General features: G+C 39.7%; 3 protein-coding genes across 21 annotated transcripts; 1 reads left to right on the forward strand and 2 right to left on the reverse strand.

Annotated features, from left to right (window-relative positions):
• Positions 1-57,631: 57,631 nt before the first annotated feature.
• On the reverse strand, positions 57,632-848,959 carry ERC2 (ELKS/RAB6-interacting/CAST family member 2). The gene is made up of 17 exons (XM_044384924.2): positions 848,774-848,959; positions 817,144-817,935; positions 685,711-686,127; positions 584,783-584,857; positions 562,926-563,081; positions 549,672-549,839; positions 490,699-490,866; positions 442,701-442,838; positions 436,103-436,243; positions 432,882-433,022; positions 418,243-418,436; positions 380,809-380,944; positions 316,949-317,109; positions 177,244-177,391; positions 142,524-142,658; positions 127,381-127,446; positions 57,632-57,866 (listed from the first exon to the last, which is right to left on the reverse strand). Exons 2-16 carry the CDS (start codon positions 817,798-817,800, stop codon positions 127,420-127,422), a joined length of 2,862 nt encoding a protein of 953 aa, XP_044240859.1. The 5' UTR covers positions 817,801-817,935; positions 848,774-848,959; the 3' UTR covers positions 57,632-57,866; positions 127,381-127,419.
• Positions 848,960-927,145: 78,186 nt separating this feature from the next.
• Positions 927,146-1,001,523, forward strand: CCDC66 (coiled-coil domain containing 66). Of its 14 annotated transcripts, none has more exons than XM_044384928.3 (19): positions 927,146-927,232; positions 928,821-928,885; positions 929,536-929,561; positions 938,021-938,465; positions 939,943-940,108; positions 940,271-940,374; positions 942,043-942,164; positions 942,611-942,712; positions 953,795-953,926; positions 954,327-954,577; positions 954,798-954,882; positions 955,723-955,884; positions 959,373-959,517; positions 960,644-960,730; positions 975,920-976,395; positions 976,978-977,018; positions 977,899-978,140; positions 978,366-978,490; positions 1,000,737-1,001,523. In XM_044384928.3, the coding sequence occupies exons 1-19, from the start codon at positions 927,222-927,224 to the stop codon at positions 1,000,773-1,000,775; spliced, it is 2,826 nt and encodes a 941-aa protein (XP_044240863.2). In that variant the 5' UTR covers positions 927,146-927,221; the 3' UTR covers positions 1,000,776-1,001,523. The 14 variants fall into 14 exon arrangements, with proteins under 14 accessions (XP_044240863.2, XP_026356842.2, XP_026356844.2 ...); XM_026501057.4 differs by lacking the exon at positions 1,000,737-1,001,523 and adding an exon at positions 979,814-981,687; XM_026501059.4 differs by lacking the exon at positions 1,000,737-1,001,523 and adding an exon at positions 979,814-981,687 and having other exon boundaries at positions 954,456-954,577.
• On the reverse strand, positions 978,700-1,029,450 carry TASOR (transcription activation suppressor). 6 transcript variants are annotated; one of them, XM_044384926.3, is made up of 24 exons: positions 1,028,865-1,029,450; positions 1,020,812-1,020,957; positions 1,019,309-1,019,401; positions 1,018,577-1,018,649; positions 1,018,052-1,018,143; positions 1,017,432-1,017,593; positions 1,014,988-1,015,112; positions 1,013,263-1,013,294; positions 1,012,412-1,012,517; positions 1,011,301-1,011,404; positions 1,011,118-1,011,221; positions 1,001,553-1,001,625; positions 1,001,395-1,001,466; positions 999,750-1,000,451; positions 996,007-996,413; positions 994,485-994,623; positions 993,132-993,191; positions 988,960-989,771; positions 986,255-986,377; positions 985,372-985,531; positions 984,542-984,650; positions 983,074-983,252; positions 982,728-982,892; positions 978,700-981,843 (listed from the first exon to the last, which is right to left on the reverse strand). In XM_044384926.3, the coding sequence occupies exons 1-24, from the start codon at positions 1,029,196-1,029,198 to the stop codon at positions 981,311-981,313; spliced, it is 4,905 nt and encodes a 1,634-aa protein (XP_044240861.2). In that variant the 5' UTR covers positions 1,029,199-1,029,450; the 3' UTR covers positions 978,700-981,310. The 6 variants fall into 6 exon arrangements, with proteins under 6 accessions (XP_044240861.2, XP_044240860.2, XP_057167788.1 ...); XM_044384925.3 differs by having other exon boundaries at positions 978,700-982,120; positions 1,028,865-1,029,449; XM_057311805.1 differs by lacking the exon at positions 988,960-989,771 and adding an exon at positions 989,827-989,894 and having other exon boundaries at positions 1,028,865-1,029,449.
• Positions 1,029,451-1,061,661: the final 32,211 nt, after the last annotated feature.

Genomic DNA, 1,061,661 nt, shown 5'->3' on the forward strand with positions numbered 1-1,061,661 from the left:
TTGTGGCTCTTCCCGTTTCATTGCTGAGTAAACTGAGGCTCGGCAAGGGTGGGGAACTGGCGAAGGGCCAACAGCCAGGAAGGGGTGAGGGAGGAAAATGTGTGTGTGTGTGCGCGTGTGTGTGTGTGTGTGCGCGCGTGCCCTGGTCTCGCTGATACTGAGCAGGTTTCTCCCCACCCCACGTCTGTCACTTCCAACGTAGGTAGAAAATGAGGAGTCTGTGCCTGATGACTTCCAAGGCTCTCCGTCCGGAGTTCTGCAAGTCAGTTTAAGTCCATAACCATTTTTTCACAGGAGGCAGAGCCACAGGGGTCTGGAGCAGTGTCTTTGCAGGAAGAGTTTGAGTTCTGTTTTTCCCACTCAGCCCTGGGACCTCGGGGCACGTCTCAACACCTCTGAGCCTCTGCTTTCTCTGCTGCAAAATGGGGATGCTGACAACACATCTGTCCAGGGCCATCAGGGAGCCGGCCGCGGTGCACGTCAAGGGCTCCTCAGCGCCTGGCACAAAGCAACACTAGCTGTTATCACTGCGGCCATTCCGCGGATGCCAGGGACCTTCCCCTCCAGCATCCCAGCTCTGCTTCCGTCCAGGTCCCCCCCGCACTGAATCTCCTGGGTGGGGAAGCTCCCCTGACTCATGTTATCCTCCAGATCGGCCAGGACCGACGGTTCCGCCTCACAGAGGGGGGGTAGGGCCCAGCGGGCCGTGTTTGCAGCCCAGCAAATGTTCCTGGAGCCTTGTTTTTTGTTCTGTTGCTGGGCCATTTGTTTTTATAGCTTATCGTTTCTGCAGGGGGGCTTTGAAAGGCTGCCATTGCTCCAATGGATGTTTCCGGTTCGCCTCCATCAAGCCACATTTAATGAAAACCAGTTTAAGGTCTTCTTTCTCATAAAATGTCTCATTGTTGCTCCGGCAGCTCGTCTTTGGAAATAATGAAGATGAACGCTCCCTCCGTGGGGTAGCACACAAAACCCTGGGCCGCAGGAGAGCTTTGCTCAGTCCCCGGGAAGTTTCAGAGAGCGGAGGAGAGAAACAAGCCAGCGCAGCCTCTATGGAGGAGGCGGCGAAGCAGAGGCCTGGGAATTCTGAACGCTGCGGAGGCAGGAAATGGAACCTGGGCTCCTCGTCCCCTCTGAAGGAATTGTCAACCAAAGAATGTCTGCCGCGGAAGGGGCTGTTCCATAAGCCCCTCAACAAAAGCTTGCCGTCCAGAGAATGACTTTTCTGCCAGGGGACCTCCTTCAGGCTTGTCAGGCCTCGGCCAGGGTCAGGGTGCCTGATGAGGATCTGATGGGTCTGCAGGGGGGGGGGGGGGGAGGGGAACAGCTTGTGGCCAGTGTCACCGACAGCAGGAGGCCTCCTCCAAACACAAAACACAGGATTTTAGGCGAGCGCTTGAATGCCCAGGCGCTCCGTGGTTTCCGACGTGAGCACCCTGTCCACACGCGCCGCACGGACGGGTCCCCCACGGCAGAGTAATGCCCTTCTCCTGAAGATGCAGCTGGTCTTCCCCCTTCACGATACCTTTGTGGTAGTAAATCCTTCTGGAACTCTTCTCCTAATTGATTTTGCCACTTGTTGCAGGGGATAAAGGGTTAAATAAATACAGTTGACTGGTCTGGGTCCTTGGCAAGAGGCACCTCCCCCTCTAGTGCGCCCATGCTCACTCCTCGCTGACTCCTCACTCCATCTGCTGCACTTGCTCTCCCCGAAGCCCTTCTCCTCCGGGCAGGAAGACCCGGAGCAGAAACGGCCAGGCACGAGCCTTTCTTGTGGACTTGGCTGTCGGCAAGGACGGGAGGTGAGGCGGGCGTGAGGAGGGCAGCCAATCCTCTCTGGCTACCCGTGCTCGCCCCCACCAGCTGTGTGTCCTCTGAGGGGTCACCTGCCTCTCTGGGGCTCCGTTTTCCCATTTCCAAATGAGGAGGTCGGTTTCGACGAGGGGTCCCAGACGTACAGTGTTTCCTTGGGCCCCAGGCGAGCCACAGTCCCATGGCAGGAGTGGGAGGGGTGCAGGCCGACTGGGGACGTCCTCGCACTGACTTGGGGCAGCCACCGCTCCCTTCGGGCCGGGGTTGGTTTTCACAAATGGAGATCCTCAGCAGCCGGAGTCTCCATTTCTCAAGAGAAACTAAAACCCTATTTTTATGTGAACCACCAAATTCTTAAATCTTGGCAACGAAATCCGATGTTTAAGACGGTGTGCATGCAGGTAAAAAAAAAAATCGATTTGTTGATCCCTAAAGTCACCCCTGGTTTAAAACTCTATGATCCATACTTATTTATGACAGAAGAGTGGAGTGTGCGTAAAACAGAGAACTGACTGGCTGCCCCGGACAGGAGCCGGGGTCCCGGATGCAGTGCTGACTCACAGCTCCCCACACCCGGCCTCCCGGCCCTTCGTCTACCAACGGGGAGGCGATCCCAGCGCCCTGGGAGGACCCGGTGGGTCCCTTTTACAAAGGGGTAGCTTGAGGGAGCGTAGAGTGCCATGCCCTGGTTATTCTCATCGTGTAAAAATTCTTCTCACCACTGGGGACCCTGAGGCCCAAACCTGGAACTAAGCTGTCTCACATCTCCGAGGCTGCTCTCCCGAAGCAAATGCCTCAGACGATATGGAAACCAGATGCAGAGCAAACACCGCCTTACCTTTTTTTTCCCCCTCAGTGCTTTTGTAACTTTTCAAAGTCGTTCCACGTTCATGAGCTCTGATATCATTGAACTCACAGCTGCCCAGCCAGGCTGTTAGATCAGGGATGATTACATTCCAGATGGGGAAACTGAGACTCAGAGAGAAGAATGACTGGGCCAAGGTCCTAGAGAATGTGAGAGGCATGAGATGGACGTCCCATGGGCTGCTGCCTGCTGGCAATCCTTTCTGGGTGGCCGGCTGCTTGCAAAGCACACACCTCTCTAAATACAGGCTTAAAGCAGAGGGCCCTGCCCTCCGCCAGTGTCAAGACAGCCGGAGCCTCTCGGTCAGTCCCGTTTTCGGTGGCAGTTCTAACAACGGTAAAAGCGGCCGTTGCTTCTAGCCACTGTCACTCCTGCTCGGGGAAGGCGGCTCGTGGCCCACTGGGCCCCCTCTGCCGCTTCACCAACCCACTAAACCATAAAGTCCAGGGTCATCTTTGCAGGAATACTGGCCTCTTCTCTCCCTCTTCAAGGCCTGTGCACTACCTGTTCCCCCTCAGCGCCAGCATCACTGCCTCCAGGGCGCCCTCCCGGAAGCCCCCTTTCCAGCTCACATTCTTTTGCTCTCAGGGAATCCTGGTTCTTTACCTCAAAGCCTTTATCTCAGTTCGTGATTACACATTCTGTACGGCCCGGACTGTGATGATCTCATCATTTAGTGCCACCTCGTCCACTGAAGTCTGCTTGAGGGTAGAGATCGCATCTCTTTGCGTTCAACGTCCTAACTCCAGCACCAGAGGTGGCAAACAGGAAGCATTTCTTGAACCAGTGCATGAATAGATATGTGAATTAAGTGATACCCACCATGTCATGTAATCCTCTCTAAACTCCACGAAGTAGATAGTAGGAGGAGTCCCTTATGGTAGGTGGGGAAACAGAGTCAGAGAAGGTCAGTGACTTGCCCGAGGTCACACAGTTAGCAAGAGATGGAGGCCAGATTCAGCCACAGGTCTGCCTCATTTCTAAATTTTCAAAAATACACTAAGAAAATAATATAGTGAACCTCCATATTCGTAAATGTTCTCCAGAAAAATAGAACCAACAGGGTACGTGTGTGTGTGTGTGTGTGTGTGTGTGTGTGTGTGTGTGTGTGTGAGAGTGTGTGTGTATGGAATGAGAAGGTGGGGAGAGACTGATGTTAAGGAATTGGCTCAATCAATTCTGGAAGTTTGGTAATTTTATAATCTGACAGGAGAGTCCAGCAGGCTGGAAACTCAGGGAAGAGCTGCAGTTCAAGTCCAGGGGCAGTATGCTGGCAGAATTCCTTCCTGCTCAGGGGAGGTCAGTCTTGCTTCTTTAAGGCCTTCAACTGATTAGACGAGGCCCACCCACATTATGGAGGGCAAGTTGCTTTACTCAAAGTCCACAGATTTAATTATTAATCTCATCCAAAAAACACCCTCACAGAAACATCCAGAATAATATTTGAAAATACCTGGCACTATGGCGCAGCCAAGTCGACACACAAAATCGGGCATCGCCACCTCCATATACCCATCACTCAGATTCAACAATGATCAAGAAGTTGCTACATCAGGGCACCTGGGTGGCTCAGTCGGTTAAGTGTCACCTTCGGCTTGGTCATGATCCTGGAGTCCCGGGATCGAGCCTCACGTCGGGCTCCCTGCTCGGCAGAGAGCCTGCTTCTCCCTCTGCCCCTCACTCTGCTTGTGCTCTCTTACTCTCAAATAAATAAATAAAATCTTAAAAAGAAAAGTTCCCACTCTAACTAACCTTCTTCTTTTTTTTTTTTTTCTGTTGGTGAAGTGTTTTGAATCATACCCCTGGCCCCATATTTTTATTTACCAACCTACTTTTGAACTCAAGTCTACCCAAGCACAACACATGCCCTTAATTCCCTGCACCTCCAAGAGCGGGCTCCTGTGCCCAACTTGGAGAAACACGGTCTCTCAAAATGTGGAGAGGAGGCTTCCAGTGCTCAGGGCCCAGCCTCTGCTGCCTAAAGGGAAGGTCTGATTTGTGGGACAACTTTCACAGTCTCAGTGAGACATTTCCTCTGCACTCCAGCAAGTCAGCCTATAAGGTGACCTTCGCCAGGGCGGGGGTGGGGCAGGTGGCAAGGCTTGCAACATCGACTTCAGAAAATCACTCTCCGTTTTTCCACAGCCATACTTTTGTTTTCATTTTCATGTTGCGCCTGCCTGCTCCCCGCCTGTTGATTGCTTTCTTCTCCCTCTTCCTCCCTGGCCTCCTCCCCCTCATTCTTGTCCTCTGCCTTTGAGGGGTCTGGACTTGTGTGCACTAGAGAAAGGGACCCATTTAATCTACCATATTTACAAGCTTCGTAAACAAGGTACAGTGAGTGAATCATGGAAAAAATGCATTTTATGTGAAAAAGTTCATTATATGACTTTGTTCTATTAAAATTGCCTGGTATAACTAACCCCACCCAGTGAATTAAAAAAAAAAAAACAGAGAGAGAGAGAGATGGAGAGAGAAACAAAAGGGCCCTAAAAATGACCCATTTGGCATTTATGTCCCATAATTTCGTATCAATATTCATATCATTTCTGTGTTTAAAAACCCTTGAATGGCGTTTTCCTCTAGGCAGAAGTTACAGGGACACATTTAATGTGGCTTTCCAATAATTTTCCCTTAAAAAATTATTTTTTAATTGTCCGGATGGATTTAGGCACTAGGATTTAAAAACTGACCAACCAAATAAATTCTTGTCTTGACCGGTTGGATAATTTGTAATCATTCTTCTACTTTAGCGTCGTTTTGTTTGGCTTTTGTAACTTAATAAATTCGTGTTGTTAGGATTATGGGGCTTCCAGATTTTTCTAATTTTCTTATGATGATGATAATAACAGCAAGTATATGAAAATGCACCAAGCACTCTGCTGAACACCCTAGATTAATAATTTGGTTTAATTCTCACAAGAGCCCCATGAGGACGCGGAGGTTTTGCAGTGTTAAGTGGACTGGTCCCAGGTCGGCATGAGGAAATGACAGCCCTGAGACTGAGACCTCACAGCCAAAGCTCTGCATCATTTTTTTTTTTTTAAAGATTTTATTTATTTACTGGACAGAGAGACAGCCAGCGAGAGAGGGAACACAGGCAGGGGGAGTGGGAGAGGAAGAAGCAGGCTCCCAGCGGAGGAGCCTGACGTGGGGCTCGATCCCAGAACGCCGGGATCACACCCTGAGCCGAAGGCAGACGCTTAACGACTGCGCCACCCAGGCGCCCCAAAGCTCTGCATCATTTAAAATCTAATTTTATAAGTTGAAAAAAAAGAGGCCAGGAGACCAAGACATACTAATAGTAATAGAATTGTCTTGAGCAGGTAGGGACATGGGCAACTTTTAATTTCTTCTTTAAACTTCATTAAAATTTTCAGATTTTCTATAATGAATCATGGAATAGTGCTTATATAACTGTTGTGGGGGGAGTAATGTAATCCTGTCCAGCCTTATCTAAGGAAGACTGAATGTCTTTTATAAAGTGTTTATGCCTGAGAGTGTCTGAATACAGAATTTGCCTGATACTTTGTATATCGGGATAGAATGCAGTGTTCCAGGATGCAGAGGACTTGGGCTGTTCGGGCTGTCCAACTGCTCATCTGTGATTATGTGGGCGAGCTTCTCCCCTTCCCCGGCCTTATTTGTCTCATCTGTAAAATGGGACTAGTAGATTGAAATGCTTTTAAGAGCCCTTCTGGCTGCAAACTCCTGTGACCTCTTTAATTGCTTATGAAATAATCTACATGGCCTCTTTGTCACCAAATATTCAAAGACCCTGCTTGATGGGAGCTCATGATATCCTTAACAGTGTAGAAAGCGCTCTCAGGCATTTTCTGTCCTTTTATTGCGGCTTTCAAGACACAGGTGCAGAGAAGGTCGGAAGGGCTTAGTAGCCAGGCTGCAGACGGCCTCTTAGGGACTGTGACTGGAGACATAGGCCTGTTTTCAGAACATACCAAATGGATGACACCCTCTCCTAGGATATGGAGCGTCTCAGGCTGCTATGATCAACCCTTCCGCTCCTGAAGGCACAGACTTGGAATCAATATCAATGACAAAACAAAGCCACCTGCAAATTACATGGCTGTGATTTTTTCTCTGCTGCTTCCCAGGGCCTGGGTTTCCACACATGTGCCCCACACTACAAGCCACCCTTGTTTTAAACCAAGAGTTAGGGCTGAGACCAGGGGCCTGGCCAGCCTCATCTCTGAGCACCTGGGTTCTCGAGACAGGCAAACATCTCTCTGCCCAGGCCTCTAGAGAGGCCACAGCTGCTCTGTCTGTTTTAAGCCTGCAGCTCACACCCGTCCCTGGAAAGGAAGGAAGGGAGCCTTGGGCTACGTAGAGGTGAAGCCCAAAGCCGGCCCAGAGCCCTGGCTCCCAGACAGAAACTTCACCAGTGATTCTGAGGATCCCATTTCCCACCACTACATCCAGCCACCGCAGGGAAGTTGGCACTAGGCGCCTTGGAAAAGAAATCAAAATGCAGGCTCAAATAATACGAATAATCCTAATAATCTGAGACCTGCCGCCCTCGCTAACAGGACCATAAAGGGCATTTGTTTCTAATTAAACACCAAAACCCTAAACCTTTCAACTCTGCATCCACAACTACTGTAAATGTTTATGAAAAACGGGAAATTCTCATTTAATTCAAACCATGCCAGAAATGCGTTTTCGTTGTCTCAACTGGTGGAGAAATCCTATCGGCCCCAGCTCGAGCACATCTGAGCTTTAAATTAAGAAAGGCCACAGTCCTGGGAGCACAGCGAAATCCTGGGGAGGACCTGTGTGAGGCAGCTGCGTCTCCTCATCACAGCCAGCTTCTCAAGTGTTTGAGCCTGGAGCAAAAGCCGAAGTGCCTTCCAGAAAGAGAAATGGGTACCAGAGGTGCAAGGGAGGGTCACAGACATCTCAGGAATGGGTCCACCTGCCCAGAAAAATGGTTACAAGCAGAAGCTCTAAAATCAGACAACCTGGGCCAACTTCTTACCACCTGGGTGCCCTGGGGCAAAGTTGTCCGACTTTCCGAGACTTAGGCTCTTCACAGATCATTATGATAATTAAATGAGATGAAGCCCTAGGTGTGGCAGCTAGCAAATACGGCATGGTCCTTGCCCTGGGAGGCCGATGGACCCGGCAGAGAAGCAGCATTCATCAGGTACTCACGCCCAGCTCGGGGTATCTCCGGGCAGGGCTCCTGTACCGTCCTCAGTAAACCCTCGCAGTTGCTGAAATCGTAGCCCTCACCGAGCTAGCGTGTCGGAGAGGAAAGGTTCCAGCAAGAGAGAGCAGCCCTCGCAACAATACCAACACGACTGTGCCCCAGGACTCGTGGAACCTCTCGAATGCCTCTCCCCCAGCTCCCAGGCTGGAGATCCTGTACCCACACAGATAACCCCACGGGACTGCAGAAATTCCCAGAACGGGAGGAACCTCTGCCTTCTTAATCAGAGGATGAACGTCCTCCCTTGGAGACAAACATTTCATTTTGGCTGAGAGAGAGCAGGAAAGAAGCCTCGGGGACTCGCTTAACTGCATTTCCTAACGTTTCATCCAGCCTTAAAAATTGGGGGATTTCCTTTGCAGGTCTTTGGGGAGAAGGGTTAGGACCTAAAATCTGGGGCTGAGTCATCCTTTCTCTCACTGTGGATATTCCCACTCTAACGACGTCAACAGTGGCCTTCCAAAAGCGGGGAGGTCCACCCTCCCATATTACTGCCCTTTAGGCAGACCAGACGAGGCATGGGTGTTGCCCCATAGCATCCAGCGACCCTACCTCCAGGAAGGTAGCCCAGATTCCCATGTCCTCCTCTTCTGTCCACAGGGTCCACCCCAGGCCCAGCCATAGAGCATGTGACTCAGTTTGGCCAATCACACTTTCATATTCCCTGGCCGCAGGGTCTCAATGGATCCAATGAGGTATATCAAGAGTTTTGCTGGACTATTAGAAGAAAGGCACCTTCTCTTTGCCAATGGACCCGAACCTGGAAGCATGACAGATGGTAGCCCTTGTGTTACCAAGTGGGGCCTGAGGAAGTAACCAGGCCACAGAGAAGTACAGGGACAGGATGGAGAGAAATCAGGTCCTTACCACGTATATCATTTGAGCCCCTAGGTCCCACCATGCCTGAAGGTGGCATCTCAACCTTCCAGTTCCACAAGCCAATGCATTCTCTCGCTTGCTTATGTGATTTGGGGCTGCTTCGTTGAAGACAGCAGCATCCAGCAAGTACTTCCTAAAAGCCTACCATGTGCCTGGCTCTGGGCTGGGTACACTGCAGGGTACCGGGACTCAAACACACAGAGATCTGGAGTTGACAGTCTCTCAGGAGAGGAGGATGAGACATAAGCTTGAGTGACGGTAATAGTAAAAAGTACTGTGGCAAATGCTGCAAAAGGGGGACACAAAATCCTGATGACATACAAGGAGTGAGGAGAGCCTTCTTCAGGCCAAGGCCAGGAGAAGGTTTGTGGAGATAGCATTTTAGCACAGTTTTGAAGAGTCCACTGACAAGCAGAATTTGGGGTGGAAAGTGGCAGACAGGACCCCTGGTAGAGGGGACAGTGTGAGCCGCATTGTGGGACACATGTTTTAGAATGAGGGACGAGGACTGGGGAAAACACTGGGCGGACCACCAGAATTCTGTGGGGGCGTGGCCAGCCCCCCCCCCCCGGGGCCCATGCCCATCTGCTGTCTTCGCACCACTCTGAATGCTGTTCTGCCATCCCCGGCTGCTGGCAGCCAATTTGTGTAACAGATCTCAGCCTGCAAAGGAATCTAGCTTTTGCTTATTCAGATTATTCAGGCTACCTCTGGAGGGAATACTTTACTTACTGAATGGTTGCCATGTGAGCTCTGCTATCTCTGAAAGTTAGCCAGTTCACTTTGCACTCCCCAAAAGGCCACTTCCAACCATTAAGCCATGCAACGTGGGCAGGAAATCAACTTGGGAGAAGCCTGGGAAGAGCACTCCAGTCCATGCCTTTGCAGGGTCTGGCCCTTGCCAACCTCTTCTCACGCCACCAGCCCTTTTGCTTTCTGCATTCCCCATGGCCTCCAGCCACAGAGCCTTTGCATGCGCTGTTCCCTCCATCTGGAACACCATCTCTCTACCTAATCAGCTCAACTTTTCCTTTAGATCATGACTCAATTGCCATTTCAGCATAAAAACCCTCCCGGACTCCCAGGGCTCTACTCCTAGTGAATGGCTTAAGGATCAGCATTCCAGGGTCAAAATGACTGGCTCCGAATTTGGCTCCAGTGCCTTCTAAGTGTGTGATGTTTTCATGCCTCTGTTTTCTCATTTGTAAAGTCGACATCATAACGGAGAGGCTCAATAGCAGCTGTAACATTAGCACAGAAGAACACAAAACAAGCACGAGCCGTGGTCCTATGACTTCAAAGCACCATGTCCTTCTGCCTCCTGCCTCTTCACTGGTGTACTTTCATGTATTCATATGATCCTTTGATTGGCATCTGTCTTTGCCAATTGACTGAAAGCCCCACGAGGCAGGGGTGATGTCTGGGTTTGCCCATTGTTATATCTCTAGTACTTAGTACACTCCCTGGCACATAGTAGGTACTTGATAAATATTTCAGGAATGCAGGCATGAAGAAAAGAATAGAGGCAGAAAAAAGTAAGATCCCAAATATTCTCATCATTTGCAGAAACCCTGATCTAAAGATGTCCCTCCAAGTAACTCAGGAGCAAGATCTTGAAGTTGCAAACATCTGTGGTTTCAAAGATGAAGAAAACAGATTCCAGAAGATGCTCCAGCCACTGAATTCCCCTTTAGCAATTCATTTCCTCCTTAAAGAAGAATACAAGGCTCAGGGTAAGCATGGCCAGCCAGCCAGATGCAACCCTCTGAAGTCCGCAGAAGTCTGTGTGATGTGCATCAAATGACTGTAATTCCTCTCCTAGCATCCCTGACGGTTCCAGGGAAGTTTCTGCATTTGTGACCTTTGGCCCAGATTTTAAATAATATTATGCTTTTCCTCTGCAATGCTATTGTCTGAGAGTTTACATATTTGGGGTATGTTTTTAATATGTGTCTCATACCATTTAATGGGCCAAACTCTCCTCCGAGATCCATGCTAGATCTCCAAAGTATGGAATACGTTATAGATTGAGGGGTAAACAGCAGTTTCCATGCCAAACTTTTGATCCCTCATTTTTCTGTGGTCCTCCAGAAAGGATGGCTCGGTTGCAAATGACCAAAAGTGGGCTTGGGGTTTGCAGTAGGGACATTTAGCATTTCCCTGTGCAAAACTCCTCAGATCAGTCCTGCAGAAAGGTTGAGAGAGGCGGATGTGAAGGCTGAGCACTAATGGGAATGGAGTTGGGACAGCCAGACACGGGAGCCTCACCTCTGCACGGAGCAAGTAACGCTGCTCTGTCTGGGCGCTGGTTTCCCTGGAGCAGGGCTCCTGAGGCCTCCCTCCCTTCATCCCACTCGCCTCAGCCAGCCTGGCAGCATGCACTCGATGTGTCTCTTAGCCGGTTTGAACCACAGAGATGTTTTGCTTCCCGGATTGTTCACCCTTCTGAAAGTTTTCCTGCATATTTCTTCCTTCCCCAAAAGAAATAGTTCTCCACCTCTGAGGTTCTGATTCCATGAAGCATCTGGGGAGAGTAGTTCTGAGCCACCCCCTCCCCTCACAATGGCTTCCCACAAGGATAAAGTGCTAGAGGAACAAAAGACGCCTGCATACACCCACAACTCACACCCCTCACGCTGGCACTGAAATCACACCCCTAAAATCTGCCCCCCCATAACTTACCAACCTGAACTCCCACCCTTCTGGGGTCTTACCTCCGTACCTCGTTTTGGTCTAAATATCTACTTGTTTAGCAACGAAGTTGCTGGAAATCAATGCTAGAAATCAAACTCGCCTCCTCAGATAAATGTGTGTCCCCGAGTGACCCAGCCGGTGAAGTGAGGTTGGGTGGAACGCTCCAATGGTTGGGATCTGAGCACTATGGTGGGCTAGGTTTTCAGGGTACAACCTAGATCCCTGCAAAACTCCACCCAAAGAGGCCTCAGAGGACAACACCCTCACTCTATCCATCAATGTCCTCCTTGCCCTTGGCCTCTCTCCATTGGAGATGGCGAACAAAGAGAGAACAAGAGAGATTAATTTCTTTTTAATCCTTCCCTTCGAGCAGGGGCCTGACCCCGGGCTTTGGCCTGTTTCAGCTCCATCCCGGGCAAGGCCATATTTCACACCAAATCATTAGTTTCTAGCGGAACAAGGCACCACCCATGGGGTATGGATGGCTTCCTATCTCGCAGGAGCCCACAGAGGCTACTCAGACATGATCTCATCCATCCCCACCCTCCAGAGCAAGGTGGGGGCAAAGAACATTCTCTTGGCTATGCTGCTGAAGGAACTCTAGCCTGGAGGTGAGGCCCCTCTCTCCAGTTGTGCAGGACCAGGGGCGATGCCCACGCCAGCCCTCCCTAGCTCCAGGCAAATCCTCAGCAGCCCCTCTCTTCCCGGGCAGGACAGCATGGTGGTGACAAACTCTTTGTACCACAAAGCAAATATAGGTAAATGAATGGCTATGGCTGTGTTCCAATAAAACTTTATTTCCCAAAACAAGCACTGTTTGGTCTGTGGGACAGAGTTTGCCAACCTCTGCCTTCATATAAGGCCTGACGGAGGTTCCTGCTCAAGAAATGATCTTAGAATGTCAGATTGGAGCAGGGTTCCTCAACCTCAGCATTACTGACATTTTGGGCCCCCTAAATGTTGGGGGGGGGGCTGTCCTGTACACTGTCTAGCAGCATCCCTGGCCTCCAGCCATTAGATGCCAGTTGCACCTCCCCTAAGTCATGACAATCAAAAATATCCGCAGACATTGTCAAGTATCCTCTGAGAAGGAAAACTGCCCAGAAGTTGAGAAGTACTGGGTTGGAGGGAACTTAAAGAGCGCGTGACATTTGTGTGCCCAGCCCCCCACATCTATGTTATTGCAGCCTCGGTTTGCACACCTGCAGACAGAGGGATAGTGACGCTGCACCTGGAACCTCTCTTCCTGGGTGCTCCTGTTTCCTGAGCACTCCTACGAGCCCCGCTCGCATGCATCATCACGACAACGGCACGAAGTGGGCACTGCTTTACCCCCACAGGAGAGCAAAGCGAGGTGGGCCCTAGATCACCTAGCAACAAGTTCAGAGGCCGGAACTCAAACCCGCAGCCCAGCTGCCCATGCCCTCAGCCCCTGAATCATTCCGGGGCTGATGTCAGCTCTCTTTGTCTGCCTTCCTCCCTCAGACTTTCTGACACTGGCCTGTCTGCCCAGGATGGAGACTTTCCCCCTCTGCGTCTGGGCAGAGCAGTGTAGAGACAAGAGCTAGACTCCTCCAGGTCCACACTTAGCTGCCTGACTCTGAGCCAGTACCCCATTCTCCTGCAGCCTCATGTTCCTTGTCAGTGAAGTGGGGATGATAATAGTACTGCCTTTGAAAGGCTGCTGGAAGACCAGAACGATAATGCAGAGTAAAGGCTTGGCAAGCCCTGAAGTCCTGAAGAAACATCAGTATCATACTGTGACTGGGGCCAATGGTCTCTTTCCATAGGGTGGCCGTGACTTCCAGACTGGCTCCCTCTCTAGCTTCCTTCTGAGTTTGTAGGTTTCATTTTGGGGTCTGGCCCCCAAGCCCTTCTCGGAGGTTCTTTTTGCACCCTCTGGAGCACGGCAATTAGTCAGATTCCAGGTCCCCTTGTGCCACTCTCTTCACCCAGAGCACCTATGTTTTTATCTTTTGTAAATACTGAGCCTCAGCTCCAGATTTCTTTTGTAAAATGGGTTCATCTGCTACATTGAGCTAAAAACCATCGCTCAAGGGCTGTGTTCTCTAGGTGTGGTCCTTGAACGTGCACATCAGCATCAAGCTTCACCTGGGAGATCGTCAGATATGCAGAAGGTCAGGTCTTGTCCCAGACTTACTGTCTCAGAACCTGCGTTTTCACCAGGTCCCGCAGAGAAGCTATGCCAGCTGAGTCTGAGGAGCTCTGCTCTAGGGGTCCTCTGATGCAGAAGTTCACACTGTTGCAGCTTCCTGAGAGCTCCTGCACGGAAAAAGCCGCACCGCTTTGACTAAGCCTATCTGAAGCTGCAGTTAGGAAATCCTTTGGGAAGGCGGAGATTTCTGTAATCTGCACCAGGGGATTGGAGCCACAGTGTATTACTATATGGAATAAAGATGACCATCAGAAGTGAGTCCCTTTTCCCACCCCTTGAATCTGCTCTGGTCTGTGACCAGTGTGGTATGTTGCAAGTGATGCTATGGCCCAGCCTCTGCAAGGACTTGTAGCTTCTGACTTTTCTCCTGGAGCCTTAAGCCACCATGTAAGGAACAGGTCTACCCAGATGGAGAACCCACAGGAAAGCACTCAGATAAAGTACATGCAGAAGAGAGGCTCAGTAGAGCCCAACCTGCAGCCATGCCCACCAAAGTGTCAGGCATGTGACCAAAGCCTTCTTGGATTCTCCAGGCCAGCCCAGCCCAGCCCAGCCCAGCCCCGCCATCAGCCGAATATCATCAAGTTACAAGGTACCAAACTGTCCAGCTTAGCCCTGATGGAATTCCTGACCCACAGACTTGTGAGACATAAGAAAATGAGTGTTTCAGCCACTAAGTTTTGGTGTAGTTTGCCATACAACAAGAAATAACTAGAATAATTTCAGAGAAAGATCTGTCATTTTGGTTAAAAGTCTTACCAACTCAGGTTAGAAATATGATCAGATGGAAACCAAATGATCAGAAACTCACTGTTGTGGCAGAGTGTTCAGGTCACTCTCTTGGCAGACTATCAGGCTATTAGCCCCTCACCTCCCTCTTCTGAGTGCACTGAATCTTATCTCCAGCAAGACTCATGCAGCAAAGGAGGGAGGGTGCTGCAGACCTCCTCCCCATGGCTTGGGATGCAAATCAGAGAGATTGGCTCACCCACCTAATCAGTGGCTAAAGGCAAATACAGTTTCATCAAAAGGTTTAGATGATGCCAGCATGTTCCCAGTAGAAAGTTCACCAAGTTGTTGCTTCTTCACTTTAAAAAAAAAAAAAGAGAGAGAGAGAGAGAGAGAGAAAACCTCTGGGCTAGAAATCAGACACCCTGGGATTTAGAACCAATTCTGTCACTTTGAACCATCTCTGTAAACTTGGAAGGTGACAAGCTTTGCAACCTTGGGCAAAATCCTTTGCATCCTGGTTTTTAATTTTTCCATATGGCCCTTATGTTTCTGTGTAAAGTTTTCACCTATAGTTCTTAGAAGTTCGTGGAAGATCCTCAGAGACTCCATGTGTCTATGGGGGTTAGCAGAGGTGAAAGGGACAACTCGGCAACCTGAGCACTGGGTCCTCCAGCTGCACTTCAACCAGAGGAATTTACTGACATTTGGCAGAATTCTTAATTTGAAAATGAAAAACAAAACAAAAACAAAACCATTCCTGAACACCACCAGTCTTTATGATTTGTAAGGGACTTTCTAGAACTCTCATCCCTGAATTCTCTTCTCCAAATTTTGAGGGGGAGTGGGTGTGGCAGTCCGTGCACCGATTTCTCCCACTGCAGACTTCAGAAAGGTGGGCACGGTGGGCCACTCTTTGTCTTTCCTGCATGGTATTCACCACCCTTCTTTTAATAATAGCACCCCAAATTTCCTTGGGGAAATCACCTCTCCTCTCCTCTCAGTCTAGGCCCCATCTAAGTGGGAGCACATGACCAGACACAGTCAGTCAAAATGCAGTGTCCTCTTGGCTTTGCCATACTGTTCAGTGATGGATGGGCACAGGTCCCAAACCAGCCCAATGAGAGTCTGTCCTGTCAGCAAAACTGGCCACCTCTTCATGGAGTTGTAGAATGCCAGGTGGGAGCTGACGGGAGTTATCTCGCCACCTCTGTGTGACAACCAACCAAAGAATGAATCCACACCAGAGGAGAGCAGAGCTGAGAGAAGGAGTGAGACAGTACCTGGATGATATCATATAAGCTTCTGGATCTGGCTGAACCTGGAGTCAAAAGGCCCTTGGACGTTTTAGTTATTTAAGCTGAAAATTCCTCCTTCTCTCTTTCTTTTTTAATTAAGCCAATTTGAGTTCAGTATTTGTCTCTGAAACCAAGGGTTTCAGCTCACAGAATAGGGGTAAATAGAGCTTACTTGAGTCTGGGCATGTCACATGAGAACAATCTCGGTGTTTTTTACACCCTGACTGCAGAGAAAGCAAGCTCCCAGGTCAGCGGCCTGAGAGTCTGTGCAGCACCCAGGAACGCCAAGCGCACCCAGCACAGTCACCCTCCCGTCCCTTTTTGTATTTCCTTCCAGCTGCACCTTCTTTTACGGAGCTTATCTTTCTCCAGCCAAGACATCCCAAATGACATGCTATTGGAAGACATTTCTGTCTATGCTAATACCTGTGTTTAAATTTTTTTGTTGTGGCTTAAAAAAAAACCGATCATGATGTGATAGCAAATGAATGTTGGCAAATTACCAACTGACAGGCGTAAAATTTTATGAACGTGCACATTCCAGAGGAATGTGGAAATAAGCCATCCACTGTAGCCAGTTTGGCAGAAATATTACAAAAATATAAGTTTGGCATATATTGTAATTCATTTAAAGATGCTTAAAAACCCATCCATCAACCTTGCATGGAAGGTCAAAGAAACACATGGATCCCAAATAAACAATAACTGATGTACAAGGAAAAGGCCTGAATATCTGCCCCAAATACCAGAGAGAAGGCACACATGTGGAAAAGATGGTGGCGAGGTTTGAAAGGCTGAGCTTCTAAAACCTTCATCAATGTTTAAAAAAATAATAATCGCTTCTTAGTAATATGTAAGGTGGGCTGTTTCCCCTGAATGGCCATCTGAATTCTGCTCCTCAGAGAGAATTTTGCTAATGGACTGATGGGTATGTGTGCATCCTTAAACCCTTTATATTTTTTTACTTCAAGAACCACGTCTAAAAAGAGCAAAAAGAGCACAATAGATTGCTCTTGCATATCTGGCATCCAGACCCTCCCTATGTCGTCCGGAGTCTGGAGGGGCCGACCTATTCCTTCCCAATCCTCAGATGGGTTCCTAACTTGGACCCGGCCAGTCAGATTATTCGTGGTCATGGTGATTGGCTCAAGGATGGCAAGTTCCCCATCTGAGTCTTCCATAACCTCTGATAAGTGAACATATGAGAGACAGACAGAAAGAGAGAGACACCAACCATTTTCCTCCAGGATCCTGGGGAGAAAGGACCATAGGATGTGGAGAAATTGCTACTTTCCCCCAGCCTTTTCTAGAAGAGAATGAAGCCAACATCCTCAGAGAAGCAGAGAAGAGAGATAAATGCAACAGGGGTGGGAAAGATAGATAGATGGATGAATAGATAGATACATACATACATACATAGGAAGACAGAAGCAGAGAGATCTGAGATCCAGCTGTGCCTGCAAATAGAACCACCACCCCTGCCTGGACTTCTCAGTAACATCAGCCAATAAATATTCTTTTCAGTTGCAGCCAGTTTGAGCTGGGCTCTGCTACTTGGAACTGAACTAATTTTGACTGATACAGTTACCCACAATATTTGCAGCATGATCAAGACCATAAAAGAAACTGGACAAAGGAGAAGGATGACATGGTTATTACTTCAAAGAAACTCACCATTTAACTGTGTTCGGTTTGGTAATGGTTTGCTAAACATCTATTTTGTTCCAAAACCTGTATAAGGGGCTGAGTGATCCTAAGATGATTAGAACACAGGCCTCACCCTAAAGGATCTCCCTGTTGAGTCAAGCAGCGGCTTTCTTCTTGGTGTTTTGGAGATGGGGAGATGTGTGGCTATTTGGAACCAGGAAGGCCCCATTCGGCACTTGAAGAAGGTGGACAAAGTCTAGGGGAAGAAGGAAAGCTTGAAGGATATGGACTCGGAGGTCCAGTTTTAGTGTTTTGGTACAGTGGAAAATTAGGAAAGGAAGATATTTCCCTGATGTCCTCCAATCCTCCCATTCTAAGTGGCCTATTTTTTTTTTTTTCACATTTTAACTATTTGTGAAACTGGGGTGTGGCTTATAAATTGCTGACATGTTCGAGAGGCAGTGTTCCCAACTGTCACGTGGGAATAATATCTAAGTTGCAGAATTCCTGTGACAGACATACTGCTAGTTGTCCATCTTTTGTTTGCCATTCTTCTTAGTCTTAGGATCCCTGACTTTTAAATGGGCTCCTGGCTCCTAGAATAATGACTGTATTTCTTAGCCTCTCTTGCAGCTGTGTGTGACCATTTGCCTAATTTCTGACTGACGAAATGTAAGCAGCCGAGTTACCTGCAATTTCTAGGATGTGTCCATGAAGGAAGAAGAAGGGCTCTTCTTTTATCCTTTTTTCAGTCCTGTTGCCTAGAATACAGCCATGAAGGCTGGAGCTTCAGCAGCCATTTTGAATCAGAAGGCAGAAACCATGTCCTAGGACAGGCATCAACAAATGTTTTCCTTTCAGGGTCGGATAGCAAGTATTCTTGCCTTTGCAGGCCATATGTTCTCTGTGGCAGCTACTCAACTCCGTTGTAGTGCAGAAGCAGGCATAGACAATACGTAAATGAACAAGCATGGCTGTGTTCCAATAACACTTTATTTACAAAAGCAGGCGGTGGGCTGTAGGCCACAGTTTGCTAGGCTAGAAGAGCAGCAAATTAAAAAAACCAGCGTTCCTGATGACATCATGACACCCATTCCCTGAACATGGACTGCCTCTTCCCAGAATTATTTTATATGAGAAAAAAATAAATTTCACGATTTTTTTTTTAGAATTTCTGTCATTCGAAGCCAAACTTAATTCCAACGAAAATAGTTGTTTAAGGAATGAATAAGCGGCGCATGTGAAATATCCAGAGTACACATTAAGACAAGTGGTTATTGCATAAAATGGGTATTTCATAACAACAACCAGATAGCTGTACTCGAAAAAGCTTTAACCACCTGCAAGTTGAGGACCTGGGGGCCAACAGATCTGAAGTCGGCAGGGATGAGAGGGAAGGAGTCAGCTCCACGGGCAGAGCGTACAGATGAACCCTTTCTGACCTTGGCCGTGCGCCTCTGCCCTGCACGGGGCCCGCGATCCCACGCTCCGCAGCTGCACGGCCCTCTATTGTCTTGTACTGGTATTCCTTCCCACCTCTGAGATGTTCCCATCAGGACAACAATAAAGCACTCAGAAAAGAAAATGTGCTAACCTTTATTGACTATAATAAAAAGATGACGGCCTAGGCCCATGTAAGCTGACTTGGGTTAGAGCGCCCAGGCTTGGCCATAAGTCACCCTCTGGCAACTGAAACCACATGAAGCACAGTGTTGAAAACTTGCTACATCATTTGTCACTCAAAGGCTTTTAAAATAAAATACTTTCAGAAATAATCATTTGATTTCAGCCTCCAAACTGTGGGCAGCACTGAGCTAGATATAATGCTCTCTCTTCACAGGCACATTCAATGGCAACTGAAATCAAGGCCAGTCAAAAGGCTTTTGCTGTCAAGTTTCAAATCCAAAAATACACTTCCCTCAAATTCCAAATTTCTTCTTCCTCATGCCTCAAATGAAATTATTACATCCAGTGGGGAGGCAGAGGTCTCTAAGCCTGGGGGGGAAAAATGTCCTGGCCACTGAGTTTTCTGGCTCTGGATTTAAGTAAATTTGACTTTCATGCTGTGATATCCACTCATTGAATGTCCTACTGTGTGTCAAGAGCATCTGCTCTAGTCTGACCGTGTGGGTTCAAACCCAGGCTTCACTGCTTGGCAACTGTGAGACTTTGGGCGAAGGTGTAACCTCTCACCTGCAAAATGGGTTACAGGAAGAATTACATTCATTCATTCATCATGAAAAAAATTTTCTGAGCACCTACTATGTGCCAGGCACTGTTAGATGTGCAGGGAACAAAGTAAACAAATGCCATGCATGTATTATGCCTGATGCAAAGTGATTATTCAATTAATTCTCATTGTCATTTATGTTGAGCATTCATATAACAAATACGGATGTATGTACACTAGACCACATTCTAGGTGCTGAAAATCCAGAAGGAAATGAGAGTCCATCTTCTCATAGCACTTACATATAGTTGGAGAAGGCAGGCAATATGTAAGTACACGAATAAGATCCTTTCCTAAGGTTATAACTGTCATGAAAACAACTAGCTGAGGTTATATGATGGAGAGTAATCAATAATGGTGTGGGCAGGGGAGGTCAGGGGAAGATTGCTTGAACCACCATCTGCAGATCTGGGAAAAAGCATTCTGGGAAGTAAGGTAGGCCTGTGTAAAGACCTTGAGGCCAGAAGGGGCTTGATGTGCATGAGGAATAGATAGAAGACCAAGTAAGCAAAGGGAAGAGTGGGATAAAGTACAGTTGGAGAGGTGGGCAAGTCCCTCACTGTATGGGGCTTTGAAGCCCTGATAAGTCTTTCAGATTTTATCCAAATGAAACAAGTCCTATTGGAGGGTTTTAAGGGAGAGCTTAATCTGATTTTCATTTTAAGACTTGATCCTTATGAATGTGTTGAGACCAGGGTGGAAGCAGGATGACCGGCTGGGAGGCTGCTGTGGTCCAGCCAGGAGATGATGGGCTGCATGGTGAGATGGTAAGAAACGGACATAGTAGGGCCACCATGTTGGGTATAGGAGGTGGGAGAGGTGGAAGAGATAACAACGATTTCCAGTTTTTCAGAAGGAGGTCCAGAGCTGGAACGAGGGTGAGAAGACACCGTGAAGAATTACCACTGGGGATAGAGACAGCAGTCTGGAGGCCTGCTTCAGGCCTCAGAGTCATCACCCATGGATGGAAGATGAAGCCAGAGGGATGGATGAGGTCACCCCAGTGATTAGTGGAGCAACAGACAGCAGCCTGGAAAATTTCCTTCCGGCCTTTCCCCTCACAACTGTTTTATTGCTATCTGGTGAGTTTCACTCCTGGTGATGGCTTCCCTCTTTGGGCCCTTCTAATCTGTTTCCTTTTAGAAGGTGGCTGTGTTCAGTGGTTTTTCATTTCTTTCTCCGGACTAATTTTATTGCTCATAGCCCTCTCTTCAGCTGCCTTGGCAGGGACATGTTGTATATTAAAACAGTTATTATTTTATTTTATAGCTCAGTTGAATCTATATTCAGCTCATTATAAGTGTATGGGTCCCACTAGCCAAATACATTTCATAATGGTAAGCTCTTATTGAGAGAGAAATCTCATGTTCTCTTGGTATCTCCCAGAAGGCTGCCCCCTAAATTGTGATGAATCACATGTGGGCACAAGAAGTCTACAGTTTGGGTCAGTGCTAGTTAAACCATGCTCCTGGTTCAACTTGGCAATATTTATAAAGCTGGGACCCGTGCGGTCCAAGCTCAGAGTGGTAAGGAGGTGGGAGGGGAATTATTCAACGTCTCAGAATTAACATTTCCCAAACCTAGCTCCCGATCATCAATTCGTCCCCTTCGGTAATCTTCCCTATTTCAGATGGTGGCAACACCACTCTTTCAGCTTCTCAGGCTGAAACGTTGGCACCATCTTCGACTTCTGTCTTTCACACTCCACATTCAATCCTTCAGCAAATACTGTCATTTCTTCTTTCAAAACCTATCAAAAATCTAACCACTTCCTTTTACCTCCACCATAACCGTCTTTGTCCAAATCCTCATTATCTCTTTTCTGGATTATTTTACCAGCCTTCCTGGCCCTTGCCCCCTCCTGTCTATTTTCAAGTGGGCCAGAGAATTCTCGTGAAAATAAAGTCAGATCATGACATACATCTGCCCAAAACCTTCCAATGAATTCCCTTCTCACTCACAGCAAAGTCAAGTCCTCCCTGTGGCCTATGAGGCCTTACATGGTCTCTCTGACTCATCCCCTGCTGCTTTCCCAGTGCTCAACATATTCATGTCAAGTTTCATGAACACATGTCACACACATTCTACTTCAGGGCCTTTGCATTGGCTGTTCTGACAACCAGGAATGCTCTTCCCCCAGACATAAGCAAAGCTCACTCCCTTACCTCCTTTAGGCCTTCACTCAAATAGGACATCCTCACTGAGGACTTTCCAAGCATCCTTAGCTAAAACTTCAACTGTCCCAAACCTTTCATAGCCTCTTCTTTTCTGGTTCCATTCGCCTTAGCAATATGAACCAGAGGCACTTCTCATCAACAAATATTTTCCATATTTACCTTTTCCAAATCCTGTGTCTCCCTGAACGAGCATATAAACTTGCCAAGTGTAGGGACTTTTGTTTTGTTCATTGATGTGTCTCCAGTGCTGCAACCAGGGGCTGGCCCACATTATTGGTGCTCGGTAAACATTTATTGTATTAATTAACTCATCAGTCAATTAATGAAAAGACTCTCTTTACAAATTCAATTTTTTGATTGGGTTGTCTTTACCACTACAATGGGCATTGGCCACATATCAGCCAGAATACGCCAAGTTATACTGTAGGAACAAACAAACTGAAATCACAGCGGCTTTACACAGCCAAGTTCATTCCTTTCTCACACTGTGTGTCTACTGAGGGTCAGCAAGGGGTCCTGCTGGCAGTGGTTCCTTGGGCTCCATCTTGGCACCTGCTCCCACAGCCAGAAAGGCAGGAAGGCAGAGCAAGGTTGATGACACATGGCTCTAAAAGCTTCTGCCTAGAAGTAACGCACATCACCTCTGTATCTCATTAGTCAGAGCAAGACACAAGGTCAAGTCTGACTTCAGGAGGAGAGGCCTTGTGCCCAGAGTGAGACTGGGGAAGGGCCCCAATGACCACCCCAGTCCAGAAGAGCAGAGTAAAACCCCCTTCATCTGTCTCTACTTCTCTCCTTCCCTGCAGCTGTCCCAGTTCCTCCTATATCCCTTCATCTCCCAAATCTCCTTCAACAAATTCTCCTTCCTTCTTCAAGGAAGAAGTCCTAACTCTCCCCCAAACAGATCATTCCCTGGATTCTGCACCACAGAAGCCAAGTGCCCGGTTCTGCACAGCCAGCCTCCACACAGGGTAAAGTCGGTGGGGGCGACTCGGCTGGCAAAGTCAGAACCTTTTCAGCAGGCTGACTGGAGGGCAAGGCTGGAAAAGCTCACGAGTTATGAAGCTCTGTCCGGTAGCACAGGCACATGGCATCCTGCCCACTAGACAGAGCACAGCGCTGGCTGATTTCCAGAAGGCTGACACCGAGATTTTAGTGATCAGAGCAAGAGCCAGCCTTTTGGCATTCTGTTCTTTAAAAAAAAAAAAAAAGATTTAGACTATTTTTTTAAATGTATGGAATCTATGAGGACTAACAAGACTATCTGGCTAGCAGTCCCTGACTACTCCTTTTAATAGAGATTAAGTATGTCAATAATTTTGTGAATACTTAAATCTCCATTCATCATTTCAGCGATTTTTTACTGAGTATCTACTATGTGTCAGGCACACGGCAAACAAGACAAAGCTCCTTGCCCTCAAGGAGATTAAATTCCTCCAAGGGGCAAGAGACAGGGAACGAGATAGGTGAGTAGTTGCCATGGTACCGGAAGGTGCAAGTGACATGGGAGAGGCCGAGGTGGAGCAGAGGAAGGGGGCTCTGGAATGTGGCTGGAGGCAGAGCCGGTGTTCCAGGCCCTGGCAGACACAGGCACTGCGCAGGAAGGTCATGCGAGATTCCGGTAAGCTGTCAGGTCACCTGTAGCCCCCGCGAGCAGCATGGAAAGCTAGTGTCGCAGGGACGCTGTGGGTGGCTCTCATCACCCCCTGGTCTGGGGACCACTGCTTCTTTTTCTCCTCTCCTTTTTAGAGTGATGAAAATGGAATGGGCTCTCCATTTTCCTCACCTTTCACTCATCTCTCATTGGGACCATTCCAGGAACTTCTGGGTAATGTGATTGAGGGAGAGGAGCGAAAAGTTGCCTCTGGACCCACTTCAAGGAAATGTCACTGAAACCCCAGAATTCATCCCACTTCAGTGAGCAGGTACCCCTGTCTCCAAGGAGCTGAGCTGGCAGCAACTTTCCAACCTAGCTGATTAAACAAATACAAGAGAAGACCACATTTGGCAGCAACAAAGGATTAAAAAATCCCTCCATGATTATCTTGGGCCAAATCTGAAGAAGGAATCTGCATTCATCCTGATAACATGTTAAAGTTCAGTGGCTGAAAAATCTGCAGAACAAGTTGGGTCTCGGTGTGGAAGGGGCAGGGAAGGAGCATGCACTCGCTCTGCCAACGAGGAGGAAAAAAATTTTAACGAGGGCAAGATAAGAGCCAGACGTGTGGAAATATTTCTCTTTGAGGATATTCTTTGTACCAATTACTCTTCAAAGATATCACGTTAGCGTTTTTGGCACAACTTGACAATTAAATTAGACGAATGGTTTTCAATGTTTTCGCATCTGATGTGCCTGAAACTCTCCTTAATGCTAACATTTTCAGCCCGTCACACACATTCTTAAAACTTGGGCAACTCGCATAAACACTGATTTCAATTAAGTCAAGAATTTAAAAACATTTCACTATTCATCTCTTTTTTAAAATGACATGACAGGTAATTAATTGGGCTTGATTATCATTTTGTGGTGCCTGAAGTTTGGGGATAGAAAGAACACAGGCAATAAATTTCTGCTTTTAGATGATGACTTCCAAGATGGCTTCATTACTTATATTCATTGACTCTCCTTTCCTCCCCAGGATTAATGGTGCCTTGAATCACCCCCCTCCCCTGTTCAATTTCATGCTCCCTAATGGTTCTTGTCCTGGTCTGCTGTCACCGTCGGTTGCCCAGGAGAGGAGGAGAATGCAGCGCTGGACATTGGGAAGGAGCATAATAACAGTGTGGTCCGAATAGGAACGTCAGCCAGAGGAGAAGCAAATTCCAGGTCTTATATCTAGGGTTATGGTTTCCCACTTGCTGATGTGACAACGTAACTTGACGAGATAATGACTTCCAGGTTGGTTCCAAATGGTCTGGGATTGGAAGGTGAATGTGGATGGAGGGCCAGGTGGAGTTGCAGCAGCCAGATGACGCATAGATTGGAAGAGGTGGCTATTCTGCAGGACATCTCTCCCAGGAGTTCAAAGAGTACTGACGATCTTCTCTAGCTGGCCGCTGACATCCCAGGAGAAGCACAGATGGTCGATGGTCAGATAGGCCAGTAAGACTGGCACGCGATAAGGAAGTTCAAGGAAAACTCCGAAACCTTGTGGCTTCCCTTTCTTCTCCACCTTTCCCTCACTTCTGGTCTTTCCCCTCGTACCCGTCATTCTGTTTTCTTCTCACTTTTGAGATGCTCCAATTTTTAATTGGTTTAGAAGATTCCGATCAACATCAGTAATGAGAAGTGATGTGTCCTTTCCATACCCATTCTCTGTGCAGAGGGCTCTTTCAGGCCATCAGGGATATTTACTTAAACGAAAAATCCCAAAGAAATCTGCTCTTTCCCTATTTTACCTCTCGACGTGTTTCGTAACAATCAGTAATCTGATGTCCTCTTTCTCGCTGGATGGAAAATTCCTTGAGGACAGGGGTCAGGTCTGTTTTGTGTACCATGTACCTCCCCCCAACCTTAGCTGTACCCAACATGTCTTTTTATTCCGATGTCTTGACATCGGGGGGCCTTACTAATCCTTAGGGAGACCGATCATCTGAGGGTCAGCCAATTCTGAGAGATAGCATGTGACTTGCATGGCTTTCAGATGCAAACCAATCAACCAAAGCCCATGCACCCCAGCTACGTCCTTTACGGGGCACTCACAGAACTCTTTAACACTCCAGGCTAATATTCCTCTGCCCTAATCTCCCTGGGCCAGGTACCTCACCCCAACCCAGAGACTGCCAAAGTTATTCACACTAGCCAATCCTAAGCCTGTTTACTCTGCCTTCTCTTCCTTTTCCGATGGAAACCACAATAAAGGTTCTTGCCCACTTTCCCCTCATCCCCTCTGCCTCCTGACTGACCCTGCTGCTTCCCTGTGTGGCCCCGTGTGGCATGGTGTGTCTCCTCGGGGTCTGAGTAGCGAGCTATCTTTCCAATGAAAGTTGTCTCCTGCTCTGTTGGTCTCGCCATACCTGAATAATAGTAGAGCCTCTATTGTCCAACACGAGCACAGTATCCAGCACACAGTAGGTGCTCAATTAATATTCGTGGGAGACTGACTAAGTAGATGACTCTTGCAGCCCTGCCTCCAAACTTCAAAGTCCACAAAAATTCCCTGTCCATTATTTCCTCAGGCTTCTTCCTTCCTCACACCAGGCTACAACCTTGGCCAAAATTCAGGTGGTCTCTCCCAACCCAGGGGGTGCCGTTCCTCCTGCCACCTGCAGGCTTAGTGTGGCCCAACAGGGCAAGCCTGATGGTGCTGCTGAAGGGAGAGTGTGCTAGGACATCGAAGGGGCTTTTCTTGGCTGCCTGTCATTATGAGACATTCCAGCTAGCAAGGAGAACAAAGACAACAGCCAGGGAGCCTCGCCTTTTATGGTCCCGTCCTGGCAGCACTTCAGGAACAGCCAGAACGTGGACTGGGGGCCAGGCAGGCTTTGTCGCCTTACTTACATGCGTCGCAGCCACCGGTCCTCCAGCTAGAGGAGCATAGCTGCAAGAGGCACGGGGATCTGAAAGTTCGCACATGGTGGTGGAAGGGGGACACCATTCCCAACATTAGCCTTCCTCAGGCCCATCCCCCAAATCTCCCATAAACACCTGGGCTGGCATCAGAAAGAAAGAGCTGAAATCATCCCATGCTAGGATAACACCAGTGACTTTTTTTTTTTTTTGGTCCCCTGGGGGATATTTGGAATCTTCTACAAAGTAATAAGTAATATTTATCAAGCAGTCACTACATGCAGGGCACCATTCTGGGCAATTTGTGTATGAGAGAGCCACACCTCGCAATAACCCTGCAAAGGGGTATCACCGTCTCCATTTTCAGATGGGAACATGGAGTTTGATTGTGGTAAAGGACTTGCCCACGCACACAGTGAGGGTGCAGCCAGACGTAAACTCGAAATACTTGGCTTCAAAATCTCTCCATTACTCCACATGGCCTCCTTCAAACAGTCAAATTCTGTTCAGCATTCAAAAGCCTCAGCTGGGTGACTACTCAGGGCCTCAGTTTCCCTCTTTCTACTGTGAAGAGGTCGCTCCAGATAATCTCACTAAAAGGCTTTCTGTGCTTTATTCTTTTGACTCAACAAGTGATACTTCCAAGCACTGTAGATGTCCTCTGGGAGCTAAGGGGACTGCAGGGCATTTGAAGCCACTGTTACAGGTTCTGTGACCTTGAGCAAATTGTTCAACTTCTCTGAGACACAGAGAAGGGAACAAAATGGTCCCGAAGCAGGTCTGACTCCAAACCCCCAAGCTCTTTCCAAGAATTCTCTACCTGTACCACTTCCTTCCTCACCAGTATTCCTGTCTCAAAGCAAGTATTTCTGGAATGTGATAGAATTACAGGACACGACACATAAAAGTGTGGGTAAGGAATGGGCTTTGATGTTGGACAGACTGAATTTTACCTCCACTACTTACTAGGAAATATTCAGCTTTCTCTCTGACTCAATTCTCTTATCTGCAAAATGGTCACCGACAATAGTCATGGTTCCATAGACTTATCTGAGAATTGCCCGAGATGATGCATTTTGCATGGAGCTGGGCAGCAGAAGCACTTAGTGAACGTTAGCCATTAATATGATCATTGAACTTTATGATTTACTCTATTCTTCGCATGCCTCCCACATCTGGAATGGTGATGTGAAGAGCAACAGATGGGAGGGCAATCAGGACAGCAGGGGCCACAACCGCCATCTGGTAGCGAGCTGGAAGGCAGCACCAAGAGGCAATGTCACAGCTAGTTGGAGGCAGCCTATAAAAGGGAAGACTGGGGTAGCCTGATGACCCATTGGGCTACCCCTTGTGTGAGGAATAATTGTTCCTCACAATCATTACTTCCTCCATTTGCACAACCAGTGTCTGTCAGTCCCTTAGTCATCTGCTTGCCAGAGTCAGCTGCCTGGACCTTCTTGAGCTCCCAGGTCCCCGCCCCATCTTTACTCTGCATGCACGCAGTTCAGGCATCCAGGAAGTCTGCCACAGGCCATCAGCCTAAGTAATAGTGGTTCTGTCTACAAACTTTTTGGTGTGAGGAAGAGCCACGAATTTCCACAGTCTTAAAATACATACTTTCCCTACCTTTAAGGTTTTCTGAAATGAGAATAGAGTTTACATTTGATGAATGCACTTGATGTAGTGTTTCTTTTCATCACCCAAGAGCTGTTGATAGATGGGAGGGGTGTTTTAGAATTGAGGGTGTTTTAGAATTGAGAGAATTTGTCCTGGCATTTTGTGCACAGGTTACACACCGTCCTGCTAGGGCTGGTAGTAGTAATTATAATAATTACCATTACTATTATTAGCAGTTACTTTGTGTTGAGTTCTTACAAAGGCCTAGGACTTTGCATGTACTATTTTTTATCCCTATAAATAGAGCTCTGAAGAGTAGGTTCCGTTACTCCCATTTGACCAGTGAGGGAACTGTGGTCCATAGAGGACCTCTGACTCTCTGAAGTGAAGTGACTCACTCAAGGCTTCAATGCTGTACAGCCGAAGGGCCCAGATTCAAACCTGGGCCCAAATGGCTCCAAATTCCTCCTGTATCATCTACACTATTTGGTAGTGTTTCTCTCTCAAATCCCTGACAAAATCTTTGATAGGACCTTCCTTTGCCAAAGTCCCTTGAGGAAATATTGCAATAAAACAAAATTTTCTCTCCCAAGTCGTCGGGCCAATGCACGAACCTAAATAAAAGGATGTCGAGAATCGATCATCCTATGGATGACGGGCTCTCTGCTACTGGATATGTCCAAGAGAAGGAAGATGCCCATGATGGCGGTGTCAAGGAGAATTCCTGTGGCCTTGGGTCTGTCGCCCATCAGTATGTGACCTGGGGTGAATCAATGTGCCTCTCCGAGCCTCCATTGGCTTTGTGTTGTGCATATGAGCAATGAGGATAGGAGTCTTCCAGAATCATTTGAGGATTCAAGATGTTCACTGGGTGACACTCATAGGAGAGCTCGAATGATGGTGGCTTTGTTACTGTGACTGTGGTCATCAAGTCTGGTCCCTCAAGCCCCAAAGTCCTATAACTTCTCTTCAGAGAGTCAGACATAGATTAACTATATCACTAGCACCCCCGCCCCAGACATAGGTCAGAATGGGCTCTTATGTTTCCCTGGGCCAGTTCGAAAGCCCTAGCAGATCCCCACTGCCACACAAGCACCACTCCGTCCATGATAGAGAAACCACACACCAAAGGAGTGGTCACTTTTGGGTCCTCTTCTGAACTATTGGCTCATAAAGAGTCAATAAACGGAAGGGCATTTCAGAACTATGAAAATACACTCATTTATCCCTCAAAACTTGGTACACCTAAAATCCTTCAAGGGAGATATGTCTACAACTATATCTATACAGCTAATTTTACAGATGAGGAAACTGAGGCCCAGAGAGGTGAAGGGGTGTGCCAAAGGGCAGTGATGCAGCAGGACCGGAATCCAGGTCTGCAGGGCTGCAAGCACTGGTCCTTTGGCATTTTGTATGTCACCACCCTGTCTCCCCATCTCCGGAGTAGACACAGGAGATGGGCTTTCCCTCTCCAGCTCTCAGCCAAGAGGACAGGTAGATAACCAGCTCTGAAGTAAGGCTACCATCTTGTGGGCCTTCCCGCTGATTGACAGCCCTTTCAGTCAGTCACCTTATAGCTTCAGCTGATGGCCTCTTCCTGGTTTCCTGTCCCACTGACCCATGTTGTAAAAGTACAGCTTCAAAATGGTGACAAGCATAGTCACACAGCATCATGAGATGCTCAGGGGAGAACATTCTAGGGGGTGATATCACACCCTCAGGGCCCCCTGGCCTTTTCTGAGCCCTATTCAGAGTCCCTAGACCATGGCTCTAGTCTCTCTGTCCAGAGAAGGGACTTGTCACACATGGTCCTAGACAGTTCAGGTGATAAAAGATCAAAAGGCAAGCCGAAGCTTGTGGCTTGCCAACAGGCTGTTGTCTGCCCCGTCTCCAGAGCTGCCTTCCAACCTCAGAGACCAGCAAGCAGCCCCTCTCCACCCGGCCACCTTCTCTTTCACAACTGATTAAAAAAAAAAAAAAAATCCCCTCCTGCTCTTAATTGCATGCTGTGTGTTCAGATTTCCTGAAGTTCATGAACTGCTGTGAAATTTAAGACAAGTCTGCATTCCCCCTGCATTGCTACTTTTTAATTCTAAATTCCACCCACCTCCCTAGGAAAAAAAGAAAAAAAAAAAGCCAAGCTGAGTCAAAGAAAATTTATGCCAGTTGAAAGGAGAAGGCCAGCCCCAAATAATTCTACTAATAAAAGGGCAGTGAGAGACAGGGTAAAAATAATAAGGTTATATCCTCATAAAGTTCCTTTATTTGTGATTCCCAAGGCACTTGGGGAACACTAGCTCATCAGGGCAGGGTCCCAAATGTAGCATCTGCTCCCACTGGTTGCCTCCGTCGCTGCGGGGGTTCCATAAACACGGGATTGTAGCACTCGAGAGTCTTCGAGGTGGGTTGGTGGGAAGCGCAGACCAGAAGAATTTTACAGCAGGAGAAAGAGGTGCCAAAAACCCTAAAGACTTCCCCACAGTCACCTGATGAGTCAGACTGAACCCCAAACAGAGCCCAGGCACGCACTGCTCTCCAGGCCTTGGAGAGGAACCCACTGGGCGGTGGCCACAGGCCATTAAGAGATGCTTTGTAATGAAAAGACCGTGTCCTGGAGGCTTCATGGGGCCTCCACAGTCCTGTGAAAGAGGAAGAGCACCCCTCCCAAGGCATGGAGTGAAACAGAAGAGACTGCACAGGACATCAAGCATGAGTTAGGATCCAACATGTAAAACAGAGCTTTCCGAAGGCAAGCACTTACTCAGGCCCTACTATGTGCTAGGCACTGGAGATGGGGAAACGAAGCAGACAAGGCCCTCTCGTGGAGCTCGCCATTACCCGGTGGGGGCTCAGGTAGGTATGCAGCAGGCTCTGGACAAGGAAGGCCATGGTGAGTGCTGTAGCAGGCATAAAGGGGGTCTGCCTGCTTAGGGCCATCTTCCTCTGAGCTGCGTCTCCCATCTGACTCGGGCAGGGGTGCACCCACTGGGTTCCTGCAGCTACCCTCACACCACACCACAGCCAGAGGGAGGGCATGAGGTCATCACTCTCCCGTATCAAAGTCCTCTGTGGCTGCTCCCAGCACGTGCGCCCAAATCCACACTCCACAGAGTCTAGCCCCTGCCTCTCTCCCAGACCTCTTCTCCTGCCCTTTCCTTCCTACTTCATTATTCCTGGAATCCTGCCCCAGGGCCTTTGTACCTGCTTCTCTCTGCTTCAGGACAGCTCGTGCCTCTGCTCTTCCCACGGTCAGCATCCTCGCCATCCTTCAGGGTCTGCTCACCTGTCTCCTCCTCAGAAAGGCCTTTGCCCTGCTTCTACAAAGTAGCCTGCACAAGTCCCTCCCCATCATGTGACCCTGTTTTATTTCCTTCAAGGCGGTTGTCTCTTTCTGAAATAAGACGTAAGTTGTCTACGTATTTGTTCACTTAACATATCACCAATCTTCCTATATTAGTTAGCTATGTAACAAAGCACCCTCAAACTCAGTGGCTTAAAATAGTGACCGTTTACTATTGCTCATGAGTTTACAGGTCAACTGGGTGATTCATCTGGTCCTGGCTAGGCTCACCCATGTGTCTACAGGGGTTTATTAGAGGGCTCTGCTGATCTTAGCTGGGCTGTCTCACACGTTTGGGGGTTGGCAGGCTATGACCTAGTATAGGATGGTCTTGGCTGGGACAACTACACTCTCCTATACATGGCCTCTTATGTACCAGCAGGCTAGCATGGGCTTGTTTTCATGTGGCTAGGCAGAGTTCCGAGAGGGAGCGAGGGAGGGAGAGGGAGGGAGGGGAGAGAGAGAGAGCGAGAGAGAAGGAGTTCACAAGGCTTCTGAAGGCTCAGGCTAAGAACTGGCATGCTGTCATTTCCAGCACACTTTGATTGCTAAAGGAAGTCTCAAGACTAGTCCAGGTTCAAGAGAAGGTGAAACAGAATCCCACCTCTTTATGCGAGGAGCTACAAAACCACATGGCAGAGGGTATAGATATATGGATCCTGAAGAACTGGGGACATTCTGGCAGCCAATCTAGCACATTCTCCTTCTACAATGTAAGTTCCATGAGAGGAAGGACCTCAGTGCGCACCTGCCACGCACCACACGCAGACTTCACCCTCCGCTTGCAGAGCGTACATAATTCACAACCTGCGTTTGGCATGTTCATCGACTTTTTAAGAAGTGGCACACACCCCTTTATAACACTGGATTCTGGGACAAGGTTGTAGTCTGGCCATGACAAGTTACAACAGGCATCTGCTCTATGGAGGTGTTCTGCACTGGGAGACATATCTGCCCCAGGGGATACCAAAATCCATGTAATAACAGGTCATGTTATAATGAGGTTTCGCTGCACATGCTTGCTCTCCATTTAGACAGCAGGCCCTGCCAGGTCTTCCTCCAGCTGCTGGCTTCAGACCTCTCTTTCCAGAAGGATAAGAACTACCTGTCAAAATGCAAAGCTCTAACAATGAAATATACAGCGGATGCTGTGGGAAAGCCCTCGCTTTACTTCCACAGGCTGCAGCTGGTGTGCACGGCTGAAATGATTCATTCCTCCTCCCAGCAAAACAAGTCCGTTTACAGGGTCTCCTAAACAGAACACATCCTCAACCTTTCACATGCTCTACACTCAGCTCGTGATTTAACCTCCTTTTCGTTGAAGAGCGGCAGACTCGACGCTGGAGCGGGAGGCTCCTTCCTGCACTGCTCTCTGCTCCAAGGCAATATACTGTTACATTTCTAGGAAATCAGAATGTCTTTTAAACTCTGCTTCAAGTATCTACACATTCCATGCTAAGCTGCAATGCTTAATTTAATATCTCCACAGCAGTGGTCAGGGTTTCCAACAATAGAGCCCACAGCCTCAGGGACATGGGAAGAAAACTCAAAAGGTGATATAATAATTTGGAAATGATTGTGCATTTGAGATGAGGCAAAAAAGACCAAAGAGCAAGAGAGGCTTTTGCCACAGTTGCCAAGAGTGAATGTAAATGCCACTTGATAGCAACATCAAGGGCATCTTTTTTCTTGGGGAAGCTTGAATCCTAGAGGGTTCCATTTGGGGAGGGGGCAGTGCTGCTAGAGGTAAAGAATAAGGCTATCACTGGGCTCAGAGAACCCAAGGGCGAGAACCGATTTCAGTCACAAAAAGAGCAATAGCTTTTCAATGTCAGGGAAATATGGAAGAAAAGACAGAGGATGGAGACCAAAAGAGGCTGAATTCATTTCCTTGGGAAATCACTGCCTGGATCAGGGGTCCTCAGATTGTTATCTACTCCCATGAGAGCCTTGAAATCATTTCTCCAAATCAAAGGTGCTAATTGCTTTCATCAGGGTGTTGGCTAGAGCAGAACCCAAGAGCTTGGTGAGTGTGATTTTCTCATTTCTTTGGGCCTGAGCAATGCTTCAGTTTTGGAAGGTAGGTTTCTGGATTCACTATATATAATTCTGATCCCGAGATGCTTGTTTGCCTCAAACCTGCCCAGGACATTACTGGTCCATTGGTTCATTAAATATGGATTGAATACCCCTAATATGTGCCATATACTATTCTAGGCGGAGTGAACAAAACAGCCTATATGCTTGTCTGTCTGGGGCTTATAAACAAAATCTATGGTGAAATACAACAGTATGTTTGATGATGGTTAGTACCAGATAAATCAGGGAAGGGGGTAGAGTTTATTTTTAAATTGGGTGGTCAGATGAGGCTTCATTGAATAGGTGATATTTGAATAAGGACTTGAATGAGGTGGTGAGTGAACCATGTGGTTGTCTGGGGAAAGAGAATTACAGGCAGAGAGAATAAGCAGTGAAAAGGCCCTGTGGCAGTAGGTGCCTGGCTTGTTTAAGAAGTCTCTATGAAGTCAGTGGTGGAGGGGAGTGATGGGGGTGAGAAAGGGACACATTGTATAGGGACCTTGTATAACACCAGTTTAAGGATGTTTTCCTCAGGGCGCCTGGGTGGCACAGCAGTTAAGCGTCTGCCTTCGGCTCAGGGCGTGATCCCGGCATCATGGGATCGAGCCCCACATCAGGCTCTTCTGCTATGAGCCTGCTTTTTCCTCTCCCACTCCCCCTGCTTGTGTTCCCTCTCTCGCTAGCTGTCTCTATCTCTGTCGAATAAATAAATAAAATCTTTAAAAAAAAAAAAAAGGATGTGTTCCTCTAACTAGGAGGCAGGTCTGGGTGATTCCTATCAATCCTCAAAGGAATCAACTTCAGGATGAGCAGTGTAGAGGGGAAACAAAGGTACTATCGATCTTTTTCTTTTCAATACTTGAGCCATAGTTTTCCCACTGCCCCTTCCTTTAAAAAGAAAGGTGAGTGTGGGAAAGGAAATAGCATCTGTAAAAACAGACATATAATAATATCATTTTGTCCTGCCATGGGGCAAAAAAGTGCAATGTTTAGGGTCATCCATCTGGGTGAGTTTATAGACTATAATTTCTATAAGACAGTAATTACACTGAAGGCTGATTAACCCAGGAAGTTACCCAGAGGTGGGGACTTTAGATGTGTAAGCAGAAGTCCTGCATGACAGGAAAGGTGTCAAGGTTAGAGAAAGGGCATTCAATGCTTGTGTCCAGTACTGTTTCCAAGTGAAAGTCAAGATGACAGCAGACACAACAGGGTTCCTGGCATCCTCACTTCACGGGTGGGCTTCAGATGGTACCTGTGACCCTTCTGAGATGGTAGACAACATATCCTGTGTGTTGTGTGCTCTTTCCTGGGAAAAGGGTCCAGAGCTCAGAAATTTTCATGACTTCCTCCAAAATGAAGAACAATTGACTTGGCATAGAGCAACCTGTGTTCTTACTTCTAGGTCAGTAGATGATCCCCTGGGAGAACTCTGTGATCAGGGAAAGCATAGCCAACATCTTCATATTATAGGGGACTTCATTCAGGGTCATGAGATGCTCCATTTTTCACCCAATACCCAAGAACTTGGATAGTCACATGCATGCTGTCCCCTCCCTACTCCTAAATCCAACTGGCCCAGACATCGTCCAGTCATCCAACTGAACACAGGCTCTCACTCACCTCCTGGCTCCACACATGCTGTTCCCACTGCTTGGAACACTCTTCCCTGCTTTTCATATTAGCTAACTGTCACATCACTCAAGTCTCAGCTAAAATGCCATCTCCTATGGGAAGCAACTAGACCACATGATGAACCCTCATAGTACCCTACATGTCCTCTGTCATATTCCATCAGAGTTTACTATGAGCTCTGGTTTCATAGAAGTTTTTCCTGCTAGAATGTAAGCTGTATGAGGGCAGGAAGTGGGGTTCTCTCCCTCTGCACAGAGCCCTGGTCCTAGTAGGCACCCAATAGGTATTTCTAGATTAATGGATAGATAGGTATGCTGATCAATTATTCTTCTCAGAAAGGCCAGTTTTTCTGGACACTAACCTGCTTCCCCCCATCCGTGGCCAGATTCCATTGAACAGTCTACTACAACCTTCAAATGCCTTTCTTACAGACCTGGGTAGTTATACCCAAAAGAAGGCTATCAGTCTTTTGAGGTAGAGTCTTTTTTTGGGGTGAGGAGAGTGGAGAGGCAGAGGCAGAGGGAGAGAGAGAAGCCCAAGCAGAGTCCACACCCAACATGGAGCCCAAGGCGGGGCTCGATCTCACCACCCTGAGATCATGACCTGAGCTGAAATCAAGAATCAGACTTAACCAACTGAGCCACCCAGGTGCCCCAGAGGTAGAATCTTTTTTTTTTTAAAAATTATTGATCTACCTCAAAAACTGAATTTTGCCCAGTTGATTGATTCCCATTTCAGGTGAGTTTTTAAGCAAGCCTGAACTACTGACTGCCTTGTCCCACATCAGTCTTCACGCTTGCTCATGGTGGTCTTTCTGCAGGGCTCCACGCTGAGCCTTCCCTTGCCTGGAGAAGTGAATGCGGAGCCCGGCTTTGAGAGCATTTGTTAGAACAGACAGGATGACATAGGTAGCCTGAGTTCAAATGTAGACTTTATCACAAACCAACTAAGGGCCTTGGCAGAACATTTAGCATCTTTGGGCCTCAGTTTCCCCACACTTAATTCACTCAGTGCACCGCATGGTGGTTAAGAGTAGAGGGCTTCGGAGGCGAAGCCCTGATTTTGAATTCTGCCTCGACACTTGCCAGGCAAGTGGCCTTTCACAGGTTACATAATCTTTATGGGCTTCAGTTTTATCATGGCAAAGTGGGACTAAGAAAGGTTTATTTGCAAAAATATCAACCAAGACTGAACACAGTAAGTACCTACTAGTTACTGTACCAGTATCATTTTGTATTACCCTCATAGTTGTCGTTTTACTACGTAGAGTGGAACACAATGGTACAGCTACTCCTACAGCTAAGCCAGAGGGAGAGGACTGGAGCCCCTTCATCAGGTTTACCCAGTCTTTAGAGTCAAAGCAAAATAGCTATGTTCTTACCCACCAAAAGCTGGGTAACTCTCTTTACATTAGAGACTATGAATCTAGAGAAATTGCACGTAAGGTCAGGCATCTGTTAACTACTGGCTAGTTTCTAATTCATTCATCCGTCCAATCATCCATCCATCCATTCATTCATTCATTTATTCACTCAGGGAAGAAGGCAAGAAGGCACTGGGCAATATCGGCTTCCCTAATAGTTTACTGAGCACAGTTCCGGGTCAGCGACTATGTACAGTGCTATGCTGGCATCAGACAACATGGGCTGGTGGAAACTGGGAGCCATGGGAAATCCTGGCTCTTCTGAGTATGGAAGGGCTCACTGAGCTGCTTCTTCCACTGTGGCCCTCAAAGGACAGCAGAGGGCCAAATGGGAGTCATTGCCAGCAAGTCTAACCATACTCCCATTCTCTAGCTCCTCCATCCCAATAAAGGCACAAGCGTCAGGAGTCCAACTTCCCAGGATCTTCGGGGCTAGAATCTTGACTCCTCCACATATTAGTTATGCAACTCTGAGTAAGTCACTCAGCCTCCCCAAGCCCTAGTTTTCTTATGCGAAGTGTAATAAGCACTGTATCAACCTCAGAGTGACTGTAAGGATTACAGGAGAAAATGCAGGAAAAGTGCTTCTTTAATCGCACCTGGCACAGGGAAGGCACTCAGGAGGTAGTCATTCTTGGCAGCAGTCCCAGGAGCCTCCGAGACCCCACAGGGTAGCCTCCCGCATCACAGGTCAAGCTCTGGAGCCCGATGACTAGGGTTGGAAGTCTAGGCCTGCCCCCTGGTTGTGTGCCTAGCCATGGGCCACCTGGGGCAAGGTGCTTAACCTCTCCCAGACTCAGCTTCCCCATCTGCAGAGTGGAATCAATAACAGCACCGACCTCCTGGAGCTTCGATAAGGACTCAGTGAGTTAATAGGCAGGAAGCCCTCGGAGCTGTGCCTGCTTTATCAGTGCTCACTGAAGACGGTTGTGGTTACTACTAGCCATTCAGGCCGGGTGTTCTGGGCTTGGTTCCTGGCTCTCCCCCTGCCTCGCTGAGACTCAAAGGAGGGGCAATTCTCCTCATTTAGACGAGGTTTTAAAGCCACACCTTTCTTACCTTCCCACTCACTCCACTGTATACGAAGACCCTGAGGCACCGGGCGGACTTTGCAGAGGCCAGAGACTCTCCCCTTTCACTTCCACGTGTCACTCAAATAGACTGTTTATGCTCTCGCTCTTTACAGCTGTGCATCCCGCTCTGGTGAGCAGAAGCAGCGATGGCTCATATGTCTCTGCTAAAGCTGGCTTTTTTAGAAGACCCCCAAACTGGGGTGGGGATCGAAGGACGTGTGAGGGAAGGATGACGGAAGACAGAGGTGCTGATTCCTTACGCACTAGGAAGACTGACAGGAGGAACTCCACCAGCAGACTGGAGTCACTCAGGCGTTCCCACCCAAAGAGGTTGGCGTCCAAACGAACGGCTTGTCTCAAGCTGAGCAGAGGCCCTGATTTTATCACCGAGTCAGTGGACAATGAGAACCAGACTTGCCTGCAAAATGCCCAGGGAGTTAACAAATCCAAATACAGTCTTGGCTTTGCTGTTTCGGGAGCCTGATGTATGTCAGTCCGTTTGGTGGGGAGGAGCTCAGGCGGAAACTGGGGTCTTTCCTGCTGCCGCTTCTTCTGCTGGGGTCCCTGAGATTCGGTTATTTGGGTTCCCTCATTTACTGTACAGTTTAAGTGCTGCCATCTATTCAGTTTAGATTCTCTGGTTCGTCCTGGGATAGAGCGTACCCAGTATGGTCTGTTTGTGCTGTCAACCGGGCAGCTCTTGGCAGGATGAGGCGACAGGGTTAGGACTCAATTTCTAAAAAGAGCCTTCCTTGGGTCTCCTGTTTCTCCTGTGTTAAGGCTCGGGGCTTTTGCACAAGAAACTGTCCTTGGGCATCGGTGGCCCCTTAAATGGCTAGGCTTACCATCACTGAACTGGGGCTTCATTCAGCCGAATGCTCCTCCACCAAGCACCTCGACCACTTGTGACCTCAAGTGGCTGCTGCGCCCGTAATAATCCAACCAAGGGCCCAGTTATTAAATTTTGAAGGAAATGCCCAGCATACCCGTCTTCCTCCTATAACTCCTAGAGTTCTAGACTTTAAAAGAATGAGATCTTTGTCATAGGGTATTGCTCAAAGATAATATTTCCACTTGAATTCCCTTGTTAGAGAGAGCTCACTGGGGACTTCACCCTGGAAGATAACAAAACCCCAAACTGTATCAGTATGTTTAACTGTTATTCCCAGTCATCTGGGCCAAGGGTAGGGCTACTGAGGGGCCTCTGTGGGTTTGAGGTTTTTTTGACCCCAGTCTTTCCTTTGCGGCCATGTGAACCACCTTCTTGATTATTAAGAACACAGAATGACCTAGAAAAATCCGCAGGTTTCATGGAAATGAAAGATCCACAAACAAACACAGCTGGTTTCAGCTTTGATGCCGATAAACAAAGCAAGGCAGAGCAGAACCGCAGAACGAAAATCAAAAAACCAGACTGAAAACAAGAAAAGAAAATCCTTCTTCTCAGCCTGTAGATGTGGGAGGGAGGCTCGAGGAAGCTTTGCAAAGGGCAGTGTTTGAGAGCAGGGCTTCCCGGAGGGGAGTCCGGGAGCCCCCAGGCTGTGCCCTGGTTCACACAGAGGCACTGGCGGCAGGCCTGGAGTCCAGAGCACTGGTGCACCCAAGATGACCCTGGACCAGAGAAGGAACAGGGATAATGGGGGGGAGGGGAAGAACCGAGACAAAACCAAGAGGGGGGTTGATACTTCCCCAGAGAGAGCAGATTGGGTGGATGGGACCCTATTCTAAAATAGGAGAATAACATGTTTATAAGAGGGAAAAGCAGATGCCCACAAGCTCTCCTCAGATGTAAGAGAATGACGCTGGCATTTAAATGCCCCAGAGAAGCTCTGGAAAGCCAGATGTGGAGTGGCTCTTGGACTGTGGATCTTTTCCTGCATTTTCAGTATTAATTCCAAACCCTTGCAGGCCAGCATGAAGGAGGATTCCAGCCATGATGCTTAGAGAAATGCTTTTCATAGATCCCACCATACTCTGGGAAAAGATTTATAATTAAAGTATAACTTTATGTTACTACATTTGACCATCACTGCCAAGAAACGCAACTATCACGAAAAGCATCTTACCGGGAGACTTCCCCATTCTGTGTTCACAAACAGAAACAGTTGGTGACTGAGTTGGTGACCTATTTAGCGGTTACTAATTTTTTAAAAAGTACATTTAAAACAAATATTGGTTCTAACTGATCTCAAAAAAAAGATTGTATATTTTTAACCAAAATTGAAAATTATATTTAAAACGCTTATATACCCACTGTCTAGTGGAATAAATACATCTTAACATTTTGCCATATTCCTTTCAAATCTTTTTTTTCTTTAATTTAAGCCCCCTTCCTTGATTTCCTCCCCCCTCCCTTCCCTCGTCTGAAGCAAACACTGCAGTTCGAGAGTGTTATTCCAGGGCGTGCTTGTTAGATGTTTAATACTGTTGCATGCTATGTAGTCATTCATTAATAAATGTAGAATAAATCTGCAAGTTTAAAAATTTTAAATGTTATCATACCACATTTATCACTATCAAACATGCTTCTTTCAGTCAACATTACGTTTTTGCAATTTATCCATGTTAATGTAATTGGTTCAAGGCATTTTAATGCTGTGATGTATGCTATTGCATAACATACCAGAATTCTACTGATGAATATTTGGATTGTTTCCAACTTTTTGCCATTACAAAGCTTCAATGATGCTAATTGCACATGTCCTCTTGCACAGAGATTCAAGCAGTTCCCAAGGGTATGTACCTAAAGGCCGAATTGCTATGTCATAGTGAATGTCTGACTTAAACTTGACTAGGTAGTGCTGAGTTGCACTCCAAAGTGGTTGTAAAATCCACACCAGCAGTCAGGGCAATGCCCTTTCCCTGGGGTGCAGTGTATTATTTACCTCGTCTGCTAAGCTGGTGATAATACTATTCAGTGGTTTCTATTGCCAGGCGTTGGGCTAAGCTATTCACACATATTATTCCATTAATTATCCCATGTAATCCTAGCAATGACCTTATAAAACAGGTTTTATCAATCCTATTTCACAGACAGGAATCAGAGGCCTGGAGAGGGAAACCACTTAGGGTCAACCTGACAGTGAGTGGTGGGTTGGTAATAACGACCAGCTGTGTCTGGCTCCAGAGCTCTTAAAAAGTAAATATCATTGCCTTCAAAACTGCAAAAACATCCTTTTTCATTGGGCAGACACATGGTTTGAAGCCACAGAGACAAAAAAGTTACCCAAATCCTAAAAAAATTGGTACACATCCCTAGACTGAACCCAGAGCTCCTGACTCCTTACTCCCCAACCTGCAGCTGGCACAAAGGTCAAGGTTGTTTCCTTGACAGCCTTCCCCAGAGAATCAACAGAAGGTTCCAAGCTGGGTGGCATCAAGGGCAGACATCCTTGCTTCCGGGCCCGGCTGTAATGGTGTTCACAGATCCTAGCCCCTCCTTCCAGGAGCAGTCCTCCAGCCAGGGCCTCCTCACCATCAATCAGGGTACTGTGGAGTGCATCAGTCATGCAAGCCATTTGGAGCATTCTTCCAAGAGAGGGAACAACCTCATAAAGCCTCAGCAATTGAATCAGAACAAATGGACCCTAAAGATGGCTTTCGACTCAGGCCCCAGTAAGCCGACAGAATGTTAAAAAGACACATGAACCTCAGAAGTGAAAGCAGAGAGCGCGAGGGAAATCCCCTTGGCCTGATGAATCAATTCCAGAAAAACCCTTTCACCTGGTCCCCATTCATCAACACCAGAGTCAGGAGATGGGAAGTGGTGGCTCTCACTCTTAGCACCTCTGTGTTACAGTTATCCATACTCTGAGTGTGGTCAAAGAAAACCAAGCCTGGGACACAGACTAGGAAACCCTGCTTTGGGAAGAGTATACAGCAAAAAAGTGGGTTTCTCCCTCTGACAGGAGATCCAGGGACGCTGACCCTCTGCTCAGATTCCTATGGGGCAGGCGCTATTCTCCGATGCTTTGGCTTTAGTTCACAGAAAGGTGCTGCTGGATCATGAGGGTCCCTTGGGTAGTTTCAAGTTCATCCTGGCTGCAGGAGTAGTGCTCACTGGCCACGCAACCTTTCCAGAATGTTGCAGGAAGACCATGGTGGACAGGCCGATTGAACCCAGTGCTTGTACCATCACCATGGCTCGGGGGTATGGCAGAGGACTCTTTGGGGACAACTGGATCTCAATACAGAGGAAGGGCAGGGCAAAGTGAAGCACCGGCTTTGGGGGCAGCTGGACCTGAGTTTGAATTCACCTATTAACTGTATGACTTGAGCAACTTAACCTCTCTGAGACTCAATTTCCCCTGCTTTAGAGAGGGAGGTAATATCACCAACCTCAGCAGGCTCCGGGAGTGAGTTTTTTAAAAAATGTGTTCAGAGCACTAAGCACCGTGCCTGGCACATGGTTAAGCCTCCTGCTTACAATTATGGTGATTCTATTTTATAAATTAGAAAGAAAGCACCCTTCTTCAAGACAACTAACTGCCATCTGATAAAAATACTGCTGCAAAGCTACGATGACCATGCAGTGAATGGTGCCCCTGAACGTGTGCAATGGACAATTTGCACCACACCGTAAGCACTGGCATTGGAAATGGTTAAGCGCTCAATAAACAGCAACGAATACTTTATCAGTAAGAATAAAAATACTATCACCCAAGAACTCCATGAGGCGTCTTTCAGATGGCACTGAAGCAGGTTATAAATGAGTTCCCAGAACCCCAGGAAGTGTGCAGAGCTCATGGGTGGAGGATTTGGGAGGGGTAGTGTGCAGAGGGCAGTGGAAGGTTGTCAGGCAACAGTCCCAGCAGGAGACGAGCAAGCGGAGGATTCAGAATGCTCAGGTCAAGCCCAAGAGGCAAGCCTCATCAGTCAGGGGCAAGTTGAAGGTCTGACAGCCAGAAGGTCATCCAGAGCGCAGACTACCTCCCAGAACTGCACTGGGAGCATCCGGAGCAGTGCTACACTCGAGAGGAAAAGCCGTGAGCTGCGCAGGACACGGGAGGAGCTCCACCACCTCTCACTCACCCATCTCCGCTCCCTGAAACCCTGGTTCTCCCAACAGCCTTGGGGCGGGGGAGGGGGGCGGGTGTCTTACATATTCAGAGTACCTTGAAAAACATCACTTTATTGGTTTCTTTGTTTACTAATTAAAATTTTAAGACCATATATTTTTTAAAAAGACAACAATTTCACTCAAAAAATGGGCCACAGATACAAATGGGCAACTCTTGGGACAAAAATGCCCATAAACAAATGGAAATAGCTAAATCTAAGAGGAAACAATCTTTAAATGAGACAGTTTTCTTCTCATCAGACCAGGCGAAAAAAATGAAGACTGATAATATCCAAAGCTGATAAGATTATGGGGCAATGGATGCTTTCCCATCCTGCTAGTGCGTGTATAAGGTCCTTTGAACATTGTGGAAACCAATTTGGAAGACTTTATTAAAATTTAAAGAGAGTATACCCTCTGACTCAGAAGTCACACTTCTATATTCTACAGGCATGAAAGCACTAGAACACATAGCAATATATGCAGTATATTTGCTGCAGCCTTCTTGCTAGTACCAAACCACCCTCCCCAAACAAAAAGCAACTGGAAATAACCTATCGCCCAATAGAAGGTTATAATCGAATAGCTACAGTTTTTCTATGGTGTGAACACTACGGTGTATTAAACACAGAAGGTAGATTTATTTATACTGACCTGAAAGGATGCACTTGATATGGTGTCAAGTAAACTGCAAGTCGCAGACCACAGTTCTGTTAAATTTATGTATATATGCATGTATACATGGAAATAGGGACACGTGTTATAAACTCAGGGGGGAAAATGGGAAGGACATATACTAAACTGTGAACAGTGGCAGCATCTGGAAGTGTGATGAAATTGCCAAATTTGATGGGTGCAGAACACTGACTTCCTACTTCGTATCCTCACATCTTTAAGGGGTAGCATTGTGGATGATTTTCACTTGCACTTAGCTAATTATAAAACAGTTGGGAAATACTAACAAGATTTTTTTTTTTCATTTTTGCTTTTTGTTTCTTCTCTTACTTACGGTTGTTATATCGTGTATGACTTCACAGTTGCACCTTTGCGGGACCCATCACCGTGAGTGGGTGGGGGAGTCTCTGGTGTAGAAAGTCTAGCAGAGCGTTCTTAGATATCAGGGATAGAATGGCACCCCAAAGCTCATTCAAATTCATTGAAATCAAGTTTGCACCCTTTGTTTTCCAGGTGTGGACACTGAGACCCAGGGCGCGGGCAAGGCCTGGAAGATGTGGTTACACAGGTGAGGAGCTATTTACAAAGACAATGAGCACTCAAAACACAAGCATGTGTGTGGTTCTGTTTGAAAAAGCAACTGACCAAGGCCCAAACCAAACATCCACAACAGTAAACAAACAAGTCTTGACTAGGTCCTAGGGGTCTCTCCAGCCAGGTCCACTGCCCACTGCTGACTTCCTCCTCTTTGCCAGACCCTCTGTCAAGCACCTTGTCTCCATTATCCTCATCCTCACCACACCGTGAGGCAAGTTTGACTTTACCAATGAGGAAGCAGAGGCTCAGAAAAGAAAACTCAGTGGCATAAAGTCCCATAGCATACAAAGGGACGAGGCATATTTTAAATCCAGCCATGTCTGTCTAATGCTCTGACACGTAGCTTCTAAAGAAAAAATGACTTCCCTGTCTCAAAAGCCTTTTTGTAAGAAACATTTGTGGAAAAGAGCAGCGCCCCCAAAGATGCTAGCTCAAAGCAGGATTTGTGAGGGACATCTCTCCGATCATGCAGGCCGTGTGCCAAGGAATGGCTGGTGAGGCTTCCTCGGGCTGTTCCAGTGTGTGGGCAGGGCAGGAAGTTGGGATTCTAAGTGGCCGAGTGAAATGGGAAGGATGGCCAGGCCAGATGCAGCCTTCCTGGAGCTTAGGGGTAACTCGCTGGTGAGCCCTGCTCACACAGACGCTGCCTGCCGCCGGAGCAAACGGAACAAAAGCTGCTCTTGCTGACTCAGTAGCTCAGGCCACTATGGGCATGTCCCCAAGCCCAGGCACAAGCTCTGCTCATTCCATTTTTCTCATCTGTTGAAAAGTACGTGATCAGTAAGCTTTTGTTTTGAAAATAAACACCCTCTTGGATTCCACACTCTCTAGGCCAATCCCTTCAGCCTTTTATTGATGATTCCATCTCTCCCATCTGCCCTCTCCTTCTGAAGAGATATTTTTCTTTTATTCTTTTGGGATTTGGCTGACAATTGATTTCTCCATGCTGGTGGAGTCATGGGGAAAGGTAGAGAAAGATCTTATTTGTGTGTATGCGGTGGGGGGTGGGTAGAAAGAGTGGGTGAGAGTGAGGCTCTGCTTCTTTATTTAGAACCCCTTTTCATCTCTCTTTGCCTCCACCTCAGCTTCTTGTCTGCAATGACGAAGTATATATTTTTTTTAACAGCAAGAATGAAAAATGACTAATCACCTTGGATCAGATTACTGAAGAGATAGGAGCTCATTTTCTATAAGCCAAACCAATAGATGTAGACATGGAGGTAGTTAAATCTGAGCAATTCTGGAAAGCCTCCACCCAGCTCTGCTGAAAGTATATTCTTTCGCCTGCCTACCAGTGGTGGCTGACATCCTATTATTAGAGAGTCATTCCTGGGGCTGATATTGTGCTTGTTAAAATGCACATCAGAATAGTAGTCCCTCACATTTGCATAGAATGATGGGGTGTTTAGAGATCTTTTATATCTTCATCTATTAACCTAGTCAAATAAATTCTACAAGCCCCTACTGTATGGCAGATGCTAGATAACATGCTGGTGTTGCAATGGCAGGTAAGAGTGGGCTGACACCCTGTGCTACAGGAGGGCACAAGAACAGGTTAACCAACTAGACCTGGGACTACACTCCATGCCCTTGACTCCTGATCCTGCATTCCTCCCATTTGATTACTTGTCACACTGATGCCTGGGTGGGATGAGACATTACACCTTTGCAGTCTTCCTCACCTCGGTGAAATCAGTCCATCAGTTCATTTCTAGGTGATAGTCATCTGCAAATAGGGCTGGGCATGGGCAGAGGGAAAGGGAAGGCCCCAGGGTGGGGAGTGGGGGCACTGAGGGCCACCTGTGGGATTCCAGGGTGCTTATGGTACACAAAAGATCCTAGGGACAGAAACCAGGGTGAGAATAGTATGGGAAGATCCAGAAACACACACTTCCTCCCCTCCACAGGGCTCCTTGGCAAGTCTTTTCATCATTACTGGTTGACTTCCTGTCCATTTCAGATAGTGGTTCTTTTTAATCTTTCTCCCCAGCTTTCCATGCCTGCAAACATCTCTCACTCTCTTCAGAGACCTTACCTTTTTTTAAGAGAAAGTCAAGGTCATTCAACATAAGTCTCACAGGTTATACTTTTTCTCTCCTAATGCTATCCCGAGTGCTCACTGGAGATGTGGCAGGTGGTTTTATGGGCCAATGAACTCATGCTCCCTCCTCTCCCATTTCCAGTAGGACCAAATACCTGAAACCTCCTGCATTTGTATCTTCACACTCAGCTTCCTCTGGCTCCCTCCTCTTGGTCTACAAATAGGCCTGATTCTCTCCTACCTAAAAAAAAAAAAAAAAAAGTCTTTCCACAGTACAACCTCCTCTTTCTTCAATTTAAATGATCTTCATCTCCTCATCTCCCAGATATTCCTTTACTTCTCTTCTTTCATTATTCCAGTGATTTTGTGTCCAATGCCAACACTGAACTTCCAGTGCCAGGAGAAATGGTCTTGCTCAGCCTTCCTCATCCTCACATCTTTAAAAATATTAAAAAATATTAAATTATTTTTTATATTAAAAAATACTGACCTTTTCCCTCAACCTGGAACCATTTCCCTTTCTCTGCTTCTGTGACACTACACTCAGATTCTGTCCCAACCTCAGTACAGGCCCTTCTTTTTCTCCTGCACTGCCTTCTCTGAGTTCCACACTCATGTATCCAAATGACCCCAGGAAGACAAGTCTGCAAAGAGATGACCAAGAAATGTCCAAGGAGACCAAAGAAGAATTCTAAAACATCTGATGTCACAGAAGCCAAGGAACAAACAAGGAAGGAAATGGATACCAATAGAATCAAATAACTCAGAGTAACATTTCTTGGCTTTTTCTAAGACAAATCCAGGTCTGAAAACAGAATTGCATGAATGAACTAGGCTTTTGTTGTTTGCTGTCTATAGTAGAATTTTATTCTGAAAGGACCTCCTCGTGACTAGAAGGGCCTAAGTAGAAGGTAGGGGACTGGAAATCAGGTAGTACCAGATAATTTTACCTTTTCTCAAATTCTTTGATTATGTGATAACTTCTCTCAGACTTTTCCAGGGGACTTCTAACATCCAGTTATCATGACCACCACCATCATTCATCATCATCACCACCATCGTCAACGTCCTTACCACAACCACCACCACTGCTGCCATTATCTTTATTACTGTTCTCCCCACCACCATGAGCAACACCGTTATCAAATGTCACTGAATCGTCCCCTATGATGTACCAAGTTCTGTGCTGAGGACTTCACATATATTCTCTTATTTAATGATATCAACTCTGAAAAATCAGTTATTTCAGTTTTATAGAGGAGAAATCCAAAGCTCAGGAAGGTTCAGTAACTCATCCATGATTACACAGTTAGTATGACCTAGGAGGAGAATTTAAATGTTAATCTGCCTGATTCATGCCAGGCTGCCTCTCTTGAAATGTGAAAGAGGACAAACCTGCCAGTGACATAGTCAACAAGCTAATGCAGAAGAGGGAGTTCTTTTAAAAAAACAAGCAAGAAACTTTGCCATAAGTTGCAAACATGTTAATTCCAGGAAAGTTAACATTCTCAGGCCCTGGTCATATTAAGACAAGTCTGTCTTTCAACAAACACATTTTCCAGCTTGTTAAATTGAGATGACTTTACATTTGTTCATAGAGTTTGGCATCTTCTGCAAAAAATGTTGAAAATCTAATGCAACGATCAGAAGATAAAAGCTCTCTCTTTTCTTATTTGCTTAGAAGGACCCACCAGTTCAGAATGTTTTCTCTACTAATATACACAAGAGAGTTTATTAATCCAAAATCAAGATATCTGTTTAAATGTAGAGCAAAGGATTGAGGTCAAAAAGACATAGATACAACTTGCTTATCTTTAACAGGATACATTGAAACTAAATAGTGGTTTAATAGCATCTTTCCAACATTTTGTCTCCTAATGGGCTTTGCAGGATTATTTTACATTGCAATTTTTCCTGTCCAATACTAAAGTTCTTCAAAGACTCTATTCCCATCCCTTACCCTTTTGGGAGATGGCAGGAGAAGGAGAGGGGGAGGTGAAAAAGCCCTCTTGCAAATCCTTTTCCAAAAATCTTTGGCTGAACAAAGACTTTCCCATTTAAGAGCAGGTGACAGTAAGATCTCTCCCATAGGCAGCACATTAAGACTCTCTGCAGAAGTAAACAAATCCGTTATGATGAAAGCCGGACATTCCTCAGGACCAGGATCTAATGAAAATGTCAGTGTTTTATGCAGTTTAAAAACTGACAATTCAACAGTTTTACAGGAGCTATTTAATGTTTATCATCACTTACAAGAGCTCAAATGTAGACAAGGAGAAGGGCAACAGAAGATACCAAGTAACTCCTTGCTTAGAAGCTGCTATGTTACCCATAACCCATGAGGGTTTTACAGTTTGTCAAGTACCAGAACCCTCAGGCACTAGGGCACAGGTCTTGGCAAAGGCAAGCTGGAAATCCACACTCCAAGATATAATCATCACAGTGACCATGCTCTGCACTTTCATTTGCACCCTTCCCCATTAAAGACCCAGCCACTGGGGAGTCAGGATACCAGAGAAAGCTGTTAAACCAACACAAAGCAATGCATTAAGAATCTCTGAATGTTTGCCAAATTCTGCTTTAGATACTATCCAAACCACTAAGAGAAGAGAAGTGGAGTATGTAACTTTAACACCAGTAGAGGGGAAAGTAAAAAGAAATAAAGAAAGCACAGTCAATTCAAACAGGACAGTAAAGGAGAGAAAAGGAAGAAGAGGAAGAGGAGGAGGAGGAGGAGGAGGAGGAGGAGGAGGAAGTAAAAGACCACCTATGGTAACAGAACATACAAAATAAAACAAAGAGAAGTCAAGTAGATTAGTCACAATAAATATAAATAGCTTAAATTCACCCACTAATGGCAGAGACCCCAGATTTAAAAAAAAAAAATCCAGCTTTATGTTGCTTATAAAATGGACCAGTGACACACAAAAGCTGAAAATAAAGGGATAGAAAAAGCATACACTCACACAAATTAACCCAAAGGATGTTGCAATAGCAATATTATCAGACAAAATAGAATTTATAGGTAAGAGGGGTGCCTGGGTGGCTCAGTCGTTAGTGTCTGCCTTCGGCTCAGGGCATGATCCCAGAGTCCTGGGATCGAGCCCCACATCAGGTTCCTCTGCTGGGAGCCTGCTTCTTCCTCTCCCACTCCCCCTACCTGTGTTCCCTCTCTCAATGGCTGTCTCTCTCTGTGTCAAATAAATAAATAAAATCTTAAAAAAAAAGAATTTATAGGTAAGAGTATTAATAGTGATAAAGAGGGTTATTAATGATAACAAGAACAACCCATCAGGAAGTTATAACATTAGATAAAGAAATGTAACACAGTTAAGATCATAGCCTAGCTATAGATAAAGCAAAAAGTGATAGGATTACTAAGATAGGATTACCAAGGATGACCAAATCCGTAATCATCATGAATTTCTAAATGCTTATCTCTCAGAAACTGAGCAGCTAAACAGCTAAAACATTAATAGAGGTACATGAGATTTCAGTTACACAAGTCATAAGTTTCATCTAAAAACATACAAAGAATATGAACTCAGAGAATATATATTCTCTTCAAATACACATGGAATGTTTACACAAAATTGTCATGTGCTTGGCCATTAAAAAATCTCAAAAAATCCCGAAAAGTGATATATGCTTGACATCTGAACTTCTCCGTTGAAAGAATATTGAAATTTTACAACCTTACACATCAAGGCTATTTCACCCAATTCTTCGCCTAGAAAGTTTTTCTCATTTTCCAGGGCTTTTCTTGCTCTCACCTCCTCAGAGAAGACTTTTCTGATTACCCTAGCTAGAGCAGTGCCTTCCATCCCCTGCCACTCTATCACTCTACTGTATTTTCTTCGTGCAACAAACTGGTCCTTGAAATCACCTTATTTGTGTGTTTGCTGGTTTACTGTCTCTCTCCACGCTCCAACTAAAACGGACTGCATTTGCAATCTCTTGCTTCTGGAATGGAGCCTGACACATAGTAGGCTGTCCATAAACATAGGCTGGGGTCAGCACGCCTTGGCAGCCCGCAGCACTCATAGTCTCTCATAGAGTACGGATCTCTCCCCCAGAACAGGTCACATTACGTTAGAATTATTTGTATGATTGTCTCAGTAAGAGATAGTGAGCTTGTCATCATATCTGTGTACGTAATTGACGCCAAATAAATGGTTGTTGAATAAACTATGACCTCCCTTGTGTGCCAGAAGAAGTCTGAAACCTTGAGAGGCCAAGTGACCTGTTTAAAGCCACATGTTGTGCCTGATTCTTGACTGCGAGCATCACTCCGATCCCCTCCAAGTGACCTCTGTATCACACACTATCATGTGTTGAGGCTGCAAATGAGGACAGAGGAGACAACTTGGAAATACCTTTTTCAACAAACTTGGTGTTTCTGTTACTATTACACAGATACTAGTCTTCGCCAATTCTATTACAATTGCCTCAAATCATTTCTTATAATGGCTACACATCTCTACAAGGACTGGATTTTCCAATTTAACAAGGGATAGAGCTTAAAATAATAGCTTGGGGACTCAAAATCAGCAACGTAGCTGTATTATCAGCCTGGCGGTTAAAGAAGGAGGAAATACTGTGTGACCTTGGACATGTCATTTAGTTGATCTAAGGCTCAGTTTCCATATTGATGAGATGGTCATAACATCAGTACTTAAATCACAGGTTGCTATGAAGACTAAATTAATTCAACAAAGCACTGAATATCTAGTACGTGTCCCAGTGTACTTAATAAATGCTGCAAAGATTTCAGACCCTTGCGTAGTCACCTTGATTACTCTGCATTAGTGGCTTGAGAGTTTTGCTCAAGAAACCTGGTTTTGATAATCTGCCTTCCAGAGCTCCTCCAGAGATGTAGCGCTGTTATAGAATGGTTCTTAAGGTTCTTTTGAATCTGATCAAATCCATTCCTTGTTGTGAGAGCTGAGCTAGAAAAACCCTGGCCAATGCCACAAGTATTGGTTGAATGGCTTTTTTAGTGAAGATTTCAGGAAGATGAGGCTGCTAGAGGGGCAGCCAAGGTGACAGCATTGATTAACAAAGGGGCATATTGTCTGGCACATTCTTCTCTGACCTAACTCTCCTCCTGCCTCAGAAGGAACTATTCTAGAATGGAAAATTTGCACCATGAACATCTGCTTGCCAGATCTGCTCCAACACTGTAGCCACTGGGAAAAGCCATCAGACGTTAAGGATTTTCCCTTGGACTGGGCACTGCTTGACCAGGGCAACTACCAAACTTCAAATTTGTCACGGAAGACAGGAACAGCATAGTTTAGATGAGCATTCTTTTTAAAGATAAAAAAAATTTTACATAGCCCTCCACCTGAGTAATTTTATTTCTTTTATTTTTTGATTCAGAAAAACACCTGGTGACAAAAAGCTACCAGGAATTCAGTAAATTTGTAAGTGACTTATTTTAGAAGTCACAATAGTCTCTATACATATGTCAGAAATTGTCACTTGTATATTTATGAGGCTGTCTATTTTGGTCCAGGATTGCGTATGTGTGTGTGCCGGGAGGAGGGGTGGAGGGATAGGTCTCCCAAGGGGCTTTAGTTCACAGGAGACCGTAGTTCACTGAATGTAAAATGTAGAATTTGTTCCCTTTAAACCAGGATTGTTAAACCTCAGAACACTTTGGGCTGGAAAATTCTTTGTTGTCGAGGCTGTTCTCTGTGTTGTGGGATGTCTAGTATGGTCCCTGGCCTCCACCCACTAGATATCAATAGCACCCTTCTCACACATAACCTGAGTTGCGATAACCGAAAATGTCTCTGGACATTGCCAAATGTCTGCTGGAGGGCAAAAGTGCCCCTGACTGGAAACCATTGCTTTCAACTGTCTCCACGTTCTAGCTCTCTCTAATGAAAGTTGCTTGTTGAGGCAAGCACTGCTCCAGAGGAAGGAGATTGAATAGGGGGCAAGCAATTTTTGTTAGAATACTCACACTTAATAGGTATGAGATTTGGTTAGGTTGATGATAATGATGGTTTTATCTAATTATTTATTTTACACCTCAGAGTCAATCTTGCAAGTGGAGTCTTGGAGATAAAAAGTGCCCTGGACTGGGAGGAAACCAGAGTGTTCTTCCCACCTCCACCAGGAGCCAGTTCTGTGACCGTTGGTCAATCACATCCTTCTCTGGGCCTCAGTCTCCCCATAAGTCTGGTGCACTGAGGCAGAGGGCCATAGGTAGGATGGAAAATGGAAGGGGATTCTACCACCCACCACCCACTAAGAATGCAATAATGGACTCACAGTTGACATCAGAAGCAGCTAAGACCTGAATCACCATTGCAGAAAATAACATCAGTGAAACAAGGCATAAACATACCAGGTTATCCCAGAATATAGAGATGTAACCTAGGAGGGACCAGATGAGGGGCACGGGCATTAGACAGTGAAGAACTGAGGTTAGCAGATGCTCCAGAAGAAAAGGCTAAAACTAAGAAAAGAAGCGCTACATGTATGCAGAGGTAGCAGGCTAAAAGGGCTTAGTAAACACCAGGAATATATAAAGGAAGCAAATACTAGACATAGGTTAGCAAAATTATTGGCTTGTCTGCATAAAGAAAAAACAATCCACAAGCATCTCATAAGAAAATAACAGGCTGCCTTTAAGAAACACACATCGGGCCTGCCTCTGGAACCACTAGACAGCGCGGGACCTCCCACGCGTATGCATAGGACAAGGCAAGTATTTGTGTCTACCATCTCCCCACCCAAGTCCCAATTTTTGTTGATATATCTGGGATTTCAAACTAAAACATTTTTGTTTTTGGCGTTATATCCCTTTTCCTTTAAGAGCCACTTTGGACACGTGTGCTCTGGCTTGGAATCCATGTTTATGACAGTGGTTTGCAATGCTCGAGACGAACTCAGGAGGGGGATAGGGGCTCTGAAGGGTGCTGATGAGAGCAGAACACCTGTCAAGAGAGCAGGTGGGCCGTGCACGGCTCATGCTGTGGGCTCTCCGAAGCCGTCCGGGGACCGGACCCCAGAGCCCAAGCCAGCCCAGAGCAAATGAATCAGAATCCCTGAGGGGGGGCCTGGGTGAGCGCCTACTGCATTCTGACGAGCAGCTCAGGTGGAGTGGTGATACACTGACATTGACCCGACAGGCCCTGCCACGTGGCAGCTGGACAGGTGGGCGTCATTCATGCTGCTCCCACCACAAGGCCCTCTTCTGCATGTCCTAATCAGGGTTCCGCACTGTGCTGACAGGAACCAGGGAGGGACCGTGAAGGAGGGATGCGAGCCTGGTGTAAGCAAGATATCAGTGACCAGTAAACTAGAAAGGGCAGGCTGGGGTGGGAGGGATTGCTGTAGCCATCGTGGGAATGTGGCCCAGTGTAGCCAGATCATCTGACTTTTTCTCCAAATCCAGAACGCTGGATTATATGTGATATTTGCAGGTTTTGGAGGGATCCCGTGTGGGCCAGCCCAACTGCCGCCTGGGCAGATTTGACTTAGAGGCTCTGTTTGGGACCCCAGCCTCAAATTGTTCAGGTCTGCAGAAATGGCCCCTTCTTTCAATCAAAGAAAATGTTTGTCTCCTCAGAAACAGGCTAGGCCTTTTTCAGCAAGTAGAAACTCAGATGCTCCAAATAACTGTCTTCATTAATTTGTTAATTTTTTTAAAAAGCCACTCAGGCCACCCTGAAGTTTAACTGCTCTCTGTCATTTTGTGCTCCCGGGCTTTATGCAGACGACCAGGGAGCTGTCCTTAGGCACTCTGAAAGTCAGAGCTCAGGCCATGAGCTCCCTCCTATGGGAGAGTCCTGCCTCTCTGAAGAGAAGCAGACACGCTCAGAGCCTGGTACACTGCACTGTCACTCCCAAGTGACAGGAGAGGCATGAACAGCTGCAAAATTCAGGGGGACAAGAACACAAAAGGATTCAGAAGGCAGAGTGGGCTTTGTACTCCCTCTGTAATAACCAGTATTGACTGTGAACTTACCATATCCCGGGCATCATGTTCTGACCGCACAGTTAAAGAGGAAGACCTCAATAACCGCTTTTGGGTGGGTGAACAAATAAATGAATGAATCAGATATCACTTTTATTTCATACTCCTCAAATTGAGCTTCAGCATTGCAAGATATCTGGATTTGCAGAATCTCCTTTCTCATTTGTCAATTATTTCTGAGTGCCAGCTCTGTGCAAAGTCATACACACACACACACACACACCCAAACAAAACAGAAAACCTGCCCTCGAACTGACTAAAATGCCTCCCTAAAAGCCACACAAGAATCTTCCAGAGTATTATAAATGTCCCCTACAGGCAGCTTTGCTCTCAAGGAGGAGAGTAACAGAGGCTGCCCCGAAAAGAAGGGGGTCTCAGAGAGACCCTGGAAGGGTCAGAGGCCAGATGCTGGCATCAGGCTTAGGCACAGTGGTGTGAGTACTGTCAGTGCACACTTGCAAATCTGTCTCTCCTCCTTTCAGGGGCTCACTCGGCAGCCAGTCTTTGGGTGTTTTCACTCATGTGGTTGCTCAGAAGATTCTCTGCTGTGCAGTCTCTACGGGCAGAATCCCAGCTAGTATGGGAGGTGGTGCCAGCTCCCTGGGGACACTCCCCATACCCCCCCGCCTTGCCACCAACCTAGGCACCTACCCGAATAAACACCTGGTCATCCTTTGCTTCTCAGCTTCAAACTCGTGTCCAAACAGAAGGCCGCCCTGCCAACCCAAGAGGGAACCTGCTTCCCTGTTCTCTGCCCTCCTCACGCTCTTATCCTGCAGAGCACCTTTCAAAAAAGTGTGAAAACACACCTTTATTTGACTAATTATTTGCCAAAGTCTCCTGGCCTCCAGGCTGAGGGCTCCCAGAGCGCAGGGACAGGCTGTGTCTGTCTTGTCCACACATGCACTGTCAGCCATCTGTGGCAGCCGAGTTTCGCCTTCCAGTAGGAAGGGCTTCCTGGTGAGCTGGAGTGCTTATGTGGTGGGGAGACTTTCCTCCGTTCCCTGGGAGAACTCCACAAGACAGGTGAGACTATAAGGCTGCCAGGATCCCACCTCCCACTCTCCTTGATGACTCCCTCAAATCCACATTTCCCTCCTCTGGTGAAGAGCTCAAATGAGAGGCTTTGTAAAAAGCAGATAATGCGCCAAGCCAGAGACGCTGCACTTGCACTGTATAGTCTGTTACTGCAAAAGAGTTGTGGGTAGTCAAAACAGAACCAAAAAATCATTGCCCTAGTTCCTCACTCTGAGAGTCCCAAATCTTTAAGAACCCCTTTGCCTCAAATTCAAATAAGTTTTTTTAAACAAATCATATTTAAAATATATCTTTCCCCCTTCTCATTATAAAGAGAATCCTAAGAGAGCACTATTTTTCACATTCAATAAAAATCCAAACTGCTGCTTTGTTCCCAAATCACAAGGTACCTTTACTACCCCAAAGATCAAAATTGGCATTCTCAGATAACTTTTTATAAAGACAAAACCTAATGAACATGGTCACCATCTTTCCTAAAAATGAAGCCAGCAAGATTCATGCAGGGGCTCCACGAACGTTCTCGTGCCACACAGAGGATTTCACTCGCAGCACCTCGTACCTCCAGCTGTGTTTCTTCTGTTCTCAGTGGTTGGCTATGCCCGCTGGGCCAACTTTCAGAGAGAGAAATCAATCCAAATACGTAACACTAAGACCAAAGTAAACTACATTCAATGTTTACTTAACGATTCAGAAACTCCTTTCAGACTTGGCTACACTACAAGATGAGGCTGCTAATATTATCACGTCGATGCATACAAATATCAATATATTAATATATTAGCCAAGAGGGCTAATTGGTTTAGAAATATTGTACCATACGAAAAAATACTTCAGTGACCAAGCCTATTACCGAACCTTCGCAATTTTCTCTCTTCCTTCCCCTTCCTCTCCATTCCTGCTGACATCACCGTCAACAGGCATGTCTGAGGATTAGAAAGAAGGCCAGTGTGGTGTGGGAGAGCACCAGGGGAGGGAGGGAATGGCACCAGATGAGGCTGGGCAGGTAGGCCAAGGATGGTGCATGCCAGGCCTTGCAGGCTTACGCCAAGCATTTAGATTTATTCCAAGCACAAAGGGAACTGCCGGAGGCGCTTAGGAAGTAAGTGTATGATGTAACTTACAGTTTATAAAGATCATTCTGCTGAACTGTCTGATGAATTTATGCCTTGTGCCCAAAATGGATCACGAGCTCCAGGCTGACAGGGCTATAGGTATACTCCTATTAATGACCTCACCTCACGTACTCACAGAGGTTTAAAACCAAAAGTTCTTAAACTTTTGTGTGCAGCAGAATCACCAGGAAGCTCATTCAAACCCAGCTTGCTGGACCCCACCTGCGGAGCTTCTGATTCAGTAGGTCTGGGTGGGGCCTGAGAATCTGCATTTCTAACAAGTTCCTAGGTGATAGATGCTGGAAAGCAGGTCCAGGCAGGGCACTTAGAAAGCCAGTGCTTAAATCTGTGTGCTGAATAAATCAGTCAATGAAGGACCATGAAAATATTTTTTCAAACAAAGCAATAGAAACAATTAGTGGTTTGAGTCTGACCTAAAATGGCAACCATTTATTCTATTTTGTCTTTTTCTTTTCTTAAATTGTTCCTCTTCACCACGTTATGCAGTGATAACCAGAGAACTAAGCCCTACATGCAGAAATATTCTGAAAGGACGTAAATCACTGTGATTAGACAAGATGAGACACTTCAGAGACCACATCACCAAGTTTAATTACAAATCAAATGTCATTCAAAAAAAAATTTTTTTTTTTTTTACAAAAGTATGTGACTTATTTGTGTAGGCAGTAATTATCTGCCTCAATCCAGAAAGGATATGAGGTGGCAGGACATCCATTGGTGCTATTCCAAAACTGAAAATTAAATTGAACTTTTTCTTGGAATTCAGGCATAAAGCTCACCATGGCCCACCCCTATCTGCGCACAACATTGGTGAACACACCTATTATAAGAAGAGGTTGTTCAAACTCTCTTTCTTGAAGGAAACCCCAAAGATCCTGTTTGAGGTGCTTATTATGCCAAAGCAGAAATGTAACTGAAGAATAAAAACGATACAGAGCCTCCAAACCCACCGAGAGAGAACGTGCTTTAGACCCAGGGGAGTGTGTCCAGGCCAGTACACTATGGAAGCAGCACACAGGGCTCCGAGGGCTTCCTTTTCCCTGCCACACGCGAGGCTGTGGTTTCCACAGGCAGATGTCCATACGCCCAGAAACTGTTATCATGGCCCAACCAACAACAGGCAGCCAAACTAAGGGGATTTAGGCGCTTATTAGTAGGAAGCCCTTTTGCCCGAGGCCTACAAGGTCAGAGGTTCACATTCTGCCTAGGGAAAAAGCTGGTTCGACAGACCCCAGGGCTGTGTAAGGCTATACTTACACACTGAGCAGTGGTCTCAATGCCGGCTCATGTCTTTGGTAGTTATTCAGGATCCCATGGTCTAAGAGGATGGGGAAGGGGGGATTCAAAACATCAAAAGCCAGAGAATCAAAACAAGAAAACGCTGTTGAAAATCACAGACCTTGAAAAGCAAACAATAAATAGTCATGAAATAGGAACCAGTGAATGAACCGTACTCTCTGTCCACATAGCAAGACACAAACAATATGAGGCCGGTACGAGAATTTACATCATGTGGGTGATGAGTCTGGATTCTTGTTCTATGCTGGGGTAATCATGGAACAGTCTGGTTGTGACTTCAATACAAAAACAGCAACCTGTACATGCTAGCAAAAAATAATGTGTGAGCCCCCAAATCCAAGATCACTGCGCAGGTTTCTTGTTGAAACCCAGCTCCCCGTGGTGTTTGCAGTTACCCACCTCCAAAAGGGTAAAAGTAAACTTTGGACCTGCTCTGGTGTTAAACTGCCACCGGATCCTCCCCGCTGTCTCCCTCCTCCTCTTCTTCTTTACAGACAGGTAAAGTTGGATCTCTTGAAGGAACTGGGGGCTCCCACTCTAGGCAAAGGTTGGACAGGTGATCAATGTACAGCATGAGATTGGACTGTGCCTCCATGCCTCCGACAGAGCTGGATCATCTGGGGCAATGAAAATTATAAGCAACAAGAAAGCGGTATTAACAGCAAGGGTAGGGAAGCCCAGGCATCACACACCACGATTCCCTAGGACACTCAGCAACCATTCCTCTCCTCATTCAGTCATTCTTAACACACTCATCAAGCACTGTGCCAGGCTCTGGGGATATAGCAGTGACAAATATCAACACAAGCCCTGCCCTCATGAAGCTGATGGGTTTTCAGGACAATGAGGCAAGCAATTAAAGGACAGTGGATAAAGGAACCTAGAGGGTGCCAGGCAGCATAAAGCAAAGGCAGACAAACCAGACTGGGGTGGGGGGTGGTCACAGAAGGCTTCCTGGAAGAAGTGACATTTAACACTGAGCCTAGAGGACTCATGGAGTTAGCCAGACAAGACTATGATGTGTCAGCATGTGCAAGATTCTGAGATGAGAAAGCATGGTTGATCTGAGGGGCCGTTCTCATCACAAGGTGCTCCCCCAAACCCCACAATGCAGTCGTTGTTTTGACCTCTTCTGGTGGGACGTCAGGAAAGAACCTAGAAAATAGTCTGCTTTATAAGAAGACAGAAAAACAAAACAATAATGCAGAGTTGAACTGCTATAGACTAGACCCAAGTACAGCACTCTGTTCTCTGCACGCCAGCGTCACAGGTAAGTGAGATGCCATACTTAGGACTGTCAAAACAAGATGCTGGGCTGAAATTCAGCATCACCAAAATGGGAGCCCCAAGGCTTCTTCCTTTCCCTTGGGCTCTCTCATCTTGCCCTTTCCTTTCCTCCAAGTTCCTGGGAAATCGCAGAGGGAACACTTTGCTCCTCTTACCCTTGATGTGATGTCTAAAAGGCTGCCATAGAAAGGATACCTCCCACTTGCCTTATGCAACTAAGGAAAACCGGATAGCGTCTGAAGCCAGTCTTGTCAGGGGGCTCCATGCAGGAAAACAAAACAAAATAAACAAAAAAACCTGTGAAAGCCCCAGTATCTTGAGTGTTGCCCAGCATTCTAGCTGCCTTTGCATTATGAAAGAGACCATTGTAGGGGATGGTTTAAGACATGGCAATAAGCACGTGGTCATTTCACCAAAACGTACAGTCCAAAGTAGCTTTCCTTTATATTTTCATATTAGCATATAATTCAAATCCTGCAAACAACATCTCTGAACATGAAAAGAATAAAACCCTCACTTCTAAAAAGCAGAGCAAGCAGCTATTTTAGAGACAAAGAAAGGATGTCTTTTTAATCTATGACAACACAAATTTGTTTAGGTTTTCCCTCCACTAAGTAAGTAAGCAATTAGGTTTTTTCCAATAAAAATATCCCTGTGCATGTGCAAACACCAGAGGCAATCATATAATTACCCTGCCCAATCACATTCAATTGCTGACAGTTGAGTTCCCACTGCTCATTAACTTCAGATCGCAATGAGGTCTTTACGGAAGCCCTTTCCCGTCTCTTTACAAAGGTTCCTATGATGCTGTGAGCAGCCCCAGCACTACCTCATTGCAGGATAATCATCCCAAAATGGCCAGGGCCAAGGCCAGCCTACTCTGACTTCCCTGTGAAAAAATAAAAAGAGAAATTTGAAGAAACACTGGCTTGAACACCCTTGCTTCATTTGGGGATCTCACTTCTAAATATAATAGTAACCTTTCACCCCCACACTTTAAGTGCCATAATTATATAATTAAAACCAATTATGTCATTTAACAGAGAGACTTTTTCAAGATCCACGGCAAGCCAATTACCTCAACCATTGACCTCAGAAGATTTCCCACACTGACCTGTAACAATGAGGATTGGGATAAATTTAGACACTGGCTTCTGAAGGCTGGAAGAGACTAGCTGGGTGGGTTGTAGCTGGTCTCCTAGACTCCAGAAGCCGAAATGAATCCCTTTGAGTCTAATGCCACCATCACTTGCTTGCACAAACTTTCCAATATCCCAAGGTTGATTTTTCACAACCACCCTAATGGTATTATTACTTCCATGCTGTGGTTGAGATAAAGGAGGCAAGGAGAGTTATGGAATTATCTCAAGTGATACAGCTAGTTAATGACAAAGACAGGTCATTAAAGGCAAGGGCAGGGCAAGGACCTGAGGCTTCCATCCCAGAATCCAAAGCCTCTTCCTAGTAAGTAGTGTGTGTGTGTGTGTGTGTGTGTGTGTACTCTCCTGGACATCCATCCCTTCTATTTTGATTATCTTACCCCAATTTCCCTTTGATGCAACACATGTACCCACTTCCAGCTCACAGGCATCACACCAGGCTCCGGAGTGAGCTAGAACCTTGGCCTCAGCCAATCAGCTTCTAGAATTCCCCTAGCCTCTTCATTGGCTCAGGGATGAGCCAGGGATGGCTCAGGGGTGAGCATAAAAGCCAACGAGACACACTGAGGCTTTGCCAAGGATCTTGGGAGAGAGACTCACTCTTCTAACTGGGCTTGCATATGGGAGGAGATACGTCCGTGGAACAGCCATCTAGCTACCACTGAAGGAGTGAGGGAGAAGGGAGCCAAGAGATGTAGAGAGAGAAACAGGGTCCAGGAAACACCCCTGGAATCCCTTCAGGTTGAGAATAGTGGCATGTGAAACATGGGGTAGTTCAATAGCACATCAGAGAAAATATGAAGAATGCCACCACCTACAGCTTGGGTAGGCTTGATTACAAGGATGGAATTAATTGACCGTGGCTCTGAGCAGCAGTTCTGCCTCCTGCTCACAACACAGTTAAATGCCTCCTATTTTTGAGTTATTTAAAGAACATACCATTTTATGGGCAGGAGGAAGCACTTTAATCTGCAAAATGATTTTTATCACAAACTAAACATCCTTGTAACTTTTTGGTCCTCTGCTTTGGTCTGAGTTGTCTCTCCTTGGAGCTGAGACAGCTGTTGGAGCTGAGAAGACCTGCCTTGACCTTGCACTTTGCCCTGCTCAGTGGTACCCTTGTGCTCTCCAATTCCTGGATCTGTGTGGGATGTAAGAACTCAGGACACTTGCACTCATGAAAATGGAGCATTTCTCTTTTTTTTTTCTCTTGTCCCAGGCCTTGAGGAAAAAGAAAAAAAGACCCAGAATTCTTCTAATGCAGGATTTTCTACTTTGGTACTATTGAAATTTGGGGACAGATCATTCTTTGTCGTTGGGACTGCTTTATGCATTATAGGATATGTAGCAGAGTCCTCTGCCCTGTACCCACTAGATGCCAGTAGCACTTCTCTCCCCAAACTGGGACAACCAGAAATGTCTCTTGACATTGTCAAACATCTATGGGTCTCAGCCAAGATTACCTCCATTTGAGAACAATTGCTTCCATTTTCCTCACAGTATCTTTGAAAATATAATTCCTTATAATACTACGATGTCTTCTACTTAAAGTGTGAGGAATGAGGGAACCACTGCACTCCTAGAACTTTCCAAGAGCCTGTAAAATGTTGGCTGAGGAGAGCTGACTAAACAAAAAGACCAAATATAGCAGTATCCCTTGCTATCAGGGCCATGAAGCCACAGGAGACTCACTGACCCATTATGGACCAAGGTGGGGAAAACTATCTCAAATAGAAATTATTTTGGGGCACTTGAGTGACTCAGTCAGTTAAGTGTCTGCCTCATGATCTCACAATCCTGGGATCGAGCCCCACATCAGGCTCCCTCCTCAGCAGGGAGCCTGCTTCTCTCTCTCCCTCTGCCTGCTGCTCCTCCTACTTGAGCTCTCTCTCTCTGTCAAAGTAAATAAAATCTTAAAAAAAAAAAAAAAAGAAATTATTTCACCTAAAGACCAGAAAGAGGAAAAGGTTGTGGAGAAGGAAATTAGAAATGAAGAACAGGCAACTATAGGTTGAGTCCAAAGTAGGTATCTGGCTTCTCATTCCCACAAGGAAAAAAACGAACAATCTTAAGATTGTTGCTGGGTTTCCTGGATTCAGCTTCAGCCAAAAAGGTGGAAGAGGCTGGGCTCAAACAAAACTGATCCCTCCAACAAAGGCCTAAAACTCACTCTGCAGAGCAAAAGCCCAAAATGGTAAAGCCTTACTTCTTTCCACAAATGTGGGCAAAGACATTTAAAATAAGAAAAATTGATGGATTAATAAAATATTTTTTAAAGGAAAGGCATTTATTGACTTTCTTTGAAATGCCAGCAGTAACTAAGAATGGACTGCCAGAGGTCCTTCAGGATTGATTTGAATGAAAAGGTAAGATAAAACTTATTTAATTAGCATGTGCATTGTTAAGCCTTGAAGAAGGGCTTTGAATTGGTTTGTCCTCTCAATGAGCAAATTGGTTGTATCTTCACACAGGCAGCTCAGGGAGTCCAGCCCAACTCCACAGTAGCGGGGTTCCAATGAGGTTTTGCTTCAAGGCACAGACTTCTGTAAACCTTAAATTACTGACTTCTGTCAGAGAACCGGGTTGGTTTATGTGTGATGACTGGCCTTTGATGGGGCTTTGTTGAGTGAAATTTTTGGATTCCAGCAAATTCTCTCACTGGAAGTTCTAATGTCTTGGGGGATGGAGAAGTATATCAGGGGAGTTCAGATTATCAGATCTGGGACATGACTGCTTCCTCAGTTCCCAGGTGGCCTCCCCCTCCAGCTCTCACCGTGCTTCAGCTGCCCCATTCTTCTGGCCCCTCATTCTTCAATTGCCCTCCACTTCTCCCCTGCAACCAGTGAAATCCCATGGCTAGGGTGTAACCATGTTTCAAATGGACAAAGAGGAAGAATAAAGGAGTCTCTGGGGGCCTTGGCTCTCCTCCCCTTCTGGTTGTAGGCTTATTGTTTTTTTGTTTTGATAAAGAGGGAGAATAAACAATAATGGAAAAAATAGAATTACTTGTCCGGAGGTTCTAGCAGAAGTCCACAGGGACTCTTACAAGCTATATAAAGAACTATCCTTTATAGAATTTAGTAATTAAATCTGCAGGAGCTAGCCCTCAACTCTTGATACCTAATGAATTTCTCAGGGCACACTCTTCGTGTAGATAGGTATCCCCATCCCAGCCCCTCTCTACTGAAATCATTCAGCTCAGCCTACTTGTGTTTCTCAGAATACCTGGGTATGTCAACACAGCTAACTGAGAAGAGTAGCCCGCTTCCAACTCTAGCTGGCATGAAAACCACAGGATGAGTCTTGTGTGTCTTGATGGAGGTGCTTCCTGACTGAGTTTACACACTGGCGTGTGAGCATCTTGTTTGTAACAAAGACTTTAGTCAAGGTGAAAACAGGTCCACTTGAGCAGTCATGTGGCCATTTCCTAAAAAAATGAAAACCAAGGCTCTACATATACCCTAAGACAAGTTCTGCCTTCCCCATGTCCTTCTCAGCCTGAAGTAAGAAGCAGGCAGTCTCACTGGGGTGGCAGGTGTCACAACAGGTCACCTTCATAGTCAATAACTGAACAAGACTTCCAAGAGCAGCAAGTCTTTGTTTTAGCCAGGGATGAACCTTACTCCAAAGGTCAAGAAAAGGATCTTAACAGTGTGCAGAATCTGGGTTAAGGTAGGAATTGAGCCTCAGTAGATCTAGAAATTTTATACAAAATTTGATCTAGGTGCTTTCATGCTTTATTCCGAGGAGTGGATTTATGGTTTTTATCATGTTCTTATATTAGTTTGAAACTCAGGATGAAAAATTAAACAACAATTGTTATAAAGCCCTCCCTAATTTTTTTTAAAAACAGTTTTCTGAGGTATAATTTACATATCATCAAGTTCATCCATGTTCAGTGTCAAGTTCAACGATTTTGATTAAATGTGTAGAGTTGGGCAACCATCATCACAAACCAGTTTTAGAACATTTCCATCACCTCAGAGAGAGCCTGTGCTTGTTTATAGTGAATTTCCTTTAATTTTTGCAACAAAAGTTCTGGAGTTGAAAGAATGCTCTTTGCTTATCTGAAGAGCTGATCCATTTTTCTCCTTTCTCAGGAGTTCTTCTAAAGCATAAGTTGTTGTTTATCTGAAATTTAAATATAACTAGGTATGCTGTATTTTTGCTTGTGAAATGTGACAACCCTAATCCAGGACCCAAGCAGAATTAAGCAAGTGAATCATTGTTCATATCTAGAAATAAATGTACTTTTCTAGAGCACAGTAAATACACATGCATTATTTTATTTACTTTGAGCCATCTAAGTTCAAATATGGCTAGAACCTAGTCCCAGTTAGAATCCAGGCTGAGAACAAAGGCTACAGAAACACCCTAAAGAATTCAGGCCCCAACTGCTGTTTCACAAGCAAGCCTGGGACCTCAAACATCCATATGGTTTATATGCTACATTTGCCAAGAAAGGTTAAGAAAGTGAATGTAATTGTTAATCTTGCAACTCACAATCAGAAATGTGACTGTTAGGGGCACAGATCATAAGGAAATCATTCTTAATCCATTTGAGGTTCACAAAGCCCTTTGAGAGAATCTGATAGAAGTTATGGGCCTTCTCCATAGAAACATGCATATATGCACATTCACACAATTTTGCAATCGGAAGGGGTGGACAGAATGTGTTCATAGATTCTGTGACAATGCTCATGGACCTTTCAAGGGTCCAAGAATGCCAGAAGGGCATAGGCGAGTTGACTATAGCCATCCTGAAGTTATGCCTTGCTTTTCTTTTCCTCCCACTTGTATAGGAAGGGAAGAAGTTGAGGTGATGATGAATGAACTGGTTAGGGCAAGAAGACATAGCCAGGCTGCTCTCCAACATCAATGGTGAGAATTGTAGCAACTCCCTAAACTCCATCAACTCAAAGTTCATTGTCAGTAAAATGGACAGATTGGCCTGTTTTCATGTTATGTCCCACAGATCTAACTGACAGGTATCTGAGAAGGGCGTTCTTAGATCCTGGAGCACTGGTAGTTTAAAAAATGTTTTAAAACCACTGGACTATGGGGGCGCCTCGGGTTCAGGTGGTTATGCATCACACTCTTGGTTTTGGCTAGGTCATGATCTTGCAGTCATGAGATCAAGCCCCATGTTGGGCTCTGCGCTGAGTGTGGAGTCTGCTTGAGATTCTCTCTCCCTCTCCCTCTGTCCCCACCCGGCTGCACATGCGCGGGTGCTCTCTTTCTCTCTCAGAAAAACAAAAACAAAACAAAAACAAAACAAACAAAAAACCCAGTGGACAATATAGTCATCAAAATGATCAAGGTTCCAAGTCATCTGGTATCTGATTCCAGAATCTACAGAGTAGAGGTCAGGAGACGGTTAAGAAAGATTGAGAATTCTTCCTCTTTGAGTCCAAGGGAAAAAGGCAGTTGGCAAGTTTAGGAGAGAAAGACATCTCAGCCCTTACCACTCCTCAGTTCCGCAACACATCTCTCCTCCTTTGTGCTTCTCTCCCTTTCTTTACATGGAAAAGTCAGAAACTGCCCAAATTTCCTTTGGTAAAATAAAAAAATATTTTCCCCAATTACATGAACTTAATTTAATCAACTTTTCTTTGGGTAACAAAGATAGCCAACAATCTATTACATCATTATATAATGCCACTAACTATAATTGGAGCTCAAATGGATAAAGGACATGTGTGGTTTAGAGACAATATCTTTTTTGTGCCTTAGAGCTCCTACAAAATATTATCTCCCCCATTTTTCAAAAGAGAAAACTGAGGGAAAAAAGTTAAGTGTCTTACACAATCCACGGTGCTAGCCAACAACAAAAAGAGATTTCAAGTCTGAACGCCTACACACGTGGCCACTTTACTGTGTTAATAGATTAATTATATAACCTATGACTTAAAAAAAAATACAGACTTCACTCATTTATTTTCTCTCAAAAACAATCTACCACTTTAAGGAAGCTTATTATCATGCCCAATGATATGAACCATAAAACCGTTTTGAATGTTTATTTCATACTTATTGACATCTACTAAGCAGATCTACCATGTGCGTACTTATCATCTCAAAGGAAAATACATTATTTAGTTTTTGGGTTTTATCTTATCCATTCTTGGTCCCTGAAACAGCACAAGAAATGTGTACACTCTGTTCTTATTTGTTGTCATAAGATACTAGCGGCATGCTGGGAAGTAATGTTCCACACTTTGTGTTAAGGCTTTTCTTTTTTAAACAGAGCTTGTGTAAATCACAGACAAAGTTGACAAATTTCACGGCTTAGTCATGGCTAGCATATCAGATTTCATGGTTTGACAGAGATTAACAAGAAAATCATATTAGAGTTACAACTATTAGTAGATTCTTAGATATTTGGTCAAGAAACTCCAAGCTCTCCAAACTGCATTGCCCACTGCATGCCACGGCCATTCCTCTGCTGGCTGCAGAGCTCCCAGGACTCCAGGCATCCTGGAGCATTCCACCAAGTCACCTCCTGGCTACAGCAAGGGTAAGCTGGTGCCTAATGGGCTCCAGGGAAAGGGCCAGCAGTGTGGAATAAAGCAAGGTTTAGCATTTATGACCCAATTCATTAGAGCATAGGGATAAAAACATACCGTGTGTGTCCATAACACAGGCATTCCACCCAGCATTGCACGTGCTAAGGAGGGGAATGAAGGACCAGAGTTGTTGAAACTAAGATATTTTAGGTAAAAATTAAGTTTTCACCTCTTGATGAGGAGGCAATTCAGCGGAGGCCTTGTTAAAAGTGGTGGCATTCAAGCAGAGACTTCAAAAAGCCTGCTGCCTACAGAGCCATTTGGCCTGAGGGCTCTGCATATCCTCTTTCTTTCGGGTAAGAGCTGGACTAGCTCGTCAACTTTGCATAAAAGACAGCCAATTTGTCAGCCATTTGCTTTCATTCTCTTCCTTAGTCTTCCTAACGATAAACTCCATACACCTTCTGGTCTTCAATACCACGTAGCTGACTGGAGGATGGAAATTAACTTGAGTCTCAGTCCGGTTTCCTTCCCAGGCGATCCTCCTGGGTCTTATAGGATGTCCTTAATCAGAACCACATTACTCGGCTAGAGGAAGTCCTTGCACAGACGCTGGCAAGACACTAGGGCAAATTAGTTTCAGAACGCGGAAGGTCAAATTGGGAATAAAAGCTGCAGTCATCTATTGTGTTTTCTTTAGTTGAGAAAATTAAGGCAGGGTGCCTGACTCATAAGAAACTAAGATTTGGATAAGCGGTAGCCACTTAGGAGTGGAGTTCCCTGGACTGCTGAGCACAATAGTCGGTTGTGGAAAGGCAAAGGCCTCAAACATTCCAGGTATTCGGGACAGAAGCAAAGATTTTCTCATTTTCTCCAGATAGGTTTTTATATTTCAGGAGCACCCCAGATTGGTAAAATCACACTACCTAAGGTATTATAAGTTTTGTCAAGAAATAGCTGCCGACTAAGTGTGTGTGGGCTTGTGTGCATCTGCACATCTGCACATATATGACGCATATTACGTGTCTTAGATGAATAAAGCATATTCTAATAATAATCATAAGAGTTGCCATTTATCGTGCTCTTAAAGTGACCGGTACTATGCTAAGCACTTTACATGAATTATTTCATTTATTCTCTCAACCAATTAGCATGATGGGGACTATCTTTGTCCCTAATTTATGATTTAAACAAATGAAACAAAACAAAACAAAACAAAACAAAATTGAGATCAGAGGGGATTCCAGCCACAAGGTTAGTCAAAGAGCCCTAAGTTGATCCCAGGGGTGCCTGACTCCCGAGCCTGTGCTTTTAACCACCTGGGTATGCTCAGCCTTGCAAATTCTCATCACTTCCATTGAGATGAGTGCCCAAGCTGACCCTGAAGAAAAAATACAACTTTCCCAAGGAGCAGGGATGGGGGCCATATTACTCCACTGGCACATGAGTGTGAAAGAGTTCTGCCTACAACTCTCCAGGCAGATGGAGGTGAGGGATGTGAGAAGAGAGAAGTTGTTGCAGAAATCTAAGGCCTGGCTTCTCCACAATTTCACCCAGGACCAGCCTGCCTGGGGAGACGCAGAGAACCAGAAGGACCAGGAGGCTCAGTGGAAATCTGTCCCTCACCCAATTTCACATTAGTAGCCTTCCATTGTCGTGAATGGGCTTGCCCGAGAAATTTGGGGGAAGAAGCATTTCTAGGGTGCTTCTACCTTAACTAACACCACGGGGCAGCTAACAGTTACAAAAGGAATGAACTTTTTCATCATACGCCCTTCCATAAAACCATTTCCCAGGAAATGTAACACAGCATGGAGCTAGCCGACTGCAATTTTCCACCAACAATGAGCATCGCGGGGCACAGGTACTATATTTAAACGATTTTCCTCCAGCTTTTTGGCAAGGCTCTCTCTCAAGGAGACTTAGTTGGGCCGAGGTCTCATTCCCCTCCGGCCAGCAGGATCGGAATGTTTAATACGACCCTGTCTCTTCAACACCCATGTGTAAAACGCCAATAAACAAGCCAGCAAAGACCTGCAGGTCTAATTGCCTTTTAACTCCGCCAAGATGATAAACTCCCAGAGCAAGGAAGGAAAGACTCCCAGGGATTTAACAAGTTTATCTGCCTGCCACTTGAACATTTTCTGTCTGCCTACACTTCAGTGAATTCACCAATAAAAGGATAAAAGGGCCCCGAACCTCAGACCCCTCAATGGCCAAGAAGCGCCAGATTCAAAACGTATGCCAGCAAAAATCAATCGGTTAACTGAATTTTGTTTTATGTGTTAGTAAGATCTGGTGCAAGGAAAGTGGGACCACTTGCTCATTTCTTGCACCGGCCACTTCCCTTTTATTGACTGAGGCCTACAAATCTTCACCTACAACAAAGAAAACTGTCCTCACAAGGAAACTGGGAAAGGCGACGTTCTCAGAAATCTTGTACATTCAAGTTAAAGGACTGTACCCACAGGGGAAAAGCCAGACGAGCATCATCCTGTCACTTCCACGAGCACATTCTTCATCTCTCCCTCCATGCACTGACTTCCACGTTTAGCATTTTAGCTGTTTTGCTGGGTTTGCACCCTACTATCCAGAAGAAAAATTCTGAGAACTCAGTTCCAATTAGAGTTAAACTGGAAAAGCAAAGTAAAACAAAACCAAAAGACTGGAGGGGTATTAGAGCAAGGTGATGCTGTTCAAGACACAAAAGTATGGTGAGGGGCACCTGGCTGGCTCAGTCGGGGGAGCGGGTGACTCTTGATCTTGGGGTTATGAGTTTGTGCCCCACATCGGGTGCAGAGATTACTTAAAATCTTTTATTTTTTTTATTTATTTTTTTTTTTAAAGATTTTATTTATTTATTCGACAGAGATAGAGACAGCCAGCGAGAGAGGGAACACAAGCAGGGGGAGTGGGAGAGGAAGAAGCAGGCTCATAGTGGAAGAGCCTGATGTGGGGCTCGATCCCAGACGCCGGGATCACGCCCTGAGTCGAAGGCAGACGCTTAACCGCTATGCCACCCAGGCGCCCCCCTACTTAAAATCTTTTAAAAAATAAAAGTAGGATGAATGGACATAGACTCTCTAGGAGGCCACTTCACAATATGTATCAATGCAGGTGTGCAACTTCCCTTTTAGGAATTTATTCTAAAATGCATAAAGATGAAGCCAAAGGAGCTATGGCATTCTAATAGGAAACATTTAAAAAGAACTAAGTGTTCATCGTTAAGGACTGGTTAAATAATGCAAAATTCTACACTCTGAAGCTACGAAAATGATGCTATAGGTATAATCTATTAATGTGGAAACATGTCCAACACACAATGTTAAGTTCAAATAGCAAGTTATAAAAACATTTATTACATGGTTTTTTAAAAGAGGCTAGATCAAGAAAAAAAAAAAAAAAAGACTGCGAAGGCACATAGCTCACCAAAATGCTAGTATTTCTGGATGATGGAATTCTTTTGCAAAGACTTCTGAATTATTTGAAATCTTTAATAATAAAAATGCATTGCCTTTAAAATCAGTTTTAAAGTACTAAAGCTACACAATAAAATATCCCACCACCACCACCACCACCTGATCAATAGAAAGACAATCACATCTGAAATAACTTAGGGAAAGATCCAGCTTTCCTTTCTCAAGGAGACACGAGTAAAGAACATTAAAGGATTTGGTCTTGATTTATCGGTACATATAATTGTTGTTCAAGTGTATTCTCCAATGAGATGAGAATGAATGGCAAACCACAAGTGGGCTCAAAACCCCAGAGGGCCTATTTCCCCAGGGGGCCCATGACTGTCTGTCAGGGTACAAACACTGAGAGCTCCTCTATTAAGCTGACCTGTTCCACTCAATAAAACAAGAGCAGCTCTAGAGGAGGGTGCTTGCCAAATGAAAAATCTGAAGCACTATTTTTCTATTAAAATCTCATCCATGTTTTTCCTATTGGAACCTGGAAACTGGACAAATTCTGAAGGAATCCAAAGGAATTTCTTTAGAAAAGAATTCTGTTAACACCAAAAGCTCCCCAAGCACTACACAAAGCAAATGCTTGATTGCATTATGCTGAAATGTAAAAGCAGGGGTTCAAACCCAAAATGATGTGTCCTTCGCACCAGGCTTTGTGTATATCGGAGCTTATGCGTTTGTACACTTACCCTTGTACGTTTCTGCATCCCCCCTCCTTCGTAATTTCATAATCAGTTCCAGATTTCCTATTTCTTCCACATTGTAAGGCATGGAATTTTGGATTTGGAAGATGCGAGGTTTAAAGGTATAGAAGTACAGTGGAAAGTATGATAAAAATAAAACCAAAATTGAAGTTTTGTTTCATACCCCCCTGAGAAGTAATGAATTGAGTGCATGTCTCAGGGCCCATCTGACCCTCAGAAACAGAACATGGACACATGCAAGAATTTCATGTGCAAACTGGACCCTTTGGTTGGGACATGTCCTTACGAATGGATGAAGCTATGGGAAGCAAAAAGCGTTCCTCCGTGCTATACTCTGTCCGTGAGAGGTATGTCTGCCAAAGCACTGTAATGCTACTCTCAAAATTCAGAACTCTGTCCCTAGTAAACAGGGGAAACTGAAAGATCAGGTTAATCTAGGATAAACTTCATCTCTGGAGTTCAAAGACAACTGGCCTCTCTATGGGTTTCAATTGGAGGCTTCTTTGAAGGATCGTTCTCAAATTCATTAAAGAATTTTCACTGACTTCACAGACTTTGGCATTAAATAGATAACTTGAGCTCTTCATTGCCCTGCAAAATGACTGTTCACCTTTGAAGCTCTGCAAATTGGGATTAAGTTGGCTGTTTGCCTTTTACCTCAAAGATGACTCCACTCCACTGATCACTGAGTCCAGGGCAATCACCTGGTTGATCAATGATATCAAATTTATCTCTCTAATGTGTCTTTTTAAAAACACACGTCCTCTGGTGGGTTGGTTTTGTTCTGAATTTTGCTTCAGATGTAATAGTACTGCTTGATATCAATGCCTTCTCTTCATAAAAAAACTTTAGGAAATACAGTATGTTTAAAAACCCAAGTTTAATTTTCAACTACCTTGAAAGTCAGGTGGAGCTTTTAGATGCATAAACTCATTTTAAAATTCTTCCCTGAATCCCACCTACTCAAAAGCTGCAGAGGCTGCGGCTCTCATCAGGTCCTGGGGTGCTCTCTGGTGCAGCACTTACTTGCTTTTCACAATGACTCTGCACATTCCAAACAGGGCTCAGCATAAACACATGCACCAACCAGCCTTCAGCTTACCCCCTCTAACCCCACCGTCTGCTTCCTGCACACCCCATAATCTAAAACATCTCTTCTTCGCAGGTATATGGTCTTGGATTTGTCACGGTGAACGCGAGACTTTACAAGGCCAATAAAATGACAGCTGCACAGAGAGGACAGGGTGGCTTTTACCGACTCTGAAACACCATGCCTTTAACTCCCAGGGATCAGGAACTTGAAAGCACTCCGATTCACTTAGCTCTGTGTTTGTCATAAAGTTAAGGCTAATCAGATTTCCCCCAACTTGCAGCCCTATCTTAAATCCCCAAGCTTCTCCTATGCAAACTTAACTGATGGAAGATGTGATTATGCCTTCTCAGGTCATAAATTCTAGATATTTATAACATAACTGTTGTCATTTAGGTCAATTAAGATGCTTTTACTGGCTCAGAACAACTACCTATGGGGCTTGTCCAATACCCTGACAGTGGTTTATGACCCTTAGGGTGATTTTATCTCCTAAGGATATGAAAGATGGCTGCATGTGAAAATGTTCAGGAGACTCTTGAAGAATTTTCCCCATACTGTGATCATACCCATTGCCACTCTGTTCCTAGAAGCTCAGACCCCTTCTTATCCATAAAAACCACTCTCTGACTCTAAAACTTCCCCTAGAGTTGGTGTCTTTGATCACCTTTTCTTCCCCAAAGACCCGAGAGGAGAGATAACACCTCCTGAGACACTCTATGATAAAACTCCCAAGTGGTGGGCTGGCCATACCCCCAGCTGGGAAATTCCAGACTTTCCTACATGCATAAAATGTCCCTGAAGACTTGTGGGTTTTACTTTCCACATGGGGCCAACTGCTCCCTCATGGAAGGCAGAATAGGGTAAAAACAAAGAAAGAATGGAACATATTTGGGGATTTCATGTAGATATGTTTTAGCTTCTCCTTTTCCCTTGTGGAATATCACTCATCTACCACCATCTTCCCCTTGCTGTTTCTTCTTTCAGCAAGGCCCCTGGGCACCCACTATATTTCAGGTACTGTGCTAGGTGATGCAGAGATCGAGAGACTCCCAGGAGACACAGGCACATTACTAATTAGAATACAAAGTGTTAACAGGTCAATCAATGCACAGCAAATTCTGGAAGCACTGAGAAGTGCCATTTCCACTTTTGGAGGGGATGGGGATGGTCAGGGAAGGTTCTTGGGGAAAAAGAATTCCTTGTCTGAGGCTTAGAAAATGCAGGCAAATAGCTAGACCAAATGGGGGAGAAGGAAGAGCCTTGCCAGCAGGGAGAGCACGGATTCGAGGAGGGCAGAGGATGTGTGAGAACACCAAGCAGGGTGGTGCTGCAGAGCATTGCACGCCCGCTCGACAGGGAGATGTGAGAGCTGAGGCCAGGAAGCAAAACCAGGACAAGCCCTTGTGGGGTCTGTATTCACGTTACATAGTGATCACCTTCCTTGTTCAAAGGAGACCTGTATCCTGGTGCCCTTTCCCCCAAAGTAGCTAGACATAGCTGAGTAATAACCATGTCTTCTTCTTACTCAAATCTATTTTTTCCGCCAGCATCAACAGCTGCCATTGTAAAATCCCCCAGTCTCACTTGACAAAGTTAACTCTTTGAAACTCTACTCACACCTCCCTTGGTGGAGAATGCTTTGCTTTTGATAGCACACCAACTTCTGTTGGTAGAAGCCAGGGAAAACCTCCAAGATTCTACCTGGTAAACATACACCAAGTGCTGACTCCATACAAGTCACTGCCCTGTGGATGACTCAGAAACGTGGTTCAGGAGGTGTTACCTCGGTATGCAGTGTGATTTTGAGGTACACAGTGACACACCCTGGATCTTGGAACTTGAAGGTCTTTTATTAACATGATTTTTTTCTTGCATTTCTGCTGATGATAATTTGGTTGGATTTGGCCAAAAAAACCTCGCCAAAACCAAAAATCATAAACAAACAAACAAATAACTAAATCCCCCAAAGCACAACATCTACTAGGCAAAAGGAGAGCACTAATGTGACAAAGACGCTACAGCAGCAGCATTTGCAAGTCTGTAGTATGGGAGAATGCAAGCTCCCAGCGATCTCCCCGGATTAACTGCTTCAGTGTACCGCAGAGGTCCAGGGCCAGAAACGACAGCCTTGACCCAGGCAGTCACAAATTTATCAAAACCAAATTGTACTTCATTTTCGAGAGTCTTATGGAAGTTTTTGCTGCTGTTAAAAAGTTAAAATACTTTGTTTGTTTGTTTATATTCTACCTTGTCCCCAAAAGGATGAAAGCATCTAATACAAATAGAAGAGGCTCTTACTACTGGAGAAGGGGAGTGAGGGCTTGAGTTACATCTGCCATGCCAAGGTCAGGTTGGCTCCAAGTGGGATTGGACAGTGCTGATACACTCGGAATACTTTTCTAACACAGAATATTCCGGTTTAACACACAATCTCCAGCTGCTGGGTGACAGGGGAGGGGAGGGCCTGAGAACCCAGTTCTAGAGGGAGTCTGGGAACCATGAGCTTCATTAGCTGCATAAAATCCCAGGTAAAAAGTTCACACTCTCTCATTTGTTCTCTATACCTGGATGTGTACTTACATGTATTTGACCCATCAGACAGTGTAAGGGGCACAGTGCAGTGTGAAGGGCCCGGCTTCCCTGCCTGGTTTGCTTTATGGTTTCACCATCTGGGCAAGTCATCCAATCTCTCAGTCCCTCAGTTTCTTCATCTGAAAATGGAGCTACTACTTTACCTCAGAGGATTATTGTGACGATCATAAGAATTAATACATATAAACAGTGCCCAGTGCGTATTAAGTGCTCAATAAATGTTAGCTACAATTCTTATTTTCTAGTCCTTGGTTAAGCACAGAGAGAACAACAGAAATAAAGACCAATGCTTTGTCAGAAGGAACTTAAGCTGGACACAAGATGGCCAGAGGGGAAAGATGGTGATCCAAAAAAGGGAATCCTGGAGAAAACTGAGTGAGGACACTCTAAGAGCCCCAGGAGGTTAGGAAAAAGAGATATAATGACATTTTCAAATTTTTTTAGGAGGCTTAAAGGATTATATGCAGGCTGAATCCAATAAGCAGGCTTCAGACAGAAAAGAGGGCATTTCAGACAATGGCAAACAATACTCAAGAAGACATGGAAAGAAAAATGAACGCTATATATTTTTAGAAGAGGAAAAAATATCTCATTATCTGGGAGTGGTGGAAAATTCATAAAAACTTCCCCGGGGGACCCATTTGGGAGGAATATGAGGACTGGGTAGAGGCAGTTGAACTTAATGTGGTTGGAAACAAGAGGAACTGGCAGTCTGTCATCATGGGAGGGACACAGAGAAAGTGTTTCAGGAAGGTGAACGTGGCTGAGGCACTCAGGTTAGATGGGCTGGGAAAGTTCTGAGTCAGGGAGGCCACCAAGAGGCCACCGGAGGAGTGAGGTCCTGTGTGGCCCATACCAGAGTGCTGAGAGGACAGAAGGAAGTGGAGAATGAGAGAGGCCCAGTGGTCAGTGACTAGACCTCTGGACATGAGGTCTAAATGCATTGGATGCAGAGTCTCATAGGATGGGTTTGAGGCCCAGCTCTGCCACGCAGGGGCCCTGAGCCTAGGGCACTGACTCTTTGTAAGTTTAGTTTCCTCCCTTGCAAAATGGAAGCAAAAATGCTTACTTCGTATGTATGAAAAGCTAAAGTCCACTTAGCAAGACACCTGGCTCATCCCAAAGTGGTTAAAAAAAAAAAAGTAACCATTTATTTGGTGTTGGTGTGATAAAGAAGGAATTAAAAATTAGAGACAAGAAAAGAGAGGTTCTGCACCTGGTCCCTAAGCCATTGAAGAAGACACAGGCCTGGCTGCTCTCTGGCTCACTCCTCAGGAGACCTCATTAACATTTAACATCAGCCTTTACTGCCTCAGAGGCAAATAGAGGTGTCAATGTGAATGGACACTCGTGTATTATATCCCCTTTATTATGTACCTACCTCATTTCCATCTCACCATGGAAACCAAACCTTGCCAAAAATATCAGACCAAAGGAAAATAGTGATAACTTTGCTTCATTTAAAAGAGATAGGTTAAGATTAAAAAAAAAAAAAAGGTAAGTACTTTGCACTTTATTTCATAAGAAGAGGGAGAAAAAAAAGATGACACATTGTACCAGTGATTACCTGCCCATTTTAAGCCCTGTCAGCAGCACAAAGACTTAAAGCAAAGCTAAATCCAGGTGCATTATTCCTTTAAGCCCCTGTGATAACTCAAGGGGACTGAAAGGCATGTCTGTGTTTCTACAGGAGGCTTGTGGTGGGTTCAGAAACTTTTAAAGAAGTGCCCTATTATCTCAGGTAGGTGTGTTCCGAAGAATTTAAACTGAATGTACTTTTGTTTTAGTTCCCTGGAAATGTTCCTCAGCCGCCTAACTTCCCCAAAGTCCATCTTGCACAATGCAAATTGCAGAGGTAAGCTGTGCTTGACCTAATCAGTCTGGAATGAATAGCTAAGGAAGTGGGTAACACAAGGAAATTCTTCATCAGCACGACTTTTTGACCCTTGCAGAACTGTCCTTGATGGCCCCGAGCATGCAAGCCTTTGCTTCCCTGTTGGGCTGCGAGGTATTTGCCAACAAAGTTTTGAGAAAAGCTACAAAATCAAAGGGCATCAGGCAAAGGACCCGTTGCTGACCAGTGCTGATGGGCAGCCCTGGTGGTCACCAGAGTAAGGACTTTAGACCCTTCAAGAAATCAGTGGGAGAGAGATGATGGAGTAACTTCCACTAAGTCTGCTAAAGCATATTCGCTGAGGAATGGACCCTCCAATCCATACACCTTCCTAGACTATGAAATGCCAGAGCAATTATCCTTTCTTCCATCTTTTACACATGCAACTAACTCATATTATGACACAAATGAGCTTCTGTTACCCAGCCAGCCTCCTTACTGAATACAGCCCAAGCCAATGATTGCTTTGATTACAGAAGGAAATAAAAGGCTTCTCAAGGTCCTTTGGATAAGGTGGCATTGGGAAAGTAACCTGTACCAGACACATGGTGCAGAAGAATTGCTCCTGCGGGGCACACACATAAAACCCACAGAGAAATACTTTCAGCTACCACAACATGCATAACTCGTTATCTGTGCGTAAGAGCAGTATGTACGGTCTCTCGCACTGGAGTTCTGCTCAACGCCTGAGAACCATGTGACCTTGGGCAAGTAGCAATAGCCCCGAGTCGCCGTTCCTAGCCTGTAAAAGGAAGCCAATATCTACCTACTTCGCAGGACATCATACATGTCAAATAGACTAATGCATATAAAGCATTTAGATTATGCCTGCTCTGTGAGAACATTCTATAATTATTAGCTATTGCTATTAATGTAAAATCAAGAGCACAACTTTTACCCTCACTGGACAGTGTTATTATTTAGGGCTATGAGTAAATTCTTTTCAGTGGAGAAAACATCCCTAAATGAGATAGGAACAAATCATAATTTGGCTTCAGTTCCATAATACTGTTGAGTCAACTGTTTCTGTAGCAATTTCCCTCTCCTCTGGGTCTATTTAACAATCATCAATAGCACAGCAAATCAGACTGGTCATAGAGGTGATCTGATATTGTCACTTTAATATTTGGAAGTTGTAAATGTGTAGACAAGATTAGTGGGAGGACAGGTGATATAGAGTCTGGAATCATGGGACCATGGAGCTGCCTAGGCCCTTGGAAACCTTTTAGTTTAACTGCTTCAGGGTAGAGACACCAAGAAGGAAAATGTCTTGCCTTGATCCATTGGTCATGGAAGGGACAGAGGAAGGCCTAACATCCTCTCAATCCAGGACTTTCTGGCCACTGCCACTTTTGATTCAAAAGATTAGCTGTTCCTTGGAGTTTTAGTAGAATTTGACTGTAAAATTATCTTGACTTGGTTTGGTGAGGATGAAGGAGGTGGGGTCATTTTTTAGCTATCGATTTAGTTCCTTCAATGGTTACTGATATATCCAGGCTTGCTTCTTTTTTATTTAGAGTCAGTTTTAGAAATGTTTATTTATTTTTTTTTTTAGGAAATTTCTTATTGTACCTGGCTTTTATTTTTATTTTTTAATTTTTAAAAGATTTTTAAAATTTATTTGACAGAGAGAGAATACAAGCAGGTTGAGCAGCAGGCAGAGGGAGAGGGAGAAGCAGACTCCCCAAGGAGTAGGAAGCCCGACACGGGGCTCAATCCCAGGACTCCAGGATCATGACCTGAGCTGAAGGCAGACGCTTAACAGACGGAGCCACTCAGGCATCCCTATACCTGGTTTTTTAAAATACATTGGCACTAAGCTATTCATAACACCTTTTATAATAATAAAAAAGTCCCTACTCTATATGTAGTTATGTCCCCATATTTCTTCCTGATGGAGCATTTTGTATCTTCTCTACTTTCTCCTTCTTATTTACCCTGGACTAAGGTTAGACTATAGAAGAGATGTCCAACTGAACTTTCTGCCACAACAGAAATCTTCCCTTATGTCTTTTATACAATATGGAAAGACCTGCACTACCCAATACCGCAGCACTAGCCACTATCCCCGTGTGGTTATTGAGCCCTTGAAATATGACTAGTGTGATTGAGGAAGTGAATTTAAAATTTTATTTAATTTTAATTAATTTAAATTTGAAGAGTCACATGTGGCTAGTGATTACCATATTGAACAACACACACACACACAATTCAAAGATTCAGCTTTTATTTTGCGGATCATTTCTTATTATTATTGTTGTTTTCTATTTTATTTACTTATGCCTTTGGCTTTTTAAAAAGTTTCCTTCCTTTTTACCTCTATGTTTACTCCTTTTTTTTTTTTTTACTCTAATTGTTTTTATGAAGACTTGTCATAGCCAAGAAACAGACCTATGCAGGGTTCTACTGAGGACTGAATGCCTTCCTCCTTGGATTCAAGTCCCAGAGGCTTACTAGGAAAGGTCCACAAAAAGGTGAATGAAGAGAAAACATGAAAAGCTGAAGGCCTCCCAGATGAAAACCAAGCCAGAAACCTGGCTGTTAAGAATATTTTCTCTCCTCCGAAAAATGAATTAGTTGAATCCAATGTGACACTCAAAGGAAAATCAAAATGCTTGAGGAGCAGGTTGTGGACTTGAACTCCCACGTAACTGGATTCCTCCTTGGGACTTAAAGCTCTGACACATGATACTCTGTAGAGAGGGTCCTGTTAGCCTTACTGAAATCTGGACACCGTGGGCCTTTTTTATATGGAGAATTTTTAAGATAAATGGAGTTGAGAACTAGGAGCTAAGTTTCCAGGGATTTCTGCCATTTGGGACTACGAAGTAGGAGTGGAAGCAGCAGGAACAAGAAGCAGATGAACTACTGTAAAGGGACAAAAAGAAATCTCCTTTTGCCTGGACAGAGTTAGTCTCCAGGCTTGAAGATGAGAACCACCCTCAATAAAACAAGAATTCATTACACTTCTAGTCCCCCAGGCCTCGCTGCACTTTGAGCCAACATGCAATATATGTCATGAAGCTCGATATCGGAAGGGATGCCAGGGCGGTGGGGTGATGGGAGGCCGAGTCTCCCAGAGATGATCAGAAGCCACTGAGTGAGTGATGAACTCTGGAAGGCTAGGCAGCTTCTGCTTTGATGCCTAGGGTGGGGGAAGGGGAGAGGTTTTCTCCAAAGGGACTCTAAAATGCCAGAAATAGAGGGAATGAAACTGAAACATTGAGACTTATGGTGAATTGGAGAGCACTTCAGGTAAAGTTAGCCTATGATTTTGAGTTTTCCTGGTGATTGTACTAGAGTTATTCAAGGTTTTGTTTTTTTTTTTGTTTGTTTGTTTTAATAATATTCCTTGTTTTTTATGACTTTTAGGTAATATTCTAAATTGAAAAAAAAAAATCCAAAGAGCACAAAAAACCAATGTGATAAGGAGGGCCTGGAGGGCAGGAAGGGACTCCTGATGATGTGGACAGGGAGAGCCACTTCCAGCCATAACAGCTAAGCTGAGACCTGTGTGATGAGAAGGAGTTAGTCTAGCAGAGATGGAGGGGAATAGGTTCCAGACACAGGAGACAATAGATTCAGATGTTCTGATGTGGAAATAAGCTTGGCATGTAGGAGGAAGGAAAACTGGTATTCCAGGACTGCAGCAAACCAGGGCATGTTGGTGAGATGGGCATGGGAGAGGCACACAGGGGCCAGACCAGAGGGGCTCCTGAGAGTCAGAGTAAGGGCTCTGCACTAATTAAGGGTTCATGAAATATTTGAGGCTATTCTTTTAAAGCATCTTGTCAGCTAAGGCAGTTTCTATACTTCCACGCTGACTCTCAAAGCACAGTAGACCCTGATGTGGGTGAGTTTTCCCCAAAGAAAGGGTAGATTACATCGGTGCTTTTTGCTCAATGAGTTGGGCAAGAAACCAATGTTCCAATGTCTCTGACCATTAAAGATACTACTGTAGGGGCTTCACAGAGTTCAGGGGACTCCTGGTGGGCACACAGTCAACTCGGGTAGGCCCAAACCCTTTGGCAATCATTCCTGCTTCCGCCTCTGGGTTTTATACAAAGATTTTTTTTTCCTTCTGCCACTGGGAAAAGTACATAAAAATAGGCACGCCACTTGAAAATTAAACAGACAGTAAATACCTGGGGCAGCTGGGCTGTGATCTAGATAACACCAGCGAATCTAAGAGTGGGAAGTCACGTAACATAAGAATAAGAAAGAAAGAAAGAATCATGGCAGTAATGATCGGTTTGGAAAAAAAAAAAATAGATGGAAAGAATTTGGAAGGTAACAACTTCCAGATGGTCCTGGTGGTGAAGATAGCTATATATAGAGAAAGAGGGGCTAATTAGTTCCTGGGCCGAGGCCCCAGTTTCTGTTAAGTGAGTGATTGTTTCGTGGTGGTTTAGTTCAATGCTAGGGGACACACACCACATCGCGAGTAAATTAAGTATTTGGGTTTTTTTCCAAGCAGTGGGAATTGCCTAACCTTAATACAATTAATTAAGACTCAATGAATGTTTAATTTAGTTCTGGTGCTTGTACCAGGGACACAATGGGCTCTTTGTTTTGGCCAAGGCTCCTAAATATTGGAAAAAGGGAGGCAGGCTGAAAGAGAGCAAGGGTTAGTCAATAGCTTTTCCCCAAATGCTCAGATGCACAAGTTGGTTTCCAAATGTAACAGCCAATTCAATGAAACCCAAGAGATTGCCCTAGAAGGAGGCTGTGGACCTTCCAGGAGAAAAGAAAAAATACTGCCTCACGCCTCCGGGTTGGCATCAGAAGTTACAAGCTAGTCTTTCAAACACCCTCTCCAAAACTTTCACTCTGCCAACTAAACGGACCATCTTTACAGTGCATGCTCAACTAAATTCTTGCTTGGTTTCTTCCTACTTTCAGTCAGGAGCCCGCAGCAGTGAAAAGAAGGCTTGAGAAAATTTAGGAGCTAGGAAGAGTAGTTGGAATGCTGAATACTTCCAGAAGACTGTGACCAAATGGACCACTTTTGGCTGGCTACCAACCATCACCTGACAGGCGGCTAGACAAGCATGTGGGGATTTTTATCACTATCGAATCCACACTCTTGGCTCCTAAGAGAATTCCATGAAGAACAACAATAACAACAATAAAAAGTGCTTCCGTTTACTGTGTATCTACTGTGCGTCAGCCCCATGTGTGGTGTTCCATGTAGATTATCTCATTCAACTTTCACAATAACAAGTGGTCAGTGTTCTTATCATCCCCTGTGGAACGTGTGCAGGAGCTAAAGCTTTGAAATATTAAGTCCTTTGCTCAAGGTCTCATAGCTAGCAAACGAAGGAACTGGGATTGCAACCAAGGATGCATGACCCTCCAGCCTGCACTAACTCTCGCTCACGCCTGATACTGTGCTGAGTTACTCTCTAGGTGAACTCCCATTGGGTGGATAAGCTAGAGGGATTGCCAAACAGCTGGCTCTCGCTACGCACATCAGCAGAGGAAGGCTGAACACTTCAGCCAAAGAGCAAATGTGTGCTATGTGCCCATTTACACACGAACTTGCAGAGCTGGCAGGTGGTAGGAAATACTGGTAGATCCATAGAACAATGGCTTCCCATCCCAGTCAATCAGACAGAAGAAGCAACTGGTTAGAGAACAGAAGCAAGGAGGCCCAGGGCATGGATGACTGTAAGGCTCAAGCCATTTTTTTTTCCCCCTTGAATCTGGTCCTTTTCACTTTTAATCCATTTCTGGAAAGCTGTCAGGCTCTGGAAGACAGGGTGAGATGGAGGTAAGAAGGCAAGGATTATTGGCCCCAATTCCCAACTCTCCATTCTCTTAAATTTGGTTTCAGTGGAAGCCCAAGGGTTGGCCCAAAGACATCTAGTTTGGCCATGGATTAATAATCCCTCACCTTCACCTTATCCTATAGGACCTTTAGCAACCTGAGATCCTCATTGTGGTCCTAACCTAGAACTTTAAGACTGCTCAGAATATGTAATTCATCTAAACTCTCATTACATTATAAAACTTAGAGCAGGTAGATAGGGATAAATTAGGGATAATTTAGACCAATATCATCTCTCTCCCAATTATCACTGACCTATAGCCAAGATCCTAAATGCAATTCTGTGGAAGAAGGGGAGAGAAGAAAAGATGGTTAGCCAGCTAAGTTTGTTTTTTTTTTAAAGATTTTATTTATTTATTTGACAGAGAGACAGCCAGCGAAAGAGTGAACACAGGCAGGGGGAGTGGGAGAGGAAGAAGCAGGCTCCCAGCGGAGGAGCCCAATGTGGGACTCGATCCCAGAAAGCCGGGATCACACCCTGAGCCTAAGGCAGACGTTTAACGACTGCGCTATCTAGGCGCCCCTAGCCAGCTAAGTTTTTAAGAGCTTAAATGGCTTACGAAGGGTCACCAGGTTAGTGGCAAAACCAGGACAAGAAGACAAGTATGCAAACAGTATGTAGCCCATTATATCATCCTGCCACTACTTTTTCCTGAGTTTCTATAAGTTGTCCATGTGTGCATCCATTCAATCAAGAGAATCCTTATTACCTACTATCTGCTGGGCACTGGAAAGTGCAAAGATGAGTAACTCCCATCTTTTGTGGGCTTTTGTGGGCTCTAAGACTCATATATAGAACTGTGCCTGGCCTACCACTCAATAAATATTTCCTGAAGAGATGCATGAAAGCACCCAGATAACACAATTCAGGGCAGTGTAAGGAGCTAGAAATATCCCAACAGTGGGAAGAGTACCTGGTGCAGAGAAGGCATTCCGTAATATTTGTTGAACAAACAAACGAATGAATAAATAAGTAAATGAGCAGAGCTGAGTCCAGCATAATCGGCACTGCCAGGCTTTAAGAACACTAGGTAGCAGAGTCTGTGGAGAATTACTCCCTCATACGACCTTTGCTAAGGGGTCTTGTGTTCAGCACAGACCCAGATCTCTGGAATCTGGAATCTTACAGAACGCCAGAAGACTTCCATTAGAATCCAGCTCTGCCACCTACTCATCAGAGGTCCTTGGACAAGTTAGCACTTTGTCCTCTCTGATTCTGGCTCTATAGGAGGGTAAAGTAGGAGAACCTGCCTTGTTAGGCTGCTGGGAAGATTAGAACTTGGCAAAGTAAAATTCTCAAGAAATACAAGCAAGTCCCACCAGAAATTCCTATCAGTCTTCGCCGAAAGCTTTTTTCTATTTAATCCATCCATCCATTTATCTCCGTGCACTTCCTATTTACTAGGCATTATTTTAGCGCTCTAGAAATATTAACACACTCAATCCTCACAACAACCCTAGGAGTCAGGTACCATTATCCCACATTTTACATACAAGGAAAACAAGGAGCAAAGAGGTTAAATGATTAGCCAAAGTCTCGCAGCTAGAAAGTGGCCGAGCTGGGATTCCCAGGGAGGCAACCTGACCCCAGACTCTGTGCACTTGGCCGCCATGTTATGTTGCTTGCCAACAGTGGAAGGATGCTCACTTGCTGTCTCCTGAAAACATGATGGTCTTTTCACCACTATCCCTGCATGGTTCAAAACTCAGGGACAGTAATTTTCAGGAGACTAGTACCGTATACTTAAAAAAAAAAAATGATCCTCAAAATGGTCATGTCAGCTTGCCAAGGTGTAGCTCTGAATTCACTTGGCAGAGGAGTGATGTGGCTTACTGAAGCCAACAGGACCAGGATACCAGCGACTACATGCTCACCACCTGGAGCTCACCACCATCAGATTGTGACAATACGGTTTCCCCTACACAACACAACTGGGTTGGTCTGGGATGTCAATTTGATGCCAGAAGCACAAGACGTCCAGACAACTCTGGTGGCATTTCTCTCTTTGGAAGATTCCATCACTGCCTTGTGCACCATCTTCTGAATTCTGTTCTATATACGCTAATTCTTCATCTTCCTAATTACATTTATAGCGATAATCAAAATAATAGACTTTATTCTTAGCAGTGCAAGCCAGAAATCTCACATATGTTATCTCATTTAACCTTGTAACAACCCCACTACTAGGTGTTGCTATCTACATTTTTAAAATGCTGTGCAGAGCGTTTCCTTTATTCTCTACCCATCCATCTGCCGAGCCCTATTATATGTCAGGCCTGTGCAAGGCACCGGGACTATAAAAATCAGCAATACCAACCTGCTCCTTTCATGGAGGTTAATCCACTAAATCCCACAAATAGTGGTAACACGACAAAGAATATGAGGAGTAATAAAAAGATGCCATGGGCTATGATACCCTAGAGTGAAGGGACCTGCCCAGCTTGGTCCAGGGAAAATTTTCCTGGGTAAGCAGGAGGGCATGAGTTGGAATTAATTGGGTCAAGGGGGTAGGAATAGGGGTGGTAGATATTATTATAAAATAATTTTAAAGGGTTAATGCATTCCTGATCCTTTTTTTGTCATTGTGTGATTTCTCGCCCATAAATAGTAAAATTATCGTCATGAGAAGGTCATGGAGCTGTGTCCTATACAAAGGGCAGGCAGAATGGCATTGTGGAAAGACTGACCTGGCTGTACTGGAACGACGAGCTTGTTAACCATGGCCAAGGCAGCAAAGGACACAACCCTCGAAGGTCTCATGTTTCTTTTTATTGCCAAGCCTGTGTGCATGTTCTTCCCATTGTCTGGATCATTCCCTGCCATACCACCCCTAAACACGCCCAGCCTGGGAATCAAGGGTCTCCGATGGGAAAGGTCACATGCTCTGCTCATCTCCCATGTGGCCTGATAGAGGCTCCATTTATGTTCTAGGAGCAGGGGACCTACCATTCCAAAGAAGCCCCTTCAGATGTGGTGAGTTTGTCAGCACTTCTCCAATGTAGCCAAGATCTCTTCATTAGACCAGTTTGGTACAAAAGGGTCTGGTTCCCTCCTCTTCCCAAGTATGTGGTTTTGACGGGGGAGCTGAAGGGGTGGTTAGGAATTCTGGTCATGGAATGCCCCAGACACGAAGATGGTTTATAAGAATCTGCTCCTGCCATAAGTTAACTGACAAGAGCTGAAAAAATTGATTTTTTTTTGAATATTACATTTTATGTATCCATGCATTCTCTCAGGACGTCCAATACCCAGACTGCCTGCAAGCTACTTAGGATGTATGTACACTACACACCCACGCTCCTACTATTTATTGGGACCAGCTTGCTCCATTTCTATGATCCTGCCTGTATTCTACCTATTAAATAGTGTCAGTCCCGGCTGTAACATAATCCTGGCTGAGATTCACATGCAAGATGTAATCTTGACAAGCCATTTGGAATCTCTTCTAAAAAAATGTAAAAGCCAGCATTCTTCCAGAGGAATGAATCAGTCTGATAAAAATGTCTACAGGGGAAGCCTAATCAGTTCATATGAGAACCTGTCAGTAGACCCTCTACTTGGACTGTGAGATTAAACCATCTTCATAAATTGTCATTAGAAGGAGGCAGGGTTCCCTCAGCTAAAATGCTCTTCTCTTATTTCCACTCAGAAACTCTTAAGTTTGCATTTCCCCAGTGGAGACGCTGGCAAAAGCCACATCTAGAATGAGCACCAAAAAGATAACACGATCTCACTTTTGCTCATGAATATCGTTCCTTTCTAACCTGCTAAAGCAGGATGCCAGTCTCTGCTCTCCCTTAGCAGTTTGGAGTTCTGGAAAAACCTGCCTCACTTTATTATTTCTTTTTCCTAAACATCCTTTTTTCGAGCTCTTATCCAGATAATCACCCACTGATTATTTTAAAGGTATGCTAATATTTAGACAAATCCTCCAAGATGTCCCGGGTTGGAACAGGAAATGCTTTATGTCATTTTAATGTTTATCAACATTAGTGGTGAAATCATATCATTACAAGGGAAAACATTTTCAGATGATTTTTTGATATCATTGAAGCAACTAGTGTGTGAGTTAAGAACAAGGCACAATGAAGAACCATCTCAAAAGAGGCTCTGCCAAGTAAGTAGTACCTTCATTCACCCATCTCATTAAATTGCAAGAGTTTCTGTCAGAGATTTTTTTTTTTTATAAAAAAAATTTAGATTTTCTTTTTCCCCTTCTCAGAGTAATCCATACTAACAGGGGAGAATAAGGGCAAATGTGATTCCAGATCTGGCTCTGCCACTTGCTGGCTGAATGACCTTGGAAAAGTCATTCAGCTTTCCCCAGCCTTCATTTCACCATCTGAAAAATGGGATAATAACATCACTGACTCACATAGCTGTTACAAGGATTGAGCACACTATCTGGGACACTGTGAGCCTAGTGTAATGTTTAGAATACTTTAGATGATGGGTAATTATTTGTTCAATGAATGAATGAATGAATGAATGAATCAGTCAATGAATCTATTCCTACCAAAACTGTTATGTTCTAAATCGGGGGTTGTAGATTTTTCCTGCAAAGGGCCAGAGAAGAAATATTTTAGGCCGTGGAGTCCAAGTGATCTCTGTCATGACTACCCAGCTCTGTGTTGTAGCAGAAACTAGCCATCCACAGTAAAGAAATGAATGTGGCTATGTGTCAATAAAACTTCATTTGCAAACACAGACAGGGGACTGGATTTGGACCACAAGCCATAGATTGTAGACCCATGTTCTAAAACCCTAGCCTGCTAATGACAAACCAGACTGACTCTGAAAATAAGTGCTCAATCATGATTTATAAGCTCAGTGTTAGATCAAATCCTTCAAAGGGAAACTAAGAGGCAATGAGTCAGTCCCTCCCAGCTTCACTGCAACCATTTGCTGCCCCCTGTCACACTTCCCCACCACTGGCAGGGCCCATCATGGTCTCACAGGTATGCTGAGGCCCTTCTCTCCAGCCAGTGGATTCACCCGTCCTCTAAACCAGCCTATTGTACCCAATTCCTTCTTGGGACCAGGCTTCTGGTGACACCCTGGTAGGCTAAAGGCCCTTCTGGAATGCATCTCTTCCTTTCCTACTCAAATCAATGACAAAATCTTCTTCTTACAAAATCCTCAGACATGGAGATAGGAACCTCCTCATCCATGTCAAGAAAAGAAGTGGAAATGCTATTCCTTCTCACACTCCTGTTCATCTCAGGAGTATAGAATCATGTGGAAGATGGAAAGCCATGGGCCAGGATGAGTGAGGGCTTTGTTGAGATAACACTTCTCTGCACTGAAAGCCTACTGTGTTCAAGGCACTGCCTAAAATATCCCCCACCCCCATCCCCTGCCCCTACGGTACAGGAGAAGTAGAGGTCAGATAGCACAGAGGACTTGCCTGAAGATACAGCCTGGAGCAGAAACTGGCACTTAAGTCGCTCTGACCCAGGTCTGACTGACTCGAAAGACTAAGTTATGAAAACCCACTCTCTACTTCCGGTACAAATGGCAACTCTAATCTACTGAGTACTCACACGAGACAGGCTTTCAAACTCAGCACAATTTGCAAGGATTTTACTTACTGATGTGCTCACTTTTTTTTTTTTGACATCTCCCCCACCGGATTATAAAATCAAAAGAAACCAATCTGTATCTCCAGCACAGTCCCTGGCACACTGTAGGTGCTTATTACAGATTTGAAGAATTAATTAAGAAAGAAGAATAATGAAGATATTAGATAGTAGTAACTGTCTATGGGCCAGACACCGGGCTAAGAATTGGACATACATCATCTTAATGACCCCTCCGATTCCACAAGTTAGTTACTATTATTTTTCCCATTTTATTGATGATAAAACTAAGGTTCTGAAAGGTTAACCCTTCTAGGCTAAGGTCAGAAAGCTAACAAATGGCAGAAGCAATAATTGAACCAATTCTGTTAGACTCTTAACCCAGATTCTTCTTCCTCCATTCAGTTCCCCCCACACAATGATCGCCCTTGTCCCGACCCAGACAGTGAGTCCGTTGGCTGAGGGCCCTGTTCCTTCCACAACAAAAAGTCATCTTTTCTCTTTTTCCCTGACCATGTTTGCTCCTAGTGTCTGGAAATCGCTCTCACCTATAAAACCAGGATAATTTTCCATTGTCAACATACATCCCAACCTCCTCTATAGGGTTTTTGTGAGAAATAACTCCATTTGCAGCCATTAATTAAGCTGTTAAAAGTACAAGTAGCTTTTTCTCCATTTTTACATGGCTTCTCAAATGGTTAATGCTGATTTCTTTCTTGGTGCAAACACAAGGAGCTCATAACTTTTCAATGGATTATGAAAGTTATTCCCCCAGGAGCTCGGCAAAGCAGTCATCGCTGGGCATAGCTTTGACATGACGTCGGTGAATTCAGTCCTTCCCGTGCTAATGGTGGTTCTTAATAATATTATTGGAATTATTATTACCTTCAATTAAAAGGTTGGCCATGAATGACTTACTACTTCAGAGAGATTCCCCAAAGAATCACATTAGAGTTCGCCGTCTTTTTGCCAAAGGGCACCATAAGAACAGGAACTAGAGTCCTTGCCCATCCCCCAAGTAAATACATTAATTAATAAATACGCAGCATTCAAATATTTTATGTTTTTGGCTGGTTACCAGGTTTTAAATTGACTTCCTTAAAGGTGGACAGGGCTGGCTAATCACTACCACTTTGTTTTAAAAACTAAAAGAAAATCAAGAAAACCTGAACATTTTCCCCCACATTTTTACTCACCAAATTACATTAGAATAGTATTAACAGTGCAGCTGCAGCCTACACAAAATGGCCCATCTCTTATCTTGCCAGAGACTGGGCAGCACAGGGGTTGGTTTCAAAGCAACCTAAGGAACGGTCCCTGGAAAAAGTAATTCCTATTACATCTCTCCTCACAATACTTGTGGGTTGAGAACACCCTGGAGAAAGGCCTTCAAAGCCAGGTGAATTGCTCATTGGGTTCAGGGTCAGTGAGCTGCCTGACTCTGCAAATGAGAGCTGGAGGTAGTTCTCAAAGAAAAAACTGGAACAGGTAAGTTCAGTCAAAAGAGGGCTTTGGCTGTGCCCAGAATCTGATGGTCAGTCACCATGGAAATATGTCATCCACGTCGGGGAGACCAGGTCCAGGTGCCTGGACGGAAACACCACCCTCCTCTTCAGAAGTAGCATGCGCCCAGACCAAACGGACTGAGACGAGAACTCTCTCAAAGGTATGGGGATGACTTCTGGGGTCCCAGGTGCAGAATTTCATGGAAGGAGCTCTGAAGTCAAGAAAGACAGTGAATTTATACCCGGGAGAGGAGGGAAGCTGGGGTGCCCACAGACGGGAGAGAAAGATTAAGCTGGGGCCGGAAAGGAAGAAGAGGCCGGGACACTGCATCTGCCACAGTGGACACATACGTATATGTTAATGAACGAACGAACGAATGAATGACAGGAAGAGACCTAACATTCTGCTTGGCCTGAAAAGCTCTGTCAGCTTAAATCTACAGCAGCCAAGAAAGAATATTTGCGTGTAGCACCTAGGTTAATTTCAATACTTATATTCGAGAATATGCTCCCTTGCTCTTAACCCAACCAAACCGAAGCCAACCAACTTGCATGAATTTATGGTACTTTTGTTCCTGTGGGGTGTGTGTGTGTGTTTAATCTTTGTTTCTAATAAAATTACTTACTTAACCCCCTGGGCTGCTTATGAGTTTATCAAGGGCAGGAAGCAGATGTTTTCACACTTGGACCCAGGGCGAGAGAGAAGAGGTGGTATATCTCTCAGATGAGGAGGCAGACCGCAGAGGGCGGGAGCCTGAAGGACAGCCACATCAAACTGAGAGGAAGCAACTTGAGGAGGGCTGCCCAGGAGGCCTGCACTGCCTGATACTGAAAGATGCCACAATTCACGGGTCCTGTGTCTGCATCTTACCTCCCTCAGAGAAGAAATCCATGGCTGTGCTGGAGCAGTCAAGACTTGGCTTTGATTCTTTGTCTGCCTCCTTGGTGACAAACTTGGCCTCCCTGCTTCCTTGACAGCCTGTTCCTCGTCCATCTGTCTTTGTCAACGAATGAGATTCCGGGTTTTTCAACAAGGCTCCTATTCCAGGAATGGCCATGCAGCCTGATTCTGTTTTTGACACTTATTATCACTTTTTCTGCCATATCTTTCTAGAGATCCTACCTTATCCACAGCCTTGGAAGGAGGAACCCCACAAAGTGCTTGATCTGCCTTAACTTGCTAGGGTTGACTGTACCAAGCGAGGATTCCTGCTTCAGGCACATACCTCTAGAACGATAGCCAGTGACCTGTAGCTTATGGCCTAGTTCTGAGACTGACTAATGAGCTGCTTCCCCTAGAGATTGAGAAAGACGGATTCCAAGGGACTGAGTCAGTCCTTGAAAAGGCTGTGGGGACATGCAGGCTATGGGGAGAAGACCAAGAAGGTAGAGGAAGCTCTATGAGGGGGGGGACAAAACAGACGAGAAAATACACAGCTATCCTGAGTTTCCACTCTCCAGATCTAGTCCTGTGCTGCATGGCTCCACTGCCAGCCCTTCAACTCTGTGACAGTCTCCTGCAGGTTTTCAATACATCCCCTGCAGCAGATGCTCTTTTTGCCTGCTCATCACTCAGTAGAGTTTCTTTTTGTAGCAGTATCTTGACTTTTTTTTTCCTTCAGGGAATCACACTTCACCCATTATAAGACTTCAGGGGAGGGAACATAACATGGGCCTAACTAATCCAAAATATCCTATTTTTAGTACACAGTGATATGTTCATGGAGGGGAACATCACAAAAACTGGTGGGAGTTTCATCTGCGGACTTTTGCTGGACCTATTAAGAGAGTGAGGCTTCCATGCTTCTGGGGCACCTATATTATTATAGAAACATCTGAGGCTGTTAGCAGATGTTTTTCTATCTTATGGTGAATCTTTTGGTGGGAGTCTGCTAATGAATAGAATATCTCTAGGGAAAAGCAAAGCCAAGAGATGGTGAGAGACAGAGTCCTAATGATTTTTTTTATCCCCTGGATCCAGCCATACCTGAAGCCATCATATCTTGACTTTTTAGATATAAGGGCCAATATATTCCTTTTTTCCCTTTTAAAAAATAGGTTGAATCGATACTAAATTACTGACTGCTACATATTCCTTTTAGATTCAGATAGCCTGGACAGGTCACCATTCTTTGCAGCACAGGAAACTTCCTTCTTTTTCCTGTCCCCTTTTTCCTTCCATTACTTACCTTGTCAGGAAAAACTGTTAAAAAAAAAGAGCAGAAACTTCTACCTTCCATTATCTTGGTGCCTTTGCAAACACTATACTCACCATACAGCCATCTTTTCCACCCATTTTCCTATTCCATTAAGTTTTTCAGTTTGATGTTATCTATATTGTAATTAAAATTCTAAAAAAAGCTTCTCGGTTTTATTCAAGTAGTCGAAGTGTCTTCTAAGAGCATAAGAGGATCACGAGGGACATTTTATGTTGAAGAGTAGAAGTACTGCGCATCACTCCCACCCAAATTTTATTGGCCAGAACCCAGCTGCATGTTGGAGAAATAGCACTGGTGATTAGCCACTTTCTGCCACACGAAAACACCTTGGGTGCAATATTTGTTGAATGAATAAACAATGAGGAATGTGTAGAGTTAGGATTTGCAGATGACTTGGTGATTCCTTCCTATACTATCAGGAAAAAAGAAAACACATGGAACCTGAAAAGCCATATTCCATTGCCATCCATGAGTGTGTACTTTCTCTCTCCTGAGAGGAGCCTCCTGAGTTCCATCTCTCTACACATTCACCCTAATTTTTTCTCTAGCTCTCATGCTTTCCACAAAACAGAAGATTAACTGATTAATCTTGTTTTCTACCCTATGTGCACTCCATGTAGTTATATTGTAAATTCCTACACCATCCCAAAGTGTGCCACATATCCCATCAGATGAGGTGACGAAGAGAGAGGAGAGGAGGAGTTTGCTTGCTAAACTCATCGCGTATGGATTTAGAAGGACCCAACAGTTCAGAAATGGATGAGGGTCAATATTTTCCTTGCCTGGAGAAAAATGATATTTTTACACTGAAAGTCACATACATACAGGTGTATATATGCCTCTTTTTGCCTAAAAAGGAAATAATTATGAAATCTTGTTACCACTTTATTTACCTGGGCTTATGTTTTCATGAGCAAACGTGGCATAGAAAATGACTCTTGAAAATTTAGAGAGAGTGGCTGCTCAGATTTGAGAAATCTCTCTGCAATGCTGGTCTGCCTGTGCTTGTAGGTGGGGTTCTGTGAGCACAATTTCCTGATACCATGAAGGTTGGTCAGCAAGTGCACACATTAAGCAAGAGGTTGTTTTTCTTACAAGTACAATGCAGGTCTGAATGACAAAGGTTTTTGGCTTTCCCCCTCCATCGATGGAGGTCTTTTATTACAGATTAAGCCTTTGAGGTTTTTGTTTTTATTTAATAATACAATATTTATCCCCAAAGTAATCTTACTTTAAAAGATTGCCTTCTTGTGAAGTTAAATTTTTAACTTCTCCTTAAATTTTTGTTAGGTCAACACAAATCAAAATTATATGTATATTTATACAATAAACTATTTTTCAATAGAATCAAGGTGTTTTGTTTAAAGGAGTGTTATCAGAGAGACATTAGAGAGAGTATTACTAAAGTAAAACTTAAGATTAGCGATTATCACAGACTTAGAATACATTTTTTTTTAAATAAAAAGCTAGGCTAACATTGCCTCAAATACTTCCTTGATACTGATATTTCCTTGACGACTGAGATTTTTCAGAATCTTATTTTGACTTAAGGTAATCATTATGAGCATCAATTATCATCACGTGGATACAAAACTCTGGCAAACACAAATGTTAGATAACAGAGCCTCTGATGCATCCTTTACGGATTCTGTTTTCAAGGGACTTGTTATATCACTGAGTTGAATTTTATGGGATTTGAAGGAGTTTGCATGCAAATTCCTTATCAGTGCTTCAATCTTGGGCAAATGACTCAACCTCTCTTTGCTTCTGTTTCTTCACCTATAAAATGAGGATAACAATAATTCCTACTTCATAGGATTGTTGCAAAGATTAAGAAAGTTGATACACATAAAACACCTAATAGAGTATCTGGCACAGGGTTGACTTTATTGCTATGATTGTTTTATTATTACTTTTCAACATATTCTTGGACAAGTGTATCTTTGTAGAAATTGGTGGCTCCCATTTGTAGTAAAATTAGACTTTAGTAGGCATCTAATGTTGAAGATAAAATATTTAGAGAAAAATAAGAATGAAATGAGACTCAGAGACTGAGACTGAATTACTAATGCAAAGCAGTTTTCACTATAAATATTAGAGCTCTGGGTTTGAAGATATATAGAAAAAATAATGAGAGCCAAACTCACAAATGCCTCCAGACTTTGGGATGCTAGGGCAGGCTAACAAGTGACTGTAGAGATATAATGATAAAGGAGCCTTTAGGGCCAGGATGAAAGGGGTCAAAGAGGTGCCAAAAGTAGGTCAGGGTGAGAGGGCAGCATGGGCCCACATGTAGGCCCAGGTCTGGGCCAGGCAACCTGAGTGGGAGCATCAGTGAGCTGCCAACAGGTTGGTTGATCTTGGCAGGTAATTTAAGTCCCAAGTACCTCCATTTTACCATCTGTAAAAATGAGAGGAATAATAACACCTCCTGTTTCTTCGATTTAAAATGAAAAAAAAAAAAAGAGAGAGAGAGAACGGGTAGCACTTCTAAAATTGGGAGTTAGAAGATGTAACTGTTCTACAACGAACACGCATTTCTTGTGCAGTAAAGGAAACACTTTGTGAAAGTTACTAAATTAAGGGAAAAAATAGTGTAGTATGTGAACACGTAGAGTTGCCTAATGTTATAGAAAATGGGAGGGTTTAGGCCTTAGACAACCCTGGTGTTTGATATGCAAGACCAGTCACTTACCATGACCTTGAATGGGTTACCTAACTTTTATCAAGACTCTGTTTCACCATATGTTAAAATTAGGACAATATCATACCCCATAGGATCACTGTCAGCAACGACAAGGGATAAAAACATAACACACTCTGGCACTTAGTAGGTGTTTGTGTGTGTGTATGTGTGTTTGATAAATAAATAATATATGATTGGGAGGTGCTTGCGTGGCTCAGTTGACAGGGCATCTGACTCTTGATTGTGGCTCAGGTCATGATTTTAGGGTTGTGGGATTGACCCCGTGTTGGGCTCTGTGCTGGGTATGGAGCCTGCTTAGGATTCTCTTTCTCTCTCCCTCTCCCTCTGCCCACCCCCTTCCCTCTCTGAAACAAACAAACAAATAAATAAAGGTTGGGAGACAGGGGTGTAGATCAAAGGCTATTAAATCTATGACCTAATATCTATGATCCATGGATAGACATCAAGAAGGTAGGTGAGCCCCTTGCAATTTACTTTGTGCATGTGCATTTTCTAGAAAGAGAATCCTCAGTTATTATGTTTTCCTTCCAAGGGACCCATCACCTTGAAAACATTAAGCATCCCTATGTAGATACAGAGTTGATTGGTGGATACTTTGCTCCCATGTTGCCCACTGCCCCTAATTCAGAGTACATAAACAGTGGTCACCTAGAGCAAATTTCCCCCATGCCAATTCACCAGGTTCTCCTTATTGGAGAAAAACTGGGACCTGGAGGAGACTGTCCCTTTGACAGGCACCAAAATTTCATAGTAAATAGTGGGAAAGAGAACTGGGAATTTATCTTTATAAATCAGGCTAAAAATTTTGAAAATGACTACATATATCTTATTTTTGATAAAGTTTAGGTTGCAACGTCAACAACTCGCTAGTTCTTATAAAGAACATAGAATGAAATGTGTGGATTTATTTGGCGCATTTCTTTTTCTAACCAGGTTGCATGAGTGCGTGATGTGATCTCCTTCACTCCCATATGCATAGTTATTAGGAGGGTGGCATTCACAAACATATTTGAGACTTTTACCATTTTCCCAAGGATCGATTATAAGCCTCTAACATCCAGGCACTCACTGTGAAGCCCCTGGGCTGTGAACATGCTTATTGACTTTTCCTCTTTTTAACTGATAACAAATTATCTTCATTGATTAATTTGCATGTGACACAAACTTGGTTTCCAAAATCACTTTTATCACCTTGATAAAATCTTGGGTCATTTGAGGAATTTGCTATTTCAATTTTCAGGTGATATAGATTCTATTTTCACTGTACTCCTGGCTGCTAGATAATCCAGAAAAGATAGATGTATAAAGAGCTGACTCAACACACTGGGAGGCCTGGCATTAAGTGGGGGAAGATGTCTAAGTGAGCCTAATTTGATAAGTGGTCAATTAATTCATGAATGTTTTAATGTTATGATTACTTTGGCTTTCCTACAACCTTTGAACCACTAGCCTCAGAGAGTGAATTTTTGGATAAAGGGAACCCAAGGAAAACCCCTGTAAAGTTAGTAAAAACTGGTACCAGGTTGGTGCAGGGACAAGAGGGCCCTTGGAACGAATTCTTCCATAAAAGCCATGTTGTGCATAGTGCCTGGTGAGGGGGAAAGAATGCATTTCAGGCAAGTGTATGTTAAATAAGCCCCTTCAAGGACCAGTCCATGAACTCCAGTCTAGTGGAAAATGAGGCCCACATTCCAAACCAATTTCACAACCACCCCCCCCTTTTTTAATAACAACTCATTTTTACGTAGGGGGTTGCCTGTTCTGCAATTCCGTAATAGTGACTTTTTGCTCATTGTGTTTCTGGATAACAAGGTGTGCCTGTGTTTCCTTCTCACATATCAGTTTGCAGAAAGTAATTGCCCTGCAATTCTTAACCCGCCCCTGCATGCATTCCTTTCTGCATTGTGCCAGTTTGCCCTGTCTGTGTTGTCACCTGAGAGCTGATCTTCCTTGACTGAAGTCCATTCGAGAAGCATCTTTACCCTTCAAGGTGTCTGGTGCAAAGATGGGCTGTTTTGACTGAACTAGCAAAACATATACAGAGCATCCTTTCCCAAAGTACTCTCATCTTACTTCCCAAAGAAAAATCAGTTTGTAAAATAAAACTGGTGGAATTTAGACTCATGACTTCGCTTCTTTTTATTGGGAGGGGGGAGTTACTTTATAAATATAACCTAAAGAATAATAATATTAATACTTGCTCCTTTTTTACCAAAGTCTTATGATGTGCCAGATGCTGTGTTAAGCATTTCATATACACAATCTATGTTAGTCCTTATAATAATCCTCTCTGTATGTTTTTTTTTCCCCCTGCAGAACGGAAGTTTCATACGGGCAAGTATTGTACACTTTTGTTTATTGTTGCATCCCTGGTGCCTAGAACAGTGCCTGGAATAGAGCAGACACCCAATCATATTTGTCAAATAATGAATGGATACCTATTTTCAGACAGGGAAACTGAGGCACAGCGAGGTCAATTATAAGCAATTTGCCTAAAGTCACAGAGGTAATAAGTGACAAATGATATTTCAAACAAAATCTAATACCAAAATCTATAGTCATAAAAGATAAGCTCTCTCCCTCATCCAATACATGTGCACACATTCACCCAGTCACACCCACGAACACACACGCATGCGCGCGTGCACACACACACACACACACACACACACACACACACGCACACACAGCCTGCCCCAGACCATCTGCTCCCTCAGCAAACCACTGGCCAAATTGCTGAAGGGCAAAACCCATCCCCCCTCACCCCAAATCTGTCCTCCAACAAAAGTCCTCCGTGGGCTCTTCTGTCGGCAGTTCTCACTAGTATTTGGTGACCTCCTTGCCCAGTTCTCATTCCCTGGGCCACAACCCCCCACCCCCAGAAGACTGCTTAATTATAACCACCACACAGTCTATACCATCCGGGAGAGAGGCTGTTTGGCAGCAGCTGCGAAAGCTGAACTAAGTTATTTGGGGATTAATCCGCTCCTGAATGTAGTCTTACAAGTATGGCTTTGGGGGGAAAAAAGATAAAAGGAGCTAATGCCGTTCGTATAAATGTGAACTTACATACAACACAGACGCAGGCACACCCACAAGTACGGGGACTAAAAGTTAAAATATGATTATCAAAGGATAAGAAGGACTTACAACTGTAATGTAAAACATTAAGAAATACGTCCCGGCTTTCTGTGTTCTGCAGGGATACAAGTGTGCTCGAGCCAAGGAGAGGAGGGAAAAAAGAGAGATAGCAAATTGAAATATCTTTAGGTAGACTTAAATATAGCTTCAGAGATTATAATTCAGATCAAGGCTAGAGCTCCATTTCAACATTCCTTGACTGCTAGTAATACAACAAAGGCCTGCAAATTGGGAGGTACGTCTGCTTGGGAAGGGATGCTTATCTGATCTCAGCCCATCTTTCTTCATATTTCAGTCCCAGAACAGCTGCCCTCCTCTTGGTGAGAAACTTAGCAGTGGCGGCCCACAATCCGACAGGCTGAAAGCCCAGCTGACTGAGAGCCAGATGAGGCTGCCTCAGCACAGGCGTGCGTGCCCACCACGGAGCGGGTAGATGCGGGCTGCTGGGGGGACATCTCGGGGGCTGCCATCAGGCAGCCGCCATGCCCCACAATAAGGTAGTGCCACTTGTCCCCTGGTGGGAGGAGGTGGCAGGACAGAGAGCGACAACATGACCTTAAGAAGGCGATAGCTCCAAAGGGGCATGGCTGCTTTCCCCCTGTGGCCAGGCAATGTCCTGAAGCTGGGGGGGGGGGGGGTTAACCTTTCCTCACATGCTCATTCATTCATTCACTCACTCATTCGTTCATTCGCCTTCTGTTCTGAAGAAGGTGTGGTACAACAATCATAGGTGCAGACTTGGGGGGCAGACTTGGGTGGGACTTCCAGACTTCACATGCGCTGGCTGTGAGACTTTGGGAGAGTTACCTGACCAAGCTTCAGGATCTTCACCTACGCTGTAGAAACAATTACAGAGCCCCCCCCTCACAGAGTTGCTGCCAGGAGACTGTAGGTTAGTGCAGGTAAAGCTCTTAACATACTACCTGGAGCCCAGGAAGTGCTCAATAAATAGCAAATATTAAGAAGAGGATGACAGTCAAGCCAGAGCCACTAGAGATGCATTACACAGCTGTTGCCTCCTCGCACACCTTGCACGGCTGTTGAGCAGAAAAGGCTTATGCATGAGCAACAAGGTAAAATGTAAAAAGTAAAAAAGCCCCCAAGGAAAGTTCCAGTCAAAGCCCCACAGAGAAAGAGAGACCGCTGGACCTAGAGTTTATCTACCGAAAGAGGCTATCGCTGTCCCACTGCCTCAGTGTCAGAGCTGTGGCTGCTGGGATCGGGCATCAGGCGGGGAAGTGACCTTCTAAGGGGCTGCAGCGCACGACGGGCTCCCAGCAGGTCCCGAGGACAGAAGCTGTATCTGCTGTCATGGTCCTTCAGAGACAGCCTTTGTGGGTCCCTGGGGGACAGCAGAGGTGGGCAAAGTGGGGTGGCGGAGGGGACACACCACGGACCCTGGACAACCCGTTGTGCTGTGTCATTCTTGAACAAGGCTGAGCAAGGACGTGAACGGAGGCTCCCTTTCATCTCTAATGGCTCAGAACCCCAGGCTCGTCTGATAGACCGGTTCCCTGAGAGCATCCTGAGGAGCACAGATTCTATGAGACGTCCTCCCCAAAAGCGTTCCAGGGCCACGTACGTAAACACATTTGTGACACGCACCAGACTGTACCTCCCTCTTAGAGTGTGAGAGTGCTCATTAGCGGAGTAAAGGTTCTGAGAAGTCCGACAACAATCTGCTTAGCTGAGTTTAGTTCAAAATTATTCAAAGTAGTTATTTGCGCCTGGGTGGCTTAGTCGTTAAGCGTCTGCCTTTGGCTCAGGTCATGATCCCAGGGTCCTGGGATTGAGCTCCACATCGGGTTCCCTGCTTGGCGGGAAGCCTGCTTCTCCCTCTTGCACTCCCCCTGCTTGTGTTCCCTCTCTCTCGCTGTGTCTCTGTCAAATAAATAAAAAATCTTTTAAAAAAAAGGTGGTTATTTAATAATACCTATGTCCCCATCCTCTCATTTCATATATAAAGGAGGAGTGCAGGCCCACAGTAAAGAAGAGACTTTCTCAAGGTCACACATACAGTCAGTCAGGGCAGAGCTAAACCTGAACTCGGGCTCTGGGGAACAACTCTTTGCCTTCCTCCTCCTTTCTCCATGGAGCCAGGACGGCCCTGGTGTGTGCCACTGCTCCTTGGAGTAGGTGGTGACAATGCTGACACTCCTGTCAAGCACAAGTCATTCAAAGTGACTGCCCCAGGGCATACCGCTAAAAACAAACCCGAAAAGCCCCCTCTGAAATGCCTGGTGGGGAACAGACGTTAAAGCCGAGTCCCTGGGAACATGCTGGTGGGTAAGGGCCATGCGAGAAACACAGGAGTCACATCCCAGGTTCTGGGCACCGGCCCAGGCCTTCCCCTGCCTGAGCTGCCCATATGCACTGAGTCCCCAAGACTCCGTTTCCTCATTGTGAAACAAAAGGGTGGCTTTCAGTGCTGTCGATTTACGATCCTAGAGAAGAAAGGCTTGGTAGAATCTAGGTGGAGTCCCTGGATTCTGGGGAGCCCCAAATCCATCACTGCAACTCTCACCCACCTTGGTGGTTGTTACGCTTCTCTGCCTCCTCACACGGCACAGCATCCCCTGCTCAAAACCCCCCAGCCTCTCTAGTTCTCCGGGGCGAATGCTCAGCCTCCTTATGTTAGCTTGAAAGACTGTGCAAATTAGCTGCTCCAGAACCCTCTTACCACCTTCCCCTTCTCACTGCACCACCTCCGCCCTGGCTTTCCTTGTGCTGACCTCCTCTCAGGCTGAGGGCTTACATGTCCCCATCGGCCTTCTGGATAATTGTATCTGAGGCAGCAGCCCTCACCCTTAGGCTTTTTCACCACATCACCTCATTTCCTTCTTTGCACCTGTCACTATCTAAAATCATCTTATTTATTCATTCAATTACCTGCTTAATTTCTGACTGCTCACAAGAGAACGTAAAAACGCTTGAGGGCAGAGTATTGTTTGCTCACCACTCTGTAATTACTGCCCCTTTACCTGGCACAGAGATGGCAAAGCGAAGGTGCTCGGTAAACCTCAGTGAAGTGAATGAATGAATCAATGAATGAATGAATTCTTTGCCAAGACACAGTTTGCTTAAGATGCAGGTCAAATAAAACCGTCTGAATCATCAGGCAGAACTGAAAAGCCAGCTGCTTTGTTTTCCCCATAGCCCTTTCTGCCGTCCCCTCAGAGGCCCGTGAATGCAACTCTGTCGTCACACCTTGAGGGCATACATCTGCTTTCAGGGCAGGGACCTGTGTGTGCTGTCCTGTAGGGTCTAGGCCTTCGCTGGAGGCTGGTCCCCTGCAGGTCCTCCACAGTGCTTAGAGAATTAACGAATTGCTCTTCTAGAACCCAAACATCTCTGTATTGGTACAATCAGGGATTTGCTTCCTCTCCAGGGAAGATAAGCCATAGGAGTTTTAAAGTCTACATTTAAACTGTTTACATCTCCATGTCCCTGTGTGTCCCCCAAGAGAAACATCATCTGGAAGCCAGGTGGTTTAGTGGAAAGAGCGTTCGGTGGGAGGCTTGCATCTTGGGTTCTACGCTCAGGCCTTGCTGAGACATCATGAGCTGGCCTTTTCACCTCCCTGAAACTTTGCTATCTCCTTATTACAGGGAAGGGGTTGAAAAACCTGTAACCTGAATACCCTCCCAGCCCTTCCTTGTTTTGACTTTGTGGCTCTGTCTCCATCCTCTCCCTCTAACAGCCCATACATACAATGTGATAAGGAATGTGTCTGATGTGTAGCCAAATAAGTATTCTGCTAAGAAAAATGTTATGGTCAAAAACAAAACAAAACAAAACCAAACCTCAAGAGTCATCCACTGTGCTCTAATTGGTGTTTTAATTCAGGCTGCATCTGCCATGCCCAAGCTTGTACCAAATGACGGGATTTGCATATCTGTTAAAGGTTCAGGACTTTTCACATACTGAAAAAAAGTCAAAATCACAGCAGCTCCAATGTTGTATTTCATTTTACCCAGCCTTGCAGATTAGCTTCAAAGCCTGCTTGGTCAGCAAACATTTCTGCTGGCCTGGAAAAGCTCTTCAGTTCTTCCCAACCATTCCCTACCAGCACTGGGACACCAGAGCGATGAGGAGTGGGGATAAGCCATTTTCCATTCCTGTGAACATTTCAGGGCCTGAAGCCTGCCTTCTTTCAGATTCCATGGGCCTTTGCTAATTTGTATGACAGCTTCAATGTAAATAGGACACATCTGCATGGGTTAAAAAAATAGCCACTCATTGCAAAGGGCAGTGCACTGTGTTTATTTATTATCTACAACTGGAAATCAGGTTCTGTTTCTGGTCTAGAACAGCTGATGGTTTGCGACAACCTCCAAGGCATTTTGGTATAGTTTTAGTTGACTATTGACTTTAAAAATCATTTTATACTCCTTTTCCACAATTCTTTCTCAACTACCCAGCTGGGAGAAGAAAATGAGTATCTATAAAAGCGGATATTTAGTGTGTATATCTCATGTATCTCGTGAGGCATACACACCTGACAGATGTCAGCTGTCTGCTGGTGACCATGTTCTTTCTCCTATTAGTAATAACCCCTATTTACTGAGCAGGTACTTAGTGCCCAGTAAGCGCTTCATGGGCCTTCTCTCCGTTAGTCCTCAATGACATTAGGAAGCACATGTCATCATTTTGCTCTGAGAAAGGAGAAAACTGAGGCACAGAGAGAGTTAAGCATACTAACACTGTATGCTGGAAAGCACTGGAATTGAGATTTCAGCCCACAGCCTATGCTCTTAATCATCTTAGCATCTTGTAGTAGCCTCACACTTAGCTACCAAGCTGGGCTACGAGTCAAGGAACACACGCAAGTCTTAAGTTAAATCTGGGCATGTGGGTAAAGGAGTTCCTTCAAAAAAGGTACCTTTAAACTCAGGTTTGAAAAAGACTTCTTTAGTTTTAGTTTAGAAGGACATCTTTAGTTTTACTCAGACAGTCAATGATCTCTCTTGAAATTGATTATGCTTTACACACACATCACATGTATATGTACACGTCCAAAACTGCTATTTCTATAGTTATTTTTTTCATGAATTCCTCTATTGTCCACTTTAATTCTATTGAATTCAACAGGTAAGATAATAAAAGATTACGCTTACTGGTAAGAATGATAATAGAGTAGCAAGTAACATTTTTGGTTATTTACCAGAGTCTGAAAATTTAGGAAGAAATCTGAGACGTCATCTCTAAAATTGTAACAAATTATTGTAATCTGTCAAAAGAGCACTACGAAGCAATGACAAAGATCACACTGATGTGGAAAGGTGTCCAGAGTACATGAAGTGCAGAACAGGGAGTTACACAATAATTTATATAATACAAGCTCGTTTCTTATGAAAATGCACGTGTGTCCATAAGTCTAGAAGAATCTCTGGTAATACACAGAAGGGGTGGATTTGGGGATATTGAAGAGGGAACTTCCACTTTTCACTTCAAGCATCTCTAGTCTGTCTAACTTTTCATGTGCATGTATTTTTAATTTAAATAGAAATCGAGCTGACATTTAAAAGCACTCCCAGCCAGCTGACACAGGCAGCCCAGCTCACCACTGATGTGCTCTACACTGAGATTCCTGCCATTGCGGCCATATCTGCCCTCCTGGGTCATCTACCCACAAGCCTCTCTCAGTCTTGGAAAGCCCACCTCATCACAGGGTACTAGGGTTGGCTAACCCATCTAAAACACACCGAGCATCTTTCTGTGTGGTTTTCAGCTATTTAGGTCTTCCTCCTTTTCCTCCTCTTCCTGGCTACATATTCCCATGGCCTCACCCTCTGCATGCAGCAAGGACAATGTAACCAGGAACTGTTAGCACCCCAGACAAGAGTGCTGAACTTAGTCCTCTTGATACGTAAGGCTTACTCCAAGCCAGGTAGTCAAGAGGAGATCAAAAGAAACGCACAGGTTTCAGTCCCTCCAGCCAAACAAGCCCCCAAGCTTGAGTACCCCTTTGCCCCTGGCCTGCCCAGCAGGCCCACCTATGCTAAGCTCTCAAACTGGTGTGAAAAACTCGCATGTTTGGTTTTTCAGAAGGTGCGCTTGCCCAGCCTATTTGCAGGACACACTTTGGGTGCTGGGTGGCAGCACCTGCCAATCAGATGGCTTTGCCTCATGAGCCTACTTACCCTGAGCTTTGAGAACGCAGTTTCCAATCTGACTTTCATGTTTCAGGGCTGAAGTTTCAAGGACGCATCTGGACAAAATATGCTTTCCATGTAGGCCAATTTATTTATTTATTGCTTATGACATTGTACTTGGCAGCTAAGGAGATATAAAACAATTTGAACCATTCTGCAGAAAACGGTTGCAGAGTTGCCACTGGAGACCCCAGTGGAAGATAATGCAGGAGAATGGAATCTTGCAGATCTTTCTCTAATTGACAGGCAGAGCCCCGAGAGGCAAGCGCGGCCAGCGGGCACTCCTGTTAGGAGCCCACTTACATCTCTATCTCTTTCCAGGCTCAACTCCTGCTTTGGCACAAGCAGGAGACCAGAGGCGTGTGTTGGAAGCTTCATCTGACAGGACAAATGAAGGCAGTGTGAGGGCTTTTGCCATCCGCCCCTCATCACTGGGGTAGACGGAATGTTTTGAAGTGTCTTTTGAACACTTGCTAATGCAGTAGCTAATGCTGACTGCTTGCTTCTGCCCTTCCTCTGCTGACACTGTGCCCAACTGCTGACCCTCACCTGCCTTTGCCTGAGCCCCCAGGGTCCATCCTAGACAGGCTTGTGGCAGGGGAGGGGTATGAAGGTTTTGATCCCCTGGGGGAGCAGCCCTCAGTCAATGACTAATGGGAGGCAGTGTATACATATCCCAGCTCCCTCCTCCTCCCTTCTAGGCAGGTGACTCTAAGGCCTGTGTCCTACACTGGCTCCCAGAGGTCCCCTGCAGGATTAAGCTCCAGTTACCAGTTACCCATAGTGGTGACCCCTTTTATTGGCTGCCTTCCCATCCCTGTTCCACTGCCCCACAGCCCTACTAATGTTTCCCAGAGATCTGTCTCTTCCTCTCTCTCTCCCCAACTTACTCTGCCTTCCCAGCACCCCAAACATCATCATACCAGCTTAGCACTTCTTTTTCCAGAACCGAGACTCATTGGTCTACCTGGGTCATGTGTTCATCACTGAACCAATCACTGCAATCCAAGGGATAGTTCCTCTCTGAGTGATCAAATCTGGGGCAGAGGATTCTGATTGGCTGACATGAGTCACATGCCCATATCTGACACAGTGTGGGCTGCTGGTAGCAGGAGAGAGGGAGACAGATTATGGGCAGAGGACAGCAGTAGATAGTAGCCATACACCACTACCAGGCACTGAATGCATTTCACACACTTGCTCATGAAAAATCGCTCACCCCTGATATAGTTACAGGAATAAGAAGAGGACTGAAAGACCATCACCATGCAAGGGGATCTGAGTAACCGTGACCTGTCAGCTTATGACAAGGCTTAGCCATGGGGTCATAGCAGCCACAGGTGTTTAACCAAGCCAGTGCTGCTAAGCCCCAAACCCACAGGCTTTTCCCAGGGCCCAGTCCCAGCTGACTGGCAGCCCTGACATGACAAGTCAAACTCAAGTGTCAGGACACCTGTCAAGATATCACAGCACCTCAGGGCATGTGGGATGGGCGGATCATAGCTGCACTGACCCTTCTCCAACCCACAGAGCAACCTGCACCTACCACCTTCATCAGAAAAGCCATTGTTCCCTGCAGAAATAAGGACAAAGGAAAGAATGTGAACATTTGAAACTGTGTATCATTTCCTGTTTATTAGGGTTGAGACTTTGTTTTCTTAAACACTTGTTCTGTCAGCATATTCAAAACAACCAACAGGAGTCACCTGCTCTGAAAGACCCAAGATGCCCATCCACAGGGGTGCTCTTGGCTGCCCCGTGCAGCAGAAAGATGTGCTTCCTGCTGATCCCCCTACTCTCCAGGCCTTCCACAAATTACAAATCATAACCCCATCTCACCTCTGCAGACCACAGCTCTGGTGTGTCAGGACAGAATGATATTTGGATGATGATTTAGCCAAGTCAGGCCTGGCTGTCATCCTAGACTCCCTCCACTCCACAACCAAATACAGTTGACTCTCCCTCCCTGATATCTCTGGAATCCAGCTGCCTCTCTCCATCCCTAATCTCACCCTTCTTTTATACATTACCCCTAGCCTCCCAACAGTATCCCTGTATTCACTCTCTCTCCTCCATCCCTTCTTGGCAATGCCACCAGAGGGATCCTTCTAAAGCATCCACATCTGATCATGTCCCTGCTCAGCTTTTTCTTTCAATGGTTTCCAAGTTCCCTTATAATAAATTTCAAACTCCTTAAATAGTAGAAAGTCTTTCTGACCTCAGTCCTTACTGATGTCTTCAGCCTCAACCTTTGCGATTCTGCCTCTTTGCCTTCTCTACTCCAGATATATTTATGAACGTATATGTATATTTCTAGATTAGATCTACATTATGATATTCCTCTTATCTGGAACGTTCTCCTCTATCCCATATTTTCTTGGCTAACTCCTACTTTTCCTTTAGGCCCCAGTTTAGGGGCCACCATTTCTGGCTTCTGAAGGCATCCGGTACCTTCTCCATCTCAGCAATTCTTTTACCAGTCTGCAATTGCTTGCTTATCCATCTCCTTTCTCTAGCCTGGACGACTTAATGAACGTAGAGTTTGTCTTATTCATCACTGTACCCTCAGCTTCCAATGCAAACCAGCACACAATAGAAGCGCAGTTCATATTCGTTAAGTGTTGGAACACGTGACTGAATAAATGCGAGGAGACTTGCATGCTCAGACCTTCCACTGGTTGAATTTGAGGTCACACTTTTGGTACAGACAACTGAGATCAAGTCAGCATACTGCCCCCCACCCTCAGATAAAATATAAGTTATGCCCCACATTTGTTTCACTTGATACTCCTTTTAGCTCCTGATGTTTATGTTCAAGGTATAAAAATGTCTCCATCATAACTTTCACCTCTAGAATTGAGTGCCTGGTGTGGGGAAGAGAGCACAATCTTTGACACAATCTAGAGCAAGTGGACCTCCAAGGGTTTGAAGAGAAATACAAGAGTGTGCACTGTGCTTTGGCTTGAAGAGCCTGGGCGTGGGGGATGGGCAGGAGTTTCTGTTTCCTTGATTATCCAACTTTGATTTTTTTTCTTCCTTGCTCAGCATCGGATGGTGTAGTATTCTGAGGGCATTAAAACAAGGTCAGGAAGGTATTCTAGGATGTGAATGTTTGGCGAGAGTTTAAATATTAGTGATTTTGCCTAAGGAAGCATATTAATATCGGGGGTGGTGGTGGTATGCTGTGGAATACAAGGCTCAAATGCACACGCTTGGGTGTGATGTCCTGTAGATATGGGTTTGAGTCCCAGCCCTGCCATTTATAAGCAGTGTGATTCCTGCCCAGGTACCTAACCTCTCAGAGGCCCAGTGAGTTCATCTATAAAACAGAGATAATAATAAAACACCAATCCTTGCAGGGCTATTTGCAAAGAACATAGTAGGGAATGTGCATAAAACACCTAGCACAGCACCCATCTTATATAAACATTTAGAAAATGTGCGCTAATCTTCATATTATAACAGTGGACCCAACCCTCCTTCAGGTGCTAGCAAGTAAGAAACACCAGCCTGACCTATGGGTGTATTTCTGCTACGGCCAATACATTGACATTGGTTCAACCCCTGTATTCATTCTCTATTGCTGTCTATGACTAATTACGATATTTAGCAGATTAAAAAAATCTACTTATTTACCTGTCTGCTGTGGGTCTCCCAAGACCAAGGTGTTAGTACAACTGTTGTCTTCTCTGGAGATCTGGCATTAACCTACTTTCAAGCTCATTCAAGTCATTGGCAGCATTCAGTTCAATGTTGTGGGACTTTCCTTGGTGACTGTCGGCTAGGAGTCATTCTTAGCTTCTAGAAGCCTCCTGCATTCTATGGCTTGTGGCCCGTTTCCTCTATCTTCAAAACCTCTCCTCACACTTAGAATCACTCTGACCTCTCCTTCTGCCCCATCTCTCCTTCCTCTTCCCTCTTTCTCTGTATCTCTCCAACTCTTTTATTTTCCTCTACTACTTACTTTTAAGGGCACATGTCATTGTTTTGAGTCCATCTGGATAACCCAGGATAAGTTGCCTGTTTCAAGATTAGCTGATAAGTAACCTTACTTCCATCTGAAAAGTCCCTTCATCCAGTGTCTGGATTAGTGTTTGACTGAATAACGAGGGATGGGAGTCTTGGGGAGATGTCTTTGGATTCTGCTTACCACACCCTGTTAGTTTTACTTTAAAATCTGCTATAAAATCTATCAACATAGCACACTCACTAGGGTGTTAAGTTTTGGCTGTTTTGTGAAGTTGGCTTAGCTAGGAACAAAAACATGAAAAAGTTCTTTTCAAAAAGAATAGCCCACCTTTCTTTCCCGAGAGACTAACTGCTCTGTTCAATATGGAGTTTTTAATCCATTTATCAAGGAAACTCCCTTCATTCTTCTCGTTTCCACTTTCTGCCTAATAAAATCCATACTATTTTAAGGTATTTAAATATTGTAGCTCTAAGGTTTTTAATCTAGGAGGCCCAACTCCGGCTTTCAAATGTCAGCCAGCAGTGTCCAAACATAGAAGACTCTTGGGTAATTCTGAATTAATTCAAACAAGGCAGCATGGGCTGTCTTGAGAAACTAGAGATTCAGGTTGGAATGTATTTGCCAATTGGCAACTGATTCCATTCTCATCAGCTTACCAGACCCATTTGATGTAGAAAATTAAAATTCTGGGTCTCAGAAATACTTACAAATATGTCCAAAGACATAGACACAAAATCACTTACCGCAGTCTTGTTTGTCATAACAAAAATGGCAAACAATCTAAATACCCACCAAATGTGACTGGTTAAATAATCATTGGCAGGAGAATTCCATGGAATATTCCTATAGCTATTAGAAAAGAATGAGGTAGATTCATATGTACCTAAATGGAAGGCTTAGCAAGACATACCCTTATGTGAAAACTGCAAATCACAGAAGAATCTGTGTAATATGATCCAATTTGTGTTAGAAATGAACTTTAGGGGCGTCTGGGTGGCTCAGTCGTTAAGCATCTGCCTTCGGCCCAGGGCGTGATCCTGGGGTCCTGGGATCGAGCCCCGCGTCAGGCTCCCTGCTCCGCTGGGAGCCTGCTTCTTCCTCTCCCACTCCCCTGCTTGTGTTCCCTCTCTTGTTGGCTGTCTCACTCTCTGTCAAATAAATAAATAAAATCTTAAAAAAAAAAAAGAAGTGAACTTTGTAAATGTACATATATTTTGCAACTGAATATGAAGGACATATCTACCAATTAATTGGTGTATGCTGCTTCTGGGGACAAGTGTGGAGTTGGGGGATAGAGGGAAAGGGGTATTGAGGTTTTAAGCTGTTTATTTCAGTATATCTTTTTTTTTTTTTAAAGATTTTACTTATTTATTTGACAGAGAGAGACAGCCAGCAAGAGAGGGAACACAGGCAGAGGGAGTGGGAGAGGAAGAAGCAGTCTCCTAGCGGAGGAGCTTGATGTGGGGCTCGATCCCAGAACGCCGGGATCACGCCCTGAGCCGAAGGCAGACACTTAACGACTGCGCCACCCAGGCGCCCCATATTTCAGTATAGCTTAAATCTTTTACAATGAGAATTGAATCATGAATTAATTGTAGACCAAGAACATTGGGTGAAATAGACCAGGCTGGACATACCACAGAGAAGTAGGGGCATGTAGGACTTCTACAAATGAGACTTGAGACATGATCTTATTTGAAAGTGTTTCAGAAATCAAAGCCGGCCAAAGTGCTAAAACGAATCATTTCTGAGCATTTCAGCTGAAAATTCCATGCTTATTAATTGCTGCAGTAGAGCCAAGCCTAAAACAGGCTGGACAAGAGAAGACAGTTTCTAGATAACGTGGCCTTCCACAGACCTGGCACATATTAGGTGCTCAATAACTGCTGGAAGTATACAACAAATGGCACTATTCAATTTGGGGAAGTATGGTACCTGGTACCTGCCTTTGATTAAGTCAAGCATACTAAAATTGTAGTAGACATATATATATATATGTATATGTACATGTATATATGTGTATATATATGTATATATATGTATATATATGTGTGTATATATGTATATATGTGTGTATATATGTGTATATATATGTGTGTATATATATGTGTGTATATATATGTATATATGTGTGTATATATATGTATATATATGTGTGTGTATATGTATGTGTGTGTATATATATATATATATACACACACATACATAATATTCAACCCAATCTCAAGAATGGATGGACAGAAGGCAAATGCTTCCATTATGGAATACAGGCAAGGAAGATTTGGATTTGGAAGATTTGGACTATAGGCAATCCTGATGTATTTTAAAATAGAACAGGACAAACAAAGAACCCCCTGAAAAACCAGATTCTAACCCTATGCAGCCCCCTAGGATAAAGCTTTTACAGGGCACTCGCCAGAGTAGCCAAAGAAGAAGAAAGGGACTCAGAGGAGGAGGAAGTTCTCCACAGTTCCTACCCCTTCATCTGTGGAATTTAGGGGCAGGAATAAATGATTGCTAACCTCCCTTCCAGCACCAACCTTCCTGCAATCTGTAAATGGCTGCTCTGGTGGCCAAGGAGCCTCAAAGGAGTTGGAATCAGTTCCTTTAGCTTCAAAGGAACAGAGCCTTGAGTTTGCATGTCAAATGCAGAGTAAACCTAAGCCTAGCCCCCACCTTCTCCACAGATCACCTGTCGGGGGCTAAGCTGCAGGAGTCAATGTGGCCCCTTCGTTGTGAAGGGCCAGTTGGGAAGGGAGGCAGAATGTGGCAAAATGTTACCCCAAATACCCTCAAGCATAAAACTATATTATTTTTAGCTCTTAAAATGCGTTTTTTTTTTTTTAACTCTGAGTCTTTTTATTCTGTTATGGCCATAACTTCACTTTGACTTTACCGTCATTAAATAAGTGACTAAGTAAATAAATACATAAAGCGAACATGAGTAACATATTGGCTCTTGGACTCTAAGCCGGGGAATTCAGGGAACCCTATTTCTAGAGATGTATGCATACTCTTCGCTGCTGTTGGCTTGTTTCTGCCAACCACTGAACAACACTTTGTAATGTGACTATCCTGCGAGCCATCAACTTGTTTCTAAATTGTAGCAGATGCTCCTGCACTAACTCAGTCTCATGTTTCCATCACATTTTTATGTTGTGATGATGTACACCCTTGCCGCTCAAAGTGTGGTCCACACACCAGCAGCATTAACATTGCCTGGCAGTAAGGTTGCCAGATAAAATACACGAAATTCAAATTTAACTGGGTATCCAGCTTTTTTTTTTCCCCTCTCTAAATCTGGCAACCCTACCTGAGAGCCGGTTGGAAATGCAGAATCTCAGGTTCTCCCCAGAATTGGGGAATCGGAATCTGCATTTACTAAGATTCTGGGTGGTTGTAAAATGCAAGAGGCACTAGTCTACTTGGCTCCTGCAATTTTAACCTTTTACTTTTAGGTCCTGCTGGCAAATTCTGATCTCATCAAATGCAGATGAAAAGAATAATCCGTCAACAAGGTTGGTTTGTGTGTCTCCCTCATTGGACAGGTTTGGAATGGATTTTATTTGCAAACGTGTGCATTTTTCAACCTGTGCATGCAGGGCACCCACTTTCAACCACTGATCAGCCAGAGCTGGTCCTGCAGGCTGAATCCCATCACTCCAGAGGGGACGCCAGGCTGTGTTAATTGCTTGCTGGGTGGTGGGGAAGACGGGCGGGGTTACCATCTCGCCTTTGATCAGGAGGGAGAAGTAATGGTTTTACTTACATCCTGCTTTGCCTCTGCACAGGCTGAGAGCCTGAGGATCCATTTCAGGCTCTCTCTTTCTTCCTCGTATTCTGTTACTGCCTACATACCGTGGCCCAGGGCTTCAGGGGGAAAAACCAAATGCTCTTTGTGGTACACCCACATGACAGGCTTCAAAATGGAAACAATATTTAAGTTAAACCTGGAAGATCAAGTTTGCTCAAATCTGCAACACAGGGAGCTTTTGAAAACTTCAGCAGCAGGTCTGTGTTTGATGGGGAAAGGCGAGCAGGGATGGAGAAGTAAGGCCCTGTTAACAGACAATGAATATGCACGAGAATCAACATTTCCCTTTATTCCTGATAAGTAATGAGGATAATAATAATGCACCTAGGCAGAACCTCCAGAGTTTCAAGGTGTCTTTATAGCCACTCTCATCTTCAGCCTGTAGAATAATTTTTTTTAGGGAAGGGGTCAAGGTATAGAAGGTAGTCACCATTAGCCCCATAGGACAGAGAAGGTACAGCCAAATAAACAAATTTTAGAAGTCAAAAAAACCAAGACACTTCCTTTAAGTGGCACATTTCCTGACTCCTGAAATAGTTCTTTCCCCCGTTCATTTATTTGGTCATCCCAAACTACTTGGACTTCAATAATCCCTCATGGGATTTCAGAGCTGGAAGTAACCTTAAAAAGATCCATAGAATCCTGTTATGGGTTGAATCTCATGCCTTCAAAATTCATATGTTTAAGTCCTAACCCCCAGTAACTCAGAATGTGGCTGTATTTGAAAATAGGGTCATTGCAGATAATAATTAGTTAAGGTGAGGACATACTGGAACCCAAATCCAACATGACTGCCATCCTTATAAAAGGAGAATACTGGACACAGACATACCCACTCAGGGAGATAGCCATGTGAAGATGAAGGGGGAGGTCTGGTGATGCATCCCCAACCCAAGGAATCCCACAGATGTCCAACAAACCAACAGAAGCTGAAGAAGAGCCATGGAACAGATTCTGTGTCACAGCCCTCAGAAGGGACCACCCCTGCTGATGCCCTGACTTCTAGCTTCCAGAAGTGTGGAACAATCAATTTCTGTTGTTTAAGCCACCCAGTTTGAGGTCGTGGCTACAGCAGCCCTAGCAGACTAATACAAATCCAAAGGTGGAAAGTGCCATCTTGGCACTAATGCTGATGCCAGTCATGGGGTAGAGGGCTTCACGTGCACTGCCACATCAAACCTGGGAGATAGGGACTAGAGATGAGTAAGCTAAGGCTCACAGACGCTGAGCTACTCAATTGAGATGACACAGCTAGCACATGGCCATCCAGATCAACACTTGGGCAGTCTGAGTCCAGACCCTCTTCTCTTAACCGCTAAACATCACAACCTCAAGTGGAGTGGCCAGGACAACTGACTCACATCTAATAAGCCCTTTCAGAAAGCATGACAGGCACTTTCAGGAACTTATAACACCACCACAAGGTAGAAATGAACATTGTCTATGTTTCACAGATGAGGAAGCAGAGACAATGACGTTAAATGACTGGCCCAAGGTCACATAGCTCATTGGTAGTGGAGCTGAGGTTTGAACCAGGTCTGTGAACTTAGCAGGAGCCTAGAGAGCTCAGATTTGCTGGGTCTCAATGGGAGTGTGTGTCCCTTTCCAAACTACCATCTCCTCCCTCCCATGTCTCGATGCAGGCACCACCCTTCTCTCTTTCTACCCACCATGCAGACCCTGTCATTCCCTTTTTCTACATCTTAATGCACACACACGGACATTTTCAGAGAGTTCTTTTCTCTTCCCTCCCTCTACAAGAAAGCTCTGCTTCTTCCAAGAAGTCCAGAAGATGGCTTCATGGCTACAAAGTCTATGAAATTGCTTCAGTCTATGGGTGAAACTCTGATAATGTTCTAAGTCAATTCCAGGAATTCTCCTGGGCCACACATGTAGAGCGCATCTGGATGGAGAGCAGTGGTTCTCGGCCAAAGGCAATCTTGCCCCCGCGTGGGAACATCTGCAATCTCTGGAGTCCTTTTTGGTTGTCGCAGCTGGGGTGCAGGGATGCTACTGGCATCTAGCAAGTAGATACCAGGAATGCTGCTAAACATCCTCCATTGCACAGCTGCACAACAGAGAAGTGTCCAGCACCAAATGTCAAGACGTTGGGCTGGAGAAATCCTGACATAGCGTGTGCCCTCCAGAGGCAAACTGCCCATGTATAAACTCCAGCTCCACTGCTTCCTCGCTCTGCAACCTGACGCAATTTTCTTAACTTTCTAGGGTCCTGTGTTCTTACCTTCAAAATGAGACAAAGAACGGTACCCACATTATGGGCTTGTTTGGGGAGGGGGAGGGTGCACGTGTTAGTCCATGATGATGCACTCAGACAAGTGCCCGGCACAGTGTAAGTGCTCAGGAGAGTCATCCTGATTATTTCCAAAGCTGGAATTTAGGTGTCTGACCGTGGGGTTTCCGAAGCTGCTGCTCAAACGTACTATTCTGCAATTTTAGCTGAGATGAGCAGTCTCGGACTTACGAATGACTGACTCAGGCACTTACCATATGCACAAGCAGCAAGGTGCGATATAAAAGGAAGTTTCTTCGTTTCAAAAGCAAAATCAGGCACAATAGATGATTTAGGCCATCCCCCTCTAAAACCTTTAAAAGCATTCAGAAATTCCCTTTGGAATCTTCTCAAAGGTCTCCATTTATCTATGTAAGAAGCATTTACATCACTTTGACAACATGTCAGACACTACATGGTTTAAAGGATTTAATCCTCAAAACAACCCCATGAGTGGGCACTGCCATCCCTCGTTCTTTTTAAACAAAACCACTTCTGAAGTATCAGGACCCAAGATCAATCACTGCTTTATTAAGTTTTCATTCAATATTATTGTTCGTCCTACTACATTATGGCTATTGTCTCCTGGTAGGCTCCCCAGTCCTCGCCACAAGCATAGGAATTTAAGCAGCATGACATAGGCTTTTGTGGGTTAGCTTGGGCACCCAGCACACTATTTATCATACAATACAGGTTTTACCTGCTATCTGAAAGTTTCTTATGAAATCTTTCCTAAGCCAAAATGGTGTAAAGTGAAGAAGCAACTACCCTTAATTTATGCAGAACATTTTTAAGCATTCCCACACCCAAAAAATAACCTCTCTAGGTTTTTCTGATACCTTAGGACACATCTTGCTACCGGATGCACAAAATAAATCCAGACAAAGCACAGATGCTCACAGACCCAGGTCAAAACTATGGGGGCCTGATGGTGGGAGGCTGAGTATGGTTGCCTCTATAAGGGCTTACTCCAAAACAAATGCTAAAAGCTATTCTTAATTTTTCTGTAAAAGTGAAAATACTTTTTGGATTTCTTTTGGTTTGTGAAAACAGGTACTAATGTAAGTCTTTTGCAAAAGCAAAGTGGTAAAACGTAAACTTTTGAAATGTGGGGGATACCTGTACATATTTTATATAATCATGATTTGATTTCCCAACCATGAGTCAGATGACTTAGAAACTTTTGGAACTTTACCCACCAGGGGAGAGATTTCGGTATGTGGTTTAAAGAGCTGGGTCTGAACAGCCCCATGCTATATGGTGGCTGGTGTGGTGGTGAATGACAGAATAATGGGGTTCTAGCCTGGGCTCCTCACCCCAGATGTGTGACCTCAGAGGTCTCTGGAAAACGGGACAACCTGAGACCTACATGTTGTGGTAGAAGACCAAGTGGAATTGCATGTGGACAAAGGAGACATTTGGTAATGGCTGCTCTCCACCTCTGAACAAATTCTGTCATTGTCATGACTTGGATTTCATGGCTTACTTAGCCCCTATTCTATGGGACTAGTTAACTGATGACGACCTCACATTTCAATGCTGTTGTGTCACTGTCCTATCTCCTTTAGTTCCTTCATGTGTTACCCCTCTCTGCCACCAGCCCTGGTGTCCAGGCCACATCACACACCAACTGAATTGTCCGTGCTAATGTATTTCTACACGGAATTGATGGCAATGCAGACCACGCAATGTGAACCCGCCCTGTGCTAAACTACAGAGTCCTTGAATTCCTCTTATAACCTGCCATTGACAGAGAATTAAGAATATGGCTTACTTGGGTAAAAGTCACTCAAGGAGATCAGGAGCCTTATTTGTATAGTTTCTGTTATATCAGTAGGTATTTAATAAATATATGTTGAACTCATTGCTAAACAGGTGAGCATTGGTTAAGTGCTACATAATGTGGTATGTGGCATTTTTCCTCCCAGTATCTTGTTTCATTCCTTTTCAAATAATCTGAATAATTTGTAGGCAGGAGCACGAGAGCTTAGTTGCTAATCTCATCAACAAAGAACCATCTACAGAGGAGACATGCCTTTGGCCTTGGTTGTTGGCATTTCAGATGTAATTACATTTTTCACCCTAAAATTTCCCAACAAGATTAAGAGTCACACACAAAGTCTTCTTAACCCTCTGCTCAGAAGTTTGCACAAGGAGTTCTGCCCACTTTTCATGGGATTTCTGAAAGATGCCAGCTGCTGGCAACCATGAAACATGAAACACAAAGGACCCGTAATCTCCTGGAACATACCCTGCTTGCACAATTCCTTGCAAGCCTCTCGAAGAACACACCACAGCCTGCAAGCATGTACTTGCTTTCCCGCAGGCAAAAAAGATGCAACATGGCCTTTCTCAACAAGCTGCTTCCAATATTTCCTTTATCTATTCCGGATCAGCCAAGATAAGAGAGTGCAAACATCTAGGAAAAAAGGCAGTTCTAGCATTTTCTTTGTAATTTCTTTGCTTTATGGCCTCTGTCGGAATGTCTCCTGACTTCACATTGTGGTGATATTTCTTTTAATGACTGAAAAGTTTTAAGCTTCTTCATGAATCTGATTCCAATTGGCTACTCACTCTGCTAGATTTTTGGGACTGTGTATTGAGGGCTTTTGAATTTGCAGGCCCATATTTTTGTTGTTGCTGCTGAGGCCATCAGCTTGGCCCTAGGAAAGTTATGTCCAGCCGTTCCAGGCCAGGGGCTTTTGGTCCAAAACATGAAGATCCCGGGGAGGCCGGTTCCATCCACTCCTTTGGTATTGTGTGCTCAGGCAGAGTGATCACAGTGGTCAGACTGGAGCTCGGCACCCAAGTTGATTCAGGATGCATCCACTGAGTAAACCTTTAAGTCTTTACAACACATAGCAGATACTTGATACATAATTACAGAAATACTGAGGCTGCCACACTGTAAGGGGTGATCAGTAAGGAAGATATCAGAGGAGGGGGTGGTGGGGAAATTTTTTTAAAAAAAACAAAAACAAAATGACGGCTAGTATTCACTGAATCCTTAGTATGTACCAGCACTGGGCTAGCTAGCGTTTTATATTATTGTCTCATTTGATCTTCATGAGAACTGCACAAGGGAAGAAAATAAAACTGTATTTTCCCCATTTTCCAGATGAGGACACTGAGGCTCAGTGAGATTAAATAATGTGCCCCGGGCCATATGGCTGTTTCGGGGTGGATCTGGGACACAGAGCTCTACCTCTGTTCCATGAACTCCTATGTGTGCTGGATGGATACTTAACTCATGAGAAGGGGAGGAAAAAGAGAAGGAAGATTAGGTGATAGACGGTATGAGCAGAAGGAAGGGAGGAAGTGGTCAATGAAGAAACTCCTCAGGTGAAGAGGAGGAAATGGCAGAGCCCTTGCTGGCTATATCATGATTCTCAGAAAAGCAGGCCCACCTTCCCTTTCCCATGAGAGGGGCTGGGTGGAAAGCCTGAAGACTGGAGTGGAGATCTGAAAGGGTCTGGGAAGACCGGAAATGAAGAAACCTATTTAATTCTGTTTAGTCTAGTTTTGTTCAAACTTACTTGAACATAAAATGTTTTTATTATAATTTTTAAAAATAATGTCTCTTAATATCCAATACCATCAATGCTCTAAGGAATATACTTAGGGAATTACTAACAGGGGAAGAAGCGGGTGACCAAGAGCCAACATTCTTACTTGGTAAAACAGGTACAGTGCTACCTGCCTGCCACCCGCATAGAGCTGATGAGGGATCAGATGAAAATCAGGACAGATATGGGGGATTTCCTCTAAACTAGGAAGGGAGCTGTGTGAGTGAGAGAGAGGTGAGTGAGAGAGAGGTGGGAAAAGCACTTGGAAAACGTTTCCAGTGATGAGTGGACCAGGCACAAAGCTGCCTGGCTGAAGGCCTCCCCTCAGCTGCCCCTACCCTCGGTCTTTGCTGGGACAGCAGTGACTGACCCAGGGGGGAGATGGAGAGAGGCCATCTTTCTCTGTCCCTGGCCCTGCCCATGGTGACAGCCTCCTGGTTACACAAAGTTCCCAGGAAACCTCCATGGGTGGGAGTCCCAAGCCTCAGACCAGATGTTCACACTCCCCCACAAAGCATAGAAATGGCTTACTAAACAGTCTGGCCTCTGCAAACATGTTAGAGCATTCATAATTTTTAAAAATAATAACATGGAGAAAATTCACTTGGCACATCTCAGCCCTGTACCCCCGCACACGGTCAACTGCCTTCTCTGACATATTGGATTTCGCAGAGTCCCAAGCCTGTTGTGTAAGGAGGGACAAAGATTGCTCTTTGGCTCTGGAACACTTCCTCATTCTCCCTCTCTCCTTTCCACATTCCATGAGAGGGAAGGACAATTCTTTTCTGTGGCCAATTGTAGTGAATGACCTATGAGACTGAACTGCACTTCAGATCAGCTGGTGGAGGTGCGGTTACCCCGGGCAAGCTGTGCCCCTCACAGAAGAAAACAGGCATGCTTCCATTTCCTAGCGTGTCTTTGCCTTTGGGCATAGAGGAATGCAAAGGATTTCCTCTAACGTGACTTCATCATGCTCCCAAGCTAGTGCCCTGGCACCAGCAGATACAACTCCAAAAAGTTAATAAAAGCATAAAGTGACCAACAAGAGCAGCAAAAAGGCCAACATGCAGAGCCTGGTCACAATCCAGTGCCATGAGGCAGTGGGGAGAGTCCCTTTTTCATCATGGAGGGGTTTCAGTTTTCTTTGTTGTTGAGGGATTTGTACAGAAACTCCTCTCAAATAATGCAGTTACATCAGAGATCAAGGTGCGTTGAAAGAAGAATGGATGTTGAGGGATCAGCAGGGCTGATAATTGGGCCACATGCTGACTCAGGGCAGCCACAGGCATCCGGGCTCCTGGGCTGACACCTGAGTGTGGAACAATGAAGCCTCATATGCTGCCAAAGACAAACGCGCTGGGCAGTGTTCATGACTCTCACGCCCTCCCCCCAGCTGCAATGTGCCTACCCCTCCCTGCAGAGGTTCTCCCAACTGCCTGGTGCAGGGCAGACATCAAACTTACAGACAGATGTCAATTTGTCCATATGGAAAGACAGTCATACAGTCACGTGACTGTGAGTAAATAACAAGAGTTGGCCCAAGGCAGCAGCTTAAAGTGATGGAACCAGTACTTGAACTGGTCTGTGTTTCTGATGTCCACTCTAGTGCGAGGTGCTTACCAACCACTTAGGACCAAAGGCTATGTGAAGTTGGAGTTACCCCACCAAGTATACTTTAACATGATCATATCTGTATATGAAAAGGTAACTAAAAATGCTACTTTCTCTGAATGAGGACTTTAAGAACTTCTTTTTTCCTGATTCTTCATTAAACTTTCTCAGTTTTCTACTAAAAACATAAAAACTAAAATGAGGAAAATAAAGCCATGGCTTTAAGAAGCTCAGATTTTTCCAGTGAAAGTGATCTTCATGATTTTTATTTCAGAGTCTCATTCTATGTTTCTCTCTGAAGGATGAAGGTACAATGTCTTTAGCCATTTGGGCATTTCCTTTTTATTCTGGGTCTAACAGGTTTCTCCGAGAAATGATTTTGCCTCAAATTGATTGTAACAACCTCTCTTTTACATCCTTCTGGGAGCTCTGTTTGCCCCACTCTGTGTATACACAGTGACTGAGGCACTAAGGAAATGCTTGCGGACAGGCAGAATCCTGACTACCAACTCAGACAACACAGAAGGGGCCCGACCTGTTTGGGCACACAGTGGCCAGGCTGACCCTCAGGCTGTGGGAAGCTCAGGAAGGCTGAAAGAAATGGCAGGACTCCTCCTTATGCAGATTCAGCATCTCAGGAATTTTGTCACCATGGAACAGCCCTGTGAGCTGGCTGGCAAGCGTGGCCTGGCGTTTGAGAGTATCAGATCTGCATGGGACAGATGGGGGCAGCTTAGACCAGGGTGTGGCAGGATGGAAGTTCTCGGTGGTTGTATGCTATGACTCTTAGCATTTGCATTACATTTCCTGGAAAATAAGGCCAGAGGGAATGGACATTCCCAACACAAAGTCACCGATGGACACATTCATGAGGAAGATGCCTTGTGGCCCTCCAGGCAAAATGGGTTTCATGAGCTCATCTGGTAGCCAAGTGGGCCAACACTTCTCCAGCAGGGATCATGTTACTCTAGGGAAGGCATAAGGCAAGAGGCCTGAGGATTGAGTTTAGACCCACCTGGACGTGGCCAATAGCCTCCAGCCAATTGATGCCTCAATGGCAGAAAAGAAAACAGATATTCTGGTTAATACACCCAATGGTGGCATAAATATGCATTCTTGTTTTGGATGTTATCGTGTCATTTTTCCATTTTGTTGGGGCTGTAGAGATGGTTGAAAAGAAATGGGGCTTGTGTCCCTCTCCCTGAACTACCAAGACAATTCTGACCTAGCTTTTAAACACTGTCTACCAACTGGATGGCTCCCCAAAGTAGGCCTCTGAGAAGTGTCTACCCTGGTTGTCCAAGTTTGGGATGAGGCCTATGAGTCTTCTCAAGTCCACATTTAATATTCCAAGAGAAATCCCTTGTGCTTTCCCTGAAAATGCCACTCTGGCCATGTGTGTGAATGCTGACTCTTGTTGGGAGTTCTGGATCCACATCCAACATTAAATGGTGCCTTGACCTCATTTAGTGGCTGCACTCTTTAAAAACCCTTTCCATCTTTCTGGTAACAAGGGTGAGCCTCTGGAAAAGACTGTGCACAACATTATTATGTCCCAAATGTAAGACACAGTTTATGGGCAGGATTGTCACAAATGGTGAGGTATGTCTCGTTGGCACTTTCTAGTATCTGGACCTTGTTAACTGCCGTTGGCACCTCTCTCCCTGCTCTCACCCATGGCTGGATTTCCTGATGTCCACTCAGTTTATTGTTTTTCTTTTAGCCTTCAGTTTTCCATAGTCCTCCCACCCATTGATATCTGTGTTTCAGATTAATTTTCACCAGATGTGAGTGTCTGGACCTCTCCAAGATTTGTTACTCTCCTTCCATGTTCCTAACCTTCTTTGGGCCATTAGTGTGATTTCTCTGACCTTGCTAGTATTCCCAACACCTCCCAAAGTAGTATCATCTGCAACTTTCCTTCACATGCTCTTTTCTCCCCTTTACAGATCATTAATAAGGAGGTTAAACAAGACCAGACCAGCACCGTACTCTAGAGCAAATGACAAAGGGGTGGGAGAGGCTAGAGTGCTCCCTGTGCGCCAGCCCTGGCACAGGAAGGATGTAATGTAATGCAACAACACTCCAATAGACACCTCCCGCCTCTGGCCCACAGTCATTTATCACCACTGTTTGTTTATGATTTCTCAGCCAGACTTCAGGTCCTGAGAGTGTGGTCATATCCAAGCCAACATGTACTGCTTTGCCAGGTAACTCTCACAAGCTCCAGAAAAACCCACAAGAACTTATTTACTGCACTTGATTTTGCTTAAAAGCTTCTACTCCAGCCCCTAAGTCCATCATACTTGAGAACAGAAAGAGGAGGACTGAGACATTATTACCCTTCTTTCTCTTCCAAGTCATCAGCCCATAGTTGTTTGTCAAATATTTGTTGACTTTTCATGTTTATACACTCAATTTTTCTTTGAGCTGAAAGAAACCTTCCTCTAGTAACATGGGCTAATCTATAGTCTCCAACAATCAAAACATCCTTTGCTATACCAAAGTGTCATTAAAATCAAAGGTAACTGAAGAGGATTTTTTAGGGTAAACATGCTTTAAGACCTGCTAGAAAATGTGTAGCTGACTTGTATAGCTATGATCATGGGAATAGATTTCCTCTTTTGGCTTTCCTTTCTTCTGTCTTTTTTCTTATCCTCCAATCCACCCATCTCACATTATCAACTACTTTCTTCAGTTGGCTTATAGAGTCTGCTCTTCCAAGCCTGGTAGTAACAATAACAGTGATATTCTGATGAGAACTGGGCTCTGGCCATGCACCAGACATGGCTAGTGTCTTACTCACCTCATGTCATCTAATTCTAAACACAGCCCTGTGAGGTGTGCACAATATTCCCCAAATGAGGTAATGGAGGGACAGAGGGAAGGACACTTACCCAAGACCACCCAGCCAAATAGTGGTGAGTCAGGATCCAAACCCAGTACCATCTAAATGCAGAGACCACATTATGAGCCACCCTACCACACTGACACCCAGTCACTCATGGATGAGTGTTCTCCTTTCCTGAGTTACTGGCCCCATGAGCATCTGTGGAGGACCACAGATGCTCTCCTTGGAACATGTGTACATACCCACAATGAAGACTGTTAGCCATGTTAAAGGATTTACAGACCCTTAGGGGTTCATGGACACCAGCTTGAGAATCTGTATACTACTCTAAATTCTTCCAAGGTAGGAATTATACTTTGTTCACTACCTCAACAACAGGACTGAGATGAAGAAATATTTTTTTTGAATGTGTTATTGATTGCAAGGACTTTGGACAAAACATTCAAGCTGTAGCTCCGAACAACAGCTTTATAAGATACTTTCTAGAGTAGCAGAGGAGGGAGAGAAAGAGGAGGAGGAGAGGGAGGGGGAGGGGGAGAAGTAGGAGGGAGAGGAGAAGGGGAATGAGGAGGAGGAAAGAAGAAAAAGAAAGTGAGGGAAGAGATAAAGCGAAAACATTTCACTTTGCCCAGGAATGAATTCTGCATTAGAAATAAGGAGAGTCTTTGTCATGGTTGTTCTGAAACACTTCATAACTACTTCTGGTTACTTCTCCTCTGAACTCCTGAAAACAGGTTATTGAAAGTTTCTTCTGCCAGAAATAATACACTCAGAATTTTAAGATGGGAATCCAATCCTTATGAGCAGGAAAAATCTCATGAAATGTGCCTCAGGTGACCGAATTTTTGGTACCTGAGGATCTCAGGGGGAACTGTGAGAGCCAATGGCATCTTCCCCCTACGTGTAGGTCCTTTTCACCCTTCTACAACGTCAGGAGCTTTGTTTTCTGTAGACCGCTATGCTTCATGTCTCCCTAGTATAAGACTGCTGCTTTTCCTTTGCGACCTTTGACATACAATTGTCTCCTTTTCTTTGAGAGTCAGGGGCTACACGTTCTGGAAGCTGGACTTCAGCTATGCTTTAAGCTTGGCAGTCTGCATGTCACTGCAACGAGAGGCCAAAGATTCCCATGCTGATATGCAGGCAAATGGAAAAGAAGGAGATCAAAAGTCTGCTTTTCCTTTGGCCAGCCTGACAGGACACCTGGGGAAAACAGAAGAGAACAGGACTCCTACTCAGCCCTCTGCCTCCAACAATGGCCTGTCCCAGCTTTGGCACCCAAGGTAGAAGTTTGGAGGCAGTCCCATTTAGTACTTTCTCTTACCTGTCTGTCAAAGTCCTGCTGGCTTCACTTCCTAGTCTCATCTCCAACTTATCCACTTGTCCCCCGCTGAATATCACCTCTCCCATTGCTCCCCTGGGTCAGCACCATCAATTATCTCACAAATGATGGAAGAACCCCTACTTCTGTTCTTCCTGCCTATGACAGTTCATCCTCTACACCACAGCCAGGCTTGTTCTGTAACTAAATTGAATCATGATGTTCCTGCTTAAAATCCTCCAATTTTCTTTTCATGTTTTAATTTTCTTAGGATAAAACCCAAACTCTCTACCTTGGCCTAAAAAGGCTTTACATGATCTGGCCCTTTCCCACTTCTTCATCTTCATCTCATTGTCTGAATTTTCTACCCCAGGTTATGGTCTGAGTGCTCTGTCATCCCAGAAAGCCCTTTCTCACCCTCTGCCATTTGCACGCCTGCCTGGGGCCGCCTCCTAAACACACATCCTGACATGGACTTTCCTGCTTTCAAAGCTTTGCATAAAACTCACTTCCTTGGAGAGATGCTTACTGAAATCCCTTCTGAAGTAGATTAACCAAGTAGGTTCCTCTTGTTAATCTTGATATCTTCCTGGTTTCCATCAAAGCAACAATCAAAATGTATAAGGTTTCCACTCACAGGTAATTCTTTATGGTCTATTTCCCTCAACTATATTGAAAGATCCACAGCATAGCAACCTCGTCTATGTTACTCATTGTTTTCTTAGCATGTAACCAAGAATTTAACCATTTGAAGAAAGAATGCATGAATAAGTGGAAAACAAATGGATGAATAAATGAGTGAAAGGAAATGGCAAAAGGACGAGATGTACCTGATCCTCAGCCGTAGGAGACAGAGGGCGGTGTCCCTGCACAGGAGGTATAAGAAAACCTGCACTTTACAGAGAAAATGGGACTTCAGTTAAAGAGACTGAAAGTCCAAGGCTCTTTCCATGACTTCTGTCCCAGCCACTAGGTTTCTTTTGTCCCAGTACAGGTACAAAGCCTAGCGTTTAGACCTTTCCTACTGAGAGAAAGCAAGGAAGATATAAACCTTCCAGCCACAATAAAATATCTCCTTCCTCATTCTCCTGACCAGAAGCAAGACAGGGAGTTCTACCAGCCTCTGAGCACTGCTTCTACGTGTAAAAAAACCCTTCCTCGTGTCTAAGTGCTCTGTGATTCACACTTGCACTCCTGTAACAGTGTCCACGTGCTGGTGGCACAGAACTACAATTCTTCATTTTGAACAGGATGCACCTACCAGCATCGTGGCCCCTTGCCAAACTCGTTAATGCCCACATCTGTATTTTTATGAACAGGTCCTAAAAATTTGCATATGTTTTCAATCTAAAAAGACTTCTTCCTTTCTAGTGGTTTAAGAAATAAACATGATCTTGTGTTCGATGTCTGCTCCATTATAAGAGTTCACAGTAAAAGCTCAAACATTCAAATGTCATGGCAGGTGCGGCCCTGGATGTCCCAAGGTGCCTAGATTTGGTCCCTCATTGCTCCACCTCATTGAATGTTCACGGAACAAAGCACCTCTTGGGAGCCCAAGGAAAACACTTCCATTCAGTGGGAATGAAGAGTTATTTGCTGACATAAATGATTGCCACATCAGGTGGATTTTCCTGAAGGAAAATAATGAAGACGTAAGCTGCTGCTTTTTTCTGTTTTGCAAAGCAAGAGAGAAAATGCAGTAAGGGCTCTAAGAGCACATTTTTGCAATCAAAAATAGGGGGTGAGAGGACAATGATTGAACACACATTGCAGGGATACCCATGAGGGCAACAACTTGCTGGAGAATGTGACCCGACAGAATCTCTGCAAGAAAACCAGAAAAATAAGGCAAGCCAAAGGTAAATTCTAGGCATAAGAAAGTAGGAGTGGGGATGAGCCAGCAGGGAGGGAGAGTAGAGAGAAGGTGGAAGCAGAACATAGGAATATACATTGAATTCAAGCAGCACCAACTATGTAATTTGTGCGACCCAGTGCAAAATAAAATTGTGGGGCCCCATGTTCAAAAATCATTAAGAACTTGAAGACAGTGACAAGCAGAGCATTAGACTAAGAGTAGAGCCCTTCTAAGGCTGGGGTTCTGTGGACTATATAGGTCACACGCTAATAAGGTTGGGCTGGGGTGTGAGGTTTATGGGGAGAAAGCCTAGCTCTAGGGGCTGTCAAAACTCTTTAGAAAAGAAACTTTCCCCAGTTCATTTTGCTCTCAGAAAACACCACCCTTGAATGATCACAGTGAGACAAATAAATCATGCCTGGGCTAGTGCTTGGAAGTGGCAAAAGAAGGAGGAGTTGTCAGGGCTGTTATGTTAATTCCAATTTGTTGTAATTTTTGGAGCGACTTTTCCTAAACTGTGATTCATTTCAGCACCAAAACACCAGATTCAAGTCACAGACTTCTGATGCTATTATGAGCATATTACTGATGGCTAGTAAAATAACTTCTTGTGATGTTTCTTTTATAAGGGCCATAAATCAAAATATTCAAAACAGTTAATTTTTAATGTGCCACTATTATCCATCTTTAGTTATAAATTTAATGTCTCCTTAGGCCCCACAGATTGTAATATGACTCAAAACACGCAACGGCTGTTCAAAAGTGGAAGGTCCCCAGTATCTCATTATTTAAATCCTTCAGATATGGTTTTAAAAGCCTGAGGATATCTGAGCAAACTTGTTTAAAGGAGTCATAAAGGAAGATAGGTAGTTTTCCTCAGAAGTCTATAAAATTTATTATAACATATTAAAGTAGGATTATATATTGAATAATTTTCAGAAGACATTTGTTTTCTGGGGTACATGGTGCTTGGGAAATTCACGAAAGAATAAAGGGGGTAGGGGCTTAACACTGTTGTCTCCATTTGCCTTGAGCAAAGCAAGTTTCTCTGGGAGACTTTGCACCAGTTCTACCCTGAGGATGACAACACAGGTCCTATCTTAGGGGACAGAAGGGTGGATATCATGAATCTTGTGAAAGAGCAATAAAAACCTTTATCATTCAGGGGGAGACATGAATATAGCCCAGCATCCTAACACTTACAATGGCAGAAGAGAGAGCTTCATGGAGGAGCCCCAAGTAGGACCGGCTCTTCTCAAGGCCACCCCCAGATTCTTAGAGCCTTCCTTTGCCTACCCGTCTCTGCATGCTGTGGGCATGTTTCACATACTTACTTTTTAACATTATAAAACCTTTATTTCGTATTTAATGCTGTTGTAGGTCAAGTGACATGTGTATTAGCTTTTCTGCATGAATAAATATGATGTTTCCCTTTAAGGCTTTTTCTAGATAGGGAGAGAGTCTTTCAGATTGGACCTTAGGGATTCTTCTGGTTTCCCCACCTCTTCACACTGGCAAGCTTCCCTCTGGAACCACTCTACATTTGGGAGAGTTGGTTCCAGTGTCGTTCTCCCCTTTACCCAGGAAAGGGAAAAGAGAGGAGATAGAGGGTCTGATGTAACTGGGGAACAGGTTATACTCGCAGAAAATGGATTCAGGAGGTGTTACAACTTTACTATGCAGAAGGATGTTGTATCTGAAAATCAACCCCTGTGTATTCTCTACAGGACCATAGAAAGCCATCTGAGTTATTGGTGGGACCTGCAACAGGTTTAACTAAGCAGTGAAATGCACCAATGAAATTGTCACCTGCGGGCAAAACACACCAGTTATCGTTTTAAAATTCGACTGAAGCACCACTATCATGCAATATGAAGGCAAGACTTGGAGAAGGGCACACCTGCTAAGTTATCCCAAAAAATTGCCTCTTGTGACATTCCATATTGTCCTAGAAAAAGAACCGCACATTGAGTACTTTTTAACCACAAAAAATCACCATGGCGCACAATTGACCACATTCCTTGTTCTGAACAAAATGGCATATACAGTGTCATCCGTTCAACAGCATATTCTATGGAACCATAGGTATATTCAACTCCGGGGAGTTTATGACTTGTTAAACAACCTGCAGTATCCTGGAGAGGTGCGATTTGCAGCAGCAAGTCCCTAGAGTTCAACGTTCCATTTATAACCTTGTGGTAATTACATATGCCACTATTCAATTATAATGCAGATAACACAAAAATAAAGGGTGGGTTCTCAATGGGTAAAAATCAGCCTTCAAAAGAGCAAAACCCCTGAGAAAAAAATGCAATGCATGAAATTTATAAAAGCAAAGCTCCGTAGAAGCACAATTGTAAAAAAAAAAAAAGAAAGAAAGAAAAAGAAACCAGCAGATAGAAGGCCACTAACCTGCCAGTACTGATATTTCTATTCTAATTCATTTAAAGAGATACAGTTATCCATTCACCATTACTATGCCTCGATCCTTGTGCTTTCTTCAAAACTGCCATAGAAGAGATAGTACAATCCATTAAATGGGCTTCTTAGAGAGGATAGTTTCAGCTCCACGAAGAAACACAGTTTTACTTTCCTTATGCCTTGCCAAACATTTGACACACCAGAAGGACATGAGAGTCACACCACACTGGCATATCTGGTAAAAGCAAGCAGTTGGCTGAAAGCCACTACTGGAGAATAGCGACAATTTCTGAGTCCACAATCATGCCTTTAAAAAGTGTGTATAAATCCTAGCAAGGGCACAGTTTACATCTTAAATAACACAGAAACATTTGAATCGTGCTCAACCCAGCCCCAACACGGCAGAGCAATAATGTGGTTGCGGGGAGGGGTAGTAGGAAGGAGGGGGCTCTTGGGGGATGGTCACAGAACACAGAAGCAGACACGGGGCACAGTCACTAAACATCAGCGAACACAATTGAGCACACATACAATACAACACCAGAATGCAATTTTTAAAAGAAAAATGATATAAAAGATGGTTTCTCACCCCTCAAAACAAAACTGGAACTTTGGTTTACAGGCCCGGCTATGCCCATATGCCCTCCTCGTCATCCTGTGGCCGGCCCGGGTAGGGAGGTGCACGGAGAGGAGAGGAGGGGAGCACCAGAATGAAAGAAGAGAAGGTTAGTTACACCGTGATGCACTGGAAAGGCACACTGATCTTCACTTTGTTTTTTAATCTTAAAGAGCGAGGGAAAAAAATCTATAGTAACTTAAGTTCCACATCACTGACTTGTCAAATACATAACTGAGTTTTGTATCTATGGCAACCCCCACACAAAAACATTCCACCCACCCGGCTCTGACTCTGTGTCAAGATTGGATTAGAAGATTAAAATTAGTCTACATTAGCAGATGATTATATTTTTGGAAAGCATGCAATCTGAATTGCATATGCCTAAGGAGTAGATTAAACCTTTTAAGTAAGCAGAGAAGTAATTATAGTAATCAAATACCCTTAATTTCTCTTAAGCTTAGAGTATCAATAAAGGCTGAAGAAGAATTAAAAAAAACAACAACTCCATCTACTTGGGTGGAACAAACTTTTGCAGCATGCGATAATTCACATCGGTTATTTCACAAAGGCTCAAACACGCTGTGATCTTCTGGATTTGTCAGGTTCTATTTTGCTCTCAGCATAAAAGAGGATGTGCACGCCATGGAATGATTATACATTTGCATGGAATGATTATACATTTGCAATCAAATAAGTTTCAAAGAGAAGAGAGTAAACTTCAATTCAGTAGAATGCTTGTAGAAAGAGAGTTTTGTTTAACTTAGAATTGTGCTCAACTATGTATAAACTGAAACTTATTTGGTCTGAATTCTCGTTGTTGAAAATGTTTCCAGAATGGCTCTGGCCACTTTCTTCACTTAGTGAAGTGGCCAATAGACAGAGAAACTGAATCTCTGAAGACAGAAGTAAATCTACCATCCCAAGGTCCTGTTCTGAACAAGAATTCTCACTTTTTACTGCAAGGATTGAAACAAAGTGTAGAAGACTGAGTGGTTCATATCCTGATCTCACACATAATTTGGGAGCTGTGTCCTTTAATAAATCCCCAATGAAACTAGGTTTTGCCATGATTCGCTTCTTTGTTTTGAAAACCAGGAACAGGAAACAAAATAACTTGGATATTTTCTCACCATTTGGATTCTTACTGCATAAGTTGTTTTAATATTTGTTTGAATTGTATAAAAATGCCAATATTTCACCATTTTTGATCTAGAAAAACAGCAATTTCATACAGTTCAATGAATCTTGCCTTTGTCTTTGAAGTCAGTTTTCATATAATTTTTGTCCTTTTTTTTCTGTGCATTTTATTTTGCCTACTTGAAAATATTATTCTGAGAAGAGAGCCCGAGTTTACTGGACTGCCAAGGGGATCTATGGCCCACAAAGGGTTAACAATCCCCAAATGATTTGAGTCCACCAAGTGATTTGCACAGAGTACAAGCTGGACAACTCAGTGTGAACTTGCACTGACAGTTTAGATAGGCATATTCTAGCAAAAAATAAGGTACAATTGATCATTTTAGCTGGATCTTCTCATGTATAATTTATCTGTGTTAATTAACTACAACACAATCTAGCAATTGCTCGTGGCAATAAACTTCTCTTTTCCCTACATAACTTGAGAAATACGTATTTTTACATTCATTGAACTTCCTCTCAGTTCCTGGAGAAAAGCAAAGTTAATGTCCCTTTTTATGCTAATGAAGAAGTAAAGTCTAAAGCATGGGAACCTCCAGCACCCACAAATGGGCTTCCAGGGGCCTAGCCACCCCCTGAAATTTAAAGCAGAATGCTGTGGGTATGCGTGTAGTATATTTCTCTGGATGGAAGCTCTAGCTTTCATTATAAGGTTTTTGACCCCCAAAGTCACTGCTGTAGGAAAACTCCAGGCACAGAGCAATGCAATGATTTGCCAAAGTCACAAAACAAAATAGAAGGTTTTCCCTAAAATGCAGCCCACAGCCCCTGCTGAGCACTTCTAAATGGCTGTAAAATCACTTTCCTTGCAGAGCACTTTATTTCATTTTGCACTGAAAACCCAACAACATGTATACATTTAGTTTGTTTCAAATCCACTCATAGAGGGTTTTAAATTTTGAAGAAGAAAGAAAAAAAAAAGAAAGCCGCTGCCACCAAAATCTACCACTATTTTCTTAACAGTGAAATGTGGTCTAATGCAAATGACTTTTAGCAAATTAAATATATTAAAAAGTGGTAATTAATTATGATTGAAACAGACAGGAGTTGTAGGTTGAAAATATACACTGCCAATATCACTACTGAGCCTCGTCCACCACAGAATAAAAAGGAGCTCCCAGATGTCCAGGGTTATTAAAAACCAGATGTTGAGATCGACGTCTTGTATGCTGGTGAATAAAGTAAAGAAATATGACAATCCAATATAAACTTTGCTAACATTTAACATGGCAGAAATGTGGATAAATTCCTTTAGTGAACTCGGGATATTATGCATTTTTTTTCAGGTTTTTTGTTTCTAAAGTTGAAAGTTTTTAACAGAAAATAGAAAGGGAGGTGGTGGCCATTTCTGGTCTCTCTAATCTTCAAAGCTTAAACATGAATTGACCCTAATCACCAAGTGATCTGGGTCAGAGTGAGTGTCCGCTTGGGGAATAAAAAACAAAAATGCAGGAGCTAATCAGAAGGGGAGCTCCAAGTATTTCCAAACGTTCACAGCTGTCTGACTCCTGCACTGCTTACATCTTTGTATGCAAATATTAATTTGTTCAGCGATCTTACTGCACAGAAATGTAAATTTGGGGGCCAAAAAATAAGAAACAGATAAATGTCACTTGATCCCCAGCTTCATGCCAAGTTATTTAGAAATTCTTGGGACTTTCAAAATGCATCTATCAGGTCTGGGAGAGTCTGTTTCCTTGTTTTTCTGTTTCCAGATCTACTTTGCAGTGGCTTTTCTGGATGTTGCCTGGTGTTACCTCCCTTGTGTGTCCTTCTTGAGTGATTGCTATGCCAGGAATTGCCCAAATATCTGGATGGGGAGAAAGCCTCTACTCCATCAGTCATCCGGGTGCTTTTTTCCACAGCATCTGGGGATGGGAACATCCAAGGTGGGCTGAAGCCCAGAGCACAGTGACCACAAAACACAGCAAACTTTGAAGAGTAGGGAGGTTTAGCTATCAAATAACCTTAGGATGAATCTATAGCTCCAGAGATTATATGAGGCCTTGATGGAAATCCTGCAGTCCCAGATGCTGGGCCCTAATGGGATTCTCGAAATACTAAGATAAAACAAAATTCCTCACCAGATGGGCCACTCACAGGGCTATGCTGATGACAAGCTCTAAGGGGAAAGGGATGAGACATCACTGACAAGACAGGTGACTTCTTGTTGTGGGGGGCGTTTGTTAGCCCCAGCAAAGAAGCTGTGGGAAGGAACTCTATAATATGCTATGATAAATGGCCCAGTGTAAACTTTTAATTGGTCTCTATTTTCAAGTATTATCTATAGTCAGCCAACAAGCCCCAGCCCATCACTGGATTTTTTTTTTTTTTTCAAAAACACCTGCAATTCTTTTGAGTTAACAGCCAGCTTTTTTCTTGAAATTGGAGGACTAGGTTCCTAATGGGGTCCTTACTATCACACCTGTCCTAGCTGAAAATGAGAGTGAAATGAAGGAAGAATCACCTCCAAATCAGCCCACTGCCTCTCTGAGAATTCAGCTAGCTGTCTCTGCCAGAAAGTTCACACTGGCTTCCTTGGGGGGAGGGAAGCAAAGAGATTGTCCTGGTTATAGCAGGGTCTGGTATAGACAGTCACCAGACTTCTCCCTACCCCCACTTCAGTCCGTGCCTTCTCTGACACTTTCTGGAAACATCAAGCTCCAGGACTCTGCTAACTTTGGCTGCACAAGTCCTGGAAGCAACACTACAGTGTGGGATTTATGATGTGCCCTGTGTCTGGGTTCAACCAAAGCAGCTCCTCTTGGCATTTCCAACTGCAGGTTTGGCCGGAGTCGGGGAAGACAAACACAAGTGCAAAGGAAAAAAAAAATGGGTACGAATCTGGAAAACAGGGCCACCTAGCCTGGTCAGGGCACTAGTAAGTTTACTCTCAGGGTCAAGCCCAAAGCTTCCCTCTGGGGACCTTCCATCCCTGCTTTTCACCTCCCCTGCCTCCTGTAATGCTTAGCCCATGGGTAGATGTCTCTGTTCAGGTGATGAGGTCAGGAATGCCTGTAAACTCTTACATGATCTGTATTTGTTATAGCCTGTGGGGCCCATTTCCAGATAAGTTCCCCCCAAAGAAGAAGAAAGTCCTAGGTTCAGATACTTTGCGCCCTGTTGAAATATAAATGTTAGCTTATTTCTGACCTGGGCTGGATCGTTTCTAGCACCTGTGCTGGATAGTATTAGCACCTGTGCAAGGTTAGAGAGTATGACAGCTTTCTGTCTTCAGTTTTTTTTCACTGAGTCTCACCACTGCCCCATGACACAGGTGTTGGGAGGCCTTTTGTGCAGATACAGAAAGGAAGGCTCAGGAAGAAAGATCAGGTAGCCACCAAAGGACACCTGGCTAGGAGCTGTGGAGCTAGGGTCAAATTCCAGTCCATCTAACCACAAAGGTATACCCGCCTGACAGGTGAACTCTGAAGCCACAGAAGGAAGGGCTCATGTTGACCCTGAAGGCATTTGTCAGTTCTGCTTTTCTCAGCTCTGAAGTACTTGGGACTTTGCACTGCCCTCTTTCCAAGCTGTTGAAGGGCCTGGATGGAGTTGGATGGCACAACTTAGGTTGGGTCTGTCTGGCTCTTAGAAGAAAGAGAACCTCACATGCAAATAGTACCTGCCCTTATGTGGGCATTATCAGCAGCACCCTCATGGTCCCTGAGGGAAAAGGCAGAGCCTTCACTCACTTTGCACTGCCTCACAATGCCTCAGATGTGGGATTTTAACAAATTATTTCCAAATGAGTAAGTATATAGGATCAGTTCTTGCTTTTCTGAATGACTCAACTCCTCTGAGACAGAAGGCTGCCTGGATTCCAGAGTTCCTTAGGGTTGCCAAGATTCTGTTTACTTGTTTCTCCCAAGAATGGCTCCTTCCCCCTTTGCACCACACCAGCCACTTCCCTGCTTTACTCTTCTAACTCCAGTTGGTGAAAGCTGAATGTCATTGGCTGAGGGGAACTCGACAGGAGATGTTCATATTTTAAAAACACTAGCGTGTTTCTCAAGGAAGAGGTAGATAGAGACTGGAAGCCTGTGCAGTCTCGGTTGGTTCTTCTCAGCAAGTTCAACTCACAGGGCCTGAGGAAGGGCAATCATCTGAGTCCTTTGCCAGACCACTGAGAATATTACGGGGCGGGGGGGTTCTCCTTCACATCTAATGAAGTTTCTTCAGGCACTTTCTTAATTTTGGGGGGCCTTCATCGTGGGGCAACTTGAAGAAAGTAGTTTTCTATTTCCTTCAAACAAAACTAATTCTGACAAACCAGTCTTTGGTGCATGGTGCCAGATCTCTCAGCTGAAAGATGCAAGATACCCAGCTGTAGATGGAAATGCTGGAAGGCTCTACGTTGGCCAACAATATTGTTTCAGAGCCCAAAGTCAACATCTGTTAAAAGCTGAGCCATTGCCAGATAGTCATAAAAAAGGGGTGAGGGTGGAGACAGGCTTTATATTTGCTCCCTCATCCATCAGTCATTAACACTTGGCTTTGTTAAATACAGTGAAAACTGTGTTTTTAACATGACTCTGGTCCTGCCATTTTCTGGCTAGTGGGCAAACAAATCCCTTAGACTCTTGACTCATCACTTCCTCAGCTGCCTCAAAAAGAAAATGGGATCATATCCTGACCCTCATACTTCATAGGGTGCTGACTGAATTAAACTGAAGAATGTAAATTAAACCACTTTGTAGATGTTACAAACATATACAAATATAAGCAGGCACACCATCCCTGTTGGTAGCATTTGATAGTTTGCTACTATTATAACAAATTATTTGACATTGCACTAAAGCCAAAGGCAAAAGAGTATGTGTAAAAAGGACCCAATAGTGTATAAAATTTCATCCTTAGGCATTTTAGCATCTCTGGGCTGTTCCCAGCTAGAGGTTATTCAGATCATTCATATAGAGATGCTGAACCAATTTTTAAAGAGCTATTACTGTGTATAGAAGGTAGTTTTCAGAATTGGTGTTTGTGCAGTGGACGTTTAAAAGATGTTTCTAATTCTCTTTCCTGCGCTTCTCCTTTATCTTCAGGGTGCTGCAAGTGACTGGTGTGTGTAAGTCAAACATGATCTTTATGACATCAGTTCAAAAAAAAAAAAAAAAAAGAGGAGCAATGGTGTTTAGCAACAGAAAATGGATCTCTCTGCTTTCAGACATTTCAAGGTTGGCCACCCCCCTTTCCACAGGGGAGCCGAAGTGCTGCCTCTTAGACAAATGTGACTGGATTAAAGCAGCAAGTTGAAAAGGAATCAACCCTCCAAATGTTGCCAAGATGAGTTACATCTACAAGCTGGGGAGTGCAGGCAGTGTCTGAAAACCCTTGTTGACTCAAAAGATACTGCAACAAATCTTTTAATGAAACCCTAATACTGTAAACAAGGTTTAAAACTAAGAGGAATCGGTAAAAGGGGGGACAAAAACTTGACCCAAAATAGAGTAAGACTGGTCTTCAACAGGCTCAAAGCTTCTGTAAGGCAAAACTCCTTTTCTACAGGAGGCTCCTGCTGCATTCAGCAGGTCTGCCTTTTTCCCATGCACAGAGACCCTACCTGGCAGGGTTTATCAGACCGTGCCCTCATGTGCTTACATGTCAGGAATTAACATCACACCCAGATTAAAGAGCTTTGGTAACAACCTGCTCATCTGCAAAGCCAGCTTCCCAGCGGCTGTCACCCCGCCTCCCTGGCTCTCCTGTGGCTCCTGATGGCTGGGTGAGCTCGCAACTGCTGGTAGGGGAAGGAGAGTTAAATACTCCCCCAGCAACAGTTCAGACGTTTGTCCTCATTTCCTTCTTTACCTGTGGCCTCACACAGAGCCCTGGCAGGGTCATTCCAGAGCTTCTGCTCTTAAAAACAAGCAAACAAATAAACTGCCACCTTTATTTCCCAAAGGTGAGAAACAGCGCATTCCTCGTGTTTTAGTAGCTTCAGGGATTTTTAATAGTCTTTGAAGGATAAAGAAAAAAGTGATATCTGAGCTACCTTTCTATCTCATCTACTTCTAAAAATCTGTTGGGTTTTAAACACAGCATCTTCCAATCCATTTGTGATAAAAGGAGTATCAGCAAAGAGGCAAGTAATCACAAGAAAAAAAGAATTTGTAACTGTGTGTGGTGGCGGATGTTCACTAAACATATTCTGCTAATCATTTTGCAATATATACAGGTATCAAATTATTATATTATGTGTCTAAAACTAATATGATGTTACATGTATTATATCTCAATTTTTAATTTCTAATTATCTTTTTTCAAAAAAAGGAAAGAGACAAATGGCTCGCAAAATTTATTTCAAAATGCATCCCAGGGTATCTTTGGCTCCGATTGTGAGAGGACCAGCCCAACAGTGGGAACAGCTGAAATCTCTGAACCTTCTCCCATCCAATCAACATCAGCCTAACAGAAGCCTTCTTCATTTTGAATTTGAAGCCTTCATCTCTTCATGAAGCCAAAACCCAAGGCCTCGTCCAAGAAGTGGGCCATGAAATTAGGTTTGCAGTGTTAAAAAACCTGATTGCTTCTTACTCAGACCAGCTTCAGACATACTAGCTTGGATGGGAAATTGATATTAAAAACTGAAGACATGTTAACTTTTCTTATTAGGTTACTGTCATAGGGGATTCAAAATTTCTGCTTTGTTCTGTTGTTCTGTAACTATACTTTAGTAAGCTCTGATACATGGTAGTTAATTTTTCTTCTATGTAGGAAACATGAAAACGTATTTACACACACACGTATATATGTATATATTATGTATATTCAAACATGTACTCAAGGGAAGTTAAGGAGAGAAATTTCCAGTTAAACATGATCTTGAGAAATTCTTCCATATGTGGAAAAGTCCTCAGTTCGTCTGACATATAGCGATACATACATATATACACACAGGACACTATGTATACATTTATCCCACATTCATTTAACCTCAAAACATAAAATAAATTCTTTTTTTTCCTCGCTAAGCAAAAGCTAGGAATAACAATTCTATATACAGAATCCATCTTCGGAGGGCAATGGAGCAAGTTAAACCCCTTGTCTGTTTGTTAGAATTCAAAGGGCTGCACTTTGGCTAATCTGTTGGTGAAAGTACAAGGCAAGCAGGGCATCAATCATAAACCCCGTCCACCATTTCACAGAGAGGGCTGTGGGCAAGTGGGGAATCCAAGGGCCTTGAGTTTGCTTTCTGACAAGTAACAGGGCCTCGGGAAGGGTTGCTGTGACAGCTTCCATCTCCTGGTGGACAATGAGACTCTACCAACTCCTTCACCAAACATAAAATGCAGGCCTCTGGGAGAAGGAGGAGGCGGAGGATGAGGTGGAGGGGGAGAGCAAGGGACTTTTACCCCACAGATCTAGGGCTAAGAAACACCTGGGGTTTGGAAATGTTGTCACCGGCCTCTAGCCACCACCTCAATGAGGACCTAATTGTAGGCGTGGCTAGACAGTCCCCTCCTATGGGAAGGCTCTGAAGGACACTGACTAATTCTATCTGAGAGCTGGTACCTAAGGCTCAGGTGTGTGCAGCATGGACAGAGGTGGGACGGCAAGAGGGTAAGAACCCCATTTTTATTTTGAGCTAACTCTACTTACGGCTTTTTTGTCTGTAAGGGGGAAGACAGGAGATGTTTGGGGGCTAGAAATCTCAAAACTAAGGTAGCAAGGGTGGCAAGCTCTGCGAAGCAGAGCATAGGTAGCAGTCAACCTTGGTGCGATCACCAAGATCATTTCATGATAGCTTAAAATACAGCCTGTATATCCGTCCCATATACGTACCTTGAAAAGAAGGCCATATCTAGGATCTTTAGTGACCAAGTTATTTGATGGCTTATGGGAAAATGACAGATGTCTCAGGTAAATCTCAACAGGAATTTTCAGCGAAAGGTCAAAGTGGACATTCAGTGCTCTGAAATATATCTAACCATACAAACTCCAGTCTTAGCTGAGAGCCAATATGTGCCAGGATCACACAGTAACCAGGAGCAACAGAGAAAAACCAAAGTTCACTATTTACATTTGCAGACAAATTCTGGAAATTGCCAAGTGGAGTGAGCAATATTTAGGACTAAGGCAACCAAGTTTCTGGGAATAGATTAACAGAGCAGACACCCTAATGTTAAGGATGCAAAATGGAAAACCCAGCTTCTGCCACAGTAAGGTCACTACCTTGAAGTACGCCCCAAGCCCTGGCAGATCTGACAGCAGCCCCTGGCCCAGGGAAGCATCCTGTTTTGCTTTGGGAGCCTGGCCTGTCTCAGGCCTCGTATGTGCAGACTCATACGTGAGTGAGCAAGGGGCTGTGGGCCCCGGCAGTCCACTGCTAAGGGCCCTCTGTAACCCAGAGCAAATCCCCTCCCTTTCTGTACCATGCTCTCCACTACTTGAGGATCTCACTCGGGTAGTTTCATGCAGTGGGAGAACTGCAGGAAGCGGCATTCTCACTGGCACAGGTTCAGCAAGAATAAAGAGTAAAAGGGAACAGGTGAAATGGGAGGAAATGAAAGGATAAAGTCATGTAACAAAAGAATGTACATAGAGACAATGGGAGCCAGGGAAAACGGAAAGAGAACTGAGGAGATGACATTTTTGTTTCAACTTTGAAAAATACAACAAAATAGGATAAAATTTACTATAATTCAATGGGAAGGGGGACAACACATGTGTACTCTAGAGAAAGTTGACATTATAGCCATGCAACCATATTTAACACCTGTGGTTGTGTAAATACATCCATACTGACATCCAAAGAGGTCTGCCACCAATTATAGCACTCAGAGACTCAGGACCTCATCTTGGGTCTGTCAATTTTCAGGTGTGTGACTCTGAATAATTGACAACATCTCTGAGCTTTAGTTTCTTTACATGTACAGTGGGGATACTTTCATCTGCCCATCCTATTTCCCAAAGGTACTTAGGGAACAACTCTTTCAACAGACATTTATTGAGGGCCTACTATGGGCCAGACAGGTATGAATATACTTTGAGGTATGTAACAGAGTATGAATAGAACATAAAATTCAGCCAACTTTTTCCACAATAACTTAGTAAGTATTATGCTTCCATGCTCCTGGACTCTGTAGCCCTCCTTTAGAAGTAGGATTTCTATAAGTAAAGTGTGAACTTTAAATTTTAAATGGGATCTGAAAGTCTTCGAAATAGTCAAAATCCTTGAGCTCTTCAACTCCTGTGAGTGAGCATTTCCATTCAAAAACAAGGGAGGGAGAAGAGATGCAAGTTCTGGGCTTGGAAAGTGGCCATATATTCTGAGGTTTCCATACAAAAAATGTTTAGGATTTTGCCATTTAGGCCCCTACAAATTAGCATAAGAGTGGCAGATGGTTTAAGAAATGGAAGCACATTTTGCACAAAAAGCAGTGAGATCTAGGTCCTTAAAGACCAAAAGCCCACTCTAAGATTCAGGCATGGGAATGTGAGTCCTGGATGCCCAAGGACAGCCTGAACTAGGCCTGGCGTTTTGAGTTGGCTGGAGTGTGGGATTTCACTCCGATGTTATGCTTTTCTTCATACCTGGAAGTCATTAGGAGATTAATAAAACACGATTTTTCCTGGGACCATAAATATCATATGATGCCTGGAAAATAGTAAAAAGACTTGACATAATTGATATGGCAAATAAAGATGCTCCTTTGACAAAATAACAGATACTGGTGACATGCACAGAGGGCATTTGGGAGAAGTTGAGTTTCCGCTTAGCTTTTCTAAAATCAATCGTGGTCACTTCACTGAAAATAAAATCACAAGTATGGTTCCAGCATATTCCATTTATTCTTTGGTCTTTGTTGTTCCTCAGAGCTTCTCAGCAGCTTGTGTCATAGGAACTATTTGTTGTCTTCCCTTGGAAATATTTGTGCCCACCTCTTGGTTTGAGAAATTTCCTAAGGTATTATAACTAGGATTTGTCTGAATGATCTACCTGGATGTTTCAATGGCTATGGCCATCATGGGGTCATAGGCCTTCAAGTACCATGCCTGCTCCTTTCTTGGGTAAGGGTCTAGGCTGTTGGATTGCCACATCCCACTGACCTCTCTTATGTTCTCCAAATTGTCCCTTCCCCTCATCACACTCATTTTCAATTTCTGAGGATTGTGTATTTATGATTACCCTTGCTTTCCTGGGTCGTCACCCTTATACTGGTTTCCTTAGTTCAGATCTACTGGGTTTTTGGTGGGATAACTCATTCTCAGACATTATAGCCTTTAAAAAGTATCCCAAGAAATGAATGAAAGAGGCACTCTCATTTTCTGCTATGCAGGGCACAGCAGAAATTGCCTCAAAACTCCACCTTCTGATGGAAAACACTGCTGGAAACTGGATCAGCTATGTTTTAAACTGGGTAGTCTCTTTCTTCACCTGATACTCTGAGAACAGTATTTCTCAGAGCACAGATGTTACTAGAAAAGAAAGGAAAAGAAAAAAAAGATTCTATGATCAAATAAGTCTGGGAAATGCTGGATTAAATAAAATTGGAGAGCTTTCTTTCTTATATGACTTTTTAGATCCTTTGATCTGCTAATTGCACCAAGACTCTCTAAGATTGAGTTATAATATGCAGCATTTCCCCCAAATTCTTTACTCACTGAATCTTTGTTTCAAGACTTTCCTCCTGGGACTAATGTTCCAAAAGTTACTTTGGGAAATGCTCGTCTAGACTTATAACCCTTGGATTCAGTTTCTCCTGAGGAGAAATCAAAATCATAGTAAATGAGAAAGAGACAGGGAAGAAATGGAAAAAGAATCTAATTCTGCAAGTGCCCAGCAATACTTAAATTGAACTTCCTAAGGAAAAATGAATTTCTCTGGAAAAGTAGCAAAGTGACTGGTTTTCCTTATATTTCTTTATTTTCATGTGTTCTGATCTTTTAATAAGCTCAAGGGACAATAGCAACATTTTGTAGTCCCTCTTCCAGAAGATGTTGGTCAATCCTCAGGCCACAGGAAAGTCAGGGCTGGAAGATTCATGGGAAGGAAATCAGGAATCCATTGGAAGAAATCTCTCCCCTTTAAGTCAATTCAGTTAACACGGGTACATTATGGACATTTAGTTTAAATCCCATCCAAATCAATCCAGTGTTCAGACTCTTAAGCTGTCATCATAAGGCTGCCACTTTCTCCTGAGAAGTAGCTCCACTCCATACATATTAGAATATATGTTTTCACAATTATACATAGAGTTTGTAATCACCTGGGAAAGACTTCCCAGCCTTCCAATGACTGTGACATTCTGGAAATTAGTTTTATAACAACCCATATATTGGTATATGAGCTGTTGGTGATTATAACAGAGGGTATGATTGTCCTAGACCCGAGACTCCTAGTCAAAAAGGTCACCAGCCCAGAGGATCTTGCCATTTCCATCACTGGAGTCAACCACTCATGCAGGTCTTCTTAGTCAATTCTCGTTTCTCTAATTGAAAGAGTGTAGCAAGGAAGCTTTGCTGACTCCAATTTAAAACTGCAAAATTATCCTTCTGGTCAAGGGTATGTCACTTTCAAGGTGAACTTCATTGCAGAGTGAGTTCCTAAGTCATGGATCCCTATTTAAGTCATAACTATCTTTTCAATGTCATGTTCTGATTGACATGATCCGGAAAAAACTGAACGAGACCTGGATTTTTGTCTTCAGACTAGACAGCAAACTCCCTGAAGGCAGGGGTCCTGTCTTGTCCATCATGTTCTTTCCCAAGGCCAGCGTGGTGACTGGCATGGAATACGCGTTCCAAGTATTAGCTGAGTGAGCAAATAACCAGAAGCAGGACTCAGGTCAGCCCACCACCTCCCCTTCCAGGGCCTGAATTTCTCATTTGTAGAAGAGGATGAGGTTATCTCCCTCTATGTCGATGGGCTGCTTAGTCACTGAGATGAAGGATGGGAAAGTGGAAGACTATCACCATCCTCCTAACAGCAGCAATGACAAAGGTATAGCAGAGATCCTGATGACACATCTTAGCCAGATACCCCTCAAAGGACACTAACTCTTCTGGGAAGGGCATTACCCCTGAGCAATGATTTCTGCCCTGTAACAACCTCTGGCGTTGGTAGACAAACATAAGAGGGTCAACGAAGCCAGCAAGTGTTTTTGTGTTTAAAGATCTCTGGAAAAGCAGGAGACTAGCTTTTGTGAGAAATACATTCACAAGGCAGATAAATTTGATCTGGTGTCCAGTTTCTAGCAGGACGTATTAGCATATGTGTCTCTGTGATGAAAAAAACCTGTTATCTCAGGAGGTCCTTGTGTGAGTCACTCTCCCAGTTGGGCTCCAAATCCTTCTTTCTGCCTCTACAGTGCTCTCTGCTCCTATCTCTCAGGGGGAAAGCCCAGGGTGGCCTTCTAGCACCAATAAAAGCTCACATTTAGTCCTCCTGGGAGACGGTCAAGGAGCAAAGGGCAGTGCGCCAAAAGGCAAGGACCAAGAACAAGAATGAAGATGTTAATTAGTAGGGTGCCAGGTATACTAGGATGGGTGAGTGCGGGGGAGGTAGTGGTGATGGCAAGGGATGAGATTTGAAAAAATAAAGCTAAATCAAAGCAAAACCACAGGCATACAAGATAATGACATGAAATTTATATCTCTCTCTACTTTGCTGATCGCTAAATTAAGAACCATTTCGAGAGCTAATAACATGAACTGGTGCCTTTCTGCACTTGGCTTCAGAAAACTAGATGTCCTATATGAACACCTGCAGTGTTGGGGTCTCTGAGGGCAAATGCTTCCTGGTACAAGAGTAGGGCAAAGCTGAGTGTCAGGGGCAGGGGGCCTCCTTGTTGGAGCTACTTCATGTACTGCTCCAGGAAGCACTTCTTATGTTGCATACTATATAAATGGCTCCCCCTGGAGTTGTACTCCTGGTAAAACATCTTGGAGACTTGCAATCTTAACTTCTCCCTTGGGATACTAGTGACATGAGGTGCATAGGAAACAGAGCCATCTGAAAAATATCTTAGGAGCATAATAAGCACCTCCTCCTCCTCCAACAAACAGTTAAACCTCTCTTCACACAGGTAATTCTAGTAAGCCCTTCCTCCCCCACATACCCAGAAATATACAACAAAGGCATTCACACTTATCCAGATGATTCTATTCCATTACCTATGGCCCCATCCCTTTTGAAATTTATTGTATAAGTTACACTAGGATCACACACACAAGAAGCTTATAATACAATAAAGGGAGGAAACACTGCTACTGTTGACTGTATTAACTTGCTAGTTTGCATTTAATTTCATAATTTCCATGACGTTCACCTTCAGGAGTTTTAATCCTACGCATTATCAATAGTTTTTATGTTTGGTAGGTGAATGCAAATATCATTGAAGACCGCAGGAGATTTTTGTTTTTGTCAATCCATCTTTTCACTTGCTTCACTTAGTCAAGGGAGAAGATAGCGTCCAAATCAAATAAACCAGACCCCTTGACTTCACCAGCTAAAATGCAAGCAAAACTGATTTCTCTTCATGTTGTTTTACCCCACCATTAATTTGCATCATTAAGGAATTTTCTAGGAAAGTGCTCAGCAAACTCAAGGCTTCTCTGGTTGCCAAGCTCATGGAAACAAAGTGCTTTCTCTTAAAACTATGAAACAGACATTCCAAAGTAACCCACCATTAGATACTGAGCCAGCAATAGACTTCATATCTATGAAAATAGAAAGGAGGGGAGGAAAGAAAATGCATAACATAAACAAGAACAGACAAAACCTTAAAGAGGAAGGAGAAAGGAAAACATTTAGACTCCTTGAGTGATGGAAATAAATACCAAAGCTATTAGTTTCAGTTCAAAGGACGTATCACTTTATGCTGTTTATTATTTCTTGAGGATTATTTATTTTATCTTAAAATATCCAAAGGGTAAAAGGGGTCCTGGAGGTAAACGGCAATGAAACTGACCTGGTCGGGAGAGGGCCTGTGATTGGAGTGTTGCGACCTCCCAGGAGATCGGTGGTGGTGGTGATGGTGGTGATGGTGGTAATGGTGGTGGTCCTCATCGTAGTTGTCTGCCATCAGCTTCATTCTGTTCTGCGTCTGCGCAGAACAAAAACCAGAGAAGGCTCCATCAGGAACTGGAAGACCAGCCAAGAGGATTCAGGGCATAATTACAGTACCTATAGGGCTCCTTTTGTTCCTAGCCCAGAAGTTTTCGTTTTTCATCAAACTGAAACTCAATAAAGAATGCACCATGCCATTTGGTAAAAGAGGCTTTGTCACATCCTAGAAGCTACTATGTTCTTGGACCTACATGAAATGTAAGTGTACTCTCCCCCCCAACCATGTGATTTAAAAAGGGGAAAAAAAACGGACATATACCCAAAGGTGCTCTGTTTTACATTATCAAGCAATCACACAGATCCAGGTAAGCTTATAATCAGGAACTGCCAACAATCATGTCCTACATTCTAGAGCAAGCACGAGAAGGAAGCCCTGGACAAAAAAGATGGGACGCAGCTGGGTGGAGACACAAAACTACAGACAAGTAATGGTCTTGCGAGACAAAGCAGAGGAATCCACTCAAAAGCTGCCAAATGCAAAAGTAGCGATGGAGAAGGTTTGTCGCTCTGAAGGCTTCTAGGGAAAGGGCTCTCTGTGGACAATTTACCTGATGGTGCCCTTTGTGGAAATTGAGCAAAAGGAGCAGAGTTGATGTGAAAGATCTGACTGCTATCATTTATGGCCCACTATGTTTGTCACATGAGTCAGCTAGGTGTCATGGTTTAAATTCCCAGGACAAACAACTGTATCGTTTTATTATGTAAAGCAAGAAACAGCAATGAGTTGACCCACCAGGGTCACAGAATCTAGAAAAATGCCTAAAGACAAGGGGAAAAGGCAGATAAAAATATCCAGCCCAGAAAGCCAGGAAATGCAGAGAGCACACATGTGTATTTGGAGAGAAGACTAGATTCAAGTCCTGCTCTACCTCTTTGCTGGTTACGTGATCTTTTGAGAGTTAACTATTTGTAAGCTTCAATTTCCTGAACTATACAATGTGAGTAATGGTGCCTCTCTCCCTGGGGTCTCTGTGAGGAGCAAGGGATCCAATAGGCTTCAAGCGTTAGTTCAGGACCTGGCCCGTAATAGGCTTACCATAAAAAATCAAATGTTGTTATTATTATTATTATTATTTTTGCTCTGTTTACAGTAAGGAACCTCTCCTTATACATGTTGTTTCCTCTGCCTGCGGTACCTCCCCCAATCACCTTCCCTCACCTCGATCTTGTGTGTCTGGCTAATTCAGGATTTTTCCTCTAGGAGCCTTTTCCTGATCCCACCCCTGATGCCAGGACACGCACACCGCCTGCTGATTATCTCTCTGTAACCTCAGATCTATCTGTCCAACTGTTGGTAGACTTGAGGCTGCTTCTTTCACCTGCCTCTCCCCAGAATCTAACAGGGAGTAGTAGATGTAAATACACTGTGCATGCTGCCGCAATGAGGGGACTGAAAGAAAGCAGGGCCAGAATTTTGAGGAATGCTGCCATCCTACAGGCAACTGCACATTTGTTTTTAGCCAGGGAAGGTCACTGAGAGTTGAGGACATCTTATGAGTTGCCCTAACAATCCCACTGGTGGCTTGAGATGACAGAGAGCCATCACACTTCAAGAGAGCTGGAAACCAAAGGCTGGCAGAGCTTCCAACCTGTTGGAATTTTATTATGTAACAAACACCACTCTGATAATAATTCTGGACCTAGCACAGTATATTCTTGTAGTACAATCTAAATGGTCCCCAACACTTTCCTGGGAGGAACTATTACTCTCCTCTCTTGCAGCTGAAAATGAAGGCAGAGATTTCAGCCCCCAGAGTCTCCTTTTTTCCACAGAACATGGAGATTTCCTGGGTCTTCCAATTCTCAATTTCTAGCCTTTTCTCTTTGCCATGCTGCTGGCAGAAAAGGCAAACAGCTCATCAGGTGGAAATAGCTTTCCTATAGATGCTTTGGTTCTGCTAAGTTTTGGAAACACTTCACATCCCAATCTTATCTGTCAGAGGATGTCCCATAATGTACTCCATTTTGAGAAATGTGTACAATATTTGAAAGTCCTCACAGTGGGTGTAAAAAATGCGTGCATGTGGATAAAAACAATAAAAATGGAGAGAAAGATCCACCTAACAATTAAATAAAAAATCCCAGGCAACCTTTGGCAGATGATAGCATTTTCATCCTTCTCCCGACCATTTAAAGCGTCAGAAGACCCAATGGACAAGTTACAGCTTTTGAGAAAGAGCAGGTCATCGGAGCTGTTGCCGACCAAGTACTGAGAGTCCCCTCACTCAGCCTGCCCTTTTACAAAAGATTCTGAATTCAGTGTTCACACTTAAAACTCCAGTATTGTCAGGAGTCTGTACATTTGAACTCATGAACTAATAAATCTGAAATTGTTTCTTCTAATAGAACTCGGAGAGCCTGAAGGGAGCTGTAAGACCTGCTATGGTCAAGAAGGAAGGGGCTCACCCAAGACTGAACGATGAAGCCTAAATGAACAAATAAAAACTCTGCTATTGTAAACATCGTAATGTCCTTATCCTTTGGGGAAGCTCCTGTGATTTTATGAGATTATTTTCTTACCAGCAACAAGCCTAAAGTTCCCTACCTTTGAACTGTATCCCATAAAAGAATGTACAAGCTAAACAAGATGCTATATGCAGTCCTAAATGTGTCTGCTGAAATGAGGTGTTGGAGAATAGGCATGTCATGGGATAAAGACTGTAAATGAATGATGTCATCTTTCCAATTTGGTGCTGAAATATAAATAAACCATGTTGTTCATGTGAATACCAGATCTGGTGGAAATGTACACATAGCAATTGTGAGCGGAAGAGGCTTCTTTTGATTAGTCTGGACTGGAAGAGAAGAGTGTGAAACAGAGATGAATAATGAGAGTTTGGCCTGATACTCTAGACCATTTTTATTTATCTTGCTTATAACATATCCCCTAAACTGTGACCGATTTCTTACAGGCTGGTTGCTAGTTTTCCCTTCTCTAAAAAAATTTGACCAATTTAGCCCGCTTAATGGTCAAATTGAAAATGGATCGCTCTTAATTTTTTTTTTAATCTAGATTACCAATTCTCATCCCCACCCAATTATATTGGTTTCCTAACATACCAAGAATGGTCTGGAAGGATAAGAAGCCATGAGTAATACTCCTTGAAGATTGATGGAAGAAAAACTGCAGAAATTTGTAACAAGGATAGCATTTGTTCAACTAACTCCAGACACGCTGACCAGGTGACTCCATGTGCAATGGTTCATATCCCTGTAATTGACAGATACACAAGGTGCCCACCACAAAGCCTTAACCAGCAATTTTTCTGGGCAGTCATAACTGGAGTCCCAGGAAAACTAATATGGAGTTCGAAAGAGGGAGAGCTTTCCACAGCACTACACTTGGGAACTCATGGACTCACTTAGCAATGTGCTGAAGCCCATTTTTATTTCCTTTTCAGTATCTACCAAACTGCTGACCTGACACTTTTGCCTTTGGCTAACTGTGTTATATTCATTTCACTACATTATGTCATGACTGCTGAGACATCTCTAATCAGATTTCATTTTCCACTTCCTCTTTCTTCTAGGCGCCACCTTATTTCTCTAGGGTGAAAGACTCCTCTTACAGTTCTCACACCACACTCCTGCCTCCCACTGAACAAAATCTATAGCCAGGGTGACATCAGACCCCTGTTAGTCCCTGACTTCAGGCTCCTCAGAGACTCCTGACTACCTTCAGGAAAAGAGCCCCAGCTCCTCCACAGCTTACAAAGCTCTTACAGGGCAACTGCTTGCTGTTCACCTCCCCACCTCACCTCTCATGCTTCTTGTCCCCAGCCCTGGGATGTGCTAGTTTCTGTTCCTGCCATATTCTTCATCCTCTCTCCTTTCACCCAAGTTATACCCATTTTTAGCTTCAACACTGTCACTTCCAGAAATGCCTTCCCTAAGCCTGCCTCAGAAGGGATTAGGTGCTCTCCCACTGTCTTCCCCAGGATCATGTACCCACCTCCCAGCAAGCCCCCTTCCATCACAACACTTACCCCAATGAATTGTACATAAGTACGTGCTTCCTTGGCTTTCTCTACCACTAGGCTGAAATCCTCTGAGGGAAGCACTATGTCTGAATCACCCTTGTACTCACCACCTGCACAGAGTCTGGTGCATAAGTAGTAAGTAAATATGTGTCAAATCAATGTATGGATGTGTGAAGGAATGAATAGAATGGGTATAGACTACTTTAGAACAGATGAAAGGGAAAAGTACATAATAAGTTTCTATGATAAACCAGTTGAGTATATAATTCTTCATTTGATAGTTGAACTCTTCCTATTATAGATTTGTTTTTGGTTGCTGTTCTTGGGAGTGGGATAGCAGGTTAAATGCATAGTTTTGGCGCTGTTGGAAAAGTTGAATTGCTTTTCTTCAAGATATATTCCATTCTTTAGTACAATGGACCTGGTGAAATGCTCCATATCCCTGGTTACTTACCTCATTAAGAATAAAAGGTTATGGTGGTGGTGTTTTGGGATTCATTTCCTTACTATCCCCTAGCCTTTAGAAGAGCAGGGGCCTTTGGAATACTTTTGTTAGCACCAAAAGTCAACCATGGAAAACTGAAACTTTATCCATTAACTAAAATCCCTGATGAACACCATCTGTGAAAAGGTGCCATATACTCCATCTCTTTGACATTTCTGAAGAGTTTATCCAAGGAGCTCTTGAAACAAAATGAAAATCCTTGATTGACTAGTAATAGACTCAATAGCTTAATGGCAATATGTAGCTATAAAAGTGTAATATTAAAACTGCCTTTAAAAATATTTTAGCAAGGTGGCAATAATGAACTATGCTTTGATCAGTCATCTGGATCAAGTTAACAATAAAACCTTCATGAATATGGTTTAAATAAGAAAAAAATATAATAAGATTTGTTGCTATGGGATATGGAGATAATACCATACAATAGCAATTACACTTTCTTCTATCAGGGTTTCTTTTCTCCCTCTTTCCTGCCAGGGAAATCTGAAATAGTCCAGAACTCTTCTACTGGTCTTGTTTCTGCCAAATCAGAGCAAGGTCAACAGTTCTTGTCTCGGGCAAAAGATGGAGAAACCAGACAACAACTGGACAGTGAGGAGGAGAGGGATTTCCTGTACATCCACCAGGCTCACGTGGCAATGAATCATAACTGAGTGGGGTCTGGGTTCCAATGCTTGGGTCACTCTTGAGGACAAAATGAAGCAGGAAGATGAAGAAGCTATTAGGGGAGTATGCTGCATTGGAGAACTTTATGGGATTAAGTAAGAATCAATGATGGAAAGGCTTCCACTCTGGACATTGCACAGAAATTCATTCAAAACTTATCAAACTTCTGTAACCCTAAAGACAAGAACAATGATGTGCCAGGCTAAATGTTTGACTCGTATGCTTTTGTTGACTCCCTGCTTTTGAGATAGCTATTCTTATGAGCCTTCTTTTACAGATGAGAAAACCAAGCCCACGATTGCTCAGTTGGTGAGTGGCGGAAAAGGACTGAAACTCAGGTTTCTGACTCCAGAGTCCTACAGTAGTGATGTGAAGGATAAGGTCTCATGCCAGAGACTGGGGACAAAGCAAAGATAAACAAGACATGAGGAATTAAAGGACTCACTATGACACAGTATGGGAATGAAAATAAAAGTGAAGGGATTGTTCACATAAATGCCCGGAGGCAGGAAAAATCCCTTCCAGCTGAGGGCAAGGGCACAAATAAGGGTCCAAGGGTCAGATGCCTTGAGCTAAGACTTAAAAGTTGGCATGGGTATGGGTAAAACGAAGAGTAGGCTGGGGAGATTCCATAGTAAATTCACCTTGAGAGGAAAAATAGATCAATAGGGGAACTGGAATCCAGGCTGTGAGGAATATGTGTGTGTGTGCAAATATGTGTGTGTGTTGCTTTCTTCATTTCTGTATTGGATGTGGGGAGAGCAGGAAACATATTTGAGATGATACTTCATTATCTCATTTTTCAAAAGACCTTATCAACTTGGGACATTTTAGAAGGAATTTAAGACAGAGCCATAGTCATATGCTCACACATGTCCAACTAGGATATCTCTGGGAAAACGGGCCAGGCTCTGGACATCTCTGTATTTACAACCGTCTACACAATTGCTACAACATCAGTCCTGCCTTGAAAACTGATCTGATAGCCTCAAACTCATTCAACTGATCAGTCCTTCCTGCCAACCATCTGCCTCCCAACTTTGTTGAAGGCCCTTCCTCAGTCTTTATTTATAAACGGAAAAGTAGTAGGTCACTATGGAAAGTTTAGAAGCTATTTTTGTTATCTACTCATTACCCTGATTTTATTTTATTTTTAATTATTAAAGAGAATGTCAGTGCCCCTCCCATATCCTCTTGTTCTACCCTAGAAGTCACATGCAGCTTGAATGGACAGTCCTGGATGTGCTGCTGTCTTCCCACCTCAAATCCATGTACCTCTCTGCCTAAGGTCTTCCTCTGGCCACAGGTGCAGGTTTGGACAGGGAACAGTGTAGACCAGAGTGTGGAGAGCTCACACCCTCAGGATAATGCTCAATCTATGAGGGAGGAAGGAGGTGATGCATAAGTAACTAGTGTCCCAGTCCTTTGGTGGGACCGCCCTACGGTGTGTTTCAGAATCTCTCAGTAGGTCCCTAGCAGAGTGCAGCCCTGGCTGATCATGGCAGGAAAGCACACATTAATGCACCTTTATTGACATTTTCACTTCCCTGTCTTACTTCTCAATTTTCTCATGTTTCTTGGGATCACCTCCCAAATATACTACCTGCACCAAATCTTTGTCTCTGGGTCTGCTTTTGTGAGAATTCCAGCAAATGATTAATAAGCCTATGTCTGTCTAACTTTTGCACAGGACTAACATTCTGGTGACTACCATGCCTTTATATGGACAGCTCTTGAGATTTCTCATCACCTGTGGAGATAGAGCTCTCGTCTTTCTTAGGGGAGTAACACAGGTTTGGCACTAATTCTGCTTCTGCCAAATATTCAGTCTGAGAATCAGGCTGAATTATTTTTCCATGAGCCTCAATTCCTGAATCTATAAAATGGGCAAGAGAGGGAAGGGTATCTTTAGCATGAACAAAACTTCACGTGGATTGATGCTGGTCTACTGTTCTTATTGTACATTTATGTCTTGCTGTACATTTTGCAGTTTCTCTTTCTTTTTTCCTTCTAAAATCAAGGGAGGGAAATTATTCTGGTAAACTACTTACTGCTGCCACCTTAGGAACCTGAGGAATTCCTGCATGGGTTGTGGATAATGCTTGTAGGGAAAGCATGCTTGGCTCTGTTCTACTCTCAGCCACTGAAGCCCATGGGGGGAATATTATCTCCAGAGAAAGAGTTCTATGTGCTCTGCTGATAATGGGGAGGTTAGGATCCTTCACAGTGGGAGAAAAAGGCCAGCGTTGTGAGATGGAGTCACCTGTAAATATCAGTGACAACAACTAATGCTTACCTTGGCCTGCTGTGTGCCAAGCACAGCACTTGGCTCTTGTCACCTAATTTGGTCAGTTACACCAACAGTGATGTAGGCTGGAGGTGGGGGGCATATTCAAAATAGCTGCTATGAGAGGGGCACAAACCTGTAAAAACCGAGTGACTCAAGTGTGCAAATGACCTGGATATCAGTCCTGGTAGAGGCTATTACTACCCCCACTTTACAGATGAAGAAATGGATGTTTATTTTTATTTTTTTAAGATTCATTTATGTTTAGAGAGAGAGTGAGCGTGGGGGCGGGGGTTAGGGGGAGAGGGAGAGAATCTCAAGCAGATGCCCTGCTGAGCACAAGTCTGTTGTGGGGCTCAATCTGATGACCCTGAGATCATGACCTGAGCCAAAATCAAGAGTTGGATGCTTGGGGCGCCTGGGTGGCACAGTGGTTAAGCATCTGCCTTCGGCTCAGGGCGTGATCCCAGCGTTCTGGGATTGAGCCCCACATCAGGCTCCTCCGCTATGAGCCTGCTTCTTCCTCTCCCACTCCCCCTGCTTGTGTTCCCTCTCTCGCTGGCTGTCTCTATCTCTGTCGAATAAATAAATAAAATCTTTAAAAAAAAAAAAAAAAGAGTTGGATGCTTAACCAACTGAGCCACCCAGGTGCCCAGAAACTGAGGTTTAGAAAGACTAAGAAGCTTACCCAATATCACACAACTAGTAGATTTGGGATTATAATTCCAGAACCTTCAATGCAACTACTGTACCGTACTGCTCAGATCCATAAAGACTGACCCCTATATTAAAAAAAAATTAAGATTGATCTGGGAATGGGCTCTGACTCTCTGGACATTGACCTCAGAGCCGAGAAGAAAAGCAGTTCACTTTTGATTTTAAAGTTCTCTGAAAAGAATGAAACTCAGGCATACTATAAAATCTTGATCGAGCTTCAAAGGAGTCCATGTTGCTGACTAACCCTAATATAAATTCAAAGTCATTATCCGCGATCCATAACTTTTAATGCTTCAACTAAGACGGTTTTGAAGCTAGGCTAACGTATTAGCAACTGCAGACAACCAAGGAATTTCTAACATCCTGAGCACCGTTGGAGGTGGTGGGGTCTGGGGGAAGGGGAAGGCCGTAGAAGTTTCCACCACAAAGTTACTTAGTTAAGCACAGGTCTGTTTAATTAAGTAGTGGGCAGCACATGCTATACTTAGCTTTTAAACACTTGTAAAGTCCTCTTCATTCATTTATCTTACTTGTCACTGACAAGCTCTTCAAGGACTGTAACAGTATGCAGAGCATGAAGAGCCTGGGTAAACAACGCATATTTTATGTGGAATCTAAACTGTTTCAACTCAGAGAGTCAATAGAGGGTCTCTGAAAAAAAAAAAAAAATCCAGACTGTCCTGCTAACTAAGGATGCATTCTGTGCATCGTCTATTATGAATTTCTTTAGAAAGTGAGTTTCAAAATCAATTGCCAATTTTTTAACTAAAAAGAAAAAAGGGGGGGCAGAAAGGAAGGAAAGAAGGGAGAGAGGAAAGGAGGAAGGAAGAAAAGGGAGAGAGAAAAGAAGGAGAGAGAGAAGACAGAGGAAAAAGGAAAAGAAAGGAGGAAGAAGGGAACAGAGGAGGTTATTTGCAGGCATTGGGATTCAGACACTAAAACTGTGCTGACAAGGGAGGTCAAGGTCTTCATTCAATTCATAGAGTCAACAAATATTTATTATCACTGGCCTAGGCAGAACTGACATCACCACATCTTCTCCTAAACTAATGAATTAAGAAAGAAGAAAGAAAGAAAGAAAGAAAGAAAGAAAGAAAGAAAGAAAGAAAGAAAGAAAGGAAGGAAGGAAGGAAGGAAGGAAGGAGAAAGAAAGAAAGAAAGAAAGAAAGAAAGAAAGAAAGAAAGAAAGAAAGAAAGAAGATAAAACCCACCCCAGGGTCTGGCCTAACAGAATTGGCCAATAGACTGGAAACTGACAGTGAGCAACTATTCAAAGAACTTGAAGGGCTTGAGTAATCCAGCAGCACCTCAACAAGGGACAGAGAGTCAGCCTTACACGTTGAGGGCTAAGAAGACAAGTGTCCACATACCTGCAGATGTACAAGAAGATTCACAGGGAGTAAATGGACTTTTTAATAGTCATGGATTTACTTTAAAAGGTATTTAGATAAATTATAACAAGCACATCAAACACAGAATTCATACACATTCTATCATAAGACGTGGAAAACATTGTGAAAGTGGTTCTCAAAATGAAGCTTGAGACACCCCCACCCGAAGGACAGAGCAAAGCAGCTGACAGTGGATTGGGTTGCAGACAGCAGAATCTAGGAATTCGGAGTAGCCCAGGGAGAATGACTGCATCCCCAAGAACTGTCAGAGGACAGGAGGACATTCTCCTCCAGGGGCTATTGACCTCGACGCAGAAATGGGAGCAAATGAAATCTGGGCCTGCCCCCAGTTCTGAAGCTAAGCGGAGGGGCATAAACCCAAGACCTCCTCTGCACCTCACCCCCTTCAAAACAAAACAAATGACAACAAAAGGGGGAGAAAGGGAGGGTGTGAGCAACGCAAAACATGTGGTGGGGCTGCTGGCCGCGCTGCACACAGGGAGAGCCCCGGGGAGGGGCGGTGAGACCAGAGCAGAGGTTTGGCAGGGCGCAGGGCCCTGGCAGCCAGAGAGCAGGAGGAAGACAGGGAGAGCCAGCTCAGGCTCTGGACTGAGAACAAACCCCTCTCCCCAGCTGCTCTCACACTTGGGTAAAACAACTGGAGAAAATGTAAACACGCTCATTAGTAGTTTTCCAATCAGTTGGAAAACAAATGAGAAGAGAGAAATGGCAGTGGAGTGTCCCAAATACCAAATCTATGAAACATTCCCTCTGGCGTTTATCTTCTCACTGGGTTGCTCGCTGTTTGGATTTCAGTGCCCTTACTAGCTTTATATGGGATACGCAGAACTCACCCTAGCTAGGACCAATTTACTTCTACGTGGAAAAAAGAGTCTGAGTCAAATATTCCACTCCGCGTAGGTCTCTGTGGACGCCCCCCACCCAGGGACACGCAGACACTAGATCGGCATATCATTCGCGGGTCCTGTCACACGCTCCTCGAGCTGATATTCCCTCAGCATGCAAAAATGAAAACTCATCCATAACCATCACCTCTTCTCCTGTGAAAAATTATCCCCAAAGAAGAGGCGAAGTAGAACTCCTGGATTTGTGGATCTGACAGAAATCCAATTTCCAGAAAGGATGGAATTACGTTCTGATTTCATCTGGAGATGCCTGGTGTGCTGAATCGTGTTTCCCCCACCCCCAGCCCCCAATACGTTAGATTAAATTCATCAAATGGAGGCATTTTGAAAATCATTTTCTCTTAGTCACCTGTTTAGGGTAGAATCCAAAAAGCCTGATTTTCTATCATCCTGAAGTTGAAATAGCATAAGGAGAAAATAGCCAAATGTACTTAAACTTGGATCCAAACAGAAGCCAATATTAAAGTATATAACTAATGCTTCTTCAGAGCACTTGGAGAAGGTGGGTAATCCGAAAGTTGAGGTGATCTTCTCTATGATTCTTGAGAATTTCAGAAGCTATCTCAAATCCCTCTCCTACAAATGAATAATCCAATTCATGCAGTGTTAGTGCTAGGGCACACCTTAAATTAATGAATCCAAGTTTACTATTTTACTGAAGGACAGACTGAGGCTCCAAAAGGTTGAAGTTAGTCACAAACCCAGGACAATGCCCTAGAATACTCGACTCCTGGCCCCAGGCCCTTCCTCTGCCCCTGGCTGCCTTCCCATTTGATTTCCATGTGTAGACAAGTCCACCATGCCCATGACCAGTAACACCACAGGACCACCTTATGTCTTTCGTTTTGCATTCCAAAGTACTATGGTATTAATTTCCATTCTTGTAGTCTGAACAGCATCAAACACCTAATCATTCTGGTCTCAATGTCTACAGATAGGTTAAGGAATTTTCCATTTTCTTTGAGATATGAGTCTTAGTTCTCTAGCAGAACTACTGATTTAGCTTTATAATTTCTTCTTTTTTATAGCATCTATTAGTTTTTATTATATAAAGCATATATACTAGCTATGAAAAATTAAATAGTACAAAAGTCTTTATGAAAAGAAAAGTAATATTCCCTCTCTGCCTACCCCAATATCCATTCCCACTGTTAAGGTTTTTTGCCAGTTTTATCAGACAATTTTTATGCATAATGCAAGCACAGACACTTGCACATACCTTTTATTTTATTTTATTTTATTTTATTTTATTTTATTTTATTTTTTTAAAGATTTTATTTATTTATTTGACAGAGATAGAGACAGCCAGCGAGAGAGGGAACACAAGCAGGGGGAGTGGGAGAGGAAGAAGCAGGCTCATAGCAGAGGAGCCTGATGTGGGGCTCGATCCCATAACGCCGGGATCACGCCCTGAGCCGAAGGCAGGCGTTTAACCGCTGTGCCACCCAGGCGCCCCATACCTTTTAAAAGTAAAATGCCCAATATCTCTTGGCTATCCTTCCATATCAAGATCATGTAGAGTGACCTCATTTCTAATGGTTACATTATTCCATTCCATGCATGTACTTTTATTTACCAATCTTATTGATACAGAACTCTTTTTTTATTTTATTACTAAAATAGCAGGCAGAACTCTTTTTTTATTTTGTTCAAAGTTGTATCCCAAGCACCTAAAACATTGCCTGGCACACAGTGGACACACAGTAAATGTTTGTTGAATGAGTAAATGAATAAATAAGTGAATGACTGAATAATTGAATGAATGAGGGACATTTGCATAATTTCCAGTTTTTCATTATTTCAACAGTGCTTTATTATTTTTTAAATATTTTATTTATTTATTTGACAGAGAGAGAGACAGTGAGAGAGGGAACACAGAGGGGGGGTGGGAGAGGAAGGAGCAGGCTTCCCACTGAGCAGGGAGCCCGATGTGGGGCTCGATCCCAGGACCCAGAGCAAAGGCAGACTCGACTGAGTCACCTAGACACCCCTCAACAATGCTTTAAAGAATACTTTTGGAGTGGCGCCTGGGTGGTGCAGTTGGTTGAGCATCTGACTCCTGGTTTCAGCTCAGGTTGTCAGGGTCCTGTGATCTCAGGGTCCTGAGATCCAGCCCTGGTCAGGATCCATGCTGAGCGGGGAATCTGATTGAGTTTCTTCCTCCCTCTCCCTCTGCCCCTCCCACTCGTGCGCTCTCTCTCTCTCTTTCAGACAAATAAATCTTAAAGAAAACAACAACAAAAAAAACTTTTCCAAAAGGACAGTTTTGCCTGTCCTCATGTGCTTGTTCTCAACAAGGATGGATGCCGAAACAGCTTATAAAAGCTGTTTCTATAATGTGCTAGGACAAGAGATTCAGGAGAGATCCCTAGAATAGGGTATACACATTTTAAACTTTCCAGTCCTGCATCAGGCTCCTTGCTCAGCAGGGAGCCTGCTTCTCCCTCTCCCTCTGCCCCTCCCCCTGCGTGTGCACTCTCTCTCTCTGACAAATAAATAAATAAAATCTTTAAAAAAAAAGTTACCACCAAATTTCCCTTCAGAAATATTGGCCAACTTCCAGTCTGTGCCTCTTTCCCCAGACTGTGCCAATACTGAGTCTCTTCAAACTCTCATCTCCAAAAATTTGACACAAGAAAATTTCATATTTCAGATTCCATATTTCCTTAATTATAATTTGAGGCTGAGCATCTTTTCATACATTTATTGGCTGTTTCTATTTCACTATCTGTGAGCCTCCTTTTACATCCCTTTGCCCACATTGGGAGAAGGGTTGGGGAACTTTTTTCTTATTGGTTATGAAAATAATTACATATATAAACATATAGTGAGAGCTCCTTTCAGAAAGACAAGAACCTAAGTAAAAATGGGAAGAAAGCAAGTACAAGCAGGGTATGTGAAGAAAGGGAAATGTGCACAGACAGCCTGGATTTGAGGATGCCAGGGAACCTCTGATTATCGGAACACATCGGCATCTGGAATGTTCACTTGAGCAGGAGAGAAAAGGGGGAAGTCTTAGCCAGTTGGTGTGCTGGGGTGCAAAGCTGGCCCCGTTCCCTCTATGCCACATCCCCAGCAGGCAGGCGGTGGTTATAGGTGGAACATTAGCAGGAGTCCTAGTGTGAGCAGTTAATATGGTGCTTCACTTCTCTGCAATAAGTTTGTGGGTTTCTTCAAAGTCTGGGCCATCCAGGGGAGAGTACAGGGCACGTAAATGCCACTCACCATGCATGTGTTGGTGGGAAGAATCTAATACAACTTTCTTCCCCAAACAGGAATTCCCTGTGTAGAAGTCCTGGTGGATGCATTACCTAGCCGTGGGAAACACAATACCTTATGAGAGAATATATTAAATGGCTTAAGGGGGATGTCCTCCCTCCCCCGTGCCTGAAATATTTTGAGCTTTTTGGCTGCAGATTCAGTCCACTTGTCCTAATTCTACTTTTTGGGAGGGGGCCCAGATCTTTAGACATTTCAATATAGTTATGTCTGCTATCTCTAGCTTACCTAGCCTGATCATTCTTTGTCTTCTCTACTGACCATTCTCTACTTCTTCTTGTCTCCTCTCTGTAACCCATCATACAAGGGGTCATTACAGTGTGTCAGGACTCCTCTTGGAGAATAAGACCCTGAACAGAGTCTGAATAATCCAAGTCTTCACACGTGTCCTTAACCTGCGCTAAACACTATTTTAAAATAATTAATACACTCCCATGTTGCACTGATCTCTTAACATCTGCTGTGCAATGATGACTCATATTCAAATTTGCAATTGATTAAACTCATATCCTGGTGGCCAGTTTCCTTGCCATTTACACACACGCGCGCGCGCGCGACACATGCCATATGCATGCCAAAATTTTAATTCTAAGTATAAACTTCATTCTTCTCCTTACTGAATATTTGACTTATCCTAACTAAATTTGTGTCTATCGTTCCATCCTGCTGATTTTCTCAATTCTAATTTTGTCTTCCATTGTTTTAAGTAACCAGCCTTGAGCCATCACATTTTCAAAAAGTGTGTTTTCAAAGACCGTATAATTAGGTCCATGTACATGCCAGAAGGACAGAGCCCAACACTTCCGGCAACCTCTCTGCTAGAGGTGACAGGATTCCCTAATCAACCTGCCTAGGGTGGAGTTGTTCAAACAACTATAATCCATCCGACTGGACCACAATTTAGTCCTTATTTCTCTGGTAAAAAAAAAAAAAGAAAAAAAAAGAATACAAACTGATACAAATGCCTATCTGAAATCCTGGTACCCTGTGTCTATGGCATTCCCTCAAACTGCCTTTATATTATCCTTATCAAAAAACAAAGTGAATTTGGCATTACTTAATCTTAGCAAACAAATAAAGAATCTTAGTGATTGCTGATTTTATTCCAGGTTTCATAACCATCGATTGAATAACTTGTTCTGGAATCTGGGTGTGGATGGATATCAAACTTACAGTACCTTATAAACACATCTGCCTTTTGGGCATTTAGAAGTAAAATTCTGGAGGTAGGTAAAATTCAGAAAATCCTAAGAAAAAGGGAAGTTAGTTTCCCTGTTCTTTAGGTGCTTTTTATCCACTGTTGGCAGGATTATAAATTAGAATAAACTTTCTCAAGGGCATTTTGGTACTATGTATTAAAATTCAAAATATGCATGCCCGGGGGTAAAATAGTTTCCTCCTGAAAAGAAAGTTAGACAGGTACACAGGGATGAAAGGATAAAAGGATATTCACTCGGATGTTGATCACAGTAGCAATTAATGAGAAGTAAACAAAATGTTCATCTGTCAGGATTTTGTGAAACCAATTATTGAAAATCCATTATTATATAATGGAATCCTCAGAAACCATTCAAGAGGAATATATATTTATATTCCTCATAAGGAAAAAATATCATAACATGGAGTTGAATGGAAGGAGAAGCAGATGATAAAACAACATGTTCATATAAAATGATATATAAATATCTATACTTAAACATATTTGCAGGTTTACATATGTATGTGTGTACAGCACATACATACATACATGCATATGTGAGAAAGGTCCAGAAAGATGAGCACAAAATATTGATGGTTATTGACAAGTGCTTAGATTTCAGGGAGTTTACTTGTTCCTTTATTCCTTTGTAAATTATTTGAATATTCAGTAAATTATAGGAAATAAGAAATGAAACAATAAAAAAAATTTCTCTGCCCTGTAGATAAAAATGCTGAGATACAAATTATTCCTCAAATTAGAAGGAAATGGGGTTGAAATCATTTTAGTTCAGGGGAAGAGACTCTTGAGACTGGCGCTGTGGCTCCTGGTCTCCTGCGGTCTTCTGTTTCTGTGAACTTCAGCAGTCCAGGGTTAAATGGAGCCCTGCCTGCCTTATTGGCCACAGCTCTCCTCCTTTCAGCCTGATCCTTTCAGATTCTAGCAAACTAACATAGCAACTTCCTCCAGGAGAGGCATTTAACAAACCTGGCCCCTTTCAAATCCTGAAGAATGCATGTACTCCACAACTGCAATGAGAGGCATGGCTGTGGCTATGCAACACAGCTGGATGGAAGAGGAAAGATTCCCAAGTCCCCGTCAGGCTCTGAACCAGCGCACCACTGCCAAACTCAAGTCCTCCCCCAAGAGCCCCAGAGCCCTCAGCTGGATCAAGTCACTGTCCATCTGAGTTCCGCATCATGGGCCAAAGATTGGGCGTATCTCTTTGCTGGGTCCTTTCAAGTTGGGAGAGTTAATAGCACAGCTCCAAGTTCAGGAAATTTCTTGTAATAATACGGCATTGCAGTAATGTATAGGGTAAAGTCATGCAAAAAATATTTGTCTCATTCCCACACTCTGAAACTTGGTAATTATATAGGAGCTTGGACATTAAGGACCCAGACATAAAGGAGTGGGTTAAAAAGCATAATTATGGCTCAGAAACAGCATGAGCCTGGGGACATTTCAGGCCAGGTCCTACAAAACAAAACAAAACAAAACAAAACAAAACAAAACAAACAAAACAAAACAAAGCAGCACCCCAAATCAAATAGAGGACTCTCTCTCTCTCCCATTTTGGGAAATAACCCATTAACAAAATAACGTACCTATAATGATTATTTAGAAACAGACATGAGATGGAAATTGGCAGCAAAATAAAGTCTTTCGTTCTGGGATTTTAAGGTTAATGCACAAGGATCTCTCAGGTCCGAAGCTTTATAGGACATGATTTGAAATTTGTGTTACAGAGAAAAGACTTCACATTTCCATGTCTCATAGACTGTGTAATTGAAAGAAGCTGTTAAGTTATACTCTGGATGGTATGGGGGCGGGCATTAATAAAAGACCCAAGTCATTTCTGGCCAACTATTCTTAAGTATGCAGAAAACAAGAATATGCTCTGGGAGGCACCCAAGCTTCACCAAACCCAAAGTAAGCACTCATAGGTAGAAATGAACCAGAAACCTAATCTCAGAAGCCATTCTATCATTAATCAAAGATACTGGTTCCAAACTTATTTCACGTGACAGTTTTCATATCATACTCTCCCTTAAGAACACACAACAGCTCCCTATTGTCTTACGTATCAGATAGAAACGGTTTATTCACTGGGCAAGGCCAACCCTTCTCTTTCTTCCTGAACAATCCCCCTCCTCCCAGCTGCATCCACAGAAACTCTCCCCAAAGATGGTCTCCAATACCATGTACACACAGATTCATCTCTACCCTGGTACTTCCCTTGCCAGGAATGATCCCTTCCTTCAAAACCAGGTCCTACAGCCTCCATCATAGCTAGGGCTCAGATGTACCCCATTAAGACAATTTCCATTACTGGGGCACCTGGGTGGCTCAGTTGTTAAGCGTCTGCCTTCAGCTCAGGGCGTGATTCCGGGGTCCTGAGATCGAGCCCCACATTGGGCTCCATGCTCCGCTGGGAGCCTGCTTCTTCCTCTCCCACTCCCCCTGCTTGTGTTCCCTCTCTCGCTGGCTGTCTCTCTGTCAAATAAATAAATAAAATCCTTAAGGAAAAAAAAAAGACAATTTCCATTACTGAAAGTGTCCTGGAGAGTAAAGAAAACTAGAAGTGGGGTCAGAAGGCCTCAGTTAAATGGTCAAAGTTAAGTCACTTAATAGCTGTTTAACTACCAGCAAGTTATTCAACCTCTCTGATTCTGTGCAAAAGGCATCAGGAGACTGCTGGATACCAAAGGAGGTTCTTTGAGCTCAGTCTGTGGCTTCTGATACCTTTTAATAGTCCTGCAATATCTGAAATAAGGCTCAGATCCTCTTTGTGCTCAATAAACTCTGTTGAGCAACTGTCTCTTACCCATTACCATCGTGTGCCCTGTGCTGACTCCCATGCTCACTCCTGCTACATGGTCCTGTTCCAGCCCCCAGATATACTTCTTCTGGCCACAATTACAGTCAAAACCCATCCCAAATCTTGCCATTTATTTTATGTTTACAGTGCTTGAATTTGCAAGGCAATCTATATAAAAAGAGTAAGCATTTGGGGACCAAAGGATTCCCACCTTGGGGGGTTGCTGATTTCCTTCATTAGATCAATACCTTCCAAATGCTGATCTGTCAATCAGATCCATCAGCTTTTAGTGCTTCCCTGAGATCCTGAAGGTGTAGTCTGGAAGGCTGGTCCTAGAGTTGGTATTTGGTGAAGGTGGGCAAGAAGCCCACCACATGTCAAAACAGAGCCAAGTTTAGGAACTGCTATAACCATTTTATTTTTTATTTTTTTTAAAGATTTTATTTATTTATTTGACAGAGATAGAGACAGCCAGCGAGAGAGGGAACACAAGCAGGGGGAGTGGGAGAGGAAGAAGCAGGCTCATAGCGGAGGAGCCCGATGTGGGGCTCGATCCCGTAACGCCGGGATCACGCCCTGAGCCGAAGGCAGACGCTCAACCGCTGTGCCACCCAGGCGCCCCTGCTATAACCATTTTAAACATTAACACACACATAAATTCTTTTTGAGAATTTTGCCGTGTGATAGCCAAAAACATTACAGAGAACTGGAAGTTAAAATAATAATCTGTATCATCTTTATAGCTTTTTCCTTTTATTTTCCACTCTAATTTGTGATCTTCCTTCCTTATCTATGAGTCTAAGAGTCACAGCATTAAGACTTTTGGGAGTTCCAAGCTGGGAATCACGGTATACTTGGAAAAATCCAGTATTTCTTACTGTCTCTTCTCAATATGCCACTCTGAAGAATAACCAGGAAAGGATTCCTTCTTCCTCCTTTTCAAGTTTTCTCACTTCCTAAGGGATGCCTCCCTGAAGTCCTGGGAAATCCCTGAAGTCTTATGAAGCCCATAAGATCTTGGTATTGTTGAGTACGAAAGCCAGCATAAGAATATATCAACTCTGTCCCTAAATAAGTGTGTGGTTTTTATTTGGTTTGCTCCAGAAGCTCTTTCTTTGATTTGCATTTCAGCAGTGTACAAGATCTGAGAAACATCCTAACCTCCTGGCAAAGTATCAGGAGATTATTGCTTTAACTAGAGAATGGGGCCTCTGCTTTTCCAGAACTTTCCTTTGCATGCTCTGAGTTTGAGAACAAAATATAATATTTGAAAAACAAACAAATAAAGGAGTCAAGAAACAAACAGCAGAGGTTAGACCCAAAAACTTTATCCCAGATGGTTGAAGGTAAGGAGAATAATTGCCTACAAATCAATCAACAGATTGAGCAGAGGGGGGAAAAGATGCTGTGCTGTTTCCTTGATCCCTATCTGGATTCCCAGAGTTCCAAGGAACATTCCAAAAGTAATTTGGCTTTTATGCACAGTGCACAGGGACTAATGTTTTTCAACAGAATGTCATAAGGAGATGTGGGGATAATTTTGGGTCTTGCTCTCAGCAGAAGCTGAAAATTGGGTGTGGTTAAGAGGACAGAATCAGGCTTTTTTATGGGACCACTCTTTTGAAAAATCACCCCAGAGATGAAAAATCGCCTGCCCTCACCCCACTGAGAATTCATGGTGAATTTGCCCAAGAGAATTCCTTCTCATAAAAATCTGCAAAACAGATCTGTTAAAACAAACCTATAATTATGAACAGAACAAGAATCTCACTTAAATAATTTTGCAGCTTTAATGCCAACTGATTCAATAACCCCCAAACCTGATTGGACTAGTCAAACTTGACAAGATTCAAGTCCCCTAAAGGTGATTACCAAGCATGCACAACTGACCATCTAACTATGTGAGATGCCGAAAATAAGAATAAAGCACAAGACAATGGCTTCCGACCTAAGCAATTTAAAATATTCAACAATGGTTTTCAATATAAAACTGTTTGGCAGGAAACAGGAAGAGCCTATTGGCAAGATACTTTTTGGACCAAATTTCAGAAATGGAAATTAAGCGACAGGATGTGCCCAAGGTCCCGTCTATGTGGGTGACCTGATAAAGGAATGTGGAATGCCTGACTTCCAGCCAATACCTAGCTCCTTCCACTTTGGAGGAAGGAGGACCAAGAGTGAGAGGATGCTCTGCAAATTCTGTGGCTGTACCTGCATCCTCACAGACTCTTTCCATGCTCAGTGGAGTTAGCATTAAACCAAAGCATCACACATCACTCTAAAATTTTCCTCAGAGAGAAATTGTAGCTTTCTATTCCTCAATTCTCTTGGTCTTGGTCAGAACATTAATATTTGTTGGACAGCATGTTTTTTAAGTGGGAAGATATTTCAAAAATCAAATATTCTGGTTTGTTTCAAAGAATATGTTCTCAGCTAAAGTCTGATGCTTTCTTCCTGTGGGGGGAGCCACAGTTGGCCACGATTCACCAAAGTTTCCACCAGCTAACAATAAAAAATTATGTCCCATTCTAAAGAAACAAAAGAAAAATTATAGTAAAGTTGTGCATTTCCTTTCCAGTCCCCAAAGACAATCTGAAGAACTGGCTCAACATGCCAAATTAAGCCATGAGAATTTATCCATATCTAATAAGGATTAGCAAATGTTACAACACTGAACACGGCCTTGACATAATTTATATTACAACTTCTAAGGCACTGGGTTCAGCGTGCTCTCATTCCAGCCCTGACATAGGAGGATATGTTGAGCAGTCCTGTGGGGTCCTCTGAGAATCCCAATCATGAGTATGACAAGCAGGAGGGCTCTTCATGTGACAAAAGATTTCTTTATACAGAAACAGTACCTTCAGAACCAGAACATGGTAACTGAGCTTACAGAACTAACTACTTAGAGGAAATACAGGCATTTCTCCCCTCGAGCCCAAGATAATCATTCTGGAAACAGAAAACCTGGTGATGGAACCTGCTTTGCCTCTTTCCAAAGCTGGGTGTCCACCTGCAACTTGGAAAACTTTGGAAACAGTTCTAAGTCACATATTTGGAGTGAAAAAGATTCAGCCTCCTGAACTTTGAGCTAGCCAGCTCTGATTGGGTCTGCTCCATTCCATTTCTCATCCATACTTGCCAAAAGCACAAAGAGGCAACTGGGACATTTGCTCATAGTATCTGCTATTAAGATAAATCAGCAACACTTAAGTGTCTTTTGTTCATAAAAAATAATCCCCTGGAGATGGTTGATCCCCCTCCAAAATATCAGCGTTTTGTTTCCCTTCCTCACCAAGGATTGCATCACTAGAAAGCTCAAGAACACAGAGGCTCTCCCTGGAAGCCCAATGTCCTGTCAAGAAGCCTCAGAAGACCTTAGCTCCAACAGACCCCCAGCAGCCTGGACAAGAAAGTCTAGGGCTGGGAGGTCTGGAAATGCCTTTCCTTGGAAGGAAGATGTCTGAACCTGCACTGAACTGGGTTCTTTCAAGGCAATGTTTGCACCTTCTGCACTACTTACGTTTTCTTCAAGGATGAATCAGGGTCTGCCTCCTAAAAACGCAGAAGGCAGGGGCCATTTATGAACATTGCTACTCAAGGTCTTTTTTTTTTTCAGTCAGGGGAACAAGTCACGTGGAGTGAGTTTGTGTCAATGGATTGTCACCCACCAGAGACAATTTGGGACCATCATTCCTCAGTGCTAACCTGTGGGGAAGAATAAGATAGCCTTGTCTTTGCTCCTCAGAATTGAGATCAATATTCTGCACATTTGTGCACCCCTCAGAGTTTTTTAAGACCTTGCCCCAGAGAAGATGCTTCATGGTAATGTTTCTCTGTGAGTTAGGTAGGAAACAAAAAAATACCCATTTTTACAGGAAGGTAAGTTGACCTGCTCACCATCATCCAAGTAATAAATGGAGATGAATCAGGATTACACCTGAATGAGCAAACTTCAGAGTCTTCCTTCTTCCCTATTGTCTTTGAAATCTAGACTCCTTAAATATTCCCTAGTGGGAAAGATGCATTGCAATGGGAAAACAAAGGGGCTGAGAATGCTACCCTACAGACAGATTCGCTCAAGGCATCTTGGCTTGAGCACCCACCAGCTCTGTGACTTGGTTTCTGTATCTGCAGAGTGGAGATAATGATGGTACTACCTCTTCGAGTTTTGTGAGGATTGTAATAAAACAACGAAAGTACGACACTGTGCCTAGAATATCATTTGTTCAAGAAATGATAGCTGTGTTCATATCCTACTGAACAATGCATCTCTCCTACTCAGCCATAGGCTCCAAAAATGACTGCCATTTGTCTCAGAGTCCTTGGTGTAGATCAAGTATTCAACATACTGTATGTGTGAATGTACTGGAATTGTCTCTGACTACCAAAAATGCAAGGAGTCTAGAGGTCTGTTGGTTTATTCCCTTCATTTTACAGATGAGGAAACTGAGCCTGTGAGAGAGAAGCAAAATGACCTGCCCTAAGTTTCTCAGGATGCTGGAGTCAGGGCTGGGCGAGAACTCTGATTCTCAGGTCTGGCACCTTCTATTACTTGCCAACTCTTCCTTGCTAAGGTATCTTTGTGCCTTGATGTGTTTAAATAGTTAACATCATACTTTCTAGATGGCTGCTTGCTGTCAGCTATCTCAGAGAACACTGGGGCCCCAAACCCAAGAAGACTGACAACAGAATCTGCCTGGCCTTGTGACCCCCACACCTGCTTCCTACCCGAACACCCAAAGGGGCTTTGGCACACCCAAGGTAGTCCATAGCAGTAGGGCTTCTGATTGGCTTCTGAGCTGTCTTTGTAAGTCTAGGTATGCTAGAGGAAATAAACCAGCCTCAAGATGATCAGTTAACAGATTTCTGAGGCGTAAGAACTACCGTGGATTACAACCTTTTGAGTTGTCATTCTTGTTCAGTTGATTTTCATTGTTCTCTGAAATGACAGCCTCTCAGTCCAACCTGAACTTATAACTTCTTTGCACAATTCCATTCCCAGACTGCATCAAAGATCATGGGAATAAAGATTTGCTGGCTGTGGCCAATGGGCACTTCCCAATGGCCATTTCAGGGCAGAGATAAGAGAGTGGGGTTTTGGTTGTTGTGTGCATATTTCTTAAAAATAATCTCATCTAAACATTGGTGTTGTGGGGTTCTGGCTCCCCCACCTTGTCAACTCAGCAACTGCACTTCAGACTGGGACCTGGGAAGAAGAGATTCCTACTCTGGAAAGAGACTTCCTCCCTGTACCATATTCCACACGGATCACCCCCCCCCCACCTTCCTGCAAGTCCTTGTTCACATGCCCCTTTCTCAAGGAGGTGTCCTGGGACCATCCTATTCAAAGGCACCCCCCAAACACCTCACAGAACACCATCTTTACTTTCCCCCACAGCATCTGTCATTGACATGGCATATATGTGATGTCTTTATTTTGTTTCTTGTTTGTCCCCTCTGCTAGAATACAAGCTCTCTTGGGGCAGGGAGTTTTGTGTTTTATACACTGCAGTGTCCCTCCCAGTATCTGGCTAATAGTATGTGCTCAATAAGATTTGCTGAATGAACTGCCCACTTCTTCCTGTTTATTCCTCTAAGAAGTTTTAAAAAATCTCCCTCTGCCTCTCCCTCTCTTTTACTGGTCACTTTTACTATTTAGAGTAATATTCTGCTCCAAATCTATGATTGGCATGTTATCAGAGTATAGACTTGACAAACGTAACACAAACAACTCACATTTTTGTAAAACTTAGAAATGTCAAGTACTTTGTAGGAGAGAGCCATTTCTTAATTCTCTAAAATCTTTAAAACAATTATAACTCTAATATTTTAACTTTTGGGCAACCAATCTTAAGGAAAATAACAGAAAAAATTTTTTTACTAATATATTCATCAAGTACGATTATAAAAGTGAAAAACTAAAAACAAATTGAAATTCCAATAATAGGAGAATGATAAAATTAATTATGGCAATGATGGAAATCATACAACCGAGATATATGTTTTTGAAGGCTTTTAAGGACATGGGAAAATGCACAACATTAAATGTTTATAAGGCTAAAAAAACTTTATTATGTAGTATGTCATGTCTTTGTTCAAATATGTATGTAGACAATGGAATGTAGGAAACTATAAATCTTAATGACAGTTATTTCTGAATGGCGGGATTATGGGTGATTTTAGATTCTTATTTACGTTTTCTAAGTTTCTATAATGAGCATATATTATTTTTATGATAAAACATTTATTTATATGCTTTCAACTACGGAAAAGTATCATTTACATAATAAGGACGGTTACAAAATTAAATCCTTATTACTTTTTAATATCATGCATTACTATGAGTAAAAAAAAAAAACAGCACCCATGGGATATTCTAGAAGTTTAACTCTGCCTTTAGTAGCACATTGCAGAGAATGAAAAAAAAATGGCATCTTCCCAAAAAGAATATGAAGTAAAGTAAGAGCAAAGATAAACTACTAGAAATGTTAAATTCTGTGTTTGATAACTGTCTTTCTGCACTCATGAGAAGGGAGGGGGAATATCCCCTTTTCTGCTACATTATTTGAAAAAGCCTAAAAAGAGGTAATTCTGAAGCCGGGGAAGGGCAAACAGTTTGCACACCACTGCTGACCAGTGACAAAACCAGTGTGATTTAGACACAGTTATGCAAGGGGCAGTGTGAACAAAAAAGGGAGGGGGAAAGGGACTTTTCTTTCATTTTGAAATTCAGCATCAGGAAGACACAAGGGCAGGAAGTTGGATCTTTTTTCAATTCATTTGAAATGATAAGGTGAAGACAGCCTGGAAGGACTTTTAATTATACGATGAGAGGAAGGAAAGGAGGGAGGGAGAGAAAAGAGACCGGGAGAAACCTGTTTTATATATGTGATGATGAAGAAGAAAGTGGAAAATGGGGGTGGGGGGGAAGGCTTCCAAGTAGGTATCTTGAGAAGGAAACACAAAGGCTACAAGAGGCAAGTGCCAAGATTTCATAAGGGAAGCAGAAAATGTGACACTTGATCAAGCCTGTGGCAACCCCTTCCCCATGGCAGTGGGTGACCCTGGTGATGCTGGAAGAGATAAGTTGCCCTTTCCAGCCAGCACATGTGACCTCAGGTCATGGCAGGAGCTGGGCGGGGGGGCCGGCAGGAGGAGCTGGGAGTGGTGCTCAGGGTCACAGGATAAAGCCTTCTTTTTATGTTACTTGTTAGCCCCGTGGCTTGGGGGCTTGACCTAATGAGGTATCTCAGCAACCTGGACACACGTGCGAGGGTATGGAAGAGTTTTGGAGTGAGACCCCTCTACCAGTTGTGGTGTCTTTGCCCAGTTCCTGGACCTTAGTTTCCTTATCTCCGAAATGGAATTAATAACACCTGGTTTTCAGAGTTGTAAAGATTAAATGAGATAATACATTTAAAATCCCCAGCCCAGTGCCAGATACACAGCAAGAGTTCAAAAAATTGTTAGTTTCTCCCACTCTAAAAGGTGAGTAGAAAAACTGTCATGAAGAGCAAGAATGGTGCACACACTACACCCACACTTAAGTTCCTTGAAGCAATGTCAGTCTAAGATGCCCCCAAATTAACCCAGTGCAACAGTGGGATCCCTCCTTTCCCAAAGTACAATGGCTTCCTGGTGGCCAACATCATGGAAACGTGCCCCATACACACTCTCTGGTTTGGTGCTGGATCTGAATGTTCTCGGAGGCAGTAATGAACAGGTTAAAATCGAGGGGATTTCAAACATGTCTAATCCAATAAGAGGCTTGGTAAAACATGCGTTATCACTTAAAGAATAAATGTTTAAAAATAGAGCACAGATGTGAAATTTGAATAAAAAAAGGGAGACAGCGCGTGAGAGATCTTCTTGGCATTTGTATGCTATTCTCTGTTTTGGTCACCTTCAGCTAAGCCTGTTATTCTAATGTGCTCTGCCAACTGCTAGATACTGTGGGGGGTGCTTCAAATTACTGAAACAAAGTTGGCAAATCACTCTGAAACTTAAAAGTCAGACCCATCTCTCCCTTTCTGTATTTCTAAAAATGGGGCAACACACTGATGAAGTTGGTCTTTTCTAGTTTTTCTACTTAAAAAGGTATGTTTAAGAAGTAAAGAGTAAGCTTTTCTAAAACTAGCGATTCTTACACGAAAATCCTTAAATACTTAAGAGAAAGTATCACGGATAGGCATCTGTCACAAAAGGTTGACTATGGACTGCCAATCATAAAATTCATAGGAATTCCCACTTCTGTAGGAAGCATCCCCTGACCTCTCCAGCAAGCACAAATTTTTGAATGTCGATAGCACATCTGCACCAAAAAAACAGAAATTTTTCCTGTTACCTGTTTCAAGAGCTAACATCTGTCCTACTGGTGGTAGAGATGATAAAAACCCAAGGCTCAAGGGCAAACTCAGTACGTCCTTCTGTAGCTCAGAAGACCAAACACAATTTCACAAAGGTGCCCCATGAATGCTTAGGGAAGGAAACCAAAGTGGTTTTTAAAATATGACATTATTCAGATGAAAGACTCACAAAGTGGACCATCAGAGTCAGCTTGAAGCTCTGGAGAAATGCACCTCTAATTAGAGATTTGGGAAACCTGTGGAATCGCTGAGAAAATCTTTGCCTCCGCCATCTGAGTGCTATTTTGTGTTGCATCTGGCCAGCTGAGTGGATACCCTGACTACTGAGGCTGAGGCATCAGCTACTTAGAGTAGGGAATGTCTAGGCCAAGAGAGCAGTCCAGTGTCCTGACCAATAACTTGGACACTAAGAGGAAACTTTTCACTAACACTGAGTACTTCAGATTTTACCTCCCTGAGAATGCACTGCCCTTGGCCTGCCAAGGAGGGATCTGAGTACTTCCTTCTTAAAAGGAGGTTCTCTAGAACATACTGTAAAGACACTTTGCATTGAAATCAATGATAAATAGAGATGTGCCTAGATCCTACCAGTGGGACATGAACAGCTTACACACACTTACCAAAGTAAGTCTGCAGTGAGAACCAATGCATTTGCATTTCAGCAATTCAATCTGGGGCAAGTCTGTGATGCATTACAATGCTAGGATCAAATCAAGCTTTTCTGGAGCTCATCCAACCAAAACACGAGGCTATGGGAACCCTACTGCACAGAGTTCCTCCACTGCTGTTTAATTGTGCTCACCTCCTGAACCGTAAAGTGTAATTAAAAGTCATCTGCATACAATGCAATGGAAGTGTAAATAGGAAGCACAACCATGTGTGGTCTGGGGAGTTGGGGGGAGAAATGCCTGACCAACCATCCCACCCACTCAAGTGCTTCCCACTTTCCCTGACAGGATGGTTCTGTCTCTGCCAAGGTCCAGTTTGACTAGGATTCCATCTCTACAACCAGCTTCTCTGAACACTCTCCAGGGCAGCCTCCGCCATCTCCCATTCTTGGCCACACGTATTTGGCTAATTCTTAGATATGAGTCTGATGACCTTCTGAACAACACAGGGAAGGGTGGAAAGCTACCCAAATAGATACACTATGCAGACCTAGCACGGCCTCCAGAATGCTGACCTGGACTAGTCTCTCCTGGTCTTAATGCCTTCTTTTTCCCAAATGCCCACTATGTTTCCTGGTAGCCAAAAGCAATGCCCAGAACTGGTAGGAAAGGGAAAAGAAAACCAAGCACAATTTATCTCTGATCACAGAAGTATTCTAACCAGTTCTGAGAAATAAGCTGGTTCTAATTTTAGCTAAACAATAGTGTCTGGCCCTCATTTTAAGAAGGCATTTTCATCAAGGATGTGCATATCACTACTTCAGCACATAGGGGAGCATTTGGGAATAAGGCTTAGGGGGTAAGATTTAGTTTTAAGCTTTCTTCAAAAACCCCTTAGCAGCACAAAAAATCCAATGATTTCAGAATTAATTATTTTGATGTCAGTCCTTTCTTAAAGGGTGGAGAAAAAGAGTTCGGGGAGATTGGATCCAAAGCACAAAAGAAGGAAAAATGGTTATTTTTAATAATATTTTTCAGAACTAGTATCCCCACAGAAAGAAAAAAAAAAAAACAACTTTACTCATTCCCATTTGAGACCTTCTCCCAAAACTGCAAAAATCTGGAAGCCAGATTTTTAAAAAAAAAAAAAGCTAGAGTAAAAGTGTCAGAGGTGTGTGCTTATGAAAAAATGCAATTGGGGAGAATACAAAACTTGGACAGACTTATATATCTACTACCAAGCTATGATTAATCCTTTATCTTTTTTTATGCAACAGAAAGTTAATTTGTACTGCTCTCTCAGCTTTATACCTTGCTCAGCCTAAAATCAACCCAAATGTCAACACCTGAAGAGCGTCATAAAGATTCTTTTGTTGTTAAGCATAGTTGGAATTTCTGAACTCATTTCATATCACCTTCTCTAGCTCTCTTGACAGATGTTTAACAGGAGTTTAGGTATTTCTAGGCAAATTGATTTATGACACTCAGAAGTTTTCAGGGATGAAGTAGAGGGGCTCCCTTCATAACAACAAGTCACCTTTGCCACATCTGGAAACTCAATGACATTTTATTCAAGAAGAATCCCTAAATTTGGAGGGGATTTGAACTAAAGTACAGTGAACAGATTCAGAAGAAAGGTTCAAAATGGCCACCATTACACATAATTCAAGTATGGGAAAAGGCATCTCTGAAAAGTATCTTGCAACATGGCAGGAAAGGACGTGACACCATTTTGTGGTCATTTGGCAAAAAAGTCTCATATCTTCTACCAACTCCTATAGGTGATGGCTGCCTAGAATACTGGGGTGAGAAGAATCATAATGCTAAGTTTTGTCTAAAGTCATGATTGGTCAGTAATGTCTCTCTCTTTTTTTAACAAGCTGCCTTGGCAATTCACCCACTCATTCATTTATACTTTCAACAAATATTTACTAAATGCCCACTATGTGCTAGAAATTGTGCTAGGCCTGGTGATATACGGTCCACAAAAAAAGTCACAGGGTCATATTCTTAGTCCTCATGGAGCTCATAAACTAGCGGGGCAGATTAGTTGCTATTCAAATAATCACAAAAACAAATGCAAAATTGAATCTGTTACCATGCAATTAAGTGATGTACACATTCCACAGGAGTGCCAAACTGGAGATTTGACACAACTGAGAAAGTCCCAGAAAGCTTCCCTGAAAAAAGTAATGTTGGATTGAGATTGAATGGGTGAATGGGCATTAACTAGGTGAGGAAAGAGGGAAATGTATTCCAGGCAGAGGGCATTGCACATGTACACGGCAGACCTCACACTGGTCTGAATTTGTCTTTAGCGCACCACTAAAGGAAGCCAGGGAAGATTTTTCAGCAGTAAGGGCTGGAAAGTGCTATGTGTATCATGAGATTTATCTTTAGAAAAGATCAAGCTTCTGCCCACTGAGGTCTGAGAATCTGCCTTGGCTAGGGGGCAGGCTGCACTTCCCCTAGGCACAGCCATCACCCAGAGCAGGCCAATGGCATGGTGGTGGCCATTAATGACCACCTGCCTGTCTCCTTACAGCAAGGAGAGTACAGGATCTAGACTCCAGTGGTATGGTACTGAGATTGCCAGATAGTCAAGGAGGGCATTTTGTCAAAGGGCTCTGTTCCCACTCAAAAATCTCACTAGCCATGACAAGCAAGTTCTGGTATTAGTTCTTCATGGCTCCAGTGGAAGTGGCAATGCTTTTTACAAATGCAAGCTAAGCACTGGGCTCCTTAGAAGCTGAAGGCCGGGGATCTGGAGAGAGGGCTCAAGTAGGGCAGTCTTGGACAGGGCACTCTGAGTGGTACCTGAGAGCCCTCCCTGCTCTGAGTTTGCACGGCTAATGTATTTTGTTTCCTAACTGCAGAGAACTTCTGCTCCAGAATGTACAACTCTCAGCAGATCCTGCACAAGAGTCCTACACATCCTATCCCCACCCCATTACTTCTCTGACAGCTCACTTCTTCACCTCCTTGCCTACTCTAATTTAGTCATACTGGTTTCCCTGTTCTTCCTCAAACACACCAGCATGTTCCTGCCTTAGGGCTTTGCACTGGCGATTCCCTCTGCCAAAACACTCTTCCCCTGGATATCTAAAGGGCTCTCCCTCTCTCACCTCCTTCAAGTCTTTGCTCAAGTGTTTCCTTTCCAATGAGGCCCATTTGTCTACCCTATTTTACATTTTTACCATGTCCTCAATTCTTCCCTGACACTCCTGTTCTCCCTTATACTGGTCTACATTGTTCTTTTCTTACCATGTGATTTGCTTATTTATTATATTCCGGTTTATCGCCTTTTTCCCACCCCCCCACCCCAACCATTAAAATATAAGCTCCACTAGGAAGGGGTCTTTATCTATTTGGTCACTGATGTATTCCTAAAATGCCTAGCCTTCCCTAATGCAGGGAAGGCACTCAATGAATATTGTTGAGTTGAATTGCAACATGGAACTTGGCCTCACTAAGCTACCCATGCCTTCTCACCCTTGTGCCCTGGGCAGCTGAGGAGCCATAGGCTGAGGCAGTGGAACTTGATTCCCCCAACAACATCTGTGAAGTGCGGGGGCTAATCCACGGCTCACGCTATTGCTTGAAGGATGCAGTACTTAGCCTAGCTAAGAGCAAAGTATCAACACTCCTACATCTCAGGAGCCCAACCCTGCACTTCCAGGGTTGGGTGGTATGTACAGGTATGGTAGTTGCATCATGTAGTCTCTTAGAGCCTTGGTCTGAGCAACTTAAAAATAAGAATGATGCTCTCCTCATTGTGGCAAATAAAATATCTGTTATGGGTGAATCCCCAGGACCTGGCAGAGAGCCTGGCACATGGCAGATATCCAATATGTTGGCTGGTTGATTATGAGGGAAAAGTGAGATAATGTTTGTGAACTTATGTATACATAAAGTGCTTGGCATAGAGCCTGGCATGTGGTAATCATGCATTCATTCACAAAATAAATATTTATTGCGTGCCTACAATGTTCCTGGCAAAGTGCAATAACTATGGGGATTGTTGAACAAGCTACTGATGTTCAGTCACAGGAAATGTCATGGGCAGCAGAAAGACCTGCATGAGATGAGCTGAACGGAAGGCAGCCTGCAGAGGGTGGCCTCTCTCATGAGCCAGTCTGCTTCAGTATCCTCACAGAACATTGAGCAGATGAACACCCAGACCCAGGCCTTCCCCTCTCATTGGCCTACCCACCTGAAAGAGCTCTGCCCTCCCAAGTCACTCATGCAGGTGATGACAGCTGGGGTCTAGGACTCGCTCTCCCCAGGGCACCCTCTCTGATTGACTCTATGTGACTGCAAACACAAACAAGCAAATTTAATAAGCACTATGAGCCTCTTCAGTGCACACTGGTGCTGGGGTCCACAGTTATTGACTGATCACTGCTCTCCAAGTGCTTGGGCTTTAAGGGAGGGAGAACCAGGAAGACTTAGGTACTAATGTCTGTCTGCTCTTTCTCCCACAGTTCACGAGTGTGTTCTCAACAAGTTCGGACTCCCAGGCTTGTGAAAAATATCAGCAATGAAATCAAAATCAAACCACCTTTAAGGGTTGGTGGTGATAAAATCAATTAGTAATGGTAGTAGTAGTAGTAGTAGTAGTAGTAGCAGCTCACAAATATAGACCACCTATTATATGCAAAGCTCTTTATATACATTATACTTGCAACACTTTGAATTAGATTATTATCCCAATTTACAGACAAGGAAACTGAGGTTTATGGAGGTTTAGTATTTTGCCCATGATCACACAGCTAACAAGTACTCAAACAAGAGTAACCCTAAGCAGTCCAACTCTAGATGTCATCTGCAAAGTACGGTTATGGTTGTGTGGAAAAGGTCTTTTCAAGCATCACGCAATGTCCAACTGTGAAGCCTGAACAAGGCACCCAACCTCTCTGGACCTCTGGTTCCTTCTCCTATAAGAGCATCACCCCTTCAGTTTTGTTGGGAGTTGATGAGTCAGTGTATGTAAAACCTTTACACCCATGCCTGGCATGTGGTGAGAACTCAGCAGTATTAGGAATTATTGACATGATCAAATAGCTTAAGCCTAAGAGCTCTAGGCAGAACCCACCCCTTATGAATAGCCAGAGAACATTCTTAAATGGCATGTACTTCAAGCTTACACAGATAAGGGGACCTCACAGGTTCTGGAATACCCTTCTGCTTGTCACTCTGAATTCCTTTCTGAACTTGGTGGGGTATGTGTGGACTCAGGTGGCCTATCCAAAACCCAGGCTCTATTGCTTACAAGCTGTGTGTTTTAGGCTGGTTATTCCATGCTCTGAGTCTCAGTTATGCCCCCTGGAAAAGGGAGGCAATCCTATCACCCACACCACAGGGCTGCTGTGAGGACCAGGGGACAAAGTCCCTGAGGGACACTGGATACACATCCTGGGACAGAGCAAACACTCAATAAAAAGGGAGTGCTTTTATAAGCCAATTAATCATTATCCTTAGAATCGTATCATTTACAACAAGGGTACATCAGTTCATGTGCTTCTTTTTTTCCCCCTCTGTTGCCTACAGGGCGTGGGGAAGGATTTCAAACCTAAATCATCAAGGAGCCCATCCTTCTCGTTTGCTGCCTTTTTTTTCTACAATAGCCCTTCAGACCCTGCCTTAGTTCAGGCGGAAGCCTAACTGTGCATGGCTGGGGTTTCCCAAATGTGCCCCATGATACCCAAAACCAAGCCTGTCGTGAATAATGAAGGCTTTGTGCAGTTTCCCAGGAGCAAATTGAAGGGCTACACTCAATCCTTCCTGGAATCCAGGAGTACATTTTCATGATGTTGAGAAAGAAAAAAACAACCTTAAAAAAATTCTTTATTGGGAAAAGTAGAGGGAGATTTGGGGAGCAAGGTATCTAAGAGACAGAAAAGAAAAACATAATCCACTATGCCTGACAGTAAGGCCTCTGGCAGTCTTGGCTTTGCAGCAATGCTAGGCCATTTCAGAAGAGCTGGCCCCATAGGGTAGCCACAAAGTCTGGAACCCTTGGCAAATACATAATAAATGAAATCACATTACAAATCAAGATATAATGCTGTCATCTATGGTCTCAGGATTTTTGGCCACCAAGTACTGGAAATCATTAAAAGAGGTAAAGGGCAAGGCAGGATGTAGCTGTTATGCACCCCCACCCCCCTGGTGGGGGCAAGTGTCTCCTTAGCTACTGACTGACCTGAGACCTTTGGATCATGTATGCATCGTAGCTGGACCCGTGGTACTTGGCCGTAATATCTGGGCTGTAGCCAGCATCACAAGTGCATGGTATATTCGAGCTCAGGGGCTGTTTCCTAGGTCTATATACCTGTGGGAGAAAGCTACAATGGTTAGGTGCAGGAGGGGAGGGCACAGGGCTCACAGGGAAGGAGCTACGAGAAAGCAAAGTAGGGGGCTTGTCTTCACTTTTTGTGGTCGAGTGGGTGGAAACCCAGTATAGAAGATGCACAGCCCCAAACAAAGAGGTCAGATGTAAGCAGTCCCCAACCCCCAGGGCCAGCACTAGCGAGGCATGCTGCTCTGTGAAATGACCCCAATGTCTGGCAGTGACTGGGACCCTCCCTCTGCAGGAGAGGGCACCCAGGCGTGGCAGTGGTCTCTGTCTCTCAGCAAGGCAGCCCTATGAGAAATGGACTCTGCTTCAGGGCCAAAGGATGCCTTTTCCTTCCTGAGGAGGGAAAGAATTGGCCCAATTGTGAAGGGAAAGGGCTTATTTCTTTGGGCTTCCCTTCCACTCACCTTGCGCTCTATGCCCAGATCACCCTAGCAGGCAGAGAACCAGTCCTGGGGGCTGAAATTGATGTGGACACACTCCATGTGGTACCCTCTGGCATTTAGAAAGCTTCAGAGCCACATGTGACCCAAGGTAAGATGTGACAGCCACCTTGTGAGACCATAGACCATTGAGCCATAATATTTGCTGAGCTGGTTTCATAATAAAGCTAGAATCCAAGTGAGTATCTTTAACCACTGCTTCCCAAAGCCTCCAAGTTATATATGGAGAAGAAATAATGTCTGAAGATTTCAGGAATGATTTTGCAATATGCTTCAGGTGTAATTTCCATTCAAGTCACTTCCAGAAAACCCACTAAAAAGAAAAGAACTGCTTTCTGTACAAGTTAGGACTTTGCCCCTCCTTCCTTTTTCCCTCCTTTCTTTTCCCTCAGAAGAAATACAGTGGCCTAGAGAGGAGAAAAAGATGGATAATTGAGTAAATAGGTGATAAAAAGAATGCTTAGCTAAATAATGGCTGGGGAGGTCTCAAAGCATAGTCTGGCAGTGTTAGGGGCTGGGAGATGTTCCTTAGTCGAAAGGTCCTAAAGGAACTAGTTGAAGAACCAAGTTGGAAGTATGGAGAGAAAGAAATCTAAAGAACTGGATGAGGAGAGTTACTGATGGGCCCCAGAAAGTGAGCAAGACAGAAGGTAACCAGTCCAATGGGAAAGAAGGTGCCCAGAATTTAATTCATAGTTTTTAAGATTTAGCCAGAAGTCATACAAAGTCCACTGGAAGGAAGAGACTGAGAACTACTTCTGTGGAGATGATGTGAATATAAAAGAAAGGAAAACAGCGCTGGCTGCAAACCACACAAGCCCAGGCACATGCACATAAACACAGAAAAGCGGTAAAATGATGTTCCAGCAACAACTTGGGCCATTTCATTCCTACCTGGTTTTAGCTGCTTGAGCCGGCACGATGGACATGGGAGAATGAAGAGTGGCTAAACCCAGAGAAAGCACCCAAGGCCCCCAAACCAGCAAAACACACCTTTCGTGCAGGAGGCCCCACCTGCTGCTTTAACTGATGCACGAGTCGATCTTTTTCCCGCTTGAGGGCCATAACTTCTTCCTGCGTCTTTTTCTTTTTGGAAGCAGACAATTCCAGCAAGGCAATATTTGCATCTTTTTCACTGATTGCCGCAAGCAGCGCTTCCTGTCTGGTAAAATAAAGAATATTGTGATCATTTTTATAAACTGTAAAAAAACAACAACAATTGTCATTTATAGCTGAAATGAACCATAGAGCATTGCCTTAATGGGAAGGAATTACGGACAATATTTAAAACAAACTAACTCTTGGATTCTCACAATGGACAAAGTAGTTTGGGTCAGAATCCCTGAGACCCATACACTGCTTCCTCTGAAGAAGCCATCTTTCTTTGGTTTCAGAGACAAAGCTGCAAAGTAGAAATGCAGGGAGTCAATCTGTGCATTCACTTCTAGGACACTTTGTCCATCCATCCAACCATCTATCCATCCATCCATCCATCCATCCATCCATCCATCCATCCACACATTCACCCATTTGCCAAGTAAAGTTCTAGGTACTCCAAGACAACCCAACAAAACTGGGCAACAATTTAAATATCAATATCATTTTTTTATGCAAGATTTTCTTTTGAAGGCAGGCAGAGATATTTAGTGGGATAGTCCTTTCCATTTTCAATGTAGTTAATGATGCTTTCCTGCTATTCCACCAAAAACCATTCCTTCCTCAGTCTTCCTTATCTAGTCATTATACCACCATATACTGAGTAGCCAAAGCCCCAAACCTAGAAATCATCCTTGATTCCTTCCCTTTCTTCTCTTCCCAGAGACACCCCATCAACAACTTGAGTAGGTTTTACTCCAAAAGACATTCCTTATCTAAACATTTTTAAAAGATTATTTACTTATTTATTTATTTTTGAGAGAGAGAGAGAGAGAGAATGAGCAGGGGGAAGAGTGGAGGGAGAAGCCGACTCCCCAGTGAGCAGGGAGCCCAATGTAGGACTCGATCCGAGGACCCCGGGATCATGACCTGAGCCAAAGGCAGACACTTAACCGACTGAGTCAACCAGGTGCCCAAAAGACATTCCTTATCTAAACTGATCTACTGCTACCAAACTTCTCCCAACCACCAGCATCTACTTCTGTAGCTCACTGGTCTCCCTAGAACAAAACCCAAAGTAATCTTTAAAAACATTATAAATTTTGGGGCACCTGGGTGGCTTACTCAGTTGGATGGCTGACTCTTAATTTAGGCTCAGGTCATGATATCAGGGTTGTGAAATTGAGCACCAGGCAGGGCTCCATGCTGGGTGTGAAGCCTGTTTGAGATCCTCTCCCCCTGCCCCTTTTCACCCTCTAAAAAAAAATTACAATACTTTGACTCCTTAATCTCTGATTATTGCTTACTCAAAATAGTATTAGAATTCCTTCCATTTTACAGTTCAATTTTCTGGCAACATCTATCACAAATTTCAACATGGGATTTTGGGGGACTATTTTTTTTTTTTACGATTTTATTTATTTATTTGACAGAGAGAGAGACAGCCAGTGAGAGAGGGAACACAGCAGGGGGAGTGGGAGAGGAAGAAGCAGGCTCCCAGCGGAGCAGGGAGCCCGATGTGGGGCCCGATCCCAGGACTCCGGGATCATGCCCTGAGCCTAAGGCAGACGCTTAATGACTGAGCCACCCAGGCGCCCTGGGGGGACTATTTCTAACTAGAAAATGGCTCTCCTGGTGTCTTTCATTTAGTTCTTCTTTACATTAAGGAAGTCTTGTCCCAATCTGCGTCACTTCTGCCACATTCTAGATACCTTATAAGACCTCAGAGTCCTGGGAAAGTCTCTGTATTGAGTATTTTCTTTGCATACAAGTCCCAGGACTAAAACCTGGTCATGATCCTGTTTTGTCTTTCTTTAATTCCCAGACCAGGCCCCCTCCAGACCAGGCCCCCTCCAGATGTTTGAACAAGATGGTCATTATTTGGATCTCAGATTTTCCCCCTTTTCACTGCAGGGATTTGTATGGACTTTTCCGGGCCCTGCTAATGGCAGGCAGTAGGAGCTTCTGTTGGAGGCTCAGTCAGACATATGAGCAGCAGAAATGTCAGGGAATATGTCCACTCTCCAGAAGAAAACCAGTGCAGGCTGGACTATCAACAGCAGCATTCAAATCCAGCTTCACATACCCTGTCTCCTTCTGGATAACATCTTGAGACAATAGACATGCTTACCATTCACAGCTCATGCATATTTGTACATAAAGCCAAGCTGAAGAGGCTGCACAGCCTTCAACTCAGGGAGAGCCCATTTGCTACCTAACTACCACACAGCTAAGGTGACTGCAATATTTTACCCCACTCTGCCCCAAATTGAAATGTCCATGTGAAGCTTTTTTAATGGAAACAACCTAAGAAATCATTAGTATGGAAATTGGGGATTGATCATAAATAATGCTGCATCTTCACACTTCATTCTTTCTTTTAAAAAGATTTTATTTATTTGTGAGAGAGAGAGAGCAAGTGTGCATGTGCCTGCAAGAGTGGGGGGAGGGGCAGAGAGAGAGGGAGAAGCAGACTCCCCACTGAGCACGGAGTTCCTGCGGGCGTGGGGCTTGCTCTCAATCCCAGGACTCTGAGCTCATGACCTGAGCCGAAGTCGGACACTTAACTGACTGAGCCACCCAGGGGCCCCTCAACATTTCACTCTTTACAGCTATATGCAACATTTAAAATGCCAATGAAAAAAGATCTGTGAAAACATTTATTTGTTAAGAGACAATTCTCCATGTGTCTCATGTTTCTGCACATCTTACAAGCAAAGGCACTACCTTCTTTTCTCACAATCTTTCTAGAATGTTTGTATAGTAAATAGCCTTGGAAGACAGAGGTAGTTTCTCCCTTAGGATCAAAGGGTAGACATGCTTACTGCCCTCATATAATAGCATCTCCATCCAGAGCAAAGGGCAGGCACGTTAATGCCATTCTGTAAGCTCAGGGTTCTTCTCTTGTAATGCAACCCATTGTAGGTTCAGCTATTCACTGGACTCCTCTGCCTTGCCTCCATGGGACTTGAGGAAAGGAGAATTGACATAAATATGCTGACACTGCTCTCTGCACCCTGAGCAGTGAAGAAGTCCTTTGTTTCTGACCTCAGAGTCTCTGGTCATCTACCTCCATCCATGAAACTGAGGCAGGCTAACCCATTAGCATGCCACTAGGGAAAAATCTCAGAATCCTCACATTTCTTGATGTGCATGTGTATATACAATAAGATCTCCCATACATAAAACTATATTCATAGAAAAAAATGGGAAGGAAAGACACCAAAATGCTAATAGTCATTATCTCATGGTGGTGAAATAGATAGGCTGGTTTTTGCTTTTTTTTCTGCCTATACCTTCCTGTGGTCTTCTTCTTTCTCACAAAATATCATCAGAGTAAATATTAAAAAATTGTAAATGAAACTTTTCAGTCATCAAATAAACTGCAGGTGCATGCCTCTAATACCTGGCATATGTGAAATTTGTTCATTTTCCCATTGAGGTATTCATTATGTTCTCTCTGTCCCTCTCACTCTTTATACACAGGTAAGTGCACACACACATACTTTCACATTATACACGTCTCGTACAATCTACATCATCTCCCATGTGGGCAATTGTAATCATTGCCTAAGTAGGTTCCCTGTGTCCACTTTTATATCCCTATGTCCTATGGTCCTTGTCAACACATTTTCCTCTTCCAGGTCAAAATTTAGAATTATACAGCTTTAATAACTGTTAAAAGTCATTACCAACCTAAAGAAGGACACTTCTAAACTCCTTTTGCCCAATAATTCTATAATTTAAGCTTTTCATGACTTAACACTTATGTATCCTCTTGTAATATCATTAAAATTCCCAACAAATTAATTTCTAATCTGTTGATCAGAAAACTGTTGATCAGAAAACATGTATCAATTCCTAATTCTCTACAGATGTTATTACTATAGTCCCAAATCCTATTATTATTAATTGTTAAACCTCTACATATATTTAAAATCATTTTTTAAAAAGTACATTTAAACCACTACTCATCAATGTTAAATTGATACAGAATAACCCATTTTGTTCCTTGTAACATTTTCCTTACTTTTTAAATTTTGTTTTGTTTGCTTCTGGCTAACAAATCTGTTTTATAAATGCTAGTATTATATAATCACGGAACTCTGAACAAAATTAGTATAACAAGGATTATATATGTGTGTGTGTGTATATATATATACCCTCCTTTAAATATTGATCATAAACTAATGATAATTTCTCTTAAAATAACTTGATTAAAATCTACATTCAATAATTCTAGTCTAAGTCAAAGGGTAATTGGTAGAAAATAAAAGTATATAAAACTAGAAAAATGTGACCATTTCACACTTTAGGATATCTGGAAAGATGTTCTGAATATGTTAAGGCTATATTTGGCCACTTCTTACTTGTACAGGGAAGCCAGGCAAAGAAAACTCTTAATTCTAGGCTGATAGAACCATTGCATTTGTGGTTTTTTTTAAGCAATAAGCTTTATAAAATGAGTTTCAAATAATTCTTTATCAAGCTGACACATTTCAACTAGTAATTTAAATCGCTGTGAGCTAATTCTGCAAAGTTATGGGTTTTCATTATCCCTGCTTTAGAAGTCAGGGGCTTTTTGAGAGTAAGGGATACTGAACATACATTTTTTAAAGATTAATTTCATCTGCCAGCCCTATATCAGATTCTACACTTTTTGCAATTCCCATAAGGCAATTTGCTAATACATCTACTTAAAGCACTGAATGGCAAATACTTTACTGAAAATACACAGAGGCCTGTTTTGAGAAAATGGCAAACATTGTAATAAATTAGGAAGCTTAAATGTTACCACTTTTTTTTTTTCCAACAGGGAGTTTTGATTCAGTCTTTCAAAGTCTGGGAAAACTGAAATATTTGCATTTCTAATGCCCTTTTACATCTACATGTTTAAAAAATATGCTTAAGTATAAAGCGTGTACCTGTGAAAAGACATTTGGATATAAACTGGAAACACAAAGAAAAATCCTCATTATTTTCCCCATAAAGTGAATTATCTAGATTCAAGGCCAGATTTACATTGCTTCAGAAATTGTTACAGTCCCATCAACCTGAAGCAAGTTTCTATAAGTCTGAAATCACCTTCAGCCGTTAATCTGTCCTTTCTGTTCACAGACAACACGAAAAGAACATATTTCCTCATCTTTAGATAGTTAGTGGGGTTAAGTATATGCCAAAGGCTTGCAAAATTATCTTTAGAACACTGCAATGCTTCAGTATACAATTACTAAGGTGATCTGTCTATGCCCCAAAATGTAGCTTAAAATATGAAAAGGAAGCCCAAGTAAGCTAGAAAGGAAGATAAGATAATGCAAAGAGAAATAAATCTATAAGAGTCTGCTGAATGCCAAGCTAAGAGAGTGGACCATAGACAGCATTTTATCAAAGTGCAGCCTAAACAAACGTCAGGGGGAATAATTTCTTTAACAAATATGGGCAACAATGAACTAAAAAGAGGGGGGACTTCTGTGCCCTCACACACATTTAGTCAGGGTTAACAATGGATAAAAATATGTGCAAGAACACATTTAATAACCCTATGCTGTCACTCAGTTTGTAGGAGGTAGTCAAGATACAGCTAATAAAACACCAAAAAAATGGTTTGAGCCACCCTGAAAAAAAAAAAAAAACCCTCAATGGAATAAAACAAAAGAAGACTGAAGGGCGTCTCCCACCAAGATAAATGCCTTCTTTTGAGTGTTGCCTGTGGCTAACCTTCACAAAGAAAGCTCCAGAATCCTCTGATGGTAATACATCACTACATCACTTATCACAGTCAATTTAAAAGGGAGCTTTATAAACATTTCTATTTCACTCCCTGTTGCTGTCGCTCTATTAATGATGACTTGAGCTCTGAGAGAGGGTCCAAAATTAATTTTAGGAGTTGTAAATGAGGCAGACCAATTAGGAATTTTATAAATTGGGTTGGGGGGAGAAGTATTAACACATTTTTTTTCCTTGCAGACTCTTGTTTTAGTGAGCTGACCCATCTTCAGGAACACATTCAATTACAAAAGCAGATGCTTAAAAAAATGCATTCCATTAAGAAATGTTTGGATAATGACATGCAAGGGAGAACCTACATTATGTATGGTGCTCAGCCCGCAGTCATGTTCTAATCATACTGTGGGAAAAAAAATTCCGCTCAATCAACTTTTCCCAGTTAATTACTGTTTTCTTTCCCTCATGACCCTGAATCTTCAACCGTAAGTTCAGTAGGAGGTGACTTAAGACAGACGGTGACGAAAGATCCTGTTCAAAACAGCCTCTCTCTCACCCCTGGGGTGAGGATGGGTGGATGTTTGCTGTGATCAACCCTGGAGAGAGATGCTCATTTGCTTCAATTTTAAAAGCAAAATTTTTAAAACACATCTTGAGAAAGGAAAGTCTTCTGATATCAATTAATATCAACACTACCCACCAGCAGAATGATGTATTGTGTATGCAGAAGGACCCACGCAGAAAGCAAAGCTGCTCACATAAGGTGGGGCCCACAGGGTGAGATGTATTTGAACAACCACAAGTTCCAGCAAGGACAAAGAACAGACTAGATTTGTAAAGGCCAGGCTTTGGCAGCCCAGACTCCTTAATGCGGTTTGCTCTCTGTCGCCCACCTAAAACTGACCTCAAGAAATAGTTTACTCCAATTATGGAGAATTTTGTCTTTGAAACCTAATAGCACACGACTGGAATTTCCTAACACAGGGGCCACAAAGTCTTGTGGAAGCTCTTTGCTCCATGCACCAGCTTTTACCCCACTACTTACTCAGGGCATGACCTAAGTAGGCAGCTGAGCCATCCTTGGGTTCCGCCAAGTGCGGCTAAGCCAGGAAGCTCTGGAGTGGAAACACTGCATTTTCAGGACCCTGAGATAGCAAATGCCCACACCTCTTGTCATCCTGCTACAAAGGGTGTCAAGGAGTCTGAGGCCAACTGACTTTCCCATGTGGAAGAGGGCAGATGAGGATGAGTGTCAGGAAGAGCTACTGCCTCCAACCTAAATTGCTCTCTCCATTCCCATCCCTTGGGAGAACTGATAAAAAGGCAATGAGGGATGGGAGGAGCCCTTCTCTAAGTCCTGGTAGAAGATGTGTGTGTGTGTGTGTGTGTGTGTGTGTGTGTGTGTGTGTGTGTGTTCGTACTGATTACTGTGTGCCACACACACAAACACGAGATAAGAAATTATTTCTTTTGATGTCTAGTCTATTATGATTTTTTTAAACTTATCTACATAAATAAAATATTACTCATGTCCTTAAGACTTGATTAAGGTACTTGATTAGGGTAGTAATTTAGTGCCTGAGCTTTGGAACTGAATATACCTGGGTTTGAATCTCAGTAATATCTATTATTTCTATAACCCTGGCAAGTTACTTAATGACTCTGAAATTTAGATTTCCTCATAATTGAACTAAGAAGGATGACAGTCATTATCTCTTAAATCTTTGTGAGAATTAAATGTGATAATGCACGTCAAGATTCTATTCAGTGTCTGACACAACCACACAAATGTTAGCAATTACTTATTATTACATACATGGATACCACCAAATGCAGAGATTCGTTTTGCCTTATTTTCTATCAGGCTCCCCTTTATAGTAAACATTCTAAACATGCCAATGGGTCTCTTGTTTCAAGGCTGACTCTCTGAAATTGGTTTCTGTGTAGGTGCACATTTGACTTTCACGAGATGATGTCTGTTTTGCAAATTTAAAGGAGAAAACAGAGCTTGAGTGTGGACACAGTGTGTTCATCATAGAAGAGTTGCATCCCAGGCCAGACAGCTCTGATTTAGTCAATAACTGCTCAATATCATTCCGTCCAGACTGATAGGAAAGGCCACACGAAAGTGGGCAAGACATGATTTCATGCCACATGAGAAATGGAAACATGTTTTGAAAGGTGACCTATTAAAAGTCAAGGTCAAGTGCAAAATCTAACCAAAGTCAAACAACTTCAAAACAAAACTTCTTCCATTAAAACAAACCCAAAAAACAAAAACCTTAAAAAAATGGTAAATTTGGAAGGCGGGGAGGGCAAGTAAAATGAAGGGCCTCTGACCCTTCACCAGGCACACCAGGCATACACTAGCACATCAGGCATTAGTGTGTAATTGCTCGCTATAGTTCTCATTTGTTCCCATTATTCTCGTTCAGTGATGAGAAAGCGCCTCTGTTGACCGATTAACTCTGCCAATGTAGCTTTCTATGTGTAATACACCCAACCAGACTCCCCGGAAGGGTTATTGATGATTGATAATAGGAAAACCAAATACATCTGGACTTCACTGTGGGCCAGAACTTTGCTAAACCTATTGTCCATGGATGATCAGTTACTGTCAAGACACTTGCCTTATCACATTAACTTTTTGGTTGCAGATGAATAACTGCCAGAAAATAGGTCACTAAGTCCAAGGTTTAGCGCTCAGGGTATCTGATCAATTATCTTTTTTTCTTATTGGTGAGATATATAAATGTATATATATGCATATATATATATATATATATGTATTTCCCAAAAGACAATATATTTTAATTTTCCCTCTACTGTACATTTAATGCTACTAAAATTTGTTAGTAAGTCTTTGCACAGAGCAGCAATTGCCCTCCTGTACCTTGAACTAAATATTTCCCCTCTTAATTGAAATTTTTGTGTTAAGTCAAACCTCCCTTTATTTATGTTTACATGGAATAGAATATTCCCAGAGGCTAAATTATAATGAAAAACAAAACAGCTTGTCATGTCATTGCTGTAAGAGGAATATGAGCAGAAGGGGGCACATTCCAGAATTTTGCTAATGCAACATTTGAAGAAAATTGAATTAAGGTTCTGTAAAGCAGATCTTGTAGAGAGAAATACAAAAAATTAAGTTTAGTGGAAGCAGCTCCTTTGTGACGGTTCCTATTCAGGGGAAGGAAAAAAGCCGTGCTGTCTTTACTGGGGGAAGGAAACATAGTGGTGTATCTGTGTGTGCCAAGCAAAAATTAGGTTTCCAGAAGGAGCAGGAAGGCATCATATCTGATAGGGAGGAGGGCTAAGCAGATTCCCCTCAGCTTGAAGCTGTTCTCCCTTGCTGTGCCTGCCATCAAAACGAACAGCTATTTGGGATAACTTGTAGGAGTCTTCCTTTGGGAAGCTGGTGGCTTTTAAAGTACCCTCAAAGACATAATTCCTCAAGTAAATCTCTTTGAGAAGTTTGGATTTTAGGTCTGCCATCTCGTGGCCATTGCAATAAATACTGCCCTTTTCCAGTTTTTCCCAAAGTAATCACACCTCTATCATCTATATTCTGAAAAGGTACCACGAAGGGTGCTTATTTAAAAAATGAACGTTAGCCACAGAAGAGCTCCACAAATGTAAGGAGCTAGGGCATCTCACATTCTAATCCCCTTTCTGCTCACATTTTTCATTTCTTGATGGAAGCTTAAATTCAAACGATCACTTACCAAATTATCAAATAAACATTCAGTATAGGATTGAGCCTGCTGAAAGGCAGCTTAAGAGGGGAGACTCATGTTTTAGTGCCTTTTTTTAAAAAGAGAAAACTTAATGGACACATAGTTGCATCCAAATGAATGAAAGGATCAGCATTTCTGTACTTGCTATACATGAATTTGCTAGGAGAACGTATAGAATAAAGTAGACTGTAAATCCAAAGGGGCTTCATACCTAAAAACTAGGATGATATGTTTTTCTGAACATACTTCAACAATGTGAGGGAGAAAAGTGAGACCAAATTTATAGCAGTTACATGTTGGGAAGAAATTGCTAAAATACTGCCATAAAAACACATTAGAGTCTGTCTAATGCACACTCACTAGCCACTTGTTGTACGTGTCAATGGGAGAGAAAGCAAATGCGTGTGGCCACTTCTCAGCAAGGTTTCACCAATGTATCATAAGCTCTAAGCTAAAAAGAGATGCAAGAGCATATTCCATGACCATAAATTAATTTCAGAGCCCAAACAGAAGTATAAAACTATGCATACACATACAGACACCTAAAGTATTGCATTGTGAAGCAACTGATTTAAAAGACACATGTACAATGAAGAGTTCCAACAGTCAGCTAGTGAATCCAGAAATAATGAGTTCTATCTGTTAGTTACCTGAAATTTCTGGATTCGTGAATATAATATATGGGACACTACTAGCATGCTCCTTCTCAGAGGTTGAGGGAATGTGAAACCAGACAGCGGATGCAGAATTAAAGAGTCTGGTAAACTACCTGAAAGCACTCCACATCTGGAAAGAATCGTGGGGGAACCAGCCCAAGACACAATGGTATAGAAAGCAGTCTCAGATTTACAGTATGGGTGGCCTTGTGGCTCATGGAAGTGAAATTTCCACTCTGGGAGGAGTGATCACTAAGAAGCAGGAATATTTCTGATGTGAAATTAGGAAGTCCACTCCAAAGCAACTGGAGGGAATGTGTTCCTCTGGGGTGGCTGTTTATTGACCACACAGAGAAGAATAAACTAACCAGATGATCGGAGTCCAGTTCTTCAATTCCTTGAACACATATTAACTGAGTACCCACTGCATACCAGGTACCAGGGAAGAAAGGACAAAGAAGACAGGCACAACTCCTGTTACCACACAGCAGACCCCAGAGACTCTCCATGCACATAGTCATGATGGCTGACCCTGCAATGTGCCACAAAACACAAAGAAATACCATTCTATTTCTGTCAGTAACGAATACCAGATCATTAGCAATACAAGGCAAAGAAGATATCCATGAATCCTGTTTACCAACCCAAAGGCTGGGCATAAGAATTCACATGGCACGTTCACCCATGTGCATCAAATACTGGGATAATTGATTCAAAAGCTCTCTCCCATCCTGTCCTCTTCATTCTGAATGTCCAGTGTGATGCAGTTACAACCCAGAAGCTCAAAAATGAACAAATAAACAGAAACCTGAAACCTCCTGTTCATAGCTATAAGGCTGAATGATATGAAGTGCACTTTTTGTGTGTGTCAGAAACAGTAAAATATCAGAGATTTCATGCAGTCTAACCTAACAATTTTCTTCCATAAAAAAAGCAACTTTATTGGTTTCTTCATCTGCTTGTTTATAATACATGCCCATAGATAATTATAATTCCTTATGACTTTCTAACCTAGACGTAAAAGATTAAAGGAATTCCCTCTCCACAATATCCAACTACTAATCTTACATGCACCCCAGACTACCTACTAGAGACAACCCAGTCCATAAGCGAGAACAGAGCAGGAAGAAGGGAACTAGAAGCCCTGAAAGGTGACAGATCCCAGTCCCTTACTGGGTGCCCCCAGACCTGGAAAACCACTTAGTGAGAAACTTCCTGGTGATCAAATCCCAACCTGATACTGATTACCACTCCCTGAGATACTGACCTGTTGACTGATTGCTTCGAGATCAGATCATCTATCTCCCAGGACAGCCTTGAGGCTGCCCTGCACCACTGAGCAGCAGTGGAGCACCTTCCTTTAGATTTGAACTTCAAGTCCCAGGACATAAGGCAGAAGTCAGAGAAGAATGTGGCTGCAGAATGCTTAAAGGGTTTTCTAAATTCCCATTAGTGAAAGGACCAAGAAAAAAGCATCCTTGAGGGGGTGACACAATCATGGGTGGGTGAAATAAAAGTACCATCTAACGTCAATCTGTATCTTAATCTCTGAACATATCTGAAAAGAATTTACTATGGACAAACACTGTGCTAGATGCTAAGTGGGAGCAATAAGGGATAGGGCTTGCAGACTTCTGGTAAAGTAAACAAATGCATACGAAACATTAAATCACAAAACAAAAGACAAATAAGAGTCGATTAATGCCTTCATTGTTAGGATGGAGGATTAGCAATTATTAAGTTATCCTTTGTTTGCTATATGCATATGTGAGGCATAGGTAAAGCGCATAGTTTCATTTAGTCCTCTCCAATTATCCTCCAAAGAGAGAGTTATTATTATTCATATCGTGAAGTTCAACAAACTGAGTCTGTGAAATTTAAGCAGATTGCCCAACATTACATCATTTTTAAATGGTGAAACTGGAATTTGAATCCAAGTCGGTGTGACTTGGTCATTTCACTAAAATTCTTGGTTGTAGGAAGGAAGGAACATCCTTTTGGTCTGGGATGACGGGGGTAGGTTTTCACAGACTGCAGAGGTGGTGGTGGGGTGTGAAGGAACGCTGTATTGGAGGGCTCTAGAAGAAAAGAGAGGCTTTCAGATGGGGATAAGCATCTGAGGAAAAGCTAAGAGGATTCAATCATTTAAAATTATATCTGTCTTGCATATTTACTCCTATTTCCAGCTACATAACTTCCAGGGATTTTAGAGTACCACCACAGAAAACGCATGGTCAGATTAAGTGATTCCTAAGTGCCAAATCAAAGACTGGCACTTGCTTGTGCTGAAGTTCTCATGCGTGCACACACACGCTCATTTACACAAGCACATACAAGCACATACACTCTCACTCAGGCACACAGGTGAGGACATGGGAAAATATTGTAGGGATAAGATTGCCAACACCCTCTCCAGGTAATGGCAGCCTTTTATTCTGAAATTAGATAATGTCTTTCCTCATTTGTGGTGTTAAAATGCCCTTTTATCAAATGATGGTGATGGAGTTAACATTTAAATAGCCTTATTAAACTTAGTAGTTTAATAAGCTTTATATTGTTTTCAAAAATATTTTTTCACATTATTGGTCCATAACATTAAAAATCTAGAAAGTGTTCATTTGATTGCTGAATATTATTATAACGAGGGTATGTTTGAGGAACATCTGGCCATTCCCTTTTACTCTGCAGAGATGGGGGCTTGTCATTCCTTTTGAAAAATGCTTGACCTTTTGCTAAATATTGCCGAGATTTCCAAGCAGGTTGCCTTAGAAACGTCATGTTGAACCCCAATTGTTCTTACTAAGTGTCACTTACTAAGTGACCATTTCTCCGATATCTGTTTCAGATATTGTATCCCTAGGGTATAGGCGAGGAGTGATCTTTTATTTCACAAATAGTCCCCGCTACGCACAATGTCCAGGTCCTTCTCAGCACCCTCAGTTACCAGAAAAGGAAAGAAAAGTTGGGTCGGTCAACATTAACCGTTAGGAAAACCACATATAAAGGTTGGCCAGAGAGTCCAGTATGAAATATTAAAATATGACATACTCTGCCTCTCCTTGCATTGAATTTTTTTAATGCAATATATATATGTATGGCTATGAATGTGTGAATAATCAGTGTCTGGAAGACTTAGCCATATGGTAGTTACTCCTCCAAGTATTGGCTGAAGTGTACGGATGAGGCTTACTCCCTAGGGACGCTAAGATTTGAATTAGGAAATCACAGGTAGATGAGGCCGATGCCAATCCAATAGCAGAAAGAACTCTGGCTAAGTCACAGTTTCAAACAACCAGCACAAGCTGCCTCTTTCCCATCTCTGAAGGTATCGGTGCAGACAACAAAGGCCCATGTCAAGCAATTCCCAGAGCAAGAATTCTAACAAAAGATGAGTTTGGTTAGGTTTCTTTGGACTGTCAGCTACAGAAATGGACTCCAGCTAACTTAGCAAAGAGAGGAGTATTAGAGGCATACTTGGATAGGTCAAGGGAAAAAAAGACTAACAAGTGAGTCTTAGGAAAGTCAGTGAGAAAGATGCTCCAGTACCCTGGTAGCAGGAAATTCCAAATCCATCTTGGGAAGGCATACCATTTATATAGTAACTCTGCTAAAACCTTCAGCCTTAATGGAAAAAGGATATTTGACCTTCCTAGAAAGAAAATAGATTAGCCCAGTCTTGGTCAATCAGCTATAGGTATGGGGGCGGGGGGGGGGGGGCGGGGATTGGGGGGGGTCCCTATCACTGGGAACCCACCCTAAATAATGGTTTCACATCAAAAGAAAAGGGGATAGATAGGATTTGAGGGCCATTCTCATTGGCAATTACTCTAATAACCTCACAGCCTGAAGGGTCTATTTCAGTGGTGTGTTGGAACTGGCTGCTACTGGCTAGGGAGAGTCAGTTACCTGGATCTCTTTCCAACTCCATGGTCAGTCGGTACCTTGGCCATGGTAGGAGTATTTACACTATGGAAATTGGCAAATACCACCAATCAGGGATTCCCCCCCCTCCACCATTGCCCTGTTTTCCCAGCACACCACTGGCCTATTTCGAGATTATTGAACACTCTTGCCAAGACTGTTATCCCCCCCAGGGTACATGCCACAGATCCCACAATAGGGAATATTTAGCTAACACTCCCCAGCACTTTTTCTGTGCCAAACACTACACTATCCTACAGCACGATAGCACTATAACACTATACTATACACTATTCTAACTCTTCTCTTGTGTTAAGTCATTCAATCTGCACAGCCATCTAATGAGGCAGGTGCTATTATTTCCCCATTTACAGATAAGGAAGTAGAGACAGAGGGGTGAATTAGCTTGCTAGAGTTCACATGGCTAATAAAGGGCAAAGTGGAGATTTGAACCCATGAAGTCTATAATTTAATAAGTCTCAAAATAAAATAAACAACCTGAAACTGTTGTTCTAAGTAATGATGCCATTGACACAGAAAAAACTGACAACCCAAACACTTTGAACCCAGTGAGGACTTGGCTGAATTCCAATAAAAGGATCTCCCTTTAGTCATAAAGCTGCTGTCAGTGCAAGCAACCCAGGACAGCTCACAGCTAGTGCTTGGATGTTCATTCCTTTCATTTTCTGGAATGCCTGTGGACTGATGCCAAATCTAAACCTGCTTACAAATCCTCAGAGATGAGAGCGATTCACCATGTATAGTGCCAGAATTCCCCAAGTGAATGACAACAGCGTTTCAGGACTCAGTGGGCAGTGAACTGGCCATGATGCCACAAGGCCAATGAGAAGGGGGGGAGAAGTCTGAACCTTCAACCCCTACCCCCCACTGGTACTAATGGGAAAATAGAAAGGAGGAGACTCCTAGAAAGACAGTCACCTGATTTTAGATGTGTGCCTTGGACAAGTCACTTGATACTATACATCTTAAATGAAAATACTGTTACCCACTCCCAGGGTCACTGAGAGGTTCAAATGAGATGACCCACAGGAAAGCATCTCATCAACTGCAAAATCTCATGAAATTGGCAGGCATTACTATGGGCAGTAACCCTACGCACACAGCTCTGATCCCTAAAGCCCGAACAGTGATGGATGGTGCAGCTTGATTCATCCCAAACAATATCTGTGATGGACCCACTATGAACTGGGCACTGCTTCCATGAGTTGAGCCAAATTTGTTTAGCCTGCTTAAAACCATAAGTCCAAATGGCTGGTGGGAGTTTCACCTGGGACAAATAGTGTAAGTCCACGAAGGGAAAATTACTATCTGGAGGAAATACAGCTTTCCTTTTCCAATGATTCCTTGAAAGAAGTGACCATAATCCACTTGCAGGAAAGACAACGGCTCTTTCTAAACAGAAATTTAAAAATTATCAATTTTTTAAATCCACTGAACATTCAATGAATATTTGTTGAATGAATGAATGGGATTCCATGGATCCGGATTCAAATCCTAGTTGAGCACCACTCGGATCTATTTGGGGGAAACTAATTCTGTGAATCGCGGTTTCCTTATCCGTAAGATGAGAATAATAATACTCACTCTTGTAGGGTATTATATGAGATAAAACATGTAAACCATTTAGCACATTTAGTCAAGTATAAGCAGTTATTGCTATTATAAATGCAAGCTATAGTTATCATTAATTTATTAATTCACTATTGTAATCAACTACAAGATAAATATGTTCAAATCTCCAATTGTCAAGGGAGTAATATGAGTATTCCCAGCTGCTAGAGACCAGAAGAGAAAACTATGTCTTTTTTAAAAGGAATGTTAAGCAACGATATTCTCAGTTTTCTGTGTTTGTATCTAGAGATTTAGTATGTTCCTAGTGTTTACCATGGTATCACAATTCCAATTGCACACACTTCAGCAAATGTAATTTGGAGAGTAGAAATGAATTTTTCTGGTAAGTGCAAAAAGAAAAACTAAACTCTAAATTTGACAGTGTATCCAAGACAACATTTCCACTCTGGATTCAGCCTTCCTTTTTTAAATCACTTAGCAGAACTCTTGAATATCTAAACCCAGTATTTCAATGGATCTTCAGAGCCAAAAAGCTTTCTGCAAAGGATTAAAGAAGTAGCAAAGTGTCATTAAGAATATAAATTTAATTCGCTTGAAGGGAAAAAAAAACGTGTGGCTGTGACAGTTGCTCGTTGTTACACAGAGAATTTTAAAACCTCACGAAATTATAAGGGGAAAAATATCAACGAACTGCTATAGTCAAATAAACGAAAGTCCCATCAATTTATTTGTAGTTTCTCTTTGAACTGCAAATAGACACAGGTGCTAAATGTCTTTCTTTGTTCTGTTAAAGAAGTCTGAAATTCTTAGGCTTTTCTATCCTAAACAACTCAACATGAGCTATGACAACTCTTTGCTCAAATTTAGCTTCTAGCTTAAAAAAATATAACGTATTTTATACAAGTTGTATAATATAGCAAATTAACCGCATTATATTCCTAGCTAATAACTGCCTTCTTTAAGTTTTTTCTTGGCTTAAAAGGGGGAGGGTAGAGGAGACACAACATTTGTCCTGTTTTGAAGAAAAAAGAATCTATCTCCATTTTAAGACTTCTAAAAACTAATTACAAACAAAATACTTGCAGTTCTAATGATTGGCTATTAATCTTTTTTTTTTTTCAACTTAACCATTTCCTCAAAGATCCATCTGCACTTCATTTATTTATTTCCACATAAAGACAGCTTATAATTCGCTTATCCCAAATTTGAAATACTGGTTTGTCTGTAAATATGGAAGCCTAGAAGAAGCCCCGGTAATTGGTGCTTTTAGCTGCCCACTTAATCTTGCTTAAATTACCAGCGTTCACAATGAGGAATGACCGAGAGGCACAGGTTGAGTAACCATCAGGATGGCAAATGCAGGGTACGAGGTTAATAAAGATTATTGTCAGGAATCTGAACATTATTTCAAATCACGGCAACCAGTGACTCAGAAATTAAGAGCACTTGCTAACTAGAAGCAAGGTGACGGCCAAGTGGGGTAGTTAAGGCATTATTGCTTCTGTAAACGCTAAACGCAAGTATAAAGTAGACATGTAATCTTCAACTCCCCAAACACCCTAATTTGGCCACTAAAGATGCTGTTTTACATTTCCAAACATTTTCCCCTGTCACTACTTTTTATACTTCAGTTCTCAGGTTGTAAGTATTTGTTACTTGCAAAGCAGCCCCCTTTGAACACTGAATCATGGGAGGCATTTGTAACTAACTGCCAATGTTACCTGCCAAACAAAAACTCCCTGCTGGTGACATGACCACCTAGTGACCTCTAAAAATGTTGTAACAATGTGAAAAATAGCTCCCTCTTGTAGGAAACAGCAATTTTTTAAATTAAACGTACATTGAACGTTCGCTTATATACAGATAAATGGTGTTCAGAGTCACCTTCTCTGTTTCCAATTTCAATCTTTTGAAACCCAGCCCAAACCTAAATAAATAAACGTTGATACTAAGAAGAAACTAAGAGCTCAAGAGCCTTGTGATTTTGCAAACAGCTTTTTTCCATTTTCGAAAATCTAAACTCTGGGCCAGACACAGAACAGGTAATGAAAAGGAACAGGCTTGGCAGTCCCTCTGTGGTTCTAAGCTGAAAAATACGTCAGGCAGAAATAAGTGGCTATAATTTGGCAGGCTTAATGTCTTTAAAAGTTTGCAGCTTGCTAGAGAAAAAAAAATTTTTTTAAACAGTTATAACATTTACAAATTGAAACACAATCACTAAGCTAAAAAGCCACCTTGACATAATTTCATTATCCTCAGACTTTTAAGCGTACTTTTATCATCTTCGAGTATTTTTGCACCTACATAATAGGAGCTGCATGCATAATAGTAGGCATATGTAATAGTAGGCTACATCGTAGTAGGCACTGATAATTACTAAAACTGGGGGCACCAGGAGGCTTTCTGATGCTAACATGATCTTAGATGACTGTAATATCAGTGAACCTGGCTTATGCCATTTGACATCAAAATATTCAAGCCGAGTCTCATTTTAAAAGGTGCAATGAAGCTTCCTCTACATGCCCAATGGGACACAAGAAATGGGAAATTGGACTTGACAGTAAGTATTTTTGATGCCATGGATCACTGTTTTTCCGGTTCGCTTATCTTTCTGAAATTTCAAAATTAAAAGTCTAAGAGCACCAGAGGTATGACATGTCAAAGGCTGTTTCACTTTAATGCATCTGTTGTTCATCCTGACATCTCCTTCTGATGAATTATTTCCAAACACTGGCCGAAGCCACGAAAAATCAAATCACTTGAAAACAGAGTGGCACTAGCAACTGTTTGTTTCCAAGCCATTAAAATGCCGGGAAGATCACTTGTTTTAGAAAGGGCAGTCAGTCCTTCTTGCCTCTTTGAATCTCTCACCTATCACCCCATCTCCCCCTACCAAGGCAAAGAAAACCACTTCAGGATCCCTCCCTCAAACAGGGAGAAAGCCAAAGGGCCTACTTTTAACTCTGATTTTAAAAATGATAAAATACAAAGAAGAAAGAAAAAAATGCATACCCAAATCCATGTTAAAATACGCTTTCACCTTTTCAACTTTTAACTTAAAAACCACTTAGTTAATACATGAACACACCAAATTCAATATGCTTTTGGTAAAAGTGCTCCACTTTGAACTAAAAACTGCTCTGCTTGCAACTAAAGTGAATCCTGGCTATCACTTCCAGCCAAGGAGGTCTCCCCTTTATTTTGTGACATTTTCCCCAGTTTTAATTAACAATTCTGTAATATGTAAGTTGCTCCTGAAGACTTACCTTCTACAAAAGAGCACTATGATGTCACTAACCATAAAGCAAATTTGGATTTGTAAAGAAATTCAAGAGGTAGCAGAGGACGACTTTCCAGACTGACTTCTATCTCAGGCTTCGTGCTGAGGCAGTTTACAGTGGAAATATGATTTGACTAATGTTATGTCCAAATTCATGTGATAATTATAACTATACATATAAAATCATTATAATATAGTTATATTTGGTGGATCTGTATGAAATTTCTAGTATGCAGGTAGGTTCAACCCACAAAAATGACAATATAGGATTCAATCTAACAATAAGGCGCCTTACTTTCTGCATATATGAAATTAGTATAAGGACAATATTCTCATAGGATTGATGTAGGAAGTCAATGACTGCCGTCTATAAAGGACTTAACAGAATGCCCAACACAGGGTAAGCATTCGATAAATGCGTGTGGTAGGAGAAGAAGCAATTATAAACCTGTAAAGTGCTCACTCTGAATATTCCAATCGTTTAGGCTATTGACACTTCCATAAATATTGGCTGTTTGTCAAATAGCTTACAATTTAAGAAATATAATCACAGTTCTTAGTTAATATTAACTAAGTATTCTCCGTCAAATATTTTTTAAAAAGTGAATTTTATTTTAGGCTCAGGTAATAGATCTCTTTTGTAGAAGACCATTCTAGAAATCAAGATAAATATTGGATCAACATACACACATTTATGTCTTTGAATTCTTATATTTTGTATTCAAATAACAATAAGGACAATTTTATCACATGGAGAGAATTACATTTTATCACTAGTAGAGTGGCTAAAATATTAACTCTTTTTGGCTATCCAATATTTCCTAGCAATTAGCTGAGCTATGCCGTTTGATGCTAGTAAACCACTATTCTCCCCAAAACATAGGGTGCTCTAAGTTCATGAAGAAGAGACAGCTCTATATATTAAGTTTGATCTAAAAATTTTCCAGGCAAAAAACTATATCATACCAAATTATCCATTTCTGAAAGATTAAGGAACTGGAATCTATGGCCAAGATAGTATAGGATTTCTGAAATGTGTTAAACCAAATTAAGTGAAATGGGTTCCCCAACTCCAAACCACCCACACCACAGCCACTCTGCTTACACCCAGGAAGGTCATAGAAACCTCTGCTTCTTCTCATTGTGTGGTTTTCCTAGAACTCCATCATCCTTGGACACATTTCTTTGATTGGTATCATGAAAGGTGAAGGGTGGACTGGACTCCTGCCATTCTTCAAAGCACCCCCCCCCATACACACACACATGCGCCAGTGACCCTATACGCCCTTCAGGAATCTTTGGACTTTTAAGATCTCTGCCCCCATTTTACAACTTTCTGAGTTAGGTTTCCTTGTCTCCTAGGACATTGCGAGGCTGCACACTGAGAGCTGGCATTCAGACAAGGTGGGTCATGTCTATAGCCAAAAGAAATCCAGCCATTTAATCTAAGAAATTGTGGATGTTGGATCTTTCCACTCTTCTTATTATGCATTAAAAGCCAAACCAACTCAAATTATATAACATTTTCCAAGAACGTTATAGTGGGTTTATGTCAATGAAGGTGAATGGATCAAATATATTCTTCACTGAGGTCTCTACCAACAAATAAGGCTTAAGCATATTAAAAGAGAGTCCATTTTGGAAATTCAAAACACTTGGCTTGCCAAGGTGAGGGCTAACCACCAAATTCCACCAGATAAGGTGGTTTTTCCTTTTTCTTTTTAGATTATAAACTCTAATTCTTAATATTTTTAGTTCTTTGCAGTGGAATTTCAATTTGGAATTAAATTTTACTCCCTAACAATTAAGCCAAACCTCAAAAGCAACTCTGTTTTACAAGATTTCAGGTTTCCCCAAGTTTACCTATCTATGGAATTTCTCCTTTTGTATCAATTCAACAGAGCATAAATTAAAACAAATTGGGAGCAGTATTCTAAAGGAAACCAGTCCCTGAGTTGGTGCATTGTTGTGCCACTTCTTCTTGAAATTTTGAAAATTACAATTGTATTACAACTTTAAGAAACAGCTTCCTAAATTTTTCATAAATGAGGATGATGACTACTTCACAGTTCACTTAAATCACTCAGGTCTTACTCCATCTTCTCGACATTTGCACAGGAAGAAGGGTTCCCTACTGTCTCCTCCCCCTCACTGGGAGTCGGACCAGCTGGGACATTTTAAGTCTCTTTCATTAAAAAAAGAAGGTGAAGGTCAAAATAAGTATGATAAACATGGTAGTTTCTATTCTCAATACTCTAGGACGAAAGACTAAACAACAAAAAAATGTTACATTAAAATTCACTACATGTATGATGAAGCTTGTTTTTTCTTTCCGTGCAACATAATCATGGAGGAGGAAAAGGGTTTTGGAAAACAGCAGATTTTACCTTTAGCAAATCTAGTCTTTTAAATGGAACTAGTAGTTAGTTTTACAGCTGCGCATTTCTTTAATTTATATGTTTCCAATTATCTGCATGACTGACACTTTCAAGTTTTACAGTTGATCTTGAAGAGCAGTGCACTTAAACTTACATGGAGAATATTTTTACACAAAAGAAAAATAAGGAAACTGTTTTACTTTAATAGGTTCATCTTTATGCATTAGAAGTTTGAGCATTTTGGTTAAAGTTTCTTTAAAAGTTGGTCAATTCCAATGCTATGACTTTTCATAAGAGATACTTTGTTATTGGCTTTAACCTTTTTACCCACAGAGTGTCAGCCCCCCTCCCTGACATAAGCCCCCTACCAAACAGTAGTCCAGTGTCAAGGTTATCACATGAAAACAGACTGTAGGTTTCAGTCTCATTCTTCTCTAATGGCTGAAAAAAGCAAATTCACAGCCCCGATGGAATAGCATGTTGACATCTGAGAGCCTGCAGTATCATAGGTAAATTATGTGCCTCCCACTGCCCAAAGTCAAGGAGCAGACTGGATTCTTCAGAAACACATTCTGAAGCTGTTTTATCTTCCAATCACCTTCTTTCTTAAAGGTAATAGTCTACTGTCTGTAACGTAAGCAACTATCTCAGTGTGGTTGTAAAAAATTGATTAGGGGCACTTTGGAGACCCCGACCCAGTGTTTTCAATGATGGTTACATGGATCAGCTCTTTGATATTTGCTGCATATAAGGGCAGACATATTCTTTTACTGTGGCTCAGAAACACTCAAAATAGACTGAGTAGCAAAACTCAGTTATCAAATCTGGTTGCAATTCAATACATTAAAGTATTTTCACATATACAGTGGGGAGAAAAATAAATCCACTATGATGTACAATGAAGACATCCCTATTAAATGCTCATTCATATAGAACTCGGCTTCCGGGTGTCTCTGCTGGTCTGCCCGGAGGTGGTTCAGTGTATGAGAATGTGCCGCATAAAAACAACGCTCAGATAAAATAATCCAGAAATAATGCTACAATTATTTGACACGTACAGTACACATATGGAGTCAGTTAACTGAGGAATGAAATACAGCGAACGGTAGTGGTTCAGGGGTGTCTTGACTTCTTTCTGGAATAGGAGAGCCTAAAAGGTGCGATATAAACCTAGGGAAAAAAACAACGATGAGATACAGACCTTCCTCCAAAAGGAATAGATAGGCCCAGGGTTGATGGGGACATGGGGAGACAGGAGACGTATGTTTAGCATCACCATGTGCTCACTGTGTGATCCAGAACCTCTGCCAACATTAACATAGATGCTTTGAGGATTAGATGAGATAGCGCACTGAAACTGACAATGCAAATCAAACAGGCTGTTGCTGCTTTGATGACTGTTGTTCTTACTCCAGGTATTCCTATCATTATTATTGCTACAGCGCAGGTGCCAGCAAACTTTTTCTGCAAAGGGCCAGGTAGTAAAGACTTTAGGCTTTATAGGTAGGCTTACCCAATTTGGCAAACAAAAACACAAGAGTCCAGTTAAATTTGAATTGGAGATAAATAGTGAACGCTTTTTTTTTTTTTTTTTAGTATTTAAGTATGTCACATGAGGTATTTGGGACATGCATCTAAGTGAAGGGGGTCAGTGGAAGAATTAACCATCTCCCAGGGATGCTGGGGAGACATTAAAAAGTTTAAACTAATTAGTGGAAGGTTTTCATCGTACCTAGGTGGAATGTGGAGGTGTCTAGAATTGATGGAATGCTGCCCATCCATCGAAGTCTCCGAGAAAGGGGAAAATGGCCATCTTGACAGAGACTGTCAAGAGAATTCCTGCTCTGGACAGGAGTTTGCACACATGATGAAGATATGTGGGGTGTGTCTGTCATTAAACACACCCAGATTCAGAGATAGACTCCGCCTCCTACTAACGAGGTGACCCTGGGCTCCAGATCTGCCATCTTTAAAGGAGCATGGTTTTATTGCCTTTGAAGGGTTGTTGTGAAATTTAGAAAGAACAAATATCTAGTAGCAAGCATAACTGTCCTGCACATAGAAGGTATTCGGCAAATAGTATAAGATTTTCTGACTCTAAGTTACGGATATTTTCAAACATACAGAAAAGGAGAGGAGAAACACCCATAAGCCCACTGCCAAGACTTAACAGATATGTCATATTTTTTCATCTTTTATTTCTGAAATATTTTAAAGTTGGAAAACAAGACATTTCATCCCTAAATATGTCACGGTTTCTAAAAAATAAGAAATTTCTCCCATATTCCTAATAAAGAATAAATATTATTGATAATTAAAGCCTGTTCCCTTTAAAAAAAAATATTGGATTCTTGGGGTGCCTCGCTGGTTCAGCCTGTAGAGAGTGTGACTCTGGATCTCAGGGTTGTGAGTTCAAGCCCTACGTTGGGTGTAGAGATTACTTAAAGAATAGAATCTTAAAAAAAGTTGGATTCTCATGATATAGCTTTATGAACACTATTTTAGTGTATTCCCTAACTCAGGCATGCAGACCTATCTCTTTCAATCTTGTACAGTCCCCAAACCAAGTTCTCAGATACTAACATTCTTAGAAATATGTTCACCATTTACCTTATCCTATTTAGTTTAGAATAAAGTTTTATAATTCTTACTTTTGAGCCCTTCAATGTTCTCCAAATTTAGAAAAAGTGTTTACCTCTCTAACACAGATAGTTCTAACTGAAATTAAGTCTCTGCAAGAGCCATATGGATTATGAAACAACATTTGTTATCACTAGCCTCGTTTATAAGCAATTTCTTTTTCTTTTCAGGCAATTTTCGCTTCCAGGTAAGCACAGACTGCTCCGTCCTCCTGAGCTCTGCCACCTCTTGGAAGAGAACTAAATTTTGCCACATGTGCTATGGCACTTGTACCATGTTTACTTGTTAATGGATTCGTGTCTGCTGAACTGTATACATCAGGCCTATGCCCATCATAGTCTCCGATAACCTGGCCCAGAGCCTGGCGGATGCTAAACCCACAACAAATGTTGGCTGAATCTTTATATGAGTGAATGTGATACCTTAGGGCTCTGGTCACACTGTTATTTTGCTCATCAAACTTTGCTCTCCTAGACAGAGCAAAAGCAAAGCTCGGCTTAGGTCATATGATCTTAAAGTCTTGAATTAATGGATTCTAAACTAATTAGGTTTTCTGATAGTCTCTTAGGCACCCCCAAGATATTTTGGCAATCATTGAATGAATCCCTACTTTTATTTACCCACATATCTCCCTAGGATTCATCTGCAGACTAACACACACCCAATAAAATCTAGAAACCTAAGAATAGAGGCATGGGGCCTCTTTTTCCCTGTCTCTTAAATGAGGGGAGTACTTCTCTGCTGTATGTAGCTGAATAGGACTATGAACAACGGAATACGAGCCAGCCAGGCCCATTTTTGGTGGGGCTTTTCTTCTTTTTGGCAACACATCGGGTTAGAATTGGCTGCCAAATTCTAGAGCCCTTCAACTCTGTGCCAAAGTGTCAATTTCAAGAATTACCTATTAGAACAATTTCTAGGAGACGGGTTTTAATCCAACTCAAGATAGCTTCTTAGAAGTTGTCAACGTACTACTGATTCTTCCAATGGTCATAAAAGTAAGTCATAATCAAGTCTCCCTACAAGTCCACATGATCTATTTCTCCCCCACCCTTTTTTTTTTTTTTTTGACTGAATGAAGCTGAAATTCCTAAGATAGAGAATTCAGACCAGGGTACATATGTGACCATACTATCCTCATAAATCAAATTATGCAAAACACATGCAATTATCCACATTACCTGCTTAAATAAAAGACTTTTTTTTTCTCTCAAGACACAAGAACAATCTAAAATCTAGTTTTCTTGGTGGATTAAGTTGCCCATCCATCTCCAGCCATTGGTACTTGTTCAAACTAGTGTAATGGCTCTGCACAGGCTGATCCTCAAGGTCCCCACATTCATATTTAATCTACAGATAAATGCAGCAATCAATCTTTCCCAGGGTCTAAGAGAGCTATTGTATTCCACTCGATGACGTAGCACGTGCAACTATTGTTATGGCTTTCTGCCCTAATGACTCAAAATGAACATTTTTAGATAATCTAAACTGGCAGAGGCATCCTCAACAGAGGGAACGTGCATTAGAGAGTGGGTCGTTACTTAAAGTTTTTCCTGGAGGTTCAGGGAGTAGCTGTCACTGGAGCTATTACATCATGCGGGTAGTGCATTAATACAAAACAGTGCAAAGGCTGCTTTAGAGAGGAGGCAGCAGACTAAACCAGAGGAAAAGCCTGAGGAAATCTTGCACGTGTCCAAAGCACTTCTATTCCTCGCCTGTTAAGGTGAGTTTGGGTTTAGTGTATTTTGCTGAATAAATGATTAAATGACCCCACTGTCTCTGTTTTACTTTTCAATAATCTCAGAAAAACATTTTTGTGACAGAATGAGTGTGAGAGTGGTAGAGTCTTGTGGTCGTTGGATGAACTGGCTCCAGGCTGGACTCCAGACTTGGGGAGGGGTCTGCCAAGGGGCTCAGGCCCCGCCATGGGGGCACCCAGGCTCCACATCCCAGAGCACTAAGTGAAATGCAGGAAGCTACTTCTACTGCCCAGGCCCGCAGTAGAAATCAGAGGCTGATTTCAAGGTCTGGTCTACCCCCGGCCAAGCTAAATCGCAGTAGATCACCAAGATCACTGCTGTTCCTGGGGGCGGGCAATAGGAAAGCTGGGGATGTGGAGAATCTGCTCCATTTTAGGTTAGAACATACTTCCTGGCTCTCTCCACAGGGAAAAGGAACAAAGACCCAAACTGAATAAAAGAGGAATGGACGTGCAGTGTTTGGGTGGATGATTTTAATTGACTCAAACAACAATATGAGAGCTCTCCCTGTCTACCCTTGGAAATGACCCAAGGAGGCCAGGCGGGGTTGGCATTTCAAGTGGATGTGAAGAAAATCAGACTGCAGTTTGCCCTAGGAACAATGAGGAGTACAGGAGATGAGTAGAGCTTGAGAGACAGGCTGAGATCCCACAAAGGAAGGTATCTTGGAAAGCAGTGCTCACCCTCAAGCCCTGCCTCTTCTGTCTGGCACAGTTTAGGAGGGGTTGATGACCCTCTTGGAGACCTCAGGCACTCTGGGGTTGGGTTATGTAAAGAACTCTGGGACTATAACCCAGAAATCATCTTCTCTGAAAGCCCAACATCTAGGGAGAGAAAGGGCTGCCCAAAAGCACTCTATATTTCCCCTCTGCCATCCCACCTCCACTTCCTGGAACAGGATTCCTGAGGATGGGTCACCTGACTAATCCCCCATGTCATAGCCCAGGTCACCTCCCCACTCCTCTTATGTCTGTCCTGTCACCTATTTCCCCAGGTCATTCAGGCAGCAAATATTTATTTGTTGTATGCCAGGCCCAGACTGGGCATCAAGGATAAAATAGTGAGCAAAACCAGGCAAGGACCCTGCTGTGTTCATGGAGTTATGACTTAATGAGTGGAGAAGGGCAATAATAAGTGAGGAAGTGCTAATTAAACAGTCATACAGATAAAATGTAAACTTTGGCGCTCCAATGGCATAATCAACTGGCATGCAGTACTATAAAATGTAAACTGTTCAGAGGGCTTTGGTTTTTTTGCCAGGAGTGCCAGCTTCCAAGTCACTCGCACCTTCTTCTATTGCTAACATATCTGCCAGCTCCAAAGTGGCTGGTTCCAGGGCCTGTCAAAGACCTCAGGGGCTTCAGTAAGGCAGTCTATTCGATTTTCACTGGCTGTCCTGACTGTGGGCTCCTTGCCTTCAGGCACATGTGTGAGGGAAGTAAAACAGAAAACTGCCGGTGTGACAGATGCCCAGCACTACTCAGAGTCACTTCTTGCCTCTCAGCCCCAGCTTCGTTTATGATGCTTTAATTTACGGGAGACAAGGTGGTCTTTCATGTGTTAGACCTCTAAGGAGACTGCCTAATCAGACATGCCCCAGATACATGAAGACAGCTTAAACCAGGAATGGCAAACAGATCTGCTCTGATCTGTAGGTGAAGCTCACTGGGAATACTAGATTCAAGAGGGTTTTGAGGCTGAGCAAGAAATGATTGTTTTGAGTGATCACTGATGTCATCTACAGACATGAAAATGAAATGTCCTCCCTATGACAACCAGGCTATGAACACCCCTAACGTTCATTTGACAAATATTTGAGTGCTTATTAAATACCAAATGTAGAAGGATGGGAAGAAGGCTGATTGACAGATCAGAACACCAATTCTGGAACAAAGCATCATCTGAGTATCCATAAGCCAGACTCTTCACACCATTCATTCATTCATTCATTCATTCATTCAATAACTAGTTATGATCACCAACTCTGTGATAGGTATTGTGCTTGGTCTTGGGGACACAGCAGTGAACTTGAAGGACTAGGTTCTGCCTTCCTGAAATTCAAAGTCTATGGTAGAGAAGAAAAATAAACAAGTAAATAAATACAATTTCAGATAAAGACAACCTAAAAGAATAAAGTGATCAAGAGTTATAGGGAAGAAGGTAGACTTTAGCCAGGCTCTCCTTTGTGAAGAAGACATGTGAATTGAGGCCTGAAGCATGGAGGAGATGGGGCCACCTGTGGGCAGATCAGAGGGAAGAGCATATGCAGCAGGGGCAACAATGAGTGTAAAATCTGTAAGCCAGGAATGAGCTTAGAAAAATCAAATCGGTGGGGCTGGAGCTCAGAAGTGAAAGGGACACGGATATCAGATGGGTGTGGGGAAGCAGGCAGTGGGCAGAGACGAGCTGCACATTCCAGTGAGGAGTTTGGACTTTACTGTATTTTTTGTGTTAATTATTGTGTTTAATTATGTAAATGCAGTGATATGTGTATGAAGATATAGTGCAGGAAACGACATGATCTAACACATGCCCTAAGACCATCCCTGTGGCTGCTATGTGGATGGATTTTAGGGTTGGGATTAGAGCTGGACCATGGTTTCTTCATCTGTAAAATGGGGGTGTGGGATGTCACAGGCTCCAATGTCCCTTTGGCTCTGAAACTCTAGCATGTGCTATGCACTGGGCTGAGCTCCAGGGTCACAGTGAGCCTGTCTGCTGTGTTCACTGTTATCCTCCTCAGAACTCTGACCAGGGCCATGCACACAGAGGAGGTCAATATATATATCCTGAATGAATGTCTGCTTTCCACACACAAAAGACCTGCCCTCTTGCCATTTAAGAAGTCTGCCCTCCTGGACCTTGAGGGTCACCATCATTACTGATGAGGTCAAACCATTCAGCATTTATTCAGGGGTAGGTTGGGGGCTAAGACTCAGTCCAGCCTGGGTTAGGAGCTCTGGGGCACATGAGGCTATCCTCTAATAGTTTATAGGGATGGCTCCCTTTCCTTCCTTGCTGATCCTATTCCCAAGCACATTTTAGGAGCAAAACCACAGAGTCTCTGTCTGGGGATGGCAAAGGTGGAAAAAGTACACACAAGCATAGGGGGTGAAAGGAACAAAGGTCTGCAGGTGGAATTACAGGGTATTGTTAGGTAATGTTGTATAGTCCAGACTTTAGCTCTCAGAGGATAAAAAATTATAAATATATTTGGTTGAGTAATATGAAATGGTCATTTTTTCACATTAAAAACTAGCTGAATATCAGCAATTTCATTCAGTTCAACCTAATATATAGAAGCCAAATTATGGAAGGCCTGAGTGCCAAGTTTAGAGATTGGATATTCACCCCACAATCCACAAAGAATTATACTTGTTTCTAAGGAAATCTATATAGAGTCTCAGCTGGATTTTAGAAGATAACTGGCAAGAGTTGAACAAAACCCTGGAAGGGCAAGTGAATGGAAAGAGGAGGATTGGGCAGAAGGTTCTTGTGGTAGATTATTTTACCATTCCCAATTATTTGCTCCCTACTTTCCTGTAAGAGCAGCCAACATTCCTTCCCACTGCCAGGTGATTTGCAGGGCCTTCCAGTAGAAAGAGTGTACTCTCCTCCTTACCACTGACAGGTTTGGCCATGAGATCTGTTTGACCATTAAGATGCAAGAGGAAGTGATACATGCCAGTTCTAAGCAAAAACACCAAGACCACTGTGTAATTCCTCCCTGCCATGAGAATGGTAGTGTCCCAAACAGAGGCTGCTACTTCACCCTGGATGCCCAAGAGACAATGACATGAAGTGCTCCCAATGGCCCATGACTGATCTGTAACCACTGAGCTGTGGGGGTCATTTGTTATACAGCAAAGCTGACTAATACAACTTATAAACTGGCACCCTTCAAGGCATTTCTGATCCACAAAAGTATTTTGTTTGACTTTAATGGAATTTTAAAAGTTCTTTTGTTTTAATTAGTTGCCTTTATTTAAAAATCCCAATGTGGGGCTTTCTTTAACAATAGGAAGAATTAGTAATACTAAGGTTGTATTCCTACATGACAGAAATCACCTGGAAATGAGCAGGAACTGTCCCTTCAACGGAGCGGGTGTTCTCAAGTCCTCACTATGTCCTAGTGCCCCTCCGGATCTGGATCTCTGAGTTGGTTGCCAGTTATGACAACTGATAAACTTGATTTTTTTTAACCGGCCCAATATGGATTGCTAAGATTACAAATGGTCTTGATTATTTGCCTTAAAAATAAAATGAAGAATGACATCAGCAGCACCTATCCTGCTATATACTTTCCATGCATTATCCTCACTAAGTCTTTGAATCAACCCTACTATCAGTGCACAGATGGAGACAGAGAGGTTTGGAAAGGCTAACAGCTGCTCAGAGTTAGACAATTCATAAAAAGTGAGGCTAGGACTTGAACCCAGGTCTGTCTGTCTGCAAATCCCGTGCTGTTAACCTCTCTTATTAGTTTGTGGTAGAAAAATTAGAAGATAAAAATAAATAGACATGAGGACAGAAAAAAAAAAGACAAACTGAAACATTATGTTGTTCTTTCTAGTCTGCTATATATGTGCTTTCCCAACTTAATAACCTTTCACACATTTACATATGGCTTTGTGTCCTCAATTATTTCACTTGCCATGATATCATTATCCTGAGCTTCCCTGCTGCATGGAGATGGCTGAAGGAATTGCTTCCCTCTGGGGTGGTTAGGAGCAAATTCTAAGAAAAGCAATAGATTGAGATGGTTTAATTATCTACTCTTGTGACGGAGTCACATTTTGGATCCCAGTCTGCCGGTGTCTCTGAACACCAGACCTATCTCTCCAGGCTTCTGCTTTTACCTCTGTTGCGATGTTGAGGCACAGATCCTCCTAGGCTAGCTGTTTGTACAGGTGCCGAGAAAGAGCCACCTAACCACACCGAGCTTCCAGCTAACCACTGTCCTCTCTCAGGACCTTGTGGAGGCAGCAATGCCTCTCATTACCATTGGGCTGAGATGAGACTGCTGACCCTACACATTGGATGAGACTGTGCCCTCTGCAATCCCCACCCTATTACACCACATGCCTGCAGAGGCAGGTTCTCCACTTGCTGTGGGAATTTCCCTTTGAGCAGAGCACCCAGTATATCGGTAGTTACTGGTTTTCTTAGAAGTCCTAACTATGCCTAGTCTTTTGCTCTTACCCACTGCAAGCTTCACAAATAGCCACTCGCTTTGCAGGGGTGAAATCCATCAGCAACCCAGGAACAACTCAGAAAGGCTCTGCACTCCAAAGCCTCACCTCTGTGGGCTTCTCCACCTGTAAGAAGGGTTGTTGTGTGAATTGGATAGGAAATCCATGCTCAAAGATGAGAATGGTGCTCTAGGTGTACAGTAAGCATTCAATACCCATTCTTAGAATTATCATTTATTTTTATTACCAAAAGGCTATTGAAGGCTATCTCCCTTCTTTTCCTTCCCCTATGCATTTTCACTCATCAGAACTGAGCCCATCATAGTGGAATTGTAGAACCTGCTGAGATGGAGAGAGTCCCTTAGGTTTTAACCAGTTCCTGCTACAGTCATCCTCATTTCAGTTCAGGACAGTTCCATTCTTCCCACTGCTCAGACCCAAAGCCTCAGGGTCAACTTTAACACCTACCACACTCTCATACCCTACATCTGATCCTTCAGCATTTCTGGTTGGCTCTACCTTCAAAACAGATACAGAGGTAGACCACCACACTACCACCTGCTGCCACCATCTGGTCTGGTTCACCATCATCTCTTGCCTGGATCATTATGATGGCCTCCTAGCTGGTCTCTCTGTTTCTGCTCTTGCCCCTGCAGCCTTTGCTCAACACAGCAGCCAGAGATCCTGTTGAAATGTTACACTGAAGCAAGTCATTCCTCTGCTCAAAAACTTCCTAAAGGCTCCCCATTTTACTGAGTCAAGCCAAAGGCATACTAACGGCACCAACCCTACATGACCTGCCCGCTTCTTAATTACTTTTCTAACATCATTTCTACTCATCCTTCATCCACGTACTCTATTCCTACCACAGAAATCTTTGAACTTGCTATTCCTTCTGCCTAGAATGTTATTCCCCCAGAAATGCATTTGGCTGGCTCCCTTACTCCCTCTATCTTTGTTCAAATCTCACCTTCTCTGTCAGGATTTTTTTTTTTAACAAAAAAATCCCTAACCTCAACACTTCATATCCCCCCTTCTTTAATTGTTTTCTTCTTGGCACTCATCACCATCAAAATACCACATGCTAAGTTGAACCTTATAAAATTGCCAATTTTTAAACTTGTTGACCTATGAAAATGGCACTGTCATGTGGACCAATCTCATATTTATCTTACCTATCATGTTGATTGGTTTTGGCCCTCTCTAGAACATCAGCTCCATGAGAGCAGAGATGTTGGTCTTGTTTACTGTATTCCCAGCACCTAGAATAGTACTTGACACAAAAGAGTGTTAGCACAAACCCCCTTCCCCGCCCCCCCACCCCAACCTGCAGTCACTAGTCATTCAATGAATATTGAACGTGGCTGGGTGCTTCAGTTTCAGTTAACAATGAAAAAAAAAAATCTGACTGCTGACAGGTGTTCCTGGGAAAGGCAATTTTGGTTAAAGTATCCTGGGCTTTTTGAAAGTGCAATGGGGAAAGCTTTAAGTGTATTTTCCGGTTCACTAAACACCCGGGATATATTGAAAGGAACAGAGATTACAGAGGGAAAGGAGGCTGCCTCTGTATATATACTTATCCAATTTGAGATTCTTGTCATTTTATTCTCCTATCCCCCAAATTTGGGCTGCTACCCCTGCCTGATGCCCAAAGGATTCTAACCAGAAGCCCCATAATCATAATCTTTAAAAAAAAAACAAAAACACATCCTTCTGGCTGCCCTGCTTAAGTTCAAAGCAGTAATTAACCCCACAGCCTTTTTCAGACATGGGGCATCTTCATATAACACACTTTTAATATGATACATTTAGTCCTGAACCAGGCTGGGCGAAATACGTCCTTACTTTAGGGAAAGAGGAGACAATGGGACATAACCGCAACCAATGTCCCAGTAGTCCAAGAACCACCTAAGCTGGGTTGGGAAGAAAGCCTGTGGGATCTCATGCAGGGAGGCATTATGTCAACATTGGTTCTTCCAGCAAGTTAAGATGAATTCCACAGCCTAAGCTCGGACCAAGTGTGCATTTAGACACCAGGGAAGTGAAATTCCCGGAGCTGTGGCCTGGAGCAGGATGACAAAGTGCTCAGGGACTCCCTGACTCCGTGGTCTTTTGTCAATTTTATGAGGCTGTGGTATCCGCTTCCTTGGCTCTCCTGTTCCCAGGTTTGGTTCTCCAGATCCTTTGCCCTAGGTGCTCTGATGGTTTTCCACAGACGTGGTTCACAGGTGGTAATGTCAATCCTCACTCTGCAGGTTTGGCTTTATAATGCCAGGCCTTTGGAGGTGCACATCTCCCCCAGACCCTCTGTATTGAGCCTGGGTGGCTGCCACCAGGTAAACAGCACAGTCTGGCCCAGCCACGGGGAACATAATATGCTTTTCCAGTCAACTTGCTTTATTTTCCATTTAAAAAGAAAGACCTTCATCAAAATAGCCATTAATATTAACTAATTACTAATATTTGTTTTAACATGGTTAAGAGAATGGCATGTTTTACAAGTTTTAGAGACATAAAACCCAAGCCCAATGTGGTTCTTGCCTCATTAAATCTTAAATTGTCATAGGTCACTGCTTACACCAACACTAATTCTAATTCCCTGGTCTAACTAGAGAACACACTTGAATTCAGTGGACATTTTAGGAGAGTCAGCACCCTTGTGGAGGCCTTTACACAGCTGAAGCAGAAGCCTCGCGTGCCTCAAAATCCCCAGACACATCCCCCTGCCTTGAACCTCATTATTCGGTTTTCAATATACAAAACTGCAGGGGAAAAGACCTTCTGTGTCTTTCACTATTTTTTCCTTCCTTCCTCCCTCCCGTCATTCCTTCCTTCCTCTCAATGGTGATAAAGGTTAAGAGGGAGAGAATGAGAGAGAAAATAATATAAATAAGTGGGAGAGGATGAGACAGAGAAAAGATGAGAATGCCCTCCCCAAACTTTACCAGAAAAATCTAATCAGAAAAAAATACTTTCCACTCCTGATCTTCCAATATTCAGAGTAGCAGATAATTAGCTATGAGCCCAAACCAACTTTTGTCTGCCAGTCTCTGCTAGTTTCCAGATAATTTGCTTTGCTCTGTGTAAGGTAGGGGCAACTCTAGTTGGAGCCTAATTTGCATAAATCCACCTGCCTTTCAATTTTTAAAAAAAGAAGGACACCATAAGGGAAAAAGGATTAGAATGGCAGATTGGTAGTGGTCTCCAACCCTGCCTCACTGAGCTAAGTCTAAACCTCATTCAACCCTGAGACTGGCCAAGAGGGTCCCCTGGCTGAGGTCCCTGCTCTGAGGGCCTGCATATCAAAACACCTACACACCAATTTTTTTCCTGGCTCTTAAGGAAGTTGTTGCTGAAAGTTTACTAATTGACTAAGTGAACTGGAATTACAAAAAAAGGACACACAAGCCAAACTGGGCCTCCATTCCGTCCTCCCAGCCTAGGCCCTGGAAATGTCAGAAGCAGGCCTGTATGAGTCCGTAGAGAGAGGATAAGTGTGGAAATTGAAGGAGAGGTTATCATGCAGAGGGATAAGGAATAAGAACATACTGATGATTTAATTCTTCAGGCACAAAAAGTGATTGAGGGTGAAGAGAGAAGGCCTTCTCAGGGATGGAACAAGGAAGCTGACGAGTGGATGTGACATGGCCAAAGAGGAGATCTGATAGGACGAGGATTCACTAGGAACCTCAACTGAGGATTCTTGAAACCAGAGGAGTCTCTGATGGGCATGCGTGATGGACAAAATGAACCAGGTAAGGGGCAAGCCAGACTTGGGTTTGAGTACTGCCTTCAGAGTATTCTAGAGATTATAAACTGGAACTGGTGACCTCAGATGTTTGACCCTGACCTCTCTAACCCTTGTGTTCCTTGTTGTAAATGGGACCCATCTCACAGGATTGCTGGGAGAAGAAAATAAGAAAGCACATGCAGAATAATAGCACAGTACTTGACATGTAGCAAATAGACAAAAATATTAGGCATTAGTGCAATGGTTAGATTAGCATTAGTATTAGTTTTGGTATTGGTATGGATAGTAGTTTTTCTGTTTAATGGGATTCCATTTGGCTGGTGGGTCCTAAAGAAACACTGTGGACATCTCTAACTCCTTGGGCCCATCTTTTCTGGAACTCTCTTGCAAAGACTTACTTCTTGCTCATAGGGCCCAGTGTCTCCCTCTTCTTTTACCCAAGGACATTTAAAAACACTTAAAAAAAAAAAAAACAAAAAAAACAACAACCCAACAGCAATATGCAGCATCTCATAAAGGAACATGCCATTTCTTCCCAGGGACAAATGGCCCTGCCAGGCAGAAGCACTTGGCCCCCTAAGGTTCACACTCAGGATCAATGTTCAAGTGCCAGAGACATGCGACCTCAGTGAGGCATCTGAAGGCCCATGCATCTCCAGTTTCTGGAACAATGCCCTGTTGGAAGGCACAACTGTACCCACCTACAGCAGAAACAGCTATAGCTGTATTACAGTGAAAATAAAATTTCTGTGTGTGTGCTACAGACACGGCTAAAGATGGGTGTCCTTAACCCACACCCAAGGACACACCCTTCAGGCTATATCTGGATGAAAGTCTAGCAACAAAAGCAGCCTTACAGACACTTCCCCAGAATGGCAGAAGGGGATGTGAGGCTTGGTGTCTAATTTGAACTTATTTATAGTAGACCTCCAGCTCCACTGGAAATGTTGCTCATTACCCAGAAAGCCATATTTGTGCAAGTTAATTTACAACTTGAAGACATAATGTTATGGAGTAATCTAGACTTTGATTTATGGTAAATTTCCTACTGGCATGAATTTTTATACACCGGGCTTTAGCTGATCCCCCTAACCGACAAATAATGCTCAGCAATTATACACTATCAGGCAAACATGTTGTAACACACACTTTTACCCTTAATCCTGTATATAAATTTTACTTTTTACACTTGTGTGGTTCTCTTCCACATGTGAATTTCAGAATACTGTGCCCATTTAGTGTACTGTTTATCATGGTGAAATGTGACATAATTGACTATTTCCTATATGAGGCAATTTTCAAAAAATCAGCTTTGTGGGGTTTCTTTATTTAGGTTTTTTGAAAGAGACAAAACTTTCAGTGCATAGGAAATTTCCTTGATGATATTTCACATCCGATTAGGTAAGACTATTAATGCTCACTGATGGTCAATGTGATCCTTTTTCAATGTAATAAATCCAAACACCCATGGGAAAAAATACATATTTTCAAGAAGAGATTTTGTTACACTAGAATCCATGTGTATAAACGCATATGCTTATGCACAACTAAATAGATGCGTGTGAATATGTATATATGTACATGCACATAAGATTAGACATAGTGCAGGTGTTCCTTAAATCCCAAGGGGGCTACTGATAGTAATAACTGTGGAGAAAATCAAGGCCTTTGGAATAGTGTTTGGGTAAGTCCTTCCACTCCACTTTGGGCATGTTTTATCCCCATTCAGAGTGGTGCGGTGAGGAAGAGGGAAAAAAGAGGATGAAGAGGAGGTTGAGAAGGAATGTTCGTTGAGTGCCTACTGTGTTTCACGTACCTCGCTGAACATAATGCCCAGTTATTTTATTTCTTAGCTTCATTTTCAAAATACTGGTGTTAGAAACACTTTTCAAAAGACATGAAATCTGGACACTGTAAAGGAAGAGGCTGAGATTCGTATCATTATAAAAGTTTTGTGGAGCAGAAAACAAACAACCATAAAAAAACCCAAAACAAAGGACAGCAAAGAATTTCACATTAGCAAAGGTGTATGACAAATGACAATTAGATGTGCACATTTCAGATAAAGAATCTACACCCGTAATATGACACATTAATTTTAAAAAGGTCCAATACCCCAGAAGTATAAATATGGACAAAGGTTATGAATAAAATCACTGAAGAAGGGCACAAAAATAACTAAATATAAAGGGTGTTCACACATACCAAAAGTAGGAAAATAAAAATTAAAAAAACAGATGACCTCCTTCTTACTAAGTCTAATCAAGGAAAAAAAAAAAAAAGGCGGGAGAATTCAAGCAACTAATTACAAAATGACCAAAGGCAAGACAATATAACAGATAAAGAAGAGACTGGAATAAGGACAGTGGATATATATGTGAATGAACTGTGTAATACTCTAGAACAATAAAGATAATAAAATTCATTGGGAAAAGGGAAGATAATCTAAATGAACTAACACCCCCCAAATCATGAAATAAATGGAAGCTGTTGCCAAATAATTATCCCAAAAATGGCACTGGGTTTGGGCCACTTAACAGAATACTACTTTCATACTTTAAAGAACAGACCAATTTTTTTTGTTCGCTTAAATAGTTCTGGAAATATGGACTGCCTCACAATTTAACTTTCAAAGCAGCCACACAGTTTAGATACATTTAAAAAAAAAAAAAAAGAAAGAAAGGCCACTTCCACTTGTGATTATGACATTAAAAACTGTAAGTCATAATCCTTGCAAAGAAAACCCAGCAGTACATTAAAGAATAATATAAACATGACCAATTATTTAAGGAAAGGAGGGATGGTTTAATATTGGGAGTTCTATAATATAGCTCATAACTTAATTAAGTCAAGAGAGATATATGTAATCATCCAAATCAATGTTTCTTAATCAGTAGTACACATCAGAATCACAGGTCTGATTTCTAACATGGCAAATAATCCTGCAATAGATCTGGAGCAAGTCCTGGTGTTTTTTTTTTTTTTTTTTTTTTTAGGTGTTCTTGGGGATTTTTACATATCCTTTGAGAAGTACTGATTTAGAAAAATGTGTTAAGAGGCATTTGATAAAAGTTAAAGAATTTTTGATATAAATCATAGGAAATTAGGAATTAATCCCTTTAATAAGGATGATCTCATCTGAATAGTAAACATAATAATGGTAAACCAATAGCAGCATTCCCATAAAAACTGGGTATAAGATAAGAATATTTACCACAATCGCTAGTATTTAGTATTGTTCCAGATATTCTAAATGAGCAATAAGACAAGAAAAAGATACTAAAACATAGCTATCATAAAAGAGAAGCCCAAGTGTGATTATTTACAGATCATATAATTATTCAGGAAGTGCAAGAGTCAACTAAAACTTACTTGAACAAAATAATTCAGAAAGGTGACAAGCTAAAAAAATTCATGAAGCTCTCTTATAACTTGCACTGCCAGTTCAAAACGATGACGGGAAAATGTTCCACTCATAATAGTCAATATATATACAACACCAATAAGTAAACCAAAATATCAATTATGAGTTCCAGCATGAAAAATATCAAAATGGAGAAAACTTGCATCTTAGATTTACATAATAAGTGAATACAAATAACACAACAAAATATAAAAGACTATTTCAATCATAATAACTACTACCTATTTACTGAATGTGTAATATGTGCCAGTTATTGCATGGAGATGAGTGTTCTACATGCCTTATTTTATTTCCTACTTACAACAATTCACTTCTAGTTGGGTAATGCCAAATATTATACCCAGTTTGTTCAAGGGCACAAATCTAGCAGGTGGCAAATCCTGGATTCAAATCCAGCCAAATCTGCCATGCTCCTGATCACAAACTCTATGACAAGTATCTGTCCCCCACTGGATTGGGAGCATAGTGTTGTGTGTCAGTAAATGATATGCCAAGAAGAGCTCATGAGAGTCAAAATCTTTCCACGTCACTATTCACTAAAACTTCCTAAGTGGAGAAAAGTAACAAGGGGCTTCGAAGGAAAAGTCCAGGGTAAAGTCCAGGGCCTCAGCTTGTGGTATGTCACCCAAATACATTTGGACACTCTGTCATGGTTGTTGTTTTGGGCTCTCGCCCAAGACTTTGTGTAAGACCTTGGACAAGCAAGTTTGCCTTTGCTGAGTGCTCTGACAACATTCAAAATAATGCTGAGGCAGCCTCAGCATAGGCCAGAAAGGGATGTCCAGGGCCATGACATTTTGCAGAGGACATCCCATATCCATCACTGTGTTTCAAGTTCAGACCTGCCCTTGGAAACTCTTCCAGAGTCTCCAATTTGAGACTGAAAGCAACACTTGAACTATTGGCAGGAGAAGGACCAGGAAGGGAATGAGACCCCACATTCCTAAAACCACAGGCCTTCCCTGCCAACCCTGCTCTCCAGGGTAGACACTTAGAAAACATTCCCAGACTTCTCCATATGATCTTAATGGAGGCTGGGGGGGGTGGTGCTTTGTTGTCTGTAAATTTTTAAGTTTATATAATACATTCATTTAATTTTTAAAAAACCTTTCTGTCATGCCTTGGTTCCTGTATCCCTTTCTTTCTCTCAGAAGGTCTGAGGAGTGAAATGGCCTTACATATATACATAAAGAGGCATACAAAGGATGAAGGACCCTATTGGGAAAGCAGCCTGTAGGTACCTTCATTTAATTCCCTGTGAAATGGGAATGGTGGAGTGTAAGAAGGGACCTGAGGCGACATCTCACTGCTCCTCTCCCCTCAGCTCCCATGCAGATGTCCCTGGACTGTCAGGGAGGGGCACCCCATATTAGTTCCACTGTGTACTCTGGGAAGCCTTTTAGTGATTATAAAGCTATCTCACATCTCAACTGGAATTCCTTTTCTTCTTACCTACAGGAGAGACAGCCCACTGAGGAGGGTCTGCATGTGTCATGCAGACATGCTTGCTGATACCAGAGGCCACAGGGGTCTTACCAAAGAGGCAATGCCAGCATTTTCCTGGGTCCCTTGGGTTGTTCTGTCCACTGGTTTTTCTACCTATCCGCAACTCCCTACACCTTTACCTCTTCCTCCTGCATTCTTTTGTATTTCAGCAAAAGATACCATCATCTGGCCATTTAATCACAACAGATATCCTTGACTTCTCTCTCTTACCCACCAGGTTCACTCCATTTACTCATCCTGAATCAGTACTCTTCTCTCCATTCCCATAGGAAGACTGCAACCATGTTACGTGTCACAAACCCAATAAACTCCTTACTTAATGTCTCACTTTTATTCATTTATTCAAAAAATACTACGTTCCAGGAACTATTCTAGGTGCTGGAACACAGTAATAAACAAACAAAAACAAGTAAACAAAAAACCATCTGGGAAAATGGGGTAGGGAACAAAGAGTACTGCATTCCTATCACAATTATCAGGAAGCTTCCTGATTAAATGACAAAGAGGCTCTTCTGTTCCCACCCTCTGAAAGTGCCTCCCCCACTCCACAGGGCAGCCAGACTATCTTTTCAAGATGCAAATCAGATTGAGTTACCTTTTTGGCATTTTGAATAACATTCATCACCCTCCATCATTTTTTTTTTTTTGTCACTGTAATCAAGGGGTATCAAAAGAGTATTTGACAAATAAATAGTTTTACCATCACAGTGAATATTTACTCTATGCTCATTGCATGCTTGGTACTCCATCTGGTATTATGATTGGAAATAGAGAAGGAATTTATAAGTCATACTTCTTTTTTTTTTTTTAAGATTTTATTTATTTATTTGACAGAGAGAGAGACAGCCAGTGAGAGAGGGAACACAGGCAGGGGGAGTGGGAGAGGAAGAAGCAGGCTCCCAGCGGAGGAGCCTGATTTGGGGCTGGATCCCAGAACACCGGGATCACGCCCTGAGCCAAAGGCAGACGCTTAACGACTGAGCCACCCAGGCGCCCCCCTAAGTCATACTTCTTAACTCCAGGGCTTACAATGCAATCATTGAAGCAACTATTTATTAAGCACCTATTATGTACCAGGAGTTTGATGCCAAAATACAAGCAAAGCTCCATTTCACTGTAGAATTTTGTCCTCCCAGCTAGTCCACAAGCTCCCTTCTATGCTTGTAATCTTTTTACAGCTATTCATACACTGCCCTGTACATGGCAGGTACTCAAGAAACATAATGAATAGACTAACATTGCGTATGTTAATTTGACAGGATGTTTGCTTCCAAGACAGGCAGAATATCACATATTAATGTCATTATGACACAATATCAACCACAGTAAGCACTACCATTTACTGAGCACTAGATTACCTGCTTTCTTCATGGTGTCTCATTTAATCAGCATTACACCCCTATGAGATGGAGGTTGTTATTCCCATTTTACAAAATGGTAAAGAAAGGTTCAGCAGATAGCAAACAGCAGAGTCAGAATTCACACCGAGACTTTAAATCCAGAAACAGCTGGTGTGGCGAGCCACAGCAGAGGCCACAAAATGGGGTACTTTCCTCTAGCCATACCCTGACATGTCCCACACAGAGAGGGCCATACTCTTCACCCACATTATCAAATGATTTCCTCCCAATAGCACCTGAAGGGATGCAGTGAATACTACTAACACATAAAATGAAGGATTTCTGTTTTTATAAACACTTGTGCTTCACACGGAGAAAACATGTACATAGCAAGGAGTATAGGCTCTCCAGGCCAACTGCATAGGCTCAAAGGCCAGTTTGGCCACTCCCTGACTGAGTAATCAGTCTGGGCCTCAGTTTCCCAATGGACCAAAAGGAGAAAATATTTTATAGTACCAGTCAGTGCCTTAGCATGATGCTGGGTTACTTGTTATTTTTAAAGCTATTTTGTAAACAAATGTCATTTCTCTTAATCCCACAGTCTACCTATCGCTGTTAGATTTATTAGTGCTGAACTAATTCCATCTCAAGTAATGAGAAATGTGGAATTCACTTTTTGAAATATTTTGCTCTTTTCCCTAGAATGATTGCCCTAAAGAAAAACTTTTCTGGGGGCGACTGGGTTGCTCAGTTGGTTAAGCATCCAACTCTGGATTTTGGCTCAGGTCATGATCTCAGGGTCCTGAGACCAAGCTCCACCCAGTGGAGCTTAAGATTCTCTCAGTTCCTCTTCCTCTGTCCCTCCCCCTATTGCTCTCTTTCTCTAAGACAAAAAACAAAACAAAACAAACCCCACTTTTCTGCTGATGCCATTTAAAAATATCATTATTATCTGTAAGCTAAATTTAGAGGTAGATTGATGGCATGCTCTTGATGTACATGTCACTTAGACGTGTAGATGGGTTAGAGAATGCCCATCCTTGAAAATACGGGAAAAATAGTTATCTGCCTAGTGTGACAAAGCATCACAGCTGCCTCTACAAATAACATGAAGATCACCAAACACACATTCTGAAGGCAGGGTCCCAACACTGAAAGCCACAGGTAGCCAGTAAAAAGATAGGACAGTAACTAAGAAACCATGGTTAGCTGTCATAGATCCAAAATGATATTGCCTTTCATGACATCTCTATGTCTTTTACCCTCAACCACTGTAGGTTACCACATTTCTTGTTTTAAAATAAAAAGATTTAAAATTTTTTTCATGTGATTAAGATACTATCTTAAACTGGGATATTTTCATACTAGAGGAAAAAAGTACTTGTTATAGTAGATACAATTCATTTTGAACAGGCAGATACAGACTAGGGCCTTTCAGGAGTCATTTCTCATGTAAAAGAAGGAAAATCCCATGTCTTCTGGGATCATGTGGCTTTTCTGTTTTAGAGAACTCTGGTTTGTCTTCCCAGTCTTTGTAATTTTCCCTTTATCTCCACAGAGAATGGAATGAAGCTTGAGAGAGAATGTGACTTGTTTTACAGAAGATTTAAAATTTACAGGTATGCCACAGAAGTTCATCATTTTCCATTTTGTCTGAGAAAGTTTCAAGAGAGTTTTTATAGAGCTTGTCAACATTCTTCATATTGGTTACCAATTTATAGAACTGTGTAAAAAAGGCTGCCTGGTGAGGCAGGTCACAGGGCCCGAACCAGTCAACAACAGAACTCCATGGACTTTGAAATACTTCATAGGAACTTATAAAATAAATTATGCCTATAGGTGAAAAAGTCTCTTATGGTCTGTTCATTGTTTCAAGTCCCTCTCCTAAGACAAACGACTTTGGAGAGCTTTCTTCACCTTTTTATGTTTTAATATCTGCTGTTCTTTTTTCCTCCCATGTTTTTCTAGGTTCTGTATATTCTACTCAAATAAAGTAGGTCTGTCCAAATCACAGTAGCATAGGTGAACTCTTCTGTGACTTTTAAATCCTGTTTCACAGGAAGCCAACTGGGAAACATCCCTTTGTCTCTTGGTAGTTGTCAAGCATTAGTCCTTCACATGTGGCTGAAAATTTCTGCCAACACTAGAGTTTCCAGAAGTGCCAACAGAAGAAAGCGTTGCTCATTTAGGCTTTTGTCAAATATTACTTAGCACTTAATATATGTGGATAATTCTGGGTAAGAGGGACATTTAAAGGAATAACCAAAGATTCTATGACAGAAAGCTTCACAAGGGAGGCAACCATAGTACAATGCTGTGGAGGGGTTCAGAAAGAGTAAAGGTTACTTCCAGCTTTTGGAAAGACTTCCTGGAAAGGGTATCATTTGAGCGAGGCCTTGAAGGAATGGTGGGAATATTATAGAGGGATGGAGCATTTGACCCAAACAGAATAACTAAGACAACTACCTGGAGGTGAGATCACTTGGGGTACACATGGAGAACCTAGAAATAAGTCCTGATGAAAAGACTTTCTTAACATTCCTGCTTAGCCTGTCAGTGTTTAGATGACAGAAAGCGGCTATACAAATTAACCAGCACCATCCTGTACCTTCTCACCAAACCTCACTTCGAATTATTAAAAAAAAAAAAAGAAAAAAAGAGATGCTATTAAACTTGTGAAGTTTCAAGGTTTTGCTACCACTTTTTCACAGTTTCCTCTTTTAGCTAACCTCTGTCCCATTGCTGTAATTTTGAGCCTGCTTCTTCTTCCTGTCTCCCTGGGCAACAGCTGCTTCCTGTGGTCTTTTATCAACTGTCTTTCTTCCCTTCCAGACCCCTGCGTTTCTCAACCTCAGCTCTTCCCTTCCCATGGATCTCGCATGGCATTGAAGTGTGCTCTGCCTTGTGCCAATGAAAAGGTAGTGAGAGATGCCTCCCGAGCCCCATGCAGTCCAAATCTTCTCATTAATGCTGCCTAGAAGTGCCTCTGACTTTCAGCAATGCCTTCACTTGGGGTTAGTTCTCTTAACTGGGGCTACACAAAGCCAGCTCTGCACCACCTTCTGCTCACAGAGTGTGTTTTTCTCGGCCTCAAGGGCTTCAGTCTGATTGTTTCTGATCACTTCTTTAACATATCAAGGACACAAGGAATTCTAATCCTTTCCTCCAAGGTGCCAGCTACTTCTGAGTGGGTTGCTTTCCAACTCAGTGGTTACAGGGACTTTGAAATCAGCCATGTGTTTAAAATATTGAACAAAGACTTAGATCTTGAAATGTGCATTTATCCTTTCACTTATTTTCCTTAATTCATGAATTGACTACCACTTATGGATCCTGCCTATACATCTGTTTTAGATGTGGGAATTTTTTTAAATTCCTTCATCATTTGAGTTAACTCTCCATAGTATGTCACACTTAGCTTGCGATATGCCAACATTCAGTGGAACAATTATCTTTTCTTTTGCAAATCTGATCGAAAATGAACCAAGTTCTGCCTTTCTGTGCAATGTGTGTGAATGGTGTGGTAGGGTGGAGGGTAGGGGGTTCTTTAGAGAAAGCCAGAAACTGGTTTAGCCAAATTTTTTTGGAGGGGATTATAGTCTTCTATACATTGACTCTAATGCCCTGAAAATTATTCAAATGCTACCTTGGTGCCAAGGTCCATGTCCATTAGTTCATTCTAGAGGGATAAGAGTCTGATCTCTGACTTTCCATGCTAGAGTCACACCTCACAATTAATTCCATGTGTGTGACTGTGACTGTGGATGTATGCATGAGGCTTTCTTATTGCCATTGTTGATTACATATAATCATCTATAATTTTGTGACACTTACTGTGAGCCAGGCACTGTGCCAACTATTTTACGCTAATGTCTCATTTAGCCTTCCCAATAAACCTGTTATATGGTAAGTACTATTATTATCCCCATTTCATGAGTGAACAAACTGAGTTTTGGAAAGGTAAAGTCACACGAACCAAAATCTGTCCACTCCAAACTTTGGTCTCTTGATCAATCCCTGCATTGCCATTCTGAACTCCTAGGGAATGCTGGCTCCAGGTTTTGGCTGTGGCTAGAATAGAAGGTGAGTTGAACAAGCCCTACCAAGGACAATGGTAGCATCTCCCTCAAGATGATAAATAATGAGAACTGCCCCTGGCCTGTATTCGAAAGGAAAGATCTATTCAGCTAATGCTCCAGCCCTTAAAAGGATCACTCCCAGGAGAAAATATGATGCATTGAGTCCCTGTCCTAGAATACATATGGATGCAACATAAACTGTAGTGTAAGACAGAACCTCGTTTTAACATCAGCTCCCCTAATTACTATCTGATCTTAGGCAAGATGCTTAGTGTTCTTGAGCATCAGTTACCTCACCTGTAAAATGGAGATAAGAATATTATATGTCTATTGATACCTAGTTGGGTTGCTACAAGAAATATGTTAGATTATATGTTAGAGCCCAGTGCCTGATTGCTAAAAAAATGACTTCTATTTTTATCGTTGTTAGGCACTCTCGGCCATCTCCGTTCGGATATAGGGCTTGACTTGGCATCTTGATTAATTCTTATACAGCAGAATATTTCACTATTTAATGCATCATACCTTATATAAGATCTTTTGGTTACTAATATTTCATTTATTGTAAATGAGAAATAGGAACAAGGGAGGTAACAAGCATTCATCTCTCCAGTAAATCTACCAAGAACCAAAACAGATAGATCTCCATTAATCGTTAAGAGCTCACTAGAGAAAATTTACCACACCATATCTGTTAATAATACCCCTGTAGGCTCAAAAGAGTCTCAAAGCCAAATATTCAAGAAGTAACCACACCTCAAATGCAAATTAGTCTCCTGAAACACAGATGCTTTCTAATTCTTAAGACTTTTTACTATCTATGAGCAGAAAGCCATGTCTAGAAGACACCTCTCCAACTTTGAGAGATTTTTCATACAGACCCAGCCCCCAATCACCAGTATTATTAACTAAGAAACCAAGAACACATCTATTCTTTCAATCATTTCATTACATGAATCACAGAAAATAACCCAGTGCTTCCAGAACCTTATATATTAGACTTACCAGAAAAAGGGAGAGGAGAGGGCTATTAACTAATCCCTCATACACTGAATTAAACCATTCACCTGAAATATTGTTTAGGCCATGTCATATACTATCTTTCTTCTCTCATCTGAAAGCAAAGAAGAATGTGGCAGGGGTTGGGCCAGTTTCACTTGGGATGATGAGCCATGTGTCTGCCTGAAAAGGTGGTCTAGAACCTACCCTGACAATCTCAGAATTCCTTAAACACTGGGCAGCAGGAGCCACTCCTCAAAGAATATCTTAAATCCTGGCCATGTGCTGGGAAAGGGCTCATGAAATCTCCTTTGTTTCTCCCCAGCATGATTAAAGATACAATGGAAGGACAGGAGGAAATTAAAACAAACAAACAAAAGCTACACAAAAGCATCTTGATCATTTTGCCCTGTGGATTCTTATATTAGAGGTTATTTTCCTTTATAACCTTATCAATTTTCAATTCATTCATTGTGAATTCTCATCTGGTTACACTGAGTCCACGTAATTAGGATGATTCAGAGATAAGAGTAATGGTCTACGAGAGGGGTCCCTTCAGGCACCAGATCAATTCTGCAGCTGGGTACTTGGTCAGAGGCCTTGAACATACCGTCCCTCTTCCCAGATGTAGATATATATAGGCTGGAGCAGATGGCCATTAGGATTAACTCTGTTCAGTTCTGAGGCCTAAAATTTCCATTTTCATTTTTGTTTTGTTTTTAAATAAATTTATTGGGCGCCTCGGTGGCTCAGTCAGTTAAGCGTCTGCCTCTGGCTCATGTCATGATTCCAGGGTCCTGGGATGAAGTCCCACTTTGGGCTTCCCGCTCTGTGGGGAGTCTACTTCTTCTACTCCTCCCCAGTGCTCGTAATCTCTCTCTCTCTCTCTCACTATCTCTCAAGTCAATAAAATCTTTAGAAACAAATAAATTTATTTTACTTTCAATAAATTTATTTATTGAAGAATAACATGCATACAGAAAATTCCATACATTGTAACTATGCAGCTCCATGAATTTCACAAAGTGATTATACCTGTGCAACCAGCAGCCATCTCAAGAAATAGGACATAACCAGCACCCACTGTACTTTCTCAGTTACCCGCCAAGAGGGGTAGTCATGATCATAAATTAGTTTTACTCATTTGGACTTTATGAGATCATACGTTCTTTTCTCCTTTGTGCCTGGCTTCTTTCCCTCAACATATTGGTGAGATTCATCTTTGGTGTGAAGGTTATGATAGCTCACTGTCATTGCTCTAGAGTATTTCACTGCCCCAATACACTGCCTAAGTTTTAATATTTGTGGTTACTATTAAACGTCCCAAATTTTGTCCTAGAGCTCAAGACCCACTGCGACTGCCTTGCAAAAGAAGCAGAAAAACCGAACAACACGCCTGAACTGAGAGACTTTGTTTACTACATCTTGGGGCCACGGATGCTGTGTTCTTTCAAGTCCTCAGAGATCTTATGCCTAGAGAAGTTGAAAGCAAAATGCCCACAGTATCAAACTTATTTAAGCAGCACCTTTTTGTTCTTGTTACTATTCCATGAGAATTATACAGATAAGACCTGAGGCCCCTTAGGAGTTTCCATGCAAAAAAGAACACTGATACATAGAGAGATTATAGACACAGGCAGGAAACCCAATACACAACCTAGTTTAAAGAAAACACATTCAGCATAAATGAAAGAAAATAACTCATGTGCAAGAAGAAAGATAAAGGCATTTCGTGGGGTTATGCCAGGTAAAATCACTATTGCTTTTGCAAACAATTTAGTCTGAGAAGAGCTCACAAGAACACTCAATGAGAAAGGCACAGGGTTGTAATCTGAGGATAATAAACTGAATAGAGTTAAAAAAAATTTAGCCACATTTTTGAAAAATGAAATAAAAACCTTCCTATTACAGCAAATGATCAAACGCAGAGGGTAATGAGCCTACTGGTGCTGCAGAAAGGCAAGAGAAGTTCCAGAGCCATCATCCACATTGCTTGACAAGGCCAGGAGACCTTTTGGCATCAACATGATTTGATTTGGCAGCTAATGTTGACACTCTTGGGACATGTCAGCCATGTCAGCCTGAAGACAGGCTGTTCTATTGGCCAGATTTGAGGCAGTGACTTAGCTTCACAAACCTGGATTATTGCAACATACTCCTAACTGGGCTTCCAGTTTCCAGCTGTGACTTCTTCCCCACATTCTTTGAACCGAAGCCTGAAGCATCTTCCCAAATGCAAACCTGATCATGATAGGCCTCCATTTTAGATCCTTCCATTTAGATTCTTCTCAATTGCCCACAGGATAAAGTCCAATTTCTCCATCGTGGCTTTCAGTGCTCTTGGAGTGGCCCTCTGCTTACCTCGCTTGCTCTCTCTCATCACACTCCAGCCATATGAAACGTGTTCTAGTTCCCTCTGCCTAGAACATTTTCCCCCTAGCCTTCACGAGGCTAATCCTGCTTGTCTCACAGGTCTTAGGGAATTGCTAATTTCTCTGGAAAGCCTCCTTTGATGGCTTCTTAATGCTCCTGTAGCATCCCACAACACACTCATTACAGACTGCAGCCCTGTTCCCTGCTGCTGCAACAGCCCTGGCCAGTTCTTCACCCTCATCCCCGTGGCAGTCACAAGCACAGAATTTGCCAAGAGTCCTACTGCGCACACCTGCAACGCCACCTGATTCTTCTTGCCCTGCATGGCTCATAGAGGCCATGAGCACCAGAACTTATTGCTCTGGAGAGCATCCCTTAGCTAAGGGTGGAACAGAGGTGGAGGGTGAAGAGCCTAGCTTTCTCTCCCTACAAATAAGCTACCTGCACTCAAATCCTTGACTGAAGGCCCGCTTCTGGGAAAACAGCCTTGAGACCTTGGCCCATCTCCCAGTCAGACTGTGAGCTCCATGAGGCTAGCGACTAAGGCCTCTGATTTATCAGTGGGCATCATCAGTGCCTACCACATGCCTGGCACCGAATAGATATTTATTGAAAAAATGGGTGTGACACTCAGTGAACTCTTATTTCATTGTTGGTTTTCTATTTAAAGGCAATATGGAACAAAAGCAAAGGCTCTCGAATAAAAAGACTTGGGTTCATTTAAAAAAATGGAATCCTCTGCTTCTGACTGGTATAACCTTGGGCAGGGTGGGAGATGTGGGTAAGACTCCTGAGCCTCATTGTCCCCTTCTGCCCAAGGGGGTCTTTATGAGCCTCAAGGATTGCTGTTTAAAACTGTGGGGAGTTACACAAATGTAAATTGTCCTTATTTTAGGTGGTCATGTAATTCTTTGTGCCTAAATAGGGGGAAGGAGATTTCATCCCAGATACCACAAACACTTGTGGCAGGAAGAGGAAGTTGATGAAAACAGGGGCTGGGTAAACAGTTAATTCCATTTGGAGAGTCTTTAGAGGCTGACATCTCTGTTTTGATGGAAATAAGGGAGTAAAATAGGCTTAAAAGTCTAGAAGTAATTGCTAAAGGTAAGTAGACATAAAAGGTATGTCTGCATCTATCTCTGGACTATATTTGACAGTAGACTTCTAATGAACCACTTTAAATATGAAAAATCCTAGTATATTTTTTACTTCGTTTTTCTCCTTTAATAGCTTCAAAATTCCTAAACACAAACACATACATGCTGAGAAATAGCTGAGTTTTTTTTCAGATCAAACTAAATCAAGTGTCATCTTAGTATCTTCATACTATTGCTTTTATTTTTTGAGACATGCCAAACCCTGTATTAACCCACCAGGCCACAATTTTGAGTATAAGACTTAATAAGAGAATAAGAATGAAAATTAGGGGCGCCTGGGTGGCACAGCGGTTGAGCGTCTGCCTTCGGCTCAGGGCGTGATCCCGGTGTTATGGGATCGAGCCCCACATCAGGCTCCTCCGCTATGAGCCTGCTTCTTCCTCTCCCACTCCCCCTGCTTGTGTTCCCTCTCTTGCTGGCTGTCTTTCTCTCTGTCGAATAAATAAATAAAATCTTAAAAAAAAAAAATAAGAATGAAAATTAGAATATAGTCTGAAACACTGAAATTTTTAGTTGTAGTCAATATCGAATATCAATATGGAATTAACTGAACCCCTTTTGACATCATTTTAATTTAAGGACCTGCTTAAAAAAGAGCCACAATTTAGAAATAAGAGAAACCTGAATTCATTTTCTTTCCTTCAGTTTAACTGTTTTGTGTTCTAGGCGTATGGGAAAGCCCTAATCCATTATCATACTGATTAGCACTATGTAAGAGGGAAGAGGATGTGCAAATTTTTACCCCACAGTTCTCAAAGTTAGTGCTTCCAGGGCTGGGCTTTCTCTCCAGACCCTCACCCACGACTGTGTATCTTATGTATCCATGCACATGGAGGACATAAAATACATGTCAAACAAAATAAAGCAAGTTATTAAGTACAACAAAACCCTAAATCTTGGTGGAAGTCAACAGATAAACAGACTATAACAGTAGAATAGTCTAAATACACAATGTATAATTCATGGCTAACCCAAGGCTGTGCTTGTGCAATATTTCACCAGACTCCCCTTGCAGGCTTTGAGGTTAAGACTGGGTAAATTGCACTGCCTTTGCTAACTCAGCAAAACTCTGGACAATCAAAAAGGAAAACCCCATCTTTTCCAATAAGGGGAACAGGCAAGAAGGCTGAGGGTAAAGAGAGTATTATATAGCTCTTAAAGCTAGACATTAGAAAGTTGCTGTGTAGCTAGCTATTCACTATCTTATTAACAGATAATTTCATTGTTGACAAATGTTTATGTCTTCTTCAGACCATTGTGCTGCTAAATCGAAGAGAGTTGACCAACCTCCTTCCCCACACTTCATCACTGGCCCCTGTGCTCGATTCACGGTAGGCATCTGATAAACATTTGTTGAAGGAACTCTTTTTGATTTCCATTTGTTGTCCACTGGATGCAGCAATGAAATGCACACATGAATATATAATGCCCAATAACAACAGTAATAGAAACCTGAATAAAATTAAACATCTTTATGCAAATTGGAGTTTTAGACAATTTCTCACGTTTATCTTTTCCCAAAATATAGGATGAGCCAACAAATGAGTGTACATGACTTTCCCAAAGCTGACAAGGCAAAACCAAGTCTTTGGCAGCTCTCCAATGGCCACAAATGAGGCTCTGTGCTAAGGACCACCATGTCTTCCAGAGACTAGAAAGCTGAATGGGTTGTGGGATACAGTGTAGAGTGCAGTGCCATTTTTGGCAACTAAGAAATAAAAGAGGCAAGTCAAATGTCGAGTCATCACCAGCATAAGTTCATGTGCTTACTAATACGTGGGAGAACTATGCCTGGTGGTGCTACAAGCCTGAACTTTGGGCAGTAAATGAATCTGTCCATATAATAACAGAATTTAAAAGAATGCTGTGAACACAAAAAGGTGAGAACTGGTTTAGTCTTTCTAAGCTAATGGATTCAACCAATCAATTACATCTTCTTTTGACTGTGTTGCAGTTGATTGTTTGCTGACCAAAAAAACCCAGGTGAACTTTTCAACTACAGAATGTCTGTGATTTATGGTGTCTACCTGACGGTTTGGCCTACGAGTGACCAGAGAAGATACTGGGCCTATGAAGTTTTTTCCAGTCCCACGGAAAAAGTTTTCTCCACTATTTGTTTAAATGTTTAAAGGGGTGGTAGGAGACAAAAAAAGTGTGTTTTGATTATTACACAAGTCATGTTAGTTTGACATATTGACTATATAAATATAATAACAAAATAATATTGTTAATCAAAAATTAAAATTTAAAAACAAATAGAAAAACCTTAATGAAGCAGAAATAATTTGCACTGAATATGCTAAAAGGGATAACACTATCTTTCCTATGAATTACTATAGAGTTTAGTTTAATAGCTTCAAAATTCCTAAACACAAACACATACATGCTGAGAAATGGCTGAGATTTTTTTCAGATCTCCATCTACACTTAACCAAATTATTGAAAACTTCTAATTTTTAATTTTGAAATTATCTATTAAAAATTTTAATGTGTGATATACCCAAGTACAAATCCCCAGGGAAATGCCTAGATATAGAAATGGTGCCAGATCTCTGCAACATAGGCAAACAAATTAGAATTTCTCTCTGGACCTTTAAAATATGCATTGAAAGCGAAACCATGCACCTTTCAAAATACAGAAAAAAAACGCAACAAAACACTACTGTCACAAACTGTGCCTTCTCTAAGTTACACTTAATGTTATGGCACCAGCTTCTATTGGGGGTTGTTGTAGGAGACAGCTCTATGAAAACCACATCTGCATTTGCTGGAAAGGGCTGTTGAGGGTATTATCCATTATGTGGTTCAATATTCCTATAGAAAATAACTCACAAGAAACTCTTTTTAATATCTGGTGCCAGGAAAATCTCTATCTCCAGGAACTAGTCTGTTTCCTCCTTTCTAATAACAAAAATGGTACAATTTATCCTGTTTCCCTTTTTGCCCTGGCTGCCAGGGAGTTCAGGGCCAAACTTGATGATCAATCATAGTAATTATAATGGACTTTGTGGTTAGCAGAGTTACCTCCTCCAGGTTTTCAAGGCTTTTATTTTCATTTTTTATTTTTATTAATTGTGTGTGTGTGTGTCTGTGTGTCTGTGTATGCACACATTCATGCACACACACTTGCAGACCTGGGCTTTATTATAACTTCAGTTCCTTTCTGAAAAATGATGGATTATGTTTATTGCATAAAAGTAAAAGATCCAGGAAGATGTCAAAATACACTTTTTCTTGGTACAAATAGTTTTCATACACATGTGTGTGAGCATAAGTATCTTGTCTTTCTCTTTGGGAACAACTACTTCTACACAAGTTAAGTGCTTGTCAGTGTTATACCCAGACAAGTTTTATTCTGTTTATGGATTATTTCTTTGACAAAATAATATATCCTTATTTATATTTGATGCCTTTTAGAAAATTAACACCATAATTCTGCAAAACTTTGTTAAGCTCACAGTTATCATGAAGTCCTTAAAGTTGGCTCTGATGGCTTGGCTGAACTCAAAGAATCACTGCAGAGAATTCATTTACACTACGTTTACCAAATGTTTGAAATGAACCATCATGTCATTTTCACTTCTCTTCAACGTTTTCTTTTTTCTTAAGTAATACATATGAAATTAATGGTTGATTTGTTTCAAATGGTCTATTTTCCTGCCCTGAGCCTATTCTATTAGCCAGCTTACATTTAAACATATTTTAGTCTTATAGATTTTCCACTGACTAATAAGCAAAACACAGCTTTTCAAAATCCTAAGAGAAGTACATTAACTTTTTTTTCAAATTGTTGTTTAAAAAAAATGTTCCACACTGAATTCCCAAGCTTGGGACAAACCGGAAAGATCCCATGAGTTTTTAAACCATATTCATTTCCCTGAGCATGGGGGCTCTGCCTCCTGGATGGTACAATGCATTCAGTCCCCCTGTCAGTTAGAATTTAGGAAGTCATTTCTCTTTAATAGTTGCCAGACCTCCTGGATAAGCTGGGGCACTTTGCTTTGCCCTGGATCTCCACTGAGACTGGAACCTTCCTACTTACTTTCCCCTTTACCACCATAAGAACACTGGGATCCCGCTGGCATAAAACTGTTTTGACCCCTGAATCATAAAGCTGTACCTTAACAGTGGGATTGTTTGCAATTAAGTAACTGATCCTTTTCCTATTTAACTTGAGTCAGTTCATTTGATACTAACACCATGCTTCTGTAACCCCAACTCTCTACCCCCCACCTCTCATTCCCTTGACAGGTCTCCAAGAATAGCTGGGTGGCTTTGTTCTTTAACTCTGCACATAACCAAAAAACCAAAAGGCCACAGAGGGACTGGATATCAGCATAGGGCCTGGAATCAGACAGACTGACCTCACATTAAATCTGGGGTCTGCCACTTACTGGTTCTACGACTTTAAGTTACTTACTTCTGTGGGACCTAAGCATCCTCATCTGTAAAAGGTGAATACTAGTAACAGTACCTCACTCAGAAAGTTGCTTCATTCATTCAGGAAATAATTACCCAGAGTACCTACTATTTGCCAGGAACTGTGCCAGGCAGTAGGTACACAGTCAGAATATACCTTATCCTACCCTCATGGAATGTTCTTTCATTCTAATTGGGCAGTTAGATACTAAATCAACAGATGAAAATACATACTTAGAAATTTGGTAAGTGCTCTAAAGGAAATGACAGAACTCTTTGGAGAGTAACAATGAGAAGTGGAGGGAAATGTCTTCGTAGAGAGAAATCTTCTTAAGCAGGAAGCATTTAGGTTATCATCTGAAGGCTAATGTTGAGGAAGCAGACACAGGACATTCCAAGAAGGGGAACAGCATATATAAAGTCCCTAAGCAGGCAAAGCTTGGCTTTTTTGAGAAAGAAAGTGGACTGCTGTGTCTTCAGGAGACTGTGTGAGAAGGGAGAAACTCCAAAATAAGATTGGTGAATATCAATGGAGATTCAACATGCAAAAATCAAAAACAAAAACAAAAAACAAAAATGTGATCCAGAGTTTGGAACAGATCAGATATCAGCAAATTACAGCTCATGGGCCTACTGCCTGTTTCTGTCATAAAAGTTTTATTGGCGTACAGCCACATTCATTTGTTTATGTATTGTCTATGGCTGCTTTCACACTACAACAACAGAGAGCTAAGTGGCTGCAACAGACCTGAAACTCTAAAATATTTACTATATGGCCCTTTAAGAAAAAGCTTGCCAATTCTGAAACAGAGTAACCTCCAATAAATGTTTAAATAAACAACAACAACAAAGTAAGCCAATACTGTATGATTCCAACTATGATATTCTGGAAAAGGCGGATTGTGGAGAGAGTAAAAAGATCAGTGGTTGCCAGCGGTTGTGGAGAGGTAGGAATGAATAGGCAGAGCATAGAGAATTTTTAGGGCAGTGTAACTACTCCGTGTGATGCTATAATGATGGATACACGTCCTTATAAATTTGTACGAACCCAAAGTGTGTACAACACCAAGAATGAATCCTAACGTAAACTATGGACTCTGGGTGATAATGATGTGTTAATGCAGGTTTATCAATTGTAACAAATGTACTACTCTGGTGGGGATATTTACAGAAGGCAAGGCTGTACATGTGTGAGGGCCAGGGATATATGGAAATTCTCTGTACTTTTCACTCAATTTTGCTGTGAACCTAGGACTGATTTAAAAAAAGAAAGTCTTTTCTTTTTTTTTTTAAGTAATATGATCTTCACCCACAGATCATATTTCAGGCCCCAAATGGACTTTTTCTTAGATTCTACATAAAATGCAGCAATTCAAACTGAAGTCTTCCCTGAATTTCAAAATACCTCTGTTCTTACCAAAATGTGAATAAAGTAATTTTTTTAACTTAAAAAAAAAAAAGTAAACCATCTTGCATATCCATGCAAATTAGCAAGTAATGGGATTTAACTTGAAAATCTTTGAGAGAGAGGTTAAATCAGAAATTCTTGGATATTCTGGGAATGCAGGAATACTGTAAAATTAAGATGGATAAGCAAAATATTTAAAGATCATTTCTATTAATAGCTCATGCACACTGAGCATATGAAATAAGAAATTTCTGCTTCCAGCATCATGGCTGACTAGATGCTATGAAGACCTCTTCCAAAACATAATTTTTATTGCATTGTTGAGCTCATGGGAAGTAATGAAATCTCTAAAGGACTAAAATAAACAAACAAAACTCCAGAAGTGAGCTGAAACCAGAATATTGTGCTGAAAGCCCACATAAATAACAGGGATTGCTCTGAGAGCAAATACCTAGTCATTTAGAGAATTGAGAGACTAAGCCAGTGCAAGTTAGAGGAGCTTAACCTGGAAGCTCTGATTAAACCAGGATTCTTGAAAGAACTAAGTGGTCCTAGGTTGGTAGCAGCCCTTCTTGCTTCCAGAATAAGCAAAAATAAATCCCCTCTGTAGAAAAGAATCCCCATTTCAGTCATTCAGGGCTTCCACTAAGATTTGCCAAATATAAATGCTCAAAGATTACCAAGCATATAAGGAAACCAATTACCAATGAAGGAAAGACACTATAATAAACAAGAATATGTGCCTATTTAGATATATATACCTCCCTAATGGCTTCAGATATTTGAAATATTAACTATAGAATGTAAAATAGCTAGTTACTAAATCTTAAAGAAATCCATGCAACAACAGATTATCAAAAGTGACTAGAAAGATTTGAAAAACCCAAATTAAACTTTGGAGAATAGTGTGTGTGTGTGTGTGTGTGTGTGTGTGTGTGTGTGTGTGTCTATCTATCTATCTATCTATCTAGATATCTATCTATATTTATATATATACCTATACTTATCTATATCTATATCTAAAACACTAATGATTGTGTTTAGCCAGATTAGAGACAGTTGAAGAGAGAAAATGTGAACTGGAAGATATCAATAGAGAAATAACCCAGATGCAGCATAGAAACTAGGAGAAGGAAAATGAAAATGGGGCGCTAATTGATATGGAGGACAAAAAGGGAATATCCAACACATCTGTTAATTGGAGTGAAGAGAGACTAGAGGTGCAGAGGGAAGGTGATATTTAAAGAAATAATGACTGAGAATTACACAGAATTGGTGAAAGATATGAATTTACATATATAGGAAGCAGAATACAATAAAATTCATACCTATACATCATAGCAAGACAAAAAAAATCAAAGGAAACCTAGTTACTTACAATTAGATGGAAAGCAGACTTTTCCACAGCAATAGCAGAAGCCTGATGTTAGAATAATATGTTGCTGAGCGAAAATAACTGTCAACCTAAAATTGGTTGATTCAGGAATGAGGGTCAAGTAAAGATATTTTCAGAGACACAAAAATTGAAGAGTTTATCAGCAACAGATGTACACTAAAAGAACTTGTAAAAGCATAAGGAAGTATAAGCTGAAAAGGAAAGTTTGAGATGTAGAAAGAAATGGCAAAGAACACTATTTTTTTAAAATAATTTTATATACAGTTTGGTTTAGAATTGCCAATATGATTTTTTTTCTTATCAGTATCTAATCCATTGATCCAAAAAAACGGGGATAATTAGGTACTGGACAAGAACATGTAAACAGGAGAGTGATAAACAGAGTTAACATGTTTTATCATCTTTATATTGTCTGGAAGAGGGAAGTCATTGACCCCACTGGCAGGAATATGGGCCATGCACAGGTCAGTCACAGTCTTCTCATCAAAGCTGATCTGATTACCACCACAGCTGATTACCAAATCTGCCCACAGCAAAGGCCAATACTGAGCCCTGGGTGGACTAATTAGCTACCTAGGGACATACTGATGACATTAGACTTCTCCGACTTTGAAGAGGTCAGTGCTTTGACTTAAAAAGGATAGAAACTCTGTTTATGGATTTGTCTTCTCTTTAGCACTTCTGCCAGGACAATTCTTGGACATACAAAGTACCTTTTCTATCCCATGGTATCCTGCCCAACACCACCCCCAACCATGGGATACATTTTACATCAAAGGAAGTACATCAGTGGGTCTATTACCCAGAAATGCTGGTTTAGTATCCAATGGGGAACAATACCCAAAGAGGCTGAGATACTGTCCTATGGGTATATGTCTTAAATCACAGGCCAATATATGATGCCATGTCCCCCATAGTAAGAATACGTGGATCAGGAAAGAGAGGAAGAGGTGACAGTGGCCCTTCTCACTAAAACACATAATAACTTACTGGGAGAACATCTGTTTCCATCAAAGAACACTGTCATGGTGTGATGAATTAGAAACTGAGATTGTCCTTTGGCCATTTTGGGCTCCTCAGCACTCCACTGAACCAACAGACAGGGAAGGGGTCACCATTACTGCAATGGGTATAAGAAAGGAGGTATGTAGAACCCAGGTGTTCACTGAGGTACCCTCAAATGAAAATGTAAAACTGTGGTAACCCAATAAATTCAAAACCATCAGTAACTTAGATCTTGTAGGAATGAAGGTGTGTATGACATTACCAAGTCAAGAACTCTATTCAGCTGAAGGGCCAGCACAAAGTAAAGGGATCATAGAAGAGCTAATGGTAGAGGAAAACTATGATTACCAATGAGGCCTCATGGCCAGCTATAGAGATGGAGGCTACAGAAGTTACATTTTCTTTCACTAAGTCATTTCTTTCCCCCCCTTTATCCTTTGCTACCTTACAACACTGGTGGTAGCTCAGATTTTAGATACGAATATGACCAATTTGACATTTTCTCACAATGATGTGGGGGCTGAGGTTGTGTTGAGGACATTAACTTTTCACCTGAAGAAAGGACACGAGGAGATGCCAGGAGGCAAATGGAGTAAACTGTGCCAGATATTGTTTGTTTTTCCCTGTAGATCTACCCCACTCTTCTCTCCTTGCTTTCTTTCTCATTGGCTTATATATACAGGTGACATCAGTGTGCTCTGTGTCCTTGGGATTCCAGCAGAATCAAGCTAATTGCAGAAGATGGATGTAGGGAAGAGAGTGACATTGGCATGTCTGTCCTTCTGGTTCCCTCCCTGAGAGTTCACTTCAAACTGGCTGTGTCCCTCTCAAAGCAGCTCCATCTGACTCTCTTCCAAGTTTTGGGAATGTATCCTTCCATTGTCTCCTTGGGCCTAGAAGTGGTGACATCTCTGCTGCAGTAGCCCTGGGTTCCTGCATAAACCCTAAAAGCTCCACTATACCATACTCATACCTTTGGAACTAATCCCTTTGTAAATAAATGCTTCTTCAATTATCTTAATTTGAAATAGCTGTTTCTATTGGGGCCTGATTGACCCACTCACTGTGATTTCATGTTATATAACACAGTGTCTATGAACCAACCCCTATTTGGAGAGATTTTCTTTAAACACCCATAAACCCAGAACTCTGGGCAATTTGCTATGGAAACAAAATTGGTTAACTCTTTGGCACGATGTGACAGGCTCAGAAAAAGTTGTTTTAAGAACACTTTCTGAGTAACCAGAAAAAGGAAGTCCCAAGATGGACATGAAAAGTCAGGAGCACTCTACCTCTGGTTGTTAACTGTCGAGCAACTACAATGAAAAGTCAGGAGAGGCTCAAAGGTTTGTCTAAAACCCAGGTTACTAAGTCAAGTGAATGTTAACAGAACTTAGCAGTAACTTTGCTTAAGACCAACTGCCTTAGAACACTTTGGATAGGCTTTAACTTATAATTAAATGACCAACTGATCAGATATCCAGAGGGAATCTGAATATTTCTCCAGCACAGAGGCTCTCAAACTCTGAGTACGCATGAGCATCACCTGGAGTCAAGACTGGGTATAGTGTGGTAGGGTTCAGGGCAAAAACGTGGGCCTATCATTAAGAAATTATTAAGAATTCCAAGATGGTGATAGCAAAATCATTAAACCAAGCACAAGGCTCATTTAAATGCAGAGTCCCCATGTCACTGCAGAAATTGCACAGCCATGAAGCTGCCCTGCTTGAAGAGCTTGTTACAACATTGATGCACCCTACTCCCAGAGATTCACATTCAGTAGGTCTGGGGTGAAGCCCAAGAATCTGCATTCTGAACAAATTCCTCGGTGATGATGATCTTGCTGACCTAGGAACCAAATCCTGAGAACCATTACTCTGGAGAATATAAAAGGGGAGGGGCAGGAATCTCAGGATGAAATGAACACACAACCAACTAATTCAGAACCCAAACTGATTACCTGAATAGATTTTGTATTGGATATCACAATACTTAACTCTGATTCATCAAAAGTTAAATCTAAGCATTTGTAAATTTATAGAATCAAATTTAATATCCCAAATAATATTAACTGCCTATCTCACATTTAGATATTCCTTTTCTCAACAAATGCTTATTAAATGTTTACTATATGCAGGGCACTGTGCTTGCTCAAGCATTATCTATGAATAGGTCATAAATAAGTGAGGATATTATTTAGAATAGTGAACTCAAATATGGGGAAGTTGGGAGATCAGAGTTGGGATGAGTGAGATCCCCCACACTGGGAAATCTGAGTATGGAAAAACTGTATTATTTTTATAAACATATATTTATTATATGCTTATTGAGAAAATATAGCTTAACAAAAGCATCTTGGCTTTGATATAATTGATACATGATATAAAAAATACATCACAGATGATTTTAAAAGGTAAAGAATGCCTCATTTCAAATAAAGATAAGATATCAGGTGTTCATGCTGACCTATAAGAGTTTATTAAGAATTATGAAGTTTCATCCTATGTTGAAATACCTAGTGTATAAACACACAAACAAAACCTTCAGAAATTTTCAAATACTCTACTTGGAATAACCAAGGTACCAGTTAAGAAAATCAGTGAATCTAGGGTGATTTTTTTGTAAGGATTAACAAAAAGACACCATCTATGAAGATTAAACTATTCCATTGTCACTTTCAAAGTTGCACAAAGCCACTGCCAATTTATTTTCACAAATGTCCCCTTCATCATAGCCTATAAGAACCTATTCCAGCTTCAGGGTTCTGGTTTCTCCTCCTGGGTATACAGTGTGGCTGACGGTTGACTATTCATCATTACAATTTCAAAGGATGAAAAGTTTGCTCATGTGGAATGTAGGTATTCTTGACCTCTGAACTCCATTGTTCTGAAGCCAGGAAAAAATACGAGAGCTCTAGCAGTATTAAACAAATCTGATAAGGTCATGTCTGCCTTCAAAGAAAGATCAGCAGCCGACTCACAACAGTCTGCAATTTCCAGAATATTCTTCTCTCTAGGCATCAAGTGTTGATAATTAACTGCCTATATTTTAGGCTAAATCTATGCTTTTTCTATTGTAATTTAAGTAAAATTAAATAATTGTAACTGTAAAATTTTTAAATGACATTGAGAAAATAAAATGAATTTTCCCCCCACAACCTTTCTATTCACCTACTTAAACGTGAAGAAGATGAAAACGTTTGTACCACATTTTAAGAGTTTACTGGGAAGAATGTTGGATGAAGGGCGCTAAGAATACCTATGCTAGACTTCTAGAATGTAATAACAAATATGGGAAACTCCAGTTCCCAATGAAAATTTGCAAATCAAAAGTATTTTCAACGGATGAATATTTAGTATGAGATTCTGACAATATTTTTTGCAAGGACCTCAATTTTTTTCAAGCAGAGATCAAAGAATATTTTGTATCTGGTCTACTGTTAATTTATATCAATTTAACTGTCAATATTTTTCACAATGAAATTACATAGGGCTCAATTTATAAATATATATCTATAAAGGTAACAATTGCGAACTGTGGTGGTGTGTCAAACTGTAAACATAGCCATGGAACACTGGTTCATTTTGAGAACAGATGTTGGGCCATCTCTATAATGGGGTTGATTGTAGATGGTACAGTAATGATAGGGTCTCTTTCTTTCTAGAGACTTTTAAAACACACAGGTAAATCCAAGGAAAGCAAAATGTGCCCTTGAGTCCCTACTCTATTTTTGCCACAGTGGCAGACATTACTAAATGATCCTGGAACTTATTCAGCCTTCAGGCCAGCCTTTGTATAGCTCTCACAATTGCACTCTGGCAGTCACTGTCGAGTGACTGGAACTAGCACAAGATCAAACTATTTTCTATGTGTTTAACTCTTGCTTCTCAAATACTTTATGCGTAGCATATTTTCAAGTATTAGAAAGTTTGGTAGCACTCTCAAGGATTAAAAGATTAAAAGCAATGATAAATAAATTTCAACAACACTAATGATCTAGTCTGTCACTGCCTCACAGTGTCTAGTAAAGCAGTCCCAATTATCAGTTATTCATTTTATATCCAGGTTACCTTTGAGCATAACTATGTACAGCTTTGGTTCAACTCCTACAGTAAAGCTCTCTTATACCCGTTTGACATGCCATGTTCTTTTAGGCCCTCCTGGTATTCTCCTTAGGAGAACAGACTCTGCTATCAAGACAATGGGGTGCGACACTGTTGATGTGCCTTTAGAAAAAACACTTTGGTCAATGAGTGCTCACCCAATCCAGAGACAGAGACATGGTTAAGACCCAGCTGGGCTTGAAGACAATTAGGTATACCTCTTTTATGTGCCTTATCTCATTCAATCCTCTCAGCACCCCATAAGAAAACTGAGGCTCTGAGAGGTTAGCTCCTTGCCCCAGGACCCACTGTGAAGAAGTAACAGGGACACAGGAGGAGATACGGCCGACTTCAAAGCAGGTGAGCTTAGCCTCTCTGCCAGTCTGCCCTCTGGTGACCAACAATCCAGTCATCTTCAGCAGTAAGAGTGGATCTAAAAAATCAACAGCAACAACTGCCAAAATGAAGTAGCCACCATTCTTTCCACTGCTTTAGTAAGAGTTTGTTTTATTGAAGACAGGCAATCCACTTCCTGTTTGGACCAACTGTCTAAAAGCACCAGTTCCTTCTGCTTCCTTCAGGAGGTCTTCCATTTGAGCTGTGATCACTTAAAGTGGGTGGTAGAGCTTTATAAATGTCAAAGGCCACATACAACACAATGTGAATTAATATCAGGATTGCTTATATTTCAGCCCCCCACTTTCACATAGGAGCAATATTTTCACTGTCACTTTACAGGTGAAACAATTAAGGAAAGAGAGGAACCTTACTAACCCGAATTTAGCACCTAAATGCCAATGCTCAGGTGATATACATGGGCTCATTTAATCCTCACAACAGGCACCAAGTATACATTTTTAATTCCCTCTGGTTAATTTTTATTACCATATAACCTATTATATGTTTTGTGTATTTAATTTATTCTGTGTGTCCTGCCTACCCCGTTAGGTTCTCTATTCCTTTTTTTTTTTTTTTAAGATTTTATTCATTTATTAGAGAGAGCACAAACTGGGGGAGGGGCAGAAGGGGAGAGGGAGCAGACCCCATGCTAAGCAGGGGCCTGATGCAGACCCGATCGATTGATCCCAGATTCCTGGGATCATGACCTGAGCTGAAGGCAGATGCTTAACTGACTGAGCCATCCAGGTGCCCCTAGGGCCTCCATTCCATAAAGGATTCAGATTTTGGTCTGTTTCATTTATTGTCATATCCCTAATAGTGCATGGCACATGGTAGATGTGCAATAACTATTAACTGTGTAACTGAATAGAAGCTCAGCAAGATCCAAAAACTTGCCTAAGATACACATTTTGGAACTGAGCCCTCTATCATCTGTACACAAGTGCTACCCAACACCCCAACTCTGGGCCCAGGGCTATTTGAATGATTGAAGAGTCCCACCAGCTGGGGCAGTACAGTAAGGATATCACTTGGCAGTGCTTTGTGAATAATGGCACCCTTTGACCAGGGGAGTTCTGAAATTATTGCTTCTTCACAATTAAAAACAAAAAAACAAACAAACAAAAAAAAACAAATTAAAGAGGCTTAGTCCTGAGACAGCAGCTATATCCCCAGACTTAGGAAACACTAAAACAAATGGTGTTGATGGAATTATACTAGCAGTAGACAATGCCTACAATTTCTCCTTGCTACTTCCCCTCCTAGCCTTCAGTCCCTGTCTGGATCAGATGGCTGCAATTCTACTCAACAAACACTGACTGAGGTCCATCCTGTCATCTGCAGTTGGTAATTGGGGCAGATGCATCCCTGTACTCAAGTAACTCACAGTCTACTATGAGGAGAAAGGCAGTGAATCACATAGGTTTAATATGAAGCATCATGAAGTGATAAAAACAATGTACAGGAGGAGCGCAGAGAAAGGAAAGGCTGGTTATCTGAGGCTGCATCAAGGAAGACTTCAGGGAGGAAGAGGCATGTGACCTGGGCTAAAAAGAGGGTTACTACCCAAGGATGGAAGAATCCCAAAGTCACCACCAAGCTGAAGCAGGGGAATAGTAGATTCCTGGAGTTGTAAGCAAAACTGAGAAGCAGTAGAATTTAGTCCAGTGGTTCTCATGTGGCCTAAATATGGAGTGATTTGACAGTATTTGTCACAACTAGGGGGGGTGCTACTGACATCTAGTGGGTAGAATACAGGAACACTATTAAGCATCCTATGATGCCCTCTATCTCCCCAAAGAATTATCCACTCCAGAATGCCAATAGTGGTAAGGTTGAGAAAGCCTGGCTTAGAGTAAAGAACATGAGCTTTGAAGGCAAAGAGACTTGGTTGTTGTCCCAGCCCTACCCCTAAGTAGCCAAGAAGCAAATGACACATCCCCATTGTGCTGAAGTGTGTTCATCTAAAAAATGGGAAATCCTGGCAGGACCTACCTCACAATGGTCGCTCCTTCACTCAATAGATACGTCTAAAGGGTCTCCTATGTGCCAGGCACTATGCTAGGTCCCAGAATACTGCAGTGGGTAAAATGAGTGTAATCCCCATCTTCGTGGATCTAATCATAGAAATCAGGCATGTAAGCAAGCAATAAATAATAAAGAGGTAAGGATGTTACTGCAGAGATGTGTAAGAGGCTAAATAAGCTCCAACAAGGAAGATCTACCCTAGAAAAGGGTTCAAAGAAGCCTTGTGGGAAGAAATAGCATTTAATTGGACATGTGAAGGATGGCGAGGGGTTGGTCAGGTGAAGAGGAGCAGATTAAATAAAATAACAAATGTGAACCCCTTACTATGATACCTGGTATGATGTACTCATTCTATAATGGGAATTATTCTGAATGTCCCAAAGAGGCCCACTGTGTATATAATGCATTCTGGTTTTCAGGAGTGATCATTTTAATATGGTGGAGACTGCTAACTGTTTACCAAACTGTGTCTTCTTCCTAGGCTCTTGGCTCCCTGGCTAGACACTTCATAGCCTTCCTTAGTTAGATATGGCCATGAGACTAAGTTCTTGCCAGTAGAATGTGAGGAGTGATGTGTTGATTTTTGAGTGTGGGCTTTATGTCAAAGAACATGACTTCTCAATGACTTATTTTTGTTCCCCTCTGACTGCTAAATAGGGATGTAGTTGAGACCCAACTTCAGCCATGCCATGAATGGGTAGGCAAAGTCATTCTGTATAGGGTCAGATAGTAAACATACTCAGCTTTGTGGGTCGTATGATCTCTGTCACAATTACTCAACTCCTCTGTTGTATCACAAAAGTAGCTGTAATGTGGGCATGGCTATGTTCCAATAAAACTTTATTTGTAGAAATAGGAAGAAGATTGATTTTGGCTTGCAGACCTCAGTTTGCTGACCCCTGTGCTAAGAGACGAAGAAGCAATAAGATGGAAGGAACCTGGATTTGTGGTGGCAAGGAACAGAACTGCCCTGTCAACCTGGACCCCTCCCCTTGGAACTGTTATAAGAGAGAGATAAACAGATATATTCTTTAATCCCTACAGCTTAGCCTTTCCCTAATAAACACATGAGTTTCTCAGGACTCTTTGGGTTTATTTAGACTGTCTGGGAACCCAGGAACTGTGTACATATAATAAGGTCTTCAGGTGAAATGGCGCCTGAACATTCAGCATTTAGAAGTAAGAGTGCCTTCAGGCTAGCGGGAGCTATGCTTTAGCAACAAGGAGTCCAGAGTTTATCTCTTAGTTTTCACTCCCCTTTCAGCTGAGGGAAGCAAATTGAAGACGTTACTATCATTTATAAATTCAAGATTTACAGAAAATCTAACTCCAGCTGCTGGAGGCCTTTTGGTGTCCTCTCAGAAACCACCATCTAAATAAACAGCTGGTATCTTCAATCATGGTAGAAAGCACACAAAGGAGGCAATAAAATAGCAGACTCTGGGTGCTTCCAGTGGTAGGTCATATTGGCTGGAAATGGCCTCAGTGACTTTACATAAAATGAAGGCTGACTTTCTTGTGGGCCTCTGGACCAAGTTCATTAGTGGTATTCATTATTTCTGGCTTGCTTTAACCCTGTTTTTGTTGGGGAAGTGGGAAACTTAAAGTGTCCTAGGAGACCTCTTTCCAAAAGAGTTTGAAATAAAATTACCATAATCCTTTTTACATTCATAATCCATTTATATCTACAACTATATTTTAGGCAACTGAACCTCCATCAGAAACTAACCATTGCCAACTCTAAATAATCCCTAGACCTTGACAAAATAGAGTTAAACCAGCCTGAGGCATGAGGAGAAGGGGAGAACTGCCAAGATGTCTGAGCTGGAAAGAATTTTAAAAGTATCTACTTTAGTCTCATTTTCTCATTTCACAGGTAAGAAAACTGAGGTCCAGAGAAGTTAACATTTCAGGGTCACAAAACTAAGTTAGAAATAATCCTAGAGGAGAACATAGGCAGCAACCTCTTTGACATCGGCCACAGCAACTTTTTTCATGATACATCTCCAAAGGCAAGAAAAACAAAAGAAAAAATGAACTTGTCGGACTTCATCAAGATAAAAAGCTTCTGGGGCGCCTGGGTGGCACAGCAGTTAAGCGCCTGCCTTCGGCTCAGGGCGTGATCCCGGCATTATGGGATCGAGCCCCACATCAGGCTCCTCCGCTAGGAGCCTGCTTCTTCCTCTCCCACTCCCCCTGCTTGTGTTCCCTCTCTCGCTGGCTGTCTCTATCTCTGTCAAATAAAGAAAATCTTTAAAAAAAAAAAAAAAGATAAAAAGCTTCTGCACAGACAAGGAAACAGTCAAAAAAACCAAGAGGCAGCCCACGGAATGGGAGAAGATATTTGCAAATGACACTACAGATAAAAGACTGGTATCCAAGATCTACAAAGAACTTCTCAAACTCAATACATGAGAAACAAATAAACAAATCAAAAAATGGGCAGAAGATATGAAAAGACATTTTTCCAATGAAGACATACAAATGGCTAACAGACACATGAAAAAATGTTCAAAATCATTAGCCATCAGGGAAATTCAAATCAAAACCACATTGAGATACCACCTTACGCCAGTTAGAATGGCAAAAATTGACAAGGCAGGAAACAACAAATGTTGGAGAGGATGTGGAGAAAGGGGATCCCTCTTACATTGTTGGTGGGAATGCGGGTTGGTACAGCCACTTTGGAAAACAGTGTGGAGGTCCCTTAAAAAGTTAAAAATTGAGCTACCCTGTGATCCAGCAATTGCACTACTGGGTATTTACCCCAAAGATACAGACGTAGTAAAGAGAAGGGCCATATGCACCCCAATGTTCATGGCAGCTTTGTCCACAATAGCTAAATTGTGGAAGGAGCCAAGATGAGTGGATTCAGTCATCTGAATGACTGACTTCAACAGATGACTGGATTAAGAAGATGTGGTCCATATATACAATGGAATATTACTCAGCCATCAAAAAGAATGATTTCTCAACATTGGCTGCAACATGGACGGCACTGGAGGAGATAATGCTAAGTGAAATAAGTCAAGCAGAGAAAAGACAATTATCATATGGTTTCACTCGTTTATGGAACATAAGAAGTAGGAAGATCGGTAGGAGAAGAAAGGGAAGAAGAAAGGGGGGGTAAACAGAAGGGGGAATGAACCATGAGAGACTATGGACTCTGGGAAACAAACTGAGGGCTTCGGTGGTGGGGGAGAATGGGATAGGCTGGTGATGGGTATTAAGGAGGGCACATATTGCATGGTGCACTGGGTGTTATACGCAAGTAATGAATAATCATGGAACTTTACATCAAAAACTAGGGATGTACTGTATGGTGACTAACATAATACAATAAAAAATTATTATTAAAACCTAATTAAGAAGAAGGTCCTAGCAGGACCTGGCATTCACAGTTGAAAAAAAAATAATAATGTGCTTGTATGGTTTAGGGGGAAAAAACTGTGAACTTGGATATTTGTGAAATTGGGGAGGAAAATACAACTCTACTGTCCATTTTCCCTGTTGTTTTCTGTATTAAAAGATCCAGAGGTAAATGTGGTCCTCAATTTCTAAATCATTTTGTATGACCAAATCACAAACTCCTACAAAACTTGGCGTTAAAAAAACCTCTAAAATTTTGACCTAGTTCCTAACTTCACTTCGTTTTCTAGAGAAAAATGTATAAGATATTTACACATGTTCCTGTCAAGTAAGGATAGTTGTGTCCCTCAATGCAGCCTTTTTTATTTTCCTACTGAATTCTGTGGCTTTTGGAAATAAGATGAGAGAAGAAGGGGGGTGCTAGTGGTCTGAACTGAGATGTTAAAGGGTTATCATGAGCAAAATTCAGTTTTCTTTTCTCAATTTCCTTTCATCTTTACATAGGTCCTTCTCTGTTTTCCCAAGCATCTTACAGCACACCCTAAGTGTAGAGAAAGGTAACACAACTCTATGTGGCAGGGCCCCTGGAACAGGCTGCTGTTCATTGTGGAGTTAAAAGTCTCTGGAGCATTTATTCCCTCTTCTCCTCAGAGTGGCCCAGATACTCAAGAAGTCAGGGAGACCCTGGCCCCCAAATTCAATAAACCATTGCTTCTTTGACAAGATGGAGTTAGGACATGAAAATGTTTAGAACATGGTTGCTGGGCTGTCGATTTTCATTTCAGCCATATATTTTACAGTACTTAGTGCAAATATGTATAAAAACTAAATTTGCCAGCCTGGTATTCAAAAGGATATGGCTGGCTGTGAAGTTCTGGGATTGCAATCCAATATCTGGGAGCTCACACCAGGACCATTTGTCTATCGACACAACCCAAGTATAAAAGTCCCCAATGAGCTTTCTTACAAGTCGGTTGGCATCCATGCCTCAAATCACAGAGGTTTTGTGGTAAGGAAGTAGCTGGAACAACTGCTGGCCACATTTTTGATCCCCCAAACTGCAGGGGAAATGCATGTACAAACCTTTTCAACACATTTTCAGATACACCAAATATGTTACAATCAAGGGCATCTTAGGTAGAGGAAAACAGTTCTGCTAATTCTTAAGGCTAGTGTCAAAGGGACTGGGAAGGTTTCCACAGAAAAAGCAAAGATGTATTTCACACTGAATAATCCATGATGACAAGATCTTAAGGAGATAAGTCCTTCTCCTCACAAAGTATGTGTAGCTCACTTGCATGTCTGCAAATCATCAGGCAACTACTGTACATTTTAAAAATCTATCCTGATAGTCTTCTGTTCACGCATGCATTTTCATATTCTGACATGTGCAAAGAGTTTCACTCCTTTTTTTGCTGTTACATACACAATTCATACCCTAGAGAAAAACTCAGAAGGTATAGATGAGGAAAAATAAAAATGGAAAACTGTGATCTCACTAACTAAGAATAAATAACTTACACACACTGGTAAATATTCCTCCAAATATTTCTGTTTTTCTCTCATGCACTCATTTTTCCCTCCCCTCTCCTCTACATACACAACACACAGACATAAACATCCTAAAGTGAATGCACACTATACATATTATTCTGACTTTTTTCATTCAGTAATATATGTAGAATCTTTTAATGAAAATAAATGCATATCTGTATTATCCGTTTTAACAGCTATATTGATTTCCACTATGAGTATTTTAAACATATGTATGTGTACAAACACACCATTATAGGCATACCTTGGAGATACTGTGGGTTCAGTTCTAGATCACCTCAATAAAATGAATATCACAATAAAGTGAGGCAAATGAACTTTTTTGGTTTCCTAACACATATAAATTTATGTTTACATTATACTGTAGTCCATTAAGTGTGTGCAATAACATTATGTCTAAAAAATGTACATACCTTAATTTAACAATACTTTATTGCTAAAAAATACTAACCATCATCTGAGCTTTCAGCAAGTTGTAATATTTTGCTGGTGGAGGGTCTTGCCTCAATGTGGATGGCTACTGACTGATCAGGGTAGTGGTTGCTGAAGGTTGGGCTGGCTGTGACAATTCCTTTAACTAAGACAACAGTGAAGTTTGCTGCATTGTGTGACTCTTGCTTTCAGAAACAATTTCTCTGTACCAGGCAATGCTGTTTGATAGCATTTTACCCACAACAGAACTTCTTTCAAAACTGGAGTTAATCTTCTCAAATCATGCTGCTCTTTTATCAACTAAGTTTATGTGATATTCTAAATCCTTTGTTTTTATTTCAACAATCATCACAGCACCTTTACCCAGAATAGATTCCAACTCAAGAAACCGCTTTTTTGTTCATCCCTAAGAAGCAACTCCTCAGCTGTTCAAGTTTTATCATGAGATTGCAGCGATGCAGTCATATCTTTGGGCTCCAAATTCTAGTTCTCTTGCTATTTCCACCACATCTGCAGTAACTCCCTCCACTGAAGTCTTGAACCCCTCAAAGTCCTCCATGAGAAGTTCTTCCAAACTTCTACTCATGTTGATATTTTGACCTCTCCCCATGAATCATGAATGTTCTTAATGGCATCTAGAATGGTGAATCCTTTCCAGAGGTTTTCAATTTAGTTGGCCCAGAGCCATCAGGAGAATCACTGTCTATGGAAGCTATAACCTTATAAAATGTATTTCTTAAATAATAAGACTTAAAAGTCAAAATTTCTCCATGATTCATGGGCTGAAGAATGGATGTTGTGTTAGCAGGCATGAGGGCAACATTAATCTCACTGTACATCTCCATCAGAGCTCTTGGGTGACCAGGTACATCGTCAGTGAGAAGTAATATTTTGAGAGAATCTTTTCATACAAAATGAGCAAATACTGTTGGAAAAATGGCACCACAGACTTGCTTGACATAGGGTTGCCACAAACCTTCAATTTGTAAAAACTGCAATATTTGTGAAGTGCAATAAAGTGAAATGCAGTAAAACAAGGTGTGCCTGTATTGAATCAGCCCCACTTCTGGACAACTGGAATGACTCTTTTCCCTTTCTGTCTCTCACAAACAATTCTTTGATATGGACATCCATGTACCTAGATCCCTACATACCTGCACAGTTGTTTCCATGGGCTAAATTCCTAAAAGAATGGTCACAACAAAGAATAGAAACATTTAAAGGCCTCAGAAGCTTACAATTCCTACATTAGGGTGAGTATTGTTTATAGCTGTTTAATAGAACTCTGTGATATGGAAATGTTCCATAGCTGTACTATCTGTATAGTAGCTACTAACCACCTGCAGAATATTGAGTAGCATTTCTCTACCCACTAGATATGAGTGGCATCACTCCTACCCTCTGATGTAACAACCTAAAATGTCCCAGACATTGCTAAATGGTCGTCGTTGGGCCAAAATCATACCCAGTTAAGAACTGCTCATATAGGTCCACAAATCTTTTGACTCAATGCTTTCATAGATTGTTCTCCAAAAGGGCTTCACCCATTTAAACTTGCACCAGCAGTGCAGGAAGATGTCATACATCTAGAGATACATCTTCATACACCAACTCCCACCTTTCCAATTTTGGCCAATCCAATGAGTATAAAGTAATATCTCAGTGTCGTTTTAATTTGTGTTTCCCTAAATACTTGCAAGTTTGAGCACCTCTGAACAGACTTGATCACTTGTATTTCTTCTTCCGAGAAGTGCCTGTTCTTAACCTTTATCTTTTTTCTATTGAGTTATCTGTCTATTGTTTGGTGATCTGCTGATGTTCTCTATACATTCTAGATATTAGTTCCTGGTCAATTTTTGACATTGTAATATCTTTTTTCAATCCATCATCTACTTTTAAATTGTGCCTATCATATACTTCCTGGGATAAAAATCCTAGATTGTGATGGAATAAAATTATTTTATTTTTCCATACCATGATTTGTACTTTTTGGATTCTAATTAAGAACTCTATCCCTACTCTTAGGTCTCAAAAATATTGTTATAAATTATCTTCTGTTAGCTTTAATGTTTTGCCTTTCTCATTTGGCATTTTAATCCAGGCGATACACTTTTGCATGTGGGGCCAAAAAAGGACCCAGTTTTACTTTTTCCACATAGTGATCCTATTTAATCAACTACTACAAAGTGGCTGACTGTCCTCTCCCCACCACTTTGAATATCACCTTCATCGTATATCAAGTTCCCAAATACCCACAAGTTCCTTTACCTCTCTGAATTCTGTTTTTTTATCCATAAAGTGGGAATGAAATTCATCCCTCCTGGGATTGTTGTGAGGATTAAAAGGGATGTAAAACATGGGGTCCAGAGCACAGCACAAAGGACATACTCCAGACAAGGCAGTGCTTGTAATCATCTCTGGTTAGTATCCTTGTCTTAGGAGCTCACCATTTATTTGGCCTCATGAAATCGATATAAGAAACAAAGACATGGGTGAGATGGTGTTCTGTGCCCTCCATGTGCAGACAGACTCCAAGACAGACTCATGAGGTTGATCAGAAGAAGAAATGTGGGCCATTGGATAAGACCAGAAGAAGAGTCCTTGGCTCACTTATCACAGCATTTGGGTAAAGAGATGAATGGATGTTCAACCTCAAATCAGGAAAATGGAATTCAAGACCACAAGAAGATACCATTTCACATTATTCCAACTGCAAAGTTAAGAAGTTGAACATATCAAATGTTGGCAACTATTTGGATCTCCACAAGATCTCACACATGGCTAAAGGAGTATAAACTGGCATACTGACTTCTGAAATCAACTGAGAATTTGTCACATACCCTATGGTTCAGTGATCATACTCTTAAGCACATAACCAAGAGACATTCTTGTACATGTATATGTTTACTTAAGCCCTACTTGTAGGGGAAGAAAAATTGGAAGTAGCACCAAGGGCCTTTGACAGGACAATGGAAAAATAAATTGTAGAGTGCTCAGACAGTGGAATATTATGCAACAGTAAAGTTAATAAACCGAAGCTAAATATAGAATATGGATAGTTTTGAATAATATTGTCTTGGCTGGGAAATAATCAAGTCCCAGAAGACTGCACACAGTATGCTATCTTTTTTGTAATGTTAAGCAAATAAAACCAAATTACAGTTTAAATATTCACATATATGTGATTGCTTTTATGAAAAGCCTGGTAATAGTAAACACAAAATCCAGGGTCATGGGCATATATTAGGGAAAGGCCATGGGTGAGGAGGGGGAAACCCATACAGACATACAGTTACAAATCTTGGTGTGATTGTTAAGTTTGTGTGTGTGTGCATGTGTGTATATGCATGTGTATGCATGTGTCTTGCATGCTGCATGGACCAGTGATTGTAGTATGTCATGAATCAAGAATCATGATTCAATCAATTTTATAATCTGAAATCCATTAAAATATATACGAATGAATGTTAGGCACTGTTAAACACCTTACACTTTCTCATTTAAATTCTCACAACAGTCCAACGAGGTAAGTACTTTTTAATCCCATTTTACAGATTAGGTAATTGAGGCATCAACAAAACAAGTACCTTGGCAAAGTTCTATGGCAAATGAGTGTCAGGATTTACACTAAAAGCAGTTTGACTCCAGAGCTATAATCTTCTAAATCATTATGCCACAAACTTTTTGGACTCTATCAGTTACCTGTATTGTCTAATATGGTTCTTACTAGCCACATGTGGCTATCTGAATTGAAATTAAATGAAATTTAAAATTCCATTTCACATTGCACTGGCCACATTTCAAGCGCTCAGTTGCTCAAGAGCTGGTGGCCACCCTCCTGGAAAGTGAGATGGAGAACTCATCATCACAGAAAGTTCCATTGGACAGCCCTGGCTTGGCTGATTGCAGAACCAGGAACATAGTTCAAGTTGACTCATGCCTGGTTCTGTCCTCTTTCCACTACTCCACACGGCTTCCCAAACACAATTCCCTGATGTTGACGCCCCTTACAGAATCTCAACAACTCAGAAAGGTTCTTTGATATCTGCGCTGTGCTGAGCTGAAAGGGCACCAGGGGACCTGGGAGTGCCCAATGAGGTGCCCCGCTTTCGATGCTAGTCCTGTGCTCTGCACTGACCATTTTTCTTAAAAAACGAGAAACTAAAACTTATGAAACACAGAAATGTTCAGCATGTGTAAATAGTTACATAAGAGAAAATAAAAACTTGCTACAACACCTTCAAAGAGCTGGCCTTATTATAAATACCAAATTTTTATCATACCTTCAAAATTATTTCTCCTATTAAATGCAAGTTCTTCCATCAAAGCCACATTTGCTCGTTTAGTCAACCGCTCTCCTAGCCTTGGGCAATGCACACTTTTCCATTTCTTCTCATGTAACCCTCTTGGCTACTGTGAATGCTACAAAACCCACTTCAAAGCATGTGAGAGGCGGGAACAGGATCTACAAGGCCAAGAAGAAAAGATTCCAGGGATGGGATAAGATATGAATTTTGTAGAGCAAGATGAAAGCATTTATGAACATCTTTGCAAATGCATCAGCACAGGCAAACTGCAGGAAAAAACAATGAAAAAGAAAAATAAAAGTGTATCTTTGGCATCCCAATCAAATGCCCTTCCCAGAAATCTGATTATTTAAGTGTCTTAAAATTCAGGAAGATGTAAGTTAGAAAAATGGCCTTTGGTTGTGAGACATGCATCATCAAATCTTCAAGGTCACTTCATGTACATTTTCTCCTTTTGATTCTCTTGACAGCCCTGCAAGGTGCACAAAGCTAGTAATAGTATGTTCATCTTGCAGGTAAGAAAACCACAAACCACAGTTAGGCTTGCAAATTGGCAGAGATATAGGATCAAACGAAGATTTCTTGCTGCCAGTTCTGAAGAGTTTTTGCTATACTATGCTGCATTTTACTTTATTTTTTTTTTTGCATTTTGAAATGTGAATCAAATTCTCTTCTCTTTCAATTTAAGCCTACAGTGGCCAGGCTTAAGTAAAGAAAGCCTTTGAAATCCATAGCTAGGGCAAGAAATAACTAAAAAAATAGAAAAAATTGGCTGATGTGGTCAACCTTTCTATAAAAGTAGTTATAGTTACATAGCAGATGACAAGTTTTAAGATATATGTAGGCTGGTAAATGTGGGCTACTTATTTACAAGCCTACATGAAAGCTGGATGAATATACGGCTCTACTCACCTTTCTCTATGACCCACATTAGAGCATTTTCCCTGGCCCTCTCCTCTCCATCAAACACACAAGCATACAGCTCATCCTAAAACTCAATGGACCCTATGCAATGATAGCAAGTCGTCTAAAATAGGCATGGTATTTGTCAAGAGGTCTGCTCTGCCCTTTGCCTCTTTGCCCTGTGGCCTGGTTAAATCCTTCTCATCCTTTAAGTCTATGTTCTGGGGCTGCCACTCCATCCAGAAGCCTCCCTTAACTCCTCAGCGCTCCTGACCCCTTCCATAGGAGCTACCCACCCCAACTCATTGGGAAGATTCACTCTGTTCTAACCCCTGTTTAGTCTACCTTTGCCACTAGACTGTGAGCTCCTAGAAGGCAGGTTCTTCAAGTACCGGAACTGGATCTAACACAGAATGGTCACCAGTAATGTTTGCTAAAACAACTCCTTGTTGAAGTAACGTTTGTTTGTCCATGTCGTGGCTACATGAACAAATGATCTAACAAGTGGTTCCAGCTTTAATCAGGGTTCTAATATGATACAGATGTCTTCTTAGGTATTTGCTTAAGACACTTGCTCTCTTAGTGGGTATGATAGGCAGACTTTTGGTTCCCGTAACCTTTGTTCTCTGGTATTATACCAAGAATATGTTGCATGATATGGCATAAAAACTTTGCAGATGTAATTAAGGTCACTGAGGACTTAACTCTAAAATAGGCAAATTATCCTGGATTATCACGGTGGGCCCACTGTAGTAACTTGAGCCCTTAAGAGCAGAAAAATAATTCAGAAGAGAAAATCAGAGAGATTCAAGACATAAGAACTCGACCTGCCATTGTTGGCTCGAAGATGGGGGGAGCTATGTGAAAAGCATGAGAAGGACGTTTATTCTGCCAAAATCCCAGGAGTTTGGCAGAGGAGCCAGAGCCCCAGATAAGAACTGTAGCCACAACTGATACCTTGATGATAGCCTGGTGAGACCCTGAGCAGAGAATCCAACTATGCTGTGCCGGAATTCTAACCTACAGAAACTGTGAGGTCATAAAGGTGTGATGTTTTAAGCTGCTGCATTTGTGGTCATTTGTTATGGCAGCAATAGAAAACTAATACAGGGGCTTTCTCCAGAAGTAGCAGACCCTCAGACAGAGTTTGACTCCCAAGTTTTTAACTAGGGAGGTAATCACCAAAAACGTGGTAAGGGACTAAGGACGTGAGCCCGTGAAGGGAAGAAAGCCGATACAATATAGGTTACCACTGCGGGAAACAAGGGTTCAGTCCTGCTGGGGACCTCTAGGAAACCTACAGAAGGAGCCTCAGTTATCCTCTTTGACGGCAGGAAGCCAGCGCACTGATCCACCTGCTCCTACCTGGCATTGGTGGGCCTGCTCCCAGAGGCATTAATTCTCTAGCACCTCTGGCCTTTCTATAGCTCCTTCTCCCTTACAGTCTCTGCTCTAGGAGAGGAAAGCGATCTGATACATGAACTTCTCAAAAAGCAGTACAGACTCAACTGTGACCGCTTTGGGGTCACTTAAAGGGTGCACTTACGGGGTGACTTACAGAAAATGGACAATATTTAAGCTTCTCAACAGTAAACCTCAAAGAAGGATTTTAGGATTGTACCTTTAGAAGAGTTTTCTCAACCTCCCTACTACATCTCCCTGCTACCTCCTCTCCCCCCACCCCCCGACTATGTCCACTGGCAAGGCTTGTCTGTCCTGAACCCTTCTGCAAGTGAGCATCTACCAAAGACACAGCTCTGTGAGTACAACAGATGTGAGCCCTATCAGTACTATGCTCTGTGTGGCCTCTCTCTACACCATTGTACACATCTTTAACCACTTTGGACTTCTCAAATAAAAGCCACATTATAAATACAAGATATCATTCTTATTCATTAGTAATAATGGTAATAAGTCTAAAAACCAAGAGTGAAACCTAGTGCTTGGGGACACTCTGAGGATGCAGGAAACTGAGGGAGGAACTGGTTTTTTAGCAGAGAGAGGCATAATTGCATCTCTGTCAGATATAATCTCACTCCCTACATGATTTCCATTATTCCAAGACAATTTAAATCCCACCTTTCCTCCGACAAAAGGCTGTGATTACAAAACAAGGAGCTTTTTACAGCAAGAATAAGTTGTGTTGTTCTACAGAATATATTGTATCAGAAAACAGTACCCTGAGCAACAGAGCTGGCCAGGTGGATATTCCTTATACAAACTGTGAAAGGGAGCTGAAAACATTTTCTGGTGTCCAGTGTGTGCGGCAGTACCAAGAAAGCGCTGGATGAGACACTTGCTTCTCGCATGTGGCAGTACTCCTCAGAATATGAAGTTGGGGCTAAAGTATCAGGCATCACTTGACCCCAGATGCTTCAAGTTCCACTCCTCAGAGACAAGGTTTGTGCAACATGAGGGGGTTTCCACCCATGTCCAGTACACACGTGCTGTTTTCTATTTTCTAGGCCCTGAGCTAGGCAGCATTTATGTAATAGTCATAACCATATTCTGCTATTATTCTTATCCCCATTTTATAGAGGAGGAAAGCAAGGCTCTCAAAGGCTAGATCACTTGCCTAAACAAAGGTCACGAACAGCTAAGACTTGAACCCCAGATCTGACCTGCTTCTCTGGTCCCTGCTTCAAACAATTCCCAGCTTTCTGTTTCACATGGTGCCAGGTACCAAATGGCTCAGCCTTCCAGCAGCCTCCAAGATAAGCTGCCCCCTGGCAGCCCTGGCTGGTGCCATAGCATCCACAACCAGACACTCCTGGGAGCTCACCCAAGGAATGGGCTTATCTGCAGCTTATCAAGTCCAACCTCACCTCTTTCACTCAAGAAAGCACTTCACTTTGCAAATAAGTAACGTTATGTTGTTATAAGGATAACCTTGAATCCACTCTTGTATATTTAGAAAAAACTCAACCATTCCCAAACCTTGGTTGAGGCAATGTTGCATAGTGGTTAAGTCCTTGGCCTCTGAAGCCAAAAGAACTTTTGAGTTCACCTACTTGATTCTACCAATTACTAGCCAACCAGTGTGTGGAGCAAAGCAATTAAGTTCTCAGAGTCTCAGTTCCCCCATCTATCAAGTGGGACATTGTATAGTATCTGCACATGGGGATGTTATAAGGATCAAATGAAATTCTATACGTAAAGACCTTTGCATAATGCCTGGGACATAACAAGCCCTCAAATGTTCATCCCATCGTCATTGTTATCATACTATTTTCCAGTTCTTTGTAATTAGTGGCAAGCCTCCAGCTGATGAGGACACAGCAACTCCAGCTCAGTCACAAGAACTGCCTTCCAGTTCTCTAACTGGATAGAGCCCCAGACTTGGCCTCTCCTTGTTGACCTTTGAGTCAGCCATCTGACTGCTTGTCACCGCCTCTTTCACGGGGCACCACACTTCTGGGGGATCATAAGTAAGATTTAAGATCTGCATGATGGGACTGTCAAGTGGAATTCCTCTTTTTTTCTGGAAAAACTGCCAAGGCCTTCCAGAGCTGCCCTGGAAGGAGACTATACCCTGAATGTTTCAATTCATTACAGTGACATTCATGAAACATACTCTGTGCACCAAGCTCCACATTCAGAGTTCGGACCTCACAGAGCCCAATCAGCCTGGTCCCCATGCCAGAGGAAAACATGGTGGCATGCCTTTCATCTTAGCAGCATGGAGCAGGATCTTAAAAGAGTAAATAAACCCTAAAAATCAGAATTAAAAACCAGAACTATCGACTTTTATGCCTGGATGAATGCTTTCAACATAAGTTTGTTTCTGGATCAAACAGTGACCAATCGTCAAATGTTATTACCCTGATAAGATTTCTACCAAACAAACAGTACAACAGCATGCTAATCTTTCTTCTCCCAAAGAAAAAGACAGGAACACTGAGGCTGTTCGTTGGCTCAGATGGATCCAGGTTTAAATTCTGGCTGGCTTCTTGCCAGCCAGGCTTCTTAGCAGGTGAGCTAACCATGTAGGCCACATCCTCCTCATCTGCAAGATGACCATATCAAGACTACCAACCTCAGAGGGCTGCTGTGTGTGTGTAAAGTGTGACAAGGCAGCAAAAGCACTTAGCAATGCACCTCGTGTTCAGAAAGCATTAGAATGCTTTTTCTTAGTGAAGTTCCTCAAAATTCACTGTGTAGATTTACCAGCAAAAATTCAGCAAAGAAACTACTAATGGATTTAGAAGAGGAACAACAGGCTTATATTTCCTAATGAAGAGCATTTCAAAGTTAATGCACACATGCAAGTTCCTAAGTGTCCCTGTGTCCACTTGGGCTCATGGGAAGAGATCGGTTTTTCCAGGTCGGTGCTGGTGCCGGCTCATGTGGGTCACCCCATGGAAATTCAGTTTTCTGCATTAGCCTTTAATGGTCCTCCTCTGCTGGGCATTTGGGGCTATGGTCTGAAGTAAATGCACTCAAACAAACATCTTTTGGTGCCAGAACTGCCATGGGCACATACCTTTCTTTCGATGGTCCTGGGAAGTGGTTTGTTAAACTATTGTTCCCGATTAAAAACTCATGTGTTTGTTCAGTCCAATATGGGTCGCTGCTTTGAGTGAAAGATCCCCTTGACATGGCAAAACCTCTACTTGTGACAAGCCAGTGCCAAGTATGTCTTAACCAGATGCAGGCCCGGGTTTGATTAGCAGCCACCGAATTCCATGTAAAATCAGATAATGATGGTTTTCCCCCTCTCTGCTGAGCAAATAGCCTCGGCTTTTAATCAAGTCTATATATGAAAAACCTCTATATAAATAACTCCATGCAGTACAATGGTTTTAAACCTATGGTTCATCTCAGCTTTCCTGACCTCTGACTGTTTAATCTGAGAAGGACCTGTGCAATACCAACTAAAAATAAAGGGACTACAATATTTATTTTGGCAGATACCATATAGATATAATAGACGGACATGTGGTGAGTGGAAATTCTCTACCACACACAGAGAGAAGAGAAAGAAAAGGCTCTGGAGTCCATTTTTGTTTTCCCACTTGTGGGATAGCATCTATTGGATAATGATGATATTAAGACTGCAAAGACACGTGCCGATTTGGAACGCTGCACCAGATTCCAGATTCCATGGCTGTGCATGGAAACCTCTTTTTCTGCCCCTTTGGATGTTCAAAGGGTCCAAACTGCAAACCTGAGAAACATGAGCCTTTTCAGAAGGGCTGGAGTCTCAGCTTGGGCTTCCTTTCCTTTCTTGTGGGCACAATTTGGGTGTCTGCAGTTAATTATTTGCAGGTGCATTTTTGCTGCATGCAATGGAGTGAGTTCCCAATTAGGCTCTTGCAGGTGTAATTAGCAATTTCCACCTCACTTTGAGGGGGCAAGGGGATAATTGTGCCCACAAGGTGGTAACGCTTCCTGACCAGGTTGAACAGAATGCTTCACTGCACACCGCTGTCTAGGTATCCAGCTCTGTGAAATGGAATGCTGAGCATTTAGGAGTAAGGGGCAGGTGTGCATCTGGAGTTTAGAAGTGGAGCCCTGCATAGAGGTGGGGTTTGGGGTACTCTGAGACAAAGAGGATAAAAGCTCGGGGCTGATGACATGGAATAATTCCATGAAAACTAGCTCCAAGAGAGAAGTGAACTACAGCTATAGAACTAACCTTTCACAGAACAAGAAAAGCATCTCAATGAGGAAAATAAGTCTCTATTAACTTTGCAATAAGCTTTATACTTAAAGTATTTCCATATAATCATCTTGTGTGAGCTCACATACTTAAAGTTAGAATATTCAGAATTTTAATGACAATAACACTTGCTGAATGCTTACTGGTCCAGCTGTTATTTTAAGTTGTGTGTGTGTGTGTGTGTGTGTGTGTGTGTGTTCAATTAATGCTCTCGACACACTACTTTAAAGAATTATTATACCCACTTTAAAGAAGATAAATTGAGGCACAAGGAGATGAAGTATCATGCCCCAGGTGACAAATCGAGCAAGGAGTGGAGCCAGATCTCAAAGCCCAGGGCACTAGCTAGCTTGCCACTCCAGATGAGAAAATTTTCATATGAGAAGATGGAAACAGGTAGCTAAAGGATTTGCTCCGCAGAACGCAAGATCATTCATTGGTTCATTCATTTTTGCATCTGTTTATTCATCCATGTAACAATCCAAGGTATATTCAGTGAGTGCTGTGGTCCAGCACAAATGTCAGGTAAATGTTTTATAACCTAGAAGTTTCCATGGCTGCTTGTTTAATGCACGGAATTTCAAAAGGGGAGCAAGTAAGAAAGAATAAAGGAAATAGGGAACAAGCGGAGGAGAGAGGTAGGAAGGGAGTGAGAAATGGAAGGAGGGCAAGTGCTAGACTGTGAAGAAAAGGGGTAAAGATAAGCCTTGGAAATGAGTTTGTCTTCTGAAAACAAACCCCTCTGTGAGAAATGGGGAGAAGTCACATCAACCAACCAGCAGGATTATACTAAGGAATGTTGAAGAGAGACCCTGTTGTACCACCCTTTGCGTATTTCTTACTTTAACAACAAGAGCAGGTATTCAATGGGACTGCCAAAAATTAGTCCCCACATTGACATCTGAAAACCCAAACAAACCCAGGCCCCCTGACCTGTATGGACTACGAAGGGGTTGTTTCTGAGCGTTCACCTTCTGGGTAGCCCATCAAATGCATGGCAAGGAGCTTAGAAAATCTCTGGATTCAGTGATGGAGCCAAGTGGTGCTGAGCCACATTCCGCTGTCCTATTCTCTTGCTGACTGACCAGCTGTATTCTGTCATCTTATTGAAGCACATTTTAATAACAGCATAATTACGTATTAACTTATCATTGGGATGAGTGTCTCAGACTGAAACAGAAGATTAGCAGTAATGTTTCCTAAAGGGTGAACAAAACTTGGGAAAGCACCAGACTAAAAAAAATCCAAACCATTGTTTCTTGACGAGGTTGATTGTCATTATAGTGAGAACAGTGTGCATGCTAACTTTTTCTCAGGGACCATTACTCAGTCCTCATGATGAGCCTATGAACTGCTATAAATCTACAAAACTAATAATAATCAATACATATTGAGGTCTTCCATGTGCCTCACACTGTGCAAAGCTTCGTACAGAGATTATTTGATGAGGAGGAATATCTCACAATAATTCTTTGAAGTAGATGCCATGGGCAGAGGCTTAGGAAAGTCCAGCACTTGCCCAAGATCACCCAGCTGGCAAGTGGCAGAACAGAGGGAATATGTACATTTGGATGCTTTCACATTCTGCAGCCGGCGTGCACATGGAGGTGGTTTGAAATTGATCTTTCCTTTGATGCTTCTAAGGACCTCACTTAAAACTTCAAATATATTTTCTTTTCTGAGATGGTGTTAAAGACATTTCCACCATAAAAGTCTGCCTGCTTTACTGGTTTTATTAAATAGCTGGGCATTTATTCTATTGGCTTACTATAAAGCCATGCAAACAGTATATGTTGGTTGTCCTTTCTACGGTGCCCTGAGATCTGAACTTTGCATAGGGCAGTCTCAGGAAATTTTGAACTTGGCATGATGATAGTCATCAAAAATGATTTCTTTTTAAGATCCTCACTTATAAATAAGTCAAGCAGAGAAAGACAATTATCACATGGACTCACTCATTTATGGAACATAAGGAATAGGAGGGAGATCGGTAGGAGAAGGAAGGGAAGAATGAAGGGGGGGTAAACAGAAGGGGGAATGAACCACAAGAGACTATGGACTCTGGGAAACAAACTGAGGGTTTCAGAGGGGAGAGAGTGGGGGATTGGGATAGGCCGGTGATGGGTATTAAGGAGGGCATGTATTGCATGGAGCACTGGGTGTTATACGCAAACAATGAATCATGGAACACTACATCAAAAACTAAGGATGTACTGTATGGTGACTAACATAACATAATAAAAAATTAAAAGAAAAAAAATAACTTCTATATCCAATAAATAAATAAATAAATAAATAAATAAATAAAAAGATCCTCACTTATTCCACAAAGAATTTAGAGTCACCCAACCTGTTCCTGAAATTCATACTGTTACAAGATAATCTTCAAGTTACTCCATTAGAGCTAAGACTTGTTATATCTCTTTAGATAAATCACTCTACCTTACCATGGATTGCATGGCAATGAAAGTAAGGCCTGAGTGCCCCTCTCAGCGAGCTTTTTAAATTGTTTTTCTCATTCTCATCACTGCCTCTTACTATCAGCTGGACAGTTCTTGACTTGCAGGAATTGTGTTGTTGTTGTTGTTTTTTTAAAGATTTATTTATTTATTAATTTGACAGTGAGAGAGAGAGACAGCCAGCGAGAGAGAGAACACAAGCAGGGGGAGTGGGAGAGGAAGAAGCAGGCTCCCAGCTGAGGATCCTGATGTGGGGCTCGATCCCAGAATGCTGGGATCACGCCCTGAGCTGAAGGCAGACGCTTAATGACTGCGCCACCCAGGCACCCCACAGGAATTGTTAATAGCTATCATGCTGCCCAAAATTTCCATAGCAAACCCCTTCCTCCTTCCCTTCCTGCACCAATCAAACATGGCTTTGCCAGGATCATTTTGGCTAAACTGATGAGGTCAGGCACTGTGAAGTTCCTTTCATTTCCATTTTAAAAGATGTAAAGGAGTCACTTGGCCTCTTGGTGCAGAATTAGTAGACCAAAACTGGGTCCATTTTAATGAGACATTTTATGCCCATTATAACTGAGCCAGCCTCTTTAGAAAGCTGGCCATGGGCAGTCACCCATCTGAGTGATTTGAAGTGACCCTGGAGAGTTCAGGTGAACTGCTCCAGGGCCTTATATTTCCATCATTCAAGCTGGACCACATATGATGTTCTTTGGAAATGCCAATATCCTTCCAGAGCAAGCAGAGGCTGCCTTTGTAATGGACATCTCTTGTCTTTGCTGGCCCAGCACACTTCACATTGACACCTGTTGTCTTCACAATATCTCAAGCATGGGTCTTACTTCTCCCTGCCTCAGGCTGCCATTTTACCCAGCCTGTGTCATTCATAGTGCGTGTCCCTCCTCTTTCTCCCCTGCACAATAAATCACTGGTTCAGAAGTATGTCTGAAACCCAAGAGGTACCCAGTAAGAGGTAATGGAATTGGGGGCTGTTGTTACCCACTGCATGGAGAAAATTCATCCCTAACAGGAAAGAAGAAGGCTGCTATACAGCAGAGGATGGCTAGGGGACGATAGGAAGAACAGAGCCCTGATGACTGTGCTTGAGCACCACGTCTCTCCAGCTTCTCTAGGGGATGAGGACCAAATAATTCCCTTTCTGGCTTAAGCTACTTTGCACTGAAATTCTGTCAACTGCAGTGTACTATGCAGTAGAAAGCTTCCTAAGTACTTTGGAATTTATTTTATTTAAAGTTAAAAAGGATCTAAGTGAATGAGAAGAATAACAGGCAAACGTTGACAGGGAAGGCATATGGCAGGTCTAAATGGGGCCTTCCACAGGTGAGTCTGACAGATCTAGATCTCGGAGATCAGCAACAGGTCCACAGGGATGCAGCAGGAAGAATTTTCGGAGAGTAGGACCAAAAAGGAAGAACAGTATATGGAACAAATGTAAAGTCTTTTGGTACAACCACTTTGGAAAACTGTTTTGCAATATCTACTAAAGCTGTAAATATATATACCTATGTCCAAGCACTTCTACTCCCATGAGAAATATACATATATGCCCATAAAGGAAACATACTACAAATAGCAACACTGTTTGTAATTGCCTCAAACTGGAAACCGCCTAAGTGCCCATCAAGAAAATAATGGACACATGAATTATGATATAATCATGCAATGAAATACTACACAATAAGAATGCATATATTAATAGACTGGATACACACAACATAGACAAATCCCATAAACATAATGTTAAGTCAAAGAGACACAAAACAGTACGTATTATAGGATCCCATTTATATAAAGTTCAACAGGCAAAACTAATCTAGGAGGTGGAAAGTCTGGATAGAACCTGGAGCACAGTGATTGAAAAGGTGTAAGAGGCTGCTGCTGCTGCTGCAGTGCTGGTCTTGTTCTAGTTCATGATCTGGATGTTGGCTTCATGGGTAAGTTGAGTTTGTATAAAATTCCTCAAGTTGTACCCTTAGGTATGTTAAACTTAAATTAAAAATTGGAAAAACTCCCCTTTCTTAACAATGTTGCAACTAATGGACTTGCTATTGAAACAAACAATCCTCCCATTTTGGGCTCTGGACCACGTAAACGGTTACTACTCTTGGCCTTCCCAGTTTCATCTGTCTTGCTTTCTTCTTTCTGCCTTTCCTCACTTGCAACAGTCACGTATGCTAGGTTAAGGCCCATGAGCCAGAAGCTGTCCCTCATTCTGCAGGGATATTTTACCTTTGCTGGCACCCATCTACTCACGCCCCACCAAAGGAAGAGCTTTGATAGGGCTGGAGAAGGATGCTGATGATCTACTCTAGTGGAATTAAGAAGCTTTCTCTAGGGACCCTTGGGTGGCTCAGTCAGTTAAGTGGCTGCTTTCGGCTCAGGTCATAATCCCAAGGTCCTGGGATCAAGTCCTGCATTGGGTTCCTTGCTCCATGGGGAGCTTGCTTCTCCCTCTGCCTGCTCTGCCTGCCACTCCCCCTGCTTGTGCTCTCTCTCTCTCTCTGACACATAAATAAAATCTTTTAAAAAAATTGAAAAAAAAGAAGTTTTCTCTAGACCCACAGATGAGTGGTCCAAATGCAAAAGAAGAGGCAAATGTATCACAGACGCTATTTACTAAATTCACTTGATCTTCTTCTTGGCATGTAGCTGAGTTGTATTCTCCAGACTCCACTGCACTTAGGGAGCCATGTGACTGACTTCTAGTTAATGAAGTGTGAGTGAAAATAATGTGTACCGCTTCCAGGACAACCCTTAGACCCCTACTTGTATTAGTTTGCCAGGGCTGCCACAACAAAATACCACTGACTGGGTGGCTTAAACAATAGAAATTCATCTTCTCAGTTCCGGAGACTAGAAGTCTAAGATCAAGATATTGGCAGATTTCGTTTCTCCTCAGACCTCTCTCCTTGGCACATTCTTGCTGTGTCTTCACATGGTCTTTTCTCTGTGCACTCACATTCCTAACATCTTTCTGTATGTCCAAATTTCCTTTTCTTATAAAGGCACCAGTCATGTTGGATTAGGGCCAACCCAAGGGTCTCATTTTAACTTAATAACCTCTTTAAAGGCTCTATTTCCAAATATGGCCATATTCTGAGGTACTGGGGGTTAGAACTTCAACATATGAATTGGGGGGAAGGGAGCACAATTCAACCCATAATGCTTTTCATGATTCTCCAGGCTTACTCCCCTTCTACCAGCTGGCTTCACATCCAAGTGATGTTAGAAGCCATAAGTTGAAGATGGCCAACCTCCATCATCCTAGGACCCAGAACAATTATATGGGAGCAGAGGCCCTATTAACTTGGACTCTCCTTGGGCTGTTTACATAAGTGAAAATAAGCTTCTGTATGAGCAATAAGCAAACTCCTCTATGTTTAAGCATTTATATATTTTGGGGTCTATGTGTTAAAGCATTAGTTGGCTCCAACTAACATAAAGGGCAATGAATTTTTTGACATTTTGCCAAAAATCAGTCTGGGTGGAATTATTATTTATGTTGAGGATTCTGAGAGCTCCCACAATACTTTATCATTTCTAGTATTATCACATGGTTTACATCAATGTTTCTCATGTAAAAGTGTGGAATCCTGGGCTTCAACCCACACCTGCTAATCAAAATCTCAGTGCATTTGGGAGTCTCACATTTTTAATAAGCCTATATGTCACTCAAATGCATACTAAAATGTAAGAAGTATTGGTTTACCTGGTGGGCCCCTTTCTAATTTTAAATGAACATTGAATGAGTACAGCAAAGTCATTCTTGCCGAAATGTGGTTAGCTGTTGAGATAGGTTTTTAGATTTTCCCTGTGGAATTATCAAACATGCTCATTCAATTTTATTTCCCCTGTTTTAGGTAAAACAAGTGATTCTCTCTTTCCTTTAATCACTATTATTTTATGGTGATTTATCACTGGTTGAGGTCCTCGCTAAAACTATCATTTGTTTATTATTATGACTTAACTTAGTAACTCTCAATTGAAATTACATTTGCAGTTGACAGCTTTACCCAGAGAGTTCTTCCTTGTGTCCTCATTTCAAATTGTGAGCAGGGTTGCTTAGTTCTTAACGTCACAAATTCAAGTCCACGCTGAGTCACAGAAGGAGTAACCCTGAAAACTACTCCTACTCCATTTTATATATGTGGGTCTTAAAATCTTACTGGCATTTCTTAAAGTCTGACAATGATTCCTTAGAATTTTAATAGTTGTTAACAAATAAAATGATTCTATAGTCAAAATTATTGGGGAATACAATGTAAAATTTATCAGATTTCTTTACATAATAATTGTATTTTGAACCTCTAAACCTCCAAGAATAGGACATAATCTACAAATTATCCCAGATTTAGTTTGCCACAAAATGTGTGTGTGTGTGTGTGTATATGTATGTATCTGTGCAACAACTTAAATTATCATTATTCTTCAGAAAACAACATTCAACTCAAAAATCCCTGATCATTATTATTTGAGGTCCTATCATGCTGGGGTTCTTTCTGACTAACTTAGTTACTTCTGAATTTTTTCATATTAGGACCAGTAAGTATGTATAATGATTCTTTCAGTCCTGTGATAATTTAGTCCTATGATAACTTATCAAAAGATATTTTAAAGAGAAGAGCTCTTTTCTAGAAAACTAGTATTTTATCTGTGGTGATATTACAAAGTCTTAAAGTTAATGTAAAATTATAGAAACTGGAAAACTGCCATATTTGTTGGTAATGTTAACTATTTGGCTCAGTGTTTTTATTGGAAGGGCCCTCAGTAACTACCTGGTGTAGATGGCAAACACTGGGCAAATGTGCCTTCATTTTGCCCTCCTGTGCCATGGCAGGCATCAATAATCAATCAGGAACTATTCTAGTGCACTAGCTAGTATGGACCTCAAAAATGACAATAAACACAGTGTTCCAGGAAGCCACCATAAAACAATGAGAATTAGGGCTCCAGTTAACCCCACTACTGACTAGTTATAGTTATCAAGTCTACCAGAGTCTACACAGTATACATTAATTTGAAGTCAAACTATTTGACTTTGGCAAATCAGCTAGCTATTCTAACTTCTCTAAGCTTCAATTCTCTCACTTGGGAAAAGGTAGTATCAGTAGTGTGTATATTACATTTATATTAGGGTTAAGTGAGATAATCCATATAATGCATATAGCACAAACCCTGACAATGATCACTGTTCAATAATCATTTTATTTTTCTTTTTGAAGATTTATCTAATTTATCTATTTATTTAAGAGAGAGAGAGAGAGAGAGCGCGCAACAGTGAAAGCAAGTAGGGGGAGGGGTGGAGGGAGAGGGAGAATCTCGATCATGACCTGAACCAAAATCAAGAGTTGAATGCTTCGCCAACTGAGCCACCCAGGCACCCCTCAATAATCATTTTCAATTCCTTGTTGGCTCTATTAGATATATCCTTCCTCCCTATTACACAAAGGGCTGAAAGTGAGGCCCAGAGTATTATAAACTATGTCAAGTTAACAAGTCCACAACTCCTGATTTCTGTTTCATCTTCTCTGTCATTTGTTTATTCTGTAGAAAGTCTTTATTAAACTAATTTATCTATTAGCAATGTATGTATTTTCTTATTTTATCTCTAACTACTTGGATAGTTCCAAAAAGATTTAAAATAGCTTTCAAATAGAAGGACTGGTAAGGCATATTCTGGACTGGGAAGGGTTCCAACTCTTCTGCCCAATTTTCCTTGGCGCCAATGGCTATCATGGAAGAGCTGGTTGTAGTGAGAGGTCACAGAGCAAAGCAAAGCCTGTTTCATTTTAACAACAGCCTCACTTTACTTGTTACTGACAATGCCCTCCTTTACATTAGCTATGACCCCAGATGACTACCTTAACAAAAGGAAGTAACATGGTCTAATTGTTCTGGATTCCTCTGCAACAATTCCCTCTTGAGTGAGGAGCATTCCTGGCCCTATTCCAGTATTTTATTCATTCCTTCCATGTGGAAAAAAAAAAAAAGAAGAAAAAGAAATGATAGTCACATGGTCATAATTAACCCCTACCTGGCTTCTAGAAATGTTATATTTGATTATTCATAAATGCCATTGCACATGTGGGAAAAGATAGTAACTGAATAATCACCACACAAATTTAATCAGTCGATTTGTCACGGAAAAATCTTTGGCATAATGTAAATCAAGTTATTGTTTTAATATATCCATTCCCATATAATGAGCAGAAACTTCTCTGAAAGCACAATATTACCTCTCCCATGGTACATGGGTCCCTATGAATTTTACATCTCTTCCATCCCCCACACTGACAAAGCCTGGGCTTAAGCTTATGGGAAATGTCAGGAATCAATGGGAGCCATATGACTCATGAAACAAGAATAAGAATTCTCACCAGTAGAAAGTTCCAGAATTCATGATAAATGCAGAGCTCCTCATGAGAGAGTGTCATTCATGATGTTTACAAACCTGTTCCACTCAGAAGCAATGGTGGAAGCCATACAACATTGCCTGTATTCTATACATTCATTGCTGTGGCCTAACCGATTAAAACCAGCTGGAAAGTTGTCAGCCATTTTAAACATTCAGCTTAGATCACAGTTGTGCTACCAAATGTGATGTTTAGAAAAATCACTTAAGCAATAAGAGGCAGGAAAGAATAAATTCTGAACTTAACTTTTAAAGAGCAAGGGGAAAACTTCATAATGATGGGCAACATTTAGTCCATTAAATAATTCCCAGAGACTTCACTATTGGCCAAGATGGAATAACCCACTACAGCCTATCTCTCTCACTGATTACAACTAAGCACTCTGGCCCAAATATAAAAGCAACTACCTGAGGACGGTGAAAGTGATATGTTGGTAGCAGCCCTCACAACTAGAACTGAGAGAAATCTTGCCTTTCTGGCCATAGAACTGGGGAAAGAGGCTTCTAAGATCTAAGGAGTATAGGGGAAATCCTCATTTACCTCCTCTTTTTTTCTCTTCCAGTTTTGCCTCAAGGTGGATCATAGTTGCAGAAATGGGCTGTAATAGCTGGGGCAGAGGGAATCCCAAGAGAAATTCCATCTTTCTAATCTTCTAATCAGGAGAATGAGAACAAGGGCCTCATGAGCTGGAGAATATGGAGGGAATCCTGGAGAGGAAAAAGCTGAAGAAGAAAATCCCATAATCCTGTATATGTACCTGTAAAACTACCAGGCTTCTCCCTAAACAGTGTATGTGAAGGATAGACCTAGAGGCTTTAAAAACTGAACTGAACTGACATTGAAACCAAGATTCACAGAAGATGCAAAAGAACTTGCAGTGTGAACCTAACTGGGTTGATTGCCTGTTCAGTCAAAACCAAACCAAACCAAAACAACAACAACAAAAAAACCCAACCAAACAAAAAAACCCAACCAATCAACCAACAATCAAACACCCTCAATGTTCTCCAGAGGATTTTAGAAGGACCCAGAGTCCAAATTTCATATTATTCAAAATGTTCAGGATACTTGACATACAGAAAACAGGAAAAAGTTACCAATTTGCAAAGAAAAAGACAATCAATAGATGCCAACTTCAAAATGACCCAGATTATCAAGACGAAAACTTCAAAGCAACTATTACAACTAGGCTCCATAAGCTAAAGGTTAATACACTTAAAATGAATAGAAAAATAGAAATTCTCAGCAGAGATAGAAACTATAAAAATAAGGTATCTGAAACTAAGAATCAATGGATGTTTCAATGGCAGAATGGAAATGACTCAGGAAAGAGTCAGGAAACTTGAAAATAAATCAATAGGCATCATCCAATCCAAAGAAAAGGAGGAAAAATTTTAACAAAATATAAACAGATCCTCAGGGACCTGTGGAACAATATCTAAATGTTTAACATTTATGCCATTGGAGTCCCAGAAGGAGAAGAAAGAGTCTAGTGCTGGAGGAAAAAAAAAAGATTTGGAAAAAAAAATCACTGAAACTTATGAAACATTGTAAAATACATAAATTTACAATTTCAAGAAGTAGAACAAACTTGGATAGGATAAACTTGAGGAAAACCACTTACAGCTACATCAAAATCAAACTGCTAAAAACCAAAGACTGAAAAAAGAAAAAACTCCTGAAAAGAGCTAGAGAAAAATGGCATGCTACTTAGAGAACAGTGAATGGAATGATTGTGTATGTCTCCTCAGAAATCATGGAGGCCAGAAGACAGTGGAACAAGTCCTTTAAAGTCCTGGCAGGAAAAACCTGCCAGTCCAGAATTCTATAGCCAGCAAAAATATCCTTTGGGAATGAAGAGAAATGCATTCTATGATAAAGACACATTCAGAGAATTTATTAACAGCAGACCTGCTCTAAAAAACCCATTAAATAATAATAATAAAAAAAGTTGTTCAGGATGAGGTAAAATAAAACCAGAAGGAAAGCCAGAAATGCACAATAAAAGGAAGTTCAACAGCAATGAGAAATGCCTGGAAAATACAATAGACAATATTTTCTCCTCTTTGAGCCTTTAAAATATGTATGACCATTAAATGCAAAAATTATAATGTTGTCCAGTGGACTTTTCAATGTACATAACACATCTGACACATATAACGTAAGTGGAAAGTGAAAAGAATGAGATTGTTATGAAGTTTCTCCATTTTACTTGAATAGTGACTCAAAGTAGATTGTGTTATACTTTCTAGAGCAATCATTTAAAAATTAAAGAGATATAGTAAAAAATCCAATAAACTGAAATATTAAAAAATAGTCAAATAATCTAAAAGAAGACCTAACGGAGAAACAGAAGAACAAAAATAAGAGAAGGCAAACAGGATATACATAATAAAATGGTAAACTTAAATCAAATTATATCAATAATTATAATGAAGTAAATAACCAGAACATATTAATAAAAATACAGAAACTTTCATAATGGAGAGAAAAGGCAATATCCTACTATATCCTATCTATAAGAAACTCACATTAAATACAAAGATACACATACATTAAAAGTAGTAAGAATGAGAAAGATAAATCATGCAAAAACTAAAGAAAACTGCAGTGGCTACATTAATATCAGATAAAGTCAATTTTCAGACAAAGAATATTACCAAGAAGAAGAAAAATCTCTGGTAATAAAAGGTCATTATATAATAAGAAGTAATAACAATATTAAACATTTATGTACTTAATAACAAACCTTCAAGATACATCAAGCAAAAACTGATAGAACTGAAAGGAGAACAAATTATTTTACTTGGACTTCAATATTTCTCTCAGAATAGTCAACAGAATAAATAGACAGAAAATGGCATAGACGATCTGTATAATGCTATTAACCAATTTGGCTTAAGTGACATTTAAAGAACAGTCCACTCAACAACAGTAGAATACACATGCTTTTCAAGTTCAGATGGAATACTCACCAAAATAGATCATGTTCTGTGCTACAGAATAAATCTTAAGAACTTTAAAAGAATAAAGATAATGAAAAGCACCTTTTTTAGCATAGCAGAATGAAATAGGATATCTATAACAGAGAGATATCTGGGAAAATCACCAATATTTGAAAATGAAATAACACACTTCTATATAGTCCATGAGTCAAAGAGGAAGTCACAAGAGAAATTAGAAAATATTTTGAATCGAATGAAAATGAAAATACAACAAATAAAAATATATAGAATTCAGATGATGCAATGACTAGAGGGAACTTTTCAGCAATATATGCCTTATTAGACAACAAGGTGAAAAAATTTCAAACCAATGAAATTAAATCCAGAAAAAATTCAAAAAGAAATCAATGAAACAAAAAGCTTACTCTTTAAAAGATCATGAATAGATAAGCCCCTAGAAAAAAAGGAAGTAGACAGAAGTTACCTATATCAGGGGAAAAAGGAGACCGTCATTAGAAATCCTAAAACATTAATAAGGGAGTTACCTACACTTTTTTGTCTATAAATCTGGCAATATTGATAAAATGGACCATTCTCTTGAAAGAAACAAAATACCAAAGCTCACTCAAAAAGAAGTGAATAACCTAAGTGATCTCTTAAATTTATCCTGCCAGTCATGAAGGTAGCTTAAAATAGCAACAAAAAAAGATAAACTCACAGATCCAAGAAGAGAAGAACATGAAGAAAACTAAAGCAAGGTACATCATAATCAAACTACTCAAAACCAATGATAAAGAGGAATCTTAAAAACAACCAGAAGAAAACAAAGACACATTACATACAGAGAAATAAAAATAAAGATGACAACGGATTTCTTATCAGAAACAATCCAAGTTACAACATAGTGGAGCAACATCTCTATAGTACTAGTGAAAAAAATCAATTCTACATCTAGAAAAATACCTTTAAAAACAAAGGTGAAATACAGACTTCTTCAGATAAACAAAAGATTAAAGAATTCATCAGACTTGATCTACCAAAAAAGTTACAGTCAATAAGGACAAGGAATATTATATCACATGAATATTTCAACCTTTGAAGGGAATAAAGAGCACCAGAAATGTTAACTACATGAGTAAATACACTTTTTTCTTCTTATTAAATCTCTCTAAAAGATAATCTACCATTTGAAAATATTTTTTAAAAGATTTTATTTATTTATTTGAGAAAGAGATTGAAAGAACGAGCAGAAGGAGGGGTGGAGGAAGCAGACTACCTTCAAAGCAGGTAGCCCGACATAGGACTCCACCCCAGGACCCTGGGATCATGACCTGAGCCAAAGGCAGATGCTTAACCAACTGAGCTACCCAGGCACCTGATAATCTACTGTTTGAAACAAACATGATAAGAAATGTTTTGTGGGGTTTATAAAAAAGCAGAAATAAAATTTATGAATAGCAAAACAGGAAAGGATGCTGTATTTTGACAAATGCTTTTTCTGCATCAATTGAGAGGATCATATGGTTCCTGACTCTTTTCTTGTTGATATAATCTATCATACAAATCTATCGATTTGCAAATGTTGAACCAACCTTGCATCCCAGGGATGAATCCCACTTGGTCATGATGGTTAATCCTTTTAATGTACTGTTGGATCCTATTAGCTAGGATCTTGTTGAGAATTTCGGCGTCCATATTCATCAGGGATATGATGAATATCTTTTTTTTTTTTAAAGATTTTATTTATTTGTTCAACAGAGATAGAGACAGCCAGCAAGAGAGGGAACACAAGCAGGGGGAGTGGGCGAGGAAGAAGCAGGCTCGTAGCGGAAGAGCCTGATGTGGGGCTCGATCCCGGATCGCCGGGATCACGCCCTGAGCCGAAGGCAGACGCTTAACCGCTGTGCCACCCAGGTGCCCCTGTAATTCTCCTTTTTGATGGGGTCTTTGCCTGGTTTGGGGATCAAGGTAAGACTGGACTCCTAGAATGACTTTGGTAGCTTTCCTTCTTTTTCTATTTTTTGAAACAGCTTCAGGAGAATAGGTATTATTTCTTCTTTGAATGTTTGGTAGAATTCCCAGGGGAATCCATCAGGCCCTGGACTCTTGTTTTTGGGGAGGTTTTTGATCACTGCTACAATTTCTTCATAATTAATCAGTCTGTTTAAATAATCAGTTTCTTCCTGTTTCAGTCTTGGTAGTTTCCAGGTTTCCAGGAAGGCATCTATTTCTTCCAGGTTGTTTAATTTATTGGCATAAAGCTGTTGATAAAAGTTTCTAATTATCTTTCCTATTTCATTGGTGCTGGTTGTGATCTCTCCCCTTTCATTCATAATTTTATTAATTTGGGTCCTTTCTCTATTCTTTTGAATAAGTTGGGCCAGTGGCTTATCGATCTTATTTATTCTTTCAAAGAACCACCTTCTAGTTCTGTTGATCTGCCCTATTGTGCTCCTGGTTTCTAATTCATTGATCTCTGCTCTAATCTTGATTAACTGCCTTCTCGTGCATGGGTTAGGCCTGTTCTTCTGTTCCAGCTCCAGCTTCTTGAGGTGAGAATATAAAAACTTCATTTTAAATTTTTCTATTCTATTGAGTGAGGCTTGGATAGCTATGTTATTTCCCCTCAGGACTGCTTTTGCAGTGTCCCATAGGTTTTGGACTGATGTGTTTTCATTTTTATTGGTATCCAAAAATTGTTTAATATCCTTCTTAATTACCTGGTTTACCCAATCATTCTTGAGCAGGATGGTTCTTAGTTTCCAAGTGTTTGAGTTTCTTCCAAATTTTTCCTTGTGATTGAGTTCCAGTTTCAAAGCATTGTGGTCTGAGAATATGCAGGGAATAATCTCAGTCTTTTGGTATCAGTTGAGACCTGTTTTGTGACCCAGTATATGGTCTATTCTGGAGAAAGTTCCATGTGCATTCGAAAAGAATGAGTATTCTGTTGTTTTGGGGTGTAGTGTTCCGTATATATCTATGAGGTCCATCTGGTCCAGTATGTCATTCAAAGCTCTTGTTTCTTTGTTGAGTTTCTGCTTAGGTGATCTGTCTGTTGCTGAGAGCGGAGTGTTGAGGTCCCCTACTATTAACGTATTATTATCTATATGTCTCTTTATTCTGGTTAAGAGTTGGCTTGTGTATCTAGCTGCTCCCCTGTTGAGGGCATAGATATTTATAATTGTCATATCCACTTGCTGGATACATCCTTTAAGAATAATACAATGTCCTTCTGTACCTCTAACTACAGTCCTTAGTTTAAAATCTTATCTGTCTGATATGAGAATTGCTACCCCAGCTTTCTTTTGAGGTCCATTGGCACGAAAAATGGTTTTACATCCCTTCACTTTCAGTCTGGATGTATCTTTAGGTTCAAAATGAGTCTCTTGTAGACAGCAAATGCATGGGTCATGTCTTTTTATCCAATCTGCAACCGTGTGGCATCTTATGGGAGCATTTAGGCCATTCACATTGAGAGTGATTATTGAGAGATATGATTTTAATGATGTCATGTTGCCTGTGAAGTCTTTGTTTCTATAGATTGTAAATTTCTGTTCTGTATCACTCTTGGGGCCTTTTTACTTTTATAGAACACCCTTAATATCTCATGTAGGGCCAGTTTGGTGGTTACAAATTCCTTCAGTTTCTGCCAACCTTGGAAGGTCCTTAACTCTCCATCAATTCTGAATGAGTGTAGGGATAGAGGGTACATTCCTCAATTTCATAAAAACCATCTATGAAAAGCCTATAGCGAATATCATTCTCAATGGGGAAAAGCTGAAAGCCTTTCCCTTAAGAACAGGAACACAACAAGGATGTCTACTCTCGCCATCATTATTCAACATAGTACTAGAAGTCCTTGCAATAGCAATCAGACAACAAAAAGGGATAAAATGTATCCAAATTTGCAAAGAAGAAGTCAAACTGTCTCTCTTCACAGATGACATGATATTCTATATGGAAAACCCAAAAGACTCCACCCTCAAATTACTAGAACTTATAGAGCAATTCAGTAATGTGGCGGGATACAAAATCAATGCTCAGAAATCAGTTGCATTTCTATACCCGAACAATGACACTGAAGAAAGAGAAATTAGGGAATCGATTCCATTTACAATAGCACCAAAAATTATACGTTATCTCGGAGTTAACTTAACCAGAGACATAAAGGATCTATATTCTAGAAACTACAAATCACTCTTGAAAGACATGCAGAAGACACAAAAAGATGGAAAAATATTCCATGCTCACGGATTGGAAGAATTAACATAGTTAAAATGTCTATGCTACCCAGAGCAATCTACACTTTCAATGCCATCCCGATCAAAATACTGAGGACATTTTTCAAAGAACTGGAACAAACAGCCCTTAAATTTGTGTAGAACCAGAAAAGGCCCTGAATCACCAAGGAATTGTTGAAAAGGAAAAACAAAGCTGGGGGCATCACGTTGCTGGATTTCAAGCTATACTACAAAGTTGTGATCACAAAGGCAGTATGGTACTGGCACAAAAACAGACACACAGACCAATGGCATAGAATAGAGAACCCAGAAATGGATCCTCGGCTCTTTGGGCAACTAATCTTTGACAAAGCAGGAAAAAAACATCCAGTGGAAAAAAGACAGTCTCTTCAATAAACAGTGCTGGGAAAATCTGACAACTATATATTGAAGAATGAAACTTGACCACTCTCTCACACCATACACAAAGATAAACTCCAAATGGATGAAAGACCTCGATGTGAGACAGGAATCCATCAAAATCATAGAGGAGAACATAGGCTGCAACCTCTTTGACATCAGCTACAGCAACGTTTTTCATGACACATCTCCAAAGGCAAGAGAAACAAAAGAAAAAATGAACTTGTGGGACTTCATCAAGATAAAAAGCTTCTGCACAGACAAGGAAACAGTCAAAAAAACTAAGAGGCAGCCCACGGAATGGGAGAAGATATTTGCAAATGACACTACAGATAAAAGACTGGTATCTAAGATCTACAAAGAACTTCTCAAACTCAATATACAAGAAACAAATAATCAAATCAAAAAATGGGCAGAAGATATGAAAAGATATTTTTCCAATGAAGACATACAAATGGCTAACAGACACATGAAAAAATGTTCAAAATCATTAGCCATCAGGGAAATTCAAATCAAAACCACATTGAGATACCACCTTACGCGTTAGAATGGCAAAAATTGACAAGGCAAGAAACAACAAATATCGGAGAGGATGTGGAGAAAGGGGATCCCTCTTACACTGTTGGTGGGAATGCAAGTTGGTACAGCCACTTTGGAAAACAGTGTGGAGGTCCCTTAAAAAGTTAAAAATTGAGCTAACCTATGATCCAGCAATTGCACTACTGGGTATTTACCCCAAAGATACAGATGTAGTGAAGAGAAGGGCCATATGCACCCCAATGTTCATAGCAGCATTGTGCACAATAGCTAAATTGTGGAAGGAGCTGAGATGCCCTTCAACAGATGACTGGATTAAGAAGACGTGGTCCCCATATACAATGGAATATTACTCAGCCATCAGAAAGAACGATTTGCAGCAACATGGAAGGGACTGGAGGAGATAATGCTAAGTGAAATAAGTCAAGCAGAGAAAGACAATTATCATATGGTTTCACTCATTTATGGAACATAAGATATAGCAGGAAGATTGGTAGGGGAAGGAAGGGAAGAATGAAGGGGGGGGGTAAACAGAAAGGGGAATGAACCATGAAAGACTATGGACTCTGGGAAACAAACTGAGGGTTTCAGAGGGGAGGGGGATGGGGGACTGGGAAGGCCGGTGATGGGTACTAAGGAGGGCACATATTGCATGGTGCACTGGGTGTTATATGCAAATAATGAATCATGGAACACTACATCAAAAACTAAGGATATACTGTATGGTGACTAACATAACATTATAAAAAATTTAAAAAAAATAATAAAATAAATTTAAAAAATGAATAGCAAAAGCACAAAAACTAGGAGGAAAAATTGGAAGTATAATATTTTAGTGCTGTAAAGTTCTTAAACTGTACAAGAAATGGCATAACATCATTGGAAGGCAGATTGTGATAAGTTAAAGATATATAGTATAAATCCTAAAGAAACCACTAAAATAACAAAATAAAGAGCTATAGTGAATAAGGAACAAAGAAGATAAAAGTGAATCAATTAAAAATCCTCAATCAAAATAAGTCAGCAAAAGAAAGATTAAAGAAATGATGGGGGAACAGAAAACAAATAGCAAGATACATTAAAACTGACCATAACAAAGAATCAAATTAGTGTATTTGGTCTAAATACCACAAACTAAAAGTCAGCGATTTTCATATTGGATGAAAAAGCTAGTCCCAAAAATATGCTGCCTATAGGTAATCCACTGTGAGTATAAAGACACAAATAGAAAGAAAGTAAAAAGTTGAAAAACCATATATTTTGCTAATACTAATCAAAAGAAAACCAAAATGGCTATGTTAATACTAAAGCTGATTTTAGAACAAAGAATATTAGCAGGGATAGAGAAGGTCATTCCATAATTATAAAGTGGTCATTTAACAAAGAGGATATAAGAACCTAAATGCTTATGCTCCAATTAACAGAGTTTCAAAATGAATGACAGAAAATCAGTAAGGACACAGAAGACTTGAACAACGCTAACAACCAACTTAGCCTAAGTGACATTTTTAAAACACTCCCACCAACAATAACAGAATATATATTCTTTTGAAGAGCATGTGAATCATTTACTAAGATAGTACATACTCTGGACCATAAAACAAGTCTCAATAAATGTAAAGGATTGAGTTAGTTCAAATTATGTTTTCTGATTACAACGGAAAATCGATAGAAATCAATAACATAAAGATAATTTTAAAAATCCCCAAATATATGGAAACTAAATAAGGCACTATTAAATAATCCAGGGGTAAAAATTAAGAATATCTGCTCTTCAAAAGATATTAGGAGAATAAAAAGACAATCCCCACAATGGAAGAAAATATTTACAAATCACATATGTAATAAAGCAGTCAAATACAGAATGTATAAAGAATTCTCAAAATTCAAAAATAAGAAAACAAACAACCCAATACAAAACAGGAAAAATATCTAACTAAACTTCACCAAAGAATCTACACAGGTGGCAAATAAGCACATGGAAAGATGCTCAACTTCACTAGTCATTAGATTGAGGTAAATTAAAACCACAATGAGATACTACTACATACTATTTAGAATGGCTAAATTAAGACTGACCATATCACGTGGCAAGGATTTGAAGGAACTGGAATTCTCATATACTGATGGTCAGAAAAGTAAAATGGTAAAACTACTTCTGAAAACAACTGGCAATTTCTGAAAAAGCCAAATGTATCCTGCCATATGACCCAGTCATTTCTCTTAGGTATTAACACAAGAGAAGAAAAAGATTTCTGCATACAAAGACTTGTACAGCGGGGCGCCTGGGTAGCTCTGTCAGTTAAGCATCTGACTCTTGATTTTGGCTCAGGTCATGATCTCAGAATCTGAGATTGAACCCCACATCAGGCTCCGTGCTCAATGTGGAGTCTGCCTACCTCTCTTTCCCTCTCCCCACTGGCACTCTAAATCAATCAATCAATCAATCAATCAATCAATCAATCAATAAAACCCCAAGACTTGTACAGGAATGAACATAGTAACTTTATTTATAATAGTTCCAAACTGGAAACAACCCATATGTCCAACAATAGGTGAATGGATAAATAACATGCTAACATCACTGGCATACTAGTCAACAATAAAAAGGAATGACCTATTGATTCATGTAACATGGATGAGTGAAAACAAGCAAGTAAAAAAAAATACATACTGTGTGATTCCATTCATATAAAATTCTAGAAATTGCAAACGAGTCTATAGCAAGATAAAGTAAATTAGTGCTTGACTAGGGTGTGGGATGCAGGGACTATGGAGAGAAAGGAGGAATGGATTACAAAGAGGCATAAAGAAATTTAGGAAAGTAATGGATATGCATGCTATCTTGACTTTTATGTGTGCATCCATATGTCAAAATTTATCAAGTTTTACACATTAAATAAGTGTAATTTATTATATGTCAATCATTCCTAAATAAAGCTGCTAAAACTTTAATAAATTCTTTTTAAAGATAAATTATTAAATTTTAAAAAATCTGGCAGTGACTAAAACAACACAGCAGCAACATTTTACTCAGCACTTACTGCGTTCCAGTTGTTATACTAAATGCTCTTCATGTGTTCTACCACTTAATTCTTTTGAAAACCCTAAGGCAGGTACTATTAAAGGGGGTCTAAGACACAGAGAGGTTATATAATTTGCCCAAAGTCACATAATTAGAAAGGGGTAGAGCTGAGATTTGTTCCAGAGTCAATGATCTTAGCAACAGTACCATGAGGAAATAGACTCAGAGAAGGCCACACAGACCTGGGGATCCATCTTAGATCTGTCTGACTTCAGAGATCAAGCTCTTCACCACTTCATTATACTTCATCCCTTGTTGGAAATATCTTGCCAGAGACATAATAGTAACCCTGGACTGATCAAACCTGTACTAATTAAATGTGTACTTTTTGGCCTCCATAGTCAGCACAGACAGGACCCATGTTCATCCTCCCTCAGTGTTCACATAACCAACAACTTTTGCATGAATGAATGAAGTGAATTAACTCAAGGCTACTAGCAAAATTTCCTCATGTTAAAAAATAGAAGCAACTGAAGCTCCAAAGGAGATTATGAAATTCGCCTAAAGCCACCCAACAAATGAGTAGTGGTGAAACTGGAAGTCAAACTCAGGTTAGCGAACTCCAGAGCCGGATGACTTGTGGCTCTCTGAAAGAGATGCTCAAAATCTGTCTGTCAGAAAATTACACCCTCTAAGACGACCACAAGTGGCTCAGAGGTGTTGAAGGGCTGCAGATGAGCTGAGACAAGCTTACAAAGGAATGTGGGTGTCCTGTTCCAGGGACACACAATGAATGCTCAGCAATCCTTGTCTCTGAAGACAATGCATTCCAAGCTCCCAGCACTCTTGAAGAGTGGAGGGGTTCTGCTATTCAGCTGTCCAGCACCCTTGCTATCTCAAGGTTAACTAATTATTTTCCTTTATAATTCAGTGGAGACTGATAACTATTATTTCCTTGTCTAACACACACTTACGTGTGCTCTGGTTATATATAGGTTGTTAGGAATTAGGATGAACATTTTTTTTTAGCTCAACTTTACCAAGGGTATTTATACTCAGGATTCTAGAACCATCCCAATTACCTCGGAAAAATTAACATGTAGACTGGGGTAAGACAAAGAAAAATTTTTTTTCCCCAGATTATGACCTGGGAAAGAACAGATAGGATCACAGGGTTTGCTGACCTGATTAACAAGGAACTTCCATGATCAAAAGCAAGTTGAGGAGCTGTAAGAGATGAATGCTATGCAAGAAGGAAAACAAGTAAGAAAGACAAGAGGTGAGAGAGATGAAGTCAGAGTCCATGAACAAAAATATCTGGTATATTTATAAAATCTCCAAACCCACATAGGATTGCTGGTTGTTCTCCAATATCCATTCTCCCCTTCTATAGCTATTTTAGCTGGCCTGCAGGCTTCAGCTAAGGGACTACATTTTCTAGCCTTGCCACAAACTGGATGTGGCCACCTGACTAAGTTTTGGCCAAGGAGATGAGTGCAAGAGCGATATATGTAGCATCCAGACTGTGCCCTTAAAGGAGAGGAATATGTTCTTCCCCTGTCTTCTGTTCTTCTTCTGGTTACAACACAGACTAGATAAAGGGAGCTGGAGTAGCCATCCTGGACCACAAGATGGAAACCATCATGTGCTAAGGATGGCAGTAAGATAAGAGCAGTAAGAGAGAAGAAGCCTGGGTCCCTTTCATTGTCAAACCACCAAGACAGTCCTTAATGATCTAAACGGACTTTGTTTTTGTTTGTTTGTTTGTTTTTTATATAGACTTTGATGTAAGGAAGAAGTAAACTTCTATCTTATGTAAGCCACTGGATTTTGGGATCCCTTTTTTTTATAGCAGCCTAATCTGAATTCTAATACGTCAGATCATACATTGATCGATAATCAGGATAATGATATCAAATATACTAATGGAAAGAAGGATTTTATTTCATTGCAACTAAATTTCTGGAAACACCTCCTCCAACCATCACATGGTATAAATTCAAGAAGAGATCAAAAGTGTGATTTATTGCCATAAACTTAAAATCTAGAAAATGTAGTCAAGTTGAGCTGGCTCCATTATCGCTTGCAGCTTCTTTCAGATGGCCTGGAATATTATGCTTTAAATGTGGAATGTTTGGGAGAAGGACCTCCTGACTCTGGAAAGCACAAGTTCCTCTATTCCCTTAATCCCACTTCAAAAATACGTGGCCCCAATACTTCACATCAGACCCGTAGGCTCCTTCCTTTGTGAAGACTGTAGTTGTTACCTTAAAATCACACTGGATCATGTTAGTTCTCTCCTCCCAATTTCCTTTTCTTAAAGCTTGGAGCCTCATCATATCACAATGAAGTATTGTAAAAATATAGGATAACAAATGTTTTCCTCTGGGCTTCGTAAATTGGAATGGGGCAAGGATTGTGCATTTACACTCAATTTACTTCAGACCATATTACCTATAGAATAACTTGTGAGTTCTCAGATAAAAGCAAATAAAGGAAACCATGCCAAAGTAAATGAACATTTTTCAATTCCTTTCATATATTAAATACTGATATATTCCCCCAGAAATATAAAAATGCACAGCATCATAGTCCACCTTCATGCAAAATGCAGTACATACTCTCTTTCATCACTTTAGAATATGCCTCCTACCAATATTTCTACTCCTGGGAATATAAGCAACAGAAATGTGTGCAAATGTTCACCAAAACACAATTCACACTATTCACAAGAGTCCCCAAATGGAAACAGCCCAAATGTCCATGAAAAGCAGAATGGATAAAACAAACATTAAATACTCAAACAAGGAATACTCAAAGGGAATGAGATCGAATTGACTACAAGTACACAAAACCATATGGATGAATTTCACAAATAAGATGTTGCACACAAAAAAGGAAAAGAATGCGTACTTTATGATCCCAGTAACATACAGTTCAAAGCCAGGCAAAATTAATCTATACTGCTAGAAATCAGAATGGTCACCCTTGGGAGAAATAACGACTGGGAAGGGAATGGAAGACTTCTGAGTACACAAGATATTCTGTTTTGTTTTGTTTTTTTGTGCTGGTTACATGCGTATGTTCACTTTATGAAAATTTACCAAGCAGAAATCACATGATTTGTGTACTCTCAGGCATGCATGCTATACACCAATTTTTAAGATTTTCTTAAATACATGAATCCAAATAATCAAATTGGTTATAATACTAAAAGCAAAGTGAGAAGATTCTTGTAACCCTCCATCTAAAACATTTTTGAGACTAAAGAACACTATGCACAGATCTATAAAAATGTATGTTACATCAAAGGACAGTAAGAAAAGCTAGAGAATAGGCAAAAATGGAAAAGCAGGAGGGACTACCTTTTAGGAAAATCTGCTAACAACATTTGGGTCTAATGCCAACAATATAAAACTTTAATGCCAATTTTACCTACAAGCAGCAATTTTCACTCTTTTGCCATTCGGATTATTTAGAATCCTTTTTTTTTTTTTTGCAATGGATACTAAAAGAAGATGATATGTTTTTATTCAGATTATCAGCAGAAAACCAAAGTCCACTGGGCTTATCAATGCCTAGCACACTGCATTCAAGAAGTTCCTTATGTGCCAAGTGATGAAGATGACTCAGTTCACAGGAGCCCAGTTTAATTTCTCAATACAGCAGCCACCTGTACTAAAGTTTGTGCAAATAGAGCGAGCGGCTGGTGAAGTTCAGGCTGCCTCTTTTTTTTTTTTTATATTTTTTTATTATATTATGTTAGTCACCATACAGTACATCCCTAGTTTTTGATGTAAAGTTCCATGATTCATTACTTGCGTATAACACCCAGTGCACCATGCAATACATGTCCTCCTTAATACCCATCACCGGCCTATCCCATTCCCCTACGCCCCTCCCCTCTGAAACCCTCAGTTTGTTTCCCAGAGTCCACAGTCTGTCACGGTTCAGTCCCCCTTCTGTTTACCCCCCCTTCTTCTTCCCTTTTCCTACCGATCTTCCTACTTCTTTTGTTCCATAAATGAATGAAACCATATGATAATTGCCTCTTTGGTGTCAAACACAAATCAGCTTGGCATAGAAATGTCCCATCTTCTCTATGTGTCTCTTCCCTCCCCGTCTCCTTCTCCATGAGGCTCCACCTCCATCACCCCTCACCTGGATCATCCCTACAGCCTCCTAACTTGCACCTGTGCTTCTAACTGATTTTGGCTCCTATTCATCCTTCACACTACAGAGCCACCATCCTATTAAGCTGTTAAAAGTATTCCACATTTCCCTCTGGCCCCAAATTTGCACTTCCAGCTTCACCTTCCCTATGCTCAGCCTTCTCTATCCTGAAGCCCCAATACTTGCTTGCCCTTAGGACAACTCGCCATTCTCTACATTCACCACCTGTGTTTATATTTTTATGCCATGGGTCATATTGTCCAATAAAAAGCAAATATTCCTACCTATTCCCTGATTATGGAAATCCTGCTTATGTTTCATGATTCAGATCAAATTGAACCTCCTTTACGGTCCCCTTGCTGATTCCCCAGTCTGGGAAACCAAAACAAAACCAAAAATGATTGCCTTTTTTCATCAATACTTCATTCTTCTAAGTGTGCCTAGGTCTTCTTTACTACAATGTGGAGGGGCTTGGTCTTTGCCTTCTGCTGGGAGGCAAGCCCCTGTCCTGTCTTCTAATCTGCTTTCCCTTAGGACTTGTATCTGCCTTCCAACTCTGACAGTGCAAAACTGGATCAGATCAAACAGCATGGAGAGCCAGACAGAAGCCCAGGCTCAAAATCCAGATCCCACCAGACTTTGTTTGAAATTCAAAGACTGCAGGGGCTGCCAGCAAATTCTTGGAAAAGCTCTGGTCTTAGGAAGAAACCTTGTTTCAACCTCTAAGAAAAAATACTAGATAATGATTTTTTTAAGCCAACAATGGGGCTGGTGTTGGGATGAAAATGCACGTGGTAACAGGACAGCAGGTGTACTGGACTGGAAGAGACTGTGTGGCTTCCCCAGAGCCCAGGCTTCATTCTCAGCATTCCCTATGATCAAGCAGCTCTTTACATAAACTTTGCTGCAGATAATGGCATTTGCTACAGCTCTTTACAATCAATTCTTTTTCAGTTGTCTTTATTTAACACACACACATGCACATACACTAGAGGGAATGCACTGGGAAAAGACATAACACGTTCCAAAGGAAACAATATTTTCCTAGGTTGTGTGCACAACTTACAAACTTGAGGATCACCAGAGCTCTGTACTTTGCTTCACGCCATCACTATGCAAGGCATACAAATAATTGGACTCCAGAGCTTTGGTTTTAGATACTTGTTCCTTACTTTTATTGTCTAGAAATTTAAAAATAGTTTTTATTATATTATTTTTTTTCTTTTCCTGCCCATTTAACATTAAAAAATTCTAGATAAACCATCTGCTCTCATTGAAGTAGACCACAGCAAAACTGCATTAAAAAAGTAATCCATTGGATCACACAGGTATCATACTGATACTGGTGGTAGGAGTCTGACCTAATAATAAAAGAATATGACAGCAGCAAGAGTGCAGGGTCTGAGACCCTTTGCAGACAATGTAGTACCTTCACTGGCAATTAGCTTCAGGCTTAACCTACTCATTTATTATTCATTTATTAAACCCTACTCCTTTATTAAGCAATGTTTAGTCTTCACTTAAAAATAACTGACATAGCAGAATGTACTTTAAAGTAATTACATCATAAGAAAAGTCACTTCTAAAAATTATCCATTTTACTTCATGTCAGAGGCATGCATTCTTCACTGTAATACTACTCCCTCATTTTACAGGTGAGAAAATAAGGCCCAAATGGACCACATTGCTTAACGTCACACAGCTACTTAGCTCACGGAAAGGGGACAAGAACAAGGACTCCTAGCTCCAGTTCTATGTCTCACTACCTCTGTGTAGCCACCCAACCTCATTACAAGATAGTCTGCACAGAAATGTAAAAATTCCTAAAAGAACCCGTAGCAGCATTAATGAAGTTACAAGTATATGGATGTTTTTGAATTCTCTACTTTTTATGGCTGAAGTCTCTCCATGAAGTCAGAAATTCAGTCTTCATTTTTGTTTGCATTGAGTCCCCGATATCTGTTTTACTGAAGTAGTAATAAATTGATGACAGCATAGAAATTAACTTCAGAACTACTTAATAAAAGTAAGTCCTACATTTTCCTCCAGATTTTTTCCCTGTAAATGACTGACAAGTTCATGAACCCTTGACAGGATTTCTCAAACTCAGCACTTTTGACATCTGGGCCTGGTAATTCTTTGTCGTGGGGGCTTTCCCTGCATTGCAGGATGTTTATTAGTGCCCTGGTATCTTCCCTGTAGATACCAGTACCATGCCCTCCACTCCCCACCCCTCCTCAGTATGACAACCAAAAATAATGTCTCCAGTTATTGTTCCTGGAGGGCCTAAAATCCTTGGTTGAGAACTACTGACCTTTGGTGACAGCATACCCCTCATCATTCATGAAATACAAAACGTGATGAATCAAATGGAGGCACATTCAAAGATAACATATAGAAAGTTCTCAGAAAATATAAACTGATTTGATATCATCTAATCTACTTATATCAAACATTATTACCATCGAATACATTATACTGTGTGAAATAAGCCTGTCACAAAAGGACAAAATACTGCACGATTCTACTCATAGGAGGAACCAAGAGAGTCAAATTCATAGAGACAGAAAGTAGAATGGTGGTTTCCAGGGACGGGGGGAGAAGGAAGTGGAGGTTATTATCTAATGGTTACAGAGATTCAGCTTGGAAAGATGAAAGGTTTCTGAAAATGGGTGGTGATGATGGTTGTACAACAATGTGACTTTACTTCATGCCACTGAACTGTACACTTAAAAATGGTTAAAACGGGGGCGCCTGGGTGGAGCACTCGTTAAGCATCTGCCTTCGGCTCAGGGCGTGATCCCAGCGTTCTGGGATCGAGCCCCGCATCAGGCTCCTCCGCTGGGAGCCTGCTTCTTCCTCTCCCACTCCCCCTGCTTGTGTTCCTTCTCTCACTGGCTGTCTCTGTCTGTCAAATAAATAAATAAAATCTTAAAAAAAATGGTCAAAATGGTAAATTTTACGTTATGTATATTTTACTACAAAATTTAAAAAATGGTTAAAATTCTTTTTAAAAAGTCATCACAAGGCCTAACTCCACAAAGCAAAAACACCTAGATATGCTTCAAAACTCCCATATAAAAACCCTGTTTTTTGTTATTATTGCTGTTTTGTTTCTTCTTATTGTGGGGGGAGGTTGGTGGGGGTTGTTTTGTTTTGAAAATAAACTCCATACCTAAGGAATCCAGAGACTAAGAAAATCTCCCTCTTAATTCATGACCAAGCTTTCACGGCCAGAAGCAACAGCAGCAAGCAGGGCTCGAGTGCCTGCTGCAGAGCAGTGCACATGCGTGCACCAGGGCACAGGCCCTTGGGGAGGCCCCCTGATTTAAGAGCCTTCTTTGTGTGAAACACAGCAAGTCCAGATCCCCTAAGGACTCAGCCTGTGGGCCACGTCAGCCCAGAGCCCTTGCAATTGCCAGGATGCTCTTGACAAAAGACGGTCTGGTACCAAGCAGCAAGGCCATTATTTTCATTTAAACCATACATGTCATGTCCTGTTTGTGAGAAACACGTTAAACAACTCAGAAACACATTCACAATGGGCTCCAAAGTGGGATTCACATTCCTATGGGCTGGCGTACTATAAACTGCAGGGGGAGGCTATTGGGGTGGGGGGATGGCTCATCCACCCTTGTTTTAACAGAGGGCCCCTCCCCAAAGCTCAGCTGTCAATGAGGACCTTCTCTTCATTGTTCGATCAGGGTCTCACAGTTTTCTTCAAGTGCCCAAAGCATAAAAGCCAGGTTATCTATGGGAGCCCAGAACCTTGGATTCCTTTAAGATTCTCTCTTAACAATTTTTATTTTCCTTGAAAAAAAAAAAAAAGGATTAGAATTCAGCCCCAAAAATATCTTGGAGGAAGATGACTGCCCTATTTCCATCTAGACTGTAACAGAAGATGATACATCTATCATGACTGAAAGGCATTTTGGAGATATAAACCACCCTCTCGATAAACCCAAAATCTGTTCTCCTGACCCACTCCATCACAAGAGCATCATGGATGGAAATGCACTCACCTGTAACACATAAGATGAGAAATTCCTCATTTACCGATGAAAGAAATAACTAATAAACATGGAGAAAATGACTCAATCAAGTGTAATTTCAACTTGTCCTCCTGCTCACCCAGTCACCAAACATATAGTATTTATATACAAAACTCCAAGAAAAATATATTCTAATATATTAAAATTAGTACCCAAATCTAGGCCTGTGGCCAAGTCAAATAATAAACAGTGTAATAACTATGTCTGCTTTCATGCCATGACATTTCTTTAGGGGGGAAAGATTTATCATTTAAACTATACATATCATATCCTGTGTAAGTTCTTTAAAAAGTGAACTATTTTCTTTAAATGTTTAAAGGTAGATTAACTATAAAAAAACAGAATAAAACATAATCAAAGTGCTATAGAATCCATGAAGAATATTTTGAAGGGAATCATACAGTTAATTAGAACAAAGAGGGAGCTATCAGAATTCCTAAAAGCCAAAATAATACCTTCCCAGAGTCATCAGAAATGTGAAGGCTAACGCTAGAATGCCTTATTTCGCTTCATCAAACTGACAGTTTTCTTGTTGAAGTATACAAAAGTTCTGCAGCAATTTCAATTTTACTTTGGCTTTATGTAAAAAGATGTCCCTGGCCTTTTAAATGCAACTAGTGAATAATACTGTACTTGGCCATCACCCCCAGCAGGCTGCAACATCCTGTTCTTTCCTCTCTGGCATGTCTGTCAAAGAAGAGATGGACATCACGCCTCTCAGAAAGATGAAGATCGTGCTCTCCTTGGCACTGCTCAAAAAGAACTTTATCTTTGTCTTTATTACGAATGCAAGAGGATGTCTGTCATAGGCAGAACTGATTCTCCTGATATCAGTAATCAGCATCAAAACTGAACTTGGGCCTGTGGTTGGCTAAGACATCGTGGTATTTTGTGTGTGTGTGTGTCTTTGGATGTCAGCCTGAGAGAAGACTTGGTTGAACTTAACACAGCTGTGATATTCAGTAACAGCTCTTTTGTTTGAGTGATCCTCTCTGCTGTATTCCACCCAAAGAATGGCTTGAGAGAGAGAAAGACTAAAGAAGTAACTCTGTGGCTCAGGAAGAATTTTGTGGCTCATTCAGTATAGGACACCATTCATTCTTTATCAGCTAATTCATTTCAGTGGCACTGTGCTAAGTGCTGAAGATACAGCAAAGGATTAGATAAAGCCCAGGTTCTCCCAGAGCTTACATTCTAACATAGGGACATTCCAAAGTGGACAATGAACAAATAAACAAAATACATGTATATATATATATATATTTTACCTACACACATATAGTGGTGGTGAGTGCTACAAAGAAAAATATCTATACCCTAGAGAAAAGAAAACATATATCCACATAAAAACTTGTTCACGAATATTCATAGCAGCATTATGCATAACAGCCAAGGGTGGAAACAACCCAAACGTCTATCAACTGATGAATGGACAAACAAAATGTGGTATATCACTCAATAGAATATTATTTGGCAATAAAAAGAAATGAAGTACTGGTATATGTTACAATATAGATGAACCTTGAAAACATCATGCTACATGAAAGAAGCCAAACACAAAAGGCCACATAGTGTATGATTTCATTTATATGGAATACCCAGAAGAGGCAAATCTACAGAGACAGAAAGTAGATTAGTGGTTGCCAGGGGCCGGGGAGAAAAGGTAATAGAGAGTGACTGTTTAATGAGCATGGGGTTTTAGGGGTGGTGAAAACGTTCTGGAATTAGACAGTGGTGATGTTTATACAACACTGCAAATATACTGAAATTCACTGAATTGTACGCTTTACTTGGTTAAAATGTTGAATTTTTTGTTATGTGAATTTTATTTAAAGTTTTAAAATATTTTTTAAAAAGTAGGAATAATAGAGCAGGCTAAGAGTACAGATAGTGACAGAAAAAGTGCTTTTTAAGCTAATGTGGTAAGAAACGTCTTCTCAGTTGACACTAAAGCAGAAACGTGAATATAGCGAGGTAACACGCCAAGCAGATATTTGAGGCCTTTGTTCTCTGCTGTTTCTCTCTTTCTCCCTTCTTCTCCCTAATACAAAGCGTTTCATTTTAACCATTTTTAATTATAATATTGTGTAACTGTCACCACCATCTATTTCTAAAAAAGTTTTTCATTGCCTCAGACAGAAAACTGCTGTTCTTCTTTTAAAGCTACAGTTAGGTCCTTTATACAGATAACAAAACAGAACAAGAAAAACTGTTATACAAGAGTAAAGGTGAGAGGGAAAGTACTTAAGTCACTGTTTTGTTTCTCTCCTGTTCAATAAATGATTAATGATGATGACAGCAATAATTGTGTAATATGGGATACTCAGCCACTGTGTTGAGAGAAAATGGTGGGGAGGTCAGCGAGAAAGGGCTATCTGGCAAGATCAGCCTTTTGGTGGGAAAAGTCCTTCCCTTATCACGCAACATTTGATTTTCAAATATTTATTGACTCATGGAGACAGTGTGAACTCTCATGTCTGAAATAACCAGGTGCTGCCCATATCCATGTGCTTTACAGAATGAATAGCCATCCAACAAAATCCAGGTCTAAAAAAAATCGACCCTCCCCAAAAAATAATAAAAAGAAAATTTGAAAAGTTAAAAATCCCAACTTCTGTTCCCTGAATAGTATATGACTTCAAAAAATATAACAGAACTATTTTTCCATATCTTGGCATCAAATCATAACAACTCACAGAAAGAGCATGCTTTTTTCACTTAAACTAATTTGTAATATATGTATGTTCACACACACGCATGCACTCACACACACAATAACTAAACCTCTACTTTAAAAAGGAAATTTGTTACTTTAAAAGACAAAGAAATGTAAAGATGGCTAAAATTTTATTAGCTGAATTAATAAGAGTTCATTCCTATTAAACATAGCATTCTCAGCTTTATTTTCTCATAATGTCATTCTTATTTTGGTCTGTAATCCAGTTTATATATTAAGTGTCTTTGGTACATGTAAGAAGGAATTTAAATTTACAATGCTGGCAAGAGAAATGGATTTATACACTCTAAAATATAAGCTTTTATTCAACATACTTAAAGATACTTAAAACACTACTGATAGTAAGCTGCCATGAGGCAAATGTGTGAGCTAAACAGCTCTCTGAGCAAAAATGTTGAAAGGAGCCTGCAGCACTTATCATAAAGCACACCGATGGTCACAATGAAACTGAAGCCTGGCATCTCAGTCCTGCTGGAAAGCACCCCAGCTCTAACAAATAGACGTGTCCTTCTTGAGAGCACTCTGATTCACAAAATGAGAAGGAACTTTTCCATTCAAAACACAAATCTCCCCAATGTGCATTTAGACAAAAGTACTCTGCAATACAGCTAGGTCAAAAATACGAGAAATGCAATTCCTGGGTGTTCTCCTTTAAACCGGGAACATCATATAGCTGTCAAGACAGGCAGAATTTAGGCCAGCCTCACTACCACTCTGTGCTTCAGAGCTTAGGGGCGGGATCCTGGTTTTCTGGCATGCAGGACCTACATTCTAAATCCATCCACTTGCTGAGGTCCAAAACTGACAGCTTTCCCACTGCTCTTCCATTCCCTCCGCTCAGTCCCAGCTCCCCTCCTGGCTGCCCCCCTGCATTTCTGGCTTTGCAAAGAACTAGTTTGCCCCTCTTGTAGCCCCAAGGCACCCTCAATGCCTTACCATGTTGCACCCAGAAACTCTATTAGTTGGACATGGCCATGCACTTCTTCCAACAAGCCCTCAACCACCGACCACTCTCCAACAGGCTTGGGCTCTCACACACCCTCTCTTCTGATTGTCCCTATTTCAAATGGAGAGACTTGCAATTCTTTGGGGGTATACTTCCTGGGCTGCCGGAGGGAGGCTGCAGAACTTCTCAACTGTGTGCTCACTGTCCTTAGTTCCATGAAATTACTTTACCCACAAAATCATTTCTTTTTATTTTTTCCCCCTCTTCTTCTTCTTCTTCCTCTTCCTCTTCTTCTTCGCTTCCACCCCAACCTCACTCCCACCCTTGGAGTAACTTGAAACTGTTTTAGAACACCTTCATTCCTGCAGAGCTTCAAACAGCCATGCGGCAACGTCTAGAATTGTAGGGGCTGCTAAAGCTGTCTTCGCTGTTGTCCGTGCCACTGGGGCAGGGGTGTAGAATGACCTTAAGTCTCCAGGCTCCCTGCCACGCCAGCCCAGCCAGGCTGCTCCTAATGAATAACAAATGGGCCTTCCCGATGCATTTGCTCAGGACAAGCTGCCATTACAAGCCCTTTTGTTTTTCTAGTGTTGCGGTAATGTATCATCTTGCTTGGCGGGATGTCATCTTTGAGAAGGTCACCACGGGTATGTGCGCCCTTCCCCTGGACTCCCCTCCTACCCACTCCCACCCCCATTACCACCCCTGCTATAAAGGAAGGTCTGGCAAATGTGGACAAAGCACTCAACACCTTTGTTCGGATCTGGGGAACCAGAAAACCCGGGACTCCGCCAATGGTCCTGCTTATCAGCTATAAATGCTCCCCACTTTGCAAGAGAAGTTCTGCAAAAGACGGTACATCTTCAGCATGGTTAGAAGACAAGTCACAGGGACTATAGCAGATAGCACTGTGCTTTGGAAACTGACTTGGAAATGGGGCAGGGGGAATGCCCTTTATCGTGAAACTGAAAAATCAATTCTCAATTCACAGAGTAGGAAAGGTTCTTTTCCAAGCCTCCTACTATTCATCTTCATTTCACAGATATTTAGAGCATGTATTATGTTGCTATGGACAATTAGCCTTTTATCCAATTTTACTTGAGAGTTTAACTCTCCCACCCGAAGGTTTTAATTATACCCTCAGCCCCATACTTAGGCCTCGGTTCCTGCAGCTGGAAATCTGCCCCAGTGATGTTATAACCTTGTTAATGTAACAAAAGAGGAGTTTACTTAAAACTGGACTGACTATGGACTTAAGCCAAATTTACTTGAAAGAGGAAAGAGTCTGTCAAAAATCCTATAGTAAACACGGCAAAGCAGTTCTTTCATTGCCTTCCCTTAATTCATAGCGACAAGCAATTTACATGTAAGTGGATTCATATGCTCTACCAAGAGGCCTCCTCTCCAAGCAGGGGTGGTGTGTGCTCCCCCCCTTCCACCCGCCTCCCTTTTTCTTTTCTTGCCTCCCTTTCAGTTTTTTTTCCTTCTTTCTTTCTTGGTATGTGGAGTAGGCTGTTCGCCTTAGTGAAACAGCATAAATCCACGATGTTTTAATCGCCCCAAACATAATTAGAGCCCTCTAAACATTTACCAGACCAGTCGCTCTGAATAAAGGCAGTCGAAATTTCCAAAAGCTACTCTTAGACCTGACTGTTGTCCTGTCAAATACACACTTTATATTCTGTTGAAGCCTGCTTATAAAGAGCGAAAAACTCTCCTGCTAACGAGGTAAGAGTTGTAAGCTTTAAAGTGGGAGTTGTTGGTCACATACCAGAGCCCACGTTTTTCTCTGTTGCCAAAATCCTGCAGGGCTTCTTACCTTCTGCTGTTAATTAGATTACCTTTTTTAAGTCCACACACTAACAGAAAACATACATTAGACTAAACAAGAAATGACAACAGGGAAGGGCTGAAGGGAGAGCCTTCTGAGAAAACATGAAAGAAAAACATCACTCTTAATATCACTGGATAAAGAAAAAAAAGGGACTGCAGGTAATTTCAGCCTGCAAGGGGCGGGGGAGGGATCCCTAACATTTTAGAAGCAAAGACCAAAAAATTAATTCCCCCAAGAAGAACGCCAGGAAGGGGTTTACTTCAGTTACATTATTTTCAACTATGCTCCTTGACAAAATCCATCCATGGCAAACAACTGGCTTGCACTCAAGTTTCTTTCATGCACACTGAAAGTTTAATTAGTTCTAACTAGATCAAAAGTTGTTTTTCCCCCTTTTGGCATGTATCTGTATCATTTCTGTGCTATTTGGAAGCTGCTAGACATCAAAGGCAGATCCATCACTCTTGGGGAACCTCCATTCCTTGGAGGTGATTCTGATGTACCCCTCCTTCCATGCTACCGGATCTCATGGCAGCCACGGGCCACTCTGGCAGGGGCTTGTTGCACCCCAAGACATGCACACAGCTCCTTCTCACTCCTCCTGACAGCATCCAGCACCAAATGGCTTAACTGTTCCTAAGAATGCCCCTAGACAACCCCAAACAAATCATTACTATGTGGAATCAAGGGAAATGCCCCAAAACGGAGAACCTGAGAATAAATCTATGACTGAGAGAATCCAGAACTTAGCATCATTTAGGCCATTAACAGCCCATGATATGGAGACCTATTTCAAGTACTTCGAAGTTACCTTAAATTTTTTTCCCTTTTTTTTTTAAAGATTTTATTTATTTATGTGACAGAGAGACAGCCAGCGAGAGAGGGAACACAGCAGGGGAGTGGGAGAGGAAGAAGCAGGCTCCTAGCAGGGGAGCCTGATGTGGGACTCGATGCCGGAATGCCGGGATCACGCCCTGAGCCGAAGGCAGACGCTTAACGACTGCGCTACCCAGGCGCCCCTTTTTTCCCTTTCTTAACAGGCAAACCAACTATCCACTAAGAACCTTCTACTTACAGGAGAGCTTAGAGGTTATAAAGACACAGGCAGAAGGCAAGGCTTTGCATCCCAGCCCTCCTCCACGTTAGCTGTATGCTTGAGGCAAGTTTACTTAGCCTTTTTGAGCCTCAGTCTCCTTCTCTGTAACCTGAAAAGAACATCTTGAGGAGACTGTTATAAGGAGTAAGTGAGATGTAAAGCACTGAGCCCTGCACCTGTGTTCTGTAAGCCAAATACCCTTAAAGGACATGCTCAATAAGTGTTAGACACTGCTCTAATCAAAGTAAACACTATTTGTCAAAGATACAGTTGTAGTGTTGCTTGGCCTGGTCTTTTAACTACAAAGGTGAGGTTGTTTCAAGGTCCATTTTTTAAATTTATAATATGTGCCAAGAACTCAACTACACACTATTTACATAGACTATATCTTCCTTTGTGAGAGTGGCAAGCTCTATGGGTTCCACATTCTAGCTCTTCTTCACTTACTCAGAGTCTCTGGCATATGAGAGAAGTCATGTACCCACCTCAAGCCAATGACAGAGGCAGAGGTCCTTTGAATGCCATGTCCCTTCCCACAGTTGAAGTTGTTTGGCATGTACCCTTCCTTCTGCTGGAATACAGATGTGATGGTTGGAGCTGCAGCAGCAATTTTATGACATGAAGACAAAAGCTGGCCATGTCAGAGGACAAGATAGGATGGCATAGTAAAATAGCCTACACTTTCTAGACTGCCTACCTCCAGACTTACCTTATGTGAAAAACAAACTATTCAATTTGGGAGTATTCTGTTGGGGCAGGCAAGTACATCCGTAGCTGATACCTACCCTGATTTCTCTTTGGCTTAGAAGATGTAGCTACAGAGAAAAGAGGACTTCTGGGCACCTGCACATTTGCCTGGGCCTATTTAAGGAAGGATTATACGGCAAACCGAGATGCATAATGTCTGCTGCCCGAACTCGTCACACTTCCCTTTCTAGTGGCCCCACCACATGCTGCAGGATCACACAACACAATTACTAAATCGTGGTTTTATCACTGTCTGTGATATTTTGGCTTCCCTTGGGTTCCAAAATATTATGTTTAAAAATCTCCATACTTGCCCTTGGTTGTGTTCCAAAAAGGAAAGACATCACTGGCGAGCATGTGCCTTCCTAAGAAGCACTGACGAGAGTACATCTTGAAGTGAGCACATTAATGGGTGTCCTTTAAACCCTCCACTTCCCATTTTCCCATTAGAGCCTCCTTAATTTAGCACCCCAGGATTCTACTTAAATTACCTTCTTAGTCAGGATTAGGGGAGCAAAAGGAGACCGCAGGGCCCTGACCCTGACAGTTCAAATTGTCAGCACCAGGAGACTGACACACTTTTCTCCCCACTAATCCCACACTGCATGGCATGGTCTCAATTTTGGAGAAATCCGAATGCTTATACACTTAGTCAATCCCCAAGTGATTCAGATAAACTTAGTACCAAATAAGTGAGGCATTTATGTATCTTGAATATCTCTACTTGCTCGATGCCAGGGCCTCAATATTTTGATAAAGTGATGACAGGAAGAACACAGAGAATAAAAAGTGAAAGCAAAGAAAGTACTCTAAGTACATGGAAAAATGATGAGCCTCTAGAATTTATTTTGTATATTTGAGAGGAGATATATGCCCATAATGCAATTTTCAAAATGTAGATTTTAGAGGCCAGATTGGTTTTCCTTCCTTTTTTTGAGGAAACCGAAGTAGATTTGGGCTCAGAATATTCAAGGGCAATTTCTAAAAGCCGCTTGGAATTGTCTTCCTCCTGAATCTGCCAAAAAAAAGTGAACTGAAAAGAACTTTCTGTTTGTAGCAGCACAGTCAAATAGAAATATAAGCCAAATTTTCTAATAGCCACATTAAAAATATAAGAAAAATAAGTGAAATTAGTATTTTTATTTAAGCCAATATACCTAAAATATTACTTGAACGTACACTCAATATAAAATTTATTAGAGATAATTTATATTCTTTTTCTCACACTAAGGTTTGTAATCAGGTATGTGTTTTACACTCACAGCACACCTCAGTTTGGACTAGTCACATTTCAAATGCTCAATAGCCATACAAGGTTCATGGCTACTGTACTGGACAACACTGGTCTATGGTAACCTATCCTGTAAACACACACACACACACACACACACACACACACACACACACAGAGTCAATGGCACAAAGACTGTCATCATAGCAGAGTAACATATATATTTTTTTGACCCCTCATGCCCATCCCATACAATTAGTGAAGGGAGGGAGGAGATATAAATCAGCATCGTCATTGTATAGCTTAATCCAGATGAAACTGCTGAGAAGCAACCATTTTTAACCTACAAAAATGGCAATTTCATATGGTTCAACTTAATATTATTAACCCAAAGTTTTCATGAGAGGGTTCATGGTGAGATTCAGAACTTAGGCTTACAGCAGGCCTCCAATACACTGTCTTGAGTGGTTGCTGATTGCAAAAGTATGGGTCAATGATATTTCAGGTCCAAGTGTAGCAATTCATTAACTGCTAAATTGTTTGTTTCCTCTTTTGTTGGCCAAAACACAGTTTCTACAAACCTGGCTGAAAAATAATATTTGTAAAGATAATAAGTAAGGCACTGGCCACTGATATGTGTTCCTGGTCACCATGTGCAGCTCAGGGACTATGGCTGCAGACTCCTGGAAGCACTTCACTTAGATGCCTCAGAAACTCCTCAAACTCAGTCTTTGCAAAACCATAACCTCCAAAACCACCATTACCACCATCATCGTTGTCATTAGTACCATCATCATCACCATCATTGTCTTCACCACTACTGTCACCACCACCATGACCATCATCATTGGGTCATCACCACCAACACCATCACTGTTGTTGTTATCATCATCCATCATCACTACCAATAGCATTATCACCATGATCACCATGCCTTCTATGTAGTAAGTCCTTACTTAATTACTTTACCCATGTCCCTAAGACATCTTCACTCTTTCATCCAGTGAACTCCTATTCAATCTTTAAGACCTCATTTAAATATCACTCCTCAGAGTTCTCCCCACCTCACAGGCTAAATAAATTGCTCTCTCACTTCTGTGGAACCACTGAAAAAGTTCTTTGTACGTGTCTAGGTTATAACATAATGACCCAATTATGCAATCTTCTCTCCCAACTTTCAGCTCCTAGCACTGGGTCAGGTACCAACTCTGTGATTCAAAATAAATATAAATTGGTTGAATTCAAATGAATAGGTTTCATTTTAAGGGCATTCACTGTGTAGACATTCCCTGGATGCTGAGCTAAAAAATGATTTTGAGGCTGTGATCTGATATTTCCAATCATCTTATATACATTTTGCCTTCAAACAGATTGTAAATAAATATGGACATGGGCCACAACTTCTGTATCTTTGTAGATTTCACAGCACTGTGCAGAGCCCCCCACTTTTAATAGCTTTGTTGAGATATAATTCATGTATCATACAATTCACCCATTCACAGTGTACAATTAAATGTGTTTCTGTATATTCAGTTGTGAAACTGTCACAATCAAATTTTAGAAAAATTTCATTATCCCCAACCAAACCGCATACCATCACTAGTCACCTTTTCTTCCTTCTCCCCAACCCTGGCCAACCATGAAACTAATTTCTGTCTCTGTATATTTGCTTATTTGCTTATAAACTGGATCATACAATATGTGATCTTTTGTGACTAGCTTTTTTTATTTAGGATGATGTTTCTAAGGCTCTTCCATGTTGTAGCTTCTATCAGTACTTCATTTCTTTTTATTGTCAAATATTGTCCCATCTATGGATATACCTCATTTTTTGTATCCATTCATCAACAATCCACTCATTTGGGTTGTTTCTACTTTTTTCATATTATGCATAAGGCAGCTGTGGATACTCATATACGATTTTTTGCATAGATGTATGTTTTCACTTCTTTTGGGTATATACCTAGGAATGGAATTACTATGTCATATGGGAACTATGTATTTAACATTTTGAGGAATTACCAAACTGTTTTCCAAAGTGGCTGCACCACTTTACAATCCCATCAGCAATGTGTGAGGGTTCCAGTTTCTCCACATCCTCATCAACACTTGTTATTTTCTATCTCATTATAGTTATCCCTGTGAGTGTGAAGTGATATCTCATTGCAGTTTTGATTTATATTTCCCTAGGATTAATGATTTGGAGCATCGTTTCATGCACTTAGTGGCCATTTGTATATCTTCTTTGGAGATAATGTCTATTCAAATCCCTTGCCCTTTTTTAATTGGGTTATTTGAATTTGTATTAAGTTGTATGAGTTTTTTATATATTCTGGATACAAGTACCTTATGAGATATGATAGCAAATAATTCTCCCATTTTATGGATTGTCTTTTCTTGATGGTGTCCTTTGAAGCACAAGTTTTTCATTTTGATGAAGTCCAATTTATCTATTCTTTTTTTAGTTGCTTGTGCTTTTGTTGTCATGTTTAAAAAGGCTTTGTCTAACAAAAGGTCACAAAGATTTATACCTATGTTTTATTGTTGGAGTGTTACAGTTTTAACTCTTACATTTAGATCTGTGATCCATTTTGAGTTGATTTTTATATATGGTATGAAAGAGCCTTTCACCTAGCTTAGGGTTTTTGGAAATAGATAGTCCACACATATTTTTTTTTATGTATCTCATATACATATTACCAATAGTTTCTCTTCAGTGGCAATGATACTCAAGCATGCTTTCTCATGAGCATTTTACAGACACCTGGCATTCAAGATGTTCTGAGAATTTTATACAGGGAGAATCTAAAAAAGCTAAAAAGACTGTTCATCATTGAGACACTGACAATGTTCATAAAATTCCTCACATTTTGATTTTATATTGTCCTGTGATATTTTCCTTTCATTGTTTTGAGTGATTTCTATATTCTGAATATTGAAAATTCAATAGATGTTTATGGTTTCTTGGTTTTTAGTGTTGTTTCTTCTCCTTCCTTATCTCCCTCCCTCTCTTCTTCAGTTCCTCCCTTCTTCCCTTCCTTCGTTTCTCCTTCCTCCTTTCTTTTTCTTCCTTCCTCCCTCCTTCCCTCTCCCCTTCCTTCTTTTCTTTTTTTCTCCCTGCCTCCTACTCAGCTTTCTGTTCTCCTTTCCTTCTTTCCTAACTACCTTCTCCCTTATTTACCTCTTAATTTCCTCTCTTAATTCTCCTCCTACCTAAAGTATAAGCTCACTGAAAATATCCTCTACAGGTCTTGGTTGTCTTCACAACCCTTTATCAGCCACCACAACCCCCCACCCCCACTGCCCACACACAGTGCCTAGAATAGGTCTAGGCAATAAGTGTTTAAGGGTTTAATCTGAACAGGCAAATCCTACCCATGAGTTCCAAACCAAACTATAAGGACTCCCTTCTCCACAGTGACTGTACATGCACTGTTACATCCATATTCAATTAAAAAAACATTTGTTTTATAATAATTGAACAAAAAGCATTACTCCATGTAAATGAAAAATATCAAGAGAAAAAATAACAACTGCAATCATGACATGTAAAATGCATGCATGGGAAAACGGCCTAGGGAAAAGAGAGAATTCAAAATGTCAAATCCTTTTCTTGGGTATATTCTTTCCTCTTTCTGCCAATCAGCATTTGCCATAATATGAACATTTAATTTCCATTTTTTTTAAAAAAAGAGGTAAAATATATATTATTGCAAAATATATATTATTTATTCTTGATTTTTCAGATATAAGAGGCATGTAACATCCATGCTATCAGTCACTTGGAAATGTTACACAAGGGAAAGTATTTTTATAATTACAAAGTCCTATACAAATATGACCTACTACTGTTATGTTGAATAATAATAACACCATGAATCAACACCATTAAATCCATTATACCATTAAAATATCTAGCACTTACAGAATTTCTGATCATTTAGCACAGATAATTTTCTATATTTATTTGCCATGATGATAACCTAGTTCTTTCCTCCTGCCTTACTGATCATGTATGCATTTCTACATATTAAAGATTAATTTACTGGCTCCTTAACCTTTAAATGAAGTAATCTCTATACCTCTAGGGCTTATCAGGAAGCACATGAGTTGTGTGTGGAGGCCATGAACAAACACATGTGCAGAGTCAAGCCCTGCATCTCCAACAGGCAGGCTTTGCTCCTGCAGGTGGGGCAAGTTGGCCAAAATATAACCTGTGTCTAAGATGCAGGAACATCTGCTGGATTCCTGTATTCAGTTTGTTGGCTGGATTTAAGAACCCTGGAGGCTGCAGTTGATTAGTTCTGCTCTGGGTGCCACTGAGGCTCAAGGGAATGATGCTAAGAGAGTTTCAGAAGACAAGGGCATAATTCAGTCAGCTTACAAAAAAAGAAATAAAGCAATCTTGGCAACAGAAGCCTGCCCTCCTTCTCTCCCAGATGATTTTGGAGAGCCCTTGTTCTGTGGACTTTGACGTCAGAGGCCAAGGCTTTCCTGGTCCTTCACTGGCTGCTGCTCAATAAAAACACCATCCCATTCCATCATTTTGATCACCATTATTTCCTCAGTTAATAAAACTTAAGGAAAGCATGTTTTCAGAGATAGCTGCTAAGGGGCAGAGGCCCATTTTGGCTGAGGTCAGCCTTGGCAGAAGTCAACTCTTTTTTTTTTTTCCTAAGGTCTTATGTTCTTTTGGTAAAATCATATTGTTTCAAAAATTAAAATAATAGAACATTAGTTATGCAATGGAAAGTGGTTCAAGTTTGCTGCCACAGAGTTTCATGTATACACTTTTTAGTTGTATTAAAAGCTAAACTCCATGCCAGAGTTTTAAATATTTTCTAAGCGCAATATCTCCCTGAAAAATTCCAGACTAGTTATGAGAGCCTCTTTCATTGTGTATTTTATTTTTTAAAATCCTTTCTTATTATAAATATATAAATTATTACTAATAGCATCATGAAGGAAGGGTAAGGCTGAAAATTTCATATCCAATTACAGCTGACCAGTGTGAATGTAAACCACATGACAACACATTGTGGACACAGCATCTCTAATGGTAGCTTAAAAAAAATGACTTGGGTTAGTAGCCAACTTTCAAGGGCCGCATGTTAAAAAGAAGGTGAGAATGGAGGGAAAGGGAGAGCTCTGTCCCTGCATAGAGGGAAGCTATTTGCTTTGAGGTGAGGATAAGACAGGAGTCAAGGATGTTGTGGTAGAAGATTAGCTATTATTGCAGCCTTACGGGGTGATATTTTTGCACTCCTACTGCCATATAAATAGGAACTTCCAAAAGAATCTCTTTTGGGCTTTTAGCAGGACCCAATCTGTTCAACTACTGAGTTATTTTTATTGGCCATTTGAATATTGTATTTGATTGTGAGTTCCATATCAAACACTCTTCCTTTCCCCCTTCTGGATCCCTTAGATCTCACATGAGCTGTTCCTCCCTCCTAGAAGCCCAATCCCTATGCTTCCTTCCAATCTGGATTAGATGTCCCAATACCCCCAGGACCTTCCTTATCAGAGTACTTACTCCATCTTTCCATCTTCCTCATTAGTATGTGAGCTCTCCTAGGCAGGGACCATGTCACTAGGGCCAGACTCAGTGCCCAGCCCATATATAATGTCCAGTGACTAATTGTGGAAGGCACAAATAAAGAACACACAGAATATCCAAAGGAGATGGGTTAGAATAGTGAGGGTCCTCTAAACCTGTTACAAAACAGGAAAAGATTTAACTGGGTAATTTCAGATGGAGATGAAAAGATTCTGCAGTGTGAAGGGTACTGGGGAGAAGAGACAACAGGAGAATAGCCTTAAATACTCAAAGATTATAAAGATGGATTAAATACCTAAGTGGCCTCAAAAAGCAAAATGTAAAAGAACCAAAGAGCAAGAGGATGATAAAGAAAGTTTTTATAGTAGAACAAAAGGCAAACATTTTAAGACAGAGTTCTCTGAAAAAAGAATGAGTTCCCTCAGAACCCTCATGTAGATTTATTAAGACTTAGTAAGTAACAACCATTTTATATGTATCAACCCATTTAATCATCAGAAAAACCCCGTAAGGAAGCCAATGTCATCTATATATTTGATCAAGGTCATAGTGCAAGCAGAGTAAGTGGTAGGGCCAAGGTTAAACCTAAGTCATCTGACCCTTCAAAGTCCAGGTGCTTGGCCCTTGTGCTAATGCATTCCTCACCACCTTTGATGCTGGGCAGAGGCTAAAGGACCCCTTCCCAGAGATGCTACAGAGGAGTTAGGGAGCACTGCCAGATGAGATAACAGGCTAGATGATATGAAACAGTTTGTTTCCATAACAACACTTAATTATCACCACTTGGTCTTGTTTGGCTCAAGGTCAACCAAATGCAATGGACATAAAGTTTGTCAACCAAGACGTAATGGACATAAAGTCTGTTTTCACGTGGGACCCTAGCTTTCACATTTCCCCACCCTTTTGGGACACCTTTTCTCCCTACCTCCTACTGCTGCCAAATTACTGGCCCGCCGTTATGACTTCTTGAGTCATTCTCTTCTAGAGTAACCCAATTCGAATGCCAAGCCCAAGACAAAAGTCTGGCTCAACCCAATGATGTCACATGGTTACCTAGTTGAGGGAGAGAGGGGCACAGAGAATATTTGGGTACAGAAGCCATCCCACTGCTTAAATCACCAAGGTTGGATGTACAATAGATATTCAAGCAGTCAAAACATCAAGACTAAGCTAAGCTCCTGGAAATCGGGGACTAGGTTTGAGTCATGACTGGATCAGTATCTAGCACAGTGGGAGGTCCCTAGTTATTGGTCAATAAATGATGGCTGAATGACAGCTGGCACTTGAACAACACGGGGGCTAAAGCACCAACTCCCTGCAGAGTTGAAAATCCTGGTGTAACTTCTGACTCCCCCAAAACTTAACTACTATTAGCCCACTGTTGACTGGAAGCCTTTCTGACAAAATAAACAGTCAATTAACACATATTTTCTGTTTTATGTTTTATATGCTGCATTCTCACAATAAAGTAAGCTAGAGGAAAGAAAATGTTATGTAAAAAATCATAAGGAAGAGAAAATACAGTACCATTTAAAGTACCATACTATATTTACATAAAAAAAATCTAGTTCAAACCCCTGTTATTCAAGGGTCAACTAAAACTAATGAACAAATGCTCTATAATAACACTGCAGAAATTACATTTTTGTCCCAGTGATATGGGGGCTTCTGGGAACAAGCAAATGTGATCATTAACAAAAATAGTGCAAGAAACTGAGTGGTTATCTTCAGGTCTCACTGGAAATTCAGGAGTTTAACCTCATTACAAAGAAAGCTTAATTTTAATTTTATTCTCTACAGAAAAGCAACCATTAATTAAGACCCAAGAACCCTTAGGTGTAAAAGATGTGACCAATCACAGTTCATGTTCACACTCTGAAAGTTATTGTTTATTTCTTTAAAATCCTGGAAAGTTACCTTTCAGTAAAGAAGTTGGAAAGAGATACAATCAAGTAAAGGCCTTCCCTTCCAGTTATGTGTAGAAATGTCAATAACTACTAAGAGATAACAAATACTCTTACCCAACATGTCATTGTATCAGCCCTGGGAACACTAAGATTTAAGAATAAATCAGGGAGAATAGAGCCGAAAATCGATCAAGGAATGTGTCAAGTGGTGTAAATCCTTCTGATTTCCCTGTATAATACCAGTAAGTGGTCCATGTTGCTGTTTTATAGCAACATTAAAACAAATTAAAATCTAAGCCTCTCATGTTTGGGTCCCAGGGAGTTTCAACTTTATGGGGAAAGGCCTTCATTAGAATTCTCCTTCACCTTAAAGTGTTTGTAATTTGGTGTCAAAAATGTTTATCTGAAAAAAAAAGAATGTTTATATTGAAGTATTTATAGATGAAATGATATAATGTCTGGGATTTGCTTCAAAACAACCCAGGGATAGGCATGGGGAACTGCCAGATAGAAAGGAAACAGGATTGTCAATGATTGAATAATTGCTGGAGTTGGGTAAAGGGTATGTGGGGGTTCATTTTACTATTGTATATAACTGGCCTTTAAAAAAAAAAGTTTAGCAGTATTTTATCTAAATGCATTGGGCTACCAATTAGGAAAGAGATGATTCTCAAAGGAATATCCCTCTCTGTTCCATGGAGGTGCCCCTTGCTTTTGAACGAAGGGAAACTACCACTCATCATACCAAACTTATAGTCATATCTCATTGGAGTGCTTGTTCAGGTATCTGCATGGATCCCACATTAAAGGCAGGGTTCTCAAGGTACCTTATTTTCAAAATATGACTTAATAGGAATTTTCAACTGCCAAAATTCTTTAAAATGCTCTTCTCCTTTAAATATAGGCATTTGATAATTTCACCTTTCCAAATGAGAAGCTTACCTGACTTCCATATATTCTTCATTAAAAAGACTTTCTAAAGAAATGCAAGTCTGCATAGGAAAGCTTTGGAGAAGTTTAGAAAATTGTTGCTCTAGAACATAAGATGCAGAGGATACTCATACATGAGAATGGATCATGTTGAAATCAGTTGCTTCGAACTTAAGAGCCTATGTCCCTGAAGAAAAGAAAATGGCTTTGAATGGTGACCAAGTTTCTAGTCTACCCCACTAAAGACTGTTAGATGAACAACATTGTTGAATGTGGAAAGGACTCCTTTCTAAGCTTTCTGAATCTACCTGGTCTGGGGCAACCTGCCTCCAGATGGAAGAAGGCCTATGCACTGGACAGGCCAGGGTTACAATGCTACTGGTGCCATTACCACACTGGCTCAAGGTCCATGTATTCCAGAAAGGGGCTGAGCTGCTGGTCCACGGTGAACTATAAACATAATGCAGGCTAGGACTAGACCAGCTCTTCTCAATCAGGGCTGATTTTACCTTCTAAGGGGCTTCTGGCAATATGTTTGGAGACATTTTTTATTGCCAACTGGAGGAGGGGATTGCTCCTGGCATCTAGTAGTTAAAGGCCAGGGATGCAGGGCGCCTGGGTGGCTCAGTCGTTACGCGTCTGCCTTCGGCTCAGGGCGTGATCCCGGAGTTATAGGATCGAGCCCCACGTCAGGCTCCTCTGCTGGGAGCCTGCTTCTTCCTCTCCCACTCCTCCTGCTTGTGTTCCCTCTCTCTCTGGCTGTCTCTCTCTCTCTGTCAAATAAATAAATAAAATCTTAAACAAACAAACAAACAAAAAGGCCAGGGATGCTACTAAACACAGGACAATCCTCACAACAAAGAATCATCCATCCCAGTGTCAGTATAGTTGTTGTGAACCCTCAGACTAGAGCAGTAGTTGCCACAATAATCCCCTCACAGCCCCCATGCGTTCACGGAGGGATGAAAGTGCTAGGGGAGCGGACACAGAGCAGGCAGGAAGGAGAAAGCCAGGGGCACACATCTCCACCACTCCCAGAGCCAATCTAACCCCCATCGTGTAAATTCAGCTCCCTATGGGTCTATTGAAATCTTTCACTTCTCTTCTGTGGCTCCACTGCCAAAATCCTAAAACAAGCTCTTTCTCCCTGGAAGACTGCATCACTTCCTAACTAGCATGCCCATGACACCCAAATCTATCCTCTGTGCAAAAGGCAGAGACAGTATGGTGTGGTGGTCAAGCATGTGGCCAGACTACCTGACAATGCTAAGAGGTTCAAATCTCACCTTTGTTATGTGACCTTGAGCTAGTTACTTAACCCCTCTGTGTCTCTGTTGCTTCAAATGTAAAATGGAGATGATAAAAGTACTCATCTTAGAGAGCCATGTGAAGATAAAATAAGTTGATGCTTACAAAGCTCTTTAAAAAGTTTCTGGCACATGGTAAGTACATTGTAATTCCTTTTTTATTATTTTCAAATGCTAATCCCATCATGCCCCTCCCCTTCAATGGATTCCCATTCTCCTTAGGGTAAATATTGATAATCTGACCATGGCCCTCAAGGTCCTGGGTGGTCTGGCCTCTGCCACCCCTCCACTCTTAACTAATCCTGCTCCCTGCTACGGTCTCTGTGTTCCAGCCACACAAGCCTCCTGTGAGCTAATGCAAGGCATGTCATCCCTTCTGCCACAGGGACTTTGCAGGGTCAGCCCCTGCCTCTTAGAATGTGCTCCCCCACCCGACCCTACTTCCCAGCCCCACCTCTTCACCCAGTGAACTCCCACTCACCCAACACATCCTGGCTCACAGATAGAATCCTCAGGGAGCTCTTCTCCTACTTTCAGGATACTCTCATTACTACACAACCCTTTCCTTTTGTGCACACCTGCCCTCGCTATCATTCTGCATTCAGATTTCTAATCCTTTGATTGGACATCAAATTATTCATTCATTCTCTCAATCAATAACTTTGGCTTCCCTGAATGATTTGTTTTATGAATGAGTGAATTAGTCTATGATTGAACAAATGTCTGCGTCAATAAGGAGTGCTTAGCGTGTACCTCAGGCTACAGTGCTACATTTACAGCAGTTGCTTCTCAAAGCTGCAGTGCCTTCAGCTTTATGGAAACCCCAAACGCTCTGAGCTTGGTTGAAAGGAGGCTACCCATGGCCTGGAGGCAGCTGACTTGTACTCTGGTCAGGACGCCCTAGAATGTTCTTTCCTTCTATCTTAAGCACCTCTTCCCTCCTCAGTCAAGCCAACATCCCCAAGCCCGAAGAATTGGGGAAGAATTGTTTTCCCTTGTATATGGCAGGAGCGGGTGGTTGTTTTCACTAGTCCTAAGACTAAGGCTGACTCTGGGCACATCAGCCCCACATCTTTCTGGGGTCGGGGCAGCAGCCGTCATTCATATTGAAGGGTCATTTGGAAGCCAAGTGTTTTTAGAAAAACCACAGAATGGCAGTTTTGTTTCAGTGTTTTGACTTAAGCATCAAGCAATCTGCTTCTTTTTCCAAAATTACTTAATATGGGAAATGTAAACATTTTCTAACAGTGCTTTCTCAAATCATCCTAACAAATCTCACACATGTGACCATGGCACCATGGATTTCCCCACTGTACCAGACTGGGTCTGGCTGAAGACAGCCATAGATGGGTCTAATGAGGAGACTTCAATGAAAGGTCTACAGAGGAGAGGTGGGCAGGGTTAATAAAACAAACAAGACATGGTGAGGCACCCAGAAACTGGCAACGGTGGGCAGCCGTTTCCTTGCCTTGGGTGAGGGGCAAAAGGAAACATGAGTTAATCCCAGTGCCAGCAGGAACTGGGTATGGGGCATTGCTGAGAGGGAGCTGTAGTCATGGAGAGAAGTCCCTACCTCCAGAGACGTGGCCACAAAGCAGGAAGCGAATAGGGAGGAAACTCTCTAGCTTTTTTCTACTCCCACCCTCCCATTTCCTACAGCGCCTCCTGTTGGCCTTGAACCCAACTAGGAGTCAGCCAGCAAAGGAACCCTAGAAATGCACCCCAGGGTGGGCAGCTTCCCAGGGCACAGCCTCCCCTCCCAAAGAATGGCAGGCAGTAGAAAAGAGCAGAGCATAACCACTGGGCCTACCCCACCCCATGTTGCCTTAGAATAAAGCCTTAGCTAATGGGAGTCTTAGAAATGTATCAAAGGGAAAGTTTTCCAAGAAAACTTCCAGAGATAGAGCCAAGAGGAGAAAGAAGCTCCAAGCACAGGGCTCATGAAGTGAACACACAAACACCAATTTCAAAACAGAACAGAAAGACAGCAATTTAACTTTTATCGTAACTGCATGCTGGCACTAGCTGCAGTACACTCTGCAAATCTCTTCAAGTAAGCGAAGTGTAGGGTATGAGTAATAACAGATTCTCAAAGTTGGCCACAGCCTCCTGCAGGTTCGAATTAAGATCCCAGGGATATTGGCTTAACCCAAAGATCAAGTCAAACACTGCATTTCAATTTTCACAATCCGTTGGTTCCCAAATTCCGTGACTGGAAAACAAAAGACCTTGGCCATGTCTGATTGGCGCTTGGCTTTAGGCTATAGTTCTCAATTGTTTTGCTGCTGGTGAACTGAGTAGTCTCCTCTCAACATCTCATTCTCCAGGCAAGATTGCCAGACCCAGGCTCTTCTCTCCCCCAAACATGTGTGTACATGTATGTACACACACACACACACACACACACACACACACACACTCCTTCCCAGGTGCTTGGTCTGCCTCCTGCCCAACAGTCAAAATTAGAATCTAGCAAGACAACCATTATGCTGAGAAAATCCAGAAAATATTTTGAACCCCAGCATTTTGTAGGGCATCAGAACAGGGGTAGGAAAGGGAGAGGAAAGGAAGAAGAGGAGAGAGGATGGTGGTTAGAAGTAAAGGAAAGAAGGAAGAGAGAAAAGAAAAGAAAGGGGAGGATGGGTGGAAGAAAAGGAAGGAGTGGCCAAGGTAGAGAGAAAGGAGGAAGAGGCAGCTAGCAGGAGGCAGAATATAACTTTCATCAGCGTTCATTCATTCCTCTAACACACTTTTATTTAAATGCTTTCCAGGGATCCAGAACATTCAAAGCCTTCCCCACCTCCATGCTACGCCTTGCCCTATAACCCTATACTTCTTCACTGACTTGGAGACTTTGTGATGTCCTCTTTGAGCGAGGATGAGGATCTTGATATTTACCTGTTCACCCTCCATATCTTAGGGTTGAGGATTCCCCTGATCATATCTGGACTACATTTTACCTATGCCAAGAAGATACCACAAGAAAGCAGAAAACCATCTAAGTTGTGATTCTCCCCAAGTCCTGCCCCTCACAGTTCTGGCAGGCAGCTGGCATCTGGGCAACAGTCTGTTTCCCATTGATGCCCTAAGTCTCTACTCTGGCATACATTCTCCCCTTTGCATTGTCCTCATCTTCCTTCTATCCTTTTGCTCTAAACAACCATTGCAAGAAGTGTTCCCTAGCAAAAGACCTAGCTACCCAGAGGGATGCGGTAAAGGAGGGAACAAATGGAAGGGAGAAATAAAGGTGGACAGAAAGGGGCATCAATTTATAGAGCTGGCTAGAGGACTAGCCCATTGAGAAATGTCTAATTTCATACCTTCAATTTATAGTTGGGCACACTGCGACAGCCACAGGTTAAGGAATGATGGAACACCAGAGTCAGAAAGGATTGCATGGTCTGTTGACCAATGGGCATGGATGGATCAGGTCTTTCGTATCTTAGTGAGGATTTATATTTTATAGGGACCACAGTCTCTTGGGGATCTGGATCTGAGACCTGTGACAATTCCACTGGGGATCTCCATGATGAGCTGGTCTATAGTCCCAAGAAATCAAGCCAAAGTCAAGAGTTCAAAGTCATTTACACAAAACAGAAAATTCCCAGGCCACCAAGCCCTCTGGGTCAAGATCATGATCCTGAGTGGGGATAACATATCCTGCGTGAGTCCCCTTTGAAAATAAGTCAAATTAAATCAGAGATGAGACCCTATAAAGCTTTTCTCTCTTCCTGAATTTAAACACACATTCTTAAAAAAGGGAGACTAGTTATGAGTTTCTCAATGCCCACCATTGGCATTCGGAGTTGGATCATTCTAATGTTGTAGAGGCTGTCCTGTGCACTGAAGGGTGTTTAGCAGTCCCTGGTCTCTACGCACTTGATGCCAGTAGCAACTCCCCTCTAATTGTGACAACCAAAACTGTCTCCAGACTTTGCCAAATGTCCCCTAGGGGGCAACATCAACCCCAGGCTGAAACCCACTGTTTAGAGAATCAGAGACTATTAATGTGGTCATCTGAGTCTAAAGCCCTGTTCACAACTGGAGAGACTGGGTCCAGCTGGCCTCAGCTCATTCAGCTGTAACTGGCAGATTCAGGCTATGAACTCAAGTCCCAAGAGCCCTGCTCACTGGACCAAAAATTCTCGTTTCAGGACTTGATATATGACCCTGGCTGTACTGACTGGCCCTTGGTTTCTCTTTGTGTGATGTAGCTACCCCATCCATTGCCTCCTGAGGCTAAACCTGGCAGCACCGCCCACAACGTTAGGTCAAGTACTTAAAAAATTCCTCCAACGGGATATTGCTCTTGATTGGGAGAAGGACCACAACTGTCCCTTTTGACTTGCCGTGCTTTATGAGGTTGGAAGGCCCGTACATTTCTCTTTCCCTGTCTTATTGGTTGACCTTCCCTAGCCCCCATGGAGCTGCTGTGAGGATGGAGATAACATAAAGTATGGTGGTTGGAATTATTTAAGCTCCACAATTCACAAGCATTTAGATTATTTAACTGCTGATTATGATTATTTAAGCTGAAAGATTATACCGCTTTAGCTCAGAAAATGTTTGTATTTCCATTAAAAACCACGAGGCCAAGGGCCCTTTTGACTGACATTTTTCACTATTAAAACTTTACATACAGTGCATGTTTTTGGCGAGAAGACAGTGTGTCCCTTATTTTGTTTTAAGATAAGGAAGCTGACTTCAAAGGCCTCTTCCAACTAGCTCTCTCCCTGTCCCCTCCCTCCCATCATCATCCTAGTCTGCTGTCCTGCACCCCAGAGGCAAGTTGGAAGAAGCACCCATGTGCCCATTGCCTTCTACTATTTAATCAAAACCAGTCCTGCAATTTCTACTCTTAAAATTCTTATTACGATGACATCTAAGTTCTTCACTCAGAGACAGTGTGCTCAATGGTAACGGTCATGGACTATAGTGGTAAACAGCCTTGCATTTGAGTTCCAGGTATCTGGGACTCAGTTCCTGCATCTACATAGTGGGGATAATAATACTCCCCAGCTCACAGAAGGTGGCAGCAATGTGCCCCTGCCTGACATGTAATAAACACTTAATAAAAGTTTACTGGTAATAGTAATTCCATCACCCAAAGTCTTACATGCACTGAATAGTATATATGCCTGGGCTAGTTTAATTCTCTGAAGGCATGTGAATCAGAGACAGTACATTCCCTGAGGCAGAGAGAGTGAAGGGCTCTTGATTCTACCTGACATGCAATTTAACCAGTGATTCTTTCCCTATAATGATCTGTAAAACATGTCTCTGCTTGGCTAATACATTTTACATCTAAAGAGTCTTACGGAAAATAACACAATGTACAAACATACAGAAAAATTCTACTGTGGTCCTATTAGAGAAGATTGTGTCCTAAACCAAGCAATCATTTTTTACTTTTGGCAAGTTGCTGCACTTAAACAAAGTTTCTTAAGGGAAGAACAAAGAAGATTTCGGCATCTCCTAAATATCATCCACATTTCGGGTCATTTATTTAGTGAAATTATGGATAGAATTCCACATTGGAAGCACTGTGATCACCCTGCTGTTCCCTCCATGGGGATGGAAATTCCCTGCATAGCACCCAGAACAGGTGTTTTTTTGCTTGCGCGGGAATTGCCGACACACCCTGGGAGCTGCCTCCAAAGGCTACAAGTCCTCCCTCCTCCTTTCTGCTGACTGGAATGTGGACAGGATGGTTGCAGCTAAGACAAAAATCTTGCATTGGGGGTGAAAGCCATATGCCGAGAACGGCAAAGCATCAAGACAGAAGGAGTGGAAGTCCCCAGTGACTACACGGCTACTTGTAAGAGCTTCTGGAATGTGAGGTTTTCTGTTCCTTGCATTTAAAGTTAATTAGACCATTCCACTATTCTCAAGTTATTTTCTTCGCAGTTAAGTTTTACTCACCCACTATAAGTTTTGTGTACAGCAGGTCTTTTCTCTCCCGCTAAAGGCTCTAACACACCAACTTCAGGGTTACAAGAGAGAAACAGAAATCATGATGATAAGCAACTGTGCATTTATGTGACTGCCTGCAGCACAAACCGCAATCGATGTTGGATGAGCAGTTCTTCATGATGTTTATTTTCTCTCTCTGTCACCTGTCCTCAACCACTGCAGGTAAGCTAGAAAGCTGTGACGAGCTTCAGCAGTGTTCTAGCTGATTCACTTTACTTTTCAAACTCAGCAGGTGGTAAATAGAAACAACCAGACAAATTAGGACATTCTACAACATATTACCACTGGTACTTAATATTTTTAAAATTGGACATGTTGAAGTTTTTCTAAATAAACCATTAGATACAGAAAGGATTTCATTGTAGTCCCCAACCCCCAAAATGTTGAAAGCATAGAGCTAATTTGGAATTTGAAGATAGGATCACTATATGTGAACTATGTGTTTATCTAACATGAATATGCAACATAACATGATATATTCATGTGCACTCACATATATATACACACGTACATATATGATCTTTTGCTGCTTAAAAACCACTTTCTCATAAATGTATGATTTCATTAAATCCCCATAACATCTCTGTAAGATGGTGTAACTGAGTTTATAAATTTTAAGTAACGGATGCCTTCCAAACTCCCCTCCCAGGCTTCATTTATCCTGTCCAAATTGCCAGGCACTTAGGATTCCTCCCTAAAGAAATGTGATTTGTCTTTTCTCATGCTGGCATGAAGTAAAGAATAAATTGATTTTATCATTTTCTGCACCCTGCCTCTCCTTTGAAGGGTACTTACCTAATGAGTGGCTCTCTCAAAAAGGATCCTAGATCAAAGAGGCCAACAGGATAATGCCTTGGAATAAGCTGCTGCCTTACCTCACTGTAAACTTCCTAAAATAGCTCAATATATACAAAGGCTTTTGAGGCTATCTGGAGAAGATGTCTAAAATGCAACAATACCCAGTAAATTAAGATGGATCTTACATCATCAGATGAGTTAAAAATGTAGAGGTTTCGTTAAAATCTTTACATAACACAAGCACCAGAAATCACCACAAGAAGTCTAAAATATACACTTCAAATCATGAACTATTAACTAGCTCTCAAAACCCTTATTCATTCCATATTTAATACTAAATTGAACATATCAGTCAGCCTGCCTGTCTGCCTATTAAATTACTATGCTAGTTTAAATCATCTGAGCAAGCACACACAGATAGATTTTAAGTACTGTGTCTCCTGGCCTTCAATTCCTTTTAGCCACAGATATCAAATTCACCTGTCACAAATTAAATAATTGAGCTTTGGTTACTCAAATGTAAGCTTATTAGCCAGCATTAATAAAACCAAACATATAGAATGATGTTCTTAATATTATTTTAATAAAATTCCTTTTAAATAGGAGCAAATGTAACAAAGATGAGGCATTAGGAAATGTTGTAGCAAGAGGTTTTAGATATTTTTTAAGTAAAAGAATAATCTTATACACAAGGGAAAGTGAATACTGTGCTCTTCTATGAAAATGCAGGGTTGGGGTACCTGGGTGGCTCAGTCTGTTGAGCAGCTGACTCCTGGTTTCAGCTCAGGTCATGATCTCAGGGTCCTGAGATTGAGCCCCACATCAGGCTCCACTGTCAGTGGGGAGTCTGCTTGAGATTTTCTCTCTCTCTCTCTCTCCCTCTCCCTCTGCTGGTTTGCACTCTCTCTCTCAAATAAATAAATAAATAAATAAATAAATAAATCTTTTTTAACAAAAGAAAGAAAATGCAGGGTTGGGGACTTTTAGTTCCTTCCAGTGTCAGAATAATTACTAGCAATTAGAATACTAACCAATAAAGACCAAACTAAATGGGGAGGTGTGTGTGTGGGGGGGGGAGAATCCTTCATGAAATACAGTCAAAGGCTCTCCTCTGACCTTGGTTCCTAAAAGGGTTCTCAGTCGTAGGAAGTTACACTGAATTTTCCATGTCCCTCTTTACCTCAAAGACCTACAAGGGTCCTTACCTTTGGAATAGCTTTCTAAGTGGGATTCCAAATTTCTTTGGTTACAGGAAAAAACTATTTTTCTCATCTATCTATTCATTTACTTGCTTATTACTTTGATCATTCATTTCCTCCACTCATTTTACTAAAGTGCAAGCTTGATCAGGTGGGATTTTTCTATTTGTTCACTTAGAACCGTACCTGCCACATCATAGGTACTCAATGAATATGAATTCATATGAGCTAATTCATCCTTTCATTCCTCAAAAGTTTATAAAATGCCCACCACGTGACAGGTTCTAGATATTCAATATTAAAAAGTAATTCCACTATAAATAAAACCAACTCATGAGAAATCTTTAAATTGGAAGAATCAGGCAATATTTTCTCATTCTAAATTCATTCTAATTTTAAACTAAGAAGATAATTCCTGGCCCTGCTCCAGGAGAATGGGAGGGAAAAATGTAGACGAGTATGGCACATGTCCCAAAATGATATAACACAAAACAAAACTCTGAGCACAAATGAAACAGCTGGGTTGTGGGGGTAGCTATCAAAAGATAGCATGAGGGATCTTTGTAACAATGGAACAGTTCTATATCTTGACTGTGACAGTGGTTACACAAATTTATACATGTGATGAAATTGCATATAACTAAATACACACACATACACACACAAGTGCATGTAAACCCAGAGAAATTTGAAATAAGTTGGCAAATTGTACCAATATCAATTTCTTGGTGTGATATTGTGCTGTAAGTTATAATTATGCAAGATGTTACCACTGAGGAAAATGATTTCTTACAACTGCATATCAATCTATAATTACTTTAAAATAAGTTAACAAAATAGAACAGCAGAATGCTTATCAAAACATTCTTTATATTGCCAAACATTAGAACCAAGATAAATGTCCAATAAAGAAGTGAACCTACATGACAGTATATTAAGTAATTAAAAATAATACAATCTTATGTTTAGAACATGGAAGGGTGTTCACCATCCAGTAAGCCAAAGAAGCAGGATTTGCAAAATATAAGAGTACAATCGAATTGTGTTAAAAAAATATAGAGCAAAAAAGAAAAAAAAAAGTATAGAGTATTTGTAAAGGTGTGCACCAAAGTGCCATCAATGTCTGTCTGCATGGTAGAAGATCTTAGGTGATTTTCTTTTTAATTTTGCTTCTTCATATTTCTTCATTTTTCTTTTCTCAAATGAACACTATTATTTCCAGAAGAAATATCTAAAATGCTGTCTGTGCTGTGTATGGGGCTCAGGTGAATTCTGTGTGCTTTGAACAAAAACCAAGACAAGTGGGAAGATTACACAGAAAGCCATTTCGGCTCCATGAAAGTACCAGTGAGGTACCTGCAAGTGCCCACGACTTCCAGTGGGAATGGTGTTGGCCAGGGCCTGGTGAATTCCCTATTAGTAACTGTGTGGATAGGAGTCTGGTTTATGCACGCTGGGAAGTTGGACCCAGCTGCTTTCCAATTTTAAAACTCTGTGCCATTTAATTTTACAACGAATTTAACAGACACTACCTTTCATTTCAAAAGCCCCTTTTATGTTTCAAAGCACTTTCACATATGCTGGTTTATATTCATTTCAGTTCAGTACTTTAAAAAAAATCCTGTCTGTACAACAATTCTACAGAGTAGGCAAGGTAGCTATTATCACCTCCATGTTACTGAAGAGAAAACTGAGGTAACCAGGGAGTGATCTCCTTCAGTATTATGGGTAAGTTAACATATCCCACCTTCTTTCGCTTGACTCACGGCCCCACCCCTACATCCTCTAACACCATACAGCCTCTCCCTTCCCACCAGGGTTTGGAAATAGATAGACTTCGCCTAAAGTTGCTTACATGATGCCTGCCAAGTTGAAAGAAAACCAACAGGGCACCTGTGTGGCTCAGTAGGTTAAGCATCTGCCTTCTGCTCAGGTCATGATCCCAGGGTCCTGGGATCAAGCCCCATGTCAGGCTCTCTGCTCAGCAGGAGAGTCTGCTTGCCTCTGCCCTACCCCTACTCATGCTCTCTCTCTCTCAAATAAAATCTTAAAAAAAAAAAAAAACAATAATGCTTGGCACAGAGTGATAGTAAATACTGACAGGGATATACCCATCTAATTTTTTCCACTAACTTACACTGACTCAGTTAATGTCCAGTAACCAATATGTCAACTCAGCTTAAAAATCAAGATTGATCAAACCAGTTGGTTGACTTGAACAGCCCAGGAGGCTCCTGAATCTAATTGGGGTTGTTGGTCAATATAATTGCCTTGTACCTGTGTCCCCATAGTCCTGGGAAGGAGCCCATGAGTGGGGCTTCTGGGCCAGTTAAATAGTGAATAGGGTCCATATTGGGCTTAATGAAGTAAGGCTTTGTTACTTTTACCAAAGGAATTAACAGAAGAATTCTGTATTTATTTTGCAGTGGCAGAAGATTAAGCACTTGAGCAATAATGTGGCAATTCACCAAAAGAGGTCTTAGTTAGGTGCTATCTGAAATCATGAAATTAAGTGGGAAAACATACACACGGAAAAGGTTTATATGTTTAAGAAAAATAAATCCAAATTTTAGATAAATGATACTCTTCACAAAGTATACTAAACAAATGACATATTTTCATTGGCTGATAGCGTCATTTACACACATATATCATTTTCCATGTGCCAAGCCCTCCTGAGTGCCTCTCCTCTCAAACACTCCACGAAAGTCGTTATAGGAGGAAACAGAAGGGCCAGCGATGTTAGGGTCATTTCCCCTAAATCACACAGCCGCCAAGTGGAAGCAACAGGATTCCAATGTAGATGTGATGACTCCCAAACCAGTGTACTTCACCGTTACTTGCTCTCTCAAAACGTTGAAAGTATACGTCCTTTTTATAAACAGGAAGTAATGGAAGTCTCCTTACAAAAGCATGATAAATCACTCCAACAGATACAGAGTTAACTTGGGAATAGTTGGAGAACAATGAGAGAAACTAGGCTGAACTTCACTCATCACAACACACAAGGAGGCAGGAGTGGGACTGGTGAATGGAAAAGAATAAATCTTGATGGAATCAATGTACTGCTATTGTTAATAAATTATTGTTCAAGCTGGTAATGACGCAGATGTTTGAAAGACTTTTCTTCTTAGCTACATAAAATCTAGTCTTCACATTCAATCTATTCACTCATTCAATAAATAATTATTGAGCATTTACCATATGCTGGGCACTGTTCTAGGCAGTAGGATAACCACAGTGATTCAAACTGATGAAAGTTCCAGGCTTGGTGGAATTCACATAAGCTCCATGAGAAAATAAGACAGTAGAAAGGGAGTTTGAGGTAGAAGATTTCAGTTTTAATCCTGGCCAGATGGCCTTAAGCACATTACTTGAAATCTCTCTGAATCTCAGTTCCCTCGCTTCTAAACTGAGGATAATAATATCTGTTTTTATTATATATTATTTTATTAGGAAAAATGCAAGTTTATGCATTAAAAAAACCTACTTATTCTTTGGTCTTGGAGAAACTGAGGTAGTTGACAAGGAATAAAAGTTTTGTCCTCATTATTAAATCCTTCAAAATATTTCATTCCATATTTTCCATGATCTAAGCTTTCTGGGTTTAATGTTAACCATGTGTAAGACTTGTGGGGTCAGGATGAGGTCATGCTTCCATACCTAGCCACCAATTTCAAAGTCTATGTTACAGGCTTAAGATGCCATAATTATGTACGTTTCCCTTATTGTGGAAGGAAGTTAAATTATATCTTGGTGATTATTTCATCTTAACTTATAGAGAGAGATGCTGCTTCTTGCCTACTTCTTTAGGAACAGATCCATAGCCAAGCGATTATTTCTAAAATCTTTGAGTAATTTCTTTCCTATGTTCTTCCATGGTGATATTATTTCATTGTAAGAATGAAATAAGAGCTAGGTGGAGATGGGTGTGTCACAAGCCCACAGGAAGGATCATTGCCCAGCATGAGGCCACACTTTATTGATTAAATCAAAGAAAGAGACTGGTTCTAGTCTCCCCCCTACCCCTCACCTACCCTACCCTGGGATGAGGGGGAGGAGGTGGCAGGGGGATTTCTAAGTCTGTTTTTATCAGCCCAGCAAATCAGAGTCCTTGCTTTCTAAACAAAGAGGTGCCAACCTTGAGACTCTATGAAAGCCAACACAAGCTACACATTGTACACATGTGCAAAGAATATAATTAGCAAAGTTATAGTCACAATTAGGAAATACCTCCTCAGAAAAGTTTCCACTTAACTCTAAGCAGCACTCAAATTACTATTGTGCTTAACGAGGCCTCTGTCTCTTGGCCAGCTCAGACCTTTGAGACAAATCTAAGAATAACAGCGCCGTCCACAAAACACAGACACACAAAATTTAATGCTGGATTTTTTTTTGAATAACAGATATGAAAAATGTGCAAATTGGGACATGGAAGCTATAATTAAAAAAAATAAGAAGCATAGTCACAGAAATGAATAGTTGAGTGTTGGCTAAATTATTCTTTCTTTAAGCTCTTTGTCTTCTCTAGCCTTCCTTTCCCCATCCCTAAAGAAAAGTTAGAAAAGAGAAACTAGGAAAACAAAAATGGGTACTCACTTCATCTCCAGGATCTCCTCCAGCTGTTTTCTCCTTTCTATCCGGAGGTTGGCCAAGTGCGCCTCTTTTTCAGCCAGAGACTGCTGCGTGGAGGCCAGGCGTGCCTTGGTGGCATCCAGTTCCTGTCTGGTCTTCTCCAATGCATTCATCAGTTCCTCTATCTGAAAGGCACATGGCACGTGGTGTTATTTCTCCTTCATTCAAGCGCCAGGCCTTCCTTGCTAGCCTGTATTCTGACAATAGACACAAAGGAATCATAGCCATCCTTGAGCGGGGCACTGTATCTTAGAGACCATTCTTTCTTTGTCACTGGATGAAAGTAAATGTTTCAAACACAAAAAATGTCCAAATTTCTCCAGGGTCCTCATTCAATTGGATTGTCCAATAACCTTTATAGAAACTATTTAATATATTTATTAGAAGTGGAAGGTAACTGGCTTGACCCAATTTCAACCTGTGTTTGGCAAAAATCTCAGCTACTGCTTTCACAGTTGGCGGAAGGCAACACTCAAAATGCATTTGCCCAGCACAATATACTTTTGTGTGTAGGCTCCAGAGTATTCTGACAGGAAGTTAATCTACATGTTTCAGATTCATTCATGTTTTAACCTATCAAAGCGTTGTTTGGCAAAAGTGATTTGATGTCCAAGGGGCCTCAGGAGCCCCCTCTCACCTCACCTCCCTGCCTCACATTCAGGAAGCAAGGTTTGGCCAAAGGTAAACAGAATTCCAGCCACAAAAGGTTCAAGTTTGGTTTGCCCCTGAAGTTTGAGAGGGTTCTAAACTTGAAATAAATGACATGTAACTTTTATAGGGTGCTAATACACCATAGAAATAAGCCAGACTATCAAATATCCAGGATTTTTAGCCAGGTCCCAAAAAATTGGACTAGGGAGCCCCAAGGCAAGGCCTTATCCTCCCCAAACCATTGGGGGCTTTTAAAAGCCAACACACAACAAAGAGAGCTGGTGTTTACGGTTCTGTTCCAGAGACTTCCGTGGAGTGAGTTAGTGAAATGCCATCCCTTGCACAGATGCAGGCCGCATCCACCCTGCTGATTTAAAACCATGGTTCCAGGAAGTTTCTAGATTCCAGCGTTGATATTTGGGTTTCTAAGTCACCCCCCTTCCAGCTGAACTTGGCAGAATGGGATCATCCATCACTAAAGTCAACAGAACGCCCTTCAAAATGTGTCAATGACATGTTAGGTTCCAATTCATAAAGACTTTCTACACAATTTCTTCAGTTTTACATGGAATTTTTTCAGAATAAGCATCATAGTTCACATCCAAGGTAAATTACATGCTTTTAAGATTCAGAGAACCCTTCATTTTTCCCTGATAAAAAGAGGAATTTGATGACCATATAATGTAAATCAAAGTCAAAACCAAAAACAGCTTAAAAAGCAAGGAATATGAGGGTTAACCATGACAGTTCCAGAACCACACCTGCTTAATTGTAGAATTGTAGTATTATTCTTTAACTTTAGAAATATACAAAATTTAAAAAGCAATTATAATATTTATTTCTCATATAAATTTATGGAATATTATAAATATGACTAGCAGCCCTTCTACAAAGCAATGCTTGGTGATCCTGAAACAGATATTTCCCCCCACCCCCCATTTTTGAGAGCAGCGTAAAAAAAGATCAGAATTATGGTCATTCCAAGTGCCAACTCAGATTCAGTCTACCTTACCCTCTATGGGATGGACTGTGTCCTCATGACCCCATTTCCTTTCATAAATCTCTCTGTATTCCAAATGTACCATTGATCTCAGAGAAGAGGGAGACTATCCAGGATTCTTACCTGCTAAATCTCTCTCTCATTAAGTTGAAGCTGACCTGTCTGCAATCTATGTACAGTTACTCAACTGGGTTTCCCAGTGCTTAGTTCACCTGCCACTTTACTGCTAGTTTTATATTAACCCAACTTTAACAGTTATATAGAGTAATGACTTGCAGTCTTCCCTGGTCATTTCAGCAATAACCACATAGAGAAACCTGGGCACCTAAGAGATGCAGTCCAGAGTTTTTACTGATGGAGATGTCATTGGCTTCCAGCATCAATAACTCCTAGTATGAGGTGAGACTGCTATTCTCAATACCTAGCAAGCAGAGTCTCCAATAGTTTCCTAGACCAGGGCCTACGATTCCTCCAAATTCACATACCGCAGACCAGTATTGTACACTGAGGACCACTGGGGTCACTGGCCTCAGATACACAGTTCTAGTCTTCACACAGCCATTGTTTCTCTCTGTGACTTTGTACAAATGATCCCTTGATTCTTTGAGTCTCAGTTTCCTAGTGATGCCCATGATACCTCCTGTGTTAAACACCTAGAGTTCTGCAAACTATTTCCTTTGCTACCAAAGCAGGAGCATTAAAAAGCACCAAATGTTTTCCTGTTGTGGTGGTCATTAGGGTGGTTCACAATATTCTAGTTCTCCTCCTTAGGAGCACATGGTAGGGCCACACTTTGCCCCTCTGTTTTAATTGGGGTGAGGCTATGGCCAATAAAATCATTGTCATTTCCAGGTAGGAGCATTTAAGTGCTAGTACTTAACCCCAACCTTCCCTTTTCCCTGTGACTACAGAAGTGTGTTTCAGATCATGTCTCCTTCAGACTGAGTCTCCGAGTGACCACAATGAAGCCCAAGGCCAACCCACATCACATAAGCAAGGTATAAACCTCTGTTGTTCTATGCCATGAGACGATGGGCTGTTACTCCAGCCTGGCCTGGGCTGTCTTGGCCGGTAAACTGTCACACTTCTTATCAAGTGCCCTAAACCTGCCTCCATCTCCCCACCACCAGTCCCTTCTCATCAAGAAAGGAAATTGCTTTTCACTTTTGCTATCCCATGGAAACCCGACACTTGCAAGCCACTGGCACCTTCCTTCTTGCCATGTCTTTTTTTTTTTTTTTTAAGATTTTATTTATTTATTTATTTATTTATTTATTTATTAGAGAGAGAGAGAACATGAACAGAAGGAAGGGTAGAGGGAGAGATACAAGCAGATTCCCCACTGAGCAGGGAGCCTGGTGCAGGGCTCAATCCCAGGACCCTGAGATCATGACCTGAGCTGAAGGCAGATGCTTAACCGACTGAGTCACCCAGGCGCCCCCACATGTCTTTTCTTAATGTATTGTTTGCACCGCCAACTTCTTCCCCTCATTTGATATAACATTTTAGCTGGCTATGTATGTGTAGTTTATGCCTTAAAAAACACTGGATTAGAATCTCAGCTCCATCACTTACTATGTGACTGATACAAGTTCCTACATCTCTTTCAGCTTCAGTTTCCTTACCAGGAAACAGGGGACCATGCTGCTTATTCTATTCCATATTTGTGGGCATTAAATGAGATGCTGAAGCCTATACATTATTTATTCTTCTTCTAACTGATGCCAATAAAATGATTTTTCTTCTGTTAAGGAGAATAAAGTACACTCATCATACAAATGGTAAAAGATACAGTCTAAAACTTTAAAATTTCTCTTTTTATTTAAGATTAAATAATGACATTCTTTTTCATTAAGATCACCCAAAATCCCACCATCTGGAAATAAACACTAAACACATTTTGTTATAATATCTCCTTGTCTCTCTTTCTCTCTTCGTGTGTGTGTGTGTGTGTGTGTGTGTGTATGTATGTATGTATAACTGGGATGCTACATATAATTCTAAACAGTTTTCAATAAATGTATCATTAGAATTTTCCCCTTGTCATTAAATAGTCCCTTGTAAACACAGTTTATTGGGTGAATGGGGCTATATCCACCCACCATTTTCCTAAAGCCAACTCTTCCCTTGAGTTCTCTGAAGGTCTCTTATAGATTGGAAACTTATTTCCCATGTTTCATTGGAAACCTATTTCCTAAGTTTCTTTTGTAAATTCTTCATCTTCCTGTAGTCTATAACTGGAACCTTTCTTTTATTACTCTGTCCTAGAGACATTTTTTTCATCCATGTGGATCCTTAGGAGGGGAATTGAGGTCTGCCTCCACAGGTCTCACCTATATACAGATACTTTTCAAACTTTATCTTTTACTCCCTTGACCTCTTTCATATATACCTAACCACCTGTTGATCATCTCCATTTAGATGTCCTAATATCACTTTAGATGTAAGATGACCAAAAGCCAACTCATGACCCATGCACACCTGCCTAAACCAAAACCCTATCACCCACTCCATGCCCTCCCAACCTGCCACTCCCTACGCTCCCTAACACATCCACAGGTCCAACACCCTGACCTTTATTCAGTCACTCATGTTTAAGACCTCAGAACCACATCTGTCTCTCTCCTCTCCTTCTTCTTTTATTTTCCATTCATCATCAAGTCCTATAGCTCTATTTTGGAAACACTTCTCAGATCCATCGTTCTTTTCTTTTTTTTTTTTTTAAGATTTTATTTATTTATTTGACAGACAGAGAGACAGAGAGAACAAGCAGGAGGAGCGGGAGAAGCAGGCTCCCCACTAAGCAGGGAGCCCAACACAGGGCTCAACCCCAGGACGCCAGAATCATGACCTGAGCCAAAGGCAGACACTTAACCAACTGAGCCACCCAGGTGCCGCCCCCCCCCCACTTTTTAAAAAAGATTTTATTTATTTATGTGAGAGAGAGCACGAGTGGGGGGTTGGGGAGAGGCAGAGGGAGAGGGATAAGCAGATTCCTCGCTGAGCAGGTAGCCTGACACAGGGCTCAACCCCAGGACCCTGGGATCATGACCTGAGCCAAAGGCAGATGCTTAACTGACTGAACCACCCAGGTGTCCCCATCATTCTTTTCTACCATTACTTTTGATGTCTCAAGCTCAGGTTCCTTCCTCTCCCACATTTCTGATAGGGTTGAAAATAATTGCATGAGTGTGTGTGTGTGTGTGTGCGTGTGTGTGCGTGCGTGTGTGTGTGTGTGTTCTTAGCTTTTGTCTCTACCCGCTATCCTAAATAAGGACATAGCTTTGCCTGATCAGCTTCTTCCCATCATAATGTATCTCTGAGCCAGGTCCATTCCTGGATTTTAGGACATGGAATTAGCCAATGGGTAGCAAAGTGAACTTGAGAAAATGAGTGCAAAGGTACAGGACCTTGAAGCACAGGCTATGAGGATCTATGTAATAAAAAGTGGGAGAAAGAAGTCAGAAGGGAAAGAGGAAGAATGAGTCTTGAGACTGGGGATTCATTTAAGGGCAGAATTAGGAAATTGTAAAGAAGAGAAAAAGGGAAGGAGGAAAAAGTTGCTAGGGGCTATTCCTGGGGCCCCTTCAATGTTTTCCAAAGACACAAATTGAAGAATTAGACTACCCTTTTGATTTTTTTCAGCTGTTTTGACTGTGTGTGTTTCAAAGTGTCTTTAAACTGGGGCCTATGGGTCTGGGATTCAAAGATGTCCCATAGGACTCACTGTCATAACTTATCTCTACTGCCAAGACAATATACCTAAACCACCAATATTTTGTCAAAAATATCACTGGCCTGGCTCCAACATCTCAAGGAGCTCCCAATTACCCACAGTAGTGGTTTTCTAAATGTGTTCCTTGAGCACCAGGGGTTCCCAAGGGCATCTGGGGGCTGATAAATAGGTCAGTGGCATGGGAGGAGGAGTGTGAATCAGCAGAGATCTTTCCAACCTTCCCACACTCACAGGGAGTTGTTCCACTTTTGCTTTACATACAGAATTCTACTCAGGATTTTGATTTTTTTAAAATTTAATGTATTTTAAAATGCTGAGAATAATTAAAAGCATGATTATGAAGCCAGACTGTACTAATAACACCTGTTTTACCACCTACTGGTCATAGAACCTTGGGAAAGGGTCTGAATTTTCTCATCTGTAACAATAGTACCTCTCATAAGAGTTACTGCAAATATTAAATGAAGCGATGAATGTAAAGTTCTTAGTGCAGACACTGGCAAATAAGAAAACAGAAGGGGTAGCACAGCCCAGTGGTAAAAAAACAGAATTCAGGAGCTAGCTTACCACTTACTATCTGTGCCACTCTGAGAGAGTTACAATAGTTCACTGAGCCCCAGTTTCCTCACGTGTGATGGGAGAGTAATAACAGAACTCAGCTCACAGGGTTTTTGTGAAGATTCAGTGGGTTAACATCTGTGATACCCTGAGAACAATGCCTAGTACTTGGTGCCACAGACGTGTTAGCTCTTACTAATACAGTGCCTGGTAGGTATTCAACCCATTTTATGTTTGCTTATTACTGAATTCAAATACTGTGCTTCCTGTCACCTATCCTCAACTGCATACACACACATGCATGCATGCCCAGCCCTGGACTGCCCGGCAATGACCCCTTCCAGTTACCAAAATCACCCCACTTTAAGGCTCTGTCACAGAGCCCGGGCTTCCTTCATAGCCCTGACACTCCTTCCAGTGTCCCTACTCAATAAATAGCTGCAGGATGGCAGGAAGGGTACAGTGATTAAAAGTTGGAAAAGCACATACCCGGATCAAGTTTGGTTTCACAATAGGATCTCTACAACCTCAGGCTAATCTGAACACAGTGCTTCCTAAACCTTGTTGCACATCAGAACCCTTCGGAGACATATTAAGAACTCTGATGCCATGGTTGCGTCTTCACCAATTAAATCAAAATGTTTGAGGGTGGGAATCAGACTTTTACATTTTATTAAAGATCCAGGGGCGCCTGGGTAGCACAGTCGTTAAGCGTCTGCCTTCAGCTCAGGGCGTGATCCTGGCGATCTGGGATCGAGCCCCACATCAGGCTCCTCCGCTGGGAGCCTGCCTCTTCCTCTCCCACTCCCCCTGCTTGTGTTCCCTTTCTCGCTGGCTGTCTCTCTGTCAAATAAATAAATAAAATCTTTAAAAAAAAATCCAGATGATTCCAAAGTGCAGCCTAGTCTAGGAGCCCTGGGTATTACTGACCTTTCTCTAAGCCTGCAAGTCCTCCCCTATATGGGGAGGACATAGAAACTACCTCACAGCATTGGCACAAGCATAAAGGGAAGTAAAACACATAAAGCATTGAACGCCTTCCGCTGGACCCCTTGGAAGTGTCCATGACAATTACCATTGTCCCTGGGAGGGGTTCCTAGCCACATTACCTCCATCCAACCCAAGTTCCAAGTACCAGTTCTTACTGTCTACACTTGACTTTCTACCACTTAATTAAATGGACTTCACATTTCTGCACAACTTTTCATGTGGATGCTTAGTTGCTACACTGGACTATAATCCCCTGGAGGGCAAGGACCACATCTCCATCCTCTTTGGAAGCCCCTTCAGCCCCTGACACAACACCAGTGTCCATACTCAGTAAGTATCTGCAGGATGGCAGGAAGGGGAATGCAAAGGTGTGATTCTGAAATACCCTCCTTTGACTCACTTAGTGCAATGATGGATGAAGTGTGAGTCCAAACCTGATACTTTCCTACCCCATAAATCAGTGGTCCCCTTGCCATCTTCACCAAACACCCTTCAAGGTCTTGCTCTCTGTTTGCCTCAAGCACCTTCTCCTTGCTATGGAGATGAGGGGGGCTCAGTTATTCAGCTCCTGAATGCAAGGGGGGCCTATATTCACTGATACCCCAGCAGCCACTAAGAGCACCCAGAAACTGTGAGGTTCAGGATGGCACAATAAAAACGTCCCAAGCTTTGAGTTGGGGTACAAGCAAGCAGCTTTTAGTCTGCATTCCACATGCTCTACCCTGGGACCTGGAAAATGTGCACTCCCTCCTTCTTTTCACCACCTCACTGGGCATCTCTTACGTGCCAGGCACTCTGCTGGACATTTGTGGCAGGATCATCCTCAGAAGCTGTCTGGTTTGGCAGACAAGCTGAAATCAAAAAACTATTTAATCACAATTGTGATGAAAGAAAGAAAGAAAGAAAGAAAGAAAGAAAGAAAGAAAGAAAGAAAGAAAGCAAGCAAGCAAGCTAGGGACGCCTGGGTGGCTCAATCAGTTAAGCTGCTGATGCTTGATTTCATCTCAGATCATGATCTCAGGGTCCTGGGATCCAGCCTCACATCAGACTCTGCGCTCAGCAGAGTCTACTTGAGGATTTCTCTCTCCCTCCCTCTGCCCCTCTCCCTGCTCTCTGTCTGTCTGTCTCTCTCTCTCTCAAATCAATCAATAAATCAATCAATAAATCAATAAATCTTTTTTTTAAACTACTAAAGAAAAGTACTGAGTGATGAGCAAGAGTGAAACAAGACCCAGTCCTACCCTAGGTCTCATGGTCCACCTCCGTAAATCAGTCAAGTGGGAGTGGCTTATTGAAGAGGAAGGAAAAAATGAGCCCTGGTGGACCAGGCTGTGAGGCTCTGCAGTCCTGTGCATTAGCGAATTGCTACTTGAAGAATCACAATGATTATGAGTCAAAAGCCACTTTTGAGAAGCCCAGCAGGAAATCAACATATTTGTCTTGATTTCACATAGCATTTGCTGCTTTCAGAGATATATCTATTGGTAATCTACCAGACAATAATATTTCCTGGGGAAAAAAATTTAGAAAACTGTTTAATTCCTAAAATGCCACCTTCGATGAGAACAGAATTCATAGCAACCTCAGAAGTTTTTTATAAGACCCAAGATGTTCCAATTTAAAATAATTTCCTAAAAGGTCCCCAAATATGTCAAAACTGAATTTCCAATACTATATCTAGAAAGCTAAGATTACATTTTAAAATACATCAGCTTGTTGTTACAAATCTAGAACATAATAATCAAAGGTTTCTTCAAGCTAGATGTCTATTAGGCCACACCATTTAAAAAACACTTAAATAACTGTGTGTCATTTCTGATTTTATTAGTCATTCCATGTGGCAGATCATAAAAACTGTCTTATAAAATGGTTAAATTTCCAGGACTATTCAACTGCATTTTGAATAATTCATAACTCTGTACACTTTAAGAATAATGAAGCGGTTAAATGAATTTCTGAAGAGTCTAGTGCTTACACCCAGCTCTGGAGAAACTGTCGGAACTTTTAAAGTGAACTGCGGAGCCTTAAAACAATAAAATAAAAAACCTGTTTAAGACCTTAAATCATTAACATGTGTCGACTTAAACTTACACATACATTTGTGTTCTTTAACTAAATATTTGAAAACCAGCTTCTCTCTCAGTTATCTGCCAAGAGCCCCACTCTGGGTTCTGTGTGTCTCTTCCTGACACGTGGCAATGTCCTGTGCTTTTCATGAGGCTTGCTTGGCAAGAACTGATCTTCAAATATTTTGATAAAACTATTTTTTCCCCTTAAATCATATGTCAGTATTGAGTTAGTGTCTATTTTGTGTTAATGATTTGGAATTTTTAAACAGTTAAACCATGTTTTAAAAATACATGGGCCCTTCTGCCTTAGCCTTCACCATCCATCCTGGTTTTCTGTCTTCACTCATCCTGAGTGCAAGAGGATGGTAGTTTTCAGTTTGCACCAGAACACAGAGCCAATGAAATCCCCATATCCCAGGTTATATAGCCAAACCGGAATGTGAATTGGTCCTGTGGGAATAGCTGGGACCCAGCCCAGGTCTGCTCTGGGCACAGAGAAGGTCACCCAGAGATCAGAGGGTGAAGATAAACGCTGAAACCCTCCCTCCCCAACAGCAAGAACTTCTCAGACAGTGATGCTTGTGGCGAAGAATCTGTGAAAAAGAGGGCGACTAATCTTATTTTTCCAATTACTCTTATCTGACATTTCTATCTCCACCTCCTTCCCACTCCCCACTGCTGCCTTAGAGTGACACCTTTTGGAAAAGGTTGAAACTGAAAATGCCCAGACTGCTTTCTGCCTGGACCTGACCACCCTCAAGATTGTGTTTGGGATTTGTTCCCTCCTTGCTGAAATTTAGGCATCTAGGAGATTTGCTTAAATATGTCGCCTCTGATCCTTCAAAAGCAAACAAATACCCACATCAGATGAGTGTGTTTGGGCTCAAGCTCTTTGATTTTGACTACATTTTAAATTCCTCCTTTTTCCTTCTTTTCTTCCCAGGCTTATTAACAAAACTTCAGACCATAATAGAAGATGGATAGAGAAGAAATGTGTAAAATACATACATCTGACTTAGATTCTGCTAAATCAAATAGTGTTGGAATACAAGTGAATAATAGTTTCCCCACAATGCTCTGAGCACTCTTCATTCCGGATTAGACAGGGCTCAGTGGAACCTCCTTAACAAAAAGGCTGTGTAGATGAGTTTCTGTGTATGTTTGGTGAGGGTATTTCTTCAACAACTGAGAAGCATTCTTTACTACACGTGTGCATGGTTCTGCAGCATGGCAAAGAGCTAGTCTTTTCCCTAACAGTCTCGGATTCTTGGAAACAGTATAGCTAGTGGTTAAGATTATGGACCCTGAAGCCAGAACGCTTAGTTCCCAATAAGAATTCAGCCATGTACGGGCTATGTGACTCTGTAAAAGATTCTTGACCTCTATTTACATCAGTTCCCTTCTCTGTAAACTGTGGATAATAACTGCAGCTCCTGGGTTCCTTGTGAAGAATCCCTGAGTTGCAGTAGCTACACACCGGCACATAGCAAGCACGCAGTAACCTATAATCATTATCAACACTGATGTTAGTTTAAACACTGGTGCTTAGCTTTCAGCTTAGTAGAGAATGAGTAAGCAAGACAAAGTCACAATTTCCATTTTCTTACATTTTCAGAGAGACACAATATTTTTCATTTTCAAAGGAATGGTGAAATTTTTTACTATGGAATCTATAACAAACCAAATTAATCACTCTCAAAATATGTGTTGTTTATATTTTTTGTCTAACTTAGAAGAATTCCAAATACAACCATGAAGGAACTTGTGAAGATATTAGAGCAGCATTATCCAATAGAACTTCCTATGATGATGGCAAGTTCTAACTTGCACTGTCCAATACACATGTCATTAACTACACGTGGCTACAGAGCACTGGAAATGTTACTGGTACAACTGAAGAACTGAATTTTTAATGTAGTTTAATCTGAATTAAAATTAAAATGTAGGGTGCCTGGGTGACTCAGTTGGTTAAGTGTCTGCCTTCAGCTCAGGTCATGATCCCAGGGTCCTGGATTGAGTCCCGCATCAGGCTCCCTGCTCAGTGGGGAGTCTGCTTCTCCCTCTGCCTGCAGCTCCCCGCTTGTTCTCTCTCTCTCTCTCGCTCACTCTCTCTCTCCCAAATAAAATTTTAAAAATTAAAATGGAAATAGCCATTCTAGTGGCTACTGTACCGGAAAGAGCCAGAGCATCTAAATTTTACAATGTATTGTCCAATGGTGTTAGAAATTATTTCAATCTTTGGGGTGCCTGGGTGGTGCAGTCAGTTAAGTGCCTGACTCTTGGTTTTGGCTCAGGTGGTGATCTCTGGATCGTGAGATCGAGCCCCGTGCAGGCTCCACGCTCAGTGCCGAGTCTGCTTAGAACTCTTGTTCCCTCTCCCTCTGCCCTTCCCCACTCCCACTGCTTGCTCTCTCTCTCTCTCAAATAAGTAAAATCTTAAAAAAATTATTTCAATCTTTGTGGAAAGTTCATCTTTTTTGAATATATGAGAAAAACTTTTAAATTCCTTTAAATTCACTATAGTTCATGAATTACCATTTGATCCGTGATTCCACTTTAGGAATTTATTCTAAGGCTATCATAACGTACGTTGCCAGAGGAAACTATTTTGAGGACACGTTCATCATAGTGTTGTTTATAAAAATCAGAATAAAAATTTAGTATGTGGTTATATATATATTTATATATATTTTATATATGTATATATACACACACATATAAATACAAATGCATACATACACACATATGTACACTCACCTTCCACATAAATTAGTTAAATAAATTCTAAAGTGTGTATGTATGTATAAGATTGCAAAGAAATTGGATAGTAAATTAGAGGAATCCAATTGTTGAGATGTTGGACAGATATTAAACACTAAGTAAAAAGACTGAATGTAAAGAAAAGAGGTTCATGAGATCCCAAGTGAGAAAAGCAAGTTAGTAAATAGTAAACATAATACAATCCCAACTATATGTGGGTTTTTAAATGTATATTCACAGAAAACAAAAAGACTAGAAGGAAACATATCAAAATATTAATGATGTGTTTGTTTCTAGGCATAAAGATTTCAGGTAATCTATTCTATTCTTCGTACTTTTGCTGCAAATATGAATTATTAATATATTTTTAAAAAAGAACAACTTCTAAAAAATTGCAACCAAGGAAGTTCTGCATAGGACATACTTCTGCTCCCATGGAACAACTGGTTGCTGGTAAACCAGCCTCCAAAGGAGAGTTATAAAGCAGAAGTCCTGAGCAGGGCAAGGCCCTCTGGTGGCAGGTACAGTGGCAGCTACCCTCAGCCAAAATAATCTTAACTCAGGCCACACTTCCGGGCATGGCTGCTTTGCTCCTGACAGTCACTTAGATTTATGCTGATTATAATCCCCGTTCACCAGGGAGTGCTTGAGGGTTGGTGACTCCAGAGCTGTCAACAGTCATTCCTGCCACCTCACTCTACCCCACAATGCACTTGAATGTTGCTCACTTCATTACTGTTCTTTCATAAAGTTCCTACGGTTTTGGAAGTCCATTATGGTTGTTTGTTCGTTTGTTTTGTTTTGTCTTTGTGTAGCATTTTATGATTTTGTTATTATTATTTTGTTTCTAAACCTCTCAAAATTAGTTGTTGGGCCCTAAAAAGCCAGAACCATTTGTTCACGCCTCTAAAACCACCTCTATTAAATGCAAGGTCTATTCATTCCCATTCAACAAGTTGGGGCAGTGTTCTCAAAAAGGCGGCCTCTTTTACTCTGAATTCTCCTACTGGCTTGGCTCTGCAGATGATACCTGTCCATTATGACAAATTTCAATCAGTCCATATCGAGCCTGACTCCACGCCCTTTCCTGAGGCCCTCAGGACCCTTGTATCAAAGTTCCATCAGCCTTGAGGATAGGTAGTGGCCTCCCTGTATGTCATCTTGATCCGTGGTCATATGGAGTCTAATGCATCCTTCATCTTCCCACCAGACCCAGCATCTTCTCAAACACACAGTATATGGTCAGTAAATAATTATGCAAGGGATGTCAAGAGGGAGAAAAGAAGAGAAGGAACTATACTGTAGAAAGGTAATCATTATGTCAGTCAATATGGTTTCCTATAACCCATTTGACCCTCGCATACTTCCAAAGAAGCAGGCCATTTAACTGCTGAGTAACTCAAGCTCAGAAAAGGTAAGGGATTTACCTAAGAATTGTAGATGGCTTACTCTTTACCAGAATATGAGTCTGATTGTTGAATACAAATATAATGGGACAATTGTTAGAGGGGGCTATCCTGAGATGAATGGGGCCATGAGACTCTCAATGGAAAAAAAACAGACATTGGCTCATTCTCCTCAGTGTCCCCAGGCCTGAACACAGCATCTAGCATACAGCCAGCACCCACAGGTATATGGATGAACCTAATTTAATGAATAGACCTGGATCTCATTTGAGTCACTGGAATATTTACTATATGCTTTGATTCCAGCACTGTTCCAAAATATCCTACTAGACTTTTGTATTAATTTTCTATTACTATGTAACAAATTGCCACCAACTTGACGGCTGAAAGTTCTGTAGTAAAAAGTCCAGGCAGGAAGCATGATATGACTGATTTCTCCACTCAGGGCCTCACAAGATTGAAATTTAGATATGGCAGGCTGCATTCTCATCTAGAGCTCAGGGCCCTCTTTCAAGCTTATGCAGTTGGAGCAGAATTCAGTTCCCTGCAGTTGTAGGTGTGAGGTCTTCTTTTCCTTACTACTCCTAGCTCCTAGAGACCACTTGCATTCCTTGTCACATGGCCCACTCAAATCCTTAAAGCCAGCAATAGAAAAATGGCCCTTGTATCAAATTTTTCTCATGCCTTGACTCTTTTTCCATCAGGAATAGCCCAGTCCCTTTTAAGGGCTCACTAATTAGATCAGGCCCACCAAGGATAATCTCCCTTTCCTAAACTCAACTATGTCACATAGCACACCTAATCACTGTAAAAATATAAAACTGCATTTCAACATATATGTGTTAAATACAGGGAACTTCTTTAACATGATAAAGAACATTTACCAAAAATAATCTATATCTATCATCATATTTAATGGCAAAAGACTGAAGATCCTCTAAGATCAGGAGCAAGGCAAGAATATCTGCTCTCACTCCTCTTATTCAGTAGAATACTTGGAGTTCTAGCCACCGCACTAAAGCAAGAAAAAGAAATAAAAGACATAACAATTGGAATGAAAATAACAAAACTGTCATTGCTTATTAATAAAATAATTGTCTATGCAAAAAATCTTGAGGAATCTACAAAAAAAGTGTAGAACTAACAAATATGTTCAGCAAGGTTGCAGATCAACACACACAAATCAACTGCATTTCTGTATATTAATAGTACACTGTGGAAACCAAAATTAAAAAGTACCATTTATAATCACTCTAAAAAATGAATTATTTAAGTATTAACTTAAAACGTGTACAGGATCTGGGGGTGCCTGGGTGGCTCAGTCTGTTAAGTGTCCAACTCTTGATTTCAGCTCAGGTCATGATCTCAGCATTGTGAGATCGAGCCCTGCATTGGGCTTTGTGCTGGGTGTGGAGCCCGCTTAAGATTCTCTCCCTCCCTCTGTGCTTTCCCCCTGCTCACATGCACATGCATTTTCTCTCTCTCCAAAAAGCAACAACCAAAAAAAAAGAAAAGAAAAGAAAACAACAACAACAACAAAACGTGTACCAGATCTATATGTTGGAAATTATAAAATTCTGATGAAAGAAATCAAAGAAAATTTAAATAAATGGAGAATCTATGGATTAGAAGACTAAACATAGTAAGTATGTCAACTTTTCCAAGATTGATGTATAGGTTTAATGTAATTCCTAACAAAATCTCAGCAAGTTTTTTTTTAAGACATAGGTAAGTTTATTCTAAAATTTATATGGAAAGACACAGACTCTAGAATAGCTAAAACAATCCTGACAAAGAAGAATAAAGTAGAAAGAATCACTCTACCTAATATCAAGGCTACTGTATAGTTACAGTAACCAAGACAGGTAATATCAGCAGAGGGACAGACATCTGGGTCACTATAACAGAATAGAACATACAAACAGACATACAAGAAAATGCTCAAGTGATGTTTGACAGAGGAGCAAAAGCTATTCAGTGGAGTAAAGATAGATACCCTTTTCAATAGATAGTGCTGGAATAACTGGACATCCAAAGACAAAAAAAAAAAAAAAAAGCATTGAATGAAACCATACTAAAGAAGTCTCAAAACTCAACAGTAAAATTTCTAATATAATTCGAAAATAGATAAAAGACACAAACAGACATTTTGCTGAAACGAACATACAGATGGCAAATAAGCACACACAAAAATGTTCTACGTCATTAGCCATTAGAAAACTGTAAATTAAAACCTACACACCTATTTGAATGACTAAAATAAAAAGTAGTGGCAATATCCAACGCTGGTTAGGATACAGAGAAACTGAATCCCTTGTACATTGCTGGTGGGAATGTGAAGTGGTACAACCACTTTGGAAAACAATTTGGCAGTTTCTTATAAAATTTAGCATGCAACTACCATATGACCCAGGAATTGTACTCTTTTCATTATTTACTTCAGAGAAATAAAAACTTATGTTCATATAAAAACCAAATATGAACATTCATAAGAGCTGTATTACTAATAGCCAAAAACTGAAAACAACTCAGATGTCCTTTAACTGGTGAATAGTTAAACTGTGGTACATCCATACTATGGAACACTACTCACCAAGAAGAAGGAACAAAGTACTGATACAACCAACAATTTGGAGTAATCACCGGTAAATTTATGCTAACTGAAAAAAAGCCAATCCGTAAAGGCCACATCCTATATGATTCCATTTATGCAATGTTCTTTAAATGACAAAATTATAGAAATGGAGAGCAGATTAATGCTTGCCAGGGTTAAAGATGGGGAAGGGGAAGAAGTTGAGTGAACCTGGGCAGGGTGAGGGATCCCTGTGGTGTTGGAAGTGTTCTGTAACTTGATTGCATTAGTGTCAATATCTTGTTTGTGATAATACACTACAATTTTGCAAAATGTTACCACTGGGGGAAATGGAAAAAAAATATTTTTATTACATTTATTACACAAGATCTCTCTCTATTATTTCTTAAAGCTGTACATGAATCTACAATTATCTGAAAATTAAAGGTTAAGACAATTTTAAGTGCATGTTATATATATTAGGCGCCCACTTCAGCTGGGTAAAGGACAGCAAGAGCAAATACTGGGGGAGACAGGAAATGCTCACATAAGGTCAGTAAGGCCATTCCCATTATCCTGAGGAAGAATCCTCTCCAAAATGTCATAACTATGAGGATGTCAGCAGAGAATGCTTATGTACTAAATGCCTTCCAGTCCCGAAGACAACTATATATGCAGGCAAAACCTTCAGCATTCAAATCAATGGCTTGACACCTACTGACTCAGGATGTGAAAGTGCCTTCCTTAAAAATCAAGTGATAAAAATGTCATAACTGTTGTCCCCTTTTTATAAAAGAAACAAACCATCATATGCATACACACATACACACACACACACACACAATTTTAAAGACTATGTTCAAAAACAACTATCAGTGCATCATAGACTAACTCATAAAGGCCACTAGCAGGTACCAGTTTCCTTATAATTATAATCCAGGTAAGTAAAAAAAAAAAAATCACAGTAAAGCTTCATTATCCTCAAACTAAATACATCCTCCAGACTTCTGGCTCGGTTAGCTCCTCAGTGGGAGGAAAGCAAAAACCAGACATGAAGTGCCAGAATGAAATCTTCCACTTCAATTTCTTCTTTATTTAAAACATTTTATAGGGCTTTATGTTGACCCTGTGGCTTCAGGAGAAGGAAATCCTCCCAAATGTGTCCCTGGGGCACAGCATCCCCCACAGCGACTTGGCTCCCTCCTCTCAGAGTGATTACTGCTACATGGAAAAAAGCAATTCTTAATTGGTTAACTTCGGGAAAACTGCTTCATAAAGAGAAGACTTGGAACAAAGACGCCCACCCAAACAGCCAGTTCTGTCCACAAACAAAGTGAGTGGGGATGAGTTTGAGGACACCACGGAAGTAGGGCTGACAGACGCAACAGAACTGTACTTTTGAGCTGGCTGGAGGGTTTATCCACTTTCCTTCCATCTCTAAGTGAATTAAGTATCCACCGGATCACAAGAGCAGATCTGCTCAACTGTGCCCCTCTTCTAATGCTAGCAGTCATCAGTGCGCAGCTCGACATCCTCCCTGCACTCTAGCTGGGGACTGAGACTTTACTTTCTGGCCATGCAGCTGAACTAATGAGAGTAGGGTTCTGACACTGGGCTCCCAGGACCAGTTACTCTGCTTCTCACCTGGCTCTGCACCGGAGATTGTCCCCCAACCCCTGCTACGGGCTGTGTATTGGTCCCAAGGGAGCCCGGCAGACAGTGGGTGGATGGCAAGGGTCAAATCCAGCCCATTCCTACGAAAACTACCAAAGTACACATCCTGCCGAGCATAATTTTCACGCTTAAAAGCAGCAACTTTTGTTTTTCTCGATTACCCTGACACAGGGGAGCATTCACTGTTAATCTGAGCAGAGACAAAAACTACTCAAATCTTAATGTGTGACACTTTGTTCTTCAAAACTTCACAGTTGTGACGGAAAGTACTCTGTCGACAGGACAATTTATACTCACATATTAAATGCCAGGCTTCACCAAGTACTTGTAACAAGCTTTGGAATAGATGACTATGTTTTCCCTATAAGACATTTTCTACAATTTATGCCTTTGAACTCTATTTTCAAAATAAGTGATTCTTTCTCCAAGTAGCTCTTTATAAAAAAAAAAATCACCATTTTCATTACCAGTATGGGATTATAGTTTAGTCCATATAAAACGATTAAACATAACCCTGAATCAAACATAATCCTGGTATTATATAGTCTCAAGACAAACATAAGTGAAAACATTGGATTCCTTGCTTGAATGCCAAATACTCACTCAAGGGTCTGATTGCTTCAGCTGGGACTTTTTCTCCCTTTTATAATTTCTCAAATATGTAAATTACTTTGTTTAAAAATATTTCTCCTCTCTGTTCTTCAAGGATTAATACTGTTTTAATTATCTATAAGGAGATCATGGTATCTGGACTTCACGAAGAGAAACAGCCTTGGTATTTAAAATATCTAACAACTATACATATATGGAAACGAATACCCCATTTTGATGGGTCACACTCAGTAACCTTAGAGGCGCCTCTATCTGGGCAATAGTTCCTTTTGGACGAAACACAATTAGGCTGTGTAATGTGCTGAATCCCTTCAGATAAACCGTTGTGCGCATAGCCGGGCCACTCCCGAGCTGGCTTTAAGGCTGGGGCTGTCAGGCCCACTTCTCTGGTTAATGTCAGTAGCACTATGTATAAAAGGTGACTCCAGTGTGTACAAATGTTGATCTTTAGAGAAGTCATGCCTAGACTCACACACACATCCACTCTTTCGTCCACTAGGTCAAAGGCAGGAACAGAGGGCGACCCTGCAAGGGGCTTGCCAAGAGCAGAGTCTTACTTGTCAGGTTACATTGCCCCCAGGGACTTCCCTGCCTGAGATTAATCCATAATCCTGTTTCGTGTTTAAAAAATTCAGGTTCTAAAAGCCTTGCCTCTGAGACAGTTTCAGAGGCGACGGGGAAATGTTCTAATACACGGTAACAAATTAAGTGCCAATGCAAGTAAGCATAGAAAAGAAAGAGACTGTGTGGAGTAGATGCCACAAAATGTTTGGCCTTGTCTAAAATCATTTCTTTAAGGTTCCAGAATAGATACTAAAAACATATTTGAATGGCTGGAGTACCTGTAGGTTAAAAAAAAAAAAAAGTTGAAACCATCTATGGTTTTTCAGCTTGCTGCGCAAGTTAAGTGAAATAAAGATGCCCCCTGATGGAAAACACAGCCGAGGTTCTGAAGAAATATAATATTCGCTGATGTGACTTCCAAACTAAATTTCATCTGAATACCAAACAGCAAGAAAACTCTCATCTCAGCTCTGAACAATCCTATTTTTATTACACCAAAATTGTTTCTTCCCTTGCCAACCTCATTCTACCCTTTTTTGCTACAAAGTTAATGTCCAGAAAGCGTCCTTTTACAACTCTAGCAGACCCAACCAAAAAAAAAAAAAAAAAAAAAAAAAAAGCAGGAATTCCCAATGCTGTAGAAACCATCATGACCATGTTCTCATCTGGATGATTCGAAGAAGTAGAACTCACTCCATGCTATGGCAAAGAAAGAGAACATCTCAGTGAACACAGTTCTGAACAAGATGGCCATGTGAACTCCTTGACACTCAGGAGCACTGAGGTGTGGACAAAGACAGCTCGCCTGGTGGCATCTTCTGCTTCGATTCAGAGAGAAGGAAAGTCATGAGAGCTAATAATACAAGTTCCCATTTATATTTGTGGACTCAGTTTTTGATTATAGTCATTCCAGCTGAGATTTAACTTAAAACATTTGGCAACAATACTGACCTCTTCAAAGTCAAAGGTGAGGGTGGAAAGAGCATTTCTATCCAGATGCAAACTCTATAATGTAAGAAAAGCAGCTCGTTTCCGAAGGTGAAAAAAAGGAGAGAAATCACCAACCTTGTTGCTCAGTTTGGCGCTACCTGCGTTGGTATGCGTGTGTGTGTGTGTGTGTGCGTGTGTGTGTGTGTGTGTGTGTGCGTGCGTAGCGTCCCTCCTGCCTGACCCCACCAGTCCCCCAATTCATGTTCCTACCCTCAGGGATGGGTGAGGGTGAATTACCACTTCCGTTTTTTGTACTACGGGTGGAAAGAGCCCAAACCGTACAATTGAGCAAAGGAATTTTTACACCTACAAGCACTGACTTCCAAAATCAAAATATAGTTTTAAAAGAGGCAGTGTGGTTTCTATTGCCTTGCAAATAAAACCCCAACTCCTTCTCCTGACCGACAAGGGCCCTGTTTTGTCCAGCCCTTGCCTGCCCCCTTAACGATATCCCATGCCACTTTGGCCTTCCCTGGACCTTGTAGAATCTGGTTTTTCTCCTCTATTATGCCTTGTTTCTCCCCTGTCCCTTCCAAACCCTTCAAATGACAGGCATCTTCTCACCTATCAGGTCTCAACATAAATGTCACCACCTCCCAAAAGCCCTTCTGAATTCCCTTAGATAAAGTTAGTTGCCTGCCTCCCACCTGTCCCTGGTATTTCTCATCTCAGCTCCAAGTTTGTTTCCTTCCAGCATGCATCACAATAAATTACTCCACTTAACAATTTCTTTGTATGTATCTTCCCATTTCCCTCACTAGGCTCTTTGCTTCATGTATAACTTACTCACCCAGTTATCTGTAATTCCCAGCTGGGGTCTAGCACATGGCTGGCACTTAATAAATAATCACCTAACTCATAACTAGAATTAATAAGAACAGTAACACCTGATAGTCACACGAGTGGTTTGCAAAGGGGGTTCCCCAACCAGCAGCAGCAGCTTCATCTGGGAATTTGTGAGAATGAACATTCATAGCATCCTTTCCCCTGCCCCCCTGCCTCCACCTACGGAATCAGAAACTCTGGGGTATGGCCCAGCTATCTGTGTACAGCAACCCTGAAGATAGATTCTGGTGCATGTTCAAGTTTGAGAACTACTGGTTCACACAATATTCCCCATTTTCCAAAGAGTATTTAAGCACCAATGTCACTGACTGGCCTCTATTTGGGAAAGAAAAAATTAGCATACTTTCACAGGAGATAAATCTTTGTAAGCAAACAATGACTATAATCATTCAGCCCAGAAAAGTCTCTAAATTCATGAGTACCTCTCTGTGTTTAGGGGAAAGTCAGTGAAAGAAAACCAATGCATTTGCAGGATATCATCGTTCATTTCTGTCCATGCAGGCAGAGTGATCAAATCAGGCTGAATGTCAGGATGCTGCAGCCAAACCACTGGTATGGGACTCCTGCCTTATCCATGGGGATGGCCCAGAAAGGAGACCAGAAGAGTAGGGACTCTTGCCTCCCCACCTCCACCTTGATGGTAAGGGTCTTGACAGAGATCTTGCCTTGTCATCTTTGCACCCAGGCCCGACCTAATACCTAGCACAGAGTGGTCACTCAGAAAGTGTCTGCAGAAGAACTAGTGGCTCTCATGTCATCTGTACGGCTGGGAAGAAACAAACAAGAAGGCTTTGCTTACTGAATTTACTAATGGGCTAACTGCCTTTGTATAAGAAAAGTGGTTCAAAAACACAAGAGAGCTAATGGTGGGTGAAGAAAAAACAATAGGACTCAGACTCAAGAAAGATACGGATTTAGGGGTGCCTGGGTGGCTCGGTTACCCAACCAACTCTTTATTTCAGCTCAGGTCATGATGTCAGGGTTGTGAGTTTGAGCCCCGCATCAGACTCTGCGCTGCGCATAGGCCTGCTGAAGATTCTCTCTCTCCCTCTCCCTCTGCCCCTGCCCCAACTCCCGTATCTTAAAAAAAAAAAAAAAAAAAAAAAGATCCAGGTTCAAATCGTATCCACTTGATGCTATATGTCTTTGGCCAAGGTACCTGACCTCACTGAGCCTCCGATTCCTTCACTGGATATAGAGATTCACATCCTGCCACACAGGACAGTTGTGGGGATTATATGAGGTTACAGGGTAAATGTCCAGCATGGTACTGGGCATGTAGTGAGTACTCAAAACACTGTCATATGCATAATATCATTATTGCTTACTTGTTTAATTGGGGAAAATGGATCAGAGTTCTGAGCCTCTGAGGTAGTGTGTATTCTGGAAACATTTAATGTAAGGAAGTTAGAGTATTATACTCCTGCCTATCTCATAGCTTTCAATGTCCTGGGAGAGATCCATCAATATAAAACAGAGGCAACATAGGCTCTGAGGTTGGGTAGTTAATGGCCTGAATCCCTTCTCTGCCACTTACCAGCTGTGTGACCTTGAGTAAGCCACTTACACTCTCTGGGCTTCTGCCTTTGTTGATTGGAGATAATAATACACTTCACACAAGGTCGTAGTGAGGCCTGGAGATTAAATGTCCATGAAACACTCAGCCCTGTGCCCTGCCCTTAGTAAGCACTTGATAGATGGTAAGTATTACTCACTAAAACCAACAATAAGCAGGACAGAATTCCATCTCTGCTATAGAAAAGGCATGAGCAGAGTGTTAAAAGCATAAACAAGGAGAAGATACAGTTAGAAAAGCAAGACGGGGCAGGGGAAGCTTCTCGGAAGTGATAGTATTTAGACAATGTCTTAAAACAGGAGTCACAAACCTAAACACCGCAGGGCAGAGCAGTTATTAACAAGGAGTGATGCTGGACAGGCAGGGAAAATGCTCCTTAGCTGCCACCAATTCCCACCAGGCAAAAACGCAGGTTCTATGTGGCCAGATCCTCTAATTCAAAGAAGACAGAGTATCTGAATTTTTCTTGTGAAATCTTTTTTTAAATGGTGTCTCAACTAAAAAAACAAAACAAAACAAACCTACCTGAATTCACAAAATACATTTGTTGGTCACATCTGGATCACTGGCTACCAGTTTTGACTTTCTATTTTAAAGGACAGGTAGAATTTTGTCAATCAGGGCTAGTGGCGAGATCATCCTAGCAAGAAAACAGTCTGAGCTATGGTGGGGGAGACATGGAGGGAAGGGGAAAGGCCAGGCAACTTTCAGAAATCAGAATACTGCTCCAAGAGACTGAAAGGGAGAGGATGAGTAACAGAAGTGCCAGGAAACAACAAGCAGGTGGAGAAGGTTTTCAGGGAGAGGTATGGGCTGGTTTGATAGGGTAGGTCTAAGAATATAGACATGGAGAAGGAAGAACTTTGAAATGAAAAACAGCAACCTTACCAGGCCACTTTCTTCCTTTCTTTGGGCCTCAGTTTTCCCTTTTGTAAGGTAAGCTCCTGAATTAGATGAGTTCTAAGCTCCCTTCTGGCCCTCTCTGCACCACTCACGGGCACAATGGCAATTTCCCTACCTGAGGAACACCATATGCAGCTTCTGTGATCTTGGCTGTAGGGGATGTGACTGCAGCTCACCATCAGGAGGAAGAGGATTCAATTGCACTACTGGGTATTTACCCCAAAGATACAGACGTAGTGAAGAGAAGGGCCATATGCACCCCAATGTTCATAGCAGCAATGTCCACAATAGCTAAATTGTGGAAGGAGCCGAGATGCCCTTCAACAGATGACTGGATTAAGAAGTTGTGGTCCATATATACAATGGAATATTACTCAGCTATCAGAAAGAATGAGTTCTCAACATTTGCTACAACATGGACAGCACTGGAGGAGATAATGCTAAGTGAAATAAGTCAAGCAGAGAAAGACAACTATCATATGATTTCTCTCATCTATGGAACATAAGAACTAGGATGATCGGTAGGGGAAGAAAGGGATAAAGAAAGGGGGGGTAATCAGAAGGGGGAATGAAACATGAGAGACTATGGACTATGAGAAACAAACTGAGGACTTCAGAGGGGAGGGGGGTGGGGGAATGGGATAGACCGGTGATGGGTAGTAAGGAGGGCACGTATTGCATGGTGCACTGGGTGTTATACACAACTAATGAATCATCGAGCCTTACATCGGAAACCGGGGATGTACTGTATGGTGACTAACATAATACAATAAAAAATCATTTAAAAAAAAAAAAAAAAAAGGAGGAAGAGGATTCAAGGTCTGCCCAAACAGCACCTTTACTAGCCATAGAGGACAAGCTGTCTTGAGCAAATCAGGGGGAACCAGAGGCCTTAAGCATAGACCAAATCCCTGGATAAAGCAGTAGCTCAAGTAATAAAACAATAACTTTCACTGAATATCTGCTTTGGGCCAGATGCTGGTCTATTTACTGAAAAGAATGATCTCACTGAATGAGGCAGGTCCACTACTCTTCCCATGTTACAGGCTTAGAATGGTTAAATAGGCCCAAGGTCCAATAGCTAGAAGTTGCAGGACTAGCAGTCAGGCCAGGGAGTCAGTCTGATCCAGTACCCTCAGTCAAACTGACTCTCTTCTAGTGTCTTTCAAATCTGTACCTTAGTCTTGTGTTCCTTTCACAAGACCGCCAAAATTATGTGGCACGATAATCCAAATGGGAATGTTCTTTAGTGATGGGTGTATCGAGAAAGGTTTAGGACTAGGATTCCCTCTCCTGCTCCAGAGAGAGTGGCTCAGGAGGGTTTGAGTCCTGGCGAGTTTTGTACTCCTCTTGACACAGAGGTGACATAAGAGACTTTGTTTCCAAAGAACTGGACTCCTGATCTGAGGAGTCAAATTGTCAAAATGAGTTTGAATGCTTGGGGAATGGCTGGACTTAAGAGATGTGGATTCTACCTCGGGTGACTGAAGGGGTACCGGATTTCACAAGGCAAGGCAGGCCCTGCATCACACCCTAAACAGCTCCCCAGAGTAGGGGGACAAGAAGCCCAGGACCAAATGCTAAGGGTAAGGGCTTAAGTGGCCACGGGAAGGAACTATTAGCAACTACCTTGGGCATGGACCCTGAACATCCCAGAGGCAGTCACCTGAACCAAAGACCAGAAGCCTTGCCTCAAGCACTCTGGGTGAATAAGTTCAGGGTTATTATTAGAACCCTGAGGGAGAGAGAGGGGCCCCTGTATTGCCTGAGATTTTATTTTCTGCTAAGCATGGCTGATGGGGAGGAGGTTGTGATCTAACAATTAATTTGGCTTAGAAAAAATAAAATATTATGTTTTGTACCCAAAGATTATGAAGTTAATTTGGCCAATTATATTTATTTACATGGAAAAATATTTATATTGAGAAGTCTTCATATGTTTGATAATTTTGCCCATCTGATTATGGAAAGCCTTCTCTGTCTTATGTATATACACACTATGTATTTTTATTGTTTCCTCTTTAAACATTCTATTTTTAGACTGAATCAACAGCTAGTCCAAAAGATAAATATAAAAACATATTTCAAAAAAATTAGTGTATTTTTCTATACATAGATACATAAATATTTGTTTCTATCTCCACTTAAAACAAGAGACACACTAAATATTCTAACATTTTTCCTAAGCTCTAATATCAATACCCAATAATGAATTAACTAATACGTATTAATACTAATTAATAAGTATATGGCATTTACCCTATGCCATGCATCGATCTAAGGTGTGTATGAATAGTTGTTTACAATCCCTTTTATTTCTTGTGACACTCTTAAGTCATCATTCCCAGTTTATAGATAGAGATATTGAGGCACAGAGAGGTTAAGTAATTTGCCTGTAGTCACACACCATTAAGTGGCAGGGCTGGTGCTTGAACTCAGGCTGTCAGGCTCCAGAGTCTGCGATGACCACTAGAGTACTTTGCTTCCTAGCATCTGTTATAAGATTTGAAGGTAGAACATTCAGCAGGTTTCAAGCTCTCTATAAATTCATTCACTAATTCAACAGAATTTATTATGGCACTTTGCCAGGTATGAGGGATTCAGTCCCTGCACTCATGGTATTCACTGTCTAGCAAGGAACTTGCTCTTAATTTTCTCCCTTCCTCCATCCCTCATGTTCCTAGGAAATTACCCACGTCTACAGACTTCATTTCACAACTTTATCCAAAATCTCACATGCACATACCCCAGTGATGTAGCTGAGTCTAATATACAACTTAATGGGTCTAAAAGAAAGCTAAATTTTACAAATTTAGCAAAGCGAATCACAAATATTGATCTCACAACCCAAAGATAGCAGGACTTGGTCCAATTAGAAATAAAAACAAATTGCTGAGACATGGAAGCATGGAAATCTAGAAGGCTTGAAAGATAACATTTGCCACTATTAAGGGATTTCTTTTGCATTCATAGTTCCCGAGCTGAGTGTGGTTTACAAACATCTTGGGGTTGGAGGCCTGTCTAAATGTAACATTCCTGTAAGGGAAAGAGAGTTGACTTCATCACAAGGCAGGCCCTGCTGATGGCAGCCTAAGACTGGAATGTGCAGATAATTATCTTTAAGGCTAGTCAACGGCTATATGTCTCCTATAATATCACCTTTAAGATCAAGCCAAGACATTCCAGTCTGAATCAAGGTTTATTTATAAAAGGATTTAACACTTTTAGATCCCATATTGCTTGGAGGACCACCAATTTCCATTTCCAAATATCCAATTTCTTCAATTTCACAGAGCATGAATGAGATTTCAGGTTACCATATGTGGAGGGAAAAATTTAAGACACTAAAATTCCTTTTCTTCAATGAGGTGAATTTCTTTGCTAATGCCTCCACAAAATAAAATCACCAGTAGGGGACTGAAAGTAGAAAATACCATAAGTCATAATGCCACATTCATGTAGACACAACCAAATTTTCAGGTAATTCTAGCTGAATGGTCTCTCTTGTTCCCCTCAAACTTGAAAGGTCAAAGGAGCAATTTGATTGTGGGTGTTCTACATTGGCCACAGACGGGAGAAAGAATGGCCATTCTACCAGCAAGGACACAGAATTTAAAGGGATGCACAGATATCTAAGGAAAGAAAATGGATCCCTGTAAATTGGAGTGATGTGCTAGAGGGAACCAGTTAATCTGGAAGATTGTAGAAGGTCCTTCATTGGTGGTGTTAGGGACTAATCAGATATCCTTTTTGAAGAACTAGCATACACTGGCTTAAACTACATCATGGCTGGTATAGTATGTGGTGTGTAGTGAAAAGTGATAGTACCCAGTGGGGACAAGAAAGGCAAGCAACCTCAGAGGAGATATTCCAGAGCCCAATATTTCAGCCTTACAAAGTTATTTGATAATTGTACATTCTAGAAAGAAAGAAAGACAATGATGACCAGGAAGGCCACCAACAGGCATAAAAATAAATGTAATTTTTTATAGGAAACACAGTATTAGTTCTTTGTTGATATTAAATAATTTTAGTCATTTCATGACCAAAAATAACTCAGAGATTAAGGAAGAAACAAGTGAAAACCATTTAGGATGAAGAATGATCAAATGTCTTATCTTTATTACCACTAATAGGTATTAATAATTGTCTATTACTTAATAATACAATATTAAATCACCTGTTAGTAAATACGTATTAGTGGGTATAAATATATACGCATGTGCGAGTGTATATCTATCTTTTATATGAGAATTCAACCTTCCTGATGGTCATATCTATCATTCTCAATTAACTAAGGGACATTCTGGTTTTCTAAAACAAAATTATATACACATATATAGATATTCATGCACACAGCCAGCAAAGGCTGTTTAGAAAACTATGTCAGGGAATTAAAAGTAGTTTTCTTCAGCTATGAATCATGGATTTTTTTTTCTATTTCTCTTTATCCAAATCCAAAATAGCTTTATCAATACTTTGACCTCAATTGTCAAATAATATATGATTACATATTTTTAATTCTGAAATAAGGGAAAGTATGATAGAGAAATAAAAGCAAAAGAAAAACAAAAACACAACTCCAGGACCCCGAGAACCATTGATGATCGTATATATGGCCTTTCAAATTTCTTTCCATCTATCCCCATGGTTTTAACAATAGTCAATCATACTACACATACTGCTTTGTGGCATTCCTTTTAACTTAACAAAATACCATTGACATCTTCCTACCAGTAAATATTGATCTAGTTCATTCTCTAGTGGCCACAGTGTAATCTATCATAATCCCCTCCCAATGGGCCTTGAGGTTGTTTCCAAGTTTTCAAATTATATAAATAACTGTACAGAAATGATCTCTGAACATTTTCCCTGCTCATGATCCAGTTACTACTTAAGATAAGTTCCTGGAAGGGTACTTGCTAAGTCAAAGGACTCGCATATCTTTAAGATTTAGAATATAAGCCAACAAACTGGCCTCCTGAAAAACTATACATATTCAGCATGAGGGGCATATTTTATTTTCCTCTTTGTTTCTCTGTATTTTCTGCTGATATTTTCTGTTACTTACATTTTGCTTTAAAATTACTTGTGCAAAGGGAAAAAATAAGTAATTTATAAAATAAATAAATAAGTAGAAGGAAAAGGGACAATTGGAAGGTGACTTTTTCCAACAGAGAACTCTGAACCATGGGACAGGTGTTGCCTAGAAAGAAGATGGGGACACAGAACTCTGACTTGATACCACTGTCCATTAAACTCCTCCAGCTCACTCCCCTTGCTCATGCTGACAATGCTGTCTTCCCACACAACGCTATCTCCTTTCTATGGGGGAGAACAAAGTGATCAGCAAGCCTGAGTGTCCAGTCCTTTTAAATGGCTCTAATCATCACTTCACTAATAAAAGACCATTCTAGGTTTTCAAAACCAAGATAATGGCTCCCTCATTTTTCCTGGAATACTTCCCTTCAAGGCAGAGATTCAAAAGAATCCTCCTTAGGTTGAGTCAAGACTTTCCAATTACCTTCCCTCATTCTGAAACCAATAAAACACTTGCCTTTTCCTGTTACCTGATTTTTTTTTTTTTTAAAGAAGACACAGGCCATTGAACCTGATAGCTGGGGAACAAGAAGACTGGATACTCATCCGAGCAAAGTCTCCAAAAGTGATACATTTAAAAAACACATTCCATTAATATTTTGTCATGAGGTTTGTTAACTGTACAATAGGGAGAAGATACAGCATGAGAAGAAATCTTGAGATATATGCAGAAATTAGTCCACAACTGAGAGTCCTTTTTATGAACTAGCTTCTTACCAACCAGAGCTGTGGGCTTCCAAACTCCCTCTGTTTCAAGTCTCATCTAGGGAGAAAGGGAGGCAGGGACTTAGGTCTCTTCTCTTTGAATACTAAATTATTCTTAACACTCTTTATTGGCTAACAGTGGAATAGAAGATCAGCAAACTCAGAGGCCATGAATATCTGCTTGCTTCAGAGGTCATCTTTAACATTTGGGAATACCATCAGCTTTTCTCGTTAGAGTGGAAACTACCTTTGCCAAAATCCTCTTTCTGCTGATACATACCTGAATCTCTTACCACTTCTAGAAAGCCTTCACCCTATAGTTCTTCCCTTCAGACATAAGGTCCGAGAAGATCATGAATGCCCCTGCTGCAAGTGACTTTTTAACTAAGCTTTACCTCAGGCCAGGAGAAATGATTTGTTCATTGATTGAAGTATTTGCCAACCAAGAGATGTACAAACACGCAAATCTAGACTCACAAAGGAAGCAGCTACGTGTTGAGTTGATTTTGAGGACTCTCTTCAAGTTTACCCCACAAAACTAGATACCCACCATTGGAAGGTGAAAGGAAAGGAACCAAATTACATGCTTCCTTCCTGGAGGTGCTTTCTTCTAAGCCCTACTGGCACCTGCAGTCTTCTATTTGGGTACATGATTCATTTTTGGAAATACATATGAAAATAAAACAGGTATGATAGAACCAAAGATCGTAAAAATATCAAATGACACATTGTTTTTCAGATCCAGTTTTTTATGAAAAATAAAAAACAGCTGTGCCATATTTCAAACATGTTTTCACCTTCAAAGTGTCCCTAATTAAGTCTCAGGATGGGCACTTTCAAGACATTAGTAGTTTCCATATTTGTCTTAACTATATCAAGTATATAAACCCCATGCTCTTTACCATTATTTTTAGCACTTTTTAAAATAAAAATAAAATGAGATTAGGAATTTCATATAATTACGCAATCATTGCTATACCAGCAAAGATTGTAATGCTTTTGGCAGCTTACAGAAGACATTCTCAGAGAATAGACAGAAAGGATCATTTTAGCTTAATTTAAAAAGAAGACATTCTCAGAGAATAGAAAGGATCATTTTAGCTAATTTAAAAACAAGTCTAAAAGCAGTACATAAAAGGCTGTTGTGGAGGTATGTGGTATATAAAACCAAATACAAAAACAGGAACTACTTATATAAATTTATAACATGTCTTGGTTTTATGAAATAAGTTACTAAATTTAAATATTTGAGGCCTTTTATTAAATTCGGCCACTTCCATAATTTTGATTGTGAGTTGAACTGGTTTGGATTAATAAGAGACACACAATACTTGAGCTAACAGGGATGTGCAATAAGATTTCACTTATTCTTACTGATGTCAATATACCTAGTTACAGGTAACATCAACGAATTTTCTGATTGGCTGAGGGGGTGGGAACAAGATAACCACCCTCATTAGAAATATAAATATGAAGAAAGACAATAGGCTCTAATGAAGTTATTAGGAGGAACCGATTTTTAATTTACTGGCTCTACCCAGAGGCTTGTTGTTCACTTCCTTATTCATTGCTGTAATGCAGATAGGAAGAATGCTAGCTAAGTAAGTTCCTAAAAAAATCAGAAGTTATAGATTATTTCAAAATTATTTGACTATTTTTAAAAATTGTGACATTTTCAGATTATAGGATAAAAATAAATTATCACTAAATTCTTCCAAATAATTCATGTCTTCTAAATAAGACACACATATCCACAGTATTTGCGTAAGAACATCCCAACCCACTCACAGCCACTGACCCAGAGCATGAATTCCACTTTAAGGTCAAGCCAGGCAATTCTGAAAGAAGTGCTAAATCCTCTAACCACTGCAAACCCATTCCACTCGCTGTGGCAACAGCGCGGTGAGTATTTCGGTCCCAGTGGCCTAGAAGGATGAGTGTACTTCATAAAGCACCCAATTTATTCCCATAAAATGCTTGGCATGCCAGTTGACTTTGGGCTCATTTTACACAAAAATCCAGGTTTTTGGAAAGATTTACTCTAGGGTTTCCAAATGTTTATTGCCTCGCTGACAGATTTTTAGACTGGTACTTGTAACAGGTGATTTTTCACACCACTAGGAATCCAGAATGTGATTCCAGAACATTGGGCAAAAACTGTCTCTAAGATGCCAGCTGATATTAAATCACACGAATTCTAGAATCTATGAAAGCAGAGAAATACTTCTTAAATTAATAATCAGATGTGAGATAGTACATCATCAAAAGTTACACCCTTTATAAGGCCCATGCCTCTAGTATTTTTTCTGTTACTCAGATATACTGAACTTGTTACCCTCAGTGACCTCACACTTGCTGTTCCTAATGCCTGGAGTCCACTCATCCCAGTGCTTTGCAATGTTGCTTTCTGCTCATCATTCAGCTTCAGAAGTAGCCCTCCTCCTTCTCCACACCACACTGTATATCATATTGCCTGGTAACTTCCTTCATAGCAAATATTACAATCTTCAGTTGTCTTGTTCATTTTTTAAATGTATTTCTTATTAATGAGAGCAGAGCTTTTCTTCCTTATTCACAGTCACTTCCCTAGGACCTGGACAGAGTAGGGACTCAATAAATGTATGCTAAATAAATAAGTAAAAAATTTAATTAATCCAAAGTACTAGGACTTTTCCCTGAACTATAGTACAAAACCATAGGTTTGACTTCTATTACATTCTAAGTATTCCAGTATTACAAAAACAAGATATATTCCAGAGGAGACATATTAAGATTAGGTTCATAGTCTGCAGAATGAAGGTGATTATATTACTTTACTCATTTCCAAAGTTCTATCATGAAGATACCCTGTTGTATTTTTTTCTTCCATGATGTCAATGCTTTTAAAAATAGTTTGCTTTTCAAATAAACTTTCTTCTATTAAATTGGTAATAGGCCCCTATGCACTTTCTATCAGGATTTTTAAAAAAATAAAAAATGACATGTAGAAAAAAGCATATAATGAATGTTCACAGCAACATTATTCATAATAGCCAAAATGTGAAAAATGCCATCAACTAATTAGATAATTAAAATGTGGCATATCCAAATACCCATACAATGAAATATTATTCATTCATAAAAATTAATGAAATACCAACATATGCCATAACATGGATGAATCTTGAAAACACTGTCCTAAGTAGAAAAAGCCAGACACAAAAGGCCACATAGTATATAAGTCCATTTATATCAAATGTCCAAAATAGATAAATCCATGGAAACAGAAAGCAGATTAGTGGCTACCAAGGGCTGAGGATTGGGGGTGGAAAGGTAGAGAAACTGCTTAAAGGGTACAGGGTTTCCTTTTGGGGTGATAAAAAATGTTCCCAAATTGATTACAATAATGGTTGCACAACTCTGTAAATATATTAAAAATCACAAATGGCTAACAGACACATGAAAAAATGTTCAAAATCATTAGCCATCAGGGAAATTCAAATCAAAACCACATTGAGATACCACCTTATGCCAGTTAGAATGGCAAAAATTGACAAGGCAGGAAACAACAAATGTTGGAGAGGATGTGGAGAAAGGGGATTCCTCTTACACTGTTGGTGGGAATGCAAGTTGGTACAGCCACTTTGGAAAACAGTGTGGAGGTCCCTTAAAAAGTTAAAAATTGAGCTACCCTATGATCCAGCAATTGCACTACTGGGTATTTACCCCAAAGATACAGATGTAGTGAAGAGAAGGGCCATATGCACCCCAATGTTCATAGCAGCATTGTCCACAATAGCTAAATTGTGGAAGGAGCCGAGATGCCCTTCAACAGATGACTGGATTAAGAAGATGTGGTCCAGGGGGCACCTGGGTGGTTCAGTCATTGGGCATCTGCCTTTGGCTCAGGGAGTGATCCTGGTGCTTTGGGATGGAGCCCCACATCAGGCTCCTCTGCTAGGAGCCTGCTTCTTCCTCTCCCACTCCCCCTGTTTGTGTTCCCTCTCTCGCTGGCTGTCTCTGTCAAATAAATAAATAAAATATTTTAAAAGAAGAAGAAGAAGAAGAAAAAGAAGAAGAAGAAGAAGAAGATGATGATGATGATGATGATGATGATGATGTGGTCCATATATACAATGGAATATTACTCAGCCATCAGAAAGAACGATTACCCAACATTTGCAGCAACATGGACGGGACTGGAGGAGATTGTGCTAAGTGAAATAAGTCAAGCAGAGAAAGACAATTATCATATGGCTTCACTCATTTATGGAACATAAGAAATAGAAGATCAGTAGGAGAAGGAAGGGAAGAATGAAGGGGAGGTAAACAGAAGGGGGAATGAACCATGACAGACTGTGGACTCTGGGAAACAAACTGAGGGCTTCAGAGGGGAGGGGGGTGGGGGATTGGGACAGGCCGGTGATGGGTATTAAGAAGGGTACATATTGCATGGTGTACTGGGTATTATATGCAAATAATGAACCATGGAACATTACATCAAAAACTAAGGATATACTGTATGGTGACTAACATAACATAATAAAAAATTATTATTAAAAAAATAAAAAGAAAAAAAAGAAAAAATCACTGAATGGTATACTCTGAATCAGTGAATTGGATGATATGTGAATCATACTTCAATAAAGCTGTCATATATATACATATATGTATATATATTTGGCATGTAGGTACCAAATATACCTTTGGAGATGAAGCTGGATGATTAACTCTCATCTAGACCTAAAGTCTACAAATAAACATACTATCTGTTTATCCTGGGATACATTGCTTAATGAAATGTCAGCTGCTCTAACAGATAAACTGAAATCTCAATGACTTAAGATTATTTCTAGCTCAAATAGATTCCAATCAACAGTGGAATGGGGTGTGTGTGTGTGTGATGTTTACTCTGAGCAATCCTTTCAGTTGTTATATAATAGCTTCACCATCCTTTAATCTGGGCCTCAGAGGTCAAGATCATCTGTATCTGGACCAGAAGGTAGAGTAAATTACACTTTGGTAATAAATTACCAAAGTAATTTATATGCCAAGTCTGAAATTGGCAAGAATCACTTCCATTGACCAAAATTCAGCAATATGGGCCACCCCTAACTACAGCAGAATGTGGGAAATCTATCTTTGTGTCCAGAAGGAAAAGGATTCAGGTTTTGTTGAAATATGTAGCAGAGACTTAGCAGAGTTTACTAACTAAAGGAAAGACAGATTTGGGAGAAGCCTATGAACATCTATTTTGTTATATATACTGTTTCTCCAAAGATATTCCCTCTTAATAAGTAGTTGGTACCAATTAGAGAATAAATTGGTAAAACTACTTTAGAAAGAAACGTGGCAACATCCAGGAAAGTTGAAGATATGTGAAATTCACGATCCAATGCGGTAGACTAGAAAGACCGGGCCAGAATATTTCGCAACTTCTTTTATCCTGTGAACCTGGGCTGGCTTTGCGACTTGTCTGACCAACAGAGTGAGGTGGAAGTGACGCTGAGTGGACGCCAGAGCCTAGGACTTAAAAAGCCTTGCAGCTTCTGCTTGGAATGATGCCTCAAGAATGCCATGCTGTGAGGAAGCTTGTCTGTTCTATTAGAGGATGAGAAGCCAAATGAAGATCTGACATACTTTGCCTAAAGATAGTCCCAATGGCCAGACACATAAGTGAGGCCATTCTGGACTATTCAGCCATTCCTGCCATCATCTGATTGCAATCAGATGAGAAAAACTAACAGAACCACCCTGCCTACCCTTAGAATTGTGTAAATCATTATTTTAAGCCAGTTAAGTTTGGGGTGTTTTGTGACACAGCAATAGATAACTGATATAGCCAGGAATTTCACCTCTGAATATATACTATCAATAAACTCTCACACTTTAACCCAAAGAGAAATGCTGGGAAATGTCTCCATGGCACTGTTTGTAAAAGGAAAAATAAAAAAAAAATATATGTCAACAATTACATGGGTACTTAATGTATGATTTAGATATCCAATGGATTGCTACACAGCAGTGAAAATGAAACAGAGCTACCACTATTAACTTGGAATAAACTTCAAAAACATACTGGGGCACCTGAGTGGCTCAGTCAGTTAAGTGTCTGCCTTCAGCTTAGGTCATGATCCTGGAGTCCCTGCATGGAGCCCTGAGTCAGGCTTCCTGCTCAGCAGGGAGTCCACTTCTCCCTCTGCCCCTCACCTGTTCATGCTTGCTCTCTCCCTCTCTCTCTCAAGTAAAAAAAAAAAAATACTATTTTTTTCCAAAAACATACTATTGAGAAAAGAAAGTGAATTACCCAATGATATACATTTAGTCAATCACCCAATATTTATAGAACACTATGTAAGCTACTAGGATAAAGCAGTTATAAAAACAGACCCCCCCCAAAAAAAACACAAAAGAAAACAAATGAGCAAAATCCTTGTCTTCAAGGAACTTGCATTCTACTGGAGGGATACCAACAATAAAAAAGAAAATAAGTCAAATGTTTAGTAACCTAGATGGCAAAAAGTAGTAAAGAAAATAAGGAGAAGGGAAAGGAGACAAAAGATTGAAAGGGTTTGCAGTTTTAGGTGGGGTAGCCCAGGAAGGCCCTAAGGCACTTGTTTAAATAAAAACATGAGGGAAATAGGAAACTGGCCATGTGGATGTTAGGGGAAGGGCAATCTAGGCAAAAGGGAACTGCAAGGGCAAAAGCCATGACGTGGAAGTACAGCTGGTGTTTGCAAGGAATAGAGAGGAGGCCAATGCATAACTGGTCTAATAAGTAAAAAAGAAAGTATGAAACCATTTATGTTGCATTTTAAGAATGCAAAAAATAATGTTACTTATTATTTATGAATTCATAATATCTAGGAAAATTATAAAAACAGTCTATTTTGCTTAAAAATAAATAAATATGTCAAATAAGTATAAAAATAAGCCTGAAGGATACACATTGATTTCAGGATAGGATTCTCTTTGGGGAAAATGAGGTAAATGGGATCAAGATGGGGCATAAGAGATTATCTCTTTAAAATATGTTAAGTAAATATGGCAAATTGTATTTATTTACTTACTCATTTATTAAGTAAAATGTATTTAGTGTGGGTGTCGGGTAAATGCATTTTAGTTACAATATTCTTTGTACTTTCTAGTATGTTTGAAATATTTCATAATTGGTTTTAAAAGTAAATAAAGTAGTAAGTATTTAATTAACAATCAGCAATTACTTAAGGAAGGAGACGTAGTTGGGGACACACACACACACACACACACACACACACACACACAATAAGTCAGAAGGGTATTTGCAAATTGTCCAAAAACTCAACAGGCATCTGGGAATGGACCTCACTAAGAAGGACATTATATCTACCTGGAGATAATAGCTACCACATATTTCTCACATAATATTATGTAGGATTTAATCCATATCTAGTGAGTGTAGTTCTGTTTTGATGGCAAACACCAACATGGCTTCTGCTTTAACCCCGTAGTGCCTCTGTATCTGCTTCTAATATAATCTCAAGGAGCATATGCTTATACAAAACTGGACAGGAAGAGAGGAGGTTAATAATGATGGTAATAATGACAATAATAGCACTGACATTTATTGAGTGCTCAGTACTTTCCAGCCCCTTCTCACAGTTCTATCTTGTACAGCAGATTACATAATCTTCCTAAAAGTTCTTTGAGGTAGGCATTGTTATTACTTCTATCTGAGCACCAAAGAACAGAGGTGCAGAGAGGTGATTGACTTGCCCAAGGTCACATGGCTAGGAAGTGATTCAAACAGAGCAGCCTGTCTAATGGCAGAGGTGGAACTTTAACCATTAAGCTCTGCTGGTAATACAGAAACTTTTGAGCATACCCTAAAACTGCTCCCACAATTAGCCACTTGTATACTAAAGTTAAAACCAACTGTGAATATGTTTGTGTGCCTCAGTAATAAATTATTAACTGTATGGTTCATATTTGCTTCAACTGATGGGATTATAGGCTTCAGTTGAATCAGTGTGAACCTTGATTACCCACCAACATGAATTTGAAATCTTGCAGACTGTTGTAAATAAAATTGCATCCAAAGTAGTTGTGACCTTTTAAACTCTTATAAACACTGTCATCCTTAAGATGGTGTTTGGAGAAGTTGAAGGCAGAATCCAACTTAGCTCTAAGAAATGCCTCCTGATTTTCACTGAAAACCATAATCGTTTCCCTAAAGGCTATATTACCACATGCATCAGTCCTATAGAGCTGTACAGGAAAAGTTTGGAGATTGCCTCTCAATTAGCAATTCTCAACATGGCAGGCCAAAATTCTGTTATTGTAAACTGAATGATCAAAACTGAATATGGTTTGGTTTTGGTTTTTTTTTTTTAAGATTTATTTATTTATTTGAGAGAGAGAGAGAGAGGACAGGGAAGGGGCAGAGAGAGAGAGAGAAACTCAAGCAGACTCCATGCCGAATGCAGAGCTCGACACAGGGCTCAATCTCAGGACCCTGAGAGCAGACCTGAGATGAAACCAAGAGTCGGATGCTTAATGGATTGCACCACCCAGGTGCCCCTGAATACGGTTTTTAAAAAAAGAGACATGCTGAGACCAAATGAATACAACACAAAGGCACCTAAGATCATGAAAATCAAGCCTGAAAAATGTAAATAATTGTGTTTTACCTTTAGCCACAAAAATGAAAAAGCACTAGCATACCACTTTTCTACTGGCTCTTGCTTAATAATAGGAGATTAAGTATGTATGCAGTCCATATATGGAGAAAACTATTCCTCATAAATGGAAATAACTGGAAAATCATGCTGTTAAGAATTACACGCAACGGGGGACATCAATAGTATTTGGTAGGATATCAAAAAACAAATTCACTGTTGGCTAATCATGTATTTCAGAAAATCTTTATTATTAATATACCTAATATTTTCCCTCATTTAAGCAAAGTTTTGTTAAATAAGATCAGAAACACATCTCTGTCCATCTCCTTGCTAAATTCTAATAACTGTATAGTACCAATTCAAAGGTACTGTCTCATCCTTACACATTAGCTCACACAAAGAACATTTATTCCCAAGCCTTCCCAAACACACCTCATTTAGTCTTCAAATTAAATAAATGGACTAAGATTTTGTTAACTGCCCCAGAATGTTTCTGATCCATATAGTCCAAATCACTGACTTTCAGATTAAAGCTTTATTTAAATTATTTCTATTACTAGAGGCAAAGTAAATTCAATGCTCCCAGAGTGATGTTTCTAACAAAACCAACTCAAACTTTGCTTCACTAAAATATAACCAACAGGGAGAAAAACACCATAAACATAGTAATTATGGTAAGATAATCAAAGGCCTCCACACAGAAAGAAAAAAAAAATTGTCCTAAAAATGTCACTTGTGGGTTTTGAGGCTTTGGAGCCTTGAAAGAGACTTATTTTAAACAGAAGTCAAGAGGAAGCAACACACTTTGGATCTCTCTCTGTCCCCTCTCCCCTTTCTCTCACTCTTGGGAAGGAGAGAAGATACAAGATTTAAAAAAGCAAAAAAAACCACAAAAAAACAAGCAGCTCTTCTCACCACCACCACCACCCACACTGCCCCATTTTCTGTCTTCTTTTCTACTGTGGCATCAAAACATCCCCATTTTACTTAGAGTTTCTTTCCCCTCAGATTTCCCTGGCTTATAATTATAGTCACAGGGAGCTCCTAGAGGGCTGTCTTCAGGATCTTTCAGTCCTTATACAAGGAAATTCCTGGCTGAAATTGACTCTATCCTCTGCTCTTTAAAGAAACCAGCAGTGTGAACTAACTAAAAAGACTCAATTTGAATAGACATTTCTCCAAATAAGATATACAAAAGGCAGGCATATGAAAAGATAAGCAACGTCACTAGCCTGAGGGAAATGCAAATCAGCACCACGATGAGATGCCACTTCCCAGTGACCGAAAGTGTTCAAGAAACTGTAGGGAAACTGGAGTTCCTGTGCATTGTTGGTGGGAATGCACAATGGTGTAGCCACTGTGGAAAAGTGTATCAGTTCTTTAAAAAATTGTTGAATTGCCATACAACCCAGAAATTCCACTTCTGGGGATATGCTCAAAGAACTGAAAGCAGAGATTCAAACAGTGATCATGACAGCACTATTTACAATAGCTAAAAGGTTGAAACAACCCAATGTCCCTTGACTACCAAATAGGTAAATAAAAATGTGCTCATACGTGCAATGGGATATTATTCATCCTTAAAATGGGAGGAAATTCTGACACATACTACAACATGGATGAACCCTAAAGACATTATGCTAAGTGAAACAGGTCATACACAAAAAAGACAAATATTATATGATTCTGCCCATATGATGTACTTAGAATAGTCAAAATCATAGAGACAGAAAGTAGAATGGTGGTTTAAAGGGGTGGGGAGAAGAGGGAAATGAGGAGTTATTGTTTAATGGGTGCATGCAGAGTTTCAGTTCAGGAGATAAAAAATGTTCCAGAGATGGATGGAAGTGATGGTTGCACATCAAAGTAAATATACTTAGCTAAAGTCACAAAACTGTACACTTAAAAATGGTTAAAATGGCAAATTTCATGTTATATTTTACCACAATAAAAGAAAGTTGACTCAGAGGATATAATTATAAACACAGAATGGTTTTCAGTCAACTATTACTTTTATGAATCAACAAGCTGCCATTTTGCAGTTCCATACTAGGCTATAAATATGATGGTTCTGGGTTGCAAAGGCTCTCCTTTAGTGCCCATCAGATCAGAGGATAGGTTGTGGTATACTGAACCACAGTCATTAATGCCTTTAATTCTCTACTGCTTTAGGAAGAAGGCACCATCTTAAGACAAATGAATCACCTTCTCCCAATGCATAGATCCTGACAGACATCACTCATCAATCATAGCACTGCTTTGTGCAATTTCATAACCCTTCCTAATACGGGGTTCAGACAGCTACCAATTAAATGAAATGCCTGTCAAAATGAAATCTATTTGCTATAGTGGTCTAGATGGCAATCTGGTTGTTTTTACCCAAACTAAAATCCTACACATTAAAAACCAGTTACTATTAAGCTAAGGATGCTAAATAACAGATGTAAGAAGACAAGTTTGCCCCAATCTCTGCCTGTCTTTTCACTCTCCTGGATTCTGAAACATACAGGGCCAGGTACAAGAAAAGGAACTCAATACAAGCAACTCAAGTGACGAGAGAGACAGAGATTCTTAAAGCCTAGTAATAAAAAGGGGTTATGTCAGTATAATAAAATCTTTCATTATAAGAGCCCTCATTGCTTTCTAGAGCAAAGGCTGGCAAACTTCTGTAAAGGGACAGAGAGTAAATATTTCAGACTTTCTTGGCCATGCAGTCTGTTGCAACTACTCAACTCTGCCTTATAAAAGCAATTATGGACAGTACATAAATGAATGGGCATGACTGTGTTTATAAAAACTATTACAAAAACAGGTGGCACATGGGATTTGGCCTGTGGGCCATAGCTTGCCAACTTGTATTCTAGATATTTCATCTTTGGTCCAGATGTCATTAGGGGCCTCTTTCCCCTTTTCTTTTATCCACCTTCAGAATTTAAAGCCATTTATATCCCGACCTGAGCACTGGCGCCTCTCCCACAAATAGCAGAATGAAGGACAACTGGTACAGAAAGCACAGCACTAAGCGGGAAGTGGAAAGGGGCAAAGAGAGAGAATCCAAGAGGTGCACTAACTTGTGTGTGTGTGGGGAGGGGTTTTGTATGTAAGAATTGAGAACTAAAAGCCAATAACTAAGGCCCTTCTCCCAGTGGGAGGCTGGGGGGATGGATCAGTAGAAGGGAGAAGCCACTCCCCAGTTTCCACCCAACCACAAAAGCTAGATGTATTAGAATATGGGATTCAAATCCACCCAAAATGAATCCTCTCTGGATGTGGTCTTGGATTCTGCGTGTAAGCTTGACATGACTAGGGGTCAGATTGGTTATGGGCTCTACTATCTTGCTAAGGGTCATACAAAAAAGTGATGTCCTTGTATCATCACTCTGGAGACTGGTGCAAAGCAAGTTCAAAGCTAAGACAAAGTTAATGCATTCATTGCCATTTCCAACAAATTCTGCTCAATAACAATCAGATACAGCAGGATAAGTATGGACACGGTCAGAAGCAGGATAGCTCATTCCTGGGCCAGTTGCTCTAGTTCACTGATCTTGGGCAAGACAGTTAAGGTCTGTTTCTTATATTTAGAGTGGGAATCCAAACGCTGGTTTCATACAAGATAAGCAAACATACACATTCCGTGTGATGTGCATTCAGACTGAAAGAAAACTTCTAATAAAGGGGAAAAAAATCCCTAGCCCAGAAAGTATCTGATGGCCTGTCTTCAATACAAGGCAGGACTGAAAAAGATAAAGATACTTGGTCGGGAGAAACAAGAATGCAGGGGAAGAGCTAGGGAGAAAAATTGTGACTTGAGAATGGAATTATGGAAGCACAAATATCAAATACCTAAGTCAGTCTATAGGAACAACATATAGCTTCTTGGAGAATTTGACACATAAGTAGAGGGATACGAGAATAAGCAGGAGGTTGCTGGGGAAGGTAAGTGGGAAAAGGGGCATTCTAAACATGAAGAGCCACAGGGACCAAAACTCAGGGAAGAGAAAGAACAGATTAAGTGTGTGTAGGGAGTGGATCTGTTCAGTATTACCAGACTCTAAAACCGGATGCAGGTTCTGGTGCAAAATGAGGCTGAGGGTTAGGCTTGGGCAAGACAATGGAGGGCCTTAAATGTCCCAATAAAACGCAGAGAGTGTATTCTGCAAGATGACAAAGATGTTCAAGGTAGTAGCTAGGGCAGTGATGAGGAAGTGTAGAAAGTTAATCAGAACACAGTGAGGCTGGAGGCAGAGGGGATAGCCAGGAAGCCATTGCATAATCCATGCAAGAGAAGATCAGAACAAAGGTGGGAGATAGCAGGGATGGAGAGGAGGATAGATTTAAGAAATACTTACAGGCTAAACTCAGCAGGACTTGGTGAGCAATTAGATATAAGGATAGGGGTATACAAGGAACAGGGAGGAACTCTGAGACAGGGTGACTCTCAGATTTCTGATCTGGACAGTGGGGTAGATGGCTGCACTGTATCCCTGTGAGGCCAGACCACACCACACTCCAAAACGATCTTTCCAACTACAGAGACAGTTACTCTCCTGGGAAACAGGCAATCTGGAAAAAGTTCCCAAGAAAAAAAGATGTAAGGACAAAACCAAGTTTGGAAATATCCTGGTAACAAGTACTGGAAATCATAATTACACACATATAAATAAAAGGTCAGTAGAGATGAAGGGCTAAAGGATGCTACCATTAAATCAGGTTTCACTGTACACAGTAGTATTTCTACAATGTTTCTTCAATGTGTTGTCTGAAAAATATACAAAGCTATAAAATGTGTATCACATGTGTGTCTGTGTGTTTTACAACCATACCATGCCTCAGATTAACACTTTCTGTCCTGTAGTATTTCATTAGACAGCATGTGTAAACAGTGGAGGAAATTTTAGTAAGTATGTATTTCAAATCACTCATCCAGAAAAAAGATTTGAGTAGGTGGGCATCCATTTACCGTTTAGGTTTATACGTTATTGTTATTCTTGTAACTTTAAAAATATTTTCAAGCAATCTTAAATAGTGTACACATCATTAAACGGATGCCAAATGGTTAAGGAAAAATGACATGGAATTGCTGGTCTCAGGAACTAAATTCAAAAAGGCATGTAGGGTGAGAAAAAACAAAATGAGCAATGAAAGGCCCAGGGGCTTAGCAAAATCTGTTCCCTGAGGGTAATTCAAGGACCACAACCTGTGTTTAAATTCAAACTAAGAACCAGGATTCTGGCTTCTACACTCCCACTGTTCCCCTAATGGAACATCTTATAAAAACAAGAACAAAATCCCTGCAAACTGGAGGACACACAAGATTTTATGTCATTTATCAGGGATTGGGATAAATTACTCTCACAATAGACTCCTGATCTTCCAGTTCCATACTGTGTATGCAAGTACAATTCAAGTTTGAATTCTGACTCTATCACTAGCTAATCATACTGCCTTGAATAAGGTATCCTCCTTTACTCCCGTACCTTCCATCTCTACATCTGAAACATGAAGAGGTGGATGAGATCACCATGGGCTGTGCAGCCCATGGTAAGTCCTCCCACATGCCTCTCTTCCATAGCAGTCAATCAGCTTATGGTTAATTTCCTCCTCAATGTTGGTCTTCACAGCTAGAAGACAGCTCTAAAAGGATGGGAGTCTTATAACCTTACTGTTTCTAATTTTTAGTGCAGTGCCTGGCACTCAGGAGAAGCTCAATAAATATTTTCAAGTAACTGACTCCAGGAACTCCCCCATTCTCTTTTTAAAAATGTTTATAGGGGCACCTGGGTGGCGCAGTCCGTTAAGCAACCTACCCTTGGTTGTGACTCAGATCCTGATCTCAGAGTTGTAAGATCCAGCCCACACTCAGCGAGAAGTCTGCTTGAGATTCTCTCTCCCTCTGCCCCTCCCGCTAGTGCTCTCATTCTCTTTCTCTCTCTCTAAAATAAATAAATGAATCTTTTAAAAAATTAAATAATACAATTAAAACAATGTTTATGTAGTTAATAGCAGTGCCAGAGTTACAATCCAGATCCCCCTGATACAACCCCAGGGAACGGAGGGTAACTCAGTTCCAAGTTTGATCCCTGTCCATCCTCTTTGCTGTTAGATCATTTGGGGACTTGCCTCATCATAAGCTTTTCCCAGCTGGTTCCTCTCTTACCAGGCCCTCAAGGGCCATGTTCCTAAACTACTCCCCAGATCTTTCTGGTTCTTCTAAAAGGAACTACCCCATTTATGTTTGTCTCAGAGTTTACATTAATACCTATAAAGAGGCTGAGCCTGGCTTTCAAAAATGCCACATAATAGGGAAGTTAGAAAGGTAAGTACAATCTCAAAGTAGCTTCTCAGAACTAGACCTTGTCTCCCCCAATTCCTCTCCTTTCTTAAAGATCCTTAGGGAATGACCTACCTCAGGGAGTTCCACCATCCCGTTATTCCAGTGGTTGAGAATCAACCTCTGGTTCTCTTCCCATCTTCTAGTCCAGGGTCCCTCTTCCTTGGCCAGCAGAGGGAGGCTCCCACTCTCATCTTTCTTGCATTATTCCTATCCATTGATTGTTGATCTCTCTCCCCTGAGCCTCAGGCTCTGGGCAAATGACTGGGCAAATGGCTCTTTCAAAGGGGCAGCTCCAGATTAGTATAAACAAACAACTCATCCTAAAACTCCCTGCTCAGAGCTGCCACCCTGCTGTGCACAGTCTCCAAGGCAAGAACTCCTCACCTGGCAGAAGGCACACTCCTGGGAAGGGGCTCTAAGCCAGCCCCACCCAGGTACCTCCACTCCCTCCCCAGCTTCTCCTAGAATTTTCCTCTTGCCACTAACCCTGGTTGAGTTGAAGTTTCGCCTAGGTTTTTCTGCTGACTTTGAGTCTTCTTTACATGGCCACTTTTATTTCACTCCAGTTCCTCCAACGTGGAACTTTAAATCTTGCTTTCAAATAGACAAACGCAAAAGTGGACAAATCTAATAAATAATACATAGGGATACCACAATTGGGTAAGAAAAAACATAAAGGAAAGTAAGGCAATGATTACCATAGAAATTAAGAGAGCAGATCTTTTGGGGGGAAGAAATGAGTTGGTTTGAACAGGATGAGGGCTTCTGGGGTAACTAGAAAGTTCTAGGTTCTTTCATGAGTGGTGGATTCAAAGGTGTTATAAATTCATTAGTTGTACATGCATGTGTTTTTAGCTGTTTTCTGTATTTGCATTACACTTAATAAAAATTGTTGCTTTCTTTTTTAAGCTCTCATCCTCTTCAACTCTACAAACTAAGGATCAACTGGTTTTCTGTAAATAGAGAAATGTACGAGTCTCTTCCCATGTTCCTGTGAGTTCTCATCCCTGCAATAAATGTTTCCTATCCAACTCCCATCTGCTTGTCCCGTTCATGAATCAAAGCAGATCTGTTTCAAGACAGAAAGTATGTCTAAGGAAAACTAGGCCTGAGAAAACCTTGGATGATGAGGGTTAAAAAAGGCCTGAGTTGTTCCTAGAACTATAACGCTCCTTTTCTTTTATGTCTGTTAGAGTATTTTTAAGAATTACTATGTACAGAGAAGAACTTTTTAAAGCAGATGGGGGCAATAATGATGTTATTATTATGACATCTATTGTTACTGTGTACCCAGGACTAAGTACTTAATGAACTTCATCAGATTTAATCCTTACAATAACCTTAGGAGATAGATACGATTTTCTTTAATAATTCTACATGATGTGTAGTGCTTTTACTCTGAAAAGCCAACTGATGCTCACCTCTGGACCTCTGCATGTGCTATTCCCTCTACCAACAATGCTCTTTCCCCCACCATTTTTGCCTGACTGGCTCCTGCTCCTCCTTCAGGTCTTAGCTTAAATGTTACACACTCCTCATTCCACCATTAGTCTTCTTTCACTTTTTGGTACCCCTTTAAAAATATTTCCAACACATTCCACATTCATAAAAGCAATTGTCCAGTTCCTCATTTCCTGATCGCAGCTATGGTAAAATCTTCCAAAAGTGATAGATCATCCTGATGGCTGAGCCATCCTGGAATTCTTTTCAATAAATACCCAGCTGGAATAAGGCAATCTATCTTGAGATACACATACATTTTGAAAAGGAACCATGAAAAAGCAAGTAATTGATACATGGGCCTGCCAGAAAAAAATTTTTCTTGTTAATTACTACAAAGAATAAAGAAAATAATGGTGCCAAATCACGAGTGGCAACCTTCGGCTGGGAAGGGAAAAAACCTGCCCTCCATGCAAAGATAAGGCCAAAGAAAAGAATCTTAATTTCTCAGCAAAATAGCTATATATGGGCTTTGGTCAGGTCATGTTTTAATTACAATCTTTAAGCAATAGTAAAGATGGCAAACAAAATGCTTCACACCAGAGAAGAAAGAATAATACTAGCTGCATGCACTTAGTCCAGTGAGGAAGCATACAGAGAGTTTCTAGAGTTTATTTCATAGCTAAAATTTATGTTTAGCTTGGTTTTGTGGCTGCCTCTGCAGCCTGTATGTGCAAGGCATTATAAATACTATTCAGGGGTCCTGCCTCCATTCCACACCCCATAGCATCAATCAAATTAACCAAGTAGCCTTCAAAGTACTTTTGGAGGGTGCTCTGTGGCCCAAACCAGCTGCAGGTAAACCACTTGGCCACAGGAGCCATGCCATTTCCTCCTTAGTCTCCTCACTCCCATGGCCTCCAGTCTGGAGACAGCGTCCAACCTCTCGATTTACGGGAACCCCTTGCCCACCTCCTGCGCGTAGGTATGCAAGGCCATATTTAGCTCAACCTACCCATAGTTCATTTCACCCAACCAGGTGAAGCCAGACACCAAGGGAGCACAAAGAAGAAAAGGCTTTCTGTCTCAAGTATCTGTCTGTGTGAAGTTAGTGGCTTTTTAAAGGCTACCACTTTGGTGCCTACGTGTCAAATTCTTTGGGTGTTTAATTTAGAGGTGGAAAATATAGTCATCTAATGCCAGCACGCAGAATTAAGAAGGCTATGATGTTTCAAGTAGAAAATAAAACAACCTGGGAATGGATATACACGTGTGTGCATATGTATCTATAGACATGCATATATACCATATGTGCATGTGTGCTCAAACAATGAGGATATGGCTTACTGCCAAACATTAAGAAAAGTTTTAAAAATTTACGATGCTTGGAAAAAGTGTATGAAGACATAAATCTTAGATTTTTCTCCCAATCAGTGCTAAACTACCAGAACAGGCATGCAAATCTTTAATAAAGTATAATCCAAAGAATTGAGAGTTTAACAGAAAACCTAAAATTAACAATGGCCTCAACAATCATATCAGAAAATGACTATTTAGTCAATACTAACTACAGCATTGATGATGATGGCAAAAGTAATTGTGTCTGTCACTTTCTGAGCACATTCCATGCACAAAGAACTGAGGTAATGACTTTACATTGAGATGTCACTGGTTCATGCAAGTGTGTGAGGTAGTCAGTCTTCTTATCCCTTTTTTAAAGAGGAGAAAATTGAGGCACAGCAAGATTAAGAAATCTCAATATCACCCAGCCATAGAGTGGAAGGAGGGGGGAACAGATTACAGCCCTGTGTAACTATAGATTACATAGTAAAAAGTGATGGCCATTGATACGCAGCCTCCCCTACGAAATGGGAAGTGGGAATGGAACAAAAACCAAATCCAGAATAAGAAAGAAAATCAGGAAGAACTCAGGGAATTTTCTAGACAATGTAGGCCTCTAAGGAATCAATGTCATCCACAATTATGGCATAATCCGTAATTATGGCAACATAAAGTTTTTGTGTAGTTGTAAATGATTTAGCATCTTTCATTGTATAGAAGCAGTCATTCGAGAAGTTGGAAACTCAATCAGTGTATTATTCATATGATGCCTAAAAACTAGCTTGCTTCATTTCAAAATTTAAAAATGTGGTCTGAGAAAAAAAAGGTCAGTTGACAAAATATGCCAGAACTTTCCCATTTCCATGCAAATTGTACATCATCCTTATTCTAAGGAGTCACCTTGGAGGCTGTTAGTTATTCCGAAGAGCCAGGCTTTTCTCCAAGACAACTTGGGAAACTAGCCTTTGGAATCATTTCCAAAGTCTGGCACAGTTTTGTGACAAAGCATCTTCCCAGCAGCATAACTTAATAGTCACATGTCTTTCAGAACCAAGTCTGGGGAATAAGGCTGCTGATCAGAATAGGAAACTCTGGTTTTAGGAAAAAAACTTGTGTTGTGATTACAAAAGAGTAAGGTCTCTGGTGTGGCCTTTTAAATGGCCAGGGGAGCTCCAGAAAGCTTTTGAGTAATGGCTGCCGTGCAGGGAAATGTACATGAGTTCCACTGGGTGACGGCTGAGAAGGGAAGTATGCATTTGGAAATGACAGTGTCAAAACTAGCCTATTTAAGATGGTGGCAATGATGCAGCCATCATACTCACACTGACAGTGCTCCCTCCGTGGTGCCTGGCACACAGCAGGTGCCCACCGCACAGTTATGAATGACTCTGAGACTCCACCCATCTGTCAGTTAAACAATAAACTTATTCCTAATGAGAAAATTCTCCATTCTTACAACAGTTATTGGATCAAAGACCTGAACACTCACAATGGTATGGCTTCACTGCAGAACTAAAATAGGAAGAAAAACCTGCTCTAAGGGTCTCCTGCTCATTTTGCCACCTTTCCCCAGATGTTTCCAGTCTGCAGACTGTTTCCTAAATGTGTGCATATAGGGTGCCTGCCACACAAGGCAGTCACTCTGAGGGCAGTGTGGAATGAGGTTTCCTCTGGCCCCCTCACTATGCTGCCCACCCTGCTCTCAGACAGCCACTCCAAGCAGCTTCCAATGAGGATGGCTCCCCCCTGCAGCTGAAGTGAGGAAGAAAAATAACCAGGGTAGAGCTCTAAAGATGCACATCTTCAGGTGCCAACAAGAATGCCTCCTGCAGGAAAAGCCTGTTCAAAGAAGCCTCATAATAAGATCTAGATGATATACTCTCTATTGTCTGATTATTCAGCCATTTATTTATCCCACAGTTATTAATAATTAATAAATCATTATCTTATTACCTATTGGAACTGAAAATAGCAGCATTAAGACCTAGGCCCTCACTTCCAAGGAGGTCACCACAGAGTCCTATTTGGAACACACTCTCCCTGCTCTCTCCGAGCCCCCAGCATGCACTGCTGACCAGTTGCACAATCCTCTTTCCTCCAGGACACAGCTCCCCAGTCCTTTTCTCTCTGTACCAGGCAGCAGCTCCCAATCCACAGAAATGCCATGGGAACTTATTTTCTATTCTGCTTACATATCATAATTCATTTATTCAGGTAGCCAAAAATATTTATTAAATCCCTACCGAGGGCCAACCCTGTTCTACTTGCCTTCACCTCTGAGCAGTTTGACCCTAGTACTTTGGGAATCCATGTATGAACCACTCAGTAGAGTCTTACACAGTCACAAATGTCCATTCACATAACATTAGTGGGGTTTGCTTTATAATTTGGGGGGACATGTAAGTATTTTTTATCTCTTTATCTTACAGAACTATAATTGTACCAGATGATGGAAAAGCCCTGCAGAGGGTCACTGCCTCTCACATAAAGAATGCTTGTGGACAGTTCAGGTGAAATTGTGCCAATAAATACAACAGTGGCAAAAAATAATAAGTGATTTTAGATATAACTAATTAAACAAAATAAACATCATAATTAGACATCTTGACTATTTTATCTATACCCCCCTGTAAGTTTATATATTCAAACTTGAAAAATTTTTGTGAAATTTTTCTTTGAGAAATAATAGATGGCTATATAATCAGGGTACTTATATTTGAGTATGTACAGTGACATTTTCTAACTCATAAATGATGGAAGAAAGTGCTCATCAGAACCAGAGAAAGGGCCCAGCCCTCAGCCTGAAAACATTTGCAGGGAATGCCAACAAAGCTGCAGGAGATGGCTTAGGTGGAAAAACTCAGGCTGCCTTTGCTTAGAATGTTCATCTTCGGCGGGGGGGAGGTAAACAGAAGGGGGAATGAACCATGAGAGACTGTGGACTCTGGGAAACAAACTGAGGGCTTCAGAGGGGAGGGGGGTAGGGGATTGGGATAGGCCGGTGATGGGTATTAAGGAGGGCACATACTGCATGGTACACTGGATGTTATATTCAAGTAATGAATCATGGAACATTGCATCAAGAACTGAGGATGTACTGTATGGTGACTAATATAACAAAATAAATATTATTTAAAAAAAAAGAATGTTCATCTTCTGAACTTGTACTGCTACCTAGTCCAACCTATAAAAAAAAATCTCTTTGGGCTATATTCCCTCGTCTCCTAGTATGTCTTACATTGTGGTATCTTTATGGTTTTGTCTGTCCATGAGACAGGGTGAGGGAGAAGCAAGAACCTAGTCCTAGAAACCCAGGGGTTTAGTACAAAACCTGACACAAATGGCTGTGGAATGAAGAAATATATAAATGAAACTTGTGTTTCATAAGCATTTAAAATATAGAGATATGTATGACCTTTTTTTTATGTGGGGATAAAACAAGCCTGAAAAATTAAAAACATTACAAAACCTGTTACAACTGAAAGGAGGGTCCTCCTATTGCCTACAATATACCTCCCAGACTTCCTAGCCCCTAAAGATGCACTTCTAACTACCACTCTGTCTTAAACATTGGACTCTAGTGTACATGTGGCAATTCCTGTGAAGTGAAACTTTATCCAGGTGACCAAGCCACAGTCTAGTACGGCCTTAATCCCCCATTTAGAGTAAGAGGCAAAATAACCTTGAAAGATGACTAAAAGGTAAAGCTATCATTAAGCCAGGTTAAGAGAGGTGCAGTTCATTCAGAAATTATAGGCCCATTTATGATCAGACTCAGGCATCCAGGAGACATACATACATTTCAAGGTTATATTGTTTAACTGTTAACATGTTCAAATTTGCGGTTTTCTAATTTCTCATAAGGATCCTTTCACAGCCAAAAAAGTACAACCAAAATAAAAACAAGCTTGTTGGTAATGACACAGGGACACTCTGTGCTTCATTTGCAACCCGTATAATTGATTTTGACAGCATAGCAGGAACCTAAGGCACTATCGTCCACACTGCCAATGAACGGCTTTAGTAGGAAGAGGGCAAAACTGTGTGCAAATGAGAATTGACAACGGATACCTAAAAAAAATGCAATTTTATATTTAAGGCTGGAATAATTTCCACATCTTCCTCCAAAACATTCTTCATCTAATTTGGATTTGGGGCATAACATAATGTGAGTTTATAATCAGAAGTCAATGTAGATCCCAAAGTCAAGAAGTGACAGAAGGAAATATCACTATGCCTGTCATAGTTTTCAAGTTTGCTTCACATCAACTTTTTTAATAAGCTGCAATTTTTAAAAGGTATATCAGAAGTAGAATTTTCTTGGCCAATCATTCTAATAAAACTGCTTTTTCATCAAGTGGCAGCCACAAAGCCATTGCAAGATGCCCAGGTGAATTCTTATTCAGCAAAGATAATTTTATGCTTAATAAAGTGTCACTACAGAGTTTTTTCAACCTCCAACTGTAATCAAAGAGCTGATTGCATATCTCAGTTACCAGCACTGTGAATTGTCTAGATCAGCATTTACCCAAGTTCATAAAATACTAACTCTTGGCAATGTTAATAGATGTTCCAGGGGAAAAAACTGTTTTTGTTAAACTATTTGGAAACATTTTGGATTAAAGAACATTAAATTTGACTATAGAACTTCTCAGAGTCTTTACTATGCTAATATGCATGGTGGCTTTCCAAGTGAAGAATAGAGTATGTATTATTTTCCAAAAGCATTTGACAAATGGAACCCTTTCTTCTAGTGGTATCTCATAGAACTTCACTTTGATAAACTTTTTCGGAAATGTGAACCTAGATAGTATCAACCGGTTTTTGTCAAATTAGTCTCTTTTCATTTTCCCACAGTTCATTATGACCCACATAGTTGATGGGGGAAATAGCCTCTATGACATAGTGGCTTATTAAAATAATAGTCTACTTCACCAACAATTACGTTTAAAAGCCACATAGCTCCTGCCCTTGAGAAAGAAGTCTGTAACCCAGGTGGCTAAATTCTGAGGAGTTTCTGCATTGTGTATCTTGTGTCCAGGCTGTCACTGTTCTAATCTTTATCTTTTACTTAAAAAGTAGCAACTGGTGAACGTGTTATTATAACTGACTATTCTGAAGAAAGAAAACGTAATGTTTTAGTGCACACTACAAAAGTCTTCTCAAAATGGCAGGCGTGGCACTTCAGATAGAGAACAGAAAGAGTTTAGAATAAATGATACTTAAAGCCAAATAACATATTACAGGGCTGGTACTGAAGGAGACCAGTGGATTCCCAGCTGGAGGATGCCCTTGCCACTGATGTGGGTGCTCCACTGGGGCAGCAGCATCCCCAGTTGTCCACGAGTTGCCCTCTTGGATGGCACCTTTAATCATCACATGCAGGCACATATCAGTGAGCCTCAGGATGCCAGGATTTCAGAGTTGACAGTGGCCTTACCCCAGTACAAGCCTCTTGTTTTGTAGATAAGAAAACAGGCTCGAAGAGGAAAAAAAAAAATCACTTGCCCAAGGTCACATGGCTAATTAGTGATTGAGCCTAGACTAGAACCCAGATCCCCAACTCCCCTGGTACTCTCATCCCTCACTCACTCAAATCCTTGTAGCCCATGGCAGAACTGTGATTCAGATAGGCTTCTGGAAGCTTCTGCTCTGGCTTGCCAGAGCCAAGGCTCCAGCTGTAGACACACTCTCATGGTTACCTCTTTCCAATGGTCTTCTATTCGAGAGCAAGCAGCCGCCAAGGAACATGTAATCTGGTTCACCTGCAGAAGCTGCGGCAAGTCAGATGCCAGGGAAGGACATCTTTACTCAGAAGAAAAGGTCTTGAGATATTCAAGGGTAAAGAATCTTGTCTTACCAACTGTTAAATTCCAGCACGTAGCACAGTACCTGGTACAAAGACCAAGTCCTCAAAAAACATCAGTGGAACTACTTCAGAACTCAGGGAAGACCTCTGCATGCCATGAAGAAGCATTTCAGTCTATCTCATTATTTAAAAGAAACTTAAACACTATCCCATAAATTCATATGAAGCCTCTTTACCCAAGTTTATGCTACCTAATTTTTTCTATTTTTGGAGTAGCCTGACCATTGTTTTCATTATTGCCATAGTTACTGGGATTAGTGAGCATATAAAGAAACAGTTTGCACAGGAGAGAGGGATGTCCCACTCAAGACTGAGACCTGAGAAAGAATACCAGCTCTTTCTCTTGTTTCAAATCACCAAGTCTCAATCTTCTCAACTGTACAATGGTTCCAAAGATGGTAGCTACCTCATTCATTTCTCAGGAAGATTAAACAAGTCAATATGTATAGAGAGCAACTTGGCCAACTAGAATTTGTTATTAACAGCTGCTTGTATTTTTCTTAAGATTTTGTTTATTTATTTGACACAGAGAGAAAGAGAGTGAGCACACAAATAGGCAGAGCGAGAGGGAGAAGCAGGCTCCCTGCTGAGCAGAGAGCCTGGGGTGGGGCTGCATCCCAGGATCCTGGTAATATGACCTGAGCCTAAGGCAGACACTTAACCAATTGAGCCACTCAGGCACCCCAACAGCTGCTTGTATTGAAAAGAAGTGTGAAGCTGGGTAGGCAAGAGTCCTGACATCAGCGGCATGTGTCTGCCATGGTCATCAAAGAAGAGAGCACCACATGCATATCAGATAGTCACTGGAGATGATATGGTACGCTGCCCAGATTCCTCTTCAGGACTAAGGCATTCCTTCCCCAGCTGCTGCATGGATGTGCCTTCCAGGGTTATGCCCTCCCTAGGGGTTGCCCATATCCACTCACTTGTTGATGAGAGTAACAAAGGCTCAGCCCTCTCTTCTCAGTTGGGGTCAATTCCCTCCAAATGGCCACCCCAACTCCATGGAGTGCTGATGGGAAATGCTGAGCCTCCCTTGCAACTATGTTCCAGTTCAGCTTCTCCAGTGCCTAGTCCTGCTTCTCTTCCTTCCTGAGAATGCCCCCTCTCCCTCCCAGTAGATCTCCTGCATGTTAATCTCACTCTCAGTTTCTCAGGGAATTCAACCAAAGACATTATCCTTGGAATAGTTCATTGCTCAATAAAAAGAATCAGCTAATATTCTAATAGTTGACATATCTAAGCAATCTATACTTCTTTTCCATGATAAGAGACTTTCTGAGTTGTTTTACAGGTGACATCCCTTTGTTGGATGAGGAAGGTGGCAAAGATACAAATAACTTAAACTGATCTTTATTTAGCATCTAAAAAGTCCTAAGCTACGTAGTCTGTTCTCACAATTTTCTTCACCACGATTGCTACTTTTTTAGTTATTCTAATTTTAAAGACATAAAAGAATCACAGAAGATGATAGAATACCCTGTTCATAAACTTTCCATAAAGCTTAGTTTATTGTAAGGAATCATTTATGTCATCTTAAATGGCCAATCGAATATCCACTGCTGAAAGAGCATAGGCCCAACCTTGGGGCTTATGGGTTAATGGTTCAAATCCTACCAAAGGTAGACATATCCTATGGAACCAGTGGGCTATACAAAGGGCATCGGACGAGGATGCAAAAGGCCTGGGATCTGGTCTCCCTTCTGCCAATAACTCCCTCTGAATCTTGGGCAGTTTATGTGCCTTTACTGGGCCCTACTTCCCTCATCAGCAAAGCAAGGGGCTTGTATTAAATAAAAGCTAAGGTCCTTCCTAGTAAGAAAAACTTACGATTGGTTAACCTTGCAGGGTTTTTCCAGGCAGCATAGCTAAGTAAGATGTAGAGAGAAAGTGTAATACCAGAGAAGAAATTAAAAGTGTCATAAATTCAAATTACCAACTTCCCAAATGTGTATTACAGGAGAGACTATTAAATGACTAGGAACAGATTTTATAGTTGTATTTTCCTTTTGCAAGATTTCCATCTAAATCATTGCCCATGTCATTGATTGTCATTTCCTTAATCTGGAGTGTTTGAATATACAGCTTAGCAATGCTTTGGACAAGCCATAAGTCAAAGTTAACATTTTAAAAAAATTAACCATGCCCAGGTCTCTGCCTTGCATAGAGACATGCTGAAATACCAACATCTATTAGAAAGAGGTTATTGATGTTGAGGTGACATGCACTGTGATTTGCAGGTGCCCCTCTGACTAACCTCTGGTGGCCATATCTCAGGGTAAACGTACCATAATTACCCTGGCCAGGAAGAGCTGGTTTAACTGTACTGGCTCTTTTGATGCCTGTTGAACATGACTGCCCTTTAGGGATTTCCAGGGCCGATGTGTATAAGTTATCATGTGAATTCTAGCTTTGAAAAAAATAAATAAGGTATGCTATCAGAATTATTTTTTTCTTTCAATCCCCCTTGCTTTCAAAGTGTAGGTTCTTCAGTAATACCTTCATTGTACCTACTTTGAAAATTATACCGCACTTCTATAGATTCAAGCAGAATGGAAAGACATATAGATGCTCCCAAGCACTCACCCTAAACGCCTCTTTTCTCAGTGGCTTTTAAAGCACAACTTCTGGTTCAGAAATTTTTGCCTGGGGAAGCAATTATTTCAGTTTCCAGAAGCTGAGTCTGTCCTTCACAGGAAAAACTCTTATGCTCTAGTACCTCCTCAAAGCTTCACCTTTAATGAGACCTATGATTGCAGATGAGTCAGTGAACAACTGTTTCAGGCTCAGTTTCCCCATCTATAAAATAAAAACACAAAACTTGCCTCACCCAATCTTCAAGGTCAATGGGAGGATCCAGACTGAAGATCATCCCATGGAAGCACTTTGAGAAGCACCCAGGACTCTTGCTGAAATGCGTGGTTGTTGTTGTTGACTAACCTGATCATCTGCAGTGATTTTTAAAAAACATATTAAAATGATGTCTCCAATTTATTACACAATTCTTACCTCAAAGTAAGCCCAGAGGTCAGAGTTAAAGGTAAACAGAGAGGGTACCTGGGTGGCTCAGTTGGTTAAGCCTTTAGCTCAGGTCATGATCCCAGGGTCCCGGGATTGAACCCCACCTTGGGCTCTTGGCTCAGTGGGGAGCCTGCTTCTCTCTCTCCCTCTGCCTGCTGCTCCCCATGCTTGTGCTCTCTCTCAAATAAAGAAATAAAATCTTTTTAAAAAATGGTAAACAGAGGAAAGGCAGGTTCTACAAAGCAAGCCCCCGCTCTTTTCCTAGAGCTTAGCCACACCTATGAACGCTTCTAAATCTCACTGGAGAGCACAGGAGGATGCACACTGCCTTTCCCTTATCGATTTATATTTCAGGGACCAAAAAGAGAAAATGGAATAATATCTAAAAAATAGTCTGATTCTCCTTAGGAACCTCCTTTGAAATGAATAAGAAGATTACCCTATTATTCCAGCAAGATTCTTTTCTCCATCCCCCCTGCCCTTAAGCTTTGTCATTTCAGTGCATTCAGGACTCTGCTTCCATAATAACAATGATTTCATTTGACAAATATGTTGCATTTCATTCTGTAGGATCTTCAGCCTTTGACAAACAAACATTCGCTTTGCTGAGGACTAAGAGCCACTAATGGAGTGAAACCTGAAAACCCTTCAGAAAAGAATAATGAACCCCACTCTGTCTCCCGGGGGTAATTTAGTAGGTAGATTAGGCAACACTTGATTAAGGGTAAACCTCTCTTTTCCATAGAAATATATTGTGTTTGTATAGAGGGGCTGTGTGAAGTGGAGGATTAGGTCACAAATCCTCAAGAAAAAGCAGAAGACGTTTCTCAGAAGAAACATGCGAGTTACTGCACATTTGGAAAAACAAGTAATACTTTATTGGGAGGAAAGAAGAAAAACCCCACATACAACAGTTTTATTTACACGATTTCACTTAACTTCTTGGAACATTTCTAACAAATGGTTAGTTCCCAAATACACTGCACAGGACGCCTTGTCACCCCTGACAGTCCGTGAGTTACTACAAAGAGTAACGACTCAACTCAAGGCTACCAGAACTGATTGTTAAATAAGATTTTCCGAGAGTGCCTATAGGGAGCTGCTACAACAAAAGTCGTCTTTGGCTCGTGAGGGATTATAGTGTGAAAGAAAAACAAATGTCAACATAAATCCCCAAGGAAAGAAAGCACTTCTGTACTAAACCTCAGTCCTACCCTCCAATGTTCTGTGTCTTCCACAGACTTGCAAATACTTGAGTATTTCTTGTTGTCTGAAACCATGAAGAGTCTGGAAATGTTGGATGTGGCTCAGTCCACATTTCAACAACACGATAGAATTTATTCACAGTTTAATGGAACGTCCCAATCTCTACCCATCAACATAGAAAATTGCAAGGCAAACAAAACACTTTGCAATGTTAAAAAATAATAATATTAAATTCTAAGGCAAATTTGAACAAATGTGGATTTTTCTTTTAAACCTGTTTTCAGATGACTTTTCCCACCCTTTCATATGTTGAACAAGATGGCTGAAATGGAGCCTCCCTAAATCACTCTACACTGTACCTACAGAACAGCCATGAAAAACCAGGAACTAAATAAACGTGTTTTGACAATGATGAATCTCTTAACTCTGCTGGTCAGGTTTCTTCTAATGGCAGTACTTAGAAGTGTACCATAACACATGAACATAGATCACAGTTAGAGTTACAATTTTAAACTTAGGGAATTGAAAGAGAAATGAACTCAGTGACTTGGAGAGATGAACATACAGATATGAGGCTTAAAAATTGCTGCTTAAATCATATGTATCCCTCTGCAAAGAAACAACTTACCAACGCTTGGGAACTTCACAATGAACTATACGTTTTGCTGAAAGCAATGCATTTTTTTTTTTTTTTTTTTTGAGGTTTATGTTGTTTGTTACACTTCCTCGGTTAGCTGACCCCAACTCTAATTGGAGAAGCAAAGTAAAGGAAGTCTCCTTGGCAAAAAGATATGGATATACAGACTCACACAAATTGAAAAATAAAATCGTCTTTCTAGCTTTTCTCATTTTTTAGAACTCTACTAAAAGGATAAGAATAAATGGGAACATTCATTTGCTTTTTAAACTGATCACACTTGGGTTTAACCACTGGCAGAGAAGAAACTTTACAGTTCCCTGGGAACCTATAATTTGGAAACGGAAGCACACAAGAACAGACTTTAGTTTTCAGGCAATAAATTGAAGAGAATTCTGCAGACATACAACAGAAAAAGAGCATAAAATATTGGCTTGTGCATTTCTTAGAATGTTAGTTCATTAACTCGATAACTGCACAGAGAAAAACGCAGCCAAAATCTACAACGACATCCAATGGGATTTCAAATTGGCATATTTACTCAGCAAGAAATAGCTAGAGGTTGGGGGTAGGGGATGGGAAAGCATCCCATTCTGGTAATGACGATTTAGTGAGAATCTCCGGAAAGACACCTTGTTGAAAAATCTCCATGCAGTCTCTAATGGGACACACAGAAGCCCAAAGCCCCAAGGCCAGACATAAATATCATCCTCCATAATCTGTGTCCTGGGGAATAGTTCTACAGAATTATACAAAAAAATCACGATCTTTTACATTTACCTTTCGCACACAACTCAACATAAACTTGAAAAATGTTTTAATTTTTCCTCCTTATTGCCCAATATGTTGTTTAATGCTTTATTGGAAACTTTCATTTACTGGTGTGTGCTCTATATCTGTATTACTCATCAGTATAAAATAGTTCCTAAGGATTTGTTGGATGATACTCCCAATGGTCACTGTCTTCTATGGTTAAATGCTCATTATCAGTCTCTCTGGAGGAAAGCTTTAGTAACTGAACCCTACATAGATCAGGTACTGTGCTAGGTCCTTTCATAAAGCTCATCTTATTTAACCCTCCCAGGGTGATAGAGATTGTAATTCCTACTTACAGATGAAAAAAAGTGAGAGTCAGAGAGGTTCCCTAACTTACTCAAAGTCCTGAGCTGATAATAATAAGGGCCAATATTTGAAAACTGGGCAGTTAAGCTCCAGGGTTCTTGATCTTTCCCTTCTTGCTCTCCTTACCAAATTCTCCAAAACATGATTGTAGGCATTTCCTCTGAGGAATAATAATTCAAGGTATTTGAGGTATTTTCAGATAAAAAAAGGACTCAGGACAAATGCACTAAACTGCCCTCTCTCTTGGATGGATCAAGCTAAGCTAGCCAGGGTGCTAGTCTCTTTACTTGTATCACATGAACCCAGTGGGACCAGAGTGCAGGGCTGAACAGTAGAGGCTACAAGTCAATGGTCAGTTCATCTGCACATGTGTTTCACTGGACCCAGAGTATTTAAAAAAATGCACCAAATCCATAGATTTCACATAAAAATTATATTTTATGGCAATCAGAGAGTCCTTCAACCTAGGCCCACCTTTATGGCAGCATTCGGTCAAAGCTTAGCGGTCTCAATTCCTTTTGGTGAGCCGTGGGCTCCTGAGTTCCTCACAGCCCCTACCACCCTCTATCATATCCATATACTAAGGCCACTGTAGCTATAATTTTTCATTATGTTTATGTTACTGTTCTTTTCTTACGTAGAGAAATATTTCTCTAAATCTTGTCTCTTTTGACAGTTTGAATGATTGGTCTCAAGTCCTCACCCTTCCTTGTATCTGCCCCTTTAAAATGGTCTCTTCATGGGTAGAGTGTACTTCCCTAATCCCTGCTTATTTGCTCAGTGATGCGGCTTGCTTTGGCCAGTGGGGTGGGGTGAAAATCACAGTGTCAGTTTAAGGCTAGGCCTTATGAGACCTTTCGAGTTTTTGCTTACTCTCTTGTGCCTCTGCTACTGTGATCAGAAGAGTTTCCCCCTGTGGCAATGACCCCCTTCAGCCTTGGTCTCAGAATAAATATATGTGGAATGGAGCTACCACAGCCCCCCCACAGACCTGCAGTGAGGAACAGGAATGCCTATTCAAGCCCACCTTGGAGAAGCTGAGCCACTTAGTCAATCTGAAAAATCTGTGACAATAACTATTGATGCTTTAAAGTCAGAGTTTGGGGATGATTTGCTACACAACATTATTATGGCAACTGCTAACTGATACAGCTCTACCAAAAATTTAAATTAAGACAGGTTGAAAGAATGAGACATCATTCTGACTTTCTGATTACCCCCCCTTTCTTTATCCCTTTCTTCTCCGACCAATCTTCCTAGTTCTTATGCTCCATAGATGAGAGAAACCATATGATATTGTCTTTCTCTGCTTGACTTATTTCACTTAGCATTATCTCCTCCAGTGCCGTCCATGTTGCAGCAAATGTTGAGAAATCGTTCTTTTTGATAGCTGAGTAATATTCCATTGTATATATGGAGGAATGAAGCACGAGAGACTATGGACTCTGAGAAACAAACTGAAGGCTTCAGAGAGGAGGGGGGTGGGGGAATGGGATAAGCTGGTGATGAGTAGTAAGGAGGGCACGTATTGCATGGTGCACTGGGTGTTATATGCAACTAATGAATCATCGAACTTTACATCAAAAACCAGGGATGTACTGTATGGTGACTAACATAATATAATAAAAAAACACTAAAAAAAAAAAGAATTTGAAAATAAGAAAAATCACATTGACCACTGAACATTACAATATGGAAATAAAAGGTAATGACTCAAAATAAATAAATAAATAAATAAATAAATAAATAAATAAGACATCATAATTTTTTCTTACATGCAAACCTGTTTCCTATTTATGCTAATAGCCTAGACCCTGGAGGCATCTGAGTTTGCAATTCCTGCCATAAAACTATAAACCTAAGAGCTAAAGAAGGTTGGGTTTGTGAAATGTTTCTTCGCATGACTGTATATCCAGATTGGACTGAAATAGCCCAGTTTTTGCCTGTTGCTATTATGTTCGGGTTTGAATACATTCAACTTTGTCTCCAATTATCATAACTAGTTGAATCTCTTCAATCTCTCTTTTGGAACCTCATCCAACAGCTATTATTGTTGCAGAAAATACTCTACCTGAGATTTTTCTGGATATGATACCTATTTGGTTGATCAAAATCATTAAGTCAGCATGTCCAACCCTAATAAAAAACTAGTATAGAATAAACCAAATTTAGTAGGTGCCAATCCCACAACTACTAACCAATCAACCAACTGTCCAACCAAACAAACTGGACCCCAGCTCACAGACACTTAGTAATAAGGCTTGAGAAGCTAACTCATAAGCAGGAAATACTTAAAACAACAGTGATATTAAAAAATCAAATGCCCCAAGAAAGGAAAGTTCTGTCTTCAGAAGGCAGTAATTACTGCATCTGAGTACATCTGCTTAACAATCCAAGAAAGTGGGAGTTTCACTCTCTATTAACCTTAACCAGAGACATTTTCATCAAAATTAATCGTGATTACTTTTTATTGCATTTCAAATACTATCCTTTATTTGGGGTGGTCAGGAATGCAACTAAGCAATTCCAGACCATGCTATCTTTTATGAATAGGTCTATGAGGTAGTTATCAAGAGGCCCCTTATAAAAATATTGCTATGCAAAAGTTCATGAGTCAAAACAAGACATTAATTTCCATAACTGATGTGTCCTTAGAAAAGAAATGACTATATATAGAAAAGACAGCAAGTCTGATGCTCAATGCATATCAGAGTAGAACTGTATAAATGTCCACACATATCACAGACAACAATTTCACAAAATGTTCCTTTTACCTTTCCTTTGTTATCATAATAACAATTAATCATTAATACTTATTGTGAGCATAGCTGATGCCAAGTACAATTCTAAATTCTTTATTATGCATTGACTCTTTAATCCTCAGAGCAACTCTGGAGTTGATGCAATTATTATTATTCCCATTTTACAGATGAGGAAACTGAAATGAGGGAGAGTAAGTCACCTGCCCAAAGACATTCAATGAGTAAATTCTGAAGCTTGAAATGAAGCTCTGGGCATTCTAGCTCCAGAGTTAAAGAAAGATGGTAACACTTACCTCACTGACAACTGACACCATAATCAATCGGTCTGCTATGTTTTGTGCCCTACTGTACCTTGCTTTACACAGATTCTATGCCTTTGCAGACAGTTCTCTTTCTTGGAGTGCCTTCCCTACTGCTGTGTCCCTCCCATGTCAGCTCTAATTCCGTTCGCTCCGAAGACTCTCTGCCACTCCACTGTTTTCTTGTCATCCTCTTTTAGAACTCTTTTCCTGAACTTTCATCTTCTAAACATGGTCAGATCTAAGTTTGAGTCCTGGCTCTGCCACTTACTAGCTAAGTAATTTTGGGCAAGTTATGTAACCCCTCAGAGCCTCCTTCTTCTCCTATATCAAATCGGATAACAGCTTATCTCCCCATATGATGGCTGTAGTGGATCTCTATGTTTTTACTGTCCAGCATCCCTTCTAGTAACAGACTCCTTTCCTTCTTGTGTGAGGTCACCTGTTCCCACTCTCAGCCCATAGGATTTGGGCGTGGCTAACCTCTATTCCCTAGGTTCCAGGTGATCACACCCTGGCCTGGCGAATATATGCATTCTTTCAGGTATGAACTTTTGCTAGAACCTTTCTCCTCTCCAAGCATGACTACACTCACACTGGAGGCTGGCTGCTGGTGGCCATGGTTGGCATCACTGTGGACAGCTCCTAAGAATCAGGGCAACAAAGAATAGAGTGCACCTATTAGTAGAATGTAGACAGATTTCTGATGCCAGTGTTGGGATATCTGAGTGTAGTCAGGCCTGAAGTTCACCTTGGCCTTTTTAGCTAACTGATTCCCTTTTTTGCTTACTTCAGATTGAGCTGTGTTCCTATCAATTGCAACTAAGAGTCCCAACTAACCCAGCTCATATAAGAATTAAATAGATGCTGGGGCGCCTGGGTGACTCAGTCAGTTAAGTGTCTGCCTTCAGCTCAGGTCATGATCTTGAGGTCCTGGGATCAAGCCTCACCTTGGGCTCCCTGCTCAGTGGGAAGTCTGCTTCTCCCTCTCCATCCCTGCCACCCACTTGTGCTCTCTCTTTCTCTCACTCGCTCTGCTCTTTCTCTCAAATAAATAAATGAAATCTTAAAAAAAAGAATTAAATAGGTGCTGCAAAGTACATATCATAGTACCCAGTATTACGAAAAGTTCAATAAATGATAACTACTACTGTGATTATTCCTCTACATTAGTTTCTTGAAGGCTGACTCCAGCTCTACCAAGTGTAAAATCACCAACATTGTGGTGAAGAACAAATGAGAATATATGCCTGGCAAGGCAATAAGATGTTCTACAAATTTTAATTCTCGTGATCTCAGTCTGTAGGCTCCAATCTAATATCTTGTATGATTGGTAGGGAAACTAAGCCCCAAATCCTGGGACAAGAACATTGAGAAAGCTGTGGATTCAAATAAGCTACCAGTCCATGCTTAGGTGTTCCCAAGCCTGAACAAAAGACTTGATGCTACTATTGTGCTATCGAAATCAGCCATCCATGCAAAGGGCCTTGATTGAAACCATTAAGGCACCTCTAGGACACAGAGAAAAAAGAAACTAATATTGACTAAGTAACCTTCATGTGCCATGCTCTGTGCAAGACATTTCCTTGTATTTCCTAATCTAGAATAATTATTTATTTCCCCTTTGGTCAATTAAAAAGATGAACTGTGAGTACATATTGAAACTATCTAACTTCTTCTATCTCCAAGGAGGAAACCTAATATATAACTGGAGAAAGACACTAATTAATAAGCAAAATTTAACATGAACTCTGGCCAAGTTGAACTTGAACTGTTCTGTTTAAAGGCACACTGGAATAAATAAAGGAACTTCAAAGCAAATGCCCTGTTTTAGCCTGAATGTTTTATTGAGCACATGGGGAGCACTCCTTTGCCAAAAATAGGGATGGTTAATGAGGAAAAATTGGTGTTTTCAGTCAGCCAGTTGGTTTCTGAGATAGGGCTGTCCATTCAGAGATAACTATATTCCACAGAGAAGACAGAATAATGATCTGCGTCAGAGCTTCAGAGTTTTAAACAAAACAAAACCAGTTTTGTAAACTGAGATCAACTTAATGCATCCTTTTTCAAATACCTTCCGTGATAATATGCATACATTTCCCTTCTACTAACGCCAAAATCACTGAAATATAATTCTAAAAGGAGAACATTTCTATGTTTTAAGCTTCTTGCCAACTCTATAAACGCAGCCCTTACCTTTAAAGTGAGACTGTGCAGTACTAAAGTTTCCACCATAATCAGCTCTTCTTGGGCAGCATTCTGAAAATGATGCTTCACAGTTGTAAAGACCTATTGGGTTCTCTGGGAGTATATTGTTCATACTGAACTCAGAGCTAAAGCAAGTCTCCCATTTCTGTTCATATTTTTCCACAGTAACGGCTATATGTCAGAGACAGTCAATCTCCAATTATTTAGGTTTTAAGAGAAGAACCCTGAGCTCACCTGCAAGTGTTGTGAGTTGTCAGCCATGCTATCTTCTCGCCTGCGGACTTCTTCCAGTAATTGAGCATTTTTCTTCTTTTCCAACTGTTGATTGTGCTTGAGGTTGGCCACCTTCTTATTCTGATCCTTCATATGCCTAAGAAAAGTCAGCAGAGTGTGGTTAAATTCAACCACTGGAAGATCAGATGTTATCACAACAGAAGTAGTAAGGATAGAATATATTGATATGGATCCAGGAAAAGCTGAAACTTCAGAATATTCCATTCATTCCACCACAAGTATGTATTGAGCACCCACTTAATGCCAAGTGCCAGGATGGCACTGGGGCTGCCACGGTGAATGAGACATGTATAGTCTTCACCCAACTCATGGAGCTTGAAGTCCAGTGAGAGAGACAGACCAGTACCAAGGAGACAAAACTTAGGTTTCCTAATGGAGAGGAAATAAATGGCATGCTGTGACAGATGATGATGTGCATTGCATGTGTGGACAGGCATGGGGTAGGAAGATGACTTTAGGCACTGTGGCCAGGAAACCTCCCTAAGGAGACAAGACAGTGGGAAAGACTCCAAGGAGCCAGCCAAGAAATCACCAGTGGAGGTGCTCCCCAAGTGGAGGGAACAGCAAGAGCAATTACCAAGGCAAGAAAGGACCAACTACTTCTAGGAACTGGAAGGCTGCAGTGAGGCTTGCCCAGGGCGAGGGGGAAGAGAATCCACTCTTCCTGGGAACCTGGGACTGCAAAGGTAGGCAGTACTCAGGGAACACAGGGCCCCTGATCTATGACGGGGCATTTATTTTCTTCTAAGTGGTTGCTCTTCTAATTATTATTATTCTTTTGGATCATGTTCCTATTCTGAGATCATAATCCATTACTTTGATTTTAAAATAACAATTACAAGGCTCCAATCAAATACATTGTCATCACTTAGCTCAAACAGAATAACACTTTGGCTAATCATCATGTTAAGTAAAGCCCTGGTGCTTGGAATAAAAGTTCTTAATGAATCTACAGGATGTCAAAGTGCAAAATCGTAAAGTGGTCAAGTGAGTAAAAGTCTAAGGACAAAGGATGGGTTAAAAGAGTGGGGGAAGGAGTTCTAGGCTTAATATGGACTATTTCGGCAGCAGCGTTTAGCAAAACATTCCACAGATTTAGGCAACCATGTCCATGGCAGCTGGTATAAATCTAATCTCACACGTGAAGAGGCAGAGGGGCAGTACAGAGGGCTTGGGAGCACTGATTCCAAAATAGGAGGGTCGCAGAGCAGAATCTTTCGGGATCCTTCCGGACTCTCCCCACCCCCCCAATCCCCAGGCAATGGTAAGTCAGCCTCTGTTACTGAGCCCTGACTTCAAAAGCAAGCAAGAGAGAATCACTGTTCTTGTGGAAATGTGCACGAGATGAGAACTAAATGATACACAACAAACACGTTGAATTAAAACAATTACTAATCAAGTGGAAGCCATGCTCAAGAAGAAAGTTTTATTTCTAGTCCTCATAAAATTAAATATTCCCCTACTCCCTCACACTCCAAGAAAATGAACTTCAAGAGAACTTATTAAGCTGAATGATCTTCTATCAGAAATCCTGCAGATGAAAATATTCTGAACACTTTGGTCCTTATGAAAACTTACAGTACTGGCTGAAACAGTGATTTAACTATTCCTGGTGACATTTATTAAGAGGATGGTGGTGAGACAGAACAGCCATCTACTTGGGCAACGTTTGGATGGGATAATTATTATCCGACATTTCCTTGTTTTTACCCAATACACTAACTTACACATCTGAAAATACCAACTCAAGTCTACGTGCTAATCTTCTTTTAGAAAATTATCTTTTGGTTACTACAAAGATGTTGAGAACAACCTCTTGCTTCCTAATTGAACAAGGATATAGTATTTCCAAAACTCATACTAAACCCAGGGCAAGCACACTTCCCAGCTCAGGAAATAAGGTCCATGCCCAGTAATAGGATGTGATGGAGAGGTCAGTGTTATTAGTGAGATTATTTAAGTAGAGGACATTTTTATAAAGAAATACTTTTTATAATTTTGAAGCACACACTTAAATAGAACCAACTGCTAAACATTTTTCCCCAAGTACCACTGAAAAAGAAAACAGATTATAATTGCAAATATCATTTGCATAAAGAATTCCCACAAAGTTCTTGGGGCAGTATGAACATACATAGATCTGACTTTCAGGGATGATGCAGTGTTTTTTTCAATCCAAAAATTAAAAAATAAACCTCCAAATCCATGCATCCCTTAAAGCTTCTCTGAATTACAAATGAGTGGCTAAGAATAATGGAAAACTGAAGTTGAGACATTGTGATGGAGACCTATCTTCCACATTCTCCAACCATAACCTTCAAATGCTGCCTGATGTAGGACACTAGTGATTGAAAAAGAAAAGCTGGGTTTTGAATGGCACTGCTCAGGATTTGGCCAATTAGGTGGATGCAGAGCAAGGTGATGAAAACGATCATCTTGTCTTTGTACACATGAATATCAATAGATAGCTATAAGGTATACACATTCCCTTGCAGGAGTGCTATGGTTTTCAAATATATTTCTAGCACCAGAACACTTTCTTCTAGTAAAAGCTTACTTGAAAGCCAAAAAAGGAGAAGGATTGCACTGGCAGAGGTAGGAGAAAGGGAAGGGGTAGGGGAGACGGGGAGCAAAACCTCACCTCTAGACAGTCACTCCCTCAGGTACCCCTCAGAGAAGCCCTAGGGCTACCTGAAACCCAGGCTGAAACAGCAATTTATGAGGTAGGAAGAGAGACAGACAGGTAGAGAAGTCATGAAATTTAAAAATATGAGATTCCCTGATGAAGAGAAAGTTTCCCCACAGAAGCTCACTAGATACTTCTTGAAGGAATGACCATTGTGATTTTTGCTAGTAATAACTTCAGCATCTTCAAGAATAAAATCTGTAAGTGACCTATTACTCCCTGCATCTCCCCCCTCCTCAGAAGTAAACCCACATGCATAAATAAACTGGGCTAAACTCAGTACAATTCTCAACTGTACTAAACTCAGCAAGGTAGAACCCCTGGGGGCGCAGAATGCAATGCCCTCTGGCAATACTGCCTCAGAAGAGAATTATAGTTGATACCCACTTCCCAAATTCCCACCCACTAGGCAACTCAGATTCCAAGGCTCTGCCAGTAACTGACCTGCTCCACGTTCAGAAATAAAGTTTCCTCGGGGTGAACTTTTTTATCCAGAGAAACATCATTAAAAATATATTCAAGATGCAAATTTTTAAGAAAGCCATTATGGAGGAGGGGTGGATGGAGGTTAGCTGGAGAGTACAGCTGTAGGGTCAGTTTTCATCATTCAATTTAAATTGACCAGTTTCATAAAGCAAGTCATGTCACTTTTCAAAATCCAGCCATCATTAAGGAACTTGGATTAAATTTAAAAAATTGCAATAGGTATCAAGATTAACAACGATGGCTACTATATTAAGAATGAATGTCAGAGAGGACAGAATCCTGCTATTCACTAGAAAAGTTCATCAAATTAAAACCAAAATTAGAAAGTGTTCCCTAACTTGCTGGTGAGAAAGTATCAGGCTTTGAGGACTCTAAAATTACATAGCTGGGAGGGAGTGTGGAACAGGAAGTACATATGTGCATGTGTATATTGTATATAAAGGAGAAAATCAAGGCTTCTCTTTTTTTAAATCTCAGCAGAAAAAGATGTCATTTTTTTACCCTATCTCAAAAACATTAAAAGATTCATAATGTCCATTGTTGGCAAGAAGGCCAGAATCTAGCACTCTCATATGCGGTCAGAAAGGGTATAACTGACAAAAACTGGTTGCAAAATTATAAACCAATTTGGCAGTATCCACCAAAGTGTCCATACCTTTTGCCCAAGCAAACCCACTTCTAGGAACGTAGCCTACAAAAATGCTTGCACATATGCATGAATATTTATGTACAAAATTTTCATTATAGCACTGTCAAACTGAAAACTTGAAAACTGCCAAACTGTCCAGCAGGAGATTGGCTGAAGAAATCAAGTGCCTTCATACTCTGGAACTCCAAGCTAGCTAAGAAGATTAAGGCAAAACTAAAGTATGGACATGGAAAACCCTTCAAGACATATCGTTAATCAAAAATGAAAGCAGGTAGCAGAATAATACATATAGTCTGATCTTATTTATGTTAAAATATAAAAGCCTATTTGGATGTATATATACACACATCCATTGAAATGGAAACTGATGGAAACCCCACACCAGTCTGTAAACAGTGATTACCACTGAGGAAGGGAATGGATTAGGGAAGAAGGGGGGATTTCCATGTGTTACTGTATGCATTTGTATGTGTGTGTGTGTGTGTGTGTGTGTGTGTGTGTGTATGTGTGTGTAAATGAGGTATAAATACATACAAGAAAATGCACAGATATTAAGTGTAAAAATTAATGATTTTTGACCAATCAAAATACAGAGCATTGCCATCACCCAGCCGCATGACGCTGCCCCCTGACAGGAAGTAATTGGTATCCCAACTTTTATCTGCATGGATTTGTTTTGTCTGTTCTTGAACTTCCTATATATAGAATCACACAGTACATGGCCTTCTGTGTCTGACTTCTTTGACTCAGCTAAGGTTTTTGAGACTCACTCATATTGTGCCTAAGTTCCTTCTTATTGCTGAAATCAGGTGGTATTCCATTATATGAATATACTACAGCTTGATTAGCCACCCCCTTGTTAAATGGATATTTGGACTGCTTCCAGTTTTTTACTGTTAAGAATAAGGTTGCAATGTAAGACAAAATCAGAGGGAGACAAATCATAAGAGACCCTTAACTATGGGAAACAAACTGAGGGTTGCTGGAGGGGAGGTGGGTGGGGGGATGGGGTCACTGGGTGATGGGTATTAAGGAGGGCATGTGATGTAATAAGCACTGGGTGTTATATGCAACTGATGAATTACTGAACTCTACCTCTGAAACTAATAATACACTAGATGTTAATCTATTGAACTCAAATGAAATAAAATTAGAAAAAAGAATAAGGTTACAATGAACATTCTTGTATTAATTTTTTGTGGACATATGCTTTCATATTTCTTGGTTAAATAACCAGATGTAGGTATACCTGAGAGTGTAAAATGGTATAACCCCCAATGGAAGACCATTCCAGGTTATAAGAACCCTCCAAGAACCACTGAAGGACAGGAGCTAGTAGCATAAACTCTGGAGCCAGGCTCCCTGGGCTCTCATCAGAAGTCCATCCCTCTCTAGCTATGTGACCATGGGCAAGTTTCTTATCCTCTCTGTAACTCAGCTTCTTCATATATAAAATGGAAAGAACTGTATCTAACTCTTAGGGTTACTGTGAAGAGTTGATAGGTTAGTACAGGTAAAATGCTTAGAACAGATTCCAGCATATTGCCTCTCTGTTTCACTCTTAGATCCCAATATAAATGTGTTCATGTGTTGTGTAATGTTATGAATACATATTTCGTGTCTTGCTTCCCACACCAGAATAGCAGGTATTCAAAATGCCTCAACAATGGACTCTGGAATGCATTATCAAACCCTTGTGTCATACATTTAGCTTCCAGTATGCTTTCCTTAATAAGATGAGTTGCATTCCTGGAAGGCTATCCTAATGGAAGTGTGCAGGAAGGTCACAACAAGCATGGGTAAGTGAGCTGGGATCCTAAAGTGACTGCACAAGTAGATGGGCCACATGCACACAATGGAAGCTGACGATGAGTACTGCATGCAGAATTTCCGATAATAAAGGCTTTTACTTTTAACCACTGAGATGATTCCACTTTTTTAAAGCTTGAAATACCATTCAGTATTCCAGCATAGCTATAAACTTTAGAAAGCTACATAACTATTCTAAAGATACTTTTATAGCACATACAAATGTGCTAAGTGTCATGAGCATGATATCCCTTCCTGCAAGAGAAAGTATCTGGCCAGCTGTGGCTACTTGAATCCAGCTCTCCTCCCAGCAAAGAGAAACAAGTAGGGCCAAGGTCTTAGAACTTAGCTCCAACATGACTTAGGACTAAACTCCCCCTACCGCAAACCCTCTTCTACAGCCCATATGCCCTCTCCCTGACCTCCACCATTGACTTCCCCACCCAAGCTGGGAAAACCTGGAAGCAGGTCACACAGCAGAAGCTGGTCACAATCAGCAACAAAAGGGTTTTTCTTGTAGATGTTTCACTCTAGAGAAGTTCTGAAGAGCTGACTTCCTTCAACTGTTCTCCATTATTCTGGCCCTGAAGAACCTCCTCCCCCAGATATCAATAGAGCATCACCCTAAATATAAGTGGAACCCAATGGCTGAGAGCCTATGCTGAAGAGAATAGACGGTGGGGGTCCTCCTTTGGAAAACCCCGGGGAGAAAGCCAGGTGCCCTCTGATAACCCTTGTCCGCCTCCAGATGCATTTGGTAGGACGGGCACACACCCACAGGAAATTCAAAAGGAAACAGGAAAAGGCTGGCCTGTTTTTCACCCTCCTCAGGACTTGTTGTTCAGTCCAGGGGCACCTATTTAACAAGACACTCTTCCTGGAAAGCAGACCATACACAGTTATAAGGGTCACAGAACTAACAAGTCTGGCTCACATTTACTATTCATCAAATAAACTTCTTATTGCTTGGCCTCTCATGTAGGTCTAGTGACCCAGAGAGCACAGACTGGCCTTGTAGGTCTGTGAATGGTAGCCTAGGAATGATTATTTTTTTCATTGTCAAGCAATAAATGTATTGTGATGTTCTACATTCCTCTCACTGTAGACCGGACTATATGCTCAGGCTTCTCAGCCCATATGGTCAAAGTTGGCAGCAGATGCACCACCAGGAGAACCCAACGCAGGGTCCCTGCCATCTCAACCTGCCTCGCAAGCATCCCCTACTTCAGCACACCATGGCTCCACCTATCCCATGGTAGTCTGATGCCCTGCTGAGAGCTGACTGTGCAGAAATGCGGATAGGGAAACAGAGTGGGCAGACCCCTTCTCTCCATCACTCCTGCCAGCACAACACCTCAAGTCACCATCATTTCCTGCCCTGGACCATGATGCTTTTCTCTCCTTACCAGTCTCCTGCTTCTGCTCTTGTGCCCCTTTTAAGCCATTCTCCACCTAGCAGCAAGAGTGAATGTTTCAGAACAAGTCAGATCATGTCCTCAAATCCTCCAACGGTTTCCCATTTCCCAGAGAACCAAATCACACATCTGTGGATCTCAGCACCCTCCTCCCAAACCATTTTCATCTTTACCCCCAGAATCCAGAATCCAGTCTTCTTTCAGTTCCAAATAATGCTAGTTCCTTCCCACTAGAGGACATAGACATGTGCTGTCCTCTTTGTTTAACTCTCCCCACCCCCACTTCCCTTTCCTCTCACAACCACCACTCTTATAGGGCTGACTGATCCTTCAGGTCTCAGCTTAAATGTCCCCTCTTCAGAGGGGCCTTTCTGGGCATCAAATTCAACAATACCCACCTCACCAAAACTGTTATAACCGCACTCCATGCACCTCCTCCACTGCATACACTGCAACTTGTAATGATACATTTACTTGCATTTTTAATTGATTACCGGCTATTCTACCACCAGACAGGCATTACTGCCAGAATAGGGCCCAATCTTGGGGTGTTCACAAGAGTGAAGGAACAACTTCTAACCACATCCTCTCTGGCCCAAGCTACCATCACCTCCAAGTTGGGTGAGGATGCCAGCTCCAACTGGTCCATCTAATTCATTCTGCACAGGACAGGGGACAGAGTGTCTGGTATACAAACAGGATCATATTTCTTTGCTGCTTAAAACTTCTCACTGGATTTCTACTACCTATGGAAAAGACCATGTTTCTTTCCATGACTCTTATTAGGTCTACCTCTTCCCTCTCAAAGTCTTATCTCATCCTACTCCCCCCAGCCACACTGGCCTTCCATTTGCACCCTCAATACCCACCGTATGGAGGGCCCCTGCATATTGCTTTCCTCTCCTAGAAATCTCTTCACCTAATTCCCATCTCAGCCCTTTCATCACAGATAATTCATATGTATCCCTCTTAGGACATCCTCCTAGAAGCCCTGGTCAATCTAGAAAGTTGGATCCTCATGTCATAAATTCCCAAATTATGCTGTGCTTGCCTTGCTCAGAACGCAACACATTTCTGAGCCTTTAGTGTCTCCTTTGTTCTGCTATAAGCACCCCTCTGTACACTGATCACAACTGTCTTTTTCTCTTCCCTAAGAATCTAGCACAATGCCTATTCCACTGTCACCAACAGATTTCTGCTGGACTGAATTTAATTCTAAAACCTGCTGCTGCTTGGTCAAAGGATGAAACAGGCCCCCTTGTGTTGGCTAGGTGTTTTATATGAACCCATAAAATTATTTAGGAATGTGTATCTAGGGATTTACATGAATTAAGATTGCTCTCTTACATTTGTTTTGTTTTTGCTTTTTTAAGATTTTATTTATTTATTTGACAGAGAGAGAGACAGCCAGCGAGAGAGGGAACACAAGCAGGGGGAGTGGGAGAGGAAGAAGCAGGCTCCCAGCATAGCAGGGAGCCTGATGCAGGGCTCAATCCCAGGACCCTGGGATCACGCCCTGAGCCAAAGGCAGACGTTTAACGACTGAGCCACCCAGGTGCCCCTCTTACATTTGTTTTAAGAAAGACACTTTCTATAAAGAAGAATTGAATCTCACATAATGAATATCAGCTTATTGTCAATGAAATGGTACCCAGTCAAAGTAAAAAGAAATGAGACTGGACTGTTGATTAACACAACTGGGCATTATTATCTGATGCCAACACAATAACAACCCAGATATTCCTATATTCCTATAAAGGTCACTTTTGAAATTAAACTGAAGATCTACAAGGCTACACACAAAAGAAATGACCCAGTATCTCCTTCCTAACTTATTTCATATTCAATAGATGGTTTTTAAAAGTCTACATGGTTCACAGCAGACTGATGGCTTTTCTCATTTATGCTTTAGTCTAAAAACAAGGATCAGCAAACGCTTTCTATAAAGATATAGCTAGGAAATATCTTAGGCTTTGTAAACCATGTGGAAAGAATGAAGGAACAAATGGAAAGTATTAAGAATCCAGAAAGTATTCAACTTTGCCTCAACTTTGTCATTGTTTCATGAAAGCAGCCTAAGCATGCTACAAAAATGGGCATGGCTGTGTTCCAATAAAACTTTATTTACACAAACAGGTGGCAAGGCTGTGTTTGGCCTGAGTTTGCTGAACTTTGGTCTAGACATGTTCTAAAATTGCTATGTAATAATGATAACTATAGGCAGAAAATACTCACATCACATGATGTGTTCTAAGCATCTTATACTTATTAGCTTATTAATCCTCACAACAACCCTCTTAGGCAGGTCCTTTGATTATTCCTCCTACAGATGAGGAAACTGCCCAAGGTTACAGCATGAGTGAGTACAGAGAGATATTCTCAGTCAGTCTGGCTCCAGAGGCCACCCCCATGCCCTTAACCTCTGTACTGTGCCACCCAGCTGTGGACAATGCTGCAGAGCTCCTTCACACCACTCTTACTTTCCCTTCTCCCAGGCTGCCGCAGGAAGGTCTAGGGAACCCCACCAGAAATTCTCAGGATATATTCTCTGTTCTGTAGCCCAGCCACTTTAAGGCACACCACTCCAAACTTTATAAGATGCCCTGAGCAGCAACTTGGTTGGCTATTAGAGAACTAGATACACATGAGGTAATTACCCAAGAATATTGGCTTTCCACCAGGGGAGCCTTGGAATGGAAGGTGGGAGCTTAACAGCTTCAAACTTCACGGTGGCAGCCACAGTTCCTGAAATGAAGACCCAGCTATGAAGCAGAACACAAAACCAACAAGGACGCCATGCAATTTCCCTATTAATTTCCGGTCTCTGAACCCGTTAACCTCAATGTGACCACTTTTTGAACAAATTATTTGGTTTTATGGGTGAATCTACATGGAGAAATATTTAGTGTATTTCATATCCTGGAACTTCACTGCATCATAATGAATTTGGCTCTTCTTCCTGTACAGACAGATTTAATCAGAGACAAAGGATTTGGAGATGGTAAAGTAAGTGAAGATAAAAATAAGTAGACACTCAACAAAAAGGGAAAGTAAGAGGAAAACAAAAGGGCAAGAACAATAACAGATCTTAGGACAGAACTTCTGGAAACGTGGGAGCAAACCAAAGACAGGGCTAAGACATAAGGTTAAAACTCCTGCCCTGTTCCCACTCATATCTTCTCCTGGCACATCATTTACTTCTCCTCAAATAAAAATAAATAGAATCTAAACACTTTAAAAACAAAACATTCCTATAATTGCCACAATTCCACAGGGTATTGTATTCTTCTAAAAGCCTACGACTCCACTGTTAGACATAGGCACATTAGGGCCAATTTGGTAGGGTGTCAGTTGTATTTACAGTTTGGGGTAATATAAAAACATATGGAAACTGTGAAAATTGACCCCCGGGGGGCTAATGTTGGAGGAAACCAACATTCCACAGTCTGGCCAGAGGTTGGGGGCGATTTGCCCAGACAGTATACAGCCAAAGCAACCTATGAGCACAGGGGCACTTGGTGTATGCAAGACCTATTTTTATTGCATCCAATCTGGAATTGGTCTGCAGCAGCCCAGACATAAAACAAAGCAGAGGCATAAGAAGATAAAAATCTTATATGCTGGTTTTCCAAATTAAAGTACAGAAATAATGTGTCAGAGTCTATATTATTTCTTATCAGAAATTAATGTTCAAATAGTGCTAAATAATAAAAACATCCTCTGTCTTTGGGTGTCATATTAAGTGTCAGGCACTATGCTAAGCACTGTAAATATATAGCCTCAGTTAAACAAAACAAAATCCTACATGGACAGTAATTTTATCCCCATTCAACAGATGAAGAAACTGAGGCTTAGAGAGGTTAGCATCATACATCATACAGTTAATAAGTAGAAGACCCAGAATTTGAACTTTCATTTCTATGATGCCAAAGCTCATGGACTTATCTATTATGCCATATGAAAATAATCTAATATTACTGTACATTATTATGAGATCTTTGTCACAAAAGTAAATGGAGCATTCTAGCCAGACCTAGATATTCCTTTTTGAGATCCACAGTCTTTTTTCTCTAAGAGGGAGGCAAAGCACTAACATCAATACGTAAGTTATATTCTCTTTAGGATCTGGTCTGAGGTATGCTTATCAAACCATCCCAAAGGTAATTCAGACTAACACTGAACCAGTTTTGCAATCCTGCACAGCAACTTAACACAAACTTAGCAGCCTAAAACAACACTCATTTATTATCTCATAGCTTCTGTGAGTCAGAAGTCCAGGCACAGTTTGGTTGGTCCCTCTGATCCCAGCCTTACCAGGCTGAAATCAAGATGTTAGCTAGACTGCATTTCTCATCCATTGGCTTCACTGGGGAAGGATGTGCTTCTAGGCTCATTCATGTTGTTGGAAGAATTCCTTTCCTTGCAGCTGAATGAATAAGGTTCCTATCTTTTTACTGGCTGTTGGCTGGAGCTGGAGACTGCTCTCAGGTTCCAGAGGCTGCTCATAGCTCCTTGCCATGTGTCCCTCTCCATTGGCAGTTCATACTACAGCTATTTGATTCTTCAAGGCCAGCAGGGAAATCTCCCTTCAGTCTGCTAAGATCAAGTCTTATGTAAAGTAAAGTATGTAATGTAATGTAAAGTAATCATGGAAGTGCCCTCCACCACCTTCGCCTTACAACATACCCTGTTTGAGGGAGTGGTACCCATCACCTTAGCCACATTCTACTGGCCAGATTCAAGTCACAGGTCATGCCCACATTCAAGTGGAGAGGACTATACAAGGGAGTGAAAACCAGAGAACAGAACAAAAACAATTAATTTTAATTATTTAAAGCTTCTCAAACCTTTATTTTATTTTGTTTGTGCTAATCTTTCAAAGATACTTCACAATCTTTTTACTGTCCATTTCAAACTGTTTACCACGGTATCTACCTAACAGACTTCATTTTTCCATTTCTCAAACTTCTTCCAAACCATTTTCACCAGCACAACCTAAGGCATTTGGAAGGCATAACTTATGGCCAATGAGGGGTTATGGAAATTTATGCATCCTTACACTTTCTCAAGTATTTATCCCCATGACAACACACTGCAAAAATAAATGCCTGTTCTTTCCACTCTTCTTCTCATAACTCAAATCTCTTCTAACTCTCAGTCAAATGACAATGAGTAAAACAGAATCAGTGGTGGATGCCGGATGAAATGAAACTCAGTGAAGGATAACAAAGTGGCAGAATTATCGGCAAAGACGGTGTAAGCCACCTCCCCCCAATTATATGAGAAGACAGAACAAGCCATTTCCCCACAAAATTGCCTCAACAAAATTAACCACTTCCAAAGTCTATTACTGAGATGTCACCTGTTTCAGTTCCACTTGGTGATGTTTGCCTAACTCAGTGGTTTACAACACTGTTCTGGCAGCACTGGCTCTGGGGGATGTGATTAATTGTTGCAAAAACAAAAACAAACAAAAAAGGGCTAGGATCAAATAAGTCTTGTGGACATAGAAAAAAAATGTGAACAGGTTTCTTATACTGCAGAACTTTTCAGAGCCTTTACTATTGTGAAGTGCACTGTGACTCTCTAAAAAGGGACATGGTAGGATATATTTATTAAATTTATTTGACCTAATCCCTTTCCCCCTCCAATGATCATCCAACTGAATTACTATTCTGAGGTATAAAGTCCAAGGAAAAAAGTGTTAATCAGATTTTCTCAAGTTTTAGTTACTAGTGTATCATCTCAATGACTTTTGCTATACTATGTACTACCTGCGCTACTTAATATTTTCTTTAAATATTTTTACTTTACATACCTTTTAGCCTTAGATTCTTTCTAAGCAAGAATTAATGAAATCATGTTTATGTTTGGTCTGCAGTTATGGATGCTCTAATACAAAAAGGCATAATTAATAAAATACATAAGTGTTCGTGTGCACCACCTAAAAGCATCCTAATTCTTAAACACAAAACTAACAACAACAAAGATTCCTGGATACCACCAAAGCCATGACTAGAAATGATAGAGACAGCACTGCAGAACAAGGAAGAACAAGAGCCAAGTCCCCATCTTCCACAGATGACTGATGAGATAATTGTTCAGAGCAGTTCAGTGGCTTGCACACACATACTCAGCTGGTATGTCTAAAACCCTGGGCATCACTGGGAAGTGCCAGGTAAGCTAGGAGGTACAAGCAGTTATCTCTGGTTGCCACTGCACCAGTCCCCATGTTTCATCAGTTAGAGTTGCTTAAAACGTCTCCTTTTATTCAGTACTAGAGAAAGTCACCCTTTCTGACGTGTTCAGCAACTTCATTATTCCCAGGAAGGTATAGACCACTGACCTTCATTATCTCCTTGAGAAATTTCAGCCCTGACCAACCTAAGGAATTTGCTTGGAAGCAGAACAATGCCCTTCCTTTGCTTTTCACCAATGGGCCATCCAAGCTGAATCAGGACAGCCCTGAATCAGCTCTTGGTTTCAGGCTAGAAACAGGTCAAAAGTAACAGTAGGACAAAGTGAGCTTAAAGAGCTGTGACTTGTAGCCGAATTGCATGGGTTCAAACCCGAGATCAATCATTTCTTCACTGAAGGACTTGGGATGGGTGAATTAATTTTTTTATATCAGTTTCCTTATCTGTACAACAGGATATGAACACTAAAATAATACGTACTCAAAAGAGAAATAAATGAGATAATACAGGAAGAGTACTAGCATAGAATAAAGGATCTACAAATGCCACCTTACAACGACTTTAATGATAAGGAAAAGAATAACAAGGGTAGTGACTTCTGTCCTCCATGAATCCAAGCTGGCTCACTGTGGGGGACAGACACCTACCTTCATTCAATGACAAATGGAAAAATGTTGGAAAGAAGGTTCCCATGACCTCAACCCCACATCCCAGGACTCACAAAGTGCCATGAAGATGGCACCTATCTGAGGGCCTGGGCTATCTCAGCTCCACAGTTAAAAGCTCAAACCTTAGGAGGTAGCATGACAGGCTGATTGAGGGGTTCTGGAGGTGATATCTGGGTCACCTGTCTGCCTCTGCCTCTACTGGTTGTGTGGCCTCCAATCTGAGGTCTGATCTAAGTGGCTTTGAAAGCAATAAAGACAAAGATGTGGCATTTCTTGTTCTCCTGGGTTTGTGGAGCAGGACTTAGCTCTGCTATATAAGTCATGAAAACTCGCAGCCACCTCCCAATCATAAGACATATCGGGCAGCTCTTATCCTTCTTGTGAATCAATGTATTCCTGTTCTCTCCACTGCCCCCGTGGAAAGGTCTCCTACTTGATGACAGTGATTCAAATCAAAACAATGGGAGAAGACCAAGAGCCAGCTTAGACCTCTGGCCATTTCAGAAAGATTCTGAAAAATACAGTGAACTCTCAGGCCTCCTCCAGAGCCTATCTGTAGACTCCTGACCCCTCTCATGCTTCCTTCTTCCTGACCCAGACTATTTCCTCAAAGAACCCAGTCTTCCACACCGGAGTCATGATAGGATCTTTACCTGGAGGGATGCAGCAAAATCCTAAGCATCCACAGGAGTTTTTCATGCCCTTTCTACTTCCACCTGGATGACAATGCTTCTGGACCTCCCAAGGTCAGTGTGGCCCAACTTTGAGGAACTGTGGTCCCATCTAAAACCACAGAGCAGCCACCAGGACTGAGGTTCACAAGCAGGCATGCTATAGAAAGTAGCATTTTATCAGCATCTCTCTGCACTGGACAATGTACATGTTTATTCCTCAGGACCACTGTATGACGTAGGTGTCGTTATCCCCATCGTAGACTAGAAAGATGAGGATGAGCAAGCAAGCAACTTGCTTAGAGGGCTCCTGCAACTGGAAGGAGGCAGAACTGGGTTCCATTCCACCCCGGTAGACTCTACAACTCAGGCCATTTTCCTAACTTATCGTTGCTATTCTTGGATTTACCTCACTTGCTAATTTCTTATCAGAGCTAACCAGGATAATCCTCCCATCAAGACAAGAACAAAAACAAAAACAAAAGCAACTCCACCATTATTTGGCTATAAGATTGTTTCCCAAAACTATGTCACCACCAATCCCTGTCAGCCCTTCCAAGCATCTTCTCTTTTTACCACAGAAACCTCAGCAAATAGTCTGTTTCTTACATCAGGAGATACACACACAAACATACAAACATTCATACACACACATACATATACATACACATACATATATTTAGTTCACACACACCTACTACTCATCCTTACTACACACAAAAACATACATGCACATATATATTCATATTTCTTTCATACACACACACCCAAGCAGTGCCTGTGAGAGCATCTCTCCTTTAGGCAAAGGCTCTATCCATTGTATAAAATAGACACCAAAGGAGACTAAAAATCGTCTGAAACTCTGTGAAGACAGACAGACAGACACACAAGAGGAAGCCTGCTCTCACATTCCTCACACAGCATTCAAGGAAACCATTTACCCAGTGAACAGCTGAGGTCTGGGAAATACTGGAAGTTGTATAAAGTTCCTACAGGATGATGATGAATGACTCTATTAAATGTAGCTGTCATGTAATTTAGAAATGAGAAATAATTTAAACTCACATCGTATGGACTAATTCTCCTACACTACTAGGTGATAACTCATATTAAAATTTTTTCACTTTTAAGAGAAAAACATCACCAATATTAATTAGATGAATATGAAAAATATTTAAGATTCAAGATAAAGCAGAAGAAAAGGAATTCATGTGCAAAAACAGTGTTTTGCTCTATTAGTGTCTCAACCTCATATTTTTCACTTTAGGCAATACTTCCTATTACTAGTAAGCTCATTTGCTAATATAAACACTAAATTCTTTCTGGTTGCATCTTATAAAATGAGGATTCTTCACCATCCAAAGAAGAAATTGGAAGCAAGAAAGATTTTCCCCTTTCCCAACTGAAGATACTGAAAACCCCTATAAATTTAACATATCCAAGTCCAGCCCATAAGAAAAGCAACATTCTACTAGAAAATAATGCGTCAGGGCGCCTCGGTGGCTCAGTTAGTTAAGCAGCTGCCTTCGACTCAGGTCATGATCCCAGGGTCCTGGGACTGACCTGCTCAGCGGGGAGTCTGCTTCTCCCTCTGCCTCTGCCCCTCCCCCCTGCGCTCTCTCTCTCTCTCTCTCAAATATATAAATAAAATCTTAAAATAAAGAAAATAACGTGTCAAATTCTTACTAAATTTGGTACCATTGAACCCAAGTCCTGTATTTTTAATTAACTGATTTTCTTTCCCATTTGATTTTTCTTTTTCTTTTTTTAATACATTTTAATTTGGATCTTCCAGAAAACCAGACTATTTCTTTATGTCCTGAATGTAGAAGGGAAATAACTCTAGCTTTCTGGACTATTGGGATTTAATTTCTATATTGTTGTTTGGTGGAAATTGATTAAAAGAAAAGTCCTGGCAACACCTGAACACATGATGGCTTAAAAAAAATCACAAGTTTCTCACTGACTGAACTGTTGCGAATGGAATATTTTATGATACAGATTTACAAATCTCTATGAACTGGAAGCATTTCCTGGGCAATTAATCAAGGGGAACTTTTATGTAAAAACACATCTCGATTGAGCTATTCACAAACAATCCCACAAGCTGCAATGACTAATTGTAAGTCTCAGACCTGGGCAGTTTGCTGAAATGCCTTTCTTCAGGCCATTAAAAATACCATGACAACATACAAATTCAGCAAGAAGAATAAACTAACTATGGAAAGTTACAATTACAGCAAGGAATTATTCAAAGTATGTGACCCTTGCACAAAAAATGATGCACGTTTATTTGATACTGCAGACTCTCCTCTATTTTTTCCCCCTTTGATAGGTCTGTTGTAATTCCTCCCAACATTAATGAGATATATGTGCTAAAAATGAATAGCTGCTAACTCTAGCCATCTGTGCATTCCTGGTACAAATAAAATTGAATGTCATTACTACCCTATTGGATTTCTTGGTAATGCTCTTTGCTGATAAGAACTTTGAAAAAATACCAATGGCTTTTTTTCTTTTTCTTACTCATACAAAGCATGCCCATTCCCCTTGCTACATAAAGGAGTCTATTCTACTCTGAATCCAGGCAGCCACTGAGAGGTGGGGTAAGATAAATCCCTGCTTATCAAGATAACTGTTTCCCCACTCGGTATAAATGGAGACAAAGTATAGCCAGACTCAAATGATTAAAATGGCCAAATTCTTAGCAGGTTAACTCATTACTTTTCATCCTTCTCTTGCCAGCCCTGAAAGCTAAGTAGCTGTCTTAACAGCCTGCAGCAATCACTTCCAAACTTCACTTGCCCTACAGCTATGCTAAAACGGAGTTAATTCATTTTCCCTTTATGAATTACTGACTGTCAAGAATTTGAGAAAGGTCCCAGGCTTTAATGGAGACCTCTGAAAAGAGAGACCATGTGCTAGAGAACCCAAGAAGGCATGCTGGGGAGCCAGAAAAGCAGGAAGATTAGAAAGGCACTGGTCAGGAACTGGAATACACACACATAGATGTATGTACCAGAAGAGAGGCTCATGGGACCATCTCCAAACATAGCCAAGTACATCCTCTGTGAGAACCAGGAACATAGAGCACCACAGGCCAGGCAGTTACAGCTTTGCTTCTCTGAGCAGCCAGCCAGTTGATCTTCAGCAAGCCAAACCTTGCTAAGGGCCCCTTCATCCACCCTTCTGAGAGGTGTGTGTTACGTCTTGCTACAGAAGACCCAAGGGTCTAATGATCAGGTGGATCACTTCTTCCTCTCAAGCTGTTCAGAAGGCCGTGGTACTTGGGATCCTCTCATAGATTTGATCATTAGATCTAGTTTTATATGACATATGATGACAAAACTGCTAAGAATATTTATTAGCTTGGCTAACAACTAAAGAAAAAAAAGGTAATCACAGCTCTCTGGAGAGGCTTTTAAATTTCATTTTATGGCATTATAAAATGAGGCCATACCCTGAGCATTTAAATGGGCAAATTATTTGGTTGGAAGTGGCTCAAATTTTGAAGTTCAGTCACATCAGTAGACAAAAGCTAAGAAAATATTCAAGGTAAAGTCCATTTCTAAGGTGGCTAAAACATCACCAAATGAGGGAAGCATCTATTTGATACAAGTGACCATGTGTGTATTCAGAGAATACAGTATATATCTTTGGTGTCAAGATTACACTTTGAAAAAGTTCTAAATATTACCAAACTGTTCCTAATCCTACCTCATAGCACCCCCAAAACAGTAATGCCAATGTAAAACTGTCAACTGGTAATTTATTCGTAAGCAACATATTTAATTACAACAGTACAAATTCATGTACTTTTCCTGAGGCATAATTTTGTTAAATCTATCACCCTTCCAACTTACTAAAAAATGCCGACTGTTGTGTTTTTAATAGAACACAGCAAATGCAAGTGTAAAATTACTTGTACACAAGAGAATATAAAAAATCATATATCTAATAAAGGTCTAATATCCATAATACGTAAATAACTTTTACAACTCAATAATGAAAAGACTAATAACACAATTAAAAATGGGCAAAGACTCTGAATAGACATCTGTCCATGGAAGATACACAATTGGCCAATAAGTGCCTGAAAAGATGTTCGTCATCATTAGTCCTTAGGAAAATGCAAATCAAAACCACAACGAGATACCACATCGCCCTTCCAGGATGGCTATGACCAAAACGACCAGCAATAACAAATTTCGGTGAGAATGTGGAGAAACTGGAACTATTACATGGTACTAGTGGGAATATAGAATAGTACAGCCACCATGAAAAACAACTGGGCAGTTCTTCCAGAACTTAAACAGGATTACCATATGACATAGCAATTCCACTCCTAGGTACATACCCAAGAGAATGAAAACAAATACTCAAACAACAACTTGCACATGAATGTTCATATTAGCATTCTTGAGAATAAATAAAAAGCACAAATAGCCCAAAACTTGAACAATTAATGAATATATATTTAAAAAATATGGTATACTCACATAATGGAATCTTATTCAGCAATAAGAAGGAATGAAATACTGACATATGCCACAGCATGAATGAACCCAAACACATCATGCTCAGTGCAAGAATCCAATCACAAAAGACCACATATTATATGATCCCATTTATATGAAATGTCCCAAATATGCAAATCCATAGAGATGGAAAGTAGATTAGGGGCTGGGGTGGGGGGATGATTGGAGAAATGAGTGTGAGTGCTAATGGGTACAGTGTTTCTTTCTGGGGTGATTAAAATTTAATTCTGTAATTGGTGGTGATGGTTGTACAACCTTGTGAATACACCAACAACAATTAAATTATATATTATAAAAGGGTATGTTATTGTAGATTAATTATATCTTAATTAAAAATTATACATGCTCATAATAAAAAATTAAACAGTACAAAAGTGTTTGTGAAAAGAAAGGTTATATTTCTCCCCTTCTACCTCCGCAATAACCATTCCCACACTTAAACATTTTTTGTCAATCTTTTCAGAGATTTTTGCCCTTATTACAAGGTTGTTGTGGGGATTAGAAAAAACATTTCACACCAGTGTTTTCTGCACAGAGGCTGGCCCATGGAAAGTGCTTAATGAGCAGCAGCAAAGTTTTCTAATTCCTTAGAAATTAAGAATTATCCAAATTATAAAAATATAGGGTCTTTAGAAAGGTCTTGTGTGCTTTTAAACTTCACAAAATTTTGTTGATTGATAAAAAAAATCTACAAATAACACTTAAAATGTAGAGAAATTGAGGAAAGCAATGTTAATCATTCTACCCAAAACCTCTTCATTTTAGAGGACTGAACAAAAATAAAACATCTATGAGAGATGAGAAGGTAAACCGAAGTGGCAAACAATAAACAGAAAAGAAATCCCCCTCTCCCCAGCAGCTCTAAGAACTGAGAAGCTAATATAGATCCTTTTTATCAGGCACACAGACAAAGTTGTTAAACCTTCAAAGTTTAAAGTTTAAAACTTTAAAAACAAAACAAAAAAACCCACCCAAGCTCTGCAGGAGGAAGACACTACATTTCGATGGCATGATACCTACCCTTTGACCTAGCCATAATGATGAGGAAGAAATGATTCCATACTATGATGACCGCCTGGACAAGGGTACTAGTACATGGGTTTGAATTCTCAGCCTCTGTTATGTGCTGCCAACCCTCCCACATGCCTCAGATGAGATCAAGGGAGATACAGATACTGTGCTACAGAGAAGACCATCTCTCTATCAGAGAGTTTTTTTTTGTTTGTACTGGTTTTTTCTTTATTCCAAAAGGAAACTCATCATTTATCACCAAAAAAGGCCTTCATTTCTTTTCAGCTTTTATGCTGCTGGGATTCTCTGATCACACTGTGTGGGGCCATGAAGAACTGTCCCAAGAATGATTCCTGGAAGAAGCAGAAAACCCCTCCTGGAAATACATCTTTTCTCTTGGCTGCTTCCCCAGAATTCCCCACTGGGAACTGTCTTCAGCAGGCAGGAGGATGGATGGCCTGAGGTCTTCCCCCACCTCTGCCGTCCATGTTTCTTGAAGCCCATCCAGAGCTGATGACTGTCTCTAGCCTACAAAGGCGCTGCTGCCTCCATGGAGTCCCACTCACCAAGCCCACTCAAACTCACTTCAAAAAGAGGAATTCCGCATTCCTGCTCAAGAGAGGGTGAAGACTCAGACTAGCAGCTCAAAAAAAAAAAAAAAAAAAAAAAAAAGGCTGCAGAAACTGCCAATACAAACAGCTTCTCAACTTCCATTATAAGAGGTTTTCATCAATGCTTGGAATCCTTTGTGTTATAGAAATAGTTTTCCACCCCAAAAGAAGCACATTAAAGAGTGGTCCCTATGCTATCAGGAGTTAGTGGGCCAAACCAATTTATCCTAGCACAAAACTTCTCACTGTGGAATAGAATGCAGTGGTTGATTCTGGGTTCTGGAGTCAGAAAATTTGAATTTGAATCCTGGTTCCACTAATTAATAGCTGTGTGACAACAGGCTAGTTACTTAACTTCTCTGAACCTGGCTGTCCTCATTTCACAAATGGGACCAATAATAGTATCTGCTCTCTTGGAGTTGCCATGAAGAAAATGTGTGATCAACTCTAAAGAATATAGCATCATGTATAGCACCAAATATGCACTTAACTCTTTTGTTTTCTCTCCTACTATAACAGCAACAATAACTACAGACTGCTTGAGCAAAAAATCTCTGCCACCACACCTTTATTTTCTTCCTGCTATTAGAGTAGCATTTTATTTATTTGTTTTTCTGGCCGGCTGGCTCTTGTTAATTTCTTGTTAGTTTCTTCTAGAAACTAAAGGATAGATATACAGGCGTTGATTTTTGTGTTTTGTCTGTTTGCTTGTTTTATTAATTCTCCTTGCTCTCTTAAGCCTGTTCCTCCCTCTTCACCTCTAGTGCTACCACCTTCTTTCAGCACCATTGTTACCTCTAGCTTAGGCTACTACTGCCTACCTCTCTAGCACTGCAATGCTATAGAGTTAATCCTTCTGGAGGATATTGTTGCTTGCTGTTCCTAGACTCAAAAAGTTCAAAGTCTTGAGCTAAGCACTCAAGGCTTTCCCTATCTTGGCAAACCCTTACTGCCCATGTTTCTCCCTATTCCAGAGCTTAAGCTACAGAATCCCCTACCCTCTCTTCCAAGCGTTGTACCTTCTCACTTCTGTTGCCTTTGCTCATGCTCCCTATCTAGTTCTACATCTGATAAAATTCTTTCCATTTTTCTGGTCCAATGCAAATACCATCACATTCACAGAAACTTTCCCGAACCCTCCACCTTCTGAATGCCCATGACATTCATATTGAATGTGGCACACTCTGCCATAGGTAATGCCTCTTTGTCCAATTTCAGATTTTCATTCCTATCTGCCTACTTAGATACAGCTACCTAGTTATCCCAAAGCATCTAAAACACAGCTTGGACAAAACCTCTCTGTTCTTAGCTCCTGCCATATTTTCCACACCTGTTCCTACATCCTGCAACCGTTAGGCAGGGATCTCAATCATGTAGGCAGGTCTCACTAAACCCAGGGAAAGCTGAGAAATTAGACTTCCTAAGAAGGAGAAAAAAAAAAGGTATTTCTGCTGGGTCTCACAGAGAAGGGTATGGGAAAGCCATCTAGGGTCCAAGATAACTCTAAACACAGAGCTGTTTTTATTGTCCTGTATAAAAATAGCTATCTAATCTTCCACCACCCTGTTGACTTGGATCGCCTCTATGTAAGCTTCGATGGCTCACATGCCACCTGCACATCTTTCTATAGCTTCTACTCATAATTTCTATCCCCTCATAACTTCAGTTCTTCACAATTCACTCTATTAATTCATTCTACAAATATTTATTAAGTGTCCACTATTTTACAGGCACTGGGTGGATAAGACAGGTCCTTTCCAGCTGGAAGTTCCACTCTAGACTACAGGACAGACGTTGAATAAGAATTAAGACTGTGCTTCATGTTCTAGTGGGAAGTTACATAAATTTATAAGAGACAAACCTAACCTGGGCTGGGCTAGCTCCAGTGAAAGGCAAACAGAGGAAGTGACATTTAAACTTCACTTGACCTAGAAAAAAGTAAAGTTATATCCATACTTCATACCTTACAGTAAGATAAATTCCAGATGGTTCAAAGACTAAATGCAGAAAATCAAACCATAAAAATATCACCCCCCCAAAAAAATCACAAGGCAACTGTTCTTATAGTAAGAAAGAGGTTTCTAACTATGACACAAAATTCAAAAGATATAATAGAAAAGACTGAATGTATTTGACTATATAAAAATAATTTTTAAAACTTTCTGTATAACCATTAGCAAAATTTTAAAAAAACCAAATTGGCAGGAAGGAGCATTTTAAACTCAAATCAGACAAATGGGTAATTTTTCTACTGTATAAAGAACTTCGAAAAATAAATACAAAAAAAACCACAAAAGAATATGACAAATTATGAAGATATTTAAAGATGCCCCATTTTCACCTGTAATAAGATAAAAGCAAATGAAAACTATGTTTAAATGCCTTTGTTTTCTTTCCATATTGACAAAGATAAAAAAGCTTGAAAACTACACTGCACTGACAGAGTTAATGGGGAGAGAGGTACTCATATATTACGATAGGACTATAAATGGTTTAGTCTCTGTTAAGAGGAAACTAGCAAAATTAGAAAGGTATTGGCCTAGCAATTCCACATCCAGAAATTTATCCTACAGACATATTCATATACGTATGAAATTAAGCCTATTCAAAGTTATTAATTATAGCAGTCTATATGAGAGGAAAAAATCTGAAACAACCTAAAAGTTCTTCAGGAGGAGACTGGTATGATGGAACTGTATGCAGAAGTAAAAAAGAATGGAGAGCTTTTATGTATGGATATGGAAAGATCTCAAAGACATTTAAAAAAAAAAGAAAATCAAGGTGCAGAACAGTGTGTATTCCGTTATACCACTTGCGTAGGTATCATACTATAAATCCTATCAATTTGCTTCCATCTTTCTAGATGCTGCTTCTAGGAATAAATAGTTCAAGTTACACCACAATGCCTGGTACTGAGCAAACATACAATTACTATTTGATGAAAGTGAGTAAGTTAATGAATAAAGTAAATAAATGGATAAGGAACAAACTGCGTACTTGGCCTAAACTCAACAGAAGGTCTTTTTATGCACAGATATGGAAAACCTGTGGCTGAATCTTAGCTATTTTGTTCCAGAAGAATCTAAAATACATCCTTAAGTAAGACAAAGATTGCTTTTTAATAAGCATAAGATGAAACTTTCTAGATTCAGTTATTCATATCCCTCAGGAAAGAAGCATTCAGCAGAGTAAGATTGTTTTCAACCTTTCCCTCAAAATCTCTCAATGGCTTAAGAAGAAAAAGCCTTGAAGTCATTATTCCAGCAACTGAATTTTCTAGAACTAGGAAAGATGAGGAGGCTGCCTGAACAGATCACCTCTCACTCCTCTCCTGCATGAACCCCCTACTCTCACCCATTACTCTTGTCATGAAAACCTTCATCACAACAACACCACTTAATGAACATCTGCTGTGCTCCATGCCCAAAGGTGCATTCTGACCACAAGCCTAGGAGGGATGAGTATAATACATTGTCTCCATTTTACAGACATAGGAAGAGGCTTTAATTCCTGTGGACGTGTACCCAACGTGGCCACAGCAATGAGGATGTTGCTTCTTAAGATGGTACTTAGTTTTCTACATGTAACATTCTGACAATAGATAGTGGAAGAACCTGGATTACAAGTGAAATACTAATATAAAGTAGGAACAGGTCTGGGACAGATGACACACATGAAATCCAAGAGTAGTGCTTCTTTATCTACTCAGGAATCCCTAAAAGCCCCTGCTTTGCATGTTTAGGTGGCGGAAGAGCACCCACACTCACCAGAGTGATAGGACACCTATGTGCCAATTGCCCAGTGAGTGTTTCTCACCAAGGCCCACTCATCACAGGTTATCAGAAGATTCTCCAGCTATTCATTATTATAACCAACTCATTCTCTCCACGGTAATTATCTGTGAGCAACATATCATGCTGTCCTTGGAACCATCAAACTGACATATGATTAAATAGCAGAGGGCTCTGAAGTTAAATTTAAAACCACTCTCTTACACTTCAACTCACACATCACATCGAGATCTGTCCAGCCATGGGAATATGCCAGTTGACCAACACCAAAGGCCAGTGAGAGACTATTCCATGACTTCACGTTCCCATCTGGGAGAAGTTATGGTTATGTTCTCAAAACTTTCTAAAGAGATTTTCCCAGAACCTGAAGTAAAATTTTGCAAAGAAATTCACTGCCTGAAGTTCTGCTCCTGCCACACATTAAAATGTCTCAAGAGTTGCTTATGTTCACCGTGCGTCTTCACAATTATGTGTGGGGTCTCACATGAAATTAGTATAATTCGTCCACACATGGTGAGGATCACACACTTTTCAACTATCATTGGAAAAATTATTGCAAAACATAAATTATTGTACATTCTGCTCTATTTATAACAATAAGAATAATGCTTATATTAACAATGTTACCAACTAGAAAAAACTGGAAGAGAAGGTCAATGGGCAAGCTAGAGTTAAAACATAAGTCTCACTGCTCTTGGACAAAAAAAAAAAAAAAAAAAGGCAACAAGAGATTCTTCAAGGGGAAATTTCTTTCCATTCCCTGACTCACTCTATAATTTCTAGAATTAAAGTTTTTCTATGAAAATAATTCTATACAGTTCCCTTTATTTTTGCAGGAGCTGCAAATTAGGAAAAAACTTTTTCCCATCCTCAATAAAATAGTTGCACCCAAAGCAAAATCAGCCAATTTCTGTCTTCCCATTCTAGTTTTCATATTTCTTTAGCTTTATATTGCAATTAAACTTCACCTGTATGGTAGTCACTGAATTTAGAGTAAAATTTAAAAGAGCAGCAAATATTAAAATTATCACAATTCCTTACAAAGAAATTTCCAAAGCCTTTGTTAGATATATTAACAATAAGGTATTTTGTTCAGAGAAACATACACAGTACCTACTCATTTTTAAATAGGTCCCTCCAAAATGTAGGCTTCACAAAAATGTGAAATTACGCAGTGTGAAAATTCCAAGTACCTTTACCCAATACGGAAGAGAGTCCCAGTCACTAGTTGGATAGGTTTTCCCTACAACTTGAGCTGGTATTGTGGGTAATGAAGTGATAGAATTCACATTTCATAAGAAAAGCCATATAAAGGAAATAGATATTATTTTTCTAGAAAGTGATTTATAATAATACTGAGAAACTATTTTTTTAAAAAATTCCTTTCCCTTCTCAACATTTACAGAAAAGGCTAACATATCTTGAGAGATTTACTATTTGCTGATATTCATCCATATGGTTGTACCAACCAAAAGCCAGGAGTAGAGGAGGAACAGGGGGTGGGTTGGGGGAGGAGAATTTTGAAAAAAACACAAAGGAATGGTTAACCCTACCAACTTGGCATCTCTTCTTCTGGGGCCAAGACTTATTAGGCCTGCCTGGGAATATCGCTTGATTTTACTGTCATTGTCATTGTTTTAACGGATCTGCAGGTTGAGAATGGTTTTACTCATCTCCAAGGAACCTCAGAAGCATACCACAAAGCATTTCAACTACAATGCAAATTGTATTCCCTCTGTCTTCTTCACATTCTAGAGGATGCAGAGAGAGAGAGCCAGAGCAGCCACTCAGGCAAAAGTTAAAAAGTAAAAATAATACAGAGCATAAAGCCCTAGTTCTACAAATTGGAGCTGGCTCAGCAAAACATTAGCCATGGCAAGTCCTACCAAGGCCAGGTCGGAAAGGTGCAAGAACCAACCCCTGGCTACACCTCAAAGGTTCAAAAACATTTCCAAATATAGAACCCACTTTATGTTTGCAGGAGCTGTAAATCAGGGAAAACAACTTTTTCCATCCCCAATAAAATATTTGCACCCAAAGCAAAATCAACTGATTTCTGGCTTTCTACCAGTTCTGCTTGGGCATAAAATTTTCTGACACTTCACCAGAAATGTCAGCATTAGTATAAGGCAGCTAAAAGAGGGAAATAATTTTCTGACCTGTGGATAACCTCTTCAACCCCAACAGGAAAAGGAATTTTAAAAAACACCTGAAACCCAGTTTTTCCAGTTATTAGTATAAATGGGACAAACTATTTTTCTTAGTGGCCAAATCCTTCCTTATAGGAAGTGCTGGTCTTTGAATTCACTAAGGGGAGGGGTCATGTCTGTTTCACTGCTATATTCCCAACACCTAGCACTGACTCTCCCGCATGCAGAAGGATTTCAATTAACAGTCAAGAAAAGAGGGGGAAGGGGAGGGAGGGAAAGAGAAAGCAAAGGGAAGGAAAAGAGAGGAAGATGGAAGGAATGAAAGACAGGAGAGAGGTAAGAAGCGAAGTAGGGAGATAAGAAAGGAAGGAAAAAGGGAAGGACGAAAGAGCAGAGGAGGGAAAGAGAGAGGGAGAGAGGGAGGAAGAAAATGAAATACATCTAGAAGGAGATCTTTTCTCCTTTCATTTGTGTCTTTATTTTTCTTGAACTTTGAAGTATCCAGCTTGATAAAAAGATAATCATATCTTTTCTTAGGGCTTCCTGTCTGAAGCTATAAGATCTCCAGGGCAGTCAACTCTGCCTCCAGAAAGAGCCCACCAGCAACTCTCCATGGGGACCGAGTAGAGGGTGGAAGGAGTGAGATGAAGCTAATGGAAGTTCCTCTCTTCAACAGTCATTTATTCAACACACAGGAGTGTGACTCCCATCTCCAGTGTGTGGTACAATACCCCATGGAGCTGGAGACCCAGCCAGTGCTCAAGAAGGCCACCATCTACTAGGACACACAGTGCCTAATTTGAGGTAGGATATAACACAGGCCGGGGGATAGGGTCAGATAAAGCTCTAAGGAGATCAAGGCAGAGAGAAACTGCTTCTGCCTGAGGGGCTCAGGGAAGTTGGAGAGTTAACACCTGAGAAGAAACCAGCCCAAGGAGGGAGAAGGGCTGGAGGGGGAGGGAGGGCATGAATCTCAGGGCGAAGACAGAGGCTGGCTGCACAGGAGGCAGGACAGTATTTCCCCAAAGTGCTTCATGGGATATATTCTATGAACCTCATATCTGGGAAACCATGGATCCCACACAATTGCATAAATGTCCCTACTGTGGGCCTTCTCAAAGATTTTAATGCAATTGTAGCAGAAGTGGCAAAAGATTCCATTTGTATATCAGAAAGGACTGGCTTTTGGGTGAAAAAAACAATTTATTTACTTACTGGCTGCATTAACTTAAGCAAAATATTTAACTTTTATGAACTCCAGTTTTCTCTTCTCCAACATGGAAGAACTGACAGTCCATCATATAGTTGTTTTGAGTAAATACCATATAAAAAGTTATTAATTCAGTGCTGGCACTTAGTTAATGACCAATATTATTACTGCTGCTTCTACTTCTGTTATTTCTTTTATGATTAACATCAATGTGCGTCATGAATATAAAAATGAAGAATGTCATATACATTATTTCTTCAAGGAATTTGTCAGTTTTTCATCAGCTGTATTTTTAGAAATGCCAGGCCAGCATATAATGCCAGGCCTAGCACACAGTAGGTACTGACTAGGTATTCGTGGAGAAAATGGGGCAAGAACTGACCTTAGCAGAGAGCAAATTGCAGGACAGAAAGGGAATGCTCTAAGCAAGTTGTTTCTCATTATTTCTTTGGGCAAAAGGGCTCTGAGGTCCTAGAGTAATGACTTCATCCTTTGCTAAAAGAATGAGAGACTGCGAGTGCAGTACTGAACTCTGGGGAAACATCACAAAGAGTTTATTTTGGTGGAAATGTTTGAAGTGACTCTGTAACAATGAGCTCATGCCTGCTGCCAAGGCACCAGCCACAAGCTGGAGCCTGCTTGCCAGGGAGATGCACACAGCCCATCGCCAATTCCACCTCTGTAGGACATAAGCAGGGAGGATCCCAGAAGACCTACTCCAAAGACAACTCCTTCCTCTCCAAGAGGGGATACTGTGGCACAAACTAGGAAGCAGCTGACCCAGCATCCAAAGTAAATCAGAGAGGCTGGAAGAGCCCAGAAAGGCCCGAGCCTTCTGGTTTTACTTGGTCAACTCTCTGGCAGGATTTTGAAGTGAATCCCAAAGGATACTTTTTCTTTTTTGGGGGGTCAATTACTACACATATTTATCTAGATAACTTCTTCTGTTATAAGCCACATGCTAATTTCACATATAGTTCCTAGAAAAGAGCAAACTTCACATAAACCCTCCCCCCAGAGTGCAATGCAGGGATCCAATTAAATCTCTACAGCTTCCCACTGATTTTTGTGTAAAGAGATTCTTGACAAAAGTGGAGTTTTCTGGAGTGAGAACCTGAACAGGTTTGGAATATGACACTTGCATTTTACCAAACCAGATCCTTATTACATGTCCACCTGATTTCAAGCAGAGTCTACACAGAGTTTGAAAAGGAAATGAGGCCACTTTAAAAAGTAGTTGGAGAGGAAGATTTCTCATGGAGTCTAGCACAGAAAAATAGACCCAAGAGTTAGTCAAGTTTTCAAACTTCAGATTGGGAGGCAGGGAGGTGCAGGGCACACTACAAAATTCTACAGTAAGAAAGACCATACATTTTTTTAAAAATATGTGATATGTGTATACACACATATATGTGTATGCATACACACATAAATACATGTATTTCAATTGTGAGCCATATAAAGAAATAACATGGGCCAGAGATCCCGTATTCAATTCAATTGTTACATTTCATTTGTTTTCCCTTAAATATTTTTTTCTTTTTTAAGTTTTTATTAAATTCCAGTTAGTTAACATACAGTATAATATTAGTTTCAGGTGTAGAATTTAGTGATTCATCACTTACATACAACACCCAGTGCTCACCACAAATGCCTTCCCTAATACCCATCACCTAGTTAGCCCATCCCCCTGCCCACCTCCCCTCCAGAATTAGTACATTTCATTTTATTTTAACTGGTAAACTTGGAAGTAGTTGGAAAAAAAGCAGAGTCAACTCTGGAAACTTGTCAGAGCTCAAGAAAGCTTCCAAGACCTATACATATTTTTGTTCCAGGAAAGCAGGGTTGCCCAATTTCTCTTGCACTAAAAATATAACAAGAGACTGTTGACAAGGATTGCACATTTTCTCCATTGTGTTCATTTGGGGCAAGAGATTAAATGATATTAAAATGATCTGAATCTTGATTTGACCATACAGTTCACACAACAAGACTTGGCCTGAACATTTTACCAAACACAAACAACACACCAAGCCCCTTATAGAAAGACCCCTTATTACCCACAACCTCTCCCAGCCCTAATCCTGCATCCTGTCTTCTGAGAGTCAGAGTTCATGTTCATTCACACGAAACAGGAAAAAACTAAATACTACACAGTACAGTTTCTGACACATAAAACACAGCAGAATGCCTGTGGACAACATCTAAAGGTCCTGGCAGGGAGCCTCAGGTATAATAGCCAAAGTGGTCCCTGGTCTCAAGGGCTTCAATATCAACAGGTGCAGATTAGGAGCAGCAGAGGGAAGGCAAAAAGAGAAAGAAAACAAAAAGACAGGCAAAGAGAAAAGCTTAAAGCTTCATTAAAGTAGTGGATCCAAAACTTGGAGGAAAGATTTGGATGCCATGGGGCCAACCTCCTCTTCTCTCACCTTCATTATGATGTCTCTATCTGCACATAGGGGCACCAGAAAGTGAATTAATAGTTATTAGTTTTGGGTGAGAGCAGTTCTGTTTAGATCACTGGAGAACTCTTGAGAATGGGCTCCCTTCAGTAAGATGAAGTTCAAGGCAGTTGCTGTGGGACACCCAGTGTGGTATGCGGGAACAGCAGAGATGTGGTTTCATTTTCAAGCACTATGAGCCACAGGGATTGGGAGCAAGCAGTGGGACAAAACTGGTACGTGGACAGGAGGTCTCACTTTGAAATTATCTGCTGTTAGCATAAATGCATTGGTTTGGTGGCTTATGTGATGAGCAATGGACAGCATAAAGAGGTGCAGATACTAAATAAAGAGAAGAAAATAACATTGCTTGCCTCTCAAAAGAGCGACTACACTGGCTAACAATTTGAGTCTTTTTTTTTTTTTTCCAAGACTTCGTAGCCCAAATCATACAATGAGCACCTTCTGGTAAATTCATTGACTGAATGAAGAAATCACTAGATAGTACTGCATATTATTATAAAGAGAAGTCTTGCTTGACTCAAAGGAGAACCAATTACTGACTTGGACTCCTATCTAAGAGGAATCAAATCTGGGATGCATTTCTAAAACAAAATATTCATTTTGCTTCTTAATATCAGGGTGTACATAGTCAATGCTAAATCTAGTTTTACATTTGGTTCCATATGCTGTGCCCTAGGTAATTAAAGTATGTCTTACAGCTAATAAAAATGAAGTTAAAAAGTCAAAAACCAAAACAATGACAGGAAATAACATGTGTGTACAATATGTTACCAACACACTGATAATTTTCAAAAGTGACTTCAAAAAAAAGTATCATAAATCTTTCAAAACATAGTGATTTATTAAGCAAAAAGTCTGAGTGGTTTGCACTATTAAATTTAGCATTTGAGTTGCTGTGTCACAGGCAGATCTTTTGTTCTCCTAGGTTAAATTTAGCATCCTGGATTTTGTTTTTTCCACTGCAACATATTTTATCATCACACAGTCAATCTTCTGAGATGCTCAGGAGAAATGCTCTAGAATTTCACTCTGATTTCTCTTACTGGTTGTATAATCTGGGAATCAAATGTATCGAATAATCCAACAGTGATTTATTTCCCATCTTCTTCTTTGCCCTTTCCCACCTATACAGCTTTCTTATAAAATAAACCTTCCCTAGGCATGGGATGAAATGGGAAAAAAAATGTGGTGGCCAGAGGAAAACCATTTCAGAAATGTGTTTGTTAAACAAGTGCAAGCAATAAATTGAGCTTAGGAGGGAAAGGCGGTTAGAAGAAAAACTGAAAGTACTGACCTGAGAGTCAAGCTGATTGGAGCAAGGGTGAAAGCAGCGATTTGGAGGATAAGCAGAAAGGAAAAGGGATAGCAAAAGAGAATAAAAGGAAGGAAATGCATTAGTTTTAAACATACAGCCAACAGATGTTATATTAGCAGGTTTTATAACCAAATGAAGGACAATAAAGCAACTTTTATCTGATATTACCCCAAAAAGCCCTGGGCACACACTATAAGCTGTTCTGTTAAATATCACACGTAAGAAACCAGTATCTGCTCTCACGCATTATCACCGTAAGCACTGGTGTAAACCAGAGGTGTGCTCCAGCAACCCAATAGCAGAATTTGCCCTTTTCTGGAGGAATATTCATAAGGGAAAGCTCCTATCTGTGTCCGTACAAAATTTTATTACTTAATAAACTGAAGTGGAAGTTATTAAGGTATTAGAGCTAGTGGTAAGCACTGATGTCGGAAAGCTTTTATTTGAACCAGTAAGTTGGATGGTTATATCTTATGAGATATTCTTCCTTCCTCCTTGAAAACCAAAAGGAGCTGAACAGTTTGGCTTTCCGCTCAGATTTCCATTTTAGGCACTCACAAAGTACCGCACATAGCAATAATCAAAGACACTGTGAGCAGGGCTTTGGGTGAGGTGCTGCCTGCCTATCAGCCTCCCAAGAGAGGACAGAGCAACTTCCAAACCTGAGAGTAAATTTTTTTCAGTTGTGAAAATGAGGATCAAACTTCATCACTGAAAATATCCAGATGCTTAATAACTTATTTGTGCAAAAATATTTAACATGCCCTTCTAGTTAGTCAAAATAATAAAGTCCCAAATCCAAGCAATAATTAAAAGAAAAAAAAGTCATGATCTTCTTCAAGCTACCACAGGAGCATACAGTGGGCATTCATTTTGTGAACCTATATAATGTTCTTTGTAAAAAACAAAGTGGATGAACAAATACGTGACCAGCTATCTGCTCAGGGGGACCCCACCGTTCCATACTACTAAGAAGTAATTTTAGGGGCATTTGATGGGCTCAGTCAAAAGAGTATTTGATTCTTGATCTCGGGGTTGTGAGTTTGAGCTCCATGTTGGGTGCAGAGATTACTTAAATACATGAAACTTGAAAAAATTTTTAAAAATAAGAAGTAATTTTAAGCATTTCACAGAGGAAGGAAAAACAAAACAAATCCTCAGGAGAAAGCTTAAACAAAAACATTTCAAATGAAAATGGTGTTGATCATAATGTTAAAAATCAAAGAGAAAATTCAGGATTAAACACGCGGTAAAAGCATTGGTCCAATAATCCTTTGTATCTGAAATCCCCTTGCACATTGTTTCGTGATCATTAACACACAACTGATTAAAAATAACTTAGATTGGGCCATGATCATTATGGGCACTTTGGCCCTAGCTGTTGCTTCAAATTCTTCTGGATCAGAGAGGTATATAAAACTGAGGTCCATGGCCAAGCTTTAGAGAATCCTAAATTGAAATAGCAAGTAAACATTTAAGATTAGTGCCTTTTCCAAGGATTCCTAGTTTTCCTCAAATTCCCAAAGGCATCCATGACATCCATGACCTTCCTCAAAGGGTTGCTAGGGATGATGCAAAACTATCTGCCACTTGTTTCATTGAAATTTCTTCACTTTACCAAACATAAATGGATATTTCTCAGCAAGAAGAGTTTTTATCAAAATAAACAGAACTGGTATCACGTTTCTTCAATGTGCCATGAGACTTCTAGAACATAGTACCATATTTTTCTACATAAAGCTTCAGTTTACATCTTGTTAAAAGTGTTCTGAAAGGCATCAAAGAAATTATGTCATCACATTACTGAAAAAATTCAGAAGGAAAAAATAACAGTCTGTTTCTCAACCTTAGATAAGGTGCTTTTAGGCATCTAAGATAATTTCTCAAATGTCCGAATGTCTGATGGCATCACTCCTTGATCCAGATAATCTAGTGCTGTTTTCTATTCTGATGTTATGTCTTTGGAGCAGAACCCCAAGGCACATGTGCTCCTCTCCACAGTGGGGAGGGATGTGATCAAGGGCTTGATTCGGGCATTCCCTGTCCCCTAGACAAATACCAACAAATCCCCTATCATATTTAGGATAATTATATGAACGGTCACCTGACTGATACCTTCCTGTGGCTGAGATGCAGAAACCTAGTGGCAGCAGGCCTTGTTTCACAAGAGATCTGTTAACTTCTCTCTTTCCCCTAAGGCAGAATTAATTCTGAAACTCTAAATAAAACTCAGAGCACTTGATGGACACTGACACAAAACGACCACATATTTCACTCCCTCTAACGTCTGATCACCTATCTGATCATATAGCAGATGTGGTATCTAGCACCAGTGATCAAATAAATACTTCAGCCTGATTGGGACCAACTCTTAGGGGTATGCTCAAGGCCCTTCACCCACCTCGTGTCAAACCTCCCCAGAGTCCATTCGCCTGCTGTCCAAGGCAGAAGCTCCCTGCTGAGCCATCAGCATCAAGTGCAAAAGTTTATAGGAAAAACTGCACATGGGGACCACACTGGAGCAATATGCATTTTGAAAAGCAAAATCTTTTATGGTGATGTAAAACATCATTCACGTGGAATTTAAGAGGTAAATGCATCCATATAAGTGCCAGGCATATGCTATTTGGAATGTATACATTGTGAAGAAAATAAAAAATGGGAAGATGAGCAGAGTAGAAAGCAAACAAGAATTGCCCTCTGAGAGAGAAGTAGGCCAGCATCAGTGTCATTTGAGTTATGCTATTCCTAACCCTGAACCTTTTGTTGCACATGACTAAAGTTCGGAATATTTTAGAACACTCGTTGCTTTTAAAAAGAAGTCTTTTCACTCTGGTAGGTCACATTACAGACCAGGGACCACAAATTTATTTCAAATTCAATTTTTTGGTTTTCAGAATCACAAACTTAATTGCAAACACTCCTCCATGACTCCAGAATGGAGATATATGTCACATTGCTAAGAAATCTTTAGTTCCCAACATTATGAGGTAGGAATTTTGTAGTTTAAGCCAGAAAATAGAGATACTGCCCAATTTGAAAAGGGCTGCCTGACAAACAAGGAAGATGTTTTGGTCAGAATACACACGGAGCCCGGCAGATAATGCTTCAGAAAGGCAGGCTGAGGCTGAGCTCGGAAGTTTTCCCAAGAAACTTCCCCTCTTACTTTCCGCCCCCTCAACTACCCCCAACCTCCTTTGGGGCCTGGACTGGGGCTGGGGCTCAGACATTTCCCAGACTATGTTCTGCTGCTGGACCCAAGATACCAGCAGGCAGAGAACTGGGACAGACTCAAGTCTCACCACACGTTTTATGAATTACAGTGCCTGGGAGGCATCAGCTTTAAGGAAAGGCAAAGGCAGAGATAAAGAAAATGTGCAGAAAGTACATAAAGATAAATGCCTGTAAAATCACTGTTGTTTTAATGCATTCCATATTGAGGATATAAAAATGTGAATATTCTCGATGATTTAATGGCACTAGTGTCCAGCTAAGACCTGTTTGTCCAACTGGATGATTAAGCTATTTTTATGCAAATATTTATAGTAGCTGATCCTTATTTTTTCAGTTACAGTTCTGGGGAGCTGGGTTAGCGCAGAAAAATGCCTTCAAAATGTGGGGCACATCACTTTCTCTCATGAAAGCTAATAAAAATGAGACAGATCTCCCGTGGCCCAGCAGCAATGCCTCTCTCTCTCTGCAGGCTATATGACTGTTTAGTGCTACTGGACTAAGTTCTTCCTTCTGGCTCATTGTTGGACAAGATTGTTCTCTGTCACTAACCTGTTAGACCTGGGTTCAAATTCTGACTTTGAATCTTATAAACTCTGAAAACTTTAGGAAGTTATTAATCTGTATAAATCACAGTTTTCTTATCTATAAAATGAAGATAATGATACTTTCTGTGTTGTTCTGTAAGATTAAATGGTATATGGTATTGCAGGTCAAGTGCTCGGCAGACTACCTGATATACACTGTGAGCATAAAATATACATAATCTATTATTATTATTGTAATTACTATTATTAATATTATCTAGGGCATTGATAATATTATGCCCTTTAGAGGCTCACAGCTTCTCAGAACAGCAGACTAGGAGTCAGGAAACATACATTATAGTTTTGCCTATTTCTGACCACAGGACCAATCTCCAGGAGGTAATTCAACCTTTCAGGGCCTCAGTTTTCTCACCAATAAAAGAGATGTGATGATAACGTCCCTGTGATCTCACATTAGCTTGTCAAGAAAAATTTTGGTCCTAATATATAATTACAAAGTAGACATGTAGATACATCTAAAATTAACAGTGTTTTTAAGAGCCAATAGACTGAAGAACATTCCCACATTTTAAAATTAAAATTAAGCTTTTAAGGATTTTAATTTGTACACTTATCTCAGGAAAAGAAATTCTTGATTTAATCACTAAAATTGGTCACACTGTATAAAAATCCAGTTATCATCAAACTAATACTAAGATTTTTAAGTGAAGTATTTATTGATTTACAGTTTGAATATATTAAATACTATGCTTGAAAATTTAAGAATTGACCTATCCATTTAATACATGGCCACTTAATATTGAGAATTTGTTTTAGCATTCAACTATTCCTAATGATGTAACTATCCCACCAGGACTTGGCACCTGAAAAGTATGATACATTTTAAAAGACTGTTAAAGATTCACTTCTAACAAGATTTAGGGTCACACAGCTGGCACAAAGCAGAAGCAAAATTTGAACCCAGGTCTTTCTGTCAGTACAGCCCATGATCTTTCCACAGGCCACAGAGAGCTATTCTGCATATATCTTAAAGTTCTATCAGGCCTCACAAGTGTCTTGATCAGAGATGGCAAACATTCACTGATTTATTCAAAATTTGTTGATCTCTTCCATATGGACTGAATCTAGGAAAGACAAATTCTGCCTTATTGCTGAACCAATAAGAAATCCTCAGAGGTAATGGAGTTATGTAAGATTATTCAGACATTCTTTTCTTATATGAAATACAGGAAAAAGCATTGATAGAAAGCTTATTTTTAGAGTCTATCTTATACATAAATACAATATGGATATGATTTATCTGAAAATCTAAATACTCTGGAACCCTGATATAACCTTCTTTGTTTTTAGACAGAATTTGCTATCAGGTAGGCCTGCCTTAGACCCTATTCAAACATATTTATTTAACAAATGCTATAAGGTCCTCTAAAAAGATACATCCCAAGATGAACTTGTTGTGGTGTGCCAAAACACATCCAAAGGATATGAGCTCCTTTCTCCTTCTTCTATCTTGAACGAATTGCCAAATATATTCTTTGCTTGAAACAGACCTAAACCACAAATGCCTGTCTTTCATGGGAAAAACAAAACAAAACAACACTAAGGTTTCAAGTAGTCATAGCCTCAATTTCTCACACACTTTGCTGGCACACATGCTAGATGAGGGACATCACTCAAGAACTTGGCCATTACTTTCTTAAACACTTAAGAAGTACATAAGCCCTCAAAAGATAAGCCAATTGCCTTCTTGAGTATCCCACAGAAACATAACATCATCCCTAACAGGCCCTATTCCTCATACGTAACTCGTTTCCAACTTGAAATATGAATGTGCATTCCAAATCCACTACGATCTGTGATGGGCAACTAAGCAATCCATGTTCACTCACTGCTGACAATTCACAACATGACTGCAAAATTTACCTCTCAAGTTCTGCAATCTTCTTGTCCTTGTCATTCTTTTCATTCTCCACCTCCTTGAGGATCTCCAGCAACCGGTCAACTTCCGCTTGGGCCTTGCCACACTCATCACGGTAGTAAGATGCCTCTTTATCAAGTTGTTTTATTCGGTCTGCAAACTCGGGGTTCATCCTGGAGTCATCTTCAATATTATGAGCCTTCAACATTATATTTTTAAAGAATGTAGTTAAGACAACAATTTAGAACAATAGATAGTGCAGTCACCAATGGCCCATAAATTATCTTTGGAGAAAAAATAATAACCATCAAGAATTATGGGTATACTGTCAGTTAAAAGGCAAAATGGAAAATCGCATATTTCAGTTACCTTAGAACAATGTTAATTTTAAATCATATTACGGTTTCACAGGAGAGTTTCTTTTATTGTTAATATTTTTGTTGCATTAAATGTTACTACTTTTGGGGTTTTTTTCCCCCACCAAGAAATGGGGATTGGGGGGGGAGACATCTTTATTCCTGATGCTTTGGCAAGCAGAACTAACATAATTCAACTCCTCACAGGTAAGGAGGTGATTCATACCAATAGCTTCCTTTTCCAGTAGAGAAACTGAGACAAAACAATATTAAATTATTTTTCCAAGAACCATCGAGGGTATATGTAAAGCCAGGTAACACGTAATAGACTGGTTGACTGATCACTGAACACTTCATCCCACTGAGAAATTTCAGCAGAAGATATAGGTTGAAAGAAAGACTTGCAAGTGAAGAAGGGCTTTCCAGCTAACAGTCATACCCATAAATTCTTGTTCTCTTGATTAAATTTAACCTGAACCAGGAGGAGGATGAGCTAATTCATGAACAAGCACACAGACGAGAATCTGCAAACACATGCATGGATAGGTGGCAGCTTCTCACACAAGAACATACACAGGCAACAACACAGCAACAACACTGCAGAATAATTTGCAGCCAAAGTATTTGCGGTTTTATGTGTCTGAAAGTGTGTTACGGCTTTTTTTTTCCCAAAATAAACTTTTGGCTGAAATATTCTCAGACAGATGGAAATAACACTGCACTGCAATGTTTTGCCTACCCCTTGTTTCCCATTATTCCTAATTGACTTCTTCAAAGAGTAGGCAGGGAAAAAACAAGTAGTTTAACAACAGTGCACATTTAACAGAGAAAGTTCAGAGAAGTCATATATGTATGTATCTCCAAAATCCATGTGTGAAATCATACAATGTTAACAATTTATTAGGACTTAAGTTGTTCTGCTGTCTTGCTATGTAAAACAGATGTTCATTGTGTTTTTATATCTTTTTGTTTAATTTCAGGGAAAAAACAAGGCAAGCAAGCTACAGCTACTGTGGGGTTAAATGAATCATGCATGGTTAGAAAAATTAATACTAATACTACTGTTACAAGGTTGACAGTTTTGCAATGATTTAGTTGAAAAAATTAAAAAATTAGTATAAAAATAAATTTCTTATTTATGACAAAATAATCATTTTAGAATAATATTCTTGCATGTAACATATTATTTAAGCATGAGGATAGGAGGAAAATAATCTGCTTTCATGTTCTTTAAGAGTTCCTTATTCAAGAAATAAACTCAACTATGCAAAAAGAACTTGGAAAAATTTATCAATTCAACATACTACTATCAGGTACTGGTTTATTCCCTTTTACCAACATTTCTCAGAAAGCACTTATTTTTATTTACTTAGTATATACATTAGATTTCATTCTAATAAGATTAGTGTGATTTTTCAGTATAATTAAAATAATCTGAAAGAGAATTTGAGCTAATATGCCTTAAGAAGTTTATTCTTCTAATAATTATATTTTAAGTTGAAGTAATGAATATCTAAATTTGTTAATCTCCACTTTTAAAATGTAGAGTTGATATTCTACTTTAAAAGAAAATAACTAATCCATATACTTATTTCTATTTGTGATAAGAATCAATTCATTACTCTTGTATCAGAAAAGCACTAAAATATAGTCTTAAAAATTCCTAAGAAAAAGAAAACAAAATATTGATGTTAATTCTCTTCCATTTTATGCCATATTACCATTATGTTATGGCAGCGAAAAAGCTTTTCATGACATTTTCTCAAACTACCTGACCAACAATATTAAGATCTTTAAAAAAGAATTCATGAACTGAGCTAGAAACACACAAAACAAATATAAATATGCTTTGATTGCATGTTTCTGATTTAAGATTCCTTTCTTGACTCTGATTTAAAGATTCACAAAGAGCTAGCAGTTCAGTTAGCCACTGTGCTTTATTGTGGTTGTTTTTATTCTTATGATTATTATTTTCATTATTTTAAATAAATGGGTACACAATTACTTGTTGTGAGACCTAGATTCTAAATCTAGCCCTGTGTCTTATGACTACTAAGGGCAAAGGAGTTAGCCTCTCCAAGGACAGCAAAAGCTACCATACGACACACACGGGGAAGGTATTATTCATTTGTGTTATTATGAGTATTATTTTATGATATGCATCCCACCAGTGGGGCTTGTTATACAGCTAAGTTAATAGGTTTATTTAGTTTCTTATCAAGATTCTACATATGTCTTAGAGAAGTCTCCCTGCTAGGCTTACAGAGAAAGCAGTCTGCTGGTGGATGGGTATCTGAGCACATTCTTTATTTTAGCTCTGTGAAGGGAAGATAACCCAAGGCCAGCTTTCGACACTAGGTGAAATTAGATGAGTTGGTAGTCATTTCAACCGAACAAATGAATATGGTTAAAGGACACATGGGATGTTCAGAAATACAGAAAGCCTAGGAAAAGACATGCCTCAATCTAGACCACTGTTGGCCTCATGTGATATTAAAGTTAGATCATGTTATCAAAACAGATCACAGCCAAGTTTACAGATAGCTGGTATCTCTTAGATAATACTTATAGGTGCTGTTCCTCTTAAAAGGAATAGCAACCACAAGAACACCTTTGAGTTAAATACATCTCCATATCAATGATAGGTGCAAGAATTCTTCAAAAAGTTATTTAATAAATGTGTAAATAGATGGCTCTTAAAATTTGTAAGTCAATAGAAAGCTTTAAAAAAGAGTCATATAGAGATAGATGAGTAATAGTTGCTTCTGGGTCATCACTAGTATCCATGTGAAGACTCAAGGCAGGAGAGTTTCACATGACGGACAGCTGGTGAGTCCCCCAACCAACGCTAGTAGTGGGGGCAAAAGTCTCCACAGAATTTATAAAAAGTATTGCAGGTGACCACCTCTATTCAGCTTGAATCATAACTTTTCAGAGGATGGGCTGAAATTGTTAACCAGTGTAGCATGAGTGTGTTATACTATGGTCTACAAACATAAGGGTTATACTATACTAAAGAAATACAGGAAGAAATTGAGCTTACAAAGCAATGCTTCCTTCCACGTTAAAAGGCCAGAGCTTCCTCTAAAAATGAAGTGAAGGAAGCACTTTATTTGCATTTAGCAATGCCCTTGCCTTTTCAAATTATAACGTGGGTTCTTTAACCTAGAATGGCAGCTCCTAATGGTGATTAAAAGTAGACAACAGAATTGGACCTAATATATTTTAGACACTGCAGAAAAAAAAATATATATATATATTTGAATAATCATTATCTGAACAAGTTCCTACCATGGCATTCTGACCCATAAAACTAAAAATACACAGCAATTATTTCCCCTTATGGATCTGTTGACTTGAAATTAGCTTCCCCAAAAGGTGGGGAAGTGACTGACCATTTCATTCCAAGGAACAACTTTGTCCCCTCTCTTCATGAGTCAGGAATCTAACTCCTGAAAATGCAGATTGGTGTGGATTTAATGGTTTTAGAAGCTACTTATAAATATAGGGAAGAACACTGTCACTTTCAAAGACATCCACCAGTCATTAAAAAATTCTATCAAAAAAATATCAATGAGCATTCTCTTCTTAATGTAAAGATGTAATTTTGCTGATTAAATCAGTCAGTTTAAAGGCAAATCCAGGTATCTGGTTCTGCCTCAACATATTTCTAGTAACTTTTAGAGCAACTCTCAATCATTTCACAGAAACACAGAAAAACGGGAAAAGAATATTTCAGAAATGTCTGTGTTGCATATTAGATCAGTAAGTTCTGAGGATCCCCCAATTATGTTTTCCTACATTTCCACATGTAAGGAAATTTCTCCACAAATGGGAATAATCAAAACAAAATTTGGAGCCTCACTGATGTGGGCAAGCCTTGGAATTTTGATCTGAACTGACTTTGAAAGCCTGAATCAAACACAAAAGAGAAATCTGGTCATGACTTAGGACAAGTAGTACATAACAATACCTAGTGGCTATTTTAATTATAGAATTTAGAACTATTTCAGGAAATAAGGAAAAGTTTCAGGTTAATATTATATTTAAAGTTAAGAGCAAAAAGAGACTTAAGCCAAACCAGGAATTGATAGTACCAATATGAAAAATCACAAGTTTATTAATAATTCTCTTGTAAAGTTTAGACGTTGATTATTTTCAATAGGATTCTAGCTCATCATTTCAAGTACCCAGAAAGGAAAGCATTAACTTTGGCCCAGAAACCTGCTGTGAAACTGGGCAGGGAATATTCAATTATAATATTATACAGCATTCTTTCTTTGAAATGGGGCCTAACAATTTTAAAAAATCATTTTTTTCAAAATAAACAAATGATTAGTCATGATCTTAAAGCACAAGCAGAACACTAACTAATGAGTCTGATGGTTTTTGTTCCCTGCTGCTTATGGGTTTTAGCAATAATTTGTTAAATTTATGCACAGTGAAAATATATTATTCTTGATTGCAGCACTTTTAGGGGTTTAAACATTCCTTTCATATCTGAGCAGCAGAACAGGGCATATAAACTACTTTAAACATTGTATTTTATTTCAATCTTCTAAAAGAAGTTCCAACCTTCACATAATTCTGGGCTATGAACAAACCTTACTTTTAAAAATAAAGGTTTTAAGGGTGATTATAGAACTTCAACATATTATAAAATTTACATTTTATTTTAACTCCAATTAATTAATACCAAATATAAAAGATGAGCCTAAATAATACATTCAAAATCTAATAATGATGTATCTTTGAGTCTTACACTACTTAGTTCTAGAGGAAACTTCTTTTACAATTCCAGCTATGTACATCCAGAATAGTCACAATTTTCATATTATAACAACTATTCCAAAATGAAACTTTTCTCACAGATGGAACAAATAGGATATTTTTAAATAAATGAACGAAGTTCAAAATAGTTTTTTTTATGTTGCACATACACAAAACAAAAAGAGCCAATTGTATGCTTAACAGTTCTTAAGACCATTTAAACAAAAATACAATTATAATGTAAACCCTTTTAACTATGGAATGTCATCAAATTAGCAAAGTAAAGGAACTGAACTAATTATCTGGATGTTCTGAAATAAAACATGTGACTTCAAATCTTAAGTGTTATTACAAGTATTACTTGAGTTCTTTAGCTCAAGTCTGCAGCAAGTGTGCAGTGAGTGTGTTTGTGTGTGTGCATGTGTTTATATATGCTATGTGCATGCTGGGAATTATCTCTTAAATATCTGTAATTTTCCATTGTGTTGGGGGGACTAGTCTATGAGTGAATCAAATAATTTTCATAAATAGTCCCCAAAAATCACAAAACTAAACCACCGTACCTGAACAGTGACTGTGAAAGCATTTATAATGCAGTCCACCATGTCCTTGGGATTATAGGTCCTATGATGACCTATAAATCAGGAAGACCTCACTGAACATTAAAAAGATTTTTTTCTCTTTCTACACTGGAAAAATGCTTGGTCTTTTTCTTGTGAACTGTTATATAAAATGTAAGCCCTGCAAAAGATGTGCTTGCAGAAAAGATAGGATTTCAATGGATAGTGACCAGGCAAGGGGGGAAATGTGGAAGCACATTAGAGTGGTCTCAAGTGTGCCCTGGCCAGTTACAAAGTTGTCCTCGGTGCCTCCAAATCAGTCATTTGCCTTGCAGCAACAAGGATACTATACAGTGCACTAAATTAAGAAGCCAAATCAGTCATTTGCCTTGTAGCAACAAGGATACTATACAGTGCACTAAATTAAGAAGCCAGAAGCTCTAAAGTTTTATTAAAAATTTATAAGAGACCTCTGGATACCATCTCTGGGCATAATAACTACTAGGGCTACGGCAAAGAAGGTATTTGGGACTGATGAATAAGCCATATTATTTGTCTGGAATTAAGAACTAAGGGAAGAAAAATAATTTAACTGAAGATAACCTGCATAGTGTTTATAACGACAAGACAAAACTCCTCCAGGAGTAGAGACTGGTAGTTAAGCTGCAGAAAGGCTATTATTATAAAAAATAATAAGGATACAAAGACAAAATTTTAGATTCCTAAGAAATGGCATTACAGCATCACTTAGTACCTGGGTGACTAAAGTAATAGTAAAAGAGTTTCAAAAGTAGGTTTATTTCTATTCTAGGAAAAAAGAGTTCCCAGGAAGACTTCAAAGCTGAATCTTTATTTACTCTGATTTAGTTTAGATTAATGGACATAGATCTGACTGTAAAATGACCTTATTTAACAAAAACAATTAAGTTATAATTCACCAAAATTTATAGGGTGGCCTTATTCAAAATAAACATACAATAATAAAAGAAATTTCCTAGGTACCAATAACTAGTTAGAAAATAAAAGGAGAAATATAGCATTCACCAAAAATTAACCTCACATAAATTTTTAGTAACTTAAAAATTATATATAGATAGATATACCTATGTACATATAGATATATCTATATAGATATGGAGATTAGTAATGAGATATATATAGATATATATATATAGATAGATACAGATATATAGTAATACTTAGAACTATCCTTGAAATATCACAGGCCTATAATAGGAAAATGTCAAACCTTTACTGTAAAAGATCTATGAAATAAATAAAAGTTGTATCAAGTTCATGAATTGGAAGAAATAATATTGGAAAGATATCATCCTAAAATTATTTTATAGGTTGAGTATAATTCAAATTAAAATCACCAACAGTTGTGCTTTTTAGTTGACAAGGTGATCCTGAAGTTTACTTGGAATAACAGAAAATTAAAGGCTAAGAAGACTAAAACAAAATGAAAAGCAGAAAAAATTACAGTAGAATTTGTTTCACTAGATACTTAAAAATATTATAAAGCCACAATAATTAAAATTCTGACCCAACAAGCAATAGACATTGATAAAACTGAACAGCTCAGAAATCAAGACATTCATCCAGATGAAAACTTAGTATACAATGAAATAGTATGAAGAACAGTAGTTAAAGAATTACTTGATAAATGGTGCTGGGATAATTAGATGATCATTTAAAAATATATAATGTTAAAATTTCACCTCTTGACATGAATCAAAATATACTAAAGACACATAAAGGGGTTAAACTGATGTAAAAAAGTAACATTAAAAAGTTTTAAATGTGAGTGCCTACTCTTGAAATCAGAGAATGGCTTCTAAGCCTAAAGAAAATGAGAAAATTCTAAAGGGAAATACAGGTCAAGAAACCTAAAAATAGTCTTCTTTATTAAAAAAAAATTTAAATGAGGGGTGTCTGGGTGGCTCAGTCGGTTAAGCGTCTGCCTTTTGGCTCAGGTCATGATCCCCGAGTCCTGGGATCCAGCCTTGAATCTGGCTCCCTGCTCATCAGGGAGCCTGCTTCTCCCTCTGTCTCTCCCCTCTCTCGTGCTTGCTCTCTCGCTCTCTCTCTCTCAAATAAATAAATAAAATCTTTTTTAAAAATTTAAATGAAATGAAATATTGCCACAAATCTGACAAAGTTTCTATATAAAGTATAGAATGACTCATACAAACCAAAGAACAAAACGGTAAACTCAAAAACAAGTGCTTATATGACCAAAAGAAATAGTTCACGGAAGAAAAATACAAACAGCTAGTAAATGTTTTAAAAACCTCAACCACTCTAGTGATTAAAGAAAACAAAGTCAAAATGACAAAAAAAATTCCACCTATGCATTTGTCTAAGTTATGAAAAATGACACTTGTTGGTGTTGGTCAGGGTGTGGCAGAAAGGCTGCCTTTATCCAGTGCTGAAAAAAAGTTCATGGTAGAAGGACTCTAAAATGCAACACAGTAAGAACTATCAGGAGCTTTTAAAAATCATTGGCCAGGAATTTATTCCATGACAAATGTAGAAATGTGGGAAGATGTATTTCAGAGCATTATATACTGGCAAAAAAAGTGGGGAGGGAGATAAGCAACATTTGGGGAATGACTAAATACAGTGAAATATCACATAATAAAATAGTGTTTTGGAAAAATAGTTACTGGAGAAAATGCTGATGATATGTTATAAAAATAGAATATACAATTCAATAAACACTGACACAATTTGGTGAAAAGAAAATAAGAATATTAAATGAGAAAAAAGAAGAAAGGAGAGATAGGGAAAGCAAAAAGGAAGAAAAGGGGGAGGGAAAGAAGTGGGAGGAAGGAGAGAGAAAGGGAGAGAGGAGAGGATAAGAATAACAAAAAAGATGTCTGGGTAGGGAACCCCCCAAATGCTCCTAGTGATTATCTTTGTGCCAGGAGGTGTCTAGTCATTTTATTTTCTCTTATACTTCCATACTTTTGCAAATTCTCCACTGTGACCATATGTTACTTTTATAACCAGAATAACATGATTTTTTTTTTTTTTAAAGACTGTTAAGGAAAGAAAGTCCACCATGCTGCATCCCTATCAGTCCAAAAAAGAAATGGACCTGGAGAATATCTGCAGACAGGGAGAGTTGAAATAATGAGAGGCTGGCTATACTGCCAGGATGCCAAACCAATGGGTTAGCTTAATTAATTCAAGGAGAAAAGTTAGTTTTTGCTTCCTGGAGACCTGCCACTGTGGTTGGAAAGTCCAATAAGTGCCGTATCATCACTATTTCTGGAAATGGTCTTAAAGTTAACAGAGCTATTTCTTTGGTCCTACCTATTCTGACAGGGATGCTGAAATCCTGTCATGTTTCTGATAACTCTTTGCTGCTCCCCAGTTGTCCTGCACATACCCAAAATGTGACATACTTAGGTTTTCTTCCTGTCCCCAACTAGTAAATGTGAAACAATTTCACTGAGATTATTTTATATTTTTTAAAAATGATCTAAAGAAAATACTCATTTTTCCCCAGGGTCAATTTTCAAGTTTAAAGACATTCCAGTCTTGTCTTTCTTCACCTACCCATCGTCTAGAGCCTGCTTATTAACACTCCCATTCAAGGGGTGCCTGGGTGGCTCAGTCGGTTAAGCGTTTGACTATTGATTTCAGCCCAGGTCATGATCTTGGGTTTGTGAGATCAAGCCCCAAGTCCAGCTCATGTGCTGGGCGTGGAGTCTGCTTAGGATTCTTTCTCTCCCTCTGCCCCCCCCCACCCACAAAAAAACTAAATAATAATAAATAACACTCCCATTCAAATGTTAAGGGATAGGAAATTTGGATTATTTTTCCCACTCTGCGAAAAATCGTATTTGTGGAAAGAGGTTAATAAAGACGCACCAATGGAAATTGAGAAATTCTGTTTGCAAAAATAAAATCTGTTTTAAAGAATGGAGGGTGGAGGTTGAATCTAATTAAATACACCCAAGCATCTTGTGTATCATGCTGTATGTATCCTGGAATAGCAGCTTAACAAAAAGCTGTTGGCTGAATTGTTTCCCTTATCTATGCTATTCCCTTTTCCCATGATGGGAATTCATAAATAGGAAGTAATTAGAATGCATGATAGCACAGATCACATCTGCCAAATGACGAATTCTGGTCACCTTTAGGTAATATTTCACCCAGTTACGCCAGTTGAGTTGACAAAACAAAAAGGTCTTTCTTCTTTAATAAGTTAAAGAAACAAATAAACTGCTTCATATAAATGCACACCTGTCATTAGGATAAAAAAATCAGTGGTGGCATCTGGGCCATTTTACATATATTTTTACTAGTTACCTGTTTTGTGTATCATTAAGCTATAATCAAAATTGTTACTATCTGTTATTAGGAGGCTATATTTTAGTTTTTCCTCAGCTAAATGACATGTTTTTAACTCTTACAAAACCCACAATAATGTGAGGCATTTACCAATCTCAAAGAGCATAGCCCTATTTTAAAATCTAAGCCTATTTTAACTTCTATCATTTGAATGTAATTTACATTGACTTGCTTGCTATTTTACAAATGCTATCCCTTTTCACATAGGTAACTCTGAATTAGAAGGAACTAAGAAAGAGTTCCATGAGCCTAGATCTGCAGCTGACCTCCCCTTTTCTATAGCCTTAAAGTTGAAGTTAAGAAGGAGGTAAAATCAGAGCTGGCAATATTTTCTTAAGTTCTTAATTTTTAAATTTCATATTCAAAAGAAATGGCAGTAGCCTTTGCACAGGTCATTTCTTTTGACAGAACAGAAATGGGAAGAGACTCATATATATTTTTGAAACCTCCCCAGTATGGCACACCGTGACATGTGATCAATAGATCCTCATGCTTTGATATGTTACAGCGGGAACTTTCAGAAATGACTTACTGGGTTGTACATCTGATTGAACAACTGCTCAGCTTGCTACATTGCAAAGTTGGGGAGGCATGGAAGCACAGACAGGGAAAGAAGGAAAGATCCAGAAAAACAGCATTAGCTCAACAAATCCAGTGCATTTGCACAGACGAACTGGTTGTTAAAAAAGAAGAAATTTCAGTTTCTAAACATTCCACAGTGAAAGTGAGAGGCTCTAGGGAAATAGAAATGTTGACTTTGGCTCCTAAAAAAGAATAGCTGGAATAAGAAATTTAAGGTTTGTGTTACTTTCCCTTTCTCAAGTTAAATAACCCATGAAATAAAGAAAGCTGTCCACTTTTGATGATACATGAAGTGCTGGCCTCTAGCAATGAATCAGAAGAAGTACTTTTGGCCAAGCCTGCAATTTATTACCTGAACTTCAAAGATGGTAATAATAAAAGATTAATTAAATCTTATCATTGAGTTTATAGCTCTTCTTTTATATTAACACAAGCCTGAAGTTTCTATTCAGTCTAATTTTAGGAAAATATAGATCAGCAAACAGCAGGTTAGCAATAGCAAAATATCAGTAAGCAAGACATTACAGGATTAACAGTAAATGGGAGAAGAAAAAAATTAAGTCATCAGGAAGAATAAAGGGAACCAAAATACAGTATTATCCTTTGCCCATTACCAGCTTCTACTGTTAGTTCATAATTAATAAAAATGTAATTTTTAGTGACTATCCTATTATGTTCCAAGTGCTTCAGAATTTGTAAAGCTCTCCAGTCTATTTTGTGTAGAAGATTTAAATTTTTGTGGATTTAAATGTACTGAATATTATCTTAAATATCACTCTCAGGTTCTATTTCTTAAATACCTACATCATTAACTTGGGGCTCAACGTCAAGGTGTAGAAGGTGAAATACTGTAGGAACTTTCACTTTGCTTTAAGCTGAGACATGTGCGTTTGAAGAGCCTGAATTTTTCATTTGTTTGACTTTGATGAAGTAAATGATAATTTTACCATGGTTAAAAAAAAGCCACTCTCCTCAAAGATGGTATTAATTGGAAAATTACCAAATCATAACATTTTGATTTGTTGCTTCTCGATTGATTTCTAGTTAGATAAGGTAAAATTACTTCTACATATTGAACACCACATACTCTTTTGAAAGACAAAATTATCCACATATCACTAATGAGGTTCTTCTCAACCCCTGGGTATCTACTTAAGATTAATGAATGCAGTAATTTGTAAAGCACACTCATAACCCATTGCTGTGCATCGTGGTTACTATCATTTTATCAACCTCATTAATATCAGGAAAACTTTCCTCACACATGAATATTTGATGGTATTGTTTTTAAGATGTGGGATGCAATGTGTAAGGAACAGTTCCTTTTCTGTCTATAACCATTTTTCATCATGAAGTATGTGGAGACCTAAATTAACAGTCCAATAAAGGGTTAAAAATAACAAGGCATGTGAATGTTCTCCACAAACTTTCATGTAAAAACTCACCTTACCAATGTCAAGAACTGTTCATAAGACAAAAATAAATTTAAATCACAATTTGGATCCCATTGTCTCTGGCAAACAAGGTTTCTGTTCAGCTAAACACATCTACGATGTTGTGTATATTTTATGGCAAAAATACATGGACGCTCACAAATCTTGAGCAAAATTCCATTGGGAATTCATGGTTTATTTATGACATAATAAAACTATTATGTTTTCAGCTTTCATTTAGTAACCCTTTATATTTTATTCACAAGTCACATACCCTTTTATTTAAAAGGAGGCCCAGACACTCCTTAAGCTTTTATAGCTGCTTATTTTTCCATGAGTAAATGATGTGTTTATATGTATATTCACATACTGTTGGCTTATATTTTCAAATATTTCATGTAGATCTCAATTCTTTTTAAGGTGATGGGTACTTGAGGTTTTTACGGAACTATTTATTAGCAGAAATTAAAGACTACTAGAAAAAGTATTTTAAACTTTTGAATTTAGTTGATTCTAGAGAGCCAAAAATAACAAAATAGCATCTGCAGGTTAGGCATGAAAATATTTAAATTATAATTAATTACCTTATTTAATTTCACTGTACTATGCGTTTAGGAGATAGTATAGCAAACATTATATACTTAGAAATAAGTTATCTTTTCATAAATTAAATAGGTCCTTACAGCAAAACAACCATATTTGTCACTTTAATCATGGTGATGTGGCAGAATGTTAAAATATTGTCAGGAATAATGCTAAAATGTTTACAGGATTTGCTCTGCGAATTTCAGCACACAATGTGTACCTGAGAGTTTAAGGAAACCACATGCTCTGAGTGATTCCTTGGGCAAATCAGAGCTACGTTGAAAGAAACTAAATTGAAATGCATAGACGTTCACTTATTAAACTAGTCAAGTCATATACATGGAAACTGTAAGTGTCAATACGGGACACTCCTCCTTATAATTATTAGAGGGTTTCAAATTCCATAGGTGACTTATACTAAAAGGGAGTATGTTGAGTATGTATCTGCAGAAATAATATATGTGGTGGCCTCAGTTCCACAATGACTACACAAAATTGATGAAGCTATCTTTCATGGCCGGATCTAATTGAGGTCCTCCTTCTTCAGGATTTCAGCACAATGCAACTGAGATAAGCTAATGCAAAGTGAGTCAATGAAGTTCTCTCACAGTTATCCTAGAGCTGCCTTGTGATCACAAAACTGTTCATTAAATTAAAAGTACCTTTCCGAGGTTCATTTCTTGATATGTACATGTATGTATAACATATTACAGAACACATTCTTATGTGTCAAGAATGTATTATAATACACTCAATGCATAAACAGCCAAGTCAATTGCCACTTAAGCACCCTCAAATGGGCCATTTAAATTCTTCTATTTATTGTTCGAGACTTCTGCTTAACTAGATATCACTTGAAAAAAGTGAGATGCTGAGTGGATTGGAAAGTAGATTTTGCAATACAGTGATTTTCTTGCTGTTTTGCTGTAGATGGATTTGATCTCTATTTTTTTCAGTAAGGAGACTTTACTAGTGTGAAATTTTTCAGGACAATTTCTAAAATTCCGTGAACAGAGTATAATCACATTTCAGTTATATATTGCATCATACAAAATAGTATATTCAATTTTCAAATATTCAGAATAATTTCTCCACAGACATATGATGCTTTAACATCCCTATCATCCGTATCATATATTTTCATAACTTTAGCAAATAAATCCCCATTCCAGTGTGCTATAAATTATACATAGTCAAATTTCATTATATGCTTTGCTTGATTATTTAGATTCTTATCACCTCTTTTGAATAAGTTTATAAGTTGTCAAAGGGAAACAAAATGCTTAAACTCATAAAGTTATGAGTTTTATGTGAACAATGAGTGCAGACGTACCAAACAACACAGGGAAAAAGTCAAAGGAACAATGCATGACTGGAAATGTACTCCACAAAAATGTCCAGTTCAGAGAAAACATGTTAATGCTTCAATGTAAAGATCCTGTTTTCTTTTCCAAAGTCTTCTACATTCAACAAGCTTTCTAAGATATTAAGGTCATTTTTGGTTAAGTACAAATAGTCATCCCACAGATATCCTAGGGAATTTGACTATTTGGGTGGATGTCTAGAAATTTGTTATTGTCAGGTAAACTTTTACAAAGTTCTAATACAAAAATTGACTTACTTCTAAAGGTAGTAAAAGTTTATCAACATATAATGGGACCCCAGATTCTTTGATTTGTTACAAACATTTTTATTTTATTTTTTATAGTTGAGATTTACCCAGAGTAGCAGCTTATTTTTACAATATATATATATTTTACTTCCACTACTATTTTCATCTATTTTTCAAGTTTTTTTTCATACAGGAAACCTAAGATATTTTTTCAGGTTCACTGGCCAATTTGATGCAGACGTCATAAGTTAAGAGTGCCTAATTCTCTTATCGGCAGACAGCAAAAGATAAGGGATTTGTTTCTTTGCAAAATATCTCTTCCTTTTCCATTTTATAAATTCATTGTAAAATGAGCATTTTTTTTTCTTGGACTTCACTTACCTTTTTTAACTGTGCTTCCAATTTGCTACATTCCTCTTTCTTTTGTTCAATGGCTATTTCTAGAGATTTTAATTTGGAGTCCCTTTTCAGCCCTGCTGAGGCTAATGAAGATGCATGTTCCTTGAGGTCAATTAAACTAGACTGAAAGGAAAGAACACTAGTAAGTAAAACACTGCAATTTCTACTACTCTTCAATTTGAATACATTGATTCTCTGCATAGTAATAAAGTGTGCATTAGACAGAAAGGGTAAATATAGTCTTACTAAGGTAACAATAGCCGGCTCTGGCCAGGAAATTAAAATTGGCCAGCTTACAGAACCGAGCAGGATCTAATTGCAGTAGAATCAAATGTGACCAAATGGTGTGGTCAGTAAATGCATGTTTCACGTCTCAAAGTCATGCTAATGATGTAAGTCCCAGGGTGGTCTTTACATGTCATGGCAAAACAGACACTCTGAACCTTCCATTTACATTTATTGCTGTCAAGTCGTGCAGACTCTAAGACAAATATGAAAGAAAATACTAACTTTAATGCTTTCCCCCCCCAAGGGCAAATCAAATATAAAAGAAGCATCCTGTTAAGTTTTTTATCAAATTCCATTTCTTTAATGGAAAAATAACCAATTGTTTTTAAAATACCCTCTATAGAATCAAAGATAAAATTATTTTTAAAATTTAGAGTAGACTTTACATCCCAGTCCTTGGTAAATCCAAATTCAACAGATATAATGAACCAACTCAGACATGGGTTTGCCTAAATTGTTCCACTCATCAATCATGCCCAGAAACCAAGAGCTCCCCTGGACAGTCTGAATTTCAAAAAGTAGAGAAGTACATATGTGCATATATCATGGAACATAACTTTGCTTAGCTAGGAAGGCAATGTCTATTACCAAACATGAAACGATTAGCACCATCTAACAATGTAACTAAAATATTCAGTTATTACCCCAAATCAGACTTTGTGAGTTTCCTTTATATCCATTTGCAGCACCTAGAAAAACACTAAGCACACAGTGGCCACTCAGTAAATGATGTTACCTAATACTTTGTGTCTGGGCTACTTCCTGGGCCCTGGAATAATCTTGTTGATGAAATAACACCACCATCACTCAACAAACTACCCAGTCCTAACAACCCTCTGAAACAGAGTAGCCACTCTCATTTTTCAGGTCAAGAAATTGAGGTTCACATGAACTGTCTTCTCCAAGGTTTCTGACCTATTAAAGGAAGACACAGGTCTCAAACCCAGAACTCTGACTTCAATTTCAATGCTCTTTATCATACCACTCCCACAGAAATAATAAAGGACCTTGCAATCTAGGCATTTTGTCATGCAAAGGTGATTATCACCCCAACTAAATTATAAGCTGACAACAATTATATGTTGTTTCTCTTTACATTTTAAATTGCCAGGTCTGATAGCTATATGCATCAACTTGGCTAGGCTATATAGTTCCCAGTTATTCAATCAAACACTAATCTAGGTGTTGCTATGGAGGTATTTTGTAGATGTGACTAACACCTATCATCAGTTGATTTTAAGTAAAGGATATTATTCCCAAGTCTGGATGGGCCTGATCCTATCAGTTGAAAGCCCTTAAGAGCAGGACTGAGATTTCCCTGAGAAGGAAGAAATCCACCTGTGGACTGCTGTGCCAGTTCCTGTCTGGAGTGTTTTCAGCCTGCCTTCCTGATGGCCTACCCTATGAATTTCAGACTTGCCTAGCCAGCCCCCATAACTGTGCAAGCCAATTCCTAGCAGTAAATTTCTTAATATGGTTAAATTTCTTAATACGGTTCTGTTTTTCTGGTAGAACCTTGACTGACACACCCATCCCAGTGGCAGGCACCTTACTATACAGGAACAATAAATGTTGGCTGAAATGCCTATCTGAAATCATACAATGTAGGCACTGTTTACAAAATTATTTTTATTTAAAGCTATGCTCCACAATGTTATCAAGATCTCTTTTCAATTATAAGTGTATGTATATATATATTTTAAGGTGCAAATCCATGAATAACACTTGCAATCAGTTATTGGAAATGAGGTCAAAGCTTCCATGCCATCTGCCACATACCAACTACAGTAATTACAGATCCCCCAAGTCAGATGTAGAAGTGAAATAGTAGGAAGAGAATTCACATTTTTTATTTTCATATCAAAGAATAAGCTCCTCTGTAAAAAACAAAAAACTAGTGTGCTTACATTTTAGGGAATATGCATTTTGTTTCTATTACTCATCAATTCTCCCACTCTTGGAGTCCTCATTTAGACAGTACTTTAATTTGTATAGAATTACCAAAACCCAAGGGCTGAGGTAATAATCTGGGGCTGGAAAATGGACAACTATGCAGTGATATTGACCAACAGGAGGAAAGAATCTCTAACAGCCCTAAAGGAGATAGACATTTCGCATGGACAAAAAGAAGTGTGAAGGGGCCAGTTGTGGACAATGGCACATATCTCAGAGTTTTGGAGGCTGAACAAAATAACATGCAATACTGCTTCTCAAGCTTCTCCATCAAAGTATCCCTAAGTAAACTAAAGGAGTTATAGGTATCCCTCATTGCATGGAGAGTCTAGCCCAACCTATCCTCTCCATAATCCCCAGGCAAAAAATTTCTTTAAAGTATATTGTTTTACTTAAAAAAATGCAAGTAGGATTTGTATTCTGCATCTACGTTTGCTCTAGCATGAAAATACTGTTTTAAATTATTTACCATAATGTAAAATAAATATTCCAGAAGAATAGCCACATTTAACCTATACTTTGTGTACAGCATGGTACTGTATCCACTAACCTGGTGATTCGGTTGAACAGCACAGATGAATGTAAATCACCCAACACAAGGACTGGCATATAACAGGCCCTCAATAAGTGGAGATGTCATTATTGAGATTGTTGTTATCCCAAGCAAAAGATCATGGGACATGGAAAAAATACAGAATCCTCTAAGCCACACAAATGTGGTAAGATATCAAGAAAACTTTCCAGGAGCTACATTGTTTGTGGTTAGAGTAGAGAAGAGGGCATAGGGCATCCTGATGAAGGGAGTTACGGTAAATATTTTCCTTCGAATTCAGACAGCTCTGCCAAGGAAAGGTAACTACGTCCCCAAAGCCTTCACATAGCCCCTCAAACTCACTCTCTAGTCTCTTGAGGCTCCCATGAATAGGACTATCAGTATGGTTCATTTGTTTTTCCAGACTCACCTCTTTTTCAGTCAGTTCAGCTTGTAAAGCATTGACCTTCTCTTTCAGATCTTTGTTCTCTTTTCGGAAAGATTCTATCTCTTCTAATCTTTCCCGATCATCTCTCTCTCGCTGTTCTTTCAAACGCTCAATTATTCTCTCCTGTGAGGCAATTATCAAAAAAGAAGTGAGAAACCATCAATGTGTGTGCCAAGACACACTACAAAAGGAAATGGCAGGCGACAAATGTAGGAAATGCTCTACACGAGTCAATACACGCAAGATAGTCAAACTCGGGTTTGTGAAGAGAGACTGTGCATAACAGCATTTGGGAAAGACAAGCAATATGGCTTTTGGCTTACTTATAAAAGTCAGCATCACAACATTGCAAGAGACCTTAATGTTCAAGCTCTGAGACTGTTCTTGGTTTATGGTGGTACTTGGGAAATTCCAAAAGCAGTTCCAGAAGGGGGAGGTTTAGGCACCAAGACCTAGACTTATTAAAGCCTTTAACGGACAAGTGGAAGAAGCAGAATGAACCTTTTGGTTCAACCCTCTTTGCTTGGCTTTCCCATTTGATATCAAAAAAACTTCCTTGGTTTCTGAAGACTCTTCTCTGGCTAGTAAGTGGGGCAGACCTAGGCCCTCTGGGACTTAGGTCTGAAATCACAGTGAAAACTTAAGGCAAAATAAAGAATGAGCTCATTGGATAAGTAATTTGCCAATGTGCCTAGAGATGTTAATTTCCTCCATATTTTTCCAATGGTTTCTTGGCAATCAGTAGAGACTCCAAAACATTGCTTGAATTTGACATAGTTCAAACAGCACCTTTCCTTTACTAAAAGCTTACTACATGCTAGGTGCTGTGATGTGCCCTTCTCCATCTAGACCTCATCACAATTGCACGGTCTGAACCAGTGCTACTAGTAACACTATAGCAGGAAACCAAGGCCCAGAGACTGGCTAACTCATCCAAGGTGACCCAGCACATTAACAGAAGGCACAGTCCAGCATCCAGGTTCTCTGAGTCTTAGCCATGGCCATGAGACTGCACTGCCACAAACAGACGCATGGTGCCCGTTAAGGAGATCTGAGAATCTTGCTGCCCTTGACTTATATGCTGAAATGAAAACACTGCTCTGGTAGACATGTTTTCCAAAAATGTGGAACCTTACCAGTATCAAAATAAAAGCCTTCTTCTTTTTTTTTTTTAATATTTTATTTATTTGACAGTGAGAGAGAGAGAACAAGCAGGGGGAACAGTAGAGGGAGAAGCAGGTCCGCCACAGAGCAGGGAGCCTGATGTGGGGCTCAATCCCAGGACCCTGGGATCATGACCCAAGCCGAAGGCAGACACTCAACTGACTGAGCCACCCAGGCGCCCCAAAGCCTTCTTCTTTTTAAGTAAAATTCCATTAGGGTTAAGTCTGAGTTAGATTTCTAAAATTTGTTTCAAATTACCCAACATATATATGAACTCCCTTTTGGATGGCAACATTAAAAAATACCGGTGTCTAACAACTACTCCTTAGGTTCCTGATATTATCTTTTATATTCTTATAAGTATGTAGTATGAGAGAAGGACTGATACATAAGACAACGTAAAACAGTATGTGATGCAGAGGGAAGTTAGTTTGAACACTTAGCCTGTGATTTAAGATCCCCCAGGGATGCAACTGTTCTACCCCAATGACAATAATTTATGTATCTAATGCTCTCAAGGAAAAAAAGAAGTATCATTATTGTTTTGCAATTAGTTAAAAACACTTTAAAATGAAGTATATTATTACAACAGTGGGGGTGGAAACAGAACAAATCAGTCTACTAATTGCCTACATTTGTTTCTTCTTGATTCCAGTTATAGTCCTATTTGACTCTGTCTGTGACCCTGGTTAGTGGAAGATTATGCCATCTACAAAAGAAGAAATGGCCTCAGTGCGCAGGAAGTCTCTCAAGGGCTTTTAAAAATTTCAGCAGCTGAACCCTCATGCCTACACTTGTTGCAAAAGCATCACAACTGGTTACCCGGCCACCAGGCCCTCTCCATGCCATCGCTTCCACCATATGAGCTGCTGGAGTGACATTTTTTTTAAGTTCCAACTGACTATGTCGCCTCACTACTTGGAAACCTTCCCAGGAATCAATCTGGCTGGATCACGTGGCCTTTATTCCTACTTGGCGCCCTTCTTATGGTTTTACTGCATGTCCATCCGCCCAGCCTAGCTTTCCAAAGGGAAGCACTCAAATCCTGTGAATCTTTTAACTCAGGGCTGGGCAAACTGTCTGGCATACAACAGGCAATTAAAGAAGCTGAAGGAAGGAATAAGAACTCGGGGGACTTGGGGATCGTCTTAGCTTCAAAGGAAGGGAAATAAAATTAAGTATGCGTGTTAACATCCAGAAGGTGTCAGAGTCATTTAGTAAGTACGTTGATTCACTCTAAGCACTTGTACTATTGACTGGGCATCGATGACAAAAAAAATCAGCAAGCACTATAATGTTTTTAAGTGTTATTGATGATTCGATACTACAAAATATTTCTCCGTCAATCACAAAACTAATTTAACTGTCAGCCACGCAGGGCCAGATGTCAAAAACATGTGTTAAAAGGCCCTAATATGCCATGATCTACTTGATTAACAACTAACTTGCAGAAATTCCAACAATGTGTTCTTGTTTTAGTCTTATTTGCATTGGCAAGTGTTTCTTGTGCACTCATCTGGCTCTGCACAGGTCTAATCTATTTGTGCTTTATCACTGAGCGGGAACTGAATTACAGCGGCCTCCGGCTCTGCTATCTGCCTTTCTCAACTGCTTATCTGCTATGTGGCTACAGCAAGGCTTGGCGAGACCAGCTTTATAAATACTGTGGGTTCCGCCTCTTGAGCTTCTGTGTGTCAATCCTAGAACTAAGTCATACTCAATCTTAACTTGCTAAGTGGCATTATTTTTTGCACTGTGAATACGTATATAAATTCTTAGAAACTAAAAGGAATAACACCTCCCTGGAAGGTCATAATTCAAGTGATCAGTGAATAGTGCCTAATAGGTTCTATTCGTCAGCCAAATGACAGCAAATAATTAGACGTTCTTATGAGTCCATGATTTTTAATTAATCATTTTATTTTTTGTACCATATCTTGTTCCAGGGGATCTATTCAATTAAATGTGGATAAAACGGGAACTTGTGAGGCAAGGGCCATTAAACACGATTGTGATACTGTCAAAAGCACAATTATCGGAAGGTTTGAGTTTCAGTCCCATTCCATCACCCGTGAGCTGAGTGGCCTTCGATAGTCCAGGGGAGGCAACAAAGTCCCAACATAGGGCCAACTTAGATAGATTAGAAGTGGCTTCCGGGAGCACTGGGTTGAGAAGTTAGCATGCACCATGGTCTATCCATGACACCCACCTAGCACCCAGAAATGGGGAATGGTACTGCATCTGTCCAAAATTTTCATTTCTGGGCAAGTCATTTCACCTCACTAAGGCCATTTCCCATCTTTAAAATGTAAGAGCATAGGTTTGGTATTTCTCAAAGTGTGTTCATTGACCACTTTCATCAGAATCATTAGGCATGCTTTTAAAAATCACAGGTTTCGGGGCACCTGGGTGGCTCAGTTGGTTAAGCGTCTGCCTTCAGCTCAGGTCATGATCCCAGGGTCCTAGGATCAAGCCCCGTGTTGGGCTCCCTGCTCACTGGGGAGCCTGCTTCTCCCTCTCCTCCTCACTCGTGCACTCTCTCTGGCTATCTCTGTCTCTCTCAAATAAAAAAATAAAAATCCTTAAAAAAAAAAAAAATCACAGGTCCCTTGGCCCCACGGCAAAGCAACTGAATCAGAATCACTAGGAAATGGGACCCAGGAACTGTATTTTAAGAAGCTCCTTAGATGATAAAATTATTTGGATACACACAAAAGTTTGATATTGGAATAAATACTTAAAAGGAATCTACTATTCTTTGTCCCGTGATAAAGAACCTTGCCAGTTCCTATCCAACGTTTTTGTCTGTGCCTCTCAAACACACTTTCTGATTTTGTCACTTTTTTTTTTAAGATTTTATTCATTTATTTGACAAAGAGAGAGAGTACAAGCAGGGAAAGCAGTAGGCAGAAAGAGAGGGAGAAGCGGGCTCCCTGCTGAGCGAGGAGCCCAATGTGTGGCTCAATCCCAGGACCCTGGGATCATGACCTGAGCCAAAGGCAGACACTTAACCAACTGAGCTACCCAGGCGTCCTGAAACTGACCACTTAATGCTGATATTGGCACCAGTGGCTTCTCCTTACTTTAGACTGATTATAGCCAACTCCTTTTTTTTCTTTTTTCTTTTTGGAGAGCTTTTGAAAATTCCCTTCAAATGAATTGATCTGTTTGCTTTTATTCTTCGTTACTGTGAAAGGCTAAAAGTTAGGTGCAAATAAGGTTTGAAAACTAAGAGCTCACAGGCCAAAGCTGGCCTACATCATATTTACCTTGAGCATCATAATATTTTAAAACCTGAATTTGAATGGTTTGAGGTAGGTCAAGGACTCTGCAGATTGCCATAGTTGCCAGCAGTCCCTACTGCCTCACACCAAACCCACTTCCCTCGTTTTTATTCTCTGCCAGGCTCTTCAATGTATCTAACTACTCGACTCCTCATCTATTGCCCAATTCAGATTCCATGTGCCTGAGATTGTGGATCAGCAGACTGAATAATTATTACCAAGGTAGTTCCAAAGAAAATGGAACTTAGAGGTCAGCTAATTTAAATGTGCATTTTGAAAATAAGGTACTAAGAGAAGAGGCTTGCCCCACGTGATGCAACTCTCATGTGGTGGCAAGAATATGAGGGGGGCAGACTCCCACAGACCTCAGCCTTTCTTCCCAGTCATCCCTGCAGTCTCAAAGGAAGTGCTTAAATAAAAGGAACAGTTTCAGATTCAGGAATTGTTTTGGGATTTAAACTAGAATAAATCAAATCTTAATAGGGCCAGGGGATAAAAATGATAAAATCCTGCCAAGAATCCATGACATGGAAAAATTATATGGTATATGTTTACTTCTGTAAAGTTGCAGAAAGAAATTGAGAGGTAGTAATGGACTGACATCATATCACTCAAAAACTGCAAACAGGATACATAATCATTAATAGTTTTTGAACCAACATTCCCTCATTCAAATTTTTACAAACAAAATTACTACAGAGTTTTGGTAATAAATTCTTAAATGTTTAAAAAAGAGTATTTTCCCTGAAGAATCATCTTATTTACTCTTTCACATTTTCAAGTAAAATCTTGTATCTTTATAATTTAATATTAAAGTTATAATTTTATAATTTCTATCTAGCCATAGAATTACAGCTCTTCCTCTTTGCATCTCTTATTTTTTTATGTAGTGCAGTGGCTTTCATAATAGGGTAAACACCACAATGACTGGATGTTCACATCAGGAACCTGCTAAAGTGCAGAATCCCAGGCCCTCTCAAAGTTCTGATTTAGTAGGTATAGATGCAGCCTAATAATTCAGATTTTCAACAGGCACCTCCTGGTGATTCTCACCTAGAAGTCAAAGAAGTCGCGTATAACACCCAGTGCACCATGCAACTAATGAATCATCGAACTTTGCATCAAAAACAAGGGATGTACTGTATGGTGACTAACATAATATAATAAAAAATATTATTATTATAAAAAAAAAACAAAGAAGTCTTCTTTAAGATACCCTGGGAAAAAAAACAACAACCACCTGTGGACCATTTAATCTAATGCCTTCCATTCCACAAATGCTGGGAAAGAGAGCTACTTGCCAAGGTCATCTAGTTAGTTAGTGGCAGGGCTGGGACTAGCTCCTAGCTAGGTCTCCTTCCACTTGACTTCATTACTACAGTTAACAGACAATGATAAAGGGGAATATAGGAGACAGGCAGTCTAGCTTCCAAGTCCACATCCTTGACTACTGTGTAACACAGCTTCTCAGGAAGCTGAACTCCCAAAAGAAGAGGAATTAAATCTGCAGAAAATAAAGAACATTATAGGCTAGGTAATAGTGTGTGCAAAGGGTCTGAGAAAGGAGGGAACATGGCAGACTTGAAGATCTAGGCCAGCATAGCTAGAATACAGAGAACAAGGGAAGAGAGATGGGGGATGAGGCTGGGAAAGCAGGAAGGAAAGAAGAGGGAAGGTAGAGGAAGAGAGGGAGGGAAGAGCAAAGGAGAGAGGGAAGGAGAATAAGAAGGACAAAGGGAAAGAGGGTAGGAGGATGGGAAGGAGAGAGGAGTAAGGCAGGCAGGCAGAGAGGTAGCTGACCAGATCCGAGACAGATCAAATGAAGGGATAGATCGTATGTGCCAGGTAAAGGATTTCGATTTTTATCATCCTAAGAACAGTAACAAGCTAGTGAAGGTTTTTAAGCAGGGCCAAATGTGGTATGATCAGGTTTGCATTTCAAGGCTCTCCTGGCTTATTTAATGTGCCAAGTGTACTGAGGAGGGGCTAACATGGGAGAGGGAGGTCCAGCTGGGACGGAAGTTAGTGTGAGCACATGGAGAAAAGCGGGCACATTCAAATACATTTAGATCATCTCCTCCCAGCCATGTTTCCCTAAGTCCTGACACCCCCATTTTTCAGCCCAAGCTCACCTTTTCCGACAAAGCCTCTTCAAGTGTTGCTAGCGCAGTATCTGTATTACTGGAATCCGTCTGCAAGGACTTTACTCTGTCTTTCAGATTGGTTAGTTGTTTGTCTTTATCCCTAAGTTGTTCTTGCAAGTTTTCAATCTGAAAATAAAGATCACATTTAATGCATATTTTATTACATATCCAAGGCCAAGCTTCTTGAAGTGGTCCTGTTTAAAAAAATAGACCCCAGGTTATAGACATTGTCAGCATTGAGGTTACACTGACTTAGAATCAAGGCCATTTTGATGAGCCCTCATTCTTCCATGTACTTCAACTTTGTATTTAAATGGCAGTACAGATGAGCAGACTACCTCCTTCCATACTGATGCAAGCCCTTCAGACATGTAAACATTGCTATTTCTACCTATTTCTATCTCTCCTACCAGACCAGTCCATAATCTAATCTTCATACAGTGAATCAGAGAAAGACATATGCAGGATTTTTTCATTCAATGAAAAGACATGTATTGTCAAGCACCATATCAATATATAGCAGAACCTATGTAGTCATTCACTCACTCTTTTATTCAGTATTAAACTTTGTGATATGCCAAATGTTGTCAAGTGGCTGTTTCAAAGTAACCACATGAAAAGCCAAGTAGGTTATCATCAGTAGACTGTTAATGGGAAGAACTTGTGATATAAATCAAATGTAACAAGTACTAAACACTCCATTTGGCAACTAAGTCATGTGCTGGCAACCAACCAGCCACTTTTATCCACTATCTGCAGCCTGAAATAAACACGCCAAACAGCTGATTATAACGCCTGCCCATGAGCAGCAGCAAGGACCTTTCCCGGGCATTGCATACATTATCATTCATGTTTTTATTCTCTGCTTTCAAACCATGTATTTCTTATCTAAGGATTAAAAAAAGCCCACTGTACAAACAATTTATTCGTATTAAGGGTTTTAAAGTGACAAGTAAAAAAAGCAGTACAACTCTAAGATAAGTCCATTCAAAATATTTGTATTCTGCACCCAGGCTTTCGCAGGAAATCATTCCAAATGCATGTTTAACAATGTGTGACTTAAACAAATTTTTGGATTATTTGATTCATTTAGCATAAATCTGGAATGCAACACAAATAGTGACAGCAGTCGCAGTAACAACAAGGAGGAGAACAGGGTGACAGTGGAGGTGACAGTAGTAGCAGCAGCAAAACAGCTCTGAATACAAAACAATGACCCTGCTGACCCTCAACTGGCAGGACATGGGACTTGGTTATTTTTTCCAATGGCTACAAGGGATTTGAACCAACAGAGATGGACTTTTCCCCTTTCCTTCCTCCCTCCCTCCTTTCCTTCTTTCCTTCCTTCCTTCCTTCCTCCCTCCCTCCCTTCCTTCCTTCCTTTCCTCCTTCTTTCCTTTCTTTTCCCCCCCAATGTATCCTTTTAATAAGACATGTTTTCTGCCTTGAGACAGACATCCTGGAAACTTAAGTTATAGGCCAAACAATTAGCCTTCTCCTTCATCAAAATGCAATGTATTCCTGCCCACCTACCATGGTGAGAATTCACTGTCCCTCCATGGAAAACACAGGAACTCAAAACGCATAATCATCTGCAGTCAAAACAAAGGCTTTCTCCATTCCAGACAAGTGTTCATGCAGTTACACAATACCATAAATAAATATATGGGTGAACAAGAATATGGATGGTTACATGTCAGAATGATACTCGTTATATAAAAGAAGCCAACAGCTGAGAGGACTGGTTCTTCAAGGAGAGTGTGTGCTATTATCTTGAGTACACCCACACCCACAGATACATTTGTGTACACGAATATGTGTAAATGCATGGTGGTTCCAAGCAAACTGATTAGACACCCCCGTCACCCTGGGAAACAGTGCCCTGAACAAGACAGAGGATACCTTCTCTCAGAGCATCAGCCCTGGGACAGTGGTAGGCACTGATTTCAAGGGATTTGGGGCACTGGAAATAGAAGCTAAAGAAGACTGACTATAAGCCTGTGAGAGACTCCTTGGGGCCTCTCCAAATCACTGAGAGGACTGAAGAAGTTTAGGGCCAGGGTCCTACCAGTATGCAGGTAATATAACACTTGGTTTTTTCTGGTTTTGGGTATAGTAGCCATCCTAATGAGTATGATGGTGTCTCCTTATAGTTTTGATTATTGTTTCCTTAATGACTAGTGATGTTGAGTGATCTTTTCATATGCTTACTAGCCATCTGTATATCTTCTGGAGAGAAATGCCTATTCAAGCCTTTTGCCCATTTTTGAATCACATTGTTTGATTCTTTGTTATTGTTGTTGAGTTTAAGGAATTCTCTATATATTCTGCATATTAATCACTTATCACATATATAATCTATATTTTCTCCAATTCTGAGGCTTGCCTTTTTACTCTGCTGATATTCCTTTGATGTGTAAACTCCCCCCATTAATACTGCTTTCTCTATACTCCGTAACTTTTGTCTTCATTCACCTTTTAAATATTTTTTCATTTCTCATGTGACTTTTTTTGATCCATTCATTTTTTTAAAGTGCTTTGTTTAATTTCCACAAATTTGCACAATTTCCAGTTTTTCTGTTACTGATTTCTAACTTCATCCTTTTGTGGTTAGAGAAAATACTTTCTATGATATCCATCTTTTAAAATCTATTGAGACTTAATCTGTGGACTATCATATGGCCAAGCCTGGGGAATATCCCATGTGTACTTGAGAAGAATGCACCTGTTGTCATTATTGGATAGAGTGTTCTGAATGTCTGTTAGATCTTACTGATTTATTTTGTTGTTTGATTCCTCTATTTCCCTACTTATCTTCTCTCTGATTATTTTATTATTGAGAGTGGAGTACAGACATCTCCAACTATTATTACAAAACTATCTTCTTCTTTCAGTTCTGTCAGTTTTTGCTTTACATATTTTGATGGTCTGGCATTAGGTTCATAAAAGCCTGTAATTGTCATACCTTCTTGTATTGAAACTTTTGTTAATTTATAAGGCCTTTATTGGTCTATTGTAAACTTTTCTGAACTAAAGTCTGTTTTGTCTCTTTCAGTTACTACTTGCATAGAACATATTTCTCCACCCTTTCACTTTCAACCTCTTTCTGTCTTTGGATCTAAAGTGACTCTCTTATAGATAGCATATAGTTGGATCATGGTGCGAGTGGTGGGGAGGGGTTGTTTGTTTGTTTTCTTATTCTGAATCCATTCTGCCAATCTCTGTCTTTCAATTAGAGTTTAATCCATTTACATTTAAAGTAATTACTGAAAAGGAGGGACTTACATCTGTCATTTTGCTATTTGTTTCTGTATACCTTATGTTTTTATTCCTCATTTCCTGCATTACTGTCTTCTTTAGTACTTAGTTGATTTTTTTGTAGTAAAATGATTAAGTTCTATAATCATTGTGTGCGTGTGTGTGTGTGTGTGTGTGTGTGGGTGTATTCAACAGCTATTTTCTTTGTGGTTACCATGGGGATTACTTGTAACATCCTAAATTTGTAACACTTAATTTTATAACACTTTGAATTTATACCAGCTTAGCTTCAATAAACAAAAATTCTGCTCTTTTATAGCTCCATCTCCACCCCTTTTGGTTGCTGATGTCACAAAATTCTATCTTTATACATTGCGTGTTCCCAAGCACAAATAATAATTCTTTTAAATCCATTAGCCTCTTAATATATAAAATGAAACTTGGAGTTACAAACCAAAGTTACAATAATACTAGTTTTTAGACTAATAATTTTTGTAAATATATTAGTCTCCTAGGTCATGTAGAAAATGGATTCCATAAAATGGAATCACAAACCATTACTACAATAATACTAGCTCTTATAACTGCCAATGTACTTACCTTTATTGAGATATTTATTTCTTCACATGGCTTTGGGTTACCAACTAGTATCTTTTCTTTTCATTCTGTATGACTCCCTTGAGCATTTCTTGTAGGACAGCTCTAGTGGTAACAAACTCCTAAGCTTTTATTTATCTGGGAGTATCTTAATTTTTCCCTAAATCATTTTAAAATTTTTTATTTAAATTCAATTTAACTAACATATAGTGTATTATTAGTTTCAGGGGCTGATTTTACTGATTCATCAATTGCATATAAAACCCATATAAAAGTGCTCATTACATCAAGTGCCCTCCTAATGCCCATCACCTAATTACCCCACTCCCCACACACCCCTCTTCAGAAACCCTCAGTTTGTTTCCTATAGTTAAGAGTCTTTTATGGTTTGCCCCCTCTTGAACAGTTTTGCTGGATATAGGATTCTTGGTTGACAGAAGTGTTTGTTTTTGTTTTTTCTTGTAGCACTTTGATTTTATCTACCCATTGCCTTCTGACCTCCAAAGTTTCTGATCAGAAGTCTGCTTATAATCTTATTTAGGATCCCTTGTAAGTGACAAGTCACGTCTCTCTTGATGTTTTCTAATGGATCTGTCTCTAGATTTCAAAAGTTTGGTTATAATGAGTCTTGGTTTGGGTCCCTTTGAATTTATCTTTCTGGGAGCTTACTGAGCTTCCTGGATGTTTATATTCATGTCCTTAAATTTGGAAAGTATCAACCATTATTTCTTCAAATATTCTCTTTGCCCCTTTCTCTCTCTTCTCTTTCTAGGACTCTCATAATACGTGTGTTGGCCCATTTGATGATGTCCCACAGGCCTCTCACATTCTGTTTACTTTTCTTCAAACTTATTTCTTTTTGTTTCAATTGATTCTTTCTTCCAGCTGCTCAAAGTTGCCTTCCTTCTAGTGAATTTTTCATTTCAGTTATTGTACTTTTCAGCTCCAGAACTTCCTTTTGGTTTCTTTTGAGTTTTCTATCTTTTCATTGATATTTCCATTTTGCTCATACATTCTTTTCTTTATTTCCCCCACATCTCCCTTTTGTTCTTTGAGCATCTTTAAGAGTGTTGTTTTAAAATCTTTGTCTAGTAGATCTGCCATCAGGTCTTCTCAGGGCCACTTTCTGTCGATTTTTTTTTCTTTGATTAGACCATACTTTCCTACTTTCTATATGCCTTGTGATTTTTGTTGTTGTTGGGAACTGGATGTGGTAACTCCGGAAATCAGATTCTCCCCATTTCCCAGGGTTTTTATTGTTTGGGGTGTGTTGTTGTTGTTGTAGGCTATCTCTGTGCCTGAGGTATAAATATAAGGTCTGAGGTATAAATATAAGGTCTTTTTAAGTCTTTTCTGAGCCCATGTCTTTTCCCAGGTATGTGTCATCATTTTCTAATTTTCCTTATATATGCAGTTGCTCATGAATGGCCTAATTTTCAATGTATGGCTCTCAAAAGAGAAAAAGAGAAAATGAATGAGGAGGAAATGGACTGACAGTCCTTTAAGTCCCCTGGAAGTCAGTTCAGCAAAGGAGAAGGGGCTTGCACCAATGTGGAAAGGTGCAATAACAATGGCTGCTGACTCTGACTGCACCTCTGAGATGAGAAGCAACAATTGATGATCAGAACACAGATCCTTGATATTTGGAAGGTGGGTTTCTTTTTGCTCATCCTGGTTCCTTCAAGCTGTGTGTAGGCTGCTCCAGACACACATGTTCAGCTGCCTGCCACTTGGCTAAAGAGTGGTAAAAGGTTAGCTCCCACTGTGTTAAGAGCTAATATTGACCAAAATTAATGGCATTTTACCATCTAAGCCTACCCCTGGAAGTTGCAAGCCTTCAACAGACTCCAGAGTTCTAAAATAGTTACATCAGAGAGATTCTGACAGTGCAATCATTGTTCAGATGGAGAGACAAATTCTTGGTGCCTCCAACTCCTCTATCTTCCCAGAATCCTCCTTCAGAAATACCCTTTACATAACACCAAGGAAAAGGCAAAACTCGTTGCTAGTATAGGATCCACTAAATCATGGATTTAAATACAAAGATTTAGGGGCACCTGGGTGGCTCGCTGGTTAAGTGTCTGCCTTCGGCTCAGGTCATGACCCCAAGGTCCTGGGATTGGCTTCCCTGCTTAGTGGGGAGTCTGCTTCTCCCTCTACTTCTGCCCCCTCCCCTTGTGTACTCTCTCACTCTTGCTCTCCCTCTCAAATAAATAAATAAAATAAAAATCTTTTTTTTAAATAAATACAAAGATTTAAATCAACGCACTTTATTGGGTTTCTTTACTGCATGAAATCTTAACACAAACTTTTCAGGTTAAAACAACATGAATTTATTGCCCCACAATCTATAGATCAGAAGTCCAAGCACAGTGTAATTGGTTTCTCTGCCTGTGGTCTCAGAAAGCTGTTATCAAAAGATCAATCAAGCTGAGCTCTCATTTGGAACTTGGTGTCCTCTTTCAAGATCATTCAGGTTGTTGGCATTTTTCAGTTCATTGCTGGCTACTGGCTAGCAGTTGCTCTCAGCAACTAGAACTTGTCTTAGGCCCTTGCTACATGACCTTCTCCATCTTCAAAACTAGCAACAGACCACTTCTTACATGTCAAATCCCCTCCTCCATGCTTTGAATTTTTCTTACTTTTCTGTCTCTGTCCTCTAGACTCAGGTTTATAATGCTCAAGTGATTAGTTCAAGCCCACCCAGATAATCTCCCTTTTGGTTAACTCAAGGTCAACTGAATAGCAACCTTAATTACATCTACAAATTCCCTTTTGCATAAAATATAATCCAAACATTGACATAACACCAAGGGGCCCATGTCATGAGGGCCACCCTAGAATTCTGGGTACTATACCATATATTTCATCTATAATAAAAACATAATAGTCTTTTAAAAGATTCCTTAAACAAAGATTCTGCAAGAGAAATTTATCCAAATCTGAAGAGTTAATTATAATAAGATGTGTGACATTTCAACATGGCATTTCTGATGCTGCCATTTTTACAAGGCCTAAAGTTAAAATAAAAATAAACTTTAAGCTTATAAAATAGGTACTGTATGTACCAGACCTCTTCACTACAAGGCAGGCATTGTCCTAAATACTTGTGTTTTTTTTTTAACATTTTATAATGAGATAATTGAGATTTCCATGCAGTCGTATGAGACAATATAAAGAGATCCCTTACACTTGTTACCCAGTTTCCTCTAGCAGTTAAAATCTAGCATAACTATAGCACAGTATCACAACCTGGAAATTGATGTTCATACAATCTATTGATCTTATTCAGTTATCACCATTTTTATATGCACTCATTGGTGTCTGTCTGTCTGTCTGTGTGCGTGTCTGTATTTAGTTCTATGTAATTGTATCACGTGTATAGATTCATGTGACCACCATCAAAGTCAGGATACAGAACAGTTCCATCCCCAAAAAGATCGCTTGTGTTGTCCTTTTATAATTGTACCCACTTATCTCTGTCTCTGTCCCCATCTCTAGCCCCTGGCAATAATGAATCAGTCCTCCATTCTATAATTTCATCCTCCCATAAATGTTACATAAATGTAGGCACACGGTATATAACATAACCTTCAGCATTGTTTGTTTGTTTCTCCACTCAGTATGATTCTCTGGAAGCCCATCCAAGTTGTTATGTCTATTAATAATGTGTTCTCTTTTATTACTAAGTAGTACTCCATGGTATGGATATACCAGCCTGTTTAACCATTTACCTATTAAAGCATATTTGGGTTGTTTCTGGTTTGGGGCTATTACAAATGGGCTACTATGAACATTCATCTGTAAGGTTTTTTTATAAACATAAGTTTTCATTTCTCTGAGATAAATGCCACCAGAGTAAAATTTCTGGGTCATGGGCGTTGCAATTTAGCTATATAAGAAATTGCCAAACTGTTTTCCAGAGTGGCTGTACCATTTTACATTCCCCACCAGCAGTGTAGGAATGATCTAGTTTTTCTACATTCCCACCAACACTTTTGGTGTTGTCATTACTTTTTGTTTTAGTAATTCTGATAGATGAATAGTGACATCTCATTGTAGTTTCATTTTGTATTTCCCTAATGCTTAATGACTTTGAACATCTTTTCATGCGTTTGTTTGCCACCTTTACATCCTCTTTAGTAAATATCTGTTCATGTCTTTTGGCCATTTTCTAATTGGATTGTTTTGGTTTTGCTTTACTGTTGACTTTTCAGAGTTCTTTGAGAGTATTCGAGATACCAATCCCTTGTAAGACATATGGTTTACAATTATTTTCTCCCAGTCTATAGTTTGTCTTTTCATCCTCTTAGCAGATGTTTCACAGAGCAGAAAGGCCAATTTAGAGATCATGCTTTTAATGTCAATTCTATGAAATCATTATTTAGCCTTAGATTCTGAAGATTATATCTTATAGCTTTTCTAATACATTTATAGGTTCTTGTTTTACATTTAAGTCCACGGTTTACTTTGAGTTAACTTTTTGTATAAGATGTGAGGTTTAGGTCAATGTTCATTTTTATTGCCGACAGATGTCCAGTTGAGCAAACACCATTTGTTTAAAAAAAGCTATTCTTCCTCCATTGAAATGTCTTTGCACTATTGTAAATTATCAATTAGGTATATTTGTGTGGGTATATACCTGGATTCTCTATTCTATTCCATTCACCTATCTTTCTATCACTCCAATAATAGGAGATTATCTTGATTACAGTATCTATATCGTAAGGGTTAATATCACCTTTTTCTTTTCAAGAATGTTTTAAGTTAATCTTGACTTGTGCCTTTCCATACAAAAAATTATAATAAGCCTGTATATGTTCAACAAAAACTCTTAGGGTTTTGAAAGGAATTTCATTAAAACTATAGCTCAATTTGGGGAGAAGTGACACCTTTAATATGTTGGGTTTTTCAAACCATGAATACAATACATATCTCAATTTGTTTAGGTCCTCTTTGATTTTTTTAAATAACATTTTATAAATTTCAGCATACAGATCCTGTACATATTTTGGCAAATTTATTTCTAACTATTTCATTTTCTTTGGAGTTATTATAAATGAAATTTTGTCTTTAATTTCAGTTTCCATGTGTTCATTTTAGTATATAGAAATGTAAATTAATTATTGTTTGCTGATCTTTTATCTTGAGATTTTACTGAACTTAGGGGTTTTTTTTCTCCTGACTTTCTACTTAGACAATTATTCATCTGCAAAAAAGGATGGTTTTATTTTTCAATTTTTTTCTTATCACAGTGGTGAGAACTTTGGAGTACTATGTTACATCCTTGCCTTTTACCTGAATTTGGGGGAAATATATTTAGTCTTAGTACTGAAAGTCAGAAGATTTTTTGCATATGTTCCTTAGCAAGCTGAGATGGTTCTCCTCTATTCCTAACTTGCTTAAGCGAGTTTTAATCACATATTTAATCATAAATGAGTGTTGAATTTCATAAAATGCTTTTTCTATGTTAAATAATATGATTACATTTTTCTTCTTTATTCTGTTCATATGGTGGATTACAATGATTGATTTTTAAATGTTGAACCAGCTTGCATACCTGAAATAAATCCCACTTAGTCATGATACATTATTCTTTTTATAAATTTTTGCTTTTGATTTTCTAATATTTTGTTGAGGGTTTTTTATTTAAGTTCATGAGATATAGTGGTCTGTGGTTTTGGTTTTGGGGGGTTTTGCTTTTTGTTTTGTTTTGTTTTGTTTCTTCTGTTTTGGTTATCAAGGTCATACTAGCCTCATAAATTAGTTGAAAAATATTCTCTCTTCCCTTTTCAGGAAGAAATTGAGTATAATTGGTGTTAATTCTTTAACTGTTTGGTAAAATTCTCCAGTGAAGCTATCTGGGCCTGGAAATATCTCTTGTAGGAGCTTTTAAATTAAAAGTTCAATTTATCTAATGGTTATAAGATTATTCAGGTTATGTATTTCATCTTGGTTAAGTTTTGATAGGTTATGGTTTTTGAGGAATTGGACTATTTCTATTAACATGTCAAATTTGTGAGTATAAAGTTGTTTGTAATAGTCCTCTATCAACTTTTTTAAAAAGATTTATTTATGTATTTTAAAGAGAGAGAGAGAGAGCACAAATGCGCATGAGTTGGGGGAGAGGCAAAGCAAGCACTCCCCACTTAGCATGGAGCACAATGCAGGGCTCTATCTCAGGACCCATGAGGTCATGTCTTGAGCCAAAACTAAGAGTCTGATGCTTAACCAGCTGAGCCACCAGACTCCTCTCCTCTATCAACTTTTTTAACGGCTACACAATCTGTAATGAAATTTCTTACTTCCTTTCTGATATTGATGATTTTCTTCCTCTCTCTTTTATCTTTATCAGTATTGCTGGATTTTATTGACTTTCTCTATTGTTTCCATGTTTTCAATTTTATTGATTTGTGCTCTACTATTATTCTTCCTTATACTTGCTTTGGGTTTATTTTGTTCTTTTTTTCTGGTTTATTGAGGTAGAAACTTCGATTATTCATTTGCAACATTTCCTCTTTTCTAATGTAACCATTTAATGCTATAAATTTCCCTCTCAGCACTGCGTTAGCTGCATCCCACCAATTTTGATACATTGCATTTTCATTTTCATTCAGCTATGTATATTTTTCCTTTCTGACTTCATCTTTGAGGCATGGATTATGACTCACTTAGCATCTTTGTGTTTTTTAAATATTTTTATTTTTTTTAAGTAATCTCTATATCCACTGTGGGACTCAAACCCACAACTCCGAGTTCAAGAGTCACACTATTTACCAACAGAGCCAGTCAGGCACCCCTGCTTAGTATCTCTGAACCATGGATTACTTGTAGATTCTCATATCCTTCTATTATTGAATTCTAATTTGATTGCATTATGGTCACTGTATGAATTCAATTCTTTTAATTAAGTTCAGGTTTGTTTTACAACCCTGAATATGCTCTATTTTAATGAATGTTACATGAAAAAAATGTATAGCTCACAATTGTTGGTTAGAGTGACATCTACACTTGTAGATGTCAATTAGCTCTTGTTTGTTAATAGAGTTACTCAGTTCATCTGTATCTTTGCTAATTTTCTGTATTTAATCCTATCAATTGCTGATAGTGAGGTGTGGAAGTCCCAAGCTATAATCATGAATTTGTGTATTTCTCTTTTCAGTTCTACCAGTTTTTATTTCATATATTTTGTTTGGTGCATACATATTGTATCTTGGTGGATTATTTCTTTTATTATATAATGTCTCCTACTGTTCCTAGTAATTTTCTTTGCTCTGAAGTCTACCTAATCTGATATTAATGTAGCCATTTCTCCTTTTTAAAAATTAATGTTAGGAGCATCTGGGTGGCTCAGTCAGTTAACTGTCCAACTCTTGATTTTGGCTCAGGACATGATGTAAGATTGAGCCCTGTGTTGGGTTCTGTGCTAGGCATGCAGTCTGCTTAAGATTCTCTCTCACCTTCTCTCTTTGTCCCTCCCCCCCACACTCACTCTCTTATGCTTACTAAAATAAAATAAATAAGTTAACATGATATATCTTTTTCCATTCTTTTATTTTCAACCTATAATGTCATTGTGTTCGAAGTGAATTTCTTATAGACAGCATATAATTATTCATGGGTTTGGGGGTTTTTTGTTTATTTTGTTTCTGTTTTTGCTTTTGTTTTGGATCCACCTGGATAATCACTTTTAATTTGTATATTTTGGCCATTTACATAAAGTAATTATTGATATGTTAGGGCTTAAGACTGCCATTCTATTATTTGTTTCATGCTCAGTTCCTCCATTTCTTTTTTGCCTTCCTGAGGGTTACTGGATAAATTTTTAGAATTCCATCTTCATTTACTTATACTATTTTTGAGTATACAGTTTTGCATATTTTCTTAACAATTGCTGTATATGGTAAATTTTACATATGAAACATGTTATAACCTACTGATATAAATGTTTTACCACTTCAAGTGGAGTACCAAAATTGCACTTACTTAAGGTCCTTTTACCTTCCTCACTTTTTAAATCGAACTGTCTCATTATTTCCTCTATATACATTGAGCACCACAAGATATATTGCTACAATTTTTGCTTCAACTGTCAAATATGATTTTTAAAAATTATAAGGATGAAGATAGTTTTAAATATTTATCCATTTTTTTCCCATTCCACTCTTATTTCTTCTTTTCTGAAGTTCAAATCCTGCTGTTATCATTTCCCTGTTGTTTAGAGAAAGGTGCCTTTAGCCATTGTTCAAGGGTAGATGGGCTAGTGACAAATACTCTTGGTTTTCCTTTGTCTAAAAATGTCTTTATTTCCCTCTTCATTCCCGAAGGATAATTTCACCAGACAGAGAATTTACGGCTGGCAGTTTCTTCTTTCTGTACTTGAAAAATATGCCAATTCTCTCTGGCCTCCATAGTTCCGATGAGAAATCCAGTCATTTGAATTGGTATCCATCCCCCTATAAATATTGAGTACTTTCCCTCTGGTTGCTAAGATTTTTTTTTACTTTGTCTCAGTTTTTAGAGGTTTAATTATGATGTGTCTTTGGGGTTCACTCATCTTTTTAAATCTGTAGGTTTATATCTTTTGCCAAATTTGGGGAGTTTACAGCTATTACTTCTTTAAATATTTATTTAGCCCCATATTCTTTCTCATCTCTTTCTGAGGCTCTGATGATATGTTAGATCTTTTGTTATAGAATCACACTTCCCTGAGCTCTATTCATTTGTTTTCCAGTCTAGTTTTCCTCTGTTGTTCAGATTAAGTTCTATTGATCTGTCCTCAAGTTCATCAACTCTATCTTTTTTTTAATAATAATTTTTATTGTTATGTTAGTCACCATACAGTACCTCCCAAGTTTTTGATGTAAAGTTTCATGATTCACTACTTGCGTATAACACCCAGTGCACCATGCAATACGTGCCCTCCTTAATACCCATCAACAGCCTATCCCAATCCCCCACCCCCCTCCCCTCTAAAGCCCTCAGTTTGTTTCCCAGAGTCCATAGTCTCTCATGGTTCATTCCCCCTTCTGTTTACTTCTGACATTTTCACCCTACTATGGAATCCTTCCAGTAAGGCTTTCTATTTTTTCAAAGGAATTTGTAATTACTTGTTCAATTTTATGATAATTGCTTTAAAAATTTTGTCAGATAATTTCAATATTTGATTCATCTTCGTATTGGCATTAGTTGTCTTCTCTCATTCAAATTATGACTTTTCTGGTTCTTGGTATGACAAGTAATATTCTACTGTATCCTGGACATTTTGAATACATGTTAGAAGATTCATTTTGTTTTGTTTTGCTTTCCTATTTATATCTTCTATTTTAGCAAGCAGTCACCTTGTTTCAGTTTAGCATGTGGGTTCTGGCTGGCATCCATGGCTTGCTGACATTGCTGCCAGGGACAGGGCAGCTCACTGCTACCAGGGGCCTGGGGGCTGGGAATAGGTTGACCTGCCCTGACTCCACTGATGAAACTGCTGTGGGCAGCTTGAGCCTGCCACTGCTGGCAGGTGTGAGATGGGGAATGCGTTGGCTCAGTGGACTCTGCTAGCAATGCTATTGTGGGCAGAGTGGGCCAGTGCTAAGTCCCAGGTGGGCTTCCCTTTCCCAGTCCTTTGGCCAGAGAGAACAGGCATTTCCTTCTTCTCTTCGTCCCCTCCTCCCTCTTTCATTCCAATCTCTCTCTCTCTTCCTTCATCCTTCCTTCTTTTCATCTGTTTTCTCTTGGCAATTCGGGGTTACAGGGCTCTCCACATCCCAGGCAGGGATATATGAAGAACAAGAACAAAACCCAGGGAACTCATCATGGTGTTCTTCAATTCCTGAGGCCCCTAGCCAATCCTTCTTTCCCAACTTTCAGAGTTCTTTCATGATTGTCTGTTATTTCCTGACAATCTAAATTAAGTTGTATTTAGAGAGACGGACAAGGGAAATGTGAGTTTATGCTATCTTGTCCCCAAACTGGAAGCCACCAAACACTTTTTAGAAATAGATTGCTTAATTTGCTCTTCAAAATCCCATCACGGATTTAAAATGAAAAGAAGCAAACAAACTTGTTAAGTGACCCAGACAACTAGTGGTGAAGGGGAAATTCATATTCAAACTGTCCAACTCGGGCCCCAGCCCTGCTTCAGCCTCCCCATGGCTACCCCAGAAGCCTTTAGAGCAGTAATTCTCAGCCTCCTTCCTGCACTGTGACCCCTAGAGTTCTATTCCCACCAGATGATAGAAGGAAGGGAGCCAAAAGCTGGCTGGGCAGCTGAGTAGTTTCCAGACCTGACTCCTCCATTTGAGATTCATTCCCAAGGGGCATGAAGCTACATAGCAAGTAAAGTCAAACAAATTCAAGCAAACTCATTGTGTTGGTAAATACTCTCTTGGCCAAAACGCCAAACACAAAGTAAAGAAAAGGATTTACATGATACCATGAACAGCTACATTTCTTATCATGGAGTTCATACATAGTAGGTCCTCAGTAAATAATTCTTGACTGTAACCAAAATGAACCAGCCCTTTAGATACTGGATGAGGCTTGGCTCAAACTACCTCCCCACTAGACAATGTTCTTGAGAACAAACAACCATATCATGACACCCTGTGGAATATTTGAGATACTGCATGCTGTAAGTTCTACCAAAGTCCAAATTCAAAGGGACAGAGGGAAAGCAGGGAAGAAAACAGCTCCCCAAAATGTATAATCAATATTAAAGGTCTAGAATGCTTTTTTATCATCAGAAGTCTGACCCCAAAGGATAAGCACTCTCAAATAAAAGTGCCTGTTTCCCATGCTTGGTGCTTATCTGAATTCCAGAGCATTTATATGATTTCCTTTCCTTTAAAACTAATTTTAAAATGTGATCCAAACCCTAACCAAGACAGCATGTTCCCAAATAGTATGGAATTTTGTGTAATTTTTCCTTTAGACATAAAATGAATAGGCAGCAAATTTAAAACATCCCCAAATTGTCCTAAAATGGAACATCCTGAAAATGTCCAATGATAAAATGACAGGCAAGGCCAAGGGAGCATCTAGAAATTCTCATAATGTAAAAATTTTAATAAATGATTACTGTGGACAAAATCTCCAGGGTTTGCTAATCATGGCTAAATCTACTGAGAGGATGGCAGGATGGTTAAGAGGTCTGGAGCCTCCTAAACAGAAAAAACTTCTAATACTGTGCAAACTCATTTCTGCTAAATGTCATAATAGTTGGAAAGAAGATTTTACTTTTGTTTTCCACATTAAAAAAAAAAAAACCCTGAAAACCCATCAAATTAGAGTAAAAATATTCCAATGTTTCAATATTTTATACTCCCAAATGAAAGAAAGCAAAGCATAAACAAGGGAATCATTATATGTAGCAAAACATTTACACACATACTGAACAGGAAATAATTAAGAATTTTTTATGACACTAATTTTATCTGAAAGTCATAGCTATATACATTATACAGGTTTTGTATCAAATTTCAACCATGCATAAACCTTTCATATTTATGGACTTTTTTTATTCATTCAAATAGCAGCTGACATCAGAAAAATTGGTCTGCTTCTTGGAAGACACGAAACACTCATAGAAAACAGGAATTAAAAAGGAAATAAAGGAACAAATTTTTAAAAATTTTATATAATCTTTAGTCTCATGAAAACCACATATAGATGATTCTGATTCTGAGAAAGACACAACAGATCTTCCGTAGATTTCCATTTATGCATTTTCTTTTAAAACTTATAGATTCATTTTCCACTCTCTCTGTTCGAAACTTAAAATTTAGTTAGCAAGATACTACCTGCCTCTCACGCTTCTTTGTTGCTTTTTAATTCCTAGGCTGCAATTCAATTGCAACTAACTTTAAATTTTAAGTGTATCATATATTCTTTGGCTATTTAAATAATGAATATTTTAGTAATTAAAAATTGCCATTAAGATCACACACACACAAAAATCGTTAAACTATTTGGGATAAAAGTCTTTTCCTGTCCATACACTGTCAATAAACAAAGTGCTAATCTTGTCACTTTTTTTGGCCACTGTCTCAGGAATGCTTCTTAAGTACTCAAAGGATTAAATTAAATCTCACCTGCAGACAGGCTTTTCAATTCAGCCGAAAACCTAGTTCCCAAAGGAAAATTACTTTCATCCTCTTAAGTTAAAACCAAAGGTTCTATCCTTTGGAATTTGCAAGAAAATAGCAGCATCAAAGAAAACAATTCACTTCAAGACAGTTTGTTCTTCAAGACTCTGTCTAAACGAATTATTTCAGAGATAATTCGTTTTAGGAAATATTTTCTCAAGGTCATTCTAAGAGAGCCATAAAATTGTGTCATTTAAATTACTTCAAGTTGATGTCTTTTCACAATTTTGACTGTCTTCTTGGGGTTTTAGGAAGCTATTTTTTTAAAAGAATTATTTTATTTATAGTCCTTGTTTTGAATTCTAAATTTGGTTTATGGCCTTTTGTTTTTTTAAGAGATTATATAATTCTATGAGCTAAACATTTGAAACTCATGAAGGGAATTAAAAAAAGATTTATTTCTTTTGGGTTCAAAAACGAAATAACAGAAGAAACTGAATTTGAGATTAAAAGTATGTATGCATTTGGGAAAAAATGACAGCACTCTACCTAGTACTCAAGCAACTATTTTCCAACTTAAAGTATTCTATCTATGTTCTTTAATTTAATTTAAGAAATACTTAATAGAATAAAATACTCACATTGCAGAAAATTTCCTCCTAAGAAGAGGTAGCATTTCAAAAAGTTCCCCACCATGTTGTTATAAGAGCCACTGGGGGGAGGATTAGGATGCGGTTCATTTTTGGACTCTTGTATCTACTTCCTAAATAAACAAATCCTGGCTCTTTCTCCCCAAATCAAATACAAACCCAGAGGAAGGACAAGGAGATGAACCACTAGACTGAAAAATAGAAACATTATGTCAAAGTACCCTACATCATTATTTGCAGACAATTTATTTTGTTATTGGTTAGTATCCTTCATGCTAAATGTTCTGTCCCCTACAGCAAATGTTCCATTTCAAAAACATAGTAACATGTGCTAGAAATAGAAACCACCAAAGCAATAGTTCTGGTGGCTAGATAATGTATTTATGGTAGATTAGAAAAATGAACATTAATCCTGAAGCTCAGTATGTATGAATCTTATTATCAATATAATTTGTAAAATAACCCAACAGTATATCAGAATTCTTTTTCAATTGGAATAAAAGCTTTGTGAAACAGATTAAAGTGTTCTCCCTAAAAGGGGGCTCTGTTACATACATGTATTAAAGGCAAGATGGGCAAATTCACTTTTTATTTTCATCTTAGAAATAAGAAATACAAAGGAAAAATAACATTTCTTCAATTAGGTACAAGAGCATGACCAATTGGATGATTATTCTGTAACTTAGTATTTTTCCTTTGATTTTTATAATTGATTCTTTAAACAACGTGCTTTATCTGTACTTGGCAAGAGTTGTCCCACCCTAAAACCTTCAGAGCCCAGTCTTAAATGGTCCTGGCAGGACCTGAAAGATACATCTTACCTGTCCTCCCACTCCCCTTCACTTCAGGTGCATTTCTTTAGGGACATAAAATTTTATGTGTCTTTCTAACTAACTTCACAGTATTCTGCCTGAGCTTTACAAACGTTATACAGTAATTCTGAGCATCTTTAACATTTATCTCAAATATGTTGGAAGCTAATCATGAAAGGATCTCTGGAAATGAAGAGTTCTCATGAGGTTAAGACCAAATCCCTCCTCAAGAATTTTTTGTGACACAATGACTTATGCTCTTCACTGGACCAAAGGGATGGTGGACAAAAAGCCCCCAAGAATGTAATTCAGTTATCTCTGAGAGACACTAGCATCCTAATAATTTACACACCAAATACAGTCAGGGGTCCAAAAGGAATCACCTCTTTTTATCACTCATTATGTTGTGATTAATCAATCATACACCTGCAAAAATGTACTCAATTATTAAACTATAAAAATTATCCAAAATAGTGTGGCTTCCAACTTGGCCACATATAAGAATCATCTCAGTAGCTGATAATGCAGATTCCTGGGCTCCAGGACCAGGGGTGCTGACTCATTAGGTCCAGGGGTTGCTTTGGTAACCCACATATTTAACAAGTGCTACAGGTCACTTTGATCAAATAGTTCATGGACCAGAGTTTTAAAAAATACTGGCACTGAAACATTTTACATCAAACTGAATATGGAAAATAATTTATCCCTCAATCATCATTCCTCTCCAAAAAAACAAAAAACGTTGGGGGAGGGGAGGCACCTGAGTGGCTCAGCCAGTTAAGCAACTGACTCTTGATTTCAGCTCAGTCACAGTCTCAGGGTGGTGAGCTCAAGCCCTGCATCAGGCTCCATACTGAGTGTGGAGCCTGCTTAAGATTTTCTCAGTCCCTCTGCCTGTCCCCTCTCCCTCTCTAAACAAACAAAGGAATGAATGAAAAAACAGACTGGCAATATTTTCCCATACTCTCTCATAACTGAAGTTATTTTTCAAAGGTCTGAGAATTTAAAAAAACTCTCCAGAACATAGATCGAGGCAGAGGCTGGGGAGGGAGGAAGGAGGGGAGAGAACCTCTTCCCTTGCACCTTCCTTCTCTCAAATAGCATATATATCAGTGGTGTTTTCATTTGATAGGATCATCTTCTATGAGAAAGCAAGGACCTGGAAAGATCCAATCTCCCCATATGGCTCTCTAAATGGGCAGTTACCAGTTACTTATGATAAATCCTATCCAGAGCATCTGAGTGACTCAGTCAGTTAAGTTGTTGACTCTTGATTTCAGCTCAGGTCAATATCTTAGGGTCCTGGGATTAAGCCCTGAGTCTGGGCATGTGTTGTGATGAGCACAGGGTGTTACACGCAACTAATGAATTGTTGAACACAACATCAAAAACTAATAATGTACTATATGTTGGCTAACTGAACATAAAAATAAAAATTAAAAAAAAACATGATTGACACCTCCTTAGAAATTAACCTGGCTGGCTCTAACATGTGTGTGTATATATATATATATATATACACATATATATCTTAAAAAAAAAAAAAAAAAAGCCCCGAGCCTGGCTCTGCACTCAGGAGTCTGCTTGAGGATTCTCACTTCTCCCTCTCCCACTGCCCCTAGCCCCAGCTCTCTCTCACTCTCCCTCTAAAATAAATAAATAAAATTTAAAAAAAAATCTTACCCATAGCCTATCTTCACTTGGAACCCATTAAAGGTTGAAGATAAGATAAAGAGGCTGAAGATATAACAAGTCCCCATAAAAATAACAGGACTTGGTTAATGCTAGTGGACAGAACTTCAGCATAATGGAAACAGATTATGTATATTCTCTTACTCTCAAGTTGCTGGTAAAATAACTTCATGAGATCTTAAAGGTATTGGGAGAAAAGAAGCGCAAAAAGATTATGCCTGTGATTTAAACGCTGGGGCTGGAGAGAGGAGCTGAAATGGTTAAGCAGGCCTTTCATTTTTCTTGTTTTCAAAATTTAACTTCGTTCATTCCTTCCAGCAGTAACCGTCTGCATCTGAGTGGTCTGATTATAGCACATGCAAAATTTACAAAATAAAATAATGACGCAGGCCCCAGATTCATTCAGCTAATGGAAAGAAGTCTGTCTTCTGCAAAGTGTCAAAAATTCAATCTCATCTGCTAGCCTGACACTAAAGAAAATGTAAACCCGCTTCTTTTCCCAATTAGATTCAGGGCTCCTTAAACTTTCCTGGGAGGCTAGTCTTGTTCTGAAATCGGATATTTAAAGAAGCAGTCTGTTTTTGTTTATGCACTTTTGTTTCCTATTAAGATCTCGAATGTGTTTTGTTCTTTTATTGTCCAAGGCAGCTTCCCCTCATGTAATTTCTGAATCTCACAGATCAGATCGATGTTTCGAGATGGCCATCGACAACTTCTATCCTTTGTTAACAAACTCCTCTGGTCCCCTAATACCATGGGATGCTTTCCTTAATCATAGAACACATCTGGGGTAAGTGATTCACATCCAGATGTATCCTAAGGTACCACAGAGCAGTTCACTGCAAAATACCCTGCAAAAGTATACTGAAATGCAAGGCGCTGCCGCAAGTCAGCAAGGGATTTTTCCAGAGGAAGATGGATCAGAGTTCATGAGTCAGATGCTTTTCCACTAATTAGTTAATGTGTAGCATGAACCAAATGTGAAACCAAATGCAGCACGTAAAACACACAGCATATTTAAATAAGCCCTTAGAATAAAATCAATAGGAAAACTGGGAATTATTTGAAGTGTTACACCCGGGGAAAGGTACATGGAGTTGCTGGTAGGTCCATTCCAAGGTGGCTTACATACTTTCAAGTGCTTTTTTTAAGAAGAAGATAGCTGTAACTTTTAAAAAATAAAAGCAATTTGCCCTCATGCTTGAATTTCCACAGGCTCTCCCCTAAGGCTTACTCTTTTCCATGATTCAGTAATTGCTGGCAAGAGGGGCCACTTGCACCTCAAAATAAGGGGCAAGTGGCTAATTATTTCTGTACAGGCCCATCTGCAGTCTCAATCAGTTGCAGATGTAGAATTGTACCCAAAAAAGGAAGCAGCTTCCACACCATAGGGCCCTAGATGCAGTGGAACTCCAAGAGAGGGAACACAATAACCCAGCAATTCATGGGGTACATCCCTACTTAGTCACCCGGACGGGCTGCCTTGGTGATTTTCTTTAAGACAAATAAACGGAACAGCCAAAACAACAGGATTTAAGTATATGCAGGTGATATTCTGATGAGCAAGACTAATCAGCTAATCAGCTCTCGATACTTAATCTTGGTCTAAGTGTGAAGGCTTAGGTTTCTTCCTCGTTTTGCCCAGCTCTACTTCAGTCTTCTTTTAGCTCAGAAAGGGAGGCAACAAGGAGGAAACCATATCCAGATGGAAGCCTCCCATGCCTAGTGCTTTGTTTGTTGACTGAATCTTCATGATGACCCTAAGCCTTGGTGATAATGATCCCTATTTCACAGATAAGAAAACTATCACATTTCTACTAGGTGGAAAAGTAGGACTTGAACCCAGGTCTGTCAGTTTCTAAACACTGTGCTTTCTTTCTTTTTTTTTTTTTAACCACTGTCATCTAGCCACTACTTTAATATTTATTTTTTTAATATTTAATGTAGATTGGATACAGCATGCTCAAGAATAGCTTTTCTATAATCATTTGTTCCTGATTGATTGCTCCTGACTATGTACTATTAACACTTCCCTTTGCCCACCTCCCACGGGTATGGTCTCAATAAAGATCAAACAGGTACAAGACAGTGCACAGTAAATTGTTCATAAATAAGAAAATCAAGGCATCTTTTTCCCCCAATATGTCTGGATAGAGAGAGAGAGATAGGTATATATATACACACACTTTTGAAATTTTTATTTTTATATATTTTAATTTTTTTCAGTATTAAGCTAATATTTGTATGCCAGGTATCCTTGCAGACCTGGTAAAGAAGCCAGAGAAGCTCCCGGCCTCCACAAGAGTTTATGTACATTAGGGGACAAAGTTAATAAACCAGTCAACAAATTATCATAAAACATAGAAACTTCAGTTAGTAGCACGTACAAAGTACACCAAAAAAAAAAAAAAAAATTAATCAGATCAGGGAATAGAGACTGGTGGAAGTTAGAACAGCACTGTGTCAGTTGGGGTGCTTACGAAGACTTCTTGGAGGAGGTGACCTCTGAGCAGAGACATGAATACTACGAAGAACCAACTGGGGAGAGCTACAGTACAAATGCCCTGAGATAAAAAGGAGATGGGGGAGTTCAGGAACAGCAAGAATGCTTCACAAACCCAGACCAACAGACAGCATTACATCACCTGGTAGCAAAGCTTTTAACTTCCAAAGAGATTAAAATGTGATTAAAATCTCTATAAGAGCTGAGGCAGTCAGCCATTCTTTTGTTATTTATTTATTCACTCATTAATTTAACAGATAATTACTGTCTACTATAAAAGGGATATCTAATTAGATGACTTACAGAGCCATGTTCCCTACCATGGGACTCACAACCTAGGGGTCAATTCACCAATAGCATATCAGAACAGACTCCACAGAAAGAGAAGAGAAGCAAAGCCTCATGCTTGGAGGCCCAGACAGAACCTTCCCCAAAAATCCAGAGAGTGCCAAGATGAACTCAGTATTAGATTGCGCAACCCCGCAGGGTCAAGCTGATCAAGTGGTGTTCAGTCTTACACACTCTGGTTGGGATGCAGGAACATGTTCTTGAACCTCAAAGAAGCTAGAGTTCTATTTCTAGGGGCACTACAAGGTTTCAACCAAGGTTGAAAGGGGTGTGGGAAGTACATGCTGCAATAAGACACTGTGTAATGCAGAAAATTAGAGAGGATCCCTACACTCTGGAGTTATATCACATATGACAGCATAGATAGGCCCAAGAGATGCTGAGATTCCCCTAATTAGCTGAGCATTCCAAGCCTCAGTGTTCTACTGTCTATAGCTGGAATGATAATGATGTTTCCCCAGCCATCCTCATTAACTCGATACTAGTTGAATGCTGGGCACCCACTGGGTACTGGGACAGAGCAGTGAACACCACAGCTCCTGTCTTCAAGGATCTTATGTCAAAAGGGAGAAAACCTAGAAATAAACAGGGAATTACAAAGCAGTGTGATGTTATGAATAAGTATAGAGCCATCATGGCACTTAGGAAAAGAATACCATCTCATTCTGTGGGGTCAAGTAAGATGTCCTGTAGAAACTGATAACTAACCTGATCCAAGGGACAAGTAAGAGTTAACAAGGTGAGAAATGAGGTAGAAGGAGAGAGGACTATTCCAGTCCAAGGGGGGAAGTGTGCAAAAGGTCAGAAGCAAGAAAGAGCAATGAGTTGTTCTGGGACCTGAAGTAGCTCCAAATGGCTGGAAGAGAGAGTGAAAGGGAGAAGTGGTACAGATGAGGCCCCGATTACAAAAGATGGTGAGAATGTTAAGTACCATTATCCTGAGGGCAATGGGAGCCTTTAAAGTTTGGAGCATGGGGATAGCATGACTTGACTTGTGTTTGATCAAGATGATGCTGGCTGCTGTGGGTGAATGTACAGGAGGGCAGAGTGAAAGCAGCAAGGGCAGGCGGCTCCCACAACCATGCAGGCAGGATGACTGTGAAGAGGCACCCAATATGACAGTGACTGGACAACTTCAACATATGAACGGACAGATAACTGCAGTTCATCCACACGATGTAATACTATTTGCAATAAAAAGGAATGGACTACTGGTACTCACAACTGCACAGATGAACCTCAAATGCATTATGTCAAATGAAAGAAGCCAGACCCAAAGGGCATGTAAGTTGATTCCACTTACATGATATTCTGCAAAAGGCAAAATTACAAGGACAAAACAACAGATTAGTGGTTGCCAGGGGCTAAGGCTGACTGCAAAAGGGCACAAAGGAATTTTGCAGGATGATGAAAGCGTTGTATATCTTGATTACAGTGGCCGTCACATGACTATATGCATTTTTTAAATATTTTTAAGACTTTATTTTTTTAAAAGCAGATTTAATCGGTTCACAGCAAAATTGAAAGGAAGGTACAGAGATTTCCCATATATCCCCTGCACTCAAGCATGCACAGCCTCCCCATTATCAGCATCACTCACCACAGGATACATTTGTTACAACTGATGAACCTACACTGACACATCATTGTCACTTAAAAGTCCATAGTTTGCATTATGGTCCGCTCTTCGTGTTGCACATTCTATGGGTGGAACAAATGTATAATGATGTATATCTATCATTATAGATCATACAGAGTATTTTCACTGCCCTAAAAATCCTCCGTGCTCTGCCTATTCATCCCTCTACCCACCCCAACCTTGGCAACTGTTCTTTTTACGTCTCCATATTTTTGCTGTATGCATTTTTTAAAATTCATAGTTATATACCACCTATGTACCCCAAACAGGGCAATTTTACCATATATAAATTATATATCATATTTTTTAAGTGACTAGACTAGACTAGTAAAAAGTGCTTATATATCTAAAGATTAAACCACTAAAACTCAAATGAGAGGCAGAGCCCATGGCCTCCACTGGATGTTTCTGTACAATGTCCTCAGTGTGGAACACTCTCCAGTTGGGTTTGGGATCTTCAGGAGATGAGGGTAGAAGCTAGCTGGTTGATTGCTGAGCCTCCCTTGCCTCAGCTTTACACACAAAAAGAGGTGGGAAAGTCTTGAGGTCAAGTGTAAAATCCACGCATGCATACAAGACACCACCACCACCAATAGGCCCTGCTTAATTGTCCAGCCTCCTCTCAACCCTGCCCCACTGAAGTCCTTGAGTTGATAAGCTTCCCCAACTCCACACACTCTAGCTTGGCAAACATTTTGTCTTTTTCCCCCTTGCCCTGAAATGTCACAGATTTCCCTGAGACCTTCCCATCCCTGTCAAGGGAGCAAGCCCCTTCCCCTGCCCAGCTCCTGCTCTTCTGCTCTGGGCACCTGCATTTCTTCATGACCCTCCCTGCAACTATAGTCAGGTCATTAACTCCCTAACCATAAGCACAGCTTGACTTTTGTTTATTGACTGTCACTTTCCACTGAGGCTTCCTGGGGTCAAGGACTCCATCTCTCTCTTCTCCTGCTATATCCCCAGCCCCTAGCACATAGTAGGCCTCAATACATACATGTTAAATAAATCTCAGTCAGTAGCTCATTAAAAATATCAGGTCTGTAAAAGATATTTTGGAACATTTTCTTGATTCTTCTAAATGAGTAATTAATAGGGAAAGCAGGTGAGAAACTTCTGTAAGGCTTTTACAGAGAGAAGAAAGCCTCTTTCCCACTCATTTCCCTGACACACACGCAGCTGAAGTACTCAAGATAAGACACATGCAGGCAGGACCCATTTGCAGTTCAGAATGAGGCACTTGCCTAGGCTGTAGTCTTCACCGGAACTTTGCTCTGCTTGCTCTGAAATGAATGCAATTCATGATTTGCAGATTCAGTAAGAGGCCCAGGAATAATTTTCCAAGGCCCTGTTGGAACTCAGATAAGTGCTAGAATGAAAACATTTACCAACAGATTAAGGCAGTTTCAACATTTCCATTATAAACCCCTATTTTCAGGGACTTACATGATAAGCCAGCAGTAAAACTTAATTCTAAACTGAAACTTGCCAAATAATGATGGACTGTCTTCACAGATTTTTTTTTTTTTTAAAGAAAGGGAGAGAAAGAGTCCAACCCTTAGCCACTTGTAAGTTACTGAATTGCCAAAAAAGAAAAACTGAAAAGCAGTTTGGGTGTTTCTTTAAATCATCCTTATAGAGAGAAAAAGTCTTTGTTTTCAACATCGATCTTGAGGACCAGTGATCAGATGAGACCACTACACAAACATGGGAAATGTTTTTATGGGAAAGTTGACTCAGGCAAAAAAGGGGGTCAACTTCCATCACCACAGTACACTGGGCAGCCATTTAAAAACAAGACAAATTTAACCTGGTCACATTTATTTGTCAGACTTAGTGTCCCAAGATGTAGGAAACAGCAACTCCTGCTGTTCTTTAGACACAATAAATTGAGCATAAACTATGCTCTCTTAGGTCCCTTAAGGCCCCAGAGAGAAAACCAGACTTTGAGAAATGTGGGCAGTGCATGCACTGTCCATTTTGCTTAAAAGAAAGTATAAATAACAGCCACACAATTCTAGCAATGTGCCCTTGGCCCAGACTGTAAAATCCCAGCATGTCTCCATCGAAGTTCAGAGGCAGCACCATTATGGATGCCCTATGGATAGTTTAATGATCACCATGAACTTGTTCACTCTGTGCAAAGCTACAGATTGCTTTCAGCAAGAAAAAGAAAAGGAGCTTGAAACGATGTGGCCATGTGGATTTTGTTCTCAATCCACTTTAGGCTTTAAATTAGAGACATTAAATAAAGAGCCGGTATTATGGAAAAAGGCAGTACAGTAAAGTGCAGGGTCAGCAAACTCTGGCCCGCAGGCCAGTTTCCAGCCCACCACCTGTTTTTGTAAACAACATTTACTGAAACCCAGCCATTCCGTTTGTGTACATAATGTCTATACCTGCTTTATTGCTTTGTTACAAATGGCAGAATTGCGGAGTTGCAACACAGACCATCTGGCCCTTTAAGAAAATACTTGTTGACCCCTGAAGCAGTGGATATGAGATTAGATCTCTGTGTGACCTTAGGCAGTTAGCTAATCTCTTTGAGCCTTGGGTTCATCAACTGTAAAATGGGATAATAATAATAATAATAATAATAATACCTATCCCACAGGGTAATTATGGTGGCTAAAGGACTTAATGCATCTATAGAAAGCTAGGAGGGAAATGGGATAATAAGAGCTGGCACCTGAATTTTATTTGGAGATAAAAATTGCCCTTGCTTAGGGAAATCGGAAATATTACATAGTCCTTTTCATATAGGAAAGACAAGGGGTTGGAGGTGTTGTCCACAGGGAGACAGAGAAGTACACTGAGACCTGAACTCCACGATACTCAAGTAGGCTGGGGCAAAGGTGTAAAGGAAGGTAGTTAGGTGAGCCAGGGAGAGAAATAGGCAGGAGACAGGGCTGAACAGTTTGGCAAGCTGCTGAAAGGAGTGGACAAAGGTAACCAGTCAGAAACTCCACAGGATGAGGCAGCACACACTTAGTGAAGAATCTGGAAGCCCGGTGCTCCACTTTCTAAAGTCTGGCCTATTGTGGCCTGCTCTCCCGCCTCAAAGTTTCAGGAAGTGCTGCTCACCCATCACATGCCCTGTGTGAGTGATAAGAACGGAAATTAAGTGGCAGGGTGGGGGTGGGGGAGCTGTGCTCCAAGGCTGGGTAGACAGAACAACCAGACCCATTGGCGGAAGGAAGTGTAGGCAAGCTCAGCAGTGCCACAGGGGTGGAAATTCACAACTGAAGGGCATCCTGAGAACAGGAGGCTGTGAGGGATGCTGAGGACTCTTAAGAGGGATGGGCTTCTTACTGGATGTGGAATAGGACAAGCAAGCTGTATTAACTCATCTCAAAGGACAGGGTGACCTCAGATGGCATGAGAGTTACGCACATCAGGAACTTAGCATGAAGACTGACACATAAAACACTTCCCTGATCTTTCATATGCCCTTGCCAATATGATTACTGTTGCTGTTATTACTTACTGGGAATCAGAAAATGTGATTCCCATTGTTTTTCTGTCTCATGAGCTCAAACTCTTTAACTACTTCTAGACCTCAGCTTCCTCATCTATAAAAATAGGCATGATAATAGCTGCCCTGATGACCCCACAGGGTTATGGAAGGGATCAAATGGGACATGTGCCCCATGAACATTGTAAAGCCCCATCCCAGTGTAATGTGGCATCATTAAGAAATAGTTGACTTTTTGGTAAAACATTAACCAGTCTGACCCCTTAAAACCAAAACTTCAAAGATCTTGAAGCAGTTTACATTTTCTCCCCTCTTAATTCCAGGCAATAAAACTGCTGACCCCCTCAGAGCTGCATTAGGAGATATGAAGAGGTAGACAGGCCAACTGCAGCTCATGGTCCTCCTTTTCCAATAGGCTGAGACCATTTACTTTAAAGTGCACCTTTAAACCATCTTGTACCTTTCCTTCAAGTTCCTACTAAGTTAAACTTTGCTAACAGCTATCAAGTATATGGCAATCATTATATCCACTTGGTTTTTAGAATGAAGATCACACTCCTTTGGGAAAACAGATGAGAAAAATATAAAGTCATCCTTGAAATAAAGTTGTATGTAGTACCTGCATCCTGACCCAGGGAGGTAGGGTTCTTTCTTCAGAGGATGTCAGGTAGTGTTTAAAGAGAAATAGCAGGCCTATGCCCACACGTGGCCCAAAGTGATGACCCTGCCTTGAATTAGAATAAGCAAAGCAAACAAGGCTGAACAGGAGAAAGTGACCGCAAGGGTTTCAAAAGAAAAATTCAAGAGAAACTCAATTTCAAACCATGACAGCCAACTTTATTTCGAGATAATAAATAAGTGAAGCCCAGACATGGATCATGGTGAGTGAACAATAACTTCGAGTAAATGACTAAATAAATGCCATTCATATATCCCTCTTCTCATTCCACTCTCATCACAATCCTATGGGGAAAAAAGTGTTTTTATTTTATCACGGAGAAAACTGAGGCTTGAAGCAGTAAATAACCGGACTAATCCACAGAGCTAGTAGGTCACTGGTTCAAAATACTGTCTGTCGATAAAAATGCAGTCCGGCTCCTCCCGAACAATGGTTAAAATCAAATGATTTTGCCGATACCCAACCTTGCACGTAAGAAAAATGGGTGCAATGACATAATCGAAAGTTTGTTTCCAAGACGTTCAATTTTTATTAAGTCATTCAAAATTGCCCTCATGCTTAGTATTTATACTTTCATACCAAAAAGCAATTAAGATCTGACGTGGGCAAAATGTTGGTCTTCAGAGGTTCCCAGCCCTCACAGCAGTGCGACGTAATCCAATACTCCAAGGCAGTGGCTCCTAAAGACAATGCTAGTGTTGGGTTACAGAATTCGTTACCTGGGGCGGGCGAGACACAAGCCCTCTGTGTATAAGCTATCAAAGCCCCACTAAACTTACACTGAAATGCTGAACACAGCAACACCGGCCCCCTTACTCAACATCTGCTCAACAGTTTGCCTCTCCACCCGCCAGCAAAGGGAATGTGATACGGCCTTCTTGCTATAAAGCCTGAGTAGGCTGAGGGAACAACCTGAGCTGGTGCATTCTAGATGGGATGGCAGTGTTCCCTGATGGGAGGGCAGACCTGGGGAGAAAAGACAGGCATTGGTTGCCTTCAAGTTTCAGAAATTTTCTCTCCCAGCAGAATAGCATATGAAGCAAGTCATTTTCTTCCCTTCCAAGGAGTGATTTCACTTTTTTCAGACAATAAAATTCATGGAAAGTGAAATGGTTTGATTATCTTTAGCACCAGTAAATTTTATTGTAATCCATGGCCAAATATATTTATGTCTGGTTCTGATATACAACCTTAGCTTCTATTGTGCAGAGGAAATTTGACTTAAAAGACATGAGTCATCAAGTCTGCCCCGAAGAGCTCAAGCAGTACTTTTCCTACTAGAATGTCCTGCAGAAGAGGCTAGACGGACAGACTGCAGAGGTAATGGAGGCTGGCTTCCAAATCTGCCACTCTCCGGGGGGCCCATCAGCCCCATCATTAGAGCACAACCCAGCTGCAGAGTCTTCTTATTTTCAGCAAATTCATTCCATCTTCACCTCTTGGCCCACCCTGCTCGGAGTCCCTCCTCTCTCTACCTGTGTTTGTCCGTGTTGAGAGCTGCGTGTTGTGGTTAGTATTATCTGCCTATATTTCAACAACAATGACAACAGGGGTGGATCCAGATTTTGTAGGGCCTGAATTGGGTGGGGGTGGGGGAGGTTCTTTAAAAAACAACATAGAAATATCTTAATTTTGCAACACTTACCAAAACATATAAACAAGAGAACACACTGCCGGGGCTTTGAAAGAGACTTGCAGAAGGAAGGGGCCATAACTTTGAATCATTAGTTTTCCATAAGTAATAATGCATGCTTATTGAGCAACATCCAGAAAACCCTCAGATCATCCTGCCTTGCCAGGCTATGACCTTCACTGTTTGCCATGTGACGATCTTCCCTTCACCTGGAGTCAAACACTTGAAAACCTGTCCCTGAAGGACACAAGGTTTGGTCTGTTCCATTCCTAAGAGATAATTTATATCCATTCCCATAAGGGAGAGAAGGATGACATGAAACATCATTGGGTCTTTACAGCTTCCTCAATATCATAAAGGAATGCTTACTATGACTTTCTGAGGTTTCTCTTGGGAAACAGGAGAAATCTACTTCTCAATGCCTCAAATAAGAAAGGAAGAATTACAACTCAATGGTCCCACTGTCCACCATCTCAGACAGAAGACAGAGATGCAGATCAACAGCACTAACCAGATCATGTCCTTGAGGCTGACCTGGAATAAATCTGTGCACTTGGGCTACGTCAGTACATAAAACAGACAATGATCCCTGCCGCTGTGGAGCTTAGATTCCAGCAAAGGGATAAAGGACAATAAACATAATAAGTAAATGATAAGAGTGTATTGATAGGTGAACTATTACTGGTAAAAAAGAACAAGTAGAGCAAGTTAAGAAGGATAGAGTGCTAAACGAGGGCAAGCAGGCCGCACTGCTGCATGAAGTGGTCAGGCAGCCTCATTGAGAAAGTGACAGTAGAGGTAAGGAAGTTACCCTTCTAATATGTAAAGTACCTAACACCCAGCAAAGAAGCCGCTTAATAAATCTTAGCTGCTGCTGTAAAATAAAATAATAATCATAACGATGATAACAACCACAAATACCTTCTTGATCTCTCCCCCAGGAGGTCTGGCAAAGCTATAGAAGTACATAATAAAGTTAAACATTTATTACTTTTCTTTGCATTATTCTCACACTAAATTCTCCTCTAAAAAATTGATTTCTACTTATCAGATACCCTCAAAGTGCTGTAATCAACATGATTTTCAGAGAAGCTCTTGTAAAACAAATCATCAATCCAGATTACAAATTGCTATATTAAGATATCCTGGACTTGATAATCAGCTGTCCTTCAATCATAATTCCCAATACCCAAACATATTCTATAAAGTGAAGATTATCCGGAAACCCACCTTGAACTCACCCCTCTCTTTCACACCTAAAGAGACACATATCCTGGCAGGGCGTATGTACAGACCTGTGACTGGTGTCCATAAGTGTTGTGCCCTATGGACTTATTTCAAGGACTGGCTCTTGGGAAAGTTGTGAAGTTGGAAACATTTTACCTTCAGATTCACAAAATTGCTATTGCTCACCATACCACTCTCCAGATACCTGGTATCCAGCAAGTGCCTGACAGCTCTGCCATCACCCCTAATCTTTGTATAGGTGAAGTTTCTCAGTGCTCTGATTTGATGTGATGGTCAATTTTATAAGTCAACTTGGCTAGACCACAATGCCCAGATATTTGGTCAAACAGTATTCTGGATGTTTCTGTGAGAGTGTTTCTGGATGAAATTTACATAAAAGTCAATGGTCTTTGGCAAAAGCAGATTGTCCTCCATAATGTGGGTGTACCTCACCCAATCAGTTAAAGGCGTGAATTGAACAAACAGTTGATCTCCCCTAAGCAAGAGAAAATTCTCCAGCAGACTGCCTTCAGGCTTCTGCAACATCAGCTCTTCCTGGTTCAACAGCAGACTGCCTTGGACTCAAACGGAAATTCCTTCCTGAGACTCTAGACTGAAACCTCTTCCATCAGTTTTTGGACTCACCAAGCCTCCTCAATCAAATGAGGTGATTCCTTAAAATCTTTCTCTGTCTCAGTCTCTCTCCTTTTCGAAAAGTGTGTGTGTGTGTGTGTGTGTGTGTGTGTGTGTATACACACACATCCTATTGGTTCTGCTTCTCTGGAGAATCCCAACTAACACATTTGCTCATTCTTTCCCCACATAGACACCTGGATCTGGGGCCTTCCTACACTGCTCTAGTCAAAATCGTTTTCTAAATGATAGAAAACCATTATTTAGATCACATCCTTTCACATTATCTGATACTAGTCTTTCATTGAACTATATCATTTGAACTATTTTGCAACCTGGTAAACTGTAGATAACTCATAGCAATGAAAATAATTCTTGTTTACAATCATACAAATTCTAACCTGTGTGGTAGAGGTTATATTTACTCCCCTCCACACTTGGGGAAAACCAGTTTTACCCCCATCTGCACACCCATTTCAATATTTTTTTTTAAAGATTTTATTTATTTATTTAACAGAGAGGGAGACAGCCAGAGAGAGAGGGAACACGGGCAGGGGGAGTGGGAGAGAAAGCAGCAGGCTCCTAGCGGAGGAGCCCGATGTGGGGCTCAATCCCAGGACTCTGGGATCACGCCCTGAGCTGAAGGCAGACGCTTAACGACTGAGCCACCTAGCCGTCCCCATTTCAATATTTCTGATCTACAAATATTTTTGCTCTCCAGGTTCTCTCGCAGGTTCTAACATCTGCCTGATTCCTTCACTGATTAATGAGTTAAGTAAAATCTTTAATGCACATTCATTTTATATCTGTATCAGAGTCATAATATTACTATTTTTGAAAATTATCTCTGAATAGGTTCTGTCTCTTCTGATATACCAGGAATTTAAGTACATTTAAGATGTTTGCTGAATGAATGAACAACTGAATGAATGAAATAACGATTGAACATACATTTTCTCCATGAGTATATAGGGATACTATATGCATAGATAGTAATTAAGAATAAAAATCAGACTACTTGAGTTCATGACATATTACTGTTACGTATCAGCTACATCACTACTGTAATTCTCTATACCTCATTTTTCCCATCTGCAAAATGGAGGCAAAAACTCCCCTCAAGGGTTGTCAATAGGATTAAAATAAATAATCCATGAACAAGGCTTAGCACTATGCATGGCAGCTCTGTAAGTATTCAATAAATTGTACCAATTATCACCATTTTTAAACAGGTTGACCATTTGGACAATTGTGCGCAGTCTATCTTTCTTCTAGCAGTCCCCAGAGTGCCCCATACCCAACAGGTGCTTCATAAAGTCTAATGACAGTGGTGGTGACCACAACAGTACCAAAGCCTCCCGGCCTGCCAAGCTTAATAAAGTGTGTTATCCATTCTTCCAGACCACTGCTGGAGATGTTACAGCCTGACCTTCTATTGATCCCAACATCGTCCCAATGGACCTTGTTCCATTGTAATTTATTACAACAGCCAAATTGAATCCATATGACAGTGTTCAGAGCCAATTCTCATTGAGGTTCTCCCCATCCCCTGCCCCCGCCCCCACAGCCCCCAAAGATTTGTGGAGACACTGAATTAGATGATTTACTCAATTCCAGATATTACAGCTATTGAATTCCTTTCTTTAATCTTGCACGTCCACCTAGAAAACGATAAAGATGGCCTGGCATGATTTGTTCTGTACTCTCGTAAATTTATTATTAATGTGGAGTCAGTAACCTTTACTTGCCTGCTCAATTCTTCCCAGCCATGGTCTTTATCTTGAGGAATTCAAGTTGCTTGTTGCTACTGACATCTCCTATATTCCTCAAGCCTTTACTCTCAGTTAGAAAGAAGCAAGTCCAGAAAGATAGCTCTCTGGCTGCAGGCATTACTGTACATAAATAACAACAGGGACTAAGCAGACCCTACATGCAAGTTTGCCAAAAGATGTCTGAGCAAATTAGCGCCTCCCATGCACTGTGAGGCAATTTTAATAGCTAAAATTGACGTTCTTGATTTTTCCTTCACTGCAACAGAGGGATGGTGTCTCAGGCCCTTTCCCTGTCACAGCTCATCGCTTTTGTAAGCATTTTGGACATTATTTTCTACCTTCTTCCTCTCTCCCTGGGCTAGACTAATCCACTCTGACACTCCAATTGGGAGACTTATCTAACCAAAATAGTTTGTCAACTACCATAACACTTAGCACAGTCTCTGCTTAGTTCCCATATCCTTGATCATAGAGACTCTACAGAAGGAGGGAAGGGACTTTCAGAGACGAATTATTCAAAGAAAAAAGAACACTTAGTTTAAAATTCTAAGAGGAGGTCTGGTGGTACTGATGTGAAAAAAAACACATAAGCCACACAGAAATGTACAACAAATGCTTGAACTATAAACGGAAGTGAAATACCAAACCAAAGACACAATTACAGTTCCTCAAGAACTGTTTCCAAAGAGTTTAGATTTGAACATGGCAAATATCCTATATTTCCTTATGATAACTGCCATGTTTACCACAGATTTAAGTCAAAGATATTGTAAACAGAGCAAATATATACATTACTTCGGACACTGAACTACGTTCTGTATCTGTGACATTCAGACAACTGCTATGAAAATTTTTCTAAAGAAAGGTTTAAAATAAGACAAAGAAAAATATGCAGATATGCATATAGGTATAAACATGCATTACTATGACCAACCTAAATTAGTGAATGTTTCATGTTATTTATAGAAATTTTTTCCATATTATAAAACATAAATCTAAATTTTCCTTAAGGTTAAATATTTATTTTATTCATTGCATTATGTAATAAAAATGGATAAATATTCTATATAGATTTAAGAAATTCCATTTTTTCCATGTTTTTTAAGTTTTTATTTAAATTCCAGTTAACACACAGTGTCATATTAGTTTCAGGTGTACAATATAGTGATTCAACCCTTCCATACATCACCTGGTGCTCATCACAAGTACCCTCCTTAATCCCCATTATCTATTTAAAAGAGATTCTATTTTTAAAAACCTAATTTGACTTTTAAGAAAGAAAAACCAATTTTGTTATTTCTTTTAAAGAAAGATATATAATATAGTACTTACATGTAAACTAATTATTTCTTAAAAAGTAGTGCTGTGCCTTAACAAATAAATGATTAAACAGGATAAATAACAAACGATAAAAGGGCTTTCTAATTCAGGCTTGAGAACAAACCATATGCCTCTGCACATTTCAGAATCTAGTGTGAGCTTTCTATGGGAATCTGGTGCTCACCAAACTCACATGTTTAAAGGAATAGGTCATGAAAGAAAACACCTATGACACCTGCTGGCCACTCTCCAAACCAGTGCTTACTATGAATGCTAGGAAATGGAGGTAGATTGACACAAATTCACCCCTATTGCAAAATAATAATGACAGAAAGTCCTTTCTTCTTATTCTAAACACAAAGAAGTGCTGGTTTGTTTTCCTTCTAAAAATAATTTAATGTCATCCTTTCAACACAATATATCAGACCACACACACACACACACACACACACACACACAAACTCCACACCCCTTTCCCTACCCTTCAGGGACTTTTCCTCTAGTCCATCGCCAGAATGATTTCCCCTTTCTGACTTCCAATGTAACTTTGCTAGTTTAGCATCAAAGCTCTAGATTCTGGTCTTAACTCTGACTGGAGCTCACCTGGGGAATGCGTGTGATTTCTGGCTCTTGGAATCCTCACCTTCTCAACTAAAGCTAAGTTGAACTAGGCTGTCTATCCAGTGTTCTTGGGTGCTAACATTCTGCACTGTCACAACTCTGGCTTCAGGATAACCTGCCAGATAAAAGACCTGGGTGGTTATGATACAGAATGTTTCATAAATAATAGGACTTATCTTTAGAATGAACTATTGATAAAGGCTGTAACATGGATGAATTTCAAATGCATTATGCTAAGTGAAAAAAGCCGGATGCAAAAGGCTCTGTACTGTACAATTCCATTTCTATGACATTCTAGAAAAGGCAGAACTATAGGGATAGGGATTGCCAGGGACTGGGGGCTGGGGAGAGGGGTTGACTGCAGAGAAGGCAGCACGAGAGAGGTTTCTGAGGGGACAGAACGGTCCTTCATCATGATTGTGAAGATGGTCACACAACTCTATGCTTTTATCAAAACCCAGAGAACCGTATAACACAGAGTGAATTTTACTGCAGGTAATTTAAAAATAAATTTAAAATGATCTTTATGAAGTAATTCCACTTTCTTTCCAAGCTCTTTAAAAGAGTTGATGGATCCAGCATTAAATTCTGATTTTATATAAAGTAATAATTTTGTTGTGTACCAACAGGGCTGGGCACTTTGTTCATTCAACAAATACCTCTTGAACACCTAGTCTTCTCAGAAGAATTGAGACTGAAAGTGAGATGTAAGCTTATCCTCATTCTAAAGATAGGGAAAATGAAGCAGAGAAAAATGTAAGTAACTTGTCTACGTTTAAAAAGCCCATAAGCTGAGCTGTCACAGTCCATGTTCTTAACAAACTGATTCTACAGACACATGCATGTATATGTGTATATGTTTATGTATAAACTTTAAAAAACAAAAATAGAGTTGTACTGTGGTGGTGAGGGTATGAGAAAATAGGCATTTTCTCTGATCATTTTCTGTGCATATGTATTGGAAGCAGTTTATCTCAATTAACAAAATAATGTGAATCTCTTTCTATGTCCTTGAATATTCTTCTATAATATAATTTCTATTGGCTGAATTTCCATGTAGGCAAATATCATCATTTATTTAGCCACTCCTCTACTTTATAATATTTTCACTGATCAGCCAAAAAGAAAAAAAATTAAAGAACTAGCTATGAACAAGGCTGTGGTTAAATCTATGCCTACCTCCTTAATTTTTCCTTAGGATGAATTGCTAGATGAAGAATAAGTAAATGGCAGCTTTGGTCAACTGCCCCATATTTGTCTTTCCTCAGCTACCTGACATTTCATACCTGCTTCTATCTCTTTCGAAGAATGTTTCCTGCAACCTCTAATGAAAAGTTGGTAACATGGAATGGTCACAAAGGATCCTTGCCCTCCTGGCCAACCTTGTCTATGCCTCAAGCTATTCACAAGTTCACAAATATTCATAATTTGGAAAAAGCCTCAGTATAAGTATGATACCCTTCATATATTTTTGTAAGTCTGAGTATCATATGTGATCTAAAGAATGTAACTTCATATTTCAACGCTACAGAAAGAAATATCTCTATCCCAAGTCATATGACTTCTCCTAAGTCATTCAGTACCATTCATTTGAACACATCCTGTTTGCTTAGCTTTGCCCCATTCAAAATTTACTCACAAAAAAGCTACCAGAACGCCATAGAACTTGGGAAGACCTCACCCTTGGGAGTAAATGATTTACTTCCCATTGATTGAAGAACATCTGAGGCAAATAGTAAGTAAAGCCCCGAAAAGAAGTACACTTTGTTGAACTCCATCAAATATTTGGAATATATTTTTTAAAAATTTCAGTTGCCAAGAAGGTTGTTAAATGGTAGAATTGCCTCTAAGCTATAATAACTTGTGATCTACACCAGAGCTATCAAACTATACCTCATGGGCCAAATCTGGCCCACACCCTGTTTTTGTAAATAAAGTTTTATTGGAACACAACCATTCCTATTGGTTTACTTGCTCTGAACTGCACCAATATGTTGGACAGACTTGTTTATTCTTCTATTACATTTCAATTTTCCAACTAACACTCATTAAGCACCTGCCACATGCCAAGCACTGTGCTTGGTACTAGGAATAAAAAGATAAGTAGGACCCAGTTACTTCCTTTGCTGAGCTCAGCGTTTAATAAGGAAACAGACACAAACACAAAACATCACATTTTAGAAATCTTATTTATGCAATCTGAAATAGTACAATCTGAAAACTAATAAGGGCTTACTCCTATATTTTGAAACAATGCAAGTCCCCCTACAACTATAAAAATTCATCAAAACTCCCATGGTTTCTAAGCTGAGCAGTCAAAGGCAGTGGAAACTGCTTTTATTATAGTTACAAGCCATACCACTTTAGTGGGCCAACACTCCTTGTCAGTATCCTGTGAACTCTACTACCGTTTAACTTGCCTCTGGATTTCTGTAAGAGATTTGTTACTACTGAACAGTTATATTAATATGCATTTGTATTGGTTTTCTCTTGCTGTGTAACAAAATACTATCAATTTAGTGGCTTAAAACAAATTCCACTTATCAGCTCACAGTTCTGTGGGTCAGAAGTCCAGAAGTCCAGCACAGTCTGGTTGGGGTCTCTGTTCAGGATATCACAAGGGTGAAATCAGGGTGTCAGTCAGAATGAGTAATTATCAGGAGACTCTACAGAAATATCCACTTCCAAGCTTATTCTTGTTATTGGCAAAATTCAGTCTCTTATAGTCTCAGGATTGAGGTCCTTGCTTCCTTGCTGGATGTCAGCAGGAAACACTCTCAGCCCAGAGGCTGTCCAAATTACTTGCCACATGGCTCTCTCCATCTTCAAGTCAACAATAAAGAACGTCTCACACAGTGAATCCCCCTCATATTTGAATCTCTGACTTCCCTATCTCTGACCTTAGGACCCAGATTTAAAGGGTGCATGTGATTAGGTCAAACCCAGTTAAATTATATGCGTTTCTTAAAGTCAACTGTGCCGTATGACATCATCTAATCATTGGTGTTGAATCCATCATATATATTCATAGGTCTGGGCATTATTCAGGAAATACACACCAGAGAGGTAGGAAATCAGGGGGCCATCTTAGAATTCCACCTACCATAACACTTTTGTTAGAATTGTAAATTACTTTTATAAACTATAATTATATTATCCAAGAGCTGATTACACGTTGGTGTTATTGCTGGTTCTCAAAAATCAGCAGACTAAAAAGGAGGTAAGTATAATAAAATATTATGATGAAGGCCCCAAACTGCTATACACTGTGACATTAATCTAGAATTCAGTTTCTGTGAAAAGCAGTTATATCTTTTTAAAGCAGTTATATCTTTCAGTTTGCAAAATGTAGAGTATAATCAGGTAAGGATAAAGCAAAAAAATGACAAGGAGGCTGCAATATCAGTACATTATTAAGGTGCCCCTTACCACAATGACTGTGGCATTATATGCCCCAAGAACATATCATCCCTAATTTACATTTATTCTTATGGGAAACTTAGACATATAAAAGTTGTGAATTAGGAACTTCTCTCTACAATACAACATGATAAATGCTAATACGGATATGCGCAAACTCCTCACAGCAAAGTAGAATTCATTGCCAAACACGGGATAAGTAAAAAAGACAGACAGAAAATTTTCCTTCCCACATAAATAAGGTTGATTTAAATCAAATGGCCTGGGGAGTATGTGGGAAGAAAAATGGAATCATCTCCAGACTGAAATATGTGAAGGCTCAACTACCTCTAATCCCATATCACAAAACAACAACAGCTGGCAGCTGAGATTGACAGATGTGTCAAGATGCCTGTACCCATTAGGGTAGCAGCCACTGTCAGGGCACTCTAAGCATTTTTATTTTAAATCTTCAAGGGATTTTACAGGTAATTATAAACAAACCTTTAAAAAATCCATCATGCTGAAATGGAGTACAGAAAATAAGATCTTAACCCAGAAGCAAATATTTATTTAAAAGAGAATTTGCCTCCCCTGGCTCAGGATCAGCTCTCTCATTGAATAAGAATCAGTTCTCAGCATGATCTGGCCCTGAACTGCATTTTGAAATAACACAGATAATCGCTCCTGCCACTTGCAAGTCAAAAGGGACTGGAAGAGAATATTTATAATATGGAAGTCAGAATGACTCTCAAACCTTAATTATAAAATACATTTTATTGCTAGAAGACATAAAGAATAGAAAAACTTCTAACTGTGAAATTTTTTCCCCAAATGGGGCAGGAGAGTATGGTCCATCTATATTAAATTACTTTTACTTCTAATTCCACCAAATGCCCTGTGCTGCCTCTTCCAGTCAAATCTTTACAAATGCTATTCTCACTGCTTTGACTGGACAACACCTCCTAATCCCTCAGCTCTTGATTTAGTCATCAACTTTTCCAGAAGTCCTTCTTGGCCCTCTCTAATAGGTGAGGAACCCCTCCTATGTGTACCATGTACCTAGCTGGCATTGCACACAGCACACACTGCCCTGTAATTGAATCTTTAGTGTTTTGTGTTTTTTTTTTTCCTGAGTGTGAGCTCCCAGAAGGCAGAAATTATATTTTCTTCAGTAGCCTATGTAACCTCCAGTGTCTGCAGAGCATCCCGACCATTACAGATGCTGAATATGTTCTGTTGGATGACTGGATGGTACACAGGAAGGGAAGGCAAGCTGGCCAGAATAAGGCAATGGTGCCCAAGGCCTCAGATGTCATCGTCAATGTCATCTCTAAGAGAAGGGCAACTTCAAATCCCTTAGCAATCCCCATGAAAAAGAAGGTTGGAGGGGCGCCTGGGTGGCACAGCGGTTAAGCGTCTGCCTTCGGCTCAGGGCGTGATCCTGGCGATCTGGGATCGAGCCCCACATCAGGCTCTTCTGCTATGAGCCTGCTTCTTCCTCTCCCACTCCCCCTGCTTGTGTTCCCTCTCTCGCTGGCTGTCTCTATCTCTGTCGAATAAATAAATAAAATCTTTAAAAAAAAAAAAAAAAAAGAAGGCTGGTGAATTTACTGTTTCATTAAGAAGCATAGGTTTACCAAAGAGGCCAGCCACATCTCTACTCAAGAGATGCAAAGTGACCTTCAAAATATCACTTCATTGGAACACAATGGACTTCTTGCCAATAGGATCAATTGGTTAAAATCACCAAGCTGGTTTTTACCTAGGTCATTGCTAACAATGGGCTAATAATTGCCAAGAATAGGAGGCACACATGCTTCATGATTACTTGTCCTGTGAAATTTAATTAGTACTAGAAACTCTGGCATCAACTTCAAGCCATGATAAAGATACAATACATTAAATGATGCCAGAACAAAGATGTTCTGCTTAGACCCAACAATATGCAAACACCAATAACCACATAAACACGGAATACATGTAGAGACTTTGTTATATAATGTAGTAAGTTAGGATTTTCTTTTATTTTCTAGACTGAAGAAGGCACTGTTCAAAAAAAACTGGCAAATCACAAACACTAATCTAGACAATATACTTTAATTGCAAATATTTAAGCAACATATTAGTTAAAGCTCCAGTCAGTCCAAATGACTAGATAAAATATATAAAAAAATATATTAAATGTGAATTCAGAAATCAGAGTTTTAGCCCCAAAGGCAAAGTCAAGCACATTAAAAAAAAAAAAAAAAAAAAAAAGCCTTAAAGGTCACTTTTCCAAACAACTAGAATGCTGGCATTTAGCCAAAGAAATTTAAATTAGGTGATACCTGCTGGGTGACCCACCACTACTCTGTCCAAATAAGATTTTTTTTTCTATTATAAATTCCCTATACCATAGCTGACCAGCACCTCTCTCTAAATTAGTTGATATGATCAGTGTGGTCAAAATAGTTTCAATAATTCTAATAATTTTAATAATTCAAGAATGCTATATGTACATCAAAAATATAAAAAGAGAAAGTAATAGTAATAGTTCAAATATCATACATACTCATATGCACACATACAAGATGTTTACCTCTGTAAACTTCCTACAATGATGCCAGAGAAAAAGTGTAGCTAAAAATGTTAATCATATTAGTTGAGATAATACTCAGAGATATTGGAGAGAAAAATGCCTGTTATATAAAGTAAAAATCATTTTAAGGAATACTATTTCAAGAAAGAGCCAAGATGAGTTGGACAGTCCACACATGGGAAGAAATGGACTCCTGTAGAGTCCTTTCGGCCTGGGTATTTACTGCTTTGGAGGGCAGGTTATGTCTCTTGTGCATTGCAGGATGTTTAGCAGCACCCCTGGACTCCCATCAGATGCTTACAGCAATCCCCCCTGCTGTGACAACCAAAACTATCCCCAGACATTGCCAAATGTTCCTGGGCTGGGAAGGCTGTAAAGTGCCTGCCAGCTGAGAACCCTGCTTTAGATCCACAACCACCCTGGTTGCAGCTACAACCCTTGGATGCCAGCCCAGTTTCTGGCTTTAGATGCAGAGTGAGCCCACCAACACTGATAGGTGGGCAGCTTACTTCAAGGTGGAGCAGCCTCCCAGACTAGTTACTCTTGGGACTAGGTGAGGAGTCTTCCAAATCATGAATTCATCTGTGACTCATCCAAGAAAGCTGCTTAGAAGCCTCTAATCACCTTTTGAGGTCTTGTTCCTTTAAGCCAACTACCAAAACAAAGTGAAACTACTATGATAGCAAAAATGGTGCAATCCTTTGAAAACAAAGCAGCGAAACAATCCAATTGCTTAAAATGATACATAAAGAATCTCACCGGGGAAAAATAAACAAACTAAAGGTCATCACAATCTTTTTTCTAAATATAGCTTAACATATATATTAACATATTTTTAAATTCCTGAACTGATGTCGTATTTTATTAATTTAATTGGTTTCCTATTTTTCATCACACTATTTAGTAACTTCATCTCTGTTGGTTTGGTATTAAATATAGACATCCTTGTATGTTAACCTCAGGTAAATTGCTCAAATTATAGTTTAGCTAATCTCTAAAAGTTAATGATCCCACTTGCCTCATGAGTGGGGCAGGATCACAAAATAGAAAAACACTAGAATAGTGTGGTGGTTAAGAACAGCTCCATCACTTCCCTGCTGTGTGACTTTGGGCAAGTTACTCTTTAAACCAGTCTCTTATTTTAAAAATAGGGAGTATGGTAGTACCCATGTGCCATTAGGTTTGTTAAAAGGACTCATAACCTAATGGTGCAAAACTCTCAGCACAGTGTCTGGTGTATAGTAAGGGCTCAATCAGCAGCAGATAATTCTTTTGTTATAAAAAATTATCATTTGCATGGTTATAATTAAAAATGGTCATGAATAATCAATAATTTCATTTTATCACTCTCACCAGAATACCATGCCTCTAACAATCCAGTAAGTTAGAAGTGGGAACTGGAGGAAGAAGCAGTATTCTCTGCAGAACAAGACAGTATTCTTCATAAATGCCACATTTTCTTTTTATTAAAAAGGAAAAGGAAGCAAGAGTAGCTAAGTTCCCTTACTCAAGCCTGAACCCCCTTTTATCTCGTCAGGGTAATGGACCCAAAGTTGGAGGTGTTATATGTGGGTAGGACAACAGTCATTTCCCCATTTTGTTTTACTATCCATGGGTTGGTTCCATCTTGCGGCCTACATAGAACATAGTATACTGGGAACAATGAGTGAGTCTGACATTTCACTGGGGCAAAAGACTCCTCCCACAGCTAACAATATTCATTGGCCAGGAGTGGATCTCAAAGCGGTTTCTCTTCTCCCAAGTCCTCATTCATTCAGAATTTGCTGATATAATTTATTCACCCAATGTATATTGATTGAGGACCATCACCTGCCAAGAATTATGCAAGGAGCTAGAGGTATCTTGATGACTATGGTTGGGGCACTCACGGAGATTAGCTGTGGGAGGGAAGCCAACATTCACTAAAGGGATGCAGAATTTCAAACTGAGCTAAGAAACGGTTCTTTAAAAGTGTAAAACCTCTCCCAGCCTGCCATGTCAGCAAAGACTTCCCCGAGTAAGTGACACAAGAACTGAATGGAAATCTCTTGGAATCACATTTCCCAGGTTCCTTTTACGGCAGGTCTGGTTAGATCCTGCCAATGAGGGGCATCTGTGTAAAATTTGGAGCTCTCTCCCAGGACTTTAAATCTTAACCAACAGTGTGATGTAAGAGCACCAGGAGGAGGAGGAAAGGGCAGCCATCAGCGGAGAAGATGCCTGACCAGACATTCCTGGTTATGAGATCATGGCACTCTCTCCTTTCTCTTGGTCTCCTACAGCTGTCCTCGTTCTTGATCATTCCTAATCTGGTTCTACCAGCCAGATACTGGGGCTTTAGATATCCTTGCCGTAAATTCCCTTTTGCTCAAGGTAGTCAGAATTACCTTCTGCTGTTTGCATCCATCAAGCAGTTTGCTTCTGGTAATATACCATGTTGCTCTCCATTATGCATGTCTATCTCTCCAACCAGACTGTCAGCTTCCTGAGGACTGGAGAATGCCTTATTTCCCTTTGAGTCTCTAGGACCTAGAGTAGTGACTGACTGACACATAGGAAACATTCAGTAAATGCAAAAAGAATATGATTTCCCATATGTTCAAAATACAGGTGGTTTGCTAATAATAAATATAAAGGCGCAACTGGATTTTTAAGCACCAAGAAAGAGCTCAGTTCAGTCAAAAAGTCCTCCATAACTTACATCAACTTTACACTAACATGGAAATCTCTATGTTCTATAATCATCTCCTCGGATACTGTTTTTTGATAAACTCCATAGAGAAACCCAGTATGCTAATGACCATACTCCTGTAGCATCCTTACCTCTGAGCTTATCATCATTCAGAATTTTCACCGCCACACTTCCAAATTGATAGAACAAAGCTGCTGAAGTGGGCATGTCCATAGACGCCACCCCCAGAAGCCAGTTCCACTCACCTCTCCTTGCCCTTTCCAACCCACAGGGCAATCCATGAAGCCCGGTAGGCAGCTAGTGAACTTGGGTTTCAGAGAAATCACCATCTGTTTTTCTCCCCCTAATAAATAAAGTACCTCTGTTCTATAAAGTGGGACTGAGACCTAGAATGAAAATGGAGATAGAATTTTTGTCCAATTTAATGGCTTTTTAAAAATTTCTCAGGTAGTAAGTTTATGTTGCATGAGCTACATAGCAGTCTGAATTTGATCTGGTTCAAATAATGCTACCATGTCCTATAATCCTGGGCATTATACACTTTCCAAATGTACAATGTCATCAAGGTTTTATGACATTTCCAACAAAAGCTCAATAGTCAGGTAGCACTTCATCAGCTGAAGTCTGAATTCAAGTATGAGAACAGAATGCAAAGGCTGCAGCTTGAAAACTGTATTGCTCCTCTGACTTCAGCATCACAGCCATAAGAGGATACTCCACTGAACAATTTTCATACATGCATATTTTTGTCCCCTACTAAAAGAACTCCATATCTGGGAATTATGGAGTAGAGCCAAAAATACAGCAGTAGAACTAAAAATCCACGCTCAATGACTGCTGTTTTCCTACAAAAGCTTGCTCAGAGATATTCTGTCACCTGGGGTTCTCTGTTTATTCAACTTTACTTCCTTCCTCAAGTAACAAAATGCTTAGAGCATTGTGTCCACACCTGCTGCCTAGACATGTGACCCATTCACATGACTCATGGAGGACACAAGATTTCTGAGACCCAAGGCTCTGAAGGCAAGACTGACAGATACAAGGTGCAAGCCTAGCTTCACCAGGTTAAACATGGCTATGAAAGGAGCATACCCATTTCTACTGGCATCAAAATACAGTGCTTGTTGCCAAAGAGTCTATAAGAAAGAAATATTAATACTACATGTCTGACATTGATATAAGTTTATTATTTCTTCCATGCCAACACACCCTAATCCGAAGCTTATGCTGTTCCAATCCAGGCCTGCCCTAAAAAAGCCAATTATGCTGAATGTGGTCAAAACTTGAAGGAGTCTCCACTCCCAAAGACAATGCTTCATTGGCCCATTGGCTTCTGTATTAGGTTCCATATTTTGAGTAGGTTTCTGAAATGTGTGCATTACTTCTTTGGGTATTATCTCTCCTTTACATTGTGGGTATAATAGAACTCCTGTCCCTTCGCTATGTTGCCAATGTATTATTTCCCCCCAAATGGATTGGTTAACACTCAGTGAATAAAACTTGAAGCTGAAGAACCTCTCTAAATACACATGAAATATTTCCTAATCCATTATCTACGTTGTTTAAATAAGTGCGGTTATAATCATGTTGCCCAAAGGGGCCATAATATACAATTGGCTTTGTTCTAGAACTTCCAAACTAGTTCCCAAACCTTTAAGCTTTACTTTTGGGGCAAAGTATAAAATTTTGCAAAATGTGCATATCAGCAAATGTCATTCGTCACTTAAACACTGAAAGTACCTTCCCAAATTCTTTACCGAGAACATCAATGCCATTTATTCCTCAAGAATAACAGCACTTAGTTTCAACTCCTCGTGAAACAAGCAACTGTGATGTTCTTCATTGATTGACACCTGGTGTCATCATCATAAAACTTGAGGTCCATCAATAGCCATCAGGGAAATTCAAATCAAAACCACACTAAGATACCACCTTACATCAGTTAGAATGGCAAAAATTGACAAGGCAAGAAACAACAATTGTTGGAGAGGATGTGGAGAAAGGGGGTCCCTCCTACGTTGTTGGTGGCAGCCACTCTGGAAAACAGTGTGGCGGTCCCTTAAAAAGTTAAAAATTGAGCTACCCTATGATCCAGCCATTGCACTACTGGGTATTTACCCCAAAGATACAGACGTAGTGAAGAGAAGGGCCATATGCACCCCAATGTTCATAGCAGCTCTGTCCACAATAGCTAAATCGTGGAAGGAGCCAAGATGCCCTTCAACAGATGACTGGATTAAGAAGTTGTGGTCCATATATACAATGGAATATTATTCAGCTATCAAAAAGAACGATTTCTCAACATTTGCTGCAACATGGGCGGCACTGGAGGAGATAATGCTAAGTGAAATAAGTCAAGCAGAGAAAGACAATTATCATATGGTTTCTCTCATCTATGGAACATAAGAACTAGGAAGATCAGTAGGAGAAGAAAGGGATAAAGAAAGGGGGTAATCAGAGGGGGGAGTGAAGCATGAGAGACTATGGACTCTGAGAAACAAACTGAGGGCTTCGGAGGGGAGGGGAGGGGATGGGGGAATGGGATAGACCGGTGATGGGTAGTAAGGAGGGCATGTATTGCATGGTGCACTGGGTGTTTTACGCAACTAATGAATCATCGAACTTTACATCAGAAACCAGGGATGTACTGTATGGTGACTAACATACTATAATAAAAAAAATATTAAAAAAAAAAAAACAACTTGAGGTCCAAAGGAAAATGAGGCTTATTCTCTTAACTTGCAATTACGATTTTATTCTATTTTCTCAAAGACAAAAAACCAAAAAAACTTGTGTCTAGGTTGCATAACCTTGGGCAAGCCTACCACAGTCCTTCAGTTTCCTGGGGTTAACAACTATACCTGCCTCATAGGATTGTGGTAAAAAATAAGTAAACAGTACATGTAACTAGCATAGCAAAGTATCCAGCATACAGTGTTCAACATAAGTTCAATAAATGTCAGCTTTCATCATTATTCACTGCTGGGGATTTTAACTGAGAAGTTTTCTTTTGAATCCTTAGTACCTGCTCCAAGAACTGCCACTCTGTCTCTCTGTTAGTCCCATCTTCCCTTGACAGCCCCATTGATTCAAGGGTCTTCGGTCATGTCTTCTGAGCTCTCTTCTAAATATCTGTATTAATTAGCTATAGCTGCAAAGGGGAAATCAAATTACCAGGGCCTTGTATGTAAAGATCTCGACTGAAATGAATTAATAATATGATCCATCAGAGCACCAATACCCTGAGAGTGAGGATGGAAGCCACAGGGGCTGGGGGAGGCTTCATGGGCATGCGACTTGTGTAGCTGCATAGGGCCCCATGCCCAGAAGAGACCTGGCCTTGGTTTCATGCTCATTCAGAAATTCTCAATAAAGTTTGAATGATTTTAATTTTGCAAAATTATGTAGGTGGCTATTATGACTAGAGAGTTTTGATCAGAGTGATATAAAATGTTTTATCTTTTAAAAGGCCTACTCTGGCTTTTATGTTCAGAGCAGCCTATAGGAAAGGTAAGGGTGAAAACGAAAAACAGCTAGGATGCTGTTGATATAAACAAGGTGGAAGATGATAGTGGCAAAAGACACCAGAAGGAGGGGCCATTCATCTGCAGCTGCAGCATGGGTGCCCAGCAACATGTCTGTCTGCGGCAGCATCCCGTTCAGCTGGCTCCTCTTGCCTACCATTGGTTCCTGCCCAGTTTCCATGCTGGTAGCAAATGGGAATTTAAAAAAAAAAAATCAGAGGGCATTCCCCACATCTGGATCCCCTACAATAGAAAAAATGAGCTGCTAAAGGAAAAAAGGAAAGAAGGGCCCTAGCTAGATCAAGCATCTTCTGTGTTAGGTGACTGTAGTCAGAACTTATTATATATTCTCTCACTGATTCCAATTAAGTAACAGGTGTAAACGTTAGTCCTCCCCCCCCACCAAAAAAAAAAAAATCAGTATGGGTTCAGCAAGGTAAGATGTACTAAAATTTACATAAATAAAAAAGGCATCTAAAATATCTTTAAGACCCACAGAATACATTGCTCAACCCTCCATAAGGAAAAATAATTAACTTTTCAGACTTGTTATTATTTTAGATGTATATATAAATTTGTATAATTATCTATATGTTTCAGCTGGAAAATATAAAAAGAATCATCACTATTTAGTTTTCAGGTAATCAAACAGAAAATTCATCAGGCCAGGCTAAAAATGGCATGATACAACCAACAGTAAGTTAAATACCAGTACATTAAAAGTTTACACTTCCTAATCTAAAAGCTTAAAAAAACAGTTTCTTCTCTTCCATATGCTCAAAAATTTCTCTGAAATGACAACACATGGATGATACCAATCCCCAATCTAACTTTGGCTTATGTCAGTTACTCACCTTCTTCTGAAGCACATTGATTTTTCTTTCCTTCACTTCTAACATATCCTTCATGTCTCGAATCTCTCCAGCCAGTGTCCCCTTCTCTTCCGTGAGGTCCTGCAGCTGTTTTGTTTTTTTATTGAGAAAAGATTCTTTCTCCTCCAATCGTAACCTCAGTGCATCTACCTGAGGTCAGGAAAAAGAAAGAAGGGGCAGTTTTACACAGCGGTCATCAGTAACCATCAATCACGTCCTGGCGGGGAGTGGGGCATCAGTGTACCTTTTCAGCACAGCATGGTCAAACCATTGCTCATGCTCATCTCAATGCCATGTGCTTTAACAGCCTGTATCTACTTTAAAGTCCTGTTGTGTATGTATCTGAACAGTGACACTTTTTAAAATATAAGGTATATATGAAACATAATGTGTCATGAAATAGTAGTATGTCTCCCTGTTGCGAATCCATAAGCTGGAAAACAAAGCACACTGATACTCCGTTGTGCAGGGAGGGCAGAACACTGCTCATGCTCTGCAGCATCCTCCAGGAGTATGGAGAACACAATGAGCCATGCCACGGACATCTGGAAGAACAAGACTGACAAGCAGAGAAACACTCCTGCATTAGAAAAATACAGGTTGCCAAGAGGAAGGAAATGCTATGGAAATTACCACTCTGCAGTGTTATGAAAGACTGCTTTCCAAATACTAAAGAAAAAAAAAGAGATACAAAAAAATCCTATTTCTACCTTAGCTCAAAAATTAGATTATTACAATTCCTGCTTTTCAAATGTCAGTAATAAAGTGCAGAAACATAAGCTTTATTTTTTATACTTAATATTCTGAAGACCATGTGCAAAAAAAAAAGTTTACACGGGTGATGTGCGAGTTGGGAATAATGGAAGATTAATCCTCACCCTCCATACCAGAAATCTGATAGACAGTAGCTACATCAACAATCAAAAAGTAGTGAGGTAAGCATGTTACTTAGAGATATCAAAACAACCAGGCAAAAAGAGTTAAAACAGGTTGTCTTGGGGAAGAAGAAATGGAATAGAGGTAATTAAGGGTCTGCTGCATCTCATCACAAATCTTGTTGAGCATTTTTCTATTATACTACCAGCAAGTAAAAGTTGGATGAAAACACACACACACACACACACACACACACACACACTCACACACACACACACACACACGAAAAATTAAAAAAAAAAAAGAGGCAGGAATACCATAGTAAGCCAAAATAAATAGATATGTAAATACTATCAGGACACAGACTCAAAAGGCAACTTGGAACACTGGAAAGGACACTTTGGTTTTAGGCTGGATTCTGCTTCTATCTAGCTATGAGAATCAGGACAAATAACTCCCCCAACAGCCTCCAGCCTCAGTTTCCCTATCCACAGAACAAAAAGGTTGGAACCCCCAAGTGCCTGACATTTTATTATTTTAAAGACAAGAATCAGTCTTCGGGGGCGCCTGGGTGGCACAGCTGTTAGGCGTCTGCCTTCGGCTCAGGGCGTGATCTCGGCGTTGTGGGATCGAGCCCCACATCAGGCTCCTCTGCTATGAGCCTGCTTCTTCCTCTCCCACTCCCCCTGCTTGTGTTCCCTCTCTTGCTGGCTGTCTCTATCTCTGTCGAATAAATAAATAAAATCTTAAAAAAAAAAAAAAAAGAATCAGTCTTCGGTAGAACGCATCAGGGAAGGATGATGATTAGAAACAAAAAAGCTGTCAGAGTAGAAACTCCTTTTCTTACCCCTTTCCAAGAAAGGAGCCCCAAAGTTTCTCCAGTTTCTGTCCCAGAGAAGAGGTCCCAGCAAGGAAAGGGGTGAAACAAGTGCTTGAAGCCCAGTTGGCAGAAGGACCCTAACCACATTCGAGACAAGCTGGACATGGTCACCCTGTGACCGCACAGGGTGAAAACAGCATATTCCTTAAATATCTGATGGCTCTGCCTCTTCTTACATAAGGGCCATAGAAATCTAGGAGCTGGGAAGTGAAGGGGATACCCATGTCCTGGGGATTTTCTCTTGCCAGTAAATGAAATTCATGCCAGCTGCACTAAAGCTTAAGCATCCCAGATTCTCAAGTGGCCTTTGTTTAAAGTCATCTCCATCTACCAACCTAGAATAACATCAGTACTTCTCTTTGGGGGTTCATCCTATCTGGCAAAAAGAGAAATGTGATTTTTAGTTTATACATAAAGGGTGGCACTCCAGATTATAGTAGTGGTTATAAGGAGTTACATTCGATTGTAGAGATTTCCCACCGGCTGACCAGGACTCAGTGTGAATTTGAAAAGAAATTGTGGTCCCATTAGCCCTGCATTCTAGCTATCAAAGATGGATGGTCTATATCTGGACTACAGGAAACACTCAACATCCAAAACTGTGATATAAATAAATTACAATATGGGAGGTAGTAAGTGGTGCTGGAGAGAGTTTAGAAAAAGAGACTTGATAAATTGATATGCTTAACATTTGTTGATAAATAATATGCTTAACATTTACTGTGCCTTCTTGCCATGTGTGATCTATTAGTGCCCTGCCACATCTTCCTGAGCCTAGAAGAGACAAAACCCTAGGTGTAAGAATGTTTCTCCGGAGTAAAATAGAGAGCAAGGATGGCCATGATCAACACACTGCTCGCAACACCCAAACTCTAGATGGTCTTCTGTTTGGGAGTTTATTTTCCATGCACCCCAATACATTTATTAGCTTCAAAGGAATTTGAATCATGACCTTCAATCACTTCAGGCTACGCTTATGGCTTTGCAGTCTCCTAGAATCAAGCCACAAGGTTTAAGGATTTTTTTTTTTTAAATAAAACTTTGACCTGAACCGCATCCAATTCTCAACCAACATTAGCCCAGTTTGCAGTAAGCAAGTATGACATCATTTCTAAAATCAAATTTTAACTTCCAGATGGTGCAAAAACCACAAGCAGGCACACAGGCCTCCTGATGTGCAAAAGTTTAAATACAGGGAAGATCAGGAAAGAAAGAATACAATCGATTAAAAATTAGAATATATAGTTTCAAATGGAGTTCTCCTCACGAATATTCAGACTTCACTCAACAGTGTACATCATTTATAAAAGAATCAGAAAAGCCTTCAAGGTTAGATTATATTCCAACATCAGGTAGAGACATAAAAGTTAAAATGTTTGGGAATATGAAATACCTTTCTCTGCCTCTTCACTCAACACCAAATAATTTTAAGGGCCTTGACTCTCTCTCTCTTAAACTTTGGCAGTTGACTCAATAATAAAACTTGGCAAGGCAAAGAGCACCATCATTTCCCAGAAAAACAAAAGAAAACTAGAAGTGTATGATATAGTCAGCGCACAAAGACCCATAGGTTGAATTTCCAATTTTTACATATGACTTAACCGCGTGGGAACTAGTCACCTAATGTTAAAACTAGGACAATCTTTTCATTTTAGGATTACTCATTCCCTTCTGATCCAGTTGTATGTGTATTTGTGTGTGTGTGTGTGTGTGTGTGTGTGTGTGTGTGTGTAAGAGCATGTAACGTATGAAAATTTAACCTTTTATCTGACAGTATAAAACATGAAACATTTATCACTTCAGCTCCAGGTAATAACTTGAAAGAAAAGGGCCATGGCAATAAAATTGGCAAAAATTGCCAAAATCAGAGTTAAATATTATTAATCTTTATGTCAGCACCCAGGAATTATAAGCAGTTCCAATGGTGAGGTATGTTTCTAGAAGTGCTATACATAAGCCTCCCAACCTTTCTGCTGTATTTTACACAGGCTTCAGAAACAGTTTCAATGTTGTGACCAAACACTAAGTGCTACTTGATGTGCCATAAATAATTTTTAAAAATCAAATGGTTCATTTCAATCTTAAAATGACTACAGCAACACTTGAGGGGAAAAAAAAAAGCCCTTGAGAGGGGAAAAAGGAGCCATTTGAAAATTTTCACAGATTAAATACTACTTACTTGACAACACTTCAGGAATTGAATAAACACACTATCACAAAGAACAACTTTAAAAGAATATGAAACTGGAACACTCACAGAACTCCCAATATAGTTTTATTTCACATTCAAAATTTCATTTGTTTGTTTTTCCTAATAGCAGACTTGGATTAAGGGTATATTTGAATTTGATTCAACTTGCAATCATTCAAATGGGGAGACAGTTTCAAGTTGAAAGTATGCATAATGTACACAGCCTCCAAAGACACAAACACTAAAAATAACCTAAAATCGAAAACTTACTGTAGTGGTAACCACTAGTTCTCACTCATATCCAATTCTCCTTTCCTTCCTGAATCCAGGGAAGCTCTCCCTTCCCAGCCCCTTGCAGGAAGATGGGGGTATGTGTTTTATTCATGAAATGTAAGTAGAAGTGACATATGCCACTTCCTGTCCATCCATCCCCACACTCTTTACCTTACTCAGAGATCTTGAAGGCTACATTTTCCAGATGGTGGAGCTACAAGATGGCAGAACCCCCATAAATCTGGATCCAAATGACCATGAGAAACAGGATCACTCCCTACCTTCTGCTGCTCTAATCCTCACCCTCAACATGGGTTGGACTTATAGTATAATCTGTCAAGCCACTAGGAAATTATTATAATTTCCACTGGTTTTGTTTAGGAGTAAGAACCTTAAAACTAGAAAGGTATGTTGGTCTTAGAGATTGCTATAAACCTAAAAGAAAAAGGGCCATTATTCCTCCCTTTACTGTAGGACCTCAAAATCTACTTTCCCCTATCCCTTTAACTCCAAATCCAAAGAAGGGCGGGGGGGGGAATGACAGAAAGCCAAGGACAGAGCTAAAAAGAGCAAGTAGCAGAACCCTGGGGAGTGGACACTAGGGTCAAAGGTCAAGATCTTGGGAGCAGAGAGAAAGAGATCAAAGAGGAAGAATCCCCTAAAGCACGTTGGTTTGAACTTCCATTTGTAGAGACAAGTGGCCCAAGTGGACAACTCTGTTTTGCGAAAGTTTCTGCATTGCAAATATATATGTTCAAGCAATCATGGTAATGGCCATGGACTTACCCACAGGTCTTCCAAATGTCAGGAACACAATAAGGTGTTAGAAGCAAAATGAGGATAATAACAATACCTCCTTCATCAAGTTATTTTGAGGATTAAATTAAATAACATGCAATGCACTTAGCACAGTGCCTGGCACCTAGAAACACTCAATAAATCTTTGCTATTGTTATTATACTATTCTGCTTTCTACAACTACTAACCCAGTGATTTATATACTGTAGGAATGCAATAAAGGTTGCTAATCAGCAGCCCTCAGGAAAAGTGGAGACTCAGCAAGTAAGATTTTGTGCTCTAACATGTAGCAGGGTATTATATTGTCTGTCATTTATTTTAAAATATTTCAGCATACACTGTATGATATGTGTGTGTATGTGTGGAGGGGTATAAGGGTAGGTGGGTGGATGGGTGTATTTCCCAACTGGAAATAAATTCTCCAGGGGTAGTTAATTAGCCTATGAAAGACTTTAATTAAAAGCTGACATGCCAGAGTCAGCTACCAAAAGTTCCAAGATATTCTTTATATTTGACGAACACCTGAAATTTGGTCAATTAACATAATTGATGTGAGGAGTGATTTTTCCTTGGTGATTTGAGTGGTGTTTGAGATGTGTGGATTGGCTAGAAATGCTACACAAGTACTCCTACTCTTCCAGGAGCAAGATTTAAGACGGTTTGTCCAATGGAGATATGATGCAAGCCACATCTGTAATTATAAATTTCCTAGTAGCCATGTAAAAAAAGTAAAAATAAACAGGTAAAATTACTTTTAATAATATATAATTCGACCCACTATGTCCAAAACATTATTTGACCTGTAATCAATATGAAAAATATTAATGAGGTATTTCACATTCTGTCTTCTTCAAAATCCAACATTTATTTTACCCTTTCAGCATATCTCAATTAGGACTAGCCACGATTCAGGTGCTCAATAGCCACACATGGCTCATAGCTACCATATTGAACAGTGAAGGTCTATGACTAGTAAGCACAAAAATTTCAAACTTTAGATTTCAATATCCCCTGCATGTAAATGCTTCAGGGAGGATTATGGCCCAACAGCTAACAAGGTTGGCTGAGCTCTACCCAGAAAATATCATCGCATTGACCTAGCTAGTGTAAACCATTTGTGGCCTCAAAAGGATAGACAGCTGGAACTTGAAGGAGCACTCTGAGAGGTTGTGATGTACTACCTAAAGGCAAGGTCATGGGGTGGGAATCCTACAGCCTTCCTTTGTCTAACCATCAGAGGTTACTGATCTTTACCAAAGAGAACCACATGATTGTCAATGATCTAACTGCCTTTGTGATTCTGTTAGCACGGTCTTTCTGGAGTCTTGTTGAAGAGAAGAATTCAGAATAATCATTACTTTTCAAAAACTCTTTTTATACCAATCCTTAATTATAGCAAAAGTTGCCTTTCAGAAAAAAAGTCCTTCAGCAGCTGCACCATCATACACCAGCTATATAGATGAGACTATGTCCATCTCTTATGCTACGCTTGGTTGAGTTATGCCCTTCTACTCTTGGATTTCTGCAGCTATTTTGATTTCAGATTTCTCCTCTCTGTAGGAGCTTTTTTTTTTTTAAATCTACAGTAACTAGAATTACACATTCATTTAACAAATATTAAGAATCGATTTTGTAGGGGCGCCTGGGTGGCACAGCGGTTAAGCGTCTGCCTTCGGCTCAGGGCGCGATCCTGGCATTATGGAATCGAGCCTCGCATCAGGCTCCTCCACTATGAGCCTGCTTCTTCCTCTCCCACTCCCCTTGCTTATGTTCCCTCTCTCGCTGGCTGTCTCTATCTCTGTCGAATAAATAAATAAAATCTTTAAAAAAAAAAAAGAATCGATTTTGTAGCATGCATTGTTCTAGGTCAGAGATACAGCATTTTAACAAGGCCATCAGGTCTATGAGTTATTGAACCACATATTTGTGAAGTTGGGGGTGCGGTAGAGCAAACAAGTATTATGTCAATATCATCAGTAACACAATTTTTAGAATAAGTGGGAAGTAATACAAATATAAAATCTAAAAGCCTATGTAAAATATTTATAAAAAACTGGAACAACAAAAGGCTAATTTGTGGATATTTTTATTTATTGGTAAAAATGTATATGTGCATATACACAAAATAATAAAATTCGTGATTTAGCAAATATCGGCTATTGTAAATCAAACCTGGAGAAACACTTTGGTATTCAGTAAAATGGTTTATTTAACCAATAGCTGCTCTTTACTGTGCAATCTTGGAACACTAAATGGTCTTCATTGATCTTTAAATCCGTTGTGCTTTATACCTGCTCCACTGCTTTCAAGATAATTTTGAATAAATCTGGGTCATAAAAAAAAGGCTTGTAATACTAATAAGTATGAACAGATGATGTATATTCTCTTTTAAAAAATTATTTTCTAGCTTTGTCCATTAAAGAGGCTTAGAAAGGGGTACCTGGATGGCTCAGTCAGTCGAGCATCTGCCTTTGGCTCAGGTCATGATCCTGGGGTCCCAGGATTGAGTCCCACATTGGGTACCCTGCTCAGCAGGGAGTCTGCTTCTTCCTCTGCCCCTCACCCCACTCATGCCTCTCTCTCTCTCTCTCTCTCTCTCACTCTGTCTCTCTCTCTCTCAAATAAACAGATAATCTTTAAAAAAGAAAGGTTTAGAAAAAGTGTGAGCACCTACCCAAAATGCCCAGACTGTGGTCTTTAAAAACCATATCTCACTAAAAGAAATCAGTTTCATGGTAGAAATGCTTAATTTTAGATCTGTGGCAAGAAATGTACAAGGTGGGGGCGCCTGGGTAGCGCAGTCGTTAAGCGTCTGCCTTCGGCTCAGGGCGTGATCCTGGCGTTCTGGGATCGAGTCCCACATCAGGCTCCTCGGCTGGGAGCCTGCTTCTTCCTCTCCCTCTCCCCTACTGTGTTCCCTCTCTCGCTGGCTGTCTCTCTGTCACATAAATAAATAAAATCTTAAAAAAAAAAAAAAAGAAATGTACAAGGTGAATATAGAATACCCTGTTGAATCAGAAAGTAAAATTATTAAAGGCCAGATAGTCTTTTTTATTGGCCATGCCTGGGACAGTTGGGTGCTGTTGTATGAACAGACAGGGGGCAGGAATAGAGTCTGGGGCAGGTAGGGAGCTACAGCAGTCAACCAGAGGAGAGACAGTAGCTGCCACAACCAGGATGGAGGTGATAGAGAGGAAGACCATGGCTGTACTTGAGATATATTTTGAGATACAATCAGAAGGCAGCTGGCAGAACTGAGGGTTTGTATGTATAGAGATGAAAGGAAGGAAGGAATCAAAAATAATTCCTGGCTGGAGTAACTCTTTAGATAATGCAATTATTGCCTGTGCAGGGAAAGACTAGGGAGAATCAGACTTGGGGGTAGGAAACCAAGAGTCTGAGATTACGTTATGCATAGTCTGAGATGCAAGGAAACATCCAAAGGTAAATGGCTATATAACTTGGAGGACCCTAAGACAATAGAACCTGAACTACAGTCTAACTTATGTGTGGATAAGCAGTCCTGTAATTATATCTACATTCCTCCAAAAGACTAATTAGGATATCTACTGCCCACTTACAGATTAACTCCTACTTAGATGCAACTGTTTGAGACCAAGTTAATAAACACTTGTAAAAAGATGACATCAATACAGTTGAAAACCAAGAGATATCCCTTTCCTAAAAAGATTCCTGTTTTTTTATCTTTATTTTTAAGGTTTCTCTTCTCCACACAGTCATGAGTAGCAAGAGATTTGGTCATTTCTAAAAGGCTCTTAAGTTCCTCAAGACAAATGTCAATGATGTATTTACTGTCCTGTTGATCACTGCAGTCGGTAGACTGATAATGACTGGGAAAAATCGGGCTATATGGTTCTGCTTCTGTGGGCTGGCTTTCCTTTAGCAACCAAAAGCTTATGCATTTGACCAAGGGAAAAACCTATATTATATTTTAAGATATTTAGATAGCACTAAAAGAAACAATAATGGCTGTATTATAAAGTGCTTCATAATTTACAATATACCTTTCTCTTAAATTATAAGTCTGTTCCCTTATACAATTTCAACTCAAAAAATAAAATTCAGGGATATTTAGTATTATATAACCACATGCTGTGCTTATAAAAGTTAAGTTACAATCACCAGCTTGTTAATAACACAGTTGAGATTTTCAGGTTGTAAAGATGCATTTTGTCTTACCTACCTGTCAAAAAATTTTACCCAAGACCCACATGCCACCTACTTGAAGAAAACAATGCTTGGTTAAGAGTGCTTCGTATCACCCACATGGAAGAATTCATATCATATGCGGGTTAATAATCCAGCCAACTTTATAAAGCCTGTTTTCATACTTAAGTTTTTGGCTACTTCTTACACTAAAATTAGGTGGTTTTAAGTGACTAGTCCAAAGTTCAAAATTTAATGTTCAGTTCAGTTCCAGCAAATTTCTGAAAACACATGGGAATTGTAACTCATGTGTTAATACTTAAAGTTTTTGTTAATAAAACTTCCAACACTAACCTTACCTCATTGAACTTACCTCACTGGTTTTTATGCTCACTATAAAACTATAGCTGTCATAATATTTTTGAATTACTACAAAAGGAAGTAAGCCATTCCAAAGTCAATGTTATTTTGCAACATGATGATAGTTATAAATTCAAAATACTTAAAACCAATTTGCAAAGCTATCAATCTTAGTACCTCCTAACATTTAAAAACCCCATCTTCAAAACATTCACTACTATCAAAAAAACAAGTTAAGAAAACACCATGTATCATTCATATTGCAACTTCCCTTCAAGTAAGCACATTATATTTAAACAAGAAGATGCATTTTAACATAAAATTTTAAAATACTGGTTCTACTTAGATATACCATGAACTTTCTAAACTATCACTGAAGCCCAAAGAACTTGAATCACTGATAATTTAGTACCAAGATTAAGGAATAATTTTGTGATCTCAAGGTCAGTGCTTTTCAATAAATCCAAATAAATAATCTCCATCTAGGTATACTTGACTTGTTTGTCAATGACTGAGAAATTGGGAACTGTAGTCATTTTATTTAAAAATGAATTAAACCCATATTTTAAAGTCATGTCTCTTAAATCAAGACCCAGACTCCAGAAGGATGGGCACTTGTGTTCAAGGATACATGAGTTTCCTTGAAGAGTTGTTTTATGTTGTCTTTTCTTTTTGATGATTATCTCAAAAGTTAAAATGAACTTATTCTGGATCATGTAAACAACCCCTCATAAGCAAGAATTGTTAAGAGATTTCAATATCTGCCTTTGTGTTTGCATTTAAGATTCCTTTGGGGTAAAATGGAGAAAGCACAGAAGGACTTCTTATTTCTCTGATATGTTCCCTTAAAATTTTTGCCATTGGACATCATGGTGGCCATGTAAACAAGGCGTTCATCAGAACTACAGGAACAGCAATCAGTGAGGAAAGCAGGGTAACACACAGAACAGCACTATGCAGACCTCCTGAACTAGCACCTGAGCCATAATGGTTGGCATCATAGTCATATCAAGTATAAATTAATGTCCAGCAAATAATCCTTTTCCATATAAAGTTAATATCATTAGTTTAAATTTTATAGGCTTTGGCACTGTATTTTCATTTAGTGTGTAATTTTGATTTGGCTTCATAGTTCTGTAAGAGTTATAGACGTGCCTAGTCTTATCTTTGTGCCTAATTAAGTAACATAAGTAATAATTATTACGTTAAGCAATATTGAGTGTCTATAACATTCTTTTCATTTTTCTCTTTTAAAAGGAATTTCCTTTTCTTCCCAAGTGTGAAACAACCTGCTCTAAGTAAACAGTATTTATTCTTTGAAATCTTCCTGGGTGTTGTGCAAATATTAAATGGAGGAATAGAGGTGTGTTCCATGATCAAGCTAACTGGGGATATGTGGCTAGCTCTCTTAATTTATGGTAGACATTAGCATACTATGTTTTGACATCCCATAACAAAGATCTTACATAACTCACCTTTTCTGGCATCTATTTAACCGCAAAACCCTTGTTTTTCTACGAACATATAATAATATCCTTCAGAAATGTTTAGGAAAGATTATTCTCGAGTATCTTTGAGCCATCAAATATTAAGGCATGGCATAGACATGAAATGTTTGAGTGTGGTGAAATGAGGACGCACTACTGAATTAGATTCAGAAGGCCCTGGCTCAGAGTTAATTAAATATTTTTAAGATGTCACCTGTGCCTCACAGTGTGTTAGGTGATGCACCAGAGTGTCTTATGCATTTCTCAGGGCCACCTGGAAGGGAGGTATTGTTTACAAGTAAAAATACTGAAGCTCTGAGGGCTTGTAAGGCTAACTCAGTAGACTGCATTAAAGCCCTATCTTCTGGTCCAAGATTCACTCCACCAGTCTGCTTCCAGGTTCACTCATGGCTCTGCTGGCACCTGGAGGTGGGGCCTTTGGGGAAGTCACCTGCTTCTCAGGGACTCAGGTACCACCTCTATAAACCAACACAATTCTGTTCAAAGTCTAAAGTCATCACCTACCCCAAATTTTTATGATGCCTGAAAGTGAGTGATCCAGATACTAAAACATATTTTAAAACTTTGGTAATTAAAAGAGTTTGGCATTGATGCAGAAAGAAAAAAAGGAAGTCCAAAATTGATTCATATACTTATGGAAACTTAAAGATTTATTTATTTATTTGACAGAGAGAGAGAAGAGCAGGGGGAGGGCAGAGGGAGAGAGAGAACCTCAAGCAGACTACACAGGGCTCGATCTCACAACCCTGAGATCATGACCTGAGCCAAAATCAAGAGTTGGATGCTCAACTGACTGAGACACCCAGATGCCCCATACTTATGGAAATTTAATATATGATAAAAGTGAGATTTAGAGTCAATAAAGAAAATATGGATTATTTAATTAATAATGACTGAAAACTGACCACCCACTTACAAAAATAATAAAGATAATGCCTTACCTAACTCCTAACCACAAAAATAAATTCCTAATAAAGAATTAGATGTAAAAAAATTAAACCATGAAAATTCTAGAAAAAAATATGGGGGCTCTTCTTTTTATTTCTGAAGTATATTAGTCCCCTCTGATCTGCAGGGATATGTTCCAAAACCTCTGGTCGATGCTTGAAACCACAGATAGTACCAAATTCTATATATACTATGTTTTTTCCTATACATAGATACCTATGATAAAGTTTAATTTATAAACCAGGCTCAGTAAGAGACTAATAACAATGACTAATGTTAAAATATAACAATTATAACAATATACTTAATAAAACTTATGTGACTGTGGTCTCTCTCCTCTCTCTCTCTCAAAATATTTTTTCTATCATACTCACCCCCTTCTGTTTGTGATGACGTGAGTTGATAAAATGCCTACATGATGAGATGAAATGAGGTGAGTGACATAGGCACTGTGACATACCATTAAGCACCTATTTACTTTCCGAAACCATGGAAAGCAAAACTGCAGATAAGTGGGGGAGTACTCTATAGAAGTACTTTCTGAGCAAGAGAAAAAGCTTAAATACCATAAAGGAAAAGACAGACAAATAAGATTAAATAAAAATGAAAATGTCTTCATGAAAAAAGACAAAAGGCAAACTGTAGAAAATATTTGCAAAAGCCAAATGTAAAATGCAATGTGGGTTCCAGTATAATATGTTTCCAATTTGTAACTACAGAAGGAATATGTGCTTATGTGTACATAGAATATTTCTGGAAGAACACATAGGCAAATAAGTAAGAGTTTATTAAATGTCTACTATATGCTCAGTTGCATAGGTGATTAAAAACAAGGATTAAATTAATGTTAGTCAGTTACACTTGTAAGCTAACTAGGGCATCCCACTGACTGCTCTGGGGAACTTAGAGTAAGGTAAATCCAATCAGGCCCAGAGCTCCCAGAAAATCAACTGGTCATCTGCCTTTCCAACTGACCTCTTCTCAGGGCAGAAATGCTGCAGTTAGAGAGACAGGCAAGGGCACAATCTTTCCTAGAAGAATTATTGTGGTGGTACATATTATAACTGCTATGACTCTTTATCTAATATATTATTAATACATTGTTCAAAGCCAAGTAAGAGTAATAGCTATACACAGAGCTTCTTAAGCTAGACTCATCAAATTCATATCTTAACCTATTAATTATATATAATACACATTTACATATAAATGATATATATTATAAAAAATAAAATATACTATTTGCAGCCATATATTATATTACACAGTGGCAAATAATAACTCTATTCTCTATCCATTTCTAAAATGCTCTGAACATTGGAGCGCATCAAGAGAGACAGCATTCACTGAGAGACACCCCTGGTAACAAAGGAATTGGCTGATGTGATTTCCCTCCCATGCCCCTCAGCATTAGTACAGGTCCACTTCTGGGAACCAGCCCAGTGCAGACACTCACTACCTAGCTTGCTTACACCAAGCCCCACACTCCACACTCCAGTGGAACCACACCTAGTCACACGTGCCTCAGTCCCAGCAGAGCAGGCCCCCTCCCCCAGATCAGCCCAAACCCTTGCTCACACCAAATCTCCCTATGGGGGAGTTCCAGCAGTGATGGCGACAGGTCTCTTTTCACAAGCAGACCAGAGCACACTTAGTTAAAACATGCCATTCAGGCCAGTGTCCAAACACTGCCTACAACAAGCAAAAAGAGCCTCTGCAGATGACTGACCTAAAGTACAAAGTGGCCAGGACAAAACAGCAGAGCACAGGCAGCACACATTGGAGATATTCCCAGAAGTGCCAGACCCTGGGGAATAGGGGACACCACATGGCAGTGCACTACAGGACCTCTTCTTCATAAGGCTATTACCCTCAAGAACAGGAGATGTAGCTGACTTTCCTAACACAGAGAAACAGGCACAGAGACTTAGACAAAATGAGAAGACAGGGAAATTTAACCTAAATGAAAGAACAGGACAAGGTCATGGCCAGAGATCAAAGCAAAACAGATACGTAACATGTGTGATAGAGAATTTGTAAGAACATTCATTGAACTTAAGAGTGGAAGACAAAAGTGAGACACTTAACAAAGAGATAAGGAATAACATATCAGAGATAAAGGGCTCAATAAAAGAAATGAGAAACATGCCTGATAGAATGAATCCCAATGGAAGAAGCAGAGGAGTGAATTAATGACCTAGAAGACAGAGTAATGGAAAGTACTCAAGCTGAACAAGAGGAAAAACAAAACAAAACAAAAAAACCAGAATTACGCAAAACGAGAATAGACTTAAGGAACTCAGTGACTCCATCAAACATAGTAACATTCATATTATAGGAGTCCCAGAGAAAAAGAGAGAAAAAAGGGGGAAGAACATTTATTGAAGAAATAATAGCTGAAAACTCCCCTAATCTGGGGAAGGAAACAGATATTCAGATCCAGGAGGCAGAGAGAACTCCCATCAAAATCAACAAAAGCAGATCCACACCAAGACATTTGTAATTAAATTGGCAAAATATAGTGATAAAGAAAAAGTTTTAAAAGCAGCATGAAAAAAGTAGACAGTTACTTACAAAGGAAAACCCATAAAGCTAGCAGGGGATTTTTCAGCAGAAACTTTCCAAGACAGAAGGGAGTGGCATGATATATACAAAGTGCTGAAGTGCTGAATGGGAAAAATCTGCAGCCAAGAATACTCGAGCCAGCAAAGCTAGAATAGAAGGAGAGATAAGAATAGAAGGAAAGATAAAGAGTTTCTGAGACAAACAAAAACTAAAGTAGTTCATGACCACTAAACCAGCCCAGCAAGAAATATGAAAGGGACTTTCTGAGTGGAAAGAAGAGACCAAAAGTGACAGGACCAGATGGCTTCATAGAAAAATTCTATCAAACACTTAAAGAAGAATTAATACCTATTCTTCTCAAACTATTCTCAAAAAAATGGAAAATGAAGGAAAACTTCCAAATTCATGCTGTAAGGACAGCATTACCCTGACACCAAAACCAAAGACACCACTGAAAAAGAGAACTATAGGCCAATGTCTCTGATGAACATAGATTTAAAAATCCTCAAAAAAATACGCATAAACAGAATTCAACAATACATTTTTTTAATTTATTTTTTTTAAAGTTCCATAATTTATTACTTGCATATAATACCCAGTGCACCATGCAATATGTGCCCTCCTTAATGTATTGTTGAATTCTCATGGGATAGGCTGGTGATGAGAATTCAACAATACATTAAAAAAATCATTCACCATGATCAAGTGGGATTTATTCCTGGGTGGCAACAGTGGTTCAATATTCGCAAATCAATCGACATGATATATCACATCAATAAAAGAAAGGATAAGAACCATATTATCATTCCAGTAGACTCGCAATAAGCATTTGACAAAGTTAATATCCACTTCTGATAACACCCTCATCAAAGTAGGCTTAGAGGGAACACACCTCAACATAATAAAGGTCATATATGAAAAACCCACATCTAGCAACATCCTTAATGGAAAAAAACTGAGAGCTTTTCCCCTAAGGTCAGGAACAAGACAGGGATATCCACTCTCACCACTTTTATTCAACATAGTACTACAAGTCCTAGCCACAGCAATTAGAAAACAAAAAGAAATAAAAGGAATCCAAATCAGTAAGGAAGAAGTAAAATTTTCACTATTTGCATATGACATGATACTATATATAAAAAAACCCGAGACTTCACCAAAAAACTGCTAGAGCTGATAAAGGAACTCAGTAAAGTCGCAGGACACAATATCAATGTACAGAAATCTGTTGCATTTCTATACACACATAATGAAGCAGCAGAAAGGGAAATTAAGGAATCAATGCCATTTCCAACTGCACCAAAAATAATAAGATACCTAGTAATAAAACTAACCAAAGAGGTAAAGGACATGTACTCTGAAAACTATAAAACAATTTCTGAAAGAAATTGAAGATGACACAAAGAAATGGAAAGACATTCTACACTCATGGATTTAAAGAACAAATATTGTTAAAATGTCTATACTACCCAAAGTAGTCTATACATTTAATGCAATCCCTATTAAAATATCAACAGTATATTTCATAGAACTAGAAAAAAAATCCTAAAATTTGTATGGAACCACAGAAGATCCTGAATAGTCAAAGCAATTATGAGAAAAGAAAAGCAAAGCTGGAAGGTTCACAATTCTGGACTTCAAGTTATATTACAAAGCTGTAGTAATCAAAATAGTATAGTACTGGCACAAAAATGGACACATAGATCAACAGAACAGAATAGAAAACTCAGAAATGAACCTGAAACTATATGGTCAATTAATCTTTGACAAAGCAAGAAAGAATATTCAATGGGCAAAGAACAGTCTCTTCAACAAATGGTACTGGGAAAACTGGACATCAACATGCAAAAAAAGAAACTGGACCACTTTATTACACCATACACAAAAATAAATGCAAACTGAATTAAAGACCTAAATGTGAGATCTGAAACCATGAAAATCCTGGAAGAAAATACAGGCAGTAATCTCTCTAATATCAGTCATAGCAACTTCTTCCTAGATATGTCTCCTGGGACAAGGGAAACAAAAGCAAAAGTAAACAATTAGGACTACATCAAAATAAAAAGCTTCTACATAGCAAAGGAAATAATCAGCAAGACTAAAAGGCAACCTATGTAATGAAAGAAGATATTTGTAAATGACATATCCAATAAAGTGTTATTATATAAAATATACAAAGAACTTTAAAAACTCAATACCCAAGGGGTGCCTGGGTGGCACAGTCACTAAGCGTCTGCCTTCGGCTCAGGGCGTGATCCCAGCATTCTGGGATCGAGCCCCACGTCAGGCTCCTCCACTAGGAGCCTGCTTCTTCCTCTCCCACTCCCCTGCTTGTGTTCCCTCTCTCGCTGGCTGTCTCTGTCAAATAAATAAATAATCTTAAAAAAAAAGAAAACTCAATACCCAAAAAAACATGCAATCTAATTAAAAATGGGCAGAAGATATGAACAGGTATTTCCCCAAAGAAGACATCCAGGTGGCCAACAAATACATGACAAGATGCAAATCAAAACTACAATGAGGGGGTGCCTGGGTGGCACAGCGGTTAAGCGCCTGCCTTCGGCTCAGGGCGTGATCCCGGTGTTATGGGATCGAGCCCCACATCAGGCTCCTCCGCTATGAGCCTGCTTCTTCCTCTCCCACTCCCCCTGATTGTGTTCCCTCTCTCGTTGGCTGTCTCTATCTCTGTCAAATAAATAAATAAAATCTTAAAAAAAAAAAAAACTACAATGAGATATCACAATCACACTTGTCCAAATGGCTAAAATCAACAAGAAATAAATCAACAAGAAACAACAGGTGTTGGCAAGCTTATGGAGAAAAAGGAACACTTGTGCACTGTTGGTGGGATGCAAACTGATGCAGCCACTGTGGAAAACAGTGTGGAGTTTCCTCAAAAAGTTAAAACTAGAACTACCCTACAATCCAGTAATGGCACTACTGGACCCAAAGAACACTAAAACACTAATTCAAAGGGATACATGCACCCCTATGTTTATAGCAGCATTATTTACAATAGCCAAGATATGGAAGCAGCCCAAGTGTTTACTGATAGATGAATGGATAAAGAAGATGTGGTACGTACACGTACACACACACACACACACACACACACACACACACACACAGAGGAATATTATTCAGCCATAAAAAAGAATGAACTCTTGCCATTTGAAACAACATGGATAGAGCTAGAGTACATTATGCTAAATAAGTCAGTCAAAGAAAGGCAATTGCCATATGATTTCACTCATATATGGAATTTAAGAAAAAAAAAAGAATAAAGGGGGAAAAAGAGACAAATTAAGAAACAGACTCCAATTAAAGAGAACAAACATGGTTACCATACGGCAAGGGGTGGGGAGATGGGTTAAATAGGTGATGGGGATTAAGGTGATGAGCACTGGGTAATGTATGAAATTGTTGAATCACTATATTGTACACCCGAAACTAATATAACACTGTCTGTTAACTGGAATGAATGAATGAATGAATGAATGAATGAATGAATAAATAAATAAATAAATAAATAAATAAATAAATAAATAAATTGCCCTGAACACAATGTCATCAACAAGAAAATTCTGCAAAATGCCTACACTATTTCCTCTATATATTATGTTCCAATGTTTCAAATTCAGCCAAATATTTACTACCGAAATAGTTTTCACAGATTTGCTTTTCAAAATAATGAAAATACTTCCATCCTAAGATATTCAGAAACATGTTTTACATACACAAATAACTGAAGGAAAAGAAGATTCACTACTACAGCTCCATTGTAACACACCCCGTAAAGTGTGTATTGAATTTAGGAACACATTTTCACTTTTAAGCCAAGTTGAAGCTTCACATCATTGACTTTTAGGAAGAGCATAAATGATTCTGAAATGGGTGGTAACACCAAATCCTGCACAAATTTACTTTGGCCAGAGCAAGAAACTGTTTTTCTGTTGGGACTTGTTACAGACTCTTCCAATTTATAAGCATTTTGTTACTAAGGAACGTGGAGCTGGAAATAAACACAGCTCCAGGAGTGAAGAAGACAATTGATCAATCATTATAAAAGCCAATTAAACTAGAAACAAGAACTGCCATGGCGTTTAAAAAATTCAAGTCATGCTAAATACATTCTTTGCTCTTTTTTTTTTTCATAAAGAGAAACAAACAGCCATCCCTTTCTGTGTTCACCATCATTGCTCCTGAAAATATTTACCATGATCACAGCATTATTACAGCGGGAAACATTTTGGTATGGAAAATCTGTTTCATCCTGCAAATTTTCTGTGTGTGTGTGTGTGTGTGTGTGTGTGTATGCACACGTTAGCATGTGCTGTATGCATGTAAATCAAATTACCATGTGAGCAATAAGTCAACAATATTCCATTTTATTATTCTTGCAGCAGTGCTTTCTTTGTTTAGAGTCCTAGAATCTTAAGAGAGAAATCAAAAGTGACCTGCTCAAAGAGTAATAATCAGTGATTAGAAGCTCCCACCATTTTCACATCTGTAAAATGAGGAGGTTGAACTCACTGATCCAGTTCCAATTCTGACATTCTGTGATTTTATGAATCTATTTTGTTAGTTCATATTCTACAATACTGGAACTTATCAAACCACCCACAAACTAAGGGACTGTTATTTCTGAGTAGGCTGATATCCTATAAGCAAACCCGGTCACTAGGTGTTCACCCATTTAAAGAGTATGCATTTTTGGTGCAAGCTAAGGGGGAATACAGACAGCACTTTGCATCACATTTGGTCTTGCAAACAAAGTGTCTTGAATAGAAATAACTAAAAATCATAGTCCCACCTTTCACAATTACCAATTTTTGGGGGGGTGAGAGTGGGGGGATGTGCTGACAGCATCAAGTCTAGCCGAAACACAAGAAATACCCAGAAATGAGAGAGATAATCTAAAAGGAAGTACTGTCTGAGCCAGAGGGGGAAATATATGTCTAGAAACTACAACCTTCTGATGATGGAGAAACCAAATGCACCAAGCAAGCTTGCCACTCTACTGCATCTCAAATACAAGTAAGTTTATACAAAAGACAAGATGACTAAGGATGTGCCAGGACAAACATATTACCAGACTCCTTCACATCCATATCCAGGCAGAATTTGTCTTTTAGAAGCTATCAACATTAACCAGCTTATCCTGATTTCTTCTGTAGATTAGGAAGTGGAACACAGACAAGGGCATTTCTTCCCTCCTAAGTTTCTTCACACCAGGCATTGTAGGGAAGCATATAAAGGACCAGAGGCATGCACAAATACCCCCACCCTATCCCAAAGCATTCCCTACAAGAAATACATGCCTCGCTGGATAAAATAATATGTTTGTGTCCCATTCCTTGGTCTCTTATGGAACTCTTTCAATAAGACTGCCATGCATCTTAGAAAATCTCCTCTGTTCATCATCTCAAGGTTCTGTTTGTTCACTTCACATGCCCACTCCAGGCAACTAGAAGTAGCTTTATAGAGCCTGGTGTTAAGAAGGACCCTTATGCCAGAGCCAGACTTGGTAAGAAGATTGGCAGCATGAAGAGGTGATGAGTTGTTAGGTACAGAAGTTTGGGGAACAATGGGTAGGACTATAGAGTCTCTCTGCATCTAGAACACTCAATCTTCACCCTTACATGCATGGTTGATCCCCTGTTCTTACAGTAGGATTTTCTTATGCATCTTCTGATCTTGAAAAACCTACTTCATATCTGTAGTGAGTTAAATGGTGCCTCCCCCCAAAAAATATGTCCCTGTTACAGAATTTATGAATGTGACTGTATTGGGGGGGGGGGAAAGATCTTTCTAGAGGTAATTAGGGATTTATAGATGAGATCATCCTGAAGTATCTGGATGGGCCTTAAATCCAATGATAAGGACCCTTATGAGAGACACATGGAGCAGAGACACAGATAGAAGAGGAAAAGAAACCAGACAAAGATGGAGGAGAGGTTGCAATTATACAGTCTGAGTCAAGAAACGCCTGGAGCCACCAGAAGTTGGAATAGACAAGGGAAGATTCTCCCGTAGAGCCATGGAGGGAGTGCAGCCTTGCCAACACCTTGATTTTGGATAACTGGTTTCCAGAACTGTCAGACAATAATTTTCTGTTGTTTTAAGCCACCAAGGTTGCAGTAATTTATTATGGCATCCCTAGAAAACTAATACGGCATCCTCTTTCATTCATCCACTCACTACCAACAACCAATGTTCATTATTTTTTATGGGAATCCAAAGATAAATACTACCCTTGCTCTCCAGAGGCCTATGTTCTAGAGGAGTGGCATATAAACCGACAACCATGACAGAGAAGTGCAGAACTCTCCCAAACAAGTGCTGAAAGTGTTCTCATAGGATGTAACATCTGACCTGAGTCTGGGAGAATAAGTTCACAGGGGAGAAGGGGCTGCACACGATGCCCATGGGGTGGGCCAGCAGGACAGAGAGGAAGTCACCAGAGAATGGAGCCATGAAGTGAGATGACAGATCCTAAAAACTGTGTATACCACATTAATGAGCTTGGCATGTTTTCCTGCAGGAAAGACAGGAAATCTGTGGAAAATGCCTTTCCTAAACACGTAAAAGATATATGAAGGTTTCTTTTCCTACCTTGGTTGCACTCAAGAATTCAAAGTTCAAACTCATTCCCAATATAAACACAGCCTTTCTGTTCCAGATCCTAGATTGCCATTCCACCTTGCTAGTGACATTTGTAGGAACTTTTCTTCCCCTCAAAACTCTTTGCTATGTGTAATCCTAGCATTCCCCAAAGAATTTCTAGAGCAAACCAGTTCTACAAGTACTCTTGTTTGGGGGGAAAAGGACTAGAAGTGGGGTAGGGGCAAATGTTCCACGGTATAAAAAAATATATATATGGGAAATGCTCTTCCAAGAATTTACAAAATGCTCTGAGAAGTCCACTTTAACTTTGGTTAATCAGCATTACTCAAGCTTATTTACCTCTAATGCCCTCTTTCTTATAACATCCTATTAATATCCAAGGGAATATACTGTGGAAAATGCTACACTAGAATAATGTTATTTTTTAAATGTAAGTTTAATATTATATTCTACGCTCAGCAGGTTCTCAATATACATTGTTAGTTAAGCTCACAGTCTGAATGTTTTCCCCTTTCCTACCCAGAACTCAACACCTTTATCAGAAAACATGGGCCTGAACAAATGCTCTCTGGACCACTGAGCAAGCACGGACCAAGCACCCATCTCCAGAACACAGTGGTAGGCCCTGGAAACATAACACGTAGAAGATGTGCCCTCAAAAGTTTGACACGGCCACACATTATGCAATATGATTTAATTCTGCACCTGACAAAATAACCACACAATAAAAGTGGGTTAGAGTAACCCCAGTGGAAGGAGATCTTTCATCTTGATTGCTAACAATTCTAAGTATTGTTTGCACAAAGGGGCAAAATAGCCTATAAAATTTGCCATTTTCAAATGCCGAATTTTGTCAGACTCATAAGAATCCCCACAAACTTGAAAAAGGGCATTTTCTGAAATATCTCCCTTCAGAAGACCAGGGCTAGGGTTTACACCCATGACATTTCTATATATCCCCTGTCATCATTAGTTACTTTCATTAGCATTACTTAGTTGCAATATATTTATGCTTGCACCATGGTACAATAAAAGCTGTTAAAATAATCTCTTGGTTATTTCATGACTACACATGCTATAAAGATTATAAGGAAGATGGAATTACAAGGAAAGGAGCCTAAAAACTCATTCTCTTACCTCTGACAATAGTTCTCAACATAGTAATTTTGGAGTAAATCAAATTAAGGGGTGGGGAAGAAACCTTCTTCTGTTTTTCTCTTCTTGGTACAGTTCTGAATGCAAAGTTATTTTCCAGACAGAGATGAATGGAATTCTGCTCATTCTAATCTCTATAAAAAGTTTAAAAATAAAGATCCATTTCATTGGATAGGATGATGTCTGCTCTTGAAAAGCAGCCATTTTCTGACATGTTTGGAGATGAGTGGGCAGGCCCTGCACTTTTGGAGCTGTGGGCATGTGCGCCTCTAGACTGCACCTCCATAATCCTTTCAGACCTTAGGAAAACAGATCCTGCCAGAGTGCTTTCTGTCGCCAATGAAGACAAGAGCGCTTACAAGTTAGACAATAACAACAATATTGTAACCAAAAAAAGAGAGACTATTTTCCTTCAAAGAAATCATGTTATTCATATATATGCCTTCACTATTCGTACAAGTTTTTGAGGGGCTACATTCTAGTCCCTCTTTAAAACAACAACATTGTGATAGTAACAAAACCTACTGCTATTTATTGAATGCCAGAAGTACTACATGCCAGCCTAAGGGTATGATGATGAGGTGGAAAGCATCATTCCTCCCCTGTTTTCTGAGAAGGGAAGTGAGCCACAGGAAAGGGAAGGACTCAGCCAATGATCCCAGATCCACTCAAAGTCAGAACTGAGGCTCATCTGTCCATCAGAATAGCCCGAACACTGGGAGACATGGGGCATATAATGACAGACAAACAGGATCCAAGAACTCAGCTTTCTGCCTCCCAAATCAGGGTCCAGAGAAGCTATTATAGTTTTAGTGCCCCAGTAATGTAGGGGAGGAAGTCATTCATTAGAGAAGAAAATGCACTAGGTTGGAAATACTCTACCCAGCAGGAGGAAATTGGGTTGCTCTGCGCCTCAGAAGACAGAATCAAGATGTTTGTGTTCAGACCTGCTGAGCTGAGGAAAGTAGGCTATACATGCCTCGGCCAAGGAGCATCACATCTTCCCCTCATCCTCTGCAACCTGTATTAGTATTGGAAGGATAAAAATGGATTTTGATTGGGCTTCTTTTCAGAATAAAGTGTAAAATGAGGCACTTTCAATAACAATTGTTAACAGATCCTTGTTACCTGGATGTTCTTACACTCATATTTTATTCAAATGTTCACTGGCTAACCTTTCCCTCCCTTAACTTCACTTACACAGACAATAAACACTGGGGCTGCAAATTAAATGCCAAGCAGGTCAGGCCAGTAACACTCAAGAGTAAGCAGTTAGGTGGGGACTGGGCAAACTGGGGAGCACACATCTCATCCTAAGGGGCAGCCAGCCACTGCCTCAGTGCCCACCCAAGGTCACTGAGAGGACATCATGACGCTGCTGAGAGCTTTACCTTACTCAACAGAAACTAGATATCTACATTATTACCTGACATGGCATGATTTTTTCATTTCTAGCAACTTTTTTTATTCCCCAAAAGGGGGGGAAAACACAAAAGAAAGGACAATGGGTGAGCCCGGAAAACTAAGTCTGGATTGGATTCACCTTATGGGTTTCCAGCTTGTAAAACTTCGCTAAACATAACAGTTAAAGAATGAGGAATAAGTTAAGATCATTTCATTGTTAAGCGGAGATAGCTTAATGGAGTTATGTTTTCCAAAGAAAAGGTTTACTCTGAATTTACAATGAGACAAAGAAGAAATATGTAATTCTATGTTCTTTCTATTGATATTTTGATATTCTAACCTTCTAAAATGTTCAGGGAAAGATGGAAAGTTAGATTGAATTTCTTCTAATGAACTTATTAATACTGTTAAAAACCTATGTATTATTTACTAAATTGGTACATTAATACTATTTTCAAACATTAATTTCACAACTTTTTTGGTCAATATTGACGAAGTTCCAGGTTTTTTGTTGAGTTTTAAAGAAACAAACAATGAAATGAGATAGTCCTATCTTTTTCACTGGGCTGAACCTAGCAAGAATTAAATAGCAATCCCAAAGTTTGGCTACCACTTATGATAAGGAAGGTAGACAGTGCTATGGGAACACCTAAATTAATCTAGGATAAATTAGGGAGAGCTGCCTGGAGGAGGATATTGAAGCTGAGACTGAAGGGATAAAGGTCAGTAAAAGGAAGGAAATCATGTGAGATGGAAAAGACTTCAAATCTAGAGGCAGAAAATAATGTTACTGGTTGGAGAACCCAAAAAAAGCTTGATGTGCCCACAGAGTTCAACTGACAGGGTTGATTGGGGGGCAGCAGAGAGATGAGAAAGGTGAACAGAGCCATGTTGTGGATTTGGGGTTTTATCCTGATGAAAATGGAAATGGCATAATGATATATGCCCTTAAGAAGGAGCCCTCACACATATTGCATGGTGCACTGGGTGTTATATGCAAGTAATGAATGATGGAACATTGCATCAAGAACTGGAGATGTACTGTATGGTGACTAATATAACAAAATAAATATTATTAAAAAAATAAAATACAATCCCTTCCCAAAGCATAAATAAATAAATAAATAAATAAATAAATAAATTCAGTGAGATGGAAAAAAAAAAAAAAGTAGGAGCCCTCAGCAAAGATATACCAGCACCAAAGTATCACGTGTGCACAGACAAACACTTCCCTCCTCTAAAGAGGATGAATTCTCACTTGCTGGGTCAGCTCTCAAGCTCTCCTTTATTGTACAAAACTCAAACAATGAACCAAGATAAAGGCTCTCAACCAGGACAACCTTGCCTTCCAGGGGACATTTGATAACGTCTGGAGACATTTTTGGGTGCAAGGGCATGATACCTAGTAGGTGGAACTCTCCAGCCCAAAATATCAATAGTTCCAAGGCTGAGAAACTCTGAAATAAGCTACCAAATAAATAAATAAATAAGTCGATCTATATATATTTTCTTAAAGGGGCAGGAGGAAAGAGGGTGAGAGATTCCAAAAAGCTGCATGACTTTGACATCAAAAGAAGTTTGCAGGGATTTTTAAAAAGTGAGAAGATACAGAATAGCTGAGTGTTAAAGAAGGAACCTGAGATAAAAAGAAAGAATGGTTGATAGGAAGCTCTGCTGTCTACTAGCCTGGTGTTGACTCACTGCAGGAAACCAATTTTTTAGATGTATGAATTAATGAATGAACAAAAAGATGAATGAATGAATGAACTGGATCATTTAAAAGAGTCACAAGAATTGAGGATTGAGACTATGTTTGTCATTGTGACTCTGATATGACAGTAGAACCCATGTCAAGATCTTAGCTGTTTGTTTCAGGAAATCTTTGCCCTTAAAGGCTATAAACCAATAAATTGACTATTAGCTTCAGGAAATTCCCATTGATCATTTTATTGGGGACAATAATCTACTCACCTGGTCAAATGATTTATTTATCAACCACAATTATTTATCATGAATCTCTTCAAGACCCTCACTTTGCTGCACTGATCAACCTTAATTTATTAAATCCCAAACTTTGGCCAATTCCAATTAGTTCTGCCTAAAAGGCCTATCTTAAACCACTTGAGCCCGAACCTCAAAGCCCTATAAATATTCCATTGCTAATTTCCCCTTCTGAGAAACTGCAAAGGCTTTGTCAAGGTGGTGTACTCCCTCACTAAAATAAGTTGCAATAAATTTAGCTGGTGATATTTTGGGGAACTCAACAGAATGGAACTACTTTTTAATTACTTTAGTTATTGGGCTATGTATCTTAGAATATGACAGGCCTGGATCACATGAGATCCTAGATATTTTTTTGAGTTGTATTACAGGACCTGTTTGAAACGCTGACCCAAACTTAAGTATCCAGCTGCACCATATCTTAAAACATCCCCCATAGAACTTCATTAGTTTATTTTAAAATATTCAGAGTACCTACTGTTTTCCAGATTTTGGGAATATCAGTGAACAAAATTGCTGTCAGTCTAAGTAGGAGGAGGGAAGATGACAGGAGAAAGACAATAAATGGTAAAACACAGCAAATAATTAAAATTATAGAATGCTAGAAAATTATATAGAGCAGGGCAAGGGGAATCCTGCAGTTGGAGGGGGCTGCATTTTAAAAAGGGTAGGCCTCACTGAGAAGGTGGAGGATGCAAAGAGAATTGGCAATGTGGCAAGCCAGAGGAAAAAGAGTTCTAGGTAGAGGAAACCAGTATAAAACACCATGGGTGGGCACATGCCTGGCATGTTGGAAGAGCAGTGAGGAGGCCAGTGTGGCTGGAATTGGGTGAATGAAGGGACAAAGGCTAGGAGAAAAAGTCATAAGGCAATGGGAATGGGGTAGGGCAACAGTAAAGAGAGATCACATTGGCCTGGATGTCACTGTGAGAACTTTGGGTGAAATAAGGAGCCCCTGGAGAGTTCTGAGCTGAAGAGAGACAGGACTGGACTTACATGTTAACAGGCTCACTGTGGGGAGGCAATGGGAGAGGCAGAGAGCAGCTAAGAGGCAATCAGAACAATCCAGAAGAGAGATGATAGTGACAATGAGAATGGTGGACCAACTCCAGGAAGAGCCAAGAGGACTGACAGGTTGGTTGAGGGATGTATTAAATAAAAAGCAGTCAACACTTAAGCTAATCAGGTCCTTCAACGTGACAGCTGGACTGTTGGACTGTTGGACTCAAGGTATGTAGGAATCAGGGTCAATCCGACCAAGCCATCCTATCATTATAGTACAACCTCAAAGAGAAATGGGGAAATGATAGAAAGTTGGCATGTAATTTTAGAAAGAATGCTCAATGCAGGACTGGGTATTTCTGAGACATAAAGAAACGGACAAGGCATAATTTCAGTTCACTGACTGAGAGAATTTCTCAAAAGTCCTTTATGAAATTCCAAAGTATATCTCAATTTTTACTATAATATTTATGGGCATCCAGTTTCTTAAGAAAGTAAAGTCCCTTTTACAGTAGGGGTAGGTGGGACCCTTGAGAAGGGCCTGTCCTCTAGGTGGAAGGTTCCTAAGGAGGAACCACAGCAATCACAGCCAAGCTCAACCTGGCAACACTTCCAGATGCACAGGGAAATTACACTAGTCCTTGTAGAAAGAAGAGAAAAGACAGATGTCCACCTGTAACCAGAATGACACAATTATATATCAGATCTCTCTTGTGTGGAGGTCTACAACTGGGAAGAAGGGACCAAAATTATTAATGTTTTACACGAATAAATAATAATTGTGCTTATTCTTTATTTCCCCTTCCCTTGCTCCAGGCATTGAAGGGGGGTTATTCTCATTTTTCTCTGGGGCCCTCCGGAGAAAATAGAGGGAACATAAAAACAGCCCCAGATATTAGGTCCATGTTTGTTTGTTTGTTTGTTTTTTTAAATGCTTAAAGGGCAGAGAGAGGAAGAAAGAAAAGTCACAGAGCTTAGAGAGTAATAAGGAGAGAGTAACAGTAGTCCTGAGTCTTCTTTCAAATGGGAGAAATATTGCTATTGTTTATAAACTGGTGAGCTTGTTACGTTCTTTAGGATATAAAGAAAAGATTACTTTTTTAATTACTTTGGTTGCTAGAAGTATTTCACTGACTGTGACTGAATCAACACAATGATCTGGTCAAGATGATCAGGTAATTAAGCCAAACTAATTATAGTGCTTCTTAGAACCATCCAATGCACCTAAATTTATTCTGTTGAGGTTGAAAAAATGAGAGGATGTAATTCTGGGTCTGTTGGTGGCCCCAACTTCTTACAGCATATAGCCAAAAAAGGAACAAAAGACCAAGATGTTAAAAAGAAAAATGAAAGAAGAACAAAATGATGTTTCAGTCCCTGAATCCAGCTCTGCTTGAAGTCAGTACAACCCTGAAATTCTCAATAGTACAAATCACTAAATCCCATTTTGCCTAAACTAATTTGAAATGGGTTCCAGCTACTTGCTAGCACAAGAAGGCTCACTGATAGAAACTGCAGTCCATTAAACGTCTCAACCCCTCTTTAAAATCCTCAAGCTATCTTTTAAAAATCATCTGCAGGGGCGCCTGGGTGGCTCAGTCATTAAGCGTCTGCCTTCGGCTCAGGGCGTGATCCCGGAGTCCTGGGATCGAGCCCCACATCGGGCTCCTCTGCTGGGAGCCTGCTTCTTCCTCTCCCACTCCCCCTGCCTGTGTTCCCTCTCTCGCTGGCTGTCTCTCTCTCTGTTAATAAATAAATAATTTTTTTTTAAATTAAAAAAAAATCATCTGCAGCTTAACTGAATTTATTCTCTGCATCACTTTGAATGTATTGATGACCATGTTAACATTCACAGCAGGCACAAGCTCTGGAAATTCTAAAGAAAATCTCTGGTTCATGTCCCAAATAAACAACACTAATTGCTGAATAAAAAAAAAAAAATCCTCAAGCTTAATTCAATAATCTCTGACTCATAGGTTATGCTCTCAAGGTCAATATGGGATTCCACATTCACTCTCCCTACATCCTGGTAGCCCATATATCCAACTCTATACTTTCTCAGTTCATAAAAGACAGCAGTTTATATCAAAAAGAAACCTAGATGAGCACCAAGGGACTTTGGGTCCTCGTCCCAGTTTTCCCATGATAGACACCTGCTCATTTGATCTGATCAAGCCACATTAACCTATCCATGCTTCAGTTACCTCATCTGAAAAATAAGGGGCTTTTAAGGACCCTGTCCACCTCTGATACACTGCATTTACCCTAAAAATATTCAGGCAGCTAAGTACCAAAAAAATACTCCCTATCACCAAAGCCACCCTTCTGATTTTTTAACTACACCAAAAAATTTTACCTAAATAAAGTATAATTAATTGAAGAAAACTAAACACATGCTAAAAAAAAGTCATTGTCCAAACTTCTCATTCTAACTTAGAACTAAAGGGAGAAACTTGAGATGTGATCCCACCCAGAGAGGAAAACCTAAATTCATAGAAAGTTATTCCTTCTAAGATGGCAACTGAAGATTTTTTTTCAAACTTTCAAGGATAAAATAATTTCCATATTAAATAAACTACTTGAGAACATAGAAAAAAATTAATTTATACTACCAAAAGACCCCACTAATTTATACTACCAAGAAACAGATTCTGATTTTAAAACCAAGCTAGTAATATATAAAATCTTCCTTGTTAGTATAGATACAAAATCCCTAAATAAAACTAGCATATGGAATTTAAAATACTTTAAAAATCAAATAGGCTTTCACCTGGCTCCTTCAGCATAAGAACTTTTGTTAATAGAAATACCAAAAAGTAGAAAAAGACAATGAGCACTTTAATTGATGTTAAACCACAATTTAATAAAATGCAACTCTCATTCCCATAACCTTTTTTTAAAGGAAATAAAAGGTCTCTCAACATTAGAAAATGCAAAGCATAGCAAAGAATCCATATTTCCATTACTGGAGAACTCTAGGCTTTCCTATAGAAAATAGAAACAAACTAATTTAAAATAAGGACTCACAAAAAAAGCTTTTCAAAGTATAAATACTGAAAACAAAGGGAACAAAATGTTATTATTGAAATGACCAATAATTTTTCATAATTCTTACAGTAAAAGAGTAACTGATCTGAATACAAATCTATGTTTACACACACATATATATTTCACATAAGTATATAGTGCAAAATAACATCACAAAAGATAAAACACATAGGAATAAACTTAGTAAGGGTCATAAAACCATTAAAAGTAGGGAAATATCTGATAGAATACATTATTAACTTACTTAATTACTTTAATTTGATCAATTCTCACCAAGTTAATTTGCAAATAAGTACACTTATATGTAGATTTTTAGATGACTCTTCTTAGAAATAAACAAACAAAAATAGTTCTTGAAATAAACTGGGAAAAAATCCAGTAAGCATATCAAATATCATTCTGAAAAAGGCTAGAATGAGGAGAACAGTCTCCCTTCCTATCTAGAACACAAAGTAGGGAAGCTTGAGGCAAGATACAGCAGTAATCATAAGGCTGACAGGAGAGAGAGGCTCAGAACAGCCAATGATATGTAGAAAATAAGATGAAGATGGAATCAAAAACAAAGAGGAAAGACCATTAAATAAATTGCATTAGTATAGTCAAATGAAAAGATTTAACTTAGATTTATACTTTGCCAGATGTGCTAAAATAGACTTTAGATAGATTCTACAGAGCAAGTTTTTTTCAAATAAAGGCAAACTGGCTACATAATTATACTCTCTGCACCTAAGGGAATATGATGCAATAGTGAAAAGCATGAGGACAACTATCTTTTGGGGGCGGAATGAGTCCTTGGGCATACTGCTAACTGAAGTACATGAGGGTACACAACTACTGACATAGGACACTTCAAACTTCGATCTTAAATTATTTTGACTTTATACATATATCCTGCTTTCAATCAATTTAGATGTGCACATAAAAATCCATAAAAATCATTCATATTCTTTGATCTGGCAATCCAAATGTTCAAAGACATTCACAATGAAATAGTATCTTTATCAGCAAATTTTTTTTCTTTTTTTTCTTTTTTTCATTATAATAATATTTTTTTATTATATTATATTAGTCACCATACAGTACACCCTCGTTTTTGATGTAAAGTTCGATGATTCATTAGTTGTGTATAACATCCAGTGCACCATGCAATACATGCCTCCTTACTACCCATCACCAGCCTATCCCATTTCCCCACCCCCCTATCAGCAAAAATTTTTAAAAACAACTGCAATGACAAAAAGTGGGAGTATGGCTGGGGAGATCACAGCATCCAATGTGATTAAGAATAAAAATCAGGTTTATCACCACACAGGCATACTTTTAATGACACACTAATTTTTTTTAAAAAAACTACATTTTAGGTATAAGAGGAACTATGCCAAATGTAATGTGAACACAGCATAACAAAGATGAGAAGGGAATATGGGAATAATTTTTTAAATTCTGTCATAATGTAAAATTGTAATTGATTCAAACAATATCATCAGAGCATATTAATAAGACATTAAAAGTGGGAAGAAGAATGATTTCAGGAAAGCGGCCTGTAAGTAGTATTAAAACACACAAGCATTTTTCAAAAATTTCCCCGGAATGATATGACATATCAAATACGGGCTTATTTGATTCTACAAATCTAAATGAATAATAAGAGATTTATCCAGAATGAAAGGCTGTGGGAAAAGCCTTTGAACTCATATCCGCCAAAGTCACCTCTGGAATCCAGGACACACACCTGCCCTTGCTAGGATCCCCACCTGTTCGTATGGAATAGCCCTGCCTCTTCGGATTATTGAACTGATCATTACCCATCAGATGCTTTCACAGGGGTGGTGGGGGAAGCCCACAGCCTTACAAGCACTCAAGGACTCCAGTGCTCTCTCCACTTGAGGGCACATGGTCTCTACAACCCTACTGCAGACCCAGGAGCATCACACATCACACCTTTAAATTACTAGAAAAATCAGCCAAGTAAAGGTAGGCATGTGCCATTCTCCCACACACAACTTATAAAATGTCCAACAAAGAAATGTAGGTGCAGCATTTGAAAAATATTTTTACAGGAAAAATTTGTTTTTCTGTCATGAAGCACAACCCAGAGCCTATACTGAAGGAACACGCTGCTGAGGATCCTCTGACCGGCCCCTTTGAACATCCCCTTGAAGCTCTGTCCTAACTGGAGTCCTGTGTTTCAGGCCTAGTGTCTTAAAGAGATTCACTATCAATCAAGATCAGTAGGTGGTTTTGACACAAACAAGAAGACAAGCAAACAGCTCGTTTTCTCCCTCTCTTTCAGTAACTCCAAGAGTGTACCTTCTTCTGGTTTTGGTACTGATAATGTCTGAAAGCACCAAAGGGCAAAATAGGCCAAATAAGGGGAAATCAGAAAAACAGCAGCTGGTTCACAAAGAGAACCAGCGTGTCTCACAGAGCAGACCCCTCTGGGCAGCACCCACACAAGAAGACTTAGTAAGTCAGCCATACTCATCATTAAACCATCTAAGCCAAAAAGACAGGAAGATGATGGTCTAAAATCCATTCATAGAATTTCAAGACAAAGATGGTTTTACCTAACTTTACAACAGCCAGTGTCCACTGAACCATGTCACGGCTGCACAAGAAAGGCCAAACGGCTCATTACAAGAAAAGTTCCAACGACTGTTACTTAATGTTTAGCAGCGGTTGCTTGGCTTGGCCACTGCAACAAATATTGCTGAACTGTTTAACTTACGAGAGACATTTAAAAGCTAAAAAGCCCAAATTCTAAATATGTAATTCATAAAACAGCATATTTTCTTTAATTCATTTTCTCAAAGTTTACAATATCTGTACTAATTCTCTGTAACTAGATATGTTCTGGATACATTCTCAGAGAATCTGTGCAGAATAAAAATTTGAAACATCTTAAATCTAACTAAAAACATCTTTCTAGTATGCTGCAAGGCAAATGCTTTTTAGATGTTTTGCATTTTTATGCTAAACAGTGCAGCTGCAATTGATAAAAAGCAATCAAGCTAATTTAAGTCAATCAACTCCAGGAGGTTCTCATCACTTGGATAAAAATGCTCTCTCACTCCTTAGAAAATAAATAAAGATCTAACAGAATGAATGTATTTTCTTGACTCTGTTTTCTTGCCATTCCAAAGGCAGCATATAACCAAGAAATCATGTTAAGCAATTTCTGTCACTAGTTTAAAGCATAATGCAAACTTTTAAGTCATGTTTAATTAAGCAATCCTGGGCAATAGCATATTAGCAGAGAGTAACAAGCCTTGAGTGATAGAATAACACACACACACACACACACCATGAAAGGTACAAAACTGCTGTTAGAGAGGCTATCAATTCCTCTGTAGTCTCTAAGGAGAATATCACATTAAACGATTTAGTTCTGGCTGGTTGTCATTATTAAAAGATGATCCTGGAGTTTCAAAATCACAATTTAAAATATGTAAGTTCAGGGATAAACTGGAAAGCAGAGTTCATGCATTTAACTAACTTCATATATTATGAGAAAACCAGTAGGGATGGTTACAAAGTACTTTACCATGATAAAGTTAATACATGTTTAAGATTCAGGATGGGAAGGGGAGAAGAGAGTCTAAATCCCCCATTTCCACTAGCAGCTCAACACCGCACTCCTCTGACTGCAAAACTCTAAGATGCCTGCACATGTGACCCAACAAATAAACCCGAAACAGTATCTAATAAAGACCCATCATCAGAGACATTAGCTACCTGGGCAGGAAAAATAGACCAAAGTCATTTGGTCTTTCAGGGAAGTGGTACCCAAAAGGCAACATGAAAAATCAGGAAAAGCTTCTCTGCCTCTCTTTGGTATAAAACCCTGGAAAGTTACTGAGCAACCCCAAATATGTATTTCTCCGTCTTATAGAGGGGGGTGCTAATAACTGTTTCGAGAATTAGCTTGACAGCGCCCAGCATACAAGCTCTAGTTACAGGAGACAACAGCTGCTGTACCAAAGCTTCATGTGAACACAAGTTTTCTTTCTCAGTTTCTTGAATATACAAATAGGGGTGCATTTAGGAAAAGGCAATGATGATTAAAGAAATGAAGTTGAAAACATTACTCTGAAAAGCTTCTATGAAATTAATCATGCAAAAAATACTGAAAAGATGAATCAGGTGTTTTTTATGGTGCTTCAGAGAGTCAGTCGCTTCTGTCCATGAAAATGCCTCATGCCTGGTACTGAGCAAGCAGGTAAGAGGATGTTTTCCTGGAACAGCTGTCTGCAACCTAACATCCATATCCTGAAACCACACTTTTCAGTGCTGTGCGTATATGCATGTGTGTTCTCTTTAGGAATATCGGAGTTTCTTTAAACTCCTAAAGGACACAATTTCCTTGCATTGTCAAGGACATAGTATATTAATGATACCTTTTTACTTTCTGTATTCTGATGTTTTGATACTTGTGGCCTTGCTGACCCCAAGAGACTGTCCCTCCCAGGGAAAGCCAATTCCTAAAGATAGTAAAAGACTCAACCTACAATTGTGCCTTTCATGTGCAAACCAACCAATCCAGAGCCCATACCCCTATCCCAACTCCTTCATCAGGCTCTCATACCCAGCACCACTGTTCCCCTGCTCCAATCACCCCAGCCAAGGCACCAGGTAATTAGGGACAGCCCCTATGCCCCAGACACCTCTGAAATTATTCAAACTAGCAATCCTAAACCTGCTTACCCTGCCTCATCCACTCCTTCCATTGTAAACCACAATAAAGCTTCTTGCCCATGTTTTCCCCTCATTCCTTCTATGTCCTGACCAACTGTGGTGCTTCCTTGTGTGGCCCCCATGGCATGGCATGGCTCCTCCTCTTAGCAACTGTAACAAACTATCTATCCAATGGTAACTGTCTCCTGATCTGTTGGCTTCACCAGACCTAAATAAAAATAAAATCTACATTTTAAAACAGTTTAAAAAGCTATGCTTCACTCTGTTTTATCCTTACCTAAGCAAGTATGGCCCAGAAGCCTGGCTTCAGGAACAGTTACAGTCGTTGGGGGGCTGGAGGGGTAATGCAGTTTCCTGCCATGTTGTAAGAGCAATTGTATCTCTGGTATTGAACTTGGAAGGGACAAACTTGTCCTGCCACATGTGATGTCAAGGCATTAATGTCTTAAGAGCAGAGTAGCAAGCTTTAATATCTTCTTTCAGGAAAAGGAGATCACTTTGCAGCCTCTAGGAATGGCAGGTATCCACAGAAGAACAGTTGCACATTCAGTGGGACAACACCACATACTTGCAGTCATATGTTCCAGAAATATTTCATTCAATATTCATAAAGTCAGACTCTCCACATCTTTCCATTAGCCCTCCCCTTTCCAGCCACACAAACCCATGAAGAATTCCCTGAACACACCTTTCCTCTTATCTCTATATCTTTGCTTACACTGTTCCCTCTGCCTGGAATACCATCTCCTCTGCTAGCCATTTTTGCCCACCAGGATTCTCTTATCCTTCAATTTTAATTGCCTTCATGATGGAGCTTTCCCACATGGCGGGAGGAAGGAAGGGATTCCTTCCCCTACTCTCTGACATCTCTTTCATGTTGCCTTGTTTGGTCCTTCTTGGAGGACCACGTTTATCTCTATCATAGATAATAGCTAGTCATAGTTAAGACTTTACTAAGTGTACTATATGTGATGGGTACTGCACTAAATGTTTTACTGCATCTTATCACTGAATGCTTATCCTAACCTTTTGAGGCAGGTATTCCTCTTGTTCTACAGTTGAGAAAACTAAGGTTCTAGGAAGTTAAGTGAATTGCCCATGATCAGAACATTTATTTGTCAAGCAATAGAGCCTGGATTGGAACCTTGGTCCCTCAGACATAAAGCCTGTGCTCTTAATAGGTGGTACTGCCTCTTCCTGGGCTACAATCTGCCTGGGAGGGTAAGACTGCCCCAGGCATTTGCAAATACCCTATGCTCAGCTCAGTGTTCACTCATAGTGAATAATGGGTGCTTAATGTCTGTTAAATAAATAATTCTAGTTATGTTTGAAAATTATAAATTGCAACTGTTCATCCTTTATGCTTTGTCACTTATTTGGTAATGACCCCTTGCAGAGGTGCCATGAAAATGACATGAAGCCTGACACATATAAAGTGCTAGCAAGCTGTTCAAAAGGAAGGAGGATGAAGAGAATGATGATTGCAGCTCACTAAGTACACAGGAAAAACCACACTAAATGAGTGCTTGCTGTGCAAGGGGCTCATCGTAGTGTACACTGCATTGTCATTTCAGCATCCAATGAGCAACCCAAATGTTCAACACAGGCTGGACAAAGGTCACCATAGCAATGAGAACCAACTTCTCTAAGACACAGGGGTTTCAAGGTGAGCAGATTTCAGACAGTGGGAAGCAAAAAGGAAGACTACTCTGAGCAAAGGAAATGCATTAAGGAAGCTGTCCCAGGGATAGCTGTCCCAGCCTGGCCACAGGAGTGACTGAAGCAGTCCTTTTACCCACTCTATCTGGATTACCCATGGGACATGGGGTGACATGGTGATGGAGAGTATGTTCAAGGGCTCTGGTGCTAGTCAGGATGAAGTTAGAATCTGAGCCCTGCCACTTCAGAATGTGGGCCTCAGAGCAAGTAACCCACCTTCCTAGGCCTCAGCTTCCCGTTCTGTCAGATGGGGTGGTTTTGTAGGGACCTATTACTCATGTGAGCACCATGCTTGGGCATGGAGTAAATGCTCAGTCAACTGTAGTGTTTGTTACTTACACAAGCAGGGCCTGTAAAACAGGGATACTTCTATTTAAAAGAACCATTGTAAAGGTTCAAGGAGATGATATACAATGCTCAGACAGGGCTTAAAACACCGTTGGTGAGCAATAAATGCAAGGTACTAGTGTTCGTAGTGGCAGTAATAATATTGATATAATATGCATAAGGCTCAGCATTAAGAGCAGGGGTTTCTAAGAGGAGAGCAAAAAGAAAGAAGATAGTGTTCAGAATAATAAATAGCAGCAGCAGCATACTATATGCCAGGCACCAACCTAGGTCCTTTCCATGCACTAATTTGTTCCTTTTACACAGCCCCATGCACAGGTAGTATAACTTCCAGTTTTCCACTGAGGAAGTGCCTACCAATACTCGTAAGCAGGAATTGGCAAATTTTTGGGTAAAGGGCCAGGTAATAAATATTTTTGGCTTTGTAGGCTATGCAGTCTCCTTTGCAACTAATCAATTCTACCACTGCAGTGCAAAAACAGCCATAGACAATATATAAATGAGCAGGCATGGCTCCGTTTCAATAAAAATTTATTTATAAAACCTGAAACTAATGTAACCTGTGTCCTAATTGTACTTCAATTAAAAAAAAAAAAACTGGCAGCAGCCAAGATATGGCCTGTGGGTCATGGTTTGCTGACCTCTGCTTTAAGCCATTGAGATTTTTGAGGTTGTTACGGCAGCATAACCTGGACCATACCATCTGCTATAACCATTACTACACTTAACAAAGGGAATTCTGCTGGCGAGCGGCAGAGAAATAATGGCACTTCCATGTTTCTCTGAAAGAACATTTGTTAAAATGGAACCATGTACAACTGAGTTAGGTTCAGATTGTTATTTAATCTTCTTGAAGAACATCAGTGTGATTTTAATGCCTTAGGAAGAAGGCACATACTGGACCTTCAGTCAGAAATGCTATTCCATCCCCTTCTCACCTAGTTTACTCCAACTCATCTTTCAGATATCAGATCAAGCATCTCTTCCTCCAGGAAGCCCAGCGGAGAGCCAGCTAAGGTTTTATAGAGCACTTAGGCTCCCTTTCTCATTACAACTGGTATTACTGAAATTATTTGATTAATATCTTCCTCTTCCACTGGACAGTGAGCTGTAGGAATGCCAGATCCATGTTTGGTTTTGTTCACTGTGGCATCCCCCACACGTAACCCAGTGTCTGGTACATGGTTGGTACTCAATAAATATTTGTTGTGCTGCAAAGCAATTAAGCAGATCATTAATAGTCACCTTTTACTGGTGACTCACAGTGCTGCAATGACCCATCCAAGGTAACAAAGTTATTACATGATAGACCTATAATTCAACCCAGATTCGGCAGATACTCAAGCCTTGATCTTAAAAAGAACACCCCGCTGCCTCCCAGGGATCTTGGGATAACATATGTGGGAAATAAAAGCACTAAAGAAAAGATCACCTTGGCCAAAAGGTAGGAAAGTATGGAGGGAGTTGAGTGACTAACTTCAAAATAAGAAGTTCAAAATTTTTCTTTGGTTCACTAAGAGACTTCAAGTGATATCTAACAGATGTGTTTTGTTTGCCCACACACTATTGCAAAATAATTTTTTAATTAGTTGCCAGCATTACAAAGAGAGAGATTCCACCCAAAAGTCTGGATTTCCTGCTTCTCTTAATGTCAGAAATCTGGCAACTCTGGACCCCTAATTCCTGAGGGCAAGAATTAACTTTAGATTGAGCCTCTGCTCTCCAGTTACAGCACTCTCCACTCAGCCAGCTTCTCCAAATTATAAAACCTACCTGGACCCTGTCACATTAATATGGGAACCCCTGGGTTATATGGAAACTCAATAGAGGTGATTTAGGGGAGGAGGGCTACAAGACAAGTAGAAATACAGAAGAAACTGATTATTTCATTTCCTTTGGAAAGGATATCAAAAGGCAAGAAGGAAGGAATGGAGAGGAAAGAGACAAGCAGAGAGGGAAAGAGAGAAATTGTAGTGGTGAAATTAGAAGCCAAAATAGAAATACTGAGGAAGTGGAGGTTTTCACCTTAGTCACAATATTGTATCTGTCTAAACACAGGACCTGGGCAGAAAGAGAAATCGGCTCCTGGAGCACATGGCAGTGATGGAGGGAGCATCCACAGTGGTTCCTGCCAGAATGATCTGATTTAGTATCATATGATCCAAGGGCTTGTGAATACCTAAGACAGCTACCCAGATGCAAAATCCTAGAAACTATTTCATTCAAACCCTCCACATCTGGGAGCTGTGTTTAAGCGTGGGGATCAGCAAACTACTCTGTAAAAAGGTGTCTAACATTTTGCTTACAAAGCTCTCTGATAACCTGGGGAGTTAACCTAAGACCTTCAGAACATGAAGATCTATTTTACAGTCAAGGTTGGCCAGTGAATTTAATAATCAGGATACTTTAATACCATAAGGAAGGAGGGCTATTTCAGTTCTAGAGAGTAAAAGGACTGATAAATCCAAAGGGGGGGGGAAGACCCCAGAATCACACAGCTGAAAGAGTAGTGGAAATAGGTCAGCCCTAGGTTAAAATGCTACACTACCACTTTTTAGTGGTATGTCTTTAGGACATTTACTTTACTTCTCTGGGTCTCAGTTTTCTTATCTGTAAAATGGGGATAGCACCATCTGTTGTACAGGATTGCTGTAACAATATTCTATACTAAGACCAGGTTTGTAAAGTCTGTAGCACACACAGGTTGCTCCTTCTCAGCCCTTGCCTCTCCCAGAAGCAGGTATAGGAATATCAACCATTTGCATCACCTTACTGTCTTTACTTTTGAGAGTACTAGCAAAATATATAGTTATGATATAAGAATAATCAGAACACTTACTATCTTTCAGCAAGTACAATGTCTTTCCGTAAAACAAAAGTGTATTCCTTCAAAGAAATCGTGGCTTCCAGGGTGCCTAGGTGGCTCAGCTGGTTAAGCATTTGACTCTTGATTTTGCCTCAGGTCATGGTCTCAGAGTCCTGAGATCAAGCCCTGCATTGGGCTCCACACTGGCCATGGAGCCTGCTTAAGATTCTCTTTCTCCCTCTGCCCCTCCCTACCTGCTCGTGGGCTCTCGCTCGCTCTCTCTCTCTCACTCTCTAAAAGAAAGAAAAGAAAAGAAAAGAAAAGAAAAGAAAAGAAAAGAAAAGAAAAGAAAAGAAAAGAAAAGAAAAGACATGGAAAAAGAAAGAAAAAGAAAAAGAAAGGTAGGTAGACAAATCCTGGCTTCCATGAACCTATCTATAGAAAGCATACAAATTATGACTGCCCTAAAGACCTAATCTACTTCATGTTTTTAGATTAATTTTCAAACACATGAATGATCTGACTTTTAAAGATCAAACATCCAGGCATGCAATGTAGTTAAATATTTTTCCTTCTTAAGAAATAGTTATTACTTCTTAAGGCTGAACTTTGAAGATACTGTTTATCCTTTGCGTGTTTAATTAAAACTCTTAAATTTAATTCAGATATTCTCATTAAACTTGTCTCTTTAGAAGATTATTTTAGCAAAGTTAATATTTTCTTTTACTAGGTGTTAATATAAACAGCGTAGTTTACTTCAAGCTTTCCTTGAGGAGACTGCAACATTGGAGTCTCACCCTGCCACCCCACCCCTCTCCTAATTCCTCCCCGCAGCAACAGAATACGAAGAAAATTGCTGCCACATGTGCCTGACTTGCAACCCACACAAGCTCCATGGACTCTAACTGCAACTCAGCACAACCCAGGGCCGAGATGCACTGCACAGCCGCCTAATGACAAAGAACTTCACCCAGACTACTTTGGTTTTGCCCAAATGGTGAAAGGTCACATAGTATCACAGCCCACCTCTTAAAAATAAGTCTATAATAGCAGAAACATTGGAAACAATCTAACTGATCATCTATAAGGGAATGACTGACTAAAGTATGGTCAGCGGAATAATGGGAAGCCATGGACAGTAAGACAGGTCTGTGCACTGACATAGAAGAAACTCTAAGAAACAGGAAATGAAAAAAGACAGTGATTGTTTTTCATATTCAATATGATCTCATTTATGTTTGGAAAATCCCACAATAACTATATATATATTACATATATTATATATAGTATGTATATATATATATATAGTATGTATATAGTATGTATATATGTCATATATATATGATAAGTATGTAACTACTTAGAAAAGTATAGGGATATACCCCTAAATGATAAGAGTGGTTACCCCTGGGGAGGGGACACACTTCAGTGTGTCCAGAAAGATAGAAGAGGAATTTATTTCATGTTTTCATCATTTATTCTGCATTTTTGACAATACAAATATTTTTTTGCATTACTTTATAACTTAGAAATAAATAAAAATCCATTTGTAATAAGAAATATATGGGGTGCCTGAATGCCTCAGTCAGTTAAGCATCTGACTCTTGATTTGGCTCAGGTCATGATCTCGGGGTCGTGAGCTCAATTCCTGCATGGGGCTCTGGGCTGAGCATGGAGTCTGCTTGAGATTCTCTGCCTCTCCCTCTCCCTCTGCCCTCCCCCTGCTCTCTCTCTCTAATAAATAAATAGGGGTGCCTGGGTGGCATAGTTGATTGAGGGACCAAGTTTTGGTTTTGGCTCAGGTAGTGATCTCAGCGTCATTGAATCAAGCCCTGCGATGGACTCCACACTAAGCATGGAGTCTACTTGGGTTTCTCTCTCTCTCTACCTCTGCACCTCCCCCCCACCCCCAGTGTGCTCACTCTCTCTCTCATAAATAAATAGGTAGGTAGGTAGGTAGGTAGATAGATAGATAGATAGATAGATAGATAAATAAATAAATAAATAAATAAATAAATAAATAAATAAAATATTTTTAAAAAAATATGTGTCTTCCAACATAAATAAAGGTGTAGTTGTACTATTTTGGCTCATCAGGTTGGATGAGTAGACAACTTTGGGCTCTTCCAGGTAGAAAAAACTCATGGGGGGCAAAAGGAGGGCCAGAAAATGGTGAGCAACAGTACAGCTAGGTCTCAGTGGGAATGGAAATTCCTTTCTTGATATCCAAGGAGACAGGGTGGATTAGGAGTGATGCCAAACACCCACTGCTCTTGTAATTCAACCTCTTTGCCACTGCTTCTTCTACTGTTACAAACATCCTCCTTTTCTCTCCACCTCATGGCTTCTGATTGCTCTTAAGTTCTACTGCCTCATGGCTTCTGCTAAGTTCCTTCTCTTTATCCTCTCTCAACATCTCTGCCACTCTGTGGGCTTTGTGTCTTTATATCTTGGGTTCAAACACCCCAAGAGAGCACAAAGCATATTTAATGAACTCATGTACCATTCCATTTACCTCTCCCACCCCATTTAATCCTTGGAACAGCTCTCTGGAATTCAAGGAGACAAGTGACTTGCCCATCCAGTTAGTCTAACCTCAAATCTCAGAATTTGTCCTTAATTCCTCTCATTCTTCACCTCTGCCTCCATATCTAATTCATCCACATCCTGACAACTATCCCTCCAAAATGGGTGGCAAAACCATCCTCTTTTCTCCATCTCCACACCATCACTGGACCTAGGCCACCATCATTCCTTACCAGGATATCTGCAGGGGCCTCTCAGGCCATTCCCACACAGAGGCCAGAATGGTCTTTTAGGAATGAAAATCAGACCACCTACCACCTTGTTTAAATCCTGCCAGTGGCTTCCCGTTGCACTGTGAACCCAATCTTATTTCCTTGATGTAGCCAACAAGATCTTCCTTAGCTTGCCCTCTGCCATTTCTCCAAGTTCACCTTCTCCTACTCTCCTCTCATGCATTCTTCTTGGGTCTCACTGGTTTCTCTTTGTTCTCTGTATACAAAGCTCACTCTTGACTGAGGGCCTGGACACTCGTGCCTCCCTCCATCTGGGATCATTATCTGATCTAGCGTACTTACTGTTATGTTACATGGCCCTTTTCATAAATGTTTCTTTTCTCCACCACCTTCCCCCAAATCTACACTTGAATATAAGCTCCATGGTAGCAAGGATTTTTGCCTATTATGTTTACTGCTCTGTCCCTAGTATACAGGGTAATGTCAGCTTCATAGGAGACATCGATGAATATTTGCTGAATGAATAAATGAATGAATGAATGAGCAAATTTTCAGCTGACACAGAGCTAGGAAGACATAGACTTGGCACTCTAAAGCACTCTTGTTTCTGACCCCAAAACTGATGAGCTCAACCCCTATGCTATACAGCTGATCCACCCATCCCATCCCTATTTCTCTCTCCTATACACACACACACACACACACACAGAGCAAGCAGGATACACCAGTCACAAAGAATTATTCACTGTTCCTTATACATACAGGCCACACTTTTACCCTCTGCACTATTTCTTCTACTTCAAATACCCCTTCCATCACCCCTTTTCCATCATAGTAAACACTGTTCCTCCTTCAGGGTCCATCTGAAAGTTCCCTCCTCATTAACACCTGTCTCGACTCCCTCCCCCATAGACATGTTAATTCCTGGTGTTTCATAGTTCTCTGTTCCTGCCTTTATTATTGAACATATTCCATGATATTATTTTTGGTTCTGAGTCTCTACACAGGGAGACCCTAAGGACAAGGGAATATCCTTAATCTAACTTACCCTGAGGTTTCTGAGTCAATATGTATTACAGATGATAATTATTAAAATCTACTCTATGACCATTTTGCACACATAAAAGTTTTATAAAAAAAAAAGGCTAGCAGATGTACCAGATAGTACCAACCTCATAAGACTAATATGAGGATGATTTGACATAACAAACGGGCTCGACATCTGGTGTTTAATAAATATGATATCCTACTATTGTTTTGGTTAATAATACATAAGACTTCTTGTTGGCAAAATGTGTCAAACTGTATTAGTAACTTCATTCTACTGATTTTACCAATTGCAAGCATCTAAGGGAAAAGCACTTTAATTATGTTTATCATCAGTATAAAGCATTAAGTGGCCAATAAAAATAAGAACTATGTGCTTTAGAAATGTTGCTAACTTGAATTATAAATTTCAGCTTAGGAAATAGTGCAATGCCCAGGATAAGACTTTGTGTAATAATTTCTCTCTAAAAAACTGGCATTATAGCCAAGTACTATAAAAATGAAAATAAATGCAAAGCTACATTCACTTTCCCATAGTGGTCACTCAACACAACATCTTCCCCGGCTGGGAAACTTTCCCAGACGTTGTCAAGATTCTTTGATAAAACCCACACCTACAGTAGCTAAAGAGAGGGAATTGAGCAAAACTAGATTTTGCAGAAACAGGAAAACATACAAGTTAGGATGGCTCCATCCTCAAAAAACTCATAGTCAAGTCAAAGAGCAATTCTGGAAACTCAATGGCAAGTACTATGCTAAGAGAGAGCAGAGAAAGTGATCAAGGCCACATCATCCAGGGATCATGAGCACAAACAGATTTCTACCAGGACCTAAAGATACATGGAGAAAGAAAGATGAGCAATTTGTCCAAAAACAAAAGGGGAGGGAAAAAAAGGAAATGAGCTTGCCAGAACTTAGCTATACAAGTTCTAAAACTGAACAAAAGAAATATTTTTCAAATCGCCCATGTCTTAATTCTCTCTCAAATCTTACATAAATTAAGGAGCATTCTTTTCTTCCTTTATGTTCTCAAATTCACTCTACAATACATTGAGATATCTTGATAATGATCTTAGCTCTATTGTACTGCACTCAACATGTGGTACCACTTTGAAACTCACTTTCTAGAGAAAGACTAGAGAAAACTGGTTTAGTTCTTCTAGACTGGGATTTAGATAAACTCAATTTACAAAACACATACCCACGCACTCTAACAATTCACTCCATAGTAAGTATGCTTCTCCTTTTGTAGTATTTAAGAGGCTTCAAAACCAGGACAAAGAAAGAATAAAATTAACAAGGTTTCACTACCAGTATTTCATTTTTATATAATTTTTCTTTCTAAAATATGTAAGATAAATATTTAGGATTCCTTGAACTAGACTTATGTTTTACTAATAAGAAAACACTGAGATTATGAGAGGAATAGAAGAATCCAAACAGGCAAAATAAAGTCTTCTAAACTTCTAGGCTGAGTGTGAAATAGAAATTAGATCCTCTGATGACTGATACCCACCAATGTGGGTGAAAGAAATGATGTCAAGCGCAAATTGTATGGCCATGGTCTGTGCCTGGCAACCCAAACCATTTCCAGGGAAGTTCTCAAGGACGGACCCTGCCTAAATGGAGTGAATCATTAGCAGGTCCCTGACATCAGCCAGCTGCAGTCTTATAGCAACCGGCTAGATTGAAAAAAGATTTCCAAAACTTCAATATAAAAAAGCTCAACCTATTCAACTTCCCTGTCAGATTTCCCAATGCTTTCTTCTAGGTCTTTTACAACCAAATTACCTTTTCATAAAGACAAAAACTTAAAAAACTAGAAAAAGTTAAAATAAGACTTTTTCCTTCTAAAAAGTATACTTCCATGATCCAGTAAAAGGTCTGAAATCATCTTCAGGGTCACCATCAAGTTTAGAATAATTTAGCAGAAAAAGCATCTGTATACATAAAGACACAATGTGCCAGGGTAGGTAGGCAGGAGACATCTTGTGGCATACTGTGTCACTGGGAATGAAATTCACAGCCTATGCAGGCCACTATTCATTTATTTTTATTTTGTTTTCAATGTTTTCTTACATAAATTTCAAACATATTCAAAAACACAGAAAATAACACAACGAATTTTCATGCACCCACTTCTCACTTTACATGTATCCACTCATGGCTACTACTCCCGTTCCTTCTATGAACCCCAACCACACACCCTTCCCAGCCCCCTAATTATTTAAAATTGAATACCAGACATTGTATTATTTCATCTGTAAATTCTTTAGTACGTATTTTTTTTTTTAAGATTTTACTTATTTGACAGAGAGAAAGAGAGCACAAGCACAAGCAGGGGGAGTAGCAGACAGAGGAAGAGGGAGTAGCAGGCCCCTGGCTGAAGAAGGAGCCTGATGCCGGGCTCGATCCCAGGACCCTGAGATTATGACTCAAGCCAAAGGCAGACATTTGACAGACTGAGCCACCCAGGTGCCCCTTTAGTACATAATTTTAAAAGATAAGAACTCTATATTAAAAATTCTATCATCACACTTAAGACAAATTTACCAGTGATTGTTTATTATCATCAGTTTAACCTACAAATTCCCCCAATAGCTCACATTTTTACCATTTTGCTTATTTGAATCAAGATCCAAACAAGGTCCATACATTATGATTGGTTGATAAGTCTCTTAAGTTTTTTAGATCTACAGTTTCCCTCTCTACCTCTTTCTCTTTTTCTTTGAAAACTTTTTTGTTGTTTTAAAACAAAAACAGAGTCATCTGTCCTACAAGAGTTTCCCATGATGGGGAACTTGCTCACTGCAGCCCTTGGAGCTGTTTGCCAAGTTCCTCTCTGTCCTATTTCCAGTAAAACTCAGGTTTGATTTTTCTGACAAGACTTTAATTGCAATAGAGTGTACTTCCATCTGGAGGCATGTACTATTTGATGTGACATTCATTAAAACTCGATCACCAGGATCCACTAATTAAATCATTAGAGGATATAAAATGGTGATAGTCTAAGCATTCTTCGTTTATTAGCTGGAATACTTCTATATAGAGAATCTTCTCTTTGTCAACTTTTGACTACTGTAAGTACAATTTATATAAAAGAGTTACAATAAATGCTCATTTCTTTCCCTTTATTTACCAGTTTCAGAAATGATGTATTGGTTCCCTAGAACCTACAAAAGAGCTTTTTTAAAAAGAGTTATCATTCTGAACTCATGGATTTAATCATATTTTATGTGTTATTGATGTTCAAATTCTTTGTCCAGTGGACACATTTTTCTTATTTGTTCCTAGTCTTTTTGACATGCCCTGTCTTTGATAGCTTCCCCACTTCCTGGCATGACAAGATGTTCTAGGCATCATTCCCTGCCCCAGACATAGACTTTTCCATTTCTACAAAGGCTTTTCATGGGAAAACAGTAAATCTGACACTAGGAATGTTCATTGCTACCAGATTGGTTCTTGTTTCTAGGGCTTCACAGAGTCATGGCTAGAATATAAATATAAAACATTTATCTATATAATTCTATATGTTACTAAAGAGGAAACACAACCTAAGACTACAGTCACAACTTTTCTTAACTTCATCAATCTTGCATTGTATTTCTTTTCTCCTAAGCTCTTAGTGACACAAACAGAAACACTCATTTGTTTTATCCCAGTTTTCACACACACCTGCCTTAGAATAATAATATCCACATTACAATCAATAATATAATTATTGAAAAAGGTTTAAGTTCTTTGCATATTTTTTTTGTCCTGAACTGTATGCCACTAGGGATGTACACTCAAAGTACTCTGTTTTAAAGCCACTGGAACAGATCCTCTCTGTGCAGTTATACTGCTATTCAGACACATAGATAGGTTTGTTTCATTTTCCTTTTAACTTTTTAGGGATTGCCTTTTTAGATTTAATTTTTCTTTGTAATTATGTATTTACATGGCTCCAAAGTCAAATCTATAAAACAAAATATATTCAAAGAAGTCTGGGTTCTCTCCCTGTCTACTCATTCTACTGTGAAACAAGTAATATTATGGTTTATCCATCAATTTTTTTTTAAATATAAGCAAATACATACATTCATATGTGTATTTGTGTTCCTTTAATCTCTTAGGTAAACTGTAGCATGCCCTATACATTTCTTACCACCTTTTTTTTTTTTTTCATTTAAAAATATATGATAGAGGTCACTCCATATCAGTATAGAGAGATATTCTTCATCTTTTACACAGCTACAGGTAATCCACTTTGTGAATCACAATGATTTATTCAATCAATCCCCTCCTGGTAGTCATCTTGGTGGTTCCCAGTCTTTTGCTATTACAAATAGTGTTGCAATGAACAGTCTCCGATATTTTATATGTCCGCCAATGTATCTTTGGGGTCTAGAGATTCTGGGAAGAACTGGGATTGCAGTCAAAGGCAAACATGTAATTTGCTAGATGTTGCCAAATTCCCTCTGAAAGGGGATATACCATTTTGCATTTTTACCAGCACTGTTATTAGAGGACTAGTTACTCCCACAGTATTACCAATAAATAAGAGAACATTTCAAGTCTTTGGATTTTTTGCCATTCTAATAAGTGAAAATTGTTTTTCAATGTAGATTTAATATGCACTTCTCTCATCCTGTTGAGCTCATCAGGTTGAGCATCATAAATTAAGCACCATTTACATTTATTTTTCTGTGTACCACGTATGTATCAGGCCCATTATTCTATAGGATTACTGGTTCTTCAGTTCTTTGTTTTTAAAAACCTTATTTATTAGGGATACAAGCCCTTTACAAGTTGTTATCTGTCTTTTACCCTGCCAGATATTTTTTTGCCCTGCAAAAATTCTTTACCTCATGTCATCAAATTTATCATTATACGTTATTGCTACCAGATATTGACTCACAGTTAGGAAACTTTTCCCCATACCTAAGTTATAGAAGAGTTAATCAGTGTCTTCTACTACTACTATCAAAACATCACCTGAGACTGGATACTTTCATTGCTAGTGTGATGTAATATCTCATCTAATTCTCTCACTACACCTCCAATGATATAGGAGAGCAACAACGATCCAATAAACATTTTTGGAGTTCCTATATTATGGTAGGCATGGCTCTCAGAGCTTATATACCCCACTAAAAAAAAAGCAAAAGGTCCTTTCCTAAAGGAAGCTTATACTGCAATGAAATTTTCTTTCTATGTAAATATTAGGTTAATAAAGGGACAAAATAAACACTTAAGTGCAGCACAGTAACTAAAACCCCAGCCAGGCCACAATGTTCCTGAGGAATAAGATTATATTTTTGTGTCCCACACAACCAATATCAAGAAACTTTATCCGACAATGTGACCATTGAAAATTTAAGGATTTGTAAATGAAAAAAGCTCTAAGCATTAAAACAATTTCTCCTTTTGGTTAGGTACTTTCATAGACTTACTCAGAGGCCCTATTGTATGCCCAAGGTTTTTACAGGTTCTGTCAAGCAACCAACAATTCACTAAATTGAATCTTTTATGAATCAACCCTAGTGAATGCTCGAGAACAAAAAGAACTACAAATAATCTTAAATTTTTTTCAATAATCACATTATGGGTGGTAATGTTGGCAACACTTATCTCTTACTTACTTCTGTATTCCTGGCACCTGGCACCATGCTTAACACACAGTAGATACTTTATAAATAACCTACTAGAGACCCTATAAAGAAGGTTACCAAAATGATACTGGACACCTAAATTTCATCTTAGTGTTCTGTCTCTTCCTCTTTTACTCACACAGACACACACACACATACATGCATGCACAGCAAGGTGCAAATGATTAAACTTTTCCAAATTAAATCTTTAAAATTCATGTACATTTTTCCACAAATGCACACTTTGATTTTGGATGGGAGTGAGGTTGAAGAGTTGACAAATCCTAAGCTCTAGATCTCTGGCAGTCCCAAGCTGTTCTCCAAGTCACGCTTTTCCCTTCTTCCTGTACTGCCCTCAGAAGAGCTGTCAAAGGTGGTCATCACTATGGAGAGAGCTGACACCCAGCTTTGCTGGCACTAGGCTCAGGAGTCACACTCAGTAAATGAGGAGTTAGATTTTCTCTTTTCCTTCACATTTGGCAAGATCTTAATGACAGAACTTAGGATCTGTCCAGTTTCAAATTAACAACTGCCAAGTAGTATTTTATTATCGTTCTGTTATAAGGATTTAAGAAATCACCACATTTGAAAATAAGAAAACAAAATACAAAATAATTGCAAGAAAATAAATTTCATACATTTCAAGACGGAAATGCTTGCAATAAAAACAAACTTCTAGGGTTAAAGTGGTCCTCAACTACACAACTTTTTACCTCAAGTTGTATTCTCTCTCTCTCTCTCTTTTTTCTTTAATAAAAAAAGAAAGGAAAAGTATATGTCTGTATGGAATAAATATCTGTATTTAATTTAAAAAAGAATAAAGTTCATATGAAAATGGGTAAAAGATTCTTGCAGAAGCCCTGAAATTTAACTTCACTCTTTGCATTTTGGTTTGATATGTAAATATACACATAAAGAAACCCAACCACAGCAAATGTTAGCCTTTTCCAGAGGAATAGAGGCAAGTGTTACAAATGTGGGTCCAGTGTCAGGAGAACATAATCATAATGTAAACTGGTTATTTCTAAATAGTGCCCTCAAAAGGAAAAAAATGAATGGAAGTACTTAGTAAATTCTGTTTTCCATAAAATTCATACCAAAAAAAAAAGAGAGAGAGAAAGAATGTGACCATGGAGGTCAGTGAGAGTTTTGTTGAATTTCCCTCCTCCTAAATTCTGTCATCTCCTTTTTAAAGTGGCAAGCCAGCTTCCCACAGACATGACAGAAATACGTTCTTTTTTTCCTACAAACCATTCACCAGTAAGTAACACTTACTAGAGGACATGCACTTTCCCATAGACGATTGGCTAATTGGATATTGTCACTTCTAGTTGAAGCTTAATATAGTATAGACAATGCCTTTTTCAAACAAAAATATAACCAAACAAAAGTATTAATGATCTATTTCTTTTGTTTCAAAGAATATAAAGGGCTCTGACCCCATATTTCTACATTCCAAAATAATAGATGCAGATTATGAAGGGATCTATGTAGAAATTAAAATGACTCGGTTATCTTAATTACATGTTTAGCCACATAGGTCAAATAACATCCCAATGAACTCAAAAAGAAGAGCCAAATTCTTTTGTTTCGCTAGAAAAATAAGTTGCTCAAAATAAGTTGACAATGGGCTAAGGACTGGAAAGTTTTTGATTAAAAGGGAATTTTTGTTGGAACACTTATAATGAGATTTGAGCTGCAGTAACAATATAAAATTGAAAGCAGAATTACATACAAAATGAGTACTGCAAAATATCATTATTTTAGTACAATGGAAAATAAGGTGTTTGTGGTTTTACTCTATAAATTCTGTGTTGTCTGCTCATATGTATCCCTTCTTGGCCGTCCTCTGAATAGCCATTCTGATTTCAGAGCCTTCTGCATCAACATTCATTTGTGGTAGGGGGAACCCACACAATCAACATCTCCTAGGCTTTACTTTTTCCCTCCATTTTATTGGCTTTTCAGGACTGATTCATGCCCATGCATCACATTGGTGTTCAGTTACAAGGCAGACAGTGAATTTTCCTAATCCATTTAGCGTGCTGACAGAGCCATGTTCACAATTTATAGAATTTCCTTTTAGACATCTACCTATTTCACAGTTCATTAAGATTCAAACTGAACACCTGTGTTTATGAAGTCAAAAGCAATTTTATACTAACAAGGTGTTAAATAAGGCATTCTCTGAAAGCCTGAACAACAGTAACAACAACAGAAGTACTAGACTCCCGACCTATGGAATGAAATAATGTCTGTAGCTACCTGCATCATCCTTTAATAGGCCAGAAATTGCTATGCAACTGCAGCCAACAACTATAACACATTTTACTTCCTTCGCCACAAGTCTTTTATGTTTTACCTTAAGAAAGCAAGAGTATGAGGCTGCCTTGCACATTTCACCCAGATATCTAAAATCTGCAAAACAGCTAAAAATCTTAGGAAGTAAAATGTGGCCCTTTTAAACAATGTCTTCACTAGCTAGATATAAGGACATTTTCAGCATTCTGGGGCTCGAAAAGCCTGACCCTGGCTCATTTTTATATAACCCCAAAGTTTTCACATCATTAATAAAGAGAGAATCAAAACAAAGCCCACAGACATTAGGGGAGGGAAAAGTGTGTAGTTTGGCACTGCCATCATAAATACCCTCAAAATGAAAAGGGAAAAAAATAAAATGCATGTAACAGAGGTGGTGACCCCTATAACGACTGTGGTTCCCAACAGCTTTTTTTCTGCCGGTAATAAACCATTTTGCAGACCTCCCAATTGTGGCCACCATGATAGTTACAGCTTTGCAGGTTTATGTCTTTTCCTTGCAGTTAAGAGTGTTATCAATAAAAATTTCAAATGATGCCTTTCCCAGTCAAATAAAAACATTTTAAAATGTGAAGCCAACAACAGGATTAGAATGGAAAAATACAAGTGACATCAGGATTTTCTTTTGTATGTTTTTTTTCACCAAATCCCTTAATTTGTTAATTTTAAAGACATTCCTTGCAAGTCTTGAAAGTGAAACAATGCACCCTGATGCAACGTTGGGGTAATCTGATAGTCCTAAAAATTAGTTTTGTCATATGCTACTGACTTTTTAGAAGAAACACCTCACTTTTAAATGCCATGATGATAATGTTCACTAAACAAAAGTCTATCTCAAAAAGGTCATTTCGAATATCCTTTGAAGCCGTTAGTGATTAAAAAGGACTTCACTGCTTGCCAGTCAACCACAACAGGAGGCAGAAGGAAAACTGAAATTACTGGTTAAAAGTAAAGGAGCACTGGGTGATGGGCATTAAGGAGGGACTTGATGGAATGAGCACTGGGTGGTATATGCAACTGAGGAATCACAGAATTCTACCTCTGAAACTAATAATATCCTATATGTTAATTACATTGAATTTAAATTTTTAAAAAAAGTAAAGGAGCACTGCCTGTAAATCCCACCTTATATATTGTGGCAAATAGTACTTCTACCCTCTTAAAAAAAAAAAAAAACTCCTTTGCTCAAAACGTGTGAGTTCAGAAGAGTGGTTCCTTAAGTATTTGGAATAGTTTGCAAAGCCCTGTATGAATGCATCTAGTCCCAAGGTCCCTGGATGCCACAAAGCATTCCCAACTCCTTGTCACAGTGACCTATATAACCAAGAGTCTGGGCCTTGTCAAAAAATGAGGCTGAGGGCCCACCTCAATGCAGAAAACCAAGAAACAAGGAATCATAAATTGTGTTCTTTTCTCCATGTAACAACAACATTTTCATTGTCAAAAGCTTGGTTTTTCTGATCCACTTGAAAACTGACAGCCCAAGTCTGCCTTCTGGTTATGTTATCACACTGAAACATCTGTGACTCACTGGCCAAAAATGCTGCCACGGGCCCAGAAAACACCTCCTCCTACTCCATCAGCAGCACCTTGCCGAGGAAACAATCTCCCTGAAGAAATGATCAGCACCCCTTCTGTTAAAATGCATTTAATTTTTTACCTTACAAATGTACAACATGTGTATATCATAGACAATTTAAAGATCCCCTGAGTTTCCAACACAAAGAGAAAACACAGTAAGGTACTGTTGTCCATTGTTTTACTTTTTTTAACAAAGTATGCATGCATGCATAAGTATAGGTATGTACATATAATCATAAACATATTTAAAGAAATAAAAAGTAAATATTATATAATAAATTCTTCTTAATATACTAGGATTCTAGACTTCATGAAAAATGGTTCCCTCCCCAGAGTTTGGGCAATATCCTTCATTATTATGGCCACAAATGTAATGGTTATTATGGCCATAGTGATACTAGGAGGATTTAAGTTGCAGAATTATTCATTCTTAACTCTTCATAGCCAATACAGGGTTTTACCTAATAAGCACTGAACAGCAGTGAACTCACCTGTTAAGAAAGGATTACAAAACTTGACATAAACTTTGTCGTGAAGATTAAATGGAACAATGTATATCAGCTCCTTGACACAAAAAAAGCGCTCAGTCCATGGGGGCCCTTATGGAAAGCACTAGATTTCTGGTTAAGAGCTCAGGTTTTGCAATCCAAGGCCCTGTCACTCACCACTGTATGACCTTAAACAAGTTCTGAGGCTCTATCCCCTCATCTTGAAAATGGGGTTAATAATATCAGCCTCACAAGTTGTAAGTCAAGTTTAAGACAAAGTATCACTTGGGAAACATTTAGCTATATCTCCTGAAACTCAGTATAGCAGCCACAAGACACTCAGTAGCCATTTGGGCAATAGAATTAAATTAAGAAGTCCAAGACCAATAGCTCATGAGATTATGGGTCCCACCTTGTTCAGAACCCTGCACATGATAGATGCTCAATAAAATATTATCAAATGACACCTCATTCATTTGGACAAGTCGAGGGAAGTGTCTGTCTGAAGTATAGCACAGCATCAAAGCATTTCTAAGTAGATGCAATAACTCCTGAAATAATCCAGTAGAGTGTCTGTAACCCCATAAATACCATTCCCTTTCTCAAGGAAAGCCGAGTTGCTTGAGCATGGATTCAAAGAGGACCAGTTTAATCAAAACATAAAATCTTAACATTATCAGAGTAATCACCTTAGCAACATTAGCCTTCGATTTTATGAGATATAAATGGACATTTCATACAGCTTACATGCTTTATCTTCAAAGGAGATAAACATGTATTTCTTTTTATCTTCTTTCCTTCCTTTACTTATCTGCTTTTAAACAACAGGAGGAAGATGAAGTCCAATTAAGATTTGGTGTGGAATTATTATTAACCAGTGATAATGAAATCACTGAGCATTCATGGTACTATAAATATGTTAGTTCTCTATCGTATATCCATATACCCAATGAAGTGTTGGCTGGATAAAGGTAGGCATCATATCCAGCAATAGTAGTCATTCAAAAATTATGTGTTGAATGAAAAACTGCATGAAATCCACAGGGAAGGGATCTTTAATGTAAAATTCTTGGAAATGCTTCAGCGCATCTGTAAACTGCCTAAAATTATATACATGATTGCAAGTGAACATAAATGTATGTGTGCCAAGATAAATCTTTCTAATGAGTGAACCTATAGATTGCATGAAATTCTCTTCTATACTGATTACATTTTAAAAACAAAAACAAGGGATGCTTGGGTGGCTGAGTCAGTCAAGGGTCCAACTCCTGATTTTGGGTCAGGTCATGATCTCAGGGTCATGAGATCAAGCCCCGCATAAGCTCCACACTCAGTGGGGATTCTGCTTGAGATTCTTTCCCTCTGCTCCTTCCTTCCTCCCTGCTCTCTCACTCTATCTCAAATAAATAAATCTTTAAAAAACAAAAATATTATGGACCTTTGCTATGGAGCTGTGACCAACCTAACCTACATATGCTGCCCCTTGCCTTTATGAATACAAACCCCTACATATTTGTTAATAGGTTCTCAAGCATTTATTTTTAAACAAGTAGAACTCTTCCCTGATCTATTTGGAACAGAAATGAGTATAAAAGCAAGCATTATACGCCATTGTCATATAACACATCAAACAGAAAACATGCAAAAGAGTTGTCATGCCTGGCAGTTCGGAAATCATGCTGGGCTGGGGAAAAGTGGACCTGCCAGAAAACCGAAGGAAGTCTCTTAATTTGGGGACAGAACAAAATAGATGGCACTTTCATATTTTCTTCATTTCTCTGTATCATTCTAAGACATAAAAAAGCAACCCAATTAAAATATATAAGTCTTGGCTTAGTAAATGCAGACACACAAATTCAAAGGAGACCCACAGAGGCAGAAAGCACAGAATGCATGGTAAGAAAAGTGAGGTAGAGGATTCCCCAAACATCCCTGATATACAACAGTAATAATAATAACAACAGCAATGATGATAACACAATTTACAACTAGAACCCCTTCCTAGAGTCAAAGCACTTTTCACAGAGATGCATCAGGTTGGCACAGTGACTGACATCTCATAGATCAAGACATTGAGGCTCAGACAGGTTTAAGTCTTATTCATGTCGCCGTTATGAAAGGGGAGGCAAAGGCATGTCCATACATCTCCCACTTCTAAACGCTATGTTCTTCATACATTTTACTTCAGATCATAGAATAATAGCTAGGCCTTTCTTCTTCCTAATTTCTGAAGATGTTGGTAATTATTCATTGAAATCCAGAAAAATCAAGGTGCTAAAAAAGCCAATTCATGATTATCTCCACTGCCACGGGATTAATGTGTTGGCAGATGGGGGTAAGTTGGTATGTAGAAAACATCAAGGGAGGGGCGCCTGGGTAGCGCAGTCGTTAAAGCGTCTGCCTTCGGCTCAGGGCGTGATCCTGGCGTACCGGGATCGAGTCCCACATCAGGCTCCTCTGCTATGAGCCTGCTTCTTCCTCTCCCACTCCTCCTGCTGTGTTCCCTCTCTCGCTGGCTGTCTCTCTCTGTCAAATAAATAAATAAAATCTTTAAAAAAAAAAAAAAAAGAAAAAAAGAAAACATCAAGGGAAGCAGCAAAATAAGAAACTTGGCCTTGGGGTCCTTTGAAGCTATTTTAAAAAGTAAAATGTTATGTTAAGAGCTATGTGGTATATCTCTGTGTCTGTGTAATTATTATTCCATTGATTTATTGCACACATGTCAAAAAGCGTCTGGGCATTTGTACAAGTTAAAACAAACCAATCCAGGAGCCAAGCCACATAGCCACAAACCCAGACAACTTGCCTCCCACCCCTCGTCCCCACCCTTCATCCTACTACCTCCTAAATGCAAACACCCTGATAGCAAAAGCCTTCCTTGCAGAGATGAACCTTTAAGCCAGTGCCATCTGTCCTTTATACCATATTCTAAGAGTAGCCAAAACCCAGATGATGGTACAGATTTTCCAAATAAACCAACATGCTCTTCCCATTCTAGGGACGGCCCTCTCCTGTTTTGGCAAGAGCTTTCAGGAATGACTCAGGAATCTAACTGGAAGGAACTATCACTTATAACCTCCTCCAAGAATGAGCACCATATCTTTCATAGGAGTGTAAACTCAGGTCTTTCATTGGAGGGCACAACAAAACATAACATATCTCATTCACTGACTCACCCACTAACCACCACATGTTGGGTAAGGAGACTCTTATTTCTGTCTGTTTCTCCAAGAAGCGGGAAAATTACTTTAATGTACTTTACCCTGCTGCCAAAAATCCTTTGCTTATGATCCAACAATTAGAGCTAATTTCAACCTCAATTGCTTCCCCTAAGAGATGGACATCATTAGGTAACATTCTCCACTTCCATTTACAAAGATTTTAGAAGAAGAAAAAGGCAAAAGAAATTTCCTTGGATGTTTCCAGCTGATAAAATCATTAATCTCGCACTCCCAACTTCAAAGCAGGAAACCAGAAAATCATCTCACTTTCTCTGCCTGTGGAGAATAATTTTTTCTACTTCAAAGCACCATCTCTTTATTGGGTCATTTTAATTATTGAACATGGATGGAAGCTATCCCCATAATGCTACCACTGTCTTTTTCATGAAAAATGTATGGGTCTGATTTGGACTACATTAATTGGAGAAGAGTAAAATACAGGGGAGAGTATAAGGAAAGGGAAAGAGGCTGGGGGACACAGTACTTATCAGTGTAAGGTAATGAGAGGAAGGTAGTAAGCCTTTTTGAGCTGACTTTTCTTTCTTTCCTGCTGGAAAGGAACCATCAAGAAGACCGATTCCCAGTTCAAGCAATACCACAGCAGATTGCCTTGCTTCTTAAATTTCCTTCTACCTAAATAACACAGCAACAGAATTACACTCACTTTATTAGTAAGGCTGGTATCATTGCCAACCCAAGACAACCGTGTGTTGTGAATAACCACTGTGAAAACAAACTTGACCCTTGTTCTACAACAGGGGTCAACAAACTATCTGGCCCTGTTCAGACTATGACTGGTAGGGAGAGGACATTTTATTCCCCCTCAACCCTCTTCCCACAAAATCACAATGCCATGGCTTGGCAAAGTTTCTCTATAAAGGGCCAGAGAGTAAATATTTTCAGCTTTAAGGGCCAGATGGCCTCTGTCGCTATTAAGTTCTGCTGCTGATGCCCAAAAGCAGCCAAAGACAACACATAGATGACAGGGTGTGACTGTGTTCAAATAAAACTTTATTTATAAAGACAGGCAGTAAGCAGGATTTATCCCATAAGCCATAGTTTTTAACCCCTATTTAGACAAGTGCTAGACAGCAGAAATGTTCTATAGCTTGCTTTCTCATACACTAGTCTAGCCACATACTTTAAACATGGCTAGTGTGACTAAGAAGCCACATTTTAAATTTTACTGAATTTTTTAAATTTGATTTGCCACATGTGGCTAGTGGCTACAGTATTAGCACAGCTCTAGATAACTATTTACTGCAGCCTCTTCAAAAGAGATACAAGCTGTCTTCCAATTTATGGCATAGTTCAAATTTTTGTTGTGAAAAATAAAATATCCATGCTCCCAAATTCACAATGAAACTATACAGAACTGAAAATGATATTTTTTAAATGTGAGTATCTACATCATTGAGGCCAAAACGATTATTTTGGCTTGCAGCGATCAAATAACTGCCTATAAGCCAATGTCAAGTGCATAGCAGCTAAGCCACATTCGTGCCAAGACCCATCCAATCTGGAAGTTGTTTCCTTTCACCTCTCAATACTCTGCTGCACCTTGACTGAGGGCATAGGCCTACTCAATGGCCCCATTAACTTCAAGGAAAATCTAAACCTCCCCACAGACCCAAAAACATATACAAAGACATGGCTTAAAGAGCACAAGAGAGAATATGCAACTCAATTAGATTGCCTTTTCCCAAAGTAACCCACATAACACACTACCTCAAAACAAAAAATCAAGGAGATTCACCACATTCTTTGCTATTGTCCACATGCAATAATTTATTTTCTGGCAACTGTTTTACTTACATAACTAGCTTGCGTTTTGCCTTTCTTAGCACACCCAAAGATATAATTCAATGAGGAGAAGCAAGGAAATAGGATAGTAACATGTATTTGGTTTTCTTCTAAGTATGAATAAGAAGTAACAAATCAACATTTAAGAAACTCACATAATATCAACTTTCTTCAATGGGTAAAAGAATCTTAAAAATTGAGGATATTCTTTAGGAAGTAAGAAACCCCTGGAATCACAGGTGCCAAGAGAGGGACCCGTACAGATACACAGCAAGTAAGGTAGATGACATTCTGACTTTTTCATGATTTTTTGATAATACCATTCTAGATCCAACCATTTATTTATGGTTCCCAAATCCAAAAAACCCTGAAAAATGAAAAAAAAAATTCCAATATGAAACAAACTCTTTTGGCTGCACAATCTGACATGAACTAATAAGATGCTACTTATAGAGTCTTTATTTATCCTACTTTAGTGTGAGGAATTTTTTTTTTTTTCTGCCGAAATAGTCATGTGTTTGTTACAGGCTGTGGCTGTATCCCCAATGGGAGTGTTATGCAATCTGTTATATGGGTCTTACCTTTCCAAAATCCCTGTAATATCTGATATCCAAACACATCTGGTCCCAAAGGTTTGGATAAGGGATAGGGATCTTCTAAAGAAAGCTGTCCAGGTAGGGTATTTTCTATCAACTCAATGTCTGCTGCCTGGAATCGTGAAACAGTGCCTTACCTCAGTCTGAAGGATGGCAGCCCTCTGTTCTTTGGCAGTAAGCGACTCTTTGAGCACTTCGATGTGTTGCTTGCAATCTGAATTTTGATTGCTAAGGGTTTCAAGCTTTGTTTGTAAGGCAAGAAGTTCTGACTCCTTCTTTGAAAGCTCCTGCTTCAGCTGATCAATCTGTGAAACAACAACATTGCAAGATATTAGGAGCCAGAGTTTCTACTCTTTGCATTTGAGAACTGCTGATTTCTCTTAATTTTCAAGAGTCAATAATCATTAATCCAACAAGGCAAGCCATAAGTTTGCTTAAAAGATGGCCTTGGAAGTTCTTTTGGGTCTGCGGAGGCTCTGTAAAGGTGGCTAAGAGTATAGAAAACAGAAAGGTAAGGTCAGCAGACTGCCTTCCACCTTCCACTCCACCGAGAACCAAGGTTCACAGACCTACTCCTCATCCATGAAACAATATAGACTATTCACCATCATCCTCAGAAGGGTCAACACGTTGCTAATAAAGGTAATTAACCCAAGACGTACCCTGGTCCTTCTCTACTACTCCACAGTGGAAATGATCATTCAAGGCAATCATTTGATGAAAAAAGAATCCTCACCCCCCCAAAAAATAAAGTAAGCATTAAAGGTTTTTTGTTTATATTAAAACTGAGAAGACACAAAAGAACATAAAATTATGTTAAGTATAAGGAAAAATAATATAAGAAACATTCATCATTCAATTCACCAAAAAAGATCATTAGAATTATCTATGTCCCAACCATTTCTATCTTCTTCTCTCCTCCTTTAGAAATAATTACCACCCTAAATTGCATGTTTGCCATTTCCTTGCTTGTTTTTACATGTATTTTTTTGCATTTCAACTTTATTTTTTCTGAGAATTTTTTAGTACTTTGCTTCTTTCTACTCAGTCTTATGTCCTAAAGATTAAATCGTGTTATTGTACATACAATTTGTTCATTTTCACTGAAGTACATAATTCCATTGTAAGATTCCACCACAATTTATTTGCCCATTCTGCTGTTAACAGACATTTTGGTTTGTTTCCAGGTTTTTTTGCTAGAACAAAAAGTGTTATTCTGAACGTTCTTATATATAGCACCTGGTACTCATAGTAAAAATGATCTAGGAGTTAAATGCTGGACTACATAGTATGCATATCTTTAACTCTACTAGGTAACTCCAAAATGTTTACCAATGCTGTTATACTTATTTTCAGGGTCATAAGCAGTGTGTAAGTGTGCCAATCACTCCATATCTGTGCTAATACCTTATGTCATCAGACTTTTACATTTTTACCAGCCTGATGGTTGTGGTAGATGATCTCCAAACATGACTGCCACCAAGTTTTTCCTGCTCGTACACACATGCTGTAGAGGTGGAGTCTGTTTACCCTCCCCTTGAACCTGGGCTAAACTGTGACTTGCTTTAACCAGTAAATGCAGCCAAAGTGTCAGTTCGGGCCCTTGTCTGTAGGAGGACAGGCACATTTAGCCTCCTCCAGCTGGAAGCCCAACCGCCCTCTGACCATCATGCTGGGAAGAAGCCGATAGCAGCCACATGGGCAGGCCATGCAAGAAAGACAGAGAGGCCTAGAAGAAACTGTGGCTCCTTCATCTTGTTCCTGGTCTTAAAGGGAAGAATTTCAATGTTTCATCATTAAGTTTGATGTTTGCTTTAGCTTTTTATAGGCACTCTTAAGTTTCAGAAAGTTCCCTTTATTACAACTTTGCCAAGAGTTGTTTTTTTTTAATCATTAAGGAATGTTTAATATTAATAAACATTTTTTCTGCTTCTCATGATTTATCACACTTTTCACCTTTAATATGTTATTGTAATGAATTACATTAATGGATTTTTAAAATACTCAGTTCTCCTTGCACCACTATGAAAAACCCCACTTAGTCATGATGTATTATATTTTTTATATGTTACTGGATTCAGCTTACTAATATTTCGTCAGGATCTTTCATCTATGTTTATGGATAAGACTGGTTTGTAATTTTCCCATTTTGTGCTGTCCTTGTCAGGTTTTTAGTACCAATTTTGCCTTCTAAATGGAGTGCTCATTCTCTTAATGTGTTTCGAAATGGTTTGTGTAAACTGAAATTTTTTTCCCATTAACATTCATTAGAAATCCCCAGTAAAACCATCTAAAGCTGGCATTTTCCTTCTCCAAAGACTGTTACTTACTTCATCTATCTAATGGTTATAGGAATATTCATGTTTCTAATTATTTGAGTCAATTTTGCTAAGTTTTTTTCTCCTAAGAATTTTTCATTTTATCTAAATATTCAACTTTACTCAGCAGGAAATTTTCATAAAACCCATTTATCTTTCAATACCTATGGCATCTATGACTGTCTTCTATTTCATTCCTAATATTGTTTAATTTTATTCTCTTTTCCTTGATGAGGCTCAACAGAGGCATGTCATGTTAAATAATCTCTTCCAAGAGCCAATTTGTGGCTGTGTTGATCATCTAACATTCTTATTTTCTATTTCATTAATTTGTGCTCTTATTTTTTAAATTATTTCCTTCCTACTACTTTCTTTGGTTTTATTCTATTTTCTTTTCCTAACTTTGTAAGTTGGATACTCATCTCACTAATTTTCACCCTTTTTTCTTTCCATATATATGTCTTAAGACTATAAATGTCCCTGTCAATATCATCTTAGCTTGATGCCACTAGTTTGATATGTAGTACTGACATTATTATTCAGTCGTAAATATTTTCTGATTTCCATTATTATTTATTCTTCAACTCACAAATAATTTAGAAGTATGCTTCTTATTATACAAATACATGGATGTTTCCTAGTTATCTTCATGTTTCATCTTGCTTGTTTGCTTTGTGAACAGAGAATAAGGTCTGTTTGATACTAATCATTTGAAATTGGTGTGTCTTGCTTTATGACAGAGTATGTGATCAGTTACCATAAATGTACTTTGTATACTGTGTGCTAGAAAAGAATATGTATCCTAAAATTACTGAGTGTAACAGTCTATATTTATTGGCTTGAAAATGGTTTCCTTGCCATAAAGTCTACAACAGCTTTCTCACAGTTAATATTTGGCTGGTGTGTCTTTTTTCACTTTCAATGTATCATTTACTTTATGTTGTAGATGTCTCTTGTAAATAGCATATACCCAGATTCTTTCATCCCGTCTGATAAAATTACATGGAGCATTTATTATCATTACAGATATATGTGATTCTATTTCAACCATCTTACCTTGTGCTTTCTAAATGTACTGCCCTTTCCATTTCTTCTCTTTTCCTCCTTGCCTTTTGAATGATTTTTTTCCTATCCTATTTTTTGCCTCTACTCATTTAAAAGTTATACTTTTATTTATATTTATGTTTATTTCACTTATTTCTAATCTTTAGGTTACTACCCTAGAAAGTATAGCATGCTTACATGTTTAATTTACCTAAGTCTAAAGTCAATATATGTTTACATTCTTTCTGAATAACAGAAGGATCTTGAGACACTTTAAGTTCAACCATCATCCCCTTGACATACACATTATTGTCATTTATTCCAGTTCTTCCCTGTTTTGTTTTTAACTCATCATTACTTTTTTACAGTCCACGTTTTAAATTTACTCCCCCATTTGTCACTAGCTTTGTTTGCTATTCATTCCTGCATCTCACACACTGTCAGAAATCTCCTTTTGCCTAAAATGCATCATTTAAATTTTTTAGTAGGATTTTGTTGGTGGCAAACTCAATTTTTGTCTAAAAATATCTCAACTTCATTTTTTTAAAATATTGTTGTTCAGTATTAAAAGTAATTTTCTAGGATAAGAGATATTTTTCTCAGCCATCTTCTGGCTAACAGAAGCTATTAAGAAGTCAAGCTATCACTCCAAATTCATTCCTTCATAGGTAAGGGGACTTTTTTCCATTAGCTGCCTTTTTAAATAGCTTTATTGAAATATAATTTATATGCCATACAATTCAGCTGCTTAAAGAGTACAGTTGATGGTTTTTAGTATATTCACAGAATTGTGCAACCATCATCATAATCAAACTTTAGAGCATTTTCATCATCTCAAAATGAAACATTGTAACAATTAGAAGTCATTCTTCATATTCCCCATCCTCTACCCCCAACCATAGGTAATTAATAATCTACTTTCTGTCTATTCTGGGAATTTTATATAAATGGAATCTTAAAATACACATACTTTGTGACTGGCTTCTCTCACATAGCACAATGTTTCAAGGTTCATCCATGTTGTAATACGTGTCAGTACTGCATTCCTTTTTATTGTTGAGTAATACTACACTGAATAAATATGCTACATTTTGTCTATCCATTCACCAGCTAAGGGACACTCAGGTCATTTCCATGTTCTGGCTATTATGAATAATGCTCCTAAGAACACTGCTATGCAAGTCTCTGTGGATATAACGTTTTTATTTCTCTTGGAGATAGATAGAGAGAGAGAGAGAGAGAGAGAGAGAGAGAGATGGAATTGCTAGACCATATGATATGTTTTCCAAAATGACTGTACCATTTTACATTCCCACTAACAATATATGAGGGTTCTAATTTCTTCATACTCTCAGCAACACTTGTTATTATGTCTTTTTTTTTTTTTAAGATTTTATTTATCTGACACAGAGAGAGACAGCGAGAGAGGGTACATAAGCAGGGAAAGTGTGAAAGGGAGAAGCAGGCTTCCCGCTGAGCAGGGAGCCTGACATGGGACATGGAGCTCAATCCCAGGGTTCTGGGATCACGACCTGAGCGGAAGGCAGACGTTTAACGACTGAGCCACCCAGATGCCCCTTTTACTATGTCTTTTTAATTATAGCCATTCCAGCGTGTGTGAAGAATATCTCATTGTAGTTTTGATTTCTTAATGATATTAAGCATCTTTCCATATACTCATTAGCCATTCCTACATCTTCTTCAGACAGATGTTCTACTTTTTAAAACTTTTTCTTTGCCTCTGAGATTTGATGGCTTTACTCCCATGTAAACAGACAAATTTCTTTCTATTTATCCTCTTTGGGGTATTCTGAGCTTCCTGAGTTTATGGACTGGTACCTCCAGAAGTTTTGGAAAATTCTCAGCTTCCTGCTCTTCAAATATGGCTTCAGTGCAGGGACTCTGTCCCCACTCCCCATCTCTCCTTCCCTCCAGAACTCTGATTAGACATATGCCAGATCTTTTTATCCTGTCTTCTATGTATCTTAATTTATCTTTCGTGTATTTCATCTTTTTATCTTTTATTTACTTTATTCTACTCTGTTTTCTAGTTCATTACATGTCTTTTCTGCTATGATCACCCTGGAGTTAAACCTATTTACTAAACTTAAATTTCCATTTTTATATTTTCCTTTTTTTTAATGTTTTTTATTATATTATGTTAGTCACCATACAGCATATTTTCCCATTTCTAGACACTTTTTTGGTTCTCTTTAAATATGCTTAGCATTTTTATAGTTTCTTGACCTTTATTCATAGTTTCAATCCCGTTTTATTTATTTAAACATATTAAAATAAACATACTTATTTCAAAGTGTTTGTCTTGAAATTCCCACTTCTGAAGTCCTTGCCTTCCACTTCTGCTGTTTGTTCTTTCTACCAGCTATCAATTACGGTAGCTTGATTTCTTTCAAGTTTTGTGATTTAAAAAAAAAAAAAAATTTCTGTGTGCTCATGTTTCTTGGAACTTTGGAGAAAAACTTTGAGGTTTAAGTTGAACATGTGGCCCTTCGGAGCATTTGTCTCTACCAATACCTGGGGCATTATCAACCAAGGACCCCTTTAACTTCCATTCTCTACGTGAAGTTTTTGGATCACCTTACACTGCACATCTGTGCAAGAGCCAACTGCAGTTAGGGATTCTCAAAGCTAGGGTTCTTTTTACCTTTCACTTGGCTCAAAGTTTTAAAATAGATAGTTTTCCCTGGATTCCCCTAGTCTAGGTGGGAGGAAAGTACAATGGGGAGGTATTTAGTTTACCCTTGTACTAAGAGTGTGGCTCTCTGGGATCCCAGCTTAATTGTGGTAGTGGTAGTGGAATTCCTACTTGACTCTTCATCTTGAACAGACTCAGGCTTCCATCTCTTTCCCTCAATGTCCCCATGACCGTAGAAATTAATGCCCAAGTTCACCTGTCTAGAAAATGCCAACAGGAACATAGAACCAGCGCTCTATTAGCACTCCAGCCCCTTGCTTTGGCTTAGTTTTGTCCCTTGAGATTTTTTCTAACTTGACAGTTCATAAGTACATTTGAAAATATGTGGGTTTTTTTTTTAAGATTTTATTTATTTATTTGACAGAGAGAGAGAGCCAGCGAAAGAGGGAACACAAGCAGGGGGAGTGAGAGGAAGAAACAGGCTCCCAGCAGAGCAGGGAGCCAGATGCGGGGCTTGATCCCAGGACCCTAGGATCAGGCCCTGAGCTGAAGGCAGATGCTTAACGACTGAGCCACCCAGGCGCCCCAAAATATATGTTTTGAAAATAAATTTTATCCAGGATTTTTTGTTCTTTTCAACAACTAAATCCAGCTTAAACAAGAACCAAGCTACTGACAATAGCTGCTGGGAATGAACAGAGTCGGATGCTTACAAAGAAATAGGACCCCCTTTTTCAGAACTGTTCGTGTTGTGCAATTCACTAGAAAGACTGAGGTGGAATCCCATTTGCAGGATGAAGTCAGACTACAGCAGGGGAGAAATAGGTTTCACCTTGCTTGCCAAATTTAAAGATTTGGTAGTGACTGGCAGCCTTGAGAAGGATTCTGAGTATGCTTAAAGATGCACTGAAAAAGAGTTGTGATGGACTATCAATATGCTATGGGTATGTGTGAACAGATGGTGGCAATGATCAGGTATATGAAATCCATGAAACACATTTCTTCTTTATAATTTAATGAATCATGAATCTATGATCATTTTTACCTATAATAAAAGTTCTCTCTCTCATACAACAAGAACAGAGTATAAATAAAAAGAGGGAAAATCTGGATTAGGATTGACTAAAATTATAAAAGAAACAAAATCTGTTGTGATCATCAAGATCAGCATTCTTCACATGGGGTATGTATGGTTCTAAATCACAGGCAGTTGTTGCTGCCAGCACAGAATAGAATTGATTCCACATATGAAACTGATTCATCTTAAAATAAAGCTAAAAAAAACTTTGAACTTTACATGCCTAAGCAAAGATGATGTTTACAGTATAAAAAAAAAGATTTGAGCTAACTTCTACAAGTATCAGAGTAGAAATCTAGTGTGGGAATGGGGTATTGAGAGAGGAATTTGAATGAAATTAACTTGATCAACAGAATGGTATTTAATAGGAAGGAAAACATGACAAGTTCTACATACACCTACTTTATTCAATAAAAATAGATTGATAATGATAAAACTATTTCAGTCTATAAATATTAAATAGACAGTTGCTTTAAATAGCTTTCAGACTATCATTACCATGAGGTAAATTTTAAATAAATATTTTATGCAGACAATAACAGAAAAGGGCTTTTCTAAGGGGAATATAGTTACAGGGTAGAAAATCATATTCTTCCATAAAAATATGCCTTTTGCTCCTTTTATAGCCATAAACTCAATAAAAATGGAAAGTGATGCAATCGAACATACATGAGAACTGAGGCTGGGGAAGGTCTGTCTCGGTGATGGCAAGAAGAAAAGCCAATCAGAATTACATCACACGCTTTATATAAAGTCCATGTGGACATCAGGAACACTTCATCTCGTCTGAAAGTTCTTCCACCACTTACGTCTGTGACACAACCAACACCCTGAAAACACTCCCTTGCCAAGGAAAACAGCTTCTTTTTCACTGCAGATATGGCCCTCATGTCTAGAAAGTGATATGCTTATTATCATGCAGTTTGGGTTATGAGGTTTGTAATCCTTCAGAGGTTAATAAGAAAATGTGTTACAAATTCAGAATAAAAGAGGAGATCTAAGACAGCAGAGTGGTGTCTTTGGCAAACTCCTAAAACAGAGGGAGTGACTAATCCAGAAGTACTGAGATCAGTAGATGAAAAACGTGTTACACTAGGAACAAAGCCTCATATAGAACAGGGGATGCCATCATTCTTTCCCTAGAGAAAAACAATTATTTACATGGTACAATCCATTCTTAAAGGCTTAACAGTGCTCCTGAAGGTAATTCTTAGCCTCGTAGATTCTGTCCACACAGTCTGAGTCCTCTAAGTTTTCAGGGCTGAGTCTCAGTTCTCAGGGAAAACGTGCATGTGCCAAAGGGCTTCAAGATGCAGGGATTTCCATCCTGGCCAACTGTGTCTGCTATCTGTGCCTTCGCACAAGTTGAGACTCTAAACTGTACTTTTACATTTTTGCAATTTACTTTCCACCTCTAAAAACATGTTATGTCATGGTTTTTCTATGACATCATATTTATAAAAACAATTTGGGTCTTTCTTCACTTCTACTTAATTTAATCACAAAGCTTTCAAGAGGCTCTACCAGTCGTAGTCATCTGCTCAGCATCAAAATGGAAGTGCATGCCATTTCACATGGCTATTTCCTTTCCCTCCAACTTACATGCTTTCCACATTTTAGTAATTAACGCAAGCAGCACTCCCTTTACATTCCACAACATTGTTTCTATGTCAAATTTTCATTGAAACATTTAAAATTACCTATTTCAACATACTTCTATATCTAAAAATGAGTTTGTATACAAGAATTATTATTAGCTACCTTTATTACCTACTTTTTTTTTTTCCTTAAAGATTTTATTTATTTATTTGACAGAGAGACAGCCAGCAAGAGAGGGAACACAAGCAGGGGGAGTGGGAGAGGAAGAAGCAGGCTCCCAGCAGAGGAGCCTGATGTGGGGCTCGATCCCAGAACGCCGGGATCATGCCCTGAGCCGAAGGCAGACACTTAACGACTGCGTTACCCAAGCACCCCTGCCTTTATTACCTACTTGGAGCAACAACTATATATTGAGATTGAGATTGATTTGAGGTCATGCCCTGTTAATGAACAGCAATCAAATGCTGAGTCGATTTTATCAACAATGGGTTATAAAAACAATTTTCAACTAAAATTTCCCCCAAAAAAGTCAAATGAGAATGTAAATATGTGTTTATCCAATTTTAGGAGCTTTTTTTTCATGATGAAGTTGAATTTTTTTATCTTATTTTTTTATTTAAAAGTACTAAAATTCCAAAGAATCATGATAGAACTCATTTTAGATCTTATTAAGAAATAATCAGATCAAAGAGCACCTCCAAGGCTGCTGCCTTTGCAAACAGTTATTATTCTAAAGGTGCTTCTCTAAAACACCAGGTAAAAAAAAAGTTCTCTGGCCACTTTTAAAAGCTTTCTACATATTCATTACAAACAGCAAGAAGTAGTAACAACATTTAGGTGTAATTTCAGATTTGGTTCCCAGAATTCCACTCCCCTCCTTATGGAGCATCTCAGAAGAATTTCTGAAATGTTCTACCAGGACGCTGAGTCTTTATAAACTGTTAAGACAACAGTTTCTAAAGTCAACTATGCCTGCATTTTTTGCTAGTTGGGATCCAAAGTCACTTTCTGATTTCCATTTCTATCACTGCCTCACTAAACCCCTTAGTTTCACAATTACATTTCCATTTCACCCAGGTAAGCTTTAGAGCCTCTAGGTGTTCACAATTAAAATTTAACATTTCTTTCCTTTTTTGGAAAACCTGCCATTTCACATAGGCTGGGTTCTTCCCACTTCCTCCTCTGTGTGGAGTTGGGGTGGGATGGTATTTTTACTTATCCTTTTAGGTTTGCTCAGTCACTGATTTGAATTTGCATTCTTCACCAGACTTGTCATTGCTATTTTGCCAATCTGGTTATTTAGACAAAGAACACTAACTAAACATAAACCACTTGCATTACTCCAGCCAGAAGTGAACTCTCCTCTCATTAAATCTTCAGGGTAGTTTTTCTAGGACATTTCTTACTTTCCCAACTATGTGGTCAGTATTGGCTTTGAAGTGAGAAAACATTTTGAATATGCACTACTTTTAGAGCCCCTCAGTAGCTAGGCTCCATGTCATGTGCTAAAACCAAGGTTTAGAAAGTCTTTGGGAACCACAGAGCTCAAAAATCCACCACTGAAAGCTTTATCCATACAACTCTGTGTAAATGAAAGAGTTCAAGAGACTGTAATGATGACAATTGTTCTGTCCATGTGTTTAACCAACTAGTGCAAAAATTAACCCTTCAGGTATCTGTGATAATGCTGACAAGCAACATATTCATATAAATCTTGTAGAAAAGTTACCCAGGGGCGCTTGGGTGGCTCAGTCAGTTAAGTGTCTGCCTTTGGCTCAGGTCATGATCCCAGGGTCCTGGGATGAAGCCCCACATCAGGCTCCCTGCTCACCAGGGAGCTCCCCGTGCTTGTTCTCTCTCTCTCTGTCAAATAAATAAATAAAATCTTTAAAAAAAAAAAATAGGCCACAATAGACCATGAACTATGCTAATAATCCAATTTTAGAGGATATCAATCCATGCCTCTAAAATTTAATGAATTCCATGACAAGTGATTCACCCGACTGGAATCAGTTCACACAGGCTCCAGCATTCCACAAAGCACAAAACACAAGCACTCAGCACTAGATGCTTAGCAATAGCTACGTCTTAATAGACCTGTTCGACCATACCCATGCTCCCCTCTCAAAGTAGAAACAAGAAAAATAAGCAGTTGAAGTAATGATATGAAGTATAAACAAAAATGTTAAGAGTTAATCCAATAAGAACATTCTTTCAATGGAGAAAATATAAAAAACTAACTCATACTAATACTTTTTAGCTATCTTTTATCAAGCTATAAGGGATTTCTGCATGACATTATAAAATCTTATTTTTATTTGTATTCTTAGAAATCCATTTTCCCCATTAGTCAAGTCAAATATGACATTTATTATTATTATTAGGTTATACTTCTTCAATAATAATGGGGATAATTATTAGCTACTTTTTTGAACCAAGCGTTTTAATTACATTATTTCATTTAAGCCTTCTCCCTCTAAGGTTTGTGGTGCTGCCCCATTTTATAGAAGAGCAAAATGGTTGAGTGACATAAGTTACTCCTCAAGACCACGCAACTAGCAAAGGCAGGCTAGAGATCTGCCAGAGTCCACTTGATGTGTCAGCCTACACTCTTTCCACCTTACTCCATTTCTCTCCTCAAACATCCTTCTGACCTGACCACTTTGGGAATCCTAAAAAGTAACCAGACATTAAAAGTTAAAACCAACTCAAGGACCAATGGTCTCTCAGATACCTGTGGACTAATAAAGGCCTGCTTGCTGAAGACCATATACATGTTTTATTTACCTAAACAAATTTCACGGCATTTTTAGTTGTAAAAGTGGCTTAAACTATCTCCTACTGTTGAATGACAGGATGGGGAGGAAAAGTTTAAGCCAAAAAAATAATTTTGCCCAAAAGTTATGAGTTCACACTTATCTTCATAGCTTCAATCCCAGAGTGAATGGTCATTCTTTGGTCAACAGGCCACCCTACCACTGGGCTTGCTATATCCCAGCTCAACTCTCTGAAAGGGAAGGACTGAAAAAAAGAAACTAGGAGAGAGGGCTGCACAGGGAAGCCCATTCTGCATTTTGTGAAACTCCTTGAAAGAAAGGGGTTACATTTAAATCCACTGGACATTCTCCTCAGATCTCCCTCCACTCCTTCATCAAAACTTTTGTCATAATCTCAACGTCAACTTACAAATGTAAAGTTGGCAGAAGTAAGTAAAATTTTTGTTTTGTCTCTAGAGAAATGCACATACATGCACACGCAGACATGGTGAAATGCTACATATTATTTCCTCTCTGTAATTTGCAAATTCTCTGCAATGAGTATGCATGTATTTCACAATGATAAAAATCATACCATCATTAAAATTTTTTTTTCTCTCCACTTCCACTGGTTCTTCACAGAAGTCTGCACTACTCTTAACTCTGCTGCATTTTATAAGGCAATAAACAAAAGTAAAACTTAGAACAAGAACAGGGGTGTTTAAGAGTACATGGTAGAAAAAAGAAAAAAAAATTTTAATTGGTGTGGTTATTATTTCATAAGCAAAACAGTTTAAATCCAGGAATAAATAAAAGCATCTCAAAGTCTCAAAAGACCTACTTGGGGCTATTCATAAATTTAATATTTATGCATGTGTAAAAATAATAGATATTTATGCATTCAGTTCATTTGTAGCCCAAAATTTAATTCTGAAAAGTAATAAACCAAATTCTTCAAAACTGGCAATACCAATATAAATTAATGGAACAGGTTAATATAATTGTATTTTATAAATATTCCATAGCAACAGATACCAATAATAATAATAACACTATCAGGGTGCCTGGGTGGCTCAGTCAGTTAAGCCTTTGGCTCAGGTCATGATCTCAGGGTCCTAGGATGGAGCCCCTTGTCGGGCTCCCTGCTCAGCAGGGTGTCTGCTTCTCCCTCTCCCTCTGATTCTCCCCACATTCATGCTCTCTCTATTCTCTCTCAAATAAACAAATAAAGTATTTTAAAATAATACTAATACAAAAATAATGATAACACTATCAATAACAATGCCTGACATTTATTGAATGCTTCCTAGACATCAGTCAGGGGCCAAGTGTTTTAAATGCATAATCTCTTGGAATTGTCAAAGCAACCCAATGATGAAGGTGCTTTCCTTTTTCCTATGCCTATTTCGTGGATGAAAAAACTGAGGCTTAAAGAAGCTGAATAATTTAAACAAATAGTAATACTGGAATGCAAAGTCAGTTCTACCTTAAACACTATGCTAAAACTAAAATGTCTTGATACCATTGAAATCAGTTAAATTGGCTTCTAAGATCAACACCTTTGGAGACAGTCATCTTCTTAAGGATGGGCCAAAATTTGGCAATGATAAAAACTTCACAAAATAGCAAGCTTATGAAAACTCAGGAAATTTGGAAGAGAGGAGACTATTAAAAATAAATGTTAACTCCCAAGACACCAAACTTACGGATTAGAAAATCTTGAGCACCTTAGTAAGTAGAAATTCAACCAAAGATGTTCCCTGATCTCTTTTTGGAATCTATGCTTCTGAACGAAAAATCTTCTATGTTCTTCTTTATTGTCCATATATTTCACGATATCACATAAAACAGGTTATGTGGGTATTTGGGGAAAGTATATATGTAAACTATAACTTTCCAGTCACATTAAGATTATAAAAGTTTATAACTTTGGACCATACCTTGGTTTTCATGAACTTGGAGTGACTTTTGTAAACCTCTATTTGTTTGATCTCTTCCTCGCGGTCCTCAGTGTTCAGCACACCATTGGCTTTTAACATCTGGATCTCATCCTCTAGATCCCTTATGTTTCGCTCCAATGAAGCGATTTTTGTGTCCTGTTGTTAAAAAAAAAAAAAATTGTTTTTTCAGTATCATCAAAACAGAATTCCAGAAAATAATTTGGGTAGTAATACATTAACTATGGTATAGACATAACCCTGAATTCAGAACAATTTATGTTTTTCACTCATGAGGATCATTTGCGAGATTATTTTTTAAGCTCCCAATAAAGATCATGTGACCATACAATATGGAGAGTTGCCTAGATATGTTTGCTAATATCTGGCAATCAAATTACCAAAGCAACAGTGACAAAAGTGATCTAAAGTGTTAAAAAAAACACCATTTAAGTGGACAAATTTGTAATTTCAGATAAAGTGTACCAGCGTACAATTTCCAGTCTACTTGTAAACACAAAGATAGTTTGTTCATGTGTATACTCTGTGCCTGGTTTTATAAGGCATGCTTGGAATTTGACTCTGAGAGACAAGGAAATTAAAATCTACTAATGAGGAAAAGGACTCTCATCTAGAATACAGACATCAATGAAATTAAATAACTGAATCTTGACTTAGTATGACTGATACACTAAATATTGAAAATTCACAGCAACTGGAAATAATATATCACAATGTCATGATTTATTTGGCAAGCAGCTCCCTGCGTGACAAAAAACATTTCTACCTTGCAGGGCATTTCTAATCTACTGACTTTCAGAGTTGAAAAAACTAGAAATACTACACTCAAATGTGGGATTGAGGGGGAAATAAAATAGAGAATTTTTTAAGGAAATGACAGACTCTACACACAAGATAGAGCATAGTAAGAAATGATGCATTAAAAAGAAGAGAAGAGAGAGACTTTTATAGGGGAAAAAAAGGATGTGTTAAACTTCAACCAGTCTTTGGAATAAGACACAATGAAAGTTTGACTGTAAGTTTCCTCCCTGACACCACGTACCTGTCCATTTATTGTATAGATCCGAAGAGCTGATATTACATTTGTAATTGAATGTTAATGAAAAACAAACCACTAACTCATTTTTCTTTTTTTACCAACTCATTATCAGAAATCTGGAAGACTAAAGAGTTCCAAAAGTAAAGATAATTAATGGCCTATTCTATTTATAACTAACTCATAGGAAAAACTTCTCAACAAATACATCTGTCCTGCTTTTGTGGCTATTTTCCATTTTAATTTCCTATATTATGTGGTCGATGGCATGTCTCATGGGGCAATATAATAATCATTACAATTATCATTTAACATTGTCATCATCATTAAATGGAGGAAAATGAGGAGAAACAACTTCTTATTGAGTGACACTACATGTGAACATCCAAGCGCTGAAGACATTTTTATTAACTCTCTGAAAAACCTCAAGAAGATGAAATAAAAAGATTTTGAAATCCACAACATTATTATGGAATGTCATATGCTCTAGCATTTCATTTCCCTTTAAAAATAATATTTATTTTACTTTTTCCAGTTATAAAAGTAATGCACCTTAAATTCCTAGAAAATTGAGAAAATCCTCTCTAATCCTACCATCAAGAGATAACCATTATTCATCTTTTTCTATTCTAGATGCAATTTCTAGAAATCCTGTAAACTGCCAGTTTGAGTGAAAGGAGTATCACGGACTAAATGTCTGCATGCCTCCAAAATTCCTATGTTGAAGCTCTAACCTCTAATTTGATGGAGATGTGATGGTATTTGGAGATGAGGCCTTTAGGAGATGATCAGGGTTACATGGGGTCATGAAGGTGAAGAACAGACACTCATAAGGAGAGACACTAGAGAGCTTCTTTATTATCTCTTGCTCTCTGCCATATGAGGACACAGCAAGAAGGTGGCCATCTGCGAGCCAGGAAAAGAGCTCTCACCAGAACCCAACCCTGATCTCACCCTGATCTGGGACTTCCAGACTCCAGAACTGTGAGAAAATGCATTTTTGTTTTTTAAGCCACCCAGAAGTGGTATTTTGTTATACCAGCCCAAGCTGATGAATGTAGGGAGGCATCTGTAGTGACTCCTTTGCATTCTGAACTATGAGAACTCTGTAGATAAAAAGAGCAGCAATAATAAAATGGATGCAGAAAAAGAACTTCTAAACATTCATAAGAGCCTTCTTAAATAAATGGCAGTCATTTTAAATCAACATTTTTTTCTGATTATAAAATTAACACATGCTCACTATAGGGGTGGCTCAGTCGGTTAAGCATCTGCCTTCGGCTCAGGTCATGAGCCCAGGACTCTGGGATCAAGCCCCACATCGGGCTCCCTGCTCTGGGGTGAGCCAGCTTCTCCCTCTCCCTCTGCCTGCCACTCCCCCTGCTTGTGTGCTCTCTCTCTCTGTCAAATAAATAAATAAAATCTAAAAAAAAAAAAAAAAAAAAAAGAAGAGAAAAAAGGACATACTCACTATAGAAACTTGAAAAGCTATGTAGATAATTATGACTGCACACAATCCCATCACCCAGATATACCCGCTATTAACACTTGTATTTATCCCCATGAAAGCCTTAAGATTATATTATTACTTTAAAACATACAAAAAGATATTTATCAATTAAAACTCTAATCAATATGACAGAGATTTCCTCTTTTTGAGATACAATCTTTCAGCATTTATAAAGATCTAAGAACAACGTTTACAAGAGTTTAACTGTAGTTAAGTGTAAAAGGAAAGGCCTACACCTCTGCTATTCTAATACAAAATCTTCTAGGATTTCAGACCCAAGTCTCAAGTGAGCATATTCAGATGTATGTATGTATGCACACGTATACATGTATAAAGACGTGTGTGTGTGCAATATGGTTTGTGGTCCTCGTGTCCTATATCTTAATTTTTGATACACTTAGAATTTCAGGTCTCAATCACATGGTGGGGTGGGGGGGATTACCCTCAGTTTTCCCCTCAGTCAAATCCTGAGGCTTTAGTTAGCAATGACCACAATCACCGGCTTCTAACTGGGTTAGAAAGAGCTTTTTACCACACTTTAAAAAATTACACACTGCTAAAGAAAGATCAGAACAGGGTTAAGACAGAAAGTTGTGTAACATAAAAAAATTATCTTGACTGATATGCGTCTGAGTTAAAATTTCACCAAATAGTGAAACACATTTTAAAAATAGTATTTTTAACTTTACTGATTTCCTTAAATTAACCAACTTTTCTTTATCCTCACAAGCTTTTTTTCCCTTTAGCCACAGGTATCCCAAAATACTAAAAAAAAAGAAAGGTGTTGTGGAAATCACTTAAATAATGATCTATTTTTTTCCTGTCCTTGTTTATGTTTCTGTTCTTTAAGAAGTCCAGTTTAAGGACAAGAGAACTCATACCTGAAATCCTGAGCATAGAGCAAAGGAAATAGGATAATATCATTAAGATCTACAGAGAATAGATACAAAATACATAGATATATCAGATGGTGTATTGACTGTGTCCAAGAAGATACTCAAAATGCTGAGGCAGAAAATGATGTAAGAAAATCCAAGTGTGAAATATAAAGGTAAATAAAATGATTGCCATAGTCACGGCTGCTCTACTGCCTCAGTTTGAGGAATTCAGGGAGAAGAAATTTCATCTACTGCCTCAGTTTGAGGAATTCAGGGAGAAGAAATTTCATCTTTTTCTTTTTTTTCAAATCTCTAAAACTAAGATGAATTACTATAAACTTCTATATTTAAGAACTATGGAAGGCTGGGGCGCCTGGGTAGCGCAGTCATTAAGCGTCTGCCTTCGGCTCAGGGTGTGATCCCGGCGTTCCGGGATCGAGTCCCACATCAGGCTCCTCCGCTGGGAGCCCTCTTCTTCCTCTCCCACTCCCCCTGCTTGTGTTCCCTCTCTCGCTGGCTGTCTCTCTGTCACATAAATAAATAAAAAAATCTTTAAAAAAAAAAAAAAAGAACTATGGAAGGCAACCACCGCACAGTTCCTAATATGGCTCAACGTGGTATATGTTACCCTTCAAAACTGATGCTAACTGCACATCTCAAGAACTCTAAGCACTGATCTAGAGTGAAGACATAATGCTGTAACATCCTGAAAAGTGAAGTTTCAGAAGGTAGAGCAATATTTACTCCCAATTACCAGAGTCTTCTTCATCTGAACATTTTCACATGTTACTTACCACTGATACTTTAAAATAATTTATGTAGTGACTTTCAAGTATTCATTTTGATTATGTTCCACAAATAAGCAAACTCTCAAAGCAGATCATTGTGGGCCTTCCTTGGAGATGGAGAAAGTGAAATACAACAAAGAACAGCTTTTCCCAAAATCCACAGAACACAAAAGCTCTGTGAAAAGGGCGTTGCAGGGTCAAATAAGTTTGAGAAATGCTTACTGGGGATCCCCTACACACATTAGCATTAATGGCTCTGGGGAAGTCCTACAGCAAAGTATTCTATTTAATTTGATTTTTCCAGTATTATTCCCCTAGAAGTCAATTCTTAAAAAAATAAAATAAATTTACAAAATTAGGATTTTAATGACCACATTAAGATCAGGGTTATAGACTAAAGTGAAAAATCAAAACAGTGATTTGGATTCTTCAAGGGAAAACTTACCATCATTACCCTCCATTTAAAATAATTAGGTGCTTAAATATCCAGATCACCTTGTTGGCTTCTGTAACTCAAAAGTGGTCTACTGACAGCCTGCTCTGAGCTCAGAGCAGTGAAAGAACATATGCTCTCAGAACCTACCACTCCATGTCTCAGGTAACATTTTGCAAGTAGTCTTGAGATAGGACAACCATGAAATTGTTTTTGCTTTTATACCGTATTTTCATTAAGGACCGTAAGAATGTGGGACATAAAGTTTCAGGACGGGGAAAAAACAGCTGAAATGTGTTTGCTCAGTCCTTATTAGTTAGAAAAAAATATCTGAATTGAATATCTTTCAAATCACTTCTTTCCACACCTTCATAAAATAATACTTATAAAAATTTTATACATCAATTGCAGATCATAACTCCTACTTAAAGATTCATACCCAAGACTATTTTACATTTATCATTCAAAAGATGTAAAATAGGTATTTGACGGGCAATTAATAAATAAACCACTGGAACTGAATCCCTAGTAGCCATCAACCCAACAGGCCCACCTGCTGATTCTTAAACCAGCCATAAGTATTAGCACAGGTGCTGGACTACAGCAATGAAAATGAAAATCAGGTGGGAAGACTTAAATTCATTTATCTTTGCTTTGGTATCTTTTTTTCCCCTTTTCTTTACTTATTTCTGAGTTTTTCTAGGATGTGTCTGCTACAATTGATAGTAAACTTAGACGCAGGGAGTTTTCTCATTCATCCAACAAATATATACTGAGAATCTACTGGGTACCAGTCACATCATCAGGTTTGTGAGATACTAGGTAGATCTCAACAAGATTCACAGGCACCGTTCTCTCTCTAACATGGAGTACAATCTAGATCACTATTACTCCAAGTGTGGTCCACACACCAGCAGCACTGACATCACCTGAGAGAGTTTTAGAAATGCAGAATCTCAAGCCCCAACCCAGACCTACTGAATCTGAATCCAAATTTTCACAAGGTTCTCAGGTGACGTGGGTGTTTTAAATGACTACAGGTGTCCTACGTACATGAGGGACAAGACTGACCAGTGCAGAAGAGACCAAGATGACTTTACAAGCCAAGTACATTTAGAAAAATGTTAACCTACTCTCAAGAGCTATCCATCTCAGCCTAAGTGTACACCAACCCTGGGAGTAAACTTTCTGGAGCATCTTTGTCAGTCCAGATGCCTTTATTACCCTTTTTGTATTTGTTGAACATTATGTTCCCTTTAAACAGCAAGAAAAAGATTTCAATTCCTCTCTAGAACTGTGAACACTGAAATGATGAGTAGGTGGAACATCAAAAAAGCAATATCATTTAGTCACAAAAAGTAACAATTATGTTATTGCTGAATGTCACAATGTGATTTTTTTTTTCAAATACAGTAAGAATTACCGGTTTCATTTTAATATCAGGCCAAGAAGAAAATACAAGCAGTTTTTCACAGAGCATGGAACTCACCGTGATCGCATATCGGTCTATGGACATTGATCAACAAACGTAACGCCAATTTGGTTTAAGGAAGAAGACGTGATCTAATGTTCAGGAAACATCCCAACCTAATTATATTATGCTTTATTTAGAATAAAATTCTAGACTATTATTACTGGATGCCACAGAGGCTCCTGAAGGCTTAACTTTTAAAACTCATCTAGTTGTAGTTGTAAACATAACTCAGCTTCCCTTGGTCTTAGGCTATCTGAGGAACGCCCTGACGTTGGAAGGGTTTACTGTGTGGGATTAACCGCAGTTTTGTAAGCCCAAGTCAAGCACTCCAGAAAGAAGTCAACTTGGGCCTAAAGCATGTTAGAAGGAAAAACTAAAAACAAAAAATCAGTAACTTAACTTCTTTGGCCTTATCAAACTGTAAAGAGATAGTGACCTAGATGAGAAGATAATAGGGGACATGCTGTTTTTTGGTGACAGTATTGGTTTTTTGTTCATACAGTACCTAATTCTTCATAGAAAAATCTACAAGGACAGAATCAGGTCAAATTCAAAGCAATTAGGGTGCTTCAATGTTTCTTTTGCCTACTTCTGACTCATTCTTCACGAAGTCCATGCCCCAGGAATGCATCCTTCCTGTCATCCTGTCTCTGTGCACGCAGCTAATGACCATAGGCAGAAGATGTGTTTCTTTCTGGACACTATGCAACCATTCAGGTTTATGTCTCCATATATGAATTTGTTGTTTTTGTTATTGCTGTGTTGTTAACAGACTCAAGTTGGGGAGGAAAAAAAAAAAGAGCCAAAGATAAAACAATCCTCCTGACCCTTCAAGAGTCACAAACCTGGATGTAAAACCTGGTTCAGGCTTTTACGTCTTTGGGCAAGATCCCGAGGCTCTCTGAAATAAGACTATGCTCAAGAGCATGTCATGAAAATTACATGTGACCTATGATGCGTGCAAAGTACCTATCATGGAACCTCCCCCATGAGAGTAAAGGGTTGCCATCATTATTATCACCAGCCAACAACAGTATAGTAAGTCCCCACCCATTCCCCAGTTCTGTGAGGTGCACATGTAGAAGACATAGCTTCCACTTTTAGTCTACCCTGTCTAATTTTGTGAACATGTTCCTAAGGTCACTAATCCTATAACCTAAGGTTGTTATAAGAATTACATGAGTGAGGGGCGCCTGGGTGGCACAGCGGTTAAGCGTCTGCCTTCAGCTCAGGGCGTGATCCTGGCGTTATGGGATCGAGCCCCACATCAGGCTCCTCCGCTATGAGCCTGCTTCTTCCTCTCCCACTCCCCCTGCTTGTGTTCCCTCTCTCTCTGGCTGTCTCTATCTCTGTCAAATAAATAAATAAAATCTTAGAAAAAAAAAAAAGAATTACATGAGTGAGAATATGTACACCTTCCAGAATAACAGCCAACATACAATGGATGCTCTACAAAGATTACCTTCTTCCATTTCTAGCTGTAACATTTATCAATTACTTTTTTTATCTGTCTGCTAAGCTTCTTTTCTTTTTGGGAACTACATCTCCCCAGTTCCCTGTGGTTTTAGTGGTGTTTTCATGTGGCAAGTACCATGGATTCTCTGGATGTGGACTGATCTGCAGTGACCTCATTATGCCACTAAGGCCAATTAGAGTTCTTTTAGGGGACTAACATAAATTCAGAGGCCTCTCCTTTTCTGAGCCTATGTTTCTCCTTTTCTGAGATTATGAATGATAAGAAAAATATGGGCCTGTGGCTGGTTACTGCCTTCTTTGATACCATGATTAAGAATCTGCCTGAATGGGGGCGCCTGGGTGGCTCAGTCGTTAAGCGTCTGCCTTTGGCTCAGGGAGTGATCCCAGCATTCTGGGATCGAGCCCCACATCAGGCTTCTCTGCTAGGAGCCTGCTTCTTCCTCTCCTACTCCCCCTGCTTGTGTTCTCTCTCTCTCTGGCTGTCTCTCTCTGTCAAATAAATAAATAAAATCTTTAAAAAAAAAAAAAAAGAATCTGCCTGAATGATTGGGCCCTTATAACATCATTTGAACAGCTAGGTACAGCTATATCTGAACCATCTACTCCCCTAGAATACCAAAATACAATAGCAGGGTTTCAGCCACTTGCAACCAGAAAAGTATACCACAAAAGTGATAGTATGAAAGGTAATACCAAAATACAATTAGATACAATATTCTACAAATCTACAAAGGGAGGTCAGAAATGGGTAAGACCATCATTGAAGAATCAACAAATCTCCAGAAAGCACAGGAGCCTAAAATAGGGTCTGAAGATGGATAAGAATAAGTTTATCATAAGGAAGATGAAATTCTTTCCAGCCAGAATAACACATGCAAAGTCAAGAGTACTCAGCATGGTGTCCAGCACATAATATTTAATTAATATAAATTGAAAGAATAAGATAACAAGCATGAATTATGTACAAAGAGGAGTAAGAAGACAGGACTAATTAAAAAGTATAGATCACTTTTTGTTGCAGAGGAGTCGAAAAAGAAGAAGGGGCTGAAATGATAAGCACTCTTCAGAATCAAGCTAGGAGTTTGCATCTGGGTATGACTGGGAGTCATTTATAAGCTGGTAAAAAGAAGGCAACAAGATGCCCTTTGGGAAGCTAATAATAAAAATGGAAGCCAAAATGGGAGTTGAGACAGTAGAGATGAAAGATCATCAGCCTAGTGGTGAAGGAATTCTCAGACATGGTTAAGAAATAGTATAGAGAAAACAGCACAGGAATCAAAAGGAAGAGGTGCAAAACTGATGGAAATCATGAAAAAGTCACAAAAAATAAGAGAGTGAAGTTTCAAGAAAGAGAGTCAGAAAAGGTTTGAGCAGACTTTAAATTCCATAGAATCAGGGTGATTGCTGAGTCACTCAACAACCAGTACAGCATTGAACAAGAACCAACCAGAACAGACACCTCCTAGAGCAATGGAACCAGATCTGGGAAGTCTCTGAAAGGCCAGGGGCTATCTCTTTGGGGGGGGGTAGTCTGGGGATCTGAGATAACCACAGAAGTATTTCAATATTTTAACAACCAGTGTAGTTGCACTTGTGCCTCTCAGCTGACTATTGGCCCTTCATAGAAAGTTGCTTCAATTAATACTGATAGCTTTCTACATTCCCGATGCATGGAAGGGAGTACTGGTTAATCCAAAATCATTTCCATGTGCCTGTGAAACACACTAATGAAGAGGCTCCCCAGGGCCAGTCTGTGGACTAGGTGCATCAGATTCATCTCGGGAGTGGATAAAAAGTACCAATGACTTGGTGTCACCCAAGGACATTCCCTTTCAGGATAGAGGTGACACAAAAATTTGTATTTATTTATAAACTTCTCAGAGGGGACCAACGCCACATTAAAAGATTTCTTTTTTAGACCTATGTTTTCTTCCTCATTTATGTTGAAGATATAAATATATTTGTATTATCTGAATATATAGAAAGAATAGTACAGGACAGAAGCAATGTTTCTCCATTCCATCATTAAAAATGCAGTTAATAATAACAACAGCTAATGTGTACTGATTACTAATGCAAACACTGTGCTAGAAAATCTCATTTAATCTTCCCTATAACCCTGTGAATTAAGTACTTATTTTACTCATTTTATAGGTCAGGAGACCTATAGAAGGTAATTAACTTGCCAAAGATCTTCCCTTTGTTGAAATAACTTTCTAGGTTCAAGATGGCTCAACTTCTGCTTGGGGTTCCTTGTCAGCAAACCAATACTTAGATAACTTTCACATCCCTGTAAATGCTCCACTTGACCAGAAATGCAGTGTATCCAGTCAGCCAATCCCCACATGCCAAGCCAACTCCGAGTTCTAATTTCCTTGTTCCTTCTCACCTTAAATGAGTTTTACTATGTGGTCCCAGCCAATCAGATATCTTCTACTTTTTTTTCTTCCTTGTTCTTTATTCTTTATCCTATAAAAGCTTCCTTCCTCCCACCCCATTTTCCAGTTCTCCATATGGAGAACTTCTAGCTTCATGATGTGCTAGATAAAGTTTGTTTGTATCACCTACATTGTCCTCTTCAGGCACTTTTTAACACCTTTAATACACTGGAACGCTTCCCTCCACATATAGCAGAGAGGAAACCATGCAGTGGGACCTTGCTGTCTCCAGGAAAACCTCAGGAGAACTGACTTCAGATAAGGTGTGCCACCTAGAAGCTGGGCTATTTTGATCCTTTCTTCCACACAGTACGATTAGCCTTTAAAGATCACAGAGCAAGGTCAAAAGAAAATAGTGAAGAGGTTGGGGAGAGAGGATAGGGAGGAAGAAATTTCAGAAACTGCTTCCAGATGAGAGCGTAGCCCCTCAGTGTGTGCTGTGTGCAGCCCTGCTCTCCCTAAGGCTGGTTCAAAGTCATCTTTCACATACTCATAAACGCAAAGAGAGCTTGAATTCCCAGAGATCCAGAGAAATACTACTTTGCAAAACAGTGACTGCATTTCAAGGAGTAAGGAAAAGATGGACATCCAATACCTCTATTCTCTTCCAACACTCTTTAGGAAAAGATTGGGTTACGAAGCTCTCTTCACTGGCCTCTAGCAACCTGAACTTGCTCTTCCCATTCCTTTTTAACCGTCCCCACGATGCCTTCAACAGTCCTGGTTTGGGGCTTCATTCTTAGGATCTCCAAAACATACCACAAATCTTTCTATGTTCAACCAGTTTGTCTCATGGAAAAAGCAACAGGCGGCAGAGGAATTCAGGCCACCCCAAGTCACCAGCACGGCCTGATGGATGTGGAAACTGGACCATGCCTTAGGGATGAGGCATGTGACGGCCGGTACACTGTCATTACTGAAACTTGAAAGGGGAAGTTCACATGAGGCCTGTGGTTGACTTCTCAACCCTGCTGGCGGAGGCGCACGCCAATAAGGAAATTGCAATCCCTAAATAAACAATAGGCTGGGAACCTGAGCACCAACAAGGGAGAATGCAGGCGCTGCTGGCCTGGGTAAGGGCTGGCCAAAATGGAGCAAACAAAGCAAAGATTTAAACTTTGCAAGAATGTCATGTCAATTCAGACTCCCCAGGCAGGCCCTTTGAGACTCCAAATTGCCAGTCACCAAGCCTCAAGACTTGGTAGAATTTTTAAAGCAGGACTCTTGGTCCAATCTCTTCATTTGCCAAATAAGAATAGTGAGAGCCAGAAAAGACAAGTGACTTGCCAAAGGCCCAACAGCCGGAAAGCCAGGTCCCTAGGTCATTTATTATGCCACAGCCCTACTGGGAATTGCTATTTTTTTCTCTACTGGTTTCTCCTTTCAAAGATGCTTTTAAAGTCTTTCCATATGCCAGCTGTATATGTATTCTGAGCTAAGACTCTGCCTGAAGTAAACTTGTTGAATTCCTTCTCTATCCTTGTTTAAAGATACCATCTTTTTTATAGGTAAAACTCAATTTCCAGACTGAAAGGGAATGGATAGAGAAGAAAAAAATTCTTTGGGCACTTATTATATACCAGGATTTTCCCATGCCTTACTTCATTTTAATATTCTCCACAACCCTATGCAGGCTGGTATCATGGTCCCATTTCACAGATGGGAAATTCGGAGTCAGAGAAGCAGTAAGCAGCAGAGCCAAATTATCAATTTCCATAATCTAAACTTCTCCTCTTTGGAACCTTCTCTCTTCAGCCAAAGAAAATCAGGATAGAAGAACTGTGCAGCTTTAAGCTTTTTTTAATGAACTTACTGTTGTTTTTCCTAATAATTCCTGATCATTCCTGTGTAATGAATGCACATTACTGAAAACATAAAAATTTGGAGAGGGAAAAAAAAGAGGAAAAAATCCTTTATAATCAACTCATTCAGAATTAGTGTCAACATTTTGGTACATTTTTCTCCAAGCTTTTATTCTACACTGATAAATATACCTTCTTTGTATATTAAGAATATTAAGTCTCCAACTACTATAAACCTTAGAAATATATCTCCTGATTAGTTATAATTCTGTCTATATTTTTAGTTTTTAAGTAATCAAAGTTATTGATCCTTTCCTTTGAAATATCTTTATTTTTGAATAACAGCTTTACCGATATACAGTACATGTGCCATAAAACTTATCCTTTTAAAGTGTGCTATTCAGTGGTTTATGCAACAACACCACTATCTAATTCCACTGTATTTTCACCACCCATTAGCAGTCTTTCTTTCTCATCTTCCCCATCTCCTAACAACCACTAATTTACTTGCTATTTCTAAGGACATATCTATATTGGACATCTCATATAAATGGAATCATTTAGCATAATGTTTTCAAGGTTCACCCAGGTTATAGCATGTATCTGTACTTCATTTCTTTTCATGGCTAAATAACATTCCACCATGTGGGTATACCATATTCTGTTTATTCATATAGGATAATGGACATCTGGACTTCTTTTTGGCTATTATTAATAATGGTGTATGAGCATTTGTGTACAGGTTTTTATGTATGTTTTCAGTTTGGTTGGATGTACACCTAGGAGGAGAATCGCTGAGTCATACAGTAACCTTACGTTTAACATTTTGAAGAACTGCCAAATAGTTTTCCAAAATGGGCTGATTGATTTTATATTCCCACCATCAATATGAGAGTATGGTTTTTCCACATCTTCCCCAACCCTTGTTAGTTACTACCTGTCTTTTTTTTATTATTTTAGCCATCCTAGCGCGGGATAAGTTGTATTTAATTGAGGGTTGGATTTGCATTTCCTGTTGGAACATCTTTTCATGTCCTTCTTGGTCATTTGTGCGTTTTCATTGGAAAAATGCTTATTCAAATCCTTTGCTCCATTTTTAATCAGATTATTTGTTTTTTTTACTGGTGAGTTTTTCTTCCTTTATTTTTAAATGAACTTTTTACTTAAAGTATATTATACATAAGAAATTAGCTGAATCATAGGTTTTCAGCATGATGAATTATGACAAAGTAAACACACCTGGACACAAGCAAACCAAATCATGAAATAGAATACTACTTGTACTCCAGAAGCTTCCTTCATGCCCCCACCCAGTCTAAATAACCCCACACTCCTCCAAATTATCCACTATCCAGACATCTAACACTATTCATTATTTCTGCCTATTTTGGAATACACGCATATAAACAGAATCATATTGTATGTGTTCTTTTGTGTCTGGATTCTTTTGTTCTTTTGGGGGTATTAAATTATGTTGTTATATGAAGCAATAGTTTGGTCCTTCTCATTGCCATATAGCATTTCATTGCATGAATATTTCACTATTTATCCACTCCATTGTTGATAGCTATTTCACTTTTTTCAAGGTTCTGGTTATTCCACACTTAATTATGTTTTGAATCTTCTATTTAAATTGGGTCTTGTACCACCATTGTTAGATTTGCTTCTAGATATTTGGGGTTTTTTAATGCCATCGTAAATGATATTGTTTTCAAAATTTCATTTTGTAACTGTAACTGGCATGTAGAAATATGATTCATTTTTTAAATACTGACTAGCTATCTGGCTAAATTTGTTTATTAATCTAATTGTTTATATATGAATTCATGAGATTTTTTACACACACAATATTGGTGCCTCTGAATAAAAGTGCTTTTATTTCTTTCTTTATAATTCTTATACCTAGGATGTCCAGAACATTATGGACAAGAAATGACAGTAATAGGCAATTTTGTCTTATTTTTTATAACATAAGGAAAGCTTTCAACATTTTACCAGTAAATATGATGTTGATTGTAGTTTTCTTATAGCTGCTTCTTATTAAATTAAGAAAATCCTCTCCTAATCTGAGTTTGCAAAAAAGCATTTTTTTCTTTTTTACATGGATGGATGTTGCATTTATCAAATGTTTTTTCTGCATTTATTGAAATTACATTTATGTTTCAACTTTATCTTATTAATGTAGTAAATAACATTGATTGATATCCAAATATTAGTCCAACCTTGCACACTTGGAATAAACGCAACTTGGTCATGTCATTTGATTTTCAGTTCTGTAGGATATTTTGCATAAACATTTATGAAAGAGATTGATTGTAATTTTCCTTTCATGTAATGACTTTGTTGGGTACTAATATCAAGGTTACATTAGCCTCATAAGATGGGAAGTGTTCCCTCTTTTTCTGTTCTCTGGAATAGTTTCTGTATGACTAATGATAATTTTTTCTTCAAATATTTAGTAAAATTCACTGAAGAAGCCATCTGGGCCTGCAGGTTTTTTTCTTTGGTTTGGTTTTTGGATTTGAGGGTTGCTTTTTTGGTGGTAAGATTTTAAATACAGAATCGTTTTCTTTAATATTTAGGACTACTCAGATATTCTATTTCTTCCCATGCAGTTTTGACAAGTTGTATTTTTAAAAGAACTTATCTAAAATTTCAACTTTATTATGATAATGTTAATAAAATTCCCTCATATTTTTAATGTCAATAAGATTGACAGTGATATACCTGTTCAATCCTGATATTGGCTATTTTTCCCAATAATTCTAACCAGGATTTGTCATTTTTGTTAAACTCTTCAAAGAATCAGTGTTTGGCTTTGGTATTCCCTTCCAGTATATGTTTTATTTCTATTTCATTGATTTCAGCTTTTTTATTATTTCTTTTCTCCCACTTTCTTATGGTTTTATTTGATCTTCTATTATTTTTTGAACTTAAGAAGTCTTCTCTTAATCAAACTGAATGACTTGCTCTTCCCCAGATACTCTTCATACTTTCCAGCCTCCTTGCCTTTGCTCCTACAGTTCCTGCTGTTTATAAATCATCCCTCTCCCCTTTATTAAAATCATGCCAGCTTTTCAAGGCCCCCCTCAAATGCTACCTCCTTTAGGAATCATTCCCTGCCCCTCTCTCATTTGATATCCTCTGAGTCCCTGCAGTCCAGTTTGCCATTCTTAGATCCCAGCTTATGTACTTCCTTCCATTAGCCCCTTAAAAACTGAGTGCTCAGTTTTTCTGAAAGGTCTACCATGGTGCTGTGCACAAAATAGCTCCTCAGTCCACACAGGTGTTTGTGATTCAACTTCAGGAATTAAATTCACACAAACTAAACCTGTTCGTAGCAGGAATTATTGACTGGCAACTCAAATATTCAAACACATCATAAGAACAGTTTGGGCAAAAAAAGGAAAGAAGTCTCATCTTTTTTTTTTAAGTCTTCCTTGCTTCCAAATAACAACTATATATCATCCAGAGCTAACATTTAACTTGACATTTTGCTTTTTCTGGCTATCACTTAAAACCCACATTTTTTCCCCTTATTTAAGGAAAATAGTTAAATGGGACAAACTTTTTTTTTTAAGTTGAAAGATGAGACGATGAAGAAATTTCTCAAGAAAAAAATAAGCTAAAGGATAATTTCTGGTATCGTAAATGGATAGCACAAATCAAAAACACAGGGCTTTGCAAGTATGAATGAATTATGCTCCAACTGTTATAAAGACTTCAGTGCAAGACTTAAAACTCAGGAGGGAAATAGAGGGCATACGTTGGCAGTAGAGTACATATTTGGAGCCCTATTTGGAGGGCTGATAACACTTACATGTAAAAAGGATGCCTCTTACCTTGTAGCACAAAGCACATAACACTTTCCCAAAAATACCAGAGACCTCTCCAGCTCCCAACAGCTGCCTCAACCTGTTCTATGATACAAATTCCAGTGCATAATTTCCAAAATAAGTTTTTGAAAGAAAAACCAGTTGAACCTATGGTATGTCTTCAGTAAAAGCATACAGAACTCAGTTGCCAACTGTCTAGATGTAGGACCTTAGCAGGCTGCCTATCCTCCCTAAAACACAACTTCCTCATCTGTGAAATGGAGCTAATCATGCCTACTCACAGGTTATTATATGTTAGGTCCCTGCATCTGGCTTCCCATGTGTGGTTAGTGGTATTCAGGCTGTGGGCTGTCACCAATGGTGCAAGGTGGTATTTTTTTTTTTGCTACTGCTCTTATTCTTTTTAACAGCCACAAGCAGAGTGGGGCATAGTTTTAAGGTCTAAAAGCCATCATAATGGCTTGGCTAGAAAAACTAGACTTGAAACAAATATTCTATGAACATCTCATCCTAAGAGAAGAAAACATTCTAAGTAGAGTGCAGGGTTTAGACTTAAACAGGTAAGAGTTCAGAAAATGGAAGAAATAAACATAGGGAGGCCTTAGAGCCAAAGAAAACATTTCAGCCACAAAGTGGTATTCTTGACTAGATCCCAGTACTCAAATGAAGTTTGAACTGGGAATTGGGATGCATTCAATGGCCTAGGTTTGAACTTGAAATCACTCCTTTCCTAGGTGTGTGACCTTGGGAAAAGTTGCCACTTTGCATCCCCTCCATGTCTAGTGGCTGAATTTGACCAAATAATCAGCATATCTTTTAACCCAACCGCAGCTCAGCTCCACTCCATGCAGAACAGCAGTCATCTGCCTGAGCAGTAAGACAAGACTTGGGCATAGGCTGTAACCTCTTCGACATCAGCCACAGCAACTTCTTTTACAACACGTCTTCAAAGGCAAGAGAAACAAAAGAAAAAATGAACTTGTGGGACTTCATCAAGATAAGAAGTTTCTGCACAGCAAAGGAAACAGTCAACAAAACAAAGAGGCAACCCACAGAATGGGAGAAGATATCTGCAAATGACACTACAGAAAAAAGGCTGCTATCCAAGATCTATAAAGAACTTCTCAAACTCAATACATGGGAAACAAATAATCAAATCAAAAAATGGGCAGAAGATATAAACAGACACTTTTCCAACGAAGACATACAAATGGCTAACAGACACATGAAAAAATATTCAAAATCATTAGCCATCAGGGAAATTCAAATCAAAACCACATTGAGATACCACCTTATGCCAGTTAGAATGGCAAAAATTGACAAGGCAAGAAACAACAAATGTTGGAGAGGATGTGGAGAAAGGGGATCCCTCTTACACTATTGGTGGGAATGCAAGTTGGTACAGCCACTTTGGAAAACAGTATGGAGGTCCCTCAAGAAGTTAAAAATAGAGCTACCCAATTGTACTACTGGATATTTACCCCAAAGATACAGACGTAGTGAAGAGAAGGGCCATATGCACCCCAATGTTCATAGCTGCATTGTCCACAATAGCTAAACTCTGGAAGGAGCCAAGATGCCCTTCAACAGACGAATGGATAAAGAAGATGTGGTCCATATATACAATGGAATATCACTCAGCCATTGGAAAGAACGATTACCCAACATTTGCAGCAACATGGATGGCACTGGAGGAGGTTATGCTAAGTGAAATAAGTCAAGCAGAGAAAGACAATTATCATATGGTTTCACTTATTTGTAGAACATAAAGAATAGCAGGGAGATCGGTAAAAGGAAGGGAAAAATGAAGAGGGGGTAAACAGAAGGGGGAATGAACCATGAGAGACTATGGACTCTGGGAAACAAACTGAGGGTTTCAGAGGGGGTGGGGAGATGGGCTAGCCCAGTGATGGGTATTAAGGAGGGCACGTATTGCATGGAGCACTGGGTGTTATATGAAAACAAGGAATCATGGAACACTACATCAAAAACTAATGATGTACTGTATGGTGACTAACATAACATAATAAAAAATTAAAAAAAAAAAAAAGACAAGGCTTGGTCTTTAGTTTTAATAACAAAAGATCAACCTTGCCACTGGAGTTTAGCACCTGAATGCCAAGTCATATTCTTTGATCAACAACACAACTACAAATCAGCAACTTAGTCAAGCGCAATGTTGAATTGCTCAATGCTCATTTTCCATAGAAAAGCCTGGTGGGAACAAATGTTACTGAAGAAGAACCACTTATGATACACAATTGCCTGGCTGGTAATGTGACTAGAAAGCTAAACACCCACAATTCTCACTTTAGTTACCACAGAAATACTGTCACCTAGTGACATTATGCTCCTAGCTTCTTAATCCACTTTAGATAATAAATTCGCCAGATCAAATATATTTTCTGCAACTTTTACTAAATCCCTTACAGCACTCACTTAGGTCCCATTTGATAAATTCTGCTGAAGTTAGTGCTAGCATAAAGTTTGTTTTTCTTGATGAATGAGTGCCATTTAATTTATTAAGCAAATGAGAACTAGGAAACTTTGTGTATTTCCTGTTTAGCCTGGGCTGTTAATTTTAGAGTGAAGTTTACACACCATCCCAGTAATTATCATTATTCTGGGTTTGGTTTCTTTTTTGCATTTCCTTAAAACACAACTTTCTTCCTATCCCTTCCTTTTGTGATTATTAGAGCTGTTATAGCCATCTTGCTCAGATGCGCAGACAAGGGCTGTCTGAAAATAAGAGTTTACGTGAAAGAAGCCAATGAGAGAAAGTGGGATCATTAACATCCTTTGAGCCCCTGGATCAAGCTGTGCCTGAAGCAATACCATTTCTATCCAGTTGAGTGAGCCAATAAATTTCCTTTCGGCCTTAGCCATTTTGAATTAGAGTTTCTTTCACTTGGAAGATTTAACTAACAAAGAAAACAATTTTAAGATTATCTGACAAGTACTGTTGTTACTGTAATTCATTTTCTTAAAAAGAAACTGAGTACAGCTTTATCAATGAAACTCAGAAAGTGAAACCTTTGGACATCATCTTTATGTCATGTCAAATTTATAATAAAAGTAGGTTAAAACATTCTTTCAAAGGAATTAACAGTAAAAAAAAAAAAATAAAGAGGGAAAAAGCTTTTTAACTACCATTTTTATTGACAGAACTCCATAAAAGCAGGAAAGAGGAGCTTAGTAAAGAATCTTTAGACACAAAAGCAAGAAAAGGAGGAGCATTGCACCATCTACAAGAAAACTCATTTCTGTGAGAAATACACACCATGTTCTAGTGCAAACCTGGAACATACCTGCCAGAGCAAATCAGGATCAAAATTAAAACTTGGAGCTTCCTGCAAGAAGATAAATCACAAATAACTTCATTCACTTCCTTTCATTTTCATTCAGATGACCTTAACCCCCCTGGCTCAATTGGCTGCAGTAGATGTGAGGGCTGCAAAAGAATTACTCCCGCTTTGATGCCAGCAGATGGCCCTCTCCAATGCTTGCCCACAGAGATGTATTTTCACAATGTACAAGCCGAGAGGTGCACGTAGAGATCTGCTGAAACCTCCAGACCGAGTTTCTAAAACTACTTGAATTCAGGCAAGATTTCACAGATTTTCACAATAAACAACTTTCTCAAGCTGATGCAAAGTGTATGTGTGGCGAAGATGAGGGGTCAGAGTTCACCCTCAGTTTCTCTCAGAAGCAAGGAACTAGTAGAGGTAATTTAGCCCTAATTCACGTCATCTCCCTGAAACTATAGGTCAAATTTTCTCTAGGAAAGTTCCTTTTAACTTTAGATTTTGTCAAGGCAACAGATGACACCAATGTTTACCCAAAGGTGTTTAAGTTAAAACACAACGATGTCTTAAGTTCCACCCACCAGGTTTAAGGGGCAGTCATATTTGATAGTCAACCCTAAAGTTTGTAAAATACAGGTTTCTAATATTCCCTCCAAATTCGCAGGGATGTAATGTACAAAATTGGATGAGGTCACAGCCTCTGTCACAAGCTACACACACAGCTGAAAAGATGACCTTCTACCATCTGCCTCCATAACTCAATTTTTACATGGTGAGTATAGCTGCTAATGGGACCCAGACTTCTCCACTGACAAAACAGAAGGCAGTGGTTTGGAAATTAATACACATCCGAAAAACAACAGGAAAACTCCAGGCTCAATTCCCTGACAAGTATATTGATCATCATTTGTCCTAAAAATGTGTTCATTGGCATCCACAAAAGAAAAACTCCAGACTCAATTTACTGATAATATATGGATGTGAAATTTGCCCTAAAAGTCATGTTTTATGCCTTCCCATATAGATAGCCTAAATGAGTATATTTATTAATTTTTTTTGTTTTCTTATAAAACATACGATACTAGAAACACTCGTAAGTAAACAGATTTTTTACTTCTAAAAGTCACCAAAAGCTATTAATTGTCTTTGAATAGAGATCTTTACATGAAAAATGCCCACTGCTCTGGAAGAGATGTCATTCCTGGTTTCTCCAAAGATTCCTGGAATTCACTCTTACTCTTTTTCTTAAAAGAAAGGATAGTCTGGAAATAGATTTTATATACATCGTCTTTCCCATGAGTAACTGTGCCAGAGACTGGGGTGGTAGGCATGGAGGTGGGCGGAAGAAAGACTCTTTCCAAAAAAGTAAAATAAAATAAAATCTTTAAAATAATATCTTTTGTCTTTTTTCTTTTCTTTAAAAAAAAAAGAAAGAAAAGAAAGAAAAAGCCCTAACCAAGTTTCAAGTTTGGTTCCAGTGTAAAGTAAGGAAGAAATCTCAGTTATGAAACACTCCCCCACAAGTGTAGAATGATAAGTTTCTTTTCAAAACAAGTTTAAATTACATAAATTCCAAATGAATTGATAAGGCAAGATTAGCAAGGATTATTCAATCTTATTGGCATTTGGTTCCTTTGACAATATTCTTCAAACCAATTTGCTGCAAATGCATTATGAGTGTTTCAACTCATATAACCTCATTTGGGGGACACAGAGTTTTAAAAGCAAATGCTCTACATTATTTCCACAAAAATTCACTTGGATGAAGACACTGTCATTGACAAAAAAAAAAAAAAAAAAAATCCCAAGTCAGAACTGTACATGCCAAATATTCAATAACTGGTGTTAGTTTCTTTATCCCCAGGACTTAGGAATTTTTTGGCAGACAGTTCAAAATCATGTGCTATAAAAAAGACAAAAATCATTATCCTATCCTATCAGCAACCTACAGAATTCTCTTGTAGGCTAATGGTGATCAGCAAACTCTCAAATGTTAAACTCTGGAATACCAGATTGCAAACATCATTGTCATGAATTTTTTTTCTTCATGAAACAATTTAAATCAAGAATTATTTACTCTTAAGATAAACACTATTTGCTTCCTTCTGGCAAACACTGAAAGTAAAAAAACTTTTATTTACATTTCTAGATACTGACAAAGCAATTGGGTTTCATTTAAATCTATTTCTTAATCATACATCATGGCTCAGCCATCATCATTTATTTCATTATTCTTTAAATGCCCTAAATCTATCCATGAGGATCTTTGATTCTTTTAAATAACATGTCTCTATGCTTCCGCAGCTAACTAAGATACCTTATGAGTATTTAATAAGTTATTATTACTTCCAGACTTGGTTATGAGAAAATACTGAAGTCCTGGGAAAGTATTATTCTTTGAAAAGCGCATTTTGCTGAATGCATAATTTTAATTATTTAACGACTTTATTGCATATAAGGCAACTTCTCTTTGCCAAGTCTTAGTTTTTCTTAAGTGTCTTTTCATTGTAATGTGAATGAAAAGGGGGAAAAAAATTATTCTAGCTTTAGAAATTTCCTTTTTTAAACACACACAAAACCTCCCCTAGGGTTGAAAGCATTGGCCATGCTCTGGAAATGAACCCAGCTCCTTTCAGCCAAGGGATACTTGAGCCCTTTATTCTTTTGCCTAGAAAAGACATCCTAATTAAAGGGCCAATAAATTAAATGTACCCAAGAAGGCAAAAAGATCCAGAAGAAAAGCACCCACCAGGGTGCCTAGAGAAAAACACAAGGTTCATTTCAAGTGTTTATGTTAGGCACGATCAAGTTAGAACAAACTCTGGAGGCACAGCTGTTTTTGACAAATGTGAACAGCTCCTACCTTCATTTCAATGACAGTCTGGAGAGCCTTCGTCTTGGCTGGCTCCGGCTGAAGTTGGCTCCTTCGGTGCAATTCCTGGGGAGGAACACGATAGAAATAAGCCTGACGGTTCATCCTTCCGTTATACCATGACCTTTACACAGGTACCACACAGCCCACTGGGTGCAGGCTCACTGTGCACAGACATAAACAAGCCACAGGTGACTCTTCCCCCACCCTCTTTAGCATCCCTCCTGCCTGGAGCCTGCGTTCCGGTGAAAAGCTCCTGGCACATGCGCTATTTCTGAAACTTCCATCAATAATTAATGTCAACTGTGACAAAGCCAGCAAGTAATCATAGTCCAAATACTGTTCAACACTGGGGCTGTTGCCCAGCCATCAAATCATAATTTACTAAATTACATTACTCTGTGCTCCCAATACAAACACAGCATGGAAACGGAGGAAAGAAAATGACTAACGTGGCTGCAAATCCACTGCACGCATGGCATTTTGCTACTGAGGTAGGTTTGAAATGAGCAATATAAGACCTTTTCAGTACCACTGTGTCACTTTTTGGAGTGAATTGATGTGATGAAACACTGTGAATATCTTGCTTCCTAATTTACAGTTTCAGTCCTTATTCAAAATCACATCTGTGTGTGATATGTTTATGCACTCATGATGCCAAGAAATTAAAATTGGCATTAATATCAACAGCGTTAGCAAGGAGACAAAAATGGTTAAAGCCAGATGCAGACCCAAGAACTTCTGGAATATGACAAATATAACTTTAGGTAAAACACAAACAACATAATTACAGTTTTAAGCTGGAAGGCTCACTTTTTGCATGCCTCTTCTCCAAAGAACAGTTCTGTCAAGACTTTGAAAGTTTCCTTGACAGAAGAAGAGATAAAGATAAGGTTTGTTCATTTATGCTTTGATTTTCTGAATAATAATTAGCAACAGTTTTATGAAAGTAGCCAATGAGAAGACTAAACAAAAGCACTCACATATGTCCATGCTGCTGATACAAGTCACCTATGGAACAATTCCGTAAGACTTATTTACTTGCAGAAAAATCATTTAAATTCAACATGAAGTAGTTCTAGCCCTTCTTATTCCATTGGGCCACAAACATTAAAAACAAACAAACAAACAAACAAAAAAACACTGCAGGCTTTAGAGAAGAGAACCAACGTGACGTCTAGCTCTTTTCAAGTAAAGATATTAAAATTATTTCTCATTCCACCACTACCATCTACTACCATCACCATTTCATAAAGACAGAACATATTAATGCAAACATTGCCAGAAAAACAGAGTCCCAAAATAAAAGATAATTCTTCTCAGGATAATAAAACAAACAATCTTTTGCCCATATTTTATTAACATTGTTCTTATTTGCCAGCAGCTGAAAGAAGACTGGTCTTGGAATGCTGTGTACATGTCTAGGGACCAGCCACTGGAGAATCACCACTAAAGCTCTAGAATGTAGCATTTCTTCCCAAAGTCACCACTGGCACAAACCAGCAAACCTATGCTAAACTACTTCTCAACCTCCAATTTGAGAAGAATTTGAATTAGTGCTTCCTAATTATTCAAAGTAGTCTCACATCATTTAAGACATTTTTTCCCTAACATATCCTTGGAAGAGATGGAGTCAAGTACTTCCAATTTTATGAATTGACAGACAGAAATCTCCCCTCCTTTTAGAGGCCCTGGACTAAAAAAAATAATCCAGCAACACTGGTCACTTTTAGACTCCGTGGAAATGGCAGAGATTTTCTGAAGGAATGACCTTAAAAGCAGCTTCCCTTTACTGAGCATCTACAATGTGCCTGCCACTACATGTCTCTTTCAAGTCTCAACACTTACCCTATGAAGAATCTGACCTGTGTGGTGAGTCCAGTGGGCTACTGGTAAACATTTAACAACCAGCACCCACCATGGCCAACTTCAAGCTACTTAAGTGGTATCACTGAATGCAGAGTTGGGAAGAGAGGCACAATAGCACCCCATTGTATAGTATTTCTTTTTTTTTTTTAAAGATTTTATTTATTTATTCGACAGACATAGAGACAGCCAGCGAGAGAGGGAACACAAGCAGGGGGAGTGGGAGAGGAAGAAGCAGGCTCATAGCGGAGGAGCCTGATGTGGGGCTCGATCCCAGAATGCCGGGATCACGCCCTGAGCCGAAGGCAGACGCTTAACCGCTGTGCCACCCAGGCGCCCCCCATTGTATAGTATTTCTATCATATGGACAAAATAAATGTAATAACCTCAGGAACATAAATAATAGTAAAATATAACAAAAAAATTAGTAAATCATGAGTTTTAATACAATGTCTTTAATCATGAGTTTGTATATTTAAATTGTAACATTATCTGTTAGAGCAAGTTTCCAATTTTGACTTTCATGGACCAGTACAATCCAGTTCCAGCACACCATTGGGTCAATCACATAAGGACTTCAACCTCCAAAGAAAGCTACTTAGCCTTCAACGTACTTCCAAGATTGCTGGAGTTCACTGGACCAATAAAATTTCATAGATAAAAAATGGAAAGTAAGTCACTTGTCAGAGTTGCTCCATGGTAGGTGGGAGAAGAAATACATTTCACATGTCACTAATTCTGATACCACGTGGCATCAAAAGCATCTTAATGAAAAAAAGCTGAGAATCGAATTCATGGTAATTTCATACTACAGCCAAACCCAGTTCCAGAATAAAAATCATAAGATAATTTGAGGAGAGAGGTTAAGCTTCCATAAAACAAGCAAAAATAATTAAGAAGCAACTAAGTAACACAAGTAGAAAATAAAAACCATAGGGTAAAGGCATGCACTATTATAATTTCTGCCAAGCGCAAAAACATTTTTAAGGGCAAACATGCAATAACAAAGCTAAACTTGTAGAAATAGTTTTGAAAAAATGGAAAGAGGGGCCCCTGGGTGGCTCAGTTGTTAAGCGTCTGCCTTTGGCTCAGGGCGTGATCCCAGAGTCCCGGGATCGAGCCCCACATCAGGCTCCTCCGCTGGGAAGCCTGCTTCTTCCTCTCCCACTCCCCCTGCTTGTGTTCCCTCTCTCGCTGGCTGTCTCTCTCTGTCAAATAAATAAATAAAATCTTAAAAAAAAAAAAGAAAAAAGAAAAAATGGAAAGAGAGTTTTCATTGCTTATAATTTTATAAGTTCCATTATAGTGTAAACCAGCTCAAAATCCAGATTGGGCCCTTAGACTCTGTGTCACTCCTTAAAAAGTAAAATAAAATAAAATCTCCAATAACCTGAAAATTGCAATATTCCTATCTTAACTATACTATATTTCAATCATTCCTGACTTCACAGTTACTGAGGATCACCTTAATTCCTAAGATGCCAGGAAAGTGAAGATCGTAATCCACATACAGATATCATGGACTGTCTGAAAGTTCTGTCTCAGACACTTCATCCATTTCTGAGATTTAGGATCATTAAAATACTCACTCTGATTGTAGCAGACAGGAGCAGTTGTCTGACTAAGATTTGTGCTCCTCTTCTTTAATGTGGAGTGTTGTTAGGAAGCATCACCACCACTGCCCTTGTATCAAGATGGTGCCATGTGACTTATTTCTGGCCAGTGGGATATGCGCAGAAATGAAGAACTCAACTTCCATAAAAACCTCTTACTCTGTCCACAATTCTCCCTCTTTTCCTGTCTGCTGATTAAAAGTAAAGAACTCCAAGATCCAAGAAGATAGTAGAACTCCAAGATAAAAGGAGCCAGGGTTCCTGAAATGCCACATAAAAAGGCCACTGAACACCCACATGGGATGGTGGTGTGTGTGAAAAAGAAACCTCTGTTCAGTTGGCCTCTGCACTTTCAGACTTTCTCTGTTAAGATCCCAGTCTTCTCTGCCTTAACTAGTGCAGTGACTATAAGGAAAAATAATACCTAATCAGCCCTGTGTTGGTTGTAGCTTTTGAATCACAAAAGTGATTTTAATGAGTGCTTGCCAAATTTCTCTAAATAGACAGTAAGATGTGTTGGTTGCTGAGTGTTCCAACTATGCCTAACTATCTGAAAAGTGTACCCATTATGCACTAATCCTAAACTACTAAACAATTTCCCTAGAAGCATCTGGTGTAGATATGCGGGAGTACAAGATTTAACTTACTCTGGTAGTTTTTAAAGGACAATATTAAATCAAGTACAGCAGACTTGTGCTTTTCTGGGTCACTGATCTCTATAAGAATTAGATGGAATTAGATGGATTCTCTCCAGAAATGGGTACAAAAGCACACACAAACAAAATGGTGTGCCCATTTTGGCTGGTTCACAGGACCCGCTCCAGCACCTGGGAGGTTCATCTTCGAACTGGACTATAGGCTAAAAAACATTTATTGAGAAGGAAGAGCACTGTATGGGGAGTCAGGAGCCCACAGTCCCAGCCTAAGACCTTGGGCACACCTCTTCCCCGCTCTATACAGAATGGGGAACTTTATGAGTGGGTTTCTTTGAACATCCAGATTTTTAATAGGCAGCTGACTTTGAAATGCTGATCACTGGCTGTTATTTCCAGTTATACCAATTCTCAGTTTTAAAAACAGAATAAAAATAAAAGAAGAAAATTGGCAGCATCAAAAAATTTAGTATCTCACTGTGACACTGTCACCTGGAATGTATATTTTCCTATCATTTCAAGACAAGGTTGGCCTTAGCTGGTCTAAAACTGCCAGCTCCTCCAGGTGACCAATATAGAAATACACCAAGAACCCAGAATTTTAAGCATGAAATCTCAAGTGGTTCATTAGGATGACATTTCTGGGAAGTTAATGAATATCTAGAGTCTAGTGAGTTAATGTGGATGGACACTAGCTTCCAAGATAAGCCTGGAAGAATAATGTTTGCACACAGCATCTACTCTCTTCAGTAGGAAACACACACACACACACACACACACACACACACACGCATGCACGCACGCACGCACACACCCAAAACTTCAAAACTTAACTTTCTATGCAAAGGTAATTCACTATTTTTATCTGACCTTTCCCCTTTACTCTTCTGATAATCTACTTCTATGGAACAAACCACCCCAAATTTAGTGGTATCAGACCACCACCATTTGATTATGTTCATGAATTCTAGATCAGGAATTTATAAAGGATAGACTGGGGAAGGCTTGTTTCTAAAGCATGATGTCAGGGACTAGAATAGCTGGGACTGGTGGATCCACTTCCAAGGAGGCTTCTTCACTCATGTATCTGGTGTGTTGGACAAAAGAAGACTTGAAGGCTGGGTTTCGCCAGAATATCACCTATATATGGTGACACCTATATATTGCCTCTCCATGTGGCTTGGGCTTCTTCACAGCATGGCAGCCTCAGGATGTCAACCTCTTACATTTAGGCGTAAAGACACTTAAGAGCAAGCGCTTCAGCAAATAAGCCAAAGACTGCACAGCCCTTTATTACCTAACTTCAGAAGTCCCATAGCATAACCTCTGTCATACTCATTGGTTGAAGCAGTTACAAGCCTGCTCAGATTTCAGGGAAGAGTGCCAAAGAATCTGAAGCCATATTTTTAAATTACCACTTTTGAGGAACAAAACCAGTTGAAGAAACTGACAGGAAAGTAGCACTATAATCTCAAACATCAACTCACATCAGTCTTAAGATATGGCAGATTCATATATTCAAATAATAATTTGATGCAGGGCATATAGGAAACACAGCAGTGTGCCAAGCAGACAAATACCCCAGCCCTTATGCATTTTTAATTTCAATGAGAAAGATGCACAATAATTTAAAAAGGAAACCAAACCAGTTTGTTATTGTTTTAAAGGAAAATAAGTCAGAAAGGTGGAACAGGACACACTGTGTGAGGTAATCGATTGCAACTTTAAAAAGAGTGATTAGGGAAAGCTTTGTGCAAAGGTAACATTTGAGCAAAATCTACAGGAAATGGAGGAACCAGTTGTAACAGACATTCCAAGCAGAGGGAATAGCAAATGTTTAAGTACCAGGCTAGCACTACATAAGGGATGGGGAAAATAGCAGGTCAGAGAAGTGCAAGGGTGCAGGAGGATACGTTGGGTCCAAATTTGGAGTCATTGTCTGGACAATGGTTTTACTCTGAGGAAAATGGGAGCCACTGGAAGGTTCTGAGCAAAGACAAACCATGATATAACGCACATCCTTAAAAGTTTGCTCAGGCTGCTTGACTGCAATATGGTTTTGGGTTGAGGAAGGAGGTAAGGGCAGAACTAGAAAGACTAGTAGTAATAAGCAACTGGAATAACCCCAGCAAGGGATGATAAACAATGAGAAGGAACTGAGTTTGGATATGTTTTGAAGGTGAGGCTGACTTAACTTCCTGAAAGATTGCCTGGAGAGGAAAGGGAGAAGTAAAAGATGGCTTCATGGCTTTTAGCCTGGACAACAGGAAAAATGCAGGTGGAAAACCAAGATAGGGAAGATTGGGGAGGAGAAGTGAGAGTTATGGGAACCAAGAGTTTGGTTTTGCATGGGTGAAGTTTGTGATGCTATAAAACATTCAAGTGGAGATGCTGAGTGTGCAGGTGGATAGATGAGTTGGATCTGAGGGGAGAAGTAAAGCTACAAATAAAAATCTGGGATCAGCCAGTAGATAGTACGTAAAGCTGTAAGCCCAGATGAGATCAACTGGGGATTGCGCATAGAAAGAAGAGGAGAGAAAAGAGGACTGAGCCTGGGGGCGACCCAACATTAAGGGTACTGAGAAGTGAGGAGGAAGCAGTAAAGGAAACTGAGAAGGAATAACCAGTGAAGTAAGAAGAGAACCAGAAATCAAGTGAAGAAATGAGTCCAGGATGCAGGAGTGACCACCTTATCAACTGCTGCTGAGAAGTTAATAGGATGAGACTAGAGGATGGACCACAGGACTTGGGAGCACGGCAGGCCATTAGTAACATTGACTGGAGCAGTTCTGGTGGAGAGTGTGAGTTAAGTTTGACTGGAATGTGCTGTGGGAGAATGGAAGGCTCTATTTCCATAGGGTGCTATTTAATTGATCATTCATTTCATCAAAACTGTGATTTAGATTTGTATACCCGTGTTTATAGAAGCATTATAACAATAGCCAAAATGTGGAAACAACTGAAATGCCCATCAACAGATGGATGGATAAACAAAATGTGGTATATAATTACAGTGGAATATTACTCAACCTTCAAAAGGGACAAAATTCTAACATGTGCTATAATATGGATGAACCTTGAGGACCTTATGTTCAATGAAATACAGCAGTCACAAAAAGATAAATACTGAATGATTTCACTTTTATGAGGTATCTAGAGTAGCCAAACTCATAGAAACAGAAGTTACAATCCTGATTGCCAGGGACTGAGGGTAGGGAATGCAGAGCTATTGTTTAATGAGTATAGAGTTTCTGTTTTGCAAGATAAAGAATTTCTAGAGGGGCGCCTGGGTAGCTCAGTCAGTTAAGTGTCTTCCTTTGGCTCAGGTCATGATCCCAGGGTCTTGGGATCAAGATCACTTTGGGTTCCCTGCTCAGTGGGGAGCCTGGTTCTTCCTCTCCCTCAGCAGCTCCCTCTACTTGTGCTCTCTCTCTCTGCCAAATAAATAAATAAAATCTTAAAAAAAAAAAAAAGAACTTCTAGAGATTGCTTGCATAATGATGTGAACATCCTTAACACTACTGAACTGTATGCTTAAAAGTGGTTAAGATGGTAAAGTTTATGTTGTGTGTATTTTACCACAATTTAAAAAATTTGCAAGCCATAAACATAACAAAACCTGTTGGAGTCCCACAGCCCTTACCATCTCCATTCTTCTAGAAAGAAACCATTCCTTAAAGTTGGTATCGTTCTCATGCATGTTTTTGTGCTTTTATTACATATGTATGTCCTTGTAAACAGTATACATTTAACAACAGTGCACATTCCATTTTAATTTACATAAATGCCAGCTGTCTGCCCTACACAAAGCTTTTGCATTTTAGTTTTTACCTCAACAATACTTATGTTTTTAGAATTTATCTGTGTAAATAAGTGTTTCCCACTCTTTCAATTCACTACAAACAATGTTGCAATAAACACAGTACCAAAAAAATGTATCTTTATATTCTTAACTGAATAACAGCTCTCTTCTTCCTGAAGCATTCAGTTTCTTCTGCTTGGAATAAGCCTCTACCCTTTTTTGTTCTCTTTTTGTCTACAAGGATTAGCAAACTACAGACTGCAGGCCAGATCTGCCCCACCATCTATTTTCATAAATAAAGTTTTATTGAAATATTGTTATATCCATTAATTTACATATTGTCTATTGTTGTTTTCATGCTACAGTGACAGAGTTTAGTAGTTTTAACAGAGATCATATGGCCTTGCAAAACTGGAAATATTTACTATCCGGCCTTTTACAGAAAAAGTTTGTCAATCCTGGTCCAGAATATCTTCAATATTCCTCCTAGCCATCTCAGAAAAAACACCAATTCCTCATATGGTAGTTTCAAATATGTCCACAAATTCTTTGACATTCCCTTTATAGGATGAAGCCTAAATATCTTCCCCTTTACTCTCAACTGAGCTTAGTAACTCAATCTAACAAATAGAATATGGTAGAAGTGACATCTGCAACTTCAGAGGCTTGGTCATAATGACATTATGGCTTCCTTCTTCCTCACGTTCTTGGACCACTTGTTCTGGGAGAAGCCAGCTGACACATCGTGAAGATACCTCGAGCTACCCTATGGAGAGGCCCAGGTGACATGAAACTGAGGCCTCCTGCCAAAAGCCATGTGAATCAGCCATACCAGGAGTGGGTCATCTAGCCCCTGTGAAGTCTCCAGATGCCTGCAGCCCCACCCAACTGCTTGATAGCAACCTCATGAGGAACTCTGAGCCAGAACCATCCAGCTAAGTGATTCCCACATTCCTGACCCACAGAACCTGCGAGATAATAAGTGTTCATTGTTTTAAGCCACTAAGTGTTTGGGGTATTTGTTACAAAGCCATAGATTACAAATATATCACAGAAAGGCTATTAGTTAACCCTCCAGACTAGTCTACATCCTGCAGCCCCATATATACTCTCATAGCATTGTGTCCCTTTCCTTCATATCATTGGAAATGGCTGCAATTTTACACTAACTTATAAAATCAATGGATTCATGTCTATGTTCACCACTGGGTAGAATACTCCATGAGCACAGGGACTCTATCTGTCCATTATATTCCCAGTAACTAACATAGTGCCTGCCAAGAGTAAGTGCTCAATAAATATTGACTGATTGAATGAAACAGACCAAATGACATTATACTTACAAGGATGCAAGTTCTAGAATACCTTTGGACCAAGAGGATTCGGATGTGAAGGACGGCAATAGCTAATAGTTATTTATACATGTGCTAAGCACTATGTAAATATTAACTTATTTAATAATCACAATGACCTCTTCAGATAAATATTGTTATTATTTTTCACTCATAGATGCAGAAAGCATAGAGAAGTTAGTGACTTGCACAATCTACTGAATTGCACTGCTGGGACTTGTCCTAGGCAGTCTGGTCCCAGGGCCTCTGCTCCTAACCACTGTGCTATACTGTCCGTGTTTCACCACGTAGCTTTGATTTGATATTTGAAGCTGACACTTAGCTCTCCATTGGCGTCTTTCATTGTAGTCACCTCCTTATTTCTCCTTTGATTCTGTTTTCCACTTGTCACTCCTCTCTTGAGGACTTGAAAATTTAAAGAGACTTTTCTCAATAGCATTTGTCTGGTACTGATATCCATATTAGATATTAAAACTTAAATGGTAACATGGTTAGGCATGCAGAAATAGAGGGAAAAAATGATTGCTTTCAAATATTAACATCCTTCTCAATCTTTGACAGATCAAACATTTTTAAAATGACCTGAAAGATTTAAATGATATAATTTAGTAAGACTAAATTAATAGACTATTACAGTGAACTTTAGATCCTACGGACCCCCATTTCAAGACTCCATGGAATATTTAAACAGATTGATCATATACCAGACCACCAAGAAAAACCTTAATCAGATTCCAAATGGCAGAAGTGATATAGGCTACATTCTTCGTCCACACACAATAAAACAAATTAATAACAAAAGTTAAAAATGAAACCTTACCATTTGGAAGGTAAAGCTCAGAAAGTCTTAAAATTCATCCTATACAGTTAAAACAGATCCTGTCCTCACATACCTACCAGGTGTGTGACCTGGGGTAATTCCTGAATTTTCTCTGATCTTTTGGATGGTGAAGTTGAAATGAGAGAAGCATGTGAGTACTTAGCTGGCCTGGCACACAGCACACTCTCAATAACTGAAACTTATCCTTATTATTGTTGTGTTTCCTGCATGATTATTAGTATTCTGAAACTGTATCAGAGAATGCAGCCTGGCAGAATGCATTCCCTGCCCACTTGTTCTACAGTTTGATACTGGCTACCATTAAAGCATTGCCCCTAGGTCTGCCTGAATAAAATTCAAGAAATACTTGCTGAAGGCCCACTATGTGCCAGGAAAAACACACATAGAATCCCTGCTTTAGTGAAGTTTACATTCTAGTGCAGGCATTTTCAGTGGAAGTGGTACCATGCCTACAGGATTCCAGGGACAGTGAGTTGCCCAGTGTTGCTGGAGTGTAGGAAGTGATGAATAAAGTGTTAGAAGATGAGACCCAAGGGGTAAGGGCTACAGAGGAGACAGACTGTACAAGGCCATGTACGCCCTCATTAAAATCCTGGTCTTACACAGAAGCCTTCAAATTCTAGAGATGGGAAAACAGTTTCCATGGAAATACAAAAATATAATATAAACTTAGCATTAAATTATTTTTTTAGTCTTCACCAAAAAACAGACATTTGGGAACCTAAGACCATACCACATGAATCTGTACACACACACACATTTCCTTTAGTTTGTTTTAATACATAACCTACTCCTTTTCCTAAATTTGCTTTTAAGATTATTTGGCAGATTTGTCTTAGTCTTTTGGATGATATGATCCTGGGAACCATATAAATTAACAGAACAAGATGCCAGGTTCCAAATATTTGGCCAGTGGCATTAGCAATGTCTTAGGAGTAACAACAAAGTTTAGTTATTTAATTCAATAATTACTGAGTGCCAAATACATGCTAGACAATGCAGAGGGAACAAAGCTAAATGAAATATCATGCCAGGTCTCAAGGAACTTGATTTTCTGGTGGAAGAGGGAGTACATAACTAGAATACAAGACTGCAATTAATAACAGCAGCCACCACTTACAGAATGCTTACCATATGCCAAGCCCAATGCTTCTCGTCTAGCCCCTGACTGGATCTGCACAGCAACCCTATAGGTAGGAGTTACCACCCCTATGGGAAAGCTGCAAGCAGTCAGACTCAGAGGGGTAAGAAACATGTCCAAGATTACAGTGTAGTAAGACTTGAGAGTATAACCACGGTGTCTGACACCTAAACTCACACCCTTAATTACTAACATAACACTTGGTTTATATTGCTAGTTGTGATCCCTTCATGCTCTACAAACATCTAAGATTTGAACAGGTAAGTATATCTGACTTCTGGTTTGTTTCTCAGTTCCCTGTTAGGACCCCACCAGTTCTGAACAATATGTTATGGGGTGAGTGAGAGGCAATCAGCCACTCCCTGAGGAGGGAAGGATGACTGTCGAAAGCTTCATGGAAGAGTACATGTGGGTGGCCCAAAGTCTTTCTTTGTAAGTAGTCATTACTCTGTCCACTACGTATATGGCACGGTGTTAGGTGCTGTCAGCAGCATCCTGGTCATTCACCCCAGCCTACACACCTGATCTTGTCTGCTCTTGGAAGCTAAGCAAGTTTGGGCCTGGTTAGTACTTCGATGGAAGAGTACCTGAGAAAATTGGATGTTATAGGCTTTTAGTGTGGAGCCAAGAACCAAAGATTATTCCCATGCCTCAAAATCCAATGGAGTTTGCCCAGCTGGATTTTGAAATTGCATTGGACTACTGACTCCATTTTATTTTCCATGTCTCCCGTCTGAACTGGAACGACTGCAACTGTTATACCAGCCTGTCCCATCATTGTCTGTTGGGAGCAGATAAATTGTTTCTTTAATAACACAGGTCCATTGATGACAAGGAATTGTGACTCAAGAATTGTACTTAATAGATTACACACAGAGCCTCATCCATACATAATTTAGAAGATTTAGATGATGGGATTTTTTTTTAAAGATTTTATTTATTTATTCGACAGGATAGAGACAGCCAGCTAGAGAGGGAACACAAGCAGGGGGAGTGGGAGAGGAAGAAGCAGGCTCATAGCGGAGGAGCCTGATGTGGGGCTCGATCCCACAACGCCGGGATCACGCCCTGAGCTGAAGGCAGACGCTTAACCGCTGTGCCACCCAGGCGCCCCTAGATGATGGGATTTTTGAACTGATGAGATTTAGATGAGATTTGGGGCTTTGAGTTTATGTTGTCATGGGATAAGAATTTTGGAGACCTCGGAATAGGGAGAATGTATTTTTTATTTGGGAGAGATGTGTATCTATGGGGATCAGGTGGCGGACTGTAGCCAGCAGAATAATGCCCCCTACCAAAGATCCACTCCTATTTCCTGTGAATATGTTACATTGCATGGCAAAGGGGACTTTGTAGCTCTAATTAGGATTGTAGATGTTAAAATAGGGAAATTATCCTGGATAATTTGGGTGGGTACAATTTAATCACTTGAGCCCTTTCAAAGCTCAGAAGTTCCTGTGACTGAAGGCAGAAGAGAGATGCAGCAGATGGGGATGTCAAAGATCCTAAGTATGAGAAGGAATCAATGTGCCATTGCTGGTTCTGAGATACAGGGGCCATGTGCAAGCACCAAAGGAGGTCTCTAGGGAATAAGGATGGTCCTCCAGTGATAGTCAACATAGAAATGGGGACTTCAATCCTACAAATACAAGGAACTAAATTTGGCCAACAACCTGAACGAGCTTGGAAACAGATTGATCTCAAGAGCCTCTAGAAAGGAACAGAGTCCTAACAACAGCTTGGTTTTGGCCTCATGAGCCTCAAAACAAAGGATCCAATTAAGCCACGCTGCACCAGGACTGCTGATCTGTGAACTCATAAATTTGTGTTGTTTTAAGCTGTTAAATGTGTGGTCATTTGTTATGGCAGCAATAGAAAACTAATATAAGGTGGTTAATCTTTCACTAACTTTTGGACTCCCCTGTTAGACAGCTCTTCCTACACTGAGGTGACACACATGCCCCTGAAGCTACTATATACAAACCTTCATTCTATTCATTCAACGACAAAAGAAGAAATCACGTTCCTCACATGATGACAGCTTCATGGTTCAAAGTCTTTCTTACTGAAGAGTCCTATTCTATCCACTGTTTCTTAAAAGGCATGGCACCAGGGGCTCTGAGCAGTAACCAGGCCACTTACCTTAGTCTACTTGTATGTCTTAGGCCATATTCCTGAGAGGCAGAGCCTGAGACAGAGACTTTTATGCAAGTAATGTTATTAATGAAGGGCTCACAGGAGAACCCGTATGAGAAGAAAACACATCATATAGAGAAGAGAAGGAAGTTAAGCAAGGATGTTGTTGTATAGAAAATGTAGCCTGAGCCTGAGCCTGCAAGGAGCTCTAGGGGCTAAACTGTGCCGCAGAATCTGTCCCACTGGAGGCAAGGGGGCCAGCCTCCCGTATCCCTGCTCTAATCAGTCACTACCTGTGGGTTGCCTGGCACTTCTGAACAAGACGAAGTCTGGCAACCCTAGTCACCCAGAGGCACACCTCCCAATAAAGATCACAAATATGAGTTGTTGGCGGCAGCACCCACAGCCACTGGAAGATGGGTACACCTGCCCAGTTGCCCACAGGGACCACCTAACCATCATTCCACGTTCCTGGATCTTTACACATTTTTCCTCATGTCCCTTTCTCTCTCGAGTACTTGGAGAAGGTGTGGGAGAAGGAGGGCCTGGCTGCTTCACACCTCCAGCCAGAGGGCCCATTTTAGAGATGCCAGCAGGGGATGGCATATGAATCAACAGTGTGTTCCCTGCACACCCCCACAGTCCAGATGGCTACACATCCCAGAAGCAGAGGGCGGCTCCTACGCAGACAACTTCCCTGGCTGAAGATACGCACCACACTTTAGACCATGAAGGAACACACTGCGGTAGTCATGGTGACATTTTCACCAAAAAAAAAAGGCCACAGTCTTTCTTTTGCTGCAAATTTTCATTTCAAACACCCATCTGTAGTAAAATCTTATAGTGTAAAATACCGAGGGCTCATAGAATTGGAAAGCCGCAAAGGAACTAGTTGGTCCAGCTTCTCACTCACAGCGTGAATTCCTTCCTTTCCCTGATGTGGGTCACTGAGCTGAATCTTGAATTATCTCAGATCTGGGCAGTCACACCTCCAAGAAGCAATTCTGATAGTTGGGAAGTTCTCTCCTTCCAGATGGTCAAAATCTGCTCCCTCTAACTCCTTCATTTGGTCTGGTTCTTCATTACACAGAATTTGATGATAACACTCATGCTGACCATTCACTGAGGCTTTGCCATGTCCCAAGCATTATGCTAAGTACTTGACATGAAATATCTCATCTAACCACCCACACTTGGGGGGTAAGCACTAATCTCATCCCCACTTACCAGGAGCAGACCTAAGTCTCAGAGTGGATAATGGAGCAGCCCAAGACCAAACGACTGAGAAGCAAAGCTGAGATTTGGATCCTTAGCTGTCATTCTCCAAAAGCTCAGCCAAGCTCTTGATGATCAGCCTCCACCAAACAAATTCACCTCTTTGTTATAAGATGGCACTCCAAGTATCAGAATTCTCTCTCTCTCTTACGGACTTTTCTTTCTACCAAAATATGTCCAGGTCATTCAGCCATTCTTGATAGAACATAAGAGCCAAAATAAGAACCATCCTGGTGGCCCTTCTCTGAAAAGTTTTCGGGTTCTAATCTCTTTTCTAAAATGTGGTGCCAAGAACTGGCCATTCCATACGCAGCCTCTATAACAGCAATAGTAGAGTCTATCCTTACACATCTTATTAAGCAGTCAAAAAATGGGTCAGCCATTTCAGTAGTTGCAAGCTGACACTTTTCTGCATCAAATGAAGATGCTTCTGAATCAGAAATGGTGTGACCATAAAGGTGTGGGACAAGGAAGAGGTCTCACATCATGAGCCCGAGGCCAATCTCCCAGAGAAGTGCCCTATATATAGGAGGTCCTTGCAAACATCTGGCTTATGGGCACCACAGTTGGAGCCTTTTAAACCATCATCCATACACTGAACTACAGTTTTAAGGTTTCAAATGGTGAACAAAACTTGTTACTGCTTGCAAGCCAGCCCTAAACCTGCTCAAAATCCTTACCATCGAATCCTTGCAGCAGATTCTGTGCAACTCTGTAATGTTCTTATTGCATTTGCCCTTATTATTTTACTAAAATTAGTGGGAAACTGAAGCAAAAGGAATGACATAAGTGACAATAAGCATAAGCCAAAAGACTAAGACAGGTGGCACCAGTGCATTTTGCAGCTCAAAACGGCTCATCTTCACCATGAATTGGACACTTTAGCCAGGAAATTCCCTTTGAGTATGAGTTTAAGTGATAAAACTATTAATGCTGCCAGAAAGTCATCCCTAAAGATTGTGTCTAAAAAATGAAAAATTAGATTTGAAAATTATTTTCACATCTATGGGAACAGTGGTCCCTTCCTAATGTAAACATGTAAGTGTAATCTGATTTGCAAATCACTTCTGGCTTTACCACCAACCAGCTGTGAAACCTTGGACAAGGTGCTAGACCTCTCTGTGCCTCATGATCTCATCTGTAAATGGGGACAATAGCTGCACTCATCCCCTTTGTTATAAGGACGTGAAATGGTAAACAGGTATAAAGCCAGTATGCAATGGTTCCTAAAGAGTACCTGGAACATAGTTCAATAAATATTGGCTATTTAACATTTATTTAACAATGTGACTCAAGTGAAGAGATGGTATCCTCCTATCTGGAATTCAGAGGGCATTAAGACAAGCCAATGCAGGAAGAGCAGAGAGATGAAAAAGGGTCATGCACTACGGGAGGGGGCAGGAATGGTCATAAAAAGAGGATGCTCCCAGGATAGCAGATGGTCCGTTTGTAAAAGTGTAATAGGTGAGAGGCAGTCTAGGTGGAAGGGCAATGATGGGTCTCATGTGGAGTTCAAACACAGGCAAAACTGTTCAACAGGAGGCCTTGGCAGAGACCTGGTTGGACAAGCTGACAGCAGGGGGAGGCCCTGGGACAAGCTCTAGTTCTTAGGAGGTCCGGAAAACAAAACAAAACGAACAAAAAACAGGTCCCAGTCTAAAAGCAAAGAGGGATGAAATGCCAAGCCAGGAGCTACACTATAAACCATCTATGGGCAGGCTCTGTGTCATCATATAGCCCCCCAGCACTCAGGACACCCTTCAGCACATGACTGAAACAAGAGAACCTAACATCCACTGCAAAGTGCTTTCTCTGTACCTGAGCCAGTTTAGATCCTCTTTGTGACCTCTCTCACACAACCCTCCCCCACGGCTCCCCAAGATCCTATGATTATCCTCATTTTACAGATAAGGGGACTAAGGCCCAGTGAGGTGAAATGAATAGCCTCAGTGCTCAGATGAGGAAGGGACGATGGATAGACGATGAAATAAGTTGGCAACATGGTCTCCAACCCAAGGCAAAAAGTATTTCCTAGAAAAAAGCTTCACATCACCCCCTAATCTCATCCTCCACCATAGGTCATGCTCATCCCTCCACACACCCCCAACACAGTCCCTACATTGTCCTTACTATTACATGCCCTTATTCATTACAGTCTCTCAAAAGCCCAGTTCAAATCCCATCTACTGCAAAAAGTTACACACACACCCCTATTAATTCTTCCCTCTCGCCCTGCTTTGCTTTTATTTCCATTATAACACTGACCACAATAGCCAACATTTTAGAGTAGTCTCTAAACCTGTACATGTTCTCTGTCCTTCAATCTTCGCAAGTGTTTCCATCTTATAGGTCAGGAAACTGAGGAACCAAGTGGCCTAAGAGAATACAGTTCTGATTCAATCCCTGGCCTGTGCTCTTAGGCATTAGTATCCAGATCTTTCCAATAGTCTTCATGCACATATATGTGTACGTCTTCCACGGAGGGCCATGGAGGGTGGGGTAAAATGGGGCATCCCAATCCCTAACATAACTCCATAGCATGTGCCCACTGTTGACACTCACCACTGTTTGCTAAATCTAGTTGACTTATTTAAATTCCCTTTTAAAATGAGGTTAATACTTGTAACAGGACCTGGCATATAGTAAGATGAAATAAAATGCATAAATAAACAAGCAAAATGACACCATGAGAAATGTTATACATAATCTCTCTTATATTCTATCCATTTGTTTCTATTCAATGTTGTTCCAGGAGAAATTTAAGGCAATATTTAACCCTTATACTAATGATCAGAGGGATGCATTATTATTTCCATTTAACAACTAAGAAAACTGAGGATCAGAGAATTCATGAACCTTTACTCAAGTCACAGAGCTGGTGAGCAGCTGAGACTATTTGAACCCAGGCCTCTCTAAATGCAGACACCATGCTTTCTGTTCTATGGTGCTCAGGCTTGGGCAGGAGAGGGAATCACTTCAAGGTGGACTTGATAGTGTGTTACCTGAATCAGATGACTTCCCTTCAGTGAAAGGGGCTATGAGGTCTTAACTTGGGATAGTGCTGAGCCTGAAGAAGGTGACCTACTGGACTCAGCGATAACTCAATGGGGAACTAGAGAGCTTTAGAAACTGGGATACAGGCAGACCCCAAACCTAGACTCCAGGAAACACACTCATTTGACATTCAGTGTCAGATAGTTTCCCATAAGTTCTCCCACTAAGCAGTACAGCCAACGTCAGCAGCTACCTCCCAACAGAAGGGGCCCAAGCAATAGGGATATCCTTTGAGTTGCTTGTAAAACTATCTACCTCATTTTGACTCACCTCTGTGTATAATTATTTAATTAATTTACAAAACTGGTATGTAATTTACAAAACTGGTATAAGATAGTTGGAAGCCTATATTAATGATGTTGGGGAAGAAAATTTACTAACACAGGAAAATGTTCACAATAAATTAAATGAAAAGAGTTGTTTACAAAACAGTACATACTTTTGTGAATCTACACTTTCCAAATTGCCTAAGAATAAGAATTTATACATACTTATCTTTAAACTGCCAATGTATAAGCTCATTTTAATTGCAGCAAGAACCCAATAAGGCACTATTATTATCCCCATTTTGTAGCTTAGGAAAATGAGGTTCAGAGAGGTTAAGTCACTTGCCCAGAGTCCCAGAATCTTATGATAACACAGTCAGAATTTGAATTGAGGAGCCAAAATCCAGAGGCCAAACTCTGGAGCTCAGAGGGACAGCATGAGCAAAGCCATGGCAACAAAATAGCCAGGTCAAGACAATTACACACCTATGTCTTCTTTGATCTTCATAATTTTCTTGTGAATTAGGCAAGGCTACACTACCTTTGTCCCCATTATGTAGACCAATAAACTGAGACTCTAGGAGCTTAATTACTTAATTACCTTGGGAAGAGCCCCCAACAAGGTAGCCATCAGGTCTGGTCAAATAATTAATTGCCTATTATCTACATCTTCTACCAGGCCCATATGGTTCCGAAGGTAAGTGAAGCATCCGTCATGGTCACAGCTATATTCTAACACACAGCAAGTACGCAGCAAACAGTAGGCATCCAATAAAGATTTGTTTAAAGAGTGAAAGAATGAAGTTCAGAAAATAGCATATAGTAGGTTAAATGGTGCTTATTCTCCCCTATCCCAAGAAAAGGTAATCTCCTTGGAACAGGCAAATGTTAAATCATATGGGAAAAGTGCCTTATGTTATAAGAGAAAGACAGAGGGAGATTTAAGACAGACAGAAGAGGAAAAGACACAGACACACAGAGAAGAAGGCAATAAAAAGATGTAGGCAGAGATTGGAGGGAATGTGACCACAAGGCAAGGAACACCTGGAGCCACCAAAGGCTGGAAGAAGCAAGAAACCAATTCTCCCCTAAGGCCTCCGGAGGGAGCATGGTCCTGCTGACACCTTGATTTCAGACTTCTGCCCTTCAGAACTGTCAAAGAATATATTTCGGTCATTTTAAGCCATGCAGTTTGTGGCAATTTGTTACAGCAGCCTTAGAAAACTACCACACAGCACTACCAACAGCAATGCAGTAGAACCAACGATGTATTAGAACCACCTTCACACACATTACTTCACCTGGCCTTCACAACAGCTGCAGGGAAATGCAAGGTTGCTTGACCCATGTTTCAGATCAGCACAGTGAATAACAAGGAGTTGGAATTATCCTAGCACAGGGGAAAATGTAGGGGTGCAGTGAAGGTAAAGAGGTGACCAATTCTCATAAGACTTAAATGCCAGACTGAGTTGCTCAAGCTTGGCTGATGAGTTTCAGGGATCACAAGATCAGAAGTATGCTCAGTGAAGATGAATCAGTCAGCACTCTGGAGCATGGGGAGTTCAAGGAAGGCAGACCATCGGGAGCTCTTTCAATAAAGGACATGGGGACCTGCAAGGAATGGGGATGCGAGTGTGGAGAGGAGAGGGACAAGCAGGCCACACTGACATGTCCAGAAAAATAACAAAAGCTGCTCTTTACTGAACCCCTATTCTAGGCCCGGTCCCATGCCAACTTCTGACAGACATTACTGTCTTTCTACTCCTCACAAGGTAACAGGCATCATTCCCATTTTAAAATGAGAATCTGGAGATTAAGGAGCTTGCCTAAGTTCACCCAGCTTGGAGCAGAGAAGGCAGGCCTTGAACTACACCTGACTTGGGCACCTACATGTCCCAATAGAAGGTGTGGCTACACATACAACAGTTGGTAAGCAGCTTCTAGTGGACTAGGGAGCATTGGTTTAAAAAAATGCTGATCAGAAGAGCCACCACCAAAAATAGTGGGTGGTTTCCTTTTTTTTTTTTTTTTTTTTTTTTCAAATAATGTTTTTTAAAAAGTGAATTTTACCAGTAATCCCACTATGAGAGATCATTGCTTTCAACAGTCTGGCATAAACAAGCTTTCCAGACTTTTTCTCCATGAATGTGTATACATATGCACACACACACACACACGCTTGTGCGCACACCTATGTTCTCTTTAATTAAAAGAGGACAATACTATACATGCTGTGGGGAAGTCTCTAAATGCACTTAACATAAAATCCTAATAACCTGGTCTTTTATATAAATTTAACTAGCAGGATGATAATGAGTAAAGGCAGCCAGGGGAGGCAGTAACAGTGGTCCATCCCATGGGTAAGAGAATTTACCACTGGCATTGTTCACGAACACCAGAGCATTGTGAATAAAAGCACACTGATTTTTAGTCTGCTTATTACTGTTTCTAAATCCTCCACAGACAAACCACTCTGCTATCACCTGTACCTGGAAGGGGCAGCATATACTGCCCCGCCCCCTTTGGCAAGCTGCTGCACTAGGCAAGATGGGGACTTGGTGTGGGGTGGGGGGTCTCAATAACAGGGATGGCTCATTTGCTGTGCCATACATTGTAAGGCACACACCATGCTCTTGTTGGACGAGTAAGAAAAACTGTCCCCACTCCCTCCTCATGGAGATCTTGAGAAAACATACTAGCAATAACCACCATCATGTCCTTTGTGATCTTGAGAGGAAAAGGATAAGAAAAGATCAATTTAATGTATATTAAAAATGCAGCCCATCTTCAATGGAGTCCTGGCAACTCATCCACAGTCAGACAGTTCCCCTCTAAATTCACTGCTGAGTAGCAGGACAGATGACTTTCTTTCTTCTCCTTCTCTTGTCTTTTTTTTTTTTTTAACACATCAAAGACTAAAACTACTTGAGATGAGTTATATTAAGAAGATATAAGGGAAACGGAATAAACTGCTCTAAAAACAATCCAGCTGTCCACACAGACACAATTGGAGTTTAGTTTCTAAAAACGATAATGGTGTAATTTTCCTGTTGGCCATTCCCTTAAAATAATAATTGAACTGGCAAATCCATTCCTCATAAACACTTTCATCATCTTTGGCTTGACGAGGCCTAGCTACTGAGCCACAGATAAAAGTTTCTTCAAGATAGTAAATCATGAGCCATATGTTAGAAATTACCCTACGCCCCTATAAATGGGACTATACCCCCCTTTGTCTTTTCCAAAACAGTGGAAGGGATTTTTGGCAGCCAGACACATATTAGAATCCCTGGGAATAACACTACTAATCCCCAACATGACACTTTGAAGCCTTCAGGGTCATATTTCACAACAGCATTTTCACAGTGTCTGGAGAGACCACGTTTATAAAAACAGAGTCAAAAAAACAACAACAAAAAGATAACCAGAAACTGAGCTCCAGCCACCTCAGGTATGAGAAAAGCTCTTGATGTTGGCTGTGTCTGTGCATGAAACACAGGCATTGCCATGAGAGATAGCAAAATGTCACGATGGACAACCTGGGCTCTGTAGCCCAGTGGCCTGGATTCAAATCCTGGCTCCACTAGTTGCTAGCTGTACGACCTTGGACAAGTAACTTAACCTCTCTGTATCTCAGCTTTGGTATCTGTGCAATGGGAATGGTAATAGTACTTGCTTCACATGGTTATGAGAATTAAATGTAACAATACAGAGGCTTCCAAAAAATTTCTGAAATATACTTTAGAAGAGGCCTCCTACTATAACAAACAACTTGAATGATAAGTTGAATCGAGATTTTTATAGGTCATGCTTGAAAGTGGAATATTCACTTTTGCTTGTATTGGCCAAAACTTAGTCATATGGCCATACATGAAAGGCATCTGGCAAATGTAGTCCAGTAGTGTGCCCATGAAGAACAGGGGAATGGGGTACTGGTGACAACAGCAATCCATACAACACGGGTTTCACAGAAATGAAAATTTCATAAAACATTTCCTGTACTTACTAAACATAAGAAACTCTGATATTTCTATGCTGCTCCACTCAATTCTAATATTTTTCATTTAAAACATGTTGGTCATGATCCAATCAGTTGATTGTCACAATCCACTAATAATTTGCTCAGTAAGTGTTAGTTGTTGTTATGGTGGTGGCAGTGGCAGTGAGCAAAAGGACAAACTAGATGCTTTTGAATTTTTCAGAAAATTCTTGGTATTTGGGTCCACAAGACTACAATGATGACATACTTGCATTCTGACTTCAGGTACTAGGGGTCTGAAACATATATCTAGAAACACTAATCAATTCTTAGAGCCCAGGCTGTCTTTGGAACACATAACTAATTACAATCATACATTGTAGAAACTAACAGAAATAAACACATACACATCCGTGTGCACATAGAAATGAAAAATGACCACTAAAAAGAGATGAGATAATACATAAAGAAGAAGGAGCTGTGACAAGAAACAGAGACATTTATCCTCTCTGAATACACAACAGCAAGCACAGAGCCCAGGTACTATTGCTTTATCAATGAGTACACAAGTGGTACACCAGGTCTTGCTCTTCATATCCTTGCCCTATAAAGTCTTCACAATTTGTGCATAAGTTAGTACAATGTTCTTCCCCAGCTCTTGTAATGTGCTAAGGGATTTGAACTTCCTCTCAATAGTCACGGAAGCTATGCAAGAATTCAATAAAGGTATGACATAATTAGTTATGTATTTCAGATGACTACCTTGGGATATACTGGTGCTGGCCTGACTTGAAGCAGGGAGACAGTGAGGAGGTTGCTGCAGTCAGAGAAGACAGTGGCCTGAGCTAAGGTAGAGATGATAGGCAGAGAAAGAAGGGCCCTGAGTCGGAGGATATACAGAGGTTCAAACTGGTAGATTTTGTGACTGATTTACAGATAAGAAAAATCTCCAAAGAGGAAGCACAGGTTTCTGACTTGGACAACTGAGTAGATGAAGTGCTGTTTGGTGAGATGAGGAACACAGAAAGAGAAAACAAGGAATTTGATGAATTCAACTTTGTACAAGTTATATTTGGGGCACCTGAGGCTCAATCAAAAGATGGCCAGTCAGCACTGGAAACGTGAGCTAAAAGTGAGATAAGACTGCTGTGGAGACCCAGATTTGGGAATTATCAGCAAATGATGGTTAAGTCAGGGGGTCACCTCGGAACTGGATCTGACTATAAAGACACCACAAGTCAACCCCAAACCCTCAGTGCCACCAGCCCACAACACACAGAAAGTGGGGGTTGGGATGGGGAATGGGAAGGAACCTGAGTGCTTACTAGACAGAAGAGGCAATAGCATGACACCCAAGTGACCTAGGACTATGGCTCAGTTTCTTTATTCATTCACCAGCTGTTTATTGAGCCTCTACTGTATGAGATGCACTGTGCCAGGAACTGAAGAAACCATGGTAAACAAGAGAGACCTGGTACCTACCCATAGTCTCATGGGCAAAGAAGCTGAAAACAAGAAAGCAAATAAAAATCAATAGAGCATGCCATGAAGGAAACAGGGTGCCGAAACTGAGAATATCAGGGAAGGGGAAAGACTTACTTGGATTGTAAGATCAGAAAAGTCTTCTCTTAATAGGTAACATTTAAATGGAGACCTCAAGAATGAGAAAGAACCCAGTGGGGAGAAGGGAAACAGAGGGAACTGGGATTTAGACAGGGCAAAGCAAATGTATTGGAAGTGTGAAAAACTGACAGATCAGTGTTATAAAGTTTAGAAAACAGGGAGCATGATGAGTAAGGGTTAGATCATGGGAAGGAGTTTGGATTTCACTCTTAAGGTATAGAGAGCTATCAAAGTTGTTTCAAGCAGGAGAATAACATGATAAGACACATACTTTTAAGAGCATCACTCTGGCTGCCACATAGAAAATGGATGAGGGAGGAACTGTGGACTCAGGGGCACCTGATCAGAAGTGAACACCAATGGTGGTCTAGACCATGGGGTTAGTCGAGGACATGAGGAGGAGTCAAATGGCTTTGAAATATAATTGGAGGGATAATCATCAGGACTTGGTTATAAATAGGATAGAGTGGGTGAATGGAACAATCAAAGATGATTCCTAAGTTTCCTGCTTGAGCAGCTGAGTGGATTTTAGTATTTATCTCTCAAGGTTACTGTGAGGGATGAAGAAATAACATGTGTCCATCACTCAGCACCAAGGCCAGCACAGTAGGTGAGCAGCTGTGAACAGGTGTCTTCCACATCATTATTACTCTTCTCACATGAGAGACCCCCACCCAAAACCAGGTTTCAGGATTGCTCTGTCTTCATTGCTTACTCTCCTTCACCACACAGAACCCTGGACTGTTCCTTTAACTTCCTACCCATACATTTGGCTTACTCAAACCCTCATCAGAAGAGAAAAAAAAAAAAACCCTAAAAAATATTTAGTATATTTTTGCTCACAAAAGTATCTTTCCTCCCAGCTTAACTCTCCTCCCAGCTCTAACAAGTGACTCACATTAGTCAGTTCCTCCCACCAGGGCCACCCTCATCCAGCCGAGAATCAAAAACCATTCCTATTCTCATGTCTAAAACTTCAAGTGGCTCTTGGCCAAAGATATGAATCTAGAAATTCCCCCAAGCAAAATTCACATCCCAGAGCCTAGCAATTATTTCTAATAATACAGCTCACATTAATACCATTTGTCTTTTAGTAACTGAGTTAACTTTCTGCTGCTTAGGCCAGAATTAATGAGAGAATACCTTTCAGATAGAAAAGAGGGGCTCCAAAGATCTCAACCATTATACATAAGAAGGAAGCAGTCAGGGATGCTTGGGTGTCTCAGCAGGTTAAGTATCTGCCTTTGGCTCAGGTCATGATCTTGGGATCCTGGGACAGAATCCCAGATTGGGCACTGCTTGGCAGGGAGTCTGCTTCTCCCTCTCCCTTGGCCCCTCCTCCCACCCCTCCATTCCCACTAGTGCTCTTTCTCTCTCAAAGAAATAAAATAAAATCTTTTAAAAAAAAAAAAAAAGGGAAGCAGTCAGCGGTGTGCTGGAATCAGCTTGTTACCATCTTGGAAGAGTTGACTGTGCACTCTTCTCAACTCTGAGTTCAAAAATAACACATTGGTAGCTTGAAATCAGCCACAGTAAAGGTAATTACACCACAGACCTCTGCAAATGATACAAATCAGGAGTTTCCCTCCCTTTTAAGGGCCAGTTGTTAAACATTTACCAGCACACCGCTGGAAGCAGCTTTTATTTTTAAGATACCATTTAATAGGCACTTGCTGTGTACCAGGCACTGTGCTAAGTGCCTTACTCTTGTTACTTCTCACCCGCTCAGCAACCCTCAGACAGGACACTGAACTTGTCAGAGCTCCTGTCACTCATCTTGCTGCCTCATTCCTCCTGGCCTAAACTGCCCAGTCCTTCTGCCTACTTTCCCTTCTCACTTCACCCCACCTTCAGTATCATCTTCCTACCATCTGGCTCAGTAATCTTTATGAAACCTTTGCTGAATCCTTCAGGAATTAAATTCAGCAAACCATCTACCATGTACCAAGCAAATGGAATTGTTACTCCTTCTGTGTCCCTTCTGTGCCATGTACAGACTTCTCTCATGGAAGTTTGTATTTTGGAAGTTCATCACTATTATTATTTGAATATATGAAAATGCTCATATTCATTTTTTTTACTTAGAAAACATTGGATAGAGTCATTTTGGAGTTAGTCTTCTTGGGAGAACTACATATAAATCAAAACTTTATTCCAGAAGTATGAGAAATCAGCTCATTCCAACCCCTTTTTCCTTAATTTTCTTTTCCTTTTTAAGGAACTGGGAGTAGAATCAGTAAAAGAGATACGAAGCAATTCTAAGCATCTCATTAAAACACAAACCTAGCAAAGTATCCATTCCCAACTCCATAATCTTCTGTCTATACATACACAGCACAACCACCAGGGGAGGATTGATGAAAAGCCATTTGCTTCAGTGGGTACAACAGGTTAGACCCTCAGCAGAAGCCCGGTTTGTTAGGTGACTTCTTCAAAACAAAACAAAAACACTAAGACAATATCTAAAGCATCAGATACATACATTTTGCTATCAGCAAAGACTAAAAGGTTAAGAATATACTCTTATTCACAATAAATTAGTTCTTGTGGAACAATTTCTTCTTTTCAACACTAGGAACATAATGCCTTAATATGTTTCTAGAGAGTTCCTCCTTGCTTCTGGAAGCCTATTCTCTGGACTGCTTTCAGAAAGGATGCTATATTAACATGCTTGGCTACACAAGAAGCAAATGTTGCCATTAACTCAGAGTCAAATTACAAAAACATTACTTCTTCCAATGCCTGGATCAAAATAGTCATCAGAACGATGGTTTGGTATTCCACCATTAGGCAGGATATCACAGGCCATATGAGTGAAGCAGAAGGTTTTAGCCTGCTGGCAATATCCAAAGTCTGCAGTCACTTTCCCTAATAACCACGTGTAACCAAGAATGTCCTCAGGTGAAAATTCCATTTTGGTTTTGAAACCTCAAGTTACCTTATCCATGAATTGCAGTGCATTTTAGGGGGACATAAAAATGATTCATATTGAGGATCAAAATTGGTTTCTCTTAATTGTCCAAAACACATTATACTCTCTTATAAATAGCTGTAAAGATAAATTAAAATTACAAAATCTGAGTATAATGATTTTTTATCTGTATAAAGCCTCTGGAAATGTCCTAATTGAGGGACTCATATGTAATTGTACTGCAATCTAGAGTGAAAAACAGTTGGCAAACCATAATAGAGAATTTTGAGCGTCTCTAAGCTCAAGCCCCTAAGAGGCAACTGAACCTATGCTACTAATTGGTTTAGAAAAATAAAATGCATTCCTCAACCACTGACACTGAAATCACACATGTTTTAGGTCCAAAGTATCTTGGGCCTTCAAAGTAAGAAAGCACTTGAGCAAAAGACAAGCTGATACTGCACCTGGGTTCATATTTCCTGAAAGACAGTGTAGAAGTTTCTTTGTACAGCTGAAACCTAAACCTCTTTGTGAAAACATTTCTGCCCATTAGCAGCATATCAGAGTCCATCAAGAATGGGATGCCCAGCATCTCCTTCTTGACTTGATTAAACTATGATTAAGTGCCCAAAAGGAGAGTGGCCTAACAGCCTCTGACCTTAAGTAACTCTAAGAGCTTTTTGTGGTAGCTGGAGAAGGCCAGATTTTTCTGGCCACTTCTGTACTTCTTGACTTCTAGCTTAGAAGAGGTACAATTAAGTCCTGTTCATCCTAATTAGGACAAAAAGAAGTACTATTTCTTACTTGAGGAAAACCCAATTATCAAGTTATGGTATACTCTTGAATTGTTCATAATTGTACAGCAATTCCTTTTTTTTTTTTTCTTTTTTTAGAGGAGATAGAATCGTAAGCAGGCTCCATACCTAGCATGGAGCCTGATGCAGGGCTTAATCCCACAACCCTGAGATCATGACCTGAGCCAAAACCAAAAGTCAGATGATAACCAATGACTGAACCAGCCAGGCACCCCTTTACAGAAATTTCTTTCTTAAAATCTGCATCAAGACTTTTTTTCAATGACTTAATAAGTAAAGTACCAACTGAAAATGTTCCAGATATGATGAAAAGGCACAATCCCTTATCTATACTGTGTCTACAACACATCAAGAATGACCACTCTCTGAATTATCCCAATTACTTTGTGACTATTCTCCAAGAAAAACACTGAGACCTTGGAAATAAGAATTATAATATTTATTTACAATGAGCTTGGTAAGTGCTAAGTAAATTCCATCTCATGATAAGCTCGTAGACTAACCCAAAGAACAACCTTGGGTAGAGGACCTGATGGGAGATATTTTTATTGCCTTGAAAAAATACTCACAATACAACCTTGGGTATATTAATCAGATTGTTCTAAGTTCCATGAAGGCAGCAGTGGTCTATCACAACTGCTTACATCATTGTGCCCCATCTCCCAAAATGGGGCCTAGCACAGAGTCAGCATTCAGAATATATTTGTGTAGTGGACGCATGATTTAATTTTACTTTTGGTCGGCTAACTTTACTTGAAGTCTCATTTTTATTAAGAGACATGCAAACATTTATAATTAGATCCCCTGAAGTTTTTTTAAATGATATATACATTTAATCAGATATATATTTAGAAAGCACTGAAAAATCTTACGGTTACATAAAAAAGACATAATATGGTTCCAACAGAGCCACTTACACTCAGCAAGTCCGGGTTTTTTGAAGAATGGAGTATGTGTGCATGTGCTTACGCATGTGCGCACACGCCTGTGTGCGTGTGTGTGTGTGTGTGTGTGTGTGCGTCTCATTATGAATCCACTAAGTTGGGTTGAAGTTGTCTTTGAATTCTGTTTCTTCAAAAGTATTTGCACATAAATTCTTTTAACACTCCGTAAAACTCTGCCTTCTCTTAACATAACTGCTTGTCTCGTATAGAATTCCCCATTTATTTGAACAACAGCAACAAAAAAACCCCAATCCTTACTATCTGCCACCCAGGCATCAACATCTCCTCCACTGACGAAATTATCAGGGAATATGGTAACCAGGTTCCATCTGCCCTCAGATTTTATTTTTCAGACTGCAGACAACTAAATACTTAATTAAATCAAGCAGGAGCCTTTGTTCTGTAGCTGTGTATGACAATACTTACAATTGCTATGGAAATTTTCCTCATTAAGCCCATCTCCAAATTGTTGTCCCCATGTCCAGTGTGCTCTCTTAGAAAAGGGGAGTATCTTTTTACAATTTGAGTCACTGCAGCACATTGTATTCTGAGCAGGACCCCAATTACCCAGCATCTGATTAATGTCTGTCCAAACTCCTGCCCAGTAACAAGACCCTCTGTAACTCAGCTAACCACCTAACAACCCACATCATTAGGGCCCATTATCTTTTATAATGTTGATTTTTGGTATCCAAGGACTGTGGTTCAGACAGACTATTTAAAGGCATTAAAATAACAACAACCTTGCCAGCTGTGGGCATGGCCACCAAAACTACCATCAGGTCACAAGGCCAGATACAACAGATGCCAGGAACAAGACTAAGGCAGAGGGAGCACACATTTAAGAAAACAGATCCACTTGTTTTCCCAAAGGACACCATATCCCATGGGTATGGAGAATCAATAGAGGGCAATACAGATAACAGAACCCCAACTTCTTTGCCTAGCCCTAGCTGATCGTTTAAATTTTATCTCCTTTCTTGTCAAATTTCACCTTGAACAAGGCTTAAAGCTTTCAAATCTTGGATAAATTATATTTCTTTTTTTTCAGCCATAAGAGTCAACTCCACAAAAATCATATATGCAGTTTCTTGTAGCAAATGCCACTTGATGCTGTTCTTTCAAGTTAACCCATGACTATAAGCTCCTTATGGAATAGGTATCATTGTTAAGCCCTCTCTACTTTTCAGGCACTGTGAAGGATTCTGCCTGTATTATTTAATCTTACAATAATAGTTTCTGTTTCACAAATGTGGAATGATGTCAAGGAATGCTAAATAAATTCCTCAAAGTCATATAGCCAGAAAATGACAGAGCCAGGGTTTGAACTCAGGTTTCTCTGACACTAGGATTCAGGAGTTTTTTTGTTTGTTTGCCTTTTTTTATGTTCAGTTAGCCAACATATAGTGAATCATTAGTTTTTGATGTATGTTCATTAGTTGCGTATAACACCCAGTGCCCATCACCTTAATACCCTCCTTAATACCCATCACCCAGTTACCCCCTCCCCCACCTCCCTCCCTTCTGTAACCCTCAGTTTGTTTCCCAGGGTCCAGAGTCTCTCATGGTTTGTCTCCGTCTCTTATTTCTTCCCATTCAGTTTTCCCTCCCTTCCCCTGTGGTCCTCTGTGCTATTCCTTATGTTCCACAAGTGAGCGAAGCCATCTGATAATTGTCTTTCTCTGCTTGACTTATTTCACTTAGCATAATACCCTCCAGTCCCATTCACGTCGATGCAAATGGTGGGTATTCATTCTTTCTGATGGCTGAGTAATATTCCATTGTATATATGAACCACATCTTCTTAATAGGATTCAGGTTCTTAACCATGACACTACACTACCTAAAAAAATTTTGGATCTTAGAACTTATACTAGACAATCTCAACTAGCAGTTCCCAATTATCTAAGGATGAAGACACCTTTCCAATGACAAAACAACATTTCATAAGGTTAATATGTAATGAAGAGCTTAGCATAGAGTCTGACACATACTAAACACCCAAGAAATGTTAGGTGTGTTACTACTATTAGTATTATTATGAAGGACTGAGGATAGTAACTACTTTTTGGATGCACTGATGATGCTAATGAATAAATTTCATATCCATTATAACAGCATTTACACTCATTTGAAAAAATTAAGTACTAATATATAAAAGATATGATTTGCTAAGTATAAAAAATCCCTATAAAAACGTATAAAAAATACGCAGCACATGCATATATGCAGAATACACACACATGCACAAACACACACATATGCAAACATGCCAGATTCAGAACACTTCTTGAGATCCCAACTTTTCTCTCAGTGGCATTCCAGAATCCTCTAGCAATCTTCTCCCTCCCAATAGTGAACAGTGTATTCATAGTATCCTATACCTCCAAAATATCCCAAGTGAATTTTCACATCATGCATTATTTTTACTTAATTTCACCACTTTTAACAGATGTTAAGTTCGTGCCTAGGCTGGGTTTAAGTAGATGCAACTCAGCTAGATAAGTCAGCCTATATCCAAAATATAATAATTTCTCCCATATACCAATAACAATTCAGTTAAATATAATCAGAAGAACTGGATGGAGATAAGCAAAATGAAGGGCAGTTTCAAGGAGGGAAGTATAGTGTTTAGAATACAAGAAATAGGAGACAGGAGAATTCTCATCAGTTGCTGTTTCTCCCTGTTACAAAAAAAAACCAAGATGTTTGCTGCAGGTAACTCTATGACAATAAAATGTCTATTTCATAGAGATTCAAGACTAGAGATTATTTTTAATAACTTTTTCCCTGATTAAAAAAGACATGTTATTTTTGACAATAGGAAAAATACAGAATAGTTTAGGGAAAAAAATAATCACTATGCCCACACCCACACATTTTTCTGTACTTCCACCAATCCTCTTATCTATACATTTATTTTTCAAACTATAGATCTATTTATATTTCTGTAATTTTTTATAAAATTAAACTGGGATCATATGATATATTAAGCTTATATTCTTCTTCTTTCATTTAGCGTTATGTCCTAAGGTATTTTCCATTAACTACTCTTCAAAAATATTATATGCAATGGCATTAGAATATTCTATCTCACAGACCTAAAAGATCTTAAAGATCACAATTATCTTTTATTAATGTTTAGAAATTTGATTAGAGGGTTGGAAAAAGGTAAATTTTCTCGACGAGAAAAAGCTTTTAAAAATGATTTTTATGGTGTTCAGTTATTTGATAAACAGCAAACAAAAGGATATATCCTGACCAAGGCACCATGAGATTAGGGACATTTCTGTCTTATCCACATTATAATATCTTCAGGACCTAGAAGAGTACCTGGCACAATAAACATTTATTTAAAGGGAGGGAAAATGCTGGGGGCTAGATATGAGAGTCTGGAGGTTATACTTAGAGAGTCATACACTTGGGGTTTCTAGAAAACTCAATTCCTTAATCACTGTGAGCCTCCGCTAGATTAAGTAAAGCTCAAGAAGTAAAGAGCTCGCACACATAATTATGTTTTACTGTTTCATAGATGGCATTTTTACTAAGTGTAAACTGCTTCCATTTTGCAGCATGCAAACTAGCTGGCAACACAGCAAAGTCAATTGTGGTAATTTGATCCCCAAAATGCATAAGGGTTTATCAGATCCAGACAAAGTGGGAATAAACTGACGCATCTTCAAGCAGATTTTCCGATCAATCTCTTCTGGGATGTCAGCTTGGGCAGGATAGAATTTCCATGATTCAGCCTATCAAATCATAAAGATGTCAGAGGGACTGCCACAAATGGATCATTAACTGTTGCCAGGAATACTAAGTTCATTTTCTCTGACTGAAAAGATGGCGATTCGAAAATTCATAGAGAGATTCTGAACAAATATTTAAAAGTAAGATTTTTGCCCACAATTTAAACAAAGTTAATTCTAGCAAATTCTGCTTCACTCAACAGATCAGGAATTCAGGACACCTGCTCATTTTACCTATACTTGTCTCAAATCATAGTTTTATAGCACGGATTTACTGTATTTTATCATTTTGCAGATGTAATGGCAAACAGTGCATTTTAAAATGTTACAAATCCTCGATGTTCAGAGCAGCTAACAAGAAGAAGCAACATCTGAGGAAAGGGGAAATACGTGCTGTTCTTCACCCTTAAAAACTTTCTTGTCCTTAGGCTGTGTGGCCAGGAACTGACAACTATTCAGAAGTTGACTCAATGGCAAAGGACATTAGAAATAGGCGAATGGTAGATTCTAAGCTCTCTAGCAGGAAAGAAAGTATGGGGTATAAGAATGTATATAGCCCAGCTAGTGGTACAGGGTAGGAGCTGCTCTATAGTTAAGGGCGACGTCCGTTAGATAAAACAAAGAACTAGAATGTTGAAAAGAATATTGGGGCCTCTCTGCAAAAACTGAAGTTACAACAGCTTCCACTGAAGTTGCCAGGGGAAGCAGGGACTAGAATAAACAGGCTAGGAAATTATAGGATGGCCACAGCCACAGCTGCCTTAGCAACTCAGGCTCAGAAAATGAGGTGCTTGGTGATGCAGCTGGGCCCCAGAGTCCGCTCTCACCCTCCATCTAGTTTCCACAGAGCAGCCATGAGGGTAACTTGATCAATCACCCCCCGCAAACCCTTCAAAGGCTCCCCAGTGCCCAATGGGTGCTTGATGTGCAAGCAACTTAGGGCAACATTTGAGGTCTTTTGCTGACCTGGTGAGCCTCCTCTCAAACCACCCCTACTCCCCAACCTTCTGTCTCTCATTAGAAAAGAGAATTTGACTGATTTCAATTCCTGGAGAACATCATTCATGTTTTTCCCTGTCTCAGATCTTTACCCCTGTGCTTCCTCCCTCCTATACACTTCTCCCCTTCTCTACCTGGCCTACTTCCAGTCTCTGTTCAGATCTCCAAGACACTTTGTCAGGCCTCCCAGACTAGGCTATGGAGTGCTAACCAGCACACTTTTCCGCTTGATCTCATTCCTCATTCTGGAAGTTTCCTTTGAGGTGCCTTTTAGACTGTCCCATGAGGAGAGAGACAACTTCTGTCAATTCACTACTCTATTTCCAATTCCTAGCAGAATGTGCAGTACATACCAGTGTTCAGGAAACACTCATTTAAAAAGTGGACAAATAAACTATGTTGTTCCTCTTTCAAAGGAACTCAAAAGGAAAACTATTGAGTCTTGCCTGGCGAGGGTAGCCCCAAAGTCCTCTCACAGGCAGAAACAAAATGAGAGTCTGTCTGGGGGGCCAGGCCCACCTTGGCAGCTGACTCTTACCATAATGAATGGTGTCAGTAAGCCCAAGGATCGTCCTCCTTATTTTCAACCTATATGCAAGCACCAGTTCTAGGCCTCAGAGAATTCTCAAGTGAGCTGACCATGAAAAATACAACTGAAATTTCCATAATGTCATGCACTCAGCTCCTTCAGACAGAGGAGCACTGTTCTGTGGAGTTGAGGGGGAGCATATTTCCCTTCTTTACTTCATTCTTGACAACATACTACAGCATAAAAACATATACTTTAGACACAAATCCCAAGCACAAACTTTAAGAGTAGTTTTAGGATCAACAGACATTTTCCCAATATCATCAGTAGGACATATGTAAACACGTATTGTAGCTAATTAAATTGCAAGTTCCTAATCTTACTTCTTTCTCCTAATTAATTGACAATAGTTTTCTTTTGTGCAAGAATGAACTACCTGGGGGCTGATAAATCAGACATCTAAGAGAGAACTTGGCAAGGGATTCTAATCAGTTGCCATGGAGATGTTCATCTGTGATGTTTCCTTTACTAAAAGTTATTATCTATGGGAAAGATAATTTGTTGAACCTACCTAATTGAATAGAAGGGAACAGGCCAAAAATGGCACATTTTAGTATTTATGACTCAAAATCTGTTTTGAAGCCTGGAGAATGCATATATAATAGGGTTAAACTGTTTTTTACATAATTTAATTACTGCCTGATGGCATATTCTTAAGGGAATTCATGTAGGTGTGCTTTGTACTAAACATTACATTTTATCCTCTAAAATGAATAATGCATTCACATTGTAGGTGTGGGCTTGTACTTTGTGCTTAAGTTACATTATCAGGCATTCCTTAGGAAATTCCACAACTGAAGACACAAAATTGAATTAAGCTAAGTAAAGGCCAGAAATCTCCGTTAAATGAAGAATCTTAGATAAACCTCTGTGCCTTTTCAGTAAATGCTATTTTGTTTATGTCTCATCTTTCAGATCTGCATGTGATATAAACTGTAACATTAACATGAAAATTATTTGACCAACTGAAGTCATTCAATTAACATTTAATAGAAGATACCCTGAACCCATATTCGAGCATCTATAATACAAGAACTTTACATACTGCTGCTTTAACCTTCACAGAAACCCTACAAATTAGATGTTCCTAGTTCTATTTTATAGAAGTTGAAACAAAGAAGCCAAAGGCTTAACCCATCCATTCTCGATAACGCCACCAAGGGGGCAAAAAATCTGTTCTTAGGTGGTTAGAAAAGCTTACATATTACAATGATTGGTGGCCCCACAAAGCCCAACCCTACCCCATAAAATCTTATTCCGTACTATTTAATTTCTCACGTTAGAGAGAATTTAAATTTGATTTTTCTTCTTAGGTGGGGCTATAAAGAAAAGAAAAAGGTAGAAAAACACTGGCATAACCTCTAGTAAGTGAGGAGCCATTCATTTATTAAGTGATATTTAGGAAATATCTATGGGCTAGGCACTGTGCAAGGACTAGGATAACAGTGGTGAACAGAGCAGACACAGACCCAAGATTACCAAACCTTACAGACCCAAGGGGAATAAGAAAGCAAACCAAGTAAACCACAGAAGTAAAGATACCATTCAAAACCATGAAGAGTACTCAGATAGAAAAAGGGTTCTGGGAACATGACTGAAGAACAGAAACTGCCTCTTTTCACAAGTGACTTTAGGGGGCGCCTGGGTGGCTCAGTTGTTAAGTGTCTGCCTTCCACTCAGGGTGTGATCCCAGGGTCATGGGATCGAGCCACGTGCATGGAGCCCTGTGTGTCGGGCTGGGCTTCTCGGCTGGGAGCCTGCTTCTTCCTCTCCCCCTCCCCCTGCTTGTATTCCCTCTCTCTCTCACTGCATGTCTCTCTCTCTGTCAAATAAATAAATAAAATCTTTTAAAAAAAAATGACTTTAGGTTGAGACCTAAAAGGCAAGAAAACTCAAGTGAGGCAAAGATCACTGAGATAGAGTGCTGGGCTTACAGAACCAGCCAGAGCAACCACCATAATGCCTGGAAAACAAGGGAGGTAAGAGAGTCTGCGCTCCCTGATTTGAGAGACACTTCAAGCTTAAGGGTCAAAGAGTGTGGACTCCACAGCTTTACTTCTGGTAATCGCAGGCAATTTATTTCATCTTGTTGTGCCTCCTTTTTGGTGATTGAAAAATAAGGATAACATTGCCCACACATGATGTTTACAAGGATTAAAATGTAAACTATGGTGGTGCCTGGGTGGCTCAGCCATTAAGCGTCTGCCTTCGGCTCAGATCATGTTCCCAGAGTCCTGGGATCGAGCCCCACATGGGGCTCCCTGCTCGGCGGGAAGCCTGTTTCTCCCTCTCACACTCCCCTTGCTTGTGTTCCCTCTCTCGCTGTCTCTCTCTGTCAAATAAATAAATAAAATCTTTTTTTAAAAAAATGTAAACTACGGAAAGTGCCTGGCATATGGGAAGAGCATAAAAAATTTGTTGTCTACTATGATTATTATTACTATTATAAATAGAATAATATAACAAATAAAAGCAGCCTCCTCTGGATGGCACAAAGAACAGAACTGGGTCTGGCCTCTCTAGTAATTGCCTACCTATTTATCCCCTATAATACCTTAAATTGTGCTTATAAAACTTTCTGCAGGTATGACTAGCTGCAGACACACACAAGGACTTTCTAATCATAGTCCTTTTCATAATTTGGCACTATCCCCAGGTTTTGATATGTCAAGCAACTCTACATTTCCCAATATGTTTTCCAACATAGTAATCCAATGAAATGCTCAATGAAAAACAGGTTTAAAGACAAATGGTTTTGGAAACACTCTCTATAATGCAGGTCACCTACGGTTTGAGTTGTAAGCCAAAAACTGGTTCACTGAGTGGAAATGTATTGAAAGGTTATATGGGACAGCTCACAGGATCACTGGGATGCCTCACAGCTAGGATCTCAACCCAAAGCACCACCATATATCTAGCATGGCTGTCCCAACCACGACCATGCACTGACCACTACACATTGCCACTGGCTCCCTGACAATTGTCCCTAGAGGCTATATGCTTCAGACTTTACCACTGCCACAGAAAGTATCTGTCCCTAGCTTCTGTTCCAATACCAGAATTAATGCATCGGATTGGCTGAGTCACTTGCTTGTACATGTATATGTAAATTAAGTATACACAATATTCTAATATTATGTTGCCTAAGCAACCTGTTGGAAGTCACACACATAAACAACTATCTGTTAGAGATACACAGTGAGGTAAGGAACTTCAAAGTCCATAATTTAGTTTGGCAATTTGGCAGCTGTTACTAAGATTCTCTTTTTCTCTGCTTCTTGTCAGGCTAACATTAGGTACTGACTAAGCATTAGCAAGTGACAATAATAAAGAAGCCACCTACTTCTGCAAAACTGAAAAGTGAGTTCAAACACTATTATTCTGCTGGCTTTGGTTATAGAAGTCAAGAGATACTATTTCAGAGGCTACAAAAGTTACCAGTGCATCACAAAAACAATAGTGACTCTTGTTTGTGGAGAACCTACTAATCAGCACGCCCTGTAGAATATTAAGCGCCTTACATGGAGTTCTCCCAGCTGCTCCACGATCAGTTAAAGAAGAAAAAACCAAGGGCTATCCATCAGGTTATGAACTTGCCCAAAGCCACACTCCATTCCAAGGCTTGTTACCTACCCCTGTGGCAATATCCTGTCATTTTTGCACAAAATCTAAGAAGCATTTCAAAATTCCTGAAACAATCTGTACAACAGTTCCGTGAGAAGTTCTGAAATCTTCTCATTAAAAAAAATTTGAGGACACAAAAAGTTATGATGATGAATCACAGAGGAAGCTTAGATAATTCACTCACTGGTACAAGGAGAGGTACCATTTTACTTTTACTTTGTCATTTACTGTCAAGAGCATACTGACATGTCTTAGTAATCAAAGACAGTGTTACTAACAACCCATGGTGGGACTGGAGAGGCTAAAAATATTGAGGATGCCGAACCCAAATAAAAACTCCCTGTGCTAAGAATTGCAGATAATACAAAAGGTATCCTGGTTTACTGGAAGGATATATCAGGTTATGGTCACAGATTATATCCTCTGTTTCATATTTGTGAAAATGTGCACAATGTATAGTTTAAACCAGGGACCTGAGTTCTCTTAGCTACAGCCAAGAGTTTTCTATACAAACAATTTCTCTGCTTTTCCCTCTTGGCAGATGATGCCACTCTGCCTGAAACACCACGGACACAAGCATACAACTGCCACCACCTGCTTCCTCCATCATTCATTGGCCAACTGCAATTCCTCCCCCAGTTTTCAACTGCAGCATCACTTGCTTTGGAAGGCATTGCCTGACCATTTAAAATAAGTTTAGGTGTCCTTTCATAACTTTTCCTATATACTCTGTCCTTCCCATTTCTGAACAAACACGACACTTTTAACTATTCAGTTTTTGGCTCCCCCTAGAATGGGGTCAAAGTTCAGGCACCATGTACATCTTCTTCAGCAATAAATTCTCTGTACCTCGCCTGTAATTAATGATCAACAAATACTAAATAGATGGATGAATGAACAGATGGATGAATAGCAGCTACAGCGAAATGCAAAATACGTCACAGTCATATTGTTTCTGTGGTTCAAATAACCAAACAAAAGCCCCCTGGTCTGACATGTCAATGGAAAAAAGGAGACCTAAAGACAGACTCCTTCAAGAAACTAAGAAAGATTCCTCTCTAACTGAGCTGTAGGCAATGCCTAAACCTTTCTTCCATCTTGAGAACAACCAGCTCCCAGAACAAGTTGGCTTCTGATTGAAGCCATCATACTTCCCTCTCCCTCATATTTTCCCAGTGAGCAGCCATCTCCCAGTTGGGTGCCTTTTGCCACGCCAGGAATGAAGACACACAGTGCACCACCACAGACCAAGCTCAGAGAGAGGAATTTAACTTGTTCCCTCCCAAACACAAGGCAGCCGTCCATGTCTGTTGACAAATGGGGCTCTGTGGAATCTGTACTGTCCTCACCTCTTCACATTTCATTTTTCAAAGGAATCTTTGTGACTAAAATGAACATTTTGGAAACCAGAAATAGAGCATCCAAGTAGGTCAGTATGAATGATCCCATTTGAGTAGATTCCTTTGCTGAGAGGGCAAGACTTGTCAGCGTTGTGGTGGGACCCCTGTTAACCACTGTCCCCGTTTCACACCAACTGAATTATGCCTCTTGGATGGGAAAACATTTACCCAAAACCAAGATAGCACACAAATATGCTAGGAAATGGCATCCATGTCTGTCAAATAGACAGGGGACAAATTAATAGAGGGACAACAAACCCAAAGGCTATCAAAGAAAAATAGCTGAAAAATGACAACCAGTAGTTGATTTGGCAGGATAACCATGCTATTTCTGTTGACACTTTAGCCCTATAATTTATGTAAATCTCTCCTCTTTTTTCTTCAATCTGCTGTTTCTTGGCACCTGCACCTTAGCTACTAAAGCTCTCTTTGGGATCTCCCTGTAGTAACTAATCATGTCCCAGCTCTAGTGGTTGACTTTATCGAAGAGTCCTTACCCCTTGAGTGACCATTTCTATGTTAAAATTTATTTGCAGTGTTTCCTCTCCACCAAATAGCTTTTTTAAAAAATTCTATAAAATGTCATCTCTGAAGGCTAAAAGCTTCCAAATATACATGTTAATTCACCCATATGTTTTGGTATTATATTTTTAAATAACTTTATGTCAATAGTATTTAAAAAGATATCCATAACAACTTAGAATATCCATAACAACTTAGAATATGAAGAATGGAAAGTGACACATAGATTTAAAGTTTCTGTATGTTCACTACATGTCAATTATATTTATTAAGTCATATATACATATACATACAAAGGGTTGCATATAATCATACTTTTAGATTCAGATCAGCAAACATGCAAAGGTTTAGCATAGCCTACACTGGCCAGAGTTGGTAAAACAGGCCCTCTCAAATCCTGTTGGTGAGTGTCTAAACAGGCACAACTCATTTATAAGGTAATGTGGCAAAATTTTAATTGACTTACCCACCAATCCCACTGCTAGGAATTTACCCAATGGATTTATTTAAACAAGGACCTTAGTGTTTATGTAAAAGGACATATAAGGTAACACTATTTATGACCAAAAAACTTAAAAAAAAAAAAAAACACCCAAATATCAAAATCCAGAATAAAGAGGAAATAAAGGTAAAAAAAGATCAGAAATTCTTAGGGTAGGAGTGAGGGGTTTTTCACGGTAATGGGAATAGGAATCGTGGGCAAGAGAAACACAGATCAGGAAGTAGGTGTGAAGTCATATCTCATTGTTTATTATTATAAGGAAGTATTGCTGCAGTCTTATGCTTCTTATCGTATTTGAAAAATTTAACTACAGAACTTTGAGCTACTTTGAAATTATTATTGTGGTTGCTAGACAGAGATACCATGCAAAGACTGGACTACATAGGCCCAGGCTCTTTAAACACACACACACACATACACACACACACAGGTTTTAATGTGCACGTATACCCAAGATTACAAACTCTTAATCCACATACACACATGTATTCTACATACCCTTACATCATTCTCTGTGGAAGGCCCAGAGATACCAATAAAACTAAGAAGAATTTGTGCACTCACCATAAGCCAGGCACAAGCTAAGGGCTTTACATGGCCACCAACACAATGGCCAGCAGGCCACCCAGAAAATTAACTCAACGTATATTTCTTATCATCACCTCTTTTCGTGGCCTGTGGTGGGAAGGGAAATGCAACCTCTCCTTTCACTCTTCCCTGTCGGTCCCTTGTGTATCCAATTAATCTCTCTTCAGATAACCTCTCTCTCATGATCACCAGATCTTTTCACATTCTTCTACCTTCTCATCAGCCTTCCACCCTCTACCTAGTTTCTTCAGTAAAATGTCTCTCTTCAGATTCAGCCCCTCTTTCTGCATACCCCCTCTTTTTTTCCCCACTTATTAGCTAGCTGCTCCAGGAGGAAGCCTGAAACTGTTAGCATGCTAATGAGAGGGGACAACATTGTCTGACATCCAGAAGCTGGTCTGGCATTTGTAGCTGGGCCAGATTAACCTCCTGTTGGACATAAATGACCTCACAGAACACGAATATCAGACAAGCTTATTCTGAGACCGTGATAAAAAGAGACAAGACCACATTATAATTTTGCCTAAGCACAGACAATAATAAGGTCACTATGCCACCAACAAAATATCAAACACCTTTTCTTGGCTAAAATGAGATACTGCTATACTTATTTACAAATGACAATTTTATCTCTGTTCTAGTCTGCACCCCCCCTCCAGAAATAAGATTTATTGAGCTAATCGATCACAGAATTGCACCCACTTTCTTGAGGCATCCAATATAGAGCAAAACCCCCTTCCCTGAATCACCCAGCCCAAGCCCAAATCCTATAGTAAGTTTTTCTCTCACACCCTCTTATTGAAACACACCGTTTCCCCATAGTGCCCATTCTCCCTTGCTGCCATGAATAATAAATCCCAGTTATGTTCAACAAATGTGTTCCTGGTGGTCACTGGCTAGATGGCACTGACACTAGTATCAAAGGAAACCAAGCTCTATGTTCTGAAAGGAAATAAGATATCATCCTACTGATGCTTCCAGCCCATCAACCACTGGACACACAGGCCCTGGCCCCTATCTCACTGGGCTCTGGCCAGAACTTCACCTCCTTGGATACAGCAATTTGCCTCCCCAAGCTCCAGCATTCATGAAAAATGGAAACTATGCCTCATACAATTGCATCAACTTTCTGTTTATTGAACAACTATTGCAACTGAGATACTTTCTATTTTTCAATGAAAATATATCACTATTTCAGCTACATTAATAGTTAGCAGTTGAAGCACCTAGGATCCTAATCAAGAGATATTATTTATAATTTGCTCCAAGATACAAATTAACTACATACAAAAGATTTCATGATCTGTATTTCACTTATGATTGTTCCCATGAGCAATTAAGTCTCACATGCTAAATTAGAGCAAACACCTCCAGCCCACATGCAAGAAGACTGTTTCTGTTTTGTTTAGTTTTAAATTAATTCTCTGCAAGATCCCTGGAAGTCTGTTTTGTTTACCGTCATTGCCCCCAGCACCTAGCACCATGCTTAGAACATAATGGAGGCATAAAAATCTTACTAACATTTTGTAGTTATACAAAATTAAAAGTTCATGGGAAGTGATTATTTAAAAAAAAAAAAAAACAGAAAAGAGATGTGAAAAGGTGGAAGTCTGCAGGGATGAGAAGATAGCCTGAGGCACTGTGAGAATGTGAAAAGGGTCTCCATCCCACTCTCAGGCCACTGCTAGTGGTCAGGGAGAGTCTACAAACAGTCCCACCTGGAGGTCCTAGGCTCACAGTTTTTTTCTCCATCCCAATTCCTCACATCCTTTCTGGCAACTCCCATCTTCTTGTGGACGCATCCATATGCCCAGGCCTCTTGTTCTTCACCTCCTCATCTCCAAAAATATTTCCATTTGTTCTATGGCAACATGCCTATGAGTACTCTCCAGACCTTGTCAGCACCAAAAACTGTCCCCCTTTTAAAATCTTTTGCTAACATCCTGCTCTTTCACCTCACCTCCCACCCTCCATCTTCCTTGCTCAATTACCTCCACCTTGTGCTGATCTCTAACCCATGGGTCTCACTACTCTGTCATCAGCCCTCCATGGTCATTTCCCCCACTTCCTCTGCTTAGATTCCAAATCACTCATAACCACGCCTTTGCAAACACCCTCACATCCTCTGCTCTTCCCATCCCATAGCATTCACCCCCATTCTTAATTTTCTATACATATAGGTATTTTGCTACAAGATATGTTTTCATAAACCAATGAGCTCAGATGTGATTGGTGAAGAGGGTAATGAATTCAGTATTATGTGTAGGTTGCATTGGTTCATAAGCAATTTTTCTGAGATGAAGAGGAGTAAGAATATAGGAGTCAATTTATAACCTCCAGCAGGAAAGAAACAGTTCTCAGTTTGAAGACATTTTGGCTCTATTTTTTAAAAATTAAAAAAAAAAAACCTCCTGCATCTGGGCTTCCTACCCTGAGTCACACCCAAGCCCTACCTGGTCTCAGGTGGTAGCAAGCTGTACTCTTTCCTATGCCCTCCTTAACAGAAGCCCCACCAACTCAGCTCTATTTCCACTGCACAAAGCAGCACTGCAAAACGAGCCTTTCCACCCTAGTCGTTTATGTATTTTTGTTATTTCTTGAGTCACCAACAATACCAAGAATTGGTGAGGAGGTGGCTCAGTTGGAATGCTCATACAATACTGGTGGAAGTATAAATTGATAAAATCACTTTGGAAAAAGCTATTGGGCAGTATCTACTAAACTACCTTGTGACCAAGCAATTCTACCCAAGAGAAATGGGCGAAGATGTCCACCAAAAGATATATATAAGGATAGTCATAGCAGTTTACTTATAATAAACAAAAGCTGAAAACAACCAAAATGTCATCAACAACAGACTGGGTAAACAAGCATATTCATATAATGGAATATTACAACACAATAAAACAGAACAAACTACAAATAACAACAATATGGAAGAATTGTATAGATATGATGATGAGAGAAGAAGCCAAACACAAGAGTACATAAAATTTAAGTCCATTTACGTGGGCTTTAGAAAATGACAGAATAGGGATTACCTCAAGGGGACTTAACTGACAGGGAGAGGCACAAGGGGTCTTCTGGAGGCAGGAAATATATCTTGATTTGAGTGGTGATTATATGAGTGTAAAGATTTTCCTTTTTTTTAAATTGTGGTAAAAACACATAATATAAAATTTACCCTTTTAGCCATTTTAAGTGTACAGTTCAGTGGCATTAAGTACATTCACATTACTGTACCACCATCACCACCATCATCCATCTCCAGAACTTTTTTATCAACCCAAATTGAAATTCCAATTTATTAAACAAAATCTCCCACCCCCCACACCCTCAGCCCACGGCACCCACCATTCTACTTTCTGTCTACTTTCTGTCTCTGTGAATTGGACTATCCTAGGTACCTCACATAAGTAGAATCACATGGTATTTGTCTTTTTGTAACTGGCTTATGTCACAACACAGTGTGTTCAAGGTTTGTCCATGTTGTTGAGTGCATCAGTTGTTCCTTATTTTTTAGGGCAGAATAATATTCATTATGTATACTCCACATTTGTCTATCCATTCATCTGTCAATGGACACTTTGTTGTTTCCACCTTTGTCTGTGAATAATGTGAATAATGCTACCATGAACATGGTATACAAATACATGTTTGAGTTCTTCCTTTCAAGTCTTTTAAGTATATACACAAAGGGTACAAACACTTTTAAAAATACATCAAACTATATAATTAAGATGGGTACACCTGATTTGTTCACTATACATTAACAAAAGTGTAGAAGAACCTAAATGTCAACAAAAAGACATCCCCTGAATCATCTTCCAGCAAGACTTAGATGTCTGCTTGCGCTATGTTTTCCTGGAGTGGGGAAAAGAGACACCAACTACTGGCTTTGTAAGTGCTTTGACTACAAATGTACATAGGTATTGAACAGTCTATATCCATCCTATTTTTCCCATAAGCCCCAAGACTTTTAATGTATGATTCTACAAAGTGCAATTTTTAAGACTGTATATATTTGTTATATGACTTAACAATATGTGTAACATGTTTATTTAGCATATATTTATCAAGTGCCTACCATGTGCCAGGGATTGTTTTCATTTATTGAGGAGATAGCAGTGAACAAAACAGACCCAAAAAAGTCCCTGCCTTTCAGGAGCTCACATACTAATATACAGATACATATATTTTTTAATGGGACAATTGGTGGAGATACTCATGTATTGATTTATCACCAGCTCCCCCACTGCACTATAAATTCCACAAGGGCAAGTTCTGTCCACTGTTCAGCCCCAAGTATAGTATAAAACACACAGAAGTCACTTCTACCATTCTTCAAACCTTGGAAACCACACGCTTCAGATTTTATGAATAAAGAAAGGTGGTTTCAGAGAAATGACGATAGCCTCCCAAGTGACACTGTTAGTATCAAACTGAATAGAATTTGGGTCCTGGTTTTCCTCTAGAACCTTTTTTAGTACAAGACAAACTATAAGAACTTAAGGTACTTGAGTATAATATTTAGGTACAAAGTTTGAAGTGGTTTGTCTTTGCCAAAGAACCATCTAAGAAGAAAAACCAGAAACAATAGTAACAAGTTAAAACACTCAAGGAAGATGAGGCAGTCCTTGCCATTTCCCCCAGAATATTCTTAGCCTTATTATAATGCTTATTAATAACTTCAGCAGAACACATGATATTAAGACATCTCCAATGATAAATAGAAAGAGAATATGCTTCATCATTTTAAATAGTTCTTATCACACTATTGAGCCTTACTTTTGTTAAATAAAATAATTTATCATATCCACCATTTGAAAGGGTGATAAAGGCAATTTGAATAAGGCAAGACAGCATCCATAAGGCACCATAGTAAAGTGGTTTAAAATCACCCAAATTATTACAGAGTAATAGGGTGTTCCCTTAGGATCCTTGAATTCAAAGTCATTAAGGCAGGAAAAAGAAAAGACTTCATAAATTATGTATGCCAGAATTATAAATGTCAGAAGATATTAGCTTCTTTATAAAAGTAAAATAATTAACACTGAGCTCCTGGGTGGCTCAGTCAGTTAAGCATCTGCCTTTGGTTTGGGTTGTGATCCTGGGGTCCTGCATCGGGCTCTCTGCTCCTTGGGGGGCCTGCTTCTCCCTCTGCCTCTCTCTCTCTCTCTGTCTCTCATGAATGAATAAATAAATAAATAAAATTTAAAATGATTAATATTTGTGATTTTTAAGCATTTTGTCACTGAAGTAGGAAAAGAAAGGCAAAATAAGATTATGTCATAAAATTAAAATAGTACCGGGACGCCTGGGTGGCTCAGTTGGTTGAGTGTCCGACTCTTGATTTCAGCTCAGGTCATGATTTCAGATCATGATCTCAGGTCCTGGGTCCCTGTTCAGTGGGGAGTCTGCTTGTCACCCTCTGCCCCTCCCCCTGCTCCCTCTCTCTGTGTCTCTCTCTCCTAAATAAATATCTTCTTTAAAAAAATTAGAATAGTACCAATGGCATTCAAATGTTCTTTACCAGTTCTCCCAGCATCTTCAAGACATGTACTACCCTTTACATCAATTATTGCAATAGTTTTTAGGCATATTTTACCCAAATGATAAGAATAAGATTAAAATTAAGGTGACAACGTGTCAGTTGTTGATTAAAGGCAAACCACAATGACATGAATTTTGTTTATCTTCTTTTAATCCCTAAGACAACCTTATGAGGCAGGAACTATTACTAATCCCGTTTTACAGATGTAGAAACTGAGGCTTAGGAATACTTAAGTTATTTGGAATTCAAATTAGGACAGTGATTTCAGGGCTCACACCATTAAGCATCATACTATATACATACACTCTGAATTCAAATTCAAAGCTTTCTAAAGCATGGTGCTTCAATAACTTGAATGACTCCTTCTGTATTAAGAAAAAAAAATTTATTTTATTGAGGTTTCAAAGCCCTTCCTCCCTGACCCCATACCTATCTTTTAAGACCTGTCTCTCACACTTCAGTCATTGAACTGAACTTTCTTTCCTCAATACATAACAGACTTTTCAGGCCCTTCACCTGGGTGCACACTCTTCTCTTAGGAATGCCCCACCAATTAATCTGTTCCAGTCAAAAAACTCCATGAGAGTCTATGTGTAAAACTGTACACAATACATTATAAATTAAAGAGGCTGAGCTCGAGGCAATTATGCAGGGGTTACAATTATGACTCATTTATCTGCATTTGACATACTTCTCTATCTTTTTTGAACCGCAGAGAACCAGGTCAGGCCTGATAGGCTGAATTTTGGCAGTCAATCACCACCATTAGCTGTTCTCTTCAAGAACAATATTATTTAAATTGTCAACAATTTAATTGCCTTAGTAACAGACACATGGCCTAGTTACTGCATATCAGACAATTTCTCTCAGGGAATGTTTAAATAAGAAAGGGAAATCATCCTAAATAAATTATCTCTTCACTCTAAAAATGCCCTTTGGCCACACAAAATAAACATTATATATTATATACTAGAAAAAAGGTTTCTTTATAGAATATAAGATCTAGACATATTCCTTCATTGTAAACCAAGACAACCAAAATAAGAAACAAAAATTCTCTCTAAACTAGATATATGGGATTAAAAAGACTAGTTTCGGGATCATTTCCCAAATTATCTCTTCACTCTAAAAATGCCCTTTGGCCACACAAAATAAACATTATATATTATATACTAGAAAAAAGGTTTCTTTATAGAATATAAGATCTAGACATATTCCTTCATTGTAAACCAAGACAACCAAAATAAGAAACAAAAATTCTCTCTAAACTAGATATATGGGATTAAAAAGACTAGTTTCGGGATCATTTCCCAAATTACACACCCACAGTTCTATAGCTGTGCTGTCCAATGTGTCCAAAGGGCTTTCTCCTAACGATCTAGAATTCCCCTCCTTTCATCTTTCAGGAAACATCCTCCCATGCTCCAATGACCTCCATTCCAGAGGAGCCATGTGCAATTATCAGCTCTATGGATGCTTGAGATTTTACACTTATGCAACAAGTCACAATTCCAATGGAGCACAAGCATAGATAAAATGCTCAACCACTGTATATTCCTATCTCTTTTGTCACAGATTAATTGACCATATTTATGTGGGTTTATTTCTGGGCTCTCTGTTCTGTTTCATTGATCTGTGTGTCTATTTTTGTGCCAGTACCATACTATTTTGATTACTACAGCTTTGTAGTATATCTCGAAACCTGGGATTGTGATACCTCCAGCTTTGTTCTTTCTCAGGATTGCTTTGTCTCTTTGGGGTCTTTTGTGATTCCATACAAATTTTAGTATTATTTGTCCTAAGTTCTGTAAAAAATGCTGCTGGTATTTTAATAGGGATTGCACTGACTCTGTAGATTGCTTTCGGTAGTATAGACATTTTAACAATATTAATTTTTCCAATCCATAAGCATGGAATATCTTTCCATTTGTTTGTGTCATCTTCGATTTTTTTATCAGTGTTTTATAGTTTTTAGGGTACAGGTCTTTCACCTCCTTGGCTAAGTTTATTCCTAGGTATCTTATTCTTTTTAGTGCAATAGTAAATGGAATTGTTTTCTTAATTTCCCTTTCTGCTATTTTGTTATTGGTAAATAGAAACACTATTAATTTCTGGGTGTTAATTTTGCATCCTGCAACTTTACTGAATTCATTTATTACTTCTAGTAGTTTTTTGAAGGAGTCTTCAAGGAATATAGCCAATGATATTGTAATAGCATTAGATAGTAACAGATGGTAGCTATATTTGTGGTGAGCATAGCACAACATTTAGAGAAGCTATATTGTTGTACACCTGAAACTAATGTAACATTGTATGTCAGCTACACTCAAATAAAACACTTTTTTAAGTACTCAACCAGCAACCCAAAGAGAAAACTGAAAGTGAAATGGCCAAGGCTATCCTTTATCACACATTGCAAGGAGGACCCCTACCCATCAGTAGTGAGTAGTGCCTACAAGCAACATTTACGATGGACATAGGGGAGAGAGACTTGCAAAATGAGAATGGTAAGGAGACATTTAGAATTAAATTTAGCCAGCAGAATAAAACTGAAGTTTACTGATGAGATTGCAAAGAAAAGAAAGGAAGAAACACGCTGCCTGACAATGAGAGAAGGTAATCCAAAGACACACCAAAATAGGGCAATGCCTCATGGTTGTGAACATTGCTTCTCTGAATCACAGTGTTTACAGGCCTTACTTTGGTAGCAGTCTTCAGTTTGAAACCTGGTTTACCAACTCTGTAGCCTTGGGAACCTTACTTACTCTCCTTGATCTTCAACTCCTCATCTAAAACATAAAAATTATACCTCTTCCAAGTATCTGGGGATTGAGAGAACGCTTAGAATGCAGATAGCACAGTGCCTGCCACATAGCAAACGCCAAAAATTATAGCTGCTGCTATTGTCTGTCTAAAACTGTGCTGCCAACACAACATTTTGTGATGATAGAAAAGTTCTATAGCTGTGCTGTCCAATGTGGTAGTTACTAGCCACATGTGGCTATTGAGCACCTGAAATATAGCTAGTCCAATGGAAGAACTGGATTTTTAATTTTACCTAACTCTGATTAATTTAAACGTAAACACCCACAAGTGGCTAGTGGCTACTGTATTGGATAGCATGAGTTTAGAATAACTACAATACCATTTTCCTTTGAAGGTTGAATGACCTAGCCCTACGGCTCTAAAATCCCAGCTCATAGACCAGTGCCAATGTGCTCTCAAATTTTCACTAGTCTACAGCAAAACAAACCAGAAAAGTTCAAGTCTATGAATTTTTCATTAAGCCAAATCCATTCCATCTAAAGGACTACTGCTCCTTTTGAAATTGACTACTCAATCTAAATTTTTCATGAAATTTAGTCATTCTTGGAACAAATGTCTATTGTAAGTCCTCTGTGTATGTCAGCCATTATTCTAGAGATACAGAGCAAATAAAAGATACTCTGCTTCATGAAGCTTACATTCTAGAGCAGGAAGAAAGACAACAAACACACACACATATACACACCCACAAGGAAAAAGAAAGCAAGATAATAATAGGGTGGGGGAGGAAGAGGGTCAGGGAAGCCCTTTCCCCTACTGTATCATTTGCATAAATATCTAAAGGAGGTAACAGCTAACTATGTACTAGAGAAAGAACACTCCACGCATATGACACAGCAAGTACAAAGATTGGGAAGCAAAAACAAATTTGGCAGATCCAAGAGAGAGTTTAGTGTGGGTGAAGCCGGTAAGTTACAGAAGATAGGGATAGAGCATTTATCAGAACCAGTTCACATAGGGCCTAATAGGCCACAGTAAAGACTTGGGCTTTTTATTTCTTAGCTAAAATTTTAATTTTGAAATAATTTTAGGTTTGTAGAATAGTTACAAAAATAGTTCAGAAAGTAATCTCTCAGTCAGTTTCCCTAAATGTTGAACATCTTACACAACTGTCGTATGTATACTTGTCAAAACTAAGAAAGTCACATCTATACAATAGTAGTCATTAAACTCTAGACTTTATTCAGATGTCACCAGTTTTCCCACCAATGTCTTTTTTTCTGTTCCAAGATCCCATCCATGATCCCACATTGCACATAGACATGTGTTTTTAGTCTCTTCCACTCTGTGACAATTTCTCAGTCCTTCCTCGTTCTTCATGCACTTGCTGTTTTAAAGAGTACTGATCAGGTATAAAGTTCTGAGAACCTTAAGTCTAAATAATATCTCCAGCTCCCTTTGCTATCCTTAGCAGTTTTTCAAAGATTTTCCTGGAAAGCAGCCTTTTCTTGGACTGGAAGTTTATACTCTGGAGAGGAGAGGGGAGGCATGATTTTAAAGAGCTCAAGAGCATGGATCCTCTAACAGCAAAGAGGTCCAGAAAGCAGTAATTACTTGGTGCTGTCTCATGGCCCAGTGACACTGGTGAGGCAGTACACGTGGTGGTTAAAAGCAGAGACTTTGGAAGGAGTGTGGGTGTGCTCCAGCTCAGCCACTTATTAGCTACAGAACCCTGAATGAGTGACTCCCCTCCCTGAGCCTCTGTTTGCTTCTCAGAACAACGGGTTCTTCTTCTAACGCAGTGAAGCCCTATGCACAATGCTATGCCCAAGATTCTTGGCCAGCTGCAATTTTAGTGCAATGCTATCCAACAGAGAACAAAAATAAATCTTCTAACAAGAAAATTTCTTTCAATTAGGGAAAGAGGTGTGAGAGAACTAATTAATGTCACAAGCAACCATTTATAATAATTTGTTCAAATGCCTGTATTCTACCAGCTGCCTTCCTAATGAAGAATAAATTCTTTCAGATATAGCATTGGGATTTGCAATTCTCATATTCAAAATAAATAAATAAGTGAACAAAATTCCAGGATGACGACCTTCTTAGAGGAAGCTCAGAAAAGGAGCTAAAGAGAAAACCAATGTTTATTCCAGGTCTTACATACCAAGTACATACAGGCAGGGCAATTTCAAAGATTTTTCCCCATCTACTTAAGCAGTAGCTATCAAGCTTTAATGTATGTAAGTCAGAATCACCTGGAGGACTTATTAAAACATAGATTGCTGGGGCCTACCTCAGAGTTTCTGATTCAGTAGGTCCGGGTGGGCCCTGAAATTTTGCATTTCTAACAAGTTCCCAAGTGACGCTGATGCTGCTTGTCTGAAGACCACACTTTGATAACCACTGCCCTAAAGAATGCCTGTTATGTCAAAGCCATAGCTGAGATCTGTATGGACACTAATCTCTTTTATTTATTTCCAGCGGGGTAACGATTGATAGCCAATGATGCCTGCAAGAGTTGAGCATATGATTTGCAAATCCAGCCCTAGATATTTACTGTGTGAATCATTTTCCAACCATCCAGAACTTCCAGGAATTCATGAACACCAAACCACACACTTCTGAAAGCCTTCCCTAAAAGGAAAGCTTAAGAGAAGCCCAGAGGATATGAAGTAAAGACATTCAAAAATAAACTCAACAATTACTTCATAGCAGTATTATCAAACCTTGACATAACCAAAGGCCATATGAAATATACTAGAAATTGACTACACAGCAAAATCTAAGTAATTCAGAAAAAAGTAAGATGACCAGCCAAACTGTGGGGAAAAAATTTTTTTAATAAATCTTAATACTTCTTTTAAAAACTATACCACAATTAAGGACTAATAGGAAAAAGGAGGAAAATTCAGTTAAAATTGCTCCACATTATAAAATACAAATAAAAATTCAGAATTATATCACCTACTCAAAAATATTTGCATTCATAATTCATAATTTCATAATTTGAATTAAATATTTGTTGAAAGTATACTCTGGGCAAGGCACTATTGGAATGAAATATACCCCTCATGGACTCAAGGATGTCCACAGTATGAGCTGATAAGTATCATAACAGGAAAACAAATATCATACTGAATACAGAGGGAAAATAGATCATACACTGGGGAAGTTAGTTTTGAGATGGACTTGTAAGAATGGAAGGGCATCCCAGGTGAGAGCATGGCAAACACCAAGTTCTAGAAGCAGAAATAGCTCAGAGAGGGACACCTGAGTGGCTCAGTTGGTTGAGCATCTGCCTTTGGCTCAGGTCGTGATCCTAGGGTCCTGGGTTCTAGCCCCAAGTTGGGCTCTCTGTTCAGTGGGGAGCCTGCTTCTCCTCCCTCTGCCTGCCTCTCTGTCTGCTTGTGCTCTCACTCTCTCTATCAAATAAATAAATAAAATCTTTTTTAAAAAAAGAAATAGCTCAGCGAATATTGAGGAAAGGTTGTAAAATGTGCCAACAGTTGAAAAGGCCCTTGGGATTATAGTGAAGGGTGAGACTACAGAAGTGGGGGAGGGAAGGCATGACCATGTGAGACCCCCAAAGGTAGCCTATAAGAGTTTGGACTTTGCATCACATTTAATAGGCACTAAATGAATGAAGCTTTATCCTAGACAGGAATCAGAGCATCCCCGTCAGAATGCAAAATATAGGCATAAATATGGTAATACCAGATGTCAAGTATGAAAACTTTCCTGAGGTTCAAACAAAATGGTAAAACAGGTAGCAACAGAAATCACATTTTTTATTTCAAATATTCTTACTCTTTCCCCATAATCAGGTACAAGGCAAGAGTCAGCAGAGGATCCCCAGGTGAGACTCCATGGGCTGAGTTACAGGGGATTCTAATATGGTGCCCACTATTGGAAATCCTGCCAAAAACCAGCAAACTGTGCAGCATTGTCCAATACCAGTGGGAAAGGCAATGAAAACTTAGGCATAGGCTTAAGAAATCACAGCTTCCACCCAGGAAGCCAGGTTATCGAGTTCCATGGCATATACCTTTGTTGCCACTTGTGTGGCCTGCTTGCACGTGGTATCTCTTCAGAGGTGAGACCCATGTATTCCGTGGCAGTAGGATGAAGGAAACAGGTGGGGTGGAAACAAACAAGCTTGTTTACAGAGGCCAATGTACAAAACAACCAAACTTGTTTAAAATTATTTATCTGTAAGTATTATTCTAGTATCAAACGAACATAAAGGGCCAAGGAAAAAATAAAGTATATTCTAATGAGGTTCTCAAGGGGCCATCTTCACGGCTACCACATGGTCCAGGATACCACTACTCTGGCTCACCTTGAGACTGTAATAGCCTCCTAGTGCCCAGTTTGCTTGGGTTAGCCCTTGTTGATGTTGTCCCAGCAAGAATTAACAGCACTTCCTCTCACTCTCAGAAATGTCCCAGTTTGGATGAAGTATGGTCACTTCACACCCACCTCACCTCATTTATTCCCACCTCACTTCAATTCTTTCTCCCCATCACAGGCAAAACAATACTATATTATACAGCCCTTGGTTCCTTCCAGCTTAAAAACCTTCCTTGGCTTCCAGTGTGTTGACATCGAAGGCCACTAGGCTCATTCCTGCACCTCCCTCCTATCCACACAGAATTCTTTTGTTCCCCAAGGATGCCGGAGATTTCTGCCTAAGATCCTCACACATGCTGTTCCTGCTACCAGGAATGCCCTTCCCCATCATCTCCCTTTCCTTGCCAATTCTCACTCAGTGTTTGGAGCTCAACCAAAAAAATCACTTCCTCAGAAAAGCTCTCTGTGATTACCTATTCAGACTACTCGCAATTCTATTTATAACACTGTGTGACTAAATACTTGTGTGTCTGGTTGTTTAATGTCTTGTCTCCATGGAACACAGGTCTCTGGGGAGAGGGATTATGATGGGGTTTGCTCACCACTGAATCTCCAAGTTCCTTGAACAGTATCCTCCATATGGCAGGTGCTTAATTAATACTACTGGATAAATGAATTCACTTACCAGATCACAAGTCACAATTATTGGCGTGGAAAATAAAGCTATCATTTGTAAATAGCCTGCATTTTGTTCACTGGTGTAGTAACTTCCCATTGCTGTTGCTACAAATTCCCACAAACATATGGATTAAAAAATACAAGTTTTCTATACTATACCTCTAAAGGCAAGAAATCCCAAATGGACCTCATTTGTTAAAGGAAGGTGTCAGCAGAACCACATTTCATCTGAACACTCTGAAAGAGAATCCCTTCCTTTGCCTTTTCCAGCTTCTAGAGGCTACCTGAATTCCTAGGCTCATGGGCACATTCCATCTTCAAAGCCAGCAATCACGTGACTCTGAGATCTTCTTCCATCATACCATCTCCCTCTGCCTCTAATTCTCCTGCCTCCTTGTGATCACAGTGGGCTCACCCAGATAATCTAGGATAATCACCCCATCTCAAGATCCTTATTTAATCATACCCACAAGATCCTTATCCCACATAAGGCAACACAGTCACAGGTTTCAGGGATAAGGTTGTCCACATCTTGGGGGGGGGGCATTAATCAGCCTGTACTTGGCTTTAAATGTACCTCTTTCCTTGTAAGAATATTAATAACAAAAACAATAATAGGAACGAGAGTCTATTACAGTTCTACATCTTAGAGAATCATTATGAAAAGTCATCTACAGACAAAAGAGTAGCAGCATAAAAATAAACACAATTGGCTTTCTTCTTGGAATAATTTCTCATCTCAAATGATTTGCTCAATTCAAAGCAACTGCCTTAAGAGCCAAATGTGGAATGTAGGAAAATGGTACATACAACTGAGGAGGACACTTTCCTTTGAGTGGGCTTTTTTATAAACTCAACTGGATAACTAGATAGCAGATAATTTAATTCAGTTAAACTTCCTAAGTTTTATACCAACACTCCACAAATAAAATTCCATGAGATAGACTATTACTAACATCAAAGGTCTTGACCCCCTTGTTTTTAACAAATTTTAGACCATGAACCCTGGAATTTCTAGGATATTCAGGTAGTTTGAGATATGAAGACAGAACAGTTTCAGTTGGGATATGGACACCATGACACATAGCAGCAGCAGCATTTTCCCTATAGTCTTGAAACAATTGATTCTTCCTGTCGTTCTTTAGAGTTTACAGTGAAATAAGTGCTTTCACAAAGAGCCTCCCTTGCCCAGAATCCTTTGGTCTAATCCACTCCTCCCCCCTTCTCAAGGAACAAGGCATAGTCAAGTCACATACTGTGTTCTACCAAGATCTGATCTCTTCCCTTAAACCCACCGCCATGTAGTGAGTTATATCCAGAAGACTTTCTCCCATCCAGGCAATTGCTTATCCATGCAGAAAAGCAAGCTGGATTTCATCCAGAGACCACATTCCCTGTCTTTTATTTCTTAGGTTTGGCTTTTTTCCTCCTCTTTTAATTTATTTTTACCTTATACATCCAAAAAGCATTCAACAAATATCACTGAGTGCCTGTTCAATACCAAACTGAATACTGAGTCATAATAGTGAACAAGATAGATATGGCCCCTGTCTACATGGAGTTTACAGTCTACTGAGGAGACAAAATTAAGCAAAAATTATACCAACAGCTCTAATAATAATACTTGCCATGGAGAAATCACAGAAGTCACAAAATGGCTACACATGGGCAAACTCTGACCAAGAATTTTAGACAGCTGCCAACATTTTTTTTAAATAAGGAAATTTCACAATAAAATAAGGATTTTCTGTTATACTTCTTAAAAATTAGCTAGAGCTGAGCAACAGCTGTCCTTTTTTGATAAGGTACATGGTTTCTGGTTTTCCACAGTCCTCGGTATTCCTTTTTGTCTCCCTGACACTGAGCCCAAGTTCTAGTCATTGTCATCATATTTATGCTGGGGTTTTTTTCCTATAGGCCTGCCTGTGCTAGTCTATTATAGTTGCCACTAGCAACATGTAATTATTTAAATTTAAATTTTCATTAATTAAAAACTAAATAATAACTAAAAGTCCAAGTCTTCAGCTGCACTAGCCACATTAAGTACTCAAAAGCCACATGTGGCTAGTAGCTACCGTAATAAACTAGGCAGATATAGAACACTCCCATCATCACAGAAGATTCTGCTATCACCAGTCCATTTCATCCTTGGCTCCTACAGGCATATCAATTTGCAAGCCCTGCTATAGGATGATAAGACATTGTTTAAAGAGGAGAACCAGGGGAGCCTGGGTGGCACAGTCAGTTAAGCATCCAACTCTTGGTTTCAGCTCAGGTCATGATCTCAGGGTCATGAGACTGTGCCCCATATCGCACGGAGTCTACTTCAGACTCTCTCTCCCTCTGTCCTCTCCCCCGCCCCCCCCCTCAAGTAAATAAATAAATCTAGGAAGGAAGGAAGGAAGGAAGGAAGGAAGGAAGGAAGGAAGGAAGGAAGGAAGGAGGAAGGAAGGAAGAACCAAACTGGATCTAAGAATTCAAGGAAGGCTCACCAGTGGAAGTGACCACAAAGCTGGGATCTGAAAAATGTACCAACAATAGTTGTCTGAGGGTAGTTGGAAGAAAAGCGATCTAGACAGAGAAGACAATGTATAAGGAAACGTAAAGTGGGCATTTATCCTTACAGAAATCTTTCCTGATGATCTCAGCTCACTTCATGTCTCCATACTAAAAAATACCCTTGGTTAGCACATATCTAAGCAATAGAGGGCCATATATAAAGTCGGAGCTTCAGATAATATTGCCATACTTTTCCCCCCAAGTAACACTCAAGAAACCATCTCCATTTGAAGAGCATGTACCCAGAAAACCGAATTTTCTTCCTCTCCATTTCAGGATGATAGTTTCCAATCCTGAGACTGTCAAGGCCCTAAATGTGAAGGCCATCTGCTGAGCAGGCTGTTTCCAGGGGAACAGCAAAAGTTCTTCTCGAATGGATTGCACTGCGATGCTTTTCTGTTCTAAAGGACAGTGACTTCTCTGTAGCGGAAGGCATCCTCAGTTTTCTTAGAATTTGCATCTTGCATTTTTTTAAGAATTTGCATTGAGAAAATGATATGCTTTGGGAGTTGTTTTAGATCTCCCACTGCTGAAAGCCAAATTTTTGCCAACAGCTTCTCAAGTGCTGGGGTCTATTTATTATTTGAGGAATTTCCAGACCCTTGGCTGATAAGAATATAGAAGCAGGTCTGATCTTTCCACCGAGGGAGACCTTGCCTTTCTGGTTCCATGCAACCAACCTCTATTAAATAACGACTATGTCCAAAGTTTCATTAGTTCTTTTGGGAATAGGGAGAAAAACAGATGCCTAAGCACTGTCCTGAAAAGCTCACAGCCCAGGGATAAAGCCAGACATGTAAATAAACATAATCCCTCCAATCAATGAAAAAATAGACATGTTACAGGTGTTAAATGAACAACCAACACACATGCTGGTAAAAACATGAAGGCAAATCAACATATGAAACCTACAGGGGAACCATTTCTCAGACAGTGCTTCCACTGGCCCTCTTACAGAACATCCAGGTGCAGTTATCTGGGGCAAAAACAAACCCAACCTGTCACTCCCCAGTGTAAGCGCTTCTGCCCACTTGCTTCTCCCAGATCCTCAAGACCAAAAGGATTTAAGATTTTATTCCCCTCAACAGACTCCCAAACCCACAAAATACCTGCTTGTGCCTAACGCTACATTTCATACTTCATTAACCTGGTATTTTTCCAGCGTCAGTGGGGATCTCCATCACCCCACCAGATGACGGCATCACCCTTCCTGGACTCCACATGTGTTTATTGCAAGAAGAAATATAAAATCCTCCACACTCGAGTCCTTCCAGTTGGCCTGTCTAATACTTGCTTGTACTTTCATCTTTACTGTGAAGCAACCTTGCTAAAAAATTTATTTTTCAGGTGCCACCATGGATAAATCAGCCTTTTGATCAAGGAGAAAGCATACGTGAAATTGAGAAAGGACACGTTTTCCTTTTTCTGGGAAGGTTTTGGGGATGTCAGTCACTGTAAAAATCTTTTCTTGGGAATGCCGTCCACATCTGCAAACTGTTCCTGTAAGGCCTATGCACAAATCCATTCCAGTATATAGCTTTGCTCCATGATAAGCAATCTTCCCTGGAAAACACCAACCCCAGCCTCCTCAGCTGAACTATAAAGTCATGTTGCTTTTTTTTCTTCCGTGACAGGACAGAAGGAAGTGATTCACACACCTGAATTCCCTGAAATGGAAAATTTCTCACAGGAGAGTGTTTTGATAGCCTTTCTTTCTTTCGAAGTCACGATGTACATGTGAGTTTTTAAAGGATCCTTATCCAACTGAGAAAGAAAACTTGAGATGGGGCAATGATAATGTAAATAATACATTATTTAAATGATTTCTGTCTTTCCATTTTCCCCTTTTTTGTACTTTATCAGAAGAAAGCATGTTTGTAAGTCATAAGGTAGACAGTACAAATCTGTAGTTTCTGAAGAAGGCCATAATGCCTGTACCACTAGTTAGCTATGTAATGCTGTCTAAGCCCCTAGACCTCTCTTAGACCTAGGACAGAGGGGCCCTTTTCCTGGGCCACACACTAGATGGCTCCACACAGGACAAATTCCAAAATGGATTTCTTTTTTCTTTTCAATATTATAAGGAAGTTTTGTTTGTTTTTTTATTTGGTAACCGCCCAAGCCTATAGAGGGACTCCTTAGCTGAACTTGGCCTCCAGGCCAAAGGACACTGAGATGAGAATCCATGAGAGGATGAACCACAGACTCTGCCCTTAGAAACTAAGGACAAAATAAGTGTCTCCCAGATAACTCTGTTCCCTCCCTTCTCCTTGCTCAGATGATATAATATGAGAGTCACTTAGAAACCCCTGGAAGGCCTGAATCAGACAAGTAAGGCCTGGAGGTGGAATAGCTGCCCAACACACCTCCCTGGAGAGCTCAAGCAGGTCATCCTCATTTGGGGCTCAGTGGGTCCAGGAGTCTTGGGCCTGGCCACAGCTTTTACCCTATCCTGCTCTAGCAGACTCACAGGGCAGCCCTGGAGAGACTGAGGTCCCTGCTGCCTCCAGGCACTGTGATGCAGCTTTCAAGGCAGAAAGCAGGCAGAGCTTGATTAGACCCTTAGCATATTTAGATATTTGGTCTGTGGGTCTCGATTAGCCTTTTCCCTGGCCCCACAAAGGGTAGGGGCTGCCTGACTCTGGTTCTTGTGTAAAAATAAGCGGACTCAACTAAATTGTTCTTCAGTTTGGGCCTACTCTAAAAAGTCATTATATTTTTCACTTTAAGGTAAAGCAAGGTAAAAAAAATGCAATTCAAGATGTCAGAAAAAAATAATAAAATTTATTTTTCCAGAGTTATTTCAAGAAGAAATCTTTGAATGAATTGCAGCTTCTGGCTTGCCCTTTCCTACCTCTCAGGTTGCATGCCTTATGAAAAGAATGTCATTAAGTAAAACTAGTTTGAAATGCCTTGGAATACACACACACACAATACCACAAATACCACACTGTAAAATTCTCCATGTGGTATAAGAATCACAGTTTATCTCTCTCTAATGACCAACTGCAATTAATATTTAACCACCTTCTTGCACTGAAGACCTTTTCTAAAATACACAAGAGGAAAAAACTATGTAGAGATTATTTTAAGACTCAGCATTCAAACAATAACTTTAAAGAGGACAAATAAATGAAAGCCATGCCAAAAGGAGGCAAAGACCACTAACACTGAGGAGTATTTACTATTACTACTTAGTGGGATTAACTGAGAAATATTTAGAAATGTCAACTGTGAAATACGAATCTGAATTTTAATTTTTCTGATTTTTTATACTAATTACAAAGACAGATGTGCTTACTATGCACACTGACTAAACTATAAGCAGAGTATAAGAAACAGCTTTCCTCTTCTGATAGGGGGCATAAATAATGTTTCTATATTATGTTGTGTTCCCGTATATCACGAAACTGGTTGAAATGTATCTCTAGCTACCGTAAATCATAAATACAGTTAAGTGGAACCTCCTCCTCGAATGTAGAAAATAAGCACACGGCAATAAAATCCAGAGTTACACATGATTTGAGTGTAAGTTTCTTCATAGTCCATTTTAATTGATTTACACAGACAGGAAAGAGGGGGAACATTAAACCTTTTACAAACCTTCCCAAGCTCTCCTAATTAGGCCAGTCCTGCATAAAGAACTTCGTAGTTTTAGAGAATCTGAGAGCAATGAAATAAAAATGAGATAAACTGGGGAAAACACATATATTCCAACACCTGTTCTCAAATTCTGTGCTTCTAACAAAGAGAATGTTATAGGTAATAAACCTATGACCAGGTTCCTCACTAGACCACAGAATGGTATTTCTGAAATTTTGGTCTATATTTTACCTTTATGAAGGGAATCTGTGAAACAAGTCAAAATTATCAAAGAACACGGGAAAAGCTGTGCTTGACATGAGAAGTTTATTTAATAGAACATTAACTAAGACATGTAGTAGCCATTGGCTACATGAAGCAGCCAATCCCTTTTAGGACTTACAGTATTAGTTTAAAAAAATGCATTTCCAATCTTTATTGAAATGTTCTCAGAATCTTTGTATCTAATAAGTTGCTGAGTAAATGTAAAAGTAAAAACTAAAATATCTACCTTAAATGACCCTGTTTTAGAAAACACTGAAAGGCAGTGCTAAAGCAGCTACCATATTTCTTTTGAATCCAAGCCACCAACAATTGTAAGACACATCTTAATTTATACCTTCAGAGAAAGGAAAATCTTATAATAACACCATCAACTGTGAGATGCATCCCAATTTCAGAGATGCCAACATGTATAAAATAAGCCATTAAAATATGGAAAACATATCCAACTTTTACACTGGAAAAAATGAGAATGAACATTTGTCTACAATGACCACTTAGCAAATATTTGTAAAATACACGAAAAAATTAATAACTTCACAAACAACTTTCTTGATAGGAAAGTGGAACAAAGAACAGTTCTATATATGTGATCATAGAGACAAACAAATAACCTTCTGTCATTAAACCTCTCCCATTAAACCTCTCCGGGCTAGCCTTCTCTCCCACCTCAGTTCCTACAGTGCTGACGGTAAGAAACACACACTCGAATAACTAGTTTTATATGCATACACACATCCACATATATATACACACTCATCCACACTCTAGACCAGGGGTCAGCAAACTGTGACACACAAGCTAAAGCAGGCCACCAGTTTTGTTAATAAAGTTTTATTTGAACATAGTCATGCTAACTTATTTATGTATCATCTATGGCTGCTCCAACCACACTACAATGGCAGAACTGAGTGACTACAAGAGACTGAATGGTCAGCAAAGCCTAAAATATTTATCATCTGTCCCTTTAAGAAAAAGTTTGCTTAGCTATGCACTATAGCGTAAGGCCCTAGAGGACAGGGGCTATATTATAAACTGGTCTTACTCTTCCAGTAGCCTCTGGCCCCAAGTGAAAAACAGTTAATGTATGTTTAGTGTCAGAGATTTTGAAATCTAAGGGGAGCATACTTCTAAATCAAGCTAAAAGGTCTTCTAAAGGCTAATTTCCATTTCTAAAGGAAGCTCTTTGCCCTCCATTTTACCTTTTTTTTTTAACAAGTTAAGATCTAGTCTATAAATCAGTCCCACACTAGCTATATGACTAATAGAGTAATTCCATTTATCTCCCTGATTGAGTTCATTAAACAGACACTTTGATGCCATCAATTGCCTTTCCCACAACAAACAATATATAACAAAGAAGCATTAACCACCTAACAGCAATTCAAGGCATCAGTCATTTCTGAGACATCTGTTGAGCATGCTCTCTATGCTACTCTACATAAGGAGTTACCAAATAGAATTAGACACAGACCTACCCTCAGGGAGCTAAGCATCTACTGAAACTTCATCTCTTATTTCAAAGTAAACACATTGTAATAGCATGACAGCAAACAGAACCTCAAGATGATGACAAGGGTAAGACCCACTGAGATATTTAATCAGAACTTGGGTACATTGTGCAAAAGCCCTGTGGCAGATAGAAGAATGTACAGTCATGGCTTCTTACCTTGAGCTGTATACAATACAAGGACAAGGGTATTGCTGTGACCAGATCCAACAAAAGGCAAATGGAAGAACACAGTCCTCTGGGCCCCTCAAGAGGGAGAGATTAATTCTGATACAACTGGGCCGAAAAAGAAATAAGAGAAGATCTTGTGAAGAAAGTTTTTGAGTAGATTTTAAAAGATATTTCCATAAGAAAATCTTTAGGGATGAGGGAAGAATAAAGGCACAAAGATAGGGTGGCACAGTGCCTAGTGTCTGTACTGGGTCTACAAAGAGAGCTATTATTATGTATTAATCAAATGTTTATTTATTGAGTGCCCATTATGTGCTAAGTGATATATCTGGGAGCAAAACAAGTTCTCTTTAGAGGCAAAAAACAAACAAACAAACAAAAAAACTGCCTCTAAAGTTGGCTTCATATTATCATCACTCTGGTATAAGGAGAGCACAGTGGGGGTGAAGAATATGGTGGGAGACAAAGTTCAACAGATAGGTTGGAGACCGCTGTGAAATACCTGATATGCCAGGTCAAAGAGGCTGTATTCTATTTTAAAGAATATTTATAAGATTTTTTATTAAATATTTATATAATAAAGGTGGCTCAGTGAGTTGCATCTGTCTTTGGCTCAGGTCATGATCTCAGGGTCCTGGGATCGAGCCCTGCATCAGGCTCCCTGCTCAACGGGGAGTCTGCTTCTCCCCCTCAGAAGGTCCCTCTCCCCCACTTGTGCTCTCTCATGCATGTGCATGCACTCTTTTTCTCTCAAATAAAATCTTTTAAAACAATTTATTTAAAATATTTTATATAATTAAATAAATACATATTGAATACATTATAAGTTCTGCTTATGTTCTAGGGCACTAGAGATCATTCTAACACTAGATTAGTCTTCTAAACCAATTGTATTCATAGTGAAGTACATAGCAGAATGTGAATTCAACTCACAAGAAAAATACCACTACTCATTCTCAAATGTTTGAACTTGTTCGTTTTAAGATATACAGAAGAGACCTAGTATATGTAAGTACACAGCTAATGTGATGCTGGCTATGAATTAGAGGTTATTTCCAAATAACCTTAATTTAATATTCTACATAATTTACCAGCTATATATTCATGTGTGTGTACATTTGTGTGTATAAATGAACACATTACCTTTAGTTTTATTTTAAAAGCAACAAAGGTTCCTCCACTAACTGAATGTTTCTTTATAAGACAGCTCCAGAAGCAGCAGGAAGAACATGCCTTTCAGCAGCATAATCCCTAAATAGCGTCCCCATGGCTTTCTCAAGCTTATCTCACCACTGTCTTGTGTCCTATTTCCTAAAAGCAAACTTCCCTTAACTTTCCTGAGTGGCCTTTCTTCCCTAGCCATCACAGTAAGTCTATTCCCTAGATTCTTTTTTTTAAAAAAAGACTTTATTTATTTATTTGAGAGAAAGAGAGACAGTGAGAGAGCACAAGCAGGGGGAGCGGCAGAGGGAGAAGGAGAAGCAGACTCCGCAATGAGCAGGGAGCCTGACTCGGGGCTTGATCCCAGAACCCTGGGATCATGACCTGAGCCAAAGATAGACGCTTAACCGACTGAGCCACCAGGTGCCCCTATTCCCTAGATTCTTAAATGAAATATTTATCTTCATGAATTGCCTTCCCTTAATATACCAGGGTAATTTAATATTTCAACTTTTCTTGGCTAATTTATCTTCACTTACTTGTGCTTATTATGCTCTAAACCAGGGTTTCTCAACCTTGACACCATTGACATTGGAGGTCAAATGATTCTGTGTTATGGGAGCTTCCCTATGTACTGTAGGATGTTTAGCAGTATCCCCAGCCTGTACCCACTCAGTGCCAGTAGTACACACGCACACACACACACCACATTGTGATAATCAACACTATCTCCAGTCATTGCCAAATGTCTCCTGGGAGGCACAATCACTCCCTGTTAATAGCCACTGGTCTAAATTTATTTGTTCCATTTTATATTAAGACTAAGAGGTAATATATATTGAGGTTTACAATTGGCCATTCACTATTCCAATCATGTTTATAAGTTAACTCACTCAATCCTCAAAATATCCTATTTTAAAGATGAGAAAATACTCAGAGAAGATAAGTGGCTTGTCTAAGGCCGCACTGTTACTAAGTGGTAGAACCTTTTATTGAACCTGTATCCACTGATGTCAGACCCTTAGCTCTTAACTACGGCACCATTTTGCCTTTCTGGAGATGCACAAAATTGAGAGGAGTAGCCCAGGTACAGTCTCTCTCCATGACTTCCCTATTTTTGGATCCAGAGTCATCCAGGAGATCCACCACACATTTAAGAATGTATCATTTGCATAGCAGGAGCTCTTGCATCTTCCCAGGAGTAAAAATTCAATGACAACTGATGTGGCTTGGGCATGGAACAATCCCACATATACAGATCATGAACAACCCATATGAGTATGACTAGCCATCTGATGTCTACAGGATAAACGTGAGCTCTACATTTTCCTCAGCTGAAGTTTTGTTTTGTCCAAGCAGGCACTGCCTTAGTCAAAAGCATGCATTCAGGGGCGCCTGGGTGGCACAGCGGTTAAACGTCTGCCTTCGGCTCAGGGCGTGATCCCGGCGTTGTGGGATCGAGCCCCACATCAGGCTCTTCCGCTATGAGCCTGCTTCTTCCTCTCCCACTCCCCCTGCTTGTGTTCCCTCTCTCGCTGGCTGTCTCTATCTCTGTCAAATAAATAAATAAATAAATAAATAAATAAATAAATAAATAAATAAATAAAAATCTTTACAAAAGCATGCATTCAGACAGCACTAAAAAATGGGCATAAATAGAGGCGCCTGGGTGGTACAGTCGGTTAAGTGCCCAATTCTTGGTTTTGGCTCAGGTGGTGATCTCAGGGTCGTTAGATCAAGCCCTGCGTTGTGCTCCATGCTGAGTGCACAGTCTGCCTAAGACTCTCTCTTCCTCTTCCTATGTCCCTCCCCCACTCCACACACTCTCTCTAAAATAAATAAAGAAATCTTTAGAAAAAAATTGGCATAAGTACCTCAAAAGAAGTAAGAGATGAGATCTTTAAAGAACTTGAAATCTCATGGGTGAGGCAAAATACCCAGCTACAAAATGACATTACAGTATATCACACAGCAAAAGCTAATTCCATCTAAAGGTGAGAAAAATCTTAAATTAACTATATCAAAAGTTAGAATTACAGAATATTTTTCTTTAAAAAAATTTTTAAAGTAAGTAATCAATCGGGTTAATAAAAAGTAGTGGATAAGGAGTACTTAAGCTTATTTAACAGACATTAAAATGACCTGAAATTCACCTATCAATTTGTTTATAATGAATACAGTTTTCAATTATGCATGAAAGCTATTTGTGCTCTTTAATAGGATAAACGTTTCCTTTATGCTCCAGTGTCATCTATTAATTCACTTAGCAAATCCTTTGCAAAGACAAACTTTTGCTCAGCCCGTACAAACTGGTACAAATTTTAAATGAGTGGGTTATGAATTAATTAAGCTTTTACATGAGAAATAACTGACCTCACAACTATTAAAGCTGACCAGCAATAAATTGGGGGGTTCTCAGCCAATCTTCTCTGCCCAGTAAAAATCATCTGGGCTTCATTTCCAGTGATTCTGACTTAATTGATCTGGGTGAGACTTGCATGTCTGCATTTTTAAGCTCCTTGGCTTGTTCTAATAAGCCCCAAAGCTGTGAACAACTGGGTTAAAGGAATGTCCGTGAAAAGGGAGAATCAGAAGACACTAGGCACACTGCAAAACAGACTGTAGGCTCTTGTACCCCAGACTCTATCATCTCTTCTACCAACTCCTATTCTGTGATCTTGAGCTGGTTATTGTTTCTCTCTGATCTTTGGCTTTTTCATCTGTAAAATGAAGATGTTCAATGGAATAAATGAGAAAACAAATGTAAAGAACTTAGCACACTCCCTGAAAGTGCTCAGTATATTTTAGAAATTATCACAGGCTTTCCAAAGAAGTGACTTTTGAGTTGAGTCTTGGCCTTGAAATAAAAATAAACTCATGTGCCTCTAATAATGCACTCATTCCTACCAATTAATTTCTTTAAAAAGAGAGAGATTCACAGAATTCAGTGCTATGCTGTGTGGACTTCCTGTTTATAATTGGCATACAAGTTTAATGATCAAACTTTGTATTTGCCCTTCAGGCATCCGGAATCCAACTGATGTGTTACTCTTTGCCACTTGAATCTTTGAGGTCCCTGAAAAAGTTCTGCCATCCCTCCCATCCTTTACAACAATTACAAAAGCATTTGCACCACCTCCAACTGCTAAGACAAAGATATGTTCTCATCTACATGCTTCCTTGCAATAACTAATTCTGCAAACACAATAAAGTAAGTTCCAGGCAGGGTTGAATTTTTTATAGTATTAGTTATAAACTCCTAAAATAATTTATAATGGAAATTATGAGATGTTCTTCACTATGGAGGATATTGGTTGTAGGCCCAACGACAGAACATGTGTTCATGGGCACACACAACCGTATGTACGCAATACACATGCACAGAAAAGGGTTCTGTTCACTTAACTCAAATTTATTCAGAACAGTTTTATGTTATTTATTTTCATGAGTTTTAGACAAGATCTTTTTTAGCACATTACAGAGGCCTGGAGGGGCTTTCTGCATAAAAGACAAAGCCAAGCACTGTTAATGCAAAGTATAGTAACTCAGTGTTTTGAGAAACATGGCCAAACATATTTGAATATGAAGCCATCAGGCCAAGAAATCTTGGTGTCTAGAGCTGAGAACAAAATTGGCAGTTAAGTTCTCATTATCAGGAGATTTCTTACTACCTTGTGGCCACTTGGCCCAGCCTATCTCAACCTTACAAAGATTCATATGCACATTCCACAAAATATTTGGACAAGAACATTTCATATCTTTCATGTGGTGGTAAAACATAAGCCATGAGAAAATGCCATAGAAAGGACATCTATCCCCCACTTTCATCTAGAAATGCCATAGAAAGGACATCTACCCCCCTCACGTTGCTCTAAAGATTAAATGAGCTAATACATGTAAAATGCTTGCTTGGCACAGTGCCTGGAACAATAAGCACTCAATACACACCAACTATGATTATTATATTTAACTGACATTTTCATTATAAACCACACTTACAAAATCTGCATCAAAATTCTCAAACAGATACTCTAACAAAATAAGAGTACAACACACAAACTATGCTAAAAATCTAAGGCCCAAAGATTAGCTAAAAACTAGGGCCTGTGCCATGCTGAATACTGTGAAGGAAAAAGCTAAGAGAAAACGCAAAACATGAAGCAAGAGATGGTAGCAGATCTGATAGTAATGCTAAGAAAATTACAATTCAGACAACTTACCTTTAGGAAGTATAAAAATTTTAATGTCCTCAGGGTACTATTTGGGGTTCAGAAAGAATCTTTCACTGGAATAAGATCTAAGAGGCCTTACAAAGATTTCACCTTCAAAAAAGTAGCATTGAAAGAGCAAGATGAGACTCCAGTCACAGAGTTTGGCTTGTCACCCCCACCCCCAACATACACACATATTTCAGGTAATTCAGGAAGCTGTTCAGGAAGCCTCTTCATTATACTTTTAAAAGCTCCCTTTCCATCATTAAAAAGGCACACATTTCTAATAGGTAAACATCCTTCAGTTGAACAAACTCAAAGCATGACTATTCCTTAGTAAAGTTGCCTTCATTTTCCAAAACTCTTGGGCACACTTAAACGAACGTGTGAAATTCCATGAACTCCAGGGAAGGGGAGGGGATGCTAATGTGCTTAAGCTTACAACAGTGAGACCCAGTGAAAGACAGACTAACTGACTAACCCACAGACCAGCAAAATCTTAATGCCTAATAGCAAATCATATTTAATAAAGAACAATCAAAATTTTACTAGAAAATGAAGGAGACTTTAAGAGACCACTTACCATAGCCTGTCTAGAGAGTCAGACCTTCTGACGATGGACTGCCATCTAAGCACAATAATATTTCAGTGATCTCTAACAAAATATACACATGTCACAGCTGAAGACACTTCTTACCCATCATAGAAACTAAAGAAAGTTCCCAACTGCCACCAGATTCCCTGACAGCCTCACAGTTCCACATGTCAACCCAAACGTCCAACTAAACTTTGTCTGGCTAAAGTCTGACTTAAAATGTGAAAAAACAAGACACATCAGTATTGTTCAAATCATTTTTTTTTACAAAGTTATTGCTCTAGTGAGAAATAAAACATATTATTTCAACCTTGGTTGTTATTTATTCCTACAGTTGACATAACTGTTTTATTTTAAATAGCTTGTAAAATGTTACCAGAATGGCCTTAAAATCAATTTCATAACTGATCTCTCCTAGTACATGGGAAAAGCGGTGTCTAAAAAGGTCCAAAGAGAAACTAGTTGAAAATAAAAAGTAAATCTCATTCAAGGGTGCCATCTAGTGGGAAAATCATGTTGCTAAGCAACCTCTGGATGGCATGTTTAAAACTCCAGAATCTTGAAGCTTGGGAAAAAAAACTTAGTTCAGTGTTTCCCAAAATATGTTCCTTGCTAACAGGATTCTGTCATCAAATATATTTAAGTCATGCTGGGTGAAACACTGGAAAATATGTCTTTACTACAGAATATCTCACAGCCTAGAATAAGCTCACATACATTGGGAATCTCCACAGGGGAATGTGGCATTTGCCCCATGTATTTGATCAGGGAAACTCTTTACTTGTGGTTGCCTCTGAACTCCTCAGAGAGCACTGGAGTTTCTCAAAATAATGTTTAGGAAATGGTGATTTAATCCAACTCCTGCCTCCACATTTTACACATAAGCTTTCCAGCAATTTAAGTAACTTGTCCTGGTTCCCAGTACTGCCTGTAGCCTGTCAAGCCTACAGGTCTGTCTTTGTAACCTGAGGAGTGAGCAGAAGTGACCTGAAGGAGGTAGGCTACAGGACACTTTCCTCTGCCCCTCTCCTCTAGCATTAAAATTCTATTGTGGAAGGTCTGGAGGCTTCATTTTAAGTGCTTGTGAGGCTGGAAGGACACCCTATTGCACTTAGATAATACTAAGTATTGATTTAAAAATCTAAAATAATATTCTCCTTTCATGTTCTCCTGGTTATTATTTTTTAAATCTGGCTATGGATTGATCTTAATGTTTATGTATCAACATGGGTGGTAGTTCATCTCTATAAATTTTGTTATAGTTATATTTTTACAGAAACAATCTCAGAGTGCATAAAAATTATGTCTGATGTCTCCCACATATGTCCCATTTGAGTGTGAGCCTGAAAGACAACCACAATACCTAGTAGTGATTATGGAGATCGGAAATCAAAGAATTAGAGGCTAAAAAACTCAAAGAAAGGCAGACTTTATATACCCCCCTTCCCCAAATACAGCAAGTATTACATGGGATAATAACGACAGGATTACAAAAGCAGCTTCCAAGGATTTTTGCTACAAATTATTCTGAAAAACTAAAATATATTTTCACTTTTAAATAAATTTAAAATTTCAACAACAACAACAACAAAAAAAAAACAATTGTGGCCAATGTGTTTATGGGCATCCCAAGGAATCAATGAAGTGACAGCCTCACAGCTCCTCTCAGAGTACTTTGTTCACCTGTTTCAGTGTTTGTCACTGCTGTACCTTACCAGCTGGTTATTCTAAGGAATTATGTGTTCACAAGACAGAAAAATGGGATAATAATAACTTGGAATGAATATTATAAACACAAGTAGTAAGTAATAAAGTACCTTTGGTACTGTTGTTTTGTTTTGTTTTTTAAGTAAGCTTCACGCCAGCATGGAGCCCAATGAAGGGCTTGAACTCACAACCCTGAGATCAAGATATGAGCTGAGATCAAGAGTCAGACGCTTAAACGACTGAGCCACCTAGGAGCCCCTTGTCTGGTAATTTTCAAATCATTCTGGTGGTTATATAACATCACTACTAGTATTATATTTGGAAATTATTAAGTTTTATCTTATTTAAAAGTTTTCTCTTATTGGGGCGCCTGGGTGGCTCAGTCGGTTAAGCGTCTGCCTTCGGCTAAGGTCATGATCCCAGGTTCCCAGGATTGAGCCCTGCATAGGGCTCCCTGCTCAGTGGGAAGTCTGCTTCTCCCTCTCCCCCTGCTCTTTCTCTTCTCTCTTGCTCACTCTCTTTCTCTCAAATAAATAAAATCTTTTTAGCAAATAAAAATAAAAAAATTTTAAAAGGGGGAAATTGCTCTCAATATCTTTGGGCATAAAGCTTTTTCTTACTAAGAACTATCTCTAAAGGATAGATACTAGAAGTAGAATTACAGAATCACAGGGTAAGGACTCATTTACGTTGACAAACTTCTTCCCCAATATGATTGTCCTAATAATTTACATCAAATATGAGACTTCTTATCACTCAATTATAAATGAGAGGCTTGAGAGATAACTGTAGGGGTGTAGACCACTCTCAATATAGTCCAGGTGGAACGTGCACAGCATCTGGAAGGCTCTGGAAATGCTCACTAGTTTACACACACACTCAGACTTCAATGTAAAGAACCCTCTCCTATACGTGAAATGCAAATTCTAAAAATTTCCAAAACTCAAAAACCGTAAGTTTTCAAAAGGACCTGTTCTTCCAGTAGGTGAAAAAAGCTCTCAATCAGGACCCCAACCTCAAGGTGCTAACAAAAGATTTAGCACCTACATATAGAATGGGTATTTTAACCAGATCAACATAAACCCACATGCAAAGTGGAAACAGACAAAAGTACTGACAGTTTGGTTGGACAGGCTGGGAGAAGCCTGGTGCCCAAGTTCGAAATTGGCACTACTTTGCACCAGAGAACTGGCTGTAATTTCTTTATATCTGCCCTAGAAAGCTATCCACTCTTATTCTGCTCATGGATTACAGCAACATGATGGGATGTTGTAAAACAATTCTAAGAGGCATGAACTGATATGAAATACTTTCTTGGCCCTTCACATATTTCCCCCATACTATACTCAGCCCAAGAGTTAACTTTTCTCAGGAGTCTCTAAACCACAAAACATTTTTTTTTAACTTCTAAAACTCTTTTGCTTTCTGTATATTTTCTGACAGGACCCACGAGTATTTCCAAAGGCTTGGCTAGGAGTTAGAATGCACAGCACATTAGAGACAGCTAATTCACTGAGAGAAGGATCCAGCTCTGATTAATTTTTCTTTCCTTACCTTGCTCCAAACAGGATTCCCAACATACGAACTAGCCAGCTGACTCTGCCACACAACGGAGTAATCATTGATTCATTCAAATATTTATTGTGCTCTTATTATGTGTCAGACCAGTTCTGAGAGTCTGAAATGGATGTTGAATCAATAATTCTAGCCTCATTCATTTACCAGGTGTGTGACCTTGGCCAAGTAAGCTCATTTCTCTGAGCCTCAGTTTCCTTAACTGTAAAATGTGGGATAATAATGGACCTGTCTCACAATATTAAATAATCGTACATTCCTCCCAAATTAAGTGAAATAATATACATAAAGAACATGGTTTCCAACCCCCATTAAATATTCAAAAACTGAAGCTTAGTCATTAATGTGACTTTTTAATTTTTTAAAAAGCATAATTAATTTAGCTGATTCTGGTTAAAAGTTACCATAGCAATTAAGAGACAATGTGCAAAATATAACCTTATATTTGATGTACAAAAATGTAAGTACATCTCTATATCTGAATTTCAGTGTAGCCTCCAAATTCCTAATTACAACCCCTAGTAAAGAACAAAGGTATAGCAACTTAACCTTGACAGTTAGAAGTAATCAGTCACCACTACTTAAACATTAGTCTTTTAAGATTCTCTTTTTTCCCCATCTTCTCATTTATCCCTAACTTCCTAGATGGGAAAGCAGCCTCTGGGGCATATTTGCCATCTACAGGTAGTGTCTGAGTAGCTGTGCCACCTTGGATTTGGGTGTTGATGTCTGGCATCGACTGATGACTACAGCCCCTGCCGTGGACTTCAACAAGATCCACATACTCTGAGTCCTTCTCATCCCTGCTGCAGGTCTCCCCAAGTCTTCCAACCCTCTCAGAATCTACCACGGCTTCCCAGGAGAGTTTAAAACCTCTCTGCTGCTTTTCCTATACCACACTGGAGCTTGGGTCTCATAGGACTGTCCTCAGCCCACTGTCACTTCTCCACTCACAAGGTCAGTTGAATGAGCATCATCGGGTCTCCTGGGGCTGCTCTGGGAAGCAAGCTAAGTTCCCCCACTGCTTTAGATTCCTCCTGAATTATCTTCAGAGATTTCTGGATCTGAGGAGACCATATCTAATTCTCCCTTCCCTCTCATGAAATGGGGCTGTGTGTAGGGGAGCTCTTCCCAGACACTTTCCAATTCACTTTCCCACTCACTTTCCAATTCAAACCACACCCCCTTGGAAAAACATTGGGCCAATATGCTTAAGTATTCACGGGCTGTATGACCTTGAGAAGTGCTTAATTAGCAGTTTCCATATCTTTAAAATAGGGATAATAACAGCCATCTCACAGGGACACTGTGAGGATTAAATGAGATAATATATGTAAAACCTCTGGAATGAAGCAAGTGCTACCCAACCCCTACCACCCTTTCTAGATTTTCCCTTCTACATGACCTCTGGTCACTGCACCATATGTATAAATTGTGCTTGCTCCAGTAATAAATTCCATCCTCCTTTATCTAACACCCTGAAAATTCATTTGCAAACGTATGCCCCAAGTTTCTGCCCATATAAATTGGCAAAACTGTGCCATTCTTTTGGCATATCATATACCTTAATGCATCATAGTTTAAAATCTTTATCAGGCGTGGCAAGCTTGATAACCAGCTGCAGTTTATGTGGTTTAACCTAAAGTAAACCTAATGGCCTTATCCTTATTGCCCCAATCCCAAGGCTCCATTTCTCACCCTGCGTAACTCTTACAACTCACATTTAGATTTTCACCTAGGTTACAAAAATAGAAACACTTAAGGAAATTAGCTAAGTTAAAGGCCATTTTCCACAGCATCAAGTTCAAGGCCAGATTAATATGTTGATATTTTAAGAATTAGAACCAAAGTTGAGGATTTGGCACATTTTACTTTTCAGCCATAGCCTTGTGAGTATGAATTTCAGCTCTAGTCATACCTTCTTTTTAAAATCTGATTGTAGCACAGAAAGAAGGTTAGCATCTCTGCCTATAAAAAGGGAAAACAGCCTGCCAGAGACTGAAAAGAAATTTCCAACAAATCAGTAATTACAGAGGTCCACCTCAGTGTCCAAATTCCCGACAAGGGTTTTTGTTAAGTTGGAGACATCAAGTCATGGCAACAATCAATTCAGCTCACAAGAAGATAATTAGACATTCGCAGAGAGACCCTCTCTCTGTTCTGAATGCCTTCCTGGGCTTTCAGATCAGTAGCTTTGATAGCATTTTTAAAGCAGGATGATCCTTTCTTTCTCCATGTCACATCTTACACAAAAGCCCAACAAAGCCAAACTACTCTGGATGAAAACAGGACCAGGGGCCCAGATGCCTTGCTCTGCTAGGTCCCAGCTCTTGGCTGATCCCAGTCTGCCTCACAGAACTCTAAGACCCCTCAGTGCCACTTTAAAAGCCACTGCCTCAGATGATCTAAACAGGGGGTCAGCAAACTTTTTCTGTAAAGGACCAGAAAACACACATTTTCAGCTTTGCAGGCCATAAATGGTCTCTTGTTGCAATTATTCGACGCTGCTATTGTAGCATAAAAGCAGCCAGAGACAATATGCAAACACACAGGCATGCCAGTCCTCTGATAAAAGTTTATCTCAAACAAGTGACCAGCTAGATTTGGCCCATGGGCTGTAGTTTGCCAACCCTAAACTAGAGATGTATCTTCTTATTGTCTCTTGGTTCAACATGTTATTCAAGACGGAGAAGTGGAATATATCACAGGAAGCACCACAAACTCCAATTTGTATAAGTTGAACACTGATTTACTTTCATTTTACCTAAAATATTTACCAAAGTTGTTAAAACAAAAATTCTACTTAGGGGCAGGTGGTTTAGTCAGTTAATCGTCCGACTCTTGATTTTGGCTGAGGTCATGATCTCAGGGTTGAGAGACTGAGCCCCAAGTCGGGTTAAGATTCTCTCCCTCAGGGTGCCTGGGTGGCTCAGTCGTTAACCGTCTGCCTTCGGGGGATGTACTGATGGTGACTAATATAACAAAATAAAAATTATAAACAAAAAATTAAAAAATAATAAAAATAAAAAATAAAAATAAAAAGGCATCTACTTGCTACTCACAAAAAAAATATTTAAAAAAAGTGTCTGCCTTCAGCTCAGGTCATGATCCCAGTGTTCTGGGATAGAGCCCGCATCAGGCTCCCTGCTCAGCGGGGAGCCTGCTTCTTCCTCTCCCACTCCCCCTGCTTGTGTTCCCTCTCTCGCTGCCTCTCTCTCTGTCAAATAAATAAATAAAATCTTTAAAAAAAAAAAAAAGATTCTCTCCCTCTCCCTCTGCCCACCCCTTCGCTCCCCCTCTCTTAAAAAAGAAGTTAAAAAAAAACTCTGTCTCATTCATTTACTATGTAGCTGTTTAGAGCCTTAAAACTATGTTTTAATTCTATAAATCATGATCATATCAAATGTGATTTTTAATACACAGTGAATTTTAATTCTTGGAAGATGTTCCCTGAAATTCCTCCTCCCCAAAAAACTGCATCTCATATAAGTATCATATAAAATTAGGTTTTGCCCTTCCTCCCCTCATGTATAAATAACTGATATTATGAAAAACAAGGCAAAATCAAGAGTTTTCTTGTAATAAGCATTATACCACAGTGGTTGAGGATGAAACAGATATAGGGGGAAAATGGGTTTTGGAGTAATTTTTATTTATTTATTTTTTAAAGATTTTATTAATTTATTTGACACAGAGAGACAGCCAGTGAGAGAGGGAACACAGGCAGGGGGAGTGGGAGAGGAAGAAGCAGACTCCTAGTGGAGAAGCCTGATATAGGGCTCGATCCCAGAACGCTGGGATCACGCCCTGAGCAGAAGGCAGACGCTCAATGACTGTGCCACCGAGGCGCCCCCTAGAGTAATTTTTAATATGATATCTCAGGCACTGCTTAGGAAACTATTATGTATGTATTTAATATTATATACTTAGTATATGGTATGATACCATAGTGACACCATTCTGACAACACCCATGCAGAACTGCTGCCCTAAGCATCAGAAGAGGGCCCAGAAGCTATACTTGTTCCATAAGGTCTTTCTTAGCAAGTCAGGCTTGGCTGGAGCAAGGATGAAAACTGACCCAAGCTGGGCCCTCTCACAGGTTCCAGTTGGATCTATAAAAGGTAAATGCAAGAGCTTAGGGTTGGCTGATTTGACCATATGGACCAAGATGCAGCACAGATAAAGCCTCTGCTCGGAAGCACTGGAACATCCTGGCAACCCTCAGGTCCCCCTTCCTCAGGACCAGTAGCATCCAGCACTTGGATTCCATACACTGCCCTTTTAGTAAAGACTCTTCTTCTAATTGTGCTAGCTAGAGTTTTTTGCAACAGAATCTTAATTTCCACATATGCTGCCTGCTCCAATTCTTGTTCCACCTTCCCAGCCACACCTCTCAGTCTGTTCCAGAGAGAAAGCAAATTTGCTCCATCAGTCTGTTTGGTCTGCAACTGGGGAAAGCAAGCTCTATGAGAATGATGTGGGGGACCTTCAGGAAACCACTCCTCTCCAGTAAGTCCTGGGACTCTCTGCCACTGCCAAACACTTTCTTATGGGAAGCAGATGAGAATAATAGACTTTCCATAAAAGTTTAGTGAAAAGCTTACCAAATAAGGTAAAAGAAGACTGGATATGATGTCACCAAGGGCCCTTAATTTCTGCACCAAGAGAAACAGAAAACAGGAGAACATTGCCCCCATGCCCCACCCCCAGAATGGCAACTCAGAATGGCTCCCAGAGGCCTGTTGCAAGCTCAGTTAGCCCCCCTTCCAATCTCCCTGTAGCTGTGTGACCCAGGCCAGCTCCAGTGCCAAGTACTGCTCACATAGTTGAAGCATCCTTGTCAAATTGAAGATGGCAGACCCAGATTTTTCCTCTGGCAATTAGGTTCTAGAGCCTGCATTATTAATCACAATGCTCTACCTCTTCCCCCTTTGACCTCTGTACCTCCATACCACTCCCCACTCCAGATCAATCTTCCTTAGGGACAGCTTTATGACTACACTTCCTTGCTCAAATCCAGCAGTAGCATCCTGTTCTCAGGCCAACTGCAGAATGCTAATTTGATTATGTCCCAACCCTTCAGAAAATCTCTTAGTGATTCCCTAAAGTTCTAGAATAAAGTTGACTGCTCACCATGGTTTACATATTCACAAAATCCCTCTCTGATGGTCCTCGTCAGCATGAAAACCTCTCTCCCTCTTGTCCGCTCTGTTGTAGGTATTCTAGACCTCTGCTGTCCACTATGATAACCACTAGCCAGGAATGGCTAATTAATTCAGTCACTTGGTTGCAATAGCCACATTTCAAGTGCTATAATGGACAGCACAACTTTAGACTTTCCCTGGTTCCTACTATGAACTCAGCTCCCTGATGCCTCCAGATTTGACTAAACTCTGCCCTTTGCCTCCAATTCATGCCCACCATCCCCTCCCCATCTCCTCTTTGAATTTCTTTTGATCCTTCAAGTCTCAGCTTAAACACCACTGATCCAAAGAGTCCTTCTTTGCCTCCTCTAAGTAACGCTGTTAAACACTCCCAGGAATATTTAATAATTGAAATGATTTAACCATGTGCAATCTATTGTTTCCCATAAGGCTCATTACTGTCTATTACAAACAGCTGTATCTACAGTGACTGGTGGGCAGTCGGTAAAGACTTCCACCTACTAACTTCATTCTAGCATATAACACCTTGCAAGAAGGGGAAGCCTCACCAACCTTCCATCACAAACTGCCTCTAATCCTCCATGCCTTTGCTATGCTCTAGCCAAATTATACAACCTACTGCCCTCTGAACTTGTCCTGTGTGTTCCTACCCTTGAGCTTTTGCTTGGCTGTGCCCTGTCTTGCTGCCCCATCCCATTTCATTTCCTGAAATCTGTCCCCTTTCAAATTCTGCTTCCTACAGGGGTTTTCAATACTTAATGGAAATTGATCATTCTTTGAGCCTTTTATACACCATGTTTGCTATTACTACTCTTCAAGTCCCTGCTGTATGACTAGATAGGCTACATCATCCTATCACCCACCACTGTGTCTGGCACACATCTTACACTCAGTGAAGGTATGGTGGTGGGGAACCACCGAATCTCAGAGCCACGAACAAGTGACAATCTGTGAGCTGGGATAATTAACAAGGATGATAGCAGGATAGGAACTTCAAAAGAAAATGATCGAATAACAACAGATTAAGGAGGCCGCTGGGAAATGTGAAGAAACTCTAATATATTTTTGGCAAAATGACTGTTTTTTCAAAATGGCAGTGCGAAGGTCAAACATTGACTGACAGATATTGTATCATGCTAGCTGTCAATTTCATCAGAAAAATTTCATACCAAATCAAAATTGATATTTGGGTTTCATTCGTTGTCCTTTCTAAAAATTACCTACACTTGTCACCTACATTTTGTCAAGTGTGAGATTCAAAAATTTCCTTTAATTAAGTACTATTTAATTCCATTTGCAAGATGAAAGTCCATACTAAACTTACTAACTTTACTCATTATTTATACAAATTGTGATCCTAACTTGGTCTCAATATAGACATCCTCATGCAAGGAGGACCTCCTTCTTAAGAGTAGAGTCTTACTAATCCCCAGCATTAGTTAAAATTCCAAAGACTGTCACTTGTTCTTTGGTCTTACATTTGTGCTACAGTGTTATAGCTCTAGATGTCTTCAGAGCCATGAGCTAATTTCCCTAAAACAGAATTATCCTATTACTACCCACAAGGAGACAACTAGAGAAGGCATTTTCAGAACAACGACAACAACAAAAAATCACCGTAGCAAAAAGTAAAATAAAACAATACTAGCCCATTTCCATTCATTTTATGGTCTTTCAGGTAGAAGAGCCTTTAACCTTTTACTCTCAGGCTTTGTGTAATTTACAAGACACTACCAAGTTCAAAGTGATTTTTATTTTTAACCTATTAATCCAATCAGCTTTTGATTTTCTCATTGACTTAGAAATACAAGAGATTTCTAACGTGCATATTTGTTCTGCCCCCTATATACCCACAGAAAGTAAAAACTTGAGAAATTTTCAGTACGCCAGAATAATACAGAATTTTTAGTTTGTAACTGAAAACTAAAACAGCTTCTAATTTGTTATATTATATTAAGTCTAACTGGTATAAATGACTTCACTTTCCCACTTAATCCAAAGCAACTCTAATTACTTTCAAATTTCAAACAAACATTGAAAGACAAAAACAGACAGGCTGGCAACTAGATAATTTACTCTCATAGTCTAATAAAACAAGCTGAGGGAAACATACTGCTTAAAAAGTTTAATTTTCACCTGCCTTCTCCTAGACCCTTCCACACTATATGCAGCTGACTTCTTCAAGGTATTAAGGAATATGATTTTTTTTCAAAGTCTAACATCTTTATTTATAGGAAATTTTTTTATAATATTTTTTATTATATTATGTTAGTCACCAAACAGTACATCTCTAGTTTTTTATGTAAAGTTCCATGATTCATTACTTGTGTATAACACCCAGTGCACTATGCAATACGTGCCCTCCTTAATACCCATCACCAGCCTATCCCATTCCCCCACCCCCCTCCCCTCTGAAGCACTCAGTTTGTTTCCTAGAGTCCATAGTCTCTTATGGTTCATTCCCCCTTCTGTTTACCCCCCCTTTCTTTATCCCTTTCTTCTCCTACCAATCTTCCTACTTTTTATGTTCCATAAATGAGTGAAACCATATGATAATTGTTTTTCTCTGCTTGACTTATTTCGCTTACCATTATCTCCTCCAGTCTCGTCCATGTTGCAGCAAATGTTGAGAAATCGTTCTTTTTGATGGTTGAGTACTATTCCATCATATATATGGACCACAACTTCTTAATCCAGTCATCTGTTGAAGGGCATCTCAGCTCCTTCCACGATTTGCTATTGTGGACAATGCTATGAACATTGGGGTGCATATGGCCCTTCTCTTCACTATTTCTGTATCTTTGGGATAAATACCCAGTAGTGCAATGGCTGGATCATAAGGTAGCTCAATTTTTAACTTTTTAAGGGATCTCCACACTGTTTTCCAGAGTGGCTGTACCAACTTGCATTCCCACCAACAATGTAGAAGGGATCCCCTTTTTCCACCTCCTCTCCAACAATTGTTGTTTCCTGCCTTGTCAATTTTTGCCATTCTAACTGGCGTAAGGTGGTATCTCAGTGTGCTTTTGATTTGAATTTCCCTGATGGCTAATGATTTTGAACATTTTTTCATGTGTCTGTTAGCCATTTGTATGTGAATTTTAACCTGCTGTGAGGCTTTTCCAAATTTGATTACTCAATGTGATGCCATTCCTATTTCCTAGTTACATCCAGCTTGGTTGAGGATAAAGATGTAAATAGGAGGCTAAGTTATTAAAGATAAAAAAAAAAAATCAGGATCTGTCATTAGCAAGAAAACAAGGGAGATTTTATAAATCTTTGGCTACTTTGGCTAACATAATTAAATATGCAAGATCCAAACAGTGCAAATAACACTCTGTTACACGTCCAGATGAAAGAAAGGATATCTCAAAGGAGTTGAGAGGGATGCCTGGGTGGCGCAGTCAGTTAAGTGTCTGCCTTCGGCTCAGGTCATGATCCCAGGGTCTGGGGATCATCCCTGCACCATGCTCCTGCTCAGCAGGGCGCCTGCTTCGCCCTCTGCCCCTCCCCCACTGCTTGTGCACTCAGGAGCTTGCTCTCTTTCCCTCCCCCTCAAATAAATACATGAAATCTTAAAAAAAAAAATGAAAAGAGTTGAGAGTTCCCACCACCATCTTGACTAAAAAGAAGTGAAGTCAACATTCTGAGGCATGAGACCCTTCCTGATTCTGATCTGAAATTCCCCACAAGCTTTATTTCACCATTGTCAAAACCCACAAAGAGATATCTAAACATATTTGCACCACAATTATCTAGAAGTCTTATCTAAGGTAATTCAAGTTCAACACACTAAGACACTCAACTTACTCAGAGGTAAATCTGTTCAAACCCTACTTACCCTGCACACTTCTAACAAGCTTGGCATTCTAATTCCCAGTCTCCAGCAAATTAACAGTAAAAAGATGGAATGTGAATCAAGTACCAGAGACAGCAATATTATTAACAAGGATAGATATCCTCTAGCACCATAGGAGGAACCCGAAAAAACAACAAAGTAGACAGAAAGCGAGATGATCTGAGACCACGTAGGAGAGAGGCAAATAACCCTATATTCCCAAAGCCATCCCAAGGCAACCACCCCTTCACAGGAAATAATAATAATAATAATAGACACTGCTAATCTTAACCCTGAGCTATGAAGAAAAGTCTCCAATCTGCTGAGGACATTCTGTATAAGAAAGCCAGAAAGTATTCAAATAGCTATAATCTATAAAGACTTTCCTCAAAGTGGTTAATCATTTTTGAAAGTGTTGACACATAGAGGGCGAGGCTCTGGTCACTTGGGGAGCTGTCTTATAAGAAAAGCTCCCTTCTCCCACACCACCAGTTAACGAAGCACTGCATACATACACTCCACGTCGGAAGCCGTTCCAAAGACAGCATTCCAAAATCAGCTATAACAACAAACAACAGATGTCCTGAAAAGGCACAGATATTTCTTCCCCACACCCAAACTGTTTAAGGAGGGGGGGAATAAATAGACCAAAAAAAAAAAAAAATGTGTGACCAGAAAAGCAAACTATCAAGGAGTTGAAAAATAAAATTTCAAGTTTCCAATGAAGGCACAAGAGCACCCCAAAAAAAAAAAAAAAAAAAGACAAATCATTCTCATTTTTACAAAGAAGGACCCAAATAAATTTTCTTTTGTATAACTGCCAGGCCCACAGACAGCTCTTGTACCATGAGATGATAAAACCTAAAGAACTTCCTCAAGGGAGTAGACACTTCCAAGTAGCAAATTTCCATTTTAAAATAAGCATATTTATTGCTATTTTCTCCCATTACAACAATGTGAATGGTTGTCAAATACTAAATTCTACTTTCTAAATCCTATAATGGAGGCAAAACAGCCCACATTCAGGGCAGTGTCAGGTGAGGGTATGAACCCTCCACCTCCAGCCCCTAGCACCAAATTACTAAAATCCATCAACTTAGTGCAAAACAGGACCGAGACATCTGGCTTAAATGCAACCACTGTGGCCAAACCTGAAGTGTCATAAGTGTGTTTCCCACCATCATGGCAGGCTATTTACTTATGTATTTATTTATAACCTCTTCTTCACCTGCTTTTAGAAAGACCCTGAGGATCCCGGCTGATGAGCTGCCTAAAAGACCAGGCCTGCAATTTCTTCACACATTTTCTTTACATCCTGAAAAAGTGTAATGGAAAAACCACACTCTCATCCAAACTGTCCAGAACACACGTAATGAGAGCAAGAAGGAAGAAGCAATCCAATGATTCCCCCCTCATCCTTACCTTGTCCCTACGATGGCATACAGGAGTAGGGTGGCCAACTCCTCCTGATTTGCCCAGCACTTTTCCAGTTTAAAAACTGGAAATCCCACATCCTGGACCCCCCACTCCGTGGCAACTGGAGCAATCAGTCATCCTACACGGAAACAGTGACATTCACACATCCCATGGCAGTCCAGAAATGTGGTTATGTACAACCTCTTGTCTTTTTAGCTCAGGGATATATAACTGCAAGTGGGAGTCCATCAGTCAGACTTGGGTTCAAATCCCATTCTTTCCACTTCTGAGCATTGTGAAATTAACCTCTCTAAGCCCCAGTTTCTACATTTACAAGATACAGATAATGGAAACCTCCTCAGAGAACTATGGGCCCAAACTAAGCTTTCTATTATATGAGCTATCTAATATTGCATCTCTTAGTTATATCATCATTTTATTTTATATCATGACCATATAATTTAATTTTAACACATTATTTGCAAATTTCATGACCCTAACTACTAAAAACAAATTTCCTACAAGGCTCACAACTTAGACACACAGTTAAGAACTCTAGCATTAGGGGATGCCCGGGTGGCTCAGTCAGTTAAGCATCTGCCTTCGGCTCAGGTCATGATCCCAGAGTCCTGAGATCAAGCCCTGCATTGGGCTCCTTGCTCAGCAGGAAGCCTGCTTCTCCCTCTACCTGCCACTGCCCCTGCTTGTATTCTTGCTCTCTGACAAATAAATAAATAAAATCTTTAAAAAAAAAAAAAAAAAGAACTCTAGCATTAGTAACAAAAAAAAATGACATCATCCCCAAGAAATCCAGGTAAGATCCTTCTTTGCAATCCGGTCAAACTGACCAATTTGGGCACATCTGGACCCAAGAAAAATAACCCTGAAGTTTACCACTTGAACAAAAAAGTAGATTTTCCTCCACCTGGTGCCCTGTCAATAACTGCATTCTCTCTTTTCTACTCTGCCCATCTAGAAGAACTCTCGGTTTGATATCTGTATCACCAACACACTGCTACATCTAAAAAGGCCAAGTTGACAATAGCCAAGATATGGAAGCACAGAAGCAACCTAAGTGTTCACCTACAGATGAATGGATAAAGAAAATGTGAGATAGATAGATAGATAGATAGATAGATAGATAGATAGATAGATAGATAGGGAATATTACTCAGCCATAAAAAAGAATAAGATCTTGCCATTTGGGACAACCTCAAGGGTACAATGCTAAGTGAAGTAAGTCAGAGAAAGACAAATTCCATATGATTTCACTCATGTGTGGAATTTAAGAAACAAAACAAAAAAAGAGAAAAAATGAACACTTCAATACAGAGAACAAACTGGCATTCACCAGAGGGGAGGCAGATGGAGGGGGATGAGTGAAATAGGTGAAGGAGATTAGGAGTACACTTATCTTGATGTGTACTGAGTAACATATAGAATTGCGGAATCATTATAGTGTACACCTGAAACTAATATAACACCGTATGTCAACTATATTTGAATAAATAAATAAAGAGGCCAAGTTAAACAGACATTTTTCCTTCTTCAGGACCGTTCATGTAAAACAGCAGCCTATCTCTAGATGGAGGTAAAAGTAGAATAAAATAAACAGAATAAATAAACAGAAAAGTAGAATAAAATGTATCAACCCAAGGCATGACACTAGATAAGCCAACAATGCTCACATGATCAATGTCAAGTTATATGAACAGCCCTCAAATCCAAGAAGCAAAGTACTGAAGAAAAACATACATTTGATAGTCTCATGTATAAATTGAGTATCTCTGTTCCCATCTCTGTAGCACAAACACTGTGTCACACCTTCCTTAACTTCTTAAATTTCTCCTTCACATGGAAAGGATGGCAACATACACACAGGCATTCGTGATAGCTTCTAGATGAAAGTGATGTTCAAACACCTCTTTTATGGGGGGATTCTTTTTCATATGCATGAAATGTGGAAATTAAACAAATTGTACTTTTCTTATGGCTCTTAGCCACATTTTGACTTCTGGGATAATGATATATATTGCTTTGCACACCAGAGTAGAAGCTTCCAAAGAAAGGTGAGATGGCAGGGCTGTCATTAGCTCATATGGCACCTTTGTATAAATTATAGAAGGAAGTCCCTTCCTCTAACTGCCAGAAAACTGTTGCAATATGATTTTGTTGGAACAAGTGGCTGTGTTGCCATCTCCTTTTTTTTTTTTTAAGATTTTATTTTATTTATTTATTTGACAAAGACAGCCAGCGAGAGAGGGAACACAAGCAGGGGGAGTGGGAGAGGAAGAAGCAGGCTCCTAGAGGAGGAGCCTGATGTGGGGCTTGGGATCACGCCCTGAGCCAAAGGTAGACGCTTAACGACTGTGCCACCCAGGCGCCCCTATATGTTGCCATCTTCTAACAAACTCATAACGTATATGCAAATCTATAATGTCCATGGTATACATGGCACGCCCAGAGTGGTGCAATGCCTAATCTATATGACTGTACAGTGATTCTGGACAATGTCCCTTCATCTTCATTAAATCACAGTACTATAGATAAACTACTTGTGATCTGCCTAAAAATTGTCCTGACAAGTCAGATTTATATATTGCTTGTGTGGGTGTGTGACTGCATGTGTGCATGTATGTACCCATGTTATCTATTATTTTTCTAATGAATTTTGCAAAAACAAAAGAGAGAGAGAGAGAGAGAATTATCTGTCAGGTTAGATTACTGGCCCAAAGCTATGAGAACAGCTATTCTTGATATATCAGGATAAGAAATTTAAAAATACATGCTTTTATACAAGGCAGCGTCATGGTGGAAGAAAGAGGAAAGGGGAAAATTTTGGAGTCCCATAGCAATCAACTTATTCCCAAGGCAAAAATATTTATTCTTACTAATGATCAAAAATTTTACTAATGGTCATAAAAATAATTGCCCCATTTCAAAATACACTTGCTATATAGCACAGGAATAAAGTTTACCATGTGAGCTTCTTCTTCCTTAAATAGTTTTACATTTAGCCGCCATCAACTTCACCTTTCCCACCTTTAGATTCTGGCCTCTAAATGAGACCATTAAGAGTTCACAAGGCCCAAGATAATGAGTTTTCCAGAAATGGGATCCCAGTTTCCCAAGCAACAGGAAGACCAGACCACAAGAGCCACAGCTTAAAGAAAGTAAATAATTCAAAAATAAAAATCTGTAAACAGGCAGCTTTTTTACGGCTCCTTCTACTTGCAGAGCACTGACTCAAACATACTGCTTTTCCTCATCCTCTTATATCATCACTACAAGTAACAGTAAGCTCAGCAAGGCCAAGAAAAACAGCTTTATAAAGAAAGGGAAGAAAGCCAGCCCGGTGAGATTCTAATAATGGCCAGGTGCCCTTTTCCCTGCTTCAGCTATATTCGCTCCCTTTATTCTCACAACACAGAAGGTTTTCTCAGTCCCATTTTACAGAGGAGCAAGCTCTCAGAGAGGTTGAACAACTTGCCTAAGGTCACACAGCTATTATCAAGAAGCCAAGTCTGACTCCATAGCTCTTGCCTTTCTGCTATACCACACCGCCCTGAGCAGAGTTTTAGGTCAGCACTTTTCAAAACATTCATGTGCTCACAGGTCTCCTGCAGATTTTTTTATAAAACAGATTCTGATTCCAGAGGCCTGGGGCAGAGGCTGAGATGCTGCATTTCTAATTGTGGTTTTGGGGGCCACATTTGGAGTAGCAAGGTTTTTGACCAGTGGCTCTCAACTGGGGACAAATGTGCCCCCCAGGGGACATCTGGCAATGTCTGGGGACATTTTTGATTGTCACAACTGGGGGTGGTGATGCTACTGAATTTTGTAGGTGGAGGTCAGGGATGTTGCTAAACATTCTACAACATACAGGATGCCCTCCCTCCCAACAAAGAATTATCCATTCCAGAATGTTAACAGTGACTCAGTTGAGAAATTCTGCTTTAGAGGTCCCAAGTTCATTTAAACTTCTTCCAAAGCTACTGTAGTTTTGCAAACTTGCACTCGGGTCAAAGCTCCAGTATTTCAAAAATTCTTCTTAAAGTCTGATAGAAAAGTTGATACCGTGCAACTGATGGCTAGAGTATAACGAAGTTTAATTTCCTCACAAATATTCCACCATCACACTGAAGAAAATCAAATCAGCTGATTACAAAGAAGGGTTTCACAAACTGCCTGGAGTTTCTCTAAGGTCCTTGTTTCATAGCACTAGAGTTCACAATTGAAAAAGAAAAAGATAAGATTATTTTTAGACACAAATTTTATAATTTCCTGTTCTGGCAGTTCAAACATCTACCCTATTGACAAGGATCACATGAAACCATCTCTTACTATTCAGCATTAGTTATTGTGACCGACCATCAATATTGCTGGGACACTGCAGTGCTTTGCACCCAGCATCCCTTCAATTCCCAAAACTCAGTAAAGAAATCAGTGATTCATCTAGATCTTTAATATTTATGGCACCAAATAACTAGTTCAATTTTAATATTTTTTTACTGAAATAGCCATACTTTATTGTCTTCAAATGTCATTTTGTTTGATTATAGTATATGCTTTAGGAAAACTGTACATTTTAATATAATGGGGGTTTGAATATAAATTAAGGTGTGGTTAAAATCATATTGCTTTTTTGGGGAGGTGGGGGGGTCTAAGAAAGAATATGATATGTGTCACATCTTATGGGGTTCCTACCATACACCAAGGACAATGCTAGATCCTATGGATGTTCTTTGTCTGGATATTCTCATTCAAGTAAATGGATATTTAACAATTTCTATAAGAACTAAGCACAGGCAGGGACCCTAATTCAGTCTAGGGTGAGAGAGAGTAAAAGTGAGGACTTCTGAGAAGGTAATGCCTGGGCTGAATAATGCAGGACAAATAAAGGTTGGTCAAGTAAAGATGGAGGAGGAAAGGTGCCCCAGACACTAAGGGGAGCTGCACGAACAAAGGCACAGAACTCAGAGGCCAGTTATTGAGCAAAGCAGTCAGAGTTTGAGGTGACTGGAGCAGAGGAAAGAGAAAGAACAAGAAATAAGACTGGAAAAACAGGGAGGGGCCTTGTGACCAGGCTCAAGAGTTTGTACTTTGTCCTCCTGGTAATGGAGGCTTCAGAAAAGACAGACAGGCATTTTTTTTCAAAGATGACTACGATAGCAGTGCAAAGAAGGACCTACAAGAGGTACAAAGCTGGGACACTAGTTCAGAGGACCAGGCCAAACGTAAGAAGATTGGAAAAGAAAAGCCACGGGCAGATCTAAAAGTCTGTAGAGAGAATAAACAAGATTTAGTGATATAGTGGATATAGGGAATGTGCTAGGCTGAATAATAGTCCCCCAAAGATGGCCACATCCTAATACCCAAAATTTGTCTATACATTACCTTACATGGCAAGAAGGACTCTAAAGATATGTTTGTTAAGGATCTTGGGATGGGAAGATTATCCCAGATTATCTGGGTGGACCCAATGTAAGCACAAGGGTCCTCCTAAGAGGGAGGTGGGAGGGTCAGTCAGAGGGAAGGAAATGTAACAACAGAAGCAGAGGTCATAGAGAGAGAGATTTAAGGATCTAGGAAGGGGCCACAAGCCAAGGATTGCAGCTGGCCTCTAAAGGCTGTAAAAGGCAAGGAAATGAACTCTCCCCTAGAGCCTCCAGAAAGGACACAGGCTTGCCAACACACTGATTTTAGCACAGTGAAATTGATTTCAGACTTCTGACCCCCAGAACTGTACGAGAATAAATTTATGTTGTAAACCACTAAGTCTGTGGTAATATGTTACAGCAGCAATAGGAAACTAATACAGGAATGATGGAGAAAGAGAAATTGATGATAATTCACAGTATCTGGATTGGGTGGAGAGCTAAACGCTGGGGGCAGTCAGCGAGACAGAGACACAGGGGGAAGAACAGTTGGAAGGAAGACAAGAAGTTCCATTCTGGACAGGCTAAATTTAAGATGTCTCCACAACCCACAAAATGCTCACTGGAAAGTTAAATGTTATGGCCCTGATGCTCAGGAGAGGGGTCCAAACTGGAGATGGAATTTTCCACAAACTTGGTACCCAGTATATGTTTAATTAGGTCTACTGGATTTTCATCTTCTTTTAATAAAAAGGTTAGCTGCAGGAAAATTACCACTACTATTATAATGGATATGAAATACACTATGGAGAGTAATTATTTCTATAGGCAAGAATAGGATAGTGGAAAGAACTCTATTCAAATTCTAACTCTAACATGGTAGCTATGTGACCCTGTAAAAGTCACACCTATTTTGTGCCTCAGTTTCCTCATCTATAAAGGGAGGATAAATCCTGAGATTAAATGTATAATGAGTGACTGGCACTTAGTTGAGTGTCAAGCACAAAGTTAAGTGCTCAAAAAAGGGCAGCTATTGTAAGTACTACATATGTACAATTCATTAAAAATATTTTTATGAATCATAGGAATTTTTGTGTCATCCCAAAAGTTGTAACAACTTCTAATTATTTCATGCTTTATTTCCCCAGTCATTCTCTATATACATCAAACACTTTGGTCATCTATTATACTACATTAAAGATGTATAAGATGATCTCTCCTCACAGGAGGCAGATGTGTATCAATAATGATAAACACGATCAGTCAGCATCTACTGTGTGCCAGGTGCTGGTAATATTAAAGATGAATAAGACGTGATTCCTACTCTCAAAGAATACACAGTCTTGAGAGGAGATGTAGATAGGTGGATAGACATATAGATATATAGAGATAAGTATATAAAGATCAATAAACTAGGGGCGCCTGGGTGGCACAGCGGTTAAGCGTTGCCTTCGGCTCAGGGCGTGATCCTGGCATTCTGGGATCGAGCCCCACATCGGGCTCCTCCGCTGTGAGCCTGCTTCTTCCTCTCCCACTCCCCTGCTAGTGTTCCCTCTCTCGCTGGCTGTCTCTATCTCTGTCAAATAAATAAATAAAATCTTTTTTTAAAAAATAAATAAATAAAGATCAATAAACTAACACTTATTGAGCACCTACTATGTGCCAGCCCTTATATGTATTCATGCATTACATGTAATTTACTTATTAAATGCACTACATTTAAGTTTATTCAAACCCTGTGAACTAGATATTTATCATACAACATAATCTACTCTATAACATTATTGAACAATTACAAAGTGAACCTGGGATAGTGGAGAGAAGGTCACTCTGGAGTTTGCACAGCTCAGTACGAACACCTGTGCCCCAACAAGTGACCTGTAAAATGCCACCAGGTGAGGTTTTATTCTAAAGAGAGAAGTCAATGGTTTGTAAAGGGAGCATGGACTTGCTTTACAAGGAGACCAACTGATGTGACCATAACTCCTGCTTATCTTCTCCTCACCTTTCTTCAAAGAGACATAAATGACATTTGTTAAGCCAAGCCTTGTGCAAAGTGCTTTGTATAGGTCATTTCATTTGAGACCAAAAAATAAACTTGCACAGGTGGATGAAAGGTTTTACAGAAAGCAGAGAAAACTGCTGATTAAAATTATATTAGGCCAGAAGTCTCCTGTAAATTTCACTAACATTCTTAGGTCTCTTGCAAAAGCCCAGAACTTCTACTTGGAACATAACAAGACAATTAACCTCATAAAACAATGCAGATGAAAACACAAAAGGAATTAAATGATTGAGGTTAAAATAAAAGAGAAGGAAACTGACATATTAAGAGAAAGAGTAAGATTTTAAATGAAGTCATATAATATGAGCCAGATCAGAAACCTAAATAGAAAAGGAAAGTTTCAAAGAAAACAAATCAGAGACAGAGAGGAACTGGGTGGGAAGAAATGACTAGAAGTTATTTTGACTTTCTATAGAACAGTAGATACAATGGTTCCCATCTCTGACATCAAGTCCCCTATGAGATATTAGGCAAGCTACTTAGCTGCCCTGATGAAGTAATGAGACAATGTCAGCACCTACACCTCACAGGGTTGCTCTGAGGAGTAACTGAGTACAGCACTCAGCTCTGTGCCTGCACCAGAGAGCCTTATATTTTTTACAGTGGAGGTAAAGACGATGATGATTTATGCTATTTACAGCACCCTGCCAGGGCCTCCCACAATGAGACTCCAACCTTTCTCTCTCCATGTGATAGCGTTCAGACAGACCACGCCACACAGATTTCTCAAGAGGCTGCCATGATTTCAGAAAATGTGGTCATTTTAGACCATTCTCCTTGAGTCCTCCCACATTTGTGCCTGTGAGGCAAGCAAGCAAAAAGCCAGCATGCAAAGATAACCACAGCCTAACAAAAAGGGGAAAACGTATTGAGTTCTTCAAAGACATTTCATGTCTTCTGGAGAATCCTGTATCATCATGTGTCAGAAGTCCCCACTCAGCATAAGAATCCTCAAATCTCCACGAAACTCCTGTGATCCCTCTCCCTGTAACAGTTGCTCAAGAGGCAGCCTAAGAATATCCATTGAGGTTAGCACCTGGCAGGTTTTTCAGGCGTCTCAAGCTTCCAGTGTGGAATTGGCAAAGATCCAGTCATGTGCAACATTCTGTCTTTTAAAGCGACTAAAGCTTGAGTCCTTAAAACCATCTAAATCTTGACATGCATCATAAAAGTATTGCAACAGAGACTGTTGGCAAGAACACCACTGGGTATCATGAAGCCATGGTGGAATACCTACATTGTTATTTCTACTGTCTCAGGCACAATCAGGTTCTGCCTCTTCCTTGCTGGACTATGGACTATGACAGAAGGAAAAAGATCTTCACTGCCCTTTAAAAGAAAATCACCTTGGGGCGCCTGGGTGGCATAGCAGTTAAGCATCTGCCTTCGGCTCAGGGCGTGATCCCGGCGTTCTGGGATCGAGCCCCACATCAGGCTCCTCTGCTGTGAGCCTGCTTCTTCCTCTCCCACTCCCCCTGCTTGTGTTCCCTCTCTCACTGGCTGTCTCTATCTCTGTCAAATTAATAAATAAAATCTTTAAAAAAAAATAAAAATAAAAATAAAAATAAAAGAAAATCACCTTGTAATGCATTCCTGTTTGGATGTGGATGGAAAAAGCAATGCTTTACAGCTCATTTGTCTGAACCAGAATTAATCTCCAGCATGCTAAAAAGTGCTCACAGGTGGTGAGGGAGCTCTTGATTCCAGGTTCAAGTGATTAAATCTAAAGAGATTTTCTTTTTAGCAACTATTTAGAGAAATATGTTTAAGTCTGGCCAAGAAATATAAAAAGAAAGTAGCACTAATAAACCCAAACGAAGCTAAGGTTAGAGAAGCAGCTAATCTCCATAAATAGGTTTCTGAGTGGGGGAGGTGTTGACTGTTGATAAAGCATTTCCTTTGTATATGATCACTGGACCCAATGTGTGGCACTTGAAGAACACAGAAACTTTGCCACTCATCAGTGGAATTCTCTGGGAGAACAGAACTTTCCTCCATTAATAACTTTTAAAAACATGCACTAATTCATGCTGACAGTCCAAATCCTCCCATCAAACTTCATTAAGTGATCAGGCTGAGTTCAAACATATACGCAGGATAAAAAGAAAAACTCAAATCTAGAGAAAATTGGGGAAGGGGAAAGGATAGTGAACAAAATCCTATAGTCTAAACTTAAAGTTTTAGGGTCAGGAAAAGAGGGTAAAACTAAACTTGGTGAAGTGGATCAAAAAATAAAGGTCTCAGTTGCATAAAAAGCCAAATATGAGTTCAGACTTTTTAGTGTGATATACATAAATACTTGCTGCTATTTTAATATTTGCCTTTACTTGAGATTTAGTAGGAATCTGCCTGAGGCAAGATTTTTTAATAGTAATAATAAAAATACTTAAAAGTACTTAGAGCAAAGCATGTGTGGTCATGATGTTTTAAAGGAGAGAAAGAAAAGGTAATTCTGAACATCTGTACTACATTTCCACACGATAAAACTACCACACTCCAAAATTATTCTGAAGTTTGGTGGAGCTGGGGAAGGGGTGGATAGCAGTTCATGTAGAGAAATGTTTATTGAAAAAACAGAAAGGGAGACTCTGAGGCCATTTTGGGGAAAGCAGGGACGACAACTTTTACCGTAAAATAGAACTGCTGATTAATGGTGAGAGTCCAGTAGACAAAAAGTGAAGTTATGTGTCTTCTCAGATCTATAATTATTACCTCCATAAATACTCCTGAGAATCAAACACCTTTTATTTTCACAAAGTCCAGCTTTCCCACGTGGTATCTAAGATCAGAACACCACCCCCAACTCCTCCCTTAGATTTATTTTCTAGGACTTGCCTAATTCTCAGCCCTACCTTTCTTGTGGGGGGGGCAGGGGAGTCAGAGGTAGCTTCTCTCATTCTCTCTGTCACACACACACACATACACACACACCCCACTTCTGTTTCTTTTCCGACTCAAGCCCCCACCTCCCCTCAGCACATCTGTTTCCTAGTTCAATCCCCTGAAGGCAGTCTTTGGGTCAAGAATTATCATGACTGGGCTGCCCTTCCTCAGTAAAACAGAGTTTCAAGCAGGTGGGGCTGGGAATTACTCTATTTTGCCACAGCCACAGGCCGGCCACCAGAAGGATGTGTCAATCACTCTACACCAGCAGTTCACAACCTGTGTGATTTTGCCCCCCCCCCCAAGCCCCCAGGAGACATTTTCCAATGTCTGGAGACATTTTTGGTTGTCACAACTGGGGGAAGGGGAAAGGTACTATTTGTACCTAGCGGATAGAAGCCCAGGGTACTGCTACACATCCTACAATGCACAGGACAGCCCCCACAACAAAGACACATCCTGTCCCAAATGCCAGTAGTGCTGAGATTAAGAAACCCTGGGCTACACCAAGGAAGCAAAATTTCAAAAGCAGATATAGGGTCTTCCCCCAATACTACATATGCTCAAACAGCTGACAACCCAACCCCTCTGTTACCAGAACAGATCTTACTCCCTTAGAGGCTGAAGGAAGGGCAGAGAGTGGTAAGGGGATTTCTAGGTTGTCATCCTGCCCAGGCCCTGGCTTTACCTGATAAAGAATACTTTCCATAGGAAAACCTAGCAAATCTATGGTACATCAATGATTACTACATCTAACTATCTTTTAACACGATTTATATATACACAGTTTCTTTTTCAGGCCAGTTCCTTCAAAGCAGCCACAGACTTAAAAAAGCATTGTATAGGCCTAAAAAGTGTCAGTAAGCACAGGTATTTAAAAAAATATAAAAAAGAGGAGGATTTGGAAGCTGTGTTTTTACTAGGTCAGGAATTCCTGGTTCCTTAGGAGTTTGAATGGCAATCTCCATTTCTCTGGCATTTTAATAGGTTAGTGAATTCTTCCCACACAGTCCCTTTGTAACCCACAGGTTACCTCCCCAACACCCACCACTCCTGAAAGAGCTGCAGACTTTCATGATAACTGGCAATGCCCAAGGTGCTACAACTCTGGAGATGAAAATCACCAGCCTAATCATTATAAAGGAAATACGGGCAGAAACGACAGGAAAAAAAATATTGTCTCCTCATTTTAAAAAAATACTCAAAAGCTATACAAAAATAGTCAGATTTGATACTCTAAATATAACTAATTGCACATATGCTTTTTACCAAACATCTTGATTCAAAAACTGTTTACTTATCTAATTCAGGAGTAACCACACTTTTTCTTAAAGGGCCAATTAGTAATAATTCAGGAGTAACCAAACTTTTTCTTAAAGGGCCAAGTAGTAAAAATTTTAGGCTTTGAGGGCCAGGAGGCAAAATCGAAAGAGGTTTTCTTTTTAGCGACTATTTATATATTATATACATATGTATATATATTTAGGATATTATATACTTACATAGCCATTTCAAATATAACCATCTAAAAAGGTAAAAACCATTCTTAGTTCCCAGGCCATAAAAAAACAGGTGGTAATAAGCCATGCTTGCCCCACAAGCATGTGCCCACTCTTGATCTAATTGAGTAGTAAGTCTTTATGTTTATTCTAAAGGCTCACTCATCTTTCCTTCTTTTTCCTTTTTCTATAAACCACTCATATATAATTATATCTTTCCTTTATTAAGGAGGTTTTGATTCCTTCTTCGTATAAGTCACAACTGCTGTAACTATAAGCCAATTGTAGGAATCACCCAGCAAGCATTCACATTGCCCTATTTAACCCTCTACCCAAAACACTTAAGACACTCTTAACATATATGCCAAACTGGAAACACAAATAAAGTTTTCCCTTTCACATCCAAGCCAGAGTGGGTGAGAAAGTAGATTTTGCTTTTCCAAAGTTTAGCCACCTAGAAGAACAATGAACTTGAAGAATTTATTGGAGGTTATAAATTATAAATAGAGTTTTAATGTCTCACACTGACATACAGAGAAACCCAAAATACCCAATGAAAACTAAATAAAAAGTAAAGTCAGTTTGGGGAAACATAGGCAATGAAATAATGACAGGGTTAAAAAATTGAAAAAGAAGGCTAACTTTGAACAGATAAAATGGGGAAGGTCCAGCTCTAAGCACCTCCTGTTTTTCCTCATTCTCTGTTCACAAAAATTCATCTATTTCCTAGGAATTCATGGAGGACCTACATGTATAGTACCATTCTTTGTATTTTAATCTAGTACTTTAACTTTCATGAGCGACAAATGGACTGAGGAGATCCAGCTGTGATGCTGCATTCTGCGTGGCACTGTTTAACCCTTCTACTGCTCAGTGACCTCATACATTGATTTATAGTCCTGGATTCAACAGGCCCTACAAGATGTAGCAAGAAAAAAAATCAGAGCCTTTTGCATTTTTTCCTGACTGAGAAAATATCCCTGAGGAAGAAGTCAGAAGACCAGAATTCTAATCTCTGCTCTAGTCAGGCATTATCCCTGGCAGTGTCAATGAGTGGTTAGGAACAGGTGCCTGAAATCAGCAGGCCTAAATTTGAATACCAGATTCATCACTACTTGCTCTAAGAAGCTGGACCAGACACATCACCCCCTTGTGTCATAGCTTCCTCATCTGAGAGCAGGAAACCACCACCCACCCCAGAGTATTGTTGGGAGGATTAAGTGGCACTCCCTGGAAATTGATTAGCAAAGGCTGATGCCCTTGAGTGCCCAGTAAATGTTATTTGTCATTACTTCTTAATCTCTCTGACCCTGTTTCCTCACAAGGTTACCAGGAGCATTAGAAGAAAGCATTAAAATAGTGTATTCTATGAACTATGAAGCCTCCTTCATATGTAAGGTATTAGCTGATGTTCCATCCAAGACAGGTAGGACCTCGGTATAACTGAGCTGTCTCAACTTCCCATTGCCACACTTCGTGACATACTGAAGTATCCACAGTCCTGGTACTTGGAGTACTTTCTTGCCACTAAGGTTTCATTTGTGGTGCATGGTTTTACCAAACGTGATAATAATAAATTAGGTCAGCTACCAAAAGAATATTTTTCAAAAAGCAGTCACACCCAGGGTAGAGCAAGAGGACAGGGAAATGAGAACAGTAATGACCGTCTCTCCCAGCATAACCATCTGACATTCTCCCCATCCCTATCACCTCCCCTCACCTCCCTCTAACCTGCCACTTTCTTTTCTCAGCAGGTTCCAAAATGCCTTGTGCCTAATGGCTCCCTGGGGCTCCACCAGTCTCTTTTACTGTAAAAAGCAATCAACGACACTCATTAAAATCAATATGGGGTAAAACCTGAACCATTTCAAATTAGCATGCAGTGTTCAAACTTTAAAGAATATATTAGAATTTAAAGACAAGGCAAATGATGCTAAACAGAAACAAGAATAGGTGCATTCCCTTTGTCATCAGAAATGTGTGGGTAAAAGTTATGAAATTCTGCTTTTGAAAGTATTGTTAATCAGGGTTCAAAAGGAGTGCTTTCCTATAAAGATGCTTCATTGGCATTCATCCTGTACAGAGTGCTTGGTGAAAATGGAACTCAGTGAGAACAAAGGGAATCTGTATCAAGTTGGCACCAGTCAGTGAAAATTCTATGTAATCTCAAAGGATATACCATAGTCAAAATGACATGCTTACTCAGAAAAGAGGCATGAAGGAGAAGTATGCAATCCTAAGGCCACCCACCTCTTAGACAACAGTAGGGGTGAGTGACAAGACAAACTTTGGAATGATCACACAAACTGGGGACTTGGTAGCCACAAATGATCAGGTGTGTGTGCAAACAACAGCAACAACATGACCAAGAGTCAGAAATGCCTTGTGCACTTGGGCAGAACTTCACAGTCATTTCCTCAACCATGTTCTCAACCCTGTTGGACAGCTCCACCAGGATTTCATCAAACTCAAGCCTAGCGTACTCCCGCTGGCCCACTATCCCACCACCTGTCTGCGCCCAGGCCCACAGAAGCTGTCTGCTCCTCACAGTTTCTATAATATATATGGGAAATAACTCTTGCAAGAGAGAGTATGTAAAATGTTATGTTAATGTGGTCACTCATGTTTAGGAATATTTTCTGTGATAAGCTTTGTTGGTACAAATAGAACGTTTAATCTGTAGAATCAGAATTAGAAATGCCTGCCTCAGCAAAATCATGGTTTAGCCAGCAGAACTGGAGACAAATTTTTGTTACAAAGAAAGAGGCCATATGGTTTTGAGATGGGGCACTATGGTAGAGTTTAAAAGTCTGGGCAACGATCATACAGTGGAGGTTTGAGCCATCGGTAAAAAGGTTTATGAGCTCAAGAACTTCTGGGTCACAGACTCTGCCTTGGTGGATCTCCCACCGGCCCAGGGACAACCTGAGTAAATAATGAGGAAAGAAAGAATTCATGTTGCTTTACCCTCCTCCTTCCTGCCCCAATCGCAGCATGGTGGAAAGCGCAAGCCCAGTCTCCTGAGTTAATAGCAACTGTGACCTCCAATGACTTGATTGCTCTTCAGCCCTTGCAACCAAAGATGGGCAAGCTGCCCAAAAGGATTAGCATAGGAATCAACAGACATGTCAGCAGAATATACACCCTTCCCTTCAAACACCCTACAGTGCAATGAGTCCAGAGACTCCTGACTCTCTTCTAAGGCCCAGACAAGAAAATATTGAGGAGAGTGAATATAGGAGGATCTGGCATATAAACCCACTTTTTCTTTAATGAAATCAATAGTATTTTGGGTACTTGATTACCAAAACCTTTACAGGAACAATATGTTCTGTGCAGAAAAAGCTAGAGAACAAGGTAAACTATTACCACATCCAATAATGTCTTATCAAATCAACCTGTATCCAAAAGTATCCCACGATACTAGTGAGTAATGCTGTGTTTCAGCCAACACTTCGGCTCACATTAGCACATCAGTTGTAGTTCTTGGGCAATGGTTTTGGTCTTCCAAATAAGTTGAGATCATAGTCTTTTTGTTGTTGTTTCCTGCCAGGCAAAGAAGTGGTTTCGCCCTCAGCCTTTTCCAGACCACCGAAAGATAACAAGACACTAAAGCAACCCAACCCTCCCCATGTGCAACTCCTGCCAACTCAAAATCTGCTCAAACAATAGGCTAAACAAGACCAGTATTCCAGGAGATGGGTTTTATATGAGGCCCAACACCTCTGCCTGAGAATGAATCATAAAACCACTAGCACTCCATTCTCCAGCATTACGCCATCTAGCCCCAAACTGGGTTGAACCATGCAAAATGAAAAAGAAATCAGGAACACACTGAACTTAAAACCTCAAGTACATTTTAAATCCTGTTTTAGATTCATTTAAATTAACAGAGGTCAGGCTACTTATTTATTCAAGCTGGGCTATTCTTACTGTTTTAATACCAAAAGCAGTCAGCCACATTTTTCCACTAAAAAGTAAAAAAAATACCCTGACAAAAGAACATTCTAAAACTCAGTAGAGAATATGGAAACATCTTACAATAAACTTTGCCTTCTAGAATAACTAATGAGGGAAATTACTCAGTTATTTGGCCATGGGAAATAACTATTTGTATATTTTTACATATTTTGCAGGTCACGAGTTAAAAGCAGCCTTTTTATTTTCTAGCAAAGCTTTTTCCCAAAGTGTTTTACCAAGAAAACCAGTGCAGCAAGACAAAAGCAAGTTAAATAAGCTTAAGAACCTTTGCCTTCCTGGGAAGGACTGATGCATACTTGCGTATTAAGGAGTCTGAGGAGTCCTACGGTAAACTGTGGAATCCAACATTTTCCCAAGTTCATTTGGCCCTGCAGGCCTTTTTCTCTCATAGCACATTATTAGCATCCCACAAAATGGCTGTTCTGCAGAGCACATTTTGGGAAAGATTCCTCTAGAAAAGGGATTTCATGAAATGGTTTAATGACTGAAACCACTGGGAAGCTAAGCAAGCTTAGTGTCACCTGTTCCTCAGTTCCTCCAGGTAAAATGGGCCAAATAATAGCACCTACCTCCCAGGCATGGGATGGAATAGTCTTCTGAGAGCTTCACATGGCCGGTTCCTTCTTGTCATTCGGGTCTCTGTTCACAGTATCACCCCCTCCAAGAGGTCTTCCCTGACCACCCAATATCAAGTTGGCCCCACCCACGTTACTAGTTCTTCATCCTCTTCTCTTCTTCATGATACTTCCCTGTTTACTATTAAATTATGTTTCACCCCCACAGAATACAAGCACAATGAAGTCAAACTTTATTAGTTATGATTGCTTTATCCCAAAACAGATGCTTAGTAAGTGCCATTGAATGGATGCATAACTGTATACGAGGTAGTTGTGAGAGTTAAATATGAATCAATGAAAAACATTCTTCGAAGTATCTGACACATAAGCACCTATCCAGATGCTGTTATGAAAACTTCTAATGAATGATAAGTGGTTAAGGCACTCATAATTCTTGCACTATTTAACTTGCCTCTTCTTGCTGTATTGTGGGTAAACATTTCATGACATTTACTCAGAGATATGTTGGTAAATGGGCTTTAGGGATGGGGTGGCAGGGGCGTAGGCCTTGGGGGTAGCATTTGCTGATTTCCATGGTGTAAATACTCCCACCGTGACTAATTTCATGTTATCAATGGTTTAAAAGCAGGCTCACAAAATTCCTGAAAATGTAACCAATGGCTGTCAGAAGCTAGTACAATCCTTCTCTTGGGGAACGTCCTTTCAGGCCTCCAAGTGTTTCTGTTAAGTTAAAAATGAGATTTTTTAATAGAGACACCTTTTCCACATGCACCCTCTTGATAGGCCAAGAAAAAGGCAATCCACTGACTTTCATCTGATGCTCAAGGAAACTAGCTGGATGTGTTGGGCTGAATTTTCTGCACCACTCTCTGTGGGCTCTCAGACTGATGGTTAAGGCCCTGAACATGGTCTATTTCCATGCCAGACCACTGTGAGGGCAAACTAATCTTGTAAAACACAAACTGAATTTTGTTTAAAGATTCATTTAAGTGGAGGCATCCACACAATAAAATCAAGGCACCTTTCTACTTAGTGCTACCAATGAGCAGAATCTAATAACAGAAAAAGAGTGACTCTGCCCTGACCACAAGACCCCAACATGAAGTCAAGGTCAATGCTGCAGATGGAGGTTTCTCTGGCATCACTGCCCTGCTGAACATCCAACATGATCCCTTGGCACCCAAAATAAAGCAGCAGCTTTTTTCAACTACGGCAATCTCTAGCCACAGTTCTAAGATAACACAACCAAAATTTCAAAGTCCACAGTTGCTTTACATGCAAGTGATTACTGCCAGTAGTTATTGCGTCTCTTCTGTAAACTAAATGTAAAATCTATGGAGTAAGGCAGGAAGAGATTAGTTTCTGCTCCACTCTATTCATTATCTATTGCTGTGTAACAAATTACCCCCAAATTCAACACACATTCATTATCTCACAGTTTCTGTGGGTCAGGAATTCAGGCACAGCTTAGTTGGGTCCTTTGCTTCACAGTGTCTCACAAAGCTGCAATCAAGGTGTCAGCCCAGGGCCTGTCATCTTATCTGAAGGTTACACTAGGAAAGGATCCACTTCCAAGCACACTAAGTGGTTGTTGGCAGTTTTCAGTTCTTTGTGGCTGTTTGAGTGAGCATCTCAGCTCCTCACTGGGTGTTGACTGGAGGCTACTCTCAGTCCCTTACTACGTGGGCCGCTTTCACATGGCAGCTTGCTTCATCAAAGCAGGCAAGCTGAGAACACAATGGAGTCTGCTAAAAAGATGGAAATGACAATCCTATACAACCTAATCATGGAAGTCACATTGGCATCCCATTACCTTCACCATATTCTATTGTTTAGAATCAAGTCAGTAGGTTCAGCCTACAGTCAAGGACATAGATTGACACAAGGGTATGATTTCCAAGAAATGTAAATCATTAGGGGCCATCTTAGAAGCCTAACCATGACATTCAGCCTCTTGGAATATGGATAGGCAGATCCAGTCCCAACAAAACATCTCTCTAAGCATCTCAATCCAAAACGAAGCCATGTGGTTTTCCCAAGCATGTTGTTAATGTCTCGTGAAAATAAAACAAGGGAGAATAAGCACAGAGGACATTAAGTTCGAAGACACAAAAGTCTGCTCAAATGTTCTAAGCAAATACAATCTATATCAGAGAAAACCCCTGGGAACATCTGCATCAGCAAGCCCCACCATGGAAGCCATGTTTTCTGAACAACCAAAAAAATGACTCACAAGAACTGCCCATCCGAAAAGGTATATAATGCCAAGAAATCTAATTTCGTCTGAAAGCAAATATCTTTTGGAATTTTTATTTATTGCCATAGAATATTTTTAAAATATACTTAATGCCATTTTATTGCTTCCTATTTTCTGTGAAACCTGTGTCTATCTCAGCATTTTGCCTACATGGTACTTTTGAGATCCACATCCACCATAGAGGCAAGGAACTGCTGTAAAAATTTTAAACCCTGGCCGTCACCCACATTTTTTCTAAGCTCTATCCAACTACATATCCTCAAATATCTGAGCATCCCAATATTCAATAGTGGTGGCAGGCCAGACAGCCTCTGAAAGACTTCAAATGATTCAATCCACTAAGTGCAAAACACATACTCAGAAAACCTGGGACAGTTTGTCCTAGACAAAAGAAAATGCAGACAAAGATTATCTTAAACCTAAATGTTCAAAATTGGTCTGCACATTTTACCATTCTTCCCAGAAATATCCATACGGTTTACTTTCTGCAAATGCTGCCCCAATTTAGCTATAAAAATATTTAGGTTCATTGTTTTGCTAATCACCTATTTGTTTTGCTCCTTTAGAGAGATGTATTTGACAAACATCTAAAGCTGAGTACTGTACTTAAAAAACCCTCAAACTAGGGCCATCTGTGGGAAAGCAATTGTAAACCACCTTAGAGTTGGCATGTGCTGCACACACTTGGACCCTGAATACGTGTCGAATAACAATGGAACATATGTGTAGTGAGCAGAGAAAAAACCTAATGCAAAATTTCAGTTTAAAGGTGATAAGCAGACAGGAAGATTATAAAACGGATGCCAGGAAATTTTGTTAAAGCTGCAGATATCTTTCAACCTGTGAAAATAACTTGGTAACATATTTTAACTTGTAAGGATGGCTCTGGGGAAATAGAGTGAATGTCCTTACCTCTCTAAGATGTATGTTTTCCTTCTCTTTCTGGTCTAAAATCACTTCTAAGTGGCTGACTTGAGACTCAGCCTCTGCCATCCGCCGTGTCCGCTCATTGTCATCCTCGAGACTTTTCGAAGGCAAACCTTTACTTTGCAACATCTCGAGAAGCTTTTTAATCGACTCGTCTCGGGCGTTGAGGGTCTGCTTCTGTGTTTCAATTCTCAACTCCATTTCCTCCAAGGTCTTCCTTAAAAGGAACAGCTCCTTAGCTTGTCTGTCATGCTCAGCTTGGAGCCGCCGGAAGTTCTCCTCAGTCAGCTCAATGGTGAAGTGCTCAGCTCCACGGTTGCCACTCTCTTGCTGCAGGAGGTGATTGAGGTCTCTCTGGGTCCGAAGCTCATCCTGAAGGGCTTGGATTGTCAATTGCAGGTGCTGTGATGAGAAAGATGGAGCAGGAGAGGAGAAAGAAGGAGAAAAAGTCAATGGAAATGCCAAGCGCTATTTGTTACTACCACACTATGAAGATGGAATGTTAATCATGAGGTAGGTCCAGAGGGCCAGCCGTGAAGTCCTCCAGGGTGACTTCAGAAGCATGGGACAGCACATGGAGAAGGGGAAATTAATTCACGGATGCTTTCTGAATGTCTTAGGAGAAGAGAAATGTACACATACACAGAAACAATATATTAGTGTCAGTCACAAGGGAACTTATACATCTAGAGTTTTAATTGAGGAAGTGGAAAGGGTTAGAAGGGAAAGTCTCACAAACACACCTTTTTTACGCCCGCAATGCTCCAGACTCAGTATTCCTTGTTTCCTAAGGTGTTCTTTATTCTACTATTCATTATTTTCCGTGATAAATGCATTTCCATTTAAAAAAATGAAAATAATAGCATCCACTACAAGTAGACACAAACAAGGACTTTATTTTTTACAAATAAAGCTGTGAACAGGTTTAGTAAACAGGATTACTGCATCTGCAAGCAAAAGGGAACAAATGCAGACAGGGACAGACACAAACACACAAGGAGGTGAGGCTGTGCAGAGCAAAACAAACAAGCTGCAAAGAGTGGACAAACCTTGGTTCTTCTGGCATCCAGTAACTGAACAGCATGGGAAATGGAAAAAAAAAATGAAGCAAAAAATCAACACAAAGAAAAGTCCAGTGCAAGCAAAGGATATTTAACAGAAAGAATCAACATAAAGTACCTTCACAGAGAAGAAAAAAAAAGAAGAAAAAAGAAAAACAATTTCTTATTACAGCAAAGATCCAAAAGCTACACAAAATCTATAGCACTGCTGTTTGATAAATATGATCAAAAGAAAAAAAAAGAAGAAGAAGAAGAAAGTGAGGTTAATTCCATCTTTTGTTTTCCTAAATCACACTGACCCAGGAACCCAAAGTCTTCAGTATACTACCAGAGAAGAAAGCGCAACACTCCAGAAGTACCCACATATTATTCCAAGTCACCATTTTAACCAAAATCAGAGTGAAAACACCAAAGAAACAAAATAGCTACCGGTTATGAGAAAAGAAACAGTTGCACGAGGACAGTTGGTGAATTCCCCACAGGGCCAACCCTCAGGTTGGTCAGAATGGGCAGCCATAAGCTTGAAGGCATTTTAGTCCTACGAACAAACCAGGCCACTTCCAAATTCAATCACCAAACACATACTCCTGCCAGTAGACCAGACACAACGTTACACAAGGGAATCAAAATGAACACAAGGCATAGCGCCTGTACGCCATAAATAATACCATAAATACCATAAATAATACCATGTCTAAGTCATATAAATATTGGAGCAGTCTACATTTTGAAATCTTTCCGAATTCCTACAGCTGGCACCCAGAGGTGTTGAGATCTTTCTGAATGTGGTCTATGTCCAGAGATTAGCATTGAGTATTGCAACATTTTGATTAAACTATTTGTGGATCTATTTCATCTCTCCACTTAAGAACATCCATTGAGACATTCCCAGAGCACAAAGAACAAGTATTCTCTTTCTCATCCATGTGCCACAGTGCTTCACAGGACAGTGACTGGGAGTGAGCAACTGGTATGTATTTAATGATGGTAATCATGAATTTTTTAAGTAAAATTCACTCCTGTAAAGTGTAAAATTCAGTGGCTTTTTGTATATTCACAGAGCTGTGCAACCGTCCACACAATACATTTTAGAACATTTTCATCATTCCAAAAGAAGGTGCAGGATACAAAATTAATACAAAGAAATCTGTTGTGGGGCGCCTGGGTGGTTCAGTTGGTTAAGCATCTGACTCTTGATTTTGGCTCAGGTCATGATCTCAGGTTCGTGAGATCAAGCCCCACATCAGGCACAGCACTGGCAGTGGAGCTTGCTTAAGATTCTCTCTCTCTCTCTCCCTCTCCCCCCACAACCCTCCTTACTCTCTCTCTCTCTCTCCCCTCCCAAAAAGAAAGAAATCTGTTGCGTTTCTTTAGACTAATAATGAAATAGAAGAAAGAAAAATTAAGAAAACAATCCCATTTACAATTGCACGAAGAAGAATAAAATACCTAGGAATAAATTTAACCAAGGAAGTAAAAGATCTCTACACTGAAAACTATAAGACACTCATGAAAGAAACTGAAGACAACACAAACAAATAGAAAGATATTCCATGCCCATGGATTGGAAGAATTAATATTGTTTGTTTGTTTGTTTGTTTGTTTGTTTGTTTGTTTTAGAGAGGGATAGAGAGAATCTTAAGCAGGCTCCACACCCAGTGCGAGGCCCAACACAGGTCTCCATTTCACAACCCTGAGATCACAACCTAAGCCAAAATCAAGAGTTGGGCGCTTAATTGACTAAGCCACCCAGATGCCCCAGGATAAATATTGTTAAAATGTCCATTCTACCCAAAGCAATCTAGATTCAGTATAATCCCTATCAAAATATCAATGGTACCTTTTCTCAGAGCTAGAACAAATTTTTCTAAAATTTGTGTGGAATCACAAAAGACCCCAAATAGCCAAAGCAATCTTGAAAAAGATGAACAAAACTGGGAAGTATCACAATCCCAGATTTCAAGATATACTACAAAGCTATAGTAATCAAAATAATATGGTACTGGCTCAAAAATAGCTATATAGATTAACTGAACAGGATAGGGAGCTCAGAAATAAACCCATGCTTATATGGTCAACTAATCTTTGACAAAGGAGGCAAGAATTTAAAATGGGGAAAAGACAGACTCTTCAATAAGTGGTATTGGGAAAATGGGACTGCTACATGCAAAAGACTGAAATTGAAGAACCTCCATACTATTTCCCATAGTGGTTGCACCAATTTACATTCCCACCAACAGAGTAGAAGGGTTCCCTTTTCTCCATATCCTCAAAAACACTTGTTATTTTTTTCATCGTTTTGATAATAGCCAGTCTGACTGGTGTGAGGTGATATCTCAATATGGTTTTGATTTGCATTTCCCTGATAATCAGTGACATTGAGCATCTATCTTTTCATGTGCTATTGACCAGCTGTATGTCTTCTTCAGAAAAATGTTTATTCATGTCCTCTGCCCATTTTTTAATCAGGCTGTTTGGTTTTTTGCTAGTAATTTATGTAAGTTATTTATATATTTTGATATTAACCCCATATCAGATATATGATTTGCAAATATCTTCTCCCATGCAGTAGGTTGCCTTTTCATTTTGTTGCTGGTCTCTTTTGCTGTGCAAGAGCTTTTTATTGTGATGTAATCCCATTTGTTTATTTTAGCTTTTGTTGCCCTTACCTGAGGAGACTGACCAGAAAAATATTGTTAAGACTGATGTCTACCAGCTTATCGCCTATGTTTTCTTCTAAGAGTTTTATTATTTTAGGCCTTACACTCAAGTCTTTGGTCCTTTTTGAATTTATTTTTATATTTGTATAAGATAGTAGTCTAGCTTCACTCTGGCATGTAGCTGTCCAGTTTTCCCAACATCATTTATTGAAGACTATCTCTTTCCCCATTTTATATTCTTGCCCCCTTTGGAATAGATTAGCTGACCATATATGTGTGGGTTTATTTCTGGACTCTGCTCTATTCTATTAATCTATGTGTCTGTTTCCATGTCAGTACCATATAGTTTTGATTACTATAGCTTTGCAGTATAGTTTGAAATCAGGAAGTACGATACCTCCAGCTTTGTTCTTTCTCAAGACTGTTTTGGCTATTTGGGGTCTTCTGTGGTTCCACACAAATTTCAGCATTTTTGTTCTAGTTCTGTGAAAAATGCCACTGGTATTGTGATGGAGATTGCACTGACTCTGTAAATTGCTTTGGGTATGGACATTTGAACAATATTAATTTAACAATATTAATTTCTCCAATCCGTGATCATGGTGTATCTTTCCATTTGCTGGTGTCATCTGAAATACCTTTCATCAATGTCTTAACAGTTTTCAGAGTACAGGAGTTTCACCTCCTTGATTAAATTTATTTCTAGGTATTTTATTATTTTTGAAGCAATTATAAATGGAATTATTCTCTTAATTTCTCTTTCTGATGGATTATTATTATATAGAAGAGCAACTGATTTCTGCATGTTAATTGTGTATCCTGCAACTTTACTGAATTCATTTGTTCTAATAAGTTTTTCCTTTTTTGTATATAATATCATGTCATCTGCAAATGGTGACAGTTCTACCTCCTCCTTACCAATCTGAATGCCTTTTATTTCTTTTTCTTGCCTAACTACTGTGGCTAGGAGTTGTAATAATATGTTGAATAAAAGTGGCAAGAGTGGGCATCCTTGCATAAGCCCTGACAAGTGTTTTCTTTCTTTTTTGCAATGAAAGTACCTGACTTAAGATTTGATTGCCAAGGCATCCACTTTAAAGAAGTAACCACTTCAATTGATGTCTACCTCGAATAAACACATTATCAACCACATGACTAGATAAAGAGACTCCCTGGCCAAACTGAGGCTCCTTTATTTTAAAGATCTTGGTTGATTTCAATCACTGAGCTTTTGAGCCACTTGTTTTTTCTCTTCCCACACTTCAAATCTCCCCTCTTATGTTTTAAATTCACCAATAAAGAAGGAGCCCACAAAACCCTAGGCCCCCATCCTTGACCCCAATAAAAGCAAAACTAGGCCTATGCACTCTCTACCCATGACCATACTGTAGGGCCCCAGCTCTGCTGTGCAATTTCCAGGTTCTTTAAATGACAAACCTCTATTTTTTTCAAAGTTTCTTGATGGTTATTGCTGAAGGGCATATTGCAATCATACAAAGAACCACAAGGGCTAATCCAACCACAATACTGGCTATTGATAGACTGAGACCAGCATAAAAACAGATTTATGAGATGATCTAGGCTTATTTGGAAACAAACATGAATTGGGATGATCAGACTGGAAATCATCCTTTCTGAGAGTGACCAAAACTGACTGGTTTTCTTATGTGGTTCATAGATTGGCCAAAAGGGAATTCCAAGGAAAAACTGCCAAAATGTTTTGAGCAGAGACAGCAACATTGGAAGACAACTCTGTAAGGAGTCTGCCCCTTTGGATGGGCAAGTTGCCTATCACCCTGATCCTGTTTCCACACCTGCAAAATGGGGACAATCATAATGCTTATCTCACAGAGTTCCTGTGAGGAATAACTAAGATAATGCATCAAGGGCCATGTCTGAGAGTGAAGGAAGAGAGGAAGTTTGGTAGAAAGGAAGGAAGAAGGAAAGAAAGTATAAGAGAAGAATGAGAGGAAAGGAAGAAAAAAGAAGGGAGAGAGAAATGGAGGGAAAACTGGTCCATTTATCCATTCAATATATATTTACACAGTATCTCCATTATACTCACAAAATAAAGGAAGGAAGGAAGGAAGGAAGGAAGGAAGGAAGGAAGGAAGGAAGGAAGGAAGGAAGGAAGGAAGATCGGTCCATCTTCATGGTCCACGTAGATAAGTAAACTGATAGTAGCTTTACTATGTTATGAGGGTTATAAAAGAAGTCATAGCCAGCTGGCTAGAAATTCAGAGAGGATGTCACCCAGGCTGGAGACATGTGGGAAAACATCCCAAAGGACCACCACTGAGCTGCATCTTGAAGAGCAACTGAGAGGCAGCCCCATGAAGAATGATGGAAAGAGAAGAGAAAGTATGAAAACCCAAAAGACAGACCAGACCTATTAAGGAACAGTAATAGCAAAAATCTGGATAGTGCTTACCACAAGCCACACAATGTTCTAAGCTTTTTTAATCTAGCCAACTGCCCTGTGAGGTAGTCACTGTTTAGGATCTCCATTTAATGGATGAGAAAATGGAGACGCAAAGTGATTAAGTAACTTGCTCCAGGTCATCCAACTAGGTAAGTGGCACACCCAGGTTCATCCAGGCTGTCTGATACCAACTCTCCTGCTCAAACCACTATACCACCTAGCCTCTAAATTGGCACAAATATTTCAGGATGCTGGAAAAAAAGAATGTAAGGCAGGGGGTAGAAGTTGTGAGAGGAGATAGGCAGGCAATTATGACAGTTACAGCAATTCTTCAAATTTAAAGTTAGCCATCTAGGCTGTTCCTCATTCAGAAGTTGTCATGATAGATGCTTCCAGGTTGTATATTCATTAACAAGCAAAACTACTTTCTAGGTAGCCATTTTATTAGTAACTAAATGACTTCAGCACGACCAAACACAATCTGATAATCAACCTAAAATTTAGTGTTCAAAACTTTCTCAAATTTGTGTCGTTTAGTTTTCATTCTCTTAAAATATTTAAAATTAAGCAGTGATTTGTTCCTGAAAAGGAATTCTTGAGCAAAAGGCATGTACGTTAAAGAGTCCTGATCATCTTTCTGCATCATATACTGGAGGATGGGGAGGGGATCTAAAGCAACCTCTCGATCTATCTGTCTCTGCCCTCCTTCACTGTTCTACTTTTAAGAAATTCAAATCAATCAAGTTTCAAAATTCATTTACCAGATAGCCATTTCTAGTTAGGTATTTAACACAGGCAATTTCTATTTTAAAATATAAACCTACTTGTAATAAATAATCTACTGAAAAGAATATCCTCTGTCTCAGTTTCCTCATTTGTAAAAAGGGAAGGAGAGTAATAATTCCTACCACATAAGATTGTTGTGAAAATTAAATGAGTTAAATATCTAGCTGTAGAAAGTACCAAGTACAGAGTAATCACTTATATCAGTCAGGATAGGCTAGGATCTGCTGCCTTGACAACAGCAACAAAAACCCATATTCTGAAAGACATAATCCACTTGACACACTGATGAAATGAAATCAGAACTCTTACAGCTCAAAGAGACCTTAAAGGTTAGCCTGTTAACCTCATTTTACAAATGAGAAAATCAGATCACACAGGTTAAATGACAGACCCAAAAGAGCGATCATATTGCCAAAGCCAGAATTTCAGTTTCTGGGAGCATGGAATCTTGTTTTCTAGGATCCTGAACTCCATCCTTGTATATATTCTAGTAACCCTAAGAGTAGACTGAAAAGGGGTGGCTCTCTACTTTAACAACTTAGGAAATGACAGTGGTATCTCCTATAGGGAGGCTGAGAGATAACCTAAATCATTTCACTTACTGGGTCCCGCCCAATAGTTAAATAGCATGGGACATTTCAAGAATAATTTACTGAGACTTCTTTTCTACATCTTTGAAATTAGACTGTTAGTGAATTAAAATTGGCTACTGGAGTACAAGCTCAATAAAAATTAGCTCTAAAAGATCCAGATACAATACAAATGAAATTGCTAGCAATGCCAAACACCTTCTCTAAGGGCCAAAAAGAAAAACAATGCAGTTTTCAATTCTACCCTTCCCAGATTATTCAATTCCTTCAGACTGAATCACCTCCACCTTCTCAACCATGAAAGCACATTTCTTTTAAGACAGTCACCCAAACCCTACAGGATCAATAATCAAGAGCATTCATTTCAGTTTGTTATCTACATCTGGTACCTACCTACAAACCAGCAACCTATAAGGCTGTATTCTAGGGTCATCTCTTTGGAAATTCCCAGTCATCATTATGGTCTCAGCTTCCCAAAGCCTCAACCCCTCCTTCTGTGACTTCCATTCCTTTGCATATTTGGAGAGGGAAGCCCTTCCTATGTCCACCTGCACTGGGATAAAACATCACCTGGTGATCCAAACTTATACCTGGGTCCCAGTCAAACTGCTGTCAACTTAGCACTTATGGCAGAAGTGCAACAGGCAGCAAAACCGCTAATTCCCTTTAAGTACAAAAATGAGTCTGTGAGTGGATGGGCATTCAGAAAGCTTTTTACTCTCCACCCTAATTCTGGGATCATTCTCCAGTTATTCTCAAAGAATCAAAGCTCAAACCGCAAAATCCCTTCTCCACAGTCTGCCACTGAGACACCACGGAGGGAGGCAAAGCAGGTGTCACAATGTCATCCGGATTACTCTTCATTGTCACTCTGCTAGGAGTGCAAATAGAATGCATCGTGTTTATCCTGATACCTAGCCTTCAACCCAGTTCTTTTTAACCTTTTCCCTCTGACACTTAATTGCATACTTTGAAATCTGCCCTGGATAGTCAAGACTATCCCCATCTCCAGTCCACAAAAGGAAAACAAAAGTTTAAAATCATTGGTCTGTCCTTTAAAAAAACAGGTAAACAGAATGGGAGCTTAAAAAGATTAGCCTGTCCAATTGATTCCACGTCTCAGACAACAAAGGAGATCATAATGACTTCTTTTTCTGGCATTATGGCAGGCTATGTTTTCTGATAAGCCCTCCCACTACACAACAGCTAGATAAAAGCAAATACATCTTTCAAAGCATTGCTGTGCTTATAAGAAAGTAAGGAAAATCTCCAAGAAAGAGAAAGATTGAGAGAAAGAAAGTGAGCTTTTCAAGGGCAGGTTCTGGGCCAAATTTGTATTATACCCCCAAATCTAGCACATAATAGGTATTCGATAAATGGTGAAATGTGGACAGAAAGATGAGAGGACCAGAAGAGAAATTGTCTCACCAGATGGTAGGCACAGGGGAACACTGTGAGAGCAAATAGGTTTCCATTCCTCTTTGCTTTGCTGTACTTAAGACTAGGGGTGTGAGAGTGTGGGGCGGGTGGGGAGGGAAGGGGTGTCCTTGACCTCAGATTACTCTGTCCTGTTCTCTCCTCCTAAACTCAAAATGCCTCACGTCCACCAACTCACTCATCTGACAAGACTGCTCTGACGCTGCCAGCACTATGTCCACTTCACAAGAGGATAAATTGGGCTGGCTTAAGGGATTTGACTGCAATCACATTGTTAGCAGATATGGGCCAGTGTCTAAAACTGAGGTTTCCTCCAGCCAATTCTAAAGTTGCCCGTGCTATAAAAAATATAGAGAACTTCATTTTGCACAACTCTTATAAGCTCCCATAGTCACTTAATCTTGAAAAAAAAAGGAGATAATAAAAATATAAGAAACTAAGCTGTACTTGAGTTTATATGGAAAAGGGGGGAAAATATACTTTGCCTTAGCCAACATTCAGAAGAATGACTTCCAATAGCTACTGGAGTCAGAATCTAATCCAGATTTCAGAATGTCTAAAACACAAAAAGGTAAATAGAATGAAAATATAATTATATATGTATGATGTGCATGGAACACACAATTATTTAAATAGGGACTAGCCAGATGTTTAGAATCTACTGTGTCTTATCCCCAAACATGGAAAATATGAGTTCCTGGCAAATTTGAAAAAATTTGTGACCTTAAGCTCTTTTCCACACTATGGGGAAAAAACAAAAAAAAATGATAAAGTTTTGTACTATAAAGCAGTTTAGGGTTTCATTGCTATGAAAACCGTCTCTGAGCTATATAAAAATATGAATTGGCTTATATCCAAAAGTCTTGAACTTTTTTTTAATAAATCCATACTTCTTCTCAAGCAAGGGCTTAACATAACTCTTTCAAAGAAAACAATCTCTTTGCAGACAACTTGGCCTGCTCTGCTTCTCCTGTGACTTTATTTTCCTATTTATCATTTTTGAGTTTGTCTCTAATCAAATTTTAAGGGCAGGTTCTCTGATCCCTGTTTCCATAATCCCATGTGCAGGATGTACAGCACTCCTCATGGCTTCAAACCTTCCACAGACCATGTCATGTGTGTGAAAAGACAAACAGCAGACGTTGGCTAAAAACATGTGGCCCCAGTGTGCTGTGGAAGAGTCACTCTACTTGAGAAAGGTATAAAAAGATTAATATTTAGACATATGGTCCTAGACTTTCTCCTTTAGGGTAGATAGAATAAGTACATAGAGCTAATAGAGAATACTGATAGGCAATTTTTAAAAGCACTAAAGCGCCAAGATCCTGAGATCCTCACACAGACACGTCAGTGATGACTGCAGAACCCACTTTGGTCGATAATGTGACATTTTGCCAAGATACATAACACTAGGAACAGTATACATGGAAAAGACCTCTTGGCAGTTGCTTGTGTAAGCAAGGAGCTCTGGTTCTCATTACAGAACAAAACTATAAGGTGGCACAGTATTGGAATATTGTGCTGAGCTGAGAGCTAAGGACTTAAGTTCTAATTCCAGCTTTGGTACTAACCAATTATATGATCTGGGGGAAATCAGTAAATTTGTCTGGGCTTCCAAGAACAGTGGTGATGAGCTGGGTTTTGAATCCGGGATCTACCTACTATAGCCTGTGTCACCTTGGACAAATTACTTAAGTACTTTGAGCATTGAATTATTCATCCATAAACAGGAAATAATAATTGTAACTAACGTACAGCGTTCACACAAAGACCACATGAGATGTTCCTCACGTAAGTGAACAGGCTCCCATAAAGCATAAAGCACTGGGCCTGGCATATAATGAACACTCAGTAAATGTTCACTGTTATTACTATTGACACAGTGGTGGTGGCTAGGGGCCCAGAATTAAAATTTCTCTCCTTCCTCCCATTTGGGCAGGGAAAAGAAATGAGTATAATGAACATAAATTTTTGATCATCAAATAAATGCAACAGTAGGAAACAAAATGCTAAGCACTTTGGCATTTTTTAAATAAGGGAAACAGGAAACAGTTGTTTTAAGACCAACTTAAAGATGGCTAAAATTGATTTCCCATTAACTGGTCTATAAATAACTCTACAAGGGGCTCTCAGGAATAAAAACATTACTGTTTTGAAAGTCAGGGTTTTTTCCCTACTAGTAGCCAGTAATACATAAGCAACTATGGGACAGTGGCATCCCCTGCTGTTGACGCTACTCAACCTGTTATAGGAATGAATGAATGAATGAATGAATGAATGAATGAATGAATGAAAACAAGTTTAAGAAATACTGATATTTTTTAAATGTGTCTACAGCAGCAACCCAAAACATGTAATCATGGAAACAATGGTTAAAATTGGAACTTTTCCATTATTAATAGCCACACACAATTAGAGGACAGCTCTTTCAATCTAATTGCTTAGCAAATGTTTAAGGTAAATGACATTTTAATATCGTTGATTACATTTTCCTTTTCTGTCACCTCTTTACCCCACATGTTTATTTAACAAAATTGCTAACCATCTAAATATTTTTAAGACAGGTAAAAGGTTTTACTAAATTAGTATCATCTCAAATAGCTGAGTGGCATGCACTGAACTGCTAATTTTTTTCCCTACGCTGGGCCACATGGTTCCCTCAGCCAAACTGTAGTCCTTTCTCTTCAAAGTTTTGAATCTCTCCTCAAAATGAGGAGAGATTTTTCCTAAATACTTTACTCTCCTGCTTCTCTCTGCTTCTTGTGTCACTCCTGGGAAGAAGGATAACTAACCTCCACAAAATTCAGAAGGTGATCCTTGGACCAGCAGCATCAGCATCTTATAAGAAAGATGGAATTTCAGGCCCCACCTGAGCCCTGCAGTATCAGAATCTGCATTTTTAACAAGTATTCCAGGTAATCTGAAGCAAATAAAGGTTTGAGAAGCACTTCTCTAGACTTCAAAAAAAAAAAAAATTTCAGCCTTACTACTGCTTTAAGAAATTATTACTTAGTAATAGAAAGGTAAGGAAAGAAATCATCATGAAAAGAGTACTATGGTATAGTCCTAAGAAGTATATTGAAAACTTAGTTTGTGTGCTTCATAAAATCTGTGTAAACAATAAGTAGTGCTCCCCAATATAAGACACTACTAGATAAAGCAGACAAAGCAGGATTTGTTCATTCATTCAACCATTATTGAGCTATGTGCTATTTGACAGTCATGGATACTAAGTGTCCTCTCCACGTCAAAAAAGAAATCCTGCCAGCTTAAATATAAATAAACATCATATATGTAATATATTTTATTATATACACAAAATATACAATTATATATTATAAATAATATATATATTGCTATATATACTGTTTATTTTTAAGAGATACATAATATCTGAATTTTAATTCTGTACTGTTATTTACTGTTATTATTTAAAAGATCTAAGGAAAATTTTCAAGAGTCATCTGAAATGACAGAACTAGGCTTCACAATCAACTGTTTTATTCACTTTTAGTCTTATTAAATAGCATTTCCATATGCATGTCTGTGCTCTTGGTGGAATTTTAAATGACTGGGGCAACCATGAGGAGTCTGAGATGAATCTTCTTTTTCATATTATAACTTGAACAATTTAGGGAACTTGAACACTATTGAGAAAATGTGAATATACTGCTTTCTAACTGGCCTACTCAATTCTCTAAGTATTTCCATTCTATCAGTGCAAGTAGAATCAAAACTCTGGACTCTCATTTCTTTCTCTGGTGTGAAGGTGAGATACCTACTGCATCCAGATAACGTCTATGGTCTTTAATATTTTACATAAAATATAAATATATGTGTAAAAAAATGTGTGTGTGTATGTGTGTGTGGGGGGGGAGAGAGAATGAATGAATGAATATTCTGTAACCTACAAACAAAAACTGGCCAACATACCATAGGAAAGTAATATGACTAGACAAGGAAAAAAAACTAGAAAAAAATACATCATAGCAATCATTGCTAGGGAGAGGGGGATGGGGAATGATTGCTAAAGAATATGAGGTTTCTTTAGGAGGTGATGAAAATGTTTTAAATGTATATACTAAAAATCACTGAATTGCACACTTTTAAAGGGTAAATTTTATGACACATGAGTTATACCTCAGTCAAGCTATTAAAAATGATAGGAGGTGGGAGCATTAAAGATGCCTTTCTTGGGGCACCTGGTGGCTCAGTTGGTTAAGCATCTGACTCTTGATTTTGGCTCAGGTCATGATCCCGGGGTCATGGGATCAAGCCCCATGTCAGGCTCCACACTCAAAGAAGAGTTGCCTTGGGATTCTCTCTCTCCCTCTTCCTCCCCATCTGTTCCTCCCCCCATTCATGCTCCCTTGCCCTCTCTCTTTCTTTCTCTCTCTAAAATAAAGAAGTTTTTTTTTTAATCTCGCTAAAAAAAAAGGATGCCTTTCTTTGTATTTCCCATTTTTACTTAGCAAATATTTTTTCCAAGAATAATTTTTGAATGCCTACTGATATAGACTAAATGTTTATGTCTTCCCAAAATTCATATGTTGAAACCCAGTCCTCACTGTGATGGTATCTGAAGGTGGTACCTTTAAGAGGTGATTAAGTCATGAGGGTGGAGACCTCAGGAATGGGAATGATGCCTTTATGAAAGAAGCCCCAGAGAAGTGCCTTGCCCCTTTCGCAATGAGGACACAGTGAGAAAACAGCTCTCTACGAACTAGGAAGTAGGCCCTCATTAGACACCAAATCTGCCAGCACTTTGATCTTGGACTCCAGACTCCAGAACTGTGAGAAATAAATGTTGGTTTTTTATAAGCCATGCAGGCTATGGTATTTTTTTTATAGCAGCCTTGATGGACTAAGACACGGGCCATGTACTCATCACTGCTAGGCTAGTTAATAGTCTTTGAGTTGCAAGCAACAGAAATTGACTTGACCTGTCTTAAGTCAAAAAAAGGGAATGTATGAGAAGATATCAGGGTATCTCCCTGCATCAAAGCAGCAATTGTAGAAACAAAACCCAGGAAAAGAAGGAAGCAGGACACACCAGGAACCTTTGTGAAAGGTTTGCAACTTGGTTTCAACAACTCCTTGGTCAAAATTATAAATACCCAGGACAGAAGATAGAATTGTCCTGGTATGAGCCATGTATCCACCATGAATCAATCAGTTACGGCAGCTGACCCTGCTCACCAGGAGCTCTTTCAAGCGGAAAGAGATTTTTTTAAAGGTGAGTAGAGATCCCAAGAAGAATCTACTACAACTGTTGCTATAATTAAAGATTTTAAACGAAGCAACATATGAAAAATATAAAAGTGCTATGGTTATGTTTACTCAGGGGAAGGGTTTCCAAAAGAGCAATATACACAAGACTCAGGTGAAATTCATGGTACAGACATAACCACGCAAGTGCAAGTTTCTGATATCCAGCAATGAACACTGGAAAATATAAAGAGAATTAGAGATTAATAAGACTTTGGAAATAAAAAAGTAATTAATTTGACAGTGAAAGTCCTAAATATTTTATCGAGAATAATACCTCCAATTGAAAACCCTCTCTTTGATGTCAGAGGCCTTGGGCTGATCTCTGGCTTGATTGCTCAGTAGCTGTGGGGTCGATCTGATCACACACTAGCTGCAGGGACCTACAGCCTTGGGAGGGCTGTATGACACTAACAGGTTACTTCTGTTTTCTAGGTCTCAGCTTCCAGCACTTTTAAAAACGGCTAAAATACAAACATTTCACAAAACCATGATAAGGTTAAACAGATAATGCATATCAGATACTTAGCAAGTCCCACTTCAGCCCACAGGAAGCCATCATTTTTAAAAGCCACTGTTATGAATATACAAACCCAGATTGCAAACTCTCCCAAAACGCAATGGAAAGAAATGAAAGTAGACTACAGAAAAAAAATGTAAAATTATGTTTGCCTGTATCATATACAAAAAAAATCCTTTAACCCAGAGGAACGTTCTGGCTTGGCCACTTTGGATGCTAACCTTTTAATAATAAATAAAATACTTTGAAAGAACCACCCAAGATTTTCTACAAGCTGGTATAGGCATTTTAAAGACACAGCAAATATTGAACAACAGAAATCACTGAACATTGGTGATGAAAGATCAGAAAGATAATCATCTTTGCTTCTTTTTACAGGAGGATAAACTGAGGCCCTCTTGTCACCTGAAGCCATAGAAGAGATGGCAGCACTGCTAATTATAAAGCCCAGACACCAAACTCTCAGTACATTGCTGTGTCCCGGTCTCTCCCTTCTAGCCCATGCACCAGTTTTATTTGGTCACTGAACTGCAAAAGGATTCTGTTACCACATAATTAGTGTCAGGGTATGTGCAACAGCTGCCACGAGCCAGATTTCCACACTGGAGTCAAACATCTTTGGCCCAGACGCATCTCTTCCACCACACACCACCGATGGTACAGCTGCTGTAACCACAGTCCATACCCCAGCAGCTCAAAGACTTCAGGAGCTGGAACAAATGATTAATTCCATCCAGGATGAAGTAACTCTTCTCTCTGAAAGGACTTCTTAAGAAACACCTTTAGCAAATTTTGAAAGATTTAGCATTCTTCCACCTGAGAGCTTAAAGACTTGAAAAGGGTTTAGAGGAAATTGTTTCCCCAAAAAAGTATGTGGGATAAATGTCAAGAATGAAGGGGGCCACTCAGAAACCTAGAAAAGATAATGATAAGTCACAGGAGATCCATGCTATCGTTGGGCAAGCCAAAGCAAAAACTAGAAAGAATGAACAGTTCTTTTGCAGATGCCATCACTGGAAGAACATGTTATATGGCTGAGAAATAAGATCTCTTGATACCAATCCTCAATAATATCAATTTGAGATTATTTTTATTTTATCTGGATAATTTTGTATATATTATTAAGACTAAGAGTTTTCCTTAGCAAAGACTCAGAAACCCACATATGCATTCATGAGTGTAGAGATACATTTCATAGGCTTTAAGATTCTTTCTCAAATCTTTAAACCAGTAAAAGAGAATAGGGTTTTCTCCAAAAGAACAGTAAAAAGTATTTTTAAACAAGGACTGCAAAGTGCTTTTTTCATCCCTGGATATTTATTTTGTTTTATAATTCATTTGAGACTTTTAAAGTCAGGAAGGGAGGGAAAAAAATGGCTTTCAAATTTGAGTCTGGAACAGAGCTAACCTATCAAGTCCAACAGGGATATAGAGAAAGTATCTAACAGCGCAGACACTGCTGGTGCCCGGAAAAAAGCATTATTGAATGGAAGAAGAATTTAAATTGAAGCAAGCCCTTATGTAATACCTTAGTAACTCTAGGTCCTACTGCCATTTTTCCTAATAAGATGAATTATTAGTCCTGGTTGATATAAATTTCAACATACCAGGGCCCTCAGAGAGATACAGGGAGGCCAACGGCCCTCTTGAGTTCATACCTCTGTAACACTATTTAAAACAAGATTGTCCCTCTCACCATCATTTGGGTCCCTAACTGTGGACCATACAAAACCAGTGGAGACAGGGGCCCACAAAATGAGTGGAGTCTTTTGCTGTATCTTTGAAGGTTTTCTTTCTTTAGTTTAAAAATTCAGAGGGAAATAAGAGTGGAAGGAATTACAAATAGGCTTTATGGTCTTATAAAGGTGGAAAAAATAACCTAGGATGAGTTTACAGTTTACAGTCTGTGAAGAGCCTCCTTCCCCATTTATTCCTTTAAATACGCTTTCCAATCACCTTTTAAAGGGGCAAAGAAAACTCTGTTATCATAGGAATTGCTGAAATCCAGTATGGGAGACTAGTTAAGACCTGAGTCCTATACTCAAGCAAGAATTGGTTCTACCACTGTTTGTCTATACTGTTTAACCCCTGGCAAATTATTTGCCCTCAATTTCTTACACTGTAAAATGAGGATGATACAATTATAGTTATGAGTAAGCTTACATATAGGAATATATAAAAATATACTTATAAATAGACACATAGCTTATTATAGTCTATGAGTTCAATAAACAACTTAATGTTATAAGTAGTATTAATAAAACCACATTATGCTGGCATATATCTTTAAAAGTTATTTAGCAACTCATTCAATGAACTCTAGGCCAGATAACATTTGCTTACTTCCTCAGAAAGAAGGCTTTTTACTTTTTTTGAAAGAAGCTTTTTTAAGAATATGACACAATCTCCCATCAAACCCCCTATCATACAACCATTACGCTACAAAGAATTCTTTCATTTGAGGTCACTCGGAGAGTTTGAAAGTATAAACTAGTCATTCATTTCTGCCATAACCACTCCCAGGCAACACTCACTCAGCTCATAGTTTGCTAGGCACTTTGATAAGGCATCAAGGATATAAGCACAGAAAAAGCATGAGACGTTGTCCTTAGCCTTGGGATGCTCTCAGTCAAGAGAAAGTGACAAATGTGAAGACCGGTAATCACAACAGAAAGGAATGTGACATAAGGAAGCATGTACAATGTGCTGAGGCAGCAGAGAGGAGGGAGGCCTCAATCTGGATCTGTGCATAAGCAACAACTCCACAGAGGATGTGAACTCTGAATGGGGCCTAGAACAAAGAATTTCCTAAAGGCAAAAAGAGAAGATATTCCAGGCAGGGTGAAGGGCATGGCCAAAGGCACAGAAGTGTGAAAAAATGACAACATGTTGGGCGGGAAAAGAACACGGAGCTTAAGAGCCGAATATAAGATCAAGAATGGCAGGAGGCAGCTACAAAGGTGGTAATGCTCATCACAAAAGGACCCAAATACCATAGAAAGGATGTGAACTTCATAAAGCAGAGAGTGATGCAAATGGAGTGTTTAGTACTGCACATTGCAAACTGGGCTTATGAATGCATTCTGAGAGGTCTTTCAGTTTTATAAAAATGTGAAATTTCTTTGTTTAATTTTAATGATAATTTAAAAATAAAATTATCTGGAAATTAAGATACAACTTTTATTTGTACTAATAATTTTTATTTCATTCATTTGTTCAAAAAATATCTCCTGAGGGGCGCCTGGGTGGCACAGCGGTTAAGCGTCTGCCTTTGGCCCAGGGTGTGATCCCGGCGTTCCGGGATCGAGCCCCACATCAGGCTCCTCCGCTATGAGCCTGCTTCTTCCTCTCCCATTCCCCCTGCTTGTGTTCCCTCTCTCGCTGGCTGTCTCTATCTCTGTCGAATAAATAAATAAAATCTTTTTAAAAAAAAAAATATCTACTGAATATCTACTATATGCCAGGCACAATCCTAAGCATTGGAGATATAACAATGAGTAAAAGAAAGAGTGCCTGACCTTGTGGAACTTAAGAGTCTCATAAGGGAAGACAATCAATAAAGAAAAATATAGCATATCAGGAAACAGTGCTACACAGATTAATAAAACATAAACATGGTGAGATGGTGTTAATTTTATTAAGGGTAGACCAAACTAAAGTTTGGTAGAAAAATAGGGAAAGGGTATTTTAGAACTGGAAAATAGCATGAAAGGATGGGTAATTAGAGGCAGAGAAACAAATGAGAAAGGTATTGGAATAATCCAAGGGAAATAGAGGATGGTGAGAATGTAACCTGCACTTTGGTTTCTAGCAATTGGAAATGCTGAGAAAATACAACAATATCATTTTGTATGCAGAGATGAGCATGCATGAAAGTTAAGAGAGATCCTCAAGGGCCAAAAACAAAAAGGAAAACTAAAAATCAGATAGGTGAGAGGAGCTGAAGGTTTGGCTATCAAGAGACTAGACAGAGCAGGTAGCTTAGGTTAATAGCCTTGGAAGTGGGTCAGAACAGGCTGTAATCAAGTTAGAGCTAGACCTTTCCATTAAACCAAATCAGTGAAATGGTGGACACAAAAAGATGATAGCCTGAACTCTGGACTCAGGATAAGATAAAACTATTTTCTCCAAGGATCTACCTTCATGTGAATTTGGGACTCATTTTATAGTGACTCAAGATCTGAGAACATCCAAAAAGAGAAATAAAATTATATATAAAAATGATCCCAAAAATGCCAATGATACCTGGCAAAACCAAACACAAAAGTGCTCTGAAGGAACAGTCTCTCAACCCAGACCACACGGAAGGCCAGAGATCAAATGATATTCAATGAAAGTCTAAAAAGTCTCTAAAACTCAATTAAAGATTAAGGGGAGCAAAATGGATAAGTAAAATTAAACTCATGCCTAAGCACAGCAAAGTAAAACTACAAAATGCTAAATACAAAGAGAAGATTTTAAACGCAACCAGAGAAAAGGAACAGATTAACTACAAAAGAACAATGTACAATGACAATGGACTTCTCAAGGAAGCAACAATATTATTTCAACAACAATACCTTGAAAGTGCTAAAAGAAAATATCTCTCAACCTTAGAATTTTATTCCCAGTTAATCTGCCATTCAAGAATGAAGATGAAATAAAGATTATCTTCAGACAAAAACAGTTTACCACTAACATAAGCCACCTGAAATAACAGTGTGCTTATACTGGCTCATAAGAGCCAAATTTTCAGGAATTTTGAGTCAGTTGACAACATGCTGATAACTTGTATTGAGCTTGGTAGCAGTACTTACACCTCGGAAATCAGAAAACATTAAAGATCAGGCTTTTTTGCCCCCCAGGGAACGAGTTGTTAAACATTTACCAGTGCACTACTAAACTTAAAGATATTTCTAGACTATGTGCTTCAAGAAAAAAGAAAAATGAATCCAGAAGGAAGAGTTGATATGAATGAAAGAAAGGTAAGCAAATAAATAAGGTGAGTGTTATAATCCTAAATAAGTATTAACTCTATAAGACAATGATAATGATGACAACTAACTTGGAGAATCGGGAGTTTATCCATCAGGTGATCACTGTATGCTATGGGACAATCCCAAAGTCTCTGTGGCTTAAAACAATAAATGTTTATTTCCACTCATGCTAAATATCTTTCAGGGGTTAGCTGAGGACTCCACCCATTGTAGCCCCTAAAGCATGTGACCTCAAAACCTTCTTCAACAAGTACCACAGGTCACATAGTGAATTGTACAGTGGCTCTTTAAGCTTCCTGTTTCTCATACTTCACAGGCCAAAGCCAGTCACATGGCCATGCCTAATTTCAAAGGAAACAGGAAAGTACAATACTACTATATCCCCAGGGGGATATAAAAATAAAAACACATAAGATGAGGAGCAAATGGTTAATGTTAAAGTGTTCTACTCATCATAGTTTTTTTGTTTGTTTGTTTTTAGAAAACAGAAGATAAATAGATTAACTTTAGACAAATGCAAATGGATATGCTAAAATTTTAAGGGGAAAAGCTAAAAGAATAAAGAGTAGAGTTACAACTTTCAAATCTGTAGGAAAAGAGAATAAAGAAAATACAATCAGAAAAGAGGAAATAAATAAACAGGAAGTATAAAATAAACAGTAGAAATAAATCCAAATATATCAGTAAACAGATATACAACAAATGTAAACAGAATAAACTTACCACCTAGAGGATAGAAATCATCTGTTTGTATTCTTTTTAATGCTGCTGTATTTACTTATAAGAAATATACCTAAAACTTCAGGGCATAGAAAAGTTGAAAGTAAAAAGAAAGATTTAGAGCACAGGCATGATATCACACTGGCATGGAAGTCACACATCCTAGGTATAACCTCAAGCAAATCACTTAACCCCTGAAGAGTGGCAGTTTCCTCAACTATAAAACGAACTTCACAACATTACACTCGCTCCACATGTGAACAATGTTACTCAACATTCACAACACTTCACAATGTTATTCAGTTTATATGCACTGTGCGGGGGCACCTGGATGGCTCAGTTGGTTAAGCATCTGCCTTCAGCTCAGGTCATGATCTCAAGGTCCTGAGATCGATCCCCACGTCGGGCTCCCTGCTTAGCGGGGAGTCTGCTTCTCCCTCTCCCTCTGCTCCTCCCCCCTGCTCATGTGCTCGCGCTCTCTCTCTCTCTCTCAAATAAATATATAAATAAATAATCTTAGATGCACTGTGTATAAAGTGCTTCATACAGGGCCTGGTTCATAGCAGCAGATTGACAAATGATAGCTATCATCTTATAATTACCCCACCTGCCCAAACAATGGGATAGAATGTTTGTAAACAGGGATTCAATCACTCCTCCCATCCCTTTCCACATGCCCCTTTGCAATATGACTTTGCTACTGCTCCTATCAAGTCCAGTTTATACCTCCACCCTTTGAATCTGGGCTGGTCCTGGGCTTGTTTTGACTAATAGAATTCAGAGGTGATGATATCTGTAAGTTCTAAGCCTAGACCTCAAGACACCTTGTCACTTCTACTTTTATCCTCTTGAGAACTTCCACTTCCAGCCAAGATGGAGTTACAGAGACAGAATAACCTCCTTTCCTGAAACGACTAACAAACTGGACAATATATATCAAACAATGGTTTCAAGAACAGTAATCCTGAGAGATAAAAACCAAATGTGATGAGCACTATAACCCCATAGCCTACTGCCTGGTGACAATGTCCAGACTGCAGCAGAGGGAGGAGAATCCCAGGCAAAGATGTATGGTCTGCCTGACTTGAGGATATGAAGCTAGGAGTCTGAAGAGAGCAAGTCAACTGGAGTTCATGGGCAGAGAGCTTCAGAAGGTCCCCCTTGAGTATTCAGCTATTAGTCTTCACATGTGTGTGAAGAAATTGCATAAGGCCAGGAAAAGAACCACCCAAAAGGATAGAGGAAACCATACTTGGAGCTACTCTTTAGCCCTCTTGATAAAGAAGCTCAAGCTACCCTATTTGAGGATAACAGACAATGAGAAGAGAGACCCATCCAAAGCCCAACACCAGACATGTGACAGAAGCCATCTTAAACCAAACAGCCTCTATCAAATCAGCAGATGACTGAAGCCTCATGAATAACCCTAGAAGAGATCAGCAGAAGAACAGCCCAGCTGAACCCAGCCAAGACCAGCCAAAACTAATGAATCTCAGAATCATGAGCAAATAAAAAGAGTTGCATTAAGCCACCAAGTTTTGGGCTGATTTATTACACTGCAATTGAGAGCTGATACATAAGATGTCTAAAACAATGTTGTATATATAGAAAATGAGCAATAAATATTCAGTAAATGCCCCATCCCTGCCACCCACCAGAAAAACCAATACCTAAGGGCAGCCAGCCCCAATGTAGCAAGAGTCACAGCCTTCTTCACTTGCAGGAACTTAGAACCATTGTGGAAACATGTTTGGAATCAGAGAATCCTGAAATATCAGAACTCAAATATCACATGCACTGTGAAACATTCCCAAGATTCTGCTGAGGGAAATACCCACTACTTCTTGCTTGCTTCTATGGAACACTGAGGATAGCCCTGCTGTGGCACCTATGTCAGTGTATTTTATGGGTCTCCTATCCTCAGCAGCACCTGGTCCCAGGCACAGCTAAACAGTTCACCTCTTACTCATGGTGAGTCACTCAGCCCGGTTCCTGTCCCTAAACATAACTACACTGGATGCAGCATGCTGGGCTATTTTAATCCTAGAGAAAGGGGTCAGAACACAGAGACAGGATTAAAGGATGACTAAGGAAGCAGCTCTATAGTAGTGATGACAGAGAGAGCTGGCTTTAACTTTATCAGATCCCCCCCCAAGCATGACTCACCCTACCCTGGTGGGGAGAAATGCTGAGCACAGTCTCAAGTCTCAAGAGCCAAGAGCCTACAACATAGTTCAAAACTCTAATGAGGCTTCCTGCATCTCCAAAGTCAAGCTGCTTCAAAATGGGCATCTGTCTGCTGTCCTTGATCATAGAGGAAACTGACAAGCCAGGAGGTCAGGCTGATCTGAGAAAACCAGATGAGCCACAGACACCAGATGTAACTGAAACTGTTGGAAATCACCCCTGGCCTCTGGCTTCCTTGGAGACCTCAATTCCCACTGCTCTCACTTTCACTCACTAGGTTCCAGTCACCCCAGCATTCTTGCTGCTCCTCAAGAATACCAAGTACGCGCCTGCTTAGGAGCTATTGCCTTTACTCTTCCCTCTGCCTGGAATGCTCTTCTGTCAGACGTTGAATGGGTCTCTCCCTCACTTTATGTAGTACTCTGCTCAAATGTCACTCCTTCAGAGAGGTCATCCTGGGCCACTCCATCTAAATTAGGTCCCCATATACATTCTGTCATTCTCTTTCACCTTACCCTGCTTTTTTTCCTCATAGTACATAGCATCACCAAACATCATCTATCTATCTATCTATCTATCTATCTATCTATCTATCTATCTATCTTAGTGTGTATTTATCTTCTAACTATAGTGTGAGCTCCCGAAGGGCAAGAATTTGACTATTTGTTAAAAAACTGTACACTCCATGCCAACAATGCCACATACCTAGTAGATGGTCAATAAACATTTGTTCAGTGAATTAATTTTCTAACTATAAGAGGTCTTCTATGCATTGTAAATGTGTTACCAAGAGCGCTCTATGTGACCAGCTCATGAAAATTACTTCCTTGTTAGACTGAAATCTCTATAAAGACAGATACGTTGTCTTATTCACTTATGGACCATACGTAAAAATAATAACTAACATTTAGAAAGTGCTTATTCTGCACTGACCCTATGCTAAGTGTTCATATGCATTTTCCCATGTTTTCTTCAAAACAGCTTCATAAACTGAGTACAATTACCATTCCTTTTTTACAGATGAGGAAAGAAGCCTCATAGAGAGGTCACTTGCTCAAGGTCAAGCCAAGATTTGAGTCTGACTCTGAAAACTGGGCTCTTAAGCCCAATCTACACTGCCAAGTAGAAAATGGAATGAGTGAATGAGTGGATTATGAACCAGAGATGTACATCAGGACTTGCTCTGGTTGCAGCCTACTCCAAACCACTCTATCCACAGCTGAGCTCCATGTCACAAGGCCCTGCTCCTGGTTCTTTCCATTTCAGGAGCTAAACAGACCAAGAGATGGGACTCTTAGATATGGCCTGACTGGGCTGTCAGATGCCTCTCTCAGAAAATTTGAATTGGAAACTAAGAGCCTGAGCCAGTCAACAGAGGAAGCAAAGTTGCAAAGAATTCCTCAGGAGGATATGGGGCCTTGGCAAATCAAAGCCCCAGGGAAGCCCAAGTTCTGAAGAAGCAAAATGGACATGGAGAAGGCTGCTGAAGTAGATCACTAAGAGAGAGCAGAGCAGGAAAGCCACAGAAATGCCCTAAGAGAGCAGCTGACTTAGATCCCAATAGTGTTTCAGTTTCAGTTCCAGTGAACCCCTGGCTTTCTCAACCCACATAATCAACCATATTGCAATAGATTGATTAGAGCAAAACAAAATATATGATGAGAAATTCTTGTCCAATAGGACCCTATCCGGACCTGTTATCCAGAACCACCTTGAATTACTAACTAATCCTGGACATGCAGGAGTGAGTGCTGAGATCCAGATTTTAGGTTTTTCTCTCTCTACCACCACTGACTTTCCCCAGGTCACCAACTTCTACTCCTCCTGGCCATTTCCTCAGGAGGACTGGTGGGCTCCAAGTGACTCACTTCTTTTTCTTTATCCCCAGTCCTCTCATTCCCAGGAAGCAGCAGGCTAGAGGCTGTGTTGGCCACAGTTGGCATCTGCACCACCACTCCTCTACTCCTTTGATCTCTGTGAATCCTCCGCATTCTTGATTTCTTTTCTCAAAGGTCCCATGATCTCTCTCAGACAGATCTGTCAGATATCTCTCAGAAAGCAATCTGGCTTTCTCTGGGGATCCTCAGTCCATCAAAACAGGGTTACCTATGCCTGGATTCCACTTATATTCATTAAGAGCTCAAGTTCCTTCCCACAAATGTTCCATGATACCTGGGGGACCTAGGAGCATACAAAGGGAGTGCTGCTACCCAACTGTACCTGCTGAGCACTTTCAACTCAGTTCTAGTCAAAATACCTCCTTAGAAGACCACTGAAAGATAATGGACCCATTTTTACACACCTCTACTATAAGCACACATTCATGCTGACATCTACGCAACATGTAACTCCCTCCAGATTTCCTCAAGGGAATCACAGAAACCCTAACTATAAGGACCCTAATTCAATCTTTCCAGTTTGCATATGATAAAACCAAGTCACAAGGGAAAGAGAAAAGTAGACCCAAATGAGTGAAGTGTGAGTAAGGAGAATTCCTTTGTAGGATGTACCCTCCTCAAAGCACAATTGGTCAAGTTTGGAAAACACTAACTAAAGAGCAGTTCAAACAGTGTTATACAGGAAGCACTGACCACACAAAGATAATAAGGTCTAATCTTCCTCTTCAAGGTATTTGTAACTCAGTGGGAAAGAGACTGACCCACATATTTATATAAGATAGGTATTTGCACATGCTCTACCTGAGGCAGAAAGAAAGTGTTACAGTAACCTAGGTCAGGGGTGTCAAAGAAAAAAATGTGATCAGGAAGGGTTCCATGGAGATGATGGAATTTTGGTTAATCCTTGAAGGCCCTCCTCAGGCTTCCAGTTTCACCTAGAATGTTCCGTCCTCACAGAGCCTTCCATGACATCACAGGCTGGGTTTGTGCCCTGGCTATACAACCCCACAGCACCCTGAACTTTCTCCCACTTTCATAACTGACTCATTTTCTTCCATGTTTTTCGCACAAGATGCAAATTCCATAAAATCAGGAATCTCACCCTCCGTACCTACCAGAGTGCTTTTCACACTCCAGGTACTCAGTAAATAAATATGTGTGTGTGTGTGTGTGTGTGTGTGTGTGTGTGTGTGTGTGTTAAATGAAACTGAGCTGAAAATCAGTAGGCTATCCTATACCCACACTAGAGAGGGAGAAGGTACAAATGGGAATTTTCAGAATACTCTACTTCTAAAGGCAAAGAAGTAAGAAAGGAGCAGAAGAGAGAAGGGACAAAGGAAAGGGTAACATAATAATAGCATCAACTAACATTCACCAAATCCTCTCAACAAGGCCTGCATCTGGATTACCCTATTTAATCCTCCCAACCACTCAAGGAGGAAGTTAATATAATTGTTCCTGTTTTACTGACAAGGCAACGAGGATTGAGAGAGGTCAAGTAATCGCCCAGGGTCACAGGCTGAAGAGTAAGAGCCAGACAGAAACCCAGCAAGTCTGATCTCAGAAACTGAACTCTCCATCACCACCTGACACTGAATTTGGAAAAGCATAAGCAGACTTTGTAAGATGAGAGAGAAAGAAGCCTAGATTTGGTGGTTAGAAAAGTACAGAATCATCTTCTCTGAGAGCTGCTTCTTTAAGGATGAAGCCCCAGCTATAAGCATCCTAAAAGTAATTCAAGAAAAGGTGAAAGAGCAGAGCAATGGACAAGTCCACAGACACTGAAGCTTAGATACTTTCCTATTTCTTCCCACTGTGCCCTGCCCTCCCCACCCTTGGTCACCTTCTTTTATTTTTCAATAACAGGACACTTATGGATCCTGAAAATAATTAAAAGTAAAATCTTTTTGCAAATTGCAACATGGGATGTGGACTTCTGATGTTCAAAAGACTTTATTAAAGGGGTACCTGGGTGGCTCAGTCAGTTAAGCATCTGCCTTCAGCTCAGGTCATGATCCAGGGATCCTGGGATCAAATGCCATGTCAGACTCCAACCCTCAGTGGGGCTCCAACCCTGAGTCAGGCTCCCTTCTCAGCAGGGGAGTCTGCTTATCCCTCTCCCTCTGCCCCTCACCCCACTCATAATCTGTCTCTCTCTCTCTCTCTCTATCACTGACTCTCTCAAATAAATAAATAAAATCTTTAAAAAATAGGGGTGCCTGGGTGGCTCAGTCATTGAGCGTCTGCCTTCGGCTCAGGGCGTGATCCCGGCGTTACGGGATCGGGCCCCGCATCAGGCTCTTCTGCTGGGAGCCTGCTTCTTCCTCTCCTACTCCCCCTGCTTGTGTTCCCTCTCTCTCTGGCTGTCTCTCTCTGTCAAATAAATAAATAAAATGTTAAAAAAAAATCTTTAAAAAATAAATTAAAAAATAAACGATTTTGTTATAAACAGATTAAGTATAAATTTTGGGGGGAAGCTACAAATTATCTTTTAACCCATTATTTAGAACATAAATCAGAAACAATCCAGTTATACAAAATGTCCAACAATTAGGGCTGCCTGGGTGATGCAATCATTAGCATCTGACTCTTGATTTCAGCTAAGGTCATAATCGAAGGGTCGTGAGATCAAGCCCCAAGCAGGGCTCTGTGCTCAGCAGGGAGTCTGCTTGAGATTCTTTTCCCCTCTCACTGCCTCCACCTTTGCTCACATGCACGTGTGCACTCACGCTCTCTCTCTCTCTCTCAAATAAATATATAAATCTTTAAAATGTCCAACAATTAAAATCATTTAGCACAATGGTACTTTTAAGAAATAAATTAAAGGACCTTCAAAACAATGAATGCTTAAATAATTGTCTGATATTTAAAGTACACCAATGGCTTCTATGACTTTCTAGCTTTTGTAGATTTTGAAGATTCACCGTATTCTGAAGTGGAAACTATTCACGGGTTTCTGTTTAGTAAAATATCCACCATTTTACTACCTGGATTACTCCGAAAGAGCCAAAGACAGGTGGGTTGGTCTTTTTATCCACTCCCTTTTTCTTTTCTATCACACTTGTGATAGAAGCATCTGACTATAACCACAAAACAGTTATACTTTTGCTGCCAGCTATTATCAGCTATTATTTATTCTAAATCCTCTTCTTATGTCCAATCTAAGACGGACGGAACAAGGCAAGAAAAATATTACTATTTTATATCTTTATTTTTAAAAAGTTATAAAAAAAAAAAAAAGTCCGAGGTAGGGGGGTTAGTGTTGGTGTGCCTCCCTCCCAAAAAAACACACACACATTCATGTGTTTTATCTTCAGGAACCCTACCAGGTTTTCACAGTGGAGATGGGAGGCTAATCCTCTGGTTCTTCCCACAGGGGTATGGGCAAAGCAGCCACTTTGAAATATTCCCAGAGCATTCTGTTCCTTTTAGCAACGTCTGCCTTCAAAGAAAACTTTTCACCAGAACCTAACTGACTGAGAGAAAGGAAACACCCAACCCAAGCTCTCCCCAGACTTCTTGTCTCTCCTAAGCGGGAAAAACAAAACAAAACTGAGAAGCACCAGTAAAGGTAGACAGCCCAGGGGCACAGGCTCACTCACAGATGGAGACCTAACCATAGGACTACTAAGAAATAACATTAGACAAATATTGGTTAAGTCCTTTCTAAGTTTTCCAGTACTTTCACTATATTTTCTCACTTCATTCAACCTGTGGAACAGGAAAGGAAGAAGGCACTGTCCCATTTTATGGATAAGAAACTAAGGCTCTAAAAGGTTGCTAAACTTTGGTGGAGCCAGATTTGAAATCCAGCTATTCAGACATTCAGTCCAAATCAGTTTTTACTAAACCACATCTTCTATATTAGTTATAGATTAGAAAGGTCCATTAAATTAAGTTCACTGGATCAAAACTTATAGTCCCCAACTTATAATGCTAATTCCATTTATTGAGCCCTTACTTTAGGATAGGTGCTGGGACAAGCCCTTCCTGTGCATTATCTCATCAGGTACTCGCTGCTTTCCTTATAAGCGAGGTACTATTTGGTCCATTTTCTGGAAAGAGAGTCAAGATCTAGAGGCCAAGTAACTTGCCTAAGGTTGCACATCAAGCAAGAAATGAATCATTTGGAGGAATTCATGTGTCCATTTCTCACTTGCCACTTGTGCTTCATTCTAACCATGGCAGGTGACAAAGACTGTCACCCGGACCAAATTTTACTTAGGGTCTTCTGAGCCGTCTTGTTGACCAGACCTCACCTTGGCCTCTGCTCTGTGCTTGCCAAGCTTGCAGAGCCCAGTCTTAGCAAGAATCCTGTCATTTCAGAGCAAATCTCCAACCCTAAATATCTGATGATGTTCTTCATCTTTCATCTTTAACACCTAGGCCTGCTTTTCACAAGAATCCTGTTAGGTCAGTTTAGCAAGAATCCCCCTATCCTTGATGTCTTTCCTTGGTAATTTTCCATTCAGAGTCCTTCACTTTGCTCGTTGGCTATAATCCCAATCTGTCTTTGCTATAACTGGAGTGGAGCCTGATTTCTCTCCTCTATTACAATGCCTCTATTGCAATAATCCTGAATAAAGTCTTCCTTACTATTTTAACAAGTATCAATAATATTTTCCTTGAACACAGGAATGATACTCCAACAAATTAACAGTTCTTGGGCTTAGGAACTTCTAGAACTGTTTCTACCACCCAGAAGGCTCTGGGGTCTGTACACACAAGGATAGTCAAGCATTTTAAATCAGTATTTGATCTGATGGGGGAAAGAAGTGCAAGAGAACATAAGGGCACCAAGAACCTAAACACGGGAGGTAGTAGCTGATGGATTCATATGGAATCAATCACACTCCAATAGCCATACCACTGCCTCCACCAACCTAGCTAGTGTTTTGTCGGCATGTGGCTTTGAGGCATAACGCCTTCTCACTCTCCCTCATCACCAAGGCTTGCCTTCTGGACACAAGAAGTCATGAGGATGGAAAGAAAGAGGCTTCACATCTAGATTTTCAGAGCCAGGCACCCTACTCCCAGCCACTATATGTCAAAGCCCAGATTATGTAAAGCCTGAATTCATGCTAAAGGTTCACTGAGGAGCTCTCACTCTCATGTGCCTCTACCCTGAGGAGCTTGCAGGGTTCAGGAAGTAGTACAGGGAGGATGAGAATCTAACAGCTGCCTATAAGAATTCTTCTGATGCAGGCTCTGGGGAATGATTCCAAGGCGGAGACTTGCTATATTGCACACACACGCACACATATATGCATGCACACACATTAATGCACAGAGATGCTTTTGCTCTGTGAGGAAAGGTGCTTAGGGAGGTATTAGGAACTACTGTCAAAGCATCCAAGCTCATATAACACCGGAGTCATCATCATAACAATAATAATCATAACAAAAATAAGAGCAGCTGCCAGTTATTGAACACCTATTGGTGCCATCAATGTACTAGTAAATTGAATCATCTTGTGTACTCCTTACTCCCCTGTGAGTTGGCTAGATTTCTCAATGAGGAAACGGAAAGGTAAAGTAATGTGTGCAACAGCACCCAGCATAGCCAGGATTTCTACCCAGATCTGTCTGATTCCAAGCCAGTGTTCCTTCCACTTCACCCATAACTTCACATCAGTAATCATTTCCATCAAATAAGTGAGCGGAACACAATACCCAATATCTCAGAGTCCAGTCCTTTTGTGGGCCAATTAGTTTCACATGGCAACATACTACAGCCACTGAGTAGGTGGTCGATAAATATTTGCTGAATGAAAGAGTCTCTTTCATTTCTTAAACCACGCTTCCAGTTTATTGGGGGCTATAACTTTCACTTCAGTTTCCTTCTCATCAGACTTCACTGCTTTTGTTGGTCAACAATGGAAACTATTGTAACCTTTTGTCATGGACTGAATGTTTGTGTCTCCCCAAAATTCACATGTTGAAATTTAATCCTCAGTGTGATGGCATTAGGAGGAAAGGCCTTTAGGAGATGATTAGCTCATGGGAGGTGAACACTCATGAATGTGACCTTATAAAAGAGACCCCAGAGATCTCTCTTGCTCTCTCTCTCTCTCTCTCTGTCATGTAAGGATAAAATAAGAAAACAGCCATCTGCAACCTGGAAGAGGGTCCTCACTAGACCCTGACCATGCTGGCACTCTGATCTCAGACTTCCAGCTTCCAGAACTGTTGAGAAATAAATTTCTGTTGTTGATAAGCCACCCAATCTGTGGTATTCTGTTATAGCAGCCTCAACCTCGATCCCATACTTGCACTCCTAGGAATCAGACCCAAGAGGATAATCTAGAGGCTCCTTTATTTTGACAGAGAGACAGAGACAAAGAAGAAAAAGGAAGAAGAGGAAAAGAAAAGAAAAATGTGAACACTGGACTTTTCATTTACTTGGCTTTAACAGTAAAAAATACAGCATTTTTGAACCAAGAAATGAATCATTTGGAGGAATTCATATTTTCATTTCTCACTTAAAGGTTAAGATCTTCAGTTCATGCTGCCAGAGCCTTTTCCAGTATCCAACACATGGTCACACTTCGTTCACACATAGTAACCCCTCACAGACAGGATAAAATCAGTTAACTGGACACATGAGCTAATTGTTAGAGACAGGCCATTATACTCATAGGCTCTCTCTCCTCTCCAGCTGGTAAGAGCATAAACTGAAACAACCTCTCAAAGTGCAGAGTGGCCATCTGGTTCCAGAGACTTAAATGCGTGTCTCTCCTTTGATCTCCTGAGTCCACTCCTAGGAATGAAACCCAAGGAAGTCATCTGAAAGGCAGACAAGACTTTAGGTGCCAGCACATTCTTTGCGTTTCTCACGCTGACAAAATTTAGCAAACAACTTCAATGTGCAACACTGGAAAAATGGTTAAATAAACCGTGGTTTGGCCATTGGGTGGACTATGAAACAGAGAATAATAAAAATCCTATCTCTAACATATATTTCATGGTAAGGGAAAATGTTCATAAGAAAACATTAAATAAAAAGCCAGATTCAAAACTGCATAAACAGTATTAAGCCAATTTGTCTAAAAAAAAAACAGACAAATTATTTTATCTTTACATATATGCATACAAAAGACTACAAGGACATATATGCTCCAAAATGCTAAGTAATTAACCAAGATGCTATCTCCAGCTATTAAAATTATTTTTCTTTTTCTTCCATATACTTTACCTTTTCCAAATAAACATATATTCTTTTCATCTTCAGAAGAAAAGGAACTTTTTCAAAGACTAAATTTTATGTGGAAAATCCAAAAGCCTTCATCCCGAAATTGCTAGAACTCATACAGGAATTCAAAAAGTGTCAGGATATAAAATCAATGCACAGAAATCAGTTGCATTTCTATACACTAACAGTGAGACAGAAGGATGAGAAATTAAGGAACTGATCCCATTTACAATTGCACCAAAAACTATAAGATACCTAGGAATAAACGTAACCAAAGAGGTAAAGGATCTGTACTCAAAGAACTACAGAACACTCATGAAAGAAACTGAGGAAGACACAAAGAAATGGAAAAACATTCCATGCTCATGAATTGGAAAAATAAATATTGTTAAAATGTCTATGCTACCCAGAGCAATCTACACATTCAATGCAATCCCTATCAAAATACCACTGACATTTTTCACAGAACTGGAACAAATAATCCCAAAATTTGTATGGAACCAGAAAAGAACCCAAACAGCCAAAGCAATCTCGAAAAAGAAAACCAAAGCTGGTGGCATCACAAATCCAGACTTCAAGCTCTATTACAAAGCTATAAGCATCAAGACAGTATGGTCTGACACAAAAACAGACACAAAGATCAGTGGAACAGAATAGAGAACCCAGAAATGGACCCTCAACTCTATGGTCAACTAATCTTCGACAAAGCAGGAAAGAATATCCAATGGAAAAAAGACAGTCTCTTCAATAAATGGTGCTGGGAAAATTGCACAGCCACATGTAGAAGAATGAAACTGGACCATTTTTCTACACCATACACAAAGATAAACTCAAAATGGATGGAAGACCTAAATATGAGACAGAAATACATCAAAATCCTAGAGGAAAACACAGGCAGCAACCTAGCAACCTCTTTTTTTTTATTGTATTTTTTTGTTTTTTATTTATTATTATTTTTTATAATAATTTTTTTTATGTTATGTTAGTCACCATACAGTATATCCTTAGTTTTTGATATAATGTTCCATGATTCATTATTTGCGTATGACACCCAGTGCACCATGAAATACGTGCGCTCCTTAATACCCATTACCGGCCTATCCCAATCCCCCACCCCCTCCCCTCTGAAGCCCTCAGTTTGTTCCCCAGAGTCCATAGTCTCTCGTGGTTCATTCCCCCTTCTGTTTACCCCCCCTACATTCTTCCCTTCCTTCTCCTACCGATCTTCCTGCTATTTCTTATGTTCCATAAATGAGTGAAACCATATGATAATTGTTTTTCTCTGCTTGACTTATTTCACTTAGCATAATCTCCTCCAGTCCCGTCCATGTTGCTGCAAATGTTGGGTAATCATTCTTTCTGATTGCTGAGTAATATTCCATTGTATATATGGACCACATCTTCTTAGAAGGCAGCAACCTCTTTGACCTCAGCTGCAGCAACTTCCTGCACAACACGTCTCCAAAAGCAAGAGAAACAAAGGCAAAAAAGAACTACTGGGACTTCACCAAGATAAAGAGCTTCTGCACAGCCAAGGAAATAGTCAACAAAACTAAAAGGCAACCTACAGAATGGGAGAAGATATTTGCAAATGACATATCACATAAAGGGCTAGTATCCAAGATCTATAAAGAACTTATTAAACTCAACACCCAAAAAACAAATAATCCAGTCAAGAAATGGGCAGAAGACATGAACAGACATTTCTCCAAAGAAGACATATAAATAGCCAACAAACACATGAAAAAAGGCTCCATATCAGTCGGCATCAGGGAAATACAAATCAAAGCCACAATGAGATACCACCTCACACCAGGCAGAATGGCTAAAATTAACAAGACAGGAAACAACACATGTTGGCAAGGATGTGGAGAAAGGGGAACCCTCTCACACTGTTGGGAATGCAAGCTGGTACAGCCATTTTGAAAACAGTATGGAGGTTCCTCAAGAAGTTAAAAATAGAGCTACCGTAGGACCCAGCAATTGTATCACTAGGTACTTACCCCAAAGATACAAATGTACTGATCCAAAGAGGCACCTGCACCCCAATATTCATAGCAGCAACGTCCACAATAGCCAAAACATGGAAAGAGCCAAGATGTCCATCGACAGATGAATGGATAAAGAAAATGTGGTATATATACATACAATGGAATATTACTCAGTCATCAGAAAGGATGAACTCTTACCATTTACACTGACATGGATGGAACTGGAGGGTATTATACTGAGCAAAATAAGTCAATCAGGGAAAGACAATTATCATATGGTTTCACTCATATACGGAATATACGAAACAGCACAGAGGATCATAGGAGACGGGAGGGAAAATTGAATGGGAAGTCATCAGAAAGGGAGAAAAAACAGGAAAGACTCTTAACTACAGGAAACGAAATGAGGGTTGCTGGAGGGGTGGTGGGTGGGGGGATGGGGTAATTGTGTGATGGGCACTAAGGAGGGCACGTGATGTGACGAGCACTGGGTGTTATACCCAACTGATAAATTATTGAACACTGCATCTGAAACTAATGATGTACCATATTTTGGCTAATTGAATTTTAAAAAAGAATAAATTTTAAAATCTATGTTCACCTTTCAAGAAATTGATTTATAGTATCTATAATAGTCAAATCACCCCAGAGAAGTGACAATTCACTAAAACACAAAACAGAAAATTCTAAAAAATGAGTAAACTCTACCTCTGAAATTAATAATAACCAAATGTTAATTAATTTAAACTTAATTAAAAAGGAATAAAGAAATTGCATATATTAAATTAATTAATTAATTAATTAAATTTTTAAAAAAAGAGTAAGATGACACACATTCCAAAATATAACTCCAATCACTGTCAGGAGGCTTTTCCGTACATTTAACCCATTCCCTCTCACTGTAATTTGTGCCATTTAACTTGGTTTATAATCTCATTATTAGTCCTTGAATCCCTAGAGGATAGCATAGTGCCTGACACAGAGGTAAGGACTTGACACAGAGACAATAAATGTTTAGTTAATCTCAAGAGCGACCACCAGTGAAGTGGTTTCATTATTCCCTCAAATGTTCTTGTCCTCCTTCTTCAAGGAATGGTTCCCCTTTGTTCTGGCTAATTCATGGTCCCTCCTCCTGGCTCTGATGGGGCTATCAGTCAGTTATTCACAGCCCCCTGACCAGACATAGGGACCGTTCAGGGAGGGGGAATATGGGCCAAGCAGGGTCAAAGTCCTTCCCTAAAAATACACATGGGAATATTGGGGAAGAGAAGTACTACCTCCCAACATGCCACAGGTGCCAAAGTGTGAGAAGGTGCCTGGAGCATCCGGGGGACACCTTCTCCAGCCACATGAAGGAAGCCATGTCTGCAGGAGAACAAAAGGAAGCCAAATGGCACAGGGAAGGAGGGCCATGAAGGAAGAGAGACAAAGCAAGGGCTGGAGAATGATGCCATAGGCCAAGAGGAGCTGAGACCAATCATGGCACATACAGAGAGAGTTCTGGAAGACTTGAGAACCCAGTTCCAGCCCTGATGGCCCCATTTCTGCAATTTAGCATCAATTCTGCCTTTCCCAACTATGGCAAGACAATAAATTCCCATTTTTCATAGGCTGATTTGGTTTGGGTGTCTGTGTTTGCAACTAAAACCACCCTGACTTCTTTGTGTTTCTAATAACCATAAACATGTAATATTAAGTTAGAATTCTTAAGAAATATTACATAGGAAAAAAAAAACACTGCTTTGTTTCTAAGAGACTAGGGAAAGGCCATGCCTGATAAACTTACTTATTAAAATAGCTGAAAACATTTGAAAAGTTGCCAAGCTGATTGATACTGATTATAAAGTTGATGATAAAAATCTCCCATGAAAAAATTTAGATGTAAGGCAAAGCTTATAGGATTAGAATATAAAAGCCTATATATTTACAGATGGAAGGAATTTATACTAGCACATTAGATTAAAATGTGATTTCTAAAAGGCTGGTAGATTCTCTATTCAATTATTTAAACTAAGAAGACCAGTTAACATGCTCACAATTAAACAACCAACCGAAAACTCATTTCATCCCAGGGTTCCATCTTCTCTCAAGTTAGCATATAAAAGTCCACATGGGACACAAAGATGTCAGCTGCAATTCCTCCATGATTTCTCCTCAAAGAGGTCATGATTTTCACAATACATGACTAAAAGGATTGTTTTAAGTCAACTGAGAAAGGTGTGATTTTAAAAAAAAAGTGGGGGATATTCTGATAGGCAGAAGCTCCAGTGTGCACTATGTACAGATTAGAACATTCTGCCTAAGTGTTATTAATGACCCAAAAACATAAGATGAAACACAAAAACATGGGCAGGACACCTTAAGCTAATGGAGCCTTGTAAATTAGAAGGCATTGCCTGAAGGCAAGTAGATTGAAAACTAAAAATACATATTAAAAATTCAGATCAATCGGGCACCAGACCAAAAGAGCCATCTAAACAATAATTAGAAGCTGTGTTCATTTAAGTTAGGGCTTACTTGAAAACTATATCTGGGAATAGAAAAACAACTCTGTCTCTGTTACTCTGCTGTGAGCCATCCTTCCATTCACTCATTCTTCCATTCACTGAATGAACAAACACCTCCAGTTATGCAGTTGTGTGCCCAGCATGGGAGACCTGGGGATAAACACCATGGGTGGGCCTCAGCTCTCATGGAGCTTATAGTCTACAAGGGAAAGCAAAACAGTCAACTAATAATTATAATGGCAGCAAGTATTCTTTAAAAAACAAGAAGCATCTACCTTAGCTCATAGGCAGTTCAAGCAAGTACATTGAAGCTGGGTTCTTAAGAGGAAGAAATACTAATTAGGTAAGGAAGGGTAAGGGAAGAGCAGCTCAGACAAAAGGAATACCAAGTGCAAAATCCCTGAGGAGAGGAATAGGGTGGGTTGAAGGTACTTAGAGAAGTTTATGAAAGAGAGACAACACAGTGCAGTGGGTGAGATTATAGACTCTGAAGCCAGTACATGTAGTTTGAATACCAGCTCTGCCTGACATTTACTAGCTGTGTGACCCTGCACAAGTAACTTAACCTCTCTGCGCTTCCTACTTAGAATAGGAATAACAATTTCTATACAATAGAATTATTAGAACAGTACCTGGCACATGGAAAAGTGTCGAGTATTGTGGTCGGAACTCAGACAAAATGGGAAAGTAGCATGAGGCTAGGAAAGGGTAGGTGCAGCCAAATCACACGGAGCCTTGGTGAGAAGAAACATAAGCAAACTAGGCTTTTTAAAGATCCCATTGGCTGTAACAGGATGACTGGTGGGGGTGTGGTGATGAATGTAGACGTACCAGCCAGCCAGTAACAAAACTTCTGTGGTATGTGGCTTAAAAAAAAGAAAAGGTCAATGTAAACAGTGCTAAGCCTTTGGATAATGTTTATACAACATCATTACTCTATGTGTCTAAGATTTCAATGTTATCACTAATAAAAAGAACTTAATAGAAAAGCCAAATACTGACCCACCAATTATTTGTGGTTTTTTTTAAAGCTTTTATTTATTTATTTGAGAGAAAGAAAGAGCTCGAGTGGGGTGAGGGACAGTGGGAAAGAATCTGAACTAGACTCTGCACTGAGCGGTAAGACTGATGCAGGGCTTGATCTCAGGACCTGAGCCGAAATCAAGTGTCAGACACTTAACCGACTGAGCACCCAAGAGCCTCCCATCAATCACTTACTACACTAATTCCTGTTAGAAAAATTCATGGATATTTTATAACCTCAGAATCTTAATAGGGGCCTAGGAGGTATGGTCAAGGCATAGTCTTATGACACTTCAAAAAAAATTCTTTTGAATGGACTAATACTTAAGGCAAAAGTCTCGGGCCCAAGCCCAGCTGAGCCTGGCCCTAATGGTGCATAAACCAAAGGAGGCAATAAATGCTTCAAACTCCCAGCTATCTCATTTTCCTCCATGTTTTTTTTTCCTTCTGGAAAATAGGATCTTTCTTTAAAGGAATGACTGCCAACAGGCTTGACCCACATCTGTGGACTAGGAAGGCACCTGTCCAGTGTGCCAAACCACAGTTCCCACACTCTCACTACCAGGTAAATGCCAGCTTTTCAGGATAGAGATAAGAGCTCAGGTTTTGGAGTCAAGGAGCTCAGAACCATGTTTAGGTCCTGGCTCTACCACACACTGTTACATGACCCTAAACAAATTACTTAACCTCTCTCTAATCCTCAGGGTTCTCATCTGCAAAATGGAGAAAGCAATTTCACTTGTCTCCATGGGCTGTTGTGAGGATGACTTAATATACTATTTATAAAGCATTTAGCACAGATTCTCATACAAAGTAAGCACTTACTAAATGGCAGTTATGATTATTATCCATCTGTGGTTCCTGTGATGCCACCAAAATTGGGGATTAGAAGATGTAGAGAAAGAAAATACTGCTGGTAAATCGGTCACCTGTTTGGAAAAGTGGCATATCAACTAATGGTGAAGATATACCTAAACCCATGCCCCAGTACTTCCACTCCCAAGTGGGCACCCAACTGAAGTGCACCTCATGTGCACCAAGAGACAAGAATGAGAAAGCCCACAGGAGTATCATTCATAATAGCCCAAAGCTGGAAACAATTCAAATGTCCATCAACAGTAAAATGGAAAAATAAATGAGGAAATGATGGTATATTTATATAATAGAATACCACATGGTGCCAAAAATGAAGAAATTATGGCTATACTCTACAAAAAAGATGACTGACTCAAATCCAATGCTAAATGAAAGAAGCCAAACACAAAAGAATTAGACTAGACAGGGTAGATTTGTATAAAGTTCAAAAACAGGTAAATTATTAATTCTAGTGTTTAAGGACACATACGAAGGTGGTAAAAGAATAAAGAAAAGTCAGGGTAATGGTTGGCTTTGGGGATCATGGGGCTCGTGATTGGGAAGGAGAACATGGGGCTTCTGAGGTTCTATTTCTTGACCTAGATGATGGTTATGTGTGTGTTATACTGATTCATTAAGCTGTATGTTTAGGTTTTATATACTTCCTAACGTTTTGATATTGTACAGTAGCTGAAAAACTAATCTGCCCCTCCCCATCTAATCCATGCCCTCTTTTCAGGAGTGTCAGAGGACTGGGGACTGTGGCTTATGCAGCTAGCTCTGACTTTCTGAACCCCATCTACTTGAGCTAAAACCTTAGTGGAGGTTGACAGGGAGGGAGGATGCAAGAGAGGTGAACAGGTGAGCCCAACACCAAGGACTATCTTTTATATATATATGATTTTACTTATTTGAGAAAGAGAGAGAGAGAGAGACTACAAGCAGAAGGAGCTGCAGGCAGAAGGAGAAGCAGGCCCCGCTAAGCAAGGAGCCCGATGCAGGACTTGACCCCAGGACCCTGGGATCATGACCCAGGTCGAAGGCAGACACGTAACCAACTGAGTCACCCAGGCATCCCACCACCAAGGACTATCTTGATAAAAGTGTCTAACCTTTCCATCCCAGTCTCTAGGGATAATTCCAGGGTCAGCCCCTGTCCTGTATCATGTCACTTTTGAGGCATGAAAAAAAGAAAAGTGAATGACGAGGCTTACAATCAGCATAAGCAAGGAATTAGAGACACAAGGAGAAATGCCACATGGACTATTCATTCAACACTTACAAAGTGTCAGGCCACAGTCATTGTTCCAGGAATGGGCATATGACCCAAGCAGAGCCAAAGTCCCCTAAAATCCATACAGACATATTGGGGGAAAGAAGGACCTTTCTCCCTGAGGCTACCAAGCTGCCAGAATGAGTTTGGAGATTCTGGAGGCCACTTTCCCCAGCCCTGTGGGGGAAGCCATGTCTGCAAGTAGAAAAATAAGGCTGAAAGGCGGAAGGAGGGCTGAGAGCTGGAGACAGATAAGGCAAGGCCCTGAGAATTAGGCCTCATGCCAAGAGGAACAGAGATCAGTGAAAGCTGAGAGGGTTTAGAAGGTTTGAGTCCCCAGTTCCACCACTGATGCTGATTTCTGCAAATTAACCTCAATTCTGTCCTTCCCAGCTACAGGGAGACAACGTGGGTCAGCCCTTGTACTCAATTCTAATAACACAGAGGAAGTAATAGACAGGACTTCCTCTTAAGGATGTCTCAATTTAATTAAGAAAACACATATCAACAGATAGTACAACAGAGTGACTATGAGAGTCATATGGACGTGGAGCATCTTAAGCAGATTGGGAAAGGAGAGGAAGGGTCAGGGGAGGATTCTGAAGGAAGTGACCAGTTGGCTGAGCCCTACAGAATGCTTTGGATTCATCAGGAGAAAGAGAGCAGAAAAGGTGGTCAAGGCAATGGGAAAGAGGCAGGGGTGCAGCTTGAGCAAAGGTGAGGAGTAAGAAAAAGAAATTAGGGGTGCACTAAGAGCACTTTGGTATTGCTGGAGTGAGGTGAGGTTGGCAGGAGAAGCCAGAAAGGTGGGTCATAAGGAAGCTGAGAGCCACTTAAAGGAGTCTGGACTTTGTCATGTGGTAAAGGAAGCCTTTGAAAAGTTTTAATAGGGGGAAAAACAGGGTCCAATTTCCCTTCTAGAAAGAGCAAGATGTTTCCTAAGGCCACTAACTGACAGCAAGAAGATCTCTCTCTCTCTCTCTCTCTCTCTCTCTCTCTCTTCCTCCTTCCCACTTAACATTCTTCCCTCCCTCCCTCCCTCCCTCCCTCCCTCTCTCCTCCCCAGTGGCCTGAATCTCTAAAACTCCCATCAGCTAAAACATTCATTTCTTGCAACTGTCGCCCTATTATGTAAGCAACAGGGACAGCATCAGCTAATAATAAGAGCAGCAGACCAACTGTCCTGAGAGCAGGGTTCTAATCCTGCCCCACCACTACCAGGCCTTGTGAGCTAGAACAAGCCACCCATGCCTTTGGCCCCATCTTCTCCATGGGCAAAATGAGGAGTAACGAAATCAGCTATACACACCTCAAAGAGCTATTGTGAGAAGTGTGATAAAGTGGGTCAAAAATCACATCCCTAGCATCTCTGAATCTGCCAAAGGACTTTGGTAAAAGTAGCATTCTGATGCAGAATAGCATTAACAGCATACTTTGTTTTCTTATTCATGAAAAGTATATTAATCCTACCACTTGGTAAATACCTACAAACACAGCATCTAGATTTTATTTAAAATAACTTAACAAAGACTTCTGAGACCTGTAGGTGTCCAATATTATATTTGTAGTAATCTATTTTGACTTTATTATTTTCTCTCTAAAGAACAGCATTAAATACTCCCACTAAGAAAATTTATATTGACAGATACCTAATATTTAGCTCAAAGTGGAAAAAAAGAAAAGAAAAACATGCTAATATATGTTGAAAACAGAAGTCTTAATAAAAGAACACAGATAACCAGACAAAGTTCTCCACAGATAATAAAACACTGGTACCTCAGCAGGGTATCAAAATCCCTTAGGAAGAACCAAATGTTTCCTGAAATTAGGTAGCAATTTTACCTCTAAGATGAAGCTGCACAAACCTAGTGGGAGAATCACTGAGGCTTTGGGGTTTTTCTAATCTAACTAATTTACAGAGCATAATCTTCAAGCATTATTAATTGCCTAGGGGCAAGTTTTCTTTTAATGGTATGCATAATAGTCTGACAATTGCCCACAAGGTGGCACCAAATTCATGTCCAGAAGACAACCAAGGGAATTTTTTTTTAATTGTAGAGCAGACTTCCAAATACTCAACAGACGGTTTCCTTTATAGCTTATGTTCAAACAATGAGCCAGATTTATAGGTATTAGCTTCCCCTTATCCCTATATGATACAAAAGTTAAAATTATTGCCGACTATAAGAAAACTTTAAAAGTAGACAGATCTCCTCCTCTTAAGATAGAACTGTTCTACTTCTGTGCAGTTTTCAACAGGAAAAAAAAAAAAAAAGTATATAAGTCCTAAAAATAAATGTCCCACTTCTTAGTGGGGAAAAATCCTAAAGCTAATTTAATACACTAAATTATACCCAGAAGTTGATCATTCTCTCCTTTGTTTTACATTTTATTTGATTGAGCTTAGATGAGCCAGTGTAAATCTTTAAAGAGCTGAATGTTATTTAAAAATTGAAACAGATTTGCAATTAATACTTAATGTAACAGGTCATGGTTATTTTAAAAAGATGAGATCTATAATTGGAGACTCTCCTTTCTACACCCTCCATTCTCTTCCATCTTACAAAGGCTATACACTAAGGCAAACTGTCCCAGGCTGGCATGAGCTCTGGGAACCTATAATGAAAGTCATCCTGGGAACAGACACAATGCATCACTGTTGTGTTAAGAGATATTTCTGCCAATTAAAAAGAGTGCTCTGGGCCTAAGCCCCTGGGAGCCAAACCTTCCATTTTGAAAAAGCAGAGGTTGTGCAGAGTTTGTGCAGAGCGATAGATAATCCTCAAAGGACCCAGCTTCCTGTTAGCATGAGAAAAGAGAGCTACCTGTTAGGAAGAGTTTGTTTATTCCCATTTGCAACACCCACCACAGATAAGAGTGACCATTTGTGAAGGGCTAGTGACATGAGGTCATCAACCTTTCAGAAGAAAAATCTGAAAGAAAAGAACAAGGTAGATGAATCCGATTCTGAGACCACCTAGATCATCCCACTGGGCATGCCCAAGAAGGTTCTTTAGTCCCGTTAGCAATCCTGAATCATTTGTTCAGCCCCCAGAACATTGTCCCACCAAGGAAACAACCTTAATTGCAACCTCTTGGCTTCTACTTATTTGTGATCCCTGAAATCACAAGCTAAACCTCCTGTTCGCTAATTTGTTTCCTAAGCAAGGCATCACATACCCCTGGACCATGCACAAGTGGTTTGAGATCTCAGGAACAACACCTTCTGGGAGGCTTGTGAAGTTGCTTTCTGTAGCTCCTTTGCCCACCTACGCGGACACTCCCAAAGACTGGCTGGAAAGGCAGAGAGGCAAACGGGAACAAGGGTATGGTAGCATTAACAATGATCATAAAGCTGCTGGTTTGTCACTCTGCATTCTACAAACCTGCAGTCCTGACCCTGCTCTGTCTTTCCCTCCATGTGAGGAACACAGAACTTCAGCTTCTCAGAGATAAAACTCTCTTCCAGTCTGAGCTCAGAGCAACCTGAAAGACATTTTAGCTCAAATGTCCCAGACCATTTTTAAAATGCTGCACAAGCCCTTTCTTGCCCTGATTTTTAAGCCAACAATACTACTTACTGACATCACAGAATTTAGAAGAAATTCACACAAGATACTATAACCACAAAAGCATGTATCAATTCTCTTAATTCACTAAGCAATGTAAGAACTATAAGACTTTAACAGGGGAGTGGTGTAATGAAGCTTCAGTGTTAGAATCCATAATAATAATAGATATCCTTAGTGATGCAGCATTTGATTAAAGTAGGTAGGAAACTACCATTCATTAGACATTTTCCATTTGCCAGCTATTGTGCTAAGCATCTGTCAATTTCCATTTAAAACTGATTTCATAACAGCAAACTTCCAAAGACTCATGGCAAATCCTTGGGTGTGCCCCCCTATAGCATTCAACACACATTAGTCACCAGGCTGTGTCAAGTACTATGATGGGCATGCAGATGAAGTGGTTCTGGTCTCTGCCCTCAGAGGACTCACACCCCACTAAGGGAGCGTATCTGTGAAGTATGTGTCAGGTACTGCTAAGGAGGGAGAGATGATTCATCCATGTATTCTAGACCTCATCTTTATTAGAACAATCCTTAATTGAAGAAAGAACTAATGCAATGCAAAATTGAATACAGTGGAGTAGAGAGAAGTCATTAAGAATCTGAAGAAATGATTATCCGTGGGATGAGGAAATGATCTCTGAGGATATTCTTTTAGCTCACAAAGAAAAATAAATTCTCCAAGAAGGGAAGAGTTCACTCTGATGAAGTTTAAGCCCCTTGGCCTGTCTCTGCTTTATCTTCCCTCTGTTCCCATGCAGGCCTGGGGGCTGCCCACACCCCTTCCTTTTGAAACTGACCACAGCTAAGCACTTGCCAGGCCATCCCAGGCTTCTTTGCCTTCATTCCACAAGCTCCTTCTCCACCAGGTTCAGGTTCACCTTGATCTGTCCTTGAGGTACCACCTCCTTTGGGCAACCTTCCAAGATCACAAACACAAACACACAGACACGCACCCCACAGCCAACATTTCCCCACTACACTGTAAACTCCATGAGAGCAAGGACTTTGTCCTGCTAATCATTGTACCTCCAATGCCTGCCACATAATAAGCATTTAATACATAATTGTTCAAATTACAGAATTTTAATTTTTAGATCATTTTCTCCCCCAAAAGACTGTAAGCTCATAAAGGACCAAAAGTGTCTGGCTTCCAGAAAGTGCACCAGAAATGTTCACTGAATAAATAAATAGCAAACATTCAGCCACAAAACAGAGCTGTCTAAATTAAATTATTGTTCCTTATTGTAAGGTTGGGTTTTTTAATCATAAATTTCCTTCCCTCACAAAGTCTTACAGTCTAGCTTTTGCAAATTCTGCATGTATTCAAAAGTCACAATATAATGCCAGACTGAAGATTCAATAACAACAAAGAAAGGATTACTTATTTCAATAATCCTATCTGTTGAAATTTAACATTCTTTTTTCCCCAGAGAATACATGGCATGACCCCTGGCTCCTAACCCAGCTATGCCTGTGTTACTAGGACTTACCAGAGTAAACAGGCAGAGAGAGGCAGATGGGTATTTCAAATACCACATAAAATAAAATATCCTTTCACATTTGTAAAATAAATACAATTTCATTGCTCATATATCCTGGATAAAGCGGCAAGAAAAAAACAGCAAAGAAAACAAATATAAGAAAAGGACCCAAGATCTCTCAGAATGTCTAGTAACTTAGGTTGAGCTGACCATTTGAGCCTTCAAGACCTGGAACATAATCAGGCCTCCATGGCCCTAGGAAGAGCCCTTCCTTCATCCTCCTCCTGTTCTTTTCCACCCTCCCTGATTAGCACACCGAGAAACCTGACAGCAACATGCCTTCATATGGTCTATTGAGCACAAAGCTCATAATTAGTCTAACCAAGTACCCTAACGTTTGCCTCCAATCAATGCCTGTTCCATCACTCAGAATGAAGAAGCCAGGAGCTGCTCCCTACCCCGTTCCCTCCACACCAAATCTCAAGAAGCGACAAGGACAAAACTACCATTCTTTAATAAAATACTCTGGAAATGGGTTAGAATTATTCTCTCAGTAGCTTTTTTTCTGTTATCAAGCCACTCCATCACACCATTAACCCCAAACAAGTAAGATATCAGAATTGGAACATTTTCACTAATGGCACATCAGTTGATTTCATCGTGTCCTAGTGACAGTGGGTCCTTCACTCAACGACTGATTGCCTACTATGTGCCAAAGGACATACACTGTATCTTCTATTTGTCTATTGGACATTTCAAGGACAGAGCCCTGTATTTCCAGGTGTAAGCACAGTACCTGTTACTCAAGAGGTGAAGAGACGTACAACAAATCTTTGTGGGATTTGTTGATGAAATCCTTGTGGGATGTGTTCATGGAAAGCCAACGTACCAGTTCCCAGTGTGCATATACATTCTCATCAAGGCCACTTACAGCACCACGACACACTTTGAGGATCCAGTTTATATTCTCCGAAAACAATTAAATCTGAATATAGGTTTGCCTTTAATGTGCTTTGTTCAATCATTCATTCAACAACTTTTATTGAACATCTACCTTATGTGAGCCCCTGCAGACACAAACACTAAGAAAGAGGGGCACAGCCCAGCCCTCATGGATTTTACAATCTAGTTCAAAGGGCAAGCACTCAGCCAAATGTTACTCAAAGAAGCTGCAGGGGCTATGAAGATAAAACACAGGTGCTCTGGTTCCACCGAGGCAGGGAAATGAAAACAACAGGTCTATGGACATAATCATTTGTAGGGTAAAAGAGAAAATTGCACTGGAGTAGTGCAGAGATGAGGCAAGGTTGTCTAAAAATAATGAGACATTTATATAAAGAGGAAGATTGCACACTCACCCTTGGGAGTGCTATGAGATAGTTGCGCACATGCAGGAGAATCATCTGTAAGCATATATCATGGAGCATAGAGGGTTTATTAGGTGTATGAGGCCCTGAGTGGCCTCTGGAAAGCTGGGAATTCTGCATCACTCACTTCTCACCCTGCCTACTGCCTCTGCCAGGCCAATAGGAGAAAGAAAGTAATCTCACACAGCTTTCAAAGCCTCGCTCTCTTTATTGGAGACCTGCCCCTCACTCCATAGAGGAAGGCCAAAACCATCCAAAGGGATATCATCTCAGAGAAGGAATCACTGAGTCATAGGATATGAATATTTTTGAGGTTTTTTGATGCATTCTGTCCATTTCATTTTGGCTTCTTATATTACTAAAAATCTCTGTAGAACACAATTCAGTGAAACACTTGGAATAAAAAAATTACTATGTATATTAAAAGAGCTGCCCTTTCTGAATTTGCTAATATGTTTTTAGAGACAAAAATATTGTCTTCATGGCTGTGTCAGTCATTTTTAAACTGCTACTTGCTGACTGGAACATTTTAAAAACTGATATTGGCCAATTATATGTGATTATTAAAATAATATCCCTCATCCTTTTATAAGACCATGACAATAAAAAACAACTAATTTTCACTGACACAGATTAAAGAGTATTTTAATCACCTAAACATCTGCTAAAATATAAGGCCTTTGATGTGATGCATGTCATCCTCCCCTCAAAACAAATAACAACCATAATCTTAGTAAATTTTGTTACTGAACTAAAATTGTTTGTCATATCTTTTTGCTTTTCATAATTTTTTTTATTTGAGTATTGGTGACACAGAATGTTACATTAGTTTCAGGTATACAACATAGTGATTCAGCAAGTTTATACATTGTGCCATGTTCATCACAAGTGTAGCTACCATCCATCCCTTACATCACTATTACACTACCACTGATTATATTCTTTATGTTGGGCCTTTTATTCCCATGACTTATTCATTTCATAACTGCAAGCCTGTTTCTCCCAGTACCCTTGACTCATTTTGTCCCACCCACTTCCCCCTCCCCTATAGCAACCATCAGTTTGTTCTCTGTATTTATAGGTCTTATTCTGCTTTTTGTTTATTTGGGTTTGTTTTTATTTGTTTGTTTGTTTTTAGATTCCACATATAAGTGAAATTATGTCACTTGTCTTTCTTGGTCTGACTTGACTTAGCATAATACTCTCTAGTTGTCTCAAATGGCATGATCTCATCTCTTTTTTACAGCTGTCTAATATTCCATTGTGTGTATACCACATCTTCTTTATCCATTTGTCCACTGATGGACACTTAGGTTGCTTCCATATCTTGGTTATTTTAAATAATGCTGCAATAAACATAGGGGTGCATATATCTTTTCAAATTAGTGTTTTTGTTTTCTTTGGGTGAATATCCAATACTAGAATTATAGGATCATATGGTATTTCTATTTTTAATTTTTTGAGGAACCTCATACTGTTTCCACAGTGGCTGTACCAATACACATTCTCACCAACAGTGCATGAGGGTTCCATTTTCTCTACATCCTCACCAACACTTATTTTTTGTTCTTTTGACTTCAGCCACTCTAACAGGTACAAGTGGTATCTCATTGTGGTTTTGATTTGCATTTCCCCAATGACTAGTGATGTTGAGCATCTTTTCATGTATCTGTTGGCCATCTGTGTGTTTCTTTGGAAGATGCCTATTCAGGTCCTCTGCCTGTTTTTTAACCAAATGGTTTGTTTTTTTGCTGTTGAGTTGTGTAAGTTACATTTGTCCTATCTTTATTTTATAAAAACATTTATTCCTTACTTTAAAGTAACAATAAATGATTCATTCAACAATTACAATCAACTATATGTTAGACGTTCTGCTAATTACTTGGGCCAAAGTGGAAACAAAATTCAGAAACTGCCCTCCAGGGGTGCCTACATGGCTCAGTCAGTTAAGCGTTTGCCTTTGGCTCAGGTCATGCTCTGCAGGTCCTGAAAGCAAGCCCTGCATCAGGCTCCCTGCTCGGTGGAGTCTGCTTCTCCCTCTCCCTCTGCCCCTCCCTCCCGCTCATTCTCTCTCTCTTTCTCTCAAATAAATAAAATCTTTAAAAAAAAAGAAAAGAAACTTCCCTCCAGAAGATGACAATCTAGTAAGAGAATCAGGCATGCAAGCAAGTATATTTAATATGTTAATATATGTAAAGAAGTTTGTACAAAGAACAAAGAGAATGTTGAAAAAGGAACATCTAAGTACATTTGGGAAATTCAGAAAGGCTTCACAGAAGAGGTAACTTTTGAGCTAAAACTTGAAGACACAAAGAGATCGACAGGCAGACAAAAATAAACAGAGGACACTTGGCAGAGGACACTAAAGGTAGTCAGGAAGGAGAGCACACAGAGGGAGTCTGGGCAGATCATGGAGAGGCTCACCCACCATGCTGAGGAGTCTGACTTTCTCTCAGGTATAGCAGAGAACCTATTCTCGAAAAATGAAGGGACAAGATCCAATGTAGGTATTCTACAGGAGACGGGGTAGACTGGGATAAGATGATAAAAAGAGGAAGTAGTTAAAAAATAGTAATTCAGGAGAGAGGTTATACAGCCCTAAAATAAGACAATAGTAGTGGGAATCAAAAGACGTGTATAATACATGTGGAATTAAGGAAGTAGAAGCTAAGGGATCTGATAATAAGCAGGATATTAAGAGCAAGAGAAGATAGAAAAGAAGAAGATAAATCCCAGGTTTCTGACAAGTAAACTTATAGTTGCACCATCATATGACTAAGAAATAAAGAAGTGACAGATATGGAGAGTAAAATAATAAGTTCCGATTGGACATGTATAGGTCAAGCTAGATTAAGATAAACTATGGTAACAGATAATCCCCAAATCTCAGTGATTTAAACAACAAAGGCTAAATTGTCACTCATGCTACATTTTTCCTATGCTCTAACAGGCTCCCTCTCTCTGGGGCCCAGACTGATGGAGGCCCTACCATCTGGACACTGCTGCATGCAAAAGCAGGGGAAGGGAGTACTAAAGAATCACACCCTGACAATTACATTTTGACCCAGAAGTATGACACATCACTTCCACTCACAATCTATTGGCCAGAAATAGACATAAGATTGTGTCTAACTTCAGGAGGCAGAGAGGTTGCAATTCTTTTAGAAGCAGCCCAGGGGCGCCTGGGTGGCTCAGTCGTTAAGCGTCTGCCTTTGGCTCAGGGTGTGATCCTGGTTCCTGGGATCGAGCCCCGCATCAGGATCCTCTGCTGGGAGCCTGCTTCTTCCTCTCCCACTCCCCCTGCTTGTGTTCCCTCTCTCACTGGCTGTCTCTCTGTCAAATAAATAAATAAAATCTTAAAAAAAAGAAAAGAAACGGCCCAGAAATAGCCCAAAAGTAGAGGAGAACTAAATATTAGTGGTCAGCAGATGGACTTAACAGATATATTCAGAACATTCCATCCTAAAGCAGCAGAATACACATTCTTTCCAAGTGCACATGGAACAGTCACCAGAATAGATCACATATTAGGTCACAAATTAGGCCTCAACAAGTACAAATAGATTAAGATCATACCATGCACCTTTTCTAACCACAATGCTATGAAACTAGAAGTCAAACACAGGAAAAATTAGGAAAGACCACAAATACATGGAGGTTAAATAACATGTTATTAAACAATGAATAAGTCAACTAGGAAATCAAAGAAAAAAATTAAAAATACATGGAAACAAATGAAAATGAAAACACAATGGTCCAAACCTTTGGGATACAGCAAAAGTGGTCCTAAGAGGGAAGTAAATAGCAATACAGGCCTACCTCAAGAAGCAAGAAAAATCTCAAATACACAACCTAAACCTAGACCTAAAGGAGCTAGGAAAAGAACAACAAATGAAGCCTAACGCCAGCAGAAGGAAGGAAGTAATAAACACCAGAACAGAAATAAATAATAACAGAAATGAAAAAAACAACAGAACAGATCAATGAAACGGGGAGCTGCTTCTTTGAAAATATTAATAAAACTGATAAACCTCTATCCAGACTTATCAAAAAGAAAAGAAAAAGGACCCAAATAAATAAAATAACGAATGGGAGAGGAGAAACAACAACCAACACCACAGAAATACAAACAATTACAACAGAATATTATGAAAAACTATATGCCAACAAATTGGATAACCTGGAAGAAATGATAAATTCCTAGAAACACAGAAACTACCAAACTGAAACAAGAATAGGAAATTTGAACAGACGGATAACCAGCAAAGAAACTGAATCAGTAATCAAAAAACTCCCAATAAAGAAAAGTCCAGAGCCAGACAGCTTCACAGGAGAATTCTACCAAACATTTAAAGAGTTAATAACTATTCTTTTCAAACTATTCCAAAAAAATAGAAAAGAAAACTCCCAGATTCACTCTATGAAGCCAGCACTACCCTGATACCAAAACCAGACTCCACTAAAAAACAGAACTACAGGCCGGTATCTCTGATGAACATGGATGCAAAAATTCTCAATAAAATACTAGCAAACCAAATCCAGCAATACATTAAAAAATAAATAAATAAAAATAATTCACAACAATCAAGTAGGATTTATTCCTGGGCTGCAAAGGTGGTTCAATACTAAGAAACCAATCAACGTGATACACCACATTAATAAAAGAAAGGATAAGAACCATATGATCATTTCAATAGATGCAGAAAAAGTATTTGACAAAGTACAACATCCATTTGTGATAAAAAACCTCAAAAGTAGGTTTAGAGGGAACATACTTCAACATAATAAAGGCCATATATGAAAAACCAACAGCTAATATCTTCCTCAATGGGGAAAAACTGAGAGCTTTCCCTCTATGGTCAGGAACGAGACAGGGATGTCCACTCTCACCACTGTTATTTAACGTAATACTGGAAGTCCTAGTCACAGAAATCAGAGAACAAAAAGAAATAAAAGGCATCCAAATCAGCAAGAAAGAAGTAAAATTTTCACTATTTGCAGATGACATGATACTCTACATAGAAAATCCAAAAGACTCCACCAAAAAAACTGCTAGAGCCGATAAACAAATTCAGTAAAGTCTCAGAATGCAAAATCAGTGTATAGAAATCTGTTGCATTTCTATACACCAATAATGAAGCAGCAGAAAGAGAAATTAAGGAATCAATCCCATTTACAATTATACCAAAAACAATAAAATACCTAGGAATAAAGCTAACCAAAGAGGTGAAAGACTGGTACTCAGAAAACTATAAAATGCTGAGGAAAGAAATTAAAGATGACACAAAGAAATGGAAAGACATTCCGTGCTCGTGGATTGGAAGAACAAATATTGTTAAAATGTCTATACTACCCAAAGCAGTCTACACATTTAATGCAATCCCTATCAAAATACCTACAGCATTTTCCACAGAGCTAGAACAAACAATCCCAAAACTTGTATGCAAGCACAAAAAACCCCAAATATCCAGAGGAATATTGAAAAAGAAAACCAAAGCTGGAAGCATCACAATTACAGACTTCAAGTTACATTACAAAGCTGTAGTGTTCAAAACAGTATGGTTCTGGCACAAAAATAGACACAGATCTATGGAACAGAATGGAAAACCCAGAAATGAACCCATAACTGTACGGTCAATTAATGCTCAACAAAGTAGGACAGAATATCCAATGGGAAAAATACAGTCTCTTCAACAAATGGTGTTTGGAAAACTGGACAGCAATAGACAAAATAATGAAATTGGACCACTTTTACACCATACACAAAAATAAATTCAAAATGGATGGAAGACCTAAATGTGAAACAGGAAACCATAAAAATCCTAGAGGAGAACACAGACAGTAACCTCTTTGACGATGGCTGTAGCAACTTCTTTCTAGATATGTCTCCTGAGACAAGAGAAACAAAAGCAAAAATGAACGATTCGGACTTCAACAAAATAAAAAACTTCTGCACAGCAAAAGAAACAATACTAAAAGGCAACCTATGGAATTGGTGAAGATATTTCCAAAGGACATATCTGATAAAGGGTTAGTATCCAACATATATAAGGAACTTAAAAAATTCAACACCCAAAAATTGAATAATCCAATTAAAAAATGGGCGGAAGACATGAATAGACATTTTTCCAACGAAGACACAGAGAGAGCCAATAGATACGTGAAAGGATGGCTCAACGTCACTTACCATCAGGGAAATACAAATCAAAACCACAATGAGATATCACCTCACACCTGTCAGAATGGCTAAAATCAACAACACAAGAAACAACAGGTGCTGGCAAGTATGTGGAGAAAAGGGAACCCTCTTGTACTGTTGGTGGGAATGTAAACTGGTGTAGCCACTCTGGAAAACAGTATGGAGGTTCCTCAAAGAGTTAAAAATAGAGCTACCCTACAATCCAACAATTGCACTAGTAGGTATTTATCCAAGGAATGCAAAAATACTAATTCAAAGGGATACATGCACCCCAATACTTATAGCAGCATTATCTACAATAGTCAAATTATGGAAGCAGCCCAAATGTCCAACGACTGATTAGCGTCCAATCACAGAACAAAACAAATGTGGTGGGACAAGTCTCTAAGAGTCTGATTCTGAATTCAACATTCTTTCCGCTCCACTGCAGATGCTTCTAGTGAAATGCCCTACTTGGACAGATTCTGTCCAAACAGCTATTATCTGTTCAAGAAAGATGGCATTATCTTGACTTTATTAGCAAATCAAAAAATTGCCCATTTTCTGAGAAAACCAAGGTAAATTTTGGTAGTACTCACGCACATTTGGACAATGTCTTCATTTTTTCAAATAAAGACCTATCCTGTGTGTTTGGTTTTTACAGTATGAGAATTACTTTTATAAACTTATGTGTCATACTCCTCTGTTTTAGAACTAAGGAGAAACTGAAATGTACACTAGAGAAGGAGAGTGCAAGGAGTGTGTATTTTCCCCGTAAACAAACAGACATGGCTGTATTCCAATAAAATTTAATTTATTAAAACAGCCATATCTGGCCCAAGGGCTATAGTTTGCCAACCCCTTCGCTAAAGGACAAAATCAATTAATAACAAATACTACCTTGGGGTACATCATAAAAAGATCAGCAACTAAATGCCAAGTTGGAAACCAGACTTGTAAAAGATGAAGACCTAGAGATCACAAGAACAACCAAACTCTCCTAAATTACATTTATGAAATTGGAAATGTGGGTTTTTGTGTGGTGCTTGTGAAGCCCTCCAAGTTCAGTCTCAAAGTTCCTTACTGGTTGAATGGACACTGAATCTGTAATTAAGCCACTGTTTCTCAGCTTCGTACCCATCTTCCCATACCATCTCTGTGATGCTACAGCTGGGGCCTTTCCTCTATGCCCGCTGCTGCCTGTCATGCTGTGCCCATAGGGGTGGAAGCCAAGGGACTGAGGAGCGGTGGAGCCTAGTCCTTCCTATCTGCTTCCTATTGGCTTCCAGCCCCTGTGGATGTGGCCCAGCCACATTCCTTCACTCTAACAGAAGCACTTCCTTCCCGTGGCAACTGCTGAATTCAGTTTACAGTCTCTCTGGAACCATCCTCATTGTGCCCCCTCAGGGACCACAGTTCCAGCCTCCCCCCCTCCTCAGGTCCACGTCCCAGTCCTAGCCTGCCCCACACCTGAGCTCAGAGACTCCAATACCAACCAAGTAGTACCACCTCTTCAGAGTTCTGGGTACCAGGCCCTCAGCTTTCCTCCTCCTTGCTCAGAGGCCCTAGCACCAACCATCATCTGGAGATGGGAGTTCTGCCCCACAGGGCCCCTCCTGCAAGCTTCCAAATCTTAATAATCCTAACCCTGGTAGTGGCAAATGCCTCCTGCACACCTTAGTGTTCTCTTGTTGCCTTTTCAGTTCTTCAGTATCAAGTTGATAATTTTTAATATTAAATTCTTTTAGTGAAAATAATTGGTGTGGTTTCTGTCTGTGACTCAACCTAGACTGACAGAAACAGAACCCAGCAACTTCAAAATAACTCAAATCCTAATTTGTGTTTCTTAAGCGCTATGAAGTAGACCTATGATTCTGAACTTCACTTAAAATCGCATCTGCCACTCTCAAAGACTACAGCTGCTTCCAGGGCTGGCTCCTCAGGAGTCTCCCCTTCCCCTGAAATTCCTTCTACCCTTTGCTTCTTCTCTGGTCTCTTGTCTTCCTCTTCCACCCTTTTCCTCCTAATTCTCCATCACAATACCCCAAAGACCAGTTTACAAAAAAGATGAGCCATAGAGGGTGGCAAAACCAAGTCTAGAGTCCAGGGCACTTGGGCTCCGTTCCTCACGACAGAGGTTAGAAAAGGAAATGTTCACCTCAGACTGAAATGGGAAGGTGGGAAACACAGGAGAGAAGTCTTCCAAGCATATGAACTCTGGGACTCCAACATCACTAACATGAAAGTATATTCAGCCTCAGAGTCAGACAGAGAAATAGGCAGTTGTGGGACTGCAAAGCATGTGTTCTGTCTACATGTCAGAGCTTCAGTTTTCCAAAGGAGGCTGAAAATAAATAAATAAATAAATAAATAAATAAATAAATAAATAAATAAAGATTCCTATGTGAAATCGCTAGGTTTCTAAACATTGGTTCAGTTTTCTTTAACACTCCGTGCAGGTTAAATGAAACTTGCCCAATCCCACCTATTTGCCCTATTTGCTACTACTACCCTATGTTGGCCCTAAATCCATTCAATATATTCCATTTTCTTTATAAATAATTGATGATTAAAACTGTTTATTTTTTTAATAATTACCTACAGAGCTCTAAGCCGTAACAGCAAACCAAAAATAGGATTCTTTTCCCTGCCACTTTTCCAAGTTACCATGAAAATGAAAGCAAGAAAGAATTGAGTAACAGAAGACACTACTTGATGTAAACCCTCAGAAAACATGGGATTCGATTCTAAAAAAAATTAAAGAAAAAAATAGCTCTCTCAAGTAAAGCTTTTAAAGTTTATTTTAGACGAAGATAACAGTGCACGTTATTTTTTAAGTAATATTTACAGAACAGTTTGTTCTAGAGTTCTAAATGACACAAATAGAGTAGGCCTGGTATACACACACCAAAATGGTGACAATGAAATTAGAGCTTGATCTGGTGGTAAATTACCCTCTGCTCATCTCACCAACACCTAAGGCTCCAAAATGGAGAAGGTGTCATTTGAATAAGTCGACCACTTGGGTACACATAAGGCCACACACCCACTTACCTCCCAACACCGCCCCCCCAAGTACAATTACCCAATCTGCAAAAGAAAGACACACTGGCTCTATAATTACCAGATGTGAACTAAAAAACCATGCCCTTTTAAAAGCTTAGCTATATTTCCCAGCCACACTCTACCAGCCTCAGAGCAAACTCCAAAGCAAGGATGATGTCTGCTGCCTGAAATGTCGAAGAGCAAAGAACAATGTGAAATCCATCATTGAGGGACAAAACAATGCCAGTAATGCTAGAGTTGGGGAGAGAGGTGGAGAGAATGGGTTAATTCCTTATTTCTTTTTTTTTTTTTTTAAAGATTTTATTTAATTCCTTATTTCTTATTCCAACATGTTCCTGTGTGTTATTGCTACAGAAGGAAAAAAATACCTCCCATAGCCAACTTATTTTGCTTCACCTCCACAGGGGCACATCATCAACTACAATGAGAACTTAGCTATCTAAAACCCACAACCTCACTCCAAGAGCCAGAAAGGAGTAAGAAAAGGCCTCTGCAGAGCTCATATGGTCGGCACAAAGGCCATGCCCTAAAGACTCCTTGGAGACCCATTATATCTTCAGTCCATTAACTTTTACACAAAATTCTAACTAGCCCATGTGATTTCAAAGTTCACAGATCAGACTCAGGAAATTTCAGTATGAAGACAAACAAAAGGCACTTGGGAAAGAAAAGGGCATATATATTGTGAGATGCCAGAACACATGGGAGAGACACCAAATACGGAAAAGAAAGGCAGATATGTTAAATAAACAAAGAGGAGTGCACAGCCCATTGCTCAAAGTGGGTCTTAAAGTGACAGTGCCACTTGTTAAAAGGCTAGAACAGACTGTGGAAAAGGAGAGGATAGAAACAGGCAATACGCTGGGATCAACAGCAAGGAACTAATTTGAAAAACTCCAGAGGCACAAAAATATCATGAGTCTGATAGCTGTCAGAGTAGCATCTGACGTTTATTGTGGACTTAGGCATGCAGGCTTGATGCCAAGTATTTCACCTGTTTTTTCTTACTCAACCTTCTCAGCAGCCCTGTGAAGCAGGTATTACATTCATTGTACAGATGAAGCTACAGAGGCTTAGGGAGTTCAAGCCCAATGTCACCTAACTAGGAAAGGGCATAACTGAAGTGAATTCCAGGTCTGCCTACTTCGAAAGCCTGCCCTGGGGAGAAGAGGCAGGGGCAAGGGAAGAAAAAAAGAATGATACTCTTCAATGATGTCCCTGGCTCTCTGCAGTCTGTAGCCATCACAGCTCTATGAGGGCAGAGACCACATTTCTCTAGACAGCGTCTGGCACATGGCCTGTGCACTTGGTATCTAATGAATGAGGGTATGATTATTTTCTTAGGACAACTCTGTAATGTAGGTATTGATATCCCCATTTAACCATTAAAGAAACCAAGCAATTCTTTAAAGCAGTCATTCTAAAAGAGAAGAAAAAACTTTCCTGGTGAAAGATTAAACCAGGAGTTGACAGACCAAATAATTGCCCTTTGTCAAAACAATTGACAGAATACTGGGATGGAAAATAAAGCAGAACTACTAGGAGATGGAAAATAACAGACATCTTGTACTATTTCTTCTTCTTTACTTTAATATTTAAGATAGCATAACTTGCAGTAAGATTAGTAAAGGAAATAGCTCTCTTTGCAACAGAAAGTCATTTATAGACCATACCCCTAAAAAGTTTGCCCCATGCTGCAGGACATGATTACTTGAAAGAAAGGAAAGAAAGAAAAAGAGAGAGAGAGGGAAAACTAACAACCCAGAAAACTAGACAGCTCATCACGTGTTTTCTTCCAAATTCTGCAGAATCACACTTTAAGTGACAGATGTGAAGAGGAAAAAGGTTCACACCCAGAGAGGCAGGAGAACTATTTTGGGGAGGTTAGAGGAGGTGGCAAGGTGCCTGGAGAACTAGTGCACAGATGTAGCTCTGCCATGTGTATTCATTCATTCATGCATGCATGCATGCAACATTTACCAAGCCCCTACTATGAGCCTGGCTAATCAACAGAAGGTGGAGATACTGTGGGGAACCAGACATAGTCCCTACCCTTAAGAAGCTCACAATGTGTTAGAAAATTTCAGGCTAGTACTAAGTCAATTAATTAATACCACCCATGATGGAGTATGTCCCAGGGATTCTAGGAACTCAGCCTGGAAGACTCGGGACAATTCAGGAGGAGGAGTTGAGGAACTCTTCTCAGAGGCGACATGTGAGTCTTGAAGTGAGGGATAGCCAAGAAAAGAAGTGGAAGGACGGTCAGAGAGGTTATCAGGGATAGAGCTTTGCCTGCCATGGCAAGAGCTTTATATTTTATCCTGAAGGGAATGGAAAGCCATTCAGTGTCCCATTATCTGGGGGATTACATGTCCAGATTGGGATTAAAAAACAAAAATCTGGAGACAATGTGGATAACAGATTGGAGAGAGATGTAAACTAGAGGCAAGGAGGTAAGTCAAGAGACTACTGCTATAACCTAAACTAGTGTATGGATGGGGAGAATGAAAAGGAGAGAACTGAGTCAAGAAACACTTGGGGGAGAGAATCAGTAGGAATTTGGGACCAATATGAATAGGGGTTATGATGAGGGAAAAGGGAATCAAGGAGAGCTTCAGAGTGTGTAGTTTGGTTGTGCTTGGGTTGGGATGCTAGAAACAGTCCCTAAGAAAGGGACACAGGATAAGATTGGGGGAAGGTAGCAAGTTCAGACTTGAACATGTGAGTTTAAAGGGTCTTTGTCTGGTGAGAGTGCCTGGTCATCCATCTCTATATCACACTCACTGTATTAGTTATCTATTACTACATAACAATATTAGCACAAATTTAGCAGCTGCAAGCAACACATATTTATCTCATAGTTTCTGTGGGTCAGGAGTCCAGGTATGACTAAACTTGTTCTTCCGCAAGACTGCAATCAATGTGTCAGCCAGGGCTGGATGTTCCTCTGAAGCTCAGCTGAGGGAAGACTCCATTTCTTATCTCGGATGTCTATTGTCAGCATTCAATTCAATGCAGACTACCAGATTGAGGGCCTCAGTTTCTTACCGGCAGCTCCTTGCTACATAGCCCTTTCCCTAGGTATCTGACAACATAACAATGTTCTTCAAAGGTAGCAAAAATGAGCGACTCCTTGCAATACAGGCATTGCAATCGCATACATACCATCATCTTTGCTGTATTTTATTGGTTAGAAACAAGTGACAGATCCCCACCTTATACAGAGGATCACACAAAAGCATGGATCCAAGAAGTGGGGATCATGAGGGCCACATTAGAGTCTATCCACCACACTCAATTTCATTTGGTCTCCAAAAGTTGGAAATTCCTGGACCCACTTTTTTACCTCCTATGACCCAATGGCCTAAGCAACTAGATACTGAGTGGTACGCAAATACAGTTCCATAACCCTCTAACCCTCTCAATTTGATTTCTTTCATGAAAGCTTCCCAAAGAGCCTATCCCCTCCCCCCTCCCATTCTGGTCTTATAGCACTTAAAATCTAAACTAATGGCTTCCAGAATATGAGGGTCAAAACACCGCATATATCCTAAAATAAATAAATGCGTACTCATTATACTGGAAACCATATATGCAATATCTCGTTTAATCCTCCCAATGATACTAAGTGCAAATATTATTCCTTTTGTACAGATGGGAAAATTGAGACACAGAGAGATGCTAAGACACTTAGCCCAAGTCAGACAGCTAATTAAGTGGCAGGTACTGGACAGTCTGACTCCAGAGTCCACATTCAAAGCCAGACTAGGCACTTAAACATCACCAGCTGCATTTTTAGTATCTTCTGAGTAAGAAAATACAAAATAGCCAAAAGCTACTTTGAGTTCAGTAACAGTTTTAAATACATTTGTAATTTTTTCCCTCAATAGAATCTACAAATATTTGCAGAACACAGTACATACATGTGCAAACATTTATTCTCTCCACAGATAATGTGGATTGGCAACCATTTGCAGAGCCTCAGAGCCCTCCCCATATGGCTCCTCAGCTGGGCATCAGTGGTCCACGTCACGTTGCTTGGTACTCGGATTATAATCTACATCAGCAGTTCTCAACCAGGGGTGATTCTGCCCTCCAAAAGACATCTGGCAACGTCTAGAGACATTTTTGATTGTCATGACTAGGGAGAGGGTGTTGCGGCATCTAGTGGGTATAGGCCAAGGATGCTGCTAAATCTCTTACAATGCACAGAGCAGCCCCCACAACAAGGAACTACCCAGCCCAAAGTGTCAACAGTGTATGTATTTGTATTATTGTATTTGTATTATTTGTATGTATTTGTCCTAACTCTCCAAAGATAAACCTACATGCCATCAAAGCAGGGACTTCATGAGTTCCTCATCACCCTACCTTTCCCAGCTTATACTTAATCTAAGTTTGTTTCGAAGACATAGCAGGCTTTATTCCTACAAGAGTTATTTATTCAATAATTAACATATTCCCTCCAAATTACAAGCTTCTACTTTGAATTTGCTAAAGAGTACTTTCCTTCTAAAATTAATACAGCCCCACCCAGAGCAGCCTCTAGCACCCATATACTTGAATTAGCAAACAAATCCTTGGTTTAGAAAAATCTGATAAACAAAACAATATGCAAGATTGTGACAAATAGACCCAAAAGCATCAACAAATGCCAAGGACTAGAAGGTGTTTATTTCCTTATACAACACTCACCCCTTAAGCACATGAAAGCCAAGGACGTACAAAATGGACTAGGTTCCAAAAATGATCCTTTTTTTAAAATCACAAACCATTGTTAAGGGAAGAGAACATTGTTCTATAGCATGTAAGATGTATTTGGTGAATGATGAAAGAGTCCCCATAGTTTGTTACCACAAGTAGCAGCTGCGTATATATAATTCTAGGAAGAAGGAGCTATTATCCCATTTTTCAACATATAGAAATCTAAACCTGCAGTCCAGACAGTCAAATGACCATCCCAATGAATTTTCTACCAAGCAGGGAAATGCCACATTTTATAATTTCCATGCCTCTGTAACCCAATCTCAGGGTACAGTCTGGTTTATCTTTCACTCCCAGATAAACAAAAACACAAGTCCACTGAATTCCAAAATAACCTAAAACCTTTGGGACCATGCCTACACTGCTAAGAGGGCTCCAAAATTGTTCTGTCTGCTCAAGCAATATACTTTCCATGGGGAGATGAATCAGACCGGACAGGACAATGCCGCCTCTGAAATTCCTCAGGAGTGTCTTGATTATACCCAATTAGTGAGGCTGTACACAGAAGCCCAGTGAATCAGACGGCCTTGCAACCCAGCAGAGTCAGCAGGGCCAGAAAACCAAAGCCATTAGCTCCTGCTGTTCTCCACCTCTCGCAGAATCAAATCCACACTGGATGTGAAAGACAATGGCTGCTTTGTACAATCAGCCACAGATTATTTTTAATGGGGTATGAGAGATTCAAAGCAGTAGGGAACCCCAAAATCACTAATAGTCACATTTGGAATTCTCTGAAAGAACAGACTTAACTTCTCAAACATAATTTTCCTAGACTAATTTGAAGATTACCCCTGAGCTCCCTGAGCACATGACAAACAGCATCAGAAAACAGCAATACAGGTATGTACCAGGACTGGAGTAAGGTTGCCTGGGGGTAAAGTTGATCTCAGCATTAGCCTGGTTCTGTGGGATGGGTGAGCTCATATGGGTAGACTAAGCCCTGGGCCACGATCTGGTCTGGAATGTGAGTGAGCATCTAGTTGGCATCTGTCTATACCCTTTCATTCATTCATTCACATCTGACTCCTCAGCCCAGACCTCAAGATCTACCTCTCTCTTTATTCATTCCATCTACACTGGCTTAGCATTTACTCTCACATGTGGGGTGTTTATTATGAACTTCCCTTTCTTTCTTGGTGTCTGCTTATCCAGATTCTGCACATTCTCCAAAACCCAGTGGCCTAAATCAAGTTCTACCTCCTCTAAGAAGCGAACCCTGACCAAATTCAGCCAACATAGTCTCACAGTATTCTCTGAATGGTGGGTATCAGGGCAACTGTTTGTTGAGCTCTTATGATGTTCCAGATACCATGCCCAAATCTTTATATAACTCACCTGATTTAATTTCCCTATGCCACGTCATTACCCCTACTTCACCTATGAGAAAATTGAGGTTAGGAGAGGAAAAGTTAAAAAAAGAGAGAGAGAGAGAGAAACAGACAGACAGACAGACAGACAGAGGGAAAGTAACTTGACCCAGATCACACAGCTAGTAAATGGTGGAGCTGGAACTCACGCCTATGTCTTTCTTAGGCACTAAATCAAGCCTCAGTGAACTTTTTAGTAAATGGCCAGATAGTAAATATTTCAGGCTTTAAAAGCCACACATTCTTTGTCTCAACCTCTCAACTCTGCCTGCAATGATAGTGTGAAAGCAGTCATTTAAAAATGAAAAAAAAAAAATTAGCTCACCAGCAGTTATGAGAACAGGTTGTCCACAGGCCTGTAAGAAACATTAACCTATATACAGTCAATGGGCTACAAGACCTTGGCAATGCCCCTCCCAGCACTGTACACAGTCTAGACCTACCCACAGTAACAGCAACCTGTACCAGGGGCTTGTTAGAAGCCAGACTCTGTCTATGTTTCCCAAAGATCCTACAACAATCCTCCCACAAGGCAGAGGCCAATACTACTCCCATTTGAGTGGAAGTGCTTTGAGAAGTGAAAGAATTTCACAAAGTTATCTTGCTGTATACCTTGGCTGGTAGGCTAAGATTTAAACCCAGGCTGACTCCAGAGATGCATTTCCACCTGCTCAACCTGTATATGATCAGACTTACTGAAGCTGGAACCAAAACCTCTCCAGTGTGAGCACGCAGAACGCAGTACTGGTGTCTTGGCTGTTCTGCTACCCTTGTGCATCCATAGGAGGTATTTACAAAGTCACAGCAGCTTCTAGCCTTCCGATACAAGTCTCATAGAGAGTTCTGCCTCTCACTGCTTTGAACAGACAGAAAACATTTCAGCAAACTAAAGATCAAGGGTCATTTCAGAAGGCCTGATTTCATATTTCATTGTTAAACTTTAATGAGCCATTACATCCAGCAGAATGAATGATCCAAGGGATTCAATACATCATGCCCCAAAATGAAATTTTTTTAATTATAAATAAATATTGCAAGCACCAAGGAAATCACTTCCCAGAGCCCCTTTCATTTATAGTCCCCACGCCAGGTGTGCCTGATTCTATTTTGAGGCACCAAGCTGCCATATTAAAACACGTCCTCATACAACATTCTCTCCTCCAGAAGACTTCTTCTGCCCTAATTCTGCAAATACTAGATAAAGACAAGCCCCACGCTGGCAGAGCAGAGAAAAGGGGAAAATGGGTCCTGATTACAAAGGAATAAATCCTTGTTCTCCCATGGGCTGATATGTCATCCAGTGAAGAGAACATGAGTTTTAGAGTCAGAAAACTAGTTTACTGTTGGAGTGACCTTGAACTTCACTAATCCTCAAGTTCCCCATCTAGAACATGAGAACAAAAATGACTTCGGCACCAGTCCTGATTAAATGAAACAATATTTCTAAAGCAACCAGCCCAAACACTAGTCCTCACCTTCCTCATTCCTCTTATATAAAGATTTTTTTAAACCACATGAAACAGAATAACAGCCATACTGTCTATTGTTTTGCTTTACATACACATTCTTTTAAACTTCCAGATAGTTATTAGCATAAGGTAAAAGAGGCACTGTGACACATTTAAATTGGAATTATCTAAAACGGTAGTCTTCCTAGATTTGTTTTTGATCCACAATCAAGTTTATGAAATAGTTAATAAATCAAAAGCATACTTCAATCTAGCTTACATACTCAGTGCAGGTAATATAATACAACTACCACCTAATGCAACAGACAGAGCTCAGTTTCCAAAAAGCAATTACATCCAAAACTGTGCGGTAGATGCACACTCAGGCTAATGGAGTGAGCCAATGGGAACTAAAGCCAGGCTCCTTGGGTCCCATCTCAACTCTGACACTTAGAAAGTGTGGATGTGGGCAAGCCACTAGCCTCTCACAGACTTGTTATCCTGATCTACAATATGGGATGAAGATGCCCACCCCATGAGCTTGTTATGAGGGTGGAAGGAGTTAATCCATGTAAATACATATTAAATCCATGTAAATTCATATTAAATGTAATTTAATATGCTGCCTCATTCCTTGTAAGGATTCAATACCTATAAGTTGTGATATTAGTGTTATTATTAATGTTAGCTTGTTATCATTGAGGAGATTCTAAAGAATATGCAGCTCTGAAAGGAGAACTCAAAGAGAATGCTGAGCAATAAAATTACTGGAAAGAGTGCATGGTCTAAGGTGACACTTGACAAGGGGCTGACTCAGCAGAAATTCATTTCAACATGTGTGCACGTGTACATGAATTTGCAAAGATGTGTATATGTGCAAATTCTGGCATATTTCCTAAAAACTCCACCACATGATCCTCATGCCTCATCTATCTAACCAGACTGGGGAGTCTATCGCAGAACAACTGTCAAGTTAAAATTAGATCATCGCTGTCCAAATGAAGGCAGTTTCTCAATTTCCTTTTTTCTTTCTCCACTTCTCGTCACCCTCCCACAAACGAACCTGCTTATCCATGCCAAGAATACACATCTCAGAAATGAGTTCAGGAAAAAAGTAAAAATGAAAAAGACAGACCTAAGAGAATGAGGATGTAAGAGAAAGTATCAAAGAGCAGCACCAGTTGATTATTCACACAACAAAACTGTGAGCTGCCCTACACCAGATACACTAATTATCTTCTTAGTTTTGTTGTCTCTAATCTGATAATCAACATGTGAAGTACATATCCTTATTCCCATTTCACAAATCAGGCCAGATGAAGTGACTTGCCCAAGGCCACAGAGCTGGTAAGTGTTGAGTCACAATCTAGACCCTACCCTTCTGGTAACAAAACTCTTCCTAATAGCCCTTGCCACTTCTCCAAGCTCTGTGACAGGCTGGGAGGCCCTCTATAAAGAAACTAAGGTTTGTTCTTGTCCTCAAAGAGCATATACTATAATGGGAAGGAAAGAGAAAAGCAAGTAATAATGATACATGTGAAAACATGTTTTCCAAGACTAAAAACAATGTGTCATGGGAGATCCAAGGAGGAAAGGACTCAGTCCAGGAGTGAATAGGCAATGCAAGAGTTGGGTATTAAAGGATGAATAAGAGTTTGCCAGCCAGAAAAAAAGGAAACAGGCATTCAGGCTTGGGGTTATCATGAAAATAGAAGCACAGACATAGGAAAGATCCTTGCACATTGGAGGTAGTAAGATGACTGAGCTGTGAAGCAAATGAGAGCAACCTGGAGGGGTAGACTAGGGACTGATAGTGAAGTCTTGTCAGCCATGCTATAGAATGTGGAGTGGATTCTGTAGACCAGTTGCAGGCATAAGGAGACCAGCAAGGCAGCTGCTATAAAAGGACAGAGTAGAGAGGATGAAGAAGGACAATGGGGTGAATTTAAGGCACACTCATGGGTGGAGAAAAGGGAGATAAGGATATCACAGGCTGACATGAAACACATGGAATAAAAGATGATACCTTCTCAAAGGAGGTCTACCCAGGCAAAAACATCCCTCAAGAGAAATAAGAGCAGTACAGGATTCTTGATATTTAGAACACAGAATTTAAAACAAAACAAGCCAATAGCATATTTGGTTTAGACCATTAAGGAAAACAGAAAGTTTCAAAAAAGTGAAAATGATGGAGATTAGCACAAGGTCTCTGACAGACATTAACAGAAGCCAAAATGTAAAAGGTAAGCCTCGATATTCTATGTGTTAAGAGGAACTTAACTCCATGGAATAAGAAATTTCATTGAAAGCGACCAAAAAATAAAAACAAACACAATTAGTTTGGTTTAGAGGTGATACCATTGGACCACAGGATACTCACAGGATTTCAAGAAGTGATCCAGCACCATCATTTAGAGCAAACACGGTCAGCCAAGACAACATGGGTAGTAAAAATGGTACATATTGCTACAGGGACAGGAGTCATTCACACAGGGTTAGTTTTCTATATTTTCCTCATAAACCATAAATCATATATAGATGAGCAGTATGGGTTCCAGGGTACAACCCAGAAAACAGTAAGACCTAAAATAACAGCACAACTTCCTTGTTATCCTCAATATTGCTCTCGTGATGCTGGCTGCAAGTCATGACTCATACTCAGAAATTAAAGGTCTCAAAGGAAAAAAAACTTCTCCTTCAATTATACAGACCACTACTATAAAAAGGAAAGTGATATATTTCTATTGATGCAGAGAGAACTTTAAAGTCCAGCCAATCCTCCGTCAGGGGGATTCAGGAGAGTTCCCAATAAAGACAAGATAAAGACCAAACACTCTATTTCCTGCCAAATGGAAGGAAGGACATTGGTCAACCAAAACCAGAGTAAACACAGAAGAAAGGTCCGCAAGCTACCAGGAAACCAAGGAGTGATTAGTATTAGTGTTAGAGCTGCCAGGTTCCTCAGAGATCATATTGCCCAACCTCCTCCTGCTTTATTGATCAGGAAAATAAAGACCAAAATAAGGGAGATACTCACAGCCTCATATAGCACTTTGGAGTGGGTGTGGAGGGGAGGGAAGAGGGTGGGGACTGGGAACCAGGGCTTCTTACACCTTCCATTCCAAGATGCTGCTTTTCCCAAGGTCCAGAACCAAAGTCCTCAGGTAAATGAGCCCCTTCCACACTGGTAGGCTCAAAACCCCCTTGAGGAAAGAAAGATCAAAGATAAACCAGGCACACCCTGGTTCTGGAGCACTCTAAATTACTGATTTGGTTGATGGATAGATGGTTCTTATGGTTCCATTCTCAGAGCCTGCTCCTGTTGTGTGAGTGTCTCCAGTGCACCTTGAATTATTTCTTCTCCTACAAAAATTCAAGAACGGTTACATACAAGCCTATTCAGAAGGGACAATTAGTTATTTACTTCTGCAAGGAGGTGACAGTGGGCTCTTCCTAACAGATGCCATCCTCCTCCCATGAGAACGCTTGCCCCACTGGAACAGAGGGATCCCGCTCTGGAAGCTCCACCCAACAGCTGGAAGGCTTCTCCTTCCTTACAGTACAGGCTTTCTTAGGGTATTTGAGTCTGAGCTCTCTTGGTGTCTCAAAAATCTGACCACCTATTGGCAAACCCACCTAATGGAGGATGTTGTCTCCTCATATCCTGCTGTCCCTTGCGAGAGGTAAACAGGATAGCTGCAATTGGTTTTTAGGACAGCCACATATAAAAACAAACAGTAGTCAGTCTATATGGCAGTATAATGAGTATCATTTCTTCAGAATAATTTTATGATATGAAAAAAAAAGGAACTGAATCTGTGGATGGTGATTCATTAAGGAGTAGAGAACAGAGCAGAGTAGGAAGGACTATAACGAGAAATAGATTAAATGTGTAATCAAGCCTTAGGAATAAATTCCTGATGAATAAAAATGGCCATTTTTTCAAAAAAGAGATTTGCTGAATTTCAATTTGAACAAGCCATTCACAGCAAGAAAAATAAACACACAATATTTCAACCTTAGAATTTAATCCCTTGTTTTCAAATCACTTCATTAAATACTCATGACTGTCCACTCCAGAACCAAATACCATGGGACATAGGAGGGAACGGTAAAGTAGGTTCCTTACACAAAGTTGCTTAAAACCCATGTTGGTACAAGCAAGGTGTACCCGATTGATTTAATGAAAAAGAGAATTTATACAGTTAGAGGCAGAAGTCATCAGGCAGTGACACTGCAACATCAGGTGTTTCTTCTAGTCAAAACAAATCCCCAAGTGCTAATATTCTTGCCTTAAAAAAAGATGCAACTACAGAGTGGTTTTGTTTCACTTTAAATAGAAAAACATTTTACCTATCATTGAAATTTTAAAAAACAAATTGAGAAAAACTACAAATTAGTGTTCCAACCTTTAGTCCAATAGTTCTCAAAATAAAGTCCAGGAACATCTGCATAACAATCAACCAAGACACAGATTTTAAAATGCAGGTTCCCACCCTCAGTCCACCCTGAGTGAGGACTTCAAGGTGGGGCCAGGGAATCTGCACTTTTAGAAACACTATGCGCAACTCTGTTTACTCAAGTTTGAGACCAAAATCACCAAGTCCCAGGCCTCTTCCATACCTGTGCCGGGGTGCTCTTTCTGAAACGGAAATCTCATCTTGTCATCCCCCAGCTTAAGAAAAGGACAAGAAAAAAATTTTTGCCATTCCCTCATTGCGCACAGGAGGAAATCCAAACTCTACAGCATGGCTTATAAAACTCAGCCCACTCTTCTACTGTCTAGCCCCTGCCTACCCAGGAACATTTTCACAGCATGCTGTTAAATTAAGAAGTAGGCTACAACGCAATATGTACATCTGACACATGCTACAATATGGATGAAACTTAAACATTATGCTAAGTGAATAAGCCAAACACAAAAGGACAAAATATATGATTCCATTTACATGAAATATCTAGAACATGCAAATCCATAGAGACAGAAGGTAGACCGGAGGCTAGGAGAGGCTGGGAAGAAGGGAAGTAAGCAGTTATTGTTTAATGGTTACAGAGTTTCGGTTTGGAGCAATGAAAACGTTTGGGAAATAGTGGCAATGGCTGCACAACACTGTGAATATAATTAACACCATGGAATTGTACACTTAAAAAAGGTTAAAATGATGAATTTTGTGTTATATATATTTTACCATGATTTTTAAAATTTAACAATGTAACATACCAAAACCCACTAAATTGTACCCTTTAAATGGGTGAATTGTATGTAAATTATATTACAATAAAGCTGTTAAAAAGATGTACAATATGTACATAAAATACTACTGAGAGAGAAAGACAGGAATGAAATATTGTAACTACTAACAGGAATTAATTCTGGATGGCAAGATGCAGGGGATCCTATTTTCTTTTCCAAGATTTTCTACATTCTCTCAATTTTTCATAATGAGCTTGTGTCATGCTGCTTTTATATCTGGAAAAGGAAGAATAATTGTCATTTTAAAAACACCAAAACATTAGGGGTGCCTGGGTAGATCAGTCGGTTGAGCATCGGACTCTTGATTTTGGCTCAGGTCATGATCTCAGGGTTGTGGGATCAAGTCCAGAGTCAGGCTCCGCGCTCAGGGTAGTCTGTTTGTCCCTCTCCCTCCCCCTGCTTGTGCGTGCTCTCTCTTGCTCTCACTCTCTCTCTCTTGCTCTCTCTTTCAATCTCACTGTAAAATAAATAAATAAATAAAATCTTTAAAAAAAAAAAAACACTAAAACTTTAAACAAGACAAAAATAAGATATAAGCAGTGACCTTCTCCTGTTGGGAGTCAGGGCACATCCTGGTAGCCTGGCAGAGGGGGTCCCTAGGCATCTAGTGCTGCCTGCTTTCTCCTTCACTGAGTGAGCCCCTGACCACTTCAATGTGTCTGATTATGATGATGTGTCTTGGTGGTCGACAGAGCTAATAATGCAGGCAAGGACTCTGGAGGAAGACTCCCAGGGTTCCACCACTCATTGAGCCTCTCTCTGAGCCTCTGTTTCCTCATCTGAACAATGGGAGGAATAATGGTACTACTTCATAATGTTATCAAGAGAATAAATGAGATAATTTATCTGAAATGCTTAAAACCACATCTGACACCTGTACTTTGACCTAAGTGTTTAGTCAACTATTGGCTGCTATTACTTTTACTCTTACTGTTGCTCTATTACACCCATGTGAGAATTTATCCATTCCCTACTAAGCCGGGAATAGCAAACTATGGCCCAAGGGCCAAATCCAACCCACCATATGTTTCTGTATGGCCCATTAGCCAAGAACAGTTCTTACATTTTCAAGTGGTTGAAAAAAAAATCAAAAGAGTGAAATTTCATGACATATAAAATTTATATAAAATTTAAATTCCAGCATGCATAAATAAAATTTTACTAGAACACAGGCTCTCCTTTACATTTATATATTATCTCTACCTGTTTTCATACAGTCACAACAAAGACTGTCTGGCCTGAAAAGCCTAAAATATTTACTACCTGGGCCTTTACAGAAAATGTTTGCTGACCCCCAGGTGTGGTACCCAAGGAGGTCCCTTTTGCCTTGCTGTCACAGCTTGTCAACTCTCTTTCAATGTGGTGAGTCAGCACTGGGTCTGACCACCACTCTCTTTGCATGGAGTTCTTGGCTATTTGTTCTCCATTTGGTAATACCCAGATTTTGTTATTGGTTCCCATCTGCTCAGAGGACTCATGCCATTCTTTTTTTTTCTCTTTCATCCTTCTATTTTCTATTGTGCTATCTAAAAGTATTGTTTGCCATAAAAAGAATCACAGTATAGAACACAGGTACTAGGCCCTATGAACCTACTGTTTGAGCCAGTCTCACAGAGTGGTGATTTTGTGGTTCTCACTAGACCAGTGTCCATCTGGGCAAGCTTTTCTGTGAGTCACCAATGAAACTGGTAAAGATTCTCCTGCCATCTCCATTTTTGGTCCTAAGAGTTTGGTTTTAATACAGAAAGATCATTCTCTCTAGTCTTCTTACTAGGGAGGCATACATTATCGTGTCTGCAATGGAAGGCAGACAACTGTCAGGTTGAAGGTCCAAGACACTAAGTACACAGGCACTGCTTTCAACCAACTGTTGCCAGCTCTCATGGGGTCATCAAAATCTAATTCCTCTCTTCCTCCAGGAAAAGCCCCTGCTTCTTACATGAACTTTCATTACAATCCTAATTCTTGCACCCATCTCGCCTCCTTTCACCAATGCCACCTTCGCTGGACAATCTAGAAAACATTTGATTAAACAAAATTGTTTATTTGAGAGGTGCCATGGGGGGGATTTTTCAGGCCCAATGGGCAGCATTTTTTTAAATGAGTTGACACAGAAGAAAATAAAAATACTGAGTGATCACTAAGGTTGAACAACACTTACTCTACAGTTCAAAGAGAACTTACGGTTGTTGAGCAGTTAATATACATCGGGTGCCACACTGAATGTATGTTACCTTATGTAATCTTTTAAACAGAGCTGGAAGGTAGGGATTAGAATTCTTCATTTAAGGAATGTAGAAACTAAAACTTCCTCCCAGATTACAGGAGCTAGTATTAGTTGGGTTTTTGAGGACCTCCTACATTTGAAGCCTTTGTTTATTGTGTGTGTGTATGCTGTACATGAATGCATGTGCATGTGTGTGGGTACACTTGTGTTCACAAGTGAACATGAAAGAGACTAGAAAGAAAAATATACATATCTTCTTTGTCTCTAACATACAGATTTGTTCCTCCTTCTTAGGCCTCATCTCAGTGAAGGCAACAGAGGTTCCAGCTGACCTATTCCCCTCTTACCCCAAGGTCTAACTAGTGTTAGGAAGAGTAAGTGTTCCTGCTCACTTGGCTTCTGACACCCTCCATGGACCTCTGCCCCCACTGGCCCATCTAATTACATCTTCTGGGGGCTCCACACATCACCAGCCAGGGAAGGCTTCCTGCCCCACCCAGTCCAAACCATAGCATTGAGCAACCCTCCCATGTGCTCCCATAGCACTAGAAGCCATCCTTACACAGCAGCATTTTTTTATTGGCAGGTAGAGGCCTCCAAACAAAATTCTGATTTTAAAATTGCCACTGAAAGATTTTTTGGCCAAAGCTAATGAACAATTTAATCATCTTAAGCAACAACAAACTAGACTCATGTCCCTAGTAAATCTTCCCCTGCCCCGTCCTCCATTTGCCTCCCTATAGCCAGGCTTCCTCTTTCCCCTTATCCTTCTGCTCTATCTGCACCTTTGTTATTCCTCTTTCCCTTGTCCAATCCTCTACCTTTTCCCAATAACCCCAAGATGCCAATTGTGTCTAAGGATGCATTCCATCCAAGAACTTGGTATTTAGGCAACTACAGAATTTAAACCTCAGACCCAAGCTGAATAAGAGCCATACGAAGGGTTTTCCTAAATCCAGACAAGACCAACAACTATTCACAGAAGAATTCAGAATTCTTTTGAATGCATATGATCCAGGGTTACCAGGTTTTTGTCAACTTGTACGCATGTTTGTTGGAATCTAAATTCTGAGTAGCAAAAGTTAATTGGACTGTAGGAAAAGACCTACAGGATCTCTCTTTTCACAATAAACCTGAGGGTAAAAAAAAAAAAAAAAAAATACAACAAAAGGCCTGAAAAGTAGGGCAAAATCTTCTAAAAAGCCATACCCAAAATGTTTCCAATAAAAATAGACTGGACCACAGTTCAATCATCCTGAAGATGAGAAAAGATGAAACTATAGGAGATTTTCAAAATAAGCTATAAAGTAACTGTCGACAACATCCAGGAGTTAAAGAAGGTGCTGATCTGACAGTGGCTCTTTCATCTTGGCCAAAGGTACTCCCACTAACCCTTATGGCAATGTGGTCCACTTCCTTGGGGACACATTATTCTCCTATGAATGAATAACTGAAAAGCCCATCTGTTTAGGGATTATACTTCAAATACTAGATTCTGTCCTGCTAGTCGCAGACATGGCAAAATATCGCAAGGGACTCATGTACTATAGCCAGCCCTATCTCCAACAGGTGAAGGCCTCCTTTCTACAACATCTTCCTAAACAGCCTCTCCATGATCTTCAATAAGATTTCTCAATTGAAAGAAACATCAGAGAAAAACCGCTCTTGAACCTTGCTGGAGGAGACATTATCTGGTACTATTAACAACAAATACAGCAGTGAAACTCCAAGGAGTCAGTCCCTGGGCTCATGCTTCACAACTAGAGACACAGAATTCCACAGAATTAGAATGCTACTCCAACCTGGGGACCTCAAACTGAGGATTCTCTGGGACCCCCTAGAAGTGGCTGATTCTCAGAAGTAGACAGCTGACCCAAGACCTCTGCAACAAGATGACAACCTCAAATAGGGGACAGCTTCCACTCAAGGGCGCTTGCAGAACCTATCTAATTCCTGTTTTGTTTTTCATCTGACTCCTTATAATCATTTTTCTTTCCCTATAGACCCCTGGTTGTTGTCCACCCATGATAGCATTTTTTCTCTTCTCTTTCTTCTGTATTGTAATTGTTAGGAAAGAAAATGTTCATTCTTAATCATCCTAAACAGTAGCCACTTCCTCAGTGTTACTGACTGCCATCCATCACTAGATACCCATGATATAGTCCTCTGGACAATTTCAGTCTCATCAAATGAGATCACTGGGAGTTATAGTCAGTGGCACTTCTACTTACAACTATGTGGCCAAATGACCTTAACCAAACCAATCTGTGATTCTACTAGTACCCTCTCTCCCAGAGGAGGGGAAAAAAAAAAACGAATTATTACAATCTGTTGTTCCAATCCTAGGTAATTTCACATTTGAATTCAACAAATTTCCTAAAGTAAGGGTCCAAATATTTGCCACCTGAAGGAAACTCTTAGAAATTCAAATGCCTAACCCAACTAATGTGATGCTTCATGTTATGAACAACTCCTTCTATCCTGTATCTTCACAAGCACCTACCACTCCTTCTGCAGCCAAGATGCCTGATCCTGTTTGCCTCAAACTAAGACCTCATGAACTTTAGGAATAATATTCCAAGACCTGTCCATGCACAAAGCCTCTAATTCTATATATCACCAAGGCTGGACATGCACTCCAAAATGAGGCCACCCTTGATTATTCAGGCACTCTACCTGGGGAAATGACTGACTCACTGTTTATGCAAACAATCAGAGCAGTACTCCCAATGATGGGAATCTTACAAATAGAAACATCTGTAAGAAATTAATGACTAACTCTGGCAGACATTATTAATAATACCACTTCTACTCCAGATGAATACAGATCAGTCTCAACTCAATGGCATAAGCAGTGATGAAATTGCATTGCTCTAGATTTCTTTTTGGCTAAGTGATGGTGGTGTCTGTGCCATTGCCAATGTTGCTTGCTACACATGGATCCATGAAACAGAAAAGGCAAAATAGGCTAAACAGTGCCTTAAGGAAACAGTTACCTGCCTTCCTAAGATTGATTCTCAAGGCCTATGGAATTTATTCTCTTGGCCTGGGTTAAGCAATCCGTGTTTCTGGTTCTGAAGCAACTTATAAGGACTGTTAAGTGTTTTCACTCTATCATAGTGGTCAAAGGACTGCTCTGAAATACAACAAAAATGTCAAGAAGATCTTGCAATGCAATTGTCTATGGAGAAAACTGGACCATCTCTGTCAGGGGAGGGTCTGAATCTCTAACCTCCCATGAATTGGTCAGCAAGTCACAAGCAAAAGAATGATGAAAGAGAGAAATGAAAGACTGAATACACGAATGGACATGGGTGGCCGTGACAGTAGAATTCTGCCTCAAAAACTCTGCTCAACCAGTCTGCAACGTCAGGCTTGGTCAATGACTGCCAATTTCCTTATTTTTTTTATTCTGGCTTCTAACTCAGGACCAACCAAAGGAAACCAAATATTCTCTCCAAAACAAATCACATAGGATGCCTTGCTTCTAGTTAGCCTGCCTGCAGCTTCCCCATGCCAACATCCTCCAATCAAACCATATATAACTGAAGTCTCCCCTTCTTTCACTGTTGAGATTTTCTATTCCACCCACTGCCTCTAAGAATCTTTGTCAAATGCAAGTGATGGTGACTCCATTCCTTGTTATGGCCAGCTCTGAATACATAGCCTCTGTTAGCTCTCACTTAGGCGATCTTCATTTATTTCCACACAAACATAACCCCCCCACACACATATACAGCAGGAACATGTGAAAGACACTAGAAATTCCAGCAGTCATATAAGGAGAGTCACTCTTCTGTGAGGTATCACCTTCCTCCTCCACTCTACCCCACCAAAAGTTCAGGTCCAGTTGCAACCATCTATAAATATGCCCTTACCCCGTGGGCAAATTTGGCCTCCTTGAATAGCCTAACATCCTACCACTGCATCCAGACTCTGCTCAGAGACGGAGCTGCCTAACTGTACACCATGGCAAAGCCATATGATTGTGGGTTACCAGTGTACTGAGAAGTCATTGATTCTCATGCCACCACCCCAACCAGGCATTTCTAGCCACGGTCAACATTAGCCTCTCACTCTAGAGTGACAGGGAAAGATTATAATTTTCTGTGTGTGCCATGGCCTTAGAAAACTGGAAAGGAACTAAGAAGTTTCCATACCACCCAGCCCTTGGATCTCTTGTGCTATAGTGCTAGCTTTTGCCCTGGGAAGGAATCTGTATGGGCTGATGGGGCTTTGGCAAGATGCCCAAAATGGGGGAAACATGCTTTTGATGGGTGAGAGAGTCACTCCCCAAGGAAATGAGCTAAAGAGTTCTGTGGTTAGGAGGTGTTCCATGCTTTCAAATTCTAAGAGCTACACCAGCTACAAGCTACAACATGGCTCCAAACAGGTGGGGCCCATAATATTCTCACATTCCCACTGATGGCAGAACATCTAAATTATATTGATTAATATTAGCAACATTAAATAAGATTAATTAATTTATAACAATACATCTAACACTCAATAAACTTTCACTATATTCCATGCACTATAACCAAGTACTTCACATGTTTTTTCTCAATCTCACAACCATTTGATGATACAATTCTGTGAATGAATCCATATTACAGATGGGGAAACTGAAGCTAAGAAAATTGGAGCAAGGTCAAAACTGGAGCAGAACAGAAGCTAGAACCCAGCTATAATCTGTTAGACTTCATACCCCGAGCTATTAACTTCTAATTTAAAAGGCTACATATAACCCATACTTGAGGAACCGCAAATGAGCAACTTATGCTATGACAGCTTAATGACAGCTTAATATGGAGAAAAACAAATGTATACAAGGGAGAGAAAATTCATCATTACTCAGCAACTGAAAATTAATACATAAAATCAAATTTATATCAAGTCAACTATTACTACTATGTCAATTCTAATTAGATCCTTGTGTCTTACTTTCACAAATACAGAATATAAATTCCTTTAGTGTTTCAATTTCCTGTGGTTTTAAAATTGACTTTGTGTCAGCAATTGTCTCCCCAATTATTTGAGATGATAACTAGAGTAATTTCATGTATTGTAATGGTCTATTTTATGCACCAGGACAGCACTTCATCTGCATTTTTCAGTCTAATGTTAATGGAAATTTAACTAATATATTTTCATCATAATGATCCCATAAACTTACATGGAAGGCAAGCTAGTAACAACCAAAAAAAAAAAAAAATCTACATATCATACTAATGTGTGTGCTATTTCAGAAAAAAGTAGATTCAATAACTTGATATTTTTATACAGAGTCCATTTCTGTAACTAAAAGAGGAGGGAATTTGAAACTCATTTAGTCTATTCAACCTCAGGATGTGTTACTTCCTCAATCTGAATATGGTATGTGACTAATCTGGGACATCACCATATCATGAAAGCATACTTAAGATTCAACAAGCGATTAGTTGCAGAGCTTTTCGGCTTCCCCATCTCACCAGCTCCACCCCTCCCAACTTTATGCCAGAAATAGACAGCAGCATATTGATCTAAAGCAAGGGTCAGCAAACTTTTACTGTAAAGGGCTAGATGGTAAATATTTTAGTCATTGCCAACCAAACAGTCTCTGTCGCAACTACTGCAACTCTGCCAATGTAGTACAAAAGCAGCCTGAGACAATGCTGAAATGAATGAATGTGGCCATCATATAAACTTTATTTTATTTTTAATCAATTTTTTATTTTTAAACTTTGTTTTTAATTTATTTTACGAACTTCACTTTTGGACATTGGCATGGTCATTAGTATTTCATGTGCTCTAAAATGCTGTCTTTTGGATTTTTTTTCAACCATTTAAGAATGAAAATCCAGGGGCGCCTGGGTGGCACAGCGGTTAAAGCATCTGCCTTCGGCTCAGGGCGTGATCCCGGCATTACGGGATCGAGCCCCACATCAGGCTCCTCCGCTATGAGCCTGTTTCTTCCTCTCCCACTCCCCCTGCTTGTGTTCCCTCTCTCGCTGGCTGTCTCTATCTCTGTCAAATAAATAAATAAAATCTTAAAAAAAAAAAAAAAAAGAATGAAAATCCATTCTTGCTCATGGGCTTTACAAAAACAGGAAGTGGAACTGACTTGGCCCTCAGGTCCTAGTTTGCCAACCCCTGGTCTAAAGCGGAATTGCCCAGTTTTGTTTTGCTTTTTTTATAACCACATCCTCAATCAAGTTCACACTTTGCATCTGCACCTCTATGCAGAGAGGTCATCCAGTATGTGTTTTCAAACAATGAACACAGCTAATACTTATATTAAATGCTTACTGTATGCCTGGCCATATATGAAGTGCTTTGAGTGTAACATTTCATTCATTCCACTCCCTAATGTTAAAGGTAGGTTCCATCATTATTTTCATTTTACAGATAAGACGACTTAGAAGTTAAGTAACTTGCCCAAGTCATGAGACTGGTAAGTGGTAGAGCTAAGCAGTCTAACTCTACAGTCCCTGCTATTAGTACCCCACTATTATACACCTTCCTAAAAAGGCTTCTGTGGGGCAGAAGGCAGGAGAGAAAAGTAAAAAGTCAACCAGGAAGCTTTAAATATGAAGAGTAACAAATAGGAGACATCAACAGATCAGAGATCACAACCAACATAGTAAGAAAATCTCCTATTTCTAAATTTCTTTTGAAAATGACTAGTCTCTGTTATCTCTTTAATTTTTTTTACAAGGCAACCCCCTTTTCTTTTCTTTTTTTTTTTAAGATTTTATTTATTTATTTGACAGAGAGAGAGACAGCCAGCGAGAGAGGGAACACAAGCAGGGCGAGTGGGAGAGGAAGAAGCAGGCTCCCAGCGGAGAAGCCCGATGTGGGGCTCAATCCCAGGACCCCGGGATCAGGCCCTGGGCCGAAGGCAGATGTTTAACGGCTGAGCCACCCAGGTGCCCCTGTTATTTCTTTTATTTAATGGTGAACTCTGTTAGTTTCATTGTAGCAATATTTATCAATGAGTGTGAGTATGAAGAGCTAGGGTTTGCCAAAATCTAACTGTCCAGAAAGGCCACCCTCATATTTTAGCTTTTTGAAATGGATGAGAGCAGCCATCCTTGTTTGTTCTTCCTTGGTACTTGCATCAAAGGGGAGACCCAGGATGCTCCCAAGGTTACCAGGTCATATCTTCCCAGATTTTAACCCATAACAAGGGAGATTTACATAGTAATCGCCCACCAAAATCTTTCCCTCTGGGAAAGAGATTCCATACTTCTCTTCCTGGAATGAGAAGGCCAGGACCCTGGAGGCTGGGTTAGGTATGGGAGAAGGTCAGGAAAGGGAGAATGGAGGCAAGAAGAAGGGAGCTCTGGGGCCAAAGGGACTTCCAAAAATCAGGTCTGAGATGCAAGAATTAGGTCTAAAGTCAAGGGTTGTCACTTGGGGTCAAGTAAACAGGGTGGGTCCAGGAAACCCAACAGAAGCAAGCAGTTGACACAGGTGAGAAGAGAAGTAAAAGTTTTTATTGAATTTATCGCCTCTTCCACTCCTTCAATACTGAACATCACTTTGTGCCACAAATGTAAGCCTTCAGGGTGCAGTCATGGACAACACAGACATGGTCCCTGCCCTCATTGGGTTACAGGCTATAGATGGAAGGCAATCCACTAAAATAAAGGTGGAGGAGCTGGCAATGAGGAAACACTGAGTCCTGTGTGAATACTAATTGGGAGAGAACCATTAAGGATGTTGCATTAGGCAGCTTCTTAAAATGGTTTCCAATGATCCCCATCTCCTGATACACATGCCCTTCAGAGTGGTCTCAACCTATCAACTTGCTTCAATTGAACAGATTATTGCAAAAAGGATGGGATGTCGCTTCTGAGATTAGGTTATTAAACACTGTGACTACAGCCTTCCTTATACCCTTTCTCTTTCTTGTTCTCTCCTGCACATTCACTCTGAGAAAAGCCAGCTACCATGTGTGAGCTGCCCTATGGAGAGGCCCCACTGGCAAAGAACTAAGGACAGCTTCCAAAAACAGCCCATGAGGAACTGGGGTCCTCAGTCCAATAGGTTGCAAGGAACTGAATCCTTTAACAACCTCATGGATAAGGTTGGAAGCAGATCCTCCCCCCGTCAAGCCTTCAGATAAGACTGCAGCTTCAGCTACACACTGATTACAACATTATAAAGACCCTGAGCCAGGGGAACCAAATAAGCTGCTCCCAGATTCCTGACCCACAGAAACTGTGAGATGATAAATACCATTGTTCAAAGCACTACGTTTTGGAGAAATTTGTTACATAGCAACAAAAAACTAATACATATACCAGACCAGGTTGCCCAGAAAATACTCACCAAACTCTTCGTTTCAAACTTCTCATTTCCCCAAAAGAAACACTGCCAAAGTCCAGAAGCTCTGATATGGTAACACTGATATTACAAATGGAAACCATCCATCCCATTGGGTTGGGCTAAACTGGTTCCAACTATTCCATCGAGAATCTCGCTTGCTCCCAGAAAAGATAGGGAAACAAAGAAAGTCTCCCTTTTGCCAATGGGCTAGGTATAAGAATTGGGGCAGAGTAAGGAGATTCTAGTACACTGAGAATGGCAGAAAAGAACAATAAACAAGTCACAATAAATAGGAGGAGGCTGTTTCTAACATATCATTCAGGAGGCAAGAGATAACTAGCTTCCCCTACATTTATTTTTTCAAGTGTAAGAAGCACATATGATTATAAGATAGTACTCCGGTGCTCTCATAGCATGCCATATTTCCCCCATCAAATCCCTTAAGATGCTGAACTGCAACTGAACTGCTTACTGTCTAGTTTCTCCTATTAGAGTGGAGGGCCAACGTCAGTCTCAGTCACCACTGTATCCTCAGCGTCTAGAACAATGCCTGTCACACAGTAAGAATTTAATATATATTTTTTAAAGATTTTATTTATTTGAGAGAAGACAGAAAGAGAGAACACAAGCAGAGGGAGGGGCAGGAGAAGGGGCAGAGGGAGAAGCAGACTCCTGCTGAGCAGGGAGCTGGATGTTTAATCCCAGGACCCTGAGATCATGACCTGAGCCAAAGGCAGATGCTTAACTGACTGAGCCACTCAAGTGCCCCGTGAATTCAATATGTTTTTGCCAAATAAGTAAAACATGATCTCATTTCCGTAATAGGATATATGCATAGAAGAAGACTGGAAAGAAATACATTGAAACATAAGAAGTTGTGGAATTCCACTAAATGGAAGAGTATAATCCTTTTTTTATTTTCTTTGATAAACTTGTCTGCATTTTCTAGAATGTCTTTAATGCAGAAAGAAATACCAGAGACCACATAAGACAGACTTTTTGGACCCTATGCTGTTCACTTCTACAATTTTATAATCTTGAGATTGCTGCCATAACTTTCCAAGTTTAAAGACTTATTTAAAATAGATTGTCATCTCGCTTGTCTATTTTTCAACCTGACAACTGAATTCTTAAGCACCATGTAGGAAAAATATAAATTAAGAGATCAACACCTGCAGGGCAATATTATGCATACAGTTACCACTGATTTTTATCTTTAAGTAGAACTAATCATTTCACACTTTAGGCCCTAAAACAGGTATCAAATGGGAGAAAATATTTTATTACAAATAACCACATGAGAATCTTTGGACTGTGCAGTACATTAGCTCCAACCAGGCTTTAAAATGCATTGGAGTATCCAATCTACAAGACAATTACCCCCAAATGTAGTCAATTAAGTAGAAAGAGATTTTGCACATATATGTGTAAACTTCACATTTTTATCATGAATCGCTGGACTAAATCACAAAAGTAGCAGGAAACAGCAACTCTCCCAGAGTTTAATACCTTCCATTTTGGAAACCAAAGGCAGCCACATGAAACTATTCTCCAGATGTACTTTAGATTTATATAGATAGAAAACATTTCTTCCATATATTTCCAAGTTCCAAAAAGAGCTCAAAAATCATCCACATGTCTCCAGTTTACAACGTCACCAAATAAGCCAGATGAATTGGGTTTAGAGACAGGCTCCCATTCCTGCCTTGTCATGACTATAACCATGATGTTCCAGTAAAAATTATGGGACATCTCCACTGCAATAGGGGCATTCTGACTCTGGCAGATGCACCTCCATTCATGAAGTCCTGCCTCTTAGGCTAGCTCTGTACAATCTAATGGAAATGTAAAGCAAACTGCATATGTAATTTTACGTTTTCTAGTAGCCACATTTCCAAAGAGGAATATAAACAAAACATCTTCAAGGCTCATTGCTGAGAAGTTCTCCTCCTACTACAATCACCTTTAGCTTCCCTTTCCATCTTGTGCTCTTTGAGCTCTACTTGTACCCACGTTTTCACGGCTAATCACCCTTTAGGTCGGCTTGGTATGAACGAACAAATAAATGTTTAAAGCCTGAATACCTCCTTATGGAGAATGTGTGCTCATGTTCTTAATACAAAAGCCTAACCAATAGCAATTAAAAGCCACAAATATGTTTTTATAAAGAAATTAAGCTATCAGCATATCACCTTTGATATGATGTGAGATGTGGCTAAAAACATAAACTTCACAAATGGAGCTAAAGTTCAAATTGATACAAGTTGTAAATTAGTTCTTGAAACATTAAACACATGGGAAACAGAAGCTGATTATGTTGTCCTATTTTAGTATGTGAAAATTACTTATAATCTGCCTGTTAAACAATTCAAAATTATTTTAAATGATAATTGACTATCAAAGTAGGCCAATTTACACCTACAATCCCTCTGAAACCACCTAAAAACGGGGACAACAACAGAAGAAAAGAAAAACACTTCCATGTGTGTCAATTTCTTTCTGTTTCTTAACCATCAGTCCCCAAGGCTAAGAGGGAAAATCAGAAAAGTTTAACTAAACACAACTGATTAGTAAGGTAGCACTTTCCAAGCTTTGTAAGTTTCACATTATTTGATTTGACTACGCCAAGGAAAATCCTATGACTCACACTTAAAACAAGTCATTATTCCAATGTTGTTCATGGGAAATTTCAGGTTTTTTTAAGGAAAAAAAAAATGGGAATTTCTTCTAACCACTTCATCATCAGTATTTTTAAAGAACTGTATGATTTTTTCAATGCCTTTATCCCATCCCAAAGAAGGAAAAAGCATTTGCATTCATATTTATTTAGTTTTTCATCAAAATGCTCAACATCACTCAGCATCAGGGAAATACAAATTAAAACCACAATGAGATACCACCTCACATCAGTCAGAATGGCTAAAATAAAAAACACAGGAAAAAACAGATGTTGGCGATGATGTGGAGGAAGGGGAACCCTCTTACACTGTTGGTGGGAATACAAACTAGTGCAGCCACTCTGGAAAACAGTATGGAGGTTCTCAAAAAGTTAAAAATAGAACTACTCTATGACCCAGCAATTGCACTACTAGGTATTTACCCAAAGGATACAAACAATGATTTGAAGGGGCACATGCATGCCAATGTTTATAGCAGCAATGTCCACGATAGCCAAACTATGGAAAGAGCCCAGATGTCCATCAGCAGATGAATGGATAAAGAAGATGTGAGATTTATAGATATATATATACTTATATATCTATAAATATATCTAAATATATAAATATATAAAATATATAAAATATATCTAAAGAAGATGTGAGATTTATAGATATATATATTTATAGATATATATAGATATAGATAGATATAGATATAGATATAGATATATAGATATATAATATATATATATTTATAGATAGATATATAGATATATATAGATATATAGATATATAGATATATATAGATATATAGATATATATAGATATATAGATAGATAGATAGATATAGATATATAGATAGATAGATAGATATAGATATATAGATAGATAGATATAGATAGATATAATATATATATCTATATATAGATATAGACATAAATATATATAGATATAGATATAGAAATACATAGATATATATAATGTATATATAAATATATATAAATATATAAAATATATAAAATATATCTAAAGATGTGAGATTTATAGATATATATATATTTATAGATATATATATACATATATATATAGATATATATATAACTCAGTCATCAAAAAGAACAAAATCTTACCATTTGCAATGACATGGATGGAACTAGAGGGTATTATGCTAAGGGAAATAGTCAGAGAAAGACAAATATCATATGATTTCACTTATATGTGGAATTTAAGAAACAAAAAGATGAACATAGGGGAAGGGAAAGAAAAATAAAATAAGGTAAACACACACACACACACAAACAGAGAAGGAGGCAAACAATAAGAGACTCTTAACCCTAGGAAGCAAACAGGGTTGTTGGAGGCGAGGTGGGTGGAGGGATGAGATAATTGGGTGATGGGCATTAAGGAGGGCACTTGATGTAATGAGAAATGGGTGTACATGCAACTGATGAATTACTAAATTCTACCCCTGAAACTAATAATACACTATATGTTAATTAAATTGCATTTAAATAAAAAGATTTTTTTTAATTCTTTAAAAAGTTGTCCATGCTATGGTCTCCAATTAGAATCAAGCTTTTTCCACCATTTCCCCAAAAGAGCTCTTAGCAACTTTGAGGTCCTCATCACCTTTATTAAGTCAACAATTTTCAGTTCCCATATTATCTGATCTATCTGAAGCAATTGAAACAACTGGTTATGTCCTGCACTGTGAAATACTTTTCTTCACTTGACTTCAAGGATACCATACTCCTTATTTTCATTCCACCTCAACTACTTGACCTCTTAATGCTGCAATATCTGAGGGCTCAGTTCTTGGCCATCCTCTCTTCTCTGTTTATACTATATAGTTTATATTGCACTCACACTCTTGATGATCTGATCCAGACTTCTGCTGATCAGTCCCAAGTTTATGTCTTGAGACTGTCTCTCCCTTGAGTTCCTAACTTACAGAACCTAGTCATCTCCAGTTGGAAGTCTTAACAGACATCTCAAGTTTCACATGGCCAAAACCAAATCCCTGGTTTTACCTTCCAAACCTGCTTCCCTAAGATATCCCCCTCAATAAATAACAACTCCATCCTACCACTTGCCCAGGCCCCAGACCTTGGAATCATTCTCAATATGATATATATACACACAATGGAATATTATTCAGCCATAAAAATGAATGAACTCTTGCCATTTGTGACAATACAGATGGAGCTAGAGAGTACAGGGCAAGTGAAATAAATCATTCAGAGAAAGACAAATACCATATGATTTCACTTACATGTCGAATCTAAAAAATAAACAAAATGAACAAACGACAACAACAGACAAACAGATTCATAAATATAGAAAACAAATTGGTGGTTGCCAGAGGGAAGGGGTTAGGGAAATAGGAGAAATAGGTGATGGGGATTAAGAGGTACAAGGGATTAAGAGGTACAAGCTTCCAGTAATAAAATAAGTAAGTAATGAGAATGAAATTTATAGCATAGGGAATATAGTCAATAGTATCAGAATAACTTTGTATGGTGACAGATGGTAACTACACTTATCATGGTGAGCCTTTCATAATGTAATCGTCGAATCATTACATTGAAATTAATGTATTATATGTTAACTACACTTCAATTAAAAATAAATTTTAAAAAGAGAGAAAAAAGAGAAAATGGGACGAGTTGTTTATTATGAATAAACGAAGACCCCAAACTACATCTTAAGAGCGAACACAGCTCCACAAAAATTAGAGATCTACTGGAAATAATTAGGAAAACAGTCAACAATGGTTTGTATCTACACTGTGAAAACAAAGGTTTGTATCTACACTGTGAAGCCCCAGATTGCTTGGTAAAGGAGTGACCATAGGTAGAAAATCAAGAGATCCCAAATTCACTAACAGCAAAAAAAAAAAAAAAAAAAAAAAAAAGATGATTTCAACTTCAGAATATTCTAGATTAAATAAAATATTAATGATTAAGTCAGAGTGAAACACCTCCAGCATCCCCGATTCCTCTGACTCTTGTTCTTGGTACAATGCTTATAGAGAGCAGCTCTGATTACACTTTTCTCTTAGTTTTTCTTTTTTTTTTTGAAGACTTATTTATTTAAGGGGCACCTGGGAGACTCAGTTGGTTAAGGGACCAACTCTTGATATGGCTCAGATGATGATCTCAGGGTGGGGGGGCACCTCAGGCTCTGTGTTCAGCGGAGAGTCTGCTTCTCTCTTTCTCCTCCCTCTGCCCCTCCCCCCATTCATGCACTCTCCCTAAAATAAATATTTATATAAATATAATATAAATATAAACTTATATTTATATAAATATATTTATATAAATATAATATAAATATAAACTTATATTTATATAAATATATTTATATATTTATATTATATTTATTATAAATATATTTTATATGTTATAAATATATATTTATAAATATAAACTTATAATATAAATATAAACTTATATAATATAAATATAAACTTATATTTATATTATAAATAAATATAGAAAGAGGGAGGGAGAGAGAGCACATGTGCGAGAGTAGGGCAGAGGGTCAAGAGGGAGAGGGAAAGAAAATTTCAAGCGAACTCCATGCCAAATGTTGAGCCAGATATGTGGTTCAGTTTCACAACCCTGAGATCATGACCTGAGCCGAAATCAAGAGTCGGATGCTCGACCAACTGTGCTACCCAGGCACCCCAGCTTATTTTAATAGAAAGAACAGAATTATCCTCAAGAGTTTTCTCAACCATGGAAATCCTCCAAACCTGCTGGAGATATTTTAGAAATACAGGCTCCACTCAAAACACTAAATCAGAATCTCTACAGTTGGGTGTTGTTACCTGTTTTTTCTTATTGTTTTTTAAGTTTCCCCTGGGCTGATTCTAATAATAAGTGGGGCTTGGAACTGTTGGTCCAGACCCCACAACTCTACTGGTTTTCCATGCTGGAGAGACAGCATTAGCAACTGGCTCTACCAATGAACAGGGCACCACTGACACTGGGAGATAGCTACTGCTATTAAAGATGATGAATTCTAAACCACACAGAAACATGGAAAAGTGCATACAACATAATGCTAACTATAAAACAAACACAAAATATAAACACTTTACATAATTTAAGGTTGTGGGCAGGTAAAATAATAGGTACTACATAAGCTCTTTCATCCAACATGAATAGCACATCTCAAACTCAATACGCGAGAAACAAATAAATCATAAAATGGGCAGAAGATATGCACAGACACTTTTCCAATGAGGACATACAAATGGCTAACAGACACATGAAAAAATGTTCAAAATCATTAGCCATCAGGGAAATTCAAATCAAAACCACACTAAGATACCACCTTACTCCAGTCAGAATGGCAAAAATCAACAAGGCAGGAAACAGCAATTGCTGGAGAGGATGTGGAGAAAGGGGATCCCTCCTACATTGTTGGTGGGAATGCAGGTTGGTGCAGCCACTCTGGAAAACAGTGTGGAGGTCTCTTAAAAAGTTAAAAATTGAGCTACCCTATGACCCAGCCATTACAATACTGGGTATTTACCCCAAAGATACAGATGTAGTGAAGAGAAGGGCCATATGCACCCCAATGTTCATAGCAGCATTATCCACAATAGCTAAATCGTGGAAGGAACCGAGGTGCCCTTCAACAGATGACTGGATTAAGAAGCTGTGGTCCATATATGCAATGGAATATTACTCAGCTATCAGAAAGAACGATTTCTCAACATTTGCTGCAACATGGATGAGACTGGAGGAGATAATGCTAAGCGAAATAAGTCAAGCAGAGAAAAACAATTATCATACGGTTTCACTCATTTATGGAACATAAGAAGTAGGAAGATCGGTAGGGGAAGAGAGGGATAAAGAAAGGGGGGTAATCAGAAGGGGGAGTGAAGCATGGGAGACTATGGACTCTGAGAAACAAACTGAAGGCTTCAGAGGGGAGGGGGGTGGGGGAATGGGATAGACTGGTGATGGGTAGTAAGGAGGGCACGTTTTGCATGGTGCACTGGGTGTTATACACAGCTAATGAATCATCGAACCTTGCATCAGAAACCAGGGATGCACTGTATGGTGACTAACATAATGTAATAAAAAAACATTAAAAAAAAAAAAATGATTACGACAGAGCCTGAAGCCTTCTGTTGGTAACCAGGAGTTGCCTAGAACCACCTATGAGAAGGAGTCAGGGGGGCGCCTGGGTGGCACAGCGGTTGAGCGTCTGCCTTCGGCTCAGGGCGTGATCCCGGCGTTCTGGGATCGAGCCCCACATCAGGCTCTTCCACTATGAGCCTGCTTCTTCCTCTCCCACTCGCCCTGCTTGTGTTCCCTCTCTCGCTGGCTGTCTCTGTCTCTGTCGAATAAATAAATAAAATCTTTAAAAAAAAAAAAAAAAAAGAAGGAGTCAGGTGATTTTCAAGTATTCTCCTGTCACAGATTTCCCTTAGATGAACAGAAGATCTGCCAGAGGCATTCTCCCTCTTCTTCAATTCAATAGGAACAGAAATCCAACTGCACTGGTCATAACCAACAGGCCTTTTTTTCTTTACAAAATAAGAAGTCTGGAGGTAGGTGGCTGCTGGCATCGGTTGTGCCATTTAATGATGCCATCCAAAACCCAGATTCTTTCAGTCTTTCTTCATTCTTACCTTCATAATTGAATCACCAGAGCAAAATGGCCACTTCAGCTCCAGCATCAAGTCCAGGTTCAAAGCAAAAGGAAGTGGAAAGGGGAGGGCATCAGCTTTCCCAGAAGCTCCCTCCAGGCTTTTTCCTCTTAATGTGTCAGCAGTGCACGGGTTACATGACCACTAACTATAAGGGATGCCAGGAAATAAAAATTCTATCAAAGAAAGTAGGATTATCTTGACCAATTTACATCAATCCTGGTTCATCTTCTGGGCCTGCATTTTGTTTGGTGATCCAAACAAAATTAACTTCTGTTATCAAGAAAGATGAGTAACAATTCTTGAGTAGAAATAGTTTCTACTACAACTTTCTTGCCTCAGGTTTGAAATAAATATCACAACAACAAAAGAATTGACATGCTTTGCTTTAATTCAATCCCATAATTTCTGAAGAACTATGACAGGCCAACCATTATGCTAATCACATCAAGGGCTAAATTTGGATCAGACAATGGCTCTGTCTGAAACTTAACCCAACCGGGACCTACAGTAAAGCTAAGGAGATAAGGCTTGACCGCAGACAACCAGAATTGAGGCAGGTTAAGATTCATAAATATGTACTACTAAAAAGGTCCCTAAAAAGTGCTATAGTGAAATAGCACCCAAAGAAAAGTCCCTAATCTAAAATAATTTAATACTCATATAAAAATTTTAAGTATGTGCAAATTTCAGCTAAATTATAAATACAATAGACATTAAGGAATGTCAAATTAACTTTAAAAATCCAAAAGTGCCATGAATTGAAATCATTTACAATTTCTGTGGAAGATTTAACAATTGTTATGACTACAGAGAAATCTCTGCTACGAAATTCAACAGTTTTGACCTCCATCTAATTTTGCCTAAACCTGAAGAATTCTCATCACATTATGGATGTTCTTAGTTTCTTTAACCCACACAATGTAAAATGATCTTTTAAATCCTCTAAAACGGACATGGCAATAAAATGGGCAGTGGACCATATTAAAGATTACTTCCCTGCTGTCCCTCCCTTGTTTGACTATTCTCTACCTTTTTGTGTCTGTGAACCTGGGATCAGGTCAGGCAGGTGCAGGATAATATTCTTTCACCATGACACCACCATTACCTCTGCTAATGCATCCAAGCCTTCGAAAATGACTAGAAGATTTTAAAACCTCTCCAGTTGGACTCTTCCCACTGCCTGAAGAGAGGAGAGGCTAATCAAATTCCATTTCAAAGAAAAATATCATTGCCCTTCTGTCACCTCTTTCTTTTCCAAGAGTGTTCTCGCAAAAAGTGTATAACTCAGCCATCAATGCTAAAGAGAAATGACTGATTGGGTAAGGGGAAAGAAAGAGTATCACATTTCTGTCTCTAACTCTCCTTTTCAAGAAAGGCTGTCTGCCTGTGATGAGAATAATTTGGTATGTAGAGAAAGCCAGAATTAACAGATGAATACCATTATCTTCTTATACATTTGTAGATAGACATGATCCTCACAGATGATTCCTATTCTCATCTTCCAACCTTATTCCTCCCCATGATCACTCCTTTCCTTTCAGTAAGACTTTTCCAATGTCATATTTACATATCCAAATCCCAACTCATGATTTTCATAATAAACATTCATGGAGCACTTATTGTACGCTAAGGACTATGCTCAGCCCTATGAATACAATGGGACCCAAGTGTCCACAGAACCTGCCCTCATGGAGCTTAAAGTCTAGATTTCCCATGGCTATTTCAAATGTCACCTCCTCCAGGAGACCTTCCATAGTTCCTTTCCTTATTCTACATGCCCACATCTGTATCATTTTCTACTTTATATGGCAATTGTGTACATATCTCATCTCCCCTATTCATTTGGAAGAAGCTAAAGCCTTCATTCATTTTTGAACCCCAAAAGCACCTCACCTGATACCTTGCTTATAGGTGGAACCCCTCAAAAAAATTATAAACTGAATAAAAAACAAAAGGGGAAAAAAAGGTGGCTAACTTTAAAATGTTATAAGCTACTAATTACATTTCCAGAGTCTAAAGAGGAATTACAGATAGGAAGAGAAATTTATGAATATTATGGGACAACAGAAAATTCATAGTATTGGGAGACAAAGAGTACAAAAATTATAGTGCACATATTATAGAACTCTTCTTCTGTGGATGAAGAAGGAATGGCTCACTTTCTGGTCTGACCACATTCTATCTGGGGAAAACAAAAAATATAAGCCAGTTAGGCAACAGATGTTAAGTGTTAAATATTGATCACAGGGGGAACTACTGAAAGGGAGCAAGGAAATATATCAAGGAATTCAGTTAACAAATGCAGAAGAAACTGTGCCAGGCATCCAGAGCCTGAGGCGAGAGTCATACTTCATGGAGAAAGAGAGCAAACAAAATATAGAGAAAAGGCAGGTGTCACTGAGGAATGATCTGTGTTCATTTTACCACAAGAGTAAGGCACACAGAAGGAACCTGACTGAGCAGTGCTCATGATCTCCAGACCTACATACAGTTATGCTGACAGGGGTACCCTAGTTCATGTCAATGGCATGACAATGAGAAAAGTCACCTCCAAATGAAATGAAGCCATCCCACCTACAATGGCAGGTGAGGTCCACACATGGTCTTGCTAGTGCCACCTTAGGGGTTGTGCCACAGAAAGAAAAATGTCCCAGAAAGAAAGACCAGACATTAGGTCGAACCTGTGTTCTCAACAGCACTGGGCCTGTTGTTTCTCCACCTGACTTTTCCTGAAGTCAGCAGAGATAATAAATCACGTCATTGTCTAGTCCCATTATCTCACTCTGTCTAATCTTTGATGCTGTGCTTGGAAGAAAATCCTAGAAATCAGGAAGCCTAAGCTGAGAACCCATAGATGTCATTCTCTAGGTAAAGAAAGGTTCAAAGCATTCAAGAAACCTGCAGGAATCTGCTGTCTCTTGACCTAGGAGGGCTAGACCCATCCAGATGGAGGTCAAGAACAGGAAGTTAACAACAACTAACCACAGCTCTAAAAATCCAACTTCGCAAAGCCTACTAAATTTTGTGGTTAAATCTATAGCTGACTCTGAAAGGGAACCTAAAATAAGGCTGAAATTTTAACAATGAAAAATGATCTTAGTTAATAATTCCTTTTTCCATTCGAAACCAGTGACAGTCAATAAATAAATGTCCATGTTGAACTCGGGAATGGAATAAAGTGTTCTTACAATGAAAAATTTAATCCTTTTCTCAAAACCTCTCTCAACAGGATAAAATGCCCTGATTAGTAACTTTGTTAATTAGCTTTTGCATCAGGTTTTCCATCAAGTGTATTTTACCCTCTATAAAAGATCTATCACTCAACTTCTTGGAAATCCTCCTGCTGAGTTTCAGGGGAAAAGATCACAACCAACTCAACACTAGGTCTCTAATAACGTTCTTATTCATACAACAAAAATAGAATTTCGTGCCTTTCTTCTCGTAGCTTGCTTTTCAAACTAAACTGACTCTATGTGATTAAGTAATGAGAATGTTACAAGCTACATTAACAATGAAAAGGAGAAAAAAAAAAAACACACAGCAAATGATAGTGACTGGCTGCCTTGGTGCCCTGGGTTTAGAAAGATTCCAAAGCCAAAACTAGGTTTAGTGTTGTGGAAAAGTGTTATGATTAATTAGTGATTTTTGCCATTGGAATCAAAATGGAGAGCAGCAATATATCTATCATTGGGGCAATCTATATACACACTAGTTGGAAGTAAGAGGAAAGAATTGAAAAATATTTTCAATAGGAATAAGATTAATAAGGTGTTTTTTTAGGATTCAGGTAGTACACATGCCACAAAAGAGTTCACAGACCTAACCTGATGAAACGGTGGGATTATCATGCCACAGGATGTAATCTTCACACTTTGGGCCTAGGTCGCATCCAGGATTAGCAGGAAGTACTATTCACAAGTACCCCTCCCCGTTGCAAAAGACCACTCATTCTGTTGTACTCCGACATCCTAACAGAGCTATGGGCAAAGGGCTATGAAGAAAAATCACTGACCTTAGAGCACCAGCTTCGATCCCTAAATTTGACTCAGACTATGTCAGACTGACCCTTAAGCCTTAGTTTTGTCATCAGTTAAATGGTGATAATGGTTCTTGCACTCATCTCATCCCTTGTGGAAATTAAAATGAGAACCTGAATGAAGCATTCTGACCACAACATACCTTAAACACCTTTTGATCTCACACCTGAAAGACATTCCAAAAATAAATGCTAAATTAGGTTCCTAAATACCAGCGTTGCAAATTACTCTCTACTGAAAGATTACCATAAGAAACAGGAGGCTGAGTCTCCCACTGCCCCCTGCATTGAGGCCACAGTGTCACTTCACCTAAGGTGCCTACTCACGGCTTGCGATGCACAACACTGACAACACTCCCCTCATCGGTAAGGGGATAAGAACAAAATAATGTCAGTGATTAACGTCCATCTAGAACTTCAGAGTTTATCGATCACTGACCACAAAAAGACCCTCACATACACTAGAGATATTACCATCATTGCCATTTTTGAAATAAGGAGCCTGAGAAAGAGTAAAGGACAAAGAAGTGGGGGGCGGGGAGAGCCTGGATTCTAAATGTCGTGCCATGTCTACTGTTTAAGGTAAGAATTATCAACTCTAGTAAGTAGGTATATTGTGACAGCTGAATGATGACCCCACAGTCTCTGTTATCACTTAGGAAGAGATAGAGAAAATGAGTTTTAATTAGAGAGGTAGAAACTGAGGTTTCATATAAGGTGGAGTATACAGAATCATGCACAGGAATGGATTACTAATGACACTGTGGAGAACATCTCTCCAGGGGGTAGAAAAATATGCCTGTAATTAGATACTTTTTTTATTTGCCAAATTAAAAAAGGCCTATGGGCTTTAGAAAAAATACTAAAAATAACCTTCTCTGTCCCCTGGGCATCATACTATCCCAAATCATATCTGATGGAAGATTAATTTTTCCATTCCATGAATGCTATTCAAGTCAAACCAAATACTTAACCATGCATCTACTGTGTACAAAGCACAGTCTAGCAAATGATGTGCTATGCAATATATTCGAGTAAACATATTAGAACCATGTACTGAAAATATTAGCAAAGATACTACCTACCCTCTGCTAGATAAAGGTGAAGAGACACTTCAAAGAAACAATTTTACAGAAATGGCTTTAAAGAAATGGTTCAAATATCAAAATTATCAAATGCAAGCAGATTCCTCCAAGCAAAAGTGTGTATGTATGTATATATGAATATCCATGTAACATTTAATTCCACTACACGGTTTTATTTCCTTTATGTTTTCTGGCTATGAACTGTGGAAATATCTCACTTACATCTTTGGCTCTCCATCTTGAACCAAGTTAACTTCGTGGAATGTTTATGTCATCATGATATTTGCTACCAACAAAAGCATCCTCTACCTATCTCGTTGAGTCTTATGATAGGACACTTTGAAAAAGAAGTTGTGGGCATGTACACAGTGACTCAAAACTCTGCTTCTACAGGGAGATGAAAAATATTTATGTTGACTCCCTTACTGAAATTTATTTTGCCCAAAGGTACTTGTACTCATTAACTTCTGGAAATCACCCTTCTTTGACCATTATACTAGAATTCATCAAAGTATAAAGTCCTCTTTCAGGACAAACTAACAGAATGGGGAAGAGTTAACTAGCTTTCCATGGAGGTAAAAAAGGAGAAAAAAAATCCTTGAATAAGTTTGTTTTGTTTTGTTTTCAATATGTATTTTAAAGTGTCACTTGCACATGACACTTCTATACAAAGTTCAATAGTAAATGGCTTCCAATAAAGACAGTGGTGGTTATAATCAAAGAATGTCAATGATCAAGGGCCTCATATTTGTGAACTTCTCCACACTAGCCACTCACTGTGGCTGGAGAAGCTGAAACAAGCTGCCCTGGAAGTCCTACCTAACAGGACTACTACCAACCTTTATAATCTCACCTGAAACTGCCCTCCCTTTAGCTCTTTCTTCTCTGAAATTCCCTTTCAGTTCCTCCCACTTACCACTTTGCCTGGAACATCCTGTAGCTCCACCCTTCCCCAGTGATCCTTTGTATTATAGCTAAAATGTCATTCCCTTTGCCTGGAACATCCTGTAGCTCCACCCTTCCCCAGTGATCCTTTGTATTATAGCTAAAAGGTCATTCCCTCAGAGAAGCTTTCTCTGTGTCCCACACAGGTGAGGCTTCCATTACGGCCCCGAATTATGCCCTCTTAACATACCACTTAACACTACTGTAATTCATTATTTCTATAGCTATTTAGGAACTATCATGCTAGACTCTTAGTTCTTGAAACCAAGGATTAAGTCTGTCTTTTTCACCTCCGTATCCTTAATAGTTAAGACAGTTTCTGGCACAGAGCTTAAATTCATAGAATAAATGAATGAATGAACTGAACTAAATAACTAGAAAGTTCTTTAACCAAGAACCTTTCTCCTTTCATTATTTCCCAAAATCAAACACCAGCTAGTTAACTGAAAGCCAGGACCAGCAAACCATCAGCTACACTACCATAAACCTCAGTAAAGACCATAAAAGCATCATAGCACAAAGTTCAGTAAGCCATCAAACAAAGTTTCTTTTTCAGGAGATGAAACATTCTAAAATCGATTGTGGTAGTGTTTGCTCATCTCTTTAAATATACTAAAAATCACTGAATTGTCCACTTTAAATGGATGAATTGTGTGGTATATAAATTACATCTCAATAAAGCTGTTTTTTTTTTAATTTCAGAATTAAAGCTATAAAAACCAAAGTGCCAAGGTCTTTAATCACTTTATTACAAACCTTAAGTTCTTTAAGTTGTCTCTGGATTCAGTCTTCAATTGTTAAAAGGGAAACGAGTTTTTTGTGGCTTAAGAAATTATCCAGTTGGAGACTGCTGTATTTTGAATGGGAAGTTCATGAAAGAATACTTTTTACCAGTGGGTTAGGCTCTCTCCTTTCATAGAATGGACAGTTCACTAAGGAGAAACTCCAAATGGGTGCTAAACTAATGTGATTACAAAGAATTTTTTAAATGCAAGTTAAAAATGAAATTTAATTTTTTTGCTTATAATACAGGTAAAAGGCTCGGGATTGGAAAATGCGTGGTTAACAATTCATACTCACTGTTGGTGAGAGTAGAAATTTGCACAACCACCTGAAGGGCAATTTGGCAAGAGCTATTATAATTGTACATGTTCGTATCATTCTACCTTGATACTCTCTCCTACTAGTTTCATTCTTCAGAAACACTTGCTCAATTAATTATTTGTAATACTGAAAAACTAGAAACAAACAAACTGGATGTCCGTGGTAAGGGGCTGACTAAATAAAATAGTCTGTCCACTCAATAGTATATTTGATAGTTATTAAAAAGAATGAGGTAGGGGTGCCTGGGTGGCTTAGTAGGTTAAGCATCTGCCTTCGGCTCATGTCATGATCCCAAGACCTTGGGATTGAGCCCCGCGATAGGCTCCCTGCTCAGTGGGGAGCCTGCTTCTCCCTCTCCCTCTGCAGCTTCTCCTATCTGTGCATTCTCTCCTTCTCTCTCTCGCTCTCTCTCTCTCTGTAAGAAATAAATAAAATCTTAAAAAAAAGAAAAAGAATGAGGTAGGGTTGCCTGGCTGGCTCAGTTGGTGGAGTGTGAAGCTCTTGATCTCGGGGTTGTAAGTTCGAACCCCACATTGGGTGTACAGATTACTTAAAAATAAAATCTTTTAAACAAAACAGATGAACATAGGATAAGCAAAGGAAAAATAAAATAAGATAAAAACAAGGAGGCAAACTGTAAGACACTCCTAACTATAGAGAACAAACTGAGGATTGCTGGAGGGGTTGTGGGTGGGGGATAGGTTAAATGGGTGATGGACATTAAGGAGGGCACCTGTTGGGATGGGCACTGGGTGTTGTAAGTGATGAATCACTAAATTCTACTCCTGAAACCAATACCACACTATATGTTAACTACCTTGAATTTAAATAAAAACTTGGAAGAAAAAAATAAAATAAAATCTTTTTTAAAAAAAGAAAAAAAAACTAAAAAAATAAAAAGAATGAGGTGGTTTGATATGTACTCACATGGAACGGTGTCCAAGATGTATTGTTAAACAAAAAAAAAAGAAAAAAAGCAAGTTAGACTATAATATGCCTTTATAATGTTAATACATACATGGAAAAAATATGAAGGCATATACTCCAAATTTAATGGTAGTTATCTTAGAGTGATGGGATTTCATATTCTACCTTAAATATTTCTATCAAGTTTGAATTTTTTACAATTCAAGTTTTAATTGCATTACTCTTGTAAGCAGAAAATGGAAAGTTGTTTTTTATTTTGTTTTGTTTTTAATTTTCCCTTTCCTTTGTTTGGCTCTCTAGAAAATGGGGGCGAGGGGAACTGAGAGAGGCAAAAATTGCAACTATCTCCAATAACTAGGAACATGGGCAACTTTTTAACTTCCATTGTGATAAATCATTCCCCTCCCCTTTTCTTATTCTCCTATGGCCCTTCCTTTCTCGATTTTGAAACTTAACTATTCTCTACCTCAAACTACTGAATGGATCAATCAATTCTCTTGCCTTTACCCTCTGTTGGAGCACAAGCTCCTAGAAAACAAAGGAATCAATTCATCTCTAGGTCCTCCAAAGCACGAAGGACAATGCCTGTGCACAGTGTTCTGGTTCAGCAAGCATATCAGAACTTTTAAAAAACAATTTTTATTGTTAAAGTTTATTAAATGGTTTGGGTTTTAAAATTCAAACAGTACAAAAAAATTAAAAATGTCTGTCTTCCTCTCATTCTGGATTCTCAGTTCCCCGGTACCTGGCAATGACTGTTAGACCAACGTCTTGTTCATTCTTTCAGAGATGGCCTGCATATGTACTGTATATGCATTCCTATAGCTCCCTTTCTTTACACAAATGATAACATATGCTTTGTTCTATAGCTTGCTTTTTTCACTTAAATAATTATGCAAATATTTCACATTGGTACATATGGATCTTATTAAAGGCATCTTAATATCATATTTTATGGCTGTAATACAACTAATTTAGCCAGTCTCTCCCTCACATATCAGTTTGTATATTATTTAGGATAAGGTCTAGCTGTACTCAAGATAACAGTATCTTAAAATGGGATAAAATTAGCTTTATTGTGGAAGTCAGTATTACAGGGCTGTTCTGGTACTCTACAATGTCAGGCACCCATGTCTCTCCTCTCTTATTATTCTACCAGGCATGGCCTCATTCCAAGTTCACTGCATAGTCCAAGATGGTGGCTCCAACTCCAGCTTCTATGTCCAATTCCAGTCAACGAGAAGGAAAAAAAAAAGGAGAAAGCCATGCCCTCCCTTTAAGTGCACTTCCCAGAAACTGTACATACCACTTACACTTACAACTTAGTCACATGGTCATACTTTGTTCCAAAGAAAGCTAAGAAATGCAGTCATTACTCCAGGCAGCCATATGCCCACCATAAACTACAAATTCTTTTACTACAGTATATGGGAGAAAACAGAGAATTGGAAATAACAGTCTCTAACATTTCTTCCAATCTTTCTCAAGTCAAACAAAACAGCAAGGAACATCCTTATGTATCTGCCTGTGTACACTTATGTGAGAGTATCTTTGGACAAATTCTTATAAGAGCAATAGGAGAGGTTTTAGAGATCCTATCCCATTCCCTCATTTTACAGATGAGGATTAAGATTCAAAGAGGTAAAGTAACTTGCCAAAACTCATATAACTAGCTCCCAGCAGAGCACGGTTGCCAGATAAAATATAGAACACACAATAAAACTTGAATTTCAGGTAAACAAACAATTTTTTAGTATAATGTCACATGTAATATTTGGGACATACTAATACTGAAAAATTATCCTGTGTTTATTTGAAATTCAAATTTAACTGGACGTCCTATATTTCTATTTGCTAATTCTAGCAACTCTACAGCAGAGCTTTAGAATTTAAATCTCTTGACTTTAGCCCACTGGTTCTCCTATATACAATGTGGCCGTGTCACATGGATGCTCAGTTAATAAATGAAGTAGAGCACACCAATAATTCACAGACAAAGAATATACCTTCCCACCAAAGATTAGCCTTTATAAAGGATCAGACATCATGCTATCCATGCCATATGCTTAAATTAACTGAGTTTTTCTGTCATCAATACATGGGAAACAAAATATTTTTTCCATGGAGGTTACAATAAATGCAACAGCCATTAGAGCATACATGCTCCTATTTGAAATAAAATTAGCCTTAAATTAATGCAGATTCCCAAAGGCTGAAAGTAGGCAAATTTTGCCAGAGTTCTGATTTATTACACATGCAGAAAAGAACACAAGGATGGAATACAGACATGCTACAGCATTCAGATCCTTTGAAATTCAGTAGTCACTTCATAGTAGTGACAATGACTGGGAATGGAGAACCAAGATGAAAATTACAATTATGCCAACAAATATATTTCATTTCATTCTCTATAAATGGTTAAAATTTTTAAACCTAACAAATTAAGACCTCCTTATATTCTCTCTTCCTGATTACAAATAAACAACTCTGAAGATTTTACAGGCACACTCACATTTTATAACAAAAAAATCAAGAACTGTAGCTCCAAGCATATTTTTCATGCTAAGTTATGTACATTATTTCCCTAAAAGAGAACCACCTGAAAACTTAACTTTAAAAAAAAAAAAAAGAACCTAATTGGTATCCAGTCTCTAGATTCAGCTACCAATTTCCAGAAAACACAAGGAACAGAGCAACATTTTAAACTCTGCAGGGATGCAATCAACAAAATCCAGGCCACAGGAATCTCAACAGGACAAACAACCTGGTCTCTTCAGTATCTAAATAACAAATGGAAAAAAAATAAATGACACTTAAAAAGCATCATCCAATCACAATGTGTGATCCTTATTTAAAGCCCAATTCAAACTGTTTAAAAAAAAACAAATCAAGGGTGCCTGGGTGGCTCAGTCAGCTAAACATCTGACTCTTGATTTCAGCTCAGGTCATGATCTCAGGGTTGTGAAATCAAGCGTGGGGCTCTGTGCTGAGCGCAAAGTTGGCTCAAGATTCTCTCTCTCTCTCCCTTCTCCCTCTGCCCCCCCTTCATGAGTGCTGGCGCTCTCTCTCTCTCAAATAAATAAATAAATATCTTTTAAAAAAACAAAACTATGGCACCAATGAGAAGATTAAAAATTTGAACACTGCCTAAATATTTGGTAGTATTAAAAAAGTACTGTTAATTTTTCAGTGCATGTGATAACATTACAAGATTTCTATTCCCTTACAGCTGACAGTTCTTGGTCACGCCACTTCAAAGAATGAAAATGTAGATCAAACGAAGCATGGTGGGAAGAAAGGCAAAGTTTATTGAGCAATAGTACAAAGCTCCCAGAGAGGGAGGGGACCCAAGAGTGTTGCCGTTTTGCCATTCAAATCTTGGGGTTTTTATAAGCTCTTCTGCGGAACTATCTTGAGCATCCTGAGTGTGGGCCCCCTGTGGATTGGCTGTCAAGGCGTGCCAGTCAAGGACTTGATCATGCACCCGTCTACCTATCAGGTTATTGTTCATGTGTTGACGGGATTTTGGGCTGACATCTGGAGACTAATTGCCTCAAACTGTGATAGTGACCAATGTTTTATGGCTAATTGTTTTGTTTCAGGCTGTTTTGTAAAAGTCACTTCTGTAAGAGGCTGCTAGACAGGATGCTAGTGTAGTTTTGTCTTAGCTGTCCCAGCTCCGTTTTCTCGTCAGGACCCTGGCCCTGACTACTTAATTGTCCAGCGAACTCCTAACAATAATAGCATTATATTAGAACTTGTTTGAAGATCCTCATCTTTTAGAGATAAAAACTAAAATGTTTACGGACGAACTGACAGAATGAATGTCTGTGCTCTGCCTCAAACCCACAGAGGAGGAGGAAGTACATGAGTGAGGATAAGGCAGGAGTGTCCACAAGTTGATGGCTTAGGAAAAGATTTTAAGTACACAGGGAATCATTACACTATTTTCTGTTTATATTTCTGCATGTTTGAGATTCTCCATAATTTTTTTAAAATGTCTAGTACATGCCAAAAAAATTAAACTAAAACCTGAGGACAGTTGCAAATATCTGAAATATGATAATATTCGATCAGAAAAATAACTTCAACAATCCACTATTTCAGATCCTATTGTGAATAATGCATTAATTCAGATAAAACCTTTTGTCTTAAATATTTTTCAGAAGGGCTTGACTTACCTATTATAAATTAAATAAGGAAAAATACAAGTTAAAGTAATTTCAAACACATAAATTTCCTACAAGCCAGCAAAATCAAGAGCTCTCTCCCAAAAAGCAATTATTGTTTTCCATCAAAAAAACTGTAAACACAACCCTAACAAATAATTTTTCTAATACTTGTTTTTACTATGTTCAATACTCTGTGGTCCAGTTTTTAGTCTGATATATAATTGGAACATCAATCAAGAGAAGGATAGGGGGCGCCTGGGTGGCACAGCGGTTAAGCATCTGCCTTTGGCTCAGGGCGTGATCCCAGCATTATGGGATCGAGCCCCACATCAGGCTCCTTCGCTATGAGCCTGCTTCTTCCTCTCCCACTCCCCCTGCTTGTGCTCCCTCTCTCACTGGCTGTCTCTATTTCTGTCAAATAAATAAATAAAATCCTTAAAATAAAAGAGAGAGAAGGATAAGTTAGTCTGATTTTAATAGAAGCTAAGAAACCTAAGCTCCAAGCATTTTTTTTTTAAAGGTTGCTAGTGAGAAACCTCAACAGCCATACTGTGAAATAATTTTTATCAGCCTCATCAGCCATAACCTTGAAAAAAAAATAAAAGCCGCCTTACTCTTGCATCTTCTTTCAGGTTGTTTTCTCTTCCCAGCAATTACCTGAAAAGAGGAAAGAAGGCAAGTCCCAAGGTTGTGCAATCTAAACAACGCCTGGGGAAAACAGCCTGTGAATTCTTCTGGCTCACTTAAAATTTTATATCACAAAAGCTCAAATAATTTTAAATTAGGCCAGCGCCAACCTGGAGGCATTAAACACAGAATGTCTTTTTGCAAACAAAGCGTCAATTTCAGTGTAGGCATCTTGCAAAATGAGTAGACTGCTCAGGAATTACTCTCACTTTACACATGAAGAAACTGCAACTCTGAATCAACAGATTTGTCAAATGAGAAGAGTCAAGGAGTAGCTGACTTGAACCCAAATCCCCTGACAACAAGTCCTAATATTTGCCCATTCCCCCCAAACGTAAACACATGGTCATATGTGTTTTGCAACATGAATTACTATTCTGTAACCTGATCAATATTTTTTTTCTATCATCAAAATCCTTCCGTTCATTAAGGTCCACCTTACTATGCAAATGGTTGCAGAATATTCCATGGCAGAATGGTACCATAATTTATGTAGCCAATCCTTTATACTGGACATTTAGTTTCTCTTCAATCTTTGCCATAGTAAACAATGCTACATAATGCATGTCCAAATATGCATATCTACATGAATCTGTTCCATTATTTCTCCAGGATAAATTCTTAGAAGTAGAATAACTGGTGAGCAAAGTGTATGCCCATTTAAAATATGGATTTTAACAACAAACTGTTCCCAGGAGGGCTGAGGTAACTTAGAGCCCCCATTAACAGTGATTAAGGTCCATTTTACCACTCTGCCCACTACTGTGCATTAGCTTTCCCTTTAAACTTTGGCAATATGATAGCTGAAAATAATCTCATTATTTTAGCCTGTATATATATATATATATATATATATATATATATTTTTTTTTTAAGATTTTGTTTATTTATTTGTATGTGAGAAAGAGGAAGCACAAGCAGGGGGATCAGCAGGCAGATGGAGAAGCAGGCTCCCTGCTGAGCAAGGAGCCCAATGTGGGACTCAATCCCAGGACCCTGGGATCATGACCTGAGCCAAAGGCAGATGCTTAACCGACTGAGCCACCCAGGATTCCAGCCTGCATATATTTTTATCAGTAGTAAGGTTACTATCTTTCCCCGAATCTTTTTCCCTCCTGGGAATTGCCTGTCCATGTTTTTCACTAATTTCCCTACTTCATTGTTAATCTTGTTATTATTGATTTATAAAAGCTCTATATATATTAAGGCAAGGTTCCTTCACTTCAGCATTATTGACATTTGGGGCTGGATAATTCTTTGTTGTGGGGGACTGTCCTGAGTTTTGCAGGAGTTTAGCAGCATCCCTGGCCTCTACCCACTAAATGCCCGTAGCATTCCCTCCAGCTGTGACAAACAAAAATGTCTTCAGGCGTTGTCTCTGGAGAGCAAAAGAGCCCCTGGCTGAGAACCACAGTGTTACATAGATTCTCTGTTCCAACTACATGCTATAGCCTCTAGGGTAGTAGTACCCCCCACTCCACATCCAATAGGAGTGTCCCTTCTTCAATATTCTTTAAGGATTCTTTACAGACTTGATTACTATACTAATTTTCTAGACAGCTCTCTCAACATTGAATGACTACAGTTGCTGCAAAACTCATAAAACTAAAATGAAGTCTAATTCCCTTTAAGTTCCAATCACTAATTTTAGTTATACCACCTAGAAATGTACTGTTAATACAGTAGCTACTAGCCACATGTAACTATTTAAATTTAAATTAAGTGAAATTAAATAAAATTCAAAATTCAGTTCCTCAAACTAGACACATTTCAAGTGCTCTATAGCCACATGTGGCAAGTGGCTACCATATTGGACAGCACAGATATAGAACATTTCCATCATCTCAGAGTGTTCTGTACAGAGCTGTTCTAGAACCTTGCCACTCAAAGTGTGGTCAAAGGGCCAGCAGCATTGGCATCACCTAAATGCTTGTTAGAAATATAGAATCTTGGGCCCCACCCCAGACCTATTAAGTCAGAATCTTCATTTTAACAAAATCCCCAGGTGATTTACATGCACTCAGAAGTTTAAGAAGCACTGCACTGGGAGATTGAAACATCTGAGGTCAGTTATCAAAAGTGCCTTCATTCCACAAATGCTTACTTCTCCAGACTAAACATCCTCAACTTTTCATCACATGGCCTAGTTTCCAAATCTCCACTGATCCAACTCTTCACTGCCCTCTATCATCTTCTCGTCTATAAAGGACAGAAGGCGAGGCTGTGCTTCAGGAGTGGTCTGAAATTGAGACATCACCTTCTTTGAGCTGAATATCAGGTTCCTTTCAATGTTGTCTCAGTGTACATTACTTTTGTCCTTACCTAGTAATTTCCCATCAGTTAGATCACACTAGAGGCATGTAATATACTTGTGGCCAACAGGTTCCTTGCCTTCTTCATGGAACTGCAGTAAAGTCACACATTTCATAAACTTTTACAGATGCTTGTTTAAATTGATGTTCAGAAATATATAATTATCTATATTAAATTTAACCTTGTTGGCTTCTATCTTTTGGTTTCATCTACGAAGTTCCTAATGTGTCCCAATTCTTTCATCCAACTTTGAAAACTTGACAAGCATGCCTACTTCTTCTTCCAAACACTCAAAAATGTTAAACAGGAGGAAATCCAGAATAGTGACCTAGAGTCCCACAGAATCTTCTTCCCCCTGCCTATATGAATCTACTGAGATTCTTAGGTATATTTCTAACCCAGTCATTAATCTGCCTAATGGAACAGATACTTGAAATAACTTCCTAACTCCAAAATGTGGTGCTTCAAAAATCAATAGAGTTTTTCTAGCAAAAAAAAAAAAAAAAAATATATATATATATATATATATATTAGATTTATATTGTTTTAAAGATTGAAGACCAGCTAATTTTTCCCAAATCTTCTCTCACTACCAATACTTTATAATAAAAAAATGACACTCTCTTTTCTATCCAGTCCCCAAATTAGATCAACCAAAATGACTGCCTTTTCATCAAGATATGAAACAAACAAAAGTAGTCTTAACACTTAACTTGTATCTGTGATGGGATTAACTCTCCACTGCACAAATGTGGTTTACCCACAGAATATCTCATTACTTACATCAATGACTCAGTTGTCTTTAAGTCTTATAATGTTCTCCTCCTTATTTTTACAAATACATTCCACATAGATGAATGAATGATGTATCCATGAAGAAAAACACTAGACATATGACAACACCTGTGAGATGGCCTCTTATTTTCAAATAAGTTAAAATTATCTTTATTCTTCCACTAATTTAATTTTAGAGTTTTAAAATTTTTTATAGCCCCTTTTATCCCTTTCTCATTTTGCTATATCTTTTCTGTGTCATCCCTAGAAATTTCCTGTTCATGTTGCCCTCATCATGCAATTAACTGAACATATGCACTAGGAGATTATATATCAAATGACTCTTACAAGGGAGATGATTTGGGTGATTCAAAGATATAAAGGATCTCCTCCTTGAAGGGCTAATAATCCACTGAAGGGAAAAAAACTTGGACACCAATAATTCTGATAGAAAGCAATATGCAGAGCATGCTATATAAGTAATACAATTTATAAGCTAAAAAAAAAAAATCAGAGGATACTCTACCCCTTTCCTCAATGGTGTGAGGAATCAAACCAGAGAGGAGAGGGTCTACTGTCCCAGGGAGGTACAAAAAGGAGCCAAGGTCCAGTTAATTTTGCTTTATCCATATGACTGTGACTTCTCACTGAGCACCCCAGGACTTCACACCCAGGCTGACTTCACAGGTATGACCTGTGGAGCCTCATAGGGTCCCAGGCTTAGAAGAGCCCCATGTTTGGTTTAATGTCTGTTGTCCAATAATTTTTTAACAAGGCCCTGCATTTTGATTTTGCACTGAACCCCCCAAATTAGCCAGTCTTGTCCATACCCCACAGTGCCTAGGAGTGTGTGTTGCACATAAGAGACATTTAAAATTTCCTCCAACTAGCACAATATTATTGTGTTTATGGGAAAGGGGGAGGAGAAAAATCAAATTAAATCCACATTAATTGCATCTTTAAAGAGTATGCATTTTTCAAAAAAGTCATTATCAAATTACCTTTTAATTTCATTAGTTACACAGTTCAAGGGGACAATGAAGTTAAAGTCACAGAAATTCAGAGGAGTCATGAAAAGAAAAAAGTAAGCAAAGTCTTAAAAACCTAGAGAGACAATAATTCAGAAAAACATTAAATTCAAAGTCAATGAGAATTTGGCTTTTGCTATGACTATATCATCTTCCCAGTAGGTTCCTGAACTAAATAAATGTGATTTCTGCTTGGAAATTTTCCTGGAGGCCATCTGGAAAATTAAGACAGACAGGATAAGTGTCTTTTTATTATTCTGAGCCACATAAAACAATTGGTCTCAGGAGCCGATAAAAACTATTCCAGAGGAACCCACACCACTAATCTTGCTACCCTCAACAACTTTCACCAACCCCCAAATTTAATAGGCCATTAGTATCCCTAGTGTGAACACTGCCCTTTTCCCGAGCTTTATTTAAAGCTTAGATGATCAAAAAGTATTTGAATTCTGCAGATGGATTCACCGAAGGGAGGCTCCAGACTTCATCAGGCCAGAAGAATTTTCAGGTTTAAGTTCAAGTCCACATCCTTCTCACATTCTTACTCCTATCCCAACTCCCATCCTGACATTCTCAAGAGCATGTTCTTAAATCTGGTCTTGGATCAATTGCTTCTGAACTACATTCTTAAGAATTCTGATTTCTGGGTCCTATGCTTGACCTTCTGAATCAACATATCTGAGAAGAGAATGAAGAAATGGACTGATTCTTTTGACCAATGTTGGGTGAGTCTATGGGCAAACCAGAGCTTCTCCCTTCATTGTGTACACACATCACCTGGGGATCTTGTTAAAATGCAGGTTCTGTCTGATTTACCAGGGCTGGGGGGGCGGGGCGTTGAGAGTCTGCATTTCTAACAAGCCAAGAGCAGCAGTTCCCACCCCAGTTGCACATTAGATTGTACAGCCAAATTCCAATTCCCAAATGAATCAGAATCCTTATAATGGAGCCCAGGCAACACCCTGGAATGAAACTCTGGGAAGGTACTCCCCGAGGCTCAGTTTCCCTCTCTACAAAATAAGAATAATAACCACATGAGATATCATTCATCACTAGTCATCTCCCAAACTCCCTGCTCTCCCACTATGCTGTCCTTCACTTTGGAGCCTTTGCAGACAGGATTCCTCCACCGCCAGTTACCCCCTCATTGTTGACCTCGTTAAACCCTACGTTCTGTCTTCACGTTGCAGCTCAAATGTCACCTCTGCTGCGAAGACTTCCTGACCAGCCCCCAGTGCAAATCCAAATGAGGTTCCTGCATTTATACTGTTCATAGCACCCTGAACATCCTTCAGAGCATCACATATTTTATAATGACTTATTTTTGTGCAAGTTAAGGAATAATGTCCATCTCACCTCACTAGTCTTGGTGGGCCACAGATCCCCGTCCTCGACTCATCACTGTAACCTCAACAGCTCCCCAGCACTTCACCCTAACAAATGTTAATGTGGGTTGAACTACCTTACTCTGTGCCAGCCTCTACTCTCAGCATTTTACAAGATTCAATTAATTTCATCTTCACACAATCTTACAAGATAGGTGACATTATTATCCCTATTTTATGGATGAGAAACTGAAGCATAGAGAGACAAAGTTGCTTGCCCAAGAGGTCACAACTGGAGGCCCCTAGTGGAGGAAACAAGATTTGAACCCAAGTCATCTGGATGAAGAAAGGGGAAAAAGCGCAATGAGGGACTACAGAGGTTTCCTGGAGATTCTTCCTTTGCTTTCTTTCTTTTTCTTTCTTGCTTCCTTTCCTCCCTCCTTCCCTCCTTGCTTCCCTCCTTCCTTCTCTCTCTCTCTCTCTCTCTCTCACACACACACACACACACACACACACACACTTTATAATGGTCACAATGCCGGGGCAGCCACAGCTCATTTATTCTATTTGCATGGTAGATAACTTAGCTCATGCTCATTCTTTTAAAACAAAAGTACTGACAAGTCCCTGCTCCGATGGAAGCATTACAGAAATATGTAACAGACTCGATGTACCTATTACCAGACAGGTAACGGGAATAAGCAAACAAGGAAACTGGTTAAATGAACAACGGAAATAAATGGGGTGGTGAGGTAGGGCCGGCAGGCTCCTTCACACACCGTCAGGAAGGTGGGCCTCTCTGAGGAGGCGCCGTCGAGCTGGAACCTGGCGGGGACAAAAGCCAGCTCTTCCCGCGGGAGGAGTGGGCAAGGCGGGAAAAGCCATGCAGGCAGAGGCCCAAAGCACCACTCTGCCGCCACGCCTGAGAAGCGAGGGCCGCTGGTGTGACGGTCGCTGAGGGACGGAAGGGACGGGAACAGGATAAAGTGCGCGAGCCAGCAGGGCCACATCTCACCTCCAGATTCACGAACTGCTCCAGCCATGTGATCACCAGTCCAGTCACCCAAATCTTTACTAGAAGGTTCACATACCCTTCACAGTGTTCTGGTCCCCGTGAACTAAGAGGCGGCGCGGGGAGGCTGCGGCTTTGCCGCCAGGACCCACCAGTTTTCGCTCATTGGTCCAGAGGCTGGCACGTGACCGCAGCACATCCAATCCTGACCAGCCCGCAACCCGAGACAACGCCTAGGGCAAGCCTTCCGCTCACCCACGGGGCGTGGCATTTAGAGGAGTCCATCAGATTCCGCCCGGAAATTAACCCCGACAATGAAAAGAACAAACTTGTTAGAGGTGAGGAGAAATGTGCGTGGGGAGAGAAAATAACTGTGGAGAAGACAGGTTAATAACAGAACTCGAGTAAATATTTAAAACCCTTATTCCTTTGCCTCAAGTGTGGCCATGTATTCAGAACTTCAAGCCCCAGCTAGACCTTGGTTCTTATCATTAGATTTCTCGAAGAATCTAGCCCTCTTAATACCATTTGAGTAATAATATCGCTTATTAAACACTGTGCTTTGCGTTAGGGGCTTTCCATGCTATCTCCCATAGTCTTCGCTAGCATGTACTGAAGCAAGAATCACTCTCCCTGTGCTACTTATACCTAGAGGCATCTCCCACGAAGTTGAGGTACTTAACCAAAGTCATAATAAAGCTGTAATGGGCAGACCTGGGACTCCAAAAGTCTGCACTTTAACCACTATGATTAACTGATTCTTATTTTCTTAAAACAGAGCCTCATTTACTCGAGTTGGTCTGAGTGAGGCTCTGTTCCCTATAGATGGAACAGAATATACTTTTCAAGTGTCTGAGTATCTATCAGTGCCTATAATGAGAGTGATGGCTTTTTAAAAAATTATGTGCAAAGCTGTATCCAAAATGTCAAATGTCAGGATATATATAGAGCAAACTGATTTTAATTTATGTCCATGTAATATAGAATATAAATTTAGTAAATGAACTTCGGTGAAAGATTTAAAGACAGGTAATAAAGCATGCACGCATTAAATGTACCATGCAATGTGATACATAAATATCAAGCCATATGAATAAATTAACAAAATTACTCCATAGACAACTCTTCCCATGATACTTTATTCCTATAGTAATAATGAATAACATTTACTGGACACTTACTATGTGCCAAGCTTCATGCTAAGCACTCTGTGTATATTATCTCATTTAAGCCTCACTATTGGGAAAACAGTAAAATGTGTCCTTGACTACTTCAAGCAATCAGCACATCTCAATCAGAGCACTTATCATACACTATGTTGTGATGGTTTATTTGAAAATCTATCCTCCACTACAAATCCGCCTTTGAAGAGTTTATGGACTCTCCCATTCACCTCTATCTCCTCCTTGCTTAAAATAGAAAAGGAATATAAGATTAACACAAAGCAATTAGCTCATGTATTTTTAAAACAAAACTTTGGCCAATAATCACATCTGCTGACTCTAGGCTGTTGGGTGAATTTTGCAAGGCGCTGAATTATCACAGAAAATAAAATCAGGATCCAGAACACTAAACTTCATTTTAGATACAAAAATCAAACTGCAGTCAGTCTCCACACAGGAGGCTGCTAAGTTCCTCAGCTTCTTATTAACAGATTGATTTGTGACAACTCTGTGCCACTCAGAGTAAAGGGAAAAAACTGAGCATCTCTGAAAATTTCTCATAAAAATTATCTGTAAATAACAAGAAAGATGTTGAAATATTAACGCCTCCTCTATGAGCACATCAAAATGCTCCCTCAGCCACCTTCCATCTGCTTGCCCGCCTCTTCCAACGTGAGCACAGCCACGCTCCGTTTTCAGCTTATTTGATGTCTAAAAAGATTAAGCCAAAAATTGTTTCAGCACACTGGAAAGTATAATCCTCACATTTCAGACACATTTGGACGTCCTAATTTAAAATATGGTGGAAAAATAGCATACTTGTGGGTTGTTCCTTGCCATATTTTAAATGCACCCTTGTAAAATTTATTTCTCTATTAAAATCATGGGCATAAACTTAACTTCTAAGTGGAAGTAACAACAGCAACAACAATAATAGCAGCTAACACTAACATAACATTGTTCTAAGTACTTTATGGTCATTCACTTAATAATCCTGTAATGTTCCTATTACTAGCTCCATTTTACAGACCAGAAAACTAAGGCCCAGAGGCATTCAGTGGCTTGTTCAAGGTCACAGAGCAGAGCCACTGCTTGAAACCAGGGGTCTTGACTCCACATACTATGTTCTTACCCACCATATCAATCTACCCAGGAGGCATTAGCCACCACCTAACTTTGAGCCTTTCTTTTCCAATATCTTTTGTCACTGTCATATTGCAGCACATAAAAAGCTGGATCATGAGTGTAGTGGCTTGAATAGTGGCCTCAAAAAAGATATGTCTAAGTCCTTACCCCCCGAATCTGTGAATGTGACCCTATTTGGAAAAAGAGTATTTGCAGATATAATTAAAGTTATAGATCTTGAGATGAGATCTTCCCAGATTTAGGGCAAGCCCTAAATCCAAGACAAGTGTCCTCATAAGAGGAAGACAGACAGAGATTTGAGACACAGAGACATAGGGGAGAAGGTGATGTGAAGTCAGAGGCAAAGATTGGAGTGATGTGTCTACAAGCCAAGGAATACCAAGGGTTACTGGCAGCTAAGAGAAAGGCATGGAATGTATTCTCCCTCTGAGCCTCCAGAAGGAAACAACCCTGCATACACCTTGATTTCAGACTTCTGGTTCCCACAGCTGTGAGAGAATAAATTTCTGCTGTGAAATTTAGCCACCAAGTTAGTGGTAATTTATCATAGCAGCCCCAGGAAGCTAATACAGTGAGTCTTGGGCCCAAAAACCCTGAACAGAAATCACATCCTCACTTTATAGATCAGGGAAACTGAGGTTCAGAATGAGGAATTCATTAGCATGCTGTCAGTCACCCAACAGGTTTGTGGCAGAGCCAATTCAGGCTCTAAGCTACATGCTGATCTCCCAATTCCTGGGCCAGCTCCCTCAACCCACCACTTTGAGAGACAGAATTATATATGCACTTTAGACCCTGACTACCTATGTTGGTGTCCTTGTTCTGTCATTTGCTAGCTGTGTACCTCTGTTTTCTCATCTGTAAAATGAGAACAGTAATGACAGCTACTTCACTGTGTTATTTTGGGGAACAAGTGAGTCAATACATGTGACTGGTATGCAGTAGCTCTCAACGAATGTTAGTTATTACTATTATTTAATTCCAATATCTATTTAGCCATTGATAAAGGGCAAATTATAAAATCAAGAACATGGGAGTGCCTAGGGGGAAAAAACCTGATAGACACATGAGCAGGGTTTATGTGTGGAAATTCATGACAAACCTTATTTCCCAATTTCTTATGAAGGTGTTGGCATCAAAAGGTAAGGTCCATCATCCTTGATTTACACCTCTCTGACAGTCTTCACAGGCTCCACTCCCAAAAAGGAGTGCCAATATGACTGACCAGTGACCAGGACATTGACTGGAATGTGGGTGCTAGCAAAAGGAACACCACTATGCCCCACATCCTCAATCCCACTTGTGCAGCCCCAAAAGAGTAAGCGGCCCCACGCCTCCCATCTGCTTCCTGCTTTCCCATGGTGACCACTCCTGAAAACACTGCCTTCTTAGGCAGTTCTGCCATCCACCCAACTTTCAGCTATGGGTACCAGTAAAGCAGGCAGGGCCTTTCCCTGTCTGGAAGGACAGGACCCTGCCCACCTTCCTTTACCCTTTCACTTCTGGGTATCCATGTGGTAAGCACAGCAGAACCTCCTCCTCTTGCTAATCTTGATTTCCCCCTGAGCATTGTGGCTACATGGAGTCAACATGCAGCAGGTTTGGCCATCTGGAGGTCTGATGGGGAGGGAATGCCAAGCTCCCTCACCTAGTCAAAAAAATCCCTGCATGGAGGGATACTGAGCCCATGCTCGGGGATTAATAAAACCTTACTATGTTTCTCTTTTGACTGCTGGTCTTTAGGTATATATTCCTTTTTGGTCAGACCCTGGATAGGGGCAGAAAGAAGAGTGGCATTCAGACACCAAAACCCCACCCAAACTCCTAACAACCTCATACTACCTTCTGATGGAAGTGTACAATAAGCTCAATTTTCTCAAAGAGTAATGCTCATTACAAAGTGTCCTCCAATGTATTGAACTTCCTATTAGTCATCTGAATGATACTTGAAGAATACCAAGAAAATGAAACACTTGGGGAAATTAAAGCCATTTATCTCCCAAACCAAATAACTATCAATTTTTTGTAATGGTTATCCTGCTCTAATTATAGCGCTGGATCTACACACACACACACACACACACACACACACACACACACAAATACACACTACACCCCTTGTCATATCTATCCCAATATAAAATCCAAGCCAGCTGCTGGAATTAAGCTAAATACTATCGGAATCAACAGTGTCCTTAGGAAACATAGGGCTGGGATGCTGATTTCATCACAATTCTATCTGCCTGTACTTTTTCCAGGAAGTTCAAGAACCATAAGCAGCTGTAGAAATCCAAATCATCAGAAAAGCAAACAAAGGCAGCTCCTCTCCTGCAAAGCAAATTCCCTGAAAGGGCCTCAGCATCTGCCTTCTTAGCATAAAGGGCGAGACCTTAATCTATGGTGAATTTTTAAAACTTCTCTCATCCTTTTTGTTCCAATCATATGGGAAACATGATCTTTTTTACTACAGGCCAGGCACCAGACTTCCACCATCGCCCATAATCATGTCAATTGTCTTTTGACTTTCAAGAATTAACCAATGCCTGACACACCTTACCCATTTCTCCTTCCCCAAATATCAAGAGGAGGTCCCTTCCCATTTCCAAGCCTGGGTGCTGGCTGATAAACACCTACAGGCCTGGAGAATTAAGATGACGCGGCCACCCCTCTCACAGTAGGGTCAGGATCTTCATTCAAGTCTCTGAGACTCAAAGATACTCATACCTTATTAGTATCTTGAATTTGGAAATGTTCTCCATTTCACCTTCAAACTAAGAATGTATACCTGTCAACCAAGGGGTGGACTAGAGCAACCTGGAGAGACAACATCCCAGCTAAGGCAAGCAACAACTATTTAGCTCCAGCTCACTGGGTTCAAGGCTACCCCATGTGCCCAGTATTGAAAAGATTCAGAAATCCAAATTTCACATGAAGTCTCCCAATTTCACAATGCAGGCAACTAGTTCCCAAAGTCACACGGCCAAATTATGGCAGAGTGAAAACGAGATCCAGGCCTCCTGACTTCACAAAGCCCAAGAGGTCTTGGCTCTGTATATCCTTGTGCATTTTACTCAACAGCTATTTACTAAACAATTGCTATATTCAGGGATATTATTTTAATAAATAGATGGATTGATGGAGGGACAGCCAGATATTTATTAAGGAACTAAAGAAGAAAGGAAGAAGGAGGAGGAGGAGGAGGAGGAGAAGAAGAAAGCAAAACATAATTCCCAAGTTTACAACATACCTTTTTAAAAACAGATACACGGGGCAGCTGGGTGGCTCAGTGGGTTAAGTATCTGGCTTCAGCTCACGTCATGATCCTGGAGTCCCAGGATTGAGCCCTGCATCAGGCTCCCTTGCTCAGCAGGGAAGTCTGCTTCTCCCTTTACCCTTCACCCTGCTCATGCTCTCTCTCTCAAATAAATAAAATCTTTATTTTAAAAAAAACAACTAAGACACAACATTTAATTCATAACTATCATTTTCCTTCCTACAATAATTTAATTTGCAATTGATGTTGAATAGGGAGTAGGTCACATAGTCTGAAATCTAAAAGTAAGGCAAACACAACAATTCTTTTTAAGCCAGAGCATCTTCCACTAAGAAAACCATGACTAAGGAAGCACTGTAGGTTTAATCCACAGGTAAAACCTCTTCTTGGATTATTTAAAAACAACCTCTTTACTCCTCTGCACTCTTGGGAGCTCAGGGTATATTTCTGCAGCATTTCTATCAGGATGGTAATTAGTATAGCTGAGAAATGCCATCAACAGCAAAAGTAAAATTAGCCTTTACTTGTAAAATGTCTCCTGGGACATGCCGGTGGCTCCTGTCTCCACCCAGCAGAGTATTGGGCTTGCTGTGTCATCCCACAGCAAGCAAATTGCCTCATCAGCAGCACCTGAATAAAACCACCAACACATCATACTGACCACCAACACATCTTCCTTTGCCTATTTCTCTTTTTTTTTAAAGAGTCACCCATTTATTGAGAGAGAGCGCAGGAGAGAGGAGCAGAGGGAGAGAAAGGGAGATAGAGAATCTCAAGCAGACTCCCCACTGAGCATGGAGCCCAATGTGGGGCTCAATCTCACGACCCTGAGATTGATCATGACCTGAGCCAAAACCAAGGGTTGGACGCTTCACTGACTGCACCACCCAGGCGCCCCTTCTTTTGTCTATTCTAACCACACCTGCCTTATCCTAGCCACATGCCCCCATCAAATTGCACACATGATTCTTTTGCCACCGTGGCACTCCTAATTTCCCTGAAAATTTAGCTTAGACCTGTGGCATGTTTTACCTAACATGAGCCTTTGAGACCATTTTATTCAGTATAGTGATGCAACAGGGAAAACTGGGACTCAGGGAGAGGAGGTGATTTGGCCAACATCACATCCTATTTGGCATCAAAGTGAAATGTAAGTTAATTCCTAGTCTGAAGCTTTCTCTTTTCATTAAACCAAGCAATCTCTGTAAGTTTAATGTTCTTTTACTCCACACCTACTGTCTCTTTATCTGGACCTTTCCTGACCACCTCCTCCCTGGAGGAGGAAACGTCACCACCCACCCACAGCTGAACTCATCTTCTCCCTCCCCTTTCAGACTTTGTTTCACCAATAAACCTTTCTCTACTGGCCCATTCCCTGAATTGTAATGTGTCCCATATTGGTAAAAGGAGATTCACCAAACTCTGCATCTCCTCCAGTTACCACTTTCCAAAGCCAAGCTCCCTGCAGAAAGAATATAAAAATCAACATTACCACTTCTAACCCACTGCAGCCCAATACCTACTCTCACCACCTCCATAATGTTCTAGCAGAGGCCACAAGACAGCCAATTCCACCAAACCCACATCCCTACTTAGCATCACCACTTGGATGAATGAGGCTTTGCAACAAAACATGATCAAAGAACAAACTCCTGATCTCCCCACATACTAAGCCTGTTTGGCCTCAGTCTTCCCAATGGCTCAAGCCCAAAACTTGACTCTTTTTGTTTCTCGCACTAGAATGGAAGCTGCATACCAGCAGGAATTTTTGTCTATTACTATACACTCAGCACCTAGCCCAGCACATGGTACATGTTCCATATTTGTTGACTTGACCCATTTCAGCCATTCAGTCGTCATCTTGCTTGACCCTTTTGGGGGACACCAGTGACACCTCTAGTGGAAAATGGGTAAACACATCTAAGGTCAATGGAGAGATTTGGGTTAAAGAACTTTGTCTGAGAGACCATTCCTGTGGTACAAACTGCTGAAGTATCATTGTACGAGTTTTAGTTGGCCAAAGATTATGCAGCAGATGGATTCAGTAGACAAAGATTAGCAAAACAGGCCAAAGTTTACAAAAATCAATCAATCAAACATCTCCTATGGGTCCTCAGGTTTCTAGCTGGTTGGATTAATGTGCGGAATTATCTAGACCTGGAAGCCATGTGACCTTTTTTGGGCAACTTGAGAGTTTGCCTTTCCTGAGGGTTCAGACAACAGCTTTTACTGGGAAGTCATCCTCATCTTTTTTCTCTATTATTCCCTATAGTGATACAAAAATTTACAGTTTCCATCTCATGCTGCAGAAAATATTTCAATTCAGCCTACCAGAAAAATGTAATATGATTCCTCTTTTTTTTCTTTTTTCTTTTTTTTTTTTAAGAATGAGAAAAGTCTGGCTATGGCCCAAAATTTTCCAGAGCAGCCATCTGCAAAACATGATCTGGCTTGGATTCAGCTAAAGGGGTCAATACCTCGGTCAAGAAAACTCTCTCCCCAAGGGGATCCCTCCTACATTGTTGGTGGGAATGCAAGTTGGTAAGCCACTCTGGAAAACAGTGTGGAGGTCTCTTAAAAAGTTAAAAATTGAGCTACCCTATGACCCAACCATTGCACTACTGGGTATTTACCCCAAAGATACAGACGTAGTGAAGAGAAGGGCCATATGCACCCCAATGTCCATAGCAGCATTGTCCACAATAGCTAAATCGTGGAAGGAACCGAGATGCCCTTCAACAGATGACTGGATTAAGAAGATGTGGTCCATATATACAATGGAATATTACTCAGCTATCAGAAAGAACGAGTTCTCAACATTTGCTGCAACATGGATGGCACTGGAGGAGATAATGCTAAGTGAAATAAGTCAAGCAGAGAAAGACAATTATCATATGATTTCTCTCATCTATGGAACATAAGAACTAGGAAGATCAGTAGGGGAAGAGAGGGATAAAGAAAGGGGGTAATCAGAAGGGGGAATGAAGCATGAGAGACTATGGACTCTGAGAAACAAACTGAGGGCTTCAGAGGGGAGGGAGGTGGGGGAATGGGATAGGCTGGTGATGGGTAGTAAGGAGGGCACGTATTACATGATGCACTGGGTGTTATACGCAACTAATGAATCATCGAACTTTACATCAGAAACCAGGGATGTACTGTGTGGTGACTAACATAATATAATAAAAAAAGAAAAAAAAAGAAAAAGAAAACTCTCTCCCCTAAGAACAGGACAACAACAAGAACAAAACTGTTCCCAAAATTGTGATATGGTATTTCTTGGCATATAACAATACTTACACATCCAACAATGACATTTTGGAGATGGCATCTCTCTCTCTCTCTCTCTCTCTCTCTCTCTCTCTCTCTCTCTTCTCTACACACACACACACACACACACACTAATAATAGAAAAGGGATGTCAAAGAATTAAGCCAAGGAAAATTAAGCTATTCTCAACCCAACAGATCCATAGCTTCTGCTGGGTTCAAAAGCATCTTTCCCTTTTGGCCTTCAGCATATTGACAGAGGAGCTCTTAAAGTCATCCATCTGCTGCGCCGTGGCAGTCCCAGAGGATTTCACAGAGCTAGGAACATATAGGAAAAATCATAGAAACAAAATACAGTTTCTCCCAACATATGTCTCTGTACATATTATGCACCATAGTAACATCTCTTAATTCAGAAAAATTAAAAAAGTAATCTCCAAGGGCCAAATTCTCCTTCTCCTCTCTAGATAGAAGTGCAATACTTGGGCCACTACTTTTGCCCTACCTCCATATCTATGCTTTATAAAATAAAGCGCTAGTTATCTAGTTTTTCTTGGCCATTCCATTCATTAAGAATTTGGATCCCCTATGACCAACCCTTTCTCCCACCTACCATTTTGAATAGTTGTCCTTCCTCAGGGACTATCTCTAATGCCACCTTCACTATATAGTCTTCCTTCATCTCTTCCTTCTCTGGGCTCCTAAATCAAGTTAATTATATTTTTTAATGGCAGGGACAAATTTCTTCCCTTTTTTTACAGGTCTTTTTTTACAGGTTTTTATGAGTACAGCATTTTCTCTGCTAGACTAGTTTCTCATGGCAGGAGCTGGGACTTCCTCATTTTTGTAACCATAAAACTTCTAAACAGAGAGCCCTGAATATTCGTGGCTCTATCAGTCAAGATGCATTGGGCTATTAGTAACAAAGCCTGAACTCAAACTGGCTTAGACATAGTGCAGGAAAATCAGAGATGGGGCAATCTTCCGATATGGCTCTGATACCATTTCTCTGGCATTCTTTTAGCACGCTACTTCCCCATGTGATGCCTTTGTCCTCAGACTGGTTTCCCTCATGGTTATCATCATTATCTATTATTTGGACATTTACTCATGTTGGCATGGTACTAAATATTTTTTACATGAACTCCCTCATTTAATCCAATTAAACTTAAGTCCTATTAAATTTACTCCACTAGCAGTAAATTTACCCCTAAAGCAGGTACTATTATTACACTTATTTCACAAGTGGGGAAGCAGTTTCAGAAAGATAAAGTTGCCTGATGTCCCACAATTGGAAATGGAAACCAAGCAATCCACCTCCAAAGCTGGTACTCTCAACCACTGTCAAAGACAGTCAAGCAAGACCCAAGAAGGCAGGCCCCACTAAGGCCACGTTACCAGTCTGCTCACAGAAACTCTAAACAGACAGCATATCAGATACAAAGGGTAAAATTGGGGCTGCCAGATGACAATAAAAGCATCATTTAGGAATGTCACTCCAGGGGCGCCTGGGTGGCACAGTGGTTAAGCGTCTGCCTTCGGCTCAGGGCGTGATCCCAGTGTTCTGGGATAGAGCCCCACGTCGGGCTCCTCTGCTGGGAGCCTGCTTCTTCCTCTCCCACTCCCCCTGCTTGTGTTCCCTCTCTCGCTGGCTGTCTCTGTCTCTGTCGAATAAATAAATAAAATCTTAAAAAAAAAAAAAAAGGAATGTCACTCCACATCCTACAGTAAGGGCAGGAAATACCTAATGGTATTAAGAAGTGGATCAGGACTGGTACGAAGTTGAGACTTTCTCACTGAAGTTCATCAGAAGTACTAGATGAGATTTGGAAAGGCAATGACTTTCTCATTGTAAAGCCCAGTGACTTGGGCTTCCAAGTTGTGTAATGAAGAGTCCACACCTGTCCTAAGATCACCTTGTGTACACACGGCTGGCTACTCCATACTACAGTCAGGGCTGACTAACTGGAGACCAAATTTGGAGTTAGTCTGGCTGGGCTCAACTGCAGCTCTGCCACTTACTAACTGTAACCTTGGACAAGTGATCTCTCTTCTAGACTTGCCTTACTCACAAATGAAATAGTGATTTTTTAAAATGATTTTATTTATTTATTTATTTGTCAGAGAGAGAGAGAGCACAAGCAAGGGGAGTGGCAGGCAGAGAGAGAAGCAGGCTCCCCACTGAGCAAGGAGCCCAATGCAGGACTCAGTCCCAGGACCCGGGGATTATGACCTGAGCTGAAGACAGATGCTTAACCTACTGAGCCACCCAAGCATCCCGAAATAGTGATATTATTAACAGTACCTACTTCAAAGGGTCATCATGAGGATGAAATGAGATACCATATGTGAGCCCATCAGCACAGTGTTTGAAATATCATTATTTCATTTAGGGTATACGTAGGAAGTGCTTTACAAGCTATACTGATCATTTTTATTCTTATCAAGGGAACATATTGTAGTCAGGTGGGTGTGCTAGATGGGAAAGTGATTCACAGATTCACATGCTTGCCTGAGAAAGGCAGGAGCCCAGACTTTCTCCAACTCCCCCTCCCCAACCCTTTCCAGAAGCCCTATACTATCTGGGTGTTGGAAAGATGCTGTGCCCACTCTCCCGGACTCTGGCTAGGCTTCTACATAAGAGAAAGCTCACATCAAGGGCTCTTCTCAGAAAGAGAATTGAGCAAGAAGCTTCCTTCCCTAGCCCAAATTTCATGCTGAAGTAAAGTTCCAAGGTAGAGTAAACTGTCAAGGTACATCATTGCTATGTTCCATAGTTATGTTCTACATAGGAAAAAAAAATGGGTCTCTAATGATTTTCATAAGACAGTAAGGGTGTCTTACACTTTAGAGTCCTCTTCAGTCCTTAGCCTGTTACTGGGAACACAGTAGGTACCCAATTACCCTTACTTGGTAACTTCCAAAACTCTTTTTTTCCTTGCACTATCACAAATGCCTACAGCATAATTTAGTTTTCAGTGTTCCGTTTTACTTCTAATCACAAAAAAAGTGAAATAGAATTATCTGCAGTGAACTGGGAATTTTGGCACCCCAAAACAAACATAATGAACCAAAAGTTCTTAATGAAAATATGTAAACATATATTTCAGTAGACACCCAACACCATGCAAACTCTTCTAGGATAACTTATTTCTGAGTGTGGACTAAAATATATCACCTCTAGGATATTGTACTTAAATATGTTTAGTGAATGTGGTGCTGTCCATATCAGTTTCCACCCTACTAATGTACACACCCTTTAACTATCATCAAAATCCTGGCACATGTCCCCTACTTCTCACCAAAGATTGAAGAGCAGTGAACTGAAGACATGTCTCACATTACCAAGAGCTCATTCATTTCATTAGCTACCAGGAACTACTTATTTCTAATACATGTGCAATACATAATATTAAATAGCAATATCTAGACAGAGGTTTGACCTATATATCTTCAGATGCCCTTGGGGTTCAGAGTGGGGATAAGGAAGTGAAATGCTGTGCACAATTCAGGTTATGCACATTTTTCTAAAGAAGATGTAAAAGTTTTCATTGGCTTCTAGAAGAGTACATGGCTCCCCAAAGTTAAAAACCACAAGCAGAAGTTTAAAAAATTTGAGAAAGCAAACTTTATTATTTGCTACATTTCTAAATTTGAGCAATTTCTAAATTTGGTCATCATGTGCACTGTCCAATTCTCCATCTCATATATTTACTTATTTCTCTGGTTCTAAAATTCCTTGGGAACTTTTATATTATTTTACATGGATATTTCAGAAAGCTCATCCAAGGGACAAATCAGTGAATTTTAATTTTTTTTAATTCCTTTTTAGATAATATATGCTCAGGAGACAATACTTTTTAGAACTCAAGCTAACTGTTGTAACTTAAAATAGAAGATGCCAGATTATAACACGCCTAGTTCTAAAAGTTTATAACTGGCATCACAGTCTCATCCACTTTGGAGACCCAATTCTCCAAAAGACTAAAAGAGTTTATGAAAAGTGGAGAATTTTTTAAAGTTCCATAGAGGATGTGATCTGACATTACATAAAGAAACCACATGGGTCCACTAAGACAAGACAGTATGAATTGATCCTGGTGTCAGTTAATTCCACGTCTGGAATTTCTCCAGTGGACATAATCAGAGGTAGGTATTAACAATGTGGGTGTGAAGGTTAGGAGATCCCAAAAGGCTACTGATGTTGCTGTTGAAACAGCTGTCCACAGACAGAGGTGATAGTAGTTAACTTTCTTTGGTCATGGTCTTCTTAAAAACTGAAATAAGGTAAGCTCCCATTTATGTGTTGCACAGAGGTATTTCCCAGTAAGGGCTGTCCTTTCCTCCTTACCACCTTATCCTCATGCTCCCTCCTTAAGAATCTACCCATCATCCCCCTTTCTTAGAGAGAGTCTTTCCATAGCTCTACTGAGTATGGTTCTCATGACTCTCTTGGCCAAAGCTAGCACAAATTCTGGATTCAAGCTGGGCCAATCAGATTTTTGGTTCTCTGAATTTGAAATTGAAACCAAGAAACTCTAGGCAGTCTCTGTTAAGCACTTAAATGGAGAAGATGCTTTCCTTGAGTGGCCACTTTTTCATAAGCAGCATATAAAAACAGATATTAAGAAAGAGACACATGAGATAAAAATAGTGAGAAACTGACTTTATCCTTTTATTCCTGATTATTTTCCAACTAACTTTATTCCAAGCCCCCAGGACACCTGGTTGCCCTATCTACACTTAGGGTCTGAAAAGAACTCTTGGACATTCCTAGTAAATCCCTTCTTTTCCCTTTCAACATGTTTGAATGGGCCTCTGCTACTTGCAACTACATTTTCCCTTAAATAAGTGGTGACTGAGTCAATTAGTAAAAAATGAGCTGGATTCTCAAAGAGGACAACGAAGAGGTTTCATAGGGGAAAGTTGCTGGGAGAAGTGGAAACCAGGAATGCTGGGACCAAGAAGGGAAGATCGAACCTTGAGACACAAGACTGGGAACAATCCAAAGACAAATTCTGAATAGGTGTGACCATTCCCGTGAGGTGAGAAACCACCTGAAAAGGATACTGAGAGCTCCAGTTAAGGGGACTCGGGGTCAGGAAACTGTCCATGTACCTTGAGATTCCTGTAGATAGAGGCAAGTTCAGGTAGAATTTTAACTGGATTAATGAGACCATCCTCACTGGAGTACAATAACCCATAATAAAGAACTTCCCCATTCCTGAAGCCCTGCCCTTATGGACCCAGTGAATTTGTCCAAGTCATAACCACCTGAACAGATCTGCCAGAACTTTAATGAGCATTCTGAGAGATAATCATTCTCATTCTTCTGCCACCTGCAGTTTTAATTTTTCAGCCAGTCCTTGGAGTTGCTTCCTCCCATCCTTCTGGGTGGGTTTCCAAGATAGGAGTTTTCTTCTGGCATTCACCTCTGCACATGTAATTGACAAGAATGCATTTGCTTCTTCCTGCTTGCCCCCTCTTCTCTGTTGCTCTTGACAACATGCTCCCTTCCTTGTTCTGGCTTTCTGTCCTTCCTGCATAACTTCTTGACAGCATCCTTAAGATACTGTCAAGCAGCACATTCCTGCTTCCACTCTGTATTAGAGCTTCCATTTCCACACCAAATTCCCTGGTTTTCAAGCAAATCTGTTGTTTTTCCCTTTAAGACAATAGAAAGAACACACTTTTGAAGCTAAGCATACCTCAGATTCAAATTCCAGCTCTACCTAACGGTGAGACCTCCAGCAGGCCATTTAATCTGTCTTGTTTCTCGTCTATAAAATGGAGATGCCACGTGTTTTGCAGGGCTGTTGAGCTCACACACATGGAAAGTAACTAGTAAATTCCTGGTACATAGTAGGAGCTCAAAAATGCTTATTCTCTCTCCCTTTCCTTGTCAAGATCAACATCAGACATTGTCAAAAAACACCATAAAAACCTAGTAAGGTATAAAGAAATGATGGTTTAAAAAATAGATTTCAGGGTGCCCGGTGGCTTAGTTGGTTAAAATGTCCAACTCTTGATTTCAGCTCAGGTCACGATCTCGGGATTGTGAAATCGAGCCCTGTGTCCAGCTCTGCATTGGGTATGGAGTCTGATTAAGATTCTCTCTCTCCCTCTTCTTCTGTCCCTCCCCACTTCTCTCTCCCTTAAAAAAAAAAAAGTTTCAGTTCCTTAAAGGGCTGTCTATTTCCTTAAAAGATTAATTTCTATTTCCCAAATGTCTACCTCTAAAAGAACCAAGGTACTTGAAGATTCATGCTTACTAGTCCAGGTCAATATTTAAAAAAAAAAAAAAAAAGACATCATTCACAATTAATTCTCTCCCACACAATGTTGGATCAGGTTTTACCTTTTATATGAATATTTTTGCATAAATACATACATTTTGATCACTTCACAAAGTGAAAGAATTGAGTGTAGGCAAAGTATTAAGAAAAACGAAGATACTGTAATCATCCAATTAACTCTGGGTTTCTCATCATTGTAGCTATTGACATTCTTTTAGGTCTCAACTCTATGCACTTTGAGCTGTTTAGCAACATCCCTGGCCTCTACCCACTGGATGTCACCTCTTCCAGTAGTGACAACCAAAAATGTCTCCAGACATTGCCAAATGTCCCTTGGGAGGCAAATTGCTCTCCCCTGAGAACAAGTAAGTTAACTTGAGCAGTGTACACAGCCAAACCAGACAGTACAAGCCCAGCCATGGGTTTATAAGACAGGAAGTAGCTGTACTTTTTCTCTCCAGAATGTTCCCACTGAAAACAAAATGGCTGCACATCACTTCCAAGATATAATCAAACGCTGGCTTCGCAGAGCAACAGAGAAGAAATCGCACGTGCCAGAATTCTGTTTGTCAAGCTGCCCTAGCTCTTGGCTACATGCCCACACTCTGCCTAAAACCTACTTCCCAAACTTTTGAAAATGCTTTCCACAGCTTTCAGAACCTGACCTTTAGAGCAGCTTTATCTATGTGTGTGTAGTGTGTGTGTGTGTGTGTGTGTGTGTGTGTGTGTGTGTGTGTGTGTGAAATAGATTTACAATTTTCTATATTCCTGCAAAGCCAAAACCACTTACTGAGTCCAAATGCCAACTGGGGGTGGTGGGAATTTGCACACAGATGTCAGTGGACTCCAAAACAACAACATAAGAGCTCCACCTGCAACTAATTATAGAAACTGAAATTGCACTCTGGCCAGAGGAGGCTAGGTTCAGAACCCACCCCATCTGCTTCGGCCGATAATCACTCCGTTAACTTTTCTCCTGTTGACATAGACTTGCTTCTTAAAATCCTCTCAGGATGTTGTCTACGGGGAATTTTATTAGGCAGTGAATGTTTTGAGGGTGACCAGTCCCTCTGCCTTCCCTCCTTGGAGCTTGGTTTCAAAAAAAGTGCCTTGGCAAAAGTGAGACTAAAATAATCTATCCATTGAAATATTCCAAAATGTTTTCTTTAGTTGCTTGTGTGCTGTTGCTATCCCATCGCCAAAATAAAGTGATCCAGAGAGAAAATGGAAGATGGAAGTCATTTAGCTCCCCCAAGGTCCAGCATACAGGAATGTTTATATTCCTCCCCCCATTAGCCAAGTCTTTCATAAAATAAAACCTGGGAATAGAAATCTTTAAGGCTACTAATGCAGTACACATGGCTGATCCTAGGGCTGACTGCAAGAGATTACTGAGGCAAAAACCAGCTGACATCTGTGACAAAGATGTGTGTAGTTCACTTCAAATCATTCTCCTACATTCTAGCAAACAAAGAAATCAACTGTTGGCTCTGTGCCATCTCATCTATCTTCAGAACCAAAGGAAAGGAAGTTTTCACATACCCATGAAAGCCATTTAAAATTGTGGTTTCAGTCTAAGTAGGTCATTGCCTAAGTCTGGACCAAAGTTTTTCCACCTTTCTGGAAAGGTAAACAAAAGCTACAGTTCTCTGAAGAGCTGAGGAAGACTATTTCAAGATGAGGAAGGTGAACTTTTTTTGTTGTTGTCCTCCTAAAATTCAGGACATGTCCTTCTAAAATTCAAATTATGCTGTGGTACTAAACTGGTTTATATTATCCGGTTCCATCTAAATCTGAGTGCCTATGTAACATTTGGGAAAGCATACATAAACACACATACTTTAAATCACAGTTAAAATGACAAAAGTTATATACTTATATGACATTTGATTGACTTCTTAATTTCTCAGGTCTCTTTTTTTTTAAGATTTATTCATTAACTTGAGAGAGAGAGAGAGAGAGAGAGAACACAGTGGGGGAGGGGCAGAGGAAGAGAGAGGGAGAGAATCACAAGCAGACTCCCCCCTGAGTGGGGAGCCCAACACAGGGCTCAATCCCACGACCCTGAGATTATGACCTGAGCAGAAGTCAAGAGTCAGACACTTAACCGACTGAGTCACCCAGGCACCCCTCAGTCTCTTAATACGATTTATGAACCATTAAGATATTTGAAGAACGAAGGTGACTAAGGCCAGTTCAAGTCAGTGCAATGAACATCTGCTTTTGTCCTACAGCATCCCTTTGTCCTTCATCTCAGTTCCTATAAAGAACTGCCCCTCTCCCAATGCCTGCAGTCTACAGGGGTCACCAGTCACAGTAACCCCTTCTCACATACCTACCCCTTCTCACATACCTGCCCCTTGCTGCAGCCATACACACTCACCAAGTCCTGGAGGCAGGATATGACCAAGGGAAGACCAAAGTCCTTTAATAATTTTCCAAATGGGAAGTGAAGACATAGGGATCTCTTAACACTTCATTTATGACCCTGGGGTACTGGCAGTCAAGACCACCCACCACATGAAGGACAAAAATGAAGCTTACACAAGATAGAGGTAGATATCAAGATATCAAGAGGTAGATATCAGAGATGAACAATGGAGAGAGAACAAATCCTGCTACAGTTTGAGGCACTGGATCTACTCAACCCCAAGCTCCATGTCTGAGCCTTTCTGCAATTTCATTACAGGAACTAATAAGTCCCCCTTTCTTACCTACACAGGCACTGAGGAGCTTTTGCGTCACTACTTTGGAGTGTTGCCCAATACAATTAATAAGTAGGTTTCTTCATTCTAATGTGTGAGGTCCCTTAAGATCTCAATTCACCTCACTGAAATGCACCTATTTTTCTGGTTATTATGACTGATAATTATTATGAATAATAGTTATGCATTAATAATTTTTTATTTTATCGGTTAGGAAGGTATTGAGCTGCAAGTAATAGAAACCCAACCAACAGTGACTTAAACTGCTAGCGGTTATTTTCTCACATGACTAGAGGTCTGGAGGCCAGCCACTGTGGGTGCTGTTGCAAGTGCTCAGAGATGGCAGGACATAGTTTCTATGCTTGGCATGGCCTTTCTTTCATGGTTACTACACAGCTGACACAGCTCCAGGCAACAAATCAACACTCAAGACAGGAAGAAGGGGGAAGGAGCATTGCTGGTGACATTTACTCTTTTTATCAGGAACACAAAAGCTTTCCCAGAACCTCCCAATTATGTTTCATTGGCCAGTTACAGGAGGCAGAAAGAGAGAAGCCTGATGCTGAGCCATTAAACAGGGATCACTAAGACACTCTGGAAGGCCCAACCACTGAAGGAACCTTTGATGACACTGAAAGTGCTCATCTACCTTCACAGCTCTCACACTTTAATATCTTGCTTCCAGAGCTACTCCTGAAGCAGTCTTTTCCAAAGTGTGCCCTTTATTCCCTTAGTTCTAAGAATATTTATAGTAATGACAAATAAGATTATTTAAAATATATATTAAACAATATATATAATAACATACATATACACTATACATACATACATATATATATGTGTGTGTGTGTGTGTGTATATATATATATATATATGAAGGACATATATATATATCATATATATATATTTTTCATATGTATATATATATGACTTGGCAGGAAGTACATTCCCCTGACCCCACTGACTTTGGGCTTGGCCATGTAACATGCTTCAGGCAATACAATGTTAGTTGACTTGATATAAGCAGAGGCTTTAAAAGTGTCTGTGTGGTTTGGCTGGACTCTTGGCATCTATGATCCACCATAAGATGAATTCTTGAATAGCTTCTGTCCCAAGGAGAATGTGGACACATGTAGAACATATTTGAAGCCAACTTTCAGCCTAGAGCCTGGTGTCCCAACTCCAGCCCTGCCCAACTAAGTTGTGCCCAATCTGCAGATACATAAGGAAGAGGTAAATGCTTATCTTTTTAAGCCAATAGGTTTCAGAATGGCTTGTTACACAGCATCACTGCAGCAATAGCTGCTCAATATACAGATGCTTGGTTTAAGGTAAAGTTTCATGGTCTTTGCCGGGGTTAAGCAAACTTAATAATTTTTTTTCCTTTTTTAAAATTTATTTTAGGGGGGATGGGGCAGAGAAAGAATCTCAAGCAGACTCCCCACTGAGCATGGAGCCTGATGTGGGGTTCAATCTCATGACCCCAAGATCAGGACCTGAGCCGAAATCAAGAGTCGGACACTCAACTGCTCGATCGACTGAGCCACCCAGGGGCCCCCTTAATAGATTTTTTTAACTGCAAGAGTTAGAGCATTTTATTTCACATGCTGATATGTTTTATGAGTTTGTTAGGGCTGCCATAACAAAGTATCACAAACTTGGGGGCTTAAACAACAGAAATTTATTGTCTCACAGTTCTGGAGACTAGAAGATCAAGATCAAGGTGTCACCAGGATTGCTTCCTTCCGAGGACTGTGAGCGAAGAATCCAGGCATCTTTCCTTGGATTGTAGATAGCCATCTTCTCCCTGTCTCTTCACATGGTCTTCTCTCTGTACATGTTTATGTCTGTGTCCAAATTTCCCCTTTTGATAAGGACATCAGACATATTGGGTTAGCGCCCACCCAAATGACCTCATTTTAACTTGATTACCTCTAAAAAGACCTTATCTCCAAATAAAATCACATGCTGAGTTATAGGGGATTAAGATTCCAACATATCTTTTTGGGGGGAACATAATTCAACCCATAATATATGCATTATGGATTTCCAGGATAGGAGTGTCTAGTATGTCATGTCTCAAGTTTATTTAACTGGAAAATCCCCTCTGGAAAGTGTCGTTTCCCTGGAAACACTCTGGAAAACTGACTTTGAGGGATCCATGATCTCCGATTCAGAGTAGCAGAAGGAATGGAGTCTGAAAGGAGGCACAGGGATAAAACAGGTCTATCTGAGTAGTGAATATACGTTAAGTCCCATCGACAAACTGGATGGATCTGGACACTCCAAGGCTGAGCCACTGATTTCACAAACACCCAGTACTCAAGGTGACTGCAGCTGCATTTAACAGTTAGTGGACACCCTCTTCACATCACAGCTACCTCGCCACCTTCCTCACAGGAGACAGAATGAATTCTATCACCCACTTCCCACTGGTACAGCTCTTCATATCTGGACACTCCCAGTGACATGAGTATTTTAGAACAGATTTTAATGACCCCTGTTGAAATGGCCCTAGCATTAATCAAATGAAACAAAAAACAATGATAAAAGAAACATAGAAATGTGACCCATCTCAACTTGTTCAAGTTACAGGCTCAAAATGAGAACCAATAAATCATACGTTGAAACTAGCTAAAAAACTCATCAAAAACCCGTACTAATATTGATTTAGAGTAGATTATTTCCTATTGTGTTAAGCCAGAAATAGAAATGATCACATAACCATTGCTTCAAAGCCATAAAACTCCCCAGGCAGGTTTACTTACACTTCTTAGGTTACGTTTCCCAGTGACCTTGTCCCACTTCTGCATGCACAAGATGGGTAAATATTAGATCGAGTACAATCTCCCAGTGTGTGATGCTATTTATATTCATGCAGATCCTTGGCTAGCCATGCACAAGTTAGGAAAATGTCTCAAACTGCTTAATACACATCAAATTTGGAAAAAGTTATCTATTAGAAATATAAAGTTAATAATTACCCAAAAAATCCAGGAATATGAAAAGTCAATAACTTATATGCATCAAACTGCAAGACATAAGTCCTTATGAACTTTCTGAAAATTTCTTCTCTACCATGTCTTCCCTCTCTGATCTCTATCATGCAGGTAAATAGAATGGAGCTATAAAGAAAAGACAATCCTATAAACTTTTAGAGGAAATTAGGTCACTTCACTTTCCAGTAGTTGCATTCTCCTGCCCCCAACATCCACCCCGACTCCATAGGCTATTACAAATAATAAGGGCGCTGCCTCTTGGCAGCCAAACATCCACTCTGAATCTTTTCTTCCCACCTCTCCCCAAAGTAGTCTACAGGTGTGACATTGAAAGCATGGGCTATGGGTTCACACCATTCCAAAGAATTAGCTGTCTATAATATTTCACCACCCTCTTCTTCCATTCAAGAAAGTACATCATGAAGCAAAAAGCACAAGTGGTAACATAAGGGTAACCGTGCGTCCATGCATCCAGTGATTCCAAATGCCAATACCACAACTCTTAGTGGCCCCAAATGTATTTCTATTCATGTAGATCTACGTGGCTGAGAAGTAGAGCCTTGGAGAGAATCTGGGGGATAGGAGTGGGGAGTCTGGAATATCCATCTAGGAATCTGAGTATCTATTCTTTGCACATAAGAAATTTGGTCATAGCCCCCTACCGATTGCCTCCAAGGTTCCAAATAGTCCTACACTTCCTATAACACAGGAAGGGTGTTCAACATCCTCCCTTAGATTTGGAGTTGGGTTCAGCTCCCTTGGACAGAATCACTACAACTTCAAAATATACCGCAAAAGAATTGATGAGTGGTTGCCCTCCTCAACACTTCACATAAGGATGAAAGGTTCGTATTAGTGAGCATTAAATACACAGAACCATGAATTTCATATACAAGAGCATGTGAGCTTCCTGACCTCCACCTTATGATGGATCTGCTTCCTATTTGTATTCACATAGTATAAATTGTTTTAGATCACCTGGATTTAGGTTAGGGAACTGCTAATTATCCACATACACACTGGTACATTTGTCGATGCAGTCTCTGGTTGTTGTGCGTAAGAACCCACAGTTAAATGTCCCTCATCTCCTTTAGATTATTTTCTTCCATATAGAAAACTTTTCCATGATTTCTTCCTCTAAAGGGAAATTATCGTCAGTTATGGTAAATGGTAGAAACTCTAAACAGCACAAAAAGCCACTTCTGGGAAAAAGAAATAAATTCCTAATTAAGAATAAAAATCCCAATTAAACTAAATCACATTCTTAATCATTCTATCAGAACTAGTCATTTTTCTCATCTAACATATATGATCTTCCCATTATACTAAGATTACATTCACAGCTCAGTGATCCTATAAGGAGTTGGTGAACATAAATTTAAGTCCTAGACATTAGCATGAACTAGACCAAAGCCTTAAAGCCCAGCTCTCTCATTAACTAGCTGTGTGAACTTGGGCAAGCTGCTTATTCTCTCTACATTAATTTTTCATCCGTAAAACAAGAAAAAGTCTAGCACCTACCCCAGGTGACTGATGCAAACAGTAAATAGGAAAACGTACACAAAGCTCCAAGAACAATGCCTGGCACATAGTAAGCCCCCAACAAATGCCTATTGGTAGCAGAAGCAGTAATAATAGAAACAGTAGCAACAGCAGGAGTCTGGATTGTTCCCCAGGCTTTATTTCATCTAGCTCCACTTTTTGAGAAACACAAAAACCCCACCGGTAGAACTTTCTAGCGCTCCTTCATATCTTACTCTCCTTCCTGGAAAGAGGAGAGGACTATACTATACCTCCCAACCCCTTGCAATTGTGTCATTTCCAGCCCAAGGAATTGAGGAGCCAACATGCCATCTCCACACACCCCCTTCCTCTGGTGTAGCAATTCCTGAAGCCTTGTGCCAAGATGCAGAAAGTCTGGATCCTGAGTCACTGCCTGGAGGAGGGCTGCCCTGGAGAGTCACCTCACCTACTTCTGGTGAATAAGAAGGGAACCTTGATGAGTTAAGCCACTGAGATTTGATTGCTGCAGCAGGCTCTACCCTACCTTGACCAACAGGTACACATATACCCCTAAAACAGATCCTGACATAATTCCCACAGGAGAAGGAGAGGCACTTCAAATTTTTAAAATATAACTTGCTTTTTGTCAATCTTTCTATTGTAATACTACCTCATACTGCAAGTAAATTGACTTTTCAAACTCTCCATGCTTCTTCCACCTTTTACATTTTTTAACCTAAAAAAGAAAATAATTACATTTTACTTATATTTAATACACAGATTAATACTGGACCTTTACTGGGTCATACGTCACATGGTCATAGGGCACCCATAGTACCCAAGATAGACTGTGATCATAGTATTTTCCAGAACTAGGAAGGGGTACTGGGAGCACCCTCAAGTATTCCCTTATTTCTGGCTTATGGCAACATGAGACAGTTAAGTAGAATTATGGATATTTCCTACTTTAAACTGAACTAACCCTTATGAAATAGACAAGGGGTTTTTAAATGTTTTTACAACAGCAAGAAGGTTTTGTGTGTCATTAAAATATACCTTAATATACTATTTATTTTATTTTGTCAGTTCCATATTTAATTCTGTGTGAATTCAGAAAAGACACATAATACATTGACATAATAGCACATCATGTAATTTATAAGTAAATATACATGTATAAGTGAGAGTCTATGCTCAAAAAAGAATTTAATGATAGCAACATAAGATAAAAGTAATTTTGGAGCTGACAGTTTAAAGAATGGCTTTCAAACTTTTTTGTCGCTACTTGCCTCATTCCTAAACGGCTGTAACCATTCTCCAAAACAACTAAAAAAGAAAACCAGCACAGAGCCAGGGAAATACACATAGCAGTAACAGGTTCACAAGGACATCATGAACCAGCAAAGTCAGGGGAAAAAAGCAAATGATAGTGAAGAGCATTAATTTGATTTAGGACTGAAGAACAAAACTTTCTGTTCCAACTAAAAATCACACTTCCACATCTGAAAACCAGCAAAGGCTCTGTCAGATAGTCGAAAGGATAAGGTGATTGCTTTCTACACATAGAAGCAGAACGAAAAGCAGATTCTCATACAGATCAGAAATACTTCTAAAGATACTTGGACTCCAAGGGGTGGTATCCAGGGAAACAGATAGGAGGGCCGCAGATAAACCCAAGATAGGCAGAGAGCTTTGTGAGGCCAACATCAAGACCAATTATCAAAGAATCACTAGTTCAGCCCAGTTAGAATTATCTCTAATTTCTACAGAAAGTTAAATGATATCTGGAAATTTTCCCTCCAAATGGCACAGCACTCTCTATTCCCCATCTCATAGCACTTATCTCACTACTCATAAGAGGTGAAGCTGGGATTTAAACCCAGGCATGTCAGACTCCAAAGCCCTTATGAAAACAGCAGCAGATAAATGAACCCCACAGAATAGGTAGGATTTGGAAATGGAGACTGGCCAACTCTGAAAGGGAAGAGGCAGGGAAAGGGGGTGCTGAGAAGGCCACTAGGGAAAGGGAACAGAAAAAGCAAAGGACTGAAGGGGGGAAACCCTCAGTATGTGCAGGAATTACCAAGTGGGAATGCAGGTAGCATAGGAGATGCGCAGGGAGGGGGTATGAGATAAGGCTGGAAAGGCGGGCTCAGGCCTTCCCAATGAAGGTGCTGTCGGCTCAGCCAAAGAGGCAGAATTCACTCTGAAGGCAGTAAGTAATTATTGAGGGCTTTAAAGCAGAGAAATGGTATAACTGCAAGTAGACACTGGGAAAACCAATCTTGCTATAACATGGATGATAGATCAAAGAGGAGTAAGAAGGTGCCTTGCACATAGTACATGCTTATTTAATATGAATGGATAAAGGAAAGACCAGGTTGCAACTTTTTGTGTTGCTCCAACATGACATCAAACCCATTCCACCCAGTGTTAATTAATGTTATTTGGTTTGTTGTTTAGAGAATAAACTCCACTCGTTCTAGAAAGAAATAAAGTTGCTCTGACTTCAAAAATAAATCAATTCACCAGTCAAATGTGGCTCTCTAAATGTTGCTGTTAAAGTGTCTACTCTTGGAAAAATTAACATTTTCCTCTTCGATGCATAGGGAAGTACATCTGAGATGCTGTTGTTACTGCTGAAAAAGAAAAAAAATAACCAAGTATAAAAGTTAGGCAATAAAGAATGATTCCCCCTCTTCTGAAACAGTGTGAAAAAGTTATTGTAAAATAAGATCACAAGTTATAATTTCGTATTGCTTATGAACTTTTATAGTCTCCAAGTCAAACACATACTAAACCATAGCTTTCTTGATGATGCCAAACTTTATTCTGCGCAGGTCGTGGTGCCATATGCAAAGTATCAACTACTCAGTGACAAGCCAAGGCTGAAAAACACTGAGATGAGTCATAACCTACCTGATTTTCTTCATGGGAAACCCTCATCTGCTCCTTGAGGACAGACATTCGGGCTGCCTCTTCTTTCCTCAAGACTCTCTCCTTTTTGAGCTCAGGACTCCAGAAGGTCTTGATACTATTCATGGAAGATCCTAACTTGCTGTCCTTGATGTCTAGTTCTTTCCGGAGGAGGTCATTCTCTCTCTGAAGTTCCTTGAGCTGGGCTTGAAGGTCTAACATTGTGCTATCCCTTACCTGCCTCAACATGGAAGGGACCTGGTGGTGGTGATGATGGGATGAGCTAGTCAGACCACCATGTTGATCTGTGTATGAAAGAACATCTGTGTGGGAAAGTCCAGCAGAAGCAATATTGGGACTACTCCCCATGGCTGTGACTCGGCCTCCATATACAGCTCGATTTGTGGCCCTTCCCAGAGTCATGGTGCCCTTTGGGTAAGTTGTCGAAGCCACCCCCTCATGATCACTCAGATACATAGGTCCAGACGTAGCATAGGCTGCATTAAGGGACTGGATGTTCTCCATAGACAGTGTCTTGCCTGTTCCTCCACCTCCCCCACTGCTTGTTCTTCTGTGGCCCAAACGAGGAGACCTTGGCAAACGAGGAGATCTGGAAGGACTACCTTCCAGATTGGTGATTGTTCTTGCACTTCCATACATTTTTCTTCTATTATGAGGTGCTACTAAAGAGAAGGAATGCTATACTAAGTTGGGGGTTAAGTCAGTATTTCCACTATTGGGAGAATTTTCAATGCATTCTTTTCACAGTCTGTACCAGAAAATGATTCCAGAGATCTGAAAAATGAGAAAAGAAAAAAAAAGATAATCAAAAACAAACTTCCTTAGAATTCTGACTATATTTTTAAAAATATATTGATAGATCAATGATGATGATGATAAATACATGAACAATAGTCACACCCATATTCATTTTTTAAAAAAGTAGCCCCAAACTTTACTTACTATATGTAAACATTTTGTGTATTTCCCCCAACCTAATCCCAAGCAAGCTCAAAAGTTCTCAGAGCAAAGAAGCAGCTCATTTTTCCTCAGGAAAATGAAGCTCTGCATTTTGGTTCGTGCTAAGTGACAGTTGGGACCTCCAGAAAATTTCACCATAGAATTCCTCATCATAGCGAACTTAGCTATAAAATACTCCATCCTGGGGGCATGACCCCCATACACAAGTGGCTTGATAGTGACCCTGAGAAGCTTTTGCTTCCTAGGATATCAAATAACAGTCAAGCATGTTGTTACCTCCCCCTCCTGTAACATTCCAGACATCACAACTCCACCACAGTCCTCATTTCCGCTAAGGTAGGAACTCTTCTCAAAATAATACTGTTGACTCGCATTGACTCAGGAGTTGGAACCTATCGGTCATTTTGGAGCTAGAAGAAAAAAAGGTGGCTCGACCATCAAGACTCCTATACATCTAGCCAGATCCTAAATGCTATTTCCAGAGAAAATGGTAATTCTGTCTTCTTCTCCCTTCACACACTTCTTTCAGGCTGGTGTTTTGGGACTTCTTTTCCATTTTGGTTGGCCTAAATATTTACTCCACAGTAATCCACACCTGAAGAGAAATGGCACAAGGGAACAGTACACCACGTTAGAGTTCCTGGTCCCATACCCTCTGGAGAAAAGTAGTAGAAGCTCCCTGTCATGGTCACTCAAGTACTTTGTTGCAGAATTTTATGTAGCTGGGCTACAGGGTTGTGATTATCCCTTCAGTGTTAGGACCCAAATGGCCTCATTGTGGTTCATCACAGCCGCCTGCTCTTTCTCTGAGGATATGTTTAGTGTACTTTATTTTTCTTCACCTTTCAGACACTAAGACCACAGATTTTGGAGAAGGGCAAACCAAGGTTCAAATTTCTACTCTAACACTGACTAGCTGATTGACCTTAGGTTAGGGATGGGCATGTGACCCACATTGGCCCAAAAAGATTTATACCATGCATTAGCTGGAACAACTGGGAACGATAAGCTCTTTTTCAGCTAGAATTGCTTGCTTCTGAGAGGGAGTTTCTGAGGACTACCATATGGAAACGGCAGCCTTGGGAGTGAAGCTAATGCAAAGGAAAGCAGAGCCAAATTTTTTTTTTTTAAGATTTTATTTATTTATTTGACAGAGAAAGAGAGCACAAGCAAGGGGAGCGGCAGGCAGAAGGAAAGGGAGAAGCAGACTCCCTGCTGAGCAGGGAGCCCAACTCAGGGCTGGATGCCAGGACCCTGGGATCATGACCTGAGCCGAAGGTGATGGCTTCACCGACTGAGCCACCCAGGTGCCCCAGAGCCAAACTTTAGATAGCATGAAATCCAACCAACTGACATCACTTGATACCCTGGATCCAGCAATCATTGAAGATACATCTACCCCAGGCCATTTTAGTTACACATGCCAGGTAGACTGACTGAATTAATGGCCCCAATTCTTTACTACTTCCTGCACCTGTGTCCTTGGCAGTGCCCTCCCAATCTGACTCCAAGTTCAATCATATGATTTGCATCAGCCAATAAGGTAGTAGTATATGTGAAGGAAGCAAAGGCCTAAAGTAGCCTTTGTGTATCTACTCTCTTGCTCATTTTCCTCTGCAATAGTAATTAGAATATGCCCAGTCTAGCTTGCTGGAAGATACAAAATATGAAATAGAGTCAAGGTGTCCTAGCCAACAGCCAACCAAGCCCAAGACATTTGAGCAAGCCCAGTCAAGATCAGCAGAGCTGTCTAGCCAACCAGCAGCTGACCAGACACATGAGCAAGTCCAGCTGACATCCAACGAGCCCCATACACTAACGGACTAAACAAATACTTCTTACTATGTCCCTGGTGTTTTGCAACCAGATGTTCCACAGCACTACTGCAGGAACAGACAATGGATACATTCGTTCATAAGTTTCTTTTTTCATTACATTCAACTCTACTTGGGATTTATACCCTAAAGAGTCCTCATATACAGTATAAAGAAATATTTTCCCTAAAGGCTCCTCCTTTCCCTAAAAAGTCCCTACAAAGAATTATACTCCTGTTTCTAACTAAGGAACTTAGTCTCAAATGTTTATGTTGCTCAGAGCTTTATTTTGTTTTACTTGAAAATATACAAAAATCATTTTGTATCTAAAATTTTTGCATGATAATCTGTTCTGTAGAAAAGGCAAATCAACAGTTCCAACGATAGGCTTCAGTTACATAAATGATAACAGAGAAAGAGAGTAGATAGAATAATGTGAACATAACATGAATAGTTAATGAGATGGAAAGATATTCATGACATACTAGTCAGGGCAGGGTTGGGGGAACAGACTACAAAACATTTTTATGGCTTACATTATAAAATACACATACACACACACTAACTTCCAGAGAAAACTGGTAGAGCACACATCAAAATGTGTGGGATTCCAAGGGGTTTTCATTTCTTCCGTTTGTTTATTTGCATGTGTGAAATTTTCTATAAAAAAGATCTTTTCTATTGTCTTTTTAGTCTCTATTTTCTATTGTCTTTTTAGTCTCTATTTCATTTATTTCTGCTGTGATCTTTATTTTCTTCCTTGTACTAACTTTGGGCTTAGTTTATTCTTCTTTCTCTAGTCCCTCAAGGTGTAAAGTTAGGTTGTTTATATGACATCCTTCTTTTTTCTTAATATAGGTGTTCATCGCTATGAACATAAGAAAATATATTTTTCCCTTCTATAATTCCAACAGCTAAATGAATTTGTTATTTTGTCTACGCTTAGAATCTAGGAATCTAGGTTCCAGCAGAGCCACCACTGGTAGAGTTGTCCTCCTGGAAGTGATGAAATCTAACTTGTCCTTCCCTGTCTTCTCTTGTGTCTAGCGACAAACATTTCTGAGGTCTCTAGCTAGGTTGGAGGTCCCAATCCAAAATAAAATGTATATCCACACAGATTTCCTCTTTGGTGATTTTACCAGCCTTGCTGGTAAAAGGCGCTGGAAAATTGCAGTAACCAACAAAAAGCAGGTCTGATCATTTTGGAAACACACACAGAACACATAGATAACATACTATATACAGAGATATAGTAACTTATTTGAAACAATGTTTATTAAAGAGCAATACATGTCGACAATGGCTCCCAGCTTCCTTGGGGTCTCTTTTTAGGTGTAGTATCCGGTTTATGTTGGTGTCATGGAATGGACTGAGAAACTTTACATTTTTCACATTTTCTGGAACAGTTAGCATAATAAGCAACTTCTCTACCTTGAAACGTTTTGAAGAACACACCCATAAACTAAATGGGCTTGGTTGTTGGTTACCTTTTAATTTTTCACTATGTTAATGATCTATTCAGGTTTGTTACCTATTTTGTATCAATGTTCATTAAAATGTTTCTTAAGCAACAGTCCATTCCATCCAGATTTTTCAGCCTTACTGGTATTGTTTTGTTTAACTTTTCCTTAAAATGTTAAAAATCTCCAGTTATGTCCCCATCTCATTCCTAATGTTGTTTGTATTTTTCTATTTCTCTTGATGACTATATGACAAATGTTTGTCTACTTTTTTAGTGTCTTAAAGATACAATTTTTGTTTTAGTGATATTTTACTACATTCTATCTTCCATTTCATCAGTATCTCTTTATCCCTAATAATAATTTCTACTCTCTTTGTGTTTACTTTGCCTTTTTGTATTAAATGTTCACTTATCTTCAAATCATATTTTCTGATGAATGTACACAGGATCATACAAATTGGCTGCATATTCCAGGATTTTAGGTATAGAACTCTTGTCATCGGGGCGCCTGGGTGGCGCAGTCGTTAAAGCGTCTGCCTTCGGCTCAGGGCGTGATCCCGGCGTTCCGGGATCGAGTCCCACATCAGGCTCCTCTGCTGGGAGCCTGCTTCTTCCTCTCTCACTCGCCTGCTGTGTTCCCTCTCTCTCTGGCTGTCTCTCTGTCACATAAATAAATAAAATCTTTAAAAAAAAAAAAAGAAGAACTCTTGTCATCTATAAATAGCTTGCTATTGTTCTTTTGAATTTTTTTTTCTATGGCAGGGATTATTCAAAAGATATATTTAAGTGTCAAAGTGGTTATAAGTTTTTGGCTAATTGGTTCTAATTTTGGCTAGTGGTTCTAATTTTTGGCATTGGGATCACGAAATATAACATATATGTTTCCAAGCTTTGAAATTTGTTAAAGACTTTCTAATTGGCCCAAGAAATTATCAGTTTCCTTAATTGTTAAAGCAACTGATAGATGATTATAGAAAATTTTTAAAATACAGATACGCATACAGAAGAAAACGAAAGCACTCCCAATCCTGGCACCAATAGGCAATATCTGTTAATAAGATGATGTTGTTGCTTCCAATCCCTTTGAAGTGTGTGTGTGTGTGTATAATTTTAGACAATAAAATTAGTTATTATATTCTATATAGTCTTGTATTCTTCTTTTTCTTCAAAGTTTTATCTCAGTGTCATGTCTTTTTTTCTACTTAACATTAATGCCATAAAACATCTTATTAAAACATGATTTTTAATGGCCACCATGAGTCTCCAAGATGGCCACCAATTCTTCCCCTTACTGTACACCTTTGTCTCACCTCCCACAAAGAGGTGAATTCTATTTCCCTTCTACCTGAATCTAGACTGGCCCTGTGACTCCTTGGACCAGCAGATGCTGCAGAAGTGGCTCTGTTCCTGCTCTGAGCCTAGCTCTGAAGAAGCCCAGCGGCCTTAAAAAACAGAGATTTAAGGTCCAAGCTATCTTACTGTAAAGAGAAGTCACATAGAAAAATTTCAGAAGATGAGATACCACATAAAGAGAGGCTACGAGAAGGAGAGCCAAAGTATCCCAGCTAAAAGCCAGCACCGAGAAAGACACCAGACTAGTGACACAGGCCTCTTAGACCTTCCAGCCCAGCTGCCATCTAAAATTAGGTGCATGAAAGAGAGAGAGCAGAGTAAGAGAGAGAGCAGGAGCGGAGGTTGGGGTGGGGGGGGAGACAAAGGTCTCTCTCTTACTCTGCTTTCTCTTTCTCAAATAAATAATTAAAATCTAAAAATAAAATAAAAAAATAAAATAAGGTGCATGAGTGACAGCCAGCACTATGTGTAATAGAAGGATCAACCAGTCAACCCAAAGAGTGATAGGAAATACAGGAGATCAAAATAAGGACTGGTTGGAGTTTTGACCCTATTAGAACAAGAAATAAATGTAATTCTCTATCTATTTTTCAAACACTCAGCAGAGAAGCTAGACTGTCAAAAGGAATACAAGTCCATCACCATCAGTCTGTGTTGTCTAGGAAGTAAGGCAACAGGTGGATGTTGGTTACTGCAAGACCACACCAGACAAGGGGCATTATGTACAATTCCACAGAACTCATTAAATCAAAGAGGAATTTCAGAGACCATCAAAATGGTAACAGCATAATTTCTTCACCAGTACACATCTTCTTAACGATAAATCGTCATTAGCAACCTAGGCCCAACACTTTATTTGGGAATTACTCCCTTTCCCCATATTTACAAAGAGCGGGATGGTTTCCTAGGACAATTTTGCCCTTATAGCTAGCTGCAGCACATAGGGTGATGTTCATTTCACAGATGAGACAGGCCCAGTTGACAAGGTAAGCCAAGGCGAGTTCCCATGGCTGTCATGTCCTCCTAAGCCTCATGATTCCTACTTGTTCTACTGAGTCACTCACAAACCCCCCACCCCCAGCTGTGTTTAAGTCTCCTGATATATTTTTAGGTACTTGTTTTGACACTTGGGCTTTTTTGGGTTGTAGTCTCCTAATTCTCGACTATCCTGAATTTTTTTTTTAGTTCTGTAAAATGAATCCCTGAGAAAAAGCAAAGAGATCAACTTTATTTAGCAATCAATAATGCAATAATGCCTTCTATTTCCCATGACTGACTTCAAGGTAACCATTTCTAAGCTTTTCCACCTACCTATAAATGCATTACAGGAAATAAGGTCAAAGTTAAGATTTTACTATTTCAAATACTATTATGAAGCCAAGATAGGTTCAATCATTAAGCTTTCTGGTAAACTCTTAAAAACACCTGCTTTCTTATACAGTTGTGATGTACAATCCTAAGAAGGACAAATTATTAATTAGATTAAACTGAGCACAGAAACAGACAAATGTTGCTGAATACAACACCAAAGAAATTAATTGCATGACACCTTTCACTTCAAAAGCATCTCATGAAAAAAATTCAAAGTTTGAGGATAAGGTCCATTTAAGGCTCAAAAACAAAATCAAATCAAAGATGCTATTATGAACCTCTAAGAATACTTTCTCTAATTGCATATGGATTCATAAATAAAATATACACTCATCCACTCATTCTTTAAAAGGTTTATGGACTCTTGATCTCTAAGCTCAGGGGGAAACAAGGTGGAGAGAGCCTTGATTTCTGTCTACCTCAAGTGTCTCAGACTATCATGGTCTGGAATGGTCTATTTTAAGATGAAAGCACTTCCTGCTATCTGCTCTAAATTAGGTTAAGTTTATTTCCACAGATCTCAGCCTCAGCCCATCACCTGAGCCCTGCTGACAGACCGTGTGAGCTGAGATCATCAGTATCTCCCAAGATTTAGCCCAAATTAAAATATCCTTTTTTTTTCTTCTCAGCATCCCTAACTTTTAAAATATTTCGTGTCACAGAGTACAGTTAATTTTGAAATTCTTCTAGAGGAAGACAGAGTGTAGAACAAATCTCAAGCAAGAAGCAGCTGCCCAGGAGCCAGATGCTGCCCGCAGATGTGTCGTCTATGGCTAGCACAGTGTTCTTTAGAATTTTGATCTAGTTGCCAACAGGGAGAGATACAGACATTTCACATTAAAATATAGATTGCAGCATCTTCTGAAAAATCTGAAAATCTGACAATGTCAAACCCATTTCCCTACATGACAACAACTGGTTAGAGCCAACCAGCAGTTACCCCTTCAAGGGAGAGCATGCCCCCTCCAGTTTGCCACAGTCCCTTCTGTTTGTTATGGCCTTATATTCAGTCTGATTCCCTCTTTTCATGCTTGCCCCTCTAAGCATTTACATTTTACCACTCTTACCCATATAAAAATCTTTTTTTAAAGACTTTATTTATTTATGTATGTATTTTAGAGAGAGAGTGCGAATGGGGGGGGGAGCAGAGGGGAAGGAATCTCAAGCAGACTCCGCACTGAGTGGGAAGCCTGACATGGGGCCCAAACTCAGGACCCTGAGATCATGACCTGAGCTAAAACCAAAAGTCAGACACTTAACCGACTGAGCCCCTAAAATATCTTAAAAAAGAATTCATTCTCCGTCACCACCTAGTTTGAGTCCGTTACCAAATCCTATCAATTCTGCCTCCAAATCTGTCTTGATCAGCTCTCATTTCCACTTCTACTGTCACCACCCTATTGCACCAACATGATTTGCTTCAGCTCTCCCATACCCTCCCAAAGCATCTCTCCTTTTCTAATCCTCCTCCTTCTGTCTCACACATCGGATTCTAAAGTGCACTTCTGATCACAAAATACCTCCCCTGACCCACTTAAAGCCCTTCAAAGCATCCCGATTCTCTTTGGACAAAGACCAAAATCCTTTCCGTGGCCTGAGGCCCTACAGGATTTGGCCAATGCCAACAGTTCCAGCCTCCTTTCTTGCCATTCTTTTTTTTTTTTTTTTAGGATTTTTAAAATTTATTTATTTGACAGAGAGAGAGACAGCCAGCAAGAGAGAGAACACAAGCAGAGGGAGTGGGAGAGGAAGAAGCAGGCTCCCAGCAGAGCAGGGAGCCGGATGCAGGGCTTGATCCCAGGACTCTGGGATCAGGCCCTGAGCCAAAGGCAGACGCTTAACGACTGAGCCACCCAGGCGCCCCCTTTCTTGCCATTCTAATCACTGACTCTGCCTGAGTCCTCTCTCTCATGCTCAGTTGCCTCAAGTCCCTTCCCGACTCAGAGCTTCACCTGTGCTACTCTCTCTGCAGGGCTCATTCCCAGTCATCACTTAGATCACACCACCCAATAGCATACCCTCTACAAGGTCTCACCCTTCCAAATCAGGTCTCTTGGCTACGTTCTCTCAAAGCATAATCCTTTTTCTCATGGTATGAAAGACCCAATCAAGGCTGCACCTCCTCAGACTCTTGGTTTGCAAAACAGGAAACCATACAGGAGAGTAATCAACATGCACAAAGGATTCTGGAGCCCCCAGGGAGGAAAGTCACTGACACTCCAGTCACAAAGCCCAAGATTCAGAGTAAGTGAGCGTGGTAGGAGACGATGAACATGGTTACAAACAATACTACAGCTAGCAGGAACAAAATTATTACTTCAAGGTAAGAGGGTATCCATGCTGGTGATTGGGACTCAAGACAAGTGACCCAGGAGTCATGGAGAAGCCTGTATGGACAAAGCATGTGGGTGAGGTGGGAAGCTCCTAGAGACCATGCCATGCTGTGTGGAGCCTGTGCAGTGGGGCACAATGCTATGTACAAGGATCTGACCCATGAGGAGGCCTAAGTGTTCCAGGCAGGGCTCCCCACAATCAGACACTGAGACAGGGATTTGGGTACTGATGGTTCATTTAGAAGGTAATCCCAGGAAGCACTCAGGGAAGAATTTGGCACTAAAACATGGAAATGGAATAAGTCAATATGGGGTACATTTTCAAGGGAGTTTCTGCTGTGGGAAACTGGGTTCAGTCCTGCTGAAGGAGCTCTGAGAAACAGTGTAGAGCCTGCCTCAGAGTTATACCTCCATAAGGGTAAGGTACCCATTGGCCATCGGCAGACATCTGCTCCCCTAGCACTTCCGGCCTGCATTGCATAGAGGCCATGAGATAGCCTTCATGTTCCAAGTACAGTCCATGAGTGCTGAGATGTCAGTGAGGTACCATCAGCATCTGCTGCACCATGCGTGGCACACCAGTGGCCGAGCTGGCCACTGGGAAACTGGGTTCGCCTTCCCTTGCAGGACCATATAGTAGGGACCAGAGCATCTTTCTATCTGAAGAAGACCAGTCTCAATGCCAACACCTTGTTGCTCAAAGATTCAATCATATAGCAGAATAGTTGGACAGAAACTGTCTCTGGGCTTAGGTATGGGATTTATATCCATATCCCCCTCACTTTGGGGCAGTGTGATTCTGGAGTAGGGGGTCAGGAGAAAAGACACAGAGAGGTAGAGAGAGGTAGGGGGAGCCCTGGATGAAAGACCTAGAACTCCCAGCTAAGCTGGCAGGTGTGTTCCAGCATCTTTGGTTTAATTTGGACAAATCAAACTTGGAGCAAGGTTTTTGAACAACCCATATATGACCCAAAAGCCCTTCCACACTTTATAATTCTATATTAATTTGTGTGATTATTTATTGGGGCCTCTCTGGCCTCCTATTAAACCCTTACCCTGTACCCCAGGGTTTAACACTTCTAACATTTGTGGAGCCCAGGGCAAGGGTACAAATAGAGGCCCGAGTACCATATATCCATACATTTTACAGTTACAAATCAAATTAACAAACTGGTAAATAAAATATATTCTATCTTCCGACCTTGACAAACATAAAAATGTGGAAGGTGAAGTTTAAATTTTAAACTAAGAAATCTTGGATTCTTCAAAGTTCTAGCCAAAACATGGTGGCAAGAGGCAGGCCTGTCTCCAACCAACATCCTTCTCTCCACACCCCTGGTTTAGCCATGGGTCTCATACACATGCACATGAATTCTGCAGCCTGAACACTAGGCTAGTTCTGTCTAGACCAGGGGCCAGCAAACTTTTTCTATAAAATACCAGATAGTAAATATTTTAGGTTTTGTGGGCCATTAGTCTTTGTCACAACTACTCAACTCTGCATTTCAGCACAAAAGCAGCCAATCAGATGACTGTGGCTGTGTTCCAATAAAACTTTATTTATAGAAACAAGTGTTAGCTGGATTCAGCCCACAGGCAGTACTTTGCCGACACCTGGTCTATACTTTTACAAACAGGCGCCCCTCGGCAACTCCAGGCCTACGGGTATACACACCGGTAACATGATTTCTCCTCAGGAGGACAGACCTGGCAAAAAAGCCCTAACAGACCCTGGAAGACAACTCAGGGTCCTTTAGGAAGGGAGGTCTCAGGCCTGTGGGTACCCAGAGTGGACCCTAAGAATGCTGGCATAGGCTCCAGGTGCAGACTCCTCCCCCATGGGGGAGATGCAGTCAGATGAAGGCCAGAGAGGGCTCTTAGAGCTTGCGGCCCTGTGCAGGGGCTCTTCCCGACCAGAACTAAGGGTACGCCAGAAGATACGCAAAACAGTTTTGAATATTTGAAAGAACATATTTAATATTATGACATTTTCATCATATCATTGAAATCACTTCCATGACAATTAATACAACAATTTTGTTACCATAGCCAGGAAGGTGAGACATAGTGTTTGCTTTTTAATAACTTTTTAAAGATGTATTTATTTATTTGAGAGAGAGAATATGCCCACCTGTGCGTGGGGTGGGGGAGGGGCAGCGGAAGAGGGAAAGAGAGTCCCAAGCAGACTCCATACTGAGCATGCAGCCCAACGTGGGGTTCGATCTCACAACCCTGAGACCACAACCTGAGCTGAAACCAAGAGTCTGACACTTAACTGTGCCACCCAGGTGCCCTGACATAGTATTTTTTAAAAGGAAAGAAAGGACCTCAAAATCAGATCTGATTGGAGACACATCTTTAATTTCTTGACGTGCAGCCTTAAGCAAATTACTTAACTTCTCCAATCCTCACTTTTCTCAGCTGTAAATGGAGATAATAGCAGTACTTTTCATAGTGATTGGGGAAAGATTGAATAAGATAATAAAAGAAAAGTAATTAGCACAATGCCCAGCACACAGCTAATGCTAAAAGAAAGCTAACTGTGATAAGTTCAAGGCTACCAGAACAGGGCACACTGGTTTCTAAATTCCAAATTGTCTTAGAATTCTCTCAGTCCCTGAAGCTTGCCTGGTCAGACACTCCTACGTCAAACTCAGCCTAATATTCAAAACTGCTCAAGACATCAACCATTTTTAAACTGGAAAGAAAAATGGCCATTTTCCCATCATCTTCAGGCTACAATATTACACATCCGTAGATATCGAAAGTCCCAATAACAAGCCATTTCATTTTTAAATTCCACAATGGTATGAATCAGGAAAAAGAGTCAAGGGGCGCCTGGATGGCTCAGTCATTAAGTGGCTGCCTTTGGCTCAGGGCGTGATCCCAGTGTTCTGGGATCAAGCCCCACATCAGGCTCCTCCACTGGGAGTCTGCTTCTTCCTCTCCCACTCCCCTGCTTGTGTTCTCTCTCTCGCTGTCTCTCTCTCTCTCTCTCTCTCTCTCTCTGTGTTAAATAAATAAATAAATAAATAAATAAATAAATAAAGGAAAAAAGTCAAGTTTGATGTAGCAGAGATTTTAAAAAATGCTTTCCCATCATTCTCCAAGAAGCACTCTGCAACTCAAACACATTCATCCACACATCACTACTCTCTCCTTCCGTTCCCTCAACTCGTTTTATAATTACTGTTTTCCATGTGAAGATTTAGCATGATTACATGTTCAGCTGCCTTGGCTCTATTTTATGGTAAGGTACTTAAGAGAAGAGGCTGACTATATTCTGTACCACAAGGTAAGGCTTCTGTATATCCATGTATTAGTTAACTGCACTTTCCCTTAACCATTTCCGTAGTTTTAATTTCAAACTCTGTCAATTTATTCTAAAGGATTAAATTTAAAACCTGAAACACCTAAAAACCTTTGCTAAAGGAATACCACTATCTAGTACACACCTAAACCCACAAGTTAAAAATATAGCAAAATCCCAAACAATAAACAGTAAAAATAGAAAAGCTGAGACGCTAAATCAAAATAAAAAGACAGTTATGGTTAATATAATATACTGACTATAACAACATTATTCATTGCCTCATAAAGCTTCATAAATGTAACAAATTAAGCTGGTTGCACTGAAGAGATAAATAAGGTTTTTAGATTCATTTTTAAAACATCTGTGCATTTTCTTTAATCTGCAAACATAAAATGTCAATTGGCAAAGCTTTAGCTATAGTGTACTTACAAAAAAAAAAGAATATTCGGGAATTATTGGGTTTACACTAAAAATTTCTCCATCAACAGATGTTCTAGAGAAAGTGATAGAAAGGCAGAAGAATAACAACTCTACCCCTATGCCCTTAAAAACTCAATCACGCAAAATTTTTCTACATTTAAAATCAACATGAGGGATTATGTCTAAATAGGCTTTTGCTAGAACAGAATATACACATAATCACACACACAAGGAAAAATTCTGGCAAAGATTTTAAGCTATTCCAAAAAAAAGAAGAAAAAAAAAGGACCACCATCAATAGCAAGATATGGGAAATGGCTTCAATGTGTACATTTTAGAGACAAGCATTCATCTATGTATTCTGCAAAGAAGAGAAAGAATAAATGCCATATCATAATTCTGGGGTCTCTGAAAAATATGACTGATCATCATGAAGGAGTCACATGAGTCTTTAGTAAGGGCCAAGCACAAGGCGGTGCTGAATGGTACTCGGAGATGCCTCAAAACAACTGAAATCCTAGTGACTGAGAGTCGGTATCTACCTTAAGTCATCAAGAAACTCCGTTAAATCTCTTAGTGCACAGATAAGGGTGAGCTTCTCAAATATAAAAATATATTAAAAGGGAAATTAGAGCACATAGTTCAAATCTCTTCAACAATATTTCCAGAGAACAAATGTGTAAGATGGTTTCTGACCTTCCAGAGACCCAAAGCCCCCCATTTCAAAGGGGAGCCACAGCCCCTTTATTCAGGTAACATGAGCAATAACTAGTTATTGTGCAAGGCTGCCAGTCGTTGTGAACATTGGAAATAGATGAGAGCCTCTCTAGGAGTACAGGGTGTGGTCTCGATGGAGAGAGTCTCACGAAATAAAGACAGAGCCGTGCACAAGAGAGAAAACCCAGTTTTTTAACCTGGGCAAGTACGGAGGAAGGGGTAGGTCCACATCTGTGTATAAGGATTTCCAGGGGCGCCCGGGTGGCTCAGTTGGTGACACGTCTGCCTTCAGCTCAGGTCATGATCCCGGGGTCCCCTGCTCAGCAGGGAGCCTGCTTCTCCCTCTCCCTCTGCCTGCCGCTCCCCCTGTTGGTGCTCTCCCTCTGTGTCAAATAAATAAATAAAATCTTTAAAAAAAAAAAGAATTTATAAATCTCGTGAGAACTTAAGGTTGTTTTTATTTCAATACTCTGAAAACAAATAATGTCAGGATACCCTTGCTCATCACAGCAGCCAGGCCCAGCGTGTTTGAGCAACAAGCCCTACCCTCAGGAATCACCTTGGTTCAATTGAGAAAGGAAAAAAGATGGACTTGGGAATCTAAATGATGTGTTCTTACTCAGTGAAAGGTAAGGGAGGTCAAGTTCCTCAACGTAAATCAAAGTTTCGCAGAAGTTGAATATTGTGAATATGGTGGGAAAACTAAGTCACCACCCAGTACATGGCAGGGTAGAGCAGCTGATACCAAAGAACTCACCCAGAATAGTAAGCAGTTTTTTACGTATTGATCATATTTATTTACAAGCAGTAACTTAGTTAATGCGGTTAAATTAATTTTATCTATTTGAATTAATAATATGAAGTGTACTTAATTTCTTTTTTTTTAAGTTTATTTTTAGTAATCTCTATACCCAACGTGGGGCTCAAACCCACCACCCCAAGATCAAGAGTCGCGTGCTCCATGACTGAGCCAGCCAGATGCCCTGAAGTATACTTAATTTCTAAATTGATTTAGGTTTTATAAAGGAGTAGGAGCTAAAAAACAAAACAAAAAACCTCACCTGCAATTACATTACATATTACCATTATAATCACTAGACATTACATATTACAATCACTACAATACAATGATTTAAGTCAATTCTGGGGTGCTACAAATTAATTCTTTAAAAGGTATCTCATCTGGGTGCCTGGGCGGCTCAGTGGGTTAAGCATCCATCTTCAGCTCAGGTCATGAATCCAGGGTCCTGGGATTGAGCCCCTCCTTGGGCTCCCTGCTCAGTGGGGAGCCTGCTTCTTCCTCTGCCCCCCTCTCCCGCCCTGAACCCGCTGGCACAAGCACTCTCTTTCTCTCAAAAATAAATAAATAGGGGTGCCTGGGTGGCACAGCGGTTAAGCATCTGCCTTCGGCTCAGGGCGTGATCCCGGCGTTATGGGATCAAGCCCCACATCAGGCTCCTCTGCTGTGAGCCTGCTTCTTCCTCTCCCACTCCCCCTGCTGTGTTCCCTCTCTCGCTGGCTGTCTCTATCTCTGTTGAATAAATAAATAAAATCTTTTAAAAATAAATAAATAAATAAATAAAATCTTAAAAAAAAAAAAAGTATCTCATCCAACTTTCGGAAATTCTGTTTAAGTCCTGAATCCCATATTTATTACATTTGAGTCCTGAATCCCACATTTATTATCTTTCAACCTTGAGCAAGTCACCAAACTTCTCTGAGCCTCAGTGAATAACAATGGCCACTGGAGTAACAATGGCTACTTCACCAAACTAACGTGAGTCCTGATTAAATCAGAGAAAGAGGGGCGCCTGGGTGGCACAGCAGTTAAGCATCTGCCTTCGGCTCAGGGCGTGATACCGGCGTTCCGGGATCGAGCCCCGCATCAGGCTCCTCTGCTATGAGCCTGCTTCTTCCTCTCCCACTCCCCCTGCTTGTGTTCCCTCTCTCGCTGGCTGTCTCTCTCTGTCGAATAAATAAATAAAATCTTTAAAAATAAATAAATAAATAAATCAGAGAAAGAGCAAGTGCTCAGCACAGTGCCCGAAGCTTAGTAAATACCGAGTACAACCCTCATCTCCATCAATATTAAAGGATGATCATCTTATCGTTAATAATTAGTTCTTTGCTCTCTATTAATTTCACATACGACTATGAAAAGCTTTCGAATTCTCAGCCTTGTGTTCTCTTTAATCTTGATGATCGATTCTAGAAAGACAGTAAATTGACTGAATTATTAGAAATAATAATACTGCTTATGTGGATGGTTTTACATGGATTCCAAGAGGAGAACTAGACCCTTAAGCACAATATGTTTTTTCCTTATGTATAAAAGAGGAATAACAAGATCAAACACGTTGCAATGGCTCTACAAAGACTGGATGATTAAAAAGGTTGCTAAACAATTAGCTCATAAGGGTAAAATTTTTGCCAGCGCAACAAATTGCATCATTTGTTCAAAATATTCACTGTCCCTCTCTAGTTAGTCCATCCCCACAGTCTATTTCCCTTAAAAGGAGAATCCTTCCTGCCCTTCTGACATTAGGCTTGGCCATGTGACTTGTTTTGCCAGATGCAATCACATGCCGTATCCAAACAGAAGCTGTAAGAGCCATCTCAGGTGCAATCCATTGGTTTCTTCTTCTTTACAGTGAGACGGGCTCATCCAAGAAAGGGACCACTCCTTCAGCCTGAGAACCCAAATAAAGACAATGTAGGGCAGCACACAGACGACCCATGAGAGAAAAGTAAACCACTGCGATTTGGAGGCTGTTATCTCAGCATAACCTAACAGTGTCTAATTAATACACCCAGCTCCCACAAATGCAGTACTAAAACAAAATATCTAACGTTAAGGTTAAAATATAGAGCAGCACTTTCTCACTGATTTCTCATTTCTTTCCTCCTTTTGCCACAGTACCAATCCGGTAATGTCATTCTTTCATGGATAAGATAACTCATGTTAGGTCTCTAGATAAATGCAAATCACTTGTAAGTGATGTCTTTTGAGGCACAGATATACATAACCAACCATTTTAACTGTCTCTAAATGTATTCTCTTTAGCATTCCTGGGCCCTAATTTCTTTCCTAACAAATAGCTGTTCCTAATGCTTGGACATCAAGAGGAAGGCAATCATTGGAAAGGCTTGAAGGAGGATAAATCCTGCTGAGCTAATATAGTTATGCAAACAGCTCAAGTGAACAGCAGGAAACATCAATGGGTGTAGGCTGGAACTCGTAACACCAATGGTCACCACATGTGTAAGTGCCTGCCTTGGAGCACAGTCCCACGAAGAGTCCAGCCATGCCTGGCCCAAGCATGCCTCACTACAGGATGTCAAGAGAAAGGGGTCCCCTGCACCTGCTATCTGTGATTCCATCTTACAATGATTGGCTCTATGAGTTCCAGATTGTACTAAGTAATGCCATCGTCTTCCCATGAACCTTTTGCAAGACAGATGATTCAACCCTGGTAGATCTTTAAAGGCAATAACCATGTCTCATTCATCTTTGTATCCCATTGCTATTACACTTGTAATTAAAGGCAGCTCAGTGCAGAGCAGTTAAAAGCATGGGCTTTGAGTCAAGAGTACAAGATTCAAACACTAGCTTCTCCACTTCTTTGTATAACAGCCTGATGAGTAGATGCTGTTAAGTGCCCTACTACTGTCCCTCTGACTTGAACATTTTAGAGTGCTCCAAAGGACTTCACACCGCCAATATCAGCATCTTTAGTGAGGACTTCCTTTGAACCTTGGAAAACTACTCCACTCTTACAGGGTGCGAGATGGAAGTGCGAGGTAATTAATCACCCTCAAAAACAACTGGCAGAGATGTTTATACACCAATGTTCACAGAGGCATTATTCACAATAGCCAAAAGATAGAAACAAACCAAATTCCCATCAGTGGATGAATGGATAAACAAAATGTGGTATATAAATACAATGGAGTATTATTCATCCTTAAGAAGAAATGAAATTCTCATTCATGCTTCATCAAGGATGAGCCTTGAATATATTTTGCTAAGTGAATTAAGCCAGACACAAAGGGACAAATTTTGTATGATTCCACTTGCATGAGGTACCTAGAATAGTCAAATTCGTAGAGACAGAAGGTAGAATCATGGCTTCCAAGGAGCTGGGGGCAGGAAGGAATGGGGAGTCATTGTTTAATGGGTGTAGAGTTTCCATTTGGGATGATGCAAAAATTCTGGAGATGGGAACACCTGAATGGCTTAGTCGGTTAAGCTTCTGACTCTTGATTTCAGTTCAGGTCATGATTTCAGGGTTGTGAGATCCAGCCCCGCATCGGGCTCCATGCTGGGTGTTGAGCCTGCTTAAGATTCTCGTTCATTCTCAATCTCTCTCTCTTTCTCCCACCCTTCTTCCCTCTCTTAAAAAAAAATTCTGGAGATGGATGGACATAATGGTTTCACAACATTGTGAATATACTTAACACCATAGACGTGTACATTTAAAAGCGGTTAAAATTGTAAATGTTATGTTATATATATTTTTCTACAGTAAAAAATAAAGTTAATAAAAATAAATTTAAAAAAATAAAAGGAAAAAACAACTGACAGAAGCAGGTGGTTATACATCCCTGTTCCCTCCCCCCTCACGTGTGCTTATCTAAGGGAGGTGTTTTCCACCATCTCCAGAGTTTCCCTGTGAGATTAAACTCCAGTCACCACCGTAGTAACTTACTGAATAAGCTACTGCCTTGATGCCTGCCTGCTCCTCCCTGTCTCATACCCTTGCTCACGCACTGGTGATGCCTGTATGTCCCAAATAATTACGTTCACAAGAATACTTGTCTCAGGGTTTGCTACTGAAGGCAAGTTTCTTTACTTCTCTAAACATTAATTTCCTCACCATGAGAAATAATACCAGAATCGTGGACTTATTGTAAAGATTAAATGAGATAATTCTTGAACATGCTTAGCAAAGTGCCTGACACATAGTAGATACCTGTAAATTTCTTGACCTTCTAATCCAATAGTTATCTGCCTTTTTAGTTGAAGATAAACTAAGTCTCTCAGTTCAGGAAGAGACTAAAAATCCAAGAGCTATTGTTTCCCATCTTCTACCTGATTAACACCGCCCATGATTTATTATTCACCCTTTAACCACAAGCGGCATCAAAGGGAACTGGAATTTCACATCCCATTCAATCCTTTGTTAGAAGTGGGCTAGGCCCAAAAAGGAGTTAGATAAGCTCCCAGATATCAACCAGATTTTCCAAAACAGATCACCACACACCTTTCTGACCTGGAGGATTGGGGGGCTGTGAGGTTAACTATACACAAACCTTAATTCCTACCCTTTCTCTTTGCCTCCAAATACACCATCTTAGCATCCTTAAGGCTTATGACGAAGACTAAGATGCATTTAGTCTTTGTTCTTCGGTATACCAAGTGAAACCATAGAATCACGAAAATCGATTGAAGTGTATCCTTTGCTAAGTACCATTTTATTTGCTTTGGTTTCTCTTTACTTGCTTGCCAAAATACACAGAGAATTTTGTTAGCACAATGATCATCTATGCCAACTCGCAAACCAGAGAAATTGGTTACCGACTGGTGGACTCTCCTAAATAAGACTGAAGAAAAATTCAATTTCTATCCCCTACTTTTATAGAAAATGGCTTTATGAATATGTTCTTTTTAAGAAAGCTGAACAGAAGTTGCTAGACTTACGTGTCAAAAAGGGAAGCTCTGTTACTGAAACAAATAAATAATAAAATCCCAAATTACATCTTGCTCTTTATCATAATCCCCAAAGCTTGTTTCCAACATCTCATATGTCCACAGCCTTTAGCTTTGTTTTTGTCCCTCACAACGATATAGAGGTAGCCAACTTCGGTCCAAAGCATCTGACTGAAGGCAAAACATCCATACCAGACATGTCTAATGGTTTCCACCTTTACCTCAATTACGTTAAGTTTATGAGGCTCATACTTCTCCCTACATTACTGCCTGTATTTTTCCATTTCACTTACTTTTTATAAAACAATGACAAGAGTAAAGAAATATTCAAATGATCACGAAAACTCTGCTATACAAATATGGCAGTCCTGCTGAAATAAAACTATTTGTTAGGAGGTAAGGCTATGACTGCAATAGCTCTGAATGTTGGTTCACAAGCTGAAGCATGGAAGTCAGGATTCATGGATAAAAGGCAGTTGAGCAATGTTACTATCTAATGTGCAAAAGTGGTCTATAGAAGTCCTGCAAAACTAGAGTCACAGGCAGCTGGTATGCACAAGATACGGAATGTGGCTGCACACTCACTCTTGTACATTTCAGGGAGTAAACCATTTCCGTTCATGAACTTTCTCACACCGCTTTCAGAAGCTGTATACTCTGAATTGCCTTCTATTAGTCTAACAAAGCCAGTTTAACGCCATCCATTAACCGCAAACGTTTGCAAAGATTTTAAAACAAGAGCCATACTCTCCGGCTCTGCTCAAAACTCACTGAAAAGAACTTGGTTCCTGATGACATTTGGAGAGATTCTCAAAACCAACAAGTAGTGTGGAGCCCCACTACACATCAGGAGCATCTTCACTTAGAAAGTGGTCTTTTGAAGGTATTAAGGCTGCAGAAATTGTGTTTGGTCAATGGCATCAGAATGGGCGCTGCTAGGATTCCCAAGGCCATATTCATAATCTTTCTATTGCTTTCCAGGTCATTCTACCACTCCCTCAGCCCAATTTCAAACCCCACGTACTCCCACAAACAGCAAAAGCAGGTAGTTATTGCAATGAATGCGGAATGAAAGAATAAAGAGAATTCAGCATCTCTCCTTGTGTCAGCACCCTACTGAAACTCCTTGGTGATTAAGTTCAAATCTCATCTCCTTAGTGGATCATAGGGTCTTCACACCTGCCACTCTGTCTAGCCCCTTTCATCATCCCCCATCCCCAGCCAAGCTAATCTCCAGTTCCACAGGTCTACTTTCACTCCCCCAACTCCCAAATCTCCCATTCTCTTGTTCTTCTTTGGACCTAGACCGTCCCCTCTGTTATTTGCACCATCAAAACCAAGGGCACCCAGATAACACCACTTGGGGCTCCACCTCACCCTAGGCGTCACCTTCTTCAAGAAGTCCTCCTCATCCTTCATCCATGAATCTCCTAAGTCCTCCATGACAGCCTGGGTGCTCCCCCATAATTGGTCCCATTACAATAGCTTGCTTATTTGTCTAGTGCCCCACTAAAGGATACAACCCTTGAGCCCCTAAAAATCACTTGCTCGATTTACAGTTGCATCCCCCTGGCAGAGGACTGGCATGAAGTATACACACACACATATGGTGACTATATAATACAAACACTTAACTCCTTGTTAATAAAGTCCATCATGAAAGCACACTGGCCATTCTTGTTTTCCAGGGTAAAACAGCTAATACAATGACAGTTACTCCATCGATTCTTTGCGTGAAGAAACGGTTGTAAAAAAATATATCATTTTAGATCTGGAGAAGGACTAGACGATTTTGACACACACCAAGGAAAAAGCTAGTGGCAAAGCCAAAAATAGAACTCAGGTCTTTTGACTCACAGGTCAGTGCTCACGTCTCTTTATCCAAAAGAATCTGCTCTTAAGTTATTCTAAGCAACTATCTGTTACCGAATTCAAGATGGGCTGTCAAAGTATTTGAAGCCTGTGTATGAAAAGATAGCTTTTTCTTGGACTTAACAAAAAAGGTAAAGAATTTCCCTTGTGTACCCCTGCTAACTGCTCTGTGCTTGCAAGCCTGATGAACAGCAGTCACTGAAACTCAGTTTCCTTTGTATTCACCCAGCATCAAACAAGATCTGTTTTCAAAGAGTTCCTAAGAATGCCAAGCTATCATCCCATTCACAACCAAACCTCCTGCATGGAGAGGTTCCAGGAACATGATGTTAAAGGGCCAAAATCCAAAACAAAGAGGGTAGGAGGGAACTTTACCTAGAAGGAAAAAGACACACACATCATGGGAAAGAAAGAAAATCCATCAAAAGCCCTCTCCCGAGAGCCAAATGTGAAAGAGTCAATAACATTGCTCCAAGAATCCTGCCCTTTTGAACCACAGTCTCGCTCCTGCAGGTGATAACAGTTAATGTTGAGCTGGCTGGCAGGAAGGCAGGATGGCTAATCTGCCTGAACCCAGGCATAAGAAAGCCATCTTGGTAGAAGTTTGGCGGCCTCCAGTATCATCAAGAAAATAACAAGGGATCACGGTACCAATGCAACCACATATCTTGCAGAGCAGCTCAAACCTCCACCTTCAGAGCAGAGTTCACCCCCAGGGCAACTCCCAGACCCCACCTTCAGTCACCTTGGACCCACAGAGGATGAACTTTCCACCCTGACCACACCCACCTTGTTTTAGAGAAATTTGCTACATCGGAGCTAGTAACTACAACGCACAACTAGGTTTCCTTTCCTATCTAAAACCCTGGCCTTTCTTATTATAATTAGCCACAATGCTTTAGTGGAAAGTCTCTCCCAGTCTGCATAAGGATCTGAGACTATTGCTACAGAACAATCACATTGCTCAATTCCCATTCAAGCTCTTGTCTTCTGAGCCACTAAGGGGTTGCCTTGAATTAATAGTTTGTTCTTAATACATTTACGGAGAATGCACTTTGCTGCCTGCAATTCATTCATACTCTGAAATCATGTAATGACAACTACCTTTAGGGGTGGAAAGCTGTAAGGCAAGGAGAAAAAAAAAAAAGAAACACTATCAGACCCCCCCACCCGCACCCATACCCACGCACACGCACACACGTGAATGCACTGCATACATACAAGAGAATCAAGTGAGCAAAATGTAGAATCTTAAGTATAAACCACGGCAAAGTCAAGCTGCTTCTATAACGCACCTATGATTATTGTCACTGGCCTTCCATCTACAGGTGTATCCCAGGGACGCCCTCTGACCCAACCCATAGTTTTCATCTGCTGGGGCCACAATCTCCCTATTGACTTCCAGGAAAAAGTAATCACTTAGTTCCTTCCTGAAAGTATTGGCAGCCTTTCTTTCCTCTCTTCTCTTTTTAATTTTGTTGAGTGCCCACTAGGTGCCAGCAGCTACAGATTTCCTGGACCTTCAAGAAATAAATCTAAAAGATGGAAGTGGAAAAGGAATGCCCAAAAAGTTAAATGCAGAACTTGAGGCACAACACTGGGAAACAGAGCCAGCCAAGGGCTAAGAAAATCTGACTAGGGCAGAAGTTGAACTGGCCCAAGAGAGGGGTGACCAATTATATCAGCAATTAAGTCAGTGAGGCTGTGGCCTTGAGCTTCCACAGCTGAGGCAGCGAATAGCAAATCACGCAGAGGACTCAGCCCTACCTGTGAAAGACAAACAGCCTGGCTCTTCCTGGTGCCTTTGCATGGACAACAGGGCCCGGTTGTTGCTTCTGCTGTAATCACGGGGCCACACACTGCTCCCAATATGGCAAGCAATAATTTAGCGACCTTGAATGTGGGTTCAAATTCTAGATCTGCCATGGCATTAACTTTGAGCAGGCCCTTCTGTTCATTCATTCAATAAACAGATATTTATTTGAGCATCTACTACGTGTTAAAAACTCTTCCCGGGGTGGTGCCCGGTCTCCATCAGTTAAGCATCTGACTCTTGATCTCAGCTCAGGTCTTGTTATCAGGGTCTTGATCTCAGGGTCGTGAATTCAAGCCCCACGTTGGGCTCCATGCCCAGGGACTCCTCTAGGCACTGGGGATACAACAAAAAGTAAAAGCTCTTGCCTTCATAGAGCTTAGCAAATTCTTTGAGCCTCAGTTTCCTCATCTATAAAATAGGAATAATATACCTACCATTATAGGTAATTTGAAATGAGAAATATAAAGCAACTAACACATAGTAAATGCTCAGTAAATGGTATCCTTCACAGAACAGAGCTAACGTATCTACAACTCCCAACTAGAGTGCAAGCTCCAAGTAAAGAACTATCTATGGCTCACCTCTACAGGTCCCAGTACCTATCACATAGTAGATGCTCAGTAAATATTTCCCAAATCAGTGAACAAGTACTCAATCAATAGTAGCCATTATTATGGTAACTGATAATCATTATTGTTCCCCAAGCCACTGACCTCTATTACCTAAAAATGCAACAGGTCGTTCAATTAAAGCCTTTTTTTTCCCCAGGGAAGTAAGGTGCACTACACAATATATCTTCAGACTTTTTTTTTACATGAAAAAATGTTACTAAGCATAAGTATTCTAACCCAAGGAGTCTATTAGTACAGAGACCTGCATGGACAGCTGATACAGATGCCTACCCACTGCTTTCCTAACCACAAAGTAAGGACAAGTTGGACAGGCTTCAGGTTGATCCAGAAAATATGTAAAAAGTCAGTTAAATGATGGGGCACCTGCTGGCTCAGTCAGTAGAGAATGCAACTCTTTTTTTTTTTTTTTTAAGATTTTATTCATTTATTTAAGAGAGAGAGGAAGAGATAGCTAGAGAGAGCACAAGTCAGAAGGAAAGGGGCTTCTGAGCAGGGAGCCTGATGTGGGGCTCGATCCCAGGACTCCGGGATCGTGACCTGAGCCCAAGGCAGACACTTAAACGACTGAGCCACCCGAGAGTACCTGAGAGTGCAACCCTTGAAATCGGGTCATGAGTTTAAGCCCCACATTGTGTGTAGAGATTACTTAAAAATAAAATCTTTATAGGCTCCTGGGTGGCTCAGTCGATTAAGCATCTGACTCTTGATTTCGGCTCAGGTCATGATCTCAGGGTTGTGAGATCAAGCCCCACATCAGGCTCTGTGCTGAGCATGGAACCTGCTTAAGATTCTCTCTCCGGCGCCTGGGTGGCTCAGTCAGTTAAGCGTCTGCCTTCAGCTCGGGTCATGGTCTCAGAGTCCTGGAATTGAGTCCCACATGCATCGGGCTCCCTGCTCCTGGGGGAGTCTGCTTCTCCCTCTGCCCCTCCCCCAACTCGTTCTCTCTAATTAATTAATTAAATTTATTTAATTGTTAAAAAAGATTATCTCTCTCCTCTCCCTCTGCATCCCCCCTGTCTCTCTCTTTCTCTCTCTCCCTCTCTCTCCCCCTCCCTCCCTCTCTAAAAAATAATAAAAAACAAAATAAGATCTTTTTTAAAAAAGTAAATTAAACGGGGGCGCCTGGGTGGCTCAGTAGTTAAGCGTCTGCCTTCGGCTCAGGTAATGATCCCAGGGTCCTGGAATCGAGCCCCACATCGGGCTCCCTGGTCAGCAGGGAGTCTGCTTCTCCCTCTCCCACTCCCCTGCTTGTGTTCACTCTCTTGCTGTCTCTGTCTGTCAAATAAATAAATAAAATCTTTCAAAAAAAAAGTAAGTTAAATGAAGTTCGCCACATGTACTAAAGATGATCAGAGAGGCTAACCTTTTAAAAAAGTGTCCCATAAACAAACAATCACAAAATCTCAATGGCTTAAAACAAGGGCTTATTTCTTGGTCACGTTATACATCCAATGCCAGTTGCTCATTTAGTGACTCAGGGACCCAGGCAGATGGAGACTCCGTCTCAACACGTGCTTCCGCAACCATCACAGCAGAAGCCAGCCCTGGATGGGCTCACACTGGAAATTAAACATCCCAGCGTAGAAGTGACACAAGTCCCTTCCAACATACACCTGGAAGTAGAGAAAAGTAGCGAGGGGGAACGTGAACGACCTCTACGACAGGTGACGCTAAGACCAACAAGCGGGGGAAGAAGAAAGGGATTTGTCAAAGAGGACGCTCCCGTAAAACCACCACACAGCTCCAAGGCTCTCGAATTCTAGACGTAGGAGGGTGCACAGGGATCCTTTTAGAGCATGGCCTCCACCTGAAGGCATCTCAAACAACATACACCTGGACTCCGAATTTTCAGAGCAACTCCGCTTTTTTCTCTAACTGTACTGAGGGTCCAGATACGTTTTTATTTAGGAAACACAAAAAAGTTTCTGCAGCTGAAAAACATTTGAAAACCACTAATGTAAACCAAATCCTTTGTTTTACAGATTTAAAAAAGTCGACAGAGAGGGGGAAAAAAGGGAGGCCCAGGAAGTTCAAGTGACCCCACCCCACCCCCAGGAAAGCTCTGGGATGCTTAGCAGATGTCCTTGGATCTGTTGTGCTGTTGCACCACCCTCTGGTCCCACCATTCATCTCTGCTCCCTTTAACTGGCACAAGACAGCCAGACCCAGACCAAGATCATGTCACCCAACAAATGGTATGGACGATAAGCAGTGCCCACCCTCCTGCACTAAAGAATGATTCACATCCCATTAGCATTTCTCTACATTACTCATTCCCTACTTCCTGGCAAACGTGAAGCCATTAGTAGAAGTTAATACTAACCTTCAGGAGTCTTTCGTTTTGTTCTCAGAAGAACAGGTTAATAGCCAGCTATGATTTGTATTCACTCAATTCCATTCTCCTCTCACGCTCCCAGCTCTGCTTTGTGCCCAGCTTTTCCTCCACCTTCATTCACACTAAAGCACTGGGTGTCACCTACTTAAGCCTCAGTGGTCTTCTAACCTCCAGTCTCTGTCTTTTTCAAACCATCTTATACTTGCTCTCCCATGAAATAAAACTCAAAACTTTTCAACCTGGAGGTCAGTTACCTCCTCGATTTTACCTCAGCCTATTTTTCCAACATTGTCTCTACTGTGGTACTTACTCTGCCCAGCCAGAGGTAAGACGATGGGCCTGGAATTCAAAATGACATAGTAATGGATCCTAGATCTTGTGCATGCTCCTTAATCTGAGTTTCAACGTTCTCTCCTGTAAAATTGGTACGATGGTGTCTACTTCGGGAGGTTCTTGAGAGAGTGTAACAGTGAGGATTATGTTTGACTACAAACAATAAATAGTGGCTTGCAAGTAAGAAGGTTATTTGTTTTAGGCAATAAGAAGTATGGGAAGGGGGTGCCTGGGTGGCTCAGACGGTTAGGTGTCTGCCTTTGATTTTGGCTCAGGTCATGATCTCAGGGTTCTGGGATAGAGCCCCGAGTTGGGCTCCATGCTGGGCACGGAGTCTGCTTAAGATCCTCTCTCCCTCCCCCTCTGCCCCACCCCTTCCAAAAAAAAAAAGAAGAAGAAGAAGAAGAAGTTTGGGAGAAGTCAGTTTAGGCTGGTACTATGGCTCAACAACATCATCAAGATCAAGACCCTTCCAAGTTCCAGCTTTGCCATTTTCAATACATGGTCCTATCTTTGTTGTTGTAGTTGGCTGCTGCCCTTCCAGGCATTGCACCTAAGTTCCCAGCAGCAAGAAGCAGAAAGGGGCCAAAGCTGTTGGGGTATACGAACCAAGTGTGTCCTCCTCACTAAGCTTTCAGGAAAGCCCCCATTCCACAACATCCACTTATATAATTATAAGTCCTGAGTGTCACGGCCACTCTAGGCTGTTAAAGGAGCCTTGGAAAGTGAGATGGGCATACTCACATCTCAATCAAAATTGGGGTTCTTTTAGTTAGAAAGGAGACAATGAATATTGGATAGGCAATCAGTAATATCTATCCCACTATTAAATGACATATTTTATGTAAAGTGCTAAGCACAGTAGTTAACAGCTCAATAAAAGTTGAGCTGTAATTATTGCTATTATTATGATTACTGTTGTTATTATTATTACTCACCTATCTTACCATCTGGCCAAATGGAATAATTCATTATATCTAGATGTTCTTCTTACATTTCTACTATATATGTATCTATATGCTCTATATGTATCTCTCTGCTTCAAGGTCCAGGAAAATGCCATTTCATCCAAGAAGTCTTTCCGGACACCTACTCCTAATAATAAGTTCTATGGTGGCAGAAACCACATCAGACAAGAACTCCTGTACTCATTATTCCATTGGGCATAGTCTCTTGGAACACGGTAGGTTCTAATAAACAGTGCCTTGATAATTTAAGTAATTCATGTATATATTCATACCCACATTTACAGTCAGTCTTCTAGAATCAAACATGGTATATTCCTGAAATGTAAAAGTGAAACACTAGCTTTATATGTCATAAAGCTAGCTGTGGGAGTGAGGAGATGAAAACTGTACTCACCAAGAATAAGAAGAAAAAAACCATAAAATTCTCTAAAACACCATACTTTTTATATGTTGTAGGAGTTCAGATTATAGTCCATCAAATGTTTCCTCCTCTACTATGGGCAGGGTCTACTTTTACCCATGGATGTTGGTCTTTACCATTTGACACGCTATGTCCAAGAAGGTTGTTTGTGAAAAAGACATTGCTTGTGCAGTTTGACTCAGCTATCAAATCCAGTTATCTGCCATGAGAGGGGTGTGCCTGCAGTAGCTGCCATCCCTTCCGCCTGGGCCCCAGAACACATGCGGAACAGACCAGAACCAAACGTGCAGCCGACAGCAGAGCCACCCCAGGGCCCAGCCTAGACCAGTCAAATCACAGCCAACCTAAAAACTCAAGAGTGTGAGAATTAGTACCTGTTGCTGTAAGTCAAGAAGCTTGGGTGCACAGTAAAAGTTGACTAATGTAACTTTTATCAATTGATGTATTTTAGCATTTCTTACATATTAATTCACTTTGTTCCTTTTCTTACACAAGAAAGAACAGACTGCAGAATCTCTCTGCCTTTGGTACACCCAATGATGTCTATCTTTGCTGGATCAACTGTTCTAGACATAAGACCTACAATTATCATTAATATCAGTGCTTTTCCATTTTCCATTTGTTCTATTTTTCTAAAATAAGGAAAGTCACAATAAAGTATCAAGGAAAAATTGCTGAAACTAAACCATTGGCTGGCAAGTAGGTCTCCCATATAACAGCCACAATGTTAACTTCTTAGCTGATAAAAGGGGTTAAAGGGTGTCCCTAGTAAAACAAACAAAAATGTGGACTATAAAAAGTTAACCTCACCAAAGTCAAAGACTATCTGTTGAGGTGAATTTATGGATTCTAACACCATTCATTTAAACTAATACTTGAGGATATCTGTTTGGGCAAACCATGACCATGAGTTTCACCAAAGGGAACACACTGATAAGGCTTAAGTCTTGCGGCCTTTCCAACATAATAAAACAAGAAGGCCATACTATTTCAATAGAATAATTTTAAATGAAATTACATTTAATCACTAATGAAAAAGAGTCTCTTTGTAAGTGAAAGAGAAAATAAAATTCTAATCCCTTAGCAAAAGAAAAAAAAAGCCAACTGAATGATAAGAGCATATACCCAACCAATACCTATTCAGAACTCCACCTGGAAATTTAAGGTATCAATAAAAATAGAAGAGCATGAATTTTGTCTTGTTTTACCTTCTTTTAAATAATCATCATTATATTTGGAACCAAATCTCCACTGAGCCAAAGCTGACTTACTGGAAATATACAGTACACAAAGTTACTCAATTTGTCTACTGGCGAAGTGATGGCCTTCAGAGTGGCAAGGCACACAGTGCAAAGGCCATTAACATCACAGTGGATTCTAAACTGAATAAAACCTATGTATGCTGGGAGAGTCCACACTTCAGAATGCACACATACACACGGCACAATCAAAATTTGAATTCAAGGCCAGAACCAAGGTCACAGGCTCTGGGTCAGAGAAACCTGGACTCAAGAGCACACTCTTACCCTAAACCGTGGCAAGATACAGAATCCCTTTTAGCTTCCTTATCTATAATTCGGGGGCAATAATAACCCCTACCTCATAGGAGCTCTGAACGTTTTAAAAAGATAATGTATGTAAAATACTCCACAAAGTGCTAGCATTTACAATAGCAATAATACTAGTACTAGGAGTAATACTACCTTGACAAACCTGGCTCGCCCAGGAAAACCACCCTCACCAGTGTACTCACAATCTGTTCACGAAACACTGAACGCACAGCTTTATATACACATCCAGACACAGCTAAGGTAACAGGATCACCCAGTAATTTTTCCACTGAATTCAGGGAGAACGGCACTGAAAAAAATAAGCCTTTCATTTATAGAGACTTGAGGAGGAGCTGGTCCTGCTGCCCACACTCCATCCACCCATGAAAGTCTTGCTGATGAAACCATGCTTCCATCACCGTCCACACACCGCCCTCCCAAACTGTGCAGGGCTTTTATTAAAGCACAGAGGCAGACAGACAAGATGGCTCACCTTAGACGCAAACTCACCTTAAAGGCAAACTCTTCTACCCTCCGGAAAGGATCTGGCTTGACCCCACTGCCACATCCAAACTGACAGCCAAACTCTAAGTGAAGAAGGCAAGCCCTCACTTCCAGAAGTTGAGTTACACTGTCAAAAACTAAAGGAAGCCCTTCTATCCGTGGTAATCCTAATAAAGTATGCTTGTCTGCTTCAAAAATATCTTATAAATCCATCAACAGAGCCAAGAGCCAATTACAACTGTATACTGAGAAAATGTGACTTGACAAGGACAAGAGTGACCGTAGGAGACAAAGTGCCACACCCTTTTTCCAGATAGCTCAACAGTAAACGGTGTCTCTTGTAATGGAGCCTGCAGTTCTAGAGAAATAGGTGGACAATTCTAACCCCCAGTAGACTCCCCCATCATTGCATTTTTTACACAGATCCATTTCATTTTCAATTTTAAGCCAATGGCCTGAGCATCCCCAACTACAACAACTAGTAAGAGGAGAAGGGGGAGAGAAGAAACAAACACAAGTCAAGCATACTTGCTTCTAAGCCCATTTTCAAAGAGTTTTCTTCCTGCTTGTCTGCCTCTCACAGCTGGAGCCTCATACCTGGTGGAAACCAATGGTTAAGTAAAACCACTGATTTAAAAAGCCAACCAGGAAACTAACCATGACAAGTGGGAGCTGCCCTCCTCTCCCGAGCGTTGATTGGCTCTTGAGGTTTTACCGGTCCCCGTTCTGCCCACATAAGTGGCAGGTGTGACTGTCAATCACAGAGGGACCTGACAATTCACCACTCTGGGAGTAAATTGCCTTTCATCCAGCAAAGGCAGGTAGCCGCCTAAAATCGATCCGCTCATAACAGAGAAGACCCTCCCTCTCTGGCAAGGAGAACAGAGACCCTTAAGTACAAAATAAATAAGGCCGGGCCGATCCGAGAGTTTATGAGCGCTGTTTTATTATCCCGCACCAAAGCAGCCCTTAATCTTCACTGTCCTAAGATGATCTTTCAAAGGCTCGGACGAAATTTTAAAAAAACGAAAATAAAAAATTAGGTACAACCTTCTAAGTACCCCTTTTCTTGTAAAATTCGGAGATGGGGAGGGGGAGGAAAGGAATGTCGTTCAGTTTAATTTCACATCGTATTCGTTTTCATACACCACCACCCCCTACCCCTCCCCAATAAAGCCGGCTTCATTTTCCCTGACACGGATTTTTTTTTCTTAACACGCTCCCCTCGGAGCCCACCGAGGCAGCCAGGCACCCCACCCCCTTGGACTGGGGCTCCACCTTTCAACACTTTGTTCTGCTTGGGGTTCCGCGAGACCCTTGCCCCTGAGAACACCCCACCCCTCGAGGCAAGAGGGGAAAAGCCAGGAGAAAGAGGGGGTAGCTGGGGAGAAGAAAGGCGATGGCAGTGAGGGTGGCTGCCGGAGAGGGACTGCGGGAGGTGGCCCGGGCCGCCGGGGCGAGCGAGCGGCGCCCGCGCGCCAGAGCAAGCCGTGCACTTGTTCCAATCCGGGGGTTTCTACATCAAGGCAAATCCGCCCTTAGGCCGCCCCATCCTTTCCCCCGCCCCAGAAAGCCCCGGTGGAGGCGGATGGTTCACCCCTCGGCTCCCCGCGATAACGCATTGCAGCTCCCCACGAGTGAGGGGGACCCGGCACGAGGGATGCCCGGCACGGGCGCCCCGAGGGAGCCGGGCGACCAGCGGCCCCGGCCCCGGCGTCGACGTCTCACCTTTCCGATGCTCGCCCCGGGGCCGTCCCACATGGATTTTTACAACCTCACGTCGCCCTGGCCCCGGGCGGCCGGGAGGAGCCGGAGCCGGCGCCGGAGCCAGAGCCCGAGCGAGCAGGAGCGGGAGGAGGAGGTGGTGGAGCGGGGCGGGGAGGGAGGGCACGGCTCGCACGGCCGGGGCCGGGCGCGGGGCCGGGCGGGGCTGACGGCCGAGGGGGCGGCACCCGCCGCAGTCCCGAGACGCGCGCTCGCGCGGCGCTGCCAGGGCTGCGCTCCGCCGGGCCCCCCGCCCGACCGCTCCGCGCGCTCGCCTGCTCGCCGCGGCCCTGACTCACATTCCCAGCATTCCCGAGGAGCCGCTGGGGCGGGCCGGGGCTGGGACGCGGGCGCCTCCGCGGGGGGCAGCAGAGAGCGCCTGGCCCCGGGCGGCGGGGGGTCTTCGAAGCGCCTCCTCCCGGGCAGCCGCTTTCTCGAAGCACCTGGCCCTCATGTCCTCTCCCCGACGCCCCTTCCCGGGTACCCCCTCCAAAGGCTGCCAGGCAATCCTGGGACTGGTCAGGTGGCTTTGGCGACAGGGTCAGGGATGGCACTTGGTAGAGGGGATGCAACTGTCTTTTAAGTTAAGCTTTAGAGTGTGGGGGGAGGGGGTGTGGAGGTTCCCATACCCTGGCACCCTCCTATTAGTTTAATCTTCTTTAAGAGAGTGAAGGGATTTCATAAGACTTTCACTTTTCTTGTTCCTCTATGGAAAAGAGAGAATGGAAGATGAAAAAGAGAGCAAGGGGGGAAAAATCGTGACCAACATCATAGTTGCCATTCATTGAATGTCTTCTCTGTGCCCTGCAATGTGCGTGCATCGTCCCATTTAAGGTAGAAAGATGGCGTCTGAGTTCATTCACGCACACACACCCCTCAGGATAATGTGCAGCAGGAATTGGACACGTTTTTCATTGGAAAAAGCTTCCATCCAACAATCTGGAGCCCCAGCCACTACCATTTTATATTAGGGAGGGGACTCCAACCCTCACTGGAATCTCCAGATTGGGTCTCTCACTGAGTAGTCAATTTGCAAGACTAGAGCAGTGATTTCCTTCCTGTCCTGATGAGTCCGCTGCCAGCAGTTTCAGGGGCCAAATCTAAATGTCTGCTGCTGGGAAGCTCCAACAAATGAAGCTAAATCCAGCCGTGGGACCTATGGATCAGCAGACGTATGGAATCAGCACAATGACTAGGGATGACTCCTTCCTTCCTCCCACAGTGAGAATTGCAATATTAAATGAAGGAAGTAGACTCGACTCAAATGCCCTCTTTCTTAAGCCTTTCTTTTACACCTCGGGTGGTCATAGTTTTTCACAGACTCGTGGCCCCTGAGGCCTCTGTGCCCTTACCCTCTTTCTCTCAGTCACCAAGAGATCAACACTCATTCTGTTGATCTGGATGCTTCAGGGTAAAACCAAGCTACCCCTGTTGTGTTTAGTTCTCTGTGCACCTCCTTGACAGCCTCCACTAAAAAGTCTTGTCAGATGGATAGATAGATACATAGATACATAGATAGATGTACCTTGTTGAGCGTGCTTTGAGAAGTCCTAAAATCCCTCTTCTTTTGAAATGTGACCAATGTTTATTGACTACCTCCTATGTGCACCACTTATGTTTTTTCCACTACTCTCACAAAAACTCTGTAAGATATTTACTGTCTTTCAGAAAAGTCAGGTAACATACTCAGCTGAGAATGTATTTAAATCTACGCCTAAAGCTCACTATTCTTGGCCACCCATTCTCTTTTCCTTTGATCCATGGGTTCTAAACAAGAATCATTGGACTTCATGGGGACAAGTTCTTATTTATATGCCTATGTACATTTTTCCCCCAGAGAGATGGATGGTTCTCAACAGATTTCTTTTGCGTTGGGTCCTTGAGAAAGTTAAGAATAATCACTTCAAACAGCAACTTTATGTAGTAAAACAAGGACTGAAAATTTTAGAGATCTCAAGTCCTCCCAGAGAGGACTTACTTTTCTGGTCTGAAAAATTAACAAGCTGCCCTAAAGGATCTTAAGGTACACTGCAGTAAGGGAGACAGACAAGAAAACAGGCCATTACAATACTGCTTATGAAGGAACAAAGCTCTGGGTTTTGTGGGAGCCTATAGGAAGGACAGCCAACATTTTCCCTGGAGTTCAGAAATGGATTCCCAAGGAAAATGTCATCAAATGTGCTTGCTACATCCACCCTTCCTGTCCCACCCTGTGCTCAGAACTGCAGCCTACATACTCTGTGAAGCCAACCATAGGAGATTGAGTCTTTGGAGAACACCTACCCCTGGGTGGGCTGTCACAAGCTCTCCCCACAGTATTTGAAACTGGGCCATCAGAATGAGTCAGCCAGTGGGTACTGAGTGGTGAGCTTGTAGCCCAAATCAGAACTAGGGCACCCAAAACCATGGTGCCAAAGGCACTGAGAAATGAGCTCTAAGACCTTTCCTCGTGGGCAGAAAGGAGAATAGACAGCCAAGTAGACAGAAACTGAGATTCCTAAAGGTCTAAAAGATTTGAATATCTAACTGCTTACTTGATAACGCCAGTGTGGGTATCTAACTGGCATCTCAAACTTGATTTGTTCTAAACAGGACTCTGGATTTTTATTTACCAAGTCTTCTCCCTCCCAAGGTCACCCATCAGATTAATGACACCACCCTTTATCCAGTTGCTCAGGTCCAAACCTAGAAGCATCTCTGATTCCCCCTTTTGCTTATACCATACCTCTACCCCATCAGCCAGTTTTATCAGCTCTACCCAGTGCCATATCAGAGCCTGAAGAAGAAAGAAAACTGTACTCCTCTATATATCTTTTTGAACCAAGTAGAAAAAATTAACAAAATCTCCACAGTGAAAAAACACAACTGTATCTGAAGCCCCATGTTGCCCAATATGTTCGGTCACTACTACCAACCCTCATAAGCCTGGCCAGTAGGTAGACACAATGGCCAAGTGGCCCAAGAACTGAGCACTGGTTAGAAATAATTGTTCTTGTTGCACAATGATACAGAGTCATAAAACACAACAACAACAACCTCTCTCTCTTTTGTACATATACACAACTAAGAAGTTGCAGGACTGAGATTCAAATCTATGTGTTGTTACACGAACTGCCCCCCTTATGTGGAGGGCAAGGAGAGACCATAGAAAGAGGCAGACCACTCCAGATTGGTAGGTGGCAGGTTTAATAAGAAAGGGACCTTACATACAAGGCTCTCTCCAGTGGTTCCAAGATGAGTAGATCTCTGCACCTGCCCATCAGAATCTTAAAAGTTTATATAGAGTCTCTAACTGCATTCAGTCATGTATACTGTCCAGATGGTCTCAACAACACCTTGCTCTCTCAAGGCTACATCCTCTAAATGGCTCCCACTGAGGAAATGGTGAGCAGAGTGTACATTCTAAGGACTGGGGAGTGAACGAGGAGCTTCAGATTACCCAGGTCCAGCACATGGTCAACTGGTGAACACATTCTCTCAATTACTTCCTCCAACACAGGCAGTCTGGCTCAAGAATTAACACAGCAAAATCAACTGGACTTGGTGAGTGCTTGGATATGGGACAAGAGGAAGGAGCCGAGAATGCTCCCAGGAGTCTGTTTCAGGCAACTGGATAATGTGCCATTCATTAAGCCTGGAAATAAAGGTGGGGGTAGGTGATACAGATTTATAGAAAATTTATAAATAATTTATGGGTTCATTTGGAGCTTTTTAAATTTGCAGCACCAGGGACCTTAAGGTGGAAATATACAGAAGGTGACTATCTCAGTGTGCTTTGAAGTCAGATGAGAGATTATGAAGACAGTGTGTGAAAGTCATCACGTTTGGTAATTAGAGCCATGGGCATGGATGAGTAACCCAGGACAGTTATTAACCATGAGACGAATTTAGTTAGATGAGAAACAAAATCCCTAAACAACTCACAATTATCTGTCCTTCTTAGGCATGAGGTCATTTGTACATGTCTCTTAATAAGGTAGATTTAATTCAAGAGAAACATCATTGGGCTGCCATAAAAGAAAAAAGACCCAATTAACTGACTCACTAGCACCACCACCACCACCACCACAGTTAATCGGATCAAAATAATCACCTGACCTTTAGGAAGCCAACCTATTGGCTTAACTAAGCCAATCTAAGCCAATTCTCTTTGCCAGGAATGTTTTAAGACCTTTGTAGCCCTAAGCATCATAGCGAGCATATCAAAGTCCAGCATCACCAAAATATTTTTTCCCCTGTGGAAATTTTGGAAGTTTTTTAGCTTTGCTTTTACAATTATTTGGCTAATTTATTATATTGACTGTGGCTATGATTTGTCCATAATCATAGAGCATACTCAAGAATTATTGTGAAATGAGAAGAAAATGTAACCTACAATTATTTTCAAATGGAATGAAATGTTTGTAAATACGAAAAACCATGGAGTTATGTTTTGTACACATTTATAATTAAACATTTATTAATTCACCATTTATAGTTTCTTGCAAATCTGTAATCTCAAGGTATGCAAGTCTTTCAGGGGCTTGCAAAAATGTTGGTTAAATGTCTATATAATGTAAAATTACACCAGTTGCTTTAGTTCCTTGGTTTCTAATAAATTTCCATTTCCATAATTCTGGCCACTCATGAAATCTGGCCACCCTTGCTGTCCTTGGGTTCCATGAGATGCCCCTGTGTCCTTCCAATAGATACATACCATTCTTTTTTCTGCCTCAGGTAGCTTGAGCAATATTCTCTTCCTTGCAGCCACAATTACTCCCTGAATTGGAAAGCCAGCTTCCTTATGCTCAGACAAAGCCCTTCATTATAGTCCACTAGAATCCAGAGACTGAATGTGGCCCAGCTACCAGATTCCCCAAAGAAAACAAACCTGGGGGAAACCGCATACGTAGATATTGTTACAGTTATTGGGTATTCCTTACTCTGCTTCTGGAAAGATATGGCAGATGGCCATGCCAAGCCCTGAGCCTGGCCTGGGTCTGTTTCTTTATGGTATTTTCCATGATCTACTGCCCATCCCTTAGGCCTCCTCTTCTTTCTGCATTCCCTGGTTTGGCTATTTAAAGGTAGTTCATTAACACATTTTAAATTATGCTAAAAGCTGTAAAATTAAAAGGACTTCTTAACCATGCTCATTTTTCAAGAACAATTTCAAGGTGGAAAAGGCCCCTTGGAAGACCTCAAGGAGAGAAATAACTGCAGATGCAGGGTTTAAAACCTTCTAAATGCTGCAGGCTCACATATTCTTTTGGCTTCACCCAAACCCTGGCTCCTTTAGACTTGTGCGTTTTGCTACTAAAGCAGTTACATTCAAACACCACCATGTTCTCTTTCTAAAAAACTAAAGGCCTTATGGAGAGTTAAGCTATTCTAGAAACCCATGAAAATTTCTTACCTTGAATCCTGTCCACATTTTCATCCATGCAGATGCTGAAAAGACCCAGCAAAACTTTTAAGGGCACTAATAATGGGATTTGTTACATGAGAGAAAAATAATTTTAAAAAACGGGGAGGAGGGTGTTGAAACATGAAAGATGTTTAAAATTTCAATAATGTAGCAAAGCCACCCATTTTTCTATTTTCCTCCCTGGTGGCATTTAATAGTCCAGCATTTAATAGTTATGTGTCTTCAGAGAAGTTACTTTTACTCTGAGATTCAGTCTCATTTATAAGAGGGGAGTAGTTCACAGTTTCTTCTATACATGGCTGTGACAAGGATAAAATAAAACCATGCAGGTCAAGTCCTTAGAAGACTCCAGGAATGGTGGCTTCTGTGCCCCTAATGCTGATCCTGTTAAGGAAGAGAGTAAAACTTCCATTAACATTGTCAGGAGTTTTAAACAAATTTGTGAATCTCCATGCTAAATGGTCAGGACCAGGATAAGGCAAGGGAGATACTAGCCTTGGGTGCAAAATTAAGGGAGGCATCAGAATGTCAGCAATCAAGATAAATCCTATCTTAATATAGTGATTTTGAAAAACAAATCAGCAAACTACAGCCCAGGGGCTGACTGTCAAGTTTTTGTAAATAAAGTTTTATTGGAACTTTGAGGAACCAAAACCAAAACAAACAAACAAAAAAACCCACCAACTTTAAAGGAAACACAGAGAAAAAGAGGCTGAAACTTCAATTGTAGGCATTTTTTTACCCTGGTGTTCCAAAAAAGCAATTTCTTACACTCGGGCTTTTAACTAACAGCCAACATTCTGATGGGCTCCCGGTACATCGTTTCTGTGCTGTGAGAATGCCTGTGTTCATCTATTATCTTTACCACCTAGAGTCTTTCTGGGAGATAGAAAAATACCTGCCCTAAAAGGTGGGCTCTTGTGAGAGAAAGGGTAACACGATGCCTAGAGATGTTTCTTGGGACCAAAATGGACTCGTTTACCCAACTTAACCAAGGACCCAAGGTCTACAAAATAACAGCTTTAGGCTACATATTTGAAAAGTCACTGAGAGAATGTCTGAATAAACACTCTGAGAACTCCATAAACATGAGGGGTTTTTTTTAGTAACGGGAGAATCGTTAATGTAATATAAAGAGTGGAATCCACAGTTAGACTGTAAAGATATAAGTGATGAGTCCATTAATCAGGCTGCCTCAGGCAGGGGTTAATGCTCGATGAAGGTAGAACGGGGTGCGGACCCAGAAAACAGGAGAGGGAGCTAGTTTTCCTTCCTACCACTAGGTATATATCCTACCACCTACAAAAATGGCTCAGATTACTGAGTGTTCTATCACCGAGCAATTCTTATAGACAGTAAAAAGCTTCATAACTTACTTTGCCAGAAATTCATCCATTTCTTGAAACAGGCTTTGGATCAGCTCTGAGAGAGAGAGTTCTTTTCCAAACAAAAGCCTTAACTACACAATTAAATGAAAGGGAACTAATTTGCTTGGAGGAGAATAATAAAAGAAAACAAGCTATTTTGAATGATAAGAATATGTACCAAATTGGCAACAGCTTTAGAATGATGCTCCTGGGTTTGATTAATGAGATATATTATCAACTGAACAAACAAAGAGCATACTGGTTTCGGACATTTTCTGCTTAACTTTTTAATAAAAATCCTTAAAAATTTTTTTTTTAGCTTACAAAAGTAAGAAGAGTGGAATGTAAAATAAAATCCAAACATTCCAGGGGCGCCTTGTGGCTCAATTGGTTAAGCATCTGCCTTGCACTCAGGTCATGATCCCTGGGTCCTGGAATAGAGCCCACGTCAAGCCCGACATCAGGCTCCCTGCTCAGCCAGGAGCCTGCTTCACCCTCTTCCTCTGCCTGCTGCTCCCCCTGCTTGTGCCCCCACTCCGGTCAAATAAATGAAGAAAATCTCTTTTTAAAAAAGTTTTAAAAAAAATTCAAACATTCCAGAAAAAGTGAAAATCTACCCTCAGAGACAACCAACCACTTTTTTTTTTAAGATTTTTATTTATTTATTTGAGAGCATGAAAGGGGGCACAAGCAGGAGGAGCAGCAGGAGACTGATAGGGAGAAACAGACTCCCCACTGAGCAGGGAGCCCAACTCAGGGCTCTATCCCAGGATCCTGGGATCATGACCTGAGCCAAAGGCGGATGCTTAACCGACTGAGCCACCCAGGCACCCTGACAACCAACCACTTTTAAACACAGCTTGGCGTATATTCCCTTGGATTTTTTAAATGTATATTTTAACAAAAATTGGGCCCACTTATGGTTTTTATCTTTCAGTATCCCTTATCTTCTCCTTTTAGCTTTAGACTTTGTCTTTCTAGCTTCAGAGGTTTTCATATCGCCTTTCCTCCTTGGCCACAGTGACTGCTCCAAGGGCTAGATATCTGACCACAGCCAGTGATCCTTCCCTGGGATTTTCCAACTGGCTCTTTGTTCTCCTTTAGTCAAGGAGCTCTAAGAAGGTAATTACAGAGTTGGTGGTGTCCATGGCTCCACTCTTATAGAAAAGCTGCAAACACTGAGAAGCAGAGAGAGTTTTGGCTCTGAGAACATTCAGGTCCCTGGTTCCATTGCTGAGGACCCCAAAGTTCCCAGGATTCCCAAAGCTCTTCTGTGCAACATTGTCTCCAGATCTCTGAGCTACTCTGTCATCCTTCTAGTTCTTATATCTGTGCTAGACCCACAGTAAATTCTATTCTCACTGAAGCTATTTCCAATGGTTGTCTGCCACTTGCAACCAAGAGAGTCCAAAAACACATACACTTCTGCAATTTGATTTTGTTCAGCTGAAATTGTGTACATCACGGACAATTTCACGTCAGTGCACATGTCCCTTTTCCCTTTCAATGGCTGAATCATTGTCCATTGTATGGATGAATATTTTTTGACCTTCTCCTAGAGCCAGGGACACGAGACATTTTAAAAAGTGATAAACACAAGATTCTCAACATCACTAATACCCGGAAAATACAAATCAAAACCACAGTGAGATATCTTCTTACACTAGTCAGAATGGCTAATATCAAAAAGACAAGAAATAACAGCTGTTGGCAAGGATGTAGAGAAAAGGGAGCCCTCATGCACTGTTGGTGAAAATGTAAATTGGTGCAGTCACTATGGAAAATGGTACAAAAAATTAAAAATAGGAATATCATACAATCCAGTAATTCCACCTCTGGGTATTTACCCAAAGAAAAAAATAATATCAATTTAAAAAGATAAATACACCCCTATGTTTATCCCAGCATTATTTACAATAACCAAAATATGGAAGCATCCAAAGTGTCCATCAACAGGTGAATGGATAAAGAAGATGTAACACACACACACACACACACAGAGGAGTATTACTCAGCCATAAAGAAGAATGAAATCTTGCCCATTATGACAACACAGATGGACCTCGAGGGCATTATGTATGCTAAGTGAAATAAGTCAGAAAAAGACAAATACCATATGATTCCACTTATATGTGGAATCTAAAAAAACAGAACAGAAATAAATACCAAAAACAAACTGGTGGCTGCCAGGAGGGGATGGTCAAATAGGTAAAGGGAATATAAAGGTACAAACTTCCAGTTGCAACATAAATAAGTCACAGAGATGAAAACTACGGCATAGGGAACAGAGTCAATAATGTTGTAATAACTTCGCATGGTGGCAGGTGGTGCTACCCCCACCGTGGTGAGCATTGCACACGGTACGTCATTGTCGCATCACTACGCTGTACACCTGAAAGCAGCATAAGAGCGTATGTCAACTATTCCAATAAAAATGAGAATTTAAAAAATTAATTAAAAATAAATAAAATAAAGGTAAAAATTTTTAAAAAATCCTTCTCTAGAAATAAAAGCGGGGGGAGTAGAAGAAGGATGACTGTCAAGCAATGTTGAAGCTGAGTTCATTTTTGCTTTTTTCTCCACCCTCGTGTATGCTGGAAAACTTGCAAAATGGAAAGTTAAAAAGAGGGGAAGAAAGGAAACAAGAAAAAAAGAGAGAGAGGTAAAACATGCTGGAAATTTGTTCCTAAATGAAATAAAGTCTATAAAGTGCCATTCTTTTAAACAAGAAAGAGCGGTAAGCACAGAAAATTATATTCAGCTTGAAGAGCCGAGGCCACATCAGGAGTGGTGACGATTGTCATGTAAATGGAGGCCAGCACTGATGAAGTGCAAATGTCCCGTATTTCCCACTCACCCAGGCAGTACTCTTCACACCTGCCTCAGGGAGAGTCCTTCAGGCTTTTATTACCATCAGCGCCACATGAAAAAGATGACGACTTTTGCATCTCAGGTTTCTCCATCACACGTAGTAGTAAACTGAATTCAACTCCTCCATTCAGAGGGTCTTAACTCCTCCATTCAGAGGGTCTTTACACCTCCGTGTGTCAGAAGAGCTTTGTGAGTAACGTTGAGAGGGGGCTGTGCTTGCATTAGTGGTTGAGGCCCAGAACCATAAGTATGATTACTATTGAGTTTGAATTTGTCTAAAGATCTAACACCACATGTTTCCACCATGCAGTTTCCAAGACATGGAGCAACTGTAAAAAAGCTGACCTTGGGCTTTGTGGTCACACGATAATGGGGTCAAGGCCCTGTCCGTTTACCGATGAGCTCTGTGGTCTTGGGCAATTTACTTAACCCATCACCTAAGCCTGTTTCCTCATTAGAAAAAAAAAGGGGGGGGGTGTGAAGTGATTAGTAGTATTTGCCCCATAGACAACTTGAGATAATTAAATACAAAATTGCATGGAAAGTTTCTATGACTGTGCTAAGCTTACAGTAAATGCTCAGTAAATGGGGACCAGCATCATCTTCTTGATGTACAGTAAATTCCGTTGCAGGGCTGTACGCTGTTTCCGCTTTCTGAGTTTCTCAATTGCCAGTGTGACTTTCAAAAACTGTTCTTTCTAAACTTTCAGAACACACATAAAAAGCTGGGTGCTGGCCAGAACACATTTGGAAGCACAACAGTCCTAAAAATAAGAAAGGGATGCATGACTTTTTTAATGTTGGGTTTCTCTTTAAGAGAGAAATTAAACTGTGAGTAAAGATCAAAACTCATTCTTTCTGTGACCTTGTTCAAAAACAGAGCTTACTGGAACATCATGCATGTCAGATGTTGTTTAGAGTGGCATATGCCCTTCTCAGGACATTCTGAACATACGTTGCATATCTGCATTTCTCTCTAGTGGGTGTTTCAGGGCTGAAGAGGGAATAAGGGTTCTATGTTGGACTATGACATCCACGGTGCTCAGACTTGCCCCGGATTATGTTCTGCAAAATACAAGCGGGTATAAAAAGGACAATTTCCTATAGCCTTAAGACAGTTTGCGAAATAAAATTCAAGGGCTTTCCCATATGGGTTTTGAGGCGCCTCAGGAATTCAGACTAATAGTCATAGAAAATCCACCACGGGAAAAAGTGCGACCTGATTTTGGACCCAACTGAATGCCTTCCCAAAAATGGACTCCTTTTTGTCTTTTCCTCTGCTTAACACCCTCCTCTCTTACGGCTCACCTAGTTAACTTCTATTCACTTTCAGCCTCAACTCAGATAGCATCTTCTCCAGAAGCTCTCCCCACGCCATCTGTTAGGTGCTCACGCTACCAATTCTCATTGCCCCCTGCAATTCTCTTTCATGGTTCTTATCATGACTATTCCTGGAATAACTGCACGATTCGGAGACCCAGTGCTGTCCACCCAGGGCTGTCCAGCATCTATATGCTCCAGCTCCGTCAGAAATAGGACCACATGTATTACGTTGACACCAAGGTCAGACCCAAATTAGTGATATAATAAATATCTGTTGAAAATTTGAGAATAAAATTTTTTATTTTGTGACTTTAGACTATAAGCTTTGGAAACTCAAAGAGTAGCTAATTTGCTAAGAAGCTTTCCTTATGAGAGTCAGAAGAATGCCTTTCTTCCATGTAACCAAAAAAAAAAAAAAAACTATAGCTATTTGATGTCATATCATCTACATTCTATGAAATTAATTGGTTATCAGTTTCAGGAAAGAAAGTGATAATTATAACAATTAGCGCTAATTGGATGTGCAACTGGTTAGATCCAAACAGGAATTGAGACTCCGATAAGAGGGGGCTTAGAAGCTATGCCTTACCTCCCCATTCAGCCATCCTTGAAAGTGAGGGTTCCAGAAAAAAGCCACAGGGCTAGAGGGTTGCTAATGATACTGCTTACCTTCTCAGATGACCTGCAACATTAGGTTTTAGCACAATATTGAAAGGAAAACAATTCTGAGACAGCTTCTGCTTCTCAGAGACTACGCTCTGCTTGGATCCACCCTGTGAGACAGGACTCACTTATACCATAAAGCGGTCCTTTCCGTTATTGAATGGTTCAAAGGGTTAAGTAATTTCTTCCTATAGTAAGACCAACACGTGTCTGACTCTAATTCTACTCATCAAAACCAGAGCCAATGGATGTGTCAATAAACTAATATTCACCAATTTGGAAAATGAGGCTTATTGCTGTATTTTAAAATATAACAAACCTTTAAGTTTCATCATTCTGTGTGGGAATTGTGAGCAAGCATGTGTATGTGTGACTGTGTGTATGTGTGTGCAGGTATATGTGTGTAAATATAATCGTATTTTGTCACATCAACATAAACAGTTGTGGGTTTATAAGATTCTGGAAGGTTACTCCACTGTAGTTATTTTTATAGCCTTCTTTGTTAATTCTCAAAACTATAAAAATCAAAAATGCCTAAATAAGGTAAACTTAATTATGGACTAAACCCATAGATCTGCCTCATTTTTAATATAAGACAAGAAATGGAAAAGAGTCAAATGTTTTGTCTGTTGTGCCAAAGCCCAAAACCTTTCTTCTTTGGGCAAGGAAATACTTACACCATAAGGAGTAATTCTTTAATTGCTTCTAATTAGAATAAATGGCCAATGCGTGCTGGGTCTCAGGGAACATGACTAACACTTGCCTCACCTTGCAATGACTGCAGATGAAGTGTGGGTGAGGGTGTGAAAATAGGGGGGATCGCCTCAACACCACCTCCTCCTCTATCCTTGTAGCTGAAATCAGGCACCCGCTAATATCAGAGCCTGGAGGCTCTTTCCAACAAGTGTGAGAAATATTAGGGAAGCTCAGATACTGAGTCGTTCTTGAAATAGTTTTTGGGAAGAAGTAGCTTGGTCATTAGTCTATCCTTTGGAGACCAGAAGACATTCCTTCCCCCCGCCCCCCGCCAGGTTCCACCCAGGCTCCACCTCAAACTCAGCCCTGGGCAGCTTACTTAGCTCTCTTTAGAATGGGGATAACACCTCACATGGTCGTCATGAGGATTCCATGAGCTAATTCATAGAAAGCTCTTAGCACAGTGCCTGGCATATACACTCAAAAGTCTTAGCTACACAGATATACAGGACCAGTCCCACGCAGTGATTTAACTGTCAACAGTGTGGCCCCTGTATGTTGTAGAAACCCCCCACCAGACAAATCTAATGTGTAGTCAGGACTGAGAACCCCTAGGTCAGTTTTAACCCAAACATTGACGAACACTGAGTGAGAGCACCTGCTATACACGATTGAGCTCTAGTGGCAAGTCAATTACATGCGTCAGAAGGAGGAATCATACATTTTTCCTAAGGAACTTCTGCATTTCATGAGGGTTTAGCGGCATTTGGTGTGGGGGGATGGTGAGAAAGAGAAGAAGAGGGTCATGCTAGTCTTGGGCAAAGACCGAGATGGCTGAGGACAGCTCAGAGTCTGTTTTAGATACTGGCGACGGCCTCCACCCACTGCCCCAGGAAGTCGTGTCTGAGTTGTACGCCAAGGGAGCCTGTAAGCCAGAAATGATGGGACCACTTCCATTGCATAAGGGTCTGTGAGACCAGGAGGCTGAAGCAAAGCTGATTCAAGGTCCAGGTGACAAGGGACAACACTCACAATAATTATGGTACCGCGGCCACGCTTAATACACATTTTTGCCAAGCACTTTGCATGTGTCAATAACACTAGCTGATATCCATCGAATGCCTACTACTTACCAGGCGATACTCTAAGTACTTTAAAGCCTTCATTTCGTTTAACCTTCAGAGCAACACTCTGAAACAGCTACCATTCCAGCTGCACTATAAAAGAAAAGGGAAGCTCAGAGAGGTGGAGTGACTTGCCCAAGCTCACACAGCTAGCAATCAGGCTCTAATTTGGTCATGTGCCTCCCACATCCAAGCTCCCGACCAACCGAGAAACAAGATTCTCACCATCTAACATATTTGAGACAGCTCCAGAATGCCCATCCCAGTCTTAGAAAAGCAATTGCCTCTTTAGAAGATGCTCCCCACACAGCCAGAGGATATAAATTTGTACCACCCTCCTCAGAGTGGACTGTGGTTGGGTGTTCTAATCTTAATTGTCCGAGGAGCTCTGGCCATTCAGTCCACTTTCAGAAAAGGCAGCTGGTGATCTGTCAAAATGAACACTGCAAAACATTTCAAAGGAAGGGGGTGGGGGAACAGATGTAGTCTCAAGTAGGAAGGAAAGTTAAAGAACATATTTCTTCCATGGGACTGGTTTCTAAAACATAAAATGACAAATGAATGTCAGCTTCTGGGCAATGGAAACTTCTCCCGGGTTATCAGCAATAATTGTGACTTTTTTTAGTATCTCTATGGTTCTTCCTTGTATCAATCCATTGATTAAGAAAGTACCTAATTAAGAGTAGACTTTCACAGCACCTTCACCTCCAAGAGCTGAAACACTTCCATGTCAGAAGTAAACCAGAGAGGACAACAGTATTTCTGCCCCGTCTCTGCCTTTAAGACTTGCCTTTTGACCTTAGGTAAGTGATTGCACTGCAGGGAGTTCATTAGAGGAAGCAGAAAACAGGATGGCTGACCCTCTCACATTGGCTGTCCATAGAGGAAGACCAAAGACAAACCAATAAGGCTTTATTCTGTCACTGGGTTTCTTTATGGGGTCAGGCTGTTCCCTGTTGCAGAACATACCCTTTGTGGCATTTACGAGGTCTCTAGAAGCTGACACTAAGGATTGCTGGTAGCACGTTTTTGCTTTCCATTTCTTAGTTTTATCACCCTACTAATGACCTTTTGGAGAGTGGAGTACCAATTTTATCCTCGCTGACAAATAAGGAAACTGAGGCACAGGGCTTGCCTAGTTTTATATGGCTGAGTTTAGCATTATGGCCTCTGACCTGTCCAATTAATTTGGCACCAAGCATGCTTATACAGAGATCGACTTAAAGCCTGTCTTGAACACTCTTTGACAGTAGGCATAACATAAGCCTTAAATAAATGAAGAGGCATATGAAAGCTGTGGAGTGGGGGATGTGGAAGAGAAAATACAGGAGGCCGCTAGAGCAGAACTTGAAGGACTCCCCGAATAATGATAGAATCGGCCTCCACTCAATGAACACTTGCTGTGTGCCAGGCACAGGACCAAGAGCTTTACAGACATACATTCCTCTCTCAGCACTCGCCACAATCCTGGGAGGTGGAATGTAATACTCCCCACTGGCAAGATAAGGGACCATGTCCCATAAAGTAATTCTCCCCGTATCTGGACCCTTCTCACACCAAAGCCATGACCGCTCACCAAAACACCATGATGTCTCCTGTAACTAATGGATTGGGTAAAGGAAAGGCATTTCTTAAAAGTAATTCAGTGGTTCAAATCTTAAACATACATTATCTTAAGATTTTGTATGCCAAAAAGAAAAGAAGGCAAGTATTTCTAAGGAAACTTTAAATTATTTCTATGCTTCCCATTGCTATATATAACATGGTGGCGTGGTTAAGCAGTCTGGCTGGCTTTGAAGCAGGAGAACTTTGTCAAGCCTCAGTTTCCTTCTTAGTAAAATGGGAATAATATACCACCTCGTGGTGTTGCTGTGAGAACTCAATGATGTATAAAGCATTTGGCACAACTGTTGTTACATAGTGGGAACTCTATGAAAAGACTGCTGCTGACACATCATGGGAATATAATGATATTGCCGATAATAGATTGGAGATAATTAACTGTAATAAGCAAAATATTCTGATTTTAGACTATAATTTTTTATTTTCTTTTTTGCTAATAACTATTTCTCATTGATGGGTATTTTGTTGGTGTTTATTCATAGAAGCTTAGATTTGTGACTTTGTTTGGTGGGGAGAGTTCTGGAATCATTATAGAGTGATGGTTGCTTCTGCTTGGAAAACAGCCAGAATAGCACCAAAGGTGGGGTGGAAAGATGTGATTTATTCGTTCTTCTCCTATTGCAAAACCAGCAAGGCAGATTCACCAGATGAAGACCATGAAGGAGACACCAGGTTTTAAGAAAATGATATCGGGCCATCCACCATCTGGCATCCAAGAATGCATGGGGCCTTTCTTGTTTAAGGTGAGTAACAGGGGTAAAGGCAGTGCCAGGGGCCGCCTGGGTGGCTCAATCGTTAAGCGTCTGCCTTCGGCTCAGGGCGTGATCCCGTTCTGGGATCGAGCCCCACATCAGGTTCTTCCGCTGGGAGCCTGCTTCTTCCTCTCCCACTCCCCCTGCTTGTGTTCCCTCTCTTGCTGGCTGTCTCTTTCTCTGTCGAATGAATAAATAAAATCTTTAAAAATAAAAACATTAAAAAAAAAATAAAGGCAGTGCCAGAAGTGTCTAAGTAGGCTCACCATGTGGGAAAAAAACAGCAGCAGCTCCAGTAGCTGGCTCCCTGATGAAGCTCAATGCCATTTGAAATGTCCTGAATCCCCAGGACTTACTGATACTCTTCGAGTAGCCATACAGAAAAACTCTGCAATGTTTTGTCAATGTTAACTACTCTATAACCATATATCTTGCCAAGTTTGAGATCCCATTTTCATGTTCATCTTCTTCATGACCCCAAGCAATTTTTTGCCCTCTCTGAGCTTTGATTTCCTCATCTGTAAATTGGTTGTAATAACAGAAAACCCAGATTTAGTTTAGAAACAATGCAACTTTGGGGCACCTGGGTGGCTCAGTCGGTTGAGCATCTGACTCTTGGTTTCAGCTCAGGTCATGATCTTGGGGTCATGGGATCCAACCCCATAACAAGCTCTGCACGCAGCAGGGAGTCTGCTTGGGGATTCTCTCCCTCTGTCCCCCCCCCCAGCCCCACTAGTGCACACACTTTCTCTCTTTCTCTCTCTAAAATAATTAAATAAATCTTAACCAAAAAAAAAGAAACAATGCAACTTAGAAAATAACATTGCAATAGGTTCTACCTAACAAACTACTTGACACAGTACTGCACAACATTGTGACTTAGACCCAAAAGGTCTTTTACACCTGGATCATCTACAAAATTCTTTTTCAGTAGATAATTCTCAATTATAATATTTTTTTGTCAGTTTATACACTCTACTTCTAATTTACAATCGTGTTTCTCCCAAGAGTCAAAGTGCATTCCATTCCCATAAGATGCTCCTGGAAAAGAAACTGGACCCTACAGAAATTCCCATTACAAATTAACAAATTAAAGGTTCTGAGCAAGTGCAGTAGAGAAACTGGCTGCATTTAAGTGTGCTTCCCAGTTATTGGTCCACTGAATGCTTCTGTCCTTTAACATTCATTTAAATCCCATTTAAAATACAAGGAACAGGGGCGCCTGGGTGGCACAGCGGTTAAGTGTCTGCCTTCGGCTCAGGGCGTGATCCTGGCGTTATGGGATCGAGCCCCCCATCAGGCTCCTCTGCTATGAGCCTGCTTCTTCCTCTCCCACTCCCTCTGCTTGTGTTCCCTCTCTTGCTGGCTGTCTCTATCTCTGTCGAATAAATAAATAAAATCTTTAAAAAAATAAATAAATAAAATAAAATACAAGGAACATACTTTGGGACAATGGTTCTCAAATTTTGTATGTTCCTTAGAATCACCCATAGAGCTTGATAAGCCACAGCTTCCTCAGTCGTGCCCCCAGAGTTTCTGATTTAGTAGGAGCCCCAAGAATTTGCATTTCTAACAAGTTTCTATGTGATACTAATGCTGCTGATTCAGGGACCACACTTTGAGAACCACTACTTTGAGATATGCAGCATTAAACCAAGTTTCAAGCTGTTTTGGTAATAACTCTGGACTGTCAAAATCCATAGCAGTCATAGAAAGTTAGATCTGAGATGGAGCTTGCATTCACTTCTTCAACCAATATTAATTGAGCACCAACTATTTGTGGGTTTTGCAGGGAGGAGAGGTTGGAGTTTTTTTTAAAGATTTTATTTATTTATTTGAGAGAGAGAGCACTCAATGCCCTGGCTACACACGGATGGGAGTGTGTGCATGGCGGGGGGGGGGGGGGTGTTCCTTGCCGCAGCAATCTGGGGCAACTGCAGGACTTCTGTGCAATCAGCTGAGGCCTCTGTCGTCACTGGATCGTAGTTCAGCTTCTCTCCCTGCTTGATCCCGCTTTCCTCACTTCCCCTCCCTGCTGATTCCATGATGCCCCCCCCACCCCCCGCCAAACTTCCTGCAGGCAAACCTCCATGTCACAGTCTGTTTCCTGGGGAACCCAGAGCACAGGTGGGAAGGGCATTTGGCGGGACAAGTTCAGTAGCACAAGTGAAAGAAAAGGATAGCTTGCACTAGCATACTGGCTCTGGGATGGAGATAAGCAAACAAGTGTGAAATATGTGGTCATTTGAAAGACAGGGAAATGGAAAGCAAGACGGATCACTAGTAGTGCTGTGGCTAGCCATAGCAGAGCCTGAGGCAGAACGAAAAACCAGTAATACTGAGCCTGTCTTTATTTAAAATCTTGGTATTTAGGGGGCATCTGGGTGGCTCCCATCGGTTAAGTGTCTGCCTTCGGCTCAGGTCACGACCCTAGGGTCCTGGGATGGAGGCCGTATTGGGATCCCTGCTCAGCAGGGAGTCTGCTCATACCTCTCCTCCCCGCTAATGCACTCTCTCACTATCTCTGTCACTATCTCTGTCTCCCTCTCAAATAAATAAAATCTTAAAATAAAATAAAATAAAATAAAATAAAATCTTGGTATTTTGTTCATCATGGGTATTTTACATTAATTTTGATTTTTAATAATATTATTTATCTTTGTCACTGAGTTTTTTGTCATGCCCTTAACTTTTGCACCTCCCTCACTCTCCCTTATCTCAGCTGTCCTAAGACACTAAGTTTTGGAATAATTCGTTATACAGCAACGGTTAACTAGTGGGCTAGCTGTCAGTCCTTTGGTAATTTACCCGATCTCTCGAAGCCTCAGTTTCTTAATCTGTGAAATAGGGATAATACCATATTTCACAGAGTTGTTCTGAAAATTAAATGAAATATTATTCTGAATATATTCAGAATGAATTCAGAATATATTCATTCTGAAAATGAAATAAGGCAAAACCCTTAGTGTAGTGATTGTCACATAGCATTTCAATGCGTATATAATTAGCTTCAATAGAATCTTAAGAGTTAGATCTTGGTTTTAAGATCCCAGAGTAATACTGATCTTTTTTTTTTTCAGAGCACTGATGAGAATTTCCTGTTCTGTTTCTTTCTTTCTTTCTTTTTTTTTTTTTAAGATTTTATTTATTTATGTGACAGAGAGACAGCCAGCGAGAGAGGGAACACAAGCAGGGGGAGTGGGAGAGGAAGAAGCAGGCTCCCAGCCGAGGAGCCCGATGTGGGACTCGATCCCGGAACGCCAGGATCACGCCCTGAGCCGAAGGCAGACGCTTAACGACTGTGCCACCTAGGCGCCCCTCCTGTTCTGTTTCTTAAATAAATTTTCTGGGGCGCCTGGGTGGCTCCGTCGGTTGGGTGTCTGCCTTCAGCTCAGGTCGTGACCCCAGGACCCTGGGATGGAGCCCCACATCGAACCCCACATCTGACTCCTTGCTCAGTGGGGAATCTGTTTCTCCCTCTCCCTGCCCCCATGCCTGCTCGTGTTCTCTCTCGCTCTCTCTCTCAAATAAATAAAATCTTTTAAAAAAAGTTTTCTAATTTTCTCCATTTACTTTTTAAAAAATAATCTTTATGAGCCTAAGTCTAGAAGTTTAAAAATGAGGGGTAAAATCTAGTTGCTTAAGAGCAACTGGTAACGCATCATAAGGTACTATCTTAATTACTGTTAGCATTTACTGAGTAGTCATGAAGTGTGAGGGCACTGGGATAGGCATGTCAAATACATTATGTCATTTAATCCTCCGGGGCCACCTACAAAGCAAGCATTCCCCATCCCCCCAAGTTATTCTCCATTTTACAGACAAGTAAACTAAGGGAGGCATAGAGAAGGGAAGACCTTTGCCCAAGGGTACAGCTAGATGGAATTTGTCCCCAGCACTAGGGCTCCCAAGGGCTCCACAGCTTGTGTGCAAGTATTTCTCTCAATTCCAGCTGTGCCCTTGATTGCGCAAATCACCTTCCCGCTGCCCAACGCAAAAATCACATCAAGTCATGCTCACCCCAAATATTATGGGTGTTTCATCCCTTAGGAGTTAGCCCTCTCAAGGATTTCTCTAGTCACAATATGAATTGTAGGCTGATGCTGAGTCAGCACGTTGAGTCTTACTGGTATCCCCGCTTCTGCGTGAGTAACAGCGTGTGCTGAGTAAGAGCTTTGGCGTTGCTTTAATTCCCTCCCTGTGGCTTTTGCCTCCAGAATTGGCTTACTCCGCTGCTGGGGCCTGATACGCCGGCACAACGCGGCAGCCTTCGTGGGTTGCAAGACTCTCATTTTTTTTCAGTACCTGATGGTCTCTTTTGCCCTTGAACTACAGATATCGACTTTCCGCTTTAATGCACATTACCTCAAGAAATTCAAGGCCAAAGGAAAAGATTCCATGAGACTTGCCTCTGTAGGAAGTAGAATCGAGGAGGAAATGGGAGAGATTGTAGCAAGGCCACCTTTGTTCCCACCAGTCCAGATTGCCCGAGCATCCCTGAATGACTCCCTGCACAGCTGGAGGGCTTATCTTGTGGAGACTCAACATGCTCAGAAACATCTGGATTTCTTACCTTTTTGAAAAAAAGATCTGAAGTTTGACATCCAGAAGGCATAGTATTACATTTTTATTCTTTATATTTACTGAAATAAAACATCTCTTGGGAAGAAGGATCATTGTATTAGCGCAGGTGATTATGTATTTGCCAAGCCCGCATTAGACTGCTAAACACTTATCATTCATCTTGTGTTCCAAAGTTTCGAGAAGTTTAAAATCAGATCCAACTGAAAATGGATACCCCTCTCAAGAAGGTATAAATATCTTTTTTTTTTTAAGATTTTATTTATTTATTTGACAGAGATAGAGACAGCCAGCGAGAGAGGGAACACAAGCAGGGGGAGTGGGAGAGGAAGAAGCAGGCTCATAGCGGAGGAGCCTGATGTGGGGCTCGATCCCATAACGCCGGGATCACGCCCTGAGCCGAAGGCAGACGCTTAACCACTGTGCCACCCAGGCGCCCCAAGAAGGTATAAATATCTTAATCCAAGAAAACAAAACGCTTGACCTTCTGAGTTATAGAAATCCTAGAAAGTGACAGAAGCTTATGGACTACACTATCTGCATAAAAGGGGGGAAAGGAATTATTTATTTATGCACATGGAGGATCAATTTAGCTTCATCAGTTCATTACACATTGTCAAGAGTGTTTATCAAGCACTCTCCCCGAAAGGTCTCTGCCAGCCGGAGAATTCTCTGACCTAATATTCACAGAATCTTATACTTGGACAGGCTTTTTGAGGTCATCTCATCAAACACTTTCCTAGTGCAGAGCTTCCTCCCTGACGTTCCTGACAGATGGTTTGCAGACGCAGGTACTGCTCTAGCACCATCCCCCCAGCAAGTGTCCCTGACCTCGTCAGAATTCACTGCTGCCCCCACTGAGTCTCTGTAATGCTTCCTACATCACAGAGGCAATCGTTATTAGACCATCATAATAATTACAACTTCCTGAGCACCCACTATGCACTAGGCAGTATAGTTATCTAATATTATACAATAACCCTGCATAAGAGATATGATCATCCCCATATTTCACATAGGAGATGGGGTAAACTTGTTCTCTGGTAACTTGTTCAAGGTCACAAAGCTAGAAAGTGACAGAGACATGTCAAGTAGGAAGGGTCTTCAGCCTATACCCCCACTTTCCTCCCCATGCCACCCCTCTTATATAATACTCAACGGGTGATATTGGAATTGCTCTGTACTCATTCATTTCCTCTCCACTGATTATAAACTTTTGGGGTTTTGGGTTTTGGTTTTTTTTTTTTAGATATTTATTTATTTATTTATTTATTTGAGAGAGAGTGAGGGAGAGCAAGCATGAGCAGGGGGAGGGGCAGAAGGAGAAGCAGACTCCCCGCTGAGTAGGGATCTGATGCAGGATTCTATCCAGGACCCCACGATCATGACCCGAGCTGAAGTCAGATGCTTAACTGACTGAGCCACCCAGGCACCCCGATTGTAAACTTTTTAAAGACCAATATGGTGTCACCTTTCTTCCAATCTTCAGTCTCTACTACTGTGCCCAGCACATAGAAGGGTCTCAATAAGCATTATCAGTTGAGTAGGCCACTTCCCTGTACCTCTGCCTTCCCCAAAGCCTTAAACCCTGATTCTAGATCACTTCCTTTATTCCACTCGAATCACACTGATAGGGACTAATAATCAGGAAGCAAAATACATCATACTAATGTAGATTAAAATTCTTCAATCAAGTGATATTGATGAGAGCTCAGACTTGAAAGAGGTTCTGTATGCAGAAAGGTATGATTATGTGGACATGTGTGTCTATTTTTTTAAAGATTTTATTTATTTATTTATTTATTTATTTATTTATTTATTTATTTGAAAGAGAGAGAGAGAAAGCAAAAGAGATAACACAAGCCGGGGGGAGGGAGAGGGGCAAGAGAGAAAGAGAAGCAGACTTCCCACTGAGCAGGGAGCCCAATGTGGGGCTGGATCCCAGGACATCAGAATCATGACCTGAGCCAAAGGCAGACACTTAACCGACTGAGCCACCCAGGTGCCCCTATATGGACATGTATGTTTAAAATTGTTTTGCTTTTTATGTTTGTTGGTAGAAATTGAATGCATTAAGTCAGTTTAAGTGGGTAAATGTGAGAATCCATCCCTGCCAAGGGAGAAACATGATAAAAAAATGAGTTTATATATATTTTTTATGACCTTGGGATTGCAGAAGAGGGGAGGACTGATATGGAGTTTGGGAGCAATCCAAGCAGAGGGTGTAGGCTAAGGTCATATGGGAAAGATTTGGGGCTGGGAATGAAAGGTGGGGAAATGAGACCAACAGCTCAAGAACTTGTGGGCTCATCTCATGTATTCTTAGTATTAGCATCTCCACATGAAAATCCTTTCATATAACTAGGAAGAAACAAATCTTCCTCTTCTGGGTTGCTAATAGTTGAAGCAACTTGTTGCCTTGATTGCTGTCCTCTCTCTTGCCTCCCCCAAAGATGTTGAGTTCACTGGACATGGTGGGAAGAAGATTAACATTTACTCCAAAAGGAAGCTTTTGGGGAAAGCTTCATGGAAAGGCTCTTCATCTCTTCTATTTCCTGTCACCTAGAGAAAGCAGGACACTCCCTTGTACTTCCACTGTACTTCCAATGCTATCTCTCCATCTCTGTCTCTGTCTCTAGCTCTATCTCCATCTGCCTCATTAGCCCCTCACTTGTTCCAGCACCCGTTCCTTAAATGCCTTCCTCATTAATTTCTCTGTTTGTCCATGCCTTATTGATCTTTCATGGCCCTCCTCTACTGTGAAGCCTTTGCTGATGGCACTAGCTTGCACTGACATCCTGTTATGGACTGAATTCTATCCCCCAAAATTCATATGTTGAAGCCCTAACCTTCCATGTGACTGTATTTGGATATAGAGCCTTTAAAGAGGTAATTAAGGGGGCGCCTGTGTCGCTCAGTCGGTTAAGCATCCGGCTCTTGATTTCAGGTCCAGTTGTAATCTCAGGGTCCTGGGATTGAGCCCTGAGTCGGGCTCCATGCTCAGCGAGGAGTCTGCTTGGGATTCTCTCTCCCTCTCCCTTTGCTCCTCTCTACCACCCCGCTCACATTCTCTCTCTATAAAATAAATAAAATAAAATCTTTTTTAAAAATAAATAAAATAAAGAGGTAATTAAGGTTAAATAAGGTCATAAGGATGGGTTCCTAACCCAATAGGACTGGTGTCATTGTAAGAGGAGGAGTAGGGCACATGAAAGAAAAGCCACGTGAGGACACAGAGACAAGGTGGCCATTGGCAAGCCAAGGAGAGAGACCTCAAGACAATTTAACCCTGCCAATACCTTGATCTTGGACTTCCAGCCTGCAGAATTGTAAGAAAATAAATTTATTCTGTTTAAGCCACCCAGTCTTCAGCATTTTGTTATGGCAGCCTGAGCAGACTAAGACACTTTCCCCTGGAGATTTTTGGCCTTCTGTGTAGCCTGCCTCTTTGGTAGTTTACACTGCCTTGTTTTCAGTCTTTGTATCAGATTTAAGTCTGTTCTATTTACTGCTCCCTTGTTCACACATTACTTCATCAAAATGCGTCTTATCTCCCAAAGCACATTATCAACTCACAGAGAAAAAAAAATCAGGTTATGTAAGTATCTTTTATTCTAAAAGGCCTAGAAAGAAGGTATAGACTCTGGGCATTCAACAAATTTAAATTGCTTAAATAAGTGGTAATTAAATTACTCCTCTTAGTTACCAGCTATGTAACCTGGGATAAATTAATCCTGCTTTCACAGCTGTAAATGGAGAATAAATTTTATTTCTTAAATAGAATTTTTCTGAGACAGCAGTGGAGATTAAATGAGATAAAACACATAGTAAGTGTTTCATTAAAAGAGAACTATTATCATTTTATTATTTTGTTCTGAAGCCACATCTGGGAAAAGGAAAATGGTCTCACCCAGTAGATACAAAATCACTGCAGATTCAGTTCTCTTCAGTGGGTGAAGAAGTATATGTCTCCTGCCTTTTGCTTTTCTTGTTTTGAGACGAGCCAGACAGAATTTTACTGGTTGAAAGAAATAAATAATGGAACCCAGGTTCCCTTTTCTCTCCACTGGCCCTCCAAAATGGAATGCTTTTTGCCTCAGTGATGTTTTCTAGTCCTATTAGTTGTTATGTTTCAGTTTAAATAGCAATATGATATGGCCAAAGCATCAACTACAATATGCTCTATTTACAGAACACATAAAATGTAAAGTTGAGGAAATGTTAAAAGGCAGACCTACCAGTCCCTGGTTGTGAAGTCCCTGGTTTTAGCTTTATTTTAACTTTCTAACAATTCCAATGTCCTAAACAAGATTCTGAACAGATTGTACAGAAAGACAGCTTAACTGTATTAAGATCTTATTAGAAAATTTCTAATTACCCACATGCAGATGGAAGTGTAATCTGTTATAGGATTTCAGCCTTTGTGGTGACTCACTCCACCCCACCCCAGTGACACAAGTCAGAGGAACTATCCTACGACTGTACAATTTGCAAACTGGGTAAGTCTGAGGACTTAGATTGCTTTTATGAAGGATATATTGTAATACTCACCTTTAACTTAGAATCTTTACAGAGGATTCCTTCTATGGCTGGTTCAGGAATCTTTCCAATACTAAACAGACTTCCCATTCCCCACTGCCTCACTGCCCCTTCCAAAGTCAAGAGTTTAATTAATACTAATTGAACTGGGCATAAGGCAATTTAAAAATTATCCTTATAAGTTGGCATGGACCCAAGCCATGTTTTCCCAGATCCTTGGATTCAAAAGAGCAGCACCTGAAACCTCACAGACAAGAAGCTTTGGTGAGTGGCTTATACAGCCTTAGCTATCTGTTACCATAAGGCTTGCAGAACAGACATGTGAGCTGATCTACTCAGCTGCCGAGGGACTTTTGTGATTTGATCTTTGGTGAGGGATTTTTTAGCGTAATATCAATCTCACTTTTAAAAAAGTTTCTGATAAAGTTTCTTGCTGGGGACCAAAAGGGGGAAAGAAAGACTAAGGAGAATCAAATTTCCTAGTGGCATTAAATACAAAACTGAAAAGAATTAGATTTTAAAAGGATACAGACACAAGGAATGGTAATATATTCTTCTTCAATATTTTGATTTAAATAATTCCTTTTTATCTTTTTAAAAATATACAATGGTACATGCTCATTGTATGTATGAATAATAATATAAATATGCATCAAGCAAGTGAAAAGTCCCTCACCTTTCCCCTGGCATCCCAGTCTCTGAACAAAACTTACCATTAATATTTTAGTTGTATGGCTTTCTAGATCCCTCTACCCATACATATGCAGATTTCTTCACCTTAAATTATACTATGTATACCATTCTCTACTCTGTATTTTTTTAATCTAACAAAATGTTATGGTTCTCTTTCCTTGCCTATTCATATAAATCAACCTTCTTAGTGTCTGTATATTAATTGTTGAACCATAATTTCACCTGTCTCCTGCTAATAACATCTAGGTTGGTTCCAACTTTTTACCACAAGGAACAATGGTCTAATGTCTATATGATTGCAATATGAAGATACTGCATACTTTACTAATATTTCTCTAGGTTAAATACTTAACATGGAATTACTGGGCCACTCATTGATATTTTAATGTGTTCTGCCAAATTGCCCTCTAAAGGGCTGCAACAATTTAAATATTTTATTTTTAAGTAATCGCTACACCCAACATGGGGCTTGAACTCACCACCCGAAGATCAAGAGTTGCATGCTGTACTGACTGAGCCACTCAGGTACCCTAAGGGCTACAAAAGTTTAAATGCTCAGGAACAGTATGCATCTATGCTTATTTCCTCAATCCTTCACCAACTTTGAGCACCGTAGACAATTTTCATTTTTACAGAGTTCTTATTTCCACATTTGTAGTTATCATCTTTACAGTGCAGGGCTTGGCTATCGTTTACAAACTATGTGACAAAAGAGTTCAAAGTTTGGGTTCTTTAAGTTAATTAAAGACAATGAAATCTTTGGGGTGCCTGGGTGGCTCAGTCAATTAAGCACCTGACTCTTGATTTCAGCTTGGGTCATGATCTCACAGTCATAGGATTGAGCCTGGCTCCATGCTCAATGGGGAGTCTGCTTGAGATTCTCTCTCTGCCCCTCCCCTCACTCTCTCTCTCTCTAAAATAAATAAGTAAACCTTTTATAAAAAAAGACAATATAATCTTAAAAAAAACTTATCTTCTTTTCCTAGGCCATATCCTCTCCCAATTTTTGAGAATTGGCAGAAATTCCTAGTCTCTTTTGCTAGATGAAGCTTCCACTACAAGTTTCTGCACTGCCAATCTCACCAGGATTCCTGATGACAAAGAGTCCTCTCTTTTCTTGAGTGAGGAGCATATTGAAATATAGTCACTTGCGGGTGCCTGGGTGGCTCAGTCAGTTGAGCGACGGACTCTTGATTTTGATTCAGGTCATGGTCTCAGGGTCCTGAGATCGAGCCCCACATCGGGCTCCATGATCAGCACATAGTCTGCTTGTCCCTCTCCCTCTGCTCCTCCCCCCACTTGCTCACTCACTCTTTCTCTTAAATAAATAAATAAATAAATAAATAAATAATAAATAAATAATAAATAAATAAAATTTTTAAAAAAAGAAAGAAATACAATCACTTGCTTACCTTTCTTTGACATGCTAGAGCTGACTCAAGCTGTAATGACAGAGAAGGCTAAAGAATTTAGTGCAATCCCATACTCTAGACTAACACCCAACACCAATAGACTCTCAGCCACAGAACTTGGTAGTGGAGGCTCCAAAAGGCTTTCTAAATGTCCCAGTGTTACTCCAGTGAGATACCCATCCTACACATTTCAGCACCTGGACAGCTCTCTCGGCACCACCTCTAGAGGGAGATCATGATAAGCTGCTTGTTGAGCCCTCCAGTGGTAGCTTTAGTTGTTGCACAACTGTTTTTTAATTACTCAGATAACAAATGAAGGCATTACTGTTACAAAAGACCTAAGCATCTTAAGAATATAGAGAGTAAATATGAAAAATCTTCATTATCCTCTACACTCCCCTCCCCTTCTCAGAGGTAAGCACTGATAATACACAACACACACACATACTTACCCACATCTTTTTTTTTTTTTTTTTTGGTGATCAGATTCATTCTAGACCTGTTTGCTTTTATTACCAACTAATACAATTCCCAGGAGTTGTGTTTTTTTTTAAATCTGAGCACACATGTATCCTCATATTCGTGGAAGACAGTATAAGGGAGTGGTTGAAAGTATGTGTGCTAGCGACACACTGGTTATGAACCCTAACTCTGCCACTTCCTAATTGTCTGATCTTGGCCAAGTCACTTAACTTCTATGTACCTCAGTACACCCATCTGTAAAGTAGGGATAATAAAAAATTATACCCTACAAGGATTTTAGGGGAGATAAATGATAAAATATAGGTAAACATTCAATAACTCTTAGCTGTTATTATTATTACTATTAATTACAAATTAATTGGCGCATAGAATTTCATAGTGTGGTGGTATCATAAATTATGTAATGGCCCTCTTACTGATATCCATTTCCACTGTTTTCTAGTTTTCCTCTGTTGCAAACAATGCTGTAAGGAACACTCTAGTGTATATATATGTCTTTATGCCCACATGTATATGATTCTTTAAGATCTATTCCCAGCACGAGAGTGAAAACTTTTCAATTAACTTCCAAAGTCTCTGAGAGTCCACATTTGTTTTTTTTCAAAGCAGGGGCAATGCATAGAAGAGACCAGAGGTCATAGACGGGGCACCCTATTCAGATGGGGTGGTTAACAAAGATTTCTCTGTGTGAATGAAATTAGTAAAGGGACCTGAATGAAGTAAAAAACTAAACATAGCAAATGGTTTATAAATATATGGGTCCAGGAAACAATCCTGACTTTTGGGTCCTTTTCTCCTCTCCTCCAATGAAAGCAAACCTTGTATCCACCCCTCCATCCCTCCTACCTACTTGTACATTGTCTCTATTTACCTTGGGGTTCTCCCCCATCCAGCTTCCCCTACCTTGAACATAAGCATTTAGCAGGCAGGACTTAATTTCTTATGTTTCATAGCTTCTTAGGTTCCCGCCAGAATAGGTTGGATCCCGGGTTGTGCATTCTGTGGGTACTCCAATGTTAACTGGCTGGGATGAGGCTGCTGTTAAAATTAACTAATCCCTAAGGTTGCTATGCAACACGGCCCTTGGCCATTGGAACATACTCTACTCAGTGACATGAGAACATGAAAGGGGAGGCATTCAAATGTGTATTCTATGGGTGTCAATATTCCGAACAAAACGAATCCTTCACTAAGACCTTGGGCTTTAGTCAAAGGAAAGCTATTTTTTGCTGGAGCTGTGTATTAGATGTGGGAGTTCGTATTTTTTGGTATAGGCCTAAAGGCATACGAGGGTTTATAGAACTTATTTTGCTCTAATGCGTTTTGTTCTGGGTTTCAGTTGTACCAATTAGGATGCTTTTGGCTGCAAGAAAGGGAAACCACATTTCAACTGGCTTAAAAATAAAAAAGTGTATAACTTCATTAAACTAGTCCAGAGGTGGTTGACCCCAGGACAATTTATTCAGGGGTTAAACAGCATTATCAAGGATTCAGATTCTTTCTGTTTTTCTGCTTTTCTGTCCTCAGCAAGGCAGGGTGACTCCTTGGTTTGGCTTATTTCAGCCCCAACATGGCTATGCTGTTCCAGACACCACTCAGCTAAGACCAAAAAAGAGACGGTGCCTTACACTGTGTCTCACAACCTAGGAAAATGCAGGAACCCTCTAGACTTTTCACTTTTTTTTTAAAGATGTTATTTATTTATTTGAGAGAAAGACGGAATGAGCACAAGCAGGGGGAGGGGCAGAGGGAGAGGGACAAGCAAATGCCCCCCTCCCCACCAGGGAGCCTGATGCGGGGCTCAATCCCAGGACCCTGACATCGTGATCTGAGTCGAAGTCAGATGTTCAACCAACTGATCCACCCAGGTGCCCCTTTTCACTTATTGTTGGCTAGAACTAAGTCACATGTGTATGTCTAAATCAATAACTGACAAAAGAATGGACCTACCGTCCCATTCAGCACCCTTCAGGTGTTGTTGGCATCTAGTGGCATGAACATGGATTGGGCCCATTTCTCACAGAGGAAAGTGGACATTTAAGCCAAGTCAAGGTTCTATTGGAGAGGAAGAAGGGGGTGAAGATTGTTGGGGTTTGGATACTATATTAATTTGTGAAGGCTGCTATAATGAAATACTACCAACTGGGCAGCTTGAACAACATAAATTTATTTTCTCACAGTTTTGGAGGCTGGAAGTCCAAGATCAAGGTGTTGGCAAGATCAGTTTCTTCTGAGGCCTTTCACCTTGGCTTGTAGATGGCTGTCTGTTCCCTATGTCATCATGTGGTCTTCTCTGAACACGTCTATGTCCAGATTTCTACTCTTTGTAAGGATACCAGTCATATTAGATTAGGGCTCCTCTAATGACTTCATTTTAACTTAATTATCTCTGCAAAGACTCGGTCTCCAAATATAATCACATTCTGAGGACCTGGGGGTTAGGACTTCAATGTATGAATTTTGGGTGGGGCACAATTCAGCCCATAACGGTTACCAACAACCACTGCCACTAGTTATTTGCAGAGTATACAGAGAACCAAAAAGAAGGAAATCCAAATTACTCATAATCTCATTATCCCTAGGGACCCACTATATATATCTTTCTAACCTTTTCTTACACTGATGCATATACAATAGAGATTTTTTTTCTCTGAAATGGCATCTAAGTGCACCTACTGTTTGCAGTCTGCTTTTTTGGTCTTACCATATCTTGAACATCTTTCTATATTCTACTTTTTTTTTTTAAAGATTTTATTTATTTATTTATTTATTTATTTATTTATTTATTTAACAGAAATAGAGACAGCCAGCGAGAGAGGGAACACAAGCAGGGGGAGTGGGAGAGGAAGAAGCAGGCTCATAGCGGAGGAGCCTGATGTGGGGCTCGATCCCATAACGCCAGGATCATGCCCTGAGCTGAAGGCAGACGTTTAACGACTGCACCACCCAGGCGCCCCTATTCTACTCTTTTTTTTGACAGCTGCATTTAGGGTACTTAGGAAGTTTCCACTTTTTTATTAGAAACAACACTGCAGCAAACATCTTTATAGCTAGATCGTGTCCCATTCCTATCATTTTTTTAAGATCAGTTTCTGGAAGCAGAATTGCTCATGTAATCTCTCCTGAAATGCTGAGTCAAGAAGGGGTGGCCCTTTCAGTTGTCATGACTGAAAGTCATGTCAAGAGCAGACATGACTACAGTCACTGTCATTGTAGAGTTGAGAGACAACCCAGAGAAGGCAGAGAAGGGAGCTGTTCCTCTGCTCCACAGAATTGTTTTAGCCCCCAGAGAATGTGTGATCTACCATTACTTCTTCTATTTCGTGATTTGTTTTATAATCAATTGGAGGAAACTGACAAAGATGTATGTTTAGGGGCCACAAAGCAAAGGACTTCACATTCATACCACTCAGCTCAGTTATAAAATCCCCCTCATAGTTTTGAGTGATAATTACAAATATCTCAGAAATCTCCGTTTTCCATTCTGAAGTGAAACTCGAAAGTGCAGAGAAAGTGGGTTACTTTCTCATCCTGCTTTTGTAAATTGGTTTCTAAAAAGTCTAAAAAGCAAATGAACTATACACAATATCCCATGGAAAGTCTCCCATGTCCAGGGTGTAATATGAACAGCAGAGTGGGGTTGAAGGTATACCAAGGTATGGGACCATTTAAGTCCCTGGCTTTGGCACTGTGGTTCTATGAACAGGTTTTCTTGTGTGTCACTGCAAACCACACCAGCTATACTTATTTTCCACAACAATAAAAATGATACTTGATTTAAGGGGCTTTCTGGAAGGTTAAGACTCCACGTCCATATCAAGCTATTGCCAAGCATTGAAAATGACCATAGAATAATTGTAAAATTATCAAGTCTCTTCCTAATAATTCCTGTTTAAACTTTTTGACCAATCCTCAAAGTAATTTTTCTAATAGAACTTTTACCTCCATGTAATCAAATGAACCTTCCATTTAAATCTATCTACCATACTCAAAATAATAAAACTAGATTGTAAGCTCTTTGAGGGCAGGACCTTTTCTTTTTCTTTTCTTTCTTTCTTTCTTTCTTTCTTTCTTTCTTTCTTTCTTCTTTCTTTTTTTTTTTTTTTTTTGTTGTTGTTGTTTACTACATGTAGCATAGTTGGTGCTTGATAAATATTGTGGAGAGAAAAAAATAATGGTTGGATAGCTAACATTTACTATACACTTGCTATGTGCTGGAAACAATGCTAAGAGCAGTATACATACATTACCTCATAGTAATTCTGTAAAGAAGGTGTTATTCCTCTACTTTACAGATCAAGAAACTGAGGCTTAAAGAAGTTTTACATTTTTTCAAATCAAACTGCTAGTATGCAGCAGAATTGGGATTTCAATCATGGTCTGAATTTTAAACTTCTGCTCTTAACTATGACACTATGGAGAAGAAATTCAAGCTACTAGCAACATCCAGTACCTTAACAGAAGAGGATTCCAAAGAGAAACCATGGAACTGAATCTTTTGAGTGCCATGACTTCCAACTGTATTTCAAAAAGCACTATGGAATGAGTCATGCTCACTGATCATTCCAGCAATCCATCATTTCAGCCGTTGTGACAGAGCAGCAACTGACTGGTGGTATATATTTATTTTGAAAGTAATCAAGGTGATAACCCTAGTGCTTCTGAAATTCATTTCAAAGGAATGAAAGATCAAGGAAGCAGGTAGACAAGTCCATACCGTAGCAATGTAGTAATCGGTACGTGTGTACAGCGGCATTTACCCTCATGTAGTCAATCATATCTACTGGGCATCTACAAAAGATCTGTCACTGGCGAGACAGAGGAGAAGTTTATCACAAAATCCCCTTCTCTAAAGAAGTTCATTCTGTTTGGACAGTTAAGACAAACACACATGACATGGATGGAACCGGAGGGGATTGTGCTAAGTGAAATAAGTCAAGCAGAGAAAGACAATTATCAGATGGTTTCACTCACATGTGGAACATAAGGAAGAGCGTGGAGGACCACAGGGGAAGGGAGGGAAAACTGAATGGGAAGATATCAGAGAGGGAGACAAACCATGAGAGACTCTCGACTCCAGGAAACAAACTGAGGGTTACAGAAGGGAGGGGGTTGGGGGACAGGGTAACAAGGTGATGGGTATTAAGGAGGGCATGTACTGGGATGAGCATTGGGTGTTATACACAACTAATGAATCGGTGAACACTACAACAAAAACTTATAATGTACTATATGCTGGCTAACTGAACATAACAAAAATAAATAAATACAATAAAATTCATGTAACTGAAATTTTTTTAAAAATAGCATGTATACTGAAGATGCCATTTGAGCTTGATAAAATATAATTTAATTATCTCAATCACGCTTGCAAAGGAGAGATTGTTGTCCCCATTATGCTAATGAGAAGACGAGGCACAGGGAGGTTAAACTAGAGGCTCAAGTCACACAGCTTGTACGCAGGAATGTCAGGGTTATTCCCATATTCACCTGATTCGGAAGCCCTGCCACTGAACCACTAGATTTCACTGCCTCCAAAGAAAGATAGAGTTAGTGGTCAAAATCATCAGGAAATGTGATATGAAGACATGGGACTTGAGTCTGACCTTGAAGAGCAAACAGGAGTTGGACAGGCAGGCAGAAATTGATAAATCACTGTAAGATGCCGAAAAATGTGCACAAAAGCCCCAAGGTGAGAATTAGCCTAAAACGGAGGGCAGAGGAACAGGGAGGTGGGCCTTCCTGACTCATGGAAAGAAGTGAGAAATAAGTAGGAAGTGAGGGCAGATTATGACAAGTCCTGAAATCAGGTGGAGGCAGGAGGGGGTGAGGGAAGAGTTTGAGTATGTTGTGATAGGCAAATGGAAGCCTATTTGAGCCCGGAAGCAATATCAAAAGTCAGTTAGGACAGTGGTTCTTATCAAGGATGACATTGCCCTCCAGGGGACACGTGGCAATGTCCAGAGACATTTTTGGTTGTTGCAACTGGGGACGGTGTTACCGGCATCTAGTGTGTAGAGGACAGGGGCGCTACTAAACATCATAAAGGCGAAGAACAGCTCCCACCCCGGGAATTATCCACCCAGAATGTCGGTCGTGCCGAAGTTAAGAAACCCTGGTTTCGGCAGATAGTGTGGTAGTAGCTGTCAAGACGGGACAGAGGGAAGAGGATGGAAGCAAAGAGTCCAGGGAAGACACTCAGGGAGATAGAAGTTAGACCATGTTTAGGGGGGTGGAGGCAAGAAGAACAGAAAATAGCAAACCCTCCAAGTAGTTCAAAAGAAAAAGAAAGATGCAGCGTGTTAATCCCTCTTACAGGTAGTTTTCTACAAAATGCGGGGAAACTAAGTTTAAGATTTTTTTCCTTTAAATCATCTAAGGGCAGTTTATTTTATGATCCAAAAACTTGTAAATGATATACAACTGCAAGAAAATTGCCACCATTGAGGGTATAGGGCACAGAGCTTTAACTGTAGCATAACATTTCCATTCTTTTTTTAAAGCAAAAGCTGAAGCAAATTTGACAAAATGTTAACATCTGTTACATTTGGATGGTGGATACATGAGTATCTGTTATATTATTTTCTGTACCTTATGTATACTTGAAAATGTTCGTGATTAACAAAAAACAGGGTGGAGGAAGAAAAAAAAGTCTTGGAGTGGTAGTTGATAGCTTTCATTAGAATTTTTATTGGTATTGATAAATGTCATTTTTTTAACTACAGAAGTTTCAAGTGAATATGTGTACATTTTAAGAGCTGTCCGACCATACAAAAAATAAAAGAAAAAATAGAAACTTCTCTTTCATTCTTCTTCAGTGCTTTTCTTTTCTCCTTAGTTAACCACAGCTAAATGTTCATGTGTATGTATATATCCAGATCTTTTTCTATACATTTATAGAAAGATGGGGAAGGAGGTTGAGAGGCAAGGATGAAGAGGGATGTGTGGCTTCTAGATACAGATATAGATTTATAGATCTCTCCTATCCATCTGTCTTACGTGGGACCACATAACTCATATAACATGTTTTTTTTTTAAGATTTTATTTATTTATTTGAGAGAGGGAGAGCAGGAGGGAGAAGGGAGGGGCAGAGGGAGAGGGAGAAGTAGACTCCTCCCTGAGCAGGGAGCCCAATGCAGGACTCGATCCCCAGACCTGAGCCAAAGGCAGACACTTAACCAACTGAGCCACCCAGGCACCCATAACATGCTTTTCTTATTAACACATCTTATAGGGCTGTCTTTCCATGTCAATTCATAAAGATTCGTCTCTTTTTACCTTGTCATAATATTTCATAGTACGGATGTACCATAATTTGTTCACTAAGATTACTGTATATTTAGGTTGATTTCAGTGTTTTGCCACCTCAAACAATGCTGGAATGTACACCTTTGTGTTCATTTGTAAGGATTTCTATAGGGAAGACTTCTAAAAACAGAACTTCTCGATCAAAGGGTAAGCATATTTCTAATGGTGATACAGAGCAAGACAGCTCCCCTCAAACAGTGTATATGACCTGCCGATTTCCCCGAACCCTCACTGTTGCTATATGCAATCAACCTTTAACAGTGTTGCCATTTTTTTAAATCAAAACTTCACGTAGGAATCTACTCCACAGACATGCTCACGCATATGTGAAGTGATGAATGTCCAGTGCAGGGTAAATGGGAAAATGCTGAAAAAACAGAATGGGGTATATCTGCACCATGAAATTCTATACAACTTTAAAAAAAAATAGGGGCACCTGGGTGGCTCCCTCGATTAAGCGTCTTCCTTCAGCTCAGGTCATGATCCCAGGGTCCTGGGATCGAGTCCGGCATCCGGCTCCATGTTCAGCAGGGAGCCTGCTTCTCCCTCCGCCCCTCCCGTTGCTGTGCTCTCTCTCCCTCTCTCTTTCTCTGTCAAATAAGTAAAAAAAAATCTTTAAAAATAATAATAATAATGAGGACGCTACCTAGGGACTCATCAGGGTTGCTGTTGGTAGGGAGAGGACAGAGCAATGTGCAGGGCAGCATAGACAGTGGCTGAACATCTGAGCCTAAAGAGGGGCTAGTAAATACACATATGTCCCCGGACGAACATTAAGGATCTCTGGAAAATTACACAGGATACTGGTAACTCCGGTTTCACTGGGGAAAAAGACACTAGATGTCTGGGAGAAAGAACCAGAAAGGGTACCTTCACTGTACATTTTTACATCCTTTTCCATTTTTATCTTTGAATGCTTAAATGTACCACCTACTCAAATAATGTATACAATTTGAATGAAAACATTAAACATTTGCCAAATGATTCATGACACGTACACTTGTGGCTTGGAAATTACAGCATAATTCCCTAATTGCTAGTGAGATTGAGCTTATTTGTAACTTTACTAGCCATCCATACTTGCTTTCCTGCAAACTTCCTGCTTACATCTCTTGCACATTTTGCTTCCCCCCCAATTGTCTTTGTAGTTCTTTGTGTATTGAGGACTTTTTTTATATAGTTATATTGAGGTATATTTTACATACCAAAAAATTCACCCATTGTAAGTATATAATTCAATGATTTTAAACAGATTTATAAAGTTATGCAACCATTGCCGTATATCAAGGATATTTACCCATTGTTACAGAGTTCTTTGATGCCCCTTGATTACATAATCCTTTTCAAACATAAGTAGCGGAAATGTTTTCTCCCAATCTGTTGTTTATCTTCTAGTTTAGACTCTGACATGAATATTTTAAAATTTATCTAGTTAAATTTGAATACAGAAAGAGAAAAAGAGACGAAAACGAGGAAAAAATGCCAGTCATACTGGGTCTCAAGAAGAAAAAAAGGCCTCATTATCCAAGCAGACCATATGGAATATATTTGATTTTGTCATTAATTGCATTTATAAGAAATAAATTTAAACTGTGGGTATCTAAGAACATGTATCACTACCTAAAAGCAATTAATGTAGTTAAATGTAGTACATGAAAAGAGCTACTTTTGAAAACATAAAATATAGGGGCAGCTGGGTGGCTCACTTGTTAAACGTCTGCCTTTGGCTCAGGTCATGACCCCAGGGTCCTGGGATCCAGCCCCGCACAGGCTCCCTGCTCACCAGGAAGCCTGCTTCTCCCTTTCCCACTCCCCCTGCTTGTGTTCCCTCTCTCGCTGTCTCTCTCTGTGTCAAACAAATAAATAAAAAATCTTAAAAAAGAAAGAAAACATAAAATATATCATACAAGGTTATATGTAACTTACACAGTTTAAGCATAATTTTAAAAAACAAACAAACACCATAGTCCTAAAATAGTACCTTGAAGCTCTCTGTGAAAAAGGAGATTTTCAATCAGAAGGCCGACACCCCCTCCCCCCACCACTTCCAACGCAGGAGCCCCCTGGGACGGGTTGATGGTTTCTGCTTTCAATGACAGCTCTGGGTCTCCTGTCAACTGCACAAACCTCAGAATTTTAAAAATGACCAAAGCTAACATTACTGACCTTTTTTTGTAGAAAGCCCCATAGTGAGCACTTTACAATTAGTGTCTCACTTAATTCTCACAGCAACGGTGACATGGTCCCGGCGTTACTGTGGATTTACAGATTGTGAACCTGAGACTGGAAGAGTGAGGTAGCTTCCCGGAGGTCACACAGCTGGGCGGTTGTGAGGATTGGCACCCAGGTCTGTTAGCCTTCAGAGTCCAGCTTTCGTAAACACCGAATTCTATTGCATCCCAAGATGGAAATGCTATTAAATGATTCTTTAAAAGTTGATAGCTCACATTTCTAGATAATTTTCTTTTCTCAGATGTACGTGGACACCATTTCTCAGCAATCAGCAGTATGTATGTGTGTGTGTTTTATTTTTTACTTTTTTCATAGTAAATATTTTTAGATTGTCCAAATAACTCAAAATGCGACTGTTCTACTGACTTTCAGATCTTCCTCTATCCAAGTGGATTTTTTTAAAGCAGCTTTTACCTTTTGGGCCCAGCTGGAATTTTATTTGTATTTTAAAACCATAGGCAAATGACAAAAGTTTTGCCTGCTGCCCGACTTTCTCTCCCTGTAGAGTCAGAGGCAGATATTTACATTGCTTTCCTACAGGCAAGCAAATACAGATAACATCCTTTTGTTGACATACCATTTTGGTAATGATAGTTTCTTACCTGAATTTTCATCTTCGTAATTCTAAAGGGAACTAGAAAACACTTCCATTCCATTCAATAAACAATGTTTGCATAGTTCTCCTTGCTAAGACTCCTCTGGAGATAAATCTAAGCCTAAATTGGATTTAAAAAGTAACTTCCACTTAAGGAGATCTCTTTCTAAGAGCACCTCAAATTACAAGAGTCATGTGAAAGAGTGCTGAAAACACCATCTTTCCCTGCACCCAGAGTTTGTCTATTTTCTGAGTTACATATCTGTTCTTTTTCTTTTTTTAAAGATTTTATTTATTATTTATTTGACAGAGATAGAGACAGCCAGCGAGAGAGGGAACACAAGCAGGGGGATGGAATGGGAAAGGAAGAAGCAGGCTCATAGCGGAGGAGCCTGATGTGGGGCTCGATCCCAGATCGCCGGGATCACACCCTGGGTTGAAGGCAGACACTTAACGATTGAGCCACCCAGGCGCCCCTGCACATCTGTTCTGAATAATGTCTTCTGATCTGTGTACTCTACTACCATGGCTGCTAAATACAGGGTTAAGTCGATTTGAATTGGGCAGTGCAAGCATCGACAGGTAGCTTGTATCTAGTCTAGAGGAAAAAAAAAATGAGTAGATTCAGATTCACTGGTAATTTGTCTCAAATCCAAATTGCCCTCGTAACAGAGGTGCCAGATAGAGGCATGCCAGCTCCTGCATGGGAGTTATGTTGCTTTATTTAAGTATTCATAAAGCAATCAGTAGCTGACACATTCATTGATCTTTTAGGATAGGAACATTCCCAAAAGCATGCTTGAAACATAAACACATTACCAAACTAGTTTAAAGGATAATTTTCCAAAAAATCCAGCCATTTATATTTCCGTGGCAAAAATGACTATTGTTTGAATTGCTCTCTGTGTCGAGCCCTTTTTATATCCACCTGTTATCAACTACAGAGCAGGTATTCTTATCCATACCCTAGAGGTGAGGACACAGTCCTGGAGAGAGCGGCTGCATTGCCCAAAGGCACACTGATCACTAGCTGCTGAACTGTAGCTATTTGGCACCAGTTGCTGGGCCATTTTTATCCCCACCAGGCTCATTAACCCTTTTCCCAAGTTCAGCGGATTCATCAGCGACTCCTTGGACTTCACAAATTTTCTGTTCATTTAGGTCTTCATCTTTCCAGCAAGGAACCAGACTCCTTCAATAACTTCATTTCAGGGCATTTGCCATCAAGCTAAAAAATGATTCTCCTTCAAGATGGAACTAGGATGAGTATCTAATTACCACCACTCTGGTTTGCAGATCGTGGCTGCATTCAGTTTCTGGTTGCAGAAGAAGTACTCTGGATCTTGAATTACAGTTTATAGAATGGGGATGAAAATTATGCGGGATGAGTGCTATCCCCCCACCTCTATCAGCCAAGGAAGACATTAATAATCTATCATGTGTGGTAACCTTCTTTAGAGGGGTCAGGGTTGGCCTCAGCATCCTTCTCAATCTGACGCCCCAGGAAAATCAATCAGTCAAAATCAGGAAGTGACATGAAATCCATTTGCTATCACTGATATAAGAAAATCTCCTTTAAGCTTACAAGATGCAGAAATCTTTCTTAATTAGTAAAATGTCTGAGATACCAAAAATTATCCCAAAATAATTTCTTCTAAGTATATGCATCTGGAATTCAAATTGTCTTATGTAAATCAAAATGCAACCCAAAAATATCAAGAATTTATAATTAAATCAGAGCACTGGCCAAAAAGGCATTGGCGTCTACTTTAAACGTAATCATAGGAGCACCTGGTGCTGCTTCCCAAAAAACTAAGGTCTCTCGGTACCCACATTCCTTGTATGCTTTTATTGGGCCTCGGGTCTTTGGTATATCAAATGTAATTCCCAATCAACTCATCAAAGGAGCTGTAAAAATCATCTGACTAGGAATCCAAGGAGATTTAATTTTGTCTTCTTTTGCTCAAAGCACCTTTTTTTAATGTTTATTCGTTTGTGTAACGAATACTTACTGAGTGCCAACTCTGCTAGCCAGTGCTTGGTGCTAGGGATACCGACAAGACCAGGGCAGAAGGAATCTCTGTCCTCTCAGAGTTGCGCTCCCCAAGGCAGCAGACCCACTGTGGCCAGTGCAGTTGGGGAGGGGGGTGAGGGGAAGAGGCCTACAAACCCCTAATCTTGCTTGTTGTAGATGCGGTTCCAAATAGCTTCCAAAGCTTCCTGATACCTCTTTTTGAACCACATGGAGCATTTAACAGCCAACCTGATCTATATCAAGAAACACACACACACACACACACACACACACACACGCCCTAAGCACAAGTATGGTCTTTCAGGGTTTGGGAAAAGCTGCTTTTATTTCCGGGGAGAACTCCAATGTAATTCCTTGAAAAATTTATTCACTATAAATTGAGGGTTACAGAGCCATATCCAAGTTTTCGGAGACTCTTTCCTCTCCCTAATTTCTCCATTTTGTTTTAAAGAAAAAAAATGACATTAGGGGAAATGGGCATATCTGTTACGGATATACTGTATGGTGACTAACATAACATAATAAAAAATTATTTAAAAAAAGATAGAAGTTTGAGAAATAAGTACTATACATTCATTCCCAAATATGAAATGTGAATATTCTTTTCGGACGCTCCAGTGCATTTTGGCCTAGTTGTATGACTTGGGCATTTGAAACAGTTGCATATTCAAGCTATACATTTTCTTTTAAATAAGCATAACAGTAGAATGTGATCCTCACTAGAGTTCAGACTCCGCACAGGTAGGTATTGTCCCCATCCCTGGCACCTAGCACAGCACCTGCCATAGAGTAGATACATGATAAATAATTAAGGAATGAATAAATGAGTAAGCAGACAGCTGGCGAGGAGACTGGTGCATTATAATTACTGAATTCTATTTTCTATATTTATCATTTCCATTTTGCCTTCCTATCTTTTTTTGAGATTTTTATTTAAATTTCAGTCAGTTAACATATAGTGTGATATTAGTTTCAGGTGTACGATATACCTGATTTAAAATTGCACTGCACCAATGCTAGCTATAATACTGTGTGCATGACCATTTCTGTGGGCATTACTGAGCTTAGGAAATTTTCTTCTTGACATATTCTAGTGCTTTGATCTGGAAAAAAAATAAAACAAGACAAAGCACCGTATGTGCATCTTTGAAGGGTGAAATAACCCTGAAAATAAATTTCAACATATTGGTTTTACCCTTCAGATCTACAATAAATAAAAGACTGAGTTTACAGGATGTAGTCTAATCAAGAAGAATATGATGGAACAGTGTATTTTTGACCAAACCCTGGGTACTAGTCCTAAAGGCAAATGGATTCTGGCCACTTATCTCCCAACACATTGACCCTCAGAGCAAAAAGCTGCTGAAGAGGAAATTATACCAAACTCCTGGGCCCATCCATTTGCACTCACAGTCTCCTGGGAAGAAAGGGACCATGTGGACATCTGGTGTTGTTGCTTGATAACCATTCTTGCTCTGTTAGATAATAGCACCCCTATTTTCCTTTGAATAATCAGAACCCATTGAGAGCAGTTTTGGTAGACTGTCAATCACAGCTCCACCTAGCCTGGATATGGTCACGTGACTCAAGCAAGACCAATCAGATGATCTCTTTAGCATCTGAATCATGAATTGAAAAACACAAGGACAGAAAAAATTTGAAGCCTAATCATTCCAGCTGCACCCCCTAACCTTCATTGGTTCCTGATCCCTAGATTCCCATAACTGTCTAAATTAATATTCTTCAACCTACCTGATATCTTTCCATTAAGTCCCTGTTTGTTTTTGTTTTGTGTTTTGCTTACATTGGCCAGAATCAGTTGTTTTGTTGCTTATAACCAGAAAAGTCCTGCTCAGGCTGGAACAAAGTCCCCTACCCATTTGAGTTCAAAGTTATTGAAACTTCTCTAGTAGCCTGGGGTTAAAACAGGAGATGGTTGGACCTACTGGGAGCTCAATGGCCCAAAAAGAATTAGAATGGGGAAGTATGTAACTCCTATAGAAAGCACTTCTGTATATGGTAAGGGTGGACATTTCAGAGCTGACATGGCCCCACTCTAAGCCAAAGAGTAAAAGACAGTGAACCCAAATATGAAGATTCTTCCCACTGCAGACTTCTTACTCCATGCAAATGCTAAGATCTCCACTTTTAAGGGGTACCTCTATGAGATGGAGTAGACACCAAGAAGCTCTGTCCACTCACTGGGTCCTGCATGTGTATCCTTTGCACTGATTATGTGCTGGCTCAGTGGTACAACAAAGAGAGGACAATTTTAAATCAAGTCCAAGTCATCCTTTTCTCCAGGATCCAAGTTCAGTCTATTTCTTATGGCCTGGTCCAGCTCAGGGATAGTCCTGTTCAAGGCAATAGAGATGGGAAGATGGGACAACGAGGCCCCAACGAAGAAATATGAAAATGCGAAGAGTATTGTGTGCTGTCCTCTGCAACAGGAATCAGGTGGAAGGAAACCTTCATTGTAGGTCCAACAGGCAGCCCAAACCAGATCCTGACCCATGCATCCATCTTTCCCAGTGGTAGATTGGCAGTATGAGAGAATTTACAGAGCTATAACCCTGGGACCCATCAGTCTAGCAAAGAGCACTTCTCCCTAAATATAAGTCAGAGAAAAGGCATGTCCTCCCTCAAGAAGTCTTTGAGGCCTGGGTTGGGGTGTTCGGCAGCAGCAACAGAAAGAGTCAATAGGGCCAGCAGTTCAGCTCAAGCCATCTCTCTTCCAAATGCAGATAGACATATCGAATCTTGGCTTTGGCAGCATGAATGACTGTCATAAAGGACAGGTATATGTGGCCACTCTGGTGTATCTTTTCCAGCTGCAAATACTTCATTAGGAGACAATGCCAAGTCTCTGGTTCTGAAAGGAGCAGCATGTTCTGGATCAAGCAGCATACTGCGATGTGGCTTGGGAGTCCTCAAGCCTTGGAGAGGCATACCTAAATTCTATACACGAGGCAAGAAAAAGCCCTCAGAACCAACCCTAGACATCTTGGAGCTACTAGAAGAAATCCTACAAGGGAAAACAATAACAGAAGATGTGAGGGGAAGACTATCACTGAATTTGCAGTGTTTGCAGAGTGCAGAAGCAGAGACACCCACTTGGAAGTTGCTTAACAGGTTGGAGTTCAAGAGGAATGTTAGAGCTGAAGGCATGGGTATAGCGAGGAATAGAAGCCATGGAAATGGGTGGTGTGCCTCAGAGAGAGTGCATCAAGAGAACAAAACAAAAAGGGTAAGGAAGGAAAGATGGGCAATTCCAAAATTTAAGGGGGTGATAAGAAGAAAAAAGGGGTGCCTGGGTGGCTCAGTCAGTTGAGTGTCTGACTCTTGGTCTCAGTGTAGGTCATTTCAGGGTCATGAGATCGAGCCCCACATCTGGCTCTGTACTCAGCCCAGAGTCCACTTGAGAATCTCTCTCTCTCTCTCTCTGCCCCTCCTGCTTGTTTTTAAAAACTACGAAGAAAAGGGTCCCATGAAGGAGATAGAAAAAGAATGGTCAAGGATAAGGATTTCTTAACCTTAGCATGATTGACACTTGGGACCCAATAATTCTTTGTTACAGGAAGCTGTCTTATGTATTTGTTTAACATCCCTGGCCTCTACCCATTAGATGCCAGTAGCACCCTCTGCCCCTTGTGACAATCAAAAAATGTCTCCAAACATTCCTAAATGCCCCCTGCGGGGAAAGACTGTCCCTTACTGAAAACTGCTGGTCAAAGATGTAGGAGGAGAATAGAAACAAATTATGTCTCAGAAGCCAAAGACTTGCAAAGTAATTAACAATAATAAATGCCTAAAAGATATTGAGTAAAATGAGGGCTGACGGGGCCAGTGTTTGGCCACTAGAAAGTCATTGGTGAACTAACAGAAAGCAGTTTTGATGGGACAATTGAGGATGGATACCAGTCTAGCTGAATGTCCATATAAGAAATACATAGTAGGGTGCCTGGGTGACTCAGTCAGTTAAGCATCTGATTCTTGATTTCAGCTCAGGTCATGATCTCTGGGTCATGAGAACTGTGGAGCTCTGCACTGAGCATGGATCCTGCTTAAGATTCTCTCTCTTCCTCTCCATCTGCCCTTCCCAACCTCTCTCGAAAGAAAGAAAGAAAGAAAGAAAGAAAGAAAGAAAGAAAGGTAAAATAAAACAAAGAAAAATATATAGTAAAGGAAATTCAAGAGTTAAAAGGGTGTTTCTTGAACGAGGTGACCTTTTTAAAGTTCCTTCCAACCCTGAAATTGTGTGATTCCAGATGACCTCCAAGGAAGATCTTTCGAGATCCCTCAAGGCCTGATCTGCCGGTGGCTATTTTGTTTGCATGTAAAACCAGCTATGTCTCTGCTTGCCCTACTCATGTCACATGAAATAAAAATCCAAAGAACCACCAATTGCTATGCGGTTTGGCCCCAGTGCAAGTTGAAAACTAAAATATGTTTGTTTTTTTAATGTCATCGCATAACCAACAGTTAAGCAATAAAAATTTGCCAGGCAGTTATGGTTTAGAGAGAGCCTGAATTGATAAGTGCATCAGAAGGTGTCAGGCTTAAGCTTGGTCTGAGAAGAAAGAACTAGGTTGAAGTCACCCAAGGCCTGCTAGAAGAATTTGTGCATCATCCAACCACTCCAGACTTCATCCCAGGTTTGGCTCAGATGGAGAGAGCCTTATTCACAGATCAGACTAGGAGAGGCTGGCACGTCCTGAGAGTGCCATGGGAAGCCTGCGTGGGGAATAGCCAACACAAGTGCCAGCATTCTTCTCCAGTTTTTGAACAATCAAGCCAACTTCTATGTAAGTAAAAAAGAAATCCAAAGCAAAGATCAGAAAGAAACTAAATGAGAAAGAAAGCATATCAGAGAGGTTTTTTGTTTTTGTTTTTGTTTTTTTTGGTTTATGTGTTTTAGTGCTAAATTGTGAAATAAGACACAAATTTTTAGTCCTGGTGTAATTATTAACAAAAAGTAGGTCACTTCCTGTAGGGAGTTTAAACTAGATGCTAAGCAAGGTATCTTCTGTTTCTCTAGTCAAGTAGGGGGTTCGTGGCTTGTGTTTCCACTGTTGAGGTTCTTCTTTGAGGTTCTTCTCTGAGGTTCTTCTTTCACTTTAGAGTCATAGTACGGTCGTGTTTATTTAGATGTCCTCCCACCAGGCCATCAGTTCCTCCAGAGAAGGCTTGACCAAGCCTCTCTGGTGCACCAGAGTCCCCAGTACCCTGCAGTGCTTGATAAATATCTAATGGAGGCATACTAAATACCAGCGCCAAATGACTCTAAGAGGCAGCTCTAAGAAAAGGTGATTTGGTATAAATCTTTAAAAAGTGAGCCAAGATCGGAGCCTCTCCCTTCGCTTTGCTTCTTCAAGTTTTTATAAAAGTCCAACGATGATATATAATAAGTGGCAACATCCAATATTCCCCATACCTCTGACATGGATACCACTACCAGATTGTCTTATAACTTATAGATAAACTACAATTTTTGAAACTGTATTCCAAGTCAGCTATTTTGAAAGAAAAAAAAATTCCATACTACCAATCCTATTATTTATGTTTCTGGCCTTCCCAGAGGATGTTAATTTGCCTTCAGAGGAATAAGCAGACTGTGTGGTCAGAAAAACAAAAAATAAAATATCTTGAGATAAAGCATTTTGTTTGCGAATTTCCTTGTAGGCTAGATCATGAGGACTGAGATTTGTAGACCCCGAGAACCTCCATAAACTCCCAGAGTTACCTCAAGGATACCGCTCAGCATACCTTAAAATTTCCCTGGTTCAAGTTAGCTGAAGAATACTCCTACAGAAGATATAGAAAAGAAAAGAGATGAAGAGAAACAAACTGAGGGCTACAGAGGGGAGGGGGGTGGGGGAATGGGATAGGCCGGTGATGGGTAGTAAGGAGGGCACATATTGCATGGTGCACTGGGTGTTATACACAACTAATGAATCATCGAGCCTTACATCGAAAAAAAAAAAAAAAAGAAAAGAGATGAAGAGAACAAAGAAAAAAATCAAAGCCAAACAAACATCAGGCTTTACTGAAAAGTCAAAGGAACAAGTGGATGCTACAACCAGGAGGTACCCCATTCTCTCCCAAGTCTGGCCCTTCTCTTGGCCTGGAAACCAGAATGATAGAAATGAAAGTGGTAAAAGCTCAAACAGGAGAAATATTGCCTAGGGAGAATTAACAAGAAAGAAGGCTAATGAGTCACAGGCGCCCAAGAAGAAAGTCTAAACTTAAATAAAAACATAGGCTCTGTCATCAGATGAATTGGGTTTAAATCCCATATTTGCCACTGGGTGGCTCTAGACAAATTCCTCAAACTCCTTGAGTCTCCACTTACTCATCTATGGAATAGAGATTATAAGTGTCCTTATAGTAGAATTATTAAGTGGATTGGATGAGATAAGTCACATAAAACACTTAGCGCAGGACCTGGTGCATAGCAAATGGCCAATAAATGTTATCTATTATTTCAATATCATTATGATTCCTATATCAAATCGGGTGACTGAGAGATACTAGTGAGAGATGCAGAGAAGAAATAAGAGAGAACTGTGGTAGGGATAAGAAAACAGTTCCACACATTGTGGAGATTTGGCCTTACTAACACATAAGTTACACGACTTTGCTAGGAAGTTCATTAAAAATATTTTTCATGGAGTGATGTCAGCAAAATGGCAGAGTAGACGGCTCCAAATGTCAGTCCCTCCACAGAAACATCAAAAAAATAAGCAGAAACTCTCAGAACCAACTTTGACAGAACTCTGAAAAAAACAGTCAATGGTTTATAACAACCAAGCAAACACTGAATCAAGAAAAAAAAAAACACCTTAAAAACAGTAGGAAAGCCTTGTGCTGTTTTTATGTGCTGCTGCCTCCCACCTTCCCTGGCTCATTGTGGATTCTGAAGATGGCAGCTCCTGCTCTCAATGTGGGACCCAGGTACTTGGTTCTGGAGGAAGCAAAGCAGATCTTATTAACAAATTAATGCCTTTCTTCTTTCTTTCTTTCTTTCTTTCTTTCTTTCTTTCTTTCTTCCTTTCTTCCTTTCTTCCTTTCTTCCTTTCTTTTTCTCTTATTCAAGGAAATCTCTGTCAAAACACCAGATGAACATAAGCTAAGGGAATAGAGACTTTGGTCAGCATACACAAAAAGTAATACTATCTTTGTAAAAATACTTTGGAAAAGTCAGTAAAGAAACAGATGATGGGAGCCTTCAACAATCAAGAACCTGGGGAAGGGAGAGAATCTGATTTCTAGAGTTACCATATTATAATATTCAAATGTTCAGCTTTCAACAAAAAACCCTACAAGGCATGCAACAACAACAAAAAAACAAAAAACCCAGGAAAGAATCGTCCATTCAAAGGAAAAAATAAATACGTTCACAGAAGCCATCCCTGGGGAAGCACAGGTATTGGACTTACCAGACAAAAACTTCAAATCAACTAAACTTAATAGACATACACAGAACATTCCAACAATGTCAGAATGCACATTCTTCTCAAGTACTTTTGGAACATTCTCCAGAATAGACCATGTGTTAGACCACAAAGCAAGATTCAATAAACTTAATATTAAACTCATACAAAGTAACCTTTTCTGACCTCAATGGAATGAAGCTAGAAATCAAAAACAGAATGAAAACTGAAAATTCACAAATATGTAGAAATTAAACAACATATTCTTAAACAACCAATGGGTCAAAGATGAAATAAAAATGGAAATTAGAAAATACTTGAGACAAATGAAAATGAAAACACAAAATACTTACGGAATGTAGTCAAGGCAGTGATCAGAAGGAAATTTTATAGTAGTAAATGCCCGCATTAAAAGACAGGAAAGATGTCAAATCGATAATCTAACTTTACAACATAAGAAGCCAGAAAAAGAACAAACTAAACTTGAAGCAAGCAGAAAAAAAGAAATACTAAAGATTGGAGAAGAAATAAATGAAATAGAGAATTTAAAAAATAGAATCAACAAAACCAAAAGCTGATTCTTTGAAAAGATCAAAAAAATTGACAAACTTCAGCTAGACTGACAAAGACAAAAAGATGCAAATAATTAAATCAGAAATGAAAATGAAGGGGCGCTTGAGTGGCTCAGTCAGTTGGGTGTCTGCCTTCCGCTTGGGTCATGGTCTTACAGGGTCCTGGGATGGAGCCCTGTGTTGGGCTACCTGCTCAGTTGGGCTTCTCCCTCTGCCTCTGCTGCTCCCCCTGGTTGTGTTCCCTCCCTCGCTGGCTGTCTCTATCTCTGTCGAATAAATAAATAAAATCTTTAAAAAAAAAAAAAGTGAGAAGACAACCTACAGAATGGGATAAAATATTTGCAAATCATGTATCTGAGTAGGGTTTAATATCCAGAATATATATATTTAAAAAAAAAAACTCTTGCAAGCTCAAAAACAAATAGACAACCCAATTTAAAAATGGGCAAAAGATCTGGGGCGCCTGGGTGGCACAGCGGTTAAGCATCTGCCTTCGGCTCAGGGCGTGATCCCGGCATTACGGGATTGAGCCCCACATCAGGCTCTTCCGCTATGAGTCCATTTCTTCCTCTCCCACTCCCCCTGCTTGTGTTCCCTCTCTCTCTGGCTGTCTCTATCTCTGTCGAATAAATAAATAAAATCTTTAAAATAAATAAATAAATAAAAATAAAAAAAATAAAAATGGGCAAAAGATCAAATAGACATTTCTCCAAAGAAGCTCTACAAATGACCAAAAAGCATATGAAAAGATGATTAATATCAGTAGTCATTAAGTAAATGCAAATCAAAACCACAAAGAGTATTACTCCACACCCACTGGAATGGCTATAATTTTTTTTTAAAGGAAAATAACAAAAGCTAAATTTTTTTTTTAAAATGGGTTGTGGAGGATATGGAGAAATTGAAACACTCCTATGTTGCTGGTGGAAATGTAAAATGGTGCAGCTGTTGTGTAAAACAGTTTGGTGGTTCCTCAAAACGTTAAACATAGAATTATCATAGGACCTAGCAATTCCACTCCAAGGTATATACATAGAAGAACTGAAAAAAGCTATTCAAACAAGTACATATACATACGGGTTCATAGCAGCACTACCCACAGTCGCCAAAAGGTAAAAATATTCCAAATGTCTATCAACAAATGAGTGAATAAACCAAATGTGGTATTTACGTACAATGGCATATTTTTCAGCCGTCAAATGGGATCCAGTACTGGCACATCCTGCAACATGAAAGAACCTTGAAAACATTATGCTAAGTGAAAGATGGCAGACACAAAAAGACAAATGTTGTATGATTCCATTATGTGAAGTATCCAGAATGGATAAATCCATGGAGACAGAACACAGACTGGTTGTTGCTAGGAGCTGGGGGAAGATGGCAATGGGGAGAAATTCTTTAATGGTTAAAGCGTTTTACTATGGAGTGATAGAAGTGTTTTTTAATTATGTGGAAGCGGAGGTTGCACAACATTGTGAATATAATTAATACCATTGACTTGTTTACTTTAAACTGGCTGATTTTATATTATGTGAATTCCACCTCAATAAACTATTTTTTTAAAGATAGCACCTAAAATATATTTTCCCTACAAATGTGCTATTTCAAAAAAAAAAAAAACCACTTTATTAAACACTTATTTGAATACAAAAATTAATTCCAAATTAAATAATTCCTTCTGGAGAAAGGCCCAGAAAAAGAATATAGAGCTGTTTATAGCTTATTGTTAACTTGCAAATGCTGCTGAATCCTTGCCATGCTTTTTGCATAATGTGGTTCAGTCAAGTGTTGGGTAATGAGCAGTTCATTTAGAGCCATTTTTCCAAAATAGAGGATGCTATTCATGAAATGATTCTTAGAGTATTTATAGTTAAATGCCAATCTTTGTTTTTCAGTTTATGGGAAGACTCCTTTTTAAAAGCCCTAATTTGTGAGTGGAGTAGCTAAAGGAGCCCTGGGATGCTTCTCATTGATAACTGATCCTTTCCCCTCTTCAGATCTAGTGTTTTTAGGCCAATGTCACAGTTTGCTAGGGCTGCGGTAACAGAATACCACACACTGGGCAGCTTAAACAGCAGAAATTAATTTTCTCACAGTTCTGGAGGCTAGAAATCCACGATCAAGGTGTTGGCAGGTTTGGTTTCTCCTCAGGCCTCTCTCCTTGGCTTGCAGATGGCGTCTTCTCGCTGCGTCCTCACGTGGTCTTACCTCTCTGTGCGTGTGCACCCCTGGTGTGTCTCTGTGTGTCCACATTCCCCTTCTTAGAAGGACACCAGTCACATCAGAGTAGGGCCCAGTCTCACAGCCTCATTTTAACTTATTCACCTCTTTAAAAGCCCAGTCTCCAAATACAGTCACATTCTGAAATACCAGGGGTTAGTTAGGGCTTCAACATATGAATTTGGGGGAAACATAACTCAGCCCCTTAGAGGACATATCTAAATTGACCCAACAAATTATAAATGTTTCCAATAATAGTGCCGTATTAAAGTAGATTCAATCTCACGACTGGCAAAGACAGGCAGTTTCATGATGTTTTTCTCATGCTGCTTCTGTAGTCAAGAGAAAAAATTATTCCCAGTAGCATAAAAATGTTTTTATTCTTCAAAGATCAAGATTTTCCTTTTCCTAAGGCAAGGAGTAGTTATCAATGAAGGAATCTTAATCGAGTTCTTGATAATTGTAATACCCTTTTTTTTAAAAGATTATTTATTTATTTATTGGACAGAGATAGCCAGCGAGAGAGGGACCACAAGCAGGGGGAGTGGGAGAGGAAGAAGCAGGCTCCCAGCGGAGGTGCCCGATGTGGGGCTCGATCCCGGAACGCCTACCCAGGCGTCCCTGTAATACCCTTTCTAAGTACTTGGTGCTTTAATATTCCCATTGGGAAATACACAACTATTCTGAGCTTGATTCCCATTTGTAAAATAGGAATGATGCCTGTCTTGCTTATATCACTAGATAGTATTGGATAGACATAGAAATAATATTTAACAACAATAGTTTTAATCTATGAAATGCAACATTAATTCAAAGTGAAACTATTAATAATGCCATTCAGTGCAACAAATGGGAAATGAAGAAATTTGTGACAAAACTTTTCAATTAATTTTTATGCAGCCTTTACTTTTTTGGCTAAGATTTATTTCAAGAATTATTGAATGAGCTTAGGAGTAGTGAAATGTATGTGTACGCCATTAAGCAAGCTGCTCTTTCCATTAACTAAGAAAAGAATCTGAAGGTGGGGATTTAGGAAGGAAAGAAACTCAGCCAGATTCTAATTTCGTCTCCTTTCTATGTATACTTTTTTTTTTTTGACATAAATTTGTTTGAATTCAATCAGCACTCCTTTTGTGAAGGAAGTGTATGAAATGTAGGGGGTTTGAGAACTGGGCCAGTGTCTATGGCAACAAAACATTCTAAGGAACGGCAATGCACATCAATCTTTCCTATCTGATAGCAGGAGAGAGGAGCTAGATGTACGTCTGGGGAAAGGTGGCAATCAGCTCCAATTTGTCTTGTGTAAATAAGGATTCTCTTTCCTTCAATGGAAGTTCGAAGCTTTTCATTTTTGTCTTTCCTGTCTACATAAATGTTCATGAAGGAGGGGCGCCTGGGTGGCACAGCGGTTAAGAGTCTGCCTTCGGCTCAGGGCCTGATCCCGGCGTTACGGGATCGAGCCCCACATCAGCCTCCTCCGCTATGAGCCTGCTTCTTCCTCTCCCACTCCCCCTGCTTGTGTTCCCTCTCTCGCTGGCTGTCTCTATCTCTGTCGAATAAATAAATAAATAAAATCTTAAAAAAAAATGTTCATGAAGGAAGCATTAGGCTTAGAGAAGACTCTCACAATTTGTAATTGCTTTATCTTTTCTCTCTTGTTAGTTACATGTTGTGAATACTGTAGGAAGGCTGAGTTGTTAACACTAATTATTTCAATTCTGATATGTTATTCAGCTTTGCAAATGTCAGTCCCCATATGCTTCTGTTTCTACACCTAACTTTGAAGGTTATAGATAAGATAAAGGTACGTATATCAAAATTATCAGTTAACAAATAATTCCAATCTTATACAGACTCTCCAGAAAATAAAAGAAAGTGAACAACAAGACTCAGGTCATTTTGTAAACTTAATACAATCTTGATATCAAAACAAAACAATGAATATTCAGGAAAAGAAAGTTCCAGGCCAATTATATTTACTTTTACACCAAAACAAAAATCCTGAAAAAAAATATTGGTAGACTAAATTATATACTATCATCATGCCAAGTTTGATTTATCCAAGAAATGTAAGGTTGGTCTAACACTAGAATAATTTGCTAGTGTACTTAATCACATTTAGAGACTAAAGGGAAAAAAATAATCAATTTGGTGGGTTCAGAAAAAATATTTGATAAAATTTAACACACTCTTTCAGGATGAAAGTGCGCTTCTTTTTTTTTTTTTTTTTAAGATTTTTAATTTATTTATTTGACAGAGAGAGAGACAGCCAGCGAGAGAGGGAACACAAGCAGGGGGAGTGGGAGAGAAGGAAGCAGGCTCCCAGGGGAGGAGCCCCATCTGGGGCTCGATCCCAGAACGCTGGGATCAGGTCCTGAGCCGAAGGCAGACGCTTAATGACTGAGCCACCCGGGAGCCCTGAAAGTGCTCTTCTTTAACCTATAAAAATGTCGACAGCAAATGTCCTTCATAATGGCGAGATCTTGAGCATTCTTATTAAAACAAGAATAAGACAAGCCTACCCTCTATCATCACTTCTATTTAGTGTTACACCAGAGCTCCTAACCAGATGAGCGAGAGATAAAAAAGAAATAAAAGGTATTGAGATTAGATAGTAAAAAAACAAATTGCATTTATTTGAAAATGATATAATTGTTTACATAGAAAACCAATAGAATCTATAAATTACTGAAATTAATAGTTATGAGATGTAACTTATGTTTAATAAACAGATATGAGTAATAAACATTCAATATTGTTTTTAAAAGGACACTGTTTACAGACACAAAAACAACTATAAAGATACCCTTTGCAAAAAAAAAAAAAAGATACCCTTTGCAAAGCCAAAAACTGTGAGGTACTTTTAAATTAATTTAGCAAATATGTTTAAGACTTTTATGAAGAAAATTGTAAAATTTTGTGAAAGACATTTGAAAGTAACTCAGATAAAGAGATATGCCCTGTTCCCAGATAGGAAGCCTCTATATCATAAAAATTTCAGTTCTTCTTAAACTGACCTATAGATTCAGTGCAAGTCCTACCAAGGAACTTGACAAGCTAATGTTAAAATATATATGGAAGGGGGGGGAATAGACAGATAGATAGATACGTTTAAAGGCCTCCCAAGATGAAAATCAAATTGGAAAGACTTGCCATGCTGGAAATCAAGATTTATTTAAAGCTTTAGTGATTAAGGTATTAGGATAAGCAAATATACTGATGGGGGCAAGAAAAAAACAAATAGGCCAATACACATAAGGAAACTTGAGATACGAGAGAAGTGGCAGTGTAGAGCAGTGAAGGAAGGATCCCAAACTCATCCCACACACAAAAAATCAGTCACTGGGGGATTAAAGACTTTAATGTGAGAAATACAACTTTTAGGGGAAGGAGAGATGAATAGGGGGAGAACAGAGGGTTTTTAAAGCAGTGAAAATATTCTGTAGGTTATAATCATAGTTATAGGTCATTATACATTTGTCTGAACCCACAGAATGCACGACACCAAGAGTAAACCTTAATGTCAACTGTGGACTTTGGGTGATTATAATGTGCCAATGTAGCTTCTTTGATTATGACAAATGTACCACTCTGGTGGGGCATAGTGACAGTGGAAGAGGCTGTGTATGTGTGAGGACAAGGTGTATATGGGAAATCTCTGTACCTTCCTCTCAATTTTGCTGTAAACCTAAAACTCTCTTTTTAAAAAATTGTCTTTATTTATTTATTTTTAGGTAAGCTCCACGTCCAGGATGGAGCACAATGCAGGCCTCAAACTCATGACCTTGAGATCAAGACTGAGCTGAAATCAGGAGTCAGACACTTAACTGACTGAGCTACCCAGGTGCCTCCCAAAAACTGACTTTAAATTAAAAACACACACACACACACAAATAAATAAATTAATAAACTAGTTAATTAAAAACAAACATATACAATATGGGAACTTTCTGGGATAGGGAAAATTTCCTTAATTAAGAGGCAACATAAGCAAATAATAAAGGAATATATTTACATATTTTACTACATTAAGACTAAGAATTTCTGTTAACAAATACACCATGAAGAAAGTGAAAAGATAGTTCACAAACTGATTGCAGAAATGTGCAATACATGTAAGCCACACAGGGTTAGTATTCAGAATATATGTAAGAATATGTGAATGAGAAAAAGGTAACCGAATACAAAGAGGAAAATACACAATCTAATATTGAAAGGATTAAAATATAGCAATGTCCACAATGGGCAAACTATGGAAAGAGCCCACAGAGGAATGGATAAAGAAGATGTGATACATATATACAATGGAATATTACTCAGCCATCAAAAAGAATGAAATCTTGCCATTTGCAATAACGTGGATGGAACCAAAGGGTATTATGCTAAGTAAAATAAGTCAGAGAAGGACAAATACCATATGATTTCACTCATATGTGGAATTTAAGAAACAAAATAGATGAATATAGGGGAAGGGAAGAAAGAATAAAATAAGATAAAAACAGAGAGGGAGTCAAACCCTAAGAGACTCTTAACTATAGGAAACAAAATGAGGGTTGCTGGAGGGGAGGTGGGTAGGGGGATGGGGAAACTGGGTGATGGGCATTAAGGAAGGCACTTGATGTAATGAGCACTGGGTGTTATATGCAACTGATGAATCACTAAATTCTACCCCTGAAAATAATAATACACTAAATGAAAAGTAAAAAAAAAATAAAGGAGCAAAATATAAATGAATTTTCACAGAATGATATATACACAAATAATAAAAATACAAAGAAGATGAAAAACCTCATCACTAATCAGGAAAATGCCAACTAAAACCAATGAGAAACCATTATATATCTTTCAGATTGGCAAAATGAACACATCTGAAATACCAAAACTTAATGAGGATTTTTAACAACAGAGGTATCTGTGCAATGCTAGTAGCAGTATAATTGGGAACAGTTTTTAAAGAACAGTTTGGCCTTGGGGCCCCTGGGTGGCACAGTTGGTTAAGTGACCAACTCTTGGTTTTGGCTCAGGTCATGATCTCAGGGTCTTGGGATCAGGCCCAATCTGGCTCCCCACTCAGTGCATGAGGTCTGCTTGGGGTTTCTCTGTCCCTCTCCCTTTGCCCCTCCCCACACACATGCACATGCACACGCTTATGCTCGCTCTCTCTCTCTCTCTCTCTCAAAAATAAATTAAAAATCTTGGGGAAAAAAACCCCAAGAACTCTTTGGCCCTTTCTGGTAAAGTTGAGTCTATATGACCAAAAATAGGTATGAAATTATTTGTAGCACCATTGCTCATGAGCGGAAAAACAAAAACTATGAGACAAAAAAAATCATGAAAGTAATCTAATTGTTCGTTAATAGGTAAACGGATTTTTTTTAAATGTGGCATGTTCGAATAAGTAAGTTCTATACAGCAGTGGAAGAGTAAACTGCTCACATGTCAAGATGGATAAGTCTTTGAAACATGACACTAAGTGAAAAAAGCAAGTCACAGGGACTCCTGGCTGGCTGAGTCAGTAAAACATGCAACTCTTGATCTTGAGGTTGTGAGTTTGATTCCCATATTGGGTGTAGAGATGACTTAAAAATAAAATCTTTAAATGGGGTGCCTGGGTGGCTCAATTGGTTAAGTGTCCTCTTCTTGATTTCGGCTCGGGTCATGATCTCAGGGTCGTGAGATTGAGCCCTGCATAGGGCTCCATGCTGAGCGTGGAGCCTGCTTAAGATTCTCTCTCTCCCGGGGCGCCTGGGTGGCACAGCAGTTAAGCGTCTGTCTTCAGCTCAGGGCGTGATCCCGGCCTTATGGGATCGAGCCCCACATCAGGCTTCTCCACTATGAGCCTGCTTCTTCCTCTCCCACTCCCCCTGCTTGTGTTCCCTCTCTCGCTGGCTATCTCTATCTCTGTCAAATAAATAAATAAAATCTTTAAAAAAAAAAAAAAAGATTCTGTCTCTCCCTCTGCCCTTCCCCCATGTACACACGCACGTGCACGCACTTTCTCTCTCAGAAATAAATAGATAGGGTGGGGGAATGGGATAGACACGTGATGGGTAGTAAGGAGGGCACGTATTGCATGGTGCACTGGGTGTTACACGCAACTAATGAATCATCGAGCCTTACATCGGAAACCGGGGATGTACTGTATGGTGACTAACATAATATAATAAAAAATCATTAAAAAAAAAAGAAAGAAATAGATATATGAATGAATGAATAAATGAATGAATAAATAAATAAATAAAAATTTTTAAAAAGGAAAAAGCAAATCGCAGAAGACTACTTAGAGTATGAAGTATACAAAGTTTAAGAACAAATAAAGAACTATACAACACACTGTTGAGATACTATATTAGTTTGCCAGGGCTACCATAACAAAGTATGTGGATTAAACAACAGAAATTTATTTTGTCACAATTCTGGAGCCTATGATCAATGTGTGAACGGGGTTGGTTTCTTCTGTGGTCTGTCTCATCAGCTTGCATATAAGCTATCTTCTCCCTATGTCTTCACATGGTCTTTCCTCGTATATACATATCCGTGTCCAAATTTCCTCTTCTTGTAAGGGCTCCAGTCATATTACATTGAGGCCCACTTTAATTATCTCATTTTAACTTAATTATATCTTTGAAGACTCTACCTCTAAAGAGTCATATTCTTTTTTTGTAATCTTTTTTTTTTAGTAGGCTGTACACCCAACACGGGCCTTGAAGTCACAAGCCTAAATAAGGAGTCGCGTGCTCTGCCGACTGAGCCAGCTAGATGCCCCCCAGTCATATTCTGAAGTATTAGGAGTTAGGACTTCAACATATGAATTTGGGGGAACAGAATTCAGCCTATAACAGATACCTACATATAGGTCAAGATACAGTGGAAAGCAAAAAAATAAAAAATAAATAAAATCGATAACTAATCAAAACTGTGGGTCTTTTTGGTGGCTAGGAGAGGAATGAGACCAGAAAGTAGCGCACCAGAGTCTCCAGTCATCTCTGTGAAGCTTTGCTTCTTGTGTGAACACTGATGTCCACTTCTTGTATCTATTACGTATGTCCTTTTGTGTGCTTGAAAATTTCATAAAATCAACTTCTTCTAAAAAAAGAAAAATAGGGGGCGCCTGGGTGGCTCAGTCGGTCGGGCATCTGTCTTCAGCTCAGATCATGACCCCAGGGTCCTGGGATTAAGCCCCATGTCATGCTCCCTGCTCAGTGGGGAGCCTGCTTCTCCCTCTCCCTCTGCCTGCCACTCCCCCTGCTTGTGTTCTCTGGCTCTCTCCCTGTCAAATGAATGAATAAAATCTTTAAAAAAAAAAAAGAAAAATAGAACATGCATATGTCAGGACGGTTTTGGTTGCATGCAACAGAACTCCAACCAAATTAGCTCAAGTGCAAGGGGAAATTTTTGGCTTAATATCCGAGAATAATAGAAGTCAAAATTGCTTAAACACGGATGGATCCTAGGGATTGATTGGTGCCCTCAGGTTCCTCACTTGCGCATTCTCTCCTCTCGTGCACACTTCCTTCTACCCACAGAAAGAGAAGCCCAAGAAGTTCCTTTGGGTTTGAGCACAAAATGTACTCTCTTCCCCTGAATATTCTTCATTGTCAAATTATCATTCCTTTCAAAATTATTTGGACTGCTTTAAAATATAATAGTAAATTAGTGTCCTAGATAAACATTTATGTCTTGTCAATGCTTTTAAATCTATAAGCAGAGAACATTTGGGGTTCAAGTTATGGTTTTCCTATTTCCATAGTTAATTCACTTCAGACAGTACTTCTGAAAAGAAAATGGGGAGTAATAGTAAGGTCCTCAAGTTCAAAGTCCTGCAGTTTTGGAGCATATAGCTAAATCTACAAAAGATGGAAGGTGAAATTCCTGAACATGTTAACTGTGGAAGTCCCATATTAGTTCATCTTCAAAAAATGAGTGCTTTACCGTAATTACATAACAAATTTTAAAATTTACATGTATTTCTCTTTTGAAACATCCATAACCTGGAAAAACGTAATTATGCATACATGACTACACAATAAAATGTTTAATCTTGAATAGGCAAGCCAATCAATCTCAAAAAACCAATCTCAGAAATAAAGGCCATCAAATTCCTACACTCAGAAAAAATTTATCAAGAAAAGAGAAATAAGGACATTTCATATGATAAAATGAAACTACTTTTGTTTGTTGTTGTAGTAACATTAAACTCAAATAGGCTCAGGCAGACCTGAAGAGAGATCAGGGCTTAACTCCTCTCTAAGCTGATGGTATTTATACCTCAAAGAAAGGACAGTAAATGAGGGGACAATTACAGACAATTGACAGTTGACAATGGAAACATTATTCAAGAAGATGTGAATAATGCATCAAGATGGATAGAATTGGATTATATTTCTTCCCTTTGCAATTCTTGAGGGTGTGGTATTTTGCACACTGGCACAAGAAGGAAAGAAATGTTAAAAAGTGATTATAATACATTCAGCATTTACACATTGCATGTACCGAGGACTCCATTTATTGAGCACCTACTATGTGCCATGAACTACATGTTGAACCACATTATATGCAATTTCTCCCACATTTTTCTCTGGCTTAATTGAATTTAACCAGGTCAAAAGCTTCTCTGCAGAGACAAAAAAATAGATCAGTGGTTGCCTGGGGGTAAAGGAGGGAGTGTGGGTTGAATGTCATTTATTTTTGAAATTGGATTTTTGAGACTGATCGGCTTACCTAATCAACAACAAACATTAACATATAAAAATACAGTTGAACCTTGAACTGCGAACCATGGGTCCGGTTACACGTGGATTTTTTTTTGGATGAATATGGTTTAGTACTGCAAATATATTTTCTCTTCCTTATGATTTTCTTTTTTTTTTAAAGATTTTATTTGTTTATTTGAGAGAGAAGTGGGGGGAGAGCACAGAGAATGAAGCAGACTCCCCGCTGAGCAGAGAGCCCAACGTGGGACTCGACCCCAGGACCCTGAGATCATGACCTGAGCCGAAGGCAGATGCTTAACCAACTGAGCCACCCAGACACCGCTATTCCTTTTGATTTTCTTAATAACATTTTCTTTTTTCTAGCTTGCTTTATTATAAGACTACAGAGTACAATGCACGTGACATACAGACTATGTGTTAATCAGCGGTTTACGTTACCCGTCAGGCTTCCAGGCAACAGTAGGCTATTCGTAGTTACGTTTAGGGGACTCAAAACTTGTATGTGGATTTTCAGCTGCTCGCAGGGTCAGCGTCCCTAATCCTTATGTTGTTCAAGGGTCAACCGTAGTGTTTCTTCCAGGTTACAGTTGTTTCAAAAGATACGCATATAAATCTTAGTGGGGACTTTTGGAGTGATGATGGTGCTCTAAAGCCGGGTGGTGGTGAGGAATGACTTCTCGAAAGGTTTTTCCCCAAAACGCTATTCACTTAAAAATCAGGCCCAATGTGATATTGAAACTTGGTACTAATAGTAAAAATACTTAAGTGTATCCGCTATTATGTGAAATAAGTATTTGTGTCACCAGCCAGATCCCCAAGACTTGGCCTTTACCACTCACCTGCTTGTGCTCACTAACCTTTGTCTTACCCATTTCCCTAAACTCCTTTTTCTGGCTTACTTCTAGACTCGGGCCAATGAATCCCCAAAACACCCCCCCCCCACGTGATGGCAACCACCCTGACAAGGTCCAGGCCCAGACCACCCACACCTTTTGAGCTAAACCTGAATTGCACCTGCACAGGTGGACCATGGAGTGACCTTTACCTCATTATAATACTAACACCTCCTCCCAAGGAGGAGCCTTAGCTCCATTTACATAACGTACAATGTATGTATAGGCATGTTTCCTTAAGGCACATCCGTGACCTTATGCCCATCTCTACAGAGGATGACAAAGCTTCCCTATCCAAATATTCATCCTAACCCTAAAACAAAAGGAACCCATTCACTCTCTCTCAGGGAGTCAAATCTTTGGAAGCCATTCCCCATGATCTCCTGATTTGCTATAAATGAAAGTTTTCTTTGTGGGAAAACTCAACCTGGTGCATTTTCTGACTCACCAAGGAATGAACTCATTTTGGTTGGGTTACATTTGTGCATGAGAAACGCTTCTAAGGAACAATTATAAAATTTGATCTGGGTTTTCATGACTATTTTATCTTACAGTTAATAATGCATTGCTAGAATTGTTAAAGCTCAAACAATAATTATGTCCATGATCAACATTCAGTTCTATTTAGTAGACAAGTTTTAAGGTGTCATATTTAATTAATGATTACACACACAGCTACAAAAACATCTATCTTGGTTCTTGCAGTTTATGCAAATTCCATGTAATTATTCTCCAAAGAGAATAGTCCACTTAAAATTCTTAAACTTGATTTAAGTTGCTTTTTTTCTTTATTGTGAGTTAGATAACATGATCCTTATTATCAAACGATAGAAAGCTACAGCCTGATAAAATGTGACTTAATTTTTACTGCAAAATTTATGTTCAACCTTTAGAGATGGATCAATCGAGATACACAAGGATTACAATCATTTGTGTCCTCAGAAGAGTAGAAGACCTCATTAAACCCACGTTTAAAATTTTCTGTTATTAATTGACGTATACTGCTATCAAAAATAGGCACAGGTGGAGTCATCTATAAACTGGCACTGGTGTCAAACTTGTCAGAGGCTAAAAGCAAAGGAGTCCCATTTTCAGGGTGTGCTACCATTAGGGTATATCACGGGTTCCCTCCAGCCACAGACGCTTTGCACACACTGTTTGCATGTTTGCCAGGCTCTTCTTTCATCCCTCATATCTGAGTACTGGCATCTCTTCCTGTGGGAAGTCTATCCTCAGCCCCAAGTCAGATCAGACCCCTTGTTAAACCCTCTCCGTTCTCCAAGAGGCCTTCGTTTCCTTCAGAGCATTTCCTTGGTTTGCAATTGCATAATCATTAAGTTAAACATTGAATTCATGCTGATCTCCCACAGTTCTACCCACCAGGGGAGCAGAGTCCTTGTTCCATTTTGCTCTTGATTGACTGTATCTCTTTCTTCTAATGAGTGGCACAGAGCAAACACATGAAGTATTATTCCTTGAAGGAGGAAAGAAAGACAAAAACGGGACACGAGATTATTTTCCTGGAGCCATCCTTCTTGAGGTCCAGCCGACCTCACCAAAGAGGGAAATGGGGTGATTGAAGTCACACATTCAGAAAGCAGTATGATTGTGACCATGTGCCTAGAGACAAGCCATCAGGCCTGTTCTCTCCCAGGAATTTACATCTTGAGGGGATTATACAGGACAAACGCTTGGAGGTCAAGCCTCTTCTGAAAGGCCTGAGGTCCTACAAAGACAAGCTGTCAGCTTTTGTTCTGTTGGGCCCTAGAGCAGCCTTTGGGCCTTTGCTCTCTGAGACATGGTTCTTCAACTTTTATTTAAATCCTGCGAGCTACTCCAGAATTTTTTATTTTTGCTTAAATTTGCCAGAGTTCCTTTCTTTTGCTCACAGCCAAAGAAACCCAACTGTTACATTTTCCTACCTCCTTTATACTAATCGGATGTAGACTTCTATATTGCAGTACTTCTCAAGGCTAGGGACTGATGCTTTAAGTTTCAAAATTGTAGCTAGAGGAGTATGCTTCGTTTAACCTATACAAATGCTCAAACACGATGATTGCTTGGACCTGTTGGTTTTTTGTGTTTTTTTTTGTTTGTTTATTTGTTTGTTTAAAGATTTTATTTATTTATTTGACAGAGATAGAGATAGCCAGCGAGAGAGGGAACACAAGCAGGGGGAGTGGGAGAGGAAGAAGCAGGCTCATAGCAGAGGAGCCTGACGTGGGGCTCGATCCCATAACTCCGGGATCACGCCCTGAGCCGAAGGCAGACGCTTAACTGCTGTGCCACCCAGGCGCCCCTGGACCTGTTGTTTTAAATTGACCCAGGCCACCCCCCCTTTCCAGCCCTCCCTCCAGTGCATTTCTAGCACACCTTCTGCAAGACCCCCTCCATTCTCCATGTCCAAGCTGTGATGTGTGGGGCTTTTTCACATCCAAGTAACCTTTCTCAAAATTCAAACAGCTTTTTTAAGCTTCACATCCCTAAAACATAAAACTTCAGCTCCGTGAACTCTGTCATTTCTCTGGAGCTTCCCCCTCTACCCGATCCTTCCTCCTTCCCTCCTGTCTCAGAATGAGAGACTCCTTCCTCGTCAAGACAATCTGTGCCCATCTATCTGTCTCTCACGGGGCCATCCTCCCGGCAGTCACAGCTACCGTTCATTGAGCTAGAGACAGTTCCAGATACTTTGCGTTACTTCATTAAATCCTGACAACAGCCTTATGAGACAGGGAATATACGGCAGATCCGGGAAATAAGGCTCAGAGAAGTTAATTAACTCTCGATGAGTTCAGCGTACAACACTTGGCCTACACAATTCAATACCTGAACATGCTTGTGTCCTGAAACACTATGTTTTTCTGCCTCAGTATTTTTCAAATTTCTCATTATTCTGCAAATCCATGGCCCCTGCCAAAATAAAAGTTTTCCTGGATCCTGCATCTTCCTATGGCTTTCTTCTCTTCACTTTCCAGTCACCAAATCTACTATAGTCTAGCTTCTGCCCTTTTTAAAAAAAATTTTTAATTTTTATTTTACAGAGAGAGTGAGCATGCTTGCACGTGCATGTGCACACACACACACACACACACACACACACAGGTATAAGCGGGGGAGAAGGAAGGGGAGCAGAGGGAGAGGATCTCAAGCAGACTCCTCACGGAGCATGGAGCTTGATGCGGGGCTCAATTGCATGACCCCAAGACCAGGACCTGAGCCAAAATCAAGAGTCAGATGTCTAACCGACTAAGCCACTCAGGCACCCCTAGCTTCCGCCCTTTTGATCCCACTAAATCTGCTCCAAGTCTCATCACAAAAGGGCTCTGCCACACACAGACTATCTCATAACTATTGAATTCATCCATCCATTTGCCAAACTATTTTTTAATTTTATTTTTTATTTTTTAAAGATGTTATTTATTTATTTGTCAGAGAGAGAGAGAGAACGTGCACACGCAAGGGGAACAGCAGGCAGAGGGAGAAGCAAGCTGGCTGCTGAGCAAGGAGCCTGATGCGGGACTCGATCCCAGGACTCTGGGATCATGACCCAAATTGAAGGCAGGCACTTAATCGACTGAGCCACCCAGGCATCCCATTTGCCAAATTATTTTGAGCACCCATTCTGTTCCAGAAAGTGCAGAATATACACTGGGTGAACAAAACAGATAGTGTCCCTTCCATCATATCTGTGACCTCCTACCTGCCAGGTCCAGAGACCACTTTGGCCACTTCTCAGTTTTTTCCTATTTGATCTCTGTAGCACTGGTCATGCCAACTATTTTCTCCTTGAAATTTGGGGCTTTGGCTTCCATGAAGCCTCTTGCACCTGCTCTCCCTCTCCTTCTAGGATCACACCTTCTCAACTGCTCTGATAAGTTCCTCTTTTTTTCTATCAATTCCTTAAATGATGGAGTTCCTCGGAGTTCTATCATGGAGCACTTCAAAGTCAATAGCCCCAAACTCAATTTTCCTCACTCCCATTCACATCTTTCCCTCCTTATTCCCTTGTTCTTGCTAATGGCAGCATTTGACAACCAATCTCCCTCTCCCTTTCTGCCCCTACACTCTCATACAATGGTCAGAAGTGATAGTATTTTTCATCTTTAAAAGTTCAATTTGAGGGGTCCCTGGCTGGCTCAGTCAGTAGGGCATGAGTTCTCTTCATGCTGGGTGAAGAGAGTACTTAAAAATAAAATATTCATTTTTATTTACTTATTTATTTATTCTCTTAAGATTTTATTTTTAAGTAATCTCTACACCCAATGTGGGGCTTGAACTCACAACCCTGAGATCAAGAGCCACATACCCTACCAACTGAGCCAGCCAGGCACCCAAAAATAAAATCTTAAAAAAAAAAAAAAGAAGTTCTATTTGAATCTTTTTTATATCTTCTGTATCTGTACTTAGCTTTTTAAATATGTGTAATATAGTTATAACAATTGTTTTCATGTTTTTTCTCTACTAATTCTACTATCTGCGTGGGTTCCTAGTCAGTTTCAGTTGATTGATTCTTCTTCTTCTTATGGACCATGTTTTCCTACTTCTTTGTATGTGGGGTAATCTTTGATTGGATGCCAGACATTGTAAATGTTACCTTGTTGAGTACTGAATGTTTTTGTAATCCTGTAAGTCCTCTCGAGCTTTGTTCCAGGAGGCAGTTAAGCACCTTGGGAACAGTTTGATCCTTCCTAGTTTTTATGATTTGTTAGGAGGTCCAGAGCTGTGTTCAGTCTAGAGATAATTATCCCTCAATACTGGGGGAAAAAAAAAAGAAAGAAAGAAAAATTTTCCTGATTGATCTACCCAATGCCATGAATAATTGGTTTTTCCATTCTGGCTGGTGGGAATGGTTACTGCTCCTGGTCCTGCATGGGTGTCAGGTACTGTTCTTTCTAATCCTTTTGAATGGTTCTTTCCCTGGCCTCATATACATGCTGGTCAGTACTCTGCTGGATAGTGTAGGGGGTGTCTCTGCAAATTTACAGGCTCTCCCTTTCTGTTAGCTCTTTCCTCTCTGGTGTTCTGTTCTATGAACTCAGCTGTCCTGTTCTCCCCAGACTCTTAACTTTCTCTCTTCGATGAGGGTGACCCCTGAACCCCACTTGTTCTCCCCTGCCTGCACTGCAATCTAGAAACTCTCTCAAGGCAGTAAGTTGGGGCGATCAATCATAGTATTCACCTCATTTGTTTCCTGTTTCACAGGGATCTCTGTCCTTTGTTGCCTGATGTCCAGTGTTTTGAAAACCATATATATATTTGTTGTTTCAGGAAGGAGGGTAAATCAAGGCCTGTTACTCCAACTGAGCCACCCAGACACCCCTACTTCCTTCATCTTTATACGCCTAGTGTTAAATTCATCCAACCAATAAACGTTTCCTGAGCTCCTCACCATGTGCCGGGCATTGTTCTATGTCCTGGATGTACAGCATTGAACGAGACAGAGTCTTTGCATTTATGGAGTTTACATGGGGGTGAAAGAGGCAGCTAATAAACATGTAAAAGTAGAGCATATTTAGAGAGCCCAGTTAGAAGTCTGTTCCAGCCCTCCAGAGAACAGAGATGATATTAGCTTGGAATAGAGTGAGGGAAGGGAGGAGAAAGGAGAGAGAGCTGGATCCACTTGAGACACATTTCTGAGATAAAGTCAGTAGGGTTTGTAGATGGATTTCTTGTGGGTAGGAAGGGAAGGGGGGAAATTAAGAATGACTTTTATATGATAGGTGCCTAGTAAATTTGTGTATGAATAAGCTCCTTGATAATTGAAAACTAGTTTTAAAAAGAAGAACCTGTAGGGGCGCCTGGGTGGCTCAGTTGGTTAAGCGTCTGACTCTCCATGTTGGGTCAGGTCATGATCTCAGAGTTGTGGGATTGAGCCCCACGTCAGGCTTCACACTCAGCAGGGAGTCTGCTTAAGATTCTCTTCCCCTGCCCCTCCCCTGCTCACGCACATGCTCTCTCTCTCTCTCACTCAAATAAATAAATAAATCTTAAAAAAAAAAAAAAAGATGAACCTATAGAATTGATTCAGAATCCAACCGGCTAATTTCACTGGGAAAACTTGCCTTGTACTGACTAGTTACCATAGAATAGAAGCATTGAACAAAGTGGGTGAAGGTGGGCAAAAGGTACAAACTTCTTTTTTTTTTTTTAATGATTTTTTATTATGTTAGTCACCATACAGTACATCCCCGGTATCCGATGTAAAGTTCGATGATTCATTAGTTGTGTATAACACCCAGTGCACCATGCAACACGTGCCCTCCTTACTACCCATCACCAGTCTATCCCATTCCCCCACCCCCCTCCCCTCTGAGGCCCTCTGTTTGTTTCTCATAGTCCATAGTCTCTCATGTTTCATTCCCTCTTCTGATTACCCCCCCTTTCTTTATCCCTTTCTTCCCCTACTGATCATCCTAGTTCTTATGTTCCATAGATGAGAGAAATCATATGATAGTTGTCGTTCTCTGCTTGACTTATTTCACTTAGCATTATCTCCTCCGGTGCCGTCCATGTTGCAGCAAATGTTGAGAATTCGTTCTTTCTGATAGCTGAGTAATATTCCATTGTATATATGGACCACAACTTCTTAATCCAGTCATCTGTTGAAGGGCATCTCGGCTCCTTCCACAATTTAGCTATTGTGGACAATGCTGCTATGAACATTGAGGTGCATATGGTCCTTCTCTTCTAAGTATAAGATAAAGAAGTCCTGGGATGTAATGTACAGCATGATGACTCTAGCTAATAATACCGGATTGTATATGTGAAAGTTGCTAAGAGAGTAGATCTTAAAAGTTCTCATCACAAGAAAAAAATTATAACTGTACAATAATGGATTTTAACTAGACTTATTGCGGTGATCGTTTTGCAGTATATACACATATAAAAAATCATTATGTTGTACACCTGAAACTAATATAATGGTATACATCAATTATATCTCAATAATAATTAAAAAAGAATATTAGCATTGAGGTTAGACCCCAGAGTTAGACCTAATTTGACTTTATACTTGCTTACTGTCTGAACTTACTCAAGTTATATAACTTTGCAAGGCTTCAGTTTTATCATATGTATTATGGAGATAATATTAGTATCTATAGCTGAAGCGTTTTTTTTAAAACATAAATTGAGAAAAAGAAGAATAAATTGATATAAATGCTTTTCAAGTCCTTAGTACTATGCCTAATATAGTAGGTATTCAATAAAAGGGAGCTTATTTCAAGATAGTACTAGTGAAACAGCCAATTAGTTATTTTGTTTTCTATGTTCAAGGAGAATATCATAATTAAAATTTTTGTTCCTATCTAGTGATTCTCTGTAGAAATAAAGTTAGGTAATTTTTGTCGTGATGTATTTTGTGTTCCGTTAAAATTAACGAAGCTTTCAAAAATACAGACAAAATAAAATACAAAATTAAATGATTACAAAAATCTCTCCAACAGAATGAAAATTCTACAATGATTTAGTACTTTCAAGTACCTTTCTAAAGTGGCCCATTTCCAAAGATTTCTGATATTGAGAGAAGAACCTGTTGGTACATCTTCTAGCTGAGGCAAGGGGTTCTCAGTTCTCCTGAGCCTTTCTCGGGGAAAGGCGGGTGGACCCCAAAGAAAAGAAGGCTGGGTCCCCAGCAGAGAAGCAGCAAACAAGGTCTGTTGCTAAGTTCTTTAGAAATTAGAAGTGAATGAGATGAACACTGGTGAGCAAAATGAGAGACAAGGGGGGTTTCAGAATGGTAAGGACAATGAGAAGGAGGGAAGAAAAAAATCAGGGCCTAATGAAGAGCAGCACATTAGAGAGAGACACATCACTCCAAAGGCTGGGAAGGAAAGACATCAGTTGATGGGTGTTTTTACATATTTTGTAGAAGGGAAGAGAGAGAAAGAGAATATATACAAGAGGATAACAGTAGGAGTGAAGCCTGGCAATCCTCAAGAGCTGTCATCTGTGGTAATACTGTGAACATACTATCCCAGGAACTCTAAAGGCTAACATCTATTATTATCTCCATTTTACAGGGAAAGAAACTGAGACTCAGAGCGGCCAATTAACCTCCCCCACATGACGCAGGTGGTTAGCAGTGAGGCAGAGATTTGAATCTGGTTCTGTTTAACCAGAGCCTATTCTTTCCTGCATCTTCCCATTCTGCCCTTGAAATTTTTGCTAATAGGAGCAAAGCTACAGATTCAAATAGAATCTGAGAAACCAAGGTCGGGGGGCAGGGGGATGCAAAGAAAACGTACTGGCAAAATCTCCTATCTGCAGTTCTTAAATAAAAATTGATTTAATTGAACTCTCTCTGCACTTGATTTTTTTTTTTTAAGTCTTGCAAAAAAGTGTAATCTTAAATCATGGTAATGAAACATGAAGATTCTTAAGTAATTTTCTATAAGGGGGTTTATTTTCCAAAGCTAAACTTGAAGTACCAACTAGTTCAGACAATCACTCAAATCTTGTGAGAATGGTAGTTGCTTAGTGTCTCTCTGGAGGGGATGATTCCTATTTCTGCATAAGAATTAGCTTTTACTTTATTAATGAAGTATTTTTAATGAGCTTAATATAATTAGAAAATGCATCTCTAGATGCCCAGGAAGGGAGTCATGACTTTCTACGATTTTATATTTTTTTTGTTAACTATTTAAAACCATGAATTTTCAGCTTAAGTAGGTTTTGTTGGGACTATGTGTTATTATTGCATAGGAAACTGGACCCACACTGCCATCTGCTGTGTCAAGATTGGGTGAAAAATCACCCACATAAACCAGGCTTGAGGAATGCAAAATATACATATGGAAAGCCTGTATCTCTGTGCTTTATGGGAAATGAGTACAAGGAAAAATAAATGCTTATAGGTATATATTTCAAATTGTATTAAAAGTGTGGGGAGGAATTGTATGTGTGTTTTGAATACGACATGAAAAACGTAATAGAGAATAATATAACAAAACTTGGGTTCCCACCAACTATATGTAAAAAATGAATATTATCAGAGTAGAGCGCTTGGGGGCTCAGTGGGTTGAGTGACCGACTCTTGGTTTTGGCTCAGGTCATGATCTCAAGGTTGTAAGATCAAGCCCAGACTGGGGCTCCGCACTCAGTGCAGAGTCTGCTTGAGATTCTCTCCTTCTGCCCCCCACGCCATGGGCTCTCGCTCTCTCTCTCAAATAAGTAAATAAGTAAATAAGTAAATAAAATCTTAAAAAAAGAAAGAAAGGAAGAATGAATATTACCAATGCCTGTTGGTCTCCTTCGTCCCATTGTCCACCACTCCTACACCCATGCCAAAGAAATCAGTCTCAATGTCATGTTTATCACTAGAAAGGTTTTAATAAGCAAATGTGTACATTTAATAGGTAAATATGTTCACCTTCTACTTTTGTGCGCTTTATCTAGGTTTATCAGTGAAGTGGCCATGGCAGAAACACTTCATCCTGGGAAGCTAGTGGAGAGAGAGCTCTATTCCAAAATACCTGTTCCCAAGAGTATTTTCCCCCAATTTAAGACGTGCAGCTGCCCAGCTAACTTCTCCCTGGTTGTCACTAAGTCTTACGCCAGTCATGGCGCCTCCCCATCTTTGGCATGTCTACGATGCCACATAAATTATCAGCCTCTGTTGTCCCCTTACAGTTCATGGGCAAAGACATGCATTCTAGGTAGAGGAGAGCTAAAGACAAGACACAGAAATGAGACAGAATAAAAAGTGTATGTGGGGAAGAATAAAGAGCTTGTCACAGCTGGAGGATGAGGAGGAAGGGGAAACACAGAAGACATGTCGTACCACTGGTACACCGACTACCAGGAGCCGGGAAAGCCACTGTGTCATTCACAGAATAAAGGGAAACGTGGACACCGAGAGTCACACCAGGGAAAGGATGACACAACTGGTATGACTTCCATTGCATTTGTATATTTTCAAAGAGCCTGAAAACTGAGGCAGCCGGCAGCTGGCGGACTTTGTAACTAAGGAGAGGAGCGCCTGGCAATTTCAGGGCCACCCTGACACAGGTAAGAGAGTCAAAGTGAGTGAGGGGTGAGCAGTCAGAGGAAGGGCCGAGGAGAAGAGCAGGGGGCGTGCGGGCTAGGACATAAAACTGGAGGAGTCGGTACTGAGACGCCACAGTACGCCACTCTGCAAATGATAAAAATACCGCCACCCCCAATTCTCCCGGCACCTGACCCCTGTTACTGGCTATAACCAGAGCCTTTTTCTTTTGGTTTTATCTTCGAAGTGTCCTTTTGTTCTCATGCACCTGGATAGAGGCAATCCCAGGAATAAAGATATGGAGCCTGAGACATTGCACCATCTACACTTGCCACACCTCCTCCAACACTTTCATGTAAGAGCAAACTTGTTTAGATGAATATCAGCCAACCGGAAGGGAAAGCGAAGCGACACCAGAGAGGAGCCCTGCAGAGGCTAGGTTACAGGGAGGAGAAAGCCATCTCTTGAGATGCTGTCACTAACGAGGGATCTCAGGCCTACTTGTGGCAGGCCACATCTTTCTGAATCAGGTGGCTATTTGTGTTTTTATGTTTGCACTCATGGGGTGAAAAGTGTGTGTAGGAGGGTAGGAGATGAAGAAAGTGAGGGGACCCCAAGCCATTCATAGATCTAAAGCAAATTCTATAATTTCTTCATCACAACAGTGACCAGATCTCAGATCTGGGGGCTCAGCTCTTTTTGGGTGCTATACTAGAAAGGAGGTGTGCTTTACAGAACAAACATATGTATTAGCTTTATTATGGCTTCAACAAATTACCACACACTTAGTGGCTTAAAACCACACAGACTTACTGTTTAAAAGCTCTGCGTGGACTGTAAGGGCGGAAGTCTGATAGAGGTCTCGCTGGGCTAACATCAAGGTGTTGGCAGGCCTGCATTCCTTCTGGGGATTTTAGGGGGAAATCCATTTCCTTGCTTTTTCCAGCTTCTAGAGGCTGCCTGCATTCCTTGGCTCATGGTCTCCTTCCACCATCTTCAAAGCCAACAACATAGCATCTTTTTGGCCCTATTTCCATTGTCACATCTCTTTCTCTGACCCTCTTCTGCCTCCCTTTTCCGTGTTTAAGGATGACTGTGATCACTTTGGATCCATTCAGATTATCTAGGATAATCTCCCTATTTTAAGGTGAGCTGAGGAGCAATGTGATTTTGATCTACAACCTTCATTCCCCTGTGTCATGCAAGGTTGCTTATTCATAGGCTCTGGGGACATTCTAGGAATGTCAGGGACATTTTGGGGGTGAGAGGTGGGGGAAGCATCATTCTGCCTACTACAATGTGCTTTCATGTATAGGACCCGTCACAAATACAATTAGTTGATGGCACAATTCATTTTCCACAAAGGTTTCACCTTTTACTTCTGTGTGCTTTATTAAGATTGACCAGTGAGGAAGTCTCCATGACAGCAACTTCATCTTGGGGAGTTAGTGGAGAACTCTCCATTCTTATACCCTTGTTACAAAAGAGATTTTTCCCCAAATTTAAGACTCAGAGCTGCCTGGCTAACTTCTCTGTGGTTACCTATCCTCATGTGCCCCTTTCTTTGGTTTGTCTAAGAAAACATGTAAATTATGAGCCTCTGTGGCCCCATTAGAGATTCATCTGTAGCACTTTCCCATTCTACCTGATTCCTTTTCTAGCAGGCAGTCATTGGCTTATAGCCATTTTAACGTATCTTCTTTCTGACAAATATTTGTTTAGAACTTACCGTGTATCAGGCTTTGGGGGGAAATGATGAAGGCAGGTGGCATGTCCTTGCCTTCACGCAGAATATGCTCTAGTGGAACACAGGGATGATGACACGGGATAACAGATGTTGTCTGGGGAGCAGAGGGTGCGCGCTGGAGGTGCGAGGAGAGAAGGCTGTGAGAAGAGCTTCCCGGCAGGATGTGACATCTCCGCAAAGCCCTGCAGGACTAGCTATTCAGCAGTTACTCAAGGAAGTGCCATGAGGAAAACACTCCAGCCAGAAGAAAGAGCTCCAGGAGGGCAGGGATTTTGTCTGTTACTGCTCTATCCTTTGTGCTGAAACAATTCTTGGGACACAACCGGCACCCAATACAATCAGTGGTGCCAAGGATTGTGTAAAGGTGGGAGACAGGAGAAATGGCTACGTTGGAGAAAGTGGAAGATCAGTGTAGGGAGGCCTGGGGCTCGAAGGGGAGTGGTGAGAGGCAAAATCAGGAAGGTCAAGATGGGGCTGGTAAACTCGCTAAATCCTTCGGTCTTTCAGGCAAGGGCAACAGAGTTTTTAAATTATTGTGAGATTTTAAGCAGCAGAGTGACTTAAGCAGACTCCCACTTTAGAAATCATTCTGGCCCCAAAATAGAGACTGGTTAGGAGGCTGTGGGCACAGTTCTGGGGAGAGAGGTAGGGGGCTTTAAATAGCGTGGAACAGTGGGCCTGGAGACAGATGAGGATAATTTAGAATCATCCACTTAGAAACTGGAAGAAACCTTAGACAGCTCCTCTAATCTTTTGTTTGAAGAATCGGAGGTCAGAGAGGGTTAATTGACTTATTCCTGTAGTGGTTTTCTTTCTCTTCTTCCTTTGCTCTTTTGGTATTTCTTACAATGTTTCTCAAAATTGTGCAATTAAGACCCTCATCCCTTCACACCTGAACAATTTACTTAATTTAATTTTGCTTTTGTCTAATATATTGGTCCTTTGGTTTATATCTTCGGCTCCTGGAGACAGAGAAGACGGCTCGTTAACGGGCTCTGTCGAGGGGTGCTCACACATGAATCGCAAACACTGCACAGCAACGGTGTGTAAGGAGGAAAAAAGTGAATTCTGCAGATGGAAGATGCAGGAAGGTCTTCTTAGTTATGTATTTCTGAAAGGCTGTTGAACAGTTTCAAGCAAAACTGCAGAAATCAGCCTAGGATGCAACTTTCCAAGGGAGGGCTTTAATTATTTTGTCTCATATCAAAGTGGTTCTGCTGATGTCCTCTAGGAAGAGAACCATAGAAGTCCACAGCAGGGTCCTTAGTCACTGATCGTGAAAAGGGGTTCTAGGTAGTCCTGAGAGTGGCAGGCCTCCCAGTTATAGAGTTCTAAAACCACTGATTTTCACCATCAATCCAAAAGCCCCTGCACCAGCTGCTGATGCTTGATATACATGATATAATCACATTCTAATGTAAATTAAGACCGAGTGGTGCCCTGCCACGCCCTGCCAGGCAGAAATGTTGAAGGGTGTCTGATACATGGGTAGGGTGGAACTGTGGGAGTGAATTTTTCAAAAAGATTTATTTATTAATTGGAGAGTGACAGAGTGAGAGAGAGGTATTAGGGAAAGCCTTGGTAGATATAAAAAATATATGTCAGTTATCAATCTATTGGCTCAGCTTCAAATTCATCCTTTACATCTCTGTAAAGGATGGATCTGGGCCCTTTAAATGTTTCCTTCGTAGCTGACAGCACGTTAAGCTTTCTTAGTAGAGGGGGCTGGACAGACACTGCAGGAGGAAAGAGTCCTGTCCTTGCTTCCAGTGTGTCCCCTTGGCAGGCTCCTTGGCATTCAACAACTTAGTGGACGAGGCTTCCCCCACTTTCCAGTTTCTGCAGCACTGGCAGCTTCTCCAACATCAGGCTCATGCAGCATAGGCAGGATCTCCAGGGTCCAGTCCCCAGAATACAAGGCCTCAGCGTTTAACTCCTGTAGAGCATAGAGGCCAGCAGCCCCCAGTCATCAGCAGATTCCCCCAGCAAAGCCCTGGGGGCTCTATCTAAACTGCTGCTTATATCTGTTATTCCTGTTTTCTTGAGAGTTCTGTTTCTTTCTTACTAGGCAATCTCTCATTATGCCAGACCCCTATTAACTATGATTATAGTTAATACTTCTTTATATTAAATTTTCCTTGTTCAAATTACCATGTGGCTTCTCTCTCTCTTGATTGGACCCAGACTGATACAAATTCCTAGAAGCAAAATAAATACAAAACACGTTTTTAACTTGAAGATACCTTATTGGGCATTTGATAAAAGCACCAGTTTCCATGACAAAAAGTGTTCATTCATACAGAGATAAAATACAGGGGTGCCTGGGTGGCACAGTCGGTTAAGCGTCTGACTCTTGATTTTGGCTCATGTTATGATCTCATGGGTTGTGAGATTGAGCCCCACGTCAGGCTCTGCGTTCAGTGGGGAGTCTGCTTGAGATTCTCTCTCTCCCTTTGCCCTTCCCCACTCTCTCAAATAAGTAAATAAGTCCTTTAAAAAAAGACAGAAATGAAAATATAGTATGCAAAGAAATGGAAATGATTTACACATTCAGGATTTAGATGACTGAGCAAAGTAAGAGCATGGAGTTTTTTTCTGATGCTTTTCTACAGATATAAACAGTTCAAATAATCATAGCCATATTTGTTTACTTTTGGGTAAGCAAGATGTACACCTTTTATTATGTTAGGAGGGTCTCTGCAGTGCCGTTAAAGTTGGCTTAATCGAAAGTTAAATTCAGGGGAATCAGACAAGCAAATGACTTACAAGCATTCCTTTCTTTGGTAAAACCTAATGTCATCTTGAAGAATACTACATTTTCAAAACCTGCTGTCATCTTTTAGGAAACATTTCTTAATTGTTTAACTAGAAAACTGGAATTGAAGGAGACTAGTTCTGTCAAAGAGAGAAGCACGGTACAGCAGTTAAGATCATGGGCAAGTTATATCCCATCCCTATTGTGCAGAAGAGTGGTATGCAAGAGGGTATAAAACCATGAAAAACATGACTTATTGAAAAATACAGAACATGTACAATAAAGATCACCTCTCACTGTTAGGTGAAGGGGTATTAGGAAACAGGTTATACACAGTACCAAACTATCAGCCACCCAGATTATTTACTAATTTCAAAAGGGAAAATGGACATTTACAATTGAGAGATGGGGCAGTTACCACCTAAGTCTTCAAATTTGGCCGCAGTAACTGGACAGCCTAATGTGCTACACTGTGAACCACAGAGTACCACCTTAAAGTATTCCTAGTAAAAATGTCTAACTTGCTGATTACAGGAAAGATAGAGGATAGAGGAACAAGTTAAACCACACCCTGAGGAAATAATCAGACAAATCCTGATTGTGAGCCATTCTACAGGTGGGGCGACTGGTCTACATTAAAAGGGAGTAAAGAGCAATGATATCAGCAGAATGATGGAGCTGGCAGCTCCAAGCGCTAAGTACCCCTCAAGAAACAAACAAAACAGGCAGGAACTGTGAGCACCAGGGAATCTACTAGGATGGCTAAAATTAAAAACAAACAAAAAATGGAAAACAAGGGTTGGTGAAGATGTGGAGAAATTGGAACCCTCGTACATTGTTGCTAAAAATGTAAAATGGGGCAACTGTGGTGGAAAAGTTCGCCAAGGTCTCAAAAAGCTGGAGATAGACATACCATATGACCAAGTAATTCCATGCCTAGGTAGATACCCAAAATAATTGAAAACAGAGTGAGATGGTGAATTTTCTGCGTCAACGTGACAGGGCCACAGGGTGCCTAGATGTTTGCTTAAGCATCATTTCTCATGTATTTGTCAGGGTGTCTCTGGATGAGATTAGCAATTGCACCGGTAGACCGAATAAAGCAGAGGGGCCTCCCTAGTGTGGCCGGCCATCAACCAACCTGTTGAGGGCCTGGATGGAATGAAAAGGGAAATCAGGGGAGAATTGGCTCTCTGCTCCACTCCTTGAGACATCAGTCTTCTCTTGTCCTCTCACTAGGATTTACACCCTGGGCTCTCCTGGTTCTCAGGCCTTTGGACTCAGACTGAACTATATCAGTGGCTTCCCCATGTCTCCAGCTTGCCAATCATGGAACTTCTCAGCTTCCATAATTGAGTGGGCTACTTCCTTATAATTCTCTTTCCTCTCTCTCTGTAGTACACACACACACACACACACACACACATATACACACACTGACTAAACATAGGGATGCAAATAGATACCTGTAACCAATGTTCATTATTCACAAGAGCCAAACTGTAGAAACAACCCAAGTGTCCATCAAAAGAAGGATGAATAAACAAACTGTGGGATGTACATACAATGGAATGTTATTTGGCCATAAAAGGGAATGATGCATACTACAACATGGGTGAACCTTGAAAATATTATGCTAAGTGAAAGAAGCCAGACACAAAAGGACAAATACTGTATTGAGATAGGAAAGCGAAAGGGATCCCATAAAGGACTGCTTTTTTGCTGCCTCTATTCTTGCTAGGACCTGCACCCCTGCCTTACACATGCCTTAATGTATGTCCTCCTTGTAAAGGTCAAGGAGTTAATCATTTGTTTGGAGTCTTCTAGTATAATAGATAACATCTAAGGAGTGACCCAGCAAGGCTGAGGTTGTCATGTATGTTTTCCAAGACCACTGACTCCAGACGACTTGATGCCAAGACCCCAGGCTCCAGGGCATAAGTGACTTATGGAGGACACCTGAGCACTTGTCCTTGTTTTGACCAGTTCCTGGATGCCTGAGAGGACACACACACCAGACCACCATCCTCCATAAAAACCCCAAACCCCGAGCAAAGATGAGACTCTCCTGTCCTTTCTGCTGTACACTATCACTTACACTATTCAATAAACTCTGCTTTCACTTCCTCTTGGCTTGCATTTGATTTCTATTCTGTGCAAAGTCAAGGACCCTCTTGGCTGGTTCTGTGGGACCCTTTCTGGGTCTTTGGACCTGGCCAGCCTATATCAATATGATTCCATTTATCTGAAGTATCTAGAAGAGGCAAATTCATAGAGACAGAAATGAGATTAGAGGTTACCAGGGGGTTGCAGGGAGGGGGAAATGGGGAGTTATTGCTTAATGAGTACAGAGTCTCTATTTGGGGTGATAAAAAAAGTTTTGGAAATAGATATTGGTGATAGTTGTATAACATTGTACCACTGAATTGTGCACTTGAAGTTGGTTAAAATGGCAAATTTCATTATATTTCCACAATAAAAATGAAAGATGTAGAGATTTGCTAAGCATTTAGTAATAAATATACTATGTTGTTATTCTGGTGGGGGAGAGAGAGATGATATTTAACAACCAAATGTAATGTGTAATCCTTGGTTGACTTTAGCTTTCTAAATAAAAAGCTATTGAAGATATTCTTAGGACAAGTGAGGACAATTAAATACAGGCAGAACATTAGATGTTATCATGAAATTGCTAATATTCTTAGGTACAATAATAGTGCCATGGTTATATAAGAGAACTTCCTATTCCTAGGAGACACATATTTTAGTGTTTAAGGGCAAAGTGTTATAGCATCTGTAACTTGCAAATAGTGATGCAAAAAAAGGTGTGTGGTAGCAGGCAATATATGGGTGAGCCTGCCCACGTGTGGGTAGAGAGAGAGAGGAAGAGAGAGAAAGCATATGTGGCAAAATATTAACAATCATCAAATCTATGTAGAGGATATATAGGTGCTCATTGTACCCTTCTGTCATTTTTTATTTAAATATTTTCATAATAATAACAGCTAGAAACAAAGTAACATTTTGAAAGCACACCACTGTATCTGTTACATGTTGGTTTACATCCTTTTAGCCTTTTTTTCCCTATGCACAGATAAGTATTCCTTAAAAAATACACACGAAAGCAAGGGATTAAATGTACATTGGTACATGTTCATTTATTCCGTCAAGTTAATTAACAAATGTTTATTTAAGTCTATCTTCCACAGACCAGGTACATAAACGAATATTAAAAGATCTCTGAGTTGTCACAGAACGTACCCCTGTGAATTCAATGTGCCTCATTCATTACAAGTATAGTTTGTAAAAATCTTATGAGCAGACAGATGAAAAACTGTGAACTTTTAGTAATTGCATTATAATCCTCATCATGAAATAGCATTCAGTCAAATTTAATAAAGTTGTTGGCGTTTTTTATTTTTGCTGTTCTTTCATTTCACAATTATTTGCGGTCTACACTGTTCAGTGTCAGACGCTGCAGCTAGGGAGTTTAAGACATCAACGACCTGCCCCTCTGAAGCTCACTCTGACACAGGATTTTAAATGCATTCGTACACTGATCAAAAGGGCAGGGATTGAGGGGGGCGGTGCAGAGAACGGGTTCCTGATTTACCCATTAGTGGGTTCCGGAGGAGGTTTTGGAGGAAATGACGTCTAAATTTAGATCTTTAAGAATGAACCGGAGTTCAACTCATACAACACTAGTTATAGTTCGGAACAACGCTCTGGGGTTAAATTGTTTGCTAGTCCTTGGGCGAGTTGCTTAACCTCTCTGTGCCTCCGGGATAATGTTGTAAAGCTCCAGAAACAAAATGCTTAGATCCCCGTCTGGCACAAAAGAGCTAAATTTACTGACTACTTGTGATTGTCGCAATTTAAAAAGAGTTACAAGGTACCAGGCTTCATGCTAAGGTCAAAGTCAGAAATAAGACAAAGCCTGTACGCGGCCTAGGAGTCTCTCCCCAACACCCTGCCCTCCAACTTATTTCATACCCAAATAACCTCTCTTGCAAATGTAAAATACGGAAAATATTCATTTCCTAAAAAGTTTACGCTTTTTGTTTCTTCATATTTTTTCTACCTACACCTGAGCTGAGGCCCTTTTCTGAGGGCTCCGAGCGAACTCGGGGTGCTACAACTCCGAGGAACCAAGGCCCCCAGTACCCAAGTCTCAGTGGGTTAGAGGGTTTCAGGCCCGGAAGACGAGGCGTGGCCCCGCAGCCTCGCCCCCGCCGAGCGCACCCGCCAGCACGCCGAGCTTTGATTGGCCCGTTCTCCCAGCTCGCCGGCATCACTGTGTCCAATCGGCGCAGCGCTTGTTGAGCGGCGGCGGCAACAGGCGTACACAGGGGGTTGAGCGTCCTGTGGAGAGAGTGAGAGGTCAGGCCATGAACTTGGGGTAAGCTGGGCCGAGAAGGGTGGTCTTTAGTAAAGACGGGGTAAAGCTGGGTTGGCCTTTGGAGCCCTTCGTGGAACTCCTTCCTAGCTTGCGCCGCCTTCAACGGCTTTGCCCGGCTCCCTGAGGCGGAGAGGGGGCAAAGGGCCCGGGACGGCCTTTGCCCGCGCCGCGTTTCCACATCATAACTCGGAGTAAATCTGCCCGGGACCTCCTTTCCGCGCTCTCATTGACCTCAGGGTGGAGACGAAGAAGAGGCGTTAAGCGGGGAGGGCAGATGGAGAGATAGAGCTTAGCGGCTTCCCGGGAGAAATCCTGGCCCAGGCCCCCGGTCCTTAACGCCTCTGGCTTTGGCGTCTTTGCAGGCTGTCGGAGCGCCCAGATGAGTTTAACGATGGTACTGCTAGGAATCGGGTCTTGGAATCGATGCCCTGCCAATGGTTGGCCCCTAATAGACCCTCATTAAGTAGTGGTTGAATAAAAAGGACTGTTACAGGGTTTTCATTACTGGGAAGTTTAATATTTTAGGAAGATGAAAAGTCACCCAATTCAGACTACTGCACATCATTTAGCAAATGAATTTTGTGTGCTAGAATGCGGAGAGAGAAAAATAAGTCTGCCCCTGAAGGAGTTTACAGTGCAATGATGCTGAACAGACATGCTTTTCGGATTCAGTTTTTTGTTTGTTCGGTTTCACCGACGTAAACACGAACTGTTCTAACCCTGCCACAGGGAAACCTTTAAAACCCATTTTTTTCCAGTGTTTTATCTTCATAAATTAAGTTGGGGTATTTTGATGTCCTCTACTGAGCAACACTGCAAATTTCGTTGTTACCAATCAGACTTTTCCCAACCTTTCTCTTCCTTGTCTGGCCCGCTAGATTTAATTTTGTCTCTTGGACATCACTTTTGTCTCTGTTGATGTTTAATGACACCCCCCTCCCCGCCTTAGGAAACAGTGAATTAAATGTGGACTATTTTTGTTTTCAGTGGAGTTTTTATTAGGATCTTATGTTCAAGTTTCCTTGACAGTGTCTGCTGTTACACTGTGCTCTTGCATTGGACATGCACAAATAAATTAGAACAGCCAGAGTTTATTACAGATTTATTGTTGTGATAGTAAACTATCACTATGCTCAAAAAGTTAATCCTGGTGGCAGTGTTAACAGCTCACTTTCAGCTTAATGCTGTAGCATGCCGTAGAGTGTGTTAGTCATGACATCATTATGAAACTAATAGATAATGTGCTCCTTTAACTTAGGTGGGGAGTTTTTTAAAAGCGTTCTTTTCAGTCTAGAGTTATGAGAGTTAAATAATGCTATGATGATTGAATTTATTGCTTACCAGTAAGAAAATGAAGTTTCATGTTAAAGATAACAAATTCTTTGCATCATTGGAAAGTTTCAGGAGTTTTTCCCTAAGCGTTTTATCTCAGATTGGAAAACTTTTTTTATTAAAAGTGGCTTACTATTTACAAGATTCCTGTATAGATTCAAAAGAACATATTTACTTTCAAGATTCAAATGAGCCTTTCATTTCTATTTAAAATGTTGCTGCTTCTTAAAAATGACAACTTTCTTTTGTTTTGCAGAGATGGTTTAAAGCTTGAAACTGAATTGTTGGATGGAAAAACCAAGTTAATATTGTCTCCATATGGTATGCTGTGTTACCAGAAATCTAAAATGTTAACTTTTAAATTTCCTACATAAAGTTTACACGACTTTAATATACTTTTTGCTTGTAATAGAGTAATTTTAAAATGATACTTTGCAAAAAGCTGTTTTTGGCCAACTTTCTCAGATTTATTTTTAGCTAAGTAAAGTCAGATTACATCACTGCTTACCACTGTCAGTATTTATTCATAAAATTTAATTCTTCAGTAAATTTCATATTAATATTCATAATTGCATAATGAATAATTTAGGTGAAATCTGTGTAATTATGTTCTGTGCATGTAAAGTGTGTTGTTCAAGAAAATTAAATTTGTAGTAAGTCCACAGTTGCTAAAGTCATTTTTAGTATTAGTTTTAAAACTCCGGATACTTTGGTAGTCTTCTTTTTCACATTATTTTCTTTTTCTCTGATCTGCTTATAGTTTTACCTTGGAAAATAAAGAGAAATGATATAGAAATACTTGAAGTACACTGTAAAAGTTAGAACACTCAAACAGGACCTAAAGTTAATGCTTTGGGGGTTAACATTTCTTCTAAATATCTTCTTAAAACAATGCTAATTAAAATTTTCTTTTGTGACTGCCTTAGTATGTTTTTGTTTGATAGTTCAGTAATTATTGTTTTCTTTTGTAGAATGTAAATCAAAAAATTCTGTGAAGGTAAGCCAAATGATCTGACCTGTTTTTGAATGTAAAATGTGGTTTTCTTTACAGTGGTTTGAAAATAATTCCTATCAATATATTATAAGGGCTAGGGGATAATGAGAAGTTATTGTTCTCTTGCTTTCAGACAGGTTCTTTCACAGAAATGGGATCATAATTTTTCAGTTTAAAAAGTCATATAGAACTCTTTCTCTAGATCAGTGCTGTCCAATAAATCTTTTTGTGATGATGGAAATGTTCTAAGATCAGTGTTTTCCAAGATGGTAGCCAGTCCCAAGTCTTGTGTGGTTATTGAGCACTTAAAATGTGGCTAGTGTGACTAAGGAAGTGAATTTTTAGTTTTATTTAATTTTTAATGTGAATTTAGTAGCTACTATGCCAGACAGTGCGGTTCCTGTGATCTCTAAAAATATATATTCACACTTTAAAATGAAAATATTTTTCTTTTCGTACTCAAATTTCGCTTTCCCACACCAAAACGGTGTATTTGATTGACAAATTCGTACATGCATTTTGCTTTCTCTTTTAAGAGATCATACTTGAGCTTAATGATAATTTTCCTTTTAAATTATTTTTATCAGGAACCCAAAATGCCTTTACCACTTTAACAACTTTTTGATATCCTACTTTTCTTGTTCCCTATTTCTTTTTCCATTTTTAGATTCATATCAGCAGAAGTTTCAACTCTCCCACAATTTACTGTAGCCCTCTTTTTTCTTTTATCTTAAAAGAACATCTTAAACATCTTTAACATCTTAAAGTCTTTCTTTGTGTTTCTTGAATAGAACTCAATTTGAATGATGTGGCACTTTTCACCTGTGAGCTCTTGATGGCTTTGCTATTTTTTCCAGGTTTAATTAAGGGGAAGTTGATTGAGTATCCAGCATAAACGAGTGATTATAATCAGAGTAAATCCACATGCTAGTTATAAAAGTTATTTCTTCCTAAATATGGTATATAGCTATATATGTTGTGTGCTTTTTTTTAGTCAGAATGCAAGTTGTATATTTTTTCCTGGTCCTGGACTATTTAAAAAAAATTTTTTTTCAAGATTTTTAAAGTAATTTTACAGGGCGGCAGAGGGAAAGGGGACTATTAGCAGTTTCTGCACTGAGTGCGGAGCCCCACATGAGGCCCTGGGCTCCATCTCACAACCCTGAGATCATGACCTTATCCTAAACCAAGAGTCGTATGCTTAACTGGCTGTGCCACCAAGGCACCCCAGGTCCTGCTCTGTTAAGATACTGCAACTAATTATTTTATTTGAGTCACATTAACAAATACTGCACTCCTTTTTGAGATCTTAGATAAAAATTGCTTGTCATAGTTGATTTCCGTCTTCCCCTGGCCTCTTTTCTCTTTCGCTTTTTTCCCCTTTCATTGGTCTTTAATGGATTTGCTTTAGTACCACATTTGTGAAGACATTTCATTGTCTTTTTAACCAACTTAGAACATATGGTGGTCTCCTTTCATGCTTATAACAAAATTAACTAGTTTTGGACTTTTGATAGAATTATTACAAGATTCTACTAGCAATATTTCCACTAGAAATATCTTATTCTAGGATTCTTTTTTCCAGAATAATGTGTCTCAGCCGATGTTGATCTTGTTATTTACTGTCTTAGAGCAAATTGTTTGGTTTTATTCCTTTTGCTTTGGGGACTTCAGAGTACTGATGATGATAACTATGTGAGGTGATGGATATGTTAATTCGCCTGATTGTGGTGACTGTTTCACAGTGTGTGCATATATCAAATCAAATTGTACACTTTAATATGTACAATTTTTAATTGTCAATTATACCTTAATAAAGCTGGAAAAAATACTGATGACACCTAAGTCTCTCCTCTATATTGATTTTATTTTAAGGAGTTTCTCTTCCCATATTTATAGGGGTTGCTGAGATCTTCCTTGTCGTTTCTTTACTCTATAGAAGACAAAAAATACACAACAGTAGTACTTGTCTTTTTTGCTTAAATCTGTTTTTTAATCTCCCAAATCTCAGTTCTGCAGCTATATGTTGGATTCTCTTTTCCATAAGTTATTGGTGAATTCTCTTCTCATAGTACTTTCTTTTTCTACTGGGAGACGTTCCTGAGTGACCACAGCACCTACTTAGAGTTCTGGTTTTCCCCTTCCTCACAGGTTGAATTACTATCATCGTCACAGTGTGCTCTTTAAACCCAACTGAACTCTCATCATCATCAAATTTAACGCATGTGTGGTCAGAGTACTTTCTTAATTTTTTCAAAATCCCTTCTGCATTTTTAAAAACCTGTGGTAAGGAATATGAAGTAAAGATTGTTACCATCTTAATTCCTAAAGGTTATTGGAGGAGAAATGAAAGAAATATTAATGATTCAGTGTCATGAGTAATTTACAAATTCCAAAGTCTTATGCTTAAAATTGTCTCATAAATTAGTTGAAATATAAAAAATTTTTTTCCACAGGTATTTCTACATGTGAGAATCAAAGTAGTGACACACTAAAGGGTGTATACAATATTAGTATTAACTAGCATATAATAATTTAAAATGTTACTTTTCTCTGATTCTTTCTGGGGCCTTGGGATCCTGGCCCCATATAAATGGTAAACTCAGCTGATATTAAACCAATGCATTGACTTTGTTTGTATTATGAAAAAAATATTGGTAGAATTAAAACTAGTTAAAAGAGCAACTTGTTACATAAAAATGTTTTATGACATGAAGACTCTTCTTTGATCTATTAAAATTCGTCTGATCTAGTAAACACTTGGGGAATTATTTGGGCTAGATTTCTTTTTCTTATTAAGTAACCTGAACGTAATTGAATATTTATTTGGTTGTTCATGATTTTTTGCTGGTTCCATTTGTTGTTTTTTTCCTGCTGTTTAGCTACAAAAAATAATCAGGGGCCACCTGGGTGGCTCAGTCAATTAAACATCCCACTCTCGATTTTGGCTCAGGTCATGATCTCAGCGTTGTGAGATCAAGCCCTGCTTTGAGCTCTGAACTGGTTGTGGAGCCTGCTTGGGATTCTCCCTCTCCCTCTGCCCCCCCCCCCCAAAGTAATCAGAGTTGAGCTGAATGTATATGGACCTCATGCCAGGTCATTGCCCCCCTCCCCTTTTTATTAAATATTTTCAGAAGATTTTTTTTGGTACATTTTTTTCTTTTGTAAGTGGAATGTAGCCAGATAATTCTACATAAATTAGAGCTCCAACTAGTAGGTTTCTATTTAAAAAGGATTTATTGAAGCTATAAAATTTTAGTGGAGTGCCATTCTTGGCTGTGTTTCTTCTGTGGCTGAGCAGGAAAAAAATGAGTAAAACCTAGGCCTTGTTTTCTGGAGGTAGGGGTATCAGTCAGGCAAATAACTATACAATACAGGGAGATACAATGTATGCCATGGTAGGGTTATAAAAGGCAGAGAACACTGCAAAGAGCAGCTCTTTATGGTTTGAGGAGACCAGGGAAAGCTTCGTAAAAGGAGGTGACATTTTAATTAGAACTTAAAAGATGAGGCAGATATTTATAGGTAAGGGGGTATGGGAGTGTATTCTAAGCTTAGACAATAGTGGGCAAAACACCAAGATAGCATAATTTGCATTTGGGGAATAGTGTGTCTCTTGGGGAAGTGTAGAACATAAAGCTTGGGGGGGGGGGTTACAGTCTTAAGGAGTTTAAATGTATACTCAAAGAGTTTGAACTTTACTGATTTGTGTGTAGGGAGCATTAAAGAATTTTTGAAAAGCAGAGTCCATACAGTATAATTTGTGTTGTAGGAAAGGGCTTCGGACGGTTTGGTAAAGACAGATTATAATGGGGAGACCAGTTATGGGCCAGTTACAGTTCAGGGAGAGTTTTAGGAGTTCCTGAACATATGTAGTGGTAAGTGAAATGGAAAAAAGGGGACAGAAATGAGAGACTTTCAAGATATGTTAATGGTATGCACTGCACTTCGCAGTTTGAATGAGCAACTGATTAGAGATAGGAAATGTTCAACTATCAGCGACCCCAAAAAAGGCCAATATGAGTCAAAGAAAGGTGACATCGTAGGAGCTATAGCTAGAGAATGAGGTGGTAGGGCTCAGTTGTAAAAGCTATGCGCAGTCTGCTGCTAATTTGCTTAATCCACATAGTGGTGGTCAAAAACTAGAGTGAATTGTCAATATCTAAAAATTAGAAAATTTAATGTAGAAACTGACATTTTTGGTTCTCTTGAAATATTGGGTAATCTAGCAAGCAGATTCAGGTTCCTGTTTGGCAGCGTAGGCTGGTTCTGAGTGGTAGCTGCTTCCTTTAGATAGAAAAATGCTCTCAGCTCATCCCAGTTCCTCCTAAGCCTAATGTACAGTAGGTATTTGAGGTTGCCACCTCTCACTTAGAGAATTAGTTATATTAAAATAGCCTCAGGGGTGCCTGGGTGGTTGAGTGTCCCACTTTTGGTTTTGGCTCGGCTCGGGTAGTGACCTCAGGGTCATGAGGTCAAGCCCTACATCAGGCTCTGCACTCATTGCGGAGTCTGCTTGAGACTCCCTCTCTCCCTCCCCTTCAGTCCCTCCCTTCCCCCCCTAAAATAAATAAATGTTAAAAAGAATGTTTTTTTAAATAGCCAGAAGTTGGGAGGGTAAAAAGGCATTTTACATTGTGGTATTGGTATTATCAAAAGCCTAAAGCCAGGAACAAATAGGATGTAGATGAGATGAAGAGGCTAATAAACAGATCTTGTGGCTGATAATGCAGGTACATTTTGAAAAGTAGGATGAAATGGAATTCGCTATTGGTCAAAGTGTGGTTATATATTTTGTAAGTTACTGAAAGACCAGGAGAGTTGGGATATAAGCTGGGTGAAAGTCATGTGGTATCTACCTCACTCTTTGACAGCAAGTATCTTATTAATCTTTACCTCTAGCTCTTTTCCATATTGGTGAGCACATAAAAAGCAAGTTAATTTTGATTGAGTGACCATTGAATTAATTTAATTGCGTTTGCCAAAATGTACAGATTATAAAGATATGAGATAGGCAGGCTGTAATCTAGTAGTGTGGTAATGAAAACCTGAATTTAGGCTTATCATCATGTAAATGTTGAGAAAAAGATATTTGGAAGGAAGGAATGACCAGTACTTGCGCAAAAGCTAAAGAAGACCATGAAGGAGAATAAAGTTCAAGATGACTCCATGCTTACTGGTCTGAGAGATGAGAACAACAGTGCTGCAGAAGTGGGATATTTTGGAAGGGGGAACAAATATGGGGGAGAGATATAATTCAGTTTTTAAAATAGTATAGTTGAGGATAATGAAAAACTTGCTTAACACCTACTCTCTTCCACTCACTGTTCTGTACTGGGGTTGTAGATAGTGGTGGACAAAGTATACAAAAATTTCTGCCCTAGGGAGTTTACATTGGAAAGGGGTTGAATGGGCATACATTTAGCAAAATAAATATGGAATGTTACAAGATGAAAATTGCTATAGAGAAAAATAAAGGAGAGAAGGGGAAGAAGAGGCACAGTCACTTCAGGGGCACAGCAGTCTTTGGAAAAGGGAATGCTAGGTAGGTGGGAGTGTGAGTGTAGAACAGGAAAGCTGCGATAACACCCCCTCCCCCCGCCGCCACTGCCCAAAAATGAAACCTACAATTTTAAATAGGGTGGTCAGAGAAGACCTTATTGAGTTACTGATGTTGGAACAAAGATTTGAAGGAGGTGAGTGCATGAACAATATAGAATCTGAAGGAAGAATGTCCCAGTTAGAGGGATTGACTAGTGCTAAGGCCTAAAACTGGAGGTTCTTGTTGAATTCAAGGAGTAGCCAAGAAGCCCATGTGGCTGGAGGCTAAGATAGATAATGAGATCAGAGAGATTAGGTAAGGGGATAAGTGTGAAGAGTGCACAGATCATTAGTCTTTTTTGATCTTGGTATGAACTTCAGTTTTTCCTCCTAAGTAAGATAGGAAACCATTAGAAGCTTTTGAAGAAAGTGACATGATCTGACTTAACCTATTAAGGTACTCACTATGGCGGCTGTGTTGAGAACCTACTGGGAGAGCAAGGGCAGAAGCAAAATCTGAAGGCTTTTCAGTAACTTAGGCAAGAGCTAATGATGTCTTGGGGTAGAGGGTTGGCAAGAGAGTTGTTCAGGAGTGGTCAGATTTAGGATATATTTTGAAGATGGAGCAAAACAAGGTTTGATGACAAGTGTGGCTGGCATATTGAGACAATAATCGATAATTCCAAAATTTTTGTCATGGGTAGCTGAGATGGGAAAAACTGAAGGGAGCAAGTAATTTAGGGGCATGTGGGAGATCAAGAGTTTTGTTTGGGGCTTGTTGTTTTAAATGGCTGTTAACCCAGTAGAAGTGTTTGGAACCTCAAGTTAGGGGAGAGGTCCATCCTGGAGACAAGTTCGGGAGTCATCAACATATGGATAATATTTAGAACAACCAGGGTAATGAAATTAGCAAGTGAACGAGGTAAGTTAGAGCTAAGAGATCCTGGGACTAAGCAACTTTAAGAGGTTTGGGGGAAAGGGAGCCAGTAAAGACTGAGAAGGAACAGCAAAGAACCAGAATTGTGGAATCCTCAGGAAATGAAGTAGAGAAAGTGATTCAAAATGGGAAGAATAATCCCAATAAGTCTGGTAAGATGATCTGTGGATCAGTCACTGAATTTGCAATGTAAAAAGTTATTAATGACGATGAGCATTTTTGGTGGAGTGGTGTGGGTGAAAGCTTGGCTGGAATAGGATTGTGGGAGATGAGAAAGTGGGATCATGTATTCTTTTTTTTTTTTTTTTTTAAGATTTTATTTATTTATTTGACAGAGAGACAGCCAGCGAGAGAGGGAATACAAGCAGGGGGAGTGGGAGAGGAAGAAGCAGGCTCATAGCAGAGGAGCCTGATGTGGGGCTCGATCCCGTAACGCCGGGATCACGCCCTGAGCCGAAGGCAGACGCTTAACCGCTGTGCCACCCAGGTGCCCTGATCATGCATTCTTAAAGATGATAAAGATGTGATCTAGCAGGAAAGAAACAGCTGATGATTCAGGAGAAAGCAAAGAATTGCTAGAGAGAGATCCCTGAGAAAGAAAGGATTATGAGAATATCTACAAATAACAGGAGTACAAGCAGTTTGTATGAGTACGATGCTGGTACAGATTAAGTGGTAGAAACTTGGAAGTTTTTTCTGAATGCTTCTTTGTAAGATTTTCAGTGAAATAGTGATCAAGATCTTCAGCTGAGAATAAATATGAAAGAGAAAGTGTTAGTTTTGGGAAAGAGGAGAAAGTTGAAACTTGTTAAAAGAATGAGAGAGTAGGGGCGCCTGGGTGGCGCAGTCTTTAAGCGTCTGCCTTCAGCTCAGGGCGTGATCCCGGCGTTATGGGATCGAGCCCCCCATCAGGCTCCTCCGCTATGAGCCTTGCTTCTTCCTCTCCCACTCCCCCTGCTTGTGTTCCCTCTCTCGCTGGCTGTCATTATCTCTGTCAAATAAATAAAATCTTTAAAAAAAAAAAAAAAGAATGAGAGAGTAAATGAATTTGTGAAATCGTAACTGCTGAGTAGCATGAAGGGCCCATTTGTTGTTTTGGATTATGTATTTAAGGTGAAACTAGATATTGTGGCTTTGTGTTTTTCTTCCTGGGTGCGGGCACAGAGCAGGTGAAGAGTTAGATTTTACCAGTCTGGGGATTTGCAAAGCATGTATGTCAGAACAGAGAAGTTGAGAATAGAAGACGGTGGTGGTTTTGGCTAATCATGGAATTTAATATTGGTAAGGGAGGACAAGAGGAAGGTGGTAGGATAAATAGATTATAGATCCCAGCTGAGTTAAAGAATTATCAGAACTGGGATATGCAAGGAAGTGAGCTGGGGAAAATTGGGTGTTGGGTCATTGTGCCATACTTGAAATTGAGATTATGGAGGGATTGCAGTTAGGAGTAGATACAAGGTTAGTATCTACCATTATGAGAATGAGAACCTGAGGTAGCATGGAGGACAAGAATATAGTTCAAGGAAATGAGAGGCCAGGAAATTGGAAGAATGATCTGTGTGGATATGAAAGCACTAATAATTAAGATAGGAGTTATGTTAGAGGGATGTTGACCTACAAGTTAATTTATTCAAGAAGTAACTAACCTATGTTACTAACTCACAGGTCTGTAGATACCTATAAAGAAAAGAGGTGATCTGAGTGATATAATCATGACATGAGATTCAAAGCTGGAGTTTGGAGAGGTCCTGTAACAACTAGAATAAAAGTTCTATATTCATTATGTAGAGAAAAATAATAATTTCCAGTTATTGATGAAGCTTTCAAGTGAAGATTTGCAAAGGTTAAATGTTAGTGTCTCATGCATATAGTGTCTTAACAGCAGAGTGGAAAAAAGTAGAGGCCTGAAATCACAGATTATGTAAAGATAATTGTTGATTTTTCATGGGCTGTTATAAAGAATACATTTTTGGTGTTTTAACAGATGGGAAATAAGACCAAGATTGCAAAATGTCCTTTAAGAACAAAACAAACTGGATACATTCTGAAATCAACCCAAAATACTTGTATAAGGAGTGGAAAACTTTTGCAAAAGAAGAGAATGGGTTCAGAAACTTCACTGGCAAAAGGTGAAAAAAATAGTATGACTTTTTCACCCACTAAGGATATATGCAAGCAGTATGTAGATAAAGACTGTCTTTATGTCCAGAAAGAGATTTCACCTGCAACCCCCAATATACAGAAGACTAGAAACACGATAAATACATCTGTAGTAGCTAAACAGAAGCTTTGCAAAAAGCACATTACAGCTGAAAATATGAAGAGCAATTTGGTGTGTCTAACACAAGACCAACTACAACAGATTTTGATGTCTGTGAACCAAGGAAATAAATCTATTTCCCTGATTGAAAATGGAAAGGAGGAAACAAGTAAGGTTTTTCTGAAGTTTTAATTAATATTAATGTTACCAGTATGTGTTTTAGAATTTCTCATTCTTTGGATTTTACATAACTGTGCCTCTGAAATTCTGATTTACCATGTAATAATCTTTTAAAATATTCTTTTAGAGAACATTCTCGTGCAAAATTACTTTTATAGCTATAATATGCCGTATTTTAAGATTAATGCTCAGAGTATTACAATTATGGTACCATAGCCTTAAGAAACCCAGTTTCGTGAACTCTAGAGTAAAGATCTTAGTACAAAAAGATGTTGTACTTATTCCAGAATGTAGAAAGCTTTACTTACATTAAAAATAATTATATAAAATGCTCTGAAAAATCACTATAGTATTTCTAGTGAAAATTGAAGGAACCTTACTTTGAGTATTTGACTTGAGTTGCTGAAAAGGATTATTTTCTTGGCCCCTGCATTGTACCTTTCCTGACCCTTAATCCTTGCTGAGGATTGGCAGCACCATCTTTTTAACCAATATAAAATACAGACTTGGAAGAAGTAGAAGAATGTTAACATGTCTTCTGTTTCATTAGTCAGGGCATTGTATTATGTTTTTAAAAGCCTTCTGATTTCTTTAGCTTTGAGCTAAGGAATTAATACAAGTAGAAATGTGATTAAAATTTTGTTAGGCAATAATGAAATAAATAAAAATAACATTAACAGTCACCAGGAAGAGGCCCCAGAACTGATTTGGGGACAGGTAGCTTCTGTACATTCCCAAGATATTCAAGTTGGAGTAACTTATCTTGTCTTGGTCTAGATTATTCTTTGTAAAATGAGGGATCTGGGTCTTTACAGCTAGAATTGTAGCCTAGAGAACAAAAAATAAAAACTTATTACGTATAATGAGAGAGAATATCAACAAAGCTGAAGGCAACATTTAATCAAATAATGACCTGCATATTAAATATACTTTCTCCTCATTGGGAAAGTTAGCACATTAAGAAGAATTAGAGTAATTTCTGAGCCAAGCATAGGAGCCTGTATAAAACATTTGGAAATAGATACAACGGAGGCATATAGGCAGTGGTCCATATAAAGTTTTCCATTGATATCCCAGCTAAATGAGAAAAATCAGGGCAAGGTAATGAGTTTTTCATAAACCAGTTTTGCATTTATTCTTTAAGTTGTGATTTGTGTTTTATATTATTTGTAAAAATATTGCTAGCAAGAGTAAATGGAAATTTTGTTGTTGCTTGTTTGTTTTCCTGTTAGACACAAGAGGTTATACAGCAATGGCCATATCTCTGGACCATTTAACCTCTGGGCTCAGTTTCCTTTTTTGACAAAAGGGAATCATAATACCCACCGAAGGACTGCTTCGAGAGGTGATTACTTTGGTAATTTGTAAGGCAGTGTTTTTAAAGTGTGTAGCAGTACGCCAAAATAAGGTATTGTAACACATGCAATTTTAGTGTTCATTTTAAAACATGCATTTTTACCTCATAGGTCAGGGCAGTCTACATTTAAACAGTATTTCCAATCAGCCAGAGGATGAGAACGTTATGGGAGTATTCCAAAAAACTGAGGCTCTTTCGTCTGTCCTGGATGAAAATAAATCTGTTTTAAATAAAAATCAAGAGACATCTAAGCAGTATGAGCAGAAAATTGCCATGTATGTAACTCATATCTGTTACTGTGGTTTTGCTTTTCCTTGACTTTCATGTGAAATATTTACTCTGAAGACGGAGAGCTATTTAAGTTTATTACTTAATATTTATGGAGTAGCTTCTATAGAAGCATATATTAAGATTTCTGTTATTTTTTTGTGTTTTAGAGAGAATGTATGGAAACCAGCTGACATATTCAGTACTCTGGGGGAAAGAGAACGTGACAGAAGTTTGTTGGAAGCAAAGAAAGCCCAGTGGAAGAAAGAGCTTGGTACATAATTATTATACCTTTTATTATACTTTTGTTGCCTTAAGGAATATATATTGAGGTTGAAATATATCTTTCAGTATGATACTATAAAAAATCTTTTTTTATAACATTTGCCATCTAGGCTAGTTTGCTGCAATATGTAGAAAGCTTTGTGGTTTTATATTCCTTTAGGTTGTGTCTTTTTGCCTGGTAGTCTCTTGGTGTGTACCAGAAGACCAGAGATGAACAATAAGTATTAATGTCATCAGTATCATTCTGGAGCTCAAAGATTCCTAAACTTTTCTCATTTCCTGAGAATCCATTTTCATATTTTTCCATTGTAGAAATCCTATGGATTTAAAGATGGTTTTATTTAAAAATAGAGTTCATTCTTTAAAATAAAACACTTTGATCAAGAATCATTAATATGGTATCAGTAAGTATATTCCCTACAAAAACGAGCTTATTGCTTTTTTTCATCCTGTAGACCGTATAACAGAAAAATATATCATTTTGTTAGGATCTTAGAATATTGATAGTAACTAAGAAACTCTTGTTTCTTCTTGGACTAGACTTATGGTCTAGGTGTCAGAATTTGGAAAATATATGAAGTAACAGTTGTACTTTTTAAGAATAGCTGTACTAAAAGCATAAAGATGGACTTCACCCTCCATTTAACTAGGAAGTCTTTCTGTGAGGCAGCCGTAACACTGCTGAGACAAGCGATAGAAAAGCAGAAGAAATTGGGAATGAATTGATATTGAAAGTCAAGGTAACAGAAGTTTGAAGAAATTAAATGTATGATAGCAGTATCTGAAGGTTTCGCGATTTGATGTGTGTATATCATACTTTCAGTTTTAAATATTTTCTTTCAATACAAATTTTGCTTATCAAACTGTAATACCAAACTTCTGAAGTTGGATGGAACTACTTGGAAATGACTGAAATGTTTTATGCTTTATTATCTAAAAAGTTTACTTTCTTTTATTTGACCCTATTAAAAAAAGCACATCTCTCTTTCTTGAAATCATGCTTTCATTAATATTCTTGAAATTTAAGTTTATACGTCTCTGAATTTTTAAGAACTACTGATGGATTTGGGGCCTAGTTTTTATATCAGTTTGTTAGACCCAAGATTTTGTTTTCTTACTCTTCAGCAGTTATGAATAATAGTGGCTGACATTTATTACGTATTTACTTTGTGCTAGGCACTGTACTGAAATAGGCACTATTCTCATTTTACAGAAGAGTAAAATTTACTGAGTTTTAGGAAGATGAACAGCAGTTTGCCCACAGTTACGTAGATAGGAAGTGGTTGAACTTGGATTTGATTCTAGGGTTCTCTGAATCCAGAGGTTTATCTTTTCAGTCTCTTAGTAGTAATCGAATGAACATTACAGGACAGTAGAACCTCACAGTAATTTGCGTAATATAAAATACGTTGTTCTGAAAAAAATTGATTTTTATTGCTAATTATAATAAACATTTTATATCCAGTTTGGTTCTGGTTAAATGTTTTATTCCATATCTCTTAAAATTCTTCTCTGTCTTGTTGAATTAATCTCCCTAAAAAACAATTTTGATTAGATCTGTGTTGGAATCTGCGCTCTTTAAGAAGGTCATGATTTGTTTACATGATTTTTTTTTTACAGTTTTTGTACATTTTTTTAAAAAGGACATTATTTACAGATGAACAGGTTGCTTTAAAGAAGAAAGAAAAAGAAGCGTCTGAAAAATGGAGTAATCCTTGGAAAAAATTTGAAAGTGATAAAATAATATGGGAAAATTTTCAAATTCTTGACCAGTCTAAGGTAAGAGTATCAAAATGAAGCATTTATGGAATATAAGACATCTTAATTTTACTTTTTAAAATGTTAAGCCATGTTCATATCATAAAGCTTTTTAAGAGTTATTTTTCATATGTTACTGTAAAACAGTGTTATTTTGAATTTAATTATGACCTCATCTAGTCTCTGTTTGTATTCTGTAAATTGTCTTACTATGTAGGTGAGTGTAGAGGCCTGAGGCACCTCCTTTAGGCTCTTGTAAAAGAGCTCTGCAATTTTTTAGATGACTACGAAACTCTGCCACTGACCATGTGGTATCTGCCACAAGGTTATATCAAACATAAGTCATTACTTATCAAGCATAAGTACACACCAGGTGTTCCTTAGGTAGTGTTTTAGTGACCTTTAAATTTTTCCTGTGTTTAATATTATACAGAGAAGAAGTACCCTTGTTTTCTCTTTGTTTTTAGACTTACGCTAGCTCTTCCAGCATTCTGTCACAGTCTCCCAGTCAGATAACAGTGGTCCAGGCTGATGGGCACCCACTACCTAGAGCTAGTCAGATTTTAGAGGTAAGTCATAAGAGTCATTACATTGAATATATAAGCCCTTTAGTACTTGATCTTTATATTACCTATTTTCCTTAAAAGAGTGGACCTTAATACTCTTATTTTTACTTACCAGTTAATTTTTACTGAGTGCAGTATGCTCCTTAAATTTAAAAAAGTTATGAACGGTTTCTTTTTTATACATATAGTAATTATTCCTTCCTAGTGAACATTTACATTTTAACAAATGTATTCTGAAAATAATGTAGTAATCTAAAGGGATGATTCTGATGGGAGACTTTTTAGCACTGGTAGATTTCTTAAAGAACCCCGCCAAGTTAGATTGTTTGCATGGCTTTCATGGCTGTTTGTTCTGCTCCATATAGGGCTGACTTGCCTATATCAAAGAGCTTTGTAGTTCTTGACAATTTTACATTAATGAAAGGAATGAAATCTGAATTGTACTTCTCCACATTCCCTAAAGCACTTTGACTGTTGAAAGGCACTAAATTAGCCTTGATAGAAGACATTTTGCAGAAATCTATAGTTTTGGATGATAATTTTTTTAAGTGGGGGAGGGGCAGAGGGAGAGAATCTTTAGCAGACTTCGCTCCCAGTGTGGAGCCCAACGTGGGGCTCAATCTCACCACCGTGAGATCATGACCCAAGTCAAAATCAAGAGTTGGACACTTAACTGACTGAGCCATCCAGGCACCTCTGGATGATAATTTTGAGTGTAGAGTTTAAAAATTGATGCATGCAGATACTACTAAAAACTACAACTAAAACTATTTGTGAAGTTGGTAAGAATCAGTTGTTAGCTTATTTACATTTCAGCATTAGGATTGAAGAATTTTTAATACTAAAAATATTAACATATTTTCAGTTAGCATAAAAATATTAACATATTTTCAGTTAGCAAAATTTAAGTTGAAATGTTAGTATATCATTTATTATTGCTTAATTTGCACCATTTTTTTAGGTCGTTTACTATCTGTGAGTGAGTCATACTATGACTGTTAATGCAAATAGCCGTATGAGGTGACTTTTAGGTGTTTTTATGTTTTGTATATATTTTTAAATGCTAGCATGCATCCTTTTTTATAATCCAAAAAACCAATAAAATTATTTGTGTTTCACAGGAGATATGGGAGTTGGGAATGGGAGAAGGACTAGAAAGTAAAACACACTAAATGTAAGGCTGGACAAACAGTGGTTAAAGAGTATGATTATCTACTCATCCTCATACTGTTTAAATGTAGTTTTTATGCATTTATGTATGCATGTGGTAAGATACTGGAGAGATGCTATTGAGGGGAAGTGAATTTAACTGTGTAACTAAAAAACCCCCCTTAAATATCTGAAAACAGTTGGTTTCAGAAATCCAAGCCATAGCCAGAACTATTTATATCTATTTGAATATCAAGTTAACATTTTCATGTAATTAAGAGGAGCAGAAATTTGGTTGCAGGCAGAGTCACTAAGGCCAATTTTGTTAAAACCCAGGTAATGCTTAGAACAGTGACTGACAAATAGCAAGTGTTCAATGAAGGTTTACTCTATTTGTAACTTACAAAGCAGATCCATTTGGAGCTATGAGACTGTTCAGGGTCAGGGTCAGTTATCTCACCAGCTTCCCTTCCTCTTTTTTCTTGATTCTCAGTCTTACCCCACCTCCCCCAGTAGAATGGCCCTGTATTCTCATCCCTGTATTGTTCAGCCCAAACATTCTTTTGTACTGTGTAATTTTGAACTATTGTGTTTAAGCTTCTTATTGCTACCACCATACCATAGTTCTGCATTTGGCCAATAAAAATTTCTACTTTTATTCCTTTTTAACCTTTTTTTTATTGTGGAAAAATACACATAACACAGAATTTACCATTTTAGTAATTTTTAAATGTGCAGTATAGAGGGATTAGGTACATTCACGTTGTCAGGCAACCATCACCACTGTCCTCCTCCAGAATTTTTTTATCTTTACAAACTGAACTGTATCCATTAAACACTCCCCATTTTTCCCTCCCCCTAACTGTTGGCAGCCATTCTAATTTGTCTATGAATTTGACTATTCTAGATACCTTTAAGTGGAATTTTGTAATATTTGAATCTTTTTGTCTGACAAAGTTCACTTACCATTAAGTTTTCAGGGTTCATCCATGTTGTAGCATATATCAGAATCTCATTCCTTTTTAAGGCTAAATAATATTTCATTGTGTTTATAACAACTACATTTTGTTTATCCATCCAAATGTTGATGGACATTTGAGTTGTTACCCCTTTTTGGCTGTTGTGGAATAATGCTGCTGTGAACATTGGTTTACACATAATCTCTTTGAGGCTTTGTTCTTAATACTTTTGGGTATATACCCATAAGTGGAATCGTTGGATCCTCTGGTATTTTATATTTAATTTTTTTTGTTAAATTTTTACCAATTTTCTTTTCTTTTTAAGAAGAGAGTTTTTGGTTTTTGCTTTGTTTTGGTTTTTTTTGTTTTTTTGGGGGGGAGAGACAGCACACACAAGCCAGTGGAGTATGAGGGGCAGTGTGGAGAGAGGAGGAGCAGAGGGAGAGGGAGAGAATCTTAAGCAGGCACCACACCCAATAATAATACATATGAATGTCATCTTAATATGTATATATATATATGTATGCATTAATATGTATGCATAATCATAATTGGATAATATATATGTGTCTTTTCCTTTTTTGACTTTTACTTTGATTTAAAAATATACATCCTAATAACTGTTAAAATTTCAAGAACAAGTATAGACTTCTTCAAGCATTTAAAATAAGAAGACAGAACAAAAATCAAGTTAACCTTAAATTTCTCCTCTGTAGATAATAGAACAGTGTTTATAGGGTTTAATAGATACCCTACATATACCCTTGGGGCAAAGAATTTAATGCCTAAACAACATGTTCACATGTAAAGGGAGCATAAAGATATGTTCAGATCTGTAAGAATTGATAAAATATTTCTCCCAAAGATCTTTCCCTGATTTTTCATTTTTTTAAAGAAGTTTTTAAAGATTATTTCTGGGTCAGAAAATGAATCAGAATTAAAACACAGTAAGGAATTTGTGGTTTAAAAAAAGGGACTATATAGCTTCCACAAAGTCTCTGAGACTTTGTGAAATAAGGTAAATTGCAAAACAGTACATATGATATAACCATTTCTATGTTTAAAGGGAAAAAAATATGGACGATGTATCAACAAATATGAATACATAAAAGAAAGCAGATTGTTGGCATTGTCTAAGTCTGGTGAGAGAGTAATGGAAGCAAAGGGAAACATTCCACTTTTGTTCTTTATGCTTTTGTTTGTTTTATGCTTTATGCTTTTGTGTTGATGTGTTGCATGATCTCTCTATAAAGACAGAGTTAATTATGATTCTGAAACCCACGTAAAGGTTAAGAATGTAGAAAGCAAAGATAACCACTAGCTTAATTATAAACAGAATAGCTAGTGTAATCTGTACACACAGAAAACAAAAATCAACTCTGAAAGGTCAAAAATCTTTTATTTAAAAGCAGAGGTATGAGAACCCCACAGACCTTAAAAGAGATACACTTGAAATAAAATTACACATTATTAAAAATGGGTTATATAAGCCAATCAAAATTTAAAAAAAACAAAAAGCAAAATTGCTAGTAATTTTAGAAACATTACTTTGGGAGAGAAAGCTGTTAACTTATTTATTTTAATGTAAGCTCCATGCCCAGAGTGGAGCCCAGCATGGGACTTGAACTCATGACTTTGAAATCAAGACCTGAGCTGAAATCAAGAGTTGGATGCTTAACTGAGCCACCCAGGCACCCCCATAATAAATTATTTTTGCTAAAATGTAGAGTCAATAACAAAGATGTAAAAATAATATTTTTGTGATTTGTAAGCCAAAAATAAATATGAGAAATTGAGGCACATTTTTACTAGGGTATTATCAGAGTATTTGGACAATAAAAGTATCAGTAATTTTGTTTTCTACAAACACGTGTATCAAATTTTCAAATATCAACAGAGAAGTCACAGAATTTGCTATAATGTTATAAGAAAAACATAACCAAAAATTAAAGTTAAGCAGAAAATACTGACAACAAATAAGCTTTTACAAGCTTAAAAATACTAAGATCCCATCATCTCAAGATTCTGAACCTTGGTTGTAAACTGCTAGTACTTGCCCTTAAGGTCAGTTCCTAAGATACTGGAAAAACGAGTATTTTTGGTTTGTTGAATTGGTAGGTTGCGTGTGGTAGAAGTTAACCCACCATCTCTGTGGGAGAAGAAAATAGGAAATGAATGGTTGGAATTCTGTTCTTGTTAATATGCTTCCCCCCATCCCCTAATGTCATTATCTTAAACAGTGCCTCACATTTACTGTAAGTCAGATCTCTGTTCTAGCTGTCCCATAGAATAAAATCCTGGGCCAGTCCTTGCTTAAATCTTACTTCTTTGCAGGCACTTGGAAGATCAGGTGGAGACTACTCTGCCCCTTCCTGTTCATACTCGCTTGTCTGGTGAATTACAGTTACAATCTAAGGAGTGTTCTCAAAAAAGAAGCTCTGAGGGGAGTGATTGTTTTTAGTGCCTGAAGTTTCCATCCTAGGGCCAGGCTAGTCTCCTCTGCCATTGCTGCTACTGAATATATTGGCTGTTCGTTGCTGGACAAGTTTGGTTGATAATGCCAGGAAAAAAATTAACTGCTGCAAATAACATAAATGTTAGAGGAACAACAATTTCAAAGGAAGAACAGTGCAGATAGAGGATATCAGAGTCTAACAGAAGCAAAAATATTAGGACAGATGAATTCATAAATTTAGTTTAATGAATATAATAAAAGAAGTAAGGGAAAGTGTTATAAGTGAGAACATGGAAGAGAGACAACCATGCAGAAAATTTAGGTGTGAAACATACAATAAAGTATAAAATATAATAGATGAGAAATAGTGGGAATGATAGAGCTAGGGAATGAATAAATAATTGGAAAGCCATATATATTTTTAAAAATCTTGAAAAAGGAAAGGACAAATGGGGAAAAAATTTTAAGGCAGTATGAAAATGAAAATAGAAATGCTGACATTCCCTCCAAACAAGAGGGAAATTTGGAGAAGAGAGGAAATACTTGAAAAAGTAATTGAGATCAGTTTATTAACTGACCCTTGATTTAAAGGGCTAGAGAGCACCCCGAAAAGAGAATAAGGAATACCTCACTATACATACTAACCTGAAATTTAGGAATATGGAAGACCAAGAAATTCTAAAGGCCTGCAGAAAGAAAGAACAAGCAGTATATAAAAGAACAAGTTTGAGCTTCACTTTTTCTGGCAGCAACACTGGGTACAAGATAACTATGGAATCATATTTTCAAAGTTGATGGAAAGAACTTAAAACTTAGAATTTCATATGTAGCCAAGCTATCATTATCTATGTATCTATGATAGATAATAAAAGATCCTCAGCCATTAAAGTCTTCTGAAGATTTTTATTAAAAGATGACATTGAAACCAGTTTTGAATGAAGTGCTTAACCAAAAAGGTAAGGTAAATTAAGGGATGCTGCAAGAGATTTGTGGTTATTTACCTTGGTAGAGTTGATTGTTATCTTTATAAAAAATATATACTTGGGGCACCTGGGTGGCTCAGTCGTTAAGTGTCTGCCTTCAGCTCAGGGCATGAACCCAGGGTCCTGAGATCAAGCCCCGTATCAGGCTCCCTGCTCTGCTGGGAGCCTGCTTCTTCCTCTCCCATTCCCCCTGCTTGTGTTCCCTCTCTCTCTGGCTGTCTCTCTCTCTGTCAAATAAATAAATAAAATCTTTAAAAATTATATATATATATATCCTTAATAACTGAAAGGTCTAGTTAATACCAACCTTGATGTGTTGGCAGAGGATGGCAAGATCAAAGGATATGCGAACATATTAAAGTTCTTATTAGAAGATGATATCTTCGATGTCAAAAATTTAAAGCCTTAAAAATAAAGTGGGTAAACTGAAATGTAAGATTAAGGTAGAAATAGGACCAAATGTATCAATAAATATAATAAATCTAGGTGAAGCAAAACTCACCAATTAAGAAAATTACTGATTAGAATAAAGAAATCTAGATACTTTCTAGAATACAAGACACACCTAAAGCATAGGAATACAGCAAGGTTGAAAACAATAGGATCAAAAAAATGCTAACCAAAATAAAATTGTTATTGCTGCACTAATAAAAATAAGACAAATCATTATTAGGGATGGTGAGGGTTGTAAATATAGATGGGAGATTTAGCATATCAAGAAGGTATAGCAATTTTTAACGTGCGTGAACCTGATAAAAATATATGAAACAAAAATTGGTAGACTCAAATAAAGACTTCAATATCTGAATTGAGAAATTGTTAAAACTGCAGAGAAATTTTTTTAAAATATTTATTTATTTTATAGAGAAAGTGAGACCGTGAATGGGAGGGGGACAGAGAATCTCCAGCAGAATCTGTGCTGAGCATGGAGCCCAATGCAAGGCTTGATCTCACGACCCCGAGATCACAGTCCAAACCAAAGCCAGGAGTTAGACACTTAACCAACTGTGCCACCCACGCACCCTAAAACAGCAGAGAAACTTATAAATTCTTTATTTAAACAGAGATTTCAGTGTAGAAATCAGAATAGCAAGTTGGTCCTAGTTAACATATCAGGTTTTTGTTTTTGTTTTAGATTTTATTTATTTGACAGAGAGCGAGACAGCCAGCGAGAGAGGGAACACAAGCAGGGGGAATGGGAGAGAGGAAGAAGCAGGCTCCCAGCAGAGCAGGGAGCCCGATGCGGGGTTCGATCCCAGGACCCTGAGCTGAAGGCAAACGCTTTAACTACTTAGCCACCCAGGTGCCCCAACAGATCAGATTCTTTGTTCAACAATTGGGAAATACTTTCTCAGGCACACATGGATATTTACAAAAAGTGATTTGTGTTAGGACATAAAGATTCAGATAAAATTTAAATAGCTATTGTAAAGTGATCTCTAACTACAAGTAACTTAGAAGTTACTAATAAGAGTTTTTTAACTACTACATACGTATTTGGAAATTAAAAATCACACTGAGTAACTTGAGTAAAAAAAAACTATAATGGAAATCACAAATACTTGGAACAAAATGATAATGGTTACACACCAGAAACACATCAAAAATTCAAGAGAAAGTGTATTAGAAAAGAAAACCTTTTAAGCAGTATGCTAGGTGTCCATATTAAGTTAGAAAAAGGAACAACAGATTAAATTAGAAGAAATCATGAAAATAGGGGTACCAGTCATAACATACAAAGCTGAAAGTTGCCTGTTTTGAAAGAAATAACAAAATATATCTCTAGAAAAGACTGATCAAGAAGATAAAATTATGAGAAAATGGCATAATTGCAGGTGGGGTAATTTATTAGCAGATAATTTATTAGTGGATATCTTATGCCAACAATTCTGAAAACTTAGGTGAAATGGAGAAATTACTGTAAAAATCATAACTTAAAGTAAGTGACTTGGGGGCACCTGGCTGGCTCAGTTGGTAGAGCATGTGACTCTTGTAAGTTTGAGCCCCATGTTGGGTGTACAGATTACTTAAAAAAAAAAAAAAAAAGGAACTGACTTAAACGAAACACTTGAATAGTCTTGTTACTGTTAAATGTAGATCTGGTTAGAAAGATTTCCCCACAAGGGAAGTAAAATGTCCAAGTGGTTTTACTAACAATTTCTACCAAACTTTTATGGAATAAATTCCAAGTTTATTCAGATACCCAGATGGTAAAAATATGGAATAGCTCCCAATTCATTGTACAAGACCAATATAAACTTGATACTAAAGCCAGGAAAATAAGGTTTATTTTATTCAGGAATATACACCCAAAAATTCTAAAGAAAATATTACCAATTAAATTTCAGTAATATATAAAAAGGTAATAAATATGGGTGCCTGGGTGGCTCAGTTGGTTAAACTTCTACCTTTGGCTCAGGTCATGATCCCAGAGGCCCCGGGGATCAAGTCCCACATCGGGCTCTTTGCTCAGTGGGGAGTCTGCTGCTCCCTCTGACCTTCCCCTTCTTGTGCTTTCTGTCACTCTCTCAAATATGTATTTTTTAAAAGTAATAATATGTCATGACTAAGATTTTTCCTAGGTAGTTAAGGAAATATTTTAAAATCCACAGGTATACCATTTTAATAATGAAAGAAAATATGTTGGCGGGGGCGCCTGGATGGCTCAGTGTGTTAAGCATTCAACTCTTCATCTCAGCTCAGGTCTTGATCTCACAGTTGTGAGTTGAAGCCCCATGTTAGGTTCCATGCTGAGCATCAAGCCTACTTAAAAAAGAAATCTCAATAGGTACACAAAAAGTATTTGACAAGATTTACCCCAATTCATGAAGGAATTGCCTTAAGAAATTTGTCTGAAGGAATTTCCAACTTAAAAAAGAAACACATTGGAAAAACTGGGCAGCTATATTTAAAAGAAGAAACTGGACCACTTTCTTACACCATACACAAATATAAACTCAGAATGGATTAAGGACCCAGATGTGAGACCTGAAACCATAAAAATGCTAAAAGAGAGCACCATATGCAGTAATTTCTCTGCCATTAGCCACAGCAGCATTTTTCTAGATCCATCTCCTCAGGCAGGGGGAACAAAAGCAAAAATAAACTATTGGGTCTTCATCAAAATAAAAAACTTCTGTACAGTAAAGGAGACAATAAAACTAAAAGACAACCTACTGAATGGGAGAAGGTATTTGCAAATGATATACTTGATGAGGGTTTAGTCTCCAAAATATATACAGAACTTAACTTGGCATACAAAAAAACAAGTAATCCAATTTAAAAATGGGCAGAAGACATGAACAGACATTTCTTGAAAGAAGACATACTGCAGATGGCCAACAGACCTATGAAAAGATACTCAGCATCACTCAGCATCAGGGAAATGCAAATGAAAACTATAATGAGATATCACCTCACACCTGTCAGAAATGCTAAAATCAAAAACACAAGAAACAACAAGTACTGGCAAAGATGTGGAGAAAAGGGAACTCTCATGCGCTGTTGGGGGGAATGCAAACTGGTGCAGCCACTGCGGAAAACCGTATGCTCAGAAAATTAAAAATAGAACTACCATATGATCCAGTAATTGGCAGTACTGGGTATTTACCCAAAGAATATGAAAACACTAATTCGAATGGATAGGTGCACCCCTGTGTTCGTTACAGCATTATTTACATTAGCCAAATTATGGAAGCAGCCCAAGTGTCCATTGATAGATGAATGGATGAAGAAGATATGGTATATATACAATGGAATATAACTCAGCCATAAAAAAGAGTGAAATCTTGCCATTTGCAACAACATGGAGCCAGAAAGTATTATGCTAAGCAAAGTAAGTCAGAGAAGGACAAATACCATATTATTTCACTCAAATGTGAATGTAAAAAACAAATGAACAAATTAAAAAGGCAAACTGAAAAAACAGACTTGAAACCAGATCTGGTTAAATCAGACGTAAGAAACAGATGACAGTTCTAAGGTGATTGAGTGCCATGTTGAGAATGTCTTGTAAGAAGTTCAAAGGGGCCATTTGTTTTTCTTTTCCATTTTCATCTCTTAAGATAACATTTTTAGAGCTAGAATTATTCACTTACCTACCTGAAGATAAGATAATACTCCTTTGGAAGTGGTTCTTTTAAGCTTAAAGAAATGTGATGGTTTTTATCTCTTTGAAAAATGTAAGAATACATGAGATATTAAGATTTTTTTCTTTTATATAAATATTTCCTTCCTTTGATCAAAGCAATTGCTTACAGACTAGGAGCTTTGTCATTGTTTCTGTTAAAAACAAAGGCGGTGGTGGGGGCGCCTGGGTGGCGCAGTCCTTAAGCGTCTGCCTTTGGCTCAGGGCATGATCCCAGCATTCTGGGTTTGAGCCCCGCATTAGGCTCCTTGGCTGGTAGCCTGATTCTTCCTCTCCCACTCCCCCTGCTTGTGTTCCCTCTCGCTGGCTGTCTCTCTCTCTCTCTGTCAAATAAATAAATAAAATCTTTAAAAAATAAAATAAAAACAAAGGCGGAAAGTAACATCAGGTATATTGCCATTGTAGTATTCAAACTACTTTTTAAATTATGTCTTGCAGTTATTCCATATAATAAAGTATTTGTTGCTTAGCTTTTGCCTTTCAGGACAATTTGAGTAGAATATATTCTTTTCGGGGCGCCTGGGTGGCACAGTGGTTAAGCGTCTGCCTTCGGCTCAGGGTGTGATCCCGGAGTTATGGGATCGAGCCCCACATCAGGCTCTTCTGCTGTGAGCCTGCTTCTTCCTCTCCCACTCCCCCTGCTCGTGTTCCCTCTCTCACTGGCTGTCTCTATCTCTGTCGAATAAATAAATAAAATCTTTAAAAAAAAAAAAAAAGAATATATTCTTTTCTTTTTGTTAGAGCATACCAAATTCTCATAAATTAAGCAACAAATTTTTATGCTACTGTTTAATTTTTGTTTTTTTCTTAGAATTCAAGGACTTAACCTGAACACAGTATGTTTTTCTTACTGAAACGTCATAGACTGTGATAGGGCTATAGCACTTACATTTGCTCTTGTAAACCTTTTATTGAATGGAAAAGAGGGATATCCTAGAAAGACATCATGATTCAAGAGAAAACCACTGGCTCCCTTACATCCTTCTGGCTCTTGGTCCAAAGGCAACATTTGTTGTATTCTGAAGCCAAATGTAAAACAATATTCATCTATTGTAAATTATCAGTAACTCCTTTCAAAGTGTAAACAAAACTATTAGGATAGACTTTTGAAAAATCTTATAATTATTTTAGATAAAGGATTTATTTTTCATTAGAAAATTACTTTTTTTTTACGTTTAGTTCCTTGTTCTTTACTAGTATATGTTACAAATATTCTGAAAATTGAAATACATGTTTAATTTTTGTATAACTCAAATTTTTTTGTTTACAGTTATTGTTCCTCTTAGAGATAAATGCCTTTCTGCTTAAATCTGTATAAATTTTTGGCAAGATTTATAAAGTGGTTAGAAAAAGAGAGCTCCACTGTAGATAGTTTTGATGACTGTTGTTTAGGAAGCATTACCACCGGAGCGCCCTTTCAGTGCCTTGAAACAAGAACAGCAGAGGAAATGGATTGAAGATTTGAATAAGCAAATAGAAGATGATCGGCAAAGAAAAATAGAGGGAAAAATTACATCTTCAAAGGTAACTTATAAATTTATGTGGATGATATAAAGGGAAAAAATAATTTGAGTCTTTAATCATAAACCTAAAAGTATCCTAAAACTATTTGACAAGACTACAGTATTCAAATTATTACACATTTGCTCTTGTAAACCTTTTATTGACTGCATTTAGTTAATGATTTTGCATGGTTTCTTAAAAATAACTTTTTAGGAATTTCCTTATTCTTTGAATTTCTCATATTCTTCATGTTAGTTATCTAAGTAGATATGGAATTAGTAAAGAATGTAGCTCCGTTAATTTTTATGATGCTTATTCTGCTCTATGGTGATTTTTAAAAATTGTGTTTGATTATCATTTAGGACTTTATACATGAGAACAATTGGAAAAATTCTTAGTAATTCTTATTTATCATGATTAGGGTGAGGAACATGACAGATGGGCAATGCATTTTGATTCATTAAAGAACTATCCTGCTTCTCAATCTCAAATGTCCTCTCGGTCACCACACAACCAACCAGAGTACTTCTGTGTCTCTCCGGACACTCAGGAACTGGCTGATCTCCGCAGTGTTTATACACCTACAACTGGAAGCCAGGTCGAACCTTCAGAGGAGGAGCATATAGCAAAACCGGTTAGAGATATAACCACGGCAAATAGTCAGAAAACAAAGTAAGTTTATTTTTCAGTGTTTATTAATGTTTAAGAAAATCTGTGTGCTTTATTAAAAGGACTGTGGTTATATTTATAATATGTGTTAATTGATTTCAGGTTTGGTATTTTTCTTTAAAGTAGAAGTGACTAGTGGATATATCTGAAACAAAAATAATTTAGCATCTTGTTAAAATTACCTTTTGGGAGTTTTGAATAGCTAAAGTGTCTGTCTTGCCAGCTTTCTCCGTTCTATGACTGCTCTCTTGGATCCAGCTCAGATCGAAGAACGTGACAGGCGACGACAGAAACAGTTAGAACATCAGGTATTGCATTGTAAAATACTGTTCTTTGCATTAATAAGTATTAGTCATGGCCAGTGGATATCTAAATAAATGGAAATTAAAATTCTAATATAAATGTACAGCACAAGCCCTCTCCAGTCCTGTGATGAATCTAATTCTTACTCCAGCTGGCATTAATATTAAAATTATACTGATGCTGAGAACCAGACAGTATCACATAGTACAGCCTGCCAGAAGAGAAGGTCTTTAATGTTGTGTAAGTTGTATATATGAAATGGCACTAAATCTAAAGTTAGTACTGGTTATTTTTTTTCATGTTTTTAGTTCTTCTGAATTTCGTTTAGGATGAGAATTAGTTCTTTTAAGGGAACTATATAGGGCATTGAAGTAGAATTCTGATTGAGAAATCTAGCAGATAATATAAGAAAGGAGACTAAGATTAAAATTCTCTCCTAATTTTAGTCTAACACTAAAGGGACTTAAAATTCTGAATAATTCTTTAAAACCTCTGATACATGAAGAATTCAGTTTAATTAATATTGTTAGTCTTAATCAGTAAGTGAATTACAGAACGACTGCTACTTACCAGGCACTATGCTAAGTGCTGAGATTTTTTTCTTTAGTTGTTTTTGAATTACTTCTTCTAACAGCCCTCCTCTGGTTAAAGAAAATCATGTAGAATTTGACAGACGAGAGATGGGACAAATACATTGGAAATTTGACATTTTAACTTTATTTATATATGTAATACTATATTATATATTATCTGCTACTGATAAACTTATTTTAGAAATACAAATGCTTCAGATGGGTTTTTTAAATTTGTGACAGTGCTTTTTATGATTTATGATTTATAACTAGAAAGCCATCACTGCTCAGGTAGAAGAGAAACGCAGGAAGAAGCAGCTGGAAGAACAGCAAAGAAAGAAGGAAGAAGAAGAAGAGGAGCGTCGCTTAGCACGGGACCGAGAAGAGATGCAGAAACAGTATGAACAAGACATACTTAAGCAAAAACAAAAGGAAGTAAGTATATATGTAAAAAATTTTTATTGAAATATAGTTGACACACAGTGGTACATTAGTTTCAGGTGTACAGCAACAGTGATTCAAGAGTCCTGTATGTTATGCTGTCTTCACAAGCATACCATACACAATATTATAGTACCATTGACTGTATTCCTGTGCTGTAGCTTTTATCCCTATGACTTCTTCATTTCATAACTGGAAGTCTGTATCTCCCACTCCTCTTCCCTCATTTACTAACCCCTGCTTCCCCGGTACTGGTTTGTGGGTCTCTTTTTGTGTTTGTTTGGGGTTTTTTGTTTTGCTTTTCATTTTATCTTTTTAGATTCCACATGTAGTGACTTCATATAGTATTTGTCTTTCCCATCTGACTTATTTCATTGAGCATAATACCCTCTGTGCCCATCCATGTTACTGCAGATGGCAAGATCTCATTCTTTTTTATGGAATAATACTCTACTTTTTGTATATACCACATCTTCTTTATCTATTCATCTGCTCATGGACACTTGGGCTGCTTGCATATCTTGGCTATTGTAAATAATGCTGCAGTAAACGTACAGGTGCATATATCTTTTGTTTCTTTTCGGTAAATACTCTGTAGTGGAATTACTGGATCATGTGATCTACTTCTAATTTTTTGAGGAAGGTCCATACTGTTTTCCACAGAGGTTATACTGATTTCCATTCCCACCAGTAGTGCAGGAGGGTTCCTTTTCTGTACATCCTCACCAACACTTGTTGTTTCTAATCTTTTTGATACTAACTATGCTGACTAGGGTGAGATGATATAATTATGGTTTTGATTTGCATTTCCCTGATGATTAGTGATGTTGAGCATCTTTTCCTGTGTCTGTTAGCCATTTGTATGCTTTGGGGAAATGTTTGTTTGGGTCCCCTGCCCTTTTTTAAAAATCAGATTATTTTGGGGGGGGGACACCAGGGTGGCTCAGTTGGTTAAGTGTCTGACTCTTGATTTCAGTTCAGGTCATGCTTACTGGGTCGTGAGATGAAGCCCAATGTGGAGCCTGCTTAAGATTCTCTCCATCCGCCCTTCCTTGGCCCCTCTCCCCCATTCATGTGCTCATGCTCTCTGTCTTGAAATAAAATGAATTTGGGGTTTTGATGTTGAGTTACATTAGTTCTTTTGTGTATTTTGTTTATTAACTCCTTTTCACATTTATTGTTTGCTAATATCTTCTCCCATTTAGTAATTTGTTGTGTTGTTTTGTGGATGGTTTCTTTTGTTGTGTAGAAGCTTTTTATTTTGATGTAATCTCCAACAGTTTATTTGTGCTTTTATTTCCCTTGCCTGAGGAGACAGATCTAAAAAAACGTTGATAAGGCTGAGGTCCAAGAGGTTACTGCTTATGTTTTCTTTAAGGAGTTTTATGGTTTTAGGTCTCACAGTTTAGATCTATTTGAGTTTATTTTTGTGTATGGTGGAAGAAAATCCAGTTTCATTCTTGTGCATGTAACTGTCCGGTTTTCCCAGCCTTTTTTGTTGAAGAGACTGTCTTACCCATTGCATATTCTTGCCGCCTTTGTCATAGATTAGTTGACCATCTAAACATGGTTTTATTCCTGGGCCATCTGTCCTCTTCTACTGATCTGTTTTGTGCCATTACTATACTATTTTGAGTACTAGCTTTGTAGCATATATGACTTGAAATCTGAGATTGTGATACCTTCAGCTTTGTTCTGCTTCCTCAAAATTGCTTTGGCTATTTGGGGTCCTTTGTGGTTCCATAAAGATTTTAAGATTATTTGTTCTAGTTCTATGGAAAATACTATTGGTATTTTGATAGGGATTACATTGACTCTGTGGATTGCTTTGAGTAGAATAGACATTATAATACTTTCAGTCCATGAACATGGTAGTATTTATATTATAAATAACATTATAGAATAAAAATGGATGTATTTTTAAAGGAAAAATAATCAGAAGTTGAACATTTGCATGTATTTTGAAATTTTGAAGGTGTATGCAGAAACACTGAAGTTTTGCATTTATAAAGGTTATGAATGAAAGGGAAAAGCTAGAGAAGGTTTAATTATTTTAAGGGATTGCTTCACAAATGCTGTATTGCTTGGGTTTTTTCCTCTGCTAAGAAAGGCCAATACAGTACAGGACAAAAGTTATCCATGTGCTTCATTTTGAAATGTTTTCTAAGCAATGATATGTATATATTTTTTTAAAGATTTTATGTATTTATTTGACAGAGAGAGAGACAGCCAGCGAGAGAGGGAACATAAGCAGGGGGAGCGGGCGAGGAAGAAGCAGGCTCCCAGTGGAGGAGCCTGATGCAGGGCTTTATCCCAGAACGCCGGGATCACACCCTGAGCCAAAGGCAGACGCTTAACGACTGAGCCACCCAGGCGCCCCTCTAAGCAATGATTTTTAATAAATATTCTAGATGTAGGGGCGCCTGGGTAGCGCAGTCGTTAAAGCGTCTGCCTTCGGCTCAGGGCGTGATCCCGGCGTACCGGGATCGAGTCCCACATCGGGCTCCTCGGCTATGAGCCTGCTTCTTCCTCTCCCACTCCCCCTGCTGTGTTCCCTCTCTCTCGCTGGCTGTCTCTCTGTCACATAAATAAATAAAATCTTTAAAAAAAAAAAAAATAAATAAATAAATATTCTAGATGTGTTAAAAGAAATGATTGGCCTTTCTGTCTGTATCCATTAGTGAACAGGAGCATATATTTGCTGTGATTGGCTGGGATTGATGATACATTTTATTGCTGTGTCAGAGTTTTCCTGTGTGCTAAATAAGAGCCTTTTTAAAAAAGAGTAGATACCTGGTTAGCTAGGAGAACATCTCTATTAAATGGTACACGCAGCGTAGGTATGATTGTGTCAGGTGCCATGTTTGAGCTGACCTGACATGAGCAAATCCTACAATGACATGTGATTGCCAGGGATTTGTGAGGTTTAGAGTAGAGCATAGAGCATTTCCCCTGGCCCTGGGAGATGGAGCCCAGAGTCTGCATTTTCTTGATATTTCCCATTTTCAGCCTTCACTCAACACTTAGCTGATGAAGCAGCAGATGGTCTGGGTTTAATTTCGTCATGTTGAATAGGTTGAGCCAACTACTCCTATGAAATAACTATGTACGTGAAAAAGTCAAAGGATCATTTGTTTGAATTGCAAGAAATGGCCATAAACCTTGTATTTTACCTCTTAATAATCTATTTTTAATCTTAATGGAATTCTGATGGAAATGACCACTGGTTTTAGAAACTTTGAAAACTATTACTATAAACTTCAGTGGGTAAAAAGAGTTCTTATATTTGTGGTCTAATACAGCTGTAGAATATGATACTAAAATGTAAGCTCCAAAAGCGAGAAACTTTGCCCTGTTGACTGGTTCTCCCAGTATCTTGAATAGCGCCTGGCACATAGTAGGAGCTTATCTGCTCAGAGTAGTCAAGTCTATACGTGTTTGATGATTATATTTAATAATTTTGTGCACTTCAATATTAACAGGAAATCATGACTCTCAAGACAAATGAGCTATTCCAGACGATGCAGAGAGCACAGGAGCTAGCACAGAGGCTGAAACAAGAACAGAGAATCCGAGAACTGGCTCAAAAGGGACATGACACTTCTGGATTGATTAAAAATCTTGGCGGTAAGCACTTCACTAGAATTTTACTTATAATATCTTTTGAAGAGGATTTTAAATAACTGCCTCTTTTTAATACCTTTAACACGCCTGTTGACTGAATATTGTTTAAGGAATTTCAGACCTTGAACTAATGTAACTTCATAATGCTTATTTTATTTGGGAAATTGCCTTAAGAGCAGAATTAAATAATGTTACACTTCCCAATAATCTTTTACGATATAGGAAAGATGTTAGGGTTCAAAGCTGACAGCCAAGAAAGAATTCTTGAGATACCTTTGGTGCAAAAAGGTGGTTTTATTAAAGCACGGGGACAGGACCTGTGGGCAGAAAGAGCAGCACTTAGGGTCATGAGGAGTGGCTCATTATATACTTTCAAGTTGTGCAGGGTTAGGGACAGTGTAAGTTTCTAAGGAATTTGAAAGCAAGGTTTCCAGGACCTTGAGGGGCCTAGCTATTGTTGGGAAAAGGTCATTTATTACTGTCTGATAAAACCTTAGTTATGAGACCCTTCAGATTATATCAGTGGATCATATGATTGGGGGATGATTGTCAACATGTATCGGGGGCCGGGACGGCGGTAGAGATAAAGGAAGTTTCCGAAGGAATTTTTTTTATCTTAAAGTAGACTTACAGGATTGTGGGGGTTGGGCTAAGATTGCCTTTTGCCCTTAGCAAAGTGTCAACATCCAGGCAGTTGAGTTCCTAGAGGAATGTCACTGTCTATTTCAAGGACTTGTCAATGGGCTGTAAGTAGTAAGGAAATTTAATAATTTTTCTTCTGCGTTTGTTTCCCATTTTACATAAATTTTCTTATGTTTTGCTTACAGTAGGTAAAATGTATATTTTTTTTGCCCAGTTTTTTTAGAGAAATCTATGAAGTGATCTCCCCCTGTATTCAGTATGGGATAAAAATGCAGGTCACTTTTTGTAAGAAACTTTAGGATAGCCCTTTTACATTTTTATTGCAGTGTTCACACTGATTGCACTAAAAATCTTGTGTGTATTTAGTTGCTGCTACACATACTTTCTGTTACTCTTTCTGAACTGTCATTATGTTGGATAATATATTTCTCTTGCCAGTTGATAAAAGTGGAATATAATGCATCTACTAACAACATTTCAAATTTAGGACATGGCTTGGATGATGTCAGTGGTAAAAAGAATACATGTACCAATTCTGCAACCTCTCCCAAAAAGGATACTGCTGTACAAACAGGTATTTGTTTAAAAGTTGTGATTTGGTTTAAAATTTACTTAAAATTAACATCACAGTTAGAATTAAGATCAATTTAGAATTGAGCTCTGTTTAAAAATGAATTCACCAAAATTTTCAATAAAAATTAGAAAATAAAGGGATCTCTTGATTTTTAATTTCTCTGTAACAGTTTTATTGAGGCTTAATTCACATAGCATAAAGTTAACCTTTTAAAGGATACAATGCAATGTTTTGGGTTTTTTTTTTCCTTCAAGTTTTTATTTAAATTCTAGTTAATATATATGGTGACGTTGTTTCAGATGTAGAATTTAGTGTTTCATCACTTACATATAATACCCAGTGTGCATCACAAGTGCTCTCCTAAATACCCATTACCCATTTAGCCCGTTCCCCCACACACCTCCCTCTATAACCCCTCATTTTGTTTTTGTTTTTTTTCTTATTTATTTGAGAGAGAGGGAGAGCAAGAGAGAGAGCAGAAGCAGAAGGGAGAAGCAGAGGGAGGAGAGGGAGAGGCAGACTCCCCGCTGAGCAGGGAGCCCGATGTCGGGCTCGATCCCAGGACCCTGAGATCATGACCTGAGCTGAAGGCAGACATTGAACTGACTGAGCCACCCAGGTGCCGCAATACCTTCTAGTTCCATCCAGGTCATTGCAAATGGCAGAATTTCATTCTTCTTGATGGCTGAGTAATATACCATCTTCTTTATCCATTAATCAGTCGATGGACACCTGGGCTCTTTCCATATTTTGGCTATAGTTGATAATGCTGCTATAAACAGGGTGCATCTGCCCCTTTGAATCAGTATTTTTTGTGTCCTTTGGGTAAATGCCTAGTAGTGCAATTGCTGGGTCATAGGGTAAATCTGTTTTTAACTTTTTGAGGAACCGCCATACAGTTTTCCAGAGTGGCTGCATCAGTTTGCAGTCTCATCAACAGTGTAAGAGGGTTCCCCTTTCTCCACATACCTGCCAACATCTGTTGTTTCCTGTGCCATTAATTTTAGCCGTTTTGACAGGTGTGAGGTGGTATCTCATCATGGTTTTGGTTTGTATTCTCCTGATAATGAGTGAAGTTGAGCATCTTTTCATGTGCTTATTAGGCATCTATATGTCTTTGGAAAAATGTCTGTTCGTGTCTTCTGCCCATTTCTTTTTTCTTTTTTCTTTTTTTTAAGATTTTTAAATTTATTAGAGAGAGGGAGCACAAGCAGGGGGAGCAGCAGGGAGAGGGAGAAGGCAGCTCTCTGCTGAGCAGGCTGCCCGATGGCAGGACTTGATCCCAGGACTCCAGGATTATGACTTGAGCCGAAGGCAGACGCTTAAGTGACTGAGCCACCCAGGCGCCCCTTTTGCCCATTTCTTAAGTGGATTATTCATTTTTGGGGTGTTGAGTTTGATAAGTTCTTTATAGATTTTGGATACTAACCCTTTTTTGGACACATCATTTGCAAATATGTTCTCCCATTCTCTAGGTTGCCTTTTAGTTTTGTTGATTGTTTTCTTCGCTGTGCAGAAGCTTTTTACCTTGATGAAGTCCCAATAGTTCATTTTTGCTTTTGTTTCCCTTGCCTCTAGAGACATGTCTAATAAGTTGCTATGGCTGAGGTCAAAGAAGTTGCTGCCTATGTTCTACTCTAGGCTTTTGATGGATTCCCGTCTCACATTTAGGTCTTTCACCCATTTCGAATTTATCTTTGTGTGTGGTGTATGAAAGTGGTCCAGTTTCATTCTTCTGCATGTAGCTGTCCAGTTCTCCCAACACCATTTGTTGAAGAGACTGTGTTTTTTCCATTGGATATTCTTTCCTGCTTTGTTGAAGATTAGTTGACCATAGAGTTGAGGGTCCATTTCTGGGTTCTCTATTCTGTTCTGTTGATCTGTGTGTCTGTTTTGTGCCAGTACCGTACTGTCTTGATGAGTATAGCTTTGTAATAAGAGCTTGAAGTCTGGCATTGTGATGCCACCAGCTTTTGTTTTCTTTTTCAAGATTGCTTTGGCTGTTTGGGGTCTTTTCTGGTTCCATACAAATTACAGGATTATTTGTTCCAGCTCTGTGAAAAAAGTTGATGGTATTTTGATAGAGATTGCATTGAATGTGTGGATTGCTCTAGGTAGCATAGACATTTTAACAGTATTTGTTCTTCCAGTCCACGAGCATGGAATGTGTTTCCATATCTTTGTCTTTCTCAATTTCTTTCATGAGTGTTCTGTAGTTTTCTGAGTACAGATCCTTTGCCTATTTGGTTAGGTTTATTCCTAAGTATCATAGCTTTTGGTGCAATTGTAAATGGGATTGACTCCTTAATTTCTCTTTCTTCTGTCTCATTGTTAGTATATAGAAATGCAACTGATTTCTGTGCATTGATTTTATATCCTGCCACTTTGCTGAATTCCTGTATGAGTGCTAGCAATTTTGGGGTGGAATCTTTTGAGTTTTCTACATAGAGTATCATGTCATCTGCAAAGAGTGAGAGTGACTTCTTTGCCAATTTGGATGCCTTTTATTTCTTTTTGGTGTCTGATTGCTGAGGTTAGGACTTCTAGTACTATGTTGAACGACAGTGGTGATAGTGGACATTCCTGCTGTATTCCTGACCATGGGGAAAAGCTCTCAGGTTTTCCCCATTGAGAATGATATTTGCTGTGGGCTTTTTGTATATGGCTTCTTTGATATTGAGGTATGTTCCCTCTATCCCTACACTGTGAAGAGTTTTAATCAAAAAAGTATGCTGTACCTTGTCAAATGCTTTTTCTGCATCAGTTGAGAGGATCATATGTTTCTTATCCTTTCTTTTATTAATGTGGTGTATCATGTTGACTCATCTGTAAATATTGAACCATCCCTGCAGTCCAGGAATAAATCCCACTTGATCATGGTGAATAATTCTTTTAATGTACTGTTGAAGTTGATTTGCTAGTGTCTTGTTGAGAATTTTCACATCTGTGTTCATCAAGTGTATTGGCCTATAATTTTCCTTTTTGGTGGGGTCTTTGGTTTTGGAATCAAGGTAATGCCTCATAGAATGAGTTTGGAAGTTTTCTTTCCATTTCTCTTTTTTTGGAACTGTTTGAGAAGAATGTGTATTAACTTTTCTTCAAATGTCTGGTAGAATTCTGGGAAGCCATCTGGCCCTAGACTTTTGAATTTGGGAGATTTTTGATTACTCATTCATTTTCTTTGCTGGTTATGGGTCTATTCAAATTTTTTTCTTCCTGTTTCAGTTTTGGCAGTTTGTATGTTTCTAAGAATTTATCCATTTCTTCCAGATGCTTATTTTGTTGGCATATGATTTTTCATAATAGTCTCTTACTATTGTTTGTAATAGTTGTTTGTAGTTCTGTGGTGTTGGTTGTGATCTCTCTTCTTTCATTTGTGATTTAATTTATTTGGGTCCTTTCTCTTCTCGTTTTGATAAGTCTGGCCAGGGGTTTATCAGTTTTATTCTTTCAGAGAAACAGATTTTAGTTTCATTGATCTTTTCTACTATTTTTTATCTCTGCTCTTATCTTTATTATTTCCTTTCTTCTGCTGCTTTAGGCTTTATTTGCTGTTCCTTTTCTAGCTCTTTTAGGTGTAAGGTTAGGTTGTATATTTGAGATTTTTCTTGCTTCTTGATGTAGGCTTGTATTGCAGTATACTTTCCTCTTACAACCACCTTTGCTGCATCCCAGAGGTTTTGGACTGTTGTGTTTTCATTTGCTTCCATGCATTTTTTAAAATTTCTTCTTTAATTTCCTGGTTAACCTCCTCTTTCTTTAGTAGGACATTCTTTAACCTCCATGTGTTTGTGGTCTTTCCAAATTTTTTCTTGTGGTTGACTTCAGGTTTCATAGCATTGTGGTCTGAAAATATGCATGGTATGATCTCAGTCTTTTTGTACTTTGTTGAAGGCCTGATTTGTGATCCAGTATGTGATCTATTCTGGAGAATGTTCCATGTGCCCTCAAAAAGAATGTGTATTCTGCTTTAGGATGAAATGTTCTGAATATGTCTGTTAAGTCCCTCTGGTCCAGTGTATCATTCAAAGCCATTGTTCCCTTTTGATTTTCTGCTTAATCTGTCCATTGCTGTAAGTGGTGTATTAAAGTCTCCCGTTGCTATTACTGAGTTTCCTTATGTTTGTTATTAATTGATTTATATCTTTGGGTGCTCCCAAGTTGGGGGCGTAAATATTTACAATTGTTAGATCTTCTTGTTGTTAGACCCCTTGTTTATGAGATAGTACCCTTCTTTATCTCGTTACGTTTTTTGGTTCAAAATCTAGTTTGGTATAAATATGGCTACTCTGGCTTTCTTTTGACTTCTGTTAGCATGATAGTTTGTTCTTTATCACCTCACTTTCAATCTGCAGGTGTCTTTAGGTCTAAAATGAGTTTCTTGTAAGCAGCATATAGATGGGGGTGTGTGTGTGGTTTTTTTATATCCATTCTGATACTTTATATCTTTTGATTGGGGCATTTAGTTCATTTACATTCAGAGTAATTATTTATAGATAAGAATGTAGTGCCATTGTATTGCCTGTAAAGTTGCTGTTTCTGGAGATTTTCTCTGTTTCTTTCCAGCTTTTGTTGCTTTTGGTCTTTCTTTCCCACGTAAAGGGTCCTCTTTAATACTTTTTGTGGGGTGGTAGTTTAGTCATCATGAACTCCTTTAGTTTTTGTTTGGGAAGCTCTTGATCTCCTTCTATTCTAGATGACAACCTTGATGGATAAGTATTCTTGACGGCATATTTTTCCCCTTCAGCACCTTGAATATATCAAGCCACTCTTTTCTGGCCTGCCAGGTTTCTTTGGAGAGATCTACTACTACCTGATTTGTCTTTCTTTGTAGGTTAGGGATTTCTTTTCCCTTGCTGCTTGCAGGATTCTTTCCTTACCTCTGTATATTGCAGATTTTACTGTGCTGTGTCTTGGTGTTGGTGGGCTTTTGTTGAGTTTGATGGGAGTTCTCTGTGCTTCCCAGGTTTGGATGACTGTTTCCTTCCCCAGGAAGAAGGAAGTTGTCATCTATAATGTGCTCAAATAAAACTTATGATGCAGTGTTTTTTTAAAGAGTACAATTAGAGTTTATTTAGAGTTATGCAACCATCCCCACAATGAATTTTAGAACATTTTTATCACCCCCAAAAAGAACCCCTGTGTTCATCAGCAGTCGTTCTCCATCTTCTCCCTTGTCTCCAGTCTTAGGTAACCACTAATCTACTTTCTGTTACTCTAGATTTGTCTATTCTAGACATTTCATAAATTGGAATCATACCATATGTGGTATTTTGTGCCTGGATTCTTTCACTTAGTGTAATGTTTTAAGGCTCATCATGTTGTAACATGTAGCAGTACATCATTCTTTTTCATCACTGCATAATATTCCATTTTATGCATATACCACATTATGTTTATTCCTTCATCAGTTGGTGGACATTTGGGTTAATCCTGCTTTTTGGCTATTAAAGATACACTATGAACACTAATACAGAACTTATGTAAGACATATTTTCAGGTCTCTTGGGAGAGAAGAGTAGCATTGCTGAGTCATATATAACTGTATGTTTAGCATTTGAGGAATTGTAAAAGTTTTCCAAACTCTGTCATTTTATATTTCCATTAGCACTGTATGCAGTTTCTCTTGCATGTTCACCTACACTTACTATTCTCATGGTTATAAAGTGGTATGTGATTGTGGTTTTGATTTACATTTCCCCAGTGACCAATGATGTTGAACATTTTTTCATGTGTTCATCTTATTTAAGATTTTATTTATTTGAGAGAGAGCAAGCAAGTGTACAAGCAGGGGGAAGGGTGAGCAGGAGAGGGAGAAGCAGGCTCCCCACTGGGTAGGGAGCCAGATGCAGGGCTCAGTCCCAGGACCCTGGGATTATGACCTGAGCCAAAGGCAGACGATTAACCAACTTAGCCACCCAAGCACCCTCATGTGTTTATTTTGATTTTTTAAAAATGTGATAAGGTAATACCCATGTTGGGCATTATTATAGGTCTCCATGCTTACTGTGAATCCTTTCAATCTTTTACGTATCTTTCTGGGAAATTTTTTTTTTTTTTTTTTTTTTTTAAGATTTTATTTATTTGACAGAGATAGAGACAGCCAGCGAGAGAGGGAACACAAGCAGGGGGAGTGGGAGAGGAAGAAGCAGGCTCATAGTGGAGGAGCCTGACGTGGGGCTTGATCCCGTAACGCCGGGATCACTCCCTGAGCCGAAGGCAGACCCTTAACTGCTGTGCCACCCAGGCGCCCCTGGGAAATTTTTTTTTAATAGCTTTATTTTGATTGATCCAGGAAATCCCTTTAACTTTTCGCTTTTTGAAATCCAGGGATAATTGACATATATCATTAGTTTCAGGTGTGTAACATAATGATTCTATATTTGTGTATGCTGCAAAGTGGTCACAGTAAGTCTAGTTAACATTCATCACCATCAGTTACAAAATTTTTTTCTTGTGATGAGATCTTTTAAGATTTATTCTCTTAATTGTGGAATTCTTATTAACTATAGTCACTGTGTTGTACATTACATCCCCATGACTTATAAACTGGAATTTGTACCTTGTGACTCTTCACCCATTTTGCCTTTCCTTCCCCTCGCACTGCTGCCTTTGGCAAAAATATCCCTATCTATGAGCATCTGTGTGGTTTTGTTTTGTTTTGTTTTGTTTGGTGTGTATATATATATAGTTTTTAAGATTCCACATATAAGTAAGATCGTTATGGTATTCTTCTTTCTCTTTTTTTTCTTAGCATAATGCCCTCAAGGTCCATCCATGTGGTCACAAATGGCAAGATTTCATTTGTTTTTATGGCTGGATAATATTCTTTTGTGTGTGTGCACACACTACATTTTCTTTATATTTGTCTGACACTTAGGTTGCTTCCATGTCTTTACTATTGTAAATAATGCTCCAGTGAACATGGGAGTGCATATATCTTTTTGAGTTAGTGTCCTATATATACCCTGAGGTGGAATTGCTGGATCACGTGGTAGTAGTTCTTTTAATTTTTTGAGGAACTTTATACTGTTTTCCATAGTGGAAATTTACCAATTTACAACCTCCACCAACAGGGCATGAGGGTTCCCTTTTCTCCACCTCCTTGCCAATTCTTGTCATTTCTTCTCTTTTTGATACTCAACATTCTGACTGGTATGAGGCCATATCTCACTGTGGTTTTGATTTTCATTTCCCTGATGATTAGTGATGTTGAGCATCTTCTTACGTAGCTCTTAGCCATCTGCAGGTTTTCTTTGGAAAATTGTTCAGATCTTCTGCCCATTTTAAAAATCAGATTGTATCTTTGCTTTTGCTATTGCATTGTATGATTTCTTTATGTATTTTGGATATTAACCCCTTATCAGATATATCATTTGCAAATATTTTCTCCAATTTAGTAGGTTGCCTTTTCATTTTGTTGGTTTCCTTTGCCCTTTGCTGTGAAGAATGTTTTTGGTTTGATACAGTCTTACTTGTTTACTTTTACTTTTGTTCCCTTTGCTTTTGGACTCAGATTAAAAAAATCTTTGCCAACATCAATGTCAAGGAGTTTACTACCTATGTTTTCAATTCTAGGGGTTTTGTCTCAGGTCCTTTATTCAAGTTTTTAATCTATTTTGAGCTCATTTTTGTGTATAGTATAAGATAGTAGTCCAGTTTCATTATTTTGCATTTGACTGTCGAGTTTTCCCAGCACTGTTTACTGAAGAGACTGTTCTTTCCCCATTGTGTATTTTTTGCTCCTTTGTTGTAAATTAACTGTCTGTGTAAGTGTGGATTTATTTCTTGGCACCCTGTTCTGTTCTTTTGATCTGGGTCTGTTTTTATGTCAGTGACATACTATTTTGATTACTATAGCTTTGTGATGTAGTTTGAAATCAGGTACTGTGATGCCTCCAGCTTTGTTCTTTCCCACAGTTGCTTTGGTTATTTAGGGTCTTTTGTTTGCATAGAAATCTTGGGATTGTTCTATTTCTGTTGAAAAATGCCATTGGAATTTTGATAGGAATTGCAATGACTCTGCAGATTGCTTTGGACAGTACAGATATTTTAAGAATATTAATTTTTCCAGTCAGTGAGCATGGAATGTCTTTGCATTTATTTATGTATTCTTCAGTTTCTTTTAGTAATGTCTTATCGTTTTTCATTGTACAGGTTTTTCACATCCTTGGTTAAATTTATTCCTAGGTATTTTATTTTTGATGCAATTGCAAGTGGGATTTTTTTCTTAATTGCTCTAAGTTTTAGTGTATAGAAACACTGCAGATTCTTGTATATTGATTTTTATATCCTGCACCTTATCAAATTTGTTTTTTCTGACAGATTTTGGTGGAGTCTTTAGAGTTTTCTATATATATAAGATGTTATCGTAAATAGTTTTTCTTCTTCCTTTCCAGCTTGGATGCCTTTTCTTTCTCTTGCCTAATTGCCATGGGACTTCCAGTACTGTGTTGAGTGAAAGTGTGGAAAATAGACATCCTTGTCTTGTTCTTGATCTTAGAAAAAACTTTTCACTTTTTCACTGCTGAATATTATGTAAGCTATTTTCTTGTCATACATAGTCTTATGTTGAGGTATATTCCCTTATACCCTATTATATGAGAATTTTTATCATAAATGGATGTTGAATTTTTGTCAGATGCTTTTTCTGCATCTGTTGAGATCATATGATCTATATCTTTCATTTTGTTACTGTGTTGTATGTCTTATTGGCAGTTGTTGCAACATACTTGCATCTCTGGAATAAATCCTACTCGATCATGGTGTATAATTCTTTTAATGTATTGTTGAATTCTGTTTGCTACTATTTTGTTGAGGAATTTGGCCTGTAATTTAGTTTTCTTGTAGCATTCTCTGATTTTGGTATCAGGGTGATGCTGGCTTCATAAAGTGAGTTTGGAAGTGTTTCCCTCCTCTTTTATTTTTGGGAAGAGTTTGAGAAGGATTTGTATTAATTCTTCTTTGAATGTAGGGTGGAATTCACCGATGAATCCATCTGGGCCTGGTCTTCTGTTTCTAGAGAGGTTTATTACTGATTCTCCTCACTTGTAATAAGTCTGTTTGGATTTTCTCTCTCTTTATGGTTGTATGTTTCTAGGAATTTATCCATTTGTTCTAGGTTGTCAAATTTGTTCGTGTGCAATTGTTCATAGTAGTCTTATGATCCTTTGTATTTCTGTATTGGTTGTAATGTCTTTTTCATTCTGAGTCCTCTCATTTTTCTTGAAGGTTCTAGCTAAAGTTTGTCAGTTTTATCTTTTCAAAAAAACAGCTTAGTTTCATTCATACCTTCTGTTGTCTTCATAGTCTCTATTTCATTTATTTCCATTCTGATCTTTGATATTTCCTTCCTTTTACTGACTTTGGTGGTTCTTCTTTTTCCTTGAGATTGGAAGTTATGTTTATTTGAGATTTTGTTTCTTGATGTGTAGGCATTTATCAAATTTCCCTTCCCTTAGAACTGTTTTTACTGCATCCCATAAGCTTTTATGTTGTATTTCCATTTTAATTTGCTTCAAGACATTTATTATTTTTTTGGCCTATTGACTAAGTGGCATGTTATTTAATCTCCACATGATTGTGAATTTTCCAGTTTTTTGCAGGTAATTGTTAATTTCTAGTTTCATATCATTGTGGTTGAAAAAATGCATGATGTAATTTGAATTTGCATGAATAATAATTATTAAGACTAACTTTGTGGCCTACCATGATCTGTCCTGGAGAATGTCCCCTGTGTACTTGAGAAGAGTGTGTATTCTGTTTCTTTTAGAGTGAATGTTCTGAATATATCTGTGAGGTTCATCTGGTCTAATGGAAGGTCTAATGTTTGTTTTTTCACTTTCTGTCTGGATGATCTATCCATTGATGTAAGTGGTGTTTTAAGTCTCCTACTAATACTGTACTCCTGTCAGTTTCTCTCTTTAGGTGTGTGAATATTTGTCTTAATATATTTAGGTGCTCCTGTGTTGAGTGTATAAATATTTACAAATGTTATATTCTCTTGTTGGATTGACCCCTTTATCATTATGTAATGCCCTTCTTTGTCATAATTACTGCAGTCTTTGTTTTGAAGTCTATGTTTTGTCTGATAGAAGTGTAGCTACCTTTACTTTCTTTTCCATTTGCATAGAACATCTTTTCCCATCCCTTTATTAAAATGTCTGTGTGGTTCCTTAAGTGAGTCTCCTATAGGCAGTCTAATTTTCTTACCCATTCACCCACTGCATGTCTTTTGATTTGGAAAATTTAGTACATTTACACTTAAAGGAATTATTGACAGGTGTGTCCTTCTTGCCATTTTGTTCATTGTTTTCTAGTTCCTTTCTTCTCCTCTATTGTCTTCCTTTCTTTTGATGATTTTAATAGTATTAGATTCTTTTCTTGATCTTTTGTGTATCTGCTGTAGGTTTTTGCTTTGTGGTTACCGTTAGGCTTACAATAATTTATAAGTCTGTTTTAAGTTGGTAACAATCTAAGTTTGAGTGCACTCTAAAGTTCTACCTCATATCTTTTTATTTTTTGTATCCCTTAACTAGTTATTCCAGTTACGGTAATTTTTACTACTTTATTGTTTTAACCTTCAGACTAGCTTTATAAGTGCTTAATCCACTACTTCTATTTTGTATTAATGTTTACTAATGAAGTTTTTATTTTCATTTTTTTTTTGTTGATTAGCGCCCTTTGTTTTTTCACATTCCTTTTAAGGCCAGTTTAGTGGCGATGAACTCTTATTTTTTGCTTGTTCGGAAAACTTTTTACTCTCTTTTAATTCTCAATGATAATTGCCACATAACATATTCTTGGCTGGAAGTTTTTCTTTCAGCACTTTGAATATATTGAGCCACTGTCTTCTGGCCTTCAAAATTTCTGCTGAAAAATCTGTCTTCTGAGGGTTCCTTGCAGGTATCAAGTTGATTTTTCTCACTTTTTTAAAGATATGCTTCTTGTCTTTAAGTTGTGACATTTTAATTATAACGAATCTTAGTGATGGTTTGTGTTTCAAATTTTGAATTCTCTGTGCTTCCTGAATCTGGATATCTGTTTCTTCTCCAGGTTAGGGATGTTTTCAGCCATTGTTTCTTCAAATAAGTTTTCTGCCATTTTTCTCTTATGGGACTCCATGTAATTTGAATATTATTCTACTTGATGTCCCATAAGTTCCTTGAGCTATCTTCACTTTTATTTTTTTGATGCTCTGATTGGATGAATTCCACTATGCTGTCTTTGAGTTCACTGATCCTTCTGTATCATCTAGTCTATTGAACCCTTCTAGTTTATTTTTCACTTCAGTTAGTCTATTCCTTGGCTCTGTGACTTATATTTGGTACTTTGAATACTTATATTTTCTTTTTGAAGTTTTTGCTGTGTTTATCCATTCTTTTGAGTTCTGTGAGCATCTTTATCAGCATTACTTTGAACTCTATTAGGTAAATTGTTTCATTAAGGTTTTTTTCCCTGAGGTTTTATCTTATTCTTCTGTTTGGAACATATTCCTCTGGTTTCTTCATTTTGTTCGATTCTCTGTCTTGCTTTCTATGCATCAGATGAAACAGCTGCCAGGATGGAAGGAAGGGCCTCATGTAAGCACTGAACCTATAGTTCAACCCTACCCTAGCTCTTGGTTGTCTCTCAAACCTTTGTGATAGTCCATGCAGCTAGTTTTATTTTTAAAAGCTCCCAGTAGTTGTGTGTGGCAAGACCAGTCAGTGTACTAGAGAGGGATATCTGAGTAAGCACTTAGATTCAGGCTGTGTGGAAGCCAGACCTCCAGGCAGCAGCAGTCCACTAGAACCACAAGCAGAAGCCCCCCTGGCCTCCAGGGCCTGGTGATCAAGTGGTACCCACTGCATAGCAGCTTCAGAAACCAGGGTATGACATAAAATCCAGGGCAACAGATGTGTATAAAAGTTCCCCTCTGGGAGATAGTGACGCTGTGAAGTAGGACAAGAAAAGCATGAAGACACCTGCCAGCTGGAGTGGGGGGGGGGGGGGGTGAAAGGTAGCACCTATTAGGGGTTCAGGGTAGGCCTAGGGTTTTTTTTCCCCCAAGATTTTATTTTTATTTAATAGAGAGATCATGAGCAGGGGGAGAGAGATAGAGGGAGAAGCAGACTCCCCACTGAGCAGGGAGCCTGATGCGGGATTTGATCTCAGGACCCTGGGATCATGACCTGAGCCAAAGGCAGACACTTAACCGACTGAGCCACCCAGGCACCCAGGCTTAGAGTTTTAAATGAAGGTAGTGCCTGCCAGCCTCATTTCCCTGGAATAGTATCCCAGTAAGTCCCTAGATATGTGGTAAGTTAGATGCCTGCCCCTTAGGCCAACACTTTATGTGAAAGAAGTTCATTTACTTATATTAATAACTCTGGGTACTATTGGCTGCCTCTTTGCTGGGCCCTGGGGCAAGTTAGTCCACAGAATAGCCATTTTTTCCTTCAGCTATAGCTTTGTGGGTCTCATGGACATGAGCCCTATTGGCTTTCAAAGCTAGATGTTTTGGGAACTCCTCTCTCAAGAGCAGATCTTCAAAGCTGGGGTACCCAGTGTAGGGTTCAAACCCATTGCACCTCAGGGAGAAGCTCTGGGTTACTTACCTGAAAGCTGCTCACTTATCTAAAATTATTCTGCTTATGAGCTCTTGGTATTTTATGATACTTTGCTCTTAAGCTTGATGAATCTTATTCAGTCCCTTCCCTATGTCCAGATAAATAACAGAATTATATGACTCTTACACATTATTTAAGGGGAAAGTGAAAATAATTCTTTAAGATAGTGAAATTATGTGTATTATCACTGAATAGCTCTAAATAAGAGAATTTAATCAGTCAGGGTCCCAAAATAGAGTAATTCAAGATGGCTTATGTAGAAGGGGACCATTTCCAAAGAACTGGGTGTGAGGGAATCAGAGATAGTTTATGACTTTGGTGCTAGCAGCAGCTAAGCTGATTACCAAAACCTAGAAGGCAAAAGTTGTGTTAGAGGTAACTTTGAGGGGAGCAGTGACCTTTGGTAAGGGGACCGTGTCAGCCTTAGGTCAACACAGGGAATGAGACAGTGGAATAAATATCCTGACTTCATTTGTTTTCCTCCCTTTAATCTGCCTGTGAACCCTCTTGACTAAAGTTGGAGGACCCAGGAACCCATTGATATGGTTCATACCAGTCTGCTTGCCAGGGCAGAGAGTCATGGTAGAAAAAGGTGTTAAGTGGGTATAGAGTGGCAAAAGATAATCCAGTATTAAAATGATGCAGGCTGGGCAGCCTTACTAGGGATTGGTCCTAGAGTATCTGTAGCCTGGAATGCACACCTAGTAAGTGTCCAGGATAAGAGAGCAATAACTGGACTATTAATTTTTTTTAATGTGCAGCACAGACTTTTCATTAGCTAATTGTGTATTTAAAATTTTAATCATGAGTGAAAGAAAACCTTTTGTAGAATTGCTCAACTGGCTTCATAGCTATTCTTATCGAAAGTAAGGAAATTTTTTTTTGAGGAAAATTTTCCAATGTTGTATGTGATTCAGCAGTGGTCTGCAGGCAGGAAATAATGGTATATGAGTCATATGGATCTGAAAGTACAAAAAACAAAACCATCAGCAATATTTCCCTAAAAATTTGGTTCCAAGAAGGGAGGTATAAAAGACATTTTCCCAGTACTTCAAACAAACAACGGAAGGATATTTTCCAGATCCTGTATATTTATGTACTTTAATTTCAAACCAAGTTATGAAAAAAAAAAATCACTTAAATTTTTTACATTGTTTTTGATGAAAAATTTTTTGTCAGTTACCATTGATACCAAAAATGTAAATTAGACTTTTGCTGAGAAAGAAATATCTATAAAGATGGTATTATATATGGCTTTTGTATACTCTAAATGAAAGCCAGGACAGTCCTGTGAAACGTTTCTTTTAAAAAATGGTCTCTATTATGTGATGCTAAGAATGAATGAATCATCTGGGGTTGCCTAGATGGCTTGGTAGGTTTAAGTGTATGACTTTTTTTTTTTTTTTTAAGATTTTATTTGTCAGAGAGCAAACGAGCACACAAGCAGGGGGAGCAGCAGGCAGAGGGAAAAAGCAGGCTCCCCGCTGAGGAAGGAGCCCTATGCGGGACTTAATCCAAGGACCTTGGGATCATGATCTGCGCCAAAAGCAGATGCTTAACCGACAGGCACCCAGGCGTCCCAGTGTCTGACTCTTTATCTCAGTTGAAGTCATGATTTCAGGGTTGTGAGTTCAAGCCCTGCACTGGGCTCCACACTGGGTGTGGAGCCTACTTAAAGAAGACTGAATCATGTGAAGTTGTGAAACATGCTGTGGCATGGATGACCAAGGCATCTTGCTGAGTAAATAAGCTGGGCATGGGGTCCAGGAAGAGTGCACAGAAACAAATATCCTATAGGTCACGTATAAGGAGTCTAGGGCGGGGTGGACAAATTCATAGAGATGGAAAGTAGAGAGGTTGCTGGGGGTTGGGAGGGAAGGCGGTATGTGGAGTTACTGCTTAGTGCATGGAGGGTTTCTGTTTGGTGTGAATCAAAGGGTCTGAAATTGTGGAGCACTGTGGGTTTGCTCGGTACAGTGAATGGTATACTTAAAAATGGTTTAATGTAAGATTTAGAACCCTTGTGCACTACTGGTAATGTAAAATACTGTAGTCGCTATAGAAACATACAGCATTTCCTCAAAAAATTCAAAATAATAATTACCATATGATCAATTCCTGTTCTGTGTATACCCAAAAGAACTGAAAAGTAAGAAGAGCTACTTGGACACCAGTGTTCATAGCAACATTATCAATAACTAAAAGGTAGAAGCAATCTAGATGTCCCGATAGATGAATGAATAAACCAAAGTGTGGTATACACCTACAGTGGTATATTACTCAGCCTTAAAAAGGGAGGAATTATGACACAAACACATGGATGAACTTCGAGGACATTATGCTAATATGAAATAAGCCTGTCATAAAATGACAAATACTGTATGATTCCACTTCTATAAGGTACTTAGAATAGTCAAAATCATAGAAAGTAGAATGGTGGTTGCTGGAAGCTGGTAGGGAGAATGGAAAGTTTTTTTAATGGGTATAGAATTTGGGGGGGGAAAAAACCAAACTATAATGCCTTTGAAAAAAAAGTTAATTCTGTGTTAAAAATTAATCCTCTGAAATTTTTCTCTAGATGACTTAAATACAGGAACATTCACCAGTGCAGAATCATGCTGTGGAACAGTAATAGAGAGGGAAATTCTAAATTGTTCATCTCCTGCAGAATTTAATGAACAGTTTAACACTAAGAAAGACAAAGAGGAACTCATAAATCAGGTTAAAGGAGCCAACTTAGAAAAAGAAAACAGTTGGTATAATGATCAGTGTAATGAGTTTGCAAGGACAGAGAAAACACATATGAAGAAATGTCCTAAAAGGCCTGATTGGAATATAAATAAGCCACTCAAAAGGTATATTCCAGCATCAGAAAAGTACCCTAAACAGCTGCAAAAGCAGAGAGAAGAAAAAAAAGTAAGAAGGCAGATGGAACTGCTCAATTTGGTAGAAAGAAATAATCCTGGACATCTTTGTCAAAACAGAGGCACTTCACCAGTTCTTCCTTCATGTCAAGAAACTGAGCCAAGGTTCAGGTGGCATCTAATCAAAAAGGTAAAACTTTTCTGTCTTAAAAATATTTTAAAGTATGTATTGATGTTTCTAGATTGAAAACAGTTCTCCACAAGCTTATTTTGACAAGGCTGTTCTATATGTGAGCAAGAGTTAAGAAATTTGCTTTAGTTTATATCAGGGGTTGTCAGACTATGGCCTGTGGGCAAATCCATCATGCTGTAAATCAGGTTTTATAGGAACACAGCCAGGCTCATTCTTTTATGAATTGTCTGTGTCTGGCTTAGAGTAGTTGCAAGAGACCACCACGTGGCCCACAAAGCCAAAGTGTTTTACTATCTGGTCCTTTACCAACACTCAACACTAAACCCTGTATAGATTAATGCTATTCATTGTTCAAACAGCCATTCAAAACTTGTTTGTAGTTCATATAGACAGAGGATAATTTTACAAGGCCAGGAATTACTGCATTGGTTTCATGACTGGAAAAATACAAAATCTATCCCATTATGCAGTATCTGTTACTCAGTTATCACCCTCAGATTATTTCAACAAATTTTCAAAAATATTTGTGGGGACATACGGCAGTACTGTTACTCCTGTCCGCATTTATCTACCCTTTAGGAAGAAGAGCCTCTGAAAAGTAATGCTTTTGGCAAGGAAAGGTACGTTATGGATTGGATTGATTCCATAGCTACTTAGTGCTGTGTGGGACAAAAGAAGTACAAAATATTTTGCTCAGAATATAGGTAAGATCAAAGCATGTATATATATGAAGTCAGCAACAGAAAAGTATAGGGACTTAGAGGTGAGAAATAGAGGTTTAAGGGAAATATGACTGACATTTTACCTAAAATTTGAAGGACTGGGTCTAAACATCTAGGTAGGAATATAGGTGAGGTATTGTCTGCAAACTTAGCTAAAATAGTTTTGACTTCGGGTGCCTGGCTGGCTCAGTCAGTTAAGTGACTGACTTTTGGTTTCGTGAGGTCGGGGTCATGGGATCGAGCCCCACGTTAGGCTCTGTGCTTAGCGCAGAGTCTGCTTGGGACTGTCTCTCCCAAATAAATCTTTTGACTTTCCAGTTATGTCAACAGTGGAAAAGACCTTCTCCTTGGATTGAGGAGGTTGTGAAGAAATGAGTAGTAGGGATAGTGAGAAATCAGTTAACCAGTAGATTTAGGTAGTTAGAAATTTTATTCTATGCCTTTTATGCATGAACCAGGTGGTTTAGCGTTGTGTCAGAATGTGGCTCTAACAAGTCTGGTTCACATGGTAAGTACATTGTTTCGAAGAAACATTAGGCTTAAATCAACTCAGCCAGTGTTGATCCTCATTTTTCCTCTATACTGTATATATCCATGGCAAGTAAAAAGTCGTCCTGTTCTGTTGCCATTTTAGGAAAGGTATCATAGAACTCACTTCTCTTCCTAGTGTTTCTAAAGGTGTTACATGTAGACTAAATTGAAATGTGATTAAAGAGTAGATATGCTTAATCTAAAATACATAATTTTGCATTAAAAATTGTGTTTTTGAAAAAAACAGGTCTCAGTCACCACCAGTTCCAGTAGTGAAAAACAGAACACAACAAACTCAGACACTAAAAAACAGTAATTATGAAAGAGAGAATCTGATCTTAGAAGGCAGTCAAACAGAAACATCACCTGGGCCTTCTGAACCATCCCATTTTATCCCCTATGTCCGAACCAATGAGATTTATTACCTTGATCCAGATGCACCACTATCTAGGCCTTTAACCCAGGATCTTCAGTACCAAAATCCACATGGTAAGTAAAATAGAAGTATCCTTCCCCCCAACACTAAATTCAGAATCGAAATTAATAATCTTGCCCTTAGCCAGGAGAGGTAGAATTTCTCTTTTGGGGTCCATTACTAAATTTTTTAATTGAATATTACTTTATAAGTTTATTAATGAATCCTTAGACTACTATAGGATAGGGCTATATCACATTAGAGATGGTATTTGACTTACCACTTTCATCTGTCTTCAGACTGTGACCAAGAACAACGGCAGCTATTTGATTCTGATGTCAGGGACCCACTTCTTAATCCTAACTTGGTGAAAAACAGGGATCGACAGCAAGCAATCCTTAAGGGACTATCAGAACTGAGACAGGTAGGAGCTTTTTCACCAAGCGTGAATGTAACTTTTCTGCATATGGCTAATAGAGGGCTGTGTATTGGAAAGGCTAATTTAAAGGCCTATTTGGTTACATGAATTTATGTGACTTTTATCACATCCCAGTTAAAAATAAAATTCACTTTCCTTCAATTTGATTCACATTGCCATCTTAAATATTCCAGTATGAAATCATGAGGCAGTTCTAATATTAAGACAATTTTATTGAATGAAAAAAGCATACATATTTGAAAAGGTAAAACATGATTAATAAGCCCTAAAACCCAAGACAGGAAATACAATTAAATTCTTAGTAATGCAGTTCACGTTTTTTTTTTTTTTTAATTGAATGTGTTGGCAGTGTCCAGAACAGAATATTGATGTCAGTCCCAAAGAATAATAAAATTCGGTGTGAAAGTATACACATAACCTTACCCATCAGACTATATCTCCTCCTCCCAGATCAGTTACTGTCACTTCTCATTAGCTTGCTCAGGCAAAAATAAAATCCGGTAACACATTCAATATTTAAGGCTATAACCTTTATCAGCTGGCCTTTAAATACCAGTCCCTGATCTTAGGAAAAATAAACTGCCACTTTAGGAGTGCCCTCTTCCATGTCCAGTCATTTACATATGCCTCTTACATTTTAAATTGTCAAGTGTTGCTTACCCAGTTTGTTCACATAGAGCTAGAAAATCACAATAACAATTATATAGAAAGTATCCTCCTCTAGTTCTTTAAATGCTAGCTTTGGTTACATATAGATTGCATATGTAACAAGGAGTAAATATTTTAAATTTTCCTTTAAAGTGACAAGGCACTTTTCTTAATAGAGGTAAAAGTTGTGAGGTCAAGAGGCAGGAGTATATACCATGTACATAGTGACCCACCTGTATAGTAGCCACTTCCTATTTCAGCAGGGCCTTGTCTAAGCCACTAAGGTTAGTGCAGTCAAGAAAAACACTGGATGTTATTAAGGGAGACTCCTTCAGTGCGTCTCATTACCATTTTAAGAGCCTTTGGGGGATTTCAGCCCCATAGCTAAAGTCATCCCTACTGGTCTGAATGCTAAAAACTTAATCTTACACATATGTGGTAGCTATACAATATCTAAGTGAGAAAGTCTGATGTAGGTTTTTTGAGTGGTTAAAATTCAACATGACAAAGATAAAGCTGAAGCTATGGCCAAGTAACTGAACTGATTACAGGTTTCCAAAGTAAAGTAAATATAATTCTGAATTAGCAGGGCTGAAATGTACAATAGGAATAATTTGCAAGTCTGCTGCACACCTTACTAACGTATCAATGTGATTTCAGGGCCTTCTCCAGAAGCAAAGGGAGTTGGAAACTAATCTCATGCCTTTAGCTGCAAATCAAGAAGAGAATTTTAATTCTTCGTTTTAAATGTAGAAAATCAAATCCTTCACATTTGTTGCTTCTAAATTATAAAATGTGTTCATTGCATAACTGTATTTTCCAAATAACCTAGATTTATTTTAAAAATGCTTATTTAAAACTTGTACATTAAGTAGTACAATGCTGTGTGTGTATATATATTTTTTACAATAAAACAGACATTTTTGTAAAGCTTAGTAAAAAAACATTTTTCTGCTCTATCACAATCTAGGTATTTAAATACTTTCTACTTACCTTAAGACAGGTTTCTGACCTGTTCACAGACCACGTTCTTCTACACTTATGTAGCTTATTACTGAAATATACCACTCAGGTATTTTGTTCTATAAAAAGATGTAAGAGGTTAGAACTCTTCCAAGTTCTTCTGAGGGGCCAAAGGAAGGTCTGACTTAACACATCCCAACTTTAACTAAAATAGCTCAGTATTTCTTTTCTCTAATTCCTGTTTTTAGGACTTTACAAAAACATTTTACAAGTTTGCATTTCTGATGCAGGCAGTTATTAGCAATAGATACGGTTTTAAAATTGATCATCATATACTTTGTGAATTTTAAAAGTTATTTTTAGTAAAACACTTAAGTTTTTACCGCCTCAAAAATATACATTTTTCTAAGACTACCAATTTAAAAATCTTTAGCAAAGTTGTTCCAAATTTGTTCAATGCCTTTAATAAACAGAAGCCTATCTTTTAGAAATATGAAACTGAATTTGGTTAAGTCAAGGACCATACGAAGCACTGAAAATTGTAATGATCCAATACCTCAAATAAAAAGGTTGACCCAAAATTTTAGCAACAGGCAAATTTTTACATGGCTAAGCCTAAAGATAAATACAATGCTGCCTGGTATTAAGTCCTAAGTCTTATATACATAGTTTATCATCTAAATTGAAACTGCATTCATTGTTAGTACTGAGCCAAAATCTTTTAAATATCTATTGACAGCACTGGCTTATACCTGTATAAAAACACTACACAAAAGCTTAAAATAAATACAACAGTTGATTGGTATGTCATTTCAGCAAAAGTAGTTGGTATCATCTGACAGAGGGGGGGAAGAAAAAGAAAAGCCATTGTTTACTATACTTTTGCAAATTATCTAACTTGATATATAAAACGGGCTTCAATTTGAAGCCCAAGTACAGGTAACATATAAATGTAAAACTTAAAAAGTGCCAACATGAGATAATTCAAGTACAATATATGTTAAAAATATATATATTTATTTCAATTTTCAGATGCTTCAGCTGTTACAGGTCATCATGATTTAAATAAGAGGAAAAAAACATTGAGGAAGGACAAGAAACCTTTTGTTTAGAGAATGAAATATAAATTGTTAATTCACTTATAAGAAACAGAAAAAGTCCATAACAACCTATTTCAAAAAAAAGTTACTATAATTATTTCTCTTTTGAAAACGGCCTGGAAGAATCACTTTTCCCCCAACTTAATGGAGATGGAGATTTATCTCTATCCAGGCTTTCAGTATAAGCAGATAAAAAGTAATTTTCACTTTCTTGAGTCTGACTTGATGAAAGGGCATATGGTGTCCCCAAAAATGTCTGATGAGTGAGAACATTAAAATGACTAAACTGATGGGACATATTTAATTGACTGTGATAAACCTGAAAGTTGCTATATGAATCTTGTTCAGTTGCATTGCTGTTCTCTCCTTCAGAGCATACTACAGCAACAGAAGCTCGCTCTTCAGAATCAATTTGATAAGTCTTATCTTCTAATAAACTTTTTTGCACGTCAAGAGACGATTGCAACTCAATTTGAATATTCTTATTTTGATCTGTTCCACGTGATCCTTTGGTCTCTTTCGCCAATATTTCTGAATGAAAATTGCTGCATACTTCTATTTGTGAGATTTCATCCCCTGAATCCAGAGACATATCCTCTTCATCCTTTTCATCGTTTTCTAAAAGAGCTACATTTAAAAAACAAAAAGTCCTCCTCTATTGAAATACACAATTTGTTTAAGTTTTAAAATTATACACTACTCACACAATATAATGCGTCAGGGTCTGCAAGTCCACAATCCCTTAAAGCTTGGTCTTCTGCCACAAGTTCACTTAGTCACAACACTCACACTAGGTGTGAATGTCCAGACAATCCGATGCTAAAAGCTTCTGCGAAATGTGTTCACGTTTAATGTTGGGAAATCCCAACTCCCAGCTCCAAAGGGGTTAATGTCAAAACAGCATCTAAAGTTATACGGTAATTCAGTATTTGACAAGACAAATAAAAAATAAAAATTTTGACATCTAGCTTCATTGGATTACGACTAAACTGGTTAGTTCTAGCAAATGTTTGATCATCTCTGCTTTTCATCAAAAACGAAGTATGTACATCTTTCATTTAACATAAAACCTGGAACCAAAGCAGAGGCCATCTCACAAAACACAAAAGCTATGGATATATCCCTGCTACTTTGTACTTAAATTGCTATATACATCTGGGGAGATTCTGTAGCCCAGTGCTAAATTCCCCATAATCTGATGTCCTCCTTTTTAAAAACAGAACCCCTTGCTGACAACAGCACCTGATAAGGTTTACATACCCTCAAAGAGAAAATGCCTACTCTGGTAGTATGCAGCATACTTAACAGTTGTATTGACTACAGCATAATAAATGAGCAGATTTTGTGTATGCTAAGTATAAGAATGGTAAGTGCCTTGAAACACTTCTCCTGAAGCTGTTTACATGGAGGGCGAGTAGTTCAAAGGAGGCATTTTGTTCTATGAAAACAACACAAAACCATTCCTCTTTTTCTGTCTGCCTTAAAGAAAAGTAAAACTACTGAAAAGTTACCTGACTGTGACTCAAGATTCTCATTAGCACCAAGCAGTGGAAGGTTTTCTTCTGTGATTGAGTTGTGATAGCCCACAAGATTTTTAAAGTTTTGCATAAAGTCTTCAGTAGTCGCAACCACTATCCCATTATCTGTATAACTGGAAAGCATCTTGATATTCTTTTCTAAAAAAAAAAAAAAAAAAAAAAAAAAAAAAAAGATCAGTATAAAACATGTGAAAACCTACATGGACAATGATGTCTGCCCCCACCCCCATGAAAGTGCTTAACACCCACTACCGGCAACAAAACCCTTCCATCCACATTCCTACATTCATAATAGAAAGCTTAAGACGGCACTCTTTACCTGTTAGAAAGACTATGTGTCGTTGCTGTATGTTCTGAGCCTGAAGTCTGATAAGGCAATCCAATTCTGGAGCATTTCGAGTTTGTGAATCACAATTGTGGTATGACAAAATTTCAACCAGATGTTTCTTCTGATAGACATTCAGAAGTGTCAACAAACTTAGAGCTTTAGCATTCAATCTGTGGAAGTAAGTAGTTCAATATCTGGATCTGCATTTCTAAAATTTAGTATGGATGTTTTTCCTTCAAATTAAAACCGTAATTTCTCAATTGAGGCAACCAATGACAACTGCACTGCTTTAGTTCACTGCCTGACGGACAGGTGCTTCCTAGGAGAGAGAGGGGAGCAGGAATTGTGCAACCCACATTTAAGTCCAGGGGTTTTCTATGGGTGTGAAGCCTGAGAGTCACTATTCAGCTTTAGACTAAAATCTCATTGTACGTACTAAATAACAACACTTCCCCCTTTAGCTTTACTAATTTAGAATGTCAACAAAGGGCACAGGAGGACAAAAAAATACAAATCTTCCCTTCAAAAAAATACATGGCTCGAAGCTATTTCTACACCTCCAAGCACAACGCAACACGTGGTAGAAATTACTATTGTCAGGAAGATGAGGGTACTGACTTTGGGCCTCATTACTATCTGTTCACTGTTATCTGTTACACAAAGGTAAAGGCTTTTCCAATGCCTATTTTCACATAATTTGAAGATAAAACAAGTTTTTAAAAAGTGAATTTCTACAAAAAGTTAAATATTTTTCAATTATTTAAACCTGAATTTCCCTAAATGTTTTCCTTAGAATTAGAAGGTATTAGAAGAAAAATGTTTTGCCATCTAAGTTTCAAAAATGCTATTTGACAAACTGTAAAACAGAATTCTTAACTACAGTCTCTCTCAGATCCTTAAATATATAAATACACTATATGGACTCTAGTAGTAAGACAGAGTATCCAAAATTCATCTTATTATAGAGTTGTTTGTGGAACCTCTCAAGTGGACTAGTAATCCAAGGATCACTAGGCATTTTGGAAATCTTACATAAATTAATGTCCTAATCACAAATCCCCTTACCACGTCAGGATTAATATTTCAGTGTGTGTGAACAGATTAACTGCCTAAGGTAGTCCTCAACTGGGGGAGAGCCTGATCTAGTTACCACTAGATCAGGTAAAAAAAATAGAGTGCTGACTATTCCATTTTGATTACTATTCTAAACCCTCAAGTGGCAAAGATTAAACCAATTTTACCTATATACCGGACTAGAAATTCAGCTTTAGCAAACCTCTACCTAAGTAAGAGTACTATTTCCAAATAGGCTAGAGTAACTACATTGCCCCTTATGACTGGCTAAGAACATCTGTGAAAACTAAGCAACATCCATAATCTATAATCACAGAAAAACAGAAATTTTATGAACACAATGTTGACATCAACAACCATTATATAGTTATTTTTCAAATCTTACCTCCCCAATTCCTTTAGTTTTTTCTGAAATTTACAGTGGACTTTCCATTGCCATTTTCCTTCCGGAGTACTAAGTTCTTCGAGGAATGTCAAAAAATTTTTAAGGTTCTCTGTTAGAGATAATGAAGTTCATTTTAAATTCAATAAATAACAGTCACTCAACAAATGAATTATGGAAGAAATGTCTGTTGATACTATATAGAAATATCTACTTTCCTATGTAGTATTTTCTCTTTTTTCCCTCCAAGGGAGACAGACATCATCTATATATACTCTTAGATTTAAGAATATCTACATAACAACAAAAGAACATACTAATAACAACAAAGCAAAGGGATCCAAACGCAAAAAGGTGCAGAGAGACTTGCTTTACATCAGATTTAGAGGAAATTATTTGCAGTGACTAAGAGATAAGGAAAGAAATTTGAGGTAATAAAAAGAAAATGATGGAAATGTACTCATCCATTCGGCCAGAGATAACAATACTTTTTTTTTATTGTTATGTTAGTCACCATACAGTACTTCATTAGTTTTTGATGTAGTGTTCCATGATTCATTATTTGTATTAACACCCAGTGCTCATTGCAATACATGCCCTCCTTAATACCCATCACCGGGCTAACCCATCCCCCCAGCCTCATCCCCTCTGAAACCATCAGTTTGCTTCCTGGAGTCCATAGTCTCTCATGGTTTGTCTCCCCCTCTGATTTCCCCGCCTTGGGCATTAGGAGAAGGAAGAGAAAACAGTACATTTAAAAAGCATGACTCATTAATGAGAAAAAAACCTAGAAAGGAGAAAAGTTTATGCTCCAAATAAAGCATAAATCTTACCAATTGTGATAACTTCTGGATTTAGAATGGATTCATCAGATACAATACAACCTCCAGATACAAATAATTCATTATATGTATGATTTTTAACATCATCCAAACTATCAACACCAGCAAAACTAACGCAAGAGAGCTTCTTTAAAGTCACCAAGCCAGGTACCTATTTAAATCCCAAAAAAAAAAACAAAAAACAAAAAAATAAGGACAGATAAGAGCATGAAATGGTAAGACTCAGGTGTGAAGTAACCTACAAGAAAAGTCTAACGAAATACAAAAATATTCCCATGTCCAAAGACATAAACCAACATCTCTATACTGGTACATACCATGAACAGAACACTCTGAGGAAAAGGCACCTACAACTGACCTGGCAACAGAATGATAAAGGACAACCTGTCTGGGCCTGTGAGTGCAGTCAGAATTCAGAGGAGGGCAAGAGCCCATGCAGTCAGGAAAGCCTTCAAAGGGCAGCAGGACTTGAGACCGGTTCCTAAGACTGGATGGGGGACCTCCAAATGCAACGGAAAGGGGAAATGGTTTGGCAAAGAGGGGGTACAAACAGGTTTTACCTGGGACATACAAATGAAGATGACAACAATATAAAGAGAATCAACAGACCCACTGACACTCAAAGAGTCAATATTCTTAGTCTTGGTGAGTGACAGGGAGGGTCTGTGCCGTGCCGCAATTTAAAATTTTGCAGAGGTACAAACCTGATCACAAGCTAATTCACAGACGGATTGTTTAGGTCTCAAGCCCTAATCTCCCAACCTTGAAGTTTTATCTCTTTTAGACCTTAAAAGGATATTTTAAAAGCAAAAAGCTTTAGCCTCAAAGACAGTTTTATAACCAAAATAAGAGTGAATTTGACTTAATAGTCTACCTTGTGAATGAAACCTGCAATGTCTTCATTCTGAATAATAATCAATAGTTTATCTAATTTTGATCTTCTTTCCAAAAATTGTTCTGGATGACATTCTGTATTGCCTAATTTGATAAGATATTCCTGTTAAAGAGAAAAACTACATCAACATTAAAAGGCTTTTTTTTTTTTTTTTTTTTGCAAATATCCACTTAACACCAGAAATGCAAGATAAACTGATAGGTAGTCACTTGGTAATGATCACTAGTAAGGATGACTTTACGCTATGGACCTTAGAGGTCATCAGGTCCACTCTTATAGAAGAATCTATAACTCGGAGCTTAAATGGCCACAGTCACAATGTTACAATGCTATGCATTCAAAGCCAAGTAAGTGCCAGTGGTGGGTAACAAAAAAAACCATAAGAACAATGGATTAGCCCAGGTTCTTAACCCAGTTCCATTATTTATTCTGGACAATCCGGAGCCCAATCATTAACCACTCCCTCATCTCATTTTCCTCTTCTTTCAAGGGAAGCCCTTGGTTATTAGCAGCAAGGCTACTGTTATAGTACTCCTTCCCTTACAAAGCACTTTCCTGACTACTGGAGCTCATTTAATTCACAACAATCCCGAAGTCATTCATACAGAGCTTCACTGTGTACCATGACATTCACATACTATTTAGCCATGTCTGTCAAGTTTACACCTTCAAATAAAATAGACCCTCCCATCTAATACCTCTCTCCATGTTGGTGACATGGTCCTACCTTTCAAAGGACACATGGTAGTAGTACAGGCAGTTTCCTTTGTTCTTTGCTTGCTGGTGGAATCCTGAAGTAAACTTCAGGCTCCTAGAGGTCACATTCCTCATTTCACAGATACAGGAGCAGATTAATTTTCTCAAGGTTGGCAAGGCTGGTTAGACAGCCATTAAATCTAAACCCAGCCTGCCTCACAACCAGTCTGCTGCTCTATCAAGAACGGTCTACAAGCATCACCCCAAAGAGGATGTTTCTGTGTATCCCTGAACTAAAGCAGTATCTTCTACATTATTAGATTTTGCTCTAACCTCTAAATCTTCTGGGCAGATCTCAGAACAGCTTCCAGACAGGTAACGAGAAGATAAATTACAGGCTGGCTTGTAATTTTTGGTCTTTTTACATTAAGAAGCTTTAACTGCAAATTCATTTTAAATTAGAGCACTGAACTCCTATTATAATAAATCCATTTGACTCCGGAAATATTCAGGAAGCTTAAAATATTATTAATAGTATTTTTACTCTATTTTAACATTTTTGCTGGATATTTTCCAATGGATATTAATTAAAGGAATTAAAGTTCTGATCTATCCAATTTGTAAAACACACAGGATCCTTCTCTTCTACATAAGTAACAAAAATAGAATTTATTCTATGCTAGAATGAATTAAATGCACCATTCATAAGTCAATCATTTTCTGTAAGTGTGATACAAATAGTTTACAAAATGTGGTGGGGAAGGTAGGATAATGCTGAGCACACTGGCAAACCGTATCCACTCTATTCTCTCATCTAGAAACCCCGACACACAGCTATTGCCCCCACAGGTACTATGCTTGAACATGCTGCTGGGAGTGGAAAAAGTTAAGAAGCTCTACATTCAATGATACAGGGCAAAAATGCAACCAAGAAACTCCTAGTAAGTCTGGTTTCATCTTCCCAAGAAATCACAGGGAATTAGTAGAGAAGGCATACTGATCACTCTTCCTCCTCCTCCATTTCCATGTTCTTCATGTTCTCATGGGTACGCTACATGAAACATGCTGACATCAAAGAGACCCCAAACTGACAAAGGCTCAGAATATATCAGCAGTACAGTTTCTGGGCCACTGTCGGCTCTAAGGCACTTATTTATAGTACCTTCCGCTTCCTCTAACAAAAAAGGCAGAAACTCATCATGGTAAGTTAATTCCATAAATGGGAGCAGGCATTTATTTTAAAACCTATGCCATTCCCTTAAGGGATTAAAATTTGGAGTTTAGTAAATACTAACTGTTAATATTAAAACACTGATACAACTGTTCCTGTGTGTCATAATTTACCTATTGTTAAAATTTTATGTATCTATGTCTGTATCTACACACACACACAAATACATGCATGTATTTTTAAAAATCAAATACTTGAAACACTAGTCTTACTCTGTAGCTTCAGTAGAAAAAAATGTACCTTGCAGTGAGGAATCTTTCATGATTGGGGAGTCTTTCAGATCACCATGTTTTTTTTGATCAAAAAGGCTGTAGGGAACCTTGACATGACCAGGGTATCAAGAAATGCCAAAAGATTATATATATCATCATTAGGTCATCCCTGGACAGTTTTTTCTATTTGATTGATAAAAACCCCATAAGTAAAACACCGACAGCTTCTTCTACCTCTCTGTATCTTTCCCATTAAAAATCCAAGTAAGAAACATTTAAAATCTTTGAATCAACAGTTTAACAGTATTTGCAGTATACATACAAATGGTCTCTAAAAATCACTGGATAAAACAAGATTCTAAATTCTAAGAAACTTAGATCAGAGGTTCTACATTTACTTGAACTTACTAGTCTTATTCTATTCTGTATTAAATTATGAAAATATATGGTCAACATTTAAAAACAAAAAAACCCTCCATTTTATAGAGATCAGACCCAACAAGGCAAGTTTATATAGCATTACTATTACCTTCTCATTTAGTTACCTTTATTTCTTTACAGAGCACACTCTCTTCTTCTTCATGAATATAAAATTTCACAGTATTTTTCTGGACATCTTTCATGATTTTAACCAAACTGTTAAATACTTCAGGTTCTAACTGGCTTATAAAATTTGAAAGAGCTGGTTGGGCAGAAATGTTTACATCACTGGGCGACTTTGTTGTTTCTTTTTCTACCGGTTCCCGGGCAATATCACCAGGTACAGTATGATCAGAAGTCACCATCAGCTCTGTGGCATGGTGTGGCTGGTTCACTTCTACTTCGGTTAAACCCAAAGCTGAAGAGGAATGCTGCTCATTGGAGTTGGTGTCTTTCAAAATATCACTACAAAGTGGCTCAAGGAGCTGTTTACTGTTGAAGTCACTTGAGGAAACTGGTAGGACAGGCTTTCCCAGAGGATTCAATGCTATCTTACTACCAGAATCCTTAGGACTGACTGGTGGCAAATTCCCACCCTTGGCCGACGCTTTGATAATAATAGTATTTAGTTTCTCATGCAAGCCATCTACAAACTCCTGTACACCAGCTTTGGAAGTCTTAGAATATATGAACTCAGAAAGCCGTTTCATCTTCTCTTGTGTTGAAAAAATAGGTGTGGAAATTCTACTGACATATGAAACATTCTTTTGCTTCAAAATCTCTTCTATTTTCCTAGAAAAGAGATTGTACTCCCCTAACACTGTCCTCTCTGTGGTTTCACACATTGTGGGTGGCTCTGCTGCCGGCACACACTGCTCCTCCACTGTCACCACCTGACCTGTCAACACGTCATCCTCAGTGGTGCCCTTTAGTGTGTCTGTAAATGGAGAGGATGGAAACTGGTAATCAGAACTTCTCTGTCTACTTATTACCCGGGGGTCGTTAGGAAAGGCCTCCTGTGGTGGCAGACACACCAGTTGTTCTTCTGGTGATTTCATACCTATATAGGAAGAGTTCATTATTATAAGAGCAATCCAAAAAAATAACATCTGAAAACACAAACTCATAAATAGGAATGTCAGATCAAAGTGTATATTTAAAACTCATTACACACTGGAAGGTAGAATAAAAATCTCAAATAATGGTATTAACCCCATTTTCTTTGTGCCCTACTTATGGCTGGTCTTTGGATTTCAGTAGCTAGACTAACGAGTTTGGATGTTATTTTCTTTGATTCCTTTTGAAGTGTTCAAACATGTGCTAATTTGGCATCAATACAAATTAAGTGTTTGCTTATTTCTGCTTCCCAGATAGATCAGAGGGAAGAGACCATATTTCATATCTGCATTAACAGTAACACTCTTGAGATGAAGACGTCACTCAGCTACCTGATGTTAATGGAACCAAAACTCTTGACTTTTGACAGCTAGCTCGATCCATAGACTGTACTTTTTTCCCAGAAATTCTAAATTCAAACACAATGTTTTTAAAACTATATTTCAAAACAGATACCCTAGTCCCTTTTTAAAAAGATAAGGGGAAAATATGTTTACAGCAATTATAGTAATATTTTAGGGAAAGAAAAAATTTGTGATCTTTGCCTAGATGATATTACACAATTTTATTATTTATTTTTAAAGATTTTATTTATTTGACAGAACGAGATAGCGAGAGAGAACAGAAGCAAGGAGAGTGGGAGAGGGAGAAGCAGGCACCCTGCCGAGCAGGGAGCCCGATGTGGAGCTCAATCCCAGGACCCTGGTATCATGACCTGAGCCAAAGGCAGACACTTAACGGCTGAGCCACCCAGGTGCCCACGATTTTATTTTTTAACTAATTTTTCTTATACCTTAGCCAATATTTCCTAACAAATTGCTGTTGTAGTCTATGAAATGGTACCTCTATATTAGGAGGTTGCAGGTACAAGTATAGTTTTCAAAACTATTGTACTTTAAAGATATAGTGAACTCCCTATTCCACTTTGCACCCAGGTGTGGCAACATACCCTCTCCACACAAATTTAGTTTTGGTTTTCCTCACACTCACTTTTCTAAAGCTCTTAACAGCCTCAGCAGCAGTCAGCTTGTGACATTTCCCCACCAACCTTGGTAGTTACCATGAACCACTCTACCCATTAACTACTGCAAAGGCACCTGCTGGCAAGTAAGACCACAACAGGTCTGTAGGTAGAAGAAGACGGGGGGGGGGGGGGGGGGGGGGGCAAAATATCCAATGTACCAAGGTAAGAATTAAAACTGTATGAAACGGATAAAAAAAAAACCAGAAATTCAAGTTCTGTAAAATAACTCGAATACAAGAACATCCTTAAATCTGCAACACGGGGTTTAGTGCACACATAAAATGTCTGGAAGGATACATAAGAAATTTGTAACAGAGGTTGATCCACGCAATGAAACTAAGCGTCTGGGATAGGGCTGCAAGACTTTTTGAAGTATTTTACTTTTTGAAATATTTTTGTACTTCTTGAGTTATTTACCATATATCAAATGTGTGATTTATTTAAATAAAAATATTTTAAATTGTACCTTGCAAAACCAACAGGTGGGGACTACCACCTATAATTTTTAAAATTCTAATTATGTATTATTTCAAATGAAATACCTGCTCCCAAAACGTACAGCTGAAGTTCAGACCAAAAGCTTACACCTGAAGGGCTATGGATAAAGGGAATTTTTTAAAAAGCTGAATAAAGCTTAAATCCATGTAGGGAATTTTCCGTATTAAAGAAAGTTTAAACAAATCCCTTTTAAAAATGCAAATTACCATCACCTAATTCCATCTTGCACAAATTTCCTCTATAAGATTCTAATCACTAAAACTGACTTTATTTTTAAAAATGTCTTCATCGGTAAATGATTTAAACAAAACACACATCAATGTCAATAACGCGTATTTTCTACTGGTTGTCATTCAAGCACTGCAGTACTTTGAAAGGGGAATAGTGAGTTCTCTAAAGGCAGCATCATTCATGTATTTACATTTTCAATCACAGAATATAAGAGAGGACTGCAGGTGCCAATGGCACATGTTGAAGCATAAACAAGATACCGGGCTGCTTCTAATGAGAAAGAATTACACAGATACAAAATAGGTGAATCCCAGACGTAATGCTGAATGAAAGAGCCAAAAACAAAACATGTGTAAATTCCATTCCATTTACCTTAAATTTAAAACTAATTAGGTAAAACTAATCTATGGTAAAAGAAATTAGATTAGTGGTTACTGTTGGGTCAGGGAGAGTACTAACAGGAAGGATACAGAAGAAAAACTGGGGGTGCTGGAAATGTTCTACATCTTGATTTGGGTAGTGGTAACATAAGTCTATACACATGTAAAAATCCACTGAGCTGTGTAATAAAGATTTATGCACTTTCCTGTATGTCATATGTCTGATGTTCCTGTTTTGCTTTTTTGGGTCATTTTTCCTAGGAGGAGACAAAAGATTTTCTTAAAGAAAAACCATTCAGTCTTTTTTTAATTCTGCAGAAAGGAAAACCACAAAGATATACTAAAATTAAGCCGCTTAGCTTTCCTTCCAAATTAAGAAAAAAAAAACACTACCACTTAAGATTTCTGAAAGAGTAAGATAAAATGAAATGGAAACAAACAAAAAGGCCCACCACCAAACTCAAAGCAAGAAAACAATGCCTATGACCATCTGCAGAGATGCTGAATGGACTAAACTCAGACAAAAGAAAAGGTCTTCTAAGAACCAACAGCAACTAGCTCATCAGCAACATTTGTTAACCGTTTCTGGAATCCCAAAGTTTCCTAATCTCTTATTCACACTACCTTATTCAAATAACCAGAAGAATTGGGTCAAAAAATTCAAGAGTAGGAATAATGAACCTGAAAGATAACTGGCCTCAATCCCTGTATTTTTTTAAACTTAAAAGAAACTTGAAGACTGTTTCTCATAGGATATTCTACAGAAATGAATTAAGAAAAATATTCCAATCTTCCCAAGTCATCACATCAGATAGAATCACTATAGTGAAGAAAACTTAATCTCTATGAACAGTGACTTCTTTAGACATATTCTTTGAATAAGAATATTTGATACAAATCAAATAATGATTTTAAATGCAAATATGATATTGTCCAAATTTTCTGTAATAGAACTCAAAATGATGCCCTATTGATAGAGAACCAGAAATGCAAGTAGCAGTTCTGAAGAAGGGAACATCGGGAGGAAAAGCAAAGGGAGCCTTCTCACCTGGTGTTTGTTTCTCACCATGTTTCCCCAGCTGGTCTTCTGGGCTTCTTGCATTCCCCCCTGAGGGAAAGCATCCATTAGATTTGTAGACTCTCTTCAGATATTGGTGATACCTATTAATAAGCACCTTTCAGACAACCCCAAATGCTAACAAATCCAAGTACTACTCCATCTTTTGCCTAAAATAATCCAGAAGGGTCATTCAGAAATAGGAAGTTGCTTCCCTTTGATGATGGAATATCAACACCTAGATGCTGTGCCTTCAAATGGCTCTGGATATCAACTATGAAGCTACCTAAATGAGGAATAGTTTGGATAATCATTTGTATTGACTACTTTCTTACTGTTTCTCCCATTCAAGCCAACATCTCCAGCTCCTACGTACCATTTACTTCTCTACCATCACTTCTAGGCCTTTTGCTCCCTCTGGTGAAGTACTAAGTAGAGAATGGTGCTGAAGCCCAATGGAAAATCATCAAGTTTTAGAGATTCTTCTCAGAGTCCTTGGAGGTTCTCAGTAGCTTCTAGGTCACAAGCCAGTCTAACTTTTTAGCAAAAAGGTGTTTTTTTTTTTTTTTTTTTTCTTTTTAAAGGTCTAGGAATGGAAAAGATGTGCCCTGGGAATATTTCCAAAAATGCTTAGCTAACAAAGATGAGTAAGAACTTGGAATATTAAGAGTATGTCTATATGTGTGTGTGTGTGTGTGTGTGTGTGTGTGTGTGTGTATGTGTTTGCAAGAGGAATCAGAATACTGCACAATAATCTTTCAACATTTATTAACCTAGTCTTGCCCCATGGTCCAATAAGCTTTCTAGGGATTTCTGCATTTGATCATTTCAGGCCATTCTCTATGATGATCTGATTTCTCTAAGATAATTCAATATTAAGAAATGAAGTTTTTTTTTTTTTTTCAAATAGATGAACCTCAACATGACCACTTCTTAGATGATAGCTTCTGATGGTGAAGTTTACTCTAATAATTTGAGAAGACAGCATTTAATCTGTTGTCCCAAAGACCATCATTTCATCTCTGTCACTACCTCACCTTATTAGAAACTCAATTTCTGCCAACAATTTTCATTTGGAAATCTGCATGCTAAACTCGATTGGGAAAGTATGTTTTAAATCCCCCTTTACAGGCTGTTGTGCAGATACTTGCTGATGCCCACCAAACCCAGCAACAGTCAATGACGAACATTACATCGCTCAAAACAAGATACGAAGATGTCAGAGCCAAGTAAGATGAACCACCTAGTGACCCAAAAAAGGAATCTAGAAAAGATGAAACCCTTCAGGAAACTGCTCTTTAAGTAAAATCAAGCAAACCGAAGTCCCAGTATACTTGTTCTTACCTGTAATTGGAATCAGTTTCCAATGTATTTCAGTCTCTTCGACATTTGACTTAGATTGTCTGCGGAATCCATGTTCAATGGGAACAGTGGGACACAAACTGCAATCTTCAAAATTATTCATGCTAATTAAATTTGGATCCTAAAAATTAGAGTACATATTCAATAGCTTTCTTTTCAATTAATTTTTATGTCCAGAATAAACAAGTAGGCTCCACATCCAATGTGGGGCTTGAACTCACAACCCTGAGACCAAGAGTCGCATGTTCCACTATGTTTTGACAGCAAATCCACAACCTTCAATCTACACGTTACAAATGAATAAAATCAGCATGGTTTTAAATTAAAACATAATTTTTTCCCTCAAAACATAATTTGATATTCATTTAGAGCAGCAGTTGGTAAACTTTTTCGGTAAAGCACCAAATATTTTCGGCTTTGTGAGCCAGATAATCAGGTCTGCTGCTGTAGTGCAAAAGCAGCCAGAGGAAATACCTAAACAAATGGCTGTGTTCCAATGTGTTCCACTAAAACCTTAGTTACAAAAATAGGCAGTGGGCAGGGGCACCCAGGTGGCTCAGTCAGTTAGGAATCCGGCTCTTGACTTTGGCTCAGATAATAATCTTGGCGTTGAGAGATTGAGCCCCATGTTGGGCTGCCTAAGATTTTCCCTCTCCCTCTCATGCATGCACGGGCTCTCGCTCGCTCTCTCAAAAAAATAAAAAGGCAGTGGGCAGAGTTTGGCCCATGCTCCCATCGACTCAATTTAGACTATTAGATGTCAGGAAATGATAATAATATAAGTTACATAAGTTACATTCCCCAAGTGGGTCTCCTGCATCATCCTCCCCCTAAAATAAATATCCTAAAAACTACATGAAGAAAGCCTGGGGACATGCATATGACTTTTATTCAAAGGCAGGGAAGAGTTTTAAAGGAGGGAAAAGTAAATTAGAAATAAACCCTTAGGAAAATGGCGCCATCCTGTTATTGTTATTCTCCAGAGATGCAGCCACTTTTTGGGGCAGACGAGGTTACTTCTCAGCTAGAGACCAGTACTCTCTAAGGCTGTTTCATAAACAAACTGGATGTCCTGTCAAGCAATGCTGAGAGTCATTTCAGAGGTAATCCTTAAAAGACACTCACTTTCCATTCCTATTTGCATGAAAAATACGAGTACCTAATCTTGTTTCTAACACTGATGCAATGGCTTTGGTCACCTTATCTGCCTCACTTTTGGGTTCTAGTACTGCAGCAGAAAGTCAATCTTTTGAGGATTCAGGTTTATTAACTACATATAAACTGATATACATAATCCTATAAGCAGGAAAGAAAACAACTACTTCTGCATTTATCCCTTTGTAACAAGGAATAACTTAGAAATACTACCCTGGACAGATACTTTCACTGCAATGTGTATTTTGTTTCTTTTTAAAAGGGAAAAAAATCCCACTGAAACACACCTATATCCTCTTTCAGACACACATTCACAAAAGCAACAAAGATAATCAAGACATATGCTTACTTCTTTCAAATGGAGTTTATGGTCAGCGCCTGCTTCACTGGTAGAAACGGCAACAGGATACTTCAACAGTGATGTATCAACTTCTAGCAATGGGCTCTGAGTGCCCTTAAAATGCACATTTTCAATTTTTGCACAAGTAGGTTGCTCATATTCTTTCTTATCTGGGGGAGAGTTCAACTCATACTCATGCTTTTGCCTCAGCTCTTCATAGGTATCATCAGTGTTCAATCCTAAAGCTTTGTTGACTGTGTCTGTCAAGGATGCATCAGAATGACGTGCATTTGCTAGTGTTTCTGATAACCAATTAAATAGTCGATGGATATCAGCAACACCGGAGTTAGAGGTATCCTGCTGCTGCTGTCTCAAATCAGCATCATGCCCAAGAGAGCCAACAGGCTGCAGAGACTCTGAAGGGAAAGAGAGAGAAAAACCATCTCTTAACAAAGTTAAGTTTGGAATGTTTGCATAAAAACTTAAAAATCAAATATACCTAAAAATTAATTATCATAAGATATTTCTGGGCAGGAATCCAAGCAGACCACTGGCTTAGACTGTAGAAGTACATCCATTCCTTTCTTTACAAATACAACTGGTTCGAAAATTTTGCACATAGCTGGCACCTGGGTGGATCAGTTGGTTAAGCGTCTGCCTTTTTCGCCTCAGGTCATGATCCCAGGGTCCTGGGATTGAGCACCGCACTGGGCTCCCTGCTCAGCGGGGAGCCTGCTTCTCCCTCTCCCTTTGCTGCTCCCTCTGCTTATGCGCTTTTTTCTTTCAAATAAATAAAATCTTTAAAAAATAACTAAAAAATAAAAAATGAAATTTTGCACATAGCTAAAAATTTCCCATAAGTGAAAGTTTATCTTCTTCATAATTTGAAAATTGTATTAATGGAGAAATGTGCTCAGACATCATGTTGGTAGTATGGATAATATATATTAATACCTGTACTATAGTTACCTTAAACTCTACTACCAAAATCCCAATCAGTTTAATCCCAGTTTTATCTGACTTAAAAACAGGTAAAATATCTGTACTTGATATTTTGCAAAATGTTAGGAGAATATGCAGGTTACATTTAAATCTACCCAAAAAACCATGGATTAATTTGATTTCTATCTCTTCTACACCTATTAGATTTTATCTTTAAGATAACGACTGATATTCTTATAATCTAAAACCTCATCTTGAATGACTAGATTACTTAATTTCATAACAAGGCTAAGATACGAGACACAAAAGCATCCTGAAGCAATCTATACCAAACTTGCACGAAGAACAAAAAGCACTATGAGAGAAAACATGTTAAGACATGGTTACAAGCAGGTATAAATCTGGGTAATCTGCGCAACCATTATATTTAAAACCTGCAAAGGGAATAGACATTCAGAAGTCATGCACTTTCTAATGCTGAAGGAGGGTAAAGCCTGGATAGATGTCAGGTTTTCCAATTTAAGCAGGGTATAATGTACCACAGAGGGGAAAAAAAATTTAGTAACAACAAAGTACATCCTGTATGATTCTCCCTATATGAATTATAAAATCACAGAAGTGGAAACACTAATACATAGAGACAGAAAGCAGACCAGTGGTGGGGTGGGGTGAGATTACAAAGCAGTATAAGGTAACATCTGGGGTAATGAAAATGTTCTGTATATTGGAGTGGTGAAAGCGTAACTCTCAAAATTCGTCTTTAAATTGTGCCCTTAAAATGGGTACATTTTATATAAATCATACCTCAAAAAGGTTAATGTTAAAGGGAGTAGGGAAGATAGGTGGTTATCTCTTATAAAATGAGTGAATTCACCACCACATCAAGATGAGGGTATTTTAGAAGTTAGAATCCAATCTTTAAATCTCTATTTTAAGAAGTGTACAAGATGACTAAAAAGAAACACAAATGCAAGTCTGAGTGTCACTAGTTCCAGTTTAATCTATCTCCCCCTTCTCCCTGCCCTACTTCTACTCTGGCCTACTAGCATGGCTTTCCCACCATTGTAATTATTGATAAAGTCTGACTGTCACCCACAACTATTTTTTCACATATACAAATTAGTCAGTTATCAGCTAAAACAGTACTGAAATTTAAGTATCTTGACCAGTGCCAGTGCTAGTAAATACAGCCAAGTTTAGGAACAATGTTTTAGAGTCAGTCACAACTAAGTTATGAGTTAAACATGGATTAATGAACTACGTAACTTTAGGTAAAATTATTCAACTTCTACAGATTTTCTCATCTGTAAATTAAGGATGATAATGTCTACCACTCAAGAAATAAATGAGTCCCTATATGTAAAACCACCTGGCACATGGTAAGCACTTAATTCTCAAGACACCAGGTCAACAGTGTAAGACAGTGCAGATCAGTAAATGTCAATAGGTTCGGCATGGCATAAGCTAAAGGAAATAAAAACCATCAAGAAGCAGAATAGCCAAAAATCTAGGGAGGGATCTGAACTGCAAAGATATGAGGCTTGAGAGAAATGAAAGATGCTTCAGAAAGAAAGAGGAGTGTAAAGGGCTGACTATGACATATTTGAGGAGAGAGATGAACCCTAATCAAGGAATATGTAAAAAAAAAAAAAAAAGAGCGGGAAACATGGTTACCCAGGTGGGACATAGCCAATCTATAAAAAACCTTTGAAATGCAAAGCTGAGACTGGAAGACTGAAATGGGTGACAGATGCCAGGAAAGTCACCCAAGAAGTAAGAACAAGATAAAAATGATGGAAAGAAAAAGAGAACACAGGCCAAGTAAAGAAAAAACACTTGAAAGTTACTAAGATGACAGCACTGTCAAAAAGAACTTTCTGCAATGATGGAAATGTTCTCTATCTGTACTATTTCAATACAGTGGTATGGCTTATGAAATGTTCCAAGTATAATACATGAATTTTATTTCATTTTAATTTAAACTTATATAACAACACGTGGCCAGTGGCTACCATATGTGCAGAAAGAGGAAGTAAAGGAGAACAGGTAAGTGAAAAGTAACTGAGGATACAAGTACTGATTGCCAAAAGAACAGCATAAACGCTGATTTAACCAGGTCAGTTCTGAGAAACACTGAATTTGAACATATACAAGTAAAAACATCTTGGTAAGAAACAGGAATGGAATACTGATATCTGCCATAAACAACAAGAAGAGCAGCAGCACAAAATTCAAAGGTCCATGAACTCAAAGAAGGCATTTCATGCTTATTTTAGCAGTGTGAAGATATTAAAAATCAAGATGAAAAAAGGTTTTAGAGTACTTGCAATATTGAAACACACACTTAAAAGAAGGGTCTCCCATTTCTGTCTTTTACTGTCAACTAAAACAAAATAAAGAAAAATAGATAAAAGAAAAAGCCAAACATATTACTAGGCTCCTGGGGTGGGAAAAAAATGTGTATTCATCTAAGAAATCAAATTTTAAAGCTCAGAAGGTTCCTGTCACTAAGCAACATGCTAAAAGAACCCAATATTCAATGCACTTTCCCAATTATAAAATTAATGGGATATAAAAGGACAAGAACTCCAATTAATAGGACAATAGCCAAGCATACTTTATTTTCCTCATATTAGCCTAAGCTACACAATTAAGAAACTGATGTCCTTTCTTTACAAAAACAGGGGACAGGCTGGAATGGTTCTGAGGCTGTAACTTGCAGACCCCTGTACTAGGGGAAAGGACAGAACTACTTTACTATATTTTTGGTTTTATTTTTATACTATATAAAAGCAACCTGATATTTTTACCTTCATATAGATGGCAATTTTCAGATAAATTACTGGTTTTGGCGAGCTTTCTCATATTTTCAGGTAGATCCTCAAGCTTCCTCTTCAAGACAGTTTTGCTTCTCATATCTTCTGTGTCTGAGTCCCCACCCACATTTTTTTTCCTACACTGAATTAAATTAATCAATTCTTTGACTCTATCCTTATCATAATCCAAAGAGTGCGAGGACTTCTGCTTTCTAGGTATAATAGTTTCACCCCTTGAGTTATTTCGTTTTCCAAATTTCATTTTTGTACCATTCATTTCTTCTTCTTGGCCTTCATAATCTGAGAGTGGACTGAACTGTTGAAGTTTTCTATTTTCTTCAAAAAGCTCTTTTAATTTACAAATTGGTAACTGATACATTTCAGGCCGAAAAATATAGGCATGCAAACAATTATCAATATGGGATTTATTTTTTGGAGCTGAGTATAAGAATTTTTTATCATCTAATCGTGAATCGTATGGAAACATGATAAACTCTCGTTTACCTGAACCAAAACCTCGCTTAAAAAATTCATTTACATACTTTTCAACAACAGAATGAAAATTTATAGTATTTATATTTTTGAATTCCTTTCGACACTGAATCAAAGCAAACTGTAAAAACTGAGTTATTTTTAATACATCTGTCATGCTCTCATGTCTCTTCTGTGGAGCTGCATTAGTTGAACCTTTCTGTGCTGTAAACAAACAAAAAAGCAAACCATGTTAGCAATCAAGAATCAAACACACACGCACAAAATCAAACACAGATCTATATGTTGTCAAAGAAATGCAACATCCATACATTAATGGTAAACCAAACTAGCAGTATGTACCCTAATACATATATGCAATATAGAAATAAATGAAGAGTACTGCTTCTAAAAACAGGCCAAAAAGAAACTAAAACAAGATTGCAGAAGATATTTTTAAAGGGGAAAAACACCCATTCATTGAAGATCTTCATTTCTTATTGTCCCTAGGCATTCAACTGGTGGCAAGCAAAATGTAAGGAGAAATAAAGAAGCAAGGGAAGATCTGAGGCTCCTAGCAAGAGAATCCTGCAACTGATAGCAATGTCACTCCTTCCTGCTATACTGTAATAAGTTTAACTTTACATTAATGTTCTACCCCCATAAGCAGATATCTAAACACCAAGTGGCTACAACTGAAAATGTCATTCTTAATCTAACAATGAAATCCACCAGTGGGAATTTTACCTTACTAGAGCATTGAAACAGTGAAGAGCAAATTTTCTCTAACACCAGTGCAAAAAATTTTTATTAATTTTAAATGGCCTAAATTTAACCTAGCACATGATCCTTTTATTGTTGCTAAAATTTGAATGCAAAAATGAACTCAGCTAAAGAATACTAATATAAAACCCTAAAAAATGAAGCTAATATGGTATTTTAATAATTACAATCAATGTTTATTTAGTGAAAACACTGTTAATCCCCCAAATTTTCCATTAAAAAATAATCAAGTCATATATAATTTATGTTTTATTTTGCTAATACCTCTTAATACCTCCAGTATTTCCCAAAATATAAGAAACAAATATTTACTGACTTATCTGGAAAACTTCAATGAAATATAAGTATCTATCAGTGACTTGATTTAGATATTCAAAGAACTTACAAGTAACTATGCCTCTAGGTTCTTGAAATAGAAATAAAGCATGTAGGACTCGAGACTTGGCAGTTTGATGTTCTAAAAAAAACAGAAGCCAAACTGATTAGCAATATGCTCTAACGAAAAAATTAAAAAGAACTATAAAAATTAAAGAGATCACCTACCATATGGAGAAACCATTTGACAAGGAGAGAGAAGAAAAAGGTATCCTCGGTCTCCCAAAGGTTTAACAAGAACCTGCATTTTTGGAAGAAGGAAGAAGTTGAAGCTGCTTCATTATTACTCATCATAAGGCAGGCATAGAGCAGTTTCTAATAATTATAAAGAAAACAAGTTATTGATCATCTTTCTTCAGGAAACATATTGCTACCAAATTAAAAACTCTACCAACTCTCTGATTAACAGAATTCCAATCGAACAAAAACTCCCCAGTTTCCATACAAGTAATAACAAGAAAATATTACTGAACGAATTCCCCTAATTATGAAACCAACTTGATTTTTCCTTGACACTAAAATACAAGGACCAAATTAAAGACTTCAAATACCTTCCTCGACAATTCAAAAGACATGTTATTAATTGCCAAGGCAGTATGCTAGATGCTGGGGGTGTAAAACAAGTATACCACAAACATTACCTTTCATTAGTTCAAGCTAATCTCAAATGAAATGTGTTGCTATAACCTAATTCTTCACATAGTTAATGAACACCTTTCAACCTAAGGCAATTTGCCTTGCCAGAAATAACTTCAAAGACAAGCAACACAAGAGCCTTGATCATGAGAAATTTATAATTGGGTGGAGAGAGTAACACAAGAAATATCAGTAATTATTCAAGACAGAAAAGTTCTCAAAAACATATAAAAAACAACAGGAAGAGAAAAAATATAGTTTACAGCTGGAAAAGATACTGAGAGTGTACTTCAGGTGGATTTTGAAGGATGAGAACACTGCCACGAGCCTAAGATTATGGGAAGGACATTTCAATAGAGTCAACATGAGCAAAGGCAGAGTTATAACTGATGGTTTGCAGGCATTAGAGTACTTATGACTAGCAAAAGGGTGATGACAGACTAGGACAAACATGCAAGTCTAAAAGGAAAGATGTGGGCTCAATTGTAAAAAGACAAGAATGCCAGGTTAGCCAGGAATGCCCTCAAGAGTATATGCCCTTTTGGGGGCGCCTGGGTGGCACAGCAGTTAAGCATCTGCCTTCAGCTCAGGGCGTGATCCCGGCGTTATGGGATCGAGCCCCACATCAGGCTCCTCCGCTATGAGCCTGCCTCTTCCTCTCCCACTCCCCCTGATTGTGTTCCCTCTCTCGCTGGCTGTCTCTATCTCTGTTGAATAAATAAATAAAATCTTTAAAAAAAAAAAAAAAGAGTCTGACTCTTGGTTTGGGCTCAGGTCATGATCTCAGGATCGTGGGATCAAGAACCATGCCAGGCTCCACATTCAGCGGAGAGGCTGCTTAGATTCTCTCTTCTCTCCCTCTGCCCCTCCCCCTGTCACTTCTCTGAAATAAAATCTTTCCCCTGAAACTAATACTACACTATATGTCAACTAACTTGAATTTACAGAAAAACTAAATAAAATAAATCTTAAAAAAACAAAAATGTGTTAAAAATATAAAACAGCAAGCTCACAACCTAGGAGGAAGTAAGCTACCTGAAGTGAGATTTAGCAGAAACAATAGATTCCAACACCCAAGGACTCCAAATTGAAATTATCAGATGAAATATATAAAACAACAGGTTATGAGCTGCTTAAAGAAATAACGGGTAGAACTGAAAACATGTTCACACAAAAACTGGTACACAAATGTTCATAGCAGCTTATCTGTAACAGCCAAAGAATGGAAGCAATTGATGAATGGACAAAATGTGGTATCATCCATACAAAGAAAATACTGTTCAGCCACGAAAAGGAATGAAGTACTAATACGTGCTACAACATGGGATGAACCTTAAAAATATTATGCTAAGAGGGAGGACTGTGTGGCTCAGTCAGTTGAGCGACCGACTCTTGGTTTCGGCTGAGGTCATGGATCCCATGGGTCGTGAGATCGAGCCCCACGTAGGACCCTCCATGCTCAGCGAGGAGTCTACTTGAAGATTCTCTCTCTGCCCCTCCCCCCTTAAATAAATAAATTTGAAAAAAAAAAAAAAAGTATTACACTAAGTGAAAGAAGCCAGGCACATACTGCATGATTCCACTTATATAAAATGTCTAAAATAAACAAGTCCATAAAGAAAGAAGTAGATTCATAATTACTAGGGACTGGAGGAGAACAAATAAGGAGTGTATGCTTAATGGGTATGAGGTTTCTCTCTGGGGTGATCAAAATGTTCTGAAAATAGATAGTGGTGATGGCTGCACAACACCTGAATCTACTAAAAATCACTGTAAAGTGAACACTTAAAAGTGTATTTTGATAAAAAAAAAAACACCAAGGAATATCAGAATATAACCTCTACCTCCTATAACAGTACCTGGCACATGACAGGTACTCAGTAAGTATTTCTGAAATAATTACAAAGAATCTGTCTTTAAAAAAAAAAAGAAAGAAAGAAAAGACCAGGCAGACCTCAAGAACAATTAAATATAACTTTTAGAAATCAAAAATATATGAAATTAGAAACTCAATGAATGAATTAAACAGCAAAACAGACACAGCTAAAGACAGAATTTGTAAACTAGAAGACAGTCATGATGAAATTAGTCAGAATGCAGCACACAGAGAAACAAGTGGATATAAACACAAAAGGTCACAGACATCAAGTACAAAATGAAAAGATCTGACATACGATGCTCTAGGGTCCTAGACAGTTTAAACAGAATGAAGGAGAAATATAATCAGATAATAATTAACTGTATAACAGAAATGAATATGTAAACCCAGATACGAAAGAATATACGCCAAGCTGGATAAACAAGAAATCTACACCTAGGTATGTAATTGCAAAACACCAAAGGTTAAGATTAAAAAAGCAGCCAGAAAAAAAAAAAAAAAAAAAAAAAAAAAAAAAAAAAAAAAAGCAGCCAGAAAAAAGACGACGACCTACAAAGGAATAATAATTAGACTAAGAACTGACCTCTCAACAAAAATAGAAACCAGAAGATACTGTAATAACAGCTGAAGTGTTAAGAGAAAGTAGCTGTCAACACAGAATTATGCACCCAGGATTTAACCATTAAGGAATACACTTTTTTTTTCCTTTGGGCAAATCTACCAGGAGGGCATGTTCAAAAATTGCCCAAAGTCAGTTTTTAGATCAAGTATCAACAAATTTCCAATCACCACCTGTTCTGATGATAACATAATTAAATTAGAAAAAAATTAAAAAGTAATATATTTGGAAATTTAAAAACAATCCTCTATATCATCGTTAAAATAGAAATCACAAAGGAAACTAAAAAATACTAAGAACTGAATAATAAAACATTAAAAGTTGTGGAATGCAACTAAAGCAGTGGTTGGAACTCAAAATTCACTGGCCATTTTTCCAACTTCCAAAGAAGGCAGAAATAACAAACTGAACCATCCAAAGGTGGAAGTTAATCAAACTAACAGCTAAAATTAGTAAAAGATTAAAACAAAGATATAACAGAAGGTTGAAACTGTAATTTGATTCTTAAGACTAATAAAATAGATAAACCTCTGGTGAGTGACTAAACAGGGAAAACAAAATGAAAATATTTTCATGTAATACTGATCACAGCAGCTATTAAGAAACTATATAAATGAGCTTTGCAATAAACACAAACACACAGAAGAAATGGACAATTTCCTAAAAACCAAAAAAACCATATGTCCGAACTTAACCAAGAAAAAATAGAAAGCCTGAAAAATTCAACTCTTAAATAGAATCAGTACTTTAAAGTCATCCATAAATGAAAGAAGACGGTTTTGCAGTTTAGTGCTAGCCAACATCCAAAAAATAGATCATTTTAATCATATATATATCCATCTTTTGTAAAATGAGGAATACTACCTAATTCAATTCTGAGAAACTAGTAGAATGTTGATATAAAAACTAGACAAGGACAATATGAGAAAGAAAGATTACAGGTCAATCTCACTCATTATCACAGATAAAAATTTCTATACAAAACACACAGACCAAACCATGCATTTCAAGAAGGAAAAAAAAAGCAGAGTTGGTGGGGTTTTTTTGTTTTGTTTTGTTTAAAGTAGGCTCCAAGCTGGTGGGGCTCAAACTCATGACCATGAGATCAAGACCTGAGCCGAGATCCTGAGCCACCCAGCTGCCACTGGAGTTAGTGTTCTTAATCAGCAACACAAATACAGTTTGATACTGGAAAAAGATAAAATAGAATTCATCTTATAAGTCTATAGGATAAACTCTGCATGTAATGGTTCACTTATGTGTCAACTTGACTGGGCCACAGGGTGTCCAAATATTTCGTCAAATTTTATTCTGGCTTCTTCTGAGAGCATTTTTGGATGAGGTTAATGTATAAGCTCTCCTAAGAATCTCCAGCTTGCTGAATGCAAATCTTGGAACTTTTTAGCCTCCATATTTGTGTGAGCCAATTCTTTATAATAATCTCTTTCTATATATGTACATCCTACTAGTTCTGTTCCTCTGGAGAACCCTAATACAGTAATATTCCAAGTTACTATCTTGATAAATGCCACCTCCAAAAGCGTTTTAATAAATTCAAAACCCATCATGGTTAAAAAAATAACGAAAATTTTTAAACTGATAAAGAGATCTGTGAAAACCTACTGCAAACTTCCTACCTAGTGGTTAATGTCAGACATGTTCTTTTGAAAATCAAAAAGACAAGAGAATGCATGCAACTACCACTTTTATTCAACATTATACTAGAGATCCTAGATTACACAGTAATACAAGAAAGAGAAATAAAAAGCTTATGGACTAAAGACGAAAAAAAACAAAACAATGTTGCTCCCAGACAATAAAGTCTATACAGCAATCCCAAATAATGTATAAAAAAGAACAAATTATTTAAATTTCATACACTGATCTAAAATAAAAATCAATATATAAATGTCAATTACATTTTTATATACACAACAAACAGAAAATGTACTGAAATGGAAAATATTATTTATAATGGCATCAAAAACAGTAAGATGCCTGCGGATAAACTGAACAAAAACTAAGCAAGATGAGTATCCAGAAAATTATGAAACTCTATTAAAAGAATACCCTAAAGGAGTAAAAAGATAATTTTGTTCATGGATAAGACAATATCACAAAAGACATCTATTTTCCCAAATTTGTTCTACAGATTTAATAAAATTCCAATTTAAAAATCCCAATAGGGTTTTTTGGGGGCAAAGAAGGGGTCGGGAGGGGGAACCTTAGAAGTTGATTCTAAAATTTTTTTTAAAAAGCAAAGCTGAGGGGCGCCTGGGTGGCTCAGTCATCAAGCGTCTGCCTTCGGCTCAGGGCGTGATCCCGGAGTCCCGGGATCGAGCCCCACATCAGGCTCCTCCGCCGGGAGCCTGCTTCTTCCTCTCCCACTCCCCCTGCTTGTGTTCCCTCTCTCGCTGGCTGTCTCTAGCTCTGTCAAATGAATAAATAAAATCTTAAAAAAAAAAAAAAAAAAAAAAGCAAAGCTGAAACTTAAATTTTGAAAAAAACTAAATCTCATATAGCAAAACACGCCTAAAACGGATGAAAAAAGTGGGGCAGTTGGCCCTACCTCCTATCAAAGCTTCTTAGTCGAGAAAGGCGGGACTATTCAATAAATGGTTCAGAACAACTTGTTACTCATTTTGGGGAAAAGTGAAGTTGGATTCCTACATTATATAACACAAAAAAAAACCACACAGGCAAAATCATAACACATTCACAAGACAACACATTCACAAGAAAACAGGCAAAATCATAACACATTCACAAGAAAACCTATAGGATCTAGGGGGTAAGTAAAGATTTCTTAAAGTCACAAACAGTGCTTAATACTCAGGCAGATAAAAATTACATTAAGAACATCTGTTCTTCAAAAAAACACCACGATTAAAGTAAAAAGGCAAGCACAGATTATGAAAAAAACTTCTAGCACCAAAATATATATAAAATTCCTCAAATTAGTAAGAAAACACAAGCCACTCAAAGGAAAAATAGACAAATGAACACTAAACAAAAACGAAAGGATGATCAACTCATTTCAGGAAAATACAGGCTAAAATCACATTACAATATAATTTATAACTACCAGACTGGTAAGATTTTGCCACAATCTGACTGTACCAGTGACTGTGTGAATTAAGGAGAACTTCCTGGTAGTAGGGGATATAAATTGGTACACTTAAAACAATATCACCTTATCTTGTAAAGCCAGTCATGTGTTTATGTTATGATTCAATAATTCTACTTATAGATAATAAATCTAATAAACTAGATATATACACAAGAGAAGAAATTCTTGTACATGTACATCAGGAGATATATAGAATGTTCACATCAGAAATAACATTCAAATTTAGGGACATCCATCATTTTCCTTTACATTAAGTTAGTTTTAAGAATTACTTACTTATTCCCTACCAAAAGAGAGCTCAACATAATTTTACTTACATTATAAATTTCCCTGTGAGAAAATAAAATTTCCCTAGATTTCTCAGTGCTCCTCCCCTAAAACTGCCTTCTGATACACAGAAAAGTAAACATAAAGATAGGGAATGTTTGCTTTCACATCCCCCAGAAATATTTTGCTCCTCACGTATTTTCAGAATTACATCTGTAGCCAATTATCTAAGTAACTGCTCTAATCGAAAAGGATAATTAAATTTCCCTTATCTCCCTGAGAGTGCCAAGTGAGTACACCAAGACGGCCAAGAGGTTATAGTACAGATTAGTTTCTATGTTAAGCTTCAAGGTGCCAGGAAGACTTAAGTATTTTATATTTCAAGGATGAATGAGTCCCAGAAACTGAGAGATGTCTTTAGGTCCCAGAGGGCTAAGTGGCTCCTGAAGAGATTTTATTTATTTACTACAGGGTTGGAGTTAATATTCATCCCATTTTCAAGAAGAACTTTCCAGGAAGGGAGGGAGATAGTGGCCTCCTTCAATAAACCGGGGGGGGGGGGGGGGGGGGGGGTTGGGATAGGCCGGTGTTGGGTATTAAGGAGGGCACGTATTGCATGGTGCACTGGGAGTTATATGCAAATATTGAATCATGGAACATTACATCAAAAACTAAGGATATATTGTATGGTGACTAACATAACATAACAAAAAATTATTATAAAAAAATAAAAATAAAAAAATAAAGAAAAACCATTTTCCCTCATCTTTTGCCTGTGGAATGTCCAGCTACTTGCATAGGATAACTGACCTGTCTTTCCTTGGGTTGCCCTAAGGTTAAGGACTAGGGCAAAGGAAGGCTAATATATTACTGTGAGGTATTCATTAAATCTCTGATCCATAACACTTTGTGTACATATTCAAGATAAAATTATTGAGAACGCAACAGTTCTCAATGCATGTTCCATAATCATTAGAGCTATGAAGAAAGTAGCTATAATTAGAATAATTCCCACTGAGGTTTGTAGGAAAAGGTATAGCTACACAAAATACCTAGGGTCCATTAGATTCAGGTAGTGTATCCTTGTGGAATGATCATGCCCTCTAAGACACAGAATCTTACTTTATTTCTTAATTCTGGGAAAACCTAGTCCTCCAAGAACCTCATATAGTATTTGCTCAAGTGAAGAGTAAAATACCAGTATCTTCCTATCCTGATTCTCACTACTAGAAATGGAACAGATACTACAATTTTCTGATAAACTCCTCATTGTCAAGACTCAATACTCCGTTTCTGAAATGCAAGAACCAAACAGATTTGGATAACCCATTATCTCATCATATCCAAACTACTATCTAAACTTTCACTTTCTGAGCTCTGGAATTAAATAGATTTTGATCATGACGAATAGTTATATTTCAGAAGAAAACAAGAAATGTAAATATAAAAGTATATTCATATATAGTCAGGGTGCATGTGTGTGTATGTTTGTGTTCTAAGATGCCTAGCCCAAAGATTTCTAGTTGGTTAGTCAAAAAGTTATTGTTAGGGGCACCTGGGTGGCTCAGTCGTTAAGTGTCTGCCTTCAGCTCAGGTCATGATCCCAGCATTCTGGGATCGAGCCCCGCATCGGGCTCCCTGCTCAGCGGGAAGCCTGCTTTTCCCTCTCCCACTTCCCCCTGCTTGTGTTTCCTCTCTCGCTGCCTCTCTGTCAAATAAATTAATAAAATCTTAAGAAAAAAAAGTTATTGTTAGGGGCGCCTGGGTGGCTCAGTAGGTTAAGCATTTGCCTTCGGCTCAGGTCATGATCCCAGGGTGCTAAGAATCAAGCCCCACATAGGGCTCCCTGCTCAGTGGAGAGCTTGCTTCTCCCTCTCCCTCTGCCCCTCCCCCTGCTTGTGCTCCTGGTCTGTCAGATAAAAAAATAAAATCTAAAAAAAAAAAAAAGAAAAGTTACTGTTAGGTGTCTACCAATTCCTAAGTGTATAAACTCTGCCTTAAGTTCTGTACATAATTTGACTCTTTCACCCATAAACATACACATATACAATGAAATTCTACAAAGCCATTAAAAATGCAATTGCAAGTTCTGAAAATCATTGATACCAATCTCCATTTGACTACCTGGAAATTGAGGCTCAACAAAGTAAGGAGTAAAAGGAAGTCAACTGCTGAAAAACTCGTATCACATGGCATACTTGTGCAAAAAACTTCTTCCCCTCTCTACTGAAATGTTCCATCAACATTTAAATACGAGTCCCTCTCCTCTGTAACCACTTCCTCCCCTTCAGCTAAACTACACATTATAGCATGTATTCATTTTCTGTTCATTCCTGAACTCATTACCACTGATGCCTGACTTAATCCCTCTATCCAAACTCAATAAAATCAGTTTCTATTAAAATTTGATACTATCTAGTAAAGATCTCTTAGATCATCTCTTATATCATCATTCTCATCTTTCTCCTCCAACCCACTATCACCCTTTAATGTAATGCTAGTTTCCTGCTTCATCTCCCCTCTTCAATTCATTCTCTACAGAGTAACCAAATAAATTTCCAAAACACAGATGTGATCATGTCACACACACAATCAAAACGTCATGCTACTTCCTTTAAAACCCAAGAGCTCTTAGGATTACATCCAAACTTCCAAACATTTGAACACTGCCTACATAACACTGCAGGACACAGCCCCCTACACACTTTTCTAGCCTCATGTCCTACCACTGTCTCTCAACTACTCTCGTGTTGTTCCTTTATCTCTTTTCAACCTAACCAAGCATCTTGTTCTTTCTGAATCTTCAAATATGGCACCGTCTCTACAGGAACAAACCATATCTATCTAAGGAACTTCATTTATCACTATATAATCCTGAAGAATAGTCTCCTTATCTCATTTTTTACTGAAGTATACACCTGCATAAGTAAATGGTATTCAATAAATATCTGTTGTCACAATCACAAAATACAATAAAGATATTTCATGGGGAAGACTGCCTTGCAGAAGGACTAGTGTCACGGCTAAAATAAAAGGACTACCAATGGCCATAGTAAAACTGTTTGCTAAATAGTAGCAACAAAGACAGAGAACTAATGGTACTTTCAAAGGCAAAAATGAAGTAAACTGAAATAATATGATCACTTATTCAAATGCTTGTTTCTAAGGGAGAATGAGGAACATTTTAAAACCTTTCACTCACAAGTTTTTCTTTCTCTAGTTTTTGTAGTAAACTCTCCATGTTACTTCCAATTCTTGTTTTTTCTACAACTTCATAAAGGCTGCAATACATTCCATTCTTCAAAACTGACATAAGAAAAAATACATAGTAAATATTCAAATCAAATCTGCTTTTTATATATTTTAATAAAATTAAATTACTCACCTTCACTTGGACCTAAGTATGTTTCCTTATAAAACAGCGCTGGAGGGATTTTCTGTTTCAGATGATCAATACTCATAACCATTTCAACATCTAACTTTTCAGGACTGAAAGAAAATTGAAAAAGCATGTTTGCCCCACCTGTATGTTTAATTCTAGCAATGTTATTTCCTCCCCTCCCCTGCCCACATGAGGATCTTGGTGGAAAGCAGAAGAGCACACTTATTAATATGTAATTGATTCTAAAGCGGATTTGATATGGGAAGTCCAGATATATACAGAAATAGAAAGCCTGGCAGTATCACCAACCACCCATCTTTAAGCCAGAAGCTAATCCTTTTTTTTTTTTTTTTAAAGATTTTATTTCTTTATTAGACAGAGATGGAGACAGCCAGCAAGAGAGGGAACACAAGCAGGGGGAGTAGGAGAGGAAGAAGCAGGCTCATAGCAGAGGAGCCTGACGTGGGGCTCGATCCCATAACGCTGGGATCACGCCCTGAGCCGAAGGCAGACGCCCAACCACTGTGCCACCCAGGCGCCCCCAGAAGTTAATCCTACACACCAATTTTACTAAACCAAAAAGAATAAAAGGCTGTCCTTTTATTAAAGACAATTCAAGTATGAACTGTTAAAGTAATCTTCAAACATTTATGAAGGCCCATAATATTTACTGTGGTGGTAGCAAAAGATCATTCTAGACCTTTCTATCCCAATATATGCTGCACAGGACTGAAAACAGTCTATAACTTTTAACTTAACTCACCACATCAAAGCCGTTTCCAACAAAGAACTGATAACTTTTAAGTCTACCATGTTCAAATTGCTAACATAATTAGGATAAAACTTTGAAAAATCACTTTTAAAATTTAAAATCACTCAGAAAGTTTTATGCCATAAATGTGTATGAATATTTAGCCCACTCTCAAACCAAGACAGTAAAGTAGAGGGCTCATTTTGCCAACTAAGTCTCCCAAGTTATCAATTTTTTAAACAAATTGACATTTATATTCTTTTGGACCGAAGTAAAATTTAAATATAAGAATAAAAAGCAAAAGAAGAAACTGAATAATTAGCAACCATTAATTGTTATTTTCTTGTAATATAACATACTTACAGCTTGATAGGCAAAAAAGCACGAGTGGCTGATCTCAGAGAAATATAACACAAAAGCTTTCCTTTATTTAAAAGTTGTCCTTTCCACAAGGTGTAGTTAAATTTATCTAAATAGAAAGAGTAACAACACAATTCAGCCACTGGCAGCCCAGAAGTAAATGTATGTTTACTAGACAGAAATAAGGGAAACACATCTAGAAACGTTTAAGTAGAAGAACAGCAACAACAAAAAACAAAATGAACAAAAAACACCCATGACATTTTTATTTATAAGAGAGTTCAAGCATTAGGATTTCTGTTTTAGTATCTTTTCCCTTGCAGAGTTATTCTAGCTGCAAAAAATAACAAATTTATTTGTCTTCATATCAGAAAGTTGAAAAGCAAAGACAATACATTTACTGCCCTCTTATTTCCCCCAAAGGAGACTATATTAAATCCAGTTAACTACATGAATTCCTATAGCATCTCATACCTTCTACTCACTCTTTTCATTGTGGAGAAACTTGATGACAGAAAATGTCAGTATTGCTTTTAATCTTCTTTAGGTCTTATAAATCCTAAACCTCTAAATACAATATTTTAAAAGCTGAGTTGTGAAGCTTATTTTTTACATTTATCAAAGTGCTAAAATCCTTTGGTCTATTCATAGTATCAGCAGCTTCCAAAAGAGACCTTATGCTTCAACAACCAACAACCAAATGTTGAAGCTACATCATAACATGGCCTCACCTCCTTTATCAGACTTTGCAGATTTTTGTTCATTATAAAAATAAAGCAAAACACTAATTTTTTACTATATGTACTTATTTTTTCAATTTATGGAACTAAAGGAAAGAAATAAAAGAATCTTACCTGTGTTTCTATCTGCATTGAAACTGTTTGATCTATAAATAAAAAACAAAAAAAGAAAAACATTACTGATTGGTAACAAGAAAGTTAACATTCAGGACCTTGACAAAAGTGCTATTTTTAATAGTATAATGTACAAGAAAATTAAGTCCTTCATCCAAGTAGGAAGAACATATTTATTAGCTACTTACTACAACATTTAATAGATCCAAGTCTACATGAAGAAAACACTTGGCTCAAATTACCATATCTGTCCAAATTTATGGGAGCTTTTTCCCAAAAATAGTCATCAGGAGATAACAGAGTTCATTAAAGTCTCTGTGAATTACTTTATTTTGGTGATGAGATTTGAAGAAATTGCCTCAATATATATTTAGACCTATTCATTAAATATTAAATATTAAATCTATTCAATAAATACTTACCAAGCTCCTATAATTTATCAGGCACAGTTTTAGGTAACAGGATTACCAAGATGAACAAAACCCTGCCTTCACAGAGTTCACAATCTCATGAAGAGGACAGACAACAATAAAAAATTAAGTATCTAATTTACCTGATGATGGTTTTAAGTGCTATGGAGAAAAAGACAAAGCAACTAAGGGTATGGGGTTAAAATTAAAATCATGGAAGACCTTGCTGATAAAAGACACCTTTAAGGAGAGATCTGATAAAAGTGTTAAATATAAATGATGCTGCTAATTGGGAAAAGAGAACAGCAAATGCAGAAGCCCTGTGGCAGAAACGTTCATGGCAGCATTCAAGGTACAGCCAAGGATGTTCAATCAATGCTCATTTTAAATGATACGGAGATCAAAAGATGGTATCAAAGAAGAGGCAAAGAAAATTAGCAGTTACTATTCCTGGAGGTATGACCTCATAATTAAGTGCTGGGTGTCTTTTAAAGATTACTGTTGAATGGCACTATTGTAACTATATCATGGAAGTCATATATACACAGCCACAAGAAAAATGAACAAGTGTCTGGATATCATATGAATTGCTACTTATGGCTATGGATGGATGGTTACCAGGGTTATTTGCTGACACAAAAAAAGTGTGCTGGATCTCAAACAACTTAAATGAAGACATGAGTTGATCTGGAAAACCAATGAAAAAATTGACCTCAAAAATGTATATACTTCATGAAATGTGGCTTTTTAAAACAGTATTTCTAAATCAATAGGTATCAATTTTACCAACCTTTTTCTGGAATCACCACATGGGAAAAAAATAAGGGAAACTGCTTTGTATTTGGTCACTTTACATTAGCGCTTATAAGAAATCACCAGTGGTACTCAATTCACTAAAAATCAGAATCCCTTAGAAGCTTTTAAAATTACCAATGCCTAGACTCCTTAAAAAACGTTTCATTTCTTAATTGGTTTGAGGTGGGACTGGATCATCTTTCATGAAGTTCCCCAATGTTAGGAGAGCTAATACACAAAATTTCACTTTTAAAAACTGCATTTTACTCAACTATGCAAACCTTCAGTATCAAGAAAAAAAGGGTCAACTGGTGAGGTGTAAGTAAACTTTAGTTTTTATTTCCACATAAATTATGTTCTTCACACTGACCTTTTAAAAGTCATCATGAATACTCATGCATCTAATTAACCACAAGGTAAGAAAAAAAAAAGGGAAGAAAACAAAGTGTTCCTCCTAATTCAGTAGTGCAGGACATGTAAAATAATATTCTGGATGATGTCTAAAACTCCTGAGTCTTACCTTGATGAAGGCACAAACTTCGGAGTTTGTATATCATCTTTGTAAGTAAAAGACACAACCGCATATGGACACACATGTCTTGGTCTTCGCCTGAGTTCATCAAAGCTATACTCATAAAAATAATACTAAAAATAAGAAAATGCAAAATTAACTTCTGTAAGAAGACAAGATGTACACAGTAGAATCTTTATTTGCCTGATTTTTCAGAAATATAACACCATTTAAAAGTACCTCTAACAGAAACTATCTTTAAGCACTGCTTGTCAATTTATTTAAAATAATTTGTACTTTATATTCATTTTATGATATAAAATATTCTGCTTCTCTATCTATCTTAGTTGCACTAATAGGTACTCTAAAAGCTTACTTCTGAAAAGCTGACTGCTGGGAATGTGCAACAAATTTCCTCATAAAAATGTTATAAATGGACATTTGTAAGCTCCCAAGTCAGCCCAAAAAGTCAATTTGATATAAAAAAGTAAATTGCTAAGGACACAATCTCAACCAAATCTAGCATTTTGTTCATTCTTTTTTTTTTTTTTTAAAGATTTTATTTATTTGAGAGAGAGAGAAAATGAATGAGAGAGAAAGCACAAGCTGGGTGGTGGGGAGAGACAGAAGGAGAAGCAGACTCCCTGATGAGCAGGGACCCAGATGTGAGGCTTGATCAAGGACCATGGATCATGACCTGAGCCGAAGGCAGATGCTTAACCGACTGAGCCACCCAGGTGCCCCTGTTCGTTATTTCAAAAGAAAAACATTATTGGTTCCAACTGCAGACCAAGCAGCAAAGAGGAAGTGGAAGAGATTATGAACACTGGTGACAAAGGTAGCTAATTCTCTTCGTACTACCCATCTGCCTCTCCCCTTCACCTACCGACAACATTCATTAGGGTTTTGTGACTTGCAGAATAGTGATTTTCATTAAAAAGAATGCCCTAGTTTATAAACAAAGCATTGTCCTTCAAAGTCCATTTATTCCCTTGGGAAACTACTGATTCCAATAATGTTGCTACTGCTCTAAAAATGCCTGGAAATTTTGGAAACATCAAGATAGTTTACAAGTTCTGTTAGAAAAACCTAATACTTTAAAAAAAGGCGGGGGGGAGAAAAAGCTACTGCTGCCTTCTGCAACTATTGTCCACAAGGTCATCAACTGGGCCAGCTCAGATGACTTTGGTGAATATAATTTTTGCTAAAAGCCCCCAACAATATGTCTTGTCCATTCAGAGTCTTCAAAAAAGGGGGCAATTATACTTGAATTTTGAAAAAAAGTTTCACTTACAAATGAGTGTTAAAAAAAAAAAGGAACAAGAATAAATCTTTTTATATATATAAATAAAGATTAAAGAAAGAAAAAAAGAACATCTCCAGGGGGGTTAGCATACCACACCTTTTCCCATACAGTCCATTTGGCTATATACATTTTTTACACACTTGTTAAAAAAAATAATTCATTACTTTATACAGTAGTCCCCCCCCAATATATGCAGTTTTGCTTTCCAGTTTCAGCTTCTGTGGTCAACCATAGTCCAGAAGCAGATGGTCAGACAAATGGTCAGAAGGTCAACAGTAGCCTAACACTATGTCATAGTGCCTACGTCATTCGCCTCACTTCATCTCATCATGTAGGCATTTTATCATCTCACATCATTACAAGGGTGAATACGGCACAATGAGATTTTGAGAGACACCACATAACTTTATAGTATAATTGTTCTAATTTATTATTCTTGTGATTAATCTCTTACTGTGCCTAATTTATAAATTAAACTTAATCACAGCAATGCAGGTATAGGAAAAACATAATACATACAGAGCTCAGTACTATCCATGGTTTCAGGCATCCACTGGGAGCCTTGGAACGTACCCCTGAGGATAAGGGGGGACTACCGTAGTCAAACATCATATAAAAACATAATGACTAAAATTTGGCAAATATACACTTTTTTACTGTATATCAATTGTATCTGAATAAAGCTTAAAATTTAATTGTTTGCATCTTATAAAAATGTTGGTTAAAATAAATATCTATCAAATCAATAGTATAAAATTACCTGAATAAGATAATTCAAGGGGCTTCAACTTTACCTTAAAGGATGAGTAGTATTTTATTAAGCAGGAGATCTTTCTAGGCCAGAATCTAGGTCAAGAGAAGCCAAGGCTTCAATATGAAATGAGGTGTGTTGAGGGCAGTGACCATACAAAATACCAGGTTGGAAGAAATCTCAATATTACTCTGTAAGTCTAGGGAGCCATGGTATGTTTCTCAGATGTCTTGAAAACACTGAACAAACAGTAGTGAGAAACACTCTGGTAGTGTTATATGGAAACCAGAGGTTAGACTGGTGTGGTGGCAGAAGGTACAGAAAGGGAAACAATTTAAATGATTTGGTGACAAACAGATACGAAGTCGTAACACTGAAATGAATCCAGGCACCTACCTGAGTAAGCTCATAGGCTCTGTAAGCCAAAAGTGATGTAACTCTATTGGCATTCTTTGACACGTGACATTCGTGTTTTGGTGTTGGGTCCAAAGCACTTTTATTTAATATAGATTCCAAACTTTTTACACCCATGGGGTCATATATACTCTTTATTTTGCCCTAAAACAGACAAAACCTTTTAAGTCCACCTAAACTTAATTATTGACTATATGACGTTATAACATACTTCTTCAAATATAGATCACCTATGACAACAGTTCTTTCCTTTAATATCTGGTAACACTCAACACCTTTTACCAACGTTGAAGCAGTAAAAAAGACAACCATGGAGGAAAAAAAAAGTGCTGTTCGAATCTGCTTATCAATAAAGAAATAAAAATTTTATTTACAACACCGTTCACTAGCCTAAATGACATTATCAACATATTACCCTCTTCATTCTTTTCTTTGGAAAGAAATCAAATAGATCAAAGATGGCAAGCCACTCTTGAAAATATCTTTATATACTAAACTAAGCAAGGGCTGATTTTAAGTTAATCAAACTCCTAAAGACAGGGCCAACTAAAATCCAAATCAAATGTTGTCCTTGATATATGAAATTTAAACGTTAAAATTACCTTCATTATTTTAAAAATAATGACATCGCCCACCGTCCCAGCTTCCAAAGGATTAGCTTGTAATAAATCAGCATACCTAGAAAGATAGATACCTAGTGAAGAGGGAAAAATTAAAGAATTTGAATAAGGGCACAAATACAAAAAAGAAAATCCAAACATTTATCCTAATGATAAAAGATAAAAGGTATGACACCTTTTTAAAAAAATGTAATAACAGTAAAGACAGCTGATATTTAACCAAGACAGAAAAAACAAAAACAACCCCCCCGAAACATGAAACTAACCAAATTTCTCAAAATCACCAGGACTAGACTGACTTTAAAAAAAAAAAGAGAGAGAGAGAGAGAGAGAGAATCTTTGATCAATTTGAGTCAGAAACAAAGGGTAAAACTGGTTTCACATTGTAGAACCTGAAACTATCCTCCTTTTCTGGGAATATGACAAGACATACATCAATTTAATGCAGCAAAATTAAATAATATATGTTTAAATGGCAATTCAATAGATTAAAAAAAAAAAGATTACCCATGGAAGGACTGCCAAGAATTGTTATTTTGGACTGGCCCACCTGTAATCCTTTTTCACATATGCTTTGAACCTAAATAAACAAAACACTTCATCTCACAATCATAATACATTAAAAACATGAAAAGATAATTTGCAAACTTGCTCTAAATAAAACCCAAGCTTCTAAACTATGTTAAGTTCTGCATTACAGAAATTTTATATATATGATAGTTTATGATTAAATATCAATGTGAAACTGGCTTATGCTTCCAATGTAACCATAGCTTGAATCCATTTTTTGTTTATACTAGGTGTGACAGACAGTCAGAATTCATGCCACCCATGTATATAAACATCCCCTTTTAGAGAGAATTAGAACTGGCAAAATATTTAAATAAAAATTCCACCTAAACGTCTTCAATTGAAGGAGAAAAAATAGTTCCCAGCATATATAACTAACAATATAGAAGATAATCTTATTTTAATAAAGGGAAAATTATTCATTATCAAGCACATCCTAGGGAAAGAAAACAGGTTTGGTCAGAGAAAAAATAAGCACATGTGAAAAACAAATTACATCACAATGAAATACCCTGCCCTACTAAATCATTTCTTCCATTTATACACCATATCATTTACACTAACTTATAAAATACTACTTTATAATTATAAAGTGTATTGTTACATTGCAAAACTAGTAACTTACAATGGAAACATCCTCAAACTGTTTTGTATAAAGAGTTCACTCACCTGGTATCGATCAACCATAAGAAATGCATAGGATTCTGAAAGTTCTTTATCTAAACGACCGTCAAACTTCAGTTCTCTTCGCTTTTCTGTGAACTAAATGAAATTAAATCTATAACAACTCCTTAGTATGTGATTATGTCTTTCAAGCTAAGAGCTTCAGTAATTTTATTCCTAAGAAATCCCAAATGTAACCAAAGTAGAAATTATCTTTTCTCTCCCTGTAATTTCTGTGCTTCAATTTTTTCATTATAATTAGCTCTTTACCTCATAATAATCAAATAGGCATCTAGTGTTTATCAATTTTAGCTAAATTTCTACTAAAGTTTTACCACATCCCAACTCTCCCACAGATTTTTAAGTTCATGTTTTAGTTACCTTTGCATCTCTCAGTTTACTTAACATGATGCACTGCATACAGTAGGTGGTTTAATCAATCTCTACTGAATGACCAACTTTTGGACTATAAACTCAATTAGGAAACGGAAAAGGTTTCATTTCTTTATATCTACAGTCTCAACGCCAAATATTTATGACATGCTCCATACATACTGCCAGGATAAAAAAGCGACTTTGTCTAAGTATAACTAAACTGCAAGTCACCCAAAACTGACTTTCACTTTTAGATACAAGCGAATAGCTATACACTCAAAATATGGAGCTAACACCTAATAGATTTATATGCAGTATTCAGGCCATTACTGATGTTCAGTATTCAGTAATATGATTAATCAATCATTAGACTAAATTTTCATAGAAAATTAATAAATAACCCCTACCATACCATGAAACCACATCAAACTATCAGGGTTTTAATTTTCTTGGGGAGCCAGTAACTTCACGGATTCCTTCAAAATTCAACTCTGGCAGCACTGGGTTAACCAACTCACAACGTACAGAATTAATAGTACTTCATGTGCATTAGGAAGCAATAATCACATAAAATATTCCTAAACATCTCATTTATATTCCCTCAGAACTATGCATTCTGGCTTTTCCTAAAAATATTCTAATTTGTACATGAAAATACTTTGTTTACACTTTTTCACTAACAATTTCTACTAGTGATATTAAGAGAATTCAACTAGTAGACAATAATTGGGGAAAAAATTTAGCATATCCTAAAAAATACATACATTGGATTTCATTAATTATCTTCCAATTTAGACATAATATAGATTACAGATTTCATTTAATTAATATGCACTTAAAAGAGCAAAGGGCCTTATAAATTTATAATTAAGCCATTATACAATAAGCTATTCCTATGCTTAAGATTCATTTTTAGTTAAGTTATTTCACATAATTGAACATTAACTTATCTGAACAGATAAACAGTGCTATATCAACAATATTTAGAAAAAAGATGTCATTTAAAACTTGTTTTCCTTTCCATAATTTGGCTTTCCTAAAGACTAGCATTTTTAAAGAAAAGGAACATAAAACAACTTCAAGGCTATTAACTGGTTCCGAAGAATCTTACAATAAGCACAATTTAAAACATACCTCTTTCTCCAAAAGTTCATTATGTATCAAGCAAGCACGTTTGTAGTTAAAATTTGTAACTGAGGTTGGTTCAAGGTAAGATGAATGGAGAATATTTAGAACATCTTCAAATTCTCGAGAGCCTGCAGTTAATGGCTGAAAAAGTGCTAAAAAAAAAAATAATAATAATTTTAACATTATTCCATCTTAAATGCAGTCTCTTAAATTTTGTGGGTTTACTATAACTTAAGTGAAGTTGAAAAAAGGCATCAAGGCTATCTTATTTTGTGATATTCTAAAGAGACATTTATTAATTCACTGAAGAAAAATTAACAATCAGTTGCCCACATTGACCAGTTCCTTCAGCAATGAGCATCTGGCACTACAGAGGCAGACAAGAGGTTACAATTTTGCAAACCTTAAGAATGCTATATTAGGCAACCTAAATTGCTTTACGACTTTCATAACAAGGAACCTGTGCATATTCTCAACTTGTCTCCACTCCTATCTTATGTTACACTGAAATAGTATGTCTAGGACCATTTATTTCAGCAAACTAAATGCTTACAGCATAAATGACTGTATAAAAACATTTAAGACACTTAGGTGTCTATAAAATTCTTCTATCTGGTTTTTAGTACTAAAGTTAGAATAAAATATGCTATATCCTTTGGCTTCTTGTATTACCAACATAAAGTAGAACATTTATTATGAAAGTTTAGTGAAATGGAAAGATGTAGAGCTTTGGAGTCAAGCCTGGACACAAATATCAAATCTAGAATTTATTAGCTTTGTGGGAGAGCCTGGGTAAATCAACCAAAAATAAGCTCAGTTCTCTCATCTGTAAAGAACTCTGGTTATCCTAATAACCACGAAATTCTACATTCCACACGAGACAACACATGGAAAAAGCTCTAAGCACAGCATCCAGTATAAAGACAATAATACTGTTTATCCCCCCCCGCCACAACTATTCCACATCCCCATTTAATTTTTAAAATACTTAAAGTCAAATACCTGATTTGTTCTTGGACCAGTGGATTACTGGTCTAATAATTTCGAATTTCCACTTTACACATGAAATAGTTTAACTAATAAATTTCAAAAGTCTGCACATATAAATGTTCCCCAAACCAAAAAAGGAACCACTTATATTTCACTGTATACAGAAGTATCCATAGAACTTATGTTATACTGTATTACCTTAACTTCTTTTGAGACACTATTTCTAAAGAGTCAATAAATGTCACAGTCAAAATACTTTTAGGCTACTACTAAAAACAGCATTCTCCTTGTACATATTCTTAAAGATTAGTACTAGAGAGCAGCTAATAAAGTTTACTGTACTTTCTATACATGGTATTTGGCTTTAAAGGACATGATGTCAAATGACATATCCATCCATCCACTTACCACACTATGTATATATTACAAACATGTCTGTAAAAATGTAACATTCAATAACAAAATGTATATAAACAGTTCCTACTACTTTGGGATCCCACACTAAAACAAAGAAATAAAGCCAACACAGTTATGATGCAATAGACACTAGGGGTAAGCAGGGGGGGAAAATCACTCAAAAGAACATACTATTAAACACAAAATGTGTCCTAAAATCAAATTTGTAGATGAATATATTCAATAATCTATTGATTGTTAAGGCCCATAAGAACAAGGACTGTATCTGCTTTGTTCATTACTCTATCTTTAAGCATTGGCCCTAAGTAAGTTGAATAAATAGATAAATTAGTAAAGAAAATAAGAATAAACTTTGTCAAAGATTTTTTAAAAAACTGAATACAAATATATTCTACAACTACCAAAGTATCACTGCTATCATCTTAAATCTCACAAATTCAACAATCCAGTAATATGTAAAGCAAGATGAAAGCGTAAAAGAGGAAATACACCCTTATTCAAATCTGTTTTACAGAATGTGGTAAGAAAAAACATCTTTGTCACTGTTCCCAACAAAGTTGGGAAAAACTTGGCAAGGAAAACAGCATGTGGAATAGTCTTTACAGGCTTTCACATCCAAAATGGGTTAAGTATAATTTTAAAAATTGAGTTTTATGCAGGAATGATTTTTGTTTCTCACAAAGTGACTTCAGACATCTAAAATACTCCCCCCAAAAGTACCATATGGCTTTAAACTTCTATGAAATTTTACACGCCTACATAAATTATTTTCCTTAGTTAAGCTGTCCCAACACTACTTTCACCATTGATCTCATCATTAATGAAAAATTAAATCATATAAATTTATATAGAAATTAACATCCTAATTCTCAGAGAAGTACTAAACAGTTGTTTTACTCCAAAATTTGTCCTACGGTCATGTCAAATGTACTCAAGCAGGCTGCCGGGGCGGGGGGCGGGGGGCAACTGTAGATGAAAATATAGAAAAAATGCCTGTGTCCTAGGTATTTTATATTTCAAATGACTCTGCTGGCTTTACTACTTAGGCTAGTTATCATTTTTTTCCCCTCCCAGTTATCATTTCTACAAAAATAATGTTGTAACTATTTTCAAGGATTTCAAGTCAATGTGCTGGTAATAATTAGAAATTTAACAAGTTTATGTTCCGAATGTACATTCCCTAGTGGCCTATTTTGTACTTAATAATCCTCTTAACACTGAACATCCTTTGGTCACTTCTCTTAAAGAGAACACATATATATCATAATCTTAATTATGGGTCATTATTTGGGGCAATAATAAACAACCCTGTGACTATCCAAATGGGGAACACAACACTTTTTATATTATTTCACTTAAGAAAGTAATACATTTTTCTCTGGATTCTGACAATTACTGAATTGTCAGTATGTCAGTACTAATCATTAGTACGTCATTGTTACTACTCAGATACTAGACTAAGTGCTTTACATGCATTACCTCATTTAATCATTAGAACCATCCTATGAAGTTCAATTACACCCATTCTACAAATGAACCTAATAGCTAACAGCTAATGTGGCCAAATTTACACAGTTAATGAATAGGGCAGGTAGGATTCAAATTCAGGCCGCTTAGCTCCAAATCTTGTATCCTGAGGTCTAAGTAAAAGATTTATGTATGTGTACACAAGAGCTGAAACTAATCATTACAGAGTGGAAAAATAAAATCGTGTCCTCATTTTAGACCAGGAAATCATATAGAAGACTTAGACCTAGGAAACTGGGTATAAAAGGAAAAGAACTTGATGTCCAGGATTATGCTCTTTCTACCTTACGTGGCTTCTGTCAGAGAACTCTTTTTTCTCATTTTAATGCATTTAACAGAGCCAAAAGCCATCACACACTCTTTTTTGGTTTATAAAGGTTAACAGAAATAACAATAGTTCCTCCACACATTAAGAAACATAATTTTGCTTATTTACAGGATTTCTATCAAATACATGTCAGACACATGGCTAATGAGTCAACTTACGTAATTCACAAAGTTTCCTTATTGACAAAATTGATCAGATGTTTTATGGGACTGAACAGCAGAGTTACAAAGACACTAGGAGATTTATAATTCAGACAAGGAAAATGATTATATCACAGAATTAGAACTAGAATTCAAGTCTCCTGACTCCATATTATCAATACTACCAATAGAGTATTTTTTTAATAACTGGTAGCATATAAAACATATTCAATTTAATGTTATATTTAAACAGTGGGAATAGACATAAAACTTAGGTCATGAAACAGATTGGTTCCTTAGTTCAAGGAACATTTTTTTCAATTACTTTTACCAATTTACTTAGTTCAATGTCATGTATTAAGATGCGTATATGTAAAACAAAAAAAATCATATATACATATATGTAAAAACAAGCTAACTTTTAAAATAAAAGACCACTGTTACCAAAACATACAAATAAGACAACGTGAACTTACCACATTCCAATTTAAGTAACTAATTCGTGGAAGAAAAGGAAACAGCCAAGAGTGGGCTGTGAATCATGTGTGTTCTGTAATTCTCTGAATCCATCCGACATCTACTGGTATTGATTAAAATACAACAACTATCCATGTTCCTTTCAATAATTTACATGAAAGATTTTAAAAATCATTTTTCTTCAATCTAATAAAATTGCTACAGACATAATACTTTAGGAATGGAGGTTTCATCTCTAAATCAAGATTGATCATAATGGGGTGCCTGGGTGGCTCAGTCGGTTAAGCGTCTGCCTTTGGCTCAGGTCATGATCCTGGGGTCCTGGGATCAACCCCATCATAGGGCTCCCTGCTCAGTAGGAAGTCTGCTTTTCCCTCTCTCTCTGCCCCTCCCCTACCTGCTGGTGCGCATGCTCTAACAAATAAAATCTTTAAATAAATAAATAAAACATAGGGCAGAATTAAGAATGAATATGCTGGCAGAGAATAGACAGACAAGTACAAATACAAAACTGTTGACTTTTTCTGGCCTGGGGCGTAAGTCAAAGAAAATTTTACTACTATTACTTAGAATGTATATACACCTATCAAATGTTTTATATGGATGACTGGATTCTGCCTATACTTCCCTGGTTACTTCTACGTAGGGAAATCTACGGTACTTAGAACCCAATCATCCATATATAACTACTGAAACACCATGCAAATATCCTTTAAGGATACTTTGCCCCAGAGTCTTCAAAAAGACAATTGCAAATTTTGTGGGAAAAGATTGGTCTTGGGGAGGAGAATTAGCCATTAATTATGCTGGACTAGACCAGTATGGATGCAGGTACATGAGTAGTCTTACGCCCTACAGAAAACATCAACCAATAAACACTTTCCAGAAAGTGAATCATCACTATTTCGTTTCCCAAGAACTTTGCAGGGAAAAATTATATCAAATTGCCAATTTTAATTTGCTTTTAATGACTTATAGTATTAGATTTTAAAGTAAAAAAAGGCAAGAGTGAAACATCTACTGACAAAATGCAATTGTACAATTTGGTTAAATGTAAGAACAGTGCCTCTTTACACTACAGAAAATAGCCCACCAATAAACATCACAACGTACATCATCAAAGAGTAAATTTCACCCTTCCAGTCAACAGTTACGTCATTTAATGTCACTACTGATTAAATGTGTTAATTTCATAATAAACGTTTCTGATTTTCAAAATACCCCAGAGATGAAGATGTACTAAATATTTCTAAATATAACAGAGGTTAAAAAAATTTTTAATAAATCAGATCAAAAGCTAACAAAAACACTTATATTACAAAAAAAGAAGTCTTGCTAGTTTGAGTAGTGTTAAGTACTATATACCTAAGTTCAAATTCCAACTCTTCCTTTTACTAGCTGTATGACCTTGAGCAAGTTATGTGTCTTCTGATCACTTCGGTTTCCTCCTCTGTAAAATGGGAATAATACCTACTACATAGAACTGTTGAGATTTAGTTAATACATGTAAATTGCTTTAAACAATGCCAACAACTTACTAATAAGCACTATAAAGTGTTTGCCAATATTATTAATTAGAACGGCAGTATTCTGGATGTTATGCTATTGTCAAAACCAAAAAAAGAACTTGGGAGTCAGAAAGTTACAGTCACACAGTATTTAAGGTACCAAAAATAATCGAGTCATAACGTTAAATTTCACTGGAAAAGCAAAGTCACAAGCAAAGGTCTGCCATATTAAAATATGAATGCAAACGAATCTTTGATACTGAAAGGTTCAGAGGTATCTACTGAAAATGATCTAATATTCATAATAAATGACTCATATGACCACAACTAATATCTAGCCAAATCCTGTACATAAAGTGATACCTTTCAAGAGGTGATTTGGGGATGAAGTGTGAAACTAGCAGCACCTGCTGTACTATTTCTGATAAAGCATTTTTTTTAAATAATAAAAAGTTCAATTTTTCTATTAAATTCTATCACCAAACACTATCTTCTTTCAGTTTGGACAGGATAAAGTCCACGGTGGTAAAATAGCTGCTTATTTAAGTTTTAAAAGCTCTATTTAAATCGTTACTGCATCATTTCAACAGCTGCCGCTTAGTGCATAAATTTTCACTAAACATGAAAAAAGTCCAGTGTGTTTTATTTTCCTTACCTATAACCTCCCTGACAAAACAAAAGTTGACAACCTTTTGCCTCTAAGTGAAAATAGAAAACATAAATTTTCCCCAAGGAGCATCAGACCCCGGGGGGAGAAAACAACTAGGTTTTAGATTTCCTAATTCTTCAATTATAGTCACTTTTAGTGTGTTTAAATAAAGCCTATTTTACAGCAACCTCTGGATTTACCTAATTAAAAAAACCACATGTAAACACAGTGCCTTTCAACATTTCCTGGTGACTTCCCTCATTTCAAACTATGAGGATTTCTACAACAATATTCTGGTCCTATCAAAAGTTAAAAGATGGTAAATCCATGGTTTACGGTGTACCATAAACCATATTCTTGGGTACTTAAACGAGAAAAAAAGAAAAACGAAAAAAAAATGGGCTTCAAAATTTTATCAAGCTAGGAACAAGAAAAAAGTTCAATCTCCCACCTCCTTACCATAGTCCACCTGAATGTACTTCCAACCTATTCTGACAATTGATAATTTAGGATGAACATCTGACTTTCCTCATATAGACTATATCATACATCTAAACTAAATAAACCGAAGAACTGACAGCCCTGACCTTTACAAGTATCCTCTTGAACTCTAAAATACATTAATTCACTTAAAAGATATTTCTAGAAACATTCCTCATGCTAGTGGACAAAGGTAACTTCATTTTTGTCAACATCGTTTCTCACACCATGGATTTCCTTGGCTTTGTCATCGAAATACAAATTAACACTTTGACTTTATTTGTATATTACTGATAAAAGGCTCTAAGGATTTCAGTTCAAATTAACACTTTGACTTTATTTGTATCTTACTGATAAAAGGCTGTAAGGATTTCAGTTGTGCAAATGGAGATGGTTAAGCACATGGAAAAAGGAAGCTCATGCTTAATTCAAGATTCCAAGTCTTTACTAAGATTTAAATTACAAATTAAAAAGCTTTCTGAAAAAAAAAAAATCCTATAATTTTCCAAAAACTAAAACACGAAAAGCTGAACCACGAAGTAAAACAAAAAGAAACTTTAAATTGACTAAATCCAGAGTATTCCAAATCACTGGATAGTCAAAAATAGTGTAACAGAAAACGGTAATACTAATTTTGATCTCCATTAGAAATGTGTCATAATATAGCATTAAGTCTTAAAAAGGTAAAAGTAGTTCATGTAACTGTTCCTATATTGGTTCCAAAATATAGACTGGCCTTTAAAAAAAAAACAAAACAGCAAAACAAAAAAAACTTAAGTTCTCTCGTCTGCAAGATCAAGTTGGGACTCTTGGGCATAAGCTAACTTCTATTTTTTTTCCACAGGGAAATTACTGCACCAAGAACCTACCTTCCCATTCTTCTCAAATACAAGAGAAAACATACTGAAGTTCGGATTGAAAGAGAGAGAGAGACCTACTTAATCTAACGCTTCAAAAACAAGGGGAAAAATCTACATGGAAATGAAGTGTGATGGAAAATACCAGTGTGCATGGATCACATCTAATGGAGATTTCTAAACAAGGGGAGACGCTGACATCGAGCAAATTTCAAGTAGACACTTAGAGCTGAAGAATTTCCAAAGGGAGCAGCACTTTTGGTCCTCTGAATGCAGTGGCCTTGGAGAAAGCCCCAGAATCCATGGCCACGGGCTATTTCCACAGTGAGACTTGTCAGAAGCATCCTTAGGAGGACACACCAGCTTCTGTGCCTTCAGGGGCTGGGAGGGAGGGGCGCCGAGCACCATCTTTCCTCTCTGGGAGCTGCAGCCTTACGGACAAGCTTCAAACCTGAGCTACTTCCAACTTCCACGGGGAGAGGGGGAGCAAGGGAGCGTGGTTCCACCGCTTTCCTCTCGCACCAGGCGCAGCAGCTGGGTGGCCGTGGCAGTGAGGGGAGAGGCGGCTGGCGCTGCATGCGTGTTTACGTGTCTCGGATGGGTGTGGGAAGAAGAAACAGAGAGGTTCTAATGAAAAGATGGAGGGGAGAGAGAAAGAGGGGTTGGGAGAAGAAGGGAAGCACCACCTTTCTTTTCTTTGCTCTTCCTGGGGATCTGAAAACTCCTCCTAACGGGTCTTTCGGGCTCTTCGGGGCCTTTGAGGAGAGCGGCCGCGCCCGCCTCAGACGAGTCCTGAGGCTGCTCGTGGCTGACGCTCGGGGCGGCCGAGGCCGCAGCGGTCTCCTCAGGCCCGGCGCCGCCGCCGGGCTCCGCGATGCTGAGGCCGCCGCCGCCGCCGCCATTTTGTGGGGAGGACTCAAGCTCCGGAAGCGCCTGCTTCATCTCGTCGTCTCCGCCGCCGCCACTTTCCCAGCTCGCGTCCGTCGGCGGAGAGGCCTCCGTCTCCCCAGCAGTCGCCATCGCGCCGGCGTGAGGAGCTCCGGGAAGCTTCTGCCGGCAAGGTCGGCGGGGGTGGGGGGAAGGGGCGACGGGCCGGCCTCGCCACCGAGCTGCTCTCAGCCCACCCACCCCCTTCCCCCCGTGGCCGCGGGCCCCGGTCCCGACCCAGCAGCCTCTCGGGGGCCCCAAAGCTGGCGCCCCAACCGTGCCGCCCGGGCCCAGGAGCCGCTCCTCGCTCGGGCAGTTCTTCTGCCGGCCCCCGCCACTCAACGTGCTCGCGTCGGGGCCGGGAGGGGGCGGGCCCGCCGCGGGCCGCTCCGCCAATGGAGTCGCGACGCCCGCCTCCGCGGGTGCGGATAGACGGCGCAGGGGGGCGGAGCCTCGGGGCGCCCGAGCCCGCCAAAAGGGGCGACGGCAACGCCCTGCGAATACCTCGACGCCGCGGCAGGCTTCAGGATGGACAGAGCTTGAGGCGAGCTGCAAGTTCCCGGGCCGCTCCTGGCCAGCGCTGCAGGGGAGGGAGGTGCGCCTGGACCGGTCCCGCGAGGCCAGGCGTCGCCTATCGTAGTAAGATAACCCCTTTCTCCGCGCACAAGTTTCGTCCGCCAAAAGAGGATTTAAGCAGTGGATGCCGGAGGAACCGAGCTCTGTGAAATATTTACGTGCATACGTGGGCCTGGAGAGGAGATAAGACAATGGACTACAGCGGTAACAACCTGAAAGCCTCCAGGCCTTGCGATCTGCCTTTCCCACCTGATCTTGCATCTTTACAATACATTCTCCCCGCCCCCTTTGATCCTAATGGGTTAGAACCAGAGGCACGCCTCCAGCCAGCAGTCAATACCTGGGATCCTTTAATGTGACTTCACAGCCTAGTGTGAACAGAATTTGGTTCTGGGGAGCTTAAAAGAAGGGGGGTTGCGCAGGCTTCTAGACTTTTTTCCTTTGGTGTTTTTCAGTCTTCCTGTATAGAGTATATATTAAAGAAAAATCTAGAAGCTTACCGCCACATTAAAAGATATACAGCAGGTGGTCGCTCTCCTGCTGTATTAAAATAATTTGTTAGGCGGAAGGCGTTTTAAATACTTGATGCTAACTAAATTGAAACTACTATCATGGGTTATCTTGAGTACAGGCAGTATTCACGGGGTGCTTTCTGTATGCCAGGCACTGAACGAAGCATTATACACACTATATCTCCATTTAATCCTCACAATAACAGATATCAGGAAGATCTATTATGCGCAATTTAAATAAGTTTTGCAAGACATTGAAAAACTTAATAAAATCAGAATTTGAAGTCAGGTCTATTTAACTCCGACATAGAGTACTTGCACTTCACTGCATTTCTAAGACAATCTTCACAGCAGGACTGCACCTTTTGTGAATTTTATGGATGAAGAAATGAGGATAGATATTGTGCTCAGTCTCCAAGCAGCAGGATCAGGATTGGGACTCAGATCTCCATTTTCAAACTCCAGCTGTCTCCCAAGAAGTTGACTGACAAACCTATATAATTATAATAAAACCCTAGGCCTTGCCACGTGGGTACTACTTAAAGAGCATTCCCCAAGGGCAACAGGAAAGTTGGATTCCTATGTCCTGTATTAAATAACATCCCAGCTAATATGGGAAGGCTAATCAAGCTTAGCCAATCTATTTGCATCACCTTAGTAAATCACAGGAAAGTGAGTTTCAAAGGATTACTCCTTTTATTAAATAGTTAATGTAAACACCTTTTTAAATACTGAAGAAAACACTAGGGACTATGTTGAAACAATACTACATTATTTTAAGCTAAAAGTAACTTTTTAAATTTGGGGGAAGAAACTTTACTTACTATAAAAGAGGCTACAGAAGATCAGAAACTCAGATGTTGAGGTCTCCAGATGGTAACTCTCTTTTTTGTTCGTTCCTTAAAGGCATCCCTACAAGCTCATTTTTAACAGATTAAAAGATAACTAGGAACTAATTGCACGCTGGTGCCTTTACTCGACTAACAGCCTTTTGTCATTTGCTCAGCAAAAGCCAACTATACTCAGAAAGTAGAAACCCTTAGGCTATATATAAGGCAAATACACAGGTTGTTGGTAGAGTACCTAAAACTTAGGCATGAGAAAACCATTTCTACAGAGATTGAATCTTAAATTTTGTGAGGACAAAATTTTTCTCCATTTCAAATCATTTATTTAAAAAAAATTTTAATGAATTTATCATTATACCTTATAAGGTAAAAAAAATGGGCAGCTCTAACATAATTTTAACTAATTATAGATAGCAAAAATTTTTGTTTAGCTGGATCACATTACTAATATTCAATATTAAAAATATTTTTTAATTGCTTATTGGGAGCTAAGCACTGTTGTATGCTGAGGATGTAACAAGCAAATGGACATGGTTACCTCCTTCGAGTTTACAGATCAGTGGGGACTATATGTAAAATTAGGATCTATGGTGATGGCTAAGCAGAGACAAAGAATCAGCTACAAGAAAGGGATATAAGGGGAAATTAGCTAAATCCTACCTGTCTCAGGAAAACTAACACAGTAACACAGGCTATCCATATGTGTATTTATATATGTAAGTATATAGATATCCAGTATATATATTTGGCAGAGGTGGCGGGGGGGGGGGGGGGAGCCACTACAGATGTACATTGTTCCAGAGCAAAGGCTACCAAAGGTTAAAAGTATAAAACCTATGCTGTCCCCTACCCACAGTAATGAACAAAACAATAACACAAAGAACATCAGAGAATAATATGAGGCAGTATAAAATTATTCAGGGACCACAATCACCTTTTAAAACTTAGAAACATAAAAATAACACAGTTCAACATCTCACTTTAAAAATAAGGAAAGACAGTGGCCCAAGATCACATTGCCACCAATAAGAGTTAACATTTATTCAGCACTTCCTATGTGTCAGGCGCTGGTATAAAAGTTTTACATGTATTATCGCATTAATCCCCACAAAAAGTACTAATGTCATCCCTATTTTACAAATAAACTGAAGCTGAGTGGTTATTTAACTTTCTTAAGGTCATTTAGATCATGAGTGGCAGAACTAAGATTCTAACCCAGGCAGTCTGCCTCCAGAGCCCACACTCTTAATAACCACTATATGCTAACTTCTCTTGATAGTGGTAAAATGAAGTCCAGAACTCAGTGTGTTTCCCACTATACAATTTCATCTCCCTTCCTCAAACAGTACTTCAAAAGACAGATTATGGGGCGCCTGGGTGGCTCAGTCATTAAGCGTCTGCCTTTGGCTCAGGGCATGATCCCAGAGTCCTGGGATCGAGCCCCATATCAGTCTCCTCTGCTGGGAGCCTGCTTCTTCCTCTCCCACTCCCCCTGCCTGTGTTCCCTCTCTCGCTGGCTGTCTCTATCTCCATCAAATAAATAAATAAAGTCTTTAAAAAAAAAAAAGATTATAAGTGGCATAGAGTGCCTGTGGCTCAGCTGGTTAAGCATCTGCCTTCTACTCAGGTCATCCGGGGTCCTGGGATTGAGTCCTGCATCAGGCTCCCTGCTCAGCGGGAGCCTGCTTCTCCCTCTCCCCTTGCTCCTCCCCGCTGCTCATGCTCTCTCTCTCTCTCTTTGTCAAATAAATAAAATCTATTTTAAAAAAGGGCAGATTGTAAATGGTATAACTTAACAATAACTATCGGTATTACTGATGGATAAAACTTTGATCTAGCAATTGTACTTCTAGAAGTTTATAGTACAGATATACTCATTCACATTCAAAATGTCTATTTAAACATATCTATTGTTGTTTATAATGGGATATCAAGTGTTTGCAATAGCAAAGGATTGGAGACACCTAAATGTCCACCTAATGGCATATATCCATCCACACAATGGAATATTATGCAGCCATAACAAGGAATGAAGCACTGGCACACACTACAACAGGGATGCGACTTGAAAACATTGTACGAAGTGAAAGAAGCCAGATACAAAAGGCTGCATACTGTATTATATATCTATTCATGTGAATGTTCGGAATAGGCAAATCCATAGAAACAGAAAGCAGAGTATTGGTTATCAGAAACTCGAAGGGGGAGGGGTATTCAGGGAATGAGGATAGACTGCTAATAAGTATGGGATTTCTTTTTAGGGTGATGAAAATATTCTGAAATTAGACATGTTGATAGTTGCACAACTTTGCGCATATACTAAGATCCACTGAATTATGCACTTTAAAAGGATGGATTTTGGGGTGCCTGGCTGGCTCATTCCACAAAATATGCAACTCTTAATCTCAGCATTGTGAGTTTAAGCTCCATGTTGGGCGTAGAGCTTACTTTAAATTTTTTTTAAAAAAGGATGGATTTTGTGATATATGAATTATATCTCAATAAAAAAAAGGAATAGAAGACCTACTCGTTCCCTGAGGACAGAGACTCCAAGCAGCGGAGACTCTCTCTTTCCCCCACCACTGGCTTTGATAAAGTAAACTGCCATAAATTCTACAGCTGCCAACAACTTGAAAACACTTAAAAGCAAATTCTTTCCTAGTGAGTCTCCAGGTGAGAATGAAGTCCAGCTGCCATCATGACTTCAGCCTTGTGAGACCCAAGCACAGAAACCAGCTACGCTATATGCTCAGACTCTGGCCTATAGAACCTGTAAGATAATACATGGATATTGTTTTATGCACTAAGTTTGTGGTTTGTGGTAATTTGTTATGCAGCAAAAGGAAACAAATATAGAGACTACAATATACTTGGTGCTTTCTAAGTACTTTGCATATGTTAAGCTTATTTAATTTTCACAACTCGATGAGGTGGGTACTCAAATGATTCCCATTTTTCTGTTGAAGTAGCTCATTATGTGCTTAAAAAAAGGCAAGGTACAGAACAGGATGGATAGAATGTTAGCATTTGCACCAGAAAAGGGGAAATATGGTTAAGTATATGCACCTATTTGCATAAAACTTCTGTGGGAAGCTACACGAGTAACTATCAACATTGGTTTCCTATGGAAAGAGAACAGGCTCTGAAAGACAGAGATGGGAGAGACTTCACTCTATATCCCTTCATACTTAATTTTTTTTTTTTACAGGTTTATTTATTTGTTTGAGAATGGGGAGGGGAAGAGGGAGAGGGAGAGTCTTAAGCAGACTCTGTGCTGAGAGCAGAGCCCGAGGAGGGGCTCAATCTCACAACCCTGAGATCATGACCTGAGCCAAAACCAAGAGCTGGACACTCAACCGATTGCACCACCCAGGTGCCCTTATCCTTTTACACTTTAAAGCATATGAATATCTCCCTTTAAAAAAAAAAAAAAAGAATGCATCCCTTACTAAAAGAAAATTACTTTTTAAAAAGAAAGGGAAAGAAGATTTAGAAAAGCGTGCTCGGAAGCTGTCATTGTCATTATTTAGTAGCTCATGGAAGAGTAAAACTAATATCTTAATAATCATCCAGAAAGCCAATACAGAGATTTTAGAAGGGTCCCTCTGTTTCAAACTAGAGGGATTATAAACTTCCACATGATGATCAAAGCTATTAGGTAAGCGAGTTACAGGATTCACACATAGTAAAACAGAAGCATTAATAATAGTACTTTGAAGTAAACGAAATCACTAAAAAGATCGGTAGTAACAACATACCTTAACATTTGCAAAGCAATTTCATGTGTCTTTTTCAGGTAATAGATGTTACTCACGCTCACCCATACCTTGAGTCTTCAAGGTCACACAGCTAAGAGACTTTTTTTTTTTTTTGACATTTCCATTGAAAAACAGCAGTATGGAAGGATAATGAATCCTTCCAATTCATAGAACTTTAAGGATCTTAGGGATTAATTAGTCCAGCCCATTTTTATGAAAAAGACAGTATTACAAGGCTACAACTCCATGCCTGTTCAGATTCATCAAAAAATATGAAACTATCATTCCTTCCATTACACTTCAGATAAAACAACAATTCTACTTCCATGGAGTCTTCTTTCCCCGAAGTACTTACCCTATTACTCACTGAACAGATACATTTCTTGAGTGTATCCCAAGTAAGTATAAGAAAGACCCTGTAGTTGGACAACAAACTTGTTGAAATTCATTCATGTTTGATGTCTGGAAGGAAAAACTTTCATGCAGTGAAGAGAAGGCTCAGTTGAAGATAAGAACACAATTAGGGATGAGCAAGCATGCAAGTATCCCTTCAACTACACAACGGACTCTGGTAACCACAAATATTAACTAAACCCAGGAGTCAAGAGCTGTTACTAAGTTACTGTTTTTGTTTTGTTTCTGAGTCAAACCCTGCTAAGGCTTCTGTTCAATTTAATACTATGGTTGAATCTCATAGGCACAATGTTAAATGAAGTGAGTCCAGATACAAAAGAGTATGTTATAGTATGATTCCATTTATATGAAGTTCAAGAACAGGCAAGAAAATCTATGGTGATAAAAGAATAGTGGTTTTCTTGTGTGTGGCTGGGAGAGGGTGTTGACTCGAAGGGGACATGAGGAACTTTCTGGAATGATGGAAATGTTCTATATCTTGATCTGGGTGGTTGTTACACAGTGTATACATATGTAAATATTATCAGACTATACATTTTACAGTTGTGCACTTTACCCCATGATGGTATTCTTCAATTAAAACAAACAAACAAACAAACAAACAAACCAACCTTCTGAGGGTTCTCATTATTCAAGGGATAAAGATAAGAATTCTTCACATGGCCCATATAGCCTTGCTGATTCCTATCCTTCTGTACCTTTTCATTTGCACTCCTCTTCCCTAAGCCCCCAATTGGTGCTTCCTCAGTCTGGCACACTTGCCAAGCAACCCTGGCCACATGACCAACCATAGCATACGCTGTTTCCCCAGTGTGGTGTGCCACCCTCTTCCCCATTAGCTCCTGCGCTTCCTTTGGCTCAATCTTCCCTTCCTTGTGTAAGCTTCCTCAGTCATCTAGGTTGGGTTCCCCTGTTTGGTGCTTTCATAGAAACTTGGTTCTTGCACCCAATTTACTTCCCACTTCCATTAATCTGTAATTACTCCCACATTTGTGGGATTATTTAATCCAATCTCTCTCTCCCAGTAGACCCCGTGGTCCACTCCATGGGCTGAGGGGCAATATCTGGGTTTGCTTACCATAGTATTCGCAGGACCTGGCACAGTGCCTGATACATAGCAGGTGTTTACGAAGTATGTTTTGACTGCTGAGGACAAAGAGAGTGGCATCTGGCATTTTCTGGCTAGAAAATTGCTAACATCTCACATAACCCAATTTGGATTTACCCCATTAAGTGTTTACCGGTATATCTTGCTTTATGCCACCTGGATTCATTGTATGAGAATCCGAATTCACTGAAAATATAAATGAGGACATGTCTAGCAAATGCCCTTTAAATGATCTATACAAATTCACAGTGTCTTGAATTGCATTTGAGAAGACAGATGAAACTCATCTGCCTGATCCAGGACTTGTTGAAATCAAAAGGATTTAACAGTTAGAAGTGATTGTTGTGTCATATCAGCTGGTGGACCGGTACAGACCTCATTATAAAATCATTTATACATGGGACGCCTGGGTGGCTCAGTCGGTTAAGCGTCTGCCTTCGGCTCAGGTCATGATCCCGGGGTCCTGGGATGGAGACCCTTGTCGGGCTCCCTGCTCAGTGTGGAGCCTGTTTCTCCCTCTGCCCACTCCCCTGCTTGTGCTTGCGCTCTCTGTCAAATAAATAAATAAAATCTTAAAAAAAATCACTTATATCACTGCCACTTCCACCTGAAGACTCAGATTTAGACCAACTCTGCATTGTGGGCTTCTCTAAGAAGGAGGATGGTGCCGAGGAAACAAGTCACGCAAAGAGAAAAAAAAAATGTTTAAGAGGAAGTGGTATACTGCAAAAGTGCAAGCACTGGTGAAATGTGTGAAAAAAAATTGAAGTTAAAAATCTTTGTTTTTTTGTTTTTTATAATAAAGGAAGGCAAAAGAACGTCATGTAGGAAATCATGTTTTCAGAATAAAAGCCATCTCACCACTCAATGTGGAAGACTGAATAAACTGGAAGAAAAGGTGTAATAATACAGAAAGAACATTTGAATAACTCCTTATGATTTACCAAATGCTTCATTCATTCTCTCAGCACCTACTTCTTGGAACCCCATCTGCTACCAGGCCCCAGGCTGGGCTTCTGGGGTATGATCAGGATAGATCCCCAAGCAGATCTATCCTGACCCTAGGTTTGGCATCTGGGGCTTCCCATTCCCTCAATGAATCTTCACAGAAGTTGTCAGAGAAACATTGCCACTGTGGGCAGAGGAGGAAATGGTGGCTTAATTGTCTTGCTGAAGGAAACACCACCAAGAAGTGATGGAGCAGGACCTAAATTTGCATCTCCTAACTCCAATTTCAGGCTTTTGCAACCTCATAAAATCAACTTGCTTGCTGGCCTCTGGGATCCCTAGTTTCTTAATCAAGGCCCTCAAGAGAAATAAGGAAAAATGACGGAGGGACAGCACTATTGCATTTCAGTCCCTCTCCAGTGTGGCCTTTTTTTCTCTTCTCTTGTTTGTCTCTCTATGCTTGCAGGGCAGTAGGAAACTTTCCACCAAATCCCTTACAAACACAAGCTTCTTTCATTTTTACTTGTTGCTTTATTTTTTAAAAAAAGATTTATTTGTTTATTTGAGAGAGAGTATGAGCGGGAGGGGCAAAGAGAGAGGAAGAGAGAACTTCAAGTGATCTCTGCACTGACATAAGCCCGACACAGGGCTCGATCTCACGACCTTGAGATGAAGACCTGAACTGAAACCAAGAGTCGGACGCCCTAACCAACTGTGCCACCCAGGTGCTCTGCATTTTTATTTGTGTCTAATGGCACCTACAGATTTGTAGATGGTTTTTAGACAGAAGCAAATCACTCATCTACTTTCCTTAACTGACAAAAACTGAACCAGGAGCCTTCCCTTTTACATCACATGACCCAGGTTATTGCTCTATTATTTGGTGCTTCATACAATACAGAAATGTATTCAGACTGACTTTAACTTTGGACATTTTCTCCCTGATTCATAAAAATCTAATAATAAGAGATGTACTTGACAGGACTTTTTGCTACATAGTAAATACTGATCTAAAAGAACATTACTGGGGCTCCTGGATGGCTCAGTTGTTTGAGCCTCTGACTCTTGGTTTCAGCTCAGGTCATGATCTCAAAGTCGTGAGATCGAGCCCCACATGGGCTCCACACTCAGCACAGAGTCTGCTTGAGTTTCTTTCCCTCCCCCTTTGCCCTTCCCCTTGCACGTGTGTGAATGCATACACACACACTCTCCCTCTCAAATAAATAAATAAATAAATGAACATTATTAACTGATGAATGGATGAAGATAACAGGGTATTCTCTATACAACGGAATACAAAGGAATGAAGAACTGGTACGTGCAAAGTAGATGAACCTTGAAAACTATGCTAAGTGAGAGAATTCGTCAAAAAAGGCTGCATTTGGATTGATTGCATTTATATGAAATGACCAGGATAGGGAAATCTATAGAGACAGAAGGTACACTTGTGGTTACCTAGAGCTGGGGCGTGGGTGGATTTAGGGGTGAAAGCTAAAGGGTAGGGTTTCTTTTTAGGATGCTGAAAATGTTCTAAAGTTAAATGTAGTGATTATACTAAAGACTGTGGATTGCATGCTTTCATAATTCAGTGATATATGAATGATATCAAAACTGTTTTTTTTAAAGGAAATTGACAAAGTGGTCCACTAATAACTTGAGGGAAATACTTTTTCAGACATACGATGTAGGAAGTGATTTTGACCTCCAACCAGTGCTTACATCTGTGTTGACTATGTAAAGATAACTGAATAAATAATTTTCTATGTTTTCTCCTCAAAGAAAAAGAACCAACACTAGATTCTACCAATATAGCAGCAGCATAATGCAGATATAACAGCTAAGATATAGTCTGGGTCAATGAAGGCAGCAATAATTAACATCTATACTCTATTCGTGTCTATAGTCAGCCATTATAATATGTGCATATACAAGTATCAAAAGTGCTAGCTGTGTCTTTTCTTGATTTTTATGTTGTAAAATTTTTTATGAAAGTTAATTAATATTAACCTCTATTAAAAAGAACACTAAACAGAAGTCCCTGTGAATTATCAATATAAAATATTCCAGATTATTTTCCTTAAAAAAATCCATTTCTGCTATTTAACATAAAAGTTAGATTATTGTTTAGCTTTAAATACCTTAATTCAAACATTCTTTTCCATAATATCCCCAAACACACACATGAAAACATGTTTATCCCAATTATTCTTCCATTTAATGTAAAAAATTCCTGGCTAGAAGAGATTTGCAAAATTAGATCTTTACAAAAAATATGACCTAGAGTTTTAGTACCCCCCAGTGGCTCTGAAAAGATAGGCAACTAATTATTATAAGTTTTCTTCTAAGAAGTCTTTGGGGAACCAGCCAAGTTTAAATAGGGTAATTGGTAGGTCTATGGTTGCAATTTACATAAATTATAGAAACATAACACCAGACATTTATCTAATTGAAGAAAATGTGGTGTTCAGTTACTTATCTAGAGGAATCCTACTTGTGGTTTGTGCCATTTGGTGATCAGTCCATTCTCCTGAGACTCTAAATGTGCTTCTCTGGGGACAGCATATGGTAAGTATGTTTTAAAATTCATTTTGCTTTACTTCGCGAAGGCTCAAAATATATATTAATATAAAATACTGTTCATCTATGTTTTTTAATAAAAATAGCATTAAAAAATGTAACTCCAAAATTCCTTTACAAGATGTTTATCCATATCCCTACTGGAGATGTTGATTAGTTACACTCACCATTATGGGCTGCTGCTTCTTTAAATGCTAACAAATTAATCACTTCTCCTAATCAATCTGCTATCATAGGTCCTATGTCCCTTAGTTGAGTTTCTGTTTCCTATAAATATAATAAGCAATGTAAGACATGTAATATTATCAAATTTTCCCAAATATTTCTTACACCCTGTAAGTATGAAGTTACCATATCTACAAAAAGTATATTTGACAGATCTTACATTTTTGCAGAATTGCACACCAGAGGACATATCCCAGATATTTAAGCTTCATAAATTATCCGAGCAAAATTCTACATCTCTATGTCTGAGGTGGAGTCAAATTGCAAGTTTCATCATAGAAGCATATCTTAATGACTCGAGCAACCTCCAAACACAGCCAGTCTACAATAATCTAGGAAATTTGTAAGACAGGAGAATGCTTCATACCCTCACAGTGGGACACTGATCATTTGGAGCTTACCACACTCCTGTTACTGGTACTCGTTTACTAAACCCATTTAATTATTTAGCAATTAGTTATTGAACAGTATGCGTTTGCCAGGAGCTGTATCTGATGCAGAGGGTTAAACATCAGACGTAGTTCCTGCTCATAAAGATAATAAAGCAATGAAGCAAACGAGACCATGCAGGAGAAGCTCACTGAGTTAGCAAAGGCCAGAGATGAGGAGGAAGTGAAGTGGCAGGTGGCATGACAGGAACCCCGGTAGAGGTAATAGTGAGGGAAAAATGGACAAAGATACTAATGTGAGAAGCAAAAAGGTTTATGTAGCAGGGAAGCACAGTGGCCCTTGTGCTGGAAAACAGGGTGAGGTGGGAAGTAAGAAGCAGGCTGAGCTGAATCACCGACGCTCACGCGCTATGTTAAGAAACTTGGACCAATTCCTGAAGGCAAGAGATAAGAGCTTCAAGACTTTAGGTAGGGCCTGACCCAATCAGACGTGCATTTTCAGCAGATCATTGTGGTTCTCATTACAGAAGGTGGATTTTAGAGAGAGAACACCAAAGCAAGAAGACCAGCTAGGATACTGTTGCTAAAATCTAGGTAAGAGATGGCTTAGAACCTCACCAGCTTTGGTTGTTACCAGCCTTGATGCAAACCAAGGTTGTGTTACAGTGTGAGAGAATTTCAAAGGGAAGAAGTGAAGAGTTGGAAGAAATCAATAATAGTTACTAAGGAAGCTGTTGCTGTTCTCCTTGCCACCATATTTCTTCTTTTAAAAAACATATGACAGTAATCTAGAATTCACTGAAAGGACCAAGTAGTAAACCATAAAATGATGTTGCCAGGTGTTTTTAAGTGGGCTGTATAAAGGACAAAAACCCTACCAATTCACAATTCAGATGCAGAAGACCCTACAATACTTCACAAATTTCAAGCTAGCCACACCTCCTATGAAACATTACAAGGTGTTTCCCTGTTGGAACTGCATAACAGAGGACCACAGGGTTTGAAATGGACTGATACAGCACGAATGTTTAAGAGCAGATAGTAAGAAGATTGAATGGCTTAAGATTTTCTCTGTCCATTCTAAGACTAGAATCAGGTCTTATCTGTTGTGTCAAAATTGGATTATGTAACATTTAAATACACCATACTGTGTTTACTATAAAGATAATTTCAGTGTTTAGAAAATACAATTTGAAGCAGACACTTGAAGAATGTCTAAGACACTTTCTTGAAGCTCTAGGCTCTGAGAACAGAATCTATCACTGGGCTAGTGAACACAACACTTAATGCTTAATAATCTTGTTGCCAAAAACAGACCCTTGGGGGTATATACATAAACTTTCCAGCAGAGGGCAGCAAAACTTCACTAAGCAGTTTTTAAAGAGCCTAGCCACTTTTTTATATTGCTTAACAATATTTTTTAAATATTCAGCAGAAGACTATGTGAATATATATGTGTTTATATATGTTCATATATACGTATATGTTAGTTTATCTTATACCTAAACTTATATCTTACCTGATATATAACATATATATTAGTTTACCTCATAGTAATCACGGAATCTCGGTACTTACTTTAGGCAGAACAGAATTCCTACCAGAGTTCTAAGACTGCTGAAGGCTCTTGGCTGGATAGGACCTGAGGCAATAGCAAGAGGGAAAAAGGGTGAGCCACAATACCTTAATGGAGTCATTTGCGGGTGGTTTGTCAACTCTTTTACAAAGATCATGGCTTAAGGTACATGGGATTCTTATGTATGTATGCAGGTATGTGTGCGTGTATGTATTTATTTCTCCCCTCCGCGTCAGTGGGATTCTTTTAAAAAATATGTTCCAGCTATGTGTCTGAATTTCCTTATCGATAAAAAGTAGATAATAATTGTATCTGTACTTCAAGGGGTTCAAAATTAAATGTAAGAAAGTGGAACAGCGTTCACTGTTTCTTGGAAGTTATTTTAATTTATTTGTTAGTATTATTTAATATTACTGTTAAATTATAATCAAATATTATTTAACAATATTATTTATTCCTTTATTTACTTTTATAATATATGACTTTATAAGTATAATTAACATATATATCGCTTATATTTATAACATATTAAAACATTAACGTATAACAATGATATAATTATATAATATATTTAATACTTTAAAATATTATTAATATTTTAAAATATTTTATTTATTTATTTGACAGAGACAGAGAGAGGAAGAGAGAGCACAAGCAGGGGGAGCAGCAGAAGGAGAGGGAGAAGCAGGCTCTCTGATGAGCAAGGAGTCCGACATGGGGCTTAATCCCAGGACCCAGGGATCATGACCTGAGTCAAAGGCAGACAGACGTTTAACTGACTGAGCCACCCAGACGCCGCTTAATATATTATAAATATTATAGAATACAATATATATTGCTATATATAATTATTTTTTTAAATTATTAAACCTAACAGAAAGTTTACCATTTTAACCATTTTTAAGTGTATGGATCAGTAAATTCACATTATGTGCAACTAAACCTCAGAACTATTTTTATCTTGCAAAACTGAAACTCTATATCAATTAAAGAAGAGTTCCCTTTCTCTCTCCCCTAACCCATGGGAACCACCATTCTACTTTCTGTTGCTATGATTTTGAGTATTTTGGTTACCTCATGTAAGTGAAATCATACAGTATTTGTCTCCTTGTGATTGGCTTACTCGCTTATCACAATGTCCCCAGGGTTCATCTATGGTGTTGCATATATATATATATATGTATATATATATATATGGTATATTTATATATATCTCTTTTATATATATTTATATATATGGTATATTTATATATATATTATATATATTTTTATATATATGGTATATTTTTAAATAAAAATTTTAAAAATGATTATAGGACTCCTGCTTCCAGTTATACTGGGATAATTAAGATCAGACTTACCCTCCCCATATAAACAACTAGGAAATTGGCCAAAATATATAAAACAGTAGTATTCAGACATTAGACAATAGGAAGTATGGTTTGGGATCCCTGAGAGAAGGGAAACAAAAAGGTAAACTCCTACTGCCACCCCAGATTTTTGCCTAGAGTCAATTCTCAGGCATGGATGCAGGGAGGGGAATGCAAGCAGAGACCAGCAGTCTTTTCTGAGTTGAAAAGTTGGAGAGGCCAAGGTGACTAAATGTTGTTAGGCAGAATTCTAAAGAATAGGGAACTGGGCAGAAAGAGACTCAGAATTCTGACTAAGACATCCCCTGACCATGCATATGTAGATGAACATTCATAAGACAGGGCAAATGAAGACTGGGTAGTTGTAAATTGAGCAATACTCAGAGCTGGGTGGAGAGATGTGGGCACTTCAATTAATCAAAATCCTCAACTTAGTAGTAAGACTGAAAAATTCCCAGAGTAAAGGCTAATTTACATGAGTCATAGCAAATATTAAAGTAAGTCTTAAAAGGGTCAAATTGTTTCATAATTAACTTACCTGCCAGTCAGAACAGAGCCTAACATTCTATAAAGGAAAACAACAAAATTCAGACACTCATAACGTTCAGTATCTGATTAACGTATTTCTAGACATGAAAAAATCAGGAAAATGCTGATTCATAACCAAGAGGAAAAAAATTAATAAAAAAAGACATAGAAATTATAGGGATGATGGGACTAACAAACAGATAATAATATTAAAACAGCTATTATAACAACGTAAGTACATTTAAATAAAAATACGAACACAGTGAGGAAAGAAATGGAAGATACATAAAAGGACCAAATGGAATATCCTGAGATGAAGAATATAGTATGAGAAATTAAAGTTTCTTTAGATGGCACTAATAAGATTAGACACTGCTAAAAAATAAACCTGTGAACTTGAAGACCTAGCAACAGAATCCATATGAAAGAAAGCACAGAATTTTTTTTGATATATTTAAAAAGCTTTTTTTCATTTTTAAAAATTTAATTAATTTATAATATATTATTGGCTTCTGAGGCAGAGGTCAGTGATTCATCAGTTTTATATAATACCCAGTGCTCATTACATCACATGCTGTCCTTAATATCTATCACCCAGTTACCCATTCCCCCATCTCCCTCCCCTCCAGCAACCCCCAGTTTGTTTCCTATGATTAAGAGTCCCTTATGGGGGTGCCTGGGTGGCACAGCGTTTAAGCGTCTGCCTTTGGCTCAGGGCGTGATCCCGGCGTTACGGGATCGAGCCCCACATCAGGCTCCTCTGCTATGAGCCTACTTCTTCCTCTCCCACTCCCCCTGCTTGTGTTCCCTCTCTCGCTGGCTGTCTCTATCTCTGTCGAATAAATAAATAAAAAATCTTTGAAAAAAAAAAGAGTCCTTTATGGTTTGTCTCCTTCGCTGACTTCAGCTTGTTTTATTTTTTTCCTCTCTTCCCCTATGATCCTCTGTTTTGTTTCTTAAATTCCCCATATAAGTGAGATCATATGATAATTGTCTTTTTCTGATTGACTTATTTTGCTTAGCATAATACCCTCTAGTTGCATCCACGTCATGGCAAATGGCAAGATTTCTTTTTTCTGTTTTGGTGGCTGAGTAGTATCCCATTATACATATAAACCACATCTTCTTTATCCATTCATCTGTCAATGGACATCTGGGTTCTTTCCATAGTTTGGCTATTGTGGACACTGCTGCTATAAACATTGGGGTGCAGGTGCCTCGTTGGATCACTACATTTATATCTTTGGGATAAATTCACAGTAGTGCAATTGCTGAGTCATAGGGTAGTTCTATTTTCAATAAGGCACAGATTTTTATTTTATTTTATTTTATTATTTTTTTAATAATGATTTTTTATTATATTATGTTAGTCACCATACAGTACATCCCCGGTTTTCGATGTAAGGCTCGATGATTCATTAGTTGTGTATAACACCCAGTGCACCATGAAGGCACAGATTTTTAAAAGATTGGAAAATAAAATGAACAGAGCCTCAGTGACCTGTGGGAAAACATGGAATGATCTAATATGTGTAATTGGGGTCTCAAAAGGAGGAGAGTACAAAAACTATTTGAAGAAATAGTGGACTGTAGTTTTCAAATTTTGTGAAAATGATAAACTCAGAAATTCAAGAAACTCAGTGAACCTCAAGAAAGTTAAACACACAGATACAAACTATAACAAGTCATGTCATCATTAAATTGTTGAACACTAATAATTAAGAGGCAGTCCTAAGTGCAGCAACAACAAAGAAACACCCCTCTCCACCACCACCACCACATTCCATACAAAAGAATAAGGTAAGAATTGCCAGAAACTATTGTCAGAAGCTATGCAAAACAGAAAAAAATGCCATTGTATCTTTAATGTACTGAAAGAAAAAAAAATGTCAGACTAGAATTCTGTATCCAATGAAAATATCCCTTAAAAATGAAGGCAAAACTTTTTCCAATGAAAACTGAAGGAATTTGTTACTAGTAGCCTCCAATAAAAGAAGTTCTTCAGGCTGAAATAAAATGATAACAAAGGATATCTTGATATATACAAAGGAAGTGAAAGTACTACAAATGGTAAATAAGTGCATAAATATAACATGATTTTTATCTAATTGCTTTATTTCTTCAGAAGATGAATACCTTTATTAAGAAAAAATAATGACAATGAGTTGCAGGGCTTATAACATAAGGAAACAAATGTATAACAGAAGCACAAAGACAGGAAAAGAAGAAATGGAAATATACTGGTATCGGTTTCTTAAATTATACATGAAATATATAATATTTCTGCTAAGTATAATATTTTTTCATAGTAGACTGTGATAAGACTTAGAATAAGATTGTGAAAACAACCACTATGAAAAAAAGAGAGAGACAGACAGAGACAAAGACAGAAAGAGAGAGAATAATTAATAAACCAATAAGGGAGAGAAAATGAAATATTAAAAAATACTTAATCTAAAGGTAGAAAAAAGGAAAGAAGAACAAATGGGACATAAACAAGTAGCAAGATGGTAGACCTATAATGAAGAATATTGTTAATTACATCAAGTATAAAGGGTATAAAACCTCCAACTAAAGGCAGAGATCATTAGACTAGATTTAAAAAAAAAAAAAAGTGAGACCCATAATGCCTTTTGCAAGAAACCTATCTAAATATAAAGACATACAGATTAAAAGATATGATGACAAAAGATATATCATATATGTACTAATCAGAAGAAAGCTAGAGTGGTTATATTAATATTAAAAAGAGACTTTAGAATGAGGAATATTACCAGAGATAGAGAACATTTCATAATGATAAAGGGGTTAATTCATCCAGAAGATATAACAGTCCTACATGTGTTTGGACCCAATAACAAAGCTTCAAAATACATACACAAAAACTTATAGAACTAAAGGAAAAAAAGACAAATCCAAAATTATAGTTGGAAACATAAATACTTTTTAAAAATTAATTGATATAAGAGGTAGACAGGAAATCAACATTGATATAGAATACTTAAGCAGCTCTATAAACCAACTGCATCTAATTGACATCCTACCTGACAATATCAGAGTATACATTCATTTAAAAAACACATATGAAACATTCGCCAAGATAGACCATATGCTGGGATATAAAACAAGCCTCAATAGATTTACAAGGATTAAAAAGGATACTCTAAGGGGCGCCTGGCTGGCTCAGTCAATGGAGCATGCAACTTTTGATCTCGAGGTTGTGAGTTCAAGCCCCATGTTCAGTGTGGAGATTACTTAAAAATAAAATCTTAAAAAAAAAAAAAAGGATACTCAAAGATTAAGTAGCATATATCATTGGAATGCAAAGTTTGTTTAATATTAGAAAATTAATATAATTCATCCTATTAAAAAGGAGGAACCATATCATCGCCTCAGTAAATGAAATAACTTTAGATAAATTTCAACATCCATTCGAGATATAAAAAACAAAGCAAAATGATCTCTCAGCAAATTAGGAGTAGAGAGGGAGAACTTAACCTGATATATTCAAAGACATAAATGTATATATAGAAAAAACTGTCCATTAATTGAAAGGCAGTATTATTAAAATGCAATTCTTCTCAAATTAATCTTTATAATCAATATAATATCAGTCAAAATTTCGGCAGGCTTTTTTGGTAAAAATTGATAAGCTTGCTCTAAAATTTATTTGAAAAAAAACCCCCAGAGGACTTAAAATAGCCAAAGTAATCATGAAAAAGAAACAAGAAAAAAACAATGTTTAGACTATCTAATTTTAAGAAGTGTTATAAAGCTACAACAATCAAGGCTATATAATAACGATGGAAGGAGAGTCACCTGCAAAACAAAAACTGGATAAAGACTGACATCCAGAATATGTAAAGAGCTCTCAGAACTCAATATTGAGAGCACAAGCAAGCCTACAAAAATAGGCAAAATATTTGAACAGACACTTTACAAAACTAGATATGAGGATGGCTGATAAAATACATGAAAAGAATCTGAATGTTGTTAGTAATCAGGGAAATACAGTTAAAACCACTATCAGATATAGTTACATGCCTGCCAGTCTCATGAAAGAGAGGAGGAGAAACAAACCAAATACCAGGTGTTTTTGAGGACATGGAGTAACTGAGATTTACTCCTGGGAATATAAAATGATACAATCACATGGAAAATAGTTTAGAAGTTTCTTATAAAACTAAACATACACTTAATATATACCCCATTGATTGCACCAATTTACCCAAGAGAAATGAAAATATAGGTCTACGCTAAGACTTGTATGTCCTATTACAGCAGCTTTAGTTATAAGTCCATCAACAGGTGAATGCATAAACAAATTGTGGTATATTCATATCATAGAATATTATTCATCAATGAGAAGGAATGTACTATTGATATATATGACAACCTGATTGAATATTTAAAATGTGGTGAGGAGGAAAAGCAGCCAAACACAAAGGAACATATACTATATGTTCCAATTTTATGAAACTCTAGAAAAGTAAAACCTAATCTATTGTGACAGAGAAAAGAATAGTCAGCTGGAGTCAAGGGGTAGGATGGGGAATAAGTGGAGGTATTGACTGGGAAGGAACAAAAGGGAATCTTTTGAGATAATAGAAAAGTTCAGTATCTTTACTGTGATTATGGTTCCATGAATGTAAATGTTTTTCCAAAGTCTGAGCAGTACACTTACAATGGGTTCCTTTGCGTGTATGTAAATTACACCTCATTAATATGATTTACAGTGACAAATAAATCTTTGCCTACTCCAGGAGATTACAAACCAAATGTTGACCGACTAGGCATAATTGACTCAGTCACCTGGATTGCCACTTGATGTCTCATAGGAGACTCCAGTTTAACACATGCAAACTGGAACTCATGGTATACCCCATACCTGCTTCTCCTCCAGCATCTGCTATTCATTCTCCACATTGCAGGTGGGCAATTTTTATGAAAAATTTTATTGAGGTAATTGTGGATTCATATGCCGTTGTAACAAATAATACAAAGAGATCCTGCTGGCCCTTCACCTAGTTTCCCCCACTGGTAACAATTTGCAAAACTAAAGACTAGTATCACAACCAGGTTATTGACATTCATAGTATATGCCAATCTTATTCAGATTTTCCCAGTTTAACTTGTACTTATTTGGGTGTGTGTGATGCGAATGTTGGATTTTTTTTTTTTTTTTTTTGAGTCTTATAGGTTCCTGGGGCTCTCTTCATTTCTTTCTAGTTTATTTTCTCTTGATGGTTCAGATCAATTCTATTGATCTGTCTTTGAGTTTCTGATTCTATTGTCCATCATTCCTACTTTACCATCATCCCAAAGGGTTTTTTGGTTTAATTTCTTTGGTTGTATTTTCACATTCTAGAATTTCCACTTGATAACTGTTCCATGTAAGTTTTTTTTTTTTTTTTGCCATTACCAGTTTTTATTTATTTATTTTTTAATAATAATATTTTTATTATATTATGTTAGTCACCATACAGTACATCCCTAGTTTTTGATGTAAAGTTCCATGATTCATTACTTGCGTATAACACCCAGTGCACCATGCAATACATGCCCTCCTTAATACCTATCACCAGCCTATCCCATTCCCACTCCTGAAGCCCTCGGTTTGTCATGTGAGTTCTATTTCTTTGTTGAGATTTTCTATTTTTAAAATTTGTTTCAAGAGAATTTGTAATTGATTTTTGAAGCATTTTTATGATGGCTGATTTAAAATCCTGGTCAGATATTGTCAGTATTTGACATATTGATGTCGGCATCAATTGATTGTCTTTTCTTTCTTTTTCTTTCTATCTTTCTTTTTCTATCTTTCTCTCTTTTTCTTTCTTTCTTTCTTTCTTTCTTTCTTTCTTTCTTTCTTTCTTTCTTTCTTTTTCAGATTTTATTTATTTAGTTAGTTATATATTTATGTATTTATTTATTTAAGAGAGAGAGAGGGAGGGAGACAGAGGGAACACAAGCAGGGGGAGCAGCAGAGGGAGAGGGAGAAGTAGACTCCCTCCTGAGCAGGGAGGCCGACACACGGGGCTCCATCCCAGGACCCTGGTATCACGACCTGAGCTGAAGGCAGATGCCTAACCAACTGAGCCACACAGGCGCCCCAGGTGATGGTTTTTTTCTTATTCATGTTGTAATTTTCCTGTGTTTTTAATTGCAAAAAAAGGTGGGTTTTTTTTATTGCATCCTGGGCTTTTAAAAAATTATTATGATGTTGGGAGAATGGGTGCTACTTAAATATCTCATTTTAGCAGGCAGTGACTCTGTTTAGGTTTGGCATGCAGGTTTCAGCCCAGTTTGGGGGGACTGTGGTTCCAAAGGTAGGTTAATTTTCAGAGTGATGAAATTTCTGGTCCTGATAGGGCTCCCACTGGTTCTTGCTGGTGCTCAGCAGGCAGAAGGTGTTTCCCAGCCTGGACCATCAGGTGTCTCTGGGTGGGAGAGGAGAGTCGAAGGCCCACAGAAAGAAAGGTGCTTCCTAGGCTGGCCACTTGTGTTGGCAGAGTCCCTCCTGCCAGGACCACCTGTTACTCCAGTAGCTCTTGAGAGGGTGTGGGGGGGTGCCTCAGGCCGGGTGGGAAAGGAGAACACTTTCCTGGCACTTACTGTTAGCAGGGCTCCTGACTGATCCCCATTGCAGGTGGTGCTGAGTTCACCTGGTGTTGTCAGAGGGACTTCTGTTTGATCTGGGGGAGACTGAACCTACCTGGGCTACCTTCTGTTGCTAGGTCAGGAAATGCTGGCATGGATCACCCTCTGTTAGTGGGAAGACACCCCACCACTGTGTTCTTCCTCCAGTTCCAAGGTCCCAAGCCGGTTCAGCTTTCAATTACTACCCTTCAGTTTTCTCCTTTGGTTGCCTCTTGTGCTGTTTCCTGTAGTTAGTGGGAAATAACAGGGAGGAATGAGTCTATACCATCTAACCTCCGCCAGATGTCTGGGTAGCTTTTTATTTTATTTTATTTTATTTTATTTTAGTTTAGTTTAGTTTAGTTTAGTTTAGTTTATATTATTTTATTTTTAATTGTAAAAAACACAGAACATAGCTTTACCATTGTCACCATTTTCAAGAGTGCAGTTCAGTAGTGTTAAGTATACTCATGTCATTGTACAATAGAGCTCTAAAACTTTTTCATCTTGCAAAACTAAGGCTCCATACCCACTAAAAACAACCTCCATTTCCCCCTCCCCCTAGCTCCTGGGAACTACCATTCTAGTCTCTGTAGCTATGAATTTGACTACTCTTGATACTTCCTATAAGTGGAATCATGTACTATTTGTCTTTTTGTGACTGGCTTATTTCATTTAGTATAATGTCCTCAAGGTTTATCCATATTGTAGCATGTGTCAGGAGTTCCTTACTTTTTAGGGCTAAATAATATTCCATGTCTATATTTTGTTTGTCCATTCATCCACTTGGGTTGGTTCCACCTCTTGGCTACTGTGAATACTGCTGCAGTGTGGTGTGGTAGCACCGCCTCTTCAAGACTGTGCTTTCAATTCTTTTGTATATATACCCAGAAGCGTGGGGTTGCTGAAACATATGGCAACTCTATTTTAATTTTTTTGATGAACCACCATACTGTTTTCCACAGCAGCTGCACCATTTTACATTCCCACTGACAGTGCACAAGGGTTCCCATTTCTCCACATCCTTACCAACACTTGTTATTTTTTAAGTTTTGTTTTGTTTTTCAAATAGAGACGTCCTAATGATAACATTGTGATTTTGATTTGCATTTCTCTACTAATTAGGGATATTGAGCATCTTTTTATATGCTGTTGGTCATAGTCTTTTTAATTTCAGATTTATAGTAGGTGAATAGTGGTATCTTATTGTGGTATTAACTTGCAGTCACCTCATGACTAGTGATCTTGAGCACTTTTTAATATGCTTATTTGCCATCTACGTATCTTTTTAGTCAAGTATCTGTGCACATCTTTTGTCCATTTTTATTTCTTACTATTTTTTGGTCCCTTTTAAGATTTTAATTCTAGTACAGTTAACATACAGTTAATTAGTTTCAGGTGTACAATATAGTGATTCAACAATTCTATTGTGCTCATCAAGACAGGTATACTCTTAATCCCCTTCACCTATTTCACCCATCCCCCTGCCTGTCTCCCCTCTGGTAGTCGCCAGTCTGTTCTCTATAGTTAAGAGTCTATTTTTTTTTTTTTTGGCTTGTCTCTTTTTTTCCCTTTGTTTTGTTTCCTAAATTCTATGTATGAGTGAAATCATATGGTATCTGTCTTTCTCTGAGTTATTTCACTTAGCATTATACTCTATAGCTCCATTCCTGTTGTTGCAAATGGCAAGATTTTATTCTTTTTTATGGCTGAATAATATTCCATGCTACATCTTCTTTATCCATTCATCTCTTGATGGACACTTGAGCTACTTCCATAATTTGGCTATTGTAAGTAATGGTGCAATAAACATAGGGGTGCGTATATCCTTTGAAATTAGTGTTTCATATTCTTTGGGTAAATACTCAGTAGTGTGATTACTGAGTCTTATGGTGCTTCTATTTTTAATTTTTTGAGGAACCCCACACTGTTTTCCACAGTAGCTGCACCAGTTTGCATTCCTACCAACAGTGTACAAGGTTTCCTTTTTCTCCACATCCTCACCAATATTTGTTGTTTCTTGAGCTAATTGATTTTAGCCATTCTGAAGTGTGAGGTGATATCTCGTTGTTTTGATTTACATTTTCCTGATGACGAGTGATGTTGAGCATCTTTTCATGTGTCCGTTGGCTATCTGTATGTCCTCTTTGAAGAAATATCTGTTCACATCTTCTGCACGTTTTTAAATTGGATTATTTGTGTTTTTTTGATGTTAAGTTATATACTTTAAAATATAGTTTGGGGGCGCCTGGGTGGAACAGTCGTTAAGCATCTGCCTTCGGCTCAGGGCGTGATCCCGGCGTTCTGGGATCGAGCCCCACATCAGGCTCCTCCGCTAGGAGCCTGCTTCTTCCTCTCCCACTCCCCCTGCTTGTGTTCCCTCTCTCTCTGGCTGTCTCTGTCAAATAAATAAATAAAATCTTAAAAAAAAAATATATAGTTTGGATACTAACCCTTTATTGAATATGTCATTTGCAAATATCTTCTCCCATTCAGTAGGTTGTCTTTTACTTTTGCTGATAGTTTCCTTTGCCATGCAGAATTTTTAGTCCATTTAAAAATTAGGTTGTTACTGAATTTTCAGATTTCTTTCTATACATTAGATTCAAGTTCTCTGTCAGAGATGTTATTTGCAAACATTTTCTCCCATTCTATTGCTTGTCTTTTCAGTCTTTTAACCATCTCTTGTGAAGAGAAATCCAATGTCATTTTTTAAGAAAGATTTTATTTATTTGAGAGTGAGAGAGCACAGAGGGAGAGTGAGAGGGAGAAGCAGACTCCCTGCTGAACAGAGACCTTGATGAGGGGCTCCATCCTAGGACCCTGAGATCATGACCTGAACCGAAGGCAGACACTTAACCAACTGAGCCATCCAGGCACCCTGCCAATATCGTCACTTTTTATGTCACTTTTAATGATGTCCAATTTATCATTTTTTCTTTTATGGATTTTGATTTTGGAGTTATATCTAACCCCAAATTTGCCTTACCCTTGAGTTTGTCTTGTCCAAGGTCACAAAGATTTTCTCATCATTTCCTTTAAAGGTTCTATAGTTTTAGGTTTTACATTTATATCTATGATCCATTTAAGTTAATTTTTTATGAGATGTGATATGAGTCTAGATTTCTTGGTTTTGCTGAATTTAGATATCCAATTATTCTAGCATCATTTATTGAAAAGACTATTCTTTTGCACTTAAATGCCTTCACATTTTTGTTGAAAATCAATTGACCATATGTTTGGTTATACTTCTGCCCTCTGTTTGGGTCTATTGACTATCTATCTTTATACCAACTACCTTGTTTTGGATATTGTAGCTTTATAATAAGTTTCAGATTTTTTAAAAAAGATTTTATTTTTTTAAGTGATCTCTACACCCAATGTAGGGCATGAACTCACAACCCTGAGATCAAGAGTCACATGCCTCACTGACTTAACCAGCCAGGTGCCCTGTAAGTTTTGGATAAGTCTTCCAACTTTGTTAATCTTTACAGAGTTGTTTTGGCTATTCTAGATCTCTTAGATTTTCATATGCATTTTAGAATCAGCTTGTCAATTTCTACAAAATAATCCAATTAGATTCAGATTTGCATTGTGTTAAATCTATGGATTAATTCTGGGGAGAGCCAACATTTTAACAATATTGAGTCTTCCAATCCATGAACATGGTATGCTTTTTTCATTCATTTATGTATTCTTTAATTTTTGTCATCAATGTTTTAAACTTTCAGTGTACAGATTTTGTAAATATTTTCTTAGCTTTATCTCCATGTTTTTCATATTTTTATGATAATATAAATGGTATTGTGGTTTTAATTTCAATGCCTCATTGTTCATTGTTATCATATAGAAACACAATTGAGGGGGGTGGGGGAATGGGATAGACCGGTGATGGGTAGTAAGGAGGGCACGTATTGCATGGTGCACTGGGTGTTATACACAACTAATGAATCATTGAGCCTTACATCGGAAACCGGGGATGTACTGTATGGTGACTAACATAATATAATAAAAAATCATTAAAAAAAAAAAAAAAAGAAACACAATTGAATTCTCTATATTTTATATCCTGCAAACTTGAACTTATATGTTTTAGTAGCTTTTTTGTATATTCCATAAAATTAATCAAGGGTATCAGAAAATTTTATATGGTATCTATGTTTCTGAAAAAGGAACAGTTGAGCAGGCTGATGAATGAGATCTAAGCTGCTCAGCTACAGAAACAGCAAGACAGTGGATGATTTTTCAGACTTATTTGTGATATAATAAGATGCAATAAAAGCTCTATTAATTTGGGAAAAATTTTTTACATAGATTATATTATCTGTGAATAAAGACAATTTTTCTTCTTCCTTTCCAATTGAGATGCCTTCTATTTATTTTCCCTGCCTTGTTGCACTTGCTAGGACCTCCAGTACAATATTAAATAGGAGTTGTGAGAGTATCCTTCTCTTGTTCTTCATCTTAGGGGGAAAGCATTCATTCTTCAGCGTTATGATTATAGTTTTAGTTTGATAGATATCCTTTATCAGGTTGAGAACCTTTCCTTGTATTCCTAGTTTGCTGAAAGTTTTTTTAATTAGGAATGTATATTGGATTTTGCCAAATACCTTTTCTACTATTAAGATGACCATGTGTTCCCCCTTTTTTCTTTTTTAATCTGATGAATTACATTGACTGATTTTTTTAAAAAGATTTTATTTATTTGAGAGAGAGTGTGTGTGAGTGTGAGGTTGGGGGAGGGCAGGAGGAGGGGGAGGGAATCCTAAGCAGACTCACCACTGAGTGAGGAGTTGGTCACAGGGCTTGATCCCACAACACTGAGATCAGGACCTGAGCTGAAACCAAGAGTCTGATGCTTAACCAACTGTGCCACCCAGGTGCCCCTGACTAATTTTTTGAATGTGGAATCAACCGTTAGTATCATTTTCCTTCTGCCTTAAGGACTTCTTTTAAAATTTCTTATAGTTTTGGTCCCTGGTAATGTATTCTTTCAGCTTTTTTATGTTTGAAAAGAATTTATTTTGCTTTTGAAAGATATTTTCACTGGGTATGGAATTCCAGGTTCAGTTATTTTTCTTTCAGTATTTTAAAATGTATTGTTCACTGTGTTCTAGGTTGCCTTGTTTCCAGTGAGAAATCTTTTGTTATCCTTAGCTTTGTTCCTTTGTATGTAACACGTCTTTTTCCACTGGCTACTTTGTAAGGTTTTCTCTATATTCCTTTTTTTTTCTTTTAAAGATTTTATTTTTAGTAAACTCTGCACCCAATGTGGTACTCAAATTTACAATCCTGAGATCAAGAGTTGCATGCTTTACCAACGGATCTAGGCTTTATCACCGGTTTTGAACAATTTGATTATGATATGCCTTGTTGTAGTTTTATTGTTTTTTATGTGTAGGGTTTATTAAGCTTCTTGGATCTGTGGGATGATAGTTTTATCAAGTTTGGAAAAATATTTGCAATTATATATATATAATGTCACAGGTTTTTTTTTTAAAGATTTTATTTATTTATTTGTCAGAGAGAGAGCACAAGCAGGGAGAGCAGCAGGCAGAGGGAGAAACAGGCTCCTCACTGAGCCAGGAGTCCGATGTGGGACTCTATCCCAGGACCCTGAGATCATGACCTGAGCCAAGGCAGCTGTTTAACTGACTGAGCCACCCAGGCATCCCTCTTCAAATATTTTTTCTGTCTCCTCCTTCTCTGCTCCTTTAGAGACTCCAATTACACAAATATTAGGGCACTTAATCTTGTGATTAGGGCACTTAGTCTTGTGATACATGGATGATTTTTTCATTAAAAAAGTTATGTTTTGTGTTTAATGGTGAATAGTTTATATTGCTGATAGTTTATATTACTGATCTTTTTTTTCTGCAATGTATAATCTGCTATTAATCCCATTCAGTATATCTTTCATCTCATATATGGTAGTTTGCATCCCTAGAAGTTAGATTTGGGTCTCTTCTTCTTCTTCTTCTTCTTCTTCTTCTTCTTCTCCTTCTCCTTCTCCTTCTCCTTCTCCTTCTCCTTCCCCCCCCCTCCTCCTCCTCCTCCTCCTCCTCCTCCTCCTCCTCCTCCTCCTCCTCCTTCTCCTCCTCCTCCTCCTCCTCCTTCTTCTCCTCCTCCTCCTCCTTCTTCTCCTCCTCCTCCTCCTTCTTCTCCTCCTCCTCCTCCTCCTCCGCCTCCTCCTCCTCCTTCTCCTCCTCCTCCTCCTCCTCCTCCTCCTCCTCTTCTCCTCCTTCTCCTCCTCCTCCTTCTTCTCCTCCTCCTCCTCCTTCTTCTCCTCCTCCTTCTCCTCCTCCTCCTCCTTCTTCTCCTCCTCCTCCTTCTTCTCCTCCTCCTTCTCCTCCTCCTCCTCCTCCTTCTTCTCCTCCTCCTCCTCCTTCTTCTCCTCCTCCTCCTCCTTCTTCTCCTCCTCCTTCTCCTCCTCCTTCTTCTCCTCCTCCTTCTCCTCCTCCTCCTCCTTCTTCTTCTTCCTCTTCTTTCTCCTTCTTCTTCTTCTTCTTCTTCTTTCTCCTTCTCCTTCTTCTTCATATTTTTCATTTCTCTACCTAACATTAAAAATATGGGACACAGTTATACCTTTTAATGCACTTTTCTTTCAATCCTAACATTGGTGTCCGTTCTGGGTTGGTTTCAATTGTCATTTACATTATTTTCTTACTATGGGTTGTACTTTCCTGCATGCCTTATAGCCCTCAATTAGATGTCAGGCACTGTGAATTTTCCCCTGCTAGATGCTGGATAATTTTGTAGTCCTATAAATAATTGAGTTTTGTTCTGGGGTGCAGTTATGTCACTTGGAAATGATTTGATCCTTTTTAGCCTTTCTTTTAAGACTTGTTAGGTGGAAACCAGAGTAGTGTTTACTGTAGAGTTAATTATTCCCCACTACCAAAAGTAGGCCCTTCTGAGTACTTTACTCAATTATGATATTCTTCTGGTGTGGTTTGTGGGAACAGGCACTATTCCCAGCACTGTGTGAGTTCCCTCTAATCCTTTCTGATAGTTTCCCCCACACTTGGGTAGTTTCTTCACATGTGTGCACTGATCAGTACCCAGCTGAGCACCTGAACGGGTCCCTCTGCAGACTACCGTTCTCTCTCTAGGCATTGCTCCCCTCTCTAAATCATAGCTGCCTTGGTCTCCTTGAACTCTCAGCTCCATCTCTTTCCCTCAGTGAGTTCACTGGACTCGGTCTCCACTGAGGGGTGAGTGGTTTGCACTCTCTGCACTGCTGCCTGAAAACCCTCTCGAGGCCATAAGCTGGAAAAATCACAAAGCTCACTCATTTGTTCTCTCACTTGGGGCCACTGTTCTTCAAAGTCTCATGTCCGGTGTCTTCAAAACCACAGTTTCATATATGTTGTCTTTTTTTTTTTTTATTGTTTCAGATAAAAAAGTAAAGCTAGTCCTTGTTAGTCCAGAATAGCTAGAACTCATTACTTTAAGGAGATTTAAACAAGAAGAAATGCATTTCCTATTTTCCCGCATAGTTGCATTTTCAATGCCCTTCTTTCTGTTGTGTGGATCCATATTTCCATCTGGTGTCATTTTTCTTCTATTGGAAGAAGGTCCTTCAACATTTGTAGTATAGGTCTGCTGAAATCCTTTGGCGTTGGTATGTCTGAAAAAGTCTTTATTTTGCTTTTGTTTTTGAAATATATTTTCATGTTTCTTCTCAGAAAACAATCCGTTGCAACAATAAGAAACAGAAACACAAAATCCATCTTTGGTGATTCCACAAGATCTTTGTATCCTTGAATCACAACATGTGAAAATAGAATGCAGATGGTGGAATAACAGTGATGATGATGATGATAGCACATGTAATATAATGTTTACTATGTCAGGCACCAGTATCGGTGTATCGGTCAGGGGCTTAACAGGCTCTGCAGCAGATTCAAATTAGGTTAATTCAAGGAGGACTTCATAAAGGGACTTTATGCACTTATGGGCAGGGTATAGGGATAATGCAGTCTCCTAGGGCTAGTGACAGTAGGGATGGTACCCTCCTAGGCTGGCAAGCTTAATGGGAACTCAGAGAGGACTCCTTGAGGGGAGTTGTGACTTCATGTCAAAAGATACAGTCAGACCACAGCAATTCTTCGAGAGAGCTAGGGGAAATAAATACTCTAACCTCAATTGCTTCCCTCTCTAATGTCATACGAGGACTCTTTGGCCAGAAGCTACAAGCAAGAGAGTCCACTGATGAAGTGCATGCAGGTGCCACAGGCACAGTAAGGAAGGATCACTTTAGAGAGTGGCTTTGGAGAGGTAAACGAATATATCTGGCATTTTATACTTGGCCATATTAGCTCCCTTAATCCTCCCCCAAATCCTAGAAATTACTATTATTATCCTCAGATGAACAAACAATGCAAGAAGAAGAAAAACTCAACAAAACTATGATGCCCTGAGTTTAGAGAAGATATTGCCTTCACTAAACAAGAACGAGGTACTCTAAGAATAGGAACAGTGATAGGAAAAGGGACAAAAATTTAGCAATAAAAACTGTGATTGGGGTGGCTGGCTGGCTCAGTTGGTGGAGCATGTGACTCTTGATTTCGGGGTTGTGAGCTCAAGCCCCATGTTGGGTGTCAAGATTACTTAAAAAATAAAAAAAATTTTTTTTAAAGAAGTATTTATTTATTTGAGAGAGAGAGAGCGAGAGAGCATAGGGGGTGGGAGGGCAGAGGGAGAGGAAGGAGAGAGAATCCCAAGCAGACTCCCCACTGAGCATGGAGCCTGACATGGGGCTCCATCTCATGACCCTGAGAGTAAGACCTGAGCTGAAATCAAGAGTTGGACGCTTAACTGACTGAGCCATTCAGACTCCCAAAAAATAAAATCTTTAAAAAAAAACAAATTGTGTTAGCTAACCTTCTCCCCAAATTAACAGAAGGATTAGAAGATAAAGGCAAGTAAGTCTCCCTGAGAAAGAACAAAATATAAGGAAATAAAAAGTAGGAATAAAGGGATAAGAATTTTGGAAACCAATCAGGAATAAGAGACCAAATCCACAAGATTCAAAATCTCTCTCTCTGGGGTTCCTGAAAAACAAAACAAAACAAAACAGAAAATTTTAAGAAGGAAGATACCAAAGAAAAAATACAAAAACATACTCCAGATTTGCTGGATGGAGACGACCACTCACCCCTCTTCCAATTATGCAGTACAATGAATGAAAAAGACCAATGCCACACTTCTGAGGAATTTCATAACTCTGCATGTAAATGTAAAAGTATTAAATAACAACAATGAAAACGATTAACTCTTACTCATTTTCAAAGTGATTTCACATTCACTATCTCACTTTTTAAATGGCCCGAGGGCTTAAAGTGTCCCTTCACAGACATGGAAACAGATACACTGCATACAACACCTGCAGGATGAGATTCTCCAAACCTTTCACGGAGGAGTAGCACAGTTCATTAACATTTGGGTGTGTTGGTGTGTGAACACCTATGTGTAAATGCGCAAGTCATTTCAAATGCCCATACGGGTTCCTGAACTAGATGATCAGCTCTCAAGGATGCAGAGCATGGTATCTAATTCCTTACTAGCCTTTCCAAGTCAGCTGAAGAAGGGCTTAGTCTGGGTGGACCTACACAGCGGACTGATGTGCTAGATGTGAGACCACGAGCAGTGATTGTTTGGCGGGTTGTTTGTATAAAAGCCCAGTAGGTGCAGTAAATACAGTCACCTTTTCTCGTTGTATGTTCCTATGGGCAAGGTGTCAAATCTTCATGATCTTCACATTCCTTCTGGTGGGTTTGGGCTTGAGTCACCCTCTTCAAATTCCCTTTCTATACCATAATCCCCGCCTTCTGTCAATAAACAAAGATAGTTATCAGTTTAATGAACCCACTGCATCAGTGAGAAGGGGTGTCCGGCGTGGGTTTTCTATAATTCCAGGGGGAATCAGGTGGGGAAAACAGCCCACATAGAACTGGGCGATCAAATCCCCCAAGAGTCCTCAGGCTTTTGGAGAATTAGTAAAAGGTGGACACAGACAATGTAAATGGAAAGGTGAACAGCTTGCTCTCCAAGACAGTGCGTTGCAGTTTCCTGTACCCACAGAGACTTTGTGGAAACAACACTGCTGTAATGAAGAGTTTTGCCTCCTCAGCTGCTGGAGACTGTGCCAGGAATGGAAATGAAAGCAGTCACTGGTGGTGACCACAACCCAGAAGCTGAAACCACACTCTAATTTTGCACAAAATTGCTGGTTCTGACTCTTCTTGGCTTAGGACTTCTCATTTTGACTGCAAGGATTACATCTAGTTATGTGTAAAACAGCATCTTGAGAATAGACTGAAGAAAACCAGTTAGCCCTCAGTCATTTGTACTAACCCACAACATGTCAGTACACTGCTAGGGATACAGCCCCCGGGATCAAAGTCAGCATAACCTTGGTAGTCAGAGGTGGAGGGAACACCCAAAGAGGCACTGAAGAAGGACAAGGAGGGCAGAAAGGAAGTAGGAGAAAGAAGAGAATGAGGAGGAGTGAGGTTTCATTTGGGGAAAAAAAAAAAAGGACTTACATTTATGTGACTACCTTGACTAATCTTAGAACTAACAGCATGTTAAAGGAAATGGTGAGAGGTTATTAAAAGATGAGACTGTCTACTGCCACTGAGAATTGGCAACCAATAGCTTAAAAGTGTTTAGCTTTTTCATCTAAAGACTACCTTTTGGGGGCGCCTGGATGGCTCAGTTGGTTAAGCGTCTGACTCTTGGTTTCAGCTCAGGTCATGACCTCAGGGTTCTGGGATCCAGCCCCGCATTGGGCTCCACGCTCGACGTGGAGCCTGCTTCAGATTCTCATTCTCTCTCTCTCGACACTGCCTTCTAAAAAAATTAATAAAATTAAAAAAAGAAAGATACTTTTTGGTGGAAATAAAACTAACCATTTTTTAAAAAGATTTATTTATTTTTAGAGAGAGCGGAGGTAGGGGGAGAGAGAGAGAGGGAGAATGCCAAGCAGACTCTCCCGCTGAGCACAGAGCCCGATGTGGGGCTCAATCGCACAACCCTGAGATCATGACCTGAGCCAAAATCAAGAGTCAGATGTTTAACCGACTG

This window comes from Ursus arctos, unplaced genomic scaffold (genome assembly GCF_023065955.2).
Source record: "Ursus arctos isolate Adak ecotype North America unplaced genomic scaffold, UrsArc2.0 scaffold_14, whole genome shotgun sequence".
NCBI classification, from domain to species: Eukaryota; Metazoa; Chordata; class Mammalia; order Carnivora; family Ursidae; genus Ursus; species Ursus arctos.

Excerpts from the sequence above, each read along its gene's own strand:
- ERC2 (XM_044384924.2), bottom strand. The coding sequence starts at position 817,800 with ATGTATGGAAGTGCAAGAACAATCACCAATCTGGAAGGTAGTCCTTCC. Across the intron at positions 436,244-442,700 it reads AAGAGGCTTTGTCGGAAAAG|GAGAGAATAATTGAGCGTTT; the intron begins GTGAGCTTGGGC and ends ATTGCCTCACAG. Across the intron at positions 317,110-380,808 it reads ACAACTCACAACACTTGCAG|ATAGAGGAACTGATGAATGC; the intron begins GTGAGCTCAGGG and ends TGTGCCTTTCAG.
- CCDC66 (XM_044384927.3), top strand. Across the intron at positions 954,578-954,797 it reads GCAAATAGTCAGAAAACAAA|CTTTCTCCGTTCTATGACTG; the intron begins GTAAGTTTATTT and ends CTGTCTTGCCAG. Across the intron at positions 959,518-960,643 it reads ATTGATTAAAAATCTTGGCG|GACATGGCTTGGATGATGTC; the intron begins GTAAGCACTTCA and ends TTTCAAATTTAG.
- TASOR (XM_026501056.4), bottom strand. The coding sequence starts at position 1,029,198 with ATGGCGACTGCTGGGGAGACGGAGGCCTCTCCGCCGACGGACGCGAGC. Across the intron at positions 1,011,222-1,011,300 it reads ATACTTAGGTCCAAGTGAAG|TTTTGAAGAATGGAATGTAT; the intron begins GTGAGTAATTTA and ends TTCTTATGTCAG. Across the intron at positions 1,000,452-1,001,394 it reads ACCTAGAGGCATAGTTACTT|CACAGAAAGGTTCAACTAAT; the intron begins GTAAGTTCTTTG and ends GTTTGTTTACAG.